The sequence below is a fragment of the Bufo bufo genome, chromosome 3 (assembly GCF_905171765.1).
Source record: "Bufo bufo chromosome 3, aBufBuf1.1, whole genome shotgun sequence".
NCBI lineage: Eukaryota > Metazoa > Chordata > Amphibia > Anura > Bufonidae > Bufo > Bufo bufo.
The window spans coordinates 234,991,841-236,101,091 of NC_053391.1; the positions used below are offsets into that span (position 1 = coordinate 234,991,841).

Below are 1,109,251 nucleotides of genomic sequence, written 5' to 3' on the forward strand. Positions count from 1 at the left end.
AACAGTCGTGTGAACGAGCCCTAAGGCTCATACACACGACCGTATGTATTTTGTGGTCTGTAAAACACAGATCCGCTAAAAATACGGATGACGTCCGTCTGCATTCCGGAACAGCTGGCCCCTAATAGAACAGTCCTATCCTTGTCCGTTATGCGGAAAACAATGACATGTTCTATTTTTTTGCAGAACGGGCATGCGGACATACGGAAACGGTATGCACACAGAGTAACTTCCGTTTTTTGTTGCGGACCCATTGAAATGAACGGTTACGCATAGAACGGACATGGAAAGAAAATAGGTTTGTGTGTGCATGAGTCCTTATTGAGCAGTCTGTGCTATTCTGGAGACTCGCCACCCCGGGTGTACACATTGCAGTGACTGCTCCACATGGCACTCGGTGTGTACAGCGGCTAGACAACTCAAAAACCGCATCTCTCTGTGCTGGAGTTGGAGGTAGATATTTTTTAATATTCTACAAGATTTGTAGAATATTTTTTTTCTCCAGAAGTTCAGAGGCCGCAGGGATTATCACTCAGTACGCCACCTGCAAGAACTGATCAACAGCGAGCTCTATACACAGATGATGTAAGGTGACTGGAGGCGGGCGGGAGGGGCTCGGAAGCCATTGCTCACGTTCACTCACCGTGACAGACTTATCGCAATTTGGGAAAGTGTCCGCGCCTAGTCATTGATCACATGCCGCGTCATAAGGGCGTGGCCAGTGCGTGGGGTACAACGGAATGGGGCGTGGCCAAACCTCACTACTATCTTGCTGCCTGCGCACTTGCGCAGTAGACGAGAAGTTTCACAGACAGAGACAGAAGTCGCCGTCCTGAGGTGAGCCGGGGCAGGAGGACTGCGAGTCCACGGTGTGGTGTACTTTTATCAGTTATAGTGCATTGTTTTATCTATCTCTATTGCACTGTATGTTATAAAGTATTGCACTGTTTGGTGTTGTATACAGTACAGTAGTCCGCTATCCTACTGTGTTGTATGTTATTGTACAGTACATGGGACGGTGTTGTATCGTATGTTATTGTTTGTGTTGTGTTATTGTACAACATAATGTACTGTATATAGTACGGTGTTGTAAATATTGTACGGTGTTTATTGGTAAAATGTTATGACCTACTGTGTTGTATGATGTGATATCACTGACATGTTACGGACTATATAATGCTTGTAACGACACCGGCCAAAAATAACACTCACAGAAAAGCTCTATTCACTTAGATAAAGTCTAGCGGCACACAGACCACAACCAAGATACCAAACCCTAAGATAACTCCGGCAGGAATCGGGATAAGGGGCTATCTTTCCCTGCACCTTTTATTTGGAGTTATATTCGCTTTATTTTTATTTTTCCTCTTTGGGCCCTTTTTGGTTGTTAGTGTTGCACTATATTTTATCTACACGAATAAAGGTTGTGTTGTATGACACTTTTCAGTGATGGTTGTGTTATACAGGACTGTTATGTGCTATTGTAAGGTGTTTGCTATTGTACTATATTGTTATTATATAGTAGTATGTGTTATTGTATGCTGTTACTATACAGCAGTATGTTGTACAGTATTTTAGGCTTTTTTTTTTTCTGTTCTAGTGTTGTGTAGCGTTGGTTGGGGACGGCAGCGGTTTTTGGAGGTTGGTTAATTCTGACATGGGGGAAGGGGGGGTTGGTTTCCGGTTCTTAGGCTAGTTTCACACATGTTTGGTCAGGGAGACACGCTCCTTGTGATGGCTGCATTTTTGGACCCTAACTTTACAGCGTCCCAGTAACATCCGATGCTGTACTGTAGTCACGGTTTTAGGTGAAGACATTAGACCCACAGTCAGGGAATTTGCAGCATTATAAATCTTTATGGTGCTGTGAGTTCGGGTCAGTGTTTGGGCCGGGAGTTGTTACCATTACATGGGGCGTGTTTTCCAGACTGAACATGCTCCTGTGAAGCTGGCCTAGAGAAGGGGACGTGACAGGTGCCATGTCCACGTGGCGCCGGGCTTTGTGGCTTATTAACAACTTCGTAACCAAGGGCTTTGGTGGCTGAATGTCCACACCACGTTTTCATCTTTTCAGAACAGTGCTTTCTAACGTACATTTATTTGTATTTGGCGCTTTCTTTTTATATTCTTGTGACATAGATTGAGTTTTCATATGGTACCAAATAAGACCTGTAAACTTTTTACTATTTATTTTTAGTGAAGAATTGAAATGTTTCTTTTTGATGTTTGTAGTTTAATGAGAAATTTGACAAAAGAAATTCATACAAAAAATAATCCTTGTGCTGGTCCCTTGTACAAATGTATTTTCCTCCATCACTGGAGTACCCGAGAAGAAATGTCCCTATTCCTATTCTTGGGTCTGTTCTGCCATTAGATGTTATTACAGTTCTCGCTATACTTGATACTTTCTGTGACTGAAAGCCGACCATTTCCAGTCCTGGTCACTTCAGGAGAATCGATCTGACAAATTGCCGATCCAGTCTCTTGCAGAGTGACCTACAATGATACTGTATTTTCGCTCCATAAGACACACTCTTTCCCCCCCCTCCCTCCCTAAAATGGGGGGGAATGGCTGTGCATCTTTTGGAGGGAATACTAGTGAGCGTTTGCGTTATGGAAGCATTGATTATTACACATAAGAATCGGGGAGTGGTAAATACTGCGCTCCTTGTCCTGGCTGTGCTCACCACTCCCTGGTCTTCTCTGGACATCTCAGTGCATTGTCCTGACTGCGTACAGTATCAGGACGTGGTGCGTGCACTTTGTTCAGACGCTGTGTGACATCAGGTCACAGTGCAGTGCGGGCCCGGAGAAGATGAGGGAGCAGTGAGTGCGGGTAGAGCTGATGGACCTGCAGAGTGGCAGGAGAGGCAAGTTCATTTATTTTATATCTGTTGGGAGGTGGGGGGGGGGGTATATATTATATTTTTTTTTTCTTATTCTTTTCTTCTAAATCTTAAAGGGGTATTCCCATCACAATGATCACTGTTAAATCTGTTAATAATTTGACAGTGATCATTTTTGTAAATACATTTAATTACCCAAATCCCACCCTTTTTGAAAAAATAAGTCCCCTCTTACCTGATCGTTGCTTTAGTCTCCCCTGGTTACGGCCACCTCTCCTGTCGAATCCTGCCAGGCCGCACTTGCGCAGAAGACTGAAGATTTTCTCCCGGCCGGACCACGCAATGTCCTGAATGCGCATGCGCCGTGATGACTTCTTCCTGGCCAGTATAGTACAGAGCCGCGAACGGTCACGCCGGCTCTGTACTATACAGGCCAAGAATAAGTCACCATGGCGTATGCGCGGCTGCGTGCGCGTTCAGGACATTGCGTGGCCTGGCCGGGAGAAGAATCCAGGAAGTGAACGTCTCGCTAAAGAAGATGGGAATACCCCTTTAAGGCCTCTGACATGAGCGTGATGGATTGGCTCAGGATGCGTTCAGTGAAATTCACACCATTTTGCAAGCAAGTTCAGTCAGTTTTGTCTACAATTGCGTTCAGTTTTTTTCCGCGCGGGTGCAATGCGTTTTGATGCGTTTTTCACGCGCGTGATAAAAAACTGAAGGTTTACAAGCCACATCTCCTAGCAACCATCAGTGAAAAACGCATCGCACCCGCACTCGCTTCTGGGTGTAATGTGTTTTTCACTGAAGCCCCATTCACTTCTTCTATGGGGCCAGGGCTGCGTGAAAAACGCAGAATATAGAACATGCTGTGTTTTTCACGCAACGCAAAACTGATGTGTGAAAAAAAAAACGCTCATGTACACAGACCCATTGACATGAGTGGGTCAGGATTCAGTGCGGGTGTTATGCATTCACGTCACGCATCGCACCCGCAAGGAAAACTCGCTCGTGTGAAAGGGGCCTAAGATTTAGCATGTTCTATATTCAGAGTTTTTTTCACGCAGCCCTGGCCCTTAGAAGTGAATGGGGCTGCAGTGAAAAACGCATTACATCCACAAGCAAGTGCGGATGTAATGCGTCTTTCACTGATGGTTGCTAGGAGATGTTGTTTGTAAACCTTCAGGTTTTTTTTTAGCACGCGCGTGAAAAAGGCATCAAAACGCATTGCACCAGCGCAAAAAAACTGGACAACTAAACGCAATCGCAGTCAAAACTGACTGAACTTGCTTGCAAAATGGTGCGAGTTTTAATGAACGCATCCGGAGCCAATCCGCCACACTCGTGTGTTCCGGTGCGTCTTATAAAATACAGTATTTGCCATGAAACTAGTGGCTTATATACTGATGTATTTGTCCTAGCTGCTTGTTGCATCATCGATTAGGCGGTATATCTACAGGTGGTGGACATGAAGGGTTAATGGTGTCTCCCTGCTGCCATTGTGGGTTCTATGGACCTCACCCGGCATAAGCTACAGTACTCTTAAATCCATTTAAAGGGGTTGTCTGGTTTCTAATAAGTGGTGCTGAAATGCCATAAAATAAAGACCATGGTATATAAAATAAAAAATTGGATAAAGCTCCTTTCATGTGTATGCCTGTAGAAGACGCAGATTCTTTCTGGCGTGAAATTAGTGGTCACATGACCTACTCATAGTCCCTGCTGACCCTGTGAATCCTTCTGAAGACCACCTCCGCCAGTCAGTATTTCTGTCAGCACTTTTCAGCAGTATTCATAAGCCAGAAAATCATACTAGATCCTGCCCTGTAAGGCACACAGATCCAGAGATCTGCTAGATTTGTTTCAGACTGGCAACTTGGGGGGGGGGGGGGGGGGGGGGGGGTCCTTTCTGCTGCAGCTCTCTTACTGCCACAGCTTCTAACAGAACATACGGCAGGTGACAGTGGAAGCTGAGAGTTCATGCGAGGACCTCAATAAGGCGGACAAGAAATGAGGAGAACAGCATTTGGGAGTCAAATATGGGAACAAATGGCATATCCAATGAAGTGGAGGGAGAGTTTATTGCCGCACCTCTTAGAAACCGGACAATCTTTTCTGTAAATGGTGATCAAGGGTTGAGGTGTTATGAGTGGGCGCATCGTCTATTGCATCCATGTTTCCTAACCGGACATGAAATCGTGGTGTCTAAAGCTGTCGCGCCATCACAGAACTGTAACTGGTGGCATGCCGTACCTCAGTGCTGGGCATCGCCCACCTGACAGCTCACTGCTATGGAAGAGCGAGGCTAACGACAACAATAGCAGCTGAATGGGCGAGGCTAGAAAAAAACAAAAAACAGTGCAGGCGTCAGCGATGATGCAGCAGTTCAGGTATGCAGCCAGATGAACGTCTGTGAGGACAGGACCTTACAAGGATTATCTGGGCAGACATTTCACTTTCCCTGCGCTGTACTCGGCTATCTCCGAAGCACCCATAGAAATGAATGGAGCGGCCACGTGCATGTGCCGCAAAGCCTCCGCTCATTTTAGGGGGCTGCAAGTGGTACGGGGCCCCCGTTCGCATGATTGGTAAGGGTCCCAGCGGTAGGACCCCCATCGATCTGATCCTGTGGATAGAGGATAACTTGAAACAACTGGAATATCTCTTTAAACCATATTTATTGGAATACAACTTCTGAAACTCCTAAAATGTTCTATTTTCCTGTAAGTACATATGTAACGTGCTGTGCATTTAAGAACTAGGAAATACTGTTATACATTTAATTTGAAGAAATCTAGAAATTTGTCTTCAGAAAAAGTTAGAAAAGCTCTATATGTGTTTACTGGAAATGCAAAGGATCCTGTGCAAGTCTAAATGGAAATAAAAGAAATGTTAAAGTGCAGCTGATTTTTATTTTTTTATTTTTTTGTGCTTGCCTGGGAATGCCACAACCTGCCTCCGCTATGGAAAGATACCCGCGCTCTGCCTACTGTGTGTCCATCTTCCAGTTCGCGGCTTGTGTACTTCCACTCCGGCATGGTCATCTGCTCCTCTGCAGCCAATGACTGGATTCAATGGTGATGCGTCCACAAGAGACACTCCAGCACTGAAGCCAGTCATTGGCTGCAGTAGAGCAGGTGACCATGCCCATGCTAGGGGGCAGGTAATTATTTCCATAGCATACTGATCTGGCGGGCTTCTGTAAAAAAGTGACCTATTCCTGGACAACACCTTTTTAATGCTGTTGTTCTGAGATGATTGCAGGCATACCCAGTAGAGAATGTTCTTCTCTGGTCTTCACTACTGAGCATGTGCCGCACAAGGTCATGCATTGTAAATAAAGGCATTGGAGCACCATGAAGATACCTATTCAGTAAAAAATAAGACTTATAGAACTTAGACAGGTCCTGGAGATGCAAAATCCCAATGAGACGCCTCCCGAAGGTTCTGAAAATAATGATTTGGTTTCTTTTCTGCTCATGGGAACATATAAGGGTGAGTTCACACCACTGCCATATACAGGGAGTGCAGAATTATTAGGCAAGTTGTATTTTTGAGGATTAATTTTATTATTGAACAACAACCATGTTCTCAATGAACCCAAAAAACTCATTAATATCAAAGCTGAATTTTTTTGGAAGTAGTTTTTAGTTTGTTTTTAGTTTTAGCTATTTTAGGGGGATATCTGTGTGTGCAGGTGACTATTACTGTGCATAATTATTAGGCAACTTAACAAAAAACAAATATATACCCATTTCAATTATTTATTTTTACCAGTGAAACCAATATAACATCTCAACATTCACAAATATACATTTCTGACATTCAAAAACAAAACAAAAACAAATCAGTGACCAATATAGCCACCTTTCTTTGCAAGGACACTCAAAAGCCTGCCATCCATGGATTCTGTCAGTGTTTTGATCTGTTCACCATCAACATTGCGTGCAGCAGCAACCACAGCCTCCCAGACACTGTTCAGAGAGGTGTACTGTTTTCCCTCCTTGTAAATCTCACATTTGATGATGGACCACAGGTTCTCAATGGGGTTCAGATCAGGTGAACAAGGAGGCCATGTCATTAGGTTTTCTTCTTTTATACCCTTTCTTGCCAGCCACGCTGTGGAGTACTTGGACGCGTGTGATGGAGCATTGTACCACTGCTTGAAGAAGGTGTCTTCCAGAAACTGGCAGTAGGACTGGGAGTTGAGCTTGACTCCATCCTCAACCCGAAAAGGCCCCACAAGCTCATCTTTGATGATACCAGCCCAAACCAGTACTCCACCTCCACCTTGCTGGCGTCTGAGTCGGACTGGAGCTCTCTGCCCTTTACCAATCCAGCCACGGGCCCATCCATCTGGCCCATCAAGACTCACTCTCATTTCATCAGTCCATAAAACCTTAGAAAAATCAGTCTTGACGTTTCAGCTTGTGTGTCTTGTTCAGTGGTGGTCGTCTTTCAGCCTTTCTTACCTTGGCCATGTCTCTGAGTATTGCACACCGTGTGCTTTTGGGCACTCCAGTGATGTTGCAGCTCTGAAATATGGCCAAACTGGTGGCAAGTGGCATCTTGGCAGCTGCACGCTTGACTTTTCTCAGTTCATGGGCAGTTATTTTGCGCCTTGGTTTTTCCACACGCTTCTTGCGACCCTGTTGACTATTTTGAATGAAACGCTTGATTGTTCGATGATCACGCTTCAGAAGCTTTGCAATTTTAAGAGTGCTGCATCCCTCTGCAAGATATCTCACTATTTTTGACTTTTCTGAGCCTGTCAAGTCCTTTTTTTGACCCATTTTGCCAAAGGAAAGGAAGTTGCCTAATAATTATGCACACCTAATATAGGGTGTTGATGTCATTAGACCACACCCCTTCTCATTACAGAGATGCACATCACCTAATATGCTTAATTGGTAGTAGGCTTTCGAGCCTATACAGCTTGGAGTAAGACAACATGCATAAAGAGGATGATATGGTCAAAATACTCATTTGCCTAATAATTCTGCACGCAGTGTACACTCACCTAAAGAATTATTAGGAACACCTGTTCTATTTCTCATTAATGCAATTATCTAGTCAACCAATCACATGGCAGTTGCTTCAATGCATTTCGGGGGGTGTTCCTGGTCAAGACAATCTCCTGAACTCCAAACTGAATGTCAGAATGGGAAAGAAAGGTGATTTAAGCAATTTTGAGCGTGGCATGGTTGTTGGTGCCAGACGGGCCGGTCTGAGTATTTCACAATCTGCTCAGTTACTGGGATTCTCACGCACAACCATTTCTAGGGTTTACAAAGAATGATGTGAAAAGGGAAAAACATCCAGTATGCGGCAGTCCTGTGGGCAAAAATGCCTTGTGGATACTAGAGGTCAGAGGAGAATGGGCCGACTGATTCAAGCTGATAGAAGAGCAACGTTGACTGAAATAACCACTCGTTACAACCGAGGTATGCAGCAAAGCATTTGTGAAGCCACAACACGCACAACCTTGAGGCGGATGGGCTACAACAGCAGAAGACCCCACCAGGTACCACTCATCTCCACTACAAATAGCAAAAAGAGGCTACAATTTGCACGAGCTCACCAAAATTGGACTGTTGAAGACTGGAAAAATGTTGCCTGGTCTGATGAGTCTCGATTTCTGTTGAGACATTCAAATGGTAAAGTCTGAATTTGGCGTAAACAGAATGAGAACATGTATCCATCCTCTGATGGCTACTTCCAGCAGGATAATGCACCATATCACAAAGCTCAAACCATTTCAAATTGGTTTCTTGAACATGACAATGAGTTCACTGTACTAAAATGGCCCCCACAGTCACCAGATCTCAACCCAATAGAGCATCTTTGGGATGTGGTAGAATGGGAGCTTCGTGCCCTGGATGTGCATCCCTCAAATCTCCATCAACTGCAAGATGCTATCCTATCAATATGGGCCAACATTTCTAAAGAATGCTATCAGCACCTTGTTGAATCAATGCCACGTAGAATTAAGGCAGTTCTGAAGGCAAAAGGGGGTCCAACACCGTATTAGTATGGTGTTCCTAATAATTCTTTAGGTGAGTGTATTTCCATTGAGGAGCAGAACAGTGAAAATAACAAACGCATAAGGGTACTTTACGCTAGCGTTTTTGTTTTCCAGTATTGAGTTCTGTCACAGGGGCTCAGTACCAGAAAAAAACTGATCAGTTTTATCCTAATGCATTCTGAATGGAGAGCATTCCACTCAGGATGCATCAGTTCAGTCCCTCTTACGTTTTTTGGCCGGAGAAAATATCGCAGCATGCTGCAGTTTTCTCTCCAGGCAAAAAATCCTGAACATTTGCCGGAACAATTTCCATTAAAATGCATTAATGACGGATCCGACCCCAAGTGTTCTGGCAAAATGGATCCGGATTTGCAGTCTGTGCATGCGCAGACCTTTAAAAAATAAATACCGGATCCGTTTTTCCAGATGACAACCAGAAAGACTGATACGGTATTGCAATGCATTTGTGAGACTCATCCGGATCTATCTGACAAATGCCATCCGTTTGCGTCGGGCAGAACTGCCTGCCGAAATCCTCTGCCGCAAGTGTGAAAGTACTCTAATAACTGAGATGAATACAAATGAACAGACTCCATCGACTACAATCGGGTCTGTTCAGCTTTCTTTCGGGACTGTTTTTTTTTTTTTTTTATTTACAAAAAAGTCTTGAATGCAGGACTTAATGTCTGGTCTTTTTTCTTCTTTTTTTTAAGAAATCTGTGACGGATATCCCCAACGAAGCTTCCACACAGTGTGCATACTAAAATTTCCTTGTCTAATATTGATATTGATACTCTGTTCTAAGGCCCTGATCAAATATTAAACCTGCCAAAGAAACACCACCAGTGATGTCCAGTAATAATTCGATCATATCGCTCTACCTGGGCTTGTGGATAAGTGGAGTTTAAAGAACTGGAGCGCTTGTGCTGAGTGTGATTTTGTGGGAGTGATTGCAAATAGCTGCATATACAGTAGTTTATAGCAAAGGTCCTTGGGAGTTAAGTGCTTGCATTTTGGTACTGACATCTAAATCCATTTTTTTTCCCTCTGCTGTTTACCTGGTTAAGGGGAGTGGCTTGTGCTAAGAATTGCATCATTGAACTCTTACTGGGCTCGCTCTACCTGGGCTTGTGAATAAGTGGAGTTTAAAGAACCGGAGTGCAAGACAAGAAACTAAGGTTTGCTAGATTTTCCTTGTGTGTTGTTGGCTTGATTCTAGCAAGTTCTCCAACTGCAGCAGACAGAGTCTAAATCTAACTCATACTTACTGATTTCCTTCTTTACTGTTCATCCCCATCTAAGGCCTATTGCACACGACCGTATGGCTTTTTCAGTGTTTTGCGATCCGTTTTTCACGGATCCGTTGTTCCGTTTTTTGTTTCCGTTGTGTTTCCGTTTTTCCGTTCCGTTTTTACGTATGGCATATACAGTATACTGTAATTACATAGATAAAATTGGGCTGGGCATACCATTTTCAATAGATGGTTCAGCAAAAAACGGAACGGAAACGGAAGACATACGGATGCATTTCCGTATGTGTTCCGTTTTTTTGCGGACCCATTGACTTGAATGGAGCCACGGACTGTGATTTGCGGGCAATAATAGGACATGTTCTATGTTAAAACGGAAACGGAATGCATACGGAGTACATTCCGTTTTTTTTGAGGAACCATTGAAATGAATGGTTCCGTATACGGACCGCAAAAAATGGCCAGTAAACGGGGAAAAAAAACGTCCGTGTGCAATAGGCCTAAGGCTACTTTCACACTCTCGTTTTGGCTTTCCGTTCCTGAGATCTGTCATGGGCTCTCACAAGCGGTCCAAAACAGATCAGTTTTGCCCTAATGCATTCTGAATGGAAAAGGATCTGCTCAGAATGCATCAGTTTGCCTCCGATCGTCATTCTACTCTGGAGGCGGACACCAAAACGCTACTTGCTGGGTGGGGCTGGGGAAGACCCTGGCGGTTATGGTACACCTTGGCACCAATGACAGTCAGGGGCAGATGGAAGGTCCTTTAAAAATGATTTAGGGAACTAGGAGAAAAGCTCAGTTCGAGGACCTCCAAGATAGTTTTTTTTCAGAAATACTACCAGTGCCACAAGCATCACCAGAGAGACAACGGGAGCTTAGGAAGTTAAATAAGTGGCTCAGAATCTGGTGCAGTAAGGAAGGGTTTTGGTTCATGGAGAACTGGGCCAACTTCTCGGTCGGTTACAGGCTCTACAGTAGGGACGAGCTGCACCTTAATGGGGAGGGTGCAACTGTCCTGGGGGAAAATGGTTAGACAGCTGGAGGAGCTTTTAAACTAGGATCTGGGGGAGGGTGGGGGTTATACTAATAAGGGGGTAGATAGAGAGTGGGATATAAGAGGGGACAGTTGGGATTTAGTGGGGGCTGGGGTTAGTGAGGAAAGTAGGGAGAAGACTGGCCAGAACTATACACTGATGAAAAATAGAACTGCTGGTAACAAGCACCTGTTACATACAAACATCAACCAAGGTAACCCAAAAATCCCAGATATTCACTTTACAGGTAATAGTAATTTAAAATGTATTTTCACAAATGCCAGAAGTCTAGCTAGAAAAATGGGGGAGCTGGAGGCTATGGTACTAGAAGAACACACAGATGTAGTTGGTGTGGCTGGGACATGGTTGGACTCTTCACATGACTGGGCTGTTAATATTGAGGGGTTTACACTATTTAGGAAAGACAGGGTCAATAGAAAAGGTGATGGTGTGTGACTGTATGTAAGAAGTGATCTGAAGACAAGTGGGAAAGAGGCAATTGTGGGTGGTAGGGATGTGGAATTTCAAAGGGATATAAACACTGAAAAAATACTTGGTGTAATCTATAGACTCCCTAACATCACAGAGGAGATAGAAACACAACTGTATAACCAAATAGAGCTGTCCAATCGCAGGCTGGCACAGTGGTCATAATGGAAGATTTTTAACTTCCCAGACATTGCTGGGATCATGATTCTGCCTCAACTTGCTGCAGGACCACTTTATGGGTCAGTTTGAAGAAGCTCCCACTAGGGGCAATGCTCTGTTGGATCTGGTAATTTCTAATGATGCAGCGGTTGTTGGAAATGTTACTGTTCGAGAAACACCAGGTAATAGTGACCACAATATAATTATATTCCCCCTAAACTGTAAGAAGCAAACTCTGTCAGGCAGAGCAAAGACACTGAATTTTAAAAATGCAAATTTTTCCAGGGTACATGGCAGCATTTCAGGGTATAGACTGGGAGCAGCTACTGTCACATCATAATACTGAGGATAAGGCCTCATGCACACGACCGTGGTGTGTTTTGCGGTGAGTGATGAACCAACAGAGCCCCAACGCACGTTTCGCGTAAGCTTCTTCAGGGGGGAGAGTGTGTGCACACACTCTCCCCCCTGAAGAAGCTTACGCGAAACGTGCGTTGGGGCTCTGTTGGTTCATCACTCAGGTATTTACTTTATGGCTCTCCAATGGCTATTTCAATGTGATATACTTATGCACTTTGTCATTTTCTGCACTATGCACTTTATATCTTGGCATGTATTGTACCTTGATCTAGTTCTGGTAGCCTTGGCTAGTTTTTTTTATATATTTGGCTTTGTGCCATACGTATACATTTTAGGATATTTTTATCATTCCTCTAGCCTTGATTTGTTCTGTTATCCAGTGGTGCTCCGACAAGTGTGAAAGTAGCCTTAAGGGACTATATACAGGAGTATGTGACTGTAAATAATATAAGTGATAACCAACATGGGTTAAAACCAAGAACAGAAGTTGTCAGACTAACCTGATTTGTTAGTAGTGAGTAGTAGCAAGGACACAGGGGCGGCTGTGGATGTAGTGTTTCTGGATTTTGCAAAAGCTTTTGATACTGTCCCTCATAGATGATTAATAGGTAAAGTAAGGTCTATTGGCTTGGAAAGTATAGTTTGTGATTTGATTGAAAACTGGCTGAAGGACCGAGTCCAGAGAGTTGGGGTCAATGATTCCTATTTAGAATAGGGTTGTTGCTGGTATCTAAATTTCGATACCCAATCGATACGATACCGGGATTTCCATTTTCTTTCGATACTGGGCTGCGCAGTCTAGTATCTCTGAACATGAGCGTGCTGCTATAAGCGCGCTCATGTTCTCTCAGCAGCACGGGGAGAAGGAAGCTGTCCTCCCTCCCCCTGTGCTGCCGCTGCCACCAATGAGAAGAGAGGAGCGGAGGAGGGGCGGGCGCACTGCGCCACCAATGATAGTACTTTTCCTACACAGAGCGGTGCCCAGCAATGTCCCAGCACTCACCATTATTCCTGGGCGTCGCTCCGTTCGCCTGCTGTGCCCCATTACCGTCTCCCCTCCTGCTCCACATGCTGATTACTATCGGAGCGATGGGGAGGAGACATCAGCTTCACTAGTGGGCGTTCCTTCTTCCTGCGCTGCGATTGGACAGCGCTACAGCCAGGGAGAAGGAACGCCCACTAGTGAAGCTGATGTCTCCTCCCCATCGCTCCGATAGTAATCAGCATATGGAGCAGGAGAGGAGAAAGTAATGGGGCACAGCAGGCGAACGGAGCGGCGCGCAGGAATAATGGTGAGTGCTGGGACATCGCTGGGCGCCGCTCTGTGTAGCCTAATACTTAGTCTGGACCCAGGAAAAGTAGACTTTAACCCATAATACAGGAGACTGGTGCCGGCAGCAGAATCGCATTGCCGACACCCTGCCCCTGACAGGGAGCTGCGATCAGCGGGGTTAACTGCCGCTGATCTGCCAGTACCCGCCTCCTGTATTAAGGTGTAATTATCATTGGTGGCGCAGTGTGCCCCCCCCCCTCAACCCCCCATCCCATTAAAATCATTGGTGGCACAGTGCGCCGGCCCCTCTCAACCCCCCAATATTAAAATCATTGGTGGCAGTGGCCACAGGGTCCTCTCCCCTCCCCCTCATTGGTCGTGCAGTGGCAGCTTCTGATCGGAGCCCCAGCTGTGTAAGCTCTATCAGGGTGAATAGGACAAGGGATGAAAGATCCCAGGTTCTGGCCCCTAAGGGGGGAAATGGTTATTAAATAAAAAGTGTAAAAAAAGGGGGGAAAAAACACCAAAATATTAAGTATAAATCACCCCCTTTTCCCAATTTCATATATAAAATGTATAAATAATAAACATATTACATATCGCCATGTCAGAAAAGTCCAAACTATTAAAATATAAAAAAATTATATGCTGTGAATGCTGGAACAGAAAAAATAAATAAAAACTGTGCAGTTCGCCATTTTTTAAAATGCGGAATGCACGTGGCTTTTTTTGGTTTATTTTTTTCGAATGGTATCGAGTATCGCAATACTTTCTCATGGTATCGAAACCGAATCAAAAATTTGGTATCGCAACAACTCTGAATGGTCCCGGGTTATAAGTGGTGTACCCCAAGGTTCAGTGCTGGGTCCTTTTTATTATTCAATTTATTAATGATATCGAGGACGGGATTAATGGCACCATTTCTATTTTTGCAGATGACACTAAGCTATGTAGAACTGTACAGTCTATGGAAGATGTCCATAAACTACAAGCTGACTTGGATACTGTGAGTGATTCGAAAAACAAAAAATGCCCAATTTTAGGGCCCTTAGGATAATTTCAATACAGAGATATATATATATATATATATATATATATAGCTTTTAGGGACAGGAATTAAGTTTTGTGTGTTGGTACTGAGCCTCAGTACCTATACAACAGAACTGATTAGTACCCTTGGTTTGAATGCTAATTGATCAAATGTGAGTTGCACGAATCAAACAATTCCATTACCATTGGCAATAATTGCTACGAGTTTCTGGGAGACTAAGATAACATTCAATGGTAGCAACCTAGATTGCACCTAATTGTTTATTCATGAACTCTCAGTCTCGCACAGCAGTACCACACATGTAAACTACACCTGATCCTTAGGCCTCTTTCACACGGGCGTTGCGGGAAAAGGTCCGGGTGCGTTGCGGGAACACCCGCGATTTTTCCGCGCGAGTGCAAAACATTGTAATGCGTTTTGCACTCGCGTGAGAAAAATCGCGCATGTTTGGTACCCAAACCCGAACTTCTTCACAGAAGTTCGGGCTTGGGATCGGTGTTCTGTAGATTGGATTATTTTCCCTTATAACATGGTTATAAGGGAAAATAATAGCATTCTGAATACAGAATGCTTAGTAGGTGATCAATTGAGGGTTAAAAAAAAATAAAAAAATTAACTCGCCTTCTCCTCTTGTTCGCGTAGTTCCCGGTCTCTTCTTTACTTCTTTAATGATGAACTGTGGGCTAAAGGACCTTAGGTGACGTCAGATCACATGGTCCATCACCACGGTGATGGACCATGTGATTGGAGCATGTGATCTGACGTCACCAAAGGTCCTTTAGCCCACAGATCATCATTAAAGAAGTAAAGAAGAGACCGGGAACTACGCGCACAAGAGGAGAAGGTGAGTTAATTTTTTTTATTTACTCACCAGGTTTGTTACAATAAAGTTATTTCGTTTAGGACCCCTACAGAGATTTTTGTCGGTCCACTGACCGAATTGAGTACTTCTGAGTGATTAGGCATCAACTTGGCAAATGAGGTTCAATGTGGATCAATGTAAAGTTATGCATCTTGGTAGTAATAATCTGTGTGCTTCATATGTCCTAGGTCAGGGATGGGCAAACTGCGGCTCTCCAGCTGTTGTAAAACTACAACTCCCAGTATGCCCAGTCTACCTACAGCGATCAGCCTACAGCAGGGCATGATGGGATTTGTAGTTTTACAACATCTGCAGAGCTGCAGTTTGCCCATCACTGTCCTAGGTGATGTAACATTGGGGGAGTCACTTATAGAGAAGGATTTGGGTGTCCTTGTAAATCATAGATTAAATAACAGCATACAATGTCAATCAGCTGCTTCTAAGGCCACCAGGATATTGTCATGCATTAAACAAGGCATAGACTCGGGTGGGGGGGATGTAATATTACCACTCTACAAAGCGTTGGTGCGGCCTCATCTGGAACATGCACTTCAGTTCTGGGCACCAGTCGATAGAAAGAGGAGGAGAGCGACTAAACTGATAAGGGGCATGGAGGGTCTTAGTTATGAAGAAAGATTAAAAGAATTGAATTTATTTTATCTTGAGAAGAGACGTCTAAGGGGGAACATGATTAACCTATACAAATGGGCCATACAAAAAATACGGTGAAAAACTGTTCCATGTAAAACGTGCTCAAAAGACAAGGGGGCACTGCCTCCGACTGGAGAGCAAAAAGTTCAGTCTCTGGAAGTGTTAAAGCTTCTTTACTGTAAGAACGGTGAAGCTGTGGAATAGACTTCCTCAGGACGTGGTCACAGCAGGAACAGTGGACAGTTTGAAAAAGGGTTTAGATGAATTCTTAAAAGTAAAAAACATTAATGCTTATGAAAATGTGTAGAAATCGGAGTCTCATTTCCTTCTGGGATTTGCGTCCCCATCTATCCCTTGGTTGAACTTGATGGACTTATGTCTTTTTTCCACCGTATCAACTATGTAACTATGTAACTATCGTTTACACTAAAGACACTCCATTAAAAAGACAAAGCTCAAGGAAGTAATAATAAGACTTAGTCATGCAGGTCTTATGTACTCTCTGAGGTTCCCAGCCAAACTTCGTGTAAGGTTCCAGTGCTCGGTGCTTTTCTTTTCCCCAGAAAAAGATGCGTCAGAGTGGATGAACGCAAGAAGCCTTGATTGTTACATTACTCTCATATATGCGTGAAAACTGGTTTAAAAGAGGAGTAGAAACGACTCTAGTCAGGGGCTTGTGTGATTTTTACTCCAGGCGCAGTGCAGGAGAAAACAGACTGGCATAAAAAGCTGTCCTTTATCAATGACCTCCATTAAAGGGGTTCTCTGGGAAAAATGTAAAATGGCGCCAGCAACCTGTTCTATAATGTGAGCAGGACTTGTTGCCACCACTGGCGGAGCTGTTTAGAGGGGTGAGGGGGCAGCGGGCCTCAGCGCACTGCTCTACAATAGATGGTAACGATGTGATCCTGCCTATGATATGTGATCATGGCTGAGCAGCCTAACAGGAACACTCACCAATATGTAGTATATGCCAGTGCTAGAATGTAGCGTGTAGTGAGGCCTTGCCTCCTCATCTTCCCCAGGCAGTCTTGCAAGCAGTTGTGCTTACATTCTGGGTCAGGTTGCTGGTTGTCATTTTAAATCCTTCCCGGAGAACCCCTTTAACTAGTAGTTCATGTAGGTGTTTAAACCCCGCTTTCTAGAGTTGTTGGTGGCAAATCTGTCTAGCTTTGCAGTGATAGCGGTTTATTTATGCCTGCTTCTTGCTAGCAATATCTACTGTATTGGTATTACATTTCTGTTTGCGTTAGGTTTTGTGTGTGGTATACAGACATCTAGGGAACTTTCCCATCTGTGGCAGCCAATCCAGCAGGCATTTCCGGATTCCACAGCTCACTGCTAGAATAAGGTCCGGTGGTGATCTGACATAAATGAATTTTGGCCTGACATAAACCATTGCATGCAAAGGTTTTTGTCCATCCGACAGCCATCAGACATGTGAGCATAGCCCCCAGTAATACATTGTAAAGGTTTGGTGATGGATATTTCTTCATGTTCAGCGACCTAGGCTACAACATTGCTGATGTGTTTCTGGTTTTGTGTGATTAGAACCAGTGATGGTCAGTTCGCAGTGTTCGCCAGTGAACACATGCGGGCTGCCATCTTGACCCACCTGTCCGGCGATGCACAGGTAAGCCCCTGCCTGAGCCTGTGCCGTGAGCCGGTCTGAAATCAAATGCGGTCACCGGGAGCAGGCAGTTCTGAGAACAGCCGCCGGGGGCCTTCATCGGGCTGTTCTCGGAACTGCCTGCTGCCGGTGACCGCATTTGATTTCAGACTGGCTCCTGACACAGGCAGGGGCTTACCTGTGCATCGCCGGACGGGTGAGTCAAGATGGCAGCCCGCATGTGTTCGCTGGCAAACACTGGGAACTGACCATCACTGATTAGAACCATTTAGATAAATATTCGCACCTTGAAGTTGTTATATAGGCCTTTGAAAGGGATGTGTTACTCGTGCAGGACGGAGATAAAGAAGTCCCTTCAAATTTTAGCACAGCATTTCATATACTCGCTATACTACTGATTTAATAATGGAAAGAGCACTTGCCAAAATTTGTAAGGTTGGTCCATGGTACAAGGGAAGTAAGATTGCCATATGATATGGGAGTGCGCAGTGTATTCCCATGATACACCCTAGCCTATATAAGGCAATACTCCTGAGTCTGCCTCCAGTGGACAGAGCCTTCCTCCCATATCTGCAGGAGAGTCTTCATATTCTGTGTTTAATCATCTAGCTCTTGCTGTGTGTGGTGCAGCATGTCAGCAGTTCATGCGCTGGATATCCTGTTTTCATGCTGTCTACTTAAAGGAACAGTAGCAATACAATAAAACAATATGCTAATTAATAATTCACCAGTTTGACTGGAGGTAGATAATTCATTATGGGCAGTATTGCCGCAGCCTGGAAAGCATATCTATCTACTTTTCGGATATTGCAAAGGTGACTTTCCGTTTATGGCACCTTTCATTTAAATGATTGTAGTCTGAAATGCCTATTTATAACTTTTATTCAAATGTGTTCGACAGGGCCGTTCCAGGTAGTACATTTGAATGGATTTTGCGCTTCAATGTTCTCCTCCAGTTAAGAAGTATGTCCGTGTAGTTTTACTGCAGTGTTTTTGCAATTCATCCTTTCTGCTGTGAAGGTGCACAAGAAATGATCATCCCTGATGGTAAATGTCAGGTATCCTTCTCTCCCTGATGGTAAATGTCAGGGATCCTTCTCTCCCTGATGGTAAATGTCAGGTATCCTTCTCTCCCTGATGGTAAATGTCAGGTATCCTTCTCTCCCTGATGGTAAATGTCAGGTATCCTTCTCTCCCTGATGGTAAATGTCAGGTATCCTTCTCTCCCTGATGGTAAATGTCAGGTATCCTTCTCTCCCTGATGGTAAATGTCAGGTATCCTTCTCTCCCTGATGGTAAATGTCAGGTATCCTTCTCTCCCTGATGGTAAATGTCAGGTATCCTTCTCTCCCTGATGGTAAATGTCAGGGATCCTTCTCTCCCTGATGGTAACTGTTGGGACACCCCATACACATTAGATGGCCAGCTGGAACCACCAAAATTAGCGGATTCATCCAGTGATCTTCTAATATGTATGGCCAACTTAAAGGAATATTTTCCTGCTCCTCACCGTTCCGCTCCAGCGGCTTTTTTTAACGGAACTTCAGGTCTCCATCTGTCAACTTCTGGACGGATGGGCTCACGTGTGCCTGTGCAGCCATGACTGGCTACACCGCTGATGTGTCCCCAATAGCGGCGTGCTGCTTGGAGACACGTCATCACTGAGGCTAGTCATTGGTTGCAGTGGTGCACGTGATACTGTTAATGTGGAAGTTGACAGATGGAGACCGGAAGTCCAGTGAAGAGAACCCAGGAGCTGGAGCTTCAGGAAGCAGGTATTCCAATCAAAGGGGCCGAAACTAAAAGCGAACGTTTCTAAGTAACTCGCTGGATTGCTTTTAAGAAATCATTACCTTGCAACAAGCCGCATCCAGAGATGGAGTTGGTAGGGCGTGGAACAGAAGAACAGGGCGAAACACACGTGACGCGCGTTTACTCTTGAAACACTACAGCATATCAAAGATGTCTACATCTATGGCATTGTGGTTTAAAGAGTTAAAGGGAGTCTGTCACCAACCTGACCGGTTTTAAACAGATCACAAAGTTCAGTGGGACACAAAGACATGACACAGATGGCACCTTTGTTTCGTTTTTCAGATCATCCAAATCGCCCAAAAAGTTGTTTTTATGATCTGCTGATGAGCCGTCACAAGTGCCCAGGAGCAGAGTTTGCTGAAAGTGCCCAAGTTCCCTGCCTCACTCGCGCCCAACTCGGCCCCTCAGTAAACTCCGGCCAGCCCTGTGGCTCTATGACATCATATTTCCCTATAGCCCGGGCATGCGCAGTGTTCTGTCCCAGATTTCACGCCAGTAACTGGTGCATGTGCACTGCATATCTCTGTGCCTCTGCCCACAGTGGCTCCACCCCTGGGCACTTGTGACGGCTCATCAGCAGATCATAAAAACAACTTTTTGGGCGATTTGGATGATCTGAAAAACGAAACAAAGGTGCCATCTGTGTCATGTCTTTGTGTCCCACTGAACTATGTGATTGGTTTATAACCAGTCAGGTTGGTGACGGACTCCCTTTAAAAAAGTTAACCAGTAAGCTAGGTGTACCCCAAAGAAACTTGTCCTGCAAAAAAACAAGCCCTCGGACAGCTAAATCATCTAAAAAAAGTTAGAGCTCTCGGAATACGCATATTGCAGAACGGCCCCTAATAGAACAGTCCTATCCTTGTCCGTAATCCAGACATACGGACACAGAATGCACACAGAGTCCTTTCCGTTTTTGCGGCTCCGTTGAAGTGAATGGTTCTGAATATGGACTGCAAAAAAAAAATATGGTACAGACATAGACAAAAAAAAATGTTTGTGTGCATGAGCTCTTACATTGACAGATATATAGAAGTCAGTGAGGTTCTCTCTTGAGGTCAGAAAAAAAAAACTGGATTTAAACAATAGGTCATGTTCTGGGGACACTTCCTTTTATTCAGAGTGTTTTAGGATGGAGAGAACCAGCTTGTGTGCAGAAGTGTTAGCTCTGAAGGGAACACTCGCGGTGCGGCCACGCGGTCAGGTTTCTGCATGCAGTTTTGGAAGCCAAATCAGGAGTGGACCATAGAAGAAGTGAAAGCATAAAGGATGCAAATTCCCTTTTTATTCATTTCACTTTTGGCTTTGGCTTCCTAAACTGTATGCCGAAACCTGAGCGTGTGGCTGAGCCCTCCCCCCGATATGATGACTACATAGAGCCAGGGAGAGCAGTGACCAGATTGTGAAGGCAGAGTAGCTGTCATGTGACTTCAGTCGTTTCCCTGTTAAGGGCGCCTTCACACGCGGCAGATTTTGTGCCAGAAAATTCTGTGACTGACAATCTGTTCCATTCATTTGAATGGGGCGGCAAGCACATGGATTTGTGCAAGCTCATTCATGTGAATGGAACGGATTTTCAGTCGCAGAATTTTCTGCCACAAAATCTGGCGCATGTGAAGGCGCCTTAATGAGGGAGTGACCTAAAAATGGCTCTGCCATTCTGCCAGTTTCTTCTTATCAAATTATTAAAATGCTTCCAGAGTAAATACCGTGAATTGTTTATTCTGTAAGGACTTTGCGCGTTATTAATTCATGACCTTATCAGATATGTTCGATGTTCTTAGTGAGCCAAACCCTCTATCATATATCATAGAAAAATCAGGCCTCACCTTAACATTAACTGTTTAAGGGCTCATGCAGACGGCTGTTGCCTGTCCGTGCTCATATTGCGGGTCTGCAATCCGGAAGGTGCGTTGCGGAACAGAGGCGCGGAACCCCACAGAAGTACTACGGAGTGCTTCCGCTGGGTTTCTCTCTATGCCTCCGCACTGCAAAAAATAGATCATGTTCTATTTTTTTGCGGAGTGGATGAATCAGACCCATTCAAGTTAAATGGGTCTAGATCTGTCTGCGGCAGCCGCACGGATGGTGCCCATGCATTGGGAACTGCAAATTGCGGTCCCTAATGCATGGAACAGCCGTGTGTACGAGCCCTAATGATAAGAGTTTACGACACACTGTCATTTCACAGGCATTTACAGGATAAGGCCTCTTGCACACCCACATACGGCGGGTCTGCAATACACGGGACACCAGCCGTGTGCATTCCGCATCACAGATGCGGACCCATTCACTTCAATAACAGAAGCACTACGGAGTGCTTCTGTGGTCTTCCGTTCCGTAAAAATATAGAACTTTTACAATCTTTTTGCGGAACGGACAGATCACGGACCCCATTCAAGTGAATGGGGTCGCGATCCACATGCGGCTGGCCCACGGTCGGTGCCCGTGCATTGCGGACCACAATTTGCAGTCTGCAGCACACATTCGTGTGCAAGAGGCCTAAGGTTATCCGTATCAGATTGGCGGACGTTCAACAAATAGACTTGAACTGGAGCTGAGCTGACGATTTCTGCTGCCATCTTCTGTGCTATCTCCGGCACCAACTGCTGAGGAGAGCTGATGATAGGGGTGCTGGGTGTCTGACCCCCACCAATCTGACATTGATGATATGTCCTAAAGGACAGCTTATCAATATCTAGAACTCAATCAGCCCTTTTATCTTCTGAAATCCCATACCCTGATTTATTGGCATATGAAGCAGTACGAAGACCTATTGCGTTACTCTAGCACAGCCATATGGGCCTCCCGCTGCCCATGGGTGCTGTGTGCCACGTCTATAGCTTCCAAGATGACGCCAGTGCTGAAAACGGTTGAAGGACAAGTACTTTCTATTAAAATGCACAGTGCACTGATCTACTTATCTTAAGGCCTCTTTCACACTTGCGTTGTCCGGATCCGGCGTGTACTCCACTTGCCGGAATTACACTCCGGATCCGGAAAAACGCAAGTGTACTGAAAGCATTTGAAGACGGAACCGTCTTCCAAATGCGTTCAGTGTTACTATGGCACCCAGGACGCTATTAAAGTCCTGGTTGCCATAGTAGTAGTGGGGAGCGGGGGAGCGGTATACTTACAGTCCGTGCGGCTCCCCGGGCGCTCCAGAATGACGTCAGAGCGCCCCATGCGCATGGATGACGTGATCCATGTGATCACATGATCCATGAGCTTGGGGCGCCCTGACATCACTCTGGAGCGCCCGGGGAGCCGCACGGACGGTAAGTACACTGCTCCCCGCTCCCCACTACACTTTACCATGGCTGCCAGGACTTTAGCGTCCCGGCAGCCATGGTAACCACTCTGAAAAAGCTAAATGTCGGATGCGGCAATGCGCCGAAACGACGTTTAGCTTAAGGCCGGATCCGGATCAATGCCTTTCAATGGGCATTAATTCCGGATCCGGCCTTGCGGCAAGTGTTCCGGATTTTTGGCCGGAGCAAAAAGCGCAGCATGCTGCGGTATTTTCTCCGGCCAAAAAACGTTCCGTTCCGGAACTGAAGACATCCTGATGCATCCTGAACGGATTTCTCTCCATTCAGAATGCATTAGGATAATCCTGATCAGGATTCTTCCGGCATAGAGCCCCGACGACGGAACTCTATGCCGGAACACAACAACGCAGGTGTGAAAGAGCCCTTAGGGCTCATGTACACGACCGTTGTTGTTTTTGCGTTCCGCAAATTTCAGATTAGCAAAACATAGAAGGCGGCTGGCCCATAATAGAACAATCCTATCCTTGTCCCTTATTCCAACAATAATAGGATGTTTTATTCTCTGGGGAACGGACATACAGACACGGAATGCACACAGTCATTTCTGTTTTTTCTTTTGCGGCCCCATTGAAATGAATGGTTCCGCATAGAGCCACAAAAAAATAAAATAAAAAAAAGACATGGACAAAAAATACGTTTGTGTGCGTGAGCCCTTAATTTTAGGTCTATATGGCACACAGAGCTATAACTAAGCTGAGGGACTGTGAACTGGTGATACTATGCAAGTCACATTATGTGCTCATGTTCTTTTCGCAAAAGCTGTGGCAATACCTCACAATTTCATACAAATTGCATCAAAAACTCTGACATAACCACATGGCATGTGACTGTACCCAAGCTGGATCTCTCATTCCTGCTGGTCACATTTCCAGCACAATGGGGAAGTACACAATCGCAGAGAAGGGTTTATGTGACCATATATTATTAATACTGGACTGTTAAATGGAGCGTGTAGAGAGAAAGCTTTAAGCACGCAGACTTGCACTGCTCCAGCTGAAGAACATGTGGATAGGAGCGTTTGTGGCGCCATCTATCTGTAACTTTTCTGAAGTCTAATTGGGAAAAAAAAGTTCATTTATTTATTCTGAGTAACTGTAGAAGAAGAGTGCCACCTTGTGTTGGGAAATATATGGCAACGTGCTGTGCCGCATACAGACTGCATTTCTTAACCCCTTAATAACCTGTCCTGGAAAGGAGTTTGACCAGGCACATTTTTGGGATTCTGCACACATGGCAGTTAAACAGTCCTAACTTTTTGATTTGTTGGGCAGCCATCTTTTTTATTTTTATTTATTATTTTTTTATATTCCACCCTTTTCCGCTGTAACTGGGGCATTTGTGGGACCCACTATTCAGGGGAAAAAGCATTTAGGTGGCATTTTACGCTAGAAAAGCTGACCTGGGTGCCAAGTCCCAGCAGCTCTGCTGTGCCTGAAGAAAACGCAGTGACCACGTGATTACCATGTCCAGTAGAGGCAGCGCCATTTCCACTTCCTTTATTCGCTGCATAGCACTCAATGAGCACTATGTAGCCTGTAAAACAGATGACAACTTGTTTTGTCATTGCCTTTTTGTTTTTGTTTGTTTTTTTTTGGTTGTTTCTAATGACAAGAATAGTTCCACAGACGATTTGCACTGTGTTTTAATGTATTGCATGTAATGCTGCCAATGTTTACATTTAAGACTAAAAACGGGTACACTAGTGCAATATGGTGTTTTAGGGGTTAAAAAAAATCACTAAACTCCTCTTTATTCTGAAGAACCTGCGCTCAAGCGTAATGACCTCACAACGCGATCATGTTGTGAGTGTGTGATGACATCATCACGCTTGAGTAGTTATGGGCCACTATAGGGAACATTATTACTGCTGGGGCACATTATGGGCCACTATGGGGGACATAATTACTGCTGGGGGACATATAAAACTGACAGTGCTGTTTGTTTTTTGTTTTGTTTTTCACTGTCATGTGAATGCACCCTTAAGGCTACTTTCACACTGGCGTTTGTGGGTCCGCTTGTGAGATCCGTTTCAGGGCTCTCACAAGCGGCCCAAAACGGATCAGTTCAGCCCCAATGCATTCTGAATGGTTAAGGATCCGTTCAGAATGCATCAGTTTGCCTCCGTTCAGTCTCCATTCCGCTCTGGAGGCGGACACCAAAACGCAGCTTGCAGCGTTTTGATGTCCGCCTGACGATGCGGAGCCAAACTGATCCGTCCTGACTTACATTGTAAGTCAATGGGGACGGATCCGTTTTCACTGACACAATATGGTGCAATTGAAAACTGAACCACCTCCTATTGACTTTCAGTGTAAGTCAAAACGGATCCGTTTGCATTATCATGAACAAATTTTTGTTCATGGTAATGCAAAATGATCCGTTCTGAACGGATACAATCGTTTGCATTATAGGTGTGGATCTGTCTGTGCAGATACCAGACGGATCCGCACCTAACGCAGGTGTGAAAGTAGCCTAAATTGTAAGTTTCATGGCCATTTTGTATCCATGTGTCAAAAATGTTTTTTTTTTTTTTTTTTTTTATATATATATCCTTTTGCTTGCAGTCTATTGTCATCCACGGCCATTTGTCATCCATTCACCCAGATGAATTTCTTTTGGCTTTTTTTTTTTTTTTTTCTCCATTGCTTCTCAGTGTCTCCTAGTAGCCAACCCATTTTTAATGGCTGCTAGACAGATGACATTTTATGCAACGCCCGTTAAAACGGGTTCATTGATTTCTATGGGGTCTGTCAGGCCACTAAAATGGACAAAAATAGGATGTGTGTGTGTGTGTGTGTGTATGTATATATATATATATATATATATATATAACGAAGAATGGACAGCACTCCAAGTAAAAAGTAGTGGTCTTTAATCACCCATGCAGATGGCAACGTTTCAGCTCAAACAAGAGCCTTTTTCAAGCAATGAACACAGTGTATGCTGGGGTATATATAGTCCAACCCCCATTACATCATAATACAATCAATCAACAATATGGTTTGAAATTTAAAGTGCATGTACAATATCCAAATACAGATATACTTGTGTAATACCCATAGGCAAAAAATGCTGTAGTGATACACCAAAAATATAATATATAGTGTACATATTATAACCTACAAAGAGGTAATTGGTGATTAGGGGCAGGTGTACACAACAGTGAGAGGAATAAGAATAATGATGCTGCAAAGAAAGAAAGTAAGTGTTGACATACCCAGCGCCGTCCCTCGCATCAAACATGTCGCATGCCGATAGATCCGGCGTTCGGAAACAGGCAGTGCGCAGACGCCAAACGCGTCCAGTCACGGCATGACGTCACCACCAATAGTTGCGGAGACACGCACACGGACATGCGCACTACTGCCAGGAGTATCGGTCGGCCATATTACAAGAAGTCATTGAGTCCCAACACTGTGTACGCGCATGTCCATACACACATAGACAGGACAGCGCAACACGGGAATACAAGCCGTGCTATACAACATGTGTTTAAGGGGGCAAGGAGGGACACTGTAGCCCAAGAGGACACAGAACCCACCATCCATGGGTGAACAGCGGAGACCGCAACACAAGTGTCGCTATCCTCACCCGGATCACCCATAGATCTCCCACAAACCAAACATGTATCAATATGCCGCAGTGTGGACTGACACAAAATATTAAATAAATGCGATAAAAAGCTAGCCGAACCAAAATTACAAGTCACAATGAGAGCACTCATGTGTACAAGTAGGGACATGTAGACACAATGTATATGCACCGGGTATGTCACACCTCTTGATTCCGCAGCATCATTCTTGTCTGTGAATAATAATAATGTCTGTTTGAGCTAAAACGTTGCCATCTGCATGGGTGATTAAAGACCACTACTTTTTACTTGGAGTGCTGTCCTTTCTTCGTTCTTGTTCATCTGGGGTAAGCAGCAATATCCCTGGACATAGCACCCACACTGCTTGTCTCCAGTGCCGCCACTATTCTTATATATATATATATATATATATATATATATATATATATATATATATATATATATATATACTCAAACGTACACACAGGTCTGTAGTGAAAGTGTTGTATAAGTCCTTGTGAGAGTACCAGTGGTAACAGCCCAACACATTTTGGCCACATCTCCTGCATTCTTGTAGAGAAAACAAGTGACGCACCTCCACTAGGGAAGCACCGCTGCAGTTGATAACTTTACAGTGAACCAGCGAATATTGGATTAATTGTGACTCATAAGCGTACGACCACCCGGTACGGTTGTCTGGTGCTTGTGACACGGCCGTGCTGTATTCAAGTGCCGCGAGGCTGAAAGGGCTGCAATAGCTTCTAATTAAACAAATGAGACTGCACTGTTTGGTGGGTCTGTATTGTTATAGCCATTAATTGTCTTCATTAGTTAACAAGAGCCAGCTGCGGCTCGTATGGCTGTACGGTTCACAGCCATGACTCCACCGCATTGTGTGTTCATACCCTTTGTGCTTCCTGACTTCCCATTTGGACTGGAGCTGCATGAGTTTGATTTTCTTTCATTATTATTATTGAACTACAACCAACAGACCCAGTAAGCACAACGGCACAGATTTACTAATGTGTCTGCGCCAAAAATCGGTCTATAAAATGAGTGCAATCTGGCGCTATAAAATGAGTGCAATCTGGCGCATCTATGGTCTGTACTCCTATTTTTCCACCTGCTCGACAAGGAGACAGGCTTTGCAGAGCGGGACTGGGGCTTTGTGGGAAAGAGTCCTCAGTTGCATGATTTGGCTAATAAGTCTGTCTGACAATAAGTCAACCAATCGTTAGTATAGAATCTGAGAAAAGTGTCTGTGTCTGCACCACATTTATCATCCGGCCTGAGCCTCTGTGATAGTCTGTCTAGGCCTGAACCAGATTTATCTATGCTTACACCATCTGTAGGGTTAGTAAATCTGGGCCAGTGTGAATGGAGTGTAAAGAGGTTATCCCATGATTAGTGTAAAAAATTTTAATCGGACGACAATCTTTCTAACCAAGCTAGAACCAGCCCTGTACCTCACATGGATCCAGAGATCTCCACATTCATTGCTCTGCTGGATTTATATCAAGCTGGCAGCTCAGGGGGAGTGTCTTTTCTGCTGCAGCTAAGGGGGCGTGTCTCAGCTCTGCCTATCACAGCTCAGGAGGCAGTTGTAGGATCAAACTGAGCATGTGCGGCCATCTCAGTAAGCAGGTCAAAGAAATAAGAAAGAACAAACAGCAGGAGGCGCTGTACAGAAACATGTTGTTGAATTTTACTCAGCGGCTATACTAAATGTTTAATTATTACATGCAATTACAAAAGTATTCAGATGAAGTGCTGGTTTGAAAACTGAAATATTTTTTGTGGTACAACCACTTTAAGTTGTCTGTTATTCTGTAAATGTTGGTTGTCATGTGATATGACTTCCGTAACTTATCCTATGAGGTTTAAAGGGAATCTGTCACCAGTTTTATGGTGTTCTCACTAAGGGCAACATAAACTAGTGACAGATCTCCTTAGCAAAATGCTGGGTCACTTTCTAGCTATTTTGCCAAAATCTTGTATTTAACAGCTCCAGCGCATAAGGCTACTTTCAGACTGGCGTTTTGAATTCAGTTTGTGAAATCCGTTTCAGGGATCTTACAAACGGTTCAAAATGGATCAGTTCAGCCCCAATGCATTTTAAATGGATAAGGATCTGTTCAGAAGGCATCAGTTTGGCTCCGTTCCGCCTCCGTTCTGCTCTTGATGCGGACACCAAAACGCTGCGGGCAGCGTTCTGGTGTCCGCCTGGCGATGCAGAGCCAAACAAATCTGTCCTGACTTACAATGTAAGTCAATGGGGAAGGATCCATTTTCACTGACACAATATGGTGCAATTGAAAACGGATCCGTCCCTCATTGACTTTCAATGTAAGTCAGGACGGATCTGTTTTGACTTAGACTTTTTTAAAAAAAGAATAATAACTGATCCGTTCTGAACGGATACAAGTGTTTGCATTATAGGTGCGGATTCGTCTGTGCAGATACCAGACGGATCCGCACCTAACGCAGGTGTGAAAGTAGCCTAATGATGAGTCCCGAATATTCATGAGCTCCTGGCTTTCCCTGCCCACCTGCTGCTGATTGGAAAAACCTGTCAGAGGCAGGTGGGCGGGGAGAGCAGTGAGCTCATGACTGAGGACTTGCTGGCATGTGCTGGAGCTGTTAGAATAGCCCCCGTTTTTCTGCTGCTGTCACTTTTATCCTAAGTTATCTGCTAGTAGCGAGATGGGAGGACTCTGCTATATCCACCAGTCTCATAGAATTCAATGGTGCTGACCACAAAATGCACCAGAGCTCATGATCGTTTGTGGTCCCTCCAGTCAGTCTGCACCAATTGGACTCTTATCCTGTGGACATGTGATAAGTTTAAATCAAGAGACAACCCTTTTTAACATAACATTAAAGTCCTGGTGAACACCTTGTATAGTGTTGTGGGTTTTTTTTGTTTGTTTTTTTCCAGATAGCCACAGATTTATGTGTAACTATATATAAAGGAGGTAGCATTTATTTTAACATTTATATTTTCTTCTTGTATTTTTTTATTTTTTTTGTAGTATTTCTGTGCTTATTTATCACAACTTATCGTCATGGAATACTACTGGACAATCTTCCTGTTTGCAGCCTTTGGTAGAACTCATGGTAAGTTCACGCTTACAATTTTGCAGTACTTTTTAATAAACTATGTAGAACAGATAAACATTTTATACATTATAAGTAAAATTATATTTTAAATGGATGGACACAGTCAGTAATTGTGCAAATGCAGCGCTCTTTCAAGTTAAGACATGCCTGGGAAACCCTTGCTATGTGTGGACGAGCATTATCCTGCTGAAAAAATGCTACAGGCAGCCCTGCCATGAGCGGCAACACGTGGCCGCAGGATGTCCTGTACATATATCTGAGCTGTGAGTGTCCCTCACATCACTACTAGAGGAGACTGAGTGTCATATGTGATGGCTCCTCAGATCGTCACACCAGTAGTTGGGACCTTGTGTGTCGATCTACCGCAAAGGCAGGATTGAAGCCTCCATAACTGAAACCAACTGTCGTAGCTGGATTTGTTGCTAAAGACAATATGGCCCCAATCCATAGCAGTCCAGGTTTCTCATTCACGACAGCAATGCAAACAAAGGCAGCGGTGGCTGACTCTCAATGGCAGGAAACATAATGATTGGAGTAACACCAAATTTCTTTCTGCTAAACGCCTGGAAATGACCTTGCCAGAGACGGGTGTATAATGAGGGTGCTACCTGTGACTGGATGGTGGACAGCGAATCTGTGGGAGCTGCTCACGCTTGTAGGCGGATCAAATGATCCTCTCTCCTGGTGGTCTTTCTGGGCCGTCCAGAGCCTTTTTGCAGAGTGTGCACTCACATAAACAGTGATCCCAACACCTCCTAATACCCAGATCAGAACTGCGTAGATCAGTGGTGGCGAACCTATGACACGGGTGCCAGAGGCGGCACTCATAGCCCTCTTGTGGGCACCCGCAAAAAAGGCTATGGTGTACCAATATGGCTTAGACTTTCCCCACCATTCATCAGCGCAGGGCGCACTATGAACAGCACAGGCAGCACATTGAATGCAGACAGGCTATTCTAGCTGAATGATAAAGTACATGAAAGATATACTATACTGCACTGTGGTATTCAGGTTAAATTGTTGTGTTGGCACTTTGAGATAAATAAGTGGGTTTTGGGTTGCAGTTTGGGCACTCGGTCTGTGAAAGGTTCGCCATCACTGGCCTAGATGGTTGGAAGTTCATTGATATGCCCCCTCTCAAAAGCTGTTAACTGAGCAAAATGTCTGAGTGTGTCATAACAGTCAATGATCACCCACCAAAATGTACACTACCCAAAAGTACCCCTCGATAGCCTTTTTATAGGGCAGCAGTGGAAGCACTTTTAGGCCCTCTTGTGGCAAGACCCAGTCTCTAATCACACCTCACCTGTAATCATTTACGTATCTGCCTGAGGTATAGCTGCATGACGAGTTCTGCAGCAGTCCGACATTTCTATCTGGCTGCATTATTTTTGTGTATGTACTATGTTTTCATTAATGGCAGCCAAGCTCATCCCAGAGGAGTTCATAGGGAGGTTCACCCAGCTTTCACTATCCCTAAACACTGTCCCTGCCTTTTGCCCCTTTCTCAGCATCAGATCAGCCCCCCCCCCACCTCCATCAGAATAGATCAGACTCCCCAGCCTACACCAGCCTACACCAGCCTCAGATCACACCCCCATCAGACCCTCCCTAGCCTCCATTAGCCTCCCATCAGACCCTCTCCAGCCCTCATCATGCCTCAGCTCAGACCCCCATCAGACTCTCCATTAGCCTCACACCATCCTACATCAGACCACCCAGCCTCAGATCAGACCCCCAGCATCCAATCAGACCCCCCAGCCTGCACTTCTTCAGATCAGCCCCCTAATCAGACCCCAGATCATAAAAAAATAAAATAAACTTACTGTATCTCTACAGGTCCGGACGGCACTGCCACTCGGCAGATTCACCCACCCTCCCTTGTCTTATTCCTGTCGAGCTGTACTGTGACTTGATAGCGCACAGCGTCAGGTCATAGTGTGCGCCTATGTGCGCTACGTCCTAACTCTGTACGTGTCAGACACAGAGCGGGGCCCAGAAGAAGACAAAGGAAGGGGAGTACAGATGGCGCAGTACTGTTCTCTCCTTCCTGTGCCTCCTGCATGCTAATGACCGCTTCCATAATGCACTCTATGCTCTGGCAGGGAGCCGGGGCCACATGAAATGATCCTGCGCGAATGTTCCCCGCCCCTGAATTAGAGAGAGAAGTTATATGTTTCTCTACATGATGTGATAGTGCCTTCCATCGCTTCCTAGCTATAATGTCATCCAGGCCTCGTTCACATTTCCATGTCCGTATTATGTACGTGAAAAAAAAAGCGTCCTTACTTAATCCATGGAGATGTTCGTGGATGGGTCAATGTGTCCGTTTTTAACCACTGTGTGTCATCTGTAATCCACAGATGTTGCTCAGCTGAATTAATGAAATAATTTCAAGAGCATTTCCTATCTGTCTTCCGTGAAAAACTGACACACCACGGATGCCATCCGTGTTGTGAGCGTGTTTGGTCTGCATCCTGGACCAAAGTAGTACATGTCTCTGTGATTTTTATAATTCATTTATTTTTATTTTTATTTACTGACCGTGAGTCCGTAAAAAAAAAATATTGATGTGTGAACAGACACATTAAAATCAATGGGTATGTGTGGTGTCCCCAGAAAATGCGGACAGTACACGGCAGTGAAAAACGGAAGTGTGAACGAGACCTAATATGAGGAATCTGAATTTAACTCTAATGTTTAGCAAGAGAATGTTTGCTGCTGTTACAACATGAAATGCAGTACTAATGATTAGTTGCCTCTAGGGATATCAGCCAACCATACATTAAGTAAGGGGAAGGAGAGCCCAAAATCCCAGCTAGAAGAGTGAATCCCAAAAAAGCAGTCAATCCCATACAGTCCCAAAAGATATCTAATATATAAAGCTGAGTGTATGTCCGCTAAAGGAATCCGCACCGTCGCATTTACAATCACAAAATTTTGCACAGCCGCCTCCTATGACTCTGAACATCATAGACTGTTTTGAGTGGAAATTTTCACCCCGCACTTTCCAATTATTTGCCAAAAAATACGCTAAGTAACCTAACCGCCAAACTACAGGAGCCATTGTCTGTTGGCTGTTGTGGCAGTTAGTCTGGATATTCATCAGGTTGCACATAGCAACCAATCACCGCTCAGCTTCTATTTTGCTACAGGTCATTAATAGGAGCTCTGATTGGTTGCTATAGGCAACAAAGGACATTCTTAGTATAAGACAGCTTATGTGTGAGTTAATGATTTTGATTGCGACGCTTAGCCAATGCTGTTGTAGAGGCTGATGTAATTCACATGACTAAGTGTATACTAATTCTGTGGGGTTTTATATACTGTCAATTAAAGACGATGCCGCGCTGTGGAGGTCTTTGTTAGGGGAGCGGGTGGGGTGTTGTGGAGGTCACATTTTAAGGAGGCGGGGCACTGTGGGTGGGGGGCTGTGGAGGTCACTGTTATGGGGAATACTGTCTATCTTTTAACGACACACACAAACAATAGATGAAATATACCTGTGCGAAGCCGGGTCCTTCTGCTGGTGTTTTATATAACCCGTCGCCGAATTCCACCGCCAAGAGACATCAGGTGTGTAGATTCTAAGTGGGAAGAGCAACTAGAGAAATGCTGCGCTGCGGAGAGTGCTGGAAAACCTTTAATCCTGCTTCAGGCTGATTATTGCCGAGTCTTATTGTTGCATTTTTTGAATTTAATTATTGTGCTGTTTTTCAGGTGACTGCGGTGCGCCTCCCAGACTGCAGTTTGGGGAGCTCGACACACAATTCATTGACCAAGATAATTTTTCTACTGGTGCAGCCGTAACTTATAAGTGCAGATCTGGATTTACTAGAGCTCAAGGAACCAACAATTCTATAACTTGCTTAAGTAACTCCACATGGTCCACTCCTGAAGAGTTCTGCACACGTGAGTCTTCTTAATCTGATAGTTCTTTTTAACCCCTTCCTGACCAAGCCATTTTCCTTTCTTCGTTTTTATTTTTATTTATTTTTAACTCCCTGCCTTATCAGAGCACTAACTTTATATTCTAGTTTTCCTATGTGTTCTTTTCAGTGCATTACCATATTCTGATTATTAGGCCTCATGCACACGGCCTTTGTGCAGCCATTCTGTGCATTGGGGACCGCAATTTGCAGTCCCCAATGCACGGGTAACATCCGTGCGGCGGCTGGGACGGATCGAGACCCATCCAACTTGAATGGGTCCGTGATCCATCCGCACCGTAAAAAAAAATAGAACCTGTTCTATTTTTTTGCGGTGCCGAGGCACGGACAGAAACATCACAGAAGTACTGTGAACGGGTCCGCATCCGTGATGCAGGGTGCACACGGTCGGTGGCCGTGTATTGCGGACCTGCTGTATTCAACGGCCGTCTACATGAGGTCTTCTGGAGCGGTGTCTGGGTTTTTTTTATTTATTTTTTTGTAGGGTTTTTATTGATACCATTTTGGGTCTGTGTTTGTTTGTTTTTTTTTTTTAAATCTCATCATATTTATTATTTTGGGAGGTGAAGCGGCGCAAAAATATTGAATCAGACATTTTTTATTTTTCATGTTGCGCTGTTCACCGAACGGGATAAGTAGTTTTATATTTTAATAATTCGGGCGTTTTGGGACACAGCAATTCCAATAATTTTTTTTTTTAGTATGTTGAGGGTGAGGGTTGTTTTTACTTTAATATATATAAATATATATATATATATATATAATTTTTTTTTTTCTTTAAACTTTCTTTTTACATTTACTATTAGGCTGAGTTCACACGAGCGTTGCGGGAACATGCGCGAGTGCAAAACATTGTAATGCGTTTTGCACTCGCGTGAGAGAAATCGCGCATGTTTAGTACCCAAACCTGAACTTCACAGAAGTTCGGGCTTCGGATCGGTCACTCCGGTCATCACATGGTCCGTCACATGATCTTTTACCATGGTGATGGATCATGTGATGAACGGAGTGACGTCACCACAGGTTCTTTTCCTGCACACAGCTAAGATGAAGACAGAAGAGATGCGGGGCTGCGCGAGCAAGTGGATTAAGGTGAGTTAAATTATTTATTATTATTATTATTATATTTTGAACCCCTCCAGCGCTATTTTACTATGCATTCTGTATTCAGAATGCTATTATTTTCCCTTATAACCATGTTATAAGGGAAAATAATAATGATCAGGTCTCCATCCCGATCATCTCCTAGCAACCGTGCGTGAAAATCGCACCGCATCCGCACTTGCTTGCGGATGCTTGCGATTTTCACACAGCCCCATTCACTTCTATGGGGCCTGCGTTGTGTGGAAAACGCACAACATAGAGCATGCTGCGATTTTCATGCAACGCATAAGTGATGCGTGAAAATCACAGCTCATGTGCACAGCCCCATAGAAATGAGTGGGTCCGGATTCAGTGCGGGTGCAATGCGTTCACCTCACGCATTGCACCCGCGCGGAATACTCGCCCGTGTGAACTCAGCCTTAGTCTCCTTTGGTAGGAGACTTTAACATGTGTGCGCCTGATCGCTTCTCCCATAGATTGCAATGATTTAAAAGTCCTTGTATGGCTAATGTCAGGAAGTGATTAATAAGGTAATTTTATATTTTTTATGACATGAATACTTAAATAGCTCATCAAATTATATAGTAATGATGGTTTTAAAACCTCTATATTGTGTCTGTTCTCAATGCTTCATTGTACCCCTGTTAGATTAAGACCAAGTCCAGACAGATTAGTGAATCCACCTCATGATCACATTTAGGCCTCATGCACACGACCGTTTTTCGGGTCCGCATCCGAGCTGCAGTTTTTGCGGCTCGGGTACGGAGCCATTCACTTCAATGGGGCCGCAAAAGATGCGGACAGCAGTCCATGTGCTGTCCGCATCCGTTGCTCCGTTCCGAGTCCCCGCAAAAAAATATATAGCATGTCCTATTCTTGTCCGTTTTGTGGACAAGAATAGGCATGTCTACAATGGTCCACCCGTTCCGTTCCGCAAATTGCGGAAGGCACACGGGCGGCTTCCGTTTTTTTGCAGAACCGCGGTTTGCGGACCGCAAAAAACGGCTCGGTCGTGTGCATGTAACACACAGATTTTCTTTCCTCTATAGGTGGATAAGGGGTTTTTAAAGACCATACACATGTATTGATGCAAAATCCACAGCAATTCCAGCGTCTCAGAATGTGGTCTAACATGATTTAGTGAACTTCTTCCTGAAGATGACCAGCTGTGTGACTCGTGTTAACTAATCTTTTTTTTCTCCTTACTAATACAATAACCCATATTTTTCTTTTTTGTTTTACTAAGGACGATCATGTGGGAATCCCGGTGATTTACAACATGGAACAGTGTCCTTTCCAGATACGCTGTTTGGAGCTAGAGCAACCTATACTTGTAATCTTGGGTGAGTTCTGTCATCTACTGTGTTCTCATATTAGCAGTGTGTAGAGCTAGAAGGGTTAATGGGACTGTTTAAGTTTAAAGGGGTTGTCTTCAGCAAATGGCATTTATCATGTAGACAAACATAATACAAGACACTTACTAATGTATTGAGATTCTCCATATTGCCTTCTTTGCTGGCTGGATTCATTTGTCCATTGCATTATACACTGCTCGTATCCAGGAGTTATGACCAACATCCAATCCAGCAGCAGTGGTCGTGCTTGCACACTATAAGAAAATCTGCTGGCCTATGTGCACTACAGCAGTCCCAGCCAATAGAGATACTGGCGCCTTTTCCTATAGTGTACAAGCACGGCCACCGCTGCTGGATTGCAGGGTAGTCATAACCATGGAAACAAGCAGTGTATAATGTGATGGAGGGAGTTCAGTTCAATCTGGTGTCATGGTTTCTTTTTTGGAAGCGTCTCCACTAAATGGTAGTGCCTGAGATTAATATGAGAGAAGGTTTTAATTACATTTTTACATGATGAATAAGCATAGTTTTATTTAAAGGGGTTTTCCAGTTTCAGGAAGAAAGGGGATGTACCCACACTAAAGAACAATTCTTACCTGGTGTGCCCACTTCCATCAGTGATTGGCTGCAGCTGTCACATGTTGTTGACATGTCGCCGCTGCAGCTAGTGGGGAGAATCTGAGAAACCACGCAGGATCATTTTTATATTGATGGTCAAAGGGGTTGCACTGTGACATGCTGCGACTGCGAAAAGACAGTCACAAAAAATCCATCCAAGTTGGATTTCCATGCGATTGTCATGTCGCAGGCGCCGTATGTTGCAGTGTGACCCCATTGACTATCATTATAAAAAAAAATGGCACGTGACAGGGATGTTGCTCGACAGCTGTCGCAGTGTAGTTGTATAGCCAAACTGCAGGCGGTTCCCCTGAAACCGGACCACACCCTCATTAAGACAAGTTTTTTGATGCAGTTACTGAACCCCCAAAAAAATGATGTATTTGTGCTCTACTATTACCTGTTAAACGATTAACGCTGAATGATGTAAAATATCTGAGTTTTCACAATGTAGTTGAGTGGAAACCGTGGAAGTGTTTGTACAAGTAATCAGCAGGGGTCACTCCCACCCCCACTCATTGGTGGAATATTCTATCCATTTGCCCCTAGTGTCTATTCTGAGATTTGTGATCCAGCGTTTTACACCACAATCGCTCCCAGATTTTGACCGCTGAAGAAGGCCATTGTGGCCGAATTGTACGGTCATTGTACTCACCGATTGTGACTAACATTGTGATATGGGGATTGTAACTGGATCATGATGATGTAAAATGATACCATTAAAACTTGATTAACCACCTCAGCCCCCAGTGCTTAAACACCCTGAAGGACCAGGCCACTTTTTACACTTCTGACCTACACTAATTTCACCGTTTATTGCTCGGTCATGCAACTTACCACCCAAATGAATTTTACCTCCTTTTCTTCTCACTAATAGAGCTTTCATTTGGTGGTATTTCATTGCTGCTCACATTTTTACTTTTTTTGTTATTAATCGAAATTTAACGATTTGTTTGCAAAAAAATGACATTTTTCACTTTTTTAGTTGTAAAATTTTGCAAAAAAAACGACATCCATATATAAATTTTGCTCTAAATTTATTGTTCTACATGTCTTTGATAAAAAAAAAATGTTTGGGTAAAAGTTATAGCGTTTACAAACTATGGTACAAAAATGTGAATTTCCGCTTTTTGAAGCAGCTCTGACTTTCTGAGCACCTGTCATGTTTCCTGAGGTTCTACAATGCCCAGACAGTACAAACACCCGACAAATGACCCCATTTCGGAAAGTACACACCCTAAGGTATTCGCTGATGGGCATAGTGAGTTCATAGAACTTTTTATTTTTTGTCACAAGTTAGCGGAAAATGATGATTTTTATTTTTTTTTTCTTACAAAGTCTCATATTCCACTAACTTGTGACAAAAAATAAAAAGTTCTATGAACTCACTATGCCCATCAGCGAATACCTTGGGGTCTCTTCTTTCCAAAATGGGGTCACTTGTGGGGTAGTTATACTGCCCTGGCATTCTAGGGGCCCAAATGTGTGGTAAGGAGTTTGAAATCAAATTCTGTAAAAAATGACCTGTGAAATCCGAAAGGTGCTCTTTGGAATATGGGCCCCTTTGCCCACCTAGGCTGCAAAAAAGTGTCACACATCTGGTATCTCCGTACTCAGGAGAAGGTCGGGAATGTGTTTTGGGGTGTCATTTTATATATACCCATGCTGGGTGAGAGAAATATCTTGGCAAAAGACAACTTTTCCCATTTTTATTTTTTTTTATACAAAGTTGGCATTTGACCAAGATATTTATCTCACCCAGCATGGGTATATGTAAAAAGACACCCCAAAACACATTCCTCAACTTCTCCTGAATACAGAGATACCAGATGTGTGACACTTTTTTGCAGCCTAGGTGGGCAAAGGGGCCCATATTCCAAAGAGCACCTTTCGGATTTCACTGGTCATTTTTTACAGAATTTGATTTCAAACTCCTTACCACACATTTGGGCCCCTAGAATGCCAGGGCAGTATAACTACCCCACAAGTGACCCCATTTTGGAAAGAAGACACCCCAAGGTATTCCGTGAGGGGCATGGCGAGTTCCTAGAATTTTTTATTTTTTGTCACAAGTTAGTGGAATATGAGACTTTGTATGAAAAAAAAAAAATCCTCATTTTCCACTAACTTGTGACAAAAAATAAAAAATTCTAGGAACTCGCCATGCCCCTCACGGAATACCTTGGGGTGTCTTCTTTCCAAAATGGGGTCACTTGTGGGGTAGTTATACTGCCCTGGCATTTTCCAGGGGCCCTAATGTGTGGTAAGTAGGTAAATGACCTGTGAAATCCGAAAGGTGCTCTTTGGAATGTGGGCCTCTTTGCCCACCTAGGCTGCAAAAAAGTGTCACACATCTGGTATCTCCGTACTCAGGAGAAGGTGGGGAATGTGTTTTGTGGTGTCATTTTACATATACCCATGCTGGGTGAGAGAAATATCTTGGCAAAAGACAACTTTTCCCATTTTTTTTTTTTTATACAAAGTTGGCATTTGACCAAGATATTTATCTCACCCAGCATGGGTATATGTAAAAAGACACCCCAAAACACATTCCTCAACTTCTCCTGAATACAGAGATACCAGATGTGTGACACTTTTTTGCAGCCTAGGTGGGCAAAGGGGCCCAAATTCCTTTTAGGAGGGCATTTTTAGACATTTGGATACCAGACTTCTTCTCACGCTTTGGGGCCCCTAAAATGCCAGGGCAGTATAAATACCCCACATGTGACCCCATTTTGGAAAGAAGACACCCCAAGGTATTCAATGAGGGGCATGGCGAGTTCATTGAAAAAAAATAATTTTGGCACAAGTTAGCGGAAATTGATTTTTTTGAGTTTGTTCTCACAAAGTCTCCCTTTCCGCTAACTTGGGACAAAAATTTCAATCTTTCATGGACTCAATATGCCCCTCAGCGAATACCTTGGGGTGTCTTCTTTCCAAAATGGTGTTATTTGTGGGGTGTTTGTACTGCCCTGGCATTTGAGGGTCTCCGCAATCATTACATGTATGCCCAGCATTAGGAGTTTCTGCTATTCTCCTTATATTGAGCATACGGGTAATGAGATATTTTTTTTTTCCGTTCAGCCTCTGGGCTGAAAGAAAAAAATGAACGGCACAGATTTCTTCATTCGCATCGATCAATGTGGATGAAAAAATCTCTGCCAAAAAAAGAAAAAGGAGGGGAAAGGCGTCTGCCAGGACATAGGAGCTCCGCCCAACATCCATACCCACTTCAGCTCGTATGCCCTGGCAAACCAGATTTCTCCATTCACATCAATCGATGTGGATGAATAAATCATTGCCGGGATTTTTTTTTTTATATATACAAAGTGTTTGCCAAAGTATATGAACACCGCCACCTCCTCAGCTCATATGCCTCGGCAAACATATCTTTTACTGCAGAGGAGAAATCTCGTCTTGCAGCGCCGCATACACCGACTTGCGTGTAATCTGACAGCAGCGCAATGCTTCTGTCCGAATGCACATCAGTGCTGCAGCTAGTCGATCGGTTGGTCCACCTGGAAGGTAAAAAAAACAAAACAAAAAAGAAAAAACCAGGCCGCAAAGCAATAACTTTATTAACTTTAGAACAGAACATATTAACTTACCGGTAATTTTTTTTTTTTGTTTAGTTTTTTTTACCTTTATAGAACAAACCTCTCCTTCCCCATGGGACAATGTGCAAAGCGCAAATCGCCCAAAGATGTGGCGAAGTACGTTATGCACTTTATCCCAGGTGAAAGGAGAAGTTTGCAGCAGCTGAGAGTAAAAGGGCCCTAATAGCCCTGTGTGCCTGTCCTGTGAGATGCAATCCCTATGCTAGGTGTACCTGTGTGTGGTACTTCCAGAAACACTCACCAAAGCATAGGGCAGGGTGGTCAGGACAGTCAGGACAGAAATAGCGGGTGTCACGCCTTATTCCACTCCTGCTACAGACACGACATCTTTTTCGGGGTGACGGTTGGGTTGAGGTACCAGGAACGACACTGGGGAAATGTCGCTCGTGTAGACGGCTAACTACACTGGTGGATGGGGCCACGGAACCTCCTGGGTAAAGGAGGTTCTCGATGATCTCTTCCTGGAATTTGAGGAAAGATCGTGTTCTCCCAGCCTTACTGTAGAGAACAAAACTATTGTACAGCGCCAATTGAATTAAATATACAGACACCTTCTTATACCAGCGTCTGGTTCTGCGGGAAACTAAATACGGAGACAACATCTGGTCATTGAAGTCCACCCCTCCCATGAGCGCATTATAGTCGTGGACACAGAGGGGCTTTTCAATGACACGGGTTGCTTGCTCAATTTGTATTGTCGTGTCTGCGTGAATGGAGGAGAGCATGTAAACGTCACGCTTGTCTCTCCATTTCACCGCGAGCAGTTCTTCGTTACACAAGGCAGCCCTCTCCCCCCTTGCAAGACGGGTGGTTACAAGCCGTTGGGGGAAGCCCACGCGACTAGTTCACGCGGTGCCACAGGCGCAAATCCGTTCTAGAAACAAATGCCTAAAGAGGGCCACACTTGTGTAAAAATTGTCCACATAAAGATGGTACCCCTTGCCGAATAAGGGTGACACCAAGTCCCAGACTGTCTTCCCACTGCTCCCCAGGTAGTCAGGGCAACCGACCGGCTCCAGGGTCTGATCTTTTCCCTCATAGATCTGAAATTTGTGGGTATAGCCTGTGGCCCTTTCACAGAGCTTATACAATTTGACCCCATACCAGGCACGCTTGCTTGGGATGTACTGTTTGAAGCCAAGGTGCCCGGTAAAATGTATTAGGGACTCGTCTACGCAGATGTTTTTTGCTCGGGGGTATACAAATCTGCAAATTTCTGGTTGAAATGGTCTATGAGGGGCCGAATTTTGTGGAGCCGGTCAAAAGCTGGGTGGCCTCTGGGACGGGAGGTGGTGTTGTCGCTAAAATGCAGGAAACGGAGGATGGCCTCAAATCGTGCTCTGGACATAGCAGCAGAGAACATGGGCATGTGATGAATCGGGTGCGTTGACCAATATGACCGCAATTCATGCTTTTTTGTCAGGCCCATGTTGAGGAGAAGGCCCAAATAAAATTTTCGTTCGGAAACTTGGACTGGTTTCCACCGGAAAGGCTGGGCATAAAAGCTTCCCGGGTTGGCGGATATAAATTGTGTGGCATACTGGTTGGTCTCTGCCACGACTAAGTCCAAGAGCTCCGCAGTCAAGAACAGCTCAAAAAATCCCAGGGCCGAACCGATTTGAGCCGTCTCAACCCGAACTCCAGACTGGGCGGTGAAAGGGGGAACTACAGGTGCGGCTGAAGTTGGTGACTGCCAATCAGGGTTTGCCAGCACCTCAGGGATTCTAGGGGCTCTACGGGCCTGTCTGTGCGGTGGCTGCGACGGGGTAACTAGTGCACGTGCCACCATACCAGCTTCAACTGCCCTTCTGGTGCTCGCCACGTCACCATGTTGTACGGCAGTGCTGGTACTAGGTCCAGGGAGGGCTGCGCTGCTGGTGTATGCCTCACCACGTGATCCGGCAGCGACAGCCCGACTCTGCTGCTCTTGAAGCGGATCCTGCATAACCTGTGGTCTAGCGACACGGGGCCGGGTACGCCTGGTGCTGCCAGGGACCTCCACCTCCTCGTCCGAACTTTGGGTCAGAGAGCCACTGCTTTCCACAGGTTCATATTCTGACCCGCTAGATTCATCAGATGAGGGTTCCCACTCCTCATCCGACTGGGTCAGAATCCTGTAGGCCTCTTCAGAAGAATACCCCCTGTTTGACATTTTGGACTACTATATTTAGGGGTATTCCCTGAGACTACCCAAGAAAAAAAGCAAGCCTGTCTTACAAAGGGGAGGCTAGCGAAGTACCGGAGGCCGCTCCGGTTGATAAAAAAATATCAAAACTGATTTTTTTTATCGCCGCAGTGCGTGTAAAATGAATGTGCAGTGATCAAAAAATATATATTTTTTGTCACTGCGGTGGGGCGGGCGTGGGTTAACGCACGTGTGGGCGACCGATCAGGCCTGATCGGGCAAACACTGCGTTTTGGGTGGAGGGCGAACTAAAGTGACACTAATACTATTATAGATCTGACCGTGATCAGTTTTGATCACTTACAGATACTATAAAAGTACAAATGCTGATTAGCGATACGCTATTCAGCGAATAAAAGTGACTGCGGTGCGGTGGGGTGGGCGCTAACTACCTAACCAAGGGGCCTAAACTATCCCTAAAACCTAACAGCCAATACCAGTGAAAAAAAAAGTGACAGTTTACACTGATCACTTTTTTTCCTTTCACTAGTGATTGACAGGGGCGATCAAAGGGGTGATCAAAGGGTTAATTGGGGTGCAGGGGGGTGATCAGGGGCTACAGTGAAGTGTTTGGTGTACTCACAGTTCAGTCTGCTTCTCTGCTGGATCCAACCGACGAAAAGGACCAGCACAGGAGCAGAGAAGCCATATAACAGATCATATTTACTAATATGATCTGTTATATGGCTTGTGATTGGATTTTTTAAAAATCGCCAGCCTGCCAGCCAATGATCGTTGCTGGCAGGCTGGTGACGAACTTCTTCTTTGAATTTTGCCGGCCCGCGATGCGCATGCGCGGGCCGGCTTTGAGCGAAATCTCGTGTCTCGCGAGATGACGCGTATATGCGTGATTGTGCGCAGCGCTGCCAACTCCGGAACGCGAATCTGCGTACAGCGGTCCGGAGGTGGTTAATTGCAAATCTGAGAAGCTGTGTGCCGCAATTCTCTACTATTCTGAGACAGTCCCTTTAGGGTATATTCCTTTAAGTCCAAATATAGAATGTATTAGAACTGTGTATAGATGACAGGATGCATTATTTTAAATTATTACCGGTATCTTAACCAGGTTCTCAAAAGTTTCAGGGCCCTAAAGCAAGTCCTAAAGCATATGTGTTAGATTCTCAGTCCAAACACCCAGCTCTAAAGGTATATTTGAATAGACATTATATTCAGCGCCCTAACACTTAAGCCTGGTTCATATAGATCAGTTGTGCCCAGCCAGCTGTTTTAAGCCAGGAGCCAGGCACAACGTGTATATGTGCACAGATCTGGCATCTTCACACTGATAGCGCTGGACATAAAAACTGAGCAGATTTCTGTTTGGCGCTCTTTGAAATTCTGCATCACGAATGTATGAGAAGAGATCCCATAGAATACTAAGTTTATTTACAAATGCCTAAACAGGCAATAGAACCTTTCTTGAAGTGATTTTTTTTTTTATATCATTGGCTGGTGGAGTGTCTTGCCTTTTCACTGATAGGACGGCAACACCTGTCAATCGGCACTTTTCCTATTTAAACCCCCAGCTGGCCGAGGTCACTCATGGCTGCCCATTTACCCCTGAAGAAGCCAGAAAACTGGCGAAACATGTCGGGGGGCAGTTCTAGATTTTAAATGCTGTTCACTACTCCACTGTTGATAGGCAAATAGTAGTCCGGCTGGATCACTTTGCCATCACTCGTGCAGAAATCAGTTAGACACAGTAGTCACTGCTGTGTGATAAGTCTGTATGTAGTGTTAGTTGCCAAACAATACGTCTTGTCTATTTAGTGGGATGACCTTTCAAGTCACCCACTACGTTATATGGTTGTCTGACAACCGCATTTAGTTGGCGACAACACCGCAGACTAGGTACGGCAGGAATCTGCCCCTATAGTCGTAAGGGTGAGAGATTGTGCACATCTCTTTGCCCTTTCTAACTGACTAACAAACACATTCATCAGTGGAGTGGCGACTGTGCTTTTAACATCCCTTTAGTTTTTGTTTCTTGTCTGTGAATAATCAAGTACTGCAGCACGCACACATCTAGTGTTGGGTTTTAACATTTATTACAATAAAAGTGAAGTATTAATTTACACCTGGGTCAAGAAAGGTTCTATTGCCTGTTTAGGCATTTGTAAATAAACTTGTGAAATAACCTCACCCAGGTTAGGTCCTGAATAGATAGATAGATAAGGGAATTGTCTAGCTTGAGTTCCCCTCCAGCGCTTTTCTACTTCACTCCAGAGGGGAACTAAATTGGATCGCAGGACATATGTGAAGTGGCCTTACAGTAGAGTTACAGCATTACCTATTATATTCAGTGACGTCTCCTCTGATGTAGACGTTCTCTTTCCTCATCTTCTCCATTTAGCCCAGACAGCCAGCTATGGTGACTTCTTTCAGCCACATCTTGCCAGAAAAATACAGATTAGTCTCCCTCATAGAGAGAGTGCTCCCAAAAGTTCCACAAATAGTAATAATTTTCTCCCAGAGTGGTTTCATTAGTAGTATTGCACTATATGGTGATAATGCTCCCTGAGAGTGCCCCTGTTAGTAGTAGTTCCCTCCACATTGTGCCCAATAATAATAATGCCCCCACAGAAGTCCCAGTAGTAATAATGCTCTATAGTTCTCCCAATAGTGATAGTTCTCCCAATAGTGATAGTTCTCCCAATAGTGATAGTTCTCCCAATAGTGATAGTTCTCCCAATAGTGATAGTTCTCCCAATAGTGATAGTTCTCCCAATAGCTCCCAGTAGTAATATGCCCCCCAATAGACCCCCAGTAGGTTATAATGCCCCCTATAGTTCCCCAGTAACTATGCATTGCCTCAGCAGTAGTTTAGATTCCTCATGTAGTTCTCCAGTAGTTATAATTCTCCCTGTAGTGCCCTCAGCTGGTATAATGCCCACTATAGTGCCTCCAGTATATATACTACCCCCTGTAGTTTCCACAGTAGGTATAATCTCCTTCTGTAGTGCCCCCACTAGTTTTAGTTTGCCTGCACGCAGGGCAGATTTAGTTTTGTAAAACCACAGCGTCATACAGTACCCGCAATGTGTATGAGACACTTTGCTATTATTCTTAGTTGCGTAAATTTACATGCTGTTGTCATTGCATTTTTTATTTTATTTTTTATTTCACCCTTTTCAGTGAAATGGTGAGATCTGCTGCAAAACTCCAATTACGTTCCAGAAAATAGCACATAAAATTGTGCCAATGCCATGATAAATAGTACAGATTTATATGCGTTTCCGTGTGGTTTCGGTGCAGATTTCTTGCATATTTTCTGCACACAGAGCTGCACCATGTGCAGGCACCCTTATTGTCCTTTTGTAGTGCCCTCAGTGAATATAATGGCTCCCTATAGTGTCCTTAGTAGTTGTAATTCTCTTACTATTTATAGTTCTCCCCTGTAGTTATAGTGCACCCCTGCAGTTATAATGCTTCCCCCTTAAAGCCCCAGTACTATCCAGCCCCAAAATGACAAAAGAAAAACAAATATTTCACTGCTGCTCTCCGTTGCAGGCCACTTCCGGCCTGAGTTGCCCGCACCCCAGCTCAGGCAGTCACAATTGAGTCAACACGCTGCCTGTGCTCTCACACAGGTGGCCACAATGATGTCCTTACGTTGCGACAGTCTGTGTCATCTTCCTGTGTCAAGCTTCAGGCCTAGTAGCCCGAGGCCTATAAATAAAGCGCAGGGCAGGAAGCAACTGGATCCCATGCCTTGCTCTAGCATTCAGCTGCAGGCGATTCCGGTGCATGGTCGGTAACCACTATGTTTGGAACCCTGGCAACACCCCTGATCTTAACCATCCATAATCCCAATATTTAAAATCAAGCAGAGGTAAAATGTGTTGGAAATATCCATTACGGTAACCATCACCTTAGGAAACAACACTGCTTTTCAGAAATATGCTCTTTGTGGGTCGTTTGTATGATGGTATATTTTAATGTGCTATTCTATGTCTTTTAGGTACAACATGATATCTAGAAGGAATTTTAGAGAATGTCAGAACGATGGAACATGGAGTAATGAGGTCCCTGTATGTGAAGGTAAAGTGATAGTCTAGCGAGGCATGCTGTACTAATGTGGGTGGTCTTCGTACATAGAAGCTGTATGGGCAGTTGTTGACATCTGGTGCTCCTTTTATTCAGAGGCTGAATGTAGACTTACTTGCAGAAATCCACTGGAAGAGAAATTCTTCTTGGAGTGAAGTGCACCTTTTATTAAAAGGCCTCTTAAAAATAGGTGCATATATGGTCCTCTGTGCATAATAAAGTAAAAGGGGTAACTCATGTTTTTATAAAAAAAAAATCTATTTTAGCATATGTTACTGCTGCAGCAGCATTATGCATAAAGCCATCTTTAGTTTCTTCACATACCACTGTTTTCCTTGAGTTTTTCCCTTAGTTACGGCTGTTTAAACATTTACAATATGAGGACCTTCTCAAGATGGCTCCTCTGTCAGTTCTGAGGCCAAAACTGCTTTCCCTCACTTCACATACAAACTTGCTGTAGCCAGCAGCTTCCTGCCAGTCAATCAGATTGGATTACTGAGAGACGCGCCTCCTCACTCTGAAGCCTAATGTAGGCATGCAGTGTGAAGGACCGCCCCTCCGTCTTTCTATCTTCTTAGCCGGAGACAGACAAGCCATAGCAATGGTCTTTTAAGGGAGCAGTGGAAAGGTACAGGGGACATTAACCACCTCCCGTCCGCCTGTTGACTATAAACATCTGGGAGGTGGATCTCTATCTCTGAATAGACGTTTCTGAACGTCCATTTAGGGATCGCAGCTGCACGCTAATCGTGCAGTTGCAGAGTGGGTTGCCATCTGTCTGTGACAGCAGGGCAACCCAGAGAGAAGGCAGGGACAGTTCCCAGGTGTCCCTGCATTTTAGATCGCTGTATACAGATAAAGGAAGTTAAATGTCCCCCAGAGGTATTGTATGATCTTATGGGGGCCGCAAAGTGTAAAATAAAGTGTTAAAAAATAATAATAATAATTCACATGTAAAAAAAAAAGAAATTCCCCAAGTAAGGAATTAAAAAAAAAAAAGGTATAAATAGAAAAAAATAAAATAGACATATTTGGTATTGCCGCGTCCGTGACGGTCGGCTCTATAAATATATCACATGATCCACCCATGAAACATCATAAAAAAAATAAAATAAAAACTGTTAAAAAAAGCTGTTTTTGTCACCTTACATCACAAAAAGTGCAACACCAAGTGATCAAAAAGACGTATGTCCCACAAAATGGTACCAATAAAACCGTCAACTCATCTCGCAAAAAATGAGCCCTAACATAAGAAAATCATTTAAAAAATAATATAGCTCTCAGAACATGGAAACATTAAAACATTTTTTTTGTTTCAAAAATGCTATTATTGTGTAAAACTTAAATAAATATGAAAAAGTAACGATCTGCTCTATAAAAATGTCACATGTCCTAACCCCTCAGGTCAACGCTTTAAAAAATAAATAATAACTGCTAAAACAACCAATTTTTTGGTCATCTTGCCCCATAGTGTTATAATGAATGATCAAAAAATTATATGTACCCAAAAATAGTACCAATTAAACTGGCACCTTATCCCCTATTTACCAAAAATTGGGTCACTTTTTGCGAGTTTCAACTGTAAGGGTGCATCAGGAGGGCTTCAAATGGGACATGGCATCTAAAAACCAGTTCAGCAAAATCTGCCTTCCAAAAACCATGTGGCGCTCCTTTTCTTCTGTGCCCTGCCGTGTGCCCTTACATCAGTTTTACGACCACATGTGGGGTGTTTCTGTAAACCGCAGAATCAGGGTAATAAATATTGAGTTTTGTTTGGCTGTTAACCCTCATTGTGTTAAAGAAAAAAATTGATTAAAATGGAAAATCAGTTTTAAGTAACTTGAGGGGTGTAGTTTCTACAATGGGGTCATTTATGGGCAGTGGCGTAAACACAATCCATGGGGCCCCGGTGCGAAACTGATCTATGGGGCCCCCTCCCCGTCGCCCCCCCCCCAACCTGCCTCCAAGCCCCCTTCCCCCACTACCTCCCCTACTAGTGTTGTAATTATAGTGTTATGGGCCACAGTGCAAACATTTTTACAAAGAACCGGCAGATTTTCTTACTAAGGGCTCTTTCCGTGCGTGAGCGCCCCCCTACCCCCATATTATACATGTAATGGAGGCATGGAGCGCTCTGATGGGGCCCGAAATTGCCACTGTACTTTATGCCAGGGCCGAGGCCCCCTGGAGTGCCGGGCCTGGTCGCAACTGCGACCCTGGTATGTACGCCACTGTTTATGGGGGTATCCACTATGTAAGCCCCACAAAGTGACTTCAGAACCTGAACTGGTTCTTGAAAATTGGGTTTTGCCAATTTTTTAAAAAAAATTTAAGAATTGCTTTTAAAATTCTAAGCCTTCTAACGTCCTAAAAAATGATGCTAACATAAAGTAGACATATGGGGAATATTAAGTTATAAATATTTTATGAGGTATCACTTTTGTTTTAATAGCAGAGAAATAGAAATTTTGAAAATTGCGAATTTTCAAAATGTTTGGTAAATTTGGGATTTTTTCATAAATAAAGGTGAAATATATTGACTCAACTTTATGACTATCATGAAGTACAATGTGTCACAAGAAAACAGTCTCTGAATGGCTTGGATAAGTTAAAGCGTTCCAAAGCTATTACCACATAAAGTGAGATGTCAGATTTGCAAAATTAGGCCTGGTCAGGAAGGGGGCAAATGGCCCGGATGTGAAGTGGTTAATGAAAGCTGTTATTTATAAGGTAATTACAGATCTTTTGACAACCATGGACAGACTAACTCAGGTATACATGCCTAGCTCTAATAAACTAGCAAATAAAAAAATATGACCGTTACACTTTAATCCACACCACCAGTGTCGGACTAGGACGCCTAGGGCCCACCAGTAAAATTTTATTCTGGAGGCTCACTGTGTAGCAACATGCAAATAACCACCCACACAGCGGCAGAAGCAGCAAGATGCTACAATATGATTGATTATGGTGGCCCCTGCTTCGACTTCAAGAGGGAAGGTATACAGTACGTTAAGAGTATACTGGCTGGCCTGCCTCTGTACCTAAAAGTCACCTCAGCCACCTGATGCATGTATGATAATAAACTAGGTACGCTGTTAAATCTATTATATGATCACATATTAGAAAAAACAATGAAGACCAAAGGTGGCCAATTGGTAAAAAGTGGAAAACGGTGTCCACCCAATGGAACCAAAAGGACACCCGGAAATGTAACTCGGTACTAGCTCCCGAGTGAAACAAGCGAAAAAACAAGGAAATGGAGCTCGTAGTTCAGTGTATAAAAATATATAATTTTATTATGACATGATTAAAATGTGAAGCAATGAATAATATACCGTTAAAAAGTAAAAAGAAGCAGAAAAAAGAGAAAAGAACGCCACCCTGGGATAGCACACGTGTCAAATGTAAAACATGATGATCAATGAAATAGGTTATATATGGTACAGTGGGGTGTTGCACTGAAGCAACTCTGTAACAGCCTGACACCATTAAAATATCAACGGCTTATTCTGGCGATAGGCCATCAAAAGTTTAAACATGGATCAGACTGTACAGAAAATACATGTGTTTTTTTTACCCTTTTCACTGCCAGGGGTACACAAATACCACCAGAATAAAAAAAAAATGTATATTATACCGACATACCCAATTATTTTCTAAAAGTAGGTGTCTGGCACTTTCATGCACCTTTGCATCAAACTGTAACATTTTATTACATGTAATTTTTGTGGCTAAAAGCAGAGCCTTGGAGGAACACCACCCAAAATTAAACATTTGAGGTGTTGAATTCATACTTACTACTTATGGCATAATTAAAAATGAAGAGCCCAAAAATCTCTCCTTCAAAATACCAGTAAATTGCAAAAATAAATAAATAAAAAATTTATATATATATAAAAAAATTATATATATATAATCACAGTACAGACCAAAAGTTTGGACACACCTTCTCATTCAAAGAGTTTTCTTTATTTTCATGACTATGAAAATTGTACATTCACACTGAAGGCATCAAAACTATGAATTAACACATGTGGAATTATATACATAACAAACAAGTGTGAAGCAACTGAAAATATGTCAGTCTAGGTTCTTCAAAGTAGCCACCTTTTGCTTTGATTACTGCTTTGCACACTCTTGGCATTCTCTTGATGAGCTTCAAGAGGTAGTCCCCTGAAATGGTTTTCACTTCACAGGTGTGCCCTGTCAGGTTTAATAAGTGGGATTTCTTGCCTTATAAATGGGGTTGGGACCATCAGTGGCGTTGAGGAGAAGTCAGGTGGATACACAGCTGATAGTCCTACTGAATAGACTGTTAGCTTTTTTCTTGCCATAATACAAATTCTAAGTAAAGAAAAACGAGTGGCCATCATTACTTTAAGAAATGAAGGTCTGTCAGTCAGCCGAAAAATTGGGAAACTTTGAAAGTAAGGGCTATTTGACCATGAAGGAGAGTGATGGGGTGCTTCGCCAGATGACCTGGCCTCCACAGTCACCGGACCTGAACCCAATCGAGATGGTTTGGGGTGAGCTGGACCGCAGAGTGAAGGCAAAAGGGCCAACAAGTGCTAAGCATCTCTGGGAACTCCTTCAAGACTGTTGGAAGACCATTTCAGGGGACTACCTCTTGAAGCTCATCAAGAGTGTGCAAAGCAGTAATCAAAGCAAAAGGTGGCTACTTTGAAGAACCTAGAATATGACATATTTTCAGTTGTTTCACACTTGTTTGTTATGTATATAATTCCACATGTGTTAATTCATAGTTTTGATGCCTTCATAGTCATGAAAATAAAGAAAACTCTTTGAATGAGAAGGTGTGTCCAAACTTTTGGTCTGTACTGTGTATATGTGTGTGTATGTATGTGTGTGTGTATATGTGTGTATGTATGTATATATGTATGTGTATATATATATATATATATATATATATATATATATATATATATATATATATATATTTATAAAAAAAATTATATTCTCTGTGAATGGGGCGGGGGTCAGAAGCAAGGAGTGAAACAGCCTTCAGACAAGTGCTATTTCCCAGTTGTTTGACTTAGACTCCTGTGTAACTTTAAAGCGAAGATTCTGAGCTGTTGTATTGAAATGGTTAAATGTAAAAGAAGTAAGGAGTTGGCCATTGTGAGGATTCGTTGCATACATTAAAGGTATTCAAGTGTAACTTTTTTGTTTCCACAGTTCAGACCTGCCCCCCCCCAAATGCGATTACAGATGGGTCGTTTAGTCCAGATAATGAGGAGTACGAGTACTTGAATGCTGTGACTTATCAATGTAAAGATAAGACATACGCACTTATTGGAGAAAGGACTCTATCTTGCACAGAGCATGGAAACTGGAGTGCGGATCCTCCACAATGCAAAGGTTTGAAGAGTTTGAAGTTGCTATGTTATCTTTACCACTTACAACAATAGGTTTTACCACATTCCTATTAAGAGGGCTTATCCTTTTTAGTTACTGCATTTCCTAGCATTTGTGTGTCCTGTGAAATTTAGAAGGCACTATAGACTGTTGCTCTTTATTGCATTGGCAATGGACAGTGCCAACCTGTAATGGCTGCAGCTGATAAACTCACCAAATTGAAGTGTTCTGCATCTAAAAATCTTATTTTTTATTTTTTGCACCTTATCACTGTAACTGGGACATTTAAAGGAGCCAGTACACAGACAGAGCTGATCAGGAAAAGGCAGAAGCTGAAGATTGCAAGAGCTTTAATTTTTACCTGCAAATTCTTGGTTTATTTTTTTTCATTAACATATGAGGGCTTGTATGGGGTGAAATGTCGCCATATTTCATATTTCGAGACCCATAACTTTATTTTTTTATTATTATTGTCAGTTAAACTGTGTGAGGGCTCATTTTTTGAGGGGAGAGCTATAGTTTTTATTGTATATAAATGTAGACAGGCACTCTTCATCTGGAATCACCCGGAGATTTCAACACTTGTTTTAAGTGTTTGTTACATATAAACCTAAAACTAATAAATATTCCTAAAAGAATTAAAATAAAAGTAACACATTTAAAAAATCACAACTATATATCGGAGCATATAGTAAATCACATTTGGAGACTATCTGCCTCTCTCCACATCATCCAATATATGGTTGCAATTAAAATTGAAACAACAATATATGGTTGTAATATATAATACAACAGTGCGTAATACAGATGGTAGAACAATATTACTAACACTACTATATATGCAACCATATATTGGATGATGTGGAGAGAGGCAGATCGTCTCCAAATGTGATGTACTATATGCTCTGATATATAGTTGTGATTTTTTTTTTTAAATGTTACTTTTATTTTAATTATTTTTAGAATATTATATTTTTTATGTTTATATGTAACAATAAACACTTAGAACGAGCATTGAAATCTCCAGGTGATTCCAGATGAAGAGTGCCTGTATATTTATATACAAAAGTAATTTAATCCCGACAGGGTGAGTCACAAACAGAGAGCACCTGACCCAGTACAGACCAAAAGTTTGGACACCTTCTCATTCAAAGAGTTTTCTTTATTTTCATGACTATGAAGGCATCAAAACTATGAATTAACACATGTGGAAATAATATACATAACAAACAAGTGTGAAACAACTGAAAATATGTCAAAGTAGCCACCTTTTTGCTTTGATTACTGCTTTGCACACTCTTGGCATTCTCTTGATGAGCTTCAAGAGGTAGTCCCCTGAAATGGTCTTCCAACAGTCTTGAAGGAGTTCCCAGAGATGCTTAGCACTTGTTGGCCCTTTTGCCTTCACTCTGCGGTCCAGCACACCTCAAACCATCTCGATTGGGTTCAGGTCCGGTGACTGTGGAAGCCAGGTCATCTGGCGCAGCACCCAATCACTCTCCTTCATGGTCAAATAGCCCTTACTTTCAAAGTTTCCCAATTTTTCGACTGACTGACCTTCATTTCTTAAAGTAATGATGGCCACTCGTTTTTCTTTACTTAGCTGCTTTTTTCTTGCCATAATACAAATTCTAACAGTCTATTCAGTAGGACTATCAGCTGTGTATCCACCTGACTTCTCCTCAACGCAACTGATGGTTTCAACCCCATTTATAAGGCAAGAAATCCCACGTATTAAGCCTGACAGGGCACACCTGTGAAGTGAAAACCATTTCAGGGGACTACCTCTTGAAGCTCATCAAGAGAATGCCAAGAGTGTGCAAAGCAGTAATCAAAGCAAAAGTTGGCTACTTTGAAGAAATTAGAATATGACATATTTTCAGTTGTTTCACACTTGTTTGTTATGTATATAATTCCACATGTGTTAATTCATAGTTTTGATGCCTTCAGTGTGAATCTACAATTTTCATAGTCATGAAAATAAAATAAAACTCTTTGAATGAGAAGGGGTGTCCAAACTTTTGGTCTGTACTGTATATACACACATACACATATACACACACCAAAGAAAAGAACAGCACCTCCAGACAGAATCGCAGGTGCAAGCTACCAAGGCAACAATGTATAAAAGTACGAAAAAAATAGCAGCACACTACTAAATACACTAAGACTGGGTGAACTAGGTCAAATACATGACGCCCATACTTACTATTAGGCGGGGTAGAAGCTCTTAGCGCATATAATTGATCAAAAATATGTCGGGCCCATCTACCAGACGTCAAGGTGGCTTCTAATCAGATGGGACCTACTCTAACACGGAGTGTCCAGCTCAATTGTTAGGCCTATTGCACACGACCGCATGGCTTTTTCAGTGTTTTGCGGTCCGTCTTTTCACGGAACCGTTGTTCCGTTTTTTCCGTATGGCATATACAGTAATTACATAGAAAAAATTGGGCTGGGCATAAAATTTTCAATAAGTGTTCCGCAAAAACGGAACGAATACGGAAGACCTACATATGCATTTCCGTATGTGTTTTTTTTTTTTTTTGCGGACCCATTGACTTGAATGGAGCCACGGAACGTGATTTGCGGGCAATAATAGGACATGTTCTATCTTTCAACGGAATGGAAATACGGAAACCAGAATGCATACGGAGTAGGTTCAGTTTTTTTTTGTGGAACCAATGAAATGAATGGTTCCGTATACGGAACGCAACAAGCGGCCCATAAACTGAATAAAAAAACGTTTGTGTGCATGAGGCCTTACTCTGACTAAAACCACCAGGGGGTGGGCGGGGAGTGCTAAGTTCCACAGAGGACTCCTTATTCCTCTACTATATATACATATAACCAAAGAAAAGAACAGCCTCTCCAGACAGAATCGCAGGTGCAAGCTACCAAGGCAACAATGTATAAAAGTACGAACAAAATAGCAGCACATTACTAAATACACTAAGACTGGGTAAACAGGTGAGTGTGTGAACAGGGTCAAATACATGACGCACATACTTGCTATTAAGCGGGGTAGAAGCTCTTAGCGCATATAATTGATCAAAAATTTGTCTGGCCCATCTACCAAACGTCAAGATGGCTTCTAATCAGATGGGACCTACTCTAACACGGAGTGTAACTCCATTGTAACTCTGACTAAATATTCCACCTTGGGAGCTTGAGCATGCGCTTGTAAAGTACACTACGATACTTCTATATGGTAGTGTATTATGTTGTCAGCTCCTGGCAGAGTGTAATGGGAGTACTAAGATGGCGTACCTGGAGACTTTCATTAGACTCCTGACTGCCATGAAAACTGAATGTTTGTTTATTTAAATGCCACAGTCACTATGGACTATGGCTTCTTAGGGGTTCAACAGCTGGGATCAGTCCCATCCTAGCAGTTGTAGACAAGTGTCAGCTGTAAAGCACAGCTGGCACATATGGTGCAGGCTCAGTCCCTGAGCCTGCTCCATGCAGTCTCCTGACAATATCTTCAAGGTATTGTATTTAGGCACAACAGACAATATCCAATACAAATCGATACTGTAAGACTTTAGACCTGGTTTCCAAATGGACTAATTGTCTTTTCTCCAAATATGTTATTTTCTTGGCAAAATATAATATCATTTAAGTATGACAGACATGCTAGTTGAATGTTGTCAAAAATACTCTTGTAATTGTCTATCTTTGTTTGGTCCCCTTGCAGCGGTGGAATGCTCAGTTCCAAGTGTTGACAATGCAGAAAAAGTATCTGGATTTTCTGGCCCCTACCACCTAAATAATGCTGTTGAATTTCGGTGTTTACCAGGCTACACTATGGTTGGATCGGCCTCTGTCAAATGTAATGTTAGTAGTGAGTGGGAACCTGCTCTACCTACCTGCAGCAGTAAGTATCTTTTTCCATGACCTTGTAGTTATTGCATCACAGAGCTACCTGTACTTTTCTTCAAGTACAGTATATGGAACCTGTTCATGTGTTGGCATGTTTGTGCAGCAAGAAAAGATTTGATCTTGCTTTTTATGTATTGCAATTTTAAAAGAAGAGGATAGGAATCTAAGGGTACTTTCACACTTGCGTTGTTGGATTCCGGATCCGGATGCGGTTCAGTCTCACAAATGCATTGCAATACCAGATCCGTCTCTCCGGTTGTCATCTGGAAAAACGGATCCGGTATTTATCTTTTTCACATTTTTAAAGGTCCGGATCAGTTTTTTCGGAACACTTGGGGCCTTAATGCATTTCATTGGAAAGTGTTCCGGAATTTTGGATGGAGAAAATACTGCAGCCTGCTGCGTTTTTTTTCTGTCCAAATACCTTAAAAGGACTGAACTGAAGACATCCTGAACGAATTGCTCTCCATTCAGAATGCATTGGGATAAAACTGATCAGTTTTTTTTCGGTATTGAGCCCCTAGGACGGAACTCAATGCCGGAAAAGTTTAACGCAAGTGTGAAAGTACCCTAACAATATCTTGCTTGGACCTATGTGGTTTTGTACACAGAGCAAATGTACTGATCTTTTCCAAGGTAGTAACATGTTGATCATTATTAGAAAAATCATTGTTTTTTAAAGATCATGGAGTCATGGATATCGCCTGTGTTTCAGGAAAGCAGAGATGTAGCTAGGAGTTTAGCACAGGAGGGGTTAAATGCATCTCAGTGGGTCCCCAGCCCAATTGGCCCACCAAAATGTGTTTACAACTGCGGAGGCACAGACTTGTTTTCAGCAAGTCCACCTCCACCTCGGCTGCTACAAAGAAGCACTCCCAAAGGTCCCACCAGTGGTAATAATCATCATCTCCCAGAGAGCCCTTATTAGTAACAGTACCCCCATAGAGTGCCTCCATTAGTGGTAGTGCACTCCATATTGTGCCCAATAATAATTCCTCCCATAATGCCCACATAGTAGAAATCATTTCCCCCAAAGTGCCCCCAGTAGTTAAAGCTCCCTCTATAGTGTTCTCAGTAGTTATACTGACCTCTATATTGCCACCATTAATAATGCCCCCTATAGTGTGTCCAGTAGTTTTCTTGCTGTCCTATAAAGCCCTCGGTAGTTATAAGGCCCCTATAGGGTCTCCAGTAATTATGCTCTCCTATAATGCCCTCAATAGTTACAATGCGGCAGGGAGCAGGTACATGTGAATATTTCAATTGGTGATGCAGGTTACAGGAAAAAGTAAAAAGTGATTTATTACTGGAAAACCCTTATAAGCATCAAAAATACCAAGAAAGACTCTGATCTTAACTTGTATAGCTGCGCCATTCAAATGAGGAGCGTGGTCCCCCATTTGCAGCGGTCAGATCTGTGCACATCAGACACATAACTTAGTGAATAGATTTTCACAGTGAATAGATTTTCATCCTAGCAACCATGCGTGAAAATCGCACCGCATCCGCACTTGCTTGCAGATGCTTGCGATTTTCACGCAGCCCCATTAACTTCTATGGGGCCTGCGTTGCATTAAAACACACAACATAGAGCATGCTGCGATTTTCACGCAACGCACAAGTGTTGCGTGAAAATCACAGCTCATGTGCACAGCCCCATAGAAGTGAATGGGTCCGGATTCAGTGCGGGTGCAATGCGTTCACCTCACGCATTGCACCCGCGCAGAAATCTCGCCCATGTGAAAGGGGCCTAAGGGTGAATAGGACAAGGGTTCCAGCCCCTAAGGGGGCTAATAGTAAGTAAAAAAAAAAACACAAACACTAAGGCTACTTTCACACTTGTGGCAGTGTGATCCGGCAAGCAGTTTCGTCGTCGGAACTGCCTGCCGGATCCGCCGATCTGGATGTGACTGAAAGCATTTGTGAGACGCATCCGGATGCGGATCCATCTCACAAATGCATTGCAAGGATGGATCCGTCTCTCCGCTGGTCATGCGGACAGACGGATCCGTCTTGTATCTTTTTACACATTTTTACCGCTCTGCGTATGCGCAGACCAGAAGGACGGCTCCTGCATTCCGGTATTTTGAAGACATTCAGGCAAGTCTTCAGTTTTTTTCGCCCGAGATAAAACTGTAGCATGCTGTGGTTTTATCTTTTGCCTGATCAGTCAAAACGACTGAACTGAAGACCTCCTGATGCATCCTGAACGGATTGCTCTCCATTCAGAATGCATGGGGACATACCTGATCAGTTCTTTTCTGGTATAGAGCTCCTAGGACGGAACTCTATGCCAAAAAAGAAAAACACTAGTGTGAAAGTACCCTAAAATATTAAGTTTAAATCCCCCCTTTCCCAATTTTACATATAAAATATATAAACAATAAATAAACATATTACATAGCGCTGCGTCCGAAAAGTCCAAACTATTAAATTATAAAAAAAATATCTCCTATGCGGTGAGCATTCGCCATTTTTTGTGTCACCTTGTCATCCCAAAAAATAGGATAGAACTGTTCTGTTATGGGACGAACGTTTCATAAAATGCGAAATGCACGCTGCTTTTTTTTTTCTGTTAGTTTTTGCGCGCTATTGAGTATCGCAATACTTTTTTTATGGTGACAAAAGCGAATCAAAATTTTGATATCGAAACAACCCTACGCCGATCTGATCGGCGTAATGTTGTCACGATACCAAAATTTTGTTTCGATTTGGCGACTAAAAATTTAATTTGGCCCTTAATTTTTTCAGTTCAGGAGCCAATGGCTACTAGGTATTTTTTTTAGTCTGGAGCACTGAGATTTATCTGGGTTAAAGGGGTTTTCCCAGGAATAATAATCTCCATTTTTCAAACCTGCAGCCACAATACTTGTGATCAAAATTTTAAAATGGCATTTAAACAATCGGTGGTAAAGTGGTGGATGTCAGGTATGAGGCTTTTTGTCCCAGTAATGTAGTCCTGGAAGAAGGTCACTCCCATAACTCCATCCTGGGTGTTTGCCTGTAAAGGAGCCCAGATGGGGCTCAGTGTTTCTGATGAAAAGTAAACTGCCAAAGAGAGCAGAATGCGAGATGTGTGTTGTTGGTCTGAGGAGAAAGATCAGCTTGTGAGAGCCAAAATCAATACTGAATTGAAACTTGTTAAAAGGCCCCGAACTGATTTTTTCTGAATTAATCCTGACATTAAAGGGGTACTACACCTTTTTATTACTGATGATCTATCCTCCTAAAAGATCATCAGTATCTGACCAGTGGAAGTCCGACACCCGGGCCCCCAGCCGATCAGCTGTTTTGAGAAGGCAGCGGCGCTGACAGTAGCGCTGTGGTCTTCTCGTTTCTCCCTGTGACTATTCTCCCTAGCCTGGTCTGGCTCAAACCTGAGCCAGTGATAATAGTCATGACATCACCGGGCCTGCAGTAAGCAGCTAGAAGGCTGATCAGCGGGGGTCCTGGATGTCAGACCCCCACCGATCAGATACTGATGACCCATCCAGAGGATAGATGATCAGTAATCAAAACGTACAGAACCTCTTTAAGGACCTTTTTTTTTTTTTTTTTTTTTTTTTTTTTTTCCCCACTAAAGTGACCCTTTTAAAGTTGCTGTCTTTGGACTGTACATAATAAAACCTGGATAACTGAACTTCCTATGTACTGGTTTGTGACTGTTATACAGTCTATTGGATCCCATCTCGCATAGTCCCTGAGTTATTTAATAAAACATCCCAGCAGGAAACATCCCGACTTCCGGCACGCCCACCGACCAGCTGTTTGAAGGGGTTGCACCATCACTACAATGTTGACAGCTTGCTGGTAAACGTTGAGGAGGAAGCAGTGCTCCCACAAGGGCTGCAACCCCTTCAAACGGATGATCAGCAGGGTTGCTGAGAGAGGTATGGATGACCTATCCTAATATTGGAAAACTGGACTACCCTTTAAAAAAAACTGAGCATTTAATTTTAGGATAGCTACCTTACAATAGATGGCGCCAGAGGCACAGTTGTTTTTTTTTTTCTAGAAAGATAGTTAATTTGCATAAGGGTACTTTCACACTTGTGGCAGGATGGATCCGACAGGCTGTTCACCCTGTCGAATCCATCCTTCCGCTATTTTGCCGGACCGCCTCTCCGTCTCCATGACTATAATGGGGGCGGAGCTCCGGCACAGTACGGCAGTTCGCGGTGAGAGGCCGCCGGACTAAAAAGTCGGACATGCAGGACTTTTAGTCCGGCGGCCTTTCGCCGTGCACTGCCGTGCTGTGCCGGAGCTCCGCCCCTGTCCCCATTCTAGTCAATGGGGACGGAGCGGCGGCACGGCGAAATAGCGGAAGGACTGATCCGACAGGGTGAACAGCCTGTCGGATCCGTCCTGCCGCAAGTGTGAAAGTACCCTAATAAGAAACTGAACACAAGAGCAAGGAGGCACAACCTGAGATTAGCTGGGGCAAGATCAGTAGCAAAGTCAGAAAATATTATTTTACTAAAGAATAGTAGCTGCTTGGGGGGAAAAAAAACTTCCAGCAGATGTGGTTGGAAAATCAGCAGTAAATGAATGTAAACATGCCTGGGATAACTATGTATTATTTTTACTTTTATCTAAGGATAGATACAGACTAGATGGTCTTTTTTATTATTGTGGTACCAATGCTGTATTGTACTGGCCTGTCATGAATAGTAATGTATGGGATTATACTGTCAATTATCGACTGTCATCCATGTCTATATTGTGCTGCTGTGATACACTTTATTGAGCCCGAGGGAAATTTCAGTATCATGTCGTATGTTTTTGTGGATTACACATGGAAACCATGACTGAGTCCACGTGGAGATTTAACCCTTTAAACTCTGCTAAGTCTGTGTGCAGATCTGTGGTAGAAATTCAAGGGTCACAGTAAATTTGCTGTGTGAACATGCCCTTAGCTGGTTTAAGTTTAAATTTTAAATTATTTTGGACCTACATGATGGTGCCAAGGCTATACTCTTTGTAAAACTAAAATCTGCATATACAGTGCGTTTGGAAAGTCTTCAGACTCTTTCACTTTTTTCCCATTTTGTTATTTCGCTGCCTTGTGCTAAAATGAAAATAATTTCTAATTTTTCCCCATCATTCTGCATTCAGTACCCCATAATGAGAAGGTGAAAACAGAATGTTAGTAATCTTTGCTAATTTATTGAAAAGGAAAAACTAAAATTACATTGACATAAGTATTTAGACACTTTACTCAGTACTAGGGGTGCACCGAAATGAAAATTCTGGTCCGAAACCGAAAATTCAGGATGCCCTTGACCGAAAACCGAAACCGAAACTGCCTTTTTGCCCAAATACTTTTAAAATACTTTTTTTTTAATGATTTTATTAATAATTCTTTTTCATGAATGAAATTCATCTGTGGGTGGCGCTGTTATGGAGAGGGGGATCTGTGGGTGGCGCTGTTATGGAGAGGGGGATCTGTGGGTGGCGCTGTTATGGAGAGGGGGATCTGTGGGTGGCGCTGTTATGGAGAGGGGGATCTGTGGGTGGCGCTGTTATGGAGAGGGGGATCTGTGGGTGGCGCTGTTATGGAGAGGGGGATCTGTGGGTGGCGCTGTTATGGAGAGGGGGATCTGTGGGTGGCGCTGTTATGGAGAGGGGGATCTGTGGGTGGCGCTGTTATGGAGAGGGGGATCTGTGGGTGGCGCTGTTATGGAGAGGGGGATCTGTGCACTGTTATGGGCATAACAGTGCACAGATCCCTTTCCCCATAACAGTGCACAGATCCCTTTCCCCATAACAGTGCACAGATCCCCCCTCCCCATAACAGTGCACAGATCCCCCCTCCCCATAACAGTGCACAGATCCCCCCTCCCCATAGCAGTGCCATAGACCGATCCCCCTACCCATAACAGCCCCGGCCCTGCTGCTCACTGCATCTTTATTTTACCCTACAATCGTGACGCTCCGGTAACAACTCTGCAGGCAGAGCGGAGCGCGGCGTAACGTCACTTACTCACGTGACGCACCTGCTCCGCCCACTTTATGAATGAAGGAGGCGGAGCAGGCGCGTCACGTGAGTAAGTGACGTTACGCCGGCCTCCGCTCTGCCTGCAGAGTTGTTAGTTACTGGAGCCTCACGATTGTAAGGTAAAATAAAGATGCAGTGACAAAGTAAACCGCCCGCCCGCAGATGGTGGGTGACAAATCCCACACCCCATATTTTCGGCCGATATGTAACAATATCGGCCGAAGTGGATTAGGTGCATTTTCGGCCGATATTTTCGGCTGCCGAAATTTCGGTGCACCCCTACTCAGTACTTAGTTGAAGCACCTTTGGCAGCGATTACAGCCTCCGATCTTCTTGGGTATGGAGCCACAAGGTTTGGGGATTTTTCTGTAATTTTTCTCTGCAGTTCATCTCAAACTCTATCAGGTTGGATGGGACCGTCCGTGGGCAGCCATTTGTAGGACTCTCCAGTGATATTAGATTCGGTTCAAGTCGGGGCTCTGGCTGGGCCACTTAACGACACTCACAGAGTTGTCCCAAAACCACTCCTAGGTTGCCCTGGCTGTGAGCTTAAGGTTATTGTCTTGTTAAAAGGCAATCCTTGGGCCCATTCTGATGTCCAGAGCACACTGAATCAAGTATTCATTAAGAATATCTCTGTACTTTGCTGCTTTCAGTTTTACCCTCAACTCTGACCAGTCTCCCTGTCCTAGACGCTGAACCCCCCAAGCACGATGCTGCCACCACTATTCTTGGGCGGTGCCTGGTTTCCTTCAAATCTGATTCTTAGAATTGAGGCAAAAAAGTTCAGTCTTGGCTTCATAAGACCAGAGAATCTTGTTTTATTTTTATTTTATATACAGTACAGACCAAAAGTTTGGACACACCTTCTCATTCAAAGAGTTTTCTTTATTTTCATGACTATGAAGGCATCAAAACTATGAATTAACACATGTGGAATTATATGCATAACAAACAAGTGTGAAACAACTGAAAATATGTCATATTCTAGGTTCTTCAAAGTAGCCACCTTTTGCTTTGATTACTGCTTTGCACACTCTTGGCATTCTCTTGATGAGCTTCAAGAGGTAGTCTCCTGAAATGGTCTTCAGACAGTCTTGAAGGAGTTCCCAGAGATGCTTGGCACTTGTTGGCCCTTTTGCCTTCACTCTGTGGTCCAGCTCACCCCAAACCATCTCGATTGGGTTCAGGTCTGGTGACTGTGGAGGCCAGGTCATCTGGCGCAGCACCCCATCACTCTCCTTCATGGTCAAATAGCCCTTACTTTCAAAGTTTTACCAATTTTTCGGCTGACTGACTGACCTTCATTTCTTAAAGTAATGATGGCCACTCTTTTATCTTTACTTGGCTGCTTTTTTTTCTTACCATAATACCAATTCTAACAGTCTATTCAGTAGGACTATCAGCTGTGTATCCACCTGACTTCTCCTCAACGCCACTGATGGTCCCAACCCCATTTATAAGGCAAGAAATCCCACTTATTAAACCTGACAGGGCACATCTGTGAAGTGAAAACCATTTCAGGGGACTACCTCCTGAAGCTCATCAAGAGAATGCCAAGAGTGTGCAAAGCAGCAATTAAAGCAAAAGGTAGCTACTTTGAAGAACCTAGAATATGACATATTTTCAGTTTTTTCACACTGGTTTGTTATGTATATAATTCCACTTGTGTTAATTCATAATTTTGATGCTTTCAGTGTGAATCTAGAATTTTCATAGTTATGAAAATAAAGAAAACTCTTTGAATGAGAAGATGTGTCCAAACTTTTGGTCTGTACTATATATACTGCAAAGATGCTTCTTTCTGGCCCCTCTGCCATGACACCCAAATTGGTGGAGTGCTGCAGTGATGGTTGAGCTTCAAGAAAGATTCTCCCACCTGCACACAGGATCTTTAGAGCTCAGGCAGAGTGACCATTGGGTTCTTGGTCACCTCTTACCAAGGTCCTTTTTTCCTGGCCACCATGCTCTTGGGAACTTTCAGTGCATAAGAATTTTTTATTTTTTTCCCCCATTCTCCAGATCTGTCCCTCCACATAATCCTGTCTCTAAGGCTACTTTCACACTTGCGTTTGGGGTTCCGCTTGTGAGATCCGTTTGAGGGCTCTCACAAGTGGCCCCGAACGGATCCTTTCATCCCCAATGCATTCTGAATGGATAAGGATCCGTTCAGAATGCATCAGTTTGGCTCCGTTCCGCTCTGTAAGCGGACACCAAAACGCTGCTTGCAGCGTTTTGGTGTCCGCCTGGTCGTGTGGAGCCAAACTGATCCGTCCAGACCTACAATGCAAGTCAATGGGGACGCATCCGTTTGACGTTGACACAATATGGTGCAATTGCAAACGGATCCGTCCCCCGTTGACTTTCAATGTAAAGTCAGGACGGATCCGTCTGACTAACAATTAGACTTAGACTTCTTTTTTTTTTATACATAAAATGCAGACGGATATGTTCTGAACGGATACCATCGTTTGCGTTATAGGTGCAGATCCGTCTGTGCAGATACCAGACGGATCAGCACCGAACGCAAGTGTGAAAGTAGCCTAAGCTGTACTGGCAGTTCTTTTCTTCTCTTGGCTTGCTTCTTGCTCTGATATGCATTGCCATATATGAGCCTTTGTACAGACAGAGGTGAGTCTTTCCAAATTGTGTCCAATCAACTGAATTTACCGCAGGTGTACTTCAGTCAAGGTGTAGAAACACCTTAAAGATGATCCAGAGAAATGGGACGCCCCTTAATTTCAAGTGTCGTAGCAAAGGGTCTGAATACTTATTTCCATGCAAAATGTTATATATATTTTTTTTCTTTTTAATGATTCAAACATTTCATAAAAATTCTGTTTTCACTTTGTCATTATAGGGTGCAGTTTGATGGAGGAAAATGTGAAATTTTTAAAATTTTATTTTACCACAGGGCCGCGACATAACAAAATATGAAATGGTGAAAGGGTCTGAAAACTTTCTGAATGCACTATACATATACTTTGGTTTCTTATCTGACTGAGAGAAGGGCTGCTTGGTTGCAGATGATTATACTCAGTTTTGTGTATCTGTATAACTAAGGCTACTTTCACACCTGCGTTAGGTGCGGATCCGTCTGGTATCTGCACAGACGGATCTGCACCTATAATGCAAACGCTTGTATCCGTTCAGAACGGATCCGTTTGCATTATTCTGTCAAAAAAAAAGTCGTAGTCAAAACGGATCCGTCCTGACTTACATTGAAAGTCAATGGGGGACGGATCTGTTTTCAATTGCACCATATTGTGTCAGTGAAAACTGATCCGTCCACATTGACTTACATTGTAAGTCAGGACGGATCCGTTTGGCTACGCATCGCCAGGCGGACAACAAAACTCTGCCCGCAGCGTTTTGGTGTCCGCATCCAGAGCGGAATGGAGGCGGAACGGAGCCAAACTGATGCATTCTGAACAGATCCTTATCCATTCAGAATGCATTGGGGCTAAACTGATCCATTTTGAACCGTTTGTGAGATCCCTGAAACGGATCTCACAAACGGAATTCATAACGCCAGTCTGAAAGTAGACATATATATAACACAGCTACTCGAACATAAACTAGTATTTAACACTAATACTCATTTAACCTATTACTAACACCTTTTTTCAAACATCAGAAATTGTTACTCAGAGTCCAACAACGGTAGAAAAGAAAACTGTAGATGGAGGTAAAGCTCAACTCTGTTGGGTATACAGAAGAATAACTAAGCCTCAAAATATGTTTACATTATATAAACAACCATTTGCCTCATTTTCAGAGGGATCACTAAAAGGGATGGCATTATTTAGAAAAGGCTCAAAATGCTGTAAATGCTTTCTAATCCTGCTCTGCTTCCTGGTGCCTCTCAACACACCGTGACCACTTCAACCACAAATCGCAGCTACGGCTAGTTATTGGCTGAGCAGCCATTTCCTGTGTGTAAAGTGGAGGCAGAAATTGGGTGGAGAATAGGAGCTGTGGAGGATCGCATTTTACAGTGTTCTGAGCATTCTCCAATTTTTTTATTGGCTGACCATCCCCTTTTAAATTAAATTTTAAAAGATGTTACAAATGGGCTTATTTATTCTTAATGTGCATGGATAATACAGCATGCCAAAATCCACTTCTCACATTATAAGTGTCTTCTGTTATCTTATTGTTTGCTTCATAAATTTGTAGTTGGTTCTTTTTCTCTCCTTGTGTCTCTTAATTTTTGGCAAAAACAGGGTTGTGTGTGATTGAGTCTGTCTTTCTACTTTTAAATTTATGTAGGCACTGTTTTCTTTTCTATTTTTATTTATTATTATTTTTTTTAAAATAAGATTAATTAGCATAATAAATTAAACACAAGAACGAGGGGGCACAACCTGAAATTAGTTTGGGGATAATCAGAAGCGGCGTTAGAAAATATTTTACTGAGAGAGTAGTAGGAACAGACTTCCAGCAGAAATTGTAGACATTCTACAGTAACTGAATGTAAACCTGCTTGGGATAGGTGTATATCTATCCTAAAATGAAAGTAATGAAAAGTGCAGACTAGATGGACCATGTAGTCTTTTCCTGACATTATGTTTCTATGGATTTGGCATGGAAACTATAGCAGGAGTCCACATGAAAATTTAACCCAATAAACTCTGCTAAGTCTGTGTGTAGATCCACAGGATTTCAAAACGGCAAATATGTATTTGCAGAAATCTAGAGGACACCGTACATTCACTGTGTGAACATGCCCTTAGTTGCTTTTGTTGGTTTTTAATAATTATTATAATGTAACTAAAAAGACGGCCCCAAGGCTGAAGATGGTATACATCTGCGTATATACAAACTTTAATTTCTTGTCCTACTGAGGGGAAAGGCTGCTTGGCTGCAGTTGATTATACGAATAGCTTTTTGTGCGTCTGTATTATAAATGTATAATTTACAGCTACTGGCAGAGAAACTAGTAGGTATTTTAAAGGGTAACTATATATTTTATTTTACCATTTAGCTGACAAAATAGGCTCCTGAAGTCTGTCTTTAGTGCTTTGGAATCCGTAGACCCATACGCTGCTGACATGTCAGCGTTGTACAGATTCTACTTTACCTCAGACATAGGGGCCACAGTGAGTGCTGTACTGGCACATCACTGCTCTTGCTTGTCCCTGCTCCACTCGGCTGAAACCTGGCATCGCACATTGGTACTGACGGGCTATGCAAAGCTTTCAGTGGAGAAGAACAAACACAGGCAGGAGCAGTGATGTGCTAATGAGAGCTCATGCCTGTGCCCGCTTTGCTAAAAGCTCAGCATAGCACAACAGTGCAGGGTCACCTACATCGATGTGCTATGCCAGACATCGGTGGAGCAGGCATGTATGCTCCTCCCAATACAGTGCTCACTTTGTCCCCCATGCCTGCAGTACAGTGTAATTCTTACACCGGTACACCCCTGACATATCAGCGGTATACTGTTGTATGGATAGCCCTATAGACACCCTGCACTTTGGGAGCCTATTTTGTGAGTAAAATTATTAAAATATAAAATATATTACAAAAATGAATTATAGAGTATTTAGAATTCTTTTTAATGAAGTTTACTAACTAAATGGTCTGTATGATTTAATATGTAACACAGCTACTGGCAGATAAACTAGTATTTTAACAATAAAAACCAATTAACCTATTACTAACCCTTCTTTTTAAACATTAGGAATTGTTACTCAGAGTCCAACAACAACGGAAAAGGAGACTGAATTGGGAGGTAAAGCTCAATGCTATTGGCTATACAAAAGAATAACTAAGCCTCAAAATATGTCTGTATGGATAAATGAACTGATGACATTTGACTTATTTCTCAGTGAGATCACTCAAAGGGGTGACAATAAAAAATTATTTAGAAACGACACCACTTATACGTACTTCACTGATCCTCTGGCGCTCCTGTTGCGAAGTGTCCTCATCTCCATCTACTTCCTTGTGTCTTTCAACACAGAAAATGACCACTCAGCCAATCATTTGATGAAACAGGCAACAGTTGTGGCTAGTGATTGGCTGAACTGCCATTTCCTATTTGTAAAGAGGAAGTAGAATTTGGGCAGAGGACAGGAGCACAGCGGGGGTTCAACAAGTTGAGTATGATGTTTTTTGTTTTTTAAATTACAACTAGACATCCCCCTTTTACCCCTTCACACATTATTGTGTACATGATAATGTGCAAGATTGTATGAAGCGGGCTGCTCTGCTAAACCCGCTCCATACATGGCTGGTGCCAGCTGTATAATACAGCAGGATGCAATGACCAGGATGGGTGATAGCGCCGAGCCTGGTCCTTTTAACCTCTCAGATGCCACAGTCAATATCAATAGTGGCATCTGTGGAGTTAGGCAGAGGGGCCTCCCTCTGCCGTCCGATCAGACCCCACATAGTGAAATTGCAGGGCTCCAATTGGTTACCATGACAGCCTGGGCCTGTAAATGCCTGTCATGGTTAACTGCCTGTAAAGCCATGCATAAGACATTGCTCAGCAGGCAGAGCGTCAGAATCCCATAGACCATTATAGTTCTCTAATATGGTCTATGGGACAAGTGATCAGAGGATTGCAGATTCTAGCTCCCTAAGGGGTTAGAAGTTATGTAAAAATAAAATAAAAAATTCTAATTGTCCCCCCTTTCCCAATTATACATATGAAAATAAACATTAAAAAAAATATAAATGCCAAGTATTGCCACGTCCGAAAATGTCTGAACTATTAAAATCTAAAAATATTTTTCCTGTGCGGTGTACTCTGTAACGGGAAGAAAAAAAAACCATGCGATTCACCATTTATTAATCGCCTTATCCTCTTCTCCCCCCCCAAAAAAAAATATTTAATCAGTGACCAAAAGTTCCCCCCCCCCCCCCCCCCAAAGTTAGTAAAACAAAAACTATACAAACCTGTATTGACCTGCACAATAAGGGTGTCCTGTTATTTTTAGTGTACAATGGACAAAGATGCATCAAAAAACTTGGCAGAATTGTGGGGTTTTTTTCAGTTTCACCCCACAGATTTTTTTTCCCTGTTTTCTAATACAACACATGGTAAATTAAATGGTGCCATTAAAAAATACAACTTGTCCTGCAAAAATAAGCCCTCATATGATTTTGTGAACTAAAAATGTATGGCTCTTGAAATGAGTTAAAAATGGGCTTAGTTATTCTTCAGGTGTATGGATAAGATCTAGTTCTGCATGCTAAAATCCACTGCTAACATTGCAATTACCTCCTCTCCTATTGGATGCTTTATACATTTGTGATTGGTTCTATTTCCATCCTTGTCGTGGTTTGTGCATTCATCCTGCTTTAGCCCTATGTAAAAATCTGAGTAATTTCCTAACTCAGTCTAGGACAGCTCAGGTTTTTACATACTACTCAAATCTAATGTTTATTTGCATCACTGGAAGCAACTCAGTTTTGCTTGTCCTCTAAAAGTACAAAAGTAATCTGTGGAATATGAAAATTGGTTTCCAACCTTCTGTAACAATTGCTTTACTGGATGAAGTAACAGTTGATTCTTCTGTACTATTTGGGAGCACGCGCTTTGTAAAATATATGCAACAAGCATAGCCTGTGAATTTCAGTAGAAAAACCCACCTATCAAAGCCATATTTGTTTAATCCTAGGCTCAACTACCACGCAAAAACCATCAACTACTAAGGGGAAAGATGAGAACAATGGAGGTAAAAGTCAAATGGCAAAGGGATGAATATATTTAAGTGTCTCTATTGTATCAACTGGGTAACCTCATTAAAAGAAAAAAAACAATTCTAGTCATTTATACACGTCTGTGGTTCAGTAGTTCGCACTGCTGTCCTGCAGATTTTAGATTTGCATCTTAAGACCCCCATACACAATAGAGTATTGTCCACAGAATCCATAATTCTTTTGTTCTCCTTGAAGATCGAGGTGTCTGGCAGCGGTTTTCTCCGCTCTCTCCATTAACAACATGTAAATGCTAAACCGAACCTAGCGTGTATGTCTGATTCTGAACATACAGAAGAAAAGGCCAACAGCTATTAAAGGTGCATGGACACCTTTTACAAGGGCAACATCTTCATGCCTTTGTTATAAAATCATATAGCAAATGTTGCTTTTTGCATTAAAATGGAAAACAAAGGCTAAGGTGACTCTTGACTTGTACACACTGACTTCTGACTGACCCCTCCCTGTCTGGGCCTAACTATTTATATAAGGGCTTCCCTAGCTCCCTCTACAGTCTAGGAGGAGGAATTACACCCCTAATAGGCCTGGTACTCAGGAGATAACATTAATAAAATGACAATTATACATTAAAATGACATATAAAATACAATAACCATGTCCCACAGGAGGTGGAGAACAACGTGGCCAAATTGACCCTTGTGTAGTGCCCACCTTTACCTAGTGGGACACTACACTATTACCTAATGTGTATAGGAAATAATAAAAAGCTGGGTTTATCTTGCCTATTCGCTGCTGACACCCATTATTAATCTGCTTATTTGACATGTAAGGTACATGAGTAATCTGTGGATTCCATTCTCTGCGTATCCTGTTGTTCTGATGGATAGCTTTTTGAATGGCGTAAGATTGGATTCTTGTCCTGTTTAGTGGGAATAGCTGTGTCAAATAAATACACAAAACATTTTACGGTATATGCTTTGATAAGTGGTTTTTCTACTGAAATTCAAAGTCCTGTTTATTTAACCCCAGGTTCAACTGTTACTAAAAACACGACTAAGCAGAAGGATGAGACGACTGGAGGTAAAATGGAAATTATTACACATACAGAATAGATGGGTTATTTTATTACAGTTTATAACCAGGCTAACAAAATAACTATTATATTAAATGTTAAAAATATAAATCTGAAGTGGCACAGTGATTTAGTTGTTAGCGCTGCTGCTTTGTACCTCTGAGGCCATGAGTTTGACTAGGGCTACATTTACTTGAAGACTTTAAAGCAACATCTTACTGCATAAAATGGCAAAAATAAACACGACGAACAATGCTTTAAAAAAAATGCTAAAAACTGCAAAAAAGGATGTGTGTGAAACCACCTTTTAAAGGTAAAAAAAAAAGATAATTTCTTTTAACAAGAAGATACAAGTTATGGGATTACGGAATATAAGTTTACAGGTTAGAGCCCATTCACACGACCATATTTTTCTTTCTGCATTCATTCCGCAATTTTGCGAATTGAATGCGGACCCATCAGTTCAATGGGGCCACAAAAGATGCGGACAGCACACCGAAACGGGCCTCTGAAACAAGCCTAATGTTAGCTGGGGGTCTGACTGCTGGGACCCCCTCATCACAAGAAACAGGATCCCCAAGTCCCATGAGTGACTAGAGCAGTAGTGCTCATGTACGACCCCCGCTCTACTTGCTTTTTTTGGGACTGCAGTGTACCGCAATCAGGTCTCACCGGCAGTCGTGTAAAAATGAATTGAGTGGTAATCACATATGTGCACCACCATGTCCGCAATTCCGTTCTCGAAAATAATAGAACATGTCCTATTCTTGTCCGCAATTGCGGACAACAATAGGCATATTGTATTATAAAATGCGGAACGCACATTGCCGTTGTCTGTGTTTTGTGGATCCGCAAAACACCTTACGGACGTCTGGAGCCTAAAGGGGTTAAATATTCATAATCGGCAATGTCAACAATCTCGGATATTGCCTCCTGATGTCTGCTTTGTAAACCTCAGAAGCTGAACCCCTGACTTCTACCTTACATGTACAGTTCTCGTCTTTAAAGGGGTTTTCTGGGAATTAATACAATTATTCATATTGTACATGTTTACCCCTGATCCAGTCATATTTCTTTATTTTTATTTGCCACAGGTCCTTGAGCATTTGTATTCGAAATGTTTCTTTTAAAGAAACTCTTGCCAGGAAAATCACTCAGAAACCAGGCACAATGCCATGTACAACTAGCTCAGTAGGATGATACCATCTCATTTGTCATTTTCTATGCCTGTTTTAGGCATAGAAAATTATCTAAATCTATGCTTGCAAAGGAAGCTGGCATAGATTTAGGCTGGCGGTGGATGTGCTTTAGTTATATAGAGCAAAAAAATCAGTGGGGCCAATTATAAAAAAATTATACCAACTTTATTTCAATAATCTATATAAAATATGGAGAAAAAAAAAAGGCAAGATGGAAAAAGATGTACAGAGAAGCGAGGGGCAAAACCTCAGAGGACAGCCATGTTACTCCGCAGAACTGTGATAAGTCTCCAGATACAAGGCTATACACTGTGCCTCACATAAAATGGCCATAAATATCTAAACAGAAAAATATAGCAACAGTGGTAATAATATACATCACCCACCCCTTTAAGGGATTATGCTGTTTACTGCCAAATGAGCTATAATCACCATTTGATATGAGGCACACAGTATAAGACCCAAAATAACTATGTGAAAAAATACATACCAAGTGGATGAGAAATAACCAACATCCAACCTCAGTATGTAATATAGGCATAATATAGACAATGTGGCATAACGGTGTAACCATAGACACATTATACAAGGGACGTACCTGAAGACATGGTCTGACCAAAAAAGAGGTAAAAAGCCCCAAGCCGCAGGTCTTGGTCAGACCATGTCTTCAGGTACGTCCCTTGTATAATGTATGTGTATAGCCTTGTATCCAGAGACTGTTATCACAGTTCTGTGGAGTTGTATAGCTGTCCAATGATGGTTTGCCCTTCGCTTCTCTGTATAATTTTTTTTTCCATCTTGCCTTTTTTTCCCTCCATATTTTATATATATATTATTGAAATAAAGTTGGTATAATTTTTGATAATTGGCCCCACAGTTTTTTTTTGCTATGACATTGTATGTTGTCCCAGGTGGAGTGTAGTGTTGTCGGCGTTGGACAGAGAGGTTTTGTAGGTTTATAAGTTATGTAGAGACCAGCGCCTCTACATAATTTAGGCGCATCAAGCATCAGCGCAGGATTATTAAGCCCGGCGTCTAAAACGCTGATCTTAATAAATTACGGCAATTATTCTCAATATGATAAGAATATAGACTTTTTCTATGGGTTAGGTGAAAGAAAACAATATCTGAACAAAAAACCTTGAAGTTTCTCCCAAGATTCAAACCTGGGATCTCTACATGCAAAACCAAGCACTTATCACAAAGTTATAGGATTACCACATAGAGAAGATGTTTTTTTCTATGCTAAGAAGCTAACACATATTACTGGTGTTTTTATAATAATACATTGTGTGTGTGATTAAATTAGTAATATGTATATTAGCTTTCTGAGAAGATCTTAGTGTAGTGAAGCTATAGTACATACAGTATATGATATGTACATGCTAGAACACAGCTCTGCCCTCAGCATGCTGATGTCTAGCCCTGTCAGTCAAGGGGAGGGGGGGTGTGCAGAGCACAGGGGTTGTTACAAAGCAGTGCTCAAAGGATTCAGCCCCGCCTTCTTGTGCTCCAACTCGCTCTTTTGCATATGAATAAATGCAGATATCTCTGCAGCTGTTTAGTATACAGATGAAAGGTATTGTTTTAATCAGCATGATGAGCCCTACCAGGCAGTGTGTCTGGTTTAATAGGGTTGATCCTAGTGACAGAGCCTTTTATTTATCTAAAATCAGAAACCTTCTATAAAGGGGACCAGTCAGCTGCCACATGCTGCCTTCACTGAGGGCAGCATAGTGTAAGGACAGACCCGCTCATTTCAGCAATCTTTTGATGCCATTTAGTACTTTTAGATTACTAACCTGCTGATGCCTGTCACGCATGCCAGCGCTGGGAGAGGGAGGAATCCAATGCCACATGCTGCCTCCGTCTCCAGACAATAATATTAAATTTCCTGTTGTGCATAGCAAAGAAATCTGTCAGTCATTGTCCAGAGGCGGGCAGCATTGGACCTATCTCTCTCCCTGTGCTAGAGTGGACTTCGTCAGGTCAGTACTGTAAGAGTATTAAATGCCATCACAGTAGTGACAGATCGCTGAAATCAGCAGGTCTGTTACTACAATATGCTTCCCTCAGTGAGGGCAGGTGACAGGTTCCTTTTAGGGCCAAAATTCAGCCGACACCTGCGTGGTGTCCGCTTCCCATTGTTTGTAATGGGAGACAGCTGTGTCCACTTGCGGTTTAGCTCCAATTAATGGGGCTAAACCAAGAGCAGGTCTACAACATTCAAAGCCATGCACATAATCAAAATCTGCCATGCAAAGATACTCTTAAAGAAAAAAAAGATTTACTAATGTGTCAGCGTCTAGAACTTGTCGGGCACAATTTTGGTAAAACTAGGGTCTCTCCTTTCTCATGTGACTTCATATGAAAAGGGTTTAGTATAGTTTCTATAAAGTTAGACAAAGGGGGAGATTTATCCAAACTGGTGTAATGGAAAACTGGCTTAGTTGCCCCATAGCTACAATCCGATTCCATCTTTAATTTTTCAGAGAAAATCAAAGGTGTAAATCTGGTTGCTGTGGGCAACTAAGCCAGTTTTGCTTTGCACCAGTTTGGATAAATCTACTCCAGAGTGTCCCTCCCACGTTTTTCATTCAGTCTGAGCCCCTGTGATAAATCTGGTGCAATCTAAGACGGCCTAAGCTTGCACTATCCATAGCATTACTAAATCTGCTCTTATTTTTTTTTTTCTTTTAAGAATTTTGATTCACACATTTGTTTTCTTTTTTAATGTATTTCTTTTCTAGTTGTGGTAAATTGGTATTTACAGTCATATGGAAAATATTTTCTGAATCTATAATATTCACTTCATTTATCTGTTCTGATTTGTTTTTGTTTTTTGTTATAGGGGGAAATAACACTGGTGCTGTCGTGGGTAAGAAATTTTTTATTTATTTTTTGCCAGTCAGTATACAGGTAAACATTTAATGCATTGCTTCAATGATGTTATTTTTTTGTTTCACAAAGCAGCTTCATTTAGCTTTGTGATCTTTTTATATCCATAGATATAAGTAAACGTATTTTAATGTGTGAAAATAACAGTTTACATTATAGCAGGAGCCTCTGTATGTTCCACTTCTCCACGACTACTTATAAGCTGCCTTTAAAATGTGTGACGTAAAAATCTGAAGAGCCTACAGGATGTTTGTGCAGATTTGAAAGTAGATTGCAGTGGACAATGCTGTGTGTTGTGAATTATTTCCTGGTTTTCCTCAAATTTTCTCAAAATTTTTCAGTGTGTGAAATCCGCATAGAAGTCTGCACATTCCAGGACCCTGCAAGAAGATTTTCTTACAGAAATGTTTCCTTCCTTGAGGCCAAGGGCAGCTCAGAATGGGTTAACATAAAACGTTAAAAATGGGTTACATAAATTGGATTCGCCCCATAAAGGACCCTACACAATAAACCTGATGTGTTTTATGCAAAGCAATACATTTATTAGGGAGGAATAAGTATGTGCTGCCTTTGGACTCAAGTCAAAAAAACATTTCGGTAAGCAAATTTTCTCTTTCCTTATCGTTCTTCAGGCAGCACAGAATGGAATATGAAAAGCAATACAACTTAAGGGGGTAGAAATAATTGCGCTTGAGACCACTCTTCTGCTGAGGGCTGAATGGCTAGCGGCAACCAGGTTTAATCTGTAGTGTTTGGCAAAAATGCAGGATGATGACCATGTTGTTGCTCTGCAGATTTGATCAAATGAAATTCCGCCTTTCTCCACCCATGAGGTTGCAGTGGATCAAGTGGAATGACGAGAACCTTTCAGATTAATGGTATTCTTTGATATCTATTCAGGTACCCTATAATTACATCACATAAACCAAGAAGAAAGTGGGTTACCTTTTAAAACATAACTTTTAATAATACATAAAACGCCCATAGGTGAATAAGTGCAAGTGCAATTTAAATGAGCAGGGTACAACTTACCCCAATTTAGTGGGTTTGTTATAGTCTAAGGAGGGGATAGGATAGGGGGGAAAGGGGCTGTTGGGTCTCTGCCCCTACTATGCACCCTAAATATAGGATCCCTATCCTAGCCACCGCACAACTGCTATACCGTCCCTATATGCTTCCCTGAACAGTGCAGTGACTGCCCAGCTTCGTCCTGAAGGGGAAGGGAAGAGGGGGGGTAGGATACCCTATGTCACAAACCCACCTCTGCCAGGTGTTGTGTACCCAGGTCCCTGGGACACAACCACTCTAACACAACGCTTGAATTAGAAAAACAGTTTGTCCTGCATATCCAAGAACTCAGGCGTCACAGACCATGTGAACACCCATATTCAGTTGTCTGAATAAATGCTGGAATCTACAGTCGTGGCCAAAAGTTTTGAGAATGACACAAATATTAGTTTTCACAAAGTTTGCTGCTAAACTGCTTTTAGATCTTTGTTTCAGTTGTTTCTGTGATGTAGTGAAGTATAATTACACGCACTTCATACGTTTCAAAGGCTTTTATCGACAATTACATGACATTTATGCAAAGAGTCAGTATTTGCAGTGTTGGCCCTCCTTTTTCAGGACCTCTGCAATTCGACTGGGCATGCTCTCAATCAACTTCTGGGCCAATTCCTGACTGATAGCAACCCATTCTTTCATAATCACTTCTTGGAGTTTGCCAGAATTAGTGGGTTTTTGTTTGTCCACCCGCCTCTTGAGGATTGACCACAAGTTCTCAATGGGATTAAGATCTGGGGAGTTTCCAGGCCATGGACCCAAAATGTCAACGTTTTGGTCCCCGAGCCACTTAGTTATCACTTTTGCCTTATGGCACGGTGCTCCATCGTGCTGGAAAATGTATTGTTCTTCACCAAACTGTTGTTAGATTGTTGGAAGAAGTTGCTGTTGGAGGGTGTTTTGGTACCATTCTTTATTCATGGCTGTGTTTTTGGGAAAAATTGTGAGTGAGCCCACTCCCTTGGATGAGAAGCAACCCCACACATGAATGGTCTCAGGATGCTTTACTTTTGGCATGACACAGGACTGATGGTAGCGCTCACCTTTTCTTCTCCGGACAAGCCTTTTTCCAGATGCCCCAAACCATCGGAAAGAGGCTTCATCGGAGAATATGACTTTGCCCCAGTCCTCAGCAGTCCATTCACCAAACTTTCTGCAGAAGATCAATCTGTCCCTGATGTTTTTTTTGGAGAGAAGTGGCTTCTTTGCTGGCTTTCTTGACACCAGGCCATCTTCCAAAAGTCTTCGCCTCACTGTGCGTGCAGATGCGCTCACACCTGCCTGCTGCCATTCCGGAGCAAGCTCTGCACTGGTGGCACTCCGATCCCGCAGCTGAATCCTCTTTAGGAGACGATCCTGGCGCTTGCTGGACTTTCTTGGACGCCCTGAAGCATTCTTAACAAGAATTGAACCTCTTTCCTTGAAGTTCTTGATGATCCTATAAATTGTTGATTGAGGTGCAATCTTAGTAGCAACAATATCCTTCCCTGTGAATCCATTTTTATGCAACGCAATGATGGCTGCACGCGTTTCTTTGCAGGTCACCATGGTTAACAATGGAAGAACAATGATTTCAAGCATCACCCTCCTTTTAACATGTCAAGTCTGCCATTTTAACCCAATCAGCCTGACATAATTATCTCCAGCCTTGTGCTCGTCAACATTCTCACCTGAGTTAACAAGACGATTACTGAAATGATCTCAGCAGGTCCTTTAATGACAGCAATGAAATGCAGTGGAAAGGTTTTTTTGGGATCAAGTTAATTTTCATGGCAATGAAGGACTATGCAATTCATCTGATCACTCTTCATAACATTCTGGAGTATATGCAAATTGCTATTATAAAAATTTAAGCAGCAACTTTTCCAATTTCCAATATTTATGTAATTCTCAAAACTTTTGGCCAAGACTGTACACCTCAAATACACCATAAAACAACCCGACGCGTTTCTCTGGTCTTACCAGTTCATCAGGGGCCTTGACACATTGGTGTTAGCAGAGGAGGGGGTCAACACAAGTGTAGAAAGATAGCACACAGAAACCAGTGACGATAAATGTCTTGGTATTAATGTCAGTTCACAACCGCCCAGTGTATTGGCGATGTACAAATATGCCAAAACTACATAAGGCGATTTCAAGCAAAGAGATTACTTGTCTTAGGAGAGACAGTCAGTGGACATGTTCCCAAGATTGCAGGCCTAGCGATATGTTTCCCGCTGACCCGGCAGCTGGACTCCGCGTATGGCAGCACCCTCCTTAGACTATAACAAACCCACCTAAATTGGGGTAAGTTGTACCCTGCTCATTTAAATTGCACTTGCACTTATTCACCTATGGGCGTTTTATGTATTATTAAAAGATATCTTTTAAAGGTAACCCACTTTCTTCTTGTTTTATGTGATCAAGTGGAATGAGCTTTGATAGATCATGGCAGCTGTAAATCCTGTAATCAATAGCAATATTTGATAGTAGTTTGAATCTACAGAGCTAGAGTAGACCTGTTGGCATCTTGACCCTTTCAGGAACCATGAAGTTCTAGGAAGAGTGAGTTGTATTAAGCCTCATTCACACGTCACTGTTTTGATCAGTGATTTCCATCAGTGATTGAGAGCCAAAACCAGGATTGGAACGTCCACAGATATAAGGTGTAATGAAAAGATCTGCCCCTGTTCTGTGTTTAGAGCCGCACCTGGTTTTGGCTCACAATCATTGACCAAAATACTGACTTGTGAATGAGGTATTAATCCTTAGACCTAACACTTTTGTCTAGAAGCTACTCCAGTTTAAAGGGAACCTGTCAAAAACATCCCAAGCCGGCAGCAGTTCCTGAGAGTAACCAGCAGCATGTTTGTAATGATAATTTTCTTCCTGAAGGCAGATGAGGCAAAAGCTGTAAAAACGTTCTTTAATCCCCTGCCGGCGCGCTTCTCTAGTCAGGCTTCAAGTCACGCTAACCACGCCCCCTTCTCTGTGATTGACAGCGCTTATGCACGACAGTTCGGCTGGCTTTGCTGAACTGCTGGCTGTCAGACATTAAGCCTGAGTAGAGAAGCGCATCGGCAGGGGATTAAAGAACATTTTTACAGCTTTTGCTTCAACTACCTGCAGGAAGAAAATGATCGTTACAAACACGCTGCTGGCTACTCTCAGGTACTGCTACCAGCTTGAGATGTTTTTAGGAGGTGACAGGTTCCCTTTAACTACTCCACCCTCCTCCTGGAGTGAGACTGCTCTTTAAAAAAAAAATGAACACCCATGTGTCTGTCGTGTCGCAGCATGCCACGTTGCGACACCATTGAAATAAATTACATAAAGCACAATTTTCTTGTTGCTCTGTAACCCTAACTTAAATTGGAACACATGAGGAAGGGAAGGATTCTGAAAGCTATTTTTTGTGCACCAATCTGTCAAGATCTTCCAAATCTAGCATTGGAAGTAGCAGAGGAACATATTTTCTTTCCGTGTCTGTAGCATTTTTTTTGCGGACCGTATCCGATACCATTAATTTCAATGGGTCCGCAAAAAAAAGTTACTCCATGTGCATTATGTTACCATATGTCCGTTCCACAAAAGAATTCAGACTGTTCTATTAGGGGCCAGCTGTTCCATTACGCAAAATACGGATTGCACACGGACGTCATCCGTATTTTTTTGCGGATCAGTGTTTTGCAGACAGCAAAATGCATACGGTCGTGTGTATGAGCCCTAAGGCTAAAGTTCACATGGGCAAGATCAGTAGCGGATTACTCACTGCTAGAAATCTGCCGCCAAAACCGACTTGTTAATTTGATAGTTGATTTAGCGGAGTAACGCTGCATGTGACTGCAGGAAGAAAATCATCATTAGAAACACACTGCTGGCGGTTTGGGTGGTTTTTGACGCTGACCGGTTCCCTTTTAAGTATACGTTCCGAGAGGGAATCGCAGATATGTAAGAGTAATATCTATACACCAGATAATTTTTTCTGAAAGATTCCAGTTGAAAAAATGATGTATCTACAGCTAAGTGTACTGAATGTGGGTAATAGTGTTTTGTTAGCTTGTTAACTATCTGGCAGTATACTTAATATTTGATAGCATTGCATGGAATCCTAAGTAATCTCTTTGGTATGGTGAGCAGGGCAATATGAAAAGGCTAGCACTATGAAACTTTAGAGCAGCGATTCTCAACCTGGGGGTCGCGACCCCTTTGGGGGTCGATCGGCCCTTTCCGGGGGGTCGTCTGAGGCTTCCTATTGTGGGTCGCCTGCACAACGGCAGCGGCCCCTTATCCTCGCGCACAGGAAGTGATGTCCTATCACTGCCTGTGCTTGAAGGAGCCTGATGTCTGGACGGGTAAGTCGGGCCGCCTGTCTGCTGAGGTCCGAGTTTTTTCGTTAATGACACCGCCGCTGAGCACCACTGCCACCAATGATTTAATTGAGCCTGGCTAATTTTATTTTAATTATTTGGCTGAGCAAGGCTTAATTTATTTGGGGGGACATGAAGCACCGCTGATTTATTTATTTGGGGGACCCTGAGCACTTCTGATTTATTTGGGGGACCCTGAGCACCATTGATTTATTTATTTGGGGGACCCTGAGCTTTAATTATGTTCAATTTGTAGCAATAAAAATACATCCTGCATATCAGATATTTACATTACAATTCATAACAGTAGCAAAATTAGTTATGACGTAGCAAGGAAAAAAATGTAATGGTTGGGGGTCACCACAACATGAGGAACTGTATTAAGGGGTCACGGCTTTAGAAAGGTTAAGAACCACTGCTTTAGAGTCTTCAGCAGATACACAATTGCAAATCAAGGCCTGAAACCTAATTTGAGCTGCATTTTATGGATGCAAAATTCAGGAATACTGAATAATAATAATAGACATTTATTGCAGTAGTAGTTTCTGAAGTCCTTTTTAGGCGAGTGAGGCCAGTTTCACACAGGCATGGTGTGTCTGGGAAACGCGCTCTGTGTGATGGCTGCATTTCCCAGACCAAACACTGCTCCTGTGATCAAACTCACAGCATCATACCGATTTTATGATTCTTTGAATTCCCAGAACCACATAAATATGTTCATATAGAAGAGAATAGGGCCCATTACTGATCTCTGTGGTACCCCACTAGTAACTGTGACCTGATCAGAGTATGTACCATTAGTAACCACCGCATGGATTTCTATCACTTAGCCACTTACAGATGGAGCAGGGTTAGCACTCCAGCTCTTAACTCAAATTTCTTAACTCATCGCGTTATCTTGAGATAAAAGCAATTGAAGGTGTTTGCTTAGATTAGATAACACAACTCAGAAATCTCAGAAAACAGGAGTGTTAACTCTACTCCTACTACTTTATCTACTAACCTTTTTTGTGGCTCAGTATTGAATGGTTTGCAAAAATCAAGATATATCCCATCCAGCGACTGACACAAGTCCAGACTAGAACTTGCAGATGTAGCTGCCATTTTGCGTTAACGCAACAAAAACACATTACAGCTATGCAACAAATGTCATTAAAGTGATCATCCTAGAGCAGCTGGTATCAAAATAGCACTGGCTACATCTGTACCTCATAAAAATTGGTCAGATTAGCTTGATAGGACTGATCCCCCATACATCGATGCTTATACAGAGTTAAACCCTTATTTTAATTTAGATACTCCAGGATAGCACCTCTTAGAAAACCTTTAAAGAGGACCTTTCACCTGAAAATGAAAGTTAAACTAAAGATATAGCCTTACTTACATGCCCCCGGTATTGCTTATTCAGTCATTCATTTTTCAATCCGTGCCCCCGTTTGTTGCCTTGTATGCTAATGAGCCATTCGGCTCAACTGGGCAGGCCTTCAAAAGTTCTCCCGGGCGTGTCATTCTTCTCCCTGGCACAAAGCGTATCCAATCGGCGCACTCCGCTCTTAGCCAGGGAGAAGACGCTCCAGTTCTCGCGAGATGGCGCCGATTCCGGATGGATGAAATCACTCCAGTTCTCGCGAATCTCGCGAGAACTGGAGTGTCTTCTCCCTGGCTAAGAGCGGAGCGCGCTGATTGGATGCGCTTCGTGCCAGGGAGAAGAATGACACGCCCGGGAGAACTTTTGAAGGCCTGCCCAGTTGAGCCGAATGGCTCATTAGCATACAAGGCGGCAAATATTCCGGGGGGCAGAGCGGACAAATGGGGGCACTGATTGAAAAATGAATGACTGAATAAGCAATACCGCGGGCATGTAAGTAAGGCTATATCTTTAGTTTAACTTTCATTTTCAGGTGAAAGGTCCTCTTTAAACAATTACCCATAATAGAGGTTAAACTTAACAGCCTAGAATTTCCAGGCTCCCTTTTTTTACCCCCTCTTTGAATATGGGTACCACCTATGCCATGTGCCAGTCCTGTTAAACAGACACTATCATTATAAAATCCTTAAAGGGTTGTGCCACCATTAAATGTTTTAGTTGTGAGATTTCTTTCTTTATACCACTAGAATAGTGCCACCTGGTGTTTAAACTATATAGTAACATGCACATCCACATACTGAAGTGGTCGCACATGCTCCGTTCCATCCTTTATCTACCATCAGCTCTATATACTGTAAAGGTGTGAAGGATTTATGGAGAGAGCAGCAGCAGATAGAACATGCCCCCTTAGCTGCCAGCTTGAAAAGAACAGGAGGAGCTCTTGATCCATGTGAAGTACAGGGCTGTTTCTAGCTTTGTTAGGCTACTTTCACACTTGCGTTTAACTTTTCAAGTGTTGAGATCTGGCAGAGGATCTCAATACCGGAGAAAAAGACAAAACTGAACAGAACGGAATGCTCCAAAATGTGTTCCGTTCCGTTTGGTTGCGTTTCCAGCAAGCTGCAGCTTTCTGTATGGCATGGGATGTGGAGCAATACGCATGACACAATGCAAGTCGATGGTACCAGATCCGTTTTCTCAGACACAATAGGAAACGGATCCAGCCCTATTGACTTTCAGTGGTGTTCATGACTGATCCGTCATTGCTATCTTAAAGATAATCCAACCAGATCCATTCATAATGAATGCAGATGGTTGTATTATCCGAAACTGAAAGTGTGAAAGTAGCCATAGAAACAGATTGTCATGTACTATATTATGTATGATATTCCTTTACATCAGTCATGACATAACTTCTTTAAATATAAGAAATAAGGTTCAATCTATTACCGTATATTACTTATTTCCATCAGGATACAGGGATGTATGCCATCTGTACCAGGTGATTTGTTTATTTCATCTTTTTACGGAGGTGCTGCACTTTCCTCTCAATACATTCGCTTAAATGGGTTGGCCACTTTCTGGCTACTTGTGACCAATGTGTATGTATGACTATATGACACTTGCTAATATAGCCTTTCTTGACATTTTGTGCCGTTTGCTATATTTCATAAGCTATCTCTACTTGTTGGGCAATTCTTCTGTTCTGTCTACATAGAGGTCTTGTCCATAAGATGGCTGCTGATGGAGGGTCTCCGCCTCTTCTATTCAAACACACTGCATGTACTCTAAACTCCAAACAGCGCAGGTGCAGATTGCAAGGGAAGAGTATTTGAATAGAGGTGACATCACTTGAGGTGATTTGCCTGGTCACATGACCCTCTTAGCAGCCATTTTATTGATCATTTCTCTGTGTGGCAGCACAAAAGACTTGGCAATCAAGGGAGGAATACTGTATGATATATGAAATATAGAAAATGGCACAGAATTTCCACAAAGACTGTATTCGTATGTAATCATTTTACAAACACAATGGTCAATAGTAAACCGAAAGCGGCCAACCCTTTTAAACTCCCTTTCTCCTCATCACCTTCTACAACTCCTCCCTTATCACCTTTTAAAGGGCCAACACATTCAGTTTTAACGTTTATACCTTTTATATATCTGAAGAACATTTTTAGGGTTAATTTTACTCTGACAGGGAACCTTTCTGTCTTCATCGTGCTGCCTTTATCTGTATTTACTTAATTTACTTTAACTTTATTTAGTCGGCTTCGCTGCCTTCTGGTTCTCCTTTTGTTGTTTATTGCCCCATCACATTTTTTATATATCCATTATTGCCTGTTCCTAACCCATTTGTTTTTTTAAGATATTAACCTCACACAGCTACTGTGGGAACATTTTTGTTCAATGTCCAAGTGTAACTGTTTTTCTTGACTAATGAGTATTGAGTACTTTTTAGTCAAGCACATAAACGTGCATTTGTATGTAACATGGCTGTATTTCTTTTAAGGAGGAGTTATCGCTGGAATTGTTGGAATTCTGGTTACAGCAGCAGTTATTTATATGTGCTGGTATAAGAAAAGAAAAGGGTGAGATTCTAGTATGAAAATGTTTTCTTAATATAGCTTCAACAGAGTAGAGTAAAATAAGTTTAAAATATATTTTTTATAGTATCTCTACTATGTTTATAGACAGCTCCTGCAGGCAGTGGGCCTAGTGCAGGGAAGTCGTGTTATGATTTCTAATTGCCGCAGTTTCAGCTGTACTGTATATAGCTGCGGCATACGTAGACAAGGAAGCCCCAGGGAATTTTAAATGCCTCTGCTATCTTGCCCTTTTATAACAATATATTAGGCCCCTTTTAACACCATGTGTAGCATCAAAGCCTTACTCCATGAAAAAAAAGCTCCAGTGTTCGCCTGTTAAATGTATGCCTAATGAGCATTCTTTTAGCCCCGGGTAGCTCTCAATATGCATGGTGTAAATGACATGTTAATTTTATTCTGCGGTCAGTACTACATTTTTATAGCTTTAGTTATGCTGTTTCTCCATATAACTTTTTTTTTCCTAATTTTTCCATCGAAAGGGCTTTGAGGTCTGTTTTTCTGCAGGGCGAGCTAATGGTTTTATCACAACAGGTTTGGGGTACATACAACTTTTTAATCGCTTATTGGTAATTTTTGGGGGGGGGCAATGTTGGCAAAAATCTGGCCTTGTTTGTTTTTTACAGCATGATAAATAATGTGAGAAACTGGTGAATCCTGGTAGTTTAATGACTCTTTAACGAGAACCTGTCACCTCTCCTGACGTGTCTGTTTTAGTAGCTACTTGCATTTCCCATGCAATATCACTTCTAGGCACACTTAGGCCTCATTCACACACACACACACACACACACGTGGGTTTTCACGGACCGTGGTCCTTGAAAATCCATGTATGTGTGAATGAGGCCTTATATAGCACTGACATACTTCTTAGTGTATTACAGACATTAGCTGCAAGGCACCAGTGCTAACCACTGAGCCACTGTTCTGCATATTTTCTTGTAGATATGTTGTGCCATAACTCAGTATTTCCTGCTGAAGTTTATATATAAAGGTATAATTAGTTGGAAGTGATGTCCCTGCACAGTCCAACACTATACCTGCATACTGTACCTTTTTATTAACAAACTTTTAGTAGGAATAATAGTGGAATGGCACAACATACAGATGTAACCCACATTATTTTGACACAAGCTGTGCAAGGGTGGTCATTTAAATGGGTTGTTCACCCCAAGGGCATTTCGGGCAGACCTCCTAATGTGGTCAAGAGATTTGTTTCATTACTCTAAGGCCCCTTTCACACGGGCGAGTATTCCGCGCGGGTGCCATGCGTGATGTGAACACATTGCACCCGCACTGAATCTGGACCCATTAATTTCTATGGGGCTGTTCACATGAGCTGTGATTTTCACGCATCACTTGTGCGTTGCGTGAAAATCGCAGCATGCTCTATATTCTGCGTTTTTCACGCAACACTGGCCCCCATAGAAGTGAATGGGGCCGCATGAAAATCGTAAGCATCCGCAAGCAAGTGCGGATGCGGTGCGATTTTCACGCATGGTTGCTAGGTGACGATCAGGCTGGGGACCCGATCTGTATTATTTTCCCTTATAACATGGTTATAAAGGAAAATAATAGCATTCTTAATACAGAATGCAAAGTAAAATAGTGATGGAGGGGTTAAAAAAAAATAACTCAGAGTCCACTTGATTGCGTAGTTGCGGATCTCTGTCTTCTGTAATGTTGAGCTGCCGGCTAAGGACCTGTGGTGATGTGACCATGTGATTGGACCATGTGATAAGCACAGTGACGTCACCACAGGTATTTTGCCAGGTCCTGAAGATAGAACAGAGACCGGCAGGTAAGTTAACTTTTTTTTTTTTTAATCCCTCCATCCCTATTACCATGTTATAAGGGAAAATAATAAAATATACACAACAAAACCTGAAGTTCAGTGATGAAGTCTGGGTTTGGGTCTGGGTACCAAACATGGCGATTTTTCTGCCGCGCGTGCAAAACACATTAAAACGCTTTGCAGTCGCGTAGAAAAATCGCATTCTACCGCAACGCACCCGCATCTCATTGGGCCCTCACACGCCACGCTCGTGTGAAAGAGGCCTAATATATTTTTGTTGCGTCAATGCATTAAGCCTGTCAAAATAATGATTGCTGCATCTGTAGATTTATAGCATTCATGTTCTCCTGAATTGTCATTTCATGTGAAATACAGTTTTACTAAAACAGAAAGGTCCTCATTTTTTACTTATGCCCTGTATCCTGCCTTACCTATTGTGAGAGTCATTCTTAACTGCTCTCCACTGCTCTGGTCCTGTGTGCTGGCTTATGCTCGCCCAGCTTCCAGGCTTGTTTTCTTCCAGCTGGATATGGAACTGGTCATCTTCACTGTTGAAGCCATTCATTTGCTGCAAGCTACATGGCATGAGTTAAAGGTGTTTTCAGATAATGCATCAATTTTAAGTGGTCATTGTACTTTCAACAAACTTTGCATAAATCATTTTTTGTAATGTAGTGGAAGATGCTACTTCCTCTCCCCTCCTAAGTAAGTTCTCTGCTAAGCCTGTCTTTAGAGACCAGATGGACTGTCAGCTGACAGAAGTATCAGATTACGTGCTGCCCATAGAAGTTTATGGAGGGGTAGAGAGTGAGCTAAAACATTTTTTTCTGATAATATATATTATAAAGTTTCTCATTCACATGAACTATTGATTTCTGCAAAGTTTAACAGTACAGTGAGCATTTAACTCTTTTGCTACTAAACATGGCACTTGCTCGCACAGGCATCATTTCTAGTGACCCACAGCTAATGACCGGCAATGATTGCGATCATTAAATCCTTTAGATGCTGTGATCATGTGTGATCTCTGCGACCAATGAGGATGTCTGTATTAGAATTCAATACGCTGGGTCTTTCTGAAGAGACCCAGGGTATTGGAGCTCAATTCTTATTTTGGCCAGCATGTGGCAGGCTAACATAAGAAATCAGCAATTCACTTATTACCATGCTCCTGTATGGAGTGTGGTAATATTGAATAATAAGTCAGTCTCCTAACCTCAAACATGATCTACAAAACCATAAAAAGTTAGAAATTTAGAAAGATATACAGGTGAAACTCGAAAATTAGAATATTGTGCAAAGTTCATTTATTTCAATAATGCAACTTAAAAGATGAAACTAACATATGAGATAGACTTTACATGCAAAGCGAGATATTTCAAGCCTTTATTTGTTATAATTTGGATGATTATGGCTTATAGCTTATGAAATCCCAAAGCCACAATTTTGAGGTACCCTTTGCTCAGGGGATATGGATTAATTATCTGACTAGAGTGTGACACTTTGAGCCTAGAATATTGAACCTTTTCTTAAAATTCTAATTTTAAGCTGCATTAATGCAATTGCTTTTAATTTATTACTGAAATAAATTGACTTTTGCACGATATTCAAATTTTTCGAGTTTCCCCTGTGTGTATATATATATATAAAAATGTAAATCACTTTTCCAAAGAATAAAAATATAAATACATAAATAACAAAAAAATATAAACTTTGTGGGCATAACTGTGTCCAAAAACGCCTGTACTATTAAAATATAAAAAATATTTTTCCAATACGGTGAATGGCGTAACGGAAAACAGGGTCAAAAAGACTGATTCGCTATTTTTTCATCACTTCTCTTACCCCAAACATTTTTTATAAAATGTGATCACACACACTCCAAAAAGTCGCACACACTCCAAAAAGGTATCAATAAAAAATACAGATCGTCCTGCAAAAAAGAGTCCTCACACTGCTCAGTACATACTATAAAAAAGTTATGGGAGTCAGATGGTGATGTGAAAAAAAATATATATATATTTTTTCAAAGTTTTTTTTAAATTTTATTTTTACATGATTATAAAAATAGTTTTGCCGCTAAGGGAACACCGTAGGAACAAAACGCGTAAAATGCTGGAGGAATCAAATTATTATTTTTTATTTTTTTTAAATTCCACCCCATTTAAAATTTATTTTCCCACTACATTGTATACCATATTAAATGGTGGCATTAGAAATTACAACTTGTACCGCAAAATAAAAGCCCGCATGAGAATATGTGAATGGAAAAATAAAAAAGTTATGGCACAAGGTAGATGAAAAATGAAAAAACCTCCAGTATCCAAGGGGTTACAGGAGTTGCCGGAGTTATTTTAAAAAGCCAGCAAAGTTATTAGAATAATAATTAAAAAAAATTATACTAACACTCTGAACCCCCCTGTTCTAGCACTGCCACTCTTACCTTTTCTTCTACTGCAGTGATATCATGCTTATCGACCACAAATGACCACTGCAGCCAGTAACTGGCCTTGGGCTCTTTCACACCTGCGTTATTGTCTTCCGGCATAGAGTTCCGTCGTCGGGGCTCTATGCCGGAAGAATCCTGATCAGGATTATCCTAATGCATTCTGAATGGAGAGTAATCCGTTCAGGATGCATCAGGATGTCTTCAGTTCCGGTACGGAACGTTTGTTGGCCGGAGAAAATACCGCAGCATGCTGCGCTTTTTGCTCCGGCCAAAAATCCGGAACACTTGCCGCAAGGCCGGATCCGGAATTAATGCCCATTGGAAGGCATTGATCCGGATCCGGCCTTAAGCTAAACGTCGTTTCGGCGCATTGCCGGAGCCGACATTTAGCTTTTTCAGAGTGGTTACCATGGCTGCCGGGACGCTAAAGTCCTGACAGCCATGGTAAAGTGTAGTGGGGAGCGGGGGAGCAGTGTACTTACCGTCCGTGCGGCTCCCCGGGCGCTCCACAGTGACGTCAGGGCGCCCCAAGCGCATGGATCACGTGATCGCATGGATCACGTCATCCAAGCGCATGGGGCGCTCTGACGTCATTCTGGAGCGCCCGGGGAGCCGCACGGACTGCAAGTATACCGCTCCCCGCTCCCCACTACTACTATGGCAACCAGGACTTTAATAGCGTCCTGGGTGCCATAGTAACACTGAAAGCATTTGGAAGACGGTTCCGTCTTCAAATGCTTTCAGTACACTTGCGTTTTTCCGGATCCGGAGTGTAATTCCGGCAAGTGGAGTACACGCCGGATCCGGACAACGCAAGTGTGAAAGAGGCCTTAGGCTACTTTCACACTAGCGTTTTTCTTTTCCGGCATAGAGTTCCGTCACAGGGGCTCTATACCGGAAAAGAACTGATCAGGCATATCCCCATGCATTCTGAATGGAGAGTAATCCGTTCAGGATGCATCAGGATGTCTTCAGTTCAGTCATTTTGACTGATCAGGCAAAAGAGAAAACCGTAGCATGCTACGGTTTTATCTCCGGCGAAAAAAACTGAAGACTTGCCTGAATGCCAGATCCGGCATTTTTTTCCATAGGAATGTATTAGTGCCGGATCCGTCCTTTCGGTCTGCGCATGCGCAGACCTTTAAAAATGAGAACAAAATAAATACCTTATTTGTTTTGCCTGATGACACAGACTGATCAGGATCCTGATCAGTCTGGAAAATGCCTGATCAGTCAGAAAAAATGACATCAGTTTGCCTGATCAGGCAGGCAGTTCAGGCAATGGAACTGCCTCCTGGAATTAAACCGCAAGTGTGAAAGTACCCTAATAGCAGGACATTATATGGCACCAAACCGCTGAGGTCACTGATTGCAGGCAGCAGTCACGCACAGTATACAGGCATGGCACTGCTGCTGTCATGAAAACAGCCTGACGGGGAGGACAGAGCACTGCCACTGGAATGGAGGTGGTTCTGGTCAGTAAGTATAAGGTTTTATTATTCTAATACCTTCCCAGTCTTAAAAACAATATCCCGGACAACATCTTTCAGGCGAAAATTACTTTTTAACTTCTGTAATAGACCCAGAAATCATCATGACTGCAGTCAGTCATTTGCAGTATACATTTTTCACATATGTTTGCTGCATGTGTCAGGAAAGCTCCCGATGCGTTTGTCATATGAATTCTGTTTTTCCACCTCATCACCACGACGGCCACTAGGAGATTGACCCCTGACCTCTGTAGGGGCAGGAACCGAGAGAGGGTTTAAATCCCCCCCTCCCAGCACCAGTGTTTCCTGTCCCTACAGAGGACAGGGGCAGAGAGAGTCTCCCTGCCCAGGGAGATGAAGCTGATGCCGTTCCGTAACACCTTACCTGGTGTTCCCCTGCGGTCCTCGTACTAATGCTGGGCAGGGGTGATGGGAAGGCCTCGCTCCGTTACTATACGTGAGCCTGCTCCCTGGTCGCGATCTCCCGCAGGGCCTCCGGGGCTGTAGCTGGGTGCGCACCATAGCGCTTCAGGTAATGCGGCAGACGTCACTTCCGGTGGACGGAGGAAGTGACGTCTTTTAGGACGCGTCTCCTTTTAAAAATATCGGCACAGCACATGGAAGTGCCGAGCAACAAGCGTTGTATGTGCCGACATGTCGACCGAACCCCGCTCCCCAGGAGACCCTTCCGTGCCGCCTGCCGTAAGTTCCCCTGTGGGGAAAGCGCTTATCTTCCCTGTTACTGTTTTTGCACTGTACCAGGTTACCTGCCTTTTCCTCCTCCTCCACTACTCTGGCTTGGGGCTTACATGCTTCTATACCTTCGTGTATGTTCAGCTAGCTGACTGGGGCTATTTTCCCCCAGATCCCTAAGGAGGCTCAGAAGAAGGTCAGGAAGCCGGCTAAGTGCGTGTCCCGTCTTAAGCGACTTCCGGATGATTACCTCAAGAGATTATGCAAAGATTGTATCTCTAGCGTTTTACGTGAAGAACAGCCTTCTTTTATTGAGGAGTTAAAATCTATGATACACGAGGAAGTAAAATCCTCCTTATCCCAGCTCTCCTCCTTACCTAGGGACCTGCCTCCATCTAAAAGACAGAGGGGGCCGTCCTTTTCTCCCTCAGATTCAGAGGAGATAGCGGAAAACGCTTCATCCTCCAGACCCTGGGAGGACGAGGAAGCTTCCTCTGATATAGAAGTTTCTGAATCGGACAGAAGATTTTGTTTTTCCTCGGATGAAATGCCAGACCTACTAAGGGCACTCCGGGCCACTATGGGGGTAGAAGAAGCCCCAAGAGCTCATTCCGTGCAGGCCGAGATGTTCAGGAGACTCCGCGTTGAAAAAAACTGGGTCTTCCCGATCAACGAAAATATACGCGACATGGTGCTTGAGGAGTGGTCAAATCCAGAGAAACGCGTGGGAGTATCCAGGTCCTTCAAGAATAGTCTATTGTTCGATCCTAATGAATGCAAAATTTTCAATGAAACACCAAAAATTGACGTTCAAGTGGCAAAAGTCAATAAAAAGACTACCTTGCCCTTTGAGGACGCCTCCCAGTTACGCGACCCATGGATAGGAAGGCAGATAGTCTGTTAAAACAATCTTGGGAAGCCGCTATGTTTAACCTAAAAGCTAATATTGCTGCCACCTCGGTGGCAAGGTCCCATGGGGTTGTGGTTGAACGACTTGGAGTCTCACATTAGGGACAACACCCCTAGAGAAGAAATCTTAAGGTCTCTTCCCTTACTAAAGTCCGCCACGGCATTTATGGCAGATGCCTCGGCAGAATCTGTCATATTTGCTGCTAAAGACGCCGGCCGCTCTAACGTGGCCCGTCGGGCTCTGTGGATGAAATGCTGGTCGGCAGACAACACCTCAAAGATGAAATTATGCTCCATCCCGTTTTCAGGGGAGTATGTCTTTGGCCCTGTTTTGGACTGTATCTTAGAGAAAGCATTGGATAAGAAAAAGGGCTTTCCGGAGGAAAGACCCTATAAAAGAAAATATCCCTTTCGTGCCCCCACCAGCCAGAATAGGACCTATAGGGATAAAGGGAAGTCGGGACGTTGGAACTATCCGAAGGGTGGCAGGGGGAGAGGTACCCCTCCCTCCTCTCAAAACAAATCTTCAGACAAACAATGACGCCAAAGTCGGGGGGAGATTGAAGAATTTTCTGGCTCCTTGGGAGTCCATTACTCCAAACCCTTGGGTCCGGGACATCATAAAATTCGGATACCAGATCTAATTTTCTTCATCGCCCCCAGACCGCTTCATTGTTACCAACCCGAGTTCTTCAACCATACACAAGAAGATCCTGCAGGGAATTCAGAACCTTCTGGAAATGGATGTGATAATCCAGGTACCATCAACACAGCTAGGACAGGGGTTCTACTCGAATCTTCCTGGTAGAAAAGAAAGAAGGTTAATTTCGCACCATCATAAATTTAAAGGCACTGAACAGGTTGATATATCGGAAATTCAGGATGGAATCCCTAAAATCCTTGATACCCTTAATAGGGAGAGACGCTCTCATGTGTACAGTAGACCACGTCCCAATCCACCCAAATTCTCCGAAATTTTTAACATTCGCCATCCAAGATCACAAGGGAGTAACCCTTCACTTCCAGTTCACGGCCCTTCCCTTTGGGATATCATCTGCTCCCAGGGTCTTCACGAAGCTGGTGGTAGAAATGGTGGCCTTCCTGAGACGCAAGGGCCTGGTGATCGTACCATACCTGGACGACTTTCTCCTGATTGGAAATTCAGAGAACCAGCTCAAAGCAGACTTACTAACCTTCCTGTCTTTCATTCAGGATCTAGGGTGGTTGGTGAACCAGAAGAAATCAAATCTGCTACCTTCCCGCTCAATCCAGTTTCTAGGGGTCATCCAGGATTCCCGGGTTCAACATACTCTTCTCCCACCAGACAAGATCAGAAACCTTCAGTTGAAAATCAGACGGTTTCAGAACAGGAGGTCTTGTCCTATAAGGAAAGCCATGAGCCTTCTGGGTCTCCTCTCGTCCTGCATTCCTTCTGTCCCATGGAGTCAATCCCACTTCCGATCTCTCCAGTCGTGGATTCTCAATCTGGGACAGGCAGCAGACTTCTTTCAATCACAAGGTGCTGATCCCTCCAACAGTAAGTCTCCCTGGACTGGTGGAAGAGTGCAAACAACCTGTCCTTAGGAGTTCCTTGGGAGAAGACTCCTTACATACAAGTCCTTACAGACGCAAGCGAAAAAGGATGGGGAGCGAAAGTGGGAGATCATTACTTTCAGGGTTCCTGGCTGTCAACAACTCTCTCTCTCAATCCTCCAACTTCAGAGAGCTGAAAGCGGTTTGGAAAGCTCTGAAAGAAGCAGAGGACCTACTCGAGGGCCGGTATGTGAAGGTCCTTTCCGACAATACTACAACAGTAGCGTACCTCTCTCACCAAGGAGGGACGAGATCAGAAAAGCTGATGTTCGTGGCAGGGAAGATCTTCAATTGGGCGGAGTCCCACGTAAGATCCATCTCCGTGATTCACCTGAAGGGAACACTAAACGTGGAAGCAGATTACTTCAGCCGACAACTAATAGACCACACCGAATGGTCTCTAAACCTGGACGTGTTCCAGATACTAACAGACAGATGGGGCACCCCTCAAGTAGACCTGTTCGCCTCAAACAAGAACACAAAGGTACCAACATTCTGTTCCTTGAATTCACGAGACAATCCTTGGGCGCTGGACGCACTCACGATACCATAGGACTGGAACCTCTGTTATGCATTTCCACCCCTGCCTCTACTTCCCAGGATAATCCAGAAGCTCAATCAAGAAGATTCAACCCTAATAATAATAGCCCCTTATTGGCCGAAGAGGAGCTGGTTCCCTTCTCTAAAGAACCTATCAGTAGAGAACCCGTGGCCTCTCCCTTCCAGGAGGGACCTACTTCATCAAGGGCCAATCTTACACCCAAACCCGGGTTTCCTCAAATTATCAGCTTGGATCCTGAGGTCCAGATGTTGAAATCACAGGGTCTTTCTGATCGGGTAATATCTACCCTGAAAGCAAGTAGGAAGAAGATTACCTTCTCGATCTATCTGAATATTTGGAAGAGGTTTTGCTCCTGGATCGGTAACCCTGCCCTGAACTTAGAGCCGCCTAATTTTCAGAAAATCCTAGACTTCCTCCAGCAAGGTCGCGAGCTAGGTCTTAGACCCTCCACCTTAAAGGTACAAGTCTCAGCCCTAGCTTGTTTCTTCAATGAAGACCTAGCCAACCACCGCTGGATCAGAAGATTTATGAAAGCAGCCTCTCGGCTGCGTCCTTCTCTAAAATCACGGATCCCCAACTGGGACCTCAATACAGTGCTCACAGACCTGACACAAGCCCCTGTCAGATTGTTCCACTAAACATCTATCCCTAAAGACCGCTTTTCTTGTTGCCATCACGTCCGCAGGAAGGCTAGGCGAAATTCAAGCCATATCTATATACAAGAACCCTATCTCCGTATCACCGTTGATAGAATTATTTTGAGGCTAGATCCCGGGTTTCTTCCTAAAATGGTATCCGATTTCCAGCAAAACCAGGAGATAGTTTTGCCTTCCTTTTTGTTGTAATTCCTCTAACAGTAGAGAATCCAGTTTCCATTCACTAGATGTAAGACGCTCGGTTCTACGGTATCTTGAGGTTACAAAAGAATTCCGTAAAACCAATAATCTTTCTTATTCTCAGGTAAGAATAAGGGTCAAAAAGCCTCCAGGTCTTCTCTAGCACGATGGATTAGAGATTCTATTTCTCTGTTATGAAATCCAGGGCCTTCCTTGCCCCTCAAATCTAAGAGCCCACTCTACCCGAGCTATGTCCTCCTCCCAGGCCGAGCGGGGTGGAGCTTCTCTAGAAGACATCTGTAAAGCTGCCACATGGTCCAGCCTTCACACTTTTACGAAACATTATAGACTAGACTTATCTAGTAGTTCAGACTTGTCTTTTGGACGTAAAGTCCTTCAGGCGGTGGCCCTCCCCCCCCTAGTTTATAATTTTTTATATCTCCTAGTGGCCGTCGTGGTGATGAGGTGGAAAGCCGGAATTAGACTTACCGGTAATTCAGTTTCCACAAGATCACCACGACGGCACATACACTCACCTAAAGAATTATTAGGAACACCTGTTCTATTTCTCATTAATGCAATTATCTAGTCAACCAATCACATGGCAGTTGCTTCAATGCATTTAGGGGGGTGGTCCTGGTCAAGACAGTCTCCTAAACTCCAAACTGAATGTCAGAATGGGAAAGAAAGGTGATTTTAAGCAATTTTGAGCGTGGCATGGTTGTTGGTGCCAGACGGGCCGGTCTGAGTATTTCACAATCTGCTCAGTTACTGGGATTTTCACGCACAACCATTTGTAGGGTTTACAAAGAATGGTGTGAAAAGGGAAAAACATCCAGTATGCGGCAGTCCTGTGGGCAAAAATGCCTTCTGGATGCTAGAGGTTGACTGAAATAACAACTCGTTACAACCGAGGTATGCAGAAAAGCATTTGTGAAGCCACAACACGCACAACCTTGAGGCGAATGGGCTACAACAGCAGAAGACCCCACCGGGTACCACTCATCTCCACTACAAATAGGAAAAAGAGGCTACAATTGGCACGAGCTCACCAAAATTGGACTGTTTAAGACTGGAAAATGTTGCCTGGTCTGATGAGTCTCGATTTCTGTTGAGACATTCAAATGGTAGAGTCCGAATTTGGCGTAAACAGAATGAGAACATGCATCCATCCTCTGATGGCTACTTCCAGCAGGATAATGCACCATGTCACAAAGCTCGAATCATTTCAAATTGGTTTCTTGAACATGACAATGAGTTCACTGTACTAAAATGGCCCCCACAGTCACCAGATCTCAACCCAATAGAGCATCTTTGGGATGTGGTGGAACGGGAGCTTCGTGCCCTGGATGTGCATCCCTCAAATCTCCATCAACTGCAAGATGCTATCCTATCAATATGGGCCAACATTTCTAAAGAATGCTATCAGCACCTTGTTGAATCAATGCCACGTAGAATTAAGGCAGTTCTGAAGGCAAAAGTGGGTCCAACACCGTATTAGTATGGTGTTCCTAATAATTCTTTAGGTGAGTGTATATTCCCTACCCTTAATTTCGTCCTTAGTTGGGAGGTTATGATGTAATATCCTCTTGACTTATCGATTTTATTTTTTTCTTTGCTCACCACCTTTTTTCTGTCTCTGTAATTTTGGACACACTGGTGGTGGGAGGGGGGGATTTAAACCCTCTCTCTGTTCCTGCCCCTACAGAGGTCAGGGGTCAATCTCCTAGTGGCCGTCGTGGTGATCTTGTGGAAACTGAATTACCGGTAAGTCTAATTCCGGCTTTTACAATGGAAGCCATGGCATCTGGTGGAGGTAAATGTCAGCGATCCTGCCTGTGTATACATCCAACTGACACTGCAAAATACATTTTGAAACTCCCCTGATGGGCACAACCTATTCAGTAATTCAGTTAGGGGCCTGAGAGGGAAAGGGGGCAGACCATCTATGAAGTCAGAAGCTGCTATGGAAAATCTGAGCAAGAGATAACTTTTTTGGGGGTGTGGATGAATTAGAAGTTGAAGGATTATGAAGTCATCTCCTGATATGTCTGTTTTACTTATGTTTCCCATAATATAACAATTCTGGTGAACCTTTGCTTATGACATAGCAATATGCCATCCCTTTGTTATTCCTCATTGGATAACTGTTACCTTTCCTATTGTCAATCAAGTGACACACTGCTTCCAGAGGTGTGACCCAACACAGAGTTGTAAGTAGATACTCAAGATCTGGGTAATGCAGATTCTTACTACAACAGACATGTTAGGAGAGCCAACTGATTTTATTTTATTACATTTTATTTATTACATTTTTAATAATTTGTCACTATGTAATTATATTAACATGCACCATATATTGTTGTCTTGTTCGTTCTTATGTGGACACTTGTGCAGTGATGGTTATGTAGGTCCAACCCGAAACAACGTTGACGGTGGCACATCAAGTAGCCATCAGACACCTATAGAGCAGTGTGATATGAAGGAGATAGAAGCACAGGTAGATCTGTCTCTAGACAAGCTTTCAACGCTTCCTGTGCTCCATGCGTCATTAAGTGTCGTCCTGCATGTTGCATACTAACATCGTCATGACATTGACTTTGTAAGATACCGTTTATGGCTTTGCAGATCAGGAATTAAGAAGAAGAATGTTTCTCCAGAACTCCTTGTTGCCGCTTTTTTTTTTTTTTTTCATATTTAACCCTTAACTACCAGTTTTGTATCTGCCCTAGCTATAACTCATGCATCCTGAAGGCCATCTTGCATCTCTGTCATTAACATTTTAACAATATAGGACTCGTTTATCCAAAGTGATGCCTCAGAATTGTGCCATAAAGTGCATTACAATAGTGGCATTCTTGAGACACTGTCAATAAATGTGCACCTAATGTCATTTTTTGCTGATAATTTTATGCTTTGAAATAACTTAGTTAAGTGCTGATTTAAAGGGGCTGTGTTAATATTTTTAAAAATTGTATTGCATCGATTTTAAATAAATTATCATCAGTTTGTTTCGTACTTAACATCACAAACTAGCATTGTAAGTGTTATCTGTGTTAATGTAGAGGGAATCTGTCACCACATACCTGCAACTAAAACCATCTGCTTCTGCACGTCATCAGATTCTAATGCTCTTTGTCCCTTCTCGATGTTTCAAGAATTAGAATCTGATGACAAGCACATATTTACAGAGGCAGATGGTTTTAGTTACAACAGATTCCCTTTAAGGTACCGGTATTTCATTGCATGCTTTAAAGTTGCATTCTTTTATGTTTATTGCTTTAAATGTTTTACAGCAAATTTTCTTAACAAATTTTTTGGGTGTTTGTCTGTCCATCGTATGCACCTGCCTCTATCAGTCTTTTCTTCATGTTACCTTTATTCTTCCATTCCTTAGGGCTGGAAACTTGACCATTTGTTGAAGCATCTGATCTCAAGTTTCCCTAGTTATACATTAACATCATTTCACATTTCTAATGTGTTTGTCTCTCTTCTCTTTTAGGAAACGCGCTAATAATCTTCATTATGTCAGTTATGGCATTTGTGATGAATAATGGCTTCTAAGAATTTGGTATCTACACGTGTGGCTTAGCTTACAACTAGTCCTTCATGCTTGAAGAAAATGCTGCCATGGAGGCTCCTTCAGACTTTTTCAAATATGCCTTTTGAATTGACTAGTTTAACCCAACCTCCTTGCCTTAAATGCACATGAAAGTCTAATATCATTCTTCATTGTGATAGGAAAGCTAGATCAATGCCCATGGTTGCTTTTCCTGACTAAAGACTTGAGTTTTATGATTGCACACTTTGCACGTGGAAAGGGGGGAATATGAAGACTGTGAATCAACTTTTTGTTTCTATCACTTGGATCATCAGTGCAGGATATTGAAGATATAAAGATAAGATATTTTTTTATAGGAATTAAAAGTATTTTTTATTGTTTATTCTAAAGGGATTTTATACTTTAGTGTTTCCTAAATGGTCATTTCAACTAACTTTGCATGAATCGGTACAGGTAAATTTCACTTCCTGCCATAAACTGAGAACAGGAAGTGAAATGGATATTGAGTTTATTAGGTTTAAAGTAATTTTATCCCAGAAAGTTCCAACAAGATGCTATTTTTTTTAGTAGTGATGAGAGAATTGATTTGCCTGCGCTGCTCAAATAGGCTGATTTTTGAACCAATTCAATTTGTATGAATCGCTTCCACTAGTAGGTAGAATATATTGTGTTTCAATAAGAAAAAGTTCAAGGTCATAATTTGATTGCACTGTTCAGAAAACTTATCCTACAGGCCATGATTATCCATGTATCTCATCATCACGGGGTATTGGGATGAATTAGCAATATTTAATGCTTCACTTAAAGCAGCTCTGTCACATGGATCAACCCTATACAACCAGGTATATAGCCTGGAAGGGTTGCTGACACTGATTAAAACGATACATATCTTTAGGTAGTAGCGTTGTGGAGAAGTTTAAACTTTAATCAATATGCTAATGAGCTATTGGAGCACCAAGAGGCGGGCTTATGCGGTTTGAGCACTGCTCTAGCACTGTCACTGGTGCTCCATACAGCCGCCCCCTCCCTTTAGATTGACAGCCTGCGCACTAGCTCACTACAACGGCACGTAAGCACAACATCTTTGGCTTCATCGGCATGAAGCGAAGATGCATGTTCATGTCGCTGAACTCAGAAGTGGCGGCTCAATCGGCTTGAAGCCTAGACAGGCAGGGATCTGACCTCTGGTCTAGTGCTGTCAATCTAAAGGGAGGGGGGCATGATATGCCTGGTTGTATAGGGTTGATCTCAGTGACAGAGCCCCTTTTAAGAGTCTTTTTGTAGTAAAGATTAGGACCATCTAGTGATTTGATGTATAGAGCTGAGGACATGGGTTGCTAGATGGCCGCTAGCACATCCGCAATACCCAGTCCCCATAGCTTTGTGTGTTTTTATTGTGTAAAAAAAATGATTTGCTCCATATGCGCTCGCGAGATTACGGCGCTCTGGTTTTCTGACGTCGGGGAGCAAGGAGGAGATTCTGAGGATGCGGGGCGGTGCTGGGCTCCTTCACGCTGGACTCTTCTCACGTACAGGACTCATCTCAGGTTAATTTGCATATGGATCAATTTTTTTTTTTACACAATTAAGGCTACTTTCACACTAGCGTTCGGGGCTCCGCTTGTGAGTTCCGTTTGAAGGGTCTCACAAGCGGCCCCAAACGCATCCGTACTGCCCTAATGCATTCTGAGTGGATGCGGATCCGCTCAGAATGCATCAGTCTGGCAGCGTTCAGCCTCCGCTCCGCTCAGCAAACTGACACCTGAACGCTGCTTGCAGCGTTCGGGTGTCCGCCTGGCCGTGCGGAGGCAAGCGGATCCGTCCAGACTTACAATGTAAGTCAATGGGGACGGATCAGTTTGAAGTTGACACAGTATGGCTCAATTTTCAAACGGATCCGTCCCCCATTGACTTTCAATGTAAAGTCGGACCTACTTTCACACTTAGAATTTTTTTTAAACTATAATGCAGACGGATCCGTTCTGAACGGATCCAAACGTCTGCATTATAGGAGCGGGTCCGTCTGTGCAGACATCAGACGGACCTGCTCTGAACGGTAGTGTGAAAGTAGCCTAAAGCACACAGAGCTATGGGGACTGGGTATTGCGGATGTGCTAGCGGCCATCTAGCAACCCATGTCCTCAGCTCTATACATCAAATCCCGGTGACAGGTTCCCTTTAAATTCACATTTGTGTTTTTTTAAAGGTGTTTATATAGCTTTTTTTCCTTTAGGTTTTTCAGAGTTCAAAATCCTTTCTGTGGTAATGAAGGTTTCTTAGTTATTATAAGATCAATATTTAAGTGTACATAATGTTAATACCACATGTGAATACATATTTAATGTTTGGTATATGTATATTTGTTTGTGCTTGTATAATATATACATACATTTTACTAGACGAAGGGTGGACCTCTTCCTCACCTTCCAGCCTGTAGTTCTCCTGTTCTCCTATGCCTTCCGTTTAGGGCGTCTGTACATGTTTAAAAGCCTCATCAGGCTCCAATAAATCTATGTATCATAAAACAGTAAAAAGGAGAGAGGGAGATGAGGTGCAGCCATATCTCACCCTCTGTGTCTGTGTGCTGTGAGAGGGGCGCAGAAGGTTTGCCTCAACCTGTGTGAGATTCCATGCTAAACGATTGGAGCTGAGACATCACATTGATCAGTGCACACGGCATTTATCTCCATTTTCACACCAGAAACACTCCACCCACATAAACAGAAATCCTGTGTTCAGTGTATGTCCACGCGATGCATGCCGGGTTTGCAGGCGGTAGATCCCCAAACTTTTGCAGTAGCAGCAAAAACAATGATATATTAAGAAATCTCCACACGCTTTGAAAAATGAGCAGCATAAATTGACCTGCAGTGTGGATTTTAAACCCACAGTATGTCAATTTACACTGTGGATATCCACCGGGGTTTTAATCCTTTGCAAGAGAGTGAAATTTGCAGTGGAAAACCCGCCCTGTGTGTTAAAAGATGCAGCAAGAAGAAGGAAAAAGAGTGTTAAAACCCAGCAGACTCTCTAGCCAACTGGTTGCATAGACACTTAACTGTGGTTCACCTGATTAAAACGCTGTTTTCTTTTGTTGATCCAATGCTCTGTTACTGAGTTATACTTTTTCTTAACGTGCAAATTAGACCTTTGGTGCAACGAGGACATCACCTTTGCTCTTGATGCAGCCAAGCTCTATTCTTTTCTGTGGCCTGTCCCTTCTTGGCTGCATTGTCACTGCCTGGCCCTGAAGAGTAATGGTGATGCCTCCATTGCACCAAAGGCGTAATTTGCACTTTATGAAAAATGGTCATAACTCGGGAACTGAGTCTCAGATCAACAGAAAAACAGCATTTTAGGGCTCATTCAGACGGCCGTATGCTATCCGCAAAAATGCGGATCCGTTTTTCTGCAGATTAGCTGCTGACCCATTCACTTCTATGGGGCCCTTTTCTATTCCACGGTTCCGCAAAACAAATGAAACATGTCCTATACTTGTCTGTGAAAATCAGGACATGGCCCTATTGAAGTCTATGGGTCCTCAAGAATACTGAATGCTATCTGTTTTTTTGAGGATCCGCAAAAAAACGGATAGCATTCAGTATTTTTGCGGACAGCATACGGCCGTCTGAATGAGGCCTTAATCAGATGAACTAAAGCTATGTGTCTATGCAAACAGTTTGACAGGAAGGTTGCTGATGACAGATTTAATTTAAGCAGTGAATTTACTATTAAACATAGGTTTTACTATCTAGTCTTATGAGTGTAAATGCATTTACCATTATTAACCAAGATGTACATAATACAGGAAATATATCTGTTATAAATGTGTAAGTGAATGTAGACACTTTACATTTTGCACAGCTAAAGATAACTTTGATTCCCGTGCCAATGTAAATAAATTCTGTGTTTTTCTCTAATGCCTCCCTTTCTTCCAAGTAAATTTATATACACTGCTCAAAAAAATAAAGGGAACACTTAAACAACACAATGTAACTCCAAGTCAATCACACTTCTGTGAAATCAAACTGTCCACTTAGGAAGCAACACTGAGTGACAATCAATTTCACATGCTGTTGTGCAAATGGGATAGACAACAGGTGGAAATTATAGGCAATTAGCAAGACACCCCCAATAAAGGAGTGGTTCTGCAGGTGGTGAACACACACCACTTCTCAGTTCCCATGCTTCCTGGCTGATGTTTTGGTCACTTTTGAATGCTGGCGGTGCTTTCACTCTAGTGGTAGCATGAGACGGAGTCTACAACCCACACAAGTGGCTCAGGTAGTGCAGCTTATCCAGGATGGCACATCAATGCGAGCTGTGGCAAGAAGGTTTGCTGTGTCTGTCAGCGTAGTGTCCAGAGCATGGAGGCGCTACCAGGAGACAGGCCAGTACATCAGGAGACGTGGAGGAGGCCGTAGGAGGGCAACAACCCAGCAGCAGGACCGCTACCTCCGCCTTTGTGCAAGGAGGAACAGGAGGAGCACTGCCAGAGCCCTGCAAAATGACCTCCAGCAGGCCACAAATGTGCATGTGTCTGCTCAAACGGTCAGAAACAGACTCCATGAGGGTGATATAAGGGCACGACGTCCACAGGTGGGGGTTGTGCTTACAGCCCAACACCGTGCAGGACGTTTGGCATTTGCCTGAGAACACCAAGATTGGCAAATTCGCCACTGGCGCCCTGTGCTCTTCACAGATGAAAGCAGGTTCACACTGAGCACATGTGACAGATGTGACAGTCTTGAGACGCCGTGGAGAACGTTCTGCTGCCTGCAACATCCTCCAGCATGACCGGTTTGGCATTGGGTCAGTAATGGTGTGGGGTGGCATTTCTTTGGAGGGCCGCACAGCCCTCCATGTGCTCGCCAGAGGTAGCCTGACTGCCATTAGGTACCGAGATGAGATCCTCAGACCCCTTGTGAGACCATATGCTGATGCGGTTGGCCCTGGGTTCCTCGTAATGCAAGACAATGCTAGACCTCATGTGGCTGAAGTGTGTCAGCAGTTCCTGCAAGACGAAGGCATTGATGCTATGGACTGGCCCGCCCGTTCCCCAGACCTGAATCCAATTGAGCACATCTGGGACATCATGTCTCGCTCTATCCACCAACGTCACGTTGCACCACAGACTGTTCCAGGAGTTGGCAGATGCTTTAGTCCAGGTCTGGGAGGAGATCCCTCAGTAGACCGTCTGCCACCTCATCAGGATCATGCACAGGCGTTGTAGGGAGGTCATACAGGCACGTGGAGGCCACACACACTACTGAGCCTCATTTTGACTTGTTTTAAGGACATTACATCAAAGTTGGATCAGCCTGTAGTGTGTTTTTCCACTTTAATTTTGAGTGTGACTCTAAATCCAGACCTCCATGGGTTGAAAAATTTGATTTCCATTTTTTTATTTTTGTGTGATTTTGTTGTCAGTACATTCAACTATGTAAAGAACAAAGTATTTCAGAAGAATATTTAATTAACTCAGATCTAGGATGTGTTATTTTTGTGTTCCCTTTATTTTTTTGAGCAGTGTATGATAGGGCTACAATTTTACTAAAGTTAACTTAACATTTATTTATGGATTTGGCAATAAAAAATTTTTATCTGGCATGACTTGTGTGGTCAAAGTTTCTTTTTCTTATGAAATGGGCTACAAATGTATATGTTTTAAGTCATGCCCACCACAAAAAAAAAAAATTTATATTTGATTTCATCAGGGAGACTTTGCATGAAGTTTGTATGGTACTTGGGGTGCTGCCATACTAGGCCCCAAGGCGAGACGCAATGTCTCGTTTTGATACAAAAGAGAGAAACTTAAAAGGGTTTTCCAAGATTTTTATACTAATGACCTATCCTCTAGACTCAATCACCCACATTTTTTCTTTGTAGTATATATTGGAGGCGTGGCGCTCTCCATGCAGTCATGCACACCTGACCAGTCAATCTGTCCTGGAGGCTGGTTTTAAAGTCAGTATAAAACGGAGTCTGCTTATATAGAACCTACCAGTAGCCATTTGGCTCCAGGAGAAGTATATGGTGGGCTCAGCATGCATGTTGGTACTTGCATCCCTGTATCCGATGAAAGCTGTAACGGCACCGGACGGGGTTAAAAGCAGAGTGTGCTTGGCTTGCATGCTGACCTGCATTCCCTGGACTGTGTGGCTGTCATGGCCCATAAACAGGTAGGAACTAGTGTTAGGGACCACTCCATAGAGGCGACCTTGACGTGGTGAGTGGCTTATTACGCTTTGGCCAAAATGTACACCAATGCCTCATCCAGCATAGAGGCAGGGCAGAATGCTGGTTGCAGAGTGCTATCACATTTGTATTTTGCGTTTGTATATGTATTTCGCCATAGTGATGTGCACCTACATACAGGGTAGTGCTGACTCAATCACCCACATTTTTTCTTTGTAGTATCTGATCAGTGAAGGTCCAACACCCAGGACCCCTGCTGTTCACCTGTTTGAGAAGGCACTGCGCCACTGCCTTGCAGCTTACCAAGCACAGCTCCGTACATTGTATAGCGGCTGTGCTTGGTAGCACAGCTTTGCCTCTTTCACTTCTATGGGCCTGAGTTGATCCTAGGCCACGTGACCAATGAATGTGTCGTCACTGGCCTAAGAAAACCTGAGAGAAAGCCATGGCGCTCACTGGAGCATGCTTGTTTTAAACAACTAATCGGCGGGGGTCCCGAACCCCCACTGATTAGATGCTGATTACCTACTCAAAGGATAGGTCATCAGTATAAAAATCCCAGAAAACCCTTTTAACTTTTTTAATTTTTTTTTATTAAAAACATTTGGCCACTGCCTCTATAATATCCTAACCTATGAACCATGCAATCTCAGACTCCCTGATGAGCCAGTGTCTTATTACTGGCGAAGGAGGAGCAGGTTATGCTAATCTCACACTAGCGTTATAAAAACTCCGGCAGGCTGTTCTGACAGGGAGCAGCCTACTGGAGGTGTCTGAATCTGGCAGTGCCAGACGCTACCCGATACCCACCAGCCCCATTAACTATGATGAGAATCCGCAAAGATTCAGCCGCAACGGGGCAAACATGCTGAGAATTGGCCGGATGAAAACCGTAGCACGATGCCGATTATAGTTAATGGGGCCGAACATTGACGCTGTAGCTTCTGGCAATTCCGGAATGCAGAGAGATCCAGTAGGCTGTTCCGGCAGCCTTAGCGTGTCAGGTTTGAGTTAGGATAGGGATTAGGTACGAGTACCGGTTGGGATCATCCTTTTCAGGACGGTGCTTCTCTTATGTCGGCGATAGAGCATAGTATTTATCGCTTGGACATCCATGCAAAATAGACCACAGCAATACTCAGACCCGCCCATACCGGTTACCAGCTGCACCTATTTCAGACGCAGTTTGCTCTCCATGTGCCATCCGTATTCCATCAACACTGCTAGGCTGAAAAATTAATTTACAGATCATATGCTAGAAGTTAGGAAAACCACAGACCAAACACTGATGGCATCCGTGGTTTTCACAGACCCATAGGTTATAATGTGCATGAGGGATACCTAATCATAGGCCATGCTTCCGTAGTGTCACCGGTAACCCACGGTCCATGGAAAACCACTGATGTGTGAATAACCACCTTAAAATCAATGGATACATGTGCTGTCCATAGAGACCACGAATAGCACATGTCCATTAATCACTGGCATGTGAAAGAGGCCCTTTTCACACGGGTGAGAATTCCGTGTGGGTGCAATGCGTGAGGTGAACGTATTGCACCCGCACTGAATCCGGACCCATTAACTCCAATGGGGCTGTGCAGATGAGCGGTGATTTTCACGCATCACTTGTGCGTTGCGTGAAAATCGCAGCATGTTCTAAATTCTGCGTTTTTCGCGCAACGCAGGCCCCATAGAAATTAATGAATATGCGTGAAAATCGCAAGCAACTGCGGATGCGGTGCGATTTTCATGCATGGTTGCTAGGAGGTGATAGGGAGAAAAGCAACCCTGGACCCCATTAAAGTGTGTTGCCTGTAATATTTTCCCTTATAACATGGTTATAAGTGAAAATAATAGCATTCTTAATACAGAATGCTTAGTAAAATGTAGATTGAGGTGTTAAAAAAATAAATAATTTAACTTACCTGTTCCAATTGATCGCGCAGACTTTCGTGACGTAATCGCACTCACCACGCGGTGAGTGCGGTGATGTCAGCGCAGGTCCTGCTGAATGAAGATAGATTCTATTTGATTACGTCACCAAAGGTCCTTTTGCAGGTCCTGAAAAAAGAAGCAAGAGGATGCCGGCTGCGTGATCAATTGGAACATGTCAGTTAAATAGTTTTATTTTTTTAACACCTCAATCTACATTTTACTAAGCATTCTGTAATAAGAATGCTATAATTTTCCCTTATAACCATGTTATAAGGGAAAATAATAGAATATACAGAACACCTAACCCAAACCCGAACTTCAGTGAAGAAGTCCAGGTCTGGGTACCACAGTCCTCACACGCGACACCCATGTGAAAGAGGCCTTACTCTGGCTGAAACCCTATTTGATATCCTTCTTGTGCATTGGGAACATTTGGACTGCATTAGACCAGCAGTCTCCAAAGCTGAACACACTTTTTCCCCTCCCCTCCATGACGGCACCTTACTTGGAGATTATCCTCCTCCTCCAGCCAGGCAGGGACAGGAAGGTTCAAAAGGGCCCGCCTCCTCACTTATCTACAGTGTCTTCCTGTCCCTGCCAGGCGGAAGATAGGACTACGTTCGTGCTCCGGTCGGGAGCTATCGCGTAGTTGCGGGTGCATTGCGCCAGCCACGGTCTTACCTTGGGCAAGTAAGGCCGTTCCATGGAGCCTGCCGCGGTCCTCTCCATATTCAAAACTCGCGCGCGCCAGCGCGTAGTGACTAGCCGCGGCAACCGGACACTCAAAGGAGTACTTCCGGTTTCTAGGCTGCCTGCTGCCCGAGATTCTCGGCTCCGGCGGGTGACGTCATCTGGGGGCCTAATTGTGGTAGCCGGAGAGTTGCCGACGTCGGAGGTCCTGGGGAGACTTCCGGCCTACGTAGTTTTAAAAACTGGCGCCCTGGTCAAGTCGGATGTCGGCCTCTGACCAGAGAGTTTGCAAGTTTCCTGCAGCCTCAGATATCCGCACTTATGGATCAGGAGGAAGCTATGGACCAACCTGTAGCTGTGAGTGACATCCAGGTTGTGAGTATGGAATGCTGCTTGCACTGTTATTAAATCTTTCTCATCTTTTCCCTTTTTCTGTATGGAAGAGTGACAAAGATAGCTCTGTAAAACCTAAAATATCGCCGAAATCTAAAATACCCAGATGTCGCGTATGTTCGGCCAAACTCCCCGAAAATTACGCTAAAAAACTGTGTGGAAAATGCATTGATAGCATTGTTAGGGAAGAAGTCCCGTCCCTAAAACAGGAATTGCAGTGCCTGATTAAGCAGGAAATAAAAACCGCTTTTTCAGATTTTTCTGCAGCCGCTAGCGTTCCGTCAACATCAAAACAGGAGCCCAGGAAAAAATCCCCCATAAAAACCTCTTCATCCTCCTCTGATGTTTCTTCAGATAGTGATGAGGATAGTAACAACTCTGACTCAGATGGCGATTTTAAAAATTATCTATTTTCTTCTGACGATATAAACGATCTATTGAAAGCGGTCAGGGATACCATGGAAATTAAGGAAGAAAAAGTACATAGGTCCGCCCAGGATAGAATGTTTTCAGTGTTAGAAACTAAGAAGAAAAGGGTATTTCCGGTACACAAAAATCTGCAGTCTCTTATCTTGAGGGAGTGGAAAAATCCTGACGGGAAGGTTTTTTTACCCCGAACAATTAGGAAAAGGCTTCCTTTTGACGAAGAAGAATTGTCCCCGTTCTTGAGTTGTCCTAAAATTGATGTTTCACTCTCCAAACTAGCTAAAGGTTCTTCTTTGCCATTCGAAGATACAGGATCATTGCGTGATCCTATGGACAAAAAAGTGGATGCTAATCTTAAAAGAACCTGGGATGCGGTCGCGGCTTTGTTTAAACCCAATATCGCGGCCACGTCCGTTGCTAGGTCCCTAAAAAGTTGGTTGGAACAACTAGATGTACTCTTAAAATCCAATACTCCATATGAAAATTTTGCAGACTCCTTCCCTCTTTTATTAAAGGCCGTAGATTTTTTGTCAGACACAACAGCGGATTCTGTCAGGCTGGCCGCTAGAGCTACGGCTTTAGCCAATAACTCTAGGAGGGCACTTTGGCTAAAAGCTTGGTCCGGAGACACAGGTTCCAAAGCAAAACTATGTAACATCCCGTTTTATGGTAATCTTCTCTTTGGCCAGGACTTAGATAAAATTCTAGAGAAAGCTTCTGATTCCAAAAAGAACTTCCCAGAGGATAAAAAGAAGAGGAAAGCTCCCTTTTTTCGTCCCCAAAAAAAGGTTAGTTTTCAAAATAAAAGGAGTAAAACGGAAAACTGGAGATCAGGAAGACCGAAAGGGAAGGGTTTTATGTTCTCTCCCCGTTCCGAGGAATCTTCCAAGAAATGACGCCAGAGCCCTAGTGGGGGGAAGACTGGGGAAATTTGTGGATTGCTGGGAAAAATACTCATGCAGCCACTGGTTACTAAATACCCTCCACAAAGGATACAGTATTCCCTTTGTCAAAAGTCCCCCCTCTTTATTTGTTCAGACTCCAGTTCAGAGCTCGGAACATCTCCAGCTTTGCATGGAACAAGAAATCGAACTGCTAGTTCAGATGAGCGTCTTGGTTCCGGTACCAACGAACCAAGTCGGTCTGGGCTGTTATTCCAGGGTGTTCTTAGTAAAAAAAACAAATGGGAAAATGCGTCTCATCATAAATATGAAAGCCCTGAACAGGTCCATAAAGTACGAAAAATTCAGGATGGAATCTATAAGAACCACGGTCAAAGTTCTACAAGAAGGGGTGTTTCTAGCATCCATAGATTTAAAAGATGCATATTTTCACGTACCCATTCATCCAGGGTCTCAACCGTTCTTGAGAATAGCGGTATGGGTCCAAGGGCATCTAAAACATTTCCAGTTTCAAGCTCTACCCTTTGGGATAACGACGGCCCCCAGGCTTTTTACAAAAATTATGCTAGAGGCAATAACCCCTCTGAGGAGGGAAAAAATAATGATAATCCCATACCTGGACGACCTTTTAATAGTGGGGGACTCCCAGAAAGACCTAGAGATCAATCTATCCAAAACGATAGACAGACTGGAGGAACTGGGTTGGATTTTAAATCGGGAAAAGTCCCACTTAGTTCCCACACAAAGAATAGTTTTTTTGGGAATTCTCATAGACTCGGTGAGCCAAAAATGCTTTTTACCAGCAGAAAAGATCACAAAGATCCAATCCCAAGTAAAACAATTCAGGCAACAAAGATCCCACACCATAAGACAAACGATGGCCCTGATAGGATCCTTTACAGCTTGTATCCCGGCAGTGAAGTGGGCGCAAATACATTCCCGTCCTCTTCAGACGTTCATGTTAAAAATATGGAACCGAAGACAAGATTCCCTAGACAGTCTAATAACAATTCCGGATCCAATTCGGTCCTCACTAAAATGGTGGGAATCAAATTTAAATTTACAGAGGGGAGTTCCTTGGATAGTGAGAGATCAGTTGATCCTCACCACGGATGCCAGTCTATGGGGCTGGGGAGCACATCTCCAATCAGTGTCAGCCCAAGGGGAGTGGTCACAATCCCAGAAGAGGTACTCGTCAAACCACCGGGAACTTCTGGGGGTGTGGGAGGCTCTGAGTTACTTCTCAGAAGAATTAAAGAGGTCCAACGTACAAATAAGGTCCGACAACAAGACGGTGGTTGCATATATAAACCACCAGGGAGGAACAAAAAGCAAACAACTTCAAGTCCTAGCCAACAAGATTTTCTTGTGGGCGGAGGAGAATCTCCTCTCCCTATCAGCGATTTTTCTAAAAGGGACGCAAAACATCCAAGCGGATTTCCTCAGCCGCAAGAAATTAGATCCGGGGGAGTGGAGTTTAAAAGAGGAAATTTTCCAGACCTTAACACAAAGGTGGGGTCTTCCCCAAATAGACCTCTTTGCAAACAAAATAAATGCAAAATTACCAACTTATTTTTCCCTAGATCCATGGGATCCGAGAAGTGCAGGAACAGATGCACTAGCTCTTCCTTGGAATTTCCAACTGGCATACTGCTTCCCACCTCTGCCTCTGATTCCAAGGGTTCTCAGGAAAATAAAAGAAGAGAGGGCCGAGGTAATCATAATTGTTCCCAACTGGCCGAGGAGATCCTGGTTTCCTCTCCTGGCAAAGATGTCCAAGGAGGATCCATGGATTCTACCCTGGTCGGAAGACCTCCTCTGTCAAGGACCAGTTTTCCACCCAAAGACGCAAAGTCTGCATCTCTCTGCTTGGATCCTGAAAGGGCAGTCTTAAAATCTAAGGGTTTATCGGACAGAGTAATTAATACCATGCTAGCCGGCAAAAAAGATGTCACTAATAAAATTTACCGCAAAATCTGGAATAGATATGTTTCCTGGTGTTCAGAAAATACTTCTAACTCCGTGGGGAGTATTCTGTCTATTCTAGATTTTCTTCAAGAAGGTTTTAATAAAGGGTTAAAACCTAGCACTCTTAGAGTCCAAATTTCAGCTTTAAGTGCCTATTTAGACGAAAAAATAGCTCTTAATCCGTGGATCATTCGCTTCATGAAGGGAACCGTCAGACTCAGACCCCGGAGTAGACCTCTGGTCGCTCCGTGGGATTTAAACTCTGTCCTCTCCGGTCTCACTAAACCCCCCTTTGAGCCCTTAGAGTCAGCAAATATCAGATATCTGACCCTTAAAACAGTATTTCTAGTGGCCATTACCTCGGCACGTAGGGTTAATGAGATACAGGCTTTCTCGGTTAAAAAACCCTTCATGACGATCAGGGACGACAGAATAATTCTAAGTTTCGACAATTCCTTTCTACCTAAGGTTGTCTCGGAGTTCCATAGGATGGAGGAGGTGGTTCTTCCTTCATTCTGTGAAAATCCCAAATCTAAAAAAGAAGAGGTTTTTCACACTTTGGATGTCAGAAGGTGTGTTCTGAAGTATATATCAGAAACTAAAGACTGGAGAAAATCTAATAACCTATTTGTCCAATTCTTAGGGAGTAGGAAAGGATTAAAAGCGTCCAAACCGTCTATTTCACGCTGGTTAAAATCGGCTATCTCAGAAGCCTACATAGCAATAGGGGAACGACCCCCGGTAAATATCAAGGCTCATTCAACAAGGGCAGTTTCGACTTCATGGGCGGAAGAAGCATCCACTTCCTTGGATCAGATCTGTAGGGCAGCAACCTGGTCGAATCCTCATACCTTTGTAAAACACTATAGGATAGATATTGATTCTAAAAGAGACCTATCCTACGGTAGGAAAGTTTTACAAGCAGTAGTCCCTCCCTAATTGACTAATCTGTTAGTTCTCCAAGTAAGGTGCCGTCATGGAGGGGAGGGGAAAAGTTGAATTAGTCTTACCGGTAATTCCTTTTTCGCGAATCCTCCATGACGGCACCGCTTATATTCCCCCCCCAAAAAAAAAAAAAAAAAAAAGACTAGTTATAAATTTAAATAATTAGTCTAGAGTTATATGTATGAGATTTAATATGTATAACAGAGAATAGATAAATCACTGGTGAAGGTCACGAATGAGTGTGTAAGTTTAGGGCCTGTCAAGTCCAGAAGACACTGAAGATAAGTGAGGAGGCGGGCCCTTTTGAACCTTCCTGTCCCTGCCTGGCTGGAGGAGGAGGATAATCTCCAAGTAAGGTGCCGTCATAGAGGATTCGCGAAAAAGGAATTACCGGTAAAACTAATTCAACTTTTAAGCTGTTCCTGTTTCTCTCCATATTCGATTTCAACACACACAACTCTGCAAACATTACAAGTGTGTGATATCTTATTTCACGTAAGTAGATAATTCACTGCTAAATAGACAGTCATTATTTGCAATGCAGAATTATTTGTGTGCGTCCTTCTACTGATTCTGAATTTCATAAGAAAGCAATCAGTTATGTCTCATATGACAGTGATATGCTCCTCTAGAAACAACGGTAGAAAATACCTTTCTACAAACGGTGGAACATGGCACAATTTTTTTTTTGGTCATATGAGATTAGGGGGGGGGGCATAAGGATGTACAGTTGAGGCTCCATACACCTCTATAGAAACCTCTGTAGGAAAAATACAGTTGCACTCTTAGGGGGAGATTTAACAAAGTGGTGTAAAGTAGACCTGGCTTAGTTGCCCATAGCAACCAATCAGATTCCACCTTTCATTTTCCAAAGGGGCTGTCAAAAAGGAGTGGTGGAATCTGTTTAGTTGCTATGGGCAACTAAGCCAGTTCTACTTTACACCAGTTTGATAAATCTCCCCCTTAATGTCTCCGGCTCCCTACTACAGAATCGCAGTCCTGATTGGACTAACCCACTAGAGTACCAGAGGACCCTCGGGCCCAAGTTTGGATGCAATAATAGGCCCCTAATAAACAGTGCACCAGTTTAACTTGAGCTGACTAGAGATACATGCAGTTCGAACAGACGGATATTACTGATGATACAGTCAGGTCCATAAATATTGGGACATCAACACCATTCTAAAGTTTTTGGCTCTATACACCACCACAATGGAATGAAATGAAACAAACAAGATGTGCTTTAACTGCAGACTGTCAGCTTTAATTTGAGGGTATTTACATCCAAATCAGGTGAACGGTGTAGGAATTACAACAGTTTGCATATGTGCCTCCCACTTGTTGAGGTACCAAAAGTAATGGGACAATTGTATTCTCAGCTGTTCCATGGCCAGGTGTGTTATTCCCTCATCCCAATTACAATGAGCAGATAAAAGGTCCAGAGTTCATTTCAAGTGTGCTATTTGCATTTGGAATCTGTTGCTGTCAATTCTCAAGATGAGATCCAAAGAGCTGTCACTATCAGTGAAGCAAGCCATCATTAGGCTGAAAAAACAATCCCATCAGAGAGATAGCAAAAACATTTGGTGTGGCCAAAACAACTGTTTGGAACATTCTTAAATAGAAAGAACGCATCGGTGAGCTCAGCAATACCGAAAGACCATTGAAAACAACTGTGGTGGATGACCGAAGAATTCTTTCCCTGGTGAAGAAAACACCCTTCACAACAGTTGGCCAGATCAAGAACACTCTCCAGGAGGTAGGTGTATGTGTGTCAAAGTCAACAATCAAGAGAAGACTTCACCAGAGTGAATACAGAGGGTTCAACACAAGATGTAAACCATTGGTGAGCCTCAAAAACAGGAAGGCCAGATTAGAGTTTGCCAAATGACATCTAAAAAAGCTTTCACAGTTCTGGAACAACATCCTATGGACAGATGAGACCAAAATCAACTTGTACCAGAGTGATGGGAAGAGTATGGAGAAGGAAAGGAACTGCTCATGATCCTAAGCATACCACCTCATCAGTGAAGCATGGTGGGGGGGGGGGGGTAGTGTCATGGCGTGGGCATGTATGGCTACCAATGGAACTGGTTCTCTTGTATTTATTGATGATGTGACTGCTGACAAAAGCAGCAGGATGAATTCTGAAGTGTTTTGGGCAATATTATCTGCTCCTATTCAGCCAAATGCTTCAGAGCTCATTGGACGGCGCTTCACAGTGCAGATGGACAATGACCCAAAGCATACTGCAAAAGCAACCAAAGAGTTTTTTAAGGGAAAGAAGTGGAATGCTATGCAATGGCCAAGTCAATCACCTGATCTGAATCTGATTGAGTATGCATTTCACTTGCTGAAGACAAAACTGAAGGGAAAATGCCCCAAGAACAAGCAGGAACTGAAGACAGTTGCAGTGGAGGCCTGGCAGAGCATCACCAGGGATGAAACCCAGCGTATGGTGACGTCTATGCGTTCCAGACTTCAGGCTGTAATTGACTGCAAAGGATTTGCAACCAAGTATTAACCACTTAAGGACCACAGGTTTATACCCCCCTAGTGACCAGGCCCTTTTTTCCAAATCGGCACTCCGCAACTTTAGCGGTTTATTGCTCGGTCATGCAACTTACCACCCAAATTAATTTTACCTCCTTTTCTTCTCACTAATAGAGCTTTCATTTGGTGGTATTTCATTGCTGCTGACATTTTTACTTTTTTTGTTTTTAATCGAAATTTAACGATTTTTTTTGCAAAAAAATGACTTTTCACTTTCAGTTGCAAAAAAAAGACATCCATATATAAATTTTTCTCTAAATTTATTGTTCTACATGTCTTTGATAAAAAAAAAGTTTGGGTAAAAAAAAAATGGTTTGGGTAAAAGTTATAGCATTTACAAACTATGGTACAAAAATGTGAATTTCCGCTTTTTGAAGCAGCTCTGACTTTCTGAGCACCTGTCATGTTTCCTGAGGTTCTACAATGGCCAGACAGTACAAACACCCCACAAATGACCCCATTTCGGAAAGTACACACCCTAAGGTATTCGCTGATGGCCATAGTGAGTTCATAGAACTTTTTATTTTTTGTCACAAGTTAGCGGAAGATGATGATTTTTTTCTTTTTTTTTTTTTTCTTACAAAGTCTCCTATTCCACTAACTTGTGACAAAAAATAAAAACTTCCATGAACTCATTATGCCCATCACGAAATACCTTGGGGTGTCTTCTTTCCAAAATGGGGTCACTTGTGGGGTAGTTATACTGCCCTGGCATTTTAGGGGCCCAAATGCGTGCAAAGTAGTTTGAAATCAAAATCTGTAAAAAATGGCCGGTGAAATCCGAAAGGTGCTCTTTGGAATGTGGGCCCCTTTGCGCACCTAGGCTGCAAAAAAGTGTCACACATCTGGTATTGCCGTACTCAGGAGAAGTTGGGGAATGTGTTTTGGGGTGTCATTTTACATATACCCATGCTGGGTGAGAGAAATATCTTGGCAAAAGACAACTTTTCCCATTTTTTTATACAAAGTTGGCATTTGACCAAGATATTTATCTCACCCAGCATGGGTATATGTAAAATGACACCCCAAAACACATTGCCCAACTTCTCCTGAATACGGCGATACCACATGTGTGACACTTTTTTGCAGCCTAGGTGGGCAAAGGGGCCCACATTCCAAAGAGCACCTTTCGGATTTCACCGGCCATTTTTTTACAGATTTTGATTTCAAACCACTTCTCACGCATTCGGGCCCCTAAAATGCCAGGGCAGTATAACTACCCCACAAGTGACCCCATTTTGGAAAGAAGACACCCCAAGGTATTTTGTGATGGGCATAGTGAGTTCATGGAAGTTTTTATTTTTTGTCACAAATTAGTGGAATATGAGACTTTGTAAGAAAAAAAACCCTTATTTTCCGCTAACTTGTGACAAAAAATAAAAAATTCTAGGAACTCGCCATGCCCCTCACGGAATACCTTGGGGTGTCTTCTTTCCAAAATGGGGTCACTTGTGGGGTAGTTATACTGCCCTGACATTCTAGGGGCCCTAAAGCGTGAGAAGAAGTCTGGAATATAAATGTCTAAAAAAATTTACGCATTTGGATTCCGTGAGGGGTATGGCGAGTTCATGTGAGATTTTATTTTTTGACACAAGTTAGTGGAATATGAGACTTTGTAAGAAAAAAAAAATAATTCCGCTAACTTGGGCCAAAAAAATGTGTGAATGGAGCCTTACAGGGGGGTGATCAATGACAGGGGGGTGATCAGGGAGTCTATATGGGGTGATCACCCCCCTGTAATTGATCACCCCCCTATAAGGCTCCATTCAGATGTCCGTATGTGTTTTGCGGATCCGATCCATGTATCCGTGGATCTGTGAAAAACATACGGACATCTGAATGCAGCCTTAAGGCTCCATTCAGACGTCTGTATGTGTTTTGCGGATCCGATCCATGTATCCGTGGATCCGTAAAAAACATACGGACATCTGAATGCAGCCTTACAGGGGGGTGATCAATGACAGGGGGGTTATCAGGGAGTCTATATGGGGTGATCACCCCCCTGTAATTGATCACCCCCCTATAAGGCTCCATTCAGATGTCCGTATGTGTTTTGCGGATCCGATCCATGTATCCGTGGATCCGTAAAAAACAAACGGACATCTGAATGCAGCCTTACAGGGGGGTGATCAATGACAGGGGGTGATCAGGGAGTCTATATAGGGTGATCACCCCCCTGTAAGGCTCCATTCAGACGTCCGTATGTGTTTTGCGGATCCGATCCATGTATCAGTGGATCCGTAAAAATCATACGGACGTCTGAATGGAGCCTTACAAGGGGGTGATCAATGACAGGGGGGTGATCAATGACACGGGGGTGATCAGGGAGTCTATATATGGGGTGATCAGGGGTTAATAAGTGACAGGGGGGGGTGTAGTGTAGTGGTGTTTGGTGATACATATTACTGAACTACCTGTGTCCTCTGGTGGTCGATCCAAACAAAAGGGACCACCAGAGGACCAGGTAGCAGGTATATTAGACGCTGTTATCAAAACAGCGTCTAATATACCTGTTAGGGGTTAAAAAAATCGCATCTCCAGCCTGCCAGCGAACGATCGCCGCTGGCAGGCTGGAGATCCACTCGCTTACCTTCCGATCCTGTGAACGCCCGCGCCTGTGTGCGCGTGTTCACAGGAAATATCGGCTCACGCGAGATGACGCCAATTGGCGTTAGCGTAGCCTGGGAGAGCCGCCGCAATGACGCCTTTCGGCGTTAGGTGTGCGGCAAGTGGTTAAAAAGTTTGATTTATGATTATTTTTCTGTCCCATTACTTTTGGTCCCTCAACAAGTGGGAGGCACATATGCAAACTGTTGTAATTCCTACACCGTTCACCTGATTTGGATGCAAATACCCTCAAATTAAAGCTGACAGTCTTCAGTTAAAGCACATCTTGTTTGTTTCATTTTAAATCCATTATGGTGGTGTATACTGTAGAGCCAAAAATGTTAGAATTGTGTTGATGTCCCACTATTTATGGACCTGACTGTATATCCTGCAGGACAATGATAAAAAAAATTACAGTGGAAGTGCACATGTCCTGTATACATACAGAGTGGACCTTCGGAATGATTCTTCCGGTGGACTCAAGGAAATTCAGTCCAGCAGTGATCATAGTGACACTGTCGCCATATAGTCTCTGAGCACCTGAAGCCATACCCCTTGAAAGCTGCAGAATTTACAAATAATATTACTATTTATTTAATATTAAAATTTATTAGATATTTAGCAATGCTGCTGATTATCTACAGAATTGTTTCATTTGTAAGACTTTCATATATGGACTCTATTGTGAAAAAGTAAATCATGCTATTTGGGACAGATCGTTCACGCCATCCAAAAGACTAAGTGGCAATGTCATAGAAAAGTGATATTTAATCTTATGAAATGCACTTAAAAAAAAAAAGGGGGTATATAGCCTTAGCCCTGTGCCACCTACATTAGTGGGTTACTTAAACTACTGTACTTTCACAGCCCTAATGGAGAACAGTCCTCCTCCAAGCCCCCATTTGCCTTTACCTGATCTGCCTCCTTTTGTGGTGGACAGTTTCTTACAGCTGTGCCAGGCTAAAACATAGAATGTGTCGGCAGATGAGAACCATTTGGCCCATCTAGTCTGCCCAATATACTGAATACTATGGATAGCCCCTGGCCCTATCTTATATGAAGGATGGCCTTATGCCTATCCCATGCATGCTTAAACTCCTTCACTGTATTTGCTGCTACCACTTCTGCAGGAAGGCTATTCCATGCATCCACTACTCTCTCAGTAAAGTAATACTTCCTGATATTACTTTTAAACCTTTGCCCCTCTAATTTAAAACTATGTCCTCTTGTAGCAGTTTTTCTTCTTTTAAATATTCTCTCCCCTTTTACCGAGTTGATTCCCTTTATGTATTTAAAAGTTTCTATCATATCCCCTCTGTCTCGTCTTTCTTCCAAGCTATACATATTAAGGTCCTTTAATCTTTCCTGGTAAGTTTTATCCTGCAATCCATGTACCAGTTTAGTAGCTCTTCTCTAAACTCTCTCTAAAGTATCAATATCCTTCTGGAGATATGGTCTCCAGTACTGAGCACAATACTCCAAATGAGGTCTCACTAGTGCTCTGTAGAGCGGCATGAGCACCTCCCTCTTTCTACTAGTAATGCCTCTCCCTATACACCCAAGCATTCTGCTAGCATTTCCTGCTGCTCTATGACATTGTCTGCCTACCTTTTAAGTCTTCTGAAATAATGACCCCTAAATCCCTTTCCTCAGATACTGAGGTTAGGACTGTATCACTGATTTTATATTCTGCTCTTGGGTTTTTACGCCACAAGTGCATTATCTTGCACTTATCAACATTAAATTTTAGTTGCCAGATTTTTGACCATTCCTCTAGTTTTCCCAAATCCTTTTCCATTTGGTGTATCCCTCCAGGAACATCAACCCTGTTACAAATCTTTGTGTCATCAGCAAAAAGACACACCTTACTATCGAGGCCTCCTGCAATTTCGCTGATAAAGATATTAAACAATATGAGTCCTAGAACAGATCCCTGAGGTACCCCACTGGTAACAAGACCTTGGTCTGAATATACTCCATTGACTACAACTGACAGACTGTTGTCTGTCCCTCAGATGGCTGCTGCCAGTGAAAAAAGCAGTGCTCAGACAGAATCGCTGCGAAGCAGAGTCAGCTATCTACATCATAACCCCTGTAAGTACTGGTCTGCCTCCTCACAGCAGCACACCAGACAGGCCTCTTTAGCCTGTGTATCTGGACATCAACCTTAGGAGAAAAGAACCCACAAAACTTGCTCTCTCCATGGTGGTATGTTTAATAACTTGTGTTGAGCGACGTGTGCTTCAGATCATAGATCCAAAGTCGTTTCGGTCAAAACTTCATGCTGTACAGCATTCAAATGTATGGGCTTCGGTGAGGTGAAATTCGTTGGCTAAGTGTCTCAGATTTTATCATATCAGAGTGAGGACTTTGTCCACATATAATGCTTGCATCTACTTTACTAAGTGCATTATTATCTTTTTTCTGTGATTTTCATAAAAATAGTAGAGTTGGATTCTGCATACCATATGTGCGGGGTCTGCGCTCCTGAACATAGAAGCCCAACGGCTTAGGTAGGTTTAGCGTAGGACCCGCCTGACCTGAAACTACCTTGGCGCTTGGTAGGCAGGCACAGATGTGTTTTGATCAAAATATATGCCCCCCTTACAGCACAATTCTTACTTTTGTAATATGCAAATGAGCCTCTAGGAGCATGGGGGATGTTGTTCCTGCTCCTAGAGGCTCTGTTCTCCCACCTCATTCCACGCTCTGCCGTCCTTGATTGACAGGCCAGCGTTCGTCTTCTCCTTCTGGCCCTGTGTGCTGGGTAAGTGTTGCACCTGTGCAGTGCCGTTTAACCAGCACACAGGGCCGGCAGGAGAAGACTAACGCTGGCCTGTCAATCAAGGACTGCAGGGCATGGAATGAGGTGGGAGAACAGAGCCTCTAGGAGCAGGAGCAACACCCCCATGCCCCTAGAGGCTAATTTGCATATTACAAAAGTAAGAATTGTGCCGTAAGGGGGGCATCAATAAACATATATATAGCAGAGTTGGATTCTGCTGACATTTGCACATCGCTAATGTCAGACAGCTTAAGAGAGTTAATTCTGGTGACAGAAACCCTTTAAGTTGTGACCGAAGCTTGCTTCGCTCAACCCTATTAATAATATTCAACATCAGAGGGCTTAATTCCAATACAAATAGGTGCTAGATTTGAAGGAACTCCTTTGCCTGAAAGCAGATATTTCTTGTAGCAGACCCCTCCTGTACCTTGAAATTTGCACTGCATAATTTTCCTACTGATTATGCCTCTACCTTGGATGCTAAACAAGTGTCTTGCCACTGTCATTTGGTGGTATCCAAGGCTGATGAGGATCCAAACAACAGTTATATGAGGGTTTGGGAAAATCTAATCGTCCTGAAAAATCATGTATGGCACTCTAAGGTCTCCTCTATCGCACCCAACCCTTCTAAAGCTCTTTAACGCTGTGACCGCTTTAGTAATGTCAAAGTGACAGCAGAATATATATTCTTATGAGTAAATGTATAGTAGTCGGTGGTAGCAAACAACCTTTTAAAAAATGTACAGTAATATCGAATTTCTTGAGAAGTAGCATCAGGTTTGTTATATTTCCCAAATGTCCTGAATCCTGCGGGACCGTCCCGGATTTCAGTGGCTGTCCCGCAGTCCTGGTACGGGGAGCTATGTCCTGCTGTCTGGCAGCTGTCTTCCATAAGAAGCAGAGACAGCTGCCTATAATGATGAAGCAGAGAGGCGTCCATTGGCTCCCTGCTCCATCATTCCTCTGTGTATCCTGCTGCTGCTGGGGAATGAGGTGAGTATGTGGATTTTTTATTTTTTATTTATTTATTTTATTGCCTGTGAACGGGGCACAGCTGAGCATATTACTTTACTGTGATGGGCCACAGCTGGGCATATTACTGTGAGGGGCCACATATCTGGGCATCGCTACTGTGAGGGGCACATATTTGGGCATAGCTACTGTGAAGGAGGCACGATGCTGGCATAACTACTGTGTGGTGGCATAAAGGGGGAATAATTACTATGTGGGGGAATTTAGGGGACAGGGTGGGATTAGCCTTTCAGCTATGTTTTGGGCGGAGTTAGAGGCGTGGCCTAGCATGCCAAAACTTTGAGCACCTCAAATACTGTCCCTCTATCTTCTGTTCAAAAGTTGGGAGTATGGTTTATATATATATATATATATATATATATATATATATATATATATATATATATACTGTATATTGTAACAATGTGTGTGGGGAAAGTGTTGGAAGGACTCTGTATATCTCACCCAGAGTCCTCAGCTGGCTGAGATAAGAGAATCCAGAAAGATGTATCTGTTTCAGCAAAGTGTAGTTTGCTGGGGCTGTTTTGTTCAGACTTTGTTCTGGGCAAAGTTGAGTGAACTTGCCTTTTGGCAGGTTCGAGTTCGGGTTTAAGTGAATTACGTAATGGATTCCGTTCTCACAGAATCCATCATGTAATTCAATGCTGGAATGCCGCATTATACAAGTATATGGCCAGCTCCGAGAGGTCCGTTCTGCTGGCCATACACTTTATGTTATGGATTCCGTGAGAATGGAATCCATTGCATAATTCACTTAAAGGGCTTCTGTCACCCCCCAAACAGCAATTTTCAGTTTGGGGGGTTTCTGGCTGTGCTTTAAATTCTTTAAAAATCTTACTTTTGTGATATGCAAATGTCCTCACTACCAGCAAATTGGGCGGACTTGCTGGTAGCCGCCGCATCCTCGGTCTAAAAAAACGCCCCCTCCTCCACTTGATTGACAGGGCCAGCGAGCGCTCTCCTCCTTCCGCTGGCCCTGTCTGCAGCTGAAATCCCGCGCCGTACCGGTCCTTATTCGGCGCAGGCGCTCTGAGAGAAGGACGCTCGCTTAGCTGCTCCTTCCTTAGTGCGTCTGCGCCAAAGACTTCAGCCCTACACCCGGAAGAGAGTCTGACATCATCGGCGCAGGCGCACTGAGGAAGGTGCAGCCAAGCAAGCGTCCTTCTCTCAGAGCGCCTGCGCCGAATGAGGACCGGTACGGCGCAGGCGCGGGATTTCAGCTGCAGGCAGGGCCAGCTGGAGGATGAAAGCGCTCGCTGGCCCTGTCAATCAAGTGGAGGAGGGGGTGTTTTTTCAGACCGAGGATGCGGCGGCTACCAGCAAGTCCGCCCAACTTGCTGGTAGTGAAGTAATTTGCATATCACAAAAGTAAGATTTTTACTGAAATTACAGCACAACCAGAGGTAAGAGGGGTATGTCTGGTTTCTGCGTACATTAGAAAATATATTAAAGAGGACCTTTCACCGATTCTTACCCTATGAACTAACTATACAGATAGGTAGAGCGGCACCCGGGGATCTCACTGCACTTACTATTATCCCCGGGCGCCGCTCCGTTCTGCCGCTATGCCCTCCGGTATCTCCACTCACTAAGTTATAGTAGGCGGAGATACCAGTCCCTAAGTTATGGTAGGCGGAGTCTGCCCTAGCGCTGGCCAATCGCAGCGCAGAGCTCACAGCCTGGAAGGTTATTTTCTCCCAGGCTGTGAGCTCTGCAGTGCGATTGGCCAGCGCTAGGGCAGACTCCGCCTACCATAACTTAGGGAACGGAGATTCCGGAGGGCATAGCAGGAGAACGGAGCGGCGCCCGGGGATAATAGTAAGTGCAGAGAGATCACCGGGTGCCGCTCTACCTATCTGTATAGTTAGTTCATAGGGTAAGAATCGGTGAAAGGTCCTCTTTAAGTCCAAAACTGAAAATTGCTGTTTGGGGGGTGACAAAAGCCCTTTAACCACCTCAGCCCCCAGTGCTTAAACACCCTGAAAGACCAGGCCACTTTTTACACTTCTGACCTACACTACTTTCACCGTTTATTGCTCGGTCATGCAACTTACCACCCAAATGAATTTTACCTCCTTTTCTTCTAACTAATAGAGCTTTCATTTGGTGGTATTTCATTGCTGCTGACATTTTTACTTTTTTTGTTATTAATCGAAATTTAACGATTTTTTTGCAAAAAAATGACATTTTTCACTTTCAGTTGTAAAATTTTGCAAAAAAAAACGACATCCATATATAAATTTTGCTCTAAATTTATTGTTCTACATGTCTTTGATAAAAAAAAAATGTTTGGGTAAAAAAAAAATGGTTTGGGTAAAAGTTATAGCGTTTACAAACTATGGTACAAAAATGTGAATTTCCGCTTTTTGAAGCAGCTCTGACTTTCTGAGCACCTGTCATGTTTCCTGAGGTTCTACAATGGCCAGACAGTACAAACACCCCACAAATGACCCCATTTCGGAAAGTAGACACCCTAAGGTATTCGCTGATGGGCATAGTGAGTTCATAGAACTTTTTTTTTTTTGTCACAAGTTAGCGGAAAATGATGATTTTTTTTTTTCTTACAAAGTCTCATATTTCACTAACTTGTGACAAAAAATAAAAACTTCCATGAACTCACTATGCCCATCAGCGAATACCTTGGGGTCTCTTCTTTCCAAAATGGGGTCACTTGTGGGGTAGTTATACTGCCCTGGCATTCTAGGGGCCCAAATGTGTGGTAAGGAGTTTGAAATCAAATTCTGTAAAAAAATGACCTGTGAAATCCGAAAGGTGCTCTTTGGAATATGGGCCCCTTTGCCCACCTAGGCTGCAAAAAAGTGTCACACATCTGGTATTGCCGTACTCAGGAGAAGGTGGGGAATGTGTTTTGAGGTGTCATTTTACATATACCCATGCTGGGTGAGATAAATATCTTGGTCAAATGCCAACTTTGTATAAAAAAATGGGAAAAGTTGTCTTTTGCCAAGATATTTCTCTCACCCAGCATGGGTATATGTAAAATGACACCCCAAAACACATTCCCCAACTTCTACTGAATACGGAGATACCAGATGTGTGACACCTTTTTGCAGCCTAGGTGGGCAAAGGGGCCCATATTCCAAAGAGCACCTTTCGGATTTCACTCGTCATTTTTTACAGAATTTGATTTCAAACTCCTTACCACACATTTGGGCCCCTAGAATGCCAGGGCAGTATAACTACCCCATAAGTGACCCCATTTTGGAAAGAAGAGACCCCAAGGTATTCGCTGATGGGCATAGTGAGTTCATGGAAGTTTTTATTTTTTGTCACAAGTTAGTGGAATATGAGACTTTGTATGAAAAAAAAAAAAAAAAAAAAAATCATCATTTTCCACTAACTTGTGACAAAAAATAAAAAATTCTAGGAACTCGCCATGCCCCTCACGGAATACCTTGGGGTGTCTTCTTTCCAAAATGGGGTCACTTGTGGGGTAGTTATACTGCCCTGGCATTTTCCAGGGGCCCTAATGTGTGGTAAGTAGGTAAATGACCTGTGAAATCCTAAAGGTGCTCTTTGGAATGTGGGCCCCTTTGCCCACCTAGGCTGCAAAAAAGTGTCACACATGTGGTATCGCCGTATTCAGGAGACGTTGGGGAATGTGTTTTGGGGTGTCATTTTACATATACCCATGCTGGGTGAGAGAAATATCTTGGCAAAAGACAACTTTTCCCATTTTTTTATACAAAGTTGGCATTTGACCAAGATATTTATCTCACCCAGCATCGGTATATGTAAAATGACACCCCAAAACACATTCCCCAACTTCTCCTGAGTACGGCGATACCACATGTGTGACACTTTTTTGCAGCCTAGATGCGCAAAGGGGCCCAAATTCATTTTAGGAGGGCATTTTTAGACATTTGGATACCAGACTTCTTCTCACGCTTTGGGGCCCCTAGAATGCCAGGGCAGTATAAATACCCCACATGTGACCCCATTTTGGAAAGAAGACACCCCAAGGTATTCAATGAGGGGCATGGCGAGTTCATAGAAATTATTTTTTTTGGGCACAAGTTAGCGGAAATTGATATTTTTTATTTTTTTTCTCACAAAGTCTCCCGTTCCGCTAACTTGGGACAAAAATTTCAATCTTTCATGGACTCAATATGCCCCTCACGGAATACCTGGGGGTGTCTTCTTTCCGAAATGGGGTCACATGTGGGGTATTTATACTGCCCTGGCATTCTAGGGGCCCTAAAGCGTGAGAAGAAGTCTGGAATATAAATGTCTAAAAAATTTTACGCATTTGGATTCCGTGAGGGGTATGGTGAGTTCATGTGAGATTTTATTTTTTGACACAAGTTAGTGGAATATGAGACTTTGTAAGAAAAAAAAAAAAAAAATTCCGCTAACTTGGGCCAAAAAAATGTCTGAATGGAGCCTTACAGAGGGTGATCAATGACAGGGGGGGTGATCAATGACAGGGGGGGTGATCAATGACAGGGGGGGTGATCAATGACAGGGGGGTGATCAATGACAGGGGGGGTGATCAATGACAGGGGGGGTGGTCAGGGAGTTTATATGGGGTGATAACCACAGTCATTGATCACGCCCGTGTAAGGCTTCATTCAGACGTCCGTATGCGTTTTGCGGATCCGATCCATCTATCAGTGCATCCGTAAAAATCATGCGGACATCTGAATGGAGCTTTACAGGGGGGTAATCAATGACAGGGGTGTAATCAATGACAGGGGGGTGATCAGGGAGTCTATATGGGGTGATAACCACAGTCATTGATCATGCCCCTGTAAGGCTTCATTCAGACGTCCGGATGCGTTTTGTGGATCCGATCCATCTATCAGTGCATCCGTAAAAATCATGCGGACATCTGAATGGAGCTTTACAGGGGGGTAATCAATGACAGGGGTGTAATCAATGACAGGGGGGTGATCAGGGAGTCTATATGGGGTGATAACCACAGTCATTGATCATGCCCCTGTAAGGCTTCATTCAGACGTCCGGATGCGTTTTGCGGATCCGATCCATCTATCAGTGCATCCGTAAAAATCATGCGGACATCTGAATGGAGCTTTACAGGGGGTTGATCAATGACAGGGGTGTGATCAGGGAGTCTATATGGGGTGATAACCACAGTCATTGATCACGCCCCTGTAAGGCTTCATTCAGACGTCCGGATGCGTTTTGCGGATCCGATCCATCTATCAGTGGATCCGTAAAAATCATGCGGACATCTGAATGGAGCTTTACAGGGGGTTGATCAATGACAGGGGTGTAATCAATGACAGGGGGGTGATCAGGGAGTCTATATGGGGTGATAACCACAGTCATTGATCATGCCCCTGTAAGGCTTCATTCAGACGTCCGGATGCGTTTTGCGGATCCGATCCATCTATCAGTGCATCCGTAAAAATCATGCGGACATCTGAATGGAGCTTTACAGGGGGTTGATCAATGACAGGGGGGTAATCAATGACAGGGGGGTGATCAGGGAGTCTATATGGGGTGATAACCACAGTCATTGATCATGCCCCTGTAAGGCTTCATTCAGACGTCCGGATGCGTTTTGCGGATCCGATCCATCTATCAGTGCATCCGTAAAAATCATGCGGACATCTGAATGGAGCTTTACAGGGGGTTGATCAATGACAGGGGGGTGATCAATGACAGGGGTGGTGATCAATGACAGGGGGGGTGATCAATGACAGGGGGGTGATCAGGGAGTCTATATGGGGTGATCACCACAGTCATTGATCATGCCCCTGTAAGGCTTCATTCAGACGTCCGGATGCGTTTTGCGGATCGGATCCATCTATCAGTGCATCCGTAAAAATCATGCGGACATCTGAATGGAGCTTTACAGGGGGGTGATCAGGGAGTCTATATGGGGTGATAACCACAGTCATTGATCACGCCCCTGTAAGGCTTCATTCAGACGTCCGGATGCGTTTTGCGGATCCGATCCATCTATCAGTGGATCCGTAAAAATCATGCGGACATCTGAATGGAGCTTTACAGGGGGTTGATCAATGACAGGGGAGTAATCAATGACAGGGGGGTGATCAGGGAGTCTATATGGGGTGATAACCACAGTCATTGATCATGCCCCTGTAAGGCTTCATTCAGACGTCCGGATGCGTTTTGCGGATCCGATCCATCTATCAGTGCATCCGTAAAAATCATGCGGACATCTGAATGGAGCTTTACAGGGGGTTGATCAATGACAGGGGTGTAATCAATGACAGGGGGGTGATCAGGGAGTCTATATGGGGTGATCAGGGGCTAATAAGGGGTTAATAAGTGACGGGGGGGGGGGTGTAGTGTAGTGTAGTGGTGCTTGGTGGGACTTTACTGAGCTACCTGTGTCCTCTGGTGGTCGATCCAAACAAAGGGGACCACCAGAGGACCAGGTAGCAGGTATATTAGACGCTGTTATCAAAACAGCGTCTAATATACCTGTTAGGGGTTAAAAAAAACACATCTCCAGCCTGCCAGCGAACGATCGCCGCTGGCAGGCTGGAGATCAACTCTCTTACCTTCTGTGCCTGTGTGCGCGCGTTCACAGGAAATCCCGGCTCACGCGAGATGACGCGTATATGCGTCGCTGAGCGCAGGGCTGCCACCTCCGGAACGCGAATCTGCGTACAGCGGTCCGGAGGTGGTTAAACCCCGAACCTGAACTCTGAACCCTTTTGGCAGGTTCGCTCAACTCTGGTATACACCCTTACTCCAGAACAGCTAATCATCCATAGCCGAAGGCTACTTTCACACCTGCGTTTGGTGCGGATCCGTCTTGTATCTGCACAGACGGATCCGCACCGATAATGCAAACGCTTGTATCCGTTCAGAACGGATCCGTTTGCATTATTCTTTCAAAAATAAGTTCAAGTCAAAACGGATCCTTTTTCAATTGCACCATATTGTGTCAGTGAAAACGGATCCGTCCCCATTGACTTACATTGTAAGTCAGGACGGATCCGTTTGGCTCTGCATCGTCAGGCGGGCACCAAAACGCTGCAAGCCCTCAGAGCCCATAGAGTGTGATGCTGGCTGGTATCAGTCCTTGTTTACAGAGACTGTCTGTGCTGTGTCACCAGGGCTGGAGAATGAGTCACGAATATGCTAAACATAATGCTAAATGACTGTCCGGTCAAGTCTTTGCTGGTATCCCTGGTACATCCTAGATTTGTAGCTGGGGACTATGTTCTAGAGTATGAGTGGGCTTTGCATCCATGGGGATACTAAGGTGTACCCTTTGGCTTGCACTAAAATTTTGACTTTAAATGGGACTGTCACATATAAAGTAGTGGGTGGTGAAAAGCATAATACATGATGTGACCTCAGGTCGTGATTTCCCAGCGTTCTGGGAATTATGAGGAAGAGCAACTGTCTCTGCAGTGAGTGAAGAAACTTCCCCTTTACTACCTTCCCCTTTAAATGATGAAAATGTGGGGTCAAGTGAAGTGCATGTTGATAATGACACTTTCCCTTTGTAGGTCTTAGCAGGAAAAGAAGAAGCTTCTGCTGGTCAAAATGTGTCTGATTTAGAGATGTCTAGGGATAACTTTGGTACTGCACAATTAGGAGACCACACTCTGGTAAATGCTCGGGAAAGTGGGACAGTAATGGCGTACCACAGGAACCAGTGGCTGACAAACAATTTCCACATTTTTCTGGGAATAGTGATCTCTTGTACAGGGTTACCAAAGAGGCAAATAAATAGAGGTCTAAGAGCTTCAGTCAGGGTCAAAGTATGCTGGCTATTTGACTGTGTGGCTGTGCAGAGCCTAATCCTCTTGACATGGTGAAAGCATGAGAGAGATGTTCTCTATATAGGTAGCACCCAGACAAACAGGTCTTTATTTCATGATTTCGTGTTATGCTTTGTGCTGTGGCTTCACTCCAAGTGATGGTTAATTTGGAGGCCCCGTATTGTATTGTGTTGTGCTGGATGAAAAATAAAGCACCATTTAACCCACATTGCCGACCCCACCGCAAGTACACAGATCCCGACAAAATATATATACTCTACCAAAACACTGTGACACAGAAAAATGTCAGGTACTCTATTCTGTGATAAACCGGTACAATATACGGCATTGGTATACTTTGGGTTAGGCCCACTAGTCTGTGCTAAACAGAGTTTTTGTAAGAAACCTTGCAGCAGTTATTTTTAATAAACAAATGGTCATGTGGATGGAGTGCACTACTATATATGGCAACTGTGACGCAGACCCATACGTCAAGTTACATACACTAGTCTGTGTTAAACAGAATTTTTTTAAATAAAATTTCCAACAATTCTTTTAAACAAATGGTCAATTGGACAGAGTCCATTACTATGTACAGCAACAGTGACTCAAACCAATACATCAGGTTAGGTCTACTAGTCTGTGATATACTTTATTATTATTATAAGAAACTTTGCAATATATATTTATGTTAATAGGACAGAGTCTGGTATAATATACAGCAACAGTGAGGCAAAAGGAAAGGTCAGGCAGTAAACTATCAGCACCAGGAATATGATTGTAGAAGATTTCTGTCTGTCAGGGCTGGTGTTAGGGGGTGGGGGGTAAACTGGGCAATTGCCCAGGGCCCCCATAGTCTAAGGGGCCCCCTGCTTCAGTGCTGCTGTTTAGCTGAATGTCCGTGGAAGCAAACGGGTGGTCACTTTACAATGCAGTGTAAGGTCCCCTCCTCACTTATAAGAGAAATCATTGCCCTAGTGCTGACAGCTCAGGCTATCAGCAGCACTCTTTTACTGGAGCTGTAGGACCTGCCATGATGTCACCTGCAAGAGGCGGAGCTCAGCAGAGAAGAGGGGAGGAAGGACCTGGGATGACCTCACTGTCATGTGACCAGAACAGGAGGCGGAGTTCCACAGGGCAGTGAAGTAATGAAGAAGACCAGGCATGCATGTGAAGAAGGATGGATTCAATGTAAGTGACATGGAAATGTTGGGAGTTGTAGTCCTCTCCTCTTATACATCCTGTTATGTAATATCAAAGTACATTATAAGAGGAGAGGACTACAACTCCCAGCATGTCCAGGCCATTATTGTGTAATATCAGGGAACATTACAACACCCTGGATATGCTGGGAGTTGTAGTCCTCTCCTCTTATACCTACTATAATGTATTCTGAATTTGCATAATAACTGCTTGGACATGCTGGGAGTTGTAGTCTTCTCTTATACCTCCTCTTGTAATATACTCTGATATTGCATGATAACGGCTTGGACATTCTGGAAGTTGTAGGCCCATCCTCTTCTTCATCCGCCTGTAATGTGCTCTGATATTAAAGGGTTTCTGTCACCAGAATTAACCCTATTAAACTAGCTGACATTAGCGATCTGCTAATGTCAGCTGAACCTAACTAGCCTATTCCTACTTTTATCTATGCCCCCACTACTCAAGAAATATAACTTTTATAATATGCTAAATAGCCTCTAGGAGCAGGGGGGCATTGCCCCTGCTCCTAGAGGCTCCGTTCTCCCACCTCTGGCCACGCCCTGCTACACTAGATTGACAGGGCCAGGCAACGTTGGTCTCCTACTGCCGGCCCTGTCTGCCGTGTAAATCTCGCGCCTGCCCTGTCTCGCTCAGTATTCGGCGCAGGCGCAGTGAGCAAAGGGAGCTCGCAGGCTGCTGGCTTCCTCACTGCGCCTGCGCCAAATACTGAATGGCGCGAGATTTCCCCAGCGCACGGGGCGGCAGTAGGAGACCAACGCTGCCTTGCCCTGTCAATCTAGTGTAGCAGGGTGTTGCCAGAGGTGGGAGAATGGAGCCTCTAGGAGCAAGGGCAATGCGCCCCCCTGCACCTAGAGGCTAATTAGCATATTATAAAGTTATATTTCTTGAGTAGTGGGGGCATAGATAAAAGTAGGAATGACTAGTTAGGTTCAGCTGACATTAGCAGATCGCTATCGGAATTCTCCCGATAAAAGGATGAGGATATCCCATGGAGGAGTTAAGTTTCTGCAAATAAATTGGGGGTTGGGACTGCCTATCCCTGGTATTGCCCTCAGGTGTGGGTGCTAAACTGGCCCCGATAGCCTAACCACAGAGTACCCGCCCTGACGAGGGCAACTGCATCCAGAACCATGCCCTAAAAACCTGGCCCTAGTTCGCCCTATCCTAGTTAGTCCCTACATGCATGATTCGCTTTCAGATGAGGTGAAAAGCTCATCAGGGGAAACACAGAGGAGCTGAGCATATGTTGAGGAAATACAAAAATAAATACTAATTAGTAATAGTGCAAGCAATAGGTTTCTGTCAATGCACCTTAATGCTCAAAGTATCTAAGAACTAAACCTATAGTATGGCTTAAGTTCAGAGAAAATAAAGGGAGGGGGGTGGGGGCGGCAGATGAACGCCCCACTCCTCCATAAACTGGGGCCTGATTCAACCCGCAGGCTAGTTATAGCCTAAATAAAGCGCCCAGCCCATCGGTATTTAAACGTCAGAACGAGGCCTGGCTCCCGGTGTGATGACGCAGATGGTGTGTGGAGCCCCGCTGGTGCAGGCGCGGTCTTAGGCTCGCAAGTAGCAATGTTCAATCGTAGAGGTGATTGGAACCGCATTCTTTTACAACATGAAGCCCATTGCACTTTTACTCTGGGTACAGTCTCTCCCCTGGTTTTGAATGAACATCTCAACTTTAGCTGTTTCATTTAAATCTATACACCATGTTTATTTTGTAAATAGCCTCATATTTATATTTAGGGCCTTCAATGTCCCTTTAAAATACCTCTCTTCCTTCTCCTCTTTATATTTTTCCCTTTCTCCCCCCCCCCCCCCCCCCCCGTCTCCTTTTATTTTTATTTTTACTTCCATGGCTCTATCTCCTCAATATTACATGTCCAGTATGTTTGTGCCATGATGTCTAAGTCACCTTATATCTGTAAAGAATAAATCAAGGCAACTGGACTTACTGTAGATTTCTTGAAAACGTTTCACTCGTTCTTCCAACGAGCTTTCTCAATTCTGAGTGACTGTACAAGTATTCTCTGGGAATAAATATGTAACTGAATCAACATCTGGTAATTATACCCAGCATGGGGTCAGAGGTCATTATACCCTGCATGGGGTCAAAGGTGTTGATTCCATTATCCTAATTGGAGGTCATCTTATGAATAGTTACGGAGCCGAGAACACGTCCTGGTTGCCCGGCAACCCTATCAGACAGGACCACGCATGTTTCAGCGCGATCCGACGCAGTGACGTCATCATATGTCACTTGCATCACCCCACCGGGAGCGACATTGCTACCTGGCAACTTGCGAGCTTAAGACCGCGCATGCGCCAGTGCTGCTCCACGCACCACCTGCGTCATCACACTGGGAGCCAGGCCTTGTTTTGAGGCTGTCCCATGTTCAAATACCGGTGGGCTGGGAACTTTATTTAGGCTATACCTAGCCTAAGGGTAGCATCAAGCCCCAGTTTATGGAGGAGGGGGGCATTCACCTGCCACACCCCCAACTCCCTTTATTTTCTTTAAGCTTAAGCCATACTATGAGCATTAATGTGCATTGACAGAAACCTATTGCTTGCACTATTACTCATTTAGTATTTATTTTTGTATTTTCTCAACATATGCCCAGCTCCTCTTCTGATGCCCACCTCATCTGAAAGTGAAACATGCATGTAGGGAGTAACTAGGATATGGCGAACTAGGGCCAGTCTTTTTAGGAAAAGGTTCTTGACGGGGTCGCCCTTGTCAGGGTGGGTGCTTTGTGGTTAGGCTATCAGGGCCAGTTTAGCACCTACACCTGAGGGCAATACCAGGGATAGGCAGTCCCAACCCCAATTAATTTGCAGCAACTCTACTCCTCCATGGGATATCCTCATCCTGTTCATCGGGAGAATTGATGTGTCTCGGAACTCACTAGTAGAGCGGTAGGACAAACGGTTTCCATTTAAAACGTGCCGCCATGCACTACCTCTCCTACTACACAAAGGGCTTTTTTTGTCTTTGTTTATTTGTATCGTGATGATTCACTCTGACAAAAGGGTTTTGTTTTTGTTTTTTTGTACTATTATGATCTATCTTGAGGGCTATCTATTTTAGAAGATAATATTATTGTCACGAATCAGCGGGTGTGAACACAATGTGCCACTGATTGGCTATACTCTGGAGGGGCGTGTCTAAGCAACTACCTGGTTTTCACTAGAGCCTCAGATGGTGAGGATAGACTTGAACCGTTAGGGTAGTTGCCAGGGGCTACTCCAGAGCAATCCCCAAGACAGTGGCAGCTGGTCCAGGCAGACCAGGAGGTACTTGAGTAGGTACCAGAAGTACAAGCCTAGTCAGGCGGGCAGAGACGTTACCAGGAGCAACAATGCAGGACCGAAGGATAAGGCAGAGACATGGTCAGACAGGCAATAGGTCAGTGCAGGCGGCAAAAGGTACAGGTCAGGCAATCCGGGTCGGCAACAGGAGAGACAAAGCAAGCAGGCAGGGATCAGAAGATAAGCAGAGTCCAGGGACAAAGTATAGATCAGGAGCACATGAGAATATCAGGAACCAGCAAACTCAAGGACCTTGACACTGAGGATCTAGGAAGGGGGCTGACCCACTTAAATACATGCAGGAGAGCCAGAGTTGGTCAGCCAGGTCACCTGACCTAACCCACACAGCCTAGGTAGTGATCCGCTCCACCCTTAGAGCAGTGTAACATGAAACCAGCCAAACTCATGGTGTGTCCAGGGCTGAGTGAAAGCTGTGGAGCGGAATCGTCAAAAGCAATAACACCTACAGAAACAGAACCCAGGACCGCAGCTGTGAAATGGGAAGCACCACCCACAGGTCACTGCTGAGCGTAGCGCCCAGGACTGCAGCGGTAAGCGGGGAACAGAGGCGTACAGCAGCCGTGGTTACAGTGTTTCCCCCTTTATACCCCCTTTTCTTGAGTCCTCGATGGGACAAGAACCTTTTTATCAGGTCTGGAGCATGAATATTCTCCTCCGTCTCCCAAGACCTCTCTTCCGGACCAAAGCCCTTCCAATCCACCAGGTAGTAGGTTTTCTTACCATGTTTCCTGAAGTCCAAGATGTCCTTGACCTTGAATGTCTCTTCCGAGTCTTCAGACACCGGAGTCGCCGTAGACAGAGCTGTAGAGAAGCGGTTAAGGACTACCGGTTTGAGCAAGGATACGTGGAAGGCATTGGGGACACAAAGAGAGAGACGTAGCCGTAACTTATAGGTCCCCTTATTGATCTTCTTCAAAACCACGAAGGGTCCCAGGAACCTAGGGTCAAACTTGAAACTAGGAACCTTTAAACGGATGTTTCTGGAGGTGAGCCATATCTTATCTTCCGGTGAGAACTGAGGCGGTTTTCTTCTTTTCCTGTTTGCATTCGTCTTCACTGGGTCACTGCTTTATTGATGCAAATCTTGGTATCCTGCCAGATCTTCAAAAAATCCCTAAAAGAAAAATCCGTCGCTGGTACCCCAGAAGACATAGGAACAGGGAGAGGAGTACAAAAAAACGACAAAGAAAGGAGATGACCCCGTAGACTCACTAGTATGGTTATTGTAGGAGAACTCTGCCCAAGGTAACAATTGTACCCAGTTGTCGTGTTGAGCTGAAACAAAACGCTGAAGGTAATTCTCCAATATCTGATGGAATTATCTATTCAATAAAGGCCAGGGGTCTTGGCAACATAGATCATTGTCATCCTGAAACTGGAGATAAGCATAATAGTGGAGTGGACAGCTGGAATAGATTTTGTTCTCAGTCACTCTTGATAAATAGCCCCAATGTCTCTAACTTCTTCCATATGTCTCTCTCTACTTGTGAATATGACTGTTAAAACTGGTTCTAACCAGATATACCATGCTTTAAGATGTCTATATAACTTGAAGCTGAATGAATACAGACATACATTCTGTTGAAGACTCCATCCAGTGTGTCTCATTCTTATATAAGAACTAGGAAAGAATTGCCTCCTTAACCTTAAATTCAGATGACATTGGGATCCTTCCTTGGTAAAGAAAATTTGTTCTGGCAACTTATATCAGTTGGCAAAGAGCTCTCCAGAGCTTGGAGGTAAACTGGATCAAAAACAATATGCCCAGGTAAACCATGCAGATGAAATATATGTTTTACGAACATTTTAGCAAGTTCCACAGCTGAGGGCAATCCAGTCAAAGGAACAAAGTGCGCCATCTTGGAGGAGCGGTCCACGACCACCCAAATCACGGTACATCCGGCCGAAGAGGGCAGATCTGTAATAAAGTCCATGGCAATGTGTTGCCATGGAGCATCAGGGACTGGTAACGGTAACAACAGACCAGGTGGTTTGCTCCTGGAGATTTTATTTTGAGCACAGACGGTGCAGGCAGAGACATAATCACACACATCCTTGGACAATGTGGGCCACCAGTAGTGGCGAGACACCAGCTCTGTGGTCTTGCGAATACCTGGGTGACCGGCCAGTTTGGAGTTGTGGCCCCATGTTTGGGTACGTTTTCTTTTGGCAGATGGCACAAACGTTCTCCCAGGAGGAATGTCTCTTACCTGGACAGGAGCCACTGTGATCAAGCTAGCAGGATCTACAGGGTGGGCCATTTATATGGATACACCTCAATAAAATGGGAATGGTTGGTGATATTAACTTCCTGTTTGTGGCACATTAGTATATGTGAGGGGGGAAACTTTTCAAGATGGGTGGTGACCATGGTGGCCATTTTGAAGTCGGCCATTTTGAATCCAACTTGTTTTTTCAATAGGAAGAGGGTCATGTGACACATCAAACTTATTGGGAATTTCACACGAAAAACAATGGTGTGCTTGGTTTTAACGTAACTTTATTCTTTCATGACTTATTTACAAGTTTCTGAGCACTTATAAAATGTGTTCAATGTGCTTCCCATTGTGTTGGATTGTCAATGCAACCCTCTTCTCCCACTCTTCACACACTGATAGCAACACCGCAGGAGAAATGCTAGCACAGGCTTCTAGTATCCGTAGTTTCAGGTGCTGCACATCTCGTATCTTCACAGCATAGACAATTGCCTTCAGATGACCCCAAAGATAAAATTCTAAGGGGGTCAGATCGGGAGACCTTGGGGGCCATTCAACTGGCCCACGACGACTAATCCACTTTCCAGGAAACTGTTCATCTAGGAATGCTCGGACCTGATACCCATAATGTGGTGGTGCACCATCTTGCTGGAAAAACTCAGGGAACATGTCAGCTTCCGTGCATAAAGGGGGAAACACATCATCATGTAGCAATTTCGCATATCCAGTGGCCTTGAGGTTTCCATTGATGAAGAATGGCCCCACTATCTTTGTACCCCATATACCACACCATACCATCAATTATTTTGTTCCAACAGTCTTGGAGGGATCTATCCAATGTGGGTTAGTGTCAGACCAATAGCGGTGGTTTTGTTTGTTAACTTCACCATTCACATAAAAGTTTGCCTCAACAAAATCTTCTGCGTAAACTGAGGGTCCTGTTCCAATTTTTGTTTTGCCCATTCTGAAAATTCAGTGCGCCGATCTGGGTCATCCTCTTTGAGATGCTGCAGTAGCTGGAGTTTGTAAGGGTGCCATTTGTGAGTAGCTAATATCCGCCGAAGGGATATTCGACTAATGCCACTCTCCAGTGACATGCGGCGAGTGCTACGCTGTGGGCTCTTACTGAATGAAGCTAGGACAGCCACTGATGTTTCTTCATTAGAGACAGATTTCATGCGTCCACATTTTGGCAAATCCAACACTGAACCAGTTTCACGAAACTTAGCAAGCAGTTTGCTAACTGTAGCATGGGAGATGGGTGGTCTCGTAGGGTGTCTTGCATTGAAATCTTCTGTAATGACCCGGTTACTGCGTTCACCAGACATCAACACAATTTCTATCCGCTCCTCACGTGTTAACCTTGGCGACATGTCAATGGCTGTAAACAAAGAGAAACTTGTAAATAACTCATGAAAGAATAAAGTTACGTTAAAACCAAGCACACCATTGTTTTTCGTGTGAAATTCCCAATAAGTTTGATGTGTCACATGACCCTCTTCCTATTAAAAAAACAAAAGTTGGATTCAAAATGGCCGACTTCAAAATGGCCGCCATGGTCACCACCCATCTTGAAAAGTTTCCCCCCTCACATATACTAATGTGCCACAAACAGGAAGTTAATATCACCAACCATTCCCATTTTATTAAGGTGTATCCATATAAATGGCCCACCCTGTACAATGAATTGGGGCTCCTCCTGCTGGTCTGCGAAGTCAAATGAGCTAGACAGAGCATCCGCCTTGATGTTTTTCTCATCCCGGCGAAAGTGCAACTCGAAATTGAAATAAGAGAAGAAGAGAGCCCACCTGGCTTGGCGAGGGTTTACACGCTGGGCTGTCTGCAGATATGTGAGGTTCTTGTGATCTGTAAATATTATCACCGGATGCTGGGCCCCCTCCAACAGATAACGCCACTCCTCCAAGGCAAGTTTTATGGCTAGAAGTTGTCTGTCTCCTATACAGTAATTCCTCTCAGCCGGTGAGAAGAGTTTGGAGGAGAACCCTCAGGTAAATATCTTGCCCTTGGAACCTCTCTGTAGAAGAACAGCACCGGCTCCTATGGAGGAGGCGTTCACTTCTAGAAAGAATTGGCAGGAGACATCAGGGTGATGCGGAAGCAAAGGACTTCTTTAGTTAGATGAAGAAGGCCTCTGCCTCTGGAGTCCAGTCATTGGCATTCACCCCTTTCCTAGTAAGAGCGGAGATCAAAGATGTGAGGGATGAAAAATTCGAAATTAATTGCTGATAGAAATTAGCGAATCCCAGGAAGCGATGTATAGCCCGAATACCCTGTGGTTGGGGCCGGTCCATTACTGCCTTCAACTTTTCAGGATCAATCTGCAACCCGGCATCCAAGATGATGTATCGGAGAAACGGTACAGTAGATTTTTCGAAAAGGCATTTCTCAAGTTTGGGGTAAAGACAAATTTCTCTCAACCGCTGTAATACTAAATGTACATGCTTCCGGGGAGTGGTTAAATCCGGGGAATAGATCAGTATATCGTCCAGACACACTATTATGCAGACATAAAGCAGATCACGAAATATGTCATTCACCAACTCCTGGAATACCGTGGGAGCATTGCACAGACCGAAGGGCCTGACGAGTGTGGCTAAAACTAACCTCGCCACTGGGTTTTGGAGGGGCCTGGTTGCCAGCCTCTTGCCCCAGGATTATGGGCCCTCTCATCAGCCCATGCTAAACTAAAACCCCATGGCGATTTGACTGTGTTTGTGGCATCTGAGCGCTGATTGGATATTTTAAACGCTCAGATCCAAGCCATCTGGGGATATGTTAAATGTCTATGTTACTGTAATGGTTGGGACATTGTATATTTAAATAGTGATGTCTGTCCTATTGTCCCCACGTGTGTATTGGCGATTTCCTTTTGTCCTGAGAGATAATTAAATTACTCCTCGGTTGTCTCCAGGACAGAAGACATTGTGTATTCTCCTGCCTGTGATAATTACATCAACCCATTGTGTAAGGTAATTGTATCACAGGCAGAGGGGAGGATTTTGTGTGGGAGTGTTTTACTGTATTGTACGTGTTTATTGGTTGTTTTTACAAAACCCTGTGGGTGGTACTAGTGTGTAACTATGTTATATAAGATCAATAAACGCACAGCTCTGTGTGACCACTGCTTGACCCTCAACACGGAGCCTCGTCTCGTTCTTGGGGGGATTCACTGTATGCTGTTAGAGACTGATTGCTAGGAGTGTAAGCCGCTTGGGTGCGTTTCCTATTCGTCTGCTAGCAGCTATTCGTGAGGTTCCGTTCAGAGTTTGGAGCATTCCCTTGTATGCCGTTACAACGAGATACTCGTAGTGTCCTTCACGACTGTTAAAAGCAGTCTTCCACTCATCGCCATTTCGAATGCGAATGAGATTATATGCGCAGCGCAGGTCGAATTTAGTGAAGACTTTATCTCCACGGATCCTGTCGAAGAGTTCCGAGATTAGCGGTAGAGGGTATCGGTTCTTGATTGTGACCTTATTCAGACCACAATAGTCGATACAGGGCCGTAAGAATCCATTGTTATTTTGCACAAAGAAGAACCTGGCACCGGCTAGTGAAGTAGATTTCCGGATAAACCCCCTCTCGAGATTTTCCTTAATGTACTCAGACAACGCTTGGGTCTCGGGAAGTCAGAGGGGGTAGACTCGACCACGAGGAGGAGTGGCACCAGGCAGAAGGTCAATCGGACAATCATACAGACGATAAGGAGGCAGGGTCTCCGCCTCTTTCTTGCTGAAAACGTCTGCAAAACTGGCGTACTGCTGCGGGAGTCCAGGCAGGTCTACTAGTACAGGAGGCGAGGAAGCAGGTCAGACCTCCGATAGACAGGTGGAATGACAGGATGATCCCCAACTTAGAATCTCAACGGAGTTCCAGTCCAGAAATGGAGAGTGCTGATGCAGCCAGGGAAGATCAAGGATAGCCGGATTTATGGATGCTGGCAGCATGTAGAAGGAAATCATCTCAGAACCCCAATTTGCAGCTTATGGGGCATAGTCACAGAGATCACTGGTTCAGGGAGTGGCAGTCAATTAACAGAGGCCACTGACAGAGGCCTTTCAAGACGGATAGTAGGAAGCTGGAACTGATGGAACAGAGCTTGCTGAATGAAATTACCGGCTGACCCAGAGTCCAGGAATGCAAGCACAGACAGCTTGACTTCCTTGTGTGAGAGAGTCACCGCAACGGAAAGTTTTGGAGACGACTTCAACTTGTCTAGGACCACCTCTCCAACAGATCCTAGACATTGATGTTTCCCGGTTTTTGGGGACAAATACGCACGAAGCAGCTTTTCTGCTTTGCGGAGCAAACGTTCCTGGTCAGACAATTGAAGGCGCTCTATTTGCATGGGATCTTCAGGTGGGGTGGACACTAGATAAAGGATCGGCCTCTGAAAAGATGGAGCCTACCAAGGTGGCCTTCTGGTGCACGCGACCTCCTTAGCACGTTCCTTGAAGCACATATCTATCCTTGTAGCCAAGGTTATCAGGTCATTCAAAGTAGAAGGACGGTTGCGACCAGCTAGTTCATCCTTAATCCAGCCAGAAATGCCCTCCCAGAACACCGCCAGCTGAGCCTCATTGTTCCATGCCAGTTCGGCAGCCAGTGTGCGAAACTGGATGGCGTACTGACCCACAGACGAGGAACCCTGCCGTAGACGTAGCAGAGCTGAGGCAGTGGAGGACCTGTGGCCGGGCTCATCAAAGACCAGCTGGAAGGTAGCCAGAAAAGACTGCAGATTGGTAGTCTCAGGACCTCCATGTTCCCAAATAAGATTTTCCCAAGCAAGGGCCTTATCAGGCAGCAGGGGCAAGATGAAGGCAACCTTGGATCGTGCAGTAGAAAACCTCTGCCCATGCAACTCAAATTGGATCAAACACTGGTTCAGGAATCCACAACAGGTTTTTAGATCTCCACCATAGTGTGAAGGCAGAGGGAGCTGCACACCAGCGGTACAGAAATCCGGACTTACCGGTCTGGGAACTGCAGGAGTAGCAGCGACTGGCAACCCTGCAGTAGCTGGAGACGAGATGGCATCCAGATGAGCAGCAACATTTTGCAAGAACTGCATCAAGACATCCTGACGTTCGTTCTGGCGCTTTACTTCACGTAACAGTTCCTGGACGGCAGGTTAGGGATGACAAGCGGGGTCAATGGCCTCAGTGTACTGTCACACTGATCCATGGGTGTGAACCCACTGTGCCACTAACTGGCTATACTCTGGAGGGGCGTGTTTTACACTAGAGCCTCAGATGGTGAGGATATAATTGAGCAGTTAGGGTAGTTTCCAGGGGCTACTCCAGAGCAATCCCTGAGTCAGTGGCAGCTGGTCCAGGCAGACCAGGAGGTACCTGAGTAGGTACCAGAAGTACAAGCGTAGTCAGGCGGGCAGAGATGTTACCAGGAGCAACGGTGCAGGACCGAAGGATAAGGCAGAGACGTGGTCAGACAGGCAATAGGTCAGGGCAGGCGGCAAAGGTACAGGTCAGGCAATCTGGGTCGGCAACAGGAGAGACAAAGCAAGCAGGCAGGGATCAGACGATAAGCAGAGTCCAGGGACGAAGTATAGATCAGGAGCACACAAGAGTATCAGTAACCAGCAAACCCAAGGACCTTGACACTGAGGCATCTGGGAAGGGGGCTGAGCCATTTAAATACATGCAGAAGAGCCAGAGTTGGTCAGCCAGGTCACCTGACCTAACCCACACAGTCCAGAGAGTGATGCGCTTCGCCCTTTGAGCAGGGTAACACAAAACCAGCCGATCTCATGCTGTGTCCAGGGTTGAGTGGAACCTGTGGAGCGGAATCCTCAAAAGCAATAACACCTACAGAAACAGAGCCAAGGACCACAGCGGTGAAATGGGAAGCATTGGCCACAGGTCACCGCTGAGCGCAGCGCCCAGGACCACGGTGATAAGCAGGGGAACAGCGGCGTGCAGCAGCCACTGTTACAATTATTAAAAGTTATGTTTTATATACATCTAACTAATTTTGGATCACTTTCCTAGTATACCTTTTGCAATATTGGTGATCTATAGTATATGTACTTCAGTATCTCTCCTCCTCATTTTGTATTCGATAACTCCTGGCATGGCGGATTTCCTGGCTGGTGGCCTTAATACTGATTAATGGTTTAATGAAGCCTAGGAAGTGTTCTCTGACAAAACATATGTTGAACAGAAGTTCACACCATCTTTCAAAACCGCATTTAAAGAATTGAACAAACTATACAAGGAACATCTATCTAGTTGGTGGGAGGTCCAGAGTCTCGACAACTATATTAAACACGGGATCGTCCCTAGAGGCCTAAGAATATCACTAATCGCTGTGAATAAACAAAAAAGTCCTGGGTTTAATAGTTGCTGGGAACAATAAGCTATCACTAGTTGCCTGCAATTGATGACATTGTTACTAAAAGAGGAGAAAATTAATTTGGAGATCCTCAGTGGCAAATTAAAAGCCCAAATTGAGGTCACCAAAACATTCTCTCAAGACCCAGACTTCACCAATAAAGAAAAGCAATTGCAGACCTCTGTTGAAAAATTTCAATACTATTTAAGAGAACGTAAGCATAGACAGTTCAACAGAGATCTTTCTGAGTTTAAAGAGAATAAGGCCTACTCAGTTTTGAAAGCTAAACTACCTTTCAGAGAAACCGTTTTCTGTTTGTCTATTACAGAGACTGATCTCTCAGATAGTGAATGAGAATAAACAGGGATACCTATCTCTTATATATATAAAAATGAGTTTCTGTCTGTCTGTCTGTTCTTTATGCACGACCAAACGACTGGACCGATCTTCACCAAATTTGGCACACAGGTACATCAGGTGTCCGGGAAGGTTATAGACTGGGCTCTCTAGGACGTACCATTCCTGAGATATTCCCAAAAAAATGACCCACATTAGCCAATTCAAGCCTGCAAGTCTTTCTCTTAAAATCCCAACTGCCATAAACACAGTTTTACTCTAGGTTTCCATAACAACCCAGCCATTTTTCTTTACTGCTTAAAGGGACAGGCACTGTGGAGGTCACTGTTATTAAAGGGGCGGGCACTGTGGAGGTCACTGTTATTAAATGGGCGGGCACTGTGGAGGTCACTGTTATTAAAGGGGCGGGAGCTATAAAGGTCCCTTTTTATGAAAGGGGCGGGCACTGTGAAAGTCCCTGTGAAAGTCACTGTTAAAGGGGCGGTTACTGTTAAAGGGACAGTCACTGTGAAAGTCACTGTTAAAGAGGCGGTTACTGTAAAAGTCACAGTTAAAGGGGCGGTCACTGTGAAAGTCACTGTTAAAGAGGCGGCCACTGTGAAAATCACTGTTAAAGGGGCGATCACTGTGAAAGTTACTGTTAAAGGGGCGGTCACTGTGAAAGTCACTGTTAAAGGGGTGGCCACTGTTAAAAGAGCAGTCACTGTGAAAGTTACTGTTAAAGGGGCGGTCACTGTGAAAGTCACTGTTAAGGGGCGGCCACTGTTAAAGTCACTTTTAAAAGGGCTGGCACTGTGGAGGTCTCTGTTAAAGTGGCAGGCACTGTGGAAGTCACTGTTAAAGGGACGGGCACTGTGAAGCTCACTGATAAAGGGGCGGCCACTATGAAGGTCACTGTTAAAGGTGTGGTCAATGCTAAAGGGGCGGTCACTGTTAAAGGGGTGGGCACTGTGGAGGTCACTGTTAAAGGGGCCAGCACTTGCAAGGTCACTATTAAAGGGGCGGGCACTGTGGAGGTCACTGTTAAAAGGGCGGGCACTTTCGATGTCACTGTTAAAGGGGCGGGCGCTGTGGAGGTCACTTTTAAAAAGGCGGGCACTTTGGATTTTACTATTAAAGGGCCAGGGCTCTGTGGAGGTCACTGTTAAAGGGGCAGGCACTGTGGAGGTCACTGTTAAAGGGGAGGACACTGTGAAGGTCATTGTTAAAGGGGCAGGCACTGTGGAGGTCACTGTTAAAGGGGCAGGCACTGTGGAGGTCACTGTTAAAGGGGTGGGTGCTGTGTAGGTTAGTGTTAAAGGGTCCAGCACTGTGGCGGTCACTGTTAAAGGGGCAGGCACTTTTGAGGTCACTTTTAATAAGGAGGGTGCTGTGGAGGTCACTGTTAATAGTGCGGGCACTGTGGAGGCCACTGTTAAAGGGGTGGGCACCGTGGAGGTCAATGTTAAAGGGGCGGGCACTGTGGAGGTCACTGTTAAAGAGGAAGGCACTGTGGAGGTCACGGTTAAGGGGCGGGTACTGTGGAGGTCACTGTTAAGGGGGCTGGCCCCTGAGGAGCTCACTGTCAAGAGAGTAGGATGCTGTAAAACTCACTGTTAAAGTGGCGGGCTGCTGTGAAGGTCAAAGTTAAAGGGATGGACTGCTGTGGAGGTCTCATTTTAAAGTGGCGGGGCACTGTGGGGGGTCAGGGGGTGTGGGACTGTGGAGTTCACTGTTAAGAGGGCGGTGTACTGTAGAGGTTACTGTTATGGGGGATACTGTCGATATCTTTTAATGACACACAGAAACATTAAAGAGGACCTTTCACCGATTCTTACCCTATGAACTAAGTATACAGACATGTGGAGCGGCGCCCGGGGATCTCTCTGCACTTACTATTATCCCCGGGCGCCGCTCCGTTCTCCTGCTATGCCCTCCGGTATCTCCGTTCCCTAAGTTATGGTAGGCGGAGTCTGCCCTAGCGCTGGCCAATCGCATTGCAGAGCTCACAGCCTGGGAGAAAATAACCTCCCAGGCTGTGAGCTCTGCGCTGCGATTGGCCAGCGCTAGGGCAGACTCCGCCTACCATAACTTAGGGACTGGTATCTCCGCCTACTATAACTTAGTGAGCGGAGATACCAGAGGGCATAGCGGCAGAACGGAGCGGCGCCCGGGGATAATTGTAAGTGCAGTGAGATCCCCGGGCACCGCTCCACATGTCTGTATAGTTAGTTCATAGGGTAAGAATCGGTGAAAGGTCCTCTTTAAATGAAATAGATAAAATATACCCGTGCACAGCCGGATCCTTCTGCTAGTAAAGAATAAAATCAGAAACCCTTACAGGAGTGGTAAGCGGAGAGGAGGCAGAGGTAGAGGGCAATCCCCGGGCTCCTTCAATAATTTTTTAAACCAAGGGATAACCTATCCCCTGAGAAATTGATTTAATACACTGGAGCAATGGGCCCAGAAATAATTAGCTTCTCAGACAGACCATTGCATCCTGTTGAAATGGCTGTTTAAGTAAAGGTCTTTCCTTTGTCCCGACACGTCACTTGATGTCTTTACATGGATTAAGGACTTACAACTTTTTGTCCGTAAGTTAAGATGGCACAAATTCTTTAAGAATAACGATGAGCAGCAGTGTCAGGACCTGGGGATCTACTATCTGATGTTAAATTACTACACAGTTTGGTGGATGGGGGTCACCACCCTGAGGGAGAGGGTCCATTTACCTTACTAAAAAATAAAAGTAAGAAGATGCCTCCCACCCCTCCTCACATATCATGTCTTGATGTTTTCCTTCAAGTTGTATTGGCAGATTTATCTAAACTACCTTCATCTACCCAGCCACAAAATTGTACACGGGAGGAATGGTAAGCAATCAATTCCTTGAGAAATTACCCCTCAATTACTATTAAACCCTATGATAATTGGGGAAACACTGTAATTTTGAACCCTGACGACTATAAAACCATGTGTGTACAGATATTACGTGATATATGATATACTTACCTCCAACCCCACTAAATCATATCTGGTCAAGCTTCGGGACATCTTCTTAGATGCCAGAGTCAGAAGACTTATTTCCCAGGAGGAATATGACTTCCTTTATCCAAAATTCCCAGTAACATCGACCTTTTACAGTCTGCCAAAAATTCATAAAGGTACTAGCCCCCTGCAAGGGAGGCAGATTGTCTCTGGGGTGGGCAGCATTGGTCAAAATCTTGGAATCTACATAGATTGTATCCTCATGCCTTTCGTGGTGTCTCTGCCGTCATACACTAGGGACACCATGGATCTTCTTAAAAGATAAGACTGTATTACCATCGACAGACCGTCTATCCTAGGAAGCATTTATGTGAAAGCACTCTGCTCTTATATTCACCACGAGGCCGGGCTTAAGGCCGTGAGGCATTATTTGAGCATGCGGGGACGACAGTTTACAGAGAATAATAACTTTGTTCTGAGACTCCTCCAATACTTACCCATAATTTCTTTCTTTTTAATAGGAAAATATACCACCAGCTCAGGGGCACAGCAATGTGCTGTTCTTGTGCACCATCCTATGCAAATTTGCTCCTGGGCTAATGGGAATCTACCATAGTTTTTGGGGATGGAACATCATCAGGTGGCGGGGCCATTTCATTATGGTCCGGTACATTGACGATATCTTCATTATTTGAAATGACACCAAATCTGCCTTCTCAAACTTTGTAGAGAACCTCAACATTAATGACATTGGATTGAGATTCACACATGGGTCAAGTATAGAAACCCTCCCCTTCTTGGACATTTGTATTTCCAGGAAGGTATCAGATGATTATCCACCACTATCTATAGAAAGCTGACCTCAACAAACTCTGTCCTTCACTGGAGTAGTAGTCATCCTACTCCTCTCAAGAGAGGCATCCCATGTGGACAATATCTGTGCCTCCGCCAAAACTGCTCTGAAAAGACAGAATTTGTTAAGCAAGCAGATGATCTGAGGGCCAGATTTTTATCTAGAGGGTACCCTGACAATGTACTTAGCATGGCATACCAGACAGCTATGTCCACAGACCGTACTGAATTGCTGGTACCCAAAAGAAAAACTGAGGGTGACCAAAAGATTCGTCTTATTGACACATTTGATGGGGCTGCAGACCAAGCCAGGGGGGTCCTAAACAAATACTGGACCATTTTTCTCATGGATACCGATATTAGGGACATAATTCATGAATATCCACAGATTACATTCAGAAAGGGCAGTAGTCTAAAGGACCTCCCTGTTCACAGCCACTACACCCCTGTTCCGCATAGTGGAACTTGGTTGTACCGCAAACCCAAAGGTTGTTTTAGATGCAATGGCTGCTGCACAATACAAACTGGCAAGTCATTTTACAGTATCAATTGTCGCACCCGGGGAGTAATTTATAAAATTACCTGTGATTGCCAAAAAGACTACATAGGCAAGACCAGACGTGAATTTTGCAGACGCATAGGAGAACACCTTGGGGATATTGAAAATATGAGGGACATAGCTGTGTCCAGACCTATCCATGAATGCCATCATGGTAACCTCAGGTGCATTAAAGTCAGGGGCATAGAAGCAGTCCGACCCCCAATTCGTGGAGGTGATTGAGACCACATTCTCTAAGAAGCCCGTTGGACTTTTACTCTGCGTACAGTCTCTCCCCTGGGTTTGAATAAACAGCTCAACTTTAGCTGTTTCATTTAAATCTATACACCATGTTTATTTTGTAAACAGCCTCTTATTTATATTTAGGGCCTTTAACCCCTTAATGACCCGCGTGCGGTACATGTACGGTGCAGATGTCCGTGACTTAACGACCAGCACCGTACATGTACAGCGCAAGGTCCCCGGGGCTCTGGGGAAGGATCGGGGGGAATCGGTGCACCATGCCTCCTCTTACCGGCAGGCAGCCATGCCAGGTAAGGGCAGCATGGTGCTGAACCTCCCCCCTGCAGCCCCGATCGCTGCTATTGGCCGGATTCCTTACACATCCGCATCACAGCTCCGGCTGCGATACGGAGCTGCAGGAGGAAGCGGGGGGTGTCATGTGGAGGTGATCGCTGCTGAACAAGTCAGCACCTGTCTCATCCTAGGTCAGGCAGGGGACACCAGTGTTTTGGGTCCCCTGCCAGCGCTGCTATTGGCTGGAACAACGCTCCAGCCAATGGCAGCGCTATAGCTGCACAGTAAGAGGCAGAGCTTCTAGCTGGTTACTGCATGCAGAGAGGTTCTGTGCCTTTCTGTGCTGCTTGTGGCTTGCTGGGACTTGTGGCATACCATTGCACTTTTAACCCCTTTTCTGCTGAAAAGAAGAAGAAAGAAGAACATCTGGAATAGCTGCACACATATTTTTTTTATCATTTGCAGCTGTTCCAGATCCCTAAACCACCCTCCGTCCCTGTCAGCCCATCCTTTTTTTACGGATGCCATTTGGTCCGTGCAATTTTTTTGGTCTTTTTTTTTTTTTTTTTTTTTACTATTTTCCAGCTCTGCACCACTTTTTCTGTGTGCGAGCTGTGACTGCCAAGTGCTGTTCAGTGCGTTCCTGCCTGATCAGTACCTGGGGATTATTTGTGCTGATTTTTTTTGCAGATTTTTCATTTTTTTGGTAAAAAAAAAGAATAAAAAAGTAGTTAGGGCTTTATATTAATATATATAGAGTTCTATATTTCTATTTACACTGCTCAAAAAAATAAAGGGAACACAAAAATAACACATCCTAGATCTGAATTAATTAAATATTCTTCTGAAATACTTTGTTCTTTACATAGTTGAATTTTTCAACCCATGGAGGTCTGGATTTGGAGTCACACTCAAAATTGAAGTGGAAAAACACACTATAGGCTGATCCAACTTTGATGTAATGTCCTTAAAACAAGTCAAAATGAGGCTCAGTAGTGTGTGTGGCCTCCACGTGCCTGTATGACCTCCCTACAATGCCTGTGCATGCTCCTGATGAGGTGGCGGACGGTCTCCTGAGGGATCTCCTCCCAGACCTGGACTAAAGCATCTGCGATCTCCTGGACAGTCTGTGGTGCAACGTGACATTGGTGGATAGAGCGAGACATGATGTCCCAGATGTGCTCAATTGGATTCAGGTCTGGGGAACGGGCGGGCCAGTCCATAGCATCAATGCCTTCGTCTTGCAGGAATTGCTGACACACTCCAGCCACATGAGGTCTAGCATTGTCTTGCATTAGGAGGAACCCAGGGCCAACCGCACCAGCATATGGTCTCACAAGGGGTCTGAGGATCTCATCTCGGTACCTAATGGCAGTCAGGCTACCTCTGGCGAGCACATGGAGGGCTGTGCGGCCCTCCAAAGAAATGCCACCCCACACCATTACTGACCCAATGCCAAACCGGTCAGCAGGCAGCAGAACGTTCTCCACGGTGTCTCAAGACTCTGTCACGTCTGTCACATGTGCTCAGTGTGAAGAGCACAGGGCGCCAGTGGCGAATTTGCCAATCTTGGTGTTTTCTGGCAAATGCCAAACGTCCTGCACGGTGTTGGGCTGTAAGCACAACCCCCACCTGTGGACGTCGGGCCCTCATATCACCCTCATGGAGTCTGTTTCTGACCGTTTGAGCAGACACATGCACATTTGTGGCCTGCTGGTGGTCATTTTGCAGGGCTATGGCAGTGCTCGTTCTGTTCCTCCTTGCACAAAGGCGGAGGTAGCGGTCCTGCTGCTGGGTTGTTGCCTTCCTACGGCCTCTTCCACGTCTCCTGATGTACTGGCCTGTCTCCTGGTAGCGCCTCCATGCTCTGGACACTACGCTGACAGACACGGCAAACCTTCTTGCCACAGCTCGCATTGATGTGCCATCCTGGATAAGCTGCACTACCTGAGCCACTTGTGTAGGTTGTAGACTCCGTCTCATGCTACCACTAGAGTGAAAGCACCGCCAGCATTCAAAACATCAACCAGGAAGCATAGGAACTGAGAAGTGGTCTGTGGTCACCACCTGCAGAACCACTCCTTTATTGGGGGTGTCTTGCTAATTGCCTATAATTTCCACCTGTTGTCTATCCCATTTGCACAACAGCATGTGAAATTGATTGTCACTCAGTGTTGCTTCCTAAGTGGACAGTTTGATTTCACAGAAGTGTGATTGACTTGGAATTACATTGTGTTGTTTAAGTGTTCCCTTTATTTTTTTGAGCAGTGTATATACTGTAGATATAAGTAAAATTTTAGCAAGTATTCACTGTAGTGAATTTCTATACTACAGTTTTTGCACGCACACACTATCTGTGTGCGTGCGTGCTGCAGAGCACCAATCAGTAGTGTGCTCAGTAGCATCTGCACATTTTTTTATATTTTTGTTTGGTGTTGAAAATAAACTGCAGTTAGTGGTAGTAATTTCAATTAGTGTGAGTTTTAGGTTTTTGCACGAAAGCACCATCTGCGTGCGTGCATTTTGCAGAGCACTGTAGTGAATTTTTATACTACAGTTTTTGCACACACGCAGACAGATCGTGTGCATGCATGCTGCAGAGCACCGATCAGTAGTGTGTTCAGTAGCATCTGCATATTTTTTTTATTTTTTACTTGTTTTTTTTGTGTGAAAAAAGACCTGCATTTAGTGGTAGTTATATATATATATATATATATATTTGGGTATACCATTTTGGAAAAGAAGGTTACCCATCCACCCTGCATCATGGTGGTATTCAACCACAACAACTGAATATGTAGAACGATTGGGGCAGCAAGCGACAGATTGTATGATTACTCTTGTGCTCTGATTCCCATTTCTAATATGGCGGCAAACAGCCTGCTGTAGCTATTGCGCATGCGCCGCGATGTGGAGTCATCGATGGGAGAAGGCGGTGACATGCTATCGGGTGCGCCGCTGATGTCATCAGTAGGCGGCACTGTTATGCATCAGTCGGTCTTCCAGGATGACGTGTAATGATTGGGACATGCGTGCTGGTCTCCTGAGGACGCGCGGATCAGCGCTATTGTATATGTGGGCGCCATCACTCCCCCAGGTAGTAATTCATTAGTCTTCCCTATTTGCACATGTGCATTATTACAGTTGATGCATGAATGATGTATTGATGAGTTACAGATGTAACCAATTATATGTCCTATGGTGTTTTTATATGTAATTTATTGTATCTTGGAGATTTACTGTATGTAATGCACTAGTCACTTTAATAATTATGACCATTATGCGGTTTTTGCACATACCTGTACATTGTATACATGTATTATTTTTAAAGTATCAATTATGTTTGATTGTATGTATTGGCACACCTTTATATACCTGCTATTCACTGTTCACCAATGCTTGAGAAAGGCTCATGCTTGAGCCGAAACGTCGCTTTTGCCACCATATGGGTGAATAAAAACACACTTTTTTGAAGAATTGCTTGGAGTGCATTCCGATTTTTGTCTTCTATAAGTGGGTAAGCACCTTTTACCGTACTTGGACATTGCACCCGTCTACTTTTCCATACTTCCTAGGGTGGTGCTGCCAGTGGTTTTTTACTATATATATATATATATATATATATATATATATATACACAGTCAGGTCCATAAATATTGGGACATGGACACAATTCTAACATTTTTGGCTCTATACACCACCACAATGGATTTGAAATGAAACGAACAAGATGTGCTATAACTGCAGACTGTCAGCTTTAATTTGAGGGTATTTACATCCAAATCAGGTGAACGGTGTAGGAATTACAACAGTTTGCATATGTGCCTCCCACTTGTTAAGGGACCAAAAGTAATGGGACAGAATAATAATCATAAATCAAACTTTCACTTTTTAATACATGGTTGCAAATCCTTTGCAGTCAATTACAGCCTGAAGTCTGGAACGCATAGACATCACCAGACGCTGGGTTTCATCCCTGGTGATGCTCTGCCAGGCCTCTACGGCAACTGTCTTCAGTTCCTGCTTGTTCTTGGGGCATTTTCCCTTCAGTTTTGTCTTCAGCAAGTGAAATGCATGCTCAATCGGATTCAGCACAGGTGATTGACTTGGCCATTGTATAACATTCCACTTCTTTCCCTTAAAAAAACTCTTTGGTTGCTTTTGCAGTATGCTTTGGGTCATTGTCCATCTGCACTGTGAAGCGCCGTCCAATGAGTTCTGAAGCATTTGGCTGAATATGAGCAGATTATATTGCCCGAAACACTTCAGAATTCATCCTGCTGCTTTTGTCAGCAGTCACATCATCAATAAATACAAGAGAAGCAGTTCCATTGGCAGCCATACATGCCCACGCCATGACACTACCACCACCATGCTTCCCTGATGAGGTGGTATGCTTAGGATCATGAGCAGTTCCTTTCCTTCTCCATACTCTTCTCTTCCCATCACTCTGGTACAAGTTGATCTTGGTCCCATCTGTCCATAGGATGTTGTTCCAGAACTGTGAAGGCTTTTTTAGATGTCGTTTGGCAAACTCTAATCTGGCCTTCCTGTTTTTGAGGCTCACCAATGGTTTACATCTTGTAGTGAACCCTCTATATTCACTCTGGTGAAGTCTTCTCTTGATTGTTGACTTTGACACACATACACATACCTCCTGGAGAGTGTTCTTGATCTGGCCAACTGTTGTGAAGGGTGTTTTTTTCACCAGGGAAAGAATTCTTCGGTCATCCACCACAGTTGTTTTCCGTGGTCTTCCGAATCTTTTGGTGTTGCTGAGCTCACCGATGCGTTCCTTCTTTTTAAGAATGTTCCAGACAGTTGTTTTGGCCACCCCTAATGTTTTTGCTATGTCTCTGATAGGTTTGTTGTTTTTTTTCAGCCTAATGATGGCTTGCTTCACTGCTAGTGACAGCTCTTTGGATCTCATCTTGAGAGTTGACAGCAACAGATTCCAAATGCAAATAGCACACTTGGAATGAACTCTGGACCTTTTATCTGCTCAGTGTAATTGGAATAATGAGGGAATAACACACACCTGGCCATGGAACAGCTGAGAAGACTATGGTCCCATTACTTTTGGTCCCTTAACAAGTGGGAGGCACATATGCAAACTGTTGTAATTCCTACACCGTTCACCTGATTTGGATGTAAATACCCTCAAATTAAAGCTACTTTTTTTGGAAAAAAATTTAATTTTTCATTTTCGCAGTCAAGCGTTTCATAATTCTGTAAAATGCCTGAATGGTCAAAGTGCTCACTACACACCTTGAAATTTTCCTTGAGGGGTGTAGTTTCCGGAATGGGGTCACTTTTTGGGGGTTTCCACTGTAGGGCCACCCAGGGCGTGCGACATAGCTCCCAATTACCATTCCAGCTAAATCCTCTCTCCTAATGCTATATGGTGCTCCTTCCACTCTAAAGCCTGCTGTGTGCCCATACATTATTTTTTGAGCACATATGGGGTGTTGGCGTATTTGGGGGGAAAATAGGGAACGACATGTGTGGTGAATTTTGTCCTGTTACCCCTTGTGAAAGTGAAAAATGTGGGTGTAAATTTTTCATTTTCACAGCCAAGCGTTTCCTAATTCTGTGAAACGACGGTTGTATTATCTGAACGGATCCGTCTGTGCAGAACCATGACGGATCCACACCAAACGCGAGTGTGAAAGTAGCCTTACATAAGATTGGGCATCCATATACCGCTGTCCTCCATGTGGTAACACTTTGTCATCATCTCAAGTGGTGCATAATCACCTAATGAATGCGTTGTATTGGTGATTTTTAATAAGTGGGTGTTATAGTGATAAATCTGCACGCTTTATTGGTATAGGAATATTGGGGCAGGTGCTATAAACACTTTATAAACTTCTAATGTTCACTCCACATTATGCTTGAAAAAGACTACTATGTAGTCGAAACGTTGCACTTTCTTTCCCTTTTTTTGTACATTTTTCTATGGACCCATTATGAATAAAGAACTTCTAATGGATATGCTGCCGTCAACTTTGATTAGAATACTAATCTAATGACCACTGTGGATCTGGGGTCACGGATGGGCTGATGAATTCCTGTGAAAGTCTACATGGTACGTTGGTGCTGCTCTCAACTAGTGTTTTTTTTTCTATCCTCAGGAAAGGTCATCAATATCAGATCGGTAGGGGTCCGACACCCTCGCCGATCAGCTGTTTGAGGAAAGAATGTGCTGTCTCCCTTCTCTCTTTCTGCTCTGCTGCTGTATATCTATGGGTCAGCAGTAGTGTTGATTACGAATATTCGAATTTTTATCGCGAATATCGGCACTTTGAGAATTTGCAAATATTTAGAATATAGTGATATATATTCATAATTTCGAATATTAGATTTTTTTTAAATCAGTACACATGATCCCTCCCTGCTTCTAGCTTGTGGGCCAATGAGAAGGCTGCAATATCTTTGACTTTAGGAGTAGTGTTGATTGCGAATTTTCTTACTGCGAATTACCATAAAGAGAATTTTCGTAATGCGAATTTTCGTAATGAGAATCAATAAGATCGTGAAAAATCAGATCCGATGGTATATTGTAACCCCCAGGCATTCCCATGGTGACGGGGACTCTTGTCGGGGAGGAGTATGCCAAAGTGGAACAACTATACAGTTTAAAAATACGAATATTCAAAAAAACTAATATACTAGCAAAATTGTTCTACATTTGTTTATTTTCGAATATTCGCTATATTGCTATATATTTTTGTTTTAGAATATTAAGAATATAAAAAAAAACTAATATATAGCACTATATCGAATATTTTAGTTTTTAAAAATATTCCTCTTTTTTTCCCATCTGAAGTCATGATTCCTCCCTGCTTAAGTAACTTAAGCAGGGAGGAATCATGACTTAAGATGGAAAAAAAGACGAATACAGTGGGATGCGAAAGTTTGGGCAACCTTGTTAATCGTCATGATTTTCCTGTATAAATCGTTGGTTGTTACGATTAAAAAATGTCAGTTAAATATATCATATAGGAGACACACACAATGATATTTGAAAAGTGAAATTAAGTTTATTGGATTTACAGAAAGTGCTATAATTGTTTAAACAAAATTAGGCAGGTGCATAAATTTGGGCACCACAAACAAGAAATGAAATCAATATTTAGTAGATCCTCCTTTTGCAGAAATTACAGCCTCTAAACGCTTCCTGTAGGTTCCAATGAGAGTCTGGATTCTGGTTGAAGGTATTTTGGACCATTTCTCTTTACAAAATATCTTTAGTTCATTCAGGTTTGATGGCTTCCGAGCATGGACAGCTCTCTTCAAGTCACACCACAGATTTTCAATTCTATTCAGGTCTGGGGACTGAGATGGCCATTCCAGAATGTTGTACTTGTTCCTCTGCATAAATGCCTTAGTGGATTTTGAGCAGTGTTTAGGGTCGTTGTCTTGTTGAAAGATCCAGCCCCGGAGCAGCTTCAGCTTTGTCACTGATTCCTGGACATTGGTCTCCAGAATCTGCTGATACTGAGTGGAATCCATGCGTCCCTCAACTTTGACAAGATTCCCAGTCCCTGCACTGGCCACACAGTCCCACAGCATGATGGAACCACCACCATATTTTACTGTAGGTAGCAGGTGTTTTTCTTGGAATGCTGTGTTCTTTTTCCTCCATGCATAACGCCCCTTGTTATGGCCAAATAACTCAATTTTAGTTTCATCAGTCCACAGCACCTTATTCCAAAATGAAGCTGGCTTGTCCAAATGTGCTTTAGCCCACCTCAAGCGGCACTTTTTGTGCTGTGGGCGGAGAAAAGGCTTCCTCTGCATCACTCTCTCATACAGCATCTCCTTGTGTAAAGTGCGCCGAATGGTTGAACGATGCACAGTGACTCCATCTGCAGCAAGATGATGTTGTAGGTCTTTGGTGCTGGTCTGTGGGTTGACTCTGACTGTTCTCACCATTCGTCACTTCTGTCTATCCGAGATTTTTCTTGGTCTGCCACTTCGAGCCTTAACTTGAACTGAGCCTGTGGTCTTCCATTTCCTCAATATGTTCCTAACTGTGGAAACAGACAGCTGAAATCTCTGAGACAGCTTTCTGTATCCTTCCCCTAAACCAGTGGTGGGCAACCTTTTTTTTCAACTGAGCCAAATATCGCCAAAAACACGATTGAAATTGAGAGCCACATTTTTAAAACCTAAAATATTGCGTCAACAGTACCAGTGAGGACTATTAGGGCTCATGCATACGACCGTGTGCCCGCCGTTGCCATATTGCAGGTCGCATACGGCGGGTCCGCAATACACGGGCACTGGCCGTGTGCAGCCCGCATCAAGGACCCATTCACTTCAATGGGTCCAGGATCCGGAATATGAGTGCTACAGAGTGCTTCGGTGGTGCTTCTGGCTGTGCCTCCGCACCGCAAAAAAGTAGCGCATGCACTACTTTTTCGCGGTGCGGAGGCACAGCCAGAAGCACCACGGAAGCACACTGTAGCACTCATATCCCCGATCCTGGACCCATTGAAGTGAATGGGTCCATGATGCGGGCTGCACACGGCCGTGTGCAGCCTGCATCATGGACCCATTCACTTCAGCATGCGCTACTTTTTTGCGGTGCGGGCAGTCTAATGCGGATCGCGAACCCCAAGTGAATGGGTCCGCGATCCTCATGCAGCTGCCCCATGGTCTGTGTCCGTGCATTGCGGACGGACCGCTATTTGCGGTCCAGAGCACAGGCACGGCGCCCTTACATTTGTGGGCATGAGCCCAGAGTGTGTTTTTACATACTTTTATATGCACTTTCTTTTATTTGGATCTTGATTATTATTTCATTTTATCTTTATCATTTTTTACTTTTATTAAACTTGTCTGCAGATGTGGATGTAATGTGGATGACGCACTTATGGGGGATATCTGTGGATGACGCACTTATGGGGGATATCTGTGGATGACGCACTTATGGGGGATATCTGTGGAGGGCGCACTTATGGGGGATATCTGTGGAGGGCACACTTATGGGGGATATCTGTGGAGGGCGCACTTATGGGGGATATCTGTGGATGACGCACTTATGGGGCAATCTGTGGATGACGCACTTATGGGGGATATCTGTGGATGACGCACTTATGGGGGATATCTGTGGATGACGCACTTATGGGGGATATCTGTGGATGACGCACTTATGGGGGATATCTGTGGATGACGCACTTATGGGGGATATCTGTGAATGACGCACCTATGGGGGATATCTGTGGATGACGCACCTATGGGGGATATCTGTGGATGACGCACCTATGGGGGATATCTGTGGATGACGCACCTATGGGGGATATCTGTGGATGACACATATATAGCATAAAATGCTATATAAGTGCCCTCCACAGATATCCCCCATAAGTGCCCTCCACAGATATCCCCCATAAGTGCCCTCCACAGATATCCCCCATAAGTACCCTCCAGTAAGTAAAGTAATGTATTAGTGGGGGGAAGGGAGGAGGCAGGGACACTTGCGGCGGGGCCGGTGCAGTGCCTGGCGCTGTGCACACACCGGGGGCAGCTCCCACCTTTCTGCTGCAGGACATTTCGCTCCTCCTGGACCCGAGCGGCGGCCTCTTCACCACTCCTCACATGGCCGGTGTTCTGCAGAAAGTCCGCCGCTGCCCGCCCTTCTGCTGCTGTGTGCAGAGTGACATCTCACCCTCCGTCATGCGCCTCCTGCCCCGCCTGCCTGCTTCATTCATAAAGTGGAAGGAGAAGACAGACGGGGCAGGAGACGCATGACGGACATTTTGCAAGCTTAAACGGCGCGATATGGCTGCGCGGCCGCCCACCCGCCAGCCCGCACCAAAGAGCCGCATTCAAGGATAAAAAGAGCCGCATGTGGCTCGCGAGCCGCGGCTTGCCGACCACTGCCCTAAACCATGATGGTGAACAATCTTTGTCTTCAGGTCATTTGAGAGTTGTTTTGAGACCCCCATGTTGCTACTCTTCAGAGAAAATTAAAAGAGGAGGGAAACTTACAATTGACCCCCTTAAATACCCTTTCTCATAATTGAATTCACCTGTGTATGTAGGTCAGGGGTCACTGAGCTTACCAAGCCAATTTGAGTTCCAATAATTAGTTCTAAAGGTTTTGGAATCAATAAAATGACAACAGTGCCCAAATTTATGCACCTGCCTAATGTTGTTTAAACAATTATAGCACACTTTCTGGAAATCCAATAAACTTCATTTCACTTCTCAAATATCACTATGTGTGTCTCCTATATGATATATTTAACTGACATTTTTTATCGTAACAACCAACGATTTATACAGGAAAATCATGACGATTAACAAGGTTGCCCAAACTTTCGCATCCCACTGTATTCTAAAAAACTAATATATTTGATATAGTGCTATATATTAGTTTTTTCGAATATTCGTAATATTCTAAAACAATAATATATAGCAATATAGCGAATATTTGAAAAAAAACTAATGTTGAACAATTTAGCTAATATAGCACTATAATCTTTTTTTTTTTAATAGTTTTCATTTTTTTCCAATCTGAACCTCAGATGAGAAAAAAATTACAACTATTAGACAAAGAAGATTATAGCACTATATTAGCTAAATTGCTCTATATTCGTTTTTTTTTTTTCGAATATTCGCTATATTGCTATATATTCTTGTTTTTGAATATTACAAATATTCTAAAAAATTAATATATTCGTTTTCTAGAATATTCGTCTTTTTTTTTTTTTTTTTTATCTGTACAGTTGTTCCTTTTTGGCATACTCCCCCCCGACAAGCGTCCCCATCACCATGGGAATGCCTGGGTGATAGAATATACCATCAGATCAGAGTTTTCACAATTTCATTGATTCTCATTAAAAAAATTCCCATTACGAAAATTCTCATTATGAAAATACGCAATACAGAAATTCGCAATCAACACTACTAACGAATATTCGAATTCACGAATATTCTACGAAATATTCGCGAAATATTGCAGATTCGAATATGACCCCTGCTGCTCATCACTAGTCAGCAGCAGTGAACAGCACGCGCCGTCTCCTCAAACAGCTGATCAGCGGGGGTGCCAGGTGTTGGAAGTCGGACTATGTTTTTAGCACATTATTAACATTTTTGTGGCCCCACTTTTTATTTTTCCCAGGGCCACATTTTGTCTAAAACCAACCCTGCTGTCTGTGATAATGAATTATGAGACAAAGATTGGTCTGATACACATTTTTAAAAGTTGAGTACAATAGCTTTAAATATTGCTGTAGCACTCGCTGCAAATGGCTGGCAACCTGACTGAGTATACACTTAATACACTAACTCTGTCCTGTCCATAGCTAAAACCTATCTGTCTCTTTCTATTAATTAAAACTAATTAACTAGCAATTGTATTTCTTGACACTAAACTCTCTCTGAGAATAAGCTAGCTGTATTCTATGTTAAAAGATTTTTTTTTTCTTTTTCTCTGGTCGAGATCTCATCACATGCATTTACAAGCCCATAATCCAGGTATGGATTTCCTGGTTGGAATCTTATATAGAGCATATGACACATGTTAATATCGTCCCTCCTGATTGACTGAGGTGGGCTGCAAAAAATTATAGGTGAGCTGCCGGCCAGAACACCACCCAGGATCATTTGATCCTCCTCCTTCATCCTCCCAGGCCTGCAATGCTGTCTTCTGATCTGTAAAAAGGCGGGTGGGATTTTGAGCACTTTGTCCAAAACTAATCACAAAAGCTTAAGATTCACTAGAATGCAAAGTTTTCGAAACATTTGTAACAAACTTGGTTTGTTTTTAATAAATTCGCTCTTCTGTAATCCACGGACAACCTCTCACTCTTTGTAACATCTATGCCCCTAAAAAAAAAATTGAAACTTTTTTCACACTTCTATCCTACAGTATCTTGAACAAAGTATCTCAGGACTATGCCTTCTGGCATCTTCCTCTTCCTGATCGGGACATCCGCCAGAATGCTGACCTGTCTTTACGCTCTGTGGCTTTGGTGGTTAACGCCTACCAGCATCTTCATGCTCTCCACCAGTTGGTGCAAATGCCAGGGCACTGTTTGCTCTTTGTGTCCCACACTAGGCCTTTGTAGTCTCCACACTTCCTACCTTCTCACCTCTCTGCTCATAGGGTGCTCACATACTCTCTGTGATTAGACACATGCTAGCACACATGTTCTCTAATCATTCCCTAGCCTATGTTTAACCTTCCTTGAGTATATTACCTGTGCACCGTCTCCTTTATAGCATAGGCACAGTGTATTTACAACTGCTCATCCCTTTCACTTACATGGGATTGGCAGTTGTAATTACACTGCACTGATGCTACAAAAGAGATGACATGCAAGTGAGCTTTGAAAAGGAAGCCGCACTCGCACACTTACTGCAACTCCTTCAGACAGGTTATCGTCGGGGGTGCCAAGAGTCAGACCCCCACCAACCGGATAGGTCATCAATATTACTCCACTGCACAACCCATTTGAGCCTGTTAAGGTACATGGGGAAAGGAACAATTTTCCAGTGAAGTAAACTCAGACCTCACATGTGGCAACTCAATTCACTTTTCATTTTCCAAAATAAATTTATAAATATGTATTTGTAATGACATTCCACTTTCAACGAAAGCTTTCAAACTTTAGCATTATAATGTAAATCATGTGACTTTTTTTCTCAACCTTCACCTGCTCTTTCAAAATCATCGCTTTCACAACCATTATCAATGAGTGAACAAATATGAAGGAATGCATTAGTAAAAGATAAAGGAGTTAGCAGGAAAATGCTTCCCTTGCTTCCAGAGTAAAATGCCAAGTTCAGTGAGCAAGAATTTTGTCTTCTTTGGCCAGTTTCAGACCAGCGTGTTCACTGGCCACGTGCGGCGACTTCATCACTAATGAATGTTTAACTGCCTATCTAAAGTACGTTAAAAACACTTTATTCAATAATGTTAAAATTAAATCTCCACTCGAATAGGCTTGATGGGGTGAATTGGAATGTGTCAGACTAGTAATATGCTGATTCCTAATAACACCCTACCAAAAGAACTCCTTTATGTTTAGGAGTATGTAAATAGTGATATAAATCCTCTAATGATCCTAAAAGGATATTGCTCACACTGCACGTTACGGGGCTATGGACCCTTTAATCAGTGCTGTATAGGATCCCATACTTGGATGGTAGGTCCCTGGTAAGCTCAATATAATAGAGACTCCTTTATGTTTAGGAGTAGATGAGATGTTGGACCTAATCCTGCGATGATCCTAAAAGATACCAATAGCACTATATATACGGGGCTGTAGACCCTTTAAACAGTTGCTATATGGGATCCCACACTTGGAGGATTTAGCACTACTAGGCTCAAAATTAGAAGCGAGAGTCAGTCTGCATATGTTTTCTACGCTGCAGTAAATTGCTCGACACGTTTCCCTATCCAACTATTGTCGGTATGTTCATCAAGAGCATTAGACCAAGTGCTTTGGCCGACGCCATGTATTGTAACCCTGATGGTGGGTATACAACAACTATGCCAAGCACTTTAAAGTCCACTGACTGAAGAGATGCTGCACGCTTCTGATATCGTGCGTGCAGCAAACGAGCCTCCGGCATATATTGGCCGTGACGCGCGCAAGGTATGCGCTTGTTTACATGGAGAAAACTCCTCCCCTCTACCTGCCAAGCCTCTGAGAGGCATCCAATAGGTGCACGTTCGCCGCATGACTGCGCCCACTGCTGTCATCATCACAAAGGGACGGACAGCCTACTACACCGTCATCAGCGTCAGCTCCACCTGCTCCCAGCGTTCATTTGTCGCTATGGCAAGGGGGAGTGTAAGCTTGTGACGTTTGCTTGAGTCACCAAACAGGCGGGGATAAACCACCCACGGATTCACTTCAAAGTATAGGTAATCCCAGTGTATGAATAATCGGAACACATATTTATAAACATGAGTGGTTGCCAAAGTAGAAACAGGAAGAGTCCATCCCAAAACAGGGGAAATAATTGTATATATAGAAACAAATACAGCTTGGCTAACAAGTGGTGTCATTCTATACAGTCCCTATAGAATCCCCATGACTCGCAAAGGCGACCTAATTGCTAGGGATATAAGGGACATGTTAGAGTACCACTTCATAGATGTATATAGAAAATAGGGGACAAATTAGGAACCCAAGATCCTGGATAGGTTCCACATATAATCAAAAGAGAGAGACATGAAAGGAGTCATCATTACGGACCCGGATGTTGGACATCTAGTAGGCAGTTATCCCATGATCACGTAACGACGTGGTGGTAACAACAAGGACAAGTTGGTCCATAGTGCCTTTAGCTCTCCTAGGAATGAGACATGGTTAGGGTCAAACATACCAAATGGCACATATAAGTGTGGTAACTGCATAGCATGCAGTGATTTTAAAGAGTACACATTTTAGGAGTTCAACCACAGGACATGAATATCACATTAAAGGGCTTCTGTCACCCCACTAAAGTGATTTTTTTTTTTGGGGCTAGTTAAATTAGTTATATAGCGATATATGAAAATATAATTGTGTTACTTACATTGATCCAGCAGTTTATTCAAAAAACGAAGTTTTATCATATGCAAATTCGGTCTCTACCAGCAAGTAGGGCGGCTACTTGCTGGTAGCTGCTGCAGAAATCCGCCCCCTCCTCTTGTTGATTGACAGGGCCAGCCGGGATCTCCTCCTCCGGCCAGCCCTGTCGGCATTTCAAAAATCGCGCGCCTGTGTTGATTCGGCGCAGGCGCTCTGAGATGAGGAGGCTCGTCTCCTCAGAACTCCCTCAGTGCGCCTGCGCCGATGACATCACCGAAATAGAAGACGTCATCGGCGCAGGCGCACTGAGGGAGTTCTGAGGAGACGAGCCTCCTCATCTCAGAGCGCCTGCGCCGAATCAACACAGGCGCGCGATTTTTGAAATGCCGACAGGGCTGGCCGGAGGAGGAGATCCCGGCTGGCCCTGTCAATCAACAAGAGGAGGGGGCGAATTTCTGCAGCAGCTACCAGCAAGTAGCCGCCCTACTTGCTGGTAGAGACCGAATTTGCATATGATAAAACTTCGTTTTTTGAATAAACTGCTGGATCAATGTAAGTAACACAATTATATTTTCATATGTCGCTATATAACTAATTTAACTAGCCCCAAAAAAAAAATCACTTTAGTGGGGTGACAGAAGCCCTTTAAATCTTTCATCAACTGCAAGACAGTTGGGGTGGTATATCTTGCAACCTGCATTTGTGGTTCACAATATGTAGGGAAAACCAAGCGTGAATTCAGGAGGCGCATAGGGGAACACTTATTGAAGATCAGAAGTTCTGGTGACACCCCTATTGCACAACATGCGGCAACTTGTCATCCTGAAATCACTGATTGCTTTAAATTTCAGGGCATCGAACATGTAAGACCACCACCCAGGGGAGGTGATATTGATACACTGCTTCTCAGGAAGGAGGCACAGTGGATTTTCACCCTAAATACTGTTAAGCCCAAAGGCCTTAATGATGCGATTTCATACGCAAGTTTCATTGAATGAATACTTCCCCTCTGATCTTACATGTGATTTAATTTCTCCTGTCTCTAATCTGAATACTTTGTCCGTAATGATGACTCCTTTCATGTCTCTCTCTTTTGATTATATGTGGAACCTATCCAGGATCTTGGGTTCTTAATTTGTCCCCTATTTTCTATATACATCTATGAAGTGGTACTCTAACATGTCCCTTATATCCCTAGCAATTAGGTCGCCCTTGCAAGTCATGGGGATTCTATAGGGACTGTATAGAATGACACCACTTGTTACCCAAGCTGTATTTGTTTCTATATATACAATTATTTCCCCTGTTTTGGCATGGACTCTCCCTGTTTCTACTTTGGCAACCACTCATGTTTATAAATATGTGCTCCGATTATTCTTACACTGGGATTACCTATACTTTGAAGTGAATCCGTGGGTGGTTTATCCCCGCCTGTTTGGTGACTCAAGCAAACGTCACAAGCTTACACTCCCCCTTGCCATAGCGACAAATGAACGCTGGGAGCAGGCGGAGCTGACGCTGATGACGGTGTAGTAGGCTGTCCGTCCCTTTGTGATGATGACAGCAGTGGGCGCAGTCATGCGGCGAACGTGCACCTATTGGATGCCTCTCAGAGGCTTGGCAAGTAAAGGGGAGGAGTTTTCTCCATTTAAACAAGTGAATACCTTGCGCGCGTCACGGCCAATATATGCCGGAGGCTCGTTTGCTGCACGCACGATATCAGAAACGTGCAGCATCTCTTCAGTCAGTGGACTTTAAAGTGCTTGGCATAGTTGTTGTATACCCACCATCAGGGTTACAATACATGGCATCGGCCAAAGCACTTGGTCTAATGCTCTTGATGAACATACCGACAATAGTTGGATAGGGAAACGCGTCGAGCAATTTACTGCAGCGTAGGAAACATATGCAGACTGACTCTCGCTTCTAATTTTGAGCCTAGTAGTGCTAAATCCTCCAAGTGTGGGATCCCATATAGCAACTGTTTAAAGGATCTACAGCCCCGTATATATAGTGCTATTGGTATCTTTTAGGATCATCGCAGGATTAGGTCCAACATCTCATCTACTCCTAAACATAAAGGAGTCTCTATTATATTGAGCAGTTAAACATATTTTTCAATAGTACGTCTACAGGATTATCATACTCTAGTGAATTATTTTTTATCACTAATGAAGTCACAAAGTGCGGCCACCGTGATGACATCACCCTCGCTGAAGGTCCTTTGAAGGTGGTGGACAGGGAGGTCACTCAAACAAAAAAGAATGATGTACGGAGGATTCCGATTGTGTCCACTTATGGGAAACATTGTGGCAAAATATTGGAGATATTAAAAAAGAAATGGCATATTCTACAAAGAGGTTTACCACCTATAGGGGAGTTTGAACTACTCCCACTTATGGCATATAGAAGGAATACTAATTTACTTGATAGACTTGTTAAAACAGATATAGGGGGTATACAGATTGATAAACAACAATATCTTGCCCCATGTAAAATGGGTAATTTTCCTTGTTTGAGTTGTTGTAATTGTAGGAATATGATCAAAGGTGATACATTTGTACATCTATATACGGGTCATGTACTGTATTTAGCATTAAAGGTTACTATACATGTAGATCAAGAGATGTGATCTACATGATTTAATGCCCATGTAGTTCAATTTATATTGGTCAAACAACTATGGAGATCAGAGAAAGGATTAATAAGCATAAAAGTACTATCAGAAAGAAGATGTTGGATAAACCAGTGGCTAAACATTTTATAGACAGTGGACACTCAATCAATCAACTGAGGTTACAAGTTATTGATTGAGTTGGAGTATTAAGGAACGGAGGTGATAGAGAGATGATTCTTAGGAAGAAAGAACTAAGGTGGATTTTTACTTTGAGATCACTACAGCCCCATGGGATGAATATTGAATTTAATGCAAGTGGTATTGAATAATGTGGATATTTGTGTCATCAGTATATGGCCAAGGATTTATGTATGGAGTTGTTTTTAATACGCTGTTTTTATTTATTTATTGATAGGTGGAGGATGGACTGCATTGGATCTCCATCGTGCACGGGAATGTTGTGTCAGACTGTGATCTTTGAGCGACAAAATGGGTAACCTCTGATTAATTTAATAATGGTTTGCTTATGACTGTATACCCCAGAGGAAGTCAGTAGCTGTCCTATGATGACCGAGATAGCAGATCGCACGGTGGATCGGCCTACCATTGGTAGTCTGTTCTACGGTTGCGCTGCACAGCTGGGTTGTCTCCATGGTAATGGAGACACTCCCGATGCTGGGCGTGTTTGGTAAGGTCAGGTGGACTTGAGCTGTCTGGCCACATAACTGGGAGTAAGTCATGTGACGTTGATACGTCACTCACCAAGGATGAACATGATGCAGGAGGGAGGAACGGTGAATAGACATGTGCAGTCACTTGGAAAGAGACGCCAGACCCATGTGCATGATGTGATGGATCTATTTGCCGCCGTCCTCCATGTGGTAACACTTTATGCACCACTTGAGGTTGGTCAGTTGTGATGACAATCCCCTAGTGAATGCATTGTATTGGTGATTTTTAATAAGTGGCTGTTATAGTGATAAATCTGCACGCTTTATTGGTATAGGAATATTGGGGGAGGTGCTATACACACTTTATAAACTTCTAATGTTCACTCCACATTATGCTTGAAAAAGACTACTATGTAGTCGAAACATTGCACTTTCTTTGGCTTTTTTGTAAATTTTTCTATGGACCCATTATGAATAAAGAACTTCTAATGGATATGCTGCCGTCAACTTTGATTGGAATACTGATCTAATGACCACTGTGGATCTGGGGTCACGGATGGGCTGATGAATTCCTGTGAAAATCGACATGGTATGTTGGTGCGGCTCTCAACTAGTGTTTTTTTTTCTATCCTCAGGATAGGTCATCAATATCAGATCGGCAGGGGTCCAACACCCAATACCCCCGCCGATCAGCTGTTTGAGGAGAGCATGTGCTGTCTCCCTTCTCTTCCTGCTCTGCTGCTGCATATCTATGGGACAGCAGCAGTGAACAGCACACGCCGTCTCCTCAAACAGCTGATCAGCGGGGGTCCCGGGTGTCGGACATTGGAGTGTGTTTTTATCACATTACTAGCAGATTTGGGGCCCCACTTTTGATTTTGCCCAGGGCCACATTTTGTCTAAAACCAACCCTGCTGTCTCTGATAAGGAATTATGAGACAAGATTGGTCTGACACAATTTTAAAAGTTGAGTACAATAGCTTTAAATATTGCTGTAGCACTCGCTGCAAATGGCTGGCAACCTGACTGAATACACACTTAATACACTAACTCTGTCCTGTCCCTAGCTAAAACCTACTGTCTCTTTCTATGAATTAAAACTAACTAACTAACTAGCTATTGTCTTCCTTGACACTAAACTCTCTGACAATAAGCTAGCTGTATTTTGTGTTAAAAGATTTTTTTTCTTCTTTTAATCTGGTTGACATCTTATCACATCAATTTACAAGCCCATAATATGCATGGATTTCCTGGTTGGAATCTTATATAGAGCATATGACACATTAATATAATCCCTCCTGATTGACAGAGGTGGGCTGCAAAAAAATATGGGTGAGCTGCCGGCCAGAACACCACTCAGGATCATTTGATCCTCCTCATTTATCTTCCCAGGCCTGCAATGCTGTCTTCTGATCTTGTCCAAAACGAATCACAAAAGCTCCAGATTCACTAGAATGCAAAGTTGTCAAAACTTTTGTAACAAACTTGTTTGTTTTTAATCAATTCGCTCATCTCTAATCCACGGACAACCTCTCACTCTTTATAACATCTATGCCCCTAAAAAAAAATCAAAACTCTTTTCACACTTCTATCCTACAGTATCTTGAACAAAGTATCTCAGGACTATGCCTTCCGGTATCTTCCTCTTCCTGAACAGGACATCCGCCAGAATGCTCACCTGTCTTTACGCCCTGTGGCTTTGGTGGTTGACGCCTACCAGCATCTTCATGCTCTCCACCAGTTGGTGCAAATGCCAGGGCACTGTTTGCTCTTTGTGTCCCACACTAGGCCTTTGTAGTCTCCACACTTCCTACCTTCTCACCTCTCTGCTCATAGGGTGCTCACATACTCTCTATGATTAGACACATGCTAGCACACATGTTCTCTAATCATTCCCTAGCCTATGTTTAACCTTCCTTGAGTATATTACCTGTGCACTGTCTCCTTTATAGCATAGGCACAGTGTATTTACAACTGCTCATCCCTTTCACTTACATGAGATTGGGCAGTTGTAATTACACTGCACTGATGCTACAAAAGAGATGACATGCAAGTGAGCTTTGAAAAGGAAGCCGCACTCGCACACTTACTGCAACTCCTTCAGACAGGTTATCGTCGGGGGTGCCAAGAGTCAGACCCCCACCAACCGGATAGGTCATCAATATTACTCCACTGCACAACCCATTTGAGCCTGTTAAGGTACATGGGGAAAGGAACAATTTTCCAGTGAAGTAAACTCAGACCTCACATGTGGCAACTCAATTCACTTTTCATTTTCCAAAATAAATTTATAAATATGTATTTGTAATGACATTCCACTTTCAACGAAAGCTTTCAAACTTTAGCATTATAATGTAAATCATGTGACTTTTTTTCTCAACCTTCACCTGCTCTTTCAAAATCATCGCTTTCACAACCATTATCAATGAGTGAACAAATATGAAGGAATGCATTAGTAAAAGATAAAGGAGTTAGCAGGAAAATGCTTCCCTTGCTTCCAGAGTAAAATGCCAAGTTCAGTGAGCAAGAATTTTGTCTTCTTTGGCCAGTTTCAGACCAGCGTGTTCACTGGCCACGTGCGGCGACTTCATCACTAATGAAGTCCCAAACTGCGGCCACCGTGATGACATGGTGATGTCATCACGCTCGCTGCAGGTCCTTTGGCAGGTTTTCTTCAATCAAGATGGGAGCAGATGAATACCATTTTTTTTTTTATTAAAGGGGTTGTCTCACTTCAGCAAGTGGCATTTTTAATGTAGAGAAAGTTAATACAAGCCACTTACTAATGTATTGTGATTGTACATATTGCTTTCTTTGCTGGCTGGACTAATTTTTCCTTCACATTATACACTGCTCGTTTCCATGGTTACTGACCACCATGATATCCATCAGTGATAGTCGTTCTTGCACACTATAGGAAAAAGCGTCATCCTCTCTGGTGGCCAGGACCATTCAAGTGCACATAGGCTAGTGCTTTTTCCTATATTGTGCAAGCACGACCACCACTGATGGATTGCATGGTGGTCTGTAACCATGGAAGCGAGCAGCATATAATGTGATGGAAAAATGAATCCAGCCAGCAAAGGAAGCAATATGGATAATCACAATACATTAGAAAGTGGCTTGTATTATCTTTCTCTACATGATAAATGCCACTTACTGAAGTGAGACAACCCCTTTAACCTCCTGAGCACCTGAATGTGAGTCTCAGATGCTGCAATAAGTGTTGAATGCAGCATCTGAGAGGTTAAATGACAGGGTGCAGCGTAATCACCGTTCCCCATCATTGCACCCGCTTCGTACAATTTCCTGACGAATTTAAGCGAAGCTGCCGAATTAAATTTTTTAAAAACTTCGCTCATCTCTAGTACTAACCAATAGACCTGACAGAACAACAGACATGCAGGTTGGGGGACACCTGGGAAATAGTGACCATCAGGAAGGCCTAAAAATACAGAACTTCCAAAAAGGAAAAATTTGACCAGCTAAGAGAGGCCATTAGCCTTAATAACTGGGGCAAGGTCCTTGGGAATAGGAATGCAGCCACAAAATGGTATAACTGTAAAACTGTTCAGGCCATGTTGGGAGCTGTAGTTTCACAATGAACCAATGTACACTCACCTAAAGAATTATTAGGAACACCTGTTCTATTTCTCATTAATGCAATTATCTAGTCAACCAATCACATGGCAGTTGCTTCAATGCATTTAGGGATGTGGTCCTGGTCAAGACAATCTCCTGAACTCCAAACTGAATGTCAGAATGGGAAAGAAAAGTGATTTAAGCAATTTTGAGCGTGGCATGGTTGTTGGTGCCAGACGGGCCGGTCTGAGTATTTCACAATCTGCTCAGTTACTGGGATTTTCACGCACAACCATTTCTAGGGTTTACAAAGAATGGTGTGAAAAGGGAAAAACATCCAGTATGCGGCAGTCCTGTGGGCAAAAATGCCTTGTGGATGCTAGAGGTCAGAGGAGAATGGGCCGACTGATTCAAGCTGATAGAAGAACAACGTTGACTGAAATAACCACTCGTTACAACCGAGGTATGCAGCAAAGCATTTGTGAAGCCACAACACGCACAACCTTGAGGCGGATGGGCTACAACAGCAGAATACCCCACCCGGTACCACTCATCTCCACTACAAATAGGAAAAAGAGGCTACAATTTGCACGAGCTCACCAAAATTGGACTGTTGAAGACTGGAAAAATGTTGCCTGGTCTGATGATTCTCGATTTCTGTTGAGACATTCAAATGGTAGAGTCCGAATTTGGCGTAAACAGAATGAGAACATGTATCCATCCTCTGATGGCTACTTTCAGCAGGATAATGTACCATTTCACAAAGCTCGAATCATTTCAAATTGGTTTCTTGAACATGACAATGAGTTCACTGTACTAAAATGGCCCCCACAGTCACCAGATCTCAACCCAATAGAGCATCTTTGGGATGTGGTGGAACGGGAGCTTCGTGTCCTGGATGTGCATCCCTCAACTGCAAGATGCTATCCTATCAATATGGGCCAACATTTCTAAAGAATGCTATCAGCACCTTGTTGAATCAATGCCACATAGAATTAATGCAGTTCTGAAGGCAAAAGGGGGTCCAACACCGTATTAGTATGGTGTTCCTAATAATTCTTTAGGTGAGTGTATATGGGAAGGGATAAGCTGAGTATGCACATGATATCGATACAGATTTTTTTTATGGCGGCAATGTATATATTTAATGCACTTAGTTCTTGTATGTATTGAGGTTAATTCTAGTATTGTACGTTTGGTACTAGCTCTGTTCTGGTGCTACATTTGCCTTATGAGCTTAGTTCTGGTACTGTATTATGGTATGAGCTTGATGCTGGTCCTGTATTTATGGTATGAGCTTGGTTCTGGTGCAGTATTTATGGACTATACTTAGTTCCAGTGTTGTAATTATGTAGTGATGTTGGTTCTGGCACTGAATTTGTGGGTTAAACTTGGATATGACTGTCACGAACCAGCGGGTGTGAACCCACTGTGCCATGTGTCCTACTTCTTCTAAGGGTGTTGTCTAAGTGAACCCCTCGATCTTCACAGTACCCCTGATTGTGGGAATAGACTTTCCCGAGGGGAACACCAGGTCGCTACACCTTGAGGAGGATTGACACATGAGGAAGCTCGTCTAGGCAGACCAGGAGGTACCTGAGCAAGGTACTAGAGGTACCGACATTCTCAGCAGGCTGAGTTGTAACCAGGAGCAACAGTGCAGGACCGAAGGATGAGGCAGAGGTGTAGTCAAACAGGCGGCACAGGTACAGGTCAGGCAATCCGGGTCGGCAACAGGAGAGTCAAGGAAAGCAGGCAGGGATCAAATGGGTAGCAGAGTCCAGGAATACAGGTACGAGTCAGGTCCACATGAACACAAGCAGATATCAGGAACCTTAGTAGGACACAAGAACCTTAACACTGAGGCATCTGGGAAGGGGGCTGAGCCACTTATATATGTGCAAGAGGGCTTGAATTGGTCAGCAAAGTCACATGACCTAGCCCATAAAGCACAGGAAGTGATGCTCGCCGGCACTTAAGGAAGTGCTGCAGGTAACAAGCAGCAAGCATGCTGTGGCCAGGGCTGAAAGGAAACTGTGAGCGAGTCCCAGAACAACAGTACCTACACTGACAGAGCCCAGGACTGCAGCAGATCAACGCTGAACATGGCGCCTGGGAAAGCAGCATTAAGCAGGGGAACAGCGACGCACAGAAGCCGCTGTTACAATGACACTGTACATTGTTCTGATATGATCTATTCACATCTGGGACCTCTGTCACAGATTCTATTAAAAAGACCAGACAAAAAGTCAGGCATGCAGGGCTTTTTTGTCTGGTAAAAATGCAGTATTCTGATTCCTGAACAGAAACTGTACAGACCCCATTGTAGACAATGGAGTCTGTTTCTCTCTGTTCACTTTGGTTTTGTGCTGAATCTGACACTTCTGTTATTTCCATTATTCTACTCCTACCAACTCTCCTGGAACATCTAAGACTCATAGAAAAAGAAAAGACCTCTCAAAATTCCAGAGTTGATAATCCCCTGCACAGGGCATGGAGGACACATCATGAAATGGGTGGGGCATACACAGAAGGGGTAGAGTCTCTGGAAAAGGGGGCATGTCCACACCTGAAAAAAACATGTGTGCAGTGTGCTTGGCACGCTGCGCACAGCTGTCTTCTTCATGGTAAGTTGTTTATGTTGGTAAGCATGACCAAACCTTACTGCATATGCAATTAAGGGGTGACATGGTGTCATGACAAATAATTAAGTGTATTGGAAAATATTATATGTAGCTATATTCTTACCTGGTAACAGATGTACTTGGCACAGTCTCAAGTCCTCGGGAAGATCTCTCTTCAACTGCTGTCTCGTGAGTACCTGTAAAAGAAAAGAGAGGTCGGTTACTGCGCATTCTTTTAAGCGGCAGAGAAGAAATAGCACAGGAATCTGAACTCTGAAGAATGGAAGAATAACTCAAACAATTGATATCCAAAGCAGAATCTTATGAAGGAGAAGTGTGGTTTAGAAGATGTCTCCTAGACAATCCTGCAATCAGCTATCCGGATCCACAATCAATTCATACGGTCTGCGCTCCCTCTGCTGGTAGGAGCGCAGAGCCGTCTTTACGCTCTGACATCATCTCAGAGCGCCTCCACAGCGACGCTCCATCCTCCCCAGGTCCTGCAAAGAGAAAAAGAATAGATAAAAGAAATTATTCTCCTCCTCAAGGTCCTGTGAAACGCAGGAATACAATTTTCGCTGCGCCACACGGCTCGAGAAGCCGGGAGAAGAAACAACATACCCAACAACGGTCTCCATCAGAAACCGCCAGGACTTCTCCAACCACCATTCAAGCCTCCGCATCTGTTAATACACGGGAGGGTGAGAACTTAAATACACAAACACTAACTAGTGACTGCAATCCGCAGGGCACTATTCAAGCTATTACTCACAACTCTTTAGGTACTGACACTTTTGATACTGAAAAAGTCCAGCTATTTAAAGAGTTTATTTCCTTTATTACACAAAATGAAAATACTTATAAAGCAAATTCTGTTTGGTCTTCTCCAGACAGTAATTCAGTTTTATTAATATCCAATGAAACAACAAAGAAAGACGAAAATATATATACAAGCGAAAAGTTTGGAACTCAAAGTGATAAATGTTTAATCAAACAATAACGAACACAGGTGCACTCTGCAGTAATACTAAATCCTCAAACTGATTTTAAAATTGAGAGATTAGTCAACATGTCCCACGGTGTAGAACATGTCTTAAGCCCGGACACCGCGACAAGGTTTCTCAAGTAGCCCGGGACCCTACACTCTCCAACCTGAGCCATATGGGCAATACCAGGAGCCAGTGGGCAAATTACAGGAGCATTGGGCCGACTCACAAACAACTCACCAGTTACCTCCAGCATGTGGCCATGCCTGCAATGGGAGGAGGGAGGAGTCTGTGAGTCCCACTCAAGACTTGCTGATATGTCCCAGGCCTCACAGGTGCACCTTAATGTGACCTGTAGATGGAAAACAGGCACATTTAAATAGGAGTTTATACACCTCCAGAAATCTATATATACAAACTAAGAAGACAGGTTGGCATTAGCAGGAGGTGCTTCAAACCCACATGCAGTTGTGCATATATATAGGGGAGCAAATCCTGCACTTGTGGCCCGTTGCTAATGGCAATCCCCAGCAAAATGCATACAATGGAGGATGCCCGCAGCGAACCACAAGTACCACAATAGACATCCTACACAAGGTAACAAGTGCGGATGTAATAATTAATATAACAATATAACAAAACAATAACGAACACAGGTGCACTCTGCAGTAATACTAAATCCTCAAACTGATTTTAAAATTGAGAGATTAGTCAACACCTCCTGCTAATGCCAACCTGTCTTCTTAGTTTGTATATATAGATTTCTGGAGGTGTATAAACTCCTATTTAAATGTGCCTGTTTTCCATCTACAGGTCACATTAAGGTGCACCTGTGAGGCCTGGGACATATCAGCAAGTCTTGAGTGGGACTCACAGACTCCTCCCTCCTCCCATTGCAGGCATGGCCACATGCTGGAGGTAACTGGTGAGTTGTTTGTGAGTCGGCCCAATGCTCCTGTAATTTGCCCACTGGCTCCTGGTATTGCCCATATGGCTCAGGTTGGAGAGTGTAGGGTCCCGGGCTACTTGAGAAACCTTGTCGCGGTGTCCGGGCTTAAGACATGTTCTACACCGTGGGACATGTTGACTAATCTCTCAATTTTAAAATCAGTTTGAGGATTTAGTATTACTGCAGAGTGCACCTGTGTTCGTTATTGTTTTGTTATATTGTTATATTAATTATTACATCCGCACTTGTTACCTTGTGTAGGATGTCTATTGTGGTACTTGTGGTTCGCTGCGGGCATCCTCCATTGTATGCATTTTGCTGGGGATTGCCATTAGCAACGGGCCACAAATGCAGGATCTGCTCCCCTATATATATGCACAACTGCATGTGGGTTTGAAGCACCTCCTGCTAATGCCAACCTGTCTTCTTAGTTTGTATATATAGATTTCTGGAGGTGTATAAACTCCTATTTAAATGTGCCTGTTTTCCATCTACAGGTCACATTAAGGTGCACCTGTGAGGCCTGGGACATATCAGCAAGTCTTGAGTGGGACTCACAGACTCCTCCCTCCTCCCATTGCAGGCATGGCCACATGCTGGAGGTAACTGGTGAGTTGTTTGTGAGTCGGCCCAATGCTCCTGTAATTTGCCCACTGGCTCCTGGTATTGCCCATATGGCTCAGGTTGGAGAGTGTAGGGTCCCGGGCTACTTGAGAAACCTTGTCGCGGTGTCCGGGCTTAAGACATGTTCTACACCGTGGGACATGTTGACTAATCTCTCAATTTTAAAATCAGTTTGAGGATTTAGTATTACTGCAGAGTGCACCTGTGTTCGTTATTGTTTTGTTATATTGTTATATTAATTATTACATCCGCACTTGTTACCTTGTGTAGGATGTCTATTGTGGTACTTGTGGTTCGCTGCGGGCATCCTCCATTGTATGCATTTTGCTGGGGATTGCCATTAGCAACGGGCTACAAGTGCAGGATCTGCTCCCCTATATATATGCACAACTGCATGTGGGTTTGAAGCACCTCCTGCTAATGCCAACCTGTCTTCTTAGTTTGTATATATAGATTTCTGGAGGTGTATAAACTCCTATTTAAATGTGCCTGTTTTCCATCTACAGGTCACATTAAGGTGCACCTGTGAGGCCTGGGACATATCAGCAAGTCTTGAGTGGGACTCACAGACTCCTCCCTCCTCCCATTGCAGGCATGGCCACATGCTGGAGGTAACTGGTGAGTTGTTTGTGAGTTGGCCCAATGCTCCTGTAATTTGCCCACTGGCTCCTGGTATTGCCCATATGGCTCAGGTTGGAGAGTGTAGGGTCCCGGGCTACTTGAGAAACCTTGTCGCGGTGTCCGGGCTTAAGACATGTTCTACACCGTGGGACATGTTGACTAATCTCTCAATTTTAAAATCAGTTTGAGGATTTAGTATTACTGCAGAGTGCACCTGTGTTCGTTATTGTTTTGTTATATTGTTATATTAATTATTACATCCGCACTTGTTACCTTGTGTAGGATGTCTATTGTGGTACTTGTGGTTCGCTGCGGGCATCCTCCATTGTATGCATTTTGCTGGGGATTGCCATTAGCAACGGGCCACAAATGCAGGATCTGCTCCCCTATATATATGCACAACTGCATGTGGGTTTGAAGCACCTCCTGCTAATGCCAACCTGTCTTCTTAGTTTGTATAAATGTTTAATCCCATCCTTTGAGGCTGGCACAGGAATAAAAGAAACATCTTTAAAAGAAACTATGCCTTGCCAGATTTCCCCACTGGAATTCTAATCACTTCAAATAAAGGAAAAAATATGGAAAAGAGAATACATTGATATATTTTCTCTACTTCCTTCTTCTAAAGAAACTGTAAAATTTGATAAAAAGAAGAGGAAGAGAAAAAAAGAAATCAACAGAATGAAGAAAGAGATCAACAGAATCAAGGAATGAAGAAAGAAATCAACAGAATCAAGGAAGAGAAAAAAAGAAATCAAATGAATCAATTTGCAGATGGCAAACAAATTGTAAGTACAGACATGAATGCAGTTCCTGCACTGATAACCACCCGGCCACAAAATGTTTCATAAAACACGGACAACTTTAGACAAACAATAAAGAAACAAATAGAGGAAGTGACACCTATGATACTACCAAAGCTCATTCATTATTTAAAAATGTACCCAGTCAAAACAAAAGCCCAATTACTAATTAAAGGTTTTACTATTGAATTTTACATACCCACTTTTGTCGGTTCTGGCTGCTTGTTCGTTAAAAATTCAAAATCTGTAAATATGAACAAAAAGGTTGTTAAAGAAAAAAATCGATAAAGAAATTTCTGAGAACAGAGTAGCTGGTCCTTTTCTATCTACACCTTTCAATAATTTTAGAATTTCTCCATTAGGTTTAGTACCTAAAAAAGAGAGTAATAGTTACCGTCTGATTCATAATTTATACTTCCCAAAAGATGGATCTTTAAATGACATGATAGTTAAAAATGCCTCTACGGTACATTATGTATCTTTTGATCTAGTGCTATCACTACTGAAAAAGGCAGGGAGAAATGTGTTAATGGCTAAAACAGATATAAAATCAGCTTTTAGGTTATTACCTATAAATCCGGCAGGATATAATTCACTTGGATTCCAATTTCATGGAAAATATTACTATGTCAAAGCTCTTCCGATGGGATTTTCCCTATCTTGCAATTATTTCGAGGCATTTTCTACTTTTCTACACTGGATGGTAGAATGTCATTCTAATGTTGGGTATATAATACACTACCTAGATGATTTCCTTTTCATTAGTAAAGATAAATCCAATGATTGTATTAATATTTTTAATACATTTAAAAACATCTCAGACTATTTTCAAATTCCATTAGCAGAGGAAAAAACTGTATACCCGACAAAATATATAAAATTTTTAGGCATTTACATTGATTCAGAAAAAATGGAATTCAAAATCCCTGCCGAAAAAATGTATTTGTCTAAAATTCAGTTAACCCTTTAAGGACCCATGACGTAGCTGTACGTCATGTGTCCGATCCCTAAACATGGTGCACGCTCGCGCGTGCAGTGGGCGCCTTAGCCGCGGGGTCTCTGCTATTTTAAATAGTAGAGACACGCGGCACATGTATGCAATCAGCCATAAGGCTGATCGCATACATCTTACCTTTCAGATGCCGTGGTCAAATGTGACCACAGCATCTGCGCAGTCGCGCGCTTCCGGTCCGGTAACAGCGTTCCCTGGCTGAGGTCGGGGGGACCTGTTACCTTGATCTAATTGACCGAAGCCTCAAGCAGGCTTCAGAGTCAATTAGATGTATATATCAGTACAGGCCACTAGGTGGCAGCCTTGTATTGATATAGTGCAAATGAAGTCTTCAATGATGGCTATTTAGCCATCACTGAATACTATGGGCAATCAAATGATTGCCAGTTATTGTCACCCAAGATGAATTAAAAAAAGGAAAAAAAAAAGGGAAAAAGTTTTTACAAATATATTTAAAAAAAAAGTTCAAATCACCCCCCTTTCCTTAAAATAAAAATACTTAACCAATAAAAAAATAAACATAATGGGCATTGCCGCATGCGAAAATGCCCATACTATTAAAATATAACAATATTAATGGCATATGGCAAATGGTGTAGCGAGGAAAAAAATAAAAACAGGCAATTTGCCATTTTTTGGCACTTCAACTACCCAATAATTTTTTAATAAAAAGTGATCAAAAAGTCGCACACACTTAAAATTGGTATCACTAAAAAGAACAGATTGTCCCGCAAAAAGTTAGCCCTCACACAGCTCTGTACACATAGCTACAAAAAAGTTATAGGGGTCAGAATACAGTTATGAAAAAAATAATTTCCTCAAAGGTTTAAAAAAAAAAATCAGTATTAAAACGCAAGAAAAATTATTATGATAGTGTGGTATTGTTGGAACCTTACTGACCTGGAGAATGAAGATAACAGGTCAATTTTACCACATAGTGTACAGTGTAAAATTTTTCCCAATTCTACCCCATTTGGAATTTTTTTCCCGCTCCCTACTATATGGTATGCAACCGTAAATGGTGCCATTAGAAAGTACAACTTGTCCCGCAAAAAAAAAAGCCCTCATAAGGCTATGTGAATGGAAAAATAAAAAAGTTAGGACTATGGGAAGGCGGGGAGTGAAACACGAAAACGCAAAAAATGGAAAATCCCAGGGTCCTTAATGGGTAAAATAATTTACTATTATCCAAGAAAACTACACTCAAGCAATTACAATCCGCCTTAGGTTCTTTAAATTTTATAGCCAGGGTGATCCCGATGGGTAGAATATTTTCTAAAAGAATGTATGCTGCCACTTCTGGAAAGAAACATCCTTATGATCGTATTTGCATAACCAAACAATTAAAGGATGACATACAAATCTAGTTATCTTTCCTGGATAAATTTAAAGGCAGAACTATTTGGCAAATAGAATTTATTGATTCCGACTCTCTTCAGCTATTCACAGATGCAGCCGCATCTGTGAGTTATGGTGCTATTTTCAAAAAACAATGGTCCGCTGAAAAATGGCCAAACTATTGGTTTGATAAACCATTCATCAGGAAAATCAGCTTCTTAGAACTTTTTCTAGTATTAGTCTCCTTAACCATTTGGCAAAAACATTTTAAAAATAGAAGAATCTTATTATTTTCCGACAATAAAGGCGTTGTTTTTCTTCCTCCAGCGGAGACCCGGTACAGTATAGTGGAGAGAGAGTGCCTGGCCATCAAGTGGGCACTGGAGTCTCTCCCTTTTTATCTGTTGGGGAGGAAGTTCCGTCTGGTGACCGACCACTCCCCTCTCAAGTGGATGAGCCAAGCCAAAGAGAGAAATGCTCGGGTCACCAGGTGGTTCTTATCGCTGCAAAAGTTTAAGTTCACAGTAGAACACAGGGCAGGCCGGTTACAGGGAAACGCGGATGCCCTGTCCCGAGTACACTGTCTGGCGTGTGTTCACCCCCTCAGGGTTGAGCAAAGGGGGGTAAAGGCGCAAGGGTATGTAGGCGCAAAGATATGTAGGAAGGCGCAAGGGTCCGTCATTGACGGAAGGTACGTGTCACCGAGGTTCCTGCCCTCGGTGAAATAAGAACCGGTTATTTTGTGTGTCAGCCTCAGCTAGTGCTCGCTGACACTGTTTTACTTGGTGTGGCTGTAAAGCCGATCCGGCCGGTTCTTATTGGGAGCAGCCAAAGAGCAGGGTGGGTGGCTGTTCCCCACGTCGAGGCCAGGTTTTGGGCTGGGGTTTAAAAACCCAGCCAGCAGCTCAGCTGGGTGTGGAATGATCCTCCAGGTGATAGTGGAGCACTGTGTTTTGGGAGCTGAGGAGTTCTGCCATACTGCAAGGCTGAGAGCTGCATGAGAGCTGCCAGCTGGAAGCCAGGCGCCCTAAAGCCTTCTGTGGACTGCCAGGTGATGTGTTTTTTTTTACTTCTGTGGACTTGGGCTGTGTGAATTAACACGAGGATTCCTGCGGTGTGAATTAACACCAGGGCCTGCCAAGTATTGTGTTTTTTTTTCTGCCTTTTTGTGTGAATAAACACTGACTTTTGTTATATCCGGCATCTCATATTTCCAGAAAATACTTAATATTACTCCGTTTACATCAAATTTTTTTGCAGAGCAAATAATCAAAGGTTTCAAAAGAACTAAACAAAAAAATATTAGAACAAAACCTCTATCTTTAGAAAAAAAATTTTTTTGTAGAATACTTACCAACCATATGTTTATCCTCCTACGAGCCTTCTCTATTTAGGGCTGCCTTTTTATTCTACTTTTTCGGTGCACTCCACATTAGTGAAATTGCAGCTATAAATAGAACATCAGCGGCACCTTTATTAATTACGGTAATGACTTAGGCTACTTTCACACCTGCGTTAGGTGCGGATCCGTCTGGTATCTGCACAGACGTATCCGCACCTATAATGCAAACGATTGTATCAGTTCAGAGCGGATCCGTTTGCATTATGAAGAACAAAGTCAAAACGGATCCGTCCTGACTTACATTGAAAGTCAATCGGGGACGGATCCGTTTTCAATTGCACCATATTGCATTCAATTGCGCTCCTATTGACTTACATTGTAAGTCAGGACGGATCCGTTTGGCTCCGCATCGTCAGAGTGGAATGGAGGCGGAACGGAGCCAAACTGATGCCTTCTGTGCGGATCCTTATCCATTCAGAATGCATTGGGGCTGAACTGATCCGTTTTGCACCATTTGTGAGATCCCTGAAACGGATCTCACAAACGGAATTCAAAACGCCAGTGTGAAAGTAGCCTTAATTATACACAAAAATAAAGTCAGTGTTTTCCTAAAAAGATCAAAAACAGATCAACTAGGTAGAGGAGTATGGTTCAATCTCAGTAATCTACAATCTTCTTTATGTCTAGTCCAAGCACTAAAAAAAATGGTCAGTTTCAAGACCCAAAATACCGGGTCCTCTCTTTATGCATTTAGACAAATGTCCGTTGACAAGATTCCAATTTAATTTTATTCTCTTCAAATGTAAAGAACACAAAAATTTCTGCAGATTCATTTCTAATAGGGGCAGCTACTCACGCTTACAAACTTGGACTTAAAGAAAACACCATTAAAAAATTGGTAGATGGAAATCAGACAGATATCGTTTATATATTAGACCTGAACTATTGTCATAATCTCTTGCAGAACTAAAGATTGTGTGGATATTAGGAAACAAACTCCTCACATCAGCCAGCAATTGATCTACTATGAGATTCAAATCCGATAATTTGGGTTTTGGGAGTTATAATTTTCTGGAGAGGTATACCAGATCTTCACATTTATACTGTTTGTCTAGCAGCATCAGAAGTTTGGCCTAAACCAAATTTAGTAATTCTTCATGTTGCTACTGACGGTGTGGGTAAAATAAGCACACATTTACTCATAAATGAGTTGAAAAACACACTACTAAACATTCAAATTCTGTTTCCCCAATCCAAATTGGCTTTCTCAGAAATCGTTCCAAAATGGGAATAAGAAACAAAAAGCTTATCCTTTATGGAAAAAATCTGAATACGTGTAAACAAAAACATAGAAAAATTCATGTCAATTAATGATAAACTGTCCTGCAGGCATTTGGAATTGGAAGGATTTGTTTCGGGATTATACAACATTTCAAAACAAACACTGTCCGATATAGGTTTGGACATTATTAATGTAGGTTTACAAAATTTTATAGAAAAAGGCTGCGGTGTAGTTTAGCATCTAGCTATGCTATATGGCGGTTGGGGAAATAGTCACTCTCTGAGTGGACTAAGTTGGTATTAATAGGTTTTACTATTTAAGGCTTTACAGTAACATAATACACCGTGGCCAAATTTTCCATCAATAAAGATTAAATTTATTTATGTGTGTTTGGCTTTTTGAGTATAGTACTGTTAAGGTTTTAAACTAATGGAGTTTATGACACCATGCTACAGCATGGGGTGTGCTGCACTGAACATTCCTCCTGCGCTACTCCAGGATCAGGACCACAGGATTCATATCTCCTTGTAAATTGACTCAATGTGACTGTATTTAAAGGGGTTTTGATAGGAATACCCCTTTAAACGCTTTGGAAACCTTTGTGCATGAAAAAAATCAATAAACTCATATCTTACAAAAATGCAGTAAAAAAATTAAATTGCACGTTTGTCTTTTGGATTCAGCTTCCCTTCTTATGCACTCAGCAACGCTGGTACCTGGTTTTCCAACACTTCTGTCTTCTGAGTTCAGGCTGTGTAGCTGTTACCTCAGCACTGGTCACACACATGGCCTCTCCTCTGACGGTTTTGTGTTCACATGCAGGAGCACAGCTCTGCTCCCCTTCCCTTCTCTGTGTGTTTCTGTCAAATGGTCACAGCCGTTCATTTGTATAATTCTGCCATAAGATACCTTCCGGTATTAAATAGTTATTGCAGCCCCCAAACTGACTTAACATCCCTGGTGATTTGAAGCCAGCACCCAGCAGCACATCAGTTATGAACAGCTAGAGAGGAGCCACATAGGGGCTAAACACGCATGCACAGCTATGGGGGAAGAGAAAGCTGTGCATACGTGGTAGTAAAGTATAATAAACTTGGAGATATGTCTATTCTATGATGCTGGTCTGTGTTCAGAGCAAGAGTATAGCGCTTCATCATAGAACAGAAACTCAGAGCTTGCCCTGTAGTGCATTTCACAATGTTCCCTGTGTTTTCCTGCAGGGACTGCTCAGGGCGGTTCAGCGCATAGCTTGCAATGTAAAGCCAAGTCACAGAGCACACACTTGGCTAGGAATAGCCACTGCTAAATATGGTTGCCACCATTCCCAACAAAAAATACTGGCTAAGTGTACACAGGTAAAAAAGGGGTGTGGTTTGGGGACGTAGCTTTACACAGGTGGTTATTTGATCATAATTTGAGTTTTTGCCCCCCCCCCCCCCCTACTCCCTTTTTAAAAAGTGTCCTCCAAAGAAATTTCTACAATTAGTTTCTTTTGGGTTTTGAACCCATGACCATTCGCATTAAAGGCAAAGATGCTAACCACTAAACTACAGAGCTCAAAGTTTGTGAATATGAGATATATTCTCTGGCTAAAAACCTTAATAGTACAGGGTGTCCCCCCCCCACAAAAAAGTAGCCCACCTCCAGCGATAGTATGACAAAATGAACGAGTAGGTGGATTGGGTTTTTTTTAAGTCACAAAAGATGCTGAAAGTGGTCTCCGTTCTCGTCTACGCATCTTTGGCACGTTGGATTATGTTGGCTGATACTGCTTGCAGCTCTTCAATAGTGATGCTGGGGATCGTGTTTGTGATGTTTGCCTTGAGTTTATCCAGGGGATGTGGATTGTTACCGTACACTTTCTGTTTTAAATTTCCCCACAGATAAAAGTTTAATGTGGACAAGTCTGCGGAACCTGTTGGCCATAACCCCTTGCTCACAGTTGGGTCCTCTGTAAACAGTTCATGAACCTGTGCCAGTGAGTTCCATGAGGTGTGGCATGTTGCCCCATCTTGTTGGAAAAAGCAGGACATTTTTTCTTCTGGTGTTAGTCGATTTTAAAACTGTTCAAAGATGTCCAGGTAAATTGTGGTATTCACAGTTGATTTGGCGAAAATTGGGCCCACTGGGGGGTGGACATACAGCTTGGCCTGGGCATTTCAGCTGCACAGGTGCCAAGCATGGAAGTGGACCATTCTGAACCATGAACCACATACATATACTTGTGTATATCAGTGGCTTAGCTATGGGGGTCACAGCAGTTGGAGTTGCCACCAGACCCCTAAGCCAGGGGGGGTCCACAGGGCACTCCTTGCCAGTAGTTGACTGCTAATTTCACTTTATAAGATGCAGTGTGTCTTATAAAGTGAGCACTAGTGAGCGCGTCCATTATAAGAGCTGTGAGCACTGTACTCATCAGACGTACAGCATCAGGACGTACACCGTGCACTATGACCTGACCCTGCACGCAGTCAGCGGTGGCCGGAGGAGACTGCAGGAGAGGACACCAGACATGGAGAGCAGCGGCGGAGCAGGAGAGGTCTGATATCTGAGCATCTCATGTGGATGCCTGGGCATCTGATATGGGAGTCTGAGCATCTGATAAGGGGTCTCAGGATCTGATATGGGGGTATGAGAATCTCATGTGGAGGCCTGAGCATCTGATATGGGGGTCTGAGCATCTGATAAGGGGGTCTGAGGATCTAATATGGGGGTCTGAGCATCTGATATGAGGATCTGATATGGGGGTCTGAGGATCTGATAGGGCTGTTTGATTTGAGGATCTTATGGGGTGTTTTAATTTGAGGTTCTGATTTGAGGTGTGATATGGGGGTCTGATTAAAAAGGAGGCAAGTATTTTTTGTATTGTCACACATTATAGGGAATATTTTTGTACGGGTGCACATTATAAGGGGGCCTTTTTCTACTGGCACACACTGTATGGAGAATTATTACTACTGGGGGACTACGGGGAACATGGGCACTATGGGGGCATTATTACTTTTGGGGCACAGTAGGGACAATATAACTATTGGGGGGCACTCTGGCAGATAATTATTTCTAATGGTGGGACTTTGGAGAGCACTATTACTGCGGGCACCCTGGCACAGTATCAGCTTAGAGCAATTCTTTTTGGGGGACATTATGGACACACTATTAGTGTCAAAAATACTATAGTATTTCCTGGGCGCAGTTATTTTTATTTTGTTAGTTTGTTGTTTTTTGTATTCATTTTGTTTTTGTTAAACTCTGCAGAGACAAGAGATGGCTGAAAAGAATTAATCATGGTGGTTTGGTCTGAATGGAGAAGATAAGGAAAGAGAATGTCTACATCAGAGAAGATGTCACTGTATGTAAGAGCTATGTGCGCTGTATTCTCCTTTATATTTGTAGCGCTGTACGTAATGGTTTCCAAGTATGTCTTTAAAAGTAGGGCTGGAGGGAAGGGGTTAGGTTGATAATTGGGCATAGGGGGTGGCGCCATTTCAATTTTTGTCTCTGGCAGCAGAAAGGCTAGGTGCACTACTGCCCCTTTCCACAAAGCACTGATTTGCTCAGGTACATTCTGTGCACAGTTGCCCTCTGCTGTATGTGTCCGCCCCTGGGCCTACTATTCATGTTCCTGACACTGCGCACCAGATGCCAATTTTCTAGTTGTCAAATGGTGTTTTGTGAGTCAGATTTTCAGCAGACCAGTACCTCGTATTCTGGGACCTGATAAATGAAACCAAGCTTCGCCCATCATGAACTACATCAATGGGTACAAATGTCTGTCAGCAATCATAGTCAGCAACTAAATCCAGTAATTTACGCATTTAGCTTTATCAGACTCTTTCAGTTCCTGCACGAACGTTATTCAGTACGGTTTCAGGTTCAGAGATTTCAGCACTCGCTGACACATCGTTCGTGATACACCAACTTGCTGAGACAGTCTTCTAGTTGACTGGGGGCTACTGGCAATCTGCTGATGAATTTCATGCACAACTTCAGCCTTCCTGATCGATGGAGGCCTCAGTTTCTTCATGTTTGCAACAGAGCCAGTTTGATGCCATTTCTGACTCTTAAAAAACAACTCTGTGTTTTCGCAAGTAATATGTATTCGTATATATCAGAAGTATTATTTTATATATTTTTTTTAGTAATTGCAAATAATTTTATGCCACATAAGAAATAAAAGCTTTAGTAAATGTCCCTTAATCCACAAAAAAATTATATAAAACTATACTTCTACTAATATATATCAGTATTGAGCTTTATAGCTCAGAGGTTAGCAATTCTGCCTTTGAAGTAGGTGGTCATAGGTTAAAAAACCCCAAAAAATTATAATTGTTTTTTTAACTGTTTAATAAATGTTAAACACATAGGGTATCCCCAAGCATTCTGACAGCTCTTTAGGGTATCCCATTCATCGGCACTGACTCCATGTATGGACACAGCCATACTGTATGTGGAGTTAGATGCACTTGTAAAAAAAACGCAGCACTCTCCAGTCTTGATTTCCTCAAAGGTTTATTCACCAACACTTTGCGACGTTTCGACCTGTGTGGTCTTTATCAAGCAACTAACAATGTGAACAAAGCTGAATACATATACCCTCTTTAAAAAGGTCACATGACCCAATCTAATATGCTAATAAACAATTACATATTCAAAATACGCACCACCCCTTTCAGTGTTTCCCAGCTATGGGGACTATTTATCATCTAGTGCCAAACATCATATTATATAGTTAATTAAGAACATACTTACTGCGGTACTTAATGCAGATCTGGGGAAAACATCACTCAGGAGACCATACACTTTAACATATCTAACGGAGTTCCATGCTCTGTTCGGCGTTCCTCTGTATCTGATGCGCATGCGCGCCATCATCTATGACGTTAACTTCGGGCGCCTGCGGAGGACACACCCACCAGGTGCGCACCATGGGAACCAAACGCCTCGCATCCATGCCTCTCCATGCGTACTCTGCGCCTGCGCGCCCGACACACGGAGCTACTGGATCTGACGCCAGGCTCCTGCGCAGTGTGTCCCCGGCCGGCGCCATGGCAACCTTGTAAACAACTCTTTTTACAGTGTGCCGCCGTGGCTCTTCTTTCAATCTATTGTGTACAATTAAGGCAGCATGTTCTATTATATTAATTAAGAACCCTCACTTAGTTATATCTTTATTAAGGTCTGTTCCTATTCGTAGTCCACAGGATCCATAAGGGTCAATTAGATAAGTTAAAAAGACTAGGTGTCCGCTACTCGTCCATGATTTAAGGATAGAGTGCCTAATCATATTTTAGTGAGATTAGCTTCATGGTTAGTTATTTATTAAGGGCTCATATGCTCTTTCTACAGGGGGGGGCGCGTCCCCCACCTCGACCATGTGGGGTCATTAACCACCGCTGATCAAGAGTGGGTCATCACCCTCCCTCATAGATCCACTTCAGTGTCCCCATGGGTGGCACGTCTCTCTCCATCATAATATGGGGCCGAAGTGCCCACCCCGGGGCACATAACAAATGGTTCAAGGAGGGCATGTCCTCCATTTGATAAGAGGAGCGCCCCTCCTCTAATCCAACCACTACTGACCTGTCCTGTCGGGTGGTAAGGTTACCCGTCCCCGGGTTACCCTCCTTAAACCCAACCCAGCCAGGCCATCCCATTCAAATCAACCCTTATTTAGAATATAAACCATATGGGTACTCAGTTATAACTGTGCAACTCAAATTCCCAATCATGGAACAAGCTGTAGAAACCATATATAAAAACACTTAGGATCCTAGATACTAATAGACCCAAAGATGTCGCCAGATCGTATGTTTGCTCCTCCTATGGGGTGAGTGAACAAACAGACCAAGGTTATTAAATTAAATGCTAGAGATAGCTACTATGTTATTTTCTTGTGTCTAGGTCTCTTCTCAGTACATGTCCCCAGGTCCCATCAGTAACGCAGATTTCTGTAAAAAATAGAAGATAAAAATATTATTAATATTAAATAATTAGTAATTAATCTCAGCCTAATAGGTTGGGTACAAACTTAATTAAAATACATCCAATTCATGGGTAAGATACTGTATTCATTCACAAGTGAGGTGAGGACTAGAATCCGCACAGTTCAGTAGAGTGGACCGATCTTGAACTCCCTGTTGAGGCCTTTGGGTTCCAGTGTCTGTAGTTCGAAAATCCACCTCAACTCCAACCTCTTTAACAATTTTTCCCTGTCACCTCCTCTCCTTTGGGGAGGGACCCCATCTATCACACAGAACCGGAGTTGTGAGATATTATGTTTTAGTTTTAAGAAATGCTCTGGGACAGGTAATTCAGTCCTAGAGGTGTCAGTCTCTCTTACTCCTGAGAGTAACTTCCGTATGTGATAGCGGTGCTGATTCAGTCTGTTTCTAAATTCCTGGATCGTTTCTCCCACATAAAAAAGTCCACATGGGCATTGAAGCACACAAATCACATATTCTGATCTGCACGTGCAATAATTCCTGATTTGGTATTTCTTCCCTGTCCGGGGATGTGCAAAGGAACTCCCCTTTAATATTCCATTACAATTACAACATCCCAGGCAGGGGAAGCAGCCCTTTCTCTGGATCTTAGGCTGAGTAAACTGTTTAGTATCTGCATGTAATAGCCTATCACCTACATTTTGTGGCCTTCTATATGACATAAGGGGAGTAGTATGAAATGCCTCAATGTCAGGAAATGATTGTGCAAGTATGTGCCAGTTGTTCTTAAGGATATGTGCTATTTGTTTGCTACATGCTGTATAAGTTGAGACAAATGGTACCATCTGGTTCTCCTCTCGTTGTTTAGTAGTTCTTCTCTTTTCAACTCATTAACCCTCTATGTCTCTGTACCATAGCTCTTGGGTAACCCCTATTATATAATCTATTACACATCTCACTCAGTCTAGTGTCAAGTTTCTCTGTGTCCGTTACTATCCGTTTCACCCAAAGTAATTGACTGTAGGGTAGTGATTCTTTCATGAATTTAGGGTGGTCACTTTTAAACAGTAGCATGTTGTTTCTATCCGTAGGTTTTACAAACAAATCTGTCCGCAACATTCCCTCTACACATTGCACTGTCATATCCAAAAACTGCAGACTAGTCTGTCAGTACACTGCCGTGAACTGTAGTTCTACATGGATTGAGTTAATATATCTTTGGAACTCAAGTAGATCTTCCAAAGTTCCAGTCCAGATAAAAAATATGTCATCTATATACCTCATCCAGCCCTTCACCGAGGTAAAGTGGCTGGATGGGTATATAAAACACTCCTCAAATCTACTCATGTAGATATTTGCATACGTTGGGGCCACATTGGACCCCATTGCGGTCCCATGCTGCTGTATGTAATAAGTATCCTCAAAAAGAAAATAGTTACAGGTAAGAACGATCTCCAATAGGGAAAGTATAAATCTTGTAATATCTGGTTTAATCTTATCCCTAGAGAGGGTCCATTCAACTGAATCCAGTCCCTTGGTGTGGTCAATACTCGTATAGAGACTGACCACATCAAAGGAAACAAGATACTGTCCATCTTCGACATGTAATGTTAGTAATTTATTAAGAAAGTCCGTTGTATCTTTCACATAAGACCTAGCAGACATGGCATAGTCTCTCAGGTATTTATCGAGAAAAGTGGCCGCGGGTGAAAAAACAGAATCGATCCCAGAGACTATGGGACGCCCTGGTGGATTAATCAAACTTTTGTGTATTTTTGGCAGTATATACAATAGTGGTGTTACTGGTCTTTCTACAAGTAGATATTCATGTAGCTTGTCATCAATCAAGTCTGAGGCATAGGCATCATCATCTGAAGGCAAAAGGGGGTCCAACACCATATTAGTATGGTGTTCCTAATAATTCTTTAGTGTAGATTGGTTCAATTGTGAGATTGATCTGCAAAAATTCTTTAGACGCATTAAGCTACAGGTTTTCTTTAAGGATACTCAGAGTGTGACCACTTCCACTGAGACGCAGTGTATTGTTAACACCGACATGTTGAGATTGAGGGAAATGGGTCTGTATTTAGGTAGTGATTTTCAACCTCCCGTTATTAAGGATGCAGTAAACACATATATAGACTTGGTCAAAAAGGGCATAGAAAAAATGAAAACTAACGCCAATAGACATGACAGTAAAAATAACATGAGTCAGGGAGAGAAAAGGGCCTTAAAAAAGCTAAGCAGTAGAAAAGAGATTACTATCAAAAAGGATGATAAAGGAGGGGCTACGGTTATAATGGATACAGATAAATATATAACAGAAATACAACGACAATTGGGTGACAGAGAAGTATATCGACCATTAGATGCTGACCCCAAATTTGCTATTAAGAGGAGATTGAAACTGTTAATAGATGATGCCTATGCCTCAGACTTGATTAATGACAAGCTACATGAATATCTACTTGTAGAAAGACCAGTAACACCACTATTGTATATACTGCCAAAAATACACAAAAGTTTGATTAATCCAGCAGGGCGTCCCATAATCTCTGGGATCGATTCTGTTTTTTCACCCGCGGCCACTTTTCTCAATAAATACCTGAGAGACTATGCCATGTCCGCTAGGTCTTATGTGAAAGATACAACGGACTTCCTTAATAAATTACTAACATTACATGTCGAAGATGGACAGTATCTTGTTTCCTTTGATGTGGTCAGTCTCTATACGAGTATTGACCACACCAAGGGACTGGATACAGTTGAATGGACCCTCTCTAGGGATAAGATTAAACCAGATATTACAAGATTTATACTTTCCCTATTGGAGATCGTCCTTACCTGTAACTATTTTCTTTAGATGACATATTTTTTATCTGGACTGGAACTTTGGAAGATCTACTTGAGTTAGATGTAGAACTACAGAAATACTCAATCTATGTATAACTACAGTTCACGGCAGTGTACTCACAGACTAGTCTGTAGTTTTTGGATATGACAGTGCAATGTGTAGAGGGAATGTTGCGGACAGATTTTTTGTAAAACCTACAGATAAAAACAACATGCTACTGTTTAAAAGTGACCACCCTAAATTCATGAAAGAATCACTACCCTACAGTCAATTACTTAGGGTGAAACGGATAGTAACGGACACAGAGAAACTTGACACTAGACTGAGTGAGATGTGTAATAGATTCTATGATAGGGGTTACCCAAGAGCTATGGTACAGAGACATAGACAAAGGGTTAATAAGTTGAAAAGAGAAGAACTACTAAAGAGTAAAAAACAACGAGAGGAGAACCAGAGGGTACCATTTGTCTCAACTTATACAGCATGTAGCAAACAAATAGCACATATCCTTAAGAACAACTGGCACATACTTGCACAATCATTTCCTGACATTGAGGCATTTCATACTACTCCCCTTATGTCATATAGAAGGCCACGAAATGTAGGTGACAGGCTATTACATGCAGATACTAAACAGTTTACTCTGCCTAAGATCCAGAGAAAGGGCTGCTTCCCCTGCCTGGGATGTTGTAATTGTAATGGAATATTAAAGGGGAGTTCCTTTACACATCCCCGGACAGGGAAGAGATACCAAATCAGGAATTATTACACGTGCAGATCAGAATATGTGATTTATGTGCTTCAATGCCCATGTGGACTTTTTTATGTGGGAGAAACGACCCAGGAATTTAGAAACAGACTAAATCAGCACCGCTATCACATACGGAAGTTACTCTCAGGAGTAAGAGAGACTGACACCTCTAGGACTGAATTACCTGTCCCAGAGCATTTCTTAAAACTAAAACATAATATCTCACAACTCCGGTTCTGTGTGATAGATGGGGTCCCTCCCCAAAGGAGAGGAGGTAACAGGGAAAAATTGTTAAAGAGGTTGGAGTTGAGGTGGATTTTCAAACTACAGACACTGGAACCCAAAGGCCTCAACAGGGAGTTCAAGATCGGTCCACTCTACTGAACTGTGCGGATTCTAGTCCTCACCTCACTTGTTAATGAATACAGTATCTTACCCATGAATTGGATGTATTTTAATTAAGTTTGTACCCAACCTATTAGGCTGAGATTAATTACTAATTATTTAATATTAATAATATTTTTATCTTCTATTTTTTACAGAAATTTGCGTTACTGATGGGACCTGGGGACATGTACTAAGAAGAGACCTAGACACAAGAAAATAACATGGTAGCTATCTCTAGCATTTAATTTAATAACCTTGGTCTGTTTGTTCACTCACCCCATAGGAGGAGCAAACATACGATCTGGCGACATTTTTGGGTCTATTAGTATCTAGGATCCTAAGTGTTTTTCTATATGGTTTCTACAGCTTGTTCCATGATTGGGAATTTGAGTTGCACAGTTATAACTGAGTACCCATATGGTTTATATTCTAAATAAGGGTTGATTTGAATGGGATGGCCTGGCTGGGTTGGGTTTAAGGAGGGTAACCCGGGGACGGGTAACCTTACCACCCGACAGGACAGGTCAGTAGTGGTTGGATTAGAGGAGGGGCACTCCTCTTATCAAATGGAGGACACGCCCTCCTTGAACCATTTGTTATGTGCCCCGGGGTGGGCACTTCGGCCCCATATTATGATGGAGGGAGACGTGCCACCCATGGGGACACTGAAGTGGATCTATGAGGGAGGGTGATGACCCACTCTTGATCAGCGGTGGTTAATGACCCCACATGGTCGAGGTGGGAGACGCGCCCCCCCCCCCCCCCCCCCCTGTAGAAAGAGAATATGAGCCCTTAATAAATAACTAACCATGAAGCTAATCTCACTAAAATATGACTAGGCACTCTATCCTTAAATCATGGATGAGTAGCGGACACCTAGTCTTTTTAACTTATCTAATTGACCCTTATGGATCCTGTGGACTACAGACAGGATTGCTCCTGTCAATGTGGGTAACGAATAGGAACAGACCTTAATAAAGATATAACCAAGTGAGGGTTCTTAATTGAATATAATAGAACATGCTGCCTTAATTGTACACAATAGATTAAAAGAAGAGCCACGGTGGCACACTGTAAAGAGAGTTGTTTACAAGGTTGCCATGGCGCCGGCCGGGGGGGACACTGCGCAGGAGCGGGGGGCCTGGTGTCAGATCCAGTAGCTCCGTGTGTCGGGCGCGCAGGTGCAGAGTACGCATGGACAGGCATGGATGCGAGGCGTCTGGTTCCCATGGTGCGTACCTGGTGGGTGTGTCCTCCGCAGGCGCCCGAAGTTAATGTCATAGATGATGGCGCGCATGCGCATTAGATACAGAGGAACGCCGAACGGAGCATGGAACTCCGTTAGATATGTTAAAGTGTATGGTCTCCTGAGTGATGTTTTCCCCAGGTCTGCATTAAGTACCGCAGTAAGTATGTTCTTAATGAACTATATAATATGATGTTTGGCACTAGATGATAAATAGCCCCCATAGCTGGGAAACACTGAAAGGGGTGGTGCGTATTTTGAATATGTAATTGTTTATTAGCATATTAGATTGGGTCATGTGACCTTTTTGAGAGGGTATATGTATTCAGCTTTGTTCACATTGTTAGTTGCTTGATAAACACCACACAGGTCGAAACGTCGCAAAGTGTTGGTGAATAAACCTTTGAGGAAATCAAGACTGGAGAGTGCTGCGTTTTTTTTACAAGTGCATCTAAAGTTGGGGGACCACCACAATAAGGAACGGTATTTACCCCTGTTTTCCGTTGTGCTGCTACATTTAGCTTTTTTTTTGTATGTGGAGTTAGAGCAGAGACTCCCAGAAGCACTGACTCCATATATGGACAAATCAGGGACTCCAAAGCCATGTATGGGTTCAAAGCAGAGAGTCCTAAGCCATATATGGGTTCAGAGCAGGAAATCCTAAGCCATATATGGGTTCAGAGCAGGAAGTCCTAAGCCATATATAGGTTTACGGCAGGGATTCCTAAGCGGCTTAGAAGCTATTATCAAGCCCTGTGTTTTCAGCAATGAATTAGTGCTTCATCACCACAGGCTCAGGAACACTAGTTAGATGGATGACTAAGTTGTATATTTAAAGGGATTATCCAAAGTCTAAAAGATCCCCTGCAATGCCCAGGCCCCTTGTATACATTATACTTACCCAATTGTCATTATACATCCCAATTGATTGTAATATCACACAGAGCAGCCCGCTGTGCATAGGAAGCACATGCAGGCTGTAGAACAAAAATGAAAAATAAAATAAAGACAACCAATTGGAGAAATGATGTTCTCTACATTTTCCGATCTGCATAACGAAAACCAGACTCTTCCGTTATGCTTGCCCATAGACCTCTATTATGACGGATCGAACAGAATGCCTCTAAAGGTTTCCGTTTTGAATTCCGTCTTAGGAATTCCATTATAATCATCGTAATAACGGAATTCATAACGCTGATGTAAACCTGCCCTAATTAGTAACATGAAAACTTAAGCCTTTAAGCATTTGTGGCCCTTATTTTCATTTTGCTTGAAGTGCTGGTTTATAATTACTTGTTATAAACCTTTACAATTAACTGAACACTGGGGTCACATGAGAGTTTTGTAAGGGTCACATGACTGATGCAATGTTTAGTCAAGTTCAGTTCTATCAATGCATCGCACAGGACTAATATGGGTCTAATACCATTCTTTTCTCAACAATTTTATGGAAGTTGGTACACTATTTAGACACTGGATTACACTATATGCCTGGTCACTGTATGCTGTATTCATATGGACACTATATAAAACAATTTATTTGGATGCAATATGGTGCTATGTATTTGCCTGTTGTGTGACACCATGTATTTGGCTGTAAATTATTTGCATACCATAGCAGGATTTATCTGGTGTTATTACATATTGAACATCTTGCAGGGAAGAGTATCAATGTCGATGTACTTGCTACAGCGACTTGGGGACAGCAATGGTCTCCAGGGAGCAGAAACTGTCATGTTTTGAAAAAGCGTAAAGGGGTTGTCCCACGAAAAATATTCTACAGTTTTCAAACCAGCACCTGGATCTGAATACTTTTGTAATTGCATGTAATTAAACATTTTGTATAGCTACTGAGTTATTCAATAAAATCTATCTGTATAGTGCCACCAGCTGTATTTTTTTTTCTTATTTCTTTGTCCTGCTCGCTGAGATGGCCGCACATGCTCAGTTTCATCCCTCAACTGCCCCCTGTGCTGTGATAGGGAGAGCTGAGACACACCCACTTAGCTGCAGCAGAAAAGACACTCCCCCTGAGCTGTCAGCTTGATATGAATCTAGCAGAGCAATGAATGGGAAGATCTCTGGATCCATGTGAGGTACAGGGCTGGTTCTAGCTTTGTTACATAGAGATTGTTATGTACTATATAATGTCTGGTTTTCATTTTTTTACACTAGTCATGGGATAACCCCTTTAATATACAAGTTCATATGATTTTATAGCATATTTGGTCTCTGTGTAGGGGTGAATCACAGGAACTCACAGTATCTTAAAAGTAAAGTGTAAGCTAATGCACCTTTGTTTTGTGCAATGCTGAAATTACTAGAATCCTTTTTATTGTGGCGGGGTGGTGTTTTTGTTGGGGCTACTACTGGGGAATGATGGTAGGCATTTAGCTTCCATTTTGATTGAGCGGGATGATGACAGGGAGATGCCACCCATGGTGTCATTCCACAAAAGACTAGTCATACACAGGGTCCTCCCCACTTTGTAAACCCTGTGATAATGTTTTTGGGAAGAGAAGTGTGCCATAGACATCTGAGGAAATCTAAGTGCCGGCTGTGCTGGGCAACTCTTGTGGAAGTGGGCCGTTAAAAGAATTGGAATTGCTTGCAATAAAGCCCAGAAACCCAGAACTGGTGAGAGAGTAAAATCCCTGCTAAAGCGTGTTAGTTGCTACCTACATGCCAACCAATTTGGACTGGTGTGTATTGCACAAGAAAATTGTATTACTTGGTTCTGTTGCCAGAAAGTGGTTTGTAAAAGACAGAGGCTGGCCAGTGGCCAGTTCCAGTCTAGGAGCTACACAACAGTAGTGGTAAGTTACATTTGGGTGCCTTTTACCAGTGCAACACTTGGACATGGATCTAGTTCTCTAAACATAGGGGGTCATTTATTAAGATGGCTGGCGTTGGATCTGCCAAAGTTATGAAGAGGTGCCGACCTCTACATAACTTAGGCATATCCTGCACCAGTCTAAATGTAAGACAGCTTCCTTGTTACTACATGCCTCTACCCCGCTACTATCTTCTAAGAGCCTTTATACTGTCATCTGGTGTAATTTATATTATGTCTTCCACAAATGTGCATATAAATCCATGTTAAAAGCAATTGTTCATGTAATTTGCCTGGTTACCAGTAGGTGGCAGCAACAGATTGGCAGGTACAGCTTACAGTCTAGTGTATCTGAGCTGGAATGGATTATTCCAGCTTAGCTCCCACCCCCCCGTGTGGAGAGGTGGGCTGGTCCCACATCCTGCAGCATGGGTGGAGAAGGAAGTTAGAGTGCAGTGTACCAGCCACCCCTGTTGGGGAAGGCTGTGTAATAGTGTTCTGGAGAACCCCCTGCATAGGGAAGACAGCAAGGACCTAGTCTTGGCTGAGACTTGGCCTTATACCCAGCTTGAGCACCATTTAGTTCAGCTGGATGAAGAAAGCAGAAACTGTAGACAAACTCCAGAGTTCCAGGAAGAAAGCATCCCCTGAGAATCCATCTGTGAGATGTCCAGAGATCTAGGAGAAGCCAATTCCTCCCCAGCTAGTATGTCCCCATACTGCAGAAGGTACCAGATAAGTGCAAATTTTAACCCTGCCACAGTTATAGAGCTACCAAGCAGACGTTTTATCCTGCAAGCTCCACATTTAAAGCAGAAGTACACATTCCTGCCAAAACCTGCTGGGACGAAGAGACCAAAGCTGTATACCACCTATATCTAAAGGTCTGGACATAATTTCTGCTACAAAATTCCTCTATTACTCCTACTATCACTACACTCAAATTTATTGCAAGTGAGCCAGGAGCCAGGAGTCCAGCCGTACCCAGGTAGGAGACACCGTGACACAATTATCACTATACTACAGAGACATTATAGGCCGTTACACCACTCTGGCATTCCTAATCTGGGACGTGCGTTATAACACCTTGGAAGGGCCCTAAGATAGTACCCTGTGCACGCTGCAATTGGCGTCCCGACAAATACAGGATATATTATCCACCTGACCCGACCACTGCACTAAAAGTGGCGTCAGAGAACCCATTTCTGGTCACTGCATAAACCAGGTATAGAAAATGATGAATGAGACGGGCCTGTCTTCCCGCCCTCTTTCCCACCCACACAACGCGCCCTCTTTTTAGACCAGGCGTGAGCGGTGAAAAGTCGCAGATTGTGGTGCAAATAGCCTTTACGCCGCAATCTGCGCTACAAATACGCCTAATATAGGCATATTTCTGGATAGTATATGACCCCCATATTCTCCTGAGAGCACCATTGCACATTAGTTTGGCTTTGAGGAAACTGGTGAGACTAAGGGGGGTCATTTACTAGCCAAAAATACACCTACAGTCAGGTCCATAAATATTGGGACATCGACACAATTCTAACATTTTTGGCTCTATGCACCACCACAATGCACCACCACCACCCCCAGACGAAGGTACGCCGAAACGCGCGTTGGGGTTGGCGCCATCCTGGAGGAGACTCTTTGCACGGGTAAATGTCCCTTTTCTTATCATGTCTGATTCTCTATATGCATGACTATGTCCTTTGTACATATTTCCATGATAGGGACTCCGTTCATGCATGTCTCCTCCAGTGATGTTTGCTTTTATCTCCTGCACTGTTTCTTTTTAACCATGTTTGTCGTATAATGTGATTTACAATAAAGGATCTAATTCAGTACCAGCGGTCTGGCATTTTCTATGTAGGTGTTTTTTTTTTTTTTTTTTTTTGCACCACCACAATGGATTTAAATTGAAACAAACAAGATGTGCTTTAACTGCAGACTGTAAGCTTTAATTTGAGGGTATTTACATCCAAATCAGGTGAACGTTGTAGGAATTACAATAGTTTGCATATGTGCCTCCCACTTGTTAAGGTATCAAAAGTAATGGGACAGAATAATATTCATAAATCAAACTTTCACTTTTTAATACTTGGTTGCAAATCCTTTGCAGTCAATTACAGCCTGAAGTCTGGAATGCATAGACATCACCAGACGCTGGGTTTTTATCCCTGGTGATGCTCTGCCAGGCCTCTACTGCAACTGTCTTCAGATCCTGCTTGTTCTTGGGGTATTTTCCCTTCAGTTTTGTCTTCAGCAAGTGAAATGCATGCTCAATCGGATTCAGGTCAGGTGATTGACTTGGCCATTGCATAACATTCCACTTCTTTCCCTTAAAAAACTCTTTGGTTGCTTTTGCAGTATACTTTGGGTCATTGTCCATCTACACTGTAAAGCGCCATCCAATGAGTTCTATAGCATTTGGCTGAATATGAGCAGATAATATTGCCCGAAACACTTCAGAATTCATCCTGCTGCTTTTGTCAGCAGTCACATCATCAATAAATACAAGAGAACCAGTTCCATTGGCAGCCATACATGCCCACGCCATGACACTACCTCCACCATGCTTCACTGATGAGGTGGTATGCTTAGGATCATGAGCAGTTCCTTTCTCTTCCCATCACTCTGGTACAAGTTGATCTTGGTCTCATCTGTCCATAGGATGTTGTTCCAGAACTGTGAAGGCTTTTTTAGATGTCGTTTGGCAAACTCTAATCTGGTCTTCCTGTTTTTGAGGCTCACCAATGGTTTACATCTTGTGGTGAACCCTCTGTATTCACTTTGGTGAAGTCTTCTCTTGATTGTTGACTTTGACACACATACACCTACCTCCTGGAGAGTGTTCTTGATCTGGCCAACTGTTGTGAAGGGTGTTTTCTCACCAGGGAAAGAATTCTTCGGTCATCCACCACAGTTGTTTTCCGTGGTCTTCCGGGTCTTTTGGTGTTGCTGAGCTCACCGGTGCGTTCCTTCTTTTTAAGAATGTTCCAAACAGTTGTTTTAGCCACGCCTAATGTTTTTGCTATCTCTCTGATGGGTTTGTTTTGTTTTTTCAGCCTAATGATGGCTTGCTTCACTGATAGTGACAGCTCTTTGGATCTCATCTTGAGAGTTGACAGCAACAGATTCTAAATGCAAATAGCACACTTGAAATTAACTCTGGACCTTTTATCTGCTCATTGTAATTGGGATAATGAGGGAATAACACACACCTGGCCGTGGAACAGCTGAGAAGCCAATTGTCCCATTAATTTTGGTCCCTTAACAAGTGGAAGGCACATATGCAAACTGTTGTAATTCCTACACCGTTCACCTGATTTGGATGTAAATACCCTCAAATTAAAGCTGACAGTCTGCAGTTAAAGCACATCTTGTTTGTTTCAATTTAAATCCACTGTGGTGGTGCATAGAGCCAAAAATGTTAGAATTGTGTTGGTGTCCCAATATTAATGGACCTGACTGTATATTAGGCGTATTTCTTGCGCAGATTGCGTCTCAAAGTTTAATTGTCCCACAATCTTTGACTTTCCCCCCTTACACCAGTTCTAAAAAAAGTGGGCATGGAATGGGCGGGGAAGAGGATGGGCTGGCATTCTGTATTTTCTACTCCTGTTTTGGGTGTAGGAAATGGTCTAAATGTAAGACAGCTTGGAAGCTGGCTTACATTTAGAGTGGCGCTGGATATCTGCGCCTCTTCATAACTGCGCCTCTTATAAGGGTTATTAAAACCGGCATCTGAAACGGCAGTCTTAATAAATGACCCCCTAAGTATCTGAACCTCTCTGTGAAAACCTTTAATGCAGACCTGTCATTTCGGGTGATTTTTCCGAATAAGCTATCATGTAGGTGTACATGAGTACCACTATATCTGGCAATATGACTATGATACCCTTTTAAGTACCCAGGTCTGTTCCTAGAAAAAAGCTACCATGCTTTTCCAATTCTGCACAACCCCTTTAAACGTGTTGCTATGTATGATTATAATGGCAACTACAGCAAATTTAACCTCTTTGTAATTGCTCAGGTCTTGAAGGCATAAACTGTCTGGGTCACTAAGGGGTTAACGGTTAAGCTATGCATTTCTCTAATAATATAGCAGACTCCTATAGTATTCTGAATGCGGAACTGTTTGAATGAAATGCATAGACATCAACTTCTTTTCAGTCACATTTTAATGAAATTATTGTGTAATGTTTTGAGGAAGTATATTTTTAAAAGGGAAATTAAGATTTACAACTCATTTTGCAAGTTTAGAAAGTATGTGCCATCAGAAGAATTTTAAATGGTCAGTGAGATTTCAAGAAACTTTTGATATGTCATAGAGACATATCAAAAGTTTTGCTCGGTGGGGGTCTAAGTGCTGAGCCCCAACTAATCCCTGGAATGAGATAAGAGAATTCCTTGCATAGCGCACTCACCGAGGTATAGGTAGAGATGTGAATTTTAGAAAAGGGGAGTGAAACCCAGACTTCTACTCATTTACATAAGCATTAATGTTATTTAATTGTAAGAGCTGTTCACTGTTCCTGCTGTGACCACATCCTGAGATTCACAGTTCTTACAGTAAAGAAGCATTGACGCTTATGGAGACTGAACTTTTTCTTCTCCAGTCGGAGGCAGTGCCCTCCTTGTCTTTTGGGGGGATTTTACATGAAACAGCTTTTCACCATATCTTTTGTACAGCTCATTTATATATTTGTATAGGTTAATCGTGCCCCCCCCCCCCACTTAGAAGTCTGTTCTCAAGTCTAAATACATTTAATTATTTTAATCTTTTCTCATAACCAAGACCCTCCATGCCCCTTATCAGTTTAGTTGCTCTCCTCTGTACTTTTCTAGCTCCAGGGCATCCTTTCTATGTACAGATGTAGCAGGGTTAGCAACTCAAATTTCTTAACTCATCTCATTATCTTGAGACAAAAGCCATTGAAAAGCAATTGAAGGCGTTTGCCTAGATTAGATAACACAATTCAGAAATCTCAGAAAACAGGAGTGTTAACTCTACTCCATCCGTACTGGATCCCAAAACTGAACTGCATATTCCAGATGAGGCCGCAGCAAGGCTTTGTAAAGTGATAATATTACATCCCTGTCCCGTGAGTCCATGCCTCGCTTAATACATGGCAATATCCTGGTAGCCTTAGAAGCAGCTGATTGACATTGTATGCTGTTATTTACTCTACGATCTACAAGGAAACACAAATCCTTCTCTACAAGTGAGTCTCCCAGTGTTACTTCCCCTAGGACATATGATGCACAGAGATTATTACTACCCAGATGCATAACTTTACATTTATCCACATTGAAACCTCATTTGCCAAGTTGATGCCCAACCCATGACCATTCTGACCAGGAATCATTGACCACAAGTCCACGGACACGGTTCTTCAGCCAGTTTTCAATCCAATTACAAACTATACTTTCTAAGCCTATAGACTTTATATTAATTATTAAACATCTATGAGGGACAGTCACCTTTCTGTCCAGCCCCCTCCTCATAAAAACATATTAGGTTAGTATGGCAACTTATGTCCTTAGTAAACCCATGCTGGCTATCAGTCATGATATTATTTACAGTCACATACTCCTGTATATAGTCCCTTAAGAGTGCTTAAAACATTTTTCACACAATAAACATTAAGCTTACTGGTATATTTACCTGGGGAAAATCTAGAGCCCTTTATGACTATGGGAACCACATTTCACTTGCGCCAGTCGCTTGGCACTATACCAGTCTCGAGAGAATCTAATAAAATTTGAAGAGGGGCACAGAAATAACTGAACTGAGTCCTTTAATAATTCTTCAGTGTAATCCATCTGGACATGGTGCTTTCTCTCTTATGTATAAAAAAATTTGAACAACCTGAAATCTGTAGTATTGGGCCTCATGCACACGACCGTATTTTTTTGCGGTCCGCAAAAACGGGTTCCGTTTTGCCGTGATCCGTGACCGTTTTTTCGTCCGTGGGTCTTCCTTGATTTTTGGAGGATCCACGGACATGAAAAAAAAGTCGTTTTGGTGTCCACCTGGCCGTGCGGAGCCAAACGGATCCGTCCTGAATTACAATGCAAGTCAATGGGGACGGATCCGTTTGACGTTGACACAATATGGTGCAATTTCAAACGGATCCGTCCCCCATTGACTTTCAATGTAAAGTCAGGAGTTAATATACCATAGGATCAGAGTTTTCTCCAATCCGATGGTATATTTTAACTTGAAGCGTCCCCATCACCATGGGAACGCCTCTATGTTAGAATATACCGTCGGATTTGAGTTACATCGTGAAACTCAAATCAGACAGTATATTCTAACACAGAGGCGTTCCCATGGTGATGGGGACGCTTCAGGTTAGAATATACTAAAAGAACTGTGTACATGACTGCCCCCTGGTGCTGCCAGGCAGCAGGGGGCAGCCCCCCCCCCTGTGGTTAACACATTGGTGGCCAGTGCGGCCGGCCCCCCCCTCCCTCCTCTGTAGTTAACTCATTGGTGGCCAGTGGGCCCCCCTCCCTCCCCTGTAGTTAACTCATTAGTGGCCAGTGCAGCCGGCCCCCCTCCCTCCCCTGTAGTTAACTCGTTGGTGGCCAGTGGGCCCCCCCTCCCTCCCCTGTAGTTAACTCGTTGGTGGCCAGTGGGCCTTCTCCCCTCCCTCCCCCTCCTAATTAAAATCTCCCCCCTATCATTGGTGGCAGCGGAGTGTACCTGTCACTTACCAGTAGGAGGAGCTCCCGGCCGGACGCAGACATCGCAGCTCACAGGTAAGTATAATGGTTCTACAAATTGCTAAGTAACCATGGCAACCGGGACTGCAGTAGCGTCCTGGTTGCCATGGTTGCCGATCGGAGCCCCAGCGATTAAACTGGGACTCCGATCGGTACACTCCGCTGCCACCAATGATAGGGGGGAGATTTTAATTAGGAGGGGGAGGGAGGGGAGAAGGCCCACTGGCCACCAACGAGTTAACTACAGGGGAGGGAGGGGGGGGGGCCCACTGGCCACCAACGAGTTAAATACAGGGGAGGGAGGGGGGGCCGGCCGCACTGGCCACCAATGAGTTAACTACAGGGGATGGAGGGGGGCCCACTGGCCACCAATGAGTTAACTACAGGGGAGGGAGGGGGGGGCACTGGCCACCAATGTATTAACTACAGGGGGGGGGGGAACTGCCCCCTGCTGCCTGGCAGCACCTGCCAGGCAGCAGGGGGCAGTCATGTACACAGTTCTTTTAGTATATTCTAACCTGAAGCGTCCCCATCATGTTGGGCATTTTCATATGTATACAATATTATCTAATGACATTATAATCAAAATGAATGCTCATCTCATTGCCTTTAAGAATAAGATCAGCTTGAACAAAAGTTATATTATGTGGCTGAGGAAGCCAAGATGAGTTCATGGCAAGTTCAGTCTATATAAAAAAATATATATATAATTGGGAACATAAATGGACATTGTATTTAAAAAGTTAGTGCTACAGATATGAGACCATCTGTTAAGGAGTAAGCCAACTCCCTGAAACATGTCTGTCTGGAGGGGACGTGGTTACTTGATAAGGACTCATGTCCTTGGAGCACACCTGCTGTATGAGCTTCAATTTATATATACATAATTATATTATATATATATATCTTTGTATGGTATATTTAGTTTACAATATATGTTAATCAATAATTCATATATATGTCATACTATGTGTTTACCATTTAGAAGGTACAGAAACAACTCAGTAAGTTTAAGTTAATTGGATTTCAAAACAATAGTTATTCATGGGAGTACATAAGTGAAATCTACAAGTTCCGATGCCCAGCATCAAAGCCGCTACATAAAATTTTCATCAAGTCAACCCATATTTCAAAAGATAAGAGAAGACAGTCAACTCCAACTAGTCCAGGATATAGGTAATTAAAAGTGTAAGGAAAAGACCTTCCTCAGTGATTTATGGTAGATAGGTCAAAAAGTTCATGTGAAAGTATTATTAGATATTTAATTTTAATGCTTAAAAAGTTGTTATATTCACCTACAGTATCGCAGTGCCATCTGGAGGCAGATGGGCAACATTATATTATTTCATTATTTGTCCTATGCCATATTAGGAGTTGAAATAACGTCATGAGGTTATTAGCATACGAATACACCCACCCTACCTGATTGGGAATCCCTAATCTAAAGGGGATGATTCTTAGATAAGGGGGGGAATAATTATTCGTGTGCGGAGTAGCATGGGGAGAGCTATCAAGAGAAAGAGAGCGATCAAGAGAAAGAGAGAGGGAGGAGAGGAGAAGTTGAGGTCTATCAAGATGGAAGCCATAATGAGATGCGCTATGATGGACCACCCAGCTTTCCTAGGAGCAGAAGTGAGATTCCTGCTAGGACTTGGTAAGAGACACAGAAAATGATATTTCATTTTATTAAGACTAATTTGATAGTGTGGGTGAAATTATACCATCTAGATTGGCGAATAAATAAATAATTAAATTAATTGATCATCTCCATATTGAGATGTAGTCTTAGGATATTGTGAGGCTTCATTCTACCTGCAGAAGAATCTAGACTCATAATCTAGCAAAGCATTAAATGATTGCTTATATATATGTATATTGATATTGATAGAACATTCTTCGCCAAGCTAAGTGATGGATTCCCACCGGAAAGACGTCAAGTCCTTCCCATTTTAAGATCCTAGATCCCTGTTATTTGTCTTAATAGTCTTACCAAAGTTATATCCTTGGATGGATTTGCCCATCTTGAAGTCATGTGACGTGTAGTTGGTTAGGGGGGCAGAATGTATTTAGCATTCTATAATGATGTCTAGGATTAGACATGCCCATCCTGATATCATGAGGTTTTCTCTGAACAGAAGTAACGTATGTAACTTACGTTCATATTTTGATATCCTAACCTAATAATAGCTTGGTTATAATGTCACAAGTTATTTCCACTCACATGTATTGTTAAGCTGTAATGCTTTATATTAATGATATATATATTCATTAGCATGTATCATTGTGTTTATTTACTTATATATGTTTATAACCTTGTAACCAATAAATCTGCATATTTTTATAATACCTGTGTATCATTGTATAATGCAGAACTACATTTTATCATTAACGTCATCTCACGTCAAAAAGAGCTTATTTATCTGAGGAAATAGTCGGACTCAGATGTGAATTGTATCAATTCGGTTGTCTACAATTCACCAGGTCATGATTTTAAGAATTTATGACAAATTTTATAAATGTTATTTTTTTATGGTTAATTATTTTATGACCATAATTAATAATTCTTAATTGAATTATTACCACCCGACAATCACCATGGGAACGCCTCTGTGTTAGAATATACTGTCGGTTCTGAGTTTTCACGAAGTGAAAACTCAGCTATGAAAAAGCTTTTATGCAGAGGGATCTTCGGATCCGTCTGTATAAAAACTAACCTACGGCCACGGATCACGGACACGGATGCCAATCTTGTGTGCATCCGTGTTCTTTCACGGACCCATTGACTTGAATGGGTCCGTGAACCGTTGTCCGTCAAAAAAATAGGACAGGTCATATTTTTTGGACGGACAGGATACACGGATCACGGTCTCGGCTGCAAAATGGTGCATCTTCCGATTTTTCCACGGACCCATTGAAAGTCAATGGGTCCGCGAAAAAAAACTGAAAACGGCACAACGGCCACGGATGCACACAACGGTCGTGTGCATGAGGCCTTAGAGCGCTTTTTAATTCCCAATTAGTGAAGCTAGGTGTAATATAATGGCTTCTCTATTAGCCAAGCATTACACTCTTCAATTGGCCCCTGCACTCTCTCTATAGTGTGGATAAAGTCTCCCTATTATAACCCTACACTATCTCTTAGCTGTCCCTGAACTGTTCAAAAGTAATATCTTCCATAAGCACTGTACCTAGAGCCTGTAATATCTCTCACTAAGTACACAGTAAAATGGAGGAGACCGGGCAGGATGAGGCTTTTTATAGGGCTGTGACATCACACGGGCTATCTGTTTATCGGCTGGCTGCACGACATTATGGGTAATCCCTTATTCCCAGGCTTTTTACTTTCACTTTGTAACAAGAGCAACAGCCAGTTAAGAAAAAAATCCAACTTGTTACCAAAAGGAAATTCGGATTCGTGACAAATCAAATTTTTCCTGAAATTCAGATCGAATTCCACTTCATCAACTTCAATGCACTCAACACTAATTCTCATCATCCTCACAAAAAAAAATAATACTACTATTTTGCAGTTCACACTGGCAGCTAAGCCTAAAGCAGCAATATCAGCATAAGAGAGAAAAGGTGCTCATAGGGAGAAAACTGTATCAAGTTCTGCTCACCTTTAATTGCTGGGAATGGGTACATCCATATATCACTTTGTTGAGATGGAAATTCTGGTCAAAACTGTTACTGTTGTCTATGTCCTCTCTGAATGAGCTCCAGCCATTAGGAAGATAAATTTATCATGAAGATAGACTCAACTGTGATAGGTGAGTCCATATCAGGTTGAGCTTCTCAGGGCACAAGACCACGACCAATACAAACAATGAGTTGGTTTCTTTATTGAAGTCTCTTAAAAACAAATGTTTTTCGGAGTCTAAAACTTGCTTCTCAAGCCTGTAAACCAATGAACGCAGTGGCTCACAGCATGATGATGCTGTGGGATAGGTGTTTGGCGTATTGCTAGGTGTGTGACTAATGCAGTACGCCAGTCCTTCAGGGTGAGCGAATGTGAGGTCACAGGGTCAGTTAACAGACCGAGGGTTGCTCTTTGTACTCACAGTTTGTAGTATACCCTGAGCAGGCGTACAGCAGTGATAAAGAGGCTGGCACGTAGATCCTCTGGGGCACTCTCTGGATATAGGGACCAGGACAGGTGATAGGTGAGGTGCCCTGGGTGTTGAAAGTTTAGCGTGCCTGTGGCAAGATCCCTTACAGTTCGTGACGCCAGTGCCGGTAACGGTGGCACACCGATTTGTTAGGAGGAATAATAGAGGTACACACGATTGTAGTGAATTCCTCTTTATAGAACGGTACAACTATATATAAGTTTCAGACAGTTCCATATGAAGTTGATTTGGTAACAGGCAGGCTTTACATCAATGGCAGGTATAATCCTGGCACGATAACTCAGAGGGCATAAACTCACAGATCAGGCTGTACTTTCTGCAGAATCCTGTCTGACTTTCTCCAAGGCCCGAATGCCTAATAGCTGGCTTTATCCTTGGGTAGGGAAACCTTCCTCTGGTATAAATCCACTTGATGTACAATAAACTTCTGCCCTTCAGCTTTTTTACTTGGCTGGATACAATTAGCACCTAAAGGTTCTTTTACATGGGCCAACCAAGCAATTATTAGGAATGAATCGCTACAGTCATTACTTGTCCCTAACTCCTCTTACACAGAATCATTGTTTTTGGGCAGCAGAGCACTGTTTATACAGGACATTTTTCTGTCCAGAAATGATGATTTTGGTGTCCATAACAACAATGATTTTACCCAATGGTTGAGCATTTACAACATATGGGGTATTTCTGTAAACTGATCAATTACTGCAGTAATGTACAGGTCCTTCTCCAAAAATTAGCATATTGTGATAAAGTTCATTATTTTCTGAAATGTACTGATAAACATTAGACTTTCATATATTTTAGATTCATTACACACAACTGAAGTAGTTCAAGCCTTTTCTTGTTTTAATATTGATGATTTTGGCATACAGCTCATGAAAACCCAAAATTCCTATCTCAAAAAATTAGCATATTTCATTCGACCAATAAAAGAAAAGTGTTTTCAATACAAAAAAAGTCAACCTTCAAATAATTAAGTTCAGTTATGCACTCAATACTTGGTCGGGAATCCTTTTGCAGAAATGACTGCTTCAATGCGGCGTGGCATGGAGGCAATCAGCCTGTGGCACTGCTGAGGTGTTATGGAGGCCCAGGATGCTTCGATAGCGGCCTTAAGATCATCCAGAGTGTTGGGTCTTGCGTCTCTCAACTTTCTCTTCCCAATATCCCACAGAATCTCTATGGGGTTCAGGTCAGGAGAGTTGGCAGGCCAATTGAGCACAGTAATACCATGGTCAGTAAACCATTTACCAGTGGTTTTGGCACTGTGAGCAGGTGCCAGGTCGTGCTGAAAAATGAAATCTTCATCTCCATAAAGCTTTTCAGCAGATGGAAGCATGAAGTGCTTCAAAATCTCCTGATAGCTAGCTGCATTGACCCTGCCCTTGATAGAACACCAGCAGCTGACATGGCACCCCAGACCATCACTGACTGTGGGTACTTGACACTGCACTTCAGGCATTTTGGCATTTCCCTCTCCCCAGTCTTCCTCCAGACTCTGGCACCTTGATTTCCGAATGACATGCAAAATTTGCTTTCATCCGAAAAAAGTACTTTGGACCACTGAGCAACAGTCCAGTGCTGCTTCTCTGTAGCCCAGGTCAGGCGCTTCTGCCGCTGTTTCTGGTTCAAAAGTGGCTTGACCTGGGGAATGCGGCACCTGTAGCCCATTTCCTGCACACGCCTGTACATGGTGGCTCTGGATGTTTCTACTCCAGACTCAGTCCACTGCTTCCGCAGGTCCCCCAAGGTCTGGAATCGGTCCTTCTCCACAATCTTCCTCAGGGTCCGGTCACCTCTTCTCGTTGTGCAGCGTTTTCTGCCACACTTTTTCCTTCCCACAGTCTTCCCACTGAGGTACCTTGATACAGCACTCTGGGAACAGCCTATTCGTTCAGAAATTTATTTCTGTGTCTTACCCTCTTGCTTGAGGGTGTCAATGATGGCCTTCTGGACAGCAGTCAGGTCGGCAGTCGTACCCATGATTGCGGTTTTGAGTAATGAACCAGGCTGGGAATTTTTAAAGGCCTCAGGAATCTTTTGCAGGTGTTTAGAGTTAATTAGTTGATTCAGATGATTAGGTTAATAGCTTGTTTAGAGAACCTTTTCATGATATGCTAATTTTTTGAGATAGGAATTTTGGGTTTTCATGAGCTGTATGCCAAAATCATCAATATTAAAACAAGAAAAGGCTTGAACTACTTCAGTTGTGTGTAATGAATCTAAAATATATGAAAGTCTAATGTTTATCAGTACATTACAGAAAATAATGAACTTTATCACAATATGCTAATTTTTTGAGAAGGACCTGTATATTGAGGTTTATTTTGCTGTTAACCCTTGCTGTGTTGCAAGAATAAAATATTAACATAAAAAATCTTCAAAAAAAAGAAAATTTTGTGAATTGGTGCTTTAAAAAATGGTTTGGGAAATTTTCTTAAAAATTTGAAAAATTACTTCTAAAATTCTTAGCCTTCTAACGTTCTAAAAAAAAAAATGAAATGACATTTACAAAATGATTCCAACATAAAGTAGACATGGAAAATGTAAAGTAATAACTATTTTGTAAGGTATCACTATCTGCTATAAAAGAAGAGAAATTCATATTTAGAAAATAGCACATTTTTCAAAATTTTCTCTAATTTTGGATTTTTTAATAAATAAAGGTAAAACATATTGACTCAAATTTATTACTAACATGAAGTACAATGTGTCATGAGAAAACAATCTCATAATGGCTTGGATAAGAAAAAGCGTTCCAAAGTTATTACCACAAAAAGTGACACATAAAACCAACAACATATGAGTAATACTCTGTTCCTTTAAAAATTCACTTTTTATTAAACACGATTAAAAAATACTAATTATCATTTCATAATTTCAGTAGGGATACAAACATATAGCGCCATAGTACATATTTAATCACAAAACCATAACGTCATGATAGTATAAAGGTACCAAAAATCTTTGATGCCCCCTCAAATCCAAATCTTTTTCTCGGAGGTTGGGAAAGGGAAATCTTCTATGACGATAATATCCAAGGAATTGATAAGGTACATAATTGGATACGCTACATAGACGATGTCCTGTTTCTGTGGGAGGGGTCTGAAGAGGAGTTAAAGGAATTTATGAAAGATCTAAATATAAATAATTTAAACATTAAACTTACTTTTCAGGCAGCATTGGAAGTGGATTCCTGGATTTGAAGATTAAAGTTGGAGAAAAAGGAAAATTAGAGACAGACATCTATAGAAAACAAACTGCAGTTTATGCTCTCCTCCATGCAGATCCAAAATCGACTATTAATGGGATCCCTACAGGTCAGTTCCTGAGATTAAAAAGAATCACAATATCAAAATCAGGCTATAGATCTGAAGAGACGTTTTCAAGAAAGAGGATATAGCAATAGACAGATCAAAAAAGAAATTAAAATTGCAAGACAAAAATCAAGGGAGAAATTATTATGTCCAAATGAAACATCTAAAGAGATGAATGGACAAGAGACAAGGTTTATAATGAACTACAATAAACAATGGAAACAGATAAGTGAAATATTAAATAAACATTGGGAAATTTTGAAAACCGATACCAGCGTAAGGAGATGTATTACAGACAGACCTTTAATGACAGCAAGGAGATCAAAGAATCTGAAAGACATCTTAGTTCACAGTCATTATACTGTATACCAGAAACAAAAGAGAAAGCTGGAGAACGAAATGTTCGTTCATATCCATGTGGGTCCTGTAAAGCATGTAAAAATATGGAGAGATCTAATAATTTTGTAGATGCAGAAAAGAAAAAAGGTTTATGAGATTAGAGAATATATTTCTTGCTCATTCACAGGAGTGATCTATGATGCCATGTGCCCGTGTGAAAAAATATATGTGGGCCTTACAACAAGGGAATTGAGAAAAAGGATGAGGGAACATGTGAGAGATATAGAGAAAGCAAAGGATGAAGATGATGTTAAAAATCTAAACACAATAAGTATATGAGTAATTCCCTGTCTGCTTTGTTGGAGAGAGATGGAATGTGTGGAACATCCCTGCCTCTAATGTGGTCTAAGCCACGAATGCATTTGTCATTGGGTATCACAAATATCCTAACCAAAGGACTTTTACTAGCCTGGCATGGGATACGGAACCATCCGGCTATTGCACCATTCCCTTCCCCTCAAACTCCAGCATGCTACTTGCCGTACCTGCCGGGGGACTCCCCACCCCCTCTACATACTAGGAGTCTTTGGGAACAACTGCGCCCATGTCCAATCTCAGTCTTGCTCCACGATGGGAAAATTCCATCGTTCACTACTTTTTTACAGAAACTCATGGCAACGCCTCTGCATTTTTTACACTATTACCATTTTCATCAGGTTTGTCAACAATCCCTAGCTCTTGGCCCGATTAATAGTCAAACCACGGACTTCAAGAAAGCACTGTTCTCTGCCTGTTCTCTTTCAAAGACAATGTCAAAAATATACAAGCTAATTCTAACGCCAGATGCCTCGCAGACCCCTGCATTTTTATCGGAGTGGGATGAAGAACTAAATACCACCTTTTCTGACATAGATACTCAGCAGATTCTAACTAGGTCCCATGGGTTTTCGAAGTGTGTTCGTCTACAGGAGAATTTGTATAAAACAATGTCTAGATGGTACAGAACTCCTGCATACTTATACATGAGGGGATTTGTGGATAGTTACAGTGGGATGCGAAAGTTTGGGCAACCTTGTTTATCGTTATGATTTTCCTGTATAAATCGTTGGTTGTTACGATAAAAAATATCAGTTAAATATATCATATAGAATACACACACAGTGATATTTGAGAAGTGTAATGAAGTTTATTCGATTTACAGAAAGTGTGCTATAATTGCTTAAAAAAAATTAGCCAGGTGCATAAATTTGGGCACTGTTGTCATTTTATTGATTCCAAAACCTTTAGAACTAATTATTGGAACTCAAATTGGCTTGGTAAGCTCAGTGACCCCTGACCTACATACACAGGTGAATCCAATTATGAGAAAGAGTATTTAAGGGGGTCAATTGTAAGTTTCCCTTCTCTTTTAATTTTCTCTGAAGAGTAGCAACATGGGGGTCTCAAAACAACTCTCAAATGACCTGAAGACAAAGATTGTTCACCATCATGGTTTAGGGGAAGGATACAGAAAGCGGTCTCAGAGATTTCAGCTGTCTGTTTCCACAGTTAGGAACATATTGAGGAAATGGAAGACCACAGGCTCAGTTCAAGTTAAGGCTCGAAGTGGCAGACCAAGAAAAATCAGTCAGAGTCAACACACAGACCAGCACCAAAGACCTACAACATCATCTTGCTGCAGATGGAGTCACTGTGCATCGTTCAACCATTCGGCGCACTTTACACAAGGAGATGCTGTATGCGAGAGTGATACAGAGGAAGCATTTTCTCCGCCCACAGCACAAAAAGTGCCGCTTGAGGTGGGCTAAAGCACATTTGGACAAGCCAGCTTCATTTTGGAATAAGGTGCTGTGGACTGATGAAACGAAAATTTAGTTATTTGGCCATAACAAGGGGCGTTATGCATGGAGGAAAAAGAACTCAGCATTCCAAAAAAAACACCTGCTACCTACAGTAAAATATGGTGGTGGTTCCATCATGCTGTGGGGCTGTGTGGCCAGTGCAGGGACTGGGAATCTTGTCAAAGTTGAGGGACGCATGGATTCCACTCAGTATCAGCAGATTCTGGAGACCAATGTCCAGGAATCAGTGACAAAGCTGAAGCTGCGCCAGGGCTGGATCTTTCAACAAGACAACGACCCTAAACACTGCTCAAAATCCACTAAGGCATTTATGCAGAGGAACAAGTACAACGTTCTGGAATGGCCATCTCAGTCCCCAGACCTGAATATAATTGAAAATCTGTGACTTAAAGAGAGCTGTCCATGCTCGGAAGCCATCAAACCTGAATGAACTAAAGATGTTTTGTAAAGAGGAATGGTCCAAAATACCTTCAACCAGAATCCAGAACCTACAGGAAGCGTTTAGAGGCTGTAATTTCTGCAAAAGGAGGATCTACTAAATATTGATTTCATTCCTTTTTTGTGGTGCCCAAATTTATGCACCTGCCTAATTTTGTTTAAACAATTATAGCACACTTTCTGTAAATCCAATAAACTTCATTTCACTTCTCAAATATCACTGTGTGTGTCTCCAATATGATATATTTAACTGACATTTTTTATCGTAAAAACCAACGATTTATACAGGAAAATCATGACGATTAACAAGGTTGCCCAAACTTTCGCATCCCTCTGTATATTTGTTGGAGATGTAAATCTGATACAGGAACTATATCACACATATGGTGGTCTTGTGAAAGGATCAGGTCTTTCTAGGATGGAGTGGAGGGGACGATCGGTAGGGTTTGTAATGCTTCTCTGACACTAACGCTGAACTTGGTATTGTTATGGCAAAATACTCCTTCCTTCAGGCCTTGCAAATCGGAGCTTGCCACATACCTTATTCTGGCAGCCAAAATGTTAATACCGTTGCATTGGTTGAGCCCCCCCTCCTCCCTCTTAGTGAGAATGGTTAAAAAAAGTGGACCAAATATGTAGACTTGAGGAACTTACCTCCTGGATTGAACGCAAACACGAACACTTCTTACCTATTTGGTTACCATGGAAAACATTTTGCAAAATATGATTCTTGTCCTGGGTATTTCTCCCGTCTGAACTTACCTAGGTTTAGTGTCAAAGCAATTAACACCATTCATATACCTATTTTTCTTTTATTTCTTTTATTTCACATGTGTCACAGAAGCTAACTATTGGGTGTGTCTAATAATCTACCTCGTCTCCTGGGGGTCCTCCCTGCAATATTGTTCCATATGTTTTTTTATGTTATGATTGTTTATCTTATAAATAGAGATGTCGCGAACATAAAACTTTCCGTTCGCGAACGGCGTACGTGAATTTCTGCAAATGTTTGCGAACGGGTGAACCTGGCGAACCGCTATAGACTTCAATAGGCAGGCGAATTTAAAAACCCACAGGGACTCTTTCTAGCCACAGTAGTGATGGAAAAGTTGTTTCAAGCGGACTAACACCTGGACTGTGGCATGCCGGAGGGGGATCCATGGCAAAACTCCCATTGAAAATTACATAGTTGACGCAGAGGTGGATTTTAATCCATAAAGGGCATAAATCACCTAACAATCCTAAAATATTTTGAACAACGTGGTTTAAAACATCCAGTGTGTGTATACGATCAGGTATGATGTTGTATCGATCAGGTAGTGTAAGGGTTACGCCCGCTTCACAGACATTGACAGACCAAACTCCCCTTTTAATGCATCGCAAACAGTCCATTTGCCCAACCGCAAACTCACCATTTGCACAAGGTTGGATACCAAGCTAGCCATGTCCCGTTGATGTCATTGAAGTTTTCTTCCTCCACCCAGCCACGTACAACACCAAGGGTCCCCGAAAGGTGAATTGAATTGATTTTTCGAACGGGGAGATGGTTAAAAAAACGCTGGCTCCCTCCCCTTTGTTTGAATCCACGGTCACTGCGTCTGCGCCGTGCAATTTACTCTCACACCCGATATGAGTGATATTCTCTGTAGTTCTCTCTTCTCATAAGTTTAATCCCTGTTACGTCCCCAATCTGGGGTCCATTTATTAAATAGATTTTTCGAACGGGGAGATGGTTAAAAAAAAGCTGGCTCCCTCCCCTTTGTTTGAATCCACGCCACGGTCACTGCGTCTGTGCCGTGCAATTTACTCACACCCGATATGAGTGGTATTTTCTGTAGTTCTCTCTTCTCATCAGTTTAATCCCTGTTACGTCCCCAATCTGTGGTCCATTTATTAAATAGATTTTTCGAACGGGGAGATGGTTAAAAAAACGCTGGCTCACTCCCCTTTGTTTGAATCCACGTCACGGTCACTGCGTCTGTGCCGTGCAATTTACTCTCACACCCGATATGAGTGGTATATTCTGTAGTTCTCTCTTCTCATCAGTTTAATCCCTGTTACGTCCCCAATCTGGGGTCCATTTATTAAATTGATTTTTCGAACGGGGAGATGGTTAAAAAAACGCTGGCTCCCTCCCCTTTGTTTGAATCCACGCCACGGTCACTGCGTCTGCCCCGTGCAATTTACTCTCACACCCGATATGAGTGGTATTTTCTGTAGTACTATTCTTAGCAGTTTAATCCCTGTTACGTCCCATATCAGGGATTGCCTTTTGTGAAAAAAAATTTAGGCCGGGTACCTTCGACTGCCTTCACAGTGACAGACCAAACTCTGATACACCAAAATGAATTGATTTTAGGAACTGGGAGATGGAAAAAGCAGCTTGGTCGGTCCTCTTACTCCCAAAATGGGGCACTGCGCGTGCACGGAGCAATGTGCTGTGACACCCTATATGAGTGGTGTCTTAACTAGTACTATTCCTATCAGTTTAATCCCTGTTACATCTCCTATTCGGGGACGCGTGTAGAATTGATTAACCATTGTCGAATTAATGAACCATTACGACATCCTGCAATAATTTAGTTCTGAGCTTTGTACTTGCTTTGTATTGGAATTGATGGGGATTTTTAAAATTTTCTGCATTATTTCTAATAAACTATTAAGAGACTTTATTATGATTTTTTTATTTTATGTATTAAAAACCCATACAACTTTAAAAAAAAAAAAAATTTTATGTTTTTTCTATGAAAAATTATCCAGCCGATCGCTTTTGGTCTGATCATAATGAAGCAACGGCCTTATCATCTGGGGTGTGGCAACATTGCCAACACACTCATAGAGGTGATGATCGCTTCATTGAGATACGCAAGCCCCTTCACCACAACAAGGTAACGATCACGAAGGGGAATTGACACTTGTATTTGCCTTTTTTTTTGTTTGTTTTGTTTTTGCAGCCACAGTGCAGCACCAGAGGCCAGAAAAATCAGGCATGTACACATGCCTGAAAAATAATGGTATTGTTACAGCCGCTGTTGTAGCAGCGGCCGGAAAAACTGATGTTTTCAAAGCAGAAAGGTGACTAAAACATTGTGGCTTGAACCCTAGTTGGTGGCGGAGAATTCACGAAAGTCATCAGACATTGTATGCAGACATTAAATACAGCAGCGTGGGGACCATTTTGAGGCCAAGGCATGTCATCAGGCCTTTTGTTAGTCAAACGTATCCCCCACTGTCAGTCCCTTCGGGATCCATGCCTCATTCATCTTAATGAAGGTGAGGTAATCAACACTTTTTTGACCAAGGCGACTTCTTTTGTCAGTGACAATGCCTCCTGCTGCACTGAAGGTCCTTTCTGACAGGACACTTGAAGCGGGGCAGGCCAGAAGTTCTATCGCAAACTGGGATAGCTCAGGCCACAGGTCAAGCCTGCACACCCAGTAATCAAGGGGTTCATCGCTCCTCAGAGTGTCGATATCTGCAGTTAAGGCGAGGTAGTCTGCTACCTGTCGGTCGAGTCGTTCTCTAAGGCTGGATCCCGAAGGGCTGTGGCGATGTGTAGGACTGAAAAAGCTTCGCATGTCCTCCATCAACAACACATCTGTAAAGCGTCCTGTCCTTGCCGCCGTGGTCATGGTAGGAGGAGGATTACTTTCACCTCTTCCCCAGTTAGATTCCCGTTGTGCTGTGACATCCCCCTTATAAGCTGTGTAAAGCATATTTTTTAGTTTTGTTTTGAACTGCTGCATCCTTTCTGACTTTCGGTAATTTGGTAACATTTCCGCCACTTTCTGCTTATACCGGGGGTCTAGTAGCGTGGCCACCCAGTACAGGTCGTTCTCCTTCAACCTTTTTATACGAGGGTCCCTCAACAGACATGACAGCATGAAAGACCCCATTTGCACAAGGTTGGATGCCGAGCTACTCATTTCCTGTTTCTCGTCCTCACTGATGTCATTGATGGTCTGTTCTTCCCCCCAGCCATGTACAACACCACGGGTCCCAGATAGGTGACAACAACGAGCACCCTGGGATGCCTGCTGTGGTTGGTCTTCCACCTCCTCAAAGCCACATTCCTCCTCTGACTCCTCTTCCTCATACTCCTCTTGCAGCGTTGCCACAGGTCCGGCAAGCGATGATGACAAGGCTGTTTCTGGTGGTGATGGTGACTACAACTCTTCCTCTTCACGCTCATCTACAGCCTGATCCAGCACTCTTCGCCGGGCACGCTCTAGGAAGAAAACAAATGGGATGAGGTCGCTGATGGTGCCTTCGGTGCGACTGACTAGGTTTGTCACCTCCTCAAAAGGACGCATGAGCCTACTGGCATTGCGCATGAGCGTCCAGTAACGTGGCAAAAAAATTCACAGCTCCGCAGAGGCTGTCCTAGCACCCCGGTCATACAAATACTCGCTGACGGCTTTTTCTTGTTGGAGCAGGCGGTCGAACATTAGGAGTGTTGAATTCCAACGTGTCGGGCTCTCGCAAATCAAGCGCCTCACTGGCATGTTGTTTCAGCGCTGAATGTCTGAAAAGTGTGCCATGGCCGTGTAGGAACGCCTTAAATGGCCACACACCTTCCTGGTCTGCTTGAGGACGTCCTGTAAGCCTGGGTACTTAGACACAAAGCGTTGTACGATGAGATTGAACACATGTGCCATGCACGGCACATGTGACAACTTGCCCAAATTCAATGCCGCCAACAAATTGCTTCCATTGTCACACACCACTTTGCCGATCTCCAGTTGGTGTGGGGTCAGCCACTGATCCACCTGTGCGTTCAGGGCGGACAGGAGTGCTGGTCCGGTGTGGCTCTCTGCTTTCAGGCAAGTCAACCCCAAGACAGCGTGACACTGTCGTATCCGGGATGTGGAATAGCCCCTGGGGAGCTGGGGGGATTCAGTTGATGTGCAGCCACAGCAGAAGAGGACTCAGCCGAGGAGGTTATGGAAGAGGATGGAGTAGGAGGAGTAGAGGAGGTGGCAGTATGCCTGCAAGTCGTGGCGGTGTCACCAACTCCGCTGCAGAGCCACGCATTCCATGCTTGGCAGCCGTCAGCAGGTTGACCCAATGCGCAGTGTACGTGATATACCTGCCCTGACCGTGCTTTGCAGACCAGGTATCAGTGGTCAGATGGACCCTTGCCCCAACACTGTATGCCAGAGATGCCATGACTTCCTTTTCAATCACTGAGTAGAGGTTTGGGATTGCCTTTTTTGAAAAAAAATTTCATCGGGGTACCTTCCACTGTGGTGTCCCAATAGCGACAAATTTTTTGAAGGCCTCAGACTCCACCAGCTGGTATGGTAAAAGCTGGCGGGCTAAGAGTTCCGTCAAGCCAGCTGTCAGACGCCAGGCAACGGGGTGACTCTGTGACATTGGCTTCTTATGCTCAAACATTTCCTTGACAGACACCTGACTGTGGGCAGATGAGATGGAACTGCTAAAGGTGAGAGGCGGAGTGGCGGGTGGTTGAGAGGGGGCAAGGAGGACAGCAGTGGTTGACGTGGCTGAAGATGCTGGACCAGGAGGAGGATGGTGGCTTTGAGTTTGTGTGCTGCTTGTACTCATCATGTGTTGATCCCATAGCGTTTGTGATGTTCGATCATGTGCCTTCGCAAAGCAGTTGTACCTAGGTGGGTGTTGGACTTCCCACGACTCAGTTTCTTTTGGCACAGGTTGCAAATGGCATTGCTGTTATCAGAGGCAGACACACAAAAAAAATGCCACACTGCTGAGCTTTGCAATGACGGCATTCTGGTGGTGGCAACAGCATGCGTTGATTGGCGTGCTGTCTGGCTGACCCCGGGTGCCGATACATGCTGTCTGACGGTGCCACTAGCTCCTTGCGATGACCTCCCCCTGCTTCCAACTCGTCTCCTCCTTCTCTCTGTCTCCCCTTCTGAACTTTCCCCCTCTTCTTCTTCTCTTCGAGCAGGCACCCACGTGGCATCCACGGACACATCGTCATCATCAACCACTTCACTTGTATATGACACCTCAGCAAAGGAAGCAGCAGCGGGTACAACATCATCATCATCATCACCACACTGTACGTCCATGTGTGTAATGCTGCCTGATTGAGAGATATCCCTGTTATCTACATCCTCTGGCATTAATGGTTGCGCATCACTAATTTCATCCAACTGATGTGTAAATAACTCCTCTGAGGGATCCATTGAAGCGGCTGTGGTGGCTGTGGTGGTGGTAGTGGTGGTGGTGGTGGTGGTGGCGGCGGGCGGGAGAGTGGTAACTTGAGAGCAGGTGACCAAAGCTGAGCTAGAGGAGGATGGTGCATCAAGGTTCTTAGCGGAAGCTGTTGAAGATTGGGTGTCCTGTGTAAGCCAGTCAACTATTTTCTCTGAATTTTTTGGGTTTATGGTACGTGGCCTCTGAACACTGGGCATTATTCCAGGGCCAGTGGAAATCACAGCACCACGACCACGACGGCCGCTGCGGGGTGGCCTGCCTCTGCCTGTAATTTTTTTTAGATAAGTGGTACTATGCGTGCAAGGTACTGTGCCACCCTATATAAGTGGTGGGCAGTGGGCACAGTACAGTCTGTGTGGGCCAGACACACACTGGCTTGCAACTGGGATTATATCACAGAAAAATATTAAATTGCATTTTTTTTATCTGCAAGGTATTTGTGAGTGAGTGACACCCTGTAACGGTATGAGTGGTGGGCTAGCCAGTGGCCACAGTACAGTCTGTGGGCCAGACACACACTGGCTTGCAACTGGGATTATATCACAGAAAAATATTAAATATAATTTTTTTATCTGCAAGGTATTTGTGAGTGAGTGACACCCTGTAACGGTATGAGTGGTGGGCTAGCCAGTGGCCACAGTACAGTCTGTGGTCCAGACACACACTGGCTTGCAACTGGGATTATATCACAGAAAAATATTAAATAGAATTTTTTTATCTGCAAGGTATTTGTGAGTGAGTGACACCCTGTAACGGTATGAGTGGTGGGCTAGCCAGTGGCCACAGTACAGTCTGTGGGCCAGACACACACTGTCTTGCAACTGGGATTATATCACAGAAAAATATTAAATTTATTTTTTTTTATCTGCAAGGTATTTGTGAGTGAGTGACACACTGTAACGGTATGAGTGGTGGGATAGCCAGTGGCCACAGTACAGTCTGTGGGCCAGACACACACTGGCTTGCAACTGGGATTATATCACAGAAAAATATTAAATTTAATTTTTTTTTATCTAAAAGGTATTTGTGAGTGAGTGACACCCTGTACCGGTATGAGTGGTGGGCTAGCCAGTGGCCACAGTACAGTCTGTGGGCCAGACACACACTGGCTTGCAACTGGGATTATATCACAGAAAAATATTAAATTGAATTTTTTTTAATCTAAAAGGTATGTGTGAGTGACACCCTGTATGAATGTGCACACAGTACTGTCTGTAGGCCAAATAGTCACTCACTGGCTTGCAACTGCTATTATATCAAAGAGAAATTATAAATATAATTTTTTTTATCTGCAAGGTATTTTCTGTCACACCCTGTATAAATGGTGTGCACACAGTACTGTCTGTGACTAAGCCTGCAGCCTCTAACACAACACGGTCAGGCAACTGCAATATATATAAATATAAAAAAACAGACTGATGTACCAGCCCCGAAAAGGGCTTTTTGGGGTGCTGTCAGGACGATGTCCTTACAGCAGATGAGTCTGTCGACACAGAACACTGCCCTAGCTAACGCTTTCCCTATTAGATCAGCAGCAGCAGCACTGTCCCTCCTCTCACTGAGAATGCAGATTCCGAATTAATCTAAAATGGATGCTGTCCAGGAGGTGGGAGGGTCTGGGAGGGAGGGTCTGCTGCTGATTGGCTGGAATGTGTCTGCTGACTGTGAGGTACAGGGTCAAAGTTTACTCAATGATGATGTATAGGGGGCGGACCGAACATTGCATATGTTCGCCCGCCGTGGCGAACGCGAACAAGCTATGTTCGCCGGGAACTATTCGCCGGCTAACTATTTGGGACATCTCTACTTATAAATTACGGTGCAGACTATGATGCTTTACAGCTATGGACTGCCTTCAATTTCTACAAAGGAACTAAATCTCTTGATGGAAGATCCTGATCAATGAAGAGAAAACCGGCACTCCAATGAATTGCTGAATGGTTCTTTTTATTGGTCACTCATGAATACAGTGACGTGCGTTTCGGCACATACATGTGCCTTTGTCAAACAGTTAGTATACAGCTGATTGCAAAGAAACAACCCGACTTCTGAGAGGAACTACAGAATTCGCATAGTAACTATGTATATTTTTTTCACTTGTTTTGTTATTGCTCACTGTTTTCCTGGCAACATGACGCTTAGCTCATGTGATTCGGGGCGGGCTATTTAAATCCTTGTTCATTTGTTTCTTTGCAATAAGCTGTATACTCACTTTGCTAATATATTAAACAAATGTTCCTTGGACTTAATTACTTTGACCGAGGATTATTTATCTAAATCCATCACGGACTGCAAACAGAGCATTACATCTATTGAGAACCAGCTGAAGGATTGTCTGTAATTAGATGAACTGCAAACATTAAAGGTAAGAATTGACAAACAGTGTGCAGATTTGAAAATCCAAATCCAGGCTACTAAGAGGGTGAAATACATTTGGGACTCAGAAGATTATCTGACAAACCGTGTATATCGATGGCAGGACAAGTCAGGTACTGCAATTCAAAACACCAGACGCCCTGGCCGCAGGGCAGGCAATATATCATCAGGCTCTGGGAGTGATTCTACTACTGGCCAGCAGACCTCTTTTTTAGGAAGACGTCGTCGCCCAAGAAGGCCAATACAAGGAGCGCAGGCCGCCGACATCATCTGGGAGGCAGATGCTCCGCGACTCAGGTACATCTGACTCGCTTGTTTTAAATCTGTCATCTAAAAATCTGAGTCCGGCACAAATACAAGTATTGCAGAAGGGACTGTCCTTCAGCCCGACCGCAACCTTTGATACCTTTGATTTGGATATGGACCTTTATCGTTTCTTTCACTCGATGCGGTTGAAAGCCCATTTTTCCAAGAGTGGAGAGTCCTCATCACAGGATATTAATCTTTCTGAGGGGACTGATGATTTGTTATCGTTACAACAATTTGGTTTGCGATTTAAAATTTACTATATGCTCCCCAAAACTGAACATCCTGTTGAAACGTATTTTTCGCTTTATAAGACGCACTCCCCCCCCCCCCAAAAGTGGGGGGGAAATGTCCGTGCGTCTTATAAAACGAATACTAGTGAGCGCTTCCATTATGGAAGCGCTCACTAATTATGTATTAGGAGCGGGGAGTGAAGCGCCGCTAGCGCAGGTAATATTTACCCTCCCTGGTCTGCGCCACGGCTCCTCTTCAGCTGTCGCGCTCCCATCTATCTGGCCTGCGCTGCACTGTCCTGACCCCGTACAGCGTCAGGACGTAGTACACGCACTATGACCTGATGCTGCACGCAGTCATGTGACAGTGCAGCGCAGGCCGGGAAGATGGGAGCGCGACAGCTGAAGAGGAGCCATGGAGCAGGACAGGTAAGATGATTTTTTATTTTAGTCTGATCTGAGGTCTGATGGGCTATTCTGAGGTCTGGGGGTACTAATGGGCTAATCTGAGGTCTGGGGGTACTGATGGGCTAATCTGAGGTCTGGGGGTACTGATGGGCTAATCTGAGGTCTTATAAGGCTCTGAGTGGGCTGATATGAGGTCTGATGAAAAATATTTTTTCTTATTTTTCTACTCTAAAATCTGGAGTGCATCTTATCATCGGGTGCGTCTTATAAAGCGAAAAATACGGTATATTAATTTAGTTATGGAGGGATATAGAGAGATTATTGTTGCAGTTTAAAGGGGGCCAATTTCATCTACATCATAACCTCTCTGCATCAGAAAGACAAACAGTTAATCGTTTACTGGATGATGATACGCTGATCTTTAAACCTGCTGATAAGGGGGGAGCCCTGGTGGTATTAGATAAGATTATGTGAGTGAAATCTTAGGTCAGTTATCAGATGGTAACACATATGAGGTTTTACCGGGGGATCCAGTCTTTGACATAAAACATGAATTGCAGACTCTTATACAGGAAAGCCAGGAGAAAGCCATTATAGATAAGAAACGTGATGAGGTTTTAATAAAACAACATCCTATTACTCCTGTGCTTTATACCTTACCTAAGGTGCACAAATCTATGGATCGCCCACCTGGACGACCCATAGTTGCTGCATCTGATTCTATATTTTCTCCACCGGCCATATCACTTCTTAGAGGAACTTAGTAAAGTCCACATTGATGAGGGTTGTATCTTAATGACCTTTGATGTGTGCAGTTTGTACACCTCAATCATGCACACCAGGGGCTTATCTGCTGTTAAAACCCTTCTAGGCAATAGTGAATATTCACAAGGTCATTTTTTCCTTGCCCTCCTGACCATTGTCCTGGAACGTAATAATTTTATTTTTCAGGACACGTATTACAAACAGCGGTGCGGGACCACGATGGGGTCCAATGCCGCACCGCCATACGCAAATTGCTATATGGTGCAGTTTGAACAGGACCATATATATCCTAGTTTGGTTTATTAGCAAAATTGCATTTTTTGGAAGCGCTTCATCGATGATGTGGTTTGCGTATGGCGGGGCGGCATTGAGACCCTATTAGACTTTACTGCCTTCATCAATGGAGTGCGACCTGAACTGAAGTTCACCTTATTCTGGGATCATGATAAAATATCCTTTTCAGATACCTGGGTTATTAAGGGTGCTGATGGCAAATGTATGACGGATCTTTTTATTAAGAGCACAGACCGTAATAGTCTGCTTAGATATGAAAGCAACCATCCACCTGCCATCAAAAAATCCCTACCCTTTTCTCAATTCCAAAGGGTTAACAGAATTGTGAGTGATCCATCCGCAGTGATCGTTTAGATGAGATGACTGATAAGTTCAGACAGAGAGGGTATCCTGAAGATTTATTGCAGCAAAGAATAAAAAGTTAAACATCTTCTACAGGCAGTGTGAAATCCCGACAGAAAAGACTTCCTTTCATTGTGAGATACCACCCGTGGATTAATTGTGTGAGGTCCATTATTAATAAACACTGGAACATAGTCACAAAATCCTACCCACAGGTGACAGAATTCCAAAATCCTCCAATTTTGTGTCACAAACGGGCAGGTAATATAAGAGACAGGGTTATAAGAGCTGACATTGGTATGAACAATAGGAGCCTGAAACAAATGACTCTTTAGTAAAAAAGGCACCTTTCCCTGCTTCAATTGTATTCACTGTTCCAGTGTTATTAAAGGACCGCATATCACACACCCACATACCGGCGAGCAGATCCCAGTGAAAGGACACTTTACTTGTAATGGCACATTTGTTGTGTATTTATTGAAATGCCCCTGCGGTCTTTGCTACGTAGGAGAGACCACCATGCATATGAAAGACCGCTTTGGCAAACATAAGTCTACTATACGCAACAAAAATTTATTGTTACCCATCCCATACCATTTCAATCAGTTGGGACACAATGTCTCGCAATTCCATTTCCAAATAATTGAAGAGGTTATATTGCCCAGACGTGGGGGAAATAGAGCTCAAATGTTACTCAAACGAGAGGCATATTGGATTCACCGTTTGCAGACATTGACACCCAAGGGGTTAAATCGGGATTATGCTGTGACAAGCTTTTTATGATTAACTTTCTTTTGTGCATATAATTCAGGATAATTGGATATCTTCTTTTGTCTTATTATACTGTATATATATGTATAACTTTTTACAGTGCAATTGAACAATTTCCACAACCCGACTTCTGGGAGGAACTACAGAATTTGCATAGTAACTATGTATATTTTTTTTCACTTGTTTTGTTATTACTCACTGCTTCCCTGGCAACGTGACGCTTAGGTCATGTGATTCGGGGCGGGCTATTTAAATCCTTGTTCATTTGTTTCTTTGCAATCAGCTGTATACTCACTGTTTGACAAAGGCACATGTATGTGCCGAAATGCACGTCACTGTATTCATGAGTGACCAATAAAAAGAACCATTCAGCAACTCATTGGAGTGCCGGTTTTCTCTTCATTGGTTTATCTGGGATGACACCCGCTGACCGAGCACCTACATTGTTACGCAGTGCCGCCCGACATCTTCGCATAAGCAACGGGAGGTCCTGATCATCCACCATAGTTAACAAAACTAAGGCTGGGTTTACACCTGAGCGTATTCGATAAGCGCTTTTTACAGGCGTTTTTATCGGGCGTTTTTGAGGCGTATTTTGGGGCGTTTTTGTATTTTGGAATGCGCATAGTACGCGCGTTTGTGTGATTAATCCAATGAAAAACTGCCACAATACGCGCGACAATACGCCCCAAAGAAGCTCCTGTACTTCTTGGGGCGTAGGGCGTTTTACAGCGCGTTCGTACGCGCTGTAAAACGCTCAGGTGAGAACCATGCCTATAGGAAAACATTGGTTTTTGCCTGTTGAGCGTTTTACAGCACGTAGGAACGCGCTGTAAAACGCTCAGGTGTGAACCCAGCCTAAATGGACATGGCGTCACATATGAGGATCCATCACAACTGGTGGAAATAGGACAGTCTGAAATAATCTACAAATAATCAGCAGTTCTTTGGCCACCTGTGAGTGGCTATCTTTCATGGTCATGGCTAATTGTACACTGCTGTTATAATTAATAAAAAGAGATTTATGAAAAAAAAATCTAAAAACAATCCCCAAACATTTCAAATTTTTTTTTTTACAAGAATAATCCCAACCAACTGCAATTTAAAGGTTGACATGGGTCATTTGGGATCTAGAAGATGGGACAAAGGGAAAAAGTTTGCCCAGATGGAAAGCAGGTGGATATTTACGTTAGGAACCATTGCACCAAGAGGGCTAAATGAAAATTTGGGATTTAGCGCCTTTCTTTAAGGCGGTAGTATCATTTGTATTGTGATTTTCTATAGAGATCAGTAAATGTGAGGAACGTGGTGTGGAGCCATCTTGAAAGTGCGGAGATATATACTGCAAAAAGTGGCCAAGAAAAATTTATAAAGGAAGATGGAGCAAAATATAGAGGAAAAAAGGAAGGAAATGTAAAAATGGAAGAAAACCATCAAAGAATAAAAAGGAAGCGTCTTAGGAGAGGTTTTCTTTTTCTTTCTGCACATAATGGATTATTGCATCAATTGATATATTTCTCACCTGGTTTTGTTGTTTTCAATTCACTTGAATATAGTGATAAAAAGTGACACATGTCAGATTTGCAAAAATTGGCCTGGAATTTAAGGTGAAAAGTGGCTTGGTAGTGAAGGGGTTAATGAATTCTGCCTTTCAGCTGAAATTTGAAGGAAGTATTAGTGAGAAATATACTTTGTTTGAATAGGCCATTTAGGTCAATATGGGTTTCAACATCAACTTGTTTACATATGGTTTTACTGGGAGACACACGTTTCTTGTTTCTAGTCACTCCCATGTATAAATAATGCAGTTGCCATCAGAGGTCATTTATCACCAAATACACTGTTGTGAGGTTTTGGTTTCTTCTTCTCATTTTTTCCTTCTAAAAAAGTTTTCTAAACCTTTTTTTTTAATTATTTAAATTTTTGCTTTTAATTTCACTTACAAAAAAAGAGACAGCATTGTTCTTTGAGAATGCTGTGGTGACCAAGTGCCGAGGAACAGAAAGTATCCCTCAAGAAAAGAGGTAACCAAACACTGGGATTATATGTGACCTAAAAACTCCAGAGCATACAGTAAGTTTATAAGAATATATTTAATGAAAGATGACATGTTCTGCTATATTTAACCAGGAATAAGTAGGATGCATTGTGATATGTGTATACTGTTTATTAAGTTGTGAGAATATTAATCAATGAGGTTACATCATATCCATGTTCATCCTGATCCTCATCAATTGAACTGAAAAACTACTGCAGGACCAATTTAGAAAAAAAATTGACTAAGCATAATTGCACAGAATTACCTACCATTCAGAATCAGTGGAAAGCTGAGTGACAATCACTGTAATGATTGCCGTTAATGACTGTTACCCATATAGGAGACCTCTTAAACTGAATATCTAAAATCACCTAAGACAACTTTAAAATTTTTGTTTGCCATAGAAATTAAAGTATACAGCAGTATCCAATATAGCTACTTTTATTTTTAGTCCCTTATTCATTTTCCAAATTATTATATAGAAATAGCCATAGCTTCTATTAGATAGGGCTTATTATTAGTGTGTCCCATAGGTAACTGCATGAGGCAGACCTAGAGATCTTCCTTTGTATCCTGGGTCTGGTGGTTATTTCAATCCTGGAAGCTGCAGTGATTGACTGTGTACTATAGCAATGTTTCTGCAATCAACGCTGTGGGTGTCCCTACAGGATCATCCTGAAGAATATATACATTAAAGTGCTTCAGCTACCGTGGCCTACAACAGATGTCTCTACTGCAGGTCATAAATGGGTTAAAGGGGTATTCCTATTACAAAAAGTAATGGTCTATCATTAGGGTATGCCATTATTTTATAATTGTTGGTTGGTGATGCAGGTCCTGGGACCCCTACTGATCCTAACACTTTGCAAATAGACGTCCCATCCTAGCATTATACCATCACTTCGGATGGGAATACTTTAAAGCTGTTCATCCAAAATAATGAAAAATCTGCTCAAAGGGAGGAATTGTGATAAAATAACAAAAGAACTTAACTACCTCTGCCGGGCATTGTAGCTTGGCGGCAGCATATACCTCATGGGACCACTACAGATAGGTCTTGTCCTGCATGCCTCTGAGGCCAGCTGGCTCCAGCTGTGACATGGCTTTACAGGCAACTCATCTCTGCAGCCAAGTAAACCAAACCTGGTGGGAAGGACTGGAGAGTCTGGAGAATCAATGGGTTGGTATAGCCTCTTTTGTTATTTTGTTGTTATCCCACAAATAAAAAACAAGTATCTGGAATAATGTACATCATTATTTTAACTATACCCTAAAAACTGATAATATTTTTCTTGCATGTACAGTGCAATAATGCTGCCTTTAAAATTTCCTATTCATTGCATAGTGATACTTTTCCTGGGATAACCCCTTTTATGAGCATCAGTTATGAAGGACTTTTCATTCTGCTTAAAATAACAGATATAAGAAGGAATGAAGTGTTCTGCTTTTAAAAAAAATATTTTAATCAATGGATGATAGATTTTCAACAGAAACAGAATTGTGTTTTTCTGCTTCCTAAACGGAAAGAATTAATGGAAAATTCAACACAATGGAAGCATGGCCTTTATTTGCTAATACTTTGGCAGCCTGTGGTCACCACTAATGAATAGAATTAGAAAAATGCTTATTAACCGCTTCAGCCACAATGACGTACCTGTAGATGATTGTGGCTGCTTGAGGGAATGTATGGAGGAGGCTGAGCAGATGCCAGCTGTATAATCCCTTTCATTTAACCCCTCAGATGCCGGCATCTGTGGAGCTGGGCAGAGGGAGGAGGCTCCCTCTGCCTTCCGATCAGAGCCTCTGCGGTGAAATTGCTGGACTATGATTGGTTGCCATGACGGTGTGGGGCCTGCTAAAGTTTCCCATGACTGTAATGGTAAACTGCCTGTAAAACTGTATATTATGTAAAAAAAATATTTTAAAAAAATATAAAAATATAAAAAATTCCTATTACCCCTTTCCCAATTTTTCATTTAAAAATAAACAATAAAAAATAAACATAAGTATTGCCGTGTCTGAAAATGTCTGGACTCTTAACTCCTTCCTGTCATTTGACATATTATTACATAACAGCTGGAAGTGTCTTCCCACAAATTGACATAATGAGCTGTGCGTGCCCGATCAGTTCAGGGGCCCTTCTGTATCCACCGGCATAGCTGAAAACACTGATGCCGGAGGATTAACCACTTATATGCTGTAAGTGCTCACTACAGGATAAAGGAGGTATGCAGAGTGAGGGGGCTCCCTCTGTGTCTACATCACCCCCCCCCCCCCCCACGCGCGCGTTAAGATGACAGGGGGCTGATGGCTGCTATAGCAACCCAAGCATTTGCAAAGGCCTCGGAGTCTGTCATGTATGGAAGCCTATGAAGTCCAGCTCCATGCTGGGTCTCCTAGGCAACTGTCAGTGTGAAACTGACAGTTTACATGCAGTACAATACATTATGTATTGTACTGCATTGAAACAGGGATCAGACCCCCAAAAGTTTAAATCTCATAGTGGGACAAAAATAAATAAATAAAAGATTCCAGTCAAAAAATGTCCCTTTCCCCTCATCAAGACATTTTTTATTTAAAAAAAAAAGGCATATAGTGGGGGAAATAAGTATTTGATACACTGGCGATTTTGCAGGTTTTCCCACCTACAAAGAATAGAGAGGTCTGTCATTTTTATCATAGGTACACTTCAACTGTGAGAGCGGAATCTAACAAAAATCCAGAAAAACACATTGTATGATTTCTAACCCCTTAAGGGCTTAGGGCGTACCGGTACGCCCTATTTCCCGAATCCTTAAGGACTCAGGGCGTACTGGTACGTCCTAAGTTTAAATTGCGATTGCGGCACCGCGGGGGTTAATCCGAACAGGATGCCGGCTGAAATCATTCAGCCGGCATCCTGTCACAACGCCAGGGGGGTCATGTGACCCCCCCCGTATCGGCGATCGCAGAAAACCGCAGGTCAATTCAGACCAGACCTGCGGTTTTCTGCGTTTCCGGTCCATTCGGGTCTCCGGTGACCCGATGAACTGGAAAAAGACTGCGATCGGTGGAGTGATTACACACCACCATTGCAGTACGAAGATATGGAGAGGCGGTGCTGGCCATGGTGCTGATGCCTGCTGTCCAGGGTGCTGATTGGTGCAGGGAGAGAGGTGCGAGATTCAAACTTCCTGCGCTCCTCTCTCCCCTCCTCTTCCTGTTCTGCACCAGCACCCTGCAGCACCGTCCTCACCAGGCTCCTGAGATCCCCCCTAATCGGCACCCATCACCCTCCTGCACCCATCGCCCTCCAGGTAGGTTAGGGTCAGTGAGGGAGAGGCACCGTTAGGCAGGGATAGAAGGGAAAAGTTAGTTAGGAAAAAAAAAAAAAAAATCACTTTTATCTAAACTTTTTTTTTGTTTCAGCTTTCAGACCCTAGACCCCCCCCTGCCATTTGCCCCACTTGAGGACATTTTGGGGCCTCGTGCTGCACATGGGTCTAGTGCAAAAACCCAGTGTCAGGCAATACTGGAGTGGGGACGTCCTCTACCCGACCCCACTCTACAGTATGGCCATGACACGTCCCCGGTTTGAGGCCATCCGGAAATGTCTGCATTATTCAGATAATGCAGCATGTCGTCCCCCCCAGGTGATCCTGCCCATAACCGTCTGTATAAGATACGGCCGATCATCGATCACTTCGGGGCCAAATTTGTACAGGCCTACGTACCTGGAAGGGAGGTCACAGTTGATGAGTCTCTCGTTGCGTTCAAGGGGAGACTCAGTTTCCACCAATACATTCCCACTAAGCGTGCGAGGTATGGCGTGAAAATGTACAAAATTTGTGTGAATGCCTCAGGGTACACTTACAAATTTCGTGTGTACGAGGGGCGAGATTCCCGTATTGAACCCCCAGAATGTCCCTGAAATAGAAATATCAATAGTTGTAATCTGCTCTCCAATGTCTTTGTGTAAGGAAAGGTAAAAAATCTCAACCGCAGTCAGCCAAAGGTGTTTTCATCTTGAATTCTTGCTGAGCAACCGCCCCGCCCTGCTCAGTCTGTTCACTTTTATTTACCAACCAACCAAAGGTGTAAAAGGGGCCGGCCCAAAACAAGGATACAGGAAGTGATGACATACAGGAAGTGTTGACATAGGAAGATGAGAACATAGCCAGCTCACAACACACATGTATCCTATAATCACTGGAGCAAACTTTATCTAGCCTTGCTCAGTGATCAATGCCAGATAAAGTTACTATGATCCTCATGCATGTTTATTTACAGGACAACGTCATTATCTCTAGCGTCTGATCAGGCGCACTAGAGACAACAAACACACAATCCTTTCGTTATATTGTTCTCTTAACAAATGCATCCACGCCAAGCCAATAAATCTGCGTCTTGTGCGGGGGCCCTAGCCGGCGTCCATACATCAGCCAACAAAACACATCAGTCTCCCCTGGCCCACAGCCCAGTGCTTAGCACATGGACCATTCGCCGACGGAGACCTCTGTGCCCAGCAGCTGTGTCTCCACATACACAGGAAGATATCCACTCCAATGGTTTACCCTGACACTGAGAGACATGATGACAATACACAATATATTAGAAACACATCCTAATAAAATTTCCACAACATCCCCCCACTCTGGGTGTTAGTGGGAAACTCGTGTGGGACCTTATCTACCCACTGCTAAATAAGGGTTACCACTTGTACGTGGATAACTTTTATACTAGCATTCCCTTGTTCAGGTCCCTTGCCGCCAGATCCACGTTCGCTTGTGGGACCGTGCGGAAAAATCAACGCGGCCTACCTGCCTACCCCCTCCAGGTACCTATCCCCAGGGGTGAGACCCGTGCCCTTACCAGTGGAAACCTGTTGCTGGTCAGGTATAAGGACAAGAGGGATGTCCTTATACTGTCCACAATCCACGGTAACAGCACCACCCCCGTCTCTGTGCAAGGTACCACGGCAACGGTCCTCAAGCCCGATTGTATCGTCGACTACAATCGGTATATGGGAGGAGTTGATCTCTCTGATCAAGTCCTCAAGCCATATAATGCCATGCGCAAAACCCGGGCATGGTACAAAAAAGTTGCGGTCTACTTGGTGCAGGTTGCCATGTACAACTCTTTTGTACTATCCCGAAGCGCTGGCAGCACAGGAACATTCCTCCAATTCTATGAGGCAGTCCTCAAGGACCTGATCTTTTTGGACGGGGAAAGAGCAGGCCGGAGTACCTTGGGAATTGGAGGTGCCCGGATCGTCCCTGGGCAACATTTTCCAGGTGTGGTCCCCCATACTGGAAAGAAGGGACGAACCCAAAGAAAGTGCAGAGTGTGTCGCAGGAGGGGGTTACGGAAGGACACCACCACTCAGTGCGACACGTGCCCCGATCATCCGGGCCTCTGCGTTATTGATTGCTTCAGGGAGTATTACACTTCCATGGAGTACTAAATTTTTATAATCCCCAACAGTCCCCTAGAGAACATGAAAAACTATGGCTCTCAGACTTTGGAGACACGGAAACAATTTTTTCCCCCCAAAAAAATATTAGTTTTAGTGCAGGCATCCTCAAACTGCGGCCCTCCAGATGTTTTAAAACTATAACCCCCAGCATGCCCAGACAACTTACAGCCATTAGCAGGGCATGGTGGGAATTGTTGTTTTACAACACCTGGAGGGCCGCAGTTTGAGGATGCCTGCTTAGTGTCTCCAAAGTCTGAGAGCCATACATATTGGGCATCGCCGCATCCGTAAAAAACTTCTCTATAAAAATAACATGTATCCCAACCCCCCCAGATGAACAGCGTTAAAAAAAAAAAAAAGAAAAATACATTTTTTGTCACCTAACATCACAAAAAGTGTAATAGCGAGCGATCAAAATGTCATATGCACCCCCAATTAGTGCAAATAAAACCGCCATCTCATCCCACAAAAAACGAGCCCCTACATAAGATAGTCGCCCAAAAAAAAAAAAAAAACTGTAGCTCCCAGGCTATGGAGATACGGTACTTTAATAATTTTTTGGGTTCCTAAAATGATAATATAGTGTAAAATCTAAATAAATTTTAAAATGTAGACATATTAGGTATCGCCGCGTCCGTAAGAATCTGCCCTATAAAAATAACATTTGACTAAACCCCTCAGATAAACAGCGTTAAAAATATAAAATAAAAACGGTGCCAAAACACCCATTTTTTGGCAAAATTTCCATTTGAATCCTTTTTTTCCGGTAATAAAGCAAGGATTAACAGCCAAACAAAACTAAATATTTATTGCCCTGATTTTGTAGTTTGCAGAAACACCCCATATGTGGTCGTAAATGGCTATATAGCCACACGGCAGGGCATAGAACGAAGGGAACTCCATATGGTTTCTGGAAGGCAGATTTTGATGGACTGGTTTATTTACACCATGTCCCATTAGAAGCCCCCCCCTGATGTAGCCTAAACTAGAAACTCCAAAAAAGTGACCCCATCTAAGAAACTACACCCCTCAAGGTATTCAAAAGTTACTTTACAAACTTTGTTAACCCTTTAGGTGTTCCACAAAACTAAATAGCGAATGTAGAAACAATTTTAGAATTAACATTTTTTGTTACCTTGCCTCAAAAAAGTGTAATATAGAGCAACCAAAAATCATATTTACCCTAATATAGTCCCAAAACAACAACCACCTTATCCTGTAGTTTCCTAGATGGGGTCACTTTTATGGAGTTTCTACTCTAGGGGTGCATCAGGGGGCTTGAAAGGGTACATGGTGTAAATAAACCAGTCCAGCAAAATCTGCCTTCCAAAAACCATATGGCGTTCCCATTCTTCTATGTCCTGCCGTTTAGCCAAATAGTAGTTTACGACCACATATGGGGTGTTTCTGCAAACTACAGAATCAGGGCAACCCATATTGAGTTTTGTTTGGCACTTAACCCTTACTTTATTACTGGAAAAAATGGGTTAAAATGGAAAATTTTCCAAAAAATTTAAATTTAAAAATTGTTTCTCCATCTGCCATTAACTCTTGTGGAACACCTAAAGGGTTAGCAAAGTTTGTAAACCCAATTTTGAATACCTTGAGGGGTGTACTTTCTTAGATGGAGTCACTTTTTTTGAAATTTCTATTCTAGGGGTGCAACAGGGGGCTTCAAATGGGACATTGTATAAACAAAACCAGTCCTGCAAAATATGCCTTGCAAAAACCATATGGCGTTCCCCTCCTTCTATGTCCTCCCGTTTGGCCAAACAGTAGTTTACGACCACATATGGGGTGTTTCTGCAAACTACAGAATCAGGGCAACCCATATTGAGTCTTGTTTGGCTGTTAACCCATTTTTTCCAGTAATAAAGTAAGGGTTAAAATGGAAAATTTTCCAAAAAATAGAAATTCCAAAATTGTTTCTCCATCTGCCATTAACTCTTGTGGAACACCTAAAGGGTTAACAAAGTTTGTAAACCCAGTTTTGAATACCTTGAGGGGTGTACTTTCTTAGATGAAGAAATAGGACCACATATGGGGTGTATTCTTTCCAAAATGGGGTCACTTGTGGGGTATTTATACTGCCCTGGCATTTTAGGGGCCCTAAAGCGTGAGAAGAAGTCTGGAATCCAAATGCGTAAAAAATGCCCTGTGAAATCGTTACTCTTTGGAATTTGGGCCCCTTTGCACACCTAGGCTGCAAAAAAGTGTCACACATGTGGTATCGCCGTACTCAGGAGATGTAGGGCAATGTGTTTTGGGGTGTATTTTTACATATACCCATGCCTGGTGAGAGAAATATCTCTGTAAATTGACAACTTTGTATAAAAAAAATTAAAAAGTTGTCATTTACAGAGATATTTCTCACACACAATATGGGTATATGTAAAAATACACCCTAAAACACATTGCCCTACTTCTCCTGAGTACGGCGATACCACATGTGTGACACATTTTTTGCGCAAAGGGGCCCAAATTCCAATGAGAATCTTTACGATTTCACAGGGCATTTTTTACGCATTTGGATTCCAAACTATTTCTCACGCTTTAGGTCCCCTAAAATGCCAGGGCAGTATAAATACCCCACAAGTGACCCCATTTTTGAAAGAAGACACCCCAAGGTATTCCGTGAGGGGCATGGCGAGTTCCTAGAATATTTTTTTTTGGCACAAGTTAGCGGAAAATGTTTTTTTTATTTTCTCTTACAAAGTCTCATATTCCACTAACTTGTGACAAAAAATAAAATTTTACATGAACCCGCCATGCCCCTCACGAAATACCTTGGGGTGTCTTCTTTCCAAAATGGGGTCACATGTGGGGTATTTATACTGCCCTGGCATTTTAGGGGCCCTAAAGCGTGAGAAGAAGTCTGCAATATAAATGTCTAAAAATTTTTACGCATTTGGATTCCGTGAGGGGTATGGTGAGTTCATGTGAGATTTTATTTTTTGTCACAAGTTAGTGGAATATGAGACTTTGTAAGAAAAAACAAAAAAAACCCAAAAAATAATTTTTATTTGCGCTAACTTGTGACAAAAAAATAAAAATCTTCTATGAACTCGCCATGCCCCTCAAAAGTGATCTTTTTATAGCGCCGCAGCGATTTTACAGTGTTTTTGCAGCGATCAGAAAAAAAAAATTCTTTCTTTGTGGTGGGGCGGAAGTAACACAAGTGTGCGCACAAGATCAGGCCTGATCGGGCGAACACTGCGTTTTTTGTAGAGCCTATAGAACATGTCCTATAGAGGCATTTTCTATATAGTTCTGGCAATGTGCAGATCCGCAAAATGCGGAAAGCACATTGCCGGTGTCCGTGTTTTGCGGATCCGCGGTGTCCGTGATCCACGGATCCGTGGATCCGCAAAACACATACGGATGTCTAAATGGAGCCTTACAGGGGGGTGATCAATGACAGAGGGTTGATCAGGGAGTCTATATGGGGTGATCACCCCCCTGTAAGGCTCCATTCAGATGTCCGTATGCGTTTTGCGGATCCGTGGATCCGCAAAACGCATACGGACGTCTGAATAGAGCCTTACAGGTGGGTGATCAATGACAGGGGGGTGATCAGGGAGTCTATGTGGGGTGATCACCCACCTGTCATTGATCACCCCCCTTTAAGGCTCCATTCAGACGTCCGCATGTGTTTTGTGGATCCGTGGATCCGATCCGTGGATCCGCAAAACACATACGGACGTCTGAATGGAGTCTTACAGGGGGGTGATCAATGACAGGGGGGTGATCACGGAGTCTAATATGGGGTGATCAGGGGTTAATAAGTGACAGGGGGGGTAGTGTAGTGGTGTTTGGTGCTACTTTACAGAGCTGCCTGTGTCCTCTGGTGGTTGATCCAAGCAAAAGGGACCACCAGAGGACCAGGTAGCAGGTATATTAGACGCTGTTAACAAAACAGCGTCTAATATACCTTTCAGGGGTTAAAAAAATCGCATCTACAGCATGCCAGCGAATGATCGCCGCTTGCAGGCTGTAGATCAGCTCGTTTACCTTCCGATCATGTGAACGCGCGCTCCTGTGTGCGCGTGTTCACAGGAAATCTCGCGTTAAATCTCGCGAGATGACACGCCGACGTGCGTAAAAGGAGGAATGAATCGACCGCCTCCGGAACGCAATCCTGCGTTAGGCGGTCCGGAGGCGGTTAATATTTGGTACAAAAACCTTTGTTTGCAATTACAGAGGGCAGATGTTTGCTCTAGTTCTTCTTGACCAAGTTTGCACACACAGCAGAAGGGATTTTGGGCCACTCCTTCATATAGATCTTCTCCTAATCTTTCAGGTTTTGGGGCTGTCGCTTGGTTACATTGTCTTTCAGCTCCCTCCAAAGATTTTCGATTGGGTTCAAGTGTGGAGACTGGCTAGGCCACTCCTGGACCTTCAAATGCTTCTTACAAAGCCACTTTTAGTTGCCCTGGCTGTGTGTTTCGGGTCACTGTCATGCTGGAAGACCCAGCCATGACCCATTTTGAACGCTCTTACTGAGGGAAGGAGGTTGTTGGCCAAAATCTCTCGATACATGGCTCCATCCTCCATTCAATACAGTGCAGTCATCTTGTTCCCTTTGCAGAAAAGCAACCCCAAAGTAGGATGTTTCCACCCCCATGCTTCACGGTTGCAATGGTGTTCTTGGGGTTGTACTCATCCTTCTTCTTCCTTCAAACACGGCGTGTGGAGTTGATACCAAAAAGTTCTATTTTGGTCTCATCTGAACACATGACCTTCTCCCATGCCTCCTCTGGATCATCCAAATGGTCATTGGTGAACTTCAAATGGGCCTAGACATGTGGCGGCGTGAGCAGGGGGACCTTGCTTGCACTGCAGGATTTTAATCCATGACGGCGTAGTGTGTTACTAGTGGTAATCTTTGAGACTGTGGTCCCAGATCTCTTCAGGTCATTGACCATGTTCTCCCGTGTAGTTCTGGGCTGATTTATGACCTTTCTTAGAATAATCTTTAGCCCACGATCCGAGATTTTGTATGGAGCCCCAGACCCAGGAAGATTGACAGTCATCTTATGTTTGTTCCATTTTCTAATAATTGCGCCAACAGTTGTTGCCTTCTCACCAAGTTACTTGCCTAGTGTCCTATAGACAATCCCAGCCTTGTGCAGGTCTACATTTTTGCCCCTAATGTCCTTAGACAGCTCTTCGGTCTTGGCCATGGTGGAGAGGTTGTAGTGTGATTGATTGAGTGTTGTGGACAGGTGTCTTTTATACAAGTAATGAGTTCAAACAGATGCAATTAATAAAGATAATGAGTGCAGAGTAGGAGGGCTTCTTAAAGAAAAACTAACAGATCTGTTAGAGCCAGAATTTCTGCTAGTTGGTAGGTGATCAAATACTTATTTCATGCAACAAAATGCAAATTAATTATTTAACACCTTAGTGACTACTAATATGCCTTTTGTACTGACGTAAACAGCTGGCTTTAATCAATCATTACATGTACCCAAAATGGTGCATTAAAAACTATAACTTTTCCTGCAAAAAATAAGACCTCATACAAGTACATTGATGAATACATTTATAGCTCTTGGAATGCGATTTCTAAAAAAAAAAATTGTGGTCACTAAGGGGTTAAAAATCATACAATGTGATTTTCTCGATTTTTTTTTTTTAGATTCTGTCTCTCACAGTTGAAGTGTACCTCAGACCTCTCCATTCTTTGCAGGTGGGAAAACATGCAAAATTACCAGTGTATCAAATACTTATTTTCACCACAGTATTAGGTATCACCGCCTCCGTAGCGACTGGCTCTATAAAAATAACACATGATCTATCCTGTCAGGTAAACGCAGTAAAAAAAAATGAAAACAGTGCCAAAACAGCCTTTCTTTGGTTACCTTGCTTACAAAAAGTGTAATATCAAGCAATCAAAAAAACGCCAACTCTTCGCTGAAAAAGTGGGCCACACACAAGACAATCTCCAGAAAAATGAAAAAAATAAGGCTTTCAGAAAATTGCGACACAAAACATTTATTCCGTCAGGTGAATGCTGTAAAAAACTAAAAATATAAATGTTTAAAAAACAAGTGATAAAAAAAAAATCATTAGCACCCCTAACTAGTGCCAATTGAACCGGTTCCTTTTCCCACCAAAAAAAAAGCCCTCACACAAGACAATCACCAGAAAAATGTACAAATTATGGCTTTCAGAAAATGGCACAAAACTTGACATTTTGTTTCCAAAAAACCGTTGAGCAAAATTAGTAAAACATAAAAAAAAACTATATAAAATTGGTATCTCTGTGATTGTACTGACAGGCAGAATAAAGTTAACATGTTATTTTTCCCGCCTGGTGCACTCCTAAATAACAAAACCCAAAAAGTAATGGCAGAGTTGCTGCCTTTTCTATATTCTGCTTCACACAAAGTGAACTAAAAAGCAATAAGACAGTCGTATGTACCCCAAAATAGAACCAATGATAATGGCAACTCATTCAGCAAAAAATAAGCTCCCACACAGCTCCATCAAGAGAAATATAAACACATAGGGGTCATTGCCACTGGCATAGAAAATGGTAAATGAGACTGGCCGGCCAACCCACCCTCTTCCCCACCCATGTCAGGTCATCTTTTTCCGCCACAAAAGCAACAAAATCTGCGTCTTAAACACGGCAAAAAAGTGGCGTATATTTCTTAATAAATGACTTCCATAGTTCTCAGAAAATTGCTTCACTGATACCCCAGAGGCTGTTCAAAAACAAGATGGCACCTGTAAACGAATACATAATAATCTCTGCTGCAAAACCCAAATGGCGGTCTTTCTCCTTTGAATAGTGCTGTGTAACCAAACAGCAGGTTATGTCCACATTTATGGCATTTCCATACTGAGTAGATCCTAGCACAAATCTGTATCTGCCCATAGCAGGTATAGACTTCATTTTCTGTCCTGCGTACAATTTTGTGTGTTACAGTTTTGGTATTCAGCGTTTTTTCAAGGCTAATATTAAACATGTTTTAGGTTTCTCAAAGATGCCGTTATTGGGAATCATGAGATGCGGCTCCACACTCCTGTTGGTCTTATTTCTGGCAAACTTAGCAGCTAGAAGTCATGGTAAGTAATTCTCACAAGAAGCTATCTATAACCACAAGGAATGTAACACTCTAATTATTTCTATAATTATATAATAATGTAAAACATATTTCACTATGTTTCAGTTATAATGAATTTAATTACAATTACTATATTTTTCAGTTAGATGTTACCTTTTTTGTGAGCTCTTGAGCTGTTAATCTGGAAATTATAACTGAACGAGTCTAAGGGATATGTCTCTAGGCTCCATCTTTAGTAATGAGATTGACCAATCACACTCTTTCACAAAAAGAAAATGAGAGGTCTCATGACAAGCCAATCAACTGTTGATTTCCAAAGCTGCTTAGGCCTGTTTCACACTGCCGTTTTTAGATCTGGCAGGCTGTTTCAGCAGGGAGCAGACTGACGGATCTCGCTGTATTCCAGCATTGCCAGAAGATAACTCATCGCCCGGCCCTATTGAATAGAATGCGCCCAACGGTTTTTCGTCCAGCCGATTCTCGGCATGTTTGCTGGGTTACAGCTGGATCCCTACTGGTCCCCATTATAGTGAATGGGCCCGGCGGGTGGCAGGTAGCATCCAGCACTGCTGGATCCAGACATCTCTGGCAGGCTGCTCCCTGCTGGAGATGATAAACACTAGTGTGAACCTAGCCTTAATTATGTTTATTAAAAAGGTAATAAATATTATTGAGCAGCCATTTTGATACAGAGATGGCATGTATGTCAGAAGTCATATATTTTAACATGACTGAGACTCATTTCTGACTACTGTTTAAAAGGGTTATTTGAGATTTTGATATTGATGACCTTTCCTCAGGATAAGTCATCAATATCAGATCGGTGGGGGGACTGACTCCTGCCGCCCCCGCTTGTCAGCTGTATGAAGAGGCCACAGCACTGTGTGAGCGCTTGGACCTCATCCTAGGCCATGTGATGTCATGTTCACCGGTCACATGGCCAAGGCTTTCTCTGTCCCATTCAAGTGAATGGGGCTGAGCTGCAATACCAAGCACAGCCGCCATACAATGTACGGAGTCCTGCTTCCTCATACAGCTAATCGGTGGAGGTGCCAGGAGTCAGACCCCACTGATCAGATATTCATGGACTAATCTGAGGATAGCTCATCAATATGCACCGGCTACACAACCCCTTTTAACCTGACAAGAGAAAATAATGTAATCACATTACATTGCTGTAGCTCAAACTCTTCTATATCTTATATGTTATTTTTTATTTTGAGGAATTATTTAATTTTTTTCCAGAACATAATTTTTGCAATATACTACAATCTAACTTTTTATTTTTCATAAAGCCCAAGCTGCTAAAGATTTCACAGATGTGGAAATAACTACAGTTGATCTTCCACAAGTGGTTACTGTACAGTGCAAAGGTATGATACTCAAAAATGATTCATTGTTTCCGCAGTAAATTGTCTGGTAGTATGGAAAGAGCCGAGAGCACCCACCTTTTTCCATAGCTCCCAAAGTGCTTTATGGAGCAGCAGTAATCAATATACCTGATGACAGTGGCGACTCTAGAAACAATATATAGGGGCGACACATAAGATACCACAGTCAAAAATGTAGGGGGACTAATAATTTTCACCACTTAATCATACTACGTAAATAAGTATATATAAATAAGATTACAAAATACGAGAGTATCGCGGTATTCAGGGATACCTGATGATGTTTCCTGATGTTAAATCCCCAAGCTGCGTTCTTTTCTGCCTCTGCAGACCCTGCTAGGCTGAAATACACAGGCAGCCAATGGCAGTGCTGCCCTCTCCCTCCCAGCCAATAGCAGCTGAGGTGGACGGGGGAAGATTCACTTGGCTGCCGACGAGCCCATAGTGAAGCGGGTGGGCAGCATGGCAATACTTTCAGTTTGGCCTGAAGTCTGGGGCCGGGCTGAGGCAGTGTGGGCCAAATTCTATATACCCTCTTTCCCCCTTCCCTACCGTGAAACAGATATTTGGATGGACATTACATACATTGCTACGAAATATACAGGAGAGTACAGCAGCACATACCTTTTACATCCAGTGACATTTCCTGTCATGTAGACTTTCCTCAATGTCTTCATTCAGAGATTAAACCGCCATGACATATTCTTTCAGCCGTGTCTCGTCTCTGCAGAGTTTCACAGAATTTATTTTTAGATTCCACACTTTACTATCATCCTCCTCTTCCTGGTGCCTAAACACTGTCATCCTGCTGCTACCTCCAATACTGAGCTAGTTCCATTCAAATAGTCCCCCATAATAATATGCTCTCAAACTGTCCTTAATGGTAATAGTGTTCCCTACAGCAGGGTTCCTCAACTCCAGTCCTCAGGGACGACCTGCTGGTCATGTGCTCAGGATTTCCTTAGTATTGAGCAGATGATACAATTGGTGTCAGTGCATCAGGACTTACCACAGGTATTCATTCTGTGGGATACTCTCAAATCATGACCGGTAGGTGGATCCTGAGGACTGGAGTTGAGGAACACTGCCCCACAGTACCTGCAATAGTAGCCCTATTAATATGTGCTCAATAGTATTGCCCCCAGCAGTAACAAGATCCCTCTATAAGATACCACTATAAGAGCATGCAGTAGTAATAAAGTCCCCTATACTGTCTGCAGTAGTTATAATACCTCCTATAGTGGTTCAAGTATTTATAATGACCTGCTGCAGTGCCTCATGTAGTTACAATGACCCTCTGTAGTGCCACTAGATAAAAGACCTAACTTCCCCCCGTAGTGCCCATATGTATAATGCCCTCTGTATTATTTTAACATATAATGAGCCCTCTGTATAATTGTAATAATTATGGCCCCTCTGTATTATTATTGTAATAATGGCCCCCATTTTTTCCATATATGATTGCCTCCTTTGTATAATGTCCCCCACCCCATAGTACCCCCAGTCCATGGCCCCTATCCTTTCCATATATGATTGCCTCCTTTTATAATAATATACAATATAATCCCTGCACTATGTCATACAATATACATTATAATGCCTGCACCATGCCATACAATATACGTTATAATCCCTGCACCATGCCATACAATATACATTATATTTCATACACCATGCCGTACAATATACAGTATAACACCTACACTGTGGGTTTATGATATTTATTGTACGGTATAGTACAAGGATTATAATGTATATTGTACGGTATAGTACAAGGATTATAATGTATATTGTACGGCATGGTGTATGGATTATAATGTATACTTTAACAGCATGGTTTAGGTGTTATACCATATATTGTACGGCATGGTGTATTAAATATAATGTATATTGTATAGCATGGGACAGGGATTATACAGTATAATGTATGGCATGGTGTATGAAATATAATGAATATTGTACATCAAATGCATGGATGTTACACCATGCCAGACAATATAACCCCTGCGCCATGCTGTACAATATACAGTATAACCCCTACACAGTGTAGAGGTATACTGTATATTGTGCGGCACAGTTTATACATACTCCCCATGAAAACTTACAATTACTTGGCTTGGCCCTTGGGGATCGCACACGCCACTTCAACACTTTGGAGGGGGCTGGGGGGGCTAGGTCCAAGAAGATACCGTCCCCTCTTCTTTTCTCCTCTTTTGCCGCACTGAACATGTTCTCCTCTTCCAGTAGCAGCGTGGCATGAGGAAGGAGGTGGGGCCAACGTGAGCTCCGCACAGTAACGTCCTGACACTGGGTAACGTCAGGACGCTATGGGCAGTATGGTGGGTGCCTGTTCCGAGCACACCACAGCAATGCACGCAGTGAAAATGGTGTGCATTGCCAGGATGGGCTTTACGGAACAGGCACACACCATTACATGAAGTTCGGGCTGCGGCGGTGAGTGGGCCTTCAGAGGCCCTGAGCGGAAGCAGTAAATAAGCTGCGCGGCCACGCACCCGCTCAGATTACAGGGAACACTGCCCCCCCACGCTACGCCACTGTCAGCGCGGGGGCACGCGGGGGGGCATGGAATAAGCTAGGGGGGGCAATGTATTGTATATAATGTGGAGTAGAAAACTAACATTTATTGCTTATGCTTACATTGAGCTATAAAGTATTTCAGAACTGCTATAGGACTGTCTTGTATTAATGCATTATTTCTGGAAACATTTTCCTTTTTCAATTACAGGTGATTGTATAAAAGAGGCAGAGGATTCTCATTCTGACATTCCAAAGCAGTTTCGTTCTGACATACCAATTACAGGTAATGTAATCTCCTACTAGAAATGAAAGCCAATGATTAACTCATGTCCTGTGATGAAACTGCAAGAGATCATCTGATGTGCAGTGGCAAAGGGTAAAATGCAGTTCTCCAGAGCTTTCTTTCTAGCGGCACCCAACCACTTTAATTAAAGGGGTTTTCTGAGTATCTGATTGGTATGGTTGTGACATCCAGGACCCCCGTCGATCAGCTCTTTGAGAAGGCAGCGACGCTTGCAGTAGCAACACGGCCTTCTCCAGCTTTTCCTAGGCTGTGTGATATCATATGTTATACCAAGCACAGCTGCTATACAATGTATGGAGCTGTGCTTGGTGAGCCGAAAGAAGCCTATGACACTATTGCGAGCACCACTGCCTTCTCAAACAGCTGATCTATGGGGATCCTGGGTGTCGGACCCTCATCTGATACTGGTGACCTATCCAGAGGTCATCAGTAAAAAAAAAAAAAAAAACATTTGGAAAACCCCTTTGAGAACTATGTTTTGTCTATTAATACAGACATTATCCATACTTGTTGACTCACACACGGTCCATTAGTCTCCCAAGATAAGGGAAAGCTCCCCTATACCTAGCACAGTGATGGTAAACCTTTTAGAGACCGAGTGCCCAAACTGCAACTCTACAACCCAACTATTTATAGCAGAGTGCCAATACAGCAATTTAACCTGCATACTACAGCCCAATATAGTATATCTTCCATGTACTTTATCATTTAGCTATAATAGCCGGCCTACATTCAATGTGCTGCCTGTGCCAATCATAGTGTGCCCTGTGCTGATGAATGGCAGGAAAAGTCTAAGGACTTTTTCCAGTGCATGGGTTCCCACAGAGAGGGCTCTGAGTGCCGCCTCTGGCACCCATGCCATAGGTTCGACACCACTGACCTAGCAGAAGAGGCAAGTCCTTAACAATTGTTGCTGGCACCTGCCACTAGGGGAAGCTTGCTCCATATGTATTTTTTGTTGCTCCCTCTTGCAGCAGTGGGAGCTGTACTTATTCATTGCAGCTGCCCCATGTGACGGCTGCGTGTATGGAATCAGGAGATTTGGAGTGCTGTCTCACAAAGTTCTCAGTCTGTTTGCAGTATATGCATTATTGTAACAGCGGCTGCTGTGCGCCTCTGTTCCCCTGCTTACCGCAGCGCTCCCGGGCGAAGTGTTCAGCGGTGATTTGCGGCCGGTGCTTCCCATTCACCGCTGCAGTCCTGGGCTCTGTCTCTGTGGGTGCTGTTGTTCTGGGATCCACTCTCAGCCCTGGCCACAGCATGCTTGCTGTTTGTTTCCTGCAGCACTTCCTTAAGGGCCGGTCCAAGGTTGCCTTCATTGTGTCCCTGCTGTCTGATGAGGCCCTTGCTTATGCAAATCCTATTTGGGAACATGGAGGTCCAGAGACCACTTATCTGCAGTCCTTCCTGGCTACCTTCCGGCTGGTCTTTGAAGAGCCCGGCCACACATCCTCCGCTGCATCAGCTCTGCTGCGTCTACAACAGGGTTCCTCGTCTGTGGGTCAGTACGCCATCCAGTTTTGTACTCTGGCTGCCGAACTTGCATGGAACAATGAGGCTCAACTGGCAGTGTTCTGGGAGGGCCTTTCTGACTGGATTAAGGATGAATTAGCTAGTCGCGACCGTCCGTCTACTCTGAATGACCTAATCACATTGGCCACAAAGATAGATATGCGTTTCAGGGAATGTTCTAAAGAGGTCGCATGCACCAGAAGACCACCTTGTTTGGCTCCATCCTTCCAGAGGCCGGTTCTTCCCCTAGTGTCCACCCCATCTGAAGAGCCCATGCAAATAGAGCTCCTTCGATTGTCTGATCAGGAATGTTTACGCCGCAAAGAAGAGTATCTGTGTCTGTATTGAGGAGGCAAGGCCCACTTCGTGCGTAATTGTCCTCAGAAGCCGGAAAACACAAATGTCTAGGGTCAGTTGGAGAGGTGGTCCTAGACAAGCAGAAGTCCTCTCCGAAACTTTCAGTTCCGGTGACTCTCTCTCACAAGGGAGTCACACTGTCTGTGCCTGCATTCTTGGACTCTGAGTCAGCCAGTAACTTCATTTAGCAAGCTCTGGTCCATCAGTACCGGCTTCCTACCATTCGTCTAGAAAGTCCTCTGTCAGTGGCTTCCGTAAATGGACTGCCACTTCCCAAACCTGTGCTTTCTGTTTCTATGCCCCTTAAGTTACAAATAGGGTTTCTGCATTCATAGATGATCTCCTTCTATGTGCTGCCAGCATCTGTGAATCCAGTTATCCTTGGTCTTCCCTGGCTGCGTCAGCACACTCCAGTTCTGGACTGGCACTCCGGTCAGAATCTGTTTTGGGGATCATCCTGCCAGTCCACTTGCTTATCAGAGGTTCGACTTGCTTCCTCGCCTACTGTACCTGTAGACCTGGACTTCCGCAGCAGTATGCCAGTATGCCAGATTGTCCAACTGACCTTCTGCCTGGTGCCACTCTTCCTCGTGGTCGAGTCTACCCACTCTCACTTCCTGAGACCCAAGCGATATCTGATTACATCAAGGAGAATCTCGAGAGGGGGTTTATCCGGAAATCTACTTCATCAGCCGGTGCCGGGTTATTCTATGTGCAGAAGAAAGATGGATCCTTATGGCCCTGTATTGACTATTGAGGTCGGAATAAGGTCACAGTCAAGAATCGATAGCCTCTTCCGCTAATCTCCGAACTCTTTGACAGCATCCAGGGAGATAAGGTCTTCACAAAACTCAACCTGCGCAGCGTATATAACCTTATCTGCATTCGAAAGGGCGATGAGTGGAAGACTGCTTTTGTGGAAGACTTCTTGGAACACTCATGATGGACACTATGAGTATCTCGTCATGCCCTTCGTCTGTGCAATGCTCCCAGGAGTTGGTAAACAATATCTTCCGGGACATACTCTATGTCTGCGTGATAGTGTACCTGGACGATATACTGATTTATTCTCCAGATTTGACCACTCACCGAAAGCATGTACCTTTGGTTTTACAGCGGTTAAGAGAGAATCGACTTTATGCCAAACTCGAGAAATGCATCTTTGAAAAATCTACCGTATCGTTCCTCGGATAAATAATCTTGGATACTGGGTTGCAGATGGATCCTTAAAAATTTTATGCAGTAATGGACTGGCCCCGCCCACAGGGTCTTCGTGCGCTTCCTTGGATTTGCTCATTTCTATTGTCATTTCATCCCGAATTTTTCATCTCTTACATCTCCGATCTCCGCTCTTACTAAGAAAGGGGTGAATGCTAGAGACTGGACTCCTGAGGCGGAAGCCGCCTTCATCTAATTAACAAGTTCCTTTGCTTCAGCACCTGTTCTGCATCATCCCGATGTCTCCTGCCAATTCTTTTTAGAAGTGGACACCTCCTCTATAGGAGCCGGTGCTGTTTTACTACAGAAAGGTTCCAAGGGCAAGATGTTTACATGTGGATTTTTTTCCAAGCTCTTCTGCCCTGCTGAGAGGAATTACTGTATAGGAGACAGAGAGCTTCTGGCCATAAAACTTGCCTTGAAGGAATGGCGTTTTCGATTGGAGGGGGCCCAGCATCGAGTGATAATCTTCAACGACCACAAGAACCTTACATATCTGCAGACGGCTCAACGTCTGAACCCTCGCCAAGCCAGATGGGCATAGAGATGACCTTGCATGTCGCCCGGCGGTCGTTTTGAGGTGAATTTTGCTCGTTCGCGATTCGCTGAACATGCGAACATATTGCGATGTTCGCATGCACCATATTCTTTAGGATTGCGCCAAACTTTCACCCATGACACATCCATCAGTTGGGACAGGACAGCCAATTGAGACGTTTCAGCACATGGACACACCCCCACCCTATAACAGAACCCGATCTAGCAAACATTTTACATTCTGTGTTTTGCCAGTGTAGGGAGAGGTTGCTTTGTGGAGCAGGGACAGACTGTTAGGGATACCAAACGCTAGCTAATAGGGCCACAAAAGTCTGTTTAAGAACTAGAATAGGTGTGTTATCGATAGGTGTGATATACTGAGGGGTGTGATATACTTATAATATACTTTCTAACATAGAAAGTATGTTATAGTGCATTTGTATTGTGCAGCAATTGTGTGCAGTTCTGCTGCGATACCGCAGCTATATAGAGGGACAAACGCTATTGGAATAACTAGCCCACAAACTACTGCCATATAAACTGGTGGACTTATGGCACCCCCAACGGAAGATCCCAGGAAGGAAATATTTCCGTGATCCATGAACTATTTGGCCACGTTCAGCGGCAAGTCAATATATCTATGGCACACAGTGTCGGTGCCTAGATAGATCTGACCACAGACACGTGGTCTAGCAAACACGGGCAGAGAAGGTACATAACTTTTACTGCCTACTGGGTGAAACTTCTGACGGCCGTCAAACATGTAACCCGTGGCACCCGTGTGGATTTGGTGTTACCGCCACGGATTGCATGCAGGCCTGTCTCTTCTTCTCTTCCTCCTACTCCATCCTCCATCTCCTCCTCGGCTGACTCCTCCTTTTCCACTGCTACCGCCTCTTCCGCTGCACCCCCCAAGCTCCCCAGAACCTATTTGACGTCCCAGGTGAGACGCTGCCATGCTGTGCTGTGGCTGTTGTGCCTGGAAGCCAAGAGCCATACCGGTCCTGCACTGCATTCAGCTCTGTGGTCACAGGCCGATCAGTGGCTAACCCTGCTCAATTTGACAGTTGGTAAAGTGGTGTGCGACAACGGTGCCAATCTGCTGAGCGCGCTGAAACAGGGCAAAATGCATGGCACATGTCCTAAACTTAGTTGTGCAGTGATTCATTGCCAAATACCCCGGGGTCCAGGACATTTTGCGGCAGGCCAGGAAAATCTCTGGCTATTTTAGATCTTACACAGCCATGGCTCTCCTTGCTGACGTTCAGCGGTGACACCACCTGCCCATCAGACGTCTGATTTGTGACAGCCCGACGTGCTGGAACTCCACCTTGTATATGCTTGATAGGCTGCTCTAGCAGATACATGCCGTTAACAAACTCTGCAGCATTACAGGTTCTGGGGCGCTTGGTTTATTTTCACAGCCCCAGTAGCTGCTCATGCGCAATGCATGCAAACTTCTGCGGCCATTTGATGAGATCACCAAACTGGTCAGTCGCAGCCAGGGCACCATCAGTGACATCGTACCTTACGCCTTCTTTCTGGAGCGTGCATTGCGTCATGTCATTGATCAAGCCCTCCAAAAGGAACAGAAGCTGGAAGATGAGGAAATCGCAATGCTTAATGAATTTCCAGGGGTGGCTACTCCATCTGAGACAAGTCCACAGGAGTCTGAAGAGGAGTCAGAGGAGGATGGTGGCTGGGGGAGGAGGAGGAGCAAGAAGAGCAGGCTTTGAATGGGACTTTCAACTTTTCGGGGATCCCTATGTTGTCCATGGCTGGGGGTAGGAGACCGAGGATGACATTCTCCTGGGCAATGAGCAGGAGCCAGGGCGCTCCACCGCTTCCAATTTAGTGCAAATCGGGGCCTTCATGCTCCAGTGTATGAAGAGGGACCCCCGTATAAAAAGCATAAAGGGCAAGGACCAGTACTGGGTGGCAACGTACTTAAACCCCTGGTATAAACACAAAATGGCAGACATATTACGAGCATGACAGAGGGCTGTCAGAATGCAGCATTTCCAGGCCTTGCAGCTAGTGATGCTGGATTCTGCTGTTGGGGGCGCTGGCATAGGAACTTCCACCCACAGCGAAACAGGTGCGGGTACAAATCCTACCGCGCCTGCAAGAAGAGGGCGATTTGAAGATGTGTTGGTCACTTCGGATATGAGATCATTCTTGCAGCCAACCCATCGACAACCGCCCTCTGGATCCAGCATCAGGGAACGCCTAGACCGACAGGTGTCCGACTACATCGGGTTTGCGATCTACACTACTCATGAACAGCGCTATCTATTGGTTTCATATTCTTATGACAAGAGTAATAGTATTGTCATAAGACTATGAAACCAATAGATGGCGCTGTTCATGAGTAGTGTAGATCGCAAATATTCTAATCGTGAATTTTTACCGCAAATTTGCCATGCAAAAGATTATGTGTCTGCCTGCACCCTCTGTGCTCAGAATAAAGTCTCCACCAGTCTCAAACCACCCAGGCTGTCGTTACCCCTTCCTGTTCCTGATGCCCCATGGCAACACATTGCCACGGATTTTGTTACAGATCTGTCCTCTTCGCCGTGATGTACAGCTATCTGGTAGTGGACCGCTTCTCCAAGATGGCGCACTTCGTTCCTTTGGCTGGACTACCCTCGGCTGCTGAACTTGCTAAACTGTTCGTGAGACACATATTCCGCTTGCATGGTCTACCTTGGCATATTGTTTCCGATCGCAGAGTCCAGTTTACCTTTAAGCTCCGGAGAGCCCTTTGCCGACTGCTCAAAAATGAGCTGGACTTCTCTTCCGGTTATCATCCCCAGACCAACGGGCAAGTAGAGCGGGTCAATCAAATATTAGAGAACTATCTCCGGCATTTTGGTTCAGCCTATTACAACAACTGGGTACAATTGCTACCTTGGGCTGAATTCTCCTATTACAACCACTCTAGTGAGTCTACTGGATTCTCTCCATTCTTTGTTGTTTATGAACAACACCCTCGTACTCCTCTCCCTATTCCTACATCTTCTGGGGTACCAGCTGCGGATTCCTCTTGTAGTGATTTTTTGAAGATTTGGCGTGACACCAAGAACTGCATCAACAAAGCGGTGACCCTCATGAAAGCGAATGCAGACAAGAGAAGAAGAAAACCGCCTCAGTTCTCGTCTGGAGATAAGGTATGGCTCTCTTCTAAAAACATCCGCTTAAGGGTACCCAGTTTCAAGTTTGCTCCTAGGTTCCTTGGACCCTTTGAAGTATTGAGGAGGATCAACAAAGTAACATATAAGTTACGACTGCCTCTCTCTCTGCTTATTCCTAATGCCTTCCACGCGTCCTTGCTAAAACATGTAGTCCTTAATCGCTTCTCGACGGCTCCTTCTACTCCAACTCCGGTATCTGAAGGTTCTGATGAGGCATTTGAGGTCAAAGACATCCTGGACATCAAGAAGTGTGGCAAGCAAACCTACTATCTTGTGGACTGGAAAGGCTTTGGTCCTGAGGAGAGGTCTTGGAAACCAGAGGAGAACATTCATGCTCCGAGCCTGATTAAAAAATTTCTGTCTTGTCTTGGACTCAGGAAGAGGGGTCGTAAGGGTGGGTGGGTGGGGTATTGTAACAGCGGCTGCTGCGTGCCGCTGTTCCCCTGCTAACCGCCACGGTGCCGGGCACCGCGTTCAGCGGTGATCTGCGGCCACGGCTTCCCATTCACCCCTGCAGTTCTGGGCTCTGTCTCTGTGGGTGCTGTTGTTCTGGGATCCGCTCCACAGTTTGCTCTCAGCCCTGGTCACAGTGTGCTTGCTGTTTGTTTCCTGCAGCACTTCCTTAAGGGCCGGCGCGCGTCACTTCCTGGACTTTATGGGTTAGGTCATGTGACCTTGCTGACCTATCCTAGCCCTCCTGCGCATATATAAGTGACTCAGCCCCATTCCCAGATGCCTCAGTGTCAAGGTCCTTGTGCCCTGCTAAGGTTCCTGTTTTCAGCTTGTGTTCTTGTGTTCCTGACTTGTATCTGTATTTCTGGACTTTGCTACCTGTTATATTCCTTCCTGCTTGCCTTGACTCTCCTGTCGCCGACCCGGATTGCCTGACCTGTACCTGTGCCACCTGCCCAGACCTTTTGCCTGTCTGACTATGTCTCTGCCTCATCCTTCGGTCCTGCACCTCTGGTACCTTTCTCAGGTACCTCCTGGTACGCCTTGACCAGTTGCCTGTGTGCCTATCCTCCTCATGAGGTAGCGACCTAGTGTTCCCCTCCAGAAAGTCTATCCCCACCATCAGGGGTACTGTGAAGATCCAGGGGTTCACTTAGACAACGCCCTTAGAGGAGGTAGGACACGTGGCACAGTGGGTTCACACCCACTGGTTCGTGACAATTATATTGTTGCTCTTTATGATGAAGCACTCTGTTATCACTGCTTTTGTGGCACTATTGTTCGGCTGCAATCTCTTGACACTTGTCTGACCGTATTGCTTATTAAAGCCCCTCTGCTAACACTATCAATGGAGTCACTCAGTTAGGCATAGGTTCCTGACATGGCCTCATTGTTCAAAGCTGTCACTTTACGTGGTAAAAACTTTGGAACGCTTTTACTTATCCAAGCGATTCTGAGACTGTTTTTTAATGACACAGTGTACATCATGTTCAAGGTACTGTGGGGTTTCGCTCTGGTAGATAGGGTAAGCAGGCGCAGTACAGAGGCAAAATACAAGTTCTTTACTCAAAACGTCAGTGTTTATTCACACTTGAGGCAATTGCACAAAACAGCACGTAACTTTTCAGTCTTGGTGTTAATTCACACACAATGGAAAGTTCATATAACACAAGTCACTTGCTGGCAGTTCTGCCTCCAGTAGCAGGCTTTAGGGGCCAGTTTTCCCAGCATTCGGCTTTCAGCCCTGCAGCACGGCTGCATGGCACAATTCCTCAGATCTCAAAAACAGAGACATCTCTGCCGAGCCCAGCTGCCTATTTAAGGACAGCCAGGTGCTGCTAAAACCCGGAGCGGCACAAAAAATACGGTCCGGTATTTGACCTCACCTGGCTGGAAACCAGCCCAGCTGCACATACTGGGAGGAAAATACCTGCCTTGCCAGACACAACCCCTCACTGTGTCACAGTACATTTGGGTCAATATGTTTTATATTTCATAAAAAAAATCCCCAAATTATTGAAATTTGAAGAACAATAATTTTCTAAAACTGAATTTCTCTACTAACACAGAGAGTCAGGCGACACTAATTAGTTCACTATTAACATGTCATCAATGTCATTTTATTTCTTTAAAGGGGTTGTCCGAGTTATTTTTTTGTTCTTTCTATGTTCCTAACTAGGCAAATATAACAACTTTACAATTAACTCACTTTATCTGCAGTGCCTGGTTTATCAGATTTGATTAAGGGTCACATGACCTGTGATGTCAGCTTCTCTCCCTGCGATGTCAGCTTCTCTCCCTGCTCTGATAAAGTTAGTTTACAAGCCTGTAAACGAGACGTCACTGTGCTGGCCACGCCCCCCCTTCACTGCCGGGCTGTCTGCTCTCTCCTAGGATTCCTAACCCCTTCAGCTGCACAGACTGGGTAGCTGCAGGCAGTGACAATTCTGGGCATAGGAGCTGACAGACTAGAGAGAGCGTTGCACAAGAAGGTAGGGGGACGATCCTGTGTGTATTAGCAGTGTCATTATAGAGGTGGGACTTGTAGTTCTACACTTACAAGTTGCTGTTGATTCTCCCAGCACTCAGGGCAGCTCTTGTATCCACTCCCTTAGCAGTGTTATTATACAGCTGGGACTTGTAATCCTACACATACAACATGCTGCTAAGTCTCCCAGCAGGCAGACATGTCACTCTGGGCAGCTCTTGTATCCACTCCCTTAGCAGTGTCATTATACAGCTGGGACTTGTAGTCCTACACATACAACATGCTGCAGAGTCTCCCAGCAGGCAGACATGTCACTCTGGGCAGCTCTTGTATCCACTCCCTTAGCAGTGCAGGGGGAGTGGCAGTAGTTGTTGTTATTGCATGTAAACAAGGGCCAGAAAAGAACCAGGGAAATGAGGAAATATATATATTTTTTTGCATAAAACTTGCTTAGCTTAGTTATATATTGCTGCCCATCAGATTTTCAGTGCTATATATATATATTTTCATAACTCGGACAACCCCTTTAAGGATAGAAGGCTTATAACATTAAATAAAATTTTTCAAATTTTCAAGAAAATCTCCAAAATTGACTTTTTTTAAGGACCAATTCAGTTCAGAATAGGCTTTGAGATGCATATATAATAGACACCCCCCCATAAATGCACCCATTTTAGAAACTGCAACCCTCAATTTATTCAAATTATTCAAAACTGTTGCTAACCATTTAGGTGTTCCACAGGAATTAAAGCAAAATTAAGCTGAAATTTCAATATTTTTTTTTGCAAAGTTTCCTTGTTAATCCAGTTTTTTCTGTAACACGGTAAGGGTTAATAGCAGACCAAACATCAATACTGATAATTTATAAATGTCAGTTTATAGAAATATCCCATATATTGCCCTAATGTGCTAACTGACTCAAACACAGTCCTCAGAAATGAATGTGCATCTTATGGGTTTTAGGGCCCTGATTTTATAAGGATGTTTTTCAGACATCATGTCACGTTTGCAAAGGCATTAAACAGCCAAAATATAAGAAATACTAAAGAAATGATTAAATAATAAAATTTGCTACACATTTTCTCCTGAATACAGCAACATCTAATAATAACATTTGCTACACATTTTCTCCTGAATACAGCAACACCTAATATGTGGATGTAAACTGCTGTGTGGGCACACTGTGGGTCTCAGAAGTGAAGGAACGCCATTTGAATCCTGGAGGGCAGATTTTACTGGAATCTTATTTGGGTGTCATGTCACATATGTAGAGACCCCTGGATACCCATGCAGTGGAAACCATCAAAAAATGATCCCAATTTGGAAACTGCACCCCTCAAGGAATTTATCAAGGAGTGTAGTGAGCAGTTTGTCTCCACCGTCTATTCATAAAATTTATTTTTAACACTGGGCCAGCCATGAAAATTATAATTTTTTTCCAATAAAACATCTCTTTAATCCAGATTTTTTCATTTTCACAACAGGTAATAGAAGAAAATACACCACACAATTTGTTATACAATTTCCCCTGAAATGCCGGAAGTGCCCCATGTGTTGTCATAAACTGCTGTAGGCAGTGACGTAGCTATAGGGGTTGCAGTGGTCACAATTACGACTGAGCCCCTGAGCCAGGGGGGCCCACAGGGCACTGCCAATTACTGTATCTTTCGTTTTATAAGACGCAGTACGTCTTATAAAACGAATACTAATGAGTGCTTCCATTATGAAAGCTCTCCCTAGTATGCAGCAGGCAGAGGGAGAGGTGAGTGAAGAGCTGTACACACCCATATTCCGCTGAACTGTTCTGACTAAGTAAAGTGTCAGGACTTAGAGTGCACTATGACCTGAAGTTGTACACAGTCAGGTCACAGTGCTGTGCGGGCCCCGAGAACACCAGGAGCTGAGAATGCAGGAAGAAAACTCCAGACCTGCAGGGTAGCGGCGGAGCAGGAGAGGTGAGTTAATTTATTTTGAGTCTGATCTGAGGATCTGATATGGGGGTCTGATCTGAGGATCTGATATGGGGGTTTGATCTGAGGATCTGATATGGGGGTCTGATGTGGGGTTTTGATCTAAGGTCTGATATGGGGGGGAGGTCTAACATGTAGGTCTGATGGGGGTCTCATCTGAGTTTTGATATGGGGGTCTGAGGATCTGATATGGGGTTTAAGGATCTGATATGGAGGTTTGAGGATCTGATACAGGGGTTTGACGATCTGATATGGGGGTTTGAGGATCTGATATAGGGGTTTGAGGACCTGATATAGAGGTTTGAGGATCTGATATGGGGGTTTGAGGATCTGATATGGGGGTTTAATTTGAGGTCTGATATGGGGGTCTGATCTGAGGTGTGATATGGGGCTGTGGTCTGAGGATCTGATATGGGGGTCTGATCTGAAAGGTAAGGGGGTATTTTTGTACTGACACACATTAGAAGGGAGCATTTGTTGCACTGGCACACAGTATAAGGTGGTATTTTTGTACTGGTGCACATTATAAGGGAGCATTTATCTACTGGCACACATTATAAAGAGAATTATTACCACGGGGGGAATACAGGGAACATGATTACTAGTTTAGGCATTATGGAAGCATTATTACTGGTGTAAGGCCCTAACACATTCTATTGGCTCCAGCTTTCCTGTCTATGTCAGTCTGTTTTTTTCTATCTTTGCAGCTGACTCACCCCCCCCCCCCTCCCCTCTCCACAGACTTCTATGTAAACTTCAAATCTGATCCTTAATGGGAACCTGTCATGTGGATATTTGATTGTAATCTAACTAATTATATACAATCATTAACTACTAAAAAGTACCTTAGATGTATTCACTTACTGGTGTGACAGATGGTTATCTCATAATATACGCACAAAGATGCCACATGCCGCATGCTAAGGAGCTGATTTGAGTCTAGCGTGATGTCAGTGAGTCCAGCGGTTTTTTAATTCAGAGCTATAGCCACTCCCCTGCCCACCTGCTGCTGATTCATATGGAAAATAACTGTCAATCAGCAGCAGGTAGGCGGGGAGAATCAGGAGCTCATGAATATTCAGGACTCATCATTATGAGCTGGAGCTTTTCAATACAAGATGTTGGCAGATTGACTGAGTCAATTAAAGAAAGTGACCCAGCATTTTGCTAAGAGAATCAGTCACTTATTTATGTTGCCCTTAGTTAGGACACCATAAAACTGGTGACAGATTCCCTTTAAATGGTCTGTCTGTCTTGCTGTCGCAAATGCTGGGCATTTGATTGCTCTTTCTTGATAATTGCCATGTGTACATGTGTTCATCATTTAGTGGGTGATCACCTCTTTTATGTAGCACATAACATTATTGTTTTCCAGGAGCACATCACCCTGTATCAATAGGAATGTGCTGCCGGCAAACAAATAAATCTGTCTATACTGTAAATGCAGCTATCACCTCTGCTTATGCAACGGGTACCTCCCCCTAGGGCCCTCTATGTCACGCGTCCCAGGTGTAGGAATTGCCGAGTGGTATGTTGCGGTCTAAAATGTCTCTTTATGTGTGTCACGGTGCTCCTACCTGGATACCGCTGGACCCCAGGCTTTGGCTCCAAAGCAATAAATAAAGGGAATAATTAAGGGATTAAGAAATAACTTGAGTCCAGACCTTGAGATGAAGATCAACTTGAGTAAAAGTTTTTCCAAAACAGATTTTAGGCTTTATCTTGGTTCCAGCAGGCTTTAGCATTAAAATGGCAGGCAAACTCAACTCTGCTATATCTGACTCTGCTGTCCTGACAAGTTTAATTAGTGTCCTTGCTTTCTTCGTGATGCTGTGCTTCACTCCTTGGTCGGGCTTATGTTCAGCCAAGGGACGTGGTAGGATTCGGTGAGCTCGAACATGGAGTCCCTACCAGCACACACACACTACCACTAGCACTAGCACTAGAACCAGTTCTAACTGGTCCTCACCCTTCCTCCAGGAAACAGGACTTCTCTCCAGAGGGGGTTTAGAATGGAATGGTTAGCTCCATTCTACATAATTACAGCTCTGCCGGGTTTGCTGCCACCTGCTGGTGAACCAGGCATATTACATGTTATAAACAGTTGCAAACATTATTATATATGCACATTAGGGAGAAGAACTGGAACATAATGCATAGATGACTTTATGTTAGACCATTAAGGACAGTAGCAGGGTGTAGGAGTGGCAAAACCACTCGGGGGTGTTACACTTACAATCATACAATTATCACTAACATTTAGTTTGATTCCAATCATTTCCTGGGCATCAGCCTATGGAAAAGGGCCTTTATATTCATTTGTACTATAGATCTATGCAAAGTTATGTGAAAGTGCACTAACCATTGAACTGCGATTACTAGTTCTGGTAAGGTTATGAATGGGACAGGAACAAGATGATACATTTGGTTTCTATGTGAATGAATTGTAGACAGTGAGAGGCTAATAAAGAGAAACAACTAATAATCACTCTCGAGCCCTGCATAGCAGAGAGGTAACATCGGTACCAGAAATCCTAATCGGAATGTCATCACCAAGAAGTGAAAGATTTGGAGCTATGGGATAGTATACTGTAGCTAAAAAAGCAGAGGTTCCTGGGCAGAGATTTGAGGGTGAGAATAAGAGATGTACAAGTTTGTGACACTAAATATTTGGTACCTGATTTGTGAGGAGATTCATAAGAGGGACATGTCTGTGATACCAGTAGAGAAAAAGATTTGCAGGAGGGCCAAATGTGCAGAATGAGGAGTACAGAGTCATGTTGTGTGGGTTTGGCAGCTAACAGATCTTTTCTGAATTTGTTTAAGACAGTTTCGGTGGATTGGTGTCAGATGCCAGATTGTAAGGGTACTTTCACACTTGCATTGTTGGGTTCCGGCAGGCATTTGTGTCGCCGGAACTGCCTGACGGATACTATTTGTAGATGGCTCCGGATGCGGATCCCTCTCACAAATGCATTGCAATACCAGATCCGTCTCTCCGGTTGTCATTCGGAAAAACTGATCCGGTATTTATCTTTTCCACATTTTTAAAAATCTGCGCATGCGCAGACTGCAAAACCAGGTCTGTTTTTCCAGGACACTTGGGGCCTGATCCGGCATTAATGCATTTCAATGGAAAATAATGCCGAATCCGGCATTCCAGCAAGTTTTCTGGAATTTTGGACGGAGAAAATAGCTGCGGTATTTTCTCAGTCCAAACACCGTACAGTGACTGAACTGAAGACATCCTGATGCATACTGAACGGATTGATCTCCATTCAGAATGCATTAGGATAAAACTGCTCAGTTTTTTTCCAGTATTGAGCCCCTAGGACAGTACTCAATATCGGAAAAGTTTAACGCAAGTGTGAAAGTACCCTTAGTGGTCAAAATGTAGAGGAAAGTCCGTAGTGTAATTCAAGATGAACTATTTCCCCTAGTTACATGAATTGCTGTTTTATTAGTGGGTTTAGTGATAACATGAAACCTTACAAAATAGCGAAAAAAAATTCTGTACTGTAGAAAACATACTGATTTCTTGTGTTACTGTTTTTGAAATTATTCTTAATATTGTTTTACTTTTCATTGCAGATGATGAAGATGGTGGACAGAATACACAGGTTGCTGAGGACCAGTTTACAGGTGCTGTATTCTCTACTAGTTTAGTTTTTTAGTATACTTATACTTTGTTACCCTTTGAGTGATGCAGTTTAATTCTTAGACTGTGCTGTGAATTTTATTTTAAATGCAAAGGTGTGCCATCAATATCCAATTGTGAGGATCCAACAGCTCTAAGCAATGTCAATAATTATGACCTTTGTCTCCAGATGGTTCTTCTAGGATTTTCTTTGTATGATTGGCTGATTAGATTTAACGGCTGGCCATGAGGCACCTGACAAGAATGAGCTGGCAGGAGTCATTGCCACTTTATTCTAGCATAACCTAGTACTTACAGTATTTCATATATTAATTACTGTAAGTGCATGAGTTTATCACCATCCAAGTAAATGCTTAGCGTCCCAGAGATCTAGGGGGCCCTCTCCTGGTGACACGTGGTTGGCTGAAAATAAATGACTAAAGGTGAAGACATACTGCCTGTGCAGCTGGTTCAGAAGCACAGGTGTCCCAGAAGTAATGCAGTATCAGAAGTAGCCAGGCTGCACTGCTAGGAGTCTGACTTAGCAGTCCAAATGGGGTGGAGCTTAGCAGGACGATGGGGAGCCGCTTACATAACTTGGGTATGGGCCCCAAAAAATGCAAAAGAGAGCGAGTTGCATACTGCGGACTCGCAGAGTGAGTATAAGACAGCACCCGGCCTGAACACCCAGCACTGCCGGGGTCACATAGCATTATATTGATTTATGATGCTATGTAACCATTACAATTCTGGAATATATTGGATAACACTGACATCATTATGTGAATGCAGTGCATTTTATGGTGTGCTGTGTGCTGTCCGCATCCATTCCTGCCCTATAGAGAATGAATGGGTCCGCACCCGTTCCGCAATTTGCGGAACGGATGCGGACTAGAGTTGAGCGAACACCTGGATGTTCGGGTTCGAGAAGTTCGGCCGAACTTCCCGGAAATGTTCGGGTTCGGGATCCGAACCTGACCCGAACTTCGTCCCGAACCCGAACCCCATTGAAGTCATGGGGGACCCGAACTTTTGGGCACTAAAAAGGCTGTAAAACAGCCCAGGAAAGAGCTAGAGGGCTGCAAAAGGCAGCAACATGTAGGTAAATCCCCTGCAAACAAATGTGGATAGGGAAATGAATTAAAATAAAAATAAAAAATAAAAAAATTAACCAATATCAATTGGACAGAGGTCCCATAGCAGAGAATCTGGCTTCACGTCAGCAGAGAATCAGTCTCTTCATGCCATAGCAAAGAATCTGGCTTCATGTCAGCAGAGAATCAGTCTCTTCATGCCATAGCAGAGAATCTGGCTTCATGTCAGCGCAGAATCAGTCTTCATGTCATAGCAGAGAATCAGGCTTCACGTCACCCACCACTGGAACAGGCCACTGTCACATATTTAGGCCCCGGCACCCAGACAGAAGAGAGAGGTCCCGTAACAGAGAATCTGGCCTTATGTCAGCACAGAATCTGTCTTCATGTCATAGCAGAGAATCAGGCTTCACGTCACCCACCACTGGAACAGGCCACTGTCACACATTTAGGCCCCGGCACCCAAGCAGAGGAGAGAGGTCCCGTAACAGAGAATCTGGCCTTATGTGAGCACAGAATCTGTCTTCATGTCATAGCAGAGAATCAGGCTTCACGTCACCCACCACTGGAACAGGCCACTGTCACACATTTAGGCCCCGGCACCCAGGCAGAGGAGAGAGGTCCCGTAACAGAGAATCTGGCCTTATGTCAGCACAGAATCTGTCTTCATGTCATAGCAGAGAATCAGGCTTCACGTCACCCACCACTGGAACAGGCCACTGTCACACATTTAGGCCCAGGCACCCAGACAGAGGAGAGAGGTCCCGTAACAGAGAATCTGGCCTTATGTCAGCACAGAATCTGTCTTCATGTCATAGCAGAGAATCAGGCTTCACGTCACCCACCACTGGAACAGGCCACTGTCACACATTTAGGCCCCGGCACCCAAGCAGAGGAGAGAGGTCCCGTAACAGAGAATCTGGCCTTATGTCAGCGCAGAATCAGTCTTCATGTCATAGCAGAGAATCAGGCTTCACATCACCCACCACTGGAACAGGCCACTGTCACATATTTAGGCCCAGGCACCCAGGCAGAGGAGAGAGGTCCCGTAACAGAGAATCTGGCCTTATGTCAGCACAGAATCAGTCTTCATGTCATAGCAGAGAATCAGGATTCACGTCACCCACCACTGGAACAGGCCACTGTCACACATTTAGGCCCCGGCACCCAGGCAGAGGAGAGAGGTCCTGTAACAGAGAATCTGGCCTTATGTCAGCACAGAATCTGTCTTCATGTCATAGCAGAGAATCAGGCTTCATGTCACCCACCACTGGAACAGGCCACTGTCACATATTTAGGCCCAGGCACCCAGACAGAGGAGAGAGGTCCCGTAACAGAGAATCTGGCCTTATGTCAGCACAGAATCTGTCTTCATGTCATAGCAGAGAATCAGGCTTCACGTCACCCACCACTGGAACAGGCCACTGTCACACATTTAGGCCCCGGCACCCAAGCAGAGGAGAGAGGTCCCGTAACAGAGAATCTGGCCTTATGTCAGCGCAGAATCAGTCTTCATGTCATAGCAGAGAATCAGGCTTCACATCACCCACCACTGGAACAGGCCACTGTCACATATTTAGGCCCAGGCACCCAGGCAGAGGAGAGAGGTCCCGTAACAGAGAATCTGGCCTTATGTCAGCACAGAATCAGTCTTCATGTCATAGCAGAGAATCAGGCTTCACGTCACCCACCACTGGAACAGGCCACTGTCACACATTTAGGCCCCAGCACCCAGGCAGAGGAGAGAGGTCCTGTAACAGAGAATCTGGCCTTATGTCAGCACAGAATCTGTCTTCATGTCATAGCAGAGAATCAGGCTTCACGTCACCCACCACTGGAACAGGCCACTGTCACACATTTAGGCCCAGGCACCCAGACAGAGGAGAGAGGTCCCGTAACAGAAAATCTGGCCTTATGTCAGCACAGAATCTGTCTTCATGTCATAGCAGAGAATCAGGCTTCACGTCACCCACCACTGGAACAGGCCACTGTCACACATATAGGCCCCGGCACCCAGGCAGAGGAGAGAGGTCCCGTAACAGAGAATCTGGCCTTATGTCAGCGCAGAATCAGTCTTCATGTCATAGCAGAGAATCAGGCTTCACGTCACCCACCACTGGAACAGGCCACTGTCACACATTTAGGCCCCGGCACCCAGCCAGAGGAGAGAGGTCCCGTAACAGAGAATCTGGCCTTATGTCAGCGCAGAATCAGTCTTCATGTCATAGCAGAGAATCAGGCTTCACGTCACCCACCACTGGAACAGGCCACTGTCACACATTTAGGCCCCGGCACCCAGGCAGAGGAGAGAGGTCCCGTAACAGAGAATCTGGCGTTATCTCAGCGCAGAATCAGTCTTCATGTCATAGCAGAGAATCAGGCTTCACGTCACCCACCACTGGAACAGGCCACTGTCACACATTTAGGCCCCGGCACCCAGGCAGAGGAGAGAGGTCCCGTAACAGAGAATCTGGCCTTATGTCAGCGCAGAATAGAAACATAGAAACATAGAAACATAGAATGTGTCGGCAGATAAGAACCATTTGGCCCATCTAGTCTGCCCAATATACTGAATACTATGGATAGCCCCCGGCCCTATCTTATATGAAGGATGGCCTTATGCCTATCCCATGCATGCTTAAACCCCTTCACTGTATTTGCAGCTACCACTTCTGCAGGAAGGCTATTCCATGCATCCACTACTCTCTCAGTAAAGTAATACTTCCTTATATTACTTTTAAACCTTTGCCCCTCTAATTTAAAACTGTGTCCTCTTGTGGTAGTTTTTCTTCTTTTAAATATGCTCTCTTCCTTTACCGAGTTGATTCCCTTTATGTATTTAAAAGTTTTCTTTCATATCCCCTCTGTCTCTTCTTTCTTCCAAGCTATACATATTAAGGTCCTTTAACCTTTCCTGGTAAGTTTTATCCTGCAATCCATGTACTAGTTTAGTAGCTCTTCTCTGAACTCTCTCTAGAGTATCTATATCCTTCTGGAGATATGGCCTCCAGTACTGCGCACAATACTCCAAGTGAGGTCTCACCAGTGTTCTGTACAGCGGCATAAGCACTTCACTCTTTCTACTGCTTATACCTCTCCCTATACATCCAAGCATTCTGCTGGCATTTCGTGCTGCTCTATTACATTGTCTTCCCACCTTTAAGTCTTCTGAAATAATTACTCCTAAATCCCTTTCCTCAGATACTGAGGTCAGGACTGTGTCAAATATTCTATATTCTGCCCTTGGGTTTTTACGCCCCAGGTGCATTATCTTGCACTTATCCACATTAAATTTCAGTTTCCAGAGTTCTGACCATTCTTCTAGTTTTCCTAAATCCTTTTCCATTTGGCGTTTCCCTCCAGGAACATCAACCCTGTTACATATCTTTGTGTCATCAGCAAAAAGACAAACCTTACCAGCGAGGCCTTTTGCAATATCACTTATGAAGATATTAAACAAAATTGGTCCCAGTACAGATCCCTGTGGAACCCCACTGGTAACATGACCTTGTTTTGAATGTTCTCCATTGACTACAACCCTCTGCTGTCTGTCACTCAGCCACTGCCTAATCCACTCAACAATATGGGAGTCCATGCTCAATGACTGCAGTTTATTGATAAGTCTTCTATGTGGGACAGTGTCAAAAGCCTTACTAAAATCTAGATATGCGATGTCTACTGCACCTCCACCGTCTATTATTTTATTCACCCAGTCAAAAAAATCTATAAGATTTGTTTGACATGATCTCCCTGAAGTAAACCCATGTTGTTTTTCATCTTGCAATCCATGGGATTTTAGATGTTCCACAATCCTATCCTTTAATAGGGTTTCCATTAATTTGCCTACTATTGATGTCAGACTCACTGGTCTATAGTTGCTCGATTCCTCCCTACTACCTTTCTTGTGAATGGGCACGACATTTGCCAATTTCCAATCTTCCGGGACGACTCCTGTTACTAATGATTGGTTAAATAAATCTGTTAACGGTTTTGCCAGCTCACCACTAAGCTCTTTTAATAATTTTGGGTGTATTTCATCAGGCCCCTGTGACTTATCTGTCTTCACCTTAGACAGCAAACTTAGAACATCTTCCTCTGTAAAGATACATGCATCAAACGATTTAATAGTCATTCTTTCTAGTGGAGGTCCTTCTCCTTTTTCTTTTGTAAAAACTGAACAGAAGTATTCATTAAGGCAGTCGGCTAGCCCTTTATCATCTTCTACATACCTTCCGTCCTTTGTTTTTAATTTAGTTATTCCTTGTTTTAATTTCCTTTTTTCATTTATATATCTGAAGAATGTCTTATCCCCTTTTTTCATAGACTGAGCTAGTTTTTCTTCTGCCTGCGCTTTAGAAGTTCTTATAACTTGCTTGGCCTCTCTCTGCCTAATCTTGTAGATTTCCTTATCTTCATTGCTCTGGGTTTTTTTATAATTACAAAATGCTAGCTTTTTATTTTTAATGATTTGGGCCACTTCTGCTGAGTACCACATTGGTCTCCTCCTTTTTTTGCTTTTACTGACGAGTCTAATGCAATTTTCTGTTGCCTTCAATAATGCACCTTTTAAGTAGTCCCATTTCTCCTGGACTCCATGTAATCCGTTCCAGTCTGATAAGGACTCATTTATGACTAATTTCATTTTTGAAAAGTCTGTTTTTCTAAAATCTAAAACTTTTGTTTTTGTGTGGTGGGACTCTTTCACAGTTCTTATATTAAACGACACTGACTGGTGATCACTAGATCCCAAGGTTTCGCCTACAATGACATCATATACCGAATCCCCGTTTGTGAATACCAAATCCAAAATGGCCTCCCTCCGGGTTGGCTCCTCAACCACTTGTTGTAGAGATAACCCCAGTAGGGAATTTAGAATATCTGTACTCCTGGTAGAACTTGCTATTTTGGTTTTCCAGTTTATATCTGGAAGATTGAAATCTCCCATAATGATAACCTCTCCTTTCATTGTCATTTTAGCTATTTCTTCAACTAGTAGATCATCTAGTTCTTTAACTTGACCAGGTGGTCTATATATCACACCTACACGAGTTACTGCATGGTTAGCAAACTGCAACGTAACCCAAACTGACTCTATGTTGGCCTCACCAACTTGTATTAGGTTAGATTTAATGCTATCTTTCACATACAGGGCCACTCCTCCTCCTTTCTTGCCTTCTCTGTCTCTTCTGTATAAAGAGTACCCTGGTATGGTTATGTCCCAGTCATTTCTTTCATTAAACCATGTCTCCGTAACAGCCACTAAATCTACATTCTCAGATGCCATTATTGACCCAAGTTCATTGATTTTTTTACCTAAACTGCGAGCATTTGTAGACAGGACTCTGAGCTTATCATTTCTTAACCTCTGTGCTTCTGACCTGTTCTGGCATTGTTTCAGGGGGCAATTGGACTCTTTTATTTTCACTCTTTTGCCCCCCCTTCCTCAGTCTTCATGTCATAGCAGAGAATCAGGCATCACGTCACCCACCACTGGAACAGGCCACTGTCACACATTTAGGCCCCGGCACCCAGGCAGAGGAGAGAGGTCCCGTAACAGAGAATCTGGCCTTATGTCAGCGCAGAATCTGTCTTCATGTCATAGCAGAGAATCAGGCTTCACGTCACCCACCACTGGAACAGGCCACTGTCACACATTTAGGCCCCGGCACCCAGGCAGAGGAGAGAGGTCCCGTAACAGAGAATCTGGCCTTATGTCAGCGCAGAATCAGTCTTCATGTCATAGCAGAGAATCAGGCTTCACGTCACCCACCACTGGAACAGGCCACTGTCACACATTTAGGCCCCGGCACCCAGGCAGAGGAGAGAGGTCCCGTAACAGAGAATCTGGCCTTATGTCAGCACAGAATCTGTCTTCATGTCATAGCAGAGAATCAGGCTTCACGTCACCCACCACTGGAACAGGCCACTGTCACACATTTAGGCCCAGGCACCCAGACAGAGGAGAGAGGTCCCGTAACAGAAAATCTGGCCTTATGTCAGCACAGAATCTGTCTTCATGTCATAGCAGAGAATCAGGCTTCACGTCACCCACCACTGGAACAGGCCACTGTCACACATTTAGGCCCCAGCACCCATGCAGAGGAGAGAGGTCCCGTAACAGAGAATCTGTCCTTATGTCAGCGCAGAATCAGTCTTCATGTCATAGCAGAGAATCAGGCTTCACGTCACCCACCACTGGAACAGGCCACTGTCACACATTTAGGCCCCGGCACCCAGGCAGAGGAGAGAGGTCCCGTAACAGAGAATCTGGCCTTATGTCAGCGCAGAATCAGTCTTCATGTCATAGCAGAGAATCAGGCTTCACGTCACCCACCACTGGAACAGGCCACTGTCACACATTTAGGCCCCGGCACTCAGGCAGAGGAGAGAGGTCCCGTAACAGAGAATCTGGCCTTATGTCAGCGCAGAATCAGTCTTCATGTCATAGCAGAGAATCAGGCTTCACGTCACCCACCACTGGAACAGGCCACTGTCACACATTTAGGCCCCGGCACCCAGGCAGAGGAGAGAGGTCCCGTAACAGAGAATCTGGCCTTATGTCAGCGCAGAATCAGTCTTCATGTCATAGCAGAGAATCAGGCTTCACCTCACCCACCACTGGAACAGGCCACTGTCACACATTTAGGCCCCGGCACCCAGGCAGAGGAGAGAGGTCCCGTAACAGAGAATCTGGCCTTATGTCAGCACAGAATCTGTCTTCATGTCATAGCAGAGAATCAGGCATCACGTCACCCACCACTGGAACAGGCCACTGTCACACATTTAGGCCCAGACAGAGGAGAGAGGTCCCGTAACAGAAAATCTGTCCTTATGTCAGCACAGAATCTGTCTTCATGTCATAGCAGAGAATCAGGCTTCACGTCACCCACCACTGGAACAGGCCACTGTCACACATTTAGGCCCCGGCACCCAGGCAGAGGAGAGAGGTCCCGTAACAGAGAATCTGGCCTTATGTCAGCGCAGAATCAGTCTTCATGTCATAGCAGAGAATCAGGCTTCACGTCACCCACCACTGGAACAGGCCACTGTCACACATTTAGGCCCCGGCACCCAGGCAGAGGAGAGAGGTCCCGTAACAGAGAATCTGGCCTTATGTCAGCACAGAATCTGTCTTCATGTCATAGCAGAGAATCAGGCTTCACGTCACCCACCACTGGAACAGGCCACTGTCACACATTTAGGCCCAGGCACCCAGACAGAGGAGAGGTCCCGTAACAGAAAATCTGGCCTTATTTCAGCACAGAATCTGTCTTCATGTCATAGCAGAGAATCAGGCTTCACGTCACCCACCACTGGAACAGGCCACTGTCACACATTTAGGCCCTGTCACCCAGGCAGAGGAGAGAGGTCCCATAACAGAGAATCTGGCCTTATGTCAGCGCAGAATCAGTCTTCATGTCATAGCAGAGAATCAGGCATCACGTCACCCACCACTGGAACAGGCCACTGTCACACATTTAGGCCCAGGCACCAAGGCAGAGGAGAGAGGTCCCGTAACAGAGAATCTGGCCTTATGTCAGCACAGAATCTGTCTTCATGTCATAGCAGAGAATCAGGCATCACGTCACCCACCACTGGAACAGGCCACTGTCACACATTTAGGCCCCGGCACTCAGGCAGAGGAGAGAGGTCCCGTAACAGAGAATCTGGCCTTATGTCAGCGCAGAATCAGTCTTCATGTCATAGCAGAGAATCAGGCTTCACGTCACCCACCACTGGAACAGGCCACTGTCACACATTTAGGCCCCGGCACCCAGGCAGAGGAGAGAGGTCCCGTAACAGAGAATCTGGCCTTATGTCAGCGCAGAATCAGTCTTCATGTCATAGCAGAGAATCAGGCTTCACCTCACCCACCACTGGAACAGGCCACTGTCACACATTTAGGCCCCGGCACCCAGGCAGAGGAGAGAGGTCCCGTAACAGAGAATCTGTCCTTATGTCAGCACAGAATCTGTCTTCATGTCATAGCAGAGAATCAGGCATCACGTCACCCACCACTGGAACAGGCCACTGTCACACATTTAGGCCCAGACAGAGGAGAGAGGTCCCGTAACAGAAAATCTGTCCTTATGTCAGCACAGAATCTGTCTTCATGTCATAGCAGAGAATCAGGCTTCACGTCACCCACCACTGGAACAGGCCACTGTCACACATTTAGGCCCCGGCACCCAGGCAGAGGAGAGAGGTCCCGTAACAGAGAATCTGGCCTTATGTCAGCGCAGAATCAGTCTTCATGTCATAGCAGAGAATCAGGCTTCACGTCACCCACCACTGGAACAGGCCACTGTCACACATTTAGGCCCCGGCACCCAGGCAGAGGAGAGAGGTCCCGTAACAGAGAATCTGGCCTTATGTCAGCACAGAATCTGTCTTCATGTCATAGCAGAGAATCAGGCTTCACGTCACCCACCACTGGAACAGGCCACTGTCACACATTTAGGCCCAGGCACCCAGACAGAGGAGAGGTCCCGTAACAGAAAATCTGGCCTTATTTCAGCACAGAATCTGTCTTCATGTCATAGCAGAGAATCAGGCTTCACGTCACCCACCACTGGAACAGGCCACTGTCACACATTTAGGCCCTGTCACCCAGGCAGAGGAGAGAGGTCCCATAACAGAGAATCTGGCCTTATGTCAGCGCAGAATCAGTCTTCATGTCATAGCAGAGAATCAGGCATCACGTCACCCACCACTGGAACAGGCCACTGTCACACATTTAGGCCCAGGCACCAAGGCAGAGGAGAGAGGTCCCGTAACAGAGAATCTGGCCTTATGTCAGCACAGAATCTGTCTTCATGTCATAGCAGAGAATCAGGCATCACGTCACCCACCACTGGAACAGGCCACTGTCACACATTTAGGCCCAGGCACCCAGGCAGAGGAGAGAGGTCCCGTAACAGAGAATCTTGCCTTATGTCAGCACAGAATCTGTCTTCATGTCATAGCAGAGACTCAGGCTTCACGTCACCCACCACTGGAACAGGCCACTGTCACACATTTAGGCCCCGGCACCCAGACAGAGGAGAGGTTCATTCAACTTTGGGTTGCCCCGCAATATAATGGTAAAATGAAAATAAAAATAGTATTGAATGAGGAAGTGCCCTGGAGTAGAATAATATATTGTCAAGGGGAGGTAGTTAATATCTAATCTGCTCAAGGGATGGACAGGTCCTGTGGGATCCATGCCTGGTTCATTTTTATGAACGTCAGCTTGTCCACATTGGCTGTAGACAGGCGGCTGCGTTTGTCTGTAATGACGCCCCCTGCCGTGCTGAATACACGTTCAGACAAAACGCTGGCCGCCGGGCAGGCCAGCACCTCTAAGGCATAAAAGGCTAGCTCTGGCCACGTGGACAATTTGGAGACCCAGAAGTTGAAGGGGGCCGAACCATCAGTCAGTACGTGGAGGGGTGTGCACAGGTACTGTTCCACCATGTTAGTGAAATGTTGCCTCCTGCTAACACGTTCCGTTTTAGGTGGTGGTGCAGTTAGCTGTGGCGTGGTGACAAAACTTTTCCACATCTCTGCCATGCTAACCCTGCCCTCAGAGGAGCTGGCCGTGACACAGCTGCGTTGGCGACCTCTTGCTCCTCCTCTGCCTTCGCCTTGGGCTTCCACTGGTTCCCCTGTGACATTTGGGAATGCTCTCAGTAGCGCGTCTACCAACGTGCGCTTGTACTCGCGCATCTTCCTATCACGCTCCAGTGTAGGAAGTAAGGTGGGCACATTGTCTTTGTACCGGGGATCCAGCAGGGTGGCAACCCAGTACTCCGCACACGTTAAAATGTGGGCAACTCTGCTGTCGTTGCGCAGGCACTGCAGCATGTAGTCGCCATGCTTCATCCTCATCCTCCTCCACCTCCTCCTCATCCTCGTCCTCCTCGTCCTCCAGTAGTGGGCCCTGTCTGGCCACATTTGTACCTGGCCTCTGGTGTTGCAAAAAACCTCCCTCTGAGTCACTTCGAAGAGACTGGCCTGAAAGTGCTAAAAATTACCCCTCTTCCTCCTCTTCCTCCTGGGCCACCTCCTCTTCCATCATCGCCCTAAGTGTTTTCTCAAGGAGACATAGAAGTGGTATTGTAACGCTGATAACGGCGTCATCGCCACTGGCCATGTTGGTGGAGTACTCGAAACAGCGCAACAGGGCACACAGGTCTCGCATGGAGGCCCAGTCATTGGTGGTGAAGTGGTGCTGTTCCGCAGTGCGACTGACCCGTGCGTGCAGCAGCTGGAACTCCACTATGGCCTGCTGCTGCTCGCACAGTCTGTCCAGCATGTGCAAGGTGGAGTTCCACCTGGTGGGCACATCGCATATGAGGCGGTGAGCTGGAAGGCCGAAGTTACGCTGTAGCGCAGATAGGCGTGCAGCAGCAGGGTGTGAACGCCGGAAGCGCGAACAGACGGCCCGCACTTTATGCAGCAGCTCTGACATGTCGGGGTAGTTGCGAATGAACTTCTGCACCACCAAATTCAGCACATGCGCCAGGCAAGGGATGTGCGTCAAACCGGCTAGTCCCAGAGCTGCAACGAAATTTCGCCCATTATCGCACACCACCAGGCCGGGCTTGAGGCTCACCGGCAGCAACCACTCGTCGGTCTGTTGTTCTATACCCCGCCACAACTGCTGTGCGGTGTGGGGCCTGTCCCCCAAACATATGAGTTTCAAAACGGCCTGCTGACGTTTACGCCGGGCTGTGCTGAAGTTGGAGGTGAAGGTGTGTGGCTGACTGGATGAGCAGGTGGAAGAAGAGGAGGAGGAAGCTGAGTAGGAGGAGGAGGAGACAGGAGGCAAAGAATGTTGCCCTGCGATCCTTGGCGGCGGAAGGACGTGCGCCAAACAGCTCTCCGCCTGGGGCCCAGCCGCCACTACATTTACCCAGTGTGCAGTTAGGGAGATATAGCGTCCCTGGCCGTGCTTACTGGTCCATGTATCTGTGGTTAGATGGCGTTGCGCAGTGCACACTTGATTTTATCGGACACTTGGTTGTGCAGGGAAGGCATGGCTCTCTTGGAGAAGTAGTGGCGGCTGGGAACAACATACTGTGGGACAGCAAGCGACATGAGCTGTTTGAAGCTGTCTGTGTCCACCAGCCTAAATGACAGCGTTTCATAGGCCAGTAGTTTAGAAATGCTGGCATTCAGGGCCAGGGATCGAGGGTGGCTAGGTGGGAATTTACGCTTTCTCTCAAATGTTTGTGAGATGGAGAGCTGAACGCTGCCGTGTGACATGGTTGAGATGCTTGGTGACGCAGGTGGTGGTGTTGGTGGTACATCCCATGTTTGCTCGGCGGCAGGTGCCAACGTTCCTCCAGAGGTGGAGGAAGAGGCCGAGGCGGCAGCAGCAGAAGAGGTAGCAGGGGGAGCCTGAGTGACTTCCTGGTTTTTAAGGTGTTTACTCCACTGCAGTTCATGCTTTGCATGCAGGTGCCTGGTCATGCAGGTTGTGCTAAGGTTCAGAACGTTAATGCCTCGCTTCAGGCTCTGATGGCACAGCGTGCAAACCACTCGGGTCTTGTCGTCAGCACATTGTTTGAAGAAGTGCCATGCCAGGGAACTCCTTGAAGCTGCCTTTGGGGTGCTCGGTCCCAGATGGCGGCGGTCAGTAGCAGGCGGAGTCTCTTGGCGGCGGGTGTTCTGATTTTGCCCACTGCTCCCTCTTTTGCTACGCTGTTGGCTCGGTCTCACCACTGCCTCTTCCTCTGAACTGTGAAAGTCAGTGGCACGACCTTCATTCCATGTGGGGTCTAGGACCTCATCGTCCCCTGCATCGTCTTCCACCCAGTCTTGATCCCTGACCTCCTGTTCAGTCTGCACACTGCAGAAAGACGCAGCAGTTGGTACCTGTGTTTCGTCATCATCAGAGACGTGCTGAGGTGGTATTCCCATGTCCTCATCATCATGAAAAATAAGTGGTTGTGCGTTAGTGCATTCTATCTCTTCCACCCCTGGGGAAGGGCTAGGTGGATGCCCTTGGGAAACCCTGGCAGCAGAGTCTTCAAACAGCATAAGAGACTGCTGCATAACTTGAGGCTCAGACAGTTTCCCTGATATGCATGGGGGTGATGTGACAGACCGATGGGCTTGGTTTTCATGCGCCATCTGTGCGCTTTCTGCAGAAGACTGGGTGGGAGATAATGTGAACGTGCTGGATCCACTGTCGGCCACCCAATTGACTAATGCCTGTACCTGCTCAGGCCTTACCATCCTTAGAACGGCATTGGGCCCCACCAAATATCGCTGTAAATTCTGCTGGCTACTGGGACCTGAGGTAGTTGGCTCACTAGGATGTGTGGCTGTGGCAGAACGGCCACGTCCTCTCCCAGCACCAGAGGGTCCACTAACACCACCACGACCATGTCCACGTCCGCGTCCCTTATTAGATGTTTTCCTCATTGTTCCCGTTCACCACAATTTTGAGAATGGCAAATTTGGGAATAGTTTTTCACCCCAGAACAAAAACTGTGCTTTTACGGTCACTACAAATAACTTGACCAGCTCAAACAGTACAGATTTGGTTGAATAGAAATGTGAGGCCTATTTTTTCTTGCGCTGTGTGACAGGTATACGTTTAATCACAGAATTAGACTTGTATCTGCACGGTAGCGTGTGTGTTAAGTTTTTCTGAATGACACTATCAGCACCTTGAATCTAAGATATCCTTTTTGGGATAGATTTCAAGTAGGCCTCATATAGCATAAACTACTTATTTTGAGAATGTCAAATTTGGGAATAGTTTTTCAACCCAGAACAAAAACTGTGCTTTTACGGTCACTACAAATAACTTGACCAGCTCAAACAGTACAGATTTGGTTGAATAGAAATGTGAGGCCTATTTTTTTTGGCGCTGTGTGACAGGTATACGTTTAATCACAGAATTAGACTTGTATCTGCACGGTAGCGTGTGTGTTAAGTTTTTCTGAATGACACTATCAGCACCTTGAATCTAAGATATCCTTTTTGGGATAGATTTCAAGTAGGCCTCATATAACATAAACTACTTAGTTATTTTGAGAATGGCAAATTTGGGAATAGTTTTTCAACCCAGAACAAAAACTGTGCTTTTACGGTCACTACAAATAACTTGACTAGCTAAAACAGTACAGATTTGGTTGAATAGAAATGTCAGGTCTATTTTTTAGGCGCTGGGTGACAGGCTCAACTTGCCCCTGATGTAGTATATGGCCAAAAAATAACCACACTATTGATGGTTAAATGCACTTGGGTGACACAGGCTCAGCCTGCACCTGGTGTAGTATATGGCCAAAAATTAACCACACTGTTGATGGTTAAATGCACTTGGGTGACACAGGCTCAGCCTGCACCTGATGTAGTATATGGCCAAAAATTAACCACACTGTTGATGGTTAAATGCACTTGGGTGACACAGGCTCAGCCTGCACCTGATGTACTATATGGCCAAAAAATAACCAGACTGTTGATGGTTAAATGCACTTCGGTGACACAGGCTCAGCCTGCAGCTGATGTAGGATATAGCAAAAAATAACCACACTATTGATGGTTAAAAGCACTTGGTGGTAGCTTGTGCTGGCGCACCACAAGCCACAAAATGGCCGCCGATCACCCCAGAAAAAAGTGATCTAAAAACGCTCTGGGCAGCCTAAAAAAAGTGAGCAAGTCGATATTAGCACTTCAATGATCCACAGCTGGAGATCGATCACAGAATGAAGTCTTTTGGAGGAGTTAATCTGCCTAATCTCGCCCTAACGTCGCAGCAGCAACCTCTCCCTATGCTTGAATCAGCAGAGTGACGTGCAGCGCTACGTGACCCAAGCTTGTATAGAGGCTGGGTCACATGCTGCACTGGCCAATCACAGCCATGCCAATAGTAGGCAAGGCTGTGATGGCCTCTTGGGGCAAGTAGTATGACGCTTGTTGATTGGCTGCTTTGCAGCCTTTCAAAAAAGCGCCAAGAAAGCGCCGAACACCGAACCCGGACTTTTACGAAAATGTTCGGGTTCGGGTCCGTGTCACGGACACCCCAAAATTCGGTACGAACCCGAACTATACAGTTCGGGTTCGCTCATCCCTAATGCGGACCCATTCTACGGACGTGTGAATGGACCCTAAGACTTCCTGCTACAGGTAGGGTGCTGCAGTCTGTGGGGTGGGTAACCCACTGGACACAGGCATGCAGCATTACCACCTTTTCTAGACCCCCAGGGATACTGATGTTAACACTTTTTCTGGAATACTAACATTAACCCTTTCAATGCCAAGACCACTAGGGTTTTAGTCTATCTTACACAATGCTGTAGCAGGGAAACTTTGCAATGAGCAATGCATGGGTGCATCTCTCCAAAGCCAAGACTTCAGCGGAGCCATAGTTGGAATTACTGGGGACAGGAGAGGATCTTGTGGACCTCAGAGAAGAAGACTAGGAGACAAAGAAGGGAAGACTTGTCACCGGCAAGTGTGTGTGGAGGTGGAGAAGACATGTGGACAGAGCTATATAAGCCTTGCCGTAGTTACTGTAACTGTAACTGTACTGTTTCCTACTCTGTGTCAGCTATCCAGGATTTGAAATGGACATCTAGTGGCAGATGAGTTGAAGTGGTACAAAGGGGTTTTGTCACTTCAACGAATGGCATTTATCATGTAAAAGAAAAGATAATACAAGCCACTTACTAATGTATTGTGATTGTCCATATTGCCTCCTTTGCTGGCTTCATTCATTTTTCCATCACATTATACACTGCTCGTTTCCATGGTTGTGACCACCGTAAAATCCAGCAATGGTGGCCGTGTTTGCACACTATAGTGTGTACGGTGACATTACATTAGTAAGTGGCCTTGTATTTACTTTTACCACATGATAAATGCCATTGCTGAAGTGAGACAACCCCTTTAACATTTACACAATACAGTGGTCTTCAATCTGTGACCCTCCAAAGTTTGAGAAACTCCAATCTCTTGCAAATGATACAGTACTTGTCATGGCACGAGACCCAGAAAACGACAGCCTAAAGAACATTACAGTATACAGTATATATCTTTTTATAAAGAATGCTGATTTCAGATGCACATTTACCATCCACCTTCTGAAGTTCTAATATAGGTGTGTGGAATATAATCATAAGAGACACTGGACCTTCAACCTGTACTTAGTGCTTCTCACATTAAGAGTCAGCACCGCTAAACACATACAATACTGTATATCAGGGGCATACACAGATCTTAAAGGGCCCATAGCAATACTTAGTGCATCAGTCCCTCCCAGGCACTGCAAACGTAGTGCACGCCCCAGATTTCTGACAAATTTAAGCTTTTTTTCCTTAATAAAGTGGAAGATTTTAATTAGTTACAAACTATAATTTAAATAATGACTTTGGCCTCAACCACTTTATCTGACTTTTATGTTGAAAAAAGTGGAACAGTTGCTTCATAAATATGGCGCTCGTTCTGCGCACCATATTTCTCAATGTATTTACACTAGACCAGGAATAAATGCATTGATAAATCTCCTGCCTCCCTTCTATTAGGCTACTTTCACACTAGCGTTCGGAGCGGATCCGTCTGATGTTTCATCAGACGGATCCGCTCCGATAATGCAGACGTTTGCATTCGTTCAGAACGGATCCGTCTGCATTATTACTTAGAAAATTTTCTAAGTCAGAAAGTAGCCTGAGCGGATCCGTTCAGACTTTACATTGAAAGTCAATGGGGAACGGATCCGCTTGAAGATTGAGGCATATGGTGTCATCTTCAAGCGGATCCGTCCCCATTGACTTCCATTATAAGTCTGGACGGATCCGCTCGCCTCCGCACGGCCAGGCGGACACCCGAACGCTGCAAGCAGCGTTCAGGTGTCCGCTCACTGAGCGGAGCGGAGGCTGAACGCTGGCAGGCGGATGCATTCTCAGTGGATCCGCCTCCACTGAGAATGCATTAGGGCCAGACGGATGCGTTCGGGGCCGCTCGTGAGCCCCTTCAAACGGAGCGCACGAGCGGACACCCGAACGCTAGTGTGAAAGTAGCCTTACAAAGATGCATGGCTGCCTGCAGTCACCCCTAGGGGGAGCTCAGTACATAGGAATTAATTCAATTACCATGGAACCTACAGTGCTGCCCATAATTATTCATACCCCTGGAAAATTTTGACTTAAAGTTACTTTTATTCAACCAACAAGTAATTTTTTGACGGGAAATGACATAGGTGTCTCCCAAAAGATAATAAGACGATGTACAAGAGGCATTATTGTGGAAAAAAAAAACTTTTCTCAGCTTTTATTTACATTTGAGCAAAAAGTGTCCAGTCCAAAATTATTCATACCCTTCTCAATAATTAATAGAAAAGCCTTTATTGGCTATTACAGCAATCAAACGCTTCCTATAATTGCAGACCAGCTTTTTGCATGTCTCCACAGGTATTTTTGCCCATTCATCTTTAGCAATGAGCTCCAAATCTTTCAGGTTGGAGGATCTTCTTGCCATCACCCTGATCTTTAGCTCCCTCCACAGATTCTCAATTGGATTTAAGTCTAGACTCTGGCTGGGTCACTCCAAAACGTTAATGTTCTTGTCTGCTAACCATTTCTTCACCACTTTTGCTGTGTGTTTTGGGTCATTGTCATGCTAAAGAGTCCACTGGTGCCCAAGGCCAAGTTTCTCTGCAGACTGCCTAATGTTGTCTTTGAGAATTCTCATGTATTGCTCTTTTTTCATGGTGCCGTTTACTGTGATTAGGTTCCCTGGTCCATTGGCTGAAAAACACCCCCAAAGCATTAGGTTCCCACCACCATGTTTGACAGTGGGGATGGTGTTCTTTGGGTTGAAGGCTTCTCCCTTTTAACGCCAACTGGACACTTTTTGCTCAAATGTAAATAAAGGCTTAGAGAAATGTTTTTTTCCCCCCACAATAATGCCTCTTGTACATCGTCTTATTATCTTTTGGGAGACACCTATGTAATTTCCTGTCAAAAAATGACTTGCTGGTTGAATAAAAGTAACTTTAAGTCAAAATTTGCCAGGGGTATGATTAATTATGGGCAGCACTGTATAATCACCTCTTTGCTTGAAAATGTATTTCTTTCACCCAGGCAACAGAAGAAGAAGTTCAGTGCTGAGTCCCCCTCCCTCTGGGTCCCATAGCAGTCACGTGGTCTGCCTACAATGCACTACTGTCTATGTCAGTCTGCTTGTTTCTATCTTTGCAGCTCAATCCTCCACCCCCTCCCCTCTCCACAGACTTCTATGTAAACTTAAAATCTTATCCTTAAGTGAGCTGTCTGCCTTGCTGTCACAAAATGAATTTTTGGGATATGGGCATTTGATTTCTCTTTCTTATAAATAATATAAGATAATGCTTATAAATAATATAGATAATGCACCTGGGGCGTAAAAACCCAAGGGCAGAATATAGAATATTTGACACAGTCCTGTCCTCAGTATCTGAGGAAAGGGATTTAGGAGTAATTATTTCAGAAGACTTAAAGGTGGGAAGACAATGTAATATAGCAGCACGAAATGCCAGCAGAATGCTTGGATGTATAGGGAGAGGTATAAGCAGTAGAAAGAGTGAAGTGCTTATGCCGCTGTACAGAACACTGGTGAGACCTCACTTGGAGTATTGTGCGCAGTACTGGAGGCCATATCTCCAGAAGGATATAGATACTCTAGAGAGAGTTCAGAGAAGAGCTACTAAACTAGTACATGGATTGCAGGATAAAACTTACCAGGAAAGGTTAAAGGACCTTAATATGTATAGCTTGGAAGAAAGAAGAGACAGAGGGGATATGATAGAAACTTTTAAATACATAAAGGGAATCAACTCGGTAAAGGAGGAGAGCATATTTATAAAAAGAAAAACTACCACAAGAGGACACAGTTTTAAATTAGAGGGGCAAAGGTTTAAAAGTAATATAAGGAAGTATTACTTTACTGAGAGAGTAGTGGATGCATGGAATAGCCTTCCTGCAGAAGTGGTAGCTGCAAATACAGTGAAGGGGTTTAAGCATGCATGGGATAGGCATAAGGCTATCCTTCATATAAGATAGGGCCAGGGACTATTCATAGGATTCAGATATATTGGGCAGACTAGATGGGCCAAATGGTTCTTATCTGCCGACACATTCTATGTTTCTATGTTTCTATGTTTCTTGATAATTGCCACACAGGGGCGTAGCTAGAAATCACTGGGCCCCATAGCAAAAAAAATGTATGGGCCCCCCCTCCCGGATCTCCCACCCCCACATACCTCTCGGACCTCGCCGCCACATCCGCAGCTCCTCATGCACTTGCGAAGGTTACGAGTAGGACTGAGCACAGACAGTTGGTCACTGGCAATGCATTTGTGCCAGTGTAGGAAATGTATGAATCTAAATGTCTGTGTATTAAAGAAGATTGTTAAATTGTACAGGGGTCTGTAACACAAGAAGGTGAAAGTACATATCGTGGGGTGTGTATGTGTATTAGACAGAAGGTATAGAAATGTATTTTGTGAAGTTTGGGTATTAGGGAGAGTAAGGGGTATATATCTAGTGCTGATACACGTGTAGGTGAAGAGCCGCTCTGACATAATTTGTCTCTTTCATATTATAAGCTCCCCTTATATATAATTTACTTACAGTTCTGAAGACTCAGGGGTGCTGGCTGGCTTGGCCTCAGGGGTGCTGGCAGGCTTGGCCTCAGGGGTGCTGGCTGGCTTGGCCTCAGGGGTGCTGGCTGGCTTCGCCTAAGGGGTGCTGACAGGCTTGGCCTGGCAGAAGGAATGTGGGAGACTGTGAGGCCTTTTTTCTCCAAGCTGCTCCGGAAAAAAAAAAATTTCATTACACCTCAGGTCAGACCACCAATCAGACCCCCAATGTTTATCAGACCTCAGCTGACAGCCCCAATAAGATCCCCAATGTTAGAAAGACCCCAATAAGACCTTAGATCACAACTCAGCTCAGACCCCAATATAAATGACCCCCAATCAGACCTCAGATAAGAGCCCCATGCCTCATAGCAGCCCTCAGTAGCCTCATAGCAGCCCCCAGTAGCCTCTCCATCAGCCCCCAGTGCCTCTCATCAGCCCCCAGTGCCTCTCCATCAGCCCCCATTGCCTCTCATCAGCCCCCAGTGCCTCTCACCAGCTCCCAGTGCCTCTCACCAGCCCCCAGTGCCTCTCCATCAGCCCCCAGTGCCTCTCACCAGCCCCCAGTTCCTCTCATCAGCCCCCAGTGCCTCTCTATCAGCCCTCAGTGCCTCCCCATAAGCCCCCAGTGCCTCTCCATCAGCCCCCAGTGCCTCTCCATCAGCTCCCAGTTCCTCTCCATCAACCCCCAGTGCCTCTCACCAGCCCCCAGTGCTTCTCCATCAGCCCGCAGTGCCTCTCACCAGCCCTTAGTGCCTCTCCATCAGCCTCCAGTACCTCTCACCAGCCCCCAGTACCATCTCAATCAGTCCCCAGTGGGCCCTTTCCGGTATTAAAATCATTGTTGGGCAGTGCAACCTCCCCCCCCCCTCGGTATTAAAATCATTGGTGGGCAGTGCACCCTCCCCCCCATGGTATTAAAATCATTGGTGGGCAGTGCACCCTCCCCCCCTTGGTATTAAAATCATTGGTGGGCAGTGCACCCTCCCCCCCGTATTAAAATGATTGGTGGGCAGTGTGCCCTCCCCCCACCATATTAAAATCATTGGTGGGCAGTGTGCCATTCCACCCTCCCCTGTATTAAAATCATTGGTGGGCAGTGTGCCCCTCCAGGTATTAAAATCATTGGTGGGCAGTGTGCCCTTCCCCCCTCCCCTGTATTAAAATCATTGGTGGGCAGTGTGCCCCCCCCCCCCTCCCCTGTATTAAAATCATTGGTGGGCAGTGCAGACCCCCCCATCATTGGTGGCAGCGGCAGTTCCAATCGGAGTCCCAGGAGTGGGCCATGGCCAATTACTCTGCAGCATACTTACATGCGCTGTGGCCACCTGGCGCTCCTTCTTCTTGTAACTCGTCACAGGTATGTGTGGCGCATTGCTTATGCTTATAGCAATGAATTGTAGAAAGTGAGAGGCTAATAAAGAGAAACAACTAATAAGCACTCTCGAGCCCTGGATAGCAGAGAGGTAACATCGGGACCAGAAATCTTAATCGGAATGTCATCACCAAGAAGTGAAAGATTTGGAGCTATGGGATAGTATACTGTAGCTAAAAAAGCAGAGGTTCCTGGGCAGAGATTTGAGGGTGAGAATAAGAGATGTCCAAGTTTGAGACACTAAATATTTGGTACCTGATTTGTGAGGAGATTCAGAAGAGGGACATGTCTGTGATACCAGTAGAGAAAGATTTGCAGGAGGGCCAAATGTGCAGAATGAGGAGTACAGAGTCATGTTGTGTGGGTTTGGCAACTAACTGATCTTTTCTGAATTTGTTTAAGACAGTTTCGGTGGATTGGTGTCAGATGCCAGATTGTAAGGGTACTTTCACACTTGCGTTGTTGGATTCTGGCTTGCATTTCCGTCGCCGGAACTGCCTGCCGGATCCGTCAATCTGTATGCAGACGGATACTATTTGTAGATGGATCCAGATCCCGTCTTACAAAGGCATTGAAATACCGGATCCGTCTCTCTGGTTGTCATTCGGAAAAACTGATCCGGTATTTATCTTTTCCACATTTTTAAAGGTCTGCGCATGCGTTTTTCCGGAACACTTGGGGCCGGATCCGGCATTAATGCATTTCAATGGAAAATAATGCCGGATCCGGCATTCCAGCAAGTGTTCCGGAATTTTGGACAGAGAAAATAGCTGCAGTATTTTCTCCGTCCAAAAACCGTACAGTGACTGAACTGAAGACATCCTGATGCATACTGAACTGATTGCTCTCCATTCAGAATGCATTAGGATAAAACTAATCAGTTTTTTTTTCGGTATTGAGCCCCTAGGACAGAACTCAATACCGGAAAAGTTTAACGCAAGTGTGAAAGTACCCTTAGTGGTCAAAACGTAGAGGAAAGTCCGTAGTGTAATTCAAGATGAACTATTTCCGGTATTGGTATATGAACAGTTCAAATGGCAATACGATACAGACCAGGAGGACAACTACATGCACGCAGTCCATCATGTGTCCTGAAAGGGAGGAAAAGAAACATCTCTCATGTAACAAAATGACTGGACCCTTAAAATCCATCTGACCTATCCTAATCTTCCCTGATATAATTCCTGATATCTGTCATTAAAAGATCCTATATACCAGGGGTACTCAACTGGCGGACCGCGGTCCAAATACGGACCGCGGCCGCCAGTTGTCCGGACCCCGGCCATCCTTCAGAGCGCTGCTCCTCTCCTACACACTGTGCCGTGCAGGAGGAGGAGCTTACCGGCGCACTTCCACCTGTCCCACAGCGCAGTGAGACAGGGCTCCCTCCACATGTAGCGCTCCTCCTCCTGCACACTCTGGCAGCTCTGCTCAATACAGCGGCGGGGCACAGGAGATGATCGTTCTCAGCAGCGCAGGAGGAGTCTCTCCCTCCCCCCTGTGCTGCTGCTGCCCCCGCCGCTGCCAATAAGAAGAGGCAGGAGGAGGAGGGGAGGGGCTGTGGCCACTGCGCCACCAATGAAGAAAACTGACCTGTATTACAAATACAGGAGGCGGGTGCCGGAATCAAATAGCCGGCACCCGACCTCTGTGACAGGGAGCTGCGATCAGCTGCAGTTGAGTTAACCCTTCAGGTGCGGTACCTGAGGGGTTAATTGTAGCTGATCGCAGCCCCCTGTCACAAAGGTCGGGTGCCGGCTATTTGATTCCAGCACCCGCCTCCTGTATTTGTATAAGAAACGTTGGTGGCACAGTGCGCCCCCCCCCCCCCAGTATAAGAAACATTGGTGGCGCAGTGCCCCCCCCTTCCCCATTATAATAAACATTGGTGGCTCAGTGGGAGGTGCCAATGAGGGTTAAAAATAATAAAAGAAAATTAACTCACCTCCTCCAGTTGATCGCGTAACTACCGGTCTCCAGTTCTTACTTCTTTCTTCAGGACCTGTGGTGACGTCACTGAGCTCATCACATGGCCCATTACCATGGTGATGGATCATGTGATGAGCTCAGTGACGTCACCACAGGTCCTGAAGAAAGAAGTAAGAACTGGAGACCGGCAGTTACGCGATCAACTGGAGGAGGTGAGTAAATAATTTTTTAACCCTCATTGGCACTGCCCACTGCGCCACCAATGTTTATTATATTGGGGGGCACACTGCGCCACCAATGTTTATTATATTGGGGGGGGCGCACTGCGCCACCAATGTTTATTATACTGGGGTGATGGGGGGGCGCACTGCGCCACCAATGTTTATTATACTGGGGTGATGGGGGGGCGCACTGCGCCACCAATGTTTATTATTTTGAGGGGGGGCGCACTGCGCCACCAATGTTTATTATATTGGGGGGCACACTGCTCCACCAATGTTTATTATATTGGGGGGCACACTGCTCCACCAATGTTTATTATATTGGGGGGCACACTGCGCCACCAATGTTTATTATATTGGGGGGCACACTGTGCCACCAATGTTTATTATATTGGGGGGCACACTGCGCCACCAATGTTTATTATATTGGGGGGCACACTGCGCCACCAATGTTTATTATATTGGGGGGCACACTGCGCCACCAATGTTTATTATATTGAGGCAGGGCGCACTGCGCCACCAATGTTTATTATACTGGGGTGATGGGGGGCGCACTGCGCCACCAATGTTTATTATTTTGAGGGGGGCACACTGCGCCACCAATGTTTATTATTTTGAGGGGGGGCACACTGCGCCACCAATGTTTATTATATTGAGGGAGGGCGCACTGCGCCACCAATGTTTATTATACTGGGGTGATGGGGGGGCGCACTGCGCCACCAATGTTTATTATATTGGGGGGCACACTGCGCCACCAATGTTTATTATATTGGGGGGCACACTGCGCCACCAATGTTTATTATATTGAGGGAGGGCGCACTGCGCCACCAATGTTTATTATACTGGGGTGATGGGGGCGCACTGCGCCACCAATGTTTATTATACTGGGGTGATGGGGGGGGCGCACTGCGCCACCAATGTTTATTATTTTTAAGGGGGGGCGCACTGCGCCACCAATGTTTATTATATTGAGGGGGGGCGCACTGCGCCACCAATGTTTATTATATCGGGGTGATGGGGGGGGTGCACTGCGCTACCAATGTTTGTTATTTTGAGGGGGGGCGCACTGCGCCACCAATGTTTATTATATTGAGGGGGGGCGCACTGCGCCACCAATGTTTATTATATTGAGGGGGCCGCCAGACGAAAAAGTCGGACATGTAGTACTTTTAGTCTGGCGGCCTCTCACCGTGCTGCGCCGTAACTCTGCCCCCATCCCCATTATAGTCGATGGGCACAGAGCAGCGGCACGGCGAAGTAGTGGCAAGATGGATCTGACAGGGTGAGCAGCCTGTCGGATCCGTCCTGCTGCAAGTGTGAAAGTACCCTTACTAATGAGCGCTTCCATCATGGAACGCCCATTAGTACAGCCTTTACCTCCACCGCTACTTGTGCTAGTAAAAAAAAATATATATTACGGCAGTGTTTCCCAACCAGTGTGCCTCCAGCTGTTGCAAAACTACAACTCCCAGAATGCCTGGACAGCCTTTGGCTGTGCGGGCATGCTGGGAGTTGTAGTTTTGCAACAGCTGGAGGCACACTGGTTGGGAAACACTGTATTACGGTACCTCCACCTCCATTTGCTCACGCTGTGGAGAACACTCCCTGCTGACTAGAAGCTCAGGACAGGACCTACAAGACTTCATCACGTTGGAGCACCGGTCCTGAGCTTGCAGTCAGCAGCGAATGTTCACCGCAGCCAGGTGAATGCAAATTATTTTTTATTTTTTTGCAAAAGCAGAGAAGGGGGGCACTAATGGGGGCAATACTCTTACTAGGGGCACTAATGGGGACATTATTCTTACTGGGGCACTAATGTGGCCATTACTAATTCTGGGACTTACCCGGGGCGCTCCACTATAACGTCAGAGCGCCCCACGCGCATGTATCACATGATCGCATGGCATCTTTACTGTTGGCGTTCAGCTCGGACCTTCACCTGACTGCAGACCCTGGTATGTGGACCTTTAATAAAACTAGTTGAGTACCCCTGCTATATACCATACATTATATGGTCAGCCAGTCCCTCTGGAATTGGTAACTATGGTCTTCTTTGAAAAACAAATTTAACTGAAGCTATATAACATTATGAATGAAGTGACTGTATCTGTAGATACTCATCATGCCCACAGTTACATGAATTGCTGTTTTATTAGTGGGTTTAGTGATAACATGAACCTTACAAAATAGCGAACATTTTTTCCCTTAAGGTTATACCATATAGTACTGTAGAAAACATACTGATTTCTTGTGTTACTGTTTTTGAAATTATTCTTAGGCCTCTTTCACACTTGCGTTGTTGGGATCCGGCATGCACTTCCGTTGCCGGAGGTGCCTGCCGGATCCGGAAAAACGCAAGTGTACTGAAAGCATTTGAAGACGGAACCGTCTTCCAAATGCTTTCAGTGTTACTATGGCACCCAGGACGCTATTAAAGTCCTGGTTGCCATAGTAGGAGCGGGGAGCGGTATACTTACAGTCCGTGCGGCTCCCGGGGCGCTCCAGAATGACGTCAGAGCGCCCCATGCGCATGGATGACGTGATCACATGGATCACGTGATCCATGCGCTTGGGGCGCCCTGACGTCACTCTGGAGCGCCCGGGGAGCCGCACGGACGGTAAGTACACTGCTCCCCCGCTCCCCACTACACTTACCATGGCTGTCAGGACTTTAGCGTCCCGGCAGCCATGGTAACCACTCTGAAAAAGCTAAATGTCGGCTCCGGCAATGCGCCGAAACGACGTTTAGCTTAAGGCCGGATCCGGATCAATGCCTTCCAATGGGCATTCATTCCGGATCCGGCCTTGCGGCAAGTGTTCCGGATTTTTGGCCGGAGCAAAAAGCGCAGCATGCTGCGGTATTTTCTCCGGCCAACAAACGTTCCGTACCGGAACTGAAGACATCCTGATGCATCCTGAACGGATTACTCTCCATTCAGAATGCATTAGGATAATCCTGATCAGGATTCTTCCGGCATAGAGCCCCGACGACGGAACTCTATGCCGGAAGAAAAGAACGCAGGTGTGAAAGAGCCCTAAATATTGTTTTACTTTTCATTGCAGATGATGAAGATGGTGGACAGAATACACAGCAAAACACTAATGAGGACCAGTTTACAGGTGCTGTATTGTCTACTAGTTTTGTTTTTTAGTATACTTATACTTTGTTACCCTTTGAGTGATGCAGTTAAATTCTTAGACTGTGCTGTGAATTTTATTTTAAATGCAAAGGTGTGCCATCAATATCCAATTGTGAGGATCCAACAGCTCTAAGCAATGTCAATAATTATGACCTTTGCCTCCAGATGGTTCTTCTAGGATTTTCTTTGTATGATTGGCTGATTAGATTTAACGGCTGGCCATGAGGCACCTGACAAGAATGAGCTGGCAGGAATCATTGCCACTTTATTCTAGCATAACCTAGTATTTACAGTATTTCATATATTAATTGCTGTAAGTGCATGAGTTTACCACCATCCAAGTAAATGCTTAGCGTCCCAGAGATCTAGGGGGCCCTCTCCTGGCCACACGTGGTTGGCTGAAAATAAATAAAAAGCCTAAAGGGGAAGACATGCCGCCTGTGCAACTGCTTTAGTTGCACAGGTGTCCAGGGGGCCAGCAGTAATGCAGTATCAGAAGTGCCACATGACAGTGCTGCTCATTTGTCATAGCCAGCTTTAAGGTAAATACCATTTTCCTGGCAAAAGTGAAAGTCAAAATTTTAAATTTTTTCCCTAGAACTAACTAGCTAGTCAAAAAATAAGTGAATAGGAGTCTTCTAGTTCTTTAATTATTCGGGAAGGGGGGGTATCCTCAAATGGATGGTTTGTTATATTCTTCTGAAGAGTCTCCCTCTAAACTGTCTCCTACTTCACATTAACTATGACTGAACAGTTGAGTTCATTGCCAACTCCCATCACTGTCCAAGGCAGGTAATTACCGCAGTCAGTCATTGGCTGAGTGGCATTCACATCCATTTCTTGCCATGTCAAGAAGTCAATAAGAAGTGGACAGCAGAATACACCCCCACACCACTGAAGGTAGCAAAGTATCCTGGAGGTGAGTATAAGTTGCAGGTGACAATAAGTGATTGGCCGAACAGGCATTTCCAGCATGTTGAGCTGGGGCAGCAAATGTAGAGCAGCAATGGAATGCAGCAGCAGGAAGTCGGAGAGGGTGAGTATCCATTCTTTTGTGTTTTTAAGTCCCTCCAAGCACACTACAACCAAAGGAAAATCCCTTTAAATAATATTGGCATGTAGTGATCAAATAATGGCATACCTAAATCACAGTTCCACACATTCCTAAATAATATCACCATACGATGGCCACTCAATACAAAAATATAATGACAGTTTTATGTTGCCATACAGTGGATACGAAAAACTGTCATTAGGGAAACAAAAATCTTACTAAATAATACTGCCAGACAGTGACCAAATAAATACTTTTTGCATTGTAGAAATACAGTCTGGAATTGATTTATAGGATAGATGCCTTCTGGTCCATCTGGCCCCTTTTTTTTCACCTGGGTATTATATGTGTCAGCATATGTGTCATTTTAAAATGGGTTATTAAGATTTTTGTACTTCTGCAGAGTTGTTTAGCTAGGCCCAGTTGTTATTATCTTTGCTGATATGTTGTGAGGTTCTTTTTGGTAATCAGACTCCTTAAGTCTACCATGAGCAAGAAATAGTACGTAAGGAGAAATCGTACCCCCAGATCCCTGCTAGCATGGCACAAGATTAAATTGCTAATAGGATTTTTGTGGATGGAATCTCCATGCACTGTAAACTTGCACTGTAATTTATGATGTTTGCACTGTTTTATACTGTTGAATTGCATTTTATATGATATATCCTGTTAATTTGTACTGTTATTGCACTGAATTCTAGATTGAGTTAATACACAGCCAGTTAACACTAAGAGACTTTGGGAATATTCAGTCTGTGAACTGAGAAGCTAGTAATTTCCCACTGCTGTCATAAGGGACTATGAAGAGATGCATTTTGGAGGGAAAATCCAGACACAGTGAACTATTGACCCTCTAATATAGCTTGGTCTGTTATTTATGACTGAAAACGGTCTAGTTTCTGTTTAGGCTGTGCTTCTCCAGCTTTTCCCCACTAACTAGAAGGTTTTAGATCAATTAGAAACTGTATAAAAGTAGAGAAGTCAGAGCCCCTAGATGTCTTCAGATAGGGACCAGTGCTTAGCAGGAGAGACTCTGGAGACTGCTAGAGTGACCAGAAGAAGATCCTGAGACAGGTATACTCTGCCACAGACCCTGGGCCACCAAGAAAAAAAGAAACAATTAGGCCTTACCTCAACACAAAACCTTAGGCTACCAGACAAGAGACTGGTGAAGCCAGCTCAGTGTGTTGCCTATATTGTTTGCACTTGAATTCCACCAGTAAAGAAGCATACTGGTTTACTGCAATCCCTGACTCTCTGGACTTATTTCACATTGGGTGCACCATGCCTTACCACCCCCTCAGCTGTGTCTAGGGGACGCAGTGTAGTGTTGGGGGCATCTCAAACCCGACCACTGGATATATATGCTGTACAAAAATGTGGTGTATATAATATATACATACTCATTACATAATACACATGGATGTTCATTTCTCTGTTCCCCTTGTAACTCCCATGTCTCAAGCTGCCTACAACTGCAGTGTTGGAGATAGCTCCTTCCTTAATAACATTATGAAAGGCAATGGTTGACCCAAAGCCTGACCTAGATACATTGTAAACTGATTTTTAGCAGTTTTTCATATCTCACAAAATGTATAACTCTCTTAACAGACTTCTGCAGGTCTCCTCCAGTTGTTCCATTTGCAGACCTCAAAGATGATTTTTTGACGTACACAGTTTTCACAAAGGGTGCCATTGTCAGTTACAAATGCAAAAACGGCTATGAATATGTACCCGGAACTAAGGAAACTGTAATGTGTATAGGTGATGGAAATTGGTCTGCTCCTGATACATTTTGTAAAGGTAAGCTTACATTTGTTTTATTAAGACCAAAATCATAGTTCCTCAACGTTATACCAGGCAGTAGCAGAAAGAACGGCAACAATGCTCTAAACATTCACATGTATCAGTGTAGAAAAGAAATGCATTTACAGTACTATTTACACACTTTTAAATAACGTCAAACAACCCTTAATTATTTGTATGTATTATAAATATTAATGAATAACTAATTAGTTAAAGATGTGATTTCATAATGGAGATAAACAAGCCCATATTCCCTATTGACTGATTTCTATATAATGTATAAAATGTTCTCTGCAAAGCATGCACTCTGTCTGCTTCTCTATTATCTGACTCTTATTATCTTATCTTAATAATCTAATTTATATGATGCAGGGGTGCACCTAGTCTTTCTGTTGCCCGAGGCGAAAATTGAAACGGTGCACCCTCCCTGCCAAATTCTCAACCTAGCCCCTTCCCTTCAGTCCTACTGTTAAAGACATACTTAGAAAACATAACATACATACATACATACATATTAGCCTCCTCTCGTCTCTTCTCTCATACTGTGCCCACTATGCTCCCCAATACTATACTGCAAAACAAATTATCCATACAGATAGTACCTCCTTCAATAATTAATGGTACACAGTGCCTAAAAAAATAACTGAGCCCAGCAAATAGTGTCCCTGACAGTAATAGTGCTGTAAACATAGGGGCACATTTATTAAGAGCGGCGTTTAGACTCCAGTCTTAATAAACCTCCAAGCTGGAGGTGGTTCCGCCGAAGTTATGAAGAAGCGCTGGCCTCTTCATAACTTTGGTTATGAGCTGTCTTACATTTAGAACTTCTTCTAAGCCGGGAACAGGCATAGAAAATGGTAAATGAGACAGGCTTCCCTGCCCACACCACGCCCACTTTTTAAGACCTAGCGTGAGCCAGGAGAAGTCGCAGATTGCGGCTCAACTTGCTGTTGCTCCGCAATCTGCACCTGAAATACGCCTAATATAGGCATATTTCAGCTTAATAAATTATCCCTATAGTGTACAAAAAAAAAAATTGTGGTAAGCTGATAATATGTAAGGGTGCCCCCCACAGTAATAGTGCTTCCCAAAGTCCCACCACTAGAAATAATTATCTGCCAGAGAGCACTTAGTGTTAACAGTGACCCCTAGAGTAATACCCCCATTGTGTCCCAGAAATAATAATGCCCCTATAGTGCTCATATGGGCAGCAAGGTGGCTCAGTGGTTAGCACTGGAGTCCTATGCTCAAGTCCGACCAAATTCACCATATGCATGAAGTTTGAATGTTCTCCCCATGTTTGCGTGGGTTTCCTCTGGGTACTCTGGTTTCCTCCCACACGCTGAAGACATACTGATAGGGAACTTAGATTGGGAGCCCCATTAGAAACAGTGTGATGGTGATGTCTGTAAAGCACTGCCGAATATGTCAGCGCTATATAAGTGAGTAAAATAAATGAATAAATACTAGTAATTGTGTTTCCCACCCCAGTAATAATAAAGCCCACAATAATGCCCCCCAGTAGTAATATTTCCCCTTATAATGTGTGCCAGTCGAAAAAAATGCCTGCTAATGTGTGGCAGTACAAAAAATATCCTCTTATAAAGTGTGCCAATACATAAAATACTCCCTTATAATGTGTGCAAGTACTAAAAATTCCCCCTTATAATGTGTGCCAGTACAAAATATATCCCCTTACAATGTGTTCCAATACAAAAAATATCCCCTTCTAATGTGTGTGAGTACAAAAAATGCCCCTTATAATATGTGTAGTGTTGATCGAGCACCAAAGTGCTCGGGTGCTCGGGACAAACTCATCGGGATGCTTGGGTGCTCTACCGAGCACCCAAGTATAATGGAAGTCAATAGGAGAACCCGAGCATTAAACCAGGCACCCCCTTGCTCTGATTAATAGGAAAAGGTCAGAAATTGATGAAAACACCACCGAAATGGTTTGGGAACAGTATGGGGAGGATGTCAGGATGCATCCTGGACTCCCAGGTCGCTGCTGGGAACCATGTTGTCCGAGTAGTACACCACTTTTACAGACTGACAATAATACGCACAAAACTGAAAGAAAACAAAAAAACTTGTATATAAAGTGCAAGTGCTGCCAAAAATTACAAGAAAGAGGTATTGTTCAGCTTGGACACCCAGTAGTTGTAAGGCACTGAGGGATCACTAAGGATGCGGACACAGTCTGCTACGTACTCCTTCACCATCTTCCAAAACTTTTCCCTCCTTGTGACACTAGGCCACGCATCAGGGTAAGGGTGCTGGCGGGGTGTCATGAAACTGTCCCAAGCCTTGGAGAGTGTTGCCCTGCCTCTGTTGGAACTGCTGTGTGTTCCCCTTGTCTCCCCTCCTCGGTTGCCCAAGGAAGTAAGGACTCTCCCGCCAGCATTGTCAGATGGAAATTTTTGGAGCAATTTTTCAAAAAGGACCTTCTGGTATTGCAAAGTTTTGCTCGTCCTCTCACCCGAGGAATGAGAGAAGAGAAGTACTCTTTGTAGCAGGGGTCGAGAAGGGTGAACACCCAGTAATCCATGTTGTCTAAAATGCGTATAACGTGCAGGTCGTGGGAAAGGCATCCTTAACATGAAGTCAGCCATGTGTGCCAGAGTGCCAACAGGCAAGACTTTGCTGTCGTCATCAGGAGGATGACTGTCCATCTTCTCATCCTCTTCCTCCTCTTCTGCAGCGAGTGTTTGAGTAGACACAGAAGTGGGATGGTTACACTTATAATAGCGTTATCGCCGCTCACCATCTGTGTTGATTCCTCAAAGTTTCTTAAAACCTCACAGAGGTCAGACATCCATGCCCACTCCTCGCTTATGATTAGCGGAAGCTGACTGGAAAGGCGACGACCATGTTGCAGCTGGTATTCCACTATTGCCCTCTGCTGCTCACAAAGCCTGGCCAACATGTGGAACGTCGAGTTCCAGCGCGTGCTCATGTCGCACAACAGCCAGTGAGCTGGCAAGTTAAAGCGCTGCTGCAGCATTGACAGACTGTCTGAAGCTGTCGATGACTTGCAGAAATGTGCACACACACAGCGCACCTTCACCAGTAGCTCAGGCAAATTGGGGTAGGTTTTGAGAAACCGCTGAACCACTAAGTTTAAGACGAGGGCTAGGCATGGGATGTGTGTGAGCTTGCCGAGCTCCAAAGCCGCCACCAAGTTACGGCCATTATCACACACAATCATGCCTGGTTGTAGGTTGAGTGGCGAGAGCCACAGCTCAGTCTGGTCTATTATACCCTGCAACAGCTCTGCGGCGGTGTGCTGTTTGTCCCCTAAGCATATCAGCTTCAGCACGGCCTGTTGACGCTTCCCCACTGCAGTGCTACACTGCTTCCAGCTTCCGGATGATGGCTGACTGGTGCTACACGCAGATAATTCGGAGGTGGAAGTGGAGGAGGAGGCGGAGGAGGAGAAGTGGGGGTTGGAGCCACTAACGTAGATTGAATTAGGTCCCGCAATCCTCGGCATCGGTAGCACCTGTGACATCCCAGGGTACGACTTGCTCCCGGCCTCCACAATGTTCACCCAGTATGCCGTCAGGGAAATGTAGCGTCTCTGGCCAAATGCACTTGTCCATATGTCCATGGTTAAGTGGACCTTCCCAGAAACTGCGTTGGTCAGGGCACGTGTGACGTTTCGGGACACATGTTGGTGTAAGGCGGGCACAACACACCTTGAAAAATAGTGGCAGCTGGGGACAGAGTACCGCGGGACAGCCGCCGACATCAGGCTGTGGAAGGCCTCAGTGTCCACAAGCCTAAATGACAACATTTCCAGGGCCAGTAATTTTGAAAGGTGCACATTTAGTGCTATGGCCTGTGGGTGAATGGCTGGGTATTTGCGCTTGCGTTCAAATGCCTGGGGTGATTACATTTGGACGCTGCACTGGGACAGGGAAGTGGATGTGGTCGCTGATGGTGCTTGCAAAGGTCCAGGTGCAGGGCGGGAGTCATCCTCGTCTGCGCCTTCGACAGGCGATTGGCCAGCACGTACCATAGGGGAAGAGGAGGCAGTGGTGTGACCCGCAGACACAGATTGTGGACCCAGGCATTCGTCCCACTTATTACAGTGCTTGGATGCCATGTGGCGGATCATGCTGGTGGTGGTGAGGTTGCTAGTGTTCATGCCCCGGCTCATTTTGGTGTGGCACAGGTTGCAATCTACTATTCTTTTGTCGTCCGCACTTTCCTCAAAAAAGTGCCATACAGCGGAACACCTACCCCTTGGTAAGGGAGATTTACGCAAGGGGGTGCTCCGTGGAACAGTTGTGGGCCTGTTTGGTGTGGCCCGCCTTCTCCCTTTTGCCACCGCCACTGCCTCTTCCAGCCTGTTGCGGTGCAGATCCCTCCCCCTCTGTACTGCTGTCCTCGCTCGGCTTTCCACCTTCCCAGGTTGGGTCAGGGACCTCATCGTCCACCACCTCCTCTTTGACTTATATTTTTCCTATCTCTGTCCCTGACACACAGAAGGTATTGCACAGATGTCACAAGTCACTGCAGGCACCCTCTATAAAAAAAAGTATTGAAAATGATGGAAAAAAATATACTAGTTTGCACTTATATTTTTCCTATCTCAGGCCCTGACACACAGAATGTATTGCACAGATGTCACAAGTAGTGATGGACGAACATCTGCCGGGACGGTTCGCGAACGTGATCAAATGTTCGCAAACCGCAAGTTCACGGCAGGTCCCATTCATTTTAATGGCAGGCGAACCTAAAAAAGCTTCAGCTCATATGTGCAGCCAAGAAATAATTACTAGAAGTGCACAAATAGTCCCACAACATGGACAGTGACATACCAGATGTATTATTCGAATTTGCGATCTCCATTCATAATTTTTTTCAATGTAAAATATCGGCAATAAAATTTTCACGTACGTGCATGCGCAAATGCACTATACAGCACCAAAATGCACTATAAAGAAAGTATATTGGTATATAACACCCCGCTTCAATCAGTTTTTTTGGGGGGCGACTGGTTTATCACACCAATAGAAATTATTTGTTCCAATAACGCTTGTCCCTCTATATAGCTGCAGTATCGCAGCAGAACCGCACACAACTGCCGCACAATACAAATGCACAATAATATACTTTCTAACATAGAAAGTATATGATAACATTGTACAAGGAAGGCAATCCATTAGAATATACATAAAGATAAAACGTAACCTTTAATAATGTTACTATGAGGGTCCAGTCACACCTCCGTAAGTGCTTTGCGGATCCGCAAAACACGGACACCGGCAATGTGCATTCCGCAATTTGCGGACCGCACATCACCGACACTATAATATAAAATGCCTAATCTTGTCTGCAATTGCGGACAAGAATAGGACATGTTCTATTTTTTTGCGGAAACGGAAGCTCTGATGCGGAATTGCGGACAACACATTCCGGCCCCATTGAAAATGAATGGGTCTGCACCCGTTACACAAAATTGCGGAACGGATGCGGACCCATTTTGCGGACGTGTGAATGGAAAAGATATCCCTCAAAATGAAAATAAATTAAAGTTAAGCAAAAAGCATAGATGGGGCAAGCAATAACAAGTGCTCGGCGGCACTAAATCAGGTGCTCGGCGGCACCAAATCAGAAACTATATGTCCTACGACAATCCGGGGGGTTCCAGTGCACATCCATGAACCCCGGAGGGAAAGCAAAAAGCATCTATCCCTGGGCTAGATGATGATGTGGTATTGAAGGACAGGGTGGGCAAAGAACTGTCCCTGATATTGCCCTACAGGGGGGTGCTATTCTGGCCCCGATAGCCTAACCACAGACCACCCGCTCGATAAGAGCGACCCCGTCCGGAACCTTACCCTATATAAAAATGGCCCTAGTAAGCCCCTAGCCCCTAGGCCCCTGACTTCCAGGTGATCACTATATAGATCTATGTGTTTTTGACTCATTATAAAAGTATATTATAAGTATATCGCACCCCTCTGTGTATCACACATATTGATAGCACATCTATACCAGTCCTTAAAATGACTTTTGTGGCCCCATTAGCTAGCGTTTGGTGTCCCTAACAGCCTGTCCCTGCTCCACACAGCAACCTCTCCCTACACTAGCAAAACACTGAATGTAAAATGGCGGCCAGATCAGGTTTATTTATAAGGTAGGGGGTATATCCATGTGCTGAAACGTCTCAATTGGCTGTCCTGTACCACCTGATGGATGTGTCATGGGTCAAAGTTCTTCACAATGTAAAAGAATATGGCGGGCGCGAATTTATCCATATGTTCGCATGTTCAGCAAATCGTGAACACGCAAAGTTCACCGCGAAATGACCGCCGGGTGAAACGCAAGGCCATCTCTAGTCACAAGTTACTGCAGGCACCCTCTATAGAAAGAGTATTGAAAATGATGGAAAAAATATACTAGTTTGCACTTATATTTTTTCTATCTCTGCTCCTGACACACAGAAAGTATTGCACAGATGTCACAAGTCACTGCAGACACCCTCTATAGAAACATTATTGAAAATGATGGGAAAAAAATGATTGCTATATCGTATTACTGCCACCACACACAATAGTCCTTAAAAGGACTTTTGGGTCTTTGAAACGTTTTTCAAGTAAATAGATTGTGAATCTTGCGATCACACTCCCTACACCATCTGTCCCTTCCTAAGCGCAGCTCTCCCTGTCCCTGACTACAAATGAGCCGAACATGTGTCATCGGGTACTATATAGCACCCGATGACATGTTCCGGCCAGCCAATCACTGTAATGCCAGTAGCCAACATGGCTACCGGCATTACAGTGATAGCAGTACTTACCTGCACGTTTATTGGCTGCATAGCAGCCATGAAACGTGCAGGGAGGAGACTCTAATATGGCGCTCGAGCACTTGCGGTACTCGGCTGAGTACCGCCATGTGCCGAGCATAGCGATGCTCGAGCCGAACAGCAGTTCGGCTGAGCATGCTCGCTCAACACTAAATATGTGTGCCGTTACAAAAAATCCCCCCTTATGGTGTCCCCAGTAGAGCAAATGTCCCCATAGTGCCACCACTATGTGCTATGACTAGAAAAATGCCCCATTTTAGTGATGCCATCCAGGCTTCTTTCAGCCCGTGCCATAAGCCATACTCTGCCCAGCCTAGGCTGCGTGATGATAATGACATTATTGTGCTGCCTGTGTTAGCCTCTGACTTGTCACTAAGTGGTGCCTCCCGAGGCCATCACCTCACTGCACCTAGCTGGCGGTGCACCCCTGATGTGATGGCTTTCAGTCTCCTCCTCTCTTCTACTAACAAGGCTCTGCTTTCTATCCGTAGCTCAAAAGTCTTCTTCTAGGCAGGCAGATAGATATTCGAAAATCAAGAGTCATGCATCTTCCAGACTCTGTGCATCTTTACACTACCTCCACACATTGCAGAATAAGCAGAGATTTTTATGCAGAAAAAAACTAAACATTCTATAGTACACTTTACTTTTTTCCGTGTGGAAATTGACCTTCTGCAGCATGTCAATTATTTATGTGAAACTGTGTCACCGCTATGGAGAAAACAGTGTCTGTCACAGTGATGGGTTACGTGGTGGCTGTTGCTGTTCTGGAAGACCGCTATCAAGGGCACCGTGGCTGTAAATCACATTGTGGTTAGCCTGGAAATGGGTGAAGGTAAATATTAATGAAGGGCACTGTGGTTGATGGTACTAACAGAAAGCAATCTTGGCTGATGGCACTAATTGGAGGTACTTTTGTTGTATCTGCTATGGGCATATTATGCTTGTCATTGCAATAACTGTTGACTATGTGTGGGAAAATCACTCTGGTCTCTTTCTTGAAGTTATCCTTAGTGCTGAGGAGACAAACTCTTGACACTTAGAAATCTTTGAACCAAGAAAAACTGTTGGTACACATTACATAAATTCTAAAGAGGGGATTTATTACGTGATTTGCACCACTTTAGAAGCATAAAAAGAAAAAAATTATGGCAAATGCCATATCTGTGCAATAAATTTCGACGTGTAGATTTCATTTTTTGTCTTTAAGACGGTCCAAGATATGCCACTTCAGATTAACTATTGCGATAAAACACCTGTTGTAAAAGGTTCTCTGCTGAAGCTTTAATGTCCAGTTGGTGCATGTCCCCTGGATCAGCTCCTATTTCAAGAACAGGACCACATTGTGCCAGGCTTGGAATGGAGAGGTGGTCGCGCATTCAAGGCTCACTTTATGTACTTGGATCGTACTTCGGAAAATAGCTGAGCACTGTGACTTGGTTATTTTAAAAAAATGCTATTGAAGTGAATGAAGAATGGTGTGCATGTGTGAACACGTTTCCATTCCCAGCCAGGAGCGATGGGTCCCAGACCTGTGAACTGCACCTATCAGATATTTATGGCATCTTATGGATATGCCATGTATGTCCCAGATGGGACAACCCCTTTAATAAATCTCTGCCAATGAGCTTTAGTTGGCATTTTGGATGCATGTCATACAGTATGTAAAATAAGTGTTAGACTTACCCACCAGATGATCCTCCTGTAAGTCCTGGCTCTGATATCATAGTGTGCCCCAGAGGTCCATAAGGAAAAGAACATTTGGAGTTGCCTTTGGAACTAATAACTTGCCAGTAAGGGTCTATTTCATTGAATCAAAATCTATTAGACTTTATTGATGATATGGGGGTTTGAGCCCTGAGAATAATTTCCTCTGATGGGCCCAAGGAACCCCAGTCCTACCCTTTGTAAATTGTGGAAGAGGTAAGTAGTTCTGTTCTGAGGACACAGTAGTTGGGAGAGACTGTGGAGGTGATTTTAATCTGAGTTCAGAATATTGGATAGTAGTCCAGCACAGCTTTAATGCATATAGATAGTGATCTACAGTAGTTCTTGGTAGGCCACAATGACAACCAATATCACATAACTATTCTGTTCTTTAAGATACGAGACCAGAGTGTAAGTACAAAACACAATATAATATATAATATTAATTTATTTATAATTCATATATCATTTTAGTGAATTTCTGCGGTCCTCTCCCACGACTTGAATATGGGGTACCTAAGGATGAGTACTTGGAAAGAACTATATTTACTAAGAATACCAAAGTTTTATATGTTTGCCGGCCTGGTTATATCCGTATTCCTTATGCAAGAGCAGTTGCAACATGCTTGCCTAATTTGACGTGGTCCCTCCCTACAAAATTTTGTCAACGTAAGTTCTACTTCTTGCTACGTATTGCATAGAATTGTACACAATGATACAAATATCAGAGCCTTTTGACCAATAGCAGAAGGACGACAGCCAAATAATTATTGCTGAAATGGAAGACCTCTAACTTTTGGGAGGCACAAATACTTGAAAAAAAACAGAAAACCAACACAGATAGCACAGCGCATATTATATCTGATTTATGATGCCATTATGTGCAGCTTGAGATATGGTTGCTGCTAATTGCCGGCCTGCACCTGGATGTGCCACTTGAAACATAGGAGAAGTCCAATTAGCTGTAATCACAGTGTGGTGACCATGGCTTAAGACACATGTGTAATAGAGCCCTTAATAGTATTCTACCCCATCAATTACAGAGAAACCTCTCCAAAATATCACTTCTTTGAGGAGACCGCTCTTGATCAAGTTTTCCAGATTTTCACTTCTCTTATATCCTGAACATTGGTCTTTTTTATTAAAGGAATAAACCCTCTAGAATTTGCAAGGGTGTTTTGCTGTCATAACTTTTAAAGAGGTTCTCCAAGACAGAGAAGCCATGATCTTGTCAACTTATACTCCTGTGGCAATAGGACTGAATGAAAACACCAGAAGATATATTTACCCTCGTCAACAGTGCTAATAATCTGGTCACACTTTATGGAAACTAGTGTAAACTCAAGTATATCATAAATGCAACCTTTTGTACCATAGGTAAACACTTGAAAATACAGAGGGTGGTGTTGAACCACACAGTATAAAATTTTGATAAGTCTATTAAAACTATGACCAGGTCATGATTTTTAACTATTATGAGCTGCAGGTGATATGATTTTGACACTGTGAAGATAATATCGTTTTAATAGGTCTGCAGTTCATGAGCACTACCCTCCTGCTGTCCCTTGTTTGCGTGGAAGCTGGGCCACTCACAATGCCATCCAGCGTCCTGGTCGTTGGCATCCTCTCCATGTCGCAGTCACTATCATGTTGCCTAGTGGGCACTTAGGGCATGGGTTCCCATCCGGCGTTTTAAAGGGCCAGTGTGTGTACTCACTTAACTTTCGAAGCATCCGCGCATGCGCATTGTGCAACCTAAGCTTTGGTTCACTTGCTTCTTGTCAGCTCAGCGAATGAACCGAAGATTTGATTCATGAATCGGTTCATTTGAATGAACTGATTCAAATGAACCGATTCATGTGAAAGATCCGAACTTCCCATCTCTAGTTTACTCGCAGTAAACCTTTCCGGCAACCTGTAGCAGTGTCCCCTTCTCGGCGCATGCACACAGTGCAAGAAGAAGCCGATGCCAGCAGTCCGCAACGGCGCATCAGGCTGAGCCTGTGCGCACGTGCGGGATCTCAAAGCGAGAGGAGGGGGAGGGAGAGGCGGCACTGAGGAGTAGAAGGCGGCGCTGGGCACGAACGGCGATGATTAATTCAATGATTGACAGGTTAGTAAAACCTGTTTTTCCGCAGAATGAAGCCACAAATAGCTTTTATAAGGCCACCTTAGAAATCAGAATGCTACCCTGGACATGAGCATATGTTTAGCTCACAGGGCTTATAGGTGGTGACAGAATCCCTTTAATCATATACATAAATATGATAATTTGGGGCAGGGTAATGAGCCCAGTCCTCCACACCATAGAGCAAAGTGTGCAGATAATGCATATGTCTGGAAAATGTAATAAAAAGTTTGTGAAAGAAAAAAAAAGAACCTCCCTGAAATGAGTTTTTGCAGGTTGGGATGTCTGCATGATCTGACAGACTAGAGAGAGCATTGCACAAGAAGGTAGGGGGAAGATCCTGTGTGTATTAGCAGTGTCATTATACAGCTGGGACTTGTAGTTCTACACATACAACATGCTGCTGAGTCTCCCAGCACTCAGGGCAGCTCTTGTATTCACTCCCTTAGCAGTGTCATTATATAGCTGGGACTTGTAGTCCTACACATACAACATGCTGCTGATTCTCCCAGCAGGCCGACATGTCACTAAGGGCAGCTCTTGTATTCACTCCCTTAGCAGTGTCATTATACAGCTGGGATTTGTAGTCCTACACATACAACATGCTGCAGACATGTCACTCAGGGCAGCTCTTGTATTCACTCCCTTAGCAGTGTCATTATACAGCTGGGACTTGTAGTCCTACACATACAACATGCTGCTCAGTCTCCCAGCAGGCAGACATGTCACTCAGGGCAGCACTTGTATTCACTCCCTTAGCAGTGTCATTATACAGCTGGGACTTGTAGTTCTACACATACAACAAGCTGCTCAGTCTCCCAGCAGATAGACATGTCACTCAGGGAAGCACTTGTATTCACTCCCTTAGCAGTGTCATTATACACCTGGGACTTGTAGTTCTACACATACAACAAGCTGCTCAGTCTCCCAGCAGGCAGACATGTCACTCAGGGCAGCTCTTGTATCCACTCCCTTAGCAGTGTCATTATACAGCTGGGACTTGTAGTCCTACACATACAACATGCTGCTGATTCTCCCAGCAGGCAGACATGTCACTCAGGGAAGCTCTTGTAGTCACTCTCTTAGCAGTGTCATTATACAGCTGGGACTTGTAGTCCTACACATACAACATGCTGCAGAGTCTCCCAGCAGGCAGACATGTCACTCAGGGCAGCTCTTGTATTCACTCCCTTAGCAGTGTCATTATACAGCTGGGACTTGTAGTCCTACACATACAACATGCTGCTGAGTCTCCCAGCAGGCAGACATGTCACTCAGGGAAGCACTTGTATTCACTCCCTTAGCAGAGCAGGGGGAGGGGCAGAGATTGTTTTTATTGCATGTAAACAAAGGGCCAGAAAAGAACCAGGGAAATGAGGAAATATATATCTTTTTTTTGAATAAAACTTGCTTAGCTCAGTTATATATCAGATTTTCAGTGCTATATAATTTTTTTTCATAACTCGGACAACCCCTTTAAGGTTTCTTGTGACCAGCAAAAACGTTTGGAAGACTTATGGGGCAACAAGAACTGGCTTAGTTGCCCATAGCTACCAATCAGATTCCACTTTTCATTTTCCAAAGAAACAGTCAAAAATAAAAGGTGGAATCTCATTGGTTGCTATGGGCAACTAAGCCAGGTCTAATTTACACCAGTTGGATAAATGACCGCTTAGTGCTTCAGTGATTCCCTTGCGATTTCCCTGTGTTATCTGGCCTGTGTTCCTGACGTGTACCCAACCTGCCTGTGTACTCCTGACCTCACAGTTCAGCTTTCATTTTAAGTCTGTGTTTAAGTTATCCTAGTCTGTCTGCCCTACAGTCTTGGTTCTTACCATCCACCACTACCCCTACAATCTCCAGTTTTGTGTTGCCATATATTTGTAGTTCCAGTATTAGAGACTGTTCTGACTGCCTCTGCAATTGTGGTGCAGTTTCCCTGTGTCTCAGCCATCAAGTCAAGTTTCCTACAGTCTAGTTTTGCCCAAAAACCACATAATCCGTATAAGTGACTGTTTAGACTGTACCTACATTTTTGGTATGTTTTCTGTGCCTAGAGCTCCTGGTGCTTGCACCAGAGTCCCTTGCCTTAGTAGATCAGTTGCCAGCTATACTGGGACTATCCAAAGAGGCAGTGGACTGGTTGCTCCCCTGCAGCGAAGTCCAGATCTCTGTACAGGGGTTAAAGGGTGAATACCAGGGAGTTCAGGAATAACGCCTTTAGGGTTTAGCCCAAAGCCAACCCAGTTAGTTGGCACAGTGGGTCCACACTCAGTGATCCATAGCATCTAATAATGCTATGACATTGATAAGTACTGTGTACTATGCAATATTGTTATCAAGTAGTGCAAAAATCAAGCATAGTGTTGGCTAGTCAAGCCTTAGCCAATCAGCATTAGACTTCTTTTCTGTATAGCTGCCAGGCTCATGAGCAGAAAGGAGACAGGTCAATGTCTTACATGTATAAATCAAGCCTAGAGTTTCAGCCAATCAGCGCTAGTCTTGCTTTATATGGTTCAACAAGAGCATAGTTGCAGTTTAGTTATAGTGAGGGAGGCTCATCAACCAGTCCCTGCAAGATTTCATATTGGTGGCTGATGCCCCAGCAAGTTTGTGGGGGAGGGGGAAGGCAACATTTTTTGTAGTGATAACTGTGATGCTAAAGGTACAATATAAGGGTGAAACATGCACGATGTGTGACAATGACAGTGGTGTGTGCAGCATATGTCCAATGTGTCAGTGGTGTGTGCAGCATGTGTCCTGTGTGTTACTGGTGTGTGCAGCATGTGTCCTGTGTGTTACTGGTGTGTGCAGCATGTGTCCTGTGTGTTACTGGTGTGTGCAGCATGTGTACAGTGTGTTACTGGTGTGTGCAGCATGTGTCCAATGTGTCAGTGGTGTGTGCAGCATGTGTCCTGTGTGTTACTGGTGTGTGCAGCATGTGTCCTGTGTGTTACTGGTGTGTGCAGCATGTGTCCTGTGTGTTACTGGTGTGTGCAGCATGTGTACAGTGTGTTACTTGTGTGTGCAGCATGTGTCCTGTGTGTTACTGGTGTGTGCAGCATGTGTACAGTGTGTTACTGGTGTGTGCAGCATGTGTCCTGTGTGTTACTGGTGTGTGCAGCATGTGTACAGTGTGTTACTGGTGTGTGCAGCATGTGTCCTGTGTGTTACTGGTGTGTGCAGCATGTGTACAGTGTGTTACTGGTGTGTGCAGCATGTGTCCTGTGTGTTACTGGTGTGTGCAGCATGTGTACAGTGTGTTACTGGTGTGTGCAGCATGTGTACAGTGTGTTACTGGTGTGTGCAGCATGTGTACAGTGTGTTACTGGTGTGTGCAGCATGTGTCCTGTGTGTTACTGGTGTGTGCAGCATGTGTACAGTGTGTTACTGGTGTGTGCAGCATGTGTCCTGTGTGTTAATGGGGTGTTACTGGTGTGTGCAGCATGTGTACAGTGTGTTACTGGTGTGTGCAGCATGTGTCCTGTGTGTTACTGGTGTGTGCAGCATGTGTCCTGTGTGTTACTGGTGTGTGCAGCATGTGTCCTGTGTGTTACTGCTGTGTGCAGCATGTGTCCTGTGTGTTACTGGTGTGTGCAGCATGTGTACAGTGTGTTAGTGGTGTATGCTGCATGTGTCCTGTGTGTTACTGGTGTGTGCAGCCTGTGTACAGTGTGTCAGTGGTGTGTGCAGCCTGTGTACAGTGTGTCAGTGGTGTGTGCAGCCTGTGTCCAGTGTGTCAGTGGTGAGTGCAGCCTGTGTACAGTGTGTTACTGGTGTGTGATGCATGTGTCCAATGTGTCAGTGGTGTGTGCAGCATGTGTCCTGTGTGTTACTGGTGTGTGCAGCATGTGTCCTGTGTGTTACTGGTGTGTGCAGCATGTGTCCTGTGTGTTACTGGTGTGTGCAGCATGTGTACAGTGTGTTAGTGGTGTATGCTGCATGTGTCCTGTGTGTTACTGGTGTGTGCAGCCTGTGTACAGTGTGTCAGTGGTGTGTGCAGCCTGTGTCCAGTGTGTCAGTGGTGAGTGCAGCCTGTGTCCAATGTGTTACTGGTGTGTGATGCATGTGTCCAATGTGTCAGTGGTGTGTGCAGCATGTGTCCTGTGTGTTACTGGTGTGTGTAGCATGTGTCCTGTGTGTTACTGGTGTGTGTAGGCGTAGCATGTGTCCTGTGTGTTACTGGTGTGTGCAGCATGTGTCCTGTGTGTTACTGGTGTGTGCAGCATGTGTACAGTGTGTTACTGGTGTGTGCAGCATGTGTACAGTGTGTCAGTGGTGTGTGCAGCATGTGTACAGTGTGTTACTGGTGTGTGCAGCATGTGTACAGTGTGTTACTGGTGTGTGCAGCATGTGTACAGTGTGTTACTGGTGTGTGCAGCATGTGTCCTGTGTGTTACTGGTGTGTGCAGCATGTGTACAGTGTGTTACTGGTGTGTGCAGCATGTGTACAGTGTGTTACTGGTGTGTGCAGCATGTGTACAGTGTGTTACTGGTGTGTGCAGCATGTGTCCTGTGTGTTACTGGTGTGTGCAGCATGTGTACAGTGTGTTACTGGTGTGTGCAGCATGTGTCCTGTGTGTTACTGGTGTGTGCAGCATGTGTACAGTGTGTTACTGGTGTGTGCAGCATGTGTCCTGTGTGTTAATGGTGTGTTACTGGTGTGTGCAGCATGTGTACAGTGTGTTACTGGTGTGTGCAGCATGTGTCCTGTGTGTTACTGGTGTGTGCAGCATGTGTCCTGTGTGTTACTGGTGTGTGCAGCATGTGTCCTGTGTGTTACTGGTGTGTGCAGCATGTGTCCTGTGTGTTACTGGTGTGTGCAGCATGTGTACAGTGTGTTAGTGGTGTATGCTGCATGTGTCCTGTGTGTTACTGGTGTGTGCAGCCTGTGTACAGTGTGTCAGTGGTGTGTGCAGCCTGTGTCCAATGTGTCAGTGGTGTGTGCAGCATGTGTCCTGTGTGTTACTGGTGTGTGTAGCATGTGTCCTGTGTGTTACTGGTGTGTGCAGCATGTGTACAGTGTGTTACTGGTGTGTGCAGCATGTGTCCTGTGTGTTACTGGTGTGTGTAGCATGTGTCCTGTGTGTTACTGGTGTGTGTAGGCGTAGCATGTGTCCTGTGTGTTACTGGTGTGTGCAGCATGTGTCCTGTGTGTTACTGGTGTGTGCAGCATGTGTACAGTGTGTCAGTGGTGTGTGCAGCATGTGTACAGTGTGTTACTGGTGTGTGCAGCATGTGTACAGTGTGTTACTGGTGTGTGCAGCATGTGTACAGTGTGTTACTGGTGTGTGCAGCATGTGTACAGTGTGTTACTGGTGTGTGCAGCATGTGTACAGTGTGTTACTGGTGTGTGCAGCATGTGTACAGTGTGTTACTGGTGTGTGCAGCATGTGTACAGTGTGTTACTGGTGTGTGCAGCATGTGTACAGTGTGTTACTGGTGTGTGCAGCATGTGTACAGTGTGTCAGTGGTGTGTGCAGCATGTGTACAGTGTGTTACTGGTGTGTGCAGCATGTGTACAGTGTGTTACTGGTGTGTGCAGCATGTGTACAGTGTGTTACTGGTGTGTGCAGCATGTGTACAGTGTGTTACTGGTGTGTGCAGCATGTGTACAGTGTGTTACTGGTGTGTGCAGCATGTGTCCTGTGTGTTACTGGTGTGTGCAGCATGTGTACAGTGTGTTACTGGTGTGTGCAGCATGTGTACAGTGTGTTACTGGTGTGTGCAGCATGTGTACAGTGTGTTACTGGTGTGTGCAGCATGTGTCCTGTGTGTTACTGGTGTGTGCAGCATGTGTACAGTGTGTCAGTGGTGTGTGCAACAGTTTTTTTGCTATCACAAACATTTATCCCCTATTTCCCTGTTTGAATGGACTCAACTCTATGGGACTGTCAGAGATGGCCAGGCACTGTAATTGGGTATCTACAGTCTCATAGAGTTGAATGGAGCGGCAGTGCGCATGTGCTGTCACTGCTCCATTCAAAAGGAAGAACACAGGGCTCCTATTTTCATGATCTGTGGGGGCCCATCAGTTGGACTCCTGCTGATCAGACACTTATCCACTATTCTGTGGACAGAAGAGTCGGGAAGTATTTGTCATAGGACAACTCCTTTAAGCTGAATCACTAAGATGCCAGAAATGGCAGAAACATTATAGCGCAGTTTTATTTTCCCAGAAGGTACTGCACCCTTTAATTGGCTATTGCTTTGTTTCACACAGTTAAATCCTGTGGTAACCCTGGAGATGTGGATAATGGTGAAATGCAAGCTGAGAACTTTGTCTTTGGATCCAGAGTAACATATAGTTGTAATCGTGGGTGAGTATTACATTCAGTTGCTAGTATCTCAACTTTATATGCAGCTTGTATTCCACTTCTGACTTTCCTTCTAAAAGAGTTAAGCAACTCAAGATCTCCATAGCCCAGAACTGTCCAATATGCTGGATGCTATTGAAACGTGGTAATGAGCTCTGAGTGTCTCTCCCTAAGTAGATGATCACTGTGACTTTTTATTCAACTCTCTATGGCCACAAATGAAAAAACAAACCCTGTATAGTCTGATCCTGCAGTCATAATCCTTTCTATCTGTATTCTACTTCTTCCCATCATATTTTTTCCAATATCAAGAAGTATGAGACAGATTGAAGCTAAAATGTGCCTCTCCCAGGGCACGATCGGGGTCCCAGTGTGTAGGAAATGCCAAGTGGTGATGTGGCATTCAAAGGAGCTGTAGTTGGAGGAATAAGTTGAGTCCACACTTGGTAAAGTTCAACAGTTTTACTTAAATAAACTTGCTTCCAGACAATACTTGCGCTTTCTCTTGGCTCCAGCAGGTTTTAGGGTGCATTGGTAGGTGAACTTGGATACCTTGCTTTCTCTTTCTCTGCTGTGCTAATCTCTGGCTTCAGTCTGGTTACTGGACTTTCAGGCAGTTCTGGTACCTTGGAGTGCGGTGCCTTTGGCCGTTGACCCCCTCGCAGAACTTAGTCTGGGAACTGCCTCGAGCAGAGGTGCTCTACGAGCTGCTTCCCCTGGAAGGCTCCTGCTGCAGGAGGGAGGAGGGGGGGGGGGGGTTGCTTGCTTGCTCCCATTACTGTGCTATGTATTCTTATCTCCTTCTAATACTCAACTCACTATAGCTTCCTGTCAGATTCCACCTTTCATTTTAGACAGCTCCTTTGGAAAATGAAAGGAGGAATTTGATTAGTTGCTATGGGCAACTAAGCCAGTTCTACTTTACACCAGTTTGAAAAATGACCTCCCATAGACATTCCTGTTCCTATGACAAACATGGAATAGTAAAAACGCAGGTTGAAAAATAACCTAAAACTATGAAAATGCTATACAATACTTTGGAACACTGTAAACATTGCCGGCAGGAGACATAGAAACTATGGGCCAGATTTATCATTACACTTACATCTTACTCCACTTTTACATATGTCCAAAGTCACTTTTGGCTAAGTCAGATTTATTAATGGTCCTTTAATACTGTGATAAATGTGGTTTGACGGTAGTAGTTTATCCTTTGGTAAGCGGCTTTACAAAAGTCGCACGTCTTTACGAAAAAGTTGCATGTTCTATTAAAAAGTCGCATAAGATAAGCATGGTCCTCACTGGAGTGAAATTGCGCAATTTTTAGCGACTTTTTAATTTGTCGCAATAGTAAATCTGTCTAGACATTCATTTACATAAGAAAACACGCCCATTTTCAGAAAACTGGTGAGCATAGCGCAGAGCCAATAAAAGTCGCTAATTTTTGCGCAGTTTTAGCGATTGCGCAAACATTAGCGACTTTTTCACTCCGTTATTTTGACTTGAGCTAATGATAAATCTGACCCTATATCTCCTACTTTTGTTGTGATTGTTAAATAGTCACTGTCATTTCACACAACTTTGTATAAATGAATAGTACAAGTTAATATAAGGCATGATTCAGCAGTTATAAATTTCCTCATGTCCTATCCAGCAGCACAATAATTGGGTATTTCTGCCCCTGTGTACTACGGATGGAATTTTTTATTTAATCAAATTAATTACTAATTGATTGGAGATCCAAGAGCATTTAGAACAACCCGATACTTTTTTAGCCCTATGGAAGAAAGACAGGCAGTTTAGTTAATATTTACCTGTTATCTGTGCCACCTTCTCTGTTCCACTCACATGGGCTGTGGGCTCTTCCAGTTGGGTTCTGACTGGAAGTATTCCCTAGTCTTCCTGTTCAGGTGCATTTACTATTATGCAGTTGAACATGATGGCAAGGGAATACATCCGGTCAGGACCGGAGTGGAAGAGCCCACAGCCCATGTGAGTGCAACAGAGATGGTGCATCAACGGTGCAAAGGATGGGTAAGTATTAACTAAAGGTTAAAGAAAGCATTAGGTTCTTAAAAAGTCTGAAAAGCCCCTTTAAACCTCACCACTGTGAGTCATGCAACACATATCTTTATTAGTTTTGGGCATTAACTTGGGTTAAACTGTGATAAAGATTACATGCTGGTATATTTCTATTTCAGATATAAGATGATATCAAAACGGAATTACAGAGACTGCCTAGCAGATGGAATATGGAGTAATGATATCCCTGAATGTGCAGGTAATCAGTGAAAAAAGGTAACCATTGGTGAGCAAAAGAGAGAAGTAAGCGAATGGCTTGAAATTGATATGTAGAAAAGGGCACAGTCCTTCAAGTGTTGAGAGCAGAGGGCTATGTTCAAAACAGTGGGGCACATTTACTAAGGCTACTTTCACATCTGCGTTCGGGTGTCCGCTCGTGAGCTCCGTTTGAAGGGGCTCACGAGCGGTCCTGAACGCAGCCGTCCGGCCCCAATGCATTCTCAGTGGAGGCGGATCCACTGAGAATGCATCCGCCTGCCAGCGCTCAGCCGTGCGGAGGCGAGCGGATCCGTCCAGACTTATAATGGAAGTCAATGGGGACGGATCCATTGACACCATATGGCTCAATCTTCAAGCGGATCCGTTCCCCATTGACTTTCAATGTAAAGTCTGAACTGATCCGCTCAGGCTACTTTCAGACTTAGAAAATTTTCTAAGTTATAATGCAGACGGATCCGTTCTGAACGGATGCAAACGTCTGCATTATAGGAGCGGATCCGTCTGATGAAACATCAGACGGATCCGCTGCGAACGCTAGTGTGAAAGTAGCCTAAGGTCGCCTTTTTTTTGGAGTAAAAAAAAAACAAAGAGGCATATTGACAAAGTCTGTCTTCAATCTGTGCCTTATTTATTATCCTTTCATAAATCAGGTCTTTTTTGGGTTTAAGTCTGACATCTAGTGGTTGTTTTCTTGTAAGACAGATTCAAATTCACTAAACTGGTCTAATAAGTGTGTGCATGAAAATGTGGCGCAAGTGAGCTGAGTGTTGGTTCACATCTCCATGAAAGTAGGCAAATTGGGGAGCAACTCACCACTCAAAACAGAGACAGTCCGCCAGCCCCGGGGTGGCGTCAAAATTTGACAGTTTTTACTGCAAAATAAGGCGCACCTACATAAATAGGATGGAATTTAAGAGCAAAAGTTTGTGAACTTCTGAATTTGTCTTAAAACTTTAAATAGGCGCAAATACCGTCAAAAACAGTTGGTAAATGAGACTGAAAAAATAAGACAGGCTTTTTACTCATGTAAACAGGCAGTGGCATTTTAGTAAATGTGCCCCAGTGGGTATAGTTGGAATATACTTGTCTCCCTAAGGCTAGGTTCTCTATTTGGTAAATGCAGTAGTCTGTTCCATCAAAGTTATCATATCTGGCATATCTGGACACTACCAGATTCCTATGCATTGTTATAGAATCCACTAGGTTTCTGGCATAAAAGTCGTCTTTCTGTCGGATAAATACTGCTGCATGAAGCAGTAGATCTCCTGCAGAAAGGCGACATTTATGCTGAAAACCCGCTGGATCCCTTTATAGACTATAGGATTTACTAAACTGAGATGTGAACGAAGCCTAATGTGGACACAATAAAGGGTTTTATCAAATTCTCAAAAAAGCTCCTTACCATATCCTATCTCCTGCTTCACTTGACCTACATGGTGAACAGCAGTCTGTTATCTCTTACAAATTTAGGTTGTGTACACATGCACATCTGTAATTTTTACAAAACTCCATGTGGAAACAGCATAATGCATTTAAGGGTTTATTAAGAGGCAAATTGGCAACTTAAAGCAGCCTTAGAAAAAATTCTAAAAGTAGAGTCATGTCGTAGGTAGGTCCAAATCGACAACACATGGGGCTTCAAACGAAAACATTATTTGAGCTTGTTGAAGTGAAAGGAACACTCTGATTGGCAGGGATGGAACTAGGAAAGGCTGGACCTGAAAATTAACATCTACCAGCTCCATGTGATAGCTAAAAGGTTTGCTCACGTTAACTTTATTTTTAAGGTAGAGACAGTTTTAGAATAATAAAAACAAATTTATACTCACCATACTGATTCCTAACCCACCTCCTTTCTTGCTCTGCTGCTCCGATAAAAATAAATAAAAAATTAACTCAGACAATCTCTTCAACCTCAATGTGTTATGTTATGCCAGACAAGACCCCAAAATTCATGATCAGACCCCAGATCCCTATCTATCAGACCTCAAATCTCCAATTACTTTGCAAAAAGTGTACTGGTATAGTAGAAGAAAAGTGGTTGCCACACTAAGTAAGTGTGATGCCCCGCTGCCTCCTCCTGTATCGTACACAGGCAGAACTTGGCAGCACAAGAGGCACTTGGCTTGTCTGGAAAGTAAATTGCAGACATCCTAGATCCCCTTGAGACCATGGGCCCCACAGCTGCTGCTGTGGCAGCTAGTACAGTATTTATTGCTGATTGGTTTACTTTAACAGCATGAGCCTCTCATAGTGAACACTTGGCCTACTATCCCCCAGATTACTTCGATCTGCTGACTTCCACCTGGCTGGTAAAACACCAGCCTCCTAATTTGGACAGTGGGTGGGCCAGTGGTTTACCAGCCAGTGGAACTTTACTCCCCTTTTTGTAATTATTGTTGGACTACAATCTTGTCCTCCCCTCTGGGTGTGTCATTATGTTTTACCTTTAATGTGGTTAAAGCACACCAGCAGTCCCTTGTACCCCCGATGAGTCTGGGGTATAAACTAATGGATGAAATGCATCAGGACTTACACTACCCTTAGGAATATAAACCATCACCCCTAGGTAGGGACGTCCAGAGCCTCCATAACGGGGAAAAGTTCCGGACGGGGCTGCCCTTCTAAGGACACTGACTCCATATTTAGGGGGTCATTAGGATGTACTAGTCCGGACAAGGGTATGCTACAGCAAGTCTTATCCATCCTGGCTCCATTATAGATAGTTGTTACGTGCTTATTCCGCTACTGGAGGTGTTCAAGCAACTTTACTTACCGGTAAGACCAATCCAATTTATTGCTGGTAGTTTTCTGACATTTTGGCTCCAGCATTGTGGATTATTTGCATCTACACCCAGGTATATGTGTCCCAGGTAACTGGATGCATTTATGTTGGTTTGTGGCACATATTGTTTGGTATGCACACATGTTTTTTGTGGATGGTGTCTGCTATATGCATTTTTAGACTTATTTTGGATTAAAAGTTAAAGGCTATGTACACTTTCAGAGGCAATTTTTGTTTATGATTGCATTTTACTTATATTTTTTATAAAAATGATATTTTCAAATGGCCTTTGTTAAAAAAAATATTGAGCCCTTCTGTCACAAAGGGCTAACAGTTTGTCTAACTGTTTAAAATATTGAGCCCTTCTGTCACAAAGGGTTAACAGTTTTTCTAACTGTGTGACTGGAACTTTCACTTTCTGCCATCATCTAATAAACCTCATCTCTAAACTACTAAGAGGTCAAATACACCTATTTAAGCCACATTCTTATCAGTAAGATAAAAACTGAGCTATAATGAGTGTTTGTAAAGTCAGAGAGCAGAGATAAGGACACCATCAGCTCCCCAACTGACGGAAAAGAGAGAAAATCCAGAGTCTGCTACTAGAACATCTCAGCTCTGTACAGAAAAAAGGCTCCATATTTTTTATAAAGACCAATTGAAAAAAATACTATTATCTCAAAATAAGTACAATACAATAATTAAAAAAATTGCCCCCAAAGGTGTATATAGCCTTTAAGTTTTATTATTTCCACTACCTCCCTCTGTAGGCTAATTTCATTGTTCTGGTAGATTTTACAGGATGATACATAATTTTACCCCTTACTGTTCTAGATCCATAGTATGGCAGTCATAGCTGTCTACTACTTTACCTCCATATGCCTTTAATTTCAGAAAGAGGCATTTCAATAGGATTCTGTTGAATCCAGCAGAAAAAATAATGTGGCATGCTCCATTGGAGTATCATGTCTTAGTACTATGCATTATGAAAAGCCATCAAGCATTGCATCTAGAAGAGAATATACAATACTATGCAAAAAAGAGGCACCATATGGCAGCACACAGAGTACCTATAAACAGAAACACTAATCATTCTTAATGTTGTTAGAGGATAACATAAGGCAAGTTCAGTTCTCTATGTAAGAAATTTCATGGCTTGTATAATGTACAGAAAATGACAATCTTCTCTCAAGTATTGAGTTATGCTACATTAGCATGTCACAGCTGTCACGGTCTCGGTGTGTTTCGCCGTGACACGATAGTCGTGCATGCTGGTTGCCTGGGGCAACGTGTGGTTTGTTCGGCATGTGTGTGAACTGCTCCTGATTCCTCTCTCCCTTCCCTGGCTGGTGCGTGTGGAGTTAACTACCTGGCTGGGTGTGGTCACTAGGTGCTTCTTATGCCTGTGGCTGGAGGCCAGGAGTCAGTTGTACTCCAGCCTTGGTGTGTGCTGGAGTTATGCTCTTGGTCTGGATGTTCCATCTTTCCAGTGTGAGGGCCACCTAGTGGGACATCAATGTCATCCCTTTGTTATGTCGTCTTCCCTTCCTTACATGTCTCTTTGTATGGTGTGAGTTATGTTTGGGGTTTCATTGTATGTCTAGTTGTTGTTTCATGTCTGGTCTCTTGGTGTTTGTAGTCTGTCTTTGTCTGTACCTCCGGAAGGGGGTGTCAGGGTTCCCTGGAGGGGGAATCACATATCAGTGTGCAGCTCTGCTGGGGCCGCCATGCATCCTGTCCGCATGGGGGTCCGGTCTTCGTTGTTGCCGCGGCAGGTAAGTGTGAGTTGTTTCTGGGCTCTTACCTGCCGATTCAGTAGCTGTGCACTGCCTGTCCCTTCCCTTGCAGCTAGGCCAGTGAGACTCCTGTTCATCCGTCTCTGGGATGAACAGGTCGTCTCAGCCCTTTCTTTGTTTCAGGGATTGTCAGGGTGATTCAGGGCCCAGATTCCTGTGTATGAGCCCACCTACCATCTGGGTCAGCTCATACCTTGAGGAATAAGGGCAAAGATTATGGATGCAATAGGAGGTGACCTGCTCCCTTGTCCCCAGTGTCCTGGCCTAGTAGCTATCTTGTCTGCTCCTCATTGTACGGTAGGGAGTTTCCCCCACTCCCCACCGTGACATAGCATGACCGTATTATCAATGTGTGTCTGACACAGACCCATTTATTTTTTTTGTTTTTGTGCTCTCTGCATCCAATAATAGAACATGTTCTATTCTTGTCCGTTTTGCTGACAAGACAAGAATAGGCATTTTTTACAATTGCCAGGATTTGTGGAGTGTGAAAATGTGGGACTCACTCGCCTGTATCCTTACTTTGTGGATCTGCGATTTGTGGGCTGCAAAATGGATACGGTCATCTGAATGTAGTCTTAATGAAATCTTTTTCTGGACCATGTTATCTACATATTTTTCTTTTATCTCTTTTAGTGCAATCATGTCCTCCACCACCAGATACTGCAAATGGACATTATTATCCAGAAAGAGAGGAGTATACCTATCTTGATTCTGTAAAATATGTATGCAGTGGAAATCTGGCTCTTATAGGTCAACATAGCATTTCCTGTACAGAGGAAGGACAGTGGAGTTCTCAAGCCCCAGAATGCAGAGGTTAGATATGTCTTCACAATGCAGTAAAGATAATGTTTACTAGAATAGAAATGAATAATTAACATGTTTTTTAATTGCACCAGTAATTTACCATATCTTGTATTTGAAAATTTAGAAAATTCTCTGTGGAGTGCAATTGGAAAACAAACAAACAAACAAACAAACAAACAAATAATTCATCCCTGGTTTTGGGGGTTACAGTGTTCTCTATGTGCTAAAAATGACATGATCACCTTTAGAGACAAGTGAAGTTTTAAAAAATTTGATTCGGCCAATTTGCCAAACTTCGACAACAAATTTGATTAGTTCCGAATTAATTTGTCACAAATCGCGATAAATTAGGTATACCCAGGCCATTCTGTCTAATCATATTCATCCCACTTGGTGGCCCAATCTCAGTGTGAAGGCTTAGAAGTTAAACTACAGGCAGAGTGTATTGCCGTGTGCATTAGGTTCTAGTGCAGCGACATTCATAGTTAATCCATTCTGTAGGTACTGTCTACATCACTGTGCAGTGCACCAAGATTCATTGATTATCACTTCTGTTTAACAAAAAGAAAAGCTTACAGCACCCTTCAGTAAGGCTGGGTTCACACTTGAGCGTTTTGCAAATTTTTACAAATTTTTAGTAAATTTGGTATTTTTTTTTATAAATAAAAATGAAATGTTTGACTAAATTTTACCACTGTCATGAAGTACACTATGTGACGAGAAAACAGTGTCAGAATGGCCTGGATAAGTCAAAGCGTTTTAAAGTTATTACCACATAAAGTGACACATGTCAGATTTGCTAAGGCTACTTTCACACTAGCGTTGTTTAAATCCGGCGTTCAATTCCGACATCGGAACTGCCCGCCGGATCCGGAAAAACGTGTGAAAACTGATTACATTTGAATCCTGATCAGGATTTTGTTCACAATGAAAAAATGCATTGGAAAAAATGGATCCGCCATTTATGGACTTTAACTTTTTTTTCAAATTTTTCGGGTTTAACATGCAAAAACCGGATCCGGTTTGACTGAACACACAGCGCCGGATCCGGCGTTAATGCAAGTCAATGGGAAAAAGACCGGATCCGGCGTTCAGTCAAAGTGTTCAGGATTTTTGGCCGGAGGTAAAAATACAACATGGTACGGTTTTCTGAAAAGCCTGATCAGTCAAAGAGACTGAACTGAAGACATCCTGATGCATCCTGAACGGATTACTCTTCATTCAGAATGCATTAGGATAAAACTGATCAGTTATTTTCTGGATTTGAGCCCCAGGACGGAACTCAGCGCCGGAAAAGAAAAACGCTAGTGTGAAAGTACCCTAAAAATGGCCTGGTCCTTAAGGTGAAAAAATGGCAGGGTCCTTAAGAGGTTAAAAATAAACCAAAACAAGTTCACTTTTCACCTCTGTATTCTCCAAATATATAAATGAAAGATATAAATAATAACCAAGATCATTTATATTAAGTATAATATTTTATTAAAGTTCACAAAAATCCATTAAAATTTATTAAAAACAACATCAGAAGGTACCACATACTGTACATATATTGATTATCATGTAATTCTTAGTATAAATAGGGGTAGCATAACAGTAGGTAACTATGCATAATATAAGTACTATACCATAAATTCATCAATACACAAAATCAGATATTGCTAAATGAGTGGTATAGCCATATGGAATCTTTATGAATAAGATCATAGTGTGCTGTATAGCAAACCAAATCAATAAACATTGAGAAAAAACACAGATATTCATACAATCTACAGAATCCCAGTACAGCATTATGTGCAAGTAGAAAATTGTAATATGATTATCGTAGCAATTCATTAATGAAAGTAGGAACATACTACATGTGGTTCTCCTCAGACTCCAACACATTTTGCCCCAACAGCCTCTTCTTGTAAAAGAGATATATCTGTTTTATAGGTATTGACAGTTAAATTTAACTTTGGAAGTATCAAGAGATTGTTTGTTTTCTCCACAGCTAGGAAAACAAAGTTAATTTGGGTAAAGGGAGGAGGAATGCCTGTTAATTTCCTGTTGAAGACAGCTTCTCAGGGGTTCTTAATCAAACTATGACCTGTGAGGGTAAGGGCCTGGGCTATACTGCGACTTTTTGTAGCGCAGCTTAACTTTTGAAAGTCAGCTGCAGTCTATTCATCTAAGTGCATTTATTTGGACTGCAGCTGTTGGTAAATAGTTAAATACAATCAGTTGCGCTACAAAGAGTCAGTGTAGCCTCACCCTAAGGCCTATTGCACACGACCGTATGGCTTTTTCAGTGTTTTCCGGTCCGTTTTTCACGGATCCGTTGTTCCGTTTTTTGTTTCTGTTGTGGTTCCGTTTTTCCGTTCAGTTTTTCCGTATGGCATATACAGTATACAGTAATTACATAGATAAAATTGGGCTGGGAATAACATTTTCAATAGATGGTTCCGCAAAAAACGGAACGGAAACGGAAGACATACGGATGCATTTCCGTATGTGTTCCGTTTTTTTTGCGGACCTATTGACTTGAATGGAGCCACGGAACGTGATTTGCGGGCAATAAAAGGACATGTTCTATGTTAGAACGGAAAAACGGAAATACGGAAACGGAATGCATACGGAGTACATTCTGTTTTTTTTGCGGAACCATTGAAATGAAAGGTTCCGTATACGGAACGCAAAAAACGGCCAGTAAACGGGAAAGAAAAACGGCCGTGTGCAGGAGGCCTTAGAATAAGAAAATATGCACACACCCAAAGCCTCTGCACTCTATGACAAAGCCATATAGACCTTGTCTTCCAGTACCTGACACCCCCTAAGACACCTGAAAGAGTATCCTGCAACTGCCTTGACAATACACACAGGAGTGAAGCCCATTAGTATTAGAGTATCAGTAGCCCATTAGTATTAGAGGATTAAATTTCAATCCTTGGGGGTAATAGGATATTACAACAGATTGGGATTAAAGGAAAAAAAGGTGATATTAATTTGGCAGAATATTTGATAGAATTCCAAATCTGAATGGAATGAGTTAAGATTGGATTGGTAATTAATAGAGATGAGTGAATTTCCCAAAATTTATTTCAGGTCTAATTCAGTTGACTTCAATCATCGACTATTGCTCCACCTGTGGTCAGGGCCGTCTTTAACCACTTAAGGACCACAGGTTTATAACCCCCTAGTGACCAGGCCCTTTTTTACAAATCGGCACTCCACAACTTTAACGGTTTATTGCTCGGTCATGCAACTTACCAGCCAAATGAATTTTACCTCCTTTTCTTCTCACTAATAGAGCTTTCATTTGCTGGTATTTCATTGCTGCTGACATTTTTACTTTTTTTGTTATTAATCGAAATTTACAGATTTTTTTGCAAAAAAAATTCATTTTTCACTTTCAGTTGTAAAATTTTTCAAAAAAACGACATCCATATATAAATTTTTCTTTAAATTTATTGTTCTACATGTCTTTGATAAAAAAAAAATGTTTGGGTAAAAAAAAATGGTTTGGGTAAAAGCTATAGCGTTTGAAGCAGCTCTGACTTTCTGAGCACCTGTCATGTTTCCTGAGGTTCTACAATGCCCAGACAGTAGAAAAACCCCACAAATGACCCCATTTCGGAAAGTAGACACCCTAAGGTATTCTCTGATGGGCATAGTGAGTTCATAGAACTTTTTATTTTTTGTCACAAGTTAGCGGAAAATTATGATTTTTTTTTTTTCCTTACAAAGTCTCATATTCCACTAACTTGTGACAAAAAATAAAAACTTCCATGAACTCACTAGGCCCATCACGAAATACCTTGGGGTGTCTTCTTTCCAAAATGGGGTCACTTGTGGGGTAGTTATACTGCCCTGGCAATTTAGGGGCCCTAATGTGTGGGAAGTAGTTTGAAATCAAAATGTGTAAAAAATGACCTGTGAAATCCTAAGGCCTCTTTCACACGGGCGTTGCTGAAAAATGCGCGGGTGCGTTGCGGGAACACCCGCGATTTTTCCGCGCGAGTGCAATACATTGTAATGCGTTTTGCACTCGCGTGAGAAAAATCGTGCGTGTTTGGTACCCAAACCCGAACTTCTTCACAGAAGTTCGGGCTTGGGATCGGTGTTCTGTGGATTGTATTATTTTCCCTTATAACATGGTTATAAGGGAAAATAATAGCATTCTGAATACAGAATGAAAAGTAAAATAGCACTGGAGGGGTTAAAAAAAATAAAAAATAATTTAACTCACCTTAATCCACTTGATAGCGCAGCCGGCATCTGCTTCTGTATTCTTTTCTTTAGGACCTGGCTAAAGGACCTTCGATGACGTCACTCCGGTCATCACATGGTACGTCACATGATCTTTTACCATGGTGAATCACCATGGTAAAAGATCATGTGACGTACCATGTGATGACCGGAGTGACGTCATCCCAGGTCCTTAAACTATAGTTAATGCTCTCCACAGGTCCTATACAGTAAAAGAGTCAGACGGAGATGCCGGGCATCGCGAGCAAGTGGATTAAGGTGAGTTAAATGATTTTTTTTTTTTTAACCCCTCCAGCCCTGTTATAAGGGAAAATAATAAGGTTCGGGTCTCCATCCCGATCGTCTCCTAGCAACCGTGCGTGAAAATCGCACCGCATCCGCACTTGCTTGCGGATGCTTGCGATTTTCACGCAACCCCATTCATTTCTATGGGGCCTGCGTTACGTGAAAAACGCACAAAGAGGAGCATGCTGCGATTTTCACGCAACGCAAAAGTGATGCGTGAAAATCACCGCTCGTGTGCACAGCCCCATAGAAATGAATGGGTCGGTATTCAGTGCGGGTGCAATGCGTTCACCTCCCGCATCGCATCCGCGCGGAATACTCGCTCGTGTGAAAGGGGCCTAAAGGTGCTCTTTGGAATGTGGGCCCGTTTGCCCACCTAGGCTGCAAAAAAGTGTCACACATCTGGTATCGCCGTACTCAGGAGAAGTTGGGCAATGTGTTTTGGGGTGTCATTTTACATATACCCATGCTGGGTGAGAGAAATATCTCGGCAAAAGACAACTTTTCCCATTTTTTTATACAAAGTTGGCATTTGACCAAGATATTTATCTCACCCAGCATGGGTATATGTAAAATGACACCCCAAAACACATTGCCCAACTTCTCCTGAGTACAGCGATACCAGATGTGTGACACTTTTTTGCAGACTAGATGCGCAAAGGGGCCCAAATTCCTTTTAGGAGGGCATTTTTAGGCATTTGGATCCCAGACCTCTTCTCATGCTTTTAGGGCCCCTAAAATGCCAGGGCAGTATAAATACCCCACATGTGACCCCATTTTGGAAAGAAGACACCCCAAGGTATTCAATGAGGGGCATGGCGAGTTCATAGAATTTTTTTTTTTTTTGGCACAAGTTAGCGGAAATATATATATATTTTTTTCTCACAAAGTCTCTTTCCGCTAACTTGGCACAAAAATTTCAATCTTTCATGGACTCAATATGCCCCTCAGCGAATACCTTGGGGTGTCTTCTTTCCGAAATGGGGTCACATATGGGGTATTTACACTGCCCTGGCATTTTAGGGGCCCTAAAGCGTGAGAAGTCTGGAATATAAATGTCTAAAAATTTTTACACATTTGGATTCCGTGAGGGGTATGGTGAGTTCATGTGAGATTTTATTTTTTGACACAAGTTAGTGGAATATGAGACTTTGTAGCCTTACAAGGGGGTGATCAATGACAGGGGGGTGATCAGGGAGTCTATATGGGGTGATCACCCCCCTGTAAGGCTCCATTCAGACGTCCGTATATGTTTTGCAGATCCGATCTATGTATCCGTGGATACGTAAAAAACATATGGCCGTCTGAATGGAGCCTTACAGGGGGGTGATCAATGACAGGGGGGTGATCAGGGAGTCTATATGGGGTGATTACCCCCCTGTCATTGATCACCCCCCTGTAAGGCTCCATTTAGACGTCCGTATGTGTTTTGCGGATCCGGTCCATGTATCCGTGGATCCGTAAAAAACATACGGACGTCTGAATGGAGCCTTACAGGGGGGTGATCAATGACAGGGGTGTGATCAGGGAGTCTATATGGGGTGATCAGGGGTTAATAAGGGGTTAATAAGTGACAGGGGGGGTGTAGTGTAGTGGTGTTTGGTGCTACTTATTACAGAGCTGCCTGTGTCCTCTGGTGGTCGATCCAAGCAAAAGGGACCGACAGAGGACCAGGCAGCAGGTATATTAGACGCTGTTATCAAAACAGCGTCTAATATACCTGTTAGGGGTTAAAAAAATCGCATCTACAGCCTGCCAGCGAACGATCGCTGCTGGCAGGCTGTAGATCCACTCGCTCACCTTCCGATCCTGTGAACGCGCGCGCCTGTGTGCGCGCGTTCAGAGGAAATCTCGGCACGGATATTGGCGTTAGTGTGACCTGGGAGCGCCGCAGCAATCACGCCTTTCGGCGTTAACGAGACGGGAGGTGGTTAATATTGATTGGACCCTGGGCAAGAATTTACTTGGGCCCCCTGGATCCCGCCTTCCCACACCCTAGCATGAAATCACTAATCAATGCATTCCTATAAGGAGTGTTTAGCGTGAATGCCAGTGTTGCACGTTGTGCAACACTGGACTAGGAAGCACCTCTAGTGGCCGTCTGAGTGGCTACTAGATATGATCCTTGGCAGTAATTTGAATACTGCCTTTTTTTCTGAAAAGGCAATGTTTACATTTAAAAAGCATGCAGAGACATGCTATATACACCAGAACTACTACGTTTAAATGTTGTGGTTCGGGTGACTATAGTGTCCATTATTATAGAGGAAAAAAAAAGAATCAGCACAAAAGTATCAAATAAAATTGCTGTATCATTATTCAAAAAATTAAAAAAGCACAAATTCTGACACAGATATATAATATTTTGCAGATTTTTTTTACAATATGAAGATAGTACTGTACTACTAACCCCTCCATCCCCCTCCCTCCTCCTTCTCCACCCCCCTTCTCCACCCCCTTCCTCAACCACCCAGCACCCTTACTCAGATAAAACAATTAATATATATATATATATATATATATATATATATATATATACATACACACACACAGTCGGGTCCATAAATATTGGGACATCTACACAATTCTAACATTTTTGGCTCTATACACTACCACAATGGATTTGCAATGAAACAAACAAGATGTGCCTTATCTGCAGACTGTCAGCTTTAATTTGAGGTTATTTATATCCAAATCAGGTGAATGGTGTAGGAATTACAACAGTTTGCATATGTGCCTCCCACTTGTTAAGGGACCAAAAGTAATGGGTTAATTGGCTTCTCAGCTGTTCCATGGCCAGGTGTGTGTTAATCCCTCATTATCCCAATTACAATGAGCAGATAAAAGGTCCAGAGTTCATTTCAAGTGTGCCATTTGCATTTGGAATCTGTTGCTGTTAACTCTCAAGATGAGATCCAAAGAGCTGTCACTATCAATGAAGCAAGCCATCATTAGGCTGAAAAAACAAAACAAACCCATCAGAGAGATAGCAAAAACATTAGGTGTGGCCAAAACAACTGCTTGGAACATTCTTAAAAAGAAGGCACTCACCGGTGAGCTCAGCAACACCAAAAGACCCTGAGGACCACGGAAAACAACTGTGGTGGATGACCGAAGAATTCTTTCCCTGGTGAAGAAAACACCCTTTACAACAGTTGGCCAGATCAAGAACACTCTCCAGGAGGTAGGTGTATGTGTGTCAAAGTCAACAATCAAGAAAAGACTTCACCAGAGTGAATACAGAGGTTTCACCACAAGATGTAAACCATTGGTGAGCCTCAAAAACTGGAAGGCCAGATTAGAGTTTGCTAAACGATATCTAAAAAAGCCTTCACAGTTCTGTAACAACATCCTATGGACAGATTAGAGCAATATCAAGCTGTACCAGAGTTATGGGAAGAGAATAGTATGGAGAAGGAAAGGAACTGCTCATGATCCGAAGCATACCACCTCATCAGTGAAGCATGGTGGTGGTAGTGTCAAGGCGTGGGCATGTATGGCTGCCAATGGAACTGGTTCTCTTGTATTTATTGATGTGACTGCTGACAAAAGCAGCAGGATGAATTCTAAAGTGTTTCTGCCAATATTATCTGCTCATATTCAGCCAAATGCTTCAGAATTCATTGGACGGTGCTTCACAGTGCAGATGGACAATGACCCAAAGCATACTGCAAAAGCAACCAAAGAGTTTTTTAAGGGAAAGAAGTGGATTGTTATGAAATGGCCAAGTCAATCACCTGACCTGAATCCGATTGAGCATGCATTTCACTTGCTGAAGACAAAACTGAAGGGAAAATGCCCCAAGAACAAGCAAGAACTGAAGACAGTTGCAGTAGAGGCCTGGCAGAGCATCACCAGGGATAAAACCCAGCGTCTGGTGATGTCTATGCATTCCATACTTCAGACTGTAATTGACTGCAAAGGATTTGCAACCAAGTATCAAAAAGTGAAAGTTTGATTTATGATTATTATTCTGTCCCATTATTTTTGGTCCCTTAGCAAGTGGGAGGCACATATGCAAACTGTTGTAATTCCTACACCGTTCACCTGATTTGGATGTAAATACCCTCAAATTAAAGCTGACCGTCTGCAGTTAAAGCACATCTTGTTTGTTTCATTTCAAATCCATTGTGGTGGTGTATAGAGCCATAAATGTTAGAATTGTGCGGATGTCCCAATATTTTTGGACCCGACTGTGTGTGTGTGTGTGTGTGTGTGTATATATATATATATATATATATATATATATATATATATATATATATATATATATATATATATATATATATTATAGCTTACAGTGAATTACTGTAAATACTTACAGTTCTGAAGACTGCAGCAGGATCAGTGCTCTGGGCAGCTGGGCTCAGGGCTGGAAGTGGGCACCGCTCTGCAGTTCAGTGCCTCCGCGCGGCGTACGGAAAGGGCAAGGGAGGTCGGGAGGAGGAGCAAGCACCTAATTCCTTCACTATGCGAGCCATGCCGCTCACATAGTGAAGGATAGGATTAGGAAATGGAGCCGGTGGAGCGGAGACAAGATATTTTACGACAATGTCATTCAATTTGTGGGCAGTGGCCAGCGGGGCTAAAGAGGTAGCTGTCTTGGGCCACCCAGGAACAACTGGGCTGGGGGCATCTGCCCCTTTTCCCCCTCGTTAAAAATGGCCCTGCCTGTAGTATACCACGACCTGATTCAGAACCTCACTCAGGCTCCACAATTATATCCAGATAATTCACTCAGCAGGAGTTCCGTACAGTATTAGAATGTATTGGATCCGATGAGCCGAAGTTATTGCTTCACGAAGTCTCGCGAGACTTCGCGTAATAACTTCATAAATTACTTTATACTGTAAAAAAAAATTGCCCGAACTCAGGTTCAATTCCAAGCGGTACTTTGGAATAGAACCAGAGTTCAGGAAATGTTTTTTTTACAGTAAAAATTAATTTATGAAGTTATTGCTTGAAGTCTTCCGAGACTTCACGAAGCAATAACTTTGGCTCCTGCTCCGTACAGTATTAGAACAAAGTTTTATGCGAATTGACTTCGGATGTTCCATCCGAAGTCGATTCGCTCATCCCTAGTTATAACCATGCATTTTAAATACAATCTCTTTCCATCATCATCATTTCACATTTACATATATTCATTAGAGATGAGCGAATCGAAGTTGACAAAGTGTAATTCGATCCGAATATCTGGAAAAATTTGATTCGCACCAAATCCGAATTTCCTCATGCTTCATGGTAACGAATCACATTTTTTCCTAAAATGGCTGCTGCACGTGTGAGGACATGGAGCAAGGAACTCTGGGAAGGCAGGATCACCCATAATGCCATGCATTCAGCCAGTCAGCAGCCAGCCAGCCAGCCCTGTGATGTCACAGCCCTATAAATAGTGTCAGCCATCTTGGATTCTGCCATTTTCCAGTGAACTTAGTGCAGGGAGAGATGTCAGCAGGCGCTAGGGACAGTGTTAGGCTACTTTCATACTGGCGTTTCTGGGTCCGCCTGTGAGATCCGTTTCAAAGCTCTCACAAGCGGCCCAAAACGGATCAGTTCAGCCCCAATGCATTCTGAATGGATAAGGATCCGTTCAGAATGCATCAGTTTGCCTCCGTTCAGCCTCCATTCTGCTCTGGAGGCGGACACCAAAACGCTGCTTGCAGCGTTTTGATGTCCGTCTGACGAAACTGAGCCAAACGGATCCGTCCTGACTTACAATGTAAGTCAATGGGGACAGATCCGTTTTTACTGACACAATATGGTGCAATTGAAAACGGATCCGCCTCCCATTGACTTTCAATGTAAGTCAAAACGGATCCGTTTGCATTATCATGAAAAAAATAAAATAAAAAAGCGTTTGCCTTTTAGGTGCGGATCCGTCTGTGCAGATACCAGATGGATCCGCACCTAAATGCAGGTGTGAAAGTAGCCTTAGAAAATACTTAATTGTGCTAAAAAAAATATTTTCTAGTGCAGGGAAAGATTATTCAAGGTGTAGGGAAAGGATAGGGAGGAATCATTCCACAGCATTTCTGTTGAACAGGCTTCAGTTGGGGAGGTTACAGCCTTGGTAATAGCAACAATCCTATTACACCTTGCTGCACTGACTGGGCACCCAAATTGCCATTGTACAGCTCTAATTCCAGTAAACCATTCTTGTTATTGGAGTGTTATAGCCATTAACAGGGTTTATTACAAGGAAATATTTCTACATCTTGAACAAAAGTGTATGGACGAGCACTCTACCAATTGGCACACATTTATTATGGGAAATAAAATAATATAATTGGCTAGCAGTATAAAACTTATAAAACAGCACAATAAAATACAAGTACATCAATAAAACCACAATGGGGTAATTGGTTGTAATTGGTTATAATGGATGTCCAAACAATCCTATGACAGAGATTGTGTATGAGGCCTTCTGTTGTGGCCTATGTGTCCATAGGAAACCAATAGGTCCCTGGATGGATATAAATGATGTAAATATAACTCCACCGGTTCTGGCAGTCTACCAGTATTTGATATATCAGGTAGTAGTCCCGTAACATACAATGATGTTATAGACAGGAGTGAGATAAAGATGAAGATGAACTTGCCGGCTGTTCAGCCGCTTACCTCCCCTTCGTATGTAACTTCAGTCCTGCGGTTTGCTCAGACTAAACAAATGGGGCACATCGGGTACGGCGTCTCACGTTGCTGTGCTCAATAACCGGACTTGTCGACTATTGTGTCGCTTACCTCTTCATATGGATAATACACTTTAGTTCTGCAGTGGAGCAGATGGTATAGGGAGCCGGCGTCTCACAATGCTCTATTTGGTATCCGCGTTGGATACTTGCGGAGTAGCACTTGCGTCACTTCCTGTATGGTCCGGTAGTGACGTATTCCTTGTGTTTCGTCCGATGATTCCGAGCTGCAATTTTTTGATGTTTAATTTTGCAGATATCAAAGTCCTGTCTGCATGGATCCGAATCAAATTTTTGAAAAATTCGCTCATCTCTAATATTCATTAATAGCTTCAATCTTCACAAATGTACAGTACAGACCAAAAGTTTGGACACACCTTCTCATTCAAAGAGTTTTCTTTATTTTCATGACTATGGAAATTGTAGATTCACACTGAAGGCATCAAAACTATGAATTAACACATGTGGAATTATATACATAACAAACAAGTGTGAAACAACTGAAAATATGTCATATTCTAGGTTCTTCAAAGTAGCCACCTTTTGCTTTGATTACTGCTTTGCACACTCTTGGCATTTTCTTGATGAGCTTCAAGAGGTAGTCCCCTGAAATGGTTTTCACTTCACAGGTGTGCCCTATCAGGTTTAATAAGTGGGATTTCTTGCCTTATAAATGGAGTTGGGACCATCAGTTGCGTTGAGGAGAAGTCAGGTGGATACACAGTTGATAGTCCTACTGAATAGACTGTTAGAATTTGTATTATGGCAAGAAAAAAGCAGCTAAGTAAAGAAAAACGAGTGGCCATCATTACTTTAAGAAATGAAGGGCAGTCAGTCAGCCGAAAAATTGGGAAAACTTTGAAAGTAAGGGCTATTTGACCATGAAGGAGAGTGATGGGGTGCTGCGCCAGATGACCTGGCCTCCACAGTCACCGGACCTGAACCCAATCGAGATGGTTTGGGGTGAGCTGGACCGCAGAGTGAAGGCAAAAGGGCCAACAAGTGCTAAGCATCTCTGGGAACTCCTTCAAGACTGTTGGAAGACCATTTCAGGTGACTACCTCTTGAAGCTCATCAAGAGAATGCCAAGAGTGTGCAAAGCAGTAATCAAAGCAAAAGGTGGCTACTTTGAAGAACCTAGATTATGACATATTTTCAGTTGTTTCACAATTCTTTGTTATGTATATAATTCCACATGTGTTAATTCATAGTTTTGATGCCTTCATAGTCATGAAAATAAAGAAAACTCTTTGAATGAGAAGGTGTGTCCAAACTTTTGGTCTGTACTGTACATAAAATATTTATGTTGCATTTAAAACCAGTTACTGAGATACTGATTATAGTTGTGGTTTTAAATGCAACATAATTATTTTATGTACGTTTGTGAAAATTGAAGCTATTAATGAATATATGTAAATGTGAAATGATGATGATGGAAAGAGATTGTATTTAAAGTGCATGGTTATAACCCACAAGCACGCATGATTAAGGGGACGTGACCCCCGAAACGTCGCGCAGCATGGGGTAACAATCAGTTCAGCTCTCTCAGGATTACTATGCATTATAGCGATTTATTTATATGAAAATGGACGAAAAAATACAAGCAAAGCTTCAAAAGAGTGAGTATTATTTATACCTCACGAATAACCTTTTAAACAAGATTAATATGACTAACTGGATTATGTGGATCCAATTCAGTTGAAATGCCAGCAGATTTGATTCGGTTAAAATAAATTCGACCCAAATCAAAACTGCCCCAGTTGTCCTGAAAAAGTAATGTAGGACACTTTGGGGTGTTTATTTACAACTAAAGCCTATTTGTATATACCCAATTTTTATTGTAACTGTAAAATAGCAGATGCAAAGTTAATTGGTACATGCGAGATCAATCCCAAAAACTTCATGTTCGTTGGAAGCCGAAGTTTTGGGGAAAAACAAATTCAATTAGTTTGTAATCATTTCCCTCATCTGTAGTGATAAAATAACCTGGGGGGGGGGGGGTGCTCCAGTGTCTACAGGATTAATTAGAGAGGAGGTTTTACAGAAGCATGATAAAGAGCTAGTTGAGCCACCTGATAATTTTTTTGTCACATTGAGGAACTGAGCCCACCCTGGGATTTATGCTGATAGAAAATGGCCCTGTTGACTCTAGGGATACCACTACTGTAGACATATGTATTTATCAACGTCTGGAAAATCCAGAGATAATGATTCGGGGGGAGCAGGCGAAAAAGTTATAGTAATTCAGGCAAAAACAACATTTTTAGAGCATGAACCCGGCCCAGCCATGGAATGTGATATTTACCCTGGTCTTCCAAAATAGCTACAATACACCTTAGAGCTTACTAAACCCATCCTGTCATTCCCATCCCTGTTGAAGGTGTTGGACTCTTTCTCCACAGCCAAAGGGCTCTTACCAGTCCTCATAAGTCCTCTTTACAGTCTGACAACTCTCCGCTAGAATATATTCTGGGTAGTCCTACGTTCCCTCCGAGACACCAAGCACACACACTTGCCTGGTGGAATGTTACCCATTCATTTTTCTTTTCATTTATCTTTTAATTTTGCTGTATTTTGTTATATACTGTTTCAAAACTTCAATAAATAACCTTTAAAACATAATACATCTTAGAAGAGAGGGTAAATGGCTAACTAGCTAATTCATCTAGCTGGTTGAATACCCTATGAAAAGAAAATTAAGACGGTAAAATCGTGACTGTTGTAGAGGGGAGTGAAATGTTTTGTGCATGAGACTTAGCATGCTTCTCCACTAGAACTGAGATTGATTGTTATGATTTTTTGAAAAACCAAATAAAAATTATCTGATTCAAAAAAAAAGAACTGAGATTGATCCAAAGTTGGATAAAACCCAAAGGACGCTGGCCAGGGAGATGAGAGAGGAAACAAGTTTCAGAATATTATCTAATATTAATATAAATATTAATTTATAAGTTACTGAGGATAATTCTAGGCCTCGTATATAGGATCATGGCAAACATGAATTGCTAATGTTTTGAGGGCTAAAACTAAGAGCAAGGGCAAAAGCAGACAAGCCTGATGGGTGCCGCAAGAGACATTAAAACTCAGAGGAAAATCCATTATAGTGCACTATAAAGAGTTTTCAACCAGGAGACAGAATGCAGAAGAAATCCCCATCTATCCAGTGACATAAAGAGGTGGTATGCCCAAGAAACTGTATCAAATGCCTTACTAATATGAAAGGAAAGAGACATTGCCCCAGTGCTCAGGGACGTACTGGAAACTTAAAGTGGCCCTGAAAAAAAAACTAAATGGTCCCATGTTGTAGGGGAGAACAAATTGACAGAAGGTGGGGCAACACAAATAGGCAGGGCCAGCAATTCCATAGCACAAAATACTGTCCCAGCAGAAACGTATACCACAGAGCAGCACTATATACTACCCCAAAAGCTGTCCTTCTGCTGTGGCCATCATTTAGATGCCATCATTTTCTGTGCTCCTCCAGTTGTCTCTGATTAAGATATGGAGCAGGGGCTTAGGAGGTGAGGTGCGAGCCACAGCAGTTGAATTCAGAGGGCATGTGCGGTTGCTGGTGGGGTACATGAGTTTCTGATTCTCACAGGGTTAATTACCGATGAGAGCTCAGTATGTACCTGGACAGCGGCAGAGAGGAGGGCTTGGGTGGCCCCACCAGAAATTCCCCTGTAAAGTCTATGGCCAATCCACCCCTGCCAGTGCTTCTACAGGGAGTGCAGAATTATTAGGCAAGTTGTATTTTTGAGGATTCATTTTATTATTGAACAACAACCATGTTCTCAATGAACCCAAAAAACTCATTAATATCAAAGCTGAATATTTTTGGAAGTAGTTTTTAGTTTGTTTTTAGTTTTAGCTATTTTAGGGGGATATCTGTGTGTGCAGGTGACTATTACTGTGCATAATTATTAGGCAACTTAAAAAAAAAATATATATACCCATTTCAATTATTTATTTTTACCAGTGAAACCAATATAACATCTCAACATTCACAAATATACATTTCTGACATTCAAAAACAAAACAAAAACAAATCAGTGACCAATATAGCCACCTTTCTTTGCAAGGACACTCAAAAGCCTGCCATCCATGGATTCTGTCAGTGTTTTGATCTGTTCACCATCAACATTGCGTGCAGCAGCAACCACAGCCTCCCAGACACTGTTCAGAGAGGTGTACTGTTTTCCCTCCTTGTAAATCTCACATTTGATGATGGACCACAGGTTCTCAATGGGGTTCAGATCAGGTGAACAAGGAGGCCATGTCATTAGATTTTCTTCTTTTATACCCTTTCTTGCCAGCCACGCTGTGGAGTACTTGGACGCGTGTGATGGAGCATTGTCCTGCATGAAAATCATGTTTTTCTTGAAGGATGCAGACTTCTTCCTGTACCACTGCTTGAAGAAGGTGTCTTCCAGAAACTGGCAGTAGGACTGGGAGTTGAGCTTGACTCCATCCTCAACACGAAAAGGCCCCACAAGCTCATCTTTGATGATACCAGCCCAAACCAGTACTCCACCTCCACCTTGCTGGCGTCTGAGTCGGACTGGAGCTCTCTGCCCTTTACCAATCCAGCCACGGGCCCATCCATCTGGCCCATCAAGACTCACTCTCATTTCATCAGTCCATAAAACCTTAGAAAAATCAGTCTTGAGATATTTCTTGGCCCAGTCTTGACGTTTCAGCTTGTGTGTCTTGTTCAGTGGTGGTCGTCTTTCAGCCTTTCTTACCTTGGCCATGTCTCTGAGTATTGCACACCTTGTGCTTTTGGGCACTCCAGTGATGTTGCAGCTCTGAAATATGGCCAAACTGGTGGCAAGTGGCATCTTGGCAGCTGCACGCTTGACTTTTCTCAGTTCATGGGCAGTTATTTTGCGCCTTGGTTTTTCCACACGCTTCTTGTGACCCTGTTGACTATTTTGAATGAAACGCTTGATTGTTCGATGATCACGCTTCAGAAGCTTTGCAATTTTAAGAGTGCTGCATCCCTCTGCAAGATATCTCACTATTTTTGACTTTTCTGAGCCTGTCAAGTCCTTCTTTTGACCCATTTTGCCAAAGGAAAGGAAGTTGCCTAATAATTATGCACACCTAATATAGGGTGTTGATGTCATTAGACCACACCCCTTCTCATTACAGAGATGCACATCACCTAATATGCTTAATTGGTAGTAGGCTTTCGAGCCTATACAGCTTGGAGTAAGACAACATGCATAAAGAGGATGATGTGGTCAAAATACTCATTTGCCTAATAATTCTGCACGCAGTGTATATTTACAGCAGAGCAACAGGTCGGAGACCCAGTGCACATTGTCCAAGGGTTGAAATGGAGAAACAAAACCAACTTGAAATGTCTTTGCATTAGAGAACCCAGACAAATATTTAGATGCACAAGAAGAATCTTGGTCAGCAATTTAACATGTATATTTATGAGAGAAATTAGAGGATCATTAAAGCAACATAGTTGGTGTTTTTTAGGTTGAGAGTGCAGCGGAGTAAAACAATTTGAAAAGAGGCTTAGAGAGAATAGAGGTGAACTTCTTGCAGTACAATGAAGAAAACCCGCCTGCTCCTTGTTTGTTGATTAAGCTTCAGCATTTTAATAGTCGCCTCTACTTCCTCAGGAGTAAGCCAAAAGATTGGACATCTCAGTGGACAAAGGCAGTAATGGGATAGTGGTTGAAAAGTTGTCAGTAGCTAATGTGGCTAGCAGTTACTGTACATGGTTAGTGTAAGGCTAGGATTGGTGGTAACAAAATTCTCAGACTATAACTTGTGTATTTGAAGTTATAGTCACCGTTTGGGGATATTTTTTTTATTATTAAGTCTATAATATTGCTGCTGGGACCAGCGATTAGTCTTATCAGCCGTCTCAGTGAGACATAATTCATACTGAGCTCGCATCAATTGCCACAAGGTTTTGGGGTCATATTGCTGTTTCAAATGAGGTAAAAATGCACTTTTAATCCATATACAAATGAGCAGTTGAGTGCACTGATGGCTGGCCAAAGCCACCCTATGCAGCCCTGCTTCTTCTGCTAGCCCGTTCCTCTCCTTGATTGACATGGCCAGGTTATTGCCTAGTCATCCCTGTCAGTACGGACAGGGAGGGGCGGATAGAGGAAGTTGGAGGAGCAAGGGTGCTGTAACGGGGCAACAAAGGCGCACTCGGTCTCCCATCAGCCGCAGACCTGCTGCTTAGCTTCGGGAGCGAGGATCTGTGTTCGACCTCGTTCCCAGGGCGGAATGCTAGCTGGGAGGCTCCTTGCTACTAGGTCTGCCCTGAGCGCCGAGCTGATCACTCGGTGCTCGACTTGTCTGTCTGTCGGTCATGTGACGCTGGCCACGTCACATGACCCTCACTCCCCACTATTAATACAGGCAACCTGCTGGCTACAGGTTGCCTGTGATACTGGTCCATTGGTGCTTCCTTGTTCTTTGGTTCTAGTCTGCAGCTGCTTGTTCTGATTGACCTCCTGACCTTGTGACCTCGGCTCGTTCTTTGACCTCGACTTCGTCTCATCCTTTGTACGTATTTGCTCTCCTGGATTGACCTTGGCTCTGACTGTTGACATTACATTTGCCCGCTCCATTTGTACTCCCACTTCTCCTGGTTCTGACCCTTGGATTGTTGACCTTCCGTATCTTTCCTCTGTGCACTTATGTAAGTAAGGGACCGTCCCCCAGTTACGCCCCGTCGCCTAGGGCAGGTAGTGTAAGTAGGCAGGGACAGGGGTTGAGGGTGGAGTCAGAGTGCACCCTCTTTCCTTCCTCTCTGATCCCTGACAGGTGCATAGAGTGACTTAGGTCTGTCCTGGGTGCACTTATCTGTTCATTTGCATATGGATTATGAGTATATTTTCTCCAAAATAAAGAACTAAATCCATACTTGAAATGTACATTCAGCCGAGGTCGCCCTACAAGACATGTTGCCTGGTTTTACAGTTTCTTGGTGACAGGTTACCTTTAATTGTAATCACTGGGGTCCTGATTGTCTTTCGTTGAGCTCAATAATACATTATGCTCAAAGTTTCACTCATGTTTTTCTGTTTATTCTCAGCTGTTCTGTGTACTGATCCAAATGTGGACAAAGCATACAAAATTTCAGGATTTATAGGCCCATACATCATGAACACTGTTGTGAGATTTAGGTGCGAGTCACAATATAAAATGATTGGATCTGATACTGTGAAATGTAATGAAAGTAGTAAATGGGAACCTGAACTGCCAAAGTGTGTTGGTAAGTGCTTACTTTAAAGTATATATTTATACATAATTAAAAGGGTTCTCCTGCTTCAGGACTGAACCCGGATGTAACCTCTTCTTTATTCTTTTACTACACATAAGAGAACCATCGGAGCATTTCTTTGCTACTATGCTACTTTGCATAGTAGCCGCCTCCAAGTGGCAGGGCTATAGACCACCCATTTGACATCACCTGGCTCACTGCTAGTCGGAAGTCTCTAGTTAGCATAGTGTTGTGAAGCCTGCTGCGTCACCGGCACACAACAATGGGTCACACTGAGCGAGGCAACGCAACAAGGGGGAGCATTGAAGCAAGGAAATGCTCTGATGCGCCTCTCATACGTAGTAAAACAATAAAGAAGAGCTTATATCCAGGTCCAGCCCTGAACCCGGAGAACCACTTTAACTTTGAGATGTCATTTATACCTGTAGCGCTATCAATGGATCTTTCCCAACGCTGGTTATCGATTGTTATATATTTACATGTCAGTTTTTATCTTTCCTTAAGGTACTTGTCGATCTGTTCCTCGCTACCAATATGCAGAACTAGTGGAACCGACTGCTGAAATAATTTTCCTTGAAGGAACAATATTGAAGTACAGATGTAAGGAAGGCTACGAACCTATTCCTGGTGCAGTGAATACAGTCACGTGTTTAGGACTGCGCTGGTCTCCTTCTCCTGAGTTCTGTAAACGTATGTATACTTTTCTTAGTAATACATATGTAAAAATCGCTGCCATACAGCTCCATACACATAATTACAAAAAAGTTATAGGGGTCAAAATATAGCGACATAAAAATAAAACTTTTTTTTCCCCACTTTTTAATTTTTTTATCACTATCACAAAGCGCAAAAAAAAAACTATACATATAAAGTATCGCCGGATTCATACTGTAACCAGTCAGTTTTATCGCACATAGAACGTCATAAATAAAAAATACGTAAAACTGTGGTGGAATTGCTATTTTTTTTTTTCAATTTCACCCCATTTGGAATTTTTTTCCCGCTTCCCACTACATCATATGCAATATTAAATGGTGATGTGGTGGCGTTTTCCTGCAAAAAAAATGCCTTCATATGGCTATTTGAACAGACAAATAAAAAAGTTATGGCTGTGGGAAGCACAAAACAAAAAAAACGCAAAAGAAAAATAAGACCTCCGGGCCTTAAAGGGTTAAAGTGGATCTGTCACTATACTTTAGCATATTATATTGACAGCTCTGCTAGGCTGTGCAAAAATGTATATTTTCTACAAACAGAGAATACAGGCTGGTATTGTGGTGTAGTCATAAAGAGAGCAATCGCCCCGTTTTTTTCCAATCCAGCTATGTTTGACAGCTGCTGTATATCTGCCAGTATGCTTAATTGCTTGTCACTCATTGCTGAGAAAGTTAGGCCTCATGCACATCACAGTGAAAAAAGTCAGTTAAAAACGGACACACTGTCAGTTTTTCATGGTCATTTTGCATCAGTGTGTGCATCAATTTTCTGTCCGTGTCTCCGTTCTTAATGTCCGTTTTGGATCAGTTTTTCATGTTCCTTAAAAATGAACATGAAAAATTGATGAATTTGATTGGCAGCTATTTCTAGATCCACCCTTCTAAGAACACCCACAGGATGGTAGGCCCCCAGCTAAAATAATGTCCCCTATGTAGGCCCCCAGCTAAATAAATTTCCCCCACAGTGTATATAATTTTTTTTTATAGTGCCCCCAGCTTTAATAATGCCCCCATGTAGGCCCCCAGCTAAATAAATGTCCCCCACAGTGTAAAAGAACGGCCATGTGAATAGCCCCATAGACTTTCACTGGTGCTAAAAATGGCTGTGTGATGGCCATCTAAGTAACGGCCGTCACACAGCCATTTTGTGCATGTAGCCTTAGGCCTAGTTCGCACGTCAGTGTTTTGGTCAGTGATTTACATCAGTGATTGTGAGCCAAAACCAGGACTGGAGCCTCCACAGACATAAGGTGTAAGGGAAAGATTTGCACCACTGACCAAATCACTGAAATGTGAACTCGGCCTTAGAAAGAAGCCATGGGAATTGCTCTTGGTATGTAAACACCATACAAGGCAGTTATATACAAAATATTTTATGCTGGTTGGCAATCGCTAGATTTTGGATGTCACATACACTGAACAAAAATATAAACGCAACACTTTCAGTTTTGCTCCCATTTTGCATGAGCTGAACTCAAATATCTGAAACATTTTCTACATACACAAAAGACCCATTACTCTCAAATATTGTTCACAAATCTGTCTAAATCTGTGTTAGTGAGCACTTCTCCTTTGCCGAGATAATCCATCCCACCTCACAGGTGTGGCATATCAAGGTGCCGATTAGACAGCATGAATATTGCAAAGGTGTGCCTTAGATGTGTGCTAGCAAAGGAGAAGTACTCACTTAGGGTCATTCACACGTCCGCAACGGATCCACGGATCCGCAAAACACGGACAGCAGCAATATGCGTTCCGCATTTTGTGAACCGCACATTGCCGGCACTAATAGAACATGCCTATTCTTGTGGACATGTTCTATTTTTTTGGGGAACGGAATTGCGGACCCGGGTAGTACATTGTGCTGCCCCATAGAAATGAATGGGTCCACAATTTGCAGAACGAAATTGCGGACGTGCGAATGGACCCTAACACAGATTTAGACATATTTGTGAACAATATTTGAGTAATTGAAATTGTCATTTATTAAATCCCTTATAGGTCAAAATAAAAACATTAAAGATTTATGAACCTTAAAATGATGATAAAAAATAAAAAAAAGTTTAAAAATATATAACAATAAAAAATATATGTTTAAATCACCCCCTTTCCGTATAATAATAATAAAAAAAACTAAATAACAATAAATATAAACATCCTGGGTATCACCGTGACCGAAAATGCCAATAATATTAAAATAAAAAAATAAAAAATCCAATACGGTGATTGTCTGAATGGAAAAAAGGGTCAAAATAGCCAATTTGCCATTTTTTCATTGCTTCTCTTACCCCAAAAAATTAAATAAAATGTGATCCAAAAGTCATGCACACTCTAAAATGGTATCAATAAAAACTATGAATTGTCTCGCAAAAAATCTGCCCCTAATCAGCTCAGTAGACATAAGTATTAAAAAGTTATGGGGATCAGAATATGGTGATGTAAAAAAATTATAATATTTCTCAAAGTTTAAATTAATTTTTACACTATACATAACAAACCTATACATATGGGGTGTCGTTGTAATCGTACTGACCCATAGAATGAAGGGCACAGGTCAGTTTTGCCATAAACAAAACGTAATGGGAACAGAATCCGTAAAACGGTGGAGGGATTGCCTTTTTCTTTTCCAATTCCACCCCATTTGGAATTTTTTTTGATGCTTTCCACTACATTTTATGCCATAATTAATGGTGGCATTATAAAGTACAACTTGTCCCACAAAAAATAAACTCTCATACAGCTATGTGACTGGAAATAAAAAAAAGTTAGGGCTCACGGAAAATAGGGAATAAAAATGAAAATGTAGCAAAAGGGTTAAATAAAATGTATTTGTACAGCACCACCTGATGTTTGTTTTGTTCCACATCTTATTTCACCTCACTTAGGTGGTCGCACATGTTCAGTTCCATCCTTCAACTGCCACCAGCCATATCTACTTTTCGAAGCTTTGACAGTTACAGGACATGCTCCCTGAGACACCCCCTGAGCTGTCAGCTTGAAATAAATCCAGCAAAATCAATTAGCAATTAGAGCAATACAAGGGGTGCACGCTGGATCCATGTGAGGTACAGGGCTGGCTCCAGCTTTCTTAGGAAAAGATTGTCATGTACTATATGATGCTAATAGCCAATTTGCTCAGCATTTTACAGAGCCATACTAGGGCTACTTTGGAGTCCCAAGAAATCTCTGCTGTACTTTCATGTGCCTCAGTAGGCATTCAATTGAATGCACAAGCATGCTGAGTATTTATTTGCTCTTTATTCCACACAATCCCAACCGGAAATCACAGCATGCTCCATCACATGGGTTGAAAGGTATAAGGAGTTTGGGTTTTGTGGGGAGAACATCTGTATGCGCAGAATCCAACAGAGCCTGTTATGTGCATGAGCCCTCACAACTGTAAATGCAGTTTTAGTCATGTATAATTGTGTTCTAGAAAGATACAGTATGGTGAAATTTTGTGAAATAGTTTTAGATTCAGTTTTTGAACTGTTTTCTTTTACTCAGCAATAACATGTGTAGAACCTGAAAATGTGCCTCATGGAAGAATTACTTCTGGCAATTTCGTATATGGCAGTCGTATAACGTATGCCTGTGATACTGGGTGAGTAAAAGAAATTGTTTTAGATTATTGCTTTTTATTACAATACTTAAGACCCATACACCATATTTATGGTAGTCTATGGTAGTGAAGGTGTTAATGTAATTAGTTCTGGTGATCTATTATCTATCTACATTTTTATGGGTAGGGTCAATACTAGTGGTGATCGAGCATGCTTGGCCGAACACCTGCTCGGCACATGGCGGTACTCAACGATGAAGTCACTGACCCAACCTGGGAAGGTGAAAAGCCGAGCGAGGACAGCAGTAAAGCAGATCAGAGGGGGAAGGATCTGCAGCACCGCAACAGGGTGGAAGAGGCAGTGGGGTGGCAAAAGGGAGAAGGCAGGCCACATCAAACAGGCCTGCAACTGTTCCACGGAGCACCCCTTGTGGCAATCTCCCTTGCCAAGGGGTAGGTGTTCCGCAGTCTGGCGCTTTTTTGAGGAAAGTACAGATGACAAAAGAATTGTAATTTGCAACCTGTGCCATACAAAAATGAGCAGGGGCGTGAACACTAGCAACCTCGCCACCACCAGCATGATCCGCCACATGGCATCAAAGCACCGTAATATGTGGGCCAAACGCCTGGGTCCACAATCTGTGTCTGCGGGTCACACCACTGCCTCCTCTTCCCCTGTGTTACATACTGGCCAATCCCCTGTCCAAGACGCAGGCTCGGATGCCTCTCGCCATGCACCTGGACCTTCGCAAGCACCATCAGCGACCACATCCACTTCCGTGTCCCAGCGCAGCGTACAAATGTCCTTACGCCAGGCATTTGAACGCAAGCGAAAATACCCAGCCACCCACCCACAGGCCATAGCACTAAATACCCAGCTTTCCCAATTACTGGCCCTGAAAATGTTGCCATTTAGGCTTCTACACACTGAGGCCTTCCACAGCCTTATGTCGGTGGCCGTCCCGCGTTACGCAGTCCCAAGCCACCACTATTTTTCAAGGAGTGCCGTGCCGCCTTACACCAACATGTATCCCGTAACATTACACGTGCCCTGACCAACACAGTTACTGAGAAGGTCCATTTAACCACGGACACATGGACAAGTGCATTCAGACAGGGACGATACATTTCCCTGATGGCACACTGGGTGAATGTTGTGGAGGCCGGGAGCGAGTTGTACCCTGGGATGGCACAGATGCTACCGACGCCAAGGATTGCGTGCCCTACGTTGATCAGGGTTCCCGCCAGCACCTAAGTTAGTGGCTCCAACCCGCACTTCTCCTCCTCTTCCTTTTCCTCCACTTCCACCTCCGAATTATCCGTGTGCACTACCAGTCAGTCATCAGCCGGTAGCTGGAAGCAGTGTAGCACTGCAGTGGGGAAGCAGCAACAGGCCGTGCTAAAGCTGATATACTTAGGGGACAAACAGCACACCACCGCAGAGCTGTGGCAGGGGATAAGAGACCAGACTGAGCTGTGGCTCTCGTCACTCAACCTACAACCAGGCATGGTTGTCTGATAACACCGTAACTTGGTGGCAGCTTTGGAGCTCGGCAAGCTCAAACACATCCCATGCCTATCCCACGTCTTAAACTTAGTGGTTCAGCGGTTTCTCAAAACCTACCCCAATTTGCCTGAGCTACTGGTGAAGGTGCTCCGCCTGTGTGCACATTTCCGCAAGTCATCGACAGCTTCAGCCGGACTGTCAAAGCTGCAGCAACGCTTGAAATTGCCAGCTCACCGGCTGTTGTGCGACGTGAGCACGCGCTGGAACTCGACGTTCCACATGTTGGCCAAGCTTTGTGAGCAGCAGAGGGCAGTAGTGGAATACCAGCTGCATCATGGTCGTCACCTTTCCAGTCAGCTTCCGCTATTCACAAGTGAGGAGTGAGCATGGATGTCTGTTTCCCATACAACCAGATTATTCTGTGTATAATTACACCTCTTCCAGTCCTTCATATACCCCAGGAGCAACACACAACCCTCGCAGATACTTATATATAAAAATAGTTTACTGATAACATAGAGATGACAAAGCAATGGACATTATACATAGATACAGATACAGATAACACAATACATAGAGGACACCACCACACACAGCCACCTCAGTTCCTGTCCACCCTGGATGCTAAGCAAATGTGGCTAATAATGTGTATGTATATACAGTATATCCAGAGTCCACCAATATACAGTCTACTGGATCTACTCTTCTAACCAACTCACATCCAGTGTCTGACCATTAGTACATGTACATATAGAGACTCATGCATAAACAGCATATATAATCTAACTGGTAATACAATTGCAGACTGCAAATGTCTATATGTACACATATAAAGTCTACTGGGATATTATACTTCTATACATACTCACATAAGCACACATATAACTTAGCTTGCTTCTGCACCCATCAGTGTCCAGGAAGAGAAGACCCAGCCCCACTCCCAACTTTCATCTATATGTTGCTGTGTCCCAGCCCCCCACCATAGACTCCACCCTGTGACCACCCAAATATCTTCCCCCATCTCTTGGTCAAGAGGATGTTGTTAAAACGCTTTCACAATGTGCCCTTCCTGCCTTAGATATGCCAACAAGGGACACACTGCTACTGGCCATACTGAATGGGTGAATACCACTGGGTCCAATTATTAGGCATATTTGTGTGGTCATCAGGATGAGGTTCTGGCTGAAAGCCATATTTCCCTTAACAGTGAGCGACGATAACGCTATTATCAACTTAACCATCCTACTTCTGTGTCTACTCAAATGCTCGCTCCTCACAATTAAGGACAACGCTTTGCATGTGGAAATGGGCGAAGACATTACACAGGCTGATAGCCAGACCATCCTCAGTTCGTCTTCTCAGCGCGAATTGGACGATGAGGAGGAGGAGTTTAATTCCATCTGTTCAGCGTGGGTTGACAGAGGAGCAGGAAGAGGATGAGGAGATTGAGAGTGATCCTTCTGATGACAACAGCAAAGTCTTGCCTGTTGGTACTCTGGTACACATGGCTGACTTAATGTAAGGCTGCCTTTCCAGCGACCCGCGCGTTATACGCATTTTATTCAACACGGATTACTGGTTGTTCACCCTTCTCGACCCCCGCTACAAAGACAACTTCTCATCTCTCATTCCTCTGGTGGAGAGGATGAGCAAAATGGTGCAATACCAGAAGATCCTTGTTGAAAAATTGCTCCAAAAATTTCCATCTGACAACGCTGGCGGCAGAGTCCGTACTTCCTTGGCCAACCGAGATGGGGAGACAAAGGGAACACACAGCAGTTCCAACAGAGGCAGGGCAACACTCTCCATAGCCTGGGACAGTTTCACAAAACTTGGAAGATCGTGTCAGCGTCCTCAATGATCCCTCAGTGCCTTACAACTACTGGGTGTCCAAGCTGGACACATGGAATGAACTGGCGCTCTACGCCTTGGAGGTGCTGGCCTGTCTTGCCGCCAGTGTTTTGTCTGAGCGGGTATTTAGTGCTGCTGGTGGAATTATAACAGATAAGCATATCCGCCTGTCAACTGAAAATGCTGACAGGTTGACTCAGATAAAAATGAACAAGGCCTGGATTGACCCTGACTTCTCAACTCCACCAGAGGAAAGCTGATGAATATAAAGGCACTTTAAATGTGTTGTTTATAATTTAATGAATACACTGTATTCCCATGCACCCCTTCCACCACAAACAAGGGTATATAGTTGAATCTTCCTTTTCTCATCCTCCTCTTCCATCATATCAACATGCTTATTCGTCACATATAATGCCCTCGCATATATGCCCTTCGCAAATAATGATTTACAAGGTCAGCTCAGCTGCAGGCCCTCGCATATAATTTTTTGGAGGTTCAGCTCACCAGCAGGCCCTCACCTACAATGTTTTACAGGGTCAGCTCACCAGCAGGCCCTCACATATAATTTACAGGGTCAGCTCACCAGCAGGCCCTCACATATAATGTTTTATAGGGTCAGCTCACCAGCAGGCCCTCACATATAATTTACAGGGTCAGCTCACCAGCAGGCCCTCGCATATAATGTTTTACAGGGTCAGCTCACAAGCAGGCCCTCGCATATAATTTTTTAGAGGGTCAGCTCACCAGCAGGCCCTCACCTACAATGTTTTACAGGGTCATCTCACCAGCAGGCCCTCGCATATAATGTTTTACAGGGTCAGCTCACCAGCAGGCCCTCACCTACAAGTCCAGTCTCACTATCCAAGTGTCTGATCAACACAATCCTTTGATTAATGAAAACATTCTTAGCAAATGCTTTCGCTTTGGTTCGTCTTGCGCCGATCCAAGAATTTCACCTCTAGCGGCGCAATATGTATTACCCCAGCCGTCCCTCTTAATCATGGCCCTAGTCAGGAAAACCAACAACAAAGAATCTGAGTCCTATTCCATTATTCCTAGCTGAAGTATTCAGGCGACCCGGCCTGCTTTGAACACTGTAAATTTTTTCAATGGTCAGCTAGACAGCAGTCACTCTCCCATAATTTTTTAAATGGTCAGATCACCTGCAGGCCCTCGCATATAATTTTTTTAGAGGGTCAGCTCACCAGCAGGCCCTCACCTACAATCTTTTACAGGGTCAGCTCACCTGCAGGCCCTCACCTACAATCTTTCTCAGGCTCCCTCTCCGGAATCAAATCCTGATTCCCCGTTACCCATGGTAACCATGGTTGGCGCTGAAAATAACATCAAAAGTTGATACGGCAGACATCCGAATGGATAGTCGCCGTCACGGGGACGTGCAATCGGGCCCAGGTTATCTAGAGTCACCAAAGCGGCAGCCGGCCCTCGCCCATAATGTTTTAGATGGTCAGATGAGCAGGCCCTTGCTCCAAATGTTTTTGAGGGTCACCAGCAGGCCAATCAATCATAATCTTTCAAGGCTGTGCATGATGCCCTCCTTTATGTGTAATAAAGGGTGTATTGTAGTGCCGGTTCCTTGTAATTTTTGGCAGCCCTTTCACTTAGTGCATAGGCTTTATGAGTGTAGGAGTCCCACTACCTGAACAATTGTCCCACAATGAGGCCCTCCATTATGTGATATACAGGTTGTATTGGAGTGCCTCGTCCTTGTAATTTTTGGCAGTACTTGCACTTTATATACAAGTAAATATACAAACAATTTTTCCTCTTTTCCATCTTTGGTTTTGTGTGTATTATTGTCAGTCTGTAAAAGTGGCGTACTATTCGATCAACATCGTTCCCAGCAGCGACCTGCGAGTGCAAGATGCATCCAGACATCCTCCCCATGCTGTTCCCGAACCATTTCGGTGGTGTTTCCATCAATTTCTGATCTTTTCCTATGAACCAGACATCCTCCCCTCTTCAGAGCAGGGGGTGCATGGTTTAATGCTCGGGTTCTCCCATTGACTTCCATTATACTCGGGTGCTCGGTAGAGCACCCGAGCATCCTGATGTGTTCGGCCCGAGCACCCAAGCACTAAGGTGCTCGACCAACATTAGTCAATAACTGATGGCCTATGATATATCAGGGGTGTATATACTGTATTTTATTTTCTAGAGATCTAGGCTAACATAAGGGAGTTTAAAACTGGTGGTTGTCATAACTCCCCAGGCTTCAGTGATGCATCCAATGGTGTCCTGTGTGGGTGATCTACCTCATAGGAAGCTGCATTGCACTTTGTGGACAGTTAGGGTTGGGGGGAGAAGGATGATGCCCCCATCTGTAGAGGATAGAACGTGCACACATTTTGACTTATTTTTGTTTTGCTAAAAGTATTTAAAAAAAGATAAGCTGATTATTTTGTAATTGTGTTATTCTTCTCATTGTAAACCACAGATTTTTCTGTGTTTACAATGAAAAAATGTTTCAGTATAACCATTAGAGGTTCCATTACGAAGTTTGCCTAAAAATGCAACATACTGTAGCTGCACAATTTTTTTTCTGGCAAAATCAGTCACTATAATAAAAACCATTATAGTCATGTGATGGATCCAGTATTATGATACTGTTCCTAACTGGCTTGATAATGTCCCTATATGGGGTGACTACGGTCCCTAATTGGCATGGATAGTGTGCCTAATTAGCAAGGATAACTAATTAGGGACACTATCCATGCTAAAGCCTCATTCACACGTCAGTGTTTTGATCAGTGATTTCCATCAATGATTGTGAGCCAAAACCAGGATTGGAGCCTCCACAGACATAAGGTATAAGGGAAAGATCTGCCCCTTTTCTGTGTTTAGAGACACGCCTGGTTTTCGCTCAAAATAACCGATGGAAATCACTGATCGAAACCCTGTCATGTGAATGAGGCATAACTTAGGACAGTATCCATGCCAATTAGGGCTCCTTCACATGAGAATGTCTCGTGGGAATCATGCTCCGTGTGAGAGAGGGATCGTGCGTTCTGGCCTTAGGATGCGCACGGCATTATCATGATTGATAATGCTGTGTGCCTCTGTGTGACCTTTCCGTAACGGAATCATACTAACATAAAGCTGTCAGTATGATTCCATTACAGAAAGGTCACACAGAGGCACACAGGATCCATCTCACACGAGATTCCAGCAAGAGACACACTCGTGTGAAAGAACCCTTAAGGACCCTATTGATACCAAATAGGGAACATGATACTATACAGTTAAGTAAACAGGTGACATTTTATTTAGGGTCAAAATATTTTATACATGGTCTTACATGCGCACTGTAAAAGTGTCACAGATAGGTGGTGGGCTGAGTGCACATTCAAAATATATATATATATATATATATATATATATATAATTATAGTAAGGGATCGCTCTCTCACAGGGGGTCACAATCACAGATTTCTCCTCTGACAACTGGATTCAAGTCCAAATGGCCAAATGGTGCTTTATTTTGGCACTTCAGCACCAGCACAAACATAAACCAAAATAAACACCTGCCCGTCTGGGCTCTAGCTAATACAGAGGTCTTCTCCCTGGCTCACCTCAAAATGTAGTTCACACACAGGGTCTCCGGCTCCAACCCTCTCTGTAGGGTCATTTCCTCTCCCCAGTCATACACAGAGGGTTGTCTTATCCCTCCTTGATTATAGCCCAGCTGACCTCAACTTTGATCTCCTCAGCTAAAGGGAATACCTGTAGTGGACTAGGGGTGTGGACTGAGACTCCCACTACCAACCTGTCTCCCAGTCCAAAGAAATCCAGCCCATAAAACTTTAAACTTAACAATCTCCAGCAAGCTATGCCTTGCTGAAGCAGCATTATTTCTGGATTTCAGTTTTCTCACCCAGCTAAACTAAACCACTGGGTGAAATACAACCCCCCCCCCCCTCCCCCGCACCATACCTCTACTGTGCACTATATAACTATATTGATGAAAATGGAGATTTGATCAAATCCCTAAGGGAGATGATCAATTCACAGAAGATGATGTTCCCTAAAGAAAGTAAGTGATTTGATCATCAAATCCCTTAACTGTTTTAGTGAAAAGTTTAATATTTTTGATAATATAATAATAATAATATGAAATAATATTGTTTAGATATTTGGATCGGAGTCAGACTTTCTCTTCAAAATCAAAGATTTTTTAGTACCTACTTCCATAACATCGTATTTTTTTCCATAATACTGTTTATATGTCCGTTGTAGTTTAAGTAGTGGTGCTCATTTAAATTGCTCAATGACTGTGATAGCTTCTTCTATCTTTTCACGAGTCCACAAAGGTTTTTCTTTATCATGCCGCTTGTTCAAAAACGTCCTGATAGTTTCATTAAACTGTTCTTCAGATACAACTTCGGTCAGTTTGATTTTTTTCTATATCTGAACCCATGGCCAGGAGTGTGCCCCCACAGAAATATGCCTGGCTGTGTTCCCCTGCCAGAATAGTATATACCTAGAATCAGGGGCGTCGCTAGGGCCTTTTATCAGCGAACTGTGAGGGCTTTGAAATAAAGGACCTTTGATGACATCATCACCATGTGACCAGTAACATAGCAATATTACTGGTCACATGTCTATGAGGTAATCAAAGGTCCTTCGACTGCTTGCTTTTTTTTCCAGGACTCCTTACTTGTTTGTTTCATCTTTTCACTAAAGCAGTTAAGGGATTTGAACCAAATCAATTACTTTCTTTAGGGAAATCACCCCACAGAGATGTTATTTTAAACATCTTCCGTGAATTGATCATCTCCTGCGACATATATATATATATATATAACTAAATGGATAGCTCTTCTTGCAACACTGGTGGGTACTACTGCTTAGTAAGAATGTCATTATTTATTATTAGAAGATGGCTATGTTCATATAACCTAGTTAAAAGTTCAATTGGTACCACAATATAAAATATCAGTATTCAATAGAAATAGTGGTATGCATACTATTGAGGATAAAATCATCATGAAATTGTAAAATAAGTTTTCCAAAACTGATCAGTTCAATATCTGCTAGACTCAGCCCTGCATCGATCAACAAGAGTTCAGCTGCTGCGGGGCTATGAATAGCAAATGTGATTTTTGTGGGGCCAACTGTAGTGACAAAAAAAACTGCAAATTGGTTACTTATTTTTTCATTATGGTGTTTACTGCACAAAAATATTATATTTTATTAGTTTCAACATTTTTAGATGTGGTGATACCAAATATGTTTATTTTTTTAAGTAAATGTTTTAAATAAATGTTTTTATTTTTTATTTGAAAAATTAGGAAAGGGGTGTGATTTTTATTTTTTAAATATTTTATATATTTTTAAACTTTTTTCACTCTACATTTTAGTTTCTTTAGGGGATTTGTCCATGCGATCTTCTGATGGCTTGTACCATAGACTTCAATATTATTGCAGTCTATGGAATTTTTACAGGCTGCCTGTCAGGCCATGACATAACTTTGCAAACAGCTCACATGACAGGTCTGAGAGCCCTCACAAGGCCTCAGACTGCCATAGCAACTGATCAGAGCACTGCAATTTCGCTGTGGAAACTCCTATCTGAGAGAAGAGGGAGCCTCCTCGCACTTTCTAACCCCACAGATGCCGCAGTTGCTATTGCCAGTGGCATTTGAGCAGAGGTGGGATTCAAATTTTTAACAGGTTCCCTAATCAACGGCAGACATGCGGCGTCACAACACATGTTTACATATACAGTGGAGGAAATAATTATTTGACCCCTCACTGATTTTGTAAGTTTGTCCAATGACAAAGAAATGAAAAGTCTCAGAACAGTATCATTTCAATAGTAGGTTTATTGTAACAGTGGCAGATAGCACATCAAAAGGAAAATCGAAAAAATAACTTTAAATAAAAGATAGCAACTGATTTGCATTTCATTGAGTGAAATAAGTATTTGAACCCTCTAACAAAAAAAGACTTAATACTTGGTGGAAAAACCCTTGTTTGCAAGCACAGAGGTCAAACGTTTCTTGTAATTGATGACCAAGTTTGCGCACATTTTAGGAGGAATGTTGGTCCACTCCTCTTTGCAGATCATCTCTAAATCCCTAAGGTTTCGAGGCTGTCTCTGTGCAACTCTGAGCTTGAGCTCCCTCCATAGGTTTTCGATTGGATTAAGGTCCGGAGACTGACTAGGCCACTCCATGACCTTAATGTGCTTCTTCTTGAGCCACTCCTTTGTTGCCTTTGCTGTATTTTTTGGGTCATTGTCGTGCTGGAACACCCATCCACGACCCATTTTCAGTTTCCTGGCAGAGGGAAGGAGGTTGTCGCTCAGGATTTCACGATACATGGCTCCGTCCATTTTCCCGTTTATGCGAATAAGTTGTCCTGTGCCCTTAGCAGAAAAACACCCCCAAAGCAAAATGTTTCCACCCCCATGCTTGACGGTGGGGACGGTGTTTTGGGGGTCATAGGCAGCATTTTTCTTCCTCCAAACACAGCGAGTTGAGTTAATGCCAAAGAGCTCTATTTTGGTCTCATCAGACCACAGCACCTTCTCCCAGTCACTCTCTGAATCATTCAGGTGTTCATTGGCAAACTTCAGACGGGCCTGCACATGTGCCTTCCTGAGCAGGGGGACCTTGCGAGCCCTGCTGGATTTTAATCCATTGCGGTGTAATGTGTTTCCAATGGTTTTCTTGGTGACTGTGGTCCCTGCTAATTTGAGGTCATTAACTAACTCCTCCCGTGTAGTTCTAGGATGCTTTTTCACCTTTCTCAGAACCATTGACACCCCACGAGGTGAGATCTTGCGTGGAGCCCCAGAGCGAGGTCGATTGATGGTCATTTTGTGCTCCTTCCATTTTCGAACAATCGCACCAACAGTTGTCACCTTCTCTCCCAGCTTCTTGCTAATGGTTTTGTAGCCCATTCCAGCCTTGTGCAGGTCTACAATTTTGTCTCTGACATCCTTGGACAGCTCTTTGGTCTTTCCCATGTTGGAGAGTTTGGAGTCTGCTTGATTGATTGATTCTGTGGACAGGTGTCTTTTATACAGGTGACTAGTTAAGACAGGTGTCCTTAATGAGGGTGACTAATTGAGTAGAAGTGTCTAACCACTCTGTGGGAGCCAGAACTCTTAATGGTTGGTAGGGGTTCAAATACTTATTTCACTCAATGAAATGCAAATCAGTTGCTATCTTTTATTTAAAGTTATTTTTTCGATTTTCCTTTTGATGTGCTATCTGCCACTGTTACAATAAACCTACCATTGAAATGATACTGTTCTGAGACTTTTCATTTCTTTGTCATTGAACAAACTTACAAAATCAGTGAGGGGTCAAATAATTATTTCCTCCATGGAACATACACTATATATATGCAACACACATACACATAAATACACCATATATATGGTACACATACATAAATACACCATATATACCCTACACACACATACCACCCAACGAAGGAGCTAAACTATCAGCGGCGCACAAAGCAATGGAAGTGAACATCTCAAGTTGCCCTGCTGCTGCCAGAGCACCGGATCGGGACTACAGTAACATGGTTCTTCGATCCAGTTGTAATTTTAACACCCGGATCTGGAGATCTGGAGGGAACTGGCGGAATCCCATGCCTGCATTTAAGGGATTAAACAACTGGGATTGGAGTAATTTCTGATTCTGGTCACTGCTGACAGATGTCTGCTGTATTATACTGCCGCCACCTGCCGCGTATGGAGCAAGCTCAGTGTGAGCCTACTCCACACAACCGCTTAATGTATATGACGCGCAGATATATCATATACTGTAATGTTAAGGGGGTGAAGATGACATGTTCATGTACCTGTTTAGGGGGTCTTGTTTTTTTGAGGGGTAAGTTTTTAATTTTTTAGACTCTCTTACACATTAGAGTATTGTTAACTGAACCCAATATTTTCGGTGGGATTGGCCAACAAGTCTGCCTAACATCTACTGGAAGATCCTGACTCTCCCCTACAGATGATGAAGACCTAGTCAAGTTGCATTTCAACTCACTGGGGGTGCTGGCTCAGCTATTGCCATCTGCTCCATAGAAATGATTGGGAGCAAGGGCCGCGCATGCTTCTATGGGAGCAGCGCTTGGTGGTGGACAGACCCCGGGAAATCCGGGGTCCTCCAGCCACAGCGCTCCTCGCTTCGTTCTCGGTGTAGGTGCGGTTCCCAGAGGTGGGACCCGCACCTATCAGACAATGGGGGCATATCCTAGAAATATGCCCCCATTGTCTGAGATGGGAATACCCCTTTTTATGTGTAATTTATATTAACTGATGGAGAAATGAGAGTCAGTGTTTTCTCCAATCTAAACCCTCAGTTAGAGCTATACCACAGCAAGTCATCAAGCACACACATGAAACACTCATCTTCCCTCATGAAACCTTTTGCCAGAAGCAGAAATGTTTTACTGTTTCTTACAATAGTTTAGCAGCCGGTGCCAACTGTTTACTCATTATTATTTATTATTTTTAGGTATAAAATTAAAAACATCAACAACAGAAATTGTCTGTCAGACCAATCTTGGAGTTTGCCCATTCCAGAATGTGAAGGTATAGTTCCAAATCAATGATCATACATATCGAGCATACAGATATGTAATTTCTTAATATATGTTTCCTGTATGTTAAAACTATACATTCATTAGGTCCAACATTCTGTGATAACATTTCTAATGTAGAGCTCTGAATCCCAAGTATAAATTACCAAATAAAATACTGGCTGAGGGAGTTTAGTGGTAAGCTCCACCTAGTGGTGGCTCTAGGTAGCCAGAATGTTATGATTTAATGCTATGAAGTGGATTTTGAGCTCTGTATCAGACAAACTAAACCTTAACCCTAACCCAGCCCTAACCCAATGCTTGTGCACTTTTTTTGTGTTGCCCAATGCATTTTTATTTTATACCTGAGTGACTGAAAGCATGCATTTGGGTTTTCAAAACATTTCTCCTGGGAAATAATAGCAGTGTCTGGCATCAACATACCCTTTTCTCTTTATACAATAAACATGCACGCTCTGATGATTAAAGTGTGTATACTTGCAGAGATAGCTGTCTTCTGTCATAACTGTATGGGTAGCATAAAGATTAGTTTTACCTCCAAGCCAAATAAATGTTTCAACTTTGTAGTGGGTATAAATCTCTGTATGCCAATTAATTTACCATGCTCTTTGTGTTAACCTCATTATTTAGCTACATGCACACGAACCTTTTTTTTTTTCCGTGTCCGTTCCGTTTTTTTTTTTTGCAGATAGGATGCGGACCCATTCATTTCAATGTGTTGTCCGCATCAGTATGTCCGTTTCGTAGCCCCGCAAAAAAAATAGAACATGTCCTATTCTTGTCCGTCGTAGGCATTGTTATAATGGATCCGCAAAAATAAATAAAATGGATTGCGTACAGATGTCATCCGTTTTTTTTTTTTGTGGATCAGCAATTTGTGTACCGCAAAACACATACGGTTATGTGCATGTAGCCTTACTAACATAATTTTTTATTCAGGAGAGTTAAATGGTGGTACAGAATTTGGGACTTTTTTAACTTTCACTACCATCCTGCTATGGAGACCAGGGTTACTCCTTCTGAATCCTTGGCCTAAAATAATAAACTGTGCTCAAAGGGCTGCCTGACATGCCACGTGTCTATCTTAGACTACATGCACGCGAACATATGTGTTTTTGCAGATCTGCAAAAAAAAAAAACGGATGATGTCCGTATGGCATCCTTTTTTTTTTTTTTTTTTGCGGATCCATTGTAATAATGCTTATCCTTGTCCGCAAAACAGACAAGAATAAACATGCTCTATTTTTTTGGCGGGGCTATGGAATGGACATACGGATGCGGATAGTACACGGTGTGCTGTCAGCATTTTTTGTGGACTCATTGAAATGAATGGGTCCGCATCCTATCCTCAAAAAAAACGGAACGGACATGGAAACAAAATACGTTCGTGTCCGTATCGTTTTTTTTTTTTTTGTGGATCCATTGTAACAATGCCTAAAAAGACAAGAATAGGACATGCACTATTTTTTTTGCGGGGCTACGGAACAGACATACTGATGCGGACCCATTTGAATGAATGGGTCCGCATCTTATCCGCAAAAAAAAAAGGAACAGACATGGAAACAAACAACGTTCGTGTGCATGAGGCCTTACTCATTTACTATGCACCCGCCTCTAAAACAGCTTAGGACAGGGCTACAGACTGCATATTTGTGCCAGTAATGTCACCGGGATCACTGCTAGGCAGCTCTGAACCCGGACAACTCCTTTAAGAGCATCTCTGACTGCCTACAAAATATAGATTATATTCTCTGCAAATCTTATGTGCCATTCCATTCATGTATATGCCTTACTACTGTATAATTTAGGGTCGTTTCACACTAGCGGCAGAGATCCAGCAGGCCGTTTGGGCAGGGAACAGTCACTAGTGTGAAAACTACCTTCGCATTGATATCATGCATCTGTATATCTATGCTGATGTTTTCTTTTTATATTACACACTGTATTAACTTGAAGGCCATATAAATCTCCATATTGGGTCCACATTCATTTGTATTCCAAAATATTCTTTTAAATGCACCAGTGATGTGTAACCACCATTTCATGCTAACATGAGCTGCTGATATCATTGGAGACACCATCCTGGTCTACTAGTGACCAGTGATGCTAATTACCAAGCCTACACTCCCATTGACTTCCACAGAGGGGTGACATCAGACATCCAGAGGGGCTGGCAGAGACATTCCTGGGAAACACTTGCTTTGTGTGGGCAAGCATTATCCTGCTGAAAAATACCAGTTGGAAGCCCTGCCATGAGAGGCAGCAACACATGTGGCCACGGGATTGCCTACACATATCGCTGAGCTGTTAGTGTCCTTCGTATCACTAATAAGGGTGACCAACTGACTATGGCTTCCCAGATCATCACACTAGCAGTTGCAGTAGTTTGTCGCTCCAAAGCAAAGGGAAGATTGAAGTGCTCCCCACAAGGCCTCTCCATACTTCAACCCACCCGATATCAGTTCCCAAACAGAACCTGGATTTGTAGTTAAAGACGATACAGCTCCAGTTCGTAGCAGTCCAGGTTTCTCATTCACGACACCACTGCAAACAAAGGAAGCAGTGACTGTCAATGGTGAGACATGTAATGGGTGCTGTGACACCAAATTTCATTCTGCCAACAAGAGAAGATGCCACCTGTTTCTGGATGGTGGAAAATCAAACTGTGGCTGCTGCTCGTGCTTGTCAGCAGGTCAAACCATCCTGCCTACTGGTGGTCAGCTTTTTCGTTGTGTGTGCGTGCCATCTCGTAACCACTACTCCCAAACCTCCTAACAGCCATATTAGAATGTCCTAGATGGTGGACATTTCATTGAAACAACCATTCTGCTTTTTTCAGTCCAGTGATCCACCCCTCTGAGTCTGTCAACTGGGCAAAATTTCTTTCATTGTGTGGTAGAGAAATGTCTAGCTGTCAAAGACATCTCACCATGAGGTACACTAACCAAAAGTAACCTCTGAGAGGCTTTTTAATAGAGGGGCAAGCACTTTTATGCTCTCTTGTGGAAGGACCCAGTGTCGAATCAGACCATACATGTAAGCATTTACATATCTGCTGGAGACATAACTGCATGTCAAGTTTTTCAGCAAGCTGATATTTCTGAGTGCATTTGGTGAGTGGCTTATTATGCTTTGGCCAAAATGTACACCAATGCCTCATTCGGCATCCAACATGGAGGCAGGGCAGAGTGCTGGTTGCAGAGTGCTATTGCATTTGTGTTTTTGCGTTTGTATGTGTATTTCGCCATAGCGATGTGCACCTGCATACAGGGTTGTGCTGACTGAACCCCCCACATTTTTTCTTTGTAGTATATATTGGAGGCGTGGCGATCTCCATGCAGTCATGCACACCTGACCAGTTAGTCTGCCCTGGAGGCTGGTTTTAAAGTCAGTATAAAACTGAGTCTGCTTTTACAGCACCTACCAGTAGCCATTTGGCTCCAGGAGAAGTATATAGTGGGCTCAGCATGCATGTTGGTACTCGCATCCCTGAATCCGATGAAAGCTGTCACGGCACCGGACGGGGTTAAAAGCAGAGTGTGCCTGGCGTGCATGCTGTACCTGCGCTCCCTGGACTTTGTGTGGCTATCATGGCCCATAAACAGGTAGGAACTAGTGTTAGGGACCACTCATAGAGGCGACCTTGACGTGGTGAGTGGCTTATTACGCTTTGGCCAAAATGTACACCAATGCCTCATTTAACATCCAGCATAGAGGCAGGGCAGAGTGCTGGTTGCAGAGTGCTATTGCATTTGTATTTTGCGTTTGTATATGTATTTTGCCATAGCGATGTGCACCTGCATACAGGGTTGTGCTGATTGAATCCCCCACATTTTTTATTTATTTTTGTTGTCAATGAGTGTATGTACATTGTATTAATTATGTGTTTTATTCCAGTTCAAACGTGTGCTATACCTGAAAATGTGAAGAATGGGTGGTATAGTCCTGTAATAGAGAAATATGTTTACAATGAGGCTGTAACATATAACTGTCATGAAGGATTTCAACTTCTTGGTCAAGCTTTAATTACCTGCCGCAGTGATGGAAGATGGAATAATAATACACCAGAGTGCAGAGGTAAGGTAACTATTTAAATATATATGGGGTCATTTATCAAACTGCCTATAGCAACCAATCAGATTCTACCTTTCATTTTTTACAGCACCTTTGGAAAATTAAAGGTGAAATCTGATTGGTTGCTATAGGCAACTAAGCCAGTTCTACTTTACACCGGTTTGATAAATGACCCCAATAGACTTGGAAGTACAGCGCCAAGCCATATTCAGACTATGGCACAAGAATAAATTTGCTTTAAAAAAGCACTCTAAATTATAGCATGTAATCCCAGTCTGCTGCATCAAGATATTGTACTGTATTAGGAAAGGAATGTTTTTCAGATGCAATAAATAACAAGGGCTGCTAGTTGGCAGACATAACCTGATAGGTACAGCTGGATAGTCCAGACCCCAGACTAACAGGAGGGGAGGCAGCCTGCAGACAATATACAGGACCTGTCCCCTGCAACCCCCCCACACACACACACTGTAGATGTTTTTTTTTTTTTTTTACTATTTGCTTCCTGGCACACAGTTGTCTAAATATAATATTTATAATGTATCTAATGCTTGTCTATCTCACAAATATCTTTATCATCTGCATTTCTCCTGTCCTATCTATCTATCTATCTATCTATCTATCTATCTATCTATCTATCTCATATCTATCTCATATCTATCTCATATCTCATATCATTCGTTATTTACTTTTTTACTTGCATTTTAATATTTATTTTTTTCCTATTTCTTTCTATTCGTTATTTACTTTTTTACTTTGAATGCAGAGAACACATTATCTCCATGTCCCTGCTGTCTCTATATACAGAGCACTCGTAACAGTGACTATTTTTAGGTGTTTTCTGATTATTTAAGAGATTTAAGCAAGTCTCCTGGCAAACTTGCTAAGGGAAGCACACTAACCCTAAGTTCACACTTGCGCGTTTTACAGCGCGTTCGAACGCGCTGTAAAACGCATAACCGATGCAAACCAATGCTTCCCTATGGGACTGGTTCACATTTTCGCGTTTTACAGTGCGTTTGAACGCGCTGAAAAACGCCCGGCGCATAAACAAGTTCTTGAGCTTCTTTGGGGCGTTTTGTCGCGCGTTTGCGGCCATAGGACACTGCTGTCAATCACACAAACGCGCGTAATACGCGCGTTGACTATGGACAAAAACGCGCACAAAAAACGCGCGTTAAACGTGCATATCAAATACGCTCAGGTCTGAACCCAGTGTTAGGGCTCATGCACACAAACATGTGGCAGCCGTTCCGTGCACTAAGGAATTGCAATTCCAGACCCAGTCATTGAATGGGTCCGTGATCTGTCCACACCGCAAAAAAATAGAACTTGTTAAAAAAAAAAAAAAATTGTGGTGCGAAGGCACGGAGAGAAACCCCACAGAAGTGCTCAGTAGTGCTTCCATGGGGTTCCGTGCCTCCGTTCCACACTGCTCCTTCTGGATTGCGGACTCATTCAAGTGAATAGGTCCGCATCCGTGATATGGTGAGCACACGGTTGGTGCCCATATATTGCAGACGAGCAACGGCTGTCTGCACAAGCCCTCAGGTTGAGTTCACACTTCAAGGGAGTCTGTCACCTTTTTTCACCAATATAACTAAGAGCACTGCCCCATAGAAGATTGCAGCATACCGGTGTGCACTGTGTCTGTATTCCATGTCCAGGAAAAGCACCTTTAGGGTCCATTCACACATCCGTGTGTGTTTTGCGGATCCGCAAAACACGGACAGCGGCAATGTGCGTCCGCATTTTGTGGACCGCACATTGCCGGCACTAAGAGAATATGCCTATTCTTGTCCGCTATTGCGGACAAGAATAGGACATGTTCTATTTTTTTCAGGATCGGAATTGCGGGTCCGCAATTCCGATCGGGGGCGCACATCGTGCGGACCCATAGAAATGTATGGGTCCGCAATTCCGTTCCACAAAATGCGGAATGGAATTGCGGATGTGTGAATGGACCCTTATTCTGCTGGAAAACAGCTCCCAAGTGCCCTGAAAGTGAAAGTAAAATCATCTTTCACTCCTGACTCAATTTCTAATGGCTATATCTTCTGATATAGTGGATATAATGTTCTGGTATCGTTTGAAAGGTTGGAATGCCAGCTTTCCAACAAGGTCAGGCCTATATTTCTCGTGGCTACCAATCCTAAGATATGAGCAGCTAAAGCAGCCCTCCCCTCTTCAGTTTGGTTTGCTTTGGGCACTTAAGAGCTCTTTTCCAACAGAATAAGGCCTCATGCACACGACCGTTGTTTTGGTCCGCATCCGAGCCGCAGTTTTTGCGGCTTGGATGCGGACCCATTCACTCCGTGTGCTGTCCGCATTCGTTGCTCTGTTCCGTGGTCCGCAAAAAAATATAACATGTCCTATCCTTGTCCGCAAAACGGACAAGAATAGGCAGTTATATCAATGGCTGTCCGTGCCGTTCTGCAAATTGCGGAACACACACGGACGCCATCTGTGTTTTGCGGATCCGCAATTTGCGGACCGCAAAACACACAACGGTTGTGTGCATGTAACCTAAGGCTACATGCACACGACCGTGCCATTTTTTGCGGTCCGCTAATCGGCAAAAAAACGGAAGCCGCCCGTGTGCCTTCCAAATTTGCGGAATGGAACGGGCGGACCATTGTAGACATACCTATTCTTGTCCGCAAAACGGACAAGAATAGGACATGCTATTTTTTTTTTGCGGGGTCCTTGGAACGGAGCAACGGATGTGGACAGCACATGGAGTGCTGTCTGCATCTTTTGCGGCCCCATTGAAGTGAATGGGTCCGCATCCAAGCCGCAAAAACTGCGGCTCGGGTGCGGACCATAACTACAGTCGTGTGCATGAGGCCTAAGGGTCCATTCACACGTCTGCAATTTCGTTCCGCATTTTGCGGAACGGAATTGCGGACCCATTCATTTCTATGGGGCAGCACGAAAAATTGCACACAAGAATAGGCATATTCTATAGTGCTGGCGATGTGCGGTCTGCAAAATGCGGAACGCACATGGCCGCTGTCCGTGTTTTGCGCCTCCGTGGATCCGCAAAACACGTTACGGACGTGTGAATGGACCCTAAAAGTGTTTTTCCTGGACATGGAATAAAGACACAAGTGCATCAAGTGTATCTGCAATCTTCTGTGGGGCAGTGCTCTTAGTTATATTAGTGAAAAACAGGTGACAGACTCCCTTTCAGTTATTTCCATCAATTATTGTGAACCAAAACCAGGTGCAGGTCAAAAACACAGAACAGGAGGAAATCGTTCTGTTATACTGTACTGTATCGCTATGTGTAGGCTTCACTACTGGTTTGGGATCACAATAACTGATGGAAATAACTGACCAAATAACTAAAGTGTGAACTGGGCCTTATCTGCTTCCTGACACTGGCTCTCAGCTCCGGTGCTCTCCGACCTCTGCTCAGGTCCCTGGATTCCCTGGTCCCTGGGCCACTATTGGGCCCCTTTCACATGAGCGAGTTTACCGCATTTTTTTTTTTTCACGCATCAGTTCTGCGTTGTGTGAAAAAAGCAGCATGTTCTATATTCTGCGTTTTTCACGCAGCCCTGGCCCCATAGAAGTGAATGGGGCTTCAGTATAAAAAAATGCATCGCATCCACAAGCAAGTGCGGATGTAATGCGTTTTTCACTGATGGTTGCTAAAAGATGTTGTTTGGCCCCTTTCACACGAGCGAGTTTTCCGCGCGGATGCGTTGCGGGAGGTGAACGCACAGCATCCGCACGGAATCCTGACCCATTAATTTCTATGGGGCTGTTCACATGAGCGGTGATTTTCACGCATCACTTGTGCGTTGCGTGAAAATCGCAGCATGCTCCTCTTTGTGCGTTTTTCACGTAACGCAAGCCCCATAGAAATGAATGGGGTTGCGTGAAAATCTCAAGCATCCGCAAGCAAGTTGCTAGGTGACGATTGGGATGGGGACCCGATCATTATTATTTTCCCTTATAACATGGTTATAAGGGAAAATAATAGCATTCTGAATACACAATGCATAGTAAAACAGCGCTGGAGGGGTTAAAAAAAAAAAAAAATCATTTAACTCACCTTAGTCCACTTGTTCGCGATGCCGGCATCTCCTTCTGTCCCCTTTACCGAATAGGACCTGTGGTGAGCATTAACCCCTTAGGGACCGGGCTCATTTTCACCTTAAGGACCAGGCCATTTTTTGGAAATCTGACCAGTGTCACTTTAAGTGCTAATAACTTTAAAACGCTTTGACTTATCCAGGTCATTCTGAGATTGTGTTTTCGTCACATATTGTACTTCATGACACTGGTAAAATGAAGTCCAATTTTTTTTATTTTTTGCACAAAAAAATACCTTATTTACCAAAAATTTGGAAAAATTTACAAATTTCAAAGTTTCAGTTTCTCTTCTTCTGTAATACATAGCAATACCCCAAAAAATTGTGATGACTTTACATTCCCCATATGTCTACTTCATGCTTGAATTTTTTTGGGAATGATATTTTATTTTTTGGGGATGTTATAAGGCTTAGAAGTTTAGAAGCAAATCTTGAAATTTTTCAGAAATTTACAAAAACTAAATTTTTAGGGACCAGTTCAGGTCTGAAGTCACTTTGCGAGGCTTACATAATAGAAGCCACCCAAAAATGACCCCATCTAAGAAACTACGCCCCTCAAGGTATTCAAAACTGATTTTGCATACATTGTTAACCCTTTAGGTGTTGCACAAGAGTTATTGGCAAATGGGGAGGAAATTTGAGAATTTCATTTTTTTGTCTAATTTTTCATTTTAACCCATTTTTTCCACTAACAAAGCAAGGGTTAACAGCCAAACAAGACTGTATCTTTATTGCCCTGACTCTGCAGTTTACAGAAACACCCAATATGTGGCCGTAAACTACTGTACGGCCACACAGCGGGGCGTAGAGTGAAAGGTGCGCCGTTTGGTTTTTGGAAGGCTGATTTTTATGGACTGGTTTATTTACACCATGTCCCATTTGAAGCCCCCCTGATGCACCCCTAGAGGAGAAACTCCCTAAAAGTGACCCCATCTAAGAAACTACACCCCTCAAGGTATTCAAAACTGATTTTACAAACTTTGTTAACCCTTTAGGTGTTGCACAAGATTTAATGGAAAATAGAGACACAATTTCAAAATTTCACATTTTTGGCAGATTTTCCATTATAATATTTTTTTTCCAGTTACAAAGCAAGGGTTAACAGCTAAACAAAACTCATTATTTATGGCCCTCATTCTGTAGTTTACAGAAACACCCCATATGTGGTCGTAAACCGCTGTACGGGCACACGGCAGGGCGCAGAAGGAAAGGAATGCCATACGGTTTTTGGAAGGCAGGTTTTGCTGGACTGTTTTTTTTTTTACACCATGTCCCATTTGAAGCCCCCCTGATGCACCCCCAGAGTAGAAACTCCAAAAAAGTGACCCCATTTTAGAAACTAAGGGATAGGGTGGCAGTTTTGTTGGTACTAGTTTAGGGTACATGTGATTTTTGGTTGCTCTATATTACACTTTTTGTGCGGCAAGGTAACAAGAAATAGCTTTTTTGGCACGTTTTGTATACCCACGTTGGTATACCCACTAGAAGCCAAAGATCATTCAAGGGGAGGCGGGCGGGGGATCGCGATCCCGCCTGCCGCACCGCCCACCTCCCGCAACGCCCCCACCGCCTGCGACACCCCCCCCTGCACCACCCACCGGCATCAAATCGTGCAGGGGTGCAGGAAGGGGGTGAAAAATATTGATTTTAGGCACTCTAAAGTTTCTGATCCCCGCGGTCAGGGACCGCGGGGATCAGAAACTGCAAAATGCGCAGCAAACTGCAGGTCTGAATTGACCTGCGGTTTGCTGCGATCGCCGACACGGGGGGGGTCACATGACCCCCCCTGGCGTTGTGACAGGATGCCGGCTGAATGATTTCAGCCGGCATCCTGTTCAGATTAACCCCTGGGGCGCCAGAATGCCTATTTAAAGTTAGGACGTACCGGTACGTCCTGTGTCCTTAAGGACTCGGGAAATAGGGCGTAACGGTACGCCCTGTGTCCTTAAGGGGTTAATTATAGGTCAAGGACCTTTGATGACGTCACTCCGGTCATCACATGGTATGTCACATGATCTTTTACCATGGTGAATCACCATGGTAAAAGATCATGTGACGTACCATGTGATGACCGGAATGACGTCACCACAGGTCCTGTTGCTGCACAGAGATCAGATGAAGCCAGAAGGAGATGCCGGGCCGCGAACAAGTGGACTTAGGTGAGTTAATTTTTTTTTATTTTTTTTTAACCCCTCCCGCGATGTTTTACTATGCATTCTGTATTCAGAATGCTATTATTTTCCCTTATAACCATGTTATAAGGGAAAATAATACTATTTACAGAACACTGATCCCAAGCCCGAACTTCTGTGAAGAATTTTCCCGCAACGCCCATGTGAAAGAGGCCTTTGTAAACCTTCAGTTTTTTTTTTCACGGGCGTGAAAAACGCATCAAAACGCATTGCACCCGCGCGGAAAAAACTGAACTGCATGCAATCGCAGACAAAACTGACTGAACTTGCTTGCAAAATGGTGCGAGTTTCCCTGAACGCATCCGGACCTAATCCGTCATGCTCGTGTGAAAGAGGCAGCTGCTGTGGAGGTCTCTGTTAGGCCCCTTTCACACGAGTGAGTTTTCCGCGCGGGTGCAATGCGTGACGTTAACCCATAGCACCCGCACTGAATCTTGACCCATTCATTTGAATGGGTCTGTGTACATGAGCGTTGTTTTTCACGCATCAGTTCTGCGTTGCGTGAAAATCGCAGCATGTTCTATATTCTGCGTTTTTCATGCAGCCCTGGCCCCATAGAAGTGAATGGGGCTGTGTGAAAAACGCATTGCATCCACAAGCAAGTGCGGGTGCGATGCGTTTTTCACTGATGGTTGCTAAGAGATGTTTGTAAACCTTCAGTTTTTTATCACGCACGTGAAAAACGCATCAAAACGCATTGCACCCGCGCGGAAAGAACTGAACGCAATCGCGGAAAGAACTGACTTGCAAAATAGTGCAAGTTTCACTGAACGCATCCGGACCTAATCCGTCACGCTCGTGTGAAAGAGGCCTTAGGCCTCTTTCACACGGGCGTGGTGGGAAAATGTACGGGTGCGTTACGGGAACACCCGCGATTTTTCTGCGCGAGTACAAAACATTGTAATGCGTTTTGCACTCGCGTGAGAAAAATCGCGCATGTTTGGTACCCAAACCCGAACTTCTTCACAGAAGTTCGGGCTTGGGATCGGTGTTCTGTAGATTGTATTATTTTCCCTTATAACATGGTTATAAGGGAAAATAATAGCATTCTGAAAACAGAATGCATAGTAAAACAGCGCTGGAGGGGTTAAAAAATAAATAAATAATAATTTAACTCACCTTAGGGCTCTTTCACACTTGCGTTGTTGGGTTCCGGCATAGAGTTCCGTCGTCGGGGCTCTATGCCGGAAAAATCCTGATCAGGATTATCCCAATGCATTCTGAATGGAGAGAAATCCGTTCAGGATGCATCAGGATGCCTTCAGTTCCGGAACGGAACGTTTTTTGGCTGGAGAAAATACCACAGCATGCTGCGCTTTTTGCTCCGGCCAAAAATCCTGAACACTTGCCGCAAGGCCGGATCCGGAATTAATGCCCATTGAAAGGCATTAATCCGGATCCGGCCTTAAGCTAAACGTCGTTTTGGCGCATTACCGGATCCGACGTTTAGCTTTTTCTGAATGGTTACCATGGCTGCCAGGACGCTAAAGTCCTGGTTGCCATGGTAAAGTGTAGTGGGGAGCGGGGGAGCAGTATACTTACCGTCCGTGCGGCTCCCGGGGCGCTTCAGAGTGATGTCAGGGCGCCCCACGCTCATGGATGACGTGTCGCATGGATCACGTCATCCATGCGCATGGGGCGCTCTGATGTCATTCTGGAGCGCCCCGGGAGCCGCACGGACTGTAAGTATACTGCTCCCCCGCTCCCCACTACTACTATGGCAGCCAGGACTTTAATAGCGTCCTGGGTGCCATAGTAACACTGAACGCATTTTGAAGACGGATCCGTCTTCAAATGCTTTCAGTTCACTTGCATTGTTACGGATCCGGCGGGCACCTCCGGCAAAACGCAAGTGTGAAAGAGCCCTTAGTCCACTTGATCGCGTAGCCGGCATCTCCTTCTGTCTCCTTTGTTGAATAGGACCTGTGGTGAGCAGGATCATGTGACGTACCATGTGATGACCGGAGTGACATCATCAAAGGTCCTGTTCCTGTAATTAATGCTCACCACAGGTCCTATTCAACAAAGGAGACAGAAGGAGATGCCGGGCTATGCGATCAAGTGGACTAAGGTGAGTGAAATTATTAATTTTTTTTAACCCCTCCAGCGCTGTTTTACTATGCATTCTGTATTCAGAATGCTATTATTTTCCCTTATAACCATGTTATAAGGGAAAATAATAATGATCGGGTCTCCATCCTGATCCTCTCCTAGCAGCCGTGCGTGAAAATCGCACCGCCTCCGCACTTGCTTGCGGATGCTTGCGATTTTCACGCAACCCCATTCACTTCTATGGGGCCTGCGTTGCGTGAAAAACGCAGAATATAGAGCATGCTGCGATTTTCACGCAACGCATAAGTGATGCGTGAAAATCACCGCTCATGTGAACAGCCCCATAGAAATGAATGGGTCGGTATTCAGTGCAGGTGCAATGCGTTCACCTCACGCATCGCATCCACGCGGAATACTCGCCCGTGTGAAAGGGGCCTTAGGCCTCTTTCAGACGGGCTTTGCAGGAAAATGTGCGGGTGCGTTGCGGGAACACGCACGATTTTTCCGCGCGAGTGCAAAACATTGTAATGCGTTTTGCACTCGCGTGAGAAAAATCATGCATGTTTGGTACCCAAACCCGAACTTCTTCACAGAAGTTCGGGCTTGGGATCGGGGTTGTGTAGATTGTATTATTTTCCCTTATAACATGGTTATAAGGGAAAATAATAGCATTCTGAATACAGAATGCATAGTAAAATAGCGCTGGAGGGGGTTAAAAAAAAATAATTATAATTTAACTCACCTTAATCGACTTGCTCGCGCTGCCGGCATCTCGTCTGTCTCCTTCTTTGCTGAACAGGACCTGTGGTGAGCATTCATTGCAGGAACAGGACCTGTGGTGACAGCACTCCGGTCATCACATGATCCATCACATGACCCATCACCATGGTAAAAGATCATGTGATGGATCATGTGATGACCGGAGAGTGACGTCACCACAGGTCCTGTTCCTGCAATGAATGCTCACCACAGGTCCTGTTCAGCGAAGGAGACAGACGAGATGCCGGCAGCACGAGCAAGTGGATTAAGGTGAGTTAAAGAAATATATATATTTTTTTTTTTAACCCCTCCAGCGCTATTTTACTATGCATTCTGTATTCAGAATGCTATTATTTTCCCTTATAACCATGTTATAAGGGAAAATAATAATGATCAGGTCTCCATCCCGATCGTCTCCTAGCAACCGTGCGTGAAAATCGCACCACATCTGCACATGCTTGCGATTTTCACGCAACTCCATTCACTTCTATGGGGCCTGCGTTGCGTGAAAAACGCAGAATATAGAGCATGCTGCGATTTTCACACAACGCACAAGTGATGCGTGAAAATCACCGCTCATGTGAACAGCCCCATAGAAATGAATGGGTCGGGATTCAGTGCGGGTGCAATGCGTTCAACGCACGCATCGCATCCGCGCGGAATACTCGCCCGTGTGAAAGGGGCCTTAAGGGGGCAGGGAACAGTGGAGGTCACAGATAAGGGAACTGTCCCCTATGGAGGTCAGTGTTAAGGGGCGGGGTGCTGTATAGGTCACTGTTAAGGGGGCGGGCCCCTGATTAGGTCAATGTCAAGGGAGTGGGGTGCTGTGAAACTCACTGTTAAAGTGGCGGGCTGCTGTGAAGGTCAAAGTTAAGGGGATGGGCTGCTGTGGAGGTCCCATTTTAAGGAGGCGGGGCACTGTGGGGGGGGGTCAGTGTTAAGGGGTGAGGGGCTGTGGAGTTTAATGTTAAGAGGGCAGGTACTGTAGAGGTCACTGTTATGGGGATACTGTCAATATCTAATATAAAAAGCTGAGTGTATATATGTGTGTGTGTGTGTGTGTGTGTGTGTGTGTGTGTATGTATGTATGTATGTATGTATGTATGTCCGCTAAAGGAATCCGCACCGTTGCATTTACAATCAAGAAATTTGGCACACAGGTACATTAGGTGTTCGGGAAGGTTTTAGACCGGGTCTCAGCTGTCGAGGACGTACTGTATCAGAGATATTTTCAAAGAAGGCATTAGCCAATAGAAGCCTGGTCACATGACCCTTATCAGCCAATAGACCTCGCAGGCCCTTAGTCTCCACATACACACAGTTTTACACCTGGTTTCCATAACAACCCAGCCATTTTTCTTCACTGCTGTGGGTCAGCTTTAAAGGGGCAGGGCACTGTGGTTGACACAATTAAGGGAGCAGAGTGCTGTGGAGGTCACAGTTAGGGAGGCAATAGACAAATGTAAAAATTTCCCCCAGGTCCTGCTAAGCCATGCCCTGTCCCAGTTAGGCCATGTCCACCAGGGCCGGACTGAGGATAAAAACCAGCCCTGGAAAAAGTTGCATACCAGCCCCACAGCATTGCGTCATTATTTACTTGTTTATAATAGGAGAAAGCATTCATTTTAAAACACGTGTGTAAACACGAATATGAACTTTGCCCCACAATACCTCTTTTGTAGAACCCCCATTGTTCATATTATCAGTGTTTTCCCAACCAGGATGCCTCCAACTGTTGCAAAACTACAACTCAGACTTGCTCAGACAGTGTTTTACCATGCCCTTTGATCCGCCCCTTTTTTGTTGGCCACCTATTTAATGATTGTTGAATGCAACATTTTACTTGACCAGCTATTTTAGATATTCTACGGCAGTCCTGTTACAATCCCCCCCAATGAGCTTTTTGACCAAATAATAAAAATATTTATAAAATCTGCAATGTAAAATCGATAATAAAGATCAACTACAAACATAAACATATTTCACATGAAAACTTAGTTACTTGGCTTGGCCCTTGGGGATCTCGGACACCACTTCAACACTTGGCCGGGGGCTCGGCGGAGCTGATGTTGTGCTTTATCCTAATGAGAAAGATTTCATAATAAATAAGGATTTGGAGAAGGGGCAGGGGGATAGCAGAGCAGGGAGAGGCTGGTGCTGCTACTAGGGGGTCATACCATGGGGGAGTAATAAAGCCCACCATAATGCCCCCCCAGTAGTAATAATTCTCCTTATAATGTGCAAAACATACCCCTTTGTAATGCCCCCAGTTGAGCTAATGTTCCCATAATGTGCCAATATAAAATACCCCTTCTCAGTGCCCCCGTAGATGACCCCCATAGTGCTCCTCCCCCTTCCCCATAGTACCCACCATAATGTGCCCCAGTATAAAATGCCCCTATACAGAGCCCCCCATATAAAATACCCCCTCTTTTTACCCTAAGTACATCCAAGCCACCCAATAATCTGCCAGTAATAAGTGCCCCAATAGATGCCCCCAATCATGTGCCAGTAAGATGTGCCCCCATAGATGCCCCAAATCATGTGCCAGTAGCCAGAGCCCCCCCACCATCATGTGCCAGTAGCCAGAGCCCCCCCATATCATGTGCCAGTAGCCAGAGTGCCACCCTTATCATGTGCCAGTAGCCCTCCCTTATCATGTGCCAGTAGTCCCCCATCATGTGCCAGTAGTCGTCCATATGTGCCAGTGGCCCCCCTTATGTGCCAGTAGTCCCCCCTTATCATGTGCCAGCCCAGTAGTCCCCCCTTATCATGTGCCAGTATTGTACCTATATTAAAAAAAAAAACACTTATACTTACCTCCAGCGATGCGATGCAGGCCTCTCCTGGCCTGTGTCCCTCTCTATACGGCTCAGGCGGCGCGATTACGTCATCGCGCCGCCTGCAACGGCCTCTGGTAGGCTGCCAGCACTAGGCCGGCAGCCTATCAGAGGAACAGGAGGGGACACACCTCTCCCTCCCCTGCCGCAGCATAGACATCTGTATCGCCGTCCTGAGGACGGCGATACAGATGACTATGGAGATGAGCGCTTCCACAATGGAAGCGCTCATCTCCTGCTGCTGTGCCCTGCCGTCAGCCGCCCCCACTTGTCACCAGGGCCGCGGCCTTGCAGCACTCAGGCCTGCCGGCCTAGCGGGAAATTTCCCGGTATCCTGGCAGGTCCGGCCCTGATGCCCACTACCACTCCACAGCCGACAGGGATTGAAAAAGTGAATGTAAAAACTTCTGTCAGCTGCAGGGATGGGCGGGAGGGTGACTTTCTCCCTGTAGCACATGCTCAAACAGCACAGTGCTGCTGTCTGAGAGTGAGCTGTTCAAAAGGACATCCCTGTGTCCCTCTATGCCCTGCACCGGACAGAGGACAGGGAGTCTGAGAGCCTTACTGTCCGGCCAAAAACCGGATCTCTGACTACCCTAGGGGCAGGCTGCTGTGGAGGTCACAGTTAAGAGGAGGGTCCACTATGGAGATCAGTGTTAAGGGACAGAGTGCTGTAGAAGCCACTGTTAAGGGGACGGGTGTTGTGGAAATCACTGTTAAGGAGATGGGGTACTGTGGAGGTCACTAATAAAGGGGTGGTCACTGTGAAGGTCACTGTTAAAGGGGCGGGATGCTGTGGAGGTCACTGTTGAGGGGGCAGGGAATGGTGGAGGTCACAGTTAAGGGGACGGTCCGCTATGGAGATCAGTGTTAAGGGGCAGGGTGCTGTAGAGGTCACTGTTAAGGGTGCAGGGTGTTGTGGAGGTCACATTTTAAGGGACTGAAGCTCTGGGAAGGTCACTGTTAAAGGGGAGAGCGCTGTGGATGTTACTGTTAAGGGGGCAGGCTGCTCTGTAGGTCACTATTAAAGGGGCGGGGTACTGTAGATGTCACTGTTATAGTGGATACTGTGGATATCTTTTAACGACACACACAAACATTAAATGAAATAGAAGAAATATACACGTGCAAAGCCGGGTCCTTCTGTTAATATATATATATATATATATATATATATTGTGGTGATGTGTGCAGTATAAGTGGGAGGGAGGTGTGTATATCCCACCCAGATAGCTCAGCTGGGTGAGATAACTGAAATCCAGAAAGCTGCAGTGGTTTCATCAAAGTGTAGTTTTCTGAGACAGTTTTGACTAGATGTTGTTCTGGGCTAGATTTCATGTGGACTGGGGGATAGGTTTGGTAGTGGGATCTGCCAGTCCACACCCTTCCACTACGTATATTGTCTTTTGCCGGAGGTGATCACAGGTGAGGTCTACTGCTGTAATCAAGAAGGGGTAAAACAACCCCCTGTGTATGACAGAGGGAGAAAAGGCTGAGGAAGCCTGAGAGTCTCTGTGTGATCACAGCCAGGAGGGCTGAGGGGCCACGAGGCTTTGTAAAGCCTAAAGTTTGGGGGGCCCAGCGACGCCTACGGAAAGAGGGTCACACGGTCAGAGTCGGGAGGACTTCTGGACCATCTCCCCCCAAGGTTGCTGGTGTGGTCACAGACTGGAGGCTGCTGGACTGTATATGGCCGTGGAAGACGGATCTAATCCCGTGTGTGAACGGCGCTCTATAGGTGAGGTAGAGACAACACGTGTATTAGGTAGAGCCCAGACTGGCGTGTGTTTATTTTCGATGTTTGTGTGTAATGGTGCTGAAGTGCTGAAATAAAGCACCTTTTGGACTTGAACCCCGTTGTCAGAGGAGAAGTTTGTGATTGCGACCCCCTGAGAGAGAGCGATCCCTTACAATATATATATTTCATATTATAATCTTCTGGGTCACTAATTAAATTTAAAGGATGTGCAAACTTGTCACAAAAATTTGGAAGGTTTACTTTAACCTCTTCCGGACACATGACGTACCGGTACGGCATGTTGTCCCTGTACTTAAGGACACATGATGTACTGGTAGGACATGTATAGTTCTGATCACCGCCGCCCGGCGGCGGTGATCGGAACTGGGTGATCGGAACCTTGAGTCAATGCCCAGGGGCATCGCGCTGCCGTCTGGTGACGAGCCTGTGAGATCCAGCCCCCTGGATCTCACAGGCAGGAAGCTGTATGAGTAATACACATAGTATTACTCATACAGCCAATGCATTCCAATACAGAAGTATTGGAATGCATTGTAAAGGGGATTAGACTCCCAAAAGTTGAAGTCCCAAAGTGGGACAAAAAATAAAGTGAAAAAAAAGTTTAAAAAAAAAGTTTTCCCCCCCAAAAATTAAACGTTTCAAGTAAAAGTAAACAAAATCGTCATTTTCCCCAACTAAAGTAAAAAAAAAATTGGTAAAATTTAGGGAAAAAAAAAAGTTGACATATTAGGTATCGCCGTGTCCGTATCGACCGGCTCTATAAACATATCACATGGCCTAACCCCTCAGATGAACACTGTATAAAAATAAAAACTGTGCTAAATAAACCAATAAACAGCAAGCGATCAAAAAGGCGTATTCCCACCAAAATAGTACCAATCTAACCGTCACCTCATCCCGCAAAAAATTAGCCCCTACCTAAGACAATCGCCCAAAAAATAAAAAAAACTATGGCTCAGAATATGGAGACACTAAAACATAATTTTTTTGGTTTTAAAAAAGCTGTTATTGTGTAAAACTTAAGTAAATTTAAAAAAGTATACATATTATGTATCGCCGCGTCCGCAATAACCGGCTCTATAAAAATATTACATGACCTAACTCCTCAAGTGAACACCGTAAAAAAATAAAAATTAAAACAGTGTGAAAAGTCATTTTTTGTCACCTAATCACAAAAAGTGTAATACAGTCGTGGCTAAAAGTTTTGAGAATGACAAAAATATTGGAAATTGGAAAAGTTGCTGCTTAAGTTTTTATAATAGCAATTTGCATATACTCCAGAATGTTATGAAGAGTGATCAGATGAATTGCATAGTTCTTCTTTGCCATGAAAATGAACTTAATCCCAAAAAAAACTTTCAACTACATTTCATTGCTGTCATTAAAGGACCTGCTGAGATAATTTCAGTAATCGTCTTGTTAACTCAGGTGAGAATGTTGACGAGCACAAGGCTGGAGATCATTATGTCAGGCTGATTGGGTTAAAATGGCAGACTTGACATGTTAAAAGGAGGGTGATGCTTGAAATCATTGTTCTTCCGTTGTTAACCATGGTGACCTGCAAAGAAACGCGTGAAGCCATCATTGTGTTGCATAAAAATGGCTTCACAGGCAAGGATATTGTGGCTATTAAGATTGCACCTCAATCAAAAATTTTTAGGATCATCAAGAACTTCAAGGAAAGAGGTTCAATTCTTGTTAAGAAGGCTTCAGGGCGTCCAAGAAAGTCCAGCAAGCGCCAGGATCGTCTCCTAAAGAGGATTCAGTGCCACCAGTGCAGAGCTTGCTCAGGAATGGCAGCAGGCAGGTGTGAGCGCATCTGCACGCACAGTGAGGCGAAGACTTTTGGAAGATGGCCTGGTGTCAAGAAGGCCAGCAAAGAAGCCACTTCTCTAAAAAAAAAAAAAAACCTCAGGGACAGATTGATCTTCTGCAGAAAGTATGGTGAATGGACTGCTGAGGACTGGGGCAAAGTCATATTCTCAGATGAAGCCTCTTTCCGATTGTTTGGGGCACCTGGAAAAAGGCTTGTCCGGAGAAGAAAAGGTGAGCGCTACCATCAGTCCTGTGTCATGCCAACAGTAAAGCATCCTGAGACCATTCATGTGTGGGGTTGCTTCTCATCCAAGGGAGTGGGCTCACTCACAATTTTGCCCAAAAACACAGCCATGAATAAAGAATGGTACCAAAACACCCTCCAACAGCAACTTCTTCCAACAATCCAACAACAGTTTGGTGAAGAACAATGCATTTTCCAGCACGATGGAGCACCGTGCCATAAGGCAAAAGTGATAACTAAGTGGCTCGGGGACCAAAACGTTGACATTTTGGGTCCATGGCCTGGAAACTCCCCAGATCTTAATCCCATTGAGAACTTGTGGTCAATCCTCAAGAGGCGGGTGGACAAACAAAAACCCACTAATTCTGACAAACTCCAAGAAGTGATTATGAAAGAATGGGTTGCTATCAGTCAGGAATTGGCCCAGAAGTTGATTGAGAGCATGCCCAGTCGAATTGCAGAGGTCCTGAAAAAGGAGGGCCAACACTGCAAATACTGACTCTTTGCATAAATGTCATGTAATTGTCGATAAAAGCCTTTGAAACGTATGAAGTGCGTGTAATTATATTTCACTACATCACAGAAACATCTGAAACAAAGATCTAAAAGCAGTTTAGCAGTAAACTTTGTGAAAACTAATATTTTTGTCATTCTCAAAACTTTTGGCCATGACTGTAGCAAGCGATCAAAAAGTCATATGCACCCCAAAATAGTGCCAATCAAACCGTCATCTCATACTACAAAAAATAAGACCCTATCTAAGATAATCGCCCAAAAAATGAAAAAACTATGGCGCTCAGAATATGGAGACACTAAAACATGATTTTTTTGGTTTCAAAAATGAAATCATTGTGTAAAACTTACATAAATAAAAAAAAGTATACATATCAGGTATCGCTGCGTCCATAATAACCTGCTTTATAAAAATATCACATGACCTAACCCCTCAGGTGAATACTGTAAAAAAAAAAAAAAAAAAACGTGTAAAAAAAGCCCTTTTTTTTTTTTGTCACCTTACATCACAAAAAGTGTAATAGCAAACGATCAAAGAGTCATACGCACCCCAAAATAGTGCCAATCAAACCATCATCTCATCCCGCAAAAATCATACCCTACCCAAGATAATCTCCCAAAACCTGAAAAAACTATGGCTCTCAGACTATGGAAACAGACTATATTCAAAAATGAAATCATTGTGTAAAACTTATATAAATAAAAACAAGTATACATATTAGGTATCACCGCGTCCGCGACAACCTGCTCTATAAAAATACCACATTATCTAACCTGTCAGATGAATGTTGTAAATAACAAAAAATAAAAACTGCAAAAACAGCTATATCTTGTTACCTTGCCTCACAAAAAGTGTAATATAGAGCAACCAAAAATCATATGTACCCTAAACTAGTACCAACAAAACTACCACCCTATTCCGTAGTTTCTAAAATGGGGTCACTTTTTGGAGTTTCTACTCTAGGGATGCATCAAGGGAGCTTCAAATGGGACATTGTGTCAAAAAACCAGTCCAGCAAAATCTGCCTTCCAAAAACCGCATGGCATTCCTTTCCTTCTGCGCCCTGCTGTGTGCCCGTACAGTTTTGTTTGGCTGTTAACCCTTGCTTTGTAACTGGAAAAAAATTATTAAAATGGAAAATCTGCCAAAAAAGTGAAATTTTGAAATTGTATCTCTATTTTCCATTAATTCTTGTGGAACACCTAAAGGGTTAACAAAGTTTGTAAAATCAGTTTGAATACCTTGAGGGGTGTAGTTTCTAGAATGGGGTAATTTTTGGGTGGTTTCTATTATGTAAGCTTCACAAAGTGACTTCAGACCTGAGTTGGTCCTTAAAAAGTTGGTTTTTGAAAATTTCTGAGAAATTTCAAGATTTGCTTCTAAACTTCTAAGCCTTGTAATGTCCCCCAAAAATAAAATGTCATTCCCAAAATGATCCTAACATGAAGTAGACATGTGGGGAATGTAAAGTAATAATTATTTTTGTAGGTATTACTATGTATTATAGAAGTAGAGAAATTGAAACTTGGAAATGTGCAAATGTTTCAAAATTTTTGGCAAATTTTGTATTTTTTTATAAATAAATAAAAATTATTTTTTTTTTACTCAATTTTACCAGTGTCATGAAGTACAATATGTGACGAAAAAACAATCTCAGAATGGCCTGGATAAGTCAAAGCGTTTTAAAGTTATCACCACATAAAGTGACACTGGTCAGATTTGCAAAAAATGGCCTGGTCCTTAAAGGGCTTCTGTCACCCCACTAAACTGTTGTTTTTTTTTTTTGGTTACTTATAATCCCTATACTGCGATTTATGCATACATACTGTAATTAATCATTTTGGTTCAGCAGATTCTGTTAAAAACGTACTTTTCAAATCTGCAAATTACCTTGCTACCAGCAAGTAGGGCGGCTACTTGCTGGTAGCAGCCGCATCCTCCTATCCTAAAGACGCCCCCTCCGCATGTTGATTGACAGGGCCAGCGGACGGGATCATTCTCTGCTGGTCCTGTTTGCATTCAAAATCTGGCGCCTGCGCCTTACCTGTCTTCAGTCGGCGCAGGCGCCCTGAGAGGAGGACGCTCGCTCGGCCTCTCCTTCCTCAATGCGCCTGCGCCGGGTGTAGATGTGATGTCACCGGCGCATTGAGGATGGAGCGGCCGAAGGAACGTCCGCCTCTCAGTGCGCCTGCGCCGACTGAATACCGTTACGGCGCAGGCGCGAGATCTTGATAGCAGACAGGACCAGCCAGAGGACGATCCCGTCCGCTGGCCCTGTCAATCAACATGCGGAGCGGGGCGTCTTTTGGATAGGAGGATGCGGCTGCTACCAGCAAGTAGCCGCCCTACTTGCTGGTAGCAAGGTAATTTGCATATTTTAAAAGTAAGTTTTTAACAGAATCTGCTGAACCAAAATGATTAATTACAGTATGTATGCATAAATCGCAGTATAGAGATTATAAGTAACCAAAAAAAATGTTTAGTGGGGTGACAGAAGCCCTTTAAAGGTGAAATATGGCCGTGTCCTTAAGGAGTTAAAGGCATTCTCTGGAATTACTATATGCTCATGTAGTTACTTTCCTCATGTACCATTACTTTTTTATTTTTCAATTTGGGTTTTCCTGACCTATTTTCACCATGTACAGAAATCACTCAGCTTTTTCTTCATTCTGTGTAGCATTTTCTGTTGCTGTATCCAATCAAACCCATGATGCACTTGTGCCACAGCTCCAGCACCGCCCCTAACAACGCCCTTATAGTTTATAGCCCCTCCCACCCACCTAGTTTCATAGCCACTTCCCGATCACTGTCCCTGTTTTGCCATGCCCCTGGACATAACATCACAGGAACTAAGAAAGATCTGCATAGCTATGGTCATGTGACCGAAACAGAAGCTAGGAGCAATAAGGAGATTGACGTAAACCAGAAAACTCTGTTAATGTCTGAACTCTGAAGCATACAACTATGGCTGTTGGTTGTAACTGCATGTCTTTAATTTTGTGGAGATAGAATTATTATACTATAAAGTTCAAGAATTTTACTCTGGTGCTGGACATCAGCTTTCTTCATGGACTGTAACGGGTCCTTGCACAGAGACCTATTTCCCAACTGCTGGCGTAAGTTTTGCGACATATTTAGCCGCATCCCTCTGCCTTACCTCATACCGATCACAGCACTTGTTGGGTTGAATGACAGAATTCGTCTGGATCGCCGTTCCCTGTCATTGCGGCCGGGTGCTTACTGTATCATACAGCCGGCACCCCCTGCGTATGGAGCAGGCTCACCGCAGCAGCCCGCTCAATACATTCCCTCAACCACCATGACATACGGGTATGTCATTGTGGTTAAAGGGGTTAAAGGACATTTATTAAGTGCAAAAACATCAAACCAGAAAATTGGCGTACCTCCGGTGATAATTTTGTGATGTACTCTTTTGTGTGGATGAGGCTACACATTAAATTTCCTATGTGTTTAATAAGAATGTTGACTTTGATCTTTTCAATAATCTGCTGTTTTGTCACCAGGCATTTGTAATGCTCCTCCCGACCTTCCTTATGCTCAAGTGCCATTCTCGTATCCGAACACGAAAACTTTCTTTGCTGGCACAACCGTTCAGTACACGTGTAAACCTGGATATTATCGGGATCACAGCTTCTCAAATTCTATAACTTGTTTGGGAAACTTCACATGGTCAAAAATATCTGAGTTCTGTAAAAGTAAGTAATGTGTAAATTATTCTTTCAATACAACATTAAATGTTATATTTTAAAAATCTCAATGTTAACCCCAACACACTGTATAAGGGGGGCAGAATTTTAAATACTAACTGATGGAACGAACACCTGTACACAGATTTTTAATGTAATTTATACTGTACTTTATACTGTATATTCAAGTGTCCAAATTTCTGCTGACTTGTAAATGAATCCATGCAATACCTTTACTTTATTATAACCAGTGTTGAGCAAATTGAAGTTAAAGAAGTGGAATTCGATACGAATTTCAGGAAATATTTGATTCGTCATGAATCCGAATTTCTTTGCTTTTCGTGGTAACGAATAAGATTTGCTCTAAAATGGTTGCTGCACATGTTACAAAGTAAAAGTAAGAAGCCAATCAGCAGATAGCCAGCACCTGTGATGTCACAGCCCTTTAAAATGCCTCATCCTGCCCAGTCTCCACCATTTTACTGTGAACTTAGTTCAGGGACAGACATGACAGGTGCTAGGGACAGTGATTAAAAAAGCCTTTATTTGTAAAAATTTTGTTAGAAGGAATTCAGGGACAGTATAGAGAGAGCATAGGGAGAGTGCAGGAACTAATTGAACAGTGTCCCCCTTGGTTAATAGATAAGCAATTCTTTTACACCTTGATGCACTAATTGGGATGAAAAGCTGCCTAATACTACTGCTATAGGTGTGTCCACACTGTGATTTTATAATTGGGGTGAAAAAAAGCACTCTAATACTACTGCCTTGGGGGTGTTCACATTGTTTTATACATAAGTAATTCCATTAGGCCTTGAATATGTAATTGGGGTGAAATAGCAATTTAATACTACTGCTTTTATGGTATTCACATTGTTTTATACATAAGCAATTTCATTAGGCTTTGAATCTATAATTGGGGTGAAATAGTGGTCTAATACTACTGCTTTTAGGGTGTTCACATTGTTTTATACATATACATAAGTAATTCCATTAGGCTTTGAATATGTAATTTGGGAGAAATAGAGGTCTAATACTACTGCTTTTGGGGTGTACACGTTGTTTTATACATAAGTAATTCCATAAAGCCTTGATTCTCTAATTGGAGTGAAAAAGCAGTCTAATACTACTGCTATTTTACACTTATAGTTACTGCTACTGTACAGTATGTCCGACAGACAGGTGCCAGGGCCTTCCAAGGGAATGGGCTGTGGCAAAAATATTTCTGGAGCTGGCAGCAGATGAAAGGTGGGTGATAGCAGCAGTTGCAGCAATACGCCAGAGCTGCCAGTGTCATCCAGCGGCCGTGTTTTCACCAGCAACCCAGCTGTCCTTGATTTGTTGACTCTGTCTTCATGATCATCAGACACCCCCAGCCAGGTGTCGGTGGGTTCCTCTGACACCACTCTTAGTTGGCATTGCCCAGGAACAAGCTCTGTGCCTCCACCCGTCCTGAACCTGCCTCTTTCATTTTCTGCTCCTCCTGTTTGGAAAGTATTGTATGCTGCCGACTCTGCTCTGCTTTTTAGCGAGGACGAGCTTATTAAGGAGAGTCAACAGCTACTGCCCAGCCAAGATTTGGAAGAAAGATCCGCTGCTTCCTCCTGTAGGCGGGCAACTTGCAACAATGAAAATCGCATGAGAGAAGGTGTTGCGAGCGGTCAGGCACGTGGCCATGAGACTGGTGAGGGTGACATCATACGTGGGAGCAGGTGAAGATGGGGGTACATCATAATCATCAGGGGGTGAGGTTGGTAGCTTGCACGTGAAACAGCAGGTGAGCCAAGGTGGAGAGTCCCAAGCTGTCCTTACTTCTCCAAAAAGGCTGTACCAGCCCTACACACTTATGTTGAGCAGATGGTGGGCCAGTCCTTGAGCCTGTCTTAGCCTGTTACAGTACATGGCAGCACTGACGCGTGGAGCTGTAACTATGGTCAAGGACAATATCTGTCCTTTACAGCCCACTGGTTAAATGTGGTTCCTGCCCAGGCACACCAGGAACTTGGTCAGGTGACAGCAATTCTGCCTCTGAGTTCTCAAGCTGTGATTCCTGCGCCAATGTCCTCCTCTGCCTCTTCACCCTCAACCTTGTCCTCAGCCTCCACTGAAATGGTCCTGCAGCATACCACTTATGCAGAGCACAGCGGAGTTGCGCTGTTCTGCATCTGGCTTGCCTGGGCAAACGGAGTCACAGCGGGGAGAAACTGCTCCGTGTCTTTCAAGAAAAAAATCAAATCCTGGTTATCTCCTCGCCAACTGAAGATCGGAACCATGGTCACTGATAACAGGAAGAACATTGTGTTGGCGCTGTGTCAAGGAGGGCTGACCCATGCGCCCTGCATGGCACACATGTTTAATCTGGTTGTAAAGCGGTTTCTGAAGTCTTCCACCCAACTGCAAGACATCTTGAAAATGCCCAAGAAACTGTGCATGCATTTCAGCCACTCTTGCACTGAAAAACACGCCCTCCTTGAGCTGCAAAGGCAGAATAGCGTTCCCCAATATCACTTCATATGCAACATTTCACCGGTTGGAACTCCACCCTCCACATGTTGGACCAACTATATGAGCAGAGAAAGGCAGTAAATGACAAAGACCAGTACTCCCCCATGTGACTTCGACGTTAGCCAGTGGCAGCTCATTTGTGACACCTGCCGTTTGCTCAGGCCCTTAAAGGAGGCTACTTTATTTGTCAGTTGCCAGGACTACGGGATGAAGGATGTCATTCCACTCCTGGAGCAGATGCTGATAAATCTGGCTGGCCAAGGAACAGGAGACGCAGTGCCTACATTTCATGGCCACCTGAGGCCTGTGGGAGCTCAACTGGCAGAGGAGAAGGATGACATTTAAGCAATGTATACAGAAATGGGTGGTTTATCTGCACAAGTGACAAGAGGAGCAGGAGGGCAATGAGGAAGACCAGGCAGATGACTCCGACAGACCGAGGCAGTATGCAGTGGAGATGAAGGCAGGGAATCCCTCCAATTCCTTTGTGCAAATGGCCAAATGCATGCTGAGTTGCTTGCCTAGTGACAGCCGTATTATCACCATTCAGCAGAGGGATGGCTACTGGCTTTCCACCATGTTAGAAACTCACTACCAGTCCAAAATGGGGGCTTTTTTTTCCACCTGTTGAGAGGAAGGATAAAGTCAACTACTATCGAAACATCCTATGGAGTCAGTCAGACGCTGCCTATGTGCGCCATCGCCCATCCTCACAAAGGTCTGACCGGGGGACGCCCTCTGCACTCACGCTCCACTGCCATGACTGCTGGAGGAGGGGGGAGGCAGGAGCAGCACCAGCTCCATCAGCAGCAACTTAAGTGTGGAGTCTCTAATCAGCACTTTTCTTCACCCGCCTATGAAGAAACCACCCAGCAGCAGGTTATGGAGCAGAACCTGAACCAGCAGGTAGTGGCCAGGATTTCCACGTGCCAGTGCCTAATGCATCAGACTAGATCATTCTGGGAACCCCACCAAAACATTGTGAAAAATGGCCCATTATTTCTGGCCACCTGTTCAGCCACTATTCTGATGCTGCCACCCGCCTGATGCCACACACCTGCTGCCTCTGCTACCATCTTCTCCTACTGCTACTGTCTTGTGCTGTTACTGCCACTGTTGTTGCCCCCTACCTCCTCACTCTGTGAGTGGGCCACTATGTTGACTCTTTATGCTGTTGCCAACCCCACCACTCTGTGACAGGGCCACTATGTTGACTTCTCATGCTGTTGCCACCCTCACCACTCTGTAAGGGGGCCACTAGTGTCCCTGTTTGGTCATGTTGACATCACCGTTTATTTTACCCTTCTTCTGATCTGTCAGAAGAACCGAAAAAGGAAAAACACAACAGCATCCATAAGGCCTCTATCACACGGTCAGTATGTTGCATCAGGATTTGCTCATAAGACATCCTCACGTGGCATCTCTGTTTTGGACACACATTTTTTTCTTATCAATACTGATGAAATACTGATGCAAAAAACTGACCAAATACTGACCGTGTGATAGAGGCAAAATGCCAAAACTCATGCAAACTGAGCGTGAAGCCTCTAGCACACTGTCTAGCACACTGTCAGTATTTTGAATCAGGATTTGCTCATGATTTGATAGCCAAAAGTAGCAGTGGGTACAAAACACAGAAGACATATAAATATTCCCATCACATGTCATCTCTGTTTTGGACCCACTCTTGTTTTCTTTGACCTTACCAATACCGATCACTGACCAAATTGGGATCATGGGAAGGAGGATGCTTAAAAGACAGGATGTGTTTTTTTGGGATTGTTCTAATGACGGATCATAAAAAGGGGAAAAAAAACAGTGACGTAAACAAAAACTTACTGTTGACACCCTCACTCTGTCATGGGCCCACTACCTGTATCAGCGTGTAACAGAACTGGTTCTCTAGCACTCTATGTGGAATCAGCAGACGGTATAAAAGGAGAGCGCTCTTTGATTCTATAGTAGAATCGAAGAGAGCGCTCTTTGATTCTATAGTAGATTCTATAGCGCTCTTTGATTCTATAGGCTGAGTTCACACTTTAGTTATTTGGTCAGTTTTTGACCCGTAACTGACCAAATAAGTGAAGTATTCAGACCCCCGACCAAACTTTCATACAGAAATAATGGACATACTCTGAACCAGCTTGATCATGGTGAGACCTATACAGTATGTGTTCTGGTACACTGTCATGGGAATATTTCTTGCCCTAAAACCATACACCCTATACTGTGCTTCCCTTTCTCAAAATCTGACAAAAGATGGCTGGGCATTCTGGTCACAAACCAGTAACGATGCACCACCATGCCAAAGCTCAGGCAATCATGGTATGACACTACCCAACTGAAGGACCTCGTACAAGTTCATCCAGTAGTGTAGCTACACAAGGCAGACTGCTATAACAGTTTTTTATATAGTGCATATATGCACTGCCAGATAATAACATTCAGTCAGAACATCTGACGCTCCTGTTTGTGCACCAGCCTAAGTGAAATCTATATTAGGCCGGCTGACTGGGTGGGAGAGGTCCAATATATTTTATATAATTATAAAATGTTCATTATATATCTAAAATCTGTAAAGTTATGCAGGCACTTTTTCACATATACCACATCCAGCCAAACAAAAAATAAATACTTGCCCATCTGGGCTCTAAATAATCGTAATCAGATTTACTCACTTACTGTTCCATACTAGACTTACATGGCTTTCTTGTATGTCTAAACCAGTTCGCAGATGCTATATAGTCCACTACTGAGCCCAGCAGTTCCATCTAGGTTGAACAAGGACCCGCCACAAAAGTAGGCAAAATGTGTACTGGGCTAAATCAGAATAGCAGGCTCACTCCAATCTTCCCAAAATATTTCAGGCCCAGAAAACACCAAAGACTCAGCTTTCCTGGACACAAACAATTTGAGTGAAATAAAGAATACCTCCGGAAATTTGCTTGCAGTGGAAGTGTAGTCTGAATATGTAGAGTATATGCTGAATGTAGGTGGAGAAGGCAGTTACCATAGCCTAACATTTGCTTTTTACATGGTTACTTACTGTATGTATAAAAATCAGGGTACTGTTACCTGAAATTTGTTTTATTAGAAATAAATAACTGTTTTAAAATGTGCTTATTTGTATTCATGTTTTATATATTTCAGTTCGCACATGTTCTACCCCTGAAAATGTAAAGAATGGTTGGTATGGTCCTGAAAGGGAAAAATACACTTACAATGACACAGTAACATATGAGTGTTTTGAAGGATTTGAGCTTGTTGGTCAATCTTCAATTACCTGTCTCGAGAATGGAAGATGGAATTATAATACACCAGTGTGCAGAAGTAAGAGAACCATTTTAATATCTGATCTAGAAGTTCAGAACTAAGCCATATTTAATCCATTGCACTGAAATATGTTTGCAGAGTGCAGAGGTGAACATCCCAATTGGGAAAGGCTTACCTGATGTTACAGAACAGGATCAAATTCTGTTCTGTTTGCTTCTAATCAATAAACCTACGCTTGCTTCTAAAATACTTAAAGGATAACTGTCACATTTAGACCCTAATTTCAATTTTCATATATGTAGTTACTAATAACATGATATTCCAGAATCCATTACTATTAGACTGACTTACCCCATATTTAATAAGATTCAGCCCTTAGCAACCAGTCTGCATAAAACTGCAATTTCACTATTCAGTTAAGATGGCCGCCACTGCCCTCACCCTGAGGCTAATCCCGCCTGCCCTCACTAGCCAGTAACAATAGCCCCCCAAAAGTGTCAGTACCCAGAGCCCTCCCCCCTTAAAGGGTTAATCTCCTGCAGCACAAAGGGGTCCTCTTACCACATGTTGCTTTCATTTATACACTGAGCAGACGGCAGATCTTCCTTCCCTGGTCTGCGCTGCACCAAATCTGCATTCTCAAGCTCTGCTGAGTGAGGGAGCGTCTGCCAAGCGCAGGGACAGGGAGAAGTGCACACAGCCCAGGCACTGTTATCAGCTGCTGGGGAGGACCTGGCTTTAATCATTTACTTACAGTCCCTGGCTGTCAGTAATCTGACCTTGCACGCAGCCTGCTTCTGCATCCTCCGTCCTTCAACAGATAGACGGACCATGCCTAGCAACCCTATTTTAAGCACAGGTAAAAGTAGGCAGAACAGGGAACAAAAATGTGGAATTAAGGGGTAATTGAATACACAGTGAAAAGTTGAAATAGGGCCACCAAGGTGATATTAATCACCACAATCCAATACTCCAAAAAAAAATAAAAAAAAATTGACAGTTATACTTTAAAGGAACTGTGTCACCAATTTTTTTTCTTGCACTTAAAACCATTTAGTAACACACATCCTTCTTTTCTAATGTGTTTTAATTTTATCATTGTTGATTTCTTTATTCTATTTCCTGAACATTATTATGGGGCTGCCACCTTGCCTGAGCTGTTCTTAACAGCATTTAGAGAGCATTGAAAAAATAGCTTTACGGCAGCCCTATGGTCCATAGACACAATGGTCAGGAGGGGACCTCATTTACTTCTATGGGAGAGTTTTCTAGGCATGCTCTGTGACCATTAGTGATGAGCGTGAGGGGCTATATTCGAATTTGCGATTATTTCACAAATATTTGGGTGAATATTCGTCATATATTCGCGAATTCAAGATTATTTTCTTGACTGCAAAAAAATCTGCAATGTAGTATTTGCTTAATGCGCGCAAAATAGACACGTTGGGCACTTTTGCTACATTTTCTAAGCTGCTAAAAGTTTCCTGAGACTGGAGAAAATGGTTGGCACGGCAGAACTTTAAAAATGGCTTTATGTGCAGTTAGAGTGCTCCAATATATTTGTGATTACGCTAATCAGCACTAATGATGCGAATATTTTGGCGCAATGTGTCAAACTTCACATTATGACTATATATCACTATATTCTAAATATTCGCAAATTCTCAAAGTGCCAATATTCGCAATTAATATTCGCGATTTGAATATTCGCGCTCAACACTAGTGACCATGCTGAGGTCAGGAGGGAGCTGTGATACCACCTATTATGAATGGTGGATCCTGTGTAGTCTGTATACAAAGGTGCTATAATAAGGCTACAATGATAAGGAGATGACAGCAGTAAAGTCATCTGTACAGACCAAGAAGTGTTCTTAGTGGCCAGTTGGAGAACTGTAGGGTTCATGGTTTTTGTTTAAATATAGATATTGATGAAGACAATTAAAAATAACATTACCAAAAAATCTTTAAAAACTTATTTAAACAGTAGGTCATTTTCTGATGACACATTTCCTTTTAACAGTAGGGATCATGCACATGGCCACATAAATACACTGTGTAGGAGATGGAGGGAGCACCATGCCTCATAAGTGAACAATGGCTGAAAATATAGATTTCTGTTTTCAAATGGCCAAGTCAGAGTCTCACCCTAGTGAGAAATTATCAAACGATTCGAAGAGGGTTGCATCCCAAAATATTGATGAACTGAAAGACAGTTGCCGGAAGTAATGTTCCAGCATTCTTCCTCAATGTTGAGCAAATCTTATATGCAGATACAGGAAATGTTCAGTGGTGGTTATTGCTGCTAAAGTGGAATCTCACTGCACTGTGGATGTTTGCTCAGTGTGTGCAATAAAAGATATGAGTGGTACAATTGTTTGTGCTGTTATCTTAGTTAGATTACATACATTGTAAGCATGCATAAATTATATATATGTATATAATTGAAACTTAGATAATCAGAACACATTTCATTAGTTATTGCAGAAATCCAGGTCATTTCAAAGGGTTCAATTCCTTTTTTTAAATTAGATTTTAAAAATGTTTTATGTATGTTGTATTGCCATAGAAATGGTTTAAAATGATACATTTGCATAAATAAAATCTTTTGATGTATTATTATCATTTACAGGGATATCTTGTGGACGTCCTCCAAAAGTAAAGAATGCAGTATTTGAGGCAAAAGACTTTTTATTTGAATCAGAAGCAGTTTATAAATCTGAAGAAGGGTGAGTTTGATTTTGGTTTATAAATATTTATTAAAGCCAGCAAAATGGAAAATACCAGTGGATCTCAATAAATTAGAATATTAAGGAAAAGTGAATTCATGTCAGTAATTCAATTAAAAAATTTAAACTCACATATAGACTTATTGCACACAAAGTGATCTATTTCAATTATTTATTTCTTTAAAAGTTACTATCTCAGAAAATTTTTATATTATATAAAACCAATTTAAAAATGTTTTTAATACAGAAAAGTATGTACAGTTCATGCACGCAATACTTGACTAGGGCTCCTTTTGCATAAACTACTGCATCAGTTCTGCGTGGCATGGAAGCGATCAGCCTGTGGCACTGCTGAGGTGTTATGGAAGTCCAGGTTGCTTTTATAGTGGCCTTCAGCTCATCTTCATTATTGGGTCTGGTGTCTCTCATCCTTCTCTTGACAATACCTCATAGATTCTCTATGGAGTTTAGGTCAGGTGAGTTTGCTGGCCAATCAAGAACAGTGATACCGTACCAGGTATTGCTACTTTTGGCAGTGTGAGCACGTGCCAAGCCCTGCTGCAAAATGAAATCAGCATCTTCATAAAGCTTGTCAGCAGAGGGTAGCATGAAGTGCCCTAAAATTCCTGGTAGACAGCTGTGCTGTACATCATATACCACAGTGGACCAACACCATTAGATGAAATGGCTCCCCAAACCATCACTGACTGTGGAAACTTTACACTAGATCTCAAGCAACTTGGATTGTGTGCCTCTCCACTCTTACCTTTTAACTTAAAACAGGAATTTTGATCACTGATCAATGGTCCAATCCTTTTTCTCCTTAGTAGTGTTGGGCAAGCATGCTCGGCCGAACACCTTTTTCACTTGAGCATCGCGATGTTCGGCACATCGCGGTGTTCGGCCGAGTACCGCATGTGCTCGAGCACGATGCTCGAGTCTCCTCCCCGCACATTTGTTGGCTGCTATGCAGCCAATAAACATGCGGTGAAGTAGTGCCACTCACTATAATGTCGTAGCCATGTTGGTTAATGGCATTACAGTGATTGGCTGGCCGGAACACGTCATCGGGTGCTATATAGCACCCGATGACGTTTGAGCATCCTAAATATCTGTGACATTCAGTATAATTTATTTGCGCATATAAAACCTACACTACTGTACGTGTGACATACTTATAAGCATATATACCATTTAATATGCTCAAGGCGAGCAGTAAGGGACAGGGAAGTGGCTGTGCTGCTGATGGTGCATGTAGAGGCCGTGGCGCTGGGCGCTGTGAAACTTTGCCAGAGCACAAGAAACACACTCATCCACGATACCTAGCTTCATGTCCCAGTTTGCAGGGCGGCGCAGGACACCACTCTCGAAGTCACACTCTCCAGTCGGTTAAGCACCACCCTGTCTTCCACAAAGTCCAGTCTCAGTAGCCAAGAGTCTGGTCAACAGAATCCTCACCATGATCCTCCTTCATCCCATCATGGAGAGTCTTGGCAAACAAGTGATCCCACACTTGGCTATTTCGAGGAGCTCTTTTCATCGCCATTTCTTGATTTGGCCCTCACCAAGCCTGCTTGAAGAATGACATGATGAGATCTTGTGCAGTGATTCCCAAACTCTTGAGCATCTACAGTCAGAAAATGATGACTGTGGGGAACGGTAATTAGTGTTTCACGAGGTGGATGATGATGATCAGACACAGTTGCCAATAAGTCAATGGCAATTAGTGTCTCAAGAGGTTGATGATGAGGATGAGACACAGTTGTCAATAAGTGAGGTTCTTGTTAGGTCAACAAGTCAGGAGGATGACCAGAGTGAGGAAGTGGAAGAGGAGGTGGTGGACAATGAAATCACTGACCCAACCTGGGAAGGTGGCAAGCCGAGCGAGGACAGCAGTACAGAGGGGGAGGGATCCACAGAACTGCAACAGGCTGGAAGAGGCAGTGGGGTGGCAAAATGGAGAAGGAGGGCCACACCAAACAGGCCCTTCAATCTCCCTTGCTAAGTGGTAGGTGTTCCGCGGTCTGGCACTTTTTTGAGGAAAGTGCGGACGATAAAAGAATTGACATTTGCAACCTGTGCTGTACCAAAATAAGCAGGGGTGTGAACACTAGCAACCTCACCACTACTAGCATGATCTGCCACATGGCATCAAAGTACCCTAATAGGTGGGCCGAACGCCTGGGTCCACAATCAGTGTCTGCGCGTCACACCACTGCCTCCTCTTCCCCTGTGTTACGTGCTGGCCAATCCCCTGTCCCTAACGCAGGCCCGGATGCCTCCCGCCCTTCACCTGGACCTTTGCAAGCACCATCAGCTAGCTCATCCACTTCTGTGTCCCGGCGCAGCGTACAGATGTCCATACCCCAGGCCTTTGAATGAAAGCGCTGTAACGGATCTCCTAGCACCCCGACCGGGTACCTCCGCTGAATGGATGCTCCTAGTGCTTTCCGAGGACTCCAAGCACTCCACTTGACACCGTACGCACTGCAGACCCCACGAACCGCCGAAGCTTGGCTGAGGCCTCACCGTCTCCTACCCACCCTGGACCTACGACAAGGCTCCAGTGGGTGAACCTCTCCTAAAACCAGAGAGCAGGAACAGCTCTTAAAAGAGCTAGTAGTTATAGCCAGGGGAGTATAGCAAATCTCCCAGCGTATAGCAATCCCCAGCGTCGATCAGTTACCCAAACATCAGCCTCAACATGATAAAGGGTAAAACAGGAACTTTTTATTGAGGGCTACCCGCCCGTATTTATGCAGGTCCCCATCTGGTGTACACGCCCCTAGGGGACCAGAAGGAAGACTGTGACACAGGACAGATACGTAGCACTCAGGATACACAGACACAACACATCCCCACAATGCATCATGGTTTCCTCCTCTCTGCCCTGGAGACACCCGAGGAGTAATTCAATTATCTCTCAGGACAAAGGGAAATCGCCAATACACATGTGGATACAACAGGACAGGAATCACCACCCAAACACACAATGTCACACCCCCACAGCAAACACAGACATTTAACATATTCCCAGATAGCTGAAGTCTGAGTGCATATCATTAGGTGAATGGCACTCAGAATACACAAATACAATAAAATTAGCTATCTGGGTACCCTCACATAACAAAATACAATTGCAAAGACAGATTTAAGCTGTGCGGCCGGTCTGTCTTCTCCTTTAAAGTTAGTATGGGCCATAATCCTGAGGCAAGAGGCTGGTAGCCAGGCCCCTCCAAAACCCAGTGGCGAGGTTGGTTTCGCCACATATCTCCCCCTCCCAGGGAAGACTAACCAGATACCTGACCTCATGCCGGTCGGTATCTGAGTTAGTCTGGCAGTCCACCCACAACCCAATACTGGACCTGTTGAATTTTGGGGCCTGGCTCTGTTCTGTATGTCCCCAGCTGTTGAGGGGGCATCTGCTACTCCTTGCTTCCTTGTTGCTCTCTAGCTTGGAGCTGTAGGTACTTGGTGGGCAGAGGCCGACTGCGCTCTGCCCAGATGCCAGCGCTTCCACTGGGGTAGCCTGTGGAAAGTCAGCCTCTGGAGAAGAGGATAGAGGAGGGCAGAGGCCAACTGCGCTCTGCCCAGGTGCCAGCTCTTCCGCTGGGGTAGCCTGTGGGATGTCCGGCTCTGGAGAAGAGGATAGGGGAGGGCAGAGGCTGACTGCGCTCTGCCCAGATGCCAGCTCTTCTGCTGGGGTAGCCTGTGGGGAGTCAGGCTCTGGATAAGAGGATAGGGGAGGGCAGAAGCCAATTGCGCTCTGCCCAGATGCCAGCTCTTCCGCTGGGGTAGCCTGTGGGATGTCCGGCTCTGGAGAAGAGGATAGGGGAGAGCCAGAGGCTGACTGCGCTCTGCCCAGATGCCAGCTCTTCTACTGGGATGTGGTCAGGGAATCCTATCCCCAGGACCTTGTTGCAGATCGGCTGTGGAGAGGAGGAATCGCTTACCTCCTCCTCCTGGCATTCCTGCAGGGTTGGTGGGGGATCTGAACCGGCCGTCCAGCATCTCTGTAGGGCCGGTGGAGAGACCTCGGTCCCATCTCCACCTGCCATCGGGAGGTCTTCCCAGAACCAGTCGATGAAGCTCCCTACTTTGGGAGTTGGTAGGGAAGCAGGGGGTATCGCCGGCAAGTCTTCCCAGTTGCAGGAGGGCAGATCTGGCTCTGCTTGTCGAGTAGGTTGGGGATGAATGGAGCTGAGCAGGTGTTGGTAGGTCTTCTCCAGCTCCCACTCCCTTGTTACCAGGTGGGTCATGTCTTTGCTCACCTCCCTTCCGTCAGCATAAACATGCATGCCCATCCGGTAGTCGTAGATATCCCAAAACCTAGACTCCTCAGTGCTGCCAAGATCAATGTCCTCCTCCAACGCATCCCATAGTAACCCCGGTCCATCAAACTCCTCACCCTCGGGTCTGTCGTGCTCAGCCATCCAGGGGGAATGTTGAATGACATGCCACCTTAGGGCCTGGTAAGCGTCCTCTAGCCAAAGTTCCTTACATACCAGGTTCTGGAGCTCTGTTGCCCAGTCATTCAGGGGCTGCTCTCCCAAGAGACCCATCCGCATCGCCACACGCTTCTGTAGCCGCTGCTCATAACTGGGGAGACTCTCACCTCGCCGCCGCTGGGCATTTTCCAGGGCATCATACCAGACTTCCTTTCTGTCTGCATCCCTGTAGTCTGCGGCTGCCTCCTCCTCCTTGTCATAGAACGCTGTCCGAACACTAGCCGATTCCATCCTGCTGTAGCCAGGGGCGCTGTACGGATACTAGCGTTGCCCTCAATTTAGTAAATCCACGAACGGTGTCTCCGAGCTGCTTCTCCTCACACTAGGACGCCATCCCACTGCTTGCCACCAAATGTAACGGATCTCCTAGCACCCCGACCGGGTACCTCCGTTGAATGGATGCTCCTAGTGCTTTCCAAGGTCTCCAAGCACTCCACTTGACACCGTACGCACTGCAGACCCCACGAACCGCCGAAGCTTGGCTGAGGCCTCACCGTCTCCTACCCACCCTGGACCTACGACAAGGCTCCAGTGGGTGAACCTCTCCTAAAACCAGAGAGCAGGAACAGCTCTTAAAAGAGCTAGTAGTTATAGCCAGGGGAGTATAGCAAATCTCCCAGCGTATAGCAATCCCCAGCGTCGATCAGTTACCCAAACATCAGCCTCAACATGATAAAGGGTAAAACAGGAACTCTTTATTGAGGGCTACCCGCCCGTATTTATGCAGGTCCCCATCTGGTGTACACGCCCCTAGGGGACCAGAAGGAAGACTGTGACACAGGACAGATACGTAGCACTCAGGATACACAGACACAACACATCCCCACAATGCATCATGGTTTCCTCCTCTCTGCCCTGGAGACACCCGAGGAGTAATTCAATTATCTCTCAGGACAAAGGGAAATCGCCAATACACATGTGGATACAACAGGACAGGAATCACCACCCAAACACACAATGTCACACCCCCACAGCAAACACAGACATTTAACATATTCCCAGATAGCTCAAGTCTGAGTGCATATCATTAGGTGAATGGCACTCAGAATACACAAATACAATAAAATTAGCTATCTGGGTACCCTCACATAACAACAAAATACAATTGCAAAGACAGATTTAAGCTGTGCGGCCGGTCTGTCTGCTCCTTTAAAGTTAGTATGGGCCATAATTCTGAGGCAAGAGGCTGGTAGCCAGGCCCCTCCGAAACCCAGTGGCGAGATTGGTTTCGCCACAAGCGCAAATACCCAGCCACACACCCACAGGCCATAGCACTAAATGCGCACCTTTCCAAATTGCTGGCACTGGAAATATTGCCCGCCGCCACTATTTTTCCCGGTGTGCCGTCCCCGCCTTACACCAGCATATGTCCTGTAACATCACCCATGCCCTGAACAACACAGTTATTGGGAAGGTCCACTTAACAACTGACACATGGACAAGTGCTTTTGGCCAGGGACGCTACATTTCCCTGACGGCAAACTGGGTGAACGTTGTGGAGGCCAGGAGCAAGTCGTACCCTGATATGACACAGGTGCTACCCACGCCAAGGATTGTGGGCCCTACTTCCATCAAGATTTCCGCCACCACCTACATTAGTGGCTGCAACCCCCCATTTTCCTCCTCCACTTCCACCTCTGAATTATCATCTTGCAGCACCAGTCAGCCATCAGTCAGTCGCTGGAAGCAGTGTAGCACTGCAGTGGGGAAGCGGCAACAGACCGTGCTGAAACAAATTTGCTTAGGTGACAAACAGCACACCACCGCAGAGCTGTGGCAGGGTATAAGGGACCAAACTGAGCTGTGGCTCTCGCCACTCAACCTACAACCAGGCATGGTTGTGTCTGATAATGGCCGTAACTTGGTGGCAGCTTTGGAGCTCGGCAAGCTCACACACATACCATGCCTAGCCCACGTGTTCAACTTAGTGGTTCAGCAGTTTCTCAAAACCTACCCCAACTTGCCTGAGCTACTGGTGAAGGTGCGCCGCTAGTGCTCTGGCCTAACACATCGGGATGCTTGGGGGCTCTACCGAGCCCCCGAGCATAATGAAAGTCAATGGGAGAACCAGAGCATTAAAGCAGGCACCCCCTCCTCTGAAGAGGGGACGGTGCCTGGTCATAGAAAAGGGTCAGAAATTGATGGAAACACCACCGAAATGGTTCGGGAACAGCATAGGGAGGATGTCTGAATGCCTCTTGGACTCCCAGGTCGCTGCTGGGAACGATGTTGTCTGAGTAGTACGCCACTTTTACAGACTGACCCTAAAATGCAAAAAAAAAGAAGATAAAATTGATTTTAGAGGAAAAATTGTTAGGAAACATTCTTTCCTGTATATTTACTTGTATATAAAGTTTAAGTGCTGCCAAAAATTACAAGGAAGAGGCACTCCGATACAACCTGTATATCACATAATGGAGGGCCTCATTCACAGTGTGGTACAATTGTTCAGGTAGTGGGACTCCTACACACTAAGTGAAAGGGCTGCCAAAAATTACAAGGAACCGGCACTCCATTACACCATTACATGCGAGGATCTGCAGGTGAGCTGACCTTGTAAAATATAGGTGAGAGCCTGCTGGCGAGCTGACCCTCTAAAAAATTATATGCCAGGGCCTGCAGGTTAGATGACCCTGTAAAACATTATATGCATGGGCCTGCAGGTGAGCTGACCCTGTAAAACATTATGTGTGGGCCTGCAGGTGAGCTGACACTGTAAAAGATTATATGTGAGAGCCTGCTGGCGAGCTGACCCTCTAAAAAATGATATGCCAGGGCCTGCAGGTTAGCTGACCCTGTAAAACATTATATGCAAGGGCCTGCAGGTGAGCTGACCCTGTAAAACATTATATGCGTGGGCTTGCAGGTGAGCTGACACTGTAAATGATTGTAGTTGGGGGCCTACTGGTGAGCTGACCCTCTAAAAAATTACATGCAAGGGCATGCAGGTGACCTGACTCTCAAAATAATTATATGCGAGGGCCTGCCGGTAAGCTGACCCTTTAAAACATTAGATACGAGGGCATATAGGCGACGAATAAGCATGTTGATATGATAGAAGAGGAGGAGGAGGATGAGAAAAGGAAGATTCAAATATATATTCTTTTTTGTGGTGGAAGGGGTGCATGGGAATACAGTGTATTCAGTACATTATAAACAACACGTTTAAATAGCCTTTATGTTCAGCCGCTTTCCTCTGGTGGAGTCGAGAAGTCAGCGGCAATCCAGGCCTTGTTAATTTTTATAAGAGTCAACCTGTCAGCATTTTCAGTTGACAGGCGGATAAATCTGTTATAATGCCACCAGCAGCACTAAATACCCGCTCAGACAAAACGCTGGCGGCAGGGCGAGCCAGCACCTCCGAGGCATAGAGCGCCAGTTCGTGACACGTGTCCAGCTTGGACACCGAGTAGTTGTAAGGCACTGAGGGATCATTGAGGACGCTGACACGGTCTGCTATGTACTCCTTCACCATCTTCCAAAATGTTTCCCTCCTTGTGACACTAGGCCTCGCATCAGGGTGAGGGTGCTAGCGGGGTGTCCTGAAACTGTCCCATGCTTTGGAGAGTGTTGCCCTGCCTCTGTTGGAACTGCTGTGTGTTCCCCTCGTCTCCCCTCCTCGGATGCCCAAAGAACTACGGACTCTGCCGCCAGTGTTGTCAGCTGGAAATTTTTGGAGCAATTTTCAACAAGGACCTTCTGGTATTGCACCATTTTGCTCGTCCTCTCCACCAGAGGAATGAGAGATGAAGTTCTCTTTGTAGCGGGAGTCGAGAAGGGTAAACAACCAGTAATCCGTGTTGTCTAAAATGCGTATAACGCGCGGGTCGCGGGAAAGGCAGCCTAACATGAAGTCTGCCATGTGTGCCAGAGTACCAACCGGCAAAAATTTGCTGTCGTCATCAGGAGGATCACTCTCAATCTCCTCATCCTCTTCCTCCTCTTCTGCCCACCCACGCAGAACAGTTAGAATTAAACTTCCATGGGTAATACCCTCTGTAGCGGAGGCAACTGTCTCCTGCTCCTCCTCCTCTTCATTGTCCAATTTGCGCTGAGAAGACGAACTAAGGGTGGTCTGGCTATCACCCTGTGTAATGTCTTCCCCCTTTTCCACCTCTTCCACATGCAAAGCGTCGTCCTTAATTGTGAGCAGTGAGCGATTGAATAGACACAGAAGTGGGATGGTTACACTGATGATCTGTGTTGATTCCTCATAGTTTCTTAAAACCTCACAGAGGTCAGACATCCATGCCCACTCATCGCTTGTGAATAGCGGAAGCTGACTGGAAAGGCGACGACCATGTTGCAGCTGGTATTCCACTACTGCCCTCTGCTGCTCACAAAGCCTGGCCAACATGTGGAACGTGTAGTTCCAGAGCGTGCTCACGTCGCACAACAGCCGGTGAGCTGGCAATTTCAAGTGCTGCTGCAGCGTTGACAGAACACCTGAAGCGGTCTATGACTTGCGGAAATGTGCACACACGCGGCGCACCTTCACCAGAAGCTCAGGCAAATTGGGGTAGGTTTTGAGAAACCGTTGAACCACTAAGTTTAAGACGTGGACTAGCCATGGGATGTGTGTCAGCTTGCTGAGCTCCAAAGCCGCCACCAAGTTACATCTATTATCAGACACAACCATGCCTGGTTGTAAGTTGAGTGGTGAGAGCCACAGCTCAGTCTGGTCTATTATCCCCTGCCACAGCTCTGCGGTGGTGTGCTGTTTGTCCCCTAAGCATATCAGCTTCAGCACGGCCTGTTGCCCCTTCCCCACTGCAGTGCTACACTGCTTCCAGCTACCGACTGATGGCTGACTGGTGCTGCACGCGGATAATTCGAAGGTGGAAGTGAAGGAGGAGGCGGAGGAAGAGAAGTGGGGGTTGGAGCCACTAACGTGGGTGCTGGCGGAAACCCTGATCGACGTAGGGCCCTCAATCCTTGGCGTCTGTAGCACCTGTGCCATCCCAGGGAACTACTCGGTCCCGGCCTCCACCGCATTCACCCAGTGTGCCGTCAGGGAAATGTAGCGTCCCTGGCCGAATGCACTTGTCCATGTGTCCGTGGTTAAGTGGACCTTCCCAGTAACTGCGTTGGTCAGGGCACGTGTGATGTTACGGGACACATGTTGGTATAAGGCGGGCACGGCACACCCAGAAAATTAGTGGCGGCTGGGGACTGTGTAACGCGGGACAGCCGCTGACATCAGGCTGCGGAAGGCCTCAGTGTCCACAAGCCTAAATGGCAACATTTCCAGGGTCATTAATTTGGAAAGCTGCGCATTTAGTGCTATGGCCTATGGGTGGGTGGCTGGGTATTTGCGCTTGCGTTCAAAGGCCTGGGGTAAGGACATTTGGACGCTGCACTGCGACACGGAAGTGGATGTGGTCGCTGATAGTGCTTGCGAAGGTCCAGGTGCAGGGCAGGAGGCATCCGGGCCTGCTCCTTCGACAGGAGATCGGCCAGCACGTAGGGGAAGAGGAGGCAATGGTGTGACCAGCAGACCTAGATTATGGACCCAGGCATTCGACCCACTTATTACGGTGCTTGGATGCCATGTGGCGGATCATGCTGGTGAGGTTTCTAGTGTTCACGCCCCGCCTCATTTTGGTACGGCACAAGTTGCAAACTACTATTCTGTTGTCGTCCCGCACTTTCCTCAAAAAAGGGCCATACAGCGGAACACCTACCCCTTGGTAAGGGAGATTTCCGCAAGTGGGTGCTCCGTGAAACAGTTGCGGGCCTGTTTGGTGTGGAACGCCTTCTCCCTTTTGCCACCCCACTGTGTCACGGCCATGGCTATGACCGTGACTCCTGAACCGCATGCGGTTGTCAGCGGTTGTCATTGGTCTTCAATCACAGGTGAGGGCTGTGGTATTGGCCTCACCTGTGGTTGCCGCTGGCAACAGTATGTATGTGGCAGCGTAGCAGGCTGAGCTGTGCCATGCAGCTCGCTACGCTGCGCATGCGGTTTTGTGTGTGATGTGTGGATGTGTGCACTGTGTTTCATGTTATTGTGTGCACGTTCCCTTTAAGTGGTGTTTTCCCTTCCCTGGTGTTGGAAGGGTTAATCCCCTTCCTAGTGTGTGTGATCACTGGGTGTGTCCGACTGTGGGGTGTGGCTTCTTGGCCTATAAAGCCTCACTGCTTTTGCAGGCCTTCAGGTTACTTCAGCCATGCTTAGCTGAGAGCAGCCTCATGTATTTATTACCTGCCAGTAAGAGCCACCCCTGTGGTCATAAACCTTAATGTCATAACCATAATGTCGCTTTAAGTTATTTCTAGTTATGTGTGATGTCCGTGTGATGTTTTATATGTGATTTTGTGCAGCTATGGATCTGGGTCCCTGTGTGGGGATGCGTTTGTGATCTGCACCCTGCTAACACAGGGATCCAGTCAGCAAGGCTGTGGCAGGTAGGTGGAACTCTTTGTTCACCTGCCATATCCATAGAGCTGTTTATGTCTCCCCTTTTCCTGCAGCTTGGCCGTTGAGACTCCTGCTCCTCCGTGTCTAGGAGGAGTGGGCTTGTCTTACTCAGCTCCTAGGTGAGGGTCATCTTGAGGGCTAGCAGGGACTTTTAGGTTCCGGAGCATGGGCCCTCCTACCATCAAGGTTGGCTCATGTAGCTAGGAGCCAGGGTCAGGTTAGGGATGCGTTTAGGAGGTGACCTGCTCCCTAATCCTGTCTTCATGGCCAAGCAGCCGTAACATCACCGGGCTCCACACGGCTGAGGATTTCCCCCATCCTCAGCCGTGACAGTATGACCACAGTCGCTTCTTACGTGGCGATCCCTCGAAAGAGGGTAAAGCATGCACTGCTGTCTACGGATGGGGTGCATGCGCGTTCTCCGGAGGGAGAGCGTTATGGGGCTTTCACCATTTACGGCGCGGTGAGTGGCATTCCCAGCTCACCGTTGTCCGTGTTGGTGTCCCCTTTTTGTTTGTCTTTCCCCTCCCCCCCTCCCATTGTTTCTTATGCCTCACCAACTTTCCCCTTTTGTTGTTGGGAGGGGCTTTGAGGGGTGGGAGTATGCATCCCTCGAAAGAGGGTCTAGCATGTACTGCCTTCTGTGAAGGGGTACATGCGCGCTCTTCGGAGGGAGAGCGTTCTGGGGGTTTCGCCGCTGACGGTGCGGTGAGTGGCGTTTCCCCACCATCATCGTTGCCTCGTTTGGCGTTCCCCCTGATTTTAGTTACACGTGGTGTGTGTCTGGTATGCGGTATGCATACCTTCGGAAGAGGGTGCAGCATGCAGTGCCATATCCTTGTGGCCTGCATGCGCGTTCTCCGGAGGGAGAGCGTTCCTGGGGGTTCTCCGTTAACGGCACGGTTGGTGGCTTATTCCCCGCCACCTTACCTTCCGTGTCCGTGTTGGGGATCCCTCGTCCCTCTCCATGTTCCCATCTCTGGTCGTCTGCTGGCAGCACTCCGTAAGTGGTCCGGCTGCGTGCTGGTTAGGAGTGTCTGCTGGCAGCGACTGGAGTGGGGACGTGAGTGGAGAGTCCCCTCGTCCATCTCTCAGTGGTTCTTTCCTCTTTGTTGCTGGTGCGGGCTGCAGTCCTCGTCGGACTGGCTAGTGTGAGCCGGGAGAGGATGCAGCTGACAGCGACCCCTTTTTAGAACCGGCACTGAGAGTGGACGTCCCCTTCTCCTATCCCCTTGTCTGAGTCCCTCACGTGTCTTTTTTTGGTGGGGGGGCTTTGAGGGGTGGGAGTGTCACGGCCATGGCTATGACCGTGACTCCTGAACCGCATGCGGTTGTCAGCGGTTGTCATTGGTCTTCAATCACAGGTGAGGGCTGTGGTATTGGCCTCACCTGTGGTTGCCGCTGGCAACAGTATGTATGTGGCAGCGTAGCAGGCTGAGCTGTGCCATGCAGCTCGCTACGCTGCGCATGCGGTTTTGTGTGTGATGTGTGGATGTGTGCACTGTGTTTCATGTTATTGTGTGCACGTTCCCTTTAAGTGGTGTTTTCCCTTCCCTGGTGTTGGAAGGGTTAATCCCCTTCCTAGTGTGTGTGATCACTGGGTGTGTCCGACTGTGGGGTGTGGCTTCTTGGCCTATAAAGCCTCACTGCTTTTGCAGGCCTTCAGGTTACTTCAGCCATGCTTAGCTGAGAGCAGCCTCATGTATTTATTACCTGCCAGTAAGAGCCACCCCTGTGGTCATAAACCTTAATGTCATAACCATAATGTCGCTTTAAGTTATTTCTAGTTATGTGTGATGTCCGTGTGATGTTTTATATGTGATTTTGTGCAGCTATGGATCTGGGTCCCTGTGTGGGGATGCGTTTGTGATCTGCACCCTGCTAACACAGGGATCCAGTCAGCAAGGCTGTGGCAGGTAGGTGGAACTCTTTGTTCACCTGCCATATCCATAGAGCTGTTTATGTCTCCCCTTTTCCTGCAGCTTGGCCGTTGAGACTCCTGCTCCTCCGTGTCTAGGAGGAGTGGGCTTGTCTTACTCAGCTCCTAGGTGAGGGTCATCTTGAGGGCTAGCAGGGACTTTTAGGTTCCGGAGCATGGGCCCTCCTACCATCAAGGTTGGCTCATGTAGCTAGGAGCCAGGGTCAGGTTAGGGATGCGTTTAGGAGGTGACCTGCTCCCTAATCCTGTCTTCATGGCCAAGCAGCCGTAACATCACCGGGCTCCACACGGCTGAGGATTTCCCCCATCCTCAGCCGTGACACACTGCCTCTTCCAGCCTGTTGTGGTGCCTCAGATCCCTCCCCCTCTGTACTGCTGTCCTCGCTCGGCTTTCCACTTTCCCAGGTTGGGTCAGTGACTTCATTGTCCACTACCTCCTCTTCCACTTCCTCACTCTGCTCCTCCTCCTGACTTGTTAAGTAACCACAACCTCAGTGATTGACAACTCATCATCATCCACCTCATTAAACAGTAATTTCCGTTCCCCACGTCATCTTCTTGTGACTGTGGATGCTCAAGAGTTTGGGAATCAGGGCACAAGATCTGTCTCTCTTCATAGGTGTTTGGCGAGAGGGCCAAATCAAGGAATGGCGATGAAAAGAGGTCCTCGGAATATCCAAGTGTGGGATCACTTGTTTGGCCAGACTCTCCATGGTGGGGGGAAGGAGTATCAAGACTGGACTTGGTGGAAGACAGGGTGGTGCTTAACCAACTAGAAGCATTATCTGCTGCAATCTAACCGACCACCTGGTCGCACTGGTCTGACTTCAAGAGTGGTGTCCTGCGCTGCCCTGCAAACTGGGACATGAAGCTAGGTATCGTGGATGATTTGTTTTTCTTGTGCTCTGGCAGCAGGAACAGTTTCAACGCGCCCAAGGCCTCTGCGTGCACCATCAGCATCACGGCCACTTCTTCGTCCCTGACTGCTCGCCTTCTACATATTAAATGTTATATGTGCTTGAAAGTATGTCACACGTACAGTGGCGTAGGATTTGAAACTGTATGCACAATAACATTTAAAAAGGTATTTGGTATATGGAAACGTCACACAGGAGATATCCCGCAGATAATGTCAATGCTGTCACCAGCGCCTAATAAAAAATTACAGGGAATGTCACAGGTATTTGGGATGAGGAAACGTTATACAGGAGAGGTACCACCGGTAATGTCACTGTCCAAAGCGTTAAAAAGTACACTGTAGGTCACAGATACATTTTTTTAAGCGCACACGTTACACTGGAGATGTGGCACTGGTAATGTCACTGTCAGAAGTGGACACCGTCTACGGAAAAAGTACACTGGGATGCGCACACTTTACACTGGAGATGTGGCGCAGCTAATGTCACTGTCCACAGCGGACAGAGTCTACAGAATAAGTACACTGGATGTCACTGATTTTTTTTGTATGCGCACACTTTACACTGGAGATGTGGTGCAGCTAATGTCGTTGTCTGCAGCTGCCTAACTATTGTACGCTATTTAGCGCAGGTTGCGCTAAAAATATAGATTGCTGCTGCCACACACAATAGTACTTAAAAGGACTTTTGGGTCTCTGAAAAGTTTTGGTGGTAAAAATATTCTTAAATCACTCCGTACACTGTCTGTCCCTTTCTTAGCACAGCTCTCCCTGACTAAGAATGAGCCGAACATGCGTTATCGGGTGCTATATAGCACCAGATGACGCTTTCCGGCCAGCCAATCACTGTAATGCCAGCAGCCAACATGGCTACAGCATTACAGTGAGGGCAGCACTTACCTACACGTTTATTGACTACGTAGCAGCCAATAAACGTGCGGGGCGGAGACTGCTGTTCGGCCGAGCATGCTCGATCATCACTATGCGCCGCGTGTGTGCCCATTTCTGAAAGTCATCTACAGCTGTCGCCGGTCTGGGAACGCGGCAGCAGCGATTGCAATTGCCAGCTCACCAGCTATTGTACGACGTGAGCACGCGCTAGTACTCCACGTTCCACATGTTGGCCAGTCTTTGTAAGCAGCAGAGGGCATTAGTTGAATATCAGCTGCAACATGGTCATCGCCTTTCCAGTCAGCTCCTGCTCTTCACAAGCGACGAGTGGGCATGGATGTCTGACCTCTGTGAGGTTTTACACAACTTTGAGGAATCAACACAGATGCCGCTATTATCAGCGTAACCATCCCACTTCTGTGTCTACTGAAATGCTCGCTGCCCACAATGAAGGCGGATGCTTTGCATGTGGAAGAGTTGGAAATGGAGGAAGACAGTACAGAGGGTGATAGCCAGACCACCCTCAGTTCGTCTTCTCAGCACAAATTGGATGATAATGCGGAGGAGGAGCAAGAGAAGGTAGCCTCCGCTACAGAGGGTAGTACCCATAACAGGTTTATTCCATCTGTTCAGTGTAGATGGGCTGAAGAGGAGGACGAGGATGAGGAGATTGTATGTTGTTTGACAGGATCTCACCTCTCCTCAGGTGCCACTCGTTATCAGTGATGAGGCTTTATTTAGATCCGCCTCACACTGCTGACCATGTGGTTGATAGTTTCTGCTTGGAGTTGCTAGTGCTGGTTTGTAGGGATGAGCGAACCCGAACTGTATAGTTCGGGTTCGTACCGAATTTTGGGGTGTCCATGACACGGACCCGAACCCGAACATTTTCGTAAAAGTCTGTGTTCGGGTTCGGTGTTCGGCGCTTTCTTGGCGCTTTTTGAAAGGCTGCAAAGCAGCCAATCAACAAGCGTCATACTACTTGGCCCAAGAGGCCATCACAGCCATGCCTACTATTCGCATGGCTGTGATTGGCCAGTGCAGCATGTAACCCAGCCTCTATTTAAGCTGGAGTCACGTAGCGCCGCACGTCACTCTGCTATGATCAGTGTAGGGAGAGGTTGCAGCTGCGACATTAGGGCGAGATTAGGCAGATTAACTCCTCCAAAAGACTTCATTCTGTGATCGATCTGCAGCTGTGGATCATTGAAGTGCTATTATTGACTTGCTCACTTTTTTGAGGCTGCCCAGAGCGTTTTTAGATTACTTTTTTTCTGGGGTGATCGGCGGCCATTTTGTGACTTGTGGTGCGCCAGCACAAGCTATCACCAAGTGTATTTAACCATCGATAGTGTGGTTATTTTGTGCTATATCCTACATCAGCTGCAGGCTGAGCCTGTGTCACCGAAGTGCATTTAACCATCAACAGTCTGGTTATTTTTTGGCCATATACTACATCAGTTGCAGGCTGAGCCTGTGTCACCCAAGTGCATTTAACCATCAACAGTCTGATTTATTTTTTGGCCATATACTACATCAGCTGCAGGCTGAACCTGTGTCACCGAAGTGCATTTAACCATCAACAGTCTGGTTATTTTTTGGCCATATACTACATCAGTTGCAGGCTGAGCCTGTGTCACCCAAGTGCATTTAACCATCAACAGTCTGATTTATTTTTTGGCCATATACTTCATCTGGTGCAGGCTGAGCCTGTGTCACCCAAGTGCATTTAACCATCAACAGTGTGGTTATTTTTTGGCCATATATTACATCAGGGGCAAGTTGAGCCTGTCACCCAGTGCCTAAAAAATAGACCTGACATTTCTATTCAACCAAATCTGTACTGTTTTAGCTGGTCAAGTTATTTGTAGTGACCGTAAAAGCACACTTTTTTTTCTGGGTTGAAAAACTATTCCCAAATTTGCCATTCTCAAAATAACTAGTTTCTGGTATTTGAGGCCTACTTGAAATCTATCCCAAAAAGAATATCTTACATTGAAGGTACTGATAGTGTCATTCAGAAAAACCTAAGACACACGCTAGCGTGCTGATAGAAATCTGATTCTGTGATTAAACCTATACCTGTCACACAGCGCAAAAAAAAACAGGCCTCACATCTCTATTTAACCAAATCTGTACTGTTTTAGCTGGTCAAGTTATTTGTAGTGACCGTAAAAGCACACTTTTTTTTCTGGGTTGAAAAACCATTCCCAAATTTGCCATTCTCAAAATTGTGGTGAACGGGAACAATGAGGAAAACATCTAATAAGGGACGCGGACGTGGACATGGTCGTGGTGGTGTTAGTGGACCCTCTGGTGCTGGGAGAGGACGTGGCCGTTCTGCCACAGCCACACGTCCTAGTGAACCAACTACCTCAGGTCCCAGTAGCCAGCAGAATTTACAGCGATATTTGGTGGGGCCCAATGCCGTTCTAAGAATGGTAAGGCCTGAGCAGGTACAGGCATTAGTCAATTGGGTGGCCGACAGTGGATCCAGCACGTTCACATTATCTCCCACCCAGTCTTCTGCAGAAAGCGCACAGATGGCGCATGAAAACCAAGCCCATCGGTCTGTCACATCACCCCCATGCATATAAGGGAAACTGTCTGAGCCTCAAGTTATGCAGCAGTCTCTTATGCTGTTTGAAGACTCTGCTGCCAGGGTTTCCCAAGGGCATCCACCTAGCCCTTCCCCAGGGGTGGAAGAGATAGAATGCACTAACGCACAACCACTTATTTTTCCTGATGATGAGGACATGGGAATACCACCTCAGCACGTCTCTGATGATGACGAAACACAAGTGCCAACTGCTGCGTCTTTCTGCAGTGTGCAGACTGAACAGGAGGTCAGGGATCAAGACTGGGTGAAAGACGATGCAGGGGACGATGAGGTCCTAGACCCCACATGGAATGAAGGTCGTGCCACTGACTTTCACAGTTCGGAGGAAGAGGCAGTGGTGAGACCGAGCCAACAGCGTAGCAAAAGAGGGAGCAGTGGGCAAAATCAGAACACCCGCCACCAAGAGACTCAACCTGCTACTGACCGCCGCCATCTGGGACCGAGCACCCCAAAGGCAGCTTCAAGGAGTTCCCTGGCATGGCACTTCTTCAAACAATGTGCTGACGACAAGACCCGAGTGGTTTGCACGCTGTGCCATCAGAGCCTGAAGCGAGGCATTAACGTTCTGAACCTTAGCTAACCTGCATGACCAGTCACCTGCATGCAAAGCATGAACTGCAGTGGAGTAAACACCTTAAAAACAAGGAAGTCACTCAGGCTCCCCCTGCTGCCTCTTCTGCTGCTGCCTCCTGCCTCGGCCTCTTCTGCAGCCGCCGCCTCGGCCTCTTCTGCTGCTGCCGCCGCCTCGGCCTCTTCTGCTGCTGCTGCCACCGCCTCGGCCTCTTCCTCTGCCTCTGGAGGAACGTTGGCACCTGCCGCCCAGCAAACATGGGATGTACCACCAACACCACCACCTGCGTCACCAAGCATCTCAACCATGTCACACGGCAGCGTTCAGCTCTCCATCTCACAAACATTTGAGAGAAAGCGTAAATTCCCACATAGCCACCCTCGATCCCTGGCCCTGAATGCCAGCATTTCTAAACTACTGGCCTATGAAATGCTGTCATTTAGGCTGGTGGACACACACAGCTTCAAACAACTCATGTCACTTGCTGTCCCACAGTATGTTGTTCCCAGCCGCCACTACTTCTCCAAGAGAGCCGTGCCTTCCCTGCACAAACAAGTGTCCGATAAAATCAAGTGTGCACTGCGCAACGCCATCTGTGGCAAGGTCCACCTAACCACAGATACGTGGACCAGTAAGCACGGCCAGGGACACTATATCTCCCTAACTGCACACTGGGTAAATGTAGTGGCGGCTGGGCCCCAGACGGAGAGCTGTTTGGCGGACGTCCTTCTGCCGCCAAGGATCGCAGGGCAACATTCTTTGCCTCCTGTCTCCTCCTCCTCCTCCTACTCAGCTTCCTCCTCCTCTTCTTCCACCTGCTCATCCAGTCAGCCACACACCTTCACCACCAACTTCAGCACAGCACGGGGTAAACGTCAGCAGGCCATTCTGAAACTCATATGTTTGGGGGACAGGCCCCACACCGCACAGGAGTTGTGGCGGGGTATAAAACAACAGACCGACGAGTGGTTGCTGCCGGTGAGCCTCAAGCCCGGCCTGGTGGTGTGCGATAATGGGCGAAATCTCGTTGCAGCTCTGGGACTAGCCGGTTTGACGCACATCCCTTGCCTGGCGCATGTGCTGAATTTGGTGGTGCAGAAGTTCATTCGCAACTACCCCGACATGTCAGAGCTGCTGCATAAAGTGCGGGCCGTCTGTTCGCGCTTCCGGCGTTCACACCCTGCCGCCGCTCGCCTGTCTGCGCTACAGCGTAGCTTCGGCCTTCCCGCTCACCGCCTCATATGCGACGTACCCACCAGGTGGAACTCCACCTTGCATATGCTGGACAGACTGTGCGAGCAGCAGCAGGCCATAGTGGAGTTTCAGCTGCAGCACGCACGGGTCAGTCGCACTGCGGATCAGACACACTTCACCACCAATGACTGGGCCTCCATGCGAGACCTGTGTGCCCTGTTGCGCTGTTTCGGTTTTTTGCAACACCAGAGGCCAGGTACAAATGTGGCCAGACAGGGCCCACTACTGGAGGACGAGGAGGACGAGGATGAGGAGGAGGTGGAGGAGGATGAGGATGAAGCATGTTCACAGCGGGGTGGCACCCAAAGCAGCTCGGGCCCATCACTGGTGCGTGGCTGGGGGGAAACACAGGACGATGACGATACGCCTCCCACAGAGGACAGCTTGTCCTTACCTCTGGGCAGCCTGGCACACATGAGCGACTACATGCTGCAGTGCCTGCGCAACGACAGCAGAGTTGCCCACATTTTAACGTGTGCGGACTACTGGGTTGCCACCCTGCTGGATCCCCGGTACAAAGACAATGTGCCCACCTTACTTCCCACACTGGAGCGTGATAGGAAGATGCGCGACTACAAGTGCACGTTGGTAGACGCGCTACGGAGAGCATTCCCAAATGTCACAGGGGAACCAGTGGAAGCCCAAGGCGAAGGCAGAGGAGGAGCAAGAGGTCGCCAACGCAGCTGTGTCACTGCCAGCTCCTCTGAGGGCAGGGTTAGCATGGCAGAGATGTGGAAAAGTTTTGTCACCACGCCACAGCTAACTGCACCACCACCTGATACGGAACGTGTTAGCAGGAGGCAACATTTCACTAACATGGTGGAACAGTACCTGTGCACACCCTTCCACGTACTGACTGATGGTTCGGCCCCATTCAACTTCTGGGTCTCCAAATTGTCCACGTGGCCAGAGCTAGCCTTTTATGCCTTGGAGGTGCTGGCCTGCCCGGCGGCCAGCGTTTTGTCTGAACGTGTATTCAGCACGGCAGGGTGCGTCATTACAGACAAACGGGACCTCTCTCCTCTGCCTGGGTGCCTGGGCCTAAATGTGTGACAGTGGCCTGTTCCAGTGGTGGGTGACGTGAAGCCTGATTCTTTTCTATGACATGAAGACTGATTCTGCGCTGACATGAAGCCAGATTCTCTGCTATAGCATGAAGAGACTGATTCTCTGCTGACATGAAGCCAGATTCTTTGCTATGGCATGAAGAGACTGATTCTCTGCTGACGTGAAGCCAGATTCTCTGCTATGGGACCTCTGTCCAATTGATATTTGTTCATTTTTATTTTTTTAATTTTTATTTTAATTAATTTCCCTATCCACATTTGTTTGCAGGGGATTTACCTACATGTTGCTGCCTTTTGCAGCCCTCTAGCTCTTTCCTGGGCTGTTTTACAGCCTTTTTAGTGCCCAAAAGTTTGGGTCCCCATTGACTTCATTGGGGTTCGGGTTCGGGACGAAGTTCGGATCGGGTTCGGATCCCGAACCCGAACATTTCCGGGAAGTTCGGCCGAACTTCTCGAACCCGAACATCCAGGTGTTCGCTCAACTCTACTGGTTTGTCTTGGATCTCCTGCTTCTCCATACGTCTCTAAGCTAAGCACTTGTTGCCTTCGCTATTTCCTATTATCTGTTGTGTGTTGTTTATAGGCCTCAGGGAGACGCAGGTTCCTTCATTCTGGAAGGAACCAGCTGTCTCATCCCCTTCTACCTATCTTAGGGATCGTCAGTTTTAGCAGGGCTTTAGGTATCCGGTGTATGAGTATTTCCACCATCAGGATCTGCTCATACTGGCAGGAGTTAGGGAAAGGCCTAGGGATTACTAGGATGTCACCATCCCTCTTCCTTAGCTTTTGAGGCCTAGATTGTTGTCTATTTGTTGTGGTGTGTGTATTTGGTGTTTTCCCTTCCCCTTAACCTGTGACAGCAACACTCTCCAAGGCCTGGGACAGTTTCATGATACCCTGCCAGCACCCTCACCCTGATGCGCGGCCTAGCTTCACAAGGAGGGAAACATTTTTTGGAAGATGGTGAAGGAGTACGTAAAAGACCGTGTCAGCATCCTCATTTATTTCTTCTGTGCTTATAACTATTGGGTGTCCAAGCTGGACATGTGGCACGAACGGGCGCTCTATGCCTTGGAGGTGCTGGCCTGCCCTGCCTCCAGCGTTTTGTCAGAGCGGGTATTTAGTGCTGCTCGGGGCATAATAACTGATAAGCGCATCCGCCTGTCAACTGAAAATGCTGACAGGTTGACTCTTATCAAAATGAACAAGGCCTGGATTGCCCCTGACTTCTCTACTCCGCCAGAAGAAAAGCGGCTGAACATAATGACACTTTAAATGTGGCTTGAATACACTGTATTCCCATTTACCTCTTCCACCACAAAATAGGGTATATTGTTCAATCTTCCTTTTCTCGTCCTCCTCCTCCTCCATCATATCAACATGCTTATTAGGCTGCCCTCGCTCCTAATGTTTTAGTGGGTCAGCTCATCAGCAGACCCTCACCCCTATTGTTTTAGATGGTCAGATCAGCATCAGACCCTCACCCCTAATATTTTAGATGGTTAAATCAGCAGCGGACCCTCACCCCTATGTTTTCAGATGGTCAGCTCAGCAGCAGACCCTCACCCCTAATTTTTTTAGATGTTCACATCAGCAGCAGGCCCTTGCCCCTAATGTTTTAGAGGGTCAGCTCAGCAGCAGACCCTCACCCCTAATTTTTTAGATGGTCAGCTCAGTAGCAGACCCTCACCCCTAATGGTTTAGATGGTCAGCTCAGCAGCAGACCCTCGCCCCTAATTTTTTAGATGGTCAGATCAGCAGCAGTCCCTCGCCCCTAATGTTTTAGAGGGTCACCAGCAGGCCCTTACTCTGAATGTTTTTGAGGGTCGCTAGCAGGCCATCAATCATAATTTTTCAAAGGTGTGTATGATGCCCTCCTTTATGTGTAATAAAGGGTGTATTGGAGTGCCGGTTCCTCATAATTTTTGGCAGCCTTTTACTTAGTGCATAGGCTTTATGAGTGTAGGAGTCGCACTACCTGAACAATTGTACCACAATGTGAATGAGGCCCTCCTTTATGTGATATACAGGTTGTATCGGAGTGCCTTTTCCTTATAATTTTTGGCAGCACTTGCACTTTATATACAAGTAAATATACAGGAAAGAATGTTTCCTAACAATTTTTCCTCTAAAATCAATTTTTTTCTTTGGTTTTGTGCATATTATTGTCTGTAAAAGTCGCTTACTACTCGGACAACATCATTCCCAGCAGCGACCTGGGAGTCCAAGATGCATCCAGACATCATCCCCATGCTGTTCCCAAACCATTTCAGTGGTGTTTCCATCAATTTCTGACCTTTTCCTATGAACCAGACACCCTCCCCTCTTCAGAGCAGGGGGTTCAAGGTTTCATGCTCGGGTTCTCCCATTGACTTTCATTGTGCTCGGGTGCTCCATAGAGCACCCGAGCATCCCAAAGTGTTCTACTCGAGCACCCAAGCACTTTGGTGCTCGATCAACACTACTCCTTAGCCCAGGTAAAACGCTTCTGACATTGCCTCTGGATCATGAGTGGCTCGACACAAGTAATGTGCCAGTTGTAGCCCATATCCTGGATATGTCTGTGTGGTGGCTCTTGAAGCACTGACTCCAGCTGCAGTCCACTCCTTGTGAATCACCTCAAATTCTTGAATAGCCTTTTTTGACAATCCTTTCAAGGATTATTCTGGATGGTGTCAATGACTCTCTTCTGGACAACTGTTAAGTTGGTAGTCTTCCCCATGATTGTGTAGCCTACTGGATCAGACTCAGGGACCATTTAAAGTCTTAGGACTTTGCAGGTATTTTGAATTCATTATCTGATTAGAGTGTGACTCCGTGACTCTACAATATTTAACTTTTTCACAACATTCTACGTTTCTGAGATACTGACTTTTGGGTTTTCATTAACTATAAGTGATAACTATTAAAATTAAAAGAAATACACACTTGAAATATCTATATCAGAAATCTATATAATATGAGTTTCACTTTTTGAATTGAATTACTGAAATAAATTAACTTTTTGATTATATTTTAATTTATTGAGATGCACCTGTAAATTAATGCTTTATTATCCAACCTGGCCATGGTCTGTGACTGGCATTCATGTACATATTCTATGCTCATGATCTAATGCTCCCCATTCCTCAGCAGCACATGATGTGTATATTATAAAGCACAGGACATGGAGCTTTCAACATATGGTATTTGAAAAGAGCATTCACTGACATGAAGTTATGTAGTCGAGAAAGGGCACCGGGTCAATTACATACACATATACAATTACATACACATATACAATTACATATATAAACAAATAATTGCATACCAACTAATCGAAATGAAGCTTTTTAATGCATATTAACAATGAAACACCACCTTTTTATATACAGAATACTGTACTGTTTTTTTAAAGTTTTTTTTTTAACATAACCATACCATTTATCACATTATTTCCATTCTTTTGATTATAGAACTGAATATTCCCTGTATACAGATATATTAAAAACATAACATTTTACCTGCAGCTTCCACTAGGGCCAGTTTAGGAACTTGCTGTACAGTATACCCTGTTTTTAAATAGGTCAGGGGGTTTGGAGTAAGTAAACCCAACATCAACTACTGTAAAGGTAGTATAGGTAATTAATCAGAACAGAATTTAAGCAATATAGGTTAGAAATTGTATTAAAGGGAGGACATTCACTTGAATAAATCAAGAATGCAAAACATTATAATAAAAGTGCATTATCAGATTCATAGTAGAGCTTAGAGGCCATTCACTTGAATAGATTAAGGAAGCAAAAACAATGTACTAAATACCTTATCAGAAACGTAGTAGTGCTAGGACATGTTAAATGCATATGTATTTACAATGGTGTTGTCCTTTTCATTTTAGGTACAAAATGGTTTCCCTGAGTGATTTTGTCAAATGCGGATTAAATGGAAGTTGGGAGGGTACTTTGCCAGTATTTGAAGGTAAAATGTTAAATGATTAAAGTGTGGACTTGAATATCAGATTCCTTAAAATAAGAACAATTTCTCTTAAATAAGTCATTGTAATTAGTGAAAAAAAATCTCTATTAAAGTATAAGTACTTGATTTGCAATTTGCCATGGTTAAAAGTTTAATAAATCATTACCAATAGCTTAACAATTAGAGCTCATAAGACTGAACAGCTGAACAGGATATTGGCGATATTGAATATTTAAAAAACATAGCATAAGGGTACATTCACACGTCCGTATGAATGGTCCGGATCCGTTCCGCAATTTTGCGGAACGGGTGCGGACCCATTCATTTTCAATGGGGCCGGAACAGATGCGGACAGCACACTGTGCTGTCCGCATCCGAATTTCTGGATCCGCACTTCCGGATCTGCAACTCCGTTCCCGAAAGAAATAGAACATGTCCTATTCTTGTCCAGACAAGGAAAGGCATTATCTATTATAGTGCCGGCGATGTGCGGTCCACAAATTGTGGCAAAACACATTGCCGATGTCCGTGTTTTGCAGATCCGCAATTTGCAGACCGCAAAACACCTAAGGACATGTGAGATGACCCTAAGCAATTTAGCCCTGATGTAATGGGAATTATTCCCGATAATACTTCATGTGCCACAGGAGTCCAGTATGCTGACAAGTTGGATTCTCTTCTATTCGCTCCTGGAGAGTTGCTTTAGCTGTTTATAGGAATGCCAGTGATGCAGAGAAGTAACAACAACATTCATTTCATTTCCCTGATTGACACAATATTGTACCTTCAGTGTTAATGGTGCTTTCCCACAAATAAACTTTGAATGGAGCATCAGTGCACATGCTAGACTGTTGCTCCATTCAGACATTCCTTGCCATTTTTACGCCATGAGGAAGAATGGGGATCTTGGGGGCTCAATTGCTAGCGATACATTGTTTAACAATCAGTCTTTTTAGTATGGCTGTTAGATACAGTGGCATGCAAAAGTTTGACCATCCCTAGTCAGAATTACTGTTACGGTGAGCAGTTAAGCAAGTTGAAGATGAAATGATCTCCAAAAGGCATAAAGTTAAAGCTGACACACACTTTCCAACATTTTAAGCAATATCAGTGTACTGTATATCAGCAATATTAGTTTGGTTGTGTACAATGTTAGACTGAAAAAAGGAAAGGCGTACCTTGTAAAACCATGGTTACCCAAGGAGATTTGAGCACTCAGATAACTTTGACCTAAGTCTCAGACTTGAAATAGCCTGTTAGGGTTAAAGGCTATGTACACCTTTGGAGGCAATTTTTTATGATTGTATGTTATTCATTTTTGGCTAAAAATCTTTTTTTTCAATTGGCCTTTATTAAAAATACTGAGCTGTTCTGTCTCAAAGGGTTAACTGGTTTCCTAGCTGTGTGACTGGTACTTTCACTTTGTGCCAGGTCATCTAATAAACCTTATCTCTAAACTACTAAAAGGTCATAAACAGTTATTTAAGCCACATTCTTATCAGTAAGATAAGAACTGAGCTATAATGAGTGTTTATAAGGGCAGAGAGCAGAAATAAGGAGTCCGCCTTATCTCTGCTAAGGTTGCTACTAGAGCATGTCAGCTCTGTACAGAAAAAGGATGCCATATTTATAATAAAGACCAATTTGAAAAACTATTTCTAGCTCAAAATGAGTACAATGCAGTAATAAAAAAAATTACCCCCAAAAGTGTACATAGCCTTCAAGGATTGCTCACAAGCATCATTAGGAAAGGCCAGGTGATGCAAATTCCTGGTGCCAGCGAGATTACCTGCGCTAAATCTCCTGTATAACGTTTGCGCATCTTAAATATCTGTGACATTCAGTGCAATTTTTTGTTAGCCGCTGGTGACAGCGACAGTACCTGCGCTACATCTCCTGTATAACGTTTGCGCATCCTAAATATCTGTGATATTCAGTGTAATTTTTTCTTAGCCGCTGGTGACAGTGACATTACCTGCGCTACATCTCCTGTATAATGTTTGCGCATCCTAAATATCTGTGACATTTAGTGTCATTTTTTCGCCGCTGCTCACACTGTGACATTCAGTGTAATTTATTTGCGCATACGCTACTGTATGTGTGACATACTTGCAAGCATGTATACCATTTAATATGCTCAAGGCGAGCAGTAAGGGACAGGGAAGTGGCCGTTCTGATGATGGTGCACGCAGAGGCCGTGGCCCTGGGCGTGGTGAATCTGTGCCTGCTGCCAGGGCACAAGAAACACACTCATCCACGATACCTAGCTTCATGTCCCAGTTTGCAGGGCGGCACAGGACACCACTCTCAAAGTCACACCAGTGCGACCAGGTGGTCGGTTGGATTGCAGCAGATAATGCTTCCAGTCGGTTAGCGCCACCCTGTCTTCCACAAAGTCCAGTCTCAGTAGCCAAGAGTCTGGTCAACAGAATCCTCACTCTGATCCTCCTTCCTCCCACCATGGAGAGTCTTGGCAAACAAGTGATCCCACACTCGGATATTCCTGAGGAGCTCTTTTCATCGCAATTCCATGATTTGGCCCTCTCGCCAATCCTGCTTGAAGAGGGACATGAGGAGATCTTGTGCACTGATTCCCAAACTCTTGAGCATCCACAGTCAGAAGAAGATGATGGTGGGGAACGGCAATTACTGTTAACAAGGTGGATGATGATGATGAGACACAGTTGCCAATAAGTCAACGGCAATTACTGTCTGAAGAGGTTGATGATGAGGATGAGATACAGTTGTCAATAAGTGAGGTTCTTGTTAGGTCAACAAGTCAGGAGGATGACCAAAGTGAGGAAGTCGAAGAGGAGGTGGTGGACGATGAAATCACTGACCCAACCCGGGAAGGTGGTAAGCCGAGGGAGGACGGCAGTACAGAGGGGGAGGGATCTGCAGCACCACAACAGGCTGGAAGAGGCAGTGGGGTGGCAAAAGGGAGAAGGCGGGCCAACCAAACAGGCCCGCAACAGTTCCCCGGAGCACTCCCTTGCAGCAATCTCCCTTGCCAAGGGGTAGATGTTCCGCAGTCTGGCGCTTTTTTGAGGAAAGTGCGGATGATAAAACAATTGTCATTTGCAACCTGTGCTGTACCAAAATGAGCAGGGGTGTGAACACTAGCAACTTCACCACCACCAGCATGATCCGCCACATGGCATCAAAGCACCCAAATAGGTGGGCCGAACACCTGGGTCCACAATCAGTGTCACACCACTGCCTCCTCTTCCCCTGTGTTACGTGCTGGCCCGGATGCCTCCCGCCCTTCACCTGGACCTTCGCAAGCACCATCAGCTAGCACATCCACTTCTGTGTCCCAGTGCAGCGTACAGATGTCCATACCCCAGGCCTTTGAACAAAAGCGCAAATACCCAGCCACCCACCCACAGGCCATAGCACTAAATGTGAGCCTTTCCAAATTGCTGGCCCTGGAAATGTCATTTAGGCTTGAGGACACTGAGGCTTTCCGCTGACTGATGGCGGCGGCCGTCCCACGTTACTAAGTCCCCAGCCACCACTATTTTTCCCGGTGTCCAATCCCCGCCTTACACCAGTATGTGTCCCGTAACATCACCCATGCCCTGACCAACGCAGTTATTAGGAAGGTCCACTTAATGACTAACACATGGACAAGTGCTTTTGGCCAGGGATGCTATATTTCCCTGATGGCACACTGGGTGAACGTTGTGGTGGCCGGGAGCGAGTTGTACCCTAGCATTGCACAGGTGCTACCGACGCCAAGGATTGCGAGCCTTACTTCCATCAGGATTTTCGCCACCACCTACATTAGTGGCTGCAACCCCCCCCCCTTCTCCTCCTCCACTTCCCCCTCTGAATTCTCATCTTGCAGCACCAGTCAGTAGCTGGAAGCAGTGTAGCACTGCAGTGAAGAAGCGGCAACAGGCCGTGCTCAAAACTAATTTTCTTAGGTGACAAACAGCACACCGCCGCAGAGCTGTTGCCATGTATAAGGGACCAGACTGAGCTGTGGCTCTCGTTACTCAACCTATAACCAGGCATGATTCTGTCTGATAATGGCCGTAACTTGGTGGCGGCCTTGGAGCTCGGCAAGCTGACACACATACCATGCCTAGCCCATGTGTTCAACTTAGTGGTTCAGCAGTTTCTCCAAACCTACCCCAATTTGCCTGAACTACTGGTGAAGGTGCGATGTGTGTGTGCCCATTTCTGAAAGTCAGCTTCCGCCGGTCTAGCAACGCTGGAGCAGCGCTTGCAATTGCCAGCTCACCAACTGTTGTGAGACGTGAGCACGCACTGGAACTCGATGTTTCATATGTTGGCCAGGCTTTGTGAGCAGCAGTGGACCATAGTTGAATACCAGCTGCACCATGGTTGTCACCTTTCCAGTCAGCTTCTGCTCTTCACAAGCGAGGAGTGGGCATAGATGTCTGACCTCTGTGAGGTTTTTACGCAACTTTGAGGAATCAACACAGATGGTGAGCGGCGATGCCGCTATTATCAGCGTAACCATCCCACTTCTGTGTCTACTGAAACGCTCGCTGCTCACAATGAAGGCAGATGCTTTGCATGTGGAAGTGGTGGAAATGAGGGAAGACAGTACACAGGGTCATAGCCAGACCGCTCTCAGTTTGTCTTCTCAGCGCGACTTGGATGATGAGGAGGAGCAGGAGACGGTTGCCTCCGCTACAGAGGATAGTACCTGTAGCAGGTTTATTCCATCTGTTCAGCATGGGTGGGCAGAAGAGGATTAGGAGATTGAGAGTAATCCTTCTGATGAGGACATCGAAGTCTTGTCTGTTGAGTCTCTGGCACATATGGCTGACTTTGTTATGCTGCCTTTCCTGTGACCCTCGCGTTATACGCATTTTTTGACAACACTGATTACTGGTCTTCTCGTTCACAAAGAGAACTTCTCATCTCTCATTCCTGTGGTGGAGAGGACTAGCAAAATGGTGCAATACCAGAAGGTCATTGTGGAAAAATTGCTCCAAAAATTTCCAGCTGACAACGTTGGCGGCAGAGTACGTAGTTCCTTGGGTAACCGAGGAGGGGAGACGAGGGGAACACACAGCAGTTCCAACAGAGGCAGGGCAACACTCTCCAAGGCCTGGGACAGTTTCATGACACCCTGCCAGCACCCTCACCCTGATGCGAGGCCTAGTGTCACAAGGAGGGAAACATTTATTGGAAGATAATGAAGGAGTCCTTAGAAGACCGTGTCAGCATCCTCATTTATTCCTCCTGTGCCTTACAACTATTGGGTATCCAAGCTGGACACGTGGCACGAACTGGCGCTCTGCGCCTTGGAGGTGATGGCCTTCCCTGTCGCCAGTGTTTTGTCAGAGCGGGTATTTGGTGCTGCTCAGGACATAATAACTGATAAGCGCATCCGCCTGTCAACTGATAATGCTGACAGGTTGACTCTTATCAAAATGAACAAGGCCTGGATTTCCGCTGACTTCTCTACTCCACCAGAGGAAAGCGGCTGAACATAAAGGTACTTTAAATGTGGCTTTTATGGTGTATTGAATACACTGTATTCCCATTTACCCCTTCCACCACAAAAAACGGTATATGGTTCAATCTTCCTTTTCTCGTCCTCCTCCTCTATCATATCAACATGCTTATTAGGCTGCCCTCGTTCCTAATGTTTTAGAGGGTCAGCTCAGCAGCAGACCCTCACCCCTAATGTTTTAGAGGGTCACCAGCAGGCCCTCGCCCATAATGTTTTAGATGGTAAGCTCAGCAGCAGACCCTAACCCTTAATGTTTTTGATGGTCAGATCAGCAGCAAGCCCTCACCCCTAATGTTTTAGAGGGTCACCAGCAGGCCATCAATCATAATTTTTCAAGGGTGTGTATGATGCCCTCCTTTATGTGTAATAAAGGGTGTATTGTAGTGCCGGTTCCTTGTAATTTTTGGCAGCCCTTTCACTTAGTGCATAGGCTTTATGAGTGTAGGAGTCGCACTACTTGAACAATTGTACCACAATGTGAATGAGGCCCTCCTTTATGTGATATACAGGTTGTATCGGAGTGCCTCTTCCATGAAATTTTTGGCAGCACTTGCACTTTATATACATACAAGTAAATTATCAGGAAAGAATGTTTCCTAACTTTTTTTTCGCTAAAATCAATTTTATCTTCGGTTTTGTGCGTATTACTGTCAGTCTGTGAAAGTGGCGTACTACTCGGACAACATCGTTCCCAGCAGCGACCTGGGAGTCCAAGATGCATCCAGACATCCTCCCCATGCTGTTCCTGAACCATTTCAATGATGTTTCCATCAATTTCTGACCTTTTCCTATGAACCAGACACCCTCCCCTCTTCAGAGCAAGGGGTGCCAGGTTTAATGCTCTGGTTCTCCCATTGATTTCCATTGTGCTCAGATGCTCTGTAGAGCACCCGAGCATCCCAAAGTGTTCTACTCGAGCACCAGAGCACCCAAGCACTTTGGTTAGTAGTTGTACATTGTACAGTAATGAGGCACAGTTTCAAAGTAGATCATAGTGCATTTTTTCTCCAAATAACAATGTATGGAAAGTGTCAATGATGGAGGTTGGAGTACTCTTTTCCTCTGTCTCTCTAAAGTCTCTCAACAGAACTGTAGGCGGGCAATGTGGTTCTTGTCATATTTTTCTGCAGTTCCTGGATTGAAGGGTGCATATACTGTCAGCCAGACCAACCCCATGTGTGAAAGGATGTGTTAACAATGTTCTCTCATAAACATGCACGATACCTTGCTGACTGACTCCAATGCACGGCCTTGCAGATTCTGGACCTTCTGGTTTTCTTCTCTCTGGAGCACTTTGATCGTAAAGTTGCTTGATTGGCTGTAGAAGTCTCAGAGATGAGGGATCTCCTAGCTCATGCCTAGCTGTGAGAAGCTTGCACAAAGTTTTGCTCTTCCTCGGACAGAACCAAACTCTCCTCTAACTAGGGGATGGACCTAGGCCTATCTTCTAGCATCCTAACAGGATGAGTCAAAGTTTTAACTCTTAGTTGTCCATATAACGCTATTACGTACACAAACAGTAGATCTCAACATTTAACTCAGCAATATAACATCATGTCAGTTAACCCTTTGCAGTAACCCTTAACAGTGAATTTCCATGTAACAGACCCCCTTCAATGTTATGGCAATGTTATTATACTTGTTATGGCACCCACTGGATTTCTTTTGGGTCTGACTGCTGGTGCATGCAGGTACTAATAGTGACATCCCAACTCTAAATCCTCTTGTACAAGGTTACTGATGTAATTCCTGCTATTATGCAGTCAATCCAATAAGAATTGGCTTTTTCTCATTGATACTGAACACACTATGTAGACTTCTTTGAAGGGAATCAAAAGGACAGTCACCAGAGACAAAGTAACACAACATGAATATTTAGAAACTACATTTATATTTATTTATTTATTAAAAACATTGCTCTTATTTACAAATTGTTATATTTTGCATGATGTAACACAGACATGTAATATTTATTCATGGAATAACGCCATTTTTAAAGAAGTTAATGTATATGTCTCTTTAAAGAGGACATGTCGGCACAAAATGTAGTGAAATCCACAAGCAGCATGTTATAGAGCAGGAGAAGCTGAGCAGATTAATTTAATTTAGAGTTTTGTGGGAAAAGGTTCAGTAAAGATTATACATTTAAATCTCTGCTACAATATTTCTGATTGTTCACATGGGAGGTGCTATGAGTGATTGATGGTATTCTCTGAACAGGCAATTTTCAGAAAAGAACTGTCCCTTCCTAATAACTGCCTGCTTGTGTGTCAGTGGAGGGAAGAGCTGCATTTACATGTAGCAATTTCCTCCACTGTGTGTGGACTCATCCTCATACAGATTTGTTGTTTCTGGGCAGCAGATTGCCATTTACACTGCACAAGCTGCTGCTCAGAAACAATTATTGAGTTGTCCGCATGAACAGTTGTTTCACCTTTACCCAGGCAGATTATCAGGAACGAGAGTTCAGAGTAGCATTTGTTCCTGAAATTCCTGAAAATTGTGCAGTGTAAATCCGCATTTGGCTACTTTCACACTCGTGTTTTTGGCGGATCCGTCATGAACGGATCCATTTGTATTATCTGTAACATAGCCAAGATGGATCCGTCATGAACTCCATTGAAAGTCAATGGGAGACAGATCCGTTTTCTATTGTGCCAGATTGTGTCAGAGAAAACAGATCCGTCTCTATTGACTTACATTGTGTGCCAGGACAGATCCATTTGGCTCAGTTTTGTCAAGCGGACAGCAAAACGCTGTAGGCAGCGTTTTAATGTCCGCCTCCAGAGCGGAATGGAGACTGATCGGAGGCAAACTGATGCATTCTGAGCGGATCCTTTTCCCTTCAGAATGCATTAGGGCAAAACTGATCCGTTTTGGACCGCTTGTGAGAGCCCTGAACGGATCTCGCAAACGGAAAGCCAAAACGCGAGTGTGAAAGTAGCCTTAGGTGTGTACACAGACATCGCTCAGGAACAGATAACACCTCCCCCGTAAATTTGACAATTTGAGAAACAGTTTTAAACAGGAAAGTGAAAAAATTGTTACTAAGTTTGATTAAATATAAGATAAAACAGACAAATCATATACAGAATAAATAATAATCAAACACCTGGCCTACACAATACAATATGGGGGGACTCCTATTGCTATGTTGTAGCACATGGCTGACACCCCATGGTGATACAAAAGAGAGATAGTGACTTACAACATCCTACCTGTATTTTGTTCTTAGCAGAATTCCAGTTATTTGTCTAAGTGCAAAAAGGTTTATACCTTTCCGCCCATCTTCCTAGGGATGTCCAGTTTGTAGTACACATGTCTCTGAGATAATCACTCAGCAATGCAGCCTTCTCAGCACAACAGAGGGTTTGTATATGTCATCTAACTATCCCTAACTCACTACATTACAAAGAACATCATCACAAAGAATATAGAAGGTGATATTAAAGGGGACAGAACCAACCAGTACTTCATTATGTAAAATACTCTTACAACACACAATGAAATCAGAAATAACAGATTAAAATTTTAAATTACACATTTTACAGAATCTTTTACCACAAAACTATATATTAATCTACTCAGCTTCTCCTGCTCTAAAACACACTACCTGCAGATTGCATTGCATTTTTATGGTGTCAGGTCCTCTTTAATTTAGTGGTGAAATGTAATATTGAGATTAACTACTATCCATTTCCGAATAGACACAACACAATTAAACACAATTCAGTTTAGTATGGATTTTTAGCCACATAAAATTTAATCACTCGTACATTACATATGCTAAAAAGGGTTAAGTATTGTTTTATTAATTTTTTTACTCAATATAATAACATTTTCGTGGTTTGTTTTTCAGTACAAACATGTTTACCACCTGAAGATCTTAGAAATGGATCGTATAGCCTGAAGAAGGAAGAGTATACTTATAACGAATCTGTGACATACAAGTGTGATACATTACAACTGGTTGGAAAAGCTTCGGTAACCTGCACATATGAAGGAAAATGGTCATCAGGTGCACCACAGTGTAGAGGTTAGACATTTACCTTTACTTATCTTTCAGAAAAATACTGTATTATTATGATTATCATTAGAGATGAGTGAATTTATGGAAAATTCGATTCAACTGCTTCAACGAATTTGACTAAGAAATTCGCTTAGTGATGAATTACTTTGTCACGAAGCGCATTTCTTTATATGTAGCATGCACAATGATGAGGAATGGCAATTGCGCCTCTTCTCCGTCATTAAACCCCTCAGATGCTGCATTCACAGCGGCATCTGAGGCTACCATTTAGGCCTTTCAGAGGTTAATCAGGGTAAAAATAAATACTCACTTTATCCATTTGATCACATAGAGACCGTCGCCACAATATTCATTGAAGATACCATGCAAAATCTCGTGCGGTGATGTGATGAAGTCGTCACGCGACTTTTGCAGAATTTGCACTGTATCTTCAAGATGGCTACAACAGCCTCTTTGCTCGCAAATGGATGAGGTGAGTATTTTATTTTTTTTTTTACCGACATTTCAGGGAAAATTGAGCTGTTACCACGAAGTGCGAGGAAATTTGCCTACGCATCGAATGAAATTTTTCCTGACATTCGGAATGAAGTCAATTTATTTGACTTCGATTTGCTCAACACTATTCATCATTATATATGTACAGTATATGGCATTATGGCTAGATAGAATTTGTTCTGAACTTTATTTTAGTACTTTTTTAAATAGTTTTTGTCTACGATTTCAGCTCCGCCTCGAATGGGAAGGAGCTGCAGTACCGGACACAAGCTGTAAACAAGAGTGGTACTGTTTCTGGTGTTAAATCACTTTAAACTGCCCATGAGCCGTGTACAGTAAAAATGGGTATAGAACAGCCTGCTGGAGTTCTCTGAATCTGGCATAGCCTGATAGTGCCTTGTGTCCGCCGCATCCCAGTATAGTCAATAGGGTCCTGCGGGCACATGGCACCTGACTATGCTTGATCCAGAGAACTTTGTCAGGCCGCTTATTGCTGGAACAGTCCGCTTGATTTATTGGACGCATGTGTAATACTAGTCTTACTGATCTGTGTTCATTCAAATATATTTTTACAGGCTGGGATGTCTATTCCATATATACCTCCCAACAAAAACATTTAATCATGTACACTACTCACAAAAAGTTAGGGATATTTGGCTTCTGGGTGAAATTTCAGGATTATTCTAAAATGCACTCTAACCTTTACAGGTGAAATTAATGTGACCTTCTCTAAACTTTTGAATGCACATGTCCAACTGTTCAATGTTTCAGTACTTTTTGCACAACTTGCTGTTCTCTAACAAGGAGTAGAGATGGCCTTGCTGTTCGCCCGGCGGTCGTTTTGTGGCGAACTTTGCTCGTTCGTGGTTCACCGAACAAGTGAACATATGGCGATGTTCGCCGGCGCCATATTCTTTTGCATTGTGCCGAACTTTGACCCATGACACATCCATCAGGTTGGACAGGACAGCCAAATGAGATGCTTCAGCACATGGACACACCCCCTACCCTATAAATAAACCCGATCTGGCAGTCATTTTACATTTTGTTTTTGCCAGTGTAGGGAGAGGTTGCTGTGTGGAGCAGGGACAGACTGTTAGATACACCAAACGCTAGCTAATAGGGCCACAAAAGTCCTTTTAAGGACCGGTATAGGTTTGCTATCGATATGTGTGACATACTGAGGGGTGTGATATACCTATAGTATAGCTTCTAACATAGAAAGTATATTATAGTGCATTTGTATTGTGCAGCAGTTGTGTGCGGATCTGCTGAGATACCGCAGCTAGATAGAGGGACAAACGCTATTTGAAGCAACTAATTGCAACTGGTGTGATATAACTGTTGCCCAAAAAAAAATAACTGATTGAGTGGTGTGATATACCTATAATATACCTTTTAACATAGAAAGTATATTATAGTGCATTTATATTGTGCAGCAGTTGTGTGCGGTTCTGATGAGATACCGCAGCTAGATAGGGGGACAAACGCTTTTGGAATAACTAATTACAACTGGTGTGATATGCCTGTTGCCCCAAAAACTGATAAAGGGGTGCGATATACCTGCTTCCACAAAATACTGATTAAGGGGTTTGATATACCTGCTTCCACAAAATACGGATTGAGGGGTGTGATACACCGGCTTCCACAAAATATTGATTGAGGCCTGCGATACACCGGCTTCCACTAAATATTAATTAAGGGGTTTGATATACCAGCTTCCAGCAAATACTCATTAAGGGGTTCTATATACCTGTTTCCACAAAATACTGATAGAGGGAATTGATATACCGGCTTCCACCAAAAATTGATTGAGGCCTGCAATATACCTGCTTCCACAAATACTGCTCTTTTATAGGGACTTTGTAACAGGGTCATTTTGAAAATGACAGGCAGAGGAAGAGGCAGGCCATTCCGCAGGGGTGGTAGGGGTCGGGCAGGTGCACTAGGCCGGAGCCTAACTGGGAAGTTGGAGAAGGTGCGTGCGTTTACGTCAAAAGAAGCACCAGAGTTGGTTGAGTGGCTCACTCAGACTTCCGCTTGTGCACCCTCCTCATTCTCTGTATCTGCACCCTCCTCACTCTCTGCTGTGTGGACCCCCAAAGACACCACCACCACCATAGCCCCTCCACTCGAGTCAATTATTTTCTCATCCATTCCCAGACCTTACCGATGCGCGGCCATTCTTGGCATTGGATCAGGAAGAGAAGGTAGCAACGGCCGCTACCCAGCGGTCTGACGACTGTACCCAGATCAGCCCAAGGACGGAGGTCCCCGGTGTTGCTGCCTACTCCGAGATCTCTAATGTCAGTGGTGGTAAAGGTGACGATGATGACTTGTTGATGGATGTCAGGTGGGTGCCCACAAGAGAGGAAGAGGAGGGGAGTTCAGAGAAAGAGACAGAGCAGCAGATAGGGGGTAGAAGAAGGATAAGCAGGCAGAACTCGCAGTGCACAGGAGGCAAAAAGCAGACTGCAAATGTATCAGGAGCGAGTCATCCATGCACTGTCACATCTGGGCGCTTCCAGGATGCCGGCACATGGCTCCGCAGTGTGGGCTTTTTTTAACGTGTCAGCTGCTGACAATAGTGTTGCGATCTGCAGCCTGTGCTGTCAATGCATAGGTCGTGGTAAGCCCAACACTCACCTAGGGATGAACGCCTTAAGAAGGCACCTGGTCTCCCATCACCGAGCCCAGTGGGAGCAACACCGTCAGAACCCACAAAGCCACACTCCCGGCCCTCGACGTCCTGCCTCTTCTCCTTCTCCTCTCTCCTCCCAATTGGCAAAAGGTAGGCTTCCATGGCCCAAATGTTCAAACGTAAAAAGTTGATGACGCCGGATAACCCTCTTTCCCAACGGCTGACTGCTGGTTTGTCGGAACTGCTAGCCTGCCAACTACTGCCGGAGGAATTTCCACCCACAGCGAAACAGAAGCGGGTACCAATCCTACCACACATGCAAGAAGAGGGCGGTTTGAAGATGTGTTGGTCACTTTGGATATGAGATCATTCTAGCAGCCAACCCATCGACTGCCACCCTCCGGATCCAGCCTCAGGGAACGCCTAGACAGACAGGTGTCCGACTACATCGAGTTAACGGCCGATATGGACGCTCTGAGAAGCGAGGAACCCCTGAACTACTGGGTGTGCAGGCTTGACCTGTGGCCAGAGCTGGCACAATTTGCCATGGAACTCTTGGCTTGCCCCCTGTCAAGTGTCCTGTCCGAAAGGACGTTCAGCGCAGCAGTGGTGATCGTGACCGATAAGCGCACTTGCCTAGCTCACGACAGTGTGGACTACTTCACATTTCTAAAAATGAGTGAGGCATGGATCTCGGAGGAATTCAACACCTGTGACGACCACGTTTAATTCAATTTCCTCATGCCAGCCCACACATATCCGCCACCACCCAGAACAAAGCATAGTTCCCTGTCTTATGTAAATACAGCGGCATAAAAGGCCTTTTCTGTCCAGTGAATGCCTAATGTTTGGGGCCTGTACTCCACTGGCCTGCAGTAAAATTGGTATCTAATGACCGTCTAATATACCTCCAGCCACATAATCACTTGATCTTTTCAATACGGTAATTGCCTAATTGTTGGGGCCTTGGAGGAATTCAACACCTGTGACGACCACGTGTTATCGAATTTCACCTATTATCATTTGGGTTTTTTTCAAGAGGGGGGATTTCGTTAGCCATGTTTTTAATCCAATTTTATATTTTTGGTTCTTTTAAACATACAGTCCTGATCAAAAGTTTAAGACTAGGGATGAGCGAACCCGAACTGTATAGTTCGGGTTCGTACCGAATTTTGGGGTGTCCGTGACACGGACCCGAACCCGAACATTTTCGTAAAAGTTCGGGTTCGGTGTTCGGCGCTTTCTTGGCGCTTTTTGAAAGGCTGCAAAGCAGCCAATCAACAAGCGTCATACTACTTGGCCCAAGAGGCCATCACAGCCATGCCTACTATTGGCATGGCTGTGATTGGCCAGTGCACCATGTGACCCAGCCTCTATTTAAGCTGGAGTCACGTAGCGCCGCATGTCACTCTGCTATGATCAGTATAGGGAGAGGTTGCAGCTGCGACGTTAGGGCGAGATTAGGCAGATTAACTCCTCTAAAAGACTTCATTCTGTGATCGATCTGCAGCTGTGGATCATTGAAGTGCTATTATTGACTTGCTCACTTTTTTGAGGCTGCCCAGAGCGTTTTTAGATCACTTTTTTTCTGGGGTGATCGGCGGCCATTTTGTGACTTGTGGTGCGCCAGCACGAGCTATCACCAAGTGTATTTAACCATCGATAGTGTGGTTATTTTGTGCTATATCCTACATCAGCTGCAGGCTGAGCCTGTGTCACCGAAGTGCATTTAACCATCAACAGTCTGGTTATTTTTTGGCCATATACTACATCATAGTCATCCCGGTATCAGAAACAAAAATATTATTATTTTTAATATTATTTTTGTTTCTGATACCGGGATGACTATGGACCACTCCATCTAGCGGTTCACCTCCATGCTTATCCCTGTATACAGTTTTCTTGCACACACTAATTAGGATTTTATCAGCATTAACTAATAAATGTTATGTTTTAGGATTATTCTTTCAGAATTTTGCATATACCCCAGATGATCCAGAGCGCAGATATATATTGATCTGACCTCTATGCTTTACCTTTTGATTTTTGCATATACTACATCAGCTGCAGGCTGAGCCGGTGTCACCCAAGTGCATTTAACCATCAACAGTCTGATTATTTTTTGGCCATATACTACATCAGCTGCAGGCTGAGCCTGTGTCACCCAAGTGTATTTAACCATCGATAGTGTGGTTATTTTGTGCTATATCCTACATCAGCTGCAGGCTGAGCCTGTGTCACCCAAGTGCATTTAACCATCAACAGTGTGGTTATTTTTTGGCCATATATTACATCAGGGGCAAGTTGAGCCTGTCACCCAGCGCCTAAAAAATAGACCTGACATTTCTATTCAACCAAATCTGCACAGTTTTAGCTGGTCAAGTTATTTGTAGTGACCGTAAAAGCAGACTTTGTTCTGGGTTGAAAAAGCATTCCCAAATTTGCCATTCTGAAAATAACTAGTTTGTGGTATTTGAGGCCTACTTGAAATCTATCCCAAAAAGAAAATCTTACATTGAAGGTATTGATAGTGTCATTCAGAAAAACCTAAGACACACGCTAGCGTGCTGATAGAAGTGTCATTCTGTGATTAAACCTATAACTGTCACACAGCACAAAAAAAAACAGGTCTCACATCTCTATTCAACCAAATCTGCACAGTTTTAGCTGGTCAAGTTATTTGTAGTGACCGTAAAAGCAGACTTTTTGTTCTGGGTTGAAAAAGCATTCCCAAATTTGCCATTCTGAAAATTGGGGTGAACGGGAACAATGAGGAAAACATCTAATAAGGGACGCGGACGTGGACATGGTCGTGGTGGTGTTAGTGGACCCTCTGGTGCTGGGAGAGGACGTGGCCGTTCTGCCACAGCCACACGTCCTAGTGAACCAACTACCTCAGGTCCCAGTAGCCAGCAGAATTTACAGCGATATTTGGTGGGGCCCAATGCCGTTCTAAGAATGGTAAGGCCTGAGCAGGTACAGGCATTAGTCAATTGGGTGGCCGACAGTGGATCCAGCACGTTCACATTATCTCCCACCCAGTCTTCTGCAGAAAGCACACAGATGGCGCATGAAAACCAAGCCCATCGGTCTGTCACATCACCCCCATGCATATCAGGGAAACTGTCTGAGCCTCAAGTTATGCAGCAGTCTCTTATGCTGTTTGAAGACTCTGCTGCCAGGGTTTCCCAAGGGCATCCACCTAGCCCTTCCCCAGGGGTGGAAGAGATAGAATGCACTAACGCACAACCACTTATTTTTCCTGATGATGAGGACATGGGAATACCACCTCAGCACATCTCTGATGATGACGAAACACAGATGCCAACTGCTGCGTCTTTCTGCAGTGTGCAGACTGAACAGGAGGTCAGGGATCAAGACTGGGTGGAAGACGATGCAGGGGACGATGAGGTCCTAGACCCCACATGGAATGAAGGTCGTGCCACTGACTTTCACAGTTCGGAGGAAGAGGCAGTGGTGAGACCGAGCCAACAGCGTAGCAAAAGAGGGAGCAGTGGGCAAAATCAGAACACCCGCCGCCAAGAGACTCCGCCTGCTACTGACCGCCGCCATCTGGGACCGAGCACCCCAAAGGCAGCTTCAAGGAGTTCCCTGGCATGGCACTTCTTCAAACAATGTGCTGACGACAAGACCCGAGTGGTTTGCACGCTGTGCCATCAGAGCCTGAAGCGAGGCATTAACGTTCTGAACCCTAGCACAACCTGCATGACCAGGCACCTGCATGCAAAGCATGAACTGCAGTGGAGTAAACACCTTAAAAACAAGGAAGTCACTCAGGCTCCCCCTGCTACCTCTTCTGCTGCTGCCGCCTCGGCCTCTTCTGCTGCTGCTGCCGCCGCCTCGGCCTCTTCCTCCGCCTCTGGAGGAACGTTGGCACCTGCCGCCCAGCAAACATGGGATGTACCACCAACACCACCACCTGCGTCACCAAGCATCTCAACCATGTCACACGGCAGCGTTCAGCTCTCCATCTCAAACATTTGAGAGAAAGTGTAAATTCTCACCTAGCCACCCTCGATCCCTGGCCCTGAATGCCAGCATTTCTAAACTACTGGCCTATGAAATGCTGTCATTTAGGCTGGTGGACACACACAGCTTCAAACAGCTCATGTCACTTGCTGTCCCACAGTATGTTGTTCCCAGCCGCCACTACTTCTCCAAGAGAGCCGTGCCTTCCCTGCACAAACAAGTGTCCGATAAAATCAAGTGTGCACTGCGCAACGCCATCTGTGGCAAGGTCCACCTAACCACAGATACGTGGACCAGTAAGCACGGCCAGGGACGCTATATCTCCCTAACTGCACACTGGGTAAATGTAGTGGCGACTGGGCCCCAGGCGGAGAGCTATTTGGCGCACGTCCTTCCGCCGCCAAGGATCGCAGGGCAACATTCTTTGCCTCCTGTCTCCTCCTCCTCCTCCTACTCAGCTTCCTCCTCCTCTTCTTCCACCTGCTCATCCAGTCAGCCACACACCTTCACCACCAACTTCAGCACAGCACGGGGTAAACGTCAGCAGGCCATTCTGAAACTCATATGTTTGGGGGACAGGCCCCACACCGCACAGGAGTTGTGGCGGGGTATAGAACAACAGACCGACGAGTGGTTGCTGCCGGTGAGCCTCAAGCCCGGCCTGGTGGTGTGCGATAATGGGCGAAATCTCGTTGCAGCTCTGGGACTAGCCGGTTTGACGCACATCCCTTGCCTGGCGCATGTGCTGAATTTGGTGGTGCAGAAGTTCATTCTCAACTACCCCGACATGTCAGAGCTGCTGCATAAAGTGCGGGCTGCCTGTTCGCGCTTCCGGCGTTCACACCCTGCCGCTGCTCGCCTGTCTGCGCTACAGCGTAACTTCGGCCTTCCCGCTCACCGCCTCATATGCGACGTGCCCACCAGGTGGAACTCCACCTTGCATATGCTGGACAGACTGTGCGAGCAGCAGCAGGCCATACTGGAGTTTCAGCTGCAGCACGCATGGGTCAGTCGCACTGCGGATCAGACCCACTTCACCACCAATGACTGGGCCTCCATGCGAGACCTGTGTGCCCTGTTGCGCTGTTTCGAGTACTCCACCAACATGGCCAGTGGCGATGACGCCGTTATCAGCGTTACAATACCACTTCTATGTCTCCTTGAGAAAACACTTAGGGCGATGATGGAAGAGGAGGTGGCCGAGGAGGAAGAGGGGTCATTTTTAGCACTTTCAGGCCAGTCTCTTCGAAGTGACTCAGAGGGAGGTTTTTTGCAACACCAGAGGCCAGGTACAAATGTGGCCAGACAGGGCCCACTACTGGAGGACGAGGAGGACGAGGATGAGGAGGAGGTGGAGGAGGATGAGGATGAAGCATGTTCACAGCGGGGTGGCACCCAAAGCAGCTCGGGCCCATCACTGGTGCGTGGCTGGGGGGAAACACAGGACGATGACGATACGCCTCCCACAGAGGACAGCTTGTCCTTACCTCTGGGCAGCCTGGCACACATGAGCGACTACATGCTGCAGTGCCTGCGCAACGACAGCAGAGTTGCCCACATTTTAACGTGTGCGGACTACTGGGTTGCCACCCTGCTGGATCCCCGGTACAAAGACAATGTGCCCACCTTACTTCCCACACTGGAGCATGATAGGAAGATGCGCGAGTACAAGCGCACGTTGGTAGACGCGCTACTGAGAGCATTCCCAAATGTCACAGGGGAACCAGTGGAAGCCCAAGGCGAAGGCAGAGGAGGAGCAAGAGGTCGCCAACGCAGCTGTGTCACGCACAGCTCCTCTGAGGGCAGGGTTAGCATGGCAGAGATGTGGAAAAGTTTTGTCAACACGCCACAGCTAAGTGCACCACCACCTGATACGGAACGTGTTAGCAGGAGGCAACATTTCACTAACATGGTGGAACAGTACCTGTGCACACCCCTCCACGTACTGACTGATGGTTCGGCCCCATTTAACTTCTGGGTCTCCAAATTGTCCACGTGGCCAGAGCTAGCCTTTTATGCCTTGGAGGTGCTGGCCTGCCCGGCGGCCAGCGTTTTGTCTGAACGTGTATTCAGCACGGCAGGGGGCGTCATTACAGACAAACGCAGCCGCCTGTCTACAGCCAATGTGGACAAGCTGACGTTCATAAAAATGAACCAGGCATGGATCCCACAGGACCTGTCCATCCCTTGTGCAGATTAGATATTAACTACCTCCCCTTAACAATATATTATTCTACTCCAGGGCACTTCCTCATTCAATACTATTTTTAATTTCATTTTACCATTATATTGCGGGGCAACCCAAAGTTGAATGAACCTCTCCTCTGTCTGGGTGCCGGGGCCTAAATGTGTGACAGTGGCCTGTTCCAGTGGTGGGTGACGTGAAACCTGATTCTCTGCTATGACATGAATACAGATTCTGCGCTGACATAAGGCCAGATTCTGTGTTACGGGACCGCTCTCCTCTGCCTGGGCCTAAATGTGTGACAGTGGCCTGTTCCAGTGGTGGCTGACGTGAAGCCTGATTCTCTGCTATGACATGAAGACAGATTCTGCGCTGACATAAGGCCAGATTCTCTGTTACGGGACCTCTCTCCTCTGTCTGGGTGCCGTGGCCTGTTCCAGTGGTGGGTGACGTGAAGCCTGATTCTCTGCTATGACATGAAGACTGATTCTGCGCTGACATGAAGCCAGATTCTCTGCTATGGCATGAAGAGACTGATTCTCTGCTGACGTGAAGCCAGATTCTCTGCTATGGGACCTCTGTCCAATTGATATTGGTTCATTTTTATTTTTTTAATTTTAATTCATTTCCCTATCCACATTTGTTTGCAGGGGATTTACCTACATGTTGCTGCCTTTTGCAGCCCTCTAGCTCTTTCCTGGGCTGTTTTACAGCCTTTTTAGTGCCCAAAAGTTCGGGTCCCCATTGACTTCAATGGGGTTCGGGTTCGGGACGAAGTTCGGTTCAGGTTCGGATCCCGAACCCGAACATTTACGGGAAGTTCGGCCGAACTTCTCGAACCCGAACATCCAGGTGTTCGCTCAACTCTATTTAAGACCACTTGAAAAATGGCAAAAAATCATATTTAGCATGGCTGGATCTTAACAAGGTTCCAAGTAGAGCTTCAACATGCAACAAGAAGAAATGGGAGTGAGACAAAACATTTTTTGAGCATTCAATTAATTGAAAATAACGAGTTCTAGAGCTGTGTGTGGTTTTGTGGGAGTGATTGCAGGTGGCTGAGTGTGGATTGCATCAGAGATCATTGAAAGTTAAGTGTTTGTATTTTTGTACTTGCATTTAAAATCGTTTTTTTTTTTTTCTCTGCTTAATTAAGGCGAGTGCCTGGGGCAACCAGGTGCTATAAATTGAGCCACTTATACTCTTCAGAGCCTGCTCTTTCTGAGGCTTGCTCTACTAAGTGGCTTCTTATTAAGTGGAGTTAAAAAATGAGTTTAAGAAAAGGAGTTTGGAAACTAAGGTTGGATATAATTTCCTTGTGTGTTGTTGGCTTAATTTTACGTGGTCCTTCAACTACAGCAGACAGGGTCTAAATCTAAATCATTTATACTGTTTTACTTTTTTACTGTTGTAATCCCCATTTAGTATGTGTTGCACAATTTACAACGCAGTCCAGTGCACATCTTGCATGATGTATGCAGTCCTGGAACAGCCGTTCGAGGGTGTATATCTTTGTTCTAGATGTGAGCAAATTACCCGTTTGGAATCGCAGATCGAGTCTCTAAATGGGCAAGTTGCAACACTGAGAGGCATTGATAATTTGCAAAAGAGTTTGCTTCTCACCGAGCAAGCACTCTTTGGGGTAGATGAGGGGGAGGGTGACAGAGAGGAGGCTGAGGAAAGTGAGGTAGCTAGCTGGGTAAAAGTTAGAAAGCGGGGTAGAGGGAAGAGTGCCAGGGAGGCTAGCCCTGATCTGACACACCCCAACAAGTTTGCACGTTTGGCAGATGAGGGGGATGTCAGTCCGGGGACGGCACTGCTGCAGCCAGATACTTCCTCTGCCAGTCAGGGGAATGTCAGCTCCAGTAAGCAGGGAACCAGGAGAGCAGGGCAGGCCAGACAGGTGCTGGTAGTGGGAGACTCCATTATTAGGGGAACAGATAGGGAAATCTGTCACAAAGACCGTGATCGCCGAACAGTGTGCTGTCTTCCTGGCGCTAGAGTTCGACACATCGCGGATCGGGTTGACAGATTACTGGGAGGGGCTGGAGACGATCCAGCGGTCATGGTCCATATCGGAACCAATGACAAAGTTAGAGGTAGGTGGAGAGTCCTTAAAAATGATTTCAGGGATTTAGGTCAAAAGCTGAGGGCAAGGACCTCTAAGGTAGTATTTTCCGAAATACTGCCTGTACCACGAGCCACACAAGAAAGGCAATGGGAGATTAGGGAGATTAACAAGTGGCTCAAGAACTGGTGTAGGATGGAGGGGTTTGGGTTCCTGGAGAACAGGCTCTATCGTAGGGACGGGCTGCACCTCAATGGGGAAGGGGCAGCTGTGCTGGGGAGAAAGATGGCTAGAAGGTTGGAGGAGTGTTTAAACTAGGGACTGGGGGGGAGGGTAATTACGTTATAGGAGGGGAAGATAGTGCAGATAGAGACCGGGGGCAAGGTAATAAGAATGGGGGACGAATGGAAGGAGGGACTAGAACAATTCAGAAGGAAAGGCGTAGGGTAAAAAATATACATAAACCTCTCAAATGTATGTATACTAATGCCAGAAGCCTGACTAATAAAACTGGTGAACTGGAATTAGTGATGTGTGAGGAGGACTATGACATAGTGGGAATAACTGAGACATGGCTGGATGATAGCTATGACTGGGCAGTTAATGTACAAGGTTACAGTCTGTTTAGAAAGGATCGTCAAAACCGGAGAGGGGGAGGGGTCTGCCTTTATATAAAGTCCTGTCTAAAGCCCACAGTCCGAGAAGATATAAGTGAGGGACATGAACATGTGGAGTCACTATGGGTAGAGATACATGGAGCTAAAAACAACAATAAATTACTAATAGGAGTTTACTATAAACCACCTAATATACCAGAGTCCACAGAAAATCTACTACTAAACGAGATAGACGAGGCGGCAAATCATAATGAGGTGGTTATTATGGGGGACTTCAACTACCCAGATATAGACTGGGAAACTGAAACTTGTATATCTCATAAGGGAAACAGGTTCGTGGCTATAACCAAAGACAATTACCTCTCCCAACTGGTTCAGGACCCGACTAGAGGGACGGCCATACTGGACTTAGTATTAACCAATAGACCTGACAGAACAACAGACGTGCAGGTCGGGGGACACCTGGGAAATAGTGACCATAAAGTAATAACCTTCCAATTATCATTCAAAAGAGCGTTTCTACAGGGAGGAACAAAAATACCAAACTTCAAAAAAGCTAAATTTAGCCAACTAAGAGAGGCCATAGGCCAAACTAACTGGGACAAAGTCCTCACAAATACAGACACAAAATGGGATATCTTTAAAAACATCCTAAAAACTCATTGTCAGAGGTACATACCGTATGGTAATAAAAGGTTAAGGAACAAAAAGAAACCAATGTGGATAAATAGAACTGTAAAGAAAGCAATAAATGACAAAAAGAAAGCATATAAAACACTAAAACAGGAGGGTTGCACGGAAGCACTGAAAAACTATAAGGAAAAAAATAGAACATGTAAAAAACAAATAAAAGCGGCCAAACTAGAGACCGAGAGATTAATTGCCAAAGAGAGTAAAACCAACCCTAAAATGTTCTTCAATTATATAAATGTTAAAAAGTATAAAGCTGAAGGTGTTGGCCCTTTAAAGAGTAATGAGGGGGGAGTCGCAGAGAGCGACGAGGAGAAAGCAAAGCTGTTAAATATTTTTTTCTCCAATGTATTCACTGAGGAAAATAAATTGTCAGATGACATGCAGAATGCAAAAATAAATTCCCCATTAAAAGTGTCCTGTCTGACCCAGGAAGAAGTACATCAGCGGCTTAAAAAGATTAAAAAAGACAAATCGCCAGGACCGGATGGCATACACCCCCGTATCCTAAAGGAATTAAGTAATGTCATAGCCAGACCCTTATTTCTGATATTTGCAGACTCTATACTGACAGGGAATGTCCCACAGGATTGGCGCGTGGCATATGTGGTGCCAATATTCAAAAAGGGGCCAAAAACAGAGCCTGGAAACTATAGGCCGGTAAGTTTAACATCTGTTGTGGGTAAACTGTTTGAAGGTTTTCTGAGAGATGCTATATTAGAGCATCTCAACGGAAATAAGCAAATAACGCCATATCAGCATGGCTTCGTGAGGGATCGGTCATGTCAAACTAATTTAATCAGTTTCTATGAGGAGGTAAGTTCTAGACTTGACAGCGGCGAATCAATGGATGTCGTATATCTGGACTTCTCCAAAGCATTTGACACTGTACCGCATAAAAGGTTAGTATATAAAATGAGAATGCTCGGACTGGAAGAAAACATCTGTATGTGGGTAAGTAACTGGCTGAGTGATAGAAAACAGAGGGTGGTTATTAACGGTACACATTCAGATTGGGTCACTGTCACTAGTGGGGTACCTCAGGGGTCAGTATTGGGCCCTATTCTCTTCAATATATTTATTAATGATCTTGTAGAAGGCTTGCATAGTAAAGTATCAATTTTCGCAGATGACACTAAACTGTGTAAAGTAATTTACACTGAAGAGGACAGTATACTACTACAGAGGGATCTGGATAGATTGGAGGCTTGGGCAGATAAGTGGCAGATGAGGTTTAACACTGATAAATGTAAGGTTATGCACATGGGAAGGAAAAATGCAAGTCACCCGTACATACTAAATGGTAAAACACTCGGTAACACTGACATGGAAAAAGATCTAGGAATTTTAATAAACAGCAAACTAAACAGCAAAAACCAGTGTCAGGCAGCTGCTGCCAAGGCCAACAAGATAATGGGTTGCATCAAAAGGGGCATAGATTCCCGTGATATGAACATAGTCCTACCACTTTACAAATCGCTAGTCAGACCACACATGGAGTACTGTGTACAGTTCTGGGCTCCTGTAAACAAGGCAGACATAGCAGAGCTAGAGAGGGTTCAGAGGAGGGCAACTAAAGTAATAACTGGAATGGGGCAACTACAGTACCCTGAAAGATTATCAAAATTAGGGTTATTCACTTTAGAAAAAAGACGACCGAGGGGAGATCTAATTAATATGTATAAATATATCAGGGGTCAGTACAGAGATCTATCCCATCAGCTATTTATCCCCAGGACTGTGACTGTGACGAGGGGACATCCTCTGCGTCTGGAGGAAAGAAGGTTTGTACACAAACATAGAAGAGGATTCTTTACGGTAAGAGCAGTGAGACTATGGAACTCTCTGCCTGAGGAGGTGGTGATGGTGAGTACAATAAAGGAATTCAAGAGGGGCCTGGATGTGTTTCTAGAGCGTAATAATATTACAGGCTATAGCTACTAGAGAGGGGTCGTTGATCCAGGGAGTTATTCTGATTGGAGTCGGGAAGAAATTTTTTATTCCCCTAAAGTGGAGAAAATTGGCTTCTACCTCACAGGGTTTTTGCCTTCCTCTGGATCAACTTGCAGGATAACAGGCTGAACTGGATGGACAAATGTCTTTTTTCGGCCTTATGTACTATGTTACTATGTTACTAAACTGAAACAGGCTATTTTTCAGCTGATCCAAATTTTAGGACCACATGCCTTTAAAAGGCCAAATCTGTGCAAAGATGTAGATTCATTGTCATTTTCTGTCAGGTAGTAACACGTTGTGATGGCAAAGGCAAAAAGCTCTCCCTTTTTGAACGTGGTTGGGTTGTTGAACTGCATAAGCAGGGTCTCTCACAGCGTGCCATCGCTGCTGAGGTGGGACGCAGTAAGACAGTCATTTGGAATTTCTTAAATGATACTGAGGGTTATGGAACAAAAAAGTCAAGTGGAAGACCCCAAAAAATTTCATCAGCCCTGAGCCGGAGGATCCAATTGGCTGTCCGTCAAGACACTGGACGATCCTCGACCCAAATTAAGGCCCTTACTGGTGCTGACTGCAGCCCCATAACCAAGGGCTTAAAAAACAAAAAACGTCTTTAAAGACCTCGTCTCCTTGAACGCCACAGAACTGCTCATTTGGACTTTGCAAGAGAGCACCAAACATGGGAAATTCTCTGATGAGAAAAAATGTAACCTTGATGGTTTCCAACGTTACTGGCATGACAAGCAGATCCCACCTGAGATGTTTTCTACGTGCCACAGTGGAGGGGGCGCCATAATGGTCAGGAGTGCTTTTTCCTTCAGTGGAACAATGGAGCTTCAGGAAGTGCAGGGGCGTCAAACGGCCGCTGGCTATGTCCAGATGTTGCAGAGAGCATTCCTCATGACTGAGGGCCCTCGTCTGTGTGGTAAAGACTGGGTTTTTCAACAGGACAACGCTACAGTACACAATGCCCGCAGGACAAGGGACTTCTTCCAGGAGAATAACATCACTCTTTTTGCCCATCCTGCGTGTTCCCCTGATCTAAATCCAATTGAGAACCTTTGGGGATGGATGGCAAGGGAAGTTTACAAAAATGGACAACAGTTCCAGACAGTAGATGGCCTTCGTGCGGCCGTCTTCACCACTTGGAGAAATGTTCCCACTCACCTCATGGAAACGCTTGCATCAAGCATGCCAAAACGAATTTTTGAAGTAATAAACAATAACGGCGGAGCTACTCATTACTGAATTCGTGTTTGGAAGTTGGATTTCTGTTTTGGGGGGGTCTATTTTTTTTTGGAGGTGTGGCCCAAAATTTTTGATCAGCTGAAAAACAGCCTGTTTCAGTTTATTTGTTGTTTTCATTAAATTGAATGCTCAAAAAATGTTTTGTCCATTTCTTCTTGTTGCATGTTGAAGCTCTATTTGGAACCTTGTTAAGATCTAGCCATGCTAAAAATGATTTTTTGCCATTTTTCAAGTGCTCTTAAACTTTTGATCAGGACTATATGTATTTGACATGTATTTGTACTGGCCTACAGTAAAATTGTTATCCAATGACCGTGTAATATACAGTTTCAAGAAAAAGTATTTGAACCCTTTGGAATGATATGGATTTCTACACAAATTGGTCATAAAATGTGATCTGATCTTCATCTAAGTCACAACAATAGACAATCACAGTCTGCTTAAACTAATAACACACAAATAATTAAATGTTGCCAGGTTATTATTGAACACACCATGTAAACATTCACAGTGCAGGTGAAAGAAGTATGTGAACCCTTGGATTTAATAACTGGTTGAACCTCCTTCGGCAGCAATAACTTCAAGCAAACGTTTCCTGTAGTTGCAGATCAGACATGCACAACAGTCAGGAGTAATTCTTGACCATTCCTCTTTACAGAACTGTTTCAGTTCAGCAATATTCCTGTGATGTCTGGTGTGAATCGCTTTCTTGAGGTCATGCCACAGCATCTCAATCGGGTTGAGGTCAGGACTCTGACTGGGTCACTCCAGAAGGCGTATTTTCTTCTGTTTAACCCCTTCAGGACACAGCCTTATTTCACCTTAAGGACCAGGCCATTTTTTGCAAATCTGATCAGTGTCACTTTATGTGGTGATAACTTTAAAACGCTTTTACTTAGCCAGGCCATTCTGAGATTGTTTTTTTCGTCACATATTGTACTTCATGACACTGGTAAAATTGAGTCAAAAAATGTCATTTTTATTTATAAAAAAATACCAAATTTACCAAAAATGTGGGAAAATTTGCAAGTTTCTAACTTTCAATTTCTCTACTTCTACAATACATAGTAATAACTCAAAAGTTATTAATTTACATACCCCATATGTCTACTTCATGTTTGGATCATTTGGGGAATGCTATTTTATTTTTTGGGGACGTTACAAGGCTTAGAAGTTTAGAAGCAAATCTTGGAAATTTTCAGAAATTTTCAAAAACCCATTTTTTTAAGGGACCAGTTCAGGTTTGAAGTCACTTTGTGAGGCTTACATAATAGAAATCACCCAAATGACCCCATGTTAGAAACTACACCCCTCAAGGTATTCAAAACTGATCTCACAAACTATGTTAACCCTTTCGGTGCTCCACAAGAGTTATTGGCAAATGGGGAAGAAATTTGAGAATTTCATTTCTTTGCCAATTTTTCCATTTTAACCCATTTTTTCCACTAACAAATCAAGGGTTAACAGTCAAACAAGACTGTATCTTTATTGCCCTGACTCTGCCATTTACAGAAACACCCCATATGTGGTCGTACACTACTGTATGGCCACACGGCGGGGTGTAGAGGGAAAGGAGCGCCGTGTGGGTTTTGGGGGGCAGATTTTTATGGACTGGTTTATTTACACTGTATCCTATTTCAAGACCCCCTGATGCACCCCTACAGTAGAAACTCCCTAAAAGTGACCCTATTATGGAAACTACGGGATAAGGTGGCGATTTTTTTGGGACTATTTTTAGGGTAAATATGTTTTTTGGTTGCTCTATATTACATTTTTGTGAGGTAAGGTTTCCAAAAATTGAAATTCTGAAATTTCATCTCCATTTGCCATAAACTGTTGAACACCTAAAGGGCTAATAGTTTGTAAAATCCGTTTTGAATACCTTAAGGGGTTTAGTTTCTTAGATGGGGTCACTTTTAGGGAGTTTCTACTCTAGGGGGGCATCAGGGGGCTTCTAAAGGGACATGGTGTCAATAAAAAAGGCCATCAAAATCGGCCTTCCAGAAACCATGTCGGCCCTTTCCTTTTGCACCTCCCTTTTATGGATACAGCAGTTTACAACCACAAATGTGGCATTTCTGTAAACTGCAGTATCAGGGTAATAAATATTAAGTTTTGTTTGGCTGTTAACCCTTGGTTTTTACGGATTGAAATGGAAAAGTGCCAAAAATAGCTGTTTTGGCACCATTTTTTTTTTTTTTTGACCGTGTTAATTTGGAGGATTGGGTCATGGGGTATTTTTACAGAGGAGATTATTACGGACGCGGCGATACCTAATAAGTCAACTTTTTTACAATTCTTTAGGTTTTAGACTAGATTATCTTTTTGGACACAAAAAACGATTTTTTTTGTATCTCTATAGTCTAAGAGTAATTTTTATTTTTTTTAATTTTTTTTAGCCGATTGTATTAGCTAGGGGCTCATTTTTTGCGGGATGAGGGGACGGTTTTATTGGCACTATTTTGGGGTCTATATGACTTTTTGATCGCTTGCTATTACACATTTTTTTAATGTAATCTGTATGTTAATCTGGGGGGTTAGGGGTATTTTTACAGAGATTATTACCGACGCTGCGCTACTTTTTATTTTCTTTAGTTCTACAAAAATTTGTTTTTTGGTGTCATGTCTGAGAACCATAGTTTTTTTAAATAGTCAGTGGCTAAATTGGTGAAGGGGATTATAAATTTAGAACTCCATGGAAGTGTGGTACTCCCTGAAGCAACCAATAACGCAGAGGCCTGGATGATCGGGGCACGTGTCACATTGAGTAGTGGTGTCCTTCCTAATCCCCCTCCTGCGACACACTCTGCATTTTTTTGGGGTTCGTCCCTTTTTTCCAGTATGGGGGACCACACCTGGAAAGTGTTGGCCAGGGACGATCCGGGCGCCTCCAATTCCCGAGGTACTCCCACCTGCTCTTTCCCGGTCAGAAAAGATCAGGGTCTTGAGGACTGCCTCATAGAACTGGAGGAATGTCCCTGTGTTGCCAGCGCTCTGGAACAGTACAAAAGAGTTGTACACGGCAACCTGCACCAAGTAGACCGCAACTTTTTTGTACCATGCCTTGGTTTTGCGCATGGCATTATATGGCTTGAGGACTTGATCAGAGAGATCAACTCCTCCCATATACCGATTGTAGTCGACCATACAATCAGGCTTGAGGACCGTTGCCGCGGTACCTTGCACAGGGACAGCGGTGATGCAGTTACCATGAATTGTGTACAGTACAAGGACATCCCTCTTGTCCTTATATCTGACCAGCAGCAGGTTTCCACTGGTAAGGGCACGGGTCTCACCCCTGGGGATAGGTACCTGGAGGGGGTAGGCAGGGAGGCCGCGCTGATTTTTCCACACTGTCCCACAAGCAAACGTGGATCTGGCGGCGAGGGACTGGAAAAAGGGGATACTAGTATAAAAGTTATCCACGTATAGGTGGTAACCCTTATCTAGCAGTGGGTGCATAAGGTCCCACACAAGTTTCCCGCTATCACCCAGAGTGGGGGGACATTCTGGGGGTTGAATATTGGAATCTCGCCCCTCGTACACACAAAACTTGTAAGTGTACCCTGAGGTACTCTCACAAAGTTTGTACAGCTTCACGCCATACCTCGTCCACTTTGAGGGAACATACTGGCTGAAAATGAGTCTCCCCTTGAACGCAATAAGAGACTCATCAACCGCTACCTCCCTTCCAGGTACATAGGCCTCCATGAATTTGGCCCCAAAGTGATCGATGACCGGCCGTATCTTATACAGACGGTCATAGGCAGGATCACCTTGGGGGGGACATGCTGCATTATCTGCATAATGCAGGCATTTTCGGATGGCCTCAAATCGGGAACCTGTCATGGCCATACTGTAGAGTGGGTTCTGGTAGAGGACGTTCCCACTCCAGTACATCCTGACACTGGGCTTTTTGACTAGGCCCATATGCAGCACGAGGCCTCAAAATGTCCTCATCTCGGCTGCACTGACAGGGGTCCCAAAAAAAAAACTTGCACCCCCAAAAAGTGTGTGTGGGGGGGGGGGGGGCTAGCTGCAGCACCCCGGGGGGTCTAGGGTCACACAGCTAACTGCTGTGGACCCCAGACACCCGATCAGGGGGCTCACAGACCAAAAATTTCTTATTTTATTTTACTTAATCTAACCCTAAACTTGCCCTAACTACCCCTGCCTATACCTCCCACTATCTGCCTGTCCCTGCCTCCTAAGGTGCCTGATGGCACCAAAAACTCACAAGATGGTGGGCAGCATGATCTCCTGCTGCTCTCCCCGCTCCACGGACCGGAATGAGGGAGGAGAGCAGCTTGCCGCGCTCCGCCCACATGCCGCATGGGGACAAATCGCAGGCGATCCTGAGAGGTGACGTGATCGCCACCTCACAGGATCGCAGGACAGTGATTGGTGGTGTATAATCACACCACTGATCATCGTCCTTTCCGGGTTATCAGGTCATCAAAGACCCGAATAACCAGGAAACACAGAAAACCGCAGGTCTGAATTGACATCGGGCGGTCACAAGACCCCTGGGCATTGGTACAGAGTGCCTGCCGAATGATTTCGGCAGGCATTTGGTTCCGATCATCGCAGGCGGTGCTGCGGTGATCAGAAATTCTCAGGACGTACCGGTACGCCCTGTGTCCTTAAGTACCAGGACATCAGGGCGTACCGGTACGCCCTGTGTCCTGAAGAGGTCAAGCCATTCTGTTGTTGATTTACTTCTATGCTTTGGGTCGTTGTCCTGTTGCAACACCCATCTTCTGTTGAGCTTCAGCTGGTGGACAGATGACCTTAAGTTCTCCTGCAAAATGATTTAATAAACTTGGGAATTCATTTTTCCTTCGATGAAAGCAATCTGTCCAGGCCCTGATGCAGCAAAGCAGCCCCAAACCATGATGCCCCCACCACCATACTTCACAGTTGGGATGAGGTTTTGATGTTGGTGTGCTGTGCCTCTTTTTCACACATAGTGTTTTGTGTTCCTTCAAAACAACTCCACTTTGGTTTCATCTGTCCACAGAATATTTTGGCAGTACTGCTGTGGAACATCCAGGTGCTCTTGTGCAAACTGTAAACGTGCAGCAATGGTTTTTTTGGACAGCAGTGGCTTCCTCTGTGGTACCCTCCCATGAAATCCATTCTTGTTTAGTGTTTTACGTATCGTAGATTCGCTAACAGTGATGTGAGCATATGCCAGAAACTTTTGTAAGTCTTTAGCTGACACTAGGATTCTTCTTCTCCTCATTGAGCAGTCTGCGCTGTGCTCTTGCAGTCATCTTTACAGGATGGCCACTCCTAGAGAGAGTAGCAGCAGTGCTGAACTTTCTTCTTTTATAGAGAATTTGTCTTACTGATGAACAGCAAGGCTTTTGGAGATACATTTATAACCCTTTCCAGCTTTATGCAAGTCAACAATTCTTAATCGTAGGTCTTCTGAGAGCTCTTTTGTGCGAGGCATCATTTATATCAGGCAATGCTTCTTGTGAAAAGCAAACCCAGAACTGGTGTGTGTTTTTTATAGGGCAGGGCAGCTGTAACCAACACCTCCGATCTCATCTCATTGATTGGACTCCAGTTGGCTGACACCTCACTCCAATTAGCTCTTGGAGATGTCATTAGTCTAGGGGTTCACATACTTTTTCACCTGCACTGTGAATGTTTACATGGTGTGTTCAATAAAAACATGATACCCAAATAATAGAACTACGGCTCCAATTATAAGTACAAAAATTCTCTTTATTAAATAAACACAATCACATTGTCATAAAAACAGCAGTAAACAGGTATGTTATAGTGAGGAAAGACCCGAGGAGGACCGGGGGATCGACACACATGGGCTCACATAAGTTAGTAAAGATAGTCACAACAAAGCCAGAAAAAGAAAAGAAAAGATAACTCTGGATGGTTGGATCCAATGAGTATATACATAGGCAGTGTTGAAAATAAAGACAAGCTCAGAAAAAATACCCAGTATTGGTGCGCCGGTCCCTCAGTCTCCTTGTCCCAACGCCGTTTCGCCAGCAACCTGGCTTCTTCCGGGGATAAGAGACTGAGAACTCTACCTTTTATATATCGCTCCCATAGATGTAATCAGTACAGTGATCCTCCTTTGGTGTGTGAAAAGGCTGAACTCACCAATAGGAGCTCGCATCATGAGTCAGGTGGTAAAGATGGGGAGGGGATTGGAAAGAGGTTGAATCGAAATCAGCCTGCATCATCGTGACACTTAGGTCACGTGACTGCTGTGTCAGCATGTCATCACAAGTTCCACCCATCAGTATTCGAATGCTGTATATTATTTAACCACTTCCAAAATATTTGCGTTGCTGACACCGATATTAACAATAATCGCAACATAATCGCGATGTGCATCCGAATTATTTTTATTTATTTATTTTTTTATTCCAATCCCTTCCCCCATTGCTATCACCCATATCTGTTCTTGTAATTCGGATGCACATCACGATTATGTTGCGATTATTGTTAATATCGGTGTCAGCAAAGTGAATATTTTGGAAGTGGTTAAATAATATACCATATTCGAATACTGATGGGCGGAACTTGTGATGACATGCTGACACAGCAGTCACGTGACCTTAGTGTCATGATGATGCAGGCTGATTTCGATTCAACCTCTTTCCAATCCCCTCCCCATCTTTACCACCTGACTCATGATGCGAGCTCCTATTGGTGAGTTCAGCCTTTTCACACACCAAAGGAGGATCAGTGTACTGATTACATCTATGGGAGCGATATATAAAGGTAGAGTTCTCATTAGTCTCTTATCCCCGGAAGAAGCCAGGTTGCTGGCGAAACTGCGTTGGGACAAGGAGACTGAGGGATCGGCGCACCAATACTGGGTATTTTTTCTGAGCTTGTCTTTATTTTCAACACTGCCTATGTATATTCTCATTGGATCCAACCATCCGGAGTTATCTTTTCTTTTTCTGGCTTTGTTGTGACGCTCTTTACTAACTTATGTGAGCCCATGTGTGTCGATCCCCCGGTCCTCCTCGGGTCTTTCCTCACTATAACATACCTGTTTACTGCTGTTTTTATGACAATGTGATTGTGTTTATTTAATAAAGAGAATTTTTGTACTTATAATTGGAGCCGTAGTTCTATTATTTGGGTATCGAATTTTGTAAAATGTTAGGGCTCCTTTCACTTTATTACTAGCCGGTGTATTTAATTGGTGGGTGTCAATAAAAACATGGTAACATTTAATTCTTTGTGTGTTATTAGTTTAAGCAGACTGTGATTGTCTATTGTTGTGACTTAGATAAAGATCAGATCACATTTTATGACCAATTTGTGTAGAAATCCATATCATTGCAAAGGGTTCACATACTTTTTCTTGCAACTGTACCTCCAGCCACATAATCACTTGATCTTTTCTGTCCAGTGAATGCCTAATGTTTGGGGTCTGTACTCCACTGGCCTGCAGTAAAATTTGTATCCAATGATAGTCTAGTATACCTCCAGCCACATAATTACTTGATGTTTTCTGTCCGGTGAATGCCTAATGTTTGGCGCCTGTACTCCACTGGCCTGCAGTAAAATTGATATCCAATGACCGTCTAATATACCTCCAGCCACATAATCACTTGATCTTTTCTGTACAGTAAATGTCTAATCGTTGGGGCCTCAGAGGAATTCAACACCTGTGACGACCACGTGTTATCGAATTTCACCTATTATCATTTGGGGTTTATTCAAGAGGTGGGATTTCGTTAGCCATGTTTTTTATCCAATTTAATATTTTTAGTTCTTTTAAACATTTGTATTTGGCATGTATTTGTACTGGCCTGCAGTAAAATTGATATCCAATGACCGTCTAATATACCTCCAGCCACATAATCACTTGATCTTTTCTGTCCTGTGAATGCCCATTGTTTGGGGCCTGTACTCCACTGGCCTGCATTAAAATTGATATCCAATGACCGTCTAATATACCTCTAGCCACATAATTACCTGATCTTTTCTGTGCAGTGAATGCCTAATGTTTGGGGCCTGTATTCCAGTGGGCTACAGTAAAATTATTATTCAGTGACCGTATAATGTACCTCGAGCCACATAATCACAATTACCTAGGTTTTAGGGCCTGTACTCCCGTGGCCTAAAATAAAAAATTTCTTAGCTCCAGCAAGGCACATTTTTGAAAATTTGCCTTTAAGACAAATTTCCAGGAGAAATGGGACTACTTAAAAGAGGCACTATTAAAGGCAACAGAAAATTGCATTAGGCTTGTCAGTAAAAGCAAAAAAAGGAAGAGACCACTGTGGTACTCAGCAGAAGTGGCCAAAATCATTAAAAATAAAAAGATAGCATTTAGGAATTATAAAAAACAAAACAAAACGAGGATGACAGGCAAATTTATAAGATTTGGCAGAGAGAGGCCAAACAAGTTATAAGAGCTTCTAAAGCACAGGCAGAAGAGAAATTAGCTCAGTCAGGGAAAAAAGGCGATAAGGCATTCTTCAGATACATAAATGCAAAAAGGAAACTAAAACAAGGAATTACAAAATTAAAAACAAAAGGAAGGTATATGGAAGAAGATAAAGAACTGCCTCAATGAATACTTCTGTTCAGTCTTTACAAAGGAAAAATGAAGGAAAAGTACCTCAGTTAGGAAAGAAGACTAATGAATCTTTTGATGCATGTGTCTTTACAGAGGAAGAGGTTCTAAGTCAGCTGTCTAAAATCAATACAAATAAGTCACAGGGGCCTGATGGGATACACCCAAAGCTATTAAAAGAGCTCAGTGGTGAACTAGCAAAACCATTAACAGATTTATTTAACCAATCACTGGAGTCGTCCCAGAAGATTGGAAATTAGCAAATGTTGTGCCCATTCACAAGAAAGGTAGTAGGGAGGAATCGGGCAACTATAGGCCAGTAAGCCTGACATCAATAGTGGGGAAATTAATGGAAACCATACTTAAGGAGAGGATTGTGGAACATCTAAAATCCCATGGATTGAAAGATGAAAAACAGCATGGGTTTACTTCAGGGAGATCATGTCAAACTAATCTTATTAATTTTTTTGATTGGGTGACTAAAATAATAGATGGAGGAGGTGCAGTAGACATCGCTTATCTAGACTTCAGTAAGGCTTTTGATACTGTCCCACACAGAAGGCTTATCAATAAATTGCAGTCTTTGGGCTTGGACTCCCATATTGTTGAATGGATTAGGCAGTGGCTGAGGGACAGGCAACAGAGGGTTGTAGTCAATGGAGTATATTCAGTCCAAGGTCTTGTTACCAGTGGGGTACCTCAGGGATCTGTTCTGGGACCCATATTGTTTAATATCTTTATCAGCGAAATTGCAGAAGGCCTCGATGGTAAGGTGTGTCTTTTTGCTGATGACACATTGATTTGTAACAGGGTTGATGTTCCTGGAGGGATACACCAAATGGAAAAGGATTTAGGAAAACTAGAGGAATGGTCAAAAATCTGGCAACTAAAATTTTATGTTGATAAGTGCAAGATAATGCACCTGGGGCGTAAAAACCCAAGAGCAGAATATAAAATCAGTGATATAGTCCTAACCTCAGTATCTGAGGAAAGGGATTTAGGGGTCATTATTTCAGAAGACTTAAAGGTAGGCAGACAATGTCATAGAGCAGCAACAAATGCTAGCAGAATGCTTGGGTGTATAGGGAGAGGAATTACCAGTAGGAAGAGGGAGGTGCTCATGCCGCTCTACAGAGCACTAGTGAGACCTAATTTGGAGTATTGTGCTCAGTACTGGAGACCATATCTCCAGAAGGATATTGATACTTTGGAGAGAGTTCAGAGAAGAGCTACTAAACTGGTACATGGATTGCAGGATAAAACTTACCAGGAAAGATTAAAAGACCTTAACATGTATAGCTTGGAAGAAAGACGAGACAGAAGGGATATGATAGAAACTTTTAAATACATAAAGGGAATCAACAAGGTAAAAGAGGAGAGAATATTTAAAAGAAGAAAAACTGCTACAAGAGGACATAGTTTTAAATTAGAGGGGCAAAGGTTTAAAAGTAATATCAGAAAGTATTACTTTACTGAGAGAGTAGTGGATGCATGGAATAGCCTACCTGCAGAAGTGGTAGCTGCAAATACAGTGAAGGAGTTTAAGCATGCATGGGATAGGCATAAGGCTATCCTTCATATAAGATAGGGCCAGGGGCTATCCATAGTATTCAGTATATTGGGCAGACAAGATGGGCCAAATGGTTCTTATCTGCCGACACATTCTATGTTTCTAAGACGCATAAAAATGGCTCATGATTAAAATACATATTTTTTGTGGGAATTTTTGTCATTGATCCCCCTCTAGTATGTCACTGTCCATGTTGTGGGACTATTTGTGCACTTCTAGTAAGTATTTGGTGGCTGCAAATATGACCTGAAGGTTTTTCAGGTTCGCCTGCCATTAAAGTGAAACTTCAGTTCACAAACATTTGATCACGTTTGCGCGATCACGTTTGCAAATCGTCGCGGCCAATGTTCGTCCATCACTAACAAGGAGCTTAATGGTAAGATTCACAACAGGTGTTTGATCTATGAATCGTCCAATAAATTTAATGGTTCAATTAGAATTGGTATTTAAACATTCCTACTTATAATGCTGTTCACATTCTGACATCATGCTATTCACATTTTGACATCATGAGACCAAGACGACACCTAATAAAGGATCAACAGTACCTCGCCATTGCGAGGCTTCAAGCAGGATGTTCTCAGACGGAAGTGGCCACTGCGCTTAGAGTGTCACAGATTGTCATCAGCAGGTTGCAACAGAGATACAGAGAGACTGGAAGAGTCACAGAAAGGCATAGAAGTGGACGTCCTCTGGCCACATCCCACACTAATGACCGCTTCATTGTGAACAATGCCCTGCGGAACCGGATGATGAATGCCACACAACAGGCACATTTAAGGGAGATGATAGGCACCCAAGTGTCACGTCAGACCATTCGAAACTGTTTACATCAGCATATTCTGCGTGCTAGACGATTTGCAAGGGTACTTGATCACAGGCATCATCGTCTTGCATGGGCCAAGTAGCATCTACGCTGGACGAGGGACCACCGGGCCTCAGTGCGGTTAGCTGATGAAAAATGATTCAAGCCGAGCAGAAATGATGGCCGGCAACAATGTTGGAGACGTCAAGGAAAGCGCTGTGCCTCAGCCACTGTTGTCACCAGATGATCCTTTGGTGATGGTAGTGTTACAGTGTGGGCATGTGTGTCTAGTTAATACCAAACTGTCCTACACTGTGAATAGTACAGTGACAAGCCCATGCTTCTTGAATAACATAATTAATCCAGTCATTGTGCCTCTGCATGAACAACACAGGCCTAACTTAATCTTTATAGATGACAATGTGCCAGCTCATCCTGGTCGCATCATTAGGGAATGGCTGCTGGAGACTGGGGTACCTTAAATGGAGTGGCCTCCACTTTCTCCAGACCTGAATCCCATTGAAAACCTATGGGATCAGCTGAGTCACCATGAGTCACCATGTAACTGTTTACCCCAGAGTCTCAATGACCTGAGGGCCTCCCTTCAGGAAGAGAGGGATGCCATGCCTCAGCAGGCAACAAGTCAATTTGTGAACAGCATAAGACATCGTCGTTAAGCTGTAAATTGATGCTCAAGGCCACATCACAAGTTTTTGAGACATTGACATTTTTGTAGGGGTATACCCACCACTGTTATTGGCTTTTGTTTCAATAAATTGTTTGAGATGCGAAATTACCATTGCATGCTTCTACTTAAATGTCCTACTTTCATGATCACTGTAGAGTGAACGTTTTACAATTTCCATAAGTTTCACTCAAAAAGCCAAATATCCCTAAATTATTGTGAGTAGTGTATAAGACACTAGGTGTATTACATGTAAAGTACAGTTTAAATTGTATCCCAATGCCTTTCATAGGGTAGTGTATTGTTCCTTGTATTGTTCCAGTTTTGACATGAGAGGCATGGGAATTTACAATTTTTTTCTTTGGATAAAGGATCGTCTTTTTGGACATTTTTATATTTGTGATTTGTACAATAAGAAGCAATTAATAATGGAATAATCGTCATATTATCAGCACAAAGCAATGTTGCAAAGTTTAAATACAATAACAAAAATTCTGATACTTGTTTTACAGCTGTCTGCATAAATCCTCCCGAACTTGACTTTGCAGTGGTGGAGGGAGAGTTTATCCATCAAGAGTTCTTTGACATTGGAACAAGTGTGCAGTATAAATGTCGCTCAGGTTTTATTCCTATGACCAGCAAGAATAATAATGTAACATGCCTGAGCGATCTAAAATGGTCACAGCTTGAGTTATTTTGCAAACGTAAGTCTAGTCTGCATCATATTTCTGCTTTATGCATTATATTTATGTATAATAAATTAAGCTATGGGGTAATTTCCTTTTCAGATCTTTTTTCCACACAGAATAAAAATGGCCATGCTCAGAAACACTGATTATGGGATTCCACATCCGTCATCTTGTTAAAAGAGCAATATGAATGAACCCATTTGAGGTGAGGGGATAAATTCCCACACCTCAATGTACAGTTTTGTCACTAGGATGGAGTGGGCACAGCAGTGGCACTTGTGCCTTTTGTAGAAGGAAACAACTGTAGCATATCACAAGCTCCTGCAAGCTCCTGCTCCAATGGCTGGGATTAGAGCCAAGTCTGATCCTGTCCTTTTAACCTCTTATTTGCTGTGGTCAATAGTATAGCAGTATAGCATCTAAGTGATTATACAGAGGGAGAATCCAATAGGCTGTCAGTAGAAAACTGATAGGCACACCTAATACACGCTGTATTAGTGTTGAGCAAATCAAAGCATCTGAAGCGGACTTTGATCCAAAATTTTGGAAAAATTAGATTTGCAACAAATCCTAATTTCCTGGCACTTTTCCTAAGAGTTGCTATATGTGTTGTAAAGTGAAGGTAAGAAGCCCGGAAACAAGAGATCACCCATAATGCAGTGTAGCCTGACAATCAGCAGATGGCCATCCCCTGTGATTTCACAGCCCTCTAAAAATCCTAATCCGCCCAGTCTCAGACATTTTACAGTGAACTTCGCATAGGGAGAGATGTGAGAAGTAGTGTTGAGCACGAATATTCGAATCGCGAATTTTAATCTCGAATATCGCCACTTGGAGAATTAGCGAATATTTTGAATATAGTGCTATATATTCGTATTACCAAATAGTGTTTATTGCGAATATTCTAATCGCAAATTTTTATCACGAATATATATTACATTGCCGATTTCCGCAATCATGTAAATAATGACTGGAGATCATGAATTCTCGAATTTGCCAATTTATGGCGAATATTCGGCCAAAAATTTGCAAAATATCACGAATTCGAATATTGCCTATGCCGCTCATCACTAGTGAGAAGTGCTAGGTACATTATTTATCAAACCTTAAATTGTAGAATCTTGGATAGAGAGACTGCAGGGACAGTGAAGGGAGATCATAGGGAGAGTTTTTACACACTGTAGGGCAAGCATAGGGAGAGTGCAGGCTGTGTAATTTGAAGCTAAAGGGAACTATAGGAGACAACTCAGTTTGCATCAATCCCTGCACAGAGCTCTTAAATTGATCAGTGTTCACCTTGTTTAATAGATAAGCAATTCTCTTACTCCTTGCTTCTCAAATTAGGGTGAATAAGCTGTCTGATTTAACTGTTATTAGGGTGTCCCCCTTGTTAAATAGATAAGCAGTTCTAGTACGCCTTGATTCTCAAATTCTGGTGAATACGTAGTGTAATTTAACTGTTATTGGGGTGCCCAACTTGTTTAATAGATACGCAAACCTATTTTGCCTTGATTCTCATATTGGGGTGAATAAGCTGTGTAGTTTAGCTTTTATTGGGGTACTCACCTTGTTTAATAGATAAGCAGACCTACCGTATTACGCTTTGATTCTCAAATTCGGGTGAATAAGAAGTGTAATTTAACTGTTATTAGGTTGTCCCATTTGTTAAATAGATAAGCAGATCTATTACACCTTGATTCTAAAATTAGGGTGAATAAGTAGTGTAATTTAACTATTATTGTGTTTTCCACCTTTTTTTTATAGATAAGTAATTCCATTAGGCCTTGATTCTCAAGTTAGGGTGAATAAGCTGTCTATTTTTACTGTTATTGGGGTGTCCATTTTTTTTAATAGATAAGCAATTCTATTACTTCTTGATTCTCAAATTGGGGTGAATAAGTAGTGTAATTCAACTGTTATTGGGGTTTCCCCCTTGTTAAATAGATAAGCAGAACTATTATGCCCTGATTCTCAAATTGGGGTGAATAAGTAGAGTAATGTAACTTTTATTGGCATTTCCGCCTTGTTTTATAGATAATTAATTCAATTAGGCCTTAAGTTCTTCTAAAATTGGGGAGAATAAGCTGTATACTTTTACTTTTATTGGGGTGGCCACCTTGTGTCTTAGATAAGCAATCCCATTAGGCTTTGATTCTCAAATTGGGGTGAAAAAGTTGTGTATTTTAACTGTTATTGGGGTGTTCCCCTTGTTAAATAGATAAGAAAATCTATTATGCCTTGATTCTCAAATTAAGGTGAATAAGTAGTGTAATTTATTGGAGTTTCCACCTTGTTAGATCTTGATTCTCAAATTGGGGTGAATAAGCTATTTTTACTTTTATTGGGGTGACCACCTTCTTTCTTAGATACGAATTTCTATTAGGCCTTGATTCTTAAATTGGGGTGCCCAAGCTGTCTGTTTTTACTGTTATTAGGGTGCCCACTTTGTTTTATAGATAAGCAATCCCATTCGGCCTTGATTCTCAAATAAGGATGAATAAGTAGTGTAATTTAACTGTTATTGGGGTGTCCCCCATTCTTAAATAGATAAGCAGATCTATTATGCCTTGATACTCAAATTGGAGTGAATAAGTAGTGTAATTTAACTGTTATTGGGGTTTCAACCTTGTTCTATAGATAAGTAATTCCATTAGGCTTTGATTCTCAAATTGGGGTTAATAAGCTGTCTATTTTTACTGTTATTGGGGTGCCCACCTTGTTTAATCGATAAGCTGATCTATTACGCTTTGATTCTCAATTTGGGGTAAATAAGTAGTTTAATTTAACTGTTAGTGAGGTGTCCCCCTTGTTAATAAATAAGCAGATCTATTGCGCCTTGATTCTCAAATTGGGGTGAAAAAGCTGTCTAATAGTACTGTTATTGGGGTGTCCAGATTGATATTGAATAACTTATTTTATATATACCGTACAATTACTGTTACTGTACAGTATTTATAACAGACAGGTGCCAGGGAGAGCCGAGGGAATGGGCAGTCTCAAAAATGTTGCTGGAGCCGGCAGAAGTAGCAGCAGAACAAGGGGTGGGTGGTAGCAGCAGTGGTCGTGTTTTGACCAGCAATCCCGTTGTCCTTGAATGGTTGACTCGGTCTTCAACATCTCAACTGACATCAGATACCCACAGCCAGGAGTTGGTGGGTTCCTCTGATTCCACACTTAGTTGGCATGGCCCAGGAACAAGATCTGTACCCTCAACTGTCCTGAACCTGCCACTTTCATTTTCTGCTCCTTCTGCTCAGGAAGTATTTTATGCTGCCGACTCTGCTCTGCTTTTCAGTTAGGACAAGTCTACTGCACAGCCCAGATTTGGAGGAGAGGTCTGCTGCTTCCTCCTGTAGGCGTCCAAGTAGCGACAATGAGAATAGCTTGGGAGCAGGTGTTGTGAGCAGTCAGAAACACGGCCATGAGACTTGTAAGGGTGACATAAGTGAGGAGCCGATAGTAGTGAATGATGGTGTAACCGATCATATGTGGGAGCCGGGGGAATAAAGGACTTCATCATCATCATCAGGGGGTGAGGGTGGCAGCTTGCCCATGAGAAAGCGGCAGAGTGGCAGTGTGTGGCTGTGCCAGCAAGGTGCAAGTGTAGCCGTGAGCCAGCAGGGTGGCAGCAGTTTTAGATCTGGAGCCAAACGTGCCTGGGGTAGACCATTTGCTATTTAGGAGCCTACCTGTCTTGAAACAACTAGCGAAGCATGGCTTCATAGAGGCAACGCAAGGCAGTCAGCATGCAGAGGTGGAGGTAAACTGCCATACTCTCCAGTGTGGAAATTTTTCATCAAGGACGTCAGCATGGCCGTATGTAGGATCTGTGGGAATAAGGTAAAGCATGGCCAAGGTGCCAATGTTGGCACCATGGCCCTGCGTAAACACATAGACCATAATGTGGCCTGGGAAAATGTGGCGCTAATGTAGTGGTACAGCCTGACTCAGCAACTGCTGCATATCCCAGTGGCCCATACCCCTTCTTCAGCAGCTCCAACACCTCGGCAGAAGGGAGCTGTGTTTCCTTCCCATCGTGTACTGGTCATAATGCTCCTCCTTCTACTCCTCATCATGCATTTCACAAGCAATCGATCACCGAGGCTATTGCAAAAAGATAACAGTAGGCACTCAATGGCGCAGAAGCTGAACGTGCTCTTGGCCAAGTTGCAGGTACTAGAGTCCTTCCCTTTCCATTTGGTTGACTATGCCCATTTCAGAGAACTAATGGCTTGTGCCGAGCCAAGGTGGAATGTCCCAAGCTGTCATTACTTCTCCAAAAAGCTGTACCAGCACTGCACATGTATTTTGAGCAGAAGTCTGTCAGTGTCTGGTACAGTTCACGGCAATGCAAACATGTAGAGCTGTAACTATGGTCATGGACAATATATGTCATTTACCACCCACTGGCTAAATTTGGTTCCTGCCCAAGCACACCAGCAACTTAGCCAGGTGGTGACAATGCCGCCTCTGCGTTCTCATGCTGTCATTTTGACGCCAATGTCCTCCTCTGCCTCCTCATCCTCCACCTTGTCATCAGCCTCCACTGGCCGCACAGTTCTGAGTAGTCCTCCAGCATATGACCTATGCAGAGCACAGTGGTGCCACGCTGTTCTGCACTTGGCCAGACTGGGCGAATGGAGTCACACAGGGTAGGAACTGCTCCACATCATCCACCAAGAAATCGAATGCTGGCTGTCTCCTCGCCAACTGAAGATCGGAACCATGGTCACCAATAATTGAAAAAAACATTCTATCAGTGCAGTGTCAAGAAGGGCTGACCCATGTGACCTGAACTTCTGGTTGTAACCCAGTTCCTGTAGTCTTCCACCCAACTGCAAGATGTCTTGAAAATGACCAGGAAACTGTGCATGCTTTTCAGTCACTCTCACTGTGCAAAACATGCCCCCCTTGTGCTGCAAAGGCAGAATAGTGTTCCCCAACATCGCCTGATATGACACGTTTCCAAATGTTGGCACTCCACATGTTGGACCGACTATATGAGCAGAGGAAGGCTGTGAACGATTCTTGATGATGCAGGTGGACAGGAGTACTCTCCTGTGTAACTTCGACATTAGCCAGTGGAAGCTCATGCGTGACACCTGCCATTTGCTCTGGCTCTTTGAGTAGTTCACTAGCCAGGACTACAGGATGAATGATGTCCTTCACATCTTGGAGCAGTTTTCTGATAAATCTGGCTGGCCAGGGGACAGGAGACATGGTACCTACATCCCACAGCCACAGAGTGTGATATGTGATTTTAGCCAGTGTGTGCAGTGCGGAGCATGAATACATGACATGACTGATATACTCAATACACTAGGAGAACGCTCAATATCTAAAGGTAGCGCACTGTGGAATTAACAGAGCGCAATAACCGACTGTGATAATCGCTACAGTGTTACAGTGGAAACTATTAGATAAACAGTCAGGGAGCCCTCCAGTGGTTAAGAGCATATATGCAAAGTACCCTATTATATATGCAACAGTGCAGGCACCACTGATAATTTTAAAGTGTGAGTTCTAGTTAATTTTTATAGGAAAGAAATAAAAGCTATATTTTAATACTAGTTATCCTGAAGCACGTGTTAACCTAGAGACTACTAATGGTCTTAGTGACCAATTTAAAAAGTAGACTCTGACTGTTCTCACCATTCGTCGCTTCTGTCTATCCGAGATTTTTCTTGGTCTGCCACTTCGAGCCTTAACTTGAACTGAGCCTGTGGTCTTCCATTTCCTCAATATGTTCCTAACTGTGGAAACAGACAGCTGAAATCTCTGAGACAGCTTTCTGTATCCTTCCCCTAAACCATGATGGTGAACAATCTTTGTCTTCAGGTCATTTGAGAGTTGTTTTGAGACCCCCATGTTGCTACTCTTCAGAGAAAATTAAAAGAGGAGGGAAACTTACAATTGACCCCCTTAAATACTCTTTCTCATAATTGGATTCACCTGTGTATGTAGGTCAGGGGTCACTGAGCTTACCAAGCCAATTTGAGTTCCAATAATTAGTTCTAAAGGTTTTGGAATCAATAAAATGACAACAGTGGCCAAATTTATGCACCTGCCTAATTTTGTTTAAACAATTATAGCACACTTTCTGTAAATCCAATAAACTTCATTTCACTTCTCAAATATCACTGTGTGTCTCCTATATGATATATTTAACTGACATTTTTTTATCGTAACAACCAATGATTTATACAGGAAAATCATGATGATTAACAAGGTTGCCCAAACTTTCGCATCCCACTGTATCTATTACTAGGGGTAGACCTGCAGTGTATATGCATATGAGGTCCGCAAACCGTGGATCTGCAAAATACGGATACCATCTGTGTGCAATCCGATTTTTTTTTCATAGACTTAAATGGATCCATAGCAGAATAGGACATATTCAATAATTTGTGGAACAGACATATTATACATGTGTATGTCCTAGTCTGTTACAAACAGTATCCGTATTTTGTGGATCCGCGGTTTGCGTACCACAAAAAGGATACAGTCATTTGCATGATGAGGAGGGGTAGTCCTTCAGCATATATCTGTATATCTATTACTAGGGGTAGTCCTGCAGTATTTTAATCTATTAGGGAGGATTTTAATGAGTGGGGCTCTTACGCATCACAGGCCAGAGCTGTCATTATTATACACTGGGCACAGCAGGGCTGGTGCCTAAGATGTGTATTACAGGCTGTAACACACATCGCAGCCCCCTGCTGTCATTATCATACACATTGTATGATAATGACAGGGCACTGTACACAGGATGGCCGGCAGCCTGTGATGTGTATTGGCACACCTGGACAATACGTGAGAAGTGAAGCAGTGCTCAGCAGCCCACTGCCTAGCAAAAAGCAATCGCCCCATTGTGATTTTTCCCTATAGGTTGAATTGCCAATCCGCCTTTGCCAGCCAGTGGCGTGGCATTAGAGCATGGTTACCCCAAAGAGAACTTGCCCTTCAACACAAAATGTTGAGAGACTAAACTTTATCAGGATGAATCAGGCATGGATCAACCAGGATTTGCAGACACTGGTGCCTAATGCAAGAGACTAGATCATCTGGGCAGTAATGATCTGACTGTAATGTGCTGCCACACCAGAACATTGTGACAACTGGCCCGTTACTTTTCCCAAAGTCCTTGTGCACACTACTCTGATGCTGCCACAGGCCTGCTGCCTCTACTGCCATCTGCTCCTACTGTGATCTGCCACCATCTTGTGCTGTTACTGCCAATGCATCTTATTGGCCATCGCAGAAGCTGCCTGACACTGGTTTCTTAATTTTTTTGCTGTCCACTAAAATTCCTACGTGAAGCCATGTTGATAAAGTGTAATTTACTTATTTTCATTGAGGTACTCCAAGATACCTTCAAACAATTTACCCATGACAGATGTTAAACCTATAGTTTCCGGGCTCTGTTTTTGACCCCTTTTTGAATATTGGCACCACATTGGCTAAGCACCAATCCTGTGGAACACTCCCTGTCAATATAGAGGGGCACATTTATTAAGACCAGTGTTTTAGACGCTGGTCTTAATAACGTCTATACCTGGCGGTGAATCCGCCGGAGTTATGAAGAGACGCAGACCTCTTCAGTAGATCCTCTGCCACTTCTAACTGTAAGACAGCTTCCTGGCTGTCTAACATTTAGACCATTTTCTATGCCTAAAACAGGCGTAGAAAATGGTAAATGAGACGGGCCTGATGGCCTGCCCCCTTCCCTGCCCACGCCATGTCCCCTTTTTATGACCTGGGTGAGTGGGGAGAAGTCACAGATTGCAGTGGCCAAAATTAGAATTGCAGCATGAACACTATCAGCCTCGTCAGCAAGGCCGATAGTGTTCAGTGCAACTACTGATGCCCCCATTGGCCGCAGGGGGTGTCAGCAGGAAGCGTGCTTCCGGGTTTTTGTTCATTTAGATGCCATGATCTCACTTGATCACTGCATCTAAAGCCTTTAATTACCGCGATCTGCATTATTTCTGGTCACGGTAATTAGCCGCTGCATGTGCGAGTGGGCACCATGTTTACACATCGCTCCAGCGCCGTAAATGTACGGTGCTGGTAGCTAAAGGGTTAAATATCAGAAATAAGGGTCTGTTTTTGACATTACTTAATTCTCTTTGGATACGGGGGTGTATGCCATCTGGTCCCGGCGATATGTCTATTTTAATCTTTTTATGCCACTTTTAATGGGAAATGTACTTTTACATTCTGCATTCCATCTGACAGTTTATTTTCCTCAGTGAATACAGTGGAGAAAAAATATTTAATAGCTGTGCTTTATTCTCATTGCTCTCTGCAACTCTCCCTTCATCATTCTGTAAAGGGCCATCACCTTCAGAATTATACTTTTTACGATTTATATAATTGAAGAACATTTTAGGGTTAGTTTTACTCTTTTTGGCAATGAATCTCTCGGTCTCCAGTTTGGTTGCTTTTATTTGTCTTTTACATATTCTATATTTTTTTCCTATAGTTTTTCAATGCTTCCTCGTTACCCTCCTGTTTTAGTGATTTTAAATGGTTTATTTTTGTTCTTTATTGCTTAATTTACATTTCTATTTATCCACATTTGTTTTCTTGTTCCTTACCCTTTTATTCCCATAAGGTATGTACCTCTCACAGTTACAGTTTAGGATGCTTTTAAAAATATCCAATTTTATGGCTGCATTTTTATTTTTGAGGACATTGTCCCAGTTAGTTAGGACAATGGCCTCTCTTAGCAGGTCAAATTGAGCTTTTTTGAAGTTTTTTTAATGAGAATTGGAAGGTTATTTTTTATGGTCACTATTTCCCAGGTGTCCACCGACCTGCACATCTGTTGCTCTGGCAGGTCTATTGGTTAATACTAAGTCCAGTGCGGCCGTCCCTCTAATCTGGTCCTTAACCAGTTGGGAAAGGTAATTGTCTTTGGTTATTGCCAAGAAGTTGTTTCCTTTATGAGATGTACAGGTTTCAGTTTTCCAATCTATATCTGGGTAATTAAAGTCCCCCATAATAACAACCTCATGATTTGCCGCCTTATCTATCTTATTTATAAATATAATTTCTGGGGACTCTGTTATATTAGGTGGCTTAAAATAAACTCCTATTAGTATTTTATTATTGTTTTTGCCTCCATGTATTTCTACCTACAGTGACTCCACATGTTCATGTCCCTCACTTATATCTTCCCGGAGTGTGGGCTTTAGACAGGACTTAACATAAATACAGACCCCTCCCCCTCTCCAGTTTTGACAATCCTTTCTAAACAGACTCTAACCCTGTACGTTAACTGCCCAGTCATGGCTATTATCCAGCCATGTCTCAGTTATTCCCACTATGTCATAGTTCACCTCAGACATTAGTAATTGCAGTTCACTAGTTTTATTAGTCATGCTTCTTACATTAGACAAAAAACACACAGCCCTAACCCAAACACAAAAATGAAAAAATGATAAACATACTATTTCAGCTCAGCCTCATTCGAGTGCGAATTAACTGCAATACCAGACACAAACCATGAATAATAGTGGCACTGATATACATGAAGTAAAACAGACTTAACTTATCATATAAACCCCTTTGAACTATACATGAGCCATGTACTGTATGATGGGGAGAGAGTTACATGGAGAATTAATACAGAGCTTTGATGCATGTAGTCTGTTCACTTCAGCGGAAAAAAAACATTTTGATAAAAATTTTGTTTGCTAATGGATTAGTAATGTAATAATCATATTAACACCACAAGTTAAATTAACACAAATTCTGATACTTCTTTTACAGCTGTCTGCAAAATTCCTCCTGAACTTGACTTTGCAGTGGTGGAGGAAGAGTTTATCCACCAGGAGTATTTTGATATTGGATCAAGTGTGCAGTATAAATGCAGTCAAGGTTTTGTTCCTGTGACCAACAAGAATAATATTCTAACATGCCTCAGTAATATGGAATGGTCCCAGAATGAGATATTTTGCACACGTAAGTCTAGTCTGCATCTGTTATCGCAGTTGGCATGGAACCACTGTCAGCCAACAGATTTGATTTTGGCTAATCCAAAGGGCATTATCCTGGCAGTCCCTTGGTATATACCCTTTAAACCCTGTACAGGGATCTGGACTTCCCCACAGGGTAACCACCAGGCTGCTACCTCCTGGAGTAATCTATGTGTGATTGACAGCTGACCTACAGGAGTCACAAACACCACTGAAGAGTACCAATGGGTTAGGCAAAATCGTAGTCAGGGACAGGCCAACTGGCAAAGTATGCGCTATACTGTAAATGGACCAAGTTTGTACATGAGCAGACAAACAAATTCAGTAGACCTTTGCAGGTAATTTGCAAGCTAGAAAACCTAATGATCAGGCCCCCTACCACATCAGAAGGTGCCTTAAGTACCCTAGAGTTGCCAGCCATTGGCTCGTGAAGATTAGTCTATATACACGCTGGCCCTTTAAGAGGGAACATTCACATTCAGAGGGCATAAAAGGACAGGCCTTGTACTGGAATAAACTATAAGCTCTCTCAAACCATAGCATATTAACCCGGAAGTGACATGACTAAGGTATTAGTTAGACTGCTTGGATTTCCCTTAACCTTCTTGATCCCCATTGACGAATAAGAGCCAGACTCCAGATTCTGATTAATTCACTCACAGAAGCCGTTTTATTAAATAAATATACATAAAAAAACATGAATAACTTAACATTAACCCCCAATAACCTGAGTAAATGACGAGGGAAGTCCTAGAAGCTCAAATAAGATAAATTCACCAAAACAAACTGGCAACTCCATCTTGCCCCCAGCCAATGAACGCGAGCTTGGAGGCACCAACTGATGGACACCTAATACCTCAATTCCTGTTCACTGATGAGAGTACAGCCCCACCCGTGGGGACCCTCCTATTCTAAACTACCACCATATCCACCAACTTCTAGGACCTCCCACTGCCATCAACGCGCAACTTTAACCCACTTAAGTTTGCACGTCCCTCCACATTCTCAGGGCTATCTCAATACCACCCTGGATTCCCAAAGACCATAAATCAATTCCAACTGCATTAAGGTGCACACCATCTGCTCTCCAAAATTTGCCCACTCCTGCTTCCAGCTCCACATGCCGAATGGCGACCGCCCCATTCCTAGCCTCAAATCTACCAACCACCCAATTGACCTTAATATGAGCCTAATTTAACCTATCCACTGACCCCTCACCCCGCCAAGTCCGTCTCGGCACAATGTCCGACCACACCGTAGCCATGTTTGGAAACAAAGCCCATAACCTCAGGAGATCAAATTTGATGTCCCTAATTAGCTCCCTCAATGGCCGAGCCCCTAGATCATTACCCCCAACATGTAACACCAGAACGTCTGGAGGGCGATCTAAACGCACAAAGCGATGTACTTCCCGCAACACCCCACCCCACAGCATACCTCTAATCCCGAGTAAAACTGCCACATCCTGCTCGAAACACAGCTGCCGCCCGTTCGGTCTCACTTCTTCCCTTAATGCCCCCCAGAACACGAACGAGTGTCCCATTATCCGCACCAAGGCCACCTGCAGACCTATAAATAAACCACAAGACAAAACAAGCAATATTAACAAAAACTAATTCCTAACCAATTCACAATCTACCCAACCTCACATATGAGCGGAATCGAATGGATTCCTAATGCCCTATTTTTTAAATAATTTCCTCGCTCAATCCCAAACGCCTCCATCGCCGTTCCAATCCTGAAAGAGTGCCCTGAATAGCCCTCTGAATCAACCCCCAATACTCTCAAGCATCATTTGAAAATGGCTAGGAATTGAAACTGCGACAGGAATGATCCATCCACATGTCTCAGGAAAGGACCAGTCAACTTCCCACTCTCACCTCTGTAATCCCGCAAACACCTAATTGGACAAATAATACATCCTGGCACCTCAAACAACATCAACCGCCTTCTCCTGCCCTCACAGTCCGTCTTTGACTTACGAATGCGTATCTCCACCTGATCCACGCAAAAGTCGAAATCCTCCTAATGCAACCACCCAGCCTTACTGACAGTGCTACTTACCAATTCCCCCAACCGAAATGCTCCCAAAAATGCTATCGAGAAAGCCACCTTAAACAAACTGACCTCCCATTGTGACAGACAAATCGACCCCAACCTAGCACCAATGTCTACCAACACCTTAAAAGACACCGGCCTTCTAGCATCCTCAGACTGCTTCACTCTTCTCCAACCTCTTAAAACCTGCTTAACCAGAAATGTGTTTGTAACATCCGGAAGACTGCGCAAGCGAAAACCGAATGCTAATCCCGCTACACACCTATTTAACTGTGCCACTGACCATACTTCCTCCCTGACGTGACCTAAAAACAACAATAATGCAATTTCCCTGTCCACCTCCCTTGTTCCTAACTGCACACACCACCTCTCCCAAGTCTCCCATGCCTTACCATACGCAGCCCACTAACCATAACTCAATGATGCCCGAACAAGCCCCATTAACGTTCCTCCAAGATTACCCAAAGAAAAGCTGAACACTCCAACCCCTTTGCATCCGCTTCTGGCACCATTTGACGAAAACGCTCCAACTGTGAAAGAGAAAGGGCATCCGCAATACCATTAAAAACTCCCGGAACATGAACCACCACTATCCAAGCATTGATGGACAAGCATCTTAGCACTAAAAACAGCTTAAAGGGTTTCTACCACCAGAAATACCGTTATGTAGCTGACTGACATTAGCGATGCGCTAATGTCTGCACTACATAACAGTATGTTTGTTACATTTCTCCCTACAGCCGTTTTGGTAAAATACGGACTTTTATAATATGCTAATGAGCCTCTAGGTGCTATGTGGGCGTAAAATCAGCACCTTGAGGCTCCGTCTACTCACCTTTTATCCCACCCAGGTCCCCTGTTCTGCCCGCCCCGCTCCTCTTGATTGATATGACTGTTCGCAGCATCGTTGACGAAATCCTGCGCCTGCGTAGTTTACTTCTGTCTTCGACGCAGGCACAGTGAGTGAAGGCCGCTCTCCTAGTGCTAGCTTCCTCACTGTGACGTAGTCGGCGCAGGCGCAGTGAGGAATCCGGCACCAGGAGCGCATCATTCACTCACTGCACCTGCGCCGAAGACGCAGTGAACGGCGCAGGTGCGGGATTGCGCCAACGATACTGCAAACAGTCATATCAATCAAGAGGAGCGAGTCGGGCAGAACAGGGGACCTGGGCGGGATAAAGGGTGAGTAGACGGAGCCTCTAGGTGCTGAATTTACATAGCACCTAGAGGCTCATTAGCATATTATAAAAGTCCTTATTTTACCAAAAGGGCTGCAGGGAGAAATGTAACAAACATACTGTTATATAGTGCTGACATTAGCGCATCGCTAATGTCAGTCAGCTACATAACAGTAATTCTGGTGGTAGAAACCCTTTAACAACCGGGGGGGACAATGCAGACAAACTATTAATTGCCTGCACTACACCCAGATTGTCACAATGGAACTGAACCTTCTTATTTGCAAATCTATCTTCTCACAACACAACCGCCAAAACAATTGGAAAAAGCTCTAAAAGCGCCAAATTTCTTACCCATCCTTTAGTCACCCAAGAGTCAGGCCACCGGCCCGCACACCATTGCCCATGGCAGTATACCTCGAAACCTATCCCCCCGGCCGTGTCATAAAAAAGCTCAAAATCAAACTTTTTAACCGCTTCACCTATAACCAACGTCCTCCCATTGTAGACCTCCAGAAACCCTGCCCAAACATCCAAATCCCCCCACAACTCTTTACCCAGCCGAATAAAATGATGTGGTTCCTTGACCCCCGATGTCGCAGAAGCCAAACGCTGGCAAAAAATGCGCCCCATCGGCATAATCCTACATGCAAAATTAAGTGTACCCAACAGGGATTGTAAATCCCTCAACCAAATTTTTGCCGTCCTTTTTGCCTTACTGACTTCCAAACGCAAGTTTATCAATTTGTCCTCCGGCAACCTGCATTCCATTTTAACCGTGTCGATCACAATGCCAAAAAAGCACAATTTGGTCGTAGGCCCCTCTGTCTTATCCACCGCCAATGGCACCCCGAACTCCCTAAAAACCGACGGCACACTGTGCAACAACAACGAAGATACCCACGACCCCGCCGGGCCCAGACACAAAAAGTCGTCTAAGAAATGAATAACTTAAGCACAACTGGACACTTCCACTATTACCCATTCCAGGAACAAACAGAATGTCTCGAAATAGGCGCAAGATAATGAGCACCCCATGGGCAAATACCTATCCACGAAATAACCCCCCCAAAAAAAAAAAAAAACAAGTGCAGACTCTGGATGAATCGGTAGCAAGTGAAACGCCGCCTCAATATTGGTCTTTGCTAATAATGTACCCAACTTCCTAACCCAAGCCATTCCTCTGCCTTAATTGTTCGTCGTACCTAAGCCAGCCCGTACCCCAGTAAACACGGTACGCCTCCCCTTTCGCATCCATATAACAGAACAGCGCCAAACAAAATTCTGGCTTCTTTTCCCCAATGACGCTGGCCAAAATTGCAAACGCCTGCAACAAATTTGCAAATGTCCATGGGATGAAGCGATACCGCCGCTTTTCCTTGTCCTCTTTTTTTACCTTCATCTTTCTTTCCCTTATCCAAATTAAATCTCTCCAAAGGAAGTAGGGAAAAATTTCCACATACTCCCCTTTCCAAATCCTCTCCCTAACCTCCTGTTTCAAGTGCGCACTCAACAGACCCTCGAAACACACATACAATTCACCCTTTGCTGCGTTGTCCACTTTAAGCCTGTCATCCTCTCCCCCTAGCTGCATCTGTACTGACACGGACGCCCCTGACCTACTAGCTGAACCCACATCAGACACCCCACTCCCAGGACCCACTCCCCAAGCCGGAAGCGGCGACGCTGCCCCAGCCCCTAAACCCGACAACCACCCTGCCAATCCGCCCAAAACCCTGTCCCAGACCCCTTTCCACTTCACCCAGATGTACCACTCCCCCTACAACCCCTGGACAGCTAAGTAAAGAAAGAAGAGGACCCCATGAGATCTCACCAGGCAGCACGGGCGCTGTGTAACCCGTAGCCGCTGATCCTGTATCCCGCCGCTCCTGGTCAACGTCATCACGGTCCCCTGGACATACAGGGAGTGCAGAATTATTAGGCAAGTTGTATTTTTGAGGATTAATTTTATTATTGAACAACAACCATGTTCTCAATGAACCCAAAAAACTCATTAATATCAAAGCTGAATATTTTTGGAAGTAGTTTTTAGTTTGTTTTTAGTTTTAGCTATTTTAGGGGGATATCTGTGTGTGCAGGTGACTATTACTGTGCATAATTATTAGGCAACTTAACAAAAAACCAATATATACCCATTTCAATTATTTATTTTTACCAGTGAAACCAATATAACATCTCAACATTCACAAATATACATTTCTGACATTCAAAAACAAAACAAAACAAATCAGTGACCAATATAGCCACCTTTCTTTGCAAGGACACTCAAAAGCCTGCCATCCATGGATTCTGTCAGTGTTTTGATCTGTTCACCATCAACATTGCGTGCAGCAGCAACCACAGCCTCCCAGACACTGTTCAGAGAGGTGTACTGTTTTCCCTCCTTGTAAATCTCACATTTGATGATGGACCACAGGTTCTCAATGGGGTTCAGATCAGGTGAACAAGGAGGCCATGTCATTAGATTTTCTTCTTTTATACCCTTTCTTGCCAGCCACGCTCTGGAGTACTTGGACGCATGTGATGGAGCATTGTCCTGCATGAAAATCATGTTTTTCTTGAAGGATGCAGACTTCTTCCAGTACCACTGCTTGAAGAAGGTGTCTTCCAGAAACTGGCAGTAGGACTGGGAGTTGAGCTTGACTCCATCCTCAACCCGAAAAGGCCCCACAAGCTCATCTTTGATGATACCAGCCCAAACCAGTACTCCACCTCCACCTTGCTGGCGTCTGAGTCGGACTGGAGCTCTCTGCCCTTTACCAATCCAGCCACGGGCCCATCCATCTGGCCCATCAAGACTCACTCTCATTTCATCAGTCCATAAAACCTTAGAAAAATCAGTCTTGAGATATTTCTTGGCCCAGTCTTGACGTTTCAGCTTGTGTGTCTTGTTCAGTGGTGGTCGTCTTTCAGCCTTTCTTACCTTGGCCATGTCTCTGAGTATTGCACACCTTGTGCTTTTGGGCACTCCAGTTATGTTGCAGCTCTGAAATATGGCCAAACTGGTGGCAAGTGGCATCTTGGCAGCTGCACGCTTGACTTTTCTCAGTTCATGGGCAGTTATTTTGCGCCTTGGTTTTTCCACACGCTTCTTGCGACCCTGTTGACTATTTTGAATGAAACGCTTGATTGTTCGATGATCACGCTTCAGAAGCTTTGCAATTTTAAGAGTGCTGCATCCCTCTGCAAGATCTCACTATTTTTGACTTTTCTGAGCCTGTCAAGTCCTTCTTTTGACCCATTTTGCCAAAGGAAAGGAAGTTGCCTAATAATTATGCACACCTAATATAGGGTGTTGATGTCATTAGACCACAGCCCTTCTCATTACAGAGATGCACATCACCTAATATGCTTAATTGGTAGTAGGCTTTCGAGCCTATACAGCTTAGAGTAAGACAACATGCATAAAGAGGATGATGTGGTCAAAATACTCATTTGCCTAATAATTCTGCACGCAGTGTACTTTCAACGCTGACCCTGTAGTCCAGACTCACAGATTCTTGTCCACTAGCAACGCTGCTGCTCCTTTCTAAGATGGCTCCTGCCACGTGGGGGGCGTGGCCTTCTTCATCATCCCGGACAGCTTGGGGCCTGTGCATAGCCCTGGAAACCTCCTGCACAGCCCGTTCTCCGGCATAACTGCTCCCTTACCGAGTGGACCTCCCAGAAGAGGGACACCTGGGAGGATCCACGGACCCTGGTCCTGATCTCGAAGCGCATGCTGCAGAGAGTGGGGGAGGGGAGGAAACTCCCCGCTCTGCTCTGGGTCCCGCCTGCTGCATAGGATTTCTCCCACGGCGGGAGCATCTTACCGAAACCTGCTGTGCCGCTCCCCACCGTGGAGGGTCCCTGGGAGGGCTCCGCAATCGGCGCCGGACCCGAGGGTTTTCATCAGGGCTCAAGCGCGCTGGCGGTCTAGCCTCTTCATCAGGGATCTCCATTGCCATTGGGGCTCCCGGCAGCAGGCCTAACTGCTCCCTCAGCCAGCCGGGTCCCCTTGCCTCTGCCTCCATTCTAATCGGGGCCAGCATCTCCTCCACAGACAGGGTAAGTGCAGTTTACAGTTTCATTTCTAGCTAGAAAATGGCACCTAACTCTGCCTCACTCCCCCTTTTTAGTACCTCCCACCACACACCCCAGTTACCCTATCAACTCTCTCCACCTCCCAGCTACTGGGCAATTAACCCTTTAACTTCCTGACTCATGCTGGCCTCATGCTGGCCTCCCCTCAGCTCCGCCCCAGTCCGGGCTCACTGACCTCTAATATCAGTGGACAGACAAGCATAAAGGGATTGACAAGTTCATTTTAATTGTGTATATTGATTGCAGAAACTGAAGTTTTTGTGTTTAGTTGTCAAGATTATATTTGTTTTAGAAAATTCAAGCAAATCTGGGTCCTCATATAAATTAGAAAACTAAACTCTAGAACCTGATTATTTCCTATATAATTATCTCATTGACTGCTTTTTTGTAGCTTCTCAGTGTTTTTCTGTTACATGTTGATATTGAAATATTTTCCATGTACAAATTCTGATAAATAGTCAAATCATAAATATTGCTTTCTTTTTTTATCACAGAAGCCCCATCATGTGGGGATCCAGAAGATATAGATCATGGACAGAAGCAGTATGAAAACGTCTTGGTTGGTTCAAGAGTCATCTACACTTGTAATCCAGGGTACGTTTATGTGTGAGATGTCAGAAGCATTATTTACACATTTTTTAGTTTCCTACTTTTCGTTTGTTTAAAGTACTGTATCTTTGAAATGTTCATGCCAGGAGACACTGGACCATCATTAGTTTGAATCAGGATTATGTTACTGTCTAAAATTAATAATGCGTATGGATAGAACAATAGTTACATGATAGATTGGCTCATGGCAACTCTTCCATATTGTGTAATTACTTTCTGCCAGAATGGTTGCACCAGAACAAAATCGGTATACAAACAAAACTGTAATTTGAACTAACAAATAAGTAATTTTCTAATTAATTTTATGTTATATACCAAAAGCCAATGTAGTCAGAAATATTAACCCTTTTCAGGACATAGGATCTTTAGTGACTCAAAGCCTGAACAAAACATATTGTACATTCCTTTACTTAGTTAAATCTCTTTTGAACTGCCATGCATTGATTAAAGGGGATAGCCTCATCTGGATATTTATAGCATATCCAAAGGATATACCAGAAATGTCTTATAGGTGTGGATCCCATCTCTGGGACCTGCATCTGTGTCTAGAGCTGGGCCTTGTCTTGCACTGCTGAGAATAGAGATGTCAGAATACAGGTGTAGCAGGGGTAACACACACACTCTTAACTCAAATTTCTTAACTCATCGCGTTATCTTGAAACAAAAGCCATTAAAAAGCAATTGCTTAACGCATTTAGTTGCATTTAGTTTAGATAAGGCTACTTTCACACTAGTGTTGTTTGAATCCGGCGTTCAATGCCGTCACCGGAACTGCCCGCTGGATCTGGAAAAACGTGTGAAAACGGATTACATTTGAATCCTGATTAGGATTTTGATCACAATGAAAAAATGAATTGGGAAAAAACGGATCCGCCATTTATGGACTTTAACTTTTTTCCCACATTTTTCGGGTTTAACATGCAAAAGCCGGATCCGGTTTGACGGAACACACGGCGCCGGATCTGATGTTAATGCAAAAAGAGGGAAAAAGGCCGGATCAGTCAAAGTGTTCCGGATTTTTGGCCGTAGGTAAAAATACAACATGCTACGGTTTTCTGAAAAGCCTGATCAGTCAAAAAGACTGAACTGAAGACATCCTGATGCATCCTGAATTCGGATTACTCTCTATTCAGAATGCATGGGGATAAAACTGATCAGTTTTTTTCCGGATTTGAGCCCTTAGGACGGAACTCAGCGCCGGAAAAGAAAAACTCTAGTGTGAAAGTACCCTAACATGTCTCATAAAGCATGTGTGTTAACCCTGCTACATCCGTACTTACGTGGCTCTATCCTTTCACTTCTATGGGAAGCAAGCAGGGGCATACATAGAAGTCACTGGTCCCCATAGCAAGAATCTAAATTGCGCCCCCATGTCACATTCATAGCCCCTCCCACTACATGTTCCTGGCCAGCAGTGTACTGATATGTGAGGTATATATTACAGCTCATACCTCACATATCAGTATGCTGCTGTATATACATACTACAGGGAGTGCAGAATTATTAGGAAAATGAGTATTTTGACCACATCATCCTCTTTATGCATGTTGTCTTACTCCAAGCTGTATAGGCTCGAAAGCCTACTACCAATTAAGCATATTAGGTGATGTGCATCTCTGTAATGAGAAGGGGTGTGGTCTAATGACATCAACACCCTATATCAGGTGTGCATAATTATTAGGCAACTTCCTTTCCTTTGGCAAAATGGGTCAAAAGAAGGACTTGACAGGCTCAGAAAAGTCAAAAATAGTGAGATATCTTGCAGAGGGATGCAGCACTCTTAAAATTGCAAAGCTTCTGAAGCCTGATCATCGAACAATCAAGCGTTTCATTCAAAATAGTCGACAGGGTCGCAAGAAGCGTGTGGAAAAACCAAGGCGCAAAATAACTGCCCATGAACTGAGAAAAGTCAAGCGTGCAGCTGCCAAGATGCCACTTGCCACCAGTTTGGCCATATTTCAGAGCTGCAACATCACTGGAGTGCCCAAAAGCACAAGGTGTGCAATACTCAGAGACATGGCCAAGGTAAGAAAGGCTGAAAGACGACCACCACTGAACAAGACACACAAGCTGAAACGTCAAGACTGGGCCAAGAAATATCTCAAGACTGATTTTTCTAAGGTTTTATGGACTGATGAAATGAGAGTGCGTCTTGATGGGCCAGATGGATGGGCCCGTGGCTGGATTGGTAAAGGGCAGAGAGCTCCAGTCCGACTCAGACGCCAGCAAGGTGGAGGTGGAGTACTGGTTTGGGCTGGTATCATCAAAGATGAGCTTGTGGGGCCTTTTCGGGTAGAGGATGGAGTCAAGCTCAACTCCCAGTCCTACTGCCAGTTTCTGGAAGACACCTTCTTCAAGCAGTGGTACAGGAAGAAGTCTGCATCCTTCAAGAAAAACATGATTTTCATGCAGGACAATGCTCCATCACACGCGTCCAAGTACTCCACAGCGTGGCTGGCAAGAAAGGGTATAAAAGAAGAAAATCTAATGACATGGCCTCCTTGTTCACCTGATCTGAACCCCATTGAGAACCTGTGGTCCATCATCAAATGTGAGATTTACAAGGAGGGAAAACAGTACACCTCTCTGAACAGTGTCTGGGAGGCTGTGGTTGCTGCTGCACGCAATGTTGATGGTAAACAGATCAAAACACTGACAGAATCCATGGATGGCAGGCTTTTGAGTGTCCTTGCAAAGAAAGGTGGCTATATTGGTCACTGATTTGTTTTTGTTTTGTTTTTGAATGTCAGAAATGTATATTTGTGAATGTTGAGATGTTATATTGGTTTCACTGGTAAAAATAAATAATTGAAATGGGTATATATTGGTTTTTTGTTAAGTTGCCTAATAATTATGCACAGTAATAGTCACCTGCACACACAGATATCCCCCTAAAATAGCTAAAACTAAAAACAAACTAAAAACTACTTCCAAAAATATTCAGCTTTGATATTAAGTTGAGATATTGAGTTTTTTGGGTTCATTGAGAACATGGTTGTTGTTCAATAATAAAATTAATCCTCAAAAATACAACTTGCCTAATAATTATGCACTCCCTGTATATATCTGCACACACTGCATCTATTATACCTTGTATCTCACATATCAGTATACTACATACCTGTGTCCACTACATCTATTATGCCTCGTACCTCACATATCAGTACACTGCTAGATATACTACATACCCATGTCCACTGCATCTATAATACTGTGTAATAGATGCAGTGTGTGTGTGTGTGTGTGTGTGTGTATATATATTTATATATATATAAATATATGTGTACTGATTTGAGAACTACAAGAGGTATAATATATGCAATGGTTAAAGATATTTGGGGGCAGTTATATATTATGGTTATTGTGTGAGGTACCGTAGAGAAGCAGTGTGTGTGTGTGTGTGTGTATGTATGTTTGTGTATATATATATATTAGTGAGATATGAGTAAAATTACTAAGAGGTCATAAACACTTATTTAGGCCACATTCTTATCAGTAAGAAAATAACTAAGCAATAATGAGTGTTTATAAGGTCAGAGAGCAGAGATAACGAGCCCATCAGCTAGCTGTTTGATGGAGCAGAGAGAAAATTCAGATTCTGCAAGTAAAACATATCAGCTCTGTACAGAGAAAAGTACTCCACATTTTTAATAAAGACCAATTGAAAATATGATTTTAACTCATAATAAGTACAATGCACTAATAAAAAAAATTGCCCCCAAAGGTGTACATAGTATTTAAGTCATTTGCTACTTTGCTACTACGCAAAGCCAGCAACTACCTACTTTAGTGCACTTGGAAGGGTTAAAGGGAATCTGTCAGCTCCAAAACACCACTTAAACTAATTGAAGCAGTGTATAGTGTAAGTGGCGTCTGGTTATGTGATTATTATTTTTTTTATCTTTATACTCTCTTGTAGTGATGGACAAACATCTGCCGGGACGGTTCGCAAACGTGATCGCGCGAATGCGATCAAATGTTCGCGAACCGCAAGTTCGTGGCGGGTCCAATCATTTTTCAGGCGAACCTGAAAAACCTTCAGCTCATATTTGCAGCCAAGAAATAATTACTAGAAGTGCACAAATAGTCCCACAACATGGACAGTGACATACCAGATGTATTATTCGAATTTGCGATCTCCATTCATTATTTTTTTTTATGCAAAATATCGGCAATATAATTTTCTCGTACACGCATGCGCAAATGCACTATACAGTACCCAAATGCACTATAAAGAAAGTATATTGGTATATAACACCCCGCTTCAATCAGTTTTTTTTGGGGGCGACTGGTATATCACACCAGTAGAAATTATTTGTTCCAATAACGCTTGTCCCTCTATATACCTGCAGTATCGCAGCAGAACCACACACGACTGCCGCACAATACAAATGCACTATAATATACTTTCTAACATAGAAAGTATATGATAACATTGTACACGGAAGGCAATCCATTAGAATATACATAAAGATAAAACGTAACCTTTAATAATGTTACTATGAGGGTCCATTCACACGTCCGTAAGTGTTTTGTGGATCCGCCAAACACGGACATCGGCAATGTGCATTCCTCAATTTGTGGACCGCACATGGCCGGCACTATAATAGAAAATGCCTAATCTTGTCTGCAATTGCGGACAAGAATAGGACATGTTCTATTTTTTTGCAGAAACGGAAGCACAGATGCGGAAGTGCGGATCCGCAAATGCGGATGCGGATCCACAAATGCGGATGCGGACAGCACATTCTAGCCCCATTGAACATGAATGGATCTAGACCCGTTTCGCAAAATTGCGGAACGGATGCGGACCCATTTTGCGGACGTGTAAATGGAAAAGATTCTTTTAAAATGAAAATAAATTAAATTATTAAAGTTAAAGGGGTTCTGCACTTTGTTTTATCTGATGATCTATCCTCTGGGCTTAGCTGCAGTACATCAGTGCTGGAAACAGTAAGCTTTTATTCACTGTACTTTTTCTGGCATAGGCAGTTGATCAGTAGGGGGCTGCTAGGTGTCACTCCCACCCATTTGATATTGATAACCTATCATGAGGATAGGCCATCAACATCTACATCCAGGAAAAACTTTTAGTGTAAGGCCTGAACTTTCTCCAGCATCTACCCTTCATATGAAAACTATTTTACTAAATCTCTTTTTTCTATTTATATTCTAGATATCTGATGATTTCAAAAATAAATTACAGAGAATGTCAAGAAGATGGTACTTGGAGTGGTAAACCCCCTGTATGCAAAGGTAAAGACATTTACTGAATAAACATATTTTTTAATATTATTACATTCATGAGACAGTGACATTAAAGCTGGCTGTACCATTTAGATATTTGTCAGTTGAACCAATCTTGGAGCGACCATTGTATGGGGACCTCATTTCTCATCTGTGATGGCAGCTGATGGTGAAGGGAAGTGAAGGGCATGTTAGATTTTAACACAGTCTATGTTTTTTTTTTTACTGGTGTCTGGCAGCAGTTCCTCTCTCTTCCAGCTCAGAATACTTACACACTCAGCCGAGTGCCCAGGCAACACGTACCTCATGCATTCGGCTAGTCTTAGATGCTTAAAGTCTTCAAAACTGGTTGCAAATAAATGCTATAGGCTGAATGATGTATGTGGTGCAAAGATAGACACTTTTCTATGATTCTATAAAAACTGTTAGTTCTTACTTTAAGACAGATTTTTATACCAGAATAGCGCTATATTTTTGGTGCAAAATGGTGCATGTTAGGCCTTGCTCACTTTTTGTGAAGCTCCACCTACTTTCCAAAAATCCTCCTTCCGTGTTGCGAATGTCAGAAAAAATGGTAGAAACCTTATATGCACCAAATTGATCCAATTTGCACCACTTTTTTAAACAGATTTTTGGTGCAAATACATTAGTGAATCTGGGCCAGATGTTTAATACTATGTTATCTTAAATTTAAAATGCTGTGGACAGATGTTACTTTAACCACTTGACAACTGCTTATTAACTATATACATCTGGGTGGTCAGCACATGCTGCACTGACTTTTCTAAATATTCTTTCAGAGATTGCAGCTATTTGTACATCTGCAGGAGTAGGGAGCCCACTGTCAGTGACAGTGGACAGTTTTTCACCTTCCCTGCCTTTCCCATCTTTCTATACATAGCACCTAACAATTGTTGTGCATAGATATCAGGAAATAGCAATGCTGCTTCCTGCTGCAGTCCCATCGGTAATCACCTTGAGCTGGGAGTCTGTGTGAGCTGCTGGGTCTTAGCAGATCCAGATCAGCTCTGCAGTAAAGTCCTTGTGCAACCTCTCTGGGGGCTGTATTGCTCCTGTAATGGGGACTACCATGTCAACCCCAGTCATAGGAAAAAAGTATGACCTTATTCGGGCACAAAGTTTAAAATAAAAAAACTATAATATATACTATACAAATAGAAAAACACCACCACGCAACGCATTGCAACCTTTTGCTCTGTCCCCGGTAACCATAACCCATACATCCCATATATCAAAATCACTGTTATGGAAAGGGGACATAATTACAAATATTATTTTAGTTGCACATTGTGCTATTAACAAAGCAAGCTTTTAAATGTTAAAATCTATTATTTTAAACTAACTTCCTGGTCATAAAAATAAAAAAAGCTAAAAAATGACAGAAAAATAAAGCTGTATATCAATGAAAAAGGCGCACAATTATGGCCTCTTTCACTTGCGTTGTCCGGATCCGTTGTGTACTCCATTTGCCGGAGGTGCCCGCCGGATCCGTAACACCGCAAGTGAACTGAAAGCATTTGAAGACGGATCCGTCTTCAAAATGCGTTCAGTGTTACTATGGCACCCAGGACGCTATTAAAGTCCTGGTTGCCATAGTAGTAGTGGGGAGCGGGGGAGCAGTATACTTACCGTCCGTGCGGCTCCCGGGGCGCTCCAGAATGACGTCAGGGCGCCCCATGCGCATGGATGACGTGATCCATGCGATCACGTCATTCATGCGCGTGGGGCGCCCTGACGTCACTCTGAAGCGCCCCAGGAGCCGCACGGACGGTAAGTATACTGCTCCCCCGCTCCTCACTACACTTTACCATGGCAAACAGGACTTTAGTGTCCTGGCAGCCATGGTAACCATTCAGAAAAAGCTAAACGTCGGATCCGGTAATGCGCCGAAACGACGTTTAGCTTAAGGCCGGATCCGGATTAATGCCTTTTAATGGGCATTAATTCCGGATCCGGCCTTGCGGCAAGTGTTCAGGATTTTTGACCGGAGCAAAAAGCGCAGCATGCTGCGGTATTTTCTCCGGCCAAAAAAACGTTCCGTTCCGGAACTGAAGACATCCTGATGCATCCTGAACGGATTTCTCTCCATTCAGAATGCATGGGGATAATCCTGATCAGGATTCTTCCGGCATAGAGCCCCGACGACGGAACTCTATGCCGGAACAGAACAAAGCAAGTGTGAAAGATCCCTATCTTACATAACCAAACATAAATAAAATTACAGCTTTCGAAGACACATGTACTTAAAAAAGGAGAATGTACCTGGTCAGGAAGGGGGGTAAATGGCCCCGTTTGGAACTGGTTAAAGTCTATAGCAAAATACAGTAAAGTCAAAGACATTTTTTTCATAATGCAGCATGCATTCGGTATTGCGTTTTTATGCTGTTTTTCCTGGCTTCTTTGTAGGACTTTAAAAATTACAAAACCAGGAAACAACTGTACAAATGTGTTAAAAAAAAATGTGACTAAAACATCATTGTAAAAAACACAAGTAAAAACTCTTGAAATGCCTGATGTTTTGACATGTATTTTAAAATGCAAAAAAATGGTTCAGAGATACTAATTGCAAAAATGGAGTAAGCTTAGCCTGGCTGTCTAGACCTGTACAGGATTCATCACAAGGGCTCAGGCTGGATGATAAATGTGGTTCAGAAATAGACACTTTTCTATGACTCTAGACCAACTATTTTACACAGATTTCTATGCCACAATTGCTCCAATATTTTGGTGCAAAATGGTCCCAGTTAGACCTGTTCCTTTCCCACAAAGCTCCACCTGCTTTCTTGTAAGCCCCACCATTTTTAGCATGACAGATTTTTTTTTAGAAAACCTAGATGATTCACATATCTGACAGATTTTGGTTCAGAAAGATTAATACACTTCAGCCAGTGTGTGTAAAGCCCTTTCTGCCATTGTAATGGGATTAGCTCATGGGTTTATGATCTCCAGGGGAATATTCACACAGCAGGCACAATTCAGTTACATCAGAGGGTTTTCTGTTTTACACTGACATTGAAAAAAATAGTACACATAAACACATAAAATACATAAAAGTCGTATTCCTGACCGACACTAAGTAGATATGCAGCATCCCTAACTGCCAGGGTGAATGCTAGAGATGAGCAAATTTCCGGTTTGATCCGGTTGGCCGAATAAAAAATAATAATATTGTTTGATCCGAATTTGTGGTGAATCGCATAAAAAAACTTCTATTTCCTGGCTGAAGAAAGCCTTTATAGTGGTGTAGAACACTGTGCCTTGCAGTAACATGCATAGGGAGTCTGCTGTGGTAGTAAAACAATACTGTGATTCAGTATGACATGTAGATGACCGGCGTCACTCTTAGAATCACTTCACACTTGAGTTATTCGGTCAGTTTTGGCCCCGTAACTGCCCAAATAAGTGAAGTGTGAATTTAGCCTTACAGGTCAATGTTAACGCCAGGTATAAAGAACCATGCAGAGGCCCAAGATCCTACTATAGCGTGAAAGAGCTCACTCCTTTTACACTAATTCACTGATTCCACATAGATTTCTACAGAACCTGTTCTATTAAACGCTTATACAAGTAGAGTCCCCCGACAGAGTGGAGTGGGTGTCAGCAGTAAGTTTGTGTTGACGTCACTGATTATTTTGCCTTTCCTCTGATCCGTCAGAACAATAACCCCCAATAAACGGATCCTGTCTGTGGAACATCCGCCTTCACTCGGTCAGCATTTGGTCAGTATTCCATCAGTATTGCTAAAGCCCAAAAAAACAGGAGTGTATCTAAAACAGCGATGACACGTGAATAGAATATTTGCATGTCTTCTGTGTTTTGTAGCCACTCCTGCTTTTGGCTACCAAATCATAAGCCAATTCTGAAGCAAAATAGGGACCATGTCATGCAGATCTTATAGCTGTTACATAGACAGAAACCATTGTGCGTCTCATTTTTCCTTTCTTCTGACAGATCAGAAGAAGGGTCAAATAAATGATTATGTCAGCCAGGTCGAAAAGCAAAATAGTGGCCCAGTCATGAAGTGGGGAGGGTGAGAACAGCATGAGAAGTCCACAGAGTGGCCCTATGACATAGTGGTGAGGTGGAATTAGCATGAGGAGACCACAGAGTGGCCCAAAGACAGAGTCTGGAGGTGGCAGCAGCATCAAGAGGAGGCCACAGAGTGGCACAATGACAGTGTGGAGGTGGCAGCAGCATCAGCAGACCTGAGTGGTGAGGTGGCAGCAGCATCAGGAGACCATAGACTGACCCGTTGACAGAGTGGGGAGGTGGGTGTCAATACCAGTACCAGCTGAAGATGGTGGATGAAAGAAGAAGCACTTGGCATCAGATGTGTGGCATCAGGCGGGTGGCAGCATCAGAATAGTAGCTGAAGCAGGTAGCTAGAAGAAACCAGTCTCTTTTGTCAAAGTGTTGGTGTGGCACCATGGATGATCTAGTCTGATGCATCAGGCATTGGTGGGTAGAAATCCTGGCTGATCCATGCCTGATTAATCTTGACAAGGGTCAGTCTCTCCACAATTTGGGTGGACAGGCAAGTTCTTCTTGGGGTAACTATGGCCCCCGCCACACTAAACACCTGCTCTGATGCCACACTACTGGCCAGGCAGGACAGATTTTCCAGGGCAAACTCTGCCAGATGCGGCCACAAATCCAGTTTGGCTGCCCAGTAGTCCAGCGGATCTTCAATGTGGGGTTGCCGGGTGCGGTCCAAGTATGCCACCACCTGCTGGTTCAGGTCCTGCTCCAGGTCTAGCTGCTGCTGCTGCTGCTGGTGAGTAGTTTCTTCAATAGGCAGGTGTAGAAAGCTGCTCAACAGTGACTCTAGACTCAAGTTGCTGCTGATGGAGCTGGAACTTCTACCCTGCCACAGCAGGTATGGTAGAGGAACATGAGTGCAGAGGGCTCCCCTGGTCAGACCTGCGAGGGGATGGACGATGGTGCAGATAGGCAGCGGCCAACTGATTACATAGGATGTCTCTATAGTAGTTAAGTTTGTCCTCCCTCTCATCAGGTGTGAAAAAGGTAGCAAGGGTCTCACAAGGTGGAGAGCCAGAAGTCCTCCCTCTGCTGAATGGTGACAATTCGTCTGTCACTATTCAAGCAAGTGAGCATGCATCAGGTCATTTGTGCAAGTGACTCGGAGAGACTCCCTGACTCCATCTCCACTGCATACTGCCATGGTGTGTCTGGGTCCTCTGCCTCGTCTTCCTCATCGCCCTGTAGCTCCTCTGGCTGCTCCTGCTCCTCGTCTCTTGTCACCTGTGTATAAAAACCACCTATTTCGCTACACATTGCTTGTGCTCCAATATCCTCCTCCTCCAGTTCAGCCCCCACAGGGCTCATGTGACCATGAGATCTAGGCGCCATGTCTCCAGTCCCCTGACCAGCCAGATTTACCAGCATCTGTTCCAGAACATGAAGCAGTAGAATGACGTTATTCATCCCGTAGTCCTGGCGACTGACAAAAAATGTGTCCTCAAAGAGCCTGAGCAAACGGAAGGTGTCACGCATGAGCTGCCACGGGCTGACATCGAAGTTACACAGGGGAGTACTCCGCTTGGATCATCAAGAAATTGTTTCTCTGTTCGTATAGTCGGTCCAACATATGGAGGGTAGAATTCCAACTGGTGGAAACGTTGCATATCAGCCTATGTTGGGGGATGACGTTCTGCTGCTGCAGCTCAAGGTGGGTGTGCTTTGCGGTGTACGAGTGGCTGAAGTGCATGCAAAGTTTCCTGGCCATTTTTAGGATGTCTTGCAGATGGGTGGAAGACTTCAGGAACCGCTTGACAACCAGATTGAACACGTGTGCCATGCAGGGCACATGGCTCAGCCCTCCTTGATGCAGCGCAGACACCATGTTCTTCCCGTTGTCGGTCACCATGGTTCTGATTTTCAGTTGTTGCGGAAAAAGGATTTGTTTTCTTGATGAAGGACACGGAGCAGTTCCTCCCCTGTGTGACTCCGTTCGCCCAGACAAACGAGGTGCAGAACAGCATAACACCGCCGTGCCCTGCACATGTGGTATGCTGGAGGGGCACTGTGAATTGTCCCTGCAGTGGAGGCTGAGGACACGGTGGAGGATGAGGAGGCAGAGGCAGACATTGTCACAGGACCAACGGCATGAGAACATGGAGGCAGAAGCGGTGTCACCTGGCCAAGTTGCTGGTGTGGCTGTGCAGGAACCACATTCACGCAGTGGGCAGTAAAGGACATGTATTGTCTCTGACCGTAGTTAGAGCTCCACATGTCGGTGCTGCCATGCACTTTGGCAGACACCGACACGCTCAAGGACTGGCCCACCTTCTGTTTTACATACGTGTGCAGGGATGGTACTGCCTTTTTTGGCAAAGAAATGACGGCTTTGGACTCCAACTCAGTTCGGCACAAGCCATCAGTTCTCGAAAGGTGCAGAGTCCACCACTTGGAAAGGGAGGGACTGCAGCACCAGCAACTTGGCCAGGAGCACATTCAGCTTCTGCGCCGTTGGATGAGTTCACACATACTGTTGTAGCTTCAGTGATCGATTGCTGACGGAATGACTGACGAGGAGTAGGGGGAAGAGCAGTAGCATCAGGACCAGCAGATAATGGGAACGACAGACTGCTCCCTTCAGCTGAGGTGGTGAAGCCTTGACTGCCTGAAATTGGGTGCGTGCCACTGGGTGATGCAGCGGTTGCTGCGGCAGGCTGGACCACCACATCAGAGCCACAGTTCTCCCAGGCCACTATGGTGACACTGCATATGTTGACGTAGGGCCATGGTGCCAACATTGGCACCCTGGCCACGCTTTACCTTCTGCCCACAGATTCTACAAATGGCCATGTTCACCTCCTCCGGCGGCTTAACAAAAAGCTGCCACACCCCCGAGTAGGTGATTTTACCTCCAACACTCCGCACTGACTGACTGCTACTGCCGCTGCTTCCATAAACCCCTGCACCACTACTTTCCGGGCAGGTAGGCTCCTGTGAAGTGGGTGGTCTACCCCGGGCACGTTTGGCTCCCGGACTCCCACTGCTGCCACCCTGCTGACCCCCGGCCAGGCTAGCGACTTTCTGGCTCCGGCGCTGCCTCACGAGCAAGCTGCCACCCTCTTATCTCAATGATGATGAAGCCCCTAATTCACCCGGCTGCCAAGTGCGATCAGCTACATCATCATCATCGCGTACTGTCTGCACGTCACTGATGTCTCTGGGTCAGGACTGCTCGCAACACCAGCTCCCATTCCACTCTCCTCATCACTACTTGCCTGCCTACCGGAGGAAGCAGCAGATGTCTTCTCCACATCTTGGCTGGCCAGTAGCTGCTGACTGACTTCTAGTAGCTCGTCCTCGCTGTATAGCGGAGCTGAGCCCACAGCATATAATACTTCTCTGGCTGAGGGAACAGAAAAAGACAGAAGCAGGTTGAGGACAGGTGAGGGCACAGGGCCTGCTCCCGGGCCATGCCAACTAAGGGTTGTGTCTGACGAACCCACCGACTCTTGGCTGGGGGTGTCTGATGTCACTTGGGATGAAGTGGATGACCGAGTCAACCATTCAAGAACAGCTGGGTTGCTGGTCAAGACACGACCGCTAGATGACACCGGGAGCTCATGCCTCTAGCTGCGACTCCTGCTGCCAAGCCCCCTTACTCTGCTGCGACCTGTGCCTGTGCCAGAAACATTTAGGCCTCTGCCACTCCCCTGTCCAGGGCCTGGCACTTCAACTATCAAATAAATAAATAAATAAATAAATAAAAAGGAAAAAACACCCCAAAAAAGTCTGTAATTTTCTCACTTCACCACACAAGGTCTAATAAGCCCTGTCCCCCCCCCCCCCCACTAATACATGCCAAAGAAGGCTTTAGAACATATAACTGCACTGCTGAACGGCAAATAGGCCCTTACCCTTTTCCACTTTTCCACGCCACAAAAGGCTTTAGAACGTATAACTGCACCGCTAAACGGCAAATAATATATATATTTTTTGCCACTAATGCACGCCAAAAAGGGCTTTAGAACATAGAACTGCACCGCTGAAAGAAATGACTGGGACATAACCATACCAGGGTACTCTTTATACAGAAGAGACAGAGAAGGCAAGAAAGGAGGAGGAGTGGCCCTGTATGTGAAAGATAGCATTAAATCTAACCTAATACAAGTTGGTGAGGCCAACATAGAGTCAGTTTGGGTTACGTTGCAGTTTGCTAACCATGCAGTAACTCGTGTAGGTGTGATATATAGACCACCTGGTCAAGTTAAAGAACTAGATGATCTACTAGTTGAAGAAATAGCTAAAATGACAATGAAAGGAGAAGTTATCATTATGGGAGATTTCAATCTTCCAGATATAAACTGGAAAACCAAAATAGCAAGTTCTACCAGGAGTACAGATATTCTAAATTCCCTACTGGGGTTATCTCTACAACAAGTGGTTGAGGAGCCAACCCGGAGGGAGGCCATTTTGGATTTGGTATTCACAAACGGGGATTCGGTATATGATGTCAGTGTGGTTTAATATAAGAACTGTGAAAGAGTCCCACCACACAAAAACAAAAGTTTTAGATTTTAGAAAAACAGACTTTTCAAAAATGAAATTAGTCATAAATGAGTCCTTATCAGACTGGCACGGATTACATGGAGTCCAGGAGAAATGGGACTACTTAAAAGGTGCATTATTGAAGGCAACAGAAAATTGCATTAGACTTGTCAGTAAAAGCAAAAAAAGGAGGAGACCAATGTGGTACTCAGCAGAAGTGGTCCAAATCATTAAAAATAAAAAGCTAGCATTTTGTAATTATAAAAAAACCCAGAGCAATGAAGATAAGGAAATCTACAAGATTAGGCAGAGAGAGGCCAAGCAAGTTATAAGAACTTCTAAAGCGCAGGCAGAAGAAAAACTAGCTCAGTCTATGAAAAAAGGGGATAAGACATTCTTCAGATATATAAATGAAAAAGGAAATTAAAACAAGGAATAACTAAATTAAAAACAAAGGACGGAAGGTATGTAGAAGAGAATAAAGGGCTAGCCGACTGCCTTAATGAATACTTCTGTTCAGTTTTTACAAAAGAAAAAGGAGAAGGACCTCCACTAGAAAGAATGACTATTAAATCGTTTGATGCATGTATCTTTACAGAGGAAGATGTTCTAAGTTTGCTGTCTAAGGTGAAGACGGATAAGTCACAGGGGCCTGATGAGATACACCCAAAATTATTAAAAGAGCTTAGTGGTGAGCTGGCAAAACCGTTAACAGATTTATTTAACCAATCATTAGTAACAGGAGTCGTCCCGGAAGATTGGAAATTGGCAAATGTCGTGCCCATTCACAAGAAAGGTAGTAGGGAGGAATCGAGCAACTATAGACCAGTGAGTCTGACATCAATAGTAGGCAAATTAATGGAAACCCTATTAAAGGATAGGATTGTGGAACATCTAAAATCCCATGGATTGCAAGATGAAAAACAACATGGGTTTACTTCAGGGAGATCATGTCAAACAAATCTTATAGATTTTTTTGACTGGGTGAATAAAATAATAGACGGTGGAGGTGCAGTAGACATCGCATATCTAGATTTTAGTAAGGCTTTTGACACTGTCCCACATAGAAGACTTATCAATAAACTGCAGTCATTGAGCATGGACTCCCATATTGTTGAGTGGATTAGGCAGTGGCTGAGTGACAGACAACAGAGGGTTGTAGTCAATGGAGAACATTCAAAACAAGGTAATGTTACCAGTGGGGTTCCACAGGGATCTGTACTGGGACCGATTTTGTTTAATATCTTCATAAGTGATATTGCAAAAGGCCTCGCTGGTAAGGTTTGTCTTTTTGCTGATGACACAAAGATATGTAACAGGGTTGATGTTCCTGGAGGGAAACGCCAAATGGAAAAGGATTTAGGAAAACTAGAAGAATGGTCAGAACTCTGGAAACTGAAATTTAATGTGGATAAGTGCAAGATAATGCACCTGGGGCGTAAAAACCCAAGGGCAGAATATAGAATATTTGACACAGTCCTGACCTCAGTATCTGAGGAAAGGGATTTAGGAGTAATTATTTCAGAAGACTTAAAGGTGGGAAGACAATGTAATAGAGCAGCACGAAATGCCAGCAGAATGCTTGGATGTATAGGGAGAGGTATAAGCAGTAGAAAGAGTGAAGTGCTTATGCCGCTGTACAGAACACTGGTGAGACCTCACTTGGAGTATTGTGCGCAGTACTGGAGGCCATATCTCCAGAAGGATATAGATACTCTAGAGAGAGTTCAGAGAAGATCTACTAAACTAGTACATGGATTGCAGGATAAAACTTACCAGGAAAGGTTAAAGGACCTTAATATGTATAGCTTGGAAGAAAGAAGAGACAGAGGGGATATGATAGAAACTTTTAAATACATAAAGGGAATCAACTCGGTAAAGGAAGAGAGCATATTTAAAAGAAGAAAAACTACCACAAGAGGACACAGTTTTAAATTAGAGGGGCAAAGGTTTAAAAGTAATATAAGGAAGTATTACTTTACTGAGAGAGTAGTGGATGCATGGAATAGCCTTCCTGCAGAAGTGGTAGCTGCAAATACAGTGAAGGGGTTTAAGCATGCATGGGATAGGCATAAGGCCATCCTTCATATAAGATAGGGCCGGGGGCTATCCATAGTATTCAGTATATTGGGCAGACTAGATGGGCCAAATGGTTCTTATCTGCCGACACATTCTATGTTTCTATGAATGGGAAATATATATTTTTGCCACTAATACACGTCAAAAAGGGTTGTAATTTTCTCACTTCACCATACAATGGCAAATACTTTTTTTGTGCCACTAATACATGCCAAAAAGGGCTCTAGAACATATAACTGCACTGCTGAACAGCAAGTACATATATTTTTTTGCCACTAATAAGCGCCAAAAAGGGCTGTAATTTTCTCACTTCACCACACAACGGCTAATAAGCCCTTTTTTCCCACTAATACAAGCCAAAAAATGCTTTAGAACATATAACTGAACCGCACAAGGGGAAATAAGACATAGAAATATTTCCTTGTAATAAACCCTGTTAATGGCTGTATCAAACAGCACTTGCACCCTAATAACAAGAACGGTTTTCTGGAATTTCAGAGCTGTATAATGGCAATTTGGATCCCTAGTCAGTGTAGCAAAGTGTAATATGATTGTTCCTATTACCCAGGCTGTAAACGCCCCTACTGAACCCTGTTCTGCTTCAATACTGTGTAATTATTCCTCCCTATCCTTTCCCTAAACTTCTATACAGCAAAATAAAAGTTTTAAAGTCTTTTCTACCACTGTCCCTAGCGTCTCTCGCTGCACTAAGTATACTGGAAAATGGCTGAATCCAAGATGGCTGAGGGTATTTATAGAGCTGTGACATCACAGGGCTGGCTGGCTGCTGATTGGGTGCATGAATGGCATTTTGGGTAATCCCTCATTTGCAGAGTTCCTTGCTCCATGTCCTAACACGTGCAGCAGCCATTTTAGGAAAAACTGAGATTCGTTACCACGAAGCGCGAGGAAATTCAGATTCAGTTTGAATCAAATTTTTTCTGAAATTCGGATTGAATTCCACTTCCTCAACTTCGATTTGCTCATCTCTAGTGAATGCCTACTACATAGCACCTAAAACCAAACTATGCCCATACAGTTTGCTATTTACCTTACCACCAGCAACTGTCTACATGTCTCTCACAAACGTGAATTACTTTTTCTTCCTCAGGCTGGAGCACTGTGTGAGTATCACCTTTCTTAAAGGGGTTTTGTCACTTCGGTAAGTGGTATTTATCATGTAGAGAAAGTTAATACAATCCACTTACTAATGTATTGTTATTACCCATATTGCTAACTTTGCTGGCTGGATTCATTTTTACATCAAATTATACACTGCTTGTTTCCATGGTTATGACCACTCTGCAATCCATCAGTGGTGTTTGTGCTTGTACACTATAGGAAAACATGCCGGCCTTTCTGGTGACCAGGACTGTGGGAGCTCACATAGGTTGGTGCTAGTGGTGAGCGAACTTGTGTTTTAAGATCGGCGTCTAAAGTTCGGGGTCGGGTTATCGAAGAATCGCGTTATGGATTCCGCTACCACGGACCATAACTTATGGTCCGTGGTAGCGGAATCCATAACGCGATTCTTCGATAACCCGACCCTGAACTTTAGACGCCGATCTTAAAACACAAGTTCGCTCAACACTAGTTGGTGCTTTTTTTATACGCTGATTGATTGTAGGGTGGCCATAACCATGGAAACGAGCAGTGTATAATGTGACGGAAAAATGAGTCTAGCCAGCAAAGGAAGCAATATGCACAATCACAATACATTAGTAAGTGGCTTGTATTAACTTTCTCTACATGATAAATGCTATTTGCTGAAGTGACAAAACCCTTTTAAGGACTCATGCACATGACCAAGTTTCACACGCGGGTGCTGTTTATGTTTAAAACTGAATGAAAACTGACCCATTCATGCACATGAGCATTTTTTCTCACATGAGATCATTCTGCGTAAAAAAAACAAAAAACAGCATGTTTCATCTGTACAATATGCAGCCACTTATAAAACACACATGGGAACTCATGGCAGTTGTAATCATTCCCCCTTATTTTAACACTTCAAATGTATGTATAAAAGTCCATCTACAAATAAACTATGCGGTGCCCAAAAATACACTCATTATCGCTGAGCTGTTAGTGTTCCGCTTATCACTACTACGGATGACCAACATATTCAAAACTGACTGTCATGGGATCACAAAAGTTAATACGATAATGATCCAGTCAGTAGCAGTCCAGGTTTCTGTTTCACAGAAAGGCGACGGTGGATGGCTGTCAATGGCAGGACACGAAATGGATGACATAACATCAAATTTCCTTATTGCTAAGCACCTTGAAATGGTCTGGGCAGAGACAGCGGTGTGTAATGAAGGTGACCTGTGTTTGGATGGTGAACAACGAAACTGGGGAGCTGCTTGTTCAGTGGATTAAACAATCCTCTTCACTAGTGGTTTGGTCCGTCCAGAGCTTGTTCGCCATGTGTGTGCGTGCCCTCATGTAACCATTGCTCCCAGCACATCCTAACAGCTAGGTCAGAACAGCCTAAATGGTGGGCAATTCATCAAAACTACCATCCTGCTTCTCTCAGTCCAATGATGAACTGCCTCTCAAAGTCTGTGGCAAAATGTCTTTGAGAGCTTTGTAGAGACCCTTGATCTCTCACCAAGAGTTACACTACCCAAAAGTAGCTTCTGAGAGCCTTTTTATAAGGCATCAAGAGAAGCACTATTATGCCGTCTTGTGGCAAGACCCAGTGTCTAATCAGACCACATATGTAATCATTTATATAACTGCTTGCAAAGTTTTGCAGCAATGAGACATTTCTATCTTGGTGCATTCTTTTATTTTTTATTTTTGCCAATGAGTGTATATGAAAAATAAACTTTTGTATATGCAACTACGACCACCTCATAGTAATATTGTGTTGGTATACAACTACTGTATACACCATGCCAGCAGTGTAGAAATGATACCTAGTATAGCATTACTGCAAGTGCTTAGGTATTACAGACTATACCAATAATGAACCTAAAATGCATAATTATAAACCTCAAAGTCTACCATGCAAAAGTGAAAAATTCCTTCAGGGAGGGAGTTGCGCCCCCACACACATTTTCCTGTCGTTTCTTCTATTGGTTAACAGTCTCATTACATGAAAATACCACAAATGTAGGAGGGGGAAACATGGTCCACACATCCACATGTATACATTGATATAGACATGAAGTTCTAATAGTATACATTTTTTTTACGATTTTCTGCTATGAAAACTATCCTGAAAGTATACTGTTCACAATTGATATTTCTATTTCATAGAATCTGTGTGTGATCAAATCTGGGAATTACAAGAAGAAGCTCGGACATGCACTTCAACTCCAGATGAATGGATTAAGTACCTACAAGTGCAGTACCTCTACCTTCAAATAGAGAACATGAAGCTGGACATTGAAATAAAGAAGAGGCAGCTGGGTGCTTTGTCTGAAACTAGTCCCATTTTAGTTGAGATAACCAAAAGAAACAATAAAGGCTAAGAGATTTTTTGCTAAGAGAACAGTAAAACCAATTAGCTTTGCAGTGTTATGTAAACTTACTTTATAAAGACATATATGTAACATAAACAAATTCTCATTTATTCAAATGTGTATGTATTTACAGCCTGTCATAACATTTTCTTTTAACAAAGACATAGTAAGGGTACTTCCAGACAAGATGTATTAAACCATGTGAAATGGCTAAATCTGCATGAATTACAAGCAGGTTTTGTCAGGATTTTGCGGGGAAGTTGCGGATATCACTCCATGTATTGCAAATAGTGAGATTTGCAGGGATAACCCACAGCATAATGGCATGCTCTGCACACCACATGTCAATGTCCCCATGGATTTGTTTAATGCAGCGTGTGGATGAGATTTCTTAAACTCTCTTCCCCTTTCAGATAGTGTTCGAAATTTTGTAGGGTGTATGTCCTATGTCAATGTACCATAAGGCTTGCATTAAAGGAAATGTGTCTTCTAAAAATGACTTGCTGTTTAAATCACTTTTTTATGTTTAATATATCTTTAACAAATTTTTTATGTTATTAATTTTCTATGTATTCCATAAATTTAAACAAAAGCAAAAATATCCTGCATTTTTTGACTGGCCACTATGTCTAATAAATTGGTTTATACAGATCACTTTACTGCAGTTAACTCATTCTAATCCTGCCTGTAATGATAAGGAGATATCACCTCTGTGCATAGATAAGACAGGATCCGCCATTCACAATAGGTGATTGTCAGAGCGTATCTATTCTTTCCTTGTACAATGACCTCTGCACAGGTCACAGAGCATGCCTAGAAAACGCTCCCATAGAAGTCAATGGGGTCCTCTCCCGTCCATTGTGTCTATGGCCCTTGGGGCTGCCATAAAGCAATTTTCTAAATGCTGTTCAGAACACCTCAGACAAGATGGCCACCCCCATAATTATGTTCAGAAAACAGAATTAAAAAATCTACAATCAGAAAATAAACAGATCAGAAAAAGGGTAGATATTCTTGTCAATTACTTGCTTACTGTTAATGGCTGCAAGGTTTGGTAGGTTTACCCGAAAAACCGCATGGCAATTAATAATAGGCAAGCCACTGACAATTTTTTAACGATTTATATAAAACAGATGGAGAATGCATAGCCAAACCATTTTCAGATGTGGCCACCATGTCTGGACCTACTCTTAGGGTAGACACACACAAGTTCAATACAAGAAAGTCTGTGTGTGGCAGTGTGAATTCCCTTTCGGATCTTTGCTCCTCTGGCAGGAACGGACAGCATTATAATGATTTATAAGGCTGTCTGTCCCTGTGAGACCTGGAATCTATTGAATTACACTAACATAATGCTGGCAGTGTAATTCAGTAGATTGCCTCAGAGGGACATACAGCTTTATAAATCATTAGGCTAAGTTCACACAGCAAAATCTGAGGCAGAACATTCAGTAGCAGATTACTAAGTGAAGACAGGTCGTTTTTGGTGGCAGATTTCTAATTTGGTGGAGGTTTTAGAGAAGTTTTTATTAGAAGAGTATTTGGTTGAGGTTTTCCATCTTAGGCTACTTTCACACTAGCGTTCGGGTGTCCGCTCGTGAGCTCCGTTTGAAGGGGCTCACAAGCGGCCCCGAACGCATCCGCACTGCCCTAATGCATTCTCAGTGGACGCGGATCCGCTCAGAATGCATCAGTCTGGCAGCGTTCAGCCTCCGCTCCGCTCAGTGAACGGACACCTGAACGCTGCTTGCAGCGTTCGGGTGTCCGCCTGGCCATGCGGAGGCGAGCGGATCCGTCCAGACTTACAATGTAAGTCAATGGGGACGAATCCGTTTGAAGATGACACCATATGGCTCAATCTTCAAACGGATCCGTCCCCCATTGACTTTCAATGTAAAGTCTGGACGGATCCGTTCAGACTACTTTCACACTTAGAAATTTTTCTAAGTTATAATGCAGACGGATCCGTCTGATGAAACATCAGACGGACCCGCTCCGAACGCTAGTGTGAAAGTAGCCTTACCCGTTGACGTCTATGAAATCCACAATCAAATCTACTTTCAAGACGTAATATGCCCCTTTTGAAGCTGAAAACAACTCTACCATTTTGCACAGTGTGCACTAGGTGGGGTTTGTAACATTAAAATCAATGGGAAAACTGTTGGTGAGTTTTGGTTGAAGATTTAGAAGCTGAAAATGCCAGTTTTTGGTAGATTAGTGGGATCCTATTATAGGAGCAGAGTTCAGAATTGGGAACTCTCACTGCCACATGCAGTGTATTTCTCTCACTGAACTCACTTGTGTGTGTCTGGAGTTGCAACCAAACATACAACCACAATGCATTATAGAATGTAGACAGTTTAGCAGTTAAATAACACTGGTGTTATCATTAGCATCAATTATCAGCTGTTTAAATCCTATAACTGTGCTGTAAATACATGTTTGTTGACGTAGTAACTGCGTCACAGCTGCATCCCAACTGCACTATGGCAGCACCCTTGGGGTTTTTGCAACAATATACCTGTGTTTATGCTGCATTTTCTTCCAGCAAAGGGGAAAAAAGTTAATCACGCAGAGCAAAACTTAGTTACATTAATTCGAAAATTGAGTTAAATGAACGTCATTTAAGTCTGCTGTGTCTTCCCTTGCTGGAAGAAAACGCAACGTAAAGGCAGGTTTGTTTTACACGTATTTTGCCATACCAAAAAAACAGCACAGCTGCAACGTGTGACAGCACCTGTAGGGTATCTGCACAGGTGCAGGTTAATATGCATAAGATCCACACAAATTTCCGTACATTTCTACCCCAAAGCTGCACCAAAGACCACAAAACATAATCAGCACAAAAGATCTGCAGACATAATTGACATGCTGTGGATTTCTAAATCTGCACGGCAGATCAATTTCAGCATAGAAATAAAAAAGCAGGAGAGATTTGTTTACAGGGAACCTGTCATCTGGATTTTGTGTATAGAGCTGAGGACATGGGTTGCTAGATGGCCGCTAGCACATCCGCAATACCCAGTCCCCATAGCTCTGTGTGCTTTTATTGTGTAAAAAAAACAAACATTTGATACATATGCAAATTAACCTGAGATGAGTCAGAGGTTGAAAATATGACTTCTCTGGTCACACAAGTAAGATATGACTCTTTTATGTTAATTTACATATGTATCAAATAGTTTTTTTTTACACAATAAAAGCACATAAATCTATACACAAAATCCCGGTGACAGGATTCCTTTAACTGCCTCCGGACCGCCTAATGCAGGATTGCGTTCCGGAGGCGGTCGATTCATTCCTCCTAGACGCATATACGCGTCATCTCACGAGACGCGAGATTTCCTGTGAACGCGCGCACACAGGAGCGCGCGTTCACAGGAACTGAAGGTAAACGAGCTGATCTACAGCCTGCCAGCGGCGATCATTCGCTGGCAGGCTGTAGATCCGATTTTTTTTAACCCCTGAAAGGTATATTAGATGCTGTTTTGTTAACAGAGTCTAATATACCTGCTACCTGGTCCTCTGGTGGTACCTTTTGCTTGGATCGACCACCAGAGGACACAGGCAGCTCTGTAGAGTAGCACCAGACACCACTACACTACACCCCCCCTGTCACTTATTAACCCCTTATTAACCCCTGATCACCCCATATTAGACTCCCTGATCACCCCCCTGTCATTGATCACCCCCCTGTAAGGCTCCATTCAGACGTCCGTATGTGTTCTGCGTATCCGCGGATCCACAGATCGGATCCGCGGATCCCCAAAACACATACGGACGTCTGAATGGAGCCTTACAGGGGGGTGATCAATGACAGGGGGGTGATCACCCCATATAGACTCCCTGATCACCCCCCTGTCATTGATCACCCCCCTGTAAGGCTCCAGTCAGACGTCCGTATGTGTTTTTTGGATCCGCGGATCCGCAGAACATATATGGACGTCTGAATGGAGCCTTACAGGGGGGTGATCACCCCATATAGACTCCCTAATCACCCCCCTGTCATTGATCACTCCCCTGTCATTGATCACCCTCCTGTAAGGCTCCATTCAGACGCCCGTATGTGTTTTGCTTATCCACGGATCCACAAAACACGGACACCGGAAATGTGCTTTCCGCATTTTGCGGATCCGCACATTGTCAGAACTATATAGAAAATGCCTTTTCTTGTCCGCAATTGCGGACAAGAATAGGACATGTTCTATAGGCTCTACAAAAAACGCAGTGTTCGCCCGAGAAGGCCTGATCTTGTGTGCACACTTTCGTTCAGTCCGCCCCACCGCAGTGACAGAATTTTTTTATTTCTGATCACTGCAAAAACACCGTAAAATCGCTGCGGCGCTATAAAAAGATCACTTTTGAGGGGCATGGCGAGTTCATAGAAGATTTTATTTATTTTTTGCCACAAGTTAGCGGAAATAGATTTTTTTTTTATTGTTTTTTTGTTTTTTCTTACAAAGTCTCATATTCCACTAACTTGTGACAAAAAATAAAATCTCACATGAACTCACCATACCCCTCACGGAATCCAAATGCGTAAAAAATTTTAGACATTTATATTCCAGACTTCTTCTCATGCTTTAGGGCCCCTAAAATGCCAGGGCAGTATAAATACCCCACAAGTGACCCCATTTTGGACAGAAGACACCCCAAGGTATTCCGTGAGGGGTATGGTGAGTTCATGTAAAATTTAATTTTTTGTCACAAGTTAGTGGAATATGAGACTTTGTAAGAAAAAAAAATAAATCATCATTTTCCGCTAACTTGTGCCAAAAAAATATAAATTCTAGGAACTCGCCATGCCCCTCACGAAATACCTTGGGGTGTCTTCTTTCCAAAATGGGGTCACTTGTGGGGTATTTATACCACATGTGTGACACTTTTTTGCAGCCTAGGTGCCCAAAGGGGCCCAAATTCTAAAGAGCACCTTTAGGATTTCACAGGGCATTTTTTAGGCATTTGGATTCCAGACTTGTTCTCACGCTTTAGGTCCCTTAAAATGCCAGGGCAGTATAAATACCCCACAAGTGACCCCATTTTGGAAATAAGACACCCCAAGGTATTTCGTGATGGGCATAGTGAGTTCATAGAAGTTTTTATTTTTTGTCACAAGTTAGTGGAATATGAGACTTTGTAAGAAAAAAATAAATAAATCATCATTTTCCGCTAACTTGTGACAAAAAATAAAAACTTCTATGAACTCACTATGCCCATCATCGAATACCTTAGGGTGTCTACTTTCCAAAATGGGGTCATTTGTGGGGTGTTTTTACTGTCTGGGCATTGTAGAACCTCAGGAAACATGACAGGTGCTCAGAAAGTCAGAGCTGCTTCAAAATGCGGAAATTCACATTTTTGTACCATAGTTTGTAAACGCTATAACTTTTGCGCAAACCAATAAATATACACTTATTGCATTTTTTTTTATCAAAGACATGTAGAACAATAAATTTAGAGAAAAATTTATATAGAAATGTAGTTTTTAAAAAAAAAATTACAACAGAAAGTTAAAAATGTCATTTTTATGCTAAAAATTCTGTCAATTTCGATTAATAACAAAAAAAGTAAAAATGTCAGCAGCAATGAAATACCACCAAATGAAAGCTCTATTAGTGAGAAGAAAAGGAGGTAAAATTCATTTGGGTGGTAAGTTGTATGACCGCGCAATAAACCGTGAAAGTAGTGTAGTGCAGAATTGTAAAAAGTGGTCTGGTCATTAAGGGGGTTTAAGCTAGGAGAGCTGAGGTGGTTTATTTCATTCACTTTGCTTGTACTGTATTACTCTGTGGTTCTACAAGGAATCCACATGGGAAAAAAGGTGCATAATCCACATCGTGTGCAGGTACCCATAGAGCTCTAAATAGACTCAAACGATGTTGACAGAATGTAATTTATTACAAAGATGCTACAAAAATGGATGGCAACAAGACTGACAATGTCAATTCATAAACTATTAATATCAATTCAATATCTATTTTTGTCCTTCTTTATAACATTATGAATGTAGTACCCATAATTAACCACAATGATGGAAAAAGTTTTTTTGGGGTCTTATATACTGATGACCTTTCCTTAGGATAGGTCATTATTAGACGTGAGCGAATCGCAGTTTGGATCCAAGATCTGAAGTCAATTTATTCCCCAACCTTGTTTTAATGCTACACAAAAAAGGCCAATCCGGATAGAAAATAATAAATACCTTTATTCATACATAATGCATGAAATACAGCTTAAAATCAGTTGGTGGTGCAGACGCACATAAGGCAGTAAAATGCCCTCACAGGAGATAACAAGCAGTATATGTGCCAAAATATAGGTCGGTCATACATAAATAGGGTATAAAGCCACCACATAAAGTTTCACAAGATCATCACATAAAGTGCCAAGTGCCTCACCACGAATGGATAGATAATCCCAACCTCCTAGATCCCCACATGGTCACATAGGTATACCTACAAGTAAAATCTGTTTCTCCCGCGTTCCGACACACGTTTCGCTCAATGCTTCATCAGGGGGTAGTGCTAGTTGAACTATGTCCCTCCTTAACAATATATACCTACCCTCATCAGAACCCATGTAACCCACCTGAGAATACGTAGCCTAAACAACGCCTTGCCCCCAAACCCAGATCGGAAGTGATGTGCGTCATCAACACTCGCTGCACTCCAAGCCAGATCAGCTGATCTGCAATGGAATGCAGCACAGGGCCGATCGTTAAAAGGATCCATCTAGGGACATCAATCCATAACCATAAATACCCCTCAGGTCCATCCATATCGGATACTGGAATTCATCTCTGGCATGAATACATAAGATAATGCATCAGGATTACATCATTATAAAGTGATATCAAAGTGACAGTGCTACACTCATGACCAACGTGATGGTGATGTGAAAAACCACAATTAACCACCTCAGCCCCTATAGCTTAAACACCCTTAATGACCAGGCCACTTTTTACACTTCTGACCTACACTACTTTGACCGTTTATTGCTCGGTCATGCAACTTACCACCCAAATGAATTTTACCTCCTTTTCTTCTCACTAATAGAGCTTTCATTTGGTGGTATTTCATTGCTGCTGCCATTTTTACTTTTTTTGTTATTAATCGAAATTTAACGATTTTTTTGCAAAAAAATGTCATTTTTCACTTTCAGTTGTAAAATTTTGCAAAAAAAACGACATCCATATATAAATTTTTATCTAAATTTATTGTTCTACATGTCTTTGATAAAAAAAAATGTTTGGGTAAAAAAAAATGGTTTGGGTAAAAGTTATAGCGTTTACAAACTATGGTACAAAAATGTGAATTTCCGCTTTTTGAAGCAGCTCTGACTTTCTGAGCACCTGTCATGTTTCCTGAGGTTCTACAATGGCCAGACAGTACAAACACCCCACAAATGACCCCATTTCGGAAAGTAGACACCCTAAGGTATTCGCTGATGGGCATAGTGAGTTCATAGAACTTTTTATTTTTTGTCACAAGTTAGTGGAAAATGATGATTTTTTTTTTTTCTTACAAAGTCTCATATTCCACTAACTTGTGACAAAAAATAAAAACTTCCATGAACTCACTATGCCCATCAGCGAATACCTTGGGGTGTCTTCTTTCCAAAATGGGGTCACTTGTGGGGTAGTTATACTGCCCTGGCATTCTAGGGGCCCAAATGTGTGGTAAGTAGTTTGAAATCAAAATGTGTAAAAAATGGCCGGTGAAATCCGAAAGGTGCTCTTTGGAATGTGGGCCCCTTTGCACACCTAGGCTGCAAAAAAGTGTCACACATCTGGTATCTCCGTCCTCAGGAGAAGTTGAGCAATGTGTTTTGGGGTGTCATTTTACATATACCCATGCTGGGTGAGATAAATATCTTGGTCAAATGCCAACTTTGTATAAAAAAAATGGGAAAAGTTGTCTTTTGCCAAGATATTTCTCTCACCCAGCATGGGTATATGTAAAATGACACCCCAAAACACATTCCCCAACTTCTCCTGAGTACGGAGATACCAGATGTGTGACACTTTTTTGCAGCCTAGGTGGGCAAAGGGGCACACATTCCAAAGAGCACCTTTCAAATTTCACCGGTCATTTTTTACACATTTTGATTTCAAACTTCTTACCACACATTTGGGCCCCTAGAATGCCAGGGCAGTATAACTACCCCACAAGTGACCCCATTTTGGAAAGAAGACACCCCAAGGTATTCCGTGAGGGGCATAGCGAGTTCCTAGAATTTTTTATTTTTTGTCACAAGTTAGCGGAAAATGATGATTTTTTTTTTTTTTCTTACAAAGTCTCATATTCCACTAACTTGTGACAAAAAATAAAAACTTCCATGAACTCACTATGCCCATCAGCGAATACCTTGGGGTGTCTTCTTTCCAAAATGGGGTCACTTGTGGGGTAGTTATACTGCCCTGGCATTCTAGGGGCCCAAATGTGTGGTAAGTAGTTTGAAATCAAAATGTGTAAAAAATGGCCTGTGAAATCCGAAAGGTGCTCTTTGGAATGTGGGCCCCTTTGCCCATCTAGGCTGCAAAAAAGTGTCACACATCTGGTATCTCCGTACTCAGGAGAAGTTGGGCAATGTGTTTTGGGGTGTCATTTTACATATACCCATGCTGGGTGAGATAAATATCTTGGTCAAATGCCAACTTTGTATAAAAAAATGGGAAAAGTTGTCTTTTGCCAAGATATTTCTCTCACCCAGCATGGGTATATGTAAAATGACACCCCAAAACACATTGCCCAACTTCTCCTGAGTACGGAGATACCAGATGTGTGACACTTTTTTGCAGCCTAGGTGGGCAAAGGGGCCCACATTCCAAAGAGCACCTTTCGGATTTCACCGGTCATTTTTTACACATTTTGATTTCAAACTTCTTACCACACATTTGGGCCCCTAGAATGCCAGGGCAGTATAACTACCCCACAAGTGACCCCATTTTGGAAAGAAGACACCCCAAGGTATTCGCTGATGGGCATAGTGAGTTCATAGAAGTTTTATTTTTTGTCACAAGTTAGTGGAATATGAGACTTTGTAAGACAAAATAAAATCATCATTTTTCACTAACTTGTGACAAAGAATTAAAAATTCTAGGAACTCGCCATGCCCCTCACGGAATACCTTGGGGTGTCTTCTTTCCAAAATGGGGTCACTTGTGGGGTAGTTATACTGCCCTGGCATTCTAGGGGCCCAAATGTGTGGTAAGTAGTTTGAAATCAAAATCTGTAAAAAATGGTCAGTGAAATCCGAAAGGTGCTCTTTGGAATGTGGGCCCCTTTGCCCACCTAGGCTGCAAAAAAGTGTCACACATGTGGTATCTCCGTACTCAGGAGAAGTTGGGCAATGTGTTTTGGGGTGTCATTTTACATATACCCATGCTGGGTGAGAGAAATATCTCGGCAAAAGACAACTTTTCCCATTTTTTTATACAAAGTTTGCATTTGACCAAGATATTTCTCTCACCCAGCATGGTATATGTAAAATGACACCCCAAAACACATTCCCCAACTTCTCCTGAGTACGGCGATACCACATATGTGACACTTTTTTGCAGCCTAGATGCGCAAAGGTGCCCAAATTCCTTTTAGGAGGGCATTTTTAGACATTTGGATACCAGACTTCTTCTCACGCTTTAGGGTCCCTAAAAAGCCAGGGCAGTATAAATACCCCACATGTGACCCCATTTTGGAAAGAAGACACCCCAAGGTATTTAATGAGGGGCATGGCAAGTTCAAAGAAAAAAAAAAATTTGGCACAAGTTATCGGAAATTTATTTTTTGGGGTTTTTTCTCACAAAGTCTCCCTTTCCGCTAACTTGAGACAAAAATTTCAATCTTTCATGGACTCAATATGCCCCTCAGCGAATACCTTGGGGTGTCCTTTTTCCAAAATGGTGTTATTTGTGGGGTGTTTGTACTGCCCTGGCTTTTGAGGGTCTCCGCAATCATTACATGTATGGCCAGCATTAGGAGTTTCTGCTATTCTCCTTATATTGAGCATACGGGTAATGAGATTTTTTTTTTTCGTTCAGCCTCTGGGCTGAAAGAAAAAAATGAACGGCACAGATTTCTTCATTCGCATCGATCAATGGGGACGGATCCGTTTGAAGATGACACAGTATGGCTCAATTTTCAAACGGATTCGTCCCCCATTGACTTTCAATGTAAAGTCAAAACGGATCCGTTTGCATTATTTTTTTTGTTCGTGGTAATGCAAACGGATCCGTTCTGAACGGATCCAAGCGTTTGCATTATAGGTGCGGATCCGTCCGTGCAGATACCAGACGGATCCGCACCAAACGCAAGTGTGAAAGTAGCCTAAGTAGATCACCCCGATGGTGTTACATGTGATAGACTGTGTGATTGTATATTGTTTGTCTCCTCCAGAATTTGTAAAGACCGTAGTTCTGATCACATTAGGACACCCCACACAGTCACCACATGGTCGGCACCCCCATTTAGGTCCTTCGGATCCAAAGGCTCTCTCCGATTTCATTCCAGTGTAGTGACTCTTCGTCAGTATGTCCTTTAAGTTTTTGTTTTTTCTAAATGTAATCCTAGGTGTCTTCGATAGATAGAACTGGAGAGTGGTGTCTATATTCAGAACATTCCCATATTTCGCCAGGGCCCTCCTTATTTCCTGATGTCCATGGGAGAAGGTCCTGATCAATCGCACTAAGTTCCTCTCCCCCTGGTGACTGTTTGCCCGGGACATAGATTAAATGTTCCCGTTTAGTGTCGTTGGCCCTTAAATATCCTTGTCTAATGGAATGTTCTTGATATCCTCTACTTCAAAACCGGTTGCCAAAGTCTCTTGCTTGTGTCTGAAAGTCTTCTTCCCTTGAGCATATCCTGCAAATATGCAGAAATTTCCAAATGGGGATACTTGAAATTAATCTTTTGGGATGTGCCGACCGAGCTTGTAATAAACTGTTGACGGAAGTTTCCTTCTGGTACAGGTTTGTCTGTATATATCCAGTGTCATCAATATCCAAGAAAAGGTCAAGGAAATCCATTTCATTTGAGTTCAAGGCATCCATAAATTAAATGTTTTCAACTCACCCGCGGTGCCCTGCCAGATAATTAAAATATCGTCAATATAACGATACCATGATTGAACTTGTTCAAACAATTTTACAGGGTCCGTCAAGAAGATCCTTCTTTCCCACAGCCCCAGGAACAGTTTAGCATATGAGGGCGCACATGGCACCCCCATAGCTGTTCCCTGGAGCTGCATCTTGAAGGTCTCCTTAAAAGTGAAAAAATTGTGATGTAGGACAAATTGTAATAACTCCACTATCAAATCCTCAAATTTACCATTCCACTTTGAGGTTGATATGAAGAAACATACTGTCTCCAGTCCGAACGGACGTATAAAGAGATTCAACGTTGCATGTCACTAACATCATGTCATCCTCCAATTGAATGCCGTCAATCTTCCTCAGGACATCACCGGTGTCCTTCAAATATGAAGGAAGGCTGTTAACCAAAGAACTTAGGACATAATCTATCAATTTGCACGTAGGTGCACACATACCATTGATTCTGGAAACAATTGGAAGCCTGGGAAGAGTCTTGTCATTTTTATGAGTTTTGGGTAGTAGGTAGAACATGGGCACAGTGGGATTCTTCTCAATCAAATAGTCCATCTCTTTATTCGTAATGAACCCAGTTTCCACTGCTCTGTATAAGATTTTGTAGACTTAGGAATTAATTGATGTTGCAACTTACTTGGCCTAGTTTCTTGTTCCTCTAATAGTTGTTGAAGTGTGGATAAGGCCTCCTTTTCTTCTGGAGTATTAAATGGCGAGTTGGTATTTTTATGATTAAATTTCTTGAACATCAGATGACGGGCCAACAGGTGGACATCCTTTATAATTGAAAATAGATCAAATTTAGTTTGTGGAACGAATGTTAGACCCAAACCCAGGACTTCCCTTTGTGATTGTGTTAACATATGATGTGATAAATTGATTACCTGTAGATCTTGAGTATTTGTGAATGGTCTTTTGTTACTGGATTTGTTCACTTGGTCATTCTTTCTCTTCAAGTTCCTGGTGGGGTAAGTGCTATGCTCAGTGTCAGAGTTCATAAACTCTGAGATCTTAGTCCCATCCTTTGCCATTTGTACATCTGATTTGTCTCCATGTCACGTCTGTCCCGTTGGTATTTTTTCTGTTTGTGTTCACCAATCAATTTAACCCAGTTGTGTGCATCATCCAGTTCTTTATTGAATGTCTCCTTCTCCATAAGAGTCATTACCTGCTCCAACCGAGTCTGTACAACTGTGATTGCTTCCTCTATCCCCATCAATGTAGTCTAATTTAACTTTATAATGAGGTGATCCTGATGCATTATATTACGTATTCATGCCAGAGATGAATTCCAGTATCCGATATGGATGGACCTGAGGGGTATTTATGGTTATGGATTGATGTCCCTAGATGGATCCTTTTAACGATCGGCCCTGTGCTGCGTTCCATTGCAGATCAGCTGATCTGGCTTGGAGCGCAGCGAGTGTTGATGACGTAGTAGGAGGAGTTCTGGCATTCCACGTAGGCCGTGCATACTTCCGATCGTATGTTATGACACGTGCACTCCATGCTGGAGCGCACGCACATCACTTCCGGTCTGGGTTTGGCGGCAAGGTGTTGTTTGAGCTACGTATTCTCAGGTGGGTTACATGGGTTCTGATGAGAGTGGGTATATATGGTTAAGGAGGGACATAGTTCAACTAGCACTACCCCCTGATGAAGCATTGAGCGAAACATGCTTCGGGATGCGGGAGATACAGATTTTACTTGTAGGTATACCTATGTGACCATGTGGGGATCTAGAAGGTCGGGATTATCTATCCATTCGTGGTGAAGCACTTGGCACTTTATGTGATGATCTTGTGAAACTTTATGTGGTGGCTTTATACCCTATTTATGTATGACCGACCTATATTTTGGCACATATACTGTTTGTTATGTCCTGTGAGGGCATTTTACTGCCTTATGTGCGTCTGCACCACCAACTGATTTTAAGCTGTATTTTATGAATTATGTATGAATAAAGGTATTTATTATTTTCTATCCGGATTGGCTTTTTTTGTGTAACTTATCTTGGGGTAATATCTGCATGGTGTAGTCTTTTCCCCATGTATATTGGTGTCTTTTATTTTAATGCTGTACGGAGGCCTGTTTCTGTACAGCATTAATATGTATGGGCTGCGCGGATGCAAAATTGGTTAAGTCTGAAGTTTTGCAAGACTTCGGTAAAGAACTTCGACTTTCTATCCTACAACTTTAAAAACATTTAATAAAATAAATCAGCAGTTGGCATCGGTACCAAGCGCATTTGTAACATCCCAGAGTTATGTTACGAAACGCTTTTAGCCCGCTATAACCTGCTAAGTGTATCTGCATTGTCATCCTGTGTAATTTAACATCACACCCTCACTAATGTGCATTAAAACCCTTGTTAAATGTATTTGCTGTAACTTCCATGTTCACCAGCAGGGGGCAGCAATGTGTTTAGAAGGGACTTAGTTCAGTTTAGCATTCCTAGACTGGAATAGTACATTCCAGTTTAGCTCCCCCCTCTTTGAGGAGGTGTGGAATGTTCCCACATCCTGCCTCATGGTTGGGGAAGGAAGTTAGAGTTAGTGTGCCAGCTCTCCCTGCATGGGGAAGGCTGCGTGTGTAGGAGCTCCCAGCTCTAGGGATCCCAAGCCAGTATCTTGACTCGGCTGAGACCAAAGATCATTCCCAGCCTGAGCCTTCAGCCTCAGCTGGTGGAAAGCAAGCAGCCACCTCCAGAACTCCAGGAAGAACCATACCCTGTGAGCATAACTGTGAGTACAGTCCAGAGACCAGGAGAAGCCAAATTCTTCCTCAGCTAGTCAGTCCCCAACAAAGCAGAAGACAGATAGCGCAGAAGATATAAATTCCTGCCATATTACAGAGCCATAAGCAGACGACTTATTCTGCAAGAGAGCTCCAGGCACATGATAGAAGCAGAAGAGATAGATTCCTGCCATACATTGCCAATACCTGGTGGGACTTCAGACTATTGCTGTATATCACATGGATTACTGCTGCATCAAGTAAAGACTAGTTTGGAACTTTATGACAAGTCTGGATCTCATTTACTGCTACCAAACCCCCAATTACTCCTACTAGCAACACACTCATTTTATTGCAAGTGAGCCAGGATCCAGGATCCAGGAGTCCAGCCGCACCAAGGTAGGAGACACCGTTGACACTATTACTATTACCACACAGAGACATTATACCACTCTGGCATTCCTAACCTGGTACGTGAGTTGCAACACCTTAAAGGGCCCTGTGACTGTACCCTGCGCAAGCTGCAATTGGCGTCACAAACAAAAACCATAGACTATTATACCCATATCCTGACCCACTGCATAATTGGCATCCGTGTAACTGCAGCCACGGTCCGGCTCATTGCACATTCCTTTGCATGGGGCGGGCACAATGATGGGAAACAGCTATTGCGTTGAACCCCTCAGATTACATTGCATTTTTATGGTGACAGGTACTTTTTAAAGAGGTATTTGCATATAAACACTTGTGGCGTATTGCTAGAAAATTCCATCCTTTTCAGGTAGTTGCAGGTCCTACCTTTAGTACCTGTATCTTGAGAACATGGACTCCACAAGAAGGGCAGCATGCTGCACATACACGGCCACCTCTCCTTTTACTGTTATGGGATTGCTGGTAAAATCAGAGTCAGGGCTCAGTTTTTTCAGAACTCCTATGTCAGTGAATGTGTAACACCTCAGAGTTGTGTTACTACTTCTACCCTGCTACTATCTGTTAAGAGCCCTTACATTGTCATTCCATATGATTTTGCTCATGTCATTCACAACTGTGCATTATAAACCTTGTTAAATGTACAGTATATTGCTGTAATTTCCAGGTTGATCAGCAGGTGGCAGCATCATTGGAATGGATAGTTTTAATGTTATGGCCGTTCAGAGTGGAACACTCCGGTTCTGTTCTGCCCCCCTGCTTAAGGGAAGTGGAGGTTCCCACATCCTGCAGCAAGGGAGGAAAAAAACTGTTAGAACCAGTTCTAGCCCTCCCTGGTTAGGGAAGACAGCAAGGATCAAGTCTCATGCTGAGATTTGATCAAATTCCCAGTCTGAGCTCTGCAGCTCAGCTGGATGACACAAAGCAGAAAGTTACAGACAACTCCAGTTCCAGGAAGAAACCATACCCTGAGAAGTTAACTGTGAGTAAAACCCAGAGACACTAGGAGAAGCCATTCCTCCTCAGCTAGTCAGTCCCCATACAGCAGAAGATAGAAAGTGCAGAAGCCAAATTCCTGCCACAGTATAGAGCTAACAAGCAGATGTATTTTCCTGCAAGCTCCAGGTTGATAGAGCAGAAGATAAATCCCTGCCAACCATTGCCAATACCTGCTGTGACCTAAGACAAAAGCTGTATCTTGCTTGGATGAAGGTTACAATCAGTAAAGACAAGTTTGAACTTCACCGAAAATCTGGATCTCAATTTCTGCTGCAAATTCCACTATTACTCCTACTATCACTACCCTCAATTTATTGCAAGTGAGCCAGGAGCCCAGCCGTCCCCAGGTAGGAGACACCGTTGACACCATTACCACTACCATACAGAGACATTACACTACTATGGCATTCCTAAACTGGGACGTGCGTTATAACATCTTTGAAGGGCCCTGTGACAATATGGCGTCACGCAAATGGCGTCACAAACAAACTATAGACTACTATATCCATATCCTGACCCACTGCATTAAAGTGGCGTCAGTATACCCGCATCCTGGTTAGAGATGGCCTTGCGGTTCTCCCGGCGGTCGTTTTGCGGCGAACTTTGCGTGTTCGCGATTCGCCGAACATGCGAACATATGGAGATATTCACGCCTGTCATATTCTTTTGCATTATGAAGAACTTTGACCCATGACACATCCATCAGGTGGTACAGGACAGCCAATTGAGACGTTTCAGCACATGGACATACCTCCTACCTTATAAATAAACCTGATCTGGCCGCCATTTTACATTCAGTGTTTTACCAGTGTAGGGAGAGGTTGCTGTGTGGAGCAGGGACAGGCTGTTAGGGACACCAAACGCTAGCTAATAAGGCCACAAAAGTACTTTTAAGGACTAGTATAGGTGTGCTATCGATCGGTGTGATACACAGAGGGGTGCGATATACTTATAATATACTTTTATAATGAGTCAAAAACACATAGATCTATATAGTGATCACCTGGAAGTCAGGGGCCTAGGGGCTAGGGGCTTACTAGGGCCATTTTTATATAGGGTAAGGTTCCGGACGGGGTCGCTCTTATCAGGGCGTGTGGTCTGTGGTTAGGCTATCAGGGCCAGAATAGCACCTGCAGTACGCAGCCCTGCAGGGTATTGCGATGGTGAGGTCACGGTTACTAGACAATCGAGGGTTGCTCTTGGTTACTCACAGTTTATAGGGAGACCCTGAGCAGGCGTACAGCAGTGATGGAGAGGCTGGCACAGAAGTCCTCTGGGGCACTCTCAATGTATAGGGACCAGGCCGGTAGGTGAGGTGCCCTGGGTGTTGTAGGTTTAATGTGTCGGTGGCAAGATCCCTTTAAGTTCGTGATGCCAGTGACGGTAACGGTGGCACACCGATTGATAATAGGAATAATTGAGGAACACGATGTTGTGGTGAACCAGAACTTCCTTTTACTGGAAACAATTAACTATTTACAGTTTTTTGGTAAAGTTCCATATGTCACAGTAGCAGTCACAAGCAGGCTTATACAAGGCACAATTTTCTTGCAAGATACTCAGAGGGTTAACACACTTACAGATCAGGCTGTACTTTTCCTCAGAAATCCTGTCTGTCTTTATCCCAAGGCCCGTATGCCCTATTGTTGGCTTTATCCTTGGTTAGGGAAACTTCCTCAGGTATATATCCTTGCTTTCAATACAGACATCCCAACCTGCAAAAACTCATTTCAGGGAGGTGCACTTCTCATTTCAGGGAGGTTTTCTTTCACAATTTTTTTTTTGCATTTTCCAAACATATGCAGTATCTGCACACTTTGCTCTATGGTGTGGAGGACTGGGCTCATCACCCTGCCCCAAATTATCATATTTCTGTATATGATTAAAGGGATTCTGTCACCACCTATAAGCCCTGTGAGCTAAACATCTGCTCATGTCCAGGGTAGCATTCTGATTTCTAAGGTGGCCTTATAAAAGCTATTTGTGGCTTTATTCTGCGGAAAAACAGGTTTTACTAACCTGTCAATCATTGAATCAAGGTGCCCAAGCAGGGGAGGTCTGTGGATGCATGGTGCCCGGCCGCACGCATCGCCATTCGTGCCCAGCGCTGCCTTCTACTCCTCAGTGCCGCCTCTCCCTCCTCCTGCTTTGAGATCCCGCGCGTGCGCACAGGCTCAGCCTGATGTGTCGTTGCGGACTGCTGGCATCGGCTTCTTTTTGCACTGTGCGCACGCGCCGAGAAGGGGACTACTACAGGTTGTCGGAAAGATTTACTGTGAGTAAACTAGAGATGGGAAGTTCGGATCTTTCACATGAATCGGTTCATTCGCTGAGCTGACAAGAAGCAAGTGAACCGAAGCTTAGGTTGCGCAATGCGCATGCGCGGATGCTTGGATTCACTTGCTGACTCGCTGAGTCGGCTCTTGGTCTGAGTCAGGAAGTTTATTCTTTAAAACCCTGTGTGTAATTATCTACCCCACTGTAGGAAAAAAACAAGCATCCAGGGCGTGAATTTAACACTGGGGTAAATAATATAATTAAAATGGAGGGGTAAATGTATTTAAAAAAAATACATCTCTCTCAATAGTTCTATAGCTACTGAATGAGACAGAAGAAGGGATGCCTTTAACATATATATCTCCTTGAGAAGCCAATTTGACCCTAAAGGGTTAATTCAACCTGTAATCTAAACTCTGTCCTGTCACTTCTCTTATCTCTCTGGTCTGCTATCAGTAAACCTTTCCGGGATATATTGTCTCACATGCTGGTGTCAGGGAGCCGCTATCTAATAGCGGGAGACTCCCTGAACCTCCGGGAGACTTGAGATCCCTGTCAATATGAATGCTTCTGCCCTTCAGCTTTCTTGCCTGGCTGGAATACTAGCTCTGCTCTGCTCTGTTGTGGGAACTTGTTTCTCAGGAGGTAAACCCTTCTCCTGGTGGGGCAACTTCTGAGCTTGCTTTACTCAGGAACCTCAGGCAGGCTAGACTGCACTCACTAGCCTCCTGTACTACACTGCCCTACCCTTTCCTGTCTGGACCTGGCTATTTATACTAGGGGGTCCCCTAGCTCCCTCTACGGTCTAGGGGGAGGAACTACACCCCTAACAGGCCTGATACAGGAAATAAACAGGAAAATCACATAAAACATTATATAAAGTACAATGGCCATATTGACCTTTGTGTAGTGCCCATAATTACCTAGTGGGACACTACACCTTCCCCCCCTGTAGGGCAATATCAGTGACAGTTCTTTGCCCACCCTGTCCTTCAATACCACATCATCATCTAGCCCAGGGATAAATGTTTTTTGCTTTCCCTCCAGGATTCATGGATGTGCACTGGAACCCCTCGGATTGTGGTAGGACATATGGTTTCTGATTTGGTGCCACCGAGCACCTGATTTATTCCCGCCGAGCACTTGTTATTGCCTACCACATCTATGCTTTTTGCTTAACTTTAATAATTTAATTTATTTTCATTTTGAGGGATATCTTTTCCATTCACACGTCCGCAAAATGGGTCCGCATCCGTTCCGCAATTTTGCGGAACTGGTGCCGACCCATTCATTTTTTAATGGGGCCGGAATGTGCTGTCCGCATTCGCATTTGCGGATTCACATCCGCATTTGTGGATACGCACTTACGTTTCCACAAAAAAATAGAACATGTCCTATTCTTGTCCGCAATTGCAGACAAGATTAGGCATTTTCTATTATAGTGCCGGCAATGTGCGGTCCGCAAATTGCGGAATGCACATTGCTGTTGTCCTTGCTTTACGGATCCGCAAAACAGTTACGGACGTGTGAATGGACCCTCATAGTAACATTATTAAAGGTTACGTTTTATCTTTATGTATACTCTAATGGATTGCCTTCCTTGTACAATGTTATAATATACTTTCTATGTTATATATATGTATATTGTAGTGCATTTGTATTGTGCGGCAGTTGTGTGCGGTTCTGCTGCGATACTACAGGTATATAGAGGGACAAGTGTTATTGGAACAAATAATTTCTACTGGTGTGATATACCAGTCGTCCCCCCTGATTGAAGCGGGGTGTCATATACCAATATACTTTCTTTGTAGTGCATTTGGGTACTGTATAGTGCATTTGCGCATGCGAAAATTATATTGCCGATATTTCGCATTGAAAAAAATAATGAATGGAGATTGCAAATTCGAATAATACATCTGGTATGTCACTGTCCATGTTGTGGGACTATTTGTGCACTTCTAGTAATTATTTCTTGGCTGCAAATATGAGCTGAAGGTTTTTCAGGTTCGCCTGCCATTAACCCCTTCAACCCCGGGCCTGTTTTCACCTTCCTGCCGAGGCCATTTTTTGCAAATCTGACATGTGTCACTTTATGCGATGATAACTTTAAAACGCTTTTACTTATACAGGCCATTCTGAGATTGTTTTCTCGTCACATATTGTACTTAATAACAGTGGTAAAAATAAGTTTAAAAAAAACATTTTTATTCATAAAAAAATACCAAATTTACCAAAGATTTTTAAAAATTCGTAAATTTCAAAATTTCAATTTCTCTACTTTTATAATAGATAGTAATACCTTCAAAAATAGTAATTACTTTACATTCCCCATATGTCTACTTCATGTTTGGATCATTTTGAAAATTACATTTTATTTTTTGGTGATGTTAGAAGGCTTAGAAGTTTGGAAGCAAATCTTGAAATTTTTCGGAAAATTTCCAAAACCCACTTTTTAAGGACAAGTTCAGGTCTGAAGTCACTTTGTGAGGCTTACATAATAGAAACCACCCAAAAATGACCCCATTTTAGAAACTACACCCCTCAAGGTATACACAACTGATTTTACAAACTTTGTTAACCCTTTAGGTGTTCCACAAGAATTGATGGAAAATGGAGATGAAATTTCAGAATTTCACTCTTTGGGCAGATTTTACATTTTAATCCATTTTTTTCCAGTAGCAAAGCCAGGGTTAACAGCCAAATAAAACTCAATATTTATTACCCTGATTCTGCGGTTTACAGAAACACCCCACATGTGATCGTAAACTGCTGTACGGGCACACGCAGGGCGCAGAAGGAAAGGAACGCCATATGGTTTTTGGAAGGCAAATTTAGCTGAACTGGTTTTTAAATGCCATGTCCCATTTGAAGCCCCCCCTGATGCACCCCTACAGTAGAAACTCAAAAAAGTGACCACATTTTGGAAACTATGGGATAAGTTTTATTGGTACTATTTTGGGGTACATATGATTTTTTATTGCTCTATATTACCATTTTTGTGAGGCAAGGTAACAAAAAAATGGATATTTTGGCATGTTTTTTATAGAGCAGATTTTTATGCACGTGGCAATACCTAATATGTCTACTTTTTCTTATTTATTAAAGTTTTACACAATAATAGCATTTTTAAAACCGAAATAATGATATTTTAGTGTCTCCATAGTCTGAGAGCCAGAGCTTTTTTTTTTTAACCGATTTTCTTAGGTAGGATCTCATTTGCAGGATGAGGTGACGGTCTGATTGGTACTATTTTGAGGGGCATACGCCTTTTTTAATAATTGCTGTGGCAATTTATGTGATGTAAAGTGCCAAAAATGGCTTTTTTTTTACACCGTTTTTTTTTTTTTATGGTGTTCATCTGAGTGGTTAGGTCATGTGATATTTTTATAGAGCTGGTTGTTACGGACGTGGCAATACCTAATATGTATACTTTTTAAATATTTTTTGAAGCAAAAAATAATCATATTTTAGTGTCTCCATAGTCTGAGAGCCATAGCTTTTTTATTTTTTTGACTGATTCTCTTAGGTAGGGTCTCATTTTTTGCGGGATGAGGTGATGGTCTTATTGGTACTATTTTAGTGGGCATAAGCCTTTTTGATTACCTGCTGTTGCATTTTATTTTTTTTACGGTGTTCACCTGAGTGGTTAGGTCCTGTAATATTTTTATAGAGCTGGTTGTTATGGACGTGGCGATACCTAATATGTATATTTTTTTAATGTATTTTACTTTAGCACAATAATAGCAGTTTTGAAACAAAAAAAAATATGTTTTAGTGTCTCCATGTTCTGAGAGCTAAATATATTATTTTTTTGGGGCGATTGTCTTAGGTAGGGGCTCATTTTTTGCGGGATGAGGTGTCGGTTTTATTGATACCATTTTGGGGGGCATATGTATTTTTTATCGCTTGGTGTTGCACTTTTTGTGATGTAAGGTGACAAAAATGGCTTTTTTTTACACCGTTTTTATTTTTATTTTTTATGGTGTTTATCGGACAGGATGGATCATGTGATATATTTATAGAGCCGGTCATTACGTACGCAGCGATACCTAATATGTGTTTTGGGTTTTTTCTGTTTTTTTTATTATAAAATAAGGGGAAAGGGGCGATTTTTTTCTTTTTTACTTTATTAATTTTATTACTTTATTAATTTTATTAAAAACATTTTTTTTTTTTACTTTTTTTCTTTACTTTTTTTTATGACATTCACTTTTGGGGGTCTGATCCCCTCTACAATGCATTACAATACATCTGTATTTTAATGCATTGCCTGTTAGTGTATGAGTCATTTTAATGCATTGCCTGTTAGTGTATGAGTCATTTTAATGCATTGCCTGTTAGTGTATGAGTCATACAGTAACAGGTTTATTCAGGAGAGAGATGAGAAGGAGACAGCGGCACTCACCAATTTCAAGATAAAACGTCCAGTTTATTAGGCTTCTATAAAATAGGGTACAGGCCTGTACCCTATTTTATAGAAGCCTAATAAACTGGACGTTTTATCTTGGAATTGGTGAGTGCCGCTGTCTCCTTCTCATCTCTCTCCTGAATACACCATTGTGTCTATCTCAGCAGAGAACCACCGTATTCATTTGCTGAATCGCATTACCTGTGTCTCCCTTGCAATCCTGCATACTGGTCAGGTGTAGCAGTGCCGGCAGCGCTTTCTCCTCTTGATTATTTTGATACAGTAACAGGTTGCCTAGGAGACCCAGCCTGAGGCTGGATCTCCTCGGCTCCCATAGAAGGCAGTTTCCAAAGCCATGCAAGACATTGGGCAGCCTCTGCACGGCATCGGGCTGCCTTGTGTCACATCGTGTCCCCGCCACAGCAGCGCGGGAACTCGATGCGATCGCTCACCCGACACAAACCTCTTATATCTCGTGGGCAGTGCGGACCGTGGCATAGAAGGGTTAATCCACCGGCATCGGCTTTTACAGCGATGCCGGCGGATTCAGCAGGGGCCTGGCTACCGGACTGCCGGGCCCCTGCAGTGATCGTGCGCGCACTGCTCCGGTGCCCGCGCGATCGCTATGACGTACTATTACGTCAAATTGCGGGAACTCAATGGTTCCCATGACATAGTAGTACGTCAAAGGTCGGGAAGGGGTTAAAATGAATGGGACCCGCCGCGAACTTGCGGTTCGGGAACATTTGATTGCATTCGCGCCATCGCGTGCGCGAACCATCCCGGCAGATGTTTGTCCATCACTAATCCTGGTCACTGCATAAAGTGGCATCACTGGAACAGGATCGGATCGAATTGTGCTCCCACCCCTTTGTCTTCTCTTTCAAGTTTGGACCAATGGCCTCTCAAATCAGAAAGGTCATCAAGGACAACTGGTCCATACTTGAAAGAGATGAATCCCTAAAAGGGATCAAAAATGGGGCACCAATTATAGCCTTCAGGAAATGTCATACCCTGAAGGATAAATTGGTCCGCAGCAGATTTCAGGAAAAGAAACCCATGACTTGGTTAGAGAATTGGGGACCAAAAGGCAACCGCAGGTGCAGTCACTGCTCTTGCTGTAAGCTTAACCCACAATGGGACACATTAAGTTTTGGAGGGATCCAACATAAAGTGAATACCCTCATCACCTGTAAAAGTAAATACGTGGTGTAGCTTATAAAATGTATATGCGGCAGGTTCTATATAGGAAAAACAATAAGAAGTCTCCAGGAGAGGATCAGGGAACACATAAATTCACTCACGAGGGAAAGGGCTGTTTACGGCTGATCGAACATGTGAGAAAGGAGCACGCAGGCAACTATCTGACCCTCAGTTTTGCAGGAATAGAGATAGTGCATAGTTTACCACAATGGGGAGACAGACATAAGGATCTCCTTAGGAGAGAAAGTAAGTGGATCCTACGTGCAGACGCAATGGGACCCTTAGGTCTAAATGACAAAATTGACATGGGGATCTTCTTATAGGTGCCCACTCCTCCTTAGTGATGTGTTGCGTAATGAATTAGAAGGTTGTATGGTACGGTTTTAAAATATGTTTTAATAATTGTCTCTCACTGTGACGCGGTTCTTTCTGACGCACACAGGTAAGCGCCGTGATAGCGTGGCGCCGGTGTGGCGCAGAGAGAACCCCGTCATAGCTTGAGTCTCTTAAGAGCAGGTGAATTGTTTCACCTGATTATGGGCCAGACAAAGCACTGAGGTGCGAAACGGCCGTCGCCTAACTCAGCTGGAGCACTCGTGTATGTTGTTCGCTCTCTACCAGGAATAAAGAAATTTTCTCAGCAAGCATCGGTGAGTACCGTCCGTTTGTCTCTTACATGTGCAGTGTGCCTATCCCTGCCAACCGGATCCAACTGTGTGCCAATAGAACCGGATCCAATTGTGTGCATCAACAGGATTTACTTTTGTGCCTTATTGCATGTACTTATTGCTGAAGAGGGTGGGCTTGCATCAGCACAGTGGCAGATCCATCCTAGATATCTCCACCCATTAGAGGGGAGGGAACCAAACAGCCTGCCTCCACAGAGAAAGCATTCCTACAGCAGCAGGAACAAAAGTGCTGAATACAAGTTCCCAGGAGGACAGAGAAATCACTGCCCATACAGGAAGTAAATTGGTGGCCATCTTGAAAAAGGAAAAATACTGTGTTTTCTGCATTGGATGTTGGAGAAGCATCTGACCTTGGATCTGAGTGAGTACTATTGTGCAAATAACCTTGCTAAAGACTGTTAAGAGTTATAATCAGTCTGCCTGAGCACCATACTTCCCGAAATTGAGCAGTTGCAGCGACTCTTAAAGGAGCCACACACCAATTCTGCTGCAGTCACCCATAGCAACCTGCATCTAAATTGCATTGTAGCCAGTACTAATTCCTCTAATCTGGTACTGGGTATCAAGGGCCATGTCTGACAATGAAGATAGTACCCACTTGGACCACAGTGATCCACCAGCAGCAGCGGCAGCCACCTGCATTATGCCTCTTACTATGCCATACTATTTTGGGGCACCCTGGCTCCCAAGTTACTCAGGATAACCCCATTTGCTCAGGGAATTCCATGATAAAATGCTAGCCACGTTTAAGCTATATCCAGTATCACAGGATCAGAAAGTGGAAATCCTGATTGGCCAGTTACAGGGAGCTGCGCTCCGGGAGGTCAAATCCTGGCCCCGGCCAGAGCGGAAAACCGCTTAGCAGATCCTAGACCGACTCAATACCACCTTTGAGACTAGGACCGCCTCTGAACTTAAAATTTGCTTCTTTGGAAAGCGGCAGCAGTCAAAGGAGACCTTGAGAGACTTTGCCCTGTCCCCGCAGGAAGCCCTGCGGGCTGTTATCCAGGTTGATCCCCGTGAAGCTGAGGGACAAGATCAAACCCTCAGGGAACAGTTTATTGAAGGTGTCCTTGATGAATCCCTCAAATGTCAGCTGAAGATGCTTTCAGCTCAGCACCCAGATACCCCTTTCTTGGACTTTAAGGAACTTGCTATTGGCATCCTAGGGGAAAGTCACCAAGCTGAACCTTCTGAAAACAAGAAGGCAGGGCCAACACTTCAGCCTGCTACTCACAGCCAAATAGCTGAGCATGGAGCTCAGGCACCCGTTCCAGATGCCGTAGCAGCTCTGACTGCTCAAGTCTCCCTCTTAGCTGAGAATATGGAGAGGATGAGGAAACAGCCAGAGCGACTGAAACAGCAACCCAAGGTGGGGAAAGGGACTTCTGCCAACAGAGACCGCCCTACACCTGGTTAACAAGAATATCGGCGTCAGCCGGTCAGTAGGTTGTCAGACCCCGGTTATCAAAACATTAGGAAACAGCGATGCCTGCATTGTCAGAGGTATGGACACACTGAAAAGGACTGCCGTCAGTTAAACGGGTATCCCTTGAGGTTGAGGACCGCCCCTCGGGAGGAAGAGTACTAGGTCCCAAAGATCCAGCCTTTATGCCTAGGTATGTGGGCGCCCGCCCCGTGGTTGAAGTTGACATCAATGGAGTGAAGTTTCCTGCTTTAATTGATACCGGATCTCAAGTGACTACCATCCGCCAAGCAACATTTGACACATGCAGAAAAGGAGCTCAGCTGATGCAACCTCCGGAATCTTGGCTCTGCATCATACCTACCAATGGCAAACCAGTGCCTATACTAGGTTATTGGCAACCTACCTTACAGATTGAAGATACTGAACTCTCATGCCAAGGGGTAGTCGTGATTCAGGTCCCAGATGATGACAATTGCCCTGTGGTCATGGGGATGAATGTACTCGGCAACTGTTACCTTGAAGTGCTGAAAGCCTTAAAGAAAACCCTACTGACTACACCCCGTGCAACTCAATGGGTTATAAACCAGACCATTTAAGTGCTAGCCGCCCAACAAAAATTCAGCAATCAACGGGTGAAATCTGCCGTGTCTGCATCAAGGATGCTCACCCTATCAGACTCCAGCCTGGAGCAGAGAATGTGATTTGGTGCAAGGCTTGCATCAGTATCCAAAGTCAAGATTATCAGGCCCTTGTGGAGCCAATACATCTTTAGGTTCACCCCTTGTCCTAGCCGCTAGGAGCGTGGTCACCTGTCACGAGGGTATCAAGAGCCACGTCTGACTCCGTTATACCCGGGGTCAGGAAGTCGCAGCGGGTGGCTGCGCGCTCTATATCTAAAGATCACGTTGTTTCTTAGTGATTGTTTTCTGTGTTTGCCTTGCTATCCTTTTTGTCTCACTCAGGGATCCGTAGCTTCTCCTTCTCAGCTGTTTCTTGTCTGCCACTCCCAACCTCCTTATATTCTCCCCTCACACTTCTCTAGTTGCCAGTTATAGAGCTTCCTGCCTGGCGATCTATACTGACCCACTGGAGTTGTGAATCCTGGTTGTCGTTCCAGAGTGCTACCCTCCGGATCCCTGTTGGGCTTATTGTTGTCTCCTGTTGTCGCCCACCTGGGATTATATGTTGAGTCTGTGTTGTCTGTCCTCCCCTTGGTGTTTTCCCTTAGAGCTAGTGGTGCGGACTAGTGTTCCCATCGCCCTGTTCACTATCTAGGGCTCAGCTCAGGGAAAGCCAGGGCTTTAGGCACGTGATCGGCGTACGGGTGAGGAACCCGTCTAGGGACGTCAGGGCAGCCAGGTGCCAGCCGCCAGGTGAGTCAGGGGTCACCATCTTCCCTCTCACTTGGGCAGGGCCTTCCTCGTTCCCTCCCTCTGTGTCACGTATGTGATAGCCACGCCGACCTTGATATTATAACTGGCCCTTACTTTTTGAGAAAAAATAAAATAAAAAATTATATAATTTTTTATTTGTTGTTTTTTTTTTTTCTCTCTACTTAGAATCCAATATGGATCCTATTGATGCCTTGGCAGAACAGCTTCAAGGCCTGTCTTTGGAGGTGGCAGGATTGAAGGCGTCTGTCCTCCAACAACAGCAGCAAATGCAGCAGACCGCACCCCCAGCGGTTGCTATGGGTAACCAGGTTGTCACAGAACCCAAGGTTTCTCTTCCTGACAGATTTCCTGGGGGAAGGGACAAATTTGCGACGTTCCGTGAGGCCTGCAAATTATATTTTAAGTTGCGCCCTTACTCCTCAGGTCATGAAGAACAGGGGTAGGGATTGTCATTTCCCTGCTTCAGGGGGATCCGCAATCCTGGGCGTTCTCATTACCCCCTGGTTCTCAGGCTCTTCGGTCAGTGGAGGGATTTTTTGGGGCTTTGGGTCTCATATATGATGACCCTGACCGAGTCGCCCTGGCTGAGTCGAAGTTACGGAGACTCCTACAGGGAGATCGGTCAGCAGAGGAATATTGCTCAGAGTTCCGTAGGTGGGCTACGGATACTCAGTGGAACGACCCGGCTCTCAGGAGTCAGTTCTGCTCTGGGTTATCTGAAAGGGTTAAGGATGCACTGGCGCTGTATGAGTCCCCCCTTTCCATTGATGCTGTTATGTCCCTCTCTATCAGAATAGATAGACGTCTTAGGGAGAGATCGAAAATTCCGGAGCAATTGGTTACCTCTCCCAAGCAACAGTCAGCCTGTACTGACTTAGATGAGCCTATGCAGCTAGGCGGAACTTCTCGTCAGGTCCGTCCTCCCGAGGTTCGCCGTAGGGGGGGGGCTTGTTTTTTCTGTGGGGGGAAGGGTCATTTCATTAATGTCTGTCCCTCCTTTCTCAAAAACAAAAGACCGTCGGAAAACTACTAACCCCAGGCTGTGCGGAGGATGTCAGCCGGGGGGTATACGTTTCCTCCATACGAACATCTCAATTTGTGTTACCAGCGGTCATTGTTTTTGGTGTTAAGACGTAGTCTATTTCTTTTTTTCTAGACAGTGGAGCAGGGGTAAACTTGATTGATGCCCATTTTGCCCGCACTATGGGTTTGTCTCTCTGTACGCTGCAGAGACCTATTCCCGTATTCGCTATAGATTCTGCTCCTCTGTCTCAGAGAAACCTCACCCACATTGTTCATAATTTACACCTTCGGGTAGGGGACCACTATAATGAGTGTCTTTCATGTTACGTTCTGGAGGGCCTTCCCTCTCCGGTGGTATTGGGTCTTCCCTGGTTGGTAGCGCACAATCCAGTGGTGGATTGGCAGGCCAGGGAAATATTGGAGTGGAGTGAGCATTGCAGAGAGAATTGCTTAAATAACAATTGCTTAATCGCCTCCATAGCTTCCCTACCTACATTTATTTCGGACTTTGAGGACGTTTTTTCTGAAAAGGGTTGTCAGAAACTACCACCTCATCGTCCTTATGATTGCCCGGTTAACCTGATTCCCGGGGCAAAATTACCCAAGTCCAGGTTGTATAATCTTTCGGGTCCCGAGAGACAAGCCATGAAAGATTATATCTCCGAGAGTCTGGCTAAGGGACACATCAGACCCTCTTCTTCACCCGTGGCTGCAGGGTTTTTCTTTGTTAAAAAGAAAGATGGGGGCCTGCGTCCTTGCTTAGATTTCCGTGAGTTAAACCAGATAACCATCCGTGACCCATACCCTCTTCCTCTCATTCCTGACCTTTTTAATCAGATTGCGGGTGCTAAGTGGTTCTCCAAACTTGATCGTCTGACTCCGTTATACCCGGGGTCAGGAAGTCGCAGCGGGTGGCTGCGCGCTCTATATCTAAAGATCACGTTGTTTCTTAGTGATTGTTTTCTGTGTTTGCCTTGCTATCCTTTTTGTCTCACTCAGGGATCCGTAGCTTCTCCTTCTCAGCTGTTTCTTGTCTGCCACTCCCAACCTCCTTATATTCTCCCCTCACACTTCTCTAGTTGCCAGTTATAGAGCTTCCTGCCTGGACATCTATACTGACCCACTGGAGTTGTGAATCCTGGTTGTCGTTCCAGAGTGCTACCCTCCGGATCCCTGTTGGGCTTATTGTTGTCTCCTGTTGTCGCCCACCTGGGATTATATGTTGAGTCTGTGTTGTCTGTCCTCCCCTTGGTGTTTTCCCTTAGAGCTAGTGGTGCGGACTAGTGTTCCCATCGCCCTGTTCACTATCTAGGGCTCAGCTCAGGGAAAGCCAGGGCTTTAGGCACGTGATCGGCGTACGGGTGAGGAACCCGTCTAGGGACGTCAGGGCAGCCAGGTGCCAGCCGCCAGGTGAGTCAGGGGTCACCATCTTCCCTCTCACTTGGGCAGGGCCTTCCTCGTTCCCTCCCTCTGTGTCACGTATGTGATAGCCACGCCGACCGTGATATCACCGTGTCCCAAGGAAAGGTACCCATACGCTTAGTCAATCTGGGTGATAAAGCTGTGAAATTAAAAAAGCACTATCCAGTGGCCTGCCAATACCACATCCGTCAGCAGGATATCCTGGACTATCCCACTGCTGTGGCTCAACAATCACTCCAAACAGTGGAGGAAGCCAAAGAGCCGCCAGAACAGCCCTGGTGGGCCAAACTACACATCGGGGATACCACAACCTCTGCCGAGCAGATCAACGGTGTGCTGGACTTAGTCAAACAGCACCATCAGGTCTTCAGAAAACATTCTCTAGACTATGGTCAGACTCGCCTAATACAGCACACCATTCCAACTGGCACTCATCCTCCAATCAAGGAGAGATACCGACCAGTCCCTCCTGCCATGTACCAGCAGGTGAAGAAGATGGTGCAGGATATGAAGACAGCTAATTTCATCCAGGATAGTCACAGCCCCTGGGCCGCCCCCTTATTCCTGGTAAAGAAGAACATCCGTTTTTGTGTGGACTACCATAAGATCAATAACATTATGCACAAGGATGTGTACCCCCTGCCACGAATTGAAGAATCCCTGGCAGCTCTGGGATCCGCTGCTTACTTTTCAACTCTGGATCTAACCAGTGGCTATTGGTAAGTCCCCATGGCACCAGAAGATAAAGAAAAAACAGCTTTTGCCATCCCAATGGGTCTGTTTGAGTTCAACAACATGCCATTCGGGTTATGCAACGCCCCTGGGACATTTCAGAGACTCATGGAAAGATGTCTTGGACACAAAAACTTTGAGACCGTGTTGTTGTTCCTGGATAATGTGATCATCTACTCTAAGACCTACGAAGAGCATTTACAACACTTGGCGGAAGTGTTCCAGACTCTGACCCAACATGGACTGAAAGTGAAACCTTCAAAGTGTCACTTACTGAAGCCCCAAGTGAAATATTTCGGACATGTTGTGAGTGCGGAAGGCGTAAGACAGGACCCCGACAAGATAGCTGCAGTACAAAGCTGGCTGGTTCCCAAAACAGTCAAAGAGGTCAAGAGCTTCCTCGGATTTCAAGTTACTATTGGAGATTTATCCCGCACTTTGCTCAGATTGCAGAACCTATCCAGGAGCTTGTAAAAGGTCACCCTAAAGGCTGTCAGAATTCCAAGATACCGGTGGAGTGGAATGAAGAGAGAGAAGCTGCTTTCCAACTGTTGAAAGAAAAACTTACAGAACCTTCAGTCCTGGGTTACCCTGACTACAGCCTACCATTTTGCCTCTATGCTGACACAAGTAAGAAAGGTTTGGGAGTAGAGTTGAGCGGACATCTGGATGTTCGGGTTCTACGAGTTCGGCTTGACCCGAACTTGACCCCAAACCCGAACCCCATTGAAGTCAATGGGGACCCGAACTTTTGGGCACTAAAATGGCTCTAAAATAGTCCTGGAAAGGGCTAAATGGCTGCAAAAGGCATCAAAATGTACTTAAGAGCATGGCAACTGTTCTGCAAACAAATGTGGATAGGGAAATCACTTAAAATAACCTAAAATACAGAAAAATTAAAAATAACAATCTGGATCTAGGAGTAGGAGGTTGAGGAGGCGGTGGATGGGTGGATGTGGCGGTGTAGGTTGACGTGGCGGTGTAGGTGGAAGCGGTGGTGAAGGAGGAATAGGTAGCCAACACTGATTTGTGTTATTTTTTATTTTTAAATTGGGGACATATAACAAAATAAAACAAAGAATAAGTGCACTTGAGTACAAGAATGGATGGTTGAGGCTGGTATAAATGTCTATTCTGCACAAGGTACGGACAAGTCCTGTGGGATCCATGCCTGGTTCATTTTAATAAATGTAAGCTTGTCCACATTGGCTGTGGCCTGTGATAATGCTCTCTGCCGTGCTAAACACACGTTCACACTATACACTGGCTGCAGGGCAGGTCAGCACCTCCAAGGCTGACAAAGCTTTTCCACATTTGGGCCATGCTAACCCTGCCTTCTCAGGTGCTGGCGGTGCCCCAGCTGCGTTGGCGACCTCTTCCTCCTCCTCTGCCTTCGCCTTGTGCTTCCACTGTGCCCCCGCTGTCAGGTGGGAATGCCATCAGCAGCGTGCGCTTGTAGTCGCGCATCTTCCGATCAGTAACAGATGTTTTCACTAAATTTAGTTCCCTGTCAGCAATGCAGAGCAGGGGTTCATTCATGGCAAAAGGGGGTTCATGTCACCCAGCAATAGAACAGAGGATTTTGAGAGATTTAGGCCCCTGTCACACAGGCACAGCAGGGGTTTATTCACGGCAAAAGGGGGTTCATGTCACCCAGCAATAGAACAGAGGATTTTGAGAGATTTAGGCCCATGTCACCCAGGCACAGCAGGGGTTCATTCACGGCAAAAGGGGGTTTATGTTCCCCAGCAATAGAACAGAGGATTTTGAGAGATTTAGGCCCCTGTCACCCAGGCACAGCAGGGGTTCATTCACGGCAAAAGGGGGTTCTTATCACCCAGCAATAGAACAGAGGATTTTGAGAGATTTAGGCCCGTGTCACCCAGGCACAGCAGGGGTTCATTCACGGCAAAAGGGGGTTCTTATCACCCAGCAATAGAACAGAGGATTTTGAGAGATTTAGGCCCCTGTCACCCAGGCACAGCAGGGGTTCATTCACAGCAAAAGGGGGTTCATGTCACCCAGCAATAGAACAGAGGATTTTGAGAGATTTAGGCCCATGTCACCCACGCAAAGCAGGGGTTCATTCACGGCATTAGGGGGTTCCTGTCACCCAGCAATAGAACAGAGGATTTTGAGAGATTTAGGCCCCTGTCACCCAGGCACAGCAGGGGTTCATTCACGGTAAAAGGGGGGTCCTGTCACCCAGCAAAAGAACAGAGGATTTTGAGAGATTTAGGCCCCTGTCACCCAGGCACAGCAGGGGTTCATTCACGGCAAAAGGGGGTTCATGTCACCTAGCAATAGAACAGAGGATTTTGAGAGATTTAGGCCTCTGTCACCCAGGCACAGCAGGGGTTCATTCACAGCAAAAGGGGGTTCATGTCACCCAGCAATAGAACAGAGGATTTTGAGAGATTTAGGCCCCTGTCACGCAGGCACAGCAGGGGTTCATTCACGGCAAAAGGGGCTTCATGTCACCCAGCAATAGAACAGAGGATTTTGAGAGATTTAGGCCCCTGTCACCCAGGCACAGCAGGGGTTCATTCACGGCAAAAGGGGGTTCCTGTCACCCAGCAATAGAACAGAGGATTTTGAGAGATTTAGGCCCCTGTCACGCAGGCACAGCAGGGGTTCATTCACGGCAAAAGGGGGTTCCTGTCACCCCGCAAGAGAACAGAAGTTATGGCCGGACTGAGGGGCGTAGCCTTAGGGGAGGGCATCATGACAGGGGTTTGGTTTAGGGAGACCCCCTGGTAGTGGGATAGGTGGGGTTAGTGGAGATGGGTGGATGGAGCTAGGTAAAGGGGGATTGGGTGGTCTCAGGGCAGGGGTGTGGTCAAGGGGTTAAATAGGGGAGCAGGAAGGAAGACAGGGGCCATTTTGTGGAGAGATCTGGAGAAAACTGGTACCTGTACGCTGAAGCATGGACCAGCTTGAGGGGACGATCGCAAAACTGCGGGCAGCGGCGGAGGTCTGCGGCGCCGAATGGTTGGAGGCGCAGGTGCAGCAGATGCTCCAGGGGGCGGCTGAGGCTCCAGCTGGGCCTCAGCCAATATCAGTCCGGCCGCGGCGGGCCAGGCCGCCGGCGCGCTACAGCCCGGAGACGTCCAATACGTCTCAGCCCCCCACCAAGGCTCAGCGCCGAAAACGGAGCCCCCTTGGGGACCCTCCACGCCGGGGGTCAGCGGGGACTGCTTCCTCGAGTACTCCCCGGCGTGGGAGGAATCCGGTCGGGAGGCGGAGCCTGCGAGGTGGCCGGGCCCGGTCACCTCGGCCTTCAGATGTGGTCGTCGGTGGAGAAGGACCAGGTGCGGGGGTCTCCAGCCCAGGATCGGGGGCTGGGACCTCCCGGCGTGAACAGGACGGCGTGGGGAGCGGGGCTGCCGCAGTTGCCATGGTGTCCGGCGGCAGGCCCCTGTCTTCGGTGGTCGGGATGCAGGGGAGAAGAAGCTCCGCCCACTCTGGTGCAGCCGTTGAAGATGGCGGTCCTGACGTCTCTAGCCTGGGGCTGGCTAGGAGATTGGATGAAGAGGCGGCATCGCGGAGGAGTGATCTACTGGATTCCGGATCTTCGGCTGGTGGGGACACAGCACCCAGGCAGCCAGGTGAGGCCTCTTGGGGAACTTTAGCGCAGATTGTTGGGGGGGCTGGGGGTGTTGGGGGGGCCCCAGTAGATGTTAGCAGGGGTTTGGGACAATTATTAGGCGGGCTAGCAGGTTTGCTCGCGGGCTGGGGGATGGGGGGTGCGTCTCCGTTACCAGCGTGGGGGGTGTCTGGGTTTTCCGGTGGCGCTAGTGGGAGTGTGGGAGCCAGTTCAGGAGTAGGGTCTGCGGTAGCGTCAGTGCAAACGCAGGCGGGGGGTGCGGCGGAGGATGAGACGGTGCGGATGGATGACAGGGCGAGAGGGGAGGTGTATGTCTGCTTTGAAGGCCCGTTGGGGGCGCATTTGAAACAGGAGGTCAGGGAAAAGATTTGGAAGGGGGAGTATGTGGAGATTTTTTCTCTGCTTCCCTTAGACAAGTTTAACCTGGATAGGGTGAGACGGGAGGAGGGTAAGAAGGAGGAGGAGGAGAAGCGGAGGTACCGGCTGATACCGCGGACGTTTACAAACTGGCTGCAGGCGTTCGCGATATTAGCAAGCGTAATTGGGGAAAAAGCGCCGGAGTGCTGTTCGGCGTTATTTTGTTATTTAGATGCTGTTGGGGAGGCGTACAGGGTGTATGGGGGGATGGCGTGGCTGCGGTACGACGAACAGTTCCGGCAGCGGAAGGCGGTGCGGCCCGAAATAAAGTGGGACCATAAGGATATCGCGCTGTGGTTAAAGGTCACGGCGCCGGTGAGACAGGGCCAGTCCTTTCGGGGGGATGCAGGAGGCGGAGGGCAGTCCAATGTCGCGTCAGCATCAGCAAAAGGGCTTTGTTTCGGATTCAATGATGGGACATGTAAATTCGGAGCAAAGTGTAAATTTAAGCACGAGTGCTCAGTGTGTGGGGGGTCGCATGGGGCAGCGCGGTGTTTTAGGGGTAACAGACAGAGGGGGGGGGATTTTAATAGCAAAGGGGGAGACGCCAGTACGCCTGGGAAGGATGGGCCCGTTTCTAGATAGATATCCGGATAGGGATGCGGCGGCTTTATTGCAGGAAGGTTTTTCGGTTGGTTTTCGGATACCGTTTGTTCAGGGTGATGGGTTGTTAATTAGGAGAAATTTGAGGTCGGCGTTGGAACATCCGGAGGTGGTAGCGGAAAAGCTTAGCAAGGAGGTCAGTCTAGGCAGGATGGCGGGCCCATTCGTGGACCCGCCTTTGCCGAATTTGCGAGTGTCGCCTTTAGGGGTAGTGCCAAAGAAGGAGAGGAATAAGTTTAGGCTTATTCACCACCTGTCTTTTCCGAAGGGCTCGTCGGTCAATGACGGTATAGACCCCGCCTTGTGTTCGGTGGTGTATACCTCGTTTGATGCGGCAGTGCAGTGGGTTAGGAAATTTGGAAGGGGGGCGCTATTAGCGAAGACTGACATCGAGGCCGCGTTTCGTTTGCTGCCGGTTCACCCGGATTGTTTGCATTTGTTGGGGTGTTTTTGGGGGGGGGAGTTTTTTGTGGATAGATGTTTGCCTATGGGCTGTTCCCTGTCCTGTGCGTACTTTGAGGCGTTTAGCTCATTTTTGGAATGGGCGGTGGCGGATTCGGCGGGTTGTGAGTCAATTATTCATTACCTAGACGATTTCCTATGTATTGGTCCGTCGGGGTCCAGGGTGTGCGCATTGTTGTTGCATACATTGGAGTCGTTGTTTGGAATTTTTGGGGTCCCGCTGGCCTCGGAGAAGACGGTTGGGCCGGTCACGGAGTTGAGTTTTTTAGGTATTGTGATTGACACGGTTAGGATGGAGTGTAGGTTGCCCTTAGATAAGTTGGAGGATCTGAAAGGGGAGGTAGCGAGGGCGTGTCGTTTAAAAAAGCTGCGGTTGAGGGAGCTTCAGTCACTGCTTGGAAAACTTAATTTCGCGTGCCGGATTATGCCTATGGGGAGGGTGTTTTGTAGGAGGTTGTCTATGGCGACGGCGGGGGTGGTCGCACCACATCATTATATTCGTTTGGGAAAGGAGTTGAGAGCGGACTTGAAGGTGTGGGGTTCCTTTTTGGATTGTTATAACGGTCGCTCTCTGTTTATGGGTGATGTGGTGAATTCGTTTGATTTTGAGTTGTTTTCAGATGCAGCAGGGAGTGAGGGCTTTGGGGTCTATTGCCGGGGGCAGTGGTGTGCGGGTCGGTGGCCTGACAGTTGGGTGGAAAGAGGTTGGGTAAAGAATGTGGCTTTGTTGGAACTTTTTCCTATTGTGGCGGCGGTGGTGTTGTGGGGGGAAGTGTTCCGTGACAAAAAAGTTCGGTTCCACTGTGATAATTTGGGAGTGGTACAGGCGATAAATGGGTTGTCAGCCTCGTCAGGGTTGGTGGTGAGGTTGTTACAACAGCTGGTGTTGGAGTGCCTGTTGATCAATGCGTGGGTGGTGGCGGTGCATGTGCCGGGTGTAGAAAATGGCATAGCTGACGCTCTTTCTCGTTCACAGTGGGACCGGTTCCGGCAGTTGGCTCCAGACGCGGAAGAGTTTGGGAGGGAATGCCCGAGTTGTCTATGGGAGGTACTGGAAGAACGGTAGCCAATCTCATTCAGGCGTCGCTGGCGCCTAGGACGTGGGAGCTGTATTTAAAATCGTGGCAGTGCTGGGAGGAGTGGTGCAGTCAGTTGGGGGTTGGGGAGGGGGACCTGGAGGTTCCTATGTTGTTGTTTGTGGGGCACTGTAGGGAGGAAGGCTGGTCTGTAGCAAAAATGAATAGTTGCATGGCCGGTTTGGCGTTCGGCTTTAAGTGTAGGCAGCTGCCGGATGCGACTAAGTCATTTTTGGTGACGCGGGCGTTGAAGGGGTGGCGCAGGACGGGTACAGGGTGTGATGGCAGGAGACCGGTGTCCTTCGGGTTATTGTTAAGACTGGGCGAGCAACTAGGGGTGGTATGTACTTCTGCTTCGGAGGTTCGTTTGTTCCGTTTAGCTTTTTCATTGGCGTTTTTTGGGGCATTACGGGTGGGGGAATTGGTTAGTCCAACGGTGCGTAAGGCAGGGGGGTTGCAGAAGGCGGATGTGGAGTTATTTCAGGACAGGCTAGAGTTTGTTATTCGCCGGTCTAAGACAGATGTGGAAGGACGGGGGCGCAGGGTGGTGTTGTTTGGGGTCCCGGAGTGCGCTATGTGTCCGGTACTGAGCTTGCGTGAATATTGGGGAGGTAGGAGGAGTGATACGTTGCCGTTGTTAGTGCATGGGGATGATTCCTTTCTGTCGCGCTTTCAGTTTGCGGCGGTTTTTTCGAAGTGTCTAGTTCGGTTGGGTTTGGGGCCTGACGGGTATTCGAGTCATTCATTTAGAATCGGGGCGGCAACGGAAGCAGCGAGGTGGGGGTTGGGGGATGAGATTATAAAAAGGATTGGGCGGTGGGAATCGGTTCGTTTCAGATCATATATTCGTTTGCAGAGCTTGTAAGGGAACGGCCAGGGGGGCTGGTAGGGGATCGGGTTTTCTGTATGCAATGTTATTATTGGTTGGTCTTGGTTTTGTTTTTTCTTTACAGATGCAGTGCCGGCCCTAGTGTGGATCCTCGGACATTCTTATGTCTTTTGGGGGGCTGTCCGGGCAGCGGTTCGGCCGGATGGTCAGCAGCTGGGGTTCTCGAGGTCCGTGGCGGTGGTGAGATGGCTAGGGCGGAGAGGTATGGTTTGGGCCGGGGTGTTGCCGGAGATTCACAGGTTTGTGAGGCAGGATAGGGCACCCGAGGTGTTGGTCTTGCATGTAGGGGGTAATGACCTGGTAGCGCGGCCATTTAGGGAGTTGTTGCAGGGCATTAAGTTTGACTTGCTGAGGATATGGGCGTTGTTCCCGCGGATGGTGACGGTATGGTCCGATATAGTGCCTAGGATGGTGTGGAGGGATGCAAGATCCGTGGAGGGCGTAAATAGGGCCCGTGTTAAGGTGAACCGGGCGATGGGTCGGTTCATGGCCAGGAATGGGGCGGTGGCTGTGAGGCATATGGAGCTTGAGAAGGGTGTGGGGGGGTTTTGGCGGGCTGACGGAGTGCACTTAAATGCGGTTGGTTTAGACATGTGGTGCTTGGCGATTCAGGAGGGCATTGAGGTGGCCTTGCGTTTGTGGAGGGACGCTCAGCCTTAAGGCGGTCAAGTCTTCGCGTCAGTGGCGGGGGGAGGTCCTTGAAGTTGGTCATATTCACAGAGGAGGATGCTGGGAGGGCTCCATGGTGAGGGCTGGACTCCCAGTGGTGACGGATTTTAAAGGGGCCATTCAGTGGTGCTTCTGAGCTGGAGGGCAACGGCTGGAAGCAAGATGGCTCATTCAGTGGGGTTTCTTGCAGTTATTTGGGGGCTTCAAGGACCTCCCCTCGGGGGGGGGGAATTGTTATTTATAAATGGTTATGTTTATTTGTTAATAAAAGACGGCTGCTGTGGCCGATTTATTCCAAGATCGGTGTCTGTGTGTCATTTTGGGGTCAGGTTGAGTTGAGAGATGCGTGGAGTTAGTTTCAGGATTTTGGGAGTAAAAAGGAGTGTTGGGGGTCGAGCGGCAGATAACCAATACCCCTGTCAAGTTATGGCCGGACTGAGGGGCGTAGCCTTAGGGGAGGGCATCATGACAGGGGTTTGGTTTAGGGAGACCCCCTGGTAGTGGGATAGGTGGGGTTAGTGGAGATGGGTGGATGGAGCTAGGTAAAGGGGGATTGGGTGGTCTCAGGGCAGGGGTGTGGTCAAGGGGTTAAATAGGGGAGCAGGAAGGAAGACAGGGGCCATTTTGTGGAGAGATCTGGAGAAAACTCCCGCCCACCCTCCCCTTTTATTTTGGTTGTAGGTTTAGGGGTATGAGTCTTAGTGTACTGAAGGTAGGCAGGGTTGTGTAAGTGTCACGGTGGCTGTGGCGGGGGGAGGTCCTTGAAGTTGGTCATATTCACAGAGGAGGATGCTGGGAGGGCTCCATGGTGAGGGCTGGACTCCCAGTGGTGACGGATTTTAAAGGGGCCATTCAGTGGTGCTTCTGAGCTGGAGGGCAACGGCTGGAAGCAAGATGGCTCATTCAGTGGGGTTTCTTGCAGTTATTTGGGGGCTTCAAGGACCTCCCCTCGGGGGGGGGGAATTGTTATTTATAAATGGTTATGTTTATTTGTTAATAAAAGACGGCTGCTGTGGCCGATTTATTCCAAGATCGGTGTCTGTGTGTCATTTTGGGGTCAGGTTGAGTTGAGAGATGGGTGGAGTTAGTTTCAGGATTTTGGGAGTAAAAAGGAGTGTTGGGGGTCGAGCGGCAGATAACCAATACCCCTGTCATGATTTTGAGAGATTTAGGCCCCTGTCACGCAGGCACAGCAGGGGTTCATTCACGGCAAAAGGGGCTTCATGTCACCCAGCAATAGAACAGAGGATTTTGAGAGATTTAGGCCCCTGTCACCCAGGCACAGCAGGGGTTCATTCACGGCAAAAGGAGGTTCCTGTCACCCAGCAACAGAACAGAGGATTTTGAGAGATTTAGGCCCCTGTCACACAGGCACAGCAGGGGTTCATTCACAGCAAAAGGGGGTTCCTGTCACCCAGCAACAGAACAGAGGATTTTGAGAGATTTAGGCCCCTGTCACCCAGGCACAGCAGTGGTTCATTCACAGCAAAAGGGGGTTCATGTCACCCAGCAATAGAACAGAGGATTTTGAGAGATTTTGGCCCCTGTCACCCAGACACAGCAGGGGTTTGTATACGCCAAAAATGGTAAAATGTCACCCACAATTCAAAATAAGATTTTTTTCAATTTAGGGCACTAAAATTGGCACTTTTTTGCATTAAAATGGCTCTAAAATAGTTCTTGAAAAGACTAGAGGGATGTAAAAGGCAGTAAAATGTGCTTAAGAGCATGGCAACTGCTTTGCAAACAAATGTGGATAGGGAAATAACTTAAAATGAATAAAATAACTAAAAATTACAAATTATTAACCTGCAACTCAGAGAAGGATGTGGATATGGAGTCGGAGGTTGAGGAGGCGGTGAATGTGGTGCTGTAGGTGGAGGCAGCAATGGAGGAGGAGGAGGTGGTAGCCAACAATGTTATTTTTTTTTTTATTGGGTTAGGTAGCCCCCAAAATATTGGGAAAAATAAAAAAAAATAAAACAAAGAATCATTGCACTTGACTTGAGTACAAGAATGTATGTTTGATGGTGGTATAAATGTCTATTGTGCACAAGGTACAGACAAGTCTTGTGGGATCCAAGCCTGGTTCATTTTAATGAACGTGAGCTTGTCCACGTTGGCTGTAGACAGGCGGCTGCGTCTGTCTGTAATGACACCTCCTGCCGTGCTAAATGCACATTCAGAGAGTACACTGGCTGCAGGGCAGGCCAGCACCTCCAAGGCATACAGGGCAAGTTCTGGCCATGTGGACAATTTGGAGACCCAGAAGTTGAATGGGGCAGAACCATCAGTCAGTATGTGTAGGCGTGTGCACGGGTACTGTTCCACCATGTTGTTCAAATGCTGCCTCCTGCTAACATGCTCCATTTCAGCAGTTGGGGCCGGTTGTTGCGGCGAGGTGACAAAGCTTTTCCACATGTCGGCCATGCTAACCCTGCCTTCTGAGGTGCTGGCGCTGACACAGCTGCGTTGGCGACCTCTTCCTCCTCCCCTACATTCGCCTTGTGCTTCCAATTGTCACTTGGCGTCAGTCGGGAATTTTCTCAGAAGCGCGTCTACCAGCGTCCGCCTGTAGTCGCGCATCTTCCGATCACGCTCCAGTGAGGGAATTAAGGACGGGGATCCAGCAGGGTGGCCACCCAGTAGGCAGCACACATTAAAATGTGGGCAACTCTGCAGTCGTTACGCAGGCACTGCAGCATGTAGTCGCTCATGTGTGCCAGGCTACCCAGAGGTAAGGACAAGCTGTCCTCTGTGGGAGGAGTATCGTCTGCTTCCTCCGTATGGATGCCACCCCGCTGTGAACATGCTTCATCCCCATCCTCCTCATCCTCCTCCTCCTCCAGTAGTGGGCCCTGGCTTGCCAAATTTGTACCTGGCCTCTGCTGTTGCAAAAATCCTCTTTCTGAGCCACTTCTAAAAGACTGGCCTGAAAGTGTTAGAGATGACCCCTCTTCCTCCTCCTCGTCCTGGGCCACATCCTCTTCCATCATCGCCCTAAGTGTTTTCTCAAGGAGACATAGAAGTGGTATTGTAACGCTGATAACGGTGTCATCGCCACTGGCCATGTTGGTGGAGTACTCGAAACAGCACAACAGGGCACACAGGTCTCGCATGGAGGCCCAGTCATTGGTGGTGAAGTGGTGCTGTTCCGCAGTGCGACTCACCCGTGTGTGCTGCAGATGAAACTCCACTATGGCCTGCTGCTTCTCGCACAGTCTCTCCAGCATGTGCAAGGTGGAGTTCCACCTGGTGGGCACGTCGCATATGAGACGGTGAGCGGGAAGGCCAAAGTTACGCTGTAGAGCAGACAGCTGAGCGGCGGCAGGATGAGAACGCCGGAAGCGCGCACAGACGGCCCGCACTTTACGCAGCAGCTCTGACATGTCGGGGTAGTTGTGAATGAATTTCTGCACCACCAAATTCAGCACATGCGCCAGGCAGGGGATGTGCATCAAACCGGCTAGTCCCAGAGCTGCAACGAGATTTCGCCCATTATCGCACACCACCAGGCCGGGCTTGAGGCTCACTGGCAGCAACCACTCGTCGGTCTGTTGTTCTATACCCCGCCACAACTCCTGCGCGGTATGGGGCCTGTCCCCCAAACACATCAGTTTCAGAACGGCCTGCTGACGTTTACCCCGTGCTGTGCTGAAGTTGGTGGTGAAGGTCTGTCGCTGACCGGATGAGGAGGTGGTAGAAGAGGAGGAGGAAGCCGAGTAGAAAGAGGAGGCAACAGGAGGCAAAGAATGATGCCCTGCGATCCTTGGCGGCGGAAGGATGTGCGCAAAACAGCTCTCGGTCTGGGGCCCAGCCGCCACTACATTTACCCAGTGTGAAGTTAGGGAGATATAGCGTCCCTGGCCGTGCTTACTGGTCCACGTATCTGTGGTTAGGTGGACCTTGCCACAGATGGCGTTGCGCAGTGCACACTTGATTTTATCCGATACTTGGTTATGCAGGGAGGGCACGGCTCTCCTGGAGAAGTAGTGGCGGCTGGGAACGACGTACTGTGGGACAGAAAGCGACATGAGCTGTTTGAAGCTGTCCGTCTTCACCAGCCTGAATGACAGCATTTCAAAGGCCAGTAGTTTAGAAATGCTGGCATTCAGGGCCAGGGATCGAGGGTGGCTAGGTGGGAATTTACGCTTTCTCTCAAAGGTTTGTGAGATGGAGAGCTGAATGCTTTCGTGTGACATGGTGGAGATGCTTGGTGACGGAGGTGGTGTTGGTGGCACATCCTCTGTTTGCTGGGCGGCAGGTGCCAACGTTCCTCCAGAGGCGGAGGAAGAGGCCGAGGCAGCAGCAGAAGAGGGAGCAGGAGGGGCCTGAGCCCTTTCTTGGTTTTGAAGGTGCTTACTCCACTGCAGCCCGTGTCTCGCATGTAGATGCCTGGTCATGCAGGTTGTGCTAAGGTTCAGAATGTTAATGCCTCGCTTCAGGCTCTGATGGCACAGCGTGCAAACCACTCGGGTCTTGTCGTCAGCACATTGTGTGAAGTGCCATGCCAGGGAACTCCTTGAAGCTGCCTTTGGTGTGCTCGGTCCCTGGTGACGGTGGCCAGTAGCAGGCGAACTGTTTTGGCGACGGCTGCTCTGCTTTTGCACCCTGCTCCCGCTTTTGCTACGCTGTTGGCTCGGTCTCTGAAAGTCAGTGGCACGACCTTCATTCCATGTGGGGTCTAGGACCTCATCGTCCCCTGCATCGTCTTCCACCCAGTCTTCCTCCCTGACCTCCTTTTCGGTCTGCACACTGCAGAAAGATGCAGCGGTTGGCACCTGTGTTTCGTCATCCTCAGAGACGTGCTGAGATGGTATTCCCATGTCCTCATCAGGAAACATAAGTGATTGTGCGTCAGTGCATTCTATGTCTTCCACCCCTGGGGAAGGGCTAGGTGGATGCCCTTGGGAAACCCTGCCAGCAGAGTCTTCAAACAGCATAAGAGACTGCTGCATGACTTGAGGCTGAGACAGGTTTCCCGATATGCACGGGGGTGATGTGACAGACTGATGGGCATGGGTTTCAGGCGCCACCTATGTGCTTTCTGCAGAAGACTGGGTGGGAGATAATGTGAACGTGCTGGATCCACTGTCGGCCACCAAATTGACTAGCGCCTGTACTTGCTCAGGCCTTACCATCCTTAGAACGGCATTAGGCCCGACCAAATGTCAATGTATATTCTGGCGGCTACTGGGACCTGAGGTAGTAGGTTCAGTAGGACGTGTAGCTGTGGCAGAATGGCCACGTCCTCTCCCTGCACCAGAGGCTCCACCAACACTACCACCACGACCATGACCGCGTCCCTTTATTAGATGTTTGCCTTATAGTTAGCGTTCACAAAGCAAAGTAAAAAGTGGTTAAGTCTGTTAAAAATAATTAACCGCCAATAAAAACCCTGATGTAGGGTATTGCACTCAAATATTTTTTTTAACTCTATATGACAGCGGTATTTGTGGCCTAAATTTCACAGTCACTTATGCACGTCTAATCCCAGATGTGCACTATATCAGTTGTTTTTTTTAACCCCAGTAAGCAAAAAGCCGTATTTATGGCCTAAATGTGACAATCTCTTATGCACGTGTAATCCCAGATGTGCAGTATATCAGAGGGTTCTTTCAGCCCAGTATGCCAAAGCCGTATTTCTGGCCTAAATGTGACAATCACTTATGCACGTGTAATCCCAGATGTGCAGTATATGAGAGGGTTTTTTCACCCCAGTAAGCACAAAGCCGTATTTCTGGCCTAAATGTGACAATCACTTATGCACGTGTAATCCCAGATGTGCAGTATATCAGAGGGTTTTTTCAGCCCAGTATGCCAAAGCCGTATTTCTGGCCTATATGTGACAATCACTTATGCACGTGTAATCCCAGATGTGCAGTATATCAGAGGGTTTTTTCACCCCAGTATGCCAAAGCCGTATTTCTGGCATAAATGTGACACTCACTTATGCACGTCTAATCCCAGATGTGCACTATATGAAACAGATGTATTTTATTCACCCCACTAAACAAAAAGCTGTATTTCTGGCCTAAATGTGACAATCACTTATGCATGTGTAATCCCAAATGTGCAGTATATCAGAGGGTTTTTTCAGCCCAGTATGCCAAAGCCGTATTTCTGGCCTAAATGTGACAATCACTTATGCATGTGTAATCCCAGATGTGCAGTATATCAGAGGCTTTTTTCACCCCAGTATGCCAAAGCCGTATTTCTGGCCAAAATGTGACAATCACTTATGCATATGTAATCCCAGATGTGCAGTATATCAGAGGGTTTTTTCACCCCAGTATGCCAAAGCCGTATTTCTGGCCTAAATGTGACACTCACTTATGCACGTCTAATCCCAGATGTGCACTATATGAAACAGATGTATTTTTTTCACCCCACTAAGCAAAAAGCTGTATTTATGGACTTGCAGACATGCAGATAGCCTGTGCTGGTGCACTATCGTTGCATAAAATGGCTGCCGATTATGTATTGATATTGACTAACTGAAGAAAAAAAAGTTTGTTTTCAGTAGTAGTTGGCTCAGGGCAGGCTTAAAAAAATTGTGCACTGCACCCACAGTAAAGAAGCAGTTCTGAATCTTCATAAGATTTCTCCCTGATCTCTCCCTCACAGCAGCTGCAGCCTATCCCTACACTAATCCGAGCAGAGTGACGGGCGGCGCTACGTGACTCCAGCTTAAATAGAGGCTGGGTCACATGCTGCAGTTGGCCAATCACAGCCATGCCAATAGTAGGCATGGCTGTGATGGCCTTTTGGGCCAAGTAGTATGACGCTTGTTGATTGGCTGCTTTGCAGCCTTTCAAAAAGCGCCATAAAAATCGCCGAACACCGAACCCGAACTTTTACGTAAATGTTCGGGTCCGGGTGCCGAAACCCTAAAGTTCGGTACGAACCCGAACTTTACAGTTCGGGTTCGCTCAACTCTATTTGGGAGCTGTACTATCTCAGACACAAGCTGGAACTAAAAGAGTCATTGCCTATGCCAGCAGATCTTTACGAGAGCCAGAGCGGAATGACCATAACTACAGCTCGTTCAAACTGGAGTTCCTAGTCTTGGTCTGGGCTGTAACTGAGAAATTCAAGGACTACCTAGCTGCCACACCTTTCACGGTCTACACTGACAATAATCCGCTAGCTCACTTAAACTCTGCACGTCTGGGAGCTCTAGAACAATAATGGGCCTCTAGACTGGCAAACTTCAACTTCACCATTAAGTACCGGACTGGAAAATCTAATGTCAATGCCGACACTTTGTCTAGACTACCTGCCCAGAAAGAAACAATTTCTACCGATGAGCAGTGGGAAGATGTGGAAATGCCAATATTCTACTCATTCTACTCCCGATTTGCCTGGCAGGAGGCCCTACACTCTAGGCGCCCGACCTCTAAAGTCACTTGTTTTCCACAGACCTGTGACCCCTCACCTCCAGTTGGGAAGGAGCTCTGGATTAAACTACAATCAGAGAGCAGAGCCATTGAAGAACTGTTGGATTATTTTTACAGCGGACGCATACCGGAGAGAATCCGACGGCGGAGAGCTGACTCAGAGCTAGTTCACCTCTGGCGACAATGGAAACTACTCTTCCTACAAAGAGACCTACTCCTTAGGAGGTCGCTTGATCCAGTCACCTGTGAGCGCCTCCACCAGATAGTGGTGCCTCGAAGAGATGCCAAGATGGTGATGGACATGTACCATAACCGGTCTGGTCATTTCGGAATCCAAAAAACGGAAGCTACCATCAGACGACGTTTCTACTGGATTGGCATGAGAAGTGACATTGAAACCTGGTGTCGACAGTGTCCCACCTGTGCAGTGGCAAAAGGGGAAAGTAGTTGTCCAGCTTAATCAATATAAATCAATAAAGAAGGGTCATAAAGTCAAAATATAATGTCCAGCAGTATTGATCCCTTTAAAACATAACTTTTACTTTGCAATTTATAAAATAATACCACCGTAGTGGTTCACCAGTGAATAGTGATAGAACAAACAACAATAATCAAAGATAGACAATGTTCCTGGGAGCTGGTCGTGGATATACCTATAAAGGGGTGAGTGAACACAAGGCAGCTGAGGGGAGCAGTTGGCAAATCTATACTCTCCCTATGTTCTCCCTGGCTAAAACCTCAGCCCAGGGACGTCCCCTAGTGGTGGAGACTCCCTGTCCTCGTTCCTGGGCTGACTGCCCTGCGTTTACCCTCCTCTCCAAAAATAACAAAAATGTGCTCCCCAGGAAGCTGACGGGTGTAATAATACGTCCCTGGTAAATGGATACTAACAGGGATGTTCATACATAAAGACCAGTTCAATGTATAGGTGAATTGGATAGATATCACCTCTAGACAAAAGGAACCAAACACAGGGGCATCAGAACGGTGCGTTCCCAGGTTGGTTCCACAGAAGTCCCTACGCGTTTCCCCTATTACTAGGTTCATCAGGGGGCATACATGATACAAAGATACAACCATCAATCAAATGATAAATCAAAGATACTTAAAATATAGTTGAGGGAACAGGACCAGAGACGCAGATGATGACAAGCATAGGACCAAGGGACCCGTTTGATATGTCCCACCTGTAAGAGATAAACATGTTCTAAGTTCAGATGTTGGATATAGTATAAATATCCCCTATATCTCCTTCTCAATCGGCACTTACTTAATATCCTGTGCAGTCAGGAGGCTAAAGTGCCCACAAGATAAGGGCCAGTACTTCACCCAGGAAGCTGTGAGCAGAAAACCATATATAGTGTGAAACCCACTATATACTGAGATAGTATCAACTCCCTGTAGATGGTCCTTACTTACATATTAAGCTGCGTCCTGGTGGCGTCCTGTTCCTCCTCTCAATCACACTCACTCTTTCTCATTCCCCTAAATACCCACTTACCCGCTGTAGAGCATTAGCTCTAATTGGCATGCAAAGTCAGCTTATGCCAAACAGTGAGGCACCACAGCCGGCCTCGCTTCCAGCCTGAGAGCCGCATGTATGTGTAGTTCATCCCTCCCAAGGCCAGGTGCATACCTCCCATCACCAAGAGCCGGCCGGACCAGGTGGAACGCACTCTGCGACAACATCCGGTCGCGTGGAACGCACAGTCGCGTCACTTCCGGTCTGTGCGATACCTATCCCAGGCGGAACGCACATCCTGTTCTGTGAAACGCAAGGTCGCGTCACATCCGGTCTATGGGCCGCATCGTTTTAGCAATACATAGAAATCAAATGTCAAAGGAGGCAGCACGGTAGGCAAGGCGACGCTAAATAACTATACATAGATCCGACCAGCCTCATCTGGCATGATAGTGTATGTTATGGCATATCAATAGTGGGGGACGAGAAATGGAGTTTGAGGGGTACTAGTAGTTCACTATCATACTTTTCACTATGGTGTATACCCTATGATAAAGGTGACACCTGTGGCACATTAGATGGCTAATGTGCAATCCGGATACAAAATGTATCCAAGTTCTTTCATCTTGGCCATCGGTACGATTACCGACGTGGCGTAATTTGTTAGACAGAGAGAGAGGAGAGACGTACATATATATATATAGAAACCCACCCCCCGAAAAGATCACAGGTAGCAAGAAAATGTGAGTCTCTCATTGATCCCTAGTGGTGCCTGGGATCTAAAATGGTGGATCCAGACGCACTCTTTCTGGAGGATTTTACGGTCCCAGTCTCCACCCCTTGGTGACAATGGGATGGTTTCCAGGACCGAAAATCGCAGACATCTGGGATCACCGCCATGAACATCAGTTACATGTGACGCGACGGGTGTGATCTTTTTCTTCACCACGTCGTTCACATGCTCACAGATACGACGCCTGACCTCTCGAATGGTCTTGCCTATGTAATCCATGGGGCAAGGGCACTGGCATATATATACCGCACCCTTGCTCCTACAGTTATAGAAATCCCTGATTACATAGGCATGACCAGTGCAAAAGGGGAAAGACATGATCAGCGAGCTCCCCTTCATCCAATAGTAAGTAGAGGTCCTCTTGAAATCGTGGCAATCAACCACGTGAAACTGGAACCCAGCAGATCCGGGTATGTCTCAGCTATGACAATCATAGACCACTATACCAAGTTCGTTGTGGCTGTACATGTAAAGGACTTAACTGCAAAAACTACAGCCGCTGCCATGTGGAAGAGCTTCATTCTGCCGTATGGGTGTCCTGACAAGATACTCACCGATCAGGGATCTGCATTCGAGTCTCAGTTATTCTATGAACTTTGCGCCTTGTACAACTGCAAGAAATTGAGGACCACCGCATACCACCCTCAGGGAAACGGACTGTGCGAAAAAATTAACCAGACACTGATCAACATGCACAAGGCTGTGCCGCCTCACAAGAGGGCCGAATGGCCGTTACTCCTCCCTGAACTAGTGTACCTGTACAACAATACAACTCATTGCTCAACTGGGTACACTCCATACTACCTCATGTTCGGAAGACATGGCCGTCTACCTGCAGATCTTGCCCTTGATGTCCCTGTAACGGACTCTGAACCACTCCTTCCCCAATCTGAGTGGGTTTAAAGAGCATCAGAAGCGCCTGGAGGACTCTAAAATAGAGAAGGCCCAAAAAAAAAAAACAGGACTTTGATATGTATGCACATGCTGAGCCCTTACAGCCTGGAGACCAGGTCTGGCTAAAAAACAATCACCCTGTAAGCAAACTGGATAGTCGCTGGGAGCGTGAGCCATATACAATAGTGGCCATTCCCTCATCAAAGGTCTACGAAATCCAGAGAGAGGATAAAGGTACTCAGCGAGTCCATCGTAACCGGCTCAAGAAATGCCTACAGGAACCTGTTCAAGAGCAGCCAAGAGAAGAGGATACATTACCTGAGCTGCCATTGTCTTCAGAAAGTAAGACTCAAACAGAGTTGCCTTCCATGCTTGACCCCCTTCAGTGGTTTCTCCAACCTCAAATTCGAGTCCTGATGCCAGTGTCCGAGATTTCTCTGTCTACAGAACCAAGTCAGACAGCTGATTCTCCTGTACCAGTCCCGGACTCTACCTCCACTCCCGGAGACTCTGAATTGTCCTCGCGGAGATCTTAACGGACCACTAAAGGTCAGCCGCCTGCTCGTGATAGGGACTTTCAGCAGCAGCAACCAAGACGAAGACTTGCAGCGCTTCCTGTAAGCGATCTCTTGCTGTGAGGAGAACCATCCATTAGACTATAGGAGCCAAGGACACATTTTTACTAGTAAGGAACATTGCCACCTGTTTATTGTTTACATTTTTGGCCTTTTTCATGTAATCTTTTTGTGCCTGGACTTCATGGACTCCATCTATCAGCCAAACCATACCTCACGTTGGATTACAAATGATTTTTGAGTTTTTCCTACTTGTTACAAGTTATGCAACGTTACAAGCTTGCACCCAAAGAAAGGACTCAAACGTGTACCTGAGCTCTTTGTGACTTATACTGTTCTAATCTTGCACTCATTTTGCTTAAATGTTTACAGGTTGAGCAACGTTCAAGTACTCGTGCCCATTGTATGGACTCTTTTACAGATGCCGCAATGTGACCTTTATGCATTTATTCTGAAATTGCACTAACTTTTGCCTTTAGCTAGTTCAGTAGCACCTTGTTTCTGTGTGCCTTGATTTACAGATCTGTTCTCTTTATATGGACTGCCTCTGCGAACGCTTTATACTAATGGCCTACATCTCGAGTCATATATCCCGGGTATCCAGGTATGACCAAGTGGTAAGTCCCAGGCAGATCCAGCAAGGGTAACCCCGCTGCTTCGGGAACAGCTAGGGGAATAAGTTACCCCTCCTTCCTGTTTGTTATATGTGCCAGGATTGGTAATGGGACTACTAAACTCCCATCCTGGTGTGTCTTCCAGGAGTTTCATGGGATTATAATAAGTCTCCTCCTGTGACTGCCAGAAGTGCATGGAGACGCTAATACCTCCCCTTCTGTGCCTTTGCCTAAGGTATGGTACCTCAAGCCTTAGAGACTTTTAGCTACTCATAGTCACCATAGTGATCGTGCTATAAGCCTTATATTTTGACTTTGGTGCAGGGAAGGGAATACAGGATAAAGCCACCCTTCCATTTGCCAGTATTTCATTACACCATGGTGGTACTACAGAGTAAGGACACCCCCATGCTTTCTTTGGCATTGGTGGACAATACTACAAAGTCAGTCAGTAGTGATTGCATAGTGCAGACCTTTGGTTCACTGGTTATACCGAGAGGGAAACTGTTACTTAGGACACCCTACTCATGCGGGCAGGAACCTCAGGGTAGCCGTTATATGTTTGTCTTTGTATGTCTTATGTGTATTTCAGGCAGCCCTTTGTATTAATTTGGGTACCCCAGAGCTTATTCCTCTTAACCCAAGCACAAGCCGAGGACTGCTTGATTCAAAGTAAGGGGGAATTTAACACCCCAGAGTTGTGTTACTACACTCCTCTACCCTGCTACTATCTGTTAAGAGCCTTTACATTGTCATCACATATGATTTTGCTCATGTCATTCACAACTGTGCATTATAAACCTTGTTAAATGTATATTGCTGTAATTACCAGGTTGACCAGCAGGTGACAGCATCATTGGTAGGGATAGTATTAATGTTATGGCCGTTCAGAGTGGAACGATCCGGTTCTGTTCTGCCCCCCCTGCTTAAGGGAAGTGGAGGTTCCCACATCCTGCAGCAAGGGAGGAAAAAAACAGTTAGAACCAGTTCTAGCCCTCCCTGCATAAGGAAGACAGCAAGGATCAAGATTCGTGCTGAGATTTGATCAAATTTCCAGTCTGAGCTCTGCAGCTCAGCTGGATGACACAAAGCAGAAAGTTACAGACAACTCCATTTCCAGAAAGAAACCATACCCTGAGAAGATAACTGTGAGTAAAACCCAGAGACCCTAGGAGAAGCCATTCCTCCTCAGCTAGTCAGTCCCCATACAGCAGAAGATAGAAAGTGCAGAAGCCAAATTCCTGCCACAGTGTAGAGCTAACAAGCAGATGTCTTTTCCTGCAAGCTCCACGTTGATAGAGCAGAGGATGAATCCCTGCCAACCATTGCCAATACCTGCTGTGACCTAAGACAAAAGCTGTATCTTGCTTGGATGAAGGTTACAATCAGCAAAGACAAGTTTGAACTTCACCAAAAGTCTGGATCTCAATTTCTGCTGCAAATTCCTCTATTAATCCTACTATCACTACCCTCAATTTATTGCAAGTGAGCCAGGAGTCCAGCCATCCCCAGGTAGGAGACACCGTTGACACCATTACCACTACCATACAGAGACATTGCACCACTCTGGCATTCCTAAACTGGGACGTGCGTTATAACATCTTTTAACCCCTTAGTGACCAAGCCTGTTTGGGCCTTTATGACCAAGCGTTTTTCTTCCTTTTTTCATGGTCTCGTTCCAAGAGCTATAACTTTTTTATTTTTTCGTCTATATAGCTTTATGAGGGCTTGTTTTTTACGGGACAAGTTGTAGTTTTTAATGGCGCCATTTTGGGGTACACATAACTTTCTGATTAACTTTTATTCACTCTTTCTGGGAGGGAGATGGGGAAAAATAGCAATACTGCCACTGCGTTTTTACATTATAAATTTTATGGCGTTAATTTTTCCGTACAAATAACATAATATCTTTATTCTCTGGGTCAGTACGATTACAGTGATACTAAATACTTATAATTTTGTTTACGTTTTACTACTTTTTTTGCAATAAAACCCCTTTTATTAACCAAAAAAATGATTTTGCATTGCCACTTCACAAGACCCATAACTTTTTTTATTTTTTTATATGGAATTGTGTGAGGGCTTGATTTTTGAAAGAAGACTTGTATTTTTCATTGGTATGATTTTGGAGTAAATACCGCTTTTTGATCGCTTGTTATTACGTTTTTTTCGGTGGAAACTAAGAATAAATTCGAAATTCAGTTTTGTTTTGTTTTTTTATTTTTTACAGCGTTCACCATAGGGGATAATTTATGTAATATTTATGTAGTCCCAGCCGTTACGGACGCGGCAATACCAAACATATGGGGGATATTTTCTTTTTGCAATTTTTTTCATTGAAAAGCGTCTTTTCAATGGAAAAAAAGCATATTTTTTGGAATTTTTTTTATTTAATAAATGTGTATTTTTTTTCTATTTTTTTTACTACTTAATAGTCCCACAAGGGGACTATAATATACAGTATTTTGATTGCTTTTAAAATGTAATGCATTATCTCTATAATGCATTGCATTTCAATAGCAATGCTATTCAAACATTGACCAGCAGGCTGCGCCAGAGAGGCACAGCCTGCTGGAGGTAACGGAATACAGGCTCGGGGGCCCTGATCGGAAGCAAGGTAAGCTTCCCAACACATCAGCACCCCACAATCGCATTTTCGGGGTGCTGATGGGAGACAGAGGGAGTCCTCTCCCTCTGTCACCACTTTACATGCAGCGGGCGCCATTGCGCCCGGCATGTAAAGGGTTAAACAGCCCGGATCGGCACTCCTGCCAGTCCGGGCTGTTAGAGCACGGCCCCGGCTCTCATGTGAAAGCCGGGTCCGCGCTCCCCGCTGCACGGGGGAGCCGTGCATCGCTTAGACTGGGCCGCCGTAAAAACGCGGCGGCCCAGCCTAAGGCCCCTTAGTGACCACCGTAAAAACACGTATGGGTGGTCACTAAGGGGTTAAGGGCCCTGTGACAATACCTTGCGCACGCTGCAATTGGCGTCATGTACAAACTATAGACTACTATACCCATATCCTGACCCACTGCATTAAAGTGGCGTCAGTATACCAGCATCCTGGTCACTGCAAATGGAGGGTGGCAGCACATGGAAACATCACCCATGCAAAATTAGCCTAAGATCCAGTACAGACCGGAATTCAGGCTGCAGGCCTGGATGGAGGCCTGGAATGACAGGGGCTTGGAGGGAGTGGAGTCCAAGATGTAAAGGGTTAAGGAGAAGGATTAGTGAGGGGAGGGTGCTAGGGGAGGGTTTAGGGCTTAAAACGGGTAGCAGGGGCGGGAAAAGGGGCCATTTTGTCGGGACAGCAGTGTGGCAGCAGCCCTTGCCTGAGCTGCCGCAGTACCTCTTATTAGCTGAAGTGTCCCAGGATGTCAGAGGTGGAAGGAATCCTAGCGCAGCTCCGTGCGGTGGCAGAGAGCAGAGGATCGGGATTGCTGCAGGCTTCGGTGCAAGGCCTGATGCTGGGGTCTGGGGATGCAGCTCCGTCATCTCCCCCCACCATCTGGCCGCGGAGGACTCCCTCAGGGTCATTTCGGGGCTAAGGCGCGCCGGAGGGTAAGGAGCCCCTCTGTGGACCCTCCAGCTCGCGCCACAGTAAGTATCAGGGCGGCTGGGCGGTTGTGTGCCGCAGGAATCCCTGTGGTCAGGCGGGACCCTAGGAGGGGGCTGCGGGATGCCCCCTCCTCAGATGCAGGCGGTAGGGAATCCGGGCCGGGATCGGTGGGGGGTACAGGCCGTGGTCCCTCTGCCCAGCGAGGGAGAAAAGCGCGGGTCGCAGCGACAGGACGGCGGGGTCAAGAAGTCTCCCTGAGCTGAGTCACTTACCTGGGCAACGCGGTGCTGGCTCTGTGTCGGCGCAAGTTGGAAGACTGGTGACATCTGGTGGCGAGGCTGCGGAACTGCAGACCTTGTTATCTTCAATCAGGAACGGGGGCGACATCTGGTGGCGAGGCTGCTGAATTGCAGGTCTTAGTGTCTCCAATTGGGACCAGGGCGACATCTGGTGGTACGGCTACAGAAGTGCAGACTTTGGGGTTGGCCGAAGCAAGACAGGGCGCCAGAGGTGCTGAAGATCGCTGAACAGCTGGAAGGGATTTTGTCGTCAGTCAAGTCCACATTCCTCACGTTCCGGCTGGTGGAATCACAGCGTCCACGCAGCCAGGTGAGATCCAGGGGATCCCTTATTAGCGGTTGCTTGTAGTGGGGGGGCTCCGAGGGTTGGGGGGGCTCAGGGGTGTCCATTACGGGAAGGCTGGGGCAGTTATTATTGGGGTTGTGTACTTTGGTGTCGGGGTTAGTGGCATGGATCGGCAGAGAAGGACGGGGATAACGAGAGGGCAGGGACTGGTGATAAGGATGGGGAAGAGCTGCGTGTTGATGACGTGGCTAAAGGGGAGGTTTATGTGTGTTTTGAAGGGCCCCTTGGGGTCCACTTGAAACATGAGGTTAAGGAAAGAATTTTTAGTGGGGGGGCTCCGGGGGTTGGGGGGGCTCAGGGGTTTCCGTTACGGGAGGGCTGGGGGAGTTATTATTGGGGTTGCGTACTTTGGTGTCGGGGTTGGTGGGTATGGGGTCTCTGGCGGGATCGCCATTGGTGGCTTGGGGTGTACAAGGAGGGGGGATACCGAGTGCAAGTGTGGCAGGGGGGACGGGGGATAGGGATGTGGGTACATTTGCTGGGGGGGCGCTTGGGGCAGCGCAGCATGGATCGGCGGAGAAGGACGGGGATAATGAGAGGGCAGGGACTGGTGATAAGGATGGGGAAGAGCTGCGTGTTGATGACGCGGCTAAAGGGGAGGTTTATGTTTGTTTTGAAGGGCCCCTTGGGGTCCACTTGAAACATGAGGTTAAGGAAAGAATTTTTAGAGGGGAGTATGTGGACATATTTTCGCTACTCCCGCTTGAACATTTTAATTTGGACCGGGATAGGCGGGAGGATAGGAAGAAGGAGGAGGAGGACGACAAGCGGAGGTACAGTTTGATTCCCCAGACCTTCTCTAACTGGTTGCAGGCATTTGTGATCCTGGCCAGTGTTATTGGGGAAAAAGCGCCGGACAATTGTTTGGCGCTTTTCTGTTACCTGGACGCAAAAGGGGAGGCGTACCGAGTGTATGGGGGGGCAGGGATGGTTGAGGCACGATGAGCAGTTAGGGCAGCGTAAGGCGGTCCGGCCTAGTATGCGCTGGGACCATAAGAACATTGGTCTTTGGATGCGGGTGATGACTCTGCTTACGGCAGGGCAGCCCTTTCCAGGTGGCACCGGGGGTTCTGGGCAATCAGAGCGCTCGGCAGCCTCGCTTAAAGGGTTATGATTTTTGTTCAATGAGGGAGGTTGCAAGTATGGGGACAAGTGCAAATTTAAGCATGAGTGTTCCTCATGTGGTGGGAATCACAGGGCACAGAGGTGCTTCAGAGGGCGAAGAGGAAAAAGTTGGGGCGATGCGGCGGGAAAAGGGGCTGACGGCAATCCGGGTAGCCGAGATGGAGCAGTTTCTAAATAGGTACACTATTAGCGGTTCCTTGCATTGGGGGGCTACGGGGGTTGGGGGGGGGGGGGCTCAGGGGTGTCCGTTACAGGAGGGCTGGGGGAGTTATTATTGGGGTTGCGTACTTTGGTGTCGGGGTTGGTGGGTATGGGGTCTGTGGCGGGATCGCCATTGGTGGCTTGGGGTGTACAAGGAGGGGGGATACCGAGTGCAAGTGCGGCAGGGGGGACGGGGGATAGGGATGTGGGTACATTTGCTAGGGGGGTGCTTGGGGCAGCGCAGCATGGATCGGCAGAGAAGGACGGGGATAACGAGAGGGCAGGGACTGGTGATAAGGATGGGGAAGAGCTGCGTGTTGATGACGCGGCTAAAGGGGAGGTTTATGTGTGTTTTGAAGGGCCCCTGGGGGCCCACTTGAAACATGAGGTTAAGGAAAGAATTTTTAAAGGGGATTATGTGGACATATTTTCGCTACTCCCGCTTGAACATTTTAATTTGGACCGGGATAGGCGGGAGGATAGGAAGAAGGAGGAGGAGGACAAGCGGCGGTACCGTTTGATTCCCCAGACCTTCTCTAACTGGTTGCAGGTGTTTGTGATCCTGGCCAGTGTTATTGGGGAAAAAGCGCCGGACAATTGTTTGGAGCTTTTCTGTTACCTGGACGCAAAAGGGGAGGCGTACCGAGTGTATGGGTGGCAGGGATGGTTAAGGTAGCAGTTTGGGCAGCATAAGGCGGTCCGGCCTAGTATGCGCTGGGACCATAAGAACATTGGTCTTTGGATGCAGGTGATGACTCCGCTTACGGCAGGGCAGCCCTTTCCAGGTGGCGCCGGGGGTTCTGGGCAATCGGAGCGCTCGGCAGCCTAAAGGGTTATGATTTCTGTTCAACTAGGGAGGTGCTTCAGAGGGCGAAGAGGAAAAAGTTGGGGCGATGCAGCAGGAAAAGGGGCAGACGCCAATCCAGGTAGCCGAGATGGAGCAGTTTCTAAATAGGTACCCTAACGCAGAGGCGGCGAAATTCCTGTTCACAGGTTTTAAGGAAGGTTTTCGTATACCATTTGTGGAGGGGGTCGTGGAAAAAGGGGGGAAGAATTTGCGGTCAGCGACAGAGCTTCCTGAAGTGGTGAGGGAGAAGATACGGAAGGAGGTGAGGTTAGGTCGCATGGCAGGGCACTTTAGGGAGTTGCCGATGCAGGATTTGCGGGTGTCACCGCTAGGGGTGGTGCCAAAAAAGGAGCCTAATAAATTTCGCCTTATACACCATCTTTCGTTCCCAAAGGGGGGCTCGGTTAATGACGGGATTGCGCCGGAATTGTGTTCGGTCGTGTATACGTCGTTCGATGAGGCGGTTCGGTGGGTACGGTTTTATGGGCAGGGAGCTTTGTTGGCCAAGGTGGATATTGAGGCGGCGTTTCGGCTTTTGCCGGTGCATCCGCAGTGTCAGCATTTGTTGGGCTGTTTTTGGGACGTTTTTTTTTTCCGTAGATCTGTGTTTGCCCATGGGTTGTTCGGTTTTGTGTGCCTATTTTGAACAGTTCAGCTCTTTCTTTGAGTGGGTAGTACGAGACTGGTCAGGTTGGGGTTCCATCACCTGGATGATTTTTTGTTCATAGGGCCGCCAAGTTCAAATGGGTGTTCCGTTATGTTACATTCGTTTGAAGCCATGTCTCGCCTTTTCGGGGTCCCTTCGGCGTCTGAGAAGACGAGGGCCCTACGACACAGTTGAGTTTTTGGGGAATAGTCATTGATACTGTGGCTATGTAGTGCCGATTGGCGGAGGATAAAGTCATGGATCTACGGCGGGCGGTGTCCGAGGCGTGCGGTCGGCAAAAAATGCGGCTTCACAAGTTACAGTCCTTATTGGGGAAACTTAATTTTGCGTGCCATATAATGCCCATGGTGCAGATTTTTTGTAGGAAGTTGGCGCAGGCGACAGCGGGGGTACGGGCCCCCCATAATTTTTTTCGGATTAGCCGGGAGTTGCAGGATGACTTGAGGGTGTGGGCGTCCTTTTTAGAGAAGTACAACAGGCGGTCTTTGTGGATGGCGGACAGGGTGGAGGCAGCTGATTTGGATTTGTTTACGGATGCGGCGGGGGGCCTAGGTTTCAGGGCGTATTTATTAATTTTTTTGGTGTGTGGGAGAGTGGCCGGAGGAATGGAAGGAGGAGGGTTTGGTGCAGAACCTGGTGTGGCTGGAGCTTTTTCCCATTGTGGTGGCGGTTTCCATTTGGGGTGAATTCTTTCGCAACCAGAAGGTGTGTTTTCATTGCGACAACATGGGGTGGTTGAGGCCATTAATCGTAATTCAGCTTCATCGCCGTCGGTCGTGCGTTTGCCTCAGCTTTTGGTTTGGGGTTGCTTATCCTTGAACGCATGGGTGGTAGCGTCTCATGTCCCTGGGGTTAGTAACTCAATTGCAGATGCTTTGTCTCGTTTCCAGTGGGAACGTTTTCGAGCTTTGGCACCAGAGGCGGAGTTGGAAGGAACGAGCTTTCCCCAGGAGCTGTGGAATCTGCAGTTTGGTCGGTTGAAGATCTGGTGAGGGGTTCCTTGTCGGCGTGGGACCTGGGCGGCATATGGGAGGCCATGGGGCTTATGGGAGGTTTGGAGGCAGCGTTTTCAAGGAAGTGAGTTGGATGATGGAGCTTTGATGTTGCTTTGGGTGGGCCACTGTAGAGAAGAGGGTTGGTCGTTTTCCAGATTGAGTAAATTTTGGCAGGAGTGGCTTTTAACTGTAGGTGGCGGGGGGGGCAGCGGATGTGACAAAATTGTTTTGGGTTACGCAGGCCCTGAGGGGTTGGAGAAAGCGTTCAGTGGGGGTGGATCAACGTTGACCGGTTTTGATCGGTTTCATTGGTAGATATGATGGAACAGTTAGAGCGGATTTGTTTGTCGGTGGGGGAGGTCGGTCTGTTTAAGCTGGCTTTTTTGCTCGCCTTTTTTGGAGCATTGAGGATTGGGGAGTTGGTTAGTCTGAGTAGGAGTATGGCCGGGGGCCTTCTCGGTAGGGATGTGGAGTTATTTGATGATAGTTTGGAGTTTTGCATCAGGAGGTCAAAAACGGACCAATTGGGGCGGGGTCGTTGGGTAGTGTTGTATCAGGTGGCAGGGTCAGCTACATGCCCAGTCCACTGCCTTCAGGTTTTTTTGGGGAGGGAGAGAGTTTGGGGGGGTTGGACCGTTGTTAGTTCATGGGGATGGGTCATTTCTTTCTCGGTTCCAGTTTATAGCTGTTATGAGAGCCTGCTTGAAGGGGTTGGGGAGGGACCCCTCGTTGTATGGTGGCCATTCTTTTAGGATAGGCGTGGCCACGGAAGCGTCTAGGAGAGGGTTGGGGGATGAAGTGATTTGGCACATTGGCCGTTGGGAGTCTATTCGGTTAGACCCACGTGGGTCTAATGGGGGGGAGTTTTGTTTGAGCGGGAGGTGGATCTTAGAGGTGGTCATTGATTGATGTGTGTTATTTTGTGTTTCTACAGGTGTTTCACAGTGTCTGGTGTGGATTATGGGGTACTCTTACGTGTTCTCGGGAGAATTGCGTGCGGCAGTCAGGCCCGGCAGTTGGGTTTTTCGAGAGAGACGGCGTTAATCCGATGGTTGGCTTTGAGAGGCATGTTGTAGAGTCGGGTTCTTCCAGAGTTTTACAGGTTTGTGCGGTTGGATATGCCCCCTGGAGTGTTGGTGTTGCATGAAGGGGGGAATGATTTGGGGGCATGCCCCTTCCGGGAGCTTGTGAAGGATATCAAGTTTGACTTGCTGCGGTTTAGTCGGACATGGTGCCGCGTAAGCACTGGAGGGACGCGAGGTCTGTGGAACGGCTAAACAAAGCGAGGATAAAGGTGAACAGGGCTGTGGGTAGGTTTGTAATGAGGAACGGTGGGATTGTTGTTCGGCATAGGGAGTTGGAGTCGGGTGAGGAATCATTTTGGAGGAGCGATGGGGTGCACCTGAATGTGGTAGGGATTGATCTCTGGTGTTCAGGTTTGCAGGATGGGATCGAGTTGGAATTGTGGGTGTGGCGGGACGCAAGGAGGTGAGGTGTTTACCTTCTTGTGTCGTGGGCGGTGGTGGGTCCTTGGAGTTGGTGGTTATGGTGGCTCTGGCGTGGTGTGGAGGGAGTCAAATGGGGCTCTGGACTCCCCAGGTAATGGTTTTGTGGTGTGATTTGGTGGGTAGCGGCCAACGTTTGTTGCCCTTGGTTACCAGTTTTTCTGCCTCTGAGCTGGCATTTAACTAGAGGTAAGTTAACTAAGGGCGGGGTAGTTACACGTCATTTTTTACGGGGCTCCAAGGACCCTCCCCGTGCTATCGTTTTTCCTAGGTTCTTGTTCAGGTTTTTGGGGCAGGGCCTTCGGGTGTGAAGTCCTTGGGTTATTTATTATTTATGGCATTTATTGTATTTATGTTACTAATAAAAAGTCTGCTGTGGCCAATAAATCCACTTGCTGAGTCTGTCATTATTGGGTTTGGAATGGGAGTTAAAAGGGGGAACGACTCGACAATACGCCGGTCATGCAATTTATATAAGAGGTCAGTACAGGGGAGGGCTGGCAGCCTTAGTCCTGGGGAGCAAATCCAGTCAAGTGGCCCATTTTTAGCCCCGCCCATTTTTTAAAGCCCCACCTACATCATACGGAGAGGGCAGGGCCCTCTGCTCTCCTCCCTCCACACTCCTCCCTCCCCAGATCCTGCTCAAGGCTTGTGGTTCCCCCCACAATCTGCCACCCGCCCGTGGCCTACTGCCCCCTTTGGCCGTCCTCACCCAGCTCTGAATCCTCCTTCTGAAAATGGCAGGGGGAGGAGCCGGAGCATCTCCTCTCCTCATACCTCTTACATCCAGTGATGTCACCTTTGCTGTAGACGTTCTCTTTCCTCATCTTCTCCATTCAGACCAGACCGCCATGATGATTTTTCAGCCATCTCCCGTCTCTGCAGATATTGACAAACAGACATTAGTTTCCCACATTTCCATCATCTTCACATCTTCTGAACACCCTTTCCTGCCACCCCCAATACTATACTGCAGAAACAGTCCCCCTGGAAATACTGCTACCACACAGATAGTACCCCCTTCAACAATTATTGGCACACAGTGCTCTAAAAAATACCTGCGCCCAGACACTACTAGTATAAAGATAATGTCCCCCAAAAATAATTGTGCTAAGCTGATACTGTGCCAGGATGCCCCCCAAAGTAACAGTCCTCCCCAAATACCACCAATAGAAATAATTCTCTGCCAGAGCACACTTAGTAGTAATAATGCCCCTATAGTGCCCATACTAGTAATCATGTTCCTCATAGCCCCCGAGTAGTAGTAAAGCTCTGCATAATACCTCCTAGTAGTAATAATTCTCCCTATAATATGACAGTACATGAAATACCCATGCTTAGTGCCCGCAGTTGAGCTAATGTCCCCATAATGTATGCCAGTATAAAATACCCCTATATAGTGCCCCAGTAAATGCCCTCATAGGGCTCCTCTCCCCCTTCCCCATAGTGTCCCCCATAATATGCCAGTAAAAAAAATGCCCCTTCTTAGTGCCCCCAGCAGATGTCCCTAACGTGCTCCTCTCCCCCATAATGTGCCAGTAAAAAATGCCCCCTTAGTGCCACCAGATGCCATAGTGCCCCCCATAATGTGCCAATAAAAATGGCCCCTTTAGAGCCCCCACTTCCCCATAGTGCCCCCAAATAATGCCCCTATAGTGACAATAGATGCCCCATAGTGCCGCTCTCCCCTTTAGTGCCCCCCATAATGTGCCTATAATAAAAAAAAAGCCCCTTTAGATCCCCCAGATACCCCCATAGTGCTCCTCTCCCCCATGGTGCCCCCCACCCAATAATGTGCCAGTAGGAAATGCCCCCATAGTGCCACCCCAAAATGGGCAAGAAATAAATGCCCCCAGAATGCCACACCAAAAAAATGGGGCTGTAAGAAATGCCAGTTCCCCTCATAGTGCCAGCCCCCCCCATAGTGCCAGCTCCCCCCATAGTACGAGCTCCCCCATAGTGCCAGCTCCCCCCCATAGTGCCAGCCCCCCCCCCATAGTGCCTGCTCCCTCCATAGTGCCAACCCCCGCCATAGTGCCAGCTCCCCCCATACAGGGAGTGCAGAATTATTAGGCAAGTTGTATTGTTGAGGATTAATTTTATTATTGAACAACAACCATGTTCTCAATGAACCCAAAAAACTCATTAATATCAAAGCTGAATATTTTTGGAAGTAGTTTTTAGTTTGTTTTTAGTTTTAGCTATTTTAGGGGGATATCTGTGTGTGCAGGTGACTATTACTGTGCATAATTATTAGGCAACTTAACAAAAAACAAATATATACCCATTTCAATTATTGATTTTTACCAGTGAAACCAATATAACATCTCAACATTCACAAATATACATTTCTGACATTCAAAAACAAAACAAAAACAAATCAGTGACCAATATAGCCACCTTTCTTTGCAAGGACACTCAAAAGCCTGCCATCCATGGATTCTGTCAGTGTTTTGATCTGTTCACCATCAACATTGCGTGCAGCAGCAACCACAGCCTCCCAGACACTGTTCAGAGAGGTGTACTGTTTTCCCTCCTTGTAAATCTCACATTTGATGATGGACCACAGGTTCTCAATGGGGTTCAGATCAGGTGAACAAGGAGGCCATGTCATTAGATTTTCTTCTTTTATACCCTTTCTTGCCAGCCACGCTGTGGAGTACTTGGACGCGTGTGATGGAGCATTGTCCTGCATGAAAATCATGTTTTTCTTGAAGGATGCAGACTTCTTCCTGTACCACTGCTTGAAGAAGGTGTCTTCCAGAAACTGGCAGTAGGACTGGGAGTTGAGCTTGACTCCATCCTCAACCCGAAAAGGCCCCACAAGCTCATCTTTGATGATACCAGCCCAAACCAGTACTCCACCTCCACCTTGCTGGCGTCTGAGTCGGACTGGAGCTCTCTGCCCTTTACCAATCCAGCCACGGGCCCATCCATCTGGCCCATCAAGACTCACTCTCATTTCATCAGTCCATAAAACCTTAGAAAAATCAGTCTTGAGATATTTCTTGGCCCAGTCTTGACGTTTCAGCTTGTGTGTCTTGTTCAGTGGTGGTCGTCTTTCAGCCTTTCTTACCTTGGCCATGTCTCAGAGTATTGCACACCTTGTGCTTTTGGGCACTCCAGTGATGTTGCAGCTCTGAAATATGGCCAAACTGGTGGCAAGTGGCATCTTGGCAGCTGCACGCTTGACTTTTCTCAGTTCATGGGCAGTTATTTTGCGCCTTGATTTTTCCACACGCTTCTTGCGACCCTGTTGACTATTTTGAATGAAACGCTTGATTGTTCGATGATCACGCTTCAGAAGCTTTGCAATTTTAAGAGTGCTGCATCCCTCTGCAAGATATCTCACTATTTTTGACTTTTCTGAGCCTGTCAAGTCCTTCTTTTGACCCATTTTGCCAAAGGAAAGGAAGTTGCCTGATAATTATGCACACCTAATATAGGGTGTTGATGTCATTAGACCACACCCCTTCTCATTACAGAGATGCACATCACCTAATATGCTTAATTGGTAGTAGGCTTTCGAGCCTATACAGCTTGGAGTAAGACAACATGCATAAAGAGGATGATGTGGTCAAAATACTCATTTGCCTAATAATTCTGCACTCCCTGTAGTGCCAGCTCCTGCCGCAAAGAAAAAAAACAAAACACTAATACTTACCTCCATCAGCAGCGATGCGATGCAGGCTTCTTCCGCCCTGTGTCCTGCGCTGTGTGCTGCCCGGCTCCGGCGGTGAGATGATAATGACGTCATCGCGCCGCCTGAGCTGGCCTCTGATAGGCTGCAGGCATTAGTGCCTGCGGCCTATCAGAAGAACAGGGGAGGGACATGCCTCTCCCTCCCCTGCCCCACAGCACAGCTATCTGTATCGCTGTCCTGAGGATGGCGATTATGAATATGGAGATGAGCGCTTCCACAATGGAAGCGCTCATCTCCTACTGCCCGCCGCCACCACCGCTGCAATTACATCCAGGGCCGCACTGCCGATCACCACAGGCCCTAAGGAATAAAAAAAATATTTAAAAATTATTTGTTAATAACGGCCCAGTGGATGTTTTTTTAGAACGGCCTGTGGGGGGCAATTGCTTCCCTACTCCCCATCCCAGCCCGCCCCTGGGTCAGTATTCTCCTCCCAACTAGTGTGCTGATTCTCTTCATCTGCTATATGAAGCCAAATGGTGTCTGTAAATATATGAGGGGCGGTGTCCAACATTTTGAAAGCTGCCATCTTGGAACCAGGTGATGCAACTTTATCCCTGTCAAAGTTATTATCAATTTTCTCTTTGTTACAGAAACAGATATGGCTATGAGATGAACACACAAGATTGTGCTGATCACTGGGGAGTAAAGCACCCAAGTCATTGCAGTGAATTTCTATTCTTGGCAGCACCCTAACACCCATTCACCATGGCATAGCTAGCAAATTTCTTGCCAAATTTCATCAAATAGGTTCTGTGTTGGACCTGCCAAAAAGTGGATCTAAAAACACTGCCACAGATGAGGCAACAATCCCCGTCTTGATGTCCTTCAGGACGACGCCACATCATAGCACCCAGCATCTGTCACAGGGAAGTGGGGTTAGTCGAACCACCATCTATCAGACACTGGCTATGCACAAATGGGACCTGTACAAGATCTAGTTGCTGCATCATCTCAATGAGGGCGACGCGTGTCCCACATTTGGCAGGACCAACATAGAACCTGTTTCAGGAGTTAAAAAAATACTCACAAGTGTTTTTCTTCCGTACCCAGCAAAACTAGTGGCGCTATGAACAGGAGGGGGGACTAGGGGAACACTATTAGGTGTTTTTTTTTATACAGGGGGCACTATTCGGGTGGGTTTTATATATAAGGCTTACTGTGGGTGGTATTTACAGTATATACAGGGGGCACTGTGGGGGTGTACTGAGGGCACTGCAGGGGTTGGCATGCTAAAAACAACAATGAAAATAATCAAAACGGCCATTAAAAATGGACAAATGGCCAGCAAATGGATGCACATATGGATGCAGAATGGCCATGAAAAACGGACAGTGAGCGTTTTTCATCGCCGTTTTCTTTCACTATTGTGTGAATGCAGCCTTAAGGCGGGTCTACACCACACAATGTTACAGCTGATTGTTGGGAAGGAAGTGTTCCATCCTGACAGTCGGCTGCTTGTTCAGTGAAGGAAACTGCTGCATTTACATGCAGCGATATCCTTCACTGTATGAGGATGAGGAATCGCCATTGCGATTGTCATGAATAAAACATTTCTTTCCAACAATTGCCTGCTCGTTAGTGAAGAGCTGCATTTACATGCAGTTATCACCTCTACAGTATGGGGAAGAACAATGGCTACTGCTATACCTTGTCCAGCTGCATTCTTTCTGTGAAGCAGAGTGATGTTTAAACAGCACAATTTGCAGCCCAGAAATGATGATTGGGGTTAATGTTGAGCAAAACGAGCTTTGGATGCTTCATCCAAAGTCGCTTCATTTAAAACTTTGGAAAATTTGCCTCTGTACAGTATTAGAATGTATGGGCTCCGATGAGCCGAAGTAATTTATTTGTGAAGTTGCACGTGACTTTGTTGAATAACTTTGGTAGTTGATTTTTTAAGTGGAAATCCACTTGATTCGCTCAACACTAATTGGGGTGTCTGCACCTTAGATCACCCAACAAAGTAATGTTTCTCTCATTCATTAGATGATCTGCAGTACCTTGACACGTTGTTCACACAATTTCATCATGGAAAATGGCCATTTTCCACTGTGAAATCCAACATCAAAATGCCATAAATAGCTTTTCTTTGACATCAATTGAAATAACATTTCATAAATAATTTTTTTCCGCCTCTAAATTGAGATTAATTTCTGAAGTGCTATGTTACTTCTTTTAGAAGTGGATTATCAGTGGATTTTGTATTGATGTCAATGGGGAAGCAGGAAACACTAGAGGGCACATTTACTATAGTGTCTGCGCCTCTTTTCATGAGTAAAAAGCCTGTTTACGACTGTCTTATTTTTCAGTATCATTTACCAACTGATTTTGGGCCTGTTGAACCTAATTTGAGTTTTAAGACTAATTCAAAAGTTTTCAAACTTTTGCGCCTATTTTCTGTCCTATTTACAGTATGTAGGTGCACCTTATCTTGTGCCCAATTTAGTTGTAAAAACAGTCTCATTTCTACTCCACTCCAAGGCAGGTGTACTTTTCGAGTTGTGCCACATTTTGCCTACTTTCATGGAGATGTGTGCCTATTTTCCACTCACTTGTGCCACAATTTCATTTGCATTAGACCAGTTAGTCTATGAATCTGTCTTACAAAACGACCACTAGATGTCAGACTTAAACCAAAAAAGAAAAACTTGATAGTATAATAAATGAGGCACAAATTAAAGACAAACCTTGCCAAAACACCAGTTTTTTTTTTCTACTCCAAAAAAAAGCAAGCTTAGTAAATGTGCTTTTAGCAGTTTTAGAAGCATTTTTAGCTGTGTTTTTGCCACAAAAAAGGCTTCTAAATTATATTTCAAGGGGCTGAATAAGAAAAACGCTGGCAAAACCTCTTATAAATATTCTTCTAAATACTCTTCCAAATCTTTACCAAAATACTCTTCTAAAACTATTGTAATACTCCTCTAAATCAACCATCAAATAAGAAATCTGCCACCAAAAATGTTTTCAGTTAGTAATCTGCCAGTAATCTGCTACTGATTTTTCTGCCACTGATATTGGTGTGTGAACTTATCCTTTGGGCTCATTCACACAACCTTATGGTCGCCATGCCCATGTTCTGGACCGCAAACAGCAGACAATACAATGGTACCGGCCGTCTGAACTCTGTGCTGCGGATCTGGGCTGATTGACTTGAATAAGCATAAGACGATTATATGGAGAGAAAATCACAGCATCTAGTTGAAAAGACATGCCATATCATAACTTTTTCACTGAAAGATTTTTTGGAAGATTATTAGGGAGCGCTGTCTGATCATGGGCTACAGCCACAAACTGACTGACTGAAGCTTTCTTTCACCTCCAGTCAGTAAGTAGAGATGGCCAACATGTCACTCTGTGACTGATTGAGGGTGAGAGATGCACTCAGACCGCGCGCAGCTTGCCCTACAGTCTTCACAGCTTTTTTTTCCTATTTTTGCTTAGCACCGTTACTGGGAAGGGGCATGGCTTAGTGGAGTTCGGGCGTGTCCTGCAATCCTTTTTGGGGTGAAACAAAAGGCCACCTTATAGGCCACAGTTCTTCCTGGCTCCTAAAAACCACAACATTATTATTGAGGACAAATAGAATGAGATTGTGGACTAGATGGCTCAATCCTCCTCTCAGTCACAGCAGGATGATGTGGAGGTCACTTCAGAGTCGGACACTGTGCCTTCGAGCCAGGGGTCACAGCATTCCTGTTGCTCCTCATCCTTGTAACTCCAAAGAAACCTTTTAGTTGCATCTTCTCTGTCATCACTGCCCACTCCTAGTGGATTGTCTTATTTCTTTCTTAAAGGGAGGCAACAAAGCCCCACCACGCACTACTGGAAATAGTCAAAAGAGTCTCTCTGTTGATGAGTTGTATGAGAACAGTCAGCGTTTGGACTCTTATGAAGAGGGGTTCAGGGGAAGGTATGGGACCCCATGCATAGCTGTAATAGTCGTGGTAGTAGTGGTAACCATAACCACGGTGGTGGTGGTGGTGGTAGGGTCAGTGGTAGCTACAGTAACAATCAGGCAAAATACAGAGCAGGCAATCAGGAGGGGAGCTCACAATAAGATATCTGAGAAGAGTGACAGGAAGGGTGAGGACTCTGACGATAATTGTGTGTTGGACAGGACCTGGGAGCAGGGCCGGCGCTACCAGTAAGGCGACCTAGGCAGTCGCCTAGGGCGCCATTTAGCAGGGGGCGCCCGTTGCGGATAAAAAAAAACGAAAAAACGTTGGTTATATAAGTTCGTTGCGCCGCCTGAGCGGCTGAGCCTGGTCTAAAGAATCTCCGACCGCCGGCTCAGTGCTGCGCAGCCTGCCTGCGCCTGCTGTCTCTGCTCTGTGCTGTTGTTAATGTAGCATGGCCGAGCTCTGTTTGGTCCGCGGTACAGGAGCTTTTGTTTCCTGTACCCGGCCGGACTGACAGGAAGTGCTCACTTAGTGTGCACTTCCTTTCAGTCCGGCCGGGTACAGGAAACAAATGCTCCATTCCGCAAAAAGAGACAGCTACAAGAAGCTTGATTAACCCTAAGGGAAACATAGCAGTTCTTTTAATTTAAAAGCTGAGAAAGGGGTGGAACATATGTGATGTCATGATATGGGCAGATCATCTGATAAGGGGGGGCGGCAATTTTTATCTTGCCTAGGGCGGCAAAAATCCTTGCATCGGCACTGCCTGGGAGCTGGATAGGGGTGCTGAAGAGGAGGTGACTGTAGCAATATGTTATATGCTGTGTTTGGCCTCTAGGGGTCTCCCTTCTTGTTGATGCATTCTAACTGTTGTTCTAGGACTTGTTGGTTGGTAGAGCAAACACATGTGTAATGGTGGTTGATATCTCACTGTAATAAAGCTGTCTGGTACCAAAGACTGAGTGTGGAAGAACCAACTTACAGAAACTCTGAATAACAAGTCTGCTGCCTGCAAGCACAGATTGTGTGAGGCTGAGCCTATACAGAGATCCACAGCAACTGTACGCACAGAGTCCCTGTCAGTACTACACTATGGAGTGTGCAGTGCACCCCCCTCAAAGACTAGATGTCACCTCTTCCAATCTGTCACAGATTTGGAGACACTGGAAGGAAGAGTTTACCCTGTATGTGGATCTCTGGCAGACATATTGCAGGCATTTGATAAACATTGTGACCCCAAAAAGAATGAGACTGTGGAGAGATATCGTTTTTTTCCCCCAAGAAATCAGGAGGTTAGGGAGAATGTGGACAGATATGTAACAGAGCTAAGGAGACTGGCTGCAACATGTTGATTTGTTTTGGGTGCCTGGAAGGCAAAATACCAACTAGAAATTGATCACTCAATACAGCCTACTAGGTTGCTAACAAGAAGAGTGCCTATAGCTTTACTGCAACCATTTAAAGTGGAACTCCAGGTTTGCACAGCAGAGGCATGTTAGCACCAGTGCATGAGAACAAACACTGGATAAGGAGTTTGGTTAAAGTAAAGAAACCATCAGGCAAGTTAAGAATGTGCATTGACCAAAAGCCATTGAACAAAGCTCTGAAAAGAAATCATTATCCAATGCCTACAATAGAAGACATTCAACCAGATCTATCAAAGACAAAAATATTCTCTGTATGTGAATGTAAAAAACTGATTCTGGCGTGTGGAGCTGGATGAAGAATCAAGTTTATTGACAGCATTTCCTTCTCTATTTGGATGTTATAAATGGCTGAGAATGCCCTCGGATTAGGTTCTTCTCCAGAGGTTTTCCAGCAGAAATTGATGTAAGACCTAGATGGACTTTCTGGAGTAAAAACAATTGCAGATGATATCCTAATTGTGGGAGAAGGTAAAGATCTGGAATCAGCAATAATAGATGTTGAGCAAAACATAAAGCTGAACTTGGATAAATTCAAACTGAAAATGACAGAGGTTCTTTATATTAGGCATTCACATGGAATGACAAAGAATATCTGACAACTATGCAACATTTTCTGGGAAGTGTAATATTTACAGGACATAAGGGCAAGGACAGTAATTAAAAAACTCAAGGTCCATTTTATCAGATATGGCATTCCTGATAGTGTATTCTCAGATAGATACCCCCAAAGTAATGGCAAAGCAGAGTCAGCAGTAAAAACAGCCAAATGTGGAAAGCAAAGCAGGCAGGGACAGGTATATACCTGTCTATACTAGATCACAGAAACACCCACACAAGGCCTAGACAGCAGTCTGTCACAGAGGACACTCTTACCAACTGCTAGTCAACTACTAAAACCAAGGTGTGTGGGAAATGTTAGAAATAAACTGAAAAGAAATCAAGATAGGAAATCTTTCTATTACAATAAATTGGCTAAGGATCAGCCTGATTTTCAGAAAAATGACAATGTACGGTTGTAGCCAATAGGTAAATATGACAAATACTGGCAAAAGTCTTGTCCAGAAATTTAGACCTCGGCCCTATGAAATTGTAACAACGGAAGGAAGAAGACTAAGGAGAAATCTGAGACATCTGAGACAAACACAAGAAAGAGATGTTGCAATATGTGGTCATCTAAAACTATGATACTGGAAGTACAAAAAATGAAGCAACAGGGACACTTCCAACTGTGGTTCAGGATGAAGATTCTGGCCAAAGACAGACAATTTCAGAAAACATATAGCCAGGATCCGAGGAGCAACTAGAATTGTGCAGAGAAACATCTTATGTTATGCCTGCTAGCAGAATAATAAGAAAGGCAGTCCATCTCAAGGACTATATCCAACTCATAAGTATCGCCTATCTGTGCATGTTCATCATTTTGCGTTTTGTACTATTGCAGTGTCCCACTCCGTAACAGTAGTGGGGCCGTGTATACAGAAGGTTAATTGCAATAGGTCCATGGTGCAAACTGTAATATAATGCTGTGTATTGAGCTACAAGTTCCTATAACAGGATGATGCATAGTGCATGTAGACACCCTAGTCACTCCTAGGTGGTGGTGGCATCACTAATATAAATAGGAGGGGGTTAGAAGTAGTGAGGAGTCAGTCTGAGGAAGAAGAGTTCAGGACTTTCATGATAGACAAGAGAAGAGTTTACTCAGATAAGACAAGTTCACACTGGCGTTTATCTTTTCTGGCAGGTTGTTCTGGCAGAAGAACAGCCTGCTGGATTCATACTACATTGTGCACACATGTGCTGACAGAAGTCTGCCCGTTCCCATTCACTATAATGCGGACCAGCCAGAGATCCGGGCACAGCATGGCAAATATGCCGAGAGGGGGCCGGAGAAAAACTGCTTTGTGCAGCGGTATTTGTCCGGCCACCTCTTGGCATATTTGCCATGCTGCGGCCGGATCTCTGACTGTTCCCCATTATAGTGACTTGGGCCAGTCGGACTTCCAGCAGCACATGTGTGTACACTGTAGTACAGATCCGGCAGGCTGTTCCCCTAAACGCCAGTGTGAAACTGGCCTAAGAAAGCTGAAAAGTAGCCACCCCTCGGAGTTGTGCGCAGACCAAGGGTTGTCCTGAAAGAGAAGAATAGAAGTGACCCAGAGTGACAGATTATAGAGAAAGTCTCTTAGAGATAAAGGTGATAACTCAGCCTATGGACTCTACAAGCAACCAATAGAAGCAAGATTTGCCTACAGTTCCTGTCCACGTTTTCTACAGTAAAGCGCAAAGCTAAGGCTGCATTTCTCTAAGGACAGTGTTAGCAACCAATGTGAGCAAAAGCATTAATGGATATATGTATCGGTTGTGTGGATTACAAAACTGTTAGATAAGTACAAGAAGTCTAGTATATTGTACTCTAAACCTGGAGATTATACAGGTGAAACTTGAAAAATTTGAATATTGTGCAAAGTTCATTTATTTCAGTAATGCAACTTAAAAGGTGAAACTAACATATGTGATAGACTCATTACATGCAAAGTGAGATATTTCAAGCCTTTATTTGTTATAATTTGGATGATTATGGCTTATACCCCAAACTCATAATTTTGAGGTATCTTTGCTCAGGGGGTATGGATTAATTAGCTTACTAGTGTCACACTTTGAACCTAGAATATTGAACCTTTTTTTACAAAATTCTAATTTTAAGCTTCATTAATGCAATTCCTTTTAATTCCTTTTGGGCAGCATTGACGTGGAAGCTCTTTATTCTTGAATCCCTCATGATTTAGGCCTGAAAGCCATTGAACATTTTTTGAGCATGAGAAGACAACAATTCTATGATCATAATCAATTTGTTTTAAAACTCTTCCGTTTCTTGCTGACCCATAATTTTATTCTCATTGACGGCAGACTTTACCACCAGCTCAGGGGCACAGCTATGGGCTGTTCATGTGCGCCATCTTATGCAAATTTGCTCCTGGGCTGGTGGGAGTCTACCATCGTCTTCAGTGATGATTCGTTGCTGTGTAGCGGACCCATTTTGTTATGGGCCCGGTACATAGATGACATTTTCATCATCTGGAATGACAGTTCTGTGTCCTTCAGTAGTTTTGTCCAACAACTGAACTCCAATATTATTGGTCTAAAATTTACACATGAGTCAAGCACAGAGAACCTACTCTTTCTTGATGTGTGTATTTATAAAAACACCTCTGGCGAGCTCTCGACTACCATCTATAGAAAGCCAACTGCAACAAATTCGGTGTTGCATTGGAATAGCAGCCATCCGATACCACTGAAAAGAGGGATCCCGCGGGGACAGTACTTGCGACTCCGCCGCAATTGTTCTGAGAAATCGGAATTTATTAAACAAGCTGATGATCTGAGGGAAAGTTTTTTATCTAGGGGTTACCCAGACCATACACTCAGACCGGCCTTTCAGACAGCCCTCTCCACTGACCGCACCAAATTACTCACCCCTGGTAGCAAGAAAAATGAGGATCAGAAAGTACGCCTCATTACCACGTTTGATGGGGCATCAGGTCATGTGAAAGAGATCCTGAAAAAACACTGGCCTATCCTGTTAATGGACCCCGACATCAGGGAGGTCATCCATGACTATCCACAGGTCACTTTTAGGAAAGGTAGCAGTCTAAGGGATCTTCTAGTCCAAAGCCACTACACCCCTGCCCCACAAAAGGGCACCTGGTTGGACCGTGAACCCAAAGCTTCAGATGTAGCGGCTGTGTTGCGTGCAATACCATCCAGGTGAGGAATGCCAGAGGGGGATAATGTCTCTGTGTAGCAGGTATTGTGTCAACGGTGTCTCCTACCTTGGTACGGCTGGACTCCTGGATCCTGGCTCACTTGCAATAAAATGAGTGTTGTTAGTAGGAGTAACTGAGGAACTTTGGTAGTAAGGAATGAGATCCAGACTGATGATATAATCCAACCCGTTTTTACTTAATGGCAGCTTGAATCCATACAGGTACAACAATAGTCTTGGGTCCCAGCAGGTATTGGCAATATGTGGCAGGAATCAATATGTATTCTGCTTCTATTCATATGCCTAAAGAATCTGGCAGGTATCTATCTTCTGCTCTGTCTGTCTTCTGCTTGATATGGGCCTGACTATCTGGAGGAGGGATTTGGCTTCTCCTGGTCTTTGGATTAACACTCACAGTTCTGCTCGCAGGGTATATTTTGTCCTGGAGGTCTGTAGATCTGGAGGTGCTGCTTGCTTTGTCACCAGCTGAGGTAGAAGACTCAGGCTGGGAAGAGTGATCCTTGGCCTCAGCCGAGGCTGGATCCTAGGTTGGGATCTCTGGATCCTAGGTTGGGAACACTCACACTTAACTTCCTCTCCTCCCCATGAGGTAGGATGTGGGAACATTCCACTCCTCCTCAAAGAGGGGGGAGCTAGACTGGAATGGACTATTCCAGTCTAGATATGCTAAACTGGCTATGGTCTGCTGAACATATTGCTGCCACCTGCTGGTGTACATGAAAATTACAGCAAATACATTATACAGGCCTGGAAAATACATATAATGGAAGAATGCATTGTTAGATCACACTAGATGACAATATACATATACACCTGACATGATGCAGCAGGGAGAAAGAGTTTAGTGACATACTCTGGGATGTTACATACCCCTTTACTTTAAGGTAAGCCGTCCTCGGCGTATGCTTAGGAGGGTGAGAAAGAATCAGCTCTGGGTACCCAATAAATACAGAGTGCTGTGTGAATTACAAATAATGACATACATAGACAAAACATAAAACGGCTTTCCTGCCGTGCAGGTTCCTGCCCGCTAGAGTAAGGTGTCCAACACACAGTTTCCTTCTCTAGGTATAACCAGGTAACCTAAATACTGCACAAACCAAAACCTTTACTGACTGACTTTGTATGTCCTGAGCTCTGTAGACATCAAAGAAAGCATGGGGGTGTCTTTACTCCATAATCCCACCATTATGTAATGGAATGCCCGCAAATGAAAGGGTGGCTTTATCCTGTATTCCCTTCCCTGCACCATAGTCTGAAGAAATTTGGCTTAAAGCACGATCACTATGATGACTGTGGGGTAGCTAGAATATGTCTCTAAGGCTTGAGGCGCCTTACCTTAGGCAAAAGGCTCAGAAGGGGAGGTATTTATCGTCTCCGTAAACTTCTGGCAATGTCACAGGAGGAGGGCAGTACGGTCCCATGGATCTCCTGGAAATGAGACACCTCAGGATGGGAACAATCCTGAACATTAAACAAGCGGGAAGGAGCAGCCCAGGGCTTCTAACGATTCCCGAAGCAGCAGGGGTACCTGTGTAACTACTGGATCTGCCAGGACTTACCACTTGGTCCTACCCTGGGTACCTATGTGTATATATCACCGGGTGTAGGCCATTAGTCTTCAGCGTCCCTATGAAGCTTGTAACTGGTACTTAGTGCAAAAATATTAAATAATATGAAATCACAAAGAGCTCAGGTATCATTTGAGTCTTTTCTTTGGGTGCAAGCTTTTATGTTGCAAACAATTTTATAAAATAGTGCAAATTTATTAAGGCAAGGATAGGCTCAACAATAACTTGAGTCCTTATTCCTGGAAGTGCTTGTAGTAGAATCTGATAAAAGTCCATTGTAATCCACAGGGCTAAAGTTAATTATAATCCAAAAGGTATAAAAGGTCATATAAGAGCAGCAGTCTATCAGGTAACCTGAGAAAGGGGATAAAACACTGAACTTAGACGTGAGGGGGTTAAATGATGGGGGGAGTCCTAACTGAGCACGACCCTCAGGGTGAGGACTAAACAGGGCAACCTGAAACGTAAAAAATATTAAAAACCACACAAAAGGCCAACAGGTCCTCACCCGTCAGGAATCAGTCCATGGAGTGGCTCCCAAATGTCACAGATTTTACTTTCTGTAGTGAGGGACACCTTAGAGGAAGGTGTCCAGCTCCTCATCGCTGCTGGAGCTGCTAAACCTCATGAGAGGACGTTCCTGCCTCTGATGGTAGCTCATTGTAGCTGCCGTTGTGGTATGCCACTGCCCTCTGCTGGTGGCTGCAGGAACTGGCTGTGCTGACAGCCTGGAGAATGCGGCAGTTACTCGCCGTAGCCCGGGATCTCCAGCCGGCACAGAGGGGGACAGAACCTCTGGCTGAAGGGGCTCAGGAAGGGTTGAAGCAGGTCGCTGGGGTTGCTTCCAAGGCAGGACGTATGGGGGCATGACATAAGGATATACCTTAGGGTTAAATGTAAGGACAGAATTGTTTATCTGTCCTACCCTCAGGGTTGGTGGCGCTGCCAGATCCGGGATGAGAGGTGCTGGCTCAGGTTGGGGTTGTTCTTTGAAGCGCAAACGGCCATCCGGTGTTTCTTGGAGGCCCCTCACCTTGCCCGCAGAGCCTGGATCTTCCTGCCAGGTCTCTGGGACGACGGCAGGGGTGAGCGGCTTATCTAGCAGAGTGACTCCAGCCGCGAATGGTCCTTGTAGGGAGCGCATGGGAGTGTATTCGACATGGTCTCCCACATATAAGTTGTGCCGGGCCTGGGGCAGGTAATGTCTCTTGACCGAGCGACGGCCCACAAATATTTCGGTACCGGAGTAGCTATCTTGCAAAAAGCCCACCCCTCGTTCTACAGAGAACCACAAAACAGTCCCTGTTTGCCTGATTAAGGTGGGATCTCCTGGCTGGAGGTCATCGATCACCTGCTTGACCCACTCTTCGACGGCTGATTTATACTCCCTGGTCGTCTGGGCAAACGCGGTGATTTCGTGGGGCACCTCAGGGTTCAGGCTCTTTAACTTGCTGGGAGTGGAGCTGGGCGGCGGAGTGGAAACGCCAGCCGCCTCCGCCGCACCAGTAGGTGACTGTCGCGGTGCAGGCCTAGGCCTGGTGGCAGGTGCTGGGGTCTCAGGACGTGGTGCAGGGGCGGACACGGACCCGTCCGGGGCCTTAGGGAGCGCGGCAGCTCCTACCTGTAGTCGCGGCCGGGCGTCCGGTTCCGGTGCTCCTGGATGCCGTGAAGGGGTGTCATCTTTATCTGTAACGCCGTCTTGTCGATGGAGTGGGTAGCTGCGTCAGCGGCGTCCTCCGCGGGAACAGGCATGACGTCGACATCCATCCACTGGTACGTCGCCTTCCGCGGTGGCACTTGACAGGGCGGAGGGATCCACAGCCTCCGGGAACTCAATCAGGTCCGGGCTCTTTGTATCAGGAACCTGGACTTCAGCGGCGGCTTTTTCAGGAACCTACGGAATACTGGCCAAGGTAGGCGGCACAGATTTCTTGCCCAGGGAGGAATCCACTGCCTCCGGACTGGTAGCGAATATAGAGAGACCACTTCTCTTTGATAACTGGGAGACTTGGATCTCCGACGGGTGCTCCTCGTACACCGGCTCTACACCAATTGACATTTGGTTCCACCGGGGTTGGGGAAACGGCATCTTTACTGCTTCTTCTATCCAGCAGACTGCCAAAGCTAAGGGTGTAGCCCAGAGGGTGGAGTCTTTATCCCCTCGGCTCACAATAGAAAGTTCACTGGGGGCAGTCTCTAGTTTTCCCGCTTCCAGGGGGGCGTATTTGGCATCTTCGCGCTCTTGAGGGGGAGTTACTAATTTTTCCCGCTTCTGGGGGGTGTATTCGATAGTTTCGCGCTCTTGAGGTGGCGTCCTTGTCTCTTCCCATCTCTTGGGTGCGGTTACAACAACTTCTTGAAGAGGTGTGTATTCGCTATCTTCGCCATCTTGAAAGTCATAGAGATGCTGCGCCATGAGGGAAACATGGCCGATTAACCCTTGTAGTGCTGACTCGCACAATGCAGCGTTCTCTGGTCCAGCAATAAAAGTAATAAAGTCCATTTTCAACGTTTTGGCACAATCTTCAGCTCTTGCAATACCGTAAAGCATGCGATTAGGTCCGTTTTAGCTCAGAATTGGATCCGGTTCTGTTGGACAGGGATAGGCACACAATTCGATCCGATCCTGTTCGTGACGCCACTTGAGCAGGACACGGGTACGGTGGCCAATGATGCAGTGGGTCAGGATATGTGCATATAAGTCTATGAGTAGTTTGTGACGCCAATTGCAGCTTGCGCAGGTACTGTAACAGGGCCCTTTAAGATGTAATAACTCACGTACCAGGTGAGGAATGCCAGAGGGGGATAATGTCTCTGTGTAGCAGGTATTGTGTCAACGGTGTCTCCTACCTTGGTACGGCTGGACTCCTGGATCCTGGCTCACTTGCGATAAAATGAGTGTTGTTAGTAGGAGTAACTGAGGAACTTTGGTAGTAAGGAATGAGATCCAGACTAATGATATAATCCAACTCGTCTTTACTTAATGGCAGCTTGAATCCATACGGGTACAGCAATAGTCTTGGGTCCCAGCAGGTATTGGCAATATGTGGCAGGAATCAATATGTATTCTGCTTCTAACATATGCCACTTAACATATGCCTAAAGAATCTGGCAGGTATCTATCTTCTGCTCTGTCTGTCTTCTGCTTGATATGGGCCTGACTATCTGGAGGAGGAATTTGGCTTCTCCTGGTCTTTGGATTAACACTCACAGTTCTGCTCGCAGGGTATATTTTGTCCTGGAGGTCTGTAGATCTGGAGGTGCTGCTTGCTTTGTCACCAGCTGAGGTAGAAGACTCAGGCTGGGAAGAGTGATCCTTGGCCTCAGCCGAGGCTGGATCCTAGGTTGGGATCCCTGTTTCTGGGAGCTCCTACCAACACAGCCTTCCCCTTCCAGGGAGACCTGGAACACTAACACTTAACTTCCTCTCCTCCCCACGAGGTAGGATGTGGGAACATTCCACTCCTCCCCAAAGAGGGGGGAGCTAGACTGTAATCGACTATTCCAGTCTAGATATGCTAAACTGGCTATGGTCTGCTGAACATATTGCTGCCACCTGCTGGTGTACATGGAAATTACAGCAAATACATTATACAGGCCTGGAAAATACATATAATGGAAGAATGCATTGTTAGATCACACTAGATGACAATATACATATACACCTGACATGATCCAGCAGGGAGAAAGAGTTTAGCGACATACTCTGGGATGTTACATTACAATATATTACATAATAAACAATTTACAGATACCCCTGCTCTGGGGTACTGGACCAGCAAAATGTATGCTGCGGTGCTGGGATTGCCTGAAAAATGCCAATAAAACACTTATGAACTGTAGAAGCTTCAAGTTTTTAAAAATAAAAAGATGATTCGCTGCTGGAAAAAGATGTTTCTGCAGGCACTGGAGGAGTTTGGCTGATGTAATGTGAAGCTTTCCACTTCCAGCCCCTGCAGCCCCTGCCTCATAAAACCCTGAGTTTTCTACCTAGTGATTCAATCAGCCTAACTAAATCTGTCCTATACTTTCCCTACAACACTCTGGCTTGTGTCTGTAATAGTTTTTTTGCCAGACACATTCAACACATGTGCTCTTACATCGCAAACTAATTTCAGAATGGTGTCTGTCAGTCTACACCCATCCTCACCCAAGAGATCATGAGATTCCCTCCCACATATATTGATCTAGATTTATTAAGTGTCTGATCCTCAAATTTGCCATAAATGTGTCTGATCCTCAAAAAGTGGCCACAATTGGTGCATTTTGATGCAACTACAGTGCTGTGTGAAAGTTTTAAGCAGTTGTGGAAGAAATGCTGCAATGTAAGAATCTTTTCAAAAATGGAAGTGTTAATATACGTAGTTTAAATTCAAACTTATTCTGCAGCAGGACAACGACCTTAAACATACAGCTAATGTCATCAAGAACTATCGTCAGCGTAAAGGTGTCCTGGAAGTGATGATATGGCCCTCACAGAGCTCTGATCTCAATATCATCAAGCCTTTATAGGATTACCCGATGAGACAGAAGGATGTGAGCAAGACTACATCCACACAAGATCTGTGGTTTGTGTTCTCCAAGCTGGTGTTTCTTCAAAAACTGTGTGCAAGTGTGCCCAGAGGAATTGAAGCCATATTGATCCGATTTAGAGTTCTCTTTTGTTTATTCACTTTGCATTTTGTTAATTGATAAACTATTAACACTTCTATTTTACAAGCATTCTTATTTGCACCATTTTTTCCACATCTGCCTAAAACTTTTGCTCAGTACTGTAGGTGTTCTCCAATTCTTTTGGACTCGCTTGAAAAGGGGTGGCAGTTAGCTAAAAGGGGCAAAACCCATGTGCTGTTCGCGGATCCATGATGTTCAGACCGCAAAAGAACGCTATGGCCACGTGCATGAGCCCTTACACAGAGGCTTTACTAGTTCCTTGGATTTGATCTTTATTAATATTTTGAAAGGACAGTCACTATACAACAAAGATGACAATATCTGTAATTTTCACCACTACTGTTATATTATATACAGTACAGCTAAGACTACTTTCACACTAGAATTTTTACCTGATCTGGCAGGGCTCAGCAAAAACGCTTTCATTACTGATAATACAACCATCTGCATCCGTTATGTACGGATCCAGTTGTATTATCTTTATAATAGCAATGATGGATCCAGTATTAACGCCATTGAAAGTCAGTGGGGATGGATCCATTTTCTATTGTGTCTGAGAAAACAGATCCGTCCCCATTTACTCGCATAGTGTGTCATGCCGGATCCGTTTTGCTCCGCATCCGATGACGGAAAGAAAACCGCAGCTTGTTGCGGTTTGCTCTCCAGTATAGGAATACAACCAAACAGAACGGATGTATTTTGGAGCACTCCGTTCTGTTCAGTTACGTTTTGTCCCCATTGACAATGAATGGAGACAAAACAAAAGCATTTTTCTCCGGTATTAAGATCCTCTGCTGGATCAAAATACCGGAAAACTTAAACGCAGATGTGAAAGTAGCCTCAATTATATCGTGAAAAATAGGAAAGTAGAGCAAAAACCTAACCGAAAAACCCTAGAATGTGTATTCTATAACTTATAATTATTGTCCAGCAGTGTGAATAAGAACAAGCACATGATATTTGGTGGAGTGAATAGCAGTACAGTGTAGTACAGTCCGCCCTGCAGCCCGCAGCACTGTGTCCTGAGGAGGCTGATAGGGAATGGTTCCTGTGAATTGTGACCTTAGGTCTCAAGCACACAAACGCGTGCACCCCGGTTTGTGGACCACAAATAGCATTCCGCAATGCATGGGCACCGGCCGTGTGCTCACCGTTTGCCGATGTAGACCCACTGACTTTTTAATGGGCCTGCGATCTGCATGATTCAGTCGGCACCGCAAAAAAAATTGAATATGTTCTATTTTTTTGCGGTGCTGAAGTATGGACCGAAATCCCACAGGAGCGCTCTGTAGTGCTTCCGTAAGCTTCTGCTCCGTGCCTCCGCTCCTAACCGCTGTGTATCTCATAGATTACTGACCCATTCAAGTGCCGCCATACGGGCCACACACGTTCGTGTGCATGAGCCCCTAAGGCTAGTTTCACACTAGCGGTAAAAGAGATCCGGCAGGTTGTTCCTGTAAGGAATAGCCTGCCAGAGCTCTCTGGATGCTGCATGGTCGGATGCTACCTGAAACGCCCGCCGACCACAACATGCACGACCACTGCTGATGGATTGCTGGGTGGTTGCAAAACACCTGGATAGAAGCAGCGTATAATGTGATGGAAAACTGAATCCAGCCAGCAAAGGAGGCAATATGGATAATAATAATACATTAGTAAGTGCCTTGTATTAACTTTCTCTACATGATAAATGCCATTTGCTGAAAATGTAATGTAAAAAGATCCACATTGTGCACACAGTGTTTCAGTAGCTGATTTGAAAAACGCTTGGAAGCACATTTGATGTTACCGCGAGCCGGCCCCATCTAATAACACTAGTGTCAAACTAGGTTTCGATTCTTGGTTGTGTTTCTCCTTTCCTTCTCCAGCAGTAGGATGTAAAAAGCTAGTGAGCGATCCTGCTGAAGCTGCTATATCTCTAACCCCCCCCACTTAGTCAAGAATGTGAACTAAATGAGTTGCTGCTCTGTGAAGATCAGTCCAGCTGTAGCACGCCGGGCGGAGAGAGGCTGGCTGCTGAGGGGAATACAGGTACAATACGTAGAACTGTCACCATATGTGTCTGTATAGAGGAGATAGCCGTATCTGTGCAGTTCTCATTTCAGATAACGGTACCGCTAGCAGTGTATTGTGCTGTGTGATGACTTAGATACTGTGTTAGGGTAACTGGCTCTAATACCATTTCTTATACTGGCATGATAATGGGTTTTGGTACAAATGTCTGGAATAGACAAGAGTTTAGTTTCATGTCAGTTATTTGGGAATGGTTATTGGTCTAATATGGGAGTTCGGGGTCCTAAACCAACAAAGAATGGTGCAGATTTTTAATACTGGGACTCCCTGAGGGTGGATTCACACATAGTTTTGTGGCATTTTTCGGCACTTTTGCTTTTATTGGTGCATTTTTTTGTTGGAAAAAAACGCCAGCTCCGGGACCAGTAATGCAGGACACACATGCATCAAAACTGCAGCAATAGCATTTTCTCCACGAACGTATTTTGCGTTACGCATATGGGCTGTTTTCTGTGTTCTGGTCTGTATACGGAATCATTCATTTCAATGGGTCCGCAATAGATGCGGACAGCACTCTGTGTGCTGTCCGCATCCGTTGCTCCGTTCCGTGGCCCCGCAAAGATTATGAGTCCTGCCCTATTCTTATCCGTTTTGTGGACAAGAATAGGCATTTCTATAATGGGCCTCCTGTTCCATTCCGCAAATTGCGGAAGGCACACGGGCGCCATCTGTGTTTCGTGGATACGCAATTTGTAGTGCTTCGTGTGAACGAGCCCTAAATCTGTGTGTGAAGGAAGCCTAACAAGACAGAATTTTCTGTCACACATCTACTTTTCATTGAGCCTGAACCAAAAGAACTACTAACAAGAATTCATTGACCAGGTCTACACAGAACCTCTCTGATGTTTGTTTCATCCTTAATTTTCTTGCCAAATGTTCTTATAGACTATAGCCTCATTCATACATCTGTGTCTATGCTTAAATGTGTGAAAAAGTGGTGAGTGATGCCTCCGTGAAGGATCCGCGCGTGGTCCGTGTGCCTGTTTTTTGCTGTCCCTGTGTCATCCGTGTTTCACTGATCCTGCATAGCTGAAAAATAATTTTCAAAGCATCTTTTCCTAATGATCCATGAAACACGGATGAAACACGGATGGCATCCGTGTTGCATCCATGGTATTTACGGACCCATAGACTATAATGGGAGTAATGGATCCGTCAACACGGACACGGCCGTTGGGTGTTTTGCAGTCTCTTTAAATTGCGGATCCGCGAAACACGGATACAGGCTGTGTTTATTCTGCATTTTGCAGAATGGAATGGCCATCCACTAATAGAACAGTCCTATCCTTGTCTGTAATGCGGACAATAATAGGACATGTTTTATTTTTTTGCAAAACAGCCATGTGGACATATGGACATGGAATGCACATGGAGTCATTTTGTTTTTTTTTTGCGTCCCCATTGAAATGAATGGTTCCACATACAGGCAAAAAAAATAAAAATCTGACAAAAAATACGTTTGTGTGCACCGATTTGATACATATGCAAACCTGCAGTCCTGTCCCTGACTCATCTCAAGTACAGGACACTTCTCAGGTTAATTTGCATATGTATCAAATTTTTACACAATAAAAGCACACAGAGCTATGAGGACTGGGTATTGCGGATGTGCTAGCAGCCATCTAGCAGACCATGTCCTCAGCTCTATACACAAAATCCAGGTGACAGGTTCCCTTTAAGGTGATTTCACTCTTCAATGGAAGGGAGAGATCTTCGGTAAAACTGCATCAAATTTGCGTTTTGAAATCTGCAATCCCCGGCCATCCTTCAGAGCGCTCCTCCTCTCCTGCACACTGTACCGTTCAGGAGGAGGAGCTTACCGGCGCACTTCCGCCTGTCCCACAGCGCAGTGAGACAGGGCTTCCTCCACATGTAGCGCTCCTCCTCCTGCACACTCCGGCAGCTCTGCTGAATACAGCGGCGGGGCACAGGAGATGATGATAGTTCTCAGCAGCGCAGGAGGAGTCTCTCCATCCCCCCTGTGCTGCTGCCGCCGCCTCCGCCAATAAGAATAGACGGGAGGAGGAGGGGAGGGGCTGTGGCCACTGCGCCACCAATGAAGAAAACTGACCTGTAATACAAATACAGGAGGCGGGTGCTGGAATCAAATAGCCGGCACCCGACCTCTGTGACAGGGAGCTGCGATCAGCGGCAGTTGAGTTAACCCTTCAGGTGCGGTACCTGAGGGGTTAATTTTAGCTGATCGCAGCCCCCTGTCACAAAGGTCGGGTGCCGGCTATTTGATTCCGGCACCCGCCTCCTGTATTTGTATAAGAAACGTTGGTGGCACAGTGCGCCCCCCCTTCCCCAGTATAATGAACATTGGTGGCACAGTCGGAAGTGCCAATGAGGGTTAAAAATAATAACTGCGCCACCAATGTTTATTATATTGGGGGGGGGCACACTGCGCCACCAATGTTTATTATATTGAGGGGGGCGCACTGCGCCACCAATGTTTATTATACTGGGGTGATGGGGGGGGCGCACTGCGCCACCAATGTTTATTATTTTGAGGGGGGGCGCACTGCGCCACCAATGTTTATTATACTGGGGTGATGGGGGGGCGCACTGCGCCACCAATGTTTATTATATTGGGGGGGCACACTGCGCCATCAATGTTTATTATATTGAGGGGGGGCGCACTGCGCCACCAATGTTTATTATACTGGGGTAATGGGGGGGCACACTGCGCCACCAATGTTTATTATATTGAGGGGGGGCGCACTGCGCCACCAATGTTTATTATACTGGGGTGATGGGGGGGCACACTGCGCCACCAATGTTTATTATTTTGAGGGGGGGCGCACTGCGCCACCAATGTTTATTATTTTGAGGGGGGGCGCACTGCGCCACCAATGTTTATTATTTTGAGGGGGGGCGCACTGCGCCACCAATGTTTATTATATTGGGGGGGCGCACTGCGCCACCAATGTTTATTATACTGGGGTGATGGGGGGGGGCGCACTGCGCCACCAATGTTTATTATACTGGGGTGTTGGAGGGGCGCACTGCGCCACCAATGTTTATTATACTGGGGTGTTGGAGGGGCGCACTGCGCCACCAATGTTTATTATATTGACCACCTACTAAGCATTCTGTATTCAGAATGCTATTATTTTCCCTTATAACCATGTTATAAGGGAAAATAATACAGTGAATAGACTTTCATCCTAGGAACCATGCGTGAAAATCGCACCGCATCCGCACTTGCTTGCGATTTTCACACAGCCCCAATAACTTCTATGGGGCCTGCGTTGCGTGAAAAACGCACAACAGAGCATGCTCCGATTTTCACGCAACGCACAAGTGATGTGTGAAAATCACCGCTCATGTGCACAGCCCCATAGAAGTGAATAGGTCCGGATTTAGTGCGGGTGCATTCCGGTATTTTGAATGCCGGATCTGGCACTAACACATTCCTATGGGGAAAAATGCTGGATCCGGCATTCAGGCAAATCTTCATTTTTTTTCCGCCGGAGATAAAACCGTAGCATGCTGTGGTTTTATCTTTTGCCTGATCAGTCAAAATTACTGAACTGAAGACGTCCTGATGCATCCTGAACGGATTACTCTCCATTCAGAATGCATGGGGATATGCCTGATCAGTTATTTTCTGGTATAGAGCCCCTGTGACGGAACTCAGTGACGGAAAAGAAAAACGCTAGTGTGAAAGTACCCTAAAATATTAAGTTTAAATCCCTCCCTTTCCCAATTTTACATATAAAATATATAAACAATAAATAAATAAACATATTACATAGCGCTGTCCAAACTATTAAATTATTCAAAAATATCTCCTATGCGGTGAGCATTTGCCATTTTTTAGTTACCTTGTCACCCCAAAAAATAGCATAGGACTGTTCTATTATGGGCCGAATGTTTCATAAAATGCGAAATGCACGCAGCTTTTTTTGGTGTTTTTTTTTTTTTGCGCGGTATTGAGTATCGTAATACTTTTTTATGGTGACGAAAGCGAATCAAAATTTTGGTTTCAAAACAACCCTACGCCGATCTGATCACGATACCAAAATTTTGATTCAGTTTCGATTTGGCGACTAAAAATTTGATTTGGCTCCTAAATTTTTCAGTTCAGGAGCCAATGGCTACTAGGTATTTTTTTTAGGCTGGAGCACTGCAGGTCCCTCCTCCCCTGCAGCAGCGGCAGCATGTAAGGGAGCTTTAAGCTGCTGGAGAGGGGAGGGACATCACCACTGCCACCAATGAAATAAATGTCACATTTGGGGAGGAAGGGGGGCGTGGAGAGGGCTACAGAGAGGCGGGAACACGTCACTGACTGCAGGAAAGGACTCCAGTCAGTGTCGTGTTCCCATCTCTCCTGGGCCATCTTCTTTAGGTAACCTGATTAAATAAAGTGATTAAGCCCCATCAAACCATGATAGTTTTGTTCCGCATCCAATTCCCATTATTGGGGCATTGGATGCGGACCCCTTACTTTCAATGGAGCGGAAAAAGATGCAGACAGCACACAGTGTGCTGTCTGCATCTCTTGTGGCCCCATTGTAATTAAGGGGCCGCATCCAATCCCCCAATAATGGGAATTGGATGCGGAACAAAACTATCATATGTCTGTTCTGTGTTCTTGGGTTGCCACCCGGCCAGTAGTTCACCAGCAAGGCTGGTACTTTAGTTCCCTTGCCGGTGCCAGAATTTTCCTGTAAGGACTGTTAGGCTCCTTTCACACTCGCAGCAGGACGGATCCGACAGGCTGTTCACCCTGTCAGATCCGTCCTGCCGCTATTTTGCCGGACTGCCACTCCCCATTGACTATAGCGGGAGTGGAGCTACGGCGCAGCATGGCAGTGCACGGCGTGAGGCCGCCAGACGAAAAAGTCGGACATGTAGTACTTTTAAAGAAAAATCAAGTTTTAGGGCGAGCACTCAACACTAGCACCAATAGAATAGGGATAAAATATTTATTAAATCACAATTTGGAACACGTGTACATTTCAATAAAATAAAGGGATAAAATACATACAAAATACCACATATAGGGATAAGAGTCGTGACAGTGACTAGTCAAGAAACTTGGATACTGTGTGGAATCTAACACTTGTGGTGGAACAGCTAATAAGTATTCAGCCAGCACAATAGAATGTAGCCAAGGGCATATATCCCATGTGCAGATGATTTGATCAATCAATAGTGCTGGCTTGTATCCGCGGCTCCAGTGTTGATAACGTAGCAGCAACTAAACGCAACAATTGTTCCTATGGTGTGAACACAGGCTACAATGTCCTTCAATAGCGATAGTAGATAATAATAGCTGATATATGCGGCTCCAGTGGTGATGACGTAATGGAGCGGCTAAGTTCAACAATTGCCGCTAGTGATTAAACACAAGTTTCACTGTCCTTTAACAGTAGTACGGTCTAGTAGCCGTACACATTCAATAGTATGCCTGATCGCATACAAACTGCAACTGTAATGTTCCTACCTTCCTCTTTGATCAATAGCGAGGGCGTCTCTGTGGACGTGTGCGGTGGGTAAGCTGCAGGTGGATCGTTCCGGCGTCTGGATGGTGACTGCTGTAATTCGCTGTCTCCAGATATCGCGGGATTACGGAAGCAGTAGGTGTCCTGGATAGCCCAAAGCGCTGTTCGGCAAATAATATGTTTGGCGTCCTAGAAATCCATATTCCTCCGATTTAAATTGATGTTTGCATGGCCATGCATAAGGTGCGGAGGTGCTTCTGTTACAGGTGTGCGGCCCAGACGCGTTTCGGGAACTCCTTCCCTTCGTCAGTGGTACTGCAACACCTGTCATACTCCGCCTTTTATATCTTCAACTTGCCTGAAATCCTGAATAACTTGATTGACTTTCAGCTGAAATAAATCTCCTGCGTTTCTTCATGCGTTTTCAGTGCGGTTTTTTTGTAAACTTGTATGCGTTTTTTCATACTATACATTGTTCATGACATTCTACATGTCCTACAGAGATCCAATTTGTAGTTTCATATTGCTCAAGAGTAATATACTCATTATACTGCATAAATGGCACAAAATGATATTATCTTACTTCATAATTAAACGCACTGGATATAATCTTACTTATGCACTATCCTATATGATGCACAACGCAAATAAATAAAAAACTATAATCATACAAAATATATATACATATACACTATGTGTACACATATATACGTATATGCATATCACACACGTTTAAAATCCGATAAAACTACCAAAATACAAAGCAATGTGTAATCCATATTTTAAATATTGTAAGTGGTGCAACATCTTGATAGATAAATTACTAAAACGACTTATAAAAATATGTAAAATATATAAAAAAATATATATAAAAAAGGTTGAGAGAGAGATCCAAGGGCTGTTTTATAAAAAGGCGCTCATTCAGGTAGATTTCAGATGTGCAGATATTGATGGTTGGACTGTACCTCATTATCTAGATGTGTATGAGACTGGGGGCCCACACCCGAGTCCGCGACACAGTGTCGATAAACGACCAAACTGAGTCGCAAGAGTCAGAACGGGGGCACCCAGTCTACAAGAATCCAAAGATCTCCAAGTCAGCATTCAAACCAACTGGCAACAGAGATCCAAACTGGTATATATGTTTGGATTCTATCCTGGACATTTGTTTGATGTAATCTCCCCCACGCCAGTGTTTGACCACCTTCTCCAGTGCCGTGAATACCAAGCCGGAGGGATCTTTGTTATGTATATCTTTATAGTGCTTTGATAGACAATGCTTATCATAGCCTTTCCTTATGTTAGCTATATGCTCAGCCAGTCTGGTTTTCAAGGGGCGTTTTGTTCTCCCTATATATTGTCTCCTACAGGGGCACTGGATAAGGTAGACAACTCCTGGCGTGTTGCAAGTTAGGCAGTCCTTAATCTCCCACATAAATTTATTTTGTGATGAGGAGATATTGGTGGTTTTTCTAGGTGTGGGGTTGACCTTACACGCCATACACTTCCCACACTTAAAAAAGCCTTTTAAATTCATCCAGGAGCCCAGAATTGTATTCTCCTTTTTCGTTATTTTGGATGTTTTAATTGATGGGGCTATTTTTAGGCCTAAATTGGGTGCCTTAGTGAATATTAATGCCGGGGTAGTTGATAATAGATGTCCTATCTTTTTATCACTAAGCAGATGATGCCAGTGGGTTTTAATGATTTTCTGTAATCGTTTGTGACTATTGTTAAATGGGAGAATAATTTTATTATTGATAGCTTCACTATCTTGTGATTCATCAGTTCTATCCGTCTTATTCATGAAAAAGGTGCCTCTATCCAATTTTCTAGTTTTTTCTAGAGCTGAATTGATCACCCTTTCGGGATATTGTCTCTCCATGAATTGATCTTTCATCTTAATCGCTTCTACCTCAAAATCATCGTCCTGTGTACAGTTTCTTTTTATTCTGCGAAACTGGCCATATGGCACATTCAGCAGCCAGGTTGGTAGATGACAGCTCGAAAATTGTATAAAGCTATTTTTTGCGGTAGGCTTCGAGAATGTATTGCATATATATCTTTGTTCTACTGGTTTTATTTTTAGATCCAAAAATTCTGTCTCCTCTGCAATACTTACAGTAAATCTCAAATTCAATTGATTTTGATTAATTTCTTGCAGGAAAGAATCTAATTCCTCTCTACTTTTATTCCAAATAAAAATGACATCATCTATAAATCTCCGCCATAGGACCAGATCCACCCCCAGCCTGGGCTTGATGGTGTTAAATTCCCATTCTGCCAAAAAAAGGTTGGCATAGCTGGGGGCGAATCTGGTTCCCATGGCGGTCCCACACTTCTGTAAATAGAAGTTGCCTTCAAAATAAAAATAATTGTGGGTCAAAATATAATTTATACCCTCTAAGATGAAATCAATACATGCTTCATTCATTGATCCATCTCTCCTAAGTTGTTCCCCTACTGCTAATATACCTTGTTGATGGTCAATCACTGTGTACAGTGACTGAACATCAAGAGTTCCCATGATCCACCCTGGCTCAGTGCGCATTTCTTCCAGTATCTTAATAATGTGGGTTGTGTCCTTGATATAGGAAGATGTTTTCTTAACAACCGGTTGTATCTGTACGTCTATGAATTTAGACAGATTAGATGATATTGAGCCAATTCCCGAGACTATCGGTCGGCCTGGTGGTTTTTCCAGGCTTTTATGCACTTTGGGGAGACAGTAGAAGACTGGTAGTCTCCTCTGTGTCCCCAGAATGAAGTCATATTCTTGTTTCGAAATTATTGTAAGTTCCAGACCTTTTGTACACAATAGTTTCAGGTCTTGCTCAAAACCCTCCAATGGATCATTTTTTAATGGGGAATATGTCTCAATATCTGTTAGTTGGCGTAGACATTCTTCGTTGTAGTCTACTGTATTAAGAACAACCACTGCCCCCCCTTTATCAGCGGGCCGTATTGTAATGGCCTCAGTTTCTTGTAACTGTCTAATAGCATAGTATTCTTGTTTCGTCAGATTATTCTGGCATATCGATCCTACTTTCAATTTACGTATGTCCTCTTCCACATTTTTCTGGAAGGTAGCCATTTCTGCGCTAATTTCATTCCTGGGAAAAAATGTGGATTTATTTTTCAATATGGGTTTACTCGGGTCTACGGGTATATTTCTAATTATTGTATTTTTTAGAAAGTGCTTTTTTAAACATATATTTCTAATGTATTTTTGGATCCCTATGTAAGCGGAAAATTTATCCAATTTTTCTGTTGGCGCAAATTTCAGACCTTTTTCTAATAGCTTAATTTGTGGTTTGGTGAGAATCATTGAGCTTAAATTAATTATTGTAGTGTTAGTGTTAGTTAGTGTCTCCTGTGGTATCTTGTTCTTTCTAGAACTTCTTCTGGGTTTTTTCGTGCCTCTGTGTGATCTTGATAGTGGTTTTTCCGTGAGTCCCTCTGATTCCTGGAGGGATATATATTGTGATCTCTGCCTTGGGGATTGTGGTGTTGGTGATTTTCTAAACTCTGTGTTGGATAATGGTTTTTGTGTCTTAAGTTGTATCTGTGTGTTGGAGATTCCTGATTGTGTGTTGGGGGAGTGTGTTCTCTGTGTCTTATTCGTGTCTTGTGATGTGCTGGGGTGTGGTCTAAAAAATGTTGGTTGGATAATTGATCATATCGGTTGTTAACCGTTACCGCATAACTATTTTGTAGATTTTCTTCTTCTCTTTCATTATTAATAATTAAGGGATTATCGTCAGATACAATTAGATGATCCCTACTGTTTTCTGTCTGATGATTCCTATGGAGGTTCAGATGTTTCCTCCCTTTTCTGTTTATTATTTCACTTTCTATCCTGTCCAAACCCCTACATAGTCTTTCCTGCCAGTTCTCAAATTCTGCATTTCTAGGCAGCTTCTCAATCTGTTCTTTAAGACTGGTAATTTTAACATTGACGTCGCCCAATATCTCCATCCTCCTTTTAATAATTAATTTAATCAGCGACACTGAGTTTGAAGCCAATAGGGCATTCCATTCCTCCTCAAATTTTTCGCTGATTAAACCAGGGATTTGACCCACAATTATTTTTATTTTGAAGGCAACTTCTATTTACAGAAGTGTGGGACCGCCATGGGAACCAGATTCGCCCCCAGCTATGCCAACCTTTTTTTGGCAGAATGGGAATTTAACACCATCAAGCCCAGGCTGGGGGTGGATCTGGTCCTATGGCGGAGATTTATAGATGATGTCATTTTTATTTGGAATAAAAGTAGAGAGGAATTAGATTCTTTCCTGCAAGAAATTAATCAAAATCAATTGAATTTGAGATTTACTGTAAGTATTGCAGAGGAGACAGAATTTTTGGATCTAAAAATAAAACCAGTAGAACAAAGATATATATGCAATACATTCTCGAAGCCTACCGCAAAAAATAGCTTTATACAATTTTCGAGCTGTCATCTACCAACCTGGCTGCTGAATGTGCCATATGGCCAGTTTCGCAGAATAAAAAGAAACTGTACACAGGACGATGATTTTGAGGTAGAAGCGATTAAGATGAAAGATCAATTCATGGAGAGACAATATCCCGAAAGGGTGATCAATTCAGCTCTAGAAAAAACTAGAAAATTGGATAGAGGCACCTTTTTCATGAATAAGACGGATAGAACTGATGAATCACAAGATAGTGAAGCTATCAATAATAAAATTATTCTCCCATTTAACAATAGTCACAAACGATTACAGAAAATCATTAAAACCCACTGGCATCATCTGCTTAGTGATAAAAAGATAGGACATCTATTATCAACTACCCCGGCATTAATATTCACTAAGGCACCCAATTTAGGCCTAAAAATAGCCCCATCAATTAAAACATCCAAAATAACGAAAAAGGAGAATACAATTCTGGGCTCCTGGATGAATTTAAAAGGCTTTTTTAAGTGTGGGAAGTGTATGGCGTGTAAGGTCAACCCCACACCTAGAAAAACCACCAATATCTCCTCATCACAAAATAAATTTATGTGGGAGATTAAGGACTGCCTAACTTGCAACACGCCAGGAGTTGTCTACCTTATCCAGTGCCCCTGTAGGAGACAATATATAGGGAGAACAAAACGCCCCTTGAAAACCAGACTGGCTGAGCATATAGCTAACATAAGGAAAGGCTATGATAAGCATTGTCTATCAAAGCACTATAAAGATACACATAACAAAGATCCCTCCGGCTTGGTATTCACGGCACTGGAGAAGGTGGTCAAACACTGGCGTGGGGGAGATTACATCAAACAAATGTCCAGGATAGAATCCAAACATATATACCAGTTTGGATCTCTGTTGCCAGTTGGTTTGAATGCTGACTTGGAGATCTTTGGATCCTTGTAGACTGGGTACCCCCGTTCTGACTCTTGCGACTCAGTTTGGTCGTTTATCGACACTGTGTCGCGGACTCGGGTGTGGGCCCCCAGTCTCATACACATCTAGATAATGAGGTACAGTCCAACCATCAATATCTGCACATCTGAAATCTACCTGAATGAGCGCCTTTTTATAAAACAGCCCTTGGATCTCTCTCTCAACCTTTTTTATGTATATTTTTTTATATATTTTACATATTTTTATAAGTCGTTTTAGTAATTTATCTATCAAGATGTTGCACCACTTACAATATTTAAAATATGGATTACACATTGCTTTGTATTTTGGTAGTTTTATCGGATTTTAAACGTGTGTGATATGCATATACGTATATATGTGTACACATAGTGTATATGTATATATATTTTGTATGATTATAGTTTTTTATTTATTTGCGTTGTGCATCATATAGGATAGTGCATAAGTAAGATTATATCCAGTGCGTTTAATTATGAAGTAAGATAATATCATTTTGTGCCATTTATGCAGTATAATGAGTATATTACTCTTGAGCAATATGAAACTACAAATTGGATCTCTGTAGGACATGTAGAATGTCATGAACAATGTATAGTATGAAAAAACGCATACAAGTTTACAAAAAAACCGCACTGAAAACGCATGAAGAAACGCAGGAGATTTATTTCAGCTGAAAGTCAATCAAGTGATTCAGGATTTCAGGCAAGTTGAAGATATAAAAGGCGGAGTATGACAGGTGTTGCAGTACCACTGACGAAGGGAAGGAGTTCCCGAAACGCGTCTGGGCCGCACACCTGTAACAGAAGCACCTCCGCACCTTATGCATGGCCATGCAAACATCAATTTAAATCGGAGGAATATGGATTTCTAGGACGCCAAACATATTATTTGCCGAACAGCGCTTTGGGCTATCCAGGACACCTACTGCTTCCGTAATCCCGCGATATCTGGAGACAGCGAATTACAGCAGTCACCATCCAGACGCCGGAACGATCCACCTGCAGCTTACCCACCGCACACGTCCACAGAGACGCCCTCGCTATTGATCAAAGAGGAAGGTAGGAACATTACAGTTGCAGTTTGTATGCGATCAGGCATACTATTGAATGTGTACGGCTACTAGACCGTACTACTGTTAAAGGACAGTGAAACTTGTGTTTAATCACTAGCGGCAATTGTTGAACTTAGCCGCTCCATTACGTCATCACCACTGGAGCCGCATATATCAGCTATTATTATCTACTATCGCTATTGAAGGACATTGTAGCCTGTGTTCACACCATAGGAACAATTGTTGCGTTTAGTTGCTGCTACGTTATCAACACTGGAGCCGCGGATACAAGCCAGCACTATTGATTGATCAAATCATCTGCACATGGGATATATGCCCTTGGCTACATTCTATTGTGCTGGCTGAATACTTATTAGCTGTTCCACCACAAGTGTTAGATTCCACACAGTATCCAAGTTTCTTGACTAGTCACTGTCACGACTCTTATCCCTATATGTGGTATTTTGTATGTATTTTATCCCTTTATTTTATTGAAATGTACACGTGTTCCAAATTGTGATTTAATAAATATTTTATCCCTATTCTATTGGTGCTAGTGTTGAGTGCTCGCCCTAAAACTTGATTTTTCTTTACACACGCCATTAGAGGAGGGGTGTTCCTCTAGTCTGGGCTAGCAGCACCTTCATCCAGAACCCCGCCTGAGGTGAGCCACCATCTTTGAGTTTTTGATGTAGTACTTTTAGTCTGGCGGCCTCTCACCGTGCTGCGCCGAAGCTCTGCCCCCATCCCAATTATAGTCGATGGGCACAGAGCAGCGGCACGGCGAAGTAGTGGCAAGATGGATCTGACAGGGTGAGCAGCCTGTCGGATCCGTCCTGCTGCAAGTGTGAAAGTACCCTTACTAATGAGCGCTTCCATCATGGAACGCCCATTAGTACAGCCTTTACCACCACCGCTACTTGTGCTAGTAAAAAAAAAATATATATTACGGTACCTCCAACTCCATTTGCTCACGCTGTGGAGAACACTCCCTGCTGACTAGAAGCTCAGGACAGGACCTACAAGACGCCATCACGTTGGAGCACCGGTCCTGAGCTTGCAGTCAGCAGCGAATGTTCACCGCAGCCAGGTGAATGCTAATTTTTTTTTTTCAAAAGCAGAGAAGGGGGGCACTAATGGGGGCAATACTCTTACTGGGGGCACTAATGGGGACATTATTCTTACTGGGGCACTAATGTGGCCATTACTAATTCTGGGACTTACCCGGGGCGCTCCACTATAACGTCAGAGCGCCCCACGCGCATGTATCACATGATCGCATGGCATCTTTACTGTTGGCGTTCAGCTCGGACCTTCACCTGACTGCAGACCCAGGTATGTGGACCTTTAATAAAACTAGTTGAGTACCCCGCAATAGAATATATTCTGAATCTGAATTGTACATTTGCCATGATAAAGAAACACCCAAGGAGCAATACAAGTCCAAGAAGCAGAACATGTCCTATTCTTGTCCGTTTTGCAGACAAGAATAGGCTTTTCTAACAAAGGTCCTTCAGTTGGATCGCAGGCTGCTTCAACACAGATTGAAACTCAGCAAATCTATGCTGGAGCTTTGAAGGCTCTTCTGCAAGATGTCAAAAATTACACAATAGTGAGAGTACCTCCGGCACAGTTAAAACTTTCTGTTTTATTATACTTACAGAAGTAAAAAGGTTATTCAGCGTATCAATATAGTAATATTCTTTCCGCTCAGCCCGACCCGGGTTTCACATAAAGCTTCGTCAGGGGGCGAGAATCTACCACGCCTAGGGTAGGCGGCTATTTAACCCCCTCCCCTCCACATGGCACACCTGATGATTATACAACTAATCTAATTGCTCAAGGGATTTCTCCAAAGTACTCATCTTCCAAATAAAATACATAAAACACAAATAAAAATACATTCCATCGATCATTAAAATTCCACAAACAAAAATCGCAATAGTTTTTTCATGCTGACCCTCCCCTTTGGGAGTTATATTCTAAACACAGCTAGATCAACCAATGACTAACTACAAATATACTTCATTCATGAATTCACTCGTCCAGGTGAGTTCCCTCCTCTTCTGGACAATTCATTACTCCACTACTCCGGCGCAATACAATGCCAATACCTCAAATACACCTAAACCAGGCACGGCTTGAGATCGAATTCTATATTCATCCCTTTAGGTTGAAGGGTGCCTAATTTGTATATCCATTCGATCTCTCTTCTGTTTATTTGCATAACTGGGTCACCACCCCGCCAGTGGGGTTTAACCAATTCCACTCCCATGAACTTCAAACCTCTTGGGTTCTTCTCATGGTGTTCCTTAAAATGCATAGAGACACTATGGGTAGTTAGACCTTTTTTAATGTTGCGGATGTGTTCCTGTATTCTAATTTCCAGTTTCCTGAGAGTTCTTCCCACGTACTGGAGGCCACAAGGGCACTCCAGTACGTATATCACCCCTTCATTCTTACAGGACAGGCCCCCTTTCACTTTAAACTCTTGTCCACTTACTGTGGACTTTACTACCCCCACAGACTCTATTCTCTCTTTCAAGATTCTATTCTTACAGCCGATACAAAAGCCGCACCATGTGAATTTCTGCGTATCTTTCTTTTTGGGGACAGTCGAAATCACGCTATGTACTAAGTGTGTGTTCAGATTAGGGGCCTTTTTATATATTATTTCTGGCCTCCTAGGTATCTCTTTCCCCAAAATGGAGTCATTCTTCAGTATAGCCCAGTTACTTTTAATTGCGTTTTTCAAAAATCCTGCATTGGCATTATATTGCGTCATGAACATGAAGCGAAAATCCCTCTCCTTCTTCTACTCTTTTCCACAATCTGTTGTACAAACCTCCAAATTTCTACGGCACTCTTCCAACTCCTCCTCCTCATATCCTTTTTCCACAAACCTTCCTTTAATCACTTTACTCTGTTTCCTATAGTCTTCCACTTTTGTACAGTTACATGCTATTCTTTTAAACTGCCCTTTTGGAATGTTATCTAACCATATATCTTGATGGCAGCTAGTCTTGTCAATATATGCATTCACGTCTGTTTCTTTGAAGTAAGTTTTCGTGATCAACCTTCCATTTTCCAGGAAAATACACAGATCTAGGAAATTAACCCCCACATTGCTTATTCTGCTGGTATAATGCAAATTCCAATTGTTCTTATTCAAATTTTGAATAAGTGCTTCCAGACCACTTTTTTCTCCTACCCAGATTAAGAGGCAGTCGTCGATGAATCTCCTCCATACCCGCAATTCACCTCCATAGATTTTCCTTCCTAATATTGGGATAATGTTCTCCTCCTCCCATGCCCCCATAAAAATATTCGCGAAACTGGATGCGAATTTCGCAGTTCCGATGCATTGGACGTAAAAATTTCTGTCAAACCAAAAATAATTGTGATCTAAACAATACTCCACACACCAAGATGAAAGTACCTTGTGTATCTGTCATTAGTGGATCTTTTGACACCTGGTTCTCTATAGCTTTCACTCCTAGGGCCTTCGGTATCACGGTATATAATAAGGTCACATCGACTGTCGCCAGCCATACCTCCTCTCCATATATCTCAAGTTTTTTTATAAGATCTAATACGCTACCCGTATCCTTCAAATAAGAAGGAATTTGTGTGACATATTTTTGTAAGTGGAAATCTATGTACTCTGTGATCCTGCTTGTAAGGGAATTTATCCCCGAGACTATGGGCCTACCTAGGGGATGGAGGAGACACTTGTGTATTTTTGCTAGGTGATATATCACAGGGGTTATTGGATATTTCACCGTTAGATATTCAAATTCCTTCTTATTTAATATATCATCCCTAAGACCGTCTCTTAATAATACATCCAAGGTGTTCTTATATTCTTTTGTGGGGTCACTTTTTAATTTCCTATATGTAGTCTCATCTGCCAACAATCTACACATTTCCATCTCATATGTATCCTTATCCATTACGACTCAGGTTTTATTACAATCAGGGGGTTGGCTTCCAGATCTTGCAGGGCTTTTTTCTCCTTAAGAGAGAGATTATTATACTTCTTTTTACTCTCTATTTTATCCAACTCGTTCAGAAGTCCTCTCTTAAAGGCATCAATGCACTCATTGTTGGTATTTTTCGGAAAAAACTTCGATTTTTCCCGAAGTTGGGTGTGTATTATGCCCTTTTCCTTGGTTCCGTCTTTTTCAGACGCAGCCAATGGTATATTAACTGCATTTTTCAAGGGGGCACTCTGATTACTCATGCAATATTTCGCAATGTTCAGCTTTTTCACAAATCTGTGTATGTCCAGGAACGTCTCAAATTTATTTATCTGTTTCGTGGGGGCAAATTTTAAACCCCTCCCCAATATTTGTTTTTCCTCCTCTGATAAATTGTGCGAACTCAGGTTAAAAATGCCTCTTATTGTCCCCTGATTTTCTTGGGGTCTGGACTTGTTTTTTCTCTTTCCATTTCCTCTCCTACCTCTATGTGATTTCTTTTTTGTTGGGTCGTCATATTCCTTTCTATCTCTTGTTTCCCCATCATATTCCTTTGTATTCCCTTTGTTGCCTGATGTGGAAAATTTTGACTATTGGGTATAGTTTTTCTTTCTTGTGCCTCAATTTGTGGGGGTTCATCTTTGACTCCATAGTTCTGTGATTTATATCTCTCCTCCCTATAATATCCACCACGTCCGGGGTGTTGGTCAGGATGGTAGTTGTAGTACCTACCATCTCCTCCCTCTCCCCTATAATTTCCATTTCGTCTATAGTTCCCATAATTTGGGGGTCGTCTCCCTGGTGGTTGGTAATATCCTTCCTGCCTATTCCCATTCCACCAGTTATTCGAGTTTCCCTGTCTTCTGACATTCTCATTCTGGTAGTAGTAGTCATTGGTGTACCCTCTGTATCTATTTACTCTATAATTTCCTCCTTGCTGGTAAGTTTCTTTGGGATTATTCTTATTTCTCCCATAGGGTTCAAAAGCGCTGTTTTTCCTCTCTGTGTGATTACCCTGATTTGGCAAACCTGAGTAAGCGGTTCCTGCCTGCATTTCAATAGAATCTTTGTTTTTATTTTTATTTTTCCATTTATGGAACTTTCACAAACCTCTTCTGCTTTTTTATTCGAATCTCACTCTCATTTTTCACTACCATCTGTTTGCATTTGGTGCTCAAATCCTCATATTCCTTTTTATTTCCAATTTTAAACGGCTGGATTTTGTGTTGTAGTGCTTCTATGGTCTTATTGATCTGTTTCAATTTGTTTTTGCGTATATTAATAATAAATCGCACGACCTTCAGACCACATTCATTCATTAATTTTTCCCATTCCACTAAATCCCCCTCATCCTCAGAGCACAGGGGTAGCTGCCATCTTAGGCCATCTGGGATTTTGCATTCAGCCAGATAGCGTTCTAATGATGCAACATCCCATATGGTTCTCACCTCCCTGCTAAGCTCTTTTTCCAGCTCTGTAAACAGATTCATTAGACCCTTATCCTCATCTTCAACACATTTCACCGACAAAAAATCAACATCAAAATTAAAATTTGCTCTAAAAGATGGTTAGATAACATTCCAAAAGGGCAGTTTAAAAGAATAGCACGTAACTGTACAAAAGTGAAAGACTATAGGAAACAGAGTAAAGTGATTAAAGGAAGGTTTGTGGAAAAAGGATATGAGGAGGAGGAGTTGGAAGAGTGCCGTAGAAATTTGGAGGTTTGTACAGATTGTGCAAAAGAGTATAAGAAGGAGAGGGATTTTCGCTTCATGTTCATGACGCAATATAATGCCAATGCAGGATTTTTGAAAAACGCAATTAAAAGTAACTGGGCTATACTGAAGAATGGCCCCATTTTGGGGAAAGAGATACCTAGGAGGCCAGAAATAATATATAAAAAGGCCCCTAATCTGAACACACACTTAGTACATAGCGTGATTTCGACTGTCCCCAAAAAGAAAGATACGCAGAAATTCACATGGTGCGGCTTTTGTATCGGCTGTAAGAATAGAATCTTGAAAGAGAGAATAGAGTCTGTGGGGGTAGTAAAGTCCACAGTAAGTGGACAAGAGTTTAAAGTGAAAGGGGGCCTGTCCTGTAAGAATGAAGGGGTGATATACGTACTGGAGTGCCCTTGTGGCCTCCAGTACGTGGGAAGAACTCTCAGGAAACTGGAAATTAGAATACAGGAACACATCCGCAACATTAAAAAAGGTCTAACTACCCATAGTGTCTCTATGCATTTTAAGGAACACTATGAGAAGAACCCTGGAATTGGTTAAACCCCACTGGCGGGGTGGTGACCCAGTTATGCAAATAAACAGAAGAGAGATCGAATGGATATACAAATTAGGCACCCTTCAACCTAAAGGGATGAATATAGAATTCGATCTCAAGCCGTGCCTGGTTTAGGTGTATTTGAGGCATTGGCATTGTATTGCGCCGGAGTAGTGAAGTAATGAATTGTCCAGAAGAGGAGGGAACTCACCTGGACGAGTGAATTCATGAATGAAGTATATTTGTAGTCAGTCATTGGTTGATCTAGCTGTGTTTAGAATGTAACTCCCAAAGGGGAGGGTCAGCATGAAAAAACTATTGCGATTTTTGTTTGTGGAATTTTAATGATCGATGGAATGTATTTTTATTTGTGTTTTATGTATTTTATTTGGAAGATGAGTACTTTGGAGAAATCCCTTGAGCAAAGATCTGAGTGTAAAATTAACAATAAAAAAATAAAATAAATTAAACTTACCGCCTCCATTTGCTCGCGATGGGCTGGCCGCCGCCATCTTGCTTGAAGAACTCGGCTGAAATCCCGTGCAGCGTGAGATTACGGCATTACACCGGCTGACATGGTGACGTATAACGTCATCACGCTGACCGGCGTGATGATGTAATCTCGCACCGCACAGGATTTCGGCCGAGATCTTCAAGCAAGATGGAGGCTGGCTGCCTGCCTGTCACGAGCAAATGGAGGAGGCAAGTTTGAATTTTTTAGTTTTTTTTATACTATTTCAGGTTAAATCGATTCGCTGACATGAAGCACAAAGAAATTCGGCTTCTAGGCGAATCGAATTTATCCTGAAATTCAGATCGAATTCCACTTTGTGGGATTCGATTCGCTCATCTCTAGTGATAATATGTTCCAATGTTGGATTGACATTTCCAATGTGTGAATGGGCAGGATCTATTGAGCAGAAAGATGGGGAGGATCTACAAAAATGTTTGATAGATATTAATACAAATACTTATAATTTACAATTTTCATCTAACATTATCAACACATCAATAGAATTCTTGGATCTACAAATTACGATAGATAATGAGAACTTGGTGTGTAATACTTATCACAAACCAGTGACAAAAATTAGTTTCATTGTAACGGTCGCGTACACACACAGGGGGAGGGGAAGTGACCACTGCGCTCCACTCTTACCCCTGGCCCTGCCTACTTGCCTAGCGAGTCCTAAAGACAGGGGACAACTGGACGGCAATCCCTAACTTGGAATAAGTGCAGGGATGACAGACAGACAAACAACAGGACGTGAACGGACCGAGTCAATACCAGGAAAGCTACAAAGTACAAAGGGAGCAAGCAGAGAATTGTCAGGAGAAGCCGGGGTCATAAATACCAGGAGAGCAGCAAAGTACACAAGGAGCAGGCAGAGGATCGTCAGGAATTCAGCAGGAGGTAAGTACGCCAGGAAAGACCAAATCACAGGTGGAACCTAAATTAACAGGCAACCTGTGGCCAGCAGGCTGCCTGTATTTATAGTGGGGAGTGAGGGTCATGTGACGTGGCCAGCGTCACATGACCGACAGACCAACCACTCGAGCACCGAGTGATCAGCTCGGCGCTCAAGGCAGACTTAGGAGCAGGGAGCCACCCAGCTAGTAACGCCGCCCTGGGAATGAGGTCAAACACAGATCCTCATTCCCAAAGCTAAGCAACAGGTCTGCGGGTAATGGGGGACCGAGTGCACCTTCGGAACCCTGTTACATTCATCTTGTACACTAGCTGCCACCTACCTAGGTGGCTTCTCAACATCCCATTAGGGCAATTCCGTTGGATTAAAAGAAATTGTACCAAAAATTTAATATTTGAAGAAGAGGCCAAAAAAATGAAAGATCAATTTCTAAATAAAACATATACCATTCTTTGTTCTGGGTGGTGGCGGATATGTGTGGGCTGGCATCAGGAAATTCAATTACACATGGTCATTACAGATGTTGAATTCCTACGAGATCCATGACTCATTCATTTTTTAAAATGTGAGGTAGTCCACACTGTTGTGAGCTAGGCGAGTGCGCTTATCGGTCACGATCCCCCCCTGCTGCGCTGAATGTCCTTTCGGACAGGATACTCTATAAGCCAAGAGTTCCATGACAAATTGTGCCAGCTCTGGCCACAGGTTAAGCCTGCAAACCCAGTATTCAAGGGGTTCCTCACTTCTCAGAGCGTCCACATCGGCCGTTAACCAAATGTAGTTGGACACCTGTCGGTCTAGGCGTTCCCTGAGGCTGGATCCGGAGGGCGGCTGTCGATGGGTTGGCTGCAAGAATGATCTCATATACGAAGTGACCAACACATCTTCAAATCGCCCTCTTTTTGCAGGCGCGGTAGGATTGGTACCCGCACCTGTTTCGCTGTGGGTGGATATTCCTCTGCCAGTGCCCGCAACAGCAGAATGCAACATCTCTCGCAGCAAGGACTGGAAATGCTGCATTCTGACAGCCCTCTGTGATGCTGGTAACATGTCTGCCATTTTGTGTTTGTACCGGGGACTAAGTACGTTGCCACCCAGCACAGGTCCTTGACCTTTATGCTTTTTATACGGGGGTCCCTCTTCAAACACTGGAGCATGAAGGCACCCGTTTGCACTAAATTGGAAGTGGTGGAGTGCCCTGGCTCCTGCTCATCGCCCAGGAGAATGTCGTCCTCGGTCTCCTCCCCCCAGTCACGGACAACACCAGGGATCCCCGAAAAGTTTAAACCGTAAGGTAAGATGTCACTGATGGCGCCCTGGCTGCGACTGACCAGTTTGGTGATCTCATCAAATGGTCGCAGAAGTCTGCATGCGTCACGCTTGAGCAGCCACTGGCACGGTTCAAAGAAACCAAGCTCCTTAGAACCTGTCCTGCTGCAGAGTTCATACAGGTAGTCATCAACGGCACATTTCTGCTGGAGCAGCCTATCAAGCATATACAAGGTGAAGTTCCAGAGCGTCGGGCAGTCATAAATCAGACGTCCGATGGACAAGTGGTGTCGCAGCTGAACGTCAGCAAAGCGAGGCATGGCCGTGTAAGATCTTCTAAAATGGCCAGAGATTTTCCTGGCCTGCCGCAAGATATCCTGGACCCCAGGGTATTTGGCAACGAATGGCTGCACGACTAAGTTCAGGACGTGTGCCATGCACGGCACGTGTGTCATTTTGCCCTGTTTCAGCGCGCTCAGCAGATTGGCACCGTTGTCGCACACAACTTTACCAACTAGCCTCCGATCGGCCTGTGACTGCAGAGCTGAACGCAGTGCAGGACCGGTGTGGCTCTTGGCTTCCAGGCACAACAGCAAGAGCACAGCATGGCAACGTCTCACCTGGCACATCGAATTGGTTCTGGGGAGCTTGGGGGGGGGTGCAGCGGAAGAGGCGGTAGCAGTGGAAAAGGAGGAGTCAGCCGAGGAGGAGACAGAGGATGGAGTAGGAGGAAAAGAAGAGGCAGGCCTGCATGCAATCCGTGGCGGTAACACCAGATCCACACGGGTGCCACCGGTTACATGCTTGATGGCCATCAGAAGATTCACCCAGTGGGCAGTAAAAGTTACTGTATACGCTGTGTATACAGTGCAGGAAGCGCTATGCTCTTCCTGTTCCGGCCCAGAGGTCATGTGACCGCTGGGGCCAGAGAGTGCAGGAGCTGTCGGGTCTTTCACAGACCTCGATCAGCCCTGGACTGAGGCTGTACAGCGCTGTATAGTGCTGTACAGCCTCTCTGGGGGGTGTATTTCCCCTGTACTGTAACTGCGGCTACTATGTCAGCCCCAGTTACAGAAGAAATCAATAGTGAAAAAAAAAAAAATTAAGTAAATGTCCCCCAGAGGTCTTGTATGACCATATAGGGGCCGAAAAGTGTAAAAAAAAATTTTTTAAAAAATTATGTGTTCAAATAAAAAAATTAAAATAAGGTTTCACATGTAAAAAAAAAAAAATCCCCAAGTAAGGAATAAAAAAAAAAAATTTAAATAGAAAAAACAAAATAGACGTATTTGGTATTGCCTTGTCCGTGACGGTCGGCTCTATAAATATATCACATGATCCACCCAGTCCGATAAACACCATAAAAAGAAAAACTGTCAAAAAAAGCCATTTTTGTCACCTTACATCACAAAAAGTGCAACACCAAGTGATCAAAAAGGCGTATGTCCCTCAAAATAGTACCAATAAAACCGTCACCTCATTCCGCAAAAAATGAGCCCCTACATAAGAAAATCTCTAAAAAAAAACAAAAAAACTATAGCTCTCAGAACATGGACACATTAAAACATAATTTTCTTGTTTAAAAAATGCTATTAATGTGTTAAAAGTATACATATTAGGTATCGCCGCGTCCGTAACAAACAGCTTTATAAAAATATCACATGACCAAACCCCTCGGGTGAACACCGTAAAAAAATAAAAATAAAAACGGTGTAAAAAAAAAACATTTTTGTCACCTTACATCACAAAAAGTGCAGCACCAAGTGATCAAAAATGTGTATGTCCCACAAAATGGTACCAATAAAACTGTCACCTCATTCCGCAAAAAATTTGCCCCTACATAAGAAAATCGCTAAAAACTATAGCTCTCAGAACATGGGCACATTAAAACATAATTTTTTTTGTATCAAAAATGCTATTATTGTGTAAAGCTTAAATAAATAAGAAATAGTATATATATTAGGTATTTCCACGTCCGTAATGATCTGCTCTATAAAAATGTCACATGACCTAACCGCTGGGGTGAACGCTGTAGAAATAAATAAATAAAAAGTGTGCTAAAACAACCAATTTTTTGGTCACCTTGCCCCATAAAGTGTTATAATGAATGATCAAAAAATCATATGTAACCAAATGTAGTACCAATAAAACTGGCACCTTCGAAAAATACAAATGTGATAGCACTCTACATCCAGCAATTTGCCTCCATGCTGGATGAGGCATTGGTGTACATTTTGGCCAAAGCGTAGTAAGCCACTCACCACGTCAAGGTCGCCTCTGTTTGAGTGGTCCCTAACACTAGTTCCTACCTGTTCATGGGCCATGACAGCCACACAAAATCCAGGGAATGCAGGTCAGCGTGCACGCCAAGCACACTCTGCTTTTAACCCCGTCCGGTGCCATTACAGCTTTCATCGGATCCAGGGATGCAAGTACCAACATGCATGCTGAGCCCACCATATACTTCTCCTGAAGCCAAATGGCTACTGGTAGGTTCTATATAAGCAGACTCAGTTTTATACTGACTTTAAAACCAGCCTCCAGGACAGATTGACTGGTCAGGTGTGCAATGACTCCAAGGAGATCGCCACGCCTCCAATATATACTACAAAGAAAAAATATGGGGAATTGGGTCAGCACAACCTGTATGTGGTGCACATCACTATGGCGAAATACATATACAAACGAAAAATACAAATGTGATAGCACTCTACATCCAGCAATTTGCCTCCATGCTGGATGAGGCATTGGTGTACATTTTGGCCAAAGCGTAGTAAGCCACTCACCACGTCAAGGTCGCCTCTGTTTGAGTGGTCCCTAACACTAGTTCCTACCTGTTCATGGGCCATGACAGCCACACAAAATCCAGGGAATGCAGGTCAGAGTGCACGCCAAGCACACTCTGCTTTTAACCCCGTCCGGTGCCATTACAGCTTTCATCGGATCCAGGGATGCAAGTACCAACATGCACGCTGAGCCCACCATATACTTCTCCTGGAGCCAAATGGCTACTGGTAGGTTCTATATAAGCAGACTCAGTTTTATACTGACTTTAAAACCAGCCTCCAGGACAGATTGACTGGTCAGGTGTGCAATGACTCCAACTGGCACCTTATCCCCTAGTTTCCAAAATGGGGTCACTTTTTGGGAGTTTCTACTGTAAGGGTGCATCAGAAGGGCTTGAAATGGAACATTGCATCTAAAAACCAGCTAAGCAAAATCTGCCTTCCAAAAACCATGGGACGCTCCTTTTGTTCTGCGCCCTGCCGTGTGCCCATACAGCAGTTTATGACCACATGTGGGGTGTTTCTGTAAACCGCAGAATCAGCGTAATAAATATTGAGCTTTGTTTGGCTATTAACCCTCGATGTGTTAAAGAAAAAAATGGATTAAAATAGAAAATCTGCCCAAAAACTGAAATTTTAAAATTTGATCTCCATTTTCCTTTAATTCTTGTGGAACGCCTAAAAGGTTAACAAAGTTTTAAAATCAGTTTTAAGTAACTTGAGGGGTTTAGTTTCTATAATGGGGTCATTTATGGGGGTATCCTCTATGTAAGCCCCACAAAGTGACTTCAGATCTGAACTGGTCCTTAAAAAGTGGGTTATGGCAATTTTCTTAAAATTTTTAAGAATTGCTTCTAAAATTCTAAGCCTTCTAATGTCCTAAATTTTTTTTATGACATTTCCAAAATGATGCCAACATAAAGTAGACATATGGGAAATGTTAAGTAATAAATATTTTATGAGGTATCACTTTCTGTTTTAAAAGTAGAGAAATTGAAATTTTGAAAATTGCCAATTTTTCTAAATTTTGGGTAAATTTGGGATTTTTTTCATAAATAAACGTGAAATATATTGACTCAAATTTATGACTATCATGAAGTACAATGTGTCACGAGAAAACAATCTCTGAATAGCTTGGATAAGTAAAAGTGTTCCAAAGTTATTACCACATAAAGTGAGATGTCAGATTTGCAAAATTACGTATAAAGGCAAGTTGTTTACTGTGTAAACAAAAGAGAGAGGGCGCACCATAGGGTAAAAACGTTTGGAAATTCAGATTAAATCCCAATTTGGGAGGCTCACCTTTCAGGGTTGCGCAATTATAGGCACAACGCTAATGTAGGCATGTGGGAGATGATTTAATCCCCAATATAAAGGTTGGTATGCAGCCACGGATATAGATGTCCTCGGATAAGCGTGCCTAGGCCCACACAGAGGATTAAAATGACAGGAAGAAAAGGAACATCTCTCGGCGCAAGGAACCAACCAGAGGTAGACGGTGAATCTTCAAGAGTTTTATTGCAATCACACAACGCGTTTCGGGGAAAGGGTCCCCTTCATCAGGTGAAGAAAATTGCATAGAGTGGACAAACATGCTGGATATATATACACAAAAATGGTCACATGCAAACAAGGTCAAAGGGGAGGTGGGCGTTACCTCAAGCAGAAACAAAAGTCATTGGTACATAAAATAATGCAAATAGGTATACAACTGAACAAACTAACCCTATGAGTTTACAGACTAATTCATAAATGTATTTATAAAACATTAACATGAAGAAGCATCGCCTCTAGATGTAGCCCATGGCTGGGGAGGAGGAACAGCATCACACAGAGTCACATGACCGCAGTTCCGATCATGTGACTTGTGATGCAATGCTTGTTGCTGGGAGACAGGATGCTAAACAGCCGGCTTAGAAGGAAACTCGGCATACTGAAAGGTCCTGCGTCATGCTGCTTTCTTGATATGATCAGCAGCGCTACATTTTTATATATATGTCATATTATAAATCTACATCCAAGATATTTGCTTTTGGATTGCTCCTTTTTCTGCATTCAAATCATTAATTTGTATCTTGGACTAATGCTGTCAGATTCATGCATTCATGTATTCATTTATTTATCTATCTATTGTAATCTTTCTGCTAATGTTTTTATTTTTATTTTTATTTTACTTTTAGTGAAGTAGGGCGTCACATCTCTTCTTTCTGTAGCGCTGCTGATCATAAGTAAATAAGTAGAATCAAGAAAGTAGTGTAGTAAACCGCGCTGGCTATCCAATGTAAATCTGCAGGCAGTGTGCCTAGACCAGGGTGAGTGTACTAGTAACTTGCCTTACTGCCGATGGCTTATGGGGATTCCGTACGGAGCTTCCTGGTGTTAGTCTTCAGGGGTAGTGGTGACGGCTGTATCTTCAGGTTTCCTCTTGCAGACGCGCGCGGTCCCGGCCGGTGACTCGTGCGCGTGAGGGAAACCCAGGTTGGTAATCAGGGAGGACGCTGCTTCCGTGTGACGTCACACTGAGTACGGATACTCTCTTAGACCAAAAGACCTCTCCAACGCGTTTCGAAATTATCGAATTTCTTCATCAGGGATCGTCCATTCATAACACCATCTCATGTCGATACTGACCTATTGTCTTTAACTACACACACCCACTGAGCACGTCATGCTCCGGTGTCAGTCGCCTAACAGGCGACTGACACCGGAGCATGACGTGCTCAGTGGGTGTGTGTAGTTAAAGACAATAGGTCAGTATCGACATGAGATGGTGTTATGAATGGACGATCGTCCTGTCAATCAGTACACATAGTATTTAACCCCCTGGTATTGCGGACACACCCATTGCTGCCCATTTCCCCTGAAGAAGCCAGAATACTGGTGAAACATGTAGGGGGGCAGTTATAGTTTTTAGCACGCAGTCTCCCACTTCACAGTGAAGCAACTGTGGTTAGTCCTGGATGGACTACACTTTAACAGTGCGATCATATAGCAGTCAGGCTTCACAAGGCATATAGCAGTGTTCATCTTTAGTTTGTAGGGCCACTAGCCATTAGGCCTCTAGCTGACCTGCTGAGTGTATGGATGCAGTGTGCATCCTTTGACAGTGGTGTGACGCTTCTAGGTCCCCACTGCTATACATGGTCAAACTGACAGCAGCACTGAGCTAGTAACAGCCCTACAAATGGTGACACTGTAGCAATCTGCCTTTAATGTGAGAGGGTGGGAGCTAGTGCACTCTCCTGCTCCCTCCTCACTATCTAACACTACCACCCATTAGTGCAGTGGGGACTGTATTTTTAAACTCCCTTTTTTTGGTTTGTAGGAATAATTAATAAAGATAAGTTACACGGTTATATATTTACTTTATTCAGGTAAAAACGCATATAAATAAAAGTGAAGTATTAATTAACCTGGGTCAAGATTGGTTCCCTGCCTAGTTAGGCATTAGTTAATATACATAGATATATAGGCACATATAAACAAACATGCATACATAGATTATATATATATATATATATATATATTTATATATACACACACACAAACAAATTTGCATACATATATATACACATATAGACAAATGCATACATATATATAGACACATGCATACATAGATATATAAAGGCACATAAACAAACATGCATAACAAACACAGAATAGTTACTTATCTTTCTACTTGGAGGCTGCAGGAGAGGAGCAGTCAGGAGGCACGGAGGAGGAGGAGCACGGCTGAGCATGCAGAGAGTTTTTTTTCTCCCTGACCTCTGCATGCTTTCTGCTGAGTGCGGACAGCTGGGCAGCATCAATCAGAATCAGCAGGCACTTGTGTAGAGCCCGCTCCTTATTGGCTCAGTGTGCCTGCTAATATGTAATGCTGCTGCTCTGCGGTCCTCAGCCTGCACTCCTGACAGATATACTAATGAACAGCTTTCTTTATGGGGCTGGGACCAGCGGCCCTCTGTGTGATCTGGCCAGAAAATGCCGTCCGGTACAAATAAAATACAGGTATTGGCAGGAACACCAAAACACCGGCTTGGCCGGTGAAATACCAGACAGGTGGCAACCCTAACTAAAACCATTGTAAGTCAATGGGTACGAGATTCGTTTTCTTTTGTGTCTGAGAAAACGGATCTGGCACCATTGACTAAGGGCTCAGTGCCCATGCTGCGGACCACAAATTGCGGTCCGCAATGCACGGGCACGACCGCGGGGCAGCCGCATGCGGATCGCGGATCCATTTACTTAAATGGGGTCCTCATCTGATGGTCTGCACCGCAAAAAAGTAGTGCATGCACTACTTTTTTGTGGAACGGAAGCACGGAACGGAACCCCACGGAAGCACTCTGTAGTGCATCCGTTCCCTCATTCCGTTCCATTCCGCACCACATCTCTGGATTTGCAGACCCATTCAAGTGAATGGGTCCTTATCTGTGATGCGGAATGCACACGGTCGGTGCCCCATGTATTGCAGACCCGCCGAATGCGGGCCGAAATATGGCCACGACTGGGAAGCGGTCGTGGGCATGAGCCCTTACATTGTGTTTCATGCCGGATCTGCCTTGCTACACATCCCATGACGCACTCAAAAACGCTGCTTGCAGTGGTTTTCTGTCCGCCCAGGAAACGCAACCAAACGGAACGGAATTCATTCCCTTCTGTTCAGTTTTGTCCCCATTGACAATGAAGGGGAACAAAACAGAAGTGTTTTCTTCTGGTATTAAGATCCTCTGCTGGATCACAATATCAAAACGGAAAAATGCTGATGTAAAAGTAGCCTTAAAGGGGTTCTCCAAAAAAATATAAAAATTAAGATGTCTGAAAAGACATGCTATTGTAAATAAAGTTTCTTAAATGCCTTTAATAATGGCTTGTTTAATCTAGGGGACAATCAGTGAAGGAACTAAAATGGAGCCTCTCAGATTTATGATCATAAAATTCATCCTTCTTGTGACACTGCAGGACGGCCTGTGTGTGAAAGGACACTGTGAAGCTGTATATTAAGTGCAGATGACAGCTGAAATATCTCCTCAGATGTGTCCCTGTGCTTCGGAAAGGAGTTTACCTCATCCCGTACTCTCAGGCTGTACTCTTGGTGTTTTCCAATGACGCTCCTCCCCTACAGCAGCACATCTGGTCCTTATTCCTACATGTCAGCTTGTGAAGGCAGCCTAATGCCTCCCATAGGCATCGTGGCTTGCCTTCTACAGAAGCCTGTGAGACCCAAAATGGAGAGTTTATACAAGATTTTATTGGGAGAAATAAAAAAATAAAAAATTCACACCCAAGTGTTTCTAAATTCTATTAAAAGCCTGTCGGGTGAAAGTGCACCCATCAATAAATTCCTTGAGTGGGTGTAGTTTCCAAAATGGGATTACTTTTTGTCGGATTCTACTGTGGGAGTACCTTAGTGTGCCTTCAAATGTAACATGGCGCCCAAAAATCATTCCAGCAAAATCTGCTTTCCAAAAACCATATGGCGCTCGTTTCCTTCTGAGCTCTGCCATATGCCCATAGAGCAGTTTATGACCACACATGAGGTGTTTTTGTAAAATTAAGAATAAGGGTAATAAATATTGAGGCCTGTTTGGCTGTTAACCCTTTCTGCCTTACAGGAAAAAAAAATATTAAAATGTAAAATCTGCAGTTTCTTAAATGGGGTCATTATGGGTGGTTTCTACTACGTAAGCCCTACAAAGTGACTTCAAAACTCAATTGGTCCTTAAAAAGTGGATTTTGGAAATTTCCTTAAAAATTTGCTTTTAAAAATCCAAGCCTTCTAACGTTCTAAAAAAATAAAACGACATTCACAAAATTATGCAAACATAAAGTAGACATATGGTCAATGTTAATTAATAACTACTTTATGAGGTATCACCATCCATCTTAAAAGCAGAGAATTCAAATTTAGAAAATAGTGAATTTTCCCAAAATTTTTATACATTTTGGATTTTCTTTTTATAAATAAAAGGTAAAACATATTGACTCAAATTTACATGAAGTACATTGTGTTATGAGAAAACAAAATCTGAGAATCGCTTGGATAATTAAAAGCGTTCCAACCAAAGTTATTACCACAAAAAGTGACATGCCAGATTTGAAAAAATAAAAATAGGCTCTGTCCTGAAGGGGTTAACTATATTTAAGAGTTTATTTATAATAACATGTTTTTTCAGTATTTTCATTTTTCCCGGAGAACTCCTTTAATTCCTCCCTTTGGAGAGAGGTGCCCAGCCCCATCTAGCAACTGGTTGCTATGACCTGTTAACCATTACTTGCTCAGGGCACACAAACCTATATATATACACAAAATGTTTTGACCTTTTAGCACCTTACATATAGGAAATGGACCTAAAACCCACTTTTGTGGTGGGACACTGCATTATTTACTTAGTGCTATACTGTTATTCTGTGCCTGAGGACTTGGTTAGATTAATGTTATATGCCATTGTCCACTGTTAGATGTTGCAGACTTTTACATTTAGAGGGGGATTCCTCCTTATTAATCCCCAGTGTTGTAGGTATGCATCTTTTATCTATTTTTGTACTGTATGTTTTCTTCAGATTGACCTGATAATAAATATGTTATTGGATACTATGTTTTCCTTGTGCATTGTGTTAGTAAATATATCTTTGCTCAGTGATATATATATTGTATATGTTTTTTAAAGTAGTAAAACATAATAGAAACTATATAAATTTAGCATTGCTTTGAGGCTTTTTGTAGCACGACTGATGGATTTTAACTATTAAACTACAGCTGCAGACCAAATGAATTAAATCTTCTGGTCTACAGCTGTGATTCAATAGTTAAAATCGAACTGTTGTGCTACAAAACCGGGGCAACGGAAAAGTAAAAAAGTTATGGCTCATGAAGGGCAGAAAGGAAAAAAAAGAGCAAAAATACTGTCTTGGTCCTTAAAAGGTTAACAGGACATAATATAAATGACCACAGATGCACAAGCAACAGATTATCCACCACCCCCAACAGCAATGTGTGTACCAGCCATAACTCCCTCCCCCCACTCAACAGGCAGTCAAGACTGGGTTCACATCTGCGCTGTGAACTCCGGCATTCTGTTCCGGAAATAGTGAACTTTGTCGCTCCCTGTATGATGTTCACTGTGTATAGGGTTCCCACCCCGGTTATGAATAAGAATAAATTACAGCAAAAATGTTTTCTTTGCTCGAACTGTGTTTCTCATTTATTTCGGAAAAGTAAGTAATGCGGCAATACGTGTAAACGTTTTCGGCTCGCAGGCCTTCATCAGACACTAAAGACATAGAAAAGAACAGCATAATGAAAACGTAATACAAGGACTGAAATAATACAAAACTGAAATAAAATAAATGACATAAATCCTCTGTCTCGTGAGTTATGAAGAGAAGAGATCTTTAGACCACTAGAGTTCTTCAGGCTTCATAACGTCTGTGATTAGGGGATCCGGATGTCTGGTATATATCTTATTAAGGTGTGTATATGTATATTGGTCATATTTGCAATAAGTAACAGATATTAAATAAGCACATAGGTCACAGATAACAAATATACAACCTGGAACCGGGGGGCCAGTATATACCAAAAGGGACTTACCTGTGCCTCAGTTAGGTAGAAAATGAATAAAATGTAGAAGAGTGGCGCACACCTGAAGTTCAGGCACTATTTGGCGCCAGGAAGGTAATGGTGCACAAAAGAAAATGAGCTGGGTCCTCTTAAATAGGAGGAGTGGGAGTCCCCAGCTGTAAACAGTGGCCAGGAAGCATGTGTCAAACACAGGACGCGGTGCGTTCCAACCACCGGAAGTAGATCTGGGTCAGAAACGCACGGAGGCCGGAAGTTGAGCTCCAAGGGCAGGAAGATGTGTGGGGATGAAGCGCAAACTTAGAGAAGGGGAGGGAACACGGGAGGGGAGAGATAGAATGGCCGGATACTATAGGATAAGACAATATGTAAATCCCCAAAAAATGACAGGATGTAATAGAAATGAGAGAATAAGAGAAAATAGGTGAAAAAGAAAATTAAGCGAAAAATAAAAATAAATATAAGGGAGAAGAAATGTGAGATGAGATGGAAGAAGAGGGGAAGTGATCAAAGGATAACCTTATGCGGCACCGGGTCTTAGTAAAGGTCATGGGGCCTGAAATACAAAGTATCCACTGATTAGTGTAATCATACAACAAAATACAGGGAGTGCAGAATTATTAGGCAAGTTGTATTTTTGAGGATTAATTTTATTATTGAACAACAACCATGTTCTCAATGAACCCAAAAAACTCATTAATATCAAAGCTGAATATTTTTGGAAGTAGTTTTTAGTTTGTTTTTAGTTTTAGCTATTTTAGGGGGATATCTGTGTGTGCAGGTGGCTATTACTGTGCATAATTATTAGGCAACTTAACAAAAAACAAATATATACCCATTTCAATTATTTATTTTTACCAATGAAACCAATATAACATCTCAACATTCACAAATATACATTTCTGACATTCAAAAACAAAACAAAAACAAATCAGTGACCAATATAGCCACCTTTCTTTGCAAGAACACTCAAAAGCCTGCCATCCATGGATTCTGTCAGTGTTTTGATCTGTTCACCATCAACATTGCGTGCAGCAGCAACCACAGCCTCCCAGACACTGTTCAGAGAGGTGTACTGTTTTCCCTCCTTGCAAATCTCACATTTGATGATGGACCACAGGTTCTCAATGGGGTTCAGATCAGGTGAACAAGGAGGCCATGTCATTAGATTTTCTTCTTTTATACCCTTTCTTGCCAGCCACGCTGTGGAGTACTTGGACGCGTGTGATGGAGCATTGTCCTGCATGAAAATCATGTTTTTCTTGAAGGATGCAGACTTCTTCCTGTACCACTGCTTGAAGAAGGTGTCTTCCAGAAACTGGCAGTAGGACTGGGAGTTGAGCTTGACTCCATCCTCAACCCGAAAAGGCCCCACAAGCTCATCTTTGATGATACCAGCCCAAACCAGTACTCCACCTCCACCTTGCTGGCGTCTGAGTCGGACTGGAGCTCTCTGCCCTTTACCAATCCAGCCACGGGCCCATCCATCTGGCCCATCAAGACTCACTCTCATTTCATCAGTCCATAAAACCTTAGAAAAATCAGTCTTGAGATATTTCTTGGCCCAGTCTTGACGTTTCAGCTTGTGTGTCTTGTTCAGTGGTAGTCGTCTTTCAGCCTTTCTTACCTTGGCCATGTCTCAGAGTATTGCACACCTTGTGCTTTTGGGCACTCCAGTGATGTTGCAGCTCTGAAATATGGCCAAACTGGTGGCAAGTGGCATCTTGGCAGCTGCACGCTTGACTTTTCTCAGTTCCTGGGCAGTTATTTTGTGCCTTGGTTTTTCCACACGCTTCTTGCGACCCTGTTGACTATTTTGAATGAAACGCTTGATTGTTCGATGATCACGCTTCAGAAGCTTTGCAATTTTAAGAGTGCTGCATCCCTCTGCAAGATATCTCACTATTTTTGACTTTTCTGAGCCTGTCAAGTCCTTCTTTTGACCCATTTTGCCAAAGGAAAGGAAGTTGCCTAATAATTATGCACACCTGATATAGGGTGTTGATGTCATTAGACCACACCCCTTCTCATTACAGAGATGCACATCACCTAATATGCTTAATTGGTAGTAGGCTTTCGAGCCTATACAGCTTGGAGTAAGACAACATGCATAAAGAGGATGATGTGGTCAAAATACTAATTTGCCTAATAATTCTGCACACAGTGTAATAGTCAAACTCAGAAATGCATATACCATATGCATATCCTTCACTGAAGGAAATGGTCAGACCCGGTATATTACATGAGATTTTGTATTTCATATTCATTCCCTTGGGGGTAAGGCTCTGTCATTTGTATTACGTTTTTATTATTTTTTATTTATACTCATTTTTGGTCCAATTTTGTGCTGTTCTTTTCTATGTCTTTAGTGACTGATGAAGGCCTGCGAGCCAAAAACGTTTACACATATTGCCGCATTACTTACTTTTCCAAAATAAATGAGAAACACAGCTGTGATTTTTTTCTTATTCTGTTCCGGAGATCACTGTGCACTGCCAAATCCCCATTTACAGTAATGGGATCCGGCGGTAATCTGGCTGCTTTCTGGCATATATGCTGGTTTTCGGCCGGACAGAAAATGTTGCGTGTAGCATTTTTTTGTCCAGCTGAAAGCCGGCATGTATGCTGGATACAGTGATAGGTTTCAGTTCCTGAGTTCACAATGCAGATGTGAACCCAGCCTTAGGGCTCATTCACACGACTGTATGAATGGGTCCGCATCCGGATGGCAATGCGAACACTGTGGATGGCTATGGGGACACTGTGGGTGGCACTGTGGATGACACTAGGGGCACTGGATGGCAATGTGGTCACTGTGGATGGCACCTGGGGGCACTGTGGATGGCAATGGGGCACTGTGGATGCAATGGGGACAATGGATGGCAAAGGGGGTACAAAATATGGCAATTGGGACACTCTGGATGGCACTAGGGGCACTGTGGATGACAATGGGAATACTGTGGACAGTAATGGGGGCAATGGATGGCAAAGGAGGCACTGGATGGCATCAGAGACACTGTGAATGGCAATAAGAACAATGTGGATGGCAAAGGGAACACTGTGGATGGCACTAGGGGCTCTGGATGGCAATGAGGGCACTGTGGATGGCAACTGGAGGCACTGTTTCACTGTGGATGCAATGGGGGCACTGGGTGGCAATATGGGCACTGTGGATGGCACATTATTACTGCTGGGGCTCCACTCTGGGGGACATTTTTACTGCTGGAGGCCACTATGAGTGACATTAGGTATACTTAGGGGATAGGGTCTAAATAAAAAGAAAAACAACAGGTGCAAAAATGGTTGCAAAATGGCTATAAAAAAACTAAGAATGTAGCCTTAGATAATAACCAGACTACATTTTATTAGTAATCAATACAGGAATCTACATAGTTCGCCTCCTTGTGCTCGAACGTCTAATTTGCATATGAATAGAAACTAATATCTCTGCAACTGTTTAGCCTACAGACAAAAGAAAGGTATTGTTTTTTATTTGTTTATGCTGGACTCTTTTGATTATAGGGAATGATCATTTATTCAAACGCTATTTCCCGATAACTACCCTGTTTAAAGGTGCCACCAAATATCTCTGATACGGCACCCAAAATCATTGTTTCTGGTCAGTGGTGTGCAGATTCCAAATCGCTATAGACATCCTAAACTTTGGTTGCCTATTTTGTCACTAAAACAGTAAAATAAATAAAGTATATTATATGGCCTGTTATGGATTCTGATGGCATTTTCCTGGAACAGATGCAACGTGCCGGTCCACAGGGGAGAACACATGAGGTTCACGGTGTTCTGATGGGTGCAACAGTTTATTGGGTACTCACGGTTAGCAGATGCCTCCCTGGGCCAGCAGTGCAGTGAAGGGGAGAACAGCACCACATTCTCCGGGGCACACTCTATTACAGGGGACACCGGGCAGGTGGTGATCAATGTGCCCTTAATGGTGATTGGCTTTTCTGTGTGCTTGTGCGGCTGGGCCCCTGGATTAAGGTAATGTCGTGATGCCAGCACCTTGGTGGTGCAAAATGATCTGAGTGGTGGTAGTATGGAGATATAAGAATGAGGCAGGGTTTGAATCCAACTCAGAACTTTACTGTAACCAGGATCTTGACAGCAATTTTAAATCCAGTTATAAAACAGTCTCTTATGAACATGTAAGTTAAATGTGGTAAATCCCAGTATCAGGATGTACATGTGGTTATGTCTCAGGCTATGGTAGCAAGTTATATACTCACTGATATTCAGCTCTTTGCCTGGCTTCAGTCTCAGAAAGGTAGTTCAAGTCTTGGTCTTCTACACACAAGTGATGCAACAGATGTCCTATCTGTCCTTGAAGTAACGGTTAGGGTGCCGGAAGCTAATAAACCTTCACCTTATTACAAAGGCGCCTGGAGCCTAGAATAATGGCTAATGTCCTTCCTTTGTCTTTCCACAATAAACTTAGTAAAATCCACTTGACACTCCTGAAGAGTAGATGGTAGAATACAGACTTCACCTCTGCCTATTTTCCTGGCTTGATAATGATACCACGAATTGGCTCCTCTGGGCCGTGGAGCCCAAGAGAGAGCTGAGAGGAGAGGGGACCTCTCCTTCCCCCTTGCTCCTCACTCCATCTCCTTCAACTCCCACACTCTAACTCCAACTAACTAGGCCTGAACTGTACTATATATATATATATATATATATATATATATATGTGCTAGTGTTATCCCCATCTAGTGGTGGAATGAGTGTAGTGCACCTGACAGCCTGGTAACAGGGATTCCACATAAGAATAAAATACAGCATGACATTACATATGACATAATAAGCTTTTGCAGTGCCCACATACACTAGTGGGACGCTGTACAGATGAAAACTTATTATATACAGGATGTTGTAGATAGGGGTGGGGGCACAATTAAAGTTACGTGCAGACAAAAGGCCAAACTGTACTTCTTGCCAGTTGTCAAAGAGATGCTAATGAATTAAAGAAGGTAACTGTACTGCTTTCCCAGGTAACGTAGAGATGCTAATGGCATGCTACAGATGGTATGTATCCAGTCCATCCAATACTGAGACTAGGGCTGTATGAATCCATAGACCAGAAGATATACTTCAAAAGCCATAATTCAAGTTTTATTTTCTTGCATTCAAGAAATTTGGGAGCTTCTTTGGTCTCAAGCGTCAGGATTTCCGGCCTTAGGAAACCTACCATATTACATATTGGTTGAAAGGATATTTAATATGTGTGTTTGATATGCCTGGGTTGGTAAAAATATCCTGGAAAACTTACCGGTCTCATTCCTACAGGAAGCAGTGTACAGAAATGGGAAACATCTGTATAGAGAAAGGAAATATACATTTTATTAGGAAGCGTTTGCGCAGAGAGAGGAAGTTTTAGTACATTATAAAACAAAAGCATAGAAAAAGCAAACGCCAAAATTTTCTGTCACAGTGTGCAAGACTGAGACATAGATACAACAACTTATTTAATAACAATATATGGACTTCATCCACTTTGTGCTATAGGAAGAGGTTAAATAATTGCTATGCATCAAATTTTTCTTCTCTCCCCATATAGTTAACTCTAACATGTCTCATCTCTATATACACTACTTTGAACTCCCCACTTAACATGTCCCCCCATATACCTTTGTAACTGGAACAGGATCGCGATGTGGCCTTCAGAACTGAACAATCCGATTGTCTGTTCGCACTCTTGCATGATACTGTGAATCGATTTTTGTTGTGTGATCATTTTCTACTTTGGTCATACTGAAAAATGATTAAAGGATTGTCCCACAAAATTATGGATCAGAATACTTTTGTAATTAAAAATTACAAAAGTAATTTTTAATTACAAAAGTATGAAATCTATCGGTATAGCGCCACCTGCTGTTTGCACTTTTCCTAATTTCTTTGTCCAGCTCAATGAGATGGAATCACATAACCAAAGAAGCAGTACATCATAGCCATTATATCGCTAATTCTCCAGCACTGACATTCTGCTCCTCCCAACATTTTTCCTAATCTCAAACAACGCCTTTATGGGCTAATAACTGATTGATAATAATTTCTTCTGAAAAAATATATTTTCAATAAAAGGTGCCAGAAAAGTATTGCTTAGGAAAAAGGTCTATTGAATAGAGGAAATATGCATGAATTCAAATTATTCTAAATAATATTGATTGCCTTGTGCAGAATTCTGATGAAGTAGTAAATAAAATGTTTTTTTTTTTTTTTTTTTTTTTTTTTTTTTTTTTCCCCTTCCAGGCTACATTAAAATGTCACCTGTGTGGTGTGCAGTAAGAAGAATTTGTACAGTTCTCCTGATTGTCTTATCACAAATTATTGGTAGTGGAGGTAAGTTGTGTTTTTCCATACAACTCAACTGGAGTGCTGGGAGGATGTGTATGCAGACATTTTTCAATACTTTGAAGTATCTTCAAGCTTTTTATGCACTGTACGCTTAAGGTGGCCATACACTTTAGACAGAAGTTGTTTGATGGTTGAACTGCAGTTGAATAGATAATTGAATAGCCACCATTCACTTACATTGTTTTTCATGACGGATCCGTCTTATTCAGTATCCAATGACACACTCAAAAACGCTGCTTGCTGCGCTTTTCTGTGCATCATGGGAACGCAACAAAACGAAACGGAATGCATTTCACAATGAATGGGGACAAAACTGAGACGTTTTCCTCCTATGACGGATCTCAATAGCGGAAAGGGAAAGTTCAGGTGTGAAAGTAGCACACGGGCGGCATCCATTTTTTGCGAATCCACCATTTGCGTAACGCAAAAAACGGCACGTTCGTGTGCATGAGCCCTTAGTCAAGTTTAATAATTTAAGGAGGTGTGATATGCCCTGAAGCAGATTTTTGTACAGGCCAGGTCTTCATAGTGGACAATGGTATCTGTGTCCATATTCCTTATTTATTTTACATATTAATATAATGCCAATATATTCTACAGCACTGTACAGAGCTTTTCATCACTTATCTGTCACCATGAGAGCTCACAATCTAAATTCCAAATTATCACAATAGTTTTTTTGATGAAGTGTGGGAGGAAACCCACACAAACACAGGAAGAATATGCAAATTCCAAGCAGATGTTACCCTTGGTCAGATGTGAATTCATGACTCCAGATCTGCAATGCAACAGTGCTAACCACATAGCCACCTTGCTGACTGTGAGTCAGGTGTCGGACCCCCACCAATCAGATACTGATGCTCTTACCAGAAGATAGGTCATCAGTAAAAAAAAAAATATATATGCTCCCCCTCCTCTGACACACTGTAACTGTTATCAGTAACACTAAGGCTACTTTCACACTTGCGGCAGTGTGATCCGGCGGGCAGTTCTGTCGTCGGAACTGCCCGCCGGATCTGCCGAACTGCCGCTGACTGAAATCATTTGTGAGACGGATCCGGATGCGGATCCGTCTCACAAATGAATTGCAAGGTCGGATCCGTCTCTCCGCTTCTCATGCGGACAGACAGATCCGTCTTGTACCTTTTTTCACATTTTTACCGGTCTGCGCACGCGCAGGCCGATAGGACGGATCCGGCATTCCGGTATTTTGAATGCCGGATCCGGCACTAATACATTCCTATGGGAAAAAATTCCGGATCCGGCATTCAGGCAAGTCTTCAGTTTTTTTGGCCGGAGATAAAACGGTAGCACGCTGCGGTATTATCTCCATCCTGATCGGTCAAAACGACTGAACTGAAGACATCCTGATGCATCCTGAACGGATTACTCTCCATTGAGAATGCATGGGGATATGCCTGATCAGTTCTTTTCCGGTATAGAGCCCCTGTGACGGAACTCTATGCCAGAAAAGAAAAACGCTAGTGTGAAAGTACCCTAAAGTGGCAATGACTAGCAATTGGTTAGAAAGTGGAAGTAAACCAGAAAGATAAGAATTAGTGCCCATTTGCCATCTATTTCCCTTTTAAATTAGTGCCCACTGTATAACCATGGCCAAACTTTTGCATATTTATACAAATGAGAAAGATAGTTACTTCTATTCACAAGAAAGGTAGTAGGGAGGAATCGAGCAACTATAGACCAGTGAGTCTGACATCAATAGTAGGCAAATTAATGGAAACCCTATTAAAGGATAGGATTGTGGAACATCTAAAATCCCATGGATTACAAGATGAAAAACAACATGGGTTTACTTCAGGGAGATCATGTCAAACAAATCTTATAGATTTTTTTGACTGGGTGACTAAAATAATAGACGGTGGAGGTGCAGTAGACATCGCATATCTAGATTTTAGTAAGGCTTTTGACACTGTCCCACATAGAAGACTTATCAATAAACTGCAGTCATTGAGCATGGACTCCCATATTGTTGAGTGGATTAGGCAGTGGCTGAGTGACAGACAACAGAGGGTTGTAGTCAATGGAGAACATTCAAAACAAGGTCATGTTACCAGTGGGGTTCCACAGGGATCTGTACTGGGACCAATTTTGTTTAATATCTTCATAAGTGATATTGCAAAAGGCCTCGATGGTAAGGTTTGTCTTTTTGCTGATGACACAAAGATATGTAACAGGGTTGATGTTCCTGGAGGGAAACACCAAATGGAAAAGGATTTAGGAAAACTAGAAGAATGGTCAGAACGCTGGCAACTGAAATTTAATGTGGATAAGTGCAAGATAATGCACCTGGGGAGTAAAAACCCAAGGGCAGAATATAGAATATTTGACACAGTCCTGACCCCAGTATCTGAGGAAAGGGATTTAGGAGTAATTATTTCAGAAGACTTAAAGGTGGGAAGACAATGTAATAGAGCAGCACGAAATGCCAGCAGAATGCTTGGATGTATAGGGAGAGGTATAAGCAGTAGAAAGAGTGAAGTGCTTATGCCGCTGTACAGAACACTGGTGAGACCTCACTTGGAATATTGTGCGCAGTACTGGAGGCCATATCTCCAGAAGGATATAGATACTCTAGAGAGAGTTCAGAGAAGAGCTACTAAACTAGTACATGGATTGCAGGATAAAACTTACCAGGAAAGGTTAAAGGACCTTTATAGTGTATAGCTTGGAAGAAAGAAGAGACAGAAGGGATGTGATAGAAACTTTTAAATACATAAAGGGAATCAACTCGGTAAAGGAGAAGAGCATATTTAAAAGAAGAAAAACTACCACAAGAGGACACAGTTTTAAATTAGAGGGGCAAAGGTTTAAAAGTAATATAAGGAAGTATTACTTTACTGAGAGAGTAGTGGATGCATGGAATAGCCTTCCTGCAGAAGTGGTAGCTGCAAATACAGTGAAGGAGTTTAAGCATGCATGGGATAGGCATAAGGCTATCCTTCATAAAGGAGTTCAACATATGGCTTGGTAAATGGTGTCAAGAGCAAGGATTTGGCTTTGTTTCTCATGATAGCTCTACTTGGAATAGAAAGGAACTGTACAAAAAAGATGGTTTGCATCTTTCTCTCAAAGGAACAAATGTACTTAGTGAACAACTCCAAGAATTTGCGAAAGAGTATTTAAACTAGGAAGGGGGGGCAAAAGAGTGAAAATAAAAGAGTCCAATTGCCCCCCGAAACAATGCCAGAACAGGTCAGAAGCACAGAGGTTAAGAAAGATAAGCTCAGAGTCCTGTCTACAAATGCTCGCAGTTTAGGTAAAAAAATCAATGAACTTGGGTCAATAATGGCATCTGAGAATGTAGATTTAGTGGCTGTTACGGAGACATGGTTTAATGAAAGAAATGACTGGGACATAACCATACCAGGGTACTCTTTATACAGAAGAGACAGAGAAGGCAAGAAAGGAGGAGGAGTGGCCCTGTATGTGAAAGATAGCATTAAATCTAACCTAATACAAGTTGGTGAGGCCAACATAGAGTCAGTTTGGGTTACGTTGCAGTTTGCTAACCATGCAGTAACTCGTGTAGGTGTGATATATAGACCACCTGGTCAAGTTAAAGAACTAGATGATCTACTAGTTGAAGAAATAGCTAAAATGACAATGAAAGGAGAAGTTATCATTATGGGAGATTTCAATCTTCCAGATATAAACTGGAAAACCAAATTAGCAAGTTCTACCAGGAGTACAGATATTCTAAATTCCCTACTGGGGTTATCTCTACAACAAGTGGTTGAGGAGCCAACCCGGAGGGAGGCCATTTTGGATTTGGTATTCACAAATGGGGATTCGGTATATGATGTCATTGTAGGCGAAACCTTGGGATCTAGTGATCACCAGTCAGTGTGGTTTAATATAAGAACTGTGAAAGAGTCCCACCACACAAAAACAAAAGTTTTAGATTTTAGAAAAACAGACTTTTCAAAAATGAAATTAGTCATAAATGAGTCCTTATCAGACTGGAACGGATTACATGGAGTCCAGGAGAAATGGGACTACTTAAAAGGTGCATTATTGAAGGCAACAGAAAATTGCATTAGACTTGTCAGTAAAAGCAAAAAAAGGAAGAGACCACTGTGGTATTCAGCAGAAGTGGCCCAAATCATTAAAAATAAAAAGCTAGCATTTTGTAATTATAAAAAAAACCAGAGCAATGAAGATAAGGAAATCTACAAGATTAGGCAGAGAGAGGCCAAGCAAGTTATAAGAACTTCTAAAGCGCAGGCAGAAGAAAAACTAGCTCAGTCTATGAAAAAAGGGGATAAGACATTCTTCAGATATATAAATAAAAAAAGGAAATTAAAACAAGGAATAACTAAATTAAAAACAAAGGACGGAAGGTATGTAGAAGAGAATAAAGGGCTAGCCGACTGCCTTAATGAATACTTCTGTTCAGTTTTTACAAAAGAAAAAGGAGAAGGACCTCCACTAGAAAGGATGACTAATAAATCGTTTGATGCATGTGTCTTTACAGAGGAAGATGTTCTAAGTTTGCTGTCTAAGGTGAAGACAAATAAGTCACAGGGGCCTGATGAGATACACCCAAAATTATTAAAAGAGCTTAGTGGTGAGCTGGCAAAACCGTTAACAGATTTATTTAACCAATCATTAGTAACAGGGGTCGTCCCTTTAGATTGGAAATTGGCAAATGTCGTGCCCATTCACAAGAAAGGTAGTAGGGAGCAATCGAGCAACTATAGACCAGTGAGTCTGACATCAATAGTAGGCAAATTAATGGAACCCCTATTAAAGGATAGGATTGTGGAACATCTAAAATCCCATGGATTGCAAGATGAAAAACAACATGGGTTTACTTCAGGGAGATCATGTCAAACAAATCTTATAGATTTTTTTGACTGGGTGACTAAAATAATAGACGGTGGAGGTGCAGTAGACATCGCATATCTAGATTTTAGTAAGGCTTTTGACACTGTCCCACATAGAAGACTTATCAATAAACTGCAGTCATTGAGCATGGACTCCCATATTGTTGAGTGGATTAGGCAGTGGCTGAGTGACAGACAACAGAGGGTTGTAGTCAATGGAGAACATTCAAAACAAGGTCAGGTTACCAGTGGGGTTCCACAGGGATCTGTACTGGGACCAATTTTGTTTAATATCTTTATAAGTGATATTGCAAAAGGCCTCGATGGTAAGGTTTGTCTTTTTGCTGATGACACAAAGATATGTAACAGGGTTGATGTTCCTGGAGGGAAACGCCAAATGGAAAAGGATTTAGGAAAACTAGAAGAATGGTCAGAACTCTGGCAACTGAAATTTAATGTGGAAAAGTGCAAGATAATGCACCTGGGGCGTAAAAACCCAAGGGCAGAATATAGAATATTTGACACAGTCCTGACCTCAGTATCTGAGGAAAGGGATTTAGGAGTAATTATTTCAGAAGACTTAAAGGTGGGAAGACAATGTAATAGAGCTGCACGAAATGCCAGCAGAATGCTTGGATGTATAGGGAGAGGTATAAGCAGTAGAAAGAGTGAAGTGCTTATGCCGCTGTACAGAACACTGGTGAGATCTCATCTGGAGTATTGTGCTCAGTACTGGAGGCCATATCTCCAGAAGGATATAGATACTCTAGAGAGAGTTCAGAGAAGAGCTACTAAACTAGTACATGTATTGCAGGATAAAACTTACCAGGAAAGGTTAAAGGACCTTAATATGTATAGCTTGGAAGAAAGAAGAGACAGAGGGGATATGATAGAAACTTTTAAATACATAAAGGGAATCAACTCGGTAAAGGAGGAGAGCATATTTATAAGAAGAAAAACTACCACAAGAGGACACAGTTTTAAATTAGAGGGGCAAAGGTTTAAAAGTAATATAAGGAAGTATTACTTTACTGAGAGAGTAGTGGATGCATGGAATAGCCTTCCTGCAGAAGTGGTAGCTGCAAATACAGTGAAGGGGTTTAAGCATGCATGGGATAGGCATAAGGCTATCCTTCATATAAGATAGGGCCAGGGACTATTCATAGTATTCAGTATATTGGGCAGACTAGATGGGCCAAATGGTTCTTATCTGCCGACATATTCTATGTTTCTATGCTTCATATAAGATAGGGCCAGGGACTATTCATAGGATTCAGATATATTGGGCAGACTAGATGGGCCAAATGGTTCTTATCTGCCGACACATTCTATGTTTCTATGTTTCTATGTTTCTACCTGCTGTACCTTCCAACAGCAGTGGTAAATGAGTGCCTGTGTACAGGATTTTACAACCCAACTAACTCTCTAGCTTGGGTACTCCTGGAAGGATAAGTGCTTCCTACACTCACCTCTGGGGGTCATTTATGATCCAGAAAAACGCCTATATTATGTGTATTTCTGGTGCAGGTAAGTTGCACCACAATTTGCCACTTTTTCCCAGGTCTAAAAACATGGGTGTAGCGTGGATGGGGAAGGGGACGCACCAGCAGGCCCGTCTCCTTCATCATTTTCTTGTAAATTCTGTTTATTTTAAATATATGCAAGCAATCAGTAGCATCATAAATCCAAATATAGTTGAGTTACAGCACTCAAATTGATACAAAAATATCATTGTAATAAAAATTAAAATCCTACACATGATGTAGCAAGCATCATATGTGGCATATATTCAAATAATAACAAAACGTAAAAAGGAAGACAAAACAAGGAAGAAAGGGAAGGGTGAGGGGAGAGTGAAATAGGGAAAGTAGGGGAATAGGAGATCAGTCATGTATCACTTCACCTTAATCAGGCTAACATCCAAGTGAACCATTAAGGCCCCTTTCACACTAGCGAGTTTTCCGCGTGGGTGCAATGCGTGACTTGAACGCATTACACCCGCACTGAATCCGGACCCAAACATTTCTATGGGGCTGTGCACATGAGCGGTGATTTTCACACCTCACTTGTGCGTTGCATGAAAATCGTAGCATGTTCTATATTCTGCGTTTTTCACGCAACGCAGGCCCCATAAAATAGAATGGGGCTGAGTGAAAATCGCAAGCATCCGCAAGCAAGTGCGGATGCGGTGCGATTTTCACGCACGGTTGCTAGGAGACGATCGGGATGGGGACCCGATCATTATTATTTTCCCTTATAACATGGTTATAAGGGAAAATAATAGCATTCTGAATACAGAATGCATAGTACAATAGGGCTGGAGGGGTTAAAAAAATAAATAAAAATAATTTTACTCACCTTAATCGACTTGATCGCGCAGCCCGGCTTCTCTTCTGTATTCTTCTTTGTTGTGCACAGGAAAAGGACCTTTGATGACGTCACTGTGGTCATCACATGGTCCGTCACATGATCCATCACCATGGTAAACGATCATGTGGTGGACCATGTGATGAGCGCAGTGACGTCATCAAAGGTCCTATTCCTCAAAGAAGAAGACAGAAGAGATGCCGGCTGCGCGAACAAGTGGAGTAAGGTGAGTTAAATTTTTATTTTTTAACCCCTCCAGCCCTATTATACTTTGCATTCTGTATTCAGAATGCTATTATTTTCCCTTATAACCATGTTATAAGGGTAAATAATACAATCTACACAACCTTGAACCCAAACCTGAACTTCTGTGAAAAAGTTCAGGTCTGGGTACCACATTCAGTTTTTTATCACGCGCGTGCTAAACACATTGCACCCGCGCGATAAAAACTGAACAACGGAACGCAATCGCAGTCAGTACCTACTCGCGCAGGTTTGCCGCAATGCATCCAGACCTTATCAGGACACGCTCGTCTGCAAGGGGCTTAATTCAGTAATAAAAGAAAAAAAAAGGCTGAAATTAAAGCAAGAACTGAGCAATTTTGTCAGATGTAAGATAAGCTGTCTATCTGTTCCAGATATTTTCTAAGCCTGTTCTAGATGTAGAAAATGGTCTAAATGTAAGAAAGCTAGGAAGCTGTCTTTCATTTAGACTGGTGCTGGATGCACTGAAGTTATGTAGAGTCCTGCCCATCTTCATTACTTCGGTGGATCCCTGCCAGATATAGGGGTTATTAAAACCGGGTCTAAAACATTGATTTTAATAAATGATCTCCTCTGTCTTCAGAAAACCACACTAATCCAGCCCCAGGTGTAGTCAACCGCTGGAGAACTTCCTAGACAGCTCCATATGGTGCTCAGGGCGTATACTACTCCTACCCTGGTCTCTCTCCTGCGAGTCCCAGCATCTCTTTTCATCCACTCATTGCATTTAAGGAGGAGACTTGCTCCTACTTTTATGATGCATTGATACTTTGTGAACTTTTTTTTTACCAGTAGAAGGAGCGCCCAGCCGGCCACAGACAGCGCATGTAAGTATAATGCTGCTAAAAGTGCTAAGTAACCATGGCAGCCAGGAATGTAGTAGCGTCCTGGCTGCCATGGTAACCGATCGGAGCCCCAGCAATTAAACTGGGACTCCGATCTGAACTGCCGCTCCGCTGCCACCAATGATGGAGGGGGAGGGGGGTTGTTAACCTGTGGCCACTGCCACCAATGATTTTAATTAGGGGTGGGGGAGGCCGCACTGGACACCAATGATTTTAATAGGGGGGGCCGCACTAACCACCAATTATTTTAATAGGGGGGGGTGGGGGGGCCGCACTGGCCACCAATGATTTTAATACTGGGGAGGGAGGGAGGGGGGCCGCACTGGCCACCAATGATTTTAATACTGGGGAGGGAGGGGGGTCTGGCCCCTGCTGCCTGGCAGCACCCGATTTCTTACAGGGGGCTGAGATCCGCACAATTAACCCCCAGCTGCGGCACCTGAGGGGTTAATTGTGCGGATCACAGCCCCCTGTAAGAGATTGGGTGCTGCCAGGCAGCAGGGGGCAGTTATGTACACAGTTCTTCACCATGGGAACGATTCTGTGTTAGAATATACTGTCGGATCTGAGTTTTCACGATCGTAAAAACTCAGATCTGAAAAAGCTAATACTATTATTTTCTGTTATAAACATGTTATAACGGAAAATAATAAAGTGAAGTTCGGGTCCCCATTGACTTCAATGGGGTTCGGGTTCAAGTTCGGATCAAGTTCGGGTCCCGAACCTGAACTTTTTTTTAAAGTTCGGCCGAACTCCCCGAACCCGAACATCTAGGTGTTCGCTCAACTCTAGTTATGACTATTAGTATGTGTTGCTAGCAGTTTGGGTGTCCATGGGCTCTCCAGGAGCCTATGATCCTAGGCGACCAGTCCACCCAAAACGGACATATTATAATCTGCCAATGCTTATCAGCGATGGTCTGTCTTCAACTAAGGCCTCTTGCACACCACCGTATAGCTCTTTCTGTATTTTGCAGTCTGTTTTAAACGGATCCGTTTTTTTGTTTCAGTAGTGTTTCCACTTCTGTTCCGTTTTGCTGTTCCGTTTGGTTTCCGTATGCATTCCGTTTTTTTTTGCGGAACCATTGACTTGAATGGAGCCACGAAACGTGATTTGCGGGCAATAATAGGACATGTTCTATCTTTGAACGGAACGGAAATATGGAAACTAATGCATGCGGAGTACCTTCCGTTGTTTGTGCGGACCCAATGAAGTGAATGGTTCCACATACGGACCGCAAACGGAACACAAAAAAAATGGAAAGGAAAAAAATAACGTTCGTCTGCAAGAGGCCTAACAGTCACTGGGACAGAAGAAATGTCATGGATTGTGCTGAGTAAGAAAACATTTTCTTATCTCTGTACGTCACAGCCAGCAGTTCTGAGCTTCATAGACAAGCTAACTCCCCTGTTCAGCTTTTTATTCAAAAGTGATCCTGGGAAGCCCTTCCTGTTTTATTCTCATTGTCCCATAAGACACACATCCTTCTGATACAAGTGCTTCACCTTTTGCCTATCAAGGGCATATCTCGTATGTTGCAAGGTGGCAGTTCTGTAGCCAAGGAAATATGACATTTCAAACTTTATATCAGCTAGAGATATACGCCAGCGCTGACAATATTCACTAGAGAGGAATATCTAATATATTACTGCCAACTAGAAACCATTTCTGTCAGTCAGAATTTTTTTTTTCACCCTCTGACTGTTACTATAATCATTAAAGAGGACCTGCCCCTCTCCTGACATTTCTGCATTAGTAACTACTTGCATTCCCCATGTAATAACAATTCTGGAGCATCTATCCTCATAACTAGAGATGAGCAAACCAGTCAAGATTCGTTTTGGATCTGGTCGCCGAATGTTTGAAAAAGTTTGATTCGGACCTGACTTTTTTTTTTGAAAACTTGTTAAATCTTTTTGTTTATTTTTTATGAATTTTTATTTTTCCTCCCCCCTCCCCAACACAACAACAGCAAATGATGTCTGTGTGACTCTGACATACATAGCTATGGGTAAACCGCACGTTTGATGGCGTTAACTTACAGAGTGTTTAAAAACACACCGCACCGTCACATGTTTCATGATTTTTCAAGCTTCCAAAAATTGTCCCTTATCGGGGGCAGATGATGTTTAACCCCTTAAGGACTCAGCCCTATTTCACCTTAACCACTTCCCATCTGGGCCATTTGCCCCCTTCCTAACCAGGCCTAATTTTGCAAAACTGACATATCTCACTTTATGTGGTAATAACTTTGGAACGCCTTTATTTATCCAAGTCATTCAGAGATTGTTTTCTCGTGACACATTGTACTTAATGATAGTCATAAATTTGAGTCAAAATATTTCACCTTTATTTATGAAAAAATCCCAAATTTACCCCAAAATTAGAAAAATTCGCAATTTTCTAAATTTCAATTTCTCTGCTTTTAAAACAGAAAGTGATACCTCATAAAATATGTATTACTTAACATTCCCCATATGTCTACTTTATGTTGGCATCATTTTGGAAATGTCATTTTATTTATTTAGGACGTTAGAAGGCTTAGAAGTTTAGAAGCAATTCTTCAAATTTTTAAGAAAATTGCCAAAACCCACTTTTTAAGGACCAGTTCAGGTCTGAAGTCACTTTGTGGGGCCTACATAGTGGATACCCCCATAAATGAACCCATTGTAGAAACTACACCCCTCAAGGTATTCAAAACCGATTTTACAAACTTTGTTAACCCTTTATGCGTTCCACAAGAATTAAAGTAAAATGGAGATCAAATTTTTAAATTTCACTTTTTTGGCAGATTTTCCATTTTAATCCAATTTTTTCTTTAACACATCGATGGTTAACAGCCAAGCAAAACTCAATATTTATTACCCAGATTCTGCGGGTAATAATTTTTCTTATTGTGGTGAACGGTAACAATGAGGAAAACATCTAGTAAGGGACGCGGACATGGTCGTGGTGGTGTTGGTGGACCCTCTGGTGCTGGGAGAGGAAGTGGCCGTTCTGCCACAGCCACACGTCCTAGTGTACCAACTACCTCAGGTCCCAGTAGCCGCCAGAATTTACAGGGATATTTGGTGGGGCCCAATGCCGTTCTAAGGATGGTAAGGCCTGAGCAGGTACAGGCATTAGTCAATTGGGTGGCCGACAGTGCATCCAGCACGTTCACATTATCTCCCACCCAGTCTTCTGCAGAAAGCGCACAGATGGCGCATGAAAACCAAGCCCATCAGTCTGTCACATCACCCCCATGCATATCAGGGAAACTGTCTAAGCCTCAAGTTATGCAGCAGTCTCTTATGCTGTTTGAAGACTCTGCTGCCAGGGTTTCCCAAGGGCATCCACCTAGCCCTTCCCCAGGGGTGGAAGAGATAGAATGCACTAACGCACAACCACTTATGTTTCCTGATGATGAGGACATGGGAATACCACCTCAGCACGTCTCTGATGATGACGAAACACAGGTGCCAACTGCTGCGTCTTTCTGCAGTGTGCAGACTGAACAGGAGGTCAGAAATCAAGACTGGGTGGAAGACGATTCAGGGGACGATGAGGTCCTAGACCCCACATGGAATGAAGGTCGTGCCACTGACTTTCACAGTTCGGAGGAAGAGGCAGTGGTGAGACCGAGCCAACAGCATAGCAAAAGACAAAGAGGGAGCAGTAGGCAAAAGCAGAACACCCGCCGCCAAGAGACTCCGCCAGCTACTGACCGCCGCCATCTGGGACCGAGCACCCCAAAGGCAGCTTCAAGGAGAGTTCCCTGGCATGGCACTTCTTCAAACAAGTGCTGACGACAAGACCTGAGTGGTTTGCACGCTGTGCCATCAGAGCCTGAAGCGAGGCATTAACGTTCTGAACCTTAGCACAACCTGCATGACCAGGCACCTGCATGCAAAGCATGAACTGCAGTGGAGTAAACACCTTAAAAACAAGGAAGTCACTCAGGCTCCCCCTGCTACCTCTTCTGCTGCTGCCGCCTCGGCCTCTTCTGCTGCTGCCGCCGCCTCGGCCTCTTCCTCCGCCTCTGGAGGAACGTTGGCACCTGCCACCCAGCAAACATGGGATGTACCACCAACACCACCACCTGCGTCACCAAGCATCTCAACCATTTCACACGGCAGCGTTCAGCTCTCCATCTCACAAACATTTGAGAGAAAGCGTAAATTCCCACCTAGCCACCCTCGATCCCTGGCCCTGAATGCCAGCATTTCTAAACTACTGGCCTATGAAATGCTGTCATTTAGGCTGGTGGACACAGACAGCTTCAAACAGCTCATGTCGCTTGCTGTCCCACAGTATGTTGTTCCCAGCCGGCACTACTTCTCGAAGAGAGCCGTGCCTTCCCTGCACAACCAAGTATCCGATAAAATCAAGTGTGCACTGCGCAACGCCATCTGTGGCAAGGTCCACCTAACCACAGATACGTGGACCAGTAAGCACGGCCAGGGACGCTATATCTCCCTAACTGCACACTGGGTAAATGTAGTGGCGGCTGGGCCCCAGGCGGAGAGCTGTTTGGCGCACGTCCTTCCGCCGCCAAGGATCGCAGGGCAACATTCTTTGCCTCCTGTCTCCTCCTCCTCCTACTCAGCTTCCTCCTCCTCTTCTTCCACCTGCTCATCCAGTCAGCCACACACCTTCACCACCAACTTCAGCACAGCCCAGGGTAAACGTCAGCAGGCCGTTCTGAAACTCATATGTTTGGGGGACAGGCCCCACACAGCACAGGAGTTGTGGGGGAGTATAGAACAACAGACCGACGAGTGGTTGCTGCCGGTGAGCCTCAAGCCCGGCCTGGTGGTGTGCGATAATGGGCGAAATCTCGTTGCAGCTCTGGGACTAGCCGGTTTGACGCACATCCCTTGCCTGGCGCATGTGCTGAATTTGGTGGTGCAGAAGTTCATTCACAACTACCCCGACATGTCAGAGCTGCTGCATAAAGTGCGGGCCGTCTGTTCGCGCTTCCGGCGTTCACATCCTGCCGCTGCTCGCCTGTCTGCGCTACAGCGTAACTTCGCCTTCCCGCTCACCGCCTCATATGCGACGTACCCACCAGGTGGAACTCCACCTTGCACATGCTGAACAGACTGTGCGAGCAGCAGCAGGCCATAGTGGAGTTTCAGCTGCAGCATGCACGGGTCAGTCGCACTGCGGAACAGCACCTCTTCACCACCAATGACTGGGCCTCCATGCGAGACCTGTGTGCCCTGTTGCGCTGTTTCGAGTACTCCACCAACATGGCCAGTGGCGATGACGCCGTTATCAGCGTTACAATACCACTTCTATGTCTCCTTGAGAAAACACTTAGGGCGATGATGGAAGAGGAGGTGGCCCAGGAGGAAGAGGAGGAAGAGGGGTCATTTTTAGCACTTTCAGGCCAGTCTCTTCGAAGTGACTCAGAGGGAGGTTTTTTGCAACAGCAGAGGCCAGGTACAAATGTGGCCAGACAGGGCCCACTACTGGAGGATGAGGAGGACGAGGATGAGGAGGAGGTGGAGGAGGATGAGGATGAAGCAGGTTCACAGCGGGCTGGCACCCAACGCAGGGGCTGGGGGGAAACGCAGGACGATGACGGTACGCCTCCCACAGAGGACAGCTTGTCCTTACCTCTGGGCAGCCTGGCACACATGAGCGACTACATGCTGCAGTGCCTGCGCAACGACAGCAGAGTTGCCCACATTTAACGTGTGCGGACTACTGGGTTGCCACCCTGCTGGATCCACGGTACAAAGACAATGTACCCACCTTACTTCATGCCTTGGAGCGTGATAGTAAGATGCGTGAGTACAAGCGCACGTTGGTAGACGCGCTACTGAGAGCATTCCCAAATGTCACAGGGGAACAAGTGGAAGCCCAAGGCGAAGGCAGAGGAGGAGCAAGAGGTCGCCAACGCAACTGTGTCACGACCAGCTCCTCTGAGGGCAGGGTTAGCATGGCAGAGATGTGGAAAAGTTTTGTCACCACGCCACAGCTAACTGCACCACCACCTGATACGGAACGTGTTAGCAGGAGGCAACATTTCAATAACATGGTGGAACAGTACCTGTGCACACCCCTCCACGTACTGACTGATGGTTCGGCCCCATTCAACTTCTGGGTCTCCAAATTGTCCACGTGGCCAGAGCTAGCCTTTTATGCCTTGGAGGTGCTGGCCTGCCCGGCGGCCAGCGTTTTGTCTAAACGTGTATTCAGCACGGCAGGGGGCGTTATTACAGACAAACGCAGCCGCCTGTCTACAGCCAATGTGGACAAGCTGACGTTCATAAAAATGAACCAGGCATGGATCCCACAGGACCTGTCCATCCCTTGTGCAGATTAGACATTAACTACCTCCCCTTAACAATATATTATTGTACTCCAGGGCACTTCCTCATTCAATCCTATTTTTATTTTCATTTTACCATTATATTGCGGGGCAAACCAAAGTTGAATGAACCTCTCCTCTGTCTGGGTGCCGGGGCCTAAAAATATCTGACAGTGGCCTGTTCCAGTGGTGGGTGACATGAAGTCTGATTCTCTGCTGACATGAAGCCTGAATCTCTGTTATAGGACCTCTCTCCTCTGCCTGGGTCTAAATATGTGACAGTGGCCTGTTCCAGTGGTGGGTGACGTGAAGCCTGATTCTCTGCTATGACATGAAGACTGATTCTCTGCTGACATGAAGCCTGAATCTCTGTTACGGGACCTCTCTTTTCTGCCTGGGTGCCTGGGCCTACATATCTGACAATGGACTGTTCCAGTGTTGGGTGATGTAAAGCCTGATTCTCTGCTATGACATGCAGACTGATTCTCTGCTGACATGAAGCCAGATTCTCTGTTACGGGACCTCTCTTTTCTGCCTGGGTGCCTGGGCCTAAATATCTGACAATGGACTGTTCCAGTGTTGGGTGATGTAAAGCCTGATTCTCTGCTATGACATGCAGACTGATTCTCTGCTGACATGAAGCCAGATTCTCTGTTACGGGACCTCTCTCCTCTGCCTGGGTGCCTGGGCCTAAATATCTGACAATGGACTGTTCCAGTGTTGGGTGACGTGAAGCCTGATTCTCTGCTATGACATGCAGACTGATTCTCTGCTGACATGAAGCCAGATTCTCTGTTACGGGACCTCTCTCCTCTGCCTGGGTGCCTGGGCCTAAATATCTGACAATGGACTGTTCCAGTGTTGGGTGACGTAAAGCCTGATTCTCTGCTATGACATGCAGACTGATTCTCTGCTGACATGAAGCCAGATTCTCTGTTACGGGACCTCTCTCCTCTGCCTGGGTGCCTGGGCCTAAATATCTGAAAATGGACTGTTCCAGTGTTGGGTGACGTAAAGCATGATTCTCTGCTATGACATGCAGACTGATTCTCTGCTGACATGAAGCCTGAATCTCTGTTATGGGACCTCTCTCCTCTGTCTGGGTGCCGGGGCCTAAAAATATCTGACAGTGGCCTGTTCCAGTGGTGGGTGACGTGAAGCCTGATTCTCTGCTATGACATGAAGACTGATTCTCTGCTGACATGAAGCCAGATTCTCTGTTACGGGACCTCTCTCCTCTCCCTGGGTGCCTGGGCCTAAATATCTGACAATGGACTGTTCCAGTGTTGGGTGACGTAAAGCATGATTCTCTGCTAGGACATGCAGACTGATTCTCTGCTGACATGAAGCCAGATTCTCTGTTACGGGACCTCTCTCCTCTGCCTGGGTGCCTGGGCCTAAATATCTGACAATGGACTGTTCCAGTGTTGGGTGACGTAAAGCATGATTCTCTGCTATGACATGCAGACTGATTCTCTGGTGACATGAAGCTAGATTCTCTGTTACGGGACCTCTCTCCTCTGCCTGGGTGCCGGGGCCTAAATATCTGACAAAGGACTGTTCCAGTGTTGGGTGACGTAAAGCATGATTCTCTGCTAGGACATGCAGACTGATTCTCTGCTGACATGAAGCCAGATTCTCTGTTACGGGACCTCTCTCCTCTGCCTGGGTGCCTGGGCCTAAATATCTGACAATGGACTGTTCCAGTGTTGGGTGACGTAAAGCCTGATTCTCTGCTATGACATGCAGACTGATTCTCTGCTGACATGAAGCCAGATTCTCTGTTACGGGACCTCTCTCCTCTGCCTGGGTGCCGGGGCCTAAATATATGACAATGGACTGTTAGAGTGGTGGGTGACGTGAAGCCAGATTCTCTGCTATGGTATGAAGAGACTGATTCTCTGCTGACGTGAAGCCAGATTCTCTGCTATGGGACCTCTCTCCAATTGATATTGGTTAATTTTTATTTATTTTATTTTTATTTTTATTCATTTCCCTATCCACATTTGTTTGCAGGGGATTTACCTACATGTTGCTGCCTTTTGCAGCCCTCTAGCTCTTTCCTGGGCTGTTTTACAGCCTTTTTAGTGCCGAAAAGTTCGGGTCCCCATTGACTTCAATGGGTTTCGGGTTCGGGACGAAGTTCGGGTCGGGTTCGGATCCCGAACCCGAACATTTCCGGGAAGTTCGGCCGAACTTCTCGAACCCGAACATCCAGGTGTTCGCTCAACTCTAAAGGTGACAAAAAATTGCTTTTTTTACACCGTTTTTATTTTTATTTTTTTACGGTATTCACCTGAGAGGTTAGGTCATGTGATATTTTTATAGAGCAAGTTATTACGGATGCTGCGATACCTAATATGTATACTTTTTTTTTATTTCTATAAGTTTTACACAATAACAGCTTTTTTAAAACCAAAAAAATGATGTTTTAGTGTCTCCATATTCTGAGCCATAGTTTTTTTTATTTTTTGGGCGATTGTCTGAGGTAGGGGCTCATTATTTGCGGGATAAGGTGACGGTTAGATTGGTACTATTTTGGTGGGCAAACACCTTTTTGATCGCTTGCTGTTGTACTTTTTGTGATGTAAGGTGACAAAAAAAATGGTTTATTTAGCACTGTTTTTTTTTTTTTTTTTTATGGTGTTCATCTGAGGGGTTAGGTCATGTGATATGTTTATAGAGCCGGTCGATACGGATAGGGCGATATCTATTATGTATACTTTTTTTTCCCCCCCCCTATTTTTTACCTATTTTTTTTACTTTATTTGGGGAAAATTACGTTTTTGTTTATTTTTACTTGAAACTTTTAATTTTTGGGGGGGAAAACTTTATTTTTAAACTTTTTTTTTTTTCACTTTATTTTTTGTCCCACTTTGGGACTTGAACTTTTGGGGGTCTAATCCCCTTTACAATGCATTCCAATACTTCTGTATTGGAATGCATTGGCTGTATGAGTAATACTGTGTGTATTACTCATACAGCTTCCGGCCTGTGAGATCCAGGGGGCTGGATCTCACAGGCACGTCACAGGAATGCAGCGGCAATGCCTCAGGAAGGCATCGCGCTACCTTCCATGCCATCAGGTCCCCCCTACAGCCGCATGGGGACCCGATGGCATCGCCGCCCGCCAGATAAGGTAAAACCGCAAACCGCAGGTCTGATTTGACCTGCGGTTTGCGGCGATCGCCGATGCGCGGGGGGGGGGGTCACATAACCCCCCCGGCGTTGTGACAGGATGCCCGCTGAATGATTTCAGCGGACATTCTGCTGCGATTAACCCCCGCCGCGCTGCAATGCCGTTTTAAAGTTAGGACGTACCGATACGTCCTGAGTCCTTAAGGATTCGGCAAACATGGCATACCGGTACGTCCTAAGTCCCTAAGGGGTTAAACACACAGTCTTATGGGATTCAAAAAATAATAATAAGAAAGTGGCTTGGAGGACCACGCATCCATAAATTATGCTTTGACTGGGTCAGAATGCCTGCCCATATGACACACACGAGTGTTGATTGTCAGAAGTAAAAGTGGCTCAATGTGAACGAGCCCAAAAAAATTCTCCATTCTAATTGGGAGCAGCAGCAGTGCAGTCTATGTGGAAAGGGTACGATACCAATATAATGGCATGCGGCCACAATAGCAGTATAGCATGGAGCATACACGGTCGCCTATGAGTAGTAGTCACAATAGTAGTAGTAGTAGTAGCAGTAGTGATAGTGGCGGCAGATGCTTTGCATTAATGGTGATGGCAGTAGGGAATTAACAGCGAGGAGCAGAAGCCGCTGAGGCAGCGGCTGCTGCAGCAGCCATATGGTAAACGTTGACAGACAGGCAACAGCATGATGGAGGCAGCAGTAGCCTTACAGAATATGATGGTTGGCAGGTCGCAGCAGTGGCATGATGGCAGCATTGACAAGAAGGAGGCGGCGGCAGCAGCTGCTCAGAACGTGATGGTTGGAAAGTGGCATAAGTGGCATGATGCAGGCCGCAGCAGCAGTCATACAGAACGTGATGATAGGCAGACAGATAGCAACAGTGGCAAGATGGGGCACCGCCAGCAAGGCAAGGTCTATTCATGGGAATCAGCCTGAGGTCAGCCTGAGGAGTGAAATTTTTTTTTATTGATGCAGTAATCACGTACATATGCTGCTTAATGAAATTGACCTCTCCCCTGCCCCCCCAAAAAATGTAAATTTCAACTATGTGGATACTAAATACACGTAAATGGATGATTGAGGCATTAGTGGCATGATGCAGGCCGCAGCATGCTGTGGTACAGAACGTAACGGTAGGCAGACAGACAGCAACTGGAAAGATGGAGCACCACCAGCAAGGTGTGGTCTATTCATGAGAATCAGCCTGAGGAGTCAAAAATTTTCGATATTGATGCAGTAATCACGTAACATTTGCAGCTTAATAACTTGAACCCTCCAAAAAAAAATTACATTGCAACAGTTTGGAAACTGAATACACGTAAAAGGACGATTGAGGCTTGATGATAAATTTCTCGTTAGTACACACAGGTAGATTGCTGCCACACCTTGGGTATTGCAGCAGTAATCATGTATATATGCTGCTTAGTTAAATTGAATCCCACAAAGCAAAAAGGATTTCTGTGAAAATGGGGGGGGGGTGAAAGTATTTGCCTGGGGCTGGATCTCCTAGGCTTTCATAGAAGGCAGGTCCCGATGCCTCTGCAAGGCTTCCTTCACACCCATCGGGTCACCGCAGAGCGGGGACCTGATAGGATCCCTCACCCGCCGCAAACACCTTCTCTGCCGCAGTCGGCATAGAATGAGTTAATCCATCGGCATCAGCTTTTACAGCGATGTCAACAGATACAGCAGGGGCCGAGCTATCAGTGACTGCCGGGACCCCACACTGATCGCCATGATGTTATAGTACGGCAAATTGAAGCAAGTCACCTGCTGCTATGATGTACTTTTATGTCATGTGTCAGGAAGGGGTTAAACTAATGAAGAACACACTTTTTTTTTTTTACCAAAACTTTTTATTTCTTTTCACATACATCGAGTATACAAAATAAAATTTCTCCATATAGTATGTACATACTTTTCACCTTGTTCACATACAATGACAATATTCGAAGCATTAGGTTGAGTAACAAATAATGTCCAGAGAAATAATATTCGCTTTATAATCATAGAGATATATAAACATACATAAACCCTTCCCTCCCCCCTACCCTCAACTCGTCTGGATGCACCTACTCCCTTATACTAGTACTATCTCCACTTTAAGTCTAGCAAATATGCCATATATTCCATACTGTTTGATTATGAAACTTTCAGTTTACCCAAAGTACCTCTAATATCTTTCTGTAAATACCACTCCGTGTGTTTAAAATTACTCATGAGATCTTGTGTATCCTCCACTGACAAATGCTTTGCAATAAACTTTGCCCACTTGTTTAAAAAAGACGTTGAGTTTTTGTTTTTATTTGACTCTGCATCCAATTGATCCATTAACATGAAGTGTCGCATTTGACTATAGAACTCCATACTTGTGGGAATGTGTGGGTCTAGCCATCTTTGCAATAGACATTTCAATGCTACTAGCAGTACCCCATGTATCAATTTAGGTATTTGAACTGTGTCTGGGAATACATGGAACAAAACAACTTCTGGCTCACATGGCAACTCAATATGCCAGGTGTCTTTGATCCAAGACAGCAGCCATTCCCAATATTGTCGTGTCTTGGGGCAAAGCCACATCCCATGATCCAGGTCTGCTTTTTGGAGGTTACATTTTGGACATTTATTTATCCAGTTCTCGTTATTTCTCGTGTTATTTATGTTGAAAGCATATATTGCCCTATGTATTAGTTTCAACTGGGTTTCCCTCCATTTCTCACATATTACTGCTTTCCTTGTCCTAATCCACCCCGTCATTATTCTTTCTCTCCAACCCTGGTTTATTAATAGTTTATCCCACCCTCCACCAATTGTTGCAGCTGTTTTATCATTTTCGCTGTCCCTAAGTTGTTTATATATGTCAGATAATGACCACTTACTTCCTATTTGTTTTAGTAGGGAGTCAAAGCCGTTTATTTTACATTCCGAGGCCATTTGTTTTAATCTGGATTTACAGAAGTGCATTATTTGGTAAAATTGTAGCTCTTGTCTTCCAAGTAGACCATATTTATCCCTTAGCTCTGGCAACGTGAGGTATCTTTGTTCTTGGTCATGCAACAGGTGCTGTAGAGTTGTTATCCCTTTTTGTTTCCACTGTTGAAATAACTTATTGCTATTTCCTGCTTCAAATTCTGGATGGGACCATAAATACATATATTTGGAAGTCTTAAAGGATAAGCTGTGTAGTTTTCTCACTTCTTTCCAAGCAATGATAGTATCCCTCAGTATTATTGAGGTTTTAATATCAACTGTCCTTGAAGCTAGATGTGAGTGCATGAGTGCACCCAAATCCCATCCCTGGGCTAATTCTTTTTCTAGTAATATATTCGAGTAATAGGATGTCTTTGCCAACCAATCCCTACAATGTCGAAAGAGACTGGCTAAATTATATTTTCTAAGATCTGGAAAACGAACTCCTCCCTTTTCTATTGGAAGATATAATTTCCGTAGGGCTATCCTCGCTTTCTTTTTGGACCACATAAATTGTGAAAAAGCTTTGTTTAATTCTTGTATATCCCTATGCCTAATTAAGATGGGTAATGTTTGCATTGGATAAAATAATTTGGGGACACTAACCATTTTTATCAGATGACATCTTCCTAGTAGCGTCAATGGCAATGACTGCCAGTTCTCCAGTTCTTGTTTAATCTGTTTTATCAACGGTGTATAGTTTAGATTATATAAAGAGTGGGGTGAGGGCCCAATTTTGATACCTAGGTATTTAATATGTTTTTTTGCTATAATTACTGGACAGTTTTGCATTGTTAGATATTTCTTTGATGTTGTGTTGCCTATGTATAGGAGTTCACATTTATCAATGTTAGCTTTAAAACCAGAATTTTTTCCAAAATCCTCGATTACTTTGAATGCTTGGTGAATATCTCTAGAGGGATTTGCCATGAATAGAATTATGTCGTCAGCGAAAAGTGACATCTTTACCTCTCTCGACCATACTTTTATACCTTCAAAAACTCCTGAGTTTTCCAAGTATCTAGCTAGTGGCTCTATTGCTATGTTAAGCAACAGTGGTGACAGGGGACATCCCTGCCTTGTCCCTTTTAATAGTGGGAAAGATTGAGAAAGAAAACCTGGTAGCACTATTTGTGCCTTGGGATCTGTGTATAGGGTTGTTATATAAGTTCGGAAAGCTCCTTTGATGTTCATTGTATCTAATACCTGCGCCAACCATCCCCAATTCACACTATCGAAAGCCTTTTCGGCATCTATTGTGAGTAGTGCAGGCGACTGACTCAATTGCGGCTTTCTATTAACATAATCCAGAACAGTCAGCACCCTTCTCATATTGAACACTGCAGATCTGCCCTTTACAAACCCTACCTGAGATGGTCCAATTAGGTTTGGTAGTTCAACAGCCAATCTATCAGCCATTATTTTGGAAAATAATTTGTGATCCACGTTAATTAAAGATATGGGTCTGTAGGAAGATGGCAGAAGCAAATCTTTTCCAGGTTTCGGTAAAAGACGTATATATGCTGTGTTATTAGTCATTTTTGTGACTTTTCCTTCCAACACTCTATTAAAGCTATCTGTAAGCATTTTAGCTATATCGTCCTTTAATAATTTATAAAATTCCCCAGTATACCCGTCTGGGCCTGGTGCTTTCCCAAACGGCAAATTTTTGATTGTTCTGGATACTTCTTCTACTGTTATTGGCTTATTAAGTTCAAGGAGCTGACTGTCCTGGAGTTTTGGTATGGTCGCTTTATCTAGATAATGGATTAGGGACGGTTGGGCATCAGACCCTGCTGAGTATAATTTCATATAGTACTGCCTAAAGATTTCCAAAACTTTTTCAGGTTTACTCTGACTTTTGCCCTGCCCATCTAACAATGTCGGAAAATTCAGCTGACTCCTTGGGCCCTTAGATAATCTCGCTAGTAACTTCCCAGATTTATTGCCAAACTTGAATACTTTAGATTCTTTTTGTGAACTATACATCACCTCCCATCTAGTATACCACAACTCAAAGTTTTTTTTTGCTGCACACCATTTTAATTTAGCTTGTTCAGATGGGCACTGAAGAAATTCAGAATAAGTCTTTCTAAGGCTATTAGTCATTTCCCCTAATTTTTTTTTTGTTTTTGCCTTTAGTGCATGTACATATGTCATTATTCTACCCCGAAGTACTGTTTTCTCCGTATCCCATAATAGAATTGGATCATCTCTATGTTGGTCATTATCTTCCTGAAATTCCATGTGCCACCCCCGCAATAAATCTCTGAAGCTTTCCTTTTCTCCCAGGAAGGCCGGGAACCTCCATATGTAGTCAGATCCTTTTTGCGTTTGCTCTTTAAGATCTAAATGTATTGGGGCATGGTCTGATATAACCATATCAAGAATCTTTGGGTTTTCGATCTTATAAAACATGGAAGTCGACACCAGTAGATAATCGATACGAGACCATGAATCATTAGGAGCCGAGTAAAAAGTGTATTCTCTCCCTTCAGGATTGGCTTCTCTCCAAGGATCTATGAGGTCATGGTCTCGCATCAAACATTCCAACAATATTTCTCTCCCCACCGTCGTCTTTTTCTTTAACCTAACCGGTCTGCGATCCTCTCTACCTTCCATCACTGTGTTCATGTCACCCCCCACTATGAGATTACGTTGTTGCAAGGCGGTTAATCGTGTGCCTATCTCTTCAAAGAACTTCTTATTCTCTCCATTTGGGCCATATATATTAACTAACCCTATCTCTCCTATAGGTAGCTTCATAGTCATAAATTGCCCTCTGCCCTCCTCATCCGTCACATGTGTCAATATATCAACCTGCAATTTTTTTGTGCAACAGTATTAATGTCCCACCTTTGCGGTTTACTGATTTAGACCCTATTGCTTTCCCTACCCACATCTTCTCCATGCGAAAAAAATCTTCTGCGCCCAAATGAGTTTCCTGAAGTAGTGCAATGTCTGCTCTACATTTTTGTAGGTGCTTCAGGATCATGTTTCTTTTGGCAGGGGAACGCAGTCCCTTCACATTCCACGATATAATTCTCATTATATTATCCTCGCATGGAAAAGATGCGGCCTAAGTACTTGGGCATGCATCCAGACAAAACAAAAAACAAGTAAACATTCCCTTCCCGCCCCAAACAGTTTCCATGGCAACCTGCCTAGAAGTGTATTCCCATCAACTCTTATGCCAATATACATTAACATATTCCTCCTCTTTTCCTCTATTGACTTCACCTTTTTCCAACATGGTCAGTCAATCCCTCATTTTTATATTGCACTTATTTATACTAAATGTTCTGTTATAACATTCTAAACATATCCTTTTCTTGTACATTTACCACCTTCAGCGCTCAGGCCATTTTCGCGGCTCCCCGCTTATGTCCATGCGTGACGCAGCTGCTTCTTTTCCGTTCTCCGCAGATGTAGCTGACTTCTCTGATGGTCGGTATCTGCCCGGAGGCCTTAACGGTATGTGTTGCAGGCCCAGTTGATTTCTTGCCTCCTCTGCTGAAGTATAAGTAGATGTTGAACCATCTGAGTGGAATATTTTGAGGAGTGCTGGGTACAGGAGTGCAAATCTAGTATGTCTCTCATAAAGCTCAGAGCAAATACCCGAGAATTCCCTCCTCTTTTTTTGCACCTCCATGGAGTAGTCTCCAAATATCAGCACTTTCATGCCGCGAACTTCCAGTGTAGATCCCTGCCTTTTATATTGTCGCAGTATGGCAGTCTTGTCAGTAAAGTCAAGATATTTCACTATGACTGGCCTCGGTCTTTGCTGTAGGTTTGAAGCAGCCTTTAAGTTACGATCAGTGCCTGGTCTCAGATCAGGGCCTATACGGTGTGCTTTTTCTACCTTGCATGCATTTTCAAGACCCAGTGCCAGTGGTATCTCTTGTTCACATATTGTAATCAGATCTTGTGCTGGTATAGTTTCTTTTAGTCCCACAATGCGGAGGTTGCTCCTCCGTGAGCGATTTTCCAGATCGTCTACTTTCATTTTAATAGACGCCGTTTCTCTTTCTGCCTTCTCCAGCAGCGTGCGTAGGTCGGAACAAGATTCCTCCAGGATTTGTATGCGAGTCTCTGCATTATCTAGCCTCGACCCATGTTCCACTACAGTGGCTTGTAGAGACTGAAGCGTGTGCCCTACTGTGTTAGCAAGTGATTCCTGCAGGTCAGGTAGTATTCTATTAGCCACTTCAATCGCCAGCTTTACATAGTCAATACCTGCTTCATCTCCTTTGAGATCCACCTCATCTGGCTCTGATCGGTCTGTCATTATTTCCTGCTGTGCAGGCATGGGCGCTTCTTCCTCCTCCCCTTCACATTCCCGCGCTGCGGTTTTCAAAGGTTTTTTCATACCTTTAGATTTGTTTTTCGCCCCCATATTTAGGATATAGCGATCCATATACTCTCGCTGCACTAGCGATGTCGATTGACCCAAACTTTGTCCGGTCTGTAGGGGGGATTTAGCCTCTTGAGGTTTTGACTGCACGGAGCCGAGGTTAGCCGCGTCTCACCATGCTGGCGCCGGAACCGGAAGTCCAGAACACACTTTTTAATCTGTCTCTATTGCTAATGGCCATGTGGCACCTTCAATACAATGCAACTAAACAGTGCAATCTTCATTAGCTCAATCAGAGCCCACTGCTGCCGGTACGGCTGCACTGCACTCGAATCAGCACGGCTGTGTCACAAATGCCTAAAGGTGCGGCTACATGGTCAGGTTTTTTTCACACGTAGCTTAAGGCTGACATGTCAGCCTGCATTTGTGGGAGGGGCGTAGGCGCACTTAAAAGGAGGCATGCCCTCTTCTCGTGTGCATGCGTTTTCGGTGCCTATTCCCGCCACGAACGTCACGCCCCTTGCAGCAGCGCAGCTCGACAGGTAAGTAGGTCCTGTCAGGTGCCTCCGGTTCCTCCGTCTTTCGCACTGGACGGGCGGGTAAGTACAACTACCTCTACTGCATTCATTCCCCCTCCACGGCACAGCGCAATCCGGCGTCTCTCACCTACTCCCGACTGGCCTCCGCTTCTAGGTCCCGCTTCCGGTGCGGGGAACAGGGGGGTCACGTAGGACGCCGGGCATGAGGTTCACCGCGGCGTCCTTGTTGCCCGGCAACGACGTTGGTGTCCTCCCCCCTGCAGTCACGAGGCCCGACTGCCTCTCAGGCTCCCTTCCCAGGCTCCGGTGTGCTGGCGTCCTCCCTCCCCTGTTGTCACGTGGCCGGCTGTCTCTCAGGCTCCCTCTCCCGGGCCTGGTCTGCGCGGCGTCCCTGTTGCCCGGCAACGCCGTTGGTGTCCTCCCCCCTGCTGTCACATGGCCTAGCTGCCTCGGGCTCCCTCTCCCAGGCTCCGATCTGCGCCCCTCTTTCTGGCTCCTGTCGCATCGCCGGTGGTGCCGGTGGTGCGGCGGGGGGGGGGGGGCGCTGCTTCACGGGGCTGTTCGGGCTCGCCTGCAGGGAAGAGTGCCACCTTGTAAAGATAAAATTAAATTAAATTTAAATAAAACACTTTTTTACAACATAGATAATCATTAAATAAATTAACCCTTCACACCGCACGGTAGCATTACACGCTACCCTCCGCATCAGGTCCTACAATACTATCAACTCATTAAAACAACACCACGTCCACTTGCCATACATCAAGCCTCTCGTTGATGCAGGTCATCATAAGCCCACCAGAAATTTCCGTTAGATCACAGGGACATACAAGGATCCCTGGGTCATGGGTCTATAAATGGCGCAGTCTATGGACATTAACGGGCCCCCCTTACGATACTGATTATTTTACAGACCCTGGGTACTCTGCTGTTCTAGCCACATATCGTCAGCCAAGGTTTTTCTCAAACAATTCCGTCCGAGTCGACCGCCGCCATTCCACTCTGCTACATCTGCAGACGTTTCGGCTTACATATCCACTGTACCACAACTGTGCCCGCTACGTTTCAGGCAGGTTGCGCTCATTTGTCCGTTTGAGCCGACCATCGCTTTTCTACTTCACTACATCCACGGACATTTCCGGTAACTGCTTCATTTTCCACCACACATTCGCCGTCGTTCAGTCTACACTACAATGCAACTTCCTATTCCTTTTTGTCACCCGCGTCAGGGTCACTTCGTAGTCACCGGGTTGTCTCCAGTCACGTCTCAGGTTACTTCTTGTTCATGTCACCATGTTTTGTTTCACTGTCATGTCTGTCAATGACAGGCTGTTGCTGTTACGTGTCAGGCCTATGTTTCAATTGGCGGTCACGGCCAGGCTTACGCCTCTTGCCTCCCACGGCCTGTTCTGTCCAGGCGTCCGTTCCTTCTTAATCATTGGCCTGTCACGTTTCAGACTCACGTATTATTACCATTGCCACCTGTTGCGCTCCAGGCTTATGTTCACATCTCACCATGTCGGGTGCCTGCCACGGTTCAGGCTCACTTTTTTGTTCAAGTGTATCATCTGTTGCCTGTCACGTTCAAGCGCACGTCAATCTGTCATCTATTGCCAATGTATCATCTGTTGCCTGTTACGCTTCAGGCTTACGTTTTATTTTTATCATCTGTTGCCTGTTACGTTTCAGGCTTACGGTTTCAATTTATCATATGTTGCCTGTTACGCTTCAGGCTTACGTGTCATTTTCATTATCTGTTGCCTGTTACGTTTCAGGCTTACGTTTTTAATTCTTCATAGGTTGCCTTTTAAGCTTCAAGCTTACGTGTTTTTTTTTTTTTTTTTAATTATCTGTTGCCTGTTACGTTTCAGGCTTACGTTTTTAATTTATCATCTGTTGCCTGTTACGCTTCAGGCTTACGTTTCAATTCATCATCTGTTGCCTGTTGCGCTTCAGGCTTACGTGTTTAACTTTTCAGGTGTTGCCTGTCACGCTTCAGGCTTACGTTTTCATTGATCATCTGCTGCCCATCACGCTTCGGGCTTACGTTCATGTCACGCCGTGTCTGCCACCGGCTGCGCATTGATGTACGCTTCCGGTTTCTGTTGCCTCTTACGTTTAGGGTGCACGTTCGTCACTTCTCATGCCATGGTTTATCGCGCTCAGGCGTACCTAGATCTTTTATCTCTTCCAGTGTCTGTATCGCTCAAGGTCTTACGTGGTATTATTTATTTTCTGTTGCCTGTCACTTTCAGGTTCACACTGTTAATTTACTGTTTCTGTCGCCTGTCATGTTTTAGACTCGATTCAGTATTCCTTTCTCCGGTACGATTTCAGGTTTGATGTTTGTTTTTCTTCAGTTTTCATTTCCCTGTCTGGGGCCAAGTACGGTTAGCCTTCTCACGTCATTTCACGCTTAGTCCACGGTCCCGCCGTTCAGTGCACCAGACACTCGCTCTCGCTAGTCCTCCTTTAACCACCATTCACGACTCGGGTGTCGCTTGCAAGGTACGGGGCTTCCTGCTCAAATGTTATTTTCTATTTGTCGCTTCGCAGCTGCAGTATGTCGCATATTTCCAACATCGAAGAAGCCCTGTCCGAGCGGCCCTAAGGAGTTGGTCAATTCCGAAGTTGTTTGCGGAGCTTAACCGGAGAGGGATCCAATACCCTGCCTCCGCCGTAAAGCAGAGCTGTATAGGCTACTGATGGCTGAACCAGCAGCCCCGGACTTGGAGCAAGTCTCCATGTCCACCCTTCAGGTGTCCCTGACGCAGCTACATGCTGGGATGAACTCCATCGCCTCCTTGGTTTCGGACGTCCAGTTCAGACTCCTGGCCGTCGAGTCCTACCGGGGGCTGCCACCTGACCGGTCCACTCTAGCCTTGCCTATAACCTCCACCCCAGGGCCCGTTCCCCCAGGTAGGGTTCCGTACGCTCCCGAGATTGCTCCCTCGCATTTCATTCCCTGCCACATCAAAAAGACATTTTAGAAGGGAAGGATATTAATCTAGCATCCATCCTGTTAGCCACCCATGACTCGGTAGACAGCAAACCATAACTTGCGGCGACGCGTCCATTGTTCTCAAGGCCAGGGATCCCCGCCTAAACAAAAGCTTACAATCACGGAATTCGCCCTCGCGTTCAGTCTATTTAAGGACGTCATCTGCTCGGTCCATCCCGAGAAGCGGGAGGAGTTGGACACGTACCTGTATAAAGTCACGGACTTGGGCCACTAGTACGGCGGTCAGGCTTTCTATGACTACCATCGCTCCCTTTCAGCCAAAGCCGCCGCCGCACTGGTCCAATTCCAGCACATCACAAACTGGGCCGCCATGGACATGGAGCTCTTTGCCGGCGCATGCCTCAGGCCAGTCCATCGCCCACTCCGCAGATTGGTGCCCCAATGCAAATCCCTCCACGTCCCAGGGCAGATCCCTTCCCAGTAGCTCCGGGTCCCTTCAATGGTCTGGCCCAGCCACGGACAAGCTAGGGCGGCCAATAGGTTTCCTGGGCAACAGCCAGGTTTGTAATAACTTAATCAAACTGCTTGTCATTACAACGAATGTAGGGCCCTTCATGTATGCGCAGTCTGTTTCAGGGCTCACCCCCAGATGGTGTGTCCTCAAAGATCCAGGCCATCCTGACTAAGCGGGGTCAATGTGGTTCTACTAGATTCCCTGCTGCAGAATCATTATAACCCACAGTTTGTACAGTTCCTGGTCTGCGGGTTCACCACCCCTTTCCACACAGGCCTGGTAGGTCTCCCACAAGCCTCTTGGGAGGGTCCCAATCTTCTGTCGGCAACCAGGGATCCCAAGGCGGTGGGGACTCTGATCAGGTCAGAATTGCCTTTGCCTTCGTGCCGTTTGACCTCTGGAGGATACACCCCATAGGTACCGTGTCCAAACAGCGCACCAAGAAAAAAAAAAGTCTAATTCATGACTTGTCTGCATCTCATGGCTCCAGCACACCCAGTCTAAACTCCTTAGTGCCCTCCGAGGAGTTTTCAATGAGTTACGCCACCATAGACGAGGCCATCCAACTCATTCTTCAGGTAGGCCGGGGGGCATGGTTGGCCAAGGCGGACATCGCTGATGCCTTCAAATTGCTGCCATCCATCCACAGCTTGGAGGTTCTATGGCATCAAGTGGCAAGACCAGTATTTCTTTGCCAATCACCTGACGTTCGGGTCCAAGAGCAGCCCCTGGCTGTTCGACCAGTTCGCGCAGGCGTTGCATTGGATCCTGGTCAACCACTGCGACTGTCCTCTGGTCATCCATTACTTGGATGACTTTCTTCTAATCGAAAGCCCAGACTGCCAGCCGAGCAAGCTCCAGGCTCTGCTCCAGCTGTTTGCTCAACTCAATGTTTCGGTGGCGCCCGCAAAGACAGAAGGCCCCAAGACGGTAATCACCTTCCTAATGCGGCCGCAGACGCCTTGTCCCGCTTTAATTTTAAAACTTTCTTTCAGGTCATGCCAGAGGCAGACCGTGTGGGGCTACCTCCGCGGATGTATCAAAATCTGGTGATGGATTAAACCTTTTCATTGATTCAGCAAAGTCTTTGATGCAGAAGTCTTTATCTTATAACACTGCCAGGAACTACAGGACCGCCTGGAACACCTTCAACAGGTTCATGGGCCTACATCCAAGACAAGACACTGATAAGACCACTTACATCACAGCTTTCATAAGCCTACTGTCATATTGATCTCAAGCTATCCTTCAATACCATTAAATTGTATTTGGCCGAAGTCCAACATTTCTCCATGTTGGAAGACCCCGAAAGTAGGTCGGTTTTCCTATCCCAAGCAGTCAGGGCAACCCTCAGGGGTGTTCAGAAAAGTGGTCACGCAGTCATCACGAGCAGGCAGCCTGTGTCAGGGGAATTATTTAGAAAGCTTTCAACCTCCCTAGATGGTCTTCCTTTTGGGCTCCTTCCCAGCACGGTCATCAAGGCCGCAATGTACCTTAGTTTCTATGGGTTCTTAAGACCCGACGAATTCACCCACACTTCAGCCAGGTCCAAGGGTCTAATCAGGGGTCAGCTGGTCTGGCACCACGACCATTTCTCCTTACACCTCCTCACTTCCAAAATCTCAGTGGAGGTATAGTTCTTCCAATCTACCAACGCAGGGTGCCCGGTCCAGGTACTCAGGAGTCTGCTGGCGGCTCTGGGGGACTCCGCCCCTGACCGCCCATTGCTCCCGTTTCAGGCCTCAGCCCTCACGGCCTCGCAATTCATCTCGCACGTTCGCACTCTGGCGACGGGCTTGGGTTTCGACCCCAAGGCCATTTCAGGGCACTCCTTCCGTATTGGAGCTGCATCCGCGGCTTCAAAGCACAACGTCCCCGGCCACGTCATCCAAAAATGGGTCGCTGACGCTCCTCATGCTTCACACGCTACATACCTAGCCCTCAGGCCGAGATATCCCAGGCATTCCACAGTTTGGTATTGTAACTTGGTCCGCTGCCAATAAAGGTTTCTCTCCCTACTCGTGTGTGTTTTTGCCCCCTTTTAGGCTTACCCGTGGCATGGCTAAGGGCACCTCTCCAGCCATATTAGTTAGGCAGGTTGGTTTCCTCTGTCAGGTCTCGGCACGTTTCGGGGCGCTAGCTCTCTGCCGTAGCCATGACCACAAGTAGCTTAAGGCTGACATGTCAGCCTGCATTTGTGGGCGGGGCGTAGGCGCACTTAAAAGAAGGCACTGCCTCTCCTCATGTGCGTGCGTTTTCGGTGCCCCATCCTCCCTCCCCTTTTCTTTCCATACTCCTCAGGGTATGCCCCCTTTTAGGCTTACCCGCGGCATGGCTAAGGGCACCTCTCCAGCCATATTAGTTAGGCAGGTTGGTTTCCTCTGTCAGGTCTCGGCACGTTTCGGGGCGCTAGCTCTCTGCCGTAGCCATGACCACAAATTATATTAGGTTTAGGAATGTATCATTTTTACTTAACACATGCATCAGTAAATGTAGACAGTTGTGTATGTATGAACTCATCACATCCTACAGGTTGTTTTTTTTCAGATATTATTTTTTTTAAAGTATTTTTGCTGCAAAGTTGCGTGAAGGTGGTTCTATGTATTTTATTCTGTGTTTTTATACATGGTATGCTATTGGCTCTCAGAAAATGAAGATTTTGCTAACTTTGTAGCAGTTTGCCATGTACAGTATACATTTTATGATGTTGGTGGATGATGACCAAATATTGCATGGCATTTTATTTTTATGTTTTTGAGAGCACAGGCTCTTGTTGAAGTACATCTTGATATATTTTTGTACATGTTTATGTGGGAAATTCTGCTTTGAAGGGAATTTTAGGCACAATGGCAGTCATTTATTAAGGCCGGTAATTTATATGCTGGTCTGAATCCCCATGCGCAGGCCTCAACATAAATTTGGCGCGTGGTGCCGCCAACCGTGAAACATGGTTTAACCTACACCAGCTCCATTGCTGGCGTAGTTTAAGACCATTTTCAACACAATAAACTGCCGTAGAAAATGATAAAAGAGGCGGGCCAGCCAGCCCGTCCTCATCCCCCCACATGCCGCTTAAATACTCCAAAAAGTAGCGTATATTTCCTAATAAATGACCACTTATGTTTCTTTTGAGGCATTTTTAAAAATAATTCCTGTTTGTTACAAAGTTACATGAAGGTGGATATTGGAAATGTCTGCCAGCAGCCAGCCCATCAATACAGCAATCATCAGGTTGTCTGGTGAGGTACAGTTTTCAAGGAATGTACTGTCTGTATTTTATAGGTTCTTTTTTTTAGAATTTTGCAACTTGAAATCAGATTTTGTTTTTTTAAGTTCTGATGATTTTACGTATGAAGATATGTGCATGTAAATTTAACCCTTAAACGGTAAGAATGAAACCTGCACATGTTGAACCTTTTTTTTTGGAGGTGTGATATAACTTTCTGCTTGGGTCATATTTTAATCCACTTATATCAACCTTTATGCAATTTTATGACAAATTAAATGTTGATGCAAAATAGCATGAAGGCTGTGAAGTGCTGAGTGGCATTTTGACAATATGCCAGGTGTATACTTTTAGAAAATATATAGGTATGGTGAGGTAATTGTTTGAAGTCATAAGTGCAAACATTGGGGGTCATTCATTACAAAATATACACCACTTTTTGGCATATTTAACCCTGTTGTTACCAACGCCATACATGTACGGAGCTGGAGCAATGGGTACAGCGGGTACCATGGCCAGTGGGTCTCCGCTGTTTCAAGTGTGATCACGGCATCTAAAAGCTAAAAAAAGTCATGCTCTGAATTCAATATGCTGGGTCTCTCTCAAGAAACCCAGGGTATTGAAGCTACAATTCTTATTTTGGCCAGCAGGTGGCAGACCAACATAAGAAATGAGCAATCCTAGTAACAATATGGATATATAAGAAACATAAGGGTACAGAATAAAAACAAAAACAGAGGCTTGTAACCTCAGTCACGAGTTACAAAACAATAAAAAATAGAAAAAAAATGTTGACAAACATAAAAAAACTACTAAATATATACAAATTTAAATCACCCCCCTTTCCGTAGAATAAAAACAAAAAACATAAATAACTAAAAAATATAAACATCATGGGCATCACCGCATCCAAAAACAGCCTTGCTATTAATATATAAAAATATTTTTTCAAAACGGCGAATGATGTAAAGGAAAAAAGGGTCAAAATGGCCTATTTGCAATTTTTTCATTTCTTCTCTTACCCATAAATATGTAATAAAATATAATCAAAAAGTCACACACATTCCAAAATGGTATTAATAAAAACTACAGATCATCCCACAAAAAAATGAGCCCCGGGGGTCAGAATATGGTGATTTTTCTAAGTTTTAATTTATTTTTATACAATTTAGACAAAAAAAATATACATATGTGGTATCGTCATAATCATACTGACCCAGAGATTAAAGGGCATAGGTAAGTTTTGTCGCAAAGGAAACACTGTAGGGAAAAAACCCATAAAACAATGGTAGAATTGCGTTTTTCCAATTCCACCACTTTCGGAAATTTTGTTCCCGTCTCACACGACATTGTATGCTATATTAAATAAATGGTGCCATTATAAAGTACAATTTTTCCCGCAAAAAATAGGCCCTCATACAGCTATGTGAATAGAAAAAAAAAAAAAGTTATAGCTAAAGGAAGATAAGGAAAAAAATGAAAACACAAAAACAAAAAAACCTCCGATATCCTAAGAGCTAAGGCACATATTTTGTTGCAAAGTGCCAAAGTTATGTAGAGGTCATTGGATATCAATTTTACTGCAGGCCATTGGAGTACGGGCCCCAAACATTAGGCATTCACTGTACAGAAAACATCAAGTGATTATGTGGCTGTAGGTATATTAGACGGTCAGTGGATAACAATTTTACTTCAGGCCAGTGGAGTAAAGGCCCCAAAAATTATTCATTCAATGTACACGCAGACCGGACATCCAGCTTGACAAAGGGCACCGAATGGGCCCGAAACATTGCAGATAGCAATAAATGTCATAAGAATATTTTGAGAATGTACCACTGGTAAATAAAGGTTGAATAATAAGCTACATTGGTGTGCTGTCTCTGAAAACTTATTTAAAGCCAGAAAAGAACAAGTGATTATGTGGCTAGAGGTATATAAGACGGTCATTGGATATCAATATTTCTGCAGGCCATTGGAGTACAGGCACCAAACATTGGGCATTCACCGTACAGAAAACATCAAGTGATTATGTGGCTGGAGGTATATTAGACGGTCATTGGATATCAATATTACTGCAGGCCAGTGGACTACAGGCCCAAAAAATTATTCATTCACCGTACAGAAAAGAACAACTGATAATGTGGCTGGAGGTACATTAGGCGGTCACCATATAACAATTTTACTGTTGGCCAGTTAGATTACAGGCCCCAAAAATTATGCATTCACTGTACATAAAAGATCAAGTGATTATGTGGCTGGAGGTATATTAGACGGTCAATGGATATGAATTTTACTGTAGGCCAGTGGACTACAGGCCCCAAAAATTTTTCATTCACTGTACAGAAAAGAACAATTGATAATGTGGCTGGAGGTACATTAGGCGGTCACCGTATAACAATTTTACTGTTGGCCAGTTACATTATAGGCCCCAAAAATTATGCATTCACCGTACATAAAAGATCAAGTGTTTATGTGGCTGAAGGTATATTAGACGATCAATAGATATCAATTTTACTGCAGGCCAGTGAACTACAGGCCCCAAAAATTATTCATTCACTGTACAGAAAATAACAATTGATAATGTGGCTGGAGTTACATTAGGTGGTCACTGTAAAACAATTTTACTGTTGGCCAGTTACATTACAGGCCCCAAAAATTATGCATTCACCATAAATAAAAGATCAAGTGATTATGTGGCTGGAGGTATATTAGACGGTAATTAGATATCAATTTTACTGCAGGCCAGTACAAACACATGTCAAATACATATGTTTAAAAGAACAAAAAATATAAAATTGAATTAAAAACATGGCTAACGAAATCCCCCCTCTTAAAAAAAAAACAAATGATAATAGTTAAAATTCGATAACACGTTGTCGTCACAGGTATTGAATTACTCCGAGGTCCCAAACATTAGGCATTCACTGGAGAGAAAAGGCCTTTTATGCCGCTGTATTTACATAAGACAAGGACCATTATTTGTTCTGGGTGGTGGCGGATATGTGTGGCCTGACATGAGGAAATTCAATTAAACATGGTCGTCACAGGTGTTGAATTCCTCCGAGATCCATGCCTCATTAATTTTTATAAATGTGAGGTAGTCCACACTATCATGAGCTAGGCGAGTGCGCTTATTGGTCAAGATCCCCCCGGCTGCGCTGAACGTCCTTTCAGACAAGAAACTCGATGAGGGGCAAGCTAAGAGTTCCATGGCAAATTGTGCCAGCTCTGGCCACAGGTCAAGCCTGCACATGCAGTAGTCAAGGAGTTCCTCACTTCTCAGAGCGCCCACATCGGCCGTTAACCCGATGTAGTCGGACACCTGTTGATCTAGGCGTTCCTTGAGGCTGGATCCGGAGGGCGGCTGTCGATGGGTTGGTTGCAAGAATGATCTCATATCTGAAGTGACCAACACATCTTCAAACCGCCCTCTTCTTGCATGCGCTGTAGGATTGGTACTCGCAACTGTTTTTCTGTGGGTGGAAATTCCTCTGCCAGCACCCGTGTTAAGGGGGATATTAATTATTGATATTTATGCAAATCTCAATAATTAATATTCATAAATAGGAGTGAATCATCTAGTGATGACTCCGCCTATTTATGCCTAAATCATAATATAAATAACTAACCTATTTAGCTATGTTAAGTAGCTAACTACCTCTGTTACCTATACACTCCACTGAACTACACTACGGCTATTGGTGCGGCGCCTTACTACTACAAAAGACCTACACTGTGCTTAAATAAAAGGTATTTATTAACACAATATACGTTACAGTCTAATATATTTGCTTATAACTATATATATCTATATCAAGGGAATAGATATATATAGTTATAGCAGCACACAGCAATATAAGTAAACACACTATAACAACACACTAATACGGTTCTAACTACACTACCACAGTCCCAAGTCCTCCCCAGGATCTAACTACAATTACAATAATACACTTACATACACACAAATATCAGTAATCCACCCGCCTGGCTACTCACTGTCCCTACGGGGTACAAGGGGTTTAATCACATAATTGTGGCACTGCAGGGGTTAATACATACAGGCCAAGGAACACGGGGTAGTAACTATGCAGGGGTAACCCAAGAAAGGGTTAACAAGGCAGCAGCAGTAAAGGGGCTACTGCTGGGGCTACACACAGGGTACTGCGGGGGTTAATGCTCTGCAGGGACTTGCAGGCCAGAGCAGAGCTGAGGCAGGGCAGCATGTAGTGAAGGGGTTAATGGTCAGGGACAAGTCTAATTATACGCTATATCTATATATATTTATAGATCAATGGTTATAAATATATATACATATAGACGCACACACCACAATACAAACCTAACTACACTAGACAATTCCCAATTCCACCCCACACTCTAGCTATACAATACACTTACATACATTCCTTAGCAGCCCACCCAACCTGGCTCTAAGCTATCCATATGGGCACACTCAGCTGCTGCTGGGGTTAGCAGGATTAATGCTGCAGGAGTTCAGCAGCCGGAGTTAGGGGATGGTCGGTGGAATAGGGGTAAATCAGGGCAGGAGTATTAGGGGTCTGGAGGGAAAGGGTTACTCAGCCATCTCCAGGGGCATGTGGCCTCTCTTCCTTCAGGGAGCAGTTCCCATGTGTCTCTGATTTTAGTCTGGTTGGTTCCAAGAGGCCGCACCTCTGTCCTGCTTGGGCTAATATAGCCCAAAAGCAGCCCCCTCCTCCTTCTTCAACAGGAGGGTGATGACATCATCGTGGGCATGTAACGGAATGCTTGAACTGAAACAAAGGACTTCCTGCCCAAGGTGTTAACATCACACACTCCCACGTCATAACAGAACCAGGCTGATCAATATATATATATATGTACACATATACACACTACACAACCTGGGGATCATATCAGTATACTGGGTCCACATTTAGGTATATACAGTACAGACCAAACATTTGGACACACCTTCTCATTCAAAGAGTTTTCTTTATTTTCATGACTATGAAGGCATCAAAACTATGAATTAACACATGTGGAATTATATACATAACTAACAAGTGTGAAACAACTGAAAATATGTCATATTCTAGGTTCTTCAAAGTAGCCACCTTTTGCTTTGATTACTGCTTTGCACACTCTTGGCATTCTCTTGATGAGCTTTGTAAAGGGGGATATTAATCACAAATATTTATGCAAATATCAACAATTAATATTCATAAATGGGAGGAGCCGTCTAGTGATAACTCCGCCTATTTATGCCTTTATATAATAATAACACAATACTTTCGCTATGCTTTACACTGATCGCTAAACTAGCTGCATGCGCCTTACTATCACTATACTACGGCGGCGACTACTAAAAACACCATACACTGCATTATGAACAATAAGGAATATTTATTACACAATACAATTCTACACGTCTAGCAATACGCTAATATCTATATATATTCATGGATCAATGGATATGAATATATATACATATAGACGTACACACCGCAGTACAGAAACAGTACTACCATAAACACAATACAAGCCTAACTACACTACACAGCACAATCCCAAATTCCACCCCACATACTATCTATACATTGCAATAATACATTCATACACACAAATATCACTAACCCACCCGCCTGACTAATCACTGTCCCTACGGGGTACGACGAGGGTTACCGGTGGTCTTACAGGGGTGTAAGTAAACCACAACACAGGATCAGGGAATCAGGGACAAGGGTTGCAAGGGTTAATCAGGGATCAGGCAGTGTAGGGGTTAATGCAGAGGTTAATGTTCTGCAGGGACAGGACAGGGTTGCTCAGGCAGTGAAGGGGTTAACACATGGAATGCAGAGGTTAATGCTCTGCAGGGACAGGACAGGGTTGTTAAGGGGTTACAGGCTCTGCAGGGACTTGCAGGGGTGTTTGGGCAGGGGGACAGGGCACTAAATGGGTTAATGGGCACTGCTACTTAGCCATCCAGCAGGACTCAGCACACTGCTCGATTCCCTCTCCTTCCTTCACTGGAGCAGATCGATTGCTCGGTCTTCCCCTCCTCTGGCCTGGTGGAGCTAATGCAGAGCAGCTAGTAGTACTGCCTGCGTTCCTCTGTGTTCTTTCAGTGCCGGAAGCTCTCTCCTTCAGGAAGGGATGTCGGGGGTCCTGTGTCCTAGCGCAGCCCGGGTGGCTGCCTGTGCTCTCTTCTACATCGGGGGGAGGCAATCGCAGGGGGGGTCCCGATCTTTCAGCGCTGGATGCGCTCACCTTCGGGGGGGGGGGGGGGGGGGGGGCGAACTCTCAGAGCGCAGTGCTGCTGGGGTATTTAAACCCTGCAGCGCTCGCGCCCGTTTTACCGCCCTGCGCCAGCCTGCTCTCCCAGGCAGGGGGATCCTTTGATCCTCCCGCCTGTGGAGATATCGCACATCTCTGGCGCTGTAATTACAGCGCCGGAGGTGAGCGGCACACAGGGGCATGGGAACTCTGTTCCCATGTCCCTGTTAGGCATACCATCTCCAGCGCTGCCGGAGATGGTGACAAAGGGCAGAGGATTTTTTTGATCCTCTGTCCTTTGTAGAGGCCGACGCTGGACATAATTGTCCAACTGTCGGTCTCCTCCACCCACCCAGCAGGCGCATATGAGCGGGATTCCGGCATATATGCCCATAGATGCTTGGGGCACATCTATAAGCATATATGAACGGACATTATTCATATAGGGGCAGGAATAAGCCCTCCTATATAACTGTATAGGGGCACATATATATATGATAAGGGGGCATATATTAAGGGGGATTATCTAAGGGGCCACATTCATATATAAGGGGGCACAGATAAGGGGGCACAAGCCCCTACAATATAAGAGGGCACAAGCCCCTACAATATAAGAGGGCACAAGCCCCTACAATATAAGGGGGCACATATTTCCCACAGGGGCCACCATGATCCCCTGGGGATCACCATGGGCAGACGTGCGCAGATGCTGGGCACATCTGCGCACATCGTCCCATGATGCTATGGCTAATGTATGCACATATATACCATACATGCCCGCACGTGTTTGCAGGCATGCATGGATATATATGCATATGTCTCAACCGTTCCTCAACAAGCTTCAAGAGGTAGTCCCCTGAAATGGTCTTCCAACAGTCTTGAAGGAGTTCCCAGAGATGCTTAGCAGTTGTTGGCCCTTTTGCCTTCACTCTGCGGTCCAGCTCACCCCAAACCATCTCGATTGGGTTCAGGTCCGGTGACTGTGGAGGCCAGGTCATCTGGCGCAGCACCCCATCACTCTCCTTCATGGTCAAATAGCCCTTACTTTCAAAGTTTTCCCAATTTTTCGGCTGACTGACTGACCTTCATTTCTTAAAGTAATGATGGCCACTCGTTTTTCTTTACTTAGCTGCTTTTTTCTTGCCATAATACAAATTCTAACAGTCTATTCAGTAGGACTATCAGCTGTGTATCCACCTGACTTCTCCTCAACGCAACTGATGGTCCCAACCCCATTTATAAGGCAAGAAATCCCACTTATTAAACCTGACAGGGCACACCTGTGAAGTGAAAACCATTTCAGGGGACTACCTCTTGAAGCTCATGAAGAGAATGCCAAGAGTGTGCAAAGCAGTAATCAAAGCAAAAGGTGGCTACTTTGAAGAACCTAGAATATGACATATTTTCAGTTGTTTCACACTTCTTTGTTGTGTATATAATTCCACATGTGTTAATTAATAGTTTTGATGCCTTCAGTGTGAATCTACAATTTTCATAGTCATGAAAATAAAGAAAACTCTTTGAATGAGAAGGTGTGTCCAAACGTTTGGTCTGTACTGTACATCCATATAGATGTTTGGGGCACATCTACCTGCATGTACATATACACAATATAATTCTGGGGCATAAATGGGCAGTAATAAGCCCACCTGCCTATGGATATATTATACATAGAGATGTATGCTGACAAGGGGGCATACATACATCTCCATGTATACACCCATACCACCTGGACCGGCCCATGCAAAAGGGCCAATATACATGCATATATGTAAGGGCATATATACATATATATTTAAATCCAACACTTCCCTCAACAATCCCCCTGTTGTTGAAATTATGACAATCAACTTTTGGGGGAAGGGTTGGGATATTTTTGCCCCCTCAACCCCCCTCTTGGTAACAGTTCAGGAAGGACTGAAGTAATATGGCCCTTAGGTACCTAGTCATCACCCATCGCGCACTAACACCTCCGACCTGCCCTTCAACGTAACCAGGCGTCTCCATCCACAGAATACACCGTCTTCTTCTCTGGAACTTTCTTGGTCTGTGATCTGTCAGTGTCAATCTTCAGGTATCAGCCTCTCCCAATGACTCTGGAATGGCTTCACCCTCACAGTCTATGGGTCGATCCACGTAGCAACCGTGGACTGGCCTCCTTTCGTTTTCGCTGTCAGTGTCGATCTTTAGGTACCCGCCGCCGTCCCCATCTTACTAACTGACATTCAGTCCAACCCTTACAAACGTCACCGTTCTTGGGGTTAAAGTGGCAAATTAACTTGGTAAGGGAGGGGGGGCCTGTCCCTAGGGAATCTACTCTTACCCATTCACACAAAAACAGGTCACATCCCTCCCAACACCACCAAATTCCATTAAATGTGTGTACCCATAGAGACTCATGCAACCTGGCCTATCTCTCTACACCTCCAAAGACACAGGTAGGTCACAGACCCCCGTGTCAATGGCAAACGACTATAGGATGCAAATGTGTACAGCTAAATTATAACTCACCGCAGTGCGTTTGGCGAGTTTCCCTGAGTATAGGCTGTCACACATTTGTACCTAGAGTGTCCATGGGTACACAATCAACAACAAACAAAATCAATATATGTACATAGTGCTATGAGGTTTCAGGGTAGCACAAGTTATACGTCCTGAACCCTCATAGGAAACAAAGTGTGTCCATAAGATATTTGGCTACAGAACTAAGTTGGAGTTATGTCCTGAGCCTCCTCCTCCGGTTAGTTCGGTAAAGTTCTGTCTGGTTCTGGTGTGTTTGGTCAATAAGTCCCTTGGCCCTCCGATACGCAGTCTAATGTAGATGATGATGACCAGAACCAGAAGAAGTTTCACTGGGTGAAACAAGAGATCGTAGCTGAATAAGCTCTTCCACCCGAACATCTCCAAGTCTTTCTCCAGAGCCTGAGATAATGCTCCCGCTGGATTGTGGCACAGTCCTCCATCTCTTGAAAACCTCTGAACACAGGTTGCTTGATTGCCAAAATCCAGTGGGATCCTCTGGAGCCTCACAAGAGTGTCAGGGGGGATAGCTACTCTCTTCTGTGGCGTCATCTGGGTTTTTCCTCTGCTCCATAGTGAACACACCTATGACAGAAGAAAATACCAGGCGCTCCTTGGGGATTTCTCCCCTCACGGTGCAATTAGATGTCAAAATCCCAGCACCAATACCTTTGACCCATGAGTAGAAAAAGGTATTGGGCTGCCCTTTATCTCACAGGACCCCTCGTTATTCTAACACTGGTGTCTGAGCACCCTACCTTCAGAGGATCGCGTCCTCTGCTACACATCCCTCTGCACCAACAGATAAGGATGGCCACCCTACTAGGTTAGGATATCTGAGGTCAGCTGTGGACAAAGCACCATCTTGTTATTGATGGCACCGTATCCCCGTCTACTCATGTGTACCCAGGCTGATTTCCCCCTGTGATCCTGTCTTGTGGAGGCCCGCAGAACCAATGGCATGGGTCATGCCCTGGCTCTCCAGGACCCCACAACACAAGAACACAGTCCACACTCTGCTGCCAAACATTCTGTGTCCAATCCCTATCAGAGCTGTGTTACCTGTTCGGACTAGAATTAAGTGCGCAGCACAACATTACACCAATGTTGTCTGTCCGCCCCAGTCCCCAGTGTCACACAGCCCTACCAAAAACCTTGAGCAAAACAGTGTTACCTGTATCGATCAGAGACCTTGGTTGCTCATCGTGACATCCCACTTAACTGTGTTCCAATGTCACCGTTCCGCAAACCAACAATTTTCTCGATCCACAGTATAACAAAGTTCTACTCAAAGGGGACACAAGAATAAATCAAAAACAGCAGCAACTGGACTTACAGCAAGGAATGTAAACTACAAGAATCAGCATGGTGGAACACATTCGTAGACAAGGACTACCACCATCAACATCAAGAAAAACTTACAAACAGATAACAAAAACACACAACATGGACATACACGGTGTAACAAATAGTACAGGGGTGTCAAATGTTGCCTAGCCTAGCTTGGCCATTCTGACCCCTCAGCACCTGGTGAGGCGTATGCCGCTGAGAGGTAACCCCTTTATGGCCAAGCTGATTAGACCCCACTACACAATTTGTTACCTGGCTAATACTACTGTTGGACACATTGCAATTACTTGCACAAGGGCAATTCCTTGCAATATGTCATTTGTTCCCACACCTGAAACATGTGACTTGGTTTCCTGTCCTGTGTGTTATGTTCCTATCTGTTTTGCAGTGTCTCGCTATGTGACCTAGGCCACCACATGCAAAATATCTGATGTTTGCTCTGGTCTGCCCAGGTCTGTCTACACTGCAGCCGTGCTCCCTTCTGCTGAATTGTTCCATTCTCAGGGACGCACTCTTCACAACAGTTCTTTTTCCCAAAGTCAGGGAAAAATCTCTGTTAGTCTGGACCGGCTTGATCTGATGATTTGACCAGTCACAGACTACTCTCCCCCCTTTTTGCCCTGCACAGGGCAAAGTTTTGGGATATTCCGACCCTGACTTTACGGAAAAAGAAAGGGCCAGCACCAAATTGGTGATAACCTGTTGCATGCCAGTCATTATCTGGGACCTTACAGCAACCTCAGCCTTCAATTTGGCTACAGTCACGTCTGTAGAGGCAGTACGCTCCTTGAAGGCCTTGACCTCAGTATAAGACTGAGTCAACTTAGCCTCAATTTCCTCCTTCTGCCTGCAGCTCTACTAACTGTGACTCTATCCTAGCCACCTGCGCATCTCGGTCAACAGTAGACTGTACATTCTCCGCCAGCTGTGCCCGCAATGCCGAAACCTGGTCCGAATTACTGGCACAGCATTGGCAGTGAATGTTCAGAGGAATTGTCTCCGTTGACTGAGACACCAGCGCAACTTCCTTTGGCTTGCAGATGCTAGCCTCAAATGTATGCACAAGTTTGGCTAGCATCCGAAGCCGTTTGGAGGCCTTGTCCGTTTGTTAACACATAGCTTGTCATAGTTACAAGCCTGTGCTAACAAATCGGACCACAGCATTTCTGCTGACTTGTAAGTGGTGGGGAGGATGGGGTTAAATGTGCTGTGTGTAGCTAGGTGGTGTAGTGTGGAGAAGTCCATACTTACGTCTTGATGAGAGGCCATCTTCCTTGGTGCTGTCCTTTTTTGTCCCTTGTGTGCTGCGTGGAGGAGGTCCTTTAACGCCTTCTCCCGTCCAGCCGGACTTCTCTGTTCAGCTCCGACAGTGATGGTCCTCTCTTCAGTCACGCATGTGACGACTTATCTCCAGTGTTCAGTGGGCGTGCAAGGCAATCAGAAAACCGTTAATACACAAAAATCAGAAAAGATTTTAGGTTCTCTGCTGTAGAAATTGCCTTGTGTTTAGTTCTGATTGAGAAAACCGCTTTACCTGTCTGAACTATCAGGCTATGGACGCTCAGAATCCACTGACCACATCCCTCCCGCCTGACTAGTTCACAGCGTAAACGATTTTTCTCACCAAAACCAAACACAGATACAAATTCCTAGCAGTGGGCCTGACTCGCCAATGTTAAAGGGGATATTAATTATTGATATTTATACAAATCTCAATAATTAATATTCATAAATAGGAGTGAATCATCTAGTGATGACTCCGCCTATTTATGCCTAAACCATAATATAAATAACTAACCTATTTAGCTATGTTAACTAGCTAACTACCTCTGTTACCTATACACTCCACTGAACTACACTACGGCTATTGGTGTGGTGCCTTACTACTACAAAAGACTACACACTGTGCTTAAATAAAAGGTATTTATTAACACACTATACGTTACAGTCTAATATATTTGCTTATAACTATATATATATCTATATCAAGAGAATAGATATATATAGTTATAGCAGCACACAGCAATATAAGTAAACACACTATAACAACACACTAATACGGTTCTAACTACACTAACACAGTCCCAAGTTCTCCCCAGGATCTAACTACAATTACAATAATACACTTACATACACACAAACATCAGTAACCCACCCCCCTGGCTACTCACTGTCCCTATGGGGTACAAGGGGTTTAATCACACAATTGTGGCACTGCAGGGGTTAATACATACAGGCCAAGGAACACGGGGTAGTAACTATGCAGGGGTAACCCAAGGGTTAACAAGGCAGCAGCAGTAAAGGGGCTACTGCTGGGGCTACACAAAGGGTACTGCGGGGGTTAATGCTCTGCAGGGACTTGCAGGGCAGAGCAGGGCTGAGGCAAGGCAGCATGTAGTGAAGGGGTTAATAGTCAGGGACAAGTCTAATTATACGCTATATCTATATATATTTATAGATCAATGGTTATAAATATATATACATATAGACGCACACACCACAATACAAACCTAACTACACTAGACAATTCCCAATTCCACCCCACACTCTAGCTATACAATACACTTACATACATTCCTTAGCAGCCCACCCAACCTGGTTCTAAGCTATCCCTATGGGATAGCTGCTGCTGGGGTAAGCAGACAGCAGTGAAGGGGTAGGATTAACCACCTCAGCCCCTATAGCTTAAACACCCTTAATGACCAGGCCACTTTTTACACTTCTGACCTATCCTACTTTGACCGTTTATTGCTCGGTCATGCAACTTACCACCCAAATGAATTTTACCTCCTTTTCTTCTAACTAATAGAGCTTTCATTTGGTGGTATTTCATTGCTGCTGACATTTTTACTTTTTTTGTTATTAATCGAAATTTAACGATTTTTTTGCAAAAAAATGACATTTTCACTTTCAGTTGTAAAATTTTGCAAAAAAAACGACATCCATATATAAATTTTGCTCTAAATTTATTGTTCTACATGTCTTTGATAAAAAAAAATGTTTGGGTAAAAAAAAAATGGTTTGGGTAAAAGTTATAGCGTTTACAAACTATGGTACAAAAATGTGAATTTCCGCTTTTTGAAGCAGCTCTGACTTTCTGAGCACCTGTCATGTTTCCTGAGGTTCTACAATGGCCAGACAGTACAAACACCCCACAAATGACCCCATTTCGGAAAGTAGACACCCTAAGGTATTCGCTGAGGGGCATAGTGAGTTCATAGAACTTTTTATTTTTTGTCACAAGTCAGCGGAAAATGATGATTTTTTATTTTTTTTTCAAAGTCTCATATTCCACTAACTTGTGACAAAAAATAAAAACTTCCATGAACTCACTATGCCCATCAGCGAATACCTTGGGGTGTCTTCTTTCCAAAATGGGGTCAATTGTGGGGTAGTTATACTGCCCTGGAATTCTAGGGGCCCAAATGTGTGGTAAGTTGTTTGAAATCAAAATCTGTAAAAATTGGCCGGTGAAATCCGAAAGGTGCTCTTTGGAATATGGGCCCCTTTGCCCACCTAGGCTGCAAAAAAGTGTCACACATGTGGTATCTCCGTACTCAGGAGAAGTTGGGGAATGTGTTTTGGGGTGTCATTTTACATATACTCATGCTGGGTGAGAGAAATATCTCGGCAAAAGACAACTTTGTATAAAAAAATGGGAAAAGTTGTCTTTTGCCAAGATATTTCTCTCACCCAGCATGGGTATATGTAAAATGACACCCCAAAACACATTGCCCAACTTCTCCTGAGTACGGGGATACCAGATGTGTGACACTTTTTTGCAGCCTAGGTGGGCAAAGGGGCCCACATTCCAAAGAGCACCTTTCGGATTTCACAGGCCATTTTTTACAGATTTTAATTTCAAACCACTTCTCACGCATTCGGCCCCTAAAATGCCAGGGCAGTATAACTACCCCACAAGTGACCCCATTTTGGAAAGAAGACACCCCAAGGTATTTCGTGATAGGCATAGTGAGTTCATGGAAGTTTTTATTTTTTGTCACAAGTTAGTGGAATATGAGACTTTGTAAGAAAAAAAAAAAAATCATAATTTTCCGCTAACTTGTGACAAAAAATATAAAATTCTAGGAACTCGCCATGCCCCTCACGGAATACCTTGGGGTGTCTTCTTTCCAAAATGGGGTTACTTGTGGGGTAGTTATACTGCCCTGGCATTTTCCAGGGGCCCTAATGTGTGGTAAGTAGGTAAATGACCTGTGAAATCCTAAAGGTGCTCTTTGGAATGTGGGCCCCTTTGCCCACCTAGGCTGCAAAAAAGTGTCACACATGTGGTATCTCCGTACTCAGGAGAAGTTGGGGAATGTGTTTTTGGGTGTCATTTTACATATACTCATGCTGGGTGAGAGAAATATCTCAGCAAAAGACAACTTTGTATAAAAAAATGGGAAAAGTTGTCTTTTGCCAAGATATTTCTCTCACCCAGCATGGGTATATGTAAAATGACACCCCAAAACACATTGCCCAACTTCTCCTGAGTACGGGGATACCAGATGTGTGACACTTTTTTGCAGCCTAGGTGGGCAAAGGGGCCCACATTCCAAAGAGCACCTTTCGGATTTCACAGGCCATTTTTTACAGATTTTAATTTCAAACCACTTCAAAAATCATACGGACATCTGAATGCAGCCTTACAGGGGGGTGATCAATGACAGGGGGGTGATCAATGACAGGGGGGTGATCAGGGAGTCTATATGGGGTGATCACCCCCCTGTCATTGATCACCCCCCTATAAGGCTCCATTCAGATGTCCGTATGTGTTTTGCGGATCCGATCCATGTATCAGTGGATCCGTAAAAATCATACGGACATCTGAATGCAGCCTTACAGGGGGGTGATCAATGACAGGGGGGTGATCAGGGAGTCTATATGGGGTGATCACCTCCGTCATTGATCACTCCCCTGTAAGGCTCCATTCAGACGTCCGTATGTGTTTTGTGGATCCGATCCATCTATCAGTGGATCCGTAAAAATCATACGGACATCTGAATGGAGTCTTACATGGGGGTGATCAATGACAGGGGGGTGATCAATGACAGGGGGGTGATCAGGGAGTCTATATGGGGCGATCACCTCCGTCATTGATCATTCCCCTGTAAGGCTCCATTCAGACGTCCGTATGTGTTTTGCGGATCCGATCCATCTATCAGTGGATCCGTAAAATTCATACGGACCTCTGAATGGAGCCTTACAGGGGGGTGATCAATGACAGGGGGGTGATCAATGACAGGGGGGTGATCAGGGAGTCTATATAGGGTGATTAGGGGTGATCAAGGGTGATCAAGGGTGAATAAGGGGTTAATAAGTGACAGGGGGGGGTGTAGTGTAGTGGTGCTTGGTGCAACATATTACTGAGCTACCTGTGTCCTCTGGTGGTCGATCCAAACAAAGGGGACCACCAGAGGACCAGGTAGCAGGTATATTAGACGCTGTTATCAAAACAGCGTCTAATATACCTGTTAGGGGTTAAAAAAATCGCATCTCCAGCCTGCCAGCGAACGATCGCCGCTGGCAGGCTGGAGATCCACTCGCTTACCTTCCGTTCCTGTGAGCGCGCGTTCACAGGAAATCTCGCGTCTCGCGAGATGACGCGTATATGCGTCTACGAGGAATGAATCAACCACTTTCCGGACGCGTCTGTGCGTTAGGCGGTCCGGAGGTGGTTAAAGGGCAGCTACAGAGGTAACTGGAGCTGCCTCAAGGATACAGGCTCATCAGGGATTAATGCTGCAGGAGTTCAGCAGCCGGAGTTAGGGGATGGTCGGTGGAATAGGGGTAAATCAGGGCAGTAGTATTAGGGGTCTGGAGGTAAAGGGTTACTCAGCCATCTCCAGGGGCATGTGGCCTCTCTTCCTTCAGGGAGCAGTTCCCATGTGTCTCTGATTGTAAATGGGAAGAAGAAGGAAAAAAGGAGGAAGTTTAATCGGACACTAAAGGATCTAGAGAGGAAAATCCCCTTGTGTCTGACAGTAGGCGCCTACAGTGGTGGTGACTTGAGTCTAAGTAGTGCAAGGGTGGCAGCCGAAAAATGTCCAAGCAGGGCACTCAAAGTAGATTTTGAAAAAAAAAAAAAATAGGGGTGGGGAAGGAGGTATAGGAAAGGCGCCAAACCGAGCAAAAATGCACTAAAAATTGTTTTTTACATGGTGCTAAAGTGCTAGCATATTATAAGTCAAAAGCTTCTATATATAAAAAACTTTTCATATAAAAAACCCTTTATATAAATGTTATATAGCTATATTATATAGCCACTTGCTCCTGATGAAGGGGAAAATTGATCCCCGAAACACGTTGAGCCACTTATCTGCTAATAAAGGTGATTTGATCAGAAGCACACTGCCTTGCTGCCATCATTCACTAAGACTCTACACACGATCCTGGCCAGGGGGGAATCGTCACAGGTGTTTTATGCTTATCCTGCTGACGACCCCCCAGTGAAGTAAGTGCCTCATTGGATGTTTATTCATCCATTTTATTCCTTGCTTTTAACCTCCACCTTCAACCCTCTGTGTTTACCACAGCAGGGACCTCATTTTATTTCAACTATTTTATTTTAACTTTTTTATTTTTTTTGGAAAAAGTTTTTTATTTATATGAAGGGTTTTTTATATGACAAGTTTTTTATATATAGAAGCTTTTGACTTATAATATGCTAGCACTTTAGCACCATGTAAAAAAAATTTTGGTGCATTTTTGCTCGGTTTGGCGCCTTTCCTATACCTCCTCCCCACCCCTATTTTTGTTTTTTCAAAGTCTCTGATTGTAGTCTGGTTGGTAACAAGAGGCCGCACCTCTGTCCTGCTTGGGCTAATATAGCCCAAAAGCAGCCCTCTCCTCCTTCTTCAACAGGAGGGTGATGACATCATCATGGGCGTGTGACGGAATGCTTGAACTGAAACAAAGGACTTCCTGCCCAAGGTGTTAACATCACACACTCCTATGTCATAACAGAACCAGGCTGATCAATATATATATACACTGCTCAAAAAAAAAAAGGGAACACTTAAACAACACAATGTAACTCAAAGTCAATCACACTTCTGTGAAATCAAACTGTCCACTTAGGAAGCAACACTGAGTGACAATCAATTTCACATGCTGTTGTGCAAATGGGATAGACAACAGGTGGAAATTATAGGCAATTAGCAAGACACCCCCAATAAAGGAGTGGTTCTGCAGGTGGGGACCACAGACCACTTCTCAGTTCCTATGCTTCCTGGCTGATGTTTTGGTCACTTTTGAATGCTGGCGGTGCTTTCACTCTAGTGGTAGCATGAGACGGAGTCTACAACCCACACAAGTGGCTCAGGTAGTGCAGCTTATCCAGGATGGCACATCAATGCGAGCTGTGGCAAGAAGGTTTGCTGTGTCTGTCAGCTTAGTGTCCAGAGCATGGAGGCGCTACCAGGAGACAGGCCAGTACATCAGGAGACGTGGAGGAGGCCGTAGGAGGGCAACAACCCAGCAGCAGAACCGCTACCTCCGCCTTTGTGCAAGGAGGAACAGGAGGAGCACTGCCAGAGCCCTGCAAAATGACCTCCAGCAGGCCACAAATGTGCATGTGTCTGCTCAAACGGTCAGAAACAGACTCCATGAGGGTGATATGAGGGCCCGACGTCTACAGGTGGTGGTTGTGCTTACAGCCCAACACCGTGCAGGACATTTGGCATTTGCCAGAGAACACCAAGATTGGCAAATTCGCCACTGGCGCCCTGTGCTCTTCACAGATGAAAGCAGGTTCACACTGAGCACATGTGACAGACGTGACAGAGTCTTGAGACGCCGTGGAGAATGTTCTGCTGCCTGCAACATCCTCCAGCATGACCGGTTTGGCATTGGGTCAGTAATGTGTCTGCTCAAACGGTCAGAAACAGACTCCATGAGGGTGATATGAGGGCCCGACGTCTACAGGTGGTGGTTGTGCTTACAGCCCAACACCGTGCAGGACATTTGGCATTTGCCAGAGAACACCAAGATTGGCAAATTCGCCACTGGCGCCCTGTGCTCTTCACAGATGAAAGCAGGTTCACACTGAGCACATGTGACAGACGTGACAGAGTCTTGAGACGCCGTGGAGAATGTTCTGCTGCCTGCAACATCCTCCAGCATGACCGGTTTGGCATTGGGTCAGTAATGGTGTGGGGTGGCATTTCTTTGGAGGGCTGCACAGCCCTCCATGTGCTCGCCAGAGGTAGCCTGATTGCCATTAGGTACCGAGATGAGATCCTCAGACCCCTTGTGAGACCATATGCTGGTGCGGTTGGCCCTGGGTTCCTCCTAATGCAAGACAATGCTAGACCTCATGTGGCTGGAGTGTGTCAGAAGTTCCTGCAAGACGAAGGCATTGATGCTATGGACTGGCCCGCCCGTTCCCCAGACCTGAATCCAATTGAGCACATCTGGGACATCATGTCTCGCTCTATCCACCAACATCACGTTGCACCACAGACTGTCCAGGAGTTGGCAGATGCTTTAGTCCAGGTCTGGGAGGAGATCCCTCAGGAGACCGTCCGCCACCTCATCAGGAGCATGCACAGGCGTTGTAGGGAGGTCATACAGGCACGTGGAGGCCACACACACTACTGAGCCTCATTTTGACTTGTTTTAAGGACATTACATCAAAGTTGGATCAGCCTGTAGTGTGTTTTTCCACTTTAATTTTGAGTGTGACTCCAAATTCAGACCTCCATGGGTTGAAAAATTTGATTTCCATTTTTTTATTTTTGTGTGATTTTGTTGTCAGCACATTCAACTATGTAAAGAACAAAGTATTTCAGAAGAATATTTAATTAATTCAGATCTAGGATGTGTTATTTTTGTGTTCCCTTTATTTTTTTGAGCAGTGTACAGTCATGTGAAAAAATTAGGACACCCTTTGAAAGCATGTGTTTTTTTGTAACATTTTTAATAAATGGTTATTTCATCTCCGTTTCAACAATACAGAGAGATTAAAGTAATCCAACTAAACAAAGAAAACTGAAGAAAAGTCTTTTCAAGATCTTCTGTAAATGTCATTCTACAAAAATGCCTATTCTAACTGAGGAAAAAGATAGGACACCCTCACATGTATTCCCTCTTAAATTGGCTCAGATCTCACACAGATATATCACACCAGGTGCACATAATTAGTAGATCGTTACTCTGCATGTTGAATGAGGCTTGCCCTATTTAAACCTCAGACATTTAGTTTGGTGTGCTCCTGACTGTTGAAGTGAGAGTGAGCACCATGGTGAGAGCAAAAGAGCTGTCAGAGGACTTCAGAAAAAAGATTGTAGCAGCCTATGAGTCTGGGAAGGGATTTAAAAAGATCTCAAAAGATTTTGAAATCAGCCATTCCACTGTCCGGAAGATAGTTTACAAGTGGAGGGCTTTCAAAACAACTGCCAACATGCCCAGGACTGGTCGCCCCAGCAAGTTCACCCCAAGAGCAGACCGCAAGATGCTAAAAGAGGTATCCAAAAACCCTAAAGTGTCATCTCGAGAACTACAGCAGGCTCTGGCTACTGTTGATGTAGAAGTACATGCCTCTACAATCAGAAAGAGACTGTACAAGTTTAACTTGCATGGGAGGTGTGCAAGGAGGAAACCTTTGCTTTCCAAGAGAAACATCGAGGCCAGACTGACATTTGCCAGCGATAAAGTTGACAAAGACCAGGACTTCTGGAATAATGTTCTTTGGACAGATGAGTCCAAAATTGAATTATTTGGACACAACAGCAGAGGACATGTTTGGCGTAAACCAAACACAGCATTCCAAGAAAAGAACCTCATACCAACTGTGAAGCATGGAGGTGGAAGTGTCATGGTTTGGGGCTGCTTTGCTGCAGCAGGACCTGGTCAGCTCACCATCATAGAATCCACGATGAATTCTACTGTGTATCAGAAGGTGCTTGAAGAACATGTGAGACCATCAGTTAGAAAATTAAAGCTGAAGCGGAACTGGACCATGCAACATGACAATGACCCAAAACATACTAGTAAATCAACCAAAGATTGGCTGAAAAAGAAGAAATGGAGAGTCCTGGAATGGCCAAGTCAAAGTCCAGATTTGAATCCCATTGAGATGCTGTGGGGTGACTTGAAAAGGGCTGTACGTGCAAGAAACCCCTCAAACATCTCACAGCTGAAAAAGTTCTGCATTGAGGAGTGGGGTAAAATTTCCTCAGACCGATGTCGAAGACTGGTAGATGGCTACAAGAACCGTCTCACTGCAGTTATTTCAGCCAAAGGAGGTAACACTCGCTATTAGGGGCAAGGGTGTCCTATCTTTTTCCTCAGTTAGAATAGGCATTTTTGTAGAATGACATTTACAGAAGATCTTGAAAAGACTTTTCTTCAGTTTTCTTTGTTTAGTTGGATTACTTTAATCTCTCTGTATTGTTGAAACGGAGATGAAATAACCATTTATTAAAAATGTTACAAAAAACCACATGCTTTCAAAGGGTGTCCTAATTTTTTCACATGACTGTATATATGTACACATATACACACTACACAACCTGGGGATCATATAAGTATACTGGGCCCACATTTAGGTATATACATCCATATAGATGTTTGGGGCACATCTACCTGCATGTACATATGCACAATATAATTCTGGGGCATAAATGGGCAGTAATAAGCCCACCTGCCTATGGATATATTATACATAGAGATGTATGCTGACAAGGGGGCATACATACATCTCCATGTATACACCCATACCACCTGGACAGGCCCATGCAAAAGGGCCAATATACATGCATATATGTAAGGGCATATATACATATATATTTAAATCCAACACTTCCCTCAACAACCCGCAACAGCAGAATGCAGCATCTCTCGAAGCAAGGCCTGGAAATGCTGCATTTTTTGCCCCCCAAAAAAACTGATTGAGGCAGGGGTGTGATATACCTATAATATAATTTCTATATAGTGCTTTTGCATTGTGCAGCAGTTGTGTGCGATTCTGCTTCGATACCGAAGCTTTACAGAGGGACAAACGCTATTGGAACAACTAATTGCAACTGGTGTGATATACCAGTTGCCCCCCAAAAAAACTGATTGAGGCAGGGGTGATTATATCAAAGGACATACCAGAGTTGGTTGAGTGGCTCACTCAGCCTTCTGCTTGTGCACCCTCCTCATCCTCTGCATCTGCACCCTCCTCACTCTCTGCTGTGTGCACCCCCAAAGACACCACCACCATCACCACCATAGCCCCTCCACTCGAGTCAGAGGAATTATTTTCCCATCCATTTCCAGACCTTACTGATGTGAAGCCATTCTTGGCATCGGATGAGGAAGAAGAGGTAGCAACGGCCGCCACCCAGCGGTCTGATGACAGTACCCAGATCAGCCCAAAGAGGGTGGTCCCCGTTATTGCTGCCTACTCTGAGATCTCTAATGTCATTGGTGGTGAAGGTGATGATGATGTGTCGATGGACGTCACGTGGGTGCCCACAAGAGAGGAAGAGGAGGGGGGTTCAGAGGGAGAGACGGAGCAGCAGATAGGGAGGAGAAGGAGGAGAAGCAGGCAGAATACGCAGTGCACAGGAGGCAAAAAGCAGACTGCAAATGTATCTGGAGCAAGCCATCCACCATGCATGGTCACATCTGGCGCTGGCACATGGCTCCACAGTGTGGGATTTTTTTTACATGTCAGCTGCTGACAATAGTGTTGCCAACTGCAGCCTGTGCTGTCAACGCATAAGTCGTGGTAAGCCCAACACTCACCCTCATCACTCACCCTCCGTCTCCTCCTCGACTGACTCCTCCTTTTCCACTTCTACCGCTTTTTCCGCTGCACTCCCCCCAGCTACCCAAAACCTATTCGACGTGCCAGGTGAGACATTGCCATGCTGTGCTGCGGTTGTTGTGCCTGGAAGCCAAGAGCCACACCGGTCCTTCACTGCTTTCAGCTCTGCGGTCATAGGCCGATCAGTGGCTAACCCGGCTCAATTTGAAAATTGGTAAAGTCGTGTGCGACAACAGTGACGATCTGCTGAGTGTGCTGAAACAGGTCAAAATGGCACACAACCTGAACTTAGTCGTGCAGCGATTCATTGCCAAATACCCCGGAGTCCAGGGCGACGGCAGCTGTTTTAGAAGATCTTACACGGCCATGGCTCGCCTTGGTGGTGACACCACTTGCCCGTCAGACGTCTGATTCGTGACTGCCCGATGTGCTGGAACTCCACCTTGTATATGCTTGATAGGCTGCTCCAGCAGAAACGTGCCGTTAACGACTACCTGTACGAAGTCTGCGGCAGGACAGATTCTGGGGACCTTGTTTTTTTTTCACCACGCCAGTGGCTGCTCATGTGCGATGCATGCAGACTTCTGCGGCCATTTGATGAGATCATCAAACTGGTCAGTTGCAGCCAGGACACCAACAGTGACATCGTACCTTACGCCTTCTTTCTGGAGCGTGCATAGCATCGTGTCATTGATCAAGACATCAAGGAGCAGGAGGATGAGGAAGTCGCAATGCTGAATGAATTCCCAGGGGGAGATACACCATCTGAGACAAGTCAGCAGGAGTCTGAATAGGAGTCAGAGGAGGATGGTGCCTGGGGGGAGGAGTAGGAGGAGCAAGAAGAGCAGGCTTTAAACTTTTCTGGGATCCCTGGTGTTGTCCGTGGATGGGGGGAGGAGACCGAGGACAACATTTTCCTGGGCGATAAGCAGGAACCAGGCCGCTCCACCGCTTCCAATTTAGTGCAAATGGGGGCCTTCATGCTCCAGTGTTTCAAGAGGGACCCCGTATAAAAAGCATAAAGGGCAAGGACCAGTACTGGGTGGCAACGTACTTAGACCCCCGGTACAAACACAAAATGGCGGACATGTTACCAGCTTCCAATAGCGTTTGTCCCTTTGTATAGCTGCAGTATTTCAGCAGAACCCCACACAACTGCTGCACAATACAAATGCACTATATAGAAAGTATATTATAGGTATATAACACCCCTGCTTCAATCAGTTTTTTTGGGGGGCAACTGTTATAGCACACCAGTTGCAATTAGTTGTTCCAATCGCATTTTTCCCCCTGTATAGCGGCGGTATCGCAGCAGAACCGTACACAACTGCTGCACAATACAAATGCACTATATAGAAAGTATATTATAGGTATGTTACACCCCTGCCTCAATCAGTTTTTTTGGGGTGGCAACTGGTATATCACAACAGTTGCAATTAGTTGTTCTAATAGCGTTTGTCCCTCTGTATAGCTGCGGTATCTCAGCAGAACCGCATACAACAGCTGCACAATACAAACGCACTATATAGAAAGTACATTATAGGTATATCACACTTCTGCCTCAATCAGATTTTTGGGGGCAACTGTTATAGCACACCAGTTGCACTTAGTTATTCCAATAACATTTGTTCCTCTGTATAGCTGCGGTATCACAGCAGAACCGCACACAACTGCTGCACAATATAAATGCACTATATAGAAAGTATATTATAGGTATATCACACCCCTGCCTCAATCACTTTTTGGGGGGGGGGGGGCAACCGGTATATCACAACAGTTGCAATTAGTTTTTCCAATAGCGTTTGTCCCTCTGTATAGCTGCAGTATCGCAGCAGAACTGCACACAACTGCTGCACAATACAAATGCACTATATAGATAGTATATTATAGGTATATCACACCCCTGCCTCAATCAGTTATTTTGGGGGGCAACTGGTATATCACACAAGTTGCAATTAGTTGTTCCAATAGCGTTTGTCCCTCTGTATAGCTGCGGTATCTCAGCAGAACCGCACACAACTGCTGCACAATACAAATGCACTATATTGAAATGATATTATAGGTATATTACACCCCTGCCTCAAGCAGTTTTTTTGGGGGGCAACTGGTATATCACACCAGTTTCAATTAGTTATTCCAATAGCGTTTGTGCCTCTGTATAGCTGCGGTATCTCAGCAGAACCGCACACAACTGCTGCACAATACAAATGCACTATATAGAAATGATGTTATAGGTATATCACACCCCTGCCTCAAACTGTTTTTTTGGGGGCAACTGGTATATCACACCAGTTGCAATTAGTTATTCCAATAGCGTTTTTTCCTCTTTATAGCTGCAGTATTGCAGCAGAACCTCACACAACTGCTGCTGTCACGGCTGAGGATGGGGGAAATCCTCAGCCGTGTGAAGCCTGTAGATGTTATGGCTGCTTGACCAAGAAGACAGGATTAGGGAGCAGGTCACCTCCTAAAGGCATCCCTAACCTGACCCTGACTCCTAGCTACATGAGCCAACCTTGATGGTAGGAGGGCTCATGCTCCGGAACCTAGAAGTCCCTGCTAGCCCTCAAGATGGCCCTAAACTAGGAGCTGAGTAAGACAACCCACTCCTCCTAGACACGGAGGAGCAGGAGTCTCAACGGCCAAGCTGCTGGGAAAAGGGGAACAATTGCCAGCCAATGTATATGACAGGTGCTGCACTAGTTCCAGCCACCTGCCACAGCCCTGCTGACTGGATCCGTGTGCAGGAAAGCTGAAGTCCACAAATAGCAGACAGACGTCAGCACAAACTCATCCACACACCGGAACCCAGATACATGGCAGCACTAAATAGTACAGGAAAACAAAACACAGACTTAGCTAAACATAAACTTAATGAGACATCAAACCTAAACTTAAACCTATGACCACAGTGGTGGCTCTCACAGACGGATGGAAAACACAGGAGGCTGCTTCAGCTAGCAAGACTGAAGCAACCTACTCAGCCCTGCTAGAGAGAGGGTCTATATAGGCCGAAGTGGCCACACCCAAAGGTTAGACACACCCAGTGACATCACACACACACTGGGAAGGAAGTTAACCCTTCCACTACCACAGAAGGGAAAGACACATAAAGGGGAATAGCACACAATACATACAACGTGCATAACATACACACACCTAACATAAAGGTTGCTAGGTGTGACCGCATGCCAGGGCAGCAAGCTACCTAGCGACGCTCAGGCTGCTCTGCTGCTAAAAACAACACTGGTTGCCCGCGGCAACCACAAGTGAGGCTACAGGCAAGCGGCCCTCACCCGTGGTTGAAGACCCATACAAAACCGCCGGCAACTGCATGCGGTAAGAAGTCACGGTCATGGGCCTGGCCGTGACAGCTGCACAATACAATTGCGCTATAATATACTTTCTATGTTAGAAAGTATATTATAAGTATATCACACCCCTCAGTATGTCATACCTATAGATAGCACACCTATACCAGTCCTTAAAAGGACTTTTGTGGCCCTATTAGATAGCGTTTGGTGTCACTAACAGTCTGTCCCTGCACCACACAGCAACCTCTCCCTATACTGGCAAAAGACTGAATGTAACATTTCGGCCAGATCGGGTTTATTTATAGGGTAGGGGGTGTGTCCATGTGCTTAAACATCTCAATTAGCTGTCCTGTCCCACCTGATGGATGTGTCATGGGTCAAAGTTCTGCACAATGCAAAAGAATATGGCGCCGGCGGACATCGCCATGTGTTCACCTGTTCGTCGAACCGCGAACAAGCAAAGTTCGCCGCGAAACAACCACCGGGCGAACTGCAAGGCCATCTCTATTCCACAATTTTGCATTTAATACCTCAGTTTTAACTGGAAAATCATGATACCATTGACCATATATGTGGAAGGGGTTTTGGCCTTATGCGGTAGTGGACCATCTGTTCTTATCCTATTACCATTAACAGAGTGCATAATGTTGATCATCTCGTGACAATGGCATCTGTCATGAGGTGAAATATATTAGGCAAGTGAACAGTAATTTTTTGCAGGGAAGGAATGCAAGCGATCTCCTTTACAGTATGAGGACGAGGGATTGCTATAGTGATCCCTCATCCCCATACAGAATCATTGTTTCTGGTTGTGTTTAGACAGCACGATCTGCTGACCAGAAATGATGATTGGTGGTGCTTGCACAAACGACAGGATCACCTGAGGATCCCGATAATCTGGCCAATTATTGGTACGTGTAAATCCACCTTAAGAATCTGAGTGATTTTGTATATACTCATATTGTCGGAAGATACTGACAAAGTGATAAGAGAGTGAGAACTGTAATTTTGCATTACTGTAATTCCACAGAACCTCTTCTGATAAGAAGGCAAGCTGCTATAGCTTCAGAAGAAACTGGGTCACCACACCAGAAATCCCTCCTCAAAGAAAGGATCAGTGATAGAAGCTATATGTCTACTTCAGCATATTTAGGCAACATGTTCTGTGCGACATTGAATCTAATGATAGTCAATGGTGTCTCAGCATGACATGTGACATCCAACAGTCGCAAACATCCAGTCCAGATGGATCTTTTGTCGCACACAACTTTTACCTAATTGACTGTATTGTAAGTTGCGTGTGACATGCAAATTGCCTGCAACTTTTCTTTGACTTGGCTGCTTTTACAGCCAAATCACAGCTCTGACAACAGCCAACTGCAGACAAATTGCACATATGTTTTTTACTCGGAGGACACAGGAAGGCTGTTCAATAGAAACACCAAGCGTCACGATTAGTGTTGAGCGAACCAAAGTTAAACACAGTGACTTAGATCCAAATTTCAGGAAAAATTGTATTTGTGGCAAAGCTGAATTTCCTCCGCTTTGTGGTAACAAATCAATTTTCTCTGAAATGCCGTTAAAAACAAACTCGTCCTATCCATTTGCACGCAAAGAGGCTGTCGCGGCCATCTTCATTGAAGATACCGCGAAAATATCTCACTGGCAAGCGTGATGACATCATCACATCTTATTTTTAATCACGATGGTCCTAAGAGCTGCTACCCGATCAAATGGGTAAGGCGAGTATTTATTTATTTTACCCTGATTAACCCCTGAACAGCCTAAATGGTAGCCTCAGATGTCCTGATCAGCGATGACTGCGGCATCTGAGAGGCTCAATGACCGGGGGGTGAAATGATGATTTTTATACATGATTTTATGGTAAAGGGGCTTTTTTCTATACTTGAAACTTTAATTTATTTTATTATTAAAAAACACTTTTTTCACTTTTTTTACTTTTTATATTTGTTCTCATGTGGGACTTTAACTTTTCAGGGTTTGATCCCTGTTTTAATTCAGTACATTACATTCTGTATTGCACTGCATTGCACTGTCAGCGTCTTACATAGTAAGACGCTGAGATTTGCTTAGGAGACCCAGCCCGGGGGCTGGATCTCCTGGGCTTCCGTAGCTGGCAGGCTCCGATGCCTGTGTAATAACTCTGGAGCGCTTTTACTTATCCAAGCGATTCTTGGAATGTTTTCTCGTGACAAATTGTACTTCATGTTAGTGGAAAATTTGAGTCACTATGTTTTGCCTTTATTTTAAAAAAAAACACCAAAATGTAAGGAAAATTTTGAAATATTATCTTCTAAATTGGAATTTCTTTGCTTTAAAGATAGATAGTGATACCTCATAAAATGATTATCACGTAATATTGCCCATATGTCTACTTTATGTTGGCATCATTTTGTAAATGTCATTTTAATTTTTCGGATGTTAGAAGGCTTTGAATTTTAGAAGCAATTTTGAAATTTTCAAAGAAAGTTTCCAAACCCACTTTTTTAAGTACTAATTCAGTTATGAAGTCACTTTGTGGGGCTTACATAATAGAAATCACCCATAAATGACCCCATTTTAGAACCTACTCCCTATATATATATATATATATATAAACATATATATTTTTATTTCATTGCTATATTTTATTGCTGTAAGTCCACTGATGAGTTGGCCTCAGGCCAAGGAAACGCGTCGGGCACAGTGGTACTGGGACATAGCTATATACTGCTTGATTTTCTGTGCATAATTACATGTCTATGCCTGGGCAGGACATTATATACCTGCGTATTTGCTTTATGTAGCTATATCTTTGTGTTTCCTTTTATTGTGTCAGGTGTCAGTTCCTCCGCTTGCTCCTTTTTCCCGATGAAGCTGGGCAGTCAATTGGCGCGGCATAGGGATATCAAGGGTTACACTAGAAGGAAGGAGACATGCAGTGGGATCGCCCTGTTTCGGGTGAACTTGTTGATCCCCAAGGTAGAGGATCATTAGAGGAGGGCTTACTAGGAGGAAGAGACCCAGTTTTTATCCCCCCCACCCCCTCTCTATGTCCCCTGGCACTAATATAGCAATACTGTATTTATTCACCACTGAGTGACTTGTGATAAGTGTGTTGTACCCTGGCGGGCGGCCTTCCACTTCCTTTTAGGTATATTATTTTAATGATGTATTAAAAGTTAAATTAATTGAGGTCACCCACTAATTCAGTTTTTCTAGAACCTACTCCCCTCAAATTATTCAAAACAGATTTTTCAAACTTTGTTAACCCTTTAGGTGTTCCATTAGAATTAAAGGAAAATGGAGGTGAAATTTCAAGATTTCACTTTTTTTTGCAGATTTTACATTTGTATCAATTTTTTCCTGTAACACATCAATAGTTAACAGCCAAGAAAAACTCACTATTTATTACCCTGATTCTGCAGTTTACAGAAACACCCCATATATGGTCGTAAACTTCTGTATGGGCATACGGCAGGGCACAGAATGGAAGAAGCGCCATATGGATTTAGGATGTCAGATTTCACTGGGATAATTTTAAGTTGCCATTTGAAGACCCCCTGATGCACCCCTACAGTAGAAACTCCCAAAAAGTGACTCCATTTTGGAAACTACAGGATTAGGTGACAGTTTTATTGGTGCTATTTTGGGGTACATATGATTTATGACCGCTTCATATTAAGTTTTTTGTGAGGCAAGGTAACCACAAAATGGCTGTTGTGGCACCATTTTTATTGTTTGTTTTTTATGGAGTTCTCCAGACAGGATAGATCATGTGTTGTTTTTATATAGCAGGTTGATATGGATGCAACGATGTAAGGTGACAAAAAAATGCATTTTTGGCACAGTTTTTCTTTTTTATGGCGTTCATCTACGAGGGAGATTATGTGATATTTTATAGAACAGGTCATTACGGATGCGGCAACACCTAATATATCTACTTTTCTTTACATTTATTTCAGTTTTACACTATAAAAGCATTTATTTTTTGGGGGCGATTGTCTTATGTAGGAGTTTATTTTGTGCAAGATGAGATGACGGTTTGATTGGTACTATTTTGGGGTACATATGTCTTTTTGATCGCTTGGTTTTTGTGATGTAAGGTGATATAAGGCACAGTTTTTATGTATTTTTATTTTTTACAGAGTTTACCTTGGGGGTAGATCATGTGACTTTTATAGAGCTGGTCGTTATGGACACGGCGATACCTAATATGTCTGTGTTTTTTTTAAAATTGTTTTTATACATGATTTTATGGTAATGGGGCTTTCTTAATTTTTTTTTATTATTAAAAAACACTTTTTTTACTTTTTATATTTGTTCCCCTGTGGGACTTCAACTTTTCAGGGCTTGATCCCTGTTTTAATTCAGTACAATACATTCTGTATTGCACTGCATTGCACTGCCAGCATCTTACATAGTAAGACGCTGACAGTTGCTTAGGAGACCCAGCCCGGGGGCTGGATCTCCTGGGCTTCCGTAGCTGGCAGGCTCCGATGCCTGTGTAAGGCATCGAAGTTGCCATAGCAACCATCGGCCCCCAGTTACCGCAACACGAGGGGCCGATGGAGTCAGAGGGAGCTCCCTCCCTCTGTAAATCCTGCATGTGCCGCAGTCAATGCTGACCGCGGCATGTGAAGGGTTAATCCGCTGATATCACCAGATACAGCGATGCCAGCAGATGCAGCAGGGCAGGCGCATCTCACGATGATTCATTATAGTGTTTCTGAAAGAAAGTTGGAGAAGGCGGGTCTCTTGGGAGGATACTGGCTGGCATGCCTTTGTACCTACTGTACAAGTCACTTTAAAGGGGTTGTGCAAGAATTGGGGGGTTTGTCAAACCCCCCCATCCTGCGGGAACTGCAAAGAGAAGATCACTTACCTGCTTCCCGCCGGCTTGCTCCCTGCTCCTTCACCCAGTCTGTGACACTCCACTGGGTTCCAGTGATGTCAGCATCCGTTTTGACATTGCCGCAGCCAGTCACACGCCATGGCGGTGTTAGGCTCCCGTTTGCGACCATTTGTCATGATGCAAGTGGAGCCTGCCACCACCGCAGCCTGTATTTCATTACAGCAATGTCAAACTAGCTGTTGACATCGCTGGAGCCCAGTGGAGCATTGCAGGCCAGGAGAAGGAGTGGGGAGCCGGCCCTGAAAAGCAGGTAAGTAATCGTCCCTATGCAGTTCTCGCAGAATGGGTTTGCCAAGCCCCCCCCCCCCCCCATTCTTGCACAACCCCTTTAATCACCCAATGTGAAAATAATAAGCGGAGCAGTTTGTGAAATAATCTACACAGTGTTTTGGAAATAGGTGGACATGCTATGCAGGCTGGTGGGATTCACCTATTCCCTCGTGGGTCAGTCTGAATGGTAGCACAACTCCTTCAATTGACTGTGTATGAGGTGCGGGCATCTGAAATCTTGCTAACTGGCCTACTCTGAAATGAGAAAGATATCCCAGTGGATTGGCTATAGTAAAAATTAGCGGCTTAAGTTCTACGATTTTGCTACAGAAGGAGGTATACCAGAAAAGGGGCACAGTGACAAAATTTGAGAAACAATGGGAACTGTGGTTACATTCTCCAGGAATGGCATCATCTGCTCTTATACACTATTGTCTATTGCAAATGCAAAGAAAAGCCAAGGGGCATATGTTGATAAATACTGTTTAATAACCCCTTAGGACTGATTTTTTCCCTCCCCACCTTCCACGAGTTTTAACTTTTAACTTTTCTGTTTACATAACCAGATGAGAGCTTGTTTTTTGCAAGACCAGTTGTATTTTTTAACCTCTTCCCAATTCCTGATGTAATAGCAAACGACCTATTAAGCCATACCTGCAGTACAGCTTAACAGGCAGCCAGTAAAAATTCCATAGACTGCAAAAGAGGTGAATTTAGAAAATATGCCATTTTTTTTGTGTTTTATTTTTTGTTTTCTTTGTTGTTTTTTCACTGTGAAGTGAAAATTAAATGACAACTCTATTCTGGGGGTAAGTAGGATTATGGCAATACCAAATTTATATACCGTCGTTTTTACCATTTCTATACCTGGTTATTTAATGTTTTGTGTTTGAAAAATAAAACCTTTGAAAAATTCCCAATTTCATTTGCATTGTAATTTTCTAACGTATAACTTTTTAGATATTTCCTTCTACAAAGCTGCGTGAAGGCCTGTTTTTTTATGGGGTGAGCAGCTTTTATTGGTACCATTTTGGGGTAGATATGACTTTTTGACTTTTTTATTCCGTTTTTTCAGAATAAAACGGTGATTTGGCCTTTTTGATTGTTTCTCCATTACAACATAAATACTGGCATACATGACAATAACAATTATAATTATTTTCTATTATTTATTTTTATATGGAAAATTGTAAAAGGCGTGTGATTTGAATTTTTTTTTTTTATATATTTTTCAAAATATTTAATTTTATTTTGGTTTGCTGCATTGTATGAAAATTCACTGCACTGCCGGTTAAACCCTGCCCGAGGCAGTTTGCTATGGCAAGCCCGGGTGCCTTCACAAGGAGCCCAGGCTGTCACAGCAACCAATCAGTACCCCACAATTTCACTGCAGGGATCTGATTGGAGATCAGAAGGATCCTCCTGCATTTGACTAACTTCACAGATGTTATGGCCGCTATGGATTGCAACATTTAAAGGGGTTAAATGGCCAGGATCAGAGTTATCTCAGATCCTGGTTGTTGCCTATGGGCATTAGATGTATTACACAGCTGGCAATTGCCATGTGTGGACCAAATGCTGCTGTGCACCACAAATGTACAGTTACATCCAGGGGCAAGAGCAGATTAAATGATAAAACAGGTTATGTATCTAAGATTCATGTATAACACTTTGGTGTTATGTCTGGTGGTATATAATTATTTATGATGTCTTGATGCTCTCCAAAAGAGAAACAATATAAAATATTGTAATTTGATACCCTTTAATGGCTAACTAAAATACATGATGTTATAAGACAAGCTTTCGAGACTCTGAGGTCCCTTCTTCAGGCCAAGAATCTTCGTGGCCTGAAGAAGGGACCTCAGAGTCTCGAAAGCTTGTCTTATAACATCATGTATTTTAGTTATCCATTAAAGGGTATCAAATTACAATATTTTATAGTGTTTCTCTTTTGGAGAGCATCAAGACTTCTCTACTGGCTAACACGATACCAAACCTTTTTATTATTTATGATATCACAGGTGTATAGATACTTTCTCTCCACTTCTCGACAATATTGGATTGGGCAGCTAACAAATGCTTCAGGATGGCCAAGTAAAGTAAGAAAGATGAGCGCTTTAGGCCCCTTTCACATGAGCAATGTGTGGATGCAATGTGTTGCAATGTGTGAAGTGAACGCATAGCACCCGCATTAAATCCTGACCCATTCATTTCAATGGGTCTGTGTACATTAGCATTGTTTTTCACGCATCATTTCTGCGTTGTGTGAAAATCGCAGCATGTTCTATATTCTGCGTTTTTCACGTAGCCCTGGCCCCATAGAAGTGTCACGGATGGTGTTGCAGAAAACTGGAAGTTATAAATTAACATCCGACTGACTTGATCCCAAACTAAGGAACATATGGGTGAACCCTATAAAACCCCTAGAGCTCTCCCTGACCGCTTTGCCCATGCAAAGATCTTTATGATTGATAATAGCATGCCCTCGTACCTAGACTGAGTGACACCTGAAAACCCTATAATAGTGAGGGGACACGACCACCGGCTCCCTGCACCTAATACGGAGGGAGTCAGGGTCACCTAGAATCAAGCCAGCACGGGTGAAAAGCAGAAGAGAACGACAACCGAACCCCCAAGCGAGAACAGAAGGCCTTCCAGAATCTGGAAACAAACTGCGTGCCCCTATCAGAAACTATGTCTGAAGGAATGCCATGCAATTTGACAATGTGATCAACAAATGCTTGCGCCAATGTTTTAGCATTGGGTAACCCAGGAAAGGGAATGAAATGTGCCATTTTGCTAAAACGGTCCACTACTACCAGAATCACAGTCTTCCCCGAGGAACGAGGCAGGTCCATAATGAAGTCCATGGACAGATGCGTCCAAGGACGGGAAGGAATGGGTAACGGGAGGAGAGAACCCGATGGCCGTGAATGAGGGACCTTGGCACGAGCGCAGGTCTCGCAGGCTGCCACAAAACCCTCAACCGTCTTACGAAGAGCCGGCCACCAGAATCTCCGAGCAATGAGATCCACTGTGGCTCTACTCCCTGGGTGCCCAGCAAGGACAGTATCGTGGTGCTCCTTATAAACCTTGTGTCGTAAAAAGCGAGAGGCACAAACAACCTCCCAGGAGGACAAAGATCAGGAGCCTCTGCCTGGGCTGCCTGAACCTCTGCCTCCAAATCAGGATAAAGAGCAGAGACGACCACCCCTTCAGCCAAAATGGGACCCGGGTCTTCAAAGTTCCCCCCTCCCGGAAAACAACGTGACAGGGCATCAGCCTTCAAATTTTTAACCCCAGGGCGGAACGTGTCAACAAAATTAAACCTAGAAAAGAATAAAGACCATCTGGCCTGTCTCGGGTTCAGACGCTTGGCCGATTCCAAGTAGGCCAGATTGTTATGGTCGGTAAACACGGTAATAGGGTGTCTGGCTCCCTCTAGCCAATGGCGCCATTCCTCAAAAGCTAATTTGATGGCCAACAACTCCCTATCTCCCACATCGTAATTTCTCTCTGCGGAGGAGAGTTTCCTTGAGAAAAAGGCACACGGTTGCCATTTGGCAGGAGAGGGACCCTGAGACAAGACCGCTCCCACACCCACCTCAGAAGCGTCCACCTCAACAATGAAAGGCAGAGAGACATCAGGTTGTACCAAGATGGGAGCGGAAGCAAAACTCTCTTTGATACTAGAAAAGGCCTTAAGCGCATCTACCGACCAGGAGGAAAAATCTACCCCCTTTTTAGTCATATCAGTGAGTGGCTTAACAACAGAGGAATAATTCAAAATGAACTTCCTGTAATAATTGGCAAAACCCAAAAACCGCATCAGCGCCTTCTGATTCTCAGGAAGCTCCCAATCAAGCACAGCGCGGGCCTTCTCAGGGTCCATGCGAAAACCAGAAGCGGAGAGAAGAAAACCCATAAATTGAATTTCTGGAACCGCAAACACACATTTTTCCAGTTTAGCGTACAATTTATTCTCCCGCAGAATGAGCAAGATTTGACGTAGGTGGTCCCTATGAGTTTTGAAATCAGGAGAAAAAATCTAAATGTCATCTAGCTACACCAGTACAAATTTCCCTATTAAATGATAAAAAAAACTGTTCACAAAATGTTGGAAGACGGCTGGAGCATTCATCAAACCAAAGGGCATAACCAAATTCTCGAAATGGCCCTCAGGGGTATCAAAGGCCGTCTTCCATTCGTCCCTTTCCCTGACCCTGACTAGGTTGTATAGGTTGTATGCCCCTCTTAAATCCAACTTAGAAAAAACTTTAGCCCCAACAATCTGGTTAAACAGGTCCGGGATCAGAGGAAGCGGATAAGGGTCACGAATTGTGATACAGTTCAGCTCCCTGAAATCCAGACATGGTCTTAAAGAACCATCTTTTTTCTTAACAAAAAAAACCCCAGCGGCAACAGGTGACTTTGAGGGTCGGATGTGTCCCTTTCTCAGGCTCTCAGAGATATAAGTACGCATAGCGACTCTTTCAGGTTGGGAGAGATTATATAAATGTGACTTTGGCAGCTTGGCGCCTGGGATGAGATTAATAGGGCAATCATACTCCCGGTGAGGAGGCAGCTCCTGGACACCACTCTCTGAAAACACATCCGAAAATTCAGAGAGAAAAGATGGTACAGTCTTGGTAGAAACCTCTGAAAGAGACGCCGTGAGGCAATTCTCTCTGCAAAAGTCACTCCAACCATTTATTTGCCTTGCTTGCCAATCAATGGTGGGGTTATGTTTAGTGAGCCAGGGTAGCCCCAACACTTGAGGAGTAGGTAATCCACTTAAGACGAAACATGACATATCCTCAACTTGAGCATCACCCACAGTCAAACGGATATTGTGAACTATGCCCTTTAACGATTTTTGAGAAAGTGGAGCGGAATCGATAGCAAAAACAGGTATATCCTTTCCCAAAGTGCATACCTGGAAACCATGTGTTATAGCAAAATGATTATCAATGAGATTGACAGCCGCTCCACTATCTACAAAAATCTCACAAACAATGTTCTTGCTATCTAGCGCCACCCTGGCAGGTAGGACAAAACGGGAACTACAAGCAAACGGCAAACCTTCAATTTCCGCATCAACTTTGCCAATAGTAACAGATGGAAAGTTTTTAGAGGGTTTTTTCTTTTTGTTTATTACCCTCAGAAAACTCCCTGAATCTCCTAGAGGGGCAAACATTTGCCAAATGATTTATACCTCCACAACAGAAACAAACCCTCCTCTGAGAGCTGAATCCTCTACTATCAGAGGCAAGCAAACCCAGCTGCATGGCCTCCTCCTCACAGGGGATTGAGAGAGGCTGAGGCCCCTGCGCACTGAATGAGACCGCCCCACTGTCCTTGAACTGAATATGACAGGAAGGAGTGATCTCTCCTCTCTCTCTAAGACGCCTGTCAATACGAACAGCTCGAGACATGGCAGACTCCAAGGAGGCAGGTCTCTCATGAAAGGCAAATGCATCTTTCAATCCCTCCGAAAGACCATGGCAAAATTGACTTCGGAGTGCAGAATCATTCCAACCAGTATCAGCTGCCCATCTCCAAAATTCTGAACAATATATCTCTGCGGACTGTTTACCCTGGCATAAAAGACGCAGTTTAGATTCAGCCAGAGCAATACGATCCGGGTCATCATATATCTATCCCAGGGCTACAAAAAATTCATCCACCGATCGGAGGAGCCGTGCCCCCACCATCAGCGAAAAGGCCCAAGACTGAGCGTTATCCCTGAGCAGCGAGATGATGATCCCCACCCTCTGCTCCTCATCACCAGAGGAATGGGGAAGTAGGCAAAAATGGAGTTTGCAAGCCTCTCTAAAACGAACAAAATTCTCACTACCCCCAGAGAACGTATCCGGAAGCGAGATCTTAGGCTCGGAACAAACTCCATGAACGCAAGCAGAACCGGTCACCTGAAACTGAGACACAGTTTTACGGAGATCTGCTACCTCCAGTGAAAGACCCTGCATGCGGTCAATCAAGGCTGAAACCGGATCCATGCTTAAGACGGTTATGGCGGTTTATAATGTCATGGATGGTGTTGCAGAAAACTGGAAGTTATAAATTAACATCCGACTGACTTGATCCCAAACTAATGAACATATGGGTGAACCCTATAAAACCCCTAGAGCTCTCCCTGACTGCTTTGCCCATGCAAAGATCTTTATGATAGATAATAGCATGCCCTCGTACCTAGACTGAGTGACACCTGAAAACCCTATAATAGTGAGGGGACACGACCACCGGCTCCCTGCACTTAATACGGAGGGAGTCAGGGTCACCTAGAATCAAGCCAGCACGGAAACACAAATAAAGGAAAAGACTTATCTGAGGAGCAGCGGTTGCAGCCTCTTGCAGTGAACACAATCCAGGAAGTAGTATAAACCGCAAAGTGAGGCAGTATGGGAGGGAATATAAAGGGAGTCAATCAGTGTAAATAGATGACAGCTGGGAGAAGGAAAAGAGATGACAAAGTGAAACCAAAACAAAGAACATCATGCAAGAGGTACAGAAGAACGTCTGCCACAGCTTCTCAGAGAGCTGGCGGTGACAAGAAGTCAATAGGGCTTCAGTGAAAAACACATTGATTCCAGAACCACTGATGGTTTTCAGGAGATGTTGTTTGCAAATATTCCGTTTTTTTTCACACATGTGAAAAACGCATCAAAACTGATTGCACCCGTGCGGAAAAAACTGAAAAACTGAAAGCAATTGCAGACAAAACTGACTGAACTTGCTTGCGAAATGGTGCGAGTTTCCCTGAATGCATCCTAACACAATGGCCCAGATTCAGGTAGATTTGCCCATTACTTACACCTGAGCCGCTCAGCTGAATTTCTCTGCGCTGGAGCAATTTTGCCAAATTGCCACCTGATTCAGGAATCATTTGTTCATTTAATTTGCTCCTGTTTAAGGCAAAGCTGAGGGCGCAAGGCCGTGCAAGTCAAAGTGGGTGTGCCCCTATGTAAATGAGGAATTTTCGGCTCAGCAGAGGTTTGCTAGCATAATTTCAGGGCAAATCCTGCTCAGCTGCTTGCACTGAGCAAATAAATAGGAGCAGACTTGCGCATGTTCTTTGCTGAATTTCATCCTGCTTTTTCCTACCCCCCCTGAGCAAGGAAATTCAGCCCTTTTGCAAGACATGGCACCTCCCAAAGGGACCAAAAAAAGGAAGCCCAACTTTGTGGCTGCAGAGATGGACATCCTGATTGCTGCACTCCAGCAGCATAAGGAAGTCCTATATGGTGCCCAGCGGGCAAACACCACCATTGCCCAAAGGAGGGCTATATATGAAGCCATTGCCCTGGACATCAATGCCCTGGGTAATGAAGTGCGTACCTGGGATGACATCCAGAAGAAATTAAATGATATGAGGCGCAGGGTCCGTGAAAAACTGGCTCTTATCAGGAAGCATACCGGTGGCACGGGAGGTGGTCCGCGATGTATGATCCGGCTCAATCAGGAGGAGCAGCTTATTGCACAAACGTTCGTGCAGGAGCAGGTGGAGGGACTTGAAGGGTACGACTCCACTGTTGGGAACTTGGGGACTGGTAAGTTATTTTTCTTTCATATCTGCTGTGCATCATGGGAGGGGGTACAAGTGAACATATGAGAAGTGTGTTGCACCAGCAAAATATGTCGTTTTGGTGTCATCCACAGGTGGTGATGAGGAAGAAGAAGCTGGGCCGTCTTCGGCTGCGGCTCGACCCAGCCCATCCAGACCAGAGCCAGGGGTCCAGTCAGGCCCCATGGACATTCTGGCTATGCTGGTCCAGGAGGAGATCATACCGGGGCCAAGTATGGAGGAGCAAGTGGTATTGGAGGAGGATTCCTTTTTCCTCATCCAGGAGGACTCTGGCTCCCTCCAGGAGGATACCACCATCCCTGTGCAACCCACCACCCCCCCGCCCAGCACGTCATCCCCCTCCAGGGCAAGCCCCTCCAGGGCAAGCCCCTCCCTTGTGGACCCCTCCCCTTCTCCCTCTGTCCGTGGCCGAGCCTCTCCTCCCAGGAAGGCTCTGTCCAAAACGAGGCATATATCCTCCAGCCTCCGTGACGGTCTGCTGGAGGAGCAGGCCCTGCAGACCCGCCATATAGGGGCCATGGTGGGAGAGGTGCGTCGTCTGGCGGACAGCATGGCATCCACCTCCACCTCTATGCAGCATGCCCTCACCCTGCATGAGGACCGGGACAAACATGTGGCACAGAGCCTTGGGGAAATTAGTGGCAACTCTAAGGCCATAGTCACCTGCTTGGTGGCTCTGGATACCACACCAGCTTTGTTAAGCAGGATGACAGCTGCGGTGCAGGCCAACACCGCTGCAGTGCAGGAGGAGGCGAGAGTTACACGCCGGCATCAGCGGGATACCACCACCCGCCAAATGCGGATGTTGGCCCAGACCAACACCATCCTTGCCCGCCTGGCCAACGCCATGGAGGGCATGCAGCCACCACCTGCAAGGAGTGTGGAAGTAGGGGTTGATGCTCCTCCCCATCCTCCTCCCCCCACCCCTCCATCCCCACCCCATGCCTCCTCCGCACCACGGAGATTGAGGAGCCAGAGCCGGGGCACCCTTGGCCCAAAGAAAAAAACAAAAAAATAATTTTATGTCTACATTTTTTTGCTCAACACAATATGTTTTTTTTTTTATTTTTCTATATGCTCAGGGTATGAGATTATTTTTTTTTTTATATGCTCAGGATATGAGTTTTTATATTTATTTGTAGTCCCTACACACGGTGAGGAGTGTATACTACAGTGTGACTGGTGTGTGAATGGGGGGGGGGGGTGGCACTCCTGCTGGAAAAGGGGTGTCACCCTCTGCCATGTGAAAGGTGTATGAATGGACAGCAACATAATTGGAGCCTTGACGCGGCGTTGCTGCTCCCTAATACCATGGGGTATTGTTGGGTCTAATCCAATTGGGGGTGCATGTGTCGGGTGTGTGCTAGGGACTACAGTGGTGTACATACATGCATTATACTTGTGACAAGATCAGGGTGTGTTTAATGTGCAAAGAGACGTTCCACAAGACCATTCCGGATTGCTCTTCCCTCAGAAGATCCGGTAGTGTTTCTTGGGGGGGGGGGGGTTGCGTGGTTCGGGGGTAAGGTCATTGCGTAGCTCAATGTGCATGCCCCTTCTTTGAGCTAAATTGTGGAGAATACTACATGCCCCTACGATTTGGCATACAAAGTTGGGTGAATACAATAGGGTCCCCCCTGATTTATCCAGACATCTGAATCGAGATTTAAGGATGCCAAATGTGCGCTCCACCACCGCACGGGTACGTGCATGGGCTTCGTTATATCTTTCCTCTCCTGGTGTTTGAGGGTTACGAAATGGGGTCATCATGTGAGGTCCCAGGGCATAGGCAGAGTCACCTGGAAGGGAAAAGACAGGAGGATGTTAGTCGTGCATGTGCCCCTTGTGATGTGTGCATCATGGGGGGGGGGCAGTCATACCTGACACCCATGTCACTCACCAATCAGCCAGCTGTCTCCATACATGTTCTGGTCAAACTCGGTTGGGATGGGGCTGTGTCGGTAAATAAAACTGTCATGGCTTGACCCTGGGTGTTTGGCACGGACATGCCATATGAGGCCATGTGCATCCACAATCATCTGCACATTTATCGAATGCCAATGTTTCCTGTTGCAGTAGATATGCTCGAGGTGCCGGGGGGGGGGGGGGGGCGTAGTGCCACATGGGTACAATCTATTGCACCCACAGTGCGTGGAAATCTGGCTAATAAATAAAAATCACTGATTGCCTTCTGCCGCACGTCAGCCGTGGTTGGTTTGATAAATTGTGTGCCCATTCGTCTGAGTATTGCAGGGATCACTTGGTGCACACACCTGCTCATGCTGGATTGGGACATCCCCGCCACCACTCCACCTGTGCGCTGAAATGAGCCAGTTGCCAAAAAATGAAGGGTTGCCACTACCTTCACCAGTGGCTGCACTGCCTGTCCCCGATGGGTCGGGCTGCTGATGTCATCCTGCAGGATTGTTACCAACTCAAGGATGACTTCAGGGCTAAAGCGAAACATGCGATACACCTCAGTATCAGTCATCTGAAAAAGGTTGTAGCGCCCTCTGTAAATCCTCTCCCGTGCCCTCCTACGAGTCGGCTCAGTCAATAGAATATCAAGAACCATAGCTGCCCCTGGCATGTTGGTGCACAGATGTGAGGTCCCGAAAATGTGGGTGCTCTGCTTGTTCAGATCGTCTGTCTAGGTGCTGCTGAAGTTGCGTGCTCCTTCAGATGACATCTTTTGCTAACTTGCCCCTGCTTTTAACAGGAGCAAGTTTGCCCAGGGAAAAAAGCTTGCACGCTTCCAGCGCAAGATGCGCATCACACGCGCATGTTTCTGAATCATCGGCAGTACCTAATTTGCATATTCGCTGAGGGAATTCCATGAAGGCGCAACTTACACCCCGCGCAAAATTGCACGAAAATTGCGCAGGAACAGCTAGGCTGCGTGCGCGGGAAAATGGCCGCATTTCAGGCTTAACTGGTTTACAGAATCAGCCGCAAATTTGCATAGGAGCAAATCAGTACTTGCGCGGCGCAAATCACACTTGTTCCCGCGCAAGTGCTTCTTGAATCTGGGCCAATCTGTATAATTCATGTAAGAGAGCAGTTATTCATATCTAAAATGGTCAAAGCCTGCTTACCCACTTCAGTTGGAGGCATTCTACATGCACAAAGAATTAACTCCTACCAGTGAAGACAATTGAGTCTTTGAATCCACTTTGTATTAGAAGAACACATTTACAGATATTATCCCAAATATTTGGACATTTAAAATCCCATCGAATTTACCAAAATGCTAGGAAAATCTAATTTGTTGGCACATCTGAATTTAAAAAAAATATTTTTTGGCTGACATATCTCCCTTGTGTCTAGTTGACAAGTATGATTTGTGGTTGATGTTAAAGGGTGCACATACTGTCTGATAATTTCAATAATACATTATGCTGAAAGTTTCACTCTCATATTTTTCTATTTATTCTTAGCTGTTCGGTGTCCTATTCCAAATGTGGACAATGCATCAAAAGTGTCAGGATTTACAGGCCCATACAACGTGAATTCTGTTGTAATATTTAGGTGCAGGCCACAATATAAAATGATTGGATCTGACACTGTGAAATGTAATGAAAGTAGTAAATGGGAACCTGAACTGCCAAAGTGTGCTGGTAAGTGCTTACTTTAAAGTATATTTTTGTGCACAATTTAAAGGGGTTCAACTCTGAACCTGAACCCACATTTTCACCCAAGAAACCCCCCTAATATAAGCAGGGTAATTGCATTTTAGGAGATTTTAAGCTCTCCATAGGGACTGCTAGGTGGTAGCTTCCACCCAGCAGTGCATCAGATGATGTCACTGGCACTAATGGGAGGGCTTTAGCGCTGCCCTAGACTGTAAAACGGCTAGGGCACCACTAAAGCCCACCCATCGGAGCCGGTGACATCACCTAATACACTGCTAGGTGGAAGCTTCCGACTAGCAGTGTAAAAACAAACAAAAAAGCCCTTGCCTTGTGCTATCCAGCTTAGGGCAAGAGAGAGCATCGGAGCATGAAATTCCCCAATGCTAATATCAGGGGGTCTGCCTGGTTGAAAATGTGGGTACAACCCCTTTGAGATGTAATTTATACCTGTAGCGCCATCAGTGGATCTTTCCCATAATGGTAATTAGAGATGAGCGAATTTGTCAAAAATTTGATTCGGCCAGTTTGCTGAATTTTTCCCCAAAAATTTGGTTAGATCTGAATTTATTCGTGGCGAATTGCATTAAAAAACTGCTATTTCCTGGCTTCAGAGAGCCTTTATAGTGCCTTGCAGTAACACTCATAGGCAGTCTGCTGTGGTAGTAAAACAATACTGTGAGTCTGTATGACATGCAGATGACAGGCGTCGCCCTGAGAATCACTGCACACTTCACTTGGGTAATTACGAGCCAAAACTGACCAAATATCTCAAGTGTGAACTCAGCCTTACAGGTCAATGTTAGCGTCAAGAAGAAGCGCACTCCTTTTACACCATCAGCAGCTGATTCCACATACATGTCTACAGAACCTGTTCTATTAAACACTTATACAAGTAGAGCCCCCCCTGACAGAGTGGAGAGGGTGTCAGCAGTAAGTTTGTGTTGACGTGACTGATTATTTTGCCCTTCTTCTGATTCGTCAGAACAATAACCCCCAAAAAACGGATCCTGTCTGTGGAGCATCCGCCTTCACAAGGTCAGCATTTGGTCAGTACTCCATCAGTATTGCTAAAGCCAAAAAAGCAGGAGTGGATCCAAAACAGAGATGACACTTGAATGGAATATTTTCATGTCTTCTGTGTTTTGTACCCACTCCTGCTTTTGGCTACCAAATCATAAGCCAATTCTGATGCAGGATAGGGACCATGTCATGCAGGCCTTACAGCTGTTACATAGACAGGATCCGTTGTGCATCTAATTTTTCCTTCCTACTGACATCTGAAGAAGGGTCAAATAAATGATGATGTCAGCCAGGCCGAAAGGCAAAATAGTTGTCCAGTCATGAAATGGGGAGGGTGGGAACAGCATTAGAAGTCCACAGAGTGGCCCTATGACATAGTGGTGAGGTGGAAGCAGCATAAGGAGACCACAAAGTGTCCAAATGACAGAGTCTGGAAGTGGCGGCAGCAGCATCAGGAGGAGGCCCCAGGGTGGCACAATGACAGTGTGGAGGTGGCAGCAGCAGCATCAGGAGGCCACAGAGTGGCAAGATGACAGTGTTGAGGTAGCAGCAGCATCAGGAGACCATAGAGTGGCAAGGTGACATAGTGTGGAGGTGGCAGCAACATCAGGAGACCACAGAGTGGCAAGGTGACAGAGTGGGGAGGTGGGTGGCAATACCAGTACCAGCTGAAGATGGTGGGTGAAAGAAGGAACATTTGGCATCAGATGTGTGGCATCAGGCAGGTGGCAGCATCAGAATAGTAGCTGAGGCAGGTAGCCAAAAGAAACCGGTCTCTTTTGTCAAACTGTTGGTGTGGCACCATGGATGATCTAGTCTGATGCATCAGGCATTGGTGGGTGGAAATCATGGCTGATCCACGCCTGATTCATCTTGACAAAGGTCAGTCTCTCCACATTTTGGGTGGACAGGAGAGTTCTTCTTGGGGTACCTATGGCCCCTTCCGCACTAAACACCCGCTCTGATGCCACACTACTGGCCAGGCAGGACATCTTTTCCAGGGCAAACTTTGCCAGTTGCGGCCACAAATCCAGTTTGGATGCCCAGTAGTCCAACGGATCTTTAATGTGGGGTTGCCGGGTGCTGTCGAAGTATGCCACCACCTGCTGGTTCAGGTCCTGCTCCAGGTCTAGCTGCTGTTGCTGGTGAGTATTTCATTCACTAGGCGGGTGAAGAAAGCTGCTCATCAGCAACTCTAGACTCAAGTTGCTGCTGATAGAGCTGGAACTGCTCCTACCCTCCCACAGCAGCCATGGCAGAGGAACATGAGCGCAGGGGGCCCCCCCGGTCAGACCTGTGAGAGCATGGACAATGGCTCAGATAGGCAGCGGCCAACTGACTACATAGGATGTGTCTATAGTAGTTCAGTTTGTCCTCCCTCTCAGCGGGTGTAAAAAAGGCCCCCATTTTGGACTGGTAGCAAGGGTCCAACAAAGGTGGAGAGCCAGAAGTCCTCCCTCTGCTGAATGGTGACTATTCGGCTGTCACTATGCAAGCAACTGAGCATACATCGGGCCATTTGTGCAAGTGACTCGGAGGGACTGCATCCTGCCACGGTGTGTCTGGGTCCTCTGCCTCGTCTTCCTCATCGCCCTGTAGCATCCTCTGGCTGCTCCAGCTTCTCCTCTCCTATCACCTGTGTAGAAAAACTAACCATTTCGCCTCACATTGCTTGTGCTCCAATGTCCTCCTCCAGTTCAGCCCCCACAGGGCTCATTTAGCTCATTAGGCCAGACAGGTTCTGGTAGTGGGAGAATCAATTATTAGGGGTACAGATAGGGTGATCTGCGACAAACACCGAGATCGTCAAACGGTGTGTTGTTTTCCTGGCGATCGATCTCGACACATCGCGGATTTGGTTGTCAGATTACTCTGAGGGGCTGGAGAAGATCCAGCAGTCATGGTCCATATCGGGACCAATGAAAAAGTTAGAGGTAGGTGGAGCGTCCTTAAAAATAATTTTAGGGATTTAGGTCAAAAGCTTAGGGCAAGAACCTCAAAGGTAGTGTTTTCTGAAATAATACCTGTACAATGAGCCACACAAGAAAGGCAGCGGGAGATTAGAGAGGTAAACAAGTGGCTCAAGAACTGGTGTAGGAACGAGGGGTTTGGGTTCCTGGAGAACTGGGCCGACTTCTCTGTCGGCTACAGGCTCTATCGTAGGGATGGGCTGCACCTCAATGGGGAAGGGACAGCTGTGTTGGGGGAGAAGATGGCTAGAAGGTTGGAGAAGTGTTTAAACTAGGGACTTGGGGGGGAGAAAAATTACGTTATAGGATGGGAAGATAGTGCAGATAGAGACCTGGGCGAGGTAATGGGACTGGTGGAGGAATGGAAGGAGGGACTAGAACAGTTCAGAAGGAAAGGTGTAGGGTAAAAAATATACATAAACCTCTTAATTGTATGTATACTAATGCCAGAAGCCTGACTAATAAAACTGGTGAACTGGAGTTAGTGATGTGTGAGGAGGACTATGACATAGTGGGAATAACTGAGACATGCAGTGGCATAGGGATTGCCATAGCAACCATAGCAGTGACTATGGGGCCCTACGCCACTGGGGGCCCGTCCGGACCGCATTCATTTTTTTAATTTATTTTTTATTAACACAGGCAGCCAGGCCCGACCGCCCGCCCAGTGTAGTGGGCGGTCTGTGGTTCGGGCCTGGCTGGGGGGAAGCCAAGGCGTAGTCAGGTCAGGACTGGAGCAGGCGGGCCCGGGGCACACTGCCGCACGAGCAGAAGATGAGGTAGGCGGTGGAGGGGGCCGGAACGGGGGCGTACCTGTGGGTTGGCCACTCTGTGAGGTCTGCTGTAGTGTGAAGGACCTGCGAGGATGTCACAGTCATGTGATCAATTACAATAGGGGTGGAGTTTAGTGTGGAGGGGATACTAAAGAGTGAGTGAGTGGAGGACCTGTGGTGATGTCACCCGGAGGAAGAGCCAGGCACCAGCGCAGGAAGGAAAGATTTCCTCCTAGTAACTAGAGGGAGGAGGCGGACTCAGGCGGTGGAGGGGGCCGGGCCAGGGGTGTACCTGTTGTGGAGCCGGAGGCCTGGAGGGACTAGGGAGGGAGTGGTCCCGCCGGCCGCACTGGCGCCAGTCAGAATCGCGCTCTCTGACTGAGATTGAGTGAGAGAGAGGAACCTCAGTCTCGCACTGCTACTGCTGCCAGCCTGCACTGTATTGGACCGGTCCTCTGCTCAGTGCTCCTGCCTCCTCCTCAACTGGTCTCCAGTCCTGCCACTCCAGTCTGTGCCTGCTGTGACTCTAAATAAAAGTAAGAAGTCAAAGTGAATTTAAGAAAGTGAGAAAGTGAGAACTTATGATTTCTGAGATACTTAATCTAAATTCTGAAGTTAAAAAGAGCTGCCTGCAGAGTGGGGCCCCCAAGAGAAGCAAGGAGCGCCCTCCTTATCATTGCAGGTCTGCAGGCAGCTCTTTTTAACTTCAGAATTCAGACTCTCACTAATTACAAATTTACAGCACACTCCACTGTAGTGTCCACCATCAGACAGGGGAGGGAAGAAACCCCAGAACTAGAGTGTGTCCCCCACTTGGGGGGCACACTGACACTCTAGTTCTGGGGTTTCTTTTCTTCCCTCCCCTGTCTGATGGTGGACACTACAGGGGTGTGTGCTGTAATTAGTGAGAGTCTGATGATCTGAAGTTAAAAAGAGATGCCAGCAGTAATAAGGAGGGCGCCCCTTCCTTCTTTTGGGGGGCACACTCTAGTTCTGGGGTTTCTTCCACCACCCCCCCTTATATGACAGACTAAGGGTACTTTTACACTTGCGGCAGGATGGATCCGGCAGGCTGTTCAGCCTGTCGGATCCATCCTGCCGCTATTTCGCTGGACCGCTGCTCTGTCCTCATTGACTATAATGGGGATGGGGGCGGAGCTCCGGCGCAGTACGGCACTGCGCGGTGAGAGGCCACCGGACGAAAAAGTCGGACTTGCAGTACTTTTCGGCCGCCAGCCTTTCACCGCACACTGCAGCGCAGCACCGGAGCTCTGTCCCCGTTCCCATTATAGTCAATGGGGATGGAGTGGCGGCAAGGCGAAATAGCGGCAGGACGGATCCAACAGGCTGAACAGCCTGTCGGATCCGTCCTGCCGCAAGTGTGAAACTACTTGCAAGTGTGAAACTGCTCATGGCGGTGGGAGATCTAGGATGGGTGTTTGGGTGGGAGCTCTGGAAGGGGTGGTGGGAGCCCCGATAGAAATGTAGGGGCTGGGGGGGGGGCCATAAATCTTTTTTGCTATGGGGCCCATGCATTTCTAGCTACGCCCCTGAAGACATGGCTGGAAGAGTGAGTGGCCGCCTCTCAGTGCGCCTGCGCAGATTGAAGATAGGTACGGCTGCGGCGCAGGCGCAATATATTGAATGAAAACAGGCAGGGCCAGCAGAGAACGATTCCGTTCCCTGGCCCCGTCAATCAACAAGCGGAGGGGGCGGCATTACGATCGGAGGATGCGGCTGCTACCAGCAAGTAGCCGCCCTACTTGCTGGTAGCAAGGTAATTTACATATTATAAAAATAGCGTTTTAGCAAATTCTACTGAACGAAAATTATTATTTTACTTATGTATGGATAAATCGCAGTGTAGGGATTATTATTAAACAAAAAAAAAAAGACGGTTTAGTGGGCTGACAGAAGCCCTTTAAACAGTTCAGTGTTTATTCACACAGAAAGCAAAAAAATGACAGTCTTGGTATTCGTTCACACCATGGGAAGACCACAGAACAAAACATTTACCTTGTGAGCAGTTTTTCATCAGCGGTCCCCAGCAGGCTTTAGGGGCCTGTTTTCCAGCATGCGGTAAAAGTAAATTCCCCATTAAAGTGCCCTGTCTGACCCAGTAAGAAGTACAGCGGCGTCTTAAAAAGATTAAAATAGACAAATTGCCAGGACCAGATGGCATACATCCCTGTATCCTAAGAGAATTAAGTAATGTGATAGAAAGATCCTTATTTCTGATATTTAAGGACTCTATACTGACAGGGAGTGTTCCACAGGATTGGTGCATAGCAAATGTGGTGCCAATATTCAAAAAGGGTCCGAAAACAGAGCCCGGAAACTATAGTCCAGTAAGTTTAACATCTGTCGTGTTTAAAGGTTTTCTAAGAGATGATATCTTGGAGTATCTCAATGAAAATAAGCAAATAACGCCATATGAGCATAGCTTCATAAAGGAATCGGTTATGTCAAACTAATTTAATCAGTTTCTATGAGGAGGTAAGTTCTAGACTTGACAGCGGCGAATTAATGGATGTCTAATATCTGGACTTCTCCAAAGCATTTGACGCTGTCCCGCATAAAAGGTTAGTATATAAAATGAGAATGCTTGGACTGGGAGAAAATGTCTGTATATGGGTAAGTACCTGGCTCAGTGATAATAACCACCCTCTAACGGTACGCACTCAGATTGGGTCACTGTCACTAGTGGAGTACCTTAGGGGTCAGTATTGGGCCCTATTGTCTTCAATATATTTATTAATGATCTTGTAGAAGGCTTGCACAGTAAAATATCAATTTTTGCAGATGAGTCTAAACTGTGTAAAGCAATTGACACAGAAGAGGACAGTATACTGCTACAGAGGGATCTTGATAGATTGGAGGTTTGGGCAGAAAAGTTGCAGATGAGATTTAATACTGACAAATGTAAGGTTATTCACATGGGAAGGAATAATGCAAGTCACATGTACATACTAAATGGTAAAACACTGGGTAACACTGAGATGGAAAAGAACCTAGGAATTTTAGTGAACAGCAAACTAAGCTCTAGAAACCAGTGTCAGGCAGCTGCTGCCAAGGCCAATAAGATAATGGATTGCATCAAAAGGGGCATAGATTCCCGTGATGAGAAAATAGTCCTACCACTTTACAAATCACTAGTCAGACCACACATGGATTACTGTGCACAGTTCTGGGCTCCTGTGAACAAGGCAGACATAGCACAGCTGGAGAAGGTTCAGAGGAGGGCAACTAAAGTAATAACTGGAATGGATGGACTACAGTATCCTGAAAGATTATCAAAATTAGGGTTATTCACTCTAGAAAAAAAAAGACTGAGGGGAGATCTAATAACTATGTATAAATATATCGGGGGCAGTACAGGGATCTCTCCTATCATCTATTTATCCCCAGGACTGTGACTGTGACGAGGGGACATCCTATGCATCTGGAGGAAAGAAGGTTTGTACACAAACATAGAAGAGGATTCTTTACGGTAAGAGCAGTGAGACTATGGAAACTCTGCCTAAAGAGGTGGTGATGGTGAGTTCACTAAAAGAGTTCAAGAGGGGCCTGGATGTATTTCTGGAGTGTAATAATATTACAGGCTATAGCTACTAAAGATGGGTCGTTGATCCAGGGAGTTATTCTGATTGAAGTCGGGAAGGTATTTTTTTTCCCCTTAAGTGGGGAAAATTGGCTTCTACTGGACAGTTTTTTTTTTGCCTTCGTCTGGATCAACTTGAAGGATAACAGGCTGAACTGGATGGACAAATGTATTTTTTCGGCCTTATAAACTATGTTACTATTTTACTATCCAGGCGCCATGTCTCCAGTCCCCTGACCAGCCAGATTTACCAGCATCTGTTCCAGGACATGAAGCAGTGGAATGACGACCATCCCATAGTCCTGTCAACTGACAAATAACGTGGCCTCCTCAAAGGGCCTGAGCAAACGGCAGGTGTCACGCATGAGCTGCCACTGGCTGACATCGAAGTTGCACAGGGTAGTACTCCTGTCCCCTTGGATCATCAAGAATAGTGATAAGCGGCAGGGGTAATATTCGTTATAATTTAAAAACAAGAATATATAGCAATATAGCGAATATTCGAAAAAAAAAAAAAATATATAGAGCAATTTAGCTAATATAGTGCTATAATATAAGTGCTCTGAAGTTCAGATTGGAAAAAAATTACAACTATTAAAAAAAAAATTATAGCACTATATTAGCTAAATTGTTCTACATTAGTTTTTTTTTCGAATATTCGCTATATTGCTTTATATTCTTGTTTTAGAATATTACAAATATTCGAAAAAACTAATATATAGCACTATATCGAATAAGAGTTCCCATCACCATGGGAATTCCTGCGGGTTAGAATATACCATCGGATCTGAGTTTTCACAATCTCATTGATTCTCATTATGAAAATTCGCATAACGAAAATTCGCAATCAACACTACTCCTAAAGTCAAAGATATTGTAGCCTTCTCATTGGCACACAAGCTAGAAGCAGGGAGGGATCATGTGTACTGATTAAAAAAATATCTAATATTTGAAATTACGAATATATATCACTATATTCTAAATATTCGCGAATTCTCGAAGTGCCGATATTTGCGATAAAAATTTGCAATTCAAATATTCGTGATCAACACTAATCAAGAAATCGTTTATGGCATTTCTCTGTTCTTATAGTCGGTCCAACATATGGAGGGTAGAATTCCAACGGGTGGAAACGTCGTATATCAGTCTATGTTGGGGGATGCCGTTCTGCCGCTCCAGCTCAAGGAGGGTGTGCTTTGCGGTGTACGAGTGGCTGAAGTGCGTGCAAGTTTCCTGGCCATTTGTAGGATGTCTTGAAGATGGGTGGATAACTTCAGGAAACGCTTGACAACCAATACACACATGTGCCATGCAGGGCGCATGGCTCAGCCCTCTTTGACGCAGCACCGACACCATATTCTTCCCGTTGTCGGTCACCATGGTTCTGATTTTGAGTTGTCGTGGAGAAAGCCAGGATTCTATTTCTTGATCAAGGACACGGAGTAGTTCCTCCCCTGTTACTCCATTCGCCCAGGCAAACGAGGTGCAGAACAGCATGACACCGCCGTGCCCTGCACATGTGGTATGCTGGAGGAGCACTGTGAATTGTCCCTGCAGTGTAGGCTGAGGACACAGTGGAGGATGAGGAGGCAGAGGCGGACATTGTCGCAGGACCAAAGGCGTGAGAACGTGGAGGCGGAAGCGGCATCACCTGGCCACGTTGCTGGTGTGGCTGTGCAGTTACCACATTCACCCTGTTGGCCGTAAAGGACATGTATTTTCCGTGATCATAGTTACAGCTTCACACGTCGGCACTGCCATGCATTTTGGCCTTTTTGGCAAAGAAATGACGGCTTGGGAATCTCCACCTCGGCTCGGCATAAGCCATCAGTTCTCTGAAAGGTGCAGAGTCCACCACTTGGACAGGGAGGGACTACAGCACCAGCAACTTGGCCAGGAGCAAATTCAGCTTCTGCGCCTTTGGATGAGTGCACACATAATGTTGTCTCTTGGCAATCGCTTCGGTAATCGATTGCTGACGGAATGACTGACGAGGAGAAGGAGGGCGATGAGCAGGAGCATCAGGACCAGCAGATGATGGGAAGGACAGACAGCTCCCTTTGGCTGAGGTGGTGGAGCCTTGACTGCCTGAAATCGGGTGCATGCCACTTGGTGATGCAGCAGTTGCTGTGGCAGGTTGGGCTACCACATCGGAGCCACGGTTCTCCCAGGCCACTTTATGGTGACGCTGCATATGTTGACGCAGGGCCGTGGTGCCAACATTGGCACCCTGGCCATGCTTCACCTTCCGTCCACACATTCTACAAATGGCCATGTTCACCTCCTCCGGGCTGCTTAACAAAAAACTGCCACACCGCCGAGTAGGTGAATTTAACCCCAACACTCCTCACTGACTGACTGCTACTGCCACTGCTTCCGTGAACCCCTGCACCACTACTTTCTTGGCAGGTAAGCTCATGCGAAGCAGGTGGTCTATCCCGGGCATGTTTGGCTCCCAAATTCCCACTGCTGCCACCCTGTTGACTCCCATCCACGCTAGCGACTTGCTGGCTCCGCCACTGCCTCACGGGCAAGCTGCCATCTTGTTCTCCCGATGATGATAAAGCCCCTAATTCACCTGGCTCCCAAGTGCGATCAGCTACATAATCATCTTCTACTTGCCCACCTACCGGAGGAAGCTGCGGATGTCTACTCCACATCTTGGCTGGCCAGTAGCTGCTGACTGTCCTCTAGTAGCTCGTCCTCGCTGTACAGGGAGTGCAGAATTATTAGGCAAGTTGTATTTTTGAGGATTAATTTTATTATTGAACAACAACCATGTTCTCAATAAACCCAAAAAACTCATTAATATCAAAGCTGAATATTTTTGGAAGTAGTTTTTAGTTTGTTTTTAGTTTTAGCTATTTTAGGGGGATATCTGTGTGTGCAGGTGACTATTACTGTGCATAATTATTAGGCAACTTAACAAAAAACAAATATATACCCATTTCAATTATTTATTTTTACCAGTGAAACCAATATAACATCTCAACATTCACAAATATACATTTCTGACATTCAAAAACAAAAACAAATCAGTGACCAATATAGCCACCTTTCTTTGCAAGGACACTCAAAAGCCTGCCATCCATGGATTCTGTCAGTGTTTTGATCTGTTCACCATCAACATTGCGTGCAGCACCAACCACAGCCTCCAAGACACTGTTCAGAGAGGTGTACTGTTTTCCCTCCTTGTAAATCTCACATTTGATGATGGACCACAGGTTCTCAATGGGGTTCAGATCAGGTGAACAAGGAGGCCATGTCATTAGATTTTCTTCTTTTATACCCTTTCTTGCCAGCCACGCTGTGGAGTACTTGGACGCGTGTGATGGAGCATTGTCCTGCATGAAAATCATGTTTTTCTTGAAGGATGCAGACTTCTTCCTGTACCACTGCTTGAAGAAGGTGTCTTCCAGAAACTGGCAGTAGGACTGGGAGTTGAGCTTGACTCCATCCTCAACCCGAAAAGGCCCCACAAGCTCATCTTTGATGATACCAGCCCAAACTAGTACTCCACCTCCACCTTGCTGGCGTCTGAGTCGGACTGGAGCTCTCTGCCCTTTACCAATCCAGCCACGGGCCCATCCATCTGGCCCATCAAGACTCACTCTCATTTCATCAGTCCATAAAACCTTAGAAAAATCAGTCTTGAGATATTTCTTGGCCCAGTCTTGACGTTTCAGCTTGTGTGTCTTGTTCAGTGGTGGTCGTCTTTCAGCCTTTCTTACCTTGGCCATGTCTCTGAGTATTGCACACCTTGTGCTTTTGGGCACTCCAGTGATGTTGCAGCTCTGATATATGGCCAATCTGGTGGCAAGTGGCATCTTGGCAGCTGCACGCTTGACTTTTCTCAGTTCATGGGCAGTTATTTTGCTCCTTGGTTTTTCCACACGCTTCTTGCGACCCTGTTGACTATTTTGAATGAAACGCTTGATTGTTCGATGATCACGCTTCAGAAGCTTTGCAATTTTAAGAGTGCTGCATCCCCAGAGGCGTATCTAGTGAAAATGGCGCCTATGGCAAGCACTGAAACTGCGCCCCTGTCAAAATATTTTAAACCCATCTTTCAGATAACCTTAACAAAAAAAAAAACACGATAGCTCTTTTGTAGAACCCCCATAAAAACTTACAGTTACTTGACTTGGCCCTTGGGGATCTCGGACGCCACTTCAACACTTTGGCCGGGGGCTCGGCGGAGCTGATGTTGTGCTTTAACCTAATGAGAAAGATTTCATAATAAGGATTTGGAGAAAGGGCAGAAGGATAGCAGAGCAGGGAGAGGCTGGTGCTGCTACTAGGGGGTCATACCATGGGGGAGTAATAAAGCCCACCATAATGCCCCCCCAGTAGTAATAATTCTCCTTATAATATGCAAAACATTTGTAATGCCCCCAGTTGAGCTAATGTTCCCATAATGTGCCAATATAAAATACCCCTTCTCAGTGCCCCCGTAGATGACCCCCATAGTGCCCCCCCCTTCCCCATAGTACCCACCATAATGTGTCCCAGTATAAAATGCCCCTATACAGAGCCCCCATATAAAATATCTTCTTTTTTAGCCTCAGTAGATGCCCCTATAGTGCCCCCCAATAATCTGCAGTAAGATGTGCCCCCATAGATGCCCCCAATCATGTGCCAGTAATAAGAGCCCCCCCACCATCATGTGCCAGTAGCCAGAGCCCCCCCATATCATGTCAGTAGCCAGAGCCCCCCATATCATGTGTCAGTAGCCAGAGCCCCCCATATCATGTGCCAGTAGCCAGAGTGCCCCCAATCATGTGCCAGAAATAAGAGCCCCCCCACCATCATGTGCCAGTAGCCAGAGCCCCCCATATCATATGCCAGTAGCCAGAGCCCCCCCATATCATGTGCCAGTAGCCCCCCTTATGTGCCAGTAGCCCCCCTATGTGCCAGTAGCCCTCCTTATCATGTGCCAGTAGCCCCCCTTATCATGTGCCAGTAGCCCCCTTATCATGTGCCAGTAGCCCCCCTTATCATGTGCCAGTAGCCCCCCTTATCATGTGCCAGTAGCCCCCTATATCATGTGCCAGTAGCCAGAGCCCCCCCATATCATGTGCCAGTAGCCAGAGCCCCCCCCCCACCATCATGTGCCAGTAGCCAGAGCCCCCCCATATCATGTGCCAGTAGCCAGAGCCCCCCCATATCATGTGTCAGTAGCCAGAGTGCCCCCATATCATGTGCCAGTAGCCAGAGTGCCCCCATATCATGTGCCAGTAGCCCCCCATATCATGTGCCAGTAGCCCCCCTTATCATGTGCCAGCCCAGTAGTCCCCCCTTATCATGTGCCAGCCCAGTAGTCCCCCCTTATCATGTGCCAGCCCAGTAGTCCCCCCTTATCATGTGCCAGCCCAGTAGCCCCCCTTATCATGTGCCAGCCCAGCCCAGTAGTCCCCCCTTATGTGCCAGCCCAGTAGCCCCCCTTATGTGCCAGCCCAGTAGCCCCCCTTATCATGTGCCAGCCCAGTATTGTACCTATATAAAAAAATAAAAAAAAATAATACACTTATACTTACCTCCAGCAATGCGATGCGATGCAGGCCACCTCTTCCGTCTGTGTGTCCCTCGCTATACGGCTCAGGCGAAGCGATGACGTCATCGCGCCATCACCGGCCTCTGATAGGCTGCCAGCACTAAGCCGGCAGCCTATCAGAGGAACAGGAGGGGACACACCTCTCCCTCCTCTGCCGCAGCACAGACAGGCATCTGTATTGCCGTCCTGAGGACGGCAATACAGATGACTATGGAGATGAGCGCTTCCGCAATGGAGGCGCTCATCTCCTGCTCTGCCCTGCCGCCGGCCGCGGCCGCCCCCACTTGTCACCAGGGCCGCAGCGCTGGGGTGCGGGGCCCGGGCACCCACTGCACCCCGTGTAGGATCGGCCCTGGTCGCCCCCCCCGCTTGGCGCCTATGGCACTAGCCATGGCTGCCATAGCTTGGATACGCCACTGTGCATCCCTCTGCAAGATATCTCACTATTTTTGACTTTTCTGAGCCTGTCAAGTCCTTCTTTTGACCCATTTTGCCAAAGGAAAGGAAGTTGCCTAATAATTATGCGCACCTGATATAGGGTGTTGATGTCATTAGACCACACCCCTTCTCATTACAGAGATGCACATCACCTAATATGCTTAATTGGTAGTAGGCTTTCGAGCCTATACAGCTTGGAGTAAGACAACATGCATAAAGAGGATGATGTGGTCAAAATACTCATTTGCCTAATAATTCTGCACACAGTGTATAGTGGAGCTGAGCTCACAGCATATAATACTTCTCTGGCTGAGGAAACAGAAAAGGACAGAGGCAGGTTGAGGAGAGGTGAGGGTACAGGGCCTGCTTCCGGGCCATGCCAACTAAGGGTTGTGTCTGACGAACCCACCAACTCTTGGCTGGGGGTGTCTGATGTCACTTGGGATGAAGTCGATGACTGAGTCAACCATTCAAGAATCACTGGGTTGCTGGTCAAGACACGACCGCTAGATGACACTGAGAGCTCAGGCCTCTCACTGTGACTCCTGCTGCCACGCCCCCTCACACTGCTGCGACCTGTGCCTTCGCCAGAAACATTTAGGATTCTGCCACTCCCGTGTGCAGAGCCTGGCACTACTGTCTGACACACTGTTAGATCAAATAAATAAATAGGAAATGAAAACACCCCAAAAAAGTCAGTAATTTTCTCACTTCACCACACAACTGCTAATAAGCCCTTTTTTTCCCCACTAGTACATGTGCAGCATCCCACTACGTGTGTGTGGGCACTGCTTAAAAGCACTTTTTACCTTTTACTGTGTTGTAATGTATGATTTTGTATTTATGTATCTGCAAAATCCCTGTTACCAGGCAGATTAGGTATAATTTATACATCCCGCCACTAGATGGGGGATAAAGTTCAGGTCTTATATATACCTAGGTCCGGCCTAGTGGGTCAGATAAGAAAATGTAGTTCAGAAGAGAGCAGATCTGAGGAGGTCAGATCAGATTAGTGGAAGAAAATGTAGAGTGAAGACTTCATGACACAGATTAGTGAGTGGAGCCAACTTCGCTAGGAGGTGATACTCAGATGTGAGGCGCAGAAGAGCATTTTCCTTCTGTGGCCGGACTATAGACTTGCATCCCTGACCAGTAGGAGAAGAGTTTGCCTCCCTGGAAAAGAAACAAGCTTTCCTAAGGAATCATCGGTGATAAGAGACATTATTGAGGGCCACAGACACCTTTTCATGGTGGAGGATTTATAGCTTCAGGCAGCCACACCAAACTTCTGAGAGACAGTTGAGTTTTCCTGTCTAAATATTCAGCTTGTAGGGAAAGACAAGGAATAGGATCCCACACATCTAATGGAACCAGGTACACCTAACCCACTGCTCCCAAAACTAAAAACCTGAAAAGCCTAGAAACAGTGGATTTTCAGAATCAACTCTGTACCATCAAGAAACTGCATTTTTGTACTGCTGCAACCAAAGACATCTAAAGTAAAAGTTGTGAGTTGAATTTCACCACTGTCTACCTCATTATTACCACTATTGGTTGTACCACCATTAACGGTACGGGCGTCACGACAAAAACCATCAAGGACTCAGCCGCAACAAGCACCCTAAGCACCCCTAACATCAAGGGCACCTCAACCACCATCTTGGCTGATGCTTCCCTACACAGAGCCCCGGAGGATTTCGTGCTGTCCACCTCAACACTGTGCTGCCAGCCCAGGGAGGCTTTCTGCTAACCGTGAGTAAACTGATGAACTGTGTGTTATATTATTTGGCCCCTCATCGGTCCACCATGCACCTCACGTATTGCCCCTGCGACTGGCTGGCTGCACATGCCAAAAAGGGCTTTAGAACATAACTGCACTGCTGAACGGCAAACAGGCCCTTATTTTTTTTTCACTTATACATGCCACAAAAGGCTTTAGAACATAACTGTACCGCTGAATGGCAAATATATATATTTTTTTACACTAATACATGCCAAAAAGGGCTTTAGAACATATAACTGCACCGCTAAACAGCAAATAATATATTTTTTGCCACTAATTCACGCCAAAAAGGGCTGTAATTTTCTCACTGCACCACAGAACGGCTAATAAGCCCTTTTTTCCCAACTAATACATACAAAAAATGGCTTTAGAACATATAACTGCACCGCACAATGGCAAATAAGACATAGAAATATTTCCTAATAAGAACGGTTTTCTGGAATTACAGATCTGTATAATGGCAATTTGGATCCCCAGTCAGTGCAGCAAGGTGTAATAGGATTGTTTCTATTACCCAGGCTGTAACCTCCCCTACTGAACCCTGTTCTGCTTCAATACTGTGTAAGGATTCCTCCCAATCCTTTCCCTGGACTTCTATTCAGCAAAACAAAAAAAGTTTTAAAGTCTTTTCTACCACTGTCCCTAACGCCTGCTGACGTCTCTCCCTGCACAAAGTATACACGAAAAAATGACTGAATCCAAGATGGCTGAGGCTATTTATAGGGTTGTGACTAGAGTTGAGCGAACACCTGGATGTTCGGGTTCGAGAAGTTCGGCCGAACTTCCCGAAAATGTTCGGGTTCGGGATCCGAACCCGAACCGAACTTCGTCTCGAACCCGAACCCCATTGAAGTCAATGGGGACCCGAACTTTTGGGCACTAAAAAGGCTGTAAAACAGCCCAGGAAAGAGCTAGAGGGCTGCAAAAGGCAGCAACATGTAGGTAAAACCCCTGCAAACAAATGTGGATAGGGAATTGAATTAAAATAAAAATAAAAAAAATAAAAATGACCCAATATCAATTGGACAGAGGTCCCAAAGCAGAGAATCTGGCTTCACGTCAGCAGAGAATCAGTCTCTTCATGCCATAGCAAAGAATCTGGCTTCATGTCAGCAGAGAATCAGTCTCTTCATGCCATAGCAGAGAATCTGGCTTCATGTCACCCACCACTGGAAGAGGCCACTGTCACAAATTTAGGCCCCGGCACCCAGACAGAGGAGAGCGGTCCTGTAACAGAGAATCTGGCCTTATGTCAGCGCAGAATCTGTCTTCATGTCATAGCAGAGAATCAGGCTTCACGTCACCCACCACTGGAACAGGCCACTGTCACACATTTAGGCCCAGGCACCCAGGCAGAGGAGAGAGGTCCCGTAACAGAGAATCTGGCCTTATGTCAGTGCAGAATCAGTCTTCATGTCATAGCAGAGAATCAGGCTTCACGTCACCCACCACTGGAACAGGCCACTGTCACACATTTAGGCCCAGGCACCCAGGCAGAGGAGAGAGGTCCCGTAACAGAGAATCTGGCCTTATGTCAGCACAGAATCTGTCTTCATGTCATAGCAGAGAATCAGGCTTCACGTCACCCACCACTGGAACAGGCTACTGTCACACATTTAGGCCCAGGCACCCAGGCAGAGGAGAGAGGTCCCGTAACAGAGAATCTGGCCTTATGTCAGCGCAGAATCTGTCTTCATGTCATAGCAGAGAATCAGGCTTCACGTCACCCACCACTGGAACAGGCCACTGTCACACATTTAGGCCCAGGCACCCAGGCAGAGGAGAGAGGTCCCGTAACAGAGAATCTGGCCTTATGTCAGCACAGAATCTGTCTTCATGTCATAGCAGAGAATCAGGCTTCACGTCACCCACCACTGGAACAGGCCACTGTCACACATTTAGGCCCAGGCACCCAGGCAGAGGAGAGAGATCCCGTAACAGAGAATCTGGCCTTATGTCAGCGCAGAATCAGTCTTCATGTCATAGCAGAGAATCAGGCTTCACGTCACCCACCACTGGAACAGGCCACTGTCACACATTTAGGCCCAGGCACCCAGGCAGAGGAGAGAGGTCCCGTAACAGAGAATCTGGCCTTATGTCAGCGCAGAATCAGTCTTCATGTCATAGCAGAGAATCAGGCTTCACGTCACCCACCACTGGAACAGGCCACTGTCACACATTTAGGCCCAGGCACCCAGGCAGAGGAGAGAGGTCCCGTAACAGAGAATCTGGCCTTATGTCAGCGCAGAATCTGTCTTCATGTCATAGCAGAGAATCAGGCTTCACGTCACCCACCACTGGAACAGGCCACTGTCACATATTTAGGCCCAGGCACTCAGGCAGAGGAGAGAGGTCCCGTAACAGAGAATCTGGCTTCATGTCAGCGCAGAATAAGTCTTCATGTCATAGCAGAGAATCAGGCTTCACGTCACCCACCACTGGAACAGGCCACTGTCACACATTTAGGCCCCGGCACCCAGACAGAGGAGAGGTTCATTCAACTTTGGGTTGCCCCGCAATATAATGGTAAAATGAAATTAAAAATAGTATTGAATGAGGAAGCGCAGAATCTGTCAGCGCAGAATCAGTCTTCATGTCATAGCAGAGAATCAGGCTTCACGTCACCCACCACTGGAACAGGCCACTGTCACAGATTTAGGCCCAGGAACCCAGGCAGTGGAGAGAGGTCCCGTAACAGAGAATCTGGCCTTATGTCAGCGCAGAATCAGTCTTCATGTCATAGCAGAGAATCAGGCTTCACGTCACCCACCACTGGAACAGGCCACTGTCACACATTTAGGCCCAGGCACCCAGGCAGAGGAGAGAGGTCCCGTAACAGAGAATCTGGCCTTATGTCAGCGCAGAATCTGTCTTCATGTCATAGCAGAGAATCAGGCTTCACGTCACCCACCACTGGAACAGGCCACTGTCACACATTTAGGCCCAGGCACCCAGGCAGAGGAGAGAGGTCCCGTAACAGAGAATCTGGCCTTATGTCAGCGCAGAATCTGTCTTCATGTCATAGCAGAGAATCAGGCTTCACGTCACCCACCACTGGAACAGGCCACTGTCACATATTTAGGCCCAGGCACCCAGGCAGAGGAGAGAGGTCCCGTAACAGAGAATCTGGCTTCGTGTCAGCACAGAATAAGTATTCATGTCATAGCAGAGAATCAGGCTTCACGTCACCCACCACTGGAAAAAGCCACTGTCACACATTTAGGCCCCGGCACCCAGACAGAGGAGAGGTTCATTCAACTTTGGGTTGCCCTGCAATATAATGGTAAAATGAAATTAAAAATAGTATTGAATGAGGAAGTGCCCTGGAGTAGAATAATATATTGTTAAGGGGAGGTAGTTAATATCTAATCTGCACAAGGGATGGACAGGTCCTGTGGGATCCATGCCTGGTTCATTTTTATGAACGTCAGCTTGTCCACATTGGCTGTAGACAGGCGGCTGCGTTTGTCTGTAATGACGCCCCCTGCCGTGCTGAATACACGTTCAGACAAAACGCTGGCCGCCGGGCAGGCCAGCACCTCCAAAGCATAAAAGGCTAGCTCTGGCCACTTGGACAATTTGGAGACCCAGAAGTTGAATGGGGCCGAACCATCAGTCAGTACGTGGAGGGGTGTGCACAGGTACTGTTCCACCATGTTAGTGAAATGTTGCCTCCTGCTAACACGTTCCGTATCAGGTGGTGGTGCAGTTAGCTGTGGCGTGTTGACAAAACTTTTCCACATCTCTGCCATGCTAACCCTGCCCTCAGAGGAGCTGGCCGTGACACAGCTGCGTTGGCGACCTCTTGCTCCTCCTCTGCCTTTACCTTGGGCTTCCACTGGTTCCCCTGTGACATTTGGGAATGCTCTCAGTAGCGCGTCTACCAACGTGCGCTTGTACTCGCGCATCTTCCTATCACGCTCCAGTGTAGGAAGTAAGGTGGGCACATTGTCTTTGTACCGGGGATCCAGCAGGGTGGCAACCCAGTAGTCCGCACACGTTAAAATGTGGGCAACTCTGCTGTCGTTGCGCAGGCACTGCAGCATGTAGTCGCTCATGTGTGCCAGGCTGCCCAGAGTTAAGGACAAGCTGTCCTCTGTGGGAGGCGTATCGTCATCGTCCTGAGTTTCCCCCCAGCCACGCACCAGTGATTGGCCCGAGCTGCTTTGGGTGCCACCCCGCTGTGAACATGCTTCATCCTCATCCTCCTCCACCTCCTCCTCATCCTCGTCCTCCTCGTCCTCCAGTAGTGGGCCCTGTCTGGCCACATTTGTACCTGGCCTCTGGTGTTGCAAAAAACCTCCCTCTGAGTCACTCCGAAGAGACTGGCCTGAAAGTGCTAAAAATGACCCCTCTTCCTCCTCTTCCTCCTGGGCCACCTCCTCTTCCATCATCGCCCTAAGTGTTTTCTCAAGGAGACATAGAAGTGGTATTGTAACGCTGATAACGGCGTCATCGCCACTGGCCATGTTGGTGGAGTACTCGAAACAGCGCAACAGGGCACACAGGTCTCGCATGGAGGCCCAGTCATTGGTGGTGAAGTGGGTCTGATCCGCAGTGCGACTGACCCGTGCGTGCTGCAGCTGAAACTCGACTATGGCCTGCTGCTGCTCGCACAGTCTGTCCAGCATATGCAAGGTGGAGTTCCACCTGGTGGGTACGTCGCATATGAGGCGGTGAGCGGGAAGGCCGAAGTTACGCTGTAGCGCAGACAGGCGAGCAGCGGCAGGGTGTGAACGCCGGAAGCGCGAACAGACGGCCCGCACTTTATGCAGCAGCTCTGACATGTCGGGGTAGTTGCGAATGAACTTCTGCACAACCAAATTCAGCACATGCGCCAGGCAAGGGATGTGCGTCAAACCGGCTAGTCCCAGAGCTGCAACGAGATTTCGCCCATTATCGCACACCACCAGGCCGGGCTTGAGGCTCACCGGCAGCAACCACTCGTCGGTCTGTTGTTCTATACCCCGCCACAACTCCTGTGCGGTGTGGGGCCTGTCCCCCAAACATATGAGTTTCAGAATGGCCTGCTGACGTTTACCCCGGGCTGTGCTGAAGTTGGTGGTGAAGGTGTGTGGCTGACTGGATGAGCAGGTGGAAGAAGAGGAGGAGGAAGCTGAGTAGGAGGAGAAGGAGACAGGAGGCAAAGAATGCTGCCCTGCGATCCTTGGCGGCGGAAGGACGTGCGCCAAACAGCTCTCCGCCTGGGGCCCAGCCGCCACTACATTTACCCAGTGTGCAGTTAGGGAGATATAGCGTCCCTGGCCGTGCTTACTGGTCCACGTATCTGTGGTTAGGTGGACCTTGCCACAGATGGCGTTGCGCAGTGCACACTTGATTTTATCGGACACTTGTTTGTGCAGGGAAGGCACGGCTCTCTTGGAGAAGTAGTGGCGGCTGGGAACAACATACTGTGGGACAGCAAGTGACATGAGCTGTTTGAAGCTGTGTGTGTCCACCAGCCTAAATGACAGCATTTCATAGGCCAGTAGTTTAGAAATGCTGGCATTCAGGGCCAGGGATCGAGGGTGGCTAGGTGGGAATTTACGATTTCTCTCAAATGTTTGTGAGATGGAGAGCTGAACGCTGCCGTGTGACATGGTTGAGATGCTTGGTGACGCAGGTGGTGGTGTTGGTGGTACATCCCATGTTTGCTGGGCGGCAGGTGCAAACTTTCCTCCAGAGGCAGAGGAAGAGGCCGAGGCGGCAGCAGCAGCAGAAGAGGCCGAGGCGGCGGCAGCAGCAGAAGAGGCCGAGGCGGCAGCAGCAGAAGAGGTAGCAGGGGGAGCCTGAGTGACTTCCTTGTTTTTAAGGTGTTTACTCCACTGCAGTTCATGCTTTGCATGCAGGTGCCTGGTCATGCAGGTTGTGCTAAGGTTCAGAACGTTAATGCCTCGCTTTAGGCTCTGATGGCACAGCGTGCAAACCACTCGGGTCTTGTCGTCAGCACATTGTTTGAAGAAGTGCCATGCCAGGGAACTCCTTGAAGCTGCCTTTGGGGTGCTCGGTCCCAGATGGCGGCGGTCAGTAGCAGGCGGAGTCTCTTGGCGGCGTGTGTTCTGATTTTGCCCACTGCTCCCTCTTTTGCTACGCTGTTGGCTCGGTCTCACCACTGCCTCTTCCTCGGAACTGTGAAAGTCAGTGGCACGACCTTCATTCCATGTGGGGTCTAGGACCTCATCGTCCCCTGCATCGTCTTCCACCCAGTCTTGATCCCTGACCTCTTGTTCAGTCTGCACACTGCAGAAAGACGCAGCAGTTGGCACCTGTGTTTCATCATCATCAGAGACGTGCTGAGGTGGTATTCCCATGTCCTCATCATCAGGAAAAATAAGTGGTTGTGCGTTAGTGCATTCTATCTCTTCCACCCCTGGGGAAGGGCTAGGTGGATGCCCTTGGGAAATCATGGCAGCAGAGTCTTCAAACAGCATAAGAGACTGCTGCATAACTTGAGGCTCAGACAGTTTCCCTGATATGCATTGGGGTGATGTGACAGACCGATGGGCTTGGTTTTCATGCGCCATCTGTGCGCTTTCTGCAGAAGACTGGGTGGGAGATAATGTGAACGTGCTGGATGCACTGTCGGACACCCAATTGACTAATGCCTGTACCTGCTCAGGCCTTACCATCCTTAGAACAGCATTGGGCCCCACCAAATATCGCTGTAAATTCTGCTGGCTACTGGGACCTGAGGTAGTTGGTTCACTAGGACGTGTGGCTGTGGCAGAACGGCCACGTCCTCTCCCAGCACCAGAGGGTCTACTAACACCACCACGACCATGTCCACGTCCGCGTCCCTTATTAGATGTTTTCCTCATTGTTCCCGTTCACCACAATTTTGAGAATGGCAAATTTGGGAATAGTTTTTCAACCCAGAACAAAAAGTGTGCTTTTACGGTCACTACAAATAACTTGACCAGCTAAAACAGTACAGATTTGGTTGAATAGAAATGTCAGCCCTGTTTTTTTTTGCGCTGTGTGACAGGTATAGGTTTAATCACAGAATCAGACTTCTATCTGCACGGTAGCGTGTGTCTTAGGTTTTTCTGAATGACACTATCTGCACCTTCAATGTAAGATATCCTTTTTGGGATAGATTTCAAGTAGGCCTCATAGCAGAAACTAGTTATTTTGAGAATGGCAAATTTGGGAATAGTTTTTCAACCCAGAACAAAAAGTGTGCTTTTACGGTGACTACAAATAACTTGACCAGCTAAAACAGTACAGATTTGGTTGAATAGAAATGTCAGGCCTGTTTTTTTTTGCGCTGTGTGACAGGTATAGGTTTAATCACAGAATCAGACTTCTATCTGCACGGTAGCGTGTGTCTTAGGTTTTTCTGAATGACACTATCAGCACCTTCAATGTAAGATATCCTTTTTGGGATAGATTTCAAGTAGGCCTCATATAGCAGAAACTAGTTATTTTGAGAATGGCAAATTTGGGAATAGTTTTTCAACCCAGAACAAAAAGTGTGCTTTTACGGTCACTACAAATAACTTGACCAGCTAAAACAGTACAGATTTGGTTGAATAGAAATGTCAGGCCTGCTTTTTTTTGCGCTGTGTGACAGGTATAGGTTTAATCACAGAATCAGACTTCTATCTGCACGGTTGCGTGTGTCTTAGGTTTTTCTGAATGACACTATCTGCACCTTCAATGTAAGATATCCTTTTTGGGATAGATTTCAAGTAGGCCTCATATACCAGAAACTAGTTATTTTGAGAATGGCAAATTTGGGAATAGTTTTTCAACCCAGAACAAAAAGTGTGCTTTTACGGTCACTACAAATAACTTGACCAGCTAAAACAGTACAGATTTGGTTGAATAGAAATGTCAGGCCTGTTTTTTTTTGCGCTGTGTGACAGGTATAGGTTTAATCACAGAATCAGACTTCTATCTGCACGGTAGCGTGTGTCTTAGGTTTTTCTGAATGACACTATCTGCACCTTCAATGTAAGATATCTTTTTTGGGATAGATTTCAAGTAGGCCTCATATAGCAGAAACTAGTTATTTTGAGAATGGCAAATTTGGGAATAGTTTTTCAACCCAGAACAAAAAGTGTGCTTTTACGGTCACTACAAATAACTTGACCAGCTAAAACAGTACAGATTTGGTTGAATAGAAATGTCAGGCCTGTTTTTTTTTTTTTGCGCTATGTGACAGGTATAGGTTTAATCACAGAATCAGACTTCTATCTGCACGGTAGCGTGTGCCTTAGGTTTTTCTGAATGACACTATCAGCACCTTCAATGTAAGATATCCTTTTTGGGATAGATTTCAAGTAGGCCTCATATAGCAGAAACTAGTTATTTTGAGAATGGCAAATTTGGGAATAGTTTTTCAACCCAGAACAAAAAGTGTGCTTTTACGGTCACTACAAATAACTTGACCTGCTAAAACAGTACAGATTTGGTTGAATAGAAATGTCAGGTCTATTTTTTAGGCGCTGGGTGACAGGCTCAACTTGCCCCTGATGTAGTATATGGCCAAAAAATAACCACACTATTGATGGTTAAATGCACTTGGGTGACACAGGCTCAGCCTGCACCAGATGTAGTATATGGCCAAAAAATAACCAGACTGTTGATGGTTAAATGCACTTCGGTGACACAGGCTCAGCCTGCAGCTGATGTAGTATATGGCCAAAAAATAACCAGACTGTTGATGGTTAAATGCACTTCGGTGACACAGGCTCAGCCTGCAGCTGATGTAGGATATAGCACAAAATAACCACACTATTGATGGTTAAATACACTTGGTGATAGCTTGTGCTGGCGCACCACAAGTCACAAAATGGCCGCCGATCACCCCAGAAAAAAGTGATCTAAAAACGCTCTGGGCAGCCTCAAAAAAGTGAGCAAGTCGATATTAGCACTTCAATGATCCACAGCTGCAGATCGATCACAGAATGAAGTCTTTTGGAGGAGTTAATCTTCCTAATCTCGCCCTAACGTCGCAGCTGCAACCTCTCCCTATGCTTGAATCAGCAGAGTGACGTGCAGCGCAACGTGACCCAAGCTTATATAGAGGCTGGGTCACATGCTGCACTGGCTAATCACAGCCATGCCAATAGTAGGCAAGGCTGTGATGGCCTCTTGGGGCAAGTAGTATGACGCTTGTTGATTGGCTGCTTTGCAGCCTTTCAAAAAGCGCCAAGAAAGCGCCGAACACCGAACCCGAACCCGGACTTTTACGAAAATGTTCGGGTTCGGGTCCGTGTCACGGACACCCCAAAATTCGGTACGAACCCGAACTATACAGTTCGGGTTCGCTCATCCCTAGTTGTGACATCACAGGGCTGGCTGGCTGCATGCATGGCATTGTGGATGATCCCTCGTTCCCAGAGTTCCTTGCTCCATGTCCTAACACGTGCATCAGCCATTTTAGGAAAAAATGTGATTCATTACCACGAATAATGAGGAAATTCGGAGCAAATCAAATTTTTCCTGAAATTCGGTTTGAATTTCACTTCGTCAACTTTGATTCGCTCATCTCTAATGGCAATGCTGGTCATTATTGATTGTCATATATTTACCTATCAGTTTTTTTCTTTCCTTAAGGTACTTGTCGATCTGTTCCTCGCTACCAATATGCAGAACTAGTAGAGCTGACTACAGAATTAAGTTTTCCTGAAGGAACAATATTGAAGTACAGATGTAAGGAAGGCTATGAACCTATTCCTAGTGCAGTCAATACAGTCACGTGTTTAGGACTGCGCTGGTCTTCTTCTCCTGAGTTCTGTAAACGTATGTATACTTTTATTAATATTAGATTTATACAGTACATACGTTTATTAATATATATGTAAAGTCTTTAAAAATGTATGCAAGTTAAGCTTAAAGTGGACCTGTCATTATACTTTAACATACAAACCGGAGTCCAAAATAGTTGGGACACTATACAAATCGTGAATAAAAACTGAATGCAATGATGTGGAGGTGCCAACTTCTAATATTTTATTCAGAATAGAACATAAATCACGGAACACAAGTTTAAACTGAGAAAATGTACCATTTTAAGGGAAAAATACAGTATGTTGAATCAGAATTTCATGGTGTCAACAAATCTCCAAAAAGTTGGGACAAGGCCATTTTCACCACTGTGTGGCATCTCCCCTTCTTCTTACAACACTCAACAGACGTCTGGGGACCGAGGAGACCAGTTTCTCAAGTTTAGAAATAGGAATGCTCTCCCATTCTTGTCTAATACAGGCCTCTAACTGTTCAATCGTCTTGGGCCTTCTCTGTTGCACCTTCCTCTTTATGATGCGCCAAATGTTCTCTATAGGTGAAAGATCTGGACTGCAGACTGGCCATTTCAGTACCTGGATCCTTCTCCTACGCAGCCATGATGTTGTGATTGATGCAGAATGTGGTCTGGCATTATCTTGTTGAAAAATGCAGGGTCTTCCCTGAAAGAGATGACGTCTGCATGGGAGCATATGTTGTTCTAGAACCTGAATTTATTTTTCTGCATTGATGGTGCCTTTCCAGACATGCAAGCTGCCCATGCCACACACACTCATGCAACCCCATACCATCAGAGATGCAGGCTTCTGAACTGAGAGTTGATAACAACTTGGGTTGTCCTTGCCCTCTTTAGTCCGGATGACATGGCGTCCCAGATTTCCAAAAAGAACTTCGAATCTTGACTCGTCTGACCACAGAACAGTCTTCCATTTTGCCACACTCCATTTTAAATGATCCCTGGCCCAGTGAAAACGCCTGAGCTTGTGGATCTTGCTTAGAAATGGCTTCTTCTTTGCACTGTAGAGTTTCAGCTGGCAACTGCGGATGGCACGATGGATTGTGTTCACTGACAATGGTTTCTGGAAGCATTCCTGAGCCCATTCTGTGATTTCCTTTACAGTAGCATTCCTGTTTGTGGTGCAGTGTCGTTTAAGGGCCCGGAGATCACGGGCATCCAGTATGGTTTTACGGCCTTGACCCTTACGCACAGAGATTGTTCCAGATTCTCTGAATCTTCGGATGATGTTATGCACAGTTGATGATGATAGATGCAAAGTCTTTGCAATTTTTCGCTGGGTAACACCTTTCTGATATTGCTCCACTATCTTTCTGCGCAACATTGTGGGAATTGGTGATCCTCTACCCATCTTGGCTTCTGAGAGACACTGCCACTCTGAGAAGCTCTTTTTATACCCAATCATGTTGCCAATTGACCTAATTAGTGTTAATTGGTCTTCCAGCTCTTCGTTATGCTCAAATTTACTTTTTCCAGCCTCTTATTGCTACTTGTCCCAACTTTTTTGGGATTTGTTGACACTGTGAAAATTGGAATCAACGTATTTTTCCTTTAAAATGATACATTTACTCGGATTAAACGTTTGATCTGTCATCTACGTTCTATTACAAATAAAATATTGACATTTGCCATCTCCACATCATTGCATTCAGTTTTTATTCACAATTTGTTTAGTGTCCCAACTTTTTTGGAATCCGGTTTGTATTATTTTGATAGCTCTGTGGGGTAATAGATCTAAAGACCAAAAAATATATTATCTACTATCAGAATACAGGATGGCAGTCTGCTGTATTCATAAGGGGAGCATCAGTTTCTTCCCATCTCCCTAACTAATGTTTGACTGTCTTTGGTAGACCACTGAGGTCAGTTATTGGTTACAGTGGTCATATGCTGTCGACGTGATGTCAGGGCTTCACCGACAGCCAGTGGCGTACATAGAGAAGTAAGGGCCCCATTGCAAAGATCAAACCAGGCTCCCCACACAGGACAGAAGGGTTTCTGCCTAAACCCTTTTCAATGATCCTTGGGCCATTTTTCCACTGCTTCATTTGCTAAAAGTTGTTCATTTAGAGGGTATTGACCAAGTTTTCACCTCCAGTAGAAGAGGAGATGATCCCAACTAAGACTGGGCCCCCTCTTGCTCTGGGCCCCATAGCAGTCGCATGGTCTGCCGCTATGGTAGTTATGCCCCTGTGTCTGAGAAATGTTTTTTTCCAGTCAATTACCCTATGATTTAACAAAATCTCGCAGCATGAACGATTGTATTGTATTCTGTATGTAGGAACCTATAAGGAACAATGCTTATAGGGTAAAATATCTCGGTACACAAGCAGCCTGTTATGTGCATAATCTGCTAACACAAATATAGTTTAATCATGTATAATTGTGTTCTAGGAAGACATGGTGACATTTTTGTGAAATTGTTTTGGGTTCAACTTTAACAGTTTTTTTTTTTGTTTTTTTTACTCAGCAATAACATGTGTAGAACCAAAAACTATTCCTAATGGAAGAATTATATCTGGCTCATTCCTTTATGGCAGTCATATAACTTATGCCTGTGAAACTGGGTGAGTAAAAGGAATAGTTTTAGAATATTGCTCTTTATTGCAAAATGTAAAATCAATTTACTGTATTTTCAAAATTGTAACACCAGACTATAGGACGCATACATGGAAATCACGGCACTTAACTGCAAGGTCCTTGAAGTAGGTTACCGACCCAATTAATTCAACAAGGATGCTCTACACTCTTCGATGCACTTTAGAATGAATTTTAATTCAAAACAGGGGATCAGATGGGATTATTTCATGTAGGCTGATTAACATTTTTTGTACTATGATTCTCATCAGACCAGCATACCATTATACAGTTGTGTTCAAAATTATTCAACCCCCACTGAAATTGAGTGTTTTGGCCAGTTTGACATTGATTTTGATCATTTCAGTCATCTTGTTTACAATTAAATCAAAGAGGCACTTGTAAGTCAGACAAATATAGCATAACATTTATAATGAAATAACCACAAATGTCTTTTTTGTGCTCACGTCATTATCAGTTTTATTCAACCCCCAAGTGACATTCAATCTTAGTACTTAGTACAACATCCTTTTCCAGTTATAACAGCTTTTAAACGTGAAGCATAGCTTGCGCGCTGCAACTGCTTTCTTTAAGTCCCACCAGAGGTTCTCAATCGGATTTAAGTCTGGTGACTGCGATGGCCACTTCAAAATGTTCCATCCTTTAATCTGCAACCATGCTCTAGTGGACTTGGAGGTGTGCTTGGGATCATTGTCCTGTTGAAAGGTCCAACGTCTCCCAAGCCTCAGGTTTGTGACGGACTGCATCACATTTTCATCGAATATCTCCTGGTACTGAAGAGAATTCATGGTACCTTGCACACGCTGAAGCATCCCTGTACCTGTAGAAGCAAAACAGCCCCAAAGCATGATTGACCCCCCACCATGCTTCACAGTAGGCAAGGTGTTCTTTTCTTCATAGGCCTTGTTCTTCCTCCTCCAAACATAGCGTTGATCCATGGGCCCAAACAGTTCTAATTTTGTTTCAACAGTCCACAGAACACTATCCCAAAACTTTTGTGGTTTATCCACATAACTTTTGGCATACTGCAGTCGACTCTTCTTATTCTTTGGAGACAGCAATGCGGTGCGCCTAGGAGTTCTGGCATGGAGGCCTTCATTACGCAGTGTGCGCCTTATTGTCTGAGCTGAAACTTCAGTACCCACATCTGACAAATCTTTTTTCAGTTCCTCAGCAGTCACATGGGGACTTTTCTCCACTTTGCGCTTCAGGTAGCGCACAGCAGTCGAAGTCAGCATCTTCTTTCTGCCACGACCAGGTAGCGTTTCAACAGTGCCCTTGAATTTGCGAATGATGCTTCCTATGGTGTCTCTTGGTATGTTTTGCAATCTTCTTATAGCCATTGCCCTTCCTGTGAAGAGAAATCACCTCTTCTCTTGTCTTCCTGGACTATTCTCTTGACTTCACCATGTTTGTAAACACACCAGTAAACGTCTAGAAGGAGCTGAGTATCACAGTCCTTTTAAATCTGCCTAATTGGTGCTTATTATGCTTGATTGCAGCTCCTTGACATCCACAGGTGTTTTCAATATCTGATCGAAAACACTTGAATGAACCTCTGTTCTTAAGAGCGGTAGTCTTTAAGGGGTTGAATATCTGTGTCAATAAAGAAATCACAAAAAAAAACATTCAAAAACAATTTATGTCATTTTAGTTGCATTTGGTTCTTTAAAAAGTCCTTGTAAGATTTCATTCTGAACACAATTACAAATGTACACTAATTTCCCTAAAACCCTTTACAGCATTGGGGGTTGAATAATTTTGAACACAACTGTAAATAGACAGTGTATAGGTAATATAAATTTTAAGCCATGCAGAGACATTCCAATTCTGCATAGTGGACAAATCTACAGGAAGATACACATAGTTGCTTAAGTACTATAGAGCAGCAGCAGCAAAGAATAATATGAAATTAGCAAAGGATCTATCACATATTCAAAGGGCATTCCCATGTCAGACATTGATGGCATATCTACAAGAAAACAAAAAAACTATAGTCATGATGTTCCCTTAAAAAGATACATTTTTATTAAATATCCTTAAAAAGAAAAATCTGTATGAATGATCCATCAATGTATCCCAAAGCATCCCAAAGTACTATAAAAATGCATCTAACAGTGCCAAAAATATAGACAATAATAAAACAATTAGCCTCAATTCGATGTAAGCAATTCTGAGTAAACAATCACTCCAACAGCAGTGTTATGATATAAGTATTCACCTATATAACATGGAAAATGGGAGAGAAAAAATAGCCCATATCACAGCAGACCAAGAATAAAGGTAAAATTGCTGCCTTGTCTGCAGTCTGACTGCTGGGATACTCATGTTGTAACTGTGGGACTACAAGTCCCAGCTGTACAGTACAATGACTTTGCTGATACACACAGGAAGAGAACCCCTCCAGTCTGTCAGCTTTGTGTTTGCAGGATGAGGAGTGAAGATCCTGTGCATTTATCTCTTCAGTGCCTGGAGAAGAGGAAACCCTGCAGATGCTAATTACCTGAAGCAGAGCCTTCAACCCCGCTTATAGTAGAAGGGGTTAAACTTTGCTGAAAAATGCAGTGGGAGGAGAGATACAGGGTAGAGAGCTCAGCCAGCAGATCGGAGAGTACAGGGGGCGAGGCTTGTTGCTCCAACCAGCACAGCCTTCACAGTGACCTTCTGTGCACAGAGGCAGACCTGCTGCTCCTGCTCCTCAGGCTTGTGCACAGAACGTGAGGTACAGGGTCAAAGTTTGCTCAATGATGATGTATAGGGGGGCGGACCGAACATCGCATATGTTCGCCTGCCGCGCCGAACGCAAACAAGCTATGTTCGCCGGGAACTGTTCGCCGGCAAATAGTTCGGGACATCTCTAATCAAGAATAGTGTTGATCGAGCACCAAAGTGCTTGGGTGTTTGGGTCGAACACCTCGGGATGCTCGGGTTCTCTACCGAGCACCCGAACACAATGGAAGTCAATGGGAGAACCCGAGCATTAAACCAAGCACCCCCTGCTCTGAAGAGGAGAGGTTGTCTGGTTCATAGGAAAAGGTCAGGAATTGATGAAAACAACACCGAAATAGTTCGGGAACAGTATGGGGAGGATGTCTGGATGCATCTTTGACTCCCAGGTCGCTGCTGGGAATGATGTTGTCCGAGTAGTACTCCACTTTTACAGATTGACAATAATACGCACAAAACCGAAGATAAAATCGATTTTAGAGGAAAAATTGTTAGAAAGCATTCTTTCCTGTATTTTTACTTGTATATAAAGTGCAAGTGCTGCCACAAATTACAAGGAATAGGCACTCAGATACAACCTGTTTATCACATAATGGAGGGCCTCATTCACATTGTGGTACAATTGTTCAGGTAGTGGGACTCCTACACTCACAAAGCCTATACACTAAGTGAAAGGGATTCCAAAAATTACAAGGAACCAGCACTCCAATAAACCCTTTATTACACATAAAGGAGGGCATCGTACATCCTTGAAAAATTAGGATTGATGGCCTGCTGGTGACCCTCTAAAGCATTACGGGGGAGTGCCTGCTGCTGATCTGACCATTGAAAAAATTATGGGCGAGGGCCTGCTAGTGAGCTGACCCTGTAAAACATTATGGTTGAGGGCCTGCTGGTGAGCTGACCCTGTAAAACATTATGGTTGAGGGCCTGCTGGTGAGCCGACCCTCTAAAAGATTGTAGGTGAGGGCCTGCTGGTGAGCTAACCCTGTAAAACATTATGGTTGAGGGCCTGCTGGTGAGCCGACACTCTAAAAGATTGTAGGTGAGGGCCAGCTGGTGAGCTGACCCTTTAAAGCATTATATGCGAGGGCCTGCATGTGAGCTGACCCTCTAAAAGATTGCAGGTGAGGGCCTGCTGTTGAGCTGACCCTATAAAACATGATATGCAAGGGCCTGCAGGTGAGCTGACCTTCTAAAAGATTGTAGGTGAGGGTCTGCAGGTGAGCTGACCCTCTAAAATATTATATGCAAAGGCCTGTAGGTGAGCTGACCCTCTAAAAGATTGTAGGTGAGAGCCTGCTGGTAAGCTGGCCCTCTAAAACATTATATGCGAGGGCCTGCAGGTGAGCTGACCCTCTAAAAGATTGTAGGTCAGGGCCTGCTGATGAGCTAACCCTCTAAAACATTATATTCGAGGGCCTGCAGGTGAGATGGCCCTCTAAAAGATCGTAGGTGAGGGCCTGCTGGTGAGATGACCCTGTAAAACATTATATGCGAGGGCCTGCAGGTGAGCTGACCCTCTAAAAGATTGTAGCTGAGGGCCTGCTGGTGAGCTGACCCTCTAAAACATTATATGCGAGGGCCTGCAGGTGAGCTGACCCTCTACAACATTAGGAGCGAGAGCAGACTAATAAGCGTTTTGATATGATGGAAGAGGAGGAGGAAGACGAGAAAAGGAAGACTGAACCATATACCCTTTTTGTGGTGGAAGGGGAGCATGGGAATACAGTGTATTCAGTACATTATAAAAAACACATTTAAAGTGCATTTATGTTCAGCCACTTTCCTCTGGTGGAGTAAAGAAGTAAGGGGCAATCCAGGCCTTGTTAATTTTTATGAGTCAACCTGTCAGCATTTTCAGTTGACAGTCGGATGCGTTTATCAGTTATTATGCCCCCAGCAGAACTAAATACCCGCTCTGACAAAATGCTGGCGGCAGGGCAGGCCAGCACCTCCAAGGCGTAGAGCGCCAGTTCGTGCCACGTGTTCAGCTTGGACACCCAGTAGTTGTAAGGCTGTCACGAGGGTGTCTAGAACCACGTCTGACTCCGTTATACCCGGGGTCAGGAAGTCGCAGCGGTTGGCTGCACGCTCTATTTAAGATAGGGCTGTTTTCCTTATGGTAGCTTTCTGGGTTTGCTTTGCAAACCCTTTTGGCTCACTCAGGGATCCGTAGCTCCTTCTCCTCAGCTGTTCCTTGTCCAGCACTCCCAAACCTCCTTATATTCCTCTCTCACACTTCTCTGGTTGCCAGAGATAGAGCTTCCTGCCTGGACATCTATTCTGACCTTCTGGAGCTGTGTTGCTGCGTTCTCTGGTAGTTGGTCCAGAACGCTACCCTCCGGATCCCTGTTGGACCTTTTTGGTCTATTGTGGTCGCCTACCTGGGTGTATGTGTTTGTCTGTTTTGTCTGTCCTCTCCCTGGTGTTTCCCTCTTAGTGATAGTGGTGCGGACTAGCGATCCCACCGGCCCGTTCACTATCTAGGGCTCATATTAGGGAAAGCCAGGGTTTAGGCACGTGATCGCCGCACGGGTGAGGAACCCGTCTAGGGACGTCAGGGCAGTCAGGTGCCAGCCGCAAGGTGAGTTAGGGGTCACCACCTTTCCCTCTCCCTTGGGCAGGGCTTTCCCTGTTTTCCTCCCTGTGCGTGACGTCGGTCATTACAAAGGCACAGAGGTATTATTGAGGACGCTGACATGGTCTGCTAAGTACTCCTTCACCATCTTCCAAAATTATTCCCTCCTTGTGACACTAGGCCGCGCATCAGGGTGAGGGTGCTGGCGGGGTGTTATGAAACTGTCCAAGGCTTTGGAGAGTGTTGCCCTGCCTCTGTTGGAACTGCTGTGTGTTCCGCTCGTCTCCCCTCCTCGGTTGCCCAAGGAACTATGTACTCTGCCGCTAGTGTTGTCAGCTGGAAATTTTTGGAGCAATTTTTCAACAAGGATCTTCTGGTATTGAACCATTTTGCTCGCCCTCTCCGCCACAGGACTGAGAGATGAGAAGATCTCTTTGTAGCGGGGGTCGAGAAAGGTGAACAACCAGTAATCGGTGTTGTCCAAAATACATAAAACGCGTGGGTCATGAGTATCACCCTGTGTAATGTCTTCCCCCATTTCCACCTCTTCCAAATGCAAAGCGTCGGCCTTAGTTGTGAGCAGCGAGCGTTTGAGTAGACACAGAAGTGGGATAGTGACGCTGATAATAGCGTTATTGCCGTTCACCATCTGTGTTAATTCCTCAAAGTTTCTTAAAACCTCACAGAGGTCAGACATCCATGCCCACTCCTCGCTTCTGATTAGCGGAAGCTGACTGGAAAGGCGACGACCATGTTGCAGCTGGTATTCCACTACTGCCCTCTGCTGTTCACAAAGCCTGGCCAACATGTGGAACGTCGAGTTCCAGCACGTGCTCAAGTCACAGAACAGTCGGTGAGCTGGCAATTGTAAGTGCTGCTGCAACGTTGACAGACCAGCTGAAGCTGTTGATGACTTGCGGAAATGGGCACACACGCGGCGCACCTTCACCAGTAGCTCAGGCAAATTGGGGTAGGTTGTGAGAAACCACTGAACCACTAAGTTGAAGACGTGGGCTAGGCATGTGTGAGCTTGCCGAGCTCCAAAGCTGCCACCAAGTTATGACCATTATCGGATACAACCATACCTGGTTCTAGTTTGAGTGGCGGGATACACAGCTCAGTCTGGTCTCTTATCCCCTGCCACAGCTCTGCGGCGGTGTGCTATTTGTCACCTAAGCAGATCAGCTTAAGCATGTCCTGTTGACGCTTTTTCACTGCAGTGCTACACTGCTTCCATCTACCGACTGATGGCTGACTGGTGCTGCAAGAGGATATTTCTGAGGTGGAAGTGGAGGAGGAGAAGTGGGGGTTCGAGCCACTAACCTAGGTGGTGGCAGAAACCCTGATGGAATTAGGGCCCGCAATCCTTGGCGTCGGTAGCACCTGTGCCATCCCCTGGTACGACTCGCTCCCGGCTTCCACAACGTTCACCCAGTGTGCCGTCTGGGAAATGTAGCGTCCCTGGCCGAAAGCACTTGTCCATGTGTCAGTGGTTAAGTGGACCTTCCCAGTAACTGCGTTGGTCAGGGCACAGGTGATGTTACGGGAAACATGCTGGTGTAAGGCGGGCACGGCACTCCATGACATCAAACTGCGGAAGGCCTCAGTGTCCACAAGCCTAAATGGCAACATTTCCAGGGCCAGTAATTTGGAAAGTTGCGCATTTAGTGCTATGGCCTGTGGGTGGGTGGCTGGGTATTTGTGCTTGCGTTCAAATGCCTGGGGTAAGGACATTTGTACGCTGCGCTGGGACACGGAAGTGGATGTTGTCGCTGATGGTGCTTGCAAAGGTCCAGGTGCAGGGCAGGAGGCATCTGGGCCTGCACCTTCGACAGGGGATTGGCCAGCACGTAACACAGGGGAAGAGGAGGCAGTGGTGTAACTTGCAGACACAGATTGAGGTAGCTAGTGTTCACGCCCATGCTAATTTTTGTATGGCACACGTTGCAAATTACAATTCTTTTGTCTTCCGCACTTTCCTCAAAAAAAGCGTCAGACTGCGGAACACCTAACCCTTGGCAAGGGAGATTTCCACAAGGGTGTGCTCCGGGGAACAGTTGTGGGCCTGTTTGGTGAGGCTTGCCTTCTCCCTTTTGCCACCCCACTGCCTCTTCCAGCCTGTTGCAGTGCTGCGGTTCCCTCCCCCTCTGTACTGCTGTCCTCGCTCGGCTTGCCACCTTACCAGGTTTATTCAGTGACTTCATCCTCCACCACCTCCTCTTCCACTTCCTCATTCTGGTCATCCTCCTGACTTGTTGACCTAACAACAACCTCAGTTATTGTCAACTGTGTCTCATCCTCATCATCAACCTTGTGAAACAATAATTGACGTTCCCCACAGTGATCTTCTTGTGACTGTGGATGCTCAAGAATTTGGGAATCAGGGCACAAGATCTCATGTCCCTCTTTAAGCAGGCTTGTCGAGAGTCCCAAATGAAGTAATGGCGCTCAAAACAGCTCCTCTGAATATCCGAGTGTGTGATCACTTGTTTGGCAAGACTCTCCATGGTGGGAGGAAGGAGGATCAGGGTGAGGATTGTGTTGACCAGACTCTTGGCTACTGAGACTGGACTTGGTGGAGGACAGTGTAGTGCTTAACCGACTGGAAGCATTATCTGCTGCAATCCAACCGACCACCTGGTCGCACTGGTCTGACTTCGAGAGCGTTGTCCTGCGCCGCCCTGCAAACTGGGACATGAAGCTAGGTATCGTGGATGATTGTTTTTCTTGTGCTCTGGCAGCAGGCACAGTTTCAACGCGCCCAGGGCCATGGCCTCTGCGTGCACCATCAGCATCAAGGCCACTTCCCTGTCCCTTACTGCTCGCCTTCTTCATATTAAATGTTATATATGCTTTAAAGTATGTCACACGTACAGTAGTGTAGGATTTATAAGTGTATGCGCAAAAAAATAAAAAAAAAGTACTTGGGATGTGGAAACGTCACACATGAGATATACCACAGATAATGTCGCTGATGTCATTAGCGGCTAATATAAAATTACAGGCAATGTCGCAGATATTTTGGATGTGGAACCGTTACACAGGAGAAATACCGCAGATAATGTCGCTGATGTCAGCATCGGCTAATATAAAATTACAGGGAATGTCACAGGTATTTGGGATGTGGAAATGTTACACAGGCGATGTACCCCAGTTAATGTCACTGTCCGTAGCGGACACCATCTACGGAAAAGTACACTGGATGTCACTGATATTTTTTGGATGTGCACACGTTACAAAGGAAATGTAGCGCAGCTAATGTCACTGTCTGCAACGGACACCGTCTACGGAAAAAGTACACAGGATGTCACAGATATTTTTGGGATGCGCACACTGTTAGCAATGGACCACATGTGCAGGATTTGCTCCCCAGTTAGAAATGCGCAACAGCATATGGGGTTTTGAGCATTTTATGCCTTCTAAGACCACTTTATTCTGTTATTCTACACTTCAAAGGAAGGTTAATAATATAATTTTATTAAATACTAGCAGAAGGACCCGGCTCCGCACGAGTATATTTCATCTATTTAATTTTATGTTTTCGTGTGTCGTAAAAAGATATAATTTATAACAGTTTATAACAGTTTCCCCCATAACAGTGACCTCTACAGTACCTGACCTTTAACAATAACCTCCACAGTGCCCGCCCCTTTTTACAGTGATCTCCACAGTGGCCGCCCCTTTAACATTGACCTCCACAGTGGCCGCCCCTTTAACATTGACCTCCACAGAGGCCACCCCTTTAACATTAACATCCACAGTGATGCCCCTTCAACAGTGACCTCCACAGTGCCCGCCCCTTTAACAGTGACAGCATCTTTAACAGTGAAATCCACAGTGCCCTCCCCTTTAACAGTGACCTCCACAGTGCCCACCCTTTTAACAGTGACCTCCACAGTGCCCATCCCTTTAATAGCGGCCGCTCCCTTAACAGTGACCTCCACAGTGCCCACCACTTCAACAGTGAACTCCACAATGCCTGCCCTTTTAACAGTGACCTCCACAGTATCTTCACCTTTAACAGTGACCTACACAGTGCCCGCCCCTTTAACAGTGACCGCATCTATTACAGTGACCTCCACAGTGCCCGCCCCTTTTATATTGACCTCCACAGTGTCCGCCCTTTTAACAGTGATCTCCACAGTGCCCACCCTTTTAACAGTGACCTCCACATTGCCCATCCCTTAAATAGTGCCTGCCCCTTTAACAGTGACCTCCACAGTGCCCGCCCCTTTAACAGTGACCTCCATAGTACTTGCACCTTTAACAGTGACCTACACAGTGCCCGCCCCTTCAACAGTCAACGCATCTTTAACAGTGACCTGCTTAGTGCCTGCCCCTTTAATAGTGACCTCCACAGTGTCCGCCTCTTTAACCGTGACTTTCACAGTGCCCGTTTATTTAACAGTGACCTCCACAGTGCCCGCCCCTTCAACATTGACCACACCTTTAACAGTGACCTTCACAGTGCCCGCCCCTTTAACAGTGACTTCCACAGTGCCCACGCCTTTAATATTGACCTTTCCTTTAACAGTGACCTCCACAGTAGAGATGTCCCGAACTATTCTCCGGCGAACAGTTCCCGGCGAACATAGCTTGTTCGCGTTCGCCGCGGTGGGCGAACATATACGATGTTAGGTCTGCCCCCTATACATCATCATTGAGCAAACTTTGACCCTGTACCTCACAGTCAGCAGACACATTCCAGCCAATCAGCATACCCTCCCTCCCAGACCCTCCCACCTCCTATCAAAAAGCAAGGACAGCATCCATCTTAGATTCATTCTGAAGCTGCAGTGTCACAAATTTGACTAAGTTGTAATCGCAATGCGATTAATACAGGTTATATTAATCGCATTGCGAATTCAACTTAGAGCTGGGTTACTAATGGTTGTATTGCTAAAATATAACGAAGATTGAAAATATAGTGCTATATTCGTTATATTCGTCAATTCTAGCAATACAACCATTAGGAACTCAGATCTAAGTTGTAATCGCAATGCGATTAATGCAGGTTATATTAATCGCATTCCGAATTCAACTTACCACACTCTGCGTCAACTACGTAATTTTCCATGGGAGTTTTGCCATGGATCGCCCTCCAGCATGCCACAGTCCAGGTGTTAGTCCCCTTGAAACAACTTTTCCATCACTATTGTGGCCAGAAAGAGTCCCTGTGGGTTTTAAAATTCGCCTGTCTATTGAAGTCTATGGCGGTTTGCCCTGTTCACCCGTTCGCGTAAATTCGCGTTCGCCGTTCGCGAACGGAAAATTTTATGTTCGCGACATCTCTACTCCACAGTACCTGCCCCTTTAACAGTGACCTCCGCACTACCTGCCCCTTTAACAGTGACCTCCACAGTGCCCGCCCCTTTTACAGTTACCTTTACAGTGTCTGCACAGTAACCACCACTTCACAGTGTCCGCCCCTTTAACAGTGACTTTCACAGTGCTCGGTTATTTAACAGTGACCTCCATAATGCCCACCCGTTTAACCGTGCCTGCCCCTTTAACAGTGACCTCCACAGTGCCCGCCCCTTCAACAGTAACCACCCTTTTTAACAATGACTTCCACAGTGCCCGCCGCTTTAACAGTGATCTCCACAGTGCCTGCCCCTTTAACAGTGATCTCCACAGTGCCCGCCTCTTTAACAGTGAACTCCACAGTGCCCTGTGCCTTTAACAGTGACCTCCACAGCGCCCACCTCTTTAACCTCTTAAGGACACGGCCATATTTCACCTTAAGGACCAGGCCATTTTTTGCAAATCTGACCAATGTCACTTTATGTGTGAATAACGTAAAAACGCTTTTACTTTTCGCCTTGATAAGTAAAAGCATTTTTAAGTTATTCGCACATAAAGTGACATTGGTCAGATTCTCAGAGTGTTTTTTCGTCACATATTGTACTTCATGACACTGGTAAAATGTAGTAAAAAAAAATTCATTTTTATTCATAAGAAAATACCAAATTTACAAAAAAAAATAAAAATGAGCAAATTTCCAAGTTTTAATTTGTCTACTTCTATAATACATAGTAATACCTCCAAAAATAGTTATTACTTTACATTCCCCATATGTCTACTTCATGTTTGGATCATTTTGGGAATTACATTTTAGTTTTTGGGGACGTTACAAGGCTTAGAAGTTTAGAAGCAAATCTTGAAAGTTTTCAGAAATTTTCAAAATCCCACTTTTTAAGGACCAATTCAGGTCTGAAGTCACTTTGTGAGGCTTACATAATAGAAACCACCCAAAAATGACCCCATTCTAGAAACTACACCTCTCAAGGTATTCAAAACTGATTTTACAAACATCTTTAACCCTTTAGGTGTTCCACAAGAGTTAGAGGCAAATGGAGATAAAATTTCTGAATTTAGATTTTTTGGCAAATTGTCCATTTGAATCATTTTTTCCAGTAACAAAGCAAGGGTTAACAGCCAAACAAAACTTAATATTTATTGCCCTGATTCTGTAGTTTGCCGAAACACACCATATGTGGTCGTAAACTACTGTACGTGCACGCGGTAGGGCGTAGAGGGAAAGGAGCGCCGTATGGTTTTTGCAAGGCAGATTTTGCTGGACTGGTTTATTTACACCATGTCCCATTTGAAGCCCCCCTGATGCACCCCTAGAGTAGAAACTCCATAAAAGTGACCCCATCTAAGAAACTACACCCCTCAAGGAATTCAAAACTGATTTTAAAAACTTTGTTAATTCTTTAGGTGTTGCACAAGAGTTATTGGTAAATGGTGATGATATTTAAGAATTTCAATTTTTTGGCAAATTTTCAATTTTAATCAATTTTTTCCAGTAACAAAGTAAGGGTTAACAGCCAAACAAAACTCAATATTTATTGCCCTGATTCTGTAATTTGCAGAAACATCCAATACGTGGCCGTAAACTACTGTACGGGCACACGGTAGGGTGTAGAGGGAAAGGAGCGCCGTGTGGAAGGCAGATTTTGCTGGACTGGTTTATTTACACCATGTCCCATTTGAAGCCCCCCTGATGCACCTCTAGAGTAGAAACTCCAAAAAAAAGATCCCATTTTGGAAACTACAGGATAAGGTGGCAGTTTTGTTGGGGATATTTTTAGGGTACATATGATTTTTGGTTGTTCTATATTACATTTTTGTCAGGCAATGTTACCAAAAATAGAAATTCTGAAATTTGATCTCCATTTGCCATAAACTGTTAAAGAACACCTAAAGGGTTAATAAAGTTTGTAAAATCAGTTTTGAATACCTTGAGGGGAGTAGTTTCTTAGATGAGGTCACTTTTACAGAGTTTCTACTCTAGGGGTGCATCAGGGGTTCTTCAAATGGGACATGGTGCCCAAAAAAAAGGCCATCAAACTCTGCCTTCCAGAAACCATATGGCGTTCCTTTCCTCCTGCTCCCTGCCGTTTGGTCATACAGCAGTTTATGACCACATATGGGTTTCTGTAGACTGCAGAATCAGGGTAATAAATATTAAGTTTTGTTTGGCTGTTAACCCTTGCTTTGCTACTGGAAAAAACGGATTAAAATAGAAAATCTGCCAAAAAATAGCTCTTTTGGCACTGTTTATATTTTATTTTTTGACCGTGTTCATTTGAAGGGTTAGATCAAGCGGAGGGGTTAGGTAATGGGGTATTTTTATAGAGCGGATTCTTACGGACGCGGCGATACCTAATATGTCTACTTTTTTTTTATTTATTTTAGTTTTACAAAATAATATTTTTGAAAACATATTTTTTTTGTGTTAGTGTCTCAAGTCTGAGAACCATAGTTTTTTTTTCGATTGTCAGTGGCTAAATAGAATTAAAATTGGGGAAGAGAATTATAAATTTAGTACTCCATGGAAGTGTTGTACTCCCTGAAGCAACCAATAATGCAGAGGCCCGGATGATTGGGGCACGTGTTACACTGAGTGGTGGTATCCTTTCGTATCCCCGTCCTGTGACACACTCTGCACCTTTATTGGGTCTGTCCCTTCTTTCCAGTATGGGGGACCACACCTAGAAAGTGTTGGCCAGGCACGATCCGGGCGCCTCCAGTTCCCAAGGTACTCCAGCCTGCTCTTTCCCGGTCAGAAAAGATCAGAGCCTTGAGGACTGCCTTATAGAACTGAAAGAATTTCCCTGTGTTGCCAGCGCTCCGGGACAGCACAAAAGAGTTGTACAAGGCAACCTGTACCAAGTAGACCGCAACTTTGTTGTACCATGCCCGGGTTTTGCGCATGGCATTATATGGATTGAGGACTTGATCAGAGAGATCAACTCCTCCCATATACCAATTGTAGTCAACGATACAATTGGGCTTGAGGACCGTTGCTGCGGTACCTCGCACAGGGACAGGGGTGATGCCGTTACAGTGAATTGTGGACAGTACAAGGACATCCCTCTTGTCCTTATATCTGACCAGCAACAGGTTTCCACTGGTAAGGGCACGGGTCTTACCCCTGGGGATAGGTACCTGGAGGGGGTGGGTAGGGAGGCCGCGTTCATTTTTCCGCACGGTCCCATATGCGGACATGGATCTGGTGGCGAGGGACTGGAACAAGGGGATACTAGTATAAAAGTTATCCACATACAGATGGTAACCCTTATCTAGCAGTGGGTGCATAAGGTCCCACACAAGTTTCCCGCTAACACCCGATTTTGTACAGGCGGTCATAGGCAGGATCACCTTGGGGGGACATGCTGCATTATCTGCATAATGCAGGCATTTCCAGATCGCTTCAAACCGGGTACGTGTCATGGCCGTACTGTGAAGTGTGATCTGGTAGAGGACGTCCCCACTCCAGTAATGCCTGATACTGGGTTTTTTGACTAGGCCCATGTGCAGCACGAGGCCCCAAAACGTCCTCATCTCGGCTGCACTGACCGGAGTCCTGCCACCGGCCCTAGCCAAAAAGGAGCCCGGGTGTTGAGCAATGAACTGTTGGGCGAACACGTTCGTTTGCTCCACCATCAGACTCACAAAGTGGTCACTGAATAAAAAACTAAAATAGTCATATTCAGTGAAGCCCACTGTGGGAATCTGGATTCCTGGTTGGCCAACAAAATCAGGAATCACAGGCTCAAAATGCTCTGGGGTACACCATGCAAGTTCACCGGTAGGGGGCTCCGGTGGACTTAACTGGTGGGCCGAAAAACTAGTACGAGCCCCAGAGCTGCTCGTACTAGTGTGGGCCACAGGGTCCCTGGCATGGTGGTCCCCTTGCTCTGCCTGGCGGTATCTCCGCTGCCTTGGGGGCTCAACATCATCGCTAGATGATGAGGAGGATGCGGATGTGGGGTCATCCTCGTCCTCACTGGGGCTCTCGGAGTCGGAGGCAAGCTGGGCGTATGCCTCTTCGGCCGAGAACATCCGGCAGGCCATAGGAGAGTGTGTGTGTGTAAATCTTTATTTAGTGTGCGTGTGTGTGCGGGCATGGGTGTTCGCGTACTTATCCCTAAAACTAACAGGAAAAAAATAAATAAATAAAATGTAAAAAAAAAAAAAAGGATTCAAACTCGGTGGGATGTGCGATGCGCTAACAGTGGCCGGACGCTAAGAGTGGGGGGGGGGGAAAGCTGCAGCACCCCTGGGGGGTCTAGGGTCACACATCTTTTTTTTTCTACTGTCCTGTAGCCCTAGCCCAGGGGTCTGCAACCTTTAAGACATAAAGAGCCACTTGGACCCGTTTCCGAAGGAAAAAAAAAACTGGGAGCCGCAAAGCCAGTAATACCAGACCCCCCAATCATGTGCCAGTAATACCAGACCCCCCTCCAATCATGTGCCAGTAATACCAGACCCCCCTCCAATCATGTGCCAGTAATACCAAACCCCCCTCCAATCATGTGCCAGTAATACCAAACCCCCCTCCAATCATGTGCCAGTAATACCAGACCCCCTCCAATCATGTTCCAGTAATACCAGACCCCCCTCCAATCATGTGCCAGTAATACCAGACCCCCCTCCAATCATGTGCCAGTAATACCAGACCCCCCTCCAATCATGTGCCAGTAATACCAGACCCCCCTCCAATCATGTGCCAGTAATACCAGACCCCCCTCCAATCATGTGCCAGTAATACCAGACCCCCCTCCAATCATGTGCCAGTAATACCAGACCCCCCTCCAATCATGTGCCAGTAATACCAGACCCCCCTCCAATCATGTGCCAGTAATACCAGACCCCCCTCCAATCATGTGCCAGTAATACCAGACCCCCCCAATCATGTGCCAGTAGTAATACCAGACCCCCCCAATCATGTGCCAGTAGTAATACCAGACCCCCCCCAATCATGTGCCAGTAGTAATACCAGACCCCCCCCCCCCCAATCATGTGCCAGTAATTCCAGGGCCCCCCCCCAAATTCCCCAATCATGTGCCAGTATCCATTATGTGCCAGACTGCCAGTTAAAAAAAATAATAATTAACACTTATACTTACCTCTTTGGAGCGATGCGATGCGATGCAGGCCTCTTCCGGCCTGTGTCCCGACTCCAGCGCTGTACGGCTCAGGTGGCGCAATGAAGTCATCGCGCCGCCTACGCCGGCCTCTGATAGGCTGCCGGCCTAGTAGTGCCGGCAGCCTATCAGAGGAACAGGAAAGGGACACACCTCCCTGCCCTGCTCATCCGCACAGCCTTCTGTTTGTATCGCTGTCCTGAGGACGGCGATGCAAATAGATCACTATGGAGATGAACGCTTTTCTTCCACAATGGAAGCGCTCATCTCAGTGCCTGCCCAGCCGCTGCCGCACAGTGCCTGCCCCGCCGCCGCCGCCGCACACACACTGCTCATGCCGCACACACACTGCTCATGCCCATGCCAGAGCCGCGGCAAAGGTTCAAAAGAGCCGCATGCGGCTCCAGAGCCGCGGGTTGCTGACCACTGCTCTAGCCTAAAGCTGACCTACAGCAGTGAAGAAAAATGGCTGGGTTGTTGTGGAAACCTAGAGTAAAGCTGTGTGTGTGGAGAGTAAGGGCCTGCAAGCTTCTACTGGCTGATAGGGGACATGTAACCCTTTGTATGGCAGTTGAGATTTGAAGAGGAAAAACTTGCAGGCTTGTATTGGCTAATGCAGATCATTTTTTGGGAATATCTCAGGAACGGTATGTCCTAGAGAGCTGAAACCCGGTCTAAAACCTTCTCGGACAACTGGTTTACCTGTGTGCCAAATTCGCGTTTGGTCACGCATAAAGAACAGACAGACAGACAGAAACTCATTTCATCTATTTAATTTCATGTTTCCGTGTGTCGTAAAAAGATATCAACAGTATCCCCCATAACAGTGACTTCCCCAGTGCCCGCCCCTTTAACAGTGACCTGCACAGTGACCGCCTCTTTAACAGTGACCCCCTCAGTGCCCGCCCCCTTTAACATTGACCACCCCTTTAACAGTGGCCTTCATAGTGGCTGTCCCTTTAACAGTGACCTCCGCAGTGCCTGCCCCTTAAACAGTGACCTCCACCTTGACCGCCCCCTTTTAACAGTGACCTCCACAGTGTCTGCCCCTTTAACAGTGACCTCCACAGTGCCCGCCCCTTTAACAATGACCTTCACAGTGCACGCCTTGACCACTCCTTTAACAGTGACCTTCATAACGGCCGCCCTTTTAACAGTGACTTCCACAGTGCCCGCCCCTTCAGCAGTGACTTCCACAGTGCCCGCCCCTTTAATAAAGACCTCCACAGTGCCCGCCCCTTTAACACTGACCTCCACAGTGAGCTTTACAATGCCCGCCCCTTTAACAGTGACCTCCATAGTGCCTGCCCCTTTAACAGTGACCTCCACAGTGTCTTCCCCTTTAATAGTGACCTCCACAGTGTCCACCCCTTTAAAACTGACCTCCACAGTGACCTTTACAATGTCTGCCCCTTTAACAGTGACCGCCCCTTTAACAGTGACCTCCACATTGCCCATCCCTTTAACAGTGACCTCCACAGTACCTGCCCCTTTAACAGTGACCTCCACAATGCCCGCCCCTTTAACAGTGACCTCCACAGCGGCCGTCCGTTTAATAGTGGCCCCTTCCCCCCATGCATGTAGCAGTGTAGTTGTGCCATCATACGTCATATGACTGAATATTTAAAGACCTGTGGACTGCTAAAACCTGTGATCAGTTGTTATGGCAACCTGAGGTAGGACCTGCGAGCTTCTATTGGCTAATAAGGGACATGTGACCGTGTCAATAGCAGTTCGGATTTAAAGGGTTTCTGTCACCCCATTAAACAGTTTTTTTTTTTTTTCATTAATAATAATCCCTATAGTGCGATCTCTTGATACATAATAAAATTAATCATTTTGATTCAGTAGATTTAGCTAAAAAACGATTTTTAAAATATGCTAATTACCTTGCTACCAGCAAGTAGGGCGGCTACTTGCTGGTAGCTGCCGCATCCTCCGTTCGTAATAAGGCCCCCTCGGCATGCTGATTGACAGGGCTAGGGAAGGGAATCCTTCTCTGCTGGCGCTGTTCGAATTCGAAATCTCGCGCCTGCGCCGTACCTGGCTTCAATCGGCGCAGGCGCACTGAGAGGCGGCCGCTCGCTCGACCGCTCCATCCTAAATGCGCCTGCGTCGATGACGTCATCGCATACACCCGGAAGAGAAGACGCCGGTGTAAACTAAGCATACAGACATGGAGAGCGGCGCCCAGGGATCTCCCTGCACTTACTATTATTCCTGGGCGCCGCTCCGTTCTCCCGGCATAGGCTCCGATATCTTCCGATTTTTGGCTCAACTGGGTGGAGCCTGCCGGCGTCTCCTTCTCCCACGCTGTAGCGCTGGCCAATCGCAGAGCTCAGCTCATAGACTGAGAGTTTTTTTTTTCTCTCAGGCTATGAGCTGAGCACTGCGATTGGCTAGCACTCCAGCCTGGGAGAAGGAGACGCCGGCAGGCTCCACCCAGTTGAGCCAAAAATCTGAAGATACCGGAGCCTATACCGGGAGAACGGAGCGGCACCCAGGGATAATAGTAATTGCAGGGAGATCCCTGGGCGCCGCTCTCCATGTCTGTATGCTTAGTTTACATTTTTTATTGTAGTGAAAGGTCCTCTTTAAGTGAAAGGCTTGCTGGCTTCTATTGGCTAATGCGGGTCATTTTTTTTTAATATCTCAGGAACGGTACGTCCTAGAGAGCTGAGCACCCAATGTACCTGTGTGCCAAATTTGGTAAAGATCGGTCCAGTCGTTTGGTCACGCATAAAGAATGTACAGACAGACAGAAACTCATTTTTATATATATAAGAGATAGGGAGTTACTTTGAAATCTTGTGTTCCAATGAAAGAAAACTATTCTATTAATTTTCCGATATGATGGAATAAGTACATATGGTAATACTAAATGATTTACATATACAGTATACTGGGTAAATAGTTACATTACAAAATAAAGATTTTGTATCAAAGTGCTTCTATAAGGGATTAATTTGCACTTAAAGGACAAAATTAAACATGTTTATTAAAAGGGGTTATCCAATGTCATAAACGTCCCCCCCCCCCCCCATGTGTCGGGCCCCTCACACGGAATAGGCTTACGCCCCTCCACATGCCGCTCCTGGTCCCCACAACGCCGCTGCTGCTTCTCCCTGTACACAGATGAAAACATCCGGTGTTGGGGGAGAGCAGCCAATGGCAGGAGGGGACAGGGACGATCCTCCCCAGTGTCACCCGCGATGCTAGGGAGGCTCGTTCCTGTCCCGCCTGCCATTGGCTGCTCCTCCACGACTCTGGATGTTTTCATCCGTGTACAGGGAGAAGCAGCAGCGGCAGGGACCAGGAGCGGAGCAGGTAGCCGGTTAAGTATATTCCATGTGAGGGGCCTGGCACATGGGGGGCTGTTTATGACATTGGATAGCTCCTTTAAAGTTACATTTTTGGGATGTTTTTCCAATTTTACAGAGTTACAATATGTTTTGTATGTGCATTACTGGAGGTCAAAACGGAGAATGCAGCATCACACATTGCCATTGTGAAAGGAGAATTAAAGTGGGTTCTTTGAGATCTGGAACCCGTGTTGAAACACCTGGGCCTGGTGCAAAAATAAAAAAATTAAGTCTCACCTGCCACCAAGTCCAGTGCCAAGTTCCCTTCTCCTCTGCTTCCACATGCACATCATGTCACACTTTGGGTCCAGCAAGGACTAGAGCTGGGGGAGAAGATGCCTCTGCTCTTCATACAGCACTGCATCTAGGCACGCACTACACTGTGACAGGACATCACAGAGTGTCAGGTCAGAGTGCTCTCCTATGCATACTATGTTCCATTTAAAGCTGTGTTCTGCCCGAAGAACAGGAAAAATAAATCCTTGAAAATAAATCCATTTGTCCCCCACCCACTCCTTTTCCTGCATTTGGGCCCCGTAGCAGCTGCTTCCCCTGCTTCGAGGTAGCTACCGTATGCCCCTGCCCTCTGCCCCGCTATTTCAACAGTGGTTCCCAGTCTTGGTGAAACTTTTTAACTAAAAATACTAACACTACTTAGTATACATAGCTTTACATTATATATGGTGAAACTCGTGCAAAAGTCCATTTATTTCAGTAATGCAAATTAAAAGGAATTGCATTAATGCAGCTTAAAATTCGAATTTTGTGAAAAGGTTCAATATTCTAGACTCAAAGTGTCACACTCTAGTCAGCTAATTAATCCATATTCCGTGAGCAAAGGGTACCTCAAAATTGTGACTTTGGGGTTTCATAAGCTATAAGCCATAATAATCCAAATTATAACAAATAAACGCTTGAAATATCTCGCTTTGCATGTAATGAGTCTATCTCATATGTTAGTTACACCTTTTAAGTTGCATTACTGAAATAAATGAACTTTGTACAATATTCTAATTTTTCTAGTTTCACCTGTGTGTATATATATATATATATATATATACACACACACACATACACATATATACATACACACATACGGGGGCATTACCATTACAACTAGCGGCAATGGTGTAACTATGGTTGAAGCAGGCGAAGCGGCTACTACGGGGCACAAACTCAGAAGAGGCCCACCCAGGAGGAGGACTAAAAGTTTTTTTACAGGCCCCCCTCAACAGTATGATCCAGTAAAATGATATACAGTGACAGTATATACAGTGACATGACATACAGTATATATGTGTAGGAGTTGGATAGAGGGCTGCCTGGCCTAGTCTCAGTGAGCTACCTTAACAAGCCATAGGAGTAGGAGTTGCATGGGAGGACGGGTTTGGAAAGAAGTTCTGGGAGGCTTAAAAAATTTGTTGTGGTGCCCAGTCATCTCTAGTTATGGCATAGAGGCTCAGCTCTCTCTACAGTTGCAAAGCACAGATGCAACAGGTCAGCCAGTTTCATAGGTGCAAATCTGCCCACAGATGCCCTTTAATTGTAAAATTTACAAAAAGTTTAAGGAGAGTTGTTTGATCATTATCATTTATCATTTTTAGGTACAAAATTAAAAACGGCATTTCCAGAAAATGTCTTTCAGATCAATCTTGGAGTTTGCCCATTCCTGAATGTGAAGGTATAGTACCAAATCAAGAATCATCTTTGATATCGAGCATAAAGGAATGGAAATTCTTAAAGTGTACACTAAAACATTGAGCTTGCAGATTTTTTTATATATACAGTGGATATAAAAAAAAATCTACACACCCCTGTTAAAATGTCAGGTTTCTTTGATGTAAAAAAATGAGACAAAGATAAATCATTTCAGAACTTTTTCCACCTTTTATTGTGACCTATAAACTGTACAACTCGATTGAAAAACAAACTGAAATATTTTAGGTAGAGGGAAGAAAAAATATAAAAATTAAATATGGTTGCATAAGTGTTCACACCATTAAACTAATACTTTGTTGAAGCATGGCACATTTTAACTTGGCAAGATTTGCCCACTCTTCTTTGCAAAAACACTCCAAATCTGTCAGATTGCGAGGGCATCTCCTGTGCACAGCCCTCTTCAGATCACCCCACAGATTTTCAATCGGATTCAGGTCTGGGCTCTGACTGGGCCATTTCAAAACTTTAATCTTCTTCTGGTGAAGCCATTCCTTTGTTGATTTGGATGTATGTTTTGGGTCGTTGTCATGCTGAAAGATGAAGTTCCTCTTCATGTTCAGATTTCTAGCAGAAGCCTTAAGGTTTTGTGCCAATATTGACTGGTATTTGGAACTGTTCATAATTCCCTCTAGCTTAACTAAGGCCCCAGTTCCAGCTGAAGAAAAACAGCCCCAAAGCATGATGCTGCCACCACCATGCTTCACTGTGGGTATGGTGTTCTTTTGGTGATGTACAGTGTTGTTTTTGCGCCAAACATATCTTTTGGAATTATGGCCAAAAAGTTCAACCTTGGTTTCATCAGACCATAACACCTTTTCCTACATGCTTTTGGGAGACTTCAGATGTGTTTTTGCAAAAAGTAGCCTGGCTTGGATATTTTTCGTCGTAGGAAAAGGCTTTCGTCTTGTCACTCTACTTCATAGCCCAGACATATGAAGAATACGGGAGATTGTTGTCACATGTACCACACAGCCAGTACTTGCCAGATATTCCTGCAGCTCCTTTAATGTTGCAGTAGGCCTCTTGGTAGCCTCCCAGACCAGTTTTCTTCTCGTCTTTTCATCAATTTTGGAGGGACGTCCAGTTTTTGGTAATGTCACTGTTGTGCCATATTTTCTCCACTTGATGATGACTGTCTTCACTGTGTTCCATGGTATATCTAAATGCCTTGGAAATTCTTTTGTACCCTTCTCCTGAACGATACCTTTTAACAATGAGATCCCTCTGATGCTTTGGAAGCTCTCTGTGGACCATGGCTTTTACTGTGGGATGCGACTAAGAAAATTTCAGGAAAGACCAACTAGAGCAACTGAACTTTATTTGGGGTTAATCAGAGGCACTTTAAATGATGGCAGGTGTATGCTGACTCCTATTTAACATGATTTTGAATGTGATTGCTTAATTCTGAACACAGCTACATCCCCAGTTATAAGAGGGTGTGCACACTAATGCAACCACATTATTTTATTTTATTTTTTGTTTTCTTCCCTCCACATAAAAGATTTCAGTTTGTTTTTCAATTGAGTTGTACAGTTTATAGGTCACATTAAAGGTGGACAAAGTACTGAAATTATTTATCTTTGTCTACATTTACATTTGCATCATTTTGTGAATGTCATTTTTTAGGATGTTGGAAGGTTTTCATTTTTAGAAGCAAATTTTCTCATTTTTAAAGAAATTTCCAAAATCCACTTTAAGGACCAATTTAGTTTTGAAGTCACTTTGTGGGGCTCACATAGTAGAAACCGCCCATAAATGATCCCATTGTAGAAATTACACCCCTCAAGTTATTCAAAATGGATTTTTACAAACTTGGTTAACCCTTTATATGTTTCACAAGACAAAGGAAAATGGAGGTGAAATTTAAAAATGTAACTGTTTTTGTAGATTTTACATTTGAATCCATTTTTTTTCTGTAAGGAAGAAAGGGTTAACAGCCAAACAAACCTCAATATTTATTACGCTGATTCTGAAGTTTACAGAAACTCCTCATGTGTGGTTGTAAACTGCTCTATGGGCACACGGCAGGGAGCAGAAGGAAATGAGTGCCATATGGTTTTTGGGTGCAGATTGTGCTGGAATGGTTTTTGGGTGCTATGTTACATTTGAAGGCACACTAATGTACCCCCACAGTAGAATCCCCTAAAAAGCTACCCCATTTTGGAAAGTACAAGGGGCTTACTGACCACTTTGACCCCACAGTTTTAATAGAATTTAGAAACCGAAGTCGTGCGTGACTTCAGTGAATTAATTTAAATTTGGTATTCATTTCTGAATCTTTAAAAACATTTTAAATTAGTAATCCGAAGTCGGATTCCTATTTTAAAATGTTTTTAAAGACGCAGATAGGAGTACCGTATTAATTAACCAAAGTCTTGTGCGACTTTGGCGATACGAACTTTGCCTACACGGAGCCAATACATTTTAATGCTGTATGGATCCGAAGCTCAATTCGCTCAAGACTAGTCATATTCTTAGTAATCCTGATAATAAAAGCTCCACAAGTTGTAGCAATGCCACCCTTTCTTTGTATGTTTGTACTGATCTACCCAGCACTTATCTAGAGCTGTCAGCCGTTTAGCATGGTCAGACGTGCTGAGAGGCTCCCTTTAATAAAAGCTCATCAATAAATTGTTTGTGCCTGAAAAAATTCAACTTGTCGAACAAAAAACAAGCCCTTATACAGCTATATTGTTAGAAAAATAAAGCTGCATAACACTTGAAATGTGACAGCAAAAACTCAACAATGTACTGGTCTTTAACGTCCACAGTATAAGTAGTAGTAAGGGGTTAACATAATGGTCATTCATGATCCTTAAAGGAAATTTCTGTCGGCTCTGAAACAGCCCCCAAATTAGAGTAAGCAGTGTATAGTGATACTGAGTCCGGTTATGTAATTTTTACCTTTATACTCACTTGCATTCCCACGCTTTCCTCTGCCAAACCAGCTGTATAATGCATTAAGAGGCTTTCAGAGCTCTGCACATAATGGAGAGGACTCATGGAGGACTCCTCTTAATGCATTTTACTGCAGCTTTGTGAGAGCACAGTGTCAGAATGCAAGCGAGCATGAAGATAAAAACACTAGTTTGGGGGGGTTGTAATGGAGCTGACAGATTAAAACAATGAATAAATGACATCTGGTAACTTTTACATTCATATATAAATATTTAAGTTCACATGTGAAATTAAGAAGAGCATTGTATGTGTTTACAAAATGTTTTCTTGTCTTGTCTTTTCTATGTATCTATCCATTATTTAATCTTTTTCAGTTCAAGCTTGTGCTACTCCTGCATATTTACAAAATGGGTGGTATAGTCCTGTAATGGAGGAATACTTTTACAATGATACCATAACATACAACTGTCATGACGGATTTCAATTGGTTGGCCAAGCTTCGATTACCTGCCGCAGTGATGGAAGATGGAATTATAATACACCAGTGTGCAGAGGTAAGATAACCACATAAATATCTGTAAAGGATGTGGAACTTCTTACTGCTCTGTATGTAGTATAGAGCGCTGTGTGTAATAAAAGTACGTCATGGTGATGGTTTAGGCTCCGGAGTTGGGCCTGTACCATCGCTTGCAGGTGCTGGCTGTTTTATACAGCAGGCATCCAGCTCTCACAGCCAGGATCAGAGATAACTGATAAAAATGGCATGATGTCTTTATCAATACAATGGTGGCGATAACAAACTTGTATAGTTTTTATATTATTTTATTAATTTTAAAAACATAAATACCTTTAAAAATTTTTTTTTTTTTCTTTGCATCGCCATTTTCTGACTTCCATAACTTTTTTACATTTCGGTCTATAGAGCTGTATCAGGGCTTGATTTTTGTGGAATAAACTGTAGTTTTTATTGGATTTTTGTGGCATGTATGACTTTTTGATCACCGTTATTGTCACGGAAGGTGTACAGCAAACTAGAAGACTCAAAAGGAAGGTCCGGCTGACTGGATCCAAAACTAAGGAACCAAAGGGATAGCCCTGCAACAGACCTGACTCTCTCCCTAACTGCTCAGCCTATGCAAAATTCTCAATGGTAGAAGATTGCATATCCTCGTACCTCGACTGAATAACCCCTGAACACCCTATAATAGTGAGGGGACACGACCACCGGCTCCCTACACTTGATAGTCAGGGTCTCCTGGGATCCAGCAAACAGGAAAATACAAATGAATAAACAAAACTTATCTGTAGAAGACTCAGTAGTAGCATCAGCATGCATACACTCCAGGAAGTTGTATAAACCGCAAAGTGATGCAGTATGGGAAGGGATTTAAAGGGATGCAATCAGTGCAACTACATGACAGCTGAGAGAGGCTAACGAGATGAGAAAATGAAAGCAAAACAAAAGGAACCTCAAGGAGGAGGTTCTGAAGGACGTCTGTCAGAGCTTCTCAGATGTCTGGTGGTGACAGTTATTTAACCCTTTGGATACCGGAGGTTTTTTCGTATTCATTTTTCTTCCCCATCTACCTTGAGCCATAACTTTTTAAATTTCCTGATCACATAGCTGTATGAGGGCTTATTTTTTGCGGGACAAGTTGTACTTTATAATGACACAATTTATTATGGCATAAAATGTAGTCGGAAGCGGGAAATTCCAAATGTGGTGGAATTGGAAAAAAACACAATTCCTCCACCGTTTTACGGGTTTTGTTCCCACTGTGTTCCGTTTGTGGCAAAACCAACCTGTGCTCTTCATTCTCTGGGTCAGTACAATTACAAAAATACCAGATATCTATAGGTTTTATGTCTAAATAGTGTAAAAATTCATTTAAGCTTTGAGTGTGGGGGCTCCCGTTTTGCAGGACAATCTACAGTTTTCATTGCTACCATTTTGGAGTTTGGACTTTTTGATCACATTTTATTAAATTTTGTGGGTAAGAGAAGCGAAAAAAATGCCAAATTGCCCATTTTGAACAATTTTTTCCGTTATGGCATTCACAGTATTGAAAAATATTTTTATATTTTAATAGTCGGGCGTTTTCGGTCCGGGTGATACCCATGATGTTTATATTCTTTGTTATTTATGTATTTATTTTTTTATTCAATGGAAAGGGGGTTGATTTAAACTCGTTTTCGAGCCTACAAAATAATTTTTTTTTTTTATTCTGAACATTCATGGATTTTTTACATCCATTAATTGTTCAGAATTGCTCATTTCTTATGTTGTCCTGCGACCTGATGGCCAAAAATAATAATTGTAGCTTTAATGCCCTGGGTCTCTTCAGTGAGACCCAGCACATTAAGGTTAATTACTGGCATCCTCATTGGCAGCAGAGGATGCCGGTAAGAAGTCCGAAAACGCAAGCTTCCAGGTTTTTCACCCTTTAGATGCCGTGATCTCACTTGACCACACCATGTAAAGGCTTTAATGACCGCGATCGGGTCTCTGCTGTTTGATACCTAATCGTTTTTGTTTATATATTTTTATATGTAAAATTGGGAAAGGGGTGATTTAAACAATATTTTTGTGTTCTTTTAAAACCTTTTTTTTTTACTTAATAACTATTAGCCTACTTAGGGGGCTAGAAGCTGGGATTTTTTTAATCCCTTTTCCCATTCACCCTAATAGAGATCTATTAGGGTGACTTGGATTTTGATGCACTCCCTGCTGAGCTGTACTATGACACCGCTAGAAAGCTTCAGGAGCTCCTAGACTGTCATGGTAACCTATTTCACTGCAGGGGCTCCAATCAAAAGGCAGAGGGAGCCACATTCCTCTGCCTTACCTCACAGATGCCGCAATCACTGTTGAAAGCAACATCTGATGGGTTAAATGATGGGCTTCGGCGTGATCACTATCGCCTGTCATTGTAGCTGGGTGCCTGTTGTATTATATGGCCATCACCCACCAAGTAAAGAGCAGCCCACTCCAAACAATTGAGAGCGCATAATGCCATACATGTACAGCATTGTTAAGGGGTTATCTGTCACACTCGTGTGTGGGAGGAAAACATCACACCGAGCATAGGAGAGAAAGGGGAGACCGGAATAAGGCCTGGAAACTAGGGAAAGAAGCTGGACACCTCCTAGAGAAAACCCTAACTTCAGTCCTGACAGACTACCAGTATGAACAGGCCCCAAAGGTATCCTATCACACCCTATAGGACCCTGGAACTAATTTCAGGACCGAATCTACCTGTTCCTCCAAAGGGAAGGACAAACAGGAGTCTCCCTGAGGCCTAATGACAAACAGGGAAAGGCAACACACTATATATATATATATATATATATATATATATATACAAAATACAAAAGAGAAAGGAAACACTTATCTTCAATGAAGCTTTGGTAGCACCAGGAACTCAGCCAAGAACCAAACACAAGCTAACCACAAGTCCAACAGAAGCTATAAACCGCATAGCATAGTGGGAGAAACAACAATAAATAGAGAAGGTTAAATGACCACGATAGCCACACCTGGGGAAGGAAGGTGTGGCAAGCACCAGAAACAACACAAACGTCATTTGATCCAAAAGGAAAACATTTCAGCTCAAACCACGTGTTGCCAGTCTCACAGATCTCCTGCCACCTGTCGCGAGAACATCCGTATGTCTCGGTACGTCCGTGACATTATTCAATAAAAAAATGGCCCCCAAAATGCCCGGGCCCCTCCTATAGATCAAATTAACCTCCTTCCCGGCACTCCGGATCCTTGCATGGACACCAGTGCATCTCCCCATTGCGCGGATTAAAACATTCGTCAATGGGAGGTGCAGCCAATAGCAGGCCACGATGGTGACCAGCCTCTCTAGCATCATTGGAGACATGACTGGATGTAAGAGGTATGTGGTGCTGTATTGCCCTGTATGTTTTGTAGGGCTGTATGTTATGTTTTCCAAATATGTCTTTAATAGTAGGGCTGGAGGGAAGAGGTTAGGGTGCGGACCCATTCACTTTAATGGTGCCGCAAAAGATGCGGACAGCACTCCATGTGCTGTCCGCATCCTTTGCTCCGTTCCGTGGCCCCGCAAAAAAAAAAATATATAGCATGTCCTATTCTTGTCCGTTTTGCGGACAAGAATAGGCATTTCTACGATGGGCCGCCTGTTCCGTTCCGCAAATTGCGGAAGGCACACGGACGGCTTTTGTTGCGACTGCGACGCAACAGTCGCAGAAAATCCAGTTGAGATGGATTTTTCTGCGACTGTTGCGTCGCAGTCGCAGCATGTTGCATGTTGCAGTGCGACACCATAGACTGCCATTATAAAAATTGTCGCGTGACATTAGTGCAACAAAATGTTGCGCTACAAATGTTGCAGTGTAGTTGTGCCCTATCTGTCGCGCGTCTTATTGTCGCGCGAGAAATGTCGCCGTGTAGATGTAGCCTCATTCCTACTAAACCACACCCACTTTCCAGTAAGTCACATCCTCTTGGATAGCTAGGCACAGTGGAGTTCTCTAAAACTAGGTGCGCCAATTAGCACATTTTACAAAAAGGTCTAGGTGCCCTTACATTAGTAAAGGTGGACCAGTATGTGCCAATGGACCTCAAGGGATCAAAACAGCATATACCAGTGATTACTTGAGAATGTATTTACCAGTTAAAGTAGTTGCATCATAAACTTCATTTTACTTTAAGGGTCTGTTGCTTCATTTTTACACGTGTTAAAAAGCAGCATGTAAAAAGAAGCAGCATGCCCTATCTTGGGGCAGAATCAGTGCTGATGTTCCCATTATAATTAATAAGAAGCAGAAAAATGCACATAAAAAAAGTGCCAAATTTTGAGGCAGAAAAATCTGTTTGGATTCAGTGCTGATTTTTACACGTGTATTTTAGAAATTAGCCGTGTGAACTGACACCTAAAGTTTATTAGAAAGTTTATTAGAAATTATCAATTATAGCAATTACTCTAGCTATCTTTGCTCCTTGGATATTATTTTATTTTTTTTTCCTTCAAAATGCTTGAATCTTACTTCCTGGTTTGTCATGTGTCTGCTGTCCCATCTTGCCTTAGGGCAGTGAGATGTGTCCTGACTAGGGATGAGAGAACCCAAACTGTACAGTTCGGGTTCATACCGAATTTTGGGGTGTCCGTGACACGGACCCGAACCCGAACATTTTCGTAAAAGTCCGGGTTCGGTGTTCGGCGCTTTCTTGGCGCTTTTTGAAAGGCTGCAAAGCAGCCAATCAACAAGCGTCATACTACTTGCCCCAAGAGGCCATCACAGCCTTGCCTACTATTGGCATGGCTGTGATTGGCCAGTGCAGCATGTGACCCAGCCTCTATATAAGCTTGGGTCACGTAGCGCTGCACGTCACTCTGCTGATACAAGCGTAGGGAGAGGTTGCAGCTGCGACGTTAGGGCGAGATTAGGCAGATTAACTCCTCCAAAAGACTTCATTCAGTGATCGATCTCCAGCTGTGGATCATTGAAGTGCTGATATTCAATTGCTCACTTTTTTTAGGCTGCCCAGAGCGTTTTTATATCACTTTTTTCTGGGGTGATCGGCGGCCATTTTGTGGCTTGTGGTGCGCCAGCACAAGCTATCACCAAGTGCATTTAACCATCAATAGTGTGGTTATTTTTTGCTATATCCTACATCAGGTGCAGGCTGAGCCTGTGTCACCCAAGTGCATTTAACCATCAATAGTGTGGTTATTTTTTTGCCATATACTACATCAGGTGCAGGCTGAGCCTGTGTCACCCAAGTGCATTTAACCATCAATAGTGTGGTTATTTTTTGCTATATCCTACATCAGGGTCAAGCTTTCATCAAGTGCATTTAACCATCAATAGTGTGGTTATTTTTTGGCCATATACTACATCAGGTGCAGGCTGAGCCTGTGTCACCCAAGTGCATTTAACCATCAATAGTGTGGTTATTTTTTGGCCATATACTACATCAGGGGCAAGTTGAGCCTGTCACCCAGCGCCTAAAAAATAGGCCTGACATTTATATTCCTCCAAATCAGTACTGTTTTAGCTGGTCAAGTTATTTTTAGTGACCGTAAAAGCACAATTTTTGTTCTGGGTTGAAAAACAATTCCCAAATTTTCAATTCTCAATATTAGTGTTTTCTGCTGTATCAGACCTACTTTAAATCTATCCCTAAAAGGGTATATTAGATTCAAGGTGCTGATAGGGTCATTCTTAAAAACTTAACACACACGCTACAGTGCAGATACAAGTCTAATTCTGTGATTAAACCTATACCTGTCACACAGCGCCTAAAAAATAGGCCTGACATTTATATTCCTCCAAATCATTACTGTTTTAGCTGGTCAAATTATTTTTAGTGACCGTAAAAGCACAGTTTTTGTTCTGGGTTGAAAAACAATTCCCAAATTTGCCATTCTCAAAATTAGTAGTTTCTGCTATATCAGGCCTACTTTAAATCTATCCCTAAAAGGGTATATTAGATTCAAGGTGCTGATAGGGTTATTCTTAAAAACTTAACACACACGCTACAGTGCAGATACAAGTCTAATTCTGTGATTAAACCTATACCTGTCACACAGCGCCTAAAAAATAGGCCTGACATTTATATTTCTCCAAATCAGTACTGTTTTAGCTGGTCAAATTATTTTTAGTGACCGTAAAAGCACAGTTTTTGTTCTGGGTTGAAAAACAATTCCCAAATTTGCCATTCTCAAAATTAGTAGTTTCTGCTATATCAGGCCTACTTTAAATTTATCCCTAAAAGGGTATATTAGATTCAAGGTGCTGATAGGGTCATTCTGAAAAACTTAAAACACACGCTACAGTGCAGATACAAGTCTAATTCTGTGATTAAACCTATACCTGTCACACAGCGCCTAAAAAATAGGCCTCACATTTATATTCCTCCAAATCAGTACTGTTTTAGCTGGTCAAGTTATTTTTAGTGACCGTAAAAGCACAGTTTTTGTTCTGGGTTGAAAAACAATTCCCAAATTTGCCATTCTCAAAATTGTGGTGAACGGGAACAATGAGGAAAACATCTAATAAGGGACGCGGACGTGGACATGGTCGTGGTGGTGTTAGTAGACCCTCTGGTGCTGGGAGAGGACGTGGCCGTTCTGCCACAGCCACACGTCCTAGTGTACCAACTACCTCAGGTCCCAGTAGCCGCCAGAATTTACAGGGATATTTGGTGGGGCCCAATGCCGTTCTAAGGATGGTAAGGCCTGAGCAGGTACAGGCATTAGTCAATTGGGTGGCCGACAGTGCATCCAGCGCATTCACATTATCTCCCACCCAGTCTTCTGCAGAAAGCGCACAGATGGCGCATGAAAACCAAGCCCATCAGTCTGTCACATCACCCCCATGCATATCAGGGAAACTGTCTGAGCCTCAAGTTATGCAGCAGTCTCTTATGCTGTTTGAAGACTCTGCTGCCAGGGTTTCCCAAGGGCATCCACCTAGCCCTTCCCCAGGGGTGGAAGAGATAGAATGCACTAACGCACAACCACTTATGTTTCCTGATGATGAGGACATGGGAATACCACCTCAGCACGTCTCTGATGATGACGAAACACAGGTGCCAACTGCTGCGTCTTTCTGCAGTGTGCAGACTGAACAGGAGGTCAGGGATCAAGACTGGGTGGAAGACGATGCAGGGGACGATGAGGTCCTAGACCCCACATGAAATGAAGGTCGTGCCACTGACTTTCACAGTTCAGAGGAAGAGGCAGTGGTGAGACCGAGCCAACAGTGTAGCAAAAGAGGGAGCAGTGGGCAAAATCAGAACACCCACCGCCAAGAGACTCCACCTGCTACTGATCGCCGCCATCTGGGACCGAGCACCCCAAAGGCAGCTTCAAGGAGTTCCCTGGCATGGCACTTCTTCAAACAATGTGCTGACGACAAGACCCGAGTGGTTTGCACGCTGTGCCATCAGAGCCTGAAGCGAGGCATTAACGTTCTGAACCTTAGCACAACCTGCATGACCAGGCACCTGCATGCAAAGCATGAACTGCAGTGGAGTAAACACCTTAAAAACAAGGAAGTCACTCAGGCTCCCCCTGCTACCTCTTCTGCTGCTGCCGCCTCGGCCTCTTCTGCTGCTGCCGCCGCCTCGGCCTCTTCCTCCGCCTCTGGAGGGAAGTTGGCACTTGCCGCCCAGCAAACATGGGATGTACCACCAACACCACCACCCGCGTCACCAAGCATCTCAACCATGTCACACGGCAGCGTTCAGCTCTCCATCTCACAAACATTTGAGAGAAAGCGTAAATTCCCACCTAGCCACCCTCGATCCCTGGCCCTGAATGCCAGCATTTCTAAACTACTGGCCTATGAAATGCTGTCATTTAGGCTGGTGGACACACACAGCTTCAAACAGCTCATGTCGCTTGCTGTCCCACAGTATGTTGTTCCCAGCCGGCACTACTTCTCCAAGAGAGCCGTGCCTTCCCTGCACAACCAAGTATCCGATAAAATCAAGTGTGCACTGCGCAACCCCATCTGTGGAAAGGTCCACCTAACCACAGATACGTGGACGAGTAAGCACGGCCAGGGACGCTATATCTCCCTAACTGCACACTGGGTAAATGTAGTGGCGGCTGGGCCCCAGGCGGAGAGCTGTTTGGCGCACGTCCTTCCGCCGCCAAGGATCGCAGGGCAACATTCTTTGCCTCCTGTCTCCTCCTCCTCCAATCAGCTTCCTCCTCCTCTTCTTCCACCTGCTCATCTAGTCAGCCACACACCTTCACCACCAACTTCAGCACAGCCCGGGGTAAACGTCAGCAGGCCATTCTGAAACTCATATGTTTGGGGGACAGGCCCCACACTGCACAGGAGTTGTGGCGGGGTATAGAACAACAGACCGACGAGTGGTTGCTGCCGGTGAGCCTCAAGCCCGGCCTGGTGGTGTGCGATAATGGGCGAAATCTCGTTGCAGCTCTGGGACTAGCTGGTTTGACGCACATCCCTTGCCTGGCGCATGTGCTGAATTTGGTGGTGCAGAAGTTCATTCGCAACTACCCCGACATGTCAGAGCTGCTGCATAAAGTGCGGGCCGTCTGTTCGCGCTTTCGGCGTTCACACCCTGACGCTGCTCGCCTGTCTGCGCTACAGCGTAACTTCGGCCTTCCCGCTCACCGCCTCATATGCGACGTGCCCACCAGGTGGAACTCCACCTTGCACATGCTGGACAGACTGTGCGAGCAGCAGCAGGCCATAGTGGAGTTTCAGCTGCAGCACGCACGGGTCAGTCGCACTGCGGAACAGCACCACTTCACCACCAATGACTGGGTCTCCATGCGAGACCTGTGTGCCCTGTTGCGCTGTTTCGAGTACTCCAACATGGCCAGTGGCGATGACGCCGTTATCAGTGTTACAATACCACTTCTATGTCTCCTTGAGAAAACACTCAGGGCGATGATGGAAGAGGAGGTGGGCCAGGAGGAAGAGGAGGAAGAGGGGTCATTTTTAGCACTTTCAGGCCAGTCTCTTCGAAGTGACTCAGAGGGAGGTTTTTTGCAACAGCAGAGGCCAGGTACAAATGTGGCCAGACAGGGCCCACTACTGGAGGACGAGGATAAGGAGGAGGTGGAGGAGGATGAGGATGAAGCATGTTCAATGTGGGGTGGCACCCAAAGCAGCTTGGGCCCATCACTGGTGCGTGGCTGGGGGGAAACACAGGACGATGACGATACGCCTCCCACAGAGGACAGCTTGTCCTTACCTCTGGGCAGCCTGGCACACATGAGCGACTACAAGCTGCAGTGCCTGCGCAACGACAGTAGAGTTGCCCACATTTTAACGTGTGCGGACTACTGGGTTGCCACCCTGCTGGATCCCCGGTACAAAGACAATGTGCCCACCTTACTTCCTACACTGGAGCGTGATAGGAAGATGCGCGAGTACAAGCGCACGTTGGTAGACGCGCTACTGAGAGCATTCCCAAATGTCACAGGGGAACCAGTGGAAGCCCAAGGCGAAGGCAGAGGAGGAGCAAGAGGTCGCCAATGCAGCTGTGTCACGGCCAGCTCCTCTGAGGGCAGGGTTAGCATGGCAGAGATGTGGAAAAGTTTTGTCACCACGCCACAGCTAACTGCACCACCACCTGATACGGAACGTGTTAGCAGGAGGCAACATTTCACTAACATGGTGGAACAGTACCTGTGCACACCCCTCCACGTACTGACTGATGGTTCGGCCCCATTCAACTTCTGGGTCTCCAAATTGTCCAGGTGGCCAGAGCTAGCCTTTTATGCCTTGGAGGTGCTGGCCTGCCGGCGGCCAGCGTTTTGTCTGAACGTGTATTCAGCACGGCAGGGGGCGTCATTACAGACAAACGCAGCCGCCTATCTACAGCCAATGTGGACAAGCTGACGTTCATAAAAATGAACCAGGCATGGATCCCACAGGACCTGTCCATCCCTTGTGCAGATTAGACATTAACTACCTCCCCTTAACAATATATTATTGTACTCCAGGGCACTTCCTCATTCAATCCTATTTTTATTTTCATTTTACTATTATATTGCGGGGCAACCCAAAGTTGAATGAACCTCTCCTCTGTCTGGGTGCCGGGGCCTAAATATGTGACAGTGGCCTGTTCCAGTGGTGGGTGACGTGAAGCCTGATTCTCTGCTATAACATGAAGACTGATTCTGTGCTGACATGAAGCCAGATTCTCTGTTACGGGACCTCTCTCCTCTGCCTGGGAGCCTGGGCCTAAATATGTGACAGTGGCCTGTTCCAGTGGTGGGTGACGTGAAGCCTGATTCTCTGCTATGACATGAAGACTGATTCTGTGCTGACATGAAGCCAGATTTTCTGTTACGGGACCTCTCTCCTCTGCCTGGGTGCCGGGGCCTAAATATGTGACAGTGGCCTGTTCAAGTGGTGGGTGACGTGAAGCCTGATTCTCTGCTATGACATGAAGACTGATTCTGTGCTGACATGAAGCCAGATTCTCTGTTACGGGACCTCTCTCCTCTGCCTGGGTGCCTGGGCCTAAATATGTGACAGTGGCCTGTTCCAGTGGTGGGTGACGTGAAGCCTGATTCTCTGCTATGACATGAAGACTGATTCTGTGCTGACATGAAGCCAGATTCTCTGTTACGGGACCTCTCTCCTCTGCCTGGGTGCCTGGGCCTAAATATGTGACAGTGGCCTGTTCCAGTGGTGGGTGACGTGAAGCCTGATTCTCTGCTATGACATGAAGACTGATTCTGTGCTGACATGAAGCCAGATTCTCTGTTACGGGACCTCTCTCCTCTGCCTGGGTGCCTGGGCCTAAATATGTGACAGTGGCCTGTTCCAGTGGTGGGTGACGTGAAGCCTGATTCTCTGCTATGACATGAAGACTGATTCTGTGCTGACATGAAGCCAGATTCTCTGTTACGGGACCTCTCTCCTCTGCCTGGGTGCCTGGGCCTAAATATGTGACAGTGGCCTGTTCCAGTGGTGGGTGACGTGAAGCCTGATTCTCTGCTATGACATGAAGACTGATTCTGTGCTGACATGAAGCCAGATTCTCTGTTACGGGACCTCTCTCCTCTGCCTGGGTGCCTGGGCCTAAATATGTGACAGTGGCCTGTTCCAGTGGTGGGTGACGTGAAGCCTGATTCTCTGCTATGACATGAAGACTGATTCTGTGCTGACATGAAGACAGATTCTCTGTTACGGGACCTCTCTCCTCTGTCTGGGTGCCGGGGCCTAAATGTGTGACAGTGGCCTGTTCCAGTGGTGGGTGACGTGAAGCCTGATTCTCTGCTATGACATGAAGACTGATTCTGTGCTGACATGAAGCCAGATTCTCTGTTACGGGACCTCTCTCCTCTGCCTGGGTGCCGGGGCCTAAATATGTGACAGTGGCCTGTTCAAGTGGTGGGTGACGTGAAGCCTGATTCTCTGCTATGACATGAAGACTGATTCTGTGCTGACATGAAGCCAGATTCTCTGTTACGGGACCTCTCTCCTCTGCCTGGGTGCCTGGGCCTAAATATGTGACAGTGGCCTGTTCCAGTGGTGGGTGACGTGAAGCCTGATTCTCTGCTATGACATGAAGACTGATTCTGTGCTGACATGAAGCCAGATTCTCTGTTACGGGACCTCTCTCCTCTGCCTGGGTGCCTGGGCCTAAATATGTGACAGTGGCCTGTTCCAGTGGTGGGTGACGTGAAGCCTGATTCTCTGCTATGACATGAAGACTGATTCTGTGCTGACATGAAGCCAGATTCTCTGTTACGGGACCTCTCTCCTCTGCCTGGGTGCCTGGGCCTAAATATGTGACAGTGGCCTGTTCCAGTGGTGGGTGACGTGAAGCCTGATTCTCTGCTATGACATGAAGACTGATTCTGTGCTGACATGAAGCCAGATTCTCTGTTACGGGACCTCTCTCCTCTGCCTGGGTGCCTGGGCCTAAATATGTGACAGTGGCCTGTTCCAGTGGTGGGTGACGTGAAGCCTGATTCTCTGCTATGACATGAAGACTGATTCTGTGCTGACATGAAGCCAGATTCTCTGTTACGGGACTTCTCTCCTCTGTCTGGGTGCCGGGGCCTAAATGTGTGACAGTGGCCTGTTCCAGTGGTGGGTGACGTGAAGTCTGATTCTCTGCTATGACATGAAGACTGATTCTGTGCTGACATGAAGCCAGATTCTCTGTCACGGGACCTCTCTCCTCTGCCTGGTTGCCGGGGCCTAAATATGTGACAGTGGCCTGTTCCAGTGGTGGGTGACGTGAAGCCTGATTCTCTGCTATGACATGAAGACTGATTCTGTGCTGACATGAAGCCAGATTCTCTGTTACGGGACCTCTCTCCTCTGCCTGGGTGCCGGGGCCTAAATATGTGACAGTGGCCTGTTCCAGTGGTGGGTGACGTGAAGCCTGATTCTCTGCTATGACATGAAGACTGATTCTCTGCTGACATGAAGCCAGATTCTCTGTTACGCGACCTATCTCTTCTGCCTGGGTGCCTGGGCCTAAATATGTGACAGTGGCCTGTTCCAGTGGTGGGTGACATGAAGCCTGATTCTCTGCTATGACATGAAGACTGATTCTCTGCTGACATGAAGCCAGATTCTCTGTTACGGGACCTCTCTCCTCTGCCTGGGTCTTAATATGTGACAGTGGCATGTTCCAGTGGTGGGTGACGTGAAGCCTGATTCTCTGCTATGACATGAAGACTGATTCTCTGCTGACATGAAGCCAGATTCTCTGCTATGGCATGAATAGACTGATTCTCTGCTGACGTGAAGCCAGATTCTCTGCTATGGGACCTCTCTCCAATTGATATTGGTTAATTTTTTTATTTATTTTTTTAATTCATTTCCCTATCCACATTTGTTTGCAGGGGATTTACCTACATGTTGCTGCCTTTTGCAGCCCTCTAGCTCTTTCCTGGGCTGTTTTACAGCCTTTTTAGTGCCGAAAAGTTCGGGTCCCCATTGACTTCAATGGGGTTCGGGACGAAGTTCGGGTCGGGTTCGGATACCGAACCCGAACATTTCCGAGAAGTTCGGCCGAACTTCTCGAACCCGAACATCCAGGTGTTTGCTCAACTCTAGTCCTGACATCAGCAGGACATGAGACACTAACCATGCACCTTTCTTACCAATGACACTTGTGCATCCTCCATTACAAGGTAGCAATGCAGGACGTAACTAACAGCAAAACAGATTTGTCACAGTGTATAATGTAGGATAATAACTAGAATAAGGAACTTTCGATAAATGGTGGTCTTCGGGGAAAATTATATAACAGCGATATCTATTGGGTGTGACATTCATATTGGTGGCACAACTCCTACACTGCTGATCTAGAGAGGTTTTATGATGCACTGTTTTGTATGGCTTGACTATGATCTGAATTTCGCTGCAAATTCAAATTTCCTCATGCTTTGTGGTAACAAATCATTTTTCCTAAAATGGTGGGAGAAAAAAAAAACATAACTCATCCATTTGCTAGCAGAGAGGCCACGACAGCCATTTTGATTGAAGATACCGCGCAAAATCTTGCTCGCGGTGACATGTGATGTCACCCCACTAGCCGGACGTGGTGATGTCATCAGTGATAACATCACCACGCCCAGCCAGCATGACGACGTCTGTGTCTTCAATCAAGTTGGCCGCAACGGCCTCTTCATGATCAAATGGATAAGGGTACTTTCACAATTTCTGGCATAGAGTTCTGTCCTAGGTGCTCTATACCGGAAAAGAACTGATCAGTTTTATCCCCATGCATTCTGAATGGAGAGCAATCCGTTCAGGATGCATCAGGATGTTTTCAGTTCAGTATTTTTGACTGTTCAGGACAGAGATAATACCGCAGCATGCTATGGTTTTATCTCCGGCCAAAAATCCGGAATACTTGCCGGAATACTTGCCGGCATTTTTTTTCCATATGAATGTATTAGTGCCGGATCTGGCATTCAAAATACCGCAAGGCCATGCGCAGACCGAAAAAAATGTGAAAAAAATAGATGACACATGAAAGACGGATGCAGCATTTTAATGCATTTGTAAGACGGATCAGGATCCTGATCAGTTGGCATATGTTTTGACGGATCCGGCAGTCAGTTCCGGCGATTGAAGTGCCTGCCGGATTCGTCTGTCAAAGTACCCTAAGGTGATTAGGGTTGAGCGAACCCGAACTGCAAAGTTCGGTTTCGTACCGAACTTTGCGAGTTCGGGTACCCGGATCTGAACCCAGACTTTTTCACTGAAGTTCGGGTTCAGGTTTTGTGGGATTTTATTATTTTCCGTTCTAACATGGTTATAACGGAAAATAATAGCATTCTTAAGATAGAATGCTAAATAAAATGACCATTGAGGGGTTAAAAAGCTTAACTCATCCAATTGATTGCACAGCCTGTATCCTCTTCTTTCTTCAGGACCTGCAAAAGGACCGCAATGACATCATCGCAGGGGTTTTTGCAGGTCTTGAAGAAAAAAAAGAGGATACAGGCTGCTCGATCAAGTGGATGAGGTGAGGTTTTTTTTTAACCCCTCAATGGCGATTTTATTTAGCATTCTATCTTAAGAATGCTATTATTTTCTGTTATAACCACGGAAAATAATAAAGTGAAGTTTCGGGTCCCCATTGACTTTAATGGGTCCGGGTTCTGTGTTCGGGTCCGGGTTCCCTCATCCCTAAAGGTGAGCATGTTTTTGTTTTGTTTTTTAACCTGATGAACCCCTGAAAGACCTTAATTTTAATCTCAGATGCTGGGATCAGCGATGAATGTGGCATCTGAAGGGTTTAATGATGGGGGGACGCTGCTATCGCCGTTCCCCATCATTGCGCCCGCTACATACAAAAGAATGAAAGTAGTCACAAATCAAATTAATTTGAAAAACTTAGCTTATCACTAATAGTTATCTATCTTTAAACGGTTTAATAATAATTTTGACTTTGAGCTTTGAATAATCTGCTGTTTTGTCACCAGGCATTTGTGATGCTCCTCCCGATCTTCCTTACGCTCAATTGCAATTCCAGTATCTGAGCATGAAAACTTACTTTGCTGGCACAACCCTTCAATACGTATGCAGACCAGGATATTATCGAGATCACAGCTTCTCAGATGCTATAACTTGTTTAGGAAACTTCACATGGTCAAAAATATTTGAGTTCTGTAAAAGTAAGTAATGTGTAAATTATTATTTTTTAATTAAGTAGTTAATGTGATATTTTAAAAATGTTAATATTAAACCTGTATATAAAGGGTCAGTATTTAACCCCTTGGAGACCCTTGACATACTAGTACTTCAAGATGATCGAGTCGGCAGTGTGCAAGCTCGATTGATGCAGGGGCCTAGCAGTCACTGACAGTCGGGCCCCTGCTGTATCTGCCAGCATCACTGTGAACAGCACTGTGACAAAACACCATACATGGGGGTTTGGGGGGGTCTGCGGCTCCATTTCATCCCCATCGGGTCCCCGCGCTGTAGTGAAGGGGACTGGATGACTGAGAAGGCAGCCCAAGACCTTGCACAGGCATCAGGGCTTGCCTTCTACGGAAGCCTAGGAGATCCAGCCTTAGGAATCTTGCATACGAACGTTGTGTGCCTGTGGCCGTATTGCAGCCCGCATACGGCGGGTCCGCAATACACAGACACCTGCCCGTCTGCACTCCGCATCACGGATGCGGACCTATTTACTTGAATGGGTCCGCAATCACGGAGATGCGGGACGGAAGCACGGATCGGAACACCATGGATGCACTACGGAGTGCTTCCGTGGTGTTTCTGTCCGTACCTCCACACCGCAAAAAAATGTAACTTGTTCTATTTTTTTTGTGATGCGAATGGATTACGGACCTATTCAAGTTGAATGGGTCTCGATCCGTCCCAGCCGCCGCACGGATGTTGCCTGTGCATTTGGGACCGCAAATTGCGGTCCCCAATGCACTGAACGGATGCACAACGTTCGTGTGCAAGAGGCCTTATTCGGCTGGGTCTCCTAGTCAACTGCATTGTAGAGGGGGATCAGACCCCCAAAAGTTGAAGTCTCACAGGGAAAAAAATAATAACTAAAAAAAAGTTTAAAAAGTGGTTTTCATAATAAACACATATAAAGTTGTAAAAAAAAAAAAGAAGACGACATTAGGTATTGCTGCGTACATAATGACCGGCTCTTTAAAAATATCACATAATCCACGTCGTCAAGTGAATGTGGTAAAAATAAATTTAAAAAAAAAAAGCCATTGTTTTCACCTTACATCAATCAAAATGTCGTATGTATCCCAAAATGGTACCAATCAAACCGTCATCTCATCCTGCAAAAAAAAAGAGCTCCTACATAAGACAATCGCTCAATTTTTTTTTACAAAATATAGCTTTCAGTAAATGAAAACATGATTTTTTTTCTTTAAAAAATGCTTTTATTGTGTAAAACTGAAATAAATTAATATGAACTAGACATATTAGGTATCTTCACATCCGTATCGACCGGCTCTATAAAAATATCACATGACCTTCCCCCTAAGGTGAAGACCATAAAAGAAAGCCATTTTTTGTCACCTTACATCACAAAAAGTGTAATACCAAGCGATCAAAATGTCATATGTACCCCAAAATAATACCAATCACCTCATCCCACAAAAAATCAGCCCCTACAGAAGACAATCGATTGAAAAGTAAAAAAATATATAGCTTTTAGAAAATGGAGACACAATAACATGATTTTATTTCTTTCAAAAATGCTTTTATTGTGCAAAACTGAAATATATAAAAAAGTAGACATTTTAGGTATCGCCACATCTGTAAGGACATTCTCTATAGAAATACCACATGATCTACCCCCTAAGGTAAATGCTGTAAAAAAAAAAAGAATATATATATATATATAATATATATATATATAAAGAAAAGGGGTGGCAGCACCGTCAAAACAGAAAGCAAGTGGGTGCAAAAAGACAAAAATGGGGATAAGCAAACCCCGTATATAAAAAGCAGAAAAACGGGCAGCACTCTAGAAAATAAAGTGAAAAGAAATGTATTCACCCATAAGGCAATGCGACATTTCGGCTCAGTGCTAGAGCCTTCCTCAAGCAATGTGTTAAGACAAAGTGCTCAGTGTATATAGCTAATACAATCAATGTGCCAAATTACAATCAATAAAAACAATTAAGGTAAAAAAGGGACATATAATAAATGCACCAACATGATGAATATCTAATATGTAAGTGATTACAGTGCATGATTAAATATCTGTTTCATATACAAAAAATCTTTACAACAGACATGATTCTCAATTAAAAATACCTAAAATATCATATATATCGTGATTATGTGACATGTGCAACCAATTACATGAAGTGACCAGTGCTTACTAGATGATGTATCAAACGGAGGGAAGAGGGAGGAGAAAAACAGATATATGGCGCACCCCATGCAGCAATCACATCATTGTATCGGGCGTATCTGTGAGCATGCGCCCATTCTTTTAGGTGTCATAGCGGCCATGTTGGATAAGGGAATATGGCCTCATGCACACGACCGTTGTGTGCATCCGTGGCCATTGTGCCGTTTTCCGTTTTTATTCGCGGACCAATTGACTTTCAATGGGTCCGTGGAAAAATCAGAAAATGCACCGTTTTGCAGCCGCATCCGTGATCCGTGTTTACTGTCCGTCAAAAAAATATGACCTGTCCTATTTTTTTGACGGACAACGGTTCACAGACCCATTCAAGTCAATGGGTCCGTGAAAGAACGCGGATGCACACAGATCCGTCTGTATGAAAGCTTTTTCAGAGCTGAGTTTTCACTCCGTGAAAACTCAAATCCGACAGTATATTCTAACACATCTGAAGGCAATTGTCTATGCTGTGAAGATACGACATGTGCAGCACCTGAAACTACGGATACTGGAAGCCTGTGCTAGCATTTCTCCTGCGGTGTTGCTATCAGTGTGTGAAGAGTGGGACAAGAGGGTTGCATTGACAATCCAACACATCGGGCAGCACATTGAACACATTTTATAAGTGGTCAGAAACTTGTAAATAACTCATGAAAGAATAAAGTTACGTTAAAACCAAGCACACCATTGTTTTTCTTGTGAAATTCCCAATAAGTTTGATGTGTCACATGACCCTCTTCCTATTGAAAAAACAAAAGTTGGATTCAAAATGGCCGACATATAAATGGCCCACCCTGTATTTTTTTTAATGGTCAAGTGATTTTTTGACGGATGTTATCCGTTGTTTATTCATTCATTGCTAGTGAGCCCTTATGGAGGAGAACCCTCTGCAGTGATGGTGATACATTTGGATTTGGACTCGGATGCGACATGACTCCGCATTGACGTGCGGGCTTATGTTCGGTCCGTGCCCACAGGGGAGGACTCCACGTCTGTTCTGGATGTGGATGCCTTCTCCTGGTCCCGTACAACCACCTCCCTACATTAGGTGCAGGTTGCTCGTGAACAGAGCTCTGCATTGGGGACTTACTGGCAGGTTTGATCTTGTTCCATTTACTAGGGTGCGTGAAGACGCATGCGCCCGATGAACTATGTGATATTCCCTTATCCAACATGGCCGCTATGACACCTAGAAGAATTGGCGCATGCTCACAGATACGCCCGATACAATGATGTGATGGAAGATGGATACGTCATCCTGACATGCGCATTGCTGCATGGGGTACGCCGAAGCAGGCGGTGGATAACTGGACGCAGCCATATATCTGTTTTTCTCCTCCCTCTTCCCTCCGTTTGATACATCATCTAGTAAGCACTGGTCACTTTATGTATTTGGTTGCACATGTCACATAATCACGATATATATGATATTTTATGTATTTTTAATTGAGAATCATGTCTGTTGTAAAGATTTTTTGTATATCAAACAGATATTTAATCATGCACTGTAATCACTTACATATTAGATATTCATCATGTTGGTGCATTTATTATATGTCCCTTTTTACCTTAACTGTTTTTATTAATTGGAATTTGATTGTAATTTGGCACATTGATTGTATTTGCTATATACACTGAGCACTTTGTCTTAACACATTGCTTGAGGAAAGCTCTAGCACTGAGCCGAAACGTTGCATTGCCTTATGGGTAAATAAATTTGTTTTCATGTTATTTTCTGGAGTGCTGCCCGTTTTTCTGTTTTTTGTATATAATATATATATACACTGTGCCAAAACAACCAATGTTTTGGTCATCTTGCCCCATAAAGCGTAATATTGAATGATCAAAAAATTATATGTGCCCAAAAATGGTACCAAGAAAAATGTCAACTCTTCCCGCAAAAACAAAGCCCCTACACAAGATGATTGGCAGAAAAAAAAAATGGCTTTCAGAAAGTGGAGACACAAAAATGCTTTATTATGTAAAACTGAAACAAAAACAAAAACAAAAAAAATTAAAGGCGTTATTTTTTATATTGTCGCATCCATAACAACTTGCTGTTTAAAAAAAGCACATGATCTAACCTGTCAGGTGAACATTGTAAAAAAAAAAAAAAAAACTGTGTCAGAACAGCCATTTTTTTGTTACTTTGCCTCACAAAAAGCATAATATTGAGTGTTTAAAGATCATATGTATCCCAAAATAGTTCCAACAAAACTGTTACCTTATCCCGCAGTTTACAAAATGGGTCTCGTTTTAAGAGTTTCTACTATAGGGGTGCATCAGGGTCTTCAAATATGACATGGTGCATAAAAACCAGTACAGCAAAATCTGCCCTCCAAAAACCATATGGTGCTTCTTTCCTTTTAAGTCTTTCTGTGTGCCCATACAGCAGTTTGCAACCACATATGGGGTGTTTCTTTAAACTGCAGAATCTAGGTACCGTAATAGATATTGAGTTTTGTTTGGCTGTTACCCATTGATATTTTACAGGAAAAATTGGATTAAAATGAAAAATCTGCCAAAAAAGTTAAATATTAAAATTTCATCTCCATTTTACTTTAATTCTTGTGGAACACCTAAAGGGTAAACAACCTTTGTAAACTTAAACTCATAGTTTAATAACTTGAGGGGTGTAGTTTCTAAAATGGGATCATTAATGGGTGGTTTCTACTATGTAAGCCCCACAAAGTGACTTCATAACTGAACTGGTTCTTAAAAAGTAGGTTTTGGAAATTTTCTTAAAAATTTTAAGAATTGCTTCTAAAATTCTAAGCCTTCTAATATGCCAAAAAATTAAAATGACTTTTACAAAATGATGCTAACATAAAGTAGATGTAGGGGAATTTAAAGTATTAACTATTTTATGAGGTATCACTATCTGCCTTAGGGCTCTTTCACACGAGCAGATCCCGTGCGTGAAATCCACTGCGTCAAAGAGAGCCAAGCCCTATTCCCGACAGCAGAGACACGGAGCATTAACATGATTGATAATGCTCTTTGCCTCTGTGACCTTTTTACTACAAAATCACAGTGACAACTTTATCTCATTGCGATTTTGTAGTAAAAAGGTCATAGAGAGGCACGGAGAGGCACGGAGCATTATCAATCAGGTTAATGCTCCGTGTCTCTGCTGTTCGAAACCGGGCCTGGCTCTCTTTCACGCAGCAGATTACCCACACGGCATCCGCTCGTGTGAAAGAGCCTTTAATCCCTTCACGCATTTTTAGGTGCATGTACGTGGGGGAATGTGGTGCTTTACCGCATTCACATGTACGTGATGTGACGCAGCATGGGCTCGGCTGTCACTGATTAACCCCTTCACATGCCGCGCTCAGCGCTGACCGCTGCACGTGCAGGGTTTACAGAGGGAGGGAGCTCCCTCTGACTCCATCGTCCCCCCGCGGTGTGCTGACAGGGGGCCGATAGTTGCCATGGCAGCCCCAATGCCTTACACAGGCATCGGGGCCTGCCAGTTACGCAAGCCCAGCCTGAGGACTGGGTCTCCTAGGCAACTGTCAGCGTCTTACTGTGTAAGACGCTGACAGTTCAATTCCGTACAATACAGAATGTAGTGTACTGAATTAAAACAGGGATCAAACCCTGAAAAGGTGAAGTCCTGCAGTGGCACAAATATAAAAAGTAAAAAAAGTGAAAAAGTGTTTTTTTATAATAAAAAAAATTTAAGTTTCAAAAATTTAAAAAAAAATAGGGAAAAAAAGACATGTAGACATATTAGGTATTGCCGTGTCCGTATCGACCGGCTCTATGAAAATATCACATGACCTAACCCCTCAGGTGAACACCGTCAAAAAAATAAAATCAAAACTTTGCTAAAAAAACATTTTTTGTCACCTTACATCCCTAAAAGTTTAATACCAAGCGATCAAAAAGTCATATGCACCCTAAAATTTTACAAATCAAACGGTCATCTCATCCTTCAAAAAATTAAAACCATAGGACAATCTCCCAAAAAAATAAAAATAAAATATGGCTCTCAGAGTATGGAGACACTAAAACATGTTTTATTTTGTTGCAAAAATGCTGTTATTGTGTAAAACTTAAATAAATTAAAAAGGTATACATATTAGGTATATCAGCATATAATTAATAGAATGAAAAAATATAATATTCTATAATTAATAGAATGAAAAAAGCGCATCAAAGCTTACGCAAAACGCGCGTCGGTGCTGCGGATCATGACTCTGGTACTTATGTAATTATTTATTTATTATTTTGTTCATTTACATTGCCATTTCTTTGTACTTTGTACATTGCACTTTATACATGTATTTGTATCTGGCTTAGTGTAACGCTTTATGGGTCTTAGGTCAGAATTTTGTATTTTATACCTGTCTGGGCATTTATCACTTATTCATTTTGTACCTTTTTATGACCTATCTACTACCTGTTTTATTATATTATCCAGATTGTGATCTTCCATTCATCCCGTGTGTCTTTTATCCACCGCTGTACTGTTTGTAATTGTATTTATATCCAATTTTTTGGTATATATTAATAAAGTATATTCGGCATTAGTTCTGCTATGCTTTTTTATCTTTGGTGTTGCTTATTCGGTATGTAGGCGTAGCACTCATACTTATTTTTGAGCTGGTTGCTATAGGTGTGCATTAAACACAGCAGATGAAGGGGTATAGTTACACAATAGATCCCCAAATTGTACAGAAATTGAAGTAGGGTCAGAAAGTGATCTGAGGTTCACTAAATGTGAGTAAAACTTAACTTTTAATAATAAATAATAAAATGGATGGCCCTCGAGATATATAATATATATACGCAATTTGAAAAAAATAGCAAACAAAAAAGTTTCTGTCAAAATAAAGCATCACAAAATAAATCAATAATTGGCAACAAGATGCTTTAGAAGCAGTAGGGATAATAGTGCACGGCGGCACTTGAAATAACAACCAATTGTCCTGCCGCTCAGTTGTACATTTCCAGGACTCCTGGATTATCCCAATAGGCAAGAAGAGGGTAGTTGTACATTTACAGGACTCTTGGATACTCCCAATCGGCAAGATGTAGGTATCCAGAACCAGAAACACAGGAAAAGGTTGCAGGCAGGACATAAAGGGGGGACTACTAATCCCTAATATAGCCCTTTAATTGGGGTGCTACTCTGGCCCTGGTGACCTAACCACAGAGCACTCGCCCTGACAAGGGCGACCCCGTCCGGAACCTTTCCCTAAATAGACTGGCCCTAGTTCGCCCTATAGTAGTTAGTCCTTACATGCATGTTTCAAAAAAATCTCATCAGGGGAAACATGAGAGGCATTATATAAAAAATGCAAATAAATGGTACTGCAAAAATCACAGAACCCAACCTATGGTACAGCTAAGGTTCAAGCTGCACCAATAGATGGACGGTGCCTATGGTGTGGCACAATTCCAGAGAGGGTGCTGGTAAAGAGGGGCGGAGGCATTAGATGAAAGCCCCACTCCTCAAAAGATATGGGCCTGATACTACCCACGGGCTGTGTTGCGGCCTGAAATTGGTATGCAGCCCGCCGGTATTTAAACTATGAACAGCCTCAAAACGAGGCTTGGCATGCAGCATGGTGACATCAGCGGCAGCTGCTGGCACTCACGCGCATGCACAGTCCAAACTAGCAAGCTTAGCCGGACATCGCTGCGGCTCGCAACGTGTTGATGCGGGGAGGATCACGTGACGTCACCACGGCGAGTTGCGTAAGGTTGAACGCGGTCTGAGTTGACTAGGTCACCAAGCAACCGGGACGCGTTCTTGGCTCCCATCAACTGCGCAGTCCCAGGAATGGTACTGCGTTATGAACAATAAGGCATTTGTGGCGTGATTATAGCCTAAGGTACCCTGGACATAGTGGCCCAAAAAAAGGACAAACATATTAATGGGCAAAGAACATGTAAATGAAAATAAATGGATCAGGCAGGAGCAAAACTACATCAAAGATATAAATTAAAATGATAAACGGGGGAGCTATATTAAGGAGGTAAGACACAGCTCTCCATCCAAATTGATACATAAAGGATAAATATCAATACTGGGTTTTATCAGACAGAAAAACTAAAAAATGCATCACAGCCACATGGGGATAGATAACCATTGGGATCATAAATCAAATAAAACAACTAAAATTAAGTTGTTTGTTGAGGCCTAGTCCGGAATCTGTATGCAGAACAAAGGTCCAGCGGGCTTCACAATATAAGAGTAAACGGTCCCAATCACCCCCTTGAATTGGGGGTGGGACTGCCTTCGTGCCCATTATTTTAATGCTTTTGGGGTTACCTTGGTGATGGTCATGGACATGTCGGGACACAGCCGTATCCCTGTTGTTCTAAATGTCCCCCAGATGTTCACCTATACGTCTGCGCAATTCCCGCCTGGTCTTGCCTATATATTCTTTTGGGTAATCACACGTGATTTTATAAATTACCCCCCGGGTACGACAGTTAATGAAGTCCCTGATAGAAAAAGTACATTGGAGGTTAGTGCTAAAAAATGATTTGCCAGTTTGCATAGTATTACAGGCAACACAGCCGCTACATTTAAAGCAACCCAAAGGTTTGCCATCCAGCCAAGTTCCTCTTTTCGGAGCAAGGCTGTAGTGACTGTGAACAAGAAGATCCCTAAGGCTACTGCCCCTTATAAAGGTGATCTGTGGGTATTCATGGATAACCTCCCTAACATCAGGATCCATGAGAAGAATGGGCCAGTGTCTGTTAAGGACTCCCCTGGCTTGGTTTGCAGCCTCATCGAAGGTAGCATTGAGACAGATTTTTTGATCCGTATCAGTCTTCTTTCTGGGTACCAGTAGTTCCGTGCGAGCTGTAGATAACGCCGTTTGGTAGGCATTTCTGAGTATGGTATCAGGATACCCTCTGGCGAGGAACCTTTTTCTCAGATCAGCAGCCTGCTCAGCAAACTCAGCTTTTTAGGAGCAGTTGCGTCTTAGGCGTTAATATTGTCTGCATGGAATGCCTCTTTTAAGACGAGTAGGGTGGCTACTGCTCCAGTGAAGCACAGAGTTAGTTGAAGTTGGCTTTCTATAGATGGTGGTAACTACCTCCTCTGGTCCCTTTCTGGAGATGCAGATATCCAAAAAGGGGAGGGTTTCAGTACTCAACTCGTACGTAAACTTCAGTCCAATATCAATTTTTTTAAAGCCAGAGAAAACATTTATTACGTAAAACTAAAACAAACAACCAAAAAAATAATAATAATCTATGGCTTTCAGAATAAGGAGAAACAAAAAAATCTTTTTTTTTTCAAAAATGCTTTATTATGTAAAACTGAAACAAACAACCAAAAAAAGTCATATTTGGTATTGTCACGTCCGTAACAATCTGCTCTATAAAAATACCACATAATCTAACCTGTCATATGAACATTCTAAATAACAAAAAATTTAAACAGTGCCAAAACAGCTATTTGTTACCTTGCCTCACGAAAACTGTAATATAGAGCAACCAAAAATCATATGTACCCTAAAATAGTACCAACAAAACTGCCACCTTATCCCGTAGTTTCCAAAATGGGGTCTTTTTTTTGAGTTTCTACTCTAGGGGTGCATCAGGGGGTCTTCAAATGTGACATGGCAACTTAAAATTATCCCAGTGAAATCAGCCCTCCAAAAACCATATGGTGTTCCTTTCCTTCTGCGCCCTGCCGTGTGCCCCTACAGTAGTTTACGACCACATATTGAGCGTTTCTGTAAACTACAGAATCAGGGCAATTAATATTGAGTTTTGTTTGGCTGTTAACCCTTGCTTTGTTACTGGAAAAAATGGATTAAAATGGAAAATCTGCCAAAAACGTGAAATTCTGAAACTTCATCTACATTTTCCTTTAATTCTTGTGGAAATTTTGTAAAATCAGTTTTGAATAACTTGAAGGGTGTAGTTTTTAAAATGGGGTCATTTATGGGTGGTTTCTACTATGTAAGCCCCACAAAGTCACTTCATAACTGAACTAGTCCTTAAAAAAGTGGGTTTTGGAAATTTTCTTTAAAATTTTAACATTTGGTTCTAAACTTCTAAGCCTCCTAACGTCCCAAAAAAATAAAATGTCAGTATTAAAATGATCCGAACATGAAGTAGACAAACGGGGAATGTAAAGTAATAACTATTTTTGGAGGTATTACTATCTGTTATAAATGTAGAGAAATAGAAATTTCCAAATTTGCAAATGTTTGGTAAATTTGGTATTTTTTTATAAATAAAAATGAAATATTTTGTGTCACGTGCAAACAATCTCAGAATAGCTTGGATAAGTAAAAGCATTCCATAATTATTACCACATAAAGTGTCATGTGACCAACTCTCTGATCTCCAACTGACATAGGGCAGGAAGTCAGTTACTTCTCTGTTCATTCCTATGAGACTGGCATTAAGGATCCCATAAGAATACATAGAGAAACCGATTTCCTGTCCACACATAAGAAGCTGTGTTATTTGGAAAGTCTAATTGTTCGTCACATGACACAGCTGAGGATCAGAAGGGATAGGATAGCTCACAAATACAGACACTGGCAAGAAGATGACATTCACTACAGATTACATCATGTACCGTTCTAGCAGGTCAGAGAATAACATTTTTTGTAGGAGTTCTTCTTTAATTAAAGGTGCCAGATCTTAAAACAAGTGTGAGAGAAAGCCTTGCCGACAGAAATTTTAGGAAATATATTCCTATGCCTGTTCGCCAGGATCTAGTTCTTATTTTGATATTAAAAAAATGTGATTTCTCAAGTCATGTAAAGGATTTATGTATAACTTCTTGCAAAAATAACTAAATAAAGATGGTATGGAGAGCTTACAGTATTTAGACACATGGAGGTTTTTTTAGTCCCACTAGGGGGACATTGCACAGGAGTCAAAGGGTCCACAACGTTCTTCTGCCCCTGGACAGTAGGCGTATCAGCATCCAGACTCCCACCAATTAAAACTTTTCATGTACCTCAATAACATAAGAGTTTTTTGAAATTACAGTTAACCAAGTAGAGCCCTTTTTACAGCAGGTCATGATGTGTTGAGAAATGAGATTTTATTTTTGTCAGTTGTGTTATATTTTTTTTAAGTACTATACTAGGTATAACGTGCAAATAATCTAGCACAAACAAACAGTATATTAGACCATGATGTTTATATAAAAAAAGAGCACAAAAAATTACACACACAATGGTGCAAATATGATAATAAATGCCCCCCTATAATGGTCTGTTGTGGAAAAATTATTGTTCGCCATATGGTCGCCATCTATCCTATGGAGATACGCAGATTCGTTTGCATTCGCATATGCGCAGAAACTTTCGCACGATGGTCTGGTCGTCCCGACCTGTAGCTGATTTGTGCCCGGCCTGGTATTACTGCAGGATACCAGTGTTATGGCGCCGGCTGAGGCGGGAGGGATGGGGACCGTCGAACAAAGGTTTCTTTATCCACGATGATAAGCGTGGCAACGGAAAGGGCGCAAATACGTGTGCGAACATAAGTTTGCGCGATTATTCATATCTTCGCCAGTCAATCACTTCATACCATAACCTGTCTCCCCATTTGTCATGATTGTAAGACCACCTTCCATCTTCTGGTATAAATAAACCACGCCTAGCCGCTGGGAGGCAGGCACATTATTGGATCCTACTTGAGAACATCTCTGTGATGTTATATTGGAGGAATTGCGCACACATCGACGCACACTGCACCAAAGATTTCCCGATTGTACTTCTGGCGGTCGTTTTCGGTTGTGAGAACGAGTCAAAGGAGCAAACGGCGATATCAGGTCAAATTGTGGTTTTGGCATCTACCACTAGAAGGACCTCAATGTATAGTATAGCAGCAAAATAATTTAGACTAGCACATCCAAAATCACAGGTGCGCGTCCATAAAGCTAACATACCGACAGCAAACTCCTGTAGCTGCCTCCTTTTAGATTAAGCTCTCACAGTAACTCCTGCAGCTGCCCAGGGCTTCTAAGTAGAGTATAAATATAGCAAGTTCCTCCCCCACCCTGAACATTTTAGGCTTAAGTTAGGCCCATGAGCGGCAGTTCTGTTAGTCTTAGGGTACTTTCACACTTGCTTTAAACTTTTTTATTGAGTTCCATCCTAGGGGCTCAATACCGGAAAAAAAAAAAAAGATCAGTTTTATCCAAATGCATTCTGAATGGAGAGCAATCCTTTAAAAATGTGAAAAAGATAAATACAGGATCCGTTTTTCCGGATGACAACCGGAGAGAAGGATACGGTATTGCAATGCATTTGTGAGACGGATCTGCATCCTGATCAGTCTACAAATGGTATCTGTTTGCATACAGATTGCCGGAACTACCTGCGGGGATCAAGTAATGCAAGTGTGAAAGCACCCATCTCCAGAAGCCACCTTGACGTTGGTGTATGGGCCCGACACATGTTTGATCAAAAATGTGCATAAAGAGCTTCCATTTTTCATGTATAATAGGTATAGTAACAATGTGATCCAGAATAATCTCTAATCCCTAGTTCCATTGTTTGCATGTGTAACAGTGTGCTGCCATATTTTGTTTGCTGTCAATGTATACTATGTCATTATTGAATTCAATGTATGAATAGTGTGTATAATAAGCTCTTATGCAGGGAATTTGAATCTTTGCATGTGAAAGATCTATTAAGAAATGAATTAGGACAGAATTTAAATGGTGTAATGGTGCAGAAACCCAAACAACCAGACAGAGTTTAAACAATGGTGTATTTATTAAATGACGACAGTACAGTCCAGACCAGAAATCATATGCAGGCAATCAATCCAAATAACAACTTGTGCAGGAAAACTCACAAGGGACAGCCAGACCAGGACTAAGTTCATATGCACAAAAATAGTCTGTGTAACGTAGTACCTAGGGACGAGACAATTCCAGGGTCCGATCCGAGGTCCAACACGAGACAAACTGTTCCACATAGAAGTTTCCCACAGGCAGTCTCTAGAGATAGATTGAGGAAGTCAGAGGTCATGCACAGGTATTCTGGAAGAATGTGAACAGCAACATACACCCGGGTTGTCAAAACAACAGTGGGCACTGACCAGCCAGGGAGATCACCTCTTAACCACCTCAGCTCCCCTACCTTAAACACCCTTAATGACCAGGCCACTTTTTACACTTCTGACCTACAGTACTTTCACCGTTTATTACTCGGTCATGCAACTTACCACCCAAATGAATTTTACCTAATTTTCTTCTCACTAATAGAGCTTTCATTTGGTGGTATTTCATTGCTGCTGACATTTTTACTTTTTTTTGTTATTAATCGAAATTTAACGATTTTTTTGCAAAAAAATGACATTTTTCACTTTCAGTTTTGCAAAAAAAACGAGATCCATATATAAATTTTTCTCAAAATTGATTGTTCTACATTCTTTGATAAAAAAAAAATGTTTGGGTAAAAAAAAATGGTTTGGGTAAAAGTTATAGCGTTTACAAACTATGGTACAAAAATGTGAATTTCCGCTTTTTGAAGCAGCTCTGACTTTCTGAGCACCTGTCATGTTTCCTGAGGTTCTACAATGGCCAGACAGTACAAACACCCCACAAATGACCCCATTTCGGAAAGTAGACACCCTAAGGTATTCGCTGATGGGCATAGTGAGTTCATAGAACTTTTTATTTTTTGTCACAAGTTAGCGAAAAATGATGATTTTTTTTTTTTTTCTTACAAAGTCTCATATTCCACTAACTTGTGACAAAAAATGAACTCACTATGCCCATCAGCGAATACCTTGGGGTGTCTTCTTTCCAAAATGGGGTCACTTGTGGGGGTAGTTATAGTGCCCTGGCATTCTAGGGGCCCTAATGTGTGGTAAGTAGTTTGAAATCAAAATCTGTAAAAAATGGCCAGTGAAATCCGAAAGGTGCTCTTTGGAATGTGGGCCCCTTTTCCCACCTAGGCTTCAAAAAAGTGTCACACATATGTATATCCATTTTAAATAAGTTTTCAGAGACAGCACACCAATGTAGCTTATAATTCAACCTTTATTTACCAGTGGTACATTCTCTATGACATTTATTGCTATCTGCAACGTTTCGGGCCCATTCGGTGCCCTTTGTCAAGCTGGATAGCCAGTCTGCGTGTTTCCACGGCGTGCGAGTGGTATATCCGTACTCAGGAGAAGTTGGGCAATGTGTTTTGGGGTGTCATTTTACATATACCCATGCTGGGTGAGAGAAATATCTTGGCAAAAGACTTTTCCCAACTACCCCACAAGTGACCCCATTTTGGAAAGAAGACACCCCAAGGTATTTCGTGATGGGCATAGTGAGTTCATGGAAGTTTTTATTTTTTGTCACAAGTTAGTGGAATATGAGACTTTGTAAGAAAAAAAAATAATAATAAAAAATCATTTTCCGCTAACTTGTGACAAAAAATTAAAAATTCTAGGAACTCGCCATGCCCCTCACGGAATACCTTGGGGTGTCTTCTTTCCAAAATGGGGTCACTTGTGGGGTAGTTACACTGCCCTGGCATTTTAGGAGCCCGAATGCGTGAGAAGAAGTCTGGAATCAAAATCTGTAAAAAATGGCCGGTGAAATCCGAAAGGTGCTCTTTGGAATGTGGGCCCCTTTGACCACCTAGGCTGCAAAAAAGTGTCACACATGTGGTATCTCCGTACTCAGGAGAAGTTGGGCAATGTGTTTTGGGGTGTCATTTTACATATACCCATGCTGGGTGAGAGAAACATTTTGGCAAAAGACAACTTTTCCCATTTTTTTATACAAAGTTGGCATTTGACCAAGATATTTATCTCACCCAGCATGGGTATATGTAAAATGACACCCCAAAACACATTCCCCAACTTCTCCTGAGTACGGCAATACCACATGTGTGACACTTTTTTGCAGCCTAGATGCGCAAAGGGGCCCACATTCCTTTTAGGAGGGCATTTTTAGACATTTGGATCCCAGACTTCTTCTCACGCTTTAGGGCCCCTAAAATGCCAGGGCAGTATAAATACCCCACATGTGACCCCATTTTGGAAAGAAGACACCCCAAGGTATTTAATGAGGGGCATGGCGAGTTCATATAAAAAAAATTTTTTTGCCACAAGTTAGCGGAAATTGATTTGTTTAGTTTTTTTCTCACAAAGTCTCCCTTTCCGCTAACTTGGGACAAAAATTTCAATCTTTCATGGACTCAATATGCCCCTCAGCGAATACCTTGGGGTATCTTCTTTCCGAAATGGGGTCATTTGTGGGGTGTTTGTACTGCCCTGGCATTTGAGGGTCTCCGCAATCATTACATGTATGGCCAGCATTAGGAGTTTCTGCTATTCTCCTTATATTGAGCATACGGGTAATGAGATTTTTTTTTTTCGTTCAGCCTCTGGGCTGAAAGAAAAAATGAACGGCACAGATTTCTTCATTCGCATCGATCAATGTGGATGAAAAAATCTCTGCCAAAAAAAAAAAAGGAGGGGAAAGGCGTCTGCCAGGACATAGGAGTTCCGCCCAACATCCATAACCACTTAGCTCGTATGCCCTGGCAAACCAGATTTCTTTATTCACATCAATCGATGTGGATGAATAAATCATTGCCGGGATTTTTTTTTTTTATATATACAAAGTGTTTGCCAAAGTATATGAATACCTCCACCTCCTCAGCTCATATGCCTCGGCAAACGTATCTTTTACTGCAGAGGAGAAATCTCGTCTTGCAGCGCCGCATACACCGACTTGTGTGTAATCTGACAGCAGCGCAATGCTTCTGTCAGAATGCACATCAGTGCTGCAGCTAGTCGATCGGTTGGTCCACCTGGAAGGTAAAAAAAACAAAACAAAAAAGAAAAAACCAGGCCGCTGTCACGGAACCATGAACCAGACGTACAACAAGAGATAAGTGAAAATAAGAAGGCTTTATTGAAAATAAAGCTGTAAAGCAAAAGTCCAAACGGATGGTGAAACCGAGCAGAGTCTTTGCGAAGCCAGAGGTCAGGAACCAGAAGGGTAGTCAGACGAAGCCAGGATCAGGAACCAGCAGGGTAGTCAGACGAAGCCAGGATCAGGAACCAGCAGGGTAGTCAGACGAAGCCAGGATCAGGAACCAGAAGCAGCAGCAGTCTTAGAAGCATGTGAACACAAGAGGACCAAGCAAGGAACTGAAGCCACAGACCTCCTATATATATGAGCTAGGCATCCAGCTCCTCCCAGGGGAAGGAGGAGCCGCAGGGTGGAAGGCTACAAGAAACCCAGAAACCTAAGATGGCCGCCAGCACATGTCAAACGAAGGAGAGCAGCAAGCAGGTAAGACCATGACAGTACCTCCCCCTCAAGGGCCCCTCCTCCGCGGAGCACAAAACGGTTTCTGAGGGAAGCGTGCGTGGAAGGCTCGGAGCAAGGCAGGAGCATGGACATCTGCGGAGGGAACCCAGGAACGCTCCTCTGGACCATAACCACGCCAATGGACCAAAAACTGCAACCGACCGCGGACCAGGCGTGAGTCCAGGATATTGCTCACCTCATATTCCTCACGATTGCCCACTTGGACCGGACGAGGCCGAGGAACCGAGGAAGTGAAACGATTACACACCAGTGGCTTCAACAGGGAGACATGAAACACGTTGGAGATCCGCATGCCAGGAGGAAGCGCAAGGGCATAGGCTACCGGGTTTACCCTGCGAAGCACTCGGAAGGGACCAACAAAGCGAGGCGCCAGCTTGGGAGTGGGCACTCGAAGGTTGAGGTTGCGGGTGGACAACCATACACGGTCTCCGACCTGGTAGGAAGGAGCAGGCGCTCGTCTGCGATCAGCCTGGAGTCTCTGGCGCTGCGCAGAGACCTCAAGGGACTTCTGGATCTGTACCCAAGAAGCACGTAGGACGGAAAGGTGATCCTCCACAGCCGGAATATCCTGGGGAGAGAATACCTCCGGTAACACGGCAGGTTGGAACCCATAATTGGCCATGAAGGGAGACGTCCCAGAGGAAGAGTTCACTGCCGTGTTCCTGGCAAACTCAGCCCAAGGCAGGAGGTCAACCCAATTGTCTTGGTGATCGGAGACATAGCAACGAAGGAATTGCTCCAAGGCCTGATTGGATCGTTCTGCGGCCCCATTGGACTGAGGGTGGTAGGCCGAGGAGAAGGAGAGATGAATCCCCAACTGGGAGCAAAAGGCGCGCCAGAACCTGGACACAAACTGACTCCCCCGATCCGACACAATCTCCTTAGGCAAACCGTGCAACCGGAAGACCTCCCTGGCAAAAATCGTGGCCAACTCTTGTGCAGAGGGTAACTTCTTGAGAGGAACACAGTGGCACATTTTGGAAAACCGATCCACAATCATGAGAATGACCGTATGGCCTCGGGATGCAGGGAGGTCCACAATGAAATCCATCCCCAGGTGTGACCATGGGCGCTCCCCGGTGGCTATGGGTTGCAGAAGGCCCAACGGAAGGTGCCGAGGGGACTTACTCTGGGCACAAACGGAGCATGCCGCTACATATGCGGCGATGTCGGAACGTAGGGAAGGCCACCAGAACAGACGTGAAACAGCCCAGGACAGCTGATTCTTTCCAGGATGCCCCGCGGTCTTGGAGTTATGGTAGGTTCGCAACAACCGAGTGCGCAACTCCTCAGGCACAAAACATCTGCCGTTGGGTCTCCCAGAGGGAGCACCAGATTGAGCCGCCAAAATCTGCTCACCCAGGGGAGAGGTCAGGCTGGTGCGAATGGCGGCCAGGATCTGATTCGGAGGTATGACCGAAGTCGGAATCGACTCCTCCCTGGACAGCTCGGAGTACTGCCGTGATAAGGCATCCGCCCTGATGTTCTTGGAACCGGGTAGGTAGGAGACCACGTAATTAAAACGTGACATGAACAGAGCCCATCTGGCCTGACGTGGTGTCAATCTCTTGGCCTCAGAAAGGTAGGTCAGATTCTTGTGGTCCGTCAGGATGAGAACCGGAACCACCGAACCCTCGAGCAAGTGCCTCCATTCTTTAAGGGCCTGCACGATGGCCAATAACTCCCTGTCACCAATCTGATAGTTGCACTCCGCGGAAGACAGTTTCCGGGAGTAAAACCCACAAGGAAGCAGAGGACCCTCTGGTGTTCTACGCTGAGACAGAAGGGCGCCTACTCCCGTCTCAGACGCGTCCACCTCGAGGACAAAGGGCAACCCAGGGTTGGGATGCGACAGAATCGGAGCCGACACAAAGGCGGACTTTAGGGCCTCAAAAGCTCGGATGGCCTCGAGCGGCCAGACCTGGGAATTACTGCCCTTCCTGGTCAGATCCGTGAGAGGCTTGGCCAGCATGGAAAAGTCCCTGATGAACTTCCGATAATAATTGGCGAAGCCCAAAAAGCGCTGCAGGGAACGAAGACCACTGGGCTGGGGCCACTGTAAGACAGCCGAAACCTTCTCAGGATCCATGGAGAACCCCTCAGCGGAAATGATGTAACCTAAGAAGGTTACCTGGGATCGGTGAAATTCGCATTTCTCAAGCTTACCGAACAGCTTGTTCTCTCGTAACCGTTGCAACACTCGTCTGACATCCAGAATGTGGGCCTCCATGGATTCAGAATATACCAAGATGTCATCCAAATAGACTACCACACACTGCTGCAACAGGTCACGGAAAACATCGTTGATGAATTCCTGAAAGACTGCGGGCGCATTGCACAACCCAAAGGGCATAACCAAGGATTCGTAATGACTGGTCCTGGTGTTAAACGCGGTCTTCCACTCATCGCCCGCCTTGATCCTTACCAGGTTATATGCCGCCCTCAGGTCGAGTTTGGTAAAGACCGTGGCCCCTTTAAGGCGATCGAACAGCTCGGAAATCAAGGGTATCGGGTAAGCGTTCTTGATCGTGATGCGATTGAGACCCCTGTAATCGATGCAAGGCCTCAACTCACCGCCCTTCTTTTTCACAAAGAAAAATCCAGCCCCTGCTGGGGACGAAGATTTGCGAATGTGTCCGCGTGAAAGCGCCTCCCTCACGTACTCCTCCATGGCCTCATTCTCCGCTACCGACAGTGGATAGACTTTGCCACGAGGAGGAACGGCACCAGATTGTAACTCTATGGCACAATCGTATGGGCGGTGCGGAGGTAGGGCAACCGCGCGCACCTTATCGAATACATCCCGGTACTCCTCGTATTCAGGAGGCAACAGAGAGTCCGAGGAAGTACACAGCAACTTGACAGACCCATGGATGCAACTAGCCCCACACTGCGGTGACCACGAGAGGATCTCGACCGATCTCCAATCGAAAGTCGGATTATGCTTCTGGAGCCAGGGGTACCCCAAGACCACCGAGTAGTGTGGAGACGAAATAACCTGGAGGCAGACCGACTCTCTGTGAACGGCACCAATGGCTATCCCCACTGGAAGGGTCTCATGAGTCACGTGTGGCGGCAGAAGGGGTCTGCCGTCTATCGCCTCAAGAGCCACTGGGGAACCTCGAGCCTGCAGAGGAATGGAATTGGCGGCAGCGAACACACTATCAATGAACAAACCACCAGCACCAGAGTCCACCAACGCCTGGGTCGTCACCGAGCCCCCGACCCAGGAGAGGACAACAGTGATCAGTGGTTTGTCAACACGGGAAACCGGGGACGAGGAGACTCCACCCAAGATCTGCCCCCGACAGGATCTCAGGGTACGAGCGTTTCCCGGACGGTTCGGACATGCCAACCGAAAATGCCCACCGAGACCACAGTACATGCATCGGCCCTCGCGTCTCCGGAGTGCCCTCTCCCCCTCGGACAGGCGAGCAAACCCCAGCTGCATGGGTTCACCCCCAGACAAGTCATCCCCAGGAGGCGTGGGAGGAGAGGGAGGCACGGGTGGGACAGCAAACGTAGGCACCAATCTGTTAAAAGACCTCCGCAGGTTCTCCTTAAAGGAAGGTCTCTCCCTGAGTCTGGTGTCAATCAAAATCAGGAAAGAAATAAGAGACTCGAGCTCAACTGGTAGGTCCTTAGCTGCAACCTCATCCTTCAAGGCATCCGAGAGACCATGAGAGAAAGCAGCGACCAGAGCCTCATTATTCCAGCCCACCTCTGCTGCCAGGGTACGAAACTCAATGGCGTATTCAGCTACGGATCGTGAACCCTGTCTGATGGACATAAGGAGCTTCGCAGCAGAGGCAGCACGAGCCGGCACATCGAATACCTTCCGAAGAGAAGCAACAAAACCGGAAAACTCGGCAACCACCGGATTGTTGTTCTCCCATAAAGGGCTGGCCCAGGCCAAGGCCTTGTCCGAGAGCAGCGAGATCAAGAAGCCCACCTTTGATCTCTCAGTAGGAAAGGCATGTGGCAGCAACTCGAAATAAATGCCCACCTGGTTAAGGAAACCTCGGCACTGAGTTGGCTCTCCCCCAAAGCGCTGTGGAAGAGGGGCAGAACCGGTCATACCCCGAAACACCGCAGGCGCAACAACAGGTGTCGGGGTAGACTCTGGCGCAACAACCGGAGCGGCAGTAGGAGCGAGCCCAGGAGCGACAACCGACCCATCGGCAACGGGAGCGAAATGAGCCGTGCGTTCAAGCAGGGTTTGCAACGCCACAGCGAACCGACCCAACAGGTGATCCTGCTGATCAAGTCTGGCAACCAGCGTGGGTAGCGAGGATGGCCCTGTACCGTCAGAATTCATGGCTTGGTCCTAATGTCACGGAACCATGAACCAGACGTACAACAAGAGATAAGTGAAAATAAGAAGGCTTTATTGAAAATAAAGCTGTAAAGCAAAAGTCCAAACGGATGGTGAAACCGAGCAGAGTCTTTGCGAAGCCAGAGGTCAGGAACCAGAAGGGTAGTCAGACGAAGCCAGGATCAGGAACCAGCAGGGTAGTCAGACGAAGCCAGGATCAGGAACCAGCAGGGTAGTCAGACGAAGCCAGGATCAGGAACCAGCAGGGTAGTCAGACGAAGCCAGGATCAGGAACCAGAAGCAGCAGCAGTCTTAGAAGCATGTGAACACAAGAGGACCAAGCAAGGAACTGAAGCCACAGACCTCCTATATATATGAGCTAGGCATCCAGCTCCTCCCAGGGGAAGGAGGAGCCGCAGGGTGGAAGGCTACAAGAAACCCAGAAACCTAAGATGGCCGCCAGCACATGTCAAACGAAGGAGAGCAGCAAGCAGGTAAGACCATGACAGCCGCAACGCAATAAATTTATTAACTTTATAATAACTTTTGAACAGAACAAATAAACTTTAACTTTTTCAACTGAACGTTAACTTTTTTACTTACCGGTAATTTTTTATTTATTTTTTTACCTTTATAGAACAAACCTCTCCTTCCCCATGGGACAATGTGCAAAGCGCAAATCGCCCAAAGATGTGGCGAAGTACATTATGCACTTTATCCCAGGTGAAAGGAGAGGTTTGCAGCAGCTGTGAGAGAAAGGGCCCTAATAGCCCTGTGTGTCTGTCCTGTGAGATGCAATCCCTATGCTAAGTGTACCTGTGTGTGGTACTTCCGGAAACACTCTCCTAAGCATAGGGCAGGGTGGTCAGGGCAGTCAGGACAGAAATAGCGGGTGTCACGCCTTATTCCACTCCTGCTACAGACACGACATCTTTTTCGGGGTGACGGTTGGGTTGAGGTACCAGCAACGACATTGGGGAAATGTCGCTCGTGTAGACGGCTCACTACACTGGTGGATGGGGCCACGGAACCTTCTGGATACAGGAGGTTCTCGATGATCTCTTCCTGAAATTTGAGGAAGGATCCTGTTCTCCCAGCCTTACTGTAGAGAACAAAACTATTGTACATCGGCAATTGAATCAAATATACAGACACCTTATTATACCAGCGTCTGGTGCGTCGGGAAACTAAATAAGGAGCCAACATCTGGTCATTGAAGTCCACCCCTCCCATGAGCGCATTATAGTCGTGGACTGAGAGGGGCTTTTCAATGACACGGGTTGCCCGTTCTATTTGCATTGTCGTGTCTGCGTGAATGGAGGAGAGCATGTAAACGTCACGCTTGTCTCTCCATTTCACCGCGAGCAGTTCTTCGTTACACAAGGCAGCCCTCTCCCCCCTTGCAAGACGGGTGGTACCGAGCCGTTGGGGGAAGCCCCGGCGACTAGGTCGCACGGTGCCACAGCAGCCAATCTGTTCTAGGAACAAATGCCTGAAGAGGGGCACACTTGTGTAAAAATTGTCCACATAAAGATGGTACCCCTTGCCAAATAAGGGTGACACCAAGTCCCAGACTGTCTTCCCACTGCTCCCCAGGTAGTCAGGGCAACCGACCGGCTCCAGGGTCTGATCTTTTCCCTCATAGATCCGAAATTTGTGGGTATAGCCTGTGGCCCTTTCACAGAGCTTATACAATTTGACCCCATACCGGGCGCGCTTGCTTGGGATGTATTGTTTGAAGCCAAGGCGCCCGGTAAAATGTATTAGGGACTCGTCTATGCAGATGTTTTGCTCAGGGGTATACAAATCTGCAAATTTCTGGTTGGAGTGGTCTATGAGGGGTCGAATTTTGTGGAGCCGGTCAAAAGCTGGGTGGCCTCTGGGACGAGAGGTGCTGTTGTCGCTAAAGTGCAGGAAACGCAGGATGGTCTCAAAACGTGTCCTGGACATAGCAGCAGAGAACATGGGCATGTGATGAATCGGGTTTGTGGACCAATATGACCGCAATTCATGCTTTTTAGTTAGACCCATGTTGAGGAGAAGGCCCAGAAAAATTTTAATTTCGGAAACTTGGACTGGTTTCCACCGGAAAGGCTGGGCATAAAAGCTTCCCGGGTTGGCGGATATAAATTGAGTGGCATACCGATTTGTTTCTGCCACGACTAAGTCCAAGAGCTCCGCAGTCAAGAACAGCTCAAAAAATCCCAGGGCCGAACCGATCTGAGCTGTCTCAACCCGAACTCCAGACTGGGCGGTGAAAGGGGGAACTACAGGTGCGGATCCAACCGACGAAAAGGACCAGCAGAGGAACAGACAAGCCATTTAACACCTTATATTTACTAATATAAGGTGTTAGATGGCTTCTGATTCGGTTTTTTAAAAATCAGCAACCTGCCAGCAACGATCATTGGCTGGCAGGTTGCTGACGAAATACTCCTTTAACTTTTGCCGGCCCGCGATGCGCATGCGCGGGCCGGCTGTGACCGAAATCTCGCGTCTCGCGAGATGACGCACGGATGCGTCCAGGAGGAATGAATCAACCACCTTCCGGACGCATCCGTGCGTTAGGCGGTCGGGAGGTGGTTAAACACCTGCTAGCCAATCACAGAGTGCCATTTGTCTATTCCTCATAGGCCATATGATTATCCTAATCCCTGGCACTTGTGCGGCCTTGGCTGGTCATTGATCACTTAATCCATACCTGCCCTCTAATCTACTAGAGTTTATGTACAGGTATATTCCCTATTAGCGGCCGGCGTAGTGAATAAGATACACGTACGTTAGGCCGCGTAACCCTTTGCAAACTTCCTTTCAAGCGTGCATGCGGAAGCTCAAGCGGCCCAGCATGGATATGCAATTGCGACGGCACGGACGCCGGTACCGCGTCTGCCCGCAAAGGATTCGGAACCGCAGACTCCGCAGGCACATGCGTGACCTTTCCCGCTACTCCTATGGGGTCCCCGCAGGCCGAGACCCACAAGAATTCCTGGGGGCCCCAGTGGACCGCGAAACAGGAGAGTGTCTTACAAAGGGATTGTCTCAACTCAGACATTGGTGGCATATCACTACGACTATCATTCACTTTGGGGGCCCCGTTCCAGAGATAAGCGAGGGTCTGAGAGGTGGGACCAATTTGACATTGGCAGCGTTTTAGACGCCGGTCTTAATAGAGCTCTGCACTGGCGGTGGTTCTGCCGGAGTTATAAAGGGGGGCAGGCCTCTCCATAAATTCAGCGGGTTCTCCGCCACTTCTAAATGTAAGACAGCTTCCTAGCTGTCTTACATGTAGACCATTTTCTATGCCTAAAATAGGCGTCCGCAATCCAGAAAGTCCGGTGCGGAACGGAGGCATTAAGGAGTGCTTCTGTGGGGTTTCTCTCCGTGCCTCCACTCCACAAAAAAATAAAACTTGTTCTATATTTTTTTTAGCATTGGGGACAGATCACGGACCCATTTAAGTTGAATGGGTCTGGATCCGCCTGCAGCAGCCGCACTGATGTTGCCCGTGCATTGTTAAACTGCAAATTGTGGTCCCCAATGCACGGAACGGCCGAACGACCGTGTGCATGAGGCCTTAAATTGACAGCATTATGTCACTAGCAGCGAGTTTCTCGCATTAAACTTTCCCATCTGTGTCAGTAGTAATATTATTACACTCCAGAAAGGCATCCAGGTCCCTCTTGAACTCTTTTAGTGAGTTCACCATCACTACCTCCTCAGGCAGAGAATTTCAGTCTCACTGCTCTTACAGTAAAGAATCCCCTTCTATTGGATGGCGAGACCTTCTTTCTTCTAGATGTAGAGGATGTCTCCTTGTTACAGTCACAGTCCTGTGTATGAATAGTCCTAGTAGACAGTGTGACCCAGATTAGAAGACAGAGGAATCCCCTTCCTGTGACTAATCTCTCCTATCAGAGATATCTTAAACCAGCCACTGTGGCCTGGTGTCAGTTTTATTAGACAGCCAGTACCCACCACATAGAGCAGACTCAGCTTGGCTTTTGCAAGGTTATTTAAAGGGAACCTGTCACCTGGATTTTGTGCATAGAGCTGAGGACATTGGCTGCTAGATGGCCGCTAGCAGATCCGCAATACCCAGTCCCCATAGCTCTGTGTGCTTTTATTGTGTAAAAAAAAACGATTTGATACATATGCAAATTAACCTGAGATGAGTCCTGTCCTTGACTCATCTCACATACAGGACTCATCTCAGGTTAATTTGCATATGTATCAAATCGTTTATTTTACACAATAAAAGCACACAGAGCTATGGGGACTGGGTATTGCGAATGTGCTAGCGGCCATCTAGCAACCCATGTCCTCAGCTCTATACACAAAATCCTGGTGACAGGTTCCCTTTAAAGGGGTTGTGCGAGATTTTGATACTGATGACCTATAATCCAAATAGGTCATTAATATTTGATCAGTGGGGGTCCAATTTCTGCCATCCTTGTGGATCAGCTGTTTAAAGAAGCCGCGGCATTCCGGTGAGCACTGCTGCCTCTTCCTAGTCCAGTGACGTCACAATCGTCGGTCATGTGGAACAGAGACAGCTCAGACAGACAGCTCAAGTGAATGGGACTGAGCTGCAATACAAAGCACAAATTCTGTCCAGATGAAAAAATATATGGCAAGTATATTAAAGGGGTTTTATCATCTCAGACATAGCGAAATGCCACCAATGTCAGATAGGTTTGTCCCACCTCTGGAGACAGGTCCCTGAATTTGAAGAAAAGCACACCAGCATACTCTCCATTCATTTCTATGGGAGTTCAGTTAATAGCTGAGCGAGCACACTTGGCTATTTTCAGAAGTCCAATAGAAATGAATCGAGAGAGCACTGTGCAAGCGCGGCCACGGCTCCATTCACCTCTATAGGACTAACCCAGCCAGTGCTTGCCTATTTTCAGAACTCCCATAGAAATAAATGGAGGGTGGGGCCTGCACCTACCCACCTATCTGAAAATGGTGGCCTATCCTAGCCATAGTTTACCATTGTCCGAGGTGAGACAACCTTTTTAAGTCTAAAATATATTGTACTGGAAATAAAAGATTGTTTTAATATATATGATTATTTTATTGTGTTATATCTGCTATATTTCAGTTTACAAATGTCGCAGCCCAGCATATGTAAAGAATGGATGGTATGATCCCGAAATGGAAGAATATTTTTACAACGATACTGTAACATATGGCTGTGATGAAGGATTTCAGCTTGTTGGACAAGATTCAATTACCTGTCTCAATCAGGGAAGATGGAGTTATAATACACCAGAGTGCAGAGGTATGTGCTTTGAGAAGATCTTTTCTGATACTGATCCTGCCCTTATTTCTAAGTATGCATCTCCTAAACATCTCCTACATAGCCATAGCTATATACATGAACTATAAGATTTAAGTATTGCAGAATCAAGCAGAGCTTATTTTATTAGAATCAACTCATTGACTTAAAGGGGTTGTCTCACCTCAGCCATTGGGGGCATATCGCTAGAGGCGGGACACACGCCTATCTTTAGAATGGAGCCCGCAAAGTGAAGGGGGGGCCCGCACAATCGCCGGCTCGGCTATTTCTGTCAACCCCATGAAAGTGAATGAAGTGATGGACACGCTTGAGCGTTGTGCTTCCCATTCATTTCAATGGGGATGCCGAAAATAGCTGAGGGCATCACTCAGCTGTTTTCTGTGGTCCCATAGTTATAAATGGTGGATCGCCGCGCATGCCCAGTGGGCCCTCCTTCACTTTGCAGGCTCTGTTCTAACGATAGGTGCAGGTCCCAGAGGATATGCCCCCAATGCGATATGCTCCCAATGTCTGAGACAACCCCTTTAAAAGGTACTATTTTTTTTAAACTCCATCTTCATAGAAAACATTTGTAAGAATTTGTCAGTTTTTTCTTGTAAGTAGTACCATATTACTGAAAAATACATAATATTGTCCTTCTATTACAGTCAGCACAAAGAGCTAAACATACAGATGTAGCATAGTTAAAGGGTTTCTATCACTTGGTATGACATAATTAGCTGTCAGACACTAGCGATCTGCTAGTGTCTGCTCTGGCCAACCATCCTACTATAATCACTTGTGGGGCAGCGGTTTTGCTAAAAAACTAACTTTTATAAATATGCTAATGAGCCTCTAGGTGCTATGTGGGTGTCATTAGCACCTAGAGGCTCCGTCTACCTTCATACACAGCCGCCGCCCAGCGCGTCCCTCCAGCCCGCCCATGTCCTCCTCCGTGTGACGCAGCGGACGAGTTCTCGCGCATGCGCCGTGCGCGGCTGTATTCGGCGCATTTGAGATCTCAGCTCGGAGCGGTCAGACATTCAATGCGCATGCGCGGCTGTATTCGGCGCATGCGCATTGAATGTCTGACCGCTCCGAGCTGAGATCTCAAATGCGCCGAATACAGCCGCACACGGCGCATGCGCGAGAACTCGTCCGCTGCGTCACACGGAGGAGGACATGGGCGGGCTGGAGGGACGCGCTGGGCGGCGGCTGTGTATGAAGGTAGACGGAGCCTCTAGGTGCTAATGACACCCACATAGCACCTAGAGGCTCATTAGCATATTTATAAAAGTTAGTTTTTTAGCAAAACCGCTGCCCCACAAGTGATTATAGTAGGATGGTTGGCCAGAGCAGACACTAGCAGATCGCTAGTGTCTGACAGCTAATTATGTCATACCAAGTGATAGAAACCCTTTAAGAGTCATAGTCATAACTAACTAGATGTGATAACTCACCAAGTGTGTGTTAATTCTGCATGTATCAGTATACATATAGGTGATCCATTCTTTAGTTTACTGCTGCTAAGAAGGGAATTTGCTATCTGCTAGTATGATAGCAGAGGAGTACAATTAAGGTCCCTTTACATTTTGCTCGTTCATCGGCGGTACATTTACACTGCCCGATCATCGCTAACGAACGTTACTATGAACCCTCGTTAGGGTTCTCGGCCTGTGTAGAGGGCCCTTTAGTAACAACAGTATGACAGCACTATTGTTCTCTCGATATGCCTAGATAAAGATGCCTTCAGAAGAGCATTGCCCTTATCAGTGTAATGTGTGAAGCTCTAAGTGAGTCATTCATCCCAGTCTTTCTCTGGCTGCAGTGAATGACCTGACTGAGAAAGTCAAGAGAGGCTGTTTGCCCTGCTAAAAGTCGAAACAAAGGTGGAAGTGAAAGAGCCAGAGCTGGAAGTAGAATACATGGAGTTACTTCAAAAAATTGTATCCAGAAAACCATCCACCCATTAATGGTGATGCAGTGATAATGATTTGGAGAGTCAAGTTTCTAGGAGTTAAAGAAGTGTAGAACAATTGCTCATTGTAGGACAGTATATGGTCAACTTTGCTGGCTTGACTCATTTTTCCATGATATTATACTATGTTCATATTCAGGAGCTACGACCAATCTGCAATCCATCAGAGGTGGTCGTGCTTGCACAGTATAGGAAAAAGCATCGGCCTATGTGCACCTCCCATGGTCCTGACCACCAAAGAGGCCAGTGATTTTTTTCTATAGTGTGCAAGCACGGCCACCTCTGATGGATTGCAGGGTGGTCATAACCATAGAAACGAGCAATGTATACTGTGATGAAAAGTCAGAAATTTGCATTGGTTGAAATTTTCTCGTTGACTTGCAACACTGAACGCAATGGTGAATTAGGAGGCAATATGTCTTTTCTTCCCATTATCCAAAGGCCTCCACCCCTAAAATACAGTCTGGAAAGTCTCTTCCTTGGTGCTTGATTCTTTTGTGATAATGTCGTATCAGCAGTGTAATAACATGGTGACAGTTTGGGAATAATCAGAGGATTCCTTTCTGAATCCTCTTTTCTTAATTGGCCCTGTTTAAGTGACCACCAACCCTCAGCACACCATGTCTGTCAGTTACTGAGTTTAGGTTAGCATGGGGCTTTTTTTTAATTTTTTTTTTATTTTTCTTGTTGCATATAACTTTCAGTTCTAAATTAAAGGAACTCTACTGTACATTACGTATCACAACTAACTCAGGACAAGGTCCTCTGCAAAGAAAGGCCTATGATATCTGTGCAATCAGTGTTAGTATTCTCAGTACGATAGCACTGTACAATGTGTACTAAATTTGCACCTGCACAAGCAAGCCTTAGCCATCAGGAGAAGCATTGAAGCGCTGATGATCCATGTCAAACTTCTCTGGATCTGGTCACAGGAGTACAAACTTCAGGGTTTTGTTGTCAGTGTTTTCTACTGAAAGCATCTTCAGTTTCCATGTCATTTTGGTGTGGCTCAGCAGGAACGCTGGACCTGTCAACCAATAAGAATATGCAAAGGCACTACAGGAGGTTGGTCTGGTGGCGCGATCTGCAGGATTTAGATGGGATGGAACATGGTGCCATTGTTCAGGTTTAGGGAACTTCTCAATCCTTCAACACGGTTTGATTCATCTTTGGAGAATTCACTGTCCATTATTTTAATGAACTCTGTCTTTTATGGATAAGGCTATTTAGTTGTCATCTTGTGTTAAGTCATCATCATAAAGGGGTAGGAATGACATGAGTCATCTGGATGAGGTTATAGAGACTTTCTTTTACCTAATAATGTTGAGCACATGGTAAAAAATGAGTTGTGTGACCATTTTTGAGCACATACGTTTTAACAAGGGTTAACTTCAGATAGTTTGTGGCTCTTATTTAAGCATGCATTGCCCACAATTACCCAGCTTGAATCAAGCCTCTGTGCATATGGGGCATTGTTTCAAACATTGCATTGTTGGCGCATACTTCTGAGTATGATTAAAATATCAGCATTCAATGTCTACACTGAGAATTTCATTAGTTTTGTGCCTTCAGTGGGGATTATGATGTGCAGCTTATCGAGTAGGAATTTCTTTTTATTCATCCAGTATCTAGTCACATTCAATTAACGTAGGTGAGTAGTCCCCTTTATTGAAGAAACAATATATTTAGTGGCCCTTCTATGAAAAGTCTCTACATGACCAGAGCAGGTGTTCAGGGTATATAGTATTGCTATTATTCTTATTGCAAACTTGGTCACTTATAAATCTAGCAAAATAAGAGAAGGGAGAAAAGGACATTTTTGGGGAGTTTTATCAAAATTGGTGTAAAGAAAAACTGGCTTAGTTTCCCATAGCAACCAATCAGATTCCACCTTACATTTTCCAAAGGAGCTCTGAAAAATGAAAGGTAGAATCTGATTGGTTGCTATCAGCAAACCTATTTTCCTTTACACCAGTTTTGCTCTGCCTATATCAGCCTTGCTCTGCCTATATTTCTTGCATGCTATGCGGTAGTTTGGACACCACTGGGTTCACACCATGAGCAGTATCAAGGTACAGGAACTCAGTCATGGTAAACGGGGTTTTGATTCAGCCAATTCCAGTTCCTTTAGTAAGGGCTCTTTCACACTTGCGTTGTTTTGTTCCGGCATAGAGTTCCGTCGTCGGGGCTCTATGCCGGAAGAATCCTGATCAGGATTATCCCAATGCATTCTGAATGGAGAGAAATCCGTTCAGGATGTATCAGGATGTCTTCAGTTCCGGACCGGAACGTTTTTTGGCCGGAGAAAATACCGCAGCATGCTGCGCTTTTTGCTCCGGCCAAAAATCCTGAACACTTGCCGCAAGGCCGGATCCGGAATTAATGCCCATTGAAATGCATTAATCCGGATCCGGCCTTAAGCTAATCCAACGTTTAGCTTTTTCTGAATGGTTACCATGGCTTCCAGGACGCTAAAGTCCTGTTTGCCATGGTAAAGTGTAGTGGGGAGCGGGGGAGCAGTATACTTACCGTCCGTGCAGCTCCCTGGGCGCTTCAGAGTGACGTCAGGGCGCCCCACGCGCATGGGGGACGTGATCGCATGGATCACGTCATCCATGTGCATGGGGCGCTCTGACGTGATTCTGGAGCGCCCCGGAAGCCGCACGGACGGTAAGTATACTGCTCCCCACTACTACTACAGCAACCAGGACTTTAATAGCGTCCTGGCTGCCATAGTAACACTGAACGCATTTTGAAGACGGATCCGTCTTCAAATGCTTTCAGTTCACTTGCGGTGTTACAGATCCGGCGGGCACCTCCGGCAAATGGAGTACACGACGGATCCGGACAACGCAAGTGTGAAAGAGGCCTATAAGTCATTCAGATCCTAGAGCTTGTGGTTGTCCGTGTTATTTGTCTTTGGGAAGGTTTAAATACGGCACTTTCTATGGCTCCAGAACTGCCATAGTTAAGTTCAAGTCTCTCCAGTGCTGCAGCAAGAACTTCCTCAGAATGGCCCATGTGAACTGCTCTTAAAGGGATTCTGTCACCTCGTTTTAGCCTATAGAGCTGCGGACATGCACGGCTAGATCGGCGCTAGCATGTCCGCAATATACCTGTCCCATAGCGCTGTGTCCTTTTACTGTGTTTAAAAAATGATTTTAGAGATATGTAAATGAGCCTGTTACGGAGCCCAAGGGGCAGTACTAACCTTCTTGGTGCCGAGCCACACCCCCCTGTGAAGAAGCCCAGCATCGCCTGCATCCTCCGAATCTTCCTCCTTCCTTCACAGTTAGATTGCCGTAATCTCGCGATGCGCGAGCTCGCGCATGCGTAGTGCCAGTATAGTGTTCCTTCCCTGTGCTGGCATCAGCCTCAGGGAAGGAACTGTGCACGCGCGAGCTCACGCATCGCGAGATTACGGCAATCTAACTGTGAAGAAAGGAGGAGATTTGGAGGACGCTGGCGGTGCTGGGCTCCTTCACAGGGGGGCATGGCTGGGCACCAAGAAGGTTAGTACAGCCCCTTGGGCACCTTACCAGGCTCATTTACATATCTCTAAAATCATTTTTTAAACACAGTAAAAGGACACAGCTTTATGGGACAGGTATATTGCGGACATGCTAGCGGCGATCTAGCCGTGCATGTCCGCAGCTCTATAGGCTAAAACAAGGTGACAGAATCCCTTTAATGACTTGATTTATTGATTACAACTTCAAAGGTCGATTTCCAGCATAGTTCTTAGCATAGTCATCAAACTCTGAGAGTTTGTTTATTAGCTCCCTGCCTATCATGTGCGGTACGCCAGACCTGCAGGGTAATGCGATTGTGAGGTCACGGTCAATGGCAAGCGAGGGTCACTCACAGTTATATAAGGAAACCCTGGGCAGGCATACAGCAGTGAAGGAGAGGCTGGCACAGGAGTCCTCTGGGGCACACTCTGTATTCAGGGACCAGGCCTGGTGATGGATGAGGTGCCCTGGGTGTTGCAGGTGTTTTATGTGCCTGGGGCAAGGTCCCTTTAAGGTACGTGACGCCAGTGCCTGTAACGGTGGCACACCGGTGGAAGATCTTAATAAGCGAGGAACACAGATGGTAGGATGAACCAAACTTTGCTTTACTGTAATCAATTCCACTTTATACAGTTAGATGACCACTCAGTTCCACATGTCAAGTACACTTCGCAAGCAGGGTTTCACAATTATGGCAGGTATACTGTTTCCTGGCAAGATACACAGAGGGTAAACATCCACACGCACAGAATCAGGCTGTACAGACTCCTCGGAGATAGTGTACACTGTTCCCTAGAACTCCTGTCTGGCTTTGATCCCAAGGCCCGGATACCTTATTGTAGGCTTTTATCCTTGGTAAATAATCCTCCTCAGGTACTCATTCTTGCTTTAACACTTCTACTCTCTCTGCCCTTCAGCTTACTTGTATTAGCTGGACATGTTGACTCTGCTTGACTTGGTGGGAACTACAGGGTTTCTTCCAGGAGGTAACCTCTTCCCCTGGGGTAAATCTTCTGAGCTAACCATGGCTCTCTTGATCAGCAGGTGGACTAGGATCCTTCTACTAGTCTCCTGGTGGCAACTAGAAGCCTGGACTGTCTAGTTGCATGTCAGGAGAAAGCTCTGGCTTGAGCCTTCTAGCTTGTCTCTGCAGACTCCTGACCTTCCAACTCCCTTCTCCCTGTCTGGGCCTGAATACTTATACCAGGGATTCTCTAACTCCCTCTAGCCTCTGGGATGACTAACTACATCGACTAGGCCTGATAATGCATATTACAGGGAAACATTGCATACAAACAATACCTTATAAATTACATAAAATGCACAATTAGAGATACCATTCCTGTCCCTAGTGAGGAGAAGTAACGCACACACCAATTGACCCTTGTGTAGTGCCCACGCTTATCTAGTGGGGACACTACACATGTATCTGGCAAAGTCAGACATGTCTGATCTCCTATTCCTTATTACCACCTAGTGGCGTGCCTAGGGTGTTTAGCACCCGGAGCTGGTCCTTTCTCTGGCACCGCCTTCCCCAAATACTTAAAAAATATTGTATCCCCTCACAGTAGTATTGCCCTCATTGTACAACCTTCACAGTAGTTTTGTCCAGATATGTGCCCCCTCAAGAGAGTTATGTCCACATTGTGCCCCCTTAAAGTACCTATCCCTTAATTGTGCCCACTTTACAGTAGTTATGCCCTCATTGTGCCCCCTCACAGTTGTAATGACTTATCTGTGCCCTCCTTCACAGTAGCTATATGCCCTCTCTGTGCCCCTTTCACAGTAGTAATGCCCTATCTGTGTCCCTTCAGAGTAGTTATGCCCTTACTGTGCCCCATAACAGTAATAATGCCCTCTGTGCCCCTTCAAAGTAATAATCCCCATTGTGCCCCTTCACAGCAATAATGCCCACTCAGTGCCACATAACAGTTATGCCCACCAACTGCACAGGAGTAATGCTCTGTGCCCCCTTCACAGTAGTAATGCCATCTGTGCCCCCTTCATAGAAGTAATGCCCATTGTGCCCCCTTCACAGTAGTAATGGCCATTGTATCCCATTTATAGTATTAATGCCCACTGTGCCCCCTCCATAGTAGTAATGCTTATTGTGCTCCCTTCATAGTAGTATTGCCCTCTGTGCCCCCTTTATAGTAATATTGCCCTCTGTGCCCCCTCCATGGTGGAAATGCCCTCTGTGCCCTCTCCAGGGTGGAAATGCCCTCTGTTAAAAAAACAAAACAAAAAAAACTGTAACTTCTCACCTTGTCCCGTCCCTGAGGCTCACATCCAGCTCTTCCCTGCAGACAGAGATCGCTCTGCAGCAGTGTATGGTTGGAGCTTATGCATATTATTGGGCTGCAGGCTCCGCCCACACAGGCCAGCAGCATGATCCGAGCCTGCAGGCTGAATGGTGGAGCTGGAAGAAGTCTCCCTGTTTCACCATTCAGTGCGTAAGAGACGGAGCGCAGGGAGCTTAGTGACAGGACTGCAGCTCCCGGCGCTCCAGCAATGAGCACTTTCATCTGTATTAATTGAAACGCTCATTGCTTCTAGGCTCTGGCACCCCCTGGGGCAGACTGCCCCCCCCCCCCCCCCACCGCCCTCACCTCCCCTTAGCACGCCACTGTTACTGACTGAACCTGTGGTGCCCCTGGGGCGTGTAAATTCTTTAGCGTTTAAGGCTGCGATGTATCAGGACAAAATGATGTAGCATAACAGTTAAGCTTTGCTTTAGTATCTGGAGAATATGCTGGCTTGATGCTGGAAATTACCTTAGGCAGCAAGATAACCGCTTTGTGGGTACAATCAGCTGGGTATTTCACTTCTCCTGAGGTTAAGTAGTCTAGACCAGTATCTTGCCAAAATGCTTGTTCAAGGACTTTCAGTTTAGCTAAGACAGACGCTTCTTCCCTTTTCGTTTAGACTTCTGCCCCAACTTCCTTTTTAGCAAAGGAACTTCTAAAACTAGCTTCTTCTGCATACTCACGTAATTCTCTTAGCTTGTCACAGAATGCTGACCTTCTAGAATGAGATTATCTAGAAGATGGAGATGTAAGTTTTGCTTAAGTTGATCCATATGACCTAACTTCTTGCAAACGTGTGTTGCACAGTTCTGCCTTATCCTTGGCATCTGTACTAAGGCATCCTTTCTTTGGTACACAATAGAATATTTCTCTCAGCTCTGCTGAGGCATCATCGATATTAGGGTTACTCAGGAATGTGATATACCTTGCAAACTTTTGCTGGTAGGGATCATAGGTGGCAGATAAACTATTAAAAGCTGTGGTTTGTGTATGAGCTGCTATATTGTGTTCATCTCTTTCCCATAAGTCATGCAGATTGTTGGAACTCATCTCTGGTTGCCTCAGAGTTCTCTCTAATCTTTTGTGCCAGTTAGATCACATGTTTAGATCGAACATTTTGCTCTGCAATATGTGTGGATTCTGCTTCCTGTACATCTGAGTTATCATAAACATGATGCATCCATTGGTTCAGTGACAGAGCTTTTTGATGACATGTTATGCTTTGGCTCAAGAAGGTATTCTATCTTTAACCCCTTAAGGACCTAGGACGTACCGGTACGCCCTATTTCCCGAGTCCTTAAGGACCCAGGACGTACCGGTACGTCCTGACTTAAAATCTGTATTCCGGCGCCCCAGGGGTTAATTGGAACGGGATTTCGGCTGAAATCATTCAGCCGGCATCCCGTAACAATGCAGGGGGGGGTCATTTGACCCCCCCGTATCGGCGATCGCAGCAAACCGCAGGTCAATTCAGACCTGCGGTTTGCTGCGCTTTTTGCAGTTTCTGATCGCCGCGGTCCCTGACCGCGGGGATCAGAAACTTTAGAGTGGCTAAAATAAATATTTTTCACCCCCCCCTGCACCCCTGCACGATTTTATGCCGGCGGGTGGTGCAGGGGGGGTGTCGCAGGCGGTGGGGGCGGTGCGGGAGGCGGGCGGTGCGGCAGGCGGGATCGCGATCCCCCGCCCGCCTCCCCATGAACGATCGTTGGCTTCTAGTGGTTGTACCAGGGTGCCAGCACATTGCTGGCACCCTGGTATAAACGGCTGACATCTGTGCAGATGTCAGCCGTTTAACCCTTTCCATACCGCGGTCCGTACGGACCGCTGTATGGAAAAAGTTAACTGTCATCGATCAGGGAGCTCCCTCCCTCTCCATCGGGGGGCTGCTGTGCCTTTGCAGCCCCCCGATGGAGAGGGAGAGAGCCCCCAGAGAGCCCCCCTCAGCCCCGTGCTTACCCTTCCCCGTCTGCGAAGTTCTGAGCAGACGGGGAGGGTTCCCATGGCAACAGGACGCCTGCTCAGGCGTCCTGCTGTCCATGGTGCTGAACAGATCTGTGCTAAAAGCACAGATCTGTTCAGTGTAAGTAAAATACAGTACAGAACAATATATATTGTTCTGTACTGTATTATACAGACACCAGACCCACTGGATCTTCAAGAACCAAGTGGGTCTGGGTCACAAAAATGTAAAAAAAAAGTGAAAAAAGTTAAGATAAAAAAAAAACATTTATCACTGAATAAAAATTAAAAAAATAAAATAAACTACACATATTAGGTATCGCCGCGTCCGTAACGACCTGATCTATAAAATGGTCATGTTACTTTCCCCGCACGGTGAACGCCATAAAAATAAAAAAATAAAAACTATGAGAAAATTGAAATTTTGCCCACCTTACTTCCCAAAAAAGGTAATAAAAGTGATCAAAAAAGTCGCATGTACGCCAAAATAGTACCAATCAAACCGTCATCTCATCCCGCAAAAAATGAGACCCTACTCAAGATAATCGCCCAAAAGCTGAAAAAACTATGGCTCTTAGACTATGGAGACACTAAAACATGATTTTTTTTTTTCAAAAATGAACTCATTCTGTAAAACTTACATAAATAAAAAAAAAGTATACATATTAGGTATCGCCGCGTCCGTATCGACCGGCTCTATAAAAATATCACATGACCTAACCCCTCAGATGACCACCGTAAAAAAATAAAAATAAAAACCGTGTAAAAAAAGCCATTTTTTGCCATCTTACGTCACAAAAAGTGTAATAGCAAGCGATCAAAAAGTCATATGCACCCCAAAATACTGCCAATCAAACCGTCATCTCATCCCGCAAAAAATGAGACCCTACTCAACATAATCGCCCAAAAACTGAAAAAACTATGGCTCTTAGAATATGGAGACACTAAAACATTTTTTTGGTTTTAAAAATGAAGTTATTGTATAAAACTTACATAAATAAAAAAAAATGTATACATATTAGGTATCGCCGCGTCCGCGACAACCTGCTCTATAAAAATACCACATGATCTAACCTGTCAGATGAATGTTGTAAATAACAAAAAAAAAAAACGTGCCAAAAAAGCTATTTCTTGTTACCTTGCTGCACAAAAAGTGTAATATAGAGCAACCAAAAATCATATGTACCCTAAACTAGTACCAACAAAACTGCCACCCTATCCCGTAGTTTCTAAAATGGAGTCACTTTTTTGGAGTTTTTACTCTAGGGGTGCATCAGGGGGGCTTCAAATGGGACATGGTGTAAAAAAAAACAGTCCAGCAAAACCTGCCTTCCAAAAACCGTATGGAATTCCTTTCCTTCTGCGCCCTGCCGTGTGCCCGTACAGCGGTTTACGACCACATATGGGGTGTTTCTGTAAACTACAGAATCAGGGCCATAAATATTGAGTTTTGTTTGGCTGTTAACCCTTGCTTTGTAACTGGAAAAAAAATATTAAAATGGAAAATCTGCCAAAAATGTGAAATTTTGAAATTGTGTCTCTATTTTCCATTAAATCTTGTGCAACACCTAAAGGGTTAACAAAGTTTTTAAAATCAGTTTTGAATAGCTTGAGGGGTGTAGTTTCTTAGATGGGGTCACTTTTATGGAATTTCTAATCTAGGGGTGCATCAGGGGGGCTTCAAATGGGACATGGTGTCAAAAAACCAGTCCAGCAAAATCTGGCTTCCAAAAACCAAACCGCGCACCTTTCACTCTACGCCCTACTGTGTGCCCGTACAGTAGTTTACGGCCACATATGGGGTGTTTCTGTAAACGGCAGAGTCAGGGCAATAAAGATACAATCTTGTTTGGCTGTTAACCCTTGCTTTGTTAGTGGAAAAAATGGGTTAAAATTGAAAATAAGGCAAAAAAATGAAATTCTCAAATTTCATCCCCATTTGCCAATAACTCTTGTGCAACACCTAAAGGGTTAACGACGTATGTAAAATCAGTTTTGAATACCTTGAGGGGTGTAGTTTCTTAGATGGGGTCACTTTTAGGGAGTTTCTCCTCTAGGGGTGCATCAGGGGGCTTCAAATGGGACATGGTGTCAAAAAACCAGTCCATAAAAATCAGCCTTCCAAAAACCAAACGGCGCACCTTTCACTCTACGCCCCGCTGTGTGGCCGTACAGTAGTTTACGGTCACATATTGGGTGTTTCTGTAAACGGCAGAGTCAGGGCAATAAAGATACAATCTTGTTTGGCTGTTAACCCTTGCTTTGTTAGTGGAAAAAATGGGTTAAAATGAAAAATTTGACAAAAATATGAAATTCTCAAATTTCCTCCCCATTTGCCAATAACTCTTGTGCAACACCTAAAGGGTTAACAATGTATGCAAAATCAGTTTTGAATACCTTGAGGGGTGTAGTTTCTTAGATGGGGTCATTTTTGGGTGGTTTCTATTATGTAAGCCTCGCAAAGTGACTTCAGACCTGAACTGGTCGCTAAAAATTGAGTTTTTGTAAATTTCTGAAAAATTTCAAGATTTGCTTCTAAACTTCTAAGCCTTATAACATCCCCAAAAAATAAAATATCATTCCCAAAACAATTCAAACATGAAGTAGACATATGGGGAATGTAAAGTCATCACAATTTTTTGGGGTATTACTATGTATTACAGAAGTAGAGAAACTGAAACTTTGAAATTTGCTAATTTTTTTCAAATTTTTGGTAAATTAGGTATTTTTTTGTGCAAAAAAAATAATTTTTTTGACTTCATTTTACCAGTGTCATGAAGTACAATATGTGACGAAAAAACAATCTCAGAATGGCCTGGATAAGACAAAGCGTTTTAAAGTTATGAGCACTTAAAGTGACACTGGTCAGATTTGCAAAAAATGGCCTGGTCCTTAAGGTGAAAATGAGCCCGGTCCTTAAGGGGTTAAAGGGAACCTGTCACCAGTTTTATGGTGTCCTAACTAAGGGCAACATAAATAAGTGACTGATTCTGTTAGCAAAATGGTGGGTCACATTCTTTAATTGACCCAGTCAATCTGCCAACATCTTGTATTGAAAAGCTCCAGCTCATAATGATGAGTCCTGAATATTCATGAGCTCCTGACTCTCCCCGCCCACCTGCTGCTGAGTGACAGATATTTTCCATATGAATCAGCAGCAGGTGGGCAGGGGAGTGGCTATAGCTCTGAATTAAATAAACGCTGGACTCAATGACATCAAGCTGGACTCAAATCAGCTCATTAGCATGTGGCATCTTTGTGTGTATATTATGAGGTAACCATCTGTCACACCAGTAAGTGAAAACATCTAAGGTACTTTTTAGTAGTTAATGATTGTATATAATTAGTTAGATTATGATCAAATATCCACATGACAGGTTCCCTTTAAGTTAGAACTACAGCTTGCTCACAAGCTATGCATGATATAAATGCAAATTTTCTAGACTTAGGTTTCCTTTGACTATTTTGCCACGATGTACGTGAGAGAAGTCTCTGATGAAAGTGTCAATCTGTTGGTAGGTAGCGAGCTCTCCAGTAATGCCAGTTGAATGTAAAATTTAATTGAGGGAGAAGCAATGGATATGCCTTTAGGTCATTTATTGAATGTACCTTGAAAAATGATGATAAAGGTCAAAGGAAAATCCTCTCTCCAGCTCTGTGATACATGTCTGACAAACAGGAAAGAGCTGCAGAAAACAGGATGTGACCTCACAGACAAGGAGGGGTTAAAAGATAAATAAATGAATTACAACAGATAACTGAATTCTCAGGGACTGGGGACTTTTTAAATCAGTAGGGATTTTACACTGCTCCTTTAAGAGATATAGATTAAGACACACGGTCTTCAGTATTAAATCTGTCCCTGTCTCCCCCTGCTTATCATTCCAAAGATTGGATATGACGTAGTGGTATACATACAGTGAAGTATTTAGAAATATGGTAAGAGAGCTCAACTCAGCTCAATGGCATAAACTCAACAGCAAACATGAATCACTGTAACTACAGTCAGGTCCATAAATATTGGGACATCAACACAATTCTAACATTTTTGGCTCTATACACCACCACAATGGATTTGAAATGAAACAAACAAGATGTGCTATAACTGCAGACTGTCAGCTTTAATTTGAGGGTATTTACATCCAAATCAGGTGAACGGTGTAGGAATTACAACAGCTTGCATATGTGCCTCCCACTTGTTAAGGAACCAAAAGTAATGGGACAGAATAATAAAAATAAATCAAACTTTCACTTTTTAATACTTGGTTGCAAATCCTTTGCAGTCAATTACAGCCTGAAGTCTGGAACGCATAGACATCGCCAGACGCTGGGTTTCATCCCTGGTGATGCTCTGCCAGGCCTCTACTGCAACTGTCTTCAGTTCCTGCTTGTTCTTGGGGAATTTCCCCTTAAGTTTTGTCTTCAGCAAGTGAAATGCATGCTCAATCGGATTCAGGTCAGGTAATAGACTTGGCCATTGTATAACATTCTACTTCTTTCCCTTAAAAAACTCTTTGGTTGCTTTTGCAGTATGCTTTGGGTCATTGTCCATCTGCACTGTGAAGTGCCGTCCAATGAGTTCTGAAGCATTTGGCTGAATATGAGCAGATAATATTGCTGCTGCTTTGGTCAGCAGTCACATCATCAATAAATACAAGAGAACCAGTTCCATTGGCAGCCATACATGCCCACGCCATGACACTACCACCACCATGCTTCACTGATGAGGTGGTATGCTTAAGATCATGAGCAGTTCCTTTCCTTCTCCATACTCTTCTCTTCCCATTACTCTGGTACAAGTTGTTCTTGGTCTCATCTGTCCATAGGATGTTGTTCCAGAACTGTGAAGGCTTTTTTAGATGTCGTTTGGCAAACTCTAATCTGGCTTTCCTGTTTTTGAGGGTCACCAATGGTTAACATCTTGTGGTGAACCCTCTGTATTCACTCTGGTGAAGTCTTCTCTTGATTGTTGACTTTGACACACATACACCTACCTCCTGGAGAGTGTTCTTGATCTGGTCAACTGTTGTGAAGGGCGTTTTCTTCACCAGGGAAAGAATTCTTCGGTTATCCACCACAGTTGTTTTCCGTTGTCTTCCGGGTCTTTTGGTATTGCTGAGCTCACCGGTGCGTTCCTTCTTTTTAAAAAATGTTCCAAACAGTTGTTTTGGCTACACCTAATGTTTTTTCTATCTCTCTGATGGGTTTGTTTTGTTTTTTCAGCCTAATGATGGCTTGCTTCACTGATAGTGACAGCTCTTTGGATCTCATCTTGAGAGTTGACAGCAACAGATTCCAAATGCAAATAGCGCACTTGATATGAACTCTGGACCTTTTATCTACTCATAGTAATTGGGATAATGAGGGAATAACACACACCTGGCCATGGAACAGCTGAGAATCCAATTGTCCCATTACTTTTGGTTCCTTAACAAGTGGGAGGCACATATGCAAACTGTTGTAATTCCTACACCGTTCACCTGATTTGGATGTAAATACCCTCAAATTAAAGCTGACGGTCTGCAGTTAAAGCACATCTTGTTCGTTTCATTTCAAATCCATTGCGGTGGTGTATAGAGCCAAAAATGTTACAATTGTGTCGATGTCCCAATATTTATGGACCTGACTGTATATCACTGCAGTTCAGGAATTGAGGATTTGCAACTTTGCATCATATCCACCACTGGATACGAAATATACCACTTAATGAACATGGACAGGGTATAGACTATACCGCTATGTCATCATGGCATAAACACAGTGGGACGGACTACTAATCCTGCAGACAGGGTAAGCCTACACAGGCAGTCTAGACAAATTTATCACAGTGACTGGATGATATATTTGGTGCACAAGTATACCCTTTGTCTAACTTTATACCAATTATTGGTTGCCTTTTGTTTCCAACAAAATTTAATCTTACGAATTATAGTGAAATTTTGGAGCAAAATGTCATATCTTGAGCCACACCCACTTTCCAGTAAGTCACATCCTCTTTACTGGCTAGACACAGCGGATTTATGTAAAACTAGATACGTCAATTGGCAGCAAATTTTGGCACACTTTACAACAAGGTCTAGGTGTCCTGGCTCTGATGGGAGGGCTTTAGTGTTGTCGAGCCGTTTTAGAGGCTAGGGAAGCGCTAAAGCCCACCCATTAGTGCCGGCTCACTGCTGGGCGATAGCCTTCGCATCAAAATTAAGGTGCACCAATATGTGCCAATGGACCACAAAGCATGAAAACAGCATATACTAATAAGACTACTTTCACATTAGCGTTTTCAATTCCACTATTGAGATCCGTCATAGGATCTCAATAGCGGAAGAAAACGCTTCAGTTTTGTCCCCATTCATTGTCAATGGGGACAAAACTGAACTGAACGAAATGCACCAAAATGCATTCCGTTCCGTTTGGTTGTGCTCCCATCGCGGACAGAATAATGCTGTAAGCAGCGTTTTTTTGTCCGCAATGTGGTGCTGAGCAAGACGGATCCATCCTGGCACACAATGTAAGTCAATAGGGACGGATCTGTTTTCTCTGACACAATAGAAAACGGATCCGTCCCCCATTGACTTTCAATGGTGTTCATAATGATAGAAGACATAATACAACCGGATCCGATCATAATGGATGCATTTGGTTGTATTATGGTAACGGAAGTGTTTTTGCAGATCCATGACGGATTTGCAAAAAACGCTAATGTGAAAGTAGCCTAATTACTGGACAAAGTATTTACCGCTGGATCATCTAACCACTTAACACACTGCTAAGCTAGAGAGGTTTTATAATGTACTGTTTTGTATGGATGTCCTACCTTAAATAGGTTTAATAATAATTTTGACTTTGAGCATTTTAATAATCTGCTCTTTTTTCACCAGGCATTTGTGATGCTCCACCTGACCATCCTAATGCTCAATTGCAAGTCCAGTATCAGAACATGAAAACTTTCTTTACTGGCACAGCCGTATATGTGCAGACCTCTGCTCTGCTCCCTTAAAATGTAACCTCCACAACCAGGGTCGGCTCCAGGTTCATGTGGGGCCTTGGGCGATAAAGTCTCAGTGGGCCCCCTTACACAGTGGTAACTCTCTGAGTACAGATAATACAGTAGATATCACCTGCAGTCCTATGTAACAGCATATATAACACAGTCGTGGCTATCTGAGTACAGAAAATGTAGTAGTGTTACCTGTAGTCCTATGTAAACCACAGATAACACTAGTGTAGATCATGTAGTAGTGTTACCTGCGTCCTTAGTGTGCCTCCCTGTGCCTCTACCACGGACTCCATGCTGGCGGTGTTGCCTCCTCTTCCATCTTCATCTTGCCCCGCACAGAATGTTCTGATGCAGCGGTGTCAAGACAAAGGGAACACTGTGGGCATGGTGATGGTGACAGACACACGGGGACAGACAGACAGACAGAGACACACACACAGGGACACACACACAGGGACACACACACAGGGACACACACACAGGGACACACACACAGGGACAGACACACACAGGGACAGACACACACACACACACACAGGGACAGACACACACACACACACAGGGACAGACACACACACACACACAGGGACAGACACACACACACACAGGGACAGACACACACACACACAGGGACAGACACACACACACACACACACACAGGGACAGACACACACACTCACACAGGGACAGACACACACACACACACAGGGACAGACACACACACAGGGACAGACACACACACACATGGACAGACACACACACACACACACACAGGTACAGACACACACACACAGGGACAGACACACACACACACACACACAGGGACAGACACACACACACACAGGGACAGACACACACAGGAACAGGCACACACACACACAGGGACAGACACACACACAGGGACAGACACACACAGGGAGAGATACACACACACAGGGACAGACACACACACACACACACAGGGACAGACACACACAGGGACAGACACACACACACACAGGGACAGACACATACACACACACACACACACACACACAGGGACAGACACACACACACACAGGGACAGACACACACACACAGGGACAGACACACACACAGGGACAGACACACACAGGGATAGACACACACACACAGGGATAGACACACACACACAGGGATAGACACACACACACAGGGACAGACACACACACAGGGACAGACACACACACACAGGGACAGACACACACACACACAGGGACAGACACACACAGGGATAGACACACACACACAGGGACAGACACACACACACACACACAGGGACAGACACACACAGGGACAGACACACACACACACAGGGACAGACACACACACACACAGGGACAGAGACACACACACACAGGGACAGACACACGCACAGGGACAGACACACACACACGCACACACGGGGATAGACGCGCACACACACACGGGGACAGACACACACACACGGGGACAGACACGCACACACACACACGGGGACAGACATCTGTGCGATCGTCAACCAACTTCTATCTAATGTGTGGCCACCTTAAGGGGGCATTAAAAGGAAATTCCACCTTAAGTTATGCTCCAACCTTATGTTACCTTATAATATAACCCCCACTGATTCCCAGTACTGAGGGGACATGGACTGAGGTTTAAAAGGGAATTATCAACATGCACCACAAGGTGGTCTAAACCGTAACCCATTAGGCACTGGCTAGACTGTGGGATGGAGTCTAAGTAATGCCTCAGGCCTCATGCACACTGCCGTTATGCGTCCGTTCCGTGCATTGGGGACCACAATTTGTGGTCCCCAATGCACTGGCCACATCCATGCGGCGGCCGGGACAAATTGAGACCCGTTCAACCTGAATGGGTCCATGATCCGGTCGCACCGCACAAAAAAATAGAACATGTTCTATTTTTTTGTGGTACGGAGGCACGGACGGAAACACCACAGAAGCACTCCGTAGTGCTTCCCATTGAGCGATTGCGGACCCATTCAAGTGAATAGGTCCGCATTCGTGATGCCCACGGCCGGTGTGCATGAGGCCATAGACACAGAAGGGGGCACACACACACAGGGACAGACAGACACACACATAATGGCCCTCAGAATACACCCAGATCTGTATGATAAACCCCCTTAATTGCACCAGATTCCACTCCACTTGAACCCCACTGCCCCTGAGTGCTCCACCTGCCCCCTCATATATGAGCTCCATATGCTTCCCCTCACAAGTTCTGGTTCTCCAGCAGCACATCCTCCCTCACTCTGCATCTTGCAGGCACACACAGCCCCTCCTCCTTCCACAAGCTGCTGCTGCCGTCAGGGTTTGTCATGTGACCATGAAGGAGCATGTGACCAGTGATGTCACAGAACTCCTTCTAACAACTACATTCTAGCATAGGATCGATCATCTACCGAAACAACTCCATCTACCCTGTTCTGAGTTCTGGGGCCGCTTACCCCAGCAGTGCACATGGCGAAAATTGTCTGCATTGCTGGGGTAAGCTGCCCTAGAATTCAAAACAGGCAGGACACAGCTGCAGAAGTGAGTGGGCACAGTGGGCCCCCCCAGGAGCAGGGGGCCCCAGCATTTGCCCGGGTTTGCCGTGTGGTGGCGCCGGCCCTGTCCACAACACCCCGCCCCCTTAACAGTGACCTCTACAGCACCCTGCCCCTTAACACTGACCGCCATAGTGGACCATCCCCTTAACTGTGGCCTCCACAGTTCCCTGTCCCCTTAGCAGAGACCTCCACAGCATCGCGCCCCCTTTTTAGTGACCTCAACAGTACCCCATCCCCTGAACAGTGATTTACACAACACCCCGTCCTCTTAACAGTGGCCTCTACAGAAATTTGCCCCTGAACACTGACCTCCATAGCGGACCGTCCTCTTAACTGTGACCTCCATAGCAGCCTGCCCCTAGGGTGGCCAGAGGTCCGGTTTTAGGCTGGACAGTCCGGCTTTCAGACTACCTATCCTCCATCCGGCGCAGGGCCTGGACGTACACAGGGATGTCCTTTTGAACAGCTCACTCTCAGACAGCAGCACTGTGCTGTCTGAGTGTGAGCTGCAGGGAGAAAGTCACCCTCCCTCCCACCCTTGCAGCTGACAGAAGTTGTTTTTACCTTAATTTTTTCAATCCTCGTTCGCTGCGGAGTGGGAGGGGGCGTGACTTAGCAGGATCTGGGGGTGGGGTTTTTAAGTCCGTCTTTTTAGGGTGGCCTGAATGGCCACCCTACCTGCCCCCTAAACTGTGACCTTCACAGCACTCCGCTCCCTTAACAGTGTCATCCACAACACCCAGCCCCTTTAACCACCTCAGCCCCCAGTGCTTAAAGGGGTTATCCGAGTTAATAAAAAAAATAAAAAAACACTTAAAATCCATCAGGATATACATATAATTTTGGTTAAGCTAGATTTCATCAAGTTAAAACCCATATTTACACCTTTTCATGGTCCTGTCATTGCTTTGTTTACATGCTGCAGTACAAGGTGAGGGGGCGTGTAACAACAAAGCCTGAGCTCTGCCTCATGAATATTTCTGGGCGTGAACAACCTAACCCTTCCCCGTCCCCTGCTCTGCACTTTGCATAAAAATAAATAAATACACACATAGGGCAGAAGACCTCCCTGTCACATTGCAGCTGTAAAAGTTATGTTATTTTTCATACATTTCTTTCATGTTTGGTTTTGTTTCTAGTCTAAAAATTTTCTTTCTGTTATTACAGTATATCAAGAAGGACGTATTTGCACTAATTCCAAATTCCGTCACCATAGAAAATGAATGGGTCCGCACCCGTTCCGCAAAATTGCAGAACAAATGTGGACCCATTTGCGGATGTGTGAATGGAGCCTAAGGCTACTTTCACACTAGAGGCAGGATCGATCCAACAGGCTGTTCACCCTGTCGGATCCGGCCAGCCGCTATTTTGCCGTGCCGCTGGACTGCCGCTCTGTCCCCATTGACTATAAAGGGGACGGTGGTGGAGCTATGGCGCAGCACGGCAGTGCACAGCGAGCGGCCACTTGACTAAAAGTCCTGGATTTTCGACTTTTTATGGTACTTTCACACTAGCGTTAGTGTGATACGGCAGGCAGTTCCATCGTCTGAGCTGCCCGCCGGATCCGCCATTCAGTGTGACAACTGACAGCATTTGTAGACGGATCCAGGTGCGGATCCGTCTAGAAATGCATTGCAATAACGGATCCGTCTATCCGCTTGCCATGTCGATGGACGGATCCCTCTTGCAGTCTTTTTCACAGTTTTCATGTTCTGCGCATGCGTAGACCGGAAGGGCGGATCCGTCCTTCAGTTGTTTTGCAACACCGGATCCGCAAGGCAGCTCCGTCGTCGGAGCTGCGTGCCTGCTGGATGCGCCGATCAGTGTGACAAGTGACAGCATTTGTAGACGGATCCGGGTGCGGATCCATCTAGAAATGCATTGCAATAACGGATCCGTCTATCCGCTTGTCATGCAGATGGACGGATCCCTCTGTCAGTCTTTTTCACATTTTTCATGTTCTGCGCATGCGCAGACCGGAAGGGCGGATCCGTCCTTCAGTTGTTTTGCAACGCCGGATCCGCAAGGCAGCTCCGTCGTCGGAGCTGCGTGCCTGCTGGATGCGCCGATCAGTGTGACAACTGACAGCATTTGTAGACGGATCCAGGTGCGGATCCGTCTAGAAATGAATTGCAATAACGGATCCGTCCAGCGGCACCGTCAAATAGCGGCAGGGCAGATCCGACAGGGTGAACAGCCTGTCGGATACGTCCTGCCGCTAGTGTGAAAATATCATTCGCATTATATGTATCTAAGCAATATCTATATTATTCAAATATATATTCAATATGGATATTGCTTAGATAAATCCATATATTGGTGCAGATAAGGATTTTATATAGCTGAATAATGATGATGATGATCATAATAATGATGGCCAATAATTTATTTATATTTCCCAGGGGGTGTTCAATGTGTACTAGTGGGGGGGAGGGGGGGCAGGGCTGTAATAATGATCCCCAGATGCAGAGGGGAACGTTTACAAACTGCCACCTCTAGCCCCAGTGAATGCAGGAGGGACAAACAGACCCTGTGCTGCTGGAGAAGAGATCGCATAGCAGAGCCCAGGCAGTGACAAGAGCTGGAGGGGGGAGGGGGGAGGGCACCAGAGGCTCTGACGTATCGTTTACACAGCCTGGACACTCCCTCAAGCAGAGAGAAGCTTGTAAACGAGACGTCAGGTGTAACATGACCCTGAACTGAACTGGCCAAACAGTGATAGATAGGTAATGAAAGTGATTTTAAGAATCTTTCACTGGTCTACAATAAATGCAATTAGAATAGATTTATTTAAGTCGGATAACCCCTTTAAACACCCTGAAAGACCAGGCCACTTTTTACACTTCTGACCTACACTACTTTCACCGTTTATTGCTCGGTCATGCAACTTACCACCCAATTTTACCTCCTTTTCTTCTCACTAATAGAGCTTTCATTTGGTGGTATTTCATTGCTGCTGACATTTTTACTTTTTTTGTTATTAATCGAAATTTAACGATTTTTTTGCAAAATGACATTTTTCACTTTCAGTTGTAAAATTTTGCAAAAAAAACGAGATCCATATATAAATTTTGCTCTAAATTTATTGTTCTACATGTCTTTGATTAAAAAAAAATGTTTGGGTAAAAAAAAAAATGGTTTGGGTAAAAGTTATAGTGTTTACAAACTATGGTACAAAAATGTGAATTTCCGCTTTTTGAAGCAGCTCTGACTTTCTGAGCACCTGTCATGTTTCCTGAGGTTCTACAATGCCCAGACAGTACAAACACCCCACAAATGACCCCATTTCGGAAAGTACACACCCTAAGGTATTCGCTGATGGGCATAGTGAGTTCATAGAACTTTTTATTTTTTGTCACAAGTTAGCGGAAATTGATGATTTTTTTTCTTTTTTTTTTTTTTCTTACAAAGTCTCATATTCCACTAACTTGTGACAAAAAATAAAAAGTTCTATGAACTCACTATGCCCATCACGAAATACCTTGGGGTCTCTTCTTTCCAAAATGGGGTCACTTGTGGGGTAGTTATACTGCCCTGGCATTCTAGGGGCCCAAATGTGTGGTAAGGAGTTTGAAATCAAATTCTGTAAAAACTGACCAGTGAAATCCGAAAGGTGCTCTTTGGAATATGGGCCCATTTGCCCACCTAGGCTGCAAAAAAGTGTCACACATCTGGTATCTCCGTACTCAGGAGGAGTTGGGGAATGTGTTTTGGGGTGTCATTTTACATATACCCATGCTGGGTGAGAGAAATATCTTGGCAAAAGACAACTTTTCCCATTTTTTTATACAAAGTTGTCATTTGACCAAGATATTTATCTCACCCAGCATGGGTATATGTAAAAAGACCCCCAAAAACACATTCCTCAACTTCTCCTGAATATGGAGATACCACATGTGTGACACTTTTTTGCAGCCTAGGTGGGCAAAGGGGCCCATATTCCAAAGAGCACCTTTCGGATTTCACTGGTCAGTTTTTACAGAATTTGATTTCAAACTCCTTACCACACATTTGGGCCCCTAGAATGCCAGGGCAGTATAACTACCCCACAAGTGACCCCATTTTGGAAAGAAGAGACCCCAAGATATTCGCTGATGGGCATAGTGAGTTCATGGAAGTTTTTATTTTTTGTCACAAGTTAGTGGAATATGAGACTTTGTATGAAAAAAATAAAATAAAAAAAATCATCATTTTCCACTAACTTGTGACAAAAAATAAAAAATTCTAGGAACTCGCCATGCCCCTCACGGAATACCTTGGGGTGTCTTCTTTCCAAAATGGGGTCACTTGTGGGGTAGTTATACTGCCCTGGCATTCTAGGGGCCCAAATGTGTGGTAAGGAGTTTGAAATCAAATTCTGTAAAAAATGGCCTGTGAAATCCGAAAGGTGCTCTTTGGAATATGGGCCCCTTTGCCCACCTAGGCTGCAAAAAAGTGTCACACATCTGGTAACTCCGTACTCAGGAGAAGTTGGGGAATGTGTTTTGGGGTGTCATTTTACATATACCCATGCTGGGTGAGAGAAATATCTTGGCAAAAGACAACTTTTCCCATTTTCTAATACAAAGTTGGCATTTGACCAAGATATTTATCTCACCCAGCATGGGTATATGTAAAATGACACCCCAAAACATATTCCCCAACTTCTCCTGAATACGGAGATACCACATGTGTGACACTTTTTTGCAGCCTAGGTGGGCAAAGGTGCCCAAATTCCTTTTAGGAGGGCATTTTTAGACATTTGGATACCAGACTTCTTCTCACGCTTTGGGGCCCCTAAAATGCCAGGGCAGTATAAATACCCCACATGTGGCCCCATTTTGGAAAGAAGACACCCCAAGGTATTCAATGAGGGGCATGGCGAGTTCATAGAAAAAAAAAATTTTGGCACAAGTTAGCGGAAATTGATTTTTTTGATTTTGTTCTCACAAAGTCTCCCTTTCCGCTAACTTGGGACAAAAATTTCAATCTTTCATGGACTCAATATGCCCCTCAGCGAATACCTTGGGGTGTCTTCTTTCCAAAATGGTGTTATTTGTGGGGTGTTTGTACTGCCCTGGCATTTGAGGGTCTCCGCAATCATTACATGTATGCCCAGCATTAGGAGTTTCTGCTATTCTCCTTATATTGAGCATACAGGTAATGAGATTTTTTTTTTCCGTTCAGCCTCTGGGCTGAAAGAAAAAAATGAACGGCACAGATTTCTTCATTCGCATCGATCAATGTGGATGAAAAAATCTCTGCCAAAAAAAGAAAAAGGAGGGGAAAGGCGTCTGCCAGGACATAGGAGCTCCGCCCAACATCCATACCCACTTAGCTCGTATGCCCTGGCAAACCCGATTTCTCCATTCACATCAATCGATGTGGATGAATAAATCATTGCCGGGATTTTTTTTTTTATATATACAAAGTGTTTGCCAAAGTATATGAACACCGCCACCTCCTCAGCTCATATGCCTCGGCAAATGTATCTTTTACTGCAGAGGAGAAATCTCGTCTTGCAGCGCCGCATACACCGACTTGCGTGTAATCTAACAGCAGCGCAATGCTTCTGTCCGAATGCACATCAGTGCTGCAGCTAGTCGATCGGTTGGTCCACCTGAAAGGTAAAAAAAACAAAACAAAAAAGAAAAAAACAGGCCGCAACGCAATAACTTTATTAACTTTAGAACAGAACATATTAACTTTTTTTTTACTTTTTTAACTTTTTTACTTACCGGTAATTTTTTTTTTGTTTAGTTTTTTTTACCTTTATAGAACAAACCTCTCCTTCCCCATGGGACAATGTGCAAAGCGCAAATCGCCCAAAGATGTGGCAAAGTACGTTATGCACTTTATCCCAGGTGAAAGGAGAGGTTTGCAGCAGCTGTGAGTAAAAGGGCCCTAATAGCCCTGTGTGCCTGTCCTGTGAGATGCAATCCCTATGCTAGGTGTACCTGTGTGTGGTACTTCCGGAAACACTCTCCTAAGCATAGGGCAGGGTGGTCAGGGCAGTCAGGACAGAAATAGCGGGTGTCACGCCTTATTCCACTCCTGCTACAGACACGACATTTTTTTCGGGGTGGCGGTTGGGTTGAGGTACCAGCAACGACACTGGGGAAATGTCGCTCGTGTAGACGGCTAACTACACTGGTGGATGGGGCCACGGAACCTCCTGGGTAAAGGAGGTTCTCGATGATCTCTTCCTGGAATTTGAGGAAGGATCCTGTTCTCCCAGCCTTACTGTAGAGAACAAAACTATTATACAGCGCCAATTGGATTAAATATACAGACACCTTCTTATACCAGCGTCTGGTTCTGCGGGAAACTAAATAGGGAGCCAACATCTGGTCATTGAAGTCCACCCCTCCCATGAGCGCATTATAGTCGTGGACTGAGAGGGGCTTTTCAATGACACGGGTTGCCCTTTCAATTTGGATTGTCGTGTCTGCGTGAATGGAGGAGAGCATGTAAACGTCACGCTTGTCTCTCCATTTCACCGCGAGCAGTTCTTCGTTACACAAGGCAGCCCTTTCCCCCCTTGCAAGACGGGTGGTTACAAGCCGTTGGGGGAAGCCCACGCGACTAGTTCGCGCGGTGCCACAGGCGCAAATCCGTTCTAGAAACAAATGCCTAAAGAGGGCCACACTTGTGTAAAAATTGTCCACATAAAGATGGTACCCCTTGCCGAATAAGGGTGACACCAAGTCCCAGACTGTCTTCCCACTGCTCCCCAGGTAGTCAGGGCAACCGACCGGCTCCAGGGTCTGATCTTTTCCCTCATAGATCCGAAATTTGTGGGTATAGCCTGTGGCCCTTTCACAGAGCTTATACAATTTGACCCCATACCGGGCACGCTTGCTTGGGATGTATTTTTGAAGCCAAGGCGCCCGGTAAAATGTATTAGGGACTCGTCTACGCAGATGTTTTGCTCAGGGGTATACAAATCTGCAAATTTCTGGTTGAAATGGTCTATGAGGGGCCGAATTTTGTGGAGCCGGTCAAAAGCTGGGTGGCCTCTGGGACGGGAGGTGGTGTTGTCGCTAAAGTGCAGGAAACGCAGGATGGCCTCAAATCGTGTCCTGGACATAGCAGCAGAGAACATGGGCATGTGATGAATCGGGTTTGTGGACCAATATGACCGCAATTCATGCTTTTTTGTCAGGCCCATGTTGAGGAGAAGGCCCAGAAAAATTTTAAGTTCGGAAACTTGGACTGGTTTCCACCGGAAAGGCTGGGCATAAGAGCTTCCCGGGTTTGCGGTTATAAATTGTGTGGCATACCGGTTTGTCTCTGCCACGACTAAGTCCAAGAGCTCCGCAGTCAAGAACAGCTCAAAAATTCCCAGGGCCGAACCGATTTGAGCCGTCTCAACCCGAACTCCAGACTGGGCGGTGAAAGGGGGAACTACAGGTGCGGCTGAAGTTGGTGACTGCCAATCAGGGTTTGCCAGCACCTCAGGGATTCTAGGGGCTCTACGGGCCTGTCTGCGCGGTGGCTGCGACGGGGTAACTACTGCACGTGCCACCGTACCAGCTTCAACTGCCCTTCTGGTGCTCGCTACTTCACCAGGTTGTACGGCAGTGCTGGTACTAGGTCCAGGAAGGGCTGCGCTGCTGGTGTATGCCTCACCACGTGATCCGGCAGCGACAGCGCAACTCTGCTGCTCTTGAAGCGGATCCTGCGTAACCTGTGGTCTAGCGACACGGGGCCGGGTACGCCTGGTGCTGCCAGGGACCTCAACCTCCTCGTCCGAACTTTGGGTCAGAGAGCCACTGCTTTCCACAGGTTCATATTCTGACCCGCTAGATTCGTCAGATGAGGGTTCCCATTTCTCATCCGACTGGGTCAGAATCCTGTAGGCCTCTTCAGAAGAATACCCCCTGTTTGACATTTTGGACTACTAAATTTAGGGGTATTCCCTGAGACTACCCAAGAAAAAAAGCAAGCCTGTCTTACAAAGGGGAGGCTAGCGAAGTACCGGAGGCCGCTGCGGTTGATAAAAAATATCAAAACTGATTTTTTTATCGCCGCAGTGCGTGTAAAGTGAATGTGCAGTGATCAAAAAATAATAATTTTTTGTCACTGCGGTGGGGCGGGCGTGGGTGAACGCACGTGTGGGCGACCGATCAGGCCTGATCGGGCAAACACTGCGTTTTGGGTGGAGGGCGAACTAAAGTGACACTAATACTATTATAGATCTGACTGTGATCAGTTTTGATCACTTACAGATACTATAAAAGTACAAATGCTGATTAGCGATACGCTAATCAGCGAATAAAAGTGACTGCGGTGCGGTGGGGTGGGCGCTAACTGACGCTAACTACCTAACCAAGGGGCCTAAACTATCCCTAAAACCTAACAGCCAATACTAGTGAAAACAAAAAGTGACAGTTTACACTGATCACTTTTTGTCTTTCACTAGTGATTCACAGGGGCGATCAAAGGGGTGATCAAAGGGTTAATTGGGGTGCAGGGGGGTGATCTGGGGCTAAGGTGTAGTGTTGGTGCTACTCACAGTTCAGTCTGCTCCTGTGCTGGATCCAACCGACGAATAGGACCAGCACAGGAGCAGAGAAGCCATATAACAGATCATATTTACTAATATGATCTGTTATATGGCTTGTGATTCGATTTTTTAAAAATCAGCAACCTGCCAGCGACGATCATTGGCTGGCAGGTTGCTGATGCAATTCTCCTCGAACTTTTGCCGGCCCGTGATGCGCATGCGCGGGCCGGCTGTGACCGAAATCTCGCGTCTCGCGAGAGGACGCGCCGGCGCGTCCACTCGGAATGAAACAACCACTTCCAGGACGCGTCTGTGCGTACAGCGGTCCGGAGGTGGTTAAAGCTGACCTGCAGCAGTGAAGAAAAATGGCTGGATTGTTCTTGAAACCTGGTGTAAAACAGCGTGTATGTGGAGACTAAGGACCTGCAAGCTTCTATTGGCTGATAAGGGAAATGTGACCGTGTGTATGGCAGTTGGGATATGAAGTGAAAGACCTGCAGGCTTCTATTGGCTAATGTAGGTCATGTGATGTGCCATATTTGCATATTTTTGGGGAATATTTCAGGAACGGTACATGCTAGAGAGCTGAGACCTGGTCTAAAACCTTCGCGGACACCTGACGTACCTGTGTGCCAAATTTCGTGATTGTAAATTTGACGGTGCGGATTTCTTTAGTGGACATACATACATACTAGGGATGAGCGAATCTACTTCGGATGAAACAACCAAAGTCGATTCGCATAAAACTTTGTTCCAATATTGTACGGAGCAGGAGTTCCGTACAGTATTAGAATGTATTGGCTCTGATGAGCCGAAGTTATTGCTTTGCGAAGTCTCGTGAGACTTCGCACAATAACTTCATAAATTAATTTGTACTGTAAAAAAACATTTCCCAAACTTCAGGTTCGGTTCCGAGTGGCACCTTGAGTTTGCGAACCAGAGTTCGGGAAATGTTTTTTTACAGTACAAATTAATTTAGGAAGTTATTGCGCAAAGTCTTACGAGACTTCGCGAAGCAATAACTTCGACTCATCGGAGCCAATACATTCTAATACTGTACGGAGCTCCTGCTCCATACAGTATTAGAACGAAGTTTTATGTGAATCGACTTTGGATGTTTCATCCGAAGTCGATTCGCTCATCCCTAATACATACACTCAGCTTTATATATTAGATTTTAGATCCATGGGAACAATAAAAAAAATTATGCTAAGATTCCCTAATATTTTCTCTTGGTTTAAACATCACTAATATTTGCTGTATATTATCAGCTTATTTTTTTCACTAGTTCAAATTGTGTTGATACAAAAGTAATACTTGAACTGAATCTAGGCATTTTTTCTGTACAATGAATAACCCTGTGCTTGGTGACCTGATAGAAGGTGGAGGCACTACTGCGAGTGGCGGTGCCTTCTCGAACAGCTAATTGGCAAGGGTCTCAGGTTTCGTACCCCCACTGATCAGATACTGATGACCTATTAAGAGGTTAGCCTTTTAAGATCATGAATAACGGCTTCAAGGGTTGATTTCCAGCAAAGTTCTCAGCACGGTCATCAAACTTTGAGGGACTGTTGTTGAAAGTGTATTTCCTTCTCAATGCACCTTGATTCCTTCCTTTGTCCCTGAAGACAGGCCTGGAGAACTTATCAGTGACAAATGCAGTATGATGTCAGTAACAGTTCTATTTATTCCTTGCCATACAGGGCTTTATATACATTCATGCATACATACAAGAATAGCTGCAGCTCTCATTACAATAATGCTGACTACAAACTTTTCCTTTGACTTTTCCTTACATGTACAGGAGGTACATGTAAATATAGTCACCCTTTAATATGATGTCACCCAACCTCCTTTCCTTCATACAGCTCATACAGCTAATTCTATTTAACCCTTCAGTTGTTTATTAGCTTCTTGTATATTATGTAACTTGCAAAGTCAGACGTGTCTGATCTCTCATTCCTTGATGCCAGATTAAAGAGGTTGTCTGCTTTTTTATATTGATGACCTATCGTCAGGATAGGTAATTAATATCAGATCGGCAGGGGACCGACTCCTAGCACCCCCTCTGATCAGCTGTTTGAAGAGAGCGCAACGCTTATATGGGCGCTGCCTTCTCTTTACTGTTTACCTGCTTACCATCGCAATTGCAGAGGTTAGCACTTTAATGGGTTGGTTTCTTCCTATTAACTTGATCCACATCTTTGGTGTTCCTGGGGCATTTAGGTTTTCTATTGTATAAGGGCTCATGCACATGAACTTCTGCCAGCCGTGCCCGTATTGTGGCCCGCAAACAGGAGATCTGCAATATACGGGAACTGGCCTTGTGTGCACCGTATCACAGATGCAGACCCATTCACTTGAACTACGGAATGCTTCCGTTGCATTTCGGTCCGTGCCTCCACAACAAAATAGAACATGCTCTATTTTTTGTGGTGCAGACGGATCGCAGACCCATTCAAGTTGAATGGGTCTGTGTCCACTAGCGCCGGCCACACAGATGGTACCTGTGCATTGGGGACTGCAGTTTGTAGTCCCCATTGCATGGCACAGGTGGCTGAAATGTGTCAGGACAAAATGATGTATCATAATGGTTTAGTCTCTGGAGGATCTGCTGGCTAGGCAGCAACATAAGTGCTGTGTGGGCACATCTGTGTAATCAGTATTAGTCAGCTGGGTATTTCAGTTCTGCTGAGGCTAAGTAGTCTAGACCAGTGTCTTGCCATAATGCTTGTTCAAAGACTTTCAGTTTAGCTAAGACAGCTGTTTCTTCCCTTTCCATTAGAATAATTTTTAATTGGGCTTCTGCCTATACTCCTTTTACTGCCTCTACTTCTTAGCAAAGGAATTTCTAACACTAGCTTTTTCTGTATTTTTACGTATGCAATTCTCTTAGCTTGTAATATAATGCTGACCTTCTAGAACAGGGGTCAGCAACCTTCGGCACTCCAGCTGTTGTGAAACTACAACTCCTAGCATGCTCCCTTCACTTGTACAGGAGTTCTGAGAACAGTTAAGCAAGTGTGCATGCTGGGACTTGTAGTTTCACCACAGCTGGAGTGCCGGATGTTCCTGACCCCTGTTCTAGACCAAGATGATCTGAAAAATGGAGATGTGACCTAATCTCTTGTGAATGTAAGGTGCGAAGTTCTGCTTTATCCTTGGCATCTTGTACTAAGACATCCTTTCTTTGGATAGATTTCCCTCAGCACTACTGCGGCATTACTGATATCAAAGTTACTCAAGAATGTGATATACTTTGTGGACAGTCGCTGGTAGGGATCATCAAGTTAGAAATGCAGCTTGCTTGCAATGGATACGCCTTTAGGTATTTATTTGAAGGTACACTGAAAAATTATGTTAGAGGTCAAAGGAAAATCTTCTCTCCAGCTCTGCTTGACACAGGATGTGACCTCACAGAAGAGGAGTTACAAGATGAATGACATAATGAATTGTAACATAGATAACTTACATAAAACCAAATATAACAATGGCCACTAGATGGCAGCAAAGTACACTAAGTATAGTGGATAAATATATCACAGATTACAATAATGAATTCTAAATTAGAGCTATTAGCTGGGACAGAACAGCCTACTTAAGTATGCTACAGATGCTTTTATATTTAAATCCCATTGAAACCTATCTGTACTCAAAACTGGACATTGCATCACTGGGCCACCATACAACTTAATTCCCAGGGGCAACAAAATCAATAGAGATTTTACACTGCCTCTTTTACAGATATAAATTAAAACACATGGGTGACATTTAATAAGACGATATGCTGTAGACTTAAGTCTTTTTTTCCCACCAGAAAACTGGCATGAAGAAGGATGAATGTGGAAGGCTTGCAGTGCCACCCACTCCCCTCCCACAGCACGCCCCCTTTTCTCATCACTTCTGAAAAGTGGCATAAAGGGGGTATGTTACACATTTTGCTGCTTAATTGGCGTGCAACAAAATTTGGACCTATTTACGCCACAAAAGTAGCGTAAATAGGTTGGCAAATGTCCCCCAATGTCTTCAGTACTAAATCGTTTCCTGTGTCCCTCTGCTTAACATCCCAAAGATCGGATGTGATATAGTGGTATACATTATACTGGTCACTAGTACAGTGAAGTATTCAGATATATGGTAAGATAGCTCAACTCAGCTCAATGGCATAAACCCCGGAGCAAACACGGGAATGCCTTTAACTACATCACTGCAGTTTAGGAATTGAGGATTTGCAACTTTGTATTATTTCCACCACTGAAATCATAATATACCACTTGATGAACATGGACAGGGTATAGACTATACCACTGTGTCATCATTGCATAAACACAGTGGGGCAGGCTACTAGACCGAGTAAATTTAAAAAGGCTGGCTCGGTGGCTATCATAGTGGCTCGGGCTGGAGGATATATACGGTGCACGAGTATAAACTTTGACTAACTTAATTCCAAATATTGGCTGCCTTTATTTGTGAGAAAATTTAATGTCTGAATCTTACCCAAAGGATATTGCTTAATTTCCAGTAAGACACATCTTCTTGACTGGCTAGACACAGTAGATTTCTGGAAAACTAGATGTGTCAATTGGCACTAAATTGTGGCACACTTTACTACAAGGTCTAGGGTCCCTTACAATAGTAAAGGTGAACCAGTATGTGCCAATGGACCAGAAAGCATGAAAACAGCATATAACAGTGATTAGGTATTTGCCGCCAAAGCTAGAGAAGATTTATTATGTACTGTTTTGTATGGATGTCCTACCTTAAATAGGTTTATCAATTATTTTTACTTTGAGCTTTTGAATAATCTTCTCTTTTTTCACCAGGCATTTGTGATGCTCCACCTGACCTTCTTTATGCTCAATTGCATTCCCAGTATCAGAACATGAAAACTTTCTTTACTGGCACAACCCTTCAATACGTATGCAGACCTGGATATTATCAGGTTTACGGCTACTCAAATTTTATAACTTGTTTGGGAAACTTCACATGGTCAAACATATCTGAGTTCTGTAAAAGTAAGTAATGTGTAATTTTTTTTTTATTCAGTAGTAAGTATGATATTTTAATAAAGTTAAAAGTAAACCAGCATATAAGGGGTCAGTATTTAAATTACTAAATATTTTTGTTGATTGTGCTAGCATGTAAACTGATCCAGGCAATACCTTTATATAATTTACTGTTATATGCCCCAAAAGAATATGTTTAAAAAAAGTGGCTGTATATTTATGCCCTCTTAATGGTCTTTTTTTTAAAGATTTTGACACTGATGACCTATCCTAGGTCATCAGTATGCGATTGGTGGGGGTCCGACACTCACAACTCTTGCCGATCAGTTGTTTGAGAAGGCACTGGTGCTCCTGTGAGCACTGCAGCCTTCTCACAGCTTACCAAGCACAGTGCCGTACATTCTATAGTGGCTGTGCTTGGTATTACGCTTTGACTTCTATGGGGCTGAGCGTGATACCAAGCACATCCGCTATAAAATGTACGGTGCTGTGCTTGGTGAGCACAAAGAAGGCTCTGGCATTAGCTGCCTACTCAAAACAGCTGATCGGCGGGGGTCCTGGGTGTCAGGATCCTAAAGATACGTCATCAGTATCAATATCTCAGAAAAACCCTTTAACATGGCACTTGGGAGTTCCATCTTCCATTTATCTTCTTTTAATTAAACGTACTAGATCTCAAAACAAATGTGAGAGGAAGCCTTACCTACAGACACGTTAGGAAATGCTTTCCCATGCCTGTTTGATAGGATCGTGCTCTCCTTTTGATATAAAAAGGTGTGATTTGAAGTCATGTGAAGGGGGGGCTAAGTTTCATTCATTAGAATACATCACTATTCTGATAACAAAAAAATATATCCACTTGCAAAATTAAAATTAAAATTAAAAATGATGTGGAGAGCTCACATAGACACATGAGGAGCCAATAGGCTCACAAAGTGCTTCTTCCCTGGACAGTAGGTGTATCAGCATCCAGACTCCCACCAATTAAAGCTTTTCATGTGACTCTATAACATGTAAAAAGTTACACAACACATTTGGTAAATCGGTCACAAAGTACACCGGGCCCCGCTGCCATTACAACACCAGATGCCGGCCCGCAGACCCTGTATTGGGGGTCATTCACTCACAGGGACACTGTTATGGGGGGATCTGTGGATGACACATATATAGCATAAGGTGCTATATATGTGTCATCCACAGTGCCATCCACACAGCCCCCACAACAGTGCCATCCACAGAGTCCCCACAACAGTGCCATCCACAGAGTCCCCACAACAGTGCCATCCACAGAGTCCCCACAACAGTGCCATCCACAGAGTCCCCACAACAGTGCCATCCACAGAGCCCCCACAACAGTGCCATCCACAGAGCCCCCACAACAGTGCCATCCACAGAGCCCCCACAACAGTGCCATCCACAGAGCCCCCACAACAGTGCCATCCACAGACCACCATTAGTTCAAAACCCATCAAAAGCACACCTTTTGGTTCAAAATATTTTTTAATTTGGCTATTCCCCACCCCTCTTGTAATTGTTCCGCTACTTGTGGGCTTCGCGGGCATGAGTTCAGTCACTTCAGTGCGCAAACCCGTTCTGCAGCATGTGATCCCGCGAGACCCACCTCTGTAGGTCACGGGTCTCGCAGGATCAAGCGCCGAAGTGACTGAACTCATGCCCACGTAGCCCGCAAGTAGCAGATCAGTGGAACAAGTACAAGGTGGAGGGGACTGTTTCTAATTGACGCTGAGATTAGATCACCCCATACGAAAGCATTGAATTAATGCTTTCCTATGGGGAAAAATCTGACCCTGGAGGTCATCATGCAGAGTGTGAGGACGTCCAGCGTCAGATACCGGACCAAAGGTCTGTTTTACTCCAGGAAGCCCTCAGGTGGCTGCCAGCGACTAGAGGCTGACTTATTGCTGGAATGTAAACAATGCAGTTTCTCTAGAACATTGCAGCTCGATTTGCAAAAGGGACACTGTACCCAGACCACATCAATGAGCTGAAGTGGTCTGGGTGCCTTTTGTGTCGCTTTAACTTTGAAATCTTATTAAAGATTGTGTAGGGTGTGGCTGGAGGCGGGGCATGGAGGCGGACAAGGGTGGGGCTTGCAGCAGAACATGGGTGGGGCCTGTAAGGGGGCCCTTGATTTATTTTGCCCGGGGGCCCTCAGTCCGCCCCTGTATAGGGGTATACATACATAATAAAAACAATTATGAACAAGACAAACTACAGACATGTAAGAGAGGACGCTGTCTCCGAGGGCTTACAATCTTTAAGATCTTTTAAGAAATGTCCCAGGGCAGATAAAGATTCCCACAAAATAAGTAAAGCCTGTATTACACTGGCACATTTTCTGCCACATCATCGCTAATGAGCACTCGTAGTAACACTCGTTAGAGATGATCTGGCTATCTAATACAGTAGCCAATTTTCTGATGAATGAGCAAGCACTCGTTTATTGGGCAATCATAATCTTTAAGCATGCTGAAAAATCATGATTTGCCAGCAGCAGATTGTGCTGTCTAATCATGATCGGCTGCCAGCAAGTAACTAAAAAGCATGGGGATGAGCAATTGCATAATGATCACTCCTCCCCATGTTGTGGAGGAGTTCGCTAGCGAGCAGACGATTGCTGGGAAGGAACGCTTCCTTCCAGACAATCGCCTGCAGAATCGGCTGGTCTAATACAGCCTTAAAGGGCTTGTCCAAGTTATTTTTATTTTATATCAGATCGGCAGAGGTCCCATTCACTTCTATGTAGTTACACCTGCTCACCGCTGCTGTTGCGACAGCAAGCAGGTAAACAAAAAAGGGAAGGCTGCACTGGCCTTCTTCAACCGGCTGATTGGTGGGGGTGCCATGTGTCGGACCGGCGCTGATCTGATATTGATTACCTATCCTGAGGTCCTAATAACTTGGCCAACCAAGTCCTATTAAAGGAGAAAGTTAAAGGGTTATCCCATGATTAATGTAAAAATTAGATCATACATAATCTAGTACATGACAAAGAATTTCTAACAAAGCCAGAACTAGTCCGTACTTCCTATGGATCCAGAGATCTCACCATTCATTGCTCCAATTGTTTTGCTAGCTTTATTTCAAGCTGTCAGCATAGGGGCCATGTCCTTTCTCAGGAGGTGTGTCCTTTATGCTGCATTTGAAGGTTGGAACTGAGCACGTGCTTCCATCTCAGTGAGCTGGACAGAGAAATTAGAAAAAGCACAAACATCAAGTGGAGCAGCTAGATTTCAGAGAATAATTCAGTAGGTATAAAATATTTTTAATCACATGCAATTACAAAAACACTGTTAAGCATTAACCCCTTAATGACCAGGTCAATTTTATTTTTTTTTGCATTTTTTTTTTCCTTTCATTAGTGATACATTTTTAACATTTTTGTTCAAATAGCTAAATAGCTTTTTTGCCAGACAAATAATATTTTTTTAAGGGCATCATTTAATTTATCATATCTTGTTTTGGAAAATGGAAAAAATTCTTTGAAAAAAAAAAGTTCTTCCAGAGTTTTGGGGGTTTTGTTTTTACCATGTTCATTGTGCACCTACTGTGCAAACAAAAATGAAAACGCCCAAAAATTGAGTATATAGAGAGCTCTTCAATACACTTCAACACGGGAGCTTGTATGACCAATGAGACAAATATTCAGATCCACAGCAATATAGGTAGGAAGTTGAATCTCAAGTGTAATATGTGCAAAATAATTTTAAAAAAATGAGACAGAGGGAATGGGGAACAGAAAAAAAAGAAGAGTAGAAAAAGAAAACAAAAAGGAGGGAGAAAAAGGAGATTAATCCAAATTTGCTAGGGCTGGCATTCCTCACTGCCCCCGTAGGAGCTCAAAATCTAAGTTCCCTATTAGTATGTCTTACGCGTGTGGAAATAAAATGGAGTACCCCGAGGAAACCCATGAAACTATGTGGAGAGCATAAGTACTCCATAGAGATGTTGTCCTTGATTGGACTCAAACCTAGGACAGTGCTGCAAGACACCAGTGCTAACCACTTCATGTTTTCCTTCCTTAAAAACATGAAACACTCTGGAAAATATTTTCCTTACATCGCCATATTCTGACAGCTCTATAGAGTTGTTTGAGGGCTTGGTTTCTGAGAGGCGAGCTGCAGTTATTATTGGCACCATTCTGGGGTACATACGACCTTTTTAAAAAGGTTGGTCATTTTTAATTTGTTTTTTATTCCAGCATTCACTGGACATGATAAATAATTTTATATTTTAATATTTTGAACATTGCTGAACACGGCAATACCAATTATGGTTATTTATTTTATTGCTAATTTTTATATGTAAAATTTAGAAATTTTTTAAAGCATTTTAACTTTTTTTATTGTACTTTTTAACATACTATCCTCTAATCATTTATTCTGTTGACCACAATAGGATGCTATTGCTTTCTATGGTATTTTCATTGCCTGTTTAAGCCCTGCTGCAAGGGGCTCCAATTAGAGGCAGCCATCTTTCTCTGAGTAACCTCTCTGATGCCATGGCCACTATTGACCACACCAGCTGATGGGTTAGAGATGACTGGGACTGGAAATATCTCTGATCCTGACTGCCGTGACTGGGTGTCAGTTTTATTACACAGCTAGTACCTACCACATACAGAGCAGGCTCAGCTTGTGAACTGGCTCCATACAACTCCACATGCCCTTGATAGATATATCCCTCACTCAACTTTAAAGGATTAAACAAAGGTATCCAGATGCAGATTAGCTATGGATAAGGACACATATGAATACATTCCAGGTGCGCAGGCAATTTGCTTTTGCATGGTTATTGTTGCCAAAATGCATAGGTAAAAAAGTGGAGAGTATATTAAACGTAACCCCTTAGTGACCACCCATACGTGTTTTTACCGCGGTCACTAAGGGGCCTTAGGCTGGGCAGCCGCTTTTTTACTGTGGCCCAGTCTAAGTGCTGCAAGGTCCCCCGTGCAGCGGGGAGCGCGGACCCAGCTCACTTGAAAGTGCAGGAGTGCCGATCTGGGCTGTTTAAAACATTACATGGCGTGGGCAATGGCGCCCGCCGCATATAAAGTGCTGGCAGAGGGAGCGGACTCCCTCTGCCTCCCAATCGGCACCCTGCAAATGCGATCGCGGGGTGCCGATGTGTTTGAAGGCTACCTGGCATCTGTTGTAGGCCCTGGTCCCGGCTGTAGTAACTTCCAGCAGGCTGTGTGTCTCTGGCGCAGCCTGCTGGTCAATGTTAGAATAGCATTGCCATTAAAAAAGCAATGCACTATTGGGATAATGCATTGGGATAATGCACTGCATTTTAAAAGCAATCAAAATACTGTTTGTTATAGTCCCCTTGTGGGACTATTAATTGGTAAAAAAAAAGAAAAAACAAACATTTATTAAATAAAAAAAATTCCATAAATAATTTTTTTTTTCAATCGAAAATACGCTTTTTAATGAAAACAATTGCAGAAAGAAATTTCCCCCATATGTATGTTATTGCCGCGTCTGTAACGACCCGGACTACATAAATATTACATAAATAATCCCCTACGGTGAACGCCGTAAAAAATTAAATTAAAAAAAAGACAGAATTGCTAATTTATTCTTAGTTGCCACCGAAAAATCGTAATAAGCAGCGATCAAAAAGCGTTATTTACTCGAAAATGATACCAATATAAAATACAAGTCATTCCACAAAAATCAAGCCCTCACACAACTCCATATAAAAAGAAAAAAAGTTATGGGTCTTGGGAAGCGGCAATGCAAAAACATTTTTTCTTTTAAAAAAAGGGGTTTTAGTGCAAAAAAGTAGTAAAACGTAAAAAAAACTATATGTTTTTGGTATCACTGTAATCGTACTGACCCAGATAATAAAGATATTATGTTATTTATACCGAATAATAAACGCCGTAAAATTTATAACTTAAAAACATAGTGGCAGTATTGCTGTTTTTCCCATCTCCCTCCCAGAAATAATTAATAAAAGTTAATCAGAAAGTTATGGGTACCCCAAAATGGAGACATTAAAAACTTCAACTTGTCCCACAAAAAACAAGCCCTCATAAAGCTATATAGATGGTAAAATAAAAAAGTTATAGCTCTTGGAACGCTACGATGAAAAAAGGAAGAAAAACACTTGGTCATAAAGGCCCAAACAGGCTTGGTCACTAAGGGGTTGAAATATATTTTAATTGAAATAAAATATTGTTTTAATATATATGTTTATTTTATTATCTTATATCTGATATATTCCAGTTTACACATGTCCTACTCCTGCATATGTAAAGAATGGATGGTATGATCCCGAAATGGAAGAATATTTTTACAACGATACTGTAACATATGGCTGTCATGAAGGATTTCAGATTGTTGGACAAGATTCAATTACCTGTCTCAATCAGGGAAGATGGAATTATAATACACCAGAGTGCAGAGGTAAACGTGTGCTTTAGGAAGGTCTTCTCAGATCCTGTCCTTTTTTCTAAGTATGCATCTCATACACAGTGTAATTATATAGCCATGTATGTGCTCTAAGATTCATGTATTGTAAAATCAAGCAGAGGTTATTTGATTAGAATCAAACTTATTGACTAGTGTTGAGCCAGTGCAAAGCATTCAAAGCGGAAAACTTTGATTCGCAATGAATCCAAATAGACTATGATCTGATTTTCAGGAAAAATTTGATTCGCCAGGTATCCGAATTTCCACGCACTTCGTGGTAATGAATCAGTTTTTTCTAAAATGGAAGCTGCACTTAAAAGGTGAATGTAAGAAGCAAAATACAAAAAACGTAAGTGTAGATAATCACATATGTCAGTCATGCAAAAATCTAAATATTATCATAGAAAGCAAAAACCAATTAAAACATAACTTTTAATACATAGTATATAAAAAGAGCCCAATTTGGGCTATCAATGTATATCCCACCGTAGCACTGCTATAACGACAATCTATATACTGTATTTTCCTGCGTCTAAGACTACTTTTTAACACATGAAAATCTTCTCAAAAGTTGGGGGTCGTCTTATACGCCGGGTGTCGTCTTATATGGCGGTATACGGCATGCTGAAACTTACTTCCTAGCCGGACTAGAGGCTAGGTGAGCCACCGTGCGCTGCATCCCGGCCAGCCGCTCCTGAAGCAGACTCTTCTCCCTGCTCTCAGTGGTTTTCTCATGCCGGCAGTATCACATTGCGTACTATCACTCAGATCGTCTTGAAGACAGGGAGGGCTGGGCAGGCAGGGAGAGCTGACCCACCCAATCCAAGCAGGCCTTGTATGCAGTTTGCAAAGAAAATACCGGTACATCGCTTACCATGATTGGCTGGTTGTTGTATACTTGGATTGGCGATTCTGAGGGAAGGCAGGGGGAAGCAGGAGCATCTGCACTTCAGCCAATTCTAATGTTGGAACGGCAGGTCTCTAATGAAGTTTGGTGTGCATCTTATCTGTGGTGAAAAAACAGAGTCTATCTGGGGAGCAGATACATGTGGTGGTGAATACAGTACAGCACCAGTATGTGTACCGGTTCATACAGTACAGCACCAGTATCTGTACATACAGTACAGCAAAAGTATCTGTACATACAGTACAGCACCAGTATCTGTACCGGTTCATACAGTACAGCACCAGTACATACAGTACAGTATACAAATGGCTAACAGTCAAGACCCCATCATGGCTCTACCAGCAAGAAGAAAGAAATATGAAGCCAGTTTCAAACTTAAAGTTGTAAACTTTGCCATGGAACATAATAACTGCGCTGCTGTAAGACAATATGGAGTAACAGAAAAGATGGTTCGGGACTGGAAAGCAAATGAAAAAGCATTAAAGAGTATGCCAAGGGGTAAGTGTGCATTAACAAGAGGCACCCCACATTGGCCAGAACTCGAAAAACATGTAGCGGACATGGTGAATGAGCATCGCCAAAACGGTTATGTAGTGACACGAAATAAAATACGTTTGTTTGCACTTCAGTGGGCCAAATCTAACCCAGATCACAGCAACAGATTTAAGGCCACTGTATCCTGGTGTACTAGATTCTTGGAAAGGCATAATATGGTACTGAGGCAAAAGACGAAAATTGCACAATTACCTGCAGATCTTGATGCCAAAGTAAATAGCGTAAATACGACGATTATAGCCCAAACCCTATATTTTAACTGGAAAAGTTGGGGGTCGTCTTATATGCCCAGTTGTCTTATATGCCGGAAAATACGGTATATAAAAAAGATCGTATGTACAGTATGTATGTATGTTCCGCTAAAACTCAAAAACGCAACCATCCATTTCAACGAAACTTGGTATACACATCCCTTGCTACCTGGAAAGAAATCTTGTGGGGGTCTCAGCTCTCTAGGACGTACTGCTCCTGAGATATTCCCCAAAAATGACCTGCATTAGCCAATACAAGCCTGCAATTCTTTCTCTTCATATCCCAACTGCCATACACACAGTCACATGTCCCTTATCTGCCAATAGAAGCTCGCAGGTCCTACTTCAGGTTCCCATAACAACTGATCACAGGTTTTAGCAGTTCGCAGGTCCTGAAAAATTCTGTCATATGACGTATGACGGCACAACTACACTGCTACATGCATGGGGGGCAGGGGCCACTATTAAACAGACGGGCGCTGTGGAGTTCACTGTTAAAGGGGTGGGCACCATGGAGTTCACTGTTAAAGGGGCGGGCACCGTGGAGGTCACTGTTAAAGGGGCGGTCACTGATAAAGTGGAGGCCACTGTGAAAGTCACTGTTAAAAGGGCAGCCACTGTGGAAGTCACTGTTAGGCGGTTACCGTTAAAGGGGCGGCCACTGTGAAAGTCACTGCTAAAGGGGCGGTCACCAATAAAGAGGCAGCCATTATGAAAGTCACTGTTAAAGGGGCGGTCACCGTTGAAGGAGGGTGGCCACTGTGAAAGTCACTGTTAAGAGGGCAGCCACCGTGAAAGTCACTGTTAAAGGGGCGGCCACTATGAAAGTCTCCATTAAAGGGGCGGTCACCGTTAAAGGGGCGGCCACTGTGAAAGTCACTGTTAAAGGGGCGGTCACCGTTAAAGGGGCAGCCACTGTGAAAGTCACTTTTAAAGGGGTGGTCACCGTTAAAAGTGTGGCCATTGTGAAAGTCACTGTTATTTAATATAAAATTGCAATAAATAAATACCCGAACAACGCCGGGTCATCAGCTAGTCAGTAATAAACTTGGCATCAGGGGCAAATAAGGGCTACATAGCGGGAAATCTGACCCTGTCGGTGCTCTAGATAATGGCTCAGCCCAGAGGCACACCCTGATGGTGGATGCCCTTTGTCCTCGTACCTAAGCCCAATATGCCCCTAGAAGCCCTAACAAAATGGTGAAAAAAATTATACCCTAAATACCGACGTGTTTCCCCAAGTAGATTGATAAAGAGGGCAATACAACATAAACAATTGATAAGATAATCATCTGTTAATGGAGACCTTACAGAGCAATACCTGAGCATAAAAAATATATAGCACTGACCTGATGCTAAAAGATACATGTGGGCTCCAAAAATTACCAATGTAGGCTATTTACAGTCAGTGCTGTGGAAAACCAATAACAAGGTGATACAAAATAGCAAGGTCTCACATGCTCCAAGTAAGGATCCCCATTGAGCAGGATAGCAGCTACGGTAACTTAAAACGTCCACATGTGGGTTTAACCCCTTAGGGACGTAGGACGTACCGGTCCGCCCTGTTTCCCGAGTCCTTAAGGACTCAGGACGTACCGGTATGTCCTAAGTTTAAAAAAAGATTGCGGCGGGGGTTAATTGTGACAGGATGCCCGCTGAAATCATTCAGCGGGCATCCTGTCACAACGCCGGGGGGGGTCATGTGACCCCCCCCTGTATCAGCGATCGCCGCAAACCGCAGGTCAATTCAGACCTGTGGTTTGCGGCTTTACCTGTGGTTTGCGGCGGCGACCGGGCGTGCCATTGGGTCCCCATGGGGCTGTGGGGGGGACCCGATGGCATGGAAGGAAGCGCGATGCCTTCCTGAGGCATCGCGCTGCCTTCCGGTGAAGAGCCTGTGAGATCCAGCCCCCTGGATCTCACAGGCCCTGGAAGCTGTATGAGTAATACACATTGTATTACTCATACAGCCAATGCATTCCAATACAGAAGTATTGGAATGCATTGTAAAGGATTAGACCCCCAAAGTGGGACAAAAAATAAAGTGAAAAAAAAAGTTGAAAAAATAAAGTTTTCCCCCCAAAAATTTAGTTTCAAGTAAAAATAAACAAAAACGTCATTTTCCCCAAATAAAGTAAAAAAAAAATTGGTATATAAGTATACATATTAGGTATCTCCGCGTCCGTATCAACCGTCACTATAAACATATCACATGACCTAATCCCTCAGATGAACACCGTAAAAATAAAAAAATAAAAACTGTGCTAAATAAACCATTTTTTTGTCACCTTACATCACAAAAAGTACAACAGCAAGTGATCAAAAAGGCGTTTGCCCACCAAAATAATACCAATCTAACCGTCACCTCATCCCACAAAAAATGAGCCCCTACCTGAGACAATCGCCCAAAAAATTTAACTATGGCTCAGAATATGGAGACACTAAAACATCATTTTTTTGTTTTAAAAAAGCTGTTATTGTGTAAAACTTACATAAATAAAAAAAAAGTATACATATTTGGTATCGCCACGTTCATATCGACCAGCTCTATAAAAATATCACATGACCTAACCCCTCAGATGAACACCGTAAAAAATAAAAAATAAAAACTGTGCTAAATAAACCATTTTTTGTCACCTTACATCACAAAAAGTGTAATAGCAAGCGATCAAAAAGTCATATGCACCCCAAAATAGTGCCAATCAAACCGTCATCTCATCCTGCAAAAAATGAGACCCTACCTAAGATTATCACCTAAAAACTGAAAAAACTATGGCTCTCAGAATATGGAGACACTAAAACATGATATTTTTTTTGTTACAAAAATGATATTATTGTGTAAAACTTACATAAATAAATAAAAAAGTATACATATTAGGTATCGCAGCGTCCGTATCGACCGGCTCTTTATAAATATTACATGACCTAACTCATCAGACGAACACCGTAAAAAAAAAAACTGTGCTAAATAAACAATTTTTTGTCACCTTACATCACAAAAAGTGTAATAGCAAGCGATCAAAAAGTCACACGCACCCCAATATAGTGCCAATAAAACCGTCATCTTATCCCGCAAAAATCATACCCTACCCAAGGTAATCGCCCAAAAACTGAAAAAATATTGGCTCTCAGACAATGGAAACACTAAAACATGATTTTTTTTTCTTAAAAAAGAAATCATTGTGTAAAACTTACACATATTAGGTATCGCCGCATCCGTGACAACAAAAAATAAAAACGGTGCCAAAACAGCTATTTCTTGTTATCTTGCCTCACAAAAAGTGAAATATAGAGCAACCAAAAATCATATGTACCCTAAACTACTGCCAACAATACTGCCACCCTATCCCATAGTTTTTAAAATGGGGCCACTTTTTTGGAGTTTCTACTCTAGGGGTGCATCAGGGGGGCTTCAAATGGGACATGGTGTCAGAAAAACCAGTCCAGCAAAATCTTACTTCCAAAAACCGTATGGCATTCCTTTCCTTCTGCGCCCTGCCGTGTGCCCGTACAGCAGTTTACGACCACATATGGGGTGTTTCTGTAAACTACAGAATCAGGGCCATAAATGCTGAGTTTTGTTTGGCTGTTAACCCTTGCTTTGTAACTGGAAAAAATGGATTAAAATGAAAAATCTGCCAAAAAAGTGAAATTTTGAAATTGTAGCTCTATTTTCCATTAATTCTTGTGGAACACCTAAAGGGTTAACGTCGTTTGTAAAATCAGTTTTGAATACCTTGAAGGGTGTAGTTTCTTAGATGGGGTCACTTTTATGGAGTTTCTACTCTAGGGGTGCATCAGGTGGGCTTCAAATGGGACATGGTGTCAAAAAAACCAGTCCAGCAAAACCTGCCTTCCAAAAACCGTATGGCATTCCTTTCCTTCTGCGCCCTGCCGTGTGCCCGTACAGCGGTTTACAACCACATATGGGGTGTTTCTGTAAACTACAGAATCAGGGCCATAAATATTGAGTTTGGTTTGGCTGTTAACCCTTGCTTTCTAACTGAAAAAAAATTATTAAAATTGAAAATCTGCCAAAAAAGTGAAATTTTTAAATTGTATCTCTATTTTCCATTAATTCTTGTGGAACACCTAAAGGGTTAACAAAGTTTGTAAAATCAGTTTTGAATACCTTGAGGGGTGTAGTTTATAGAATGGGGTCATTTTTGGGTGGTTTCTATTATGCAAGCTTTGCAAAGTGACTTCAGACCTGAACTGGTCCCTAAAAATTGGGTTTTTGAAAATTTCTGAAAAATTTCAAGATTTGCTTCTAAACTTCTAAGCCTTGTAACATCCCCAAAAAAATAAAATATAATTCCCAAAATGATCCAAACATGAAGTAGACGTATGGGGAATGTAAAGTAATAACTATTTTTGGAGGTATTACTATGTATTATAGAAGTAGAGAAATTGAAACTTGAAAACTTGCAATTTTGTACAAATTTTTGGTAAATTTGGTATTTTTTTATAAATAAAAATGAATTTTTTTTACTTCATTTTACCAGTGTCATGAAGTACAATATGTGACAAAAAAAACTATCTCAGAATGGCCTGGATAAGTCAAAGCGTTTTAAAGTTATCAGCACTTAAAGTGACACTGGTCAGATTAGCAAAAAATGGCCAAGTCCGTAAGGTGAAATAGGGCCGAGTCCTTAAGGGGTTAAATACCTGTTTGGTGAGGGGTTAGAACTATTATGTGCCCAGAGGCTTGGGAGTTGCAATCAAGCCAAGTACCGGGATGACTTGGGCGTGTATAATGACTATGCACCAGGCGATCGCCTATGCTTCTTTCCCTTCTGTAGGTGATACTAGGCCGTGGTGAAAGTACCTCTGACAGGTCAGGATCCATCATAAGAATTGTCCAGTATTTATTGAGAATGTCTCTAATTCTTTTGTTGGCTACATCATAGGTTGAGATTATTCTAATGATGTTGGCTTTCGAAGGGCTAGATGTTCTCAGGACTAGCAAACTGTTTCTATCCTGATAAAAAGAAAAAGAAAACAAAACGAGCGGCACTCACCGTTGATAGGCAGGTAACTTTATTCCATGGCAGGAGGGGGGTGCAAGGGTTGCAGATACAGCAGCAAGTAAGCAACAGCCGTTTCGCGCTTGTATGCGCTTCTTCTGGCTTTCTGAAAGCCAGAAGAAGCGCATACAAGCGCGAAACGGCTGTTGCTTACTTGCTGCTGTATCTGCAACCCTTGCACCCCCCTCCTGCCATGGAATAAAGTTACCTGCCTATCAACGGTGAGTGCCGCTCGTTTTGTTTTCTTTTTCTTTTTATCACATATGCTCACTGCAGCTACAAGCTGAGCACCTCCGTGAGGCACCACTCCTCGGCAGTCGCATCCTGACAATTTTAGGTTTGGTGTAGTGCCACTGGTTATCTGCTCTACATTTTACATGTTTCTATCCTGTATCTCTGCATGCTGAAATGCCTCCCTCAAAACATGTGTGGGGTAACACCTCGCTTGGAATCTACGAAGTAACCCCCGAGATTCACAAAAAAAATCCTCCAGGTCAAAACAATTTCTTTACATCCAAAGATATTGGGCCTTTGGGATACCCCTTTTTAATACAGTAGGATGATAACTTTTCCAATGTAATAAATTATTGGTGGCAGTAGATTTTCTAAATATCGTAGTTGTGAATCAATCAGATTGATGACTTTGACGTCCAAAAACGTCAATGTGTCAGGATGGAATTCAAAGGTAAAAGACAATCCTATATCATTGTTATTCAAGGTACTAATAAACGTCTTAAACTCAGATACATTGCCATTCCAGACCAAGAACACGTCATCAATGTAACAAGTCCAAAATACAATCTTGTCACCCCACCATGTATGGTCATCAGTCCTCCCATATTATGGGTAAGTACAAACTCAGGCATTATGTGACATAAAATGTGTCCCACGTGTCTTGAGGAAGTAAGCCGCACAAGAGATGCCCTTGGTGTAAGGGATTAAGCTATACAGTGACTCGACATCGATACTCGCCAGAGAACATGATGGATCAACTGTTAAAGTCTCAATCTTGCGCAGATAGTCCATTGTGTCCCGCGTGAAAGAGGGGAGTGCAGATACAAAATCTTATCTATATAAACATCACAGTTCTGTGTCACCGAGTTCACCCCAGACACAATAGGGCATCCCTTAAGGGGGGAAAGCCCCTTATGGATCTTAGGGAGCCCATAAAACATTGCTATCTGGGGTGAACTCGGCAAGATAAACTGGTACTCCACTTTACTTAGAACCCTTCTTCTAAAATACACTTCAAATTCGAAACAAATATTTCTGTCGAATCTTGTGATAAAATACGATAACAACTTGTCACGGAACCATGAACCAGACGTACAACAAGTAATAAGTGAAAATAAGAAGGCTTTATTAAAAATAAAGCTGTAAAGCAAAAGTCTAAACGGATGGCGAAACCGAAGCAGAGTCTTTGCGAAGCCAGAGGTCAGGAACCAGAAGGGTAGTCAGACGAAGCCAGGATCAGGAACCAGCAGGGTAGTCAGACGAAGCCAGGATCAGGAACCAGCAGGGTAGTCGGACGAAACCAGGATCAGGAACCAGCAGGGTAGTCGGACGAAACCAGGATCAGGAACCAGAAGCAGCAGCAGTCTAGAAGCATGTGAACACAGGAGGACCAAGCAAGGAACTGAAGCCACAGACCTCCTATATATATGAGCTAGGCATCCAGCTCCTCCCAGTGGGAAGGAGGAGCCGCAGGGTGGGAGGCTACAAGAAACCCAGAAACCAAGATGGCCGCCAGCACATGTCAAACGAAGGAGAACAGCAAGAAGGTAAGACCATGACAGTACCTCCCCCTCAAGGGCCCCTCCTCCGCGGAGTAAAGAACGGTTTCTGAGGGAAGCGTGCGTGGAAGGCTCGGAGCAAGGCAGGAGCATGGACATCTGCGGAGGGAACCCAGGAACGCTCCTCTGGACCATAACCACGCCAATGGACCAAAAACTGCACCCGACCGCGGACCAGGCGTGAGTCCAGGATATTGCTCACCTCATACTCCTCACGATTACCCACTTGGACCGGACGAGGCCGAGGAACCGAGGAAGTGAAACGATTACACACCAGTGGCTTCAACAGGGAGACATGAAACACGTTGGAGATCCGCATGCCAGGAGGAAGCGCAAGGGCATAGGCTACCGGGTTTACCCTGCGAAGCACTCGGAAGGGACCAACAAAGCGAGGCGCCAGCTTGGGAGTGGGCACTCGAAGGTTGAGGTTGCGGGTGGACAACCATACACGGTCTCCGACCTGGTAGGAAGGAGCAAGCGCTCGTCTGCGATCAGCCTGGAGTCTCTGGCGCTGCGCAGAGACCTCAAGGGACTTCTGGATCAGTACCCAAGAAGCACGTAGGACGGAAAGGTGATCCTCCACAGCCGGAATATCCTGGGGAGAGAATACCTCCGGTAACACGGCAGGTTGGAACCCATAATTGGCCATGAAGGGAGACGTCCCAGAGGAAGAGTTCACCGCCGTGTTCCTGGCAAACTCAGCCCAAGGCAGGAGGTCAACCCAATTGTCTTGGTGATCGGAGACATAGCAACGAAGGAATTGCTCCAAGGCCTGATTGGATCGTTCTGCGGCCCCATTGGACTGAGGGTGGTAGGCCGAGGAGAAGGAGAGATGAATCCCCAACTGGGAGCAAAAGGCGCGCCAGAACCTGGACACAAACTGACTCCCCTGATCCGACACAATCTCCTTGGGCAAACCGTGCAACCGGAAGACCTCCCTGGCAAAAATCGTGGCCAACTCTTGTGCAGAGGGTAACTTCTTGAGAGGAACACAGTGGCACATTTTGGAAAACCGATCCACAATCATGAGAATGACCGTATGGCCTCGGGATGCAGGGAGGTCCACAATGAAATCCATCCCCAGGTGTGACCATGGGCGCTCCCCGGTGGCTATGGGTTGCAGAAGGCCCAACGGAAGGTGCCGAGGGGACTTACTCTGGGCACAAACGGAGCATGCCGCTACATATGCGGCGATGTCGGAACGTAGGGAAGGCCACCAGAACAGACGTGAAACAGCCCAGGACAGCTGATTCTTTCCAGGATGCCCCGCGGTCTTGGAGTTATGGTAGGTTCGCAACAACCGAGTGCGCAACTCCTCAGGCACAAAACATCTGCCGTTGGGTCTCCCAGAGGGAGCACCAGATTGAGCCGCCAAAATCTGCTCACCCAGGGGAGAGGTCAGGCTGGTGCGAATGGCGGCCAAGATCTGATTCGGAGGTATGACCGAAGTCGGAATCGACTCCTCCCTGGACAGCTCGGAGTACTGCCGTGATAAGGCATCCGCCCTGATGTTCTTGGAACCGGGTAGGTAGGAGACCACGTAATTAAAACGTGACAAGAACAGAGCCCATCTGGCCTGACGTGGTGTCAATCTCTTGGCCTCAGAAAGGTAGGTCAGATTCTTGTGGTCCGTCAGGATGAGGACCGGAACCACCGAACCCTCGAGCAAGTGCCTCCATTCTTTAAGGGCCTGCACGATGGCCAATAACTCCCTGTCACCAATCTGATAGTTGCACTCCGCGGAAGACAGTTTCCGGGAGTAAAACCCACAAGGAAGCAGAGGACCCTCTGGTGTTCTACGCTGAGACAGAAGGGCGCCTACTCCCGTCTCAGACGCGTCCACCTCGAGGACAAAGGGCAACCCAGGGTTGGGATGCGACAGAATCGGAGCCAACACAAAGGCGGACTTTAGAGCCTCAAAAGCTCGGATGGCCTCGAGCGGCCAGACCTGGGAATTACTGCCCTTCCTGGTCAGATCCGTGAGAGGCTTGGCTAGCATGGAAAAGTCCCTGATGAACTTCCGATAATAATTGGCGAAGCCCAAAAAGCGCTGCAGGGAACGAAGACCACTGGGCTGGGGCCACTGTAAGACAGCCGAAACCTTCTCAGGATCCATGGAGAACCCCTCAGCGGAAATGATGTAACCTAAGAAGGTTACCTGGGATCGGTGAAATTCGCATTTCTCAAGCTTACCGAACAGCTTGTTCTCTCGTAACCGTTGCAACACTCGTCTGACATCCAGAATGTGGGCCTCCATGGATTCAGAATATACCAAGATGTCATCCAAATAGACCACCACACACTGCTGCAACAGGTCACGGAAAACATCGTTGATGAATTCCTGAAAGACTGCGGGCGCATTGCACAACCCAAAGGGCATAACCAAGGATTCATAATGACCGGTCCTGGTGTTAAACGCGGTCTTCCACTCATCGCCCGCCTTGATCCTTACCAGGTTATATGCCGCCCTCAGGTCGAGTTTGGTAAAGACCGTGGCCCCTTTAAGGCGATCGAACAGCTCGGAAATCAAGGGTATCGGGTAAGCGTTCTTGATCGTGATGCGATTGAGACCCCTGTAATCGATGCAAGGCCTCAACTCACCGCCCTTCTTTTTCACAAAGAAAAATCCAGCCCCTGCCGGGGACGAGGATTTGCGAATGTGTCCGCGTGAAAGCGCCTCCCTCACGTACTCCTCCATAACCTCATTCTCCGCTACCGACAGTGGATAGACTTTGCCACGAGGAGGAACGGCACCAGATTGTAACTCTATGGCACAATCGTATGGGCGGTGCGGAGGTAGGGCAACCGCGCGCACCTTATCGAATACATCCCGGTACTCCTCGTATTCAGGAGGCAACAGAGAGTCTGAGGAAGTACACAGCAACTTGACAGACCCATGGATGCAACTAGCCCCACACTGCGGTGACCACGAGAGGATCTCGGCCGATCTCCAATCGAAAGTCGGATTATGCTTCCGGAGCCAGGGGTACCCCAAGACCACCGAGTAGTGTGGAGACGAAATAACCTGGAGGCAGACCGACTCTCTGTGAACGGCACCAATGGCTATCCCCACTGGAAGGGTCTCATGAGTCACGTGTGGCGGCAGAAGGGGTCTGCCGTCTATCGCCTCAAGAGCCAGTGGGGAACCTCGAGCCTGCAGAGGAATGGAATTGGCGGCAGCGAACACATTATCAATGAACAAACCACCAGCACCAGAGTCCACCAACGCCTGGGTCGTCACCGAGCCCCCGACCCAGGAGAGGACAACAGTGATCAGTGGTTTGTCAACACGGGAAACCGGGGACGAGGAGACTCCACCCAAGATCTGCCCCCGACAGGATCTCAGGTGCGAGCGTTTCCCGGACGGTTCGGACATGCCAACCGAAAATGCCCACCGAGACCACAGTACATGCATCGGCCCTCGCGTCTCCGGAGTGCCCTCTCCCCCTCGGACAGGCGAGCAAACCCCAGCTGCATGGGTTCACCCCCAGACAAGTCATCCCCAGGAGGCGTGGGAGGAGAGGGAGGCACGGGTGGGACAGCAAACGTAGGCGCCAATCTGTTAGAAAACCTCCGCAGGCTCTCCTTAAAGGAAGGTCTCTCCCTGAGTCTGGTGTCAATCAAAATCAGGAAAGAAATAAGAGACTCGAGCTCCACTGGTAGGTCCTTAGCTGCAACCTCATCCTTCAAGGCATCCGAGAGACCATGAGAGAAAGCAGCGACCAGAGCCTCATTATTCCAGCTCACCTCTGCTGCCAGGGTACGAAACTCAATGGCGTATTCAGCTACGGATCGTGAACCCTGTCTGATGGACATAAGGAGCTTCGCAGCAGAGGCAGCACGAGCCGGCACATCGAATACCTTCCGAAGAGAAGCAACAAAACCGGAAAACTCGGCAACCACCGGATTGTTGTTCTCCCATAAAGGGCTGGCCCAGGCCAAGGCCTTGTCCGAGAGCAGCGAGATCAAGAAGCCCACCTTTGATCTCTCAGTGGGAAAGGCATGTGGCAGCAACTCGAAATAAATGCCCACCTGGTTAAGGAAACCTCGGCACTGAGTTGGCTCTCCCCCAAAGCGCTGTGGAAGAGGGGCAGAACCGGTCATACCCCGAAACACCGCAGGTGCAACAACAGGTGTCGGGGTAGACTCTGGCGCAACAACCGGAGCGGCAGTAGGAGCGGGCCCAGGAGCGACAACCGACCCATCGGCAACGGGAGCGAAATGAGCCGTGCGTTCAAGCAGGGTTTGCAACGCCACAGCGAACCGACCCAACAGGTGATCCTGCTGATCAAGTCTGGCAACCAGCGTGGGTAGCGAGGATGGCCCTGTACCGTCAGAATTCATGGCTTGGTCCTAATGTCACGGAACCATGAACCAGACGTACAACAAGGAATAAGTGAAAATAAGAAGGCTTTATTGAAAATAAAGCTGTAAAGCAAAAGTCCAAACGGATGGCGAAACCGAAGCAGAGTCTTTGCGAAGCCAGAGGTCAGGAACCAGAAGGGTAGTCAGACGAAGCCAGGATCAGGAACCAGCAGGGTAGTCAGACGAAGCCAGGATCAGGAACCAGCAGGGTAGTCGGATGAAACCAGGATCAGGAACCAGCAGGGTAGTCGGACGAAACCAGGATCAGGAACCAGAAGCAGCAGCAGTCTAGAAGCATGTGAACACAGGAGGACCAAGCAAGGAACTGAAGCCACAGACCTCCTATATATATGAGCTAGGCATCCAGCTCCTCCCAGTGGGAAGGAGGAGCCGCAGGGTGGGAGGCTACAAGAAACCCAGAAACCAAGATGGCCGCCAGCACATGTCAAACGAAGGAGAACAGCAAGAAGGTAAGACCATGACACAACTGCGGTCCGACAGCAAATCATTACACATCTGCCCTTTGGTTTGATAACTATAGAAGTATCCTTCTCCAAACCCATCAATGCGTCCATTTCGAGTCTAGAAAGATTATGGTATTTGATTTCTGGTTGTTCAACGTCTCTATTTCTGAAATAACCATTTGGAGAAAAATATCAACGTGGTAAGAGTTAGTCAAGGGGGCAACTTGTTACTCCTTGGACCTCACCTGGTCCCCTTGAGGTCTCATCCCACAGGTCCATAAGGAGTCTGAGGTCTGGGTAGTCACTGGCTGAGATACCTAATTGGTCACAAATCTGTCTATTAGAATTCTTCATAAACTTGTGCGATTTAAGCTTCCTGGAGAATAGGTGAAGCTCCTTGACTGACAAAAATGTCTTAAAGCCAGTGGTAGGAACAAAAGAGAGAGCTTTCTGTGATAAACCGATCTCTATATCACTTAGATAACGGGTAGAGAGATTGATCGCCTGCAAGTTATCATTAGATTCTAATCCTCCCCTACCTTGGAACGATCCCTGAGATCGTGGGTGAGGGGTCCCCTGGTTAAAAAAGGAGTCTGGTTGATTGGGGCATTGGTTGAAAGAAACAGAGGCAGAGGAACATGAAAAGGAGGAATCTCCCCCACTTTCCATTTGGTTCTCCCATCTTTGCCACATGTGGACATTTTCATGTAGCTGCTATCCTATTCAACGGAGATTCTTACATCCTGAGGAAGTTGGTGCAAGTGAGTGCTCCACATGGACCTTGCTATATTGTATCACCTTGTTATTGGTTTTGCATGGAACTGACTGTAAATAGCCTACATTGGTAATTTTTGGAGCCCACATGTATCTTTTTGCATCAGGTCATTGCTCCATATTTTATATGCTCACGTATTGCTCTGTACGGTCTCCATTAACAAATGATTATCTTTTTAATTGTTTATGTTGTATTGCCCTCTTTGTTCCCTGATAAAACTTTTATCAATCTACTTGGGAAAACGCATCGGGATTTAGGGTATTTTTTTTTTCACAATTTCGTTAGGGCTTCTATGGGCATATAAGGCTTAGGTACGAGGACAAATGGCATCCACCATCAGTGTGTGCCTCTGGGCTGAGCCATTATCTAGGGTAAGATTTCCCGCTATGTAGCCCTTATTTGCCCCTGATGCCAAGTTTATCACTGATTATCGGTATAGCAGTGCTACGTTGGGATATACATTGATAGCCAAAATTGGGCTCTTTTTATATAATATGTATTAAAAGTTATGTTTTATTTGGTTTTTGCTTTCTGTGATAATGGAAGTAAGAAGCCCGGGAACGCAAGATCACCCATAATGCCGCGCAGCCAGCCAAACCACAGATGTCACAGCCCTATAAAACTTTCATCTCACACGGTCTTCACCATTGTCCTGTGTGCTCAGCATAGAGAGAGACGTAGCAAGAGCTCATGCACTAGGGACAGTGTTGCTGAAAACAATTAGTAGAAGAAAATTGGAGAGGGAGAGTGCAGGGAGACTTATTCTGTGTCAGTTTTATTTATTTATTCCTACATTTATTTATTCCTACATCAGCTGTAAACTATTATATGTAATTTAATACTAATTAGATGGAAGCCTTTATTATTCCAGTGCCAGTATGCCAACCAATACCATCCAGTCTGCACTCCTTAGGGGGGCCAGGTCTTAATGATGACCATTAGAGATGAGCGAATTTTTTAAAAATTCGATCCGGCCGGTTCACCGAATTTTTTTAACAAAATTCGGTTCAATTCGAATTTATTCGCGGCAAATTGCGTTAAAAAACGTCTATTTCCTGGCTGCAGAGAGCCTTTATAGTGGTGCAGAACACTGTGCCTTTCAATGTTAGCGCCAAGAAGAAGCGCACTACTTTTACACCGTCGTCAGCTGATTCCACATAGATGTCTACAGAACCTGTTCTATTAAACGCTTATACAAGTAGAGCCCCCCGACGGAGATATCCCTCCAGGCCATAATGTTATCATATCACCCTGTTTCTAATTTAACTGACAGTAAATGGCACTGTCCCATCAGTGCATAGTTAATGTTATGTACTGTAACTTGTTAAGTATGTTTCTCTCTGCTCTCTATCACACCAAACTTTTTCCAATTTTGTCAACATGACACCAAACTTTTTCCAATTTTGACAACCATGGAAGACCAACTGTATGACCAGCTTTTGAGATTCTACACTGTAACACAACAAAAGTACCCCCAGTGGATTTACAATCTACCTCCAGAGAAACTTGTAAATTCCAAGTCCCAGTTCAGACAAAAAGCTAAGCCATATCGAGCAGACAGAGTAATTCTTTAGCATGGGGAAAAGGAGGTTCTCACTAAAAGCCGACTTCCAAATATCCTGAAGACCTGTCATGACAACCCAATTTCTGGTGGCCATTTTGGCAGAGATAAAATGTTATCCAAAATCTCAGACCGTTATTACTGGAAGGGAATGAAGAACAATGTTCACCAACATGTCAAAGCCTGTCAAAAATGTTTTGTCATAAATCTCAAAATCAGCAAGGAAGCTCCACCACTCAACAGTATACCAGTGCCTGGAAAAGTATGGAGCTTAGTCGGGATTGATAGGATCAGTCTTCATCGGGAAACATCAAATGGCAAGAAATATATAGTTGCTGCCACTGATCATTTCTCTATGTGGACTGAAGCAACAGCTGTTTTAGATAAGAGTGCCAAGTCAGTAGCAATTTTTTTGTACTCCGTTATTTGCCACCTTGGCTGTATGGACACTATGATTAGCAACCAGGGATGAGAATTTGTGAACTCGATCATCTACAACCTGATATAACATTTTCAAACAAATCACTGCATTTCATCTGCCTACCACCCACAAACAAATGGCCAGCGGGAATGTGACAATTGAACACTCAAAGAATCTCTTACTAAGCTTGTCAATGACCAAGAAAACAACTTTGATCAGTTCATCCCTGGTGTTCTGTTTGCCTATCACACATTTGTGCATGCCTCAACCAAGTGCACTCCATTTGAAGTTATATGTGGACAGAAGGCCAAGCTTCCTTTAGACCTCAATCCATCAGAAAATAACACTGTGGACCCCATGCCCATTTCAAATGATGCCAACCTTGATGTGTTAAATACACTGGCAACCATTCTTAAAAAGCTCAGCTCAACTGTCAGTACCAACATCCACTCTGCCGAGGAACACCAGAAGTGTGCCTTTGATCGCCGTCACAACGGCAACAAAGAAATCACTGCTGGTACCATTGTTTATATTAAGAATTAGCACCGTATTCATCGCATGGGTTCAAAGATGGAACCACGATGGATTGGACCCTACTTAAGTTGTGGAATCCTTGACCAAGGGACAAATAAAACTTAAGAACAATAAGACTGGTAAGATACTGAGCAACACCTACCATGCCAGAAACCTAAAGATTTACCAGGATGAAGAGACTTCTCCACCACCCAGTCCCATGATAATTGTCCCAGTGACTCTGCCACACAGAAACACAAGCAAACTAGGACTTTCAACCCACTACCAAGTTTAGGAAGGAAGTATCTTAGCACCACTCTTGGCTTTACATTTGGTAGGGTTATATACTATGGATGCACAAGGGACTTTGGACAACCATGGTGTACATATAAAACCAAAGGTGATAGGAACTGATACTTCCAGACAATCAGCTACATCCTGATAGGAACAGAGGACAACCACTCCCTTCTCAGAGATAAAGTCATCCACCACATGAAAACTGACTTGAAAAATAAACTACAGGACTACTTGATCCAAAATGGGAATGAATAGGTGAACATCTCTGAATGTCTCATGATGGAGTCTGGGCCACAGCAAATCTTTTGAATTGCGACATCATCTACACAAACGTTGGTGACTCTATGGATTGGTTGACATATCCTGCAAGCTTCAATTTGCAGTCAACAACAGAACATGCACTGTATCTTGAAAATAAGCATGATAATTTTAATGTTGTTATCAGTGTTTACCTTTAAACCTTTATATTATAGCAAGGACTTGCTAGTCTAAAGGTCCCAATACATTGGGCGATTTGTTGTCCCGGATAGGTGTCCCTTGTGTTGAGCAATAAGTGACTTATCGCTAACAAGAAATCGTTGGAAAAAAAAATTATTACAAACTCACCGCCCAGCATGTCCAGGCCCTCCATCCCTCCTCCATGTCTCTGCCAGATGCCATTTCTTGTTTCTCTGACTGCAGCTTTTGAAGTTCGTGCTGTCTCCTATCCCCGCGGGGCTTTCAGTTCACCTGATCAGTGTATGACACATCATGCGCTGATCAAGTGACCCATAAACATTTGGCCGATAAGCCCAATGTAAAGCCACCCTTATAAGTTGAAGTTACAAGACGTTATGACTTTTATTATATTATGAACAGCCAAGTTTTTCTGGTTGAAGTAATAAAAGTCTATGTGTTTACAGTTTTAAGATTTAAGTTGGTTAGCTTTCTCACTTAACTTACCAGACAAAAATGAATCCCCAATGAAATATTGAAAAATTAAGCCTAAGTTAGCCTAGGACACTTTAACGCCAGGTATAGTCTGGACTGTTGGTATACTGTAGACTGTTAGGCTGGGTTCACACCTGAGCGTATTCGATAATCGCTGTTTACAGGCGTTTTTATCAGGCATTTTTGAGGCGTATTTTGGGGCGTTTTTGTATTTTGGAGACGCGCGTCGTACGCGCGTTTTTGCTATTGACCACAGAGGAGTACAATAAGAAACAGAGGTGTTACGAGCGACAATACGCCCCAAAGAAGCTACTGTACTTCTTGGGGCGTAGGGCGTTTCACATCGCGTTCGTACACAGTTTGATCTGCTGTCGGGAAACAAGGATTCGTATTTCGTTCATTCGTCGGCAGTAAATTTACACCACCCAATCATCGCTAACAAGCGTTACTCTTAACGTTCATTAGTGATGATCTGTTCAAATCTCAGCCCATGTAAAAGACCCTTGAGTTTATTGCTACTGAAAAGGGAAGATGCTATCTGCTAGTATGATAGTAGATGAGTGCAATTAAGATAACAGTGTGACAGCTCTCTTGTTATCTTGGTAGGCCTAGATAAAGATTCCCACAGAATAAGTAAAGCCTGTATTACACTGGCAGATTTTCTGACATATGATCGCTATTGAGCTTTCATAGTAACACTCGTCCAATACTGTAGCCTATTTCCAGATGAATAAGCAAGGACTCGTTCATTGGGCATTTGTGATCTTTAAGCATGCTGAAAAATCACGATTTGCCGGCAGCAGATTGTGCTTTCTAATCATGATCTGCTGCAAGCACATAACTAGACAACATGGGGATGAGCAATGACATAACGATCACTCCTTCCCATGCTGTGAAGGAGATTGCTGCATGTAATAGCAGTGGTCTCCTCCACTAGCGAGCAGGTAATTGCTGGAAAGGAACGCTTCCTTCCAGACAAGCACCTGCAGAATCGGCTGGGGTAATAGCCTTAAAGGGGTTGTCCAAGTTATTTTTATTGATGACCTCTCCTGATGATAGGTCATCAATATCAGATTGGCGGGGGTGCTGATCAAGTGTATAGGAATGAGCTGCCCCGTTCACTTCTATGTACTTACACCTGTAGGTAAACAAAGAATGGAAGGCTGAGCTGGCACGGAGCAAGCGTTCTCTTCAACCAGCTGATCAGTGGGGGCGCCCGGGGTTGGACCCCTCCTGCTGATCTAATATTAGTGACTTATCCTGAGATATGTCATCAATAATAATAACTTGGACAATCCCTTTAAGTCAAGAGAGTCTGTTTGCCGTGCTAAAAATCCAATTAAAGAAGGAAGTTAAAGGAGTTATTCCGTAAATAACGCAAAAAATGAAGTCATATACTCTAATCTAGTACATGACATAATCTACATGTATAACCTAGTACGTGACAACCTATTTCTAACAAAGCCAAAACCAGCCCTGTACTTCATATGGATCCAGAGATCTCCTCATTCATTGCTCCAATTGTTCTGCTAGATTTATTTCAAGCTGTCAGCGTGTTGTTTCTCATGGGTTGTGTACTTTCTCCTGCCGTTGAAGGATGAAACTAAGCATGTGCTTCCATCTCAGTGAGCAGGACAGAGAATTTAGAAAAAGTGCAAACATCAAGTGGCACTACACAGATAGATTTCAGAGAATAACTCAGTACATGCAATTACAAAAGTATTCAAATCCAGGTGTTGGTTTGAAAGCTGTAGAATATACAATAATAATAATAATAATAATAACAATGATAATCATTTTTGTGGGACAATCCCTTTAAGGGTCCATTCACACGTCCGTAGTGTATTGCGGACCTGCAGATTGCAGATACGCAATACACCCGGCCGGCACCCCCATAGAACTGCATATTCTTGTCTGCAATTGCGGACAAGAATAGAACATGTTCTATTTTTTTCGGGAGCCGCAGACCGGAAGATCGGGGCCGCGCTCTGGAAATGCAGATGCAGACAGCACACTGTGTGCTGTTCGAATTTTTTGCAGCCCCATAGAGAATGAATGGGTCCGGATTCGTTCCGCAATCGGATCCGGTGCAAATCGGAGGTGTGAATGGACCCTAAGAGCCAGGGCAGAAACTAGAACACATGGGGGGACATTTACTAAGCATGTTCGCCAGGATTATGGCGTAATATGCGCCAAAAAGAATGACATTTTGATTTGCACCAAATATATCAACTATTTATTCTAGAATTTTCCCCATAAAGAATGCATCATGCCAGAAATGAGTTAAAAAATGACAAAGTGGTCGGGGGTATCAAATTGGCACATATTTCTCCTCATTTATCATCCTTTTATCGGCAGAAATGGCTCAAATTGCTTCGGACAATTAAGCCAGCTTATGTGGTGGTGTTTTGTGTAAAAATATCTTATTGCAAAAAAGGAGACAGCACTACTCACTAAGTTTCACCAAACTTCATTCCAATGGTGGCAGTGCCAGTGGTGTTGAGCCCAAGCCCGACGGGCCCCTGTCGATCTATGGAAAAACTTTATGAACTTGCACAGTTGGTGAATAAATCTCTATATCATTGAAGACAGTGAGTGTTGCGGTCATTACGGTAATTTTTTCCATAGTTTTGTGTAAAAAGTCGCATTTATGGCATAAAGATTTATGGAAAGAAAACCCAACTCGTTGTGGGAACAAGTGATAGGTAAGTATTAAACAAGATGCATTTATTTTGATCTAATATGAGCTAAACAACATTGTTTTGTCAGTAAATTGACATTCAACCAAAGTAAATCAATAACAAAAACGCCCTGGAAACGTCGCATATATGCTTCAAAAGTCGCAAATATGTTTCAAAAGTCGCAAATATGTTTCAAGAGTCGCAAGTGTGGTCTGCCGGTGCTTGGCTGAAATGGCGCATTTTCATAAAAAAAAGGCGCATTTTAGTGCTATTGGCATTAAAATTTCACAAATCGAGAGAAATAGGCGAATAATCAAGTTTATATTTTAAAAAGTCACATTTTAAAAGAGGCGCGCGCCTTTAGATATCAGGAGTTATTTTCAGTAGCATCTTTCTTCTGAGGGTTTGCTCTTCAGGTTTACCAAAATTTCCTCAACCAATCCACAGCATCAAGCACATGAGTGATAGCAGATTAATAGTAGGCTACCTTCGATAAATGCAGTAGACAAAAATACATGATGCAAAGGCTCACCTTGGGTCAGTATATGGCCATCTCTAATATATGTCTCACCTACAACATGGATTCTACTAACAGAGTCGTATGGAAATGAAGAAAAATCAGAGATTTCTTGCAACCCTACAATTCCAGTAGCTAAATGCAACTAATTTTTATTCCATCAATGTCTAAAATAAAAATGATACAGATTTGTACTGCAAATTGTTCAGATTAACCCCTTCACTACCAAGCCACTTTTCACATTAAATCAGAGGCCGATTTTTGCAAAACTGACATGCGTCACTTTATGTGCTAATAACTTTGGAACGCATTTACTTATCCAAGCCGTTCTGAGATTGTTTTCTCGTGACACATTGTACTTCATGACAGTGGTAAATGTGAGTCAATATTTTTCACCTTTATTTATAAAAGAATAATAAATGTACCAAAAATGTAAAAAAATTCTCAATTTACTAAATTTGAATTTCTCTACTTTTAAGACAGATAGTAATACCTTATAAACTAGTTATCCATGATCATTCCCCATATGCCTGCTTTATTTTGAGATAATTTTGTAAATGTAATTTAATTTTTTTAGGACGTTAGAAGGCTTAGAATTGTAGAAGTAATTTTTCAAATTTTCAACAAAATTTCCAAAACAGTTTTTTTAAGCACCAATTCAGTTATAAAGTGATTTTGAGGGCTTTCGTAATGGAAACCACCCATAAATGCCCCCATTTTAGAAACTACATCTCTCAAATTATTGAAAACCTATGTTACAAACTTTGTTAACCCTTGAAGTGTTTCACAAGAATTAAGGGAAAATGGAGGTGAAATTTCAAAATTTCACTTTTTTGGTAGATTTTTCATTATTTTTTTGCAACACAGCAAGGGTTAACAGCAAAATAAATCTCAATATACATTACTCTGATTCTGCAGTTTACAGAAATACCCCATATGTGGTAGTAAACTGCTGTCTGGGCACATGGCAGTGGTCAGAAGTAAAGGAGCACGATATGGATTTTGGAGGCAGATTTTGCGAGAATGGTTTTTAGGCACCATTTTGTATTTTAAGATACCCTGATGTACCCCTACAGTGGAAACCCTCGAAAAGTAACCACATTTTGGAAACTACACCCCTTAAAGAATATATTAAGGGGGTACTGATCCCCTAAGCATTTTACGGAATTTGGAAACACTTGGCTGTAAAAATGAAAAGTTTCATTTCTTCCAACAAAATGTTGCTTTAGCCACAAATTTTTTATTTTCACAAGGGCTAACAGGAGAATAAGCACCCCATTATTTGTTACCCATTTTCTACTGAATATGGCAACACCCCATATGTAGTGGAAAACTGCTGTGGGGGCACGATTTAGAATGGAAGGAGCGCCATATGGCTTTTGAAGCAGATTTTGATGGATTGGTTTACGGGTGTTGGCACATACAACAGGGGTCTGGCTATCAGTGACTGCCGGACCCTGCAGCTGATTGGGCGGGCGCAGCTCCTGCACCCGCCCAATCAGCACGCTGTAGTACTACAGCCCTGGTATGTTAAACACAGTAGCCAGCGCCATACATGTACGGCACAGATACTGTACGGGTAAAGAATATATACTTTTTGAAATACAGTATAGTCTGAGCTTGCAGTCACCTTTGCATCTCTCCCCTTCACTAAATGCAAGGCGTAAGGACAGATGAAAGGATTATGATTGCAGCCTTTGCAGGCTCAGGCTACACAGGGTTCGTTTGTAGTCTGTACCTATAGACAGTGTCGGACTGCGGTACCTAGGGCCAACTAGTAAAATTTATTTTGGGGGCCCACCATACGAATACATTCAAATATAATAAATAATCAAACAAGTTTTTATATGATCATAGGCTGGTTGAGGCGCTGTATGTTGAATATATGTATGTAGTGCAGTAAGTCTACTGTGTTATGTGCCACTTGTGCAGGGGGTGGGAGACTAAGGGCCCACCTTGCTCAGGGGCCCACCGGGGAATTCCCCTGTACCCCTGTGGGCCAGTCTGAGCCTGCCTATAGATATATATGTCTGCACAGAAGCTATAAATATACAATGGTATGAGGCTTTGAACACCTAGTTTAGAATGGTTTTGTGATTTTTACCACATTTATAATAAAAGTTTTTTATTACCAGTCACAATACAAATACAAGAGGTAATATATAAAAGTATCTTTGACAGAAGCAGATAACATATTATTCAATGGTTAACATTGCACACAATTTACAAAACGAACAAAAGATCGAGAGCTATGGCACAGACTATGCATCTTAGCTCATGCAAAAAAAAAAAGGGAACCAATATAAAGTATAGAATAGAAAATAGTGTTGAGCGAATAAAAGTAAAACAAATTGACCACAATCCGAATTTCAGGAAAGCATCAGTTCGCCGGGAACCTGAATTTACTTGTGCTTCATGGTAATGGATCGTTTTTTTCCTAAAATGGTCGCTACATGTGTTTCAATGTTACAAAGTGAAAGTAAGAAGCCCGGGAATGCGATATGACCCATAATGCAGTGCCTTCAGCCAATCAGCAGATAGCCATCCCCTATGATTTCACAACCCTATAAAAAGCCTTATCCTGCCCGGTCTCTGCCATTTTATTGTGAACTGAGCATGGGGAGGAACATGACAAGTGCTAGGGACAGTGTTTAACAAAGCTTTTTGTAGAATCTTGGCTAGGGACAGTGCAGGGAGATCATAGGGAGTTTTCAGACACGGTAGTGAGAGCATAGGGAGACTGCAGGCTAAGTGTCATCACCCTGTGCATCTTGTTCATCTGCTGCGCCATTCATTCTTAATCTGTTCTGTTATACATAGACTTACTGTGCGTCAGACTCAGTGTCAACAGGTAGTCTAATATATAGGTGTGTTTACCTAGTTCACTTACTGTGCCATTAATACTAAATCTGTTCTGTTATACATAGACTTACTGTGCGTCAAACTCAGTGTCAACAGACGGTTAACTATATCTATATATATATATAAGGATGTATGTGTGTGTATGTGTCACGCTTCGGTGTGGGACAGAAACACCACACTGAGCATAAGAGGGAAAGAGGGAACAGGGAATCAGGCTTGAGAACTAGGGAAGGAAGATGGACACTGATTCAGACACCTCCTAGTAAAACCCTAGCCAAAATCCTGACTGACTACCAGTATGAACAGACCCCAGAGGTAGGTGTGTTCATACGCAGGAATACCTAAAGTCCTATCTAGCCCTATAGGACCCTGTTACTAATGGCAGGGACAAGACTACCTGTTCCTCCAAAAGTAAGGATTAATAGGGGTCTCCATAAGGCCTAATACAAACAATAGGGAAATGAAACACACAGAACCCAAACTAAATACAAAAGAAAAAGGAAAGACTTAACTTCAAAGTGGCTATGGAATCACCAGGAACTCCCCAGAGGTTCACACACCAGCAATCCACAACTGAAACTGAAGCTATAAACCGCACAGCATTGTGGGAGAAGCAACAATAAATAAGGAAGGTAAAATGACCACATTAGCAACACCTGAGGCAAGGGGTGTGGCCATTACCAGAAACAACACAGACGCCTATTGATCCACAAGGAAAACCTGTCAGATCAAATCACGTGTTGCCAGTCTCATCAATCTCCTGCCTCCTGTCGCGGGAACGTCCGTGATAGTATGTATGTATGTATGTAAGTATGTTCCGCGATCACTTAAAAACGCAACCATCGATTTCAAAGAAACTTGGTATACACATCCCTTGCTACCTGGAAAGAAATCTTGTGGGGGTCATACACCCCTACACAGCAGCTGCATGGAGTTTGTATGCTCTAACTGTTTTTGCTACACATATATTGCTCTGTAACTCAAAAACTCATTGATCAATTTCTACTAAACTTGGTACACATATCACTTACTATCTAGGAAAGAATACTGTAGAGCTAACATGCCGGTACACAATGAGTTTCTGTCTGTCCTGACGTCTGTCTGTTCTTTATGCGCTAGATGGAAAATCCCAGCAGACGTGACTTGATCTTCAAGAAATTTTATTATCATAAATCAATATGTCCCATCATCTAGGACGCGTTTCGGCAACTGCCTTTTTCAACAAGTAAATTTACGCGTCCTAGATGATGGGACATATTGATTTATGATAATAAAATTTCTTGAAGATCAAGTCACGTCTGCTGGGATTTTCCATCTAGCTACACGTGGAATCGGTCCTATCCCGCGCGGCGTGTATCTTGGCGTGTGCTGGTCGACTCACCGCTATGTTCTTTATGCGCGACCAAATGACTGGACTGATCTTCACCAAATTTGGAACACAGGTACATCAGGTGTCCGGGAAGGTTTTACACCGGGTCTCTGCTCTCTAGGACGTACCGTTCCTGAGATATTCCCAAAAAATGACTTGCATTAGCCAATACAAGCCTGCAAGTCTTTCTCTTCATATGCCAACTGCCATACACACGGTCACATGTCTCTTATCAGCTAATAGAAGCTCGCAGGCCCTTAGTCTCCACATACACACAGTTTTACTCCAGGTTTTCATAACAACCCAGCCATTTTTCTTCACTGCTGTAGGACAGCTTTAGGCTAGGGCTACACGACGACATGTGTCGCACGACAATAAGTCGCACAACATATAGGGCACAACTACACTGCTACATGTGTCACACGATATTGATGTCGCACCAATATCGCGCAACAATTTTTATAATGATAGTCTATGGTGTTGCACTGCGACAGGTAACAGGCTGCGACTGTGACGCGACAGTCGCAGAAAAATCCAACAGTCAGTCGCAGCATGTCACATGTCGCAGTGCGACACCATATGCTATCGTTATAAAAATTGTTGAGACAAAATGTTGCGCGACACATGTTGTCATGTAGCCCTAACATTAAAGGGGCAGGGCGCTGTGGAGGTCACTGGTAAAGGGGCTGGCACTGTGGAGGGCACTGTTAAAGGGGTGGGCACTGTGGAGGTCACTGTCAAGGGGGCAGGGGCCACTATTGAAGGGGCAACTGCTGTGGAGGTCACTGTTAAGGCAGCAGGGTACTGTGAGGTCACTGTTAAGGGGGCGGACCCCTGAGGAGGTCACTGTCAAGGGATTGGGGTGCTGTGAAACTCACTGTTAAAGGGGCGAGCTGCTGTGAAGGTCAAAGTTAAGGGGATGGGCTGCTGTGGAGGTCCCATTTTAAAGTGGCGGGGCACTGTGGGGGTCATTGTTAAGGGGTGGGGGACTGTGGAGTTCACTGTTAAAGGGGCAGGATGCTGTAGAGGTCACTGTTATGGGGGATACTGTCGATATCTTTTAATGACACACACAAACATTAAATGAAATAGATGAAATATAGCCGTGTGAAGTCGGGTCTTTCTGCTAGTATAATATAATATAATCTGTTCAGTTATACACACATTGATCAATAGATAAGCAATTCTATTAGACTCTGATTCACAAATTGGATGATATATCTGTCTCATTTTAATGTTTGTCGCATGTCCACATTCATTATTAGATAAGCAATTCTATTAGGCCGTGATTCACAAATTGGGGTGATACACCTGTCTCATGTTACTGTTTGTGGCGTGTCCAACTTGATCAATATATAAGCAATAGTGTTGATCGAACACCATAGTGCTCGGGTGCTCGGGCCAAACACATCGTGATATTCGGGTGCTCGACCGAGCACCCGAGTATAATGGAAGTCAATGAGAGAACCCGAGCATTAAACAGGTACCCCCTGCTCTGAAGAGGGGAGGGTGCCTGGTTCATAAGAAAATGTCAGAAATTGTTGGTAACACCACCGAAATGGTTCTGTAACAGCATGGGGAGGATGTATGGATGCATCATGGACTCGCTGCTCGCTGCTGGGAACTATGTTGTCCAAATAGTACTCCACTTTTACATAATGACAATAATACGCAAATAATACGCCTGCAAGGAAAAAAAATAGATTTTAGAGGAAAAATGTAATTCCTTTCTTTCCTGAATATTTACTTGTTTATAAAGTGCAAGTGCTGCCACAAATTACAAGGAAGAGTCACTCCGATACACCCTTAGTTACACATAAAGGAGGGCATCATAAAGACCCTTTAAACATTATGGGCGGTGGCCTGCTGCCGCTTTGGTGACTCTAGTTAACCTGGGGCCGATGGCATGTCCCCGTGACGGTGACGATCCATTCGGATGTCTGGCCTATCAACTTTCAAAACCAACGGGGAATCAGTGTTTGATTTCGGAGAGGGAGCCTGAGAAACGGCTACCACATCCAAGGAAGGCAAGCGGGTGGCGCGCAAATCACACACTCCCGACTCGTGGAGGTAGTGACGATAAATAACAATACAGAACTCTTAAGATGCCCTGTTATTGGAATGAGTAATAAAAAATTACAGGGAATGTCACTGCAGTATTTTAGATGAGGAAACGTTATACAGGATAGGCCCTGCTGCCGCTTTGTTGACTCTAGATAACTTCTGCCTGATCGCACGTCCCCGTGACATCCACAATCCATTTGGATATCTTCCCTATCAACTTTCGATGTTCTTTTATGCGCCTAACATGGTAACCATCAGGAATAGGGAATCATTGTTCGATTTTGGAGAGGGAGCCTGATAAACGGATACGGCTACTACTTCAAAGCAAGGCAGCATGAGTTGCGGGCCTGCAAGTGAGCTGACCCTCTAAAACATTATATGTGAGTGCCTGCGGGTGAGCTGACCCTGTAAAACATTATATGCGAGGGCCTGCAGCTGAGCTGACCCTCTAAAAAATTCTATGCGAGGGCCTGCATGTGAGCTGACCCTGTAAAAGATTTGAGTTGCGGGCCTGCAGCTGAGCTGACCCTGTAAGAGGTTTGAGTTGTGGGCCTGCAGGTCCCACAACTCCCTGTAAGAGATTTGAGTTATGGGCCTGGTGAGCTGACCCAGTAAAAGATTTTAGGTGCGGGCCTGCTGGTGAGCTGAGGTGGAACCGACAAACCCAACTTGATTTTGATGGCTGCATTAATCTGCAGGCGACCGTCATATAGCTCTTCAGATTTGTTTCCATCTGCATCTTTCTCAACAATCTGTGGCCTTAGTCTTTTGACTCAGTTATTGTACCACTATGTGGCCTCCTCATGCTGCCATCTCCACACCATGTCACCTTGCCACTAATTTTTAGCACCATGCTGATGCTGCTTAAAAGGCCTTAAACTGATCACCAGGCCCACAATTTAATTAAGGTTTTGGAATCGATAAACCCAACTTGCTTTTGTGGGCTGCATCAGTGGCGTAGCTAGAAATGACTGGGCCCCACAGCAAATTTTCAAATGGGGCTCCATCCCACAGTAATTTTTTAGCGACCCCTTCCTTTTATGCCACCACCATTACTGTGGCTAGTAAAGATCGCTCTCTCAGACCAGGGCCGGCAGCTGTTCCATCCGTTTTATACACTGTCTATACTGTCACTGTATATAATTTCATTGTGTAATACTGTTGAAGTGGCCATGACCAAATCCTTTAGTCCTCCTCCTCCAGCTTCCCCTGCTTCCCCTATAGCATCGCCTTTGTTCTGCATTAATCTGCAGGTGACTGTGATAAAGCTCCACAGATTTCTTACCATCTGCATTTTTAATTTTTCTGCTGGTGAGCGGACCTTCTAAAAAATTATATGTGAGGTCCTTCTGGTGAGCGGACCCTGTAAAAAAATAGATGTGAGGGCCTGCTGGTGAGCGGACCCTCTAAAAAATTATATGTGGGGGCCTTCTGGTGAGCGGACCCTGTAAAAAATTTGATGTGAGGGCCTGCTGGTGAGCGGACCCTCTAAAAAATTATATGTGAGGACCTGCTGGTGAGCAGACCCTGTAAAAAATTAGATGTGAGGGCCTGCTGGTGAGCGGACCATCTAAAAAATTATATTTGAAGGCCATATATGCGAGGGCATTATATGTGACGAATAAGCAATGCATGTTGATATGACGGAAGAGGAGGAGTAGGATAAGAAAAGGAAGATTCAACCATATACCCTTGTTTGTGGTGGAAGGGGCGCATGGGAATACAGTCTATTAAATACATTAAAAACAACACATGTAAAGTGCCTTTATGTTCATCAGCATTCCTCTGGTGGAGTCGAGAAGTCATGGTCAATCCAGGCCTTGTTCATTTTAACAGCATTTTTAGTTGACAGGCAGATACGCTTATATGTTATAATGCCACCAGCAGCACTAAATACACGCCCAGACAAAACGCTGGAGGCAGGACAGGCCAGCACCTCCAAAACGTAGAGCGTCAGTTCGTGCCACGTGTCCAGCTTGAACACCCAGTAGTTGTAAGGCACTGAGGACGCTGACACGGTCTGCTATGTACTCCTTCACCATCTTCCAAAAATTTTCTCTCCTTGTGGCAGTAGGCCACACATCAGGGTGAGGGTGCTGGCGGGGTGTCATGAAACTGTCCCAGGCTTTGGAGAGTGTTGCCCTGCCTCTGTTGGAATGCTGTGTGTTCCCCTTGTCTCCCCTCCTCGGTTGGCCAAGGAAGTACGGACTCTGCCGCCAGCGTTGTGAGATGGAAAATTTTGGAGCAATTTTCCAACAAGGATCTTCTGGTATTGCACTATTTTACTTGTCCTCTCCACCAGAGGAATGAGAGATGAGAAGTTCTCTTTGTAGCGGGGGTCGAGAAGGGTGAACACCCAGTAATCCATGTTGTTTAAAATGCATATAACTCGTGGGTTGCGGGAAAGGCAGCCTAACATGAAGTCAGACATGTGTGCCAGAGTACCAACAGGCGAGACTTTACTGTCGTCATCAGGAGGATCACTCCCAATCTTCTCATCCTCTTCCCCCTCTTCTGCCCACCCACGCAGAACAGATAGAATTAAACTTCCATGGGTACTACCCTCTGTAGCTGAGGAAACAGTCTCCTGCTCCTTCTCCTCTTCAGCCTCCAATTCACGGTGAGAAGACGAACTGAGGGTGGTCTGGCTATCATCAACCTGTGTAATGTCTTCTTCCCCCATTTCCACCTCTTCCACATGCACAGCGTCATCCTTAATTGTGAGCAGCGAGCATCTGGGAAGACACAGAAGTGGGATGGTGACGCTGATAATAGCGTTATCGCCGCTCATCATCTGTGTTGATTCCTCAAAGTTGCAAAAAACCTCACAGAGGTCAGACATCCATGCCCACTCCTCGCTTGTGAATAGCGGAAGCTAACTGGAAAGGCGACGACCATGTTGCAGCTGGTATTCCACAACTGCCCTCTGCTGCTCACAAAGCCTGGCCAACATGTGGAATGTGGAGCTCGAGCGCGTGCTCACGTCGCAAAAATTTCAAGCACTGCTGCAGCGTTGACAGACCGGCTGAAGCTGTCAGTGACTTGCGGAAATGTGCACACATGCGGCGCACCTTCTCCAGTAGCTCAGGCAAATTGGGGTTTGTTTTTAGAAACCACTGAACCACAAGGTTGAATACATGGGCAAGGCATGGGATGTGTCTAAGGTTGCCCAGCTCCAAAGCCGCCACCAAGTTACGGCCTAATCAGACACAACCATGCCTGGTTCTAGGTTGAGTGGCGAGAGCCACAGCTCAGTCTGGTCTCTTATTCCCTGCCACAGCTCTGTGCTGTTTGTCACCTAGGCAGGTCAGCTTCAGCACAGCCTGTTGCCGCTTCCCCATTGCAGTGCTACACTGCTTCCAGCTACCGACTGATGACTGACTGGTGCTGCACGCGGATACTTCGGAGGTGGAAGTGGAGGAGGAGGCGGAGGAGGAGAAGTGGGGGTTGGAGCCACTAACGTAGGTGGTGGCGGAAACCCTGATAGAATTGGGGCCCGCAATCATTGGCGTCGGTAACACTTGTGCCATCCCAGGGTGCGACTCGCTCCCGGCCTCCACAACATTCACCCAGTGTGCCATCATGTAGCGTTCCTGGCCGAAAGCACTTGTCCATGTGTCCGTAGTTAAGTGGATCTTCCCAGTAACTGCGTTGGTCAGGGCACATGTGATGTTAAGGGACACATGTTGGTGTAAGGCTGGCACAGCACACCTTGAAAAATAGTGGCGGCTGGTGACTGCGTAACGAGGGACGGCCACCGACATCAGGCTGCGGAAGGCCTCAGTGTCCACAAGCCTAAATGGCAACATCTCCAGGGGCAGTAATTTGGAAAGCTGCGCATTTAGTGCTATGGCCTGTGGGTGGGTGGCTGGGTATTTGCAATTGCGTTCAAATGCCTGGGGTAATGACATTTGGACGCTGCGCTGGGACAGGGAAGTGGATGTGGTCGCTGATGGTGCTTGCAAAGGTCCAGGTGCAGGGCGGGAGGCATCCGGGCCTGCGTCTTGGACAGGAGATTGGCCAGCACATAACACAGGGGAAGAGGAGGCAGTGGTGTGACCCGCAGACACAGATTGTGGACCCAGATGTTCGGCCCACATATTAGGGTGTTTTGATGCCATGTGGCGGATCATGCTGGTGGTGGCGAGTTTGCTAGTGTTCACGCCCCGGCTCATTTTGGTGTGGCACAGGTTGCAAACTACTATTCTTTTGTCGTCCGCACTTTCCTCAAAAAAGCGCCATACTGCCGAACACCTACCCCTTGGCAAGGGAGATTTACGCAAGGGGGTGCTCCGTTGAACAGTTGCGGGCCTGTACAGTGGTGCCCACTGCCTCTTCCAGCCTGTTGCAGTGCTGCAGATCCCTCCCCCTCTGTACTGCTCTTCTCGCTCGGTTTGTTGCCACCTTCCCAGGATGGGTCAGTGACCTCGTCGTCCAGCGTCTCCTCTTCCACTTCCTCACTCTGAACATCCTCCTGATTTGTTGACCTAACCACAACCTCAGTGATTGACAACTGTGTGTCATCCTCTTCCTCAACCTCTTGAGACAGTAATTGCGGTTAAATCATTGGCAACTGTGTCTCATCATCATCCACCTCATTAAACACTAATTGCCGTTCCCCAGCGTCATGTTCTTGTAACTCTGGATGCTCAAGAGGTTGGGAATCGGGGCACAAGATCTCAGGTCCCTCTTCAAGTGTGCTTGGCGAGAGGGCCAAATCAATTAATGGCGATGCAAAGAGGTCCTCGGAATATCCGAGTGTGGGCCAGACTGTAAATGGTAGGGGGAAGGAGGATCAGGGTGAGGATTGTGTGAACCAGACTCCTGGCTACTGAGACTGGACTTGGTGGAAGACAGGGTGGTGCTTAACCGACTGGAAGCACTATCTGCTGCAATCCAACCGATCACCTGCTCGCATCGGGCTGACTTCAAGAGTGGTGTCCTGCGCCGCCCTGCAAACTGGGACATGAAGTTAGGTATCTTGGATGATTGTTTTTCTTGTGCTCTGGCAGCAGACACAGTTTCACCGTGCCCAGAGCCACGGCCTCTGCGTGCACCATCAGCATCACGGCCACTCCCCGTCCCTTAATGCTCGCCATCTTCATATTAAATGTTATATGTTATAAGGGACCGTTTATAGGAAAAATGTGGATAAATTATGGAAAAAAAATTGTTTTCACTAATATTTTTCCCAATATCAGGCCCTGACACACGCTATTGCAGCACAGATGTGACAATTCACTGCAGACACCGTTTATAGGCAAAGTGTGGATAAATTATGGAAAAAATATAATTGTTTTCGCTAATATTTTTCCCAATATCTGGCCCTGACATACACACACACGCTATTGCAGCGCAGATGTGACAATTCACTGCAGACACCGTTTATAGGCAAAGTGTGGATAAATTATGGAAAAAATATACAAACCGGATTCCAAAAAAGTTGGGACACTATACAAATCGTGAATAAAAACTGAATGCAATGATGTGGAGGTGCCAACTTCTAATATTTTATTCAGAATAGAACATAAATCACGGAACAAAAGTTTAAACTGAGAAAATGTACCATTTTAAGGGAAAAATATGTTTGAATCAGAATTTCATGGTGTCAACAAATCCCCAAAAAGTTGGGACAAGGCCATTTTCACCACTGTGTGGCATCTCCCCTTCTTCTTACAACACTCAACAGACGTCTGGGGACCGAGGAGACCAGTTTCTCAAGTTTACAAATAGGAATGCTCTCCCATTCTTGTCTAATACAGGCCTCTAACTGTTCAATCGTCTTGGGCCTTCTTTGTTGCACCTTCCTCTTTATGATGCGCCAAATGTTCTCTATAGGTGAAAGATCTGGACTGCAGACTGGCCATTTCAGTACCCGGATCCTTCTCCCACGCAGCCATGATGTTGTGATTGATGCAGAATGTGGTCTGGCATTATCTTGTTGAAAAATGCAGGGTCTTCCCTGAAAGAGATGACGTCTGGGTGGGAGAATATATTTTTCTGCATTGATGGTGCCTTTCCAGACATGCAAGCTGCCCATGCCATACGCACTCATGCAACCCCATACCATCAGAGATGCAGGCTTCTGAACTGAGCCTTGATAACAACTTGGGTTGTCCTATTCCTCTTTGGTCCGGATGACATGGCGTCCCAGATTTCCAAAAAGAACTTTGAATCGTGACTCGTCTGACCACAGAACAGTCTTCCATTTTGCCACACTCCATTTTAAATGATCCCTGGCCCAGGGAAAACGCCTAAGCTTGTGGATCTTGCTTAGAAATGGCTTCTTCTTTGCACTGTAGAGTTTCAGCTGGCAACGGCGGATGGCACGGTGGATTGTGTTCACTGACAATGGTTTCTGGAAGTATTCCTGAGCCCATTCTGTGATTTCCTTTACAGTAGCATTCCTGTTTGTGGTGCAGTGTCGTTTAAGGGCCCGGAGATCACGGGCATCCAGTATGGTTTTACGGCCTTGACCCTCACGCACAGAGATTGTTCCAGATTCTCTGAATCTTCGGATGATGTTATGCACAGTTGATGATGATAGATGCAAAGTCTTTGCAATTTTTCTCTGGGTAACACCTTTCTGATATTGCTCCACTATCTTTCTGCGCAACATTGTGGGAATTGGTGATCCTCTACCCATCTTGGCTTCTGAGAGACACTGCCACTCTGAGAAGCTCTTTTTATACCCAATCATGTTGCCAATTGACCTAATTAGTGTTAATTGGTCTTCCAGCTCTTCGTTCTGCTCAAATTTACTTTTTCCAGCCTCTTATTGCTACTTGTCCCAACTTTTTGGGGATTTGTTGACACCGTGAAATTTTGAATGATACATTTACTCGGATTAAACGTTTGATCTGTCATCTACGTTCTATTACAAATAAAATATTGACATTTGCCATCTCCACATCATTGCATTCAGTTTTTATTCACAATTTGTTTAGTGTCCCAACTTTTTGGGAATCCGGTTTGTAATTGTTTTTGCTAATATTTTTCCCAATATCAGGCCCTGACGCACGCTATTGCAGCGCAGATGTGACAATTCACTGCAGACACCGTTTATAGGCAAAGTGTGGATAAATTATGGAAGAAATATATTTGTTGTCAGTAATATTTTTCACAATATCTGGCCCTGACCCACATACACGCTATTGCAGAGCAGGTGTGACAATTCACTGCAGACACCATTTATAGGCAAAGTGTGGATAAATTATGGAAAAAATATAATTGTTTTTGCTAATATTTTTCCCAATATCTTGCCCTGACACACGCTATATCAGCGCAGATGTGACAATTCACTGCAGACACCGTTTATATGCAGTGTGAATAAATTATGGAAAAAATATATGTGTTGTCAGTAATATTTTTCCTAATATCTGGCCCCAACACACGCTATTGCAGCGCAGATGTGACAATTCACTGCAGACACCGTTTATAGGCAAAGTGTGGACAAATTATGGAAAATATATAATTGTTTTCGCTAATATTTTTCCCAATATCTGGCCCTGACACACGCTATTGCAGCGCAGATGTGACAATTCACTGCAGACACCATTTATAGGCAAAGTGTGGATAAATTATGGAAAAAATATATTTGTTGTCAGTAATATTTTTCCCAATATCTGGCCCTGACACACGCTATTGCAGCGCAAATGTGACAATTCACTGCAAACACCGTTTATAGGCAAAGTGTGGATAAATTATGGAAAAAATATAATTGTTTTTGCTAATATTTTTCCCAATATCTGGCCCTGACACACGCTATTGCAGCACAGATGTGACAATTCACTGCAGACAACGTTTATATGCAAAGTGTGGATAAATTATGGAAAAAATATATTTGTTGTCAGTAATATTTTCCCCAATATCTGGCCCTGACACACGCTATTGCAGCGCAGATGTGACAATTCACTGCAGACACCGTTTATAGGCAAAGTGTGGATTAATTATGGAAAAAAAATATATATTTGTTGTCAGTAATATTTTTCCCAATATCTGGCCCTGACACACAGAAGGTATTGCAGCACAGATGTCACATGTCACTGCAAACACCCTCTATCGAAAAAGTATTGCAAAGTATGGGGGAAAAAATTTGATGGCTAAATTATATTGATGCCAGACTGCCACCACACACAATACAATAGTCCTTAAAAGGACTTTTGGGTCTTTAAAACGTTTTTCTGTTGAATATATTGTGATCACACTCCCTACACTATCTGTCCCCTCCTAAGCGCAGCACCCGATGACGCATTTCAGCCAGCCAATCACTGCAGTGCCAGTAGCCAACATGGCAGTACTTACCTGAACATTTATTGGCTGCTTAGCAGCCGTAAAACGTGCGGGGAGGAGACTCGAGCATGGCGCTCAAGCATGCTCGCTCAACACTAATAAGCAACTCTATTAGGCCGTGATTCACAAATTGGGGTGATACACCTGTCTCATTCTACTGTTTGTGGCGTGTCCACATTGATTAATAGATACGCAATTCTATTAGGCCGTGATTCACAAATTGGAGTGATACACCTATCTCATTCTACTGTTTGTGGCATGTCCACATTGATTAATAGATAAGTAATTCTATTAGGCTGAGATTCACAAATTGGGGTGATACACCTGTCTCATACTCTTGTTTGTTCTTTTTTTGGGGCGTGTCCACATTGATTACTAGATAATCAATTCTATTAGGCCCTGATTCACAAATTGGGGTGATACACCTGTCTCATTCTACTGTTTTTGGAGTGTCCACATTGATTACTAGATAAGCATTTCTATTAGGCCGTGATTCACAAATTGGAGTGATACACCTGTCTCACTGTATTGTTCTTTGGCGTGTCCACATGGATTAATAGATAAGCAATTCTATTAGGCCGTGGTTCACAAATTGGGCTGATTCATCTGTCTCATACTCTTGTTTGTGGCATGTTCACATTGATTAATAGATAAGCAATTCTATTAGGCTGTGATTCACAAATTGGGGTGATACACCTGTCTCATTCTACTGTTTGTAGTGTGTTCACATTGATATTTAACTTCTTCTGTTAGGTTTTATGGTTGTTTTTTTTATCTGAAAAATTATTCTGTTAGCGAAAACATTAGTCTTCTAGCGAAAAAATTAGTCTTTTAGCGAATAAATTGCTCCAGTATTACAATACCCGATCCCTATGATGAACGACGTTGAGCAGGTAACCTGCACCTGTTGGCAAAGGGTAGACACACAGCAATCCATTCAGTGCAGTGCTTGTGCAGCCCTGGACATGCAAGGGCATCACAGAATAGTTAGTGCTAAATCCCACTTGGCCTTCAAGAAAGTTGGATGAGGAACACCTGGGATCAAATAACTCCTTGCATTAGGATTAAAACCATATGGGCCGAACTTCCTGCATGGATCAAACATGGCAGCTAGATTATTGCCATACGGGAGGTTTGTCGTTATTGGAATGAACCACACAATCCCTCCACCAACTACACCCAAATTCATCATACCTAATATGTTCTTTTAGCAAAAGAAATAGTCTGCATTGTTATTGCAATAATTTATGGTCAGAACTTCGACGGTATTACCAGAAAATTCGCTCCACCAACTGGACCCAAATTCATCATTCCTAGCTACCATGTTCTGTCTGTTATGAAAAATGTATTCTGCATCATTTGACAGCCATGACAAATAAGGTCTGAGATCCCTCCATACTATGAACTTAATGGTATTTTGCTTTCAACATGTATTTAGGATAAAACCAGATGGGCCAAACTTGCTGGATGGATCAAACATGGCAGCTAGATTACTGCTATCCAGGAGGAGTGTCATTGGTTATTGGAATGAACCACATAAATCACTCGACCAACTCAACCCAAATTGATCATAGCTAATATGTTCTTTTAGTCAGTGTTTGGTCAGTGTTTTACAACAGCAATTGCTTAGAATTTGTAAGCCAAAAGCAGTAGTGGGTCCGAAACACAGATGAGATGCAAATAATTCCATTACATTTTATTTCTGTTTTGGACCAACTCCTGTTTTTGGCTTACAATTACTGATCAAATACTGATGCAAAACACTGACAAAATACTAACCATCTGAAAGAGGCTTTATGGATGCTCAATACAGGATTGTTTTTCTTTTTTGTTTTATGTACTTCTGATGGATTAAAAAAACTGAAACATAAACAGTGATGTTAAAACAGCCTTATTGCCACTGTTGCTTCCCCCCCCCCCCCACTCTGTCATGAGGCCACTTTTGCCATGGTTACTGCCACTAATGCTGCTGCCACCCTCTCCACTCTGTCATGGGGCCACTAGTGCTGCTGCAGCCACCATCCCCACTCTGCCATGAGGCCACTACTTGAATCTTGGGGCCTGCACAGTTAAGTCCTCAGCAATAAATTAGACCTTTCTTGAAGAACTTCGGCAAATTGTCTGAATCAAATTTTCCAAACTTCGCTTTTCTCTAATGAAAACCATAATGTGGAATACAAATGCATGTGATTATTACATTAAGAATTACCACATAAAAGTTGTCAAAGACCGAAATTATCCATATCAGAACAACAAAGTATAAATGATACACCATACATAAGTGAACTAAAAATAAGAGATGCATAAAGGAAAAAGGAAAGGAAGAAAGGAGAAAGAAGAATTGCTACCCAACAACAAGTAAGAGATTAGGTTGGATTACCAGGTTCTCATGTTGATCAATACATGTCTCATGGTTCCCAAAATGTAGTACATTTTTCCATCTTATCATTCAGAAGAGCAGTGAGATATTGCATTGAGCTAATATCTTTTATCATGTTGCAAAAATCCAATAAACAGCCAGTGAAGGGTACATAAGCATTCGCAAATGATAGTAGAAGGAGGAACAACCTGGTACAACTTTTAGGACAATCTGGAGGAAGAACAAAGGACATTTTCTAATTTTTCTTCAAAAGAATGCAATTTGAGAACATTTCCAGTATACTGTATGTGAAATAAAGATGCACCATACTCACTAAAACACTAACAAACATTGGACATCATAGGGTTAAGACTGTGCAAAAGTCAATAGTAGCTTATATTGATTCTCCTTATATAGGGTACAAATTGAAGTTTTTTGGGGAATTGGACGATATACATTGCCACAGAGAGAGTGGAATTTCCCTACCGAAGGCATGTTCCAATTTAATCACATATGAATGATTATGAAAAGGTTCTTGCTGTAGAGTGATAAGCAATTTATAAATGACTGATATGTCCTTTAATGGAAGGGCTTGAGACAATAATCCTTTCAAATAATGGCATTAGGAGTATAAGGGTTTCCTAGTGGTATTTTTTTTACAGTGAAATGCACTGTAAGATACTGTACCAGATGCCATCTTACCTTACGATAGCTACAAAATTAAAATAGCCAGATGCATCATAGTGCATCACCTGAAGGAAACAAAGAGTGGCTTATTTTGAATGAGCCTGGAAAAATTACCCCTTTTAATTGGGGGCAGCAGCAGTACAGTGTGAGTGTGGAAACAGCAGGGTAATAGTGGCATATGCCACAATAGTAGCTGAAGCAATAGCAACACAGCAGAGAACAGGCAGTAGATGTGTGTGTGGCTGTTTAGGGGTAGTAGTAGTAGTGGCAACTGTGTAGCAGTAATGGTAGTAGACGTAGAGGTAATGGAAGTGGCAATAGAGTATTAGCAACATGGAACAGCAGCTGCAATGGTGGTGGCAGCAGCAGCCATATGGTACAGAACATGAATGTAGGCAGGCAGACAGCGGCAGAGGCATGATGGTCGTAGGAGAAGCCATACAGAATGGAGCATGATGCTAAACAGGCCAGCAGTGGCAATGGCGTGGTGGTAGCAGCAGCCATACAGTACCGAATATGATAGTAGACAGGCAAACTGTGGCAGTGTCTTGTTTATTATTCATGCAAATTTGGCAATAGTAAATTTGTATAGGTTTTTTTCTTTTCCAATAATAAAGACTTTTACTGATGGAAATAAATGTAACTCCTCTGGAAGGGTCTACTGGACATATGTACATGGCAAACCTGGGGGCCCCCTGTCTTCTTAACAATTGGAACCCTGTCATTGTGTCACATGGGGGGAAGCAGTGGAAGGTGTCCCTCCTTCTTCCTAACCACTTAGATGTCAAAGTCATAAATTACCACAGAATCTGAGAAGTGAAGCACAGTGACTTGCTCATCTCCACAACATAACTGTACATCGAGGCGCACACACAGTTAGAACTGGACTGGGCTGGGTTAATAATAGCTTATTCTGCACTATTTAGGGAAAAACATTGGCGTGCTATGTTAATACAATGTATACAACAAAGGAAGTTTGCCCATTTAGAACAAACAGTTTGAAGGCATGAATTAATCATTTAATCTGTTAATCCCTTCTGCCCCATGATGTATCAGTACATTCCAGTAAGTGGGTCATTCCTGCAAACCACTGTATTATTAAATCTTGCTGCGCCTGCTCCTTACCAGCAGGTGATGGCTGTAATTAACGGTATATGGAGAAAAGTATTGGGACATAGCTCTTAATTGTTGAATTCAGGTGTTTAATTCATCCCAATTTCCACAGGTTTATAAAACCAAGAACATAGTCATGTCTTTAAAACCATTTATTAATCTAAAGAACTCACTGAATTTGAGCGAGGTACTGAATTCTGATGCACCATTGCAGCAAGTTAGTTACAGAGCAAGGTCACCACCAAGTCACCAATGTTCTACAGACTCGAAAACGTCATAGTTTCAAACCACTTTTAGCATTAAAATCGGCGCTCTGACCCAGAAGCTTCATAGTATCGGTTTCCATGGCTAAGTAGCTGCATGCAAGCCTTACATCACCAATAGTGTTTAGTGAATCAAAGTAACAAATTGATTTTCTCCTAAAAAGGTGGCTACTGTTACAAAGTAAAAGTAAGAAGCCCGGGATTGCAATATGACCCATAATGCTGTGCAGCCACCCAATCAGCAGATAGTCACCCCCTGTGATGTCACAGCCCTATAAAAAGCCTACTCCCATCCAGTCTCCACCAGTTTACTGTGAACTGAGCATAGGGACAGATGTGCCAAGTGCTAGGGACAGTGTTTAACAAAGCTTTAATTGTACAGGGTGGGCCATTTATATGGATACACCTTAATAAAATGGGAATGGTTGGTGATATTAACTTCCTGTTTGTGGCACATTAGTATATGTGAGGGGGGAAACTTTTCAAGATGGGTGGTGACCATGGCGGACATTTTGAAGTCGGCCATTTTGAATCCAACTTTTGTTTTTTCAATAGGAAGAGGGTCATGTGACACATCAAACTTATTGGGATTTTCACAAGAAATGGTTTTAATGTAACTTTATTCTTTCATGAGTTATTTACAAGTTTCTGACCACTTATAAAATGTGTTCAATGTGCTGCCCATTGTGTTGGATTGTCAATGCAACCCTCTTCTCCCACTCATCACACACTGATAGCAACACCGCAGGAGAAATGCTAGCACAGGCTTCCAGTATCCGTAGTTTCAGGTGCTGCACATCTAGTATCATCTGAAGGCAATAGTCTATGCTGTGAAGATACGAGATGTGCAGCACCTGAAACTACGGATACTGGAAGCCTGTGCTAGCATTTCTCCTGCGGTGTTGCTATCAGAGTGTGAAGAGTGGGAGAAAAGGGTTGCATTGACAATTCAACACAATGGGCAGCACATTGAACACATTTTATAAGTGGTCAGAAACTTGTAAATAACTCATGAAATAATACAGTTACGTTAAAACCAAGCACGCCATTGTTTTTCTTGTGAAATTCCCAATAAGTTTGATGTGTCACATGACCCTCTTCCTATTGAAAAAACAAAAGTTGGATTCAAAATGGCCGACTTCAAAATGGCCGCCATGGTCACTACCCATCTTGAAAAGTTTCCCCTCTCACATATACTAATGTGCCACAAACAGGAAGTTAATATCACCAACCATTCCCATTTTATTAAGGTGTATGAACGCGAGCTGAAATGTCTAAGTATAGGCGCATGCTCAGTACAGTCACACTTCCGATTATAAAATTAAAGTTCTTATGCATGCGCAGTATGCAAGAATGAACGCAAGACGCGATTATATGACGAAAACATAGCAATAAAGGTTCTGATTGGGCCACCAGACTGTCAATCAAGATGCTTAGCAGCGTTTGGCTGCAGCATACCTAATGATCCACCCACAGAGGTTAAAAGAGCACCTTTGAAAAGCATTCTTGTTGATAGTAGCTCCATTCCCCTGAAGAAGCCACGTTCAGTGGTGAAACATGTTGGGGGAGCTCTAGCCTTAAGATTTTAGATTAGGTTTGGTAGGACCAGTGTCACGGCGAGGAGTAACTGCAGACCCCTCTAAACCATGACCACAAGTGGTGGAGAGTCGCGCTAAAGATAGATAAATACGGAAAGAAAATTATCTAAAGCGACTGAATAGACGACCTCCTAACATAAATTCCATCAAGGCAAATAAAGTGTGTCGCTAAAACATAAAGCAAAAGGCAGATGGACGCATGTTATGGAGGCAGAATATATGGGTGAAGTAACCCCTATCTCTGCCCAAAGAGTCCTGCTATACCTAGAATTTTAAAGTTTTCCTTTGTTCTCCCGTTTTATATTCTATTATTCTTAATAAATAAAATAAACGTTATGTTTTAAGTTGACCGGAAACGGGAGCTTACTAGTCTAGGAAACTAGACTATTTGAACTATATAATTTGAATTTCCTGGGTCTAAAGGGTCTTTGAAACATTATACTTACTGTGATCTGCCACCAACTTGTGCTGGTACTGCGACTGCTGTTGCCCCCCCTCCCCACTGTGTTCCACTATTGTGACTCTTTATGCTTTTTTCCACCCGCACCACTCTTTTCCGAGGACACTATTGTCATGCTGTTGCCACCTTCCCCACTCTCTTACGGGGCCACTATTGTGACTCTTCATGTGGTTGCCACCCTTACCAGTCTGTTAAGGGGCCACAAGTGTCCGTGATTGGCTATCATTTATTTTTCGGTTCTGATATGTCAAACAACAGGACCCATCTTTTTTGTTATTTTTCTGTTTTTGAAAAATAAGAAAAAAAATGGGTCCTGTTGTTTGAGCGTCAATAAGGCCTCTATCACATCATCAGTGTTTTGCATCAGGATTTGATCATGATTTGAAATACAAAAGCAGGAGTGAGTCCAAAACAGAAGACATGCAAATATTTGCATCACATGTTATCTTTGTTTTGGACCCACTCCAAAGCATTGTAGCAACTATACAGTCTAGTGGAGAAGGGATAATGCTATGGGGTTGTTTTTCAAGGGTTGGCCTAGGCCCCTTAGTTCCAGTGAAAGTGAATTTTAATCCTTTAGCATGCCAAGACATTTTGGACAATCATATTCTTTTAACTTGGTGAGAATGGTTTGTGGAAGGCCTGTTTCTGTTCCAGCACAAAGTGTATAAAAAAGAGTTCAAAGCAAGATCCACGAAGGTACAGTTGGGTGAGTGTGGTGTGGAAGACCTTGACTGGTTCACACAGTGCCCTGACCTCAACTCTATCAAACACCCTCTCACCCAACATCCATGTGTGACCTGACAAATGCTTTTCTGATGAGTGGGCAAAAATTCCCACAGACTCTCCAAAATCCACTCCAAAATCTTGTAGAATGCCTTCCCAGAAGAGTGGAGGCTGTTTTAGCTACAATGGGGGACCAACTCCATATTAATGCCTATGGATTTATGTTTACTCTGAATTTATTAAAGTTTTCAGAATATTCAAAGCAAAAAATAGTCACGACAGGAACACGCAGGATCCTTAGTCGATAACAATCAAAAGCTAAAAAAAAAAACAGTTTCCTTGTTTTACAGATATGTCATAACAATATACAGGCATTAAGAGAACACACAGACTCCTCTGCCAATAGCTAAAAATTGGTAAACAAGGTGTTCGGCTAATTCAAAGCAAAATATGACCTTAAAGGACCACAACGGATCCTCTGTTAATAGCAATAAGGTGAAATAAGAATCTATGAACCAATCACAATCTGAGTGAGCTAATAAAGAATAACATAGAAAGACAGAATATAAAAGAGAAAGAACAGGAAACAGGAGGGAGGCAAGGAAAATGGGGAAGGAAGGTGAGGGGAAAGGGAGGGAAACTCTGAGTGCAACGCCCCAGTTTACTCACTAACCAGGTATTTCCAGTCTCTGGAACCAGCCGAACACTATAATCTATTACGTTGAAGACCCCAGATCCTGTATTCTTGTGGAAAACTCAGGAGAACCAATAAAATCAAGAAGGGGCCTCCACCTAGCCTCAAATCTATCATCCCGATCGTGTGAGGTAGCAATTAGTTCCTCCATCCTAATCAGAAACCTTAATTCCCCAGCCCATTCATAGAGAGAGGGAGCGCGATCCATCTTCCAGTGCCACGGAATAGTCATCCGGGCCGCCGTGAGGAAAAATCTTAAATCACTTTTCTTTACCATGGAAACCGAGCCAGGTATCAATGAGAGAAGCGTAAAGTGAGTGAGTTTGTAATCACTTTCCCTGAGAACTGCTTAAAGACGTCTAGCACTTGATCCCAGAATCTTTTAATCTTAGGGCAACCCCACCAAATGTGAAGCATAGTGTCAACTTCCGATTTGCATCTCCAACAAATATCAGTAGTTGAAGGAAACATTTTATAGGGGGTGGAAGGGCAGTAGTACCATCGGGACAGTATTTTGAAATTCTTTTCCTGAGCCTGAGTCGAAATCGATAGACCGTGAGAGAGTGTACATATTTTATCAACCTCTGCTGGGGAGAAAGTGCGATGAAGGTCCAATTCGCACTTCCCAAAGCAAGGCGCTAGGTCGTAATTACTAAGTTTCGTCAAGGTCTTGTAAAGCTGAGAAAGCACTTTGTAGTGTAGGTCCGGTTTCAAGAAAAGACCGTCAAAGTCAGTCAACTCCGGGCATGAGCGGTGTGGAAGGAGATCCCTGATAAATGATTTAAGCTGAGCATACTCTAGCCAATATTGCCCCTGTCTACTATCGGAAGGAATTAAAGCATCCAAGGGAACAAACGTACTCCCGTTAAGGACATCACGGACCCTAGGATGAGATCGGCCAGACATGCCTATGGATTTAGAATAGGATGCGAGTTATAAATGTTCCTGTAGGAAGTGTTGATCTCTGAAACCCCTGCTGATATCTATAACAAACAGTCTGAAGCGCTCAGCAGAGCACTGCTTCTCATCACTGATGAGCAGGATGGTAAAGGCGTCCTATAGACTTTATTTTGAGACTGCCTTCACTACAGCACTACAGCATTATTCTCCTGAGCGCTTCAGACTGGGATGAGCTGGGACCCCTGCTAAAGCCCACTGCCTACCACTGCAACATCAGGGACCCCAAGGCCTCTTACCCTACCTGGCGCCACTTGGTGAAGATCGCGTGCCACTGATTGAGCATGCTCGGCCGAACACATGTTCGGCTCGAGCATCTTGATGCTCGGCACATGGCGGTACTCAGCCCAGTACCGCATGTGCTTGAGGGCAATGCTCAAGTCTTCTCCCCGCACGTTTCTTGGCTGCTATGCAGCCAATAAACGTGCAGGGAGGTACTGGAGTGCACTGGAATGCTGTAGCCATGTTGGCTACTGGCATTACAGTGATTGGCTGTCCGGAACGCGTCATCGGGTGCTATAAAGCACCCGATGACACGTGTTCAGCTCAGTCTTAGTCAGGGAGAGCTGAGCATAGGAAGGGAAAGACAGTGTAGGGAGTATTATTGGAAGATTTTATTACAAAAACTTTTTAGAGACCCAAAAGTCCTTTTAAGGTCTATTGTGTGTGATAGCAGCAATATATGTTTGTAGCGCAACCTGCACTAAATTGCTCAGTCTTAGGTAGAGCTGTGCATAGGAAGGGACAGAGTGTAGGGAGTGTTATTGTAAGATTTTTATTAGAAAAACTTTTCAGAGACCCAAAAGTCCTTTTAAGGACTATTGTGTGTGACAGCAGCAATATATATTTTTAGTGCATCCTGCGCTAAATAGCGTCTAATAGTGTCTCCTGTGTAAAGTGTGCGCATACCTAAAATATCAGTAACATCCAGTGTACTTTTTCCGTAGACGGTGTCCGCTATGGACAGTTAAATTATCCGCGCCTCATCTCCTGTGTAAAGTGTATGTCTGCTTCTAACAGTGACATTAGCTGTGCAACATCTCCAGTGTAAAGTGTGCGCATCAAAAAAATATCTGACATCCAGTGTACTTTTTCCGTAGACGGTGTTCTCTGCGGACAGTGACATTAGCTGCGCCACATCTCCAATGTAACGTGTTTGGTTAAAAAATTTATCTGTGACATACAGTGTACTTTTTTCGTAGGTGGTGTCTGCTGCGGACAGTGACATTACCAGTGCCAAATCTGCAGTGTAACGTGTGTGCTTAAGAAATTTATCTGTGACATACAGTGTACTTTTTCAATAGACAGTGTCCGTGTCATGCCCTGCTCAGACGATTTGCAGAGGTCTGCCAGATTAGCAGCACGTGTCTAGTCATTTGTTTTGTTTTGGAGTCGTGCTAAATCCGCCTCCCTTCAGGTTCTCTGGGTGGGGTCGTTGGTTTAAATTACTCTCACTCCCAGGGTTCCGTGCGGGTTATAGCTTCTGTCAGGCTGTGGAAGCAAGGAAGGAAGGATTGGCTGTTCCTGCTCTGATAAGATTAGTTGGTTTCTGATTTCTTTGGTTTGCTGTCTAGGCTGTTTGAGTGACGTCCCCTCCTGGTTCTGAGGGAGCAGGCTGCCCCTTTTCCCCTTTCACCATCTCAGGGATTCTAGGGTATTTTCAGCCCAGGCACGAGGACACATTATTCCCACCATAAGGGTCTGAATGTGGGCTTAGCAGTATAGGGAGAGCTGTTAGGGATTTGCTAGGAGGTGACCTTATCCCCAGATTCTCACCTAGATACTTGTTTGTTTTTTTATCTGTGTATCTTAGATCCTGTCCGCCGTGACAGTCCGCTTTTGACAGTGACATTACCAGTGGCAGATCTGCACTTTAACGTGTGTGCTAAAAAATTTATTTCGCTTTGGTTTGTCTTGCGCCAGTCCAAGAATTTCACCTCTAGCGGCGCAATACGGATGCCCCCAGCTGTCCCTCTTAATTATGGCCCCAGTTCCAAAAACCAACAAAATAGAACAGGAGTCCTATTCCATTATTCCTAGCTGAAGTATTCAGGCCACTCGGCCTGCTTTGAACAATGTAAATTTTTTCATTGGTCAGCTAAGCCGCAGGCACTCTCCCATAATTTTTTAAATGGTCAGCTCAGCATCAGGCCTTCAAGCATAATGTTTTAGAGGGTCAGCTCAGCAGCAGGCCCTCACATATCATTTTTTAGAGAGTCAGATCACCTGCAGGCCCTCGCATATAATTTTTTAGAGGGTCAGCTCACCTGCAGGCCCTCATCTACAATCTTTTTGAGGGTCAGCTCACCTGCAGTCCCTCACCTAATTATACCTATTAGGTAATTTGCGTGCATGCTGCCTTGCTTGGAAGTGGTAGCCGTAGCTGTTTCTCAGGCTCCCTCTATGGAATCAAACCCTGATTCCCCATTACCCATGGTTGGCGCTGAAAATAACATTGAAAGTTGATAGGGCAGACATCCGAATGGATCGTCGCTGTCACGGGGACATGCGTTCAGGCCCAGGTTATCTAGAGTCACCAAAGCGGCAGCAGGCCCTCGCCCATGATGTTTTAGAGGGTCACCAGCAGGCCCTTGCTCCAAATGTTTTTGAGGGTCACCAGCAGGCCATCAATCATAATTTTTCAAGGCTGTGTATGATGCCCTCCTTTTTGTGTAACAAAGGGTGTATGTAGTGCCAGTTCCTTGTAATTTTTGGCAGCCCTTTCCCTTAGTGCATAGGCTTTATGAGTGTAGGAGTCCCACTACCTGAACAATTGTACCATAATGTGAATGAGGCCCTCCTTTATGTGATATACAGGTTGTATCGGAGTGCCTCTTCCTTGTAATTTTTGGCAGCACTTGCACTTTATATACAAGAAAATATATAGGAAATCATGTTTCCTAACAATTTTTCCTCTAAAATCGATTTTATCTTAGTTTTTTTGCGTATTATTGTCAGTCTGTAAAATTGGCGTACTACTCGGACAACATGGTTCCCAGCAGCGACCTGGGAGTCCAAGATGCATCCAGACATCCTCCCAATGCTGTTCCTGAACCATTTTGGTGATGTTTCCATCTTTTTTTGACCTTTTCCTATGAACCAGGCACCCTCCCCTCTGCAGAGCAGGGAGTGCTTGGTTTAATGCTCGGGTTCTCCCATTGACTTCCATTATGCTCGGGTGCTCGGTAGAGCAGCCGAGCTTTCCGATGTGTTCGGCCCGAGCACTATGGTGCCGTGATCAACACTACGTGCCACTGAAGGACCCTCCCCCTTCACATCTTGAAAGCAGTGCGCCGAATGCTCTGACAGCCTGCTCAAAGCATCCAATAACAAAGCTCTTTTCTGTAAGGAGATTTGTATCTGCTTGTTTCAGGCAGCAGCAGCATTGCTGCACTGCCTATGCCTTTCACAGCACACCCTGCGCTGATGAATGTCAGGAAAAGTCTATGGCATATTGGTACACCTTATACTTTTTCAAGGGCACGCGTGCCCACAGAGAGGTCTCTGAGTGCCCCCTATGGCACTCGTGCCACAGGTTTGCCAACACTGGTATAGTAGATCTCTGTCCCAAGCTGTTTAAACTCTTACATGTTGTATTCACTAATTCACTAGTGACCATGTCAACCAAGAGGTTTGACAAAGAATGGGAGCTCCCTCTATCACTTCATCAGAGTGCCTGTAAGTCACAATATATGACTTACATGGTATTAATATCTTCCCTCAGCTCACTCCTTCTCCCACTCTTGCACTCCATGGACTTCTATGGGTGGAAATATTCTGATCCTTTAGTGAGCTGACAGTCTATCTTGTTAGTCTGGGGTCAGGGGGAGCCTAATAACTGGGAGTAAGTTTCTTATATTCTCATTTACCATTAATTTATGCAAAGTTTGTTGAATAGTTAGTAAGTATTTTAATGATGTCGTCTATATAAAGTTATGCAAAAAAAGTTTTTTTGTTTTGGATTACTAAGACAGTCTATCTTGTTAGTTTGGGGTTAGGGCGAAAGCCTAATAACTGGGAGTAAGTTTCTTATATTCTCATTTATTATTAATGTATTCAAAGTTTGTTGAATGATTAATAAACATTTCAATAATGTCATCTAAGAAGTTATACAAATAGATTTTTTTGTTCTGTATTAATAAGAAAATCTTCTTCATTTTGTTTTTTACCAGGCATTTGTGGTGACGCACCTGAACTTCATTTTGCTCAACTGGATCTCAGATTTAAACACATCACCACCTTCTTTGTTGGCAGCTCAGTACAATACAACTGTAGACCTGGATATATTCAGAATACCATGTACAACAATAATATAGCTTGTTTAGGAAATTTTACATGGTCACAAATACCTGAGTTCTGCAGCCGTAAGTACTGAGGAGATTCTTTTAGTGTGGTAAAGCGTGAAACAAATGTACTTTAAAATTTATTTTAGAATGTCTAAGGCTCTGTTTGTGATTTTGTGTATACATTTATATATTTGTGAACATAGCCTTGTTGTAATTATTATTATAATACCTTAGGGTTTCTGTCACCCTGCAAAACTCATTTTTTTTTTTTTGGATAGTTAGATTGCTCATAGTGCGATATAGCAGAATATAATGCTCTTACTTACTTTCATGCGGCCGATTCTTTATAAAACGAACTTTTATAATATGTAAATGAGGGCTCTACCAGCAAGTAGGGCGTCTACTTGCTGGTAGCTGCTGCAGAAATCCGCCCCCTCGCCGTGTTGATTGACAGGGCCAGCCGTGATCTCCTCCTCCGGCCGGCCCTGTCAGTAATTCAAAAATCGCGCGCCTCGCGTCATTCGGCGCAGGCGCTCTGAGATGAGGAGGCTCGTATCCTCAGCACTCCCTCAGTGCGCCTGCGCCGATGACATCACCGAATGAGAAGACGTCATCGGCGCAGGCGCACTGAGGGAGTGCTGAGGAGACGAGCCTCCTCATCTCAGAGCGCCTGCGCCGAATGACGCGAGGCGCGCGATTTTTGAATTACTGACAGGGCCGGCCGGAGGAGGAGATCACGGCTGGCCCTGTCAATCAACACGGCGAGGGGGCGGATTTCTGCAGCAGCTACCAGCAAGTAGACGCCCTACTTGCTGGTAGAGCCCTCATTTACATATTATAAAAGTTCGTTTTATAAAGAATCGGCCGCATGAAAGTAAGTAAGAGCATTATATTCTGCTATATCGCACTATGAGCAATCTAACTATCCAAAAAAAAAATATGAGTTTTGCAGGGTGACAGAAACCCTTTAAGAGAGCAATTATATCAACAGTAGTCCCCGGTTGAATGGAGTGGAGGTCACGCAACATGTCTGCCACTCCATTCAAACAGGTAGCACAGGCCCCAGTTCTTGGGATCGGTGGAGGCCCCAGCAGTCAGACCTGCTGTTCAGGCACTTATCCCCTATCCTGTGGATAAGGGATGTTGTCTTAACAGGCTTTAGGATTAAAGAGAATTGTGTTACATACCAGTAGTCCCTATAGTTAATATATAAACCCAATCCCGCTGTGTGCATTTTGGGCCTTAGTGACCATGCAATTTTTTTTGTTGTCGGATTCCAAGACCTATACGTGTTTCATTTTTCCATCGATGTAGCCATGTGACGGCTTTTTTTTTTTGCAGGACAAGTTGTAGTTTTTAATGCAGTATTTTGAGTTACACATAATCATTGATTAACTATCCTTTCTGGGGAGGAATGGAAAAAATAGCAATGCCACCCACCCTTGCATTTTTATGTTGTCAATTTTGTGACCTTCACTTTGCAGCATAAATAAGAAGATAACTTTCTCTGGGTCAGTATGATTACAGTGATACCAAAAAGAACCTTTTAAAATATTTGCATTTCTGCATTCCAAGATCCATAACTGTTTTCTTTCTATGGAGTTGCGTGACCACTTGATATTTTGTATGGGCCACCTTGTAGTTTTTATTGGTATCATTTTGAGGTAAATAAGACTTTTTTTAATCACTTTTTATTCTGTCTTTTTGGTGGTGGATAAGCAAAAAACAGCAATTCTAGCATTTTTTTTATGGTGTTCACTGTGCATAGGTATAAGTGATAATTGTGTAGTTTGGGTCGTTACAGAAGTCCACCCCCACTTTTTTAGACCTGGCATGAGCGGGTAGAAGTTGCCTAATATATGCATATTTCAGCTTAATAAATGACACCCTTTATGTTCTCTTTTTTTTATTTATTGTAAAGCATTTTTTCCCTGGAAAATTGTGTGTTTGTGCATTTTAACCCCTTAAGGACTCAGGGCGTACCGGTACGTCCTAAGTTTAAATCGCAATTGCGGCGCGGCGGGGGTTAATCGCCACAGGATGTCTGCTGAAATCATTCAGCGGGCATCCTGTCACAACGGCGGGGGTGGTCCCGTGACCTCCCCGTGTCGGAGATCGCCGCAAACCGCAGGTCAATTCAGACCTGCGGTTTGAGGCTTTTACCTTATCCGGCGGTTGCGGGCGGTGGTGCCATCGGGTTGTGGGGGGGACCCGATGGCATGGAAGGCAGCACGATGTCTAAGGAAGGCATTGCGCTGCCTTCCGGTGACGAGCCTGTGAGATCCAGCCCCCTGCATCTCACAGGCCAGAAGCTGTATGAGTAATACACACAGTATTACCCATACAGCCAATGCATTCCAATACAGAAGTATTGGAATGCATTGTAAAAGGGATTAGACCCCCAAAAGTTGAAGTCCCAAAGTCGGACAAAAAATAAAGTTTTCCCCCCAAAAAATTAAAAGTTTCAAGTAAATATAAACAAAAACGTTATTTTCCCCAAATAAAGTAAAAAAAATTGGGAAAAAATAGGGGGGAAAAAAAGTATACATATTAGGTATCGCCGCGTCTGTATCGACCGGCTCTATAAACATATCACATGACCTAACCTCTCAGATGAACACCGTAAAAAAAAAAAAAAAAAACTGTGCTAAATAAACCATTTTTTTGTCACCTTACATCACAAAAAGTACAACAGCAAGCGATCAAAAAGGCGTTTGCCCACCAAAATAGTACCAATCTAACCGTCACGTCATCCCGCAAAAAATGAGCCCCTACCTGAGACAATCGCCCAAAAAAAAATATATATATGGCTCAGAATATGGAGACACTAAAACATCATTTTTTTTGTTTCAAAAATGATATCATTGTGTAAAAATTACATAAATAAAAAAAAAGTATACATATTAGGTATCGCCGCGTCCGTATCGACCGGCTCTATAAAAATAAAAAATAAAAACTGTGCTAAATAAACCATTTTTTGTCACCTTACATCACAAAAAGTGAAATAGCAAGCGATCAAAATGTCATATGCACCCCAAAATAGTGCCAATAAAACCGTCATCTCATCCCACAAAAATCATACCCTTCAAAAATGAGATCATTGTGTAAAACTTACATAAATAAAAAAAAGTATACATATTAGGTATTGTCGCATCCGTGACAACCTGGTCTATAAAAATATCACATGATCTAACCTGTCAGATGAATGTTGTAAATAACAAAAAAATAAAAACGGTGCCAAAACAGCTATTTCTTGTTACCTTGCCTCACAAAAAGTGTAATATAGAGCAACCAAAAATCATATGTACCCTAAACTAGTACAAACAAAACTGCCACCCTATCCCGTAGTTTCTAAAATGGGGTCACTTTTTTGGAGTTTCTACTCTAGGGGTGCATCAGGGGGGCTTCAAATGGGACATGGTGTCAAAATCTGCCTTCCAAAAACCGTATGGCATTCCTTTCCTTCTGTGCCCTGCCGTGTGCCCATACAGCAGTTTATGACCACATATGGGGTGTTTCTGTAAACTACAGAATCAGGGCCATAAATATTGAGTTTGGTTTGGCTGTTAACCCTTGCTTTGTTACTGGGAAAAATGGATTAAAATGGAAAATTTGCCCAAAAATTTAAATTCTGAAATTTCATCTCCATTTGCCAATAACTCTTGTGGAACACCTAAAGGGTAAACAACATTTGTAAAATCTGTTTTGAATACATTGTGGGTGTAGTTTCTTAGATGGGGTCACTTTAATGGAGTTTCTACTCTAGGGGTGCATCAGGGGGGCTTCAAATGGGACATGGTGTCAAAAAAAACAGTCCAGCAAAATCTGCCTTCCGAAAACCGTATGGCATTCCTTTCTTTCTGAGCCCTGCCGTGTGCCCGTACAGCGGTTTATGACCACATATGTGGTGTTTCTGCAAACTACAGAATCAGGGCCATAAATATTGAGTTTTGCTTGGCTGTTAACCCTTGCTTCGATACTGGGAAAAATGGAAAATTTGCCAAAAAATTTAAATTCTGAAATTTCATCTCCATTTGCCAATAACTCTTGTGGAACACCTAAAGGGTAAACGACGTTTGTAAAATCTGTTTTGAATACCTTGAGGGGTGTAGTTTCTTAGATGGGGTCACTTTTATGGAGTTTCTACTCTAGGGGTGCATCAGGGGGACTTGGTGTAAAAAAAAAACAGTCCAGCAAAATCTGCCTTCCAAAAACCGTAAGGCATTCCTTTCCCTCTGCACCCTGCCGTGTGCCCATACAGCGGTTTACGACCACATATGGGGTGTTTCTGTAAACTACAGAATCAGGGCCATAAATATTGAGTTTGGTTTGGCTGTTAAGCCTTGCTTTGTAACTGGAAAAAAAATTATTAAAATGGTAACTCTGCCAAAAAAGTGAAATTTTGAAATTGTATCTCTATCTTCCATTAATTCTTGTGGAACAGCTAAAGGGTGAATGACGTTTGTAAAATCAGTTTTGAATACCTTGAGGGGTGTAGTTTCTAGAATGGGGTCATTTTTGGGTGGTTTCTATTATGTAAGCCTCGCAAAGTGACTTCAGACCTGAACTGGTCCCTAAAAATTGGGTTTTTGAAAATTTCTAAAAAATGTCAAGATTTGCTTCTAAACTTCTAAGCCTTGTAACATCCCCAAAAAATGTAATATCATTCCCAAAATGATCCAAACAGGAAGTAGACATATGGGGAATGTAAAGTAATAACTATTTTTGGAGGTATTACTATGTATTATAAAAGTAGAGAAATTGAAACTTGGAAATTTGCAATTTATTACAAATTTTTGGTAAATTTTGTATTTTTTTATAAATAAAAAAGAATTTTTTTTACTTCATTTTACCAGTGTAATGAAGTACAATATGTGACGAAAAAAATATTTCAGAATGGCCTGGATAAGTCAAAGCGTTTTAAAGTTATCACCACTTAAAGTGACACTGGTCAGATTTGCAAAAGGTGAAATAGGGCTGAGTCCTTAAGGGGTTAATTTGAAGATTTTTTTATACATTTTTTAATTCTTAATTTTACACTTATTAGTCCCACAAGGGAACTTTGCCATGTGATTGCCTCTGATCGCTTCTATAATGCACTGTACTACTAATGTAGTGCAGTGTATCATGCTGTTAGTATAAACTGAGAGGCAATCTATTATGCAAATTTCATAACATTTTCAAGGTGTTTTATTTCAGTATAAAAACGCAAGAAAAACTATACATATGTGGTATCGCATAATTGTATTTACCTTGAGAATTAAAGTAACTGGTCAGTTTTACCGTATAGGGAACGTAGTAAAAACAAAACCCATAAAACTGTTTTTATTTCCAATTTTACCCCATTTGGAATATTTTTACAGCTCCCCACTATATAATTTGCTATATTAAATGGTGGCGTTAGAAAGTAAAACTTGTCCCGAAAAAAAAAAAAAAGCCCTCATATGTCTATGTAAACGGAAAAATAAAATAGAGCAAAAGGTAAACGCAAAAAAACCTCAGTAGTTGAAAGGGTTAATGTGGCTTCAAGGTATATTTTCGCTATAAAGACCACTGCATTTTGAAAATATTGCAACCTGAGGGCATTGTAATTGAAGGGACCATTGTAAAGTTAAAGATTCACTTTTTTCTTTCATTAAAACATAAAAAATTTAAATAAGTTAAAAAATAATTTAAAAAATTATATATACTGTATATATATATAGCTTTATATCAATGAATTGTTTGCAAATGACCTAACTCCCTGACTGATAAGACTGACCTAAACATCCAAGTATGAATACTACTATAAAGCCCCTGGCACAATACAACAGTTACCATCATGAATAACATTGATGATGAAAACTAAGATATCAAAGGGGTTTTCCAACAAACAACACTTATGCTCTATCCATAGTATTGGAGATAAGTATCTGATTGATAGGGTCTGAATGCTGGGACCCCTGCCAATCACAGAACCAGAGGTCCAGCATTCTCTCATTTAAATAGAGCAACAGTTGTGCATGTCTGCTGGTGCTGCAGTCATCAATATGGTACTGCTGAAGAGTACAGTGCTCAGCTATCTCCAGTGATCTAGAGTCGAATGGAACAGCAGAAGACGTGTGACAGCAGGTTCATTCAAAGGGGATACAGGACCCCTTTTATGGTCAGCAGGTGTCCCATCTGTCAGACCCCCACTAATCAGAAACTTATCGGGGTAATTTATGACCAGATATACATCACTTTTGTGGTGTATATCTGGTGCAGATTCTGTCGCACACCATGGTGCGGCAGAATCTGCGACTTCTCCCCGCTCACGCCAGGTCTAATAAAGTGGGCGGGAATGGGCCGGCAGGCCCGTCTCATTCATCATTTTCTACGCTTGGTTTAGGTGTGGACATGTAATTTATAGATAGCACTATAATGATCATATCATTCTCCAAATGCTTACTTTTTCTTAAGTTACACTGTAGTTAGGAGATCTTTGATGATGCACACCAAATTATAGACTCGGGCGTTATTAAATACGCAAGCCGGCCTACAGGTGCGTTCCAGCGTGGAGCGCAATCGACCACCACAATCACAACAATGGCACATTTTTACTTTGTTTTTCTGTGTTTCTTGCATTTTAACAATATGCACGGTTTTTAACTAATTGCACCATCTCCATCAGGCGCTGCGTGATACGCGCGTCATGGGCGCCTTGTTGTGACTTGGCGCTCGTGCGCAGGGTGCAGTTGGACCTGTCTCCACTGTGTGAGATGCCATGGGCACCGTGAATAATCATAAATAAGTAACAGCCTTATATTTTTAAATGATGTCATGTTTGATGATAAAAGCAGGAGGTGCTAGGTTGATCTCTTGTCCCCGGAAGAAGCCTTTGTGGCGAAACGGCGTTGGGAGGAGGCGGCTGCAGAGTCGGCGTGCTACAGATGGTATTTATATAGATTGATTTACTAGTTTTGCCCTTATTTATTTACTACTAATGACCCATATGTGGCTATTGTGCCCTAGGTGCTACTAATGGTTCTATTGGGCATAGCTGTTTATGATCCAGTGTTTGACTACATTCTGAAGCTGACGGACTCTGCAGTTTCCTCTTTGTCCTCTCTTGGGGGTACCACCTGATGCTATATATGTTTACATGTTTTTACATATTATATGTATTTAATAAAGTATACTTTTATTATGATTAATGGAGGTATCATGTTTTTTTTGTGGGATAGATCTTTGATGAGGTCTACTATATTCTAAGATGCATGTTAAGCTTTAGATTTTCTAAGAGATCATAAAGAATTATATATGCAGTAAAATCTCCTTGAGACGGCCACCTAAAATTGAACTAAGAAGCGTTCGAGGGTGGGGGAAGAAGGGTTACTTTCAAAGATAGTTGCCAAAATGCATAATTGCATAACATGAGGTGTAACTGAAAATCTGGAGGTAGTCTTCTTAATGAGGTATTCTTTGGGAGAAGTTTCACTTTACATGTTTCATCAGCATTTAAGAAAATCTTTTAATGTATTATCATTTACAGGAAGATCTTGTGGACTTCCTCTGAAAGTAAGGAATGCAGTATTGGAAGCAAAAGACTTTTTATTTGAATCAGAGGCAGTTTATAAATGTGAAAAGGGGTGAGTTGAATCACAATGTGTGTTACAGTTTTTTTCTACAGCTTTAATTTGAGCAGCCATTACAAAATGATTTTGGTTTATAAACGTTTTTCAAAGCTAACTAAATGGAAAATAGATGGATGCTTTTATATCCAACCTGGCCACAGTCTGTGACTGGTATTTATGTATATTTTGCATGTTCACTAATACTCCTTATTCCTCTGGTCACTCCTCCCCATTTTCTAGGGAAAATTATGTGTATTTTGTATGATACAAGACATGGAGCCACCTACAGCATAGTATTAGTAAAGAGCACTGATTGAAATTAAGATGTAATGCAGATAACAAAGGGTTCTCATGAAGTCAATTACATATAGAAAAAACAATTGACAAATTAAATTGTGGGGCTTTGATTGGTTGCTATAGCAGTGTGAGGCCTTGTGAAGACTCCCAGACCTGCTGTAGCAGACTGCCTGCTATGGCACAGTTTAACTACTGCTACTGCTATGACAAAAGGCCTGTCAAAATCCCACAGCCTGCAGTTGTAGTCTGTTGCAGTATATGGTACAAGCGACCAGAAGATCATATATTCAAGTCCCCTAAGGGGACTACAAATTGCAGTAAAAGATGTTTTTAAAAATTATAAATAAAAATGTATGAACATGGTGAATGGCACTAACAGAAAGTAAACTCAAAATGAACAATTTGCTGTTTTTCTGGTCATGTTGCCCCCCCTCCCCCCCCCCAAAAAAAAGAAAAAGAAATTGAATAGAAAATGATCAAATAGTCGTATGTACGCCAAAATGGTACCATTAAGAGCTACAGTTCGTTCCACATATGTGGCATGCATTTGGATTCAGTGCCCCTGAGTCAATACTTTGTAGGACCACCTTTTGTTGCAATTACAGGTGCAAGTCTTTTGGGGTATGTCTTTACCAGCTTTGCACATCAAGAGGCTGAAATTCTTGCACATTCTTCTTTGCAAAATAGCTCAAGCTCAGTCACATTGTACATACAATGTGGTCTGGTCAAAAATGTCTTTGTTCTTCTTCCCACTCTTCCATAAAGGCCAGATTTGTCGAGTACAAACAACTAATAGTTGTCCTGTGGACAGTCTCTCACCTGAGCTGTGTGACCAGAGTGACCATGGGCCTCTTGGCTGCTTCTATAGTTAGTGTTCTCCTTGACTGGGCTGTCAATTTTGGTGGACAGCCAAGTCTTGGTTGGTTTGCAGTTGTGCCATACTCCTTCCATTTTCAGATGATGGATTAAACAGTTCTCCTTAAGATTTTCAGAGCTTGGGATATTTTTTTTATAACTTAACCTTGCTTTACACTTCTTCACAACTTTATCCCTCTCCTGTCTGGTGTGTTCCTTGGTTTTCATGATGCTGTTTGATCACTAATGTTCTCTAACAAACCTCTGAGCCTTTGACAGAATAGCTGTAGTTATACTCAGAATAAACTACACACAGGTAGACTCTATTTACTAGTTAGGTAACTTCTGAAGGCAACACAGTACAGGGGGCTGAATACAAATGCATGCCACACATTTCAGATTTGTATTTATTAAACATTTTGAAAACCACGTATCATTTTATTTTCAATTCACACATACTTGCTACTTTGTGTTGGTCTGTCACATAAAATTCCAATAAAATAGTTTGTGATTGTAACGTGAAAAAAGTGGAAACGTTAAAGGGGTACTGTATGAATACTTTTTCAAGGCACTATAAGTATTGGGTACTGTGTTGTATTGCCATAATTGTACTGACCTTCTGAATAAGAACGTCATGTCAATTTATATGCTGTAAAAACAAACCACCAAAAACCATGGTGGAGTTGCTTTTTTCCAGCTCACAAAGTTTTTTTCTACTTCTTCTTCTTCTACTTTCTGTCGTTAAGTAAAACAACTTGCAGAAAGGAAATAAATGAAAGCACAAAAAAAAAAATTTGCTCTGGCGCTTAAAGGGAATTTGTCACCATGAAAATGCAATGTAAGCTACAGGTAGCATACTAGAGAGCGAGAAGAGCTGAGCAGATTTTTAGATAGTTTTGTGGGGAAAGATTCAGTATAGCAGGCATTATTTAAATTCCTTCTTATTCAAGGAAAAGGGTCCTATCAGTGATTGACTGCCTTCTCTCTATGACTGTGTATACAGAGATAGCTTTCAATCACTGATATGACCTCCTGCTTCACTTCAAAGTCTAGAATGACCAGGAATTTAAATGTAGAAAATAAAAGTTATAGTGAATCAGTCTGCTCAGCTTCTTCTGCTCTATAACATGGTGCCTGCAGGTCAAACACCATGTTCAACGTGACAGGTTCCCTATAAGGTGTTAAAAATTTGGTGTCACCTCAGACTTTCATGACCTGTATAAAAGGGTGCAATCACTGAATAGAATCACATATTTTTTATTTGAAAGTTCTATCAAGTAATTAATCAGCACAGAATGTAAACTACATGTGTGTATAGATTTAAAATAACTGATGTTCAAGGGTGAACATTCACTTTAACATTAGATCAAGGAAGCAAAAACAGTATAATAAAAGTTTATGTTACATACATATGCATTTATAATTGACTGAACAGAAGCAGATAAAAAATGTGTTTGTTCATTTAATTTTAGATACAAAATGGCTTCCCAAAGTAATTATCTCAAATGTGGATCAAATGGAAGATGGGATGGTGCTTTACCTATATGTGAAGGTAAAAATGTGGACTTGTCTGCCAGGTTCCTTCTAGATGTTATAGGGATTGCTGATTTCAAAATAAATTGCAGAAATGACATACACTGACGCAAAATGAAATTAGAAGCTGCTAAATCACTGCAGGGTTTTCCTTAGCCCACAGTGAGAAGCCCTTCTCAGTGCCCATGGGTGCTGATGTAAACAAGCTGCAGTGTTCATAGTTTCTCAATATAGGGCTTTGTCCCCCACTGGGCAGGAACTGATATTGTTCAGTGCAGGTGCTTATACAATACTTGTACTCAGGGCTTTTTTTCTCAGAGAAAAGGTGGTGGAACTCACCCCCCCTCCCCTGGCCACGGCCCTACCCACCCCTAGGATCGCCGCCTAAAACTGCCCCTTTAGAGAACAGGGATGCAAGTAAAATTGCCAGTGACGGTCGTGATAGCCAGGCTGCCAGTGCCCGCAGCCGCCGCCCTAGTCCACACATGGGCAGCGTAGCCTGGCCTGGCCCCTTCCTTCCCTCCCAGTATAAAATGCCCCTATACAGAGCCCCCGTATAAAATACCCCTTCTTTTTAGCCTCTGTAGATGTCCCTATAGTGCCACCCAATAATGTGCCAGTAATAAGTGCCCCAATAGATGCCCCCAATCATGTACCAGTAAGATGTGCCCCATAGATGCCCCCAATCATGTGCCAGTAATAAGAGCCCCCCACCATCATGTGCCAGTAGCCTGAGTGCCCCCCTATCATGTGCCAGTAGCCCCCTATCATGTGCCAGTAGCCCCCCTATCAAGTGCCAGAAGCCCCCTATCAAGTGCCAGTAGCCTCCTATCATGTGCCAGTAGCCCCTCTTATGTGCCAGTAGCCCCCCTTATCCCTTATGTGCCAGTAGCACCCCTTATGTGCCAGTAGCACCCCTTATGTGCCAGTAGCCCCCCTTATGTGCCAGCAGCCCCCCTTATGTCTGTTCCAGCCCAGCAGCCCCCCTTATGTCTGTGCCAGAAGCCCCCCTTATGTGCCAGTAGCCCCCCTTATGTGCCAGCAGCCCCCCTTATGTGCCAGTAGCCAGTATCCCCCCTTATGTGCCAGCAGCCCCCCTTATGTCTGTGCCAGCCCAGCAGCCCCCCTTATGTGCCAAGATTGTCATTTTTACATATAAAAAATTATAATAATAAACTTATACCTACCTCCTCCAGGATGCGATGCAGGCCTCTTCCGGCCTGTGTCCCTCGCTGGCTCAGGCAGCGCGATGACGTCATCGGGCCGCCTGCACCGGCCTCTGATAGGCTGCCGGCCTAATGCTGGCAGCCTATCAGAGGAACAGGGAGGGGACACGCCTCTCCCTGCCCTGCCGCATTACAGACATTTGTATTGCTGTCTTGAGGACGGCGATACAGATGAGATGACTTTGGAGATGAGTGAGCGCTTCCACAATGGAAGCGCAGCGGTCATCTCCTGCTGTGCCCTGCCGGCGCCCCCCTTCTGACAGCGCCCCGGGCGGCTGCCCGGCCCTGCAGTAACTAAAGGGGGACGGGGCAAGTCGGCAGAAAATAGGTGGCGGAACGCCGTTCCGCCAGAAAAAAAGGCCTGCTTGTACTGTGTGTCCTGTTTACTGCACCTGTGCAGTAGAGGCCACAGCCAACATTTTACGTTGGCATCAAGTCTCTTAAAGAGGACCTTTCACCGCTCCTGACATGTTTGGTTTAATAGCTTCATGCATTTCCCATGTAATAACAATCCTGGAACATCTAGTCTTATGGCTGTATGTTGTGTGATTCCTTTATTATTTCTACTAGAAGTTATGAATGAATTGCTATTAGCCTTCAGTAAGGGTACAGAGGAGAGGTAACCAGTTGGGTCTGTGTACCTGCACAGACTCACTCTATCCAATCAGTGCTGCCATTTTTCAGACTGTTCAGGTACACCCCCCAACAGGTTACCTCCCCTGCTCTTGACCCTTACTGCAGACAGCTAGCAATTATTCATAACTTCTAGTAGAAATAATAGAGGAATGGGACAACATACAAACATTAGAATAGATGCTCCAGAATTGTTATTACATGGGGAATGTATAAAGCTATTAAAACAGACATGTCAGGAGAGGTGACAGGTCCTCTTTAAATTTAGCGGGGGAGTGAAACATTTAGGTTACCTGAAGTGCATTTTCAGGTTTTGAGTGCACTTCAATTTAGTACGGAATTGATGGCATGTAAAAATAAGTCCTTTTTTGCTAAAAGGTGATCTCTTTCGGATATCTTGTTTTATTACTTTATTTTACAAAATGAAACAACATTTTCTTGGTTTGTAGCACAAAAATGTTTAGCACCTGGGGACATTAAAGATGGATCGTATAGCCTGCAGAAGGAAGAGTATACTTACAATGAATCTGTGACGTACAAGTGTGATACATTACAACTGGTTGGAAAAGCGTCATTAACCTGTACAGATGAAGGAAAATGGTCATCAGGTGCACCACAGTGTAGAGGTTAGACATTTACCCTTACTTCTCTCTCAGAAAAATATATTATCTTCATCATGTACGTCTACAGTATAGGTCTGACCTGGATACAATTTGTACTCGAATACAATACATAACCCATAAACAAGAGTAGTGCTGTTTCTGGGGAAAAAACATTGCAGACACACAATTTTAACCTACATGACAAAGCTAATTTTCTCCATATTTTCACCCCTGTCATTATGAAAGTCATACATTTCTTGTTTTCCACAGTTTTTTTTTTGTTTTTTTTGGGGGGAGGGGCAAAAATTATGCTATCATTTTGGGTTTTGTTATGGCATTTACACTGTGGTATAAATATGTTCAGTTTGTTCTGGAAGTCAGAATAAAGGTATGGCAATATCAAATTTATGTTTTACTACTTTTCTCTAGAAAACTATGTGAGAAAATAGGGGGTTATTTACTAACAGAAATACATATATATTAGGTGTATTTCAGATGGAGATTGCAGCGCAAAGGTTCTTTGCGCCGCAATCTGCGACTTTTCCCCTCTCACACCAGGTCTAAAAAAGTGAGCGTGGCTTAATTTTCTATGACAATTTTAGGCGTAGAAAATGGTCTAAATCTATGCCAGCAAGGAATCTGGCAGAGATTTAGAAGCAGCGCCTCTATATAACTTCGGTATATCCACCACCAGCTTAGCGCCTTATTAAGACCTCCTTCTAAAACGTCAGTCTTAATAAATGACCCCTATAGTTTTTACCTTGCCATATTCTGAAAGCCAAGAGTTGAGGAGCCATAATATATTTTGTAGCTGTGTGAGGGCATTTTGTTTGTGGCATGAGTTGATGTTTTCATGGCCACTAGTTTAGGATGCATAGCAAATTTTGCTAGTTTTTTATCACTTTTTTTGGGAGGCAAGATTAATGCCCAAAAAAAACTATTCTGGTATTGTTTATATTATTTTATTATTTTATTTATTATTACTGTGTTCAGAGGTTAGGTTAAATAACAATATATTTATAGTTTAGGTAATTATGGATGTGGAGATTACAATTATTTTGACTTTTTTCTAATTATTTTTGACTTAATAAACAATTTTGATAAGGGAAATATTTTTACTCCAAGTAAGGTACTTGTACTCCAATCAACTTTATTGCAGATATGATACATTGCAATACTTTGTTTTGCGCCTGTCAGTGTAATGCTAATAGGTATCCTTAGTAAGATCTCCCTCTCTCTTGTTTATATAATTCCAACATATTCTGCAATATTTTACAGACATTGGTGGTCATTGATCAAAGGCCAGTATTTTACGCCGGTCTTTGATCCCCCCTGCACTGCTGGAGCATGCACGTAGTTTACGAAAAGGTACAGATCTTGTCGTAAATTAGACACATCCTCTGGCAGTCCATGCATCTAGACTGAAATCTACCCCAGCCCCTAACTGAAGTAGATTTCAGTCATCACTGATGCCAAGAAACAGGTAAATGTTGGTGAATTTGCTGGGCCCCATGGCCCCACCCCCTGCTATGCCCCCATCCTGTCCCTAGCACTCTCCAATGGCGAAGACAGAGTAAAGACAAAATGTGTATGGGCCAGGGGTCCCTTTAAGGGAAAGTGTATCCCTTGCCCCTTAGGAGGCTTCTACAAAATATGTCCCTCTTATAGAGCAAGTAGTCATGACGCCAGTTGCAGATAAGCAGCGAGGACATGGAGTCCCCTTTAAGGATGGTGGTGTTGATACCCGAGGTAGGAATGCCAGAGTGGTGTAGGTGGGTCCACAATGTCCCTGAAGGTGTTGTATGCACGTGTCATGGTGCTCCTACCTGGATATCATTGGATCCCAGATGTGGTTGTCCGTTGCAGTGCAAAAGGGGTAGTTAACTTGGATGATGGAGGAAGTAGAATAAATGGAGTCCAGACTTTTAGTAACATTGAACACAGCTTTACTTGGCATAAACAGTAATCCAAACAGTTTACAGACTTGGTCTTGGTTTCCAGCAGATTTGGCATGAAGTTCTGGCACGCAAACACTTTCAGCCCTGCTACACTGTCAGGATTAAATAGGAACTTTTCCTTTAGCTTTATGCTGTAGGCTGTTACTTAGCTTTGTGTAGTCTGACTCTCACGGTAATCCTAGGAAACTTCTTCCTGGCTTCAAGCTTAATTTGGCTTGACTTCTTAGGCAATGCAAGCCCAGGAGGGGACATGCAACCATGTATAAACTCAGAGGCAAGGCCTGTCCAGGCAGGACAAGGCCTTATTTCTCCCTTAGCAGGAGACAAGCTACACATACAACCTCACCCCCTGAGGGGTAGGCGTAGACTCACCTACACTAGCTAAGACTAAGACTCATCCCTCTCTAGAGAGGGGAATAGAATAGAAGAAGGGTTCCATTCTACGTTAGTACAGCTCTGCCAGAAATTCCGCCACCTTGTGGTAAACCAGGTAATTGCATGAACATGAACAGTTTCATAGGAATAAATACATACATTTTGTAGGATCTGGCAATAAGTATATATGTGATAACACAGGATGCACAATTAAAGATAGTAGGGGCCAGACAAAGGTTGTAATGCCACTCTGGGGCGTTACAATTGTAGACTGGAGTTGTTTATAATGAATCTGGATTGGAAGTCATTCTGTTTCAGGAGGAGCCCAGGTGTACAGTATATTACAGCTGGCTTCTTCTGCAGATAGTGGAGGCTTAGCTTCTGAGTCCTGCCCATTCATACAATGTAACTGTATGTCGAGATGCAGCAGATCACTCACGATCTTGGGTAAGGAGAAAGAGATGCATGCAGAGTGTATACAGAGGCTTGATACAAGATGATACATTGAAATTTATTAATGACTGATATTTCCTTACTATTTCTTTTATAGCTGCCTGCACTTTTCCTCCTGAACTTGACTTTGCAGTGGTGGAGGAAGAGTTTATCCACCAGGAGTACTTTGACAATGGAACAAGTGTGCAGTATAAATGTCGCCCAGGTTTTGTTCCTATCACCAGCAAGAATAATAATGTAACATGCCTGAGCGATCTAAAATGGTCACATCATGAGCAATTTTGCACACGTAAGTCTAATTTCTTATCACGTTTCTTTGTATGTATTATTATCTATATAATAAATTAAAGGGGTTGGCTAGCTTATGGTTAATTTTAGAAATTTTAGAAACCTTTAGTCAACTTCCTAATAGGGTGAAACAAGAGCGCCTGTGCCGCTGTCCCCTACATTGCAGCACCAGCCCCTTGTCCTGACAGTCTGCTCCTGTGTGCACATAATGGTCCTACCCCTAACATAGCTGCTGATGGAGGGGAACATAACTAGAGCCATCCCTTAGTGGCCTTCATAGAGTAACACTATGCATGGCACTGTGCATGCACTAGTTACCCAAGCCATGGAGGCTGCTTATGGACAGGTCTAGTTACATTCCACTACATCAGCAGCCATGTTTGGGGAAGGGTCCTAATTAGGCTTGAGCGAATTGACCTTCGGATCATAGATTTGAAGTCAATTCGTTCAAATACTTTGATTTTGATGCTGTTTCCATACAGCATTAAAATGTATTGGTTCTGTGGAGCCAAAATTCATCTCGCCCAAAATTTGCTCAAGACTTCGGTGAATTAATACTGTATTCATATCTGTGTATTTAAAGACAATTTAAAATAGCAAGTGGCCTTTGGTACTGGCTGGTACCTTGGTACCAAAGCCTTCTTCGGATTGCTACAGTATGTTAAATTGTTTTTAAGTACACACATATGAATACAGTAGTAATTCATCAAAGTCTCAAACTTTGGTTCCACGGAACCAATGCATTTTAAAGCTTTATGGAAACATTAAGCCTTAAAATCAAGGTATTTGAAAGAATCAATTTCAGATCTATGATCCGAAGGTCGATTCGTTCAAGCCTAATCATAATGTTTACACAGGAGTTGTTTGTCAGCACTAGAGGCTGGCGCTGCAATGAAGGGGGCAATAGGGCAAATGCTATTAGTAAGTTGACTATAATGCTGGTTTCAGCACATTTCTAAAATTAACCATAAATTTGGCAATACTTTTAAAATATGAGACTAATTTCCTATTCTGATTTTTTTTACACAGGAAATTAGTCCCATATTTTAAAAGAGTTGGTAAGTTTATGATAAATTTTAGAAATTAGCTGAGATTGACAAAGTATAAACTGCACACTTTATTTTAGGGTCTATAGCAGGGTATATTTTGAGGCAAGGACACATTAAAGAGGACCTTTTACCACTCCTGACATGCCTATTTTAATAGCTACTGTACATGCATTCCCCATGTACTAACAATTCTGGAGCATCTATTCTTGTGGCTCTATGTTGTGCCGTTCCTTTATTATTTGCACTAGATGTCAGGAATGAATTTCTATTGGCCTTCAGTAAGGGTACAGAGGGATGTAACCAGTTGGGGGGGGGGTGTACCTGCACAGACTGAAAATGTCAGCACTGACTGGATAGAGTGAGTCTGTGCAGGTACACAACCCCAACTGGTTACCACTCCTCTGTACCCTTACTGAAGGCTAATAGCAATTCATTCATAACTTCTAGTGCAACATAGAGTCATAAGAATAGATGCTCCAGAATTGTTATTACATGGGGAATGCATAGAGCTGTTAAAACAGGCATGTCAGGAGAGGTGAAAGGTCCTCTTGAACAATGGGTGTCATCTCACCTTGCTGCGATACAGGCTGCCATTCTGGCTTGGTAACAGTCATATAGATGCTGGATATCCTCCTGTGGTATGTCATTCCAAGCTCTTTGAACTTGACCCATAGTTTAGCTAAGGTGGTTGTTGGCTGCTATCCTTTAGAGATCCGTTACCCCATCCAGTCCGAGACATTCTCGATGAGGGAGAGATCTGGGTATTGAGCTGACCAAGGGAGCTTCTGGATATCCTGAAGAGTATGTTGTGTTTCACGGGCATTATCTTGTTGGAACACATCTCCTGAGTCAAAAAAGGTAATAGTACTGGTTCCACAATGTCCTGGACATACCAAAGGCTGGTCAATGTTCTCTCCATGAATACTAGGTAATGGCCATGGTAGCTAATGGTGCTGCACAATATGACACCTGGTATTGGTTTTGTGCGTCTCTGTACTGTGTATGATCACAATAGACACTCTCCAGCCTTCCTGCAAACTCTGAAGGTAGTGTATTTTTGGTCCATGTACCCATAGACCAGAATCCCTGTAGTTTTTTGCTTCTTGATGCACAAACAGCTTTCATTCCCTGCTGTTTCAAGACATCAGCTAATTTTGTGACCAAAAGGGTTTGACTCCCCACATACTGTCTAAGCTGCCCCCTTTGGTTCTTCAGGGAACCTGTCACCCGGATTTGGGGTATAGAGCTGAGGACATGGGTTGCTAGATGCCTGCTAGCAAATCCGCAATACCCAGTCCCCATAGCTCTGTGTGCTTTTATTGTGTAAAAAAAACGATTTGATACATATGCAAATTAACATAAAAGAGTCATATCTTACTTGTGTGACCAGAGAAGAGTCATATTTTCAAGCTCTGACTCATCTCAGGTTAATTTGCATATGTATCAAATCGGTTTTTATACACAATAAAAGCACACAGAGCTATGGGGACTGGGTATTGCGGATGTGCTAGCGGCCATCTAGCAACCCATGTCCTCAGCTCTATACACAAAATCCAACATCAAAATAAGCCCTCCTTTTATTCTCCCTAACTGTGTCACCTATTCACTTGACCACAGCTCTGTTTGGCATCTACACTGTATTTGCTGTTCTGCGACTTTCCTCTCTGCATTCTTACATAGGTCTGTATTTCCAAGGTAAATGACACTCCTAAACATGTATTTAGAAAATATGCTGGATTATTTGGACATCAGAGCGGGTCTGTTATAGTAGATTTACTTTAGTTGCCTAGCCCTGATTTCCAGATGCAAGTGTTGTTTAATTACTCTGAGAGCAAATTATTTAATTACTCTGTTATTACTCTGTTATTTAATTACTCTGAGAGCAAATGGAAGGTGGGTAAGGCAGAGAATTAATCACAACATTTTGCCCCCCCCCCCCGAGCTGGCGGCGGCGGCGGAGCACAGGGAGATGAGCGCTTCCATTGTGGAAGCGTTCATCTCCAGTCATCTGTATCGCCGTCCTCAGGACAGCGATACAGTCTCAGATGCCTGTGCTGCGGCAGGGGAGGGAGAGGCATGTCCCTTTCCCTTCCTCTGATAGGCTGCAGGCACTAGGCCGGCAGCCTATCAGAGGCCGGCGCAGGCGGCGCGATGTCGTCATCGCGCCGCCTGAGCCATACAGCGCAGGACACAGGCCAGAAGAGGCCTGCATCGCATCGCTGACATGGAGGTAAGTATGTGTTGTTGTTTTTTTTTAAATATATACAATGCTGTTATTACTGGCACAGAGGGGTTGTTATTACTGGCGGGGGGGCTGTTATTACTGGCAGGGGGGCTGTTATTACTGGCACAGAGGGGTTGTTATTACTGGCGGGGGGGCTGTTATTACTGGCAGGGGGGCTGTTATTACTGGCGGTGGGGCTGTTATTACTGGCAGGGGGGTTGTTATTACTGGCACAGAGGGGCTGTTATTACTGGCGGGGGGGCTGTTATTACTGGCAGGGGGGCTGTTATTACTGGCAGGGGGGCTGTTATTACTGGCAGGGGGGCTGTTATTACTGGAAGGGGGGCTGTTATTACTGGCAGGGCGGCTGTTATTACTGGCAGGGGGGCTGTTATTACTGGCACAGAGGGGCTGTTATTACTGGCGGGGGAGCTGTTATTACTGGCAGGGGGGCTGTTATTACTGGCAGGGGGGCTGTTATTACTGGCACAGGGAGGCTGTTATTACTGGTGGGGTGGGGCTGTTATTACTGGCAGGGGGGCTGTTATTACTGGTGGGGGGGCTGTTATTACTGGCACAGAGGGACTGTTATTACTGGCGGGGGGCTGTTATTACTGGCAGGGGGGCTGTTATTACTGGCAGAGGGGCTGTTATTACTGGCGGGGGGGCTGTTATTACTGGCAGGGGGGCTGTTATTACTGGCAGGGGGGCTGTTATTACTGGCAGGGCGGCTGTTATTACTGGCAGGGGGGCTGTTATTACTGGCACAGAGGGGCTGTTATTACTGGCGGGGGGGCTGTTATTACTGGCAGGGGGGCTGTTATTACTGGCAGGGGGGTTGTTATTACTGGCACAGGGGGGCTGTTATTACTGGCACAGAGAGGCTGTTATTACTGGCGGGGGGGCTGTTATTACTGGCAGGGGGGCTGTTATTACTGGCACAGGGGGGCTGTTATTACTGGTACAGGGGGGCTGTTATTACTGGCAGGGGGGCTGTTATTACTGGCACAGAGAGGCTGTTATTACTGGCGGGGGGGCTTTTATTACTGGCACAGAGCGGCTGTTATTACTGGCGGGGGAGCTGTTATTACTGGCAGGGGGGCTGTTATTACTGGCAGGGGGGCTGTTATTACTGGCACAGGGAGGCTGTTATTACTGGCGGGGTGGGGCTGTTATTACTGGCAGGGGGGCTGTTATTACTGGTGGGGGGGCTGTTATTACTGGCACAGAGGGGCTGTTATTACTGGCGGGGGGCTGTTATTACTGGCAGGGGGGCTGTTATTACTGGCAGAGGGGCTGTTATTACTGGCACAGAGGGGCTGTTATTACTGGTGGGGGGGCTGTTATTACTGGCAGGGGGGCTGTTATTACTGGCAGGGCGGCTGTTATTACTGGCAGGGGGGCTGTTATTACTGGCACATGGGGGGCTGTTATTACTGGCGGGGGAGCTGTTATTACTGGCAGGGGGGCTGTTATTACTGGCAGGGGGGCTGTTATTACTGGCACAGGGAGGCTGTTATTACTGGCGGGGTGGGGCTGTTATTACTGGCAGGGGGGCTGTTATTACTGGTGGGGGGGCTGTTATTACTGGCACAGAGGGGCTGTTATTACTGGCGGGGGGCTGTTATTACTGGCAGGGGGGCTGTTATTACTGGCAGAGGGGCTGTTATTACTGGCACAGAGGGGCTGTTATTACTGGCGGGGGGGCTGTTATTACTGGCAGGGGGGCTGTTATTACTGGCACAGGGGGGCTGTTATTACTGGCACAGGGGGGTTGTTATTACTGGCACAGGGGGGCTGTTATTACTGGCACAGAGGGGCTGTTATTACTGGCACAGAGGGGCTGTTATTACTGGCAGGGGGGCTGTTATTACTGGCACAGAGAGGCTGTTATTACTGGCGGGGGGGCTTTTATTACTGGCACAGAGGGGCTGTTATTACTGGCAGGGGGGCTGTTATTACTGTCACAGGGGGGCTGTTATTACTGGCGGGGGGGCTGTTATTACTGGCACGGGGGAGGCTGTTATTGCTGGCACAGGGGGGCTGTTATTGCTGGCACAGGGGGGCTGTTATTGCTGGCACATGGGGGGCTGTTATTAATACTGGCACATGGGGGGCTGTTATTAATACTGTCACATGGGGGCTGCTATTAATACTGGCACATGGGGGGCTGTTATTAATACTGGCACATGGGGGGCTGTTATTAATACTGGCACATGGGGGGCTGTTATTAATACTGGCACATGATTGGGGGCACTATAGGGGCATCTACTGAGGCCACAAAGAAGGGGTATTTTATATGGGCACTCTGTACAGTACAATTTTATACTGGGACACATTATGGTGGGTACTACGGGGAAGGGGGGAGAGGAGTACTATGGGATCATCTACGGGGGGCACTAAGAAGGGGTATTTTATACTTGCAAATTGAGGGACACTGAGGGCATCTACTGGAGCATTGTATACTGGTACATTATGGGGAACACTAGGAGGAAGGAGGGTGTGGATCACTATGGGGGCATTTACTGGGGGCACTATATAGGGGTATTTTATACTGGGACATTATGGGGGCACTATGGGGACATTAGCTCAACTGGGGGCATTACAAGGGGGTATTTTTTGCACTGTCACATTATAAGGAGAATTATTTCTACTGGGGGGGGCTTTATTACTCCCCCATGGAATGACCCCCTAGTAGAAGCACCAGCCTCTCCCTGCTCCGCTATCCCTCTGCCCCTTCTCCAAATCCTTATTATGAAATCTTTCTCATTAGCATAAAACACAACATCAGCTCCGCCGAGCCCCTGGCCAAAGTGTTGAAGTGGCATCCGAGATCCCCAAGGGCCAAGCCAAGTAATTGTAAGTTTTCATGTGAAATATGTTTGTTATACACATATAGCCTACACTGTGTAGTCTGTTCTATAAGCACCATTGTTTTGTGGCGGCGGACCAGGCTCTGGATCCGCCAGTGGTGGTCAGATGTGACATGTGGTCACATGATAGGTCCCTAGCTAGGAGTCATGTCGAGGAGGATTATTCTGATGATTTAGCTTGAGGGAAAGGAGCAAAGAGGCATGGTTTAGACAGTGTGTCGAACAGGGCCAAACATCTTTGGTCACATTAAGCTGATGTCTCCACACAGCAGGAAGTGAAACCTGTTTCCTGTTTGTTGAATATCCCTTAACCCCTCGGTGACCACCCATACACCTTTTTACTGCGGTCACTGAGGGGCCTTGGGCTGGAACTCCGCCTTTTCACAGTGGTGCTTCAGCCCAAGCTAGCGCTAAAATGATGAGCTGGAGCTCCATGCCCATAGCTACCGGAGGTAGTTGAGGGCTCAGGGCAATGATCAGAGAAAGGGAGAATTGGTCTCTAATAACGTAATCACGGAAAATGCCAGCAGCAGAGCTGCTGGAAGTAAACTTTTTCCCTCCACCTAAGAGAGGAGGGAGAAAGTCTCCGGTGCCAGGATCGGGTTCCCCAGCATCCCGATCAGGGATCAATAACATTACTCTCTCCTCTCACATAGGAGAGATAAAGCCAAAGATGCCCTGATTGGGTCCCCCAGTACCCCGATCAGGGCAAGATTTTTCCAATTTCCCGCTGTTGGAGCCCCCCTCCCCCAATAAAATAAAAGAAAACACAAAATGGTGCAGGCATGCTCAGTAGTTACTGTGCTCAGGATCTGCCTGCAGCACAGTTACGATCAGGGACCATTACTACTGGTCCCTGATCATGTGATCTCCATGATAACCCTATATAAATTTTTATGCTCTGACAATTTAGTGAATCAGACACCGCTTTAAAGGTGGAAATTTATTCAGATAGCAGGGACTCTAGCTCGGCCTCCATTCCTGGACCCCATAGCCCTATGGTAGTAGAAGTCGCCACCTCATCAAATCGCCACCTGTTCCTGTCTTTTCCACTACGTGAGTTCCTTCAACTTAATTCCCCCCCAAGTACCCTAATTTTTACCTACTCCCCAAATAAATTTGGAAGTCTCAAATTTTACCCTTTATGATTTTTTCTTATTTGTTTGTGGACAATAAAGTCCTAGAATTAATTGTACAGCAGATGATTCTGTATGCCAAACAGTTTGCTGTACAAAAGCCCACATCTATTTATATAAGAAGGTGTCCCTGAAATAATAAAAAAAAATTGAGCCTAAGGGCGGGTTCTCACCAGCGTTAGGAATTCCGTTATAGTGTTCCATTATAACAGAGTTATAATGGAATCTAACCGAATTTTAGGATAGAATGCAAAACGAAACCATTTAAGAGGCATTCCGTTTTGCTCAGTCCTAATATATTTCTATAAACAACCAAGATGGGGAAAGAAAACAAATTTGGTGCGCTCACCTGAGGCAAAAGGAGGATGCATGGACCAGGCCAGGAACCTTTGCATAATGGTATATATACAGAAAAAAGAGAGCGGTCCAGCTTCCAAATAACGTGGAATATTTTAATGATACAGTGCAATAAAACCAAGTACATCCAGTCTACGCGTTTCAGATCTTTAACAATATAGATCCTTACTCATGACAAAGAAGGATAATGTAAACCAGGACTAAATAGTGACCAGCTGGAGCGCAACAAAGCGCAAACAGGTGCCCACAATCAGTCATAGCCACACCCTCACATAGCAGAACCAGATAAGATACATCAAAAAGCAGGTTAAAGGTTAATATGTAAAACATATGGTATATAACCATGTATACAAAAGAAAAAGGAAAAATGAGAAGGATCAATAATGTAGTATTAAATCGTGTCTACGATTTAAACCATTTGGAATGCAGGAACCCATTCGAAAGATCCAATACGATTCTCTATTCAGCAATTTCTTCCTGTGGTCACCTCCTCTGATCGGAGGGTTAACTCTTTCCAAACCATGTACCTTCATTCACTTTGTGTTGCCTCCATGGACTGCCGCATAGTGTGAACTGGCTGCAGAAATGTTTCTGATTAAAGCATGTGGTATATCAGAAACGCGTCTGCAGATCCTGGTTTTAGGACTGTTTGAAGTGCAGCCGATGTATTGGAGGCAGCACAGGGTGACTTCCTTAACAATAATACATGTGGTCTAAAATTCACCCTTCATCATGATGCTTCCACCATTCCATTTTTAGATCTCCTATTATCTGTCAAAAGTAGGAACAACTGGGTGACCGTAAGGCAATACCATCCTGCATGCGACATCCTGTCATCCACCACATGTAGTAAAAAATATCCCTAAAGGGGAATTTATTCATACTAAACGTAATTGTTCTGTGGATCAGGCATGTCGCATGGAGTTGGATGCAGTCGAGAATCGACTTTTCGATCAAAAATATTTGGGTGTTTTATTGCGACACACGAGGGAAAATGTTGCTGATATCTCTCGAACTGATTTAATTTTTCCTCAAAAAACTCAACTTGCATCCAGCTTAACTTGACCTGCAGGACTGAAGAAATCGATTCCGATTTTTGTTGCGAATTATAGTCTCGAATTCTCTCTATTTGCAAGATCGTAACTAAACGTTTGTCAGTCCTGCACACCGACAGTCAATGGTCTAATATCGTCAGTGGGGGTACTAAATGTATTGCACGAAAAGCCATCACCCTTGGCAACAGAGTGAGTCCCTCTATGTTTACTGAGGTCAGCACTATACAACCAACATGGCTGAGATTTATTGGCAGTTTCAAATGCGGACACAAAATATCTATCGTTTCTGATATACCACATGCTTTAATCAGAAACCTCTCTGCAGCCAGTTCACACTATGCGGCAGTCCATGGAGGCAACACAAAGGGAATGAAGGTACATGGTTTGGAAAGAGTTAACCCTCCGATCAGAGGAGGTGACCACAGGAAGAAATTGCTGAATAGAGAATCGTATTGGATCTTTCGAATGGGTTCCTATTTAATACTACATTATCCTCCTTTGTCATGAGTAAGGATTTATATTGTTAACGATCTGAAACGCGTAGACTGGATGTACTTGGTTTTATTGCACTGTATCATTAAAAGATTCCACGTTATTTGGAAGCTGGACCGTTTTCTTTTTTCTGGTAATAAATTTCTATGGGCACATATAACGATTCTTTTTTTTTTCGTTATGCATGATGGAAAAAAAAATCCTGTTGACAGGACTTTTTGTTCAGTCATACATAATGGAAAAAAAAGGAACCATTATATGTACCGAAATATATTAGGATGGAACAAAACGGGGGCGTGGCCTAGCGGAGCATGTGAGCGGACTTGTGGTACAGAGCTCCTCTGCTACCTCGGCTATTTTATCCTGAAAATCTATTGAATCCTTGCTTATCCTGTGCATACCTGAACGGGCATTGAGGAACCCCCTGGCTGGGGAGGCTGAGTGCAGCTACCATGACCCGCAGGAAGGAGCAAAGGGGATTGGAGAAGAAGAGCCAAGATGGCGCCGGAGTCACCCCTGGACGTTCAGGTCGCATCACTGAACTTCAAAGAGAAGCGGCAGCTAAACTTGAGAAATATGCCAGATTGTCGGCTGCTACCTCTGGGAAAGGCACTCCTAAGAAACCAGTGGCTACCGGAGACCTGTCTGATGTGGACTCTGATACTGAAGGGCCTGATTCGGATAGCATTCCGGCGGCTCGGTCGAACCGATTTGGCGCTCTGGCCACTGTAAGTGATCACTTGCCCGCAGAAACACCTGACTCCAATCTGGAAGAGCCGACATTAAAAGACGTCATGCAGGCTATAACTAAATGTGGCAGGTCACTAAACACCCTTACCATGCAAGTAGGAGCCATTAAGGAAGATGTATCCATAGTGCGGCACGACATGAAAAAGTTAGCTGACCGTACGACTGCTTTGGAGGGTCGGATGGGAGAAATGGAGGACGCCATGTCCCCTTTGACTAAAAATGTGAGAGATTACTCGATGAGACTGGACATTATTGCAGCAAAACAGGACGATTTGGAAAATAGGTCCCGCCGAAATAATGTCCGGGTGGTGGGGGCGCCAGAAAAAGTGGAAGGTGGCAACCCGTCAGAATTTTTTGAATCCTGGCTACGGGAGAACTTTGGTGCAGATGTACTAACTCCTATATTTGCTGTGGAGAGGGCCTACAGGGTCCCTACACGTCCTTTACCGCCGGGTGCCCCACCTAGAACAGTCTTGATCAAGATTCGGGAAATTATTTTAAGGAAAGCACGGGAAAAACCCAACTTGTCTGTGGATGGACATAAAGTGCCGCTTTTCCCGGATTATTCACAAGAGGTTCAGAAACGAAGGGCCAGATTTCTAGATGTGAAGAGGCGTCTGAGGGCACTTAATGTATCTTATTCCATGATGTACCCGGCTAAGTTACGGGTGGCCGCGCTGGGGACCACACATTTTTTTGAAGATCCGAAGGAGGCAGCAAAGTGGATGGATCGTCATGAGAGGCAGCTTGCAGCGGAACACGACTGATCCACAATTGGATAAGCGCCATCATGTTTCGTATAAGGTTATATGATTCTGCTCGATGTGACCTGGTTGTGTTTGGGTGTGAGTGGTTAGGAGTGATATTGTGTATGATGAGGGTATATGGATAGGAATCTTACTGTATTACTAATTGATTGTATAGTCCGATAGGTACTGTTATTTTCTTAACTGTATTCTTATATGATTGTTCGAGGAGCGATGTATGGGGAAGCTCTGGTTTCCTTTTTGTGCTCTCTGTTTAGTGGTCGCGCACCCACGTTTGTTTCTAGGTACACTCTAGACTTCCTTTCTAAGTGACAGGAGGAAGCTTTAGGATACTCGGCTAACCCCAATAGCGGGTTGTGTATCTCTTCCCACAGGCCTTATTTAGGTGTTATAGTGGGACCTGCTACTGGGGTGGCTGCTGTGCTACCGTGGAATGTTTGGGAAGAAATGTTGGGGGGAGGGGGGGTGGGGGGGTGTTCTGTTTAACTTTGATGCACGCACTATATATGAAGGTAACGGTATTAGTCTAATGTCTGAATATGTTAAGACGCATCAATATGTGTGTACTCCTGGTGTTATTGGATATGACATTGGAATGACCCATTTCTGGATATCTGAGTATGGCGGGGAGGGTTAATATTCTCAGCTGGAATGTACGGGGGATTAAAGATGTCATTAAAAGGCGGGCAGTCATGGACTGCATGAACCAACATCAACCATTGATCTGTTGTATCCCGACTAATTTGACCGCGCAGCCGCAGTGGAAAAGGAGAGAGGAGGAGAGTAAACGGGCGGGCAGAGGCACACGGAGGGCGGGGTTATGAGCCATTGAGGAGGTGCTGCCTGGGGCTCGGACGATTGAGACGCCGCCCTGGGCACTTGAGAGGGCGCATTTACAGAATCTTAAAAGTTAATTTTTGGCTGAAAGAAAACTCCATTAGATACAACAAAGGTACCGTTTTTAAGTTCTGGGTGGCACATATAACGCTATTTGATCAGTCTAATATGCTCAAATGTGGTGACAGACTCCCTTTAAAGGTATACTACAATTTATAGCAGACATGCCTGATATTCCAGTTCTGTTACTTGGGGACTTCAATAACACTCTTGATCATAGTCTAGATAGGATGGGGATGGGACAAATACCTCAATCAAATGGATTAACGCCCTTTGGGGTTCTCATGCAAGAAGCTATGATGCTAGACTTCTGGAGACTGAAAAATCCGTTAGTGAAGCAGTTCTCTTGCTGCTCTAGTACTTACAACTCTCTGTCCAGAATTGACCTTATTCTTAGGAATTCCCTTATGGGACAATTTGTGAGGGATGTACAATATCTGCCGCGTAGGATCTCAGATCACTCACCACTGATTGCGGTGATTGACCTCCGTGCATCGCGAGTTCATAAATATGGGGGTTGGAAGTTTAATCCTTATTGGCTGCCTCTCTTACCAGACGCTGGCGGAATTGGAGAAAGGCTTAGGGAATTCTTCCAGTTTAATTTACCGTCCGCAACTAAATCAGTAGTGTGGGAGACTATGAAAGCATTCCTGAGGGTTTGCTCATGGCGGAAGTTAATAGGAAAAAAAGTGAATCTAGGGGACACACGAGGAAGTTAATTCTGGAAGTTGAGGCAGCGGAGGCAGATTATGTTTCACACCCACAAGACGTTACTAGAGACAAATTGAAAGAATCTCAACAAAAATTGAATGATAGGTTATTGGAGCAGGCAAAAAACAAGCGGTTCTTTCAGAAACAAACCTTCTATGAGGAAGGAGAGAGAGCGGGTAGGCTTTTGGCATTGATATCTAAGGCCCAATTACAACCTACGTATATTGCAGCTTTGAGGGATACACGTGGCGTTATTCAAACTGAACCGCCACAGTTGCTCCAGGTCATCTACTCTTTTTATTTCACACTATATAAATCTAAACTGAGAGTTAGGGATGCGGAGATTGATCAATTTTTGTTACCCTTAGAACTACACACCCTGTCAAGGGAACATAAAGCATTGCTGGATAGCCTTATTACGGTTCAAGAACTAGAGGTAGCATTAGGAACAATGTCTTATAATAAAGCACAAACGTTATTCCAGCATTCTCCTTTCTTAATTACTAGCGTTCTGTAATGAGGCCAAGCGGCAAGGTCGGCTCCCTGACTCCATGAATGAGGCAGTCATTGCGCTGCTGCCTAAACCCGGTAAAGACGTTCTTGAAGCTGAATCTTATAGGCCCATTTCTCTACTCCCAGTTGATATTAAACTTTTGGCAAAAGTATTAGCAAACCGCCTGAATTCGGTGATATCCACTCTGATATGTCAGGATCAGGCAGGCTTTGTGCCCAATATGTCGACTGCGGTAAACATCAGACGCTTGTTTCTGAACATTCAGGCAACCCATGTCCACGCCTCGACAGCGGCGGTCGCATCTCTTGATGCGGCCAAAGCGTTTGATAGCGTGGAATGGCTATGGCTGGTACTCAAGAAAATAGGCTTTGGAGTTGAATTTATATCATGGGTTCAACTACTGTATTCTTGCCCTAGAGCGGCGGTGAGGGTTAATGGCGATATGTCTGACCCGTTCATGCTGTTTAGGGGTACTAGACAGGGGTGTCCACTGTCACCGTTTCTTTTTGCGGTGGCAGTGGAGTCCTTGGCTGAGGCTCTAAGGATGGCTGCCACAGTCAAGGGTCTTCGGTATGGAACTAGGATAGAAAAAGTATATGCCGATGACTTGCTTTTGTTCTTGGATGACTGGGAGCAATCTCTACCTGCCGCAATGACAATCATTAATCACTTTGGGGATATGTCTGGATTGGTGATTAACTGGTCGAAGTCTGTCTTGTTACCATTAGGTAGTAGTAATAGTTTGCCACCACCCACTGCAGGAGGACTACAAGTGGTCACATCCTTAAAGTATTTGGGGGTGTGGGTTACTGCAGATTTAGGTGACTATGAACGTCTGAATCTGGTGCCAATGCTTGCTGAATTTCGGAAAAAGATACAAGCCTGAAGCAAATTACCCATGTCTGTAATTGGTCGAGTCAATCTCTTGAAAATGATACTAATGCCCAAACTCTTATACCTTCTCCATAATGCACCAATCTGGATCCCGCTTAGGTTTTTTAATACTGTTAACACAGTTTTTAGAGACCTGATATGGAGGGGAGGTGTCCCTAGGATTAAACTTTCAACCCTTCAACGGCCAAAAACGCAGGGGGGATTAGCAGTGCCGGACCCTTGGTACTACTACATTGCAGCCCAGTTACAGCATTTTAGAGGATGGGGGGACGAGTCCCAATTGAACAATGCTGGTCGTATTATTCAATACTTAATTCACCGTACTTGCTTATTGTCTGCTTTAGAAGACAGATCATTTCATACACATGGTACTCAATATACGCTGATAAATATGATGCATAAAATATGGTGGAAAACTAAAGAAAGGATAAATATTAATGGGTATATTGCCCATACGCCTATATGGCCTAATCACCTATATGCTGAATTAAACAAGGTTAGTGGAGTGCAACAATGGGAGCAATATGGGTTGGGTAGAATGGCTCAGCTGTTCTCAGACAAGTCATTGAAGAGTTTTGACATTCTAAGGCAGGAATTTGGCATTCCTCATAAGTATTTTTATATATATTTGCAGCTGAGGCATGCTATTCAGACTTAGGAAAAACAGGGGAAGGTTCAACCGGCATCCAAATGTATTATCATTGATTACACAGTAAGAGCAGGTACCACAAGTGGGGTGATATCCCTTTATTATGACACACTCAGTAATCCAACCCGCTGAAATTGTATGAGAAGTGGAAGACGGATATTGAGGATCTAACGGAGGAAAACTGGGAGGAAATCCTTACTGACTTGCCGACGCTGTCATTGAGCGAGTCATATAGGCTTTCCCAATTATATCTCTTGCACAGGGTTTATAGAACGCCTGTGCTGCTATTTAAAATGGGCTATCGGAGGAATGATGTGTGCCCGCGCTGTAATGTCTCGCGAGCAAACTTGATCCATCTTATGTGGAACTGTCCGCGTTTGAGGAGATATTGGGTGGAGGTAGTGGAACTTATAAATCAGGTTTTCCAGTCTAGTCTAGAGGTTATATATATGTCCAGCTGAATTAATGAATAATATATGAAGGAGTCATAGAATCTGTAACTTTTCCAGCCAAATTTGAACCTTTAAAACATAACTTTTACTTATTTATATGAATAAAATGACACCGCATTAGTGATTCACCTAGTGAAAAATGTGAGACACATGATATCACATGATAGTCATGTAATATCATGTGTCTCACATTTTTCACTAGGTGAATCACTAATGCGGTGTCATTTTATTAATATAGTCTAGAGGTTACCCCACTGACCTGTCTACTTGGCTTCGTGAAGGTGCCAAGAGTCATGTTGAAAAAGAAGGTGGCTATTATGCAAATACTGTACCAGGCAAGGAAATGCATAGCATTTCATTGGATTGATAATTCAGCTCCTACAGTTCAGGAAGTGGTGAGTAGGGTACACACGCTGGTTAAACTGGAAGAGTATGTTTACTTAAAAAGAAACTCGATTAAAAAATTTGAAGCAATTTGGTTTCCATGGGTTTCACACTATAATCTGTCTTAGAGTGTATTTGCGTGACTTGAATGTTGTGATAGGAGTGGGTTGTGATTGTTTATGAGTATGTCAGAATGTGGGTTTGTAGATTGTGAATGGATGCATGTGCCGGGACATTATGTGAACATATCGTGAGCTACAGAAGTACTTCAGCGACATATGCCGTGTACCAGAAGAAGGACTGTGATGTCTTTAATCTGACTTACCAACAACTGATATGGACCATACCTTTGTCTTCTAAAATGGTCGTGCTTTGGGGAGGGGGGTGAGGGGGGGTTGGATGGGATAGGGGGATTGTTGATGTACCTGTATTAAAATCTTTAAAATTTTATAAAAAATTATCTGATCAAAAAAAAGGATGGAACAAAACCGAATGCTTCTTTAAAGAGTTTCGTTTTACATTTCATCCTAAAGTTCCATTATATTCCGTTATAACTCTAACGGAACACTATAACGGAATTCCTAACTGTGGTAAGAACCCGCGCTTGCCCTTAATATGGGCGTTGTAAAAAAGCCATCCGTCCGATCCTACTGGGCTGCGAGTACAGTCCATTCAACCCTTGTGTTTGCAGCAGTTATATCCAAATCCTCTATGAAGGCCTAATGCATTTTTTTTGACAATTCCTAAATCCCCTCAGAACTGACCCAGCTAAATAAATTGAGACCCCCTTATTTCCCTCCTTAGGGATTCATTCTTAAACTTATATCCCTCCCCCCCCCCCCCGATAAAAAGCTATCTGTTGAAGAATCCTTTTTTAGTTTTAAAAGCCGCCTTTCCTTCCGTCAACTTTTTCTCTCCAAGCGTGCCAGATATGGGGTAAAAATATATAAGGTGTGCGACACCAGGCTATACCTGCAGTTCGTCTGTTTATGAAGGCAGAGACCGCCATCCGAAAACCCCAAGGCTGCCCTGAAATTATTGGGACATCAGGCAAAATTATGTGTGACCTATTGGCACCATTCCTACACAAAGGGTACCATGTGTACACCGCTAATTTTACACCAGTATACCCCAGTATACACAGGGGCTTGTTGGACAGTCCAGAAAAATTGGTGGTGTCCAAGTGTTTGGAGGAAGGAACCATCCTTCGCCCTTGCAAGTGACCAGCTGCTTGCAGTGAAGTGGAAGGACAGGAAGGATGTCTACATGCTGACCACCATGCACGCAGACACCACAGTGGAAGTTAGGGAGAGGGGGGTTGCTGCTGAAAAACACAAACCGATCTGTGTGACAGACTACAACAAATTTATGGGAGCTGGGACCAGGCTCTTTAACCTTACCTGGTGCAGCGAAAAAACAGGGCCTGGTATAAAAAGGTAGCAATCTACCTTCTTCAAATTGCTACTTATAATAGGTTTGTTTTATTTAAAAAGACCCAATGAACCCTCAGCTTCCTCAAGTTCCAGGAGAAGGTGGTTGATAATCTCCTGTTTGAGTCCCCGCACCGGGACAAGACTTTGAATCTGAGGACGTTCAAAGGCTTTCAGAACACCACTTCCTTCACCCCATCCCTGCCACTGCCACCCAGAAATACCCTTAGAAATGATGCTGGGTGTGTAGCAAACATGGAAGGAGGGGGAATACCTGATTTTACTGCCCCAGTTGCCCACGAGACCTCTGCAATTACCCCTGTTGTACCATACGGTTGCTAATTAATTTTATTTAATACCAAAAAGGAAGGGGGGGGGTCTTTTTAGGAAGTCGATTTATTCTCATTTTCTGCTTAGTTTGTGGGCTTTCCAGGGAGTGAGGGATCCTTTTGGGATGGGTTGTGGAATTTTATTTATTTTTTTGAGACATTGGGACAAAAATTTTTATGACTACAGTATGTCCTGCCACACAAAGCTGTAAATTCCATTCACATTACTGTATCATGATATTAGCATGATATTTTTTTTATTTGGAGGATCTCTAATGATTGTTCCTTACCAGAACACTAAGGGCTTTATTAAGAATTTGTTTTTTGTAGACCTCTTACACCCGACAACACGTCTAGAAATACTGACAGCATTTTGGGGATTAGTGACTCATTACTGTTCTACAGATGGTTCTGGACACTGTCCTTTTACATATTCTGTAGGTGATTGGTTGTTTGTGTACATAGCGGCTTGTACCTTGCCGGGCAGGGACTTGTTATAGTGCACTGCATCACTTGGCACGTTCGTCTCTCTCATATAGGGATTGAGGGGGCTAAAGAGATGTTGTACAACCAGTCTCTGTCATTGTATGTCAGCTTGTCATTATAACCCTACCCGTGTTCTTGCATCAAACTGGAATTTGCAACATAGTTTGATACATTTTCATCCATTTTCTTGGACTTGTTGCCTTTCATTACAGCACAGTTTTTTTCCCTGCAATGATCTATTATATGTCATGTCAGACCAGAACGCTGCTCACAACAGCATCAGAATGACAGAAATGCAGGACAACTGCCTTTTTAGAAATCTTCCTTTCTTATAAGTGCACAGCTTCACTTTTCATCTGTATGCGCCACAAAGATAAGAATGTGGTGGATTTCTAAGACAGTAACAGAGTTACCTATCTAAAAATATGTAAAAATGTATTACCAATTTGAAGAAAACCATACATACATATTATTTCATCCTAAAATAATTTTGCTATCAGCATGCTCACTACAACACTAAATGCATGCTTTATGGGATCTACTTTTGAAAATGGGGTAATTTCTGGGGGGTTTTCTATCCTTTTGGAAGCTCAACACCATTTAAGTGTGCAATGAGGCCTAAAACATTTTCAATTTATTTTCTGAAAGCTACTGGCTGCTCTATTACATTTGGGCCCTGCCGTATGTCAAAACATAAGATCAGGGCCACAGTGGGGATATTTCTGAAGGCAGGAGAAATGGGGTGACACATTTTGAGATGTACTCCTTCATTTTCATGTACAAAAAAAACCTGTCTTTAAATTGACAGTTTTGTGTGGGGGGGGGGGGGGGGGGACTATTTAATTTTTTTTTTTAACCAGCTTAGCATTAATGTAATGAAAAACTTTGCACAGGGAGCATGGGAGCGTCTGACGATAGACGCTAGGCTCCGCCCCCCCTCCCCCTGCCGCTCGCTGGTTATCCAGCCCGTCCGCTTGCTTCCACCCGCGGTGCTTGCCGGGGGACGCCGATGGTGATGTAGACGCCGCCTGTCCGGTCTGGTCTGCCCGCCTGTGATGTGGAAGCTGCCTGTCCGGTCTGCCCGCCTGCTGCCACCTTGATGCGCTTGCCGGGGACGCCGGCGCTGAGGTTGGGGCGGATGCCTGGGCGCTGACTTCTGCCGGTCTGATGGGTCTGCTGTGGATGCCGATGCCGTGGTCGTTGCTGGGGTGGTGAGTCGCTGGTCTGGAGGAACTGAGGATCGGAGGAGGTTGTTTGCCCCCCCCCCCCGGATGGTCCCTGGAGAGTCTTGATTGTGGGGCTCTGGGTTGTCAGTTTGATGCCACTGAGGGGCGCTGTTGGTGATGGGCAGCCATCTGGAGTGGAGCCCACCGTTCTGATGACCGTTTGGGTGCCCCCAATCCTATAATAAATCTAGTGATATTGTTAAAGGGGGTGAAAGAAGAAGTGGAGGAGAGGGTGAGGGAGAAGGAAGAAAGGGAAGAAACAAAAAAGGAGAAAAAGAGAGGGGTTGGAAGCTGGAGTGTGGAGAGTGGAAATTGGAGGTTGTTATTTAAAACTTTGCAGTACTTGTATGTGGGGATTGAGTGTCCTTTTGAGCGTCCTTTGTGGAAGGAAGAAAGTAGCAAGTGAGATAAGAGGGGTGAAGATAACTAGACGGTTGTGGACTACAGAGTACATCGATCGTTGTATTTACATTTATACCCCTATCGTAATTTCGATCTTGACCTTTGAATCTAACCCTCTGAAGAAAATCTTTCCATAGGACAAACCAGGGATTAACTCGTTCTAATGTAGCTTAACCCTCTCACTAAAGGTACAAGGCTGGTACTTGTTTTGTTGAATTTGCGACTTTTCCTTCTCTTCCTTTTTGACCAAACGTGCTCAGATTGCTGGACATTGCTTCTTCGGAATTAATGTATGCGATACTTCTGGACACTAGGAAAATGTTCATAATTCGGCTGCTGGACTTTTTTTGTGTTTCTCTTTTTCCCTCCTATTATTAATACCCTTTCTCTCAAATAATCTTTTTCCTTCTGGTCTAAGCTGTAATATACGGCTGTGTCTAATTGGATTGCTTGTTACAATATGTTATTATATTGCAAACTTTAGCGTTATTATATGTTAACAGATTTAATGTCTCTGAATAAGACATCTGTATTTGCGAGAGAACGGTTGGGAAGGGTTGTGACAGTGCTGGGTGAAGAGAGAGGAGGGAGAGAAGGTAAAGAAGGGAAAAATGTAGTGGAGGAGGTAGTGAGGAAGAGGGAAGGGGAGGAAGGAGTACTGGAAAAGGGAAAAAGAGACAAGAGCTAGTTTAAAAATGCCCCCTAAGAAAAAGGAGGAACAGCGTGGCCCTACTGGTTGTAGTGGTAGGAAATAAGTAACAGGGTCAGAGACTGGGTCCAAACAACAGGGTTTAAATAAATTTCTGGTCCCAAACTCCCCAGGTTCTAGTACCCTACAGAAAGAAAAAATTATAGATGTACAGTAGAGTCCCATGTTCTGACGTAGGAGAACGGATCTACGGGTGGAGTGGGAGAGCAGGGACCCTCTGCGGCATTCACAGAGAAAGATGTAAAAATGATGAAGGACATATTTTGCCCTGTCTCGAGGATGGAAAATGTTATAGGGAATATAGTGATACAGATCGGGGCAGTGCAAACTGATGTCAGTGTAATACGGGGATGAGATGGAGAAAATAAGGCAGCGATTATATGAGATGGAAAAAAGGATTCCCGCTCTGGAGCTCTCTGTTCAGAATCTAGAGAAGGAGGTTGTATCTTTAAAACAGATGAATGGCAAGATGGAACAAAAATTAATAAATCAAGAAGATAGAGCGAGAAGAACAAATATAAGATGTGTAGGTATCCCAGAACGGGCAGAAGGGGACAACTGTATCGAATTTATGGAGAGGTGGATAAAGGAGAACTGTAGGGAGGGTACTCTTTCCCCTTTGTTCGCTATCGAAAGAGCACATAGGGTCCCCACAAAAAAGAGGGTTCCAGAGACTATCCCAGACATATGTTGCTTAAATGCTTACTTGCTAAGGATCGAGATACAATACTGTCTGATGCTAGAACCTCCGAAAAATACCAGATACATGGTGAAAAGATAAGACTCTTCCCAGATTACTCAGTTGACACCAATGCACGTAGAAAAGAGTTCATAATTGTTAAAAAGAGACTAAGGGAGGCAGGTTTGAAGTATAGTCTACTTTTTCCGGCAAAATTAAGGGTGGAATACAAATGAAGGATTGATTTTTTTCAGACGCCACTTGAGGTTAGCGAATGGGCGGATGGGATGGGCCTTTCAGGGGGGGGTTGAGGGGGGGATAAGGAGCCATTATGCTAAGTAATGGAGCCGCCCCGACTGCTGACAAGCAGAGAGGGGGCTATTTAGGGTGGAGGGGGAGGTATTTTGGAGAAGAGGGAGAGGGGACGTGGGCTTTTTTTTTTTCTCTCTCTTTTCTTCCCTCTCTGCTAGATGGTTAGGATTCTTTCATTGAACGTGAGAGGTTTACGAGAGAGAGTAAAGAGATATGCTATCCTTGAGTGGATGAAAAGGTTCTTGCCAGCCATCGTTTGCCTCCAAGAGACACACCTAGATAAAGAATCCTTAAGGTGGTTGGAGAAGAGATGGATAGTGGAAGGGTACCATTCGGTATACACTACTTACTCAAGAGGGGTCTCAATTCTGATACATGATAAGATTAAATTTGAGTGTGTTGCATATGAGGCAGACAACTGTGGTAGGTACCTCTTCTTACAATGCAATATAGAAGGGGTTAAAATAGTAATCGCAAATGTATATATATTCCACCACCATATAAGCCAGATGTCTTGTATGAATTACATAGATTCATGTTGTATAGACAAGAATGCATAATGATTGCGATAGGAGACTATAATGCTGTAATGGACCCACTCAGGGATAGAATGTCTAGCAGAGGGGGAAGAATACAAAATGTAGATTTGTTTAAACTGGCCTTGGAATTTAACTGGATTGATGTTTGGCGCTATCAGAACCCGGAAGAAATCATGTATTCCTGTTATTCTAAAACACACCAAAACTGGTCAAAAATATATATGGTCTTGGGAAATAAAAATCTAATGTCCCAAAACAGGATTAAGATAAAGTATTTGCCTATAGCTTTATCCGATCATAGTGCTGTGGTAATGGAACTGGATTTGAATAGAAAGAATAACTTGCCAATGTTTAAGTTTAATGCTCATTGGTTATCATTGATTTCAGATAAAGAGAGTATAATGGAGGAATTAAAAAGAAAATTCCAGAAGAATAATAATTCAGCTAGCAGATTGATAGTTTGGGATACCGCCAAGGCATACTTGAGAGGATTGTTGTTTAAAAAGGTGAATTACTGGAAGAAAAGTATTAAGGAAAGAGGCAATGCATTGGAAAAAAACTAGAAGAAGCAAGAATAGCATGTATAACAAACCCCACTGAATACAATAGGAAGGAATGGGAGGAGGAACAGGAAAAGCTAAAAATATACCAGTTAGATAGAAGTAGGAAAGAATTGCTCTTCCAAGGGTTTCGGTTAGCCTCAGAGGGAGAAAAGGTTGGTAAAAGTATTGTAAAAAATCAAAGAGGGAAATCCTGGATAGGGGCGATTAGAGATAATATGGACAAAATAATTAGTTCACCGGAAGGAGTTAAAAAAGTTTTTGTGGACTATTTCCAGGAACTTTATAAGTCTAGGGTACAATATTCGAAAATAGATTTGGACTTATATTTAGATTGCCTTGAGAGAGATATCTCAGGCCCAAAAGGAATATTTGGAAAAAGAAATATCAATTTTAGAAATTAACGAGGTTTTGGGTAAGGTGAATCCTGCAAAAAACACCAGGGTGTGATGGCCTCCCCTTTGAAATATATAAGACTTTTGCCCAGGTGTTAATACCAGAATTAAAAATAACATTGGGTGAGGCTCAAAAAATAGGGGATTTACCAGATTCCATGAAAGAGGCAATTATTACATTAATTCCAAAAAAGGGTAAAGAACAATTAGACCCCGGGTCATATAGACCAATATCTTTGTTAAACACGGATGTTAAAATTCTGGCAAAAGTCTTGGCAGGTAGGCTCTCTAAGGTGATCAAAGGTATAATCCATGAAGATCAGACAGGTTTTATACCCGGTAGAACGATATATATTCAAATATAAGAAGGTTGTACCTTAATATTGAGGCTAATAGAACAGAAACTGGTGAGAAAGCTATACTTTCACTGGATGCCCAAAAGGCATTTGATTGTATTGAGTGGGAGTATTTATGGGCAGTCTTAAAAAGGGTTGGCATAGGGGAGGGATTTATAAGATGGATTCAGCTTATATATTCCAACCCGAGGGCTAGAGTGATGGTGGATGGGAGCTTGTCCCTGCCTCTTGCCCTGTATCGGGGCACTAGGCAGGGATGCCCTCTCTCTCCATTACTATTTGCTATAGCGATCGAGCCCCTGGCAAGTATAATAAGAAATGATAGGGAGTTTAAAAGTTTTCAATATGTGGAAGGAGACGAAAAATTATTAATGTATACTGATGATATTTTATTATGTATGCACAATATAGGGGATCAGTTTAGAAGAGTAATAGATATAATAGATAAGTTAGTTGTTTTTTTTCTGGTTTAAATATTAATTGGGGGAAATCCCATATGATGTTATTAGGAGATGGGCAATCACAGAAGGACTCAAGGGTGCATGTGCTTAAGAAACACGAGAGTTTTAAATATTTAGGTATACAAATTTCCGGAAATATAGAAGAATATGAAAAGTTAAGCGTACTTCCCGTAATAAAAGAACTTAGAACTAAAATACACATCTGGAAAAGATTAGCCCTGTCAATTCAGGGTCGGGTAAACCTAATAAAAATTATTTTTCTTCCAAAAATACTTTATGTCTTACAAAATGCCCCATTGAGATTGCCGCAGAAGATTTTTAGGTTATTGGACAGCCTAATGGGGGATTTTATTTGGAAAGGTGCTATCCCTATGATAAAAAAAAGAAGTGCTTCAGCTCCCAGTAAGAGAGGGTGGATTGGCGGTTCCTAACTGGTTTTTATATTATTTAATAACACAATATAGCCAGATAAAAGGTAGTCTGAACGGTTTAGTGGGAAGACAGGAATTAAATAAACTGGTTTGGAGAGGGGAATGGAATCACTTAGAGGTATTGGAATCAGGCATACTAGGGGAAAATATTATAGGAAATAGAACACTGAATTCACTGGAGTACATATGGGTGGAAGTTAAAAAAAAATATTAGAGATTAAAGTTTTTTTGCAGCATACACCTATTTGGAAAAATTTTGATTTAAAGGAATTGCAAACGATTAGGACTTACATCTACTGGGGAAAAAAAGGCGATGAAATATTTAGGTCAAGTATTTGAGGAAGATAAACTGAAAGACTTCAATACATTGGCTAGGGAGTTTGGGATCCCCTAAAAGGAGATCTATAAATATTTCCAGCTTAGGAATGCTTTGATGACAGCGGTGCATGTAGATAAACATAGAAAGGAACAATCAGATAGAATATATAAATTCACCAATGGAGGAGAAAAAAGAGGAATAACTGCAAAAAGATATGGGATCTTGATGGAGTGGAAAAAAAAACGGATTACAATACTTGCTAGAGGAAAATGGGAAAAAGAACTTCAGTCTTTTACGGAAGAGAAATGGAAAGATGCTCTTAGAAGTTATGCTATGGTGTCGGATAGGGGTTCACATAAGATATCACAGTTTTTTATAGTACATAGATTACACCGATCTCCTAGGATATTAAAGAAAATGGGTGTGAGAACTTCAGATAAGTGCCCAAAATGTAGGGGGGAGAATGCAGATCTTATACATTGTTTTTGGAGATGCCCCAGACTTTTTAGATATTGGAAAGAGATAGCAGAGATTGAAAAAATTGACGAAATACGGAAAAAATGGCTATACTAGGCCTGGATGTTTATGTTTTTTTTTTTTTCTCTTGTCCCTCTCTCTCTCTCTAAGGGGTGGTGGGTGGGTATTTGGGTTAAAAAGAATAAGGATAATATTTTTTAAGTTGTAATATGGACTTTTATATTGTAGTATTGTTATGATTTGTGCATATGTTTTTCACAAAATTGAAATAAAAAAAAAAAAAAAATTAAAAATTAAAAAAATGTAATGAAAAACTGAATGGTCAACAAACTTACTATACCCCTAGATGAATAATATAACTGGTGTATATATATATATATATATATATATATATATATATATATATATATATAAAAATGGGGTCATTTTCTATAATTTTGGCAGCTTAATGATATTACACGTGTGCAATGAGGCCTGAAACATTTTTTATTTATTTTCTGAAAACCACTGGGTGCTCCTTTATTTTTGGGCCCTGCCAAATGTCAAAACATAAAATGAGGGCCACAATGGGGATATTTCTGAACCCAGGAAATATGGGGTGATATATTTTGGGGTATACTCCATTTTCACATGCTCTGTATAAAAAAAGTAATTGCAACTTGCAAATTGCAACTTGGCTTGGTGGAGGAAAAAAATATGTACTTCAAAAATTAATGTTAAAATTGTAAGTCTCCTAAATTTAAAAAACTATTTCTAATAAAAATATTGAATAATATTTATGTAGATATGTGAAATATAGATTTTTGCGTTTTTTTAATAGATATACCCAAATGTATTGGTTAAATTTTACCACCTAAGTAGAGTACAATATGTGACGAAAAAAACAATGTCAGAATTACTTGGAATAACCTTTACATGGTTATTCTCTGCTAAAGTGACACGTCAGATTTCCAAAATTATTAAGGTCCTAACAGGCTTGTACTTCGAAAACAAAGGATCCGAAGCTTGCTTCGCTCATCACTATTTCCAATGTGATGTCATCTCTCATGGGTTTCAGATTTACTGGAAGCTCACAGCCTCTGCAAATTTGACCTAGTTTTAGTAGGCCCAAGGCACTTTTTCCCCTTTGAGTCGCACTATATGCCCAAATAGCAGTTGATGACCTAACAATACTATACTTGGAGAAACTGCATTACAAATGGCACTTTGAACTGGATAGACATATGTATTTTTTCAGCCATACAAACTGGAATACAAACTATGAATAATAAATTGTGGATTTTTTATTTTCTATTATTACGCCTTGTGCAAATCAGGTCTTTGTATAGGGATTAAGGGTGAATACCAGGGATCTGACAGGACACAGGTGCAAAAGGCATAGTCTAAACACAGTCCAGGATCACGGTAGGCTAGGTACCTGCATAGTCCAGGCAGCAGTTCAAAGGGCGGCACAGGCGGCAAGAAGCAGAAGTGGTTGACAGGCAAGGTACAGTATACAGGTAGTCAGACAAGAGATCACACCTTCAGTGGTTACCAGGGACTAGAAAACCTCAAAGCTCAGGCATGGAGGTGGATCCACAGCCCAGCTAAACAGGGAAGCTGATGAGCAACTCAATCAGCAGCTGGACAGGGAGAGAAGGGAAGAATTAATCCTATCAGTGCTGTTAGGAAGTTGAGAACTTGTTCTAATACACACAGTGTGCTGCCACGCAGCTTTTACTGTCTAGCAGTTGTTATTACATGTTATGTTACTATATTATTTGGTATGATCCTTACACCCCTGCTGTTTCTGGCTAGTTGGTTGTTCCTACCCTCCATTTCCTGCTGTAACTCCATTTTGTATAGTTGTTATGAGGAGACTGCAGAGTGTGGAAGCTGTGTAACTTCATTAACAGTGTCCTATTCATAATGCGCCACATTCTCTCTCCAAATGTCGTGCATTCAAGGACAAGCCTATTGAAGAACGCAAGTAATTTCTCAAAGAGCATAATATCTGTTTCAAGTGTTGTGCATCCTCCGATCATTTAGCTAGAGACTGTAAGATCGCCATCAGATGTTCCCTGTGTAGCAGTGCCAAACATGTGGACGCTCTTCATTCAGACCTGTTCAAAAGGAAACCTTCACCCGGCAGCAACCCCAAAACTACATCAAATGATGGCGGGGAGAGAACTGAGCAACGTGCCAATCCCGTAACCACAAGGTGTACAGAGGTATGTGGAGAAGGGCTTCATAGCAAATCTTGTAGCAAGATATGTCTTGTAAGGGTTTTTCCTGAAGGATGTCCACAAAATTCCATAAAAATGTATGCCATACTCGATGATCAGAGCAATCGCTCATTGGCCAGTACAGAATTCTTTGACCTATTCAACATTCATGGAGAGACCTGGTCCTATACCTTGCAGACATGTGCAGGAAAGATCAATACTTCTGGAAGAAGAGCCCATGGCTTCATAGTGGCATCAGAATATGAGGACATAGAGTTTCCTCTTCCAACTCTAATCGAATGTGATCAGCTACCGAACAATAGAGAAGAAATCCCCACACCAGAGGTTGCACGTCATCACCCTCATTTGAGCCACATTGCTGACTACATTCCACCTCTTCACAAGGATGTTAAGATTTTGATTCTACTAGGGAGAGACATTCCTAGAGTTCATAAAATAAGAGAGTTATGTAACGGTCCAGATGATGCTCCTCAGGCCCAGAAACTTGATCTTGGATGGGTGATAATAGGAGAAGTCTGTTTAGATCAATCTCACAAGCTCTTGGACGTAGCTTCCTACAAAACTAATGTTGCCTATCGGTCGATGAAATGTCCATTGCACTATTATGTGAAGGAAAGACTTGATTTTAAAAACGAAGTTCCATATCAAGCACTCCAAGGTATAAACTGCAAACTCACTTCTCAGAAGGACCTTGGTGATTCAGTGTACCAGACTACTTGTGATGACAACAAGATTGCCCCTTCAGTCGAAGACAAGGAGTTCATCAAGATTATGAATGAAGAGTTCTTCAAGGACAATTCCAACAGTTGGGTAGCTTCATTACCCTTCCGAGTACCAAGGCTTACTCTCCCTAACAATCGACAGCAAGCTTTAACCAGATTTTCTGCACTTAAGAAAACTCTCTGTAACAAACCTGAGATGCAAGAGCACTTTATAACATTTATGCAGAAGATTTTAGATAACCTTCACGCTGAGCCAGCAGCAGACCTTATGGAAGGTGAAGAATGCTGGTACCTTCCATCCTTTGGAGTCTACGATCCTCGTAAACCGGGGCAAATCAGAATAGTCTTTGACTCAAGCGCTCAGTTCCAGGGAAACTCTTTAAATAACGTTCTTCTAACTGGTCCAAATCTAACAAACAACCTTGTAGGAGTGTTGATGCGGTTCAGGGAGGAACCAATTGCCGTGACAGCTGACGTCCAACAGATGTTCCACTGTTTCATAGTCAAAGAGGACCACAGAAATTATCTCCGGTTCTTGTGGCACCGCAACAATGATGTTAATGATCAGGTGATAGATTATCGCATGAGAGTCCATGTCTTTGGAAATAGTCCATCTCCTGCCGTGGCAACTTATGGACTGAGAAGAACAGCGCAGGAAGGTGAAAAGGAATTCGGATCTGACACCAGGAGGAAGGAATATCTCACACTTCTTCAAGGACATAAAAAGTGGCAAACCCAGAAGCCTAACTTAAAGGAAGGGGACCTGGTCCTGTTAAAAGACCAGCAAGCTCACCGGATCCAGTGGCCAGTTGGACTTATTACAAAGGCCATTACTAGTGATGATGGAAGAGTCCGAAGTGTGGAAGTCAGGATCGTTAAGGATGGGGCATCAAAAACCTTCCTGAGACCAGTCACCGAGACAGTCCTAATTATGCCTGCATCCAAAAATTCAGATTCAACGTTATGTGAAGGAGTCACTTAAGACCTTTACTATAGCTAGCTTATAGACTTGAGAAGGTTAAATAGCATGTTACTGTATGCAATGTTAATAGTATGTTAAAAGAAAATAATGTAGTGTATAGTGGTATCTCTCGATACCAGGCGGGGAGTGTGCTGCCACGCAGCTTTTACTGTCTAGCAGTTGTTATTACATGTTATGTTACTATATTATTTGGTATGATCCTTACACCCCTGCTGTTTCTGGCTAGTTGGTTGTTCCTACCCTCCATTTCCTGCTGTAACTCCATTTTGTATAGTTGTTATGAGGAGACTGCAGAGTGTGGAAGCTGTGTAACTTCATTAGAAATTTACCTATGAAAAAGCCTCTATGTTTATACCCTTGCTACCTTGAAGCATAAAGAAGCATTGAAAATCACCTCTGGAGTCTTTATCCATTGAGTAAGCTATCTGTTAAAGTGATCATTCAACCTGCCGCACACATCCTTACAGACTGGGTCTACAAGAAGCTTGTCGCAGGTACAACCGATGCTGAGACAGAATACACAGAGATAGTGGAGTGATGCCTGTGCCTGCCAGGGACAACAGGACAACAGCAGACATGGGCTGCCAAGCTAACAGTGAATCAGTCACGCATCAGGTCGCCCAGTCTGCCTGTTTAAAAACAGATTTGACACAACTTGTGCAAACTCACAGAAAAACTGCTGTGAATTTGAAACAATTTTATATCAGTTCTAGGTAAATTGTTAAAAAATCACCGCACAGATCGTGGCAAAACAACCTAAATGGGTGCAGAACCTTTGGTGACATAGTTACAGTTGAAACCAGAAGTTTCCATACACTATATAAAAAGACAAACATGCATGTTTTTCTCAATATCTGACATGAAATCAGAATAAACATTTCCTGGTTTTGGTCAATTAGCATTACCATAATTATTATTATTTGCCAAATGCCAGAATAATGAGAGAGAGCATGTTTTAAGACATTTTTATTACTTTCTGCAATGTCAAATGTTTACATACACTAAGATTACTATGCCTTTAAACAATTCTGGACTGCCCATAAGATGATGTCATGTGTTTGGAAGCTTCTGTTAGGTCTGTTGGCAACATCTGAGTTAATTAGAGACACGCCTGTGGATGTATTTAAATGCACACCTGAAACACACTGCTTCTTTGTGTAGCAGCATGGGAAAGTCTAAAGAAACCAGCCAAGATTATGAACTTGCACAAGTCTGGCTCAACCTTGGGTGCAATTTCAAGATACCTGAATGTGCCTCGTTCATCTGTACAAACAATTATACGCAAGTACAAATCAGATGGGAAAATCCAGCCATCATACCGCTCAGGAAGGAGACGGGTTCTGTGTCCCAGAGATGAACGTGCTTTGGTCCAACATGTGCATATCAACCCAAGAACAAAAGGAAAATACCTTGTGAAGATGATGGCAGAAGCTGGTAAGATTGTGTCAATATCCACAGTGAAACGAGTACTATATCAACATGGGCTGAAAGGCCACTCTGCCAGGAAGAAGCCATTACTTCAAAAGAAACATAAAAAAGCCAAATTAATGTTTGCAAATGCACACAGGAACAAAGACCTGACATGTCCTGTGGTCTGACGAAACTAAAATTGAACTTTTGGCCATAATGACCATAATTACGTTTGGAGGAAAAAGGGAGAAGCTTGGAAGCCTAAGAACGCCATCCCAACTGTGAAACATGGGGGTGGCAGCATCATGTTGTGGGGTTGTTTTGCTGCAGGAGGGAATGGTGCATGTCACAAATTAGATGGCATCATAAGGAAAGAAGATTATGTGGAAATACTGAAGCAACATCTCAAGACATCAGCCAGGAAGTTGAAGCTTGGGCAGAAATGGGTCTTCCAAATTGACAATGCATACTGACATGACAAACTGGTTACAAAGTGGCTTAAGGATAACAAAGTCAATGTTTTGGAGTGGTCATAACAAAGCCCTGATCTCAATCCTATTGAAAATGTATGGGTAAAGCTGAAAAGGCAGGTGTGAGCAAGGCGACCAACAAACATGGCTCAGTTACACCAGTTTTGTCAGGAGGAATGGGCCCAAATTCCGACCAACTATTGTGAGAAGCTTGTGGAAGGATATCCAAAATGTTTGACCCAAGTCATGCAGTTTAAGGGCAATGGTACCAAATATTAATGAAATGTATGTAAACTTTTGACTTTGCAGAAAGTAATAAAAATGCCTTAAAACATTCTCTCTCTCTCATTATTCTGGCATTTGGCAAATAATAACAATTATGGTAATCCTAATATCCTAATTGACCAAAAACAGGAAAGGTTTATTCTGATTTCATGTCAGATATTGAGAAAAACATGCATATGTGTCTTTTTATATAGTGTATGTAAACTTCTGGTTTCAACTGTATATGGAGGAGAACGGAGGATGAAGACGGAAGCTGGAGGTCACTAGGAGAGGGACCACTCTGTGTAAGAGAGGGGATCATCATGGGGATCAATATGAGAGAAAGGGCAGGGGTGGGATTCAGCCATCTTGGGCCAGTTCTCTCGTTTAAATTACAACCGGATTGCAGAAATGTTTGCTGGCTGAATCTTGTGCCAGTGCTTTATGATGTTGTCAGTTGCTGATAGCAGTTTAGAGCACCTTTGATCTTCTGTGACTGGGACCGCCTCTTTTGCCTGTCACAACTTCCCTGAAATGACTAGAGCAGCCGGTCGCACAAGTCGCTTCACTCATTTCTATGGGAGTTCCAGAGATATTCAGGTACAGCATTCGGCTATCTCCAGAACTCCCATATATAGGGGATATAGTGGATAGGGAATAACTTTTACCAACCAGAATACCTCTTTAAAGGGGTTCTTTGGGCTTTTAATATTGATGACCTTTCCTCAGGATAGGTCATCAATATCAGATCAGCGGACGTCCAACACCCGGCACCCCCACTGATCAGCTGTATGAAGGGACGGCACGCACAGGGTGCACGTGTCGTCTCTCATCTCTCATCTCTTATTCTGCTCGATGCTGCTATGCCTACAGTTTTGTATGATCCCTCGGTGCTCTGTCTCTCGATCCCTGTGGGTCTGCAGCCAAAGAACAGAGACTTCTCCAATAGGTGGCAGCCTGGTTTAGATCCCTGTATAGAGGTTAAAGGTGAAGACCATGAAGACAATTAGATAAAACCTTTAGGAGTATCCATAAGCCAAATTTATTCAGTGGCACAGCAGATCTATATTCACTTCTGGAATTGTTCACTCAGGCCATGGACAAGCTGGAATTTGGACATGTTTAGATAGCTGACTAATCATTGCAGCCGCTAAAAGCAACTTCTCCAGTATCTCAATATGATTTCAACTCATTTGGACTCCTTGGTGGTAACAGTTTCGGCTATACCTCCTCAAGCTGCAGTGTCTTTACAGCTCCCTCAGTCAGCTTCCTCCTCCTCCTACCACTGCCACCATGCTATGACTGAGATCCTAAGACCTGTTGTGGATTCCTAAACCAGTGCAACCTCCACTTTAAATTACAGGCTCATCAGTTCCCTGCTGACCAGGCCAAGATTGCCTTCCTGATGTCCCTCCTGTCCAGAGAAGGTTTCGCCTAGGCAACAACCCTCTGGAAATTTGGTGACTTTCTGTATAATCTATGGGAAAATAATTATTTTTTTTGCCTACTTTCAGTAAGGTTGTTGAGGAGCCTGGCCAGATGGCCCTTGCAGCCTCTCCTTGAAGTTGTCCTGGAACAACAAGGCCTTGGTGGGACTTTTTTGAGATGATCTGACAGGTCACATTAAAGATGAATTAGCCTGTTGCAATATTTGTCATAACTGTTTCTTTTTCCAACTACAGAGCTATGTTTGGACATTTTTTGACACATTAATACCAGTGTTGTTTATTTTGTATTGTTTATTTTTATTTGTAAAATTGAGAAAGGGAGTGATTTGAATTTTGAATATGTTTGTATTTAAAAATTTTTTTTTTTACTTAACTTTCAAAAGAATATGATTGCAGTCTATGGGATTTTCACTGACTGCCTGTGAAGTCATGCTTTGGGCTCGGCTTCACAGGTAGCTTACTATGACAGACCTGGGAGCCTTCACAAAGCTATCATAGCAACCAATCAGATTTGCGTGATTTAGATGCAGGGGCTCAGATTGGGGGGAAAAGGGAGCCCCCTCTGTTGAACTCAACAGATGCTGCAATCGTTATTGGCAGTGGTATCTTATGGGTTAAATGGCCAGGATTGGAGTCAGCTCTATTCCCAGTCACTGCCAGCGTGTGTCAGCTGTATTATACAATTGGAACCTGCCATGTACGGAGCAAGCTCACTATGTGAGCCCGCTGCATACTTCCCCTTAATGCTTATGCCATACAGTTACATCATATAGCGTTAAGTGTACTCTAGATTTTTTGGGTGGTTCCTTATGAGGTTCTGGAGTAGATCAATCCAGTATAAGTTCTCCCTGCCACCATGCCTTCGTAAACCCAACTCTTTCCATGTGCTTCACCTCAAACTGTTAGGGTCCATTCACACGTCCACAAAATGGGTCCACATCCGTTCCGCAATTTTCCGGAACAGGTGCGGACCCATTCATTTTCAATGGGGCCGAAATGTGCTGTCCCCATTTGCGGATCCGCACTTTCTTTCCGCAAAAAAATAGAACATGTCCTATTCTTGTCTGCAATTGCGGACAAGAAAAGGCATTTTCTATGAGAGTGTCAGCGATGTGCGGTCTGCAAAATGCGGAACGCACATTGCAAATGTCCGTGTTTTGCGTATTTGCAATTTTCAGATCCGCAAAGCACATGCTGACGTGTGAATGGACCCTTAGTACTCAATTGCTACTTTGGACTTCTGTCACTACTCCTATGTTCATCAGCCTTAGGGCTTGTTCACACAAACGTATTTTGCATTCCGTATACGGGCCGTTTTTTGCATTCCGCATATGGTCCGTATACGGAACCATTCATTTCAATGGGTCTGCAAAAGATGGGGACAGCACTCTGTGTGCTGTCCGCATCTGTTGCTCCGTTCCATGGCCCCGCAAAAATTTTGAGTCCTGTCCTATTTTTGTCTGTTTTGCGGACAAGAATAGGCATTTCTATAATAGGCCTCCTGTTCCGTTCTGCAAATTGCGGAAGGCACACCGGCGCCATCCGTGTTTTGCAGATCCGCAATTTGCGGACCGCAAAAAACAGCACGGTCGCGCTAACGAGCCCTTAAATCCGAGTTTGAGGTAAAGAGTATCTTGGATGTTAACAGGGTTGGAAAAAGAACCTGGGCATTTGCCGAGAACATCAAGGCACAAGCCTTGTTTAGAAGATTCCTCTGGACCGAAAAAGAGGAGGCATGAGGAGAGGAGTACTGTCAAGCTGGTGGTCCATGGCAACGACCATTATCCTGTTCTCAGTGGGCATGGCCAGAAGAGCACCCAAGTGGTGAATCAGATAAGGTCCTTGCCTTGCTGCTCTGTCCACTCCGCTGGTCTGTGACTTGCTCTTCACCTGCAGTACCTCTGTCTGTCCATAGGGCATGTGGACTTACCCCGGCTTCTAATCTGCAAACAGCAGGTTTGCCTCTGTAGTTGTGCCCCCTTAAATGCAGTTGTGTTTCTCCACGCCTGGTGTCAGGAAATAAATATTTTCCATGTTGAAATTCTGAAAATGTGAAGTCATAACATAAATATAACTTTTTATATTTGTAGCCATATCATGTGGTAACCCAGGAGCTGTAGATCACGGACAGATGCAATCTGAAAACTTCCTGTTTGGTTCAAGAGTCACCTACATTTGTAATCCAGGGTAAGTTTATATTTCAGGCAATTGCCCATTTTTTTCTTCATAATTTTTCATTGGTTTTATAATAAAAATGTCTTTAATACATGTTCATGCCAGCAGACAAATAGGGGGAGATTTATTAATTAAGATGTGTCGGAATTCTGGTGCAGTTTACACGAAACAGGGATGCATGTCTTTCACAACATTTATTGAGGGTTTTAAACACTTTTCTTCCTTTTGAAAAGCGAGTGTCATAACCTGCAATGGTGTTCTCCAAAATTGTGGTACAAACTTATGGGTGTAACTACAATTCATAGGGCCCCACAGCAAAATACGATAGGGTTGATGTCCTTGTACAGAGTAATAGATGGTGTAAACTTAGACTAAACAGTCAAAAAATGCATGAAATGTATAATCCTGCATCAGCCACTGTCAAAAGATGACTTTTTGGGTGGATTTCTTTGTTTAAACCCCCCCCTACCCTTTGCAGCGAATTTTCATTTTTGCAGTTTTCATTTTTCTTACTCCTTGCCATCCAAAAGTGCACTCAGCTGTTTTCAGAAGTGCTATTGAAAATAATGGAGGGAGCGTGCATACACGTTCACCTATTTATTCCCAGACAGTTGTGACAGAGACCCATTTTGGAGATCAGAGCGGGTCCCATCTATCTGACACTATCCTGAGGATATACCATACGGTATATGTCCCAGTTTGACAACTCAAGTCTAGACTTCTACTGTACATCCAGATGTACATCCAGATGTTAGGGAGCTTTTTAAACCACTCTTACAAAAATAAAGCTGTATTTTGTTTGATATGGGCAACAATTCATGTTACAATTCATGTAAAAAGGCTGTGGACATCTTTGGGGCAGTTTTGCATCTCATTTTGGGCTAAAATCTTTTTATTTATTTTTTCAATTTATCCTGATTAAAAATTTTCTAAATTTTTTTCCTCTACAATTTTGACTTTTAGTTTATCTGCAGACTGATGTTATCTTATTGAATTTGTCAGAGAGCAGTTCTGTAGCCCTTATCTGTACTTTCCTAACAGATCATAAAGACTCATTATAGCAGAATTGTTATAATTTTGGCAAGAATTTAGCTTAAATAAGTGGTTATGAGCTGCTAGGAGTTGAGAGATAAGGGCTACAGATCGAGAGATCGAGCCTTCCGAGCTGCTCTGTGTTAGAATCACTGAGAAGAGAAGAGGGGAGCAACAGTCCTGAAACTGAAAGTGAAAACTGTGGACGAAAAACTGTTGACATTTTTAGCCAGAAATGAGTAGAATGCAATAATAAACAATTGCCCCTAAGGTGTCTGTAGCATTTGAGCCTGGACATTCTTCACCATCTACATATGAAAATAGTTTTTAATACTGTAATTCAAATACATGATAACTATAATTTTTTTTATTCCTGTTCAAGATATTTCATGGTGTCAAAAAGAAATTACAGAGAATGTCAAGCAGATGGTACTTGGAGTGGAAAACCCCCTGTATGCAAAGGTAAAGTATCAACAAATTCATTTACTGAGAAGACATACTATATAAATGAGTTTTTGTATTATTTCTGAATTCATGAGAAAGTGATTAGTGTTGATCGAGCACCAAAGTGTTCGGGTGCTCGAGCACCCGAGCACAATGGAAGGCAATGGGAGAACCTGAGCATTAAACCAGGCACCCCCTGCTCTGAAGAGGGGAGGGTGTCTGGTTCATAGGAAAAGGTCAGAAATAGAGTTGAGCGGACATCTGGATGTTCGGCAGGTTCGGCCGAACTTGAAAAAAAAATTTGGGTTCGGAACCCGAACTTGACCCGAACTTGACCCCAAACCCCATTGAAGTCAATGGGGACCCGAACTTTTGAGCACTAAAATGGCTGTAAAAATGTCATGGGAAGAGCTAGAGGGCTGCAAAAGGCAGCAAAATGTGCTTAAGAGCATGGCAAATGCTCTGCAAACAAATGTGGATAGGGAAATGAATTAAAAAAACATAAAAGACCTTAAAAAATTAAAAATTAGGAATGATGTAGGAGGAAGAGGTTGAGGAGGCGGTGAATGGGTGGATGTGGCCGTGTAGGCTCACGTGGCGGTCTAGGTGGAAGCGGCGGCAAAGGAGGAATAGGTAGCCAACACAGATGTGTGTTATTTTGCATTTCTACATAGGGGTATCCCCCAAAATATTCGGACATATAAAAAAAAAAAAGGAATAAGTGCACTTGAGTACAAGGATGGATGGTTGAGGCTGTTAGAACTGCCTATTCTGCACAAGGTACAGACAAGTCCTGAGGGATCCAAGCCTGGTTCATTTTAATGAACGTGAGCTTGTCCACGTTGGCTGTGGACTGGCAGCTGCGTCTGTCTGTAATGACGCCTCCTGCCGTGCTAAATACACATTCAGAGAGTACACTGGCTGCAGGGCAGGCCAGCACCTCAAAGGCATGCAGGGCAAGCTCTGGCCATGTGGACAATTTGGAGACCCAAGTTGAATAAGGCAGAACCATCAGTCAGTACGTGTAGGCGTGTGCACAGGTACTGTTCCACCATGTTGTTCAAATGCTGCCTCCTGCTAACACGCTCCATATCAGCAGTTGGGGCCGGTTGTTGCGGCGAGGTGACAAAGCTTTTCCACATGTCGGCCATGCTAACCCTGCCTTCTGAGGTGCTGGCGCTGACACAGCTGCGTTGGCGACCTCTTCTTCCTCCCCTGCCTTCACCTTGTGCTTCTACTTTTCCCCCAGCGTCAGTCGAGAATGCTCTCAGAAGCGCGTCTACCAGCGTGCGCCTGTAGTCGCGCATCTTCCGATCACTCTCCAGTGAGGGAATTAAGGATGGCACATTGTCTTTGTAACGGGGATCCAGCAGGGTGGCCACCCAGTAGTCAACACACGTTAAAATGTGGGCAACTCTGCTGTCGTTGCGCAGGCACTGCAGCATGTAGTCGCTCATGTGTGGCAGGCTGCCCAGAGGTAAGGACAAGCTGTCCTCTGTGGGAGGCGTATCGTCTGCGTCCTCCGTATCCCCCCAGCCACGCACCAGTGATGGGCCCGAGCTGCGTTGGATGCCACTCCGCTGTGAACATGCTTCATCCTCATCCTCCTCGTCCTCCAGTAGTGGGCCCTGGCTGGCCAAATTTGTACCTGGCCTCTGCTGTTGCAAAAATCCTCTTTCTGAGCCACTTCTAAAAGACCGGCCTGAAAGTGTTAGAGATGACCCCTCTTCCTCCTCCTCGTCCTGGGCCACATCCTCTTCCATCATCGCCCTAAGTGTTTTCTCAAGGAGACATAGAAGTGGTATTGTAAAGCTGATAACAGCGTCATCACCACTGGCCATGTTGGTGGAGTACTCGAAACAGCGCAACAGGGCACACAGGTCTCGCATGGAGGCCCAGCCATTGGTGGTGAAGTGGTGCTGTTCCGCAGTGCGACTCACCAGTGCGTGCTGCAGCTGAAACTCCACTATGGCCTGCTGCTGCTCGCACAGTCTCTCCAGCATGTGCAAGGTGGAGTTCCACCTGGTGGGCACGTTGCATATGAGGCGGTGAGCGGGAAGGCCGAAGTTACGCTGTAGAGCAGACAGCCGAGCGGCGGCAGGATGAGAACACCGGAAGCGCGCACAGACGGCCCGCACTTTACGCAGCAGCTCTGACATGTCGGGGTAGTTGTGAATGAATTTCTGCACCACCAAATTCAGCACATGTGCCAGGCAAGGGATGTGCGTCAAACCGGCTAGTCCCAGAGCTGCAACGAGATTTCGCCCATTATCGCACACAACCAGGCCGGGCTTGAGGCTCACTGGCAGCAACCACTCGTCGGTCTGTTGTTCTATACCCCGCCACAACTCCTGTGCGGTGTGGGGCTTTTCCCCCAAACACATCAGTTTCAGAACGGCCTGCTGACGTTTACCCCTGGCTGTGCTGAAGTTGGTGGTGAAGGTCTGTCGCTGACCGGATGAGGAGGTGATAGAAGAGGAGGAGGAAGCCGAGTAGGAAGAGGAGGCAACAGGAGGCAAAGAATGATGCCCTGCGATCCTTGGCGGTGGAAGGACGTGCGCCAAACAGCTCTCCGCCTGGGGCCCAGCCGCCACTACATTTACCCAGTGTGCAGTTAGGGAGATATAGCGTCCCTGGCCATGCTTACTGGTCCTCGTATCTGTGGTTAGGTGGACCTTGCCACAGATGGCGTTGCGCAGTGCACACTTGATTTTATCCGATACTTGGTTGTGCAGGGAGGGCACGGCTCTCCTGGAGAAGTAGTGGCGGCTGGGAATGACGTACTGTGGGACAGCAAGCGACATGAGCTGTTTGAAGCTGTCCGTCTCCACCAGCCTGAATGACAGCATTTCAAAGGCCAGTAGTTTAGAAATGCTGGCATTCAGGGCCAGGGATCGAGGGTGGCTAGGTGGGAATTTACGCTTTCTCTCAAAGGTTTGTGAGATGGAGAGCTGAACGCTTCCGTGTGACATGGTGGAGATGCTTGGTGACGGAGGTGGTGTGTTGTTGGTGGCACATCATCTGTTTGCTGGGCGGCAGGTGCCAACGTTCCTCCAGAGGCGGAGGAAGAGGCCAAGGCAGCAGCAGAAGAGGGAGCAGGAGGGGCCTGAGCCCTTTCTTGGTTTTGAAGGTGCTTACTCCACTGCAGCCCGTGTCTCGCAGGTTGTGCTAAGGTTCAGAACGTTAATGCCTCGCTTCAGGCTCTGATGGCAAAGCGTGCAAACCACTCGGGTCTTGTCGTCAGCACATTGTGTGAAGAAGTGCCATGCCAGGGAACTCCTTGAAGCTGCCTTTGGTGTGCTCGGTCCCTGGTGACGGTGGCCAGTGGCAGGCGAACTGTTTTGGCGACGGCTGCTCTGCTTTTGCACCCTGCTCCCGCTTTTGCTACGCTGTTGGCTCGGTCTCACCACTGCCTCTTCCTCCGAACTCTGAAAGTCAGTGGCACGACCTTCATTCCATGTGGGGTCTAGGACCTAATCATCCCCTGCATCGTCTTCCACACAGTCTTCCTCCCTGACCTCCTTTTCGGTCTGCACACTGCAGAAAGACGCAGCAGTTGGCACCTGTGTTTCGACATCATCAGATACGTGCTGAGGTGGTATTCCCATGTCCTCATAAGGAAAGATAAGTGGTTGTGCGTCAGTGCATTCTATGTCTTCCACCCCTGGGGAAGGGCTAGGTGGATGCCCTTGGGAAACCCTGCCAGCAGAGTCTTCAAACAGCATAAGAGACTGCTGCATGACTTGAGGCTCAGACAGGTTCCCCAATATGCACGGGGGTGATGTGACAGACTGATGGGCATGGGTTTCAGGCGCCACGTGTGCGCTTTCTGCAGAAGACTGGGTGGGAGATAATGTGAACGTGCTGGATCCACTGTCGGCCATCCAATTGACTAGCACCTGTACTTGCTCAGGCCTTACCATCCTTAGAACGGCATTAGGCCCAACCAAATATCGCTGTAGATTCTGGCGGCTACTGGGACCTGAGGTAGTAGTTTCAGTAGGACATGTAGCTGTGGCAGAACGGCCACGTCCTCTCCCTGCACCAGAGGCTCCACCAACACCACCACCACGACCACATCCCTTATTAGATGTTTGCCTCATATTTAGCGTTCACAAAGCAAAGTAAAAAGTGGTTAAGTCTGTTAAAAATAATTAACCGCCAATAAAAACCCTGATGTAGGGTATTGCACTCAATATTTATTTTTTTAACTCTATATGACAGCGGTATTTGTGGCCTAAATTTCACAGTAACTTATGCACGTCTAATCCCAGATGTGCAGTATATTAGAGGGTTTCTTCACCCCAGTAAGCAAAAAGATGTATTTCTGGCCTAAATGTGACACTCACTTATGCACGTCTAATCCCAGATATGCAGTATATTAGAGGGTTTTTCACCCCAGTAAGCAAAAAGATGTATTTCTTGCCTAAATGTGACAGTCACTTATGCTGGTCTAATCCCAGATGTGCAGTATATTAGAGTTTTTTTTCACCCCAGTAAGCACAAAGCCGTATTTCTGGCCTAAATGTGACACTAACTTATGCTCGTCTAATCCTAGATGTGCACTATACGAAAAAAAAAGTTTTTTTTTAACCCCAGTAAGCAAAAAGCTGTATTTCTGGACTTGCAGACATGCAGATAGCCTGTGCTGGTGCACTATCATTACATAAAATGGCTGCCGATTATGTATTGATATTGACAAACTGAAGTAAAAAAAAGTTCATTTTCAGCAGTAGTTGGCTCAGGGCAGGCTTAAAAAAATTGTGCACTGCACCCACAAAACACATTTGCTGTAGATCGCTGTGTAAAAAAAGCAGTTCTTGATAAGATTTCTCCCTGATCTCTCCCTCACAGCAGCTGCAGCCTCTCCCTACACTAATCCGAGCAGAGTGACGGGCGGCGCTACGTGACTCCAGCTTAAATAGAGACTGGGTCACAATAGTAGGCATGGCTGTGATGGCCTTATGGGGCAAGTAGTATGATGCTTGTTGATTGGCTGCTGTGCAGCCTTTCAAAAAGCGCCAAGAAAGCGCCGAACACCGAACCCGAACTTTTACGTAAATGTTCGGGTTCGGATCCGGGTGCCGAAAAACCTAAAGTTTGGTACGAACCCGAACTTTACAGTTCGGGTTCGCTCAACTCTAGTCAGATTGATGGAAACAATACCGAAATGGCACAAAACCGAAAATAAAATCGATTTTAGAGGAAAAATTATTAGGAAACATTCTTTCCTGTATATTTACTTGTATATAAAGTGAAAGTGCTGCCAAAAATTACAAGGAAGGGGCACTCCGATACAACCTGTATATCACACAATGGAGGGTCTCGTTCACATTGTGGTACAATTGTTCAGGTAGTGGGACTCCTACACTCATAAAGCCTATGCACTAAGTGAAAGGGCTGCCAAAAATTACAAGCAACCGGCACTCCAATACACCCTTGATTACACATAAAAGAGGGCATCATACACCCTTTCAATTATGATTGAGGGCCTGCTGGTGACCGTCAAAAACATTAGAAGCAATGGCCTGCTGGTGACCCTTTAAAACATTAGGGGCGAGTGTCTGCTACTGATCTGTGCATCGAAAAAATTATGGGCGAGTGCCTGCTGCTGAGCTGACCATTAAAAAAATTATGGGCGAGGGCCTGCTGGTGAGCTGACCCTGTAAAACATTATGGTTGAGGACCTGCCGGTGAGCTGACCCTCAAAAACATTATATGCGAGGGCCTGCTGGTGAGCTGAGCCTCTAAAAGATTGTAGGTGAGGGCCTGCTGGTGAGCTGACCCTCTAAAACATTATATGTGAGGGCCTGCAGGTGAGCTGACCCTCTAAAAGATTGTAGGTGAGGGCCTGTTGGTGAGCTGTCCCTCTAAAACATTATATGCGAGGGCCTGCTGGTGAGCTGACCCTCTAAAACATTACATGCGAGGGCCTTCATGTGAGCTGACCCTCTAAAAGATTGTAGGTGAGGGCCTGCTGGTGAGCTGACCCTCTAAAACATTATATGCGAGGGCCTACAGGTAAGCTGACCCTCTACAACATTAGGAGCAAGGGCAGACTAATATGCATGTTGATATAAGGGAAGAGGAGGATGAGAAAAGGAAGATTCAACCATATATGTACAATTTTTTTGTGGTGGAAGGGGTGCATGGGAATAGGGGGTATTCAGTACATTATAAAAAACACATTTAAAGTGCCTTTATGTTCAGTCCGCACGTCAGGGTGAGGGTGCTGGCGGGGTGTCATGAAACTGTCCCAGGCCTTGGAGAGTGTTGCCTTGCCTCTGTTGAAACTGCTGTGTGTTCCCCTTGTCTCCCCTCCTCAGTTGCCCAAGGAACTACATACTGTGCTGCCAGCGTTGTCAAATTTTTGGAGCAATTTTTCCACAAGGACCTTCTGGTATTGCACCATTTTGCTCATCCTCTCCACCACAGGAATGAGAGATGAGAAGTTCTCTTTGTAGCGGGGGTCGAGAAGGGTGAACAACCAATAATCGGTGTTGTCCAAAATGCGTAAAACGCGTGGGTCACGGGAAAGGCAGCCTAACATAAAGTCAGCCATGTTTGCCAGAGTCCCAACAGGCAAGACTTTGCTGTTGTCATCAGGAGGATGACTCTCAATCTTCTCATCCTCTTCCTTCTATTCTGCCCATCCACACTGAACAGATGGAATAAACTTCCATGGATACAACCCTCTGTAGCGGAGGCAACCGTCTCCTGCTCCTCCTCCTCATCATCATCATCAACATCCAATTTGAACTGAGGGTGGTCTGGCTATCACCCTGTGTAATGTCTTCCCTCATTTCCACCTCTTCCACATGCAAAGCATCAGCCTTAATTGTGAGCAGCGAGCATTTGAGATGCCACAGAAGTGGGATGGTGATGCTGATAATAGCCTTATCGCCGCTCACCATCTGTGTTGATTCCTCAAAGTTTCTTAAAACCTCACAGAGGTCAGACATCCATGCCCACTCCTCGCTTGTGAAGAGCGGAAGCTGACTGGAAAGGCGACGACCATGTTGCATCTGGTATTCCACTACTGCCCTCTGCAGCTCACAAAGCCTGGCCAACATGTGGAACGTGGAGTTCCAGCGCCTGCTCACGTCGCACAACAGTCGGTGAGCTGGCAATTGTAAGCGCTGCTGCAGCGTTGACAGACCGGCGGCAGCTGTCAATGACTTGCGGAAATGGGTACACACGCGGCGCACCTTCATCGGTTGCTCAGGCAAATTGGGATAGGTTTTGAGAAACCGCTGAACCACTAAGTTGAGTAAGCGGGCTAGGCATTGGATGTGTGTGAGTTTCCCGAGCTCCAAAGCCGCCACCAGATTACGGCCATTATCAGACATAACCATGCCTGGTTCTAGGTTGAGTGGCAAGAGCCACAGCTCAGTCTGGTCTCTTATCCCCTGCCACAGCTCTGCGGCGGTGTGCTGTTCAGCAGATCAGCTTAAGCACGGCCTGTTGCCGCTTCCCCACTGCAGTGCTACACTGCTTCCAGCTACCTACTAATGGCTGACTGGTGCTGCAAGAGGATAATTCTGAGGTGGAAGTGGAGGAGGAGGCGGAGGAGGAGAAGTGGGGGTTGGAGCCACTAACGTAGGTGGTGGCAGAAACCCTGATGGAATTAGGGCCCGCAATCCTTGGCGTCGGTAGCACTTGTTCCATCCCAGGGTACAACTCACTCCTGGCCTTCACAACGTTCACCCAGTGTGCCGTCAGGGAAATGTAGCGTCCCTGGCCAAAAGCACTTGTCAATGTGTCAGTGGTTAAGTGAACCTTCCCAGTAACTGCGTTGGTCAGGGCACGGATAATGTTACGGGACACATGCTGGTGTAAGGCGGGCATGACACACCGTAAAAAATTGTGGCAGCTGGGGACTGCATAATGAGGGACAGCCCCAAACATCAGGCTGCGGAAGGCCTCGGTGTCCACAAGCCTAAGGCCCCTTTCACACGGGCGAGTTTTCCACGCGGGTACAATGCGTGAGGTGAACGCATTGCACCCGCACTGAATCGAGACCCATTCACTTCAATGGGGCTTTGCACACGAGCGGTGATTTTCACGCATCACTTGTGCGTTGCGTGAAAATCGCAGCATGTTCTATATTCAGCGTTTTTCACGCAACGCAGGTCCCATAGAAATGAATGGGGCTGCGTGAAAATCGCAAGCATCCGCAAGCAAATGCGGATGCGGTGCGATTTTCACACATGGTTGCTAGGAGATGATAGGGATGAGCAACCCCAGACCCCATTAAAGTCTATTCACTGTATTATTTTCCCTTATAGTATTGTTATAACATTGTTATAAGGGAAAATAATAGCATTCTTAATACAAAATGCTTAGTAAAATGTGCCTTGAGGACTTAAAAAATATATATAATTAACTCACCTCATCCACTTGATCACGCAGCCGGCATCGTCTTCTTTCTTCTTCTTTTAGGACCTGCAAAAGGACCTTTGATGACGTACCACGTGGTGAGCGCGGTAACGTCAGCGCAGGTACTTCTGAATGAAGATAGAAGATCCTTCTATCTTCATTTAGCAGGACCTGCGCTGATTTCACCATGCTCACCACATGGTGAGCGCAATTACGTCATCAAAGGTCCTTTTACAGGTCCTGAAAGAAGAACACAGAAGTCAATGTCAGCTGCGCAATCAAGTGGGTGAGGTGAATTATGTTTTTATTATTTTTTAACCCTCAATTGACATTATACTTAGCATTCTGTATTAAAGAATGCTATTATTTTCCATTATAACCATGTGATAATGGAAAATAATAAAATCTGCAGAACACCAAACCCAGTGAAGAAGTCCAGGTTCGGGTCTGGGTACCACATTCAGTTTTTTCTCACGCGTGTGCAAAACGCATTGCACTTGCGCAGAAAAAACTGAACAACGGAACACAATCGCAGTCAAAACTGACTGCAATTGCATGCCTACTCGCGCGGGTTTCCCGCAATGCACCCTGAACGCATCCGGCCCTCACCCGCGATGCCCATGTGAAGGGGACCTAAATGGCAACATTTCCAGGGCCAGTAATTTGGAACGTTGTGCATTTAGTGCTATGGCCTGTGGGTGGGTGGCTGGGTATTTGGGCTTGCGTTCAAATGCCTGGGGTAATGACATTTGTACGCTGCGCTGGGATACGGAAGTGGATGTGGTCGCTGATGGTGCTTGCGAAGGTCCAGGTGCAGGGCGGGAGGCATCTGGGCCTGCGCCTTCGACAGGGAATTGGCCAGCACGTAACACAGGGGAGGAGGAGGCAGTGGTGTGACCCGCAGACACAGATTGTAGACCCAGGCGTTCGCCCCCACCTATTACGGTGCTTTGATGCCATGTGGCGGATCATGCTTGTGGTGAGGTTACTACTGTTCACGCCCCTGCTCATTTTTGTATGGCACAGGTTGCAAATTACTATTCTTTTGTTGTCCACACTTTCCTCAAAAAAGCGCCAGACTGCCGAACACCTATCCCTTGGCAAGAGAAATTTCCACAAGGGTGTGCTCCGGTGAACAGTTGCAGGCCTGTTTGGTGTGGCCCGCCTTCTCCCTTTTACCACCCCACTGCCTCCTCCAGCCTGTTGCGGTGCTGCAGATCCCCCCCCCCCCCCTCTGTACTGCTGTACTCGCTCGGCTTGCCACCTTCCCAGGTTGGGTCAGTGTCTTCATCGTCCACCACCTCCTCTTCCAATTCCGAACTCTGGTCATCCTCCTGACTTGTTGACCCAACAACAACCTTAGTAATTGACAACTGTGTCTCATCCTCATCATCAACCTCTTGAGACATTAATTGCCGTTGACTTATTGGCAACTGTGTCTCATCATCATCATCTACCTCGTGAAACACTAATTGCCATTCCCCACCATCATCTACTTGAGACTGTGGATGCTCAAGAGTTTGGGAATCAGGGCACAAGATCTCATGTACCTCTTCAAGCTGACTTGTCGAGAGGCCCAAATGAAGGAATAGCGCTGAAAAGAGTGTGGGATCACTTGTTTGGCATGACTCTCCATGGTGGGAGGAAGGAGGATCAGGGTGAGGATTGTGTTGACCAGACTCTTGGCTACTGAGACTGGACTTGGTGGAAGACAGGGTGGTGCTTAACCGACTGGAAGCATTATCTGCTGTAATCCAACCGACAACCTGGTCGCACTAGTCTGACTTCGAGAGCGTTGTCCTGCGCCACCCTGCAAACTGGGACATGAAGCTAGGTATCTTGGATGATTGTTTTTTCTTGTGCTCTGGCAGCAGGCACAGTTTTAACGCGCCCATGGGCCGCTGCCTCTGCATGCACCATCAGCATCATGGCCACTTACTGCTCGCCTTTTTCATAATAAATGTTATATATGCTTGAAAGTATGTCACACGTACAGTAGCATAGGATTTGTAAGTGTATGCGCAAAATAATTAAAAAAGGTATTGGGGATGTGGAAACGTCACACAGGAGAAATAACGCAGATAATGTCGCTGATGTCAGCAGCGGCTAATATAAAATTACAGGGAATGTCACAGGTATTTGGGATGCTTAAATGTTACACTGGAGATGTACCCCAGGTAATGTCACTGTCCGCAGCGGACACCGTCTACGGAAAAAGTACACTGGATGTCACAGATATTTTTAGGATGCGCACACATTACACAGGAGAAATACCGCAGATAATGTCGCTGATGTCAGCAGCGGCTAATATTAAATTACAGAGAATGTCACAGGTATTTGGGATGTGGAAACGTTACACAGAAGAAATACCGCAGATAATGTCGCTGATGTCACCAGCGGCTAATAAAGAAATTACAGGGAATGTCACAAGTATTTGGGATGTGGAAGCGTTACACAGGAGATGTACCCCAGGTAATGTCACTGTCCGCATCAGACACCGCCTACGGAAAAAGTACACTGGATGTCACTGATATTTTTGGGATGTGCACACGTTACACAGGAGATGTAGCGCAGCTAATGTCACTGTCCTCAGCGGACACCATCTACGGAAAAAGTACACTGGATGTCACAGATATTTTTGGGAAGTGCACACTTAACGACAGGAGATGTAGCGCAGATAATGTTGCTGTCTGCAGCGGCCTAAATATTGCACTCTATTTAGCACAGGATGCGCTAAACATAGATGTTGCTGCATCACACAATAGTCCTTAAAAGGACTTTTAGGTCTGTAAAGTTTTAGCAATTTAGTGCAGGTTGCGCTAAAAATATATATTGCTGCTGCCACACACGACAATTGTTCTTAAAAGGACTTTTGGGTCTGTAAAGTTTTAGCAATTTAGTGCAGGTTGCGCTAAAAATCTGACAAGTTTTTCAACTTCCAAAAAAATAATTTCACTCCCTACACTATCTTTCCCTTCCTCAGCACAGCTCTCCCCGACTAACACTGAGCCGAACACGTTATGTATATAGCACCTGATCACGCGTTCCGGCCAGCCAATCACTAACCAACATGGCTATGGCATTACAGTGAATGGCAGTACTTACCTGCACGTTTATTGGCTGCGTTAACTGGTGTTCGGCTGAGCATGCTCGATCAACACAAAAAGTGATTCATAGAGCTTAAAAACTGGTTGCAATTAAATGCTATTCACTGGATTTACATACAATGTTTAGGTCAGTTTTTCATGAGATTTTTTGGTTGCTGAACAGGCAGTAGCCAGCTGTTAATTGGCAGTAGGAGAATATACAGTTCTTTACTGACAATGCATTTTTGTATAGGAGTGTGTTTTGCAATTTTTGGCCATAGAACAGTTTTCTTTTCTCAAAACCCAGCATGCATCTAGATGTGCAGTGCAAGCCCTAGGTGGCGAGTCCGCAACTGGTCGATGTTCCCTACACCAAGGTGCAAGACAGACGACACGGAGACAAAAACAACACAAACGTAGAGTCGTACAAAAATGGGTTGGAACCAGGTGGACAATACAGTACCAATGAGAGACAGAGGGTAGTCACATAGCCAAGCTGAGATCAGAACCAGACGAGAAACACAGTTCTAAATTACAAAGCAGAGAATAGTCAAAAGCAAGCCGAGGTCAAATAAATGAACAATCCAAAAGCACACAAAGAACCGGGATTGGGAGCACTGCTAGGGAGTTGAGGACTATCACTGGCAAAGGTGTATGGCCAGGAGGGGATTTAAAAAGAGTACTGAGACCCTAGATCAGAACCTGATAGGTCCAAGTACTCAGCCCTCCATAGGACAGTTTTGCCATCTTCAAAGTAACTGGGTGGCTCAGTCCGCCGCCAATCTCCCCCAGCGCTTGCACACTGCAGGGAGAAACAGAATATAGCGCTCTGTTACTCATTTTTGGCAAAAAATTTTTTTTCAATTGGCCTTTATTAAAAATATTGAGCTGTTCTGTCACAAAGGGTTAACTGTTTTTTACTTGTGCTGGTCATCTCTAAAGTACTGAGAGGTCATAAATACTTATTTAAGCCACATTCTTATTAGTACAATAAGAACTGAGCTATAATGAGTGTTTTTTTTTAAGGGCAGAGAGCAGAGATAAGGAGTCCGTCTGCTCCTGGTCTGACAGAAAAGACAGAAAATCCAAAGGGTGTTTCTAGAGTGTGTCAGCATGTAAAGAAAAAAGAAAGCCATATTTTTAATAAAGACCAATTAAAAAATATATTTTTAACTCAAAATCAGTACAATGCAATAATAAAAATGTTTTACCCCAAAGATGTACCTAGCCTTTAAACCTGTCTGATGGATATCAGGTGAAACTGGTCAACATAGACATATTGTTATTATCAAGAAAGTGGCGGGGCCAGCAGAGTATTGGCACTTGCACAAAAAAGTGGCATTGAAATAGTAACAAATGTGCAGTTTGCAACTATTTCACCAAAAAAAGTGTTGTGTTTTAATGATAAATGTGGCTCTAATTGTTTCTGTGATTCATTCCTGCCTTGACTACTGTAACTCATTACTTCGCCTCACCAAACTCTTCCCCTTTCAATCTGACATAAATGCAGCAGCCAGGCTTATCTATCTGTCCAGTCAATATACAGATGCCTCTAGCCTGTACCAGTCACTTCATTGGTTGCCCATCCACCTAAGAATACAATTCAAACTGGTCAATCTCACCCATAAATCTCTCCTCAGTGCTGCACCTTCCCACATATTTTCCTTCATTTCTGTCTACCACCCTACCCATGCTCTTCATCCGATCAATGATCTAAGATTATCATCCGCTATAATCTGAACTTCCCGTTTCTATCTTCAAGACTTTTCCTAAGCTGCACTATTCCTTTGGAATGCACTACCCTGTACAATCAAGTAAATTCCCAATTTATTAAATTTTAAGGAGGACCTGTCACAAAAAAATGCAATGCAATCTAAATGCTATATGTTGTAGAGCAGAAGCCAAACAGATTGATATATATTTGATGTGGGGTTTATTAGTGAATTTTACACCCCTAAGAAAAAAAATACTAGGCAGGTTTATGATATTCCCTAATCTGACTGTTCCCTGTTTACCCCTGTCTGTAATTTTTCAGAACCAGGTGTCTTCATCCAGCAGTAAACCCCATACTCAATGCAATGGCAAATCTGTGTCATTATCGAGTTCAATGTACAAACAGGATGCATTAGGCTCCTTAGCACTCAAAAATTACATCTGCAGGCATCCAATATGTTAGCTTTTAAAACTATGTCTATGTATGTATCTATGTGTCAGAAACCCAGAGCTCTGATCAGCCATGGGGATATATTAAGAAATAAAACATCTTTATTCTGTCTAACAAAATGCTATTTAAATGGCTTGTAGGTATTTTTTTTTTTCATTTTATACAGACGATAAAAAAAAGCGCATTACCTCACCTGTTCCTCATCACCTCTGTTCTGTCACATTCTGGGTCCCCAACAGTCTCAAAAATAATTTACCAAAAAATAAAAAACTATAAAAAAAATATAATCTCAGTATCAGGAAGAGGATGGTAGGGTGGTAGGGTGAACTTTTCCTGTTTTACCCTAAATATTTCTCAACCCAGGGTCACCCCCTGATGGTGGAGATTCCCTGTCCTCATTCCTAGAACCTGGAAATTCCCAATCCAGACCCTACCTTAATATATCCAGTAGTCATAGAACATACACTCACCTAAAGAATTATTAGGAACACCTGTTCTATTTCTTCATTAATGCAATTATCTTGTCAACCAATTACATGGCAGTTGCTTCAATGCATTTAGGGGTGTGGTCCTGGTCAAGACAATCTCCTGAACTCCAAACTGAATGTCAGAATGGGAAAGAAAGGTGATTTAAGCAATTTTGAGCGTGGCATGGTTGTTGGTGCCAGACGGGCCGGTCTGAGTATTTCACAATCTGCTCAGTTACTGGGATTTTCACGCACAACCATTTCTAGGGTTTACAAAGAATGGTATGAAAAGGGAAAAACATCCAGTATGCGGCAGTCCTGTGAGCAAAAATGCCTTGTGGAAGCTAGAGGAGAATGGGCCGACTGATTCAAGCTGATAGAAGAGCAATGTTGACTGAAATAACCACTCGTTACAACCGAGGTATGCAGCAAAGCATTTGTGAACCCACAACACGCACAACCTTGAGGCGGATGGGATACAACAGCAGAAGACCCCACCGGGTACCACTCATCTCCACTACAAATAGGAAATAGAGGCTACAATTTGCACGAGCTCACCAAAATTGGACTGTTGAAGACTGGAAAAATGTTGCCTGGTCTGATGAGTCTTGAGACATTCAAATGGTAGAGTCCGAATTTGGCGTAAACAGAATGAGAACATGTATCCATCCTCTGATGGCTACTTCCAGCAGGATAATGCACCATGTCACAAAGCTCGAATCATTTCTAATTGGTTTCTTGAACATGACAATGAGTTCACTGTACTAAAATGGCCCCCACAGTTACCAGATCTCAACCCAATAGAGCATCTTTGGGATGTGGTGGAACGGGAGCTTCGTGCCCTGGATGTGCATCCCTCAAATCTCCATCAACTGCAAGATGCTATCCTATCAATATGGGCCAACATTTCTAAAGAATGCTATCAGCACCTTGTTGAATCAATGCCACATAGAATTAAGGCAGTTCTTAAGGCAAAAGGGGGTCCAACACCGTATTAGTATGGTGTTCCTAATAATTCTTTAGGTGAGTGTAGATGTACAATGAGATAATTATAGTCTCTTATTAGATATAAGAAAATATATAGAATTAAACAAAATGTAAATAAAGTTTCACCTCCACCTTGAGGTACATCAGGGGGTTATGAAAAAAGTGGAAAAAGACATGTAGGGATGAAAGAAACTTTATAAGCAACGAGATATATATGGATAATGCTTAGCTCCTGAACAGGTAGTGGGGGAAGGTATACATCCCGATTTAGAATAACTCAGCCAAGAACGACTGGCTGGGGAACCCACACGGCGTGTCCGGCAGATGTATAGCTAATGCGGCTAATGGTTGAGCTCTAGTGCTCCAGCTTTAAGAGCTGGCGCCACATGGAGCTTCGGCACGCCGGTACGGTAAAACGCAACTGTGGAGCGCATCATGTAACTTCCTATTAATGGAACGCACCATGGAACGCAAACTCCCAGAGTACTTTAAGATGAGGAGCAAGGGTAAAAAACAATACTTAGAAAGCGTGCAGTATAAAATAACATAGAAGGTGGGAGGATTTAACTATAATATATTGATAATTCAAGCTTGAGTTATCCCAAGACTATTTTATTAAATAGCTAGATTTAGCAATAAAGGACCATCAGCGCACACAAGGGAATTTATTTTTTATATAATAGACATAAACAAATATTGCAGAGACAAAGAAAAGGGTGACCTATTAGATACCCTAGGTAACACGAAAAAATGATATGGCGACAAATGCAAGTCACCAGAAATAAGGTGCTTCTTGCACCAATAAACCAAACAAAGGTACCTTATAGATATCCGAGGCAGAAGCAAATAAAACAAAACAAAAAGACAGCAGAGAACAAAATGAATCAAATGAAGCAAGTGAAAGTTAATCTTTCATTTAAGCCCCCGGGTGCCTGGGATCGAAAGCGATAAATCCATTCAGTCTCCTTTTGGATTATCTTTCAATCCCAATCACCCTTCCTAGGGGGTAAAGGGACTGCCTCAAGTGCAGATAACTCAGGCTTGAATTATCGATATATATTAGAGTTCAATCCTCCCACCTTCTATTTTATATTATACTGCACGCTTTCTAAGTATTGTTTTTTACCCTTGCGCCTCATCTTATAGTACTTGGGGAGTTTGCGTTCCATGGTGCGTTCCATTAATAGGAAGTTACGTGATGCGCTCCACAGTTGCGTTTCACCGCACCAGCGTGCCGAAGCTCCATGTGGCGCCAGCGCTTAAAGCTGGAGCACTGGAGCTCAACCATTAGCCGCATCAGCTCTACATCTGCCGGACACGCCGTGTGGGTTCCCCAGCCAGTCATCCTTGGCTGAGTTATTCAATATCGGAATGTATACCTTCCCCCACTACCTGTTCAGGAGCTAAGTATTATCCATATATATCTTGTTGCTCATAAAGTTTCTTTCATCCCTACATGTCTTTTTTCACTTTTTATAACCCCCTGACGAACCTCAAGGTGGAGGTGAAACACATTGGAGTCACTTTATTTACGTTTTGCTTAATTCTATATATTTACTTATATCTATTAAGAGACTATAATTATCTCATTGTACATGTACAGTATGTTCTATGACTACTGGCTATATTAAGGTATTAAGGTCTGGATAGGGAACTTCTAGGTTCTAGGAACGAGGACAGGAAACCTCTACCATCAGGGGGTGACCCTGGGCTGAGAAATATTTAGGGTAAAGCAGGGAAATAGTTTTTTCTTTTTTGGGAAATAATTTTTGGACACTTTCGTATTTATACCCATCTACAGAAATATAATAAAGGTATTTTTTTTAAATTGTCACGTTAGCCTTGAGATATTTAACTTTATTTTTCACGTGATTGATAATTTATCTGTTAGAACATCTAATTTTTGTTTGTTACTTCCCCAACAATCTCTCCTATCTGGTTCCTCTCGATACGCAACAAATGACCGCTCAGCCAATTACTGCTGTGACCAGGGTGGACATTTCACTTCAGCTAAGAAATTTATTGGTTATCAGTCTCCTTTTAAAGGGGTTATCTCATCTCAGACATTCATGGCATATCGATAGTCAGACAGATGTGGGTCCCACATCTGGCACCCAGTCTGATCTCCAGAACGGGCCCCAAAAGTGAAGGAGAGCGCACCACGCATACGCTGGAGCTTTCCATTCACTGCTATGAGGGTTCCAAAAATAGCCAAGCAAGCAGACTTGGCTATTTTTGGAACTCCCATAGCAGTGAAAGGAGGGGGCCATGTTTGCGCAGTGGACTCTCCTTCACTTGGGTGGGGGGAGCCCATTCTGGAAATAGATGCGGGTCCTAGATCTGGAACCCAGACACATCTGAAGTTGATGTTACGGTATATCATAGCAATATCCATCAATGTCTGAGATGAGACAACCCCTTTATGAAGATTATTTTTTTGTTCTGAAAACTATTCTGAAGGGTAACAATAGATATTCTTATTTCATAGAACCTGTGTGTGATCAAATCTGGGAATTACAAGAAGAAGCTCGGAAATGCACTTCAACTCCAGATGAATGGATTAAGTACCTACAAGTGCAGTACCTCTACCTTCAAATAGAGAACATGAAGCTGGACATTGAAATAAAGAAGAGGCAGCTGGGTGCTTTGTCTGAAACTAGTCCCATTTTAGATGAGATAACCCAATAAAACAAAAACAGGCTAAGAAATAAATTTATGCTACCATTGTTTTAATGCATTAATGCTATAAGAGAACAGTAAAACTAATTAGCTTTGCAGTACTATGTAAACCTACTTTATAAAAAAATAAATAATAAATATATCTATACTAGCAGAAGGACCCGGCTTCGCACGGGAATATGTATTTCATTTAATGTTTGTGTGTGTCGTTAAAAGATATTGACAGTATCCACTATAACAGTGAAATCTACAGTGCCCCGCCCCTTTAACAGTGACCTCCACAGCGCCTGCCCCTTTATTAGTGACCTCCACAGTACCCTGTCTTGTTAACAGTGATTTCCACAATAATTAGCCCCCTTAACAGTGACCTCTACAAAGCTCTGTTCCCTTTAAATGTGACCTCCACAACAGCCCGCCCCTTAACAGTGACCTCTACAGCACCGCGCCCCTTAACACTGACCTCCATAGCAGACCCTCCCCTTAACTGTGACCTCCACAGTTCCCTGTCCCCTTAACAGAGACCTCCACAGCGCTTGCCCCTTTAACAGTGACCTCCACAGCATCCCGCCCCCTTATCAGTGACCTCCACAGCAGCCCACCCCTTTAACAGTGACCTCCACAGTACCCTATCTCCTTAACAGTGATTTCCACAACACCCTGTCCCCTTAACAGTGGCCTCTACAGCAATATGCCCCTGAACACTAACCTCCATAGCGGACTGTTCCCTTAACTGGGACCTCCACAGCAGCATGCCCCTAGGGTGGCCAGATGTCCGGTTTTAGGGTGGACACTCCCTGTCCTCCGTCCGGAGCAGGGCCTGGACAGACACAGGGATGTTCTTTTGAACAGCTCACTCTCAGACAGCAGCACTGTGCTGTCTGACCATGAGCTGCAGAGAGAAAGTCACCATCCCTCCCACTGCTGCAGCTGACAGAAGTAGATTTTTACCTTCATTTTTTCAACCCCCGTCGACTGCGGAGAGGGTGGGACCTGGGGGTGGGGTTTTTAAGTCTGTCTTTTGAGGGTCGCCTGAATGGCCACCCTACCTGCCCTCTGAACTCTGACCTCCACAGCACTCCGCTCCCTTAACAGTGTCATCCACAGCGCCCTGCCCCTTTACAGCTTATTTGCAGCAGTGAAGAAAAGTGTCTTGATTGTTATGAAAACCTGGTGTAAAACTGTGTGTATGTGGAGACTAAGATCCTGCGAGCTTCTATTGGCTAATAAGGGACATGTGACAGTGTGTATGGCAGTTGGGATATGAAGAGAAAGACCTGCAGGCTTCTATTGGCTAATGTAGGTCATTTGATGTGCCAATTTGCATTTTTTGGGAATATCTCAGGAACGGTACATGCTAGAGAGCTGGGACCCGGTCTAAAACCTTCCCGGACACCTGATGTACCTGTGTGCCAAATTGTGATTGTAAATGCGACAGTTTACTCAAATTACTCTGTCTATCTGACCACTGACTGTTTATGTTATTAAAGTCATATTCAGGGTAAGGCCACATTGAGCAGCACGAAGGGCACCTGCACATGGGTGTGGCTTTCCAAACAGAAATTCCGCCCAGATTTTCATGCAGATTTCCTGCAGTTTCAACAACAAATCAAGTGTTACTTGCAGATTTTGATGCAGTTTTGACCTGATCTCCCCATGCCTGAAATTCACACTATAAGGGTACTGTCACACTAGCGGTTTTCTTTTCCGGAGTTCTGTCCTAGGGGTTCTATACCGGAAAAGAACTGATCAGTTTTATCCCCATGCATTCTGAATGGAGAGCAATCCATTCAGGATGCATCAGAATGTCTTCAGTTCAGTCTTTTTGACTGTTCAGAATGGAGATAATACCGCAGCATGCTACAGTTTTATCTCCGGCCAAAAATCCGGAACACTTGCCGGAATGCCGGCATTTTTTTTTCATAGGAATGTATTAGTGCTGGATCCGGCATTCAAAATAACGCATGCGCAGACTGAAAAAAATGTGAAAAAAATAAATGCCGGATCCGTTTTTCCGGATGACACTGGAAAGACAGATCCAGACTTTTAATGCATTTGTAAGACGGATCAGGATCCTGATCAGTCTTACAAATGCCTTCAGTTAGCATACGTTTTCACGGATCCGGCAGGCTGCCGCAAGTGTGAAAGTACCCTGCAAAATGTGCAGGTAGTCTTATGAGGCTGTGACACAGCCACTGGGGTATTTAAATTGATTGTTAGGCCTCATTCACATGTCATTGATTCACGGATGTGTGCTGTCCGTGTTCTCCATGGACAGCACACATACCCATTCATTTTAATGTGTGTATTCACACATCAGTGTTTTATCACGGTCCGTGAGTCCATGGTTTTAGCACGGAAGCATGTTTTCTTTTGTCCATGTTCACGGATCCATCACGCCCATTATAGTCTTTGGGGCCTTGAAAAACACGGATGCGACCTGGATGCCATCTATGTTTCACAGACCATTAAGGGCTGTTTCACACGAGCGAGTCCATTGCGGGAATCACGCTCCGTGTGTGAGTGTGATCCTCCGCTCTGGATTTGCAGGAGCGTGCGGTATTATCATGATTTATAATGCTATGTGTCTCTGCATGGCCTTTTTTCCACAGAATCATAGTGACATAAAGCTGTCAGTATGATTCTGTAAAAATAAGGTCAAGCAGAGGTACATAGCATTATAAATCATGATAATGCCGTGCGCTCCTGCAATTCCAGAGCGGAGGATCACACTCACACACAGAGCGTGATTGCCCCAATGGACTCGCTCATGTGAAACAGCCCTAAGAGAAGATGCTCTGAAAATTAATTTTCAGCTGTGCAATGTCTGTGGAACACGGATGGCACACGGAGAGCAAAAAACGGACACACAGAGCAAACACAGATGCTTCACAGAAATCTTCACGGATTAATCACTGACCATGTTATCACAGATTTTATCACGGACGAGTGAATGAGACCTTGCATGATTTTTCTCTTTTACATCTTTTTTTCCTTTAAAACCAACACAATTAACAGTTTAGTTTTGTGTTGATATAAAAATTGCATCAAAAACAGATTGCAAAATACACATGCATAATACACGTGCATTTTTACAGCAATCAAGTTTTTTTTTTACAGATGAAACATGTTAAATAGCTGAGCAAAGCAATTGAAGCGGAATTCGGTGTGAAGTTTGCGAAAACTTCAACTTCGAATCTGAATTCAAAATTGGATCTTTGTGTTCCATTACTGCTCCAACTGAAATTATAGTATAAATGGTATTTTGAAGAGCATCAATATTCATTAAATAAAAACAGTGCATTGTGGTCAGTGCACTTCATCAGGTTTGATACATAGTAACATATGGAACACTTTCAATATACTATAGTTCAAAAAGAGCTGCCAAACAAAGCTTAGTAGTAGTGCATTCAAGAGTTAAAAATAATACATGAGCAATTTAAATTTTTTAACAGCAATATTAAAACTAGTATATTCTTTATAAGAAATAGAACCCTAATATTAAAATGAGACTGCTCATGATTGTGGGGACCACTTGTACATCCAGAAGACCTCTCTTCTCCTGAGAAGCTCAAACCTGTGTTGTGCAGAGCAAGGAATATAATCAATGAGAATTATCCTAATAGTATCCAGGTCACCTCCATGGACTAAGGCACAGTAACTGGAGAGGCCACATTTCAAATATTGTTTCTGGATATTGTGCTTGTTAAGGGAGTAGAATAGCCTGGGTCCCTTAGAAAACTTTTGCCCCCTCACCCCCATCTCGCAGAGCAACTTGCCCGCAACCCCCTCCACACTGCTAGTCTAGATCACCCACACTTGCCAAAAAACCCACCCACTCAGTAGTTATGCCTTGTTAATGACCCCACACAGTAGTTATGCCACCTTATTCCATCCTCACAGTAGTGCTATCTCTTAATGCACCCACAAAATAGTACTCCCTCTAATATAAGTGAATGCCTGCAGGGGTGTAAATAAAATAAAAATCAGTAATTCTCACCTAGCCCTCCCAGTGAACGGAACACATTCCGCTCCCCCCCCCCCCCCCCCCCTTCTTCCCAGCAGGCTCAATGCAGTGAGGTAATCTGAGGTGCCTGCTGGGATGAGTAGACGAGCATAGGGCGGGGGATGCTTCTCTGCCCATGTGCTCTTCTACTCAGTCCAGCAGGCAATGTCACTGCATTGTGCCTGCTGGAAAGATCATAGCCAGGTAATGAGGTCCGGGTGTAATAGATGACAGACATCCATTGTGGCTAGGGTGGAAAGAGGTCTTGTTTTAGGCCGGACAGACGCAGGGATGTCCTTTTTAACAGCTCATGCTCAGACAGTAGCACTGTGCTGTCTGAACATAAGCTGCACAGGGCCGGTGCTACCATAAGGCAGACCAAGCGGCTGCCTTAGGGCGCACCCTGGGGGAGGGCGGAAAAATGTGACATGGAGGGGGAGAAATGTGACATGGAGGGCTGATGTGACATAGGGGGGTGATTTGACATGGAGGGGGAGAAATGTGACATGGGGGGCTGATGGCTGACATGGGGGCATGATGGCTGACATGGCCGCATGATGGATGACATGGGGGGCTGATGGATGGGGGCTGATGTCTGACATGGGGCTGTGAGCTGAGGTCTTATTAACATTGGGGTCTGATTGCTGGTGTAATGGAAAATATTTTTTTCTTATTATCCTCCTCTAAAACCTAGGTGTGTCTTAGAGGGCGAAAAATACGGTCCTCAAACCAGCGATTGTCTGAAGCAGAGAGAAGATACCAGGACCACACAGAGGAGAAGCCAGCTGCTGCAGACTGGACCAGGGCTTGGTGAGCTGTGAGGGGGGGGCGCCAAAATGCAGCTTCGCTTGTGTTGGCAAAAATCCTTGCACCGGCCCTGAAGCTGCAGGGATAAAGTCACCCCCCCCCCCCCCCCCCCGCAGCTGACCTATAGTTCCATCTGCATTTCATTTTTTTAAATCTCCATCGGCTGCAGGCAGGGAGGGGGCATGGCCTAACAGGTTCAGGGCGTGGCTTAGTAGAAACGGGGGCTGTGTTATAAAGTCCGGCTTTTGAGGGTGGTCTGAGTGGCCACCCTAATTACGGCCTGGGCCCATACACACTAGTCATTACTACTGTGTGTATGTAATGGCAATAGGGTGGCCAATTTCATTACCCTAAAAAGGAGGACATCACACTCAGGCAATGGATGACAATACAACACATGGAATGGAATTGATGGGGGTCATTTATCAAGACCAGCGTTTTAGACGCCAGTCTTAATAAACCCCTATAAATGGCGGTGGATCTGCCAGAGTTATGAAGAGGCCAGCTGGCCTCTTCATAACTTCAGCGGATCCTCCGCCACTTCTAAATGTAAGACAGCTTCCGAAATGTCTTACATTTAGACCTTTTTCTACGCCTGAAACTGTCCCCTTCCCCGCCCACGCCAAGCCCACTTTTTTAGAACTGGCATGAGCGGGGAAAAGTCAGAGAATGTGGAGCAACTAATCTTTGTGCTGCACTCTGCGCTTGAAATACACCTAATATTTATCTAACTCTAAAGATAAAGTATTGCTTTACTGACCAAATCTGGTGCCTACTTGCAATATTTAAAGGCTATGTACACCTTTGGGGGCATTTTTTTTAAATTATAGAATTGTACTTATTTTGAGCTGAAAATAATTTTTTTATTGGTCTTTATTAAAAATGTAGAGCCTCTTTCTCTGTACAGCCTTGATATTCTCTAGTGGCATGTTCTGTGGTTTTACTGTGTTCAGTCAGGCAGCTCAGCTGACAGCTCCTTATCTCTGATCTCTGACTTCATAAGCCCTCATTATAGCTCAATTCATATCTTATTGATAAGAATGCGGCTTAAATAAGTGTTTATGACCTTTTATTAATTTAGAGATAAGGTTCATTAGTAGTGATGATCGAGCATCAAAGTATTCGGGTGTTCGGCCCGAACACATTGCTATATTCGCGTTCTCAGCCGAGCACCCGAGTATAATGGAAGTCAATGGGAGACAATCAGGAACCCCCTGCTCTGAAATGGGGAGGGTGCCTGGTCCATTGGAAAAGGTCAAAAAGTGACAGAAACACCACCGAAATGGATCGGGAACACCATGGGGACGATGTCTGGGTGCATCTTGGACTCCCAGGTCGCTGCTGGGAACCATGTTGTCCGAGTTGTACGACACTTTTACAGACTGACAAAAATACGACAAATCCCCCCAAAAAATCAGTTTACAGGAAAAATTGTTAGGAAACATTCTTTCCTGTATATTCAATTGTATATAAAGTGCAAGTGCTGCAAAAAATTACAAGCAAGAGGCACTCCGAAACAGCCTGTATATCACATAAAGGAGGGCCTCATTCACATTGTGGTACAATTGTTCAGGTAGTGGGACTCCTACACTCATAAAGCCTATGCACTAAGTGAAAGGGCTGCCAAAAATTACAAGGAATCGGCACTCCAAAACACCCTTTGTTACACATAAAGGAGGGCATCATACACACCCTTGAATAATTATGATTGATGGCCTGCTGGTGACCCTCAAAAACATTTGGAGCAAGGGCATGCTGATCTGACCATCTAAAACCTTAGACGTGAGCGCATGCTGCCACATTGGTGACTCTAGATAAACTCTGGGCTATTGCACGTCCCCGTGATGGCAACAATCTATATGGATGTCTTTTCAATGTTCTTTTCTGCGCCTACCATGGTGATCATGGGTAACGGGGAATCAGGGTTCGATGCCAGAGAGGGAGCTTGAGAAAGGGATACCACATACAAGGGAGGTCAATGGCTGAAATGTGATTGGGTGGAGAGAGTGGGTCAAGTTATTAAAGCAAAAACATCCAAGGAAGGCAGCAGGAGCGCGGCAATTACCCACTTCCGGGGAGGTAGTGACGACAAATAACAATACAGGACTCTTAAGATGCCCTGTTATTGGAATGACTAATAAAAAATTACAGGGAATATCACTGCGGTATTTTTGATGAGAAAACGTTATACAGGACCTGCTGCCGCTTTGTTGACTCTAGATAACTTCTGCCTGATCGCACGTCCACGTGACGTCCACAATCCATTTGGATATCTTTCCTTTCTACTTTCGATGTTCTTTTATGCGCCTAACATGGTGACCACCGGTAACGGGGAATCATTGTTCGATATTGGAGAGGGAGCCTGATAAACGGCTACAGCTACTACTTCAAAGCAAGGCAGCATGAGTTGAAGGCCTGCAGGTGAGCTGACCCTGTAAAAGATTTGAGTTGCGGGCCTGAAGATGAGCTGACCCTGTAAAAGATTTTAGGTTCGGGCCTGCTGGTGAGCTGACCCTGTAAAACATTATATGCTAGTGCCTGCGGGTGAGCTTACCCTATAAAACATTTTATGCGATGGCCTGCAGCTGAGCTGACCCTCTAAAAAGTTCTAAGCGAGGTCCTGCATGTGAGCTGACCCTGTAAAATATTTAAGTCGCGGGCCTGCATGTGAGCTGACCCAGTAAAAGATTTGAGTTGCAGGTCTACAGGTGAGCTGACCTAGTAAAAGGTTTTAGGTGCGGGCCTGCTGGTGAGCTGAGGTGGAACGGACAAACCCAACTTGATTTTGATGGCTGCATTAATCTGCAGGTGACCGTGATACAGCTCCACAGATTGTTTCCATCTGCATCTTTCTAAGCAATCTGTGGCCTTAGTCTTTTGACTCAGTTATTGTGCCACTATGTGGCCTCCTCATGCTGCCATTTCCACACCATGTCACCTTGCCACTCATTTTCATCACCATGCTGCTGATGATGCTGCCTAAAAGGCCTTAAACTGATCACCAGGCCCACAATTTAATTAAAGTTTTGTAATCGATAAACCCAACTTGCTTTTGTGGGCTGCATCAGTGGCGTAGCTAGAATTAACTGGGCCCCACAGTAATTTTTTAGCGACCCCTTCCTTTCATGCTGCCCCTATTCCTGTGGCTAGTAAAGATCGTTCTCTCAGACCAGGGCCGACAGCTGTTCCATCCGTTTTATACACTGTCTATACTGTCACTGTATATTATTTCATTGTGTAATACTGTTGAGGGGGCCCTGACCAAATCCTTTAGTCCTCCTCCTCCTGGATGGGCCCCTTCTGGGTCAGGGTCCCAAAGATGCAGCTTCCCCTGCTTCCCCTATAGCTACGACCCTGGTCTGCATTAATCTGCAGGTGACCGTGATACAGCTCCACAGATTGTTTCCATCTGCATCTTTCTAAACAATCTGCGGCCTCAGTCTTTTATCCAGACTCAGTCATTGTGCCACTATGTTGCCTCCTCATGCTGCCATCGCCAAACCATGTCACCTTGCCACTCATTTTTATCACCATGCTTCTGCTGATGCAGCTTAAATCTAATTAAGGTTTTACGCACAAATCCAAAGTTAAAAATTGATTTTATAGAAATTTTTCTTTTCAAAGAAGAGGCACTCCCATACAAACTGTATATCACATAAAGGAGGGCCTCATTCACATTGAGTTGCGGGCCTACAGGTGAGCTGACCCTGTAAAGGATTTTAAGTTTGGCCTGCAGGTGAGCTGACCCTGTAAAAGATTTGAGTTGCGGGCCTGCAGGTGAGCTGACCAAGTAAAAGATTTTAGGTGTGGGCCTGCTGGTGAGCTGACCCTGTAAAACATTATATTCGAGAACCTGCTGCTGAGCTGACCCTGTAAAACATTACAGGCGAGGGCTGCTGCTGAACTGACCCTCAAAAACATTAGGGGCGAGGGCCTGCTGGAGAGCTGACCCTGTAAAACATTATATGCGATGGCCTGCTGCTGAGCTGACCCTCTAAAACATTAGGGACGAGGGCCTGTTGCTGAACTGACCCTATGAAACATTATGGGCGAGAGCCTGCTGCTGAACTGACCCTCTAAAGCATTATGGACGAGGGCCTGCTGCTGAGCTGATGCTCTAAAACATTATATGCGAGTGCCTGCTGGTGAGCTGATGCTCTAAAACATTATATCCGAGGGACTGCTGCTGAGCTGACCCTTTAAAACATTAGTGGCGAGGGCATGCTGCTAAGCTGACCCTCTAAAACATTAGGGGCGAGGGCCTGCTGCTGAGCTGACCCTCTAAAACATTAGGGGTGAGGGCCTGCTGCTGAGCTGACCCTCTAAAACATTAGGGGCAAGGGCCTGCTGGTGAGCTGACCCTATAAAAAAATTTGACTTGATGGCCTCCAGTTGAGCTGATCCTATTAAAAAAAAATTAGAGTGGAGGGAATATATACAATCTGGATGAAGAGGAGGAGGAGGAGAAAACAAGATTCAACCATATACTCTTTTTTTTGTGGTGGAAAAGGTGCATGGGAATACACTACAGTAGATTGAGTACATTATAAATGATAGATTGAAATTTTCTTTATGTTCATCATCAGCTCAACTGTCCTCTGATTGAGTTTGAAAAGTCAGGGGCAGTCCAGGCCTTGTTCAACCTGTTAGCATTGCCAGTGGACAAGCGGATACGCTTATCTGTTATAATGCCACCAGCAGCACTAAATACACGCTCAGACAAAACGCTGGCGGCAGGGAAGGCCAGTACCTCTAAGGCGTAGAGCGCAAATTCGTACCACGTGTCCAGCTTGGACACACAGTAGTTGTAAGGCACCGAGGGATCATTTAGGACGCTGACACGGTCTGCTATGTATTCCTTCACCATCTTCCAAAACTTTTCCCTCCTTGTACCACTACCGCGCTTCAGGGTGAGATTGCTGGCGGGGTGTCATGAAAGTGTCCCATGCCTTGGAGAATGTTGCCCTGCTGTGTGTTCCCCTTGTCTCCCTTCCTTGGTTACCTAAGGAAGTACAGACTCTGCCGCCAGCGTTGTCAGATGGAAAATTTTGGAGAAAGGATCTTCTGGTATTACACCATTTTGCTCGTCCTCTCCACCAGAGGAATGAGAGATTATACGTTTTCTTTGTAGTGGGGTTTAAGAAGGGTGAACACCCAGTTATCCGTGTTATCTAAAAAGCGTAAAAACGCGAGAGTCGCTGGAAAGGCAGCCTATCATGAAGTCAGCCATGTGTGCCAAAGTACCAACAGGCAAGACGTTGATGTCGACATCAGAATGACTCTCCATCTTATCCTCCTCCTCTTTTGTCCATCCACGCTGAACAGATGGAATTAAAGTTCCATGGGTACTACCCTCTGTAGCAGAGGCAACTGTCTCCAGCTCCTCCTCCTCCTCTTCATGGTCCAATTCGTGCTGAGAAGACGAACTGAGGGTGGGCTGGCTATCACCCTGTGTAATGTCCTCCCCCTTTCCTTGTCTGCCACATTCAGAGCGTCGTCCTTAATTGTGAGCAGCGATCATTTGAGTAGACACAGCAGTGGGATGGTTACGCTGATAATAGCGTTATCGCCACTAACCATCTGTGTGGATTCATCAAAGTTTTTTAAAACCTCAAAGAGGTCTGACATCAATGCCCACTTCTCGCTTGTGAATAGTGGCAGTTGACTCAAAAGGCAATGACCATGTTGCAGCTGGTATTCCACAACTGCCCTCTGCTGCTCACAAAGCCTGGCCAACATGTGGAACGTAGAGTTCCAGCGCTTGCTCACGTTGCAGTCGGTGAACTGGAAGCCGCAAGCGCTGCTGCAGCGTTGACAGACCAGCTGAATCTGTGGACGACTTGCGGAAATGGGCACACACGCGGCGCGCCTTCACTAGTAGCTCTGGCAAATTGGGGTAGGTTTTGATAAACCGCTGAACCACTAAGTTTAAGACGTGGGCTAGGCATGGGATGTGTGTCAGGTTGCCGAGCTCCAAAGCCGCCACCAAGTTACCATTGTCAGACACAACCATGACTGGTTGTAGGTTGAGTGGCGAGAGCCACAGCTCGGTTTGGTCCCTTATACCCTGTTACAGCTCTGTGGCGGTGTGCTGTTTGTCCCCTAAACAGATCAACTTCAGCACGGCCAGTTGACGCTTGCCCACAGCAGTGCTACACTGCTTCCAGCTAGCGACTGATGGCTAACTGCTGCTGACTGCTGCTGGAGGTGGAAGTGGAGGAGGCAGCGGAGGAGGAGAAGTGGTGGTTAAGGCCAGTAATATAGCTGCTGGCGGAGACCCTGATGGACGTAGGGCCCGCAATCCTGGGCGTGGGTAGCACCTGTGCCATCCCAGGGTACGACTCCCTCCCGGTCTCCACAACATTGACCCAGTGTGCGGTCAGGGAAATGTAGCATCCCTGGCCACCAGCACTTGTCCATGTGTTCGTGGTTAAGTGGACCTTCCCAGTAACTGCGTTGGTCAGGGCACGAGTGATGTTCTGGGACACATGCTGGTGTAAGGCAGGCACCGTGAAAAATAGTGGCGGCTGGGAACTGCGTACCGAGGGACCACAGCCGACATCAGGCTGCGGAAGGCCTCTGTGTCCACAAGCCTAAATGGCAACATTTAAAGGGCCAGTTATTTAGAAAGTTGCGCATTTAGTGCTATGGCCTGTGGGTGGGTATTTGCGCTAGCGTTCAAATGACTGTGTTATGGACATTTGGATGCTGCGTGGGGACAGGGAAGTGGATGTTGTTGCTGATGGTTCATGCGAAGGTCCAGGTGCAGGGCGAGGGGCATCTGGGCCTGCGCCTTCCAACAAACCTGAGACACCATCAGCCCTGGAGGCGGCACGTTGCATATCTAGGCTGGTATTATGTAATATTAGCAGACATTACAGGGAGGAGGTATAAGAGGAGAGGAATACAACGCCCAGCATGTCCAGGCTGTTATTATGTGATATCAGAGCACATTAGAGGGAGAAGGAATAAGACGAAAGAACTATAACTTCCAGGATTTTAAGAATGGTATTATGTAATATTAGAGGACATTGCAGGAAGAGATATGAGAAAATAACTACAACTCCTAGCATGTCCTGGCTATTATGTGATATTTGAGGACATTACAGGGGGAGGTTTAAGAGGAGGGAACTACAATTTCCAGCATGTGCAGGCCATTATTATGTGATAGTAGAGGAGATTACAGGGAGGAGGTATAAATGGATAGAACTACAACTCCCAGCATGTCCAGGATGTTATTATGTGATATGAGAGGATACAGGAGAAGGAGGCATAAGAGGATAGAACTACAACTTGCAGGATGTCCAGGCGGTCATCATGTCATATCAGTGAATATTACAGGAGAAGGTATAACAGGATGGAGCTACAACACCCAGCATGTCCAGGATGTTATTGTGTGATGTCAGAGGACATTACTGGGAGAAGGAATAAGAGGAGACAGCTACAACTCCCAGCATTTCCCTGGTTCTTACATTGAATCAAAGCTTTTTACTTTCTACTCCTCCACACAAAGCTGGGTCTCCTCATGTCACAAGATATCATCATAGGTCATTCACCACCTCTCTGTCTCTCCATTGCTGAGCTTCGCTCCCTCTGCACTGATCACATGATGGTGATGTCATCACTACTTCTCTCCACTGCTGAGCTCCGCTCATCCTGCACTTATCACATGAATGTGACACCATCACAGGTCCTTCAACTCTTGCTAACAGCAAAGAACCAGAGCCCCACAGCAGTAGCTGCCACTCTTGCCATGGTAGTTCAGTCCCTAGCCTTTTCATTACAATTATTATTCCTTATTCCAATAAGTACTTTTGATGATCATGGACTCGAACTGACCCACAGAGATACAGGTGAATCCCCCAATGGGCCTCTGAGCAAGGTGGGCCCCTAATCTACAACCCCCTGCACAAGTAGCACATAACACAGTAGACTTACTGCACCATGTAAGATAAGCAGTGTATAGCACCTCAACTGTCCTACGTATGTTCATATAAAAAAAGTGGGTCGATTATTTAAGAAACTACCCAACTTATTATTATAGATTTATCAGGTGGCTGAGAAGTCACTAAAATGGAGAATCTTGTCTGTAAATAGTTTGATGGGAAATAAAAGCCCAGGAATGTTGTGTCACCGCCAGATCTCTGAGAAGGTCTGGCAGACGTTCTTCTGTACCTCTTGCATGATGTTCTTTGTTTTGGTTTCACTTTGTCATCTCCTTTCCTTCTCCTTGCTGGCTTGATTCTAGGTGACCCTGACTCCCTCCGTATTAAGTGCAGGGAGCCGGTGGTCGTGTCCCCTCACTATTATAGGGTTTTCAGGTGTCACACAGTCTAGGTACGAGGGCATGCAATCGTCTACCTCTGAGACCTTTTGTATGAGCTTAGCAGTCAGGGTGAGCTCTTAGGGTTTTCCAGGGGTCACCTTTATGCTCCTTAGTTTGGGATCAAGCCAGTCGGATGTTTATCCATAACTTCCAGCTATCTGCAATATCATCCGTGACATGTTGTTTTGGTCTCTGAATCCTCAACTTAGCTGTCATTAAAGTCGGGATTTAAGAGTAACAGATACCCAATGCTGGGTTTGGTGTCATAATTAGAGATAAACGAATTTTTCAAAAATTCGATTCGTCCGGTTCGATCCGAATTTATTCGCGCCAAATTGCGTTAAAAACAGCTATTTCCTGCCTGCAGAGAGTCTTTACAGTGGTGTAGAACACTGTTCCTTTCAGTAACACGCCTAGGGAGTCTGCTGTGGTAGTGAAATAATACTGTGAGTCAGTATGACATGCAGATGACAGGCGTCGCTCTTAGAATCACTGCACACTTCACTTATTTGGTCAGTCACGGAGCCAAAACTGACCAAATAACTCAAGTACAGATACAACATCGCTATCGCTCCTCTTTTTTGCATATAGTTACAAACGAAACGCGATTTTCTCTTCTTCACAATAGCAATACATAACAAGGCCAGTAGATGGCAGTGTTGAGCCAAAGTACAAAATGAATCAGTAGTAATGTACTTTAACTGGATGTACTCTCTACAGGGGAGGGGGTGTACACCGTTGCAGCTCTTCCCTATTTCCCATGCTTTTCCCGCGGTCAGAGCTCAAATTATCTCCAGTGTTGAGGGAGCCGCTTTATCCCGGATACCAGCTACCCTAATCCCTACCCGAGTCTCCCCACTCTGGATATAACCCTTACCCGTTCGTCCCTGTCAGTGTCCCCCCACTTAAGATGTCTGGCTGCCAGGATTATATGTATCTTCTAAATGACGATGGCAGCTGTCATGTGGAGATTAATTTTAAGGGCATGTGTTCAATGAATGCCAGTGCATAGAGTGAACCTGCAGCGGCGGTAAGGTGCCGCACATACCGGACTTCATCCTTCTCCTCTTACTATATACATGTGCTCTGTATATATGTGTATATATATATATATATATATACTGTGTATATGTATATATATGAATAAGAAGGTTTAAATCGGCACTCAATATCTGGGGTCATGCAGGAAACAGTCGATTGCGATGATAAAACTTGTTTATTAATATAAAAACTTTACAGAATGATTAAAAAAAATGAAAAAATGGAAAAAAATTGAAAAATTGAGAAAAGTAAAGAAAATGATAAAGTGGATAAAAAATAAGGCGCATAGTTTATGTAGCAGCGAAATTCATAGAGCGATATCTCTCATGCGGCTGGTCCAAATATATACACATAAATCCGTATAGACCTTATGGATTCATCAATCGATGGTATCTCCTGTGTTAGTTAATGGTTATTGTATAATCACATACAGTTCATCTTTATTTGAAATGTACAGTAGTGCTCGCTGTATAATATTCGTAATGCTTCTTGTAGCAGTCAATGATTTCAATGGCTGAAGTGACTCCTTCAGCCAATGAAACAATTGGATTAAAAAATAAGGCAGCAAAGTTCATGTACTGTAGCAGCGAAACTCATACACTGGCCCCCGGCAGCAGCTTCACATCCTTGGCCGCACTGATCGCATCCTCCTTCAGGTTCCTCTCGATCTGTTTCCTTCTCTCCGGCGCAGCTCTCTCCTCTGCGCTCAGGGTTCATGCAGCTCATGACTGCTCGGGGGTCCCGGTCCGGCGGGGTCCCGGATCCATTTTGTTTTCCCGGCGGTTGATAAGGAAAGGGGGAAAGGGGGAGGAGTTGGGTTTTGTTTGCTAGGACCGGTTGGAGGGCGGCAGGGAGTAGATCCCGCTAGGTGTAGCATTGCTTTATATATATATATATATATATCTTGGATTAGTACTTTCCCCTATATTTATTTTAAGAGAAAGGGTTAATGTGCAGTATAACTAGAGGCTAAAGTGAAGCGTTACTTGGGGAAATTGTATTTAATTAAAATAAAGGGAATAAAAAGAAAATAAAAAATTTGGCAGCACCCCAGTATGATAATTAATTAGAACTGCCATTTTCTTTACTGTCAGATATTTATATAGCTGAAGAATAGTGTTTTTATTGGCTGCTGGAGCCACGTGCCCTCCTCTGGCCAATCACATCAATACAAGTTCTCTTTATTCAAGAATATGGCATATTCATCCAATGATCTGAAAGATCCCACGGTCATATGAGCCAATAGCAGTGAACTTCCCATGGTATTAAGGTCAATGACCTGTCATAACCAATTGACCTTAATACCGTGGGAACTCTCATGTTCAGGGTATATAAGGACCAGCCAGAAAACAAAATGGCAGTCCCCTTTATGTTTAAAGCCGAAATACTGTCCTTTTTTTCCTTTTATTGACCCTTGATGTTCAGAAGCGTCCCTCTGACCTCTAGTTATACTGCATATTAACCCTTTCTCTTAAAATAAAGACACAGTGAGTGTCTAGCTCACCCGTCTGGTTCTTGACAATCAGGAATAAATGGATAATATCTGGGGTCATGCAGGAAACAGTCAATTGCAATAATAAAACTAGTTTATTAATATAAAAAGTTGATATAATCAATATAAATAATTATTTAAAAAAATGAAAAATGTGAAAAAAAGGCAAAAAAATTTAAAATGAAAACATTGATAAAGTGGATTATAAAATAAGGCAGCAAAGTTCATGTACTGAAGCAGTGAAATTCATAGAGCGATATGTCTCATGGGGCTGGTCCAAATATATGCACATAAATCCGTATAGATAGACCTTATGGATTCATAAATTGATGATATCTCCTGTGTTAATTAATGTTTATTATATAATCACATACAGTTCATTCATATTTAAAATATAGTGTTCGCTGTATAATATTTGTAATGCTTCCTGAATCAGACAAAAATTGTTATTTGATCACATACATCCCTGGTTTGCTTGAATTTATAATCTAACACCCTCAAGAACGTTGTATTGTAATACACTGGCCCCCGGCAGCAGCTTCACATCCTTGGCCGCGCTGATCGCATCCTCCTTCAGGTTCCTCTCGATCTGTTTCCTTCTCTCCGGCGCAGCTCTCTCCTCTGCGCTCAGGGTGCATGCAACTCATGACTGCTCGGGGGTCCCGGTCCGGCGGGGTGGAGGGGTCCCAGATCCTTTTTGTTTTCCCGGCGGTTGATAAGGAAAGGGGGAAAGGGGGAGGAGTTGGGTTTTGTTTCCCAGGACCGGTTGGAGGGAGGCAGGGAGTAGATCCCGCTAGGTGTAGCGTTGTAGCGTCGCTTTATACAGGGAGTGCAGAATTATTAGGCAAGTTGTATTTTTGAGGATTAATTTTATTATTGAACAACAACCATGTTCTCAATGAACCCAAAAAACTCATTAATATCAAAGCTGAATATTTTTGGAAGTAGTTTTTAGTTTGTTTTTAGTTTTAGCTATTTTAGGGGGATATCTGTGTGTGCAGGTGACTATTACTGTGCATAATTATTAGGCAACTTAACAAAAAACAAATATATACCCATTTCAATTATTTATTTTTACCAGTGAAACCAATAAAACATAACAACATTCACAAATATACATTTCTGACATTCAAAAACAAAACAAAAACAAATCAGTGACCAATATAGCCACCTTTCTTTGCAAGGACACTCAAAAGCCTGCCATCCATGGATTCTGTCAGTGTTTTGATCTGTTCACCATCGACATTGCGTGCAGCAGCAACCACAGCCTCCCAGACACTGTTCAGAGAGGTGTACTGTTTTCCCTCCTTGTAAATCTCACATTTGATGATGGACCACAGGTTCTCAATGGGGTTCAGATCAGGTGAACAAGGAGGCCATGTCATTAGATTTTCTTCTTTTATACCCTTTCTTGCCAGCCACGCTGTGGAGTACTTGGACGCGTGTGATGGAGCATTGTCCTGCATGAAAATCATGTTTTTCTTGAAGGATGCAGACTTCTTCCTGTATCACTGCTTGAAGAAGGTGTCTTCCAGAAACTGGCAGTAGGACTGGGAGTTGAGCTTGACTCCATCCTCAACCCGAAAAGGCCCCACAAGCTCATCTTTGATGATACCAGCCCAAACCAGTACTCCACCTCCACCTTGCTGGCGTCTGAGTCGGACTGGAGCTCTCTGCCCTTTACCAATGCAGCCACGGGCCCATCCATCTGGCCCATCAAGACTCACTCTCATTTCATCAGTCCATAAAACCTTAGAAAAATCAGTCTTGACATATTTCTTGGCCCAGTCTTGACGTTTCAGCTTGTGTGTCTTGTTCAGTGGTGGTCGTCTTTCAGCCTTTCTTACCTTGGCCATGTCTCTGAGTATTGCACACCTTGTGCTTTTGGGCACTCCAGTGATGTTGCAGCTCTGAAATATGGCCAAACTGGTGGCAAGTGGCATCTTGGCAGCTGCACGCTTGACTTTTCTCAGTTCATGGGCAGTTATTTTGCGCCTTGGTTTTTCCACACGCTTCTTGCGACCCTGTTGACTATTTTGAATGAAACGCTTGATTGTTCGATGATCACGCTTCAGAAGCTTTGCAATTTTAAGAGTGCTGCATCCCTCTGCAAGATATCTCACTATTTTTGACTTTTCTGAGCCTGTCAAGTCCTTCTTTTGACCCATTTTGCCAAAGGAAAGGAAGTTGCCTAATAATTATGCACACCTAATATAGGGTGTTGATGTCATTAGACCACACCCCTTCTCATTACAGAGATGCACATCACCTAATATGCTTAATTGGTAGTAGGCTTTCGAGCCTATACAGCTTGGAGTAAGACAACATGCATAAAGAGGATGATGTGGTCAAAATACTCATTTGCCTAATAATTCTGCACGCAGTGTATATATATATATATATCTTGGATTAGTACTTTCCCCTATATTTATTTTAAGAGAAAGGGTTAATGTGCAGTATAACTAGAGGCTAAAGTGAAGCATTACTTGGGGCAATTGTATTTAATTAATATAAAGGGAATAAAAAGAAAATAAAAAATTTGGCATCACTCCAGTATGATAATTAATTAGAACTGCCATTTTCTTTACTTGGGCATACAGAGCCTACCGCTGGGGCGTATAGCGGCTATTTCTTTTTTATAACAATTACAATTATCGCTGCTAACAACCACTAAACCCCCACCCACCCCATTATCCAACTTCTGTAATGTTCTGCTAGGAAAAAATGTGAATTGCCTTACTTTCCCTAGCGGGGGATGGGCAGACAAATCCAAACAGTAGTTCAGACCAGCAGGGAAACAAAAGCTCTTTTCACACCACAAATTTACATTCTCCGGCGTCTCGCTAATTTGTGTATTCGGAACATTGAGACACGCGGATCGCAATAGAATGTACAGCACGCAGCAATATTCCATATAATCCTGCCAGCCGTACATCTTCAGTGGGGGGACACTGAAAGGGACGAACAAGCGGTAAGGGTCATAGCCAAAGCGGGGAGACCCGGGTAGATAGGAGGGTAGCATGTATCAGGGATGAAGCGGCTCCGTCACCACCAGAGATAATTTGAGCTTCGACAGCGGGGAAAAGCATAGGAAATAGTAATGTCACTACAGTTCCCTCCAGTGCCAGCAGCAGGGTGACGGAGAAGGGTTAGGCATGCAGCTCCATGCGCCATCTGGTGTTCGCAAACCTGAATTGCACCCTGAATTTTCTCACAAGTCTATTTACGCACTTCGGGTTTGGTTATGAAATTGGATATCGCTATGCGCTCACGCGAGTCTGATGGGAGTGCTAGCGATGCTACATCTGTATATATTTTTCTGAACGGCAAATAATATTTTTTTTTTGTCACTAATGCAAGCCAAAAAATACTTTAGAACATATAACTGTACAGCACAAGGGCAAATTTCCTTGTAATGAATCCTGTTAATGGCTGTTGAATCCTGTTAAAGTCTTTTCTACCACTGTCCGTAGCGCATGCTGATGTCTTTCCCTGCACTAAGTACACTGGAAAATGGCTGAATCCAAGATGGCTGAGGCTAATTATAGGGCTGTGACATCACAGGGCTGGCTGGCTGCTGATTGGCTGCATGCATGGCATTGTGGGTGTTCCCAGAGTTCCTTGCTCCATATCCTAACACGTGTAGCAGCCATTTTAGGAAAAAATGTGATTCGTTACCACGAAGTGTGAGGAAATTTGGATTTGGTGTGAATCGAATTTGTCCTGAAATTCGGATTGAATTCCACTTCGTCAACTTCGATTCCCTCATCTCTAGATATAAGGAAACAATTACAGAGTTTTTTACAATTTGAAAACTCTTAAGGATTTATATTAGTATATCATACACATTTACAAACACGTGGGATTTGATCTTTGTTCTAAATGAAGAGCAAATTAATATAAAGGTTGTTAGTGGAAAAAAAATCATGGTTTGGTAAAATAAGGAGCTATATCAGGAAAACGTTCAGGGATTCTACTTATATGAACATACATGGTGGTTATGAATTTGTAGGTGACAAATTTGGGTTTTCAAATGGTTCTATTTTATTTTATACAGTGTTGATGTATACTGAGGCATTTTATAACCATGGGGTTTCAATAGTTTACAAGAGCCTCAGGTTATTTTACGCATTTTCTGTAATAAAAACCAGATGGTCAGTGCACACACGTCTTCTGACAGTTAGTTTAATCCAATTTTCAATATGAGGACATTTTATTGCTGTTGATAAAATATACTAAAACCAAAATATGATAAAACAATGGTATAACTACTGGATACCATAAATTTGAAGTATTATAAAGACATATTTTACACAAGATCTAAAGAGATCTATACAATCCAGTCATCTCATAAGTACGGAATATTGGAATATGCTGAAATGCAAAGTATGGTAATGATAAGAATCAATTAACTTGTCTATAACAGGAATTGGAACTTGATAACGATCATGAAAAGTTTTGAATATAAGAGTTAAATTATATTAAACTAATATCTCGCTTTTGTAGTTATTTTAATACACATCTATTGCATACACAAAGGTTAAAGAGGACCTTTCACCACTTCTCACATGCCTGTTTTAATAGCTTCATGCATTCCCCATGTAATAATTCTGTAGCATCTATTCTTATGTCTGTATGCTTTGCCATTCCTTTATTATTTCTATTAGAAGTTATGAATTAATTGCTGTTATTCTGCAGAAAGGGTAGAGAGGGGTGGTAACCAGTTGGGGGTTTGTACAGTGCCAGGACAAAAAATACATTTTATAATATCTGGCAGTACAAAAAATGTTCCCTTATGTATGCCAATACAACAAAATGTGCCACTACAAAAAATGTGTAGGTACAAAAAAATGCCCTCTTAAAGTGTGTGCCTATAAAAGAACCCCTTCTAGTGTTTGCCTGTACAAAAAATGCACCCTTTCTATGTGCCAGTGCAAAAATACCATATCTCAGTGCCCCCAGTAGAGTCAATAGCCCATAGTGCCCACATAATGTGAGCCAGTACAAAATGTCTCTATTTAGTGCCCCCAGCAGATGCCCCCATATTGCCCCCCTTCCCGATAGTGGCCAAACAGCATGGTGCCAAATAAAAATAAGTATTTTATTTATTCATTTATTTATCTCCATGCGGCTGTCAGCAATGTAGTGCAGGCCTCTTCATGTCTGTGTCCTGCTCTATATGCTGCCCAGCTCAGGCGACACGATGATGATAATGTCATTGCGCCACCTGTGCTGGTCTCTTATAAGCTACATGCACTAGGCCTATAGCCTATGAGAGGGAGCAGGGAAGGGAGACCATGCCCCACTGCAGCATCAAACTGTTTTGCTGTCCTGAGGACACAGTTGAATATAGAGACATAAGTGTTTCCACAATGGAAGCGCTCAATTTCCATGGCCCTGCCACCACCCCCACTTGTCTCCAGGGTAGCCTTACCTCACCTTATTGGCGGTGTGCCCCTGCTCAGAAGCATTGGGGGGTCTCCCCTCTGCCAGTTCTATATGTAATGACCTCACTTCCCATTATGGTTGTTTTCTTCAGAGAGCTGATAAGAAGGGATAAATCACAGTTACAGAAAGACAGGAGCCTCCTGCAATGTTCAGATGAGGTGTAGAAGCAGTTTTTTTTTATCAGGCTCAGGATCTTAGCTACTGTAGCTTTGACATACCCCCACTTTCCCTCAGCTATTGTTAAGGACAGTTTACATTTTATGTGAATATCCCCATGGTATACATCAGGGGTGTCAAACTCAAATTCATCGGGGGCCGCATCAGCAGTTTGGTCACCCTCAAAGGGCCAGTTGTATCTGTAGGACTATGTGTCCACTCTTTATTATCATAAATTATTGTCACTGCATTCAATTATTACAGTTTTTTGTAATAATGTAAGTAATAACTAGCTCTGAAAGCAGAAACATAGTCAGAATAATGGCAAGTAGATATTCAAATGTACAATTATTGTACAATTTATTGAAAAAAGATTTTTGGTAACAGACAGTAATTTTTTTTATTTTTTTAAACATCTGTGGATGACGGACACTGTTATGGGGGGATCTGTGGATGACGGACACTGTTATGGGGGGATCTGTGGATGACGGACACTGTTATGGGGGGATCTGTGGATGACGGACACTGTTATGGGGGGATCTGTGGATGATAGACACTGATATGGGGGGATCTGTGGATGACGGACACTGTTATGGGGGGATCTGTGGATGACGGACACTGTTATGGAGGGATCTGTGGATGACGGACACTGTTATGGGGGATCTGTGGATGACGGACACTGTTATGGGGGGATCTGTGGATGACGGACACTTATGGGGGTATCTGTGGATGACGGACACTTATGGGGGGATCTGTGGATGACGGACACTTATGGGGGGATCTGTGGATGACAGACACTTATGGGGGGATCTGTGGATGACAGACACTGTTACAGGGGGGGGGGGGGGCTGTGGCTGGCAGTGTTATATATGTGCCATCCACAGACCCCCCCACCCCATAACAGTGCCATCCACAGACCCCCACCCCTTAACTTATGAATTAATTGCTGTTATTCTGCAGAAAGGGTAGAGAGGGGTGGTAACCAGTTGGGGGTTTGTACAGTGCCAGGACAAAAAATACATTTTATAATATCTGGCAGTACAAAAAATGTTCCCTTATGTGTGCCAATACAACAAAATGTGCCAGGTACAAAAAAATGCCCTCTTAAAATGTGTGCCTATAAAAGAACCCCTTCTAGTGTTTGCCTGTACAAAAAATGCACCCTTTCTGTGTGCCAGTGCAAAAATTTCTCTATTTAGTGCCCCCACTGGGGATCTGTGGCTGGCAGTGTTATATATGTGCCATCCACAGACCCCCCACCCCATAACAGTGCCATCCACAGACCCCCCACCCCATAACAGTGCCATCCACAGACCCCCACCCCTTAACTGTGCCATCCACAGATTCCGTGTAAACCCCCCCACATACAAATATAAAATGTATTATTGAATTAAAAGTTATTAAACATGCCCCCCCCTCACTCCTAATTGTACCGTATATCCTAATTGCTTGTGTATAATGTCGGCAGGCAGGACGGGCGGCCGGCGTGTCACTCACTGACGTCACTTGCCTGCGCCGCCTGCTTCATTCATAAAGGAGGCGGTGCAGGCACGTGACATCAGGGAGTTACGCTGCCACCCGCCCGGCCTGCCTGCATTCTACACAAGCAATTAGGATATACGGTACAATTATTTCCTGTGTAGAACGGCCGGCGCCGCTAGAGGGCAGACGTTCTCTGGCTTGTAGGCTGCCGCGCATGCGCTGAAGAGGCGGCTTTCTTGTGTCAAAAAAAAAAGCGAGAATAAAAGGTGAAGGCTGGCGGCCGGCGGCGGCTGCGCGGGCCACATGACGAGGTCTGGCGGGCCGGATTCGGCCCGCGGGCCTTGTGTTTGACACCCGTGGTATACATGAATGATACGGTATACTGTGATTAATAGACGTATGAAAACACCAATATTTTGGTGTAGATTTGTGAAAAAAAACTTCAACAATGTCATCACTATTGAAAGAATGGAGTTTTGTATTTAATAAAGACTGTGATATTTACCTACCTAAGGATCCTCAATATCTGAAGAACAGAAGAATTGATACTCCACAGATGTCCCATTTTTAGGAATTTCATAGTAACAAAGCTATAGTTTTTCGTAAGGACTATGCATATTTTATCTCGATACGTGAAAATCATAAACTGAGCTGTCGATGTCTGTATAATGTTTATTGTACTATGTTGTGTCAAGGTTTGTCTTTTCCCAAAGCTATTGCGGAATCTTGCCAAGTTCAACAGTCCAAAGGAAGTTTGATGGGTGAGAAAAACTAACTAAAGATTGTGATGTAACTTACAGGCGCAAACAAGGATGGTTAAATTAGCCTTTATTAAGGTTTGCCCAGAGACATCACAGCTGTTCAAAAGGGTCAGAGGTCAATATGACTCTTCAAAAGGAGACCAAGGTATTCCTGAAGCATGTGTATACATATGCTCAAGAAATGTAATGCACAGTCACCAGGGGTGATAGATCTTATCCAGACATTTAAAATATGGATTTTTTTTACAAATCTGAGTACAACATTAATTATTTGCATTACTTCCAGTTTAACATATTATCAATAGACTTTATGAAATTTCAACTTTGAGGGAAGCAAGTTATATACTACGATGATCATCGTGAATATAAGGCAGAGAAAGTGGCATGCAAAACTTTGGGCATTGCTGGTCAAAATTACTATTACTGTGAACAGTTAAGAAAGTTGAAGATGAAGTTATTCCCAAAAGGCATAAAGTTAAAGAGTAAACACACTTATTAACATTTTAAGCAATATCAGTGTATTATTTTGGTTTTGTACACTTTTAGATGAAAAAAGGAAAGGAGTACCTTGCAAACGTCATCATTAGGAAAGGTCAGGTGATGCAAATTAAAGCTTAATAAATACCCAGACTCCTCTAACCTTGTTCCAAAAAACAGCAGCCATGTGTTCTTCTAAGCAGCTGCCTAACACTCTGGAAATAGAAATGGTTGAGGCACACAAAGCAGGAGAAGGCTATAAAAAAATTGCTGTTTTCAGGTTGCCATTTCCTGAGTTCGAAATGTAATTAAGAAATGGCAATTAACAGGAACAGTGGAGGTCAAGAGAAGGTCTGGAACATTTTCACAGACAGCTGCTCACAGGATTGCTAGAAAGGCAAATCGGAACCCCTGCTTGACTGCAAAAGACCTTCAGGGAGATTTAGCAGAATCTGTAATTGTGGTACATTGTTCTACTGTTCAGCGACACCTGCACAAATATGGCCTTCATGGAAGAGTTATCAAAAGAAAACCTTTCCTGCATTCTCACCACAAAATTCAGCTTCAGAATTTTGCAACAGAACATTTCAACAAGTCTGATGCATTTTGGAAATAATACCTGTGGATCGATAAGATTAAAATAAAACTCTTTGGCCACAATGAGCAAAGGTATAAAGGGGCACCTCTCTTTTCATGAAAACCATTAAGCATGGGCGTGGATCAATCATTCTTTGGGGTTGTGTTGCAGCCAGTGGCACAGGAAATATTTCACAGGTAGAGGGAAGAATGGAATAAATGAAATTCCAGCAAATTCTGGAAGCAAACATAACACCAACTATAAAAAAGCTGAAGTTGAAAAGAGATGGTTTCTATAGATGAGCGAATCAAAGTTGACAAAGTGGAATTCAATCCGAATTTCAGGAAAAATTTGATTCACACCAAATCCAAATATCCTCACGCTTCCTGGTAATGAATCGCATTTTTTCTTAAAACGGCTGCTGCACGTGTGAGGACATGGAGCAAGGAACTCTGGGAACGCAGAATCACCCATAATGCCATGCATGCAGCCAATCAGCAGCCAGCCCTGTGATGTCACAGCCCTATAAATAGCCTCAGCCATCTTGGATTCAGCGATTTTCCAGTGTACTTAGTGCAGGGAGAGACGTCAGCAGGCGCTAGTGACAGTGCTAGAAAAGACTTCATTGTGCTGAAAAAACTATTTATAAGTTTAGGGAAAAGATAGGGAGGAATAATTCCACAGCATTTATGCAGAACAGAGTTCAGTAAGGAAGGTTACAGCCTAGGTAATAGGAAAAATCCTATTACACCTTGCTGCACTGATTGCGGATCCAAATTGCCATTATATAGCTCTGTTCTTGTTATTGGGGTGCAACTGCTGTTTGATACAGCCATTAACAGGGTTTATTACAAGGAAATATTTCTACCTCTTATTTGCCCTTGTGCGGTACAGTTATATGTTCTAAAGCATTTTTTGGATTGTATTAGTGGGAATAAATATACTATTTGCCGTTCAGCGGTGCAGTTATATGTTCTAAAGCACTTTTTGGTGTGTATTAGTGGCACACAAAAAAGTATTTGCCGTTGTGTGATGAAGTGAGAAAATTGAAGCCTTTTTGGCATGTATTAGTGGCAAAAAAATATATATTATTTGCCATTCAGCGGTGTAGTTATATGCTCTAAAGCCCTTTTTGGTGTGTATGTGTGGCTAAAAAATAAGGGCCTATTTGCCGTTCAGTGGTGCCGTTATATGTTCTAAAGCCCTTTTTGGTGTGTATTAGTTGGGAAAAAGAAAAAGGTCGTATTAGCCATTGTGTGGTGAAGTGAGAAAATGACAGCCCTTTTTGGTGTGTATTAGTGGCAAAACAAATATATTTGCATTTCAGCGGTGAAGTTCCATTGTACTATAGCCATTTACAGGGTGTATTAATAGGATAGATGCCTACCGCCTATTAGCCGTTCTGCCTTTTTTTATGTGTATTAGTGGCAAAAAAAAGTATTATTTGACATTCATGGCCACAGTTATATGTTCTAAAGCCCTTTTTGGTGTGTATTAGTGGGGAAAAAGAAAAAGGGCTTATTAGCCGTTGTGTGTTGAAGTAAAAAAATTACAGCCCTTTTTGGTGTGTACTAGTGGCAAAAAAAAAATATTTGCCTTTCAGCAGTGAAGTTCCATTGTACTATAGCCATTTACAGGGTGTATTAATAGGATAGATACGTACGTCCTATTAGCCGTTCTGCGGTGAATTGTGATTGTTATACAGACATTGTTGCGCTGTATTAATAGCAAAAATAAGTATGTGTTATTAGCCGTTCTGCAGTGAATTTACATTGCCATTCAGTGGTGAAATTTGTTTGTGATACAGCCTTTTTTGAGAAAATTGATGGGTGATTGTAGACTTTCTTCTGTATGAATCGAATCGCATCAATTAGCCATTCATCGGTGAAACTTTTTTGTGAAACAGCCTTTGTTGGGAAAATTGATGAGGGATTGAAGACTTTCTTCTGTAAGGACCAAATTGCGTCGATATCACGACCGGCGTGCCAATCACATATGTGACGCAAAGGGAGGGAAAAGGAAGGCCCTGTCCAAGGGAGAGGGAAAGATGGTGACCCCTAATTCACCTTGAGGCTGGCACCTGACTGCCCTGACGTCCCTAGACGGGTTTCTCACCCGTACGCCGATCACGTGCCTAAACCCTGGCTTTCCCTAAGATGAGCCCTACGTAGTGAATAGGGCGGGCGGTAGGAACACTAGTCCGCACCACTAACACTAAAGGGAAACACTAGGAAGAAGACAGACAATACTGACAAAACATATAGTCCCAGGTGGGCGACAACAAACAACCAACAGGGATCCGGAGGGTAATGCTCTGGTACGACAGGGATAACAGCAACTCAGCTCCAGTGGGTCAGTATAGAAGTCCAGGCAGGAAGCTCTATATCTGGCAACCAGAGAAGTGGGGGAGGGGAATATAAGGAGGTTGGGAGTGCCAAACAAGAAACAGCTGAGGAGAAGAAGCTACGGATCCCTGAGTGAGACAAAAAGGATTGCAAGGCAAACCCAGAAAGCTACCATTAAGTAACAGCGCTATATTTAGACATAGAACGCGCAGCCACCCGCTGCGACTTCCTGACCCCGGGTATAACTGAGTCAGACGTGGCTGTTGACACCCTCGTGACAGTACCAGCCTTTCCACGAGGGGCCTCTGGAAACTCAGGACCAGGTCTCTCAGGATGAGAGGCATGAATAGCCTGAACTAACCTGTCAGCGTTTACCTCTGACACTGAAACCCACATTCTTTCCTCGGGACCGTAACCCCTCCAATGCACCAGATTTTGGAGAGCGGTAGACCCGACTAGAATCAACAATTTTGGATATTTGAAACTCTAGATTACCATCAACAATAACAGGAGGGGGTGGCAGTGGTGACGGTTCTAGAGGTGGAACATACTTTTTGAGTAACGACTTATGGAAGACTTTATGGATTTTAAAAGTTTGAGGTAGCTCCAGGCGAAAAGCCACGGGGTTAATGATGGCTACTATTTTGTAAGGACCAATGAACCTAGGACCCAGTTTCCAAGAGGGAACCTTTAACTTAATATTCCTAGTAGATAACCACACATAGTCATTCACTCCTAGGTCCGGACCTGGCGACCATTTCTTATCAGCCATGCATTTATATTTACCTCCCATATTTTTCAAGTTAGCTTGCACTTTCTGCCATACAGATGAAAGAGATGACGAAAACCGTTCCTTTTCGGGAACCCCAGAAGACCCCCCCCCCTCTTTGAAAGTACAGAATTGGGGATGAAAACTATATGCACCAAGAAATTGTGACTTGCCAGTGGATTCCTGACGGCGATTATTTATAGCAAACTCGGCTAACGGTAAATATGATGACCACACCTCTTGGTTTTCTGACACAAAACACCTTAGGTATGTCTCAGGGTTTTGATTGGTACGCTCAGTCTGTCCATTCGACTGAGGATGGAAAGCTGAGGAAAAGGACAAGTGTACCCCCAAACGGGAACAAAAAGCTTTCCAAAACTTAGAAATAAACTGGGTTCCCCGATCCGAAACAACATCGGAAGGGACCCCGTGAAGCTTCACGATTTCACTGATGAATACCTGAGCTAGAGTCTTAGCATTAGGTAGTGCGGGTAACGCAATGAAGTGCACCATTTTGCTAAACCTGTCCACTACTACCAAGATAACTGTTTTACCCACAGACAAAGGTAAGTCAGAGATGAAATCCATTGACAGATGTGTCCATGGCCTATTGGGAATGACAGGTGGCAATAAAGACCCTGCAGGACGTGTATGAGAGACTTTAGCACGTGCACAAGTAGACACAAAATCCATTACATCCTGACACAACCTTGGCCACCAAAAACGACGAGACAATAGCTCCAAGGTTGCTTTACTACCCGGGTGCCCAGCAAGTGCCGAATTATGATGTTCCTTTAATAATTCGAGACGCAGGTTTAACGGTACAAACAATTTCTCTGAGGGACAAGAGACCGGGGCGTCCCCCTTGGCCTCTAACACCTTCCCCTCCAGAACAGAGTGTAGAGCGGAGACAACCACTCCTCTTTGTAGAATGGGTACCGGATCACCCACATTACCCCCTCCAGGGAAACTACGAGATAATGCGTCTGCCTTGGCATTTTTTGCCCCAGGACGATAGGTGATGAAAAAGTTAAACCTGGTAAAAAATAGAGACCACCTAGCTTGTCTAGGGGTGAGACGCTTAACTGATTCAAGGTACAGAAGGTTTTTGAGGTCCGTAATCACAGTGACGGGGTGGATTGCCCCCTCTAAAAAGTGACGCCATTCTTCAAACGCTAGTTTAATAGCTAATAGTTCCCTATTGCCAATATCATAGTTCTTCTCCGCTACAGATAGTTTTTTAGAAAAGATAGCACAAGGACGCCATTTGCCAGGAGACGGACCCTGAGACAGTACAGCCCCCACTCCCACCTCTGACGCATCTACTTCAATAATAAAAGGCTGGGAGACATCAGGTTGGATTAGTACCGGTGCCAAGGTAAACCTCTCTTTTAGAGAGGAAAATGCCATTTTGGCAGTGTCAGACCATATAGAAAAATCAGTCCCCTTCCTAGTCATGTCAGTAAGGGGTTTGACAATCACAGAATAGTTTTTAAGGAATTTTCTATAGAAATTTGCAAAACCCAAAAACCGTTGCAGTGCTTTAAGGTTCTCAGGAAGATCCCAATCTAGAATTGCCTGGACTTTCCTAGGATCAATACGGAAACCTGAAGCAGATAATAAATATCCCAGGAACTGTATTTCCTGAACGGCGAAAACACACTTCTCAATTTTTGCATATAATTTATTCGTCCGTAGGACCTGCAGTACCTGTCTGACATGTACCTCGTGTGTCTTCAAATCAGACGAGTAAATTAAAATATCATCTAGGTATATCACCACAAACCTGCCGATAAGATGACTAAAAATGTCATTAACGAAATGTTGGAAGACAGCTTCAAGGGAAAAGGGGGTCTCATACAGCGCAAGCGGATCCTTAACCCTTTCGGATAACCCAGAGCAAAACTGACTCCTGAGAGCCGGATCGTTCCACGGAACTCTGAGCAATACTCCTCTGCTGGCCGCTCTCCCTGTAGGAGTCTCCGTAATTTCGACTCAGCCAGGGCGACTCGGTCAGGGTCATCATATATGAGACCCAAAGCCAAAAAAAATTCCTCCACAGACCGGAGAGCCGGAGAATCAGTGGGTAAAGAGAACTCCCAGAATTGCGGGTCCCCCTGAAGCAGAGAAATAACAATCCCCACCCGCTGTTCTTCATTACCAGAGGAGTAGGGGCGCAGCCTAAAATATAACTTACAGGCCTCACGGAACGTCACAAATTTGTCCAGGGCTGGGACAAGGCCATTTGGTGCCCAGGGCGAAGATGGCAAACTGCGCCCCCCCCCCCCCCCCCCGTTTTTAAGAAAGAATCAATGTTGTTTCAAAACAAGAATATACTTAAAGCAATAGAACAAAGGACTGTGGGACTTTGAAAGTCACAGACACTATAAAGTTCCCCCCCATCATCATGTGCCAGTATAAAGTCCCCCCCATCATCATGTGCCAGTTTTGTAATAAGCCCCCCCAATGTGCCAGTAACACTATTGTAAAAAAAAACAAAAAAAAAACACTTATACTTACCTAAGTGTCAGCGATGCGATGCAGCCTCTTCCTGTGTCCCACGCTGTAATGTAAGGCTCAGGCGGCACGATGACGTCATTGCGCCGGCCTCTGATAGGCTGCCGGCCTAGTGCCTGCAGCCAGGGGCGTACATAAAAATCACTGGGCCCCATAGCAGGAATCTAAATTGGGCCCCCATTCCCCTTTTATAGCCCCTCCCTTTGTTCCATGAACTATTCTTGCTGCTGCGTTTTATAATTTATGCCATCAGGGCCGGAATGGGATTACAAAACAGCCCTGGCACACAAAAGAGGTATAATAGATGCAGATGTATATTATATACAGCAGTGTACAGTTATGTGAGGTACGCGGTATAATAGATGCAGTGTGTACAGGTATATAGTATATTCCCTAGTGTTCTGATATGTGAGGTACAGGGTATAATAGATGCAGTGTGTACAGGTATATAGTATATACAGCAGTGTACTGATATGTGAGGTACGGGGTATAATATATGCAGTGTATACAGTATATACAGTAGTGTAATATGTGAGGTACGAGGTATAATAGATGCAGTGTGTACAGGTATATAGTAAATACAGCAGTGTATTGACACCTCGTACCTCACATATCAGTACACTGCTGTATATACTATATATCTGTACACACTGCATCTATTATACCTCGTACCTCACATATATAGTATATACAGAAGTGTACTGATATCTGTACACACAGCATCTATTATACCTCATACCTCACATATCAGTGCACTGCGGTATATACTATATATCTGTACATATTGCATGTATAATACTGTGTAATATATGCAGTGTGTGTGCATGTATGTGTGTGTATATATATATATATATATATATATATATATATATATACAGAGCAGTGTATTGATGTGACACATAGAAGGTATAATACTGTAGATGCAGTGTTTATAGAAATATGTGGTCAGTTATGCATTATAGTCACTGTGAGGTACATGAGGTAGTGGTAACTGTCTGAAGTAGTATACATGAGTGAGCAATGAGTAAAAACAGGGCATGGAGGGGGGGGGGGAATGATGAAAAGTGGAGGACCTCCTCTTACCTCTCCATTCCAGTCTGTATGGATCAATACAGAGCTGCTTGTGAACTTTTAATACTTGCTGTTAGGGGTTGAAGGACCTGTGATGATGTCATCACAGGTCCTGGCAGATGTACTTTTGAAACCTAGGAACTACACCATTTTTGGTGCAGTTCCTTTGCTAGATTCTGCAGGACCTGTGATGTTGAAGATGATGTCATCACAGGTCCTGGCAGATGCACTGTTCTAACCTGGGAACTACACTTTACACTGTGCAGTTCCCTTACAGGACCTGTGATGACATCATCAAAGGTCCTTTAGCTTTAGAAAGGTAAACAGGAGTAATTAGGGGGCGGGGCCTCTCCTCCACTTCGGTGCCTGCCTGCAGCCTATCAGAGGAAAGGGAAGGGACACGCCTCTCCCTCCCCTGCACCTCCGCTGGCACAGACAGTTTACAATGGAGATGAGCGCAATGGAAGCGCTCATCTCCCTGTGCCCGGCGGCGGCTGCTCACTTGGGGGGGGGGGGGGTCATTTTAGTTGGGGGGGCACATGGGGGGGCACAGCATGATGTAGGGGGGGGCCCTGGCCCCCCCCTGGCGACGCCACTGCTGCTGGCACTTCACCTGCGCCCCCCTCCTGTCCGCAAATGGTAGCGCCCAGGGCACCCGCTCCTTCGGCCCCTGCCTTGTACCGGCCCTGAATTTGTCCCTTCCCCCAGAAAATCTGTCAGGAAGAACAACCTTGGGTTCCGGAGCAACCTGGTTACCCATAGCAACTGCAGGACTTGCGGTCTGCTGCAATTGCTGCTGTTGCTGGAGGACCGACGCCTTCAATCCTGCCACCTCCGAAGACAGGCCTTGAAGTTGCTTTGTCAAAGCGGCAATAGGATCCATGCTGGATTCTAAATAGGCAGAAGAGAAAAAAATATATATATATATTATTATTTTTATTATTTTTTCTTAAACAAAATAAGGGCCAGATATAATATCATGACCGGCGTGCCGATCACATACGTGACTCAAAGGGAGGGAAAAGGAAGGCCCTGTCCAAGGGAGAGGGAAAGATGGTGACCCCTAACTCACCTTGAGGCTGGCACCTGACTGCCCTGATGTCCCTAGACGGGTTTCTCACCCGTACGCCGATCACGTGCCTAAACCCTGGCTTTCCCTAAGATGAGCCCTACGTAGTGAATAGGGCGGTGGGAACACTAGTCCGCACCACTAACACTAAAGGGAAACACTAGGGAGAAGACAGACAATACTGACAAAACATATAGTCCCAGGTGGGCGACAACAAACAACCAACAGGGATCCGGAGGGTAATGCTCTGGTACGACAACCAGGGATAACAGCAACTCAGCTCCAGTGGGTCAGTATAGAAGTCCAGGCAGGAAGCTCCATATCTGGCAACCAGAGAAGTGGGGGAGGGGAATATAAGGAGGTTGGAAGTGCCGGACAAGAAACAGCTGAGGAGAAGAAGCTACGGAGCCATTCAGTGGTGAAATTTGTTTGTGATACAGCATTTTTTGGAAAAATTGGTCGATAGCTGTAACTATGGTCAAGGACAATATATGTCCTTTATGGCCCACTGGGTAAATGTGGTTCCTGCCCAGCCACACCAGCAACTTGGCCAGGTGATGCCGCTTCCGCCTCCACGTTCTCACGCCATTGGACCTGTGACAATGTCTGCCTCTGCCTCCTCATCCTCCACCGTGTCCTCAGCCTCCACAGCAGGCACAATTTGGAGTGTTCCTCCAGCATATCACATGTGCAGAGCAAAGCGGAGTCACTCTGTTCTGCACATGGTTTACCTGGGCGAACAAAGTCACACAGGGGAGGAACTGCTCCATGTCCTTCAAAAGAAAATAGAATCCTGACTCTCTCCTCGCTAACTGAAAATCGTTACCATGGTCACCGACAACGGGAAGAACATTGTGTTGGCTCTGCGTCAAGGATGGCTGACCCATGCGCCCAGCAGGGCACACATGTTTAATCTGGTTGTAAAGCGGTTCCTGAAGTCTTCCACACAACTGCAAGACATCCTTAAGGTGGCCAGGAAACTGTGCATGCACTTCAGCCACTCTTACACTGCAAAACATGCCCTCCGTGAGCTGCAAACGCAGAATAGCATTCCCCAACATATATGCGATGTTTCCACCCATTGGAACTCCACCCTTCACGTGTTGGACTGACTATTTGAGCAGAGGAAGGTTGTAAACGATTTAGGCCTTTTGAAGAGGCCACTTTATTTGTCAGTCACCAGGACTATGGGATGAATGAAATAATTCTGGGAGAAGTGGAGATAAATCTGGGAGAAGTGGAGCCCACATCTCATGGCCACCTGAGCACTGTGGGGGCTGAACTGGCGGAGGAGTAGGAGGACATTCATGCACAAGCAATGTACAGGGTGGGCCATTTATATGGATACACCTTAATAAAATGGGAATGGTTGGTGATATTAACTTCCTGTTTGTGGCACATTAGTATATGTGAGGGGGGAAATTTTCAAGATGGGTGGTGACCATGGCGGCCATTTTGAAGTCGGCCATTTTGAATCCAACTTTTGTTTTTTCAATAGGAAGAGGGTCATGTGACACATCAAACTTATTGGGAATTTCACAAGAAAAACAATGGTGTGCTTGGTTTTAACGTAACTTTATTCTTTCATGAGTTATTTACAAGTTTCTGACCACTTATAAAATGTGTTCAATGTGCTGCCCATTGTGTTGGATTGTCAATGCAACCCTCTTCTCCCACTCTTCACACACTGATAGCAACACCGCAGGAGAAATGCTAGCACAGGCTTCCAGTATCCGTAGTTTCAGGTGCTGCACATCTCGTATCTTCACAGCATAGACAATTGCCTTCAGATGATCCCAAAGATAAAAGTCTAAGGGGGTCAGATCGGGAGACCTTGGGGGCCATTCAACTGGCCCACGACGACCAATCCACTTTCCAGGAAACTGTTCATCTAGGAATGCTCGGACCTGACACCCATAATGTGGTGGTGCACCATCTTGCTGGAAAAACTCAGGGAACGTGCCAGCTTAAGTGCATAAAGAGGGAAACACATCATCATGTAGCAATTTCGCATATCCAGTGGCCTTTAGGTTTCCATTGATGAAGAATGGCCCCACTATCTTTGTACCCCATATACCACATCATACCATCAATTTTTTTGTTCCAACAGTCTTGGAGGGATCTATCCAAAGTGGGTTAGTGTCAGACCAATAGCGGTGGTTTTGTTTGTTAACTTCACCATTCACATAAAAGTTTGCCTCATCACTGAACAAAATCTTCTGCGTAAACTGAGGGTCCTGTTCCAATTTTTGTTTTGCCCATTCTGCAAATTCAGTGCGCCGATCTGGGTCATCCTCCTTGAGATGCTGCAGTAGCTGGAGTTTGTAAGGGTGCCATTTGTGAGTAGCTAATATCGGCCGAAGGGATGCTCGACTAATGCCACTCTCCAGTGACATGCGGCGAGTGCTACGCTGTGGGCTCTTGCTGGATGAAGCTAGGACAGCCACTGATGTTTCTTCATTAGAGACAGATTTCATGCGTCCACATTTTGGCAAATCTAACACTGAACCAGTTTCACGAAACTTAGCAAGCAGTTTGCTAACTGTAGCATGGGAGATGGGTGGTCTCGTAGGTTGTCTTGCATTGAAATCTGCTGCAATGACCCGGTTACTGCGTTCACCAGACATCAACACAATTTCTATCCGCTCCTCACGTGTTAACCTCGGCGACATGTCAATGGCTGTAAACAAAGAGAAACTTGTAAATAACTCATGAAAGAATAAAGTTACGTTAAAACCAAGCACACCATTGTTTTTCTTGTGAAATTCCCAATAAGTTTGATGTGTCACATGACCCTCTTCCTATTGAAAAAACAAAAGTTGGATTCAAAATGGCCGACTTCAAAATGGCCGCCATGGTCACCACCCATCTTGAAAAGTTTCCCCCCACACATATACTAATGTGCCACAAACAGGAAGTTAATATCACCAACCATTCCCATTTTATTAAGGTGTATCCATATAAATGGCCCACCCTGTAGATAGTGATATCTCATATAATAGTTACTACTTTACATTTCCCATATGTCTATTTCATGTTTGGATCATTTTGAAAATGACATTTTATTTTTTTGGGGGACGTTAGAAGGCTTAGTAATTCTTTTTAAGGACCAGTTCAGGTCTGAAGTCACATAATAGAAACCACCCAAAAATGACCCATTTTATAAACTACACCCCTCAAGGTATACAAAACTGATTTTACAAACTTTGTTAACCCTTTAGGTGTTCCACAAGAATTAATGGAAAATGGAGATGAAATTTCAGAATTTCACTTTTTTGGCAGATTTTACATTTTAATCCATTTTTTTCCAGCATCAAAGCAAGGGTTAACAGCCAAATAAAACTCAATATTTATTACCCTGAATCTGTGGTTTACAGAAACACCCCACATGTGATCGTAAACTGCTGTACGGGCACATGGCAGGGCGCAGTAGGAAAGGAATGCCATATGGTTTTTGGAATGCAGATTTAGCTGAACTGGTTTTTATATGCCATGTCCCATTTGAAGCCCCCATTAAGCACCCCTAAAGTAGAAACTCAAAAAAGTGACCACATTTTGAAAACTACACGATAAGGTGCCAGTTTTATTGGTACTATTTTGGGGTACATATGATTTTTAATTGCTCTATATTAAGTTTTTAGTGAGGCAAGGTAACCAAAAAATTTATGTTTTGGCACCTTTTTTATTTTTAACAACAATCATCTGACAAGTTAGATCATGTGCTATTTTTATACAGCAGGTTGTTACGGACGCAATGATATAAAATATGTCTACTTTCTATGATGTTTGTTTCAGTTTTACATAATAAAGCATTTTTGAAAACAAAAATTAGGTTTTTGTATCTCCATTTTTTTAAAGCCCTATTTTTTTTTTTTTCTGCCGATCGTCTTGTGCAGGAACTAGTTTTTTTGCAAGTAGAGTTGATGTTTTTATTGGTACCATTTTTGGGTACATATGATTTTTTGATCATTCATTATTACATTTTATGGGGCAAGGTGACCAAAAAATTTGTTGTTTTGGCACAGTTTTTATTTATAAAATAGTAAATAAATAATATTTTAGAGTATCCATAGTCTGAGAGCCATAGCTTTTTTATTTTTTGACCAATTGTCTTAGGTAAGGACTCATTTTTTGCGTGATGAGCTGACTGTTTTATTGGTACTATTTTGGAGGGTATATGCCTTTTTGATCGCTTGGTGTTGCAATTTATGTGATGCAAGGTGACAAAAATAGAATATATATATATTTTTTTTATGGTGTTCACCTGAGGGGTTAGGTCATGTGATATTTTTATAGAACTGGTTGTTACAGACGTGGCGATACCTAATATGCATACTTTTTTTTATTTATTTCACTTTAGCACAATAATAGCAGTTTTGAAGCAAAAAATAATCATATTTTAGTGTCTCCACTGTCTGAGAGTGATAGCTTTTTTATTTTTTTTACCGATTCTCTTAGGTAGGGTCTCATTTTTTGCGGGATTAGGTGACGGTTTGATTGGTACTATTTTGGGGACCATACGCCTTTTTGATTTTTTTACAGTTTTTATTTAAATTTTTTTACGATGTTCACCTGAGGGGTTAGGTCATGTGATATTTTTATAGAGCTGGTTGTTACGGACGTGGCGATACCTAATATGTAGATTTTTTTTAATGTATTTTACTTTAGCACAATAGCTTTTTTGAAACAAAAAAAATGATGTTTTAATGTCTTCATGTTCTGAGAGCTATAATTTTTTTATTTTGTGAGTGATTATCTTAGGTTGGGGCTCATTTTTTGCAGGATGAGGTGACGGTTTTATTGATACCATTTTGTGGGACATACGCATTTTTGATCGCTTGGTGTTGCACTTTTTGTGATGTAAGGTGACAAAAATGGCTTTTTTTAACACCGTTTTTATATTATTATTTTTATGGTGTTTATCGGACAGGGTGGATCATATGATATATTTATAGAGCCGGTCTTATGGACGCGGCGATACCTAATATGTGTATTTTTTTTTTATTTTTCTATTTTTTAAAATAAAATAAGGAGAAAGGGGCTTTTTTTTTTGCTTTTTTTACTTTAATAACTTTTGTAAAAACACTTTTTAAAACTTATTTTTCTTTACTTTATTTCTTTTGGGGGTCTGATCCCCTCTGCAATGCATTACAATACTTCTGTATTGTAATGCATTGCCTGTTCGTGTACTACAGTGAGTAGTACACAAACAGGTTGCCTAGGTGTCATGGTCTTACCTGCTTGCTGCTCTCCTTCGTTTGACATGTGCTGGCGGCCATCTTGGTTTCTTGTAGCCTTCCACCCTGCGGCTCCTCCTTCCCCTGGGAGGAGCTGGATGCCTAGCTCATATATATAGGAGGTCTGTGGCTTCAGTTCCTTGCTTGGTCCTCTTGTGTTCACATGCTTCTAAGACTGCTGCTGCTTCTGGTTCCTGATCCTGGCTTCGTCTGACTACCCTGCTGGTTCCTGATCCTGGCTTCGTCTGACTACCCTGCTGGTTCCTGATCCTGGCTTCGTCTGACTACCCTGCTGGTTCCTGATCCTGGCTTCGTCTGACTACCCTTCTGGTTCCTGACCTCTGGCTTCGCAAAGACTCTGCTCGGTTTCACCATCTGTTTGGACTTTTGCTTTACAGCTTTATTTTCAATAAAGCCTTCTTATTTTCATTTATCTCTTGTTGTACGTCTGGTTCATGGTTCCGTGACATTAGGACCAAGCCATGAATTCTGACGGTACAGGGCCATCCTCGCTACCCACGCTGGTTGCCAGACTTGATCAGCAGGATCACCTGTTGGGTCGGTTCGCTGTGGCGTTGCAAACCCTGCTTGAACGCACGGCTCATTTCGCTCCCGTTGCCGATGGGTCGGTTGTCGCTCCTGGGCTCGCTCCTACTGCCGCTCCGGTTGTTGCGCCAGAGTCTACCCCGACACCTGTTGTTGCGCCTGCGGTGTTTCGGGGTATGACCGGTTCTGCCCCTCTTCCACAGCGCTTTGGGGGAGAGCCAACTCAGTGCCGAGGTTTCCTTAACCAGGTGGGCATTTATTTCGAGTTGCTGCCACATGCCTTTCCTACTGAGAGATCAAAGGTGGGCTTCTTGATCTCGCTGCTCTCGGACAAGGCCTTGGCCTGGGCCAGCCCTTTATGGGAGAACAACAATCCGGTGGTTGCCGAGTTTTCCGGTTTTGTTGTTTCTCTTCGGAAGGTATTCGATGTGCCGGCTCGTGCTGCCTCTGCTGCGAAGCTCCTTATGTCCATCAGACAGGGTTCACGATCCGTAGCTGAATACGCCATTGAGTTTCGTACCCTGGCAGCAGAGGTGGGCTGGAATAATGAGGCTCTGGTCGCTGCTTTCTCTCATGGTCTCTCGGATGCCTTGAAGGATGAGGTTGCAGCTAAGGACCTACCAGTTGAGCTCGAGTCTCTTATTTCTTTCCTGATTTTGATTGACACCAGACTCAGGGAGAGACCTTCCTTTAAGGAGAACCTGCGGAGGTCTTCTAACAGATTGGTGCCTACGTTTGCTGTCCCACCCGTGCCTCCCTCTCCTCCCACGCCTCCTGGGGATGAACCCATGCAGCTGGGGTTTGCTCGCCTGTCCGAGGGGGAGAGGGCACTCCGGAGACGCGAGGGCCGATGCATGTACTGTGGTCTCGGTGGGCATTTTCGGTTGGCATGTCCGAACCGTCCGGGAAACGCTCGTACCCTGAGATCCTGTCGGGGGCAGATCTTGGGTGGAGTCTCCTCGTCCCCGGTTTCCCGTGTTGACAAACCACTGATCACTGTTGTCCTCTCCTGGGTCGGGGGCTCGGTGACGACCCAGGCGTTGGTGGACTCTGGTGCTGGTGGTTTGTTCATTGATAGTGTGTTCGCTGCCGCCAATTCCATTCCTCTGCAGGCTCGAGGTTCCCCACTGGCTCTTGAGGCGATAGACGGCAGACCCCTTCTGCCGCCACACGTGACTCATGAGACCCTTCCAGTGGGGATAGCCATTGGTGCCGTTCACAGAGAGTCGGTCTGCCTCCAGGTTATTTCGTCTCCACACTACTCGGTGGTCTTGGGGTACCCCTGGCTCCAGAAGCATAATCCGACTTTCGATTGGAGATCGGTCGAGATCCTCTCGTGGTCACCGCAGTGTGGGGCTAGTTGCATCCATGGGTCTGTCAAGTTGCTGTGTACTTCCTCGGACTCTCTGTTGCCTCCTGAATACGAGGAGTACCGGGATGTATTCGATAAGGTGCGCGCGGTTGCCCTACCTCCGCACCGCCCATACGATTGTGCCATAGAGTTACAATCTGGTGCCGTTCCTCCTCGTGGCAAAGTCTATCCACTGTCGGTAGCGGAGAATGAGGCCATGGAGGAGTACGTGAGGGAGGCGCTTTCACGCGGACACATTCGCAAATCTTCGTCCCCGGCAGGGGCTGGATTTTTCTTTGTGAAAAAGAAGGGCGGTGAGTTGAGGCCTTGCATCGATTACAGGGGTCTCAATCGCATCACGATCAAGAACGCTTACCCGATACCCTTGATTTCCGAGCTGTTCGATCGCCTTAAAGGGGCCACGGTCTTTACCAAACTCGACCTGAGGGCGGCATATAACCTGGTAAGGATCAAGGCGGGCGATGAGTGGAAGACCGCGTTTAACACCAGGACCGGTCATTACGAATCCTTGGTTATGCCCTTTGGGTTGTGCAATGCGCCCGCAGTCTTTCAGGAATTCATCAACGATGTTTTCCGTGACCTGTTGCAGCAGTGTGTGGTAGTCTATTTGGATGACATCTTGGTATATTCTGAATCCATGGAGGCCCACATTCTGGATGTCAGACGAGTGTTGCAACGGTTACGAGAGAACAAGCTGTTCGGTAAGCTTGAGAAATGCGAATTTCACCGATCCCAGGTAACCTTCTTAGGTTACATCATTTCCGCTGAGGGGTTCTCCATGGATCCTGAGAAGGTTTCGGCTGTCTTACAGTGGCCCCAGCCCAGTGGTCTTCGTTCCCTGCAGCGCTTTTTGGGCTTCGCCAATTATTATCGGAAGTTCATCAGGGACTTTTCCATGCTGGCCAAGCCTCTCACGGATCTGACCAGGAAGGGCAGTAATTCCCAGGTCTGGCCGCTCGAGGCCATCCGAGCTTTTGAGGCCCTAAAGTCCGCCTTTGTGTCGGCTACGATTCTGTCGCATCCCAACCCTGGGTTGCCCTTTGTCCTCGAGGTGGACGCGTCTGAGACGGGAGTAGGCGCCCTTCTGTCTCAGCGTAGAACACCAGAGGGTCCTCTGCTTCCTTGTGGGTTTTACTCCCGGAAACTGTCTTCCGCGGAGTGCAACTATCAGATTGGTGACAGGGAGTTATTGGCCATCGTGCAGGCCCTTAAAGAATGGAGGCACTTGCTCGAGGGTTCGGTGGTTCCGGTTCTCATCCTGACGGACCACAAGAATCTGACCTACCTTTCTGAGGCCAAGAGATTGACACCACGTCAGGCCAGATGGGCTCTGTTCTTGTCACGTTTTAATTACGTGGTCTCCTACCTACCAGGTTCCAAGAACATCAGGGCGGATGCCTTATCACGGCAGTACTCCGAGCTGTCCAGGGAGGAGTCGATTCCGACTTCGGTCATACCTCCGAATCAGATCCTGGCCGCCATTCGCACCAGCCTGACCTCTCCCCTGGGTGAGCAGATTTTGGCGGCTCAATCTGGTGCTCCCTCTGGGAGACCCAACGGCAGATGTTTTGTGCCTGAGGAGTTGCGCACTCGGTTGTTGCGAACCTACCATAACTCCAAGACCGCGGGGCATCCTGGAAAGAATCAGCTGTCCTGGGCTGTTTCACGTCTGTTCTGGTGGCCTTCCCTACGTTCCGACATCGCCGCATATGTAGCGGCATGCTCCGTTTGTGCTCAGAGTAAGTCCCCTCGGCACCTTCCGTTGGGCCTTCTGCAACCCATAGCCACCGGGGAGCGCCCATGGTCACACCTGGGGATGGATTTCATTGTGGACCTCCCTGCATCCCGAGGCCATACGGTCATTCTCATGATTGTGGATCGGTTTTCCAAAATGTGCCACTGTGTTCCTCTCAAGAAGTTACCCTCTGCACAAGAGTTGGCCACGATTTTTGCCAGGGAGGTCTTCCGGTTGCACGGTTTGCCTAAGGAGATTGTGTCGGATCGGGGGAGTCAGTTTGTGTCCAGGTTCTGGCGCGCCTTTTGCTCCCAGTTGGGGATTCATCTCTCCTTCTCCTCGGCCTACCACCCTCAGTCCAATGGGGCCGCAGAACGATCCAATCAGGCCTTGGAGCAATTCCTTCGTTGCTATGTCTCCGATCACCAAGACAATTGGGTTGACCTCCTGCCTTGGGCTGAGTTTGCCAGGAACACGGCGGTGAACTCTTCCTCTGGGACGTCTCCCTTCATGGCCAATTATGGGTTCCAACCTGCCGTGTTACCGGAGGTATTCTCTCCCCAGGATATTCCGGCTGTGGAGGATCACCTTTCCGTCCTACGTGCTTCTTGGGTACAGATCCAGAAGTCCCTTGAGGTCTCTGCGCAGCGCCAGAGACTCCAGGCTGATCGCAGACGAGCGCCTGCTCCTTCCTACCAGGTCGGAGACCGTGTATGGTTGTCCACCCGCAACCTCAACCTTCGAGTGCCCACTCCCAAGCTGGCGCCTCGCTTTGTTGGTCCCTTCCGAGTGCTTCGCAGGGTAAACCCGGTAGCCTATGCCCTTGCGCTTCCTCCTGGCATGCGGATCTCCAACGTGTTTCATGTCTCCCTGTTGAAGCCACTGGTGTGTAATCGTTTCACTTCCTCGGTTCCTCGGCCTCGTCCGGTCCAAGTGGGCAATCGTGAGGAATATGAGGTGAGCAATATCCTGGACTCACGCCTGGTCCGCGGTCGGTTGCAGTTTTTGGTCCATTGGCGTGGTTATGGTCCAGAGGAGCGTTCCTGGGTTCCCTCCGCAGATGTCCATGCTCCTGCCTTGCTCCGAGCCTTCCACGCACGCTTCCCTCAGAAACCGTTTTGTGCTCCGCGGAGGAGGGGCCCTTGAGGGGGAGGTACTGTCATGGTCTTACCTGCTTGCTGCTCTCCTTCGTTTGACATGTGCTGGCGGCCATCTTGGTTTCTTGTAGCCTTCCACCCTGCGGCTCCTCCTTCCCCTGGGAGGAGCTGGATGCCTAGCTCATATATATAGGAGGTCTGTGGCTTCAGTTCCTTGCTTGGTCCTCTTGTGTTCACATGCTTCTAAGACTGCTGCTGCTTCTGGTTCCTGATCCTGGCTTCGTCTGACTACCCTGCTGGTTCCTGATCCTGGCTTCGTCTGACTACCCTGCTGGTTCCTGATCCTGGCTTCGTCTGACTACCCTGCTGGTTCCTGATCCTGGCTTCGTCTGACTACCCTTCTGGTTCCTGACCTCTGGCTTCGCAAAGACTCTGCTCGGTTTCACCATCTGTTTGGACTTTTGCTTTACAGCTTTATTTTCAATAAAGCCTTCTTATTTTCATTTATCTCTTGTTGTACGTCTGGTTCATGGTTCCGTGACACTAGGAGACCCAGCCTGAGGCTGGATCTCCTCGGCACCCGTAGAAGGCAGGTCTTGATGCCTCTGCATGGCATTGAGCTGCCTTCTGACACATCGAGTCCCTGCCACAGCAGTGCGGGGACTCAATGCGCTCCCTCACCCGACACAAACCCCTTCTATGTCGTGGTCAGTGCGGACAGCGGCATAGAAGGGGTTAATCCGCTGCATCGCTGTAAACAGCGATGCCGGCGGGTACAGCAGGGGCCCGGCTACCAGGAACTGCCGGACCCCTGCAGTGATAGCGCGCGGACCGCTCTGGTGCCTGCCTGATCACCATGACGTATTATTACGTAAAATTGCGGGAAGTGGTTTCCATGACGTAGTAGTAAGTCATGTGTCAAGAAGGGGCTAAAACCAACACTATTAACAGGTTGCTTTTGTGTTGATATAAAAAATTGCATCAAAAACTGATTGCAAAATACACATGCATAATACACGTGCATTTTTACAGCAATCACTTTTTTTTTTTAGATTAAATAGTGTTGAGCGAAGCATTTGAAGTGGAATTCGGTGCGAAGTTTACAAAAACTTTTTCTTTGCAACGAATCAGAATTTCCTTGCACTTCATGGTAATAAATCAGTTTTTCCTAAAATGGCGTGTTACAAAGTGAAAGTAAAAAGCCTGGAAACTCGAGGTGACCCATAATGCTGTGCAGCCAGCCATTCCACAGATTCCATTCCCTGTAATGTTGCAGCCCTATAAAACCCTTATCCTTTAGAGCGCTGGGGTTGGAGAAGTGGGTATGTCAGAGCTGATTAATATTCTGTGTTTACTGTCAAAAAACCTGCAGGAGATTGCAGGCAAGAATAGCAATAATATGCATATTGTGCCCCAACCTAACCAGCCAAACTCCATAACCGCAACAGCCCCTGTTTAAAGGTGCATTAAAGGTGCAGCGCGGCCATTAACAATGAAGAAGGACTATACATGTCACACCCTGGATTGGGTCCTCCCTCCCCCTCTTTTTTCTTTGTTGGGAGGAAGGAGGACCTATTTAAGTCCATGATGAGGCAAACATACCTTGTTATGACTAAGAATACGATTGTTCGAAACGCGTAAATGTGTGTGTAACGGATCAGCAGACAAGGGGTTAAAATCCATTTAGGCGATATGCCCCTTTCTGAGAGACAGGCACAGCTACTGCAGAACACCAAACTCCCGAACTGGATACAAAATAGCACTCCAAACTGGAACCTCACGAATAGCTGCTAGCAGACGAACAGGAATCAGCTTACACTCCTGGCAATCAGTCTCTAACAGCATACAGTGGATCCTCCCAATAACGAGACAAGACTCCGTGTTGAGGGTCCAGCAGTGGTCTGACTGTACTTCAAGTACAGCCTCTTTTATTCACAAAAAACAAACATAGTACTGCCCACAGGGTTTTGAAATACAACCAATCAGTATATTACAACACATACAATGTAAGTACAGCAACCAATCGTTCATGCCCCCAGAGGACCAGAAGGGAGACTGCGACACAGGACAGATACAACATATCCCCACAATGCATCATGGTTTCCTCCTCTCTGTCCCGGAGACAACCGAGGAGCAATACAATTATCTCTCAGGACAAAGGGAAATCGCCAATACACATGTGGGGACAACAGAACAGAGATCACCATTTTAAACACACAATGGCACAATGGGACAATAGAAACACACCTATTCCTCCCAAGCTGACAAGTTACACTTGTAGTGTCCCACTAGATAGGCGTGGGCACTACACAAGGGTCAATTGGTGTGCGTGTTACTTCTACTCACAAGGGACAGAAATGTTATATTTTATTATGCATTTAATGTATTTTCTAATGTGTTTTTATATGCAATGTTCCCCTGTGTAAATGCTTAGCAGGCCTAGTTGGGTGTAGTTAGACATCCCAGACACTAGAGGGAGATAGGGAGCCCCTAGTATAAATGTTCAGGCCCAGACAGGGAGAGGGAGTTCAGAGTCAGGAGTCTGTGGAGACAGAAGTCAGAAGGCACCAGCCAGAGATATGCTGAGGGCCTCCTCCTGACATGCAGCTTGATAGCCCTGGCTGCTAGCTATGACCAGGAGGCTAGTGAGGAACCCTAGCCTGCCTGAAGATCAAGAGAGCCTTAGTTAGCTCAGAAGTCACCCCAGTAGCAGGACAGAACCTCCTGGGAGAAACCCACAGTCATTCTCAAGCCAAGTAAGGATATTTCCAGCCAAGATAAGTACATTAATAGGCAGAGGAACTATAAAGCAAAGCAAGGATTAATACGAGAGGAAGATATATATTTACCAAGAATTTAAGCCAGCATTTAGGCGTCCGGGCCTTGGGATTGAAACCAGACAGGAGTTCTAAAAGAACAGTGTACACTATTTCTGAGGAAAGGTACAACCTGATTCTGAGTGTGTTGTGGATTTACCCTCTGAGAATCTTGCATGATCAATACCTGCCATCTTGTGAAATAAGCCTGCTTGTGAAGCTTGTGATCTAAAGGACTGTATAACTATCTTGCTGTACAAAGTTGGACTGTTTAGGTAAAGCAACGTTTGGTTCACTATACCACGTGTGTACCTCACTTATTCCAACTATAAATCGGTGTGCCACCGTTACAGGCACTGGCGTCACAAATCCAAAAGGGACCTTGCTTCAGGCACTCAAAATACCTGTAACATCCAGGGCACCTCATCCACCATCAGGCCTGGTCCCTACATACCGAGTGTGCCCCAGAGGAACTGTGTCTACCTCTCCTTCACTGCCGCATGCCTGCCCAGGGTTCTCCAATACAGTGAGCAACCCTCGATTGCCCATAACCGTGACCTCACTTCGCTATACCCTGCAGGTCTGGCGTGCTGCACACTTATTATAAATTGTTACAACTTTGTGAGTTTACATTGTCCATACATATAACATATCAATTTAAACAGTATAACTTGGGGACAAACCTATCCAAAATTCACTTGAATAGGTTCAGGGGTTTAAAAGTTAGTATGGGCCATAATCCTGAGGCAAGAGGCTTTTAAACAGGCCTCTCCAAAACCCAGTGGCGAGGTTGGTTTCGCCACAGTGTGTAAGTGGGAGATGGTGCCACTGGATGTTTTATATTTGTGGAAATAAAGACCAGACCTAAAGATCCATACAAGTGCTTGATTTCTGTTTTTTCGTGTGCTACAGTAGTACTACTGCAGAGGATTGCGCTACTTTAATTAGGATTTCATGACTACATATAAAGATTGCTGTGGGGGGCCCGGTGTATTGGGGTCACTATTTAAACAGGGACACTTATGGGGGGGGGATCTTTGGATGACACATATATAGCATAAGATGCTATATATGTGTCATCCAAAGATCCCCCCCCCATAACAGTGTCATCCACAGATCCCCCCAATTTATACAGTTGTTTTCAAAATTATTCAACCCCCACTGAAATTGAGTGTTTTGGCCAGTTTGACATTGATTTTGATCATTTCAGTCATCTTGTTTACAATTAAATCAAAGAGGCACTTGTAAGTCAGACACATATAACATAACATTTATAATGAAATAACCACAAATGTCTTTTCTGTGCTCACATCATTATCAGTTTTATTCAACCCCCAAGTGACATTCAATCTTAGTACTTAGTACAACATCCTTTTCCAGTTATAACAGCTTTTAAACGTGAAGCATAGCTTGACACAAGTGTCTTGCAGCATCTACGGGTATCTTCGCCCATTCTTCATGGGCAAAAGCCTCCAGTTCAGTCACATTCTTAGGCTTGCGCGCTGCAACAGTTTTCTTGAAGTCCCACCAGAGGTTCTCAATCGGATTTAAGTCTGGTGACTGCGATGGCCACTTCAAAATGTTCCAGCCTTTAATCTGCATCCATGCTCTAGTGGACTTGGAGGTATGCTTGGGATCATTGTCCTGTTGAAAGGTCCAACGTCTCCCAAGCCTCAGGTTTGTGACGGACTGCATCACATTTTCATCCAATATCTCCTGGTACTGAAGAGAATTCATGGTACCTTGCACACGCTGAAGCTTCCCTGTACCTGTAGAAGCAAAACAGCCCCAAAGCATGATTGACCCCCCACCATGCTTCACAGTAGGTAAGGTGTTCTTTTCTTCATAGGCCTTGTTCTTCCTCCTCCAAACATAGCGTTGATCCATGGGCCCAAACAGTTCTAATTTTGTTTCATCAGTCCACAGAACACTATCCCAAAACTTTTGTGGTTTATCCACATGACTTTTGGCATACTGCAGTCGACTCTTCTTATTCTTTGGAGACAGCAAGGGGGTGCACCTGGGAGTTCTGGCATGGAGGCCTTCATTACGCAGTGTGCGCCTTATTGTCTGAGCTGAAACTTCAGTACCCACATCTGACAAATCTTTTTTCAGTTCCTCAGCAGTCACACGGGGACTTTTCTCCACTTTGCGCTTCAGGTAGCGCACAGCAGTCGAAGTCAGCATCTTCTTTTTGCCACGACCAGGTAGCGTTTCAACAGTGCCCTTTGCCTTGAATTTGAGAATGATGCTTCCTATGGTGTCTCTTGGTATGTTTAACATCTTTGCAATCTTCTTATAGCCATTGCCCTTCCTGTGAAGAGAAATCACCTCTTCTCTTGTCTTCCTGGACCATTCTCTTGACTTCACCATGTTTGTAAACACACCAGTAAATGTCTAGAAGGAGCTGAGTATCACAGTCCTTTTAAATCTGCCTAATTGGTGCTTATTATGCTTGATTGCTGCTCCTTGACATCCACAGGTGTTTTCAATACCTGATCGAAAACACTTGAATGAACCTCTGTTCTTAAGAGTGGTAGTCTTTAAGGGGTTGAATAATTGTGTCAATGAAGAAATCACAAAAAAAACATTTAATACTCTATTACAAAAACAATTGATGTCATTTTAGTTGCATTTGATTCTTTAAAAAGTCCTTGTAAGATTTCATTCTTACACAATTACAAATGTACACTAAATTCCCTAAAACCCTTTACAGCATTGGGGGTTGAATAATTTGGAACACAACTGTAGGCCTAGCCTAAGGATCGGCCATTAGTTTTAAAAAACTGTATAATTCCTTTAGAAGAACTAGAGGGAACTTACTTTATTTGTGCCATAGAATTTGTTCCCACTAACTTTTTGTCTAGTCCTATTTTTTTGTGAATTTTGTTGCATCTTGTAGTTAAAAACTATTACAGCACCAAGATGGTCTAAAAAGTAGGGTAACATTCTGCTAGGATAAAGCCCTGTGGTGCAAATTGGCATACTTCATACAGAATGCCTTTGACAAAAAGAGGCATATCGTCACAATCATGGGCGCCTTTAACATCATAAACCTTTACCTTTAATTCACAATTTACAACAAAATTAACAAAACAAAAAACATACGGGGGGTTGTTTATTAAGACTGGCGTTTTAGATGCAAATTGCGGAAGGCACACAGGCGGCATGCGTGTTTTGCGGATCCGCAATTTGTGGACCACAAAACACGGCACGGTCGTGTGAATAAGCCCTTACTCTATCACCACTAGTATATTGTCTCTCGTATTAGATTTCCCTATGTGCACATGCTGTGCTAAAAACACTCAAACTCTGCACCCCAACATGTTTCGCCAGTTACACTGGTGTCCTCAGGGGATTGGGCAGGATATGTTCAAGTGGAGCAGGGACGGTCTTTTAAATCCTCCGCTTGTCACATCATACTGCCTGTTAGCATATTGTTGCCAGTATTGTTATTAGGTATTCATTTGTAACTAAACAAAGATATTGTTCATTGGAGCGATCCTACCTATTACTCAGACCGCATCCTTCAATGAATGTCTGCGCATGATTGGGGACTTAGAATTTTTCTCCAACATAGGTCCCTTCTGCGCAGGTCTGGACATGGTGTGTGGCAAGTCATAAATTAGTCGCACTTTCAGCAGTCTGTGCAGCTGGTGGAAAAAACGACTCCAGTCCTGGCTTGTATAGTTTTTTCGCCAACATTTATGCCTGCCGTAAATGTTAGTGAATTTCCGATGCTGATATTCCGGCTCTGACACTCCAAAGTGTCGAACGCTGCAAAGAACGTCTGGGCAACAAAATATTGTTGTATGGGCATTGAAATTGTCGCAAAAAGGGGTCTTGTGACTATTTTTATGCTCTAAACAGGCATAAAAATAATTCTAAATGGCCCCCAACGTGTTTCATACATGGTCAATGCATTGAGAATGCATTTGATACACAATAAAATAACTGAACACTTGCAATATACTGTAGTTCGAAAAGTCGCCACACAAAAGGTTGCTTGTTGGAATAGCACTGAAGAGTTAAAAGAGGAGAGGAGGGAAGAAACAATGGGGGGAATTCATCAAGACTAGTTATCTTAAATCTGGCAGACTGTGAAGACCCTTCACCCATACACACCCAATTTTTACGCCAGTCTTTGTTTCCTCCCTACAGTGGTGAAGAAAGCGACCAATTATGATGATGCTCAGGTCGGCTGTCCTTGCACCTTTAGTGAAATTACATATTCTTATTACAGCCCCTGATTCAAGTAGTTTTACTATTCTTTAAAGTCTGTTTCCATCCATAAAAGAAAGTAAATATGTTGGGCTCAATGTCCCGGCCCCCACTACCTTCTTGCCACTCCTAAGTGGCGACGAGGAAACAAAAATGACTGTGCAACAATACTGTCAAAGTCACAAATAGGGTGTTTTCCCATTATTATTTTTTGCCTAAAACAGGTGATGTATGCTTTGTAAATGACCCCCAACTACTGTACAGAAGCCCGGAGAGCTGAAAAGACCTCTGTAGGATGCATTCAATTTTTTGTCCACAAGATGTCCTCAGAGTTCTCTGTGGGGTTGCATAGTATAACTTGTACTTCCAGAAGACCTCTCTTCTCCTGAGAAGCTCAAACCTGTGTTGTGCAGAGCAAGGAATATGATCAATTGGAATTATCCTAATAGGATCCAGGCCACCTCCATGGACTAAGGCACAATATCTGGAGAGGCCACATTTCAAATATTGTTTCTAGATATTGTGCTGGTGTGGAACTTTTGTGTAGTCTAGCCAATATATTGTAGATTGTGTAGATTGCACTTGCTTTCAACTAAATAGATTTGCAGCTTGTATACCCATGTTTTATCATCTAGCAACATTTCTGCCTAACTTTGTACCGGCCGTTTTAGCAAAAGGCCACTGGCATGATGTTATATCTTTATAGTATGTTGTATGGCTTGATGGCAGTATATTAATTTTGGGGGCTCAGTGGTAGGTGATAATTATTTTGAGGAGTATAGATTGTAAATAAGGATCTTCCTTGAGGACGTGACAATTTTTCATGCTATAGATTCTTCCATGAACCATATTATAGGTATTGATGAAGTTTGTTTTAAACCTCTCATTTATTTTGTTGGATCAGCCTATCTGTTCCTTTTAGGCCTCATGCACACAAACCTTTTTTTCCCCGTTTTCGTTCCATTTGGTTACAGAACCATTCACTTCAATGGGTCCACAAAAAAAAACTGAAAAGACTCTTTGTGCATTCCGTATGTCCGCATGTCCATTCTGCAAAAAAATAAAAAATTTCCAATTCTTGTCCGTTTTGCGGACAAGGACAGGCATTGTTAAGCCTCATACAGACATCCGTGGAACTGGACTGGCATTGCAGGAGCGCACTGCGTCATAGCAACCAATGACGCCGTGTGCTCCTGCAATGCCAGTCCGGTATCTCACGGACCATGTTCCACGGACGTCTGCATGAGGCTTTACAATGGATTCGCAAAAAAAAAAAAGGATACAATACGAACGTCACACGGAAGTCATCCGTTTTTTTCCCAGATCTGTATTTTGTGGACCGCAAAATACATACAGTCATGTACATGAGCCCTTAGGGTGAGTGCCCTGTGATAGACCTGTACACAGGTGCAGGTTTACTGACAGAAAATCTGCATGAATCTTTGTGCAGATTTCTGTGTTTTTCTGCACCAACACTGCACCTAAATCCTCATGTGCTACTTGCAGTTTTTGGTGCAGATTAGTGTTGATCGAGCATGCTCGGCCAAACACCAGTTTGGCTCGAGCATCTCAATGCTTGGCACATGGCGGTATTCGGCCGAATACCGCATGTGCTCGAGCGCAATGCTCGAGTCTCCTCCCCGCACATTTGTTGGCTGCTACGCAGCCAATAAACGTACCGTTAAGTACTGCCATTCACTGTAATTGGCTGGCCGGAACGCGTCATCGGGTGCTATATAGCACCCGATGACACGTGTTCGGCTCAGTGTCAGTCAGGGAGAGCTGTGCTGAAGAAGGGAAAGATAGAGTAGCGAGTGAAATTTGAAAGTTGAAAAACTTGTCAGAGACCCAAAAGACCTTTTAAGGACTATTGTTGTGTGTGGCAGCAGCAATATATATTTTTAGCGCAACCTGCGTTAAATTGCTAAAACTTTACAGACCCAAAAGTCCTTTTAAGGACTATTGTATCTGGCAGCAATATCTATTTTTAGTGCATCCTGTGCTAAATAGCGTGCAATAGTTAGGCCGCTGCAGACAGCGACATTATCTGCGCTACATCCCCTGTGTAACGTGTGCGCATCCCAAAAATATGTGACAAACCAGTGTACTTTTTCCATAGACTGTGTCCGCTGCGGACAGTGACATTACCTGGAGTACATCTCCTGTGTAACGTTTCCACATCCCAAATACCTGTGACATTCCCTGTAATTTTTTATTAGCCACTGGTGACATCAGCGACATTATCTGCAGAATTTCTCCTGTGTAATGTTTCCACATCCCAAATGTCACCGCCAGCTCTCTGAGAAGGTCTGGCAGACGTTCTTCTGTACCTCTTGCATGATGTTCTTTGTTTTGGTTTCACTTTGTCATCTCATTTCCTTCTCCCAGGTGTCACCTATTTAGACTAATCCTCTTTCCTTTATATTCCCTCCCATACTGCCTCACTTTGCGGTTTATACTACTTCCTGGATTGAAGTGATCACTGCTGGAGACTTCTGTTACTGCTTGTTCAGATAAGTCCTTTCTTGTATTGTGTTTCTTTGCTGGCTTGATTCTAGGTGACCCTGACTCCCTACGTATTAAGTGCAGGGAGCCGGTGGTCGTATCCCCTCACTATTATAGGGTTTTCAGGTGTCACACAGTCGAGGTACGAGGGCATGCAATCGTCTACCTTTTTTTCTCCAAGTCTCGGCGCATGTGCAGTAGTGAGCAGTAGGGGCGTTCAGAGGCTAAGTATGAGCCTCCCATTATTAATGTCATTCTGGTGTCTAAGTCCCAGCGCATGCGCATTATGGAGATAGAAGTAATCAGCAAACACTGTGTCTCTACCGTGCGTCTGTCTAAGTGCCGGCGCATGCGCAGAACGTCAGAAAGCGCGAACTAAGGACAAGTGTTGGCGGCGATCGGCACTGCGCAGTAGGCTGTTGTCATCTAAGTCCCAACGCATGCGCACTAGGATACTTCGGGCTTGCATGAAGGGTAAGTGTGTGCGGCTGTTCCCACTGCGCATCGGGTCATCCTGGACCTTCCCCTATAAGTGACGCCACAAACCTGTCATTGCAACATTTGTAGCAATGATAGGTTAGAATTAACCAGTTTGATCCAAACCTGTTTAGGATTGGTGCTTCCTCCCCCAGGAAGTGAAAGATGAGAGGTTAAATTCCTCCACCAGCAATAGTTATTCAAGTCTGCCCGATATCCCTGATGAAGCCAGAATAGCTGGCGGACCATGATGGGGGAGGCGGAATTTAGGTTTTTAACCCCTTAAGGACTCAGCCCTATTTCACCTTAAGGACTTGGCCATTTTTTGCAAATCTGACCAGTGTCACTTTAAGTGCTGATAACTTTAAAACGCATTGACTTATCCAGGCCGTTCTGAGATTGTTTTTTCCGTCACATATTGTACTTCATGACACTGCTAAAATTGGGTCAAAAAAGTTAATTTTTTTGCATAAAAAAAATACCATATTTACCAAAAATTTGGAAAAATTAGCAAATTTCAAAGTTTCAGTTTCTCTACTTCTGTAATACATAGTAATACCCCCAAAAATTGTGATGAATTTACATTCCCCATATGTCTACTTCATGTTTGTAGCATTTTGGGAATGATATTTTATTTTTTGGGGATGTTACAAGGCTTAGAAGTTTAGAAGCAAATCTTGAAATTTTTCAGAAATTTACAAAAACCCAATTTTTAGGGACCACTACAGGTCTGAAGTCACTTTGCGAGGCTTACATAATAGAAACCGCCCAAAATTCTATAAACTAAACCCCTCAAGGTATTCAAAACTGATTTTACAAACTTCGTTAACCCTTTAGGTGTTGCACAAGAGTTATTGGCAAATGGGGATATAATTTGAGAATTTCATTTTTTTGCCTAATTTTCCATTTTAACCCATTTTTTCCACTAACAAAGCAAGGGTTAACAGCCAAACAAGACTGTATCTTTATTGCCCTGACTCTGCCGTTTACAGAAACACCCCATATGTGGCCGTAAACTATTGTACGGGCACACAGTAGGGCGTAGAGGGAAAGGTGCGCCGTATGGTTTTTGGAAGCCAGATTTTGCTGGACTGTTTTTTTGACACCATGTCCCATTTGAAGCCCCCCTGATGCACCCCTAGAGTAGAAACTCCATAAAAGTGACCCCATCTAAAAAACTACACCCCTCAAGGTATTCAAAACTGATTTTACTAACTTTGTTAACCCTTTAGGTGTTGCACAAGATTTAATGGAAAATAGAGATACAATTTCAAAATTTCACTTTTTTGGCAGATTTTCCATTTTAATATTTTTTTTCCAGTTACAAAGCAAGGGTTAACAGCCAAACAAAACTCATTATTTATGGCCCTGATTCTGTAGTTTACAGAAACACCCCATATGTGGCCGTAAACTACTGTACGGGCACACAGTAGGGTAGTGGCGTTGCTAGGGGGGGGCGAGGGGGGGCAATCGCCCCCCCTATGTTGTTCTTTGCCCCCCCGGTTGCCCCCCCGCTGATTCCCCCAGGTGAATACTAATGAGCGCTTCCATTATGGAAGCGCTCATTAGAACCGAGGGACCAGGAAGTGGTGAACGCTCTGTACTTACCACTTCCTGGTCCTCGGCTGTCGGCTGTGCAGGGCTGCGCACAGCGTGAGGGCGCTCTGTGACCTCACGCTGTGCGCGCCAGTTCAGAGCACAGTCGACTGAGGAGAGGCGGGCGTCCAGGAGCAGGAGAGGTAAGTGTTTTTTTTATTTTATAAAAAAATGTGGCTGCTGGGGGCATAAGGGGGCTAATGATGAGAGGGATATGGGGGCTAATGATGAGAGGCATATGGGGGCTAATGATGAGAGGCATATGGGGGCTAATGATGAGAGGCATATGGGGGCTAATGATGAGAGGCATATGGGGGCTAATGATGAGAGGCATATGGGGGCTAATGATGAGAGGCATATGGGGGCTAATGATGAGAGGCATATGGGGGCTAATGATGAGAGGCATATGGGGGCTAATGATGAGAGGCATATGGGGGCTAATGATGAGAGGCATATGGGGGCTAATGATGAGAGGCATATGGGGGCTAATGATGAGAGGCAAATGGGGGCTAATGATGAGAGGCATATGGGGGCTAATGATGAGAGGCATATGGGGGCTAATGATGAGAGGCATATGGGGGCTAATGATGAGAGGCATATGGGGGCTAATGATGAGAGGCATATGGGGGCTAATGATGAGAGGTATATGGCGGCTAATGATGAGAGGCATATGGGGGCTAATGATGAGAGGCATATGGGGGCTAATGATGAGAGGCATATGGGGGCTAATGATGAGAGGCATATGGGGGCTAATGATGAGAGGTATATGGGGGCTAATGATGAGAGGCATATGGGGGCTAATGATGAGAGGCATATGGGCTAATGATGAGAGGCATATGGGGGCTAATGATGAGAGGCATATGGGGCTAATGATGAGAGGCATATGGGGGCTAATGATGAGGCATATGGGGGCTAATGATGAGGCATATGGGGGCTAATGATGAGGCATATGGGGGCTAATGATGAGGCATATGGGGGCTAATGATGAGGCATATGGGGGCTAATGATGAGGCATATGGGGGCTAATGATGAGAGGCAGCATATGGGGGCTAATGATGAGAGGCAGCATATGGGGGCTAATGATGAGAGGCAGCATATGGGGGCTAATGAGAGGCATAATAAGTGTCATCCACAGATGTCCCCATAACAGTGTGTCTTTCACAGATCCACCATAACAGTACGCCTACGCACTGACGAGAGACAGAAAGAAGGGGAAAGAATCCGCGGAAGCAAGCAGAGGACGGCACAGCAGACGACTGAATAGCTTCTTTTGTAAGTAAATAGTTGGATTATAAATGTATCCCTGCATACCGCAATTCTCTCGTATTTTGTAATCTTATTTATATATACTTATTTTGTTTTTGCCCCCCCATTTTTGACTGTGGTATCTTTGTGCCCCCCCTATATATTGTTCCTAGAGTCGCCACTGCAGTAGGGCGTAGAGGGAAAGGTGCGCCGTATGGTTTTTGGAAGCCAGATTTTGCTGGACTGTTTTTTTGACATCATGTCCCATTTGAAGCCCCCCTGATGCACCCCTAGAGTAGAAACTCCATAAAAGTGACCCCATCTAAGAAACTACACCCCTCAAGGTATTCAAAACTGATTTTACTAACTTTGTTAACCCTTTAGGTGTTGCACAAGATTTAATGGAAAATATAGATACAATTTCAAAATTTCACTTTTTTGGCAGATTTTCCATTTTAATATTTTTTTTACAGTTACAAAGCAAGGGTTAACAGCCAAACAAAACTCATTATTTTTGGCCATGATTCTGTAGTTTACAGAAACACCCCATATGTGGTCGTAAACCGCTGTACGGGCACACGGCAGGGCGCAGAAGGAAAGGAATGCCATACGGTTTTTGGAAGGCAGATTTTGCTGGACTGGTTTTTTTTGACACCATGCCCCATTTGAAGCCCCCCTGATGCACCCCTAGAGTAGAAACTCCAAAAAATGACCCCATTTTAGAAACTACAGGATAGGGTGGCAGTTTTGTTGGTACTAGTTTAGGGTACATATGATTTTTGGTTGCTCTATATTACACATTTTTGTGCGGCAAGGTAACAAGAAATAGATTTTTTGGCACGTTTTTCTTTTTGTTATTTACAACATTCATCTGACAGGTTAGATCATGTGGTAATTTTATTGAGCAGGTTGTCACGGACGTGGCGATACCTAATATGTAACAATTTTTTTTATTTATGTAAGTTTTACACAATGATTTCATTTTTAAAACAAAAGAAATGTTTTAGTGTCTCCATAGTCTAAGAGCCATAGTTTTTTCAGTTTTTGGGCGATTATCTTAAGTAGGGTCTCATTTTTTGCGGGATGAGATGACGGTTTGATTGGCACTATTTTGGGGTGCATATGACTTTTTGATCGCTTGCTATTACACTTTTTGTGACGTAAGATGACAAAAAATAGCTTTTTTTACACCATTTTTACTTTTATTTTTTTACGGTGGTCACCTGAGGGGTTAGGTCATGTGATATTTTTATAGAGCCGGTCGATACGAACGCGTCAATACCTAATATGTATACTTTATTTTATTTATTTAAGTTTTACACAATGATTTCATTTTTGAAACCAAAAACATCATGTTTTAGTGTTTCCATAGTCTAAGAGCCATAGTTTTTTCAGTTTTTGGGCGATTATCTTGGGTAGGGTATGATTTTTGCGGGATGAGATGACGGTTTGATTGTTACAATTTTGGCGTACATACGACTTTTTTGATCACTTTTATTACCTTTTTTGGGAAGTAAGGTGGGCAAAATTTCAATTTTATCATAGTTTTTTATTTTTTTGGCGTTCACCGTTCGTGTAAAGTAACATGACCGTTTCATAGATCAGGTCGTTATGGACGCGGCGATACCAAACATGTGTAGGGAATTTTATTTTTTTCATTTTTAATCAGTGATAAATGTGTTTTTTGATTTTGTACTCTATTTTCACTTTTTTTTTGACCCAGACCCACTTGGTTCTTGAAGATCCAGTGGGTCTGATGTCTGTATAATACAGTACAGTACAATATATATTGCACTGTACTGTATTTTACTTACACTTTGTCTGAACAGATCTCTGCCTTTAGCACAGATCTGTTCAGCACCATGGACAGCAGGATGCCTGAGACGGCGTCCTGTTGCCATGGGAACCTTCCCCGTCTGCTCAGTAGTGGTCAGAACTGCGCAGACGGGGAAGGGTAAGGAGGGGATCTGTCGGGGGGCTGTCTGGGAGCTCTCTCCCTCTCCATCGGGGGGCTGCAAAGGCACAGCAGCCCCCCGATGGGAGAGGGAGGGAGCTCCCTCTTACTGTTAACTTTTTCCATACAGCGGTCCGTACGGACCGCGGTATGGAAAGGGTTAAACGGCTGACATCGCATCATCGATGTCAGCCGTTTATACCAGGGTGTCAGCAATGTGCTGGCACCCTGGTATACCCACTCTACACCAACGATTTTTTCAAGGGCAGGCGGGCGGGAAATCGCGATCCCGCCTGCCGCACCGCCCGCCTCCCGCACTGCCCCCACCGCCCACAACTCCCCCCCCTGCACCACCCGCCGGCAAAAAATCATGCAGGGGTGCAGGGGGGGTGTAAAATCTATATTTTAGGGACACTAAAGTTTGTGATCTGACCGCGGGGATCAGAAACTGCAGAAAGCGCAGCAAACCGCAGGTCTGAATTGACCTGCGGTTTTCTGCGATCGCCGATACGGGGGGGGTCAAATGACCCACGCGTTGTTACGGGATGCCGGCTGAATGATTTCAGCCGGCATCCCGTTGCGATTAACCCCCTGGGCACCGGAATCCCGATTTAAAGTTAGGACGTACCGGTACGCCCTGAGTCCTTAAGGACTTGGGAAATAGGGCGTACCGGTACGCCCTGCGTCCTTAAGGGGTTAATCTGCTGACCACATTGAGTCTTTGCAGTGATCTGTGTGCCTGATATATCAACATATGCTGCCATCAGGCCTGCTCAATCTTGGTGTTTATACCCCAGACACGGGGGCCAAGTAGTTATCAGGCACAGTTTGAATCTGGTTATACAGCAGGGATTCTGGTGTGTGGTTGAGTGTTGTTAGTGCACTCCCGCCAATCCATACACCTTAGTGACCCTTAATATACAGCAAGTCTCATGGGGCTCAGTGTTTTTAACCCTATAGGTAGCTCACAATTTATTATTTCACTCGTGTTTAAACATGAATAAGTAAAAGTTATGTTTTATTAGTCTGGGACAAGAGTGGTTAGCAGCCGTACAGGCAGTAGTGTTTAAGTAATAAATTAACCCTTCCCAGATAGGGTCCTTTATAAATCGTCTACCTTTGAGACCTTTTGTATGTGCTTAGCAGTCAGGGTGAGCTCTTAGGGTTTTATAGGGGTCACCTTTATGCTCCTTAGTTTGGGATCAAGCCAGTCGGATGTTTATCCATAACTTCCAGCTATCTGCTATATCATCCGTGACATTATAAACCGCCATTACCGTCTTAAGCATGGATCCGGTTTCAGCCTTGATTGACCGCATGCAGGGTCTTTCACTGGAGGTAGCAGATCTCCGTAAAACTGTGTCTCAGTTTCAGGTGACCGGTTCTGCTGACGTTCATGGAGTTTGTTCAGAGCCTAAGATCTCGCTTCCGGATACGTTCTCTGGGGGTAGTGAGAATTTTGTTCGCTTTAGAGAGGCTTGCAAACTCCATTTTCGCCTACTTACCTATTCCTCTGGTGATGAGGAGCAGAGGGTGGGGATCATCATCTCGCTGCTCAGGGATAACGCTCAGTCTTGGGCCTTTTCGCTGCCGGTGGGGGCACGGCCTCTCCGATCAGTGGATGAATTTTTTGTAGCCCTGGGGCAGATATATGATGACCCGGATCGTATTGCTCTGGCTGAATCTAAACTGCATCTTTTATGCCAGGATAAACAGTCCGCAGAGATATATTGTTCTGAATTTCGGAGATGAGCAGCTGATACTGGTTGGAACGATGCTGCACTCCGAAGTCAATTTTGCCATGGTCTTTCGGAGGGATTAAAAAATGCATTTGCGTTTCATGAGAGACCTGCCTTGTTGGACTCTGCCATGTCTCTAGCTGTCCGTATTGACAGGGGTCTTAGAGAGAGAGGAGAGACCACTCCTTCATGTCATATTCAGTCAAAGGACAGTGGGGCGGTCTCATTCAGTGCGCAAGGGCCTCAGTCTCTCTCAATCCCCTCTGAGCAGGAGGCCATGCAGCTGGGTTTGCTTGCCTCTGATAGTAGAGGATTAAGCTCTTAGAGGAGGGTTTGTTTCTCTTGTGGGGGAATTAATCATTTGGCTAATGTTTGCCCCTCTAGGAGATTCAGGGAGTTTTCTGAGAGTAATAAAGAAACAAAAAGAAAAAAACTCTCTAAAAACTTTCCATTTGCTACTATTGGCAATGTTGATGCGGAAATTGAAGGTTTGCCGTTTGCTTGTAGTTCCCGTTTTGTCCTACCTGCCAGGGTGGCGCTAGATAGCAAGAACATTGTTTGTGAGATTTTTGTAGATAGTGGAGCAGCTGTCAATCTCATTGATAATCAATTTGCTATAACACATGGTTTCCAGGTATGCACTCTGGAAAAGGGATATACCTGTTTTTGCTATCGATTCCGCTCCACTTTCTCAAAAATTGTTAAAGGGCATAGTTCACAATATCCGTTTGACTGTGGGTGATGCTCATGTTGAGGATATGTCATGTTTCGTCCTAAGCGGATTACCTACGCCTCTAGTGTTGGGGCTACCCTGGCTCACTAAACATAACCCCACCATTGATTGGCAAGCAAGGCAAATAAATGGTTGGAGTGACTTTTGCAGAGAGAATTACCTCACGGCGTCTCTTTCAGAGGTTTCTACCAAGACTGTACCATCTTTTCTCTCAGAATTTTCGGATGTGTTTTCCGAGAGTGGTGTCCAGGAGCTGCCCCCTCACCGGGAGTACGATTGCCCTATTAATCTCATCCCAGGCGCCAAGCTGCCAAAATCTCGTTTATACAATCTCTCCCAACCTGAAAGAGTCGCTATGCGTACTTATATCTCTGAGAGCCTGAGAAAGGGACACATCCGACCCTCGAAGTCACCTGTTGCCGCTGTTTTTTTTTTTTAAAGAAAAAAGATGGTTCTTTAAGACCTTGTCTGGATTTCAGGGAGCTGAACTGTATCACAATTCGTGACCCATATCCCCTTCCTCTGATCCCGGACCTATTTAACCAGATTGTTGGGGCTAAAGTTTTTTCCAAGTTGGATTTAAGAGGGGCATACAATCTAGTCAGGGTCAGGGAAGAGGACGAATGGAAGACGGCCTTCAATACCCCTGAGGGTCATTTTGAGAATTTGGTTATGCCCTTTGGTTTGATGAATGCTACGGCCGTCTTCCAACATTTTGTGAACAGCATTTTTTATCATGTAATGGGGAAATTTGTACTGGTGTATCTAGATGACATTTAGATTTTTTCTCCTGATTTCAAAAGTCATAGGGACCACCTACGTCAGGTCTTGTTCATTCTGCGGGAGAATAAATTGGACCCTAAACTGGAAAAATGTGTGTTTGCGGTTCCGGAGATTCAATTTCTTGGTTTTCTTCTCTCCGCTTCTGGTTTTTGCATGGACCCTGAGAAGGTCCGCGCTGTGCTTGATTGGGAGCTCCCTGAGAATCAGAAGGCGCTGATGTGGTTTTTAGGTTTTGCCAATTATTACAGAAAGTTCATTTTGAATTATTCCTCGTTTGTTAAGCCACTCACTGATATGAATAAAAAGGGGGTAGATTTTTCCTCCTGGTCAGTAGATGAGCTTAAGGCCTTTTCTAGTATCAAGGAGAGTTTTGCTTCCGCTCCCATTTTGGTACAACCTGATGTCTCTCTACCTTTTATTGTTGAGGTGGACGCTTCTGAGGTTGGTGTGGGTGCGGTCTTATCTCAGGGTCCCTCTCCTGCAAATGGCGACCGTGTGCCTTTTTCTCAAGGAAACTCTCCTCCGCAGAGAGAAATTATGATGTGGGAGATAGGGAGTTGTTGGCCATCAAATTAGCTTTTGAGCCAGACACCCTATTTACCGACCATAAGAAACTGGCCTACTTGGAATGAGCCAGGCGTCTGAACCCGAGACAGGTCAGATGGTCTTTATTATTTTCTAGATTAAATTTTGTTGTCACGTTCCGCCCTGGGGTTAAAAATGTAAAGGCTCAAGCCGTTTCCTCTAAGATCCCAACATTATTCCTATCAATTGACGCCGAAAAAGCATTTGATCAGGTAAATTGGAAATTCATGTTTGAGACCCTACGACACATAGGACTAGGTGAGAAAATGATGGCACGAATTGCTAATCTTTACTCCAACCCCACGGCAGTAGTCAAAGTGAATGGCCAGTTTTCCTCGCCCCTATCCATCCGTAATGGAACGAGACAGGGCTGTCCCCTATCCCCTTTAATATTTGTGATCTGTCTGGAACCGCTTCTATGCCACATAAGGGGGAACCCCGATATTTCAGGGTTACAGATTAATGGGTCCTCACACAAAGTCGCTGCCTACGCTGGCGATCTACTATTCTTCCTCACCAACCCGAGGATTACCCTCCCAAACCTGCTACGGGAACTAAAAGTGTATGCCCACCTCTCGAACTTTAAGATTAACTATCAGAAATCTGAAGCCTTAAACATCACTCTCCTGCCTGCCACGGTCACGTCAATATCAGAGAACTTCCCCTTTAAATGGGCGCGTTTATCTTTGAAATACCTTGGGATATTTCTGACCCCCTCACTTTCTGACCTATACCAGGTTAACTACCCGCCTCTTCTCCGAACCATAAAATCAGACTTAGACAGGTGGCATAAAAACACGTTTTCGTGGTTTGGTAGGATCTCTATTTTTAAAATGAACATATTGCCAAAAATCCTTTTCTTCTTTCAAGCCCTTCCGATCCATATTCCCAGACTCTTTTTTCACAATCTTTTGAAAATGTTGACCCATTTTATTTGGGCCGGCAAACCGTCCACGATCGCCAGGTCAATACTTTTCCGCCCCAAACTGGAAGGAGGACTAGGGCTGCCAGACTTCCTTTCCTACCACAGAGCATCAAATCTCCTTAGAATCGTAGATTGGTGTCGTCACAAGGCCTATAAACAATGGATTTCTGTTGAACAGTCTTTCCTGTATACTCCATTGTCTGCTACTCCATGGTTAGCTAGTCACACCCCATTGGAGGCTCGCTTTCACCCGACCATAGGCCCATCCCTGAAAGTCTTTTCTACCCTGCAAAATCGCCCCAGTATCTCCCCGTCCCCCTCTCCTATGTTCCCTATCCTGGGTAACCCCCAATTTCTCCCTGGGATGGAACGCGGACCCTTTCGTGATCTGGTAAATTGCAACAAATTCAGGGCCCATCATCTGATCGCCTCGAATTTGTGGCTTACCCCGCAACAGATCTCGGAGATGGCTGAAATCCCTACCATCAACCCTTGGCAGTCTCGACAACTTAAACATTTCATGGCCACTCTTCCTCCGGCGGCAACGTATATTCGTGACAAGACAGATTTTGAGTCTCTTTGTGACCAATCTGGTGTGACAAGACGTACCCTTTCTCGAATGTATAACTTGCTACTCACTTCTCCTGATCAACCTCCTCCCAACTATGTCACTCAGTGGGAAACTGATCTAGATATCACACTTTCCCCGGAACAACGATTAAGATTGTATACATGCATTCACAAAACATCTATTGCCAGTAGTGTCCAAGAAGCTGGATTCAAACTCATGTCCCGTTGGTATAGGGTACCTACTAGACTTAACTCCATTTTCCCAACGATCTCGCCTTTATGCTGGCGATGTGGCTCCACGAGAGGCTCTATCTTACACAAATTCTGAAACTGTCCTCTCCTTACGAGTTTCTGGGATTTGGTGTGGTTGATTACATCTAAATTTACCTCAGATACCCTCCCTAAGACGCCTGCTTTCTTCCTGCTCCATCAGTGCGAGATTCCTCTTTCTACCTACAACGGGTCTGTGGTAAGGCACCTGGTAAATGCAGCAAGAGCTTGCATCCCATGTCTATGGAGGCAACCATCTGCTCCCACTGTAGCTATGTGGATCAACAAAGTGCAAGAGACCATGAGAATGGAAGATCTTACCTTGTCATTGAGACACACTGAGAAGAGGTTCACTAAAACTTGGAGTCATTGGATGGAATTCCACGACTCCGCAGAATGTAAAGCGCTCTTATCCCCTGCGTGAGAGGGAGGTCTGCTGTTAACTACCCTTTCCCTCCTTCCCCTCTCCCTCCCCCCCCTTTTTCCCTCTCTTTTTATTATTTTCCTCCTGTTCCTTTCTTTCTTTTCCCTAAGACGTCTGTTTATGCCCCAGTTTCTTTAAATTGTTCCACATATAATTGTGGGGTGCCCCCATTGGGCACTGTGATTATTTAACCAAGCCAATTGTCATCTATTACATTGATGTTTCATTCATTGAGCTATGTTCAATAATTGCCTTATGGCTTGTCGTGATTTAGATAAATGGAAAATTGGAAAATCCTAAATAAAGAATTAAAAAAAAAAAAGTGAAGGCTGATGCCCTGTCAAGTTGTTTTCCGGGAGGGGGGAACTTTGAAGACCCGGGTCCCATTTTGGCCGAAGGGGTGGTAGTCTCTGCTCTTTATCCTGATTTGGAGGCAGAGGTTCAGGCAGACCAGGCAGAGGCTCCTGATCTTTGTCCTCCTGAGAGGTTGTTTGTGCCTCTCGCTTTACGACACAAGGTTTTTAAGGAGTACCACGATACTGTCCTTGCTGGGCACCCGGGGAGTAGAGCCACAGTGGATTTCATTGCTCGGAGATTCTGGTGGCCGGCTCTTCGTAAGACGGTTGAGGGTTTTGTGGCAGCCTGCGAGACCTGCGCTCGTGCCAAGGTCCCTCATTCACGGCCATCGGGTTCTCTCCTCCCGTTACCCATTCCTTCCCGTCCTTGGACGCATCTGTCCATGGACTTCATTACGGACCTGCCTTGTTCCTCGGGGAAGACTGTGATTCTGGTAGTAGTTTTAGCAAAATGGCACATTTCATTCCCTTTCCTGGGTTACCCAATGCTAAGACGCTGGCGCAAGCATTTGTTGATCACATTGTCAAATTGCATGGCATTCCTTCAGACATCGTTTCTGATAGGGGCACGCAATTTGATTCCAGATTCTGGAAGGCCTTCTGTTCTCGCTTAGGGGTTCGGTTGTCGTTCTTTTCTGCTTTTCACCCGCAGTCGAATGGTCAGACCGAACGCGTCAATCAGAATCTGGAGACATATCTGTGCTGTTTTGTGGTAGAGAATCAGGAGGATTGGTGTTCTTTTTTGTCCCTTGCTGAGTTTGCTTTAAATAACCGTCGCCAGAAGTCCTCTGATAAGTCACCATTTTTTGGTGGATATGGGTTTCATCCGCAGTTTGGGACATTCTCTGTAGAGGGGTCTTCTGGTTTACCTGATGAGGAGAGATTTTCCTTGTCTTTGTCATTTATTTGGCAAAAGATTCAGGGTAATCTGAAGAGGATGAGTGAGAGATATAAGTGTGTGGCGGATAAGAGACGTGTGCCTGGTCCGGACCTGAATGTGGGTGATCTGGTGTGGTTGTCCACAAAGAATATCAAACTGAAGGTTCCCTCCTGGAAGTTGGGTCCTAAGTTTATTAGGCCTTACAAGATCTTGTCCGTCATCAATCCCGTTGCCTTCCGTCTTGATCTTCCTCAGACTTGGAAGATCCATAATGTTTTTCACAGGTCCCTATTAAAACCTTATGTCCAACCCACTGTACCCTCCTCTTTGCCTCCTCCTCCGATTGTTGTTGATGGTAATCTTGAATTTCAGGTCTCTAGGATTGTGGATTCTCGCATTATCCGCGGTTCTCTCCAGTACCTCGTTCATTGGGAGGGTTATGGTCCTAAGGAGAGGATGTGGGTCCCAGTGGCGGACATTAAGGCACTCGTCTCATCAGGGCTTTCCATAGGTCCCATCCTGAGAAGGTGGGCTCTGAGTGTCCGTAGAGGGAGGGGTACTGTCACTGCCAGCTCTCTGAGAAGATCTGGCAGACGTTCTTCTGTACCTCTTGCATGATGTTCTTTGTTTTGGTTTCACTTTGTCATCTCATTTCCTTCTCCCAGGTGTCACCTATTTAGACTAATCCTCTTTCCTTTATATTCCCTCCCATGCTGCCTCACTTTGTGGTTTATACTACTTCCTGGATTGAAGTGATCACTGCTAGAGACTTCTGTTACTGCTTGTTCAGATAAGTCCTTTCTTGTATTGTGTTTCTTTGCTGGCCTGATTCTAGGTGACCCTGACTCCCTCCATATTAAGTGCAGGGAGCCGGTGGTCTTGTGTACCTTCACTATTATAGGGTTTTCAGGTGTCACACAGTCGAGGTACGAGGGCATGCAATGGTCTACCTCTGAGACCCTTGTATGTGCTTAGCAGTCAGGGTGAGCTCTTAGGGTTTTATAGGGGTCACCTTTATGCTCCTTAGTTTGGGATCAAGCCAGTCGGATGTTTATCCATAACTTCCAACTATCTGCTATATCATCTGTGACACCAAATACCTGTGAAATTCCCTGTAATTTTATATTAACCGCTGCTGACATCAGCGGCATTATCTGCAGTATTTCTCCTGTGTAATGTTTCCGCATCCCAAATACCTGTGAAATTCCCTGTAATTTTATATTAGCCACTGCTGACATCAGCGACATTATCTGCTGTATTTCTCCTGTGTAACGTGTGCGCATCCCAAATACCTGTGACATGCCCTGTAATTTTATATTAGCCGCTGCTGACATCAGCGACATTATCTGCGGTATTTCTCCTGTGTAAAGTGTGCGCATCCCAAAAATATTTGTGACATCTGTCACGGATGATCCGCGAGAATATTGAATTGTCCTCCCAATATTATCAATATTACTATCCCTTATTGATCAATGGGTCTATTAAACAGTATTTATTTCCATAGGGCCCTGAAGCTACAGGCCCCAGAACCTTTTGTTCAAGTCAGTCAATAGATGCCCAGCAGATAACGCAATTACAGCTGGTTTCCTTAGGTTGACCCTACACAAAAGAACTTCCCTTTCTGCAGAGATATCACAGCTAGGTGTGAAGACTACACCTGGGGGGAGCCATTTGGTGTCGCTGCCATAAGGGGCTTGTAAGCCAGCTTGAGTCAGACAGGCTGGCACCAAGGTTCCCAGATTGAAACATGAATCTGAGATATGATTTTTACCCTTTTTAAGAGAGACCATGCATCTTACGGACGTAAAAATTACGTCATCGTGTCACTCAGAATTCACTGGACATTTACATATGACAAACATAACTCTAGGAGATGCCCAGGTAAAGTTATGGTGTTACCCCATCATACAACCAGTTATAATAGTCATATTTGATATCTCTGAACTCCATATTTTGTGGGGAATGTGAATCTGTGCTTGCTAATTATGTACAGCAGAGACATCCCGAGATATGGCACATACCATATTTCAGAACTGGCATTCATCTCAGAAATACAGCCGGCCCCAGCAGGCGGACTCTCAATTCCCCGCCTTGATTCTGGGACCCTTATAACAAAGACCTAGAATCTGCTAAAGTCAGTTCTCCACTTTTAACAACACCTGAAGAGGGCCTCAGCCAGAGAACCCGTGGGCTGTAGGCATATTTGGATTATAACACTCTGGACAAAGGTTTCTTGGACTTTATCCCTGCAACGGACTATTTCACCAACGGACATCTTTTCTGCGGAAAATAAGTATTTTCTTTCTTTTCTCCCTTTTTGTTTATTGGACTATACTTTCCTTAATCACTGCACATATTGAGAAGTTATATTGTATATACACTGCTCAAAAAAATAAAGGGAACACTTAAACAACACAATGTAACTCCAAGTCAATCACACTTCTGTGAAATCAAACTGTCCACTTAGGAAGCAACACTGAGTGACAATCAATTTCACATGCTGTTGTGCAAATGGGATAGACAACAGGTGGAAATTATAGGCAATTAGCAAGACACCTCCAATAAAGGAGTGGTTCTGCAGGTGGTGACCACAGACCATTTCTCAGTTCCTATGCTTCCTGGCTGATGTTTTGGTTACTTTTGAATGCTGGCGGTGCTTTCACTCTAGTGGTAGCATGAGACGGAGTCTACAACCCACACAAGTGGCTCAGGTAGTGCAGCTTATCCAGGATGGCACATCAATGCGAGTTGTGGCAAGAAGGTTTGCTGTGTCTGTCAGTGTAGTGTCCAGAGCATGGAGGCGCTACCAGGAGACAGGCCAGTACATCAGGAGACGTGGAGGAGGCCAACAACCCAGCAGCAGGACCGCTACCTCCGCCTTTGTGCAAGGAGGAACAGGAGGAGCACTGCCAGAGCCCTGCAAAATGACCTCCAGCAGGCAACAAATGTGCATGTGTCTGCTCAAACGGTCAGAAACAGACTCCATGAGGGTGATATGAGGGCCCGATGTCCACAGGTGGGGGTTGTGCTTACAGTCCAACACCGTGCAGGACGTTTGCCATTTGCCAGAGAACACCAAGATTGGCAAATTCACCACTGGCGCCCTGTGCTCTTCACAGATGAAAGCAGGTTCACACTGAGCACATGTGACAGACGTGACAGAGTCTGGAGACGCCGTGGAGAACGTTCTGCTGCCTGCAACATCCTCCAGCATGACCGGTTTGGCATTGGGTCAGTAATGGTGTGGGGTGGCATTTCTTTGGAGGGCTGCACAGCCCTCCATGTGCTCGCCAGAGGTAGCCTGACTGCCATTAGGTACCGAGATGAGATCCTCAGACCCCTTGTGAGACCATATGCTGGTGCGGTTGGCCCTGGGTTCCTCCTAATGCAAGACAATGCTAGACCTCATGTGGCTGCAGTGTGTCAGCAGTTCCTGCAGGACGAAGGCATTGATGCTATGGACTGGCCCGCCCGTTCCCCAGACCTGAATCCAATTGAGCACATCTGGGACATCATGTCTCGCTCTATCCACCAACGTCACGTTGCACTACAGACTGTCCAGGAGTTGGCAGATGCTTTAGTCCAGGTCTGGGAGGAGATCCCTCAGGAGATCGTCCGCCACCTCATCAGGAGCATGCACAGGCGTTGTAGGGAGGTCATACAGGCACGTGGAGGCCACACACACTACTGAGCCTCATTTTGACTTGTTTTAAGGACATTACATCAAAGTTGGATCAGCCTGTAGTGTGTTTTTCCACTTTAATTTTGAGTGTGACTCCAAATCCAGACCTCCATGGGTTGAAAAATTTGATTTCCATTTTTTTTATTTTTGTGTGATTTTGTTGTCAGCACATTCAACTATGTAAAGAACAAAGTATTTCAGAAGAATATTTAATTAACTCAGATCTAGGATGTGTTATTTTTGTGTTCCCTTTATTTTTTTGAGCAGTGTATATAATAAATGACCTCCAAGTCATTTCTCTAGCCATATGCCTGCTTTCAAACAATGCAATAACTTGCCCTAGCCTCTCCGAAGAGAAAGCTACTCGGTTCTGTTATCCAGATAGTGGGTTCCTTGCTCCCATAAATTGCAAGGTGGTGGCAGTTAAACTACCCTGTGTGTGGTTCCGGTCCGGTCGCTCACACGCTTACTTGTGGTCAACCTGCAGTCCAATCCCCGCGCTTTCAGTCTAACTTGTACGGACTCAAGTTAGACTGTCGGTGTGCTGAAAGTGGCTGGGAGGCCTGTTTGCGGATTGACCACTAGGGGCACTGTGGCGGTTTCGTGACGTATTGTGGCCGCGGCGGCGCAGTTCGTCACATATTGGTGGCAGCAGTGGGATGCTTTCTCAAAAGATTGCAAAAACAAGTCTGTCAGTGTCCTTTTTAAGGGGAGCAAATTTAAATTTTGCACTCACGTGCGACGAACTCCGGCTGGACTGTTGCACCCTGGCCATGTTCAATTCATGCTGGCGCTCCCGCTCTGCGGCATCCCTCTCAGCTCGGCATTCTTCATGCTCCGCCATGTACTGTAAGTACTTTACCGGGTCAGTGTCCATTAGTTTTTGGAGGGCCTGCTGCATCATAGGGTCCGTACAAATAGATAGTGCAGTACTGGCTGGTTCAGGGCGAGTACTTAAAGAAAAATTAGGATCCGTACTGAAATACTGCGCTGGGGGGCCAACAGGGCCCGCAGGATGTTCCCCCTCCGAGTAGTCAGGATTCTCAGTCTCCGGTTCCTCAGGACTAGAGTCAGATGGGCCGGTGTCTCCCGCAGTAGACACATCCAACAGCCGCAGTTGTTGGCTATCCCATCGGAACAAGTCTTTTATCAGGTCGGTCTTCATCTTGCGACCGACTTCAATGCCCCGTTCTTGGCACAGATTTTCCAGATCTGCCAAAACCATTTTCTTGTATTCCCCGGACATTTTCACGCCAAATAAAAGATAGATAAAGAAAACAAGATTTCGGAGAGGGTACTGGACTACACAGTCTCTCTGTACACACAGATAAATGTATTGCACTCAGCCACACCACCACCAAATTGGTTTGGTTCTGACAGAGGTAAATTAGCTCAACTCTGTTCAGATGTTCTAAACACAAGCAAAAAAGAATCCCAGTAGCTGCCAACCAATATGTGACGGACTGCGACCGCCGCGGCCACAATACGTCACGAAACAGTCACAGCGCTTACTTGCGGTCAATCGGCGGTCCAATCCCTGCGCTTTCAGCCTATCGACTGTATGGACTCAAGTTAGACTGTCGGTGTGCTGAAAGTGGCTGGGAGGCCTGTTTGCGGATTGACCACTCGGGGCGCTGTGACAGTTTCGTGACGTATTGTGGCCGCGACAGTCGCAGTTCGTCACAACATCCAGTGTACTTTTGCCATAGACGCTGTCCGCTGCGGACAGTGACATTAGCTGCGCTACATCTCCTATGTAACGTGTGCACATCCAAAAAATATCAGTGAAATCCACTGTACTTTTTTCGTCAACGGTGTCCGCTGTGGACAGTGACATTACCTGGGGTATATCTCCTGTGTAACGTTTCCACATCCCAAATACCTGCGACATTGCCTGTAATTTTATATTAGCCGCTGCTGAACCTGCTGGAACACTATATTGTCCTTTTCATACCCATAGTACTCGAGTGTACGAAGTAACTCGTCTTGTAGGATACTCACATATAGCTCAGCATTGAGACCACCATCAATCCTGGTCAAGTATCCAACACTTGGCTGTAAAACAACCCCATATGATCAGGCTTCCTCCACCGAATTTGACAGTTCCTTCAATTTCCCTTTAGCCTCCTTTTCCCTTGTTTCTTCCAGACCCATTTGCACTGATAAAAGCCTATTCTATTCAGTTTCGTCTCATCACTCCAAATCACACATTTCCAATCTTCTACTGTTCATACTTTTTTGCAAACTTGAGCCTACGCTTCTTGTGTAATGCGCATTGCACTGTGTTTCCATGGACGTCTGGTATCTCACTATTACAAAGCATACGAGCCACCTCCACTGCTGTGTTTGTTGCACCAGAACTGATAGACCTTGTGATGAACCAACTTGTTGACTCTAATATTTTGCCTGGAAGTCCACCTCTTGGCTTTGGAATGGATAGACCGACTTCATTTCGTGTTCTTCCAACTGTCATGGCACTCACATGATGCAGTTTGGCAATTTTCTTGGCCGAGATACTGCTATCGATTTGGTGGATGATGCCGTTTCTCTTTTCTTTGGAAATCTTCTTCATGGCTGCTCCTCGATTCGAAGCAGTGACCTTTCGCTTTTTAATCAACCTTGTAACACCCTGAGCTATGAGGAATGTGAAAACAGGTTGTAATTTGTAGTATACAAGAAGATAAAGATTCTTCCACCACCAGGAGCAAAACAGTAGCAATGCAGTTACATGACAAGAATCTGTATAACTAATCATATGCTAAATAGTTGCAAGTCCAGTTTATGTATGAGATAGCCGAGATCATTGTCTATAAAAATTATTGTAGTCTCACATTTAAAGCTGTAGTGAATGGTGAGATATGGAGCCCAAAAGTTCAAAACATTGTTACCATTTTGCTCATCAATGTACATCCAATAGTATCAAATAATTCAGAGTGCACAATCTTAGATTAGCGATAGCAATGTATGGATTTGAACAATGATGAGGGTTGTAGTATTCCTTTCCTCTCTCTGTGCAGAATCTATGGCTGGTGATAAGGTTCTTGCAAAACTGGTCTGTAATTCTCAGGCTGAGGGGTACAGATTAAGATATGGGTGGCCAAACTGTGTCCAAGTATGTGGTGTATTAGTAATAGGAAAATGAGCGAGCACTCATACACTTGGCAACCAGATTGACATGTGCAGAAAATATTTATTAAATCCCCATAAAATACAAGTAATAAAATTTATAAGAACAATGTAGCAATAATATACAACATTACAGTCACATATATTGTGGTAGATATGATCGATACTATATTCATATGACTCAATAGTGTCGATAAATTCAATAGTATATATCTCACCAAAAAACTTCAAGTATATGCTGTTATTTGGGAAGAGGGGGTATTATCTTCTAGCGCTTGATGGGCCAGATGGATGAGTCAGTCTTGATGGGCCAGATGGATGGGCCCGTGGCTGGATTGGTAAAGGGCAGAGAGCTCTAGTCCGACTCAGACACCAGTAAGGTGGAGGTGGAGTACTGGTTTGGGCTGGTATCATCAAAGATGAGCTTGTTGGGCCTTTTCGGGTTGAGGATGGAGTCAAGCTCAACTCCCAGTCCTACTGCCAGTTTCTGGAAGACACCTTCTTCAAGCAGTGGTACAGGAAGAAGTCTGCATCCTTCAAGAAAAACATGATTTTCATGCAGGACAATGCTCCATCACACGCGTCCAAGTACTCCACAGCGTGGCTGGCAAGAAAGGGTATAAAAGAAGAAAATCTAATGACATGGCCTCCTTGTTCACCTGATCTGAACCCCATTGAGAACCTGTGGTCCATCATCAAATGTGAGATTTACAAGGAGGGAAAACAGTATACCTCTCTGAACAGTGTCTGGGAGGCTGTGGTTGCTGCTGCACGCAATGTTGATGGTGAACAGATCAAAACACTGACAGAATCCATGGATGGCAGGCTTTTGAGTGTCCTTGCAAAGAAAGGTGGCTATATTGGTCACTGATTTGTTTTTTGTTTTGTTTTTGAATGTCAGAAATGTATATTTGTGAATGTTAAGATGTTATATTGGTTTCACTGGTAAAAATAAATAATTGAAATGGGTATATATTTGTTTTTTGTTAAGTTGCCTAATAATTATGCACAGTAATAGTCACCTGCACACACAGATATCCCCCTAAAATAGCTAAAACTAAAAACAAACTAAAAACTACTTCCAAAAATATTCAGCTTTGATATTAATGAGTTTTTTGGGTTCATTGAGAACATGGTTGTTGTTCAATAATAAAATTAATCCTCAAAAATACAACTTGCCTAATAATTCTGCACTCCCTGTAGATTCACTCTCCCTTCCTCAGTGGTCGATTTAAAGTTTTCTTCAATCCAAAGCTCATATCGAGCTTAAAAGGATATGCTATAAGAGACTTTTCACATTATCAGGATTCCTGTGGACACTTTATGAACATATTGCACTCCCAGTGAATACACCTACAGCATTTTCAGTGACATTCAGTTTCCCAAATTGGGATAGAGCGCTAGAAGATAATACCCCCTCTTCCCAAATAACAGCATATACTTGAAGTTTTTTGGTGAGATATATACTATTGAATTTATCGACACTATTGAGTCATATGAATATAGTATCGATCATATCTACCACAATATATGTGACTGTAATGTTGTATATTATTGCTACATTGTTCTTATAAATTTTATTACTTGTATTTTATGGGGATTTAATAAATATTTTCTGCACATGTCAATCTGGTTGCCAAGTGTATGAGTGCTCGCTCATTTTCCTATTACTACATTTGCCTTTAAGAGAGGGTGGGGTGATTCCCTCTATATGAGCTTGCAGCACCATACCTTAACTACTTGCTAGTGAGCCACCACAACCTACCACTATGTGGTGTATTAGCAATGTTCCTCTTACAGCAATAAAGTCTTCATCAGCCTTAGGAATCATGCACACGACTGTTGGATGTTTTGCGGTCCACAAAACACGTATACCGACTGTATGGGCTAACAACTGGGCTATAATAGAGTCCTATCCTTGTCCATAATGCGGACAAGAATAGGACATGTTCTATATTTTTGAGGAATGGCCATGCAGACATACAGACAAGCCCCATTAAAGTGAATGGTTCTGCATACGGGCCACACAAAACAAAATGAATGGACACAGAAAAAAAAATCTTCATGTGCATGAGCCCTTATTTACACATCAGTGTTTTGATAAGTGATTTCCATCAGTGACTGTGAGCCAAAACCAGTAGTGGGGATAAGCGGGGAGATTCATGAAAACTGGTGTAAAGAGAAACTGACTTAATTGCACATAGTAACCAATCAGATTGATCCTTTCATTTTCCAAAGAAGGTCCAAAAAATGAAAGGTGGAATGTGATTGGTTGCTATGGGAAACTAGGTCAATTTCTCTTCGCACCAGTTTTAATAAATCTCCCCCATGGTGTAAAATAAAGATTTCCACCTGTTCTGTGTTTTTGACCTGCACCTGGTTTTCGCTTAAAATCACTGATGGAAATCAATAAGCCGAACACTGACTGTGTGAATAAGGCATTAAAATAGTGAATACCTTACTGACTGACTCCAGTGCTCAGCCATGTAGATTCTGGACCTTCAAGTTCTTTCCTTTATCTCTCTTTCTGGACTAATGGAAAGTAGAAATGGCTTTCTTGATGCAAAGCTCCAAGGAGTGACCACATGTAGCTCTTCTCAGTTCCTCAGCTAGCTCTAGACTGAACTATAGGTGGACCTAAGTTCAACACCTAGCTTCCTACAGGGGCAGAGTCAAGATTATTAACCCTGCGAAAATCCATTCAAAATTATAAGAGCAAGAGAATGTATTAGAATATTAAAACATTTAAATAATAAGAAACGATTTACTGCAGCAACACTTCACACATTATGATAGGAAGGCGGTGGAGTGGCAGTAACATTCTGCCCTGCTCCTGTTGAGGACAGGAGGATGTCCATGAAGGAAGACTTGCAGGAGGCTGATAAGCAGCTGGTATGGGAACCATGCTGACACAAATATAGACCTAGAATTTTTGCTGCCTTGAAAACCTTTGACCGAGTAGGCAGTAAGTCATGTATTGTCACTGCCTATAACAGATACTCTAGGTGTCCACAATGGCATGCACCTTTCCACACAGTGAGAATTGAAAGAGGCCACGTGAGAGCAGAAGGCAAGGGTGACTTTTTTGAGAAATAATTGCAGCTAGGTATCTTTAAACAAGGCTGTGCACAACATCAGTTCCCTAAAGGCAGAAGAATCCACTAAGTGGTATGGCAGTGACTGCACCACCAGAAATTTGACCAGGTAGGAGTTAAGCTTGCACACTATGGAGCGGAGTAGGAGGAGTAGTCTGAGCAAGAGAAGCAGTAATTGATGATGATAAGGACCCTGTACTGCATGTGGATGGTGGATGGTGCCTGGCTGCTGCAAATGAGACCAGAAGAAGGAGGACACTCTTGTTGCGCTAGCTAGTGGCATTTCTATTTTGCCACAGGAACTGGTCATGCCTCTTCATGTGCTGCAATAGAGCCGTGCTGACTACATTTGTATTTGAATACCCATGTCATATTTTAATCCTGCAGATCTTGCACACAGCACTGCTATTGTGTTCCAGCACCTTGGTGAAAAACAGCCAGATAGGAGATACTTGCACAGTACTAAGGGCAGCCAAGCTTGACAAGGCCTGCCATGTTTTTAGCCTGCTCCCCCAGTACCAGCGGTATCACTAGTTCCCGAGCTGACTATAATAGCCACAGATCTGGCCCTGGGGACATCTTTGTCCATGTGTTGCCTCTGCTCTTCATTGCCACTGATGCAGCCACCACTCCTCCTCTGTCACCTCCTCAGCACCCTGATCCAGGTCCTGTCTAACACACATATTATTGTCCCAGTCCTTACCCTCCCAAACACTTTTATCAGACTGAGATATGTCACTGTTATAGGTATTACTATATACATTTATATATATTATACAGAATATGATGTTTTCATTACATTGATCTAACATTGGAGGATATTTAGTCAGGGGGTTCTCATAGTTACAATTAGATAAGTCTCGTGTAGAGTTATTTACAACACTTATTTGATGTGTAGTGGTTAACAGGTAGGAAAAAGCCCAGCGCCATATTGTATAGCGTACTGATAGGGCAGGTGCAGGAGCTGTGCTTGCAGATCAGCGGCAGGTGCTTGGCTGTTACTGACTCTTACTAAAGGGTCTGCAAGGCATCCCTGGTCCTTGTATTGTCACGGCACCCGGAATCTTTACAAAGGCTCCCAAACAGCCAGCTAGGGAGACCTTTGAGGCTCAACTCCCATTTGCAAGTACAAAAGTGCCCCTTTCCCATAAAAAAGTAATGTTAAACTGTAATAAAATAGAAAAATAAAATAGACATTATGTGGCTCCACGCGGACTGGTACCCTTGTCACCATTGTGTAAACTGTAATCTTATGTTGAAGGGGGATTCATTACTTAATCCGGTGACTAATAAAATGATAAAAATCACCCAGTATTTGACCTGTGACTCGTCCTACGTGGTCTACCAGCTATCATGCCCTTGTGGGTGGTGGTATGTTGGTGAGATCACGTGGGACATCAAGACACGGTTAAACCAACATCGATACTCCATTAGAAAAGAAAAAATGGATCTGCCAGTGTCCAAGCACTTCAAAGAGGCGGGGCACTCGGAAAAAGATCTGAGGTTCCGCATATTAGAACAGATACAAATGGGCAGGCGGGTGGAGATAGGAAAGCCCTCCTTAAAAAGCGAGAGTTATTTTGGATTTTTACTTTGAGAACCTTGAGGCCCAATGGCCTGAATGTTGACTTTAGAGTGGAATAGTGGTGTCTCTCCTCTTGTACCGTGTTGTCCGTAGTCCCTAATCTGGGTATAGTGAACATGTGTACAAAACAATCAAGTTGAATTGATTTTAACATTTCTTTTTTGTTTTTATAGATTTGGCTATTAATCACAGTCATGACTGACACCCTGCATAAAGACAAGAGCATCCTGAGTCTTGCCAGCTACCCGCAGTTTGTTTTATTGTTTCACACACAAGGAGGATGTCCCGATCTGTGTTTTGCTTCATGTATGGCGCTTGATATATGATAGTTGGAGGCCTACCCCCATAGTGAATAACCTTAATATTTTAATTAGAAGTTACTGATGCTTTTATCACCAAGAGTTACATCAGGTCTGGCTCTAATCATTCAGTGTGCTTAGTGGATTGGTGGGGTGACCCAAGGGTGACGGTTCGCAGCACTGATCCGCAGCGACGCCGCCGTCGCCTGATCACGGCGATGACCTGACTGATGGTACGGTTGGTCTCAGCTGTGGGACACCAGCCTTTCCTGTTATGCGCACGTATTGAGTGAATTTGTTGCCAGATCCTAGGGTTGACAGGACGCTGGATCCTAAGTTCCCATGTGTGCGTGATTCTCATATCCTCTGGGAGCCCAAGTATCGATGCGATCCTGACCCATAGCTCCCCATTGAGTTTCTTAAACTTTTTTTGTTTATCTGCCTTTGTCCGATCATGTGACAAGGATCACATGACTATTGGTGGGAGGCCCCTTCTACATGGACATGCGCACATTTGGGAGTGAGCAGATTGAGTCATCTTTGATATGGGCTCTATTCAGCCTTCCTGCGCTCGAGGGATCGCAAGATTTAGTGTTCCCGCGCATGCGCAGGAACTGAGTGGGGACGCCGCCGAGACCGCGATGCTCCATGTTTGCAGCTTATCAGCTGATTGTGAGTTTTTTAAGTTACACTATGTAATAGGGTACACTTGCACCTTGTAATGAGTAATTACACTGTATTATGTATGTTCACGGTACACTATGTAATTGATCACGGAACACTGTGAATGTACTGCACTTATGTATTTTGGATACTGATAATGAGATTTGCCTATATATTTTAGATGTTGATATCATGAATTTTGTTCACTTTTATATTTGATTGATTTGATTACATCTTTGATTGATACACCTATATATTGTGTGATTGTAAAAGATGTGCACATAGCTTGAGAAAGACCGCAACAAGCGGTTGAAACGTCGCTGCTACCTGACACTGGGTGAATAAACCGCATGTGTGCCTTTTGAAATTTATGGTGTGCTGCTGGCTTTTTTTCGTCTTACTGAATTGGACCGTGGTGCTGGTTCACACCGGCCTAACTTGCACCCGAATAAGAGAGTGTGCTGCATCTTCGTTTTCCAAGTTTATTACTATATACATTTATATATATTATACAGAATATGATGTTTTCATTACATTGATCTAACATTGGAGGATATTTATTCAGGGGGTTCTCATAGTTACAATTAGATAAGTCTCGTGTAGAGTTATTTACAACACTTATTTGATGTGTAGTGGTTAACAGGTAGGAAAAAGCCCAGCGCCATATTGTATAGCGTACTGATAGGGCAGGTGCAGGAGCTGTGCTTGCACATCAGCGGCAGGTGCTTGGCTGTTACTGACTCTTACTAAAGGGTCTGCAAGGCATCCCTGGTCCTTGTATTGTCACGGCACCCGGAATATTTACAAAGGCTCCCAGCCGGCCAGCTAGGGAGACCTTTGAGGCTCAACTCCCATTTGCAAGTAAAAAAGTGGCCCTTTCCCATAAAAAAGTAATGCCCCTCATCCCACAAAAATCAAGCCCTCACACAAGACCATTGCCAGAAAAATAAAGAATATATCGCTTTCAGAAAATTGTAAGGCAAAAACAAGATTTTCTTTTTCTAAAATGCTTTGTGTAAAATATTGAAAAAAAGCTAGATATAAAATTGGTATCTCTGTAATCGTACTGACCGGCAGAATAAAGGTAATAACAGTTTGCAAAGTTTGCAATAATAAAACTGAAAAAGCGTAAACCAATTCATCAAAATCTGTGCTGCAAAAGTCAAAAGGGGGTCTTACCCGGTTGTACCCTGCATCGTACCTAAACAGCAGTTTACATTTATGGCATTTCTGTAGCCAGTAGAATCCACTTAATAATTTAAAATGTGTTGTGTGTCTCAGATGTCATGAGCTGGGCACAACATATTGGGCATTGACATTCCATATCTTTGGAAAACTTTCAATTCTCATTTGACATCGTCCCCATGCTCATTAATTTTTGTAAAACACCAGTGGGATCAAAATGCTCACTCCATCCCCTACCTTCCATTTATTATTTCATCCCAGAGCCTCTACAGTTGTCAGCACAAGCTACAGAAATCACCACATTAGGCCTTAAATGTGCATGGTGTTCTTTTACTCCTGAGCCGTGAGGGACACATGTAGGGTGTTTATTAAAATCTGGTAGCTCTTCCAGTCCAACATAGCAGGGTGTGAGTGAATAGCGCTCCATCTTACACTGAACAGAATAGCTTTCTTCCCAACACACTGGCTTTTGAGTCGGGCTTATCGAGTAAGTATATATCGAGTGTTCTATGGACCGCTTTCTGATTACTATGGGGAGCAAGAGCAAGGCTAAAATCCAGGCAAAGTCGGGGAAGGCCAGACCTGCAGACATAAAGATGGCAGACATAGAGATGCCGAGCAGGATGCAGTGAGCCACTCTCTAGCGTGCTCAGACAGAGAGGCCTCAGACCAGGATGATGGCAGTAACCCAGCTGACACTGACTACAAGCTGCTGGCAATTGAAGTGGTAAATCGTATACTACCTGATCTGCAGGAGCCTTGTCTTCCACAGTAGCCATGTCATTCTGCCTGCTGCAGACTGAAGAGGCATTCAACATAGAATGCCTGGATGACATGGAGAACAAGATACGATCACGCTTGAGGTGGACATGGAATCCTTCTAGTTTCAACTTCAGGAACCTGTGTTTGAGATCGAGAAAATCACTCACGCTGCAGCAACCTGAGAATCGTGGGCCTACTGGAAGACATCTTATCAGAAGATTAAATGCCTGTTTGGCCAAAGTGCACACTACACCCCTATAAAAGATCTATGAGGGGTACAGTTTTCAAAATGGGGTAAATTTTTGAGGGTTTCTACTGTAGGGGCACCTCAGGGGGCCTTCAAATGTGACATGATGCCTGAAAATTATTACAGTGAAATCTGCCTTCCAAAAGCCATATTCTTGGTAACCACGGGCGAATCTAGAGTTCCCCTCGGTCAGGAGGGGAACGTAGAGACAAAAGAAAAGGTGTGGGGGGCGCACAATAGGGTAGTATGTTCAGTACAAACTTAATTGTTTAGTAAGTAGAGGTGCTCACCTTTTGAAGTTGTGCAATGATAGACACAACTCTATTGTAGGTATATAGATATATAAAGACCTTTTGGATCCGTGAATGCAGCCGCAGAAAAGGTATCTTTGGGATCGGAGGCCCAATCCCCCAAAGGATGCTTGTAGTAAAAAGGTTTCTGATCAGGCGCAAAATCACAGGCTCCAATACGTCTCTTAAAGGTGAATCTTCTTTAATTTGCATAAAAAGTAAAGATCTGTAGAACAACGCGTTTCGGGGCTCAAATTGTCCCCTTCATCAGGTTAACAGTAGTCCAAAAGCCATATGGCGCTCCTTCCATTCGTCGCTTTGCTGTGTGCCCATACAGCAGTTTATGACTGTGACGAGACCAATCTCGCCACATTGCATTGGAGAAGCCTGGTTGCCTGCCTGCTTCCTTTAGACTATGGCCCCATGTTGAAACGCTTGATTTTCCCCTGCAAAGACTATGTGAAAGAATTTGGCTCCATGGCAATTGAACTGTATTCGTGTAGTCTGAGTGCCATTCACCTAATAATATGCACTCAGACCTGAGCTGTATGTTAAATGTCTATGTTTACTGTAATGGTTGTGACATTGTATATTTGAATAGTGATTTTTGTCCTGTTGTCCCCACGTGTATAGTGGCGATTTCCCTTTGTCCTGAGAGATAATTAAATTTCTCCTCGGTTGTCTCCAGGGTACATATCTATGTTTACTGTAATGGTTATTACATTGTATATTTGAATAGTGATTTCTGTCCTGTTGTCCCCATGTGTATGGTGGCGATTTCCCTTTGTCCTGAGAGATAATTGAATTACTCCTCGGTTGTCTCCAGGGCAGAGAGGAGGAAACCAGGATGCATTGTGGGGATGTATTGTGTCTGTGTGGCCTGAAGTGCTGCTTATCTGTCCTGTGTCACAGTCCTCCATCTGGTCCCCCTAGGGGAGTGTCCACCAGATGGGGACCTGCATAAATATGGGCGGGTAGCCCTCAGTAAAGAGAGATTCTGTCCACTGCTTTACCCTCAACACAGAGCTTGGTGTCGTTCTTGGGGGGATTTACTGTATGCTGTTAGAGACTGATTGCTAGGAGTGTAAGCTGCTTGGGTGCGTTTCCTATTTGTCTGCTAGCAGCTATTCGTGAGGTTCCGTTCGGAGTTTGGAGCATTCACTTGTATGCCGTTCGGGAGTTTGGTGTGCTGTAAGTAGCTGTGCCTGTAGCTCTGGAAGGGGAAGATCGCCTAAACGGTTTTACCCCCTTTTATGCCCGGGGTGCCGTTACAATGACCATATACGGGGTGTTAGTGTATTCAGGAGAAAAAGGAGAAAATATTGTGTTTTTACTGTTACCTTTTGTGAAAATATAAAATCTAGAGCTAAAAAAAGGTCTGTTTGGTCAAAGTGCTCACTACACCCCTCAAAAATTGTGAGGGGGTAGTTTCCAAAATAGCATCATGTTTTGGGAATTTGCATTGTAGTACCTCAGTTTCTCTTCAAATGTGACATAGCCCTCAAGAACCATTACAGCCTGTTATGCTGTGTGCCTATACAACAGTTTACAACCACAAATGGGGTTTTTCTATAAACTGCAGAATCAGGGTAATAAATATTGAGGTTTGCTTGTCTGTCAACCATTGCTGTGTTACGGGAAAAAATGTTTAAAAATGGAATATCTGGAAAAAAAAGTGAAATTTTGCAATTGCACCTCCATTTTCCTTTAATTCCTTTCCTTCAACACCTGAAGGGTTCTCAAAGTTTGTAAAATCAGTTTCGAATAATTTGAGGGGTGTAGTTTCAAAAATGGGGTAAATTATGGGTGGTTTCTAATACAGTATGTGAAGGTGCTCAAAGTGACTTCATAACTGAATTGGTCCTTTATAAAGTGGGTTTTGGAAATTTTCTTGAAAATTTTAAAAATTACTTCTAAAATTAAAGTAGACATATGGTTAATATTAAGTAATAGCAATTTTATGAGGTATCACAATCTGTCTTAAAAGCAGAGAAATTAAAATTTTTAAATTTTTGGTTTTTCCAAAATTTTCCGTAAATGTTTTATCTTTTTTAAAGTGTATTAGTTTTCATTTAAACTAACAAAATCAAAAACATTAGGGTACATAGACCCTTAACAATAACGCAGAAAATCTGGGCCAATAAATAACAGGTAGCATAGATATTTGCCAGACACACATCAGTGGACAAAGATACACCAAAATCATCTGATGTCAAAGGGTACTAGTGCCTTCAGGTCTCCTCCAAGGCCCCATGAACCTGACAGCCCAAAAAAAAACAGTCTACCCAATCTCCCCACCTGCTCCATAAGATACCACTCTGTTAAGGAAAAAGGTTGTATGAGATTTTGTATGTCAGAATCAGTCATATAGGTAAGAATAAAACATCTTTATTTGTGAAAAAAGCATTTAGTACGCTTGTCCTTGAGTCTCTCTGTTTCTAATTGTTTAATATGTAAGAGGTTCTTTGTTTGGTCAATTATAATAGAGATGGATTGTGGATTTGTCTGTAGTCATCTCTGTAGTATACATCTCTTAATAACCAAGCAAACAGAGTGGAACAGTCAAGGAAGATATATAATCCGGTCATCATCCGCATAAAAAGAAACAACTTGGGCCTCAGGGGAACCCTCCGACTCCACATATCATGAAACATCTTGAGCATGAAATAAATCAGTTTTAGCCTCTGCACATTTAGGGCAGTTGGTCAACCTATCTGGCTTGTCAGATTTTTCTAAATTCCTCTATGAATGATTCTAAGGTAGGTATCCCTCCATGCCTCATTTATTATACGTCTACTACATACAAGAAGCAAACCACTCTAACTCAGTATCATTTAATTGGGCGGACCAGCTGGAAAAACACAAGGATACAGTAAGGATGGCCTTCTCCTGCCTCATTCAAAAGTAAATGGAGATAACTGATACTTTACCACCCTGCAGCTCTAATAGTTTATCCAAAGTATTGGGAACCACTTTGCTATCCACTTCTCGTAAGGTCAACATAAAGACAGTCTTGATCTGATCATACTGTATAAGCGAAAAAGGCCTTAAAGAATATTTAGCAATCAAGGCTTCTCTAGAAAGCGTTCTTGGCTCAAAATCATGTAAGAGGTGTTTAACCAAAGAGATAACCTTGGATTTCCACTCACCTATCTATTAATGTGTCTCTGAGGGAATGATGATCCCACAACGGGAGGTGTTTTGAGACCCTATAGGACAATTTATACAACCTCCGAAGGATTCTCCATACTACTATAGAATCCCGTATAATGACCGACCGTTTTATCTAAGGAGGGATGTATTGTAGTCTTGCATGCAGAAGCACTACTAGGGCCAGGGAGCTAAAAAAAAAAAACATCTTTAGAGACAATGCCGAATAATGTTTGGTGCCATTAATCCAAAAATCGATATGTCTGGGAATACATGCAAGTATACCCTCTGATGTAAGGGAATCCTTGACGGCATGAAATTGGGTGCATGCCACTGGGTGATGCAGCGGTTGCTGCGGCAGGCTGGACCTCCACATCAGAACCACAGTTCTCCCAGGCCACTTTATGGTGATGTTGCATGTGTTGAAGCAGGGCCGTGGTGAAAACATTGGCACCCTGGCCACACGTCACCTTCTACCCACAAATTCGGCAAATAGCCATGTTCACCTCCTCTGGCGGCTTAACAAAAAATTTCCACGCCGCCGAGTATGGAATTTTCACCCCAACATTCCGCTCTGACTGCCTGCTACGGCTGCCTCTTTGAACCCCTGCACCGCTACTTTCTGTGCAAGTAGGCTCCTGCGAAGCGGGTAGTCTACTCCGGGCATGTTTGGCTCCCGACCTCCCAATGCTGCCACCCTGCTGACTCACGGCCATGCTACCACCTTGCTGGCTCAGCCGCTGCCTCATGCACAAGCTGCCACCCTGTTCTCTTGATGATGATGAAGCCTCTTCACCCAGCTCCCAAGTGCGATCGGCTACATCATCATCATCTGCTACTGTCTGCACATCACTGATGGCCCCCTCAACGGTCTCAGGAACAGGAGCCTGACCGCTCGTAAAACCTGCTCCCAACATCATCACTACTTGCCCACCTACCGGAGGAAGCGGCAGATGTCTCCTCGAGATCATGGCTGGGCAGTAGATGCTGACTGTCCTCTAGTAGCTCGTCCTTGCTGAAAAGTGGAGCCGAGCCTATGGCATATAATACTTCTTGCACTGAGGGAACAGAAAATTAAAGAGGCGGGTTTAAGACAAGTGGAGGCACAGGGCCTGCTCCCGGGCCATGCCAACTAAGCGTTGTATCAGAGGAACCCCCGACTCTTGGCTGGGGGTGTCTGATGTCACTTGCAACGAAGTCGAAGACCGAGCAACGCTGGGTTGCTGGTCAAGACACAACCTCTAGATGACACTGGGAGCTCAGGCCTCTCGCTGCGACTCCTACTGCCACCCCCGTTCTTCTGCTGCTAAATCTGCCTGCGACAGAAATATTTTGGCCACTGCCCGTTCCCGTTAAAGGGCCTGTCACCTGTCTGTTTGACATACTGTATAATAAAATAATTAAAGTAAAAATAAAATAATACATCCCACAAAAGGAAGGTACAATGTAACTTCACCGCAGAATGGCAAGTAAGACGTATTCTTTTTCGTATTAATACACCCCCAAAAAAATATAACAATCACAATTCACCGCAGAACGGCTAATAGGATGCACATCTTTTTCATATTACTACACCCCATAAATGGCTGTAGTACAATGTAACTTCACCTTAGAACGGCAATTAAGACATATATTATTTCCTATTAATAAACCCCCCCCCCAAAAAAAAAAAAGTATAAATCACAATTCACGGCAGAACGGCTAATAGGATGCACATCTTTTTCCTATTACTACACCCCATAAATGGCTGTAGTACAATGTAACTTCACAGCAGAACGGCAATTAAGACATATATTTTTTCCTATTAATAAACCCAAGTCACTGCATATATAGATAAGGTAGGGTAGGTAAACGAATATATCACTGAAGCTAGTAAATGTACCCTTTAAAACATCACTTTTAATATAAAGGTTAAAATAAGACCCACCAAATGAACAAATATACAAACAAAATAGCTAATCAGAATATAGGTACAGATAACCAACTGGAAATTCAGACCATTGAAGGCAAGACAACTAAAAGGCTCCCGCTATGCGGTTACTCACGATACCGTAGATCATAGGTGGGATGGGTCATCATGATTTATCACCTGTCGACATCTATCAAGAATTGGTGACCGAATTATGGACGCAATATTTTCTATACCATCCCACCTATGATCTACGGTATCGTATTTTAACCTTTATATTAAAAGTGACGTTTTAAAGGGTACATTTACTAGCTTCAGTGATATATTAATAAACCCCTCCAAAAAAGTATAACAATCACAATTCACGGCAGAACGGCTAATATATATTTCCTTTTATTATAGCCCTTAAATGGCTGTAGTAAAGTGTAACTTCACCACAGAACGGCAATTAAGAGGTATATTTTTTCCTATTAATAAACTCCCCCAAAAACAGTATAACAATCACACAACTATTTCCTATTAATGCACCACATAAATGGCTGTAGTACAATGTAACTTCACCACAGAACGGCAATTAAGACATATATTTTTTCCCATTATTAACCCCCCAAAAAAAGTATAACAATCACAATTCACCCCAGAACAGCTAAAAGCACGTAAAAACTCCCCAAAAAATATAAATCACATTTCACAGCAGAACGGCTAATAGGATGTACGTATATTTCCTTTTAATACACCCCGTAAATGGCCGTAGTAAAATGTAATTTCACCCCAGAATGGCAATTAAGACGTATTTTTTTTTCTATTAATAAACCCCCCAAAAAGTATAACAATCACAATTCCCCGCAGAACAGCAAATAGCACGTACATACAGTACAGACCAAAAGTTTGGACACACCTTCTCATTCCAAGAGTTTTCTTTATTTTCATGACTATGAAGGCATCAAAACTATTAATTAACACATGTGGAATTATATACATAACAAACAAGTGTGAAACAACTGAAAATATGTCATATTCTAGGTTCTTCAAAGTAGCCACCTTTTGCTTTGATTACTGCTTTGCACACTCTTGGCATTCTCTTGATGAGCTTCAAGAGGTAGTCCCCTGAAATGGCCTTCCAACAGTCTTGAAGGAGTTCCCAGAGATGCTTAGCACTTGTTGGCCCTTTTGCCTTCACTCTGCTGTCCAGCTCACCCCAAACCATCTCGATTGGGTTCAGGTCCGGTGACTGTGGAGGCCAGGTCATCTGGCGCAGCACCCCATCACTCTCCTTCATGGTCAAATAGCCCTTACTTTCAAAGTTTTCCCAATTTTTTGGCTGACTAACTGACCTTCATTTCTTAAAGTAATGATGGCCACTCGTTTTTTCTTTACTTAGCTGCTGTTTTCTTGCCATAATACAAATTCTAACAGTCTATTCAGTAGGACTATCAGCTGTGTATCCACCTGACTTCCCCTCAACGCAACTGATGGTCCCAACCCCATTTATAAGGCAAGAAATCCCACTTATTAAACCTGACAGGGCACACCTGTGAAGTGAAAACCATTTCAGGGGACTACCTCTTGAAGCTCATCAAGAGAATGCCAATAGTGTGCAAAGCAGTAATCAAAGCAAAAGGTGTCTACTTTGAAGAACCTAGAATATTACATATTTTCAGTTGTTTCACACTTGTTTGTTATGTATATAATTCCACATGTGTTAATTCATAGTTTTGATGCCTTCAGTGTAAATCTACAATTTTCATAGTCATGAAAATAAAGAAAACTCTTTGAATGAGAAGGTGTGTCCAAACTTTTGGTCTGTACTGTATATTTCCTTTTAATAAACCCCATAAATGGCTGTAGTGCAATGTAACTTTACCGCAGAATGGCAATTAAGACGTATAAGTTTTCCTTTTAATAAACTCCCCCAAAAAAGAATAACAATCACAATTCACAGCAGAACAGCTAATAGGAGGTACGTCTATTTCCTATTAATACACCCCATAGTACAATGTAACTTCACCACAGAACGGCAATTAAGACGTATATGTTTTCCCATTAGTAAATCCCCCAAAAAGTATAACAATCACTATTCTTCGTAGCACGGCTAATAGGACGTACGACTATTTCCTATTAAAACACCCCATAAATGGCTGTAGTACAATGTAAATTCACCGCAAAACAGCAACTAAAACATATTTTTTCCAATTAATAAACCCCCCCCAAAAAACAAACAATCACAACTTACCGCAGAATGGCTAATAGGACGTACGTATATTTCCTTTTAATACACCCCGTAAATGGCTGTAGTAATATGTAACTTCACCACAGAATGGCAATTAAGACTCACCCTCATCCTTCATAGACACACTGTACTCAATACTCCGGGCCCCGACATAAAGCTACTGTACTCAAACTCTTCTTCTTCTCTCCCTGTGACTGGAATCACCATCCAGTTCTGTTTCACACACTGCCCCCCATGTAGCTCAGTGGAAGGAGCTATTGCAGTTTCACTATTTCTCTCCTAGTCCTGAAGGCGCAAAAAGTGGAGTGGAGGAGGAGCTGAGCGATTATTAAGGTGTGTAGGTCCGGGTGATACGAAGAGGGCAGGGCCTGCCCTGGCTGCACTGCCTGCTTCATACAATAGACAACAGCAGGTTACAGCCAGAAAGCTCGTCCCCTCTCCTCTCTCCCCAGATCCTGCTTGAGGGCTGTGGTTCCCTCCACCATCCACCACCCACCCATGGTCAGCTGCCCCCCTCGGCTGTCCTCACCAGGCTGAAGCTCCCTGCCCCATTTGCAGCCACCACCATGCTTATAGCTACCCAGGTCTGAATCCTCCTTCTGCAAATGGCAGGGGGAGGAGTCGGAGCACCTCCTCTCCTACATAGCGCCACATACCTCTTACATCCAGTGATGTCACCTTTGATGTAGATGTTCTCTTTCCTCATCTTCTCCATTCAGACCAGACCACCATGATTATTTTTCAGCCATCTCTCATCCTTGTAGAGATTGACAAACATACATTAGTTTCCCACTTTTTCATCAGCTTCACATCTTCTGAACACCCTTTCCTGCCACCCCCAATACTGTGCTCCCCAATACTATACTGCAATACTAATACGAAACTGTCCCCCTGAAAATACTAGTACCACACAGATTGTGCCCCCTTCAACAATTATTGGCACACAGTGCTCTAAAAAAATAACTGCACCAAGTAAATAGTGTCCTGGACACTAATAGTATAAACATAATGTCCCCAAAAAATAATTGTGCTGATACTATGCCAGGGTGCCCCCCAAAGTAACAGTGCTCCCCAAAATCCGACCAATAGAAATAATTCTCTGCCAGAGCACACTTAGTAGTAATAATGCCCCCATAGTGCCCATACTAGTAATAATGTTCTCCATAGCCCCCCACTAGTAGTAAAGCTCACCATAGAGCCCCCTAGTAGTAATAATTCTCCTTATAATATGACAGTACAAGAAATACCCCCTTTTAGTGCCCGCAGTTGAGCTAATGTCCCCATAATGTATGCCAGTATAAAATACCCCTATATAATGCTCCAGTAAATGCCCCCATAGTGCTCCTCTCCCCCTTCCCCATAGTGTCCTCCCATAATGTGCTAGTATAAAATGCCCCTTATTGCCCCCAGCAGATTCCCCTATAGTGCTCCTCTCCCCCATAATGTGCCAGTAACAAATCCCCCTTCTTAGTGCCACCGGATGCCTCCATAGTGCTCCTCTCCCCCATAGTGCCCCCATAATGTGCCAGTAAATAATGTCCCTATAATGCCACCAGATGCCCCGTAGTGCTGTTCTCCTCTATAATGCCTCCCATAATGTGCCAGTAAAAGATGCCCCCTTAGTGCCACCAGATGCCCCTATAGTGCTCCTCTCCAGCATAGTGCCCCCCATAATGTGCCAGTAAATAATGCCCCTATAGTGTCACCAGATGCCCCATAGTGCCGCTCTCCCCTAATGTGCCATAAAAAAAATGCCCCCTTAGTGCCACCAGATGCCATAGTGCAGCCTATAATGAGCCAGTAAAAAAATGCCCCTTTAGAGCCCCCAGATGCCCCCATAGTGCTCCTCTCCCTTATAATGTGCCAGTGAGAAATGCCCCCAGATGCCCCCATAGTGCACCTCTCCCCCCATAGTGCCCCCCATAATGTGGCAGTAAGAAATGCCCCCATAGTTCCCCCCAAAATGTGCCAGTAAGAAATGCACCCATAGTGCCCCCCCAAAAAAATGTGGCAGTAAGAAATGTTCCCAGATGCCCCGATAGTGCCCCCCATAATGTGCCAGTAAAAAATGCCCCCATAGTGCCCCCCCAAAATTGGACAGTAAGAAATGCCCCAGATGCCCCATAGTGCCCCCCAAAATGGGCCAGTAAGAAATGCCCCCCCCCCCCCCCCCCCGCAGGGGGCCAGCAAGAAATGCCTCCTTAGTGCCACCAGGTGTCCCCTATTATGTGCCAGTCAAAAAAATGCCCCTAAATGCCCCCATGGTTCCTCCTACATTGTGCCGCCATCTATAAAAAAAAACAAAAACACTAATACTTACCTCTATGCGGCTGTCAGTGAAGCGATGCAGACCTTTTCTGGCCTGTGTCCCGCGCTGTATGCTGCCCAGCTCAGGCGGTACGGTGATAATGACGTCATCGAGCCGCCTGTGCCAGCCTCTGATAGGCTACAGGCACTAGTGCCTACAGCCTATCTGAAGAACGGGGAAGGGAGATGCCTCTCCCTCCCTTGTCCTGCCGCAGCATAAGCATCTGTACCGCCATCCTGAGGATGGTAATACAAATTAATATGGAGATGAGCGCTTCCACAATGCGCTTCCAAAGCGCTCATCTCCTACTACTACCCCACCTCCGCCCCTTAGATCCAGGGCCGCGCCGCCTGTGGCAATCGTGCGGCCCTGAGTGATTTTTTCCTATTAATAAACCCCCCCCAAAAAAAGAATAACAATCACAATTCACCTCAGAACGGCTAATAGGATATACATTTATTTCCTTTTAATACACCCCGTAAATGGCTGTAGTACAATATAACTTCACCGCAGAACAGCAATTAAGACGTATATGTATTCCTATTAATAAACCCCCCAAACAAGTTGAACAATCACAATTCACCGCAGGACGGCTAATAGGACGCACGTCTATTTCCTATTAATACACCTTGTAAATGGCTGTAGTACAATGTAACTTTACCGCAGAACGGCAATTAAGACATATTTTTTACTATTAATAACTCCCCCAAAAAATAAAGTATAACAATCACAATTCACCGCAGAACAGCTAATAGGGCGAACGTATATTTCCTTTAAATACGCCCCCATAAATGGCTGTAGTACAATGTAACTTCACCGCAGAATGGCAATTAAGACATATATGTTTTTCTATTAATAAACCCTCCAAATAAAGTATAACAATCACAATTCACCTCAGAACAGCTAATAGGATATACATTTATTTCCTTTTAATACACCCCGTAAATGGCTGTAGTACAATTTAACTTCACCGCAGAACAGCAATTAAGACGTATATGTATTCCTATTAATAAACCCCCCAAACAAGTTGAACAATCACAATTCACCGCAGGACGGCTAATAGGACGCACGTCTATTTCCTATTAATACACCTTGTAAATGGCTGTAGTACAATGTAACATCACTGCAGAACGGCAATTAAGATGTACAGTTGTGGCCAAAAGTTTTGAGAATGACATAAATATTGGAAATTGGAAAAGTTGCTGCTTAAGTTTTTATAATAGCAATTTGCATATACTCCAGAATGTTATGAAGAGTGATCAGATGAATTGCATAGTCCTTCTTTGCCATGAAAATTAACTTAATCCCAAAAAAAACTTTCCACTGCATTTCATTGCTGTCATTAAAGGACCTGCTGAGATCATTTCAGTAATCGTCTTGTTAACTCAGGTGAGAATGTTGACGAGCACAAGGCTGGAGATCATTATGTCAGGCTGATTGGGTTAAAATGGCAGACTTGACATGTTAAAAGGAGGGTGATGCTTGAAAACATTGATCTTCCATTGTTAACCATGGTGACCTGCAAAAAAACGCGTGCAGCCATCATTGCATTGCATAAAAATGGCTTTACAGGCAAGGATATTGTGGCTACTAAGATTGCACCTCAATCAACAATATATAGGATCATCAAGAACTTCAAGGAAAGAGGTTCAATTCTTGTTAAGAAGGCTTCAGGGCGTCCAAGAAAGTCAAGCAAGGGCCAGGATCGTCTCCTAAAGAAAATTCAGCTGCGGGATCGGAGTGCCACCAGTGCAGAGCTTGCTCAGGAATGGCAGCAGGCAGGTGTGAGCGCATCTACACGCATAGTGAGGCGAAGACTTTTGGAAAATGGCCTGGTGTCAAGAAGGCCAGCAAAGAAGCCACTTCTCTCCAAAAAAAACATCAGGGACAGATTGATCTTCTGCAGAAAGTATGGTGAATGGACTGCTGAGGACTGGGGCAAAGTCATATTCTCCAATGAAGCCTCTTTCCGATTGTTTGGGGCATCTGGAAAAAGGCTTGTTCGAAGAAGAAAAGGTCCTGTGTAATGCCAACAGTAAAGCATCCTGAGACCATTCATGTGTGGGGTTGCTTCTCATCCAAGGGAGTGGGCTCACTCACAATTTTGCCCAAAAACACAGCCATGAATAAAGAATGGTACCAAAACACCCTCCAACAGCAACTTCTTCCAACAATCCAACAACAGTTTGGTGAAGAAAAATGCATTTTCCAGCACGATGGAGCACCGTGCCATAAGGCAAAAGTGATAACTAAGTGGCTCGGGGAACAAAACGTTGACATTTTGGGTCCATGGCCTGGAAACTCCCCAGATCTTAATCCCATTGAGAACTTGTGGTCAATCCTCAAGAGGCGGGTGGACAAACATAAAACCCACTAATTCTGACAAACTCCAAGAAGTGATTATGAAAGAATGGGTTGCTATCAGTCAGGAATTGGCCCAGAAGTTGATTGAGAGCATGCCCAGTCGAATTGCAGAGGTCCTGAAAAAGAAGGGCCAACACTGCAAATACTGACTCTTTGCATAAATGTCATGTAATTGTCGATAAAAGCCTTTGAAATGTATGAAGTGCGTGTAATTATATTTCACTACATCATAGAAACAACTGAAACAAAGATCTAAAAGCAGTTTAGCAGCAAACTTTGTGAAAACTAATATTTGTGTCATTCTCAAAACTTTTGGCCACGACTGTATAATTTTTCCTATTAATAAACCCCCCTAAAAAAGTATAACAATCACATTTCACCACAGAACGGCTAATAGGACGTACAGTACAGACCAAAAGTTTGGACACACCTTCTCATTCAAAGAGTTTTCTTTATTTTCATGACTATGAAAATTGTAGATTCACACTGAAGGCATCAAAACTATGAATTAACACATGTGGAATTATATACATAACAAAAAAATGAAAATATATGTCGTTGAGTGGTGAAGTTACATTGTACTACATCCATTTACGGGGTGTATTAAAAGGAAAAATACATACAGTACAGACCAAAAGTTTGGATACACCTTCTCATTCAAAGAGTTTTCTTTATTTTCATGACTATGAAGGCATCAAAACTATGAATTAACACATGTGGAATTATATACATAACAAACAAGTGTGAAACAACTGAAAATATGTCATATTCTAGGTTCTTCAAAGTAGCCACCTTTTGCTTTGATTACTGCTTTGCACACTCTTGGCATTCTCTTGATGAGCTTCAAGAGGTAGTCCCCTGTAATGGTTTTCACTTCACAGGTGTGCCCTGTCAGGTTTAATAAGTGGGATTTCTTGCTTTATAAATGGGGTTGGGACCATCAGTTGCGTTGAGGAGAAGTCAGGTGGATACACAGCTGATAGTCCTACTGAATAGACTGTTAGAATTTGTATTATGGCAAGAAAAAAGCAGCTAAGTAAAGAAAAACGAGTGGCCATCATTACTTTAAGAAATGAAGGTCGGTCAGTCAGTCAGTCGAAAAATTGGGAAAACTTTGAAAGTAAGGGCTATTTGACCATGAAGGAGAGTGATGGGGTGCTGCGCCAGATGACCTGGCCTCCACAGTCACCGGACCTGAACCCAATCGAGATGGTTTGGGGTGAGCTGGACAGCAGAGTGAAGGCAAAAGGGCCAACAAGTGCTAAGCATCTCTGGGAACTCCTTCAAGACTGTTGGAAGACCATTTCAGGGGACTACCTCTTGAAGCTCATCAAGAGAATACCAAAAGTGTGCAAAGCAGTAATCAAAGCAAAAGGTGGCTACTTTGAAGAACCTAGAATATGACATATTTTCAGTTGTTTCACACTTGTTTGTTATGTATATAATTCCACATGTGTTAATTCATAGTTTTGATGCCTTCATAGTCATGAAAATAAAGAAAACTCTTTGAATGAGAAGGTGTATCCAAACTTTTGGTCTGTACTGTACGTATTTTTCCTTTTAATACACCCCGTAAATGGATGTAGTACAATGTAACTTCACCACTCAACGACATATATTTTCATTTTTTTTTCTATTAAAACACCCCCCAAAATTTTTTAAGTCAACGAAGAACGGCCAATACGAGGTATGTATATTTCCTATCAATACACCCCGTAAATGGCTGTATCACACTTAATCTGCACCCCAAAAACAAGCAAGGTTTGCTGAAATTACTGATGTATCATATAGTGCAAACAACCTAAAAACAGCAGTATATCTGCAATTTGGATCCCCAATTAGTGCAGCAAGGTGTAATAGAATCGCTCCTATTACCAAGGCTGTACACTCCCCTATTGCACCCTTTTCTCCTTTTATAGTGTGGATGATGCCTCACTATCCTTTTCCTACACTTTGAATAATCTTTCCCTGAACTTCTAAATCGATTTTTCAGCACAATAAAGTCTTTCCTAGCACTGTCCCTAGTGCCTGCTGCTGTCTCTCCCTGCACTAAGGACACTGGAAAATGGTTGAATCCAAGATGGCTGAGGCGGTTTATAGGGCTGTGACATCACAGGGGCTGGCTGGCTGCTGATTGGCTGCATGCATAGCATTGTGGGTGATCCCTCATTCCCAGAGTTCTTTGCTTTATGTCCTAACATATGCAGCAGCCATTTTAGGGAAAAATGTGATTCGTTACCACAAAGCATGAGGAAATTCAGCATCGATGCGAATCAAATTTTTCCTGAAATTCGGATCGAATTCCACTTCGTCAACTTCGATTCGCTCATCTCTAGATATAACAACAGTGTTATAGCAAAAGCAACACCGCAATAACACTGAACAATATCTTGCAGTTATACGCAACACGTTCAGTAACACGTATAAAGCACTGAAATGCCTAATACAAAAAGTAAATCTAAAAAAAAGAGAGAGGGGCAATTCCTCAGTGTTTGCAAAAGAATGTACGCCATCAAGAAACTGTCAATAAGCCTATAAACTGCAGAAAGTTTTTTTTTAAACAAAAAAAAGCTGGCTTGTGGTTCATACAGAAAAAAATATGATTTTTTATTTTTTTTTGCAGGATTCTGGAACTCAGAACTAGTGATGGCCTTGCAGTTCGCCCGGCGGTCGGTTCGCGGCGAACTTTGCTCGTTCGCGATTCGCCAAACATATGGCGATATTCGCGTCCGCCATATTCTTTTACATTGTGAAGAACTTTGACCCATGGACACATCCATCAGGTGGTACAGGACAGCCGATTGAAAAGTTTCAGCACATGGACATACCCCCTACCTTATAAATAGATCCGATCTGGCTGCCATTTTACATTCAGTCTTTTGTCAGTGTAGGGAGAGGTTACTGTGTGGAGCAGGGACAGACTGTTAGGGACAAAAACGCTAACAAATAGGTCCACAAAAGTCCTTTTAAGGACTGGTATAGTTGTACTATTGATAGGTGTGTAGTACAGAGGGGTGTAATACACTTATAATATACTTTCTAACATAGAAAGCATATTATAGTGGATTTGTATTGTGCAGCAGTGGTGAGCGGTTCTGCAGCGATACTGCAGCTACACAGAGTGACAAACGCAATTACAAAAAATAATTATAACTGTTGTGATATACCAGTCGTCTGCCCAAAAAACTGATAGACGCGGGGTGTTATATACCAATAATATACTTTCTATATAGTGCATTTGGGTACAGCAGCATTTGTTTGTGGTTTTGCTGCATTCCCTCTAATACACACAGTGACAAACGGTACTGGAAAAAATAATTATAACTGGTGTGCGCATGCGCGTACGCGAAAATTATATTGCCGATATTTCGCATTGAAAAAAATAATGAATGGAGATCGCAAATTTGAATAATACATCTGGTATGTCACTGTCCATGTTGTGGGACTATTTGTGCACTTCTAGTACATTTGATCGCGTTCATGAACTGTCCCGGCAGATGTTCGTCCATCACTACTCAGAACTTGCTAGCAAGCTGTATGAAACAACTGAGCCAGTTACCAACCTCTCACTCTCTATGCTAAGCTTTCCCTGATAAAACTCTAAAATCTACCCAATTATATCTCTATATGCCCCTAGTAACTGGTTGTACTTGCAATTTTTTTGTCATACACTGCCACAACTCATCCTTCACATCCACAAATGAGAACAGAATTTCATCTCGCTCATTCTCAGCAGAAGGAGCTAGCTGAATACTACCCTGTAAGCCAATCAGGGCAAGCCCTCCCCCCTCCCTTCCTTGGTCATGCAATCACAGTAAAATTGGCACTGCGCACCATTTTTATCCAATTCATCCAAAATGAATTGTCAAAACTTTGTGAAACTTATAATGAATCAGTGTCCTTATCTCTACCTTATTTATCACTAATAGTTTCCTTGTCAAACACAGTTGGAACTTCTTGTCAATAAGGCGAACTTGGCATATTATTTTTTTGGCTACAACACATCTCTACCTACAAAAGGTCATGTGAGCCAATACTTAATTAAGTGTATGTACTGTATGAGTAATCATATTTTAATGAAATAATGTAAATAGTAAGTTATCAGCTGCGAATAAATAAATACAGTGGAAATCAATTGCAACATAAGACACTAGGAATGTGAACAGTTTGCATACCTGTTGCTGTTGACTTTATTTTTCACGAATTCTTTAACCCCTTCTACCCCAGGCCAGTTTTCACCTTCCTGCCCAGGCCATTTTTTGCAAATCTGATGTGTCAGTTTATGTGGTAATAACTTTGGAACGCTTTTACTTATCCAAGCCATTCTGAAATTGTTTTCTCGTGACACATTGTACTTCATGACAGTCATAAATTTGAGTCAATATAGTTCACCTTTATTTATAAAAAAAAAAATGTCAATTTCTTTGATTTTAAAACAGAAAGTGATACCTCATAAAATATTTATTACTTAACATTCCCCATATGTCTACTTTATGTATGCATCATTTTGTAACTGTCATTTTATTTTTTGGGGATGTTAGAAGGCTTAGAATTTTAGAAGCAATTCTAAAAAAAATTAAGAAAATTTCCAAAACCCACTTTTTAAGGACCAGTTTAGGTCTTAAGTCACTTTGTGCGGCTTACATAATAGAAACCCCCCATAATTGACCCCATTGTAGAAACCACACCCCTCAAGTTACTCAAAACTGATTTTACTAACTTTCTTCACCCTTTAGGTGTTCCACAAGAATTAAAGGAAAATGGAGATAAAAGGTCTAAATTTCACTTTTTTGTCAGGTTTTCCATTTTAATAAAATTTTTTCTTTAACACATCGAGGGTTAACAGTCAAACAAAACTCAACATTTATTACCCAGATTCTAAAGTTTACAGAAACACCCCACATGTGGTCGTAAACTGATGTAAGGGCGTACGGCAGTGCGCAGAAGGCAGGACTGCCACATGGTTTTTGGAAGGCAGATTTTGCTGGACTGGTTTTTAGACACAATGTCCCATTTGAAGCCCCCCTGATGCACCCCTACAGTAGAAACTCCCAAAAGTGACCCCATTTTGGAAACTAGGGGATAAGGTGACAGTTTTATTGGTACTATTTTGGGGTACATATGATTTTTAATCGTTCTATATTACGTTTTTTGTGAGGCAAGGTTTATTTTTTACAACGTTCATCTGACAGGTTAGATCATATTTTTATAGAGCAGGTTGTTACGGATGCGGTAATATCAAATATGTCTACTTTCTATGTTTGTTTCAGTTTTACATAATAAAGCATTTTTGCAAAGAAAATATGTTTGTGTCTCCATTTTCAGAACGCCATATTTTTTGGGTACCATTTTTGGGTTTTGATTATTCATTATTACACTTTATGAGGCAAGGTGACCAAAAAAATTGGTTGTTTTGGCACAGTTTTTATTTATTTATTTTTACAGTGTTCACCTGTGGGGTTAGGTCATGTGATATTTTTATAGAGCAGGTTGTTACGAACGTGGCAATACCCAATATGTACTGTATTTTTTGCCCTATAAGACGCGCTTTCCCACCCCAAAAGTGGGGGGGAAATAGCAATGTGTCTTATGGGGCGAATGCTGCGGCGGTCGGGTGTATCGGCTGAGCGGGAGGAGGGCCTGGGGGCCGGCATCTGGTTCTGTAATGGCAGCGGGGCCCGGTGCAGTCACTGTATTCTATTCAAATATCATCTGAAATCCAGCGCTTTACTTAATACTAACTTCGTAGCAGTCAGGAGGCCGGGCAGGGGCTCGCAGCATGACTCACTACGTCACGCGCCTGCTCCGTCCACTTTATGAATGAAGCAGGTGCGTGACGTAGTGAGTCACGCTGCAAGCGCCTGCCCGGTCTCCTGACTGCTACAAAGTTAGTAGTAAGTAAAGCGTTGGATTTCAGATGATATTTGAATAGTTAAACAATACCTACAAGTTAGATATGATTATACTACTATGAGCGGGGCCCGGTGTAGTAGAATACAGTGACTGCACCAGGACCCGCTGCCATTACAGAACCAGATGCCGGCCCCCATTCACTACACAGGGACACTGTTATGGGGGATCTGTGGATGGCACATTAGATAAGATGCTATATATGTGTCATCCACAGATCCCCCCATAGCAGTGCAATCCATAGATGCCCCCATAATGATCCCCCATAACAGTGCCATCCACAGATGCCCCCATAACAGTGCCATCCACAGATGCCCCCATAACAGTGCCATCCACAGATGCCCCCATAACAGTGCCATCCACAGATGCCACCATAACAGTGCCATCCACAGATGCTCCCATAACAGTGCCATCCACAGATGCCCCCATAACAGTGCCATCCACAGATGCCCCCATAATAGTTGCATCCACAGATGCCCCCATGACAGTGCAATCCACAGATCCCTATTAACAGTGCCATCCACAGATCCCTCATAATAGTGTCATCCACAGACCACCATTAGTTCAAAACCCACCAAAAGCACACCTTTTGGTTCAAAATATTTTTTTGCTTATTTTCCTCCTCAAAAACCTAGGTGCATCTTATGGGCCGGTGCGTCTTATAGGGTGAAAAATACGGTATACTTTTTCTTATTTATTTAAGTTTTACACAATAGCATTTTTGAAACAAAAAATATGTTTTAGTGTCTCTATAGTCTGAGAGCCATAGCTTTTTTATTTTTTGACCGATTTTCTTAGGTAGCAGCTCATTATTTGCAGGATGAGATTATGGTTTGATTGCCTTCCAAAATAGAACCATATGCCTTTCTGATCGCTTGGTGTTGCACTTTAAATGATTCTCGGTAACAAAAAATGGCTTTTTTGGTACTGTTTTTATTTCTATTTTTTCTACGGTTAGGGCATGTGATATTTTTTTAGATCAAGATATCTGCTTTTTTTATTCATTTCACTTTAACACAATAATAGAATTTTTGAAGCAAAAAAAAATAAAAAATCATATTTTAGTGTCTCCATTGTCTGGGAGTCATAGTTTTTTTTTATTTTTTGGGCGATTGTCTTCGGTAGGGTCTAATTTTTTGCGGGATGAGGTGACAGTTTGATTGGTACCATTTTGGGGGGCATACACCTTTTTGATCGCTTGGTGTTGCACTTTTTGTGATGTAAGGTGACAAAAATAGCTTTTTTTTTTAAACAGTTTTTATTTTTTTACGGTGTTTATCAGACAGGGTGGATCATGTGATATATTTATAGAGCCGGTCATTACGTACGCAGCGATACCTAATATATTGTGTGTTTTGTTTTTCTATTTTTTTATATAAAATCAGGGGAAAGGGGCGTTTTTTTATTTTTTTCCTTGAAACGTTTTTTTTTTATTAAAAACTCTTTTTTGGCTTCCTTTTTAAACTTTATTTCTGTCCCACTCTGGGACTTTACTTTTTGGGGTCTGATCTCCTCTGCAATGTATTACAACACATCTGTATTGTAATGCATTGCCTGTTAGTGTATTACACTGAGTAATATACTAACAGGTTTCCTAGGAGATCCAGCCTGAGGCACCACTAGAAGGCAGGTCCTGATGCCGTGCAGGGCATTGGGCAGCCTCTGCACGGCATCGAGCTCCCTTCTCACCCATCGGGCCCCCACCACAGCAGCGCGGCGACTCGATGGGCTCCCTCACCTGCCTCAAATCCCTTCTATGTCGCGGTCAGCGCTGATCGCGGCATAGAAGGGGTTAATCCGCCGGCATCGGCTTGTACAGCGATGCCGACGGATAGAGCAGGGGCCCAGCTATCAGGGACTGCCGGACCCCTGCAGTGATCGGGCTCCCACCGCCCGCCCGATCACAATGACGTAATAGTACATCAAAATGCGGGAACGCACCTGCCGCCATGACATACTATTACATCATATGTCAGGAAGGGGTTAAAAGGGGTTTCCTGGTTTCAGTAATAAACTAGATAATGTTGGTGAATAGCCTGCAAAAAAGAATACAGCACTACTTACCTTGCAGAACCAGTGCTAATACCCTGGTTCTCCCAGTTTGGATCTATTTACCTGGCTGTACTGGTGACATCACATAGACAACATAAAACCTCTGTAGCCAATCACAGCCTCTTATGGGCACCCATGAGGCCTATTGATGGCTGCAGCAGTCACATCATGTTGACGTGACATCAAGCTGCAGCCAGATAAACACAGCCTGCCAAGGAAAACTGGAGCAGTGGCAATAGATATTCAAGTTGTTTGTTTGTTCGGAAAGGCACAACATCATCATTAAGGATAAAGAGGATAAAATTGTGGATTGGATGGCTCACTCCTCCTCTCAGCCACAGCAGAATGACATGTAGATCACTTAGATCTTAAACCACGACTTGGAGCCAGGTGTCAGTGTTTTTCCTGGTCCTCCTCCCTGCAGCCCCAGAGAAGCCTTTCAGTGCAGTCCTCTGTCTTCACTGCCCCCTCCTAGTGCGACGCATTCTTTTTTTCCTAAGAAGAGGCAACAAACCCCACCACGCCCTACGACAGATAGTGTAGAGAGTCTGTCTGTTGATGACTTGTGTGAGAGAAGTGAGCATTTGGACTGCCGTGAGGAGGAGGTTCAGGGGGAGGTGGAGGACCCATGCATAGCTGTGTTGGTGCTGGAAATAGTGGCAACTGTAGCCACGAAGGCAGTGGTCATGACAATGAAAATCATGGCAAATACAGAGTAGGGAATTGGTGGGGGGGGGTCAAGCCCACCATGATATATCACAGTCTGATAAAAGTGAGTGGGGAGAGTGAGGACTCCAATGATGATTGTGTGTTGGACAGGACCTGGGAGCCAGATCAGGGTGCGAATGAGGAAGTAACATCTGAGGAGGGTGATGGCAGTTCCAGCAATAAAGAGTACAGGTGACGTATGGCCAGAACCTCCCAAAGAACTGCCAAAGCCAGATCTACTTTGGAAACTGGTGATGCTGGTGATACTGTGGGTGCAGCAGGCCCAAAACATGCCATAATACTGGCAGTTTTTCTCCATGCTGCCTGTGCAAGATCTGCCAAAGTAAAATATGGTGTCCTTGTCATCATCAGTCACTGCTTCTCCTACTTGGATTCCCCCTCCTCCACTCCATCTTCAGCCATCGATACTGGAATGCGTGGTCAGGAAACAACTTTACACTCCCAACAATCCAATGGTGCACAAGTTTAAATCCTAACTGGCCACGTTGCTGGCGGTGTAGTCTCTGCTGGACAATTTAGTAGAGTCTGCTGCCTTCAGGGAGCTGATTGTGTGCACTCAGCCTGGCTGGAAGATACCTTGCAAGCATTTTTTCTCCCAAAAAGGAGAACATGGGCCACTCCTTGCAATTGTCATTGTTTGGCAAGGTGCACACCACTGTGGACACATGTAGCAGCTGTTACGGGCAGAGAGTAATACCCACATTGTGCCCCTCACAGTAGTTATGCCTACAATTGCCCCCTTCACATACATTTTCCCTAGATATGTGCCCCCTTCACAGTAGTTATGCCCAAATGTGCCCCTTCAGAGTAGTGATGTCCAGGTTTGTGCCTACTTCACAGTAGTTATATCTGAATAAAAAAGAAAAAAAAAAAGACAATACTCACCTTCCTCCAATGATCATCACAGCTCACCCTGTGCTCCCCAGAAGCAGCAGCAAGCAGGATACTGTTACACATCGTGCTGCTGGGCTGTGTAAGAGGAACTAAGGATGATTCCCAGACCTGCACCGCTTCTCCTATACAGTGGATATGTTAAAAAAAAAAGAGAGAAAAAGGGAGAATGAGGTTAATAAAAACTACCTAGGTACGGAGTACACCAAAGGTAGTAATGAACCAGAGGCGCCAAAGGTGATGGAAATGAAAGAATAAATGAGAAGGGTGTGCAAAAGCGATGAAGAAGGCAGCTGGGATCAGTGCTAGCAGGGCTACACACTTAGTCAACAGGTTTTAGGTAAAAAACTAGGCCGTCAACGGCTGAAACGTCAATACAAGGAGTCTCAGCGCCACTCTCAACGTAATCAGAATGGAATAGGTATACTATTAATAGTAGCCCAAGAGACCGAAAGCAGGCCTCCGAGTCGATTAATGAAAATACCAAAAAGGTACCAATAAAGATATCGTACTGGTAATGATAAAATTGTAATGCTTTTGGATGTACCAAAAGAAGAAATATAGAAAGTAGAAAAGTGATTAAATGAATCAACAAATAAATACACATGGGGCATGCCACCAGGATGAAGCTCAAGACACCTGGAGCTATTATTATCTTTTCTCCTGATGAAGGGGATTATTTGTCTTCCCCGAAACGCGTTGAGCCGATTATTATTGTAATAAAAGGATTGATGAAGAGGTGCTGTCCCACGTGCCGTTTATCACCTTCTTGGTACAATTGGAGCGCTGACGTCAATCTTTAACGTACTACAGGTGATCCCAGTTGGGGGGTTGTGCTCCAGGTGTCTTGAGCTTCATCCTGGTGGCATGCCCTCTGTGAAGTGAGTCCATCAGGGTGCTCCCCTGTTTGATTTTAATATATCAAGTATCACTTATAGCACGTGATATATGGTTCTAATTTTAATTTTAACCACCTCCAGACCGCCTAACGCAGGATCGCGTTCCGGAGGTGGCAGCGAGACGCGAGATTTCCTGTGAACGCGCGCACACAGGCGCGCGCGCTCACAGGAACGGAAGGTAAGAGAGTTGATCTCCAGCCTGCCAGCGGCGATCGTTCGCTGGCAGGCTGGAGATGTGTTTTTTTTAACCCCTAACAGGTATATTAGACGCTGTTTTGATAACAGCGTCTAATATACCTGCTACCTGGTCCTCTGGTGGTCCCCTTTGTTTGGATCGACCACCAGAGGACACAGGTAGCTCAGTAAAGTAGCACCAAGCACCACTACACTACACTACACCCCCCCCCCGGTCACTTATTAACCCCTTATTAGCCCCTGATCACCCCATATAGACTCCCTAATCACCCCCCTGTCATTGATTACCCCCCTGTCATTGATCAACCCCCTGTAAAGCTCCATTCAGATGTCCGCATGATTTTTACGGATCCACTGATAGATGGATCGGATCCGCAAAACGCATACGGACGTCTGAATGAAGCCTTACAGGGGCGTGATCAATGACTGTGGTTATCACCCCATATAGACTCCCTGATCACCCCCCTGTCATTGATTACACCCCTGTCATTGATCAACCCCCTGTAAAGCTCCATTCAGATGTCCGCATGATTTTTACGGATCCACTGATAGATGGATCGGATCCGCAAAACGCATACGGACGTCTGAATGGAGCCTTACAGTGGGGTGATCAATGACAGGGGGGTGATCACCCCATATAGACTCTCTGATCACCCCCCTGTCATTGATCACCACCCCTGTCATTGATCACCCCCCCTGTCATTGATCACCCCCCTGTCATTGATCACCCCCCTGTCATTGATCACCCCCCTGTCATTGATCACCCCCCCTGTCATTGATCACCCCTCTGTAAGGCTCCATTCAGACATTTTTTTGGCCCAAGTTAGCGGAATTATTTATTTTTTTTCTTACAAAGTCTCATATTCCACTAACTTGTGTCAAAAAATAAAATCTCACATGAACTCACCATACCCCTCACGGAATCCAAATGCGTAAAATTTTTTAGACATTTATATTCCAGACTTCTTCTCACGCTTTAGGGCCCCTAGAATGCCAGGGCAGTATAAATACCCCACATGTGACCCCATTTCGGAAAGAAGACACCCCCAGGTATTCCGTGAGGGGCATATTGAGTCCATGAAAGATTGAAATTTTTGTCCCAAGTTAGCGGAAAGGGAGACTTTGTGAGAAAAAAATAAAAAATATCAATTTCCGCTAACTTGTGCCAAAAAAAAAAAATTCTATGAACTCGCCATGCCCCTCATTGAATACCTTGGGGTGTCTTCTTTCCAAAATGGGGTCACATGTGGGGTATTTATACTGCCCTGGCATTCTAGGGGCCCCAAAGCGTGAGAAGAAGTCTGGTATCCAAATGTCTAAAAATACCCTTCTAAAAGGAATTTGGGCACCTTTGCCCACCTAGGCTGCAAAAAAGTGTCACACATCTGGTATCGCCGTACTCAGGAGAAGTTGGGGAATGTGTTTTGGGGTGTCATTTTACATATACCCATGCTGGGTGAGATAAATATCTTGGTCAAATGCCAACTTTGCATAAAAAAATGGGAAAAGTTGTCTTTTGCCAAGATATTTCTCTCACCCAGCATGGGTATATGTAAAATGACACCCCAAAACACATTCCCCAACTTCTCCTGAGTACGGAGATACCAGATGTGTGACACTTTTTTGCAGCCTAGGTGGGCAAAGGGGCCCATATTCCAAAGAGCACCTTTCGGATTTGACAGGTCATTTACCTACTTACCACACATTAGGGCCCCTGGAAAATGCCAGGGCAGTATAACTACCCCACACGTGACCCCATTTTGAAAAGAAGACACCCCAAGGTATTCCGTGAGGGGCATGGCGAGTTCTTAGAATTTTTTATTTTTTGTCACAAGTTAGTGGAAAATGATGATTTTTTTTATTTTTATTTTTTTCATACAAAGTCTCATATTCCACTAACTTGTGACAAAAAATAAAAACTTCCATGAACTCACTATGCCCATCAGCGAATACCTTGGGGTCTCTTCTTTCCAAAATGGGGTCACTTGTGGGGTAGTTATACTGCCCTGGCATTCTAGGGGCCGAAATGTGTGGTAAGGAGTTTGAAATCAAATTCTGTAAAAAATGACCAGTGAAATCCGAAAGGTGCTCTTTGGAATATGGGCCCCTTTGCCCACCTAGGCTGCAAAAAAGTGTCACACATGTGGTATCTCCGTACTCAGGAGAAGTTGGGGAATGTGTTTTGGGGTGTCATTTTACATATACCCATGCTGGGTGAGAGAAATATCTTGGCAAAAGACAACTTTTCCCATTTTTTTATACAAAGTTGGCATTTGACCAAGATATTTATCTCACCCAGCATGGGTATATGTAAAAAGACACCCCAAAACACATTCCTCAACTTCTCCTGAATACGGAGATACCACATGTGTGACACTTTTTTGCAGCCTAGGTGGGCAAAGGGGCCCATATTCCAAAGAGCACCTTTCGGATTTCACTGGTCATTTTTTACAGAATTTGATTTCAAACTCCTTACCACACATTTGGGCCCCTAGAATGCCAGGGCAGTATAACTACCCCACAAGTGACCCCATTTTGGAAAGAAGAGACCCCAAGGTATTCGCTGATGGGCATAGTGAGTTCATGGAAGTTTTTTTTTTTGTCACAAGTTAGTGGAATATGAGACTTTGTAAGAAAAAAAAAAAGAAAAAAATCACCATTTTCCGCTAACTTGTGACAAAAAATAAAAAGTTCTATGAACTCACTATGCCCATCAGCGAATACCTTAGGGTGTGTACTTTCCGAAATGGGGTCATTTGTGGCGTGTTTGTACTGTCTGGCCATTGTAGAACCTCAGGAAACATGACAGGTGCTCAGAAAGTCAGAGCTGCTTCAAAAAGCGGAAATTCACATTTTTGTACCATAGTTTGTAAACGCTATAACTTTTACCCAAACCATTTTTTTTTTTACCCAAACATTTTTTTTTTATCAAAGACATGTAGAACAATAAATTTAGAGCAAAATTTATATATGGATCTCGTTTTTTTTGCAAAATTTTACAACTGAAAGTGAAAAATGTCATTTTTTTGCAAAAAAATCGTTACATTTCGATTAATAACAAAAAAAGTAAAAATGTCAGCAGCAATAAAATACCACCAAATGAAAGCTCTATTAGTGAGAAGAAAAGGAGGTAAAATTAATTTGGGTGGTAAGTTGCATGACCGAGCAATAAACGGTGAAAGTAGTGTAGGTCAGAAGTGTAAAAAGTGGCCTGGTCTTTCAGGGTGTTTAAGCACTGGGGGCTGAGGTGGTTAACTTAAAGGGGTTGGCCACCATAAGTATAAAAAACAATAAAGTGCCCCAGACAATAACTAAAGCCAAGAGGAATTTGTATCATGACAGATATACTGTATATATATATCATTTTTCTACTGCATTCGGCATAGCATGCTCCCATTAATGAGAGGCTGTGTGGGTAGAGCAGTTGCAAAGTGAAAGTAAAAATCCCAGCATGCATCACAGCAAAGCGTCTCCAGGGGAGCAGTCACATGACATCTCTGCCTACTTGTGATGCCATAGTGACAACAGCACCTTAGGTGTCATTTCATCAGTGCTTTAGCATACCTCCCAACTTTAGAATATAAGGAAGAGGGACACTACGTGCCCAAGGCTACTTTCACACTTGTGTTTTTTGCGGATCCGTCATGGATCTGCAAAAACGGTTCTGTTACCATAATATAACCGCATGCATCCGTCATAAACGGATCCATTTGTATTAGGTCTTCTATAACCATAACGGATCCATCTTGAACACCATTGAAAGTGAATGGGGGACGGATCCGTTTTCTATTGTGCCAGAGAAAACGGATCCGTCCCCATTGACTTACATTGTGTGCCAGGATCCGTTTGGCTCAGTTTCATCAGGCAGACAGCGTTTTGGTGTCCGCCTCCAAAGCGGAATGGTGACTGATCAGAGGCAAACTGATGCATTCTGAGTGGATCCTTTTCCATTCAGAATGCATTAGGGCATAACTGATCCATTTTCGACATACCTTCCCCGTACCAGGACCGCCACTGAAATTCGGGACTGTCCTGCCGGATACTGGAAGGAGGTATGGCTTTAGGCTTCATGCACATGACCATAGCCTGCCTGTGCCTGTATTGTGGCCAGCGAACAGGGAGTCTGCAATATACAGGCACCAGCCGTGTGCGCACCGTATCAAGTGATGGGTCTAAAATCCGAAAGATACGGCGTGGTCTGGAATGGAAGCACAGATCGGAAACCTATGGAGTGCATCCATGGGTTTTCTGTCTATGCCTCCGCACTGCGAAAAAGTAATGTCAGATGCATATTGCAGACACACTGTCGGCGCCCATGCATTGCAATGTATACACACACACACACACACACACACACGTGTGTAAATATATGTATATAAATATGTATATATACATATGTATATATATATATATATATATATATATATATATATATATATATATATATATATACAGTCAGGTCCATAAATATTGGGACATCGACACAATTCTAACATTTTTGGCTCTATACACCACCACAATGGATTTGAAATGAAACAAACAAAATGTGCTTTAACTGCACAGCTGTCAGCTTTAATTTGAGGGTATTTACATCCAAATCAGGTGAACGGTGTAGGAATTACAACAGTTTGCATATGTGCCTCCCACTTGTTAACCCCTTAAGGACTTAGGACGTATCGGTACGGCATGGTTCCCGAGTCCTTAAGGACCCATGACGTACCGGTACGTCATAACTTGAAATCGGTATTCCGGCGCCCCAGGGGTTAATCGGAACGGGATTTCGGCTGAAATCATTCAGCCGGCATCCCGTAACCATGCAGGGGGGGTCATTTTACCCCCCCGCATCGGCGATCGCAGAAAACCGCAGGTCAATTCAGACCTGCGGTTTGCTGCGCTTTCTGCAGTTTCTGATCCCCGCGGGCCCTGATCGCGATCCCCCGCCCGCCTCCCCTTAAATAATCGTTGGTGTTCAGTGGGTATACCAGGGTGCCAGCACATTGCTGGCACCCTGGTATAAACGGCTGACATCGATGATGCGATGTCAGCCGTTTAACCCTTTCCATACAGCGGTCCGTACGGACCGCTGTATGGAAAAAGTTAACAGTAAGAGGGAGCTCCCTCCCTCTCCCATCGGGGGGCTGCTGTGCCTTTGCAGCCCCCCGATGGAGAGGGAGAGAGCTCCCAGACAGCCCCCCGACAGATCCCCTCCTTACCCTTCCCCGTCTGCGAAGTTCTGAGCAGTACTGAGCAGACGGGGAAGGTTCCCATGGCAACAGGACGCCTCTCAGGCATCCTGCTGTCCATGGTGCTGAACAGATCTATGCTAAAAGCATAGATCTGTTCAGTGTAAGTAAAATACAGTACAGTACAATATATATTGTTCTGTACTGTATTATACAGACATCAGACCCACTGGATCTTCAAGAACCAAGTGGGTCTGGGTCAAAAAAAAAATGAAAAAAAGTGAAAAAAAAGTAAAAATCAAAAAACACATTTATCACTGATTAAAAATGAAAAAAATAAAATTCCCTACACATGTTTGGCATCGCCGCGTCCGTAACGACCTGATCTATAAAACGGTCATGTTACTTTCCCCGCACGGTGAACGCCATAAAAATAAAAAAATAAAAACTATTAGGAAATTGAAATTTTGCCCACCTTACTTCCCAAAAAAGGTAATAAAAGTGATCAAAAAAGTCGCATGTACGCCAAAATAGTGCCAATCAAACCGTCATCTCATCCCGCAAAAATCATACCCTACCCAAGATAATCGCCCAAAAACTGAAAAAACTATGGCTCTTAGACTATGGAAACACTAAAACATGATTTTTTTTGTTTCAAAAATGAAATCATTGTGTAAAACTTAAATAAATTTAAAAAAAGTATACATATTAGGTATTGCCGCGTCCATATCGATCGGCTCTTTAAAAATATCACATGACCTAACCCCTCTGGTCACCACCATAAAAAAATAAAAATAAAAACGGTGTAAAAAAAAGCAATTTTTTGTCATCTTACGTCACAAAAAGTGTAATAGCAAGCGATCAAAAAGTCATATGCACCCCAAAATAGTGCCAATTAAATAGTCATCTCATCCCGCAAAAAATGAGACCCTATTTAAGATAATCGCCCAAAAACTGAAAAAACTATGGCTCTTAGGCCTATTGCACACGGACGTTTTTTTTTCCCGTTTACTGGCCGTTTTTTGCGTTCCGTATACGGTCCGTATACAGAACCATTCATTTCAATGGGTCCGCAAAAAAAACGGAATGTACTCCGTATGCATTCCGTTACCGTATTTCCGTTTTTCCGTTCCGTTTTAACATAGAACATGTCCTATTATTGCCCGCAAATCACAGTCCGTGGCTCCATTCAAGTCAATGGGTCCGCAAAAAAACGGAACACATACGGAAATGCATCCGTATGTCTTCCGTTTCCGTTCCGTTTTTTGCTGAACCATCTATTGAAAATGTTATGCCCAGCCCAATTTTATCTATGTAATTACTGTATACTGTATATGCCATACGGAAAAACGGAACGGAAAAACGGAACAGAAACGGAAACACAACGGAAACAAAAAACGGAACAACGGATCCGTGAAAAACGGATCGCAAAACACTGAAAAAGCCTTACGGTCGTGTGCAATAGGCCTTAGACTATGGAGACACTAAAACATTTTTTTTGTTTTAAAAATGAAATCATTGTGTAAAACTTACATAAATAAAAAAAAATGTATACATATTAGGTATCGCCACGTCCGTGACAACCTGCTCTATAAAATTACCACATGATCTAACCTGTCAGATGAATGTTGTAGATAACAAAAAAAAAAAACGTGCCAAAAAATCTATTTCTTGTTACCTTGCCGCAGAAAAAAGTGTAATATAGAGCAACCAAAAATCATATGTACCCTAAACTAGTACCAACAAAACTGCCACCCTATCCCGTAGTTTCTAAAATGGGGTCACTTTTTTGGAGTTTCTACTCTAGGGGTGCATCATGGGGGCTTCAAATGGGACATGGTGTAAAAAAAAACAGTCCAGCACAATCTGCCTTCCAAAAACCGTATGGCATTCCTTTCCTTCTGCGCCCTGCCGTGTGCCCGTACAGCGGTTTACGACCACATATGGGGTGTTTCTGTAAACTACAGAATCAGGGTCATAAATAATGAGTTTTGTTTGGCTGTTAACCCTTGCTTTGTAACTAGAAAAAAAATATTAAAATGGAAAATCTGCCAAAAAAGTGAAATTTTGAAATTGTATCTCTATTTTTCATTCAATCTTGTGCAACACCTAAAGGGTTAACAAAGTTTGTAAAATCAGTTTTGAATACCTTGAGGGGTGTAGTTTCTTAGATGGGGTCATTTTTATGGAGTTTCTACTCTAGGGGTGCATCAGGGGGGCTTCAAATGGGACATGGTGTCAAAAAACCAGTCCAGCAAAATCTGGCTTCCAAAAACCATACGGCGCACCTTTCCCTCTACGCCCTACTGTGTGCCCGTACAGTAGTTTACGGCCACATATTGGGTGTTTCTGTAAACGGCAGAGTCAGGGCAATAAAGATACAGTCTTGTTTGGCTGTTAACCCTTGCTTTGTTAGTGGAAAAAATGGGTTAAAATGGAAAATTAGGCAAAAAAATGAAATTCTCAAATTTCATCCCCATTTGCCAATAACTCTTGTGCAACACCTATAGGGTTAACGAAGTTTGTAAAATCAGTTTTGAATACCTTGAGGGGTGTAGTTTATAGAATTGGGTCATTTTTGGGCGGTTTTTATTATGTAAGCCTCGCAAAGTGACTTCAGACCTGTAGTGGTCCCTAAAAATTGGGTTTTTGTAAATTTCTGAAAAATTTCAAGATTTGCTTCTAAACTTCTAAGCCTTGTAACATCCCCAAAAAATAAAATATCATTCCCAAAATGCTACAAACATGAAGTAGACATATGGGAAATGTAAAGTCATCACAATTTTTGGGGGTATTACTATGTATTACAGAAGTAGAGAAACTGAAACTTTGAAATTTGCAAAATGTGCAAAATGTTTGGTAAATATGGTATTTTTTTATGCAAAAAAATTAACTTTTTTGACCCAATTTTAGCAGTGTCATGAAGTACAATATGTGACAAAAAAACAATCTCAGAACGGCCTGGATAAGTCAAAGCGTTTTAAAATTATCAGCACTTAAAGTGACACTGGTCAGATTTGCAAAAAATGGCTATGGCTACTTTCACACTTGCGGCAGAGAGATCCGGCAAGCAGTTCCGTCGCCGGAACTGCCTGCCGGATCAGGCAAAATGTATGCTAACTGATGGCATAAGTAAGACTGATCAGGATCCTGATCAGTCTTAAAAATGCCTGATCAGTCGAAAAAATGCATTGAAATGCCGGATCCGTCTTTCCGGTGTCATCCGGCAAAAACGGATCCGGCATTTATTTTTTCACCTTTTTTTTCAGTCTGCGCATGCGCATACCGGAAGGACGGATCCGGCATTCCGGTATTCTGAATGTCGGATCCGGCACTAATACATTCCTATGGGAAAAAATGCCGGATCCGGCATTCAGGCAAGTCTTCAGTTTTTTTAGCCGGAGATAAAACCGTAGCATGCTACGGTTTTCTCTTTTGCCTGATCAGTCAAAACGACTGAACTGAAGACATCCTGATGCAAACTGAACGGATTACTCTCCATTCAGAATGCATGGGGATAAAACTGATCAGTTCTTTTCCGGTATAGAGCCCCTGTGACGGAACTCTATGCCGGAAAAGAACAACGCAAGTGTGAAAGTAGCCTAAGTCCTTAAGGTGAAATAGGGCTTAAGTGGTTAAAGAGTGGCCAACCCCTTTAATACTAATTGAGTGTGTATTTGATGATTCATTTAATCACTTTTCTACTTTCTATATTTCTTCATTTGGTACATCCAAAAGCATTACAATTTTATCATTACCAGTACGATATCTTTATTGGTACCTTTTGGTTGTTTCATTTTTCGACTCGGAGGCCTGCTTTTGGTCTCTTGGGCTACTATTAATAGTATACCTATTCCATTCTGATTACGTTGAGAGTGGCGCTGACATTTGTTTGTTTGCCCTTTTGTTTTCGTACGTAAGCTGGTTAGTCATGAGACGCCTTGTATTGATGTTTCAGCCGTTGACTGCCTAGTTTTTGACCTCTAACCTGTTCTCCTATACAGCCCAGCAGAGGGATATCTGACCACACTGCCTGCTGCTGGGAAGCTCTGGCAGCTGAGCTGAGTGGTGAAGCAAGGAGTAGACGGCTCTTTGTATTCTGACTGAGATTGGTGTAATAGCGATTTATCCCTAGTGAGACCTCTATGCCTGGCCTGTATAAGCAGATATAATCACTGTGGACAATCCTTATCAGATAGCTTGAACTCACCAACACCGAGTTTATCCGTGTAAGTTGCTTTATTCTCTAAGCCAGATAACAGTACAGCAGAACAGATGGATTCTGGTATTGTGCGGTCAAAAGATTATGCTTTTGTAAGCTTACATGAGAATACATGTGTACCTGTTCAATGCCTGGAGCAGTATGGAGAAACAGGAAGTGAGGTACACAGAAGAAGGGGTGGAGCAATGAAATGAATGACAGATATCACAAACAGAAAAACAAGCACGTTACCAAAATTGGCCACTAGATGGGAGCATATGACCAAATATAGAATATCATATGAAATAAACTATATACAGTGCTGCCCATAATTATTCATACCCCTGGCAAATTTTGACTTAAAGTTACTTTTATTCAACCAGCAAGTAATTTTTTGACAGGAAATGACATAGGTGTCTCCCAAAAGATAATAAGACGATGTACAAGAGGCATTATTGTGGAAAAAAAAAACATTTCTCAGCTTTTATTTACATTTGAGCAAAAAGTGTCCAGTTCAAAATTATTCATACCCTTCTCAATAATCAATAGAAAAGCCTTTATTGGCTATTACAGCAATCAAACGCTTCCTATAATTGCAGACCAGCTTATTGCATGTCTCCACAGGTATTTTTGCCCATTCAGACTTTAGCAATGAGCTCCAAATCTTTCAGGTTGGAGGGTTTTCTTGCTATCACCCTGATCTTTAGCTCCCTCCACAGATTCTCAATTGGATTCAAGTCTGGACTCTGGCTGGACCACTCCAAAACGTTAAAGGGGTTATCCGACTAAGGCTACTTTCACACTAGCGTTCGGAGCGGATCCGTCTGATGTTTCATCAGACGGATCCGCTCCTATAACGCAAACGCTTGCATCCGTTCAGAACGGATCCGTTTGCATAACAGTTTATTTCAGATCTGATTTTTCACTTCGGAAAACTCAGATCCGACAGTATATTCTAAACACAGAAGCGTTCCCATGGTGATGGGGACGCTTCAAGTTAGAATATACTGAGAACTGTGTACATGACTGCCCCCTGCTGCCTGGCAGGTGCTGCCAGGCAGCAGGGGGCAGACCCCCCCCTCCTGTATTTAACTTATTGGTGGCCAGTGCGGGCCCCCCCTCCCTCCCCAGTATTAATTGTAAGCAGTGCGGCCCCCCTCCCTCTATATTCATCGGTGGCCAGTGCGGATATTAAATATGAGCAGTGCGGTCTCCCCCTCCCTCCCTCCCCAGTATTAAATATGAGCAGTGCGGTCTCCCCCTCCCTCCCTCCCCAGTATTAAATATGAGCAGTGCGGTCTCCCCCTCCCTCCCTCCCCAGTATTAAATATGAGCAGTGCGGCCTCCCCCTCCCTCTATTCATTGGTGGCCAGTGCGGATTCAAAGTATTGTGATCAGTGCGGCCTCTCCTCTCCCTCCCCCCCCCCCCCATCATTGGTGGCAGCGGAGAGTACCGATCGGAGTCCCAGTTTAAATCGCTGGGGCTCCGATCGGTTACCGTGGCAGCCAAGACGCTATTGCAGTCTTGGCTGCCATGGTTACTTAGCAACAAATAGCAGCATTATACTTACCTGAAGAGCTGCGATCTATGTGACCGGCCGGGAGCTCCTCCTACTGGTAAAGTGACAGGTCTGTGCGGCGCATTGCCTATAGACCTGTCACTTACCAGTAGGAGGAGCTCCCGGCCGGTCACATAGATTGCAGCTCTTCAGGTAAGTATAATGCTAAAAATCCAGGACTTTTAGTCAAGTGGCCGCTCGCTGTGCACTGCCGTGCTGCGCCATAGCTCCCCTTTATAGTCAATGGGGACAGAGCGGCAGTCCAGCGGCACGGCAAAATAGCGGCTGGCCGGATCCGACAGGGTGAACAGCCTGTTAGATCGATCCTGCCTCTAGTGTGAAAGTAGCCTTAGGCTCCATTCACACATCCGCAAATGGGTCCGCATTTGTTCTGCAATTTTGCGGAACGGGTGCGGACCCATTCATTTTCTATGGTGACGGAATTAGTGCAAATACGTCCTTCTTGATATACTGTAATAACAGAAAGAACATTTTTAGACTAGAAACAAAACCAAACATGAAAGAAATGTATGTAAAATAACATAACTTACACTGTGCAGCTGCAATGTGACAGGGAGGTCTTCTGCCCTGTGTGTGTATTTATTTATTTTTATGCAAAGTGCAGAGCAGGGTGAGGGGAAGGTCAGGTTGTTCACGCCCAGAAATATTCATGAGGCAGAGCTCGGGCTTTGTTGTTATACGCCCCCTCACCTTGTACTTCAGCATGTAAACAAAGCAATGACAGGACCATGAAAAGGTGCAAATATGGGTTTTAACTCGGATAACCCCTTTAATGTTGTTGTCTGCTAACAATTTCTTCACCACTTTTGCTGTGTGTTTTGGGTCATTGTCATGCTGAAATGTCCACTGGTGCCCAAGGCCAAGTTTCTCTGCAGACTGCCTGATGTTGTCGTTGAGAATCCTCATGTATTGCTCTTTTTTCATGGTGCCGTTTACTGTGATTAGGTTCCCTGATCTATTGGCTGAAAAACACCCCTAAAGCATTAGGATTCTCTTTTTTTACGCCAAATGAAGGAAATATCATTGTGACCAAACAATTCAATTTTTGTTTCATCTGACCATAACACAGAAGACCAGAAGTCTTCTTCTTTGTCCAGATGAGCTTTTGCAAAGGCCAAGTGAGCTTTTGTGTGCCTTATCTGGAGAAGTGGCGTCCTCCTTGGTCTGCATTGTGCAGTGTCCGTTGGATTGTCTGCCTTGAGACATTGCCACCAGCAGAGCCCAGATTCACCAGGATGGCCTTAGTGGTGATCCTTGGATTCTTTTTCACCTCTCTAACTATCCTCTTGGCCAGCACAGGTGTCACTTTTGGCTTCCGACCACGTCCTCTGAGATTTTCAACAGTGCGGAATATCTTGTATTTTATGCTCAAATGTAAATAAAAGCTGAGAAATGTTTTTTATTTCCACAATAATGCCTCTTCTACATCGTCTTATTATCTTTTGAAAGACACTTATGTCATTTCCCATCAAAAAATTACTTGCTGGTTGAATAAAAGTAACTTTAAGTCTAAATTTGCCAGGGGTATGAATAATTATGGGCAGCACTGTAGATTTAACTGCGTAGCAGCACACTATGCTTTACTTCACCATTACAGGCAACTGTCTCTGCGTCCTATGAATGCAGAGGCAGCTGAGAGTGGGACATACCTCAGCTGTTAATATAGATATAGCCCAGCAGGTTTTGGTCTTGCTAGGAAGGAAATGCAAAAGCGGTCAATCAAAACCAGAGGAGAAGGCCTTGAATGGGTTTACTAAACAAATCTTAGGATATTTTCCAGCTTGAGAAATAACCAGAGACTCTTGCCATTACAAAATAAAACCCCATTTTCTCTATTATGCTACGGCTATAAATGGCACTGTAGGTATGTTTAAACTCGCTTCATGGAACATATCTATAAGTATGGTAAAATAAACTTCCAAACAACAAGCAACTCAGATCAGGACCTTAAATAAAAGTGCAAAGAGGGGCACAAGTGAGACGACTAGAAAACCGGAATTAGACTTACCGGTAATTCAGTTTCCATGAATCCACCATGACAGCACACATGAGAGATTGACCCCTGACCTCTGTAGGGGCAGGAACAGAGAAAGGTTAAATTGACCCCTCCCACCACCATACACCAGTGAGTTCCAGATTACAGTGCTCCAACCCACTATAAGTGTAACATGCAATTTTTTTATTTTGGTATTTGCTCATACCAATAAATTTTTATATATTTTTGGGTGGGATATTGTGCCGTCATGGTGGATTCATGGAAACTGAATTACCGACAAGTCTAATTCCGGTTTTTCATTTCACCACCATGACGGCACACATGAGAGACCTACCAAATTACAAACATTAAGGGGGGGGGGGGCTATGGCTTGTAAAACTTTCTTCTCGAAAGAAAGATCTGAGGATCTGGATAAGTCCAATCTATAGTGTTTTACAAAGGTATTCATACTAAACCATGTGGCTGCTCTGCATATTTGTTCCAGAGAAGCCCCTGCTCTTTCTGCATATGATGAGAAAATTGCCCTGGTAGAATGGGCTTAAACTCCTACGGGGCAACTAATACCCTGAATATTGTAACAATCGGAAACAGTCAGTCTGATCCATCTAGCGATGGTTGCTTTTGATACCGCTTTGCCCTTATTCTTTCCTCGGAATTGGATAAGTAAATTATCCACTTGGCGTAAATCCTTGGTGTTTTCTAGGTACTGTATTTGAAGACCGTTCTTCTGACATCCAGGCAGTGGAATAGCTTCTCCCCAGGATTTTTGGGGTTTGTGCAGAAGGAAGGGAATATTATTTATTGGTTTCTATGAAAATCGGTTACTACCTTGGGTAAAAACCCTGGATCTAGTTTGAGGGTTATCCTGTCTTCTTGTATAGTGAGGTATGGTTCCCGAATTGAAAGGGCCTGGATTTCACTTAACCTCTTAGCTGATGATATGGCTATCAGGTAAGCTGTTTTCTGTGAAAGGTTTTTTAAAGAGATGTCTTCTAAAGGTTCAAATGGAACCCCTGTCAGTCCTTTAAGAACCGTATTTAAGTCCCAGGAAGGCATCCGGGGTCTGATTGAAGGTCTTAGTCTAGATGCGGATCTAATAAACCTCCTGATCCATCTATAACTGGCCAGTTCAATGTCAAAGAAGGCACTTAGGGCTGAAATCTGAACCTTCAGGGTAGATGGTCTGAGGCCCAGTTCTAGACCCCTTTGAAGAAAGTCTAGGATTTTCTCAATATTGGGCTCTGAGTGGTTAGGTGTGTCCTCTCCACTCCAGATACAGAATTTTTTGCATATTTTGAGGTAAATGGCACCGGTAACTTTTTTCCTACTTGCCTTGAGAGTAGATATTACCTTCTCAAAAAGGCCTTTGCGTCTCAGGATGTCGGATTCAGGATCCAAGCTGTTAGTTTGAAGAGTTCCGGATGTGGATGTGAGATCGGGCCCTGGACCAAGGTATCTTTCCTGAGTGGAAGAATTAAAGGTTCCTGTGGAGGTAGTTTCATTAGTATGGAGAACCAACTTCTCTTGGGCCAGAACGGGGTTATTAAGATTACTTTTGCCGACTCTTGGATGGCTTTCTTTAGAACCCTGGGTAGTAACGATGATACAACTGTAGCTGGAATGGGGGTAAGGCATAAGCGAGGTCCCAATTCCGGTTTTGGGAAAACGCATCTATTGCCCAAGGATTGTCCCTTGGGTTCAGGGAGCAAAATAATGGGACTTTTGCATTTAGTTTGGATGCGAATAGGTCTATTGATGGGAGACCCCACTTTTCCACCAACAGGTTGAATGTCTCGCTGTTTAAGGACCGTTCTCCCTGATCTATGGTGGTCCTGCTCAGAAAATCTGCTATTAAGTTCTGTTCTCCTTTTAGGGGAATGGCTGAGATAGATTTTACTTTTCCCTCTGCCCAGGAGAATATTTTTGTGGATAGATTCTGTAGTCTTACTGATCTTGTACCCCCTGATGTTTCAGGTAGGATACTGTTGTCACATTGTCTGAGAAGATCTTTATGTGGTTGTTTACCATTTCTGCCGAGGCAGCCTTCAAGGTCTCCCATACTGCTCTGAGTTCCTGATAGTTCGAGGATCGCATTGCTATCTCCATAGACCAGATTCCCTGATAGAGGTTTGTGTTGACCTTTGCTCCCCATCCCGTGCCGCTCGCGTCGGTCTGGATAATTATTGCTGGTGTTTTCTGCCATTCTACGCCCTTCCTTAGCTTTTTTGAATCCAACCACCAGAGTGTGGAGCTTTTTACGTGTCCTGGGATCCGGATCCTTTGATCTAGTGATGACTGGTGCTTGTCCCACTTCTTCAGAAGCCAAGCCTGGAGGGTTCTGTAGTGGGCCTGACACCATGGAATTGCAACAATACAGGCTGTCATCTGCCCTAAGAGACTCATTGTCTCCCTGACGGAATAAAACCTCCTTTTTAAAAAACCTCTGACAGTTTTTTGTATATTTTCTATCCTTCCTTCTGGAAGGAAGGAAGGAAGTTTGTTTTGGGAGTCCAAAAGAACTCCCAGAAATTTTACCCTTGTTTTTGGTGATAGGCACGACTTGTTTAAGTTTATTATCCATCCTAGATCTTTTAAAAGTTTGCAAAACCTGTCTCAAACTATTTTTATTTGTTGTTCTGAGTCTGATATGATTAGGAAGTCGTCTAAGTAGGGGACGATTGTAAGACCCTGAGTTCTCATAAGGGCGATAATTTCTACGATTAACTTGGTGAATATTCTGGGGGCAGATGATATCCCGAAGGGGAGGGCAATGAATTGAAAATAGCCTAGGTTCCCCATGTGGTATTTTATGGCGAACCTCAGGTATTTTTGAGACTCGGTACAGATCGGGACGTGGTAGTACCCGTCTTTTAGGTCGACTGTACACATCAGGGCGTTTCTTTTTAGGATGGTGGAGCTCAGGGATTCCATCTTGAATTTCCTGTAGGTAACATGCTTGTTTAGGTCCCTTAAGTTTATTATCATTCGATAGGCACCCCTGTTTTTTTTTTGTTTTTTTTTACTAGGAACAGGTTTGAGTAATAGCCCTGACCCTGTTGAAATAGAGGGACTGGAATTATTACTCCCAATGTTTGGAGATCCTGAATTTTTTCCCAAATTAATGGTAACTGTGCCGGATGATGAGAGATTTTGAATCTTTCTGCGAGGAGGGGGGAAGAAAACTATCCTGTAACCGTCCTTTATTATGTTTAAAGCCCAAGGATATGTTATGGATTTCCACTGCGGGTAGAAGGTTTTTAGTCTTCCCCCTATCCTGGCGTCACTGTTTGTCGCTGGATTTGTTTTGGGGATTAAGAAGATATCCTCTACCCTGTCCCCCTTTTGCATAGCTCCAGCGGCCCGTTTTCCCTTCCCCTCGAAAGGATTTCCCGTGAATAAACTGGGGACGAAAGGGCAATTTCCTTTTTGTCGGCTTATCTTCAGGAAAACCTTTTTTCTTGTCGGTAGCTTTTTCTAGGATCGTGTCCAGGACAGGGCCAAATACATACTCCCCGGAAAAAGCTATCAAGAACAACTTCATTTTGGATGCTAAGAGCTCTTCTGGCGGCCAGTGGCGTACTGCCAATATAGGCAGACCACGCCGTTGCTATGGGGCCTGCGGCACAGGGGGGCCCGGAGGGCATGAAAGGCTCCGCCCCCTACTCTGCACAACAAGACAGTGACAGTTTATTCATAGTTTCAGGCGGCATTCTTCAACTTCTCCCTCCGGCTCCAACCCCACCCATTGTTCAGGCTGCATCTCCCTCCCAGGCAAGGATCCTGCTGATTGGCCAGTGTATCAGGCAGCAGGAGCAGCGCAGCCAGGCACACATAGAGACTAGGGTGGCCACTGGCTTCACGGATCTCGCCGGCCACGCCCCCAAAACTTACAAACCACGCCCACCTTCGCGAAGCCACGCCCCCATCGCCTGCCGGGAACCGGGTGGAGGAGAGGTAAGAACTTGTGGAGGGGTCATGGGTGTCCTGGAGGGACAGTAGTAGTTATTAACGGTAACCCCTTTCAGCAGTATCCTATTCACAGTATTTATTAACCCTTTTCAGCAGTCCCCTGAGGGCTTAATAAATACTATGAATGGGGAACTGCTGAAAGGGGTTAATAAATACTGTGAAAGTGTGAAGGGCCTTCACATAAACCCTTTTCAGCAGTCCCTCATTCACAGTATTTAACCCCTTTCAGTCCCCTCTTCACACTTATTTATTTCCCCCTTTCAGCTGTTCCCAGGACCCACACAGTAGGTATTATTAACCCCTTTCAAAATTACCAGCGCCTGCCCTTCCCCCCTTTGAGCAATTCCCGACGGCCCACAGCACAGACCAGGGAGTACCTCAGCGCAGCTGCGCTCCTCAGAGTCTGTTCCTCCACTTCCTGCGTGGCCGTGCCTGCACAAACCAGAATTGACTGGCACGATGCAGGAGCTGCCGGACGTGCGACTGATGTCGGTGCACTCTTCTCCGTGATGTGAGTGATCCTTAAAGTGCCCCGTACTCGTCGAGTCTAGAGTCGCTGATGACCACAAAAAAGGAGGACTTCTGGTTGTCCGTCCTGGCCTTGTTCCGGACGGAGGACCAGGAGTCTAAAAAACGGACGTCTGGTCACCCTAATAGAGGAGTGCACCCGGCGTGGCAGAGTTATCCTCTGCGCTCACGTGCTGCCCGCCATCTGCCGCCCGCCCTCAAGACAGTCATCAGCCAGTGAGTGCCCCACACCCCTGGCCCATACTGAAGGACTGGTCAGTGAACACAGAAGTATGCCACAGTAAGAGGACAGCAGCAGACTTAATATAAAGCTCATATATGGTATTGGTTGGATATGGGTATTCTTGATAGGGGGAGGGCAGCAGCAAGCAGTGGGGTTTGGGGGGAAGGGGGCCCTGTAGGATCATAGAGGACTCAGGAGGACAGTGTGCTTTGCTCCTACTCCCCCCCCCCCCTCACTCTCCGGGGAGAAGAGGGTGGAAGCACACTGTCCTCCTGAGTCCTCTATGATCCTACAGGGCCCCCCAGCATATCAGTCACCTTGCAGGAGCGGGGGGAGAATATGATTGGAGGCTATGTGCACACTTAGCATCAGCAGCAATGAGTTAAAGGGGTTATCCAACCCCTATAATGCCCCCCAAAATGCTCGGGGCCAGGCACCTTACTTACCTCATTCCCCAGCACCCGCATTGCTCCTGATGCCCACACAGCCGCCACTGCCTCCCTCCCGTCACGCAGATTTCTAACGGTTTCAGTAGAACATGTATACATTTTTTTATTGGCAAATGGGGGTGTGGCAGGGGAGGAGCCAGGAGGTGGGATGGGCCAGGGGTGGGTAGTGGGCGGGGTTGGGGGCCCAATTCAGACTCTTGCTATGGGGCCCAGTGATTTCTGTGTACGCCCCTGCTGGCGGCATTGGATAAAGCCGCGTCTTTAGCTGAAAAACTAATAGTTTCTGCTGAAGCATCAGCTAGGAAGCCTGTGGCTGATTTCAATAATGGAATTGAATCTAATATCTGTTCTCGAGATGTTTTATTAATTAGATGTCTCTCTACTTCATTCAACCAGAGATACATCGACCTAGCCACTGAGGTTGCGGTGATATTCGTCTTAAGGCAATACGTTGGCTCTTCCCAAGACTTCCTCAGAAGACTATCCGCCTTCCTTTCCATGGTATCTTTTAATTGGGAAGAGTCTTCAAAAGGTAGCGAGTTTTTTTTATTTACCTTTGCTGCCTGGATGTCAATTCTAGGTATTTCGTCAAATACCTTGTATTCAGTGGGGTCAAATAATAACCTGCTCTTGAATTCTTTAGAAATGCCTAATTTTTTTTCTCAGGGAATGCCCACTCATCCATAATCATTTCTTTGATGTTTTCATTTATGGGAAACACTCTAGAGCGTTTAGTTTTTAATCCCCCAAACTGAGTGAGGTTTCTGGACCTCCTCTACTCCTATAGTATCTCTAACCGCCTTTAAAAGATCATTCATCTCCGTTGTGGAGAAAAATAATTTTATTAATTCATCTGTTATTTCCCCTTCAGATAAGGGATGCTCGTTTTCGTCTCTTTTAGATGAGGAAGCCTCGCCCTCCAACCCATCAGAGTCTGAGGAGGATATATCTATCAATTTTTGCCGTATTGGCGGAGGTGCTGCAAGGGCTTCTTCGCGAAAGGATGCCAATGAAGATCTAACTTCCTCTTGGATCATGGACTTGAATTCCTGCATGATAGACGGCTGTTCATCTCTCACAATTTTTGTAATACACTCCTTACAGAGCTTTTTAGTATATTTATCAGGAAGTTTAGCACAGCATTGGATGCATCTCAGTCTTCCTGGGTTTCTTCAAGGTTTGTTTAGAGACCTATGAGAGAGCAGCTATATCAATGCAGGATTCCATGTATAGTACATCAAAGAAAGTGCAGTATACATTGAAATGTGGGGTACCATCCACTATGGACCCTTTTCCTTGGTGGGTCTGCTGCCACTACACAAAAGTGTACACTCACAGTTTGCAGTGTTGGAGCGTCCTGCTCTTTTGGCTGCTGTAGCTCCTGGTCCGACATGATGTGACTGTCGGCAAGGAACGGAGCTTTTTTAAATCCCCCGCCTGAGATAAAGTCACTTCCGGGTATACTCCTTGACCCGAAAGGGACGTCAGACGCCTGCGCACACACGACATCTCGGCCAGCTGATCTCACTAGGAGATAGGAGGCCCGTGGCAGCCGCAGGGCAGGCTCTGATTAACAGGGAGCGTGACCCTGCCGTCTCCTTGTCAGCTTCAGCATGCGCCCCGGAATGTAGGGGACGTACCCAGAACGAGATGTCTGCAAGGGAAGCGCCGAGCTCCCGATGTAGCTCCCAGGTACTTCTGAAAAAAAAAAGGGGTATACAATACGTTTCACCTCCCTGACTGGCAGAGAGGACTTTCTCCGTCCTGGCCTCTGTAGAGGCAGGAACACATGGTGTATGGTGGTGGGAAGGGTCAATTTAACCTCTGTTCCTGCCCCTACAGAGGTTAGGGGTCAATCTCTCATGTGTGCCGTCATGGTGGTGAAATGGATTTTCTTTTCACACTAAGCCATGCCTCTAACCCTGTCCAATGCCTATCTATGCACACCTAATGTCACCCAGTCCCCTCCACACAATAACAGTGCCACACACAAAGTAAAGATGTCCCCATAGTGCACCAACATTGTATGTCACCTTGGCTTCCCTCAAACAGTAATGGTGCACTGTTAGTGCCTCTAAACAGTATGATGCCCCTTAGGGCCCCAGCAGAGTAGGATGACCCCATACACAGTGATGCCTCCATATTACCTTCAAATTGAGAAGCTCTCTGACAAATTCATGGAAAACAAAAAGGAATAGCCTGTAAAATTGAAATGCAGTAAAATTGAAATCCGTAGGAGGTAAAACTAGATTTTTTTTTAAAACCATTCCAAAAATCTGCTGTATATATACGATTCATGTTTGGTCTTTATAGATGGCACCCACTCAGGAGCTGAGTGAGTGCCATACCCACCAGGTGCCTGCTGTTTTACACAGAAGACATCAGATGGCAGAGTCCGTGACTGAAGACAACTCTAATCACAAACTAACACCTCAGAAGCCGTGGTCAATTGTAACCATGGTATCTGAGAGGTCATTTACGGGGGTGCTGTGCTCTTGTGACTGAAAGGCTTAGGCCTCTTTCAGACGGGCGTTGCGGGAAAAGGTGCGGGTGCGTAACGGGAACACCCGTGATTTTTCCGCGCGAGTGCAAAAGATTGTAATGCGTTTTGCACTCGCGTGAGAAAAATCGCGTATGTTTGGTACCCAAACCCGAACTTCTTCACAGAAGTTCAGGCTTGGGATCGGGGTTGTGTAGATTGTATTATTTTCCCTTATAACATAGTTATAAGGGAAAATAATAGCATTCTGAATACAGAATGCATAGTAAAATAGCGCTGGAGGGGTTAAAAAAATAATAATTATAATTTAACCCACCTTAGTCCACTAGATCGCGCAGCCCGGCATCTCCTTCTGTCTCCTTTGCTGAACAGGACCTGTGGTGACGTCATTTCGGTCATCACATGATCCATCACATGATCCATTACCATGGTAAAAGATCATGTGATGGATCATGTGATGACTGGAGTGACGTCACCACAGGTCCTGTTCAGCAAAGGAGACAGAAGGAGATGCCGGGCAGCGCGAGCAAGTGGATTAAGGTGAGTTAAATTATTTTTTTTATTTTTTTTAACCCCTCTAGCGCTATTTTACTATGCATTCTGTATTCCTGCAATAGCAATAACCCTATCAAGCTGAATGCAATGATTCTTTCACAGACCGGAATAGTAAAAAAATCCACAAAAGGATCCACAAAACACGGATACCGGCCCGTGTGCGTTCTGCAATTTGCGGACCACACATGGCCACCGCTATTATAGAAAATGCCTATTCTTGCGGACAAGAATAGAACATGCTCTATATTCTTTGCGGGGCCGTGGAACAGAATTACAGATGTGGACAGCGGCATCTTTTGCGGCCCTCATTGAAATGAATGGGTCCACATCAGTTATGCAAAATTGTGGAATGGATACAGACTCATTCATACAGTCATGTGAATGGGCCCTAAAAATGGTATGGGGGGTCAGAATATGGTGATGCAAAGAAAATAAATGTACGTATTGTAAGTATTAAAACACACAAAAAAAAAAACTATAAAAATGTGGTATCGCTGTAATCATACCAATCTACAGAATGAATTTAATGAAACCCATAAAACAATGGCGAAATTGTCCTTTTCAGCTTCCCACTACAATGTATGTAATATTAAATTGTGTCATTAGAAAGTATGACTTGTCCCTCAAAAAGATAAAAAGTAGAGTTAGGATGATGAATCCGTCTAATCCCTCGAATCTTGTTGGATTCATGGACTCGAATCCCGACGTAATTTAGTAAAATTTGAGTTCGACGAATCCCGCAACGCGATATGGCAGACCCAAAAATGCTGCGATTAGTTTACCTAATGATACACGGCCTCCCGCCATGCCGCACAGCGCGGTGGGCGGGTGTATCAGAGGGAGGAGGGGCTGGGGGCCGGCATCTGGATTAGGAATGACAGAGGGGACCGGTGCAGTCCCTGTATTCTAATGCACCGTCCCTGCTCACTGTTGTATATTCTTATCTAACCTGTAGGCATTGTTAAGATATAATAATCATTTGTAATCCAGCTGTATTACTTACTGTGACAGAACCATCTGTCTTTGGAATTGTATTGTATGTTATGTGAGGGTACCCAGATAGCTATGCCATGGAGCCTGTTCGTGAAATTAAAGACTTTGGCTCCATGGCGATTCTATTGTATTTGTGTAGTCTGAGTGCCATTCACCTAATAATATGCACTCAGACCTGAGCTGTCTTAGGATATGTTAAATGTCTGTGTTTACTGTAATGGTTGTGACATTGTATATTTGAATAGTGATCTGTCCTGTTGTCCCCACATGTACAATAGCGATTTCCCTTTGTCCTGAGAGATAATTGAATTACTCCTCGGTTGTCTCCAAGGCAGAGAGGAGGAAACCAGGATGCATTGTGGGGATGTATTGTGTCTGTGTATCCTGAATTGCTACATATCTGTCCTGTGTCACAGTCTTCCATCTGGTCCCCCTAGGGGAGTGTCCACCAGATGGGGACCTGCATAAATACGGGCGGGTAGCCCTCAGTAAAGAGTGATTCTGATTTACCCTCAAAACAGAGCTTGGTCTATTTTTTATTTTTTTTTGGGGGGGGGGGGGGAGTTCTTCTAAACGGCGGTTTCACTCTCTCCTGCCGAGAGGATCGTAACACTTACAACTAAGTTCCGGAGGAGGCAGGCCGGGAGGACGGGCGGGCGTCACTCACTACATCATGCACATGCGCCGCCCACTTTATGAATGAAGCAGGCGGCGCGGGACGTAGTGAGTGAAACGTCGCCCGTCCACTCTCCCTGCCTGCCTCCTCTCTGCTACGGAATTTAGTTGTAAGTAATACAGCTGGATTAGAAATGATTATTATATTTTAATAATGCCTACAGGTTAGATAAGATTATACAACAATGAGCGGGGCCGGTGCAATAGAATACAGGGACTGCACCGGTCCACACTGTCATTCCTAATCCAGATCCCCCATAACAGTGCCATCCACAGATACCCCCTCATAACAGTGTCATCCACAGAACCCCCCATAACAGTGCCATCCACAGAACCCCCTCCATAAGTGTTTGGATCACTTTGTTTCTTACACCGTTCACACAATTCTTAGGCCTCATGCACACGACCGTTTTTTTTTGCGATCCGCAAAACGGATTTCCGTTGTACCGTGATCCGTGACTGTTTTTTCTTCCGTGGGTCTTCCTTGATTTTTGGAGGATCCAAGGACATGAAAAGTGAAAAAAAAACTAAGTCAAGTTTGCATTGAAAATGATAGGAAAAAACGGACAAGGATCACGGACGCGGATGACTATCTTGTGTGCATCCGTGATTTTTTACGGACCCATTGACTTGAATGGGTCCGTGAACCGTTTTCCGTAAAAAAACAGGTCATATTTTTTTTTTACGGACTGGAAAAACGGATCACGGTAACGGAAGCCAAACGGTGCATTTTCTGATTTTTCCACGGACCCATTGAAAGTCAATGGGTCCGCGAAAAAAAACGGAAAACGGAACAACGGCCGCGGATGCACACAACGGTCGTGTGCATGAGGCCTTATGTACAGGATTCGTAGGATTCAAGAGAGTTGATATATTCGAAAACCTTTTCGGATTCGAAAAAAATTGGATTCGTCCCACCTCTAATAAAAAGCTATGGCTCCAGAAAGGCAGGATGTAAAAAAAGAGAACAAAAAAAAATGGAAGAAATCACTGCATCAGAAAGGGGTTAAGCTCAAGATAAGTAGAATGTAAAAAATGTGCTCCCAGAAGTATCTATAGTCTTTAAGGATAGTGATAATCTAATGCTCCGATGCTGTCTCTCAACATATATACTGAGATAAAAGGACAAAAAAAATTTTTTTTTTTTTTTTTTTAAGATATCTTTACTGCTTTTCTTGGAGTAAAACCAATGTAAAAAAGTTATCTGGTCACAGAGGGTGGGCACATATAACAGGTACATTTAAAGCAGTGTATCACTTGGATGCTAAACAGCGTATATACATGTAAAGGCTTCTAAATCCCGAAGTACCCTCAATTAATATCAATTCTCTGTCACATATAACAAAACCGAGACCCATCCCCGCCCCTGAGCTCCAGAAGCCCCCCGTCCATCCCCCCACCCAGCGTACCTGGCCTGGTACGGCCGCCACGAGGGGCGATAGGGCGCTCATGCCCCTCTCTTGGGTATTTCTCAAACCTTCAGGCTGGGTTCAGACCTGAGCGTCTGTGACATGCGCGTTTAACGCGCGTTTTTGACGCGCGTTTTTGACGAGCGTTTTTTGCAATAGTAAACGCGCGTTTGACGCGCGTTTGTGTGATTGACTGCAATGTCCTATGGCCACAAACGCGCGTCAAAACGCCCCAAAGAAGCTCAAGTACTTGTTTGAGCGTAGGGCGTTTTACAGCGCGTTTTTCAGCGCTGTAAAACGCTCAAGTGAGAACCAGGGCCATAGGGAAGCATTGGTTTTCATGTGTTGAGCGTTTTACAGCGCGTTTGAACGCGCTGTAAAACGCTCAAGTGTGAACCCAGCCTCATAGTATCGGATCCTATTTAGTGTGGACTGTTATGGTGGTATTCATTATTTAAGAATGCTGACAATTTATTTGTTTAATATTAGGACATAGCCACAGCAAGTGGGTGGTCATCAGTTCCAGTCAGGATATTCCTTCTCGCCATTTCCCCTATCTATACGCCCGTTTCTGTGGCATAGCTCACCCCGCGCCGTTTCATGCCCTCAAAATCTGTTATTCTTGTCATTAAGCTTTGCCATTCATTTATTGTTGGCGATCTATCTTTCACCCATTGTCTCAAAATTATTACCTTGGCCAATAAAAATCCCTTCAACCAATAAGCCTGTTCGTTTTTGGTAGTTCTTTTTTTGTACTCGGGAGGGAGGAGTCCAAGCACAACTACTTGGATAGTTAAGGGGGGGCTATTCCCACTTTGTACCGCCAACGCCTGGAATATGCTGCCCCAAAAGATCTTAATAATTGGGCAGTCCCACAGCATATGTACAAACCCTGCGGCTACAAGGGAGCATTTCAAGCAGCTGAATTCTTGTCCCTTGTTACTATACATTTTAGATAAGAGACTCGGGGTAACATATAAACGGTGTATTATTTTAAATTGTGTCAACCGGTGTTGTCGTGAAGGAGCGGCCTTCTTGATGTTTTGATATATTTCCCGCCATTGTGAAGGGTTACATTCCCCTATATCCACCTTCCATTTATCTAGACTTTTAAATTTAGTGACCGTACTTAGTTCCTCAATGAATCTCCTATATATTAGTGAGATCTTAACTTTATTCCCTACTATATTATAACAAAATAATAAAAACCCCTGAGTGGCTGTTATCAAAGGTATTTTTTTAAGCGTGCATGCTAATGCGTGTTGTACTTGAAAATATCTATAGTGTTCTAATGCAGTTATTGGTGTCTGTTGGAGCAGTTCCCTATTAATTTAATTTTCCCTTTCGTGTATATATGTGAAAATAACGTGATACCTCTTCGAGTCCAATAATCATTTTCGTTAAGTGTCAAGAATTCTGTTAACGCAGGGTTATCCCATAACGGGGAGAAATCCAGAACTTGGGGGGCCTGGATAAGTACCTTGATTTTATTCCAGGTCTTCTGTAGCGCGGCCCCAATGGGGCAACAAATATCCGCACGCTCCAGAAGCCTGGATTCCAGTATACTGAATATATTATATGTGTGCTGTTGACGTTGCCCTAAAATATGGGATAATAATACTCCATCCCCGGTATTGACGCACCACTGTAGTTGTGAGCACAAGTAGTAGATTTGAAAATGGGGCAGGCCTAGGCCGCCATTACTTGCCGACATTCGCAAATATTGTAACTTAATACGGACCCTTTTTCTGCCCCATATCAAATCATTTATCAATCGATCAATCAGATTAAAAACACTATCCTCAATCCAGGCAGGGCAGGAACTAACCGTGTACAGTATCCAAGGCAACAGAACCATTTTAATCAAAGCGATCCTATTAATCTGCGAAAGCGGAAGTTTCTGCCATACCCTTATTTTTTCCATTATTTTCCCGACTAGAGGGGTGATATTTAGTATATTATAATCCCTGATGGTGTTACTAATTTTTATCCCTAAATAGTCTAAATGGTCTGTTGGAGCAATAATTCTGACCCTGAGATCGTTCAAGGGAGGCACCCGATTCAGGGGGAAGAGAACAGATTTTGTCCAGTTTATCTCGTATCCGGCAATTCTACCAAATTCCTCTGCTATCCGCATAACATCTGGGACGCTTCTCCATCCGTCATTCAGATAAAGCAACACGTCATCTGCATATAGACAGATCTTATCATCCGTCCCTCTCCCCCCAAACCCCACTATACAAGGTTCAGCCCGTATCCTGCAGGCGAAGGGTTCCATAAAAATTGAAAAGAGGAGTGGAGAGAGGGGGCATCCCTGCCGTGTCCCCCGTTTTAGGGAAACTGCCGGGGTGAGCACCCCATTAACCTTAATTCTGGCTGTTGCTTCTCTATATAGCAATTTGACCCATCCAATAAATTCCTGACCCAGATTCATCTTATACATGACGCGCCAGAGGAAGGACCACTCCACCCGATCGAACGCCTTAGCGGCGTCCAGTGACAGGATGGAGCGGTCCTCCCCCCCTCCAATCTGAATGTTAAGGATGGTCCGGCGTATATTGGTCTGGATCTGTCGCCCGGGGATAAACCCTGTCTGGTCTGTATGGACTAGGCCAGTTATTACTTTTTTTAACCTGTTGGAGAGAACCTTTGCAATTACTTTATAGTCTGCATTAAGCAGCGATATAGGGCGGTAATCTTCAACTTTGTTGCCATTTTTCCCTTTCTTAAGGATCAACGTAACCGTTGCCTCTGTCAAAGACAGGGGCAGCTTTCCACATTTGCTAGATTCATTCAGGACCTGCAGTAGCCCGGGCAGGAGCACCCCCGCATGGCTCATATATATGCCAAACGGTAGTCCGTCCGCTCCGGGCACCGAGGAGCCCCGAGTCTCATGCAAAGCCGCCTGTAGCTCATCCAAAGAAATGGGGGCACTCAAAGGGGCCGAGACCGCGTCCGACAGCACCGGGATCTTAACCTGTTCTAGGAAATCGTCTATCTTGGCCTCTGTATCCTCCACACCGGAGCGATACAAGTTACCAAAATAATTAAAAAATTCTCCCTCCATCTCCACTCCTCTTTCCAATCTGCGCCCATCACCTGTCAGTATTTGTCTAATTTTTTGGGGGGGCTTTTGATTCGCTATGATAGAGACCAATAGCTTGCCCGGGGTGCCACCCTCACAGAAGTCTTTATACCCCATAAAAAATAATTGGTTCTGAGCTTTTTTTCTCATAAAGGTTATATAGTGGTCTTTAGCGGTTTTTAACTTAGTGCGTGTGCTCGCATCGTTCTGTATTCGAATACAACCCTCCAGGTATGCAATATTTGCTTCCAGCTTTTTTTGCTCTTCAAAGAATTCATTTTTTTTCTTTTTTATTCTGGAAAAATAAAGCCCACGGATTAACACCTTCATGGCATCCCAAACATAATGAACGTGTGTTGTGCCAATGTTCTCTTGCCAAAATTGCATGAGTTCTTTGTCGATCCCTACAGAATCATTTAATATGGTTAGCCAGTGCTCGTTCAATCTGAACGATCTAATAATACCAGCTTGTTGTCCGGTCTTCATCACCAGTAAAATCGGTGAGTGGTCGGAGATGCCATGGATCTCATATGTCATTTTTAGGATGGAATCGAGCATCTCGCCATTGGCCAAAGCAATATCAATCCTGGACATAGCACTATATGCTTTACTAAAGCAAGAGAACACCTGTTTGTTACCATAAAGCCATTGCCAGACATCTATTAGTCCTATCTCCTCACAAAACCCTCGGAGTAGTGCGTGCTTTCCCTGCGCACTTTTCCCCGCAGCTGAAATTCTATCCAGCGCCGGGTCCAGCACGCAGTTAAAGTCGCCGCCTATTAATACCGGAGACCGCTCCTTATTATGCATAAAAAGCGTCAGCTGCTTTAGGACTGTCATTGCAAATGGTGGCGGGATGTACAAGAAAGCAAGGACACACTTTCTACCGTTCCATTGGGCATAGAGGAAGATGAATCTCCCATCTCTATCAATCGACTGGTCCAGTAGGATAAAGTCAATGCTTTGATGTACATACACACTGATCCCTCGGGAATATGACGAGAAGCCGGAGTGGAACTGATGCCCTGCCCATCTCTTTGTTAGATATTCTGGGATATCAGGTGTAGCGTGCGTTTCCAGTAGGGCCACTATTGCGGGGAGGTGCCGAATAATCAGATCAAAAACCACAACCCGTTTTGTTCTATCACCCAGTCCACGCACATTCCATATCATAACTCTGTTATTAGTCATGCTGTGAGCTGTAAAAGAAACATCCGTCGCCCCCCAAGGGCAGCCGCAGCCAGGCCAGGACCCACCCCCCATCCCCCCCCCATACCAATCCCACCCCCCCCCAAACTGGTTCACTGGTGCCTAGCATCCTGTCAACCTCTTACATTACACCCATCCGTCCGTGGGCCCGCCCCCAACGCCCCCCCCCCCCCCTCACCGCGTCCAACCACCACCCCTCAACCCCACCCGACATCATATTAGCTATACTTTAACAGAGTCCAGCCATTCAAGGGCATCTCTGGATTTATCAAAGAACATTGCCGTGTCCCTATACACCACTCTTAATTTTGCAGGGTACAGCATGGAGTATTTAATATTAGCCTCTCGTAATCTTTTCTTAATGTCGTAGTATTCCCTGCGCTTGTTTTGGGTGTCCCTAGAAAAGTCAGGATATATCTGTATCTGATTTCCATTGTAATCAATATCCTGTAATTCCCTCTTACGCCGAAGCGCCCAATCTCTATCACTGGAGCATACAATTCTAACCAAAAGGGGTCGAGGGGGGCCTCCGGGTGGTGGCTTTTTAAACGGGATTCTGTGAGCTCTCTCCACACAGAGCGCGGCGGTGTCCCCTCTGGCCCTCAGGGCCTCTATCAGCCATTTTTGTGCAAAATCCGCGGGGTTCTCCCCCTCTACACCTTCAGGAAATCCCACTACTCTCAAGTTGTTCCTGCGTGCTCTATCCTCCATTTCTGTCAGCTTCATACTGAACCGTTTATTTTCCCTGTCTAAATCCTCAATCTTATTAGCCATCTGTCGCTGTTCTTTTTGGACCTCCAGCAAACCTGTTTCTACATATTTAATGCTGGCCCTTATTTTCTTCATATCATCTCTAATAAGGGTTATCTCTGACTGTAGTGTCTTCACAGTGGTGTAGATATCTATAACTGACTGGTTCGTGGTCTGTACTACCGTCAATATATCCACCAACTTGCTGTCTATGGTGTCTAATCTGGAGGCATCGGGTCCCCTATACTGCTCCATTTGTATTAGCAAGTCCCCCTGCACTTCTGCCAGCTCCACAGTTTTTTTCCACCCCCTGGGCTTAGGTGTGGGGGATTTTAAATATTTTTCAATTCTAGCCTGTGGGCTACTTCCACCCCCAGCTTTTGGAGATCCAGTGCCCACTGATTTCCTACTATATTTGGGCGGCATGTTATCCACTGCTCTATCCTAGGGCTATACTGCTTAGCCTTGACACGGCCCCAAGTGTGAGACCCCCACTTATTGACGCGTTAACGGTGCCACAGATACAACAAGTGTCAAACAATCAATAGATCAAGTATAGCCATATATAAATCCCTTATTAGTATTTTTTCAGAATGGACGGAGGCCGACACGTAAATGTAGGCGGAAAGCTTAAAATCGCTACTCCGCCCCAACCAATCCGAAAACACCAAAGGAAAAAGCATTCAAGCACAGATTCAGCATAGGCTAATATACTTGTAAATAATCGCATAAGCTGTAGGGAAATGTCCAAAGTGGGGATTTCTCCCAGATATTCAGCAACACCAGCTGATACGGATGAGGATAAGGGTCAGGTAGAGGTCCCCTTTACCGCTGCCCCCATGCTGGTAATCTCACTCCTATTTAACCGTATTTGGCCCAGCGATATATCAAGATTACCAGAGTTAGTGGGTTATGCGCAGTAATAGAGTGTTAGTGTCAAACATAAACAAGCACAATCTCACTAATCTTCAGCCTTTTCGGCCTAAAGTTGGGGAAGAGAGGTATATAGGTTAAACAAAGCAGCAATCTTCTCCTTTGCCAGGTATGGGGGTGCGGGAGGTAGTAGTCACCGACCAAGATCCAATTCTATGGTAATAGGTAGCTTTACTAGGCAGATAGTCAGTATGTATACAAAGAGGCCAATCTCCTCACACCCTTGGCGCAAGGGGGGAAACATTCATATTTCCGCCAGCAGTTCCTTCAGGGGTATTAGTAGCTTTGTTTTATCACCGTATTTTTCCAACTCAAGGTTTTTTTGTTTTTTTTTTGTTTTCCTCTTTTCCCCGCTTCTCTTACACCTTTTTTTTTCTCCAACCTATAATTTAGTCGGCTGTTATATCACACATAGCTGGTGGCCGGCTAGCCCCCTTTTTTATTGTTGTCATTTTTTTATTTTCTTCCCAACCACATAGTGATGTTGCTATTTAGCACAAGGTTAGTGAATTGTGTTAATTATTAATGGAGTTAGAAATGCATAGAGCTAGCACGTTGTCTCACCAATCTTCAGCCAGCCGGCTAAGGAGAGAAGAGCCGGAGGTACCGCCTCAGCGAGCAGCAACCTTGGCTGGTACGGTTGTGCGGTGGCGCTAGTGCAGCGAGGGAGCCAGGGGGTCCAACTTGCCAACGTATGCAGGCTTGCGGGAAATACAGGGTTGGTATCTTTAGGTGGTCCAAATCTTTCCAAGCATCTCCCGGCCTTCTACAGTGAGGCTTCTACTCCGCAGCATGCTGCCTTCATGGTCCCCTCAGCCACACTAATACAGCGAACAGCCCGGTCCCCATGCGGCTGGAGTGGATCACACGAGTCGTAGCCTCAAAGCTAGTCGTGGCTGTTCCGGTCCGTGTACCGCTCGGGCGGTTGGTCCCGGCCCTAATGCAGCTCTAGCACGCCGGAGGACGCCAAAGGTGGAGAGGCGGTGGGCGAGATGGACACAGGGGCGGTACCCAGGCGGACGCGCGGCACGCCCACATAGCCGAACACTACGTCATGCCGCTACGCTCGAGTGAAAAGGACAAAAAAGTTAGTTTTGCCGCCTCTCTTAAAAGGGGTTAGCTCATGAATCTTTCTCTTACCAGAAGACCATCAAAAGTTATTAATAGCTTGTTAATAGTTTGCTGGGATTCACATATTGATGACCTATCCTAAGAATCAGTCATCAATGATCTGTGGGGGTCTGGCTCCCAACACCCCCACCAATCAGCTGTTTGAAGAGGCTGCGGCGCTCTGGTGAGCGTGGCGGCCTCTTCCTAAGTGTGCCGTGCATCGAGGACTGCAAATTTCGGTCCACAATGCACTGTCAGTGTGGCCTGCACTGACGGATATTGAACCATTCAATTTGAATGAGTCTGCGATCTGTCTGCACCGGGTAAAAGAAGAGCATGTTCTATTCTTGTGGTGCGGAGGCACAGACTGAAAGGTCATGGAAGCGCTCCGTGGCCTTCTGCTCCATATCTTTCAGATTCAAGTGAATGGGTCCGCATCTGTGATATGGTGCGCACACGGACAGTGTCCTTATATTACAGAAAAGTCAGGCAGAGGCACAAAGCATTACCAATCATGTTAATGCCATGCACTTCCTAAGTCCAGAACGTACAATCCTTCTCTCACACGGAGTGTGATTCCCGCAAGGAACACACTCGTGTGAAAGAGCACTTAAGCCTCACTAGCATGTTTGTCTCATTGTTAGGGCTTAAGCACAAGACCATTGTTTTTGTCTACATCCGATCTGCATTTTTTGGGGCCTGATGGGATACACCCAAAGCTATTAAAAGAGCTTAGCGGTGAACTAGCAAAACCATTAACAGATTTATTTAACCAATCAGAGGTAACAGGAGTCTTCCCAGAAGATTGGAAATTAGCAAATGTTGTGCCCATTCACAAGAAAGGTAGTAGGGAGGAATCGGGCAACTATAGGCCAGTAAGCCTGACATCAATAGTGGGGAAAGTAATGGAAACCATACTTAAAGGAGTTATCCGAGTTATGAAAAAAAATAATATAGCACTGGCCTATCCAGGGGTTGCACAGGTGAGCAATTAGGGTGTGGCTGTTTAATTAGGGTGTGGCTGTCTAATTAGGAGACTATAAAAACTCAGCAGTAAGAGCAGCACAGCCTTTTTGAGTCCAGAGGGGAAACAAACCAGGCTGGTGTATTGAGCTGCATTTATATTTATATAAGGAGATATATAACGCGAGTTTGACCGCGACGCGTGGTTGATTAAGTGTGGTTGCGTAAGTGTGTGACTTAAGATTAAGTGACTTTAGATTCAGGGACTTCAGTGGGGGACTGCAATTAGCCAGTTTCTTATTACTACATTGTATTGTATTTTTTGCTTTTGTGGTGTAATCCCCATTTAGTATGTGTTGCACAATTGACAACGCAGTCCAGTGCACATCTTGCATGATGTATGCAGTCCTGGAACAGCAGTTCCAGGGTGAATTTCTTTGTTCAAGATGTGAGCAAATTACCCGTTTGGAATCGCTAATCGAGTCTCTAAACAAGCAAGTTGCAACACTGAGAGGCATTGACAATTTGCAAAAGAGTTTGCTTCTCACCGAGCAAGCACTCTTTGGGGTAGATGAGGGGGAGGGTGACAGAGAGGAGGCTGAGGAAAGTGAGGTAGCTAGCTGGGTAACAGTTAGAAAGCGGGGTAGAGGGAAGAGTGCCAGGGAGGCTAGCCCTGATCTGACACACCCCAACAAGTTTGCACGTTTGGCAGATGAGGGGCATATCAGTCCAGGGACGGCACTGCCGCAGACGGACACTTCCTCTGCCAGTCAGGGGAATGTCAGCTCCGGTAAGCAGGGGACCAGGAGAGCAGGGCAGGCCAGACAGGTGCTGGTAGTGGGAGACTCCATTATTAGGGGAACAGATAGGGAAATCTGTCACAAAGACCGTGATCGCCGAACAGTGTGCTGTCTTCCTGGCGCTAGAGTTCGACACATCGCGGATCGGGTTGACAGATTACTGGGAGGGGCTGGAGAAGATCCAGCGGTCATGGTCCATATCGGAACCAATGACAAAGTTAGGGGTAGGTGGAGAGTCCTTAAAAATGATTTCAGGGATTTAGGTCAAAAGCTTAGGGCAAGGACCTCAAAGGTAGTATTTTCCGAAATACTACCTGTACCACGGGCCACACAAGAAAGGCAGCGGGAGATTAGGGAAATTAACAAGTGGCTCAAGAACTGGTGTAGGATGGAGGGGTTTGGGTTCCTGGAGAACTGGGCCGACTTCTCTGTCGGCTACAGGCTCTATCATAGGGACGGGCTGCACCTCAATGGAGAAGGGGCAGCTGTGTTGGGGAAGAAGATGGCTAGAAGGTTGGAGGAGTGTTTAAACTAGGGACTGGGGGGAGGGTAATTACACTATAGAAGGGGAAGATAGTGCAGATAGAGACCGGGGGCAAGGTAGTGGGACTGGGGGAGGAATGGAAGGAGGGACTAGAACAGTTCAGAAGGAAAGGTGTAGGGTAAAAAATATACATAAACCTCTCAAATGTATCTATACTAATGCCAGAAGCCTGACTAATAAAACTGGTGAACTGGAATTAGTGATGTGTGAGGAGGACTATGACATAGTGGGAATAACTGAGACATGGCTGGATGATAGCTATGATTGGGCAGTTAATGTACAAGGTTACATTCTGTTTAGAAAGGATCGTCAAAACCGGAGAGGGGGAGGGGTTTGCCTTTATGTAAAGTCCTGTCTAAAGCCCACATTCCGTGAAGATATAAGTGAGGGACATGAACATGTGGAGTCACTGTGGGTAGAGATACATGGAGCTAAAAACAACAATAAATTACTAATAGGAGTTTACTATAAACCACCTAATATACCAGAGTCCACAGAAAATCTACTACTAAACGAGATAGACAAGGCGGCAAATCATAATGAGGTGGTTATTATGGGGGACTTCAACTACCCAGATATAGACTGGGAAAATGAAACTTGTATATCTCATAAAGGAAACAGATTCTTGGCAATAACCAAAGACAATTACCTCTCCCAACTGGTTCAGGACCCGACTAGAGGGACGGCCATACTGGACTTAGTATTAACCAATAGACCTGACAGAACAACAGACGTGCAGGTTGGGGGACACCTGGGAAATAGTGAACATGAAGTAATAACCTTCCAATTATCATTCAAAAGAGCGTTTCTACAGGGAGGAACAAAAATACCAAACTTCAAAAAAGCAAAATTTAGCCAACTAAGAGAGGCCTAACTAACTGGGACAAAGTCCTCAAAAATAAAAATACAGCCACAAAATGGGACATCTTTAAAAACATCCTAAAATCTCATTGTGAGAGGTACATACCGTATGGGAATAAAAGGTAAAGGAACAAAAAGAAACCAATGTGGATAAAAAGAACTGTAAAGAAAGCAATAAATGACAAAAAGAAAGCATATAAAACACTAAAACAGGAGGGTAGCACGGAAGCACTGAAAAACTATAAGGAAAAAAACAGAACATGTAAAAAACAAATAAAAGCGGCCAAACTAGAGACCGAGAGATTAATTGCCAAAGAGAGTAAAACTAACCCTAAAATGTTCTTCAATTATATAAATGTTAAAAAGTATAAATCTGAAGGTGTCGGCCCTTTAAAGAGTAATGAGGGGGGAGTCGCAGAGAGCGACGAGGAGAAAGCAAAGCTGTTAAATATTTTTTTCTCCAATGTATTCACTGAGGAAAATAAACTGTCAGATGAAATGCTGAATGTTGAAATAAATTTGCCATTAAAAGTGTCCTGTCTGACCCAGGAAGAAGTACAACAGCGACTTAAAAAGATCAAAATAGACAAATTACCAGGACCGGATGGCATACACCCCCGTATCCTAAGGGAATTAAGTAATGTCATAGCCAGACCCTTATTTCTGATATTTGCGGACTCTATACTGACAGGGAATGTCCCACAGGATTGGCGCATGGCAAATGTGGTGCCGATATTCAAAAAGGGTCCAAAAACAGAGCCTGGAAACTATAGGCCGGTAAGTTTAACATCTGTTGTGGGTAAACTGTTTGAAGGTTTTCTGAGAGATGCTATCTTAGAGCATCTTAACGGAAATAAGCAAATAACGCCATATCAGCATGGCTTTGTGAGGGATCGGTCATGTCAAACTAATTTAATCAGTTTCTATGAGGAGGTAAGTTCTAGACTTGACAGCAGCGAATCAATGGATGTCGTATATCTGGACTTCTCCAAAGCATTTGACACTGTACCACATAAAAGGTTAGTATATAAAATGAGAATGCTTGGACTGGGAGAAAACATCTGTAAGTGGGTAACTGGCTCAATGATAGAAAACAGAGGGTGGTTATTAACGGTACATACTCAGATTGGGTCACTGTCACTAGTGGAGTACCTCAGGGGTCAGTATTGGGCCCTATTCTCTTTAATATCTTTATTAATGATCTTGTAGAAGGCTTGCATAGTAAAATATCAATTTTCGCAGATGACACTAAACTGTGTAAAGTAATTAACACTGAAGAGGACAGTATACTACTACAGAGGGATCTGGATAGATTGGAGGCTTGGGCAGATAAGTGGCAGATGAGGTTTAACACTGACAAATGTAAGGTTATGCACATGGGAAGAAATAATGCAAGTCACCCGTACATACTAAATGGTAAAACACTCGGTAACACTGACATGGAAAAGGATCTAGGAATTTTAATAAACAGCAAACTAAGCTGCAAAAAACTGTGTCAGGCAGCTGCTGCCAAGGCCAATAAGATAATGGGTTGCATCAAAAGGGGCATAGATGCCCGTGATGAGAACATATTCCTACTACTTTACAAATCATTAGTCAGACCACACATGGAGTACTGTGTACAGTTCTGGGCTCCAGTGAACAAGGCAGACATAGCAGAGCTGGAGAAGGTACAGAGGAGGGCAACTAAAGTAATAACTGGAATGGGGCAACTACAGTACCCTGAAAGATTATCAAAATTAGGGTTATTCACATTAGAAAAATGACGACTGAGGGGAGATCTAATTACTATGTATAAATATATCAGGGGTCAGTACAGAGATCTATCCCATCATCTATTTATCCCCAGGACTTTGACTGTGACGAGGGGACATCCTCTACGTTTGGAGGAAAGAAGGTTTGTACACAAACATAGAAAAGGATTCTTTACGGTAAGAGCAGTGAGACTATGGAACTCTCTGCCTGAGGAGGTGGTGATGGGGAGTACAATAAAGGAATTCAAGAGGGGCCTGGATGTAATAATATTACAAGCTATAGCTACTAGAGAGGGGTCGTTGATCCAGGGAGTTATTCTGATTGCCTGATTGGAGTTGGGAAGGAATTTTTTATTCCCCTAAAGTGAGGAAAATTGGCTTTTACCTCACAGGGTTTTTTGCCTTCCTCTGGATCAACTTGCAGGATAACAGGCCGAACTGGATGGACAAATGTCTTTTTTCGGCCTTATATACTATGTTACTATGTTACTGAATATCTGATATATAACTGACCTAAGCAAGTTTTATGCAAAAAAAATATATATACATTTCCTCATTTCCCTGGTTCTTTTCTGGCCCTTTGTTTACATGCAATAAAAACAATCTCTGCCCCTCCCCCTGCACTGCTAAGGGAGTAAATACAAGTGCTGCCCTGAGTGACATGTCTGCCTGCTGGGAGACTCTGCAGCTTGTTGTATGTGTAGGACCACAAGTCCCAGCTGTATAATGACACTGCTAAGAGAGTGAATACAAGTGCTGTCCTGAGTGACATGTCTGCCTGCTGGGAGACTCAGCAGCATGTTGTATGTGTAGAACTACAAGTCCCAGCTGTATAATGACACTGCTAAGGGAGTGAATACAAGAGCTGCCCTGAGTGCTGGGAGAAAACAGCAACTTGTAAGTGTAGAACTAGAAGTTCCACTTATATAATGACACTGCTAATACACACAGGATCTTCCCCCTACCTGTAATGCTTTGCAGAACTTCTCTTTCAGCTCCTGTGCCCAGCATTTGTCTCCTCACTGCCTGCAGCTACACAGTAAACACTTCAGCCCTGAGTCTGTGCAGATGAAGGGGTTAAGATTCCTAGGATAGAGCACACAGCCGGCAGTGAAGGGGGCGTGGCCAGCAGTGACGTTTCGTTTACAGGCTTGTAAACGACCTTTATCAGAGCAGGGAGAGAAGCTGACATCACAGGTCATGTGACCCTCAGTGAAATCTGAGAAACCAGCCACTGCAGATAAAGTGAGTGAATTGGAAAGCTGTTACATTTGCCCAGTTAGGAACATAGAAAGAACAAAAAAATAACTCGGATAACCCCTTTAAGGAGAAGATTGTGGAACATCTAAAATTCCATGGATTGAAAGATGAATAACAGGATGGGTTTACTTCAGGGAGATCATGTCAAACTAATCTTATTGATTTTTTTTGATTGGGTGACTAAAATAATAGATGGCGGAGGTGCAGTAGACATCGCTTATCTAGACTTTAGTAAGACTTTTGATACTGTCCCACATAGAAGGCTAATCAATAAATTAGAGTCTTTGGGCTTGGACTCCCATATTGTTAATTGGATCAGGCAGTGGCTGAGGGACAGACAACAGAGGGTTGTAGTCAATGGAGTATATTCAGACCATGGTCTTGTTACCAGTGGGCTACCTCAGGGATCTGTTCTGGGACCCATATTGTTTAATATCTTTATCAGCGAAATTGCAGAAGGCCTCGATGGTAAGGTGTGTCTTTTTGCTGATGACACAAAGATTTGTAACAGGGTTGATGTTCCTGGAGGGATACACCAAATGGAAAAGGATTTAGGAAAACTAGAGGAATGGTCAAAAATCCTGCAACTAAAATTGAATGTTGATAAGTGCAAGATAATGCACCTGGGGCGTAAAAACCCAAGAGCAGAGTATAAAATCAGTGATACAGTCCTAACCTCAGTATCCGAGGAAAGGGATTTAGGGGTCATTATTTCAGAAGACTTAAAGGTAGGCAGACAATGTCATAGAGCAGCAGGAAATGCTAGCAGAATGCTTGGGTGAAGAGGGAGAGGCATTACCAGTAGAAAGAGGGAGGTGCTCATGCTGCTCTACAGAGCACTAGTGAGACCTCATTTGGAGTATTGTGCTCAGTACTGGAGACCATATCTCCAGAAGGATATTGATACTTTGGAGAGAGTTCAGAGAAGAGCTACTAAACTAGTACATGGATTGCAGGATAAAACTTACCAGGAAAGGTTAAAGGACCTTAACATGTATAGCTTGCAAGAAAGACGAGACAGAGGGGATATGATAGAAACTTTTAAATACATAAAGGGAATCAACAAGGGAAAAGAGGAGAGAATATTTAAAAGAAGAAAAACTGCTACAAGAGGACATCGTTTTAAATTAGAGGGGCTGTAAGACCGTGAATCGGGGAGGGACCCTCAGGATACAGCAAAATCATGGAATTAGGAAAGCGACACGGACACCAGCTACTGATGCATAAAACAGAAACTTTACTGAACAGTGGTATTAACAGTAATTACAACAGTAGTTACAGAGAGTATATATCACATACAGTATCAAATACAATGAACAACATAATGCCACATTCCCTTCTCTTGCCCCCAAATGACACTGTTCACGTGCCCTCAATACTCCCATCCTAGACGCTGGAGTAGCCTTGTCCAGAAAACCTGATACTCCAGGCTCAGAGTCATGGTACCAAACCAACAGAACAAATCTCACCCAAGGCAGCGTACACAGCAGAGCCCGCAAGTAGATACTGTGCCGCAGGGTAACGGACCTGACCGATGGCGCACACAGCAGAGCCTACAAGTCAATAACCGTGCCGCTGAGTCACTGACCTGAGTATGTCTTGTGTTCACTGGTTGCTCCAAACAGACAGCAAGTCCCTGCCACAACATGTGACCCTGCAGAACCTGTAACTCTGACCCTCTGTTCTGATCAGCTTCCTAACGCCGATACTCATTCCTGCGAACAGAATATTGATCCACACGGTTCTCTCATGCAGCTCACAAAATGGCAGACTTCTTCTCCAAGCTGAGCAACACCACCTCTCCTGGTAGCTCCAACCGTTCCACGGCTCTTTCAGCCTTCCGGGACCCGGTCCTTTCTCTCTCTCTCTCTGGGAAGCCTTCTGGATCGCTGACCCTGGCCTGTTTCTTATCCGATGGCAACTTACACCAACTCGCAGGTCCTTCCATCCACCATGAGGCCTCACAGGGTCTGTAACCACATTCCACGGTCCAACTGACCTTCCGGGAACCAATCCTTTCTTCCTTGACAACATCTGCATTGCTGACAGGCATCAGTCACTTCTGACAGTGACTTTGACCGCTCCAAGTCCCACAGACCTGAGGATGGCACTGGACCCTGTCTTCAGCCTCTGCACAAACATGTCTCCTCATGTCACCATTTCCTCTTTCTCTCTGGCACACACAGCAGCATGAGTCATCAGCATGAGTCATCATCTGTTTTGCATAGTGGCCTCTAGTGCCCAAAATTCCAAATGACAGTTTTCAGAAACAGCATTCAAGAATCAGTGGCTGTTTCTCCATCTTACAGGGCAAAGGTTTAAAAGTAATATCAGAAAGTATTACTTTACTGAGAGAGTAGTGGTTATTGCAGAAGTGGTAGCTGCAAATACAGTGAAGGAGTTTAAAGGGGTTGTCCGGGATTGGGGACATTGCTCTAATAGTACAAGTGTGGCATAGACATTACATACAAGCAGGTAGTACCTTTGTCACAGATTTCTGCAGCCCCATTTTCATCTTTGAAATTCATGGCCGGAAGTTACTGTTTTCTTCTCCTCAGTGACGTACCGGGTCCCTTGCAGCAAAGCTTCCTCTTCCGCGGCTCAGGGAGCCCGGTGACATCACTGGCAGCAAATGAATCGAGGTGAATATTGATGAGGGGGTGGAGTTACAGCGGCTGGCTGACATCCCGCGAAGCCCCGCCCCTTAACCTGCTAAGCCCCACCCTACAGTCTGGTGAGCTTCTGAATGAATTGAGGTAAATATTGATGAGGGGGCGGAGTTACAGCGGCTGGCCGGCATCCCGCTAAGCCCCGCCCCTTAACCCGCTAAGCTCCGCCCCTCCAGTCCGGTGAGCTTCTGAATGAATTGAGGTGAATATTGATGAGGGGGCGGAGTTACAGCGGAGCAGAGCCCAGGACCCACAGGGCAGTGCAGCCGGAAGTTAGGTAAAGATAAACAGATATATAAACAATGAGTGGGGGACCGTTGGAGCCACATAGAAGTGGCAAAAATAGCAGAAAATGTATGGAGGCCTTTACTTAGATGTGCATTGTGAGTAAACGTGTTTTTTTAAAAAAACATTTGGTCCCGGACAACCCCTTTAACCCCTTAAGGACGCAGGGCGTATCGGTACGCCCTATTTCTCGAGTCCTTAAGGACTCAGGGCGTACCGGTACGTCCTAACTTGAAATCTGTATTCCGGCGCCCCAGGGGTTAATCAGAACGGGATTTCGGCTGAAATTATTCAGCCGGCATCCTGTGACAACGCCAGGGGGGGTCATGTGACCCCCCCGTATCGGCGATCGCCGCAAACCGCAGGTCAATTCAGACCTGCGGTTTGCTGCGCTTTTTGCAGTTTCTGATCCCCGCGGTCCCTGACCGCGGAGATCAGAAACCTTAGTGTCCCTCAAACAGATTTCACACAACCCCCCTGCACCCCTGCATGATTTTTTGCCGGCGGGTGGTGCAGGGGGGGGGTAGTTTCGGGCGGTGGGGGCGGTGCGGGAGGAGGGCGGTGCGGCAGGCGGGATCGCGATCCCCCGCCCGCCTCCCCTTGAAAATTCATTGGTGTTCAGTGGGTATACCAGGGTGCCAGCACATTGCTGGCACCCTGGTATAAACGGCTGACATCGGTGATGCGATGTCAGCCGTTTAACCCTTTCCATACAGCGGTCCGTACGGACCGCTGTATGGAAAAAGTTAACAGTAAGAGGGAGCTCCCTCCCTCTCCCATCGGGGGGCTGCTGTGCCTTTGCAGCCCCCCGATGGGGAGGGAGAGAGCCCCCAGACAGCCCCCCTCCTTACCCTTCCCCGTCTACGCAGTTCTGAGCAGACGGGGAAGGTTCCCATGGCAACAGGACGCCGTCTCAGGTGTCCTGCTGTCCATAGTGCTGAACAGATCTATGCTAAAAGGCATAGATCTGTTCAGACAAAGTGTAAGTAAAATACAGTACAGTACAATATATATTGTACTGTACTGTATTATACAGACATCAGACCCACTGGATCTTCAAGAACCAAGTGGGTCTGGGTCAAAAAAAAGTGAAAAAAAGTGAAAAAAAAAGTAAAAATCAAAAAACACATTTATCACTGATTAAAAATGGAAAAAATAAAATTCCCTACACATGTTTGGTATCGCCGCGTCCGTAACGACCTGATCTATAAAACGGTCATGTTACTTTCCCCGCACGGTGAACACCATAAAAATAAAAAAATAAAAACTATTAGGAAATTGAAATTTTGCCCACCTTACTTCCCAAAAAAGGTAATAAAAGTGATCAAAAAAGTCGCATGTACGCCAAAATAGTACCAATCAAACCGTCATCTCATCCCGCAAAAATCATACCCTACCCAAGATAATCGCCCAAAAACTGAAAAAACTATGGCTCTCAGACTATGGAAACACTAAAACATGATTTTTTTTGTTTCAAAAATGAAATCATTGTGTAAAACTTAAATAAATAAAAAAAAGTATACATATTAGGTATCGCCACGTCCGTATCGACCGGCTCTATAAAAATATCACATGACCTAACCCCTCAGGTGACCACCGTAAAAAAATAAAAATAAAAACGGTGTAAAAAAAGCAATTTTTTGTCATCTTACGTCACATAAAGTGTAATAGCAAGCGATCAAAAAGTCATGTGCACCCCAAAATAGTGCCAATCAAACCGTCATCTCATCCCGCAAAAAATGAGACCCTACTTAAGATAATCGCCCAAAAACTGAAAAAACTATGGCTCTTTGACTATGGAGACAATAAAACATTTTTTTTGTTTTAAAAATGAAATCATTGTGTAAAACTTACATAAATAAAAAAAATTGTATACATATTAGGTATCGCCGTGTCCGTGACAACCTGCTCTATAAAATTACCACATGATCTAACCTGTCAGATGAATGTTGTAAATAACAAAAAAAAAAAGTGCCCAAAAATCTATTTCTTGTTACCTTGCTGCACAAAAAAGTGTAATATAGAGCAACCAAAAATCATATGTACCCTAAACTAGTACATACAAAACTGCCACCCTATCCCGTAGTTTCTAAAATGGGGTCACTTTTTTGTAGTTTCTACTCTGGGGGTGCATCAGGGGGGCTTCAAATGGGACATGGTGTCAAAAAAACCAGTCCAGCAAAATCTGTCTTCCAAAAACCGTAAGGCATTCCTTTCCTTCTGCGCCCTGCCGTGTGCCCGTACAGCGGTTTACGACCACATATGGGGTGTTTCTGTAAACTACAGAATCAGGGCAATAAATAATGAGTTTTGTTTGGCTGTTAACCCTTGCTTTGTAACTGGAAAAAAAATATTAAAATAGAAAATCTGCCAAAAAAGTGAAATTTTGAAATTGTATCTCTATTTTCCATTAAATCTTGTGCAACACCTAAAGGGTTAACAAAGTTTGTAAAATCAGTTTTGAATACCTTGAGGGGTGTAGTTTCTTAGATGGGGTCACTTTTATGGAGTTTCTACTCTAGGGGTGCATCAGGGGGGCTTCAAATGGGACATGGTGTAAAAAAAACAGTCCAGCAAAATCTGGCTTCCAAAAACCATACGGCGCACCTTTTACTCTACGCCCTACTGTGTGGCCGTACAGTAGTTTACGGCCACATATGGGGTGTTTCTGTAAACGGCAGAGTTAGGGCAATAAAGATACAGTCTTGTTTGGCTGTTAACCCTTGCTTTGTTGGTGGAAAAAATGGGTTAAAATGGAAAATTAGGCAAAAAAATGAAATTCTCAAATTTCATCCTCATTTGTCAATAACTCTTGTGCAACACCTAAAGGGTTAACGAAGTTTGTAAAATCAGTTTTGAATACCTTGAGGGGTGTAGTTTATAGAATGGGGTCATTTTTGGGCGTTTTCTATTATGTAAGCCTTGCAAAGTGACTTCAGACCTGTAGTGGTCCCTAAAAATTGGGTTTTTGTAAATTTCTGAAAAATTTTAAGATTTGCTTCTAAACTTCTAAGCCTTGTAACATCCCCAAAAAATAAAATATCATTCCCAAAATGCTACAAACATGAAGTAGACATATGGGGAATGTAAAGTCATCACAATTTTTGGGGGTATTACTATGTATTAAGGAAGTAGAGAAACTGAAACTTTGAAATTTGCTAATTTTTTAAAAATTTTGGTAAATATGGTATTTTTTTATGTAAAAAAATTAACTTTTTTGACCCAATTTTAGCAGTGTCATGAAGTACAATATGTGACGAAAAAACAATCTCAGAACGGCCTGGGTAAGTCAAAGCGTTTTAAAGTTATCAGCACTTAAAGTGACACTGGTCAGATTTGCAAAAAATGGCCAAGTCGGGCTGAGTCCTTAAGGGGTTAAGCATGCATGGGATAGGCATAAGGCCATCCTTCATATAAGATGGGGCCAGGGCTATTCATAGTATTCAGTATATTGGGCAGACTAGATGGGCCAAATGGTTCTTATCTGTCGACACATTCTACAGGGTGGGCCATTTAAATGGATACACCTTAATAAAATGGGAATGGTTGGTGATATTAACTTCCTGTTTCTGGCACATTAGTATATGTGAGGGGGGAAACTTTTCAAGATGGGTGGTGACCATGGCGGCCATTTTGAATCCAACTTTTGTTTTTTCAATAGGAAGAGGGTCATGTGACACATCAAACTTATTGGGAATTTCACACGAAAAACAATTGTGTTGGATTGTCAATGCAACCCTCTTCTCCCACTCTTCACACACTAATAGCAACACCGCAGGAGAAATGCTAGCACAGGCTTCCAGTATCCGTAGTTTCAGGTGCTGCACCATTGATGGTATGGTGTGGTATATGGGGTACAAAGATAGTGGGGCCATTCTTCATCAATGGAAACCTCAAGGCCACTGGATATGCGAAATTGCTACATGATGATGTGTTTCCCTCTTTATGCACTGAAGCTGACACGTTCCCTGAGTTTTTCCAGCAAGATGGTGCACCACCACATTATGGGTGTCAGGTCTGAGCATTCCTAGATGAACAGTTTCCTGGAAAGTGGATTGGTCGTCGTGGGCCAGTTGAATGGCCCCCAAGATCTCCCGATCTGACCCCCTTAGACTTTTATCTTTGGGGTCATCTGAAGGCAATTGTCTATGCTGTGAAGATACGAGATGTGCAGCACCTGAAACTACGGATACTGGAAGCCTGTGCTAGCATTTCTCCTGCGGTGTTGCTATCAGTGTGTGAAGAGTGGGAGAAGAGGGTTGCATTGACAATCCAACACAATGGGCAGCACATTTAACACATTTTATAAGTGGTCAGAAACTTGTAAATAACTCATGAAAGAATAAAGTTACGTTAAAACCAAGCACACCATTGTTTTTCTTGTGAAATTCCCAATAAGTTTGATGTGTCACATGACCCTCTTCCTGTTGAAAAAACAAAAGTTGGATTCAAAATGGCCGACTTCAAAATGGCCGCCATGGTCACCACCTATCTTGGAAAGTTTCCCCCCTCAATATACTAATGTGCCACAAACAGGAAGTTAATATCACCAACCATTCCCATTTTATTAAGGTGTATCCATATAAATGGCCCACCCTGTTTATTGCAGACCTGCTGTTTGCAGGCTTCAATATGGGAATGGCCAGCACACATTCATGTGCATGAGCCCTAAGGGTGCATTCGCACATTCGCACGACCGTAATTTTGTTCCACATGCGATCCACATTTTTTGCGGATAGGATGCGGACCCATTCATTTCAATGGGTCCGCAAAAAATGCAGACAGCACACTGTGTGCTGTCCGCATCCGTATGTCCATTCTGTAGTCCCACAAAAGAGACAGAACATGTCCTATTCTTGTCCGTTTTGCAGACCAGGATAGGCATTGTTACAATTGATCTGCAAAAAAAATAAAATGGATGCAACACGGATGTCATCCGTATTTTTTGCAGATCTGTGTTTTGCAGACCGCAAAATACATATGGTTGTGTGAATGAACCCTTAGCCAGTGATGTCATGTTCACTGGTCACATGTCCTACTTGCAGCTCAGTTCCATTCAATGAATGGACTTCAGCTGCAATACCAAGCAGAGCTGCTATACAATGTATGGCACTGTGCTTGGTTAGCTGTGAGGAGGCTGCACCACCATAAGAGTGTTGTGGCCTCTTCAAACAGCTGAAATCAGACTGCCACCAATCAGATATAGATGACCTATCCCTTGCGGGAATCACACTCTGTGTGAGAGAGGGATTGTGCGCATGGCATGATCATGATTGTTAATTCTGTGTGCCTTTGCATGATCTTTCTGTAACGGAATCATACTGACATAAACCTGTCATTATGATTTTGTTGCAGAAAAGTCAGGCAGAGGCACAAAGCATTACCAATCATGTTAATGCCATGCACATCCTCAGTCCAGAACGTACAATCCCTCCCTCACACGGAGTGCGATTCCTGCAAGGAACACACTCATGTGAAAGAGCACTTAAGCCTCACTAGCATGTTTGTCTCATTGTTAGGGCTTATGCACAAGACTATTGTTTTTGTCTGCATCCGATCTGCATTTTTTGCGGATCAGATGTGGACCCATTCACTTCAATGGTTTCACAAAAGATGCGGACAGCACAGTGTTCGTTCTACGGCACCCGCAAAAAAACAGAACATGTCCTATTCTTGTCTGTTTTATGGACAAGGATAGGACGTTCTGTTCCTCAGAATGTGGAACACTCATGGCTGGCATCCATGTTTTGCGGACTGCAAAAACAGCCACGGCTGTGTGCATGAGCCCTTATTCTTTGTTTTTTGACTTTCAACTGCGTTTCTGGACTTGACTCTGACTGCCGATTTTGCCATAGTGAATCCTGTTGCCTGACCTCTGCCTGGATCTTGACCCTGCCTCCCTTTATGTTTAAACCTTGACATGACCCTCTGTGTTTGACCAGGCTTCGTATTGTTACTCTTTTTTGTCTATTGATTTGGCTCTGGTGTACTCTCCTGGTTTTTATCCAGTCCATCTATTCTTCCTGGTTTGCTTTTTCCAACTGTCATTTTAGGTGCCTATATGTCATTACGTTTTTATTCTGTAGGCCCCTGCACCTAGTCAGGAAGGGACTTCAGTCCAGTTGTGGGCCATCATTTAGGATGGATCATGCAAGTAGGTAGGGACAGTGGTGTAGGCGGAGATTTAGGGCTGCACTGTACCCTATTTTGTTAGATGTCTCTTCTGATGCAGTAGTTCTCTTTCCTAATCTTCTCCATTAGGATCAGTCCATCATGACAACTTCTTTCAGCCATGTCTCTTCTCTGCAGAGTTTATCACACAGAAATCTTACATTCCTCACTTTTCCATCATCCTCCTCATCTTGGTAGCCCAACAGCATCATCCTGCTGCCACCCCTAATACTGTGTCAGCTGCCTTCTCAAATGCCCCCAAATACTACACTGCAGAAAAAAGTGCCCCAGGAAAAATAATGTCCCTATAGTGCCCACGGCAATAATAATGCCCCGATAGTGCGGTCAGTATTAATAATGCTCCCTATAGTGCCTCCCGCAATAATAATGTCCCTAGTAATGACCATAGTGCTGCCAATATTATTAATGCCCCATGTATTGCCACCAGTAATAATAAAAATGCCCCCTATAGTGCCTTCAGCAATAATAATACCATTATAGTGTCCCCAGCAATAATAATGCCCTAGTAATAATAATGTCCTAATAGTGGTTCCAGTATTAATAATGCCCCATACAGTGCCGCCAATAATAATGCCCCCATAGTGCCCCAGTATAATAAGGTCCAATTCATGTCTTCAGCAATAATAATGCCTCCATAGTGTCACCAGTGTTAATAATGCTCCCTATAGTGCCTGTGGAAAAGATAATGCCCACTATTATGCCTCCAGTAATAATAATGCCCCCAGTAATAATAATACCCTCTAATGTGCTACTAACAATGATATGTTCCCTATAGTGTCTCTGGAATAATACTGCCCTCTTTTGTGCCTCTATTAATAAAATTCCCCTACTGTGCATCCAGTGTTAATAATGCCCAATGCCCACAGTAATGTCCCTACAGTATCCCCAGTAATGCCCCCCACTGTGCCCTCAGTATTATCCCTATAGTGTTCCCAGTTATGTCCTCTCTAGCAGCTCCATTATGTCCCCCACACTGACTGCCCCCAGTAATGTCCCCCACACAACCCTCACATCGATCCCAGTAATATCCTCCACACTGCCTTCACTATGTCCCCAGTAACGTCCCCCACACTGCCCCAGCAATGTCCCCTAAAAAATGAATACTCACCCGAGTCCCGTTCCCCACAACCACCTCTGACGTAGGATGCATGCCTCTTTTGTGTCCTTGCACAAGTAGCTGGTGTGGGGGGTTAGCCCTTTTTCGTGGGTTGCAACCACACACGTCTTCACGGACACCAAGTTTTAAGGTCCAAACATTGCTTTTATTTGGTACCTCAGCAAAAACAAAACATAATACAAATCAAACACCTGCCCGGCTGGGCTCTAACTAAACATATAATAACCTGACTCACCTAAAGTATACCTCACAGTTCACACACTGTTTCAGGTGCGGCTTTCTTATCCCATAGTTCAGCTCACTTCCAGGCTGTAACAAAGTCAGTCTAGGCTATCTCCCAGCCTCTTGGTCCCTCAGCCTTGCCCAGCTGAGACCACATTCACAGATCCTCCAGGCCTCTGTCCACAGGTAACACACTCCCCACCCCAATACTGACACCTTGGGAGGTGCTTTATGCCAGCCTGAGTACCTCCAGCTGGTCTCACCTGTGGTGGAATAGGGGTGTGGATTACACTATCCACCCCTTCCTTGACTCTAACCTGTGTGAGATCTGTAACTGTCTCACACCGACACCGGTCACAATTACGTCATTGCACTGCAAGAAGTGTATTGAGCATTTATATCCCACAGGTGCTTTGCAAAAGTTAATGCACTTCAGATGGTGAAAGTAGTAAACCTTTTTACACAGATATGCAATTTTAGTGTCCAATATGTTGTGCCCAGCATGTGCTAGTGTGAAAAGTCAGCCCTATTATAATTATGCTGTGCTTCCTAGTTTTAGAAACACCCTATATGTTGCCCTAATCTTTTGTGTGGGCATACAAGAGAGCTCAAGAGTAGAGTTGAGCGGACGCCTGGATGTTCGGGTTCGACGGGTTCGGCCGAACTTCGGAAAAAAGTTCCAGTTCGGGGCCCGAACTTGACCCCGAACCCCATTGAAGTCAATGGGGACCCGAACTTTTGAGCACTAAAATGGCTGCTAAAAATGTCATGGAAAGGGCTAGAGGGCTGCAAATGTCGTCAAAATGTGGTTAAGAGCATGGCAAGTGCTCTGCAAACAAATTTGGATAGGGAAATGACTTTAAATAACATAAAATACGTAAAAAAAAATAATAATAATCTTGATCTAGGAGGACCAGGTCATATGGAGTAGGAGGTTGAGGAGGCGGTGGATGTGGAGGTGTAGGTGGAAGTGGCGGTGGAAGAGGAGGAGGTAGCCTACACTGCTTTTTGTTTTAAATTTTTATTTTATTTTTTTAAATTAGGGTACACCCCAGAACATTGGAAAATATAACCCTCCAGTCGTGCTAAACACACGTTCAGACAATACACCGGCTGCAGGACAGGCCAGCACCTCCAAGGCGTAAAGGGCAAGCTCAGGCTATGTGCCCAATTTGGAGACCCAGAAGTTGCAGGGGCTGACCCCTGTCAGTTAGTTTGTGTAGGAGTGTGCATACTTACTGCCCCACCCACCATGTCGCACGTCCCTGTGATGTTCACGATCCAATTTGATATCTGCTCTCTCAACTTTCGATGTTCTTTTATGCGCCTACCATGGTGATTACGGGTGGCGGGGAATCAGGGTTCCAGGCCAGAAAGGGAGCGTGAGAAAAAGAGACCAAATTTAAGGGAGATATATTTTGGGATCGAGAAGAAATGTGGGAAAAGCTATTGAGGCGCAAATGTGGGACAAATTACAGAAGCCCAAATGTGGGCCAAAAGAGTCAAGCGGAATTGTGGGAAAAGCTATTGAGGCGCAAATGTTGGCCAAAAGAGTATAGCGGAAATGTGGTACAACTTGTTTAAAGAGGACCTTTCACTAGAATAAAACATCTAAACTAACTATACAGACATGGAGAGCGGCGCCCAGGGATCTCCCTGCACTTACTATTATACCTGGGCGCCGCTCCGTTCTCCCGTTATAGCCTCCGGTATATTCAAAGTTAGGCTCCACCCAGGGGAACCTGCCGGCGTCTCATTCTCCCATGCTGTAGCGCTGGCCAATCGCAGCGCTCAGCTCATAGCCTGAGAGGGAAAAAAAGCCTCTCAGGCTATGAGCTGGGCGCTGCGATTGGCCAGCGCTACAGCATGGGAGAATGAGACACAGGCAGGTTCCCCTGGGTGGAGCCTAACTATGAAGATACCGGAGGGTATAGCGGGAGAACGGAGCGGCGCCCGGGGATAACAGTAAGTGCAGGGAGATCCCTGGACGCCGCTCTCCATGTCTGTATAGTTAGTTTAGATGTTTTATTCTAGTGAAAGGTCCTCTTTAAGTTTAAGCATTGAATCAAAGGAGGTGGCGCGCATCAATTAAAGAAGCATTTCAGAAATTTTACTCCCTGTTACCTATGCAGAGCAGGGGTTTATTCACGTCTAAAATTGTATAATGTCAACCCAAGAATATAACAGAAAAATTACAGAAATTAATTAACCTGTCTACTTGGTAGAGCAGGGGTCTATGACAGAAAACAATTGTTTATTGTCACCCGAAAAAATCCAAAATAAAAATTATTGAAATTGATTAACCGCCTCCGGACCGCCTAACGCAGGATTGCGTTCTGGAGGCGGTTGATTCATTCCTCCTAGACGCATATACGCGTCATCTCGCGGGACGCGAGATTTCCTGTGAACGCGCGCACACAGGAGCGTGCGTTCACAGGAACTGCAGGTAAACTAGCTGATCTACAGCCTGCCAGCGGCGATCATTCACTGGCAGGCTGTAGATCCGATTTTTTTTAACCCCTGAAAGGTATATTAGACGCTGTTTTGATAACAGCGTCTAATATACCTGCTACCTGGTCCTCTGGTGGTCCCTTTTGCTTGGATCGACCACCAGAGGACACAAGCAGCTCTGTAAAATAGCACCAAACACCACTACACTACACCCCCCTGTCACATATTAACTCCTTATTAAACCCTGATCACCCCATATTAGACTCCCTGATCACCCCCCTGTCATTGATCACCCCCCTGTAAGGCTCCATTCAGACGTCCGTATGTGTTTTGCGGATCCGCGGATCGGATCCGCAAAACACATACTGACGTCTGAATGGAGCCTTACAGGGGGGTGATCAATTACAGGGGGGTAATCACCCCATATAGACTCCCTGATCACTCCCCTGTCATTGATCACCCCCCTGTAAGGCTCCATTCAGACGCCCGTATGTGTTTTGCGGATCCGCGGATCCGCAAAACACGGACACCGGCAATGTGCTTTCCGCATTTTGCGGATCCGCACATTGCCAGAACTATATAGAAAATGCCTTTTCTTGTCCGCAATTGCTACCTTGGGTATATTTCTCTCACCCAGCATGGGTATATGTAAAAATACACCCCAAAACACATTGCCCTACTTCTTCTGAGTACGGCGATATCACATGTTTGACACTTTTTTGCAGCCTAGGTGCCCTGTAACGGTCACGTCCACACACACACAGGGGGAAGGGTAGTGACCACTGCGCTCCACCCTCACCCCTGGCCCTGCCTACTTGCCTCACGAGTCCTGATGACAGGGGACAACTGGACGGCAGTCCCTAACTTAGGATATGTGCAGGGAAGACAGACAAGACAAAATACGGAACATGAACGGACCGGGTCAGAACCAAGAGAGCTACGCAGTACAACGGATAAAGCAAAGAATGGTCAGGAGAAGCCGGGGTCAAATACCAGGAGAGTAGCGAAGTACAAGAGGAGTCCTAAGAGAGTAGTCAGGTGGGAGCCGAGGTCACAATACCAGGATGTATGCGCAGTACAGGAGGAGCAGGCAGAGGATCGTCAGGGAACAGGATCAGGTAAATTTTCAGTAGTCCAACAAATAGCCAGGAACCTAGAAATTAACAGGCAACCTGTAGCCAGCAGGCTGCCTGTATTTATAGTGGGGAGTGAGGGTCATGTGACGTGGCCAGCGTCACATGACCGACAGACCAACCAGTCGAGCACCGAGTGATCAGCTCGGCGCTCAAGGCAGACTAGGAGCAGGGAGCCACCCAGCTAGTAAAGCCGCCCTGGGAATGAGGTCAAACACAGAACCTCATTCCAAAAGCTAAGCAACAGTTCTGCGGGCAATGGGGGACCGAGTGCACCTTCGGAACCCCGTGACATGCCCAAAGGGGCCCAAATTCTAAAGAGCACATTTTTTAGGCATTTGGATTCCAGACTTCTTCTCACTCTTTAGGTCCCCTAAAATGCCAGGGCAGTATAAATACCCCACAAGTGACCCCATTTTGGAAAGAAGACACCCCAAGGTATTTCGTGATGGGCATAGTGAGTTCATGGAAGTTTTTATTTTTTGTCACAAGTTAGTGGAATATGAGACTTTGTAAGAAAAAAAAAGAAAAAAGAAAAATCATCATTTTCCACTAACTTGTGACAAAAAATAAAAACTTCTATGAACTCACTATGCCCATCATCGAATACTTTAGGGCAGTGGTGGCGAACCTATGGCACGGGTGCCAGAGGTGGAACTCAGAGCCCTCTCTGTTGGCACCCGCACCCTGGAAAAAGTCTATGGTGTACCCATATGCCTTAGACTTTTCCTGCCATTGATCAGCACAGGGTGCACTATGAACAGCACAGGCAGCGCACTGAATGTAGGCAGGATATTATAGCTAAATGATAAAGTACATGGACAATATACTATATTGGCATTCAGATTAAATTGCCATGTTGGCACTTTGCGATAAATAAGTGGGTTTGGGCACTCGGCTTCTAAAAGGTTCGCCACCACTGCCTTAGGGTGTCTACTTTCCGAAATGGGGTCATTTGTGGGGTGTTTTTACTGTCTGGGCATTGTAGAACCTCAGGAAACATGACAGGTGCTCAGAAAGTCAGAGCTGCTTCAAAATGCGGAAATTCACATTTTTGTACCATAGTTTGTAAACGCTATAACTTTTGCGCAAACCAATAAATATACACTTATTGCATTTTTTTTAATCAAAGACATGTAGAACAATACATTTTGAGAAAAATTTATATAGAAATGTATTTTTTTTTCTTTTATTTTACAACTGAAAGTGAAAAATTTCATTTTTTTGCAAAAAATTCGGTCAATTTCGATTAATAACAAAAAAAGTTAAAATGTCAGCAGCAATGAAATACCACCAAATGAAAGCTCTATTAGTGAGAAGAAAAGGAGGTAAAATTCATTTGGGTGGTAAGTTGCATGACCAAGCAATAAACCGTGAAAGTAGTGTAGTGCAGAATTGTAAAAAGTGGTCTTGTCATTAAGGGGGTTTAAGCTAGGGGAGCTGAGGTGGTTAAGCTGTCAACTAGGTAGATGAGGGGTATATTACACCCAAAAATTGGTGAATTTGACCATAAAATGTAACTGACAAATGTTATATATTTTTTTACTGGTCTAATAGGTATAGCAGTGGTACTTCACAACAAAAAATTGCTGAATTATACCAGAAAATGTAACTGACAATTTATTTTTTTGTTACCCGGCCTACTAGGTATAGCAGTGGAACTATACACCCAAAAATTGGTTAATTTCACCTGAAAATGGAACTGACAATTTTTTTTTTAAATGTCCTACTAGGTATAGCTGTGGTACATCACACCCAAAAATTGTATATCACACCCAAGAATTTCACCATAAAATGTAACAGACAAATTGTTTTATTGTTTAACCTGTCTACTAGGTATATCAGTGGTACTTCACACCCGAAAATTGTTGAATTTCAACTGTAAATGTAACTGACAATTATTTTTTTTTAAACGGCCTACTAGGTATAGCAGTGGTACTATACACCCAAAAATTGCTTAATTTCACCAGAAAATGTTAATGACATATTTTTTTTTTTTAACCGGCATACTAGGTATAGCAGTGGTACTATACACCAAAAAATTTGTGAATTTCACCAGAAAATGTAAATGACAATGTAGTGAAATTATATAAAATAAAACATGTACAAAAAAAATAAAAAATTGATTTATGAGGTGGAGTTCCGTATGGAGTAGGACTTTGAGGAGGCGGTGGACGTAGCGGAGTAGGTGGAAGCGGCGGTGGAGGAGGACGAGATAGCCATGTGCCCAATTTGGAGACCCAGAAGTTGAAGGGGGCAGACCCGTCATTCAGTACGTGTAGGCGTGTGCACACATACTGCTCCATCATGTTGGTGAAATGCTGCCTCCTGCTAAGACGTTCCATATCAGCTGGTGGTGCTGGTTGTTGTGGCGTGCTGACAAAGCTTTTCCACATTTCGGCCATGCTAACCCTGCCTTCTGAGATGCTGGCGGTGCCCCAGCTGCGTTGGCGACCTCTTCCTCGTCCTCTGACTTCGCCTTGTGCTTCCACTGTGCCCCCCGCTGTCAGGTGGGAATGCCACCAGCAGCGCGTCTACCAGCGTGTGCTTGTACTTGCGCATCTTATGATCACGCTCCAGTGACAGAATTAAGGACGGTACGTTGTCCTTGTAACGGGGATCCAGCAGCGTGGCCACCCAGTAATCAGCACAAGTTAGAATGTGGGCAACTCGGTGGTCGTTGCGGAGACAATGCAGCATGTAATCGCTCATGTGTGCCAGGCTACCCAGAGGCAACGGAAAACTGTCCTCTGTGGGAGGTGTATCGTCTGTGTCCTCTGTATCCCCCCATCCACGCACCAGTGATGGCCATGAGCTGGTCTGGGTGCCACCCTGCTGTGAATATGGTTCCTCCTCCATCTCCTCCTCCTCATCCTCCACCTCCTCATCCTCCAGAACTGTGCCCTGGCTGGACAATTGTGTACCTTGGGTTTGTGGGTGCAGGAACCCACCCTCGGAGCTGTATTTCAAATGCCCGATTCAAACCGATTCAAACCCCTGTATGTAGAGGGGGTATCTCACACGGTCTGAACCAGTGTAGGCTTTAAGTAAATATTTCTTTGCCCAAAATGGCTGTATTTCAAATGGCTGTATTTCAAATCCCTGAATCAAACCCCTGTATGTAGAGGGAGTATCTCACAGGGCCTGAACCAGTGTAAGCCTGAATTAAATATTTCTTTGCCCAAAATGGCTGTATTTCAAATGCCTGATTAAAACGACTGTATTTAGAGGGGGTATCTCACACGGTCTGAACCAGTGTAGGCCTGAAGTAAATATTTCTTTGCCCAAAATGGCTGTATTTCAAATGGCTGTATTTCAAATCCCTGAATCAAACCCCTGTATGTAGAGGGGGTATCTCACACGGTCTCAACCAGTGTAGGCCTGAAGTAAACATTTCTTTGCCCAAAATGGCTGTATTTCAAATGGTTGTATTTCAAACCCCTGAATCAAACCCCTGTATGTAGAGGGGGTATCTCACACGGTCTGAACCAGTGTAGGCCTGAAGTAAATATTTATTTGCCCAAAATGGCTGTATTTCAAATGGCTGTACTGTATTTCAATTCCCTGAATCAAACCCCTGTATGTAGAGGGAGTATCTCACAGGGCCTGAACCAGTGTAGGCCTGAATTAAATATTTCTTTGCACAAAATGGCTGTATTTCAAATGCCTGATTCAAACCCCTGTATGTAGAGACGGTATCTCACACGGTCTGAACCAGTGTAGGCCTGAAGTAAATATCTCTTTGATTAAAATGGCTGTATTTCAAATGGCTGTATTTCAAATGCCTGCATCAAACCCCTGTATGTAGAGGGGGTATCTCACACGGTTTGAACCAGTGTAGGCCTGAAGTAAATATTTATTTGCCCAAAATGGCTGTATTTCAAATCCCTGAATCAAACCCCTGTATGTAGAGGGGGTATCTCACACGGTTTGAACCAGTGTAGGCCTGAAGTAAATATTTCTTTGCCCAAAATGGCTGTATTTCAATCCCCTGAATCAAACCCCTGTATGTAGAGGGAATATCTCACAGGGCCTGAACCAGTGTAGGCCTGAAGTAAATATTTCTTTGCCCGAAATGGCTGTATTTCCAATCCCTGAATCAAACCCCTGAATGTAGAGGGTGTATCGCACACGGCCTGAACCAGTGTAGGTCTGAATTCAATATTGGTGCATTAAATGGCGGTATTTAAAATCTCTGAATGTAACCCAAATGTATTAAGAGTGTATCTCACAATGACATCTGCATCAAAGGCTGCCAACTAATTTTTTTGTGCCCAAACGAGTGTTTGTTTAACAACTGAATTTGACAGCAGTATATAAGCCTGTAATTTCACACGTGCTGATGCTGCAAGGCCTGAAAATAGTGTTTTTTGTCAAAAAAGTGTGTTTTTCAAAGCACAGAAAATGATGGGTGTATTTCTAGCTTAAATTGCACACTGACTAATCAAGATGTTGTAGATTGCCAAAAAAGTGTTTTTTTGGTAACAGAATATGAAAGCTGTATATAATAAACTTGAATTTAACACTTGCAGATCAGGAAAATACTGTTTTTTGGCAAAAAAGTGTATTTTAAAAAACCCAGAAAATGATGGGTGTACTTCTACCTTAAATTGCACACTGACTAATCCAGATGTTATAGTTTGCCAAAAAAATGGTGATTTGCAATGTCCCAAAAGCTCATATGCAGTGCTGGGGCACTGAGCTTGCATAAAATGGCCGCCGCCACCACCCACCTAACTAACAGAATTATAAAAGTAATTTTTTTTTGGTCAATGGCCTAAGGGCAGGGTAAAAAGATTGTGCCCTGCACCCACACAACTATTTCTCTGTAGATCGCTGAGTTAGATTCTCTCCTATTCTCTCCCTGAAATCAGCTGTATCCTCTCCCTACACTTGTAACAGCAGAGTGACGTGCAGTGCTACGTGACTCAAGCTTATATAGAGCCTGGGTCACATGCTGCTCTGGCCAATCACAGCCATGCCATTAGTAGGCATGGCTGTGATGGCTTCTAAGGTCAGACAGTTAACCGCTTGTTGATTGGCTGCTCTGCAGCCTTTCAAAAAGCGCCAAGAAAGCGCCGAACACCGAACCCGAACTTTTACGGAAATGTTCGGTTTCGGGGTCCAAAAATCCTAAAGTTCGGTACAAACCCGAACTTTACAGTTCGGGTTCGCTCAACCCTACTCAAGAGTAAAAGTGTACCATGTGCATTGGAGGCCCACTATGGCAATTCACACATATTGGGGGTCATTTATTAAGACCATTGTTTTAGACACTGATGGTGGATCCGCCAAAGTTATGTAGAGACACCAGAGTCTACATAACTTCCGTGCATCCACGCCAGTCTAAATCTACTCCAGCTTCCTTGCTGGTGTAGATTTAGAACATTTTCTATGCCTAAAATAGGCATAGAATATGATAGATGAGACAGGCCTGGTGGCTCACCCCCTTTCCCGCTATGCCCCCTTTTTGGAACTGACAAGAGCGGGGAAAAGTCGCAGATTGCAGCACAAATTACCCTTACGCCTCAATCTGCGACAGATATACGCCAGAAAACTGCAATACTGAAATAATGAAAGGGCTCAGTATTACAAGAGCACCATGGGCATTTTGAGGCCCAATGTAGTGATTTACAGCACTTGTACTGACAACTGTAGAGACTCTGGGGTAAATTAATAAATAGAACAACTGAGAAGTGACCCAATTTTAGAAACTACATCCCTCAATGTTTCGCTTGAAAATATTGCTTGATATTATGTCTTTTGGGAGGCAAGTTGACAAAAAAATGGCTGTTCTGGTATTGTTAAAAAAAAAATTTTCTTTTTTTTTTGTCTGCAAGCGGCCTCACATGGCCGCTTGCAGACATACATAACCCCCCTCTCCCAAAGTACCTGCATGAGCTCCAGTGTCAATGCAGAAAGAAAGCTCTGTCCTATACAAATTTGGTCATGTGACCAGTAACCCCTTTCCGTCATCTGCCGGAAATGTACGGCACATGTGGGGTATTTTAAGATGGTGTCCGCTCTGCCACAGCATCTGAGAGTGTTAAAAAACGGAAGCGCGGGCTTCCTGCTCAGACACGCCTTCCCCCAGCGGAGACTTGGGAAAGCACCCTGTACTAAAAATGAGCTGCAGCCTGTATTAGGCTTCCAGGCTCATTATTAGTATATCCCAAGCCACTAGATGGCAGCACTGAACTGTGATACAGTGATTTCTGTCCAGAATAATGGAGCAATTTGCAATCGGATGAAAAGTAATAAAAAAAAAGTGAAAACAATACGTTTTGAAAATATAAAAAAAAAAGATTTAAAAGTAAAATCACCCCACTTTCCCCAAAATAAAAAAAGAACAAAAAATAAATAATTATGGGCATTGTCGACTGTGAAAACACCCATACTAAATAACGGATCCGTCCGATTTCCGTTATGCAGGAGAGGACTCAACTGCATAACAGAAACTAGACAGATCCGTTATGCAGCTCATAGACTTCTATTATGACGGAATGAATAACGGAATGCCTCTAAAGGCGGAATCCATAACACAATTCTGCTTTTACCAGTAAACGAATCACAAACGAATTTCATAAGCGGAAATTCGCTCATCTCTAACGATAATGTCTGAAATCCTGTTAATTGCATACTGACCACATAGAGCTATTACATAATTTTGTTTCTCTTTTGTTAGGCCCCTTTCACACGGGCGAGTTTTCCGCGCGGGTGCAATGCGTGAGGTGAACGCATTTCACCGGAACTGAACCCGGACCCATTCACTTGCATGGGGCTGTACAGATGAGCTGTGATTTTCACGCATCACTTGAAATCGCAAGTAAGTGCGGATGCGGTGCGATTTTCACGCATGGTTGCTAGGAGATGATAGGGATGAGCAACCCCGAACCCCATTAAAGTAAATTTACTGTATTATTTTCCCTTATAACATGGTTATAAGGGAAAATAATAGCATTCTTAATACAGAATGCTTACTAAAATGTCGATTGAGGGGTTAAAAATAAAGAAAAATTACTCACCTCATCCACTTGTTCGCGCAGCCGGCATCGTCTTCTTTCAGGACCTGCAAAAGGACCTTTGATGATGTAATCGCGCTCACCACGTGGTGAACGTGGTGAGGTCAGCGCAGGTCCTGCTGAATGGAGATAGAAGGATCTTCTTATAGGGGGTCATTTATTCTGGCACAGATTGCCGCATAAAGGTCCTGCGACTTTTCCATGCTTACCACAGGTCTAAAAAATTAGGCAGGGAAGGGGACAGGCCAGCAGGCACGTCTCATTTACCATTTTTCTACACCTGTTTTAGGCCTCATGCACACGAACGTATTTTCTTTACGTGTCTGTTCTGTTTTTCCTTTTTTTTAACTCCGTCTGCATTCCGTTTCCGTATGTCCGTATTTCCGTTCCGCAAAAAAATAGAACATGTCCTATTATTGTCTGCATTACGGACAAGGATAGGACTGTTCTATTAGGGGCCAGCTGTTCTGTTCCGCAAAATACGGAATGCACACAGACGTCATCCGTACAGTTGTGTGCATGAGCCCTTTGGTGTTGAAAATGGTCTAAATGTAAGATATCTAGTAAGCTGTATTACATTTAGATGCGGTGGTGGATCCGCTGAAGAGGCGCAGGCCTCTACATAACTGCGGTGGATCCACCACCAGTTTAGGACCTTATTAAGACCGGCATCTAAAACGCTGGTCTTAATAAATGTGCCCCATATTTCTTTATATAGCTTTTTCTCTTTAATTCTGCATTTAAAAAAAATGCACTTGTTTTTACTCTCCTGGGCTCCCACCCTTTTTATACCAAGTACAGACTGACACACAGGATATTACAACATAGATTATCTTTAGACATTTAAGACATTACAGTGCAGGGTGGGGATGTTCTTTTTTTTTTTTTTGTAAAAAGGAAATTGCAGCGTTCACATGAATGATCTACAGTAAGTATAGCAATCACTCAGCAGATGGCTGGCTATGAGCTCACGGCATACCTTTCAAAACTACTATTTTTTTTATATAATTACAGAGGTTCTAAACTTTCTAATATACTTTGTGGTTCAATCCTCTAGGCCACTTTCACAGTTAGTGTCAGCAGTGTTTAATCAGTGAGTTCAAGCCAAAACCAAAAGTAAAGGCTACAAAGAGATGAGGTATTCAGTGCATTTGGAAAATCTTCAGACCCTTTCACTTTTATCACATTTTGTTATATTGCAACCCTATGCTACAATAAAAATAAAAAATCAGCTTTCCCCTATGAATCCGGATTCAATACCCCATAATGAAAAACTGCAAACAGAACTTTAGAAATGTTTGCAAATGTATTAAAAAGCAAAAACTAAGGGGAAGGGGGGGGGGGGGGGTGTTATCAAACTGGTGTAAAGTAGAACTGGCTTAGTTTCCCATAGCAACCAATCAGATTCCACCTTTCATTTTTCACAGCTTCTTTGGAAAATGAAAAGTGGAATCTGATAGGTTGCTAATGGCAACTAAGCCAGTTCTACTTTACTAAGTACTTCTACTAAGCCAGTTTGATAAATGTCCCCCTAAATTTTCACCCGGACATAAGATTCAGACCCTTTGCTATGACACTTGAAATTTAGCTCTTGAGATTTTTCTATACCTTGACAGGAGTCAACCTGTGGTACATTCAGTTGATTGGACATGATTTGAAAATACACCCCCTGTCTATAAGAGATATCAAAGCTGACAATGCATATCAGAGCAAAAACCATCCAGTAAGGAGAAAGAACTGCCTGTAGAACTCAGACAGGATTGTTTGGATCATTAGATAACAAATAGCCTGTGGCTATAAAGGCCCTATTTGAATTATTGATCCACCATATAATGACTTAACTTTTATTTAGACATTTAAAATGTCCCTATATTACCCTCTTAAAACAATTAATTCATCCTTAGCATAAGGCCGGGTTCACACGAACGTGTGTGACCCGTGCCTGTGAAGCGGCCCGCAAATAGCGGGCCGCAATGCTTGTTCGCCGGCCGTAGGTCAGCCGCATCGGATCGCGGACCCATTCACTTTAATGGGTCCGCGATCCGGCCGTTCCGCGAAAAGATAGGACTTGTTCTATCTTTTAGCGGAACGGAACAACGGGACGTAACCCCAGGAGGCACTCCGTAGTGCTTCCGAGGGGTCCCGTCCCGTGCGGCCGTTCCGCGATTCCGGATTAGCGGACCCATTGAAGTGAATGGGTCCGCATCCGTGATGCGGAATTCACACGGAACTGCGGCCGTGTATTGCGGCCCGCGATTTGCGGGCCGCAATACGGCCACGGATCACACACGTTCGTGTGAACTTAGCCTAAATGTAATTCCCTTTTGCAGGGCAGACAGTCAGAGTAACTCCCTAGCGATGTTGGGGATATAACCAGGGATCTCAAGTCTCCCGGACAGGCATTTCTATGGGGGTGACGGGCTGGTGTGTTGCGGACCCGCAATTTGCGGGTCCGCAACACACCACGGACGTGTGAATGTAGCCTTAGATAGCGGCTCCCTGACACCTGCATGTGAAACAATATATCCCGGAAAGGTTTACTGATAGCAGAGCAGAGAGATAAGAGAAGTGACAGGACAGAGTTTAGATTACAGGTTGAATTAACCCTTTAGGCCTCTTTCACATGGGGGCGTTGCGGGAAAATGTGCGGGTGCGTTGCGGGAACACCCGCGATTTTTCCGCACGAGTGCAAAACATTGTAATGCGTTTTGCACTCGCGTGAGAAAAATCGCGCGTGTTTGGTACCCAAACCCGAACTTCTTCACAGAAGTTCGGGCTTGGGATCAGTGTTCTGTAGATTTTATTATTTTCCCTTATAACATGGTTATAAGGGAAAATAATAGCATTCTGAATACAGAATGCATAGTAAAACATCGCTGGAGGGGTTAAAAAAAAAAAAAAAAATATTTAACTCACCTTAATCCACTTGTTCGCGATGCCGGCATCTCCTTCTGTCTTCATCTGATCTCTGTGCAGCAACAGGACCTTTGATGACGTCACTCCGGTCATCACATGGTACGTCACATGATCTTTTACCATGGTGATGGATCATGTGATGACCAGAATGACGTCACCAAAGGTCCTGTTGCTGCACAGAGATCAGATGAAGCCAGAAGGAGATGCCGGGCTACGCGAACAAGTGGATTAAGGTGAGTTAAATTTTTTTTTTTTTTTTTTAACCCCTCCAGCAATGTTTTACTATGCATTCTGTATTCAGAATGCTATTATTTTCCCTTATAACCATGTTATAAGGGAAAATAATAATGATCGGGTCCCCATCCCGATCGTCTCCAAGCAACCGTGCGTGAAAATCGCACCGCATCCGCACTTGCTTGCGATTTTCACGCAACCCCATTCATTTCTATGGGGACTGCGTTACGTGAAAAACGCACAAAGAGGAGCATGCTGCGATTTTCACGCAACGCAAAAGTGATGCGTGAAAAATCACCGCTCGTGTGCACAGCCCCATAGAAATGAATGGGTCGGTATTCAGTGCGGGTGCAATGCGTTCACCTCCCGCATCGCATCCGCGCGGAATACTCGCCCGTGTGAAAGGGGCCTTAGAGTCAAATTGGCTTCTCAAGGAGATATATATATTAAAGGCATCCCTTCTTCTGTCTCATTCAGTAGCCATATAACTATTGAGAGAGATGTATTTTTTTTAAATACATTTACACATTTAGCCTCCATTTTAATTCTATTATATCCCCCAGTTTTAAATTCACCCCCCCTGGATGCTTGTTTTTTTCTACAGTGGGGTAGATAATTACACACAGGGTTTTAAAGAATAAACTTCCTGACTCAGACCAAGAGCCGACTCAGCGAGTCAGCAAGTGAATCGAAGCATCCGCGCATGCGCATTGCGCAACCTAAGCTTTGGTTCACTTGCTTCTTGTCAGCTCAGCGAATAAACCGAAGATTCGATTCATTTGAATGAACTGATTCAAATGAACCGATTCATGTGAAAGATCCGAACTTCCCATCTCTAGTTAACTCGCAGTAAACCTTTCCGGCAACCTGTAGCAGTGTCCCCTTCTCGGCGCGTGCGCACAGTGCAAGAAGAAGCCGATGCCAGCAGTCCGCAACGGCGCATCAGGCTGAGCCTGTGCGCACGTGCGGGATCTCAAAGCGGGAGGGGAGGGAGGGAGAGGCGGCACTGAGGAGTAGAAGGCGGCGCTGGGCACGAACGGCGATGCGTGCGGCCGGGCACCATGCATCCACAGACCTCCCCTGCTTGGGCACCTTAAGTCAATGATTGACAGGTTAGTAAAACCTGTTTTTCCGCAGAATAAAGCCACAAATAGCTTTTATAAGGCCACCTTAGAAATCAGAATGCTACCCTGGACATGAGCATATGTTTAGCTCACAGGGCTTATAGGTGGTGACAGAATCCCTTTAATCATATACAGAAATATGATAATTTGGGGCAGGGTAATGAGCCCCGTCCTCCACACCATAGAGCAAAGTGTGCAGATAATGCATATGTCTGGAAAATGTAATAAAAAGTTTGTGAAAGAAAAAAAAAAGAAAACCTTCCTGAAATGAGAAGTGCACCTCCCTGAAATGAGTTTTTGCAGGTTGGGATGTCTGTATAACTAGCAGTTTAATTATGAGGGATTAGTCCCCTGCTGGAGAAAGTTCTCTCTCAGAATTAGTTTCCCTGTGCTAAACTATCCGCCTGTCTAGAGATTGATTCCAATGACTACAGTATGCGCCTATTAACCTGCCTCGGCTGTTAAACATGGGGCATCTGCAGTGCGCTTCTACCAGCCCTCACATTCTAAAACAGAAGGATAGGATGAGGTTTCAAAGCGTATACACAAAGTTCCCCCGACATGTATCGCCGAAACGTCAAAATGATCAGGAAAAGAGGAGCTTTGACACGTTGGAAACCAACATCCAGGTATTTAATACCTTTAGGGGAGTTGGCCTTCATTGTGGTTGCAAATCCCTGCTTTCCCTCCAGATTGACATAAGCTCAGTACATGCATTAGAACTTAGAGGAAGAAAGGTATAGCTAAGGCCTCTTGCACACGTGTGCGCCCTGTGGCTGTGCTGCGGCCCGAATATTGCGGGCCGCAATGCACGAACACCCATCGTGGGGCAGCCGCAGCGGATCGTGGACCCATTCACTTAAATGGGTCCGCGTTTCAGCCGTTCCGCAAAAAGATAGGACATGTTCTATCTTTTTGCGGAACGGAAGTACGGGACAAAACCCAACAGAAGCACTTTGTAGGTCTTCCGTAGGGTTCCGTGCTTCCGTTCCGCACCATTTAACATCTCCAGACCCATTGAAGTGAATAGGTCCGCAACCGTGATGCGAAATGCACATGGAACAGTGCCAGTGTATTGCTGATCCGCAAATGCGGTCTGCAATACGGCCACGGAGCGCACACGTTCATGTGCAATAAGCCTAAAGGTTAGATGTGCATGTGTGCTAAATACATCATAGTTATTCAAAATTAAGAGAAATTACTTATTAGCAAGAATTTATCATGAGGGTAATATTTAAAGTCTGCGTTGGCATATTTTCTGGACAGACAAAACGTATTGTTTTAGGAGGCAAAAAGATGTCCTTATGATACAATTATCAATATAAGGCCTCATGCACACGACCGTATGTGTTTTGCGGTCCGCAAAAAAAACGGATGAGATCCGTATGGCATAATTTTTTTTGCGGGTTTGCGGAACGGACATACTGATGCGGACAGCAGATGAATGGGTCCGCATACTATCAACAAAAAAAACAGAACGGACAAGGAAACAAAATACGGTTGTGTGCATGAGGCCTAAGGCTACATGCACATGAACGTTGTTTGTTTCTGTGTCCATTCGTTTTTTTTTGCGGATAGGATGCGGACCCATTTATTTCAATGGGTCCGCAAAAAATGAGGACAGCACACCCGTGTGCTGTCCGGATCAGTATGTCCGTTCCGTAGCCCTGCAAAAAAAATAGAACATGTCCTATTATTGTCCGTTTTAGGCATTGTTACAATGGATCCGCAAAAAAAAATGAATGGCATACGGATGTCATCCTTTTTTTTTGCGGATCCGTAATTTGCGGACCGCAAAACACATACGGTCGTTTTCATGTAGCCTAAATCAGATAACATGGTCATCAATATCAGGATCAGCTCTTTTAGTATTCTTGCAGCATAGAGAGAAATATTAGCACAACCAGTTGCAAGTATCCTTAAAAGGAATAGTACTAGTTGAGCTATGATGGAATAGTTCTGAAGTACAGTCACTTAGACTTAGGCCTCATGCACACGAACGTTTTTTTTCACGGTCCGCAAAAACAGGGTCCGTAGGTCCGTGATCCGTGACCGTTTTTTCGTCCGTGGGTCTTCCTTGATTTTTGGCGGATCCACGGACATGAAAAAAAAGTCATTTTGGTGTCCGCCTGGCCGTGCGGAGCCAAACGGATCCGTCCTGAATTACAATGCAAGTCAATGGGGACGGATCCGTTTGACGTTGACACAATATGGTGCCATTTCAAACGGATCCGTCCCCATTGACTTTCAATGTAAAGTCCGGAGTCCCTTTTATACCATCAGATCGGAGTTTTCTCCAATCCGATGGTATATTTTAACTTGAAGCGTCCCCATCACCATGGGAACGCCTCTATGTTAGAATATACTGTCGGATATGAGTTAGATCGTGAAACCTCATTTCCGACAGTATATTCTAACACAGAGGCGTTCCCATGGTGATGGGGACGCTTCTAGTTAGAATATACTACAAACTGTGTACCTGACTGCCCCCTGCTGCCTAGCAGCATCCGATCTCTTACAGGGGGCCGTGATCAGCACAATTAACCCCTCAGGTGCCGCACCTGAAGGGGTTAATTGTACTATCATATCCCCCTGTAAGAGATCAGGGCTGCCAGGCAGCAGGGGGCAGACCCCCCCCCCCCCTCCCCAGTTTGAATATCATTGGTGGAAAGTGCGGCCCCCCCCCCCCTTCCTCCATTGTAATAAATCGTTGGTGGCACAGTGTGCGCCCCCCCCTTCCTCCCTCTATTGTAATAATTCGTTGGTGGCACAGTGTGCCCCCCCCCGCCTCCCCCCCCCTTCCTCCCTCTATTGTAATAATTCGTTGGTGGCACAGTGTGCGCCCCCCCCCCCCCTTCCTCCCTCTATTGTAATAAATCGTTGGTGCAAATCATTGGCCCCCTCCCTCTATAGCATTTTCAACATTGGTGGCCAGTGTGCGGCCTCCCATCTTGCGCCCCCCCCCCCCCCCCCCCCCCCGATCATTGGTGGCAGCGGGTTACTAGCAATAGTACAAGATTCATACTTACCTGGGAGCTGTGATGTTCGTGTCCGGCCGGGAGCTCCTCCTACTGGTAAGTGACGGTTCATTTAGCAATGCGCCGCACAGACCTGTCACTGTCACTTACCAGTAGGTGGAGCTCCCGGCCGGACACGAACATCGCAGCAGCAGGTAAGTATTAATCTTCTACTATTGTACTATTGCTAAGTAACCATGGCAACGAGGACTGTAGTAGCGTCCTGGTTGCCATGGTTACCGATCGGAGCCCCAGCGAATAAACTGGGACTCCGATCGGAACTCCGCTGCCACCAATGATGATGGGGGGGGGGGGGGGGGGGAGATGGGAGGCTGCACACTGGCCACCAACGTTGTTAATGCTATAGAGGGGGGGGGGGGGGGGCAATGGGGGGCGCACACTGTGCCACCAACGATTTATTACAATAGAGGGAGGAAGGGGGGGGGGGCGCACACTGTGCCACCAACGAATTATTACAATAGAGGGAGGGGGGGGGGCCGCACTGGCCACCAATGATATTCAAACTGGGGAGGGGGGGGAGGGTCTGCCCCCTGCTGCCTGGCAGCCCTGATCTCTTACAGGGGGATATGATAGTACAATTAACCCTTTCAGGTGCCGCACCTGAAGGGGTTAATTGTGCTGATCACGGCCCCCTGTAAGAGATCGGGTGCTGCCAGGCAGCAGGGGGCAGTCTTGTACACAGTTTGTAGTGTATTCTAACTAGAAGCGTCCCCATCACCATGGGAACGCTTCTGTGTTAGAATATACTGTCGGTTCTGAGTTTTCACGAAGTGAAAACTCAGCTTTGAAAAAGCTTTTATGCAGACGGATCTTCGGATCCGTCTGTATAAAAACTAAACTACGGCCACGGATCACGGACACGGATGCCAATCTTGTGTGCATCCGTGTTCTTTCACGGACCCATTGACTTGAATGGGTCCGTGAACCGTTGGCCGTGAAAAAAATAGGACAGGTCATATTTTTTTCACGGCCAGGAAACACGGATCACGGATGCGGCTGCAAAACGGTGCATTTTCCGATTTTTCCACGGACCCATTGAAAGTCAATGGGTCCGCGAAAAAAAACGGAAAACGGCACAACGGCCTCATGCACACGACCGTTGTGTGCACCCGTGGCCGTTGTGCCGTTTTCCGTTTTTTTTCGCGGACCCATTGACTTTCAATGGGTCCGTGGAAAAATCGGAAAATGCACCGTTTTGCAGCCGCATCCGTGATCCGTGTTTCCTGGCCGTGAAAAAAATATGACCTGTCCTATTTTTTTCACGGCCAACGGTTCACGGACCCATTCAAGTCAATGGGTCCGTGAAAGAACACGGATGCACACAAGATTGGCATCCGTGTCCGTGATCCGTGGCCGTAGGTTAGTTTTTATACAGACGGATCCGAAGATCCGTCTGCATAAAGCTTTTTCAAAGCTGAGTTTTCACTTCGTGAAAACTCAGAACCGACAGTATATTCTAACACAGAAGCGTTCCCATGGTGATGGGGACGCTTCTAGTTAGAATACACTACAAACTGTGTACAAGACTGCCCCCTGCTGCCTGGCAGCACCCGATCTCTTACAGGGGGCCGTGATCAGCACAATTAACCCCTTCAGGTGCGGCACCTGAAAGGGTTAATTGTACTATCATATCCCCCTGTAAGAGATCAGGGCTGCCAGGCAGCAGGGGGCAGACCCCCCCCCCCCTCCCCAGTTTGAATATCATTGGTGGCCAGTGCGGCACCCCCCCCCTCCCTCTATTGTAATAATTCGTTGGTGGCACAGTGTGCGCCCCCCCCCCCTTCCTCCCTCTATTGTAATAAATCGTTGGTGGCACAGTGTGCGCCCCCCATTGCCCCCCCCCCCCCCCTCTATAGCATTAACAACGTTGGTGGCCAGTGTGCAGCCTCCCATCTCCCCCCCCCCTCCCCCCCATCATCATTGGTGGCAGCGGAGTTCTGATCGGAGTCCCAGTTTAATCGCTGGGGCTCCGATCGGTAACCATGGCAACCAGGACGCTACTACAGTCCTCGTTGCCATGGTTACTTAGCAATAGTACAATAGTAGAAGATTAATACTTACCTGCTGCTGCGATGTTCGTGTCCGGCCGGGAGCTCCACCTACTGGTAAGTGACAGTGACAGGTCTGTGCGGCGCATTGCTAAATGAACCGTCACTTACCAGTAGGAGGAGCTCCCGGCCGGACACGAACATCACAGCTCCCAGGTAAGTATGAATCTTGTACTATTGCTAGTAACCCGCTGCCACCATTGATCGGGGGGGGGGGGGGGGGGGGCGCAAGATGGGAGGCCGCACACTGGCCACCAATGTTGTTAATGCTATAGAGGGAGGGGGGCCAATGATTGCCACCAACGATTTATTACAATAGGGGGAGGAAGGGGGGGGGGGGGAGGGGGGGGGGGGGGCGCACACTGTGCCACCAACGAATTATTACAATAGAGGGAGGAAGGGGGGGGGGCGCACACTGTGCCACCAACGATTTATTACAATGGAGGAAGGGGGGGGGGGCCGCACTGGCCACCAATGATATTCAAACTGGGGAGGGGGGGGGGGGGTCTGCCCCCTGCTGCCTGGCAGCCCTGATCTCTTACAGGGGGATATGATAGTACAATTAACCCCTTCAGGTGCGGCACCTGAGGGGTTAATTGTGCTGATCACGGCCCCCTGTAAGAGATCGGATGCTGCTAGGCAGCAGGGGGCAGTCATGTACACAGTTTGTAGTATATTCGAACTAGAAGCGTCCCCATCACCATGGGAACGCCTCTGTGTTAGAATATACTGTCGGAAATGAGGTTTCACGATCTAACTCATATCCGACAGTATATTCTAACATAGAGGCGTTCCCATGGTGATGGGGACGCTTCAAGTTAAAATATACCATCGGATTGGAGAAAACTCCGATCTGATGGTATAAAAGGGACTCCGGACTTTACATTGAAAGTCAATGGGGACGGATCCGTTTGAAATGGCACCATATTGTGTCAACGTCAAACGGATCCGTCCCCATTGACTTGCATTGTAATTCAGGACGGATCCGTTTGGCTCCGCACGGCCAGGCGGACACCAAAATGACTTTTTTTTCATGACCGTGGATCCGCCAAAAATCAAGGAAGACCCACGGACGAAAAAACGGTCACGGATCACGGACCTACGGACCCTGTTTTTGCGGACCGTGAAAAAAAACGTTCGTGTGCATGAGGCCTTAATGGATAATAATTTACGTGTTTTAGAAAATAATATGCATGAACATTTTTATAACCTATAACTAGACATAATTCAGATAACTCCCTTCCAAAGCTTCTTACAGGGTGACTTGAGCAGTTGTGAGGATTTTAGAAGAGATACCACAAATAGCCAAATACAGTTCTCACATTACCAGGCAAAGGATTTGCCATCAACTATGATATAGTTCAAACATAAAGGTAAACATGCTGGATATGGCGTTCTATGTGAAAAAAAAGTGAAACGGTCTGAAGACTTTCCCCAGTGCGCCACCTATCTAAAGAGAACCTGTGAACACAAAATGCAATGCAATCTGCAAGCACCGTGGTATAGAGCAGGAGGAGCGAAGCAGATTTATATATATTGTTGTGGGAAAATATTCTGTAAAACTTGTAATTTATACAAACCATATATCTTTGCTTTTTCTAACTTAAGATCACCCACGTGAACATCTCCCAGTATATGGGGGAGGTGTAATTAGTGACTGATTGCATTCTCCTTGAATGGATCCGCACCCGTTCCGCAGATCCATTCATTTCTATGGGCCCTCAAAAAATACTGACATCACACCGTGTGCTGTCCCCCTCCGTTATTCCGTACCGCTGCTCCGCAGAAAAGATAGAACATGTCCTATTCTTGTCCGCAATCGCTGACAAGAATAGGCATTTCCTATTATGGTTGCGGCAATGTGCACTACGGCCTTCTGAATGGGCCCTAAGTGTGTACACATAGATAGCTGTCAAGTCACTGATAACACCTCCCCTATGCACTGAGAGCCTGCATTGCATTCTATGTAGACAGATCCTCTTAAAATACTACAATTGTAACACAAACGTCCTGGGCTTCCTGCCCAGCATGGCACATCATTTACTGACTTACATCAGTATGTTGTGTGCCACGCCCGCAGCGCACACACAAGTTTCTGAAGATGTTCCGATGCTCTGTGCTGAGCTGAACACATGAATAAAGGCTCCTTCTCCCTTTCCTCTTACCATCTATATTGTTGATCTACTACTGTACATCCACTATAATCAATCAGGGTACTCCCTTGTATTTTACACTTCAGTCTCACTTTGACTCAGATACTCAGACTTCATATGCAATTCAGCCATATAACATGTTGGATATTTGTTGTTAGATGAGAAGGGTACTACTCACGCTTCAGAAGACCTCTTGGTCCTTTCTTTACTTTATTTTTCACGATTAAAAAGTGTTGCATGGCTCTCAGGCTCACTCGTTCAGAGTTTGCCGAGTTGTAAACCACATTAAAGCGCGACGTTTCGGAGGTCACGCCCCCTTACTGATGCGTGAAGATCTGGTGTAACCAACAGCCTTAAATATTCTAGGGCATGGACGTAGTCTGTCTCAAATCTCAATTCGTGTCTAAAAACATTCATTTGGTTACAAATTGACATTTCCCAAAAATGCTTTTAAATTACAGATGTCATTCAACCCTTTTGGTTTTAATGTTTCCATTTTTGTAATCCATCTAGTTTCATGTTGCAGCAATTTATTCTTATTATTTTCTGGAGTAAATCCCGGTTTAATGTATTCTAGTATTACCCATTTTATTTTGTTCCATTTATGTTTCCTTGCAACAATGTAGTAGATTCCACATATCTTTTTATGTTGGATTTATGTTCTATGAGTCTTGTACGTATTTCTCTTTTAGTTTGTCCTATATACCACATGCTGCAAGGGCATCTCTGACCGTAGACAACATTTTTGGTCATGCATGTAGTATAAGGCTCCATTCACACGTCCGCAAAATGGGTCCGCATCCTTTCCGCAATTTTGCGGAAAGGGTGCGGACCCATTCATTCTCTATGGGGACGGAATGGATGCGGACAGCACACAGTGTGCTGTCTGCAGCCGCAATTGCGGAGCGCGGACCCGATTTTGGGTCCGCAGCTCCGCAAAAAGATAGAGCATGTCCTATTCTTGTCCGCAGCTTGCGGACAAGAATAGGCATTTCTATGGGGGTGACGGGCTGGTGTGTTGCGGACCCACAATTTGCGGGTCCGCAACACACCACGGACGTGTGAATGTAGCCTAATGGCGCATGGGAATTCTATATCCCTTCCTGGGATGATTAATGAACTCTCCCTTTATAATTTGGTTGCAGTTCATACATGACAAGCATGGGAACGTGCCTCTTTTTTGTGTGTCTAAAAAGGATTGTTGATCCTTTTTTTTTGTATTTTTATATCTCCCTTAATTAATCTATTGTTCGCCCTTTTTGGTACGCAAAATTAGGTTTTTCTAGAGATTGATGCTTCCTCTTTAGGTCTTTAAGTGATGGTACACTGAGGAAGGTAGCATCTCCCTGTATCCCATGTAAAATTCGCTCGGTCTCCTCCTGCGAGTAGGTGACACCGCTGGATGAATTTATGTCGGTACTCGACATGGTACAAAATGATGTTGTTGAAAAAATAAACAGAAAAGCAAAAAACCAATGGTTGTGCTCAGCCAAAAATATATAAAAGTGAAAATATGGCAGCACCAACCAGTATTGGAAATGGGTGCTGGCTCCAAAAGGAAAGCTTACCCAAAATATGAAACTGTAAAGCAGAGCATCACTCCAAAATAGTGATAAAAAAGGATGTGTCACCCATAAGTGACGCGACGTTTCGGCTTCAACATGAAGCCTTTCTCAAGCAATGTGAACAATGAAAAATGAACATATATATAGTATATTTATATTAATAATTTTTTTCTCTTTTTCCATACACAGATTATTGTAGTGAATGGCCAAGGACCACATGACTGATGAGCAGTGTGATGTGCAATCAACGCAACTTAAATCCCAGAACTACCTTTTTAGGCGTCAATTTTCATACTTTATTGCCTGTGATATTATAGTCGTTCAGTCTCCCAAGTATGATTGTGATGGTATGAGGAGATCCCTCATTATGTTACGGGATCAGCAGGGTTAATGCTATGTGGGAATGCTGGTGACTCGGCTCTTCCCACATGGTGTTCCCTGTAGATGTTTCAACGGCTGGTGCCTGATGGTACTTTCAGTTGGATACAGAGGATCTTATAAGTAACAGTGTGTCGATTGTATGAACAGTATGTTTTTGCTGCTGTCCGAATGGGGGTTCACATAGGTGATGGCGCTGTATATCAGCTGCGTCTGACCTGTGTTTTACCTCTTCTAAGATGGCGGCTTTGGAGGAGTACTGAATACTGCGCAGGCGTATGTTTATGATGACGCTTCTACATGATGCTCGCATGACGCGACTCTTGGCGCATGCGCGCTGGAGGATTAGGCACGCCGTGCTCAGCAGTCGAGTCACAACGGGGATTTGTAAGTTGCCTTGTTATGTGCCTTTACCCACGCCCACCGCCATTTGGTTCGGCCATTCCCCATATATAATGAATTGCAATGACCTTTTTTTAACTACAGTATTTATCGTTGGGAGCAATTTTTAATGCATCGCATATAAACAGTGATTTTGCAATAACTTTGTATGGACACTCATGATATTGTTTTACTGTATTGTATCATGGATCAATTATACACGTTTTATGATGAATTGTAACATTTTGATGTATTTATAATGTCATTCACGCTGGCATGGGTTAATGCCGGCTTCATTTGTAAGCACTTCAATTTGATGATGTCACTTCCTTTAACTATATATGTTCATTTTTCATTGTTCACATTGCTTGAGAAAGGCTTCATGTTGGAGCCGAAACGTCGCGTCACTTATTGGTGAATAAACACATCCTTTTTTATCACTATTTTGGAGTGCTGCTCTGCTTTACGGTTTTATATATATATATATATATATATATATATATATATATATATATAACCCTATACAATTATTATACATAGTAACTTGCATTATACACACACTATATAGATGATAGTTACCCTATACAAACACTATATACACTACAATTATCCTGTACTATGTGCACTACTTACCCTATACACACAATATATATAGATTAGTTAGCCTATACACACCTCACTAGACTACACTTACTTTATGATACATTTACTATCTAGACTACAATTACTTTATGATACATTTACTATCTAGACTACACATACCCTATACACACCTCACTAGACTACACTTACTTTATGATACATTTACTATCTAGACTACACATACCCTATACAAACACTATATATAGACTACACTTGCCCTATACAACCACTATATAGACTACGCTAACCATATACCAACATTATACAGACCACATACAGTATAATGTACATATTGCTAACGCCCCTCTGTTCTGCACACGTCCCTCATCCCTTGATTGACAGGGCTAGACATCAGATCTGGTGAGGGCGGAAGCAGCAGATGCTATCTTGCTTCTCATATCTGTGACACTCAGCTCTGGGTCAGACTTTACCTTCACACTGAGAAACAGACTTTGAACTAGATATGGGGAGTATTATGTATAGGTATCAGGAAAGAAGTCGCATTCTTCCTAGAGCTGTGTCATAGCATCACATCATATACACTACCTACAGCCTGGCAAGTACGGTATGGAAAATCAATACTTTTACATACATGTCCATGCTCTGTGACATATACTGTATACAATCTGTGTATATAGAAAATCAATGTGTACGTAATTCCTGTGTATGCATACACATATAGTATCTTAGTATAATATTAAGGAGAGGGCGAAGTGTGCAGATCACAGGGGCGTTACAAAAGCGGTGCTCCAAGCGCTCCAGCCGTCCTCTGGTGCTCAAACGTGGTCATTTACATATAAAGCTGAGATATTTTGCAGCTGTTCAACATAGTCAAAAGAAAGACAACGCTTTAATCAGCATTATCAACAGGGCTGTGGAGTCGGTAGATAAATGTTCCGACTCCGACTCCTCAGTTTTATGTACTTCCGACTCCCCGACTCCTCTGTATTAATATGCGAATGTATTTTATACATTCCTTGAGGGAAAGAAATGCAACCTACCACAGGACTACTGGCTGGGAAGCCAACAGTCTACTGTATTGCACAGTTTAAGCAAAAGACAAACACAAGTTCTTCTAAGCTCTTCTAGCAGAGAGGTAGTTGGGCTGCTGCTTTCTCCTTTGTGTGCTTATCTGCTGCTGAAGATAGGGCAGTGGGAGGATCCAGGAAGGGGCATTTATTCTAAAACATGATTTTCCTAGGAGAATCCCATAGTCATGTTTAAAGTTTAAGCTAACAATCAGAGTTTACAAGTTTTTATAGCCTTAGCTAAATGACAGCAGTTTTTCCAATGGTTTACAGCTTCAGTCTTGAACTATTGGCCCTCCATTCCCTTCACTTATACAAGTGTCTCTAGTCCTGCAAAAAACATATTTATTTAATCCCTTATCAGTGAGAGGCTAGGTTACACATGGACGCTGTGTTCCCTGTAAAAGCAGAACACAACACTATGGAAAGTATAAGTATTGCAGCTCCTAATTGTGCGTTGCGTGCCATATAGTGAAGCATATGAAAAGCATGCTTCTTCACGGTCACTTAACGTGTTCGTTTTGCGGTTACGTGAGGCACTGCATGCATTGGTCTTTATTTTTACAGTAGAGAAGTCATTAATTATAACTTTTTGTGAATTGGGACATTTAAACTTTTTTTTTAATTTTTTTTTATTCCAATCTAAATTTAGTAGGAGTCGGAGTCGGTGCATTGTTTGCCGACTCCGACTCCAGGTACCCAAAATTTCCCCCGACTCCGACTCCACAGCCCTGATGATCAACCCTACCAGGCACCTGGTTAGTTGGGATGATCATGCTGACAGATGCTCTTTAATATCTACTATTTAATATAATAAACAATCATTTTACCCAGATACGGATAACTTATCTTATAACCAAATTGACAACGATGTGACACATTGATCTGCACGATGATCCTGCTGCACTGGGGAGAGCCGGGAGACCTCCATCTTCACTGCTCACCGAGGAACAACTGACTAGAGGCAACCGTTTTTTTTTTTTTATTCAAAACGAGCAATTCTATTGGTGGATGGCTACTACTATTAACATGGTGATGCAGAACAATTATTTTGGTTAGTTGAATCACAAAAATTCTTCATGTAGGCCAGGCCTTATTAAAATTTTCCAGGAAGAGTAACAGAGGAACAGAATTTGAAATAAAGATGCTCTAGAATTGGTATCTCATGTAACAGGGCATCTATAAATCCAGTGACTTATAAGTGACTTCTACGGTTTGGTCTTTGCTTCTCCATCCGGACGAGACCGCCATGACGGATTCTCCTGATGAGTGCAGAGTTTGCTGTTGAGACATCTTTAAAACCTCTTTAGTAGCACAAATGAATTCAGACCCAACTGCCTAAAGAAACCCAGTCCTCAAAATTGACCACTAAGTCCACCAAACCCCAGACCAGACCCCCAAGGTATAACTCTTGTGACATGAGAGTGGCAGACACACATACACCAGGAGGACATGGGAATGAATGCACACAGGCTGCAGCTGGTGGTAAACACAGGAAGATAGCTGACATGATCCCTGTCCACTCCACCAGGGTATATGAGGGGGAGCTCGTCTGCACTTGGTTTGTGCGGTGAGCGGATGGACACAAGGCGCAATTCACAACCCAGTTGAGGATACGAAGTATTTTTTATTTTTTGTTTAGCAAAGACGACGCGTTTCGGGGTACGCAGACCCCTTTATCAAGTCTAAAAGAACAACACAAAATTCGATAATATAATATATGTACAAATGGAAGAATCCATGGGTTTTAGACTTAAAGAGATAAAGGGGTCTGCGTACCCCGAAACGCGTCGTCTTTGCTAAACAAAAAATAAAAAATAAAAAATACTTCGTATTCTCAACTGGGTTGTGAATTGCGCCTTGTATCCATCCGCTCACCGCACGAACCAAGTGCAGACGAGCTCCCCCTCATATACCACAATATGCACCAAAGCGGCGGCTTGGCTCCCGCCCATGGTCAACTTGGACGATATTCGGCTGCACCAACCCAGATCACCCCTACGATTTTAATTCTACCAGAATTGCACTACACAAAGTGCAACCAAACCAAGGTGAGTAGTAATCACTCACCCTGGCTAGGAGCAGATAAATACATATCTTGTCCACCACCACCTATGAGCGCCTTCTCCCCTTTTTCTTTGGCCATTTAATCACTCCACCAGGGGGCAGCCATTGCTTCATGGCTAGGTCCCTCATGTTAATCTCTGGACGCTGACATCCAGCTCCACAGTGTCCTATGTTGTCCAGGGACAATATAACAGACCTCCAGCCCCTCATAGTATATAATGTAACTCCCCAACCAGGGGCATACATAGAAGTCATTGGGTTCCATAGCAAGAATCTGAATTGGGCCAATGCCCCATTCATAACCTCTCCCATTACCTATTCCTGACCCCTCCCTTTAAACACCCCAGGCCCCTCCCCTTGCTCTATAAACTGTGCTTGCTGCAGCATGTCATGTAGTGTGCCATCGGGGCCAGACTGGGATGACAGAACAGCCCTGGCACACAGACCTCACCAGCCCACATATGATATTGCACACTGTGGAGGTGAGTTTTCCTGTTATGTGAACCATCAATACAAGAAAGGAAATAAAAGTGGAACACAAATGTGTAACCAGGTGGTCAGGAACACACGTTACCATCCCCAACAGCAACACATACCATGATAAAGCTCAAAACACCTCTCCAGCAGCGTCTGATACCAGTGTGCAGCCCAAAATACCGCCACTACTTTTGCCATATAACTAAAACATTGCAGCTCAAAATATCTCCCCATCAGAGCCAAATAAATACAGTGTATTATATTCAGAACTGGCACTGGATGTGCCAAAGTTATGGAGAGGACGGCAAATCCATCACCAGCTATGGGGCTTTATTAAGACCGGCGTCTGAAACGCCAGTCTTAATACATGTGCCCCTTAGGGTTGCCACCTTTTCTTCAAGCCAAACCCGAACAGAAGGGAGAAAGGGCCCCCTTCCAGGCCCCGCCCATGTCCCACCTCCAGCCACACCCATGTCCCGCCTCCACCCCTGGTCGCTGTTGCACCACGATCGTTACGCCCCCGATCCCGTCACTAAAGAAATACAGCGCCCCATACCTCTTACATCCAGTGACGTCTCCTTTGATGTAGATGTTCTCTTTCCTCATCTTCTCCTTTCAGACCAGACTACCATTTTGTTGCCATTTTTCGTCTCTGCAGTTTGACAACAACAAAAAAAAAAATCTTAGTTTACTACTTTTCCATCATCCTCCCATCTTCCGGACAAATTATCCTACTACCCCCAATACTGTTCCGCTGTGCTCCCCAATACTATACTGCAGAAACAGATAAACCCCCTGATAATACTAGTACCACACAGAGCCCCCCATATAAAATACCCCTTCTTTGTGGCCTCAGTAGAAGCCCCCAAATAATGTGCCAGTAAGAAGTGCCCCCCATGTGTCAGTGAGAAGTGCCTCTTTTCTCCCCCCCAATATGTGCCAGTATAAGGTGCCTCTCCCCCCCCCTTCCCTTATATGTGCCAGTATCAAATGCCTCATTTCTCTCCCCCCAATATATGCCAGTATAAAGTGCCTCTTCCCCCCATATGTGGCAGTTTCAAGTGCCTCTTCCCCCCCCAATACGTGCCAGTATGAGGTGCCTCTTTCCCCCCTTCCCCCATATGTGGCAGTTTCAAATGCCTCATTCCCCCCCAATATGTGCCAGTATAAGGTGCCTCTTTCCACCCCTTCCCCTATATGTGCCAATTTCAGGTGCCTCTTCCCCCCCCCCCCAAATATGTGCCAGTATAAGGTGCCTCTCCCCCCCCCTTCCCCCATATGTGCCAATTTCAGGTGCCTCTCTTCTCTAAAAAAAACACCAAAAAAAGTTTACTTACCTCCAACGATGCAATGCAGGCCTCTTCCCGGCCTGTGTACCATGCTGTACGGCTCAGGCGGCATGATGATGTCATCGCGCCGCCTGCACCGTCCTCTGATAGGCTGCGGGCCTTGTGCCTGCAGCCTATCAGAGGAACAGGGGAGGGAGACGCCTCTCCCTTCCCTGCCGCAGCACAGCCGTCTGTATCGCTGTCCTGAGGACGGCGATACAGATGACTATGGAGATGAGCGCTTCCACAATGGAAGCGCTCATCTCCCTGTGCCCTGCCGCCGCCGCCATCATTCACAGCTGATCCTGTGCCCGGGTCTGAGAAAGGCTTGTACCCGGGCACAGGATTGCAAGCCCGGACTGTCCGGGTCATTCCCGTACGGGTGGCAACCCTAGTGCCCCTTACTGTTTACTTCCTGTGAAGGGGGCAGATATCTTGGCCTAACATCTGTGAGGGGGCACGTATCTGGGCATAACTATTGTGAGGGGGCACATATCTAGGCATAACTATTGTGAGGGGGAACATATCTAGGCATAACTATTGTGAAGGGACACAACTGGGCATAACTACTATGAGGGGGCACAACTGGGCATAACAACTTTGAAGCGGGCACATATCTTGGCCTAACTTTTGTAAGGGGACACAAATATGGGCATAAGTATTGTGAGGGGGGAAATATCTAGGCATAACTATTGTGAGGGGGCACATATTTAGGCATAACTATTGTGAGGGGGCACATATCCAGGCATAACTATTGTGAGGGGGCACAACTGGGAAAAACTTCTGTGAGGGGACACATCTGAGCATAACTACTGTGAAGCGGGCACATATCTTGGCCTAACTTTTGTAAGGGGACACAAATATGGGCATAAGTATTGTGAGGGGGGAAATATCTAGGCATAACTATTGTGAGGGGGCACATATTTAGGCATAACTATTCTGAGGGGGCACAAATCTAGGCATAACTATTGTGAGGGGGCACAACTGGGAAAAACTTCTGTGAGGGGACACATCTGAGCATAACTACTGTGAAGGGGGCACATATCTTGGCCTAACTTCTGTAGAATCAGACAGTCTAAAGAGATCATAGGCTTTGGAGGGAGAGGAGAAGAAGATAAAATTAGCCTGTATGCGGATGAGATCCTTGTCTTTTTGAGGCAGGGATGGAAGGGCGTCCAACCCTTGATTAATATTCTGGAAGAATATGGGGCCTTATCAGGCTATAAAATCAACTGGGATAAGTCTGAACTCCTCCCCTTAGTTCGAACTCCCCCTGATGGAGTATTAAGTTTTAGGCCACTTGGTCTCACCGACTCTATCCGATATTTGGGTATTAGAATTGGCGCAGATCTGACTAGATATAACCTCTTAAATATAACTCCCATGATTAACAAGGTGAAGGAAAAGATCCGAACTTGGCAGAAGTTGCCTCTGTCACAGGCAGAAAGGATTGCACTGGTAAGGATGGTGGTGGGGAAGGGTTAGGATTAAGTATAAATATCTCTGTCTCTCTGAGAGGGATGGTGGGCTCTCCCTTCCATTCCTGCAGGGATACTACATTGCAGCTCAGATAAGGTGGTGGGTGGGGCGATCACCAGTCTGCGACGCTGCTGAATATCCTCTCAAGGGACTTTTCGGGGCCATATAGAGACATTTTCCCTATCTTGGAGACCGGGCATCCAGGAAAAAGGAAAAAAGAGAGTTTAATCAGTGACACGTTAGATAAGGTCTGGAATAAAACTAAAAAGATATTGGGTGTAAGCAGCCCCACACTTTTTACTCCTCTTTGGCACAATCACAATTTAAAAGAGTTTAGGTTAATTGAAGATTATAAATATTGGAATTCACGTGGTATTAACCGTCTAATCCAAATAACATCTCATGGAAGTATTATCCCTTTTGACGATTTAATAAAGGGTATAAATGTCACTTTTCTAGATAGATATAGATATGCACAAATTAGACACGCATACACGAACACCCAGGATAAAGATTCTTTGATCACCAGGGCAAACTCCTTCTTAGATTACGGTTTTATATTTAGGGATACACAACTCACTCTTTCACAAATATATTGTAGATTTCGGGACTGCTTAGGAGAAATAACAACATTTAAAAGTGAGGGAGGATGGGAAGCTGAATTAGGCGTAGGAAGTACTGTTGATTGGGATATAGTATATCGAAATATAAAAAAGGCATCGATATCCCAAAAATATAGATTAATCCAGTTCAGGATTGTACATCGCTTGTACTATTCCCCCGCATTCCTTGCCAAAATATATAGGGAAAGAAGGGATACGTGCTGGAAATGTTCGGCCGAAAATGCTGGTCTAGGTCACCTGTTATGGGATTGCCCAGAAATAAACAGATTTTGGACTAGAATTTATGAAGATCTACACCGCAGACATAAGATTAAATTGAATCACTGTTTTATGCAGGCAATATTAGGTTTTTTCAACCATACGGATTTAACGCCCTATCAGATTAGAATCTCTTTGGAGAGTTTCACAGCCGCAAAGGCCTTGATTCTTAAATATTGGGGCACAAAAAACAGCCCTACTTATCCCGAGTGGAGGGCTCAGATAGATACCATTGATGCTTACAGAAGAATCGTAAGAAAAGCAGAGTAGTCCTGGAAGGGGCGGGTCTTTGATGCTCTTTTTCTTCTCTTTTTATTTTTTTTCGCTCCAAAGAGCTTGGCTATTTGTGGTATTTGGGGATGACCACGAGTAGCAATAGGATATTGCCGGATCCCGCTGCAGTGAATCAAGGGGTGGGGGGTGGGTATAACGGGGTCAGGTATGTGAATTGGTGTATTATTACCTGTATTTTTTTCTTAAACTATATGTAATGGAATTCACATTTTTGGTTCAGAAAAACAATAAAGAATTATTTTCAAAAATAACAAAAAACTTCTGTGAGGGGGCACATATCTTGGCATAACTATTGTGAGGGGGCACAACCGGACATAACTACTGTGAAGGGGGTACATATCTTGGCCTAACTTCTGTGAGGGGGCACATATCTAGGCAAAACTATTGTGAGGGGGCACATCTGGGCATAACTACTGTGAGGGGGACACATATCTTGGCATAACTACTGTGAAGGGGACACAATGTGGGCATAACTACTGTGAAGGGGGTACATTGTGGGCATTACTACTGTGTGCTGGCACAAATGGGGAATAATTATTATGTGGGGGGCATTAACCCCTTCACACATTTGGACGTAACTGTATGTCCAAATCGCATATATCACCAAAACAATTTGAGCCAATAAAGACAATAATGGGTGGCGCCAGCCCCGATGCGCGTTTCGGCGAACCTTCGTCTGGGGGTAAGTGATTTTGTGTTACATATGTTTGACTACTTGGCACTATGCACTTTATTGTTATTTAATGTGGATATTATATTGTATCACTGCCCTTATGTCTTCCTCTTGAGGATGCCGCCTTTCCCTGCAACCATTCTTTATGTATGGATTGTCCTTTACCAAATCGCATGTAACTTAGTGCATTTGGACGTATAGTCACCTCCAATCTGCTTACCGGGGCTGTGACACTATGAAGTGTCATATCCCCGTGTCTCCGCTTTCCCCGAGAGCAGAGAAACGAGAGAAGCTGGCAAGGGACCAATCACATTGGTCCCTTGCCGGAAAGCGCTCTAATTGGTTAGTCTCTGCAGACTAACCAATCGGAGCGCTTCAGTAAGAAAACGCAGGTTTCAGGCTCTGATCTCCACTCTGGATCAGAGCCTGAAATCAGGCATGACCCCCTCTGTGTCCCTATGACCTCTGTGCCCTGATTCCCCAATTGCTGTCCTGATGCCGTTCTGCCCCCTGGTGCGGTCCCCCAGTATTTCATGGTGGTGGCTCCTTTCCTGGGCCGCCGCCATCAGCGGAGAGTGTCAGCTGTAACATATAGCTGACACTCTGCTGCTATGGCTGAGATCACCGATGGCGGCTGCTTAACGCCTTAGATGCTGTGCCAGTAGACGACCGTGGCATCCAAGGTGTTAATAGAGGGATCCGTCTGACAAATGCATTGAAATACTGGATCCGTCTCTCCGGTGTCATCCGGAAAAACTGTTCCGGTATTTTCTTTTTTCACAGATTAAAATGTCTGCGCATGCGCGGACTGGATGAACTGATCTGTCAAAGCGGCAATTTTAATCCAGGATCCGGTGTTCTGTCAAAAAACCTTACCTCGTCAGATTCCCTTACCCCACGTGACTTCCGCAAATCTGCGCGTGCGCAGTATGAGGGTAAGGAGATTTAACAAGACAAAAGACCGTCAGATCTCCTTACCCCTGAGAGCGCACGCACGGAGTCCGTGCACGCGTCCATGAGTCAACGCTCACTGTAATTTTACCTTACCCATGCCCTGGTACTGCGCTTGCGGGGAGGCGCATACCCCCGGAAGTCATGTGGGGTAAGGGAATCTTACAGAACACTGGCACTAATACATTTCAATAGAAATTAATGCCGGCAAGTGTTCAGAATTTTTGGGCGGAGATAAAACTGCAGCATGCTGCGGTATTTTCTCCGGCCCAAAAACGTAAGAGGGACTGAACTGATGCATCCTGAACGGAATGCTCTCCATTCAGAATGCATTAGGCTAAAACTGATCAGTTCTTTTCCGGTATAGAGCCCCTGTGACGGGACTTAATACCAGAAAAGAAAACCGCTAGTGTGAAAGTACCCTATGGCAGCCTTACAAAGGCATCCAGGCTTGTCATGTGTACAGTACATTGCAATAGTATTACAGTGCACTGTACAGCAATCAGGCCCACTGGATCTTCAAGATCCAAGTCGGTCTTGATAAAATAAAAAAAGCATGAAAATAAAAAATTTAATGTAAAAAAACAAAATAAAAAAAGTATAAACATTTATATAAAAATACAATAAATGACCTTTTCCAATATCCGCTCACTTATAATTGATTACAAAATAAAATAAAGTACTCATAATTGGTATCGCTGCGTCCGTAACAACCTGATCTATAAAAGTATCATGTTACTAATCCTGCACCGTAATAAAATAATGTTAGAAACAATGACGGAATTGCTGTTTTTGTCACCTCACTTCCACAAAAAATAAATAACAATCAAAAAATTATATTTACCACCAAATGATACTGACAAAAATCAAAAAGTCATATGTATCCCAAAACGATACTAATAAAATATACAGCTTATTCCGCAAAAAACAAGCCTATATTGGTGAAAAAATAAAAACCTTATGGATGTTAGTATGTGGTGATGCAAATTATCATTTATTTTAAACACAAAATTGATTTTATGCTGAAAAACTTGTAAAACATGAAAAAAAACTATATAAATTTGGTATCACCATAACCCTATCAACCCACAGAACAAAATTATAAGAAAGTGCCTGTATATATGTTTTCAGGCACAAGGGATCCTAATATAAAGCATATATCTATACAGTCCAAGAGAGAGTTCTTAGGCCTCTTTCACACTTGCGTTGTCCGGATCCGGCGTGTACTCCACTTGCCGGAATTACACTCCGGATCCGGAAAAACGCAAGTGTACTGAAAGCATTTGAAGACGGAACCGTCTTCCAAATGCGTTCAGTGTTACTATGGCACCCAGGACGCTATTAAAGTCCTGGTTGCCATAGTAGTAGTGGGGAGCGGGGGAGCGGTATACTTACAGTCCGTGCGGCTCCCCGGGCGCTCCAGAATGACGTCAGAGCGCCCCATGCGCATGGATGACGTGATCCATGTGATCACATGATCCATGCGCTTGGGGCGCCCTGACGTCACTCTGGAGCGCCCGGGGAGCCGCACGGACGGTAAGTACACTGCTCCCCGCTCCCCACTACACTTTACCATGGCTGCCAGGACTTTAGCATCCCGGCAGCCATGGTAACCATTCAGAAAAAGCTAAATGTCGGCTCCGGCAATGCGCCGAAACGACGTTTAGCTTAAGGCCGGATCCGGATCAATGCCTTCCAATGGGCATTAATTCCGGATCCGGCCTTGCGGCAAGTGTTCCGGATTTTTGGCCGGAGCAAAAAGCGCAGCATGCTGCGGTATTTTCTCCGGCCAAAAAACGTTCCGTTCCGGAACTGAAGACATCCTGATGCATCCTGAACGGATTTCTCTCCATTCAGAATGCATTAGGATAATCCTGATCAGGATTCTTCCGGCATAGAGCCCCGACGACGGAACTCTATGCCGGAAGACAACAACGCAGGTGTGAAAGAGCCCTTAGACGAGGCTGAAGTTGGTTTCTTATTCGTCCAGTTTCTTATTCACTGAAGTTGGTTTCTTATTCGGCAGTTTCTTATACATTACTATGACAAATAAACCTTTTTTCCTCTTATTCCTCTGCAGTAAATCTGTTTTTTTCTACATAAATGTTAAATATTATTTGTGAACAATCAGATTAATAAAAAAAAATCTAGATTATTTGTGTTTTTACTAAAAAAAAAACGATAGTGAAAAATGGATGAAAAAATATGCATTTTGAATAAGTAACTGAGGAATTTAAGGGGTTAAACGCTGTTGGGCTACTGATCTAAGGGTGGAAATATAAAGAGTAAGGACCCCTCCATAACACCCAACTGTACCCAGCCTGGCCCAAACTGTGGATTGGCAAGAAAACAGGTGCCAACCTTGCCAACTATATACATTTTCAGCATTTTGAATAAGTAACTGAGGAATTTAAGGGGTTAAATGCCGTTGGGCCACTGATCTAAGGGTGGAAATTTAAAGAGTAAGGACCCCTCCATAATACCCAACTGTACCCAGCCTGGCCCAAACTGTGGATAGGCAAGAAAACAGGTGCCAACCTTGCCAACTATATACATTTTCAACATTTTGAATAAGTAACTGAGTAATTTAAGGGGTTAAACGCTGTTGGGCCACTAATCTAAGGTTGTAAATACAAAGAGTAAGGACCCCTCCATAATACACAACTGTATCCAGCCTGGCCCAAACTTTGGATTGGCAAGAAAACAGGTGCCAACCTTGCCAACTATACACATTTTCAGCATTTTGAATAAGTAACTGAGGAATTTAAGGGGTTAAATGCCGTTGGGCCACTGATCAAAGGGTTAAAATATAAAGAGTAAGGACCCCTCCATAATACCCAATTGTATCCAGCCTGGCCCAAACAGTGGATTGGCAGGAAAACAGGTGCCAACCTTGCCAACTATATACATTTTCAGCATTTTGAATAAGTAACTTAGGAATTTAAGGGGTTAAACGCCGTTGGGCCACTAATCTAAGGGAGGGAATATAAAGAGTAAGGACCCCTCCATAACACCCAACTGTACCCAGCCTGGCCAAAACAGTGGATTGGCAGGAAAACAGGTGCCAACCTTGCCAACTATATACATTTTCAGAATTTTGAATAAGTAACTGAGGAATTTAAGGGGTTAAACGCTGTTATGCCACTGATCTAAGGGTGGAAATAGAAAGAGTAAGGACCCCTCTATAATACCCAACTGTATCCAGCCTGGCCCAAACAGTGGATTGGCAGGAAAACAGGTGCCAACCTTGCTAATATACATTTTCTACATTTTGAATAAGTAATGGAGGAATTTAAGGGGTTAAACGCCGTTGGGCCACTAATCTAAGGGTGTAAATATAAAGAGTAAGGACCCCTCTATAATACCCAACTGTATCCAGCCTGGCCCAAACTGTGGATTGGCATTAAAATAGGTGCCAACCTTGCCAACTATATACATTTTCAGCATTTTGAATAAGTAACTGAGGAATTTAAGGGGTTAAACGCTGTTGGGCCACTAATCTAAGGGTGGAAATATAAAGAGTAAGGACCCCTCCATAATACACAACTGTACCCAGCCCGGCCCAAACTGTGGATTGGCATTAAAACAGCTGCCAACCTTGCCAACTATATACATTTTCAGCATTTTGAATAAGTAACTGAGGAATTTAAGGGGTTAAACGCCGTTGGGCCACTAATCTAAGGGTGGAAATATAAAGAGTAAGGACCCCTCTATAATACCCAACTGTATCCAGCCTGGCCCAAACTGTGGATTGGCATTAAAATAGGTGCCAACCTTGCCAACTATATACATTTTCAGCATTTTGAATAACTAACTGAGGAATTTAAGGGGTTAAACGCTGTTGGGCCACTAATCTAAGGGTGGAAATATAAAGAGTAAGAACCCCTCCATAACACCCAACTGTACCCAGCCCGGCCCAAACTGTGGATTGGCATTAAAACAGCTGCCAACCATATACATTTTCAGCATTTTGAATAAGTAACTGAGGAATTTAAGGGGTTAAACGCCGTTGGGCCACTAATCTAAGGGTGGAAATATAAAGAGTAAGTGCCCCTCCATAATACCCAACTGTATCCAGCCTGGCCCAAACAGTGGATTGGCAGGAAAACAGGTGCCAACCATATACATTTTCAGCATTTTGAATAAGTAACTGAGGAATTTAAGGGGTTAAACGCCGTTGGGCCACTAATCTAAGGGAGGGAATATAAAGAGTAAGGACCCCTCCATAATACCCAACTGTATCCAACCTGGCCCAAACTGTGGATTGGCAGGAAAACAGGTGCCAACCTTGCCAACTATATACATTTTCAGCATTTTGAATAAGTAACTGGTGATTTTAAGGGGTTAAACGCTGTTGGGCCACTAATCTAAGCGTGGAAATATAAAGCGTAAGGACCCCTCTATAATACCCAACTGTATCCAGCCTGGCCCAAACTGTGGATTGGCATTAAAATAGGTGCCAACCTTGCCAACTATATAAATTTTCAGCATTTTGAATAAGTAACTGAGGAATATAAGGGGTTAAACGCTGTTGGGCCATTAATCTAAGGGTGTAAATATATAGAGTAAGGGCCCCTCCATAATACCCAAATGTATCCAGCCTGGCCCAAACTGTTTTCTTGCCAATCCACAGTTTGGGCCAGGCTGGGTACAGTTGGGTGTTATGGAGGGGTCCTTACTCTTTATTTTTCCACCCTTAGATCAGTGGCCCAACGGCGTTTAACCCCTTAAATTCCTCAGTTACTTATTCAAAATGCTGAAAATGTATATAGTTGGCAAGGTTGGCACCTGTTTTAATGCCAATCCACAGTTTGGGCCGGGCTAGGTACAGTTGGATATTATGGAGGGGCCCTTACTCTTTATATTTCCACCCTTAGATTAGTGGCCCAACGGCATTTAACCCCTTAAATTCCTCCATTACTTATTCAAAATGTAGAAAATGTATATTAGCAAGGTTGGCACCTGTTTTCCTACCAATCCACTGTTTGGGCCAGGCTGAATACAGTTGGGTATTATGGAGGGGTCCTTACTCTTTATATTTTAACCCTTTGATCAGTGGCCCAACGGCATTTAACCCCTTAAATTCCTCAGTTACTTATTTAAAATGCTGAAAATGTGTATAGTTGGCAAGGTTGGCACCTGTTTTCTTGCCAATCCAAAGTTTGGGCCAGGCTGGGTACAGTTGGGTATTATGGAGGGGTCCTTACTCTTTGTATTTCCAACCTTAGATTAGTGGCCCAACAGCGTTTAACCCCTTAAATTACTCAGTTACTTATTCAAAATGTTGAAAATGTATATAGTTGGCAAGATTGGCACCTGTTTTCTTGCCAATCCACTGTTTGGGCCAGGCTGGATACAGTTGGGTATTATGGAGGGGCCCTTACTCTATATATTTACACCCTTAGATTAGTGGCCCAACAGCGTTTAACCCCTTATATTCCTCAGTTACTTATTCAAAATGCTGAAAATGTATATAGTTGGCAAGATTGGCACCTGTTTTCCTGCCAATCCACAGTTTGGGCCAGGCTGGATACAGTTGGGTATTATGGAGGGGTCCTTACTCTTTATATTTCCAACCTTAGATCAGTGGCCCAACAGCGTTTAACCCCTTAAAATCACCAGTTACTTATTCAAAATGCTGAAAATGTATATGGTTGGCAGCTGTTTTAATGCCAATCCACAGTTTGGGCCAGGCTGGGTACAGTTGCGTATTATGGAGGGGTCCTTACTCTTTATATTTCCACCTTTAGATTAGTGGCCCAACAGCGTTTAACCCCTTAGATTCCTCAGTTACTTATTCAAAATGCTGAAAATGTATATAGTTGGCAAGGTTGGCACCTATTTTATTGCCAATCCACAGTTTGGGCCAGGCTGGATACAGTTGGGTATTATAGAGGGGTCCTTACTCTTTATATTTCCACCCTTAGATTAGTGGCCCAACGGCGTTTAACCCCTTAAATTCCTCCATTACTTATTCAAAATGTAGAAAATGTATATTAGCAAGGTTGGCACCTGTTTTCCTGCCAATCCACAGTTTGGGCCAGGCTGGATACAGTTGGGTATTATAGAGGGCAGGGCCGGCGTCATAACCCGGCATCCCCGGGCAAGTGCCGGGGCCCAATGCTCCTGGGGGGGCCCACTGAGCTGCTATGAGCACTTCCATCAATACAGATGGGAGCTCTCACTGCTGTCCTTTCACATACGCAGTACCCCTCTGGTGGGCCCTCTGAGCTGCAGAGACTCAGGACACGCCCCCTCTACACAGGACACACGCTGCCTGAGGAGACTGGAGAGAGACCGCAGGGCTGGAGCTGGAGCAGAGAAGTGTGGAGACAGTCTGTGAGTCTGCACTGTGACTGTCTCTTCTCTGTGGGACAGAAGGAAAGGGGGGGACACTGCTGCTTCATTCTATTTAGTTGTGTTACTGTTTTATTAAGCAGTTTGTCTCCATGACACCTGCCCCCCCCCCATATCCTGTCCTATATCACCCTTATGGAGCCCCTGCCGTCTCCTTTCCTCCATCATGTATTCAGAGCTACTGTCCCACCCTCCTGTCTCCTATTGCTGCCCTGCACAGACCTCCTGCCACTACTTGTATGAATCCCCCTCAGAGCCCCTTCAACCTACTTGCTGTGTCCACCCCTCCTGTCCATCCAGGGCCCCGGGCCCCTGTCTCACTCCTCTGCCTCTCATTATGGTGGCATCTGAACCGCATTCACCATAAGAACCTTCTAACATCACAGGGTCATGTGACTGTGCCCCCCACCCCGTACTGTGCCCCTTTATACCCTGCATTGTGCCCTCTTACCACACTCTGTGCAGTGCCCATAGTCATTCCCTGTACTATGCCCTCTTATACCCTTTTATCCGGTCACTGTATGGTGGTTTTATCCTTGTATGGCGGTGTTATCACTATTTGGCGGTGTTATCACTATATGGCGGTGTTATCACTATTTGGCGGTGGTATCCAATAACTGGATGGCCATAACTGTATCCCTTTCTGCCCACACCACTTTTTTTAGACCTGGCATGAGCGGGAAAAGATACAGATTGCGGTGTTAAGGACCTTTGCGCCACATCTGTGTCAGAAATACGCCTAATATAGACGTATTTCTATATAATAAATGACCCCCTAATCGTATGATTATTCGGGGGGTGGGGCTAATATCTTTATATTATATAGATTCTAGTGTATTATACTGTGCCCTGTATTTCCCAGTAGAAAATGATCCTTGGGAAGCACAGTCCTCATCCCTGACCACCAGGAGCAGGTAGCGCTCTGTCAGTACATGGCGGCCTCCCCTCTCCGCCACGCTGCTCCGCTGTGTACTGGTGCTTATTCTGACACTAGGGCTGGGTTCACATCACATTTTTGCCATCCATTTAATGCATACTGAAAATTGTATGCGTTAACAGATGCCTCAGACTGATGCCGTACAGTGGCGTCCGTTCACCATACAGTTCCATGGTAAAAAAACATATACGTTAACGTATGCATTTTTTACTTGACTCTGCAGGAT

The 1,109,251-nt window shown here is 44.3% G+C and overlaps 3 protein-coding genes across 7 annotated transcripts; all 3 read left to right on the forward strand.

The window, feature by feature from the left end:
* Positions 1–811: 811 nt before the first annotated feature.
* Positions 812–99,034, forward strand: LOC120995070 (membrane cofactor protein-like). Its single transcript, XM_040424053.1, has 14 exons — positions 812–837; positions 29,384–29,468; positions 33,192–33,383; positions 35,772–35,868; positions 46,262–46,341; positions 51,547–51,729; positions 55,427–55,606; positions 67,296–67,346; positions 69,244–69,300; positions 70,313–70,363; positions 74,406–74,432; positions 83,745–83,823; positions 96,563–96,665; positions 97,668–99,034. Exons 2-14 carry the CDS (start codon positions 29,417–29,419, stop codon positions 97,677–97,679), a joined length of 1,164 nt encoding a protein of 387 aa, XP_040279987.1. The 5' UTR covers positions 812–837; positions 29,384–29,416; the 3' UTR covers positions 97,680–99,034.
* Positions 99,035–223,637: 124,603 nt separating this feature from the next.
* Positions 223,638–917,685, forward strand: LOC120995068 (C4b-binding protein alpha chain-like). Of its 5 annotated transcripts, XM_040424045.1 has the most exons (27): positions 223,638–223,847; positions 236,301–236,393; positions 237,688–237,765; positions 240,530–240,604; positions 281,786–281,842; positions 284,528–284,719; positions 293,724–293,918; positions 301,601–301,697; positions 303,896–303,975; positions 309,213–309,392; positions 327,681–327,860; positions 328,374–328,559; positions 332,093–332,189; positions 344,013–344,089; positions 347,995–348,174; positions 367,974–368,165; positions 373,812–373,991; positions 376,564–376,660; positions 400,725–400,804; positions 410,158–410,334; positions 438,369–438,560; positions 448,323–448,514; positions 456,363–456,462; positions 461,654–461,733; positions 475,615–475,843; positions 893,548–893,558; positions 917,544–917,685. In XM_040424045.1, exons 2-25 carry the CDS (start codon positions 236,312–236,314, stop codon positions 475,827–475,829), a joined length of 3,261 nt encoding a protein of 1,086 aa, XP_040279979.1. In that variant the 5' UTR covers positions 223,638–223,847; positions 236,301–236,311; the 3' UTR covers positions 475,830–475,843; positions 893,548–893,558; positions 917,544–917,685. The 5 variants fall into 5 exon arrangements, with proteins under 5 accessions (XP_040279979.1, XP_040279981.1, XP_040279980.1 ...); XM_040424047.1 differs by lacking the exons at positions 367,974–368,165; positions 893,548–893,558; positions 917,544–917,685 and having other exon boundaries at positions 475,615–476,112; XM_040424046.1 differs by lacking the exons at positions 327,681–327,860; positions 893,548–893,558; positions 917,544–917,685 and having other exon boundaries at positions 475,615–476,112.
* On the forward strand, positions 555,672–917,685 carry LOC120995069 (C4b-binding protein alpha chain-like). Its single transcript, XM_040424050.1, has 19 exons — positions 555,672–555,765; positions 593,303–593,392; positions 667,182–667,361; positions 692,080–692,265; positions 694,755–694,851; positions 715,596–715,672; positions 718,983–719,162; positions 734,055–734,246; positions 760,187–760,366; positions 793,002–793,193; positions 799,439–799,618; positions 848,298–848,489; positions 855,925–856,021; positions 858,631–858,710; positions 861,000–861,176; positions 864,036–864,227; positions 898,153–898,249; positions 899,652–899,731; positions 917,285–917,685. Exons 2-19 carry the CDS (start codon positions 593,314–593,316, stop codon positions 917,482–917,484), a joined length of 2,658 nt encoding a protein of 885 aa, XP_040279984.1. The 5' UTR covers positions 555,672–555,765; positions 593,303–593,313; the 3' UTR covers positions 917,485–917,685.
* Positions 917,686–1,109,251: the final 191,566 nt, after the last annotated feature.

Excerpts from the sequence above, each read along its gene's own strand:
- LOC120995070 (XM_040424053.1), top strand. The coding sequence starts at position 29,417 with ATGGAATACTACTGGACAATCTTCCTGTTTGCAGCCTTTGGTAGAACT. Across the intron at positions 55,607-67,295 it reads TGCTCTACCTACCTGCAGCA|GAATTGTTACTCAGAGTCCA; the intron begins GTAAGTATCTTT and ends TTTAAACATTAG. Across the intron at positions 69,301-70,312 it reads GAAAGATGAGAACAATGGAG|GTTCAACTGTTACTAAAAAC; the intron begins GTAAAAGTCAAA and ends ATTTAACCCCAG.
- LOC120995068 (XM_040424045.1), top strand. The coding sequence starts at position 236,312 with ATGCCGTTATTGGGAATCATGAGATGCGGCTCCACACTCCTGTTGGTC. Across the intron at positions 309,393-327,680 it reads TCAAGCCCCAGAATGCAGAG|CTGTTCTGTGTACTGATCCA; the intron begins GTTAGATATGTC and ends GTTTATTCTCAG. Across the intron at positions 448,515-456,362 it reads GAATGAGATATTTTGCACAC|AAGCCCCATCATGTGGGGAT; the intron begins GTAAGTCTAGTC and ends TTTTTATCACAG.
- LOC120995069 (XM_040424050.1), top strand. The coding sequence starts at position 593,314 with ATGTCACCTGTGTGGTGTGCAGTAAGAAGAATTTGTACAGTTCTCCTG. Across the intron at positions 719,163-734,054 it reads TAATACACCAGTGTGCAGAG|GCATTTGTGATGCTCCTCCC; the intron begins GTAAGATAACCA and ends TTTTGTCACCAG. Across the intron at positions 848,490-855,924 it reads AATACCTGAGTTCTGCAGCC|GAAGATCTTGTGGACTTCCT; the intron begins GTAAGTACTGAG and ends TATCATTTACAG.